Source organism: Saimiri boliviensis, chromosome 8, assembly GCF_048565385.1.
Source record: "Saimiri boliviensis isolate mSaiBol1 chromosome 8, mSaiBol1.pri, whole genome shotgun sequence".
In the NCBI taxonomy this organism is placed as follows: domain Eukaryota; kingdom Metazoa; phylum Chordata; class Mammalia; order Primates; family Cebidae; genus Saimiri; species Saimiri boliviensis.
Genome location: NC_133456.1, coordinates 36,065,032 through 37,103,418, shown reverse-complemented (window position 1 = coordinate 37,103,418; position 1,038,387 = coordinate 36,065,032). Strand labels below are relative to the sequence as shown.

Sequence of the window (1,038,387 nt, the reverse complement as noted above, 5' to 3'; positions counted from 1 at the left end):
AATTACGCAAGTATGTAGCCCAGACCCCTAGGTTATCCACCACCTTTGCACTGATGCCTCACCCTTAGCTCACACTTACGGCAGCTAAGTGTGAGGATAAAAGCTGAGTTTGATTTATGGATACGTAAGATTGGAATGCAGTAGCAAGCTAAAAATAGACTATTGCTATATAACAGGGCTACATCCTCAGGGTGTCCGAGAAAAATAGGGATGAGGGAAATTCTTTCTAATGGATAAAGCATCAGACACTGCCTTTGTCAAGAGAAATACTCTGAGATAAGACTGTGTATCACTTATAGGCAGTAGTGAATGACTTGGACAGTTGACTCTATACAACTTGGAAAATAGAATGTCTTAGCCAGTTGATGCCAGCCAACTCCTATCAGTGCTGGCACAATAGGTGCATTAATGGACCATGGGTAGGGAATGGAGACGCCATCCTTTTTTTTTTAAAGTGGATTTTCACTCTTATTGCCCAAGCTGGTGTGCAGTGGCACCATCTCAGCTCTCTGCAACCCCTGCCTCCCGGGTTCCAGTGATTCTCCTCTCTCAGCCTTCCGAGTAGCTGGGATTACAGGCGCCTACCACCATGCCCTGCTAAGTTTCGTAGTTTTAGTAGAGATGGGGGTTTCACCAGGTTGGCCAGGCTGGTCTCAAACTCCTAACCTCAGGTGATCTGCCCACCTTGGCCTCCCAAAGTGCTGAGATTACAGGTGTAAACCACCATGCCTGGCCTAATTGACTTTCTTAATCAGGAGATGACAGCTCTTCTCTTACATAATGGAGACAGAAAAGAATATTCCCTTGCCTAATTTTGATGGCAAATGGATAAGTACAACAACCATGATTGAGAAACAGTGGTGGTGATGGAAGCTCTTTATGGGCCCAACAACACGGGCTCTCACTTGCTAAGGCTGATCTAATTACTGCCGCTGCTGAAGATCCAGCCTGCCAGCAACAGATACCATCATTGAGTCCCCAATATGGCTCTATCCCTCAAGAAGACCAACCAGCTTCTTAATGGCAAATTTATTACAATGGGTCCTTTCCACCCTGTGATTCCACCCTATAATTTTGATACAAATGGACACTTCCCTTTCCTTTTCATACAACTTCAGCTAGACAGTGCCTATGTAGCATTTGATCCACTGAAACAGGATTCTACCAAACATTGCATCAGACCAAAGTAACTGCTTATGCTAATGGAAGTATGGCTGTGTGGACACGACAATGTGATCCACTGTTCCTATTACACACCACACCTCTTGAAGTTTCCAGCCTAATGGAATGTAGAACAGCTTTTTAAATGCACAACTGAGGCATCAGCTTGGAGATGATACTTTCCAATGATGAGATACCAGCTTTCAGACAACAGTATACATTCTAAATCAATGACCATTGTATGTGCTGACCCAATCAATAGAATACATGGATCTAGAAAATAAGCTTTCTCATGTCTTTTCATATGAAGACACTAACCCTATCATATAAGGGCCCGACTCTTATGATAATCTCATTTAATCTATTTTTTTTTTTTTTTTTTTTTTTTGAGACAGTCTCACTCACTGCAACCTCTGCCTCCTGGGTTCAAGTGATTCTCCTGCCTCAGCCTCCTGAATAACTGGGATTACAGGGCACCTGCCACCATGCCCAGCTAATTTTTGTATTTTTAGTAGAGACGGGGTTTCACCATATTGGCCAGGCTGATCTTGAACTCCTGACCTCATGTTCCACCTGCCTCGGACTCCCGAAATGCTGAGATTACAGGGGTGGACCACCATGCCTGGCGATGATCTCATCTCATTTAATTTTGATTACTTCCTTATAGACCTTAACTCCAAATATAGTCACATTGGGGGTTATGGATTCAACATATGAATTTTGGAAGGCTCTTCTTTCTCCGTGGATTATCTTTTTTGAAAATCAATTGACCATAAATATAAGGATTCGTTTTGGTCTCTCAATTCTGTCCCATTGGTCTGTAGTCTTCTTACTGCAAATACCATACTGTTGATAATTGCAGCTTTATAGTTAGTTTTGAAGGAGTAAACATTCTCCAACTCCTTTCCTAGATTTACCTATTCTAGATATTTTTCTTTTTAAAAAGTGTTTTTGGCTATTCTAGGTCTTTTGTATTTCTATGTAAATTTTACAATCTGCTTGTCAGTTTGTGATTTAAAAAAAAAGGCTGGTGGAATTTTGAGAGGGATTGCGTTGTCTATATATCAATTTGCAGAAAGTTGCCATCCTAACATATTGAGTTTTCAAATCTCAGAACATAGAATGTTAGAGGCCCCTGTTCTTTTTTAATTTTAAATTTCTTTTCATAATTTAAACATTTTTCTATTGAGGTAAAATTCATATAAATAAAATTAACTATTTTAAAGTGAACAATTCAGTGGCATTTATTATGTTCACAGTATCGTACAACAACTACCTCTATCTAATTCCAAAATATTTTCATCACAACAAAAGAAAACTGTGTAGCCATCAGTTACTCCTCTTTCCTTTTTCTCTCATCCTTGGACACTACAAATCTTCTTTTTGTCTCTGTGGATTTACCTGTTACCTCTGAATATTTCATATAAATGAAGTCATGCAATATGTGACCTTTGTGTCTGACCTCTTTCATTAGCACAGTGTTTTCAAGGTTCATTCACATTGTGGCATGTATCAACTTCATTCCTTTTGATGGCTGAGTGATATCCCATTCTATGTATATACCACACTTTATTTATCCATTGATGAATATTTGAGTTATTTCTGTCTTTTGGCTATTGTGAATAGTGCTTCTATGAATATTTGTGTAGAGGTACTCATTCGAATACCTGTTTTAAATTATTTGTGGTATATAACTAGAAGTGGAATTGGTGGGTCATACACTAATGCTATGTTTAACCTTTTAAGGTAAAGGTCCTTGTTCCCATATGTCCTCTAGGGCATAAAAATCCAATGAAGTTCTAAGTTATGGCTTCCATCTCATGCCAGGAGGCAAAGAGCCAAGTGGAGCATCATGGAAAGGATAATTAAATCTTGATCTCCAGGCGAAGGTAGGAATGTACAGTGGGAACATGGAAGAATGCATTTGGTACTTGGATGATTCACCGAGGTGTCTCTTTACAACTCATTGTCTAATTTTGATGGTAAATGGATAAATGCAGCAACCATAGCTTGAGAAAATCACCATGTCTCTCAGAGTCACTCTACCACTGTGATGGCTAATTTAGCTGTCAACTAGAATGAATTCAGGGATACCCAGATGGCTGATGAAGTCTTATTTCTGGTATGTCTGTGAAGGTATTTCTGGAAGAGATTGGCATTTGAATCAGTAGTAAGGAAGATTCCTTTTTACCCAATGTGGGCAGGAACCAGCCAATCAAATGGGATCCAGATAGAACAAAAAGGCAGAAGAAAGGTGAATTTGCCTGCTTTCTTTTCTGGAGCTGGGACACCCGTGTTCTCCTGTCCTTGGACATCCGAACTGCAGGTTCTCTGGCCTTCAAACTACGGGATTCAGCTGTGGTTTCTTAGGTTCTCAGGCCTTGGGCTTTAGGCCCAGAGTTACACCATCAGCTCTCTTGATTCTCAGGCCTTTGAACTTGGACTGAGTGAAGCTACCAGCTTCCCTGCTTTTACAATTCACAGATGGTCTATTGTGGAACTTCTTAGCCTCCGTAATTGTGTGAACCAATTTCCATTATAAATCGCCTCTCATGTATCTATATCTACACGTATCCTATTGGTTCTGTTTCTCTAGAAAACCCTGACTAATACAGCCACCTAGACCAGTAGAGTGCTAGTCAATAGTGAGGAGAATTGGGAATAGATAGTAGAAAACGGTGATGATGAGAATTACATTGGCTCTGAGACCAGCTGCTGTGACAGAGACTACAGTTTGTCCCACTAACCTTCCCCAGGAAGAGATACCAGCTAGATTCCTGATAAAGCTGTTTCTACCATGTATTATTGAAGAAACTAGAGCCCAGTGGCAGAAAGGTAGACTGTAGTGGATGCTGTGATGTGCTACCAAGATCTTACTGAGGAATTTGTTTTGCCAGTTGTTGGAGTGTTGACAGCCAAAGGCTTTCAGTTGAAGAGAGCTTCTTTGGCTAAGCATACCTTCTGCCAGAGGCAGCCCCCATTTAATGACTGTCTGGAGTCATAAACGCCCTGCCCTCTAAAGAGCTCCCTATGGGCTTGTCTGAGTTCTTTTTGTGACTGCATTATAGTACAACTCTTTCTTGTGCTGAAATCTACTTTCTTCACTTTCCTATAGGTGTTGATCCCTAAGGCATACCTCATTAAACTTATCCATTTCTGCATGCAAATCTTCTCAGAGTTTCAATGAGGCCTAAAAAGTCAATGCAATTTGAGTTGGGTCATTAAAAATTGAATACTCTAATCACAAGAAATAATGAGTTCATGGCACTCTGAACTGGTTATACAATATTTAGAGGATTGTGTTCTATTTGGGGTCTAGTATTTTAAGAAAAACTAATAACATGGCTACATCCAAAGGAAAGCAACCAAGATGGTTAGCATAAGAAAATATTACGTGAAGTAGAGATAAAGCAATGGAAGCTTTGGAGAACTGTTTTAATCCCACAGACTTTTCATGGGGAGGAAAGAATAGAGATTTCTGTGCTATAGGAGCGAATAGTAGAAACCAAAAGGTGGATTTTATAAGGCAGCAGATTTTGGCCTAATGAAGAGAGGAATTTTCTAAAGGGTGACCTGTTGTCGACGGCCATACCACCCTAAACCCGTCTGATCTTGTCTGATCTCGGAAGCTAAGCAGGGTCCAGCCTGGTTAGTACTTGGATGGGAGACTGCATGGGAATACAGGGTGCTGCAGGCAAAAAAAAAAAAAAAAAAAAAAAAAAAAAAAAAAAAAAGGATGACCTGTCCTATGTCTTAGGAACAAGTGAGCCAGCTTCTTAGTACAGCTAAATGATCATGGGTCAGAGATGTTCTAGAGAGAATTTCTGAAATTACTAGGGGACCAGGCTCAAGTCTCTTCCAACTCTCAAATCCCATGATTGTAAGTTGTGAAAAATTACAGGCTTCTTGAGAGTCTTTTATATGGATTCTCATGGAATCTGTCCAAGCATAATACAAGACTCAATTCTAACAGTTTTTCTTAAAGAGAAAAAATGCCGCCTATCACCATTATTCTGAACTGGTGCTGCATAAAATAGGGTAAATACATGATATTTCTTTTTAGCTTTCTCCAATGTCAATGAGTTTGCTATTAAATTCCTTTTTTAAGACACAGAGAAGCAACAGGTTGTCTTTGAGCAGCAGGTTTAACTTTTATTAGTAAACATATTTACAGGTTTTTTTTTTTTTAAATTTACAGGTTTTTAGGGCTCAGAAGATAATTCATGTCCTTCTAGAATTATTTTTAGCCTGTCTTATCGTAGCCTTAGAAATCCAGACTTCCGATGTTTACCGATAAGAAAGTTGAGCTTTGGTAAGTTTACAGACTTGACCCAGGCCATCAAAGGAACTACATGCAAGTGCTGGAAGCTGACATCTTGTGTTCTGAATGAAATCGCCTTTGCACATTTCCCCTAGTCATCCAAATTCCAAGTTCTCTTACCTGTCATACCACCCTCACTATATTTTAGGGGTTGAATTGTATCTGCCAAAAAGATTTGCTGAGGTCCTAATACCCAGTCTTTGATCCTGTGCTGAAGTAGGGACTTTGCAGATGTAATCAAATTAAGATAAGGTCATACTGGATTAGGGTAGGCTCTCATGATTAGCCTCCAGATGGTGAGAGAATAAGTGTCTGTTGTTTTTTTTTTGGTTTTTTTTTTTTTTTTTTTTTTTTGGAGATGGAGTTTCACTCTTGTTACCCAGGCTGGAGTGCAATGGCACGCTCTCGGCTCACCGCAACCTCCTCCTCCTGGGTTCAAGCAATTCTCCTGCCTCAGCCTACCGAGTAACTGGGATTACAGGCACGCGCCACCATGCCCAGCTAATTTTTTGTATTTTTAGTAGAGACGGGGTTTCACCATGTTGACCAGGATGGTCTCGATCTCTTGACCTTGTGATCCACCCGCCTCGGCCTCCCAAAGTGCTGGGATTACAGGCTTGAGCCACCGCGCCCGGCCCGTGTCTGTTGTTTTAAGCCACCCAGTTTGTGGCACTTTGATAGGGCAACCCTAAGAAACAAATACACCATATCCAAAGTACTTCTCCTAGGCAGGAAGAAATGGAGTAGGAGGAAGGGGTGTCAGGCTCAGATATCATAAGGGACAAAGACAGAAAGTCTTGAAGAATAGATGTGTTCTGCTCCTCATTTTCTGGCCAGAAGAGGAACAGAGTACCGAAGGTGGCCTTTAGCAAGCATCTGCCCTCATCAGCCAGGGTATTAGAGCATAACATACTTGTGCACTGGACTGTGTAAGCAGAAGGTGCTCTGTTAGGTACTGATCATTTTTCTGAAAATCAGACCAAAAAGTCAGCCAAGTATACTGGGCATGTATAGGGAATAAAAGACAAGAGAAAAATCTGATTTTATGTGAGAGGTTGAAAACACTATGCCAAGTAAATAGGCTCTGGGTGGGCTGTGAACTAGACAGACATGATAGGAATAGCTGCTTAGGGTAAAAATAATAACAAGAGTACCAATGATAATAATAATTTCTTACATTTGTTAGGGCTTTGCAGTTAACAAAACACTTCTGCTATGGTTTGAATGTTTGCATCCCCTCCATAAGTCTCGTTGAAACTTATCTCCAATGCAACAGTATTAAGAGGTGGGACCTTCAGGAAGTAATTAGGCCATGAGGGCTTTGCCTAATGGGATTAGTGTCTTATAAAAGGGCTACAGGGATCTACCTGTGCCTTTCACTCACTGCCCTTTTAGCACATGAGGACACAGTGTTTATCCCCTCAGAAGGATTCAGTAACAAGGTGCCCTCTTAAAAGCAGAGACCAGGCCTTCACCAGACACTGAACCTGCACCCACCTTGATCTTAGATCTCCCAGCCTCCAGAACTGTGAGAAAATAAACGTCCATGATTTATACATTTCCCAGTCTGTAGTATTTTGTTACAGCAGCAGGAATAGACTAAGACAGATTTTAATATGTGATTTTTATCTAATCTTCAAATATTCTAGTAAGGAAGATAGGGCTTTTAGGTCGCCATTTTACTCACGAGGAAACTGAGGCTTATAGAGGTTAAGCCACTTGCCCAAAGTAACTTGTCAGAACCATGCTGGGTTCAGCCCAGCTCCCTCTCTGGGACAGCACATGTATCCTCAGAGGCCTATAGCCGCCACTCCCTCCTCTCAGTGCCCTGTAGGCTATACACAAAGCAGGGAGTCAATGCAGAATAATGGAGATGGGATGATTAATTGAGGTGAGGGTGGGTGTAGCAAGAGGTCCCAGGTCTTGTGCTTGGCATGAACTTTCTGGTTCTGCCTCTGCTAATGTGTGTTACAGAAAGCCAAGCTGACACTGGCATCACCTGCGCTGAGTCTCTGTGTCACGAGGTAGTCATGGAAACTCATTCCCTTCCCAAGCTAATGAGGAGACAATTAGGTAGAAAGGAAGAATTGAGTTAATTGCCTGTCATCCCCTCTCTGCTCTCTGTGTATTGATTCAAATTAAGCTTTTTCAGTTTTCTAGTGTCAGCAGATACCAATGATCAGAGCACAGCCCTGGGAGCCAGGACCTCCAGGAAACAGCCAGTTCTGCATGAATCCCTGGCCTTTCCTGCCTCTTTGTTTAGTTCTGATCCAAGCATTCAGGAAAACAAATCTCTTTGCCTGACCTCCCTTGGCTTCTGACCGGAAGTCTCTGAACTGACTTCATTTTAACCATCTCTGACTCCACATCCATTCAACTAGTCATTCCTCTTCTTTTAGAGAAAAAGGGAGGAATTCAAATTAAATTCTACATTTGTGGAATGTAGCTCAGAGAGAGGTAGTTAAATAAGTGAGTGATGGATGCTTTGTGGTGTGTACTGTCCACATGGAGGGTAGAGGAGGCAAGACCTAAAGGTCATTTGTGAGTAGGGTCCCCACAGGCTCAGCTGGCACTTGAACAGACCTGGAAAAGATCTGCCAAGATCACACCCTTTCCTTTCCTGTCCTTTCCCTAGGGTCTTCTTCTACAGCCAGATGGAATTATTTGAAATTCCTTGCATGGTCCTTGCTTCTACTTATCTTTAGCTCATCAGAGGTCTGCTCTGCCTAGAATGCCTTTCCTACTTTTTTATTATGTCTCAGTTCTGACAATACTTGTCCAAGAAGCATTCTCAAAGCGGAATATGGGACTTCCAAATTCATGAATTTCAAGAATTCATGGGTTTCCAAACACCACGAATTCTCTCTTTTATAGACAACAAGCAGTTCATCACTGTATACCTAGATTCTACTATGGGCTGGAAGCTTCTGGGGGCAGGAATCATGTCTTCCTTTGTTTGAGACAGAGTTTCACTTGTTGCCCAGGCTGGAGTGCAATGTTGTAACCTCGGCTTACTGCAACATCCACCTACTGGGTTCTAGTGATTCTCTTGCTTCATCCTCTGGAGTAGCTGGGATTACAGGCATTTGTAACCATGCCCTGCTAATTTTTGTATTTTTAGTAGAGATGGGGTTTCACCATGTTGGCCAGGCTGGTCTTGAACTCCTGACCTCAGGTGATCTGCCTGCCTCGGCCTCCCAAAGTGCTGGGATTACAGGTGTGAGTCACCATGCCCGGCCAACCATGTCTTCTCTGATGATATTTCCCGGTACTAAGCACAATGGCTGACATGTAGAAGGTGATTAATCAATATTTATCGAATAGGTGATTGATTTAGTAAATCAGTAATGGATAGATTATTAGAGGATTGTGTCCTGGAAGAAGAAAATATTTATGTAAGGTCTAGAGTTGAATGTTGGATTTTCATGCTATCTGCATTTTACCCAAATAGTGTGGGCAACTGTGAGACTTCTTTGGGATCCAGAATAGATCTGCCCCAAGAATTCTGCTCTGCTTCATTCAGGGCAGCCTCTCTCCTGGGACTTTTGGCCATGCTGGCTCTGAAGGTAATGAGCTCTGAGACTAGGTGTGTGGGTTCTTGGTGGGGACTGTAGAGGCGGAGGAGGTAGAATGAGGAGTCTCAGGATAAAGAGGCTGAAGTGCTAGCTTGGGAGATTTGTTTGGGATTCCTGAAGGAAGGTCTTCCTGGATCAGAAGAAAATGCTGGGGAAAATGATGCTGTCTAGAATTAGGGTTAATAGACACTATCTAGAAAAGAGGTGGCTCTCAGTTTAATGGTGGAGGTGACAATATAACTCACTTTGTATCTACATGAAGTTTACAGTTTCTTGGGGCCCTTAGGAGTACAGCAAAATAGAAGTAGTATAGAACTAGGATTCAGCACATTTGAGTGCCAGTCTGTCATTAACCAGCGAGGGGACAACACTTCTGAGCCTCAGTTCCCTTTTCCGTAAATGAAGGACAGGGCAGACCCAAATATGCTCTAAAAACTGTTCCATGATTCTATAAAAACAGATGAGTTTCCTATGCTACCACTTTAGAAACTGAAGTGGCAGGAAAGTAAATTAATGTCTTGGGTTGGGTTCTTAGGAACATTGGGGGTGCAAGTGGATGGGGTAGGATGAGGCTCCCGCAGGGATCTTTGTTCCATATTTTTCTTCCCACCTCTTCCTCCCCTCCCCATTATCTCTCTTGTGGGAGGCAATGTACTGTAGTGGCAAATTGCCTGGACTTGGAAATCAGAGATACATTTTAATCCATGCCCTGCCATTTATTGACTATATGTGACCTGGGGCAAATTTCTTAACCTCCCTCTGCTTCAGTTTCCTCATCTATAAAATGGAGTTTATCTTCTTGAAGACCATGATAAGGGTTGAATACTTGATGTGAAAAAAAGATACAGGAGGTTTATTATTATTCTTCCTCACAAATATGCTAATACTGATGTTGTTCTTTTTTTTTGAGACAGATCTTACTCCGTTGTTCAGGCCAGAGTACAGTTGTGCAATCATGGGTCACGGTAGCCTTGATCTACTAGATTCAAGCCTCCTGCCTCAGCCTTCCAAGTAGCTAGGACCACAGGTGGATGCCACCATGTCCAGCTAATTTTTTTTTTTTTTTGCTAGAGATTGCATCTTGCCATCTCGTCCAGGCTGGTCTCAAACTCCTAGGCTCAAACAATGCTCCTGCCTTGGCCTCCTGAAGTGCTGGGGTTACAGGCATAAACCACTATGCCCAGTCTGTTGTTTATGTTTCTGCCTTTAGGACTCTGGTTTTGACATGGAATTCTATGATATTTTACTCCACCATCTCATCCATTTTCTGTTCATTTAGCATGGAAAAACCTGGAAATCATCTGTTTTTACTTTTGCAGATTTTTATTGTCTCCAGGCTCAGCTCAGCTTGCACCATAAACCTGGATGAACTGGTGGAACAAGATACGAGAATTAATGGGCAGACAGAATTTTCCCACCAAGTTACAATATAAACATTATTATAGGAGTAATAATACATATATTATTATAGAAATTTTTTAAATGGTGGCATGGGCTGGGCACGGTGGCTCAAACCCGTAATCCCAGCACTTTGGGAGGCCAAGACAGGTAGGTCACATGAAGTCAGGAGTTCAAGACCAGCCTGGCCAACATGATGAAACCCTGTCTCCACTAAAAATACAAAAAAAATTAGCTGAGTGTGGTGGTGGGTGCCTGTAATCCCAGCTACTTGGGAGGCTGAGGCAGGAGAATTGCTTGAACCCAGGAGGTGGAGGTTGCAGTGAGCCGAGATTGCGCCATTGCACTCCAGCCTGGGCAGTAAGAGCAAAACTCCGTCTTGGAAAAAAATAAATTGCTGACATTAAAAGCATTTAGGAGTAACAGGTAACCAACTCACGGGGAGTGTATGTATTTCCTTATATATTTAAGGGTAAGAGGAATATAAGTGGGGGAAGGGAGGCCTTGGAATCCTTGGAAAAGTCTTTGTGCACTCTGCACATACTACTTAGTGAGTGTCAGCGTCTGAAAACACAGTCACGCGTTGTTAACTACAGGGATACGTTCTGAGAAATGAATCATTAGGTGATCTCATTGTTGTATAAACATCATAGAATGAACTTACACAAACCTAGATCATATAGCCCAAGTAACTGTGTCACAATTGCCTACTATATTCAGTACAGTTACATGCTGTCTGGGTTTGTAGCCTAGGAGCAATAGACTAGACCACACAGCCTAAGTGCACCTAGGCAATTGCAACACAATGGGAAGTATTTATATAACTTACGTAGAAAAGATAGAGTAAAAATACTATATAAAAGACAAAAAATGGTGCACTTATATAGGGCTCATCAGAAATGGAGCTTGCAGACTGGCAGCTGAGTTGAGCTATAAGACTGGGTGAGTCAGTGGGTGGAGGGGTGCGTGGAGGGGAAGGCCTGGGATATGACTTTATCAACACAGTACTCTCGGGCTACACTAAATTTATTAAAATTTTTTTCTTTCTTCAATGATAAATTAATCGTGGTTTACTTCCCCCTTTTTACCTTATAAACTTAAAAAGTTTTTTTGATGTTTTTGACTCTTTTGTAATAACACTTAGCTTAAAACACAAAACACACTGGATAGCTGGACAAGAATATTTTCTTTCCTTATATACTTACGCTATGTATGTTTTCTATTTTTAAAATTATTTTTGCTTTTCAAACTACTTTGTTAAAAATTAAGACATAAACACACACATTAGCTTAGTCCTAAACAGGGTCAGAATCATCAATGTCCCTGTCTCCCGCCTCCACACCTTGTCCCACTAGGTCTTCAGGGGCAATAACACACAGGGAACTGTCATCTCCTGTAACAGTGCCTTCTTCTGGAATACCTCCTGAAGGACCTGCCTGAGGCTGTTTTATAATTAACTTTTTAAAAATAAGTAGAAGTACACTCTAAAATAATGGTGAAAAGTTTAGTATAGTAAATACATAAACCAGTAACACAGTCATTTATTATTATTAATATTAAGTATTATGTAATGTACACAATTGTATGCTTTTATATGACTGGCAGCATAATTTTGTTTATACCAGCATCACCACAAACATGTAAGTAATGCACTGAGCTATGATGTTGCAACAACTATGACGTTAAGCGATAGGAATTCTTCAGCTCCGTTATTATCTTGTGAGACCACCGTTGTGTATGTGGTCCACTGCTGCCCAAGATGTCATGATGTGGTCCACTATGTGGGGTCCCTGTTAAGGAGAAATGAAGATGCTCTGGGTAGGAAAATTTGGTAGTGATATGAAACACATATCTAAGGAATGTTCTGAACCATGAGGTTCAACAGTGAAACTACAATGGGATGTGTCATTCCGTCTTCAAATAATATCCCCATCTTGAATGGCTCTGGAAATTGAGAGTCTGAGATTGCCTTCAGACAGTAAAGGAATGGAATCAAAATGTCTTCTCAGCTAAAGCTAAAATACAAGGGTAGCAAAGTTTGAAATGAAGTCCCCGTCCCAATGTGGGACAGTGTTTCTCTTGGGGTGAGAAATTCACCTCACTGAATGTAGCCCATCAGATTCTGCAGAGGTAGACGCACTGGCCTTGCCATTCCTATTTCCAGGTACAGTGAAGGAAAGAAATGACCAAGAGGAATGGGCCCGTGAAAGTACAAGGTTAGCCTGACAGTTAATTAGAGGTTTGAAGGAAGACAGACTGGCTGTTCTATGTGGTTTACTGGCTGGTTTCAAGGATCCCTGCAAGTTGAGAATGATGAGATCTGTTCATTTTTCCTTTAGTGTAATGAATCATGCCTTCAACGACAATTTTGTGTGAGCCATGATTTATCAGCTTCTTTCTGAATTATTGCTTATCACTGGGGGCTCCCCAGTCATTTGAAGATTGTCAGAATGAAGTCAGATTTTAGCTGGGGAGGTAAAATGTTCTGTTTTGGAGGACACATTTGGTTATACCTGACAAGCAGGGACATCCTGGTTCCAGGAATCTTCTTCCTACCACAGGCCGGAGGACACTGCACAGTCTTTCTGAGTGGGCCAACAGCCTGGCAGCCAGACATAGGTACAAGGAGTGTTCCCTCCTCTGCTTCCTCAGCAAGACAGGATCTTGAGGAAGGCTTTCCGGAACTCGATATTGAAGGTGGTATAGATCACGGGGTTGAGGGCGCTATTCACATAGCCCAGCCATGTCGTGGCACTGTAAAGCTCTGGGGACACGTGGCATGTCTGGCAGTGGGTATTGAGAATATGGGTCAAAAAGAAGGGCAGCCAGCAGACAATGAAGGCCCCTAAGTTGCCAAAGAAGAGAGAAACTGGGTAAGGGATTTGCTTACGCCTTTTGTTATAACATGAGAACGACTCACAGTTGTCTACTTAATGCCAGCCACTAAGCTGGAAGTTTTACATACACGCTTACTTTTTTTTAATAACAACCTTAGGAAGTAGGTGTGATTAGCCAGACTTTTTTAGGTGAGAAAACTGCATGCTAATGTCTTTGATTCACTTTGGCCTTTGTTACTAAATCAGTTTTCTAGTGTGGTCGCTAGGTAGTTCTTTACTAATCTGTATTTTCTTTTTCAATTCAATTCAGACATTTATTTAATGTCAACCCAAGCAAGACATGATCCTAGGCACTGATAGGGATGAAGACCTTAAAGATGGCACTGACACAGTTCCTGCCACTGAGGAGATTACAGCTAGGAATTCTAGTAAAGTCCCTGATATAGGAGAGAGTTGGGATTGTCAGTGACACTGAGCAGGATGAACTGCTTTCACTAACTCTACAGCATACCTATAATTTATTAATTTTTAATTTCTTTATTTAAATAAAGTTTACGCTGATCATGGTGGCTCATGCCTGTAATTCCAGCACTTTGGGAGGCCAAGGTGGGTGGGTCACCTGAGGTCAGGAGTTCAAGACCAGCCTGACCAATATGGTGAAACCCTGTCTCTACTAAAAAGACAAAAATTAGCTGGGCGTGGTGGTGCATGCCTGTAATCCCAGCTACTTGAGAGGCTGCTAAAGTAAGAGAATTGCTTGAACCTGGGAGGCAGAGGTTGCAGTGAGCTGAGATCATGCCATTGCCCTTCAGCCTGAGTGACAGAATGAGACTCTGTCTCAAAAAATTAATAAATAAACAAAGTTTATATTTTATTACTATAAAAATTAGCCCAGATTCTGGCACGGTGTGGTGGCTCACGCCTATAATGCCAGTGCTTTGGGAGGCTGAGATGGGAGGATTGCTTGATGCCATGAGTTTGAGACCAGCTTGGGCAACATAATGAGACCCTGTCACTACAAAAAACAAATAAAAATTTAAGAATTAGCTGGCCTTGGAGGCACACAGCTATAGTTCTAGCTACTTGGGAGGCTCGGGCAGGAGGATTGCTTGAGCCCAGGAGTTCAAGGCTGTGGTGAGCTATGATTGTGCTACTGCACTTGAGCCTAGGCAATGGAGTCAGACCGCGTCTCAAAACAAAACCAAAACAAAAAAAAAAAAACCCAAAAACCAAACATCTTTGATTGTATGCATTATGGAAAGCTTGGTAAATACAGAGAAGTAGGGAAAAAAAGGAATAAGCACCCACCACTTAAAGCTAATCACTTTTGGTATCTTGGTGATTTCTTTTTAGTCTTTTTTACTTTGTATTTAAAATAATCTAGATTTTATCATACCATATCACAATAGTGCTTTGCATTCCTATCTTTATCATGTAATATTTAAAAATAATTCAGAATTTATTAAATATCTAATATGTACCAGATAGTTTTATTGAATCAATATCTTATTTGTTGTTTGATTTATGTGTTATAGCTCCATATAGTGGACAGCAAAATACAGCTTAGTTAAATGACTTGTTCAGCTTCATAAATTTCAGCCTAGGTCTTTTGAATTTCCACCAGAGTTAGTATTTCTACACAAATACTTTTCAATTATACTGTAAACATTTGATAAATATTACTGTCATTGAATTTCCAATTTCTGTCAAATGTGGCTACCTTAGCACTTTCTGCCAGCTTCACTTAAAACACAACCTAACCCAGCCCAACCCAGTGCAAGTCAACTCAAACTTACCAAGCACAATGGCCACCATCTGGGTTGCCTTCTTCTCCCGAAGTGGCACTCCCCGAGGTTGCAGGGGTCCCAGCTTCAAAGATGTTGACAATCTGCCATTGCTGAGTTTTCGAACCTCTAAGCTGAGCTTGGGCGCTATGGTGGGACTCAGGGAGTTTTGAGTCCTCTCCTCTCTTTTCAACTCTTCTCCTCTTTCTTGGAAGCCTGGTCCACCCAAAGCAGTGTCTTGGCAGATGCTGTAATAGCGCTTCAGCTCCAGATGTGCCCGGTCAGGAGAGAGGGTCTGCAGGTGCGACAAGAGGGGATCCTGACATTTCTGGGAATATTGTTTATCTTCTGAATGTTCCTGAAAGGGCAAGAGAATTCAAAGAAGAGGGGAACATAATTGTGGGAAACCTACTAAGGAAACATCTGAGGGATGGTAGGACCATGGGAAGTTAAGGAAAATAAAATTTGCTTTAGACTTTACAAATAAAAAGCACCCATCATATTATCAGAGTGAACAGGCAACCTACAGAATGGGAGAAAATTTTTGCAATCTATCCATCTGACAAAGGTCTAATATCCAGAATCTACGAGGAACTTAAACAAATTTACAAGGAAAAAAAACAGGCCCATCAAAAAGTAGGTGAAGGATATGAACAGACATTTCTCAAAAGAAGACATTTATGCAGCCAACAAACATATGAAAAAAAGCTCATCATCACTGGTCATTAGAGAAATGCAAATCCAAACCACAATGAGATACCATCTCACACCAGTTAGAATGGCGATCATTAAAAAGTCTGGAAACAACAGACTAGAAACATCCTGCTGGTGAGGATGCCGAAAAATAGGAACGCTTTCACACTATTGGGGGGAGTGTAAATTAGTTCAACCATTGTGGAAGACAGGGTGGTGATTTCTCAAAGATCTAGAACCAGAAGTACCATTTGACCCAGCAATCCCATTACTGGGTATATACCCAGAGAATTAGAAATCATTCTATAAAGATACATGTGCATGTATGTTTATTGCAGCACTATGTACAATAGCAAAGACTTGGAACCAACCCAAATGCCCATCAGTGATAGACTGGATAAAGAAAATGTGGCACATATACACCATGGAATACTATGCAGCCATAAAAGAGAATGAGTTCATGTCCTTTGCAGAGACATGGATGAAGCTGGAAGCCATCATCCTCAGCAAACTAATACAGGACAGAAAACCAAACACCACATGTTCTCACTCATAAGTGGGAGCTGAACAATGAGAACACATGGACACAGGGAGGGGAGCATCACACACTGGTGACTGTCAGGGGGTTGGGGGCAAGGGGAGGGATAGCATTAGGGCAAACACCTAATGCATGTGGGGCTTAAAACCTAGATGATAGGTTGATAGGTTCAGCAAACCACCATGGCACATGTATACCTGTGTAACAAACCTGCACTTTCAGCACATATATCCCAGAACTTAAAGTAAAATAAACAATTAAATAAATAAATCAGGACGCACCACATAGAACATTTGATGATCACAACAACCCTTTGAGCAGGGTAGCATAGAATTGTAGTCTGGCCTTTTTGAGTTAGAATGACCAGGTGATACACAGAAACACATTAAATGACACCACTATGACATGAGCCCCAAAATGTGGAGTGTGGGAAACTCCACAAGACAAATTACTCATTTTTTTCAACAAATAAATTTTAACAACAACATGACAGTACTTACCAGTTGCAAAATATGTGCCTTATTTGAATTTTGATTCAAACAAACCAACTGTAAATAAAATTTACAAGACAATTGGGGAAATCTGAACATCAATTGGATATTTAATGATATTAGAGAAATATTATTAATTTTTTAGCATGATGTGGTATTGTGGTTACAGTTGGTATTCTTTAGAGGATCTTGTAGAAATATTTTGGGTTGAAATAATATGGTGTTTAGGATTTGCCTCATAGCAATCCAGTGGGGATGTGTGAATGTAGGTTGGATTATAGATGAAATAAGATTGGCCACAAGTTGATCACGACTAAGGCTGCCTGATGGCGACTATGGCGGTTGTTATATTTGTCTTTCTGCTTTTTCATTTTTGAAAACTTCCATAATAGAAAGTTAAAAAAAAAAAAAAAAAGAAAACCCAGGATTTTTTCTTCTCAGCTTTCTTACTTAGTAGATGTATCTTTAGGCAAGTTAATTTAGTATCTCTGAGCTTCATTTGTAAAACAGAAAAGAAATAAGGAGAAATGGGTTTGGAATGAGTAGCTTCTGAGAATGGAAAACTGAAATATGTGAATTTTTCTGGTAGGGAGAGGGAGATGTGTGTGTCCCTAACATGAACTTCTTTTCATGTTTGAAGAATCAGACCCTTGTGTCAGCCTTGAACAGGAGGCAAAACTCAACTCCCCAACTCCCATTACTGATGCCATAAAAGCCAGATACTCACTTCACACCTCCATCCCCATGCAGCTAAGAGCTCAGGCACATGCACCAAGCCCAGTCAACTGCAGATTCATACCTGGAACTTGCGAAGCAGGGAGACTTCAGAACTCCATTAGTAGTGGTGATATTCAATGTCCAGTGTCCTAGGTCTTCAGACCAGATTATTTCTTAGGCATGAATAGCATCTTTCTGAAGCTGTTTTTCAGCCTTCTCATTGAGCCTGTGAGCCACCTGACAGCTTTCCAGTAACTTTGTTTTCTACATAAGTTAGTCAGTGTCAGCAGTCAAAACCCCTCACTTTAGTTTTCTTAATTCAAGGAAGCAGTCTTCTAGACACACAGAGGTGGCACATTGTACATACTCAGAATGAATGAATGAATGCAAGGGGTCTTCAGGATGATTTAGTGTTATTTATTTATTTATTTATTTATTTATTTATTTATTATTTTTAGCAGAGATGATGTTTCTCTATGTTGGCTAGACTGGTTTTGAACACCTGGGCTCAAATGATCCTCCTGTCTTGGCCTCCCAAAGGGTTGGGATTACAGGTGTGAGCCACCACACCCAGCCAATTTAGGTTTTTTTTTTTGAAAGAGTCTCACTTGTCACCCAGACTGCAGTGCAGTGGCATGATCTCTGCCCATTGCAATCTCCACCTCCCAGGTTCAGGCAATTTTCCTGCCTCAGCCTCCTGAGTAGCTGGGATTACAGATGCCCACCACCATGTCCAGCTAATTTTTGTATTTTTAGTAGAGATGGGGTTTCACTATTTTGGCCAGGCTGATCTCAAACTCCTGACCTCAAGTGACCTGCCCAGCTCAGCCTCCCATAGTGCTGGGATTACAAGGATGAGCCACCATACTTGGCCTAGGGTTTTTTAAAAAACTGTGCTCCACAGAGGCATTCTTAGGAATTCTGGAATAATACACATTCTTTCTTTAAGATTTTAAATTCATATATAATAATAGTACATATTTATGGGGTAAATGCAATATTTCAATGCATGCACACAACGTGAAATTATCATCAGGCTAGTCATCACTTCAAATAATGATCATTTCTTTGTGTTGGGAACATTTCAAATCTTTTCTTCTAGGCATTCTGAAATACACAATAAACTGCTGTTAAGTATAGTTACCCTACTGTACAATTAGATGCTAGAATTTTTTCCTTGTATATTTGTACCTATGAGTCTACCTCTCTTCCTTGCCCCCTCCCCATCTCCTTCCTAGCCTCTGGTTACCATGAATCTACTCTCTATTTTCACAATACCCACTTTTTAAGCTCCCATATTTGAGTGAGAACATGTGGTATTTGTCTTTCTATGTCTGGCTTATTTCACTTAACATGACTTCAAGTTAAGAGAATATATATTAAAATGTCTTGGCTTTTATTTTGATGGAATTTTCTAATAATTAAAATTAGCATATTTTGTTTTATTTACAACCAAGATTAAATTTATAATTAAACTGGGACCTACTGATCTTCTTAGAGTGACAATATTTGATTGTAATACATTATTTCTAAAACTAGGAGATAGGAAACAAATGATTGGGATTGCCTATGAAATCTCATATTTAGCTAGGTGTAGTGGATGAGATGAGAGGATTGCTTGAGCCCAAGAGTTCAAGGCTACAGTGAGCTGTGATCACACCACTGTACTCCAGCCTGGGGAACAGAGTGAGACTCTGTCTCAAAAAAAATCTCAGATTTGAAAACATTGATCTAGTATACCCTGTTTTCATTGTACAGATACGGAAATTCAGTCCTAGAGGAGAAAAATGATTTTTCCAAGATTATACATTGGTGAGTGTACTTTTCAGCTCTGTCTGCAAACCCTCATCGCTACTTCCATGACTGACATGAGGAAACACTGTACTCCTGTGGGTCTGGCTAGCAGAGCCCTCCACTCCCAGATGGCAGAACAGAATCTAATTCTTCACGCTGCTGGAAATGCCAGTCTCTTGAATCTCTGCTCTCTCTCTTGTGTTCAATATTTTTCCCCCTTTTGACCTTGAAGCCTCCTCAGACCTTGGATCAGCCACAGGGAAGTTTGAACTGCATAGCTATTATCATTTAAAGAACTTATCTCTATTTGCTACAGCAGGCCTGGGTAAAAAGTGGTTAACTATACTAAGATTGAACAAAGCTCAGACCTCTATTATTACAAATTTTTGAAGTTTTATTTCTAATGTGGAATTCATAGAAAGGAATACTGTTCTTATATTTAACGCCTCCAGACTCCATTCTGCACTCTGCTAGCTGGGTGAGGGAGGGCTGGCTTGAACTGGAAAAACGAGGCTCATGGTAACCATGAAATTGTCTTGGTTTTTCCCACATTCAGGGGTAAATGTGGCACTTGAAATTCTCCTTTCTCTGCCTGGTTTTTGCTCTGCCGATGTGTGTTTCCTTGACGTCTGTTTCTGCTAATGCAGGTGGCCTTGGATGGCATTGTGGAAAGTCATTGGCTCCAATCACTAAGGTCAAGCCCAATAGTCATATGCTTTCTGAATATCATCTGATGAATTCTAGTCTGCAGCTTAAATTAGCAGAATTTCAGACCTTATCTTAAAGATAGATGTGTGAGAATCAAGGCAAGATTTCCTTCTGGGGTGAGCGTAGAATCAAGATAAGCCAGTGTTGTGGGAAAAGTTCTTTTATTCTTTTTCTGTGATCAAAGACATGGCCCATTTACCATTTTTCCTGTGGCATCTGATGGAAATCGGGCCCTGACTGAAAACTGCAGAATGGGGTACAGCTGCAGACAAGAAGATTAGGGTGGGTTGAAGGAGGAACAGTCAGTTGTGGGTCAAGCCATGCCATATGTAGCCATGTGACACAATCATATTTGAATGTAATATTTTCATATCCTCAGCCTTGGGTCTTGATCTCCTCTTTCATGAGGATTAATAGTCTTGTTTTACTCGAGCCTTGGGACTTCAGCTTAAGAATCTGACCTTCATTCATACTTTTAACATCATCAAAGACCTTAAGAGGTCATCAAAGATTATCTATGTCATCAGGCAAGGCACGGTGGCTTAAGCCTGTAATCCCAGCAGTTTGAGAGGTTGAGGTGGGCAGATCATTTGAGGCCAGGAGTTATAGACCATCCTAGCCAATGTGTCAAAACCCCACCTCTAATAAAATTTAGCTGGGTATGTTGGTGGACACCTGTACTCCCAGCTACTCAGGAGGCTGAGGCATGACAATCTCTAGAACCCAGGAGGCAGAAGCTGCAGCAAGCTGAGATTGTGCCACTGTACTCCAGTCTGAGTGACAGAGTGAGATTCTGTCTCAAAAAAAAAAAAAAAAAAAAAAAAGAGAAAGATTCTAGGTCATCAAATAGTAACCTAGACACTCAAATTGGATCTGCCTTCAAGATGAAACTCAATCCTTACTCTGTCTATGGAGCCCTTTTCTGAGTGTATTAGTCTGTTTTCATGCTGCTTATAAAAGACATGCCTGAGACTGGGTAATTTATAAAGAAAAAGGGATTTAATGGATTCAGAGTTCCACGTGACTGGGGAGGCCTCACAATCATGGTGGAAGGTGAAAGGCATGTCTTACATGGCAGCAGACAAGAGAAAATTTGTGCAGGGAAACTCTCCCTCATAAAATTATCAGACCTCATGAGACTTATTCATTATCATGAGAACAGCACAGGAAAGACACACTCCCATCATTCAATTACCTCCCACTGGGTCCCTCCCATAACATGTGGGAATTGTGGGAGCTACAATTCAAGATGAGAATTGGGTGGGGACACAGCCAAACTGTATCACTGAGCATATAACCTCCATAGCACTTCATAACCTCCATAGCACTTCGTAACTGAGCGCTTAATTGTCTTCACCTCACATTTGGCAAACATCCCATTCAGCTCTGGGCTGTTCATTAACTTTTAGTGGAGTGGTGCTTTATTTGCTTGTCTAGATTCTAAGCTCCATGAAGGCAGAGGCTGTTTAATGTTAACCACTGTCCCTTCCCTAGTAGATTTCAAGTGATCAGTATATATTCATTCATGCTTCAAGTACATCATGGAAAACTATTATGTGCCAGGCACTAGGGTAAGTGGAATTTAAAACCCTAGCAATTGGAAGATCATTGCAGAGGCAATGACATTTCTTTTCAGAGCATAGAAAGATCCAATAAAATGCTTTATTAGCATCCTATCCCACCAGCTGGTTAGTTCCTTGGCACAGGGGCAGATCCAGTAAGGAAAAAAGGTTTTGATAGGTCCCAGTGATTATTTTTTTTATGTATTTATTTTTTTGAGACGGAGTTTCACTCTTGTTACCGATCTTGGCTCACCGCAACCTCTGCCTCCTGGGTTCAGGCAATTCTCCTGCCTCAGCCTCCTGAGTAGCTGGGATTACAGGCACGCGCTACCATGCCCAGCTAATTTTTTGTATTTTCAGTAGAGACGGGGTTTCACCGTGTTGACCAGGATGGTCTCGATCTCTTGACCTTGTGATCCACCTGCCTTGGCCTCCCAAAGGGCTGGGATTACAGGCGTGAGCCACCGCACCCGGCCCTGGGCCCCAGTGATTCTTGGGATGAGTGGTTTGGACAAAGTCAGTTCTGGGAACCCACCAGTAGTGCAAGGTACCAACTGCTGCACTTAAACTTCAAACCCTGTGGGACATCTGAACTGTTCCCCATTTGGGAAAAATGAAGCACTTTGAAGGGAAGCAGAACAAGCCCAGGAGCTATCCGATCATCTTGCCAGGTAAGGTAGGCTCCAGAGACAACTGTCAGTGTTCTCTCGAGATTGGATTTCCTACCTTCAAAGCACAGCCAGTATTAGCAGATTCCAAAATGGGTGTCAGATTTGTGTCTCTAATGTAGCTAAATGGCAAAATCGCGCACTGCTGGACACAAGGCTGGAAGGTCAGCAGATTGGGTGTTGTCTTCCCTCTACCCCATCCAGGGTGCTTACTTGTTGGGGGAAGCCAGGCCTGACACTGATGCACTGACTGTTCTGTCGAGTGAGGATCCGTTTTCGTCTCCTTTGTTTCAACACCACATAGATTCTGGCATAGACAAGCACAGTCACTCCAAAGGGCAGGTAGAAGGACACCACTGAAGAGTAGATGACAAAATCTGGGTTGGAAATGGAGCAGACAGTGGGGTCACCTGTGGATGAGAAGAGGAAAGACAAAGCAGTTAGCAAGTATCAGAACTCAGAAGGGAGCATAAAACATGGCCCCATGTCATGTGTGGTGCACAGTGGGTGGGGAGGATGCAGTCTCAGACACCTACACTGTCAGGTCCTTGACGGTAGAAGATCTAATTCACCTTTGCGTTTCTCACAGTTTGCTTTAAAAGAAAATATTTTAATAAAGATAGCATGTTGGAATAAAAGTGACTTCTATTATTCCTTAAAAAGCATACATTTTACAGGGCATTTTTTTTTAAGTCCTGGTCTTATTACACCTTAAAAAAATTACAGACCACCCAGGTGTGGTGGCTCACGCCTGTAATCCCAGTACTTTGGGAGGCCAAGGTGCGTGGATCATGAGGTCAGGAGGTCAAGACCATCCTGGCCAACATGTTGAAACCCCGTCTCTATTAAAAATACAAAAATTAGCCGGGCGCGGTGGCTCAAGCCTGTAATTCCAGCACTTTGGGAGGCTGAGGCGGGTGGATCACGAGGTCAAGAGATCGAGACCATCCTGGTCAACATGGTGAAACCCCGTCTCTACTAAAAATACAAAAAAACATTAGCTGGGCATGGTGGCGCGTGCCTGTAATCCCAGCTACTCAGGAGGCTGAGGCAGGAGAATTGCCTGAACCTGGGAGGCGGAGGTTGCGGTGAGCCGAGATCGCGCCATTGCACTCCAGCCTGGGTAACTAGAGCAAAACTCTGTCTCAAAAAAAAAAAAAAAAAAAAAAAAAAAAAAATTAGCCATGCGTGGTGGCACATGCCTGTGGTCCCAGCTACTTGAGAGACTGAGGCAGGAGAATCACTTCAGAAGATAGAGGTTGCAGTGAGCCAAGATCGTGCCACTGGACTCCAGGCTGGGCATCAGAAAGAGACTCGTCTCAAGAAAGAAAGAAGAAAGAAAGAAAGAAGGAAAGGAGAGAGAGAGAGAGAGAGAGAGAGAGAGAGAGAGAGAGAAAGAAAGAAAGAAAAAGAAAATATACCAACAATCATATACCACACACTGGAGGCTGCAATGATGAATGAGACACCATGTCTGCTCTCAAGGGAGCAAACAGTCTAGATAGACAGATGATCCCTTTCATAGGATGTCCTAAGTGTCACACAGATGCATGCAACCTGGGAGGCTGGAGAGAGCATTATAGGGCAACAGGGCAGAGGCTCCCAGAAGGGATACAGCCCCCAGAAAAGGGCCTGCTGGTGTGGAGGCATTTGAGAATTGTTGGAATGCAATCAAAGGAAGAAGCCTTGTTTGCTGAGAATGCCAGTTTTCCAATTCTGAATCTGGAATGGAGGGCAGGTGGTGGCTGAATGTAAGACAGGAATTTGATTTTTCAGGGAATCCCAGCACTGGCCAGAAGCGGGATGGGAAAAAGGCGGGTAATGATATTGTGACATGAAGAATGTGCATTTAGAAGTGCTTAGAATGTGCTTTATGTCCTGAAGTGTTCCTGCCACTTCTCCTTGGGAGGTCCCTGTGGCTTTGCCTAAGCAGATTTTGAGATTCCTCCGAGGCCCAAGATAGGGTCTGAAACTTGCCCCATCTTGAAAAAGAAAAGAAAAGCAAACCAATATCTGCCAGGCAATGAGCCAAGAGTTTTGTACACTTTATCCTACCTAATAATTATGGCAACATTATATGAGGCAGGTGCCATTACCGTCTCTCTTCTCAGATGAGCAGACTAAAGCTCAGAGAGGTTCAGTAAGTAGTCCAAGGCTGCACTTGAAAAATATGTTCCTGCAGCCAGTTTTATCCCCAAGCCAATGTTCTTTCTGTAATTTTAACTTCCCATCCCCCTTTACTATTGTGATGTGGAACATTTGTGCTTCATCCAGCACTGTCAGCAACAACTGTTGGTACACCTGGCCAATCTTCATAAAGCGTTGGGGATTATCCAACCCCAAATCTGGCTTTGGAAGATGAAGCCTCAGGTGTGAGCTGGTGGGGAGAGGGCAGTGGCCATGTAAGCCCGTTATTCTGCTTCTTGGTCTTCTGGGGGAGGTGAAAGGCAGACAGCCCTAAGTGTGAGATTCAGGTCTACTATTTATTAACTGTGTGATCTTGGGAGCTTTTCTTAAATATGTGAAGCCTCAGTTTTCTTACCTGTAAAGAAAAAGGATAGAAGTATTATATAGCAGTTGTGAGAATTAATGAGAATAAATGGTAGCTATTATTAATATTTATTTATGATTACTATTTATTATTTCTCTCCCATGAGCTTTTTGACCTGAAAAGGGAGGGTATCATTTGGAGAGAAACTTACAGGAAACAATATTTGTGAGAGAAGGAAGAGAATAGTAGCTAATAACGAAAATGAAAAAAGTGGTCAGTGATGCATTTTAATGACAACTTTGCCACTAGAATCTTTACAAGCTACTCCTAAATTCTCTAATTCTCTGAAGGGGGGTAAAATTCAGACAAATTTCATGTTGTCTCACTGAAGCCTGTGTCATCATCTCTTAGGAAATGGCTCATAAGGCTTGGCATAGTTCACCAAATTGGCATCTTCTGGTATTCGGGGGTGACGGAGTTGGGGAGAGGGAGGAGTGGCAGAGGGTGGCCTTTCGGAGTCTCTAGGGAGCCATGTTGGCAGTGATCTGCCCCTTCTTTGAAGTCAGTTCTGTTGTCAGCGTCTGACTATGGTTTTAAATCCTGCCCATGATCAGGAGGCATGTCACGTGTGTGAGAAGAGGCCAGAGGGGTGGCACTCCCCATCTTGTTGCCATCCTTGGTGTCCTGGGTATTCCCTGTTGGTCCTTTTACCTAATTTTCTACCTTTTTCTACCCCTCTGGGTTCTGGGAGGCTGACCTCTAAATTTTATATATGAGCTACCTCTTTTAAAAGCGAGGGTCAGAAGGGGGTATGATATGCTTCTCTTTGTGTAAAAATGAATACACATACATGTACATACACATATACGTGTATGACATGTACACTTGTTGCAAACATTATCTTGCAATAATGTTAATGTTTGTTTCTGGGGAGGATGGGAGAATTTAGTAATCTGGGCTAGAAGGGAGACTTACATATAAATATGTATGTATCTCATGATACCTTATGACTGTTTTATGTGCAAGCATTTATTTCTCCATTAAAAATATTGAAAGAGTTGAGAGGGCATATAGCTATTTCAGGGTTCCTAGTCAATGAAGGCTTTCACATATAATCACAGAATCTGCACTGCCATCCCTTCCTTCCGCCCCTAAGTAAACTGCTTCCCTTCCTTAGATCAAGCATTGCAGCCTCTTCCAGAATGTCCCCACCGCAGGCAGAGTGACACTGGAGGTGGGTGGCCAATGAGTGGGGCCTGGCCCAGCCCCCAGCAGGCCTGGCCCTGGGTGTGTGTGTCCTGTTGGTAGGGCAGAGTGATGCACCACACAGCCGCAGTTCTGAAATCTTCTCTGCTGAGTATCAAAGAGGTGAGGAAGACAGTAAGGCCCTCCTCAGAAGCTGGCACTTCCCCATAAGATGAGGTCCCTTGCTTTGATGATTTAACTGCAAGAGTATTGTTTTGTCAGCACAATAGTTATTGAGCAAATGCAAAAATAATAAATGAAAATGAGCAAAATGTAGAAATGAGCATTTTATATAAACACATGCATACTCACTGACCAGAGGATAATGGAGAAGGCCTGTCCCGGGGGAGGGGAAGTTACTGTTCCTCTGAGATTAGAGATGCTTCTCCCGACTAATGTCAACATTTCAGGAAGAAAGGATGATGATGAGGAGTCATCTATTTACTCATTCAACAAACTTTTATGGAGTACCTACTATGTGTAAACACTGTGCTGGGTGAAAAAGATGAAGGCATCTAAGAGGCTTTTGCGGGCTGTCTTGGAAAACTGAGCCCCACAATGATGTGAACAGCTTGGCTCAGAGCAGGTTTACTTGAAAGATTCATGAACTTCAAACTCACTGACAGATTTGACCTCGACTTGATTCCAGAGACATGTGGTGCCAATGAATTTGATTTTAGGATGAGCCTATTATTCCTTTAACTTTGTGCTTCTATTATTCTTTCAACTTTTTGTGCAACCAAGCTCCCCCTCCCCTAACCTAGCTCCAGTGCTCTGAAAACTAGGTGAGATGTTCTATTGATGAAATCAAATAAATAGCCCTCCTCCATTTCCCTCTTTCAAAGGAAAATCAAGCCAGCTGACAGAGTTTTCTTAACTTGAAGTTTCTCCTCCCTTAAAGGTTTCTTGAACCCTTATCACCAGCTTATTCATTCTTTGCTTATTCAATTTAGATTTTTAAAAATAACACAATGGCTTTCTGATTTGGCAGGAATTTAAATACTAATTTTATCTATGCAATGAAAAGATTGGGCTGCTCATTCAGGGATCTTCAGAGTTTCCTTTAGCACCAGCACACCATGCTCTGCATCAGGGTCTGTTGACGATGTGATATTTGCCTAGACTGTTGGGCCTCTGCTGGAAGTTAAGGCAATCCTGGCCAGGAACTCTCTGACCCAAGACCCTGCCTCATATTGACCTTTCATCTGAGACTAGGAGCAACTCCAAGTTGGAGGAGACTGAAGTTCAACTTTTCTGTATCTTACGTTCTCTTAATTCACAATTGCATGTGGCAGCCCATGATATTAAAAGGACAGCTCTGCCAGAAAGTTCTTCTTTTGTGTTGCACTTATTAGTGAAAGTCCAGCTGCTTCCAATATCAGGTGTTATTGGCAGGATCCTACTCTCTCCCCCTTGATTTTCCACAGAAGGATTAGAAAAAATGACAGAGGAGTCCTTTATATTGGGCTTTCAAATGAACTTGGGAACTTCCTTATAGATGAGAGAGTTGCTGCAGGAACCCACATCTATCAAGATAATGAAGCTGTACAGTGAAGGTCAGCTTGAGGCAGAAGAGGACAGCTGGGCTTGAGTTTTGCTTACTAAGTCCCCTAACTGTTCTAGGAAGAGGTGACTGATCTCTAAAACTATCAGTAAAACTCTTCCAGGCCGGGTGCGGTGGCTCAAGCCTGTAATCCCAGCACTTTGGGAGGCCGAGGCACGTGGATCACAAGGTCAAGAGATCGAGACAATCCTGGTCAACATAGTGAAACCCCATCTCTACTAAAAATACAAAAAAATTAGCTGGGCATGGTGGCACGTGCCTGTAATCCCAGCTACTCAGGAGGCTGAGGCAGGAGAATTGCCTGAACCCCGGAGGCGGAGGTTATGGTGAGCTGAGATTGCACCATTGCACTCCAGCCTGGGTAACAAGAGCGAAACTCTGTCTCAAACAAACAAACAAACAAACAAACAAACAAAAAAACTCTTCCAGCTGCAGATGTATAGTTAAATTTTGATGTATAGTTAAACTTTTCCAATAAATAATAACAACTATAGCACCAGCTAATATCTACTGAGATCTCACATTGGAACCTGACACTTTGACATTATATATGAATAATTGGAGGGCTTGCTAGAGTGCTATTAATAAACTTAAAAGTAAAAGAGGGAGAGAGACTGTGAGAGACGAGAGAGAAGTGAAAATGCACATGCTAAGTCACAGGCCTTTTCTGCCTTCTCAATCCTATATTAGAAAATCCTTTTGAAAAAAAATTTTCCTGAATTTTGTTTCTGGAACAATAATGATCTCACTGGTGGCAACAACACTGGAATGAGTTGTTCATCATTCTCTTCACTCTGGATGTCAACATTCACCGAGAACTTGGTCTAACGTCAGATTTTGAGACTGTTTCAACTGTTTCCAGTGTGGTGTGTCTGTGAGAATGAGTAAGAACGCCTCCACCAAGAGTGAGGCAGGGGAACCACAGCCAGCCCAGCAGATGCTGGCGGGGATTTGCTGTTGGCTAGGGGAAAAACAGTGCCTGGTCTAGCAGTGGTGAGTTCACCGCACTAGAAATTCTAAGAATATATTATCACATAGAAACAACCTTACAGAAGGTGAGTTAGCTTTCAGACTAACCTATAAAGCACATTGAGCATCCACCAGAAATGGTATTTTAGTGCCACAGAGTCAGCCTCTGTAGCCGTGTTAAGGGATGTTGCTTTGTGCTGTGCAGTGTGCCCGTGTGCACACGTGTTTGAATGTATAAAGTGTCATTCAGTTAAAATAACAAAGTAATTAATGGTAAACAGTAATGCAAAGATAACAACACCATATTTTGGGAATAGCCTGGGTTAACCAGGCAAATATTTGTTGATAAGTTGAATGGCTACCCTTTACTGTGGCAGAGAGACAAGCTGGCCCTGAGGAGGCAGTAAGTGCTTGGCGTATTTACGTATGTTATCCCCATTTAATCCTCATCTAATTGCAAAAATCTCTGTGAAGAAGGTAGAGTGGAGTTATATGTAGGCTTAGATTCTAAATTCAATAAATAAAGTGAAAATTATATAGACTCCAAATTTGCTTTGAAAATCTGAATCACATATAAAGATATACGTGTTTTATTACAACCCTGAAGAGTAATAAGTTGTATGCTACATATAGTAATATGTCCTATAGTATAGGGTTCCTATGAAATATCGTTTTAGAGATAAAGTTGCTGGGCTTATTTGTAGAGGGTCAAATATAAAAATAAATATTAAAAATGTCTTAACTAAATATGTAGATCGAGTCCACATATTTTAATTTGCTCAAGTATATACTCCACTGTAATTTTATCCCACATTTACCAATGAAGAAACCAAACTCAGAGTAGTCAAGTAACTTGTTTAGGAGAGACAGCTAGTAAACCTGGACTTTGGTTTAGAGTTTGGACTTAGATTTTACTGACTCCAAAGCCTACATCCCTATCTTCCTAAATGTATTTTGACTTCTAAGTCATTGTCCGGCAAATGACACTTGGAAGATTACTTAAAGTTAGGATTTGCCTGTATTTATACATAATATGGTAGACATAATATCTGCATACACACAAGCATGTGGCCATGTGACTAGTACATACATACTAGAAATTCACAAACCTGGAATATAGGTGTTGAATGAAATCAATTCAAATGGACAAAATAAGAAATCCACGGGAACACTAATCAAGCAGTTTTCTCTTAGCACTCAGTGCATATTGTCAATATACATCATGTTACTATGCGTGTTAATATCTTTCATTTGACACATGAAATTACTGAGGCTGAGTGAGTGCAGTGGTTCACACTTGTAATCCAGCACTTTGGGAGACTGAGGCGGGCCGGTCACCTGAGATAAGGAGTTTGAGACCAGCCTGGCCAACGTGATGAAACCCTGTCTCTATCAAAAATACAAAAATTAGTTGGAGGTGGTGGCAGATGCCTATAATCCCAGCTACCAGGGAGGCTGAGGCAGGAGAAGTGCTTGAACCCGGGAGGTGGAGGTTGCAGTGAGCTGAGATCATGCCATTGCACTTCAGTCTGGGCAACAGAACGAGACTCGGTCTCAAAAAAAAGAAAAAAAGAAAAAAAAATGACTGAGGCTAAAAAATGGACATGGTACAAACATAGAAGGCACTGATTCATCTAAGGTATGGTTGTCCTACGCTTAAAATTCTGAGCATTTCAGATATATACATTATTCATCTATTCATCCATCCATCCATCCATCCATCCATCCATCCATCCTGTAGATATACCATGTGCCAACCATCATACCCAGAATTTTTATATTAAAAATAGAAAACATACACTTCAGCAGTTTGCAAATCTATACTGGTTAGTTCTAAAGTATCAGAAATTATTCTTATTGAGTAAAAAGTTAGAAATATATATCCTACTATAAGACTTTTGTAATGTGTTATTTTGCATTATAGGTCTGTTATGAATTGTTATCTTTTCATTAGCAGAACTTGCCTGAATTATTAATATGTGTCTTGGCTTTTTCAACTGGTACATTTCTGCAAATGAATACAATGACATTTTTTTGAAATAAAGATGAGTCAGACTTTTCATTAATTGGGGCAGAACTTTACCCCCTGTGCCAATAATTGATGAGGTTTTGTTTATATTTTATTTATAACCAACAAAGGCCAAAGCTTTGCATTCTCTGGCATTCTTCTTTAATTGCAAAGCATGCTGACCCAGGGTCAGAAATTGCAGGGCTGAGCACAACTCACAGCCAGACATTCAGGTGTGCTGTGAATCGTATGGATGCTAGAAGTGAAGCCATCCTCGTTACCTGTGGTATTGAAGCCAAACAGGAGAGGGCAGGACACAGCAAAGGCCAGTACCCAGACGGCCGTGATCATGAGGGCCACACGCCGACAGGAGCTCTGTCCCGTGCCATGCTGGTAGTGAACAGGCAGGACCACTGCAGTGTACCTGAAAAAGCAAGGCGAGAGGGAATAGGTATGGTGAGATGGAACGGAGTACTTCTCTCTTTTTTTTTTTTTTTGGAGACAGGGTCTCACTCTGTTGCCCAGGCCGAAGTGCAGTTGTGTGCTCACTGTTCACTGCAACTCAACTCCTGGGATCAGAGCCTCCTATCTCAGCTTCCCAAGTATCTAGGATTCTATGCCTGTGCCACCACGCCTGGCTAATTATTTTATTTTATTTTATTTGTAGAGATAGGGTCTTACTTTGTTGCCCAGGCTGGTCTCAAACTCTTGGGCTCAAGCGACTCTCTGGCCTCCGCCTCCCAAAGTGTTGGGATTACAGGCATGAGCCACCAAATCTAGTGAGGGGAACTTTTCAAAAGACCAGATGAAAAAGAAGTTAGTAGAGAAATAATCAGGTTGATACATATGGCATGAGAAATATAATTTAGCTAGAGGAAGAGAGAAAAGCAGAAAGGTTGAGATAATATAAATGAAGAACTTATTGAGGGAGATGAACAGAGAAAGAGAAAAATAAAAAGATTAACACAGCGCCACTGCGTTGCTGGAGAGCTGCTTTCCCGGTTCTGCCTGATCGCCCAGCATAACCAGCCCTACCGTCACACATCCTTCACTTTCAACACTCTGGGTGCTGGTCTGTGAGCCTTCACTGTCTCCCGCAGGTTTTCGGGCAATGATAGAACAGTACCTAAAGAGGATGTTTACCCTCTGCTGTGTCCTAATACAAATTATAACCTTCATGGTGACAGCTCCTTGAAGCAGTAGATGTTTTAAAAATATAAATGAGAAATGTCCAATGGAGGCTTATTTTAAAATCCAATTTTCATTCTTTTTCATGATCAAAGAAAGCCCAGTTCCTTACTATGATTGGAACAACCACTATGGTTGTGGCTTTTTTGGTGACCATTCCTCACATGCATTTCCAGCTGCCTGTAGGACTTAGCTGGACAACAGTCATCTCAAACTCAAGATGTCTAAAACAGATTTCCCCAACTCCCCAAACCTCTTAATCTGATTCCATGTTTTGCCTTTCTTCAAGACATCCAGACCCAATACTCAGTCCTTTTAACTCTCCCTGGATCCTTTCATATAATTTGCTCACTTATTTATTTAACCTTTATTCAATATTTATTGAGTCTCAACTATATGCCAGGCCCAATTCCAGATATTCAGAGGTGTGCAAAAGACACATCGTCCCTGTTCTCTTTGAGCTTAGAGTCGAGTGGAGTGAATGGACAATAAAAAAGGAAACAAATATATTAATATAAAAGGAAGACTATCATGAAAGAAAATAAGCTGGGTGAAGTGATAGAGAACCAGGGAGGAGGTAAAACTAACACAGAATGGGCAGGGAAGTGAGTGGCACGAGAGAGGGCCAGCCACGAGGTCAGACGGGGGAGGAACATTCCAGGTCCTGTAAATTGATCCATTGCATATCTTCCCTATTTATTTATCCACCTATCCCTTTCCTGCTACCTGATTTCTGCTATGGCTACGGTCTCCTCGTTGAGCTCCTGCTGCGAGGTTTCAAAAATAAATTTCATCATGTCTCCTCATCTCCCCAGCTGAAAATGATCTGAGATAGGCAGGACTCTAGAATAGCCCCAAGATTTCTGCCTTGTATAATCCCTTCCGTTGAGTGTAGGCTGAATCTGTGACTATAATGTAACATCACTCCTGTGACTTGATTACGGATCAGTTGTGGCTGAGCTAATCAAAAGGGAGATTATCTTGACCGGGTCTGACCTAATTAGGTGAGGCCTCAAAGGGGACTGAGAAATTATCCTCTTGGCCTTGAAGGAGCAAACTGCCGTGTTTTGGAGAGGGTCATTTTTAAGGAGATGGCAAAAGGCTTACAGGAGCTGAGAATTGCATTGGTTGACAGCCAGCTAGAAAGCAGGGGCCTCAGTCCTGCAACTGCAAGGAACTGAATACTCCTAACAACCTGAATGAGTGTGGAAAAGGATCCCAAGCTCTAGATGAGAACACAACCCAGTCTACACCTTGATTTCAGCCCTTTGAGATCCTGAGAAGAGAACCTACCTACACTGTGCACAGGGTTCTGACCTACAGACTCTGCAAGATAAAAATGGGTACAGTTCAAGCTTCTAAATATGTGATAATGTGTTCCACAGCAATAGAAAATGAATACACTGTTGATGGCTCCTCTTTCACCCATAAACCAAGCTCAGCCTTTTCCAACATGACCTCAACTTATGTTGCCAATCTGACCTCCCACTCATAGCTCCAGCCAAACTGGCCTGGTGATGAGCACTCTTCAATAGTCAGAGACTGGTGTCTTTGTTCAATTAATCGTTCCTTCTCCCTCCCTGGGCAACTCAGTCTTGCCCTCCTTTAATCTCAGGCAAACTCTCTAGCAACCTTCCTAGTCCTTTCCATCATACAGAGACCTCTAACTAACTATGAACTCTTAGCACTTCTATGCAAATCAATTACGGTGTGCCTTCCTGCATGCAGCTGTCTTGCTCCATGATTGAATTTGCCTCATGGCTGGAGAGAGCCCCATATGATTTAAGTTACTTGAGGATCAAATCATCTTACAACCTTGATATTCTTAATAGATCTCTGTACAAAGAAAGTAATAAGGAACTGTTAACTGACTGCCTCATCGGTCATGAAGGCCTTCTTTCCCATAAGAGGGGAAGGCCTCCTTCCCTTCTAATCCTGGCCAGGCTTAGTGATCTAAGGTATATAGCTGGATCTACCTATGGCTCAACATTTTTTGTCTTATCAGTTTCCAGGGAACCTGGAGCCTCCTTAACCTTTGTGTACCTCAAGGTCTGGGATTAAGGAAAGGAAGCACAGATGCTGGGCTAGAGGGCAAGGCTTCCTGATGCTCCTCCTGTGTGTGCCCTGCTCTTTCGGGCCAGCACTCTCTGAATCTGCCTCGTGTGCGTCTTGTTATAGAGTGGTAACATTTGTATTCCCCAAAGAGCAGATGACCGTCAGCTGTGAGTTCTGAGATGACGGTAAACTGTGCAGGACTTGGCCTGGACACCACGATGTACAACAAAGGTGGCTTCTTTCTCAAAAGGGAAAAACTGAATAAGGTCAAATTAAGATCCTGCCACCCACTCCTCAGGAGGCTACAACAACCTAGTTCCCTTCATCTGATGCAAGTCCTTGCTTGAATCCCCTCCTTGGTTGATATAAGAGCAGGTCAAGTAGCAGCTGGTGTTTCTCCAGGCCTCTGACTCTCCTCAGGGCTTTAGACCCTGCTGCGCTTCCAATCCAGTATGTCTACAAGGGCCTCGCTGCCAGTGGTAGCTACGGGAACCTTGGAGGAGGGGTTGAGCCTTGAGTCCTGCTGCTGCCATGACCCAACCGCGAGGAGAAGATATGTGGTAACTCACTTTCTCCAGGCCTGCCACTTGCAGAATGTCCTGTGACGCGAAAGAGACTTACCCTCCTGTGTATTTAGTGGGGTGCTGGTAAATGGCTAACAATAGGCTCCACAGCTTTAAAAAAGCCCTAATTTGTAATATTTGCCAATTTCTGTGGTGTAAATGCTCCCGCCATGGCCTATTTTAAGCGACCACCAAAGCTTTAATAACCGACTCAAAAAGTTTCTAACATTTTGTCAGTCAGCTCTCACTGGCCGTGATAAGCTGGCTTCAGCAGACTACTGAGAGCTGTATACTTTTAAAATATGCTATAATGTTCAGCAACTCCTTGGAGGCTCCATTAATGAAGTGAGTCAGCAAGTGTAGGAAACGCTGGCTCTTCCCATAAAGAAGAAACTCAAGGATGTTAATTATGAACGCAAGGTTCTGCAGCAAATTGTGGCAGAGCCAGGTCTCCCACCTCTGAGGTGTGTTTCTCCTGAGTGCCCTCCTCCCTCTCAAGGGCATCGCCACGTCTCTGAGTTCTTGTGGGGGACAAGGGCTTTCTCAGCGCAGTCAGCATGGCAAGGGTGGTTTGTGCTTGCAAAGCTCTGCGAGGCCCCACAGCTGAGTCTCCTCAATTAGCTCGTTTCTGTTAATTGCCAGGGGGGTCCTGTTAAAATGCAGAATATCAGGCTCAGTTTCTGAAGATTGTGGTTTAGTACTTCTGAAGTAGAACCCAGAAATGTGTATTTTTGTTTCTTCTTTTTAAAAATTATTTAATTTTACTTTTCTATAAGTTATTGGGGTACATACAGGTAGTATTTGGTTACACGAGTAAGTTCTTTATGGTGATTCGTGAGATCCTGGTGCCCCCATCACGGGAGCAGTATACACTGTACCATATTTGCAGTCTTTTATTCCTCGCCCTCCCCGCCCCCCAACTTTTTCCCCCGAGTCCTTAAAGTCCATGGTGTCATTCTTATGCCTTTGCATCCTCATAGCTTAGCTCTCACATATCAGTGAGAAGGGAAATGTGTATTTTTAACAAGCAAGCACACCTTATGATTAGACAGGATTTGAGAAAGTCTGCATTTGGGGAAATTTTGTGACAAAGGTTTTTTGTTCACGTGGATAAGAAGTGAGAGACAAGACTACATTTTAACACTGTTACATTAATTTTTTTTCTTACTCTTTTTTAAACATGATTAAACTGTTAGAATAAATGAGGTCCCCCGCTTTCCTAAGCTGACTGCGACATCGAGGCTGTCCCGGAATTGGCCATCGGAGGGCACTATAATGCAGCAAGAACTCTGCCAGCTCGGCTGGGGTGAGAAGTTCACGGCTCACCTGGGGGCTCTCCAGGCTCTGTGGGGAGGGAAGAGGGAAAGCCCCGCGCCCAGGTTCCTGGGGCCCTGCAGGGACCCTGCATTCCCACCCCAGCCGACCGCTTAACCTCTGATTTCCTCTCGGAGCGATTGCACGTGACCGACCGCGGGCGAGGGCCCCGCCAAAGCACCCGGAGGGCTGGGCTGAGCTTGGCCGTGAGAAAGAGAGAGGCTTGGCCCAGGGCCGCCTCTGAACATCTGGCCGCTGCGCTCACCGCGGTACTCCAGGGCCCGGACCCGCCAGCCTCGCACTGTGCGCGCCGCCCCTGCCGCCCCTGAGCCAGGGCCCCTCCCCTTCTGTCTGAGCTCCCCATTTCTGGTGTGGATGAGTCCGCGGACCCCAGCCCTGGCAGTGTGCGTGGTGGTTAAGTCCGTGGGCTTGAGAAACCGACTGATCAGCTCTGAATCTCTGCTTTGCCACTGAACTGTGTGGCCACTCAATTTTCTCATCTGTACAATGGGGATAATAATTCCTGCCCGAAAAGTCTGTAATGAATATTGAATGTTATTATCTCTGTAGACGTTTGTTTTTAATCACAGTGCCTAGTGATGAATACTAAACTTTCAAAAGCCAGTATTGTTATTGTTGTCATTATTATTGTGCTAGCTCAAGGGATCAGTGATTGTTCATATCAGTGAGTTTATGGTTGTCTTTCCCTTACTCCCGATTATCAGGGAACATTAAATTTGTTTATCCACCAAAAAACTACATAACACTTTCTATGTGACAGGCACTTTTTGAAGTGCTTTACAAATATTATTTCGTTTAATCTTCCTAACAATCCTTTGAGGTATTTGCTATTATCTGCACTAAACGGGTAAGGGAACTGAGGCTCTGAGAGGTTAATTGACTTGCCCAAGGTCACATTGCTATTAAACTGTAGCGCCTGGATTTTTAGCCAGGCATTGTGACTCTATAGCTAGGAGTGCAGGGCCAGACTCACAGCTCACCATCTTTGAGAGAGGCAGTGTGCTGTAGTTGACAGAGGCTGCCTCAGTCCTTACTCTTGCACCAGCTAATTGTGTGATCTTGGCAAACTCACCCACCCATTCTAGTCTCAGCACCTTTATTTATATAGTGAGGATAATACATCTCTTTCTCTCTGGGTTGTCGTGAGGGTTAGCAATAATGAATGAAGAGCTCTTAGTGTCTGGTACATAGTACATGCTAAATAAATGGTAGCTATTTTTACTGTTGTTGCTTCTAGACTCATGTAAGTTAGCATTACACGGAAGATAGCCAGTGCATTGAGGACATAGGAAATGTGTCTCATTTAGTACAAGAAAATTGCATCTCTAGAGATGAGCTGCCAGCGTGGCCAGAAGCCCCTGCCTTGGTGCGCCATCCTCACCTTCACCAATGAAGGTATCACTTATTGTAATAGAGTGCTGGTGAAAAGTCAGGAGATTCCATTTCTAGTCCCACACGTGTGCTAACAGGCTGCAGGACTTCAGGCAAGCGGTTAGCATTTCTCATCAAATGAGATGACCGCGATGCCCCGTCTGGCTTCTGGTTCTTTGAGCGGGATCTATATGGCTTGCCACTTACTGAAGGTCTCAGTACCTCACAGAATTTGATTTCTATCTCAGAGCCCTGTCCCAGGGTGGGAGGTGTGTGTGTGTGTGTGTGTGTGTGTGTGTGTGTGTGTGTGTACTGACAAGTGTTGCTCTTTAGGAAGCTAGCAGTCCAGGAGGAAAGAGGCCAGCCTGGGTGGGAAGGCCTGACTCTAACTCCCCGCCTGGGTTTAATGAGCCCCAGAGTTCTGTGAGGGCTGCTTTTCACCACCTTTTATTTGGTCAGACAGGGGGCTCAATAAATCTTTAGTTCTGTGGACTCCCCTCCTGGAATTGTTGAAGGAGAAAGCTTTTTGCAAATCACTGGAAAGCCTTTTGCAAATATAAAGTGCTTATTTAGATGCAAACTAAAAATCCAAGGTGCCTGTGACTCATCTGGTACCTATTGTGCTCGCTGCAAAGACGCGGAGGCTTGCCTGTGTGATGGGTGCCATTTGAGAGCCACTTAAAGAACTCCCTGGTGAATGAATTTGGCTGCATTATTCCTGGGCTCCTATCGGAGGACTCTAATTCTCACCACTTGGTTGTGTCCTCCTCTTCTGACACATTCTCAGCCCTCTCCCTGAGTTAGTTTGGACCCAGGATGAGATGGGAGGGGGGCTGGCCCCCTGGAGAGGCAGGGAGCTAAAGGAGTGGGGGCTTGTGCTCAGAGGACTTCCCACTCTGCTTTTTAAAAAAGAAAAGGCAGCATTAATCCAAGCATCAGAGCTATGCCTAAGAATCTAATGACAATAGTATTACTTGCTTTCAAAAACCCTTTTATCATTTCCTTTTCTTTCGTATCTCTTTCCACACTGTTATTACAGACCAGGGCTTCATGACCAAAAAATACTGAATCCATTTGGTTAAGTTTGTTAGATGGGTGACTGGCATTGTGTGAAGACCAAAGGTCTGTGTGAATGACTGCATTTTTAATGAATTGACCAGCTATTTGTCATCCCACGAACAGAATTTAATGCTATGTACTGCAAACTGCTGTGAAGAATAATAAATCCAGCTTTTCCAAGGCCTGTTTTCATTTCTAGAATAGAAGGGGGCTCCATTTTGAGTTTTGGTGAGGATTCTTTGGCTCATATAGAAATATGAACCAAGAAGGGAGCTTCCTTTTTGCTTGAGAGCTAAGGTGTGTCTGGTCCCTTCAGGTAGGTAAGTGCTGTATGTTCTCGGAGTTTTCCCATATGGGACAGAAGTCAATTCAAAGTTACTCTTGTTGGTTGCACTTTAAGTGGTAAAAACTAGAAGTGTGTGTTAAGCATGGCTGCTGCCAGCAAAATGGTGCTCTTGTGCAAATTAGAGAAAGGCACCCTCTCCTGGAAGAAGGAGTGATGGCTGAATTTCTTTCCCACACCCTTGCGGAGGGAACAACCTTCACAATCTCATCCACAGCCCCAAGTGCCTGTGAATATGTGTGGGTGAAGTGTATAGGCACATTCTCAAGAGGAAAGAGAGGAGACTCAGGAACTAGGAGTGCTAAGGGGGCTCTCTTTTTACAGTTCTTCTCCCTCCTCACAAAGCAAACTCTCTCCCATTCTCTCACGTCCTTTCCAAAAGTGCCTACTTTATGGTATAAACGTTGGCTACCTTCAAGCAGGGACCACTGAATTCAGCTGGAATACTCTTTGTTCAAAGCTCTGTAATGGGCATAGCAGAGAGGGTCGCAGGTGATCAGGAGCCAGGTCTTATAGAAGGCTTTGGGGTGGTGATGGTGAAGCAAACCAGCTGTAGTCTACTTCTGTAAATAACGTATTCCTGAAAATGTGTACTTAATGTCTAGAAATTACACAAAAAACTTAGCTGTTAGAGCTAAAAATATTGTAAAATCCCCAACTCTTCACTTTTTTTACACGGCTCTATTAAAATATAACTCACATACCACACAATTCATCCATTCAAAGGGTGTAGTTCAATGTTATATCAGTACGTTTACAGAATTATGCAGTTATATTCCTATACTTTGTTGTTGTTGTTGTTGCAGAGATGAGGACTTGCTATGCTGTCCAGGCTGGCCTCAAGTTCCTGACCTCAAGCAATCCTCCCACCTTAGCCTCCCAAGTAACTGGGATTACAGGCACATGCTACTGCACCTGGATCGCCCTATTTTAAGCACACTCTTTAGTGGTATTATTTTCAGCATTGTGGACATGTTCTTTAGTTTTCCTCTCAGTTGGATAGCCAACCAAGTGATATAAATAAAAAAAATCATCCAGTTGGCTGATTGGGTTGCAGGATCACCGAGGAAAGTGTTTTCATATTAATTTTTTTATTATTCTTCAAACTTCCCATTTCAGCACATAAAACAAAGTGCGAGGCTGTTGCTATAGAGGGCACAACACCATTGAGGGGGGCCTGTGCTTGGACCTCTAGAAAAGGCAGGCTGGAGATGCCACAACATAGTGACAGAGAAAGCATAGAAAGCATTATGAGGGTTCAAGGGTGACTGAATCAGACTGTGGGACTGTGAAAGGGCTTTATGGAAAAGAGGACCACTGTGATAGATCTTGGAGAATGAGGATATGGGGTGACCTGGGAAGAGATGAAAAGGGGATTGAGGCTGGGCATGGGGGCTCGCTCCTGTAATCCCAGCAATTTGGGAGGCTGAAGCAGGTAGATTGTTTGAGGCCAGGAGTTTGAGACCAGCCTGGCCAACATGGTGAAAACCCATCTCTACTAAAAATGCAAAAATTAGCCAGACAGGGTGGTGGGCGCGTGTAATTCCAGATACTCAGGAGGCAGAGGATGGAGAATTGCTTGAACCCGGGAGGCAGAGTTTGCAGGGAGCTGAGACTGTACCACTGCACTCCAGACAGAGCCAGATTCTGACTCAAAACAATAACAAAGAAAGAGAGAGAGAGAACTAAAGAAAGAAAGAGAAAGAGAGAGAGAGAGAGAGAGAGAGAGAGAGAGAGAGAGAAAGAGAAAGAAAAAAGAAAGAAAGGAAAAGGAAGAAAGGAAGGAAGGAAAGAAGGAAGGAAGAAAGGATTGCTTGAGGCCATATTGTGGCAAACACTGAATGCCAGGCTGTGGAGGTAATTCTAACTTTCATCCAGTAGGCCAAGGTGACACTGAGGGATTTTAAGTGGGGGAATGGCTATTGGGGCTTTACTTTTGGGGGAACAATTTTGACAGTGATATGAAGGACCAGTTAGAAAGTGCAGCAGAATTTAGGTAACGGGTCATAGGATCTTCAAATAAGTAGAAGGCAGCAAGAAAGACAAGGCAGAGAAAAATCTGGAAAAAAAAAAAAGGCAAAAATAGGGTCTATAAACACCAACCTCTTGAATATGAAAGATTAGGAAGAGAAAGGAGTCAAACAAAACACAAGATTCCAGGAGAAAGATGCTGTCAAGAAGAGATGACCACGTCAAGATGATTTGGTGCTTTAACGGTTTGGTTTTTAACAACTATTTTGGCATAATAGGAACAAGTGGAATATCCAGGCAGTAATGTGATCTGGAACTCGGGGGAGAAGGCATAAATGTAGTTGGAGATTTAGGGAGATTAGCACAAAGCTTAAGATGATTTACTTCAAGTCAAATGGACATGAATTCGAATCCTGACGTGGCCCTGTGCTAGTGGTGTGGCCTTGTCAAATTCCTTAAGTACTCTAAGAAGTTGGAAATGGAAGATAATGACAGTACCTAAGAATTGTGAAAATGAAATGAGTTAATGTGTGTCAAAGCTTAGCCCAATGAGATAAATTCTCAATAAATGGCAGATCTTATTTGGGGTCGCCTGTGGAGCTATGAGGTGGATGGATATTATTGGGGGGGAAGAAGTGGAAGGGGAAGTGGGGGAGAGAGAACTCAGAGGAGGAAAAGGAGGTGGCTCTTGATGGGTGTCAAGGGCCATAGGCTTAAAAGTGACCTTTCCCCAGGGCTCTCAGTGGGGCTGGTGATGTCCTGGGGGAGCCATGGCAAATCTGAGGCTCAGGGAGAGGAAAGGGAAAAGGAGAGGGACAGGGAGAAACAGAGGGACCCAGAGCAAGGGTGGTGAGTCCAGGTGCTCTCAGGGATAGAAAGCGATGTTACTCAGGCAGAGAGAGGAGTGAACATCATAGCAGTTCATCCCAGCAAACAAAGTGTAATTTTAAATAAGATACTGTTCTTCACTTCCTTCTCCAAGCTCTATGAGAGAAACATATGGATCACATCCATGCTTTCTAAAATTGCCTTTCTCCCCCACTTCTCTCCCCTCTTGCCCTCAAAAATTAGCCCTATACCCACCCCCTCACTTTATCCCTTCAACAAAAACAAACAAAACAATAACAGAATTTCCTACGAACCCCAGTCAGCTCACCTTTCCTCCTTCTGCCCCGCTCCTTGCCTTCCTGTTAGAAAGCAATAAAGACCCCAAAGGATGGTGGAAAAGCAGCACCAGAATCCTTTTCAGGGAGCTGGAGGAGAAGAAAGCCTAGCAAAGCTTATAGGGTTATTATTTCCCTCTTGTCGCAGGGGTTTCTTCTCACCTGCAAACCATACTTAAAAGAAAAAGAAAGAAAATGTTCCAGTGTCAAGTTCTACTTGGAGGTTACCCCAGTACCCTCAAATGCAAAACCTGTCTCTCTCCACTTCCCCAGCTTTTGGGCCACCTGGAGGGCGAATTGCAACCCTACCTGTCTATGCTGATGGCGCAGAGGTTCAGGATGCTGGCTGTACACATCATGACATCCAGGGTGACAAAAACATCGCAGCAAATGCGACTGAAATTCCAGACTCCACCTGTCACCTGGGTGTCAGAGACAAGGATGTTAGTTTTTACCCCAGTGAAGGAATAACAACCCAACTGGCCCTATCATCTTTCCTATGCTGCCTAGAGTAGCTGTTGGCGCTCCTGCTCCCTGTGTACCATTGTTCCCACACGGCAGATGGACATCGAGGGAGTGTCAGGCTATCTGAGATTGGTTGCTAAAGAAAGGACAAATTCACAGAATGTTAGAATGTTAATGCTGGAAGTGATCTTCCAAATCAATTAGACTAGAGATTCTCAAAGTGTGGTCCACAGTGGGATATTCATTAAAGATGTAGATTTCTGAATCCTTCTTATTATACCTACTGAGTCAGAATCTTTGACTCTTTGGTCCATAAAATCTTCATTTTTAAATAAACACTCCTATACATACCAAGATTTGAGAATCACTGGTGAAGTTCAAACTCAGGAGGCAAGTAACTCTCCTTGTGGTTAAGTGATGTACTTACTCATAGATGCTTAGCTGGTGGCAAAATAACTTTGGTGACTGCCCGATGCATGCATTGTGCCAAAACTGTATCTCTGAAGCCCTCCACCCAGTAGAGAGTTCATCACTCAAGAAATAAGCTAAGAACACATTTTTCACAAAATGTACCTCCAAAGTAAAAATCTTTCTGGCTTCGGGTTGTAAAGCTTGGAAATGCTCTGAAACACCTATGGGAATCTGTATAAAATAAGTCTGTGCCAATGTGACTGCCTTCAGCACTCTCCCTCCCCACCCACATCCCAGAAACCAAAAGGTGGGGAAGAGGGCTGGATTCTCTCTACTACTTAGAATTCATGAGGATGCTTTTGACTTCATGTATCTATCTGTACCTGTGTTTCAAGTTCCATAACATCCTCTGAGTAATGCTTACAGTCAGGAATTTAGGTAATATCATTTATATTTTAGAATATTTCTACTTATTTTTAAAATTTTACATAGCCTAATTAAGCCAGGAAGTTGTGTCAGGGAGATTGTCACTTTTAAATTGTCCACCAAAGGCCACTCATGGACCGCAAGGCTTTGTGTGGTTACCAGCTTCTTGCCTGTGGGGGCTGCCTTTCTTGGGGAGCATAGTACTCAGAGAGAAACCCGAGCTTTGTGTCTCTGGCTGTAGCTGGGTATTCACAATACCCCTCCTGAACAGGCCCAGTGGCCATTTAAGAGGAAGAAAGAATGAAAAATGGTACAGTAGCTTCTAAAGTAGCTTCTCAACAAGAAAACAGATACTGAACAAATGACTGTGCCTAATGATAGTGCTATCCCTTTGTCTGGAGTTTCTCATCCAAACATTTTCTTATATGATCAAAGCACTTCACTGTTCATTTTATCCCAATAAAGCAAGGTCCTAAAAGATCGTCTGTCCTACCTTGCCAGTAATAACTTCTTCCTCTTGGATTTGTTTCTTTTTTTGCATCTCATTTTATTCCTATGTTTGGTCATCTCCAGACTGTTTTGAGAAACCCTGACCAATGATTTTTTGTTTAAAAGCAACAATGAAAAGTTAAAACTAGTGAAGAATTTGTTCATTTGGTTTTGGATTTACTGTCTGTCTTTTAGTTTGACCAATTGGCTCTGTATAAATGAAAACAATATGAATTTATAGGAATCATGAGAATAAAAAGCTTTTAAAAAATTGAGATGTAAGAATTCTGATCTAAAGAGTCATAATGTCACAATGATTTAGGGGAACCAGGAGAATAAAAGATGGTTTTGTTCATTACATAGGACGGTTGTATACTGTAAAAGCTTCTTGAAGAAGTTGAATTTGTATAATAAATTTTATTTCAACATTATATCTTCTCAGCAGTTAATGTCTTAAATTGGGTAAAGAAACACTTTTTGGCATAATTGTGAGCACATGTTTGTTTATGTGTGTTTTGGGCTAGTGTAGGTGAAAACGGATAGTTAAGACAACAGCAAACTTCAGTGTTTGCTGGATATTCATTCATTTATTCATGCACTTGTAAAGCAAATACCTGTGAAGCTCTTAGTACATGTAGTGCTCGACTTAAGACCACAGTCGGGACTGCGGAACGGTCGTAACACGATTTGGTCATAAGTTGAGTAGGCTATATGTACAGTTGAAATGGTGCACGCGGAGATGGTAGTGCTGCCAGAAACTGGTCCACACTGTCGTACGCCCAGCTGGGCAATGTTTCCGCTGCCAGTCGCGGAGCAGTCGTGGCTAGCGATTGTGGTCGTAAAGTTGAATGGTCGTAAGTTGCATAGGTCGTAAGTCGATCAATACCTGTACTTGGTTTTTAGGAGTGTATGTCATGTGTGTTGAGAGGTTTTACAAAATGTACTATAGGGCCTATCCTTAAAGAATTTACATGATAACTGGAGAAGCAAGACACTCTTCAATAGAATACTAGAGATCATCATGATATCCTAATATTGTTAATAGGAATTAACATTTATTAAGAATTTACTGTACATGTGTTACCAACCCACATGACCCATTCCAGAAATTTCTATAACTTTGAAACTTCAGATTTTGAAAACTGAATTTGTTTTTATTGTATGAGTTCCTAGAGGTTTTTGAAGACAAGTTATACCCTTACTTGGTAGGTGGTAGGAGATGGAGTGACTGTTACTTAACCAACACCAACAGGAGCAGGAAGAGTTACTTGTTCACTGCTGCATCCCCAGCTCCCAGAGCAAGGCCCAAGCATGAAAACATATTCTGAAATAATAAATGGCCTCTGATGTAATCTGTCATAATAAGAGCTAATCTTTATTGAATGCTTACTAAGTTCCTGGTGTTCTGCAAAGCACTTTATATGCATTGCCTCTATTGCCAATTATATCCTCTGACAGAGGATTATCTTTATTGTCAGGGAAGAACCTAAAAGCTTAGAGAGAATAACCACTTTGTCCAAGGTCACAGGGCTAGTACAGGCAGACAGAGCATTGGAATGTAGGTTGTTACACACCCTGCTATAGGGGAGTGTTAGGTGAGGAGGGGTAGTTGTTAGAAAAGAGATGGAAGTGGGTAGATACCAGGGGAAAGGAGAAAACCAGGTGCTCCTCAGGGATTTTTGTGTGACAAACCACATCATCTCCTTTCCAGGGAAAGAGACACTCTCCTGATTGCATCTAGCCCAGGGTTCAAAGAATAGTGCAAGAGACAGTGGCACTTTGGGGCTGGTGAAAGTACACCAGACAGTTTTCTTTAATACCCCTCCTGTTTGGCCACCAAAGGCCAAAACCCTCAAGCTGTTTTCTGGCTTCCAGGCCCCCACTGGCCTCTCATCCCATTCTGGCTATCCTCTTTTTCTGTCTCGTGATTCTGCCACCAAAATTCTCATTCTCTCCTTGATTTCAGCTTAGAGTCAAGAAGAAAACAATCTGATTAGCTGATTAAAATAATTCCCACTGAGGTGCCATCACTTAGCCTTCCCTGGAGCTTACTCATTAAAATGAGTCTCTAATTGGTGAGATTTACGGTGGAATTTTTTTTTTTTCCTATTGGCATCCTCCACATCAAGAAACTAATAGTAAGAGATCAATAAAGCGCATCTAGGTGCCAAGAATATGTTGGTAACTCTCACACATGATCTCATAGCAACCTGAAGAGGCAAGTATGATTTCTAACTTACAGATAGAGAAATGGAAGCCAGGTGCGGTGGCTGACACCTGTAATCCCAGCACTTTAGGAGGCTGAGGTGGGCAGATCACCTGAGGTCGGGAGTTCAAGACCAGCCTGACCAAAATGGAGAAACTCTGTCTCTACTGAAAATACAAAATTAGCTGGGTGTGATGGCGCATGCCTGTAATCCCAGCTACTCTGGAGGCTGAGACAGGAGAATCGCTTGAATCTGGGAGGTGGAGTTTGCGGTGAGCCAAGATCATGCCATTGCACTCCAAACTGGGCAATAAGAGCACAACTCCATCTCAAGAAAAAATTAAATAAATAAAAGAAATGGAGACCTTGAAGGGTTGAGTAATTTGCCTAAGGACCCATAGCTTGTAAAGGGAGCTAGAATTTCGACCTCTTTATATTAACCATTACTCTTCTTGCCTCTCAAAGGTTAGCATCTTGTGCTTCTGAGAAGTGTACAATTTAACTCCGTTCTAATATCATAGGAGGAAGAGTTGGTGTGTGTCCATCCATTACCCATGTAGCCACTGTCTATTGAGTGCCCACGATGTAGCTGATATTTTGCTTGGGCGGGTGTATTGAAACAAACCTATTTTGTTCCCAGGGTCTCAGAATACAATGTGTGCCTATTACCGGCAGTAACGTGTGAATGGGTGTGGGTGAACTGAGGGCCCAGGAGATAGATACTAAGAAAACAGCTGTGAGGTAATGTGATAGGTGCCAAAGGTGAGATAGGTACAAAGTGTTGGGAGCTTATGAAAGGCAGAGTGGTTTTTGAAATTAAAACAGATAAAAGTGAAAAGAGGCCAGGTGTGGTGGTTCACACCTGTAATCCCAGCACTTTGGGAGGCTGAGGTGGGCAGATCACTTGCAGTCAGGGGTTCAAGACCAGCTGGCCAACATGGTGAAACCCCCATCTCTACTAAAAATACAAAAATAAGCTGGATGTGGTGGTGTGCGCCTGTAATCCCACCTACGAGGGAAGCTGAAGCCAGAGAATGGCTTGAACCCGGGAGGCAGAGGTTGCAATGAGACAAGATTGTGCCATTGCACTCCAGACTGGGCAATACAGTGAGACTCAGTCTCAAAAAAAAAAAAAAAAAAAAAAAAAGTGGAAAAAGTCAGTTTGGCTTAAGGCTTTTTAGAGACACCATTCTTTCTCCTGCATTCTAATGAATAACTCACTTCAGAATTATACAGCAGCCAGGTGGTGTTACTCTTACTTGCTAACGAATGTACTAACTCCTTGTGGCGATACAGAAGTTGAGTAAGCAGGAAAGTGTCTTCAGGTACTGAACTTGTCTAACGATTTTCAATAGACACAACCTAGGGCAGCATTCCCCACATTTACTGATTATAAGGCAGCATTTCCCAAATCTCAGGAAGCTCTTGTTAAACAAAATGATTCTTAGGCCTCACTTGGAGTAATAAGTCCCTCAAGTGATTCTTTCTGTGTTGGTTTGGGAAACACTAGTCTGAGGCTTAAGGGGAGCAAAATATGATCCTCACAAATGGTTGTACCTAAAGCAGGGCTCCTTAAGCATTCTTTACCCTGTTGATTTCGTTAGCTTCATGGTCCCTGTCTCAGAAGAATGTGTTTTTTTTTTTTTTTTTTTTTTTTTTTAGATGGAGTTTCGCTCTGTCGCCCGGGCTGGAGTGCAGGGGCATGATCTCCGCTCACTGCAACCTCAACCTCTCGGTTTCAAGTGAATCTCCTGCCTTTTATTTATTTATTTATTAAATATAAATAAATATAAAATAAATATAAAATTTATATATATTTATTAAATATAAATAAATATAAATAAATATTAAATAAATATTAAATATAAATAAATAGCCTCCCAAGCAGCTGGGATTATAGGCACCTGCCACCATGCCTGGCTAAATTTTGTATTTTTAGTAGAGACCGGGTTTCAGCATGTTGGCCAGGATTGTCTTGAACTCCTGACATCAGGTGATCTACCCATTTCAGCCTCCCATAGTGCTGGGATTACAGGCATGAGCCACTGTGCCTGGACAGAAGAATGTTTTTAATGCATTCATAGAGCATATCAATTTTATTGAAATACAGTTATCAAAGTTTAAAGATATATGTGTTTCTTTAGTAATTCATTAACAAGATCTAGTGGCAGGGTCAAAATTCCTATAATTTCAAAGTAATGATAAGTATAAGTGATGTTTCAAGATGTATGCAATAATCATAATGCAGTTTGAAAACATGAATATCATCAGTGTGAAGGAGTGTTAAAAAATTAAACAAAATTTAGGAGGCTGAGGCAGGAGAATTGCTTGTACCCGGGAGATAGAGGTTGCAGTGAGCCGAGATTGCGCCACTGTACTCCAGCCTGGGCGATAGAGTGAGACTCCATCTCAAAAAGAAAAAAAACAAAAGTGAAAAAAATTAAGAAATCTGTGACACTAAACATTGCTTCTGCTGTGGGTTGATACCTAGTTTGTAATTAAAGGAAATTCTAAATTTCATCTCAGGGAAAATAAAGGAGTAGTTTTATTTACATCCAAGTTGATGAAATCCGAAGATTAAGAACCCCTACTCTAAAGGGATGAGTTTTTAGTTGTTTGGAAATAGCCAAGGGGCAAAGATAGAATTACTTCTCTAATTAGCCTCTTCAGTCCATCTTTGTTTGCTACATTCGGAGTATTTTTTGGTGGGAGGGTTGCTGTGGGGCAACATAGGATAATAAGTAAGGATTTTTCACTTCTCGGCATCTTAATTTCCCCATCTGTGAAATGGGCATTTTGTGGCTTAGTGGTTCCCAAATGTCATAGTAGATGACTAGCTGGCTGCACAAGTCACATCAGGTGGGAGTGGGGCCGGTGGCTTATTATAATTACTCTAGACCTCCAGGCTTGCACCAGAAATGCTGGCTTGGTAGACCTGAGGTAGACCCAACAGTTTGTTTATTTGTTTGATTTTTTGAGATGGAGTATTGCTCTGTCGCCCAGGCTGGAGTGTAATTGTTCGATCTCACCTCACTGCAATTTCCACCTCCTGAGTTCAAGTGATTCTTCTGCCTCAGCCTCCCGAGTAGCTGGGATTACAAACAACTACTCCTGGCTAATTTTTTTATTTTTAGTAGAGACAGGGTTTCACCATGTTAGTCAGGCCTGACCTCAGGTGATCTGCCCGCCTTGGCCTTCCAAAGTGCTGGGATTACAGGCACGAGCCACCGTGCCCGGCCCAGTTTGTATTTTTTCGAGATGGAGTTTTGCTCTTGTTGCCCAGGCTGGAGTGCAGTGGCATGATCTTGGCTCACTACAATCTCCGCCTCCCAGTTTCAAGTGATTCTCCTGCCTCAGCCTCCCGAATATCTGGGATTACAGGCATGCACGACCATGCCCGGCTAATTTTGTATTTTTAGTAGAGATGGGGTTTCACCATGTTGGACAGGCTGGTTTCGAACTCCTGACCTCAAGTGACCCACCCGCCTTGGCCTTCCAAAGCGCTGGGATTACAGTCGTGAGCCGCTGCACCCGGCCCAGTTTGTATTGTTAACAAGCAGTCTCTCCTTCCCCAACTGCTGTAAGCTAAGTGTGTCCCCCAAAAGGGGTGTGTTGGAAATTCAATCTCCAATGCAACGGTGTTGGGAGATGGGGCCAAATAAGAAGTGACTAGCCTTGAGGACTCTGCCCTCATGAGTGGATTGATGTTGCTCTTGTGGGAGTGGGCTCCTTTTAAAAGGGCAAGTTTGGTCCCCGTTTGCTTCTCTTCTGTCCTCCCACTTTCCACCATGGGATGGCAGCATGGAGGCCCTTTCCAGATGGAGGCCTCTTGATCTTGGACTTTCAAGCCTCCAGAACTATTCTTTATAAATTACCCAGCCTCATGTATTCTGTCGTAGCTGCACAAAATGGACGAACATTCCCCCTGATGAAAGTTTACTTTAGAGCTGCTGAAAGTAGGTGCATAAGAAGTATGGAGTAGCCCATTTAAAAATGAGACTCCAAGACTCATCCTCAGAGAAATCATGTCATTAGAATATGGCCAGGAATTTCTTGTCGTTGGATCACACTGTGGAAATGATTCTCTAAGCCCTTCCAGCTTTAATATTCTATGAGCTTTTATCAAAATCCAGAGTTTGGTAAAGACATTGTGAGAATATCCTGTTTTTGTTTTCCGGTAGGGAGGTCTTACATTGCTATCATTTGGGGGTTTCTGAGCTGTTGTAAAACTTTCCTTGAAAAAAAGCACTTCTTTATTTTTCAGAATCAATATCATTACAAAACTCAAAGATTCCTCTGTTCCCAAAATATTGCTATTTTTTCCTTTCATCACCATCCAACCTCGATTGCTTTTTCTGTGATGCGTTTCCTTGTCTGAACTCATCCGATTCTATCTTGCTTGACTACCTTTCTTAATCCTCAAGTCTTTTCTCCTGTCTCCAAGTAGCATGGGTTTAGTATTCCAAATGTTCCCCTGGCTGCTTATACTGCCTTTCTCTCCTGATAAAAGTGCTTTAAGCATCACAAAAGGTGCTTCACTTAGTGGAATAAAATGAGATGTTTGTGCTTGGAGAGGAAGCTCCGGAGCGCAGACTGTAAGGCAGGAAATTAAAATCTTGAGAGGAAACCTGAGATAGAACAATTTGGGATGGCACAGAAAAGTTGAGAAAATGCTGCAAATGGAATTAAACAGAAAGCCAAGCCAGCAGCCCTAAGAAATATAGCCTTCTGTGAGGTCACCCACATGATTTTTGTCCTGAACTTCTCTGCTAGGCTTGGGGACAGAAAATACTGAAGCACATCAGTGACTGGTCCCCGTGAGCCCCTTTATATAATGTTCAAGTGAAGGCTCCTCTGTGTCTTAAAGGTGAGAATGATACCAATGAAATCTGACTGTGGCTCACACTTATTCACTATCTTCTTTCATCTTTCCAATAAATAGTACCTGGATTCCACTGGGAATCTATGAGATCCCTGGGCAGTATCCAAGGAAGAAACACATAACCTATGCTAAATCAGTTCTTCCATCTGGAAATCATGTGCCGTAAGTCAGTCCAATCAGAGCATATCTTGATAATTCTACCAGAAATTCTAGGAAAAGGATTTCCTCTCTTGCTGTGAATGGTGTGGTATGGACATGTGAGGCCTATAGCTAAGCCTGTTGCCTGCAGATAAGGCCAACATATGGGAAGCAGAGCTGAGAGAACTGTGGGGAAATGGAGCTGGAGCTCTGATGGAACTGTGCCTGCAGCCCACCCTACCAGAGGACTTTATAAAGTTCCTGGTATGACAGCCAATGCATTCTGGTTTTTTGTTTTGTTTTTAATGTAAGCCAATTGGAATTAAGCTTTTAAAAAAAACTTATAACGAAAAATATCTTAAGTGAGATATTTATTGATCAAAAGTTTTGGTTATCAAAGTACTCTATCAGTCGATGACAGCTGAGCCTAACATCAACTCAACATGAAAAATCTTGTTGTCACCTCCATTTTATTCACTTCAATCCATGTCTTCTGACTCCCAGTTCTGAGTCTTTTTCTCACAGCATGACACTGTGTTGAAATGACATTCATCCCAGTGAATTCCAATAAAGGCAATGTGATACTTTGTTGCCTACCTCAGAGCAATTCCCCACCCCTACATCTTTTATAAATAAAACACACTTTTTTCTTTTTTAGCTTTCCTTTGCAGCTAAAGGTGGCCTCATGACTAAGTTCTGGCCAATTAAGCTAACATGAAATCTCTTAGAAACAAGCTTCAAGCTACTCCAGTGAAAGTGCACGCACTCTCGATCTCTCATTTCCTGCCGTCCCCACCCATCCTATTTTTGAATACTGTCATGATGCTAGAGAGCTATGGGAACATAAAGAACTAGGCTAGCTTGCCAAGAATGGCGAGAGGAAGAATGGAAAAGTCTGGTGTCTGATGAAACCATGGGGCAACTGAACCAACACAATTCTCTTCCTCCAGAATTCTGGTTATGTGAAAAACATTAAATGTAATTAAACCACAACGAATCAAGGTTTCCAGTATTTACAGCCAAAACATTCCTAACTCATAAATACTGGTGTCTGGCAAAATGAGCCAATTTTCCTTTGAAGAAGGTAGATGCGTTCAAATCAAAGCACACGAAACTATGAATTTGGTGAATCTTTTGACTCCCAAAATGGTGTTCTTCTCATGAGTATCTTATCTTCCTGGGGGCCTTCAAGCCTGCAGCAGTCTCTGTGATCAACATTGCACCCTTTTCTTTTCTAATAGGAGCTTTTAGGCTAAGTAATTATTAGAGTAGCTACTCAAACTGCACTATCATTAGGACAAGTTCGTGAGAATAATACTTCGCTGCTTCTTGAGGCACATGGATTTATATATTCATAGCCCATATTTTAAGGGTTCACAGTGCTCTTTTCTTTCATTAAGCTGCCTCATCTGCCTTTAAGGAAAGATAGGAAAACATCTGAGATTAAGAAAAGTATAGATTGATGTAAGATAGAGAGACTTGGTTCTCTGAACTAGGAACTTCTAATATCTTAACTGGTTATCTGTTCATGATGGCTACTTTAAGTGATATCCCATCTTTTACTGAGACAGACCCTTAGCTCACTGCTATGGCAAGTGATGCAGAGATATTCTTCATTGGTCTTAGGGCGTCTTTCTGGTCTTACCAACTTGCTTTAAGGCCCAGTCAGTGCCTTGAATCAAGTTGGTAAGACCAAAAAGAGGCTCTAAGGCCAGTGAGGAGATGTATCTGCTCCCCTAAATCTTCCTTATGTGAATGTAGATTTTAAAAATCATACTCTTATTGCAGCTCAGCCATTTGGTTAAGATCAAATGTCAAAATTATGATCTTGATCACTGAGCACCTACACCAAATAACCTGTTGGACAGAGGGCATCGTATTACGGTTTTTATGGGGAGAAACCAAGAACTCCATCAGGGCTGTTCATGGCAGGAAACCTAAAGGTACTACTGCATTGAGTCCATTAAGGTCTTTGGCAAGATTTCCTGTCATTTTCTGTAGTTTCAGCTGCCCGTCTATGCTCAGCAGTAAAATAGGAACACCACTATATCAGAAGGTATGGCTAGAAGTGGATGCCATGGGTTGGTAGCATGGAAAAGTCTGTCTCCTAAACCAATATATACAGACATTTTCCAGTATGGTCCAACCAGAGTCCTAGAAGTAATCACAAATACATAGCCAATTAATGCCGTGAGTGGCTTTGTTACAGACACCAAAAGCCTGGTTTTATCTTAGAGGGAATAAAAATCTCATTAGAATGACGATCCATTGCCTACATTTCTTTCTGACATTCATCCTTCTGGGTGACTTAAGAATCCTTGGAACATATAGAAATGGACAAAAACATTTTAGGAGAATGGTGACAGTGCTGGGAGTCATTGACCAATTCATATTGGCTTGTTGCACCTAAAGTGCCTCATTCTTGAACAGAAATATCACGTGATTCTAAACTTTTTTCACTCTCATTATTATTGATGTAAAATAACACATAGCTCATCCCCAAAAGTCCTCACCCCAAAATGTGGGACTGTAACAATAGATAGAGAGGCAGATGGTATTAGCAGAAATAGCCTGTATAATGCATACGTTACAGAGAAGATTTATTTCATCATTTAGATATCAAATGTTAAAACATTTAGCATGTGTTGTGTGCCAGGTAGTATGTTTAGGCTACAGTAAACGAAGAACAAAGACCTAGTGTCTGACTTCAAGGTTGACTCAGACTTATTGGGTTGCCAGAAAAATCAAGATAATTATAAGACCCTTCACCCTCCCAACTAGGATTCTCCTAACTGGGAAGAATAAATGCATATTTTTTCCCTCAAGTATTCCCTTAGCCTTTAGATCTATCCAGCCTAGCTGTTTTCCTTCTTTTCCTTTTATTTCTCTATTTTCTTTTTTCTTTATGTCTCCCCCTTGAGATCATAAGTCTAATTTTAGTTCCCAGCCATTCTTTAACATAGGCATTAGCATAGGCAGTCTATATACAAGGTTTTTGCTCTCCCGTGATATGTCACACTTAATTAACTGTCACTTTTACTATCAATATTAACTGAGATATTAATTTGATGAATCTTAATTTCTCTTAATCATAGCATCATTTTTATCCTTCATTGGATACCTCTTTAAAATGACACACAGTGCAGAGGAGAAATATTAATAGTATATGCAGGTTTTTTTTTTTTTTTTTTTTTTTTTTTTTTTTTTTTTCTGAGATGGAGTTTCACTCTTGTTGCCCAGTCTGGAGTGCAATGGTGCAATCTCGGCTCACCTCAACCTCTGCCTCCCGGGTTCAGGCAATTCTCCTGCCTCAGCCTCTTAAGTAGCTGGGATTACAGGCATGCACCACCACACCCAACTAATTTTGTATTTTTAGTAGAGACAGAGTTTCCCCATGTTGGTCAGGCTGGTTTCAAACTTCCAACCTCAGGTGATCCACCCGCCTCGGCCTCCCAAAGTGCTGGGATTACAGGCGTGAGCTACCGTGCCCAGCCTCAGGTTTATTATTTATTTATTTTCATCTCTTAAGTAATTGCATATTTTCCTGGTAAGAATATCTGTTTTTTGAACAGATGTAGTCACCCTGATTTTCTTGTTAGCAAATGGGGGTTTTTCTTGACCACCACCTGACTCTGTTTTGCACTTCCAAATGACAATACTTTTAAATTTAATAAATGTTACTCCCCAAAAGAATTCTCCAGGATCTTGGCACTATCTGTCTGGCAAAGGCTCTGTACTATTAATGGACACATGGAAAACATAAATTTGAAGATTTTGTCTGTTCCTTTGGTAGCAGAGTCTACAGAGAGCTGGTACCCAGGAAGAAAGAGCAAAGAGGGAGGGTAACCGAGCCATCCAAGGAAGTCTGATCTGTTTGCTGGCCATTCTTTCTATCTTTCCCTAGGTTCACTAATTTTTTTTCTATAATTCCTTTTTTCCCCTGGCCTCACATCCCTCCTGCACAACACCCTTATATACATTGAGCACTGGTAAAGATGCCTTCTGGACTGCCTCACCTGGCCCACCATGTCATTGAGATGCATCTGACACAGAGAATAAACTTGAGGCCATATTAGGAAGAGTCCCATCACTTAGATCTAGTCACCTGAACATTGGAGACCCATGAACAGAATCATTCTCAGCTCCCTGGTTCTGATGTGGGTAAGGGACGAGATGGCGGCTGTTTTCCAGAGCTTTGGCTCTCTCATTAAAGGGAGAATGAGAGCTCTCCTTCCTTCCTCAGTTCCTGACTATTCAGGGAATCTTTTGAACCCTGAAGGCTGGGAACTCAGGGAAGACAAATACAAGCACAGTCATAGAGGCAGCATGTGCCAGAAGTCTACTCACCTCCAGGTATACCACCCAGGGCATCACCAAGGTGGCCACCAGCAAGTCTGCCACAGCCAGGCTCACTACTAGGTAGTTGGTGGTAGTCTGCAGGGCCCGCTCCTTCAGCACAGCCGTGCACACCAGGCCATTGCCGAAGACGATGGCCAGGATGAGTGTGCAGTAGGAGAGGGCATAGTAGGCATGTGGGCGAACCTGGCTGGCACCTGTGGAGTTTTCCTCCCCACAGGTGTAGTTCAGGTGGCCACTCAGCTGACTCAGAGGTGCCATAGCCCAGAGGGAGGTGCGTGATGCCAAGGGCCTTCCTGTGAGGAGACAGAAAACAATATTAATAAAATCAGACTCTTTGGGGCTTGGTTGCTTAGTTACATGTTTTGATTTACTGCATTAACAAATATTTATGGAGCATTTTCTACAAGGTAGGGACCGTTGTGAGAGTTGGAGATACAGCAATGAACAAAGCAGATAAAAATTGCTCCCCTTTGAAGCTCCCATTCTGGAGGAGAAGACAGACAATAAACAAGATAAATAAAAGATGTGGTATGTTCAATAATGATATGTATATTGGACACAAATCAGGGAGGTGGGTAAGTAGTGGGTGAAGATTGTGTGTATGTGGGTGAATAAGTCTGAATATAATCAGGAACTCCTCATGGAGAAATCAGCAATTGAGTCAGGACCTGCAGGAGATCAGGAAGCAGACCATGCAGATAGCTGATAAGATAGCAGTACAAGCAGTGAGAACAGCAGGTACCAGCAGGAAGAGCTAGCACATAGAAGGCATAGGAGGGAGGCCAGTGAGGCTGGAGCCAAGTGAGGCAGGAGTAGAATAGTGGAGGTGGCGTGGTAGAGAGGTTGTGCAGTGCCATGGAAAGTACCATGCTTGAACTCTGAATAGGACGGGAAGCTGTTGTAGGATTACAATCCCAGCTCTGATGCTTCCTAACTCTGGGACCTTCTGCTTATTACTTTACCTCTCTGAGCTCCAGATTCTTCCCGTGTAAAATGCGGGAATGATGAAACCCACCTAACTTAGTCCATTTTGGGTAGCTATAACAGAACACCTGAGTCTGGGTAATTTACAAAGGTCAGAAATGTATCCTCTCACAGTTCTGAAGTCTAGAGGAAGACATAAGGCCTGTGACTTACAGTGTAACCCTGAAACCCAAGCAAAAGTGACTCTTGCCCCAGGCTCTGTGCTATAAGGAGCCCACTCTGGTCTTCTGCTATCGTCTGAAGTTTGTGTCTCCCTAAACTCATATGTAGAAATCCTAACTCCGAATATGATGGCATTAGGAGGTGGGGGCCTTTGAGCAGTGATTAGGTTATGAGGACAGAGCCCTCATGAATGGGATGAGTGCTCTTATAAAAGAGACCCAGAGAGCTAGCTAGTCTCTTTCACCAGGCGAGGACATAGAGAAAGACAGCCATCTACGAACCAGAAAGCAGGTCCTCACCAAACACTGAAACTTCTGGTGCCTTGATCTTGGACTTCCCAGACTTCAGAACTGTGAAAAACAAATATCTGTTGTTTATAAGCTACCCAGTTTATGGCATTTTGTGATAGCAGCCCACAAGGACTAAGGCACCCTCTACTGTTATTCCTCTACGCCTCTACAGGATTGATGCTGTAACCTCCCACAGTGCCAAGGAGAAGGTTTGCTAAGTTTATACCCTTGTCTAGACCACACTCAGAATTCTCTGCCAAACTGCTCAGAGCCTGTTTCCAGGGCGTCATGGGCCTCACTCTAAATCTGTCACCCTGAGGGTAGACTATGCCATAAATGTGGAGGGTCCCTGGGGCCAAGTGGGTAGCTTTCAGTTACAGTTCAAACAAATAGATCCTATGTAGCCTGAGGTGTGAAGAGAAGAGGACATGGTCCCTGAAGCAGGTTAGGCGTGAGGGCCCAGCTTCTCCTTCATGGTCACATTTTGTGGAATGCTGAAGGGTCCTGTAATCTTCCATTCAAACCTGGCCTTCCACATTGTTACGAAGTGTATTCATCAAGGTGGGAAGATTAAACATTTCACTCAGTGGCTTGTTGGTTACAACTTTAAAATATTTAAACATGGTACATACGGACCTTTATGGGAACTCTCTCTCCAGGCCCGGGCAGAAGTAGAGGCTGGCTTGGTGGGTAGAATTGGCCCTCAAGCCACGTATCTATAGCTTGATTAGGAGATGGGCCTAATCATGGCTGTCATTTTGTACCTCACTTTGAAATGTTTCAGCCTGAAATGTGAAAGAGTTAAAATGAACAAATGATTGGAAAAGGGTGACCAACTTGGAATGAATTTAGAGAATTGTTTAAAAAAATTGTCCTTTATCTTGGCACACTGTTTGCACTCAATGTATTTTAAAACATAATAATAATTCTTGATAATAATTATAATTTTCTCATTATTCAGAGGAGGGCGGCTGCTACCCTGGAGATAGCAATGCAGCTGCCAAGAGCTTTTGAAAAAATACAATGTTTTCTGATTGTTCAAGGATATTTCCACTTTTAAGGCAGGCTCGGGCCCAAATGTCTTCCCTTTCACAGTTGGGCCACTTTGGAATACAGTGGCCAGAATCCCTCTTTTCTGGGGTCTGAAGCTAATGTCTTAGCTTCACCTTACCTGCCACATAAGAGAGAGGCATAAAACCTTTGAATATTTGTTACCCTTTTGCCGGACTTTTTGCCTACCAAGAGATTTGACAGCTACCTAAAAATAGTATAGCTGAATGCCAGCAGCTAATTATATGAAGGGAAACCCTCAACTCTGAAAATAAATTCTGAGCCTGATGTTGGACTCTCAGTTGCATGGATTTCTGATTTCTAATTTATTTTTTTCCACATCTGATCTTAGAGCCTTTATAACAGCAGGTGGGTTAAACCGTGATTGTCCAGGTAGTTTCGGAAGAGCTGTGGATGTGGGAGATGAAAGCAAAGATGACTGAGATGCTAGATTACTCTCTGCCTCTCAGCTAATTATTTCACCTTTCTCCCTGCTTAGGTTTTTTTTTTTTTTTTTTTTTTTTTTCCCAAACAAGAGTTGCTTATATAACACAGAACTGAGCTGGGCTTTCTTCTTTCTTTTCCCCTCCATTAGATATGCTAACAGATGGGAAACTGGTCTCAGATAAGAAGAAGCAAACAGCCTAGAGAAGTCATTAACTCAGTCACTCTCTAAGTAATTTACAATGATAGGCTGGTTTTCTCATCAGCAAAATGGGGATAATCCTATCAATTCCTTAGGGTTATTATGAAGATCAAATGAAATGATATACATGAAATTTGGCACTACTGACAATTTGGGCTGAAAAATTCTTTGTTGAGTAGGTCGTCCTGTGCATTGTGGGATGTTTAACCGCATCCTGACATCTGTGCACTAGATGCCAGTAGCACACCCCTCCCCACAAATTGAGACAATCAAAAATGCTTCTAGATGTTGCCAAATGTCCCAGGGTGGGGGGTGGGGGGCAAAATTGCTCTCCCCATTGAGAATCATCACTCTAGCATAATGTCTGGCACAGAGCACCAGAAATATCGTCACTTTCATTGTTAAGGGAAAGGTGGGAATAGGTGAAGAGTTAAATAAGCTGTGATTATAGAGTATCTCGTGAACCTGGAAATTATGACATTCATGGTAACCTCAGCAAATGGTGGAGAGGAGGTAAAAGAGTAGAGGAGGCAGACAACTAGAATATTACTCCTTACTTCATTCTTTTAAGATTCATTACATATAACACTACTTACACATTTTAATGAGCTTTTAAATTCCTTACAAAGTATTGATTTATCTTGTTCTTTATAGTGTGTTCTGCCATCTTTCAGAGTGAGTGCATAACCTATTTAAAAAGTCAGAGGAACAGAGAGTGGTCAGGTCCTCATCAGTTATGATTTTGTCCTGCTTTGCTGTTGTTCAGTTTCTCAGTGCTGAATAAGTCTTCTGGAAACATTTGTGGGGTGCCTCCTTAGCACCTCATTAAGACTTACAGAGTTTTAATTATTTGTTCTCTTTCTGTAAGAGAACAAATGAAGATAAAGACAACTACATCTGGGCTACTAGTGTGTGTCAGATACAAGTACTTTATGTGCATTTTAATAGTTATAGGAGCCCTAAAGGTGGATACTGACATATTTCTTTTATGGATTAAAAAAACTGAGACAAAGTGAGACAGAGAGATTCAATTACTTTCTCAAGATTACACCATGTGTCAGGAACTCATCTGAACCAAGCTTTATCTCAGGCATTCTTAAATACCAAACTCACAATTATCTAATGTGTCTATGCTAGGTATGGAAGTTGATGTCAGTTATTCCCAGCTGGACTTAGGGGCTCATTCCTGTAGTCCCAGTACCTTGGGAGGCTGAGGTGGAAGGATCACTTGAGGCCAGGAGTTTGAGACCATCCTGGGCAACATAGTGAAACTCCATCTTTAAAAAAATAAATTAAAAGAAAATAATTTTTCTAATGTATTCCCAGCTACTCGAGAAGCTGAGGCAGGAAGATTGCTTGAGTCCAGGAGTTAGAAGCTGCAGTATAATTGTACTAGCCCAGACTGGGTGACAGCACAAGATCCTGTCTCAAAGTTAAAAAAAAAAACCCACAAAACTTTCATTCCCAAGTTGAGATGGGTTTCACTCAACCAAGAACAAAACACTTAAGTAGCAGGGTTCCATGACCACATCTTCACTCATTTCACAGGTCTTTGGCTATTGCCATCTCTAATCTTTTACTCAGACACCTCCTGACTACCAGTCACCAGAGCTTTTCTGATCTGGGCTATAATTCGGACTTGCTATATTGCCTGATAAAATTAATAATTATAGCTAAAATTTATAAGCATTATCATCAACCCCACAACAGCCTGATGAAGAAGGTATGCACTAAAGTCATACCAATTTTTCTAGAAAAAACAGGTGAGTCACAGAGAGGTTGAGTATCTCGGTGAGGCCACAAACCAGTAAATGATGGAGTTGATTCAACCCAAGCTTTATCTGATTCCAGAGTTCATGTTCTTAACTATGCCACTTTTGGGGTGAGACAGACAAATGTGAAATGGGTACTAATTTTAAAATCTCATTTGTTCAGGGTATCTTATGCATATCACCTGACTCGGTTTGATGAAGTAATGCAGGTGCACACTGCTCATAGAGCCAGTGGGAGTTACATTGTTATTATTATTAGAGATAGTCTTTAGCATTTCTATGCTACTTTCTTCTTGCAAATTGCTGCCTATTTTCCTAGAAAAGATTCACAAATGCATTGCAATACATAGCATGTTTATGTATTTGGGCACATTTACACTGTTGGTAAATGTACAGAGAAAAACTATTGCTGGTTACTTAGGTCCAGTAGCTAAGATAATAGTTTTTCCCCCTCAATAAACCTGTCTAGTGAAGCATAGCCTACTCACTTTCTATCAAAACCTCTAAGGACTGAGCATCCCACCATTCTAATCAGAGATAAAATGGGGAACTCAGGAAATAAATCAATCAATAAGCAAATATTAATTGATGACAAACTTCAATGCATTAGAAATTGAATCTGCTATTGAGTAGAAACTGGTATTTGCTTTAAAGCATATTCCATAATAAACAGCCTTCTGTATGGATGCTTTAATATTGGACACCCATTTGGATACTGTCAGTATTTTCCTTGCTCAATACCCTTGCTCACTGCTAGCCATACATACCCTTGAAAATATTCAACTATAAATAAATAAGTGCCTGAGTAAGAATCTTTCTCACATTGTCTTTACTTCTCTTTGACTATAAGAGATTCCAGTGCCATGTCAAGTAGTGGGTCTTCACTCTCACCTAAGGACAGACATTTTACAGATATTTTAGTATCAGCAAGCAAAGGGCTTCACCTATAAAGTGAAACAGGCATGCACAATGAGTTTAGATTCCAAGTTTCACTTTGCTATTGCTGCATTATTATTCATGCATGCATTTTGATGGTATTCAATTAAACTAAATGTATGAACTGGAACAAACACCTAATTGCAATGACTTCTGTTGCCCCAGTAAGCTACAGCAAGTAATGGAAGTCTCACAATTAAATAACAACAATACCCTAAAAATCATATATCATCATCAAAGGAAACATACACAATCATCATCTCAAGTACTACATATCTCTGCTGGGAATAATTGGATTCTGACTTAGAAACAGCCTGTCTTTAAATAGACCATTGAAAATAGTGCCTCTCCAAACCTTCAGCTCTGAATTGCCAGGGTGCTGAATTGAGGAGTTTAAAATAACAGACCCTTACAATTAAGTAAAATCCTTAAGAGGAATACAATCAACTTCCATACAAATCCTGGAAATAACAGCTTTTTATTTCCCATCTTTTAATTCTTCCTTGATATAGCTTCTAGAGCCCACAAGGATACAATTTTGGGGAATAAAAGAAAAGAAAAAGGAATAGGAAAGATTTCTACTGTCCAACCACTTATAAGAAAAACAAAACCATTTCCCCAAGGCTTTGGTTTTTAAATAAGAGTGGGTATTGAGTTTTAATGCATATTTTTAGAGATCCACAGAACCCCAAGCTGATTAAATAACATTGAGGAAAATACTATGTACTAAATTAGAAACGAAAAGAAAAATACTTACCCTAAAATTTTCTTCTGATCTCCGGAGACCGAGGAGTTTACCAGTTCAGCTCCTGCAGCCATTTACTGACAGCAGGCATACCCAAGCAAAGCAAACTTTGCTTTTCTCAGGACTCAGAAACTATGCAAACGAATAGAAAGAAATCACCCATTTTTGCCTCCAAGGTGAAATTACTTGAGTGCTGCTTTTCCAGCTTTCCTATTAGACCTTAGAGCATGTTTCATAGCTGCTTTCGAATGCATCGATTTTCTGTAGAGGATTTGGGAGGGACCCTAAACTGAGCATTGGTTGGGTCAGCCGTTCAGAGGTTCTGTCCTTGGTGCTGAAAGAGAGATGGAGTAGGCATAAGCAGGATCAGTTTTCTCTCTCGCTCTCCTCTTTTCCTCTTTGTCGCTATCTGCTCTGGTACTGTGCTTTTTAGTACATGTGTATTTTCCCCTCAGTGCTCTTTTTAATATTAGTTTTTCCACTCTTTTTACCTTTATGCTTCAATTTCTCTTGAATAACTCTCACCGTCCTCAGTTTAATTGCCTTTCCAGATTTTGGTGGGTGTAAAGATGAAGAAGGAACAGATCATCAAATTGATACCACAATTGGTTAATGGAAATCAGTACAATTTAAAACACAATTGACAGGATAATTGAATTTGGAGGTGTAAGCCTGTCTGGGAAAAGAAGGTTAAAGGAAACATATTACAAAGGTAGCAAAATTGAGGCATGGCGTATAACTGGTAATAAAGATGAAATAAGCTTAATACTGTAAGACATGTTAAATGTTTACGTAGTAGCACTTCTTGTTTTCAGAGAACTTTACAAATATTTGCCAGTTCATTCTTACTGATTCTCTATGATATATATATATACCGTTTTAAAAATTGATTTAGAACAAGCTAAAGTGAGATGCAACCAAGGGCAGTATCAGTGAAAGTCAGTAGTAGAACATAAACAATCCTAATTTATGGTCACCTGTTCATCTTACATTTTACTGTGAAATCCTAATCATTTCCTGTTCTCTCTCTCTTTCTTTTTTCTCCTTCTTTTAGGCAATGTGGTAATTTTTCCGCTATTTTCTCTGCCAACAGTGGATGTGCTTGGACTGCAGTGCAGTCATGGGGAAGCTATTTCTCATTTGACTGTGATGGAGACCTCTGCTGGCTGAGAAAGAAAGCAGCAGCATCAACAAGTTCTAAATACTGCTATTGATCACAACCATCATTTATTGAGCATATACTTTTAGCCAGTCATTTTAATGCGTTGCCCCTTTTAATCCTTTCAACAACCCTACAAGGTAGGTACTATTTTTACCATCCTTATTTTATGGATAGGAAAATTAAAGCGTAGAGAGGTTAGTGTAATGTCTGAAAGTTGCACAGCTAACAAGTGGCAGACCCAGGATTTGGATCTAAACATCCTAATTCTCTTAAACACTATGGTATAGTCTTCCAAAGGTAGAAAATTTGAACTTCCCAGAAGACTGATAATATGTCAGAGAGAATAATAATTATAATGACAATAATATTAATACATTTGTATATAGTTATATTTAGAAAACATTTAGATGATTTAGAAATCATTTTGTAAATTATGTTCTTATATGCATTTTTTTTTTTTTGAGACGGAGTTTCGCTCTTGTTACCCAGGCTGGAGTGCAATGGCGCAATCTTGGCTCACCTCAACCTCCGCCTCCGGGGCTCAGGCAATTCTTCTGCCTCAGCTTCCTGAGTAGCTGGGATTACAGGCACACGCCACAATGCCCAGCTAATTTTTTGTGTTTTTAGTAGAGATGGGGTTTCACCATGTTGACCAGGATGGTCTCGATCTCTTGACCTCGTGATCCACCCGCCTCAGCCTCCCAAAGTGCTGGGATTACAGGCTTCAGCCACCGCGCCCGGCCCTTATTTGCATCTTACATCAATTTTCATGATGCCTATTTTTACAGAGGCTGTTATGGGATAATTGGTGTCCTTCCAAAATTGATATGTTGAAACCCTATCCTTAAAACATCACTGTATTTGGATGTAAGATCTTTAAAGTATGAGTTAAGTAAAAATGGGGCCTGTAGGGCATGCCCAAATCCAGTATGGCTGGCTTCCTTGTAAGAAAAAGAAGAGACACCAGGAATGTGCACACAGAGGAAGGGACACAGGAAAATGGCATCTGTCTGCAAGCCAAGGAGACAGGTCTTGCAGGAGAAACCAAACCTGCCAACCTGTCGATTTTGGACTTCTACCCTTCAAAACTGTGCAAAAATAAATTTCTCTTGTTTAATCCACCTAGCATGTGGCATTTTGTTATGGTATTCCTAGCAAACTAATACAGAGGCTTAGAGAGATTATATGTCATATCCAAGGTTGCCCATAATTTACTGGGCATAAATGTATTAGTTATATGGCATAAATATATTGAGTATGCCCTGAGACTAGAACTCCTGGGTTGAATGTGAACCCCCAGGCTTTTCTTCCCTCAGAAAAGGGGACCAAAAGAATATGCACTGCTAAAGATTGGCTTGTCTGACATATAAAAGCAGGGATTAATGTCAGGCTGGTGTGGGAGCAGAAGGAAGCAGAGGCCTTCTAAGGAGTTAACCTCATATCGCTCACTTTCAGCAACAAGTTTTTACCTTTCAGTATCCTGTGTTTATTTTCTTTAACACTTGAAGATTTTGTGCCTAATGATTATGCTATCTTGATAATGCATGGATGTAGTAGGAAGAAACCTATTTGTAGACTTTCTGTATTGAGAACACATATCCTATCTTCCCAGGGCAGTTATAAATGCTGGCAAGATACTCCTCAGCATGTTTTTAGTGCCTTTCTTTGGCAAAATTAAAAGGAAGATAAAGATGGATATAGACTCTTACTCTAATTCTATGTAGGAACAAGAGACAGGAAAATGAACTAGCATGCCTAAAATCACACATCTAGGCAGTCGGCTCTGTCCCAACTCAGCTCTCTCTGGTAGACTCCTTGACCCCCATGGTGAATGGGGAAAGATTGGTGTGGAAATAGAAGAGAAGCCAGGTAAATGAGGTGATCCTTTCTCTCTGGACTTCACTATAGGTGAATTAGCAATTGCTTCTTTTATGTGACACTTTCCATTCATACAACACCAAGTAGTTTTATTCTTTTAAGTAAATGGAACCGTTATTCATGACTGGCATTGAGATATGCCTTCTGGGAAGAACTCCAGGATGCCTACAGAACAGATACGCCTGGGTAGAAATCAAGAAAAATGTAGGTCATTTTCTTCGCCTTCCTTCCAGAAACTCCATCTCAATAGCATGGCTGGAACATTCTCATGTACTAGCCAATGGCTGGCCCTTCATCAGGAAAGTCTTTATGTTTTGAACTTGAAGTGGGAAGTTAGAGAAAGAGTGGAGAGATACTGAGCTTCTGATATGTATGGTTACTCAGGGATTTTGTTTAAAAGGAAATTGATGTAAAGTTTGTGGTGGGAATATTCTCTTCTTGTCTTTGAAATGCTGCTCCATGGAATGACCTTGCCTTGAGCACCGACCTTTGAGTACGACATGAGTTTCTCACACCACTTCAAACCCCCACTGAGCTCCCTCTCACCAGAACAGTATGGAGACCAAATGAAGCAGTGTGGGGAGCCAATTTGCAGGACCTGTATGAATAGATGAACATTTGTTTCTATGTCTTATTATAACTCGCATTTCTTACTGTGACCTGGAAGATTTGATTAACATGATGATCTTAAATTGCATGGATACTGATCAGGTCTGAAGATTATCCTCTTAGTATGTTTTTCACTCAAATCAGACCTCAAGTGGTAAAAGTGTAAATGTAATTTGGCAAATGCAGTGAGTGCTCCGGCAGTATGGTTATTTCTTCTCAACCTTAGCCCCCATTCCTCTCCAATGAGATCTGGTAAGATGAGGACCATCTGAGATAGTCTTAGGGTTTACATTTGAATTCATTCTGCTGCTATAATAAATTATTGAAAGAAAAATAGTTCAATTCATTTATTATTGTCTAATACTGAGCATCACTTTCTTTCTTTCTACCAGAGAATGGCAGCAAATAACAGAAGGAGGTTTCTCATTCAATCAGATTTGTACCTAGTCACCCATTATTGGTCGCAGAGTAATTGTAAGGAAAGAAATAAATGATATTTGTTTTTATAGCTGCATCTATCCTTCTTGGTGCTTGAATTTTACCTCCCTTTTCTACTTCCATTTTAACTTTTTAAACTATTTTTCTCCTGTTTTTTCCTACCCTTCATCATTGTCTATTTTTTTAGGGGGGTCTCACTCTTTCACCCACGCTGGAGTATAGTGGTATAATCATGCCTCACTGAAGCCTCGACCTCCTGGGCTCAGGCAATCCTCCCCACCTCAGCCTCATGAGTAGCTGGGACTGTAGACATGTGCTACCACACCTGCCCTTATCTGATCTTTTATTATTCTAACTTTTCCTCAATTTCTTCCATCTCTTCTATATTTCTTTTCTTATTTCCCAAAATACATAACTAGAAATGAGGATCAGTTAGAATTAGAGAATTTTGAATTTTAATTAACTTATCACTTGTTCGAAAAGGACATGGGGTTGGTAGATATGGCAGATTATATTTCCCAAAGATGATGATGCTGATATACCCCATTCCTCATGTTCTTCTAGAATCTCACCATTCCACGCTCAAGAGGTGGAGCCTTTCTTATGTCTCTCTTCTTGAATCTGGTAGGCCTCCATAACTGTGTCTACTAAGAGTGTGGTAGAAGTGATGTTATGTGACTTTTGAGGCCAGCTCATAAAAATGCCATATATTTCCACTTTGTTCTCTTGGGACACTTGCTCTTGGAGTTCAGTCATCATGCTATGAGAAAGCTCAGGCAACCCACAGAGATGCCATGTGGTGAAGAACTGAGATCATTGTCCTGACTAAGCTCACAGCTAAAAGCTAGTATCAACTAGCCAGCCATGAGTGAGTCATTTTGGAAGCAACTCCTCCAGTCCCTTATTGAACCATCTCAGCTGATGCCATGTGGAATAGAGATAAGCTATCTCCGCAAAGCTTTGCTTGAATTTACATTCATGGGCAAAACAAATGTTTGATGTTGTCTTAAGCCAATAATTTTGTTATGTAGCAATAGGTAATAGATAATCTGAGACTTATTTTCTCTAGAACATGGCACATTTAGTGTTCAGAAGGAGCACATCTCAAATCCTATTGAGTCCCATCTCATTCTAGGGAAATCACTATTTAATTATTTGGTGTGTTTGTTTGAAACTAGATGCTATCTATTTCACCTTTGCGAAATTTATAAAACCCTTCTCCTCAAAATATGGGCCAAGGACCAGGACCGGGAGCACGAACTTCACTTTGGAAATTTTTAGAAATGGAGAATCTTGGCCACCACCCTGGACTTACCGAATCCAGGATTTTCATCTTAACAAGGTACACCAATATTTATTAAAGTTGTAGCAACAAATGGTGAGAAGAACAAGACTATAAAACAGATGCATCTCTAAATCTCTAGATGCTGGACAAAGAGTTATTATTTTCCACTTTCTAATTTTTTTCAATTTTTAAATTTTTAAAATCCACGTAACATGAAATCTGTAATCTTACAGATTTTAGGTATACATTTCAGTGGTACTAAATACATTTATGATGTACCATTACCACTGTTCATATTCATGATTCTTCATCTTGTAAAACTAAAATTCTTTACTTATCTAACAATAACTCCTCATTTTCTCCAAACCCTGGCAACCATCATTCTACTGTCTCTTTTTATGATTTTGACAACTCTGAGTACCTCATATAAGTGGAATCCTATTGTGTTTGTCTTTTTCAGACTAGCTTATTTCACTTAGCATAACGTTCTAAAAGTTCATTGACATTGAAGCATATGTCAGAATTTTCTTTTCAAAGCTGAATAATATTCAGTTGTACCACATTTTGCTTATGGATGATGCTTGAATTACTTCCACATTTTAGCTATTGTGCATAACACTGCTATGAACATAGGTGTTCAGATATCTCTTTGAGATCCTGTTTTCAGTTCTTTTGGATATACATCAAGAAATGGAATTGCTGGATCGTATGGTAATTCTATTTCTAATTTTTTGAGGTACTACCACACTGTTTTCCATAGCAGCTGTGTCATCTTACATTCCCATCAATAGTGCATGAGTGTTCCAATTTCTCCACATCCTCACGAGCATTATATCTCCATTATACTTTATTCTTTGATCCACTGTGTTGTTTAATTTCTACAAATTGGTGAATTTTCCAGTTTTACTCTGTTATTGATTTCTAATTTCCTCCCATTGTGATCAAGGAAGACTCTGTACAATATCTGTCTTGTAAAATCTATAGATAAACAATTTGTGACCTAACATATGACCCATCCTGGAAAATGTCCCATGTGCACTTGAAAAAAATATGTATATTATTGTTGTCAGGTAGAGTGTTCTGTATGTGTCTTTTAGGTTGGTTTATTGTGTTGTTTATATCCTCTGTTTTCTTACTTCTTTTCTGCCTGGTGGTTCTACCCATGATTGAAGGTGGGATGTCAAAGTCTCCAACTATTAGTGTAGAATTGTATATTTCTCCAAGATTGGAGAATTGTTTATTTTTCCAGAATTGTATATTTCTCCAGAATTGTATAATTCTATCAGGTTTTGCTTCATATATTTTGATCATATGTTATTAGGCATGCTAATGTTTAAAATTGCTATATTTTCTTGTTGTATTAAATCTTTTATTAAATATAATATCCTTTTTTGTCTCACAATTTTTTTGACTTACATTTATTTTGTCTGATATTTGTCTAGCCATTCTGCTATCTTTTGGCTACAATTTGCATCGAATATCTTTTGCCATCCTTTCACTTTTAACCTACTTGTGTCTTTGTTTTCTTTTTTATTATTTGTTTTGCATATCTTTCAATCTAAAGTTAGTTTTTTGTAGACAGTATATCCAGCAATCATGTGTTTTTTATCGATTCTGCTGATCTCTGTTTTATGATTGGGTAGTTTAATCCATTTACATTTAAAGAAATTACTGATAAAGAAGGACTTTCTTCTGTTGTTTGCTATTTGTTTTCTATATGCCTTGTAGCTTTCGCCCATCTCATTCTGCATGACTGTCTTTTTCGTGTGTGTGTTTAGTTGATGTTTTCTGGTGAAATGTTTAAGCTCCTTTCTTATTTCCTTTCGTGTATATTCCTAAGCTATTTCTTTTTGGCTACCATAGAGATTATACTTAACATCCGAAAGTTTTCTCTTTTTCTTCTTCTTTTTTCCCCCCAAATATGCCCGACATATTGTTTGCAATTAACATCCTAAAGTTAAAATACTCTAATTGGAGTTTATACTAGTCTAACTTCCATAACATATTAAAATCTCTGGTCCTTTACTATTTTTTCTTCACTCTTTTTGGTTGTTTATGTCATAAAATTACACCTTTATATATTGTGTGACCCCAAACATAACTAATAATTATTTTAAATGCATTAGTCTCTTAAATTATATAAAAAACAAAACATGGAGCCACAAACCAAAGTTATGACAATATTACCTTTTAGACTAATGATTTTTATCTTTTAAATGGATTAGTTTCTTAAATTATGTAAATAGCAAAAAGTAGAGTTTCAAACTATTGTAATAATACTACTAGCTTTTATAATGGTCCTTGCATTTATTGAGCTCTTTGTTTCTTCATACAGCTTGAAGTTACTGTCTAATGTCCTTTCATTTTACGTTGTAGGATTTCCTTGAATATTCTTGGAGGGAAGATCTAGTGGTAATGTGGTAATGAGCTCCCTCAGCTTTTGTTTATCTGGCAATGTCTTATGTTTTGTTTTTGTTTTTTGTTTTTGAGGCAAGGTCTCATTCTGTCGTCCAGGCTGGAGTGCAGTGGCACAATCTTGGCTTACTGCCACCTCTGCCTCCCAGGCTTAAGTGATTCTCTGGCTTCAGCTCCCCAAGTAGTTGGGATTACAGTTGCATGCCACCACCCCTGGCTAAGTTTTTGCATTTTGAGTAGAGTCAGGGTTTTGCCATGTTGGCCAGACTGGTCTGGAACTCCTGAATTCAAGTGATCTGCCCACCTTCATCTCCCAAAATGTTGGGATTACAGGTGTTAGCCACTGTACCTGACCTCCTTCACTTTGAAGGACAATTGTACCGATATAAAATTATTGGTTGACAGTTATTTTTTTTCTTTTAGCATTTTGAATACATTGGCCCACTACCTGATGGGCCAAAGTTTCTTATGAGAATTTTGTTAATAATCTTACTGAGGATCCCTTGTATATGATGAATTACTTCTTTCTTACTGCTTTCAAAAATTCTCTCTCTATCCTTATCTTTCAGAAGTTTGATTATAATGTGTCTTGGTGTGGGTTCATCTTGAAGTCCTTTGTGCTTCTTGGATAGTTATATTTAGGTCTTTCATCAGAGTTAGAAACTTTTCAGCCACTTTTCTTCTAATATTCTCCTTCCCCTTTAACTAGTCCTTCTGTTTCTGGTACTGTCACAGTGTGTTAGTTTGTTCACTTGTTGGTGTCTCATATGTCTTTTAGGCTATGTTCACTTTTCTTCAATTATTTTTCTTTTTATTCCTTAGACTGATAATTTTCATTGTCCTGTCTTTAAGTTTACTGATTCGTTCTTGCCTGCTCAAATCTGTCTTTATATCTCTCTAGTGAAGTTTAAAATCTTAGTTTTATACTTTTCAGCTTCAGAATTTCTTTTCAGTTTCTTTTTAGTTTTTCTATCTCTTCATTAATATTTCCATTTTATTTATACGTTGTTTTCTTGATTTTTTCCACATCTTCTTTTAGTTCTTTGAGATTTTAAGTTAGCTGTTTTAAAGTCATTGTCTAGTAGATCTGCCAGTGAGTCTCTTTCAGGAATAGTTTTGGTTGATTGATTTTTAAAAATTTGAATGTGTCATACTTTTTTGTTTCTTCCTGTGCCTTGCAATTTTTTCCTTTTTTTAAAGACAAGGGCTTGCTCTGTCACCCAGGCTAGCATGCAGTGGCATGATCATAGATCACTGTAACCTCAAACTCCTGGGCTCAAACAATAGCTAGGACTACAGGCCTACCATGCCTGAAAAATGTTATTTTATTTATTTATTTATAGAGATGAAGTCTCACAATGTTGCCCAGGCTGGTGTCTTGTAATTTTTTGTTGAAAAGCAGACATTTGAAGTTAATAATTTGGTAACTCAGTAAATCAGGCTCTCCCTCTTCCCCAGGGTTTGTATAATTTTTTTTTTTTTGGTTAGTGTTTTGTTTACTTTTAAAAAACATTATGTGCTGTTTCTGTGTCAAGGATCAGCCTAACATGCAAATTTAAGGGTTTTTTTCTAAACCTGCAACTTTCCCTAGGTATTTGCAGTCACTTTCTAATTTTCCCTGTATATGCAGTTTGTTTTTTAATGTCCTAGTCCTTAATATCTGACTTCCAAAAGGGGGAAATAAAAAAAAATAAAGGTAGATTTTTTAAAAAGGAATTGCCCCTTTAAATTTTCTTTCTTTCTTTCTTTTTCTTTTTCTTTTCTTTTTCTTTTTTTTTTTTGAGACGGAGTTTTGCTCTTGTTACCCAGGCTGGAGTGCAATGGCGCGATCTCGGCTCACCGCAACCTCCGCCTCCTGGGTTCAGGCAATTCTCCTGCCTCAGCCTCCTGAGTAGCTGGGATTAGAGGCACACGCCACCATGCCCAGCTAATTTTTTGTATTTTTAGTAGAGACGGGGTTTCACCATGTTGACCAGGATGGTCTCGATCTCTCGACCTCGTGATCCACCCGCCTCGGCCTCCCAAAGTGCTGGGATTACAGGCTTGAGCCACCGCGCCCGGCCTTTCTTTTCTTTTCTTTTTTTTTTTTGAGACAGAGTTTTGCTTTTGTTGCCCAGTCTGGAGTGTAATGGTGCAATCTCAGCTCATCACAACCTCTGCCTCCTAGGTTCAAGTGATTCTCCTGCCTCAGTCGCCTGAGTAGCTGAGATTACAGGCATGTGCCACCATGCCCTGCTAATTTTGTATTTTTAGTAGAGATAGGGTTTCTCCATGTTGGTCAGTCTGGTCTCGAACTCCCGACCTCAGGTGATTCACCCACCTCGGCCTCCCAAAGTTCTAGTATTATAGGCGTGAGCCACCGTGCCTGCCCTTAAATCTTCCTGAAGTTACTACAACCAGACAGGAAGGGGTTTGTAACAGTGTGGAAGTTGCAACAACCATGGTAGCATGATCCTTTGTCTGCATGCCTGTGATCAGAAGCAGCAATCAATAATCAGATCATAGTTCCCTGCTATTTGGAGGACAAAGTTCTTTTTGCCCACTCTGGCTCCTGCAGGCTGCTCTAAGAATTCAAACACAGCTGTATGCCACATTACTGAGAATAGGGAATGGGTAGTTGCTATTATGCTAAGAGCTGACATGACAAAATAAACTTAATAATTTACCATCCATGCCTTCTCCTGAAAGTTGCACGCTTTCAATAGATTCCAGAGTTCCAAAATAATTACATCAGGCAGATTCTGCCAGTGCAATTGTTGTCCAGGTGGGGAAACAGATCTTGGTGCTTCCTACTCCACCATATTTCTGAAATCCTCCCCTGTTTTCCACTAGCTTTTATTGCTCCCTCTGGAAATCAGAGAGCTGTGTGTATAGAAAATGGAGGATGAGAGACATGTGGGAGTGTTTTTATGATGGAAGCATGAATGTCTGGGAAAGTAAAGATCTAGAGGCTCAAAAGTTACCTGGAGACTCTAGACTGGGTGGGAAACGTTTCAACTGTTTTACCCTAGGCATTTAGGGACACATATCATGGGGAATAAGATGGAGGGGCAGTGGAGGCACTATAACTTTTTCATAGTTGACAACATTCCATCATAGAACAGGCTTTCTTTCCTTCTTCTTCATCTTCTTCTTCTTCTTTTTTTTTTTTTTGCAAATGTATATCATTATTTTTGTCATAAATTCGGGTTTGTGTGTTCACACACTGTGCTCCTCTTGGGTGAGTGCCTTCATAATGATTTGATCTCTGCCCTAAAGCACAAAGGAGCCGATTTATCTTCATATCTTGTTTTCTAAGATGTTCAGCATGTATAAAGTATATCTGCAATCCATTTTCTTTTTCTTTTTCTTTTTTTTTGCGATGGTCTCGCTTTGTCACCCAGGCTGGAGTGCAGTGGCATAATCTCAGCTCACTGCAACCTCTGCCTCCTGGGTTCAAGCAATTCTCCTGCCTCAGCCTCCCAAGTAGCTGGAACTACGGGCACACGCCACCATGTCCAGCTAATTTTTTGTATTTTTAGTAGAGATGGGGTTTCACTGTGTTATCCAGGATAGTCTCGATTTCCTGATCTCATGGTCCATCTGTCTGCCTCGGCCTCCTATGTTGGGATTACAGGCATAAGCCACCGCACCCGGCCTGCAATCCATTTTCTGTAGGTTACATTGTCTAATCCTCTAAAGTTCAATTCTCCACAGCAGACAGGACTTGTAGAACTTTATATGTTAATGACAATATATATAGGTAATCTTGAATTCCATGAAGCTTTTGCTGCTTCCACAGCTCCTTTGCAATCTTGTCATTGATGTTCAGATATCCTACTGCATTGCTGTAATTGAAATATGGTCATTCCTGGAGTAGAGCAAAATGACAGACTATTATTACAAAGTAGTCGGTTTGAAAAAGGACAAATATGAGCATCTAAGAACGGCATTTGGGATCACTAGAACTCTTGGGAGTTCAAAAACTCAGCTTCATTGGAATGGCTTCACTATCTCTGGAAATGCCCATTTTCTCCTTTTTCCTATCTTATTTTCCCTGTGTTTCTCTCAAACGGGCTCCAACTGTTTCTTATGTTTTTAAGATGGTACATGAAAGTGCTGATGTTCCTAAGGTTCTAATCATATTAGGGTACTTAATAGAACCATAGCAAGTAACCCAAGCAAATGGATTGTGCCTCTCATTCATTCTGACCAAACGCATGAAATGAGACATTAGGTAACACTAGATAATTCAACATAATCATGCTCCCTATGTAAAGTAATTACAAATAATATTTATACACATTTTATATTATGGTTATCATCTTTAATAATTAAATTCTCTTTTATTCAGTTGATGTAACATTTTAATCCAGTCTATATAATTTGATTGTTTTACTATTATTAATATCAGTGCAGTAGATCTTTAAAGGGGATATTTATATTAAGCACATGTCAAGAGTAAGGTTATAGCCGACATATTAGGAAAAGCAATGGCAAGTAGCTGAAAGGACATCAGACCTGGAGCTGAAGACTAGTTTTGTCTTAACTCTGCTCTATCCTTGTTTCATATGCTTTGGCTGGTTTATCAATCTTTTGAGCCTCAGTTCCCTTATTTGGAAAAGATGAAGTTGTAATAAATAAATTATACGATCATTTCCAGCTCCAATTGTCCATGGTTTTATGAATTCTAAGATCCTTTGAACAGCTTAAGTATTTGGGCTGCAGACTAGGAAACTGACTTAATAAAGGCATAGAGATAGAAAATTGGTGGCCACATTATGCCTGTAGAAAACTTACGTTTAGCCAGCCCATTTTTATGTAAAGTGAATGCAAATAGTTTTTAGATAGAGCATGCACCATTCAGTTTGGTCACAGTTTTCCCCACTCCCTGTCGTTTGACACCAGGATGCTTCATACCTTTATAATACCTGTCTTGCCCCACAGGGCTTTGAGTTTGCAACCCCTGGAAGAAGGTGACACTGTGGCAATTGAATGACTCCCTCACCTGAACCCCTAAACCTAGCACCTGGGTTTCCATGGAAGTCTTCCTTGAAAGGCAGCCTTATTTGTTCGCAAGATCTAGTGATGGTTTCCATGTTATGCACATAAACACCTTGTCAGGCATCAGAGACAGGTTGGAAAGGATGATTGATGGGAGTGGGCTTGTGAAATCACACCTGCTGTCACAGCAGATGGGGAAAAAAGCCGGAGTAACCTGTGGAATTGCTGATTCTTTTTGAAAATTCGCTCATAAAAACATAATTTTAGCTCTTTTACATACTTTAGATAGAGCCAGTATTACAAACCAAACTCTAGGGGAGCAACTAATATATGAGTTTGCAGGAGTGTAATTTCAATAAAATAGCAAGAAGCCTTTAGCAACCAGGTGAACTGGTATTTGAGCACTGGGGTGGTGAAGCAGCTCTTTCTTTGCCAAGCAAAAATATGTCATTCAAGCTCCAATTGCTGGCTGGCTGCCCACTGGGCCTATAAGCATGTCCTCAGTGAATGTTATCCCAGTCCATGCATAACCATTGCCTTTGGAGCACAGAATGCATCTCAGAGAGGAAAAAGGCGATAAAATAATTTTTTTTTTTTTTACAGAGCAAACCAATAAATGAGTAATGGGAAACATGGGCTTTCCCCAACAAGGAATCCATGAGAACCTGAGGAAGTGCTCTGAGGTGTCTTTTGACTTCGTTCTGTTGTTGTCTCTGCCCTGCACAGCTTAGCAATATTTATACTAATTTTAACTGATATGCATTTAAAAATTTATTCAGCAACTAGTTATTGAGTTTCCACTATGTTCATGGTACTGTTAGTGGGAAGTACAAAGCAATGTGTTTGGGAGGATAGAACATGCACATATGTCTAAGTTAAGAAGCAGGCAAGAGTTTGACTGGACTAGAAGAGAGACCCCAAGGTAGGTCTGATCAAATCCAAATGAATCTCTTGAACAGTCAGGGTTGTGTATGTGGAAAATGAGAAGGCACATCATCTGAGCAGAAAAGGAAGACTCTCCAGAGAAGCTGGGGATTGATTTGGGCCTCACAGTGTATAGGCGCTAGGTTCAAGTTAGGGCATGATAAAGGAGAATAGTTTTACCTACCAGAGTCCAAAGTCTCTGGCAATTCAACGAGTCATTTGCTTATGCATTCTTTTGTTCATTTGTTCAATAAATACTTACTGAGAGTTGATTTTATGACAGGCCTGTTTTGGGCCTAGAGAATACAGTTAATAAACATGACCAATAGATCTCTACTCTGGTACAGGGAGGTGGAGAATAAAACCAAATCAAAAAGGAAGTCTCAGATAATGGTGCACATTATGCAGAGAGGTATAATTGGGTAGCAGTGAGTAGGTGATGATGATAGACTTGGTGCTTTCTTTGCTTCTCTGAAGAGGTCATGGATAAGCTCATATCTGAAAGACAAGGGGCAGCCAACCATGCAAAGGTCAGTGGGAAAAGTATTCCCAGCAGAAGGAACAGCTGGGGCAGAGGACCTGAGATGGGAACACGATTGGCACATTTGAAAAGGCCAGTGTTGCTGGGTGTAGTGGATGACAAGAGAGGTGGAACAAGGTGAAGCTGGGTAGAGAAGATTCCAGATGGTGTAGGAGTTTATATTTTATTCTAAGTGGGATGGAAGCCCTTGTAAGGTTTAAGCAGAGAAATGATGCAAGTTGGCTTCCTGAGTTGCTTATTATAGATAAGGGGTTGGTTTCCTGGGTATGTTGCTGTGGGCTATGGGCCAAAGTCTGTTTTTATATATGGTCTGGCTAGGGTCTGTATAGTCAATTTCTCAATGCCTTAATAATGCTTGTCTGTATTTCTGAAATAGGTCATACATTTTGATACATTTTTTTCTCTATGCTCCTCCAAATCCATGTCTCTTCATCTTCTCATTGTTCTCTGTCGTTTTCTTTGCTTCAACCTCAGTTCCATTGGTGATTACATTTCCCTTCAGTGGCTCATGCATCCCTTAGCTCTCCCAGATGACTATTTTATGACAGATATTCACTGAGCTTCCAAACCTAAAGCTTGAGGTTGACTAATGACATTTTATGTCTACATATTCCAATTGTCAATGGAACAGTCTCCAGGGTTCAAAGTGTGGTTTATCAATTGATGCTGATAAGCAAACTTTGTTACTGGGTCTGAGATAAGGTAGATACAAAAATTGAGAGTATGCATCAGAAACACTGATAGCAATTTGACAAAATACTTTTATTTCTATTGAACTTAATACTTAAATTTTAGGCTTATGCACCCCTTTTATCCCACTTCATCTTCTCTATAGGTGGATTGGAAATTTAGAAAAACAACAAAGAAACTTCTATAACTTATAGTTTGAAAAATACTGTACTAGATTCCTTACAGTTGCCAGCTGTACAACAACTGGAAGGAGATGAGAAATAGAGGCAAGCAAACAGTTAATGCTTATTCATGGGGTCAGAGACAGTGGCTGACCTGACTAAATGAAGGCTGCTCTTACAGTCTGGACAGCTCCCTCTCCCTGCTTCTCAGAGGAGTTCCTGAGTCAACTGGGGCTATACTGGACTCCTATTTCACCCACTCTGCAGACCTAGAGCATCTCTACTGCATATGACCACCTCCTATGGATGGAGGGTGAGGGAGGAAGAGGAGGAGAAAACATACCTTCCTTGCATTCCAACCATATTTTTTTTCTCATCGCTCCTTGGGGTTTTTGTGTGTTTAATAATGGGACTTAGATTCCTTCCTACATTAACAACATAGAGGAATGGAATATTGAATTCCAGAAAAGGAAATATTAAAATAAACATCTTAATTTTCATTTATTAACATTTTTGAGTATGCATGAGCATATACATGTAGTTTGAAAATATGAAACATAGTTTTTTTTTTTTTTTTTTTTTTTTTTTTTTTTTTTTTTTTTGAGACGGAGTTTCGCTCTTGTTACCCAGGCTGGAGTGCAATGGCGCGATCTCGGCTCACCGCAACCTCCGCCTCCTGGGCTCAGGCAATTCTCCTGCCTCAGCCTCCTAAGTAGCTGGGATTACAGGCACACGCCACCATGCCCAGCTAATTTTTTGCACCTTTAGTAGAGACGGGGTTTCACCATGTTGACCAGGATGGTCTCGATCTCTCGACCTCGTGATCCACCCGCCTCGGCCTCCCAAAGTACTGGGATTACAGGCTTGAGCCACCGCGCCCGGCCTGAAACATAGTTTTATTTGGCTTTTTTTGGTGATGTTCATTCACTGAGTAGATATAACTTAGATTTTCTTGTTTCCCTATTCCTTTGTCATTATACATTCTGCACTCTTGGTCAGTTCTAATTTAAAATATTCTATCCTATAAATAAATCTGTCTGATCATGTGTTCTGATTTTTAATTCACAAATTTTGTCAAGGTGTCAGTCGGTTTCCAGCCCTGCTCCCCTCTGGGACTGTGATAGCATACCCTAAATCAGGCGCCCCCAAACTACGGCCCACGGGCCACATGCAGCCCCCTGAGGCCATTTATCTGGCCCCCGCCGCACTTCAGGAAGGGGCACCTCTTTCATTGGTGGTCAGTGAGAGGAGCACAGTATGTGGCGGCCCTCCAACGGTCTGAGGGACAGTGAACTGGCCCCCTATGTAAAAAGTCTGGGGACACCTGCAGCCTAAATGATATCCCCAAATAACACAGCAAATGTGATTTTTGTAGTCCTGTGAGTCAATGTTTTAGATTCAGTTTCCTCATTCTGTTTCCATCCAACTAGTGGTTTTGTCTCGCTGTGTTTCAGAAGGCACACCATAGCAGGACCCTCTGAATCCTGAATCCATTTTTTGTTTGTTTGTTTCTTTTTGTTTTTTTGAGACGGAGTCTCAGTCTGTCACCCAGGTTGGAGTGCAGTGGCATGATCTCCACTCACTGCAACCTCGGCCTCCTAGGTTCAGGTGATCCTCCTGCCTCAGCCCTCCAAGTAGCTGGGATTACAAGCGTGCACCACCATGCCTGGCTAATTTTCAGATTTTTAGTAGAGATGGGGTTTCATCATGTTGGCCAAGCTTGTCTTGAACTCCTGACCTCAAGTAATCCACCCACCTCAGCCTCCCAAAGGCTGGGATTACAAGTGTGAGCCACTGTGGGTGCCCCAAAAATTCTGATTCCATTAAACTTTCTGTTCTCAGCATCTCTAGGTGTGTTGGGCATGCCAACTTTTCTGATCTTACAAAACTGTGGTATATTCTGTCATTAGTTTTTCATGGGATGAACTTGGACTTGATACCTGCCTTTTTCTGTTACTTTGAATGCAAGTATGCTGTCTTGTCTTGCATCCCTTCTTACCGTTGCTTCCTTCCATGGGAAACACTGACATGGTCTTGGGCATCTTGCAAAGATTTTATTTTTATTTTTTGAAACCACTTAAATAAAACAAAGTCTCTTGCTGTCAAGCCATTTGTCACTAACATTCAGAGAAAATTCTGCTTTTCTTAGTCATCAACAGTGAAGGAGAAACTACTTTCTCCAGACTTAGCGAAGCTTGTCTGCTCTCAATTCATAGGAAATTCCCCCAGGCAGGTATTTCCAATCAGTTCTAATCTACTCATCAGTGATTTTCTTTCAAAAGGAACCACTTGAGGCTGAGCCAGAGGCTTGTCAAGTACTTTAGGCCTTGTGGGGAACGGGAAGAGCAGAAAAAAGGTGGATGAAGAGGGAGTCTGTTGAGGAGCCTATTAATCTGCTGCTAAATATCAGTAAAATATTTTCTTGAGATAGAGTATCTGAATTCTAAGGAGGAGAGTGTGATTTCCTGTAAGTTATTTTTGTTTTGCTTTGCCTTATTTTCGACAACTGGGAGATACTTAATCTCCATAAAATTGAGGCTAGGTACATTCAGCCCTAGTCCAGGTAAGGGATGTCTAGGAGACATTGTACTGATTCACTACGCATGTCCAAGGATGACTGACATGCCCTGGCAAAAGTATGAATATAAAAATGAGAAAATGTTAAATGTCTGAAATCACATAGTAAAATGTATACAATTATGAAAATATTTCTATTATTTATAATTTAGCTAAGCAAAGCAACTAAATTTCACAGCACTTTTTTTTTTTTTTTTTTTTTTTTCTGAGATGGAGTTTCGCTCTTGTTACCCAGGCTGGAGTGCAATGGTGCCATCTCGGCTCACCGCAACCTCTGTCTCCTGGGTTCAAGCAAAAAAAAAAAAAAAAAAAAAAAAAAAAAAGGAAAAAAAGCCCAGAAATTATGAAACAATATCATTTATAATGGCATTAAGAATGTGAACTTAGCCGGGCGCGGTGGCTCAAGCCTGTAATCCCAGCACTTTGGGAGGCCGAGGCGGGTGGATCACGAGGTCAAGAGATCAAGACCATCCTGGTCAACACGGTGAAACCCCGTCTCTACTAAAAATACAAAAAATCAGCTGAGCATGGTGGCGCGTGCCTGTAATCCCAGCTACTCAGGAGGCTGAGGCAGGAGAATTGCCTGAACCCAGGAGGCGGAGGTTGCAGTGAGCCGAGATCGCGCCATTGCACTCCAGCCTGGGTAACAAGAGCGAAACTCTGTCTCAAAAAAAAAAAAAAAAAAAAAAAAAAAAAAGTGCTGTGGAATTTAGTTGCTTTGCTTAGCTAAATTATAAATAATAGAAATATTTTCATAATTTTATACATTTTACTATGTGATTTCAGACATTTAGCATTTTCTCATTTTGATATTCACACTTTTGCCAGGGCATGTCAGTCATCCTTGGACATGCATAGTGAATCAGTACAATGTCTCCTAGACATCCCTTACCTGGACTAGGGCTGAATGTACCTAGCCTCAATTTTATGGAGATTATTTTTAAGTATCTCCCAGTTTTGACTGACTTATCCTTTCCCTCATTATGAGAGTTAATAACTATTGGAACTAATCTGTGAATGAGATAAAAAGAAATTCTAGTGTAACAATTGATTAGAAGGCCTAAAAGTAAGCAGTCCAGATTACAACATAAAACAGGAAAAGTCATGAAAAATGTCTTCAAAGAGAAGGCAGATGTATAATGGGTTGTTAAGAACCTGCAAGTACAACGTATACTATTGGTGAGAGGAAGGTGAAAACAGCAACAAAAACAATAACAAGTCTCTATAAAGGAAAAGTATCACCAGCAACAACAGCAAAGAAATGCAAATAGAAACTCAGAGAAAACGGAAAGTCCATGTAAGATACTTACGCTATGAAAACGAAGTAAATTGCATTGCATGATGTGAGCAATTGATGGAAATGAAAAAGCAGTATTTTCTGGAATAATAAAGCAGAATTTCAGATAATTAAGAAAGCTGAAGAGGAGCAACTAATGTTTGGTGTTCATGTTTACTTTCTTTAGGCTTGTCGTAATTACTAAATTTAATCATATTCCTGTGATGTATTTAGTTTTCTCCTTTGAAACTAATTTGTCTTTTTTAACAGGTTATTTTCTCTTTCATAGCAGCTTGTCCCTATTTGTCTCCTCCATGGTTTCAAACTTAGTACTTTTAAAAAATAAAAAACATATTTCTGTTGTTGTTTAGACTTAGTAGTATCTTCAGATGCTTAAAGACAGTTGATGAAGTATTACTTCTTGGAAACATAAACTTATGCCCATTAAGAAGCACATGTTGAAAGACTTTGCACAATCACTTAAACACCTTCATGTTTTTTTTTTTAATCGTTTTTCTTAACTTCAAAGACATATTTTTAGATGAAATAGTTTTCTTTGAATAAATAATTTTCTGAAGTTCAGTGACACCTAAAGTTTCCTTTTAGTTTGTTTTTGCTGTCAGAGTCAAATAAGGTTGTATCTTATAGCTTGATTTAGAAAGAAATAATTATGCCAGGCGCGGTGGCTCACGCCTGTAATCCCAGCACTTTGGGAGGCCGAGGCGGGTGGATCACGAGGTCAAGAGATCGAGACCATCCTGGTCAACATGGTGAAACCCCGTCTCTACTAAAAATACAAAAAATCAGCTGGGCATAGTGGTGCGTGCCTGTAATCCCAGCTACTCAGGAGGCTGAGGCAGGAGAATTGCCTGAACCCAGGAGGCGGAGGTTGCGGTGAGCCGAGATCGCGCCATTGCACTCCAGCCTGGGTAACAAGAGTGAAACTCCGTCTCAAAAAAAAGAAAGAATTATGTATTCACTGTCTCGACATTGGATGAGAAATTAATCACTCATTTATTTCCTTCCTATTTCCTCTCCCAAGTTCTGGATTTCATTAATAAAATCCGAGATTTTATAGACAGATTACTTTTGTTATTACTTTCAGATTATTTATCATCTTTCTGACTAAAGAGTTACCTGTGGCATTACTTTTACTTTAGATGAATAGCAATTATTTTTAATCTTAAGATATTGTAGATAGCACTCCCTGTGAAGCAGACAGTGAAAAGCATCACAGTTCAACTTGTCCCTCCACCCAATCCTGCTTTCCAGGATCCTTATTATTCCTAGGTAAGATTTCTCAGGTTTGTCCTCTTGTGCCATCCCCAGGCCCCCCTGCAAATGTTATTGCCCTTTCTGTTTTCTCTAATTTCAGTGTTTTCAATTTTGTCTTTTAGTTTTTTTGCAGTATTTAATCTGTTGTTATTTGTTTTATGACTGTTTTTAATTATCACAATAATTATTTGCTTCTTTTAATTCTCCCTGAAGTCTTCCCTTCTTTTACATTGATATCTCTGTATTATTCGTTTTAGTTTCAAAGATACAATGTTCTTTCTTGAGAAGTACAAAAGGATCTGGAACATTTCAAAGAGGACCATTTTTTCTCTGTTAGACTGGTCTTTTTTTTTTTTTTTTGATTATTTGTATATTTTTAGAATTACATTTAAGTTGATCAAGTAGTTTTTTAGTTGTATCTCTTCATAATATATTTTCATGGATGCTATAGGGTTTATAATATAAACCTGTAATTTTTCATTGCCTGTTTAGAATTAATATTGTCACATGAAATGTAGAATTCTTTTAACTATGCAGGTTATTTATTCCCTTCTCCTTTAAGTTTTAGTTATTATATGTATTACATCTATGCATTTTATAAACCCTAGAAAAATATTGTTATTATTTTTACTTTAAGCAGTTACATGTAGTCTAAAGAAATTAAGAGGAATAATAGTCCTATATATTTATCAGATATTTGCCATTTCTGATGTGCTTCATTCCTTCCTTAAGATTTTGCTTCACAAATCAACAAGCAAAAAACAATCCCACTGAAAAATGGACAAAGGACATGAACAGATACTTCTTGGAAGAAGATATGCAAGTGGGCAAAAAGCATATTTTAAAATGCTTAGTATCACTAATCATTAGGTAAATACAAATCAAAATCACAGTGAGATACCATCTCATACCAGTCAGAATGGCTATTACTAAAAAGTCAAAAAGTAACAGGTGCTGGAGAGGTTACAGAGAAGAGAAAATGCTTATATACTGCTGGTGGGAATGTAAATTAGTTCAGTCACTATGGAAAGCAGTCTGGAGATTTCTCAAGGAGCTTAAAATAGAACTACCATTTGACCCAGTAATCTTATTACTGGGTATATATTCAAAAGAATATAAATTGCTCTACTGTAAAGACATACGTATGAGTATTTTCATTGTAGCACTATTCACAATAGCAAAAACATGGACTCCGTCTAGACGCCCATTAATTGTGGACTGGATAAAGGAAATGTGCTATGTATACACCATGGAATAATATGCAGCCATAAAAAAGAATGAGATTATGTTCTTTTCAGAAACGTGGATGGAACTGGAAGCCATTGTCCTAAGTAAATTAATGCAGGAACAGTAAACCAAATGCTGCATGTTCTTACTTATAAGTGGTAAATAAACATTGACTACACATGGACACGAAGAAGGAAAAAATAGGACCTACTTAAGGGTGGAGGCTGGGAGGTGGGTGAGGATGAAAAAACTACCTATTGGATATTATGCTGATTACTGAAGTGACAATTATCTGTACATCAAACTCCTGTGATGTATGATTTACCTATATAACATATCTGCACCTGTTCCAACCTAAAATACAAGTTGGAAAAAAAGAAAAAAATGTGTTTCATACGACTAAGAAAAAAAATTTTGGTTTTCTTTTCCTTCAACAGGAAGAACTCCCTTTATACTTTCTTATAGTGCATATCTGCTGGAAATAAATTATTTTAATTTTCTTTCTTTCTTGAAGGATACTTTTGCTGAATATAGAGTCCTGAGTTTATATTTTTTCTTTTGGAACTTTAAAATGATTCTCTCTTCATCTTTGGTATTCAGCAGTTTGACCATGATGCTGCTAGGTATGGCTTTGTTTGTATTTATTCTGCTTATAATTGGATTTCCTAAGGTGGAATCTGTGAATCTATGTTGTTCACCAAAATTGGGAAAATTTTGGCCATTACTTTTTCCAAATTTTAATGCCTCATTTTCATACTTTTCCCTTTAAAGATTTCAACTGCATGTATGTTAGGTCATTTGATATCATCCTACGGGTTTCTGGAAATCTGTTCATTTTTTTCAATTTTTTTCTTATTTTTATTTGTTCAGATTGGAAAATTTCTATTAACCTATCTCAAGTTAAAGAATTGTTTCACTTGTCCCCTCAATTCCATTAAGTCCATGCAGTAAATTTTTTAAATGTTTGCTTTTTTAGTTCTTGAGTTTACATTTGGTTTTTAAAATATTGTTCTTAGTTCTCTGCTGAGATTTCCTATTGTTTCATTCATTGCAATTGTTTTTCTTTACCTCATCAATTATAGTTATAACAGTTGCTAATCCAACACTTAGGTCTTCTTGGGGTTAGCCTCCATTGATTTCTTTTTCTCTTGAGAACAAGTCAACTTTTCTCATTCTTTGTATGTTGAGTAATTTTGCATTTTATTCTGGACATTGTGAATGGTAGGTGTGAATTCTGCTGTATTCTTTCAAAGATTTGTTTCACTGGCATTGTTTTATTAGGCAATTGAACCCTGGTGGCACCCTCACGATGCAACTTTGCTTCTTAGTAGCAACTAAAATCTCAGTTCATTTGTCTTTAGTTGGAATTTGCTCCACAGAGGTATGGTTCAGGAGTCAACCAGAGATTTAGGCAAAATTTATACACAGCATTTAGAGCTTCCCCTTTCTAACTGCTTTTCTGAGATTCATTCCTTAATTTTCAGTGGCTGTGGTTTCCCCAGGACCGTCCTCTTATTCCTCAGACCAGATGGATTATGATTCTCTAGTAGTTTTAGCCGCTTTCAGCAGCTGCTGATTGCAGCTTGCCTTCAGTTGCTGACTGCAGCTTGCTCAATACCATTTGAAAAATGGGAAATTCATCATGGCCCTATTCATTTTTTACAAGTTTTAACACTCTTCCAGAATCTACCTGCTTTTGTTCACTCTCCAGGGCTTTCAGATAGTTTACTTCTTATATTTTGTGCAAAGTTTGTAGCTGTTATCTGTAGGAAAATCAGTCTGGTCGGACCTTGCTTTGGCATGCCAAAATTGGAAGCAAATTTCTTTCTTTTTAATTGCAGAGACTTTATAAAGGTTCAGGAATTTTTCTCTGGTTACTCATCTTTAGGTTGTTAACTTATGCTTGACAATTATTAGCTTATTGTAAAATATGAGTTTGAATCGGTTCTTTAAGAGACTGTGGTTGTCCCTTTCTCAATACTTCAGTCCAAAATGAAGAATTATAAATTGTTAAGTTTAGTTATATTGGAAATCCATGTTACTAGTGTAGAGACGCTGAAGTCTCAAGGGAGTGGAAAGGCAGCTGGAGCCAGGAGAAAACTGTAGAGAATTATGCCTCTGTGCCAAAGTATGTCTCTTCTATATTTGAATTGGGATAACCTTGGCAATGTTTCTGATTTTTGCCTGACAGGGCAACATATACCAGATGTTATATTAGAACCAAGCCTCTTCTATACTCAGCTCAGTGAAGTTACTAGAAATAACTTTCTAATAAAGCTTGTCAACACTAAGTTTGAACTCTCAAAAATAGTGAGTTGCCTTTCACTGGAATCATTCAGGTGGGAGCTTGATGATCATTCCTCCTTCATTATTATTACCTCTATACTTATTAAGAGGGATGGCGGGAGAATATGTCACTCTTTTCTCCTTGGCACTCAATAGCTATAGGTTGCATAAACAAATATTTATCGAATTCATTGCATGAATGAATTAAAAGAAAGTTTTCTCTATGGTATAAGAAGATATACTTTGTATTCTCAGGAGAAGGAATTAAAAAGTTAGGGTAAGTATTGTCAAATGTCTTTAATTCAGAAAATTTTGGTGGGAGGAATAATGGATAGTATATTAGAAGATTTTAAAAGAAAAGCAATAATTTGATTACAATAAGCTGCTATGAAGCAATCAGCACAAGAAACTGGCTACCACAATACCTGTTTTAAAACAATTTCAAAATATTCCTGTAGGAAAAACTTAAACCAAGGTGGAAAGACTCATGGCAGGCCCTCAGAACCTAGGCTAATTCACATGTTCATATTTGTGACTTTCTTTTGCGATTTCTTTATAATCTTAAAGAAAAGGCTACCTGTTGATTTGTCACAAAATTTGAACAGGTGTTCTTTTTACTTCTAGTCTAGCTCTACTAAACTAGCACAAATGGATTGTCCTACACACAACACAGATGAGTCTTATTTCTTGCCCAGGAGTGATAGAACAGTCTCGGTCTTTGTAAGTCTAGTCTTGACTATGCTTCTTTATTTATTCTCAGGAAGCACTGTGCTCTATTTAAAGATATTGACTTTTCAAAACTGTTTATATTATAAGGTGAACTGGACACTAGAATGAACCTGGAAGATTTTAATTGCTCTAGGAATTTCATCCAGTCCTCACAGTGACTTCAATCATGGCAATTATCCAATTCACACCTCCTGACCCTGCCCTCACTTTATCACAGGAATGAAGCAAGACTGTGTAAGTAGGATGACATTCACACAGGAAGCATACATTAAATGTTTGAATAAAGATATGGTAAATGATATATTTTATTTATCAAATACTTGGAAACTAAGGTTAAATAATTCTTCTTTCATTTTAAGTTCCACAGACAGGTATTTATGAGCTTTGATAAGTGATTGATAGTGCTCTAAAATCATATTAGCTGCCATTTATTGCTCACTTTGATATGTACCAGGCCACTTCTAAATCTTTTATATGCATTATTTCATTTATACCTTACAATATCCTATGAGCTAGGCATTGTTATCTTTCTTTTGCAGAGAAGAAATGGACGTATAAAGAGATTAGTTAACAAGCTCATGATCACTCTCTCAGGAAGCCTCAGAGCTGGGATCCAAGCTCCAGGGTACTTGGCTTCAAGGCCAGAGCCGCTAGTGTAGAGTGTCACAGGAAAGTAGCCATTATAGAAGAACAGCTGAGCAATTTTAAAACATTTGGTGAGATCACATCAAATTTTGAGGGGAACTGAGGTGAAAAAGAGATGAACGAAAAAGGCAAAATTTGCTTTTGTGTAAGTTTTATCTGAAACTAGGAGCATGTATTCCCCAAACTATGGTAGGGAATATAGTAATCTCACCCATTTCTTCTCAGATTAGAGCTAGGTGTTTATGGAAAATGTGGTATCCTAGAAATGCCAACCAAGAAAGAAACTATTGGTGGAAGAAAATTTGACCTCCCTCATCCTCTCCACAATATCTTTAGCATCCCATATCTGGCAAGGCCACACAGTCCAAGGCATTTAAACTATTGCCTTCATGGGTTTCTGCTGATGGTATGATTGTTTGTTGAGCACCTGCTATATTCATCATTTTTTAAAATTATAGTAAAACATATATAACTTAAAATTTGCCATTTTCATCATTTTAAAGTGTACATTCAATGATATTAATTACATTCACCATGTTATATAACCATCACAATTTCCAAAATCATTTCACTATCTCAAAGAGAAATTCTCCAATATGCAATAACTCCCCATTATTCCCTTCTCCCAGTCCGTGGTAACCTCTAATATACTTTCAATCTCTGTGAATTGGTCTATTCTAGATATTTCATATGAGTGAAATCATGCAATATTTGTCCTTTTGTGTCTGATTTATTTCACTTAGAGAGAGAAAGAGGGACTGATTCTTTTTTCAGTAACTTACTCTCTAGATAACTCACTCTGCAAAACAGCATTAATTCATTCATAAAGTCCGAGCCCTGGTAACCTAATCATCTCTCTTTTTTTTTCCTTTTATTTTTATTTATTTATTTTTTATTGCATTTTAGGTTCTGGGGTACATGTGATGAACATGCAAGATTGTTGCATAGGTACACACATAGCAGTGTGGTTTGCTGCCTTCCGTCCCCTCACCTGTATCTGTCATTTCTCCCCATGCTATCTCTTCCCACCTCCCCACTCCCACTCCCCTCCCCCATTTCCCCCCAACGGACCCCAGTGTGTAGTGCTCCCCTCCCTGTGTCCATATGTTCTCATTGTTCAACACCCGCCTATGAGTGAGAATATACAGTGTTTGATTTTCTGCTCTTGTGTCAGTTTGCTGAGAATGATGGTTTCCAGGTTCATCCATGTCCCTACAAAGGACGTGAACTCATCGTTTTTGATGGCTGCGTAATATTCCATGGTGTATATGTACCACGTTTTCCCTATCCAGTCTATCATCGTTGGGCATTTGGGTTGGTTCCAGGTCTTTGCTATTGTAAACAGTGCTGCAATGAACATTCGTGTGCACGTGTCCTTGTAGTAGAATGATTTATAATCCTTTGGATATATACCCAGTAGTGGGATTGCTGGGTCAAATGGGATTTCTATTTTCAGGTCCTTGAGGAATCGCCACACTGTCTTCCACAATGGTTGAATTAATTTACATTCCCACCAACAGTGTAAAAGTGTTCCTATTTCTCCACATCCTCTCCAGCATCTGTTGTTTCCCGATTTTTTAATGATCGCCATTCTAACTGGTGTGAGATGGTATCTCAATGTGGTTAACCTAATCATCTCTTAAAGATCCCACCTCTCAACATTGTTGCACTGGAGATTACATTTCTAACACATGAACTTTTGGAAACATATTCAAACCAAAGCATCATCTTTGGCTGTTGTGAATAATGCTGCTATCAACATTGGCTTATAAGTATCTGTTCAAGTCTTTGTTTTCAATTCTTTTTGGTATATACCTAGCAGTACAGTTGCTGGGTCATGTTTTGAGGAATAGCCAAACTGTTTTCCACAGGGCTTATGATTTATATCACCACCAGCAATGCACAAACTTCCATTTTTCCCATATCCTCACAAACATTTGTTTTTCCTTATTGCTTCCTTTTTAAAGCAATAGTCATCCTAATAGTTATGAAGTGGTATCTCTGTGGCTTTGATCTGCATTTCTCTAATGACTAATGATGTTGAGTATCTTTTCATGTGCTTATTGGCCATTTGTGTATCTTCTTCGGAGAAATGCTTATTCAAGTGCTTTGACCGTTTTTTGTTGTTGTTTTTTTTTTTTTTGAGACGGAGTTTCGCTCTTGTTAACCCAGGCTGGAGTGCAATGGCACGATCTCGGCTCACCGCAACCTCCGCCTCCTGGGTTCAGGCAATTCTCCTGCCTCAGCCTCCTGAGTAGCTGGGATTTCAGGCACACGCCACCATGCCCAGCTAATTTTTCGTATTTTTAGTAGAGACGGGGTTTCACCATGTTGACCAGACTGGTCTCGATCTCTTGACCTCGTGATCCACCCGCCTCGGCCTCCCAAAGTGCTGGGATTACAGGCTTGAGCCACCGCGCCTGGCACTTTGACCGTTTTTAAATTGAGTTGTCATTTTTTTTGTTGAGTTGTAAGAGTTATATTTATTATCTTTAATTTTCATCACAACTCTGCAAATTAGGCATTATTAATCTAGCTTCACAGAAGAGAAAATCAAGGCTGAGAGAGGCCGTTGCTTGTTTGAGGTCATACAGTAAGTGGCAGAGCCAGGATTTGAATCCACATGTGACAGGCCATCTCTAAGAGGGCTCCCCATGATTCTCCCCTCCGGATACACATGCTCTCATGTAATCCCCTCCCCTGGGATGTGAGGTCAATGTTAATGACTCATTTCTAATGGATATAATACACCAGAAGAAACGGGATGCCGCTTCTGAGATTAGGCTATGAAAGATTGTGACATCCATCTCGCTTGCTCTTTTTCATTCTCTCACTTGTTTGCTCTGAGGGAAGCTAGTTGTCACATTGTGAGCAACATGATACACAGATCCATGTGGCAGGCAACTGAAGGAGTCCTCTGACCAGCCAACAGCCAGTGAAGAAGTGAGGTGTTCCGTCCAGAAGACTGTGAGGAACTGAATTTTCCAACTATCTGAGGAGCTTAGAAATCAATCGTCCCTTAGTTAAACCCTCACAGGAGACTACAGCTCTGGTCAGCACCTTGATCATAGCCTTGTGAATCACCTTGGGATACAGATATCTGGCTAAGCTGTGCCCAAATTCTTAACCTATAAAAAACATTAATTAAATAATTAATATTTGTTGTTTTAAGCTGCTAAGTTTTGAGGTAATTTGTTATGCAGCAAAACAGACAACTAACACTTCATGTCTACCACTTTTTATGTAAGAACATTAAATTGGTTTAGATGCCAAGCAAAGACATTTTAACAGAAGATAATGGAGTAAGTACTCTTTGTGGGCCTGTTTGGGCACAGCAGTCATGGACCAGCCTAAAGAAGGAATTAAATTGGAGATGGGAACAGTCAGCCTGACTGTGGTTATGAGTAGTTTATTGCAAATATTTTTGGGTACTGAACTTTGGATTGTTCTTGTGTGTCATGGGGTTCAGCCTATATTCTGATTTCCTTTAGGAGCACAGAAGAGCTATTTTGAGATATCCCTACCTCTTCTCTGGCCTCCCCAAGTTCTTCCATTGGGCAGAAGGGTACTAGGGAGAGGAACAAATAGGTTACGACTTCTTCCTTCTTTAGAATTTCCTGGATTAAAATCACAATGTTCCTTTATCAGGCTTTGGTCACTCATTCATACAAGAAAGCCAATCTATCATCATCGACATCAGTAACAAGTATTGATGGTGCATGGTGTTCTGAACCTGTAGTTCTTGAATGGACTACACGCGGTTCCAAGAAGCCTTTGCAATTATAGGCACGATGATGTATGTTTGTGCAAATGTGCATTTTTTCCTGCAGAGAGAGGCTGTAATTTTCATAGACTCTCAAAGGGATATGGAATATAAGACAGTTAAAGACCATTGCTTGGGTTTCTTATTAGCATGCTTACTCCTGGCTATAACTGTAACTTTATTTTGAATCTCAGATCAGGGACAGACCTTTTCTGCTGTCCAGAGTCTCCTGTTGCTGTTCTTCAGATCACCAGACTGAACTCTTTGGATACTGACAACAGCTTAGCTTGGGCCCAGGTAACCAGAGCCTCTTAAGATACTTTGCCTGAGTTGGCCAGGCACACTCCCAGTGGGAGCACTGGTCCATCCAGAACAGCCTAAATCCTATCTGCTGGCCCATTGTGAGGCTCCTCTGTGCTTTCCTTTCTCTATCTCAGGGCAATTTACTCTTACACATACTTGGTAATGCCAAGAAGAGACATTTTGTCAAATGAATCTCTTCTTTAGTGTCAAAATGATCAACAATTAGCATTGATGGTAGATGAACTCTAGTCCAAATTATATTATCTTATCACAGTCTTCTTGAAGCTCTACAGTGTTGAAGAGCTTCTGTCACCCTTGCAAAGAACCCATTTCATTGCTGCTCAGTTTTGTTGGAAATATCTTCCAACAAACCCTAACTTGCTCTGCTTCTTTTTCACATTGGCAGCTGTTCCAATGAATGAAAACAGCTCTCAATTCAAGTTACTTTAAGAGTTGTTTGGCCGGGCATGGTGGCTCACGCCTGTAGTCCCAGCACTTTGGGAGGCTGAGGCAGGCAGATCACCTGAGGTCAGGAGTTTGAGATCAGCCTGGCCAAAATGCTGAAACTCCATCTTTACTAAAAATACAAAAATTAGCTGGGCGTGGTGGCAGATGCCTGTAATCCCAGCTTCTCAGGAGGCTGAGGCATGAGAGTTGCTTGAGCCCAGGAGGCTGAGGTTGCAGTGAGCTAAGATGCCGTCTTTGCACTTCAGCATTGGCGACAAGAGCTAGACTCTGTCTCAGAAAAAAGAAAAGAGTTGTTCATGTCACGTTTTTGAGCCCCCTCATGACACTCAACTTGAGAGCATTTTTGTTTGTCTGCAATAATGGAGAGGGTTTTTCTCCTCCCTCACAAGTTTGGCAGTAGTCACATCCATTAAGTCTACCTCTTCCATCAATTGTACTGTTACCTATAGGTTGGAGGGCTCTAGATGCTGAAGGAGATGTTGCTAATGTAATTCTTACATAGTATGTTTATATATGTGTGTGTATATGTTTTATATGTTATGTTTACACCCACACACCCACACATGTCTTTACCATTCATTGCCTTTACTCTACCATCCTCATCACAGGGATGGTGGTGAGAAGAATAACGAATGTGTATTTTCTAGTCCTGCAGAGCATAATTAATCTGAGAGTATCAGATGGCAATGTCTATGCTTGAAATTGATTGGGGTACCCTTTAACTGATTGACTATGAACTGTTTCCCTTTCAGGCCAATGGAGGTTTAAAATAGACCACATGATTAAAGAAATAAAGAGATATAACATTATTTCACACCTGGGTTCTATGGAGTAAAATTCATACCACTACTTATGATTATTTAATAATATCTTGTTTATGGAGGTTTTCATAGTAGATTTTCCTATTGGAATTTTAACACCACACTGAGGAACTTGTCAATTTCAGGCATGTGTCTAAAGAGTGATGATCTTTTTGAGATGGTGTACAATCTGTATTCCTGCAGCTCTTCCCAGTTTATAAAAACCTTATTTTTTTTTTTTGTTTCCTGCAGTGGTCTTTTAGGGCAGGCAAGGATCACCACCTTCTATTTCACAGATGAAGAAACAGAGCCTCAGAGAGATCAGGGAAGTTTCTGAAAGTCACAGTCTTGGTGGGCCGTGGGCAGGGCTTCAAATGCAGGCATTTGCATTCCAAGTTCTGGGTGTGATCAGCCATGGCACACAGAGCCAGGAATGGAACTTCTGGGCTGCCCCTTTTCACTTGGTACCAGAAGGATAAGTTGGAGGTGAGGAGTGTTAGAATTGCCCCTCTCTTGGCTTTTTGTATGAGAAATAGAATAGCTTTTTTATAATGAAAGTATAATTGACCTACAGTAAAACACACAGACCCTAACTGCACAGGTTGATGCAGACACTCACATCATTCTGGAAACATTTCTATCACTTCATGTCCCTTCTCAATCAACTCCCCCTCCCTCTCTGTTCTGCCAGCAACCTCTGTTCTGATTTCTGTCTCATAGATATAGAGAACTTGTTTAAAAGGGTTCTGTTTCAGTCACCTGTGGGAAGGGCCAAGCAAACAGCAGCGACTTTGTCTTCCCTTTTGGTTGCCATGGTCAAGCTGGAGCCAGTCTACATGTGAGCCAGTTGGATGGGTCTGCCAGCTGTCACTGAACTGAGGCAGAGTCTCTGTGACAACAGTGCCCTTCTGCATTCCAGCAGGTGGTGAGTGACATTTAAGCAGCTTTGAGACCTTGCCTGAGGCTCTTTTCATTTGCACATAGCATACCACTGGAATCAAGTTAATGTTGACACAAAAAAGGCAGCTCCATTTCATTCTACCTCTGTGGAGAGCAGGTATAAGCCCATAAACATCTATTTTGGGGGTTCCCGTCAGGGGAGAGACTCTCCCCTGCACACAGGCCTGGGAAGACCAAGTCATGCTTTACAGCCCATTAGCCAACATTGTCTTCAATAGCAACCACCACTACTCCCTTTTATTAGTAGTTACTTCATGGTAACTCTGTCAAGATGACTTGCATGTGGGGGCCACTGCCCTCTGCAGAAGGAATTAGATTTGGGGAATCGGACTATCAATAGAAAGTGGCTGGGAAAGTGACTGGAGTCAGAGGGGGTTCTAAGAAGAGAGACTTGGCTGCCCCGTACTGTGTGTCATACATCTGAGCCCCATTTCTAGTCAGGAATGTCTTTCATGGGGTGGGGCCACCCAGAGTGGTCCACCCCACTTGTCTCCTCCCCCAGCTGGCATTCTGGGCAATTCCTTGAAAGGACATTCTTTGTTTCTTCTCCCATGGCTTAAGTGAGTATACTTGGTGCTTGGAGCAAGATCCTGCCCATTCCAGGCTGAGATCCCTCTCTGTTAGGAGATGCTGGTTAGGAACAAGTGCCAAGACAGGCTGCCATGGGAAACCATGGCTCAGCCTGAGATGAGCATTCTCAGCAGACTCTTACTTCCATGACAAGCAGCAGTAGTAGGAAGCAATGTTTTTGGACAGCATCCACTGCAGTCTCCTTGGTCTTGTCGGTGGAGTGCAGGGGTGGGGATCAGCTCACCTTCACATTCCTGGCCATGAAGGTGAGAATGGATCCAGGCAATAACATGTTTTCATTTGTGGTTGCTTATCTTTTGTCTCCAAATGGCAAGCTAGAGTGATGTTGGCACCATGTGACAACAGCAGGGAGTCACAGCCTTTTCATAAACACCTGGAGAAATGAAGCATCAGCAGGTACAGATTTCAATGACTCAGGTGGGCCACAGAAATTTCATGATTTTAAAAACGGCTTCCAGAGTCTTCTCCTTGCCAACAGATAGTCAATTTTCCTGGTTGCTTCTCTTTTGCCCCCACCTTATTCAAAACTGCACAAATTCAAATGACCCCACTTCATCTAGATAAAAACATAAAAAGAAAAGACAGTCAATCAAGATTCTGCTTGATTAACATCTTGGGAGAAAGCTAACATGAGTATTCAGGGATGAAAATAAATGGCTCTGAGCCCAGGCTGTGGTTATAAGGTTGACCTTATCACTGCCTAAGTGAGGAAAGCAATGGAGGGAATTAGAGCTCCCATTCCAGGGTGATTACAATTGTACCCTTAACAGGACATGGCAATGTTTTTTGGCATTCGATTAGTTTTGCTATGTGTGCATGCATGTACTCACACACTCACACACGCAGAGCTAGAATTGAAATCATCTCAAGTGAGAATTCTTGTGATGCATTTAAGAGGCCTGCATTTGACAGGTTGCTACCTAGTTATGGACTAAAATCTCACCAGGCACCCCCATAGCTTATCGCCTGTCATTTCAAAACAAAGACATCCTGCTTCCCCTTTCTGTGTCACATCTCATCGACTCATTCTCAGCAGACTCTTACTTTCATTACAAGCTCAGTGCCACCTCCTTGACTTTCATCAGATGAAAACTTGAAAAAAAAAGAGAAAAGAAAAAAAAAGCCATTCCATGTTTTGACTTGGACTCTAGGTGTTGTTTTTCTCTCAGTCCAGCTTGGGAAAAAAAAAAAAAAAAAGCCTACCCCACGAGGGGGCAGGCCTGCTTTCCTGTCTCCTGCCACCACACAGTCTCTGAAGTGTGTGAAGAAGAGAGGAAGAGACAATTAACACTCAGCACCAATCTGCATTTCCTTTTTAGCTGCCATTTACACGCTGCTCAGGTTTTGAAAACCAGCATTTCATGCTACTCCCTAGAGAGCCAGCACCAGCTTCAGCAGGATCCATCTGCACAGCAGTCACATTGCTGAAATCTTCAGCCAACCCAGAATTCATTTATTTATTTTTTGAAAAAAAAAAAAAAAAAAAAAAGCAAAAAACGAGAGAGAGGAAATGAGAGAGTGCGAGTGAGTGAGCAAGCGAGTGGGTGAAAATAATAGATTAGAATCTGGTGATATTTAATGCACACGCTTGACCAGTCCCTGCGCTGGTCCAGGCAGGGGTGAGTCAGTGGAGTTTTTCTTTGATCATCTTCTAGATGAGTGTGAGCAGCGAGCGAATGAGCAAGAGCGTGTGACAACAGAGGATGACAGGCTGTAAGGTTCGAGGCAGGAAGGACACACTCCGTAAGTCTTGCCGCTGCTCATCAGCCCGTGTGTCAGCATGCTCTTGCTGACGGGGAGCAGCGGGCAGAAACGCCATACTGGGAAGTCACTGCTGGTGTGGGACAAGTTTCAAGATGCTTCTGGGGGAGGAAAACGTGTATCATCAACTCCTCAGGTCTGGCCAACTTGCTTTATTTCCTTCAGACCCCAAAGGGTTGAGCATTGAAGCATAATAGCTTCAATAAGCTTTGTTATTGTATCATTATTATTTTTTAAACTGAATTCACCACCACAGGAGGTCAGAGAGTCAATGGTCACAGCTGGCTTTTAAAAAAGGGTTGAGTCGTTTTGTGGTTGATAAAACAGAGACTCAGCCTGAGATGAGGGCAATCAGGTTTCCTGCTTGAAGGATCAGTTGATCACTACAGGGGTCAGAAAGAAGTGTTTTTCTCATGCAAGTTCTGGCAGAATAGTCTAGGTGAATGGAAAAAAAAAAAAAAAGAGTTAGTCTTTTGATTTGTTTGTTTTGTTTTTAAGAGAAAGCAAGGCTAAAAAGCCCACCCTTACTTCAGTAGACCAATGAATGATCTGATTCCATCTGGCTCTGCCTGCTCAGATAGCAGTTGTGATGATAGTGGTGCTGCAGACACGTTCACCAATTATGCAGTGCAAGACTGCACTCTGCATGGGCCCAGATTTACCTGTGGACAAGCATAGGTGTGTCCGATAAGGAAAATACCTTAGGGCAGGAGCAGGAGGTGGAGTGAACACATGGTTGTTAAAATAGAATGTAGTGAGTTAAAGGAAAAAGCCAACAAACCAACACAAGACTGATAAAAACCCTATAGTACCTGTGGATGTAGTTACAAGTCAAGTTAAATCATATCTTCTCAGGATACAGGGGTGTTTTATAGCTCTCAGTAACACAGACATGGGTTTCTCAGCCTAACAGAGGTGGGGCAAGATAGGGTTACAATAACCAGCTTTTGTTTTTTTGGCTCTGCCCTTACTAGGGGAGACTTCCAACCTTACCAATTCTCAAATTGTTCTTGGAGTCCCTGGTGAGAAGGATGCCCCTCTTCCACCATTCTGACTTAATGACGCTGGAGCCAGACTGCATGAGTTCAAATCCCAAACTCATTCATCCACTCAAAATGAAAGGGAGTGTCCACTGTGAACCTGAGATTCTTCTAGATGCTGAGGAAAGAGCCATTCCAAGTTCTCCTATAATTTTGGTCCTAGTGAAGGTGTAGAAATGCAAATAAGGCCGGGCGCGGTGGCTCAAGCCTGTAATCCCAGCACTTTGGGAGGCCGAGGCGGGTGGATCACGAGGTCAAGAGATCGAGACTATCCTGGTCAACAAGGTGAAACCCCGTCTCTACTAAAAATACAAAAAATTAGCTGGGCATGGTGGCACGTGCCTGTAATCCCAGCTACTCAGGAGGCTGAGGCAGGAGAATTGCCTGAGCCCAGGAGGCGGAGGTTGCGGTGAGCCTAGATCGCGCCATTGCACTCCAGCCTGGGTAACAAGAGCGAAACTCCGTCTCAAAAAAAAAAAAAATGCAAATAAATACACAAGTAAATGTATGATGTTCCAGATAGAATATTATAGAGATGCTATGGAGGAAACAAAAGCCTACTTGAGATGTCTTCAAGAGAAGACAAGAAGAATGAGAGAGAAAGGACAACCAGTTTCAGAAGGTTGCTGCAAGGGGGAAAGAAATGGAGTAGTTTGACTTAGAAGTGGAATCCAAGGAAACTTGGTGTTGCTGTTGTTATTTGTGGTTTTGATTGGAGAAATAGCATCACGTTATTCTGATGTTATTTTAATTCGTATTATTAATTATTCTCACATTATTCTAATTCTGATTCAGTAGAGAAGGAAAATAGATGATGCTGAAGCAACGTCCTTGGGTAGCCTGAGGGAGTGGGATCTGGTGTGAAGTGGAGGGAGTGGGATCTGGTGTGAAGTGGAGGGGTTAGCTTTTGGTAGAAAATACACAGTTCATCCAGAGCAGCAGGAGTGAAGGTAAACAGATGGACACAGTGTAGAAAGATAGGTAGATGTGAGGGTAGAAACTTGTGCAGGTTATTTTTCTAATTGCTCCAGTTTTCTCAATGAAGTAGGAAGCAAAGTTATCAGCTGAGAGTGTGCAGGAAAAGAATGTGTTGAAGTTTGAAGAGAGAAAGGAAGACGTGAAATAGTCCTGGAAAAGTGAGTTGACTACAGAAATACAGTAGGCTGCCAGGCTACACTAAGGTCTCACTTGTAGTTTGTGATGATAACTTTAAAGTGAGACCCATCAGCACGGTTGTTTTCTTTGGGCATGTTTGGCTGCTCAGGTACAGGCATGGAGAAGTGGAGAGCTGGCCAAGGGTTTTGTCAACTGAGTATGACAAAGGAAGAGAGGGTTGAGGTAGTTGAAGGTGTGTGCAGTGAGTAACACATCATGGCCCATGCAATCTAAACCAGGTAAGAAGAGAAGTAGGGAATGAAGGGAGTGAAAGACAATAAAAAGGTTCCAGGAACAATGGTTTGTAGGTCTCTGTGTGGTCCAAGAATTTTTGGAGTTGGTAGACTATAGAGAAGGTGAGCTGGTAAGAGAAGGCGGAGGTCCGACAGGGAGATGGCGAAACATGGTGCAGCTGCAGTTGTAGTTGTTGATGATGACGAGGCAGGGGCCTGAACTTGGGATGCTAGCGAAGGCAGGGTAGAACCGAAATCACCGGGGGAGAGGGTTAAGACAGTTGGGGGCCAGCACTCTGGGAGGAGCATCTCCCTGCAGGTCCAGTACATCTCTGGGGCCAGCTTTCTTGTTGATTTTATGTGAGTAATGCCCTGCTGGAGCCCAACTGCATGAAGTCTAGAAGGAAGTTGAAAGCACCAAGAATTACAATATAAGTAGCTTTGGAAGGGGTCCAACCAAACTGACATCTTCAAGCAATGGGTCAGGGGAAAGCGAGGTCAGGAGATGACTGCACTAAGGGCCAAGGGGGACAATGGCTTAGAAGTGATGATGAACAGAAAAGAAGACACTCAACTTACCCCCAACTTAGGGGCTCCAGAGGAATGAAGAGAAGACATCTGAATGGTTGCAGAGACTCCATTTGTTAATTATGTGACTCAGAAAATTATTTAACCTCTCTCTGCCTCAGTTTTCCCAAATGTAAAATGGAGATAATAATTGTACTTCCTTCACAGGGTTGTTCTGAGGATTCAACGTGGCAATATCTGAAATGCACTTATCACAGTACCTGGTGCTGAGTGAGCATGGATAGCTTTTTAATTGAAGCAGTTTTATCAGGTATCTAGGTCACCAGAGCCCCAGCATTTCTGAAGGGACAGAATGAGCTCTTGGTAGGTGCTGAGGAGCTTCTTAAGGAAGGTGAGCACAGATGCTGACTTCGCCATGAGAGGCACAGTTCAGAGAGGAGGGTACAGAAAACAGGCCCACAGCCAAGACAGAACAATTAAATGTGTAGGGAGCTGAGAGGCTTGACAGAAGAAGTGGAAGTAAAACATGTTTCTAATCAGAGTAATGAGGAGGGTTGCCTGGAGGCTCTATTGGTAATTGATGTGCCTCTGACAATAATTAGAAACAATTTCTGGGGACTTACAGGGTGCAGTCACCTAGTGATATTATGTACCACAGAGAGCAGTGTCTGAGGTGAAAATGGCTGTTATTGTTTCCTGAGAACACATTACAAGGGGACTTCATGGTGAATAGATTTTTCAAGATATTTGACATTCACTGACTTTCTATTTAGCTCCTCTTAGTCACAGAGACCATTACTGTAATGACAATACCTGGATTTATCTCTGTTAGTGGCAGAAGACATGTGAAAGATAAATCCTCCCTGTGTGTGCCTCCAAATCAGGAATGTGACAGTGTTACCTTCCCAAGCCTCTTAGATACCCGAGGGATTCTGAGATTGCTGAAGGCCCAGGGCACAGCCTTACCCCAGTCCAAGAGATCCTCAACCACCACTGGACTAGTGCAACTTGTGTTGTCTTTTTCTAATGTGAGCTTTATTTTATGTCGCTTGGGACTAAGTGACATAGCATATATAAAATAGCACAGAGCCTGGCTCATAGTGAGCACTCAGAAATTGTTGACTCATTAATTATTATTGTCTTGGGTTTTTCTGATAAAACCTAGGCGACCTTCCATATTTGGCATACTCCAAGCCCTGGGGATGGCATCAGTGTTGGAGGAGAATCAATGCATTTGGACAATGGTGCTGGTGATCTGTATTCCCCTGAAGAATCCCAAGATTCAGTGGCTTGGGTTTGCAGGGTCCAGCCCTGTAGGGTCTCGTGGGTATTCTTTTGTAGGCAGAGATGATAGATTGTAGAAAAGAAGGAGACAAGGACACAGAGGTAAGAGAAGAATTCATCTGGGCTTGGGGACCACTGCTACCAAAGGGCGGAGTCCAGCAGTGGCCCCGAATGCCTGGACACGCTGATATTTATTGTACACAAGGCAGGGGGGCAGGGTAAGGAGAGTGACTCACCTGATATGATTGGTAGGGGTCAAGCAAATCACATTCTTACAATACAGAGGGCCACGTGGGTACAGTTCAGAGGGTCACATGGGTATAGTACAGGAGGACATGTGGGGACAGTACAGAGGACCCCTCCCTTTCAGGTAGCCACTGCAAGGAGGGGAGGCACATACCTCAGTATTTTTCTATGCACTTATCAGAGATTAAAAGCTTTTAGGATTCCTCTATTCTTACTTCTTACAACTTCTAAGAATTTACAAGGGAACAATCTGAAAATTTTATATGACCTTACCAATAATGCTTCATCTGAGAAATTTGGCTGTGGAATAATATTAAGAATAGCTACAAAGTATTATAAGTCTGTGTGTGTCAGACAGTATATACCAGGTGCTTTCAACCTTCCTGTGAGATCATTTTTCATTATCCCTATTTAATAATTGAGGAAATTAAAGAAGAGGGAGGTCAAATGCCTTGCCTAAGATCACACAACCAACAGGGCTAAGAATCAGGATTTGAACTTCAAACTTTCTGATTCTAAAGCCCCACATGCTCTGCGTTTGGTTATACTGCCCCTCAGTCAGGGGTAATAATTAATGCACAGAGATGCTGGTTCAAGTAAAGGTGTGAAGGGTGGGGCTCCTGGGCTTGTCTGACGACAGTGGGTGAAGGACAAGTGCAGAGTCCTTGAGGAGATGTGTGTTTCGCTAACAGGGCAGAGGGTGCTATCAGGCTAAGGGAGAAATCCTTCTGGGAGGAATGTCAGACGCAGGAGGAAAGTTGAAGACTTTGACCAGGAAGAGTCAAATGGCCTGTTTTGAATCTTAGCTCAATCTGGAAAGTTCTGTTCCTGAAAGAAAGGAGTGATGTTCCCCTCCTCTTTGCTGACTGTGTAACACAGAGCCCTTAGATTTGCAAGTTAGAGAGCGGAGGTGCAGGGACAGGCAAGTGGACAGAAAAATCAGCAGCAAGCATTTCCCTCACGGATTGTACTGGAGGGAGCAGCCGCCTGAGGAGAGTCATTGGTAAGGATTTGGCATTTGAAGTATTTTTGAACAAGAGCAGGTGCTGAGAACGTACATTTTCAAAAAAATAGTAAATAAAATAAAGTCACCTATACAAGAAAGAGACAATATGAACTAATGTGGGCAAGAATGGCACCCATCTGGCACAGAGAAAAAGGATGTCACAGTAGGAGAATTCCAGAAGGCCCATAAGGAGACACATTTTCTTGCCCACAATAAGCAAAAGTGTTTCTCCAGTTTCTCAGTGAGGAAGGGTTCAGAATGTACATGAGAAACCCCTTTTACATCACTGATTCAGTCTTGTGTACAATAATGCTTAAACGATCTGTACTTTTCTCACAATATGGATTCATATTACCAATCTCTCTCTTTTTTTGCCATCACAAATTACTCAGGATTCCCTGGATAACTTGACAATCAGCAAAATGAAAATACACATCTTACCAGTCACTTGTTGGAATGTATCTTAGAGAACTACTAGCCTGGATATACAAAAATATAGGGGCAAATATATTTATTATGGCACTTGCTGAATAAATTATGGTTCAGCAGCAGTGGTTTACTACCAATCATTACACAAGGTTTGAATAGATGTGTTATAGTAAGTAAAAAAAGGAATGTGCAAAAAAATCTTATTGTTCAATGTGTTCAATGTGCAGTCTTATTAAGAAACACATGTATGTGCATATGCCTATATGTAATTGTATAAACGGAGGAAACCAGTCTGAAAGGACAGTGGATACCTTTGAGAGCCAACATCAGAAATAAGAAGATTTTCACTTTCTGATTTATACCGTTTCCAAAAAGATAGAAGTGGTGGGATTGTGGATGATTTTTATTTGTTTATTTTTTGTGCCTTCTTTAGGTTTTCCCAAATTGCCTATAGAGAAGCTGTGTTCTCTAAATGAAGCTTTTTATGATTAAGCTTCGTTTCTGCCTGGGAAGCAGTGCAGTATAGAGGCTAAGCATAGTAGTTGTGAAGTCAGAATACCTGGGTTCACATTTCAGCTCTACAGTTATGCAGTGGATGGTGATTGTGGATAAATGACTTCGCCTCTGTGTGCCATAGTTTCCTCATCTGTAGCATGGAGGTACTAATGCTATGCAGTCTGTGAGACTGTTGGGAGTATTGCGTGAGACCCTTTGTGTAAAAGGTGTGGTCAGGATTTAGAAAGTGTTGGCCATTATTATTGGATGTGGACAGATCAGGCTAAGGGGCACAGGTAGACAGACTACTGATGTGAGCAAAAGGCTATGCTTTCCTTGTCTTCCACTGAGATTGGAGAGAAAGGACCCAACTGGAGGCAGAAACATGCTGATCAAAGAGATTAGAGGTGGGACTTGCTCAGGTTACTTTTCTTCTCTCAATAGAGAGCAGGAGACAGCCACGGGGAGAAGGTCTGGAATGACCTTTTGTTTCAGTTCCTGCCCACCTTTCTTGTGGTCCAGCAACATTTTCCTCTCTTCTGCAAGCCTTCCTCCTGCCCAGAGAATGGAGACTGAATATGTGGGCAGAGAGCCTGTCCTCACCTCTTTCTGCTGAGAGGCAGGGACAAGAGATTTCACTTTTCCTTCCAGGTTTTGAAATCCTCTTGGCAAATCCTGTCCAGACTGGACCTGTCAGTATTTCATCAGCTTTCTCCACTCTGAGGCTTGGACAAATGATTAGATTCCAGGAGCTGGGTTCTGCCCACAGCGGAAATTGGTTTTTCAGAATTTACTGTCTGACTCTAAAGACTCGGTTGCTGAAAATGACTCATGGCTCCATTTGTGATTCCTTTTCAGATAAATCACAGGCCAGACAATCCAGTGTATCTGGAAGCCATAGTGGCTGATTCAGGTTCTCAGCATGTTTAGGCCTCATGACTTGACTGGTTAATGTACCAGAAAAGGCCTGAAGCAGGGTTAAAAAGAGTCACCTGTTGGTCATATGTGGACAACTATACACTGAAAAACAACCAAGCATAGTGGGAGCTCCACGTCTGAAAGCAGCCCTCCTTCATGTTAGCTTAGATGGCAGCTATGCCAGTTTGCTCTTGAGATCAATCACAGCTCTAAGATTTCAGGAGAGGACATACATGCATTGTCACTATCCAAGATGCTTCACTGCATCTTGGTCACATCCAAGATGCTGTGGCCTCAATCATGACAGACAGCTTCACCTCCCACATATTTCTGTTCCCCTCACTTTTGCCCTCTGCTCCCTGCCCCTAAGCTCTCATGGGAGACTTGCTCATATCTGATACCTAAGATACGTTTACCTCTCCAAGCCAGTGCCTGGTCTCCCATGCACAGTGCTTTTATGTTGCTTTTCTGATTGGCTAATTCCAAAACATTCTGCATGACCCAATTCAACTATAATATGCTCTGTAATGTCTTTCTAGAGCCTTCTATGCAGAATTGACTACCTTTACCTTGGTCCCTTCTGACACTTACGCTTATCTCTTTTATTTATTTATACTTATCTCTCTTATTTTCTTTTACCAATTATCTATACTTATTTCTCTTGTTGTGGTTTGTTATATAGGTGACCAGTAGTCCTCAAACTTCACTGGGCTTAAGAATTTAAAAGCAGCAGAATCAATAAGAATCTGTTAAACACCTATGATGTGCAGGCTTAGGATTGGGAACATAGTGGACTGCTATTCCACCTAGGATTGGGAAAATAGTGGACTACTAAATAGACTGGGTCTCAGCATTTTAGGTTTGTGTCTCCTCCCCAAGATGAGACCTCTGATTTGGTAGCTCTGCCATGGAGGCTGGGAATCTTCATGAGTTATAGTAATAACCCTGTGTGATTCCGATCCAGGTGGTTACAGACACATTCTTTGGGTAATGGTGTAGTAGATTCACAGCTTGTATTAATGCAATAAATATCATCTAAAAAATGCTGTGACATAAATTTGAATCCAAGTGATTTGAGCCTAGTGTATGAGAAGCAGTCAGCTAGCTAGAGAGTTCAGCTAATTAATCATCTAGGACCCTCATTTCAAGAATAGTTGTGGCTCTCTATCAATCTTTGAATAAACGGTGTAGTAGTTCCTAAACTAGCATGCGGGGCAACTCAGTGCTACAGAATGTTAACAGGTGAGCCACAGAAAATGTTAAGTAAAGCTAAACACATTTTTTTAATGTAGCATTTTTCGGAGCTTACAATAAGCTAGGCAGATTGTGACTTTCCATGAGGAACTTGTTATAGTCACTTCCTGTTCCGTGAAGTATGTGTAAAACATATAGGTTCTGAACAAAAAGGACTGAGCTCAAAAGCCAACTTTGGTATTTGTTAGCTACCTACTTAGGCCACGATTTTCATTTCTGAGTTTCAGGTTTCTGTTTCTCATTTCTTATTAATTCTGACTCTGTCTAAGTCAAAGGACTGCAGTGAGAATAAGACGACTTAAAAATACGCAAGTGCTGTATAAAATGCAGGGTTCTGAGCAGACATTAGTTTTGCAATACATGGGAAAATGTGGTAGGTGCCATAATTGCAGAATAAAGAAAGTACTACTGGGAAATAGAGGCGGGAGAAATAAATTAATTTCGACTAGGATAATTAATTTATAGCTAGCAGTTGAATGAAATGCCAAAAGCAAACAAACAGACGCAGGTGTTCAGGATTGTTTTTCTGACACCATTTGCTATTCATTTGTGTGTTGCTAACTGTGAGCAGGAACATGAGTGTAACTGGAGATCTGTGAATGTCAGTCTTCAAGAGAAGGAACTGCCAAGGAGGACTTTGATATGGTCAAAGAATTTTATTTTGGATTTCAAATATCTCATTATAATTATACTTTAACATACAATATTGAGATATATTCAATTCTAAGCCCAAGAAAATCATAACATGGGGAAAGAGCTTCATAGAGTTATACAATAACTTTGTAGAATTTTAACAATCCCCAGAGGAAGCATGAGATTATGCCATTTTTTAGTTGAGTTATCAATTCCATCATAGTGTATTTGTTCAAGTGGTAGTCTTTCGGCAGTTCTCTTTCTCTCTGTAGTAGGGTTTTGTTGATTAGATCGAGAAAGTCTCTGGAATTTTGCTAGAAACACCACATTTATGTAATATATTTATGTATTCATTAAAAAAAAATCTAGAACTATTTGTTGAGTACCTACTGCATGCAAAGCATAGTATTAAGCCCTAGGAAGTCAATACTTCATAAAATAGGCCCTGACCTGACCCTTAGGTGGACATAGTCTAGTGGAAGCAAGCACATCATGATAATATAATGTGACAAGCTCTACATTGGAGTGTATACAGAGTACATATAGAGAGCATGTAGAGGGGTAACGATTTACATTTGATGTGATTGGTAAAAGCAGCCTACAACTTTGATTCATAGCCCTAGAAGTAGGGATGAGGAGTTCCTTGGAAGTCCATTTGCTGACTCATGGACAAATAAGAAAAGAAGTGCAAAGCCAGTAAATAAGGAAAGCAAGAGAGACAATTACAGGCAGCACCATAGGGACTGGTTCCTGGGTGAATCGACTCACTCATCCTGGGAATGATCCTTTGGCCTGGTTTCGCTAAAAGCTTGACATCAGTTTGCTGAGTTGTAGTGTCTTAAGGGTGCTGCCCAGGATCTAACGGTCACAGATGAGAAATGACCTGGCCCTGGAACAAGGTCTCCAAGACAACTGAGCAAGTCTATGCCTAGTGTCCCAGAGGCCTGCAGGTCACTCTTTGGGGCTTATACTGGTGGATTCGACTTCATACAACAGAAAACACTCTAGCTAATATAAGCAGAAAAGGATTTATTACCAAACATTAAGGGGCTACAAAACTATTTGAGGGGCTGGAAGAGCTGGCTCTAGGATGGGCATCCAGGAACTCCCAGGTTTCAGAGATATATGGTCTCATCCATAATCAGAGAAGTCATTTCTGCTGAAGGAGGTCACTGACTTAGGAAGCAGAACATGCTACCTCTGCCTCAGTTCATGCCAGATATGGGCTCTGTATCTCCCTTCCTCTTAATTCAGTTTTGAATTCAAGTCTCCTCTGAGCATGTTGGAGAGTCTTTCTGGAATCTTAGCTGCAAGGGAGTCTTGGAAACATAGTTTTGGGTTTCCTGGCCTCTTCAGCACAGGAAAACATGAAAAGGAGGTTATAATACATTTGAAGCAAGTCAATCATAGTATCTGCCACAGGACAAAATCCTTTCTTTATTCTAAGTAGATTTGAAGCCCAAAAACCATACTTAACTGCCACTCCTTTAATTAATATGCTGAGAGGCTTGGGAATGGGATATTTGATCCTGCTGGCCCTGGGGGTTGGTGACTTGGGAGAACTTGAGTACTTCAAAAGTTGTGGGAGCTGGAAGGACAGCCACGGTGTGGATGGTGTGATGGGAAGGGTCAGGCAGAGACTATGAGGAGTGCAGTGGAAGATATGAGAAGAGTAATGGGCATGCAGAGTTCAGACAAGCAGCTAAGTCTCAGTGTCCAGAGAAAGTAATTGATGTTTCAAGAGTAGGAACTCAGGAATGGCCACCTTGTTGTTCCAATTAATTCTGCTAGAAGTCATGATGTTGGCCTGTTGCTGGATTAATCAGGACACATTCACATCACCCACTGTCTTCCTGGCTTCCTGGTCACTTGTTGATTTTGACTGAGACACAGATCACTCTCCATTTGATTACATCACTGAGAAGCTTTCCTTCTGAGTAGGCCTGGCTTTTGTTTTCCCTGACGGGACTGGGTCATGAGACCCACCTGCAGTGGGCCTGTATCCTAAGCCAATCATGGCAGAGGCCAAAAGTGAAAGATTTCCAGCCTCATCATTCAGGAAGATACAATATTAAAACTAGGTGGCCACAGACCTGAGAAGTGGGCCACCACAAATTCATTCCTTTATTCATTCACTTAACCGCATCTACTGAGCCCGTCTCATGCAGCAGGCACACATGTGCTCTGCATAGGTAAGGTCATGGTAAGAAGCTCAGAAGATAGGAAAGACTCCATTAGGTGGAGAAGCGATGCGGAGCTGGGCAGGCAAAGACAACAGGATGTACACAAGCCCTGGGGCTGAAGTAGAAGTAAACCAGAGGCAGAGGCCATGTGACCCGAGGCTTGGGGCAGGGCCCGGACAGGAAAGGCCGTGTTGGCCCTGACTTTCACTTTTCTTCTGAATGCAAAAGAAAGCAATTGAAAAAGGTGTTAAGCAGGAGGATGGACATAATGAGGTCAGTGTTAAAAACTGCTCTGGTGAATTTTAAACCATTCCATGCTTGCCTGCTTTCTTCAAGTATTGATAGGATGGGGTGGCAGGTGGTGGGGGGCAGTGGAGTTGGGTGAAAGTGGGTGCAGGAAGATCAATTAGGAAGCCTTTGCAGTAGTAATGAAAGTAAGAGATGATATTAACTCAGATGGGGTGAGAGTGGTAAAGAAGAGAAAGAGATAGGACTGAGCTATGGAGAGGAGGAAGACAATTGAAGGAAGAAGAGCAGTGCTGTCGTTTTGCTCCAGTTACTTCAAACTCTACTTTCACTTTTAGACTTGGTTTTCTTTTTTCATATTTATCTTTTCAACTTATATCCCAGTATAAGAAAATCAAAAGGAATGAGACTTATATAAGAAAATTCACATCACAATATGAATATACTTACGTATAACCCATGCCAAAGACTTGGAAGTACTATAAAATCTGTATTTTATATAGTGCCATAGTTAAGAGCGTGGATCTTGCAGAGAATCAGCTGTGTGACCTTGGACAAACTATTTCACCTTTCTATGCCACAGATTCACCATCTAGAAAATGGGTATGAAAATAGCGACTACCTTGGGTTTCACTGAGAATGAAGTGAGATAATACATATATAACAGGCATAGAGCCTGGCATAATGAAAATGCTCAATGAATGTTAATTAGTCTTGTTATTCATAGCGTGTAGCTAACCATCCTCTATACAGTTGATTGATGCTCCCGAAGGTCTTCAGAGCCACCAGTGAGCACCGTACAAGCAGTTATAGCATGACAGACTTGTGCACAGATTGCAAGGACCCTGAAAAGATGGTTCTGCATATTGAATTTTATTCTGCCTGTTTTCTCCCAAAGCCAGGTTCTGCCTCTGGGACTATGCAGAACTTATTGGAGAAGTATTGCATGGTGGGGGAGATTGGCAGGTGGGGAGAAGAGGGTTGGAGAGGGGGAAGACTATGAAATGGAACACAGGGTTCCCACTCGCATCAGGTAATTCTGATAGTTTTGTTGTGACTCATTTTGTTGTAGGGCTCTGATTTATTTTCTTACTCCTCATTCATCTGTTGAACATTTAAATGTGCCAAGCACTGTAATAGGTACTGGGAATTCGGCTATGAACAAAGTTCCAGCTTCCGTGGAGTTTAAATTTTGGTGAGGTTATCTGTCTTGCCAGCAAAACTTATTCTCCTAGAGTGCTTAGCTAGTTAAAACTTCTTCCTCCATGGTAGGAAAGAAAGGAACCAACGGGGCATATTGCCTGTTCTAGAGTCAGATTGAAAAGAGAGCCCTACTGTATATGGTTTGGCACTTACTCATTTTGGGGGGAATTTAGTTTGCATTCTATCAGGGAAGGGAATAATAGAGAAGTTATTAACACCAATGAACTTTCCTATTAGTCCTCAAAGTATCCATATGGGTTTACTATCCCAGATGAAGAAACTGAGGCTAAGAGGTTGAATGATTTTCCCAAATAGAGGTGAGATTCAAGATTTAGACTTTACCTCCCATGCTTTATTTCTTTCTTTGTAAATTGGAAGTTATTTGCTCAACTGCAAACAAGTAAATTTAGTGGCATTAGCTCATCTGGCAGTTGGCTTGATGGTGGTGATTAGAATCTCTAGTTAATAGATCCTACAGTGAGTACACGCTCAGAAAGACTGAAGTAGTTCAGTGGTTCCCAAGTGCCAGTTCCTGGACCAATGATCGTCTATGACAAAGTTGTCACCAATCTTAGCAACGCGTGGAATAAAGCAAATTTGAGTTAAGGGCCACTTCTCTTATGTTTTCTCAACATTCCATTATGGAATGATGGTAAAAGTAGGAGGGATTTTTATTTTTTGCTTTTTTTCTTGGTTATTGTTATTTTATGAAATAAAAAGTTGGCAAGCCTGTCAATCTTTTCCTGTTAAAATTTACCATTTGGTTTAATTCAAAAGGCTAGGGAAACTTGATATAGTTAACTAAATGAAAAATAGAAGTTCTGTTTCTGGCAATATGAATACTAGATATTAAAAAAATCCTTCTGGTGCAAAGCACCTAAAAAAGAAAGTAAAGTTGGAAAAAAATTATATATTTTAAAAAATGCATAGTTTTATTGGCAAGAAAGGAAAATTTTTAGAGGCCAAAAATGACAAGAAAGCACAAATACAGAGAAAGCCATATTTGGGAGGGAGGAGACAAATCTTGGGTTCTAAGCAAGGGGGAAATAGGATTAAAGACTCGATGAGAGCTGGCACTCCTAACAGGTGACATCTTCCATGAAAAAAGGAAATAGGAAAAGTGCCACTCAAAAGGAGTCCAGTAAATACAATTCTCTGTATTACCCTTGGGGTGCTGGGAAGGATAAATTTCTCCTGAAAGATTCATAAGAGTGAGTCAGTCTCTTTGGATTTAAGTCTAGAATTTCCATTGCTTATATGAGCTAAGAAATCCTAAGCAGAGAGTTCAAAATATTAGGGGTTACATTGTGCCTCCAGGTGCCGGGTAAGGGCAAACACAAACTCTCCTTGAAGGCATACACCTTGATTCCAAGCCTCAAAAAATTCCTAAGACACAATTTCAGTTAACATTTGCTCAAAAATAAAAATCACAAAATAAAGGAGGAAACAAGTTGTCACAGGAAGAAATCAAAAGAAACATCAAGAATCAGGCCTGTAGAAACTTTAGGCATTAGCAATGTTGAGTCTCAAATATAAAAGAGATATTGATAATATATGAAACTATAAAGCTGATTTTTTAAAGAACCAATTAGAACCTGTAGAAATAAAAAATACAACCACTGGCATTTAAAAATTTCAGTTCCCCAGGTGAAAGGAGAGTTAATGAACTAGAAGGTAGATATGAAGTCATTACTCTAAATGTCTAGAGGAACAAAGAGATTGAAAATATGGGAGGTGAGAGAAAGGGAAGATAAAGTGAAAGAGTGTAATGCACATCTATAGAGAGTAATAATAGAGATAATGAGACAGACTCATATTCAAAGTTATCATGGATGAAAAATTTTCAGAATTGTAGAAATAAATCCTGAGATTCAGAAATCCTTATGAGCACCAATCAGGATAAATTAGAAAATCATACTTAGACACACCATATTGAAATCATAGAATTTGAAAGATAAACAGATTGTAAAAGAAGTTAGAGAAGAGAAAAATTACCTCTAAAGAAATGACAATAAATTGATAGTTTACATCTCAACATCATCAATGAAAACTAAAGGAGAGATATACATCCAAAATCCTTCACTGGAAAATATTTAACAAGCCAAATGTAATAGCTAAAGAGTTACATGCCCCAAATGCCTATGTCTTATTAGCTTTAAGAAAACACCTTTTCACCTGTAACTGGAATGAACTGCCTCATAAACTTGGAATTTATATATGGTCATTTCCCCTATTTTTCCGTTTAATCACATAAGGGCTTCCCTATGCCTCCTTATTCTGAAGCTCAGCATCTTCTTTTGAGAGTTCCCATGTCCCTTAATTGAATTGTCCAAGAACACTGAGCACTAACTCCAAAGCAGGTTGGTCTCCTTCCAATGTGAGACGCAGAGGGAGATGAAATTTGGTCAGTTTACACCACCCAGGGCAGTTACTTTCTCACTACCATTTGTATTGCAGTTGAGTTTTGCCTTGAAAAATTCCATGGATATTTGTTTACTGCAAGGGCACGCTAACAAATCCAGATCATTGCATAATCACAGTGAAACCCCACTGGGGGTCTCTTAAATTATAACTTTCTTGAGTGACAGTTGTGACGCCCAGGAAGCAGTGGTTCACATCAACTACCTCCACTACCCCCAGATGCAGAATTACTGTCCCAGTGTCTTAGGGTGGCCACCTTCTTTCAAAGAGTACAGGCAGATTGTTTCTTTTTTCAAGTTTCCAAGCAAGAATTTATTTCTTTTAAAATCTCTCTCTCCCACCTCTTTTTTTTAAAAGTACCAGGAACAATTTTTTCCTGTTTTTGTTTTTTCAAGTTTCAGCAAATAATGCTCCTCAGCCCAGCCCCAGGAGTCAGGATTGAGGCTGGGTCAGAGTCTGAAATAGGGAATGGGATTGTTGGGAACCACGTGATTGAGTTTGAGGGTTGCCCCTCGCCCTAGATGAAGTAGGTGGGTCAAAGTCTGGCCAGGTGAGAGGAGGCACCCCAGTCCTTGGATCTGACTCTGCCCCCTGGAAACCTTCCTCAGTCATGCCGCAAAGCAAGGAGACACAGGTAGGAGGAGACAGACAACTGGAGTCTGGAGCCCTAGGGGAGGGGTGGTTAACCACATATGTGCACACATGCACACACTCTCTCACACGTACCACACAAAGACACGCTTGTGCACACATGCATATGTGTAACTTGACTTTCAGAGATAGGCCAGAGGGTAAAAGCAGTGAAGGGACTAGGGGAAGGACATAGGAACCTGAGGCTTTGGCTACTGACTCAGTCCCTCTGGAATAACCCCTGGTCTCTTAGCTGAGGGAGAGCAGTTCTCCTTCTGTCCCCTGCATACGCCTCTTCAAGTCCTGAGGTTGGAGCAATATCTGAGAATGGGAAAGGAGGAAGGGTGATGCCAGTGATCAGGTGTGGAAAGTTACAAAGGCAATCCAATTTGAATAAATTATAAATTAAAAATAAATAAAATAAGTGCCCCTTGTTTAGGATAGGGAGGCAACACTGGCATGACTTGCCTGGGAACTTGAGACAACCTCAGGGTGGCTCCGGTTCCTCCCTGCTTCCTAAGCTGGTCTGGGAGACCCAAGGGAGGGGACAGACACATAGCGTACCTGAAGTAGAACAGGGTGTAGTAAGGATCAGGAGCTTTAAACACACAAATAATCAATCTGGGCATGAGCATGGTGAGGGCTTTAACTCAAGCCTGAGGGGACTCTTGCCATCTCTCCACAGATGTTCTCTAAGAGATGGGCAAGATGGCAGGTCATTGGCCCACATTGGTTCAGAGTGCTGGCAATCAGGGCAAAGGCGAATAACATGGATTAGGAGGGGCCTCAGTCACAGCTTGCAGTTGATACGGGAGGCCTGTGTCCAGCTCCAGGCTCTGGTGGGAAAAAAGCAGGCGGAGCTCTCTATTCAGGCTTAAGAGGCCTGAGTGGGAGCTCTGGAACCTCAGGTGCAGAGCTGGCGGTGAATAGCAGAGAATGGCAGAGAAGGCAGTGGGTGGAGTTAGCATTTTCCTCCTTACCCACAGGCACCAAAAAGAGATGATTGCACAGGAAGGGCATGTGGGCAGCAGCTATGCCCAAGAAGTCAAAGATTACCAGCAACATCTTCACTACAATCTGGTTGGGGTTAAATAAAGTCACCTGGATGGTGCCCACTTTGGACACACTGTGACTCTTCCTCCCCAGAGGGTTCAGACCCACAATGCCCAGTGGGGGTGGGGGCATTTTGCTCAGAAACCTCAAAGAAGGTGACAGTGACAGGTAGTGTGACATGCGGGGGGCAGTAAGACCCAGTAGCTTGTCTCTGCTGTGAAGCCCTCAATGTGGTCAGATGGTGCAAAGCATCCTTGCAGCAGCAAATCCTCAAAGTTTCCCAGCAGGGTACAGCTGACAGCAGGGGTAGGAACAGGAGAGGCACTGCAGGGACTCAGCAGGCCTGGCCCCTTCCAGAGGCTTCAAAGTGTGCCCAGCTTTAGGCAACAGGCACCTCTCAGTCTCTGCCCCATGGGAATGCAGTCTGTTGGGTCCAAAACTGGGCTCCTTGGGCCCAGACAGCAGGTGTCTCCAGAGCGTGTGGTTTGGCCATCAGAACAGTTGGTAGCAATAGGGTGGCCCAGGGTTCCCTGGCACCTCCAAAGGGCTGGCTCCTTTTCCTCAGAGCTGACATTTGGGGCTTCTCCAGCAGAAAGGAGCCTTCTCTTGATGGGGCAGGGGCCTGGAGATTCAGGGCTGGGGGTGTGTGCCTGGGACCATGCCCACTGGTAGTGCTTGGGGACTCCCCTAGGCCAGAGGCTCCCCCATTGCCCATCCTAGCCACTGGGCTCTTACTTCTTATTTGTGCAAGACTGTGCAAATCAGTGTCAAGTGTGTGCAGCTGGTCCAGAGGGCTGGCTCTGGGGACTGCCCCAGGGACCTCTGTCACCCTGGATCTGGGAAAACCTGGTCTCTGGGGCACTTCTTGCACTCCAGGGGCCAGGAGGGACTCCAGGCCCTTGGAGTGCAAGAAGAGGTGGCAGTCTTTCAGTTCCACAACAGAGGCCACAATGGGAGAAATGCTGGCTGGCCACACCTAGTCCCAGTCCTTCTGGGCCCACTAGCCTCACAAGAGATGGTTCTTCAGGGGGTAGTCCCTCTCTGGCCCCCAGCCCAGGGCCTCTCTCCAGCTCCTGGGGACCCTCAGTGGGTGGGGCTGGTCGCTTCTGGGCCCTATGAGGCTCAGAGGCACCAGCTAGAGGGGAAAAGATGGATAGTGGTAGACTCTGGGGGATGTCACCACCCCACCTGTGCTGCTGGGCTAGCCCTTGAGCAGGCCACCTCAGAGGGCCCCCTATCTGAATGGAGGCTGTCAAGGGCCAGCCTCTGGCTCGGAGGATGGAGACAGCTCTGTCTGTACATGGCACATGAAGCCCCGCATTGGGTCAGGGGCATGACGCCCACACAGCTTTTATGCTGGGCCTGTGCTGGGGCATCTGGAGACATCTAGATGAAAAGGCCTCAAACCTAGCTGTGCATCCCCTCTTCCCAGCTGATGCCTTGTTCCCCTAGCTTGCAGTCTGATTCATGCCTATTGCAGTGGCAAGGTGACTGCCCGCATTCTGTGCAGCTGCTGGGCTCAGCAGGACCCTGTAGTTCTGTGGGTCCTGTTGCACTTCAGGAGGTGGTAGTAGAGGCAGAGTTTTAAAACCATAGCAAACACCAAAGGTCTTGCATTCATCCCTCCCAGGGCAGTGAAGCCTGCTCAGTCTAGACTTACACGAGAGACTACTCAATGACTCTCAGAGAAAGATCTTCCCAAGGTGACATTTTCTCCTCCTAAGCCAATAAGGTCATCTCACTCACAGTCTACTTCCAGGAAGTAACTCCCAAATGGACAGAATCTACTGATATCACGACATAGCTGCCAACTTCTCTTGCTAAAGAAGAGAATAAGACTCTTGAAATTGCTCCATATGGTGGTGCAACTTTTTTGGGCCAACTACTATGACGGAGAAGTAAGAACAGAGTTTTACCTGTGGGTTAAATATTTTTCTACATGAAAATTGCAGTCCACTCCTTGTTCATTTCTAACAGGGAAAACATTTCTGATGGTATATGATTCCTAAATGAAATGATGCTAACACATGTTCACATATTTTGTGAGGGAGAACACAGCAAATTGTATGATATGATCTGTAGATATCAAATTCCTTTTCTTTACTGGAAAACAGGTCTGACTGACTGGCATGATTATGTTGGGGGAAATGCAGCTATAGTTCTTTTAATTTGGAACATGAACGTGTATCACAAAGCTAACCAGATCACACTCATTCAGCGGCAAACACAAATCAGCTGTGGTTAGCAAATGTGTGTACAAAATACATTGACATCAACATCAATCAGATGATTTCTTGTTATCAAATACAGGGAAATAGAAACCTGATATCTAAAACCTAACTACTTGCAAACGAGCATTTATGTTACCGTCAATTTAAAGGAAATAAATGTTTGCTGAAGAGTAGCCTATGCTGAACTCTCATTTTTACATGTATTAAACTACATATATGTTGGCTCAACATTTTAAAACTATATTGGCTCACGCCTGTAATCCTAGCACTTTGGAAGGCCAAGGAGGGTGGATTGCCTGAGGTCAGTAGTTCAAGACCATCCTGGCCAACATGGTGAAATCTCGTCTGTACTAAAAATACAAAAATTAGCTGGGTATGTGACACGTGCCTGGAATCTCAGCTACCCGGGAGGTGGAGGTTGTAGTGAGCCAAGTTCGTGCCACTGCTCTCCAGCCTGGGTGACAGAGTGAGCCTCTGTCTCAAAAGCAAAAACAAAAACCTATATTATCATTTATTAAATGCAATTAGGTAGCTCTGAATCCTTGGTCCGTTATTTTTTTAAGGCATAATAAGACCAGTACTTTAAAAAAAAAAAAATCCGTAAAATGTATACTTTTTTTTTTTTTTTTTTTTTGAGACAGAGTTTCTCTCTTGTTACCCAGGCTGGAGTGCAGTGACGCGATCTCGGCTCAACGCAACCTCCGCCTCCTGGGTTCAGGCAATTCTCCTGCCTCAGCCTCCTGAGTAGCTGGGATTACAGGCACGTGCCACCATGCCCAGCTAATTTTTTGTATTTTTAGTAGAGACGGGGTTTCACCATGTTGACCGGGATGATCTCGATCTCTTGACCTCATGATCCACCCGCCTCGGCCTCCCAAAGTGCTGGGATTACAGGCTTGAGCCACCGCGCCCAGCCCAAATGTATACTTCTAAAGAAATAACAGCAGTCACTTTTATTCCAACATGCTATCTTTATTAAAATATTTTAAACATTTATTGCAAAAATAATCACTGCTTTTAATTTTTAAAATGCAAACAATACTTAAGTATAAAAGTAAAAACTAAACATTCCATATAACCCTGTTCCATCCTATTTCCTGCAGAAAACCACGATTAACAGTTTTAGGCTTATACTTCTAGATGCAGTTTTATTTCCTGAAAACTTGTCTTTTACTGAATACTGTATCTTAGAGATGTTTTGATATCAGTACATACAGAGATACCTTATTGTTTCACAGTATTTCATAGAACAGATGTACCATAACTTCCTTCCTACTGATAAACATTTAGATTATTCTTAATGTTTCACACATAAAAAAACTTCAGCCATTATTCTTTGCATGCATATCCCTGCATAATATAAGAACATTTCTGAAGATTTCTAGAAATTGAATTAACGTGTCAAAGGATCTACATATTTTATATTCTAATACACTGTGTTCATCAGAACATTTTTTTTCTGAGTTTCTCATTAGATTAGATAAGCTGTGTTTTGTTTTGTTTGTCTTAGCTCTTGTTTAACCTCCAGAAAACTAGTGCCATGCTCTTGGAGAAGCCCCTCTACACAAGGCCAAAGAAGCTGGGAAAGCACAGAGGAAATAATCAAGGCTCACCTGGGAAAGCAACACAGCTTCACCATCATTCTCTTGAGAAAATGAATCAAAACAAGTATATCAAGTGCTGGGTATTCAAAACCACACGAATATATGCATTTTTTTTAATTAAAGCCTTAAGTAGTCTTAAACGATGCAGCAAAATATGTCCATTCACATGTGGATGCTTATCTTCTTAGATATGAAATGATTTTATACGGCAATATTTTTATATTCTAAGTTCTTGCAAGTTTTACATATTCCATTACTTAAGCTTTCATAGTTCTCACAAAGACATTCCTCAGGAGTACAATGTTTTAGAACAGAAAATACATTCAATAAATCTTTACAGAGTCAATCTTGACAGAGGGAGGACAAAGGGTGTAGTCTCCTGTCTACACCTCTGCAGACAGGAGTGAATATATATAAAGGACAAATAACAAGGCAAGACCCTTTTACCTTTCAGTAGTCCACAAAATGAAGACTGAATTCGAATTTTGATAGACGTGGCTTTCAGAGAAGTCTGACAGAAGCCATGCAAGAATTTCTTTTTTTCTCATTTACAGCTCCCTTCTTACTTAAAAAAAAAAAAAAAAAAAAATCCTGAGATGGCTTAGTGATATAAACTATGGAGACAGGTGTGGGTAGTTCTTTTAAGTGCACAATAACCAATAGGTCTCCCTCCTGAAAGAATTCTGAGATGCTGAATAAGATATTCCCTGTGGCCAAAAGATTTTCTTCACTGGTTTTTGTCAAAATGTCTTTTCCCAGTTTAAGTTCTCTGACTTTGACTGATGTGGGCCCACTTGCACAAGGCCTTGGCACATATCTCATAGAGTTTATCTCTGGAATGAATTCTTCAATGCCAAATGAGGATGAGCTGCAGGTCACAGCTTTCCTTCTGTCACTGAATTCAGAGTGCTTCTCGTCGGTGTGGCTCCTTACGTGTCAAAGGAAAAAGGAAAAAACCCACAAAAAGGCATTCCTACATCATTTGCACTCAAAGGTTTTTTCCCTCCAGAGTGGATCTTACTATGTCGGACAAAAGCAGAGTGGTAGCCAAAGGCCTTTCTACATTCAAGGCACTCATAGGGTTTCTCTCCAGTGTGACTCCTCGTCACTGCATAGGGCTTCTCTCCAGTGTGAATCCGGTGGTGGCACAGGAGGTGCGACCTGCTGTTAAAGATCGTCCCACACCCCGTGCACTTATAGGGCTTCTCGCCTGTGTGAATCCTCATGTGTCGAATGAAGTCGGCCCCTTTTCACGAAAGGCTTTTCCACACTCTTGGCATTCATAGGGCTTCACTCCAGTGTCAATCTGCTGACGTCGAACAAGGAGGCTGATCTTGTTAAACACTTTCCCACATTCCTTGCATTTGTAAGTCTTCCCTTCGCCAACCAAAGTGTCTTTACTTGGTCCCCGGGAGTCACATTCATGGAGTCTGTCTCCTGTGGAGACCTGATCCTGTAAAACGCATGAGTGCGGACCGTCCCCTGTCCCCAACCCATTGCCTTTAGGGCTCATCTTTCTCCAGAAGGTCTCCGTGGGGGAGACGGTAACCAGATTCAAGCGCCCTTCCCGCATTTCCATCCACTTTTTTCCTCACTCACCTCAACCTGGAGGAACTTCTGGCTCCCCGAGTTAGACTTTCCAGGAGCAAAGCCTCCCTAGTACAAGGCTGGCTGGCCCTGGCTTTTACTCTGTCACCTGGACCGCTGCTTTGGCAAAGGTCTCTTCCACTCTTTTACCACTGCTTCAGCTGGTAGATCAGCTCTGGTTTGTATGCCTCAGTGAGAGGGGTCTGCGGGTCTCTGGTGTCACCTCCCAGTACAGGGTCTTCTGGGGCTGGTCCAGCGGCTCCCACTTCTTCCAGGTGAAGATCATGGACACGCCCTGCACCACTGCCTCCGATGCCGCTGCAATGGAGCAAGACAAAAGGTCCACGTGGCACCCGCATCCGCATGCGCAGCAGAGTGCTTCTGACTACAGATACCAGAGAGCCGCGTGCAGCCTCCACCAGCTGAACTACAAGTCCCAGAGGCCTCAGTTTCATTTTTTAATTCCTGGGAATTTGACCCTCAATTCATTCTAAATGGAAGTTGATGCCGGTTGTGTCAGGGAGGACCTGCGACCTTGCACACAAACATGCCCATGAGAACATGCATGTAAGGAACTTGTTCATGCAGGGAGTGAAGAGTGTCCTACTTAATTTTACCCGCTGACCCGATGATAAACTGTACCCTGGGGCTGGGCATTAAAGTCAATCCAGTCAAAATACTCAGTGTGGAGAAGACATGGAAATTCAGGATCTCTTTTATATTGGGGATGGTTCTGCAATTAGTAAAATCACTTTGGAAAAGTTTGGTCCTATCTCCTAAAGGTCTTTCCAAAGCAAAGCTTTCCCACATGTACCAGGAAATGTGTTCCAGAATGGTCACATTAGCAAACACCTGGAGAGAGTTCAGGAAAGAGGATGGCTTCTACACAGAATACAACACTGTTCAGCTGCCCAGAACTGCTGCCGTCCAGTACTGTTCCCAGGGGAGCCAGGGAAGCATCATAGTTTATGTTGCAGAATCCTCAAAAATGAAGGGTTCAACCGTACCAGTTCGCTCTGGAGGTGGTGAGGTGTGGAAGCCGTTATATGGGAATTGGTGACAGTGGTTTGAGCTTTAAGCAAGACCCTGATCTACTGCCCTACTCTTCCCAAATGTAACTGGTTATTAAATTGAAGAAAGGATCGCAGAACTAGGGAATGAGAGGCAAATTGGAAGGTTCTGGTGAGTACTGAAGAGGAGAACTGGTAGTCACTGACACATGGACCCCCCACTCCACCCCTAGCAAGCTGTTTGAAATGTTCCTCTCTCAGAATCTAATCAGCTCAAGATGAGAGCCCCAAAGACACCGATTTTCCAATTCTTCCAGTGAGAGGCCCTGGCAGTATGACTTTTCGCAAATACTTAGACTTTGTTTTCTTTTTCTTTCTTCTGTGCTGGCCAGAACCTCTGTCTACTATGTTGAAAAGAAGAGGAACTCTCAAATGCCATTTTCATTTTCCCAATTTAAAAAAAGTCTTCTAATGTTTCGTAACTAAGAATGTGCGTAGTGTGAAATTTTGCTAGTATCACCAGCTTGACTACTTTCATATGATGTAAATATTGAGGTCAGAGAAACAAAAGAGCAGGCAGACATGCTAACTGCAAAATCCAACAGAGTTTTCTCACTCAAAGTATTTGGAACATGTCAGTAAGGTCATAATATACGGCAGAAGCCTCGGCCATGTTGTCCAGACAGCAAGACTCTTCCCACAGATGGGAAGCAGTAGCGGATGGCAATGACTTAGGCAGCTATGCATGAGCTCATTTGAATAGGTTCTGAACTATCTTGCCGGGGACAGTGTCCCCATCAATCTCAGGACACTGCACATTTGACAGTGAAGTTCTGTACAGTAGTGGTTCTCAAAGTGTCATCCCTGGTCTCAGTTGTGTTCATTTTTAAGAGTTAAGGAGCCAGGTGCAGTGGCTCGTGCCTGTAATTCCACTTTCGGAGGCCGAGGAAGGTGGATCACAAGGTCAGGAGTTCGAGACCAGCCTAACCAACATGGTGAAACCCGTCTCTACTAAAAATACAAAAATTAGCTGAGCGTAATGGGGCACACCTGTAATCCCAGCTATTCAGGAGGCTAAGGCATGAGAATTGCTTGAGCCGGGGAGGCAGAGGTTGCAGTGAGCCAAGATGGTGCCACTGTACTTCAGCCTAAGCAACAGAATAAGACTCTGTCTTGGGGAAAAAAAAAAGAGCTAAAGAAAGGCTGGTCACTAAATACATGCAATCTAACCATGATCATGTGGGCAGTTACAAAATTAGTGAGTTTTGTTTATTGGAAATGTTTATTTTTTTCTTTAATGAATTTTTCTGTCAGCACATAGTTTTAATGATATAAAACAGCTCCTAAAATGATAAAAAGTTTCTGTCATTTGAGCTGTCGGTAGCAAAGCTTGTAATGTGAATGTCTCAGCAAAAAGTTGGTACAAATTAGGTCATTTCAATAACAATGCCCAGAGTCTGCTCTCTGGAATTTTTCAGGGGGCTTCTCACAGGGCTCTTATGGATGACTTACCCAATGTGACTATAGACTGTCATCTGCAATTTTTTGTCCTTGGACACACCCCTGGGCCTCCCCTTATCACTATAATCCAAGCATGAACATAAACTCTCTGCTGTTAGACCAAAGTGTGGCTTTAACAAGACTTTTCTTAAGGCTAGGGGGTCACAGAGGGACTTTCACATAAATAATAACAACTGGCATACTAGATAGGACTGTTCTTAGAGTCCTCAGTTCCCAGCGCATTCTCCTGGCCTCCATATGGCTGCCTTCTGCTCAGAACCCATTCTCCCCACCACCATTTTAGGAAGACACCAAGTTTTCTCTACCACTCAGAAACACCTCACACATGCCTCAATTCCATAGTGTCTAGGCCCAAGTCGAAGTCCAGACAGAGGAACTAACCCCAATCCAGACCTATATTCCCCATTTTCTGTTTCCATCTTTTACAGATGCCTAATCAGTGTATTATCTTCTTCCTTTAGTGGAGAATCCACTGCCATTCACACAGTTGTGGCCTTACCCTATGACTCCAATAGTATGTCCCTTTAGAACATAATGTCACCTTTCTACAAGATATACATACTTACTTTTTTGGGTTGAATTGAGCCCCTCAAAAAGATGAAGTCCTAACCTCCATTGCATGAGCTTGTGACCTTATTTGGAAATAGAATCTTTGTGGATGATCAAGTTAAAATGAAGTCATTAGGATAGGCCCAACTAAAATGTCCTTGCCTCTAAAAACACAGATTCTCTTTATTTTATTTTATTGTTTGATACGGAGTCTCACTCTGTTGCCCAAGCTGGAGTGCAGTGGTGTGATCTTGGCTCACTGCAACCTCCATCTCCTAGGTTCAAGTGATTATCCTGTCTCAGCCTCCTGAATAGCTGGGACTACATGTGCACACCACCATGCCCAGCTAATTTCTGTATTTTTAGTAGAGACGGGGTTTCACCATGTTGGTCAGGATGGTATCGAACCACTGACCTCAGGTAATCCACTTGCCTCGGCCTCCCAAAGTGCTGGGATTACAGGCATGAGCCACAGTGCCTAGCTGTGATTCTTTATTTTAGAAATACATTCTCCCTTGTATCTTCCTAGTCCTTTATCTTTTATCTCATGCCATTATTTTTCACTTTCTTCCTGGTGATACAGCTAATTATTTGTGCAGCCTGACTCTCTCATCAAACTATAAGTTCTCAAGAGCAGAATTTCCATTGAATTCATCTTTATATCTCTCAGAGTCAGAAGCACTGTACCTTGCATGTGGCCAATAAGCAAATCCATGTTCTGCCTAATTTGATTCCTTCTATAACCTTCAGGAGAAAGTGTTTTATACCCTTCAACCAAAGAAGAGAAGTGTGGCCAAAGATGAGAATGATCGGTCCACATGGAATTCCTTCACCATTGCTTATTGCTTCAAGCAGTATTAAGCCCAAGAGACAACAACCAAAACACAAAACCAAGCAAAGCTCTTTTATTAATTATCTCTTTGATGAACCAACTCTTTCTTTGTGTGCGACAGTTCTGTTTCTGCCTGGTAAGGGAGCCGTCCACTTCAAATGCAAAGGCAAGTTGTTACTGCAGTCGCAGTTTTAGGACCAGCTTGTCTTCCTTTTCTGCTTGTACCAGATGCCCTAGGGTCCTGGAGCCACTGCAGATAAGCCCAACAGCTGTCTCTTGGATCTCCAGGTGGATTCTGAAGTTCTCTCCCCATGGTGGTTGCTGTGGGGAAATAATCAGTTTCTATTTTACTCAGAAAATGTTCTGTATGACTGGAGGTTTCCCAGGTACTTCTGATCTGTTCCACTTGTCTACTATTTGCTGACAAGTTGCTGACTTTTCAATTATATATGTATATAAACATACATATTCATTAGCATGTTTTCCATTACCAAACTAATAGCAAATCACTCAAATGTTGCTATGAAATGTCACCATCTCATGCTGTAATATTTCACTAAAAAGGTTCAGAAATAGGAAACAGAGAAATATTTATTGTTTCTTGATCTAGAAGGGTTGTAAATTCAAAGCAGTGAAGCTTAGGCTTAAATGGGACTCATTTGTCGAATAACCTTGGGAAAATCACTTCACCATTGAGTTTCTTCACCTGGAAAATGAAGGCTAAGACCGGATTTTCCACATCTAGAAATTTTCTCCTTGCCACATTAAAGGCTTAATAATTTAGGTCTCAATTAGTATGCAGTAAGACTATAGGAGAGAGTCTGTGTAGGTCTAGATAGGATAAATTAATCCCAGGGTACACGAGGAGTAGTAAAGAGAACATGTTGTAAGAAGCAGAATTTGTGAATTCAAAGAACCATTACATTTATGACTTCCATTTGAGATTTAAAGGGCAAATTTCAGATGAACCACCATGTTCCATTTTGATTCAGTATATCTTAGGATTCCCCACATCAAAACTCTTAGGTCCTTTGCTAGAAAGTCACGTTCTGTCTTAACAGTCTTTGATTATCTGGATACGGATGATCATGCTCTCTCTAAGAGCTCATTAACTAACTCCTCTCATTTCTATCCTTCCCAATAAGCCACTTCAGCCATAGAGCAAGGACTAAGATGTGGAAGAAGGAACAATAAACACAGTCCACACGGAAGTAAAAGTAGGGAACCCCAAACCACGCCTTCCCATTCTGGATGTCCTAGCCCTTTCCATAACTTCTCGTTTTCTTATTCAATTAACGTCTCCTCCATGGTGCTGTTCAAAGTGGCCAATTGGAAGATTCTTCTGTTAGTGCCTAGACAGCTGTGGCTGTTACCATTTGAGAACTTAAGCTGTCCTTCTGAAGACTTTTTTGGCCTTTCTTCCACAAGGGACATAAACAGAGCTCATCTCGGGGGGATATCTTAGTATCTTTTGATCTCAGGTAGCGTTAAGATGGATTACTGTGGTGCTATTTTCTGGAATTTGCCTTATATAAGACTGCCTGATTTATCTCAGCTGAGATGGTTTAGATCTGTGTCCCCACTCAAATCTTATGTTCATCTGTAATTCCCAGTGTTGGAGATGGGGTGTGGTAGGAGATGATTGGATCATGGGGGTAGATCCTTCATGAATGGTTTAGCACTACCTTTTTAGTGCTGTTCTCCTGATACAGTTCTCATGAGATCTACTTGTTTAGAAGTGTGTGGTACCTCCCCTCTTGCTCTTTCTTTCCTCTGCTCTGGCCACATGAAAATGTCTCCTCTGGCTCTGTCTTTACACAGGAGTAAAAACTCCCTGATACCTCCTCCAGAAGCAGATGCTGCCAGGCTTCCTGTACCGCCTGTGGAGCTATGACCCAATTTAACCTCTTTTGTTCATGAATTACCCAGTTTCAGGTATTTCTTTACAGCAGCATAAGAATTAACTAATACAGAAGATTAGTATTGAGGAGTGGGGCATTGCTATAAAGATATCTGAAACTGTGGAAGTGACTTTGGAACTGGATAATGGGCAGAGGTTGGAGGAGTGTGGAGGGCCCAGAAGAAGACAGGAAGATGAGAAAAAATTTGGAACCTTCTAGAGACTTGTTAAGTTGTTGTGACCAAAATGCTGATAGTGATATGGACAATGATATCCAGACTGAGAACATTTCAGACAGAAATGAGGAGCTTTTGGGGAACTTGAACAAAGGTCATATTTGTTATGTATTAGCAAAGAACCTGGCAGCATTGTGTTCCTGTTCTAGGGATCTGTGGAACTTTGAACTTGAGAGTGATGATTTAGGGTATTTAGCAGAAGAAATTTCTGTGCAGCAAAGTGTTCAGTAAATAATCTGGCTGCTTCTAACAGCTTAAACTCATATATGTGAGCAAAGAAATTACCTGAAACTGGAACTTATATTTAAAAGGGATGCAGAGTGTAAAAGTTTGGAAAATTTGCAGCCTGGCCATGTGGTACAAAAGAAAAATCCTAATGGCAGAGCTGCCCAAGTCCTCAGGAATGCACCCTTGCATCAGCGTGCCCTGGAAGTGAGACAGTGAGTCAATGGAGATTATATTAGAGCTTTAAGACTTGGTGACTGTCCTGCTGGATTTCAGACTTGCATGGAGCCTATATGCCCTTTCTTTTGACCAATTTCCTCCCTTTTGTAATAAGAGTTCTTACCCAATGCTTGTATCTTGGAATTAACTAACTTCTTTTTGATTTTACAGGTTCATAGGCAGAAGGGACTAGCCTTGTCTCAGATAAGACTTTGGACTTTTGGATTAATGCTGAAATGAGTTAAGACTTTGGGGACTGTTGAGAAGGGAAGATTGTATTTTGCAATGTGAGGACATAAGATTGGGAGGAGCCAGGGGCAGAATGATATGGTTTGGATCTGTGTCCCCACCTGTATCTCATGTTCAATTGTAATCCCCAAGGTTGGAGGAGGGGCTTAGGGGGAGGTGATTGGATCATGGGAGTGGATCCCTCATGAATGGTTTAGCACCATCCCTTTGGTGCTGTTCTCATGATAGAGTTTTCACAAGATCTGGTTGTTTAAAAGTGTGTGGCGCCTCCCCTCTTGCTCTCTCTTTCTCCTGTTCAGGTCACGTGAAGATGCCTGCCCCAGCTTTGCCTTCTGCCATGAGTAAAAGCTCCCTGATACCTCCCCAGAAACAGATGCTGCCATGCTTCCTGTACAGCTTGTGGAAACATGAGCCATTCAAACTTGTATTTACAAATAAGTTACCCATGGCCAGGTTTAGTGACTTACACCTGTAATCTCAGCACTTTGGGAGGCTGAGTTGAATCACTTGAGATCAGGAGTTCAAGACCAGCCTGGCCACCATGGTGAAACCCTGTCTCTACTAAAAATATCAAAAAAAAAAAAAAAATAGCTGGGCATGGTGGTGCATGTTTGTAATCCAGCCATCCCCACCAAGCTGCAGATGTGACTAAAGCCATTTTGGACCCTCCAGACTAGCCCATCTGCCAACTGAGCTGAATGACATCAGTGCATGCCACAAGGAGCAAAAAACTCACTGTTACGGGCCAAACTGTGTCTTCCCAAAATTCACAGGTTGAAATCCTAGTCCCTAGCACCTGAGAATGTGACTATTTGGAGACAGAGCTTTAAAGAGATTTTTAAGGGTAAAATTAGATCATACGGGTAGGCCCAAATCCAATATGACTGGTGTCCTTGTAAGAAGAGGAAGTTAGGACACAGACACACACAGAGGTCATGTGGAAACCCATGGAAAAGTGGCCACCTACAAGCCAAGGAGAGAGGCCTCAGAAGAAATCAACCCTGCCGCCAATTTGGTCTTGGACTTCTGGCCTCCAGAACTTATTTAAAAAGTATTTCTGTTGTTTATGTTACTTTACTTTGTAACCTGTAGTACTCTGTTACACAGACCTAGCAAACTAATACATTCACCCAGCTAAGAACTTGTCGCTCAAAGGAATTCCAAAAAATAATAAAAAATATCATGGTTACTGTTTTAAGTCACTACGTTTTTGGTAGTTTGTTCCACAAGATAGGAATGGGAACAAGTTTGGAATTCTGAAGATTCTCCTGCTCTGTGAATTTCCATCATCTTGTTGGCTTAGAAAGGACTGCAGTGGGCAAACTCAAAGAATTGATACCATTCAACAGAGAAGGTGGGGTGAAAGACTAGAGCCCACACTTAGGGCTTTTGTGGTACTTGAGAACCAGGACTTTTTAAACAGAGGTTTAAAAATATTTTTTCATTAGTTTGAAAAAAACACCAGAAAAAAAACTGCATATGATGAGTTTTATATAGCTATTTTACGGATATGCCAGTTGGTCAAGAGGGGGGATTCCTTGGGAGAGAGAATTGCAGTACCAGATTGCAGGCCGAGAGCCCTGTCTGACCTAGATTCCGATTTTCTAGAAGAGTGATTATAGCTCTGGAGGCAGGGGTTAGGTCTCATGGCTTTCACTAGGAAGCACTTTTCTTAGCCGTGGGGAATATTACATTACGGCTAATTACAGACTGTCTGCTAAGATTTTCTAATTACTTCATTTGCATTAGTCTTGTTTTCCTAAGAAGGCTGTACACTTTCTGGAAGCACCTTGAGGACAGGGAGACACTTCTCTGGGGTTTTTTACTCCAGATAGAGCCCACCTGACACCCTGAAGACCTCAGATAGTAGAGACAGGCAGTAGAACATGAGACACTCAGAACGCAGGTTCTAGAACCAGCCTAAGTGGGTTCAAATCCAAATTTTGCCTCTCACTAGCTCTGTCACCTAGAGCAAGTTGTCTAACCTTTCCAAACCCATTTCCTCATCTGCAAAAGGGGAGTGTTCATAGTATATACTTTACAAAGCAATTGGAACTGGGCCTGGTACCTAGCAATTGCTCAATTCACATTAGTAAGTGGTCATGTTAACTAGTGTTTTTCTACTTTGACTTAGCTCTAAAAATTAGAGAGCTCCTACATACTCACTACTGTCAGGTTTGGGATTTCCATGTCGGGAGGGGGAGAGGTAGGTAGGCAGGCAGATGCTGCTGAAGTTAAAGAGCCTGGGCTTTGGAGGGACCTAAATCCCAGCTCCTGTTTTAATAGGTTGGGTGTATTTGCATTAGCCCTTGCGGCTGACACAGGGCCAGGTGGCGAGTATTTTCAAGGCATTGCTGTCACCACTTCTCTCCCCATCTGTCCCCTCTCTCCCTACAGGTGGACAAATCCCAGGTGAACATCTGGCTCCCATGTTCAACCAGCTGTTCTATTAGACCTGGAGACTCCTGCTGAAGCCAGAGAGACTAAGAATCCACCACCACCTCCATAGCAGGGACTTTGAGAAATTTAAAAAGAAAAAGTTCATTAGAAAATGCTTAAATTAAGGCCTATTTTTCAGTTAATTCCCTTTCTTCTAGGGAACTGATTTTCAGAGAGGGAATTAACTGAAAAATAGGCCTTAATCAAGAAAGTGTGGGCACAAGAATCCAGTGCTGGAACTGGCCTGGCTGGCTTGTGAGAGATGGTCGTGCACATGTCTTCCCAAGTTCAGCAGCATCAGGTTGGCAGCTTGAAAGCAGCCACTAACATTCACTAATGTTTCAAGCTGGGGATTTTTCTCAGTGATTTGGTCGTTAAACATTTACTTGGATGCCTGGTCAGAGGACACCTGTATCTCTTGTGCTGCCTGCATAGTAAGTAGGTATAGAAACTTGTAGTGGAAACATGACCTTGCAATTTCTTTCTTTCTTTCTTTTTTTTTTTTGGAAGACAAAGTTTTGCTCTTGTTGCCCAGGCTGGAGTGCAATGGCATGGTCTCAGCTCACTGCAAACTCTGCCACCTGGGTTCAAGCTATTCTCCTGCCTCAGCCCACTAAGTAGCTGGGATTACAGGCACTGGCTACCACGCCCAGCTAATTTTCGTATTTTTAGTAGAGGAGTTTCACCACATTGGCCAGGCTGGTCTTGAACTCCTGGTGATCCACCTGCCTCAGCCTCCCAAAGTATTGGGATTACAGGCATGAACCACTGTGCCTTGCCTAACCCTGCAATTTCTTGATTCGTCAAAGCTAATGTCCCTGAAGTAATTTGCACAATATGAATCATTTGGATGCATAAAGATGATTCCTCATTTTTTTATTTAACAATTTTTTACCCAATATCTTACTATGTTCTTTGTTTTTGTTTTATAATGTATAAAATATATTATTACAGCCATATACATACATACTTCATATACATATACATATTTGACAAGTCTTTTATTTTTTTACTTCTGAAGCGTGAACTAAAAAGAAAAAAGATAAGGAGATCATTATTTTAGGGTAAAAGGGAAGATAATTAGTTCTAAGAAACTCAAACTGGATGATTCAGGAGGGGTGTGTGTGTGTGTGTGTGTGTGTGAGAGAGAGAGAGAGAGAGAGAGAGAGAGAGAAGGGATGGGCACAAGAAGTGAGAGGTGAAGGTCAAATGTAGAAAAGGTGGTTGCTTTGATATTTTAGGCTGGGATATTTTATTTTATTATTTTTTATGGGAGGGGTATTTTACTTGCTATGCAAGAAGGGAGGTGATCCCTGTTGTGATCAGTGCAGTAGCAGAGGCTGCTTCTTGAAGACCTTGGAAGGCAAATCCTTGCAGATGCCTTTCGGCAACTAACGAATCTCCTGGAGGGCTTGTTAGGATGTTGATCACTGGGTCCCCCTTCACGGAGATTCACATTCAGTAGGTCTGGGATGGGGCCTGAGAATTTGCCCTCCAATTCTTTTTCAGGCTCCATTATAAATTATTATTGTATTAATAAGACTTAATATCACAGCCAATTTGCTATATGTTGCTAACCCTTCATTTTCAGTTTCCGTACTTGTCTTCCTGAAGACTAGTCACAGGCAGCTTGGGCGCTGGCACTAGTCCATGACTCCGCCTGGAGTAGAAATGGTGTAAAGTTCACAGATGACAATGATGTGGTATTCCTTAGATAAGTAATCACTCACTGCTCTGGATGTCTCTATGACTTCTTTTCTATATTGTTTTTTATTTCAAAACGAAACAACATAAAATACCTCCAGATGATAGTAACAGTAGAACTAACAATTTCTCAAGTGATGTGACGCTGCTGATCCCAGCCCATACTTTGAAAACCAGCGATTCAAAGAAAAGTTTAAAGGTAAAAGAGACTTTGCTGATGGTAAGCCTCAAGACTCAGAGGGCGGAATAGAGAGTGTTTGGAGTAGGAGAGAGTCGGGAGTATGAGAAATTGGGTCAGATTTGAGCCATGAAGGAAGAGGGGTCTAGATGTTGAGCATTGACCTTGGAGGCCTGCACGTCTGGTGCTGGTTCACATAAGCAGAAAGGAATAGAGGACACGCTGGGCTTAGCTCTGCAGTTTGTAGTGGTGACGCAGGAGGCGGATTGGGCTGGTAGAAGGGAGTGGGTAATGTCTTAGTAAGAGCCAAACAGAGCCCTGGAGGCCACATCTATATATTTTGACCCCTCTTTCCCCCTTGTAGAATTCTACATGCTCTTAGTTAATTACACCTCACATCATGCCTCACTTTCCTTCCTGAAGAATTTTCTCAGATTTTCTGGAAGGGTGACTTCAATTCTGTAAGGCAAAAGTTCTGTTTTCAGACAGGGTGATTGTGGAGCCAGAACCTGACACTTCCCCTTGCCCTCTAGCTGCCCCATGAGAGTCATGTTCTCCTTAACCACTTTGATAGGAAGATCAGATATTTGTGCTTACTGCTTATCTCTGTCTGACCGAGAGAGCAAGCTACGGACATGAACTTTTTTTGGACTAGGGAAAATCTTACAAATCTTTTACTGAGTTTTATCATGCCTTCCCTTGAGCCAAGACACAGTTTGCATCCATTTTTTTGATAATATGTTTTCAAACACAAAGTCTAGGCATGCCCGAATGTCCCATCATGCTTCTGAGGTGTTGTCTAAGAGCATGCACGTCTGAATATATGGGTTAACACTGCCATCATGACTCTGCACAGGGATTGGCTGCATGCCAATGGTTGTTACTACCTTGACATTTACCTTTATATTACTTAGACACATCTGCTTGTTCTGAGATTAGTCATCCTTGCTTCATCCAGAAAACTACCTCTTTGTTTACCTGATACAAATGACTATCCTATAAATCCACTTTTGCTTGTCTGTACCTGTCATTCACTCTTACAGCTTTCTTTCTATTTTACATTAGTTTTGTTTAAGTATATAACATCTAGCTAGATTGTAAGCTCCATAAGTAAACTTTTTTCTTTATATCAACCATAATGCCTAGCATAGCAGTTTTGCAAAGGAAGTTCTCAGTGTTTGTTGATTGATTGACATGAAGAAATGTGTTAGGGCTGTTAAATTTGTTACGACAGGGAATCAAGCAGACTTAGCTCAGGCTAGTAACTGCCTATCCAGTATAAGGAATTTGGCTAAATATTGAAAACTCCTTTAATTATTATGACTTTTAAAATTAATTATGTATTTCCAACTGTATTTTCCAGTTGTGTGCATAATTATTATTATGCTAAACAGTATTTTTACTTAAATGTTTAGTAGTCACGTAAGGGACTGAAATTAGTAATGTTTTACAGCCAAACCAAATTAGTTTACAATTGTTGTCTTCTCACAACCTTACCATTGGCAATTCCTTTGATGCAATGTGCAGTTTAATTCTAAACACCCTATATCATGTGAGATGCATTAGATGGCAGAGGCCTTGAATTTAACCCTGAAACAGGCAGGAATTTCCTTTCCAGGAGCTCTTCCTCCAGAGCCCTGAGTCCTTACGTTCTATCACCCTGGCTGTGTGTCCCACTTGGAGTTCTTTCACTCTCTTTTCAATTTTTAATTTTTGTGAGTACACAGTGAGTATATATGTTTATGGGATAACATGAGATATTTTGATACAGGCAAATAATGTATAAGAATCACATCAGGGTAAATGAGGTATCCATCACCTCGAGCATCTATCCTTTCTTTGTGTTATATACAATACAATTATTCTCTTTGTTATTTTTAAATGTACAGCAAATTGTTGACTGTAGTCACCCTGTTGTGCTATCAAATATTAGACCTTATTCATTCTACCTAATTATATTTTGTACCCATTAACCATCCCCATTTCGTCTCCTGACCTGCAGCTACCTTTCCCAGCCTCTGGGAACAATCATTCTACTCTCTTTCTTTTTCAAGGCAAAATCCCATTGCCTTGGTCCCTATACTTATTGTGATGGTCCTGGATAAAGGCTGGCTTACCATGCTTTAACAAGGGTAGTTGTCCAATTTTTCTAATTATGCAATAGTTAAATCCCGTCTAGGATAGAGGAGGAGGAGGGAAGCAATGTGAGTAGGAGGGCTGTGAAGAGTGGCCGCAGGAGAGTCTTAAGCAGAGAGGATCAGCTGCCTCTTCCCAAAGACCTTTCTTCTGACTCCGCATTCCAACCTATCCTAGGGGTGTCTGTCCTATTTTCACAGCTGGGAAGAAGAAGGAAATTTCCCATGGTCGGTTGAGCTTCTTGGCAGCTTTAGAGGATGGAGGAGACGGATCCTCAGAGTCACCTCACGGGAGGGAGCTTTGAGAAACACAAGTCAGCGGTCCCATCCCCAGATTCTCCTGACTTGCGTTTGCCAAAAGCCAGGGTCAGCCAAGCCCCGTGGCTCCCAGGCTTGTTAATCAGCCTCAGATCATGGGCAGCCCTTTCACGTGGTGTCTGATTTTCTGAGGCAGCTCTCCGCAAGCGGCTTTGGAACCACGTGGCTCAGAGCGCCCCACTGTGAGGAAGCTTGGCTAAAGCTGCGAGGCAGCTGGGGGTGATGGGACTCAGGGCGGGCTCTTCCTGGTGCCCAGGGCGGCCAGGCCCCCTTGTCTCCCCTGTGTCAGGGGCTCCGGTGCTCGCCCAGCCCTTCTGCTCCTTAAAACTAAGGCAGGAGGCAGGGCCTTCTCGCCCCCCGCCATAATACAACCTGCCACCAGGAGGCGCTGCTTTACAGAACGGGGAGTGGGGAGCTTGGAGGAGAGAGCACGACCCCCTGCTGCTTCAGGATGCTGCCCTTGATTCGAGGCAGAGACAGGGGGCATCAGACAGCTGTGACAGCCGTGGAGATCCCCCACCACCTCGGAGCCAGGGGGAAGACGTTGGAGAAGTGGAAGCCGAAAGACATCGCCGGGAGATGGATCTGTGCTCTGGGAGAACCCTAGGTCGTGTTTCCTGGGTACCAGTCACCGGTCTTGGGGAAGGTACCACCACTCCTGGCCGCGGGCCGCAGGTTTTCCGGACCGTGCCTGCGGCTGGAGGCTGTGGACTCCAGTGCGGCTGGCCTGCGGCTTTCACCGGGCGCAGGGTGGGCTTGGGGATGGCCGAGCTGTGCGCTGACTTGAAGAGGGTTTCACTGTTTAGGCCAGCACTTCTTTTACAGACAAACGTGACGTTCTTTTTCAGCACCTGTACTCACCCAGCTGCGCCAGGGTGAACCAGACGTGTCCAACTCACAGCCCCCAAAGTCAGGGGAGAATAAAACACAGTGGCTGATTTTAGCACTTTTAAAATAGAAATGGGAGTCAACACCTGACGGACCTCACAGATCCTTGCTATGACGCCGGGGGCTGTTGACTGGCCCTAAAAGCTCAGGGTGGCCCAGGACGCTCTCAGAGAGGCCTGCTGGCGGCGCTGGGGGCTGGTGTTGAGTGGGTGGGAACAAACGAGGTTCCCCTTGGAGTCTCTGCAGGAGGCTCTGGAGGGTCTGGGGTAGATTCCCTGGGGAGAGACTTCTGTCATTTGCTTTCCTCCAAGGCAGCCTTAGGGTCTAGCTGGCAAGTGTCCACTTTCCTGCAAAAACATCCTGTCCTCCTGATCTATCAGATAAGGAGGGCAGAAGGAAGAGGTTGGATGGAACCCTGGCCGTGGCGTCTGGAGACTAGGATTTTACTCTTGGCAAAACACGTTATATAAATAAGGATATTGTTCTCCAATTTTCACTTCCTAAATTAATACTGTTATCAAAACTATTATAGATGTATTGAACCCCTGCGATGTTCCAGGCACTGTGTGAGCGCTTTACCAAACACTAGTTCATTAAATCCTCACAACCCTGTGAAAGAGGTACTCTTATTCCTATACACAGATGGGGAAACTGAGGCTTCAGGAGGTTGAGAAAGTTTTCCAAGGTCACCAGACAGGATGACTTTGGACCCAGTCTGTTAATCATCCCCCTCAAGGGCACCATTGATCAAAATGGACTTAACTGTGTTCTTCTTTGGACTGGTTACTTAGCAACAAACAGAAAAATTATTTAACAATTGTTTAAAACCAACTCTAAATTTCTTTGGATTTCTTATTGCATAAGACAGGTCTCATCTCTTTGGCTCCCACCCACTATGGAAACACAGGCAGTGCATTTTTTTATAGCACAAATCCTCATGTCCACCACTTTCTGTGCTCTAGTCTCACCAGCTGCTCTTGGCCCTGCCACTCCTGGCTCCCCCACCTTAGTGAGTTTGGGAAACATCTCCTCAGTTCAACCTCAGCACCTTCCCTTGGACACACGTTTGGTATCATTGCTCCTTCAGCTGTAGGAATTGTAGCTGTTGAAAGGTGGTGGAGGATCTCTTGATGTGAGCCTTGAAGGCCAGGTTGAATTGGGTAGGCAGAGAGAAACTTCTAAGGCATATATTGTCTAAGGGTCTGTAGGTGGGGGATAAGGGGTGCACAAGTCATAGAATTGGGAATAGGCAGAACCCAGGGAGGGGAGAAAGCTGACCTGATATAGAAGACCTTGCAGGGGAGAAGGAGGGCAGGGGCCTGGATGGTGTGAAATGCTAGAGGTGCATGGCTGGAATGGAGGGGACAGGGCACCAAGCTTCAGATGCCTCTGGGTGCAGAAGCAGATTTTCAAGATGTACAACATGAGGCATGCCCCAAGGTAACTTCATTGAGAGCCTGGGAGGCAGGTGAATGTGGATCCTCTACCCCGTCTCCTGACTGAGTTCACCAGGGAACAAGCTTTGTAAACTCTTCGAGGGAAAGGGCAGTTATTATTTACTCTCATATCTTCAGAGCCTGGTGTTGAGGTTGGTGCTTTGTAGGTACTCAGGGACTTTCAAATGAATGAAGGGAGGGAGGGAGGAAAGAAGGATGGGTCCATAGTAGGACCTGTGATGAGCTGGGAACTCCAGGCAAATGTCAACCAATCCCTCTCCTGGGTCACCTGCAGGGGCTTACCCTTCTGTGCATTTCCGACTCTTATGGGGTCGTTGTGCGCAGGAAATCTCCCTCCTCTAACCTCTGATTCTACTGAATCAGAGAAACTAAACCAGAATTCAATGAAGCTTCAGGCCAGATAATACGAAAGAAGTAAGATTCGAGGAGATCTCCTTCAAAGGAAAGATGCTGTGTTTGTCCAATACCTTTGTCCCATCCATGTATCATCCCCCAAGTAAACACTTCTTGTTCACTTGTTCGTTAGATTTTAAGTGCAGTCCCTGGCCTGTAAGTCCCTATAATTTTAAGTTTCTCTTGTCATTGCACATTCCTCAGCAGGAGGATGCCAGGGGAGCCCAGCCAACAGTTCCTCCTCAGTAGCGGGTTCTTCAGAATCTTGGGCACTACACAGATGCCCTTGAGCTCTTTGGCTAAAGGCTGATTTTTAGAAAAGTACATTAAGATAGAACTTAAAAACAACAGCTTGACTAATTACAAGCTGTACCTCTAACCACAATTTTTTGTTTATTTTTAAATGTTTCCTTCATGGCCTTTCTTGTGGCTCACCCTATGCAGTTTGTGTACGTGTTGAGAACTTCATGTGTTTTTAACACGGTTTTTGCCCAGCTTGGTTTTTCCGAGACCCTTGTTTCTCATAGGTTCAGTTTTACTGTCTTATCTGCGGCTGGCTAGTTCCTGTGGCAGAAGAGGCCACATCTGCTTCCTAGGCCCTCTGGGCAGAAGTATGCGGTGGTGTCTCCTCCTGATCTGGGCCCAGGGGCTGAGGCAGGCTCCCCTCACCTCAGGTAAGGCCTGAAACTCAGCAGAGCAGTGCAGAGGGGATACAAGGCTGAGCTTGGTGTGGAGACCAGGGTGCTTATGTAGGGGTGACGCCAAATGCATGCCACAGCAGCTTACGGGAAAGAAATGCAGTTTTTAGAGTCCTGTGAACTCTCACGTAAGAAAGGACAATCTCTGAGAGTGAGATGTGGCTCTGTTTTTGGTGGCAGATGAAGGACTTTGTAGACTCTTGGGGTTGGGGAAGCCTGACTGGCTAGCACGAGAAGGGAGCAGGGGAAGAAGAAGGGCTGGGCAGGAAGCATTGCCAGTTTGCCTTCAGAAGCTCATTCCTGCTCCAGCTTCTTTTCTGTTGCCTTTGAGGAACTTACTAGGAAAACACTGTATGTTCTCTGCGAATTGAAAATGTTTTTCACAGATTCCAGAGATTCTACCAATAGAGAATGATTTTTGGTTAAATTTATTTCTTCTCTATTAAAAATCTGAGTCAACTATTTCTGAGGGAGGGGAACACAAATATTTAAAAACTGTGGTGTCAACTAGTTTTGGTGTTGCTTTCTGAACTGTGTGAGGCTGGAGATGTGCCCAGGGTTGCTAGGGAGAGGTTAAGTGCTAAGAGAGTGGTTATGCCTGGGAGACGCAGGTTTCCTGCTAAGCTTCCTTTGCTATTGGATTTCTTAGCTTTCCTGAAGGTTTTTCCAGGCACCCCAAATGACAATCAACCAAACAGCAAGGTTTTATTTCAAAGAATAATGCATCCAGCACAGGACTAGGCTGCAGAAAGACACATAAAAACAAAACAAAATAAAACAAAAACAGAAGAGGCCGTGTCGGCTGACAAAGGCTTATGTTCTAAGCAGGTAGATTAAATGAGCCTATGAAAATAACAAGCTAGCCATGAAGCTACATGGCAGAATATGCTGAGGGGGCAAGGTGCTAAGTTGTGTAGTCATAAGCCAGGCATTTAGTAAGGTGCTAATTATGCAATGCAGGCAGTGAGCGTGAAGAGGAAAGGGAGATGGAGATGGGCTGGGGTCTTCTAGGAGGCGAGGAGGGAGTGCAGCCTTGACAAGCCTTCCTGTGGGTGGGACGTAAAGAGGGGCAGAGGTAGTCTCTGGAAGCATAGGGCAGTGGGTGGGGAGGAGATGGGCTGGGCTGGGCTGGAGTAGAGAAGTTTGGAGAAGGGCGAGAAGACTGGAAAGAGAACCTGACGGGGACTGGGAGCCTTGAGTAGCAGGCTTGGAGAGGAGCGTCTCTTGAAATGGAAGAAACGGGAAATAATGACAGTCTATATGTGGAGCAACAGGATGGACTGGAGAAACTGTCATTCCAAAACCCAGCTGTGGCCTTGAAGCCCCTTAGAGCTTTTCTAGGAAGGCTGAAGGCCAACTGCTGACCCAGGACTCACATGTGCTTTGTCCTCTGCCCTAGGAATGATGCCAGGCGCCATAGTAACAATGGGGAACATTTCTGCAGAGAAAAGTGGCTCTGTCATTTTACAATGTCACCTCTCTTCCACCACGGCACAAGTGACCCAGGTCAACTGGAAGCAGCAGGACCAGCTTCTAGCCATTCGTGATGCTGACTTGGGGTGGCATGTCTTCCCAGCCTTCAAGGATCGAGTGGCCCCAGGCCCTGGCCTGGGCCTCACCCTCCAGTTGCTGACGACGAACGATACCGGGGAATATTTCTGCATCTATCACACCTACCCTGATGGAACTTACACCGGGAGAATCTTCCTGGAGGTCCGAGAAAGCTCAGGTATTCCTGCTGGAGCAAGTTGGCAGATAATCCTCTCCTTCTAGTGTAGAAAATGCAATCCCGAAACACTGAGCAGCAGGGCTTCTCAATTCAGGATCACATTTGAATCACCTAAAGAGATTTTAAATCATACTGATGCTAAGGCCGTACCCAGACCAGTTCAATCAGAACCCCTAATGGCAGAGCTAAGAAGGGGTATGTTCTAAAAGCATTTCCAGGTAATTCTAATGGGCAGCCAATACTGAGAACCACTGTTCTTACATAGGAAGCACATCTTACCTATGTTTCCTAGGAAGACCAGTTGATGAGGTCATATGCAAAAGTTCCCACTTATTGATTTAGCATCAATAGTGCAAATTAGAATTAACCTCTAAATGTATAAAAATTAGAGCTGGTTAAAAAAAAAGCACAGCCAGTGCTAAGCTTAATTTTCCAATAACTTACATTTGTGTGGTATTTCCAAGTTTCCAAAATGCCTTCATATTCATTATCCACCTGCATACTTAAACCAATTCCCAGAGGATAGAAAAGGATTCTTATCCTATCTGTGAGACAGTATAGCACCATGGATAAAAGCTCAGACTCTGACACCAGACAAGGGTGCAAATCCTGGCTCTGCTGTTGCCCTCAGACAGGATTTCTTAGCTTCTGTGTATCAGTTTTCTCATCTACGAAATGAGGATGAATGTAAGATCTTATATGTTACTAATGTAGGATCGAATTCCCGACTACAGGAAAATGTCCTTGGAACAATACCTGGAACATGGTCAGTGCTATAAGTGTTAACTATTAATATGATTCCCATTTGTTTGATGCAGGCAGAAGCTGGGGCTTGGAGTTGCTCAGAGTGGTAGAGCTGATTTTAACACAGATGTTCTTATTCTACTAAACTGCATCCTCAGAACTCCTATTTACTGCTTATGTTGGAGATTAAGTCATATGATTTGCAAAATATGTGTAAACTGAGAAGATAAAAGGTTACCTTAAAGGTTCCTTTCAAATGTTACTTCTTAGCTGGTTCGCACTCTCTGGGGTTGACTATCCTTTTTGACCCCATGAAATCTGGGTAAATTATGTGCTTTTTTTTCTGAGTTTTCTTGCTGACAAAATGTAGTGAATACTTTCATGAGTGATACAAGTAAGGTCTTACAGCAGTGCTAGACATGAATAAGCTTAACTTAAGAAGGGCCAGTTTTTATGCTACTTATCGGTTTGTGGTTAGAAGAGGCCTGGGACAGTAAGCAGGGCAGGGGGCCTGGATTCCGGCAAAGTAATCAAGTGATGGCCTTGACCATTCTGGGCTCTTTACCCCAGTGTCATATGCCAGAGGACCCATCTCCAGACAGCAGGACCAGGAACAGGGAGGGAGCTCGGGCTGAAGGCCCCTGTGGGGAGGTGGTCCCAGCAACTGAAGACCAGTTGGGAGCTGTGTGGTTGCTAACGTCCCCGCTAGGCCATTCATGGATCGTTGCTCCTTGACATGCACACTCCTCCCCAAGGTCACAGTGGCACGGCTATTCCCCAGCATGAACCTGGGGAAATGAAGGTGCAAATTTCTTCTCTGTGGCTCATGGACCCCTGGGGAGAGAGATCAGAAGAGCTCTATTGGAAACCCCTGTGCAGCCTCCCCACAAAGCCTGTATGTTTCCACCCCTTTGCCATTGCAGACTCCAGGGAACACCATTGGTCCCTTGGCTCTTCCCTCTTGTTTCCCAAGCAGTCGGTTGCTTATGTGGAATGCTGACTCTCCCTAATTACTTGTATTTGCGCCAACCCTGGCTTCTTTTTGAACCTGATCTCAAACCTTAGTCCAAGTCCCTAACCTAATACTATCTGTAATATTTAAGCTTCATAAATTAATAAATAATCTTAATGCTAAAATTGTACTTAACCCCAAAGTTAACCTGGTTAATAGGTAGAAGGTTTACGTAACCCTTTTACAGAGTCTGCCCCTTCTCCACCCTGCACGTAGTGACGTCACGCTTACTCAGGATTGCTTCTGTTTCAAAGATCTTGACATCTTTGTTCTATGACCATAACTGTGAATGGAGACATTGGTGCTTTTATTTCAAACCAAAAATTTTGGACGAAATTGATATTCCTAATATCCCAAATTCCACTCTGGTCCTAATTGTATCTCTAACGTATCCTTGAATCTAATCAAACTCATTATATTCATCTTCCCTAAATCTCAACATGCTTTTAGCCCCAGCTTATCTTCATCTATCCCCAAGGTATAAGAGAATTCAGGCCTAACCCTGGTTCCAATCTGGCTCTGCCCCCAAACTGATCATACATCCTTTTCGGGTTTTATGGATAGCCCTCTGCAGCTCTCCCTGCAGGGTGTCCTCCACTGACCCCTTTGCCTTTCATCTGCCCTCTTTCCTCCGGAACTAACTGTATGGCTGTGCTAACCAGGAGCCATCCTGGTCTGCTGTGACTGAGTCCCTTAAGGCAGGAGGAACATGTTGTGGGGAATTTGAATTCTGCAGGCACCACCCTTGTCTTATTATGGATTGGATTCCTAAGCCACCTGTTAGCAACCCAAACCCTTCGTTAGAGGGACAAGGTGTCAGACTTCTGCTGCCCCCTTTTCCTTTCAAGACTCTCCTGGATACCTGAGTCCTGCCCGAGTTCCTGGGGGAGCCAGGAAACCCACCTACAGCACAGTGTGCATAAGGTGATGGTGTTCTTTTTCTCACACTCTTCCTGGGTCAGATCCTACTCATCTCCTCAAAACTCCCCTCCTGCATCTTCTTTCTTCCACTTACATGTTATTTCTTAATGAAATTCAGTAGTTCATGATTTCACTTATGCCACAAATATTTACTGAGCATTCACTATGTGTCAGATGCTGAGAAAACAGCAAAGGATAAGACTCCAGAGCCTCATACCCTAGAGGGTTTCACAGCCTAGCTGGAAATAAGTGTTACAGGCTTAAGGTAAAAGGTCACATGCTTTTTTCACTTTTGTAATTGAATATTAACTTTATTTTAATTTTGATTTAAATATTTTTGTTGATATGATTTCATATTTGGAATTTAATAAAAGAAAATATTCACTTTCTGAGTTTTTTTCTGGACATTTTGTTTCATTTCATGATTACTGAAAACGATTTTGTCATATAGAGGAAAGGAGTGTTACAACAACCTGCTCTGGTGTCAAATATACAAGGTACACCACTGCTCAAAAGATCATCATTGATTTCACGATGGGCCAGAAGGGTACTCTGCTCAAGTGTTGGGCTTAAAGGCTCCCGTCCTGTGATTACACAAAGGGCCTGGCCAATCCCCACCTCTCTGCCATGAAGCTCAGGCTGCCCTGGGGAAATCAACTTCACTTCCGGTTTCTGCCACTCACCTCTGTTTTGTTCTCCCTTTAGTGGCTGAGCACAGTGCCGGGTTCCAGATTCTATTGTTTGGAGCCACAGCCGCGACGCTGGTGGTCATCTGCACAGCAGGCATCGGGGTGGTCGTGTTGGCTAGAAAGGTAATGGCTCTGGCTGCCCATCTCAGCCACGGGCGCCCCTACCCCTGCCACCCTGGTCCTTTCAGGTTCTCTTTCTGCTCAGCAAGAGACCCAGATGTGATCCTCCCCAGTGCGCTCTGCCTTTTTCTTGGCACTTGTTCTGCCTGTTAGTGCAGTGATTTATGCTCTCCCCTGTTTCTCTCAAAGAGTGGGAGCCCCTGGACAGCTGGACGCGTTTCCTACCCATCTTGCTGTTGTCTGTAACTCCTGGTTTCTGCCTATCCCTTAAGCCACTGCTCTGAGAGTTTAATTTATCTACTATGATTTTGATGCATTGTGGGCATCTGTATCTGCTAGAGCTTTCTGCACATTAGCTCTTTTGATTTTTACAACTTTTTGGTAATGCTAGGCTACTCAGCATGTCTGTAGAATGAGAAATAAACACTCCAAAAATGTAGGGTTAGGCCAGGGGCTGTGGCTCACATCTGTAATTCCATCAATTCGAGAGACTGTGGCAGGTGGACCACTTAAGTCTAGGAGTTCAAGGCTGCAGTGAGCTATGACTGTACTCCAGCCTGGGCAACAGAGCAAGACCCCATCTCCAAAAAAAAAATTGGTGGTAAAATGTGCATTGCAAGAGCAGGAGGTTGTAAATCCTCTGTTACTTTAGCTTAAGAGCTTATATGGCTGAAAGAGTAATGAACGGGGAATTGAAAGATTTAGTTTCTGGTTTTGGCACTGAGTGTATGCTTTTTAGGAAAGTTACTTAATCTTTCAAGGTCTTCATTTCCTTACATATAAAATGGGGATTTGTCTTGGTCTATTTTCTGCTACTGTAACAGAATACAATATATTGGGAAATTTATAAAGAAAAGAAGTTTATTTGGCTCATGGTTCTGGAGGCTGAGAAGTCCAGAGCATGGTGGATTTGGCATGGTTCATCCTGTGGCAGAAGGCATCATGCAATGAGTGAGTGCATGTGAGAGACAGAGAGAGAAATGGGGCCAAACTCATACTTTTAATTAGAAACTTGCTCCCATGATACCTAACCCACTCCTGAGATAATGACGTTAATCCCTTCCTGAGGGCAGATCCCTCATGGTCTAATCACCTCTTAAAAGCATTACCACTTAATGCTATTACAATGGTAATTAAGTTTCCAACACGCGGATTTTTGGGGGACACATTAGAACCATAGCTGTATTATCATTTTGCTTGCTCTATATCATAGAGTTGTGATGAACAAGTGGCATATTTCATGTAAAATCTTTATAGATAATGAATTACATCAGTGAAATTTGTGTATAAATCAGAATTTATATCAGTGAAATCAGCTGCTGGTATTGATCGGGAGGAGTGAAAGAGTTTCGACTCCTAGTTTTGTCTGATCTCTTGGGTCCTTTAAGTCAGCTCAGCCCAGGTCACCTTAATTCAAGTCATAAACATTTTGGGAAACACAAGTTTGTAATTTCTACCTTTATCCTAGACCCTCCTCCCAAGATCCTAACCCACATTCCCTCCAACTCTAATTCCTCTCAATTAACAACTCAATTCTGCAGCCTGGTTGGACTGCAGTTGCTGAGATGTGGCTGGTGCTATTGGGAAAGCCAATAACCTATAATATTTTCATTTAGGTGTTGGCTATCACAGTAGACATAATGGGGAAAGGAACCCTCTAGAGGAAGGCGAGGACCAGAGAAATTATTGAATAGAGGGGAGAGGTGAAGAAGATGAAAATTGATCCCTGAGCTGGGAAGGGAGCTGCTATGATGGTTGGTGAAGAAAATCTCTGCTGTCAGCCGTGTCCTGATGGTCTGGAATAAAAGAATCAAAAGTTCTTTAGAAGAAGCTGAAAAACTTTTCCTGTTAAGGATTCAAAAATAGTTAATTTTCATTCTGGGCACTTGGACTAACTTTGGTCATCTGGAGGGTTGAGAAAGAGAAGAAGGTGAAGAGAGGGAGCCGGTAACTATGAAGTCCTGTTTCTCCCCTTCCCCAGTGTTTGATCCCCACCCTCTCTGCATTTCCACTGCCTCCTGTGTAGCTGGAGTCCTCGCTGCTTCTTTCCTGTACTTGGGCTATAGTTGCCAGTCTTCTCTCTCTCTCTCTCTCTCCTTGCTCAAAACGTTTTATACTTGCATTATTCAGAGTTCCAGCAGAGAACACATATAGTACTCTGAAACTGGGTTGTTTGAAGACAGTTTAATAATAGGATTTCCAAAAGTCTGGTAGGATGTAAGGACACCATAAGGAGGAGTAGCAAGGTATTGTAACCATTCCTAGTTCTTCAAAGGGATGTGGAGGGGATAATTACTGGAGCCTGGAAGGAGAGAGTTATGTGGAGGGGCCTCCTTCAGAAGTGCTGTAGTATTTGCTGGAGGGTTACAACCAGTCCAAGGCCACCCTGCCGAGATAACAAAGGGAACTACATACCCTCATCTCATTCCTCTCTCTATTCCTCTACTGTCATTCTGCATTGGCTGAACTCAAACTTAGGTGGGAAGACAAGGGAACTCATTGATGTAGCACATACAGTACAGTCTTCACAGGGCACAGAATAGGGTGAAGAAGGTTTGTGAGTAGAGCCAAGGGGCAAATGGATGGCATCCATACCAGCAGTGTTCATACTCCAGAAAGCTGGACAGAGGATCTTGATTTTCTATGGGGTTGGCTGGCGTCAGCCTTCTCTCATGTAGTCTTGATCTCTTTTGATGATGTATATAAGCAATACGCTTGTTGGCTGCCCAGCTACATTTCTTCTGGGCACACCATGCTCTATTAACCATTTTGATATCCCCATGGGTCAAGCTTTCTTAGTTCCCATTGCAGTAATTACATCCATTTTGTTTCTTAAGTGCTGCTATCTGTCCTATACTATTTTGAGATCTCCTCATCCTCATTGCTACTAGGGATTCAGTTCTGTACAAGCATCTCCTACTTTAGCCCTAGCTTATTAGAGGAGAAATACCACCAAACTTCTCAATGATGCTGGAGCTCCCCTCACTAGCACATTCCTTTCCAGCTTAGTAAAAGGAACATCCTTTTCCTGCTTCTTTTTTCCCCTCATTCTCTGGATCTTCCCTAGAAAAGCCAACAAAATCAGCTATTGGATTTTTGAAGTTATTCGGTACAGGGATTGGCAAAGTTTCTCTGTAAAGGGACAGATAGTATGTCTTTTGGATTTGTAGATCATATGGTCTCTGTTGTAACAATTTATGTCTGCCATAGTAGTGTGAAGGTGCTGTAGATTATATATAAATGAATGAATATTTGGCTCTGTCCAATAAACCTTTATTTATAAACATTAAAATGTTAATTTCACATAATTTTTATGTGTAATAAATATTACTTTTTCATTCTATAAGCTTTTATTTTTTATTTTTATATATTTTTTTATTTCAATAGTTTTTTGGGGAATGAATAAGGTCTTTAAAGGTGATTTCTAAATTTTGGTGCACCCATCACCCAAACAGTGTACACTGTATCCAATGTGTAGTCCTTTATCCCTCACCCTTCTCCCACTCTTTTCTCTAAGTCCCCAGAGTCCATTGTATCATTCTTATGGCTTTGTATCCTCATAGCTTAGCACCCACTTATGAGTGAGAACTGAGTTACTTCACTTGTAATAGTCGTAATCGTGGTTTCCAATTCCATCCAGGCTGCTGGGAATGCCATTATTTTGTTCCTTTTCATGGCTGAGTAGTATTCCACTACACACACATACACACACACACACACACACACACACACACACATATATGCATATGTATATGTATGTGTGTGTGTGTGTGTGTGTGTGTGTGTGTGTGTGTGTATCAGGTAGAGGGATCTGAGCAGAAACTGTATATTAGTTAGGGGTCTCCAGAAAGACAGAACCCATAGGAGAGATAGATAGATGGATGAATAGATAGATAGACAAGCAGGAATTTATATATATATATATATATAGATATAGATATATATGTATATATCTATTTATAGATATATACACACACATATAGAGGAGAAATACATATATAGGTATTTATATGTAAATATATATATTATATATGTATATATAAATACCTATATATATATATGTTCCACTATATATATATATATATATATAGTCCACTATGTATATATATATTTTTAGTGGAATACATACATATATACATATATATATATGTATATGCAAGTATCGTTTTCGTACAATGACTTCTTTTCCTCTGAGTAGATACCCAGTAGTGCGATTACTGGATCAAATGGTAGTTCTACTTTTAGTTCTTTAAGGAATCTCCACACTGTTTTTCATAGTGGTTGTACTAGTTTACATTTCCACCAGCGGTGTAAAAGAAAGTGTTCCCCTTTTAGCACATCCACGCCAACATCTATGATTTTTTAAATTTTTTTGATTAAGGCCATTCTTGCAAGAAGAGTAAGGTGGTATCACATTATGGTTTTGATTTGCATTTCCCTGATGATTAGTAATGTTGATCTTTTTTTTTTTTAATATATGTTTGTTGGCCATTTGTATATCCTCTTCTGAGAATTGTCTGTTTTTGTCCTTAGCCCACTTTTTGATGGGATCGTTTGTGTTTTTAGACGATTTATTTGAGCTCCTTGTAGATTCTGGATATTAGTCCTTTGTTGGATACATAGTTTGCAAACATTTTCTCCCACTCTATGGATAGTCTGTTTACACTGCTGATTATTATTATTTTTTTTTTGCTGTGCATAAGATACTACTTTTTAAAATTTTTTTTTTAACACTTAAAATATAAAACCCATCTTTAGTTTATGTGCTGTACGAAAACCAGCAATGGGACATATTTGACTCAAGAAACTCAGTTTGTCAATTTCTGATTGAGTAGGTTTATTCTAGCACTCTCGCTTCTCCAAGCATCATAGTTTGCCAAAGCAGTGTTGTCATCTCTATTAACAGCAGTATATCAGAATTGTCTTCTGGGGCCTTTGCGAGGGTGTTAAATCTTATGTGTTCCAATACTGACAGATTATTCCTCATCCAGTCTTATGTTGTAACCCCCACCAGAATTCATCACCTTCAGAATTCATGCCTAGGCATCTTCTCTCAGTTCCTGCCAGTAGATGTTAGCCAGGCCCTTTAGTATATAAGCTTTCTCTTCTCTTAGCAGACCCAGCACTTCCTCCGTTAGAGATTTTACCCTAATTATGGATCTGATGGCCAATAGGGGAGGCAAGGCAGGTCTCAGCAGGGATTCTCTTCCATCAAGGGGAAGTGGGCCACTTCTGCCACTCCAGATGGTATAAGAGAAGCAGGTGGTTCACAGCTCTCAAATGCATCTTTCCAGAGATCCTCGTTCCAAGTTTTCAGAGACTCCTCCTCTACTATCAAGATGCTAACTTTGGCATCTTGAAAATTTACATAGGCTTAGAATCCAGCCTTGTTTAAAGTCTTGTCCCTTTTACAATTAGCTTATATACCTGGTCTTCAGCTGCTGGAGAGATGTGTGTCTCTTAAATGCTGCCAAGGAGGAGCTGTAAGTCTTACACTTTGAGTTGTTGATAGAGCCGAGGCTGTCATTTTCTCTCTTCAGTCCATCGGTACAATTTAGCAAAAGCCACTTTTGAGTCCTAATAGTTACTATTTACTCTATATTATTTACCCAATTCCAGAGTTCTAACAGTTACTATTTACCCTATACATCTCAAATGTTAGAGTCATTGCACCAGCTCATAGTTCTCTTCATCTGTGTCCCATCTCATTTCACCACCAGCCATGGGGTTTGTGTTGCCATCTAGCGAGTTAGTGATTCTGTTCCCCAATCCTGTTCTTACAGGCTGCCTTCTAGGATTCTTCCCAGTAGCAACTGTTTTACATCAGCTCCCGGGAAATAGAGACTGACATGCAAATTCTCGTGAGAGTGACTTATATTGGGACGGCTCTCAGATGAAAGGTAGTGACAGAAGCAGTATTGGGAGGACCAATGGAAGAAAGCTCAGCATGGATGTGGTTTCAGCTGGAGACTTGGCTGAAGCAAGAATTGTACAAAGAGTTGGTTGAACCTTCAGACAGGGAGATAGCCTTTTGGAAATCCACCTAGGTCAGTATCATTTCTGGCTGCTCACCAGGGAACGCCCAAGAGCAATTCTCCAGAGAAGGGGCTGCTATGAGCTCACAACCTATACTCCCAGCATCTGGAAAATGGGAGTGCTGGTCAGGTAGAGGCATCTGAGAAGAAACTGTGTATTAGTTAGGGGTCTCCAGAGACAAAGAATCCATAGGAGAGATAGATAGATGGATGGATAGATAGATAGATAAGTGGGAATTTATTAGGGGAATTGGTTCATGTGACTGTAAAGGCTGAGGAAGGAGTCTCACCCCAGGCTGTTAGCAAGCCGGAGACCTTGGAATGCTGGTAACATGTCGAAGTTCAAGTCCAACAGCCTTGGAACCAGTGAGGCTGTTGGTACAATTCTCAGTCCAAAGCAAAAGGCCTGAAAACTCAGAGTGGGGGGCACTGGCATAAATCCTGGAGTCCCAAAGCCATGGAGCCTGGAGTCCTGACGTCCCAGGACAGGAGGAGAAGAGTGCATCCCAGCTCCAAAGAAAGAAAGACCAATTTTGCATCTCTTCTGTTTTGGGAAAGGCAAGCTCCCAGGTGACTGGATGGTGCCTGGCTACATTTAGGGTGGAGTTTTCCCACTCACTTCACTCAGACTAAAAAGCCAATCTCCTTTGGAGACATCCTCACGGACACACCCAAAATGGCTTTACCAGCTCTCTCAGGTCCCTCAATCCAGTTAAGCTGATACCTAAAATTAGCTATGACAGGTACCAACAGCATTCGCTACAGACCTTGAGAGCATAGAAATGGAAGAAATAATGCATAGATTGCATTATTTAAGAGCATGGTCTTTGGAATTAGACAGTTGTAGGTTTGGTTCCCAGCTCCACCACTTGAGTAGTTATGTCACCTAACTTTGCTGACCTTCAGTCTCCTCTTCTGTAAAATGCTGACTATGATGGCATTACCTTCATAAGGTCATGAGAAAACTTCAGTGAAATAATGAGTCATGTAAGGCACTTAGCATTTTTCCTGGCATGTAAACTGGAAAGGTGAGCGGGACCATCACAAGGGATGTTTTGGGGATCATCACAGTTTCTTGTTGGAAATGTAGTGAAATTATGGATTTTCTTCCTAGAAGAATGTCCCTCTAGGCAACGTTCTCTATGCAATTAACAAATCCCCTGAAATCCATCAGTGCATCTCAGGTTAAGTACCCTCCTATACACAGTGGGAGCCATTGAAGAGTTTTAGGCAGAAGCATGGACTGACCCAACTTTCATTTTTGAAAATCACTCTGCTGGTGACCATGTGGAGTTGGGCTAGAAGTAAGAGAGAATCCAGAGACAGTGAGGATGAAGCCCAGGTGAGAGATAAGACATGGATATAGAGATGGAAAAGACATAGTAGATTTCAGAACCGTCTAGGATTAAAATTGAATGAGGTTTTATAGATAATTTGAGTTGAACATCAGCCTCCAGATTTCTGATCAGCTGGTGCCATAAAACAGGGCATTGAATATAAGGGCAGGTGTGGTTTGTTGGGGAGGGAATGTGATGGTTTCCTTTGAGATAATTTGAGTCTGAGCTTGCTGTGGGTTGTCAGATGATGATGCCCAGTGAACAGGTAGACACCTGGGTCTGCAGCTTAGGGCAGAAGCCTGGGCTAGTTTGGATAGAGATTTGGGCCTCTTCAGAGGACAGATGGTAGTTGTAGATATAAGAAGGTAGATGCTCATGAAGTAACCAGAGAGCATGTTTACTGTGAAAGAAAGCAGAGGGCAGAACCATGGGGAACCCCATTGTTTGGGGAGGTTTTGTGCAAACAGAAAAGGGGCAGGCTTGGCTGAAGATGATGGTGGGGGTTCAAAGGAGGAGAAGAGAATCAGGAGAGAGTGATGCCATAGGAACCAGGGAAAGAGAGCATTTCAGTAAGGAAGAGGCCAACAGAGTCAAGTACAGTAAAGAGTAAAAGAAAATAGAGAATGGAAAACTGCCCCACTAAGCTTAGTGAACAGGAAGTAACAAGGTGTGTGGCACGTGGTGTATATAGCAAGTGTAGTTTCCGTGGAGTGGTTAGAATTGAAATCTAGCTGTATCGCGGTTGAGAAATTAAGGGCGAAGGAATTGGTGTTGGTAAGAACAAGTTTGCCCATCTGTATGTGGGTAAAAAGGAAGAGAGAGATCATGATAACTCTCAATATGTGTCATATTGGGGAGTAACATTTGAATAACATCCCCACATACTCACTTTGTAGTTCGTTTGTTTTTAGAAGAAATCTCTCAGAATCCATTCTGTGGAAAGCGGCCTCCAGAGGAAATCAGCTGGACAGGAGGAACAGAGTCTCAGTGCTCCCTCATCTGCAGGAAGCCGTGTCCAGGCAGAAGCTGCACCTGCTGGGCTCTGCGGAGAACAGGGGGGAGATGGCTGTGCTGAGCTGCATGACTACTTCAATGTCCTAAGTTACAGAAGCCTGGGGAGCTTCTTGACAGAGACTGGTTAGCAACCAGAGGCATCTTCTGGAAGATAAACTTTTATCTTTGCCATTATAGATGCATACATAAGCAGCTGTACTCTCCATCAGTGCTCTCTGTGTGTGTTCAGTTGCATGAATAAATGTCATCTTCTTCTTCATCTTCATTTCCTTGACCTTTTCATTCTATGCCATTCTGCATTATGGCAGGCCTAGGGTGAGTAACTTGGATCTTGATCATAAATGCAAAATTTAAAAATATCTTGACCCTATTTTAAATCTGGCTGTTTGAGCAGGTCCTCATAATGGCACTGGCCAGCATTTTGGGCTACAAGGTTTTGTGGCTGACGACGCGGATGGCATGACTGCAGAGCCATCCTCATCTCATTTTTTCACTGTCATTTTCGGTAACATTTACTCATTCAAAGGCATGTTATTAATAAGGCCTGGTATCAGTCTCTATGGGGAGATTTGAGAGTGACTGAATCTTGGTATATTTGCCCTCAAGAACTTACAGTTAAGTGGGGAGACAACATTGTCCTGAAAAGGTGTTATAGTAAGGAGAGGAGAAGATGTAATGCAGGCCTTCGGGAAGAGATGATAGTTTGGGGTGAGGTAGTTGGCATAGGCTTATCTGTGCTGAAGTGGCCTGGGACCACCAAGGAGATAGTGAGGCTGGTCTGGGAGGAGCAGGAGTTTTATCTAGGGAACTTCGTGAAGCTGAAAATCCCACAAAGAAGTCCCTGGCACCAAGGGAGCCAGCAAACTCCAGATTTTATTCTCTTGGCAAGCATTTCAAGTTCCCTTTTGCTGTGACATACTCGCCCCTTAGACAGCCTGACACACTGCTCTGTAGGCTCTTCCACCCATGTGTGCTGGGGAAGCCCCAGGAAACGCACGTGCCTGCGGAGGGAGCCAAGTCTTAGCATTTGGGCCTTGATCTACCTTTTCTGCATCAATACACTGCTGAGCCTTTCAAAAAAGAACGTTTCCCACTAAAAGGAAAATGCAGATTTTTAAAATAAGGGCTCTTCTTAAGGGAAAAAAGGGGACTGGAGGTAATAGAGGGTTTAAAAAATAAAAACCCTTAAACTAACTTCTTCGAACCCTTTTATTTACTCCCTGACCTTTTTGTGCTGGGGTTGGGGTAACTGACGGCTATTTCTGTTTAACTGCATTCAGGCTGAATCTTAGAAGACTTTTATCCTTCCACTGTCTCTCTCAGAGGAATGAACAGGGAGGCTAGATTTACTGGTGACTGATTTTCTTTCATGGGCCCAGGAACCAAGAGAGAATGTGAAGCAAGGCTGGGTTTTGCCCATGGTTAAAATAAAGAATTGCTTCCTAAGAATAAAGGCCCTGCTTCCTAAGACATAGACTGGGGTTGACAATCGTCTTAGTAACAAGACAATTCAACTCCTATTCTGCCTTGGATTTTTATTTTTATTGTTCTCACCTTTCTACCAAATGGGTTACATAGTTAGGAAGAATGAACTGAAATCTGTCTGGAGCTCCAAGTCTTTTGGAAGAAGGATAGATGCATGTAAAAATGTTGTTGTTTGCTGTGACAGTTTACAGTGTCTTTCTTGCAAAATTAGCACAAATCTGTTGGAAACAGAACACAATTCACAAATTGGAAGTGAACTAAAACGTAATGGTGAAAATGGAGTAGTGTTTTGATTTGGAGGAGATGTATGTTCGGCAGAGGTTGGACTGAGATTTGGGTGTTATTTAACGTAATTATGGTAATTGGGAAACATTTATAAACACCATTGGGATGGTAATAAAATACTAAACGGCCTATACATGTTAGAAATGGGTCAGGTTACTAAAATGGGATTCGCTTTGAAAAAAATTTTAAATAGAATTCACTGAACTAGATTCTTCTCTGAGAACCAGAGAAGACCATCTCCACAGCCAGATTCCTGGAGACATGTGCTGTCCACCACGGAGCCGCTTGCCACATGTGGCCATCAACCAGGTAAGATGGTTGATGAATCAAGATGCGTTGTTATAATTGGCATAAGTGAAAATCACACCAGACTTGGAGATTGAATATGAATAATAAGAATACTACTTCAGTAATTTTGGTATATTGATTGTCAAAAATGATAATATTTTGGCTGTACTAGGAGAAATAAAATATATTAATATTAATTTCACATTTCTTTTTATCATTTTAACATGGCTACTGAAAAGTCTAAAACTGCATATGTGGCTCTCATATTTCTATGGGACTGTGACACTCTAGTAGCTAACCCAAGCCAAGCTGATTGATACCCAGGGAGGGTGTCTATCTGTATCTATTGGTCTCCATTTCTTTTTCTTTCATTCAAAATAGTGTTTGAAGAAGATTTTCCCACTTACGGTGTCTTTTCGGAAATATGTAGGGAAGCACAGAAAAGATTGAGGCAGGGGAACACGCTGTGCTGACAGAAAGCAATGCCAGGCTTTTCTGGGTCCCCTTGTGGATTCCTTAACAGGAGGAGCAAATAGACAAATCTATGAATGAGCATTCAAGGAAGAATACATTACTGATTCCCTGCCCACATTCTGAGCCTGGGCTTACAAGTCCGATATATAATCCCAATAATTATAGTAAACAAATGTGAGAAACTTTGAGGTATGGAACTTTGAGACAGATGTTCTTCATGACTGAACAGGACCTCACTATGCAATTTTATTTCATGCCCTTTCCCTTCGCCCCGTGAGCCCCAGAAATGAAATGGGCTCAGTTGTACACTCAGTGTAACTCATTGTACACTCAGGTTCATTCGGATGCCATCAGTGCTGAGCTGGACAGTCAGAAAGGCTGGGTGTGTTGTCCAGCAATGATAGCATTCTGGCAGGCACACCCCACCCCACAGAGAGGCGGGCAATGGGCAGTGTGGCTGTGGCTGTCAGCTGCGAAGTGTGAGTTTTGTTTAGTCTTTGGACTCTTTCAGGTGCTGCTTCTTGGCTGTAACTGATAGTTTCCCAAACCCATGCCAAGTCACACCTGTCAAGAGGTCCAGGGGAGCTTTTTGTGTGGCAAGAACCTGACATTCTGGAAGTCAGAATGATATACTCAATGCTCGAGGGAATTTATTTGCATAAGTTACTGTAGGACAATGCTTATCCAAGAGAACTTTCTGCAATTATGGAAACGCTCGATGTCTGTCCCATCCAGTATGGTAGCTGCTAGCTGCATGTGGCTGTTGAGCTCTTGAAATTTGGTTAATGTGACAAAGAAACTAAATTTTAAATTTTATTTCATTTTAATTAGGAAATTTAAATGTAAATAGCAACATGTGACTGGTGGCTAGTATATTAGACATCACAATTCTAGTAACTGCCTTGCATATAAACACAGAGAGCTGTGTTCATAGGACACTGATGGCCCTCCAGTTGTTACCCATTTGAAATGGCTACCACCAGGAAGAAACTTGGGGGTTCTCCTCATTTTTCTGTATCCATCCTCCGATCAAGACAAACCATGAGGTCAAAGCAGACCGTATATTTATTTATTTTAGTTTTTTTCCCCCAAAAAGTATCTGAGGTAGCTAAGTGGTCCAGTTCACATAAATAGGGCCAAAAACTGTCAAGAAGTTTGCAACGCATCAGGGTTAGGAAGGAATAGATGTTTATCACAGGACTTACCTTGGACTGTATTCATTCTGACTTCATGTAGGCTGTGAAGAACACCTTCTCTGGGACTAAAACTCGGATGGACTTCACAGATATCAAAAATAAGTAATTATGCAGTGTAGGGGACTGGGAACTGAGAAACTTGCTCCAAGTGCTGAGCTCTGCAATTAGTTTCATGACTTTGGATAAGCCACTTAACCTATCAGAGACTCATAAATATTTCCTCATTTGTAAAATGATAATATTACTATCTTTCTAAGGTTCTTAAGAAGATGAGGGAGGAATGTGGCTGACTGCTTTGTCAGCTGCAAGATGCTGGGTTAATATTATCATTGGGTTCTGCCCCATGAGCATGTTTACCAGATAATGTTTATGATGCCACAGAAGTTTTCACAGAGGCAACGAAACTGGTTGGGAACAACCAAGGTTATCTATCAATGTTCTTAAAAAATGGGATCTAAGGAAAGCCAAGAGTTGCAGATATAACTTTGGGGTCCACAACTTCTCTGTAAGCATTTAAACATTGTGTGTTTTAAATGAAATGATAATTTTTAAAGAAGTCAAATATATCTGGATATCGATAACCTTCTTATAACAGAGTATTGCCATTGGTTTTGGCCTCTATGTTTGTGTTTATAATCAAGTTGATTTAAAGGCACAGAAGCTTAATTTATAAATGATCCATTTACTTCCAGATGGGTGGAGCAGTGGAAAACTTTGCAGTAGTTGAAATAATAGGAAAGTGAAGTGAGAATTATCTTTACTTTGCACATGGTAATGTAGGGATGCTGTATTTAGAAGGATGTGTGCAGTATACTTAACTTTGTAAGCCACGACTTAGATTCAGCAAAACATCACTCTATGCATTCATTGTTAATGTAGACATTATTAATTTTATAATTTTACTTGTATTCAATTTGTAACTTTTAGTTTTATAATTCTACAAGAGGTATAAGCATATTGAGTTCACTTGTTATGTTTAAGAATGTTTATAATAAAGTAATTATGCATATTATTTATTACTAAGCATTACAATAAGAATAATCACAGACTCTCTTCCATTGGGGAGGTCCGTGGAAGTCTTTTTTTTCCTTCATATGGGTGTATAAATTACTCAAGTTTGAGAATGCTGGTATGATATAAATATTATTGGATTTCAGGGAACTTGACCTCAGCCACTGGTTTAAATTGTTTTGTATTGGAAGAACACATTATTTCTGAACCTCTGTTTTTTATAAATTAGTGCACTCACAGCTACATTACAGTGCTCACAGGGTGACTGTGAAGATGGATAAAGTATATTAAGGAGAAACTTTGTAAACTGTGAAGTGCCACATGAGCAGTTTATGTGTCATTTATAATTATTACAGCCTGTATGTGAATTGCACCACAATGTTTTTAACAGGTACAGAAGAAAACTCAAAAGTGTGTAGATGGTGCAAAGAGAGATCCAAGACTCTGGGTGAAGTTGGCTGGCATTGTTAAGATGTTGGTTCACAGAAATCATATAGGGACAAATTATGCATCATGAAAACATTTTCTTTCTCTTTATAATTCTAGGGTATCAATAAGGTTGACTTAGAAGTTCAGCGATTGAGTTGCAAGAAGTAAATATTTAAATTCATAGAGATAATCATGAAATCTCAGGAATTTATTCACATCCTCTCAGTCTAGAGGTCTCTTGATGACTTTTCCCATTCTAAGCTCATGCCTGGACATTTTTATGCTCCTCACACTGGTGGAAATGTCTGTCCACACTCAGCTTCTCCAACTCAAAGCTCTTAGGAGTCCCTGAACTAGACTGCTTATTCTTTGGACCCTTTCTTGACTCACTCTAGCCATTATCAACTTCGTTAGTTTAGAAACTCCCTAGGCATTGAGAGTCTGAATGGTACAATCTAGCTCTTGATTTTACACAAACCCTTTTTATGTCCAGTTTTTAGATTTTAAGCCTTCTCATGGCTGAAATAATTTCCTTTCTTTTATTCACACATTGCACAATACTGACTGAAATACAGAAGACATTGTGAATTTAATTTGTGTTGACTTTACCAAGGACAAGTAAGATATGTTCTCTTCCTCATAATAGCAATTTCTGTAAGAATGACCAGATCAGAGAGCTCTTGTGGGCAGGGTCACATGCAAGCAAAGATCTTTGGACTCAACATGAGTCCTTTATGAGTGTCCGAAGTCATCAAATAGGGGCAGGTTTTGTGCCGTGAACTTTCCTTTTTTTGCATATATAACTAAGAAACCCAAGAGTTTAAAAGGAGACTCAGTGATAGATTCACGGAAAACAGAGATGGATGGACACAATAATAGGTGGGTAAAGTGTCATCAAATGGAATTGATTATTTCCACAATAGGCAGAGAGTGATTAGCATGTGGAAAAGGAAAACACGTGAATCAATCTGTAGAGCAGTAAGTGAGCCTTGCCACTTTTGAGGTTTGAACATGCATAGGATAATACACCAATTTGTTTTATATTTCCTCAAAGTGACTTCAACATCACCAATCCTGTCTGCAGTTTCTACTTCTTGTATTGAGAGAACTAATTTAATCAGAACTTTTCTGGCCTTCCAGGTAGAGTCCTCAGTTTGGATAAATAATCTCAGATTAGACCTAGAATACAATGTGCAAAATAATGTAGAGAACTGCCTAAAACAGAAACTACAGTATAAAGAAGACACAATAGGAAACCAAGAGAAGAGTTTTTTTTTTTTTTTTTTAATTATTCCTTCATATTCAAACTTCACAAACAGTGTGAACTTGTACAATACCTCGGAAAGTGAAACTTACAAAAAAAGTGCTGGTAACATTTAAAAAAAAAAACAACAAAAACCCCAAAAAACAAACATCATTCTTAGCAACATCAATTACTCTTCCACACAAAACAGAAACCTTGTAAAATTTATTTTCGTATTTTTAAGGCGTAATACTTCCGTATAAAGTATATGCAAGAGATAAAACTTCACAGTATTCCAAAATGTCACAATAATAATAATAATATAATAGTATAATGAAGCGCTACAGTTAATTTTTCTTTTTTTGAATGTTTTTTTTCCTGTTTAAATAACAAATACAAGTCACAGGTAAATATACGTGAGAAAAATACGAGGCTAATATTAAATGGCAGGTAAGGATACTGTCACTGTAAGAAAAAACTGGCAGGATGTGTGTATTTAGTCTATATTTTAAAGCACTTGATAGAAAAGGCGTATGCAAGGTTTTTCCATACATTTTTTCTGTTTGTTTGTTTGATAACTGACAACAATTTAAGAGTATAATGAGAAAAAAAAAGGAACAAACTCCCTCTCAAAACGATTGACCTGCTCATCCCAAACCATGTATATATTGATGGATGGATGTGAGTATTTGTGGATAAACGAATTTACACCATGCACAGAGTGATGCAAGCAGTGTTCCATGCCCACCTGCGAAGATTGGAGGGTATAGCACTACAGTCATTCAGCCCAGATTCCTCTTGGGAAATTAATCTTTCAATTTAAAGCTCTCTTTCCTTGCCTCTCCCTCTTTCCAAACTCTTCCTCAATTCCCAGGTCTTTGGTCTGAAAAGACAATCTGGTTAGAAAAGTTGCCCTCCGTTCAAAATTCACTGGGAAATGGAAACTGCATAAACAGTGACACACAGACACTGGAAATACCATTTGAACGAATGAATGGATATGTTTGTGTGTGCGTACGCAGGGGTGTGTGTGTGTGTGTGTGTGTATTTTAGGTCTAAATATACAGTGTATGTGTGTGTGCGTGTGTGTGTGTGTGTGTGTGTATACACAGTAGCAATTGCAAAAAAGGGACCATATTCCTTTCCATATTAAGATACAATGTGATAAGAAACATGTGTGCAGGGAAAAGGGTTTCTTCGAATCTTATCACAACACTGTGGCGGGAAAATCAGGAAATGGATTCACCTTTCAGCAGTCACCACAGTAAACTTCATTGAGAACATACATGCCCAGATAACTGTTCTGTGCACATGTGTACGTTAACAGCTAGCCATTCAGCCAACAGGTAACAGAAAGACAGCAGATAGCAAAACACATCAATAAGGTGCTCAAAGAAAAAAGTGGCACCCACTTCTCAAATGGATGGCCACGTTAAGGTGCTTCAAAAAAGTTTTTTTTTTTTTTTTTTTTTTTTTCAGTTTTTATTTCAAACATTAAGAGAGTACTGATTTTCACATGGTAGTTCTGAGTCAGGCCAAGGGTTTTGAGGTTTCTAACATCTTTCACTGAAAAGGGCTTTCACTGTAGTAGTTTTGTTCAGTTTGTTGTGGGTCATTTGAGTTTAAAAATGTTTTTAACAGTCAAAAACTGAAATCAAATCAACATGACTAAAAGAAAGAACTGATGAAATGGTATAGAACATTACTGCATTCACATCGGATCAAGATGGTTTTGCCCATTTTTCCTCCTTCACTAACTCCGTTCCTTTTTTCCTTGTTACAGTCCATTTCTTATGAACATACAGAAATGACCTAAGTCACTGTAAGTAGCTGTTTTTATTTTTTGTGATCTGTTGCAAGAGTCCAACCTTGTTTCCTCTGCTGCTGTTTGTGTAGCATCTGGTTTTGTAATGAGCATCTGGATTTGTAATGAGCATCTGATTTTGTTATGTGCATGTGGGTACACATGCACATATACACACCTACACATGTATAATATATACACTATATATATGTGGATACATATAGGAAGTGTGTATACATTTATACATAATATAGTGTATATTGTTTCAACTGGAGATAAACTGAACTGGGTTCAGACACTAGCACATGCTTATCTTTCCCCTGCTCCCTCTGTATATTTTAAACAGTCTGGAGCTTTAATTTATTTTTTAAAGTGCATTTTCAATGCAGAAAAACTGTAATTCACTGATTCCTTGGAAAACATTTTTGATGAGAAAAATCTGACAGTTCTCAGCCCCAAGCAAGAGAAACCTGGGTTCGGTCAAGCCGGAGGCTGATGTGGCAGTGCCAGGCTCGTGCCTGAGTGATTACTGGGCATTCTGGACTCTGGGCACCTTAGCAGCAGCAGCAGCACCTTTATGAGAAGGTGGAGATAGAAAAGGAAGAAGGAAGGAAGCTCAGATGAGGAAGAATGAAGTATTGTGTTTGCGTCTCAAAATTGCTAACTTTGACTATAATGGATTTGTGCAGTCCCTGCTTGGCCTTGGCTAAGAGATACCATCTAGTCCCTTCTCCACCAACTGACACCAACCTCCCCACGGCCCCTGCATGCTCAAACATCACCCATATGTCCCCACGCCTAAGGCTGACTTCTGTGTCAGCTTCCTGTGGGTATGTGAGTGCCAGCATCAGGTAGGAATAAGGCACCAGAGAAATCAAAATGTTGCAGAAAGATGCAAACCCCATTTAAAAGAGCCTCTCCCATTGCTCCATTAAAATATTGCATGTGATACCATTCGTTTGTGTGTACCTAAAGTGTGTCAAATACAGTCTCTGAAAGGAACTCGAGGCCCTTCAGCACCAGAGACCTTTAGGAATGCACCTTTTTTCTAAACACACCCACACCCCCCCAACCCCCCATGCCCACCCCACACCACAAGCAAAAGCACCAAATCGGGAGAACAAGGCTGCTTGCCATTGCTCACCTCATTTTTGATAAAAATCAAAGAAGTCTATGAAATAGAATGTTCAGGAAATGCTCTGAAATCAAAAGGATTTAGGCTGTCATGTATCCGGTTACTCAATGCTTTAAGTGTTCGAAGAGTGCCATACAGGGGTTGAAATGTTTGTGTTTAATGTTTAGGGGGAATGTGCTAAACAAAAGTTACTTCTCAAACAATGCCCAAATCTTCCATGAACACATCAACCTCCCCTATCTTTAAAAAAAAATGTAAAAAGGAAGAGGTTAATCTAACTATAAAAGGAAAAGATGAAGGCACGTGATATTATTCGGTCCCACAATCCTTAAGAAAAATGGTATTTTGCAAGTGTGTGTGTGTGTGTGTGTGTGTGTGTGTGTGTGTGTGTGTGTCTGTGTGCTCGCATACATGAAATGGGAGTTCAAGGGGCCATTGGGGCAGTAGTCCAAGGGAAGTGGGAAAAGGTGAAAGAAGGTTTTTAGATAGAAGAAAGGAGAAAGGAAGAAATAGAGGCCTCTCTTCAGCTTTCTGTCATTGACAGTCTCAAGATTCGGCTGCTTTAGAGTCCAGAAAGGAATTTCGTTTGTCTTGGTCTAGTACGTGCCCCAGTTAAATATCTCCAGTTAATCATGTTACAGCTTTTGGTGTTTCCCTTTTCCCTTCCCTCCAGCCAAATGATTTTTTAAAAAATATCACAGTTTTTAGAAATTATTTTTTCAATGTTGAAAAAATATGGAAAAGCTATTGAACAGCCTTAGGGCACTGCCTCTCCATCTTCACAGTGAGCAGATGGATGGATAATCCACAGAGTCAAAGAGGAGGCGGGCAAGATCCCTTGTGCTCAGTGGTCCCTTGCCCCACCTTCCTCAGGGCTGGGGAGGGCCTTCACACCACCCACAGCCGTTTCCCTCCTTTGGGTCCCTGCCTCCCGCTCCCATCCGTGGAATGAGGGCAGCTGAGAAAGGCGGAGCCATGCTAAAGAACGATGATAACAGTAACAGGAGGGTCTCAGAAGCAGAGGGTGAAGGAGACGGGAGGCGCTCTCCTCAGGCAGTGTTAGCAGTGTCTCTCTTGGCAGCCTCATCTCAGAATGGGAAAGTGTGGTTGCCCACTGAGAGGATGAAGTCCCACTCACATTTTACTTCATGAGACCTCAACTCTCAGGCTCACCACCTTTATACTTCTCTTTGCATCAGGTTGGCCCCCAGCCCCTAAGAAGGCAATGATCTGAGACAGAGAGGCAGAGACCGGCTGTGTCATACAAAAAAGGGCTACGCACAGCAGGATTTCAGAAATAAATTTAACTTTGGTTTTCCAACTTTTTCAAACCATAAAAATTAAAGCAGGGCTTCGGTGGCTTCGATAATCTGACGGCTGTTATATTTTTCTCATTTGGCAAGGCTAAGGCGGGGAGTAGGGGGGAAGAGAAAAGGGGTTTCCCATAATTGGTTGAAGACACAGGGTGGTAAAATGCTTCCACACTTAAACTCACAGTCCAGTGTTTTTGACATTTCATAAATAGCTTTTTTCTCTAAAAAAAGAATAAAACAAGAACAATCCCTTTACTTACTCATCTGAAACAAAATAAACAGCAGTGGGTACAAACTTCTTCTTGTAACAATTACAAAAAACAACAATATAATCCCAACTTTTAACACGCATCTTGAATCAGTTATTTTTTTTTTTAAACCTCAAAACTGCAGCATATCCTTAAGGGCAAACTTTTCGATTAGTTTTTTTCTTTTTTTTTTTTTAAATAATGTCTTCACCAAAAAAACAGTCTTGTACCAATAAAATGCATTCAAAAATAGAAAATATTACACAACAAAAATATGTATCCTTCCTTTCCAAAAAAGATTCTTCACAAAAAAATGTAGAAAAAATTCCAACAATTTTTTTTCCTCTCCTAAACATTAACTTTCAGTCTAGGGCACAATTATTTATTGATTTAAATGTCTGTTTTTGCATAAAACATGGAAGATGCAAAACATTTACTGTATTAGGATTGTGAAGTTACATCCACTCCCACCCCTGCTCTAAAACAAAACAAAACCAGAAAAAAAACCCCAGCAAACATTAAACAATGATAGAGCCAGTTGGCTAAGAAAAATATCTTTGTTCTTCCTTTACTGTGCATTTGTCTGGGTTAACGGGCCTGTCTGGTATTGGGGGATGCTGAAGAAAAGAGATCAGATTTTAAGGTTGGATTCAAGAGCTTTTTTAGCATATGCTGATACCAATGAGTCACTGACAGTCCCCAGATTGTATGACTATCCATTGCAAATCCTCAAGAGAAGAGAAATACATGAGGTAGCACATGGGAAGTCAGAGGACTGAAGTGTGTCCATGTGTGTACTGTGCACATACATCTTGACAAACGACTTTCTCAACATATATGTGTATACATATATACACATATGTGTGTATACACATTTTTGTGTGTATACATATATATATGATACACATATATATGTATACACACAAATTTGTTACATACCAAATTTGTTTTTAAATATTTTTTCTCAAAATGGAGCTCAAGCATAGGTTAAAAGGTAATGTGGAAATCCAGTGGTATGAAGAAGGCTGGGGTTATTTCCTCCATACTTTCTTCCACATTTAACTGATCTGGACAATAACTGCAGTAATAACAAGATCTCTGATCTCAGAGGAATGCTCTGTTTTCTCTACCCCCATTGAACTACCAGGTACCTTTTATATTTTCAGCATTGTAGTTTAAACTATGTCTTTTTCTTATTTGATGATATTAATCTTTCATGTGGGATGTAGTTTGTATGTGTATTCAGTACAAATACATTTTTTTCAGAGCTTTTTTTTCCTGTTGTTTATTTGCTGGGTTTTTTTCCTTGTGGTTTTTGCTTTGTTTTGTTTCTGATATTTTAAACAGTGAAATGTGTCCAATTTTATTTCCAGTGCATGAAACAAATTTTAAATTAAAAGAAGAAATAAACGTTTCCCCCCATCTTTCTAAAGGAAATGACTGACAAAAGTACAATATAATAGAATTAGGCATTGCCAAAAATAGCATGATGTGCAACCTCAATTACATTAAAGAAAACAAACAGACAAACAAGAATTAGAGAACATAAGCATGAAGGAGCCAAGATTACATAATCCCAACGATGGTATGATTGGCAAGCACTGGTTAAAAAACAGGTAAGGCTACTCTCAGATTTCTAACTCAACATAGTTAACCACTGCTCTTCTGTCTTTTCCTTCAACTTTTAATCTTTTACTCCCTAGTTCTTTATATCTTTAAAATGAACAAATTTGTTTTTATATTTTTGGTCTACAGTAGAATTACATATTAATAATATAATAAAAAGATATTTCATTAACAGGTTGGTACTGCATCCATGTAGGGACAATAGAAAAAAGTACTCAAATAGACATAGCAAATGGACTCTATTCTTATAAAAATAACCACAAATATAAAGAAATTATAATCAGGGCAACAGATTAAAATGACAAGGGGTGTAGAAAGATATATTTTACATAACATAAACTCCTGTGACAAGCTATGCCCTAGAATTGCAGCCTCCAAACCATTCCCATGATTTCCACCTTTCCATAGCCTCACTTCAAGTTCAAATGGAAATGGAAACAAAATAAAGTGGACAGGTGGCTGAGCCAGCCAAAGCTTCCAAGTTATGTTAGGTGGACAGCAAGACCAGGTGGATAGCATTTGAGAAATTGGCTGGACACAGGGGAGCTGCTAATGGTATTCATTTTTAATTTGGAGGAATTCCCAGTCCACTGATAAAGAGAAAAACCAAGGAACCAAATGACTTTTCTGGTAACATATAATATATGAGATGAAATATAATTCTGTAAGAGAGGACATGGTGGTGAGGCTGGAAAGAAAAGAGAAGAGAAACAGGCAGACTTCGGGCACCATCTCCCTTTATTTCCCACAATACATTAGTTTCCTTCTCTTGTGGAGTATTCTTTAGGATTAGCTAGAGACCCCAATGTCCTCTGAGTAAATATATGTCAGCTCAGCTCCTGCCATGATATCCACGCTTACTGGCCTCCTGGAGGGCTGGGTGGCTCTGGAGGGACCCTCCCCCGCTACCACTGCCCACTGGCCCTTGCCTTCATTAAAGCAGAGATGGTGTGCAAAGTTTCAATGGCAGGGGCTCTTTACATTAACTATCCCTAACCGATGACTAATTCACACAGATGGTTCCATTTGGAAACAAAAAATAAAGAAACAGAACTGGTAAGAGTTGACTGAGCTTGGTAGCCAACAGTGTGAAGTTTTCTTCCACGAAAAAAAGAAATGGTTATCTGTCAGAAAATACTGCTTTTGGTTTCTTTTAACTTTGAGCTGTCCTTGGTTTTTCTCTCAGTCAGTTGCTCCAGTTTAAAGGAGAGTTTAGAATCTAGTGCAAATATCATCAAATCACAGCATTCCAGGAGCAATATCCTGTCCCTTCATCCTAAGTGGATACTATCCCTTCAGACCTCCTCAGAAGACTGGGGGTAATGGTCCAGAAAAGTGTAACTGAATAAATTATTAATCTAGTACTCACTACAACAAGAAAGGCACTATCACAACAGATCAGCCTCCAAGCATTTTCCTTGCCATGGACGTGGGCGTTTCAACCACTCTAGCAATCGCAACAAAATCCAGACTGTGGCTTTTTAATCTTGACTTCATTGGCCAGTTGTCTGACTCTCCCACCAGTCACTGCTGTTGGCTCTGGCCATACAGAACCCTAATCTGCACTGTGTACATGCTGCCCTATGTTTCACCAATGACTCTTGTTTGGTTCTAAATGATTTAGCTCACTCTCTTCCATGGAAGTTTCTTTCTCTCCATCAGTCTCCAGGTCATGACTCTATTAAAGATAATTTACAGTGTCTAGTATTATTATTTTATTTTGTCTATTTTGTAAACCTCTGATCAAATCCAAAGTCATAAAGATAGTTCAGTACCTCCTCTAACGACAAGGTCTCCTGTAAATACCACTGTGAACAGAAGGAAAACCAAAGTGTAATTCCTTGACCACCAAAGCATATCCTTTGAGCCTGTTGTAGTACTTCTGTCTGGGAGAGAGGAGGTTGGGCTCTGAAGATTAAAATCTTTGGTGACAGAACTGGAATGGATATGCAAGTTTCAAGGAAGAAGTGTCCCAAAGCCTCAAGAGAAATATCCAAGACAGTTAATGTGAATATATTTTAAAAGTTGGCTGGATGCAGTGGCTCACGCCTGTAATCCTAGCACTTTGGGAGGCTGAGGCGGGCAGATCACAAGGTCAGGAGTTCAAGAGCAGCCTGGCCAACATGATGAAACCCCATCTCTACTAAAAATACAAAAATTAGCTGGGCACGGTGATGGGCGCCTGTAATCCCAGCTATTCGGGAGGCTGAGGCAGGAGAACTGCTTGAACCAGGACCCAGGAGGTGGAGGTTGCAGTGAACTGAGATTGCACCACTGCACCCTAGACTGGGCTACAGAGCGAGACTCCATGTCAGGGGAAAAAAAAAAGTCAGTCATTTCTTTCTAGAACTTTGGTTTGGTGCAGTCAGTGTCCTCTTAGTGATTATCCAATACATATTTCTAAATACCTGTTAAGAGCTCTGAATTTATTTTCTTATTTAAAACAGAGATAATGCTCTGAGGGCCTAAGGAATTTCTTATGCTAGTTTTGATGGCTCTAAATGAAGTTTTTATAGCTAACAAGGTTGACAATTTTCTGAACAATGTTTAAACTTGGAACAGTAGACTTGGACGGATAGTAAAGAAGAGAGAGAAAGAGACAGGTTACCAATGTTGTTGTAATCTTAGGAAAGAGGCTTCAACTGAGAATTTTCCAAATTGATGCCCCTACAGGTGATAGTGCTCAGAGAAATTTAACATTAGCCATTGATATGGTTCGTGATCATTTCCTACTGTGCCGGAACCTTCAAAACTGTCACTTTGGATTCTGGAAGTGTCCTTCAGCATCTTTACTCTTGTGTTATTATTTCCCATACAATCTATTGCTTATCCTGTGATGCAAGATTCTTTTATTAACAGTTATCAAAGAGCTGTCAAACTCTGATTACTTCTAAGATTAAAAAAGACAATAAAAATACATTTAACAAAGAAAAGTTAGAAAAAAAAAAAACAATTTCAAAACTAAACTTTCAGGCACTATTAAGGTCTTCTTCTAAGTAAGGATAGTCTATGATGGAGCAGCTAGTATGTTCCAATCCATCCTCCAATCCTTCCTCCAATGTCAAAGTTGGCCTAGCTTGTTTCAAAATAAACCTTTCACTTCACTGGTTTTCAGTGTTTATTGCACTGTTCCCTATCTGTCATCTTCAAGGACTCTACCACATGCATGGCCTTCCTCTTTGGTTAGCCTGATCTAGGTTTCATCCAGGGATGGAGAAGCATACTCAGGCCAAAAGGGTAATTCCAATATGGACAAGGCTATGTGTTTTTGAAAGGAGCACACACTACTGCCCTCTGCCACACTAAAATGTGCACCAGCAAGGGGCTTTGTGGTGTAGGCCAAGGCAAAGACTTCTACATCATATTAGTCGGCTTCTTCACTATTAAAACTCTGACTGAGAGCTCAGTTGGAAACAACATTGGGTAAACTTTTTCTTAAATGTTCTTGAATTGCTGTGCTGACTCAGCTTCTTCACAATATGAAAACAGATCCTATCAGCATGGCAGTTCCTAGGCCTGATCAAGAGTTGACAGAGATTCCACAGTCTCACCAACCCTGCTAAGATCAAGCATGATGAAAATAAGTCTGCATTTTAGTAATGCTCCTACTTTCATAATTTGCCTTTTTCTTTCCCATACATAACACACTCTCTCCCAGCACAAGTAAATACATTTCAGTAGTGCAATGCAGTGCAGTCATATTTAGTGCAAAAAAAGCCCTATTATAGACCCAAAACTCAACTCTAAACAGCTCTTAAAAAGGTTACCAGTGCTACAAAAGTGGGAAATTCAGTCTACCTCACACTTCCATGAGTCATCTCTTTTGTTGCTCCTGTTTGTTTCAGCACAAAGTAGAGAAACTAGCATGCACCTATGTATTTTTCTGTAAAACATTAAGTCAATAGGCAGAAAATAAAGGGAAGTAGTCTAGTTAAAATCAAGGGTATTATTTAGAAGAGGAAAACAGCTATTTAATGTAAAGGTCAGTAGTGGTTTTTACTTAATAGTTTTCAACATGTCAGATGGCTCTGATGCTAAGGGGAATGGGTACAAAAAAAGATAAAGCTTTCCTGTTTCTCAAAACACAGTCCTAAATTTAACAGTGCTGGGTTTTTATTTTTGAATAGTGCAATCAGCTATTCCTCAAGGGCTACAGGCAGCAGCCACCTTACATAACATAAACAGGTACACTAGGAGCACTCATTTTTCTACATTGACCACTTTCCCCCCACATCATTAATCTCCTATTCTCTCTCTTTTTTTTTCTGACTACACATAGATACAGATATGCAAACACACACACAGAAATTCTCAAGGCCCCTCTCAGAATGATCAATTGAAAATTGGTACAAATAGCTCAGTGACACACTCACACAGAAGTACAATTATTAAATATAAAAGTGAATTATTACAGCAAAGTTAAGACTCTGTATTGTACCTCTTCTTGTGTTATTCCATAAGAAAAAAAACATTCATAGTAGGATCTCTTAAGGAGCTTACTTCTTTCTTAAGATTAGTCTAGAATTAGTTTGGGATGTGGCAATATTGAGTAATTCTGGAAAAATGATTTGTATTTGATCATCCTCAGGAATCTCTCTTCAGTTTGTCTGGGTCTTCACCCTCCAAAGGTAAGTCTGCTTGTCTGCTCATGCCCACATATGCATGTTGTAAGTCTCAAGAGAACCAAAATATAGTTTAAAATAGATTGTGGGAACAAAGGAATTAAGCATAGTGGGGTCAGCACACTCAAATTACCTTAAAATATCAAGTTACCATAGATTTTCTCTATCATATCAGCTTCTCATCTTTGTTTGCCATGATGAAGATTACTAAGACACACTGCTTTCATCTCCTCTGAAAACCTAATTCTTTCAATAATAGGGCAGGAACAATTTTAATTAGATATATGCAAATTACCCTTAATTTATATCTCAATAGGCTCCTCAGGAAAACTAAGGTTCGAATAAATGGGCCTAAGGAAGAAGTTTAGCAGTTGAAAATACCTTTGAGCATTTTCTCTTGCAAATTTACAGCTGGTTCCAAATTAAAGTTGGTCTCAAGGAAAGCAAGCGCAGAGTAACTAGCCTTTGTTTTCAAAGATCCCCCTAGTTGTGAACATGCATAAAACACTTTGAACTGCAGGAAAATCTTATCTCAAATTTGAACTATCATTTTATTTTCAGTGATCTCTCTGTACGCTCCTCTTGTGCCTGGAGAGCATATTAGGTATAGGAAAAGTCAGGAGTTTCTAAAGTTTCTCTAGATGGGTTTGGCAGCATTAAGAGAAATCTTTAATCACTAAGAATTACAGTTATCTCACTAATTCTTCGAACTGTAATAATCAGAGACAGGTAAGAAGGACAAGGGGTGAGTAGTGCTAACTTTCTCTGGTAACCTTGACAACTGGCTTTCGGAATCCAGAACTGTATCAAATTTGGTCCCATCACATTGTCCTGTTTCCTCTCTTTGCTTTTCCTCTGTTCACTTAATTGAAATTGCAATTCTTTTAAAGACTGAGCCAAGAATATCAATTAAACACAAAAGACGGGTTACAAAAACGTTGTCAGGCTATCTGTTAATTGAGTTGAGTTGAAAACAGTATGCTTTCAAATGAAGTACTACAATTTTCTTTCTTTCTTTTTCTTTTTTTTTTTTTTAAAGTTTTTAATTTGGTTTTTCCCTCCTTTTATGGTGGAGGGGTATAGATGGGTGAAGTACTGGCAATGCAGTGCCCATCTGCCTCTGTTACTGTTGCCTCCAGTGCCTGGGGTCGGGGCAGGTGCAGAGGTATGGAGGGGGGAAGGAGGGAGAAGCAATGGGGAAACAGATGTTTCTCGATTTAAGACTCCATGGACACATATGGTCTTGAAATGGCTAGAAAAGAAACAACTACAAGGATAAAAATCAACAGATCGATTGATTTTGACATTTTAGCAGCACCCTTCCTTTTCTTTCCTGGCTATCTTACAGTAGATATTAATTAGAAATACCCAAAGAGGAATGTAATTAAACTAATTTATTTGCAGCCTTATTCCAAAAAGGATTTGAGGAGGCAATAAGGATTTGTAGTACAAAATGCATGATCTTCATCTGTAATCAATTTCCATTCTTTGGCCCCAGACCTATTAGTTTAGGTAAATAGGGTTTCTTTCTCAAGGAATAGGTTTTTGTTTTAACTATTCTATCCTCAAAGCAAAGAGAGAATTTCTCTGTTAAAAGCTCACGAGTGCTATTTGAAAAGGAAGATAAGATTTTTGTGGAGGAAAAATTCCTTCATAGCAGGATGGAAGGCTTTTCTTTCTAAGAGGGAAAATAACACAGTAAGGGTGAGCAGTTATTTGACTGTCCATAGACAGTATCAAATTAAGAAATAAATATCCTTTACTATCTTGAGAAGAGATAAAGGGAAACAAATAAATCAACAAACAAACCTTACTAAAATACACATTCCTCCAGTTTCAGATTTCTAAAAATTAATAATTATGCTTAAATCAAGGTTTACAGATAGCAAACAACTGTTTGAATGTGTGAAAGTATTATCCCTTTGCTTTACCATGTTTCACTTTCTTTGAAGGAATTGTATCTATGCACACTTGTCCTGAAGTCCAGTGCAGAAAATAAGCTTGTTTGCTACCAGCCTCAATCTCAGAACATTTCCTAAGCTATATTTGTATATTCTAGAGCTACATATCTGTAAAATGTGATGCAGACTTTCTGAAATGCATTGTGTGTGTGTGCTTTGGGAGATGAGGGGAGCGAAGCAAGCTTTTCATGGAGAAAAGAAGAAAAAAAATCTCTTCCTATCCTCACAGATATACTATAGTGTTTCTATTATTTTGATGCATTAATTACTATTAGGGTTATTGGTGCTCCTGACAGGTGTCAGCTTGGAAAGATAGGAGGCTCATAAGCATTAATAAATTCATATCCTGGAGTCTCTAGAATATCAAACTAGATTTAGACATTAATCTGAGACTAACACAGAGGTTGTGGTGAGAAATCCTGGGTCTTGGAGTTGGAATGCTTCTAGAAAGAACAGTGTCAAGAAGGCATCTCAGATTAAGAGGGCCAAATAAGATCTGTCAGAACCAGAGCCTCTCCTCCTCCACATTATACTTTAAATGATAGCATTTCAGGGTTTAAAAGAGCCTTTCTTCATTTGGAAGCCAGTGCCTAAGGAGAGGAATACTTTAGATAAAGAGTACTTTTAGGAAAAAAATACCAGGAGTTAAAATAGACAAAGAAAAAGAAGAAGATAGGATTGATTGAGAGAACATTCCAAGTGAAAATCACAGTTCTACATAACGTAAATCTTGCTTTTAAGAGACGCTGTTTTCCTACTAGACGTATGCCTCATAAAGGCCTTCAAAACTGCTATTTATTTCATTGTTCTCTATGGTGTGAGTTGATGTTATAAAGTTGTTTGATTAAGATAAAAGCTGGGTCAACTCAAATAAAAATACATTTCTGATATTAAAATGTCGATTCTGTCAAAAGGTAAAGCAAGAACTGAAAGCGTACCGCCTATGCACTCAAAACCACATAGTACTCTAAATGTCACAGAACTTGTCTTCATTAAAGCTGAGAGACGATGTGGTATCATGGCAAGAACACTGGACCAGAAGTCAGGAAAGACTGCATTACAAAGTTGTTATGAAGGTGACATTATAAGCATCCTGAAAGAGATATACCCAGAATGGCATCAGTCAGTCTTTTGGGCAATGCTCTGGTGACCAGACAGTTGTAATCCATTGCAGTGAGATCTAGCATGAAAACCAAATTACATGGTGCATATTTAGGTACTGGGAAGTGTACTGCATGGCTCCTTAGTATCCATTTAACCCTGTCATTATTTTATTTAAGCACATATTAAGTTTATGTTTAAGCAACCTCTGGTCGCAAAAACAGACACTTTAGAAACTTTGTGGATCTTCTCATATGTTAGTGAATTACTGCTCAAAGTTCTAAGCCAATCAATGATCACTTATTTTTTCCAAAGAGTAATAAATAAAAAAAATTATTCATAATTTTTCCTACAATGTGTTCAAGTGGAAGTGGCTTTTCTTGTTTGAGAAGAGCTCACTAAGGCTTGAACAGTTATCAAAATTATTTTGAAATGTTACTCTTTTCTGTAGATTCCTATAATCTAAAGTCTGATAAACAAGTAACTTGACTAGTGGAAACAGTCAACTTGAATGATTTCTTTTTTTTCTCCAGCAGAAGTGGTTTACTCATATCAAGATTTTGAACACTGGGGTATTTTAAAAAAACCAGAAAATATTTTTTGTCTCTCATCTTTGGCCAAATGTGAAGGTAAGAGGAATTAATGACCTCAGCTGGTACAGTTGACATTTAAAACTGTGACTCAGGTTCTCCCACTCTCAAAAGAATATTGATAACTTTTGAACTCTGAAGCTAAAATGAAGACATGCTTCACTCTGCCTACGAGTCTCAAGTTTATGAACTCACTCACTTTAGCGTTCTTTCATTAAATAAAGCTTAAAGAAAGACGTTCAGAAAGGGGTTGAGAGAGGAAGAGAAATGAACAGTTAGGGGTCATAATTATTAGAGGTTTGGGGGCAGTGATGAAGATGAATAGGTATTTTGAAGTAGTCTTCAAGAGAAACAAGAAATAAAGGGAAGAGGTTAGAAAAAGGAAAGAGGGAAAGAATGAAGTTGATATAATTTGGATATCATTTGATCCTTAGAGAAGAAACAGCCTCACTTAATGGTCAATTCACAATTATGTTTGTCTAGTAGAAATATATCTGGTGAACACTTTGGAGAACAGATTGGTAATTTTGCCATTACACTAGACATTCACCCTTTCAAAGTAGACTAAGAGTAGGTCATTCCTTAGTGCATACCAAGCTGGGGACTGCAGGGAGCTTGGCTAAGGTGAAAAGGGACTTGCTGGAGAGGCGCAGCAGAATGGGATGGGATCAGAGAATGAGTCTATTAGGAAAGATGAAAGGAAGGAATTCCTCAGTATTCACACTGACAGGCCTTCATATTGGTCCAGTGTGAGAAGGTCTTTTATACTGAGGTTTTAAAAAGCTCTCTTCATTTTGTCCTGAAGGTAGAAGTGAAGAAGGACACTAGTTTCAGGCACCCAGGATGGTGGAAAAGTTTATTCAACTGAGGCTTTCCATGCATTGGGTTGAATAGCCAAGGGAAGCCGAAGACACTCTTTATCTGAAAGTATTTACTGTGTAGGAAGACAGGATGCCTGATTTCTGAAGGTTCCTTGATGGCCTAACTGAAGAAGAAAGGCACCAAATCCTCACTTTAATAGGTAAATGGAGATCCTGAGGGCTGGATACCCAAGAGCCACCATTTTATGGATTCTTCAGACTAAAAAATGTCTCAGATAGATATTTCTGAGTTATATTTCTATTAGCCTCTGTGGATAAAGAGTTCCTCAAACTCTGGTTTTAGTTTGAAAAAGAAAAAAAGAAAAAAAGCTCCCAGGAAATTGAACACTATATTGCCACACTGCCTCCAGGGAAAGATTGAAGACTAGTTAAAATAATTATAAGCATATTGGAAAAAGAAGTAGTGAAGAACCGGAGTTAAGGGGAAAACTAGGCAGTTCACCGTCTTACGCTTTTCAGAAGACTGGCCCTTTTAAATGCAGCCTGTTATCGTTGGTCAGATCATACAGCACTTAAGCAGCCCCTTGGTCATATTTTTCAAAGCAAATATAGACAGTGACAATCATAGATACATTCATATGCACTTCTTTTGTTCTTCAGATATTGAGTGGGTCAGCTAAACAAGATCATTTTGAATATGAACCTCTTTGTATTAGTCACACCAACAAAAAAATTTCAAAAAAAGTTTTCACTTTCCTACATTTGCTAAGTCTGAGCTTTAAAAAATTCTAAAATCCTCTAAAGACAAAACTGAAGCTGATAATATAAAAAGCAAATTAGAGCAGTAATGATTATTATTAAATGCACCAGATTAACTGCAGCAGGTTGGTGATGAGTGATATATGCAAAGACATAATATTTCAATCAACTCATGATCATAGGCAGATTCAAAAGTTAAAATGAACATAATGTGATATATATTTCAATATAAAACTGTTATATATAATGTGTATGTCCTAGGTTTCAGAAATACTGCAATGTAGTGTATTGTACTTAAGTAAGCATACCTAAATAGTAACTCATATTCTGTCACAAAGTCACTAGTACTGTTAATTAAAAGAAAAAAAAACCAAAATGACTATTTTTTTTCCAGTAAAAAGAAATATCTATGGTTACAGTCACAGACTTCTTTTGGATATAGAAAGACAATATACAATTTAAAAAAGTAATAACAACAAAAAAGTTGCAACTGGAAGTAGCCTTACTTAATAGGGGAAGGGGAAAAGTCACCAAAATAGAAGAGGAAGGAAAATATCCTCTGACTTCTGTAAAGCAGAAATAATCTACATGTCATAAAAAATAACAAACCATCTAGTAAAAGAAGGGCACGGGAGTGAGAAAACTGAATCCTGAATTCCAGGCCACCAAGCCTTCAGAGTCCATTCACTCAGTACATTATACTAGAGTGGCATTCTACTTTAATGTTTGAGATGGGCAAGAGCTATCAATTCTTAGAGATTACCAAAAAATATTCCCCCCGCAATATTCTGTTGGTTTGCTAGACATGGTAAACAAGTCACTCCTGGAAAGACTTTGGCAAAGGCCACATTGGTTTCAGGAGACACAGTTTGTGAATTATGATGATATCCTTTGAGTACAAGCAGAATTAGGAAGCTTTAGTTTGGGAATAAAATTTATGTGTGTGTGTGTGCGCGCGCACATGTGTGTGTGCACTGGGTTGCATAGAGGAAAGGAATGAAGGCCTTAGAGCTATGGGATGGCTCAGGCCAAAGTTTGTGTGGGCTTTGCCTGCCTGGCGTTGGTGCCCCCACCTCCAGGAGACCTGGGGAGGTGTCCTGGACTGCTGCTCCCTCTTGTCTGCTCACCAGTCGAAGGCTTCTGTTCTACCTTCTTATGGAGGAAAACAGCCAAAAACAGCCTGTCCCTGTGGGTTTGCTGTGGATTCAACAAGCTGCGTTTGTTTCTCCCAGTTCTGAAATGTTACAAAAAGCAACAGAATGGGCAGGTGACTGTTGCCTGGGAAGGCAGCCATGAGTCTTTAGCACAATGGTGGAAAGAGGCAACTGCATCTATGCACGAGGACCTCTGCCTGTGTGTGCTTCATTTGGGAGGCACACACACTCCCAGATGACAGTAAGTATACACACAAACACACACATGCACAGACATGTCAGGAAGTCCAACAGAACTGCAGAGTTTGTTAAATGCACTCTACTCCACGTAAGCATATTCAAGTTTCTCATGAAAGGGATACATAGAAATTACTGATGGTTGGACTCCTTCAGATTGCCCTAAATTTCTCATCACAGATAGTGATGCACCCAACTAAAGCAACAAAGCAGAAGCAGACATGTGAGATATGTCAGACCTTTGACTCCTAACAAGAAATTCAAAAATCTATCTTGTTGTCACTGGGCAACATGAATGTGGAACAGTTTTGTGCTGAGAGCAGCTCACACTGTGTGTGCACACGTATAAATAACGTACACGCAGTTATAGACATTTTGGACAGCAGCAGTGACATACTGGATGGGTTAGGACTCTTTCATTACTAGAATCTACATATAAATTGCAATGATTTTGCTGGGTTATAACAACTGTTGCAACACTAGTAGAAACAGATGCCCCCAAAGTGGTGGTTGTTTTTTTTCTCTTTCTCTCTCTTGGATGTATCAAAATCTCATTGAGGCATTTTGAACCAAAGAAATCTCTGAATTTGAAAAAGGGTTAGTAGGGACTTTTATACCCTCATTAGGCATTCCACAAGCCTGGACTCTCAAGACTGTGGCTAGATTTTTCTCTGTGGATTATCATCAGTAGATTAGGATCTTTCACTAAAGACTTGAAACTTATGAGTTTGCATTTATACAAAAAAAACACCTGATAAAAGAGATGCTCTCTAAAACTGAGGGTAAAAAAGTTTATAAATATACACTGTATGGGGAAAGAAAGCTTTTTGCTGGGATTGTTCTCCTTGTTAAGAAAACGTTTAAAACTAGTATTCCCAGGCACCTGTGATTACATTTTATAGGATTCTATTTAGTAATATAATGTCTATCTTACATTCAGCCCCAACCTACGTCACTGAAATAGAACAGGAAATAGCAGCCACTATCTGAGAGTACCAGTTATAGACAAGTTTGGTGCATCCCCAAGAAGTTACTATTTCCATAGTCCTCAATCACAAATAGGGCTTACTTTTGTGATAATGTAACTATTAAACAGCAAGAAATGCCTTATCTTCAGAGCCTTCTCATTTCTATATCATTTGTCCTCTTCCCAGGGCTTTGTGATTTAAGGCAATAATGCTATACAGTAAGTAGCCTCTTGTGAAAACACCTTAATTGAGGTCACTTAAAATTAGATTTCAGTCTGAAAGTCTACAGTTTATGGAGCAACAGGTGGGGCCTCAAGAAATCACTGGAATGGCAGGTGTTTTAAGTCAGTGCTGTGGAAAGATAATGTTTCTTGTTTCAACTCAGGCCATTTTTACCCCTCATTCAGTGAGGAGAAAATACAGAGTTCTGAAAAAGAACCCACACTATGCAGCCCTCATTTTCTACCTCTTCACTCTAAAAGGCATGGAAACAAGCCCTACTATTCCATAATCATTCCCAGGGATCTGCCAATGGACACTGCTGACTGCTATACTCAGTGCTGAAGGAGAAAAAAAATTGTCAGAGACTTAGAAGAGTCTTTGAAGTATTTTGGTCAGGCTGATCATCTTGATACTCAGTGCTAGAAATGATGCTTTGGATTAGTAATTTTCACATTCTGAGTTTACAGGAACACTGAGTCACCACAGCCTTTTCTCTTGTAAAGGTTTAAGTGGCATCAGAAATAGCAACTCTCCACAGAAAGCCCTTGGGAATATGAAAATATTCTCTCTCAAGAGCAAGAGCTCTTCTATGCCCCTTTTCTGCCTCTATATGCAGCCTGAGCACCAGGGTAGAGATTGCTTTTGAAAGTTTGCCCTATGTAATCTATTTCCTGGGTACCTAAGAGAACAACCGTTTTCTTCATGAAAACACAAAGAGGGGAAAGATGCTGCTGCTGTTCCAGTGGGAAGTTATGTCTAGCCCCAGAAAGCCTGGTGGCTGGGTCAGCTCAAGTACTCTCTTCATGCACTGCAGGCTCAGGAGGCATTGGGTTGCTTTGCTTTTTCTATGGAATTAGGGAGCCCATTGAAATTCTAGTGCACCCTTCCTTTTGTTTGTCACCAAGTCACATGGTTCTGTCTTCAGTGTCCTATTTTTCTTTCTTTTTTTTTTTTAATTTCTTTTTCTGAGGAAAAAAATTGGCCATTTAAATAAAGTTCTTTTCTAGTGAGTAAAGAGGTTTCTCGGAGCCAGAAATCACTCAAAAGAGAGTCTGTCGACCCTACCCATGGAAAAGCTCAGAGATTTCTTTAACTACTTCTTGCCAAACTTCCTAGTTTTGTGATTGGATGTTTCTTGGTTTAGCATTGTTTGGTGCTGAATACATTTTTGCAATTCTTTTGTTCTCTGCCCTAGAGCTTCCATTACCCTGGACTTCAACTCATTACCAAATTAAAGAATTCTTTTAGAAGATTTCTTTTAAGAGTCAGGTCACAACAGAAAGGGCACCATTCTGTTCTCCTAAATCTCAAGGGCATCTCAGGTTGTTTGCTCTTACGTTGCACCTTCCCTTTGTTACCTTTTGACTCAGCAGCACACTGGCTACAGCAGAGGCAGATCTGATTTGATGATCTGATACCTTTTCTGCAGAATCATATATCTCCTGCTCCCAGCCCCAACTAATCAAATAACATCTTCTAGAACAACAGAGGAAGGCACCAGAATGGGTGTTTATCCTGTGACTCCTAGGCAGATCTACCTTGTGCCCTGTTTTCCCAGGGGTCACAGGTGTTGGGAGCATTATGAAGGAGCTCCAACAAGGAAGCGACATAGCCTTTATTATGCTTTCTCAGGAATTGAATGGGTTTTATCAGGGGCATATCTCATTTTTGACTTCTGTGCTGAGAGAAACCATTGCGTTTGGGCATGGGCAGAGCATAGACTGCTGGTGTGCTTGTGTGAGGGAAGTACACGTAGCTCAAGGCTTTAGGACTGAATGTGAAACAAACATACCTGGAGGAAAACTTTTCTCTTTTCATTATCAGAATTCACAAATTCTTACTGTTCATGGGTTGAAAAAGAGTATTTGGGGATCTTATAGAATATTTTGGTGATACAAAATAAAACTCCTAGGACTTTTAAACAAAGCAAACCCAAGTCTTTCTAAGGCCAAGAGCTACTATGACTTCTAAGATGACTAGGAGCTAGAGTATGAGCAGGAAATTATCCAGCACACTTAATCATGGCACAGATAGATTCAAAGCATTAGGAATCTTGGAAGAGAACAGGCTATAAAACTGTTACTAGGAGCTAAAGTTTACCACTCAGTTAAAATATACAGGAAACCAATTTGATACAGACATTTTCATTTCAGATTTTTTTTTTTTTTTTTTTTTTTTTTGCTTAGCTATTTCTCAGATTTTCCCTATGTGTAGAGTTGTATCAGATCCATGTGTTCCAATTATTTATTTATTTTTTTTAGGATTACATTTCACACATTTGGGGGCCTTTGTTGTACAAATATTGGCATTTAATAAGGAAAAACTGCCCATGATGCTGAGATAATACCAATGTTTTTAATGCTAGAAAATAATATTTTTTTAATAAATTGTATCTAAATATCTTGAGAAAAAAAATTTCTCCTTTGACTTTTTCTCCTTTCCCTTATTTGGCAAATTTCATTTAAAAATTATAAATTGCTAAAAAATGTCCTTTCCAACTAGTTCTTCCTCCTTGTACTCATCCTAAGAAGTCTTAAATCTGGAACATCTGCTTTTATCTTATCTATCTTTTTCCTTGCTACTAAAAAGAAATTTTTTTTAGCACTGATATCATCCTAGCATGAAGATCTAAATGTAAGATGACTGTAGGACTTGAAACAAAAAAAACCCAAAACATCAAAAAGATCCACACTCATTCTCTGATTCTGAAGCAAAATATCTTTCCCTATTTCCAAAGATACTTGTGACTGTTTGATTTGAAAGTGAGAGTTGACAATCTAAAAGCATCTCTATCCTTTTGAAACAAGTCCAGACTGGTTTACTTCCTAAAATGTGGGTCAGTTTGGAAAGTGGCCATTTGACAGGCCAGGAATATGGCAATAAACAACTACCTTTTTGCTCCTCTAGATTAGATCTCCCACTCCAATCTAGCTTCTTCCTCTCTCCACAAAATAATCTGTCAGCTATTTTACAATGTGACGTGTTTGGGAAGGATAAATATACAGTAGGAATATGGCCACTGCTATGCAAACCTGGCTGGTCCATTTTGTCATGGACTACAATGATTATATCACCTTGTTAAGAATTCTTTAGGGATCCTCCTACTCTTTTTTTTTGAGATGCTTCCTTTACAGGGAAAGGATGATAGAATTCTTAGGGTTTCAAGTCGCCTGCAGCTTTTTCTTTATCTTTTGTTCTATCAAAAGAAAAGGTGGATTCTAACCCAATTGCTTAGCCTTTTACATGGCTAATCAGCATTAAGGCAAATGGGTCTCCCTCAGATTTGAGAAACAGATAGCTACATGTGGCCCATAATGGCACCTAAGATCAACTTTTCTGGAGGTATTAATGAAAATTCTTCCTACTTCGCTAAATTTGAACAAAGATACTTTCAAATTCATTACTGTTAAACAGTTAAAAATATTTTAAAGTGGCTTTTGGCCTTCTTTCATTTGTAACATGTATTGAGTGATTTCATGTCATTGTCTTCTAACTTTAAGAGTTTTTTTCTTAAGGTCAATTTCCCCTTTTTATTTTATGGGTGGAATCACTTGTTTTCCAAAATATCAAAACAATTCCATGACATAGTTAATTAACTAAGGCTCCCTCTATTGGTGGTAAGTGGAAATATTAGTCTTACAACAGTTATTTTGAAAAGCTACGTTAGCAATAGAAAAACGAACTTACTTGATTTTGGAAGCTGTTCCTCACTGTTAAAACAGGTCCATTTTGGACACATAGTTCTTGGTAGGATTCCTCTTAGAAATCATGATAGGTTAACTCAATAGTCATTTAACTACCCAAGTTTACATTAAAACTTGTTTCAAAATACCCACTTAATTCAGCACTGTGGGACCAAATCAAACTCACAAACACTTCAGTTACACTAACCTTACTAAGCATCACAACGAACTTATGAAAAAGATCCAAGTTAACCAAATGTCTAAAATATATGAATAAAACCAATTTAGTCATTACAGAGTTGTTTGTGTTGGAAGATTTTCTCTCGTTTGCCGCACAGTTTTTGTAAATAAAATGCTGACAGGAAAATTAGAAGGAAAATTAAATTAAAATGCAATGTAATTTTGAAACTAAAATACTCTCTCCTTTCTTCTTTTTAAAACTGTAGTTTGGTGTTTTGCTTTGTTTAAAGATTTGCTTTCCCCTAAGTGTGTTAAAATATGCCCAGAAATGAAATCACTTTGGGAGCTTTAGCTGGGTTTAAGAATTCCTATATTTGAGCTGGAATCCCTTCAGGACACTGTCTATAATGAAAATATCTCTATTATAACACCTTCATCAGGACCGAGGAGAGAAATCCCAACTAGGGAGAGAGAGTGGCATCTGGTATGATGCAATAGATTGGTGGCCTTTTGAATGGTGGATGTTGGCATCTGGGAATTTTTTGTTAATTTCCCTAAAACCTTTCCAAGAAGCAAGGGTTAATTAGTCATCTAAAGAATGATCATCTTATTTAGCCCTCTTAACCATGGTGGAAACAGTCAGAAGGTGATATTTGAAAGAAAAAAAGTAATTTTGGCATCAATGCATCTTGATCTGTAACAGGCTTCTCATAATGATGCTCTTTTGTAGTTGGGAAGGGTGAGGAGCTATGGCAGAGTTTTGTGAACTCCTCTTCCTGGCTGATCACAAAAGAAAAGACCCCATTTATTAAGACTTCTAGACTACTAGTGTTTCACCAAGAAAAAAAAGTAAAGTCAATAGAAATTCTAGGATTGTAAGATCTCAATGAAATTTTGGAGAAGCAAGCAATCTCTTTCTGAAAGATACAGTCTCTTCCATGAAAAAGAACAGAATTCTAGATGAATCAGTTGAAAAAATTATTCGGTGGGGCAACTTAAGCTTGCTAAAGTCAAAGAACTACATATCAAAATACAAAGCAGCAATTCAAATTACAGCAGGGATGGGCTGGCCACAGAGGCCCTCATCAACCCAGGCAATACTTAAAATAATAAAAATTAAGAAAAATTAAAAAAAATATGAAGAAAATATCCTTCCTCTCTTTCAAATATAACTTTAGTTGCCTTTTATTCTTTCTATCTGGAAGCAGTATCGCTAACCTTAACAGTCTTGACTTACCAAAAAATATATATATGTGTGTGAAATAAAAGAGAAGGAATTGGTGGCAGTGTATGCAAAACCAAAATGAAAAAAAATTACCTTTAACAATTTCACTTTTTTTGTTTTTTTTTTACACAAATACTGTTGTAAATATATTTAAAAAATCAGCATTCTATCTGGTAAACGTCACTTTTGCCCCTCTATAAAATTTTGAATTAAAAAAGCCTCAAGAACTTTTTATTGTTCCCCCCACCCTCCATTTCTCTTTCTTTTTCTCTTCCACAAGAATATATCTTGACACTTTTTTTTTTTTGCAAAGATTGTTGGAAATAATCCTTCTCTTGTACCTAAAAACATAGGTGCAAATTTCTGATATCTTTGTTTTATCTGCATTCCTGCCTTTCATGAAAGTCCCTCTTGATTGTGCTGAGGCTGTGGCTCAGCGAAGACACTGAATAAATACGATAGCCACTGTTGCTTGTTGCTTGTCCAAGTCTTCCTGGCTTCTGCTGCAAGGGGGGATATGGAGAACGTGGGCCAGGGTGTGTGGACCCGGGCAGAATCTGGGGGAGAAGCCTGCCATTCGTCTTTCTTTCCCACACCACCGAACCCACTGCCCTTCCCACCCCCACAGCCCTTTTATGAAATCAGACAACGTGGTAGGCGGAAAACAGCAGGGCCTTTCCTCTGGATTTTCAACCAGAAGTGATATTCCACAGTTTTAACTGGTTACTGTGAAGTCCAAGCGGCCAGAATTGTGAAAATGTCCACTGAAACACTGCAAGCGGTGTACTTAAAGACAGTAGGCCTTTTAGATTTTGTTATATATTTTTTGTAGTGCTCTTCACAAGTGGAATTTTTTTTTTTTTTTTTACTTTTTTTTTTAAAAGATTTTTTTGTAAAGAAGGGTTGTATTTAGAGGCCAGTAGCTAGAGATCCAACCAGTGGACCTCTTGAAGCACTACCAGGCCTTAAGGCCACCATCCGAGGGAGACTGGGAAAACTATTATTCACCCAAGCCTCCAGAAATGTAATGTACCAGCAGGCAAAAAACAGTTCTTCATGTAGTACAAAATGAAACGAAACAAAAACAAAAACAGAAAGTAAAAATGAAACCAAAACATTTCTTAAATTCTAGTGCCATAGCTTTTTTGTTTGTTTTTTTGTTGTTGTTTTGTTTTGTTCATAAGAAAGAGAGAAAGATACTACTTATCCGTCAGACACATGCATCCTCATGTGGTCGTTGAACTGCTCGATTTGGTCAAACTTTGCTGGACAGACGGAGCAGACGTAAGTGGTCCCCTCCGTGCAGGCCACCACACCTGGGGGGCCAGCGCGGGCACCTGGGGGTGTGCCCGCAGGAGGGGTCCCATTGCTGGCACTGTGCAGGGCCACGTGTCGCTCCAGGAGGGTCTTGTGAGAGAACTTCTTTTTGCAGATGTAGCACTCGTAGGACTTCTCTCCCCGGTGGAGGCGCATGTGCACGTTGAGGGAGCTCTTCTGGGTGAAGCGCTTGTTGCAGATACTACACTGGTATGCCCGCACTCCTGTGTGTGTCACCATGTGCTTGATAAGGTAATCCTTTAAGGAGAAGGAGCGCCAACAGATGCTGCATTGGTGGGGCTTCTCACCTGTTGATGTAGGAAGAGACAGCAAGCAGGACAGAGCGAGACATAGCAAGGGACGGAGAATGAAGGACAGGAAACAAGACAACAAAAAAGAAAAACAAAAAAATTAAAAAAATAAAATCTGATCCCTTAATGGATCATCCTTGATTGGAAAAATCCAGGCCCTCCTAGCCTCTCATGTGCAGGGTAATTTTGCTTTATGGTGATGCCAAGACAGTTTTGTTTTCCATTTCCCTATGCCATAAAATGGCTCTCCTGGAAAGCTACCAGATATTCCCCACTAAAAGTCTTCAAAGGTCATTCTGTGGAAAAGGGAGGGCTACTTTTGAAGGGGGTCACTTTCAGTGATCTGATTGGAGGATTTAGTGTTTCCCATTAACATTAGAGAGAAGAAAGATCTTTGGAGACATGGGTGCTCTAGAATTCTTGATAACCAAGAACATTGGTCATACAGCTTGATTCCTTGGGGAAAGTTCCCACTTCTAGTAGTCTGTCTAATAAATACACCTATGTTTTGATGATGAGTTTGGAAAATATTTGCCAACATAGGAATAAGTCATTTTGAAGAGCTATACTTTCAAGTTTGTCTACTTTAGACATAAATCTTCCTAACAGGTAACTTAAGGGTTAATTGCCTGTTCTCTATTGACTGTACTGAGCTGGAGAGTGGCCTCAGCAGGTGTGGAGGCTGAGTAGAGAGTGGGCAACATGATGATATCAGACTCAAATGGTCCTGTTCAAATCTGGGCACCAACACACTACACACCATTCTGACAAATCACCAAATGCCTCTGAGGTATACAGTCTTACTTACCTCACTGTGCTGGTGTTGACATAAAATACATATGAAATCACTTTGCAGACCACCGAGAGCAGTGTGGGAATACATGCATGGTGTTCTTATTACAAGGCTACCTCCCACCCCCATTAAATGCTTCCATATGGTTTTTGAACTCTTGGGTCAGTTTTTAAAATAGTTTTCCTGCCTCCTCCTTTGTTCTCAGCCTGTTGGCAGAAGCCCTTCTTTCTCCTCAGTTTAGTGCTTTGGCTTGGCTTAGAAACCAAATGATCAAGTTTGTTACAAACAGTGAGGTAAGTAACAATACCCAGTCACTGAATGACCACATGAGGTATTCTTAAAGTCCATGGGCCTGTGACATCTCTTTAGATAATTACTTAAAGACTTGCTTTGTTTGTGCTGTTTGTTCTCAGCTCTGCTTCTGGCAGGTGAGATGAACTGCATTAAAGTGTTTGGTCCATTTCTACCATCTTATTCCTGACTGCCCAGTGTAGGCACTTACCTCAGAGAAAAATGTCCTTCTTCTACATACTCTTCCATGACCCAAACTAAAACCCAAAGCCTCTGAAACTCCTTAGGGTAATACTTCAACATCTGAACTATGCATCAGGGTAAGAAATCTTAAAATTTGAGCTAACTTCCATTTAAAATATATGCCTTGACTGTTTTTCCATTTTTCCCATTATCAAATAGAAGAGCTTCGATGTATTATGGTAATAGCAGCAATAAAAACAATCACCATGTATTGAGTGTTTACTACGTGGCAGGTTGGTATTAAGTGCCGTATGCTCATGATCTGTTTTATTAAATTTTCTCTCATCAGGAAGATTCTTTTTTGTTGTGTTTTCAAACATAAATAGATAGGCTTTGAAGCATACTGACCAGACAGTATGATGCATAAAATCACAGGGTTAGAAGAGAAGAATTTTACTTTCAGATTAAAACAGGAAAAGTTAGGGATGCCTCATTGCTAATAATCTCAATTTGCTGAAGACCTCAGTCTATGCATAGTGTTTATATTGGTACTTTTTTTTTTTTTTTTTTTTAAGTAAGAGATTCCCTAAGAGAGACAGTCATGCACGTTTTTAGCTGAAAGATTTCTGTCAGCTGTAAACATGCCTGGAAGTCCGCTGGTCTTTGGTATCCTCATGCTTTCAGAAAATTTATAGAGGCTATGATAGGCTGGCCAATTGTCATTTAAATCGTGTCCGCCTGTCACCTTTTATGGGAAGCGTACCTTCCAGATGGTATTTTGGCTGCTAGGAAGTTGAAACTTCACCTATGTTAAAATGCTCTGCTGTTTGAAACTTTTACCTTCTGTGTGTTCTTCCTTGAGGCAAGGTCACCGATGAAGCCTTTTTATTTTCACACTCTCTTAATCTGTCTATAAATTGATTCTTCACAGTTGTCATGTTTCTCTCCATAGCATATATAGGTATGTTGTTTGTATGCATGTAGTATTGGTTCTACCATTAATTACCCATGTGACCCTGGGCTTTTTAAGTGTTTTCATCTCTCTGGGTTTGTTTCACCTTCCGTATGTGAAGAGTTGAACCAGGCACTTGTCACATGGTCCTTTGCAGATTTAGTGGTCCTCAGACCATGGTGGACCACAACCCCTGAAGACTCTAATCCTGGCTTTGTCAGTGAATGACCTGAAGGCAACCTGCTTAGTCACTGAATGTATTCACAGTCCCACGTTTTAAATAAGACAAAGTATCCTGTTTCCTTCTCTGCCACAGAACAATGGTACGTTACTTAATAAGGAGAAATGTTTGCAAAGCACTTGGGAGCTTCTTAAAGGAAGGTGCTCTCTACAATTATTAAGGTGCTATGATGGTGGAGTATAGGTATTTCAGGAACGGTCTTACTAAATGGGGTATATTTTCAGATTAGTGAGGTGCTCACAACTTTCATTCTGCATGTATAAATTTGAAATACAGTCACCCAGCAGGAATGAATTATTGTGTTTCAATAAAAAATTTTTTCGCACTATTTTCTTGCATAGTACTTACAGCAATCCCAAAATGGTTTTAGACATTATACATAAAATGGATGAGGTCTGTTGATTGTTGCTCTCCAAGTAAAGAAGGGAAAAGTGAAGATAAGTGGTCAGAGATGGCTTTCCAGGTTTAAGCCTATGGTCAGGAAATGGCAAGCCTGATTTGTCAGAAAGGGACAAAGAGTAAAAAGTGGATACTTGAATTATAACATCAAGGGGAAGGTCATATAAATTTCTTCACTTTAAAATGATCCATTTTGGGGCTATATAGATGTAGGAGTCAGATATGAATTCTATTTCCTTGGCTGAGTGGCTTGGGCATGTAATGTAACCTCTATAAGCCTCAGTTTCCTTATCTATAACTTGAGAATAATATAGTAAGTACCTGTCTCATGAAGGTGTTTTCAAAATTGAAGAGATAAAGCATTTAGTACAGAGTATGTGGTCATTTTAAGAAAAATTAAACTGTTCCATTCATCATGAAGGAACCAAGGATAAATGAAATCAACTGCAAAATGATGTGCATGGCATACAGAAGCCAATCCTGAATTAAAAAAAAAATTATTTCAGATAATCAATAAAACCAGTGATTATATTGCAGCTATGTAATTCAGAGTTTAGCGTATAGTCTACTCTCTCAAATATATATGCAAAAGGCAAGAAGTGGTATATGGATAAGATGTCAGCACAGAGCACAGGGAATTTCCTAGGAAAGCAGGCACTGAGCATTAGAGGCACAGAAACCAAACAGCAAGGGAAGAAATTGAGGGGGAGGTGGTGTCCTTTACTGCTTGTCAAGGGTGTTGGGCATGGTAAAAGTATACATTTTTCTCAAATTTTCAATGCCTCCTCATCACCTTCTTCTCATGGACCAGCTCTGACACTTACTCTGCCATGACTGACAAGTGGAAAAAAAAAGAGTAAGATACTGCTTAGGTTAGAAGATGCAAAGGGTTCTGCCGTAAGCTCACAAAGTTCAAGTAAAAGCCATCCTAATGGGTACAGACACCCAATTTTGAATAGCAACCTCTTGCTCTGGGGGCTCAGAAAGAACCCACTTATTCTACTGATTTTTTCCCCATTTTAACCAGGGCTTCTCCTGAGCTGTGAAAAGGACGATGAATGCTGTTATCAGGAGATTTTTCAGAAGCACTGTTGCTACCTGACTCTCCTGTTCTCTCTGCCTCCCCATCATCTGCCCTAGCACAATGCCCTCCTCTTTCGTGAGTATAGTGACAGGTCAAAAAACCGAGGCAGGGTGCTTGATGAGACAGCAGGCAGCAAGGAAGCAGGAGAAAGAGGAGAAGGTGGGTAACGGAAGGTGGCCATGGGTGAGGAGAGCAGAAGGAATACTTGAAAGTGCAGGTCCTCTGAATGGGGAACATTCAGACTTGACCAGAAAATGGGAAAGGTTCAGTATTAACAATGGAAGTCCGCTCAGATGGAATCATATGGAGCTTTTACTGGCTGCAGAGTCTAGTCTCCATCCAGAGAAGTCTGGCTAAAGGGGGGCCCACATGCCTGAGATATCAGTGGTGTGACCGCCTGCCAGCCTTTCTGTTCATTCCCTGGGGATGTGATCATGTTGCCAGCTTGGACTGTGAGGCTAAGAGGGACTCCCTATTGGGAGTATGTTGCATTCACAAAATATCTGTGGCTTCAGTGACAACTAAGATATTTTAGTTTTCAGCAGAACTTTAGAGAGTTCCACCCATGTTACTTGACTTTTCTTACAACTTTGTGACCAGAGTGGATATCAACATCCCCAGAAGATAGTATATCCAATTAGAGAGTTGTACTAACATCTTGAAGGTCACCTAAGAAGTCAGTCACACCTGAGAATACAGTACCAGCCCAACCAGATTATCTTCCTCTCCTGTTAACAATTCCTTATCTGCAAAATGTATAATGCTACACTATAACACATTAATGGCTGTGATAATTTTACAGCATTCATAATTAAGTGTTTTCATATAAATTATGTTATTTAATTCACAGAGCAACCATTTAAAGTAAAAGATCTGAAAAACTGAGGCTTAGGTTGACTATAGAACTTACCCAAAGTCACTCAGTCAGAAAGTGATAATATCAAGGCTTTCTCACTACAAGCCTTATACTTGTTCCTTTACATCCACTGGCTTGATACAATTAGTAGTCCAAGCTCCATATGAGGATTAACACATTATCTTGATATGACTGTTATGGCCCAATCACCAACATTGTTATGCTACCATAGTTACTATGTCTATTTACATTGAAATCATGGCTGAAATAGCTGACCTTCTCAAAGTAATAAGCAAAATTATCATATGTGCAGAGGATACCAATGGGCTAAAAACAGTCACCAATGAATGGGCTGTTGATAATATGATTCAGAAAAGGCCAAAACATTTACCTTTTGTAGGTGAAAAAAAAGTGTGAACACAGATATGTGTACAAAATATTCTCCAGCAAAATAAAAAAAAATTAAAAGTCTTGCTGTGAAAAGAATGTATCTGTGTATAAGTTCCTTGAATTAAATTCTCCTGGAACGCATGTTCACATTTTAAAATTTTCTTTTGTTTATTTTATTTCGATAGGTTTTACAGACCAGGTGGTTATTGGTGAATGTGCACATTCACCAAATGAATGAGCATATAAAGTATAATATACATGTATATATATGTGTATGAAGTGCATGTCTCTGTGTGTGTGTGTGTGTGTGTGTGTGTGTGTGTGTGTTTTTCTGCTCTCACAGGGTTTACATTCTAATGGGAAGGTGTAAAGATAACACATGATAATATTAATAATACGAGTCAGTACTGCTAAGTACCAGAAGGGATACATTTGCCATGTAATTTGGAAGACTCAACTTACTTCTTATGTGTGAGTGGTTAGTTTCTGTGATATAATTCCACTATAAAATCAAGCTTTGATCCATAATTTTGATTCACTTTTCCTATTTTATTTATTTATTTTTTTGAGATGAAGTCTCACTCTGTTGCCCAGGCTGGAGTGCAGTGGTGTGGTCTTGGCTCACTGTAACCTCCGCCTCCCAGGTTTAAGTGATTTTCCTTCCTCAGCCTCCTGAATAGCTGGGATTACAGGTGTCTGCCACCATGCCCAGCTAATTTTTTGTATTTTTAGTAGAGACATGGTTTAGTAGAGACAGACCTTGTTGGCCAGGCTGGTCTCGAACTCCTGAACTCCTGATCTCGTGATCCACCCACCTCAGCCTCCCAAAGCAATGGGATTACAGGCGTGAGCCACCACGCCCAGCCTGATTTACTTTTTCTAAACAGATTCTTTGTGGAATTTTAAAGAATGATGCTATGTAACAAAAGCAATCTGATGCCATTCTTCTAATTACCTAGGTTTAGCCCTCTAAGGGATTGATTCTCAACTTCAGCATGAACCAGGACTTGTTACACAGACTGCTGGGCTCCATCACCTGAGTGACTGACTCAGGACATCTAGGGTAAGGGTTAAAGAGGGGGGAACATAATTTGCATGCTGCTAATGTGGGTATCACACTGCTCCAGGGTTATCTTTGAATTTTCCCTATTGCTTACCTTCCACATCCATGTTGACACCAAGGCTTATCCTTCTTATATTCTCTATCTTTCCCTTTCATTTCAATTCCATTATGTGACTTCTGTTTTTTCTCTTGATGGAAGGGGGCAGACAGGAGGACCGCTTTGTTCCCTGACAGGATGGTTTGTTTTTTTCTTGAATTCTGTTGCTTCCAAACATGCCCTTAATTCTTAGTTTCCTTTATCACAACTTTTATGAAGCTGCATTAAGTGAATGAAAGAAATTCCTAGAGGTAATGAAGTCCTACCGTGGTTTGTTTAGCAGTTGATAAAGAGTATTTAGATGAGGAATTTTATTTTACTCTTATAAAAATTGTTAAGGAATAAAAATATTCTTGTTATGAAGAATATTCAAGAGAAATCCAAGGAGTATAACATAAGTTTCAGCATTTAAATTCCGAAGAGGAAGGACACATATCAAATGTGTATTATTCAAAGACAAGAAATAGAGCAAAGAAACTCAGTGTCTCCTGGGTGGTAGGGGCAAAAAGTAATAATGATAAGGATTTTTTTTTTTTTTTAAGTTAAGTAACACTTTGCCTCTTCTGAAAAGCTCTCACATGCATCATACGTTTAAAACTACTCAAAAGGCAGAAAAAATCATTTCTATTTTAAACTCAAAGAAACTGAGGGTTATGAAATCAATTGGTTTGTTGAAGGACGCGTAGCCCTTTAGAAGAAACAAAACTGGATCCAAATCATCTAATCCCAATACAATAATCTTTCATTTATGCCTCCACTTAAAATTTCTCGGTTATATTCACTATGAAATATGATTTATAATTAAAGCTTCCTTGATTCTTAAAGGTAGAGCCTAGCTCCAAAATCAGTATGACATGCTACGTCTTTGTCTCAAATACTCGTTATTATTATTTTTTGAGACAGAGTCCTGCTGTGTTGCCCGGGCTGGAGTGCATTGGTGTGATCTCCGCTCACTGCAACCTCTGCCTCCTGGGCTCAAGTGATCTTCCCACTTCAGCCTCCCAAGTAGCTGGAACTATAGGCATGCAGCACCATGCCTGGCTAATTTTTATAGTTTTTGTAGAGCTGGGGTCTTGCCAAGTTGTCCAGGCTGCTCTCAAACTCTTGGGCTCAAGTGATCTTCCCACCATTACCTCACAGAGTGCTGGGATTACAGGCGTGAGTCACCATGCCTGGCTTTAAACACTTTTTTTCAATAATGTGAAAGATTAACATAGAGCAGTACAAAATTGTCATTGGACTCTGAATCTTAGAATTGATTCTCTTCAGGTCTTTTTTTTTTTTTTTTAAGAGATGGGTACCCAGGTTGACCTAGAAAATCCTGGGCCCATGAGACCTTCCCACTTCAGTTTCCTGAGTATCTGGGACCATAGTTGTGTACCATTACACACAACTTACCTCTGCAGTTGTTGAAAGCAAGTACCATCTATATTAAACTTTGGAGATACTGAATTGCTAAACCAGTCACTCTGCAGATCTATTGGTTTGCATAGCAGCTGTGATGGAGAAAACCCAAATTTCTTCTTTCTTTTTAACTTTGTCAAGCTATTATTTCTTTTTTGGATTCTTTTGGTTAGAGTATGGGTGGGAACACTGAGTCCAAACCTACTCTTGGAAATATCTCCGTGCTCTCTAGAATCTTTCTATACTAACATTTGGACATTTTGCTCTGAATTTTTATCACTTCACCAGGCTCTTGGAAAGTTGTGAGGCTCCTCTTTTTTTTTTTTAATGTTTTCCCCAGAAATTGAAAAGAACTTTGGAAATACGAGCTACAATGAATTCAGGTCTTGAATTATTTCCACATGTTCCGGCTGTCACGCCTTTTGAAAATCTAGACCAATTGTTCTAAAAGTTTGTTAGGTTAGGGACCCCTTCAGTTAGACAAAAGTCTGGAAAGACAGATAGGATTTCCAAACTGCTACTGCCAAATAATTCTAGAATAAAAGGAAAGAGAATTACTTCTTTTAAATTGGGTGCCTGACTGATATATATACATTATGATTTTCCGATGGGGCTATATTATACACACCATTACAACAACATTCATAATTAACTGAAGACGTTCAGAATTTACCAGAGAACTGAAGTCCACACTTTAACTCAGATTTATAAAATGACTCTACCTATAGCTTTTGCATCTATAATGTCTGAGCGTACAAATCCTTTGCTGGTTTTCTCATGCCCAAATCTAGTTATCTTGGTTAACCAGAGAAGACTTTGGTGAATCCATTGGAGAAATGTATTTATACATCAAGAAGATACTTTTTGGTAGTACACTGAAAATTTTATGTTGCAAATTTAAAGCCTAATTTCACTGTGTGATCTAATAGAATGTGTGAATTTTATATCTGATAGGTCTAGTTGAAGAGATGTACGGAGGGGAGAGTAGGTATGCTTATGGATCCAAGGACAGCAAAGTCAACTTTGGCTAAGGAGACACTTTCACAAATGGTCCTTCCTATATCCCTCCTGAGGATCCTTTTTAATGCCTTATAAATCAGCTATCTGGGGGAGGAAAGGATATACACTATGTGACAGCACTCTACAAATCATAAGTTGCTCAAAATAAACACATTACTGTTTGATTAATTCACCTAATAATGGTGATACCCATACCACATGAAAAATTTCTTGTGACTGACCTCAGGTTATTAGTGCAGTCACATTTATCCCAAATAAACATAGTGATTTACCACTACCCAATTTTCTTCCTAAATTTAGTAGTGAGTCACTTTATTTATTTGGAAGTGTGAATACTGTGATCTTGAAAAACTGATTCTCATAAAAGTACGCACATTAATGTACATAATGTCCTGACTTAAATAAGATCGCAAAGAAGGCAAAGTTTATCTTAAGCAATGTTCCATTTCAGTTGTACAATTCCAAGTTTGATGCCTTGCCTCCATCTCTGTTGTTTTCTTTCCCTTCAGTCCCCAATCTAAACTTTGCTGTTTTATGCCCTGTCTCTTGGATTCCTACTAGCTGATCTGGGAAACAAGGTTGTTTTGACAAACTAATTTGTTTTCACGTATCAGAATTAAAGCATATAACTTTTCCCTGGTAAATTATTCATCATTTAATAGGGGTATTCTGAGGCACAGTGACTCACGCCTATAATCTCAGAACTTTGGGAGGCTGAGGCAGGCAGATGGCTTGAGCTCAGGAGTTTGAGATCAGTGTGGGCGACATGGTGAAACCATATCTCCACAAAAAATAAAAAAATTAAACGGGTGTGGTGGCATGTGCCTGTAGTCCCAGCTACTTGGGAGGCTGAAGTCAGGGGATTGCTTGAGCCGGGGAGGTTGAGGCTGCAGTGAGCCGAGATCATGCCACTGCACTTCAGCCTGGGTGACAAAGTCAGACCTTGTCTCACCAAAAAAAAAAAAAAAAAAAAAGAAAGAAAGAAAAGAAAAAAAGAATTTTAAATATACTGATCATTACTGTTGTAGGTATACTTAGGTCCAAGAGAATCTATGTGAAATCACAGTTGCTTAGGTGGTCACTTATATGGAGGCACATGGATGGAATATCCAATTTTATGGAAACGCTGTATCTCTGTCCCATTATGGAGCTAGGAAAAAGGACTGGCTGAGAGGTCAGGAGATCTTAGCTTGGGAATCACAGATTCCAGGGATGAAACACGATCTTAAACATCTTGTTAACTGAATCCTGTGTACAAAATTCCTAAAAATATCCATCCATTATTTTCTTGAATGCCTCTAATTATAGAAATGCACTCCATTTAAAAGCAGTCTATCTGATATTAGGGCAGGTTCTGATTGTTAACAAGCTTTTTCTTTTATTTAGTGGAAAGTATCTCCTGATAGCATCCAATCATTGGTCTAGTTCTACCTTTTGGAGCTAAACTATACAAACTGAATGTCTACTCCTCTTAACCATCTTAATAATAGCTACCACTTATAGAGCACTTATGTGTGAAGAACTACTCTAAAGACTTCACATCCATTAATTTATTCTCAAGACAACACTACAAGGAAGGTGTATCAATATTATTTTCATTTTATAGACAAGGAAACTGAAGTACAGAAAAGTAATTTTTTCAAGGTGACAAAGTTTAGTAGTGGTTAAGCCTGAATTCAAAGCCAAGCCATCTTGCTCTAGAGCTCAAGCTCTTCCTGACTACAATATGCTGCCTCTGAAACACAAATACTTGAATATGGCTTATATGATGCCTCAAGTCTTCTCTTCAGCAGTCTGGATATCCCTAGGACATCCCTTCTCCATAAAGGGTTTCTGTGACGGTGTCTCTTGGTGGCATGGTGCTTTGTTCTTATGATGGGAGGAACATAGTTGGGGCTTTTAGAAGAGGCTTTGGTGGAGTCTCTTTAAAATCTGAAATGATGACCCCAAACCTTCCCTTCAACCTGCTCTCTTACCTTGCCTTCCCACAGACCCCTCAGCCCCTGCTGCCAGGCTTCCGGGTAGGGCAGCACTCACCTGTGTGTACGAACATGTGCTTGACGTAGTTCTGTTTGGCGGTGAAAGTCTTGTTGCAGAGAGTGCACTCATAAGGCTTTTTTTCGCCTTGCCCACTGGCTGTGCTGTGGCCTGCGGATGAGGCCAGGGGCTGTGGCGCTGGCAGCTGTGCAGTAAAGGTCGACAGGCCGGGCTGGGACACTGTCACAAACTGGGTCTGCTGGCCTGCCAGGGGCTGTGGCAGGCTGAAGAGGAAAGGCTTGGGGCCGCTGCCCGCGGGCTGGGTAGTGAAGAGGGCTGGCAGGTAGGTGTTGCCAGCTGTGCCAATGACCTGTGTGTTGCTGGTCAAGGTCAGAGGCATCCTCAGGTTGCTGGTGAGGGTTTCTGTCTGGCGTAAGTAGAGCTGGGTACTTGGCAATGGCTGTCCGATGGACGTGCTGACCGAAGGCTGTTGCAGGACGCTCTTGTCGGAGCTGTTGCTGACAGTGATAACTGTGCTGTCCATCTCCACTTCATTGCTTCTCTCCGGAGAGGAAGCGCCTGTTTCTAGCTGGTTTGGCTGCGGACCACCTTCGGCAGGGGCTTCTGCAGCCTGCTCGGGTTGGGCGGGTTCAGCTTGGCTGTCCCGCGCCGCCCCAGGCCCAAACTGCTGCTCCACCGAGTCAGGCTCCGTGCCTATGGAGGAGCTGACGCCCGAGTCGAAGCTTTCACCTTTGGGCTCACTCTCGGTACCCTCTGCCTGGTCTGTGTCTTCCGTGCACTCCTCGGATTCGTTGCGCTCCAGGATCTGCACCCTTTGCTGCCCGTAGTAATCGTAGTCGTCCTCCATCTCCTGCTTGATGTGGATGTTGCCCACTAGGGTCTGGATGCGCACAGGCCGGGGCTGCTTGCGGCAGTGCGTGGTCTCGGGGGTGGTGGATAGGTAGCGTTCCATCTGCTGCGAGCGCTCGTGGATGCGTGTGATCCAGCTGGGGTCTTCCATGTGGTGGTCGCGGGGCAGGCCGAGCGCGGTCTCATGGTGGCTGACCACTGCGCCGCTGTAAAAAGAGCGCTCGCCGCTGCCATTCTGCATGGAGCACGCATAGAGTGCCGAGTAGATCCTGTCCACGCTGTGCTGTGGGTGGCTCTGCAGGTAGCCCGATTCCGTGTCGCTGCTCTGGCCAGATGTGCCTGACTCGGGCGTGCCCCGCGGCGTGTCCTGGCCTGAGTCCTGGATTCCCGGGAACACATCGCCCACGTTCTGTGACACGATGCGCGTGCACTCGTCGATGACTGTTTTAATCTGCAGGATGCTGGCGGCGGTGAGGATCTGCAGAGCTTCCGACTGCGAGACCCGTAGCACGCCGCTGTACATGAAGTCAATGAGCTTTTGCACTGACTGCACTGACACCACCGACGGGATCTCGATGTCGCTGTAGCCAAGCAGCAGTTTGTCCTGGAAGAAGGGGCTGCCGGCTGCCAGCACGCAGCGGTGTGCGCGCAGCATGCTCCCGTGGATGCGCACCGTTACGTCACAGAAGTGGCCACGGTTGCGCTGCTCGTTGAGGGTCTCGAGCACGGAATTGCTGAAGTTGTGAAGGTTGATGCTGTGAATGCGCTCGGTCATCCCCTTGCAACTGATGTCACCTGCAGCATGTCAACGCAGACACAAAACAGGGCATGGGTCAGATCTAGTTGGCTGCATTCCTAACACCTAGGTTTCAGGTGAGTAATGGTCATGGCTCCTAGAAGCACCGCCCTTACATAGGCAAGCGGGGAGATGGACAGGCTGCGACATACAAGTAGCAGGTATGATGGCCTAAGGGAATAGGGTCTTGAATTTTGCTCCAATTCCGGTGTTAGTACGGCAGCCATTTTGGGCATCCATATTAATTCCCCAGAGCTGCAGCTGAGGTAGAGTGGCCTAATAACCAGATGGTTTGTTTGCCTGCTATTCCTAAAGCAAAGAACTGAAAGGCAAATGGAAGACTTGTTTTTATGAACACTCTACCTCCACTTTATGTTTATTTATGTATTTATTTACTTTGCCTCCACTTTAGACACGCCTAAGCCTAGGTCCCTTGGGAAAGTTTACATCTCCCCCAACTTATCAAAGCCCCTTATTTTATGTATACACAGTGACCACATTCATAGTCAACAAATAAACCCCCTTCCTATTAAGTTATATGTCATATTATCAAAACCTACAACATGTATGCAAAAATTCTTGGAAAATTCAACCCGGACTAACATGTCTACCAGTCACTACCATGTTTTCCAGATGATTGATAGCTACAGAAAGCAATCTGCTAGCTAAAGGGGCACTCCATGGCTGCTTTCTGTATCTACTCATTCTTCTTGGTCGTCTCTGACAACCTGTTTGAGCACTTTCCAGGGTGGTTGCATGTGATATAGATGGTTTTCTGAATTTTCTGAGGCTTAATGAAGAAGGAATGATAAAAAGGTCAGAGATGGCAGTTCTTACCCAGGAGACTAGAGTACCTTGGTGATCATATCTATTATTCAAATGTGGCACTTTCAAGAGTGAAAGGAGGCATTGTTAATAATTAGGCCAGGATAGCAGGAGTAAACCAGGAATGGGATATACGATCTCCTTGGGTAATAGGGTGCTTTATGTACTTGCTGCAGGGAAGTATTAAACAGCTCCGGGGGGGAAGGCAACAGCTACGTGGAGGCTGCAGATAGCCTGACCCACTGCCACTCCTATACTGCAGGCTGTATGACAAGGGATAATGTTGATAAGATTTGGATTCAGAATGAGAAACAAAACAGGTGGCTACCTTAGGGTTTTATTAGTTTTCTAGCTCACCTCTAGAGAATTCCCCTCCAAATAATGCTTCAGTCAGATTCCCCCTTGCCTTTACAACTGAACAATCAGCTAGGGAAAGTGAAACAAGTGGGCTTTCCAAACCAAATGGCCCAAGCACTGATTGTTGGCCTGTGGCCCCAATCTCTCCGTCTTGTGAGAAGCCACCTGAATGGTAACAGCCTTCAGATGGGAAGAAGGTCTACCTCCTCACACTCTTTCTGCTCTACCTGGGGATAGAAGACTTGTTCAGGAAACTGAATTCAGTGAACTGTTCTACCTTGCTTCACTCAATCACCCTCACATGGTATGAGCTTAACTTAATAAATGTTCAATAATACAATTTGCGCTAATTTGTGTAAGAGCATTCTTTCTTGTTCTGACTCTATCAGGTCTGTTATGTGCCTAAAATATTGTATTAGGGTACAGATTCTATCATTTTAACTTATGTAAGACAAGTTCTCTTTAGCAGATTAAAAAGTTAAGGTGAATCTCCTGTAACTGTGTTAATACAAAGTATGGGCCTAAAGGAAGGCACAAATAACCCAGGAAGGGCTATTCAGGAACTCAGTCAGCAGCAGACCAAATTTCAAGTTCTTGCTGAGTTCACCATACAGACATAACACAATAGCAATCACAAGATAACTTTTTTTAGGGGTTACTGTTCTAACTGCTTTATGTGTATGATTTCATTTAATCTTCACAGCAACCATGATATTATTCCCATTTTACAGGTGAGGAAACTGAGGCCAGAGATAATATCACAGGTACATATTATTCCCATTTTATAGGTGAGGAAACTGAGGCCAGAGAAATTAAGCAACTTGCTCAAGTACACACAGGCAATTGCTGGTAGACTGGCATTTAAACCCAGGCAGTCTGGCTCTAGAGTTCACCCTCTTAACTGCTTCACTGTATTGCATAGTTTGCCCCTGAATGAGGTCAGGCCCTTAAGGATCCACGGATCTGTTTTAAAGCTGTGTGAAAGGCTTTGCCCAGTACTACCTCCAGCTACTTTTATACCTATCCATAACTTAGCATGGTTTTCATGTTTCTAGGCTGTGATACTTCAACATAGCCTCAGTCAGCTAACCTAAATAACTCATTATTATTATTATTATTATTATTATTATTATTATTATTATTATTTTGAGACAGGGTCTCTCTCTGTTGCCAGGCACCAGGCTGGAGTGCACTGGCACAACCTCCACCTCCCAGGTTCAAGCAATTCTCTTGCCTCAGCCTCCTGAGTAGCTGGGACTACAGGCACATGCCACCATGCCCAGCTAATTTTTGTATTTTTTAGTAGAGATGGGATTTCACCATGTTGGCCAAGATGTTCTCAATCTCTTGACCTCATGATCCGCCTGCCTCAGCCTCCCAAAGTGCTGGGATTACAGGTGTGAGCCACCATGCCTGGCCAAGAACTTATATTTTTATACGTCACGATGCAAGAGGTAAAACAACTATTTTGGCACTATAATGTATAATTTTCTATATACAATTTTACTATCACCAAGGTCTCTTTCATATAAGTAAAACAGTAAGTGGTAAAACTGGTTGTGTCTGTGATCACCTCTTTGTAGGATGGATTTATTACATTTTTTTCTACACAACTGAAAACACTCTTTAAACACACATTTGCTCATCGCACTAGTTACAGCAATGACACTAGAGATGTCATATATGATAGAGTTTTCTTTCAGATAATTCTGGGAAATTCTAGCTCTATCACAGTTATCATAATGATTAGTATCCATACAGTGTTTGACAGTGTATACAACTCTTTTACATGTAACATCTCATTTATTCCTTACAACAATCCTGTATGTGTTCCAGACAGGTGTTTTTTTTTTTTTTTTTTTTTTTTACAGAGTCTTGCTCTGTTGCCCAGGCTGGAGTGCAGTGGCACAATCTCAGCTCACTACAACTTCCAACTCCCGAGTTTAAGTGATTCTTGTGCTACAACTTCCAACTCCTGAGTTTAAGCGATTCTTGTGCCTCAGCCTCTTGAGTAGCTGGGATTACAGTTGTGTGCCACCACACCTGGATTATTTTTGTATTTTTAGTAGACGGGGTTGCACCATGTTGGCCAGGTTGGTCTTGAACTTCTGACCTCAAGTGATCTGTCTGACTCGGCCTCCCAAAGTGCCGGGATTACAGGCATGAGCTACCATGCCTAGCCCTTCAGGATAGGTCTTATTATTACTATTTCATATAGAGAAAGTTGAGGCTCTCAAAATATTTAAATGACTTGCCCAAAGTTTTACACAGTAGCACGTGGCAGGATTGGGATTAGAACCTATGCCTCTTGATGCTTTTCCACTGCTTAACAGTGGATCACTGAGGAATGAAGCTTGAAGTGCCCAAAGATCAAGATTTATCTTAATTCTCAGTAGAAAAAAAGAAAGACGCTGAAAGTAATGATGAAGGTTGCTTTAGAGATGAGAAGTGAACATACATAATCACACACACACACACACAAGTTCATGAGAAAAATACAAACTGTTTGACCAGACTGGATTGCAAATTGAGTTCATCTAAACAATCAAGTTATCTACTAAATAGTCTGAGTTAAGACTATTGCGATAATATTGCCACCAACTTCATTAAAAACCACAGAGACAAACTTAAACCTGCACACGTACACAACCTGGCCTGAGATGCCTGATTGAATTTTGTAGACACAATTCTTAAATATCTCCCTGAGTACACTGGCCCCACACTGCAGTGAACAGCCATGAAAAGCTGAATCGTTTTTGCTGATATGAGTACAGATGCAAAGGGGGACCCTGCCTCCCCATTCAAGCACACCTCATTCCTCCAGCACACAATGCTGAGGCAATTCCTTTCCCAGGCTTTCTTTTATTTTTAACACTAATACAGTGGGAAAAAGTTTCTGCCACAGCAAGGCAAAGTCCAGGCTTTTGTGAGCATGTCCTTTTCATCCAATGGGCATTAATGTATAGATTCCAATGGAATAAATCTGAAATACTCTACTGTAGAAGATTTGTCCCCCATTGAAAACAAATCTTGATTAGATGGTTATTCACAGAGTGTATAGGAAGGAATGGTGTGAAAATGCTAACTCTATTCTTTCTTAGATTGGCACTGAATAGGCATTTGGGCTATTCAAAAAAAAAAAAAAAACAACAACAAAAAAAACCCAAACCACAACCCTATCAACTGTACAAAACCGCAAAACTTTACATAGATTATGTGATTATGTGTATTTGGGGATCCTCCCCACCTGAAATAAAAAATGCACAGTGTTATGAACACAGAACTAACGGCAAAATGAGAAAGTGATAAAAATAGTTCTCTGTTTTAAAATAATAACCTACCTCCTTTTCACTAGAGTAAAAATATAGAGTCAGCCTGTGATGGCATTTACTGGAAACATGGAAGGAATTGCAGTAATGAAAGTCATCATGTATTCTAAGTGACTGTTCTGTGAGAGCACAACGCAGACAGGGCTCCAGCAGAGGCGAGTACTGAAGGGAAAATCTGCCTGTGGGGAATTGAGGATAGAGGGCCTGACTCTCTGTTTTGCAGAAACCTTGCTCCTGCCTGTCCCTTAAGCTGCAGGGGTCCAGGGATAGGACTTAGCATGAGAATAAAAAGCTGCCTGCTCACAAGAGAAAATGAGCAAGAAAGGAAACAGCAGGCAATACAATCTCTTTTAATTAGGTGTGAAATCCAGTCCTTTCTCAATCAGGAGAGCAAAAGGATATATAAAATGAGACTAGTGCAAGGGTAAGATGCTATAGAGGGGGATGGGGATTTAAAGTCTCTGGACTTGGAAGGAAACACCAGCTCTCAAATGAAAACCAATATAAATTTCGGTCAAGTCAATACGTCTAAGTCAAGTGGCAGGGCCAGAAAGCCTTTGAGCTTTTAATCTGGGCCACCAGATGAGGTAAGTGGGTCTGCACATGAAACAGGTGCAGCTTGTTAAGTTAGTCACACTAGGGAAGAGCCAGTCATCTCTGCAGAAAGTGGGGGATGTATTTTGGTGACTAAGCCCCCTTATTCTCCAAACCCCCTGCCTGGGGTAAGAACTCAGTTATATCTACTTTACCTACTCATATATGCCAAGGTAGTCCTGCTGAATCCCTGTACTAGAGGAGGTATACTAGTTTCTTGCTCAGAGGTTCCATCCAGAGCAAATGACCGTGCACCACCCTTCTCTCTCTTTCTATCTCACTGGTATTGACACAGTCTTGGAAGGGTGGCTGGGAGCACTGGAGAAACCACACATGCAAGTGGAAGGCAGCAAGCAGACAAGATCTCTTTTTCTCCTACCCTGGCTCCATAGACCTAGCATATCCCAGCTGTTAACTACCTTGGTAGTGAGACTAGGGAAGGTCATCAGCCTATGGGAGAGCTGTACAGTTTTACTTACCGATTCTTGGGTGAAAAGGGGGATGTTTTGGACCATCTCCCAGTGAGGGTTCTCCTCTATCTTCCAGATTGTCTAAGCCCAGTGTGGAGGAACCATCAGGGATCTCAGCACGTTTTTTAGCCATCAGTAACAGAATTCTTCGCATAAAACATAAATCAATTGTTGAAATTTTGCAGAAATTTGACTTTAAACTTGTAGAAATTTGACTTTCAAACATATTTGCAGGAATGCCTAGCTATGAAAGTTGGGGACTACCTGGATGTCCTTTTTTAGTCACTATTTATTATTTTAGCTAGACAAAGATATTAAAAATTACCAACTTATTTACAGTATTTACAACACCATTCTATTTATGATCCCAATACTGTAATTGGGTATGTCTTTAATATTACTTGAATTTTTAGTCATTTATAGAACATTTTTAGAGAATACTTAAAAATATTTAAAGGGCCTTAGTTTTATGTGTGGGTTTTAGGGGGGTACATATAGTTTTCATGAATGGACATGTTTATACTTTTATAGGAATAAGGTCAGTGGCTTTCATTAAAATCTCAAAGAGGTCTGTGTTTTACCCAAATTAAGAGCTGTGGATTGAGATTCAGGCCTCCCTCTTTAAAATACTTGTAGCTACTTTCAATAATCAAAGCTTCTAAATGCATACTTTGTGATTGCATTACTCTCTGATGCATTAGGTCTGTTGAATTGATATTTTCCATTTACTTAAGTTGAACTGATACTATTTTGTATGATAAAGCAAATAATGTTAGCCAAAATGAGAAAAGTTACCTTTCAGAAGAGAGTTTTTAAAAAGGTGTGAAAGGGAAGACAGATAACTACTAATACTAGCAGAAATCTGGATTATGATAGTGTATAGTTTATAACTGTTGAGGCTAACTATTGTTTAGCAAAACTTGTTTTTCGCAAGTAGATTCCTTTTGACAATTAAGACAAATCCATAGAAGAATTAGAAAACAATCTTTAACATTTTTTGACGGTTAAAAATTAGATACAGTGGTATAATTTGAATAAGAAATAAACATTAAATATATACATCTAATCAACCAACAAAATAGAATTTACTTGCAAGATCTATAGTACTTCTAATGGGGAGCCTGCCTTTGTTTTTTCCTCCCTCCCTTTCTTCCTTCTTGCTGTTATGGCACTAAGTTTTACTAAGCTACAAGTATGGGGAACAAGGAGGCAAAATTGTGAACTAGAAAAACATTTGCCCTGTGAGTCTCAGGCCCATCTCCAAATCTTGACTTATCTTCCATACCTGAGTTCTTTTTCCTCTCCTCACTCCACCAAAAAAGTAAGAGCTTTGTACTTTATCTAAGGAGAATAGATTTATATTACTAGTGGGATTTTTGGGTCTAAAGGAGAAAGTAATCCAGAAAAGTCTTCTTACTTGGCTTCAGAGGTCTCACAGTTTCCTTCGGTTAGCCCAGGTCTTTGGCTTGCCTGATTTTATGTTAAGTCTGCTGTTATCTCTAAGAAGGATGTGGACATGCCTGCCAATATTGTAAAATTGTAAATACAGCTGACTTATGAAGTTGGTTTTGGGACCACTTGAATTTTCACCAATTCACTAGCAAAACATTTACTGAGAATACCTCAGTATAAATGGAACCACAAGGACACAAATGATCTGAAATCTAAAACAATGGAAGAAATCCATCCATAAGGATCTTTGATATTTGAAATATGTATTAATCAACTTCTCCCAGACCTCAGTGCTCAGGAACATTTCTAGAGAATACTTAAAAGTATTAAAAGTAAAAGCTGCATTTTGCTTTTCTTTATGGAGCCTGTGAATATCATAACTGATCATGTTTCCCTCTTGGCTCTGTTTACTAGGGAGCTCAGAATAAAAATTTAGGCTCCCTTTTAGCAACTATGTAGGACCTCATGGTATGCTTTTCTATGTAAAATTTTTACCAGCTTCATTATATTATCAATTATTTATTTTACCTCTGATTTCTTTTTTTGTATTATATAGAAATATATTTCCTACATATTTATCAATAATTAAATATTCTTTTAAGCCACCTTAAATCCGTTAGTTATGAGGTGAGGGCATAATCTATCAATCAACAAGTGATTGAGCATCCACTTTATGAAACCAATTCCAACCATAATTTAAAACTTCAGTCTTGAAGTTTTATGAATTTTTCATAGTTTGAGCATCTGATTCCAGTGAGGTAAACTGTTGAAATTTACTTTACAGTATAGTTTGTGAAAATTAAGTTTTACTCTGTGAATAAAGGCATTGGATAGATAATTCCAGACAATATTCTGGAAGACACTTACGCTCTCATTCCAAAGTTGAAATGACGGGGAGAAGATCTGCTGGGACTAAGGAGAAAAGTCAATGAAATCTGAGGTTTATGCCTTTAAATCCTCTTATATTGTAAACCTTTTGAAACACCTTTTAGGAGTTTCATTTTTTCTCTCTCTAAAGTGCTTTCCTTACAAATTTAGCTACTGCCCTATTGTAGCCTTTTCCTTTGTTCACTAAATCTGGGGAACAAAAATACGGAGATGCTACATGCGTGGGTGGGATACAAAAATGAACCAAATCTACTTAAATTCACAAAGTTGTGCTGTTTGAACTCAGCTTTGAAAAGACCTTAAAGAAGGATGTATATATTTATATGTACAGCTAATAAGTTAGGTCTTTTGTTTTGCTTAAAAAGAAATGACAAGTTTAAAAAGTGAGTGTATGAAAATCAGCATATTTTTAATAATCTGTTCTTGTGGTCTCTACATCATCATATATTTATTTTATAGAAAAAAAACCAGTTTTTTTAATTCAGTGAGTTCAAAGATTCAGTATAACTCCCAGGTATGGCATTTCTTTAAAGAATATCATCACTCAGTGATGAATTACAGTTAGGTAAGAAACTAATTTTTTGACTTCAGAAAAACCTTTATCTGGACTTCAATGAGTAATAAAACAGGACTCAATAATGTCATTAAAAAAAGTTTTCTGACAAAAATTATCGTTGAGTTCCTAATTCATAGAACTTCCTTTAGTCCTCTATTGCTGTGTCATTCTGAAACTGCTTTTGAAGCAGGTCTTCAAATTCATGCTCGAATGTTCTCTTTGTTTGGGTCTTACTGAAAAAAAGTTTCTTCCAATGAGACTGCTGTTTTTCAAGGGTATCTTTGGTTGTTGGTCGGATGGGGATGCAAGATTTCTCTAAGGAATTGAGCCATGATAGATCATTTTACTGAGGAGTAAAGACTTTCTATCCCAAAGCAACAGGGAAAAGCCAAGGAAAAAGGTAAATCTGTTTTGCTGGGTGACTGGTTAAAATGGAAGCACTCAGGTGATTTGTATGGGCTAGGTTAAGAGAGTAGCTGAAATTCATCTGTGCACCTAGGGTGATCCATTATAGAACCAGGCACAGGAAATCCTTAAACAAAAGAAGAGGACATAAGTTCCTTTTTAGCTTGTACTAAGGTGAAGAATAAGTAATGTTAGAACTCAAAACCTTGTGAGGCTCTGGTAAATCAGTGAAATAGAAGGCATACTTTGTAATTATTATTATTATTTTTTTATTATACCTTAAGCTCTGGGGTACATGTGCAGGTTTGTTACATAGGTATACATGTACCATGGTGGTTTGCTGCTTTGTAATTACTTTAATCATGAGTAGGCATTTTATCTTTATGATATTATTTATATATTTTTATATAATATTTATTATTTAAATATTATAAAAAAGACATTGAGCTATAGAAGTCTCCTACAGCTACAGCTAACATTCAAATGATCTGTTTTCACTTCACTTATTTGGTTGGATTTCATTTTCTCTAAAATAAAATCTCTGTGCTAATCCAAGAGGTTGGCCATTTTTCTTTCCTGTGCATGTATCACATTCATTTTTACTTTTCTTCTGCTGAATTTTTCTGCAGTTCTGAAGTAATTATGCTTTCTCTTCTCACCAAGTTTTATCATCCTCATGAACCCTACTCAAACTTCCTTCTCTATGAAGCCTTCTGTGATTACTGGAGTTCATCCTGAATTCTCTTTTCTTAGTTTCCACTGGTTGGTGAGGTAATAAACCGAGACATTAATTTCTGGCTTGTGTTCACTGAATTAGAAAACTTTCCTAATGAGAAGGTATCTCCCCCTCCCCCCACCTGTATGAAAGAACCGCCAGGTTTGTGTATGCTTTATAGGCTCCTTTGCCTGAGGGAGTTGTGGTTTCAGAGCCCATTAACCCCTAAAGAAGAAACCATAAAACAAAGGGTTTCCTTTTCCTAATCTCCATTCTCTAAAATGAATTATTAATCTGGGCTCCTTCTGGGGAAAGGAGAGCAAGGTTGATTGATGCTTTGGAGTTAGAGAATGGGATAGTATTACTGGAGAGAAAAACAATCAACTTTCCCTCAAATGGGGAAGGTAGCAAGTTCTCTACTTGCATACAGCTCCAGTTGGGGTAATTGCTTGCCACACTTCTGGAGATTGGACATCAAAAGGCACTGCTTTGAGAGGAACAGTAATCATCTGGGGGCTGGGCCAATGGTCAGCAGCAAAGACCACTATGGAGGGCATCTGTCAACCCAGCTAGTGCAGTAGTGCTGGCAATCACAGAAGGACCAGGCTCAATGGCATCTTTGCAGGGTAGTCAAGCAATGTCAATGATGGAGATCACCATGGACTAAGGACCTAATCCCTCCCTACATTTCATGAGCCTAGTACCAATCTAGGGACGAGAAGGGAGTCCCAAAACTTCACTGTATTTCTTGCAATTTGGTGACAAAGGCCTCAGGTTTAATTTTCCTTAGAAAAATAAGGGGATTTTTTTGTTGAAACCTGAATGTTGAGGAGTGTTCACCTGAACTTCCCCAACATGTACCACGTAAGTTCTTACCAATATGTTACTGTCTCTTTTCTTCCCTTTTTCATTTGTGTCTGTCTTATCTCTCTAAGACTCCAAGCTTCCCACAGGCTAGTATCTTACCTTGTTATAACCATAACTACAGTGACAACTACAAATTTATAACTGGATCCCCAATTCTGCCCAGCATATTTCCTTATAATGTGTAGGTTCTGTGTGAGCACTTGTCTGGTGAGCTCTTCACTGCATTTCACAAACATGTTAAGTGGGAACCTCACACAAATTTACTCTGAGATATGTCTATGTGGTGTGGCCCCGAGAGGGCTTTCCCACCCCTGAAGTTCTGTGTAATGTTCTTCTTGTCCTTTATTTCCCTACCTACCCACAGCTCTATTTTCAATAGAATTTAACTTCCAAGCAATTGTTTTATGTGTTCACTGAGTTGCCCACAAACTCTGGTCTTTCATTTATGATTTCTGACACATGCCATGCTGTCTCTATCTCCCTGATTCCATTTCCCCAGAGAGACAGCTCACTGGGTCCTCCTGTCAACAGATGATTCAGTAGAACCCAAAGCTAAGCCATACTTTGTAAGAAAAAATAAGAAGAGATGACCAATCTATGATGTGATAGAAAAATGATCAGGCCAAACTCCGATCACTTTTGCCCAAGTAGGGAAGCTAACCTGCTTGGTAACACATGTTACAGAAATATCTATCAATCAGCACTGATAATGGGGTGTTAACAGTGGTGTCAAGGATTGTTTAGAATACTTTCTCTTGGTGGCCACTGGGTGTCCTCATTTACAAAGTAAATATGCAATATTTAGTGAAGGTCACCAGAGAGAATTAAAGACGCTAGTTTTCTCTTTGGCCCTTCACATACTGAGTATAAATTTATTGCTGAACTCACAACCAGGTTATATATTAGTACAGTTTAGAAACCTTCAGGTCAAACTGTTAAAGTTTACAACCAAAAGTAACTTATTCAGGGTACAGACATGAATTTAAAAGGCTGTTTCCTCAACAGAGGGGACTGTGATCAGCTATTAGAATGAGCCCTTATTCATTTGAAAATTGGCATGGGATTTTGACTATCTGCCGAGAGAGCCAGCAGAGAGGAGCAGAGAAGGTCTTAATTTATTCTTGAAAGAAAAGAGAACACTAAATATCTCCATGGGATATTTGTTAGATTCTGTTTTTATCTTACCTTTTCTAAAAACTAATTAAAAATAATAATGAGAAAGATAAAATATGTCCTTTGCCTAGGAAAGCTGAAATAATATGAAAAACAGTACAACGAGCTGGGTCAGTATACTGATTATCAATCATTTCCCACCTGAAGACAAAGAATTAAATTATTTCTTTGTGGATCTGTTATCCCACCTGTAAAATGAAGGTGCGTATGCTTCACAGGGTTGTTGTAGTGACAAACAGAATATGGAGGGACATAAGGTTCCTAGGAAGAGAAAGTGTACATGAGATAGATTTAAGGCATTACTAATATTCTAATTGTGGCTGAGTCACAGTTGTGCATGACTCGTTCCTGCAGGAAGACAGGAGTCAAGGCCAGAGCTTACAAAGCCAAAAAATACCTACTGATTTGCTGCTCCCAGGCACTGAGTGTGACACACTGCTCGGCAATCACTTAGTGCTCCCTAAAGTGGTATTTTGCATTTCTAGGATTGTCATTGTCTCTAAATTTATACTTATATACCTCGCTGATGAGGTTCTTCCCTTGCATGGCAAAAAGAATTTCTGTCTTCCTCCAATTCAAGATGCAGGATTACTATTGAATACATAATAGTACATGGCCTGCAAATGTCATACCTAGGGAATTAGCTAATCCTTTCCCAAAGTAAACTTCACTGTCATATTTTTTTTTTCACTAGCATACATCCACAGCTTAATTATTATTCTCTAGTATGTTATTTCAGTACATAAATTATTAACATGATTTTGCATCAAAAACCAACAATTTGACCAGGCCAGTTGCTCACTCCTATAATCCCAGAACTTTGGGAAGCTGAGGTGGGTGGATCACTTGAGGTCAGGAGTTTGAGACCAGTCTAGCCAACATGGTGAAACTCCATCTCTTCTAAAAACACAAAATTAGCTGGGCATGATGGTGCATGCCTGTAATTCCAGCTACTCAGGAGGCTGAGGCAAGAGAATCACTTGAACCCTGGAGACGGACGCTGCAGTGAGCTGAGATCATGCCACTGCACTCTAGCCTAGGCAACAGAGTAAGACTGTCTCAAACAAACAAACAAAAAAACAAACAAACACCCCCAACAATTTATACAAACAATATCAGGGAAGCCAGGAAGCTCTATGAGCTATTTGCTGCCTTATGAGATGTATGAGATGTTCGGTTGTCTTATTGGCGTTGCTTAACAGCCTTTTCTGTTTTTAAAGGAGCACCATGCCTGCCTCTAGTATAGCAATCTGTAACACTTAATAAACAGTTAAATCTACAGCAATACACAACAGCCAGGTCACTTTCACCTTGAGATTACACTAAAGGCTTGCAATGTACTCAGAGTGTATGGAAAAGTGTCTCATTTCTTCTAAAGATCCTTAAATTCCTTGTCTTTATAGTATTACCCAGCTCATTAATTAGTAGATTCATTTTTCAACTACTGTAACCCCAAAGATACATATCTGCAGAGCCCTCCTAATTGTATTTTACCCTTGGCCTTTTCTCCTTTTAGTTTCCTCAGTTTGCACCTGAAATTTTACTTTTAGAACTTCTCCAGGCTCGGTGGCTGAACACCACACAGCACAGTCTTTATCTGATGTGCCGGCGCCTGGTGTGGTCTAAGACACACTGGTGTTTTGTTCTTGAAGTACAGGACTGATGTTCTGAAACCTAGACTCCAACACAAAGGAGATCATTAGCTCATTTTAAGTGTCTCTTTTCTTCCCTTCCAGCCTCCTCCTACCCACCCCAATACTTCCTTAGTCCTAAGCACTGGCAGCAGATGGCAACCATATTCCAAAGCTGAGTATACACAAAATAGTGCCATGGAGAACAGAGTGGCTTCAAAGTTAGCCTTTCTATTCAAGTGGAATGGCGGGGACTTCTGGAGGAGTGAACTCATCTCTCATTCATTTAATCCTCTATTCATTCAGCCAGGAATTTGTTTTCCTACACATCCTTCTACTGTCCAGCCAGTTGAGGGAGGGTGGGCATGAAGCAACTCTCTTGAGGGCCCTTCCAGCAGGAGGGCACTAGGATTTCTATGCCAAGCTCTTGTTTCGCTGGGCTAGTTCTGCCTGCTGCTGATCAAATCATGCCATTCCCATAAGAGGAGCTTGGGAACACAGTGTGTAGGGGGTGAATTTCTCAAGAACTGTCTCCTTGCTAGACTGACAGTCACATGCCGTATTCCCTAGACAAAGACTAGACCCAGGGAAAGGATGAAACAAGGAGGAGGATGTGGGGTTGCAGAAAACTGTGCAGGATGTTACAGCAATGGGAGGTGGGAGTGGGAAAACCTTTTCTTTTTGTTGTTTCAAGGTTTGCTAGAGCTTTCGCCTAATCATCTGTTTAAGCATCTTGAAAATAAGTATCTATTTCCATGCTATCTATCAAAAACAGGCACCAGATTATACTACAAAGTTGACCTGCCATATTGCTATTAGAATTAAAACATGTAGCAGCCTACAATCAAAAGACAGCTTTTCTGTTTCCTCGGCATAAAAAGCAGAGGGTATTTGTGATACACTTTGTTCTGTTTTTGTAGGTCTGCTGAATGAAAAAAAAGAATTGGGTAAAAAATTAGTACCTATATTTTTACAAATGGACTAAATGCTTACAAATGCACTATACCATTACTTTAGCTTCATTCTCCCCACCACGTTCACTTATTCATTCAACAAACATTTGCTGAGCACCTACTCCTAATTTGTATAAGCACGTTGCTGGGTGCTAGGGATTCAGCAGTGGACAAGCTAAACAAGATTCTGCCCTCCTGAATTCTGTCACCTGGCCAAAACAAATATTTAACAAGTACACTGCTAGAATGTTATTTAAGGAAAAGGAATAATTCATCTTACCTAGTATTTCTTCCGAATCTTTCTTAAACATATTTCTTGAAGGTCCAGACTCCTTTGACTAAGAAGTTCTATCTTAAATCTCTCTTTTTTTATTGTTACATTCATTCCTTTCTTGGCTACAATGTTGAGAGTTCAGATTGCAACTGCTATCATTTCTGGGAGGAATAGGGGTGGGAGTGTAACCTTGAGAATCCTTGCTTTTCAAACTACACATATATTTTCTCTGTAAATATTGTACCATCTAATTTGCGTCTTTGGATTTTGTTGATTAGCCATCAACATGTGATTTAAGGAATACTGCATATGTGATGCAGAAATCATGACTCAGTAAGTTATTATTTTAAAGCTCTGTTTTGGGATTTATACAGACTTGTGTACAGTCTAGTTTAGCTTTCTACCTAATCTGCAACTATTACTAGGAGGCTTGCAGATCAAGTTCCATGTCCATGTGTCTCTGGAATTCTACAGTGAGAAGCAAAAGTGCTCAGGAGTTAAAAGCAGCAAACATCTGAAATCATCTTCATGCATTACCAAAAACTGTGAGCACCACGGAACAGGGAGGTACCTTAGGTATAGTCAGCCAGTGACTGTTACTGAATTTTTTAAGATTACACTTTTTCCAACTACTGCAGACGGCTTCAGAATGGAAGAAGGTAAGTAAGCAGGGTGATTACAAGCAATCCTCTTTGGAAGTGAAACTCGTTTACTCTTCAAAGCTTACTTCTATTTTGAATTATTTCAGACAACTCTCAAACCATCAAGCCGACTGATTTTCAAAAAAATAAAAGATGCATTTCTTTACTTGTAAGTATTTCTCTTTGCAAAGGACTCTCTAATATGGTAGATAAAACTTTGCTCATTCTAAGGTTCTGATGATTTGCTCTCTTCAGGTATCCCGGCTGGAAGGTGCTTTGGTGAAAGGGCACCTAAGGTGAAATGGACAGATTGTAGACGGGTGCACTTAGGTGAATGTACAGATCCTACAATGTGTTCTGAGGTAATAGAGCACACATATCCATTCTCTATAATTTGAAAATATCTCTGTTTTTTTAAATTTTTTTTTTTTTGAGACAGGGTCTTAGTCTGTCACCCATGGTAGAACGCAGTGGCATAATGGCTTACTGCAGCCTTGACTTCTGGGCTCAGGTGTTTCTCCCATCTCAACCTCTCAAGTAGCTGGACTACAGGTGCACACTACTATGCCCAACTAATTGTTTTGTAGACATGGGGTTTCACTATGTTGCCTAGGCTGGTCTCTAACTCTTGGGCTCAAGTGATCCATCCACATTGGCCTCCCAAAGTGTTGGGATTACAGGCATGAGCCACTGGGCCCAGCTTGAAAATCTCTTATTCACTAGAATACATTTGAAGACAAGAAGGAACTTAATAGATTAACACTAGAATGTAAGGCTATAATATTAATAATTCTCTAACCCTTCCCTATGTCAAGAAGACAACATTCAGAGAGATTTTTCATCTTCTTTGAGTTCCAATTTCCTTGTCTGTAAAATGGGGTGTTTTGTAAGAATAAGATGATGCATATCAGTCCTCTTTCATTTTTAGAAAACAACAACAACAACAACAACAACAACAACAACAACAACACCACCACCACCACCACAAATGGGAGGATAAAAGAAGGCAAAAAGATAATGGAGAAGCTTCCCAGTCTACTTAGGTTTGAATCCAAGAAGGGACAAGCAGAGGGGCGCTGGCTTTTTCTTGAAGTGAAGGAGGTAACTCTCTGACACACATTCTGCTACAGATCTAGGGCTTTTCAGTCTCATTCTCACGGGGAAAGGACAGTGCACCTATCCTTTCATTCATTGCTTCACTTTTGAATTACCCGTTCATTATTTCTTTTTAAAACATTAAGCTTTAAAAAGTATGTTGTAATAGTTACTTTCCCATTTATCCTATGTTTGTTCCTGAACCCCTCTTTACGGCATTTTTTTTGGTGACATATTTGATTCTGCTTTCTTGTATCATTTTAGTTCATATTAATAATTTTAAAACACTTCAACTGTAGCCGACACACAACTTCATGGAGTGCTGGGTGTTTTTCTGGTGCTGCTTTAAGGGCTTTACATATGGTGTTTCCTTGAATCCTTCTAATAATCCTATGAGACGGACACTATTTTTATTCTCATTATGCGATTATGCACATGAGGAAATGGAAACATAGGGTGGTTAATTAAAAGCACATAAAATGCTGAAGTTCATGTTAATAAGAGCAAATAACTAGACCCTGGGTGTGAAAAAAATATTTTCTGAATATTGGAAAATAAGGCATAGCTCCAATCTTAGTCCATTATCAACATGTTCAAGAAACAGCTTTAGTAGCCTGTTATCATACCTGACCTGCCCTGAGGGCATATTGGAGGGATCCGAGAGAGCGTCAGGAGCCATTTTGCACTGGGATATTCACAGGGACCTCTCCTCCTTGCTTCTTAGTTCACTCTTGGGGGCCAGGTTTGAGGATGCAGATGCTGATTAGGATATGTTCTGGGGAAGTGGTTTTTTCCTTCTTTCAGTTCTCTGACCCCAATACAACAAAATCTTTAAACCGGTGTCCCAGAACAACATGCAGGAAAGAATACAAACCTCTAAGAGAAAGGCCCAGTCATGGTACCAGTGGAGTCCAAAATCTCCAGGACAAGAACCCCTGCTCTGAAGCGGGGCTGGGGTTTGGGCCTATGCTTTGCCTGTATCACTACCCAGTGAAACCAGGCCTGCTTTGCAGTGCCAGTCAGCATGTCAACCCAGAATTACTTAGGCCATTTCAGCAATCCCAGGATCTAGTCACCCATCTGGGACCTTTAGGTCAGAAATAAAATGGAAAGGGCCAGATTTCTGAGGTTTTCTAAAAATTGGAAAAAATCCATTCAGGTCTACATGTAAAGACCTACAGTATTTCCCCGAGAAAATGGTGTGTCTCCTTTCCCCTGGAGTTAACGTCTAAAAGTTTTAGTTCAGAATTTGCATGTGTCTTTTCCATTAGACACAGAGTTATGTTTTGAAGTTCAAACTTATATGCACCTTTCTTTTATTATCTCCTTTACATCTAAATACCTGGTTAAGATATGAGACAGACATAATAAGTGATTACATAGGAAAGAAAGTGATTACAGCAAAAAATTGAATGACAAAGTTAATTCGATTATTGTTTCTTGAAATTCTCTGTGTAATATTCTGCATGCCACATCAAGCTTTCTTAAAAATTCTGTACACTTTGGTTTAATATCTTGGTATGAAACCGGTAACATAACCAAGCTAAAACTAGTGAGGATAAATAAGTAGGAGGAAACTCATTTTTAGAATTAGAGAGGAAAGGAAAACTCCTCAAGGTCAATTTTGACATCAACAATGAATTCATTTGGCCTTGTGAGATTATAAAGACTCATGTTCAAAATTCTTCCACATGGTTGTTTATATAATTGTCAGTAGTGACAAAACAATCTCCTTATTTAGTTTTACAGGTAATTTACTAGTAGAACAAAGTAACATTTGATTCAGTTGGTTCCAGATCACCATCCTAAAGTAGAAGTGTATTAGATACTTTGTGTCCAGGTGGCATTGGCCTTTGGAATGTCTTGGACCATCACAGAAAGCAGCATAGTTTAAGTAAACAAATTGAAAACCCCTGACAAATAACGAATTTGCGGATTCATAACAATGAAGGAGGACTTGAGAACAACACATAGGTGTGTTACTGGTAATTACAGAGCTACCTGAATTGGGCATATCATGAAAGAAGTACACAGAACATGGCTTTTAAAGGATTAGGCCTTAATTGTTATTTTAAAAACAACAATTGTTCTTAAAAATGGTTTTAAAAATTGTTAAGATAATTTAAATGCTCAAAGCGTATGACGTCTATCCTCGACATAGCGTTCAGAGATTACTGAGGGTAAGGAACTGAGTGAATATTTGTGAAGTAATAATTCTTGCAAAACATTATTTCTCATTAGTTAAAAAGAAGAGAAAGCCATTTTGAAAAGAAGTAGAGAAAGAACTAATATAATTTAATTACTGCCTCATTGGGCTTGGGTAGTGCCTTCAAATTCCTTTTACATGTATTTACCACTCCAATTGCCCTGTGAAATGGAAGATCTAGTTCCCTCTCACCTTGCCTATTTAATTGCAGAGTGTCCCTTAACACTGGTTTTTCTCAGTTTATAATGGGCTAGAAACTCTTGTGTCATAAAAATATTCATTACTCCACTTTTAGGTTACCCATTCCTTGTTTCTTTTTAAAACATTAAACTTCTTTAAAAAGTACATTGTAATAGTTGCTTTTCCATTTATCCTATGTTTGCTCCTGAACCCCTCTTTATGGTCTTTTTTGTGACACATCTGATTCTGCTTTCTTGACAGCAACCAGGAGGCTGGCAATCCCAGAACCCAAGGGTATCTTTTCCTAGGTCTCTCCCTTGTTGGAATCTGTGGCACCTGAGACTAACTGCTGACCCTTCCTCTCCCTGATGGTCTCTTCGCACTATCCTGTTTTTGCTCCTCTCTCTTTGACCCCCCTTGTCTTTTCCTCTTTGTATTCATTCTTCATTCTCTTGCTTATCACTCATGTAAATATTTCCCAAGGTTTTGCTTTCCTTTTTTCTCTTAACAAAGACTTCTTTGAAGTTTACTCCCATATTTATGACTTGTAGTGTGGCCTCCTGGCCAAAGTGTTTGCTAGTCCTAATTTCAAGTATTCCTACTGTGCTCCAGGATCCTGTTTGCAACTCAGTGTTAGTTGTCTCCACTGGGAACACGTGCGGTAGCTCATGTGCGGCACTATATAAAATGGAACTCTATTTAATTCCTTTAAATGCCTTTCATCTTTTCTTGATATCTTGAAGTTATCTTTGATAAGTGCCCTTGTTGTACCCTACACTCAGCTCCCAGAGCTGTCTACCCTCATCCTCAAAATCTGTTGCATGCATGCTACCCATCCCTCTTATTACCCATCCCTCTTATTACCAGCCCTCTTCAGGTCACCACTAGTGTAAACTACTGACAGTGCTGTCTGGACCCTCTCCTTCCTCAAGTCACTCCTTCTGACATCCAGGCTGCTAAATTAGATCTTCCCAAAGTCTTGATCATGGCAGGCCCTACTTAATACCCTTCCACAGCTCTGCAACGGAGTGCAAACCCCTCATACCTAATCCTAATGCCTCACTTCCAGTCTTTCAAAAGAGCTCAAATGGAACCATCTCTAATAAACCTAACTATATATTACTGTTAACTGGATTAAAATATACTTTACAAACTTTCCAAATTCTCAGATACTGGTGATGTGAGGACATGTATTGTTTTAAGATTCTTGGTGGTGGAGTCTGTTTTTCTCCACCTTTGTGTCCCCATGGAACTCACTGGAGTGTCAGGCACAAAAGATATATTCTATACACACTTGCTGAGTGAATGAATCAATGCTCTGGTGGGTCTCTGTGTATGGGTACATATCTTTAACCACTCTGCATGAAGTTGTTTGTGAATGTTATCTGATCTTCTCTACCAAACTCTAAGTCTGAGCATAGAGCTTCAGTTTGTAAAACTGCATCCTGCACAATACTTAGCCTGTGGTCTTCCACAATGAAAGCATCTACTATATTGATGGATGAATAGTTCCAACTCCTTTCTGTTCAGAAAACATTAAATTTGCCCAGAAGCAGACTTAGTAACAGGCAGCATAAATGGTGGGAGAAAGGGCAGGGTTTTGTTTCTGACTCTGTCACCCATTATGCTGTGAAACTTTTTTGATGACACTTCCAGTTTTCTCATGTGTACAATAAATGGGTATAGACCAGGTAAACTTTCATCTTGCAGTGCTGATAAAAAGTTAGAATTGGTACACATTCCTCAGAGAGAATAAAGGATTCAGAGGCAGACGAAAAGCAGAAAAGAAAGCATAAAGTGCTCATTCTGCTGATGAAGTAATAAGGTACTTGATTATGGTACCTGGCATAAGGTGACTGGTGGAAAGAACCAACTTGAAATTTCCTTAAAGTAAGAAGTCCTTAAATAATCCTTATGCATGCTCTCAATCAATCCTAAATGATCCAACTCTAAGGGCAGTAGTGCATGTGGCCTCTTTTATTTTAATAAGGATGTGAGAAGTCTTGACAGATATGGAGAAGCACTAATTTTATATAATGAAATTTACCACGACCAGAGGAAGCATACATGAAACCATCACTAGCAGCTGTAGATAAGAATTCAAGATGTATTCCTGCATGTGATGAGATGGCAAGATGAAGACCAGAACCCTGAAAATCAGCAGTGGGTCCTAACAATTGCATATAGACAATCATATCTATGCAATGTTTGGGAGAGCAATATGGCACAGTGTAGTAACTTGGGCCAATGAGCATTGAGACCAGACTTGCCAAGGGACCTGGGAGGATTTCACAAGAAGACAGACGATTAAGAGTCTGGAGGGGCCACAAATCAATGACAAAGTTCTAGCATGACACCTGTAGGTGACTCTGGCTCTAGGAATGAACTTCTCTCAATAACTAGTTATTCTGAGCCAGGTGTGGTGGCTCATGCCTGTAATCCCAGCACTTTGGGAGGTCAAGGCAGGCAGATTGCTTGAACTCAGGATTTGAGACCAGGCAGGCAACGTGACAAAACCTCATCTCTACCAAAACAAAAACAAAAACAAAACAAAACAAAAACTAGCTGGATGTGATGCTCCCAGCTACTCAGGAGGCTGAGGTAGGAGGTTTACTTGAGCCCTGGAGGCAGAGGTAGCAGTGAGCTGAGATTGTACCACTGTACCCCTGCCTGGGCAATAGAGACAGACCCTGTTTAAACAAAAAAGAAAATTTATTTTGAGATTTTCTGATCAAAATCATCACTAGGCCCCTTAGAATACTTTCTTACTTTGACTGGCTTTGTGGATGGAAGGGTGCTTTTGCCTATCAGAAAATAAGTGGGGCCAGGTGCGGTGGCTCATGCCTATAATCCCAGCGCTTAGGGGGCGTGGATTACAAAGGTGGGTGGATTACAAAGTCAGGAGTTTGAGACCAGCCTGGCCAACATGGTGAAACCCTCTCTCTACTAAAAATACAAAAATTAGCTGGGCACAGTGGCATGTGTCTGTAATCCCAGCTACTTGGGAGGCTGAGGCAGGAGATTCACTTGAACCTGGGAAGTGGAGGTTGGAGTGAGCCAAAATCACGCCACTGCACTCCAGCCTGGGTGATAGAGTAAGACTCCGTCTCAAAAAAAAAAAAAAAAAAAAGTTTGTGTCTTGCTTTATTATATATTTGGAAAGCAAATATCTCTAAAATGGACATAGGATTCAGCTCAGCTGAATTATAACAGCAGACAATGTTACTCAAATACAAATTGTCCCATGATTAAAATGAGGCAAAATATAAGAAGGCCTCAGTGTCCTAACTGAACTGTTCCATCTTCTGAAAACTCTGCGCTCTCCTTGAGCCTCTGCAGTTGTGCTTCTTTCTGTTCCTTCTGCCTTCGACTTTACAAATGTCCACTCCTTTATGATCCAGTTTAATGTCATTTTTGGTGTGGAGTTCTTTCCTCTGCAACAGGCTCCTTTCTTGGGAACTCTGTAGCATTTTGTGCATACTGGAACACTTTAATCATGCATTTGTATTTACCCCTTTATGTTCCTAAAGTGTGGGGATGGGATCTTATTCCTCTTTTCATCTCTAATATTAGTTGAGAACTTGGTGCAGAAGGAGGGGTTAGATAACATTGATCAATGACTGAATTAATTGCTAAATGAATGAGTGAATGATTAAGAATGACTACCAGAAATTACTGCATTAAGTGACCAAGGAAGAAACCCAATTAAATTGGTATTATAGGGAAATAGATGTTTTCTAAAAAGAGGGCCAATTTTTAAAAGCAGAGGTAGATTAAGATACAAAATTTCAAGACCTGTGCTTTTTAAAAATAAGCATGTCTCCAAATACATGCAGTGGAAACTCTAAGAAATTAGAGCACATGAAAAAAAAATGAACTGGCTTTCTAATGTGTAAGTGCTGGACTAAGCACTATAATCTCTAAAAAAAGGGCATAAAAGGTAACAAAAAAATTCCAAAGAGATTATATATCAATTAACTAAGAGGTAGAAAGGTGACTTTTTTAAAAAGGGAAATACTATCTTTAATGACATAAAATCCACACTTAACAGATGAGGGACTTACTTGGCTAATGAAATGACAGAAAAACAGTTTAAATGAAAAGATAAATCTGTAAGTCCTTACAGGACATAGAATAAACCAGAATGCAGGATACTCTGGGGGCAACAAGAACACCTGGTCATATCAAAGATACTCTATTATTGCTTAACTGATACGGAATTTATTAGAAAATTAATAACAAGCCATTGGATAGTAACTGTCTGTGGCTGTTATTCCATTCCATTTTGGCTATATTTTCTCTGCAAATTAGTGTGACCCTAAAATGTTTTCAGGATTGTCCAACTTGTCCTAAATTCCATAAATAAACTCTTTCAGAGGATGCTGTTTTTTGCCATGTCTCTATTACGGTTCTTCACAGATGGACCATTTTTGTCCTTCCAAAGTCTAAGAATAACTCTTTCAGTTATCAAGACATACCAAAATCCAGTTCAGCTGCTCCTGTGGGATTCCAGTTAGTTTAGACACATCTGCTGAGATACATGCATTTGAATCCAAATGAAGCTTTTGTTTGATTATACATTTTGAACATTTATGGAGATTTTCTGGGGCCAAAATGTTTTTCATTTTTTGGCACACCAAACAGAGATCTTCAGTTATAAACACTGCCTTCTGAGCACCTCCAACAGAAATCCAATCTTTTCATGTGAACAGGTGCCTCAGGAAGTTTTTGGAAGGTTTTACACTGAATCAGCTTTCTGATTGGAAACTTTCTGAACACGCAGTCAAATTTGCCAAAGAGACCTTCAAACTTGCTTAAGCAGTTTTCACTCATACAGACATACATTCACACATAGAGACAGCCCAAGTAAAAGCAAATCAGAGCCCTCTAAAACTGATGTATCTTTCTTAAAGGTAACATATCATATGCAACCAAATTGAACAGAAAGAAATACACAACAGGAGACAGAACGAACAGATAGCAAGAGGTTCTTCATCGAGCGTGTCTCCCTTAAAGACTTTCCTAGCGTTTAAGCTATACAACCTTTCAGTAAAATTTTTTATCTCATCTGGTTTCAAATATATACTCAAGCATTCACATTTTTAAATATGGCACCATAGAGCATTGCTACTAATTCCTTTCACTCACAAACCCGTTCAGTTATTTTGAAACGCTTCCTTCTCTACCACAAATAGGTAAACCAGAGTTAAATGTAAAGGAAGAAAAAAAATTACTCTTTAAGTCAGGGGTTCTTTAGCAAAACCCTCATCTTACCGATGCCCTACAACTTTTACTTTCCAGTTCGAATACAGCATAAAAAAGTTGTTATAGAGTAAAACAACTTTTAAAGCCTTAAGCCTAAAAGTTTTTAGAGTAAAATCACTCCCTCAGTGGGCATGCCTAGAATTCAAGAGGAAATCTGCTTTCAAGTTGCTCTTATGGCCCCGAACCAGATGCTCTAAGGTGGCCAGAAACCTTTGTCTACACCCACTTAGCAGATTTCTGGCTCATTATCAGGGACTAAAAGGTTTATTTTCAGAAATGAATCATTTCTTTCAAAATATCCCTTACCCTATTTACATGCTTGCATATTCCTTCCATTTTGTTTTCCCCCTACAGCTTTACAAAGGGAATTAATTATCTGGAAGAACAGGAACATACAGTAAGTACATCTGAGTTACAGGATGAGACACAGTATGTCATCTATTAGGCCTGGCTAAGACCAGCAGCTGATGCTAAATGGGAAGGAACATGCACCAAATGTTTTTTAATCACAAAGTTAGTAATTAATTGCTCTTTAAAATACATTTTATGCTTCTTTCTGTCTGTGTACATGAAATGCACATTTATTACATGCCAAAAATTACAACATTATGGTTTAAATGTGACTGGCACGGAAGTCCGGAAATCAGAGTTAATGTTCCCACAGCAACTTTAATTCTGTCCGTGTGCACATGTAGAGCTATAATAGTCTTCCGTTCCAGGATAATACATATAGATGGTTTTGGGAGGGAAGCTAAAGACTCATATCCTCAACTGTAGTTACAGGAAAAAAATCAAAGGATAAAAGCTGTGCTCCTTTCCACATACGTGGATAAAAACAATGTCCCCACGCCCGGTGTTGTGTAATCAGGGAATGAAAGAATCTGCTGTGATGCCAGCACTCAAGGGGACAGTTTCTGTTGCTGTGGGAACCTGAACTTTGCATTTCCTGACTTTGGAGTAATTAAAATGTCAGCCTTAATGTGGCATTAATGGAGTTTGCCATAAAAATCCTCTTTGTTTTGTTCTCTAAAAAATTGCTTAAAAGTTCAAAATGAGCCAAGTGTACTAAAAATTTTAATCACAGGGACTTGGGCGGGTAAAGCAAATGGTTGGGAGGGGGAGGCCAAGGAAGGCGGATGGCAAGAGTTGGAAAAGGGAGAGCCCACCGACCTCTGCGAGTGTCCAGCCCCAGCAGAGTGATGCTACTATAGAGCTAAAGTTAAATCCACCCACATGACAGTTTGGTAATGTGTAAAGGTTCAGTGAAAAATAAATAAAAACTGTTCATGGGTAAGTGCATCTTGGCAAGGACACAAAAAACGAGACAGTCTGATGAGGCCGGTGTAAAACATAGGAAGGTAAGTCACCATGGGTATCAGCTTCCAACAAAAGAAAGACATCAGAATAAGTGGCTCCATATCAGAAGTAGGGAGGACCGCCACAGAGAGGAAAATCACTTCTTTCAATGGGAGCCTTATTTGGGGGATAACAAAGTGGAAGAAATATGCAAGTAAAAGTTCTGGTCACGTCTATCACATGTATATGACTGTGATGTGCTACAGCTTGATAGCTGTCAAGAAAGGTTTTTCATATGGAGAGCTTCATCTGCTTTACTGACTTGGTTTAGTCCTGCTTAAGCATTTAAAGGGAGCACTTGGCTTAGCTCATATTCAGCCTGTTTAGTGGGTAACTTCTCTGTCAAACACCTAGGGTGTTTTTTTACCCTTCAGATTCCATAACTCATCTTAGTGCCTTCCATTATCACCATCTGAATTTGCTTACCATTAGCTTTTAGCAATGGTGAAGAGGTGATAAGCTAGGAGGTAAAGGAGGAATATTGCTAAAAGGAAATTGTGTTAGTAGGCACACTGGAAAGCAACATACATATTAGCAGCAATATTAACCTCATCATCCCACAAAAGAAAGCATATCTCAACTGTATTTCTTCTTGTTTTGAATATTACTGGGATCTTTTGCCAAATTTGAAGAGGCGCGGTAGGTTAAATAGCCAACTGAGAATTTAAGGGGTCAGATTTGTCATCTTTGCTGTAAAACAGCCTGTGTCCTTCATATGCAAAAAAGACTGTGGCTTACCCACCCATGTCAGTTCCTATGCAGAGCTGACTTTTCTTTTGTAAGGATGCTTTATCCATCATGTTTTACAACCCAGTCACCAATATGAGTAGTTGCACATTTTGAAGATGCTTGTTCAGAGCCAGGAATGCCATCTTTGGGCTCAGAAACGCTCTCACAATGAGAGCAAATCCATAAACACCCAAATGAGTTAACCACAAGCAAGTCTTTCATCTACCTGGGTGTCACTTTTCTCAGTTTTCTCATCTGTAAATTGGGAAGGATCGTACTGACAGGAAATGGGCATTAAATCATGACTAAGAATAATTTTGCTAAACACATGACAAATAAAAAGGTGCTATAAAAATTCAGGCACTTGTGAAAGCTTGGAACACCACACACTGGTGGAATGTTTCTGAAGTTAAAGAGACTAACAAGTCAAGGGCACTATTTTTAAATGCCCCAAATCTGTTAGTTCTAAATAGGAACAGAATATTTTACCTTAAAGAAATTAGGCTTTTAAATTAATCTATGGTAAGAATGACATTTGAAAGTTTAAAAAAAAAATCCTCTTGAATGCAAGAAGAGCATCCAAAAATTTTAACAGCTTAAAATAAACCTTTTTCCTGTCTTCTCTCAAGCAATCTCCAAATGGACAGATTTCTGTGAATCTTTCCTAAAAACAATTTTCTTCTAAGTGTAGGCTCAAATCAGGACAAACTACAATCCAAATATATTTGGAGAAAAGTATAATCAATTTAAACAACAGGTTGGAACAGAGAAGACTTACACATCTTAATGGAAAAATCAAAGTGACTTTCTAAACAGCTGGAGATCAGGTTTCCCCTCCTCGTTTTTTCTTCCAACTGAGCTCACATCCACTGGCTTCCTCAGGGCCACCAAGGAGATGTATGGTGACACCATACTCATGCTCTTCCTTAAACGTACTTCATGCCAATGCTTGGACCTGGCCAGAGGATGCTCATGATAAAGCACAATATGAAGCCCAGTGCTTTTTCTATTCAGCAAAACATTTATTTTTGCCATAACAGAAGATTTCTGGGCCAAGGCAATTCTAGGTAATCCACACCCATAAGGTGTGGCACAAAGCCAGGTAATGAAGATTTGCATGTAGAAAATAGCCCTTTCACTACACGAACGGGCTGTTTTCCTGGTGGGAAGGGACAGTGTGCACATGCCTGTGGGCACTGTGCCATGCTACTTTCCAGTTCTGTCTTTACTATTACGCTGGAGGCTGCCAGGCAAGAAGGTCCAAAGATGTGACTATTAGGACAGTCCTCAGGACACAATCCCTGCTCCTGCCCCCTGGTTTCTCTATAGAAGCCGCAACTTTGTTCAAATCTCATGGGCCACAGAGATTTGGCTCACGTTACTTCCCTTTTCATTTTCTAGTGACAGCTAGATGGTCTTAGTCCAACCTTAGGTAGTATAAGCTCTCTTCACCCCAACCCTGCCCCAGGTCATTTCCCTCTATTCAAAGACTATCATGACGAAGCAAGTAGAGAATGGAATCTCCTGGACCGATTTGTCTCTTGCCTTCTTTGCAGAATTTTACATTTGTTCTGTTAGAAAACTAACAATAAAAGATTTAGAATCTTATTTCCTAATTAATCATTTTTGTCTTTGTGGACAGAATTTTCTTTTTCTTTTTTTTTTTTCGAGACAGAGTTTCGCTCGTTACCCAGCCTGGAGTGCAATGGCGCGATCTCGGCTCATCGCGACCTCCGCCTCCTGGGCTCAGGCAATTCTCCTGCCTCAGCCTCCTGAGTAGCTGGGATTACAGGCACGTGCCACCATGCCCAGCTAATTTTTTTGTATTTTTAGTAGAGACGGGGTTTCACCATGTTGACCAGGATGGTCTTGATCTCTTGACCTCGTGATCCACCCGCCTTAGCCTCCCAAAGTGCTGGGATTACAGGCTTGAGCCACCGTGCCCGGCAGAATTTTATTTTTCAAATAAAACTTTGCGGGTCTTATGTTACTCATTTTTTTGAGTTATATATAATAACTCAGTTATTTGCATGTTACCAGACATCGTGTACGGAGATCAGTTCAGAAGAGTTGTTGGGTATCTTAAGACTAAAAGGAATATTCTTTTGGATTCGACTCCAAAGTCATTTCATTCCTTTCCATTGTCAACACACATGTTTCTTTTTCTCTGAAGTATTGGGTTACATTTCAGAAAGAGAAAAAAATCTCCTAAACGTGATTTATCAACTTGCTTAAAATAGAATTAGAAGAAGTGACTCCCAGATTAGTGGGAAGATGGCAAAAATAAACAGCAAAGAAGTGATTTCAATAGCGACGATCGCATTAAGCTGCCCATTTCCAAATTTAGCCCTTAGGCAGTTTTTTTAATTAAAAAATATTTTTAACCTGGATTCTCATTGGCTATGTGAAGTCTGGGTGGCTTCTGAATTCTTGGAAGCCATTCTCTTTTCTTCTGTAAATTTATGCTATCCTTTAACCACTTCAAAATAAATTAAAAACTGGAAAGACAGAAATTCAGCCAAGCTACATGAGACTCCAATAACGAATGCAAATCTGACTTGTGTTATGTAATTTCAAAATGGATGTTTCCTCGTGTCTGACTGGCCTTCTGAGGTCCATGTTTGGCTGTTCAATTTAGTAATTGTGGAAGTGCCGTTATCCAGATCAAGAATAAATAGACATCGGTAACAAAACTTCTTTTTCCGAGTTAACATTAGGAAAAGAACGTGGTTTATGTAATTAATCAGCCTTTTAAGGTCAAATGGCTTGTCACCTGGCTTTTAAATATACTCTAGCTTTTAAAATATATAGATGTTGGCTGAATGAAAATGGTGGCACGTTACTTTTGGCTGCTTTAGAAGACCAAATGCAAACAGCTTGCTCTGAAAGTAAAAAAGCCAGAACCCAGGGGAGAAGCATTATTCCAAGCACTGCGAAGACACCATCACCTTAGTGGTGTACTCACAATCAGATGACCCGGTGTGAGCGTGAGAGTTTGTCAGTGAATGTGTTGAGTGGATGAGGGCTGGGTCTGGAGACAAAACAGCTTCAAAGTTCAGGCAGGGAAGGCCCGGCTTGGCGCTGGATCCACCCGGCTGAGTAATCTCATTCTCCTCAGATGCCTTCTGGTTTTCAGCTGTCTTGGGTTTCTTCCTGAAAATAAACAAAGGGCCCTTTGAAGGAACTGACTGCATATTTGGGAAAAGGCATTTTTAGAATCTGTTAAAGATAACTTGATTTTTTTTTCTGAAGGGGGATGGGAGGGAGTCCAGTATGTCCCTTGTTTTAAAACAAGCTGATTCTTGTTTTTTTTTCCCTCCAGTAATGGCCTAACTGGGAACACATGAAAGCATATGGGCCAAGAAAACAGCACCACATTTGGACTCTGTTGGCTGCATAAAAAGACCCTGTCCCAGAACTTTAGACAGCTTGAGCTACGTATGGCTGACATTATCCAAGAAAGCATCCCTCTTCCCCCCTTAGGAGTTTTAACATGGTCTGGAAAAATACTAGTGGAAGTTTTACCGTTCTAGCATTTGTCAGGAAGCTTAGAGACGGGACTCGTGGAGTAATGGGAGGAGCACTGTACTGGGAGTCAGGAGACTTGAGCTACGGTACTAGCTGTGCCTCTAACTTGCTGTGTGGCCTTGGGCACCTCACTTCACTTCTCTGGGCTTCAGTTTCCTCATCTGTAAAATAAAGGGCTTGGATTAGAAGGCCTTAAAGGTTCCTTCCAACTTTAAATTTCTACTCATGGAATACATTATGGAACATTCAACTTTCTTGCTCTTATTTAGATTTTATTTTAAATCAATAAAATTTCAAATCACAATTTAAATTTGCAGGCAGTACAGATGAGGGAGTAGTGATGGAGGCTTCTGAGAGTAGCAGATGAAAAGTCAAAGAAAAGCTTAGATTCTAGTAGCTAAGGAGGGAAGGTGATATGCAGAGATTTCCCTACTCCAACTCTACTCATCCTACACCTAAGATTTTTGATTTAGTGCATCCTCCTGGAGTTGAGGGTGTGATCGTGATTCTGTGTTTGAGATGTGAGGAAGAGATGGCTGAAGGGAATTAGAAAGTAGTTGTTACTATTGTTATACGAGGTCAGAATAGGAAGTAAAACAGCACAGCTATCAGTCAGCTCAGGTCTCCTCTCCCAAAGATAATGCAACTGATATGAAATTAGCAAACACTTAGCTTATACTACACATACCCTAGACCCCAGTCAAACTGGATTCTTAGTAATAGTTTCTGAACATTTCCCCAGTTCCCTTGGATTTGTGTCTTTTTCTCTCATGATGTGGATAGTGACCAGAAAAAGCATTTCTTTTATTTGTAGAAAACTATGTGTGGTACAGAATTTGTTGTAAGTAGATTTGTTCCATGTTTCCCTTGTTTCTGTGAGCATGGTAATGGACTTGTTATGCAGAATATTTTGTATTTAAATTTGTTGTACTGGGTAGTTAAATCTGCCCTCGCAGAATATGGTGTTATGATTAGTATGCTGTGTTTTCAGTCCAACAGGTTGTGAAATAAAATCTGTTTCTTCAGAGGGCAGGAGGCAGAGATGGCATGGTAAAGATTAGAATAGAGGAGGGTTTCAGACATCTTTTTCAGTATGGAGGAAGGCAATATAAGAGAAGCAACAAATTGTAAGACTTGTCAATTGTTTGTTGAATGGTGATTATGAGAGCAACTCCAAATTTTGAGTGTCTACATAGACCCCCAAGAAGCTGGTATTCTGGTTTTCAGTTTAAAGATGAAGCCAAGATCAAAGTTGCTAAAGCCCAACTCCTTTATTAAAACCAGTGCTTTCTCTAAGGTCATATCTCTCTCACTGTTATCTATCACCAGGTTAGAAAACTCAAGGTCACTATACACCGTCCTCTGCCTTAAAGCCAATTCATCAATAAGTTCTTATAGTTCTGCTTCCTTCGTATTTTTTTTTTTTCACATCTGTGTTTCCATTCCAGTTTCACTGAAATCACCTTACTGCTTTTTATCTAGCTGATTGTTTACTAACTGGCTCTCCATCCTCCTTCACTCCTTGGGTCTGGCTTCTTTGCACTCACTAAATCTAAGATGACTACATTAGCCTGACACTCAAGGTCGCCTCCGTGTCTCCTGTAACTTTTCTCATGTGTCCTATATATTGGCCATACTGAACTCTCAAGTTTCTTGAATAACCCCCTAGAACATCCTGGGAATCCACATTCTTGGCTCTACAGCTTTGCTCAAGTTTTCTCTTGCTTTGAATATCCCGTATTTCATCTCTGCCCTGTTGCAATCATACTTATCCTTCAAACTTATTAAATAGTATCTTCATCTGATAACTGTCTTGATTCCTCTCTACCAGATAGGACTTCACTCCTCACATTGAATTTCTCCCTAGGTCTTTCTCTGAAATGCCTAAGCTCTTTTTTTTCCCTAATCTTATTTCACTCACTAAATTTTATTTCAATAATGGCAGTTTATGTGCCTATCCCTCTTAGGAGACTGTAAGCTCTCTGAAGGTAAGGAAAGGTCTTAATTATTTTTGTATTCCTGTGTTCATCTATTCTTTTTTCTTCCTTCTCTTCTGTCATTCATTCATTTATATATTCATTTTACAAATATTTATGATGTAACCATGATGTGCCAACATGGACTAAAGAATAAAACAGGACTGATTCCTTCCTTCCCAGAGTTTACTGCCTCATCTATACTATTAAGCAGTGTAGCTTAGACAAAGCTGACATTCAATAATTGATTGTGGATGGAATGAAATGAAGCTGACAAAGTGTATTTTAAGAATAGTCATAGTCTGAATCCCAATTAAGTTTCCTACTTTTTATGCAGCAAGGTAGCAAAACTACCTTGACTGGCTGCTTTTGCTTTAACTCTGTGAAGGGGATTTAATAAGAGCAGGACTGTTTTGTTCAGTAAGGCTAGGCTAGCCATCATGATTCATTTAAATATAGGGGCAAAACAGTAATGACATATATCAACTTGCAGAAAAAATGTTTATTTTTGGCATTCACAGGCAGCGCCTAGGATACTTTCAGATGTGTGTTTCAGAAAATTAGGGAAGCTTTCTTTTAAACATAAGGACATAGCCAACAAACCACTAATATTACTCTTTTATTTTTAACACTGCAAAAATTTATATTATTCTTCCTATCAATGCCCTTGTTTCCTTCCCTAGATTTGCTCTTGTTTCCTACCTGGCATCTTGTGCCACACACTCCTGTTGCCTCAGTGATCACTTTGGGAGAATATTCATAGCAGAGAGGCATTGGAGCTACCTCTATAAACAAGAAATGTTAAAAACTCAAACTTTTTGGCTTACCCCTCATTTGTCTCATATCACTTTACTTACTCTTATACCACTGGGCTGTTTCCCAACTGTGCAGATATCAGAGAACTGCTCACCATCCTCAGAAGCAATTTATTTCCTATCTCACCCTCTCTAATAGTTCTTCTGACCCCTTTTTCTGGACTGAGAAGCCCTAAAACGTAGCACCCGTTTATGTCTAGACATGACAGGTGCTGTGAACTGACCCCATTTTTGCAGTTCATAGTTTATTACGGAGGAAAGAATAAACTCTGTCATAATTGATTGAAAATACATTTTGGGGCTGTATAAAAAGAATTATAAACATGGCACATCTGAGGGCAAGTCTTTTCAAGCCTCTGTGGCGATGCACTATTCACTGGAGCCTTTAGAGGGCAGCAGCACACTGGCTGACTCCAGCAGATTTCAGAAAGGCAAACTCCCGACCAGAACCTTCCTCCTGGTCATCATGCCAAAGGTTGATTTGCCAGGCTCTGTCCTCTCAGTCTCTTTCTTTTCAATTCTCTGGTCTCTCAGTCTCTTTCTTTTCAATTCTCATTCTCTCTCTCTCTCTCCCCTCTCTCTCTGTCTGTCTCTCTCTCTCTCCCCCCCGACTTCCTCCTCCTTCCCTCCCCCATTTTCTCTGTTAAAATTATACACTCTGATGAAGTCGCCCCTCAACCGGAAAATGAAAGCTCCAATGAAAAAGTTAGACAAGCCAACAACAACAAAGAAAGAAACCAGGGAAAAGGGGAAAGGGGGCTGGTGAGAGGGAAGAACTTAAGAATAAGAAAAGGGCAGATGTTTCGTAAATATATGCAAAGCAAAACTGGGTGTACCCTGAACACTTCCACAGAGAAACAGACCAATCATTGTGCACTTCCTCCCGCCACACTGGTGGAGCTCTGCATTCAAAAAAGAAAAAAAAGAAAAAAAAAAAAAAAAAAAAAAAAAAGCGTGGCCACAGGCACCCGCCTTTCAACGGCCAGTTCTGACATTCTGACTGAACATCTCCCAGTTGTCCAAGGAGAACAAAAACATTTTCATCTCCTCACTGCAAACATTTCTGTCATGAGAAAAGGCTGCTTCAAGAATTGGGAGGGTGTTCTAAGGAGACTGGCGGCCGAGTTAGCCCAGCAGAGCCGGCCGGTTTTTAACTCTCATTGTGCTGGCTCCGGGAAGAAGTTTTAGGCTGAAACATAGCAGTGAGTAAGGCTGTTGAGGATGTTGGCTCTTTCCTAACTAGACCATATTGTATGTGGAAAGAAATATGCATTAAAACATATTGATGATATGGTAGGTATTAAGCATGTTAAATGCATGGAAATTAACCAGATCGGCGGCATTTGATGTATATATTTCACACTCTTTTGCACATATTGCACACATACAGTGATGGCAATGCTTTCTGCAACATATGGAAAAATAAATATTTTATCTGTGCGAGCTTTTAGCAGTCTCCAGGGTGTTGAGAGGAGAGTGCTCGCTTCTTTCACCCTATCTCAGTTTTCTCTTTTCTCTGGGCTCTCACCCTCTCTTGCAGGTTAACGTGCCTTTTACTTATCAGCTTGGTCTTTCCCTATCTGATAAGTAATGTCTCTATTACTTTTCAGATAGAAAAGAATTAGTTGGAACCCCCTTTTGATAAATAATTACTAAGTCATTGGCTCATGATAATTTAGACCAGTGATGCCTCCCCAAATCTTTCTGGAGTCATAACCATTTCCCTAATCTTTTCTCCAATAACACATACAATAGGCTTAGTATCTGTGCAGAGGAGAAAAGGTAGGTGGTAACAAACCACCCCAACAAGAGTAGCAGAACTGAGCTGCACTACTGTGCCTTAGGTAGATTACGCTGCATCTCTGAGCCTCATTTTCCTCATCTGTAAAATGGGAATAATAATACCTACCACTTAAGAGTTAATGTGAGGAACAAATGAGATTAGCCACGTAAAGTGATTAGCCTTGTGCTGGTACATGGTAAGGGCTCAATAATGGTAGCTCCTCTCATAGGGGTTGTTAGTTCTGTGACTTTCATCAGGTTAGCTTAAGAAGACATATCCTTCATCTCAGGAATCTGTTTAGGTTTCTAGATTTGGGGCAGGGGCAAATGGATTGTTATTGTAGCAAAGGCAGAAACAATGTTAGGACAAGCAATCTCTTCCTCAACACTTGATCTCACTGTAGACTTCCTGACATCTCCTTTCTGCTCATATGTTTGTCACTGCTGTGGCTACACTACACCATGAGCTCCTTGAAGCTGAGGGTTGAGCAGGCTGCATTTGGCCTGTAGTAGCCCATCAAGCCTGAGCACTATGGTCTATTCATTGAGACCAACCTATGGCATTCTGGTTTACTGTGTTTTCTTACAATTTATCATTTCTCTACTTGGTCTGATGTCCTCACGTCAATTTAGGATGTTTTTGTGATTAAACACATTTTATTTTCTCAATCTTATTTTTTTAACCTTGGCAGGGCTGATTTATAATGTTTTTTCAGTAAAATTTCCTCCTAACTGTATCATTCAGGATCCTGGCAAAAATAGGTGGCACATGCAAAGTTTTTAGCTAAAGAGGGTTTAATAAAAACTGTATTTGGAGGTGCAGATGAGGTTAAGGGACCTCAAGGGAGATAGCACCAGATACTAGCAAGAGTGGAGACCGCCAGGTACTAGCAACAGTGGAAAGCTGTAAACCATTTAACTGAAGGGGCAAGTAAAAGGGTGATGATTTCTGAGTCCAGTCAGAATTGGAGTTGGGAAGGAGGGATGGACTAATACAGTCCCTGATCTCTCTCTTCTCCCACTTTCACATCTCCTGCTGATATTTCCTTTTGGCCAAATTCAAAGGGTAGCCCAAGGACAAGAGAGTCTGGGTAATGTAGTCCAGAAAGCCAGCCTTCTCGGTCACATAGCAGGGCAAAGAATGGTTCTGGGGGTTTTTTTTTGGGTTGGAATGGGGTGGGAAGACTAATCAACATATGTGTTCTTTCTCTCTTATATTCTCAATTATAGTTTCTGGAAGGAAGGACAGAGCAAAATAAAACTAGTTCTCTCTTAGTTTCCATAAACCTATTATGTCGAATTGCCATTCATAGAGCAATGTAAGTGAATATAAGTTCAGTTGAGCAGGGATTTTTATTTGTTTTGCTTGCTGCCATGTCCCTAGTTCCTAGAACAGTGTCTGGCACATAGTAAATGCTCAGCAAAATTTAAATGAGAAAGTAAATATACTCAACTCTGCCATGATAGACATTTTATATATATGCCATCTCATTTAATTATCACAACAATCTGGTTAAGTAGGCAGGGTCACTGGGCATGACTGTGCAGGTGGAATGGGGGTGGGTACGTGTTAAAATTTAATATGTGCCTCCCCAACCCACTTCCAAGTCTTGAGACCAGGCCCAGAGTGTTGTCAACCCATCAGAAGAGATACACTTCTGCAAATGGTTCACATTTTAATTTTTATCCTCCTTGTTGATTTTTGCACCTAGCAAGTCTTTGTCAGTTTTATTATTTTTTTTCTTTTATGCTTTAGAAAGCCAAGTTTCTGAATAGCAGAGACTGCAAAGATTATAACCCAATCTGTCCATTCTCTAGGGCCCATGAGAAGTAAAAGCAGGCACTGGCATCCTGCACAGATGGAATACTTCCTATGACAGAAACAGATGCTAACTTGTGGACTTCTCTGTAATTTGTAGGCAACATCAGGTCCTGATTTCTAGGTCTGGATCTGGGTTCTCTGCAGCACAGGAGGTAAGAGTGATAAGGACTCTTTTCTCTCTTAAAGGATATAGAAACTTTGAAACATACCTGCATCATAGTAAGGCTATGTTACTTGTATCACTGTAGTTACTCTGTGATGAAGAAAAACGCAAAAAACTATCCAGATGTGAGAATTTCTAAGGTACTTCTTGCACTAGAACTTACGATGAATGAAGGTATATACAAGTAAGTTCCCTGTGTGGGTGTGGACTGAAGAAACTATTTTTGATCTTCTGTCATGTCTCTAGACCCCAATACCTCAATCATTTTGTACTACAGCACACATTCCCTTCCTGGAAGGGGAGGCCTATCAACTACACATCAGCTAACATCAGTTATGATTCAGTTGACTGAAAGCATTAAAGGTAAAAAAGCAACACAAAATAAAACAAAACTCTGACTTCATCCCTTTGGGTTTGATTTATACCAGAATGTCTAAAGACATAGAAATATGAATGTAAATATCCTACCTGAAGCCTAAGAGGGATGTTAGTTTCCCAGGTTTAGCGTTTCCCAGTAACATAGAAGTCTGTAAAAACACCATCCCATAACCTGCCTCACAACATATAGTAAAACTTATGAATATAGCAACTCGAATGAGTTTTTGTTTTAAAATGTATAATTAAGTTATTTTGCATGAAGAACTTCTAAATAATTCAAATGTCTGGCTTTTCCAGTGGAAAATAGCATATATTCATCTGTTATTTTAGCAATGATTAATGAATACTTGGTAACAATCTTTCATCAGTATTTTTCGTAGGTATCATATCTCCTACCCCAAATTATTTCTGTACCTTTCCTTGCAAGGGCTGAGCTTCTCCTACATAAATGCCTTTCATGGCAGGAACTAAACCAACTACAGACCCATACATTCAGAGAGCAGAGCTGAGCTGGATACAGTGGCTTAGAGATGTGGTAGAAGGAGCCCAGAGCTCCAAGGGGAGGGCGGCAAGGAGACAACAGCATGGGTTGCAGCTCAGACAACAGGTAAATCAAAGCAAGCAAAGCTGGCTCACAGATTTGATCAGGGTGGCATGAAAATGACAAGCTACCGTGAGATTCAACAGAGTGGCAGAGAAGGATGATGAGAAGGAAACAGATCAGGAGGAGCTGCCACCACTGTAGGCAAAGGCACAGATGACCAAGCAGAACAGTACCAGTCCTTGCAAGGTGTGCTCAGATCTAGCTCGGCACAGCCATCTGGCCAGGAGGGAATGCTGCTGCACATTGCGTGCACTGCAGCCGGGAAGTTGAGAACTGCTGTGGGCACCTCAGGACTGAGTGGTTACCCTGATGATCAAGAAATGAAGCCATCTAAAATTTCGCCTGCTCTCATAATTGTGTGTGTGTGTGTGTGTGTGTGTGTGTGTGTGTGTGTTTAATTAAACAAAGTGAACTAAGAAGCATTTTATTGGAGACATAATGTACTCACAGTAGTTTCAGAATAAACGGTGTCACTCTTCAGGTAAATCACTCCAAGGCTTGGGCCTAGTGCAGATGTTCATTGGGGCAGGGAACAGAGAGTGGCTGTATCTAGATCAGACAAAAAAACAAAAATAAGATTGTTACATGAACAGGTGATGGTGATGACAATTATTTATTTTGATCGTAAAGAACTTTGGGACTTGATGAGAGGTTGGTTGGTTGGTTCTACATCTTTGCACCAGAGGATGGCGAGTTAGGGAAGGAGGAATGGAGAGGATTTTGTCCAGGCTCCATTTTCCGTGCTTTCACCTAACTGTGCAGCCTGAGACATCAACAGTACCTTGTCAGTGAGGGTGGAGCTGATTTTCAGGTTCTGACTTAGAAGCTGAGTTGTGGGTGAAAGTGGGGGAAGGAGGTAGAAACAGTGTCCTTTAACCTTGCCACAGTTGATTCTTCTCATAGCCTTTTCTCTTTTTTATCATTTATTATGTTTATTTATTTTTGATTCACACTTTAAAATTGCATATATTTGTAGTATAAAATATGATGTTTTGATACATGTATACACGATGGAATGGCTAAATCAAACTAATTAAAATATGTATTACCTCACATATTAATTATTTTTTCATGGTGAGAGCACTTAAAACCTACAGTTATTTTCAATATACACTACATTCTTATAAACAATAGTCACGAGGATGTACAGTACAACTCTGGAGCTATTCGTCCTGTCTGAGATTTTATGTCCTTTGACTGATGTCTCCCCAGCCTCTGCCAGTCACCGTTCTAATCTTTGCTTCTATAAATTAAGCTTTTTTTGATTCCCTTTATTAGTGATATCATGTGGTATTTGTCTTTCTGTACCTGGCTTTTCTGGAACATAAAAAAAAAAATCATATTTTTTTTCCATATATCACGGATGACCTCTAGATTCATCCATGTTGCTGCAAATGACAAGATTTCCTTCTTTTTAAAGGCTGAATAGTGTTCCATTTTGTACTTTTACCACATTTCTGATATACTTCATTCCACTTCAGCCTCTCTCTCTCTCTCTCTCTCTCTCTCTCTCTCTCTCTCTTGCTTAGTTCTTACCTAGTCTAGTGACACTCATTGATCTGGGCATGTTCTGAGCATTTCCGCTGTCCTTCACTGCAAAGGCTCCATTTTCTCCCATAGCCTCTAACCCTGAGGAGTTCAGCTTGAGGGACTATGGAACTATTACCTGTTCTAGAGCCTCAAACCCAGTGGTCTTTTTCTGGGCCTCACCCCTTTGGCCACATTAGGCTCCAGTGACCATGACCCACTTCATTCCTGAAATCCACCTCACTCTGCACTGGGACACTGAACTACCCTGATTTTTTCCCTACATCTCAGTCTGCTATTCTGCCTTCTTCACTGGCTTATTTTCTTTCTTTTGTTCCCTAAATGTAGACATTCCTCTAGATTCTCTCCTCAGGCTTTGTCTACCCCAGCCCTCCCTGACTTCAACAATCTCTTCTCCATAGAGAGCATTCACATTGCTATCTTTAGTTCTAGCTTTTCTACAGAGCTGCACACCCACATTCTAAATAACAGCTGGTTGTTGGTTCATTCATTCCTTTGTCCATTCATTCAGTATTTATTTAGCATCTACTAGGCACCTGGATGAATAAGACAGGGCCTCTAACTTTGACAAGCTCACATCTCCATCAAATACTACACAGGCTTTTCTAATTCAGAAAGTTTAGAACTGAATTCACTGACATTCCCTTAAAATCTGTTCCTTCTCTAGATGTCCTATTTCCTGCCATTGGTATTCTCTTCATCCAGTTACATGGGCCTACAATTGGGGAGTCATCTTTAATTCTTCTGTTTTTTGCTTCCTATATCCAATTAGTTGCCAAATCCTGTGGTTTTTACTCTGATTGTGATTCCTGAATCAACACTTGTTTTTTACACGAACCTCTATTTCTCCCTTTGCGACCTACTGCGAGGACATCTATGAAAGGCTCTTGACTGGCTTCACTTTTTCTAGTTTTTCTTTACTTCTTGTCCATCCTTCACACAAACATTACATTAATTTTTCTAAAGTGCTCTTCAAAACACATCACTTCTTTGCTTACAGTTCTCCTTGCTTATTGGATTAAATTCAAACTTCTCAGTTTGGTAGTCAAAGCTGCTAAATGTAGCCCAGTCTAGTTTCTCTCTCTTATCTCTACATTCAATTCTACACTCCAGCAAAGTCCTACTCTTTCCCACCATGTTCATGGTATTTCTTCCCTTCTTTCAGTGTCTACATGTAGCTTCTTCAAGGGCCGTCCAAGTGCCACCTCATTTATGCAGCATTTCACAATGAAGAGTGCCCTTCTTAAATACTATGAGCACGTTTTGTACTACTCTCTTTGCATATTCTACCAATTCTAATGGTTCTTTGTGTGATTTGTCTTTCCCCTTCATAAGCTCTTTGAAAGCTGAGACAATTTTTACTCTGAGTACCCTAGAGTGAGTGGGCAATGCTTTCTTGCACTTAAGTTTGCACGAGGCTGATAATATGCTGAACTGAATTTAAAGGGAACAAAGACTCTTGCTAGAGTCATAGAAACTGGGACTAAATTGAAAGGACCTCAAAGCTCATCTACTTCAACCCCTCATTTTTCAGATGAAGAGATTAAGGGAACTGACTTGCTCAAGGTCACATCCTTGTTAGTGGCTGGGCAAGGATAACAGACCTAAAAGGCCACAGACTAATATTTATCAGTGCTTACTTGGCACCAATAGGCCCAACAGATCATCAACAATGACAAGACCAGACAGAGGGGGTTGGGGTGCATAGCCTGCAAAAATATATTGTGTTCCAAAAAATAACCATTTGCTTTATTTATCTGCTTCAACAAACCGAACTAATAAATATCTTTTATAGTTAAATAATGTCTAAAAATGAGGGTGGATTTAAAAAACAAGGAAGTAAACTTTTCTAATGTTACCAGCAGAAATAATTATGACAATACTGTCAACACCACTGGCGAAAAGGTGGGGATGGTTAATGGGCATGAAAAATAGAAAGAATGAATATGACCTACTGTTTGATAGCATAACAGGGTGACTAGAGGAATAATAATCATACATTTAAAAATAACTAAAAGAGGGCAATTGGATTGTTTGTAACACAAAAGATAAATGTTTAAGAGGATAGACACCACATTCTCCATGATGTAATTATTTCACATCGTGTGCCTATATGAAAACATCTCATGTACCCCAGAAATATATACACCTACTATGTATCCACAAAAATTAAAAATAAATAAAATTTTAAAAATACTGCTGGGGTGATAAACTCAGGCTGAAAATAAGAGTAAAGGAATATCTCATGCTTTGGAAAAGCTGTGTGTTCAGTTGGCGTTCTTGGTGAAAACATGCAGTAATTCTATGGTTACATTCATTACTTTATAGGAACAGACTATTGGCAATCTGCTATTATGCCATATTAGTACTTCTTTTTCCACCGAGCTTAGCTCAATACTCATTCTCTAGGTTTGTTTAAATGTTTACTTTTCTTTCCTTATATTACCAATTCACTTGTAGAATGCAAAGACAATTGCCTCTGAGTCTGTTCACATTTTCTTGCCTTGTCCTTCTCTTGTAGTAGAAGAAGCATTAGTTGTTTCTCCTCTTTATCTTTATCCTCAAAAAGAATATTTTTCTCTCACCCAAAGATGAAAAGCCCAACAAAACATGCTGTGGGAATAATAGTGTTTACCTAGGTGAGGAAAACAGACTTATCCAGGGAATCTCAGTAGTTATTACTTGGCCAGAAAAGCTCAGCTCTTAAATGTTAGCTCCAGTACCACAAGACTTCATCTGCATCTCCCAGGTGAGTGCTTGACTCACTGCTACTCACTAGAGGAAAACCTTGGTAGTATTAATCCAACTCCTTTTGGCCAGTTTGGTGGACTCCTTTTGGCTATGCATTGAGACATCCATTAAATAGCATCACCCCAGTAGCCACATAAACAGCAAACTGGGCTCAAGAGCTCTTCACTGTTCTTTCTAACCCATTATAAGGCTCGACCTATCAACACTTCACCAGACAGAACTTCCTTTTCTCCCCCGCTCCCCCTGCTCCCCTCACTGGCAATCACTCATCAATAGTACATTGCAGTGCAAAATTATCTGGCAAACTTACAAATCCTTTGTGTAATTACTTAAATGTACATTTTAAATATATCTAACATTTGATTTAAATTGTGTATTTTATAATTAATACAACCATAATATGTCTGTCCTTTAATTAAACGCTTCTTTCTCAGCCCCACATCCTGCTGCTATAATCCTACTTTCATTTTTTGGCAAATTGTCACCTAGCTCCATCTTGTTTCCCCTTTTGCCTTAGTACACACCTGAGCATCTATTAATCAGAACCACTGCACGGTGCATCATGTTTTATTGCTTAAAGGGTGGTTACACTCTAAAAACGTCTCAATGAGAATGACTTCATGGGGTTTCACATTTATTCTCTTTTAATGACTTTCATATCCAGTGTACTCAGTTTTCAAGTCAAAAGATAATTTTGAGGGGCTGCTGATGCCACAAATTTTCCCTAGAACCTGAAAATCCAGCTGTTTTCTCTGCCTCTTACATCATCACTGTAATAAAGAATCTGCTCTTGGAACCCAGCTGGCAAGTATCTTGATGGTGTCAGAGGCGAACAAACAGTAGGTCACTTCTCTTCCGTTTCATTGTTGACGTTTCTGCAGATCTGTCTTGGATACCCTTAGACAGCAGAGCTGTTATGAAATACACTGCCACATATCACTGTAAGGAACTTTCTGCAGATGTCTACTTTGAGTATGGGCTGTCCCATTCCTAAGAAATCAGGTCAAATCATTCTAAAATTATAGAGGAGGAGTTCATGATTAAAGTTTACAAGAAAGTGAATAGTAATAATAACAGGTAGCATTTATTGGATGTCTAAATTTTGTTAGGGACTGACCAGGCATTTTTATATATGAATATGTTCTCATTTAACCCTCATAGCAATGCCATGCTGTGTATTTTAGTACACCCATTTTACAGATAAGGAAAACTTAGACTTAATGAGCTCATGTCACAGGTCCAATTTTAGAAAGCTACTGGATAGTGAGGCTAGAATCCAAACCCAGATCTCTCTGACTCTAAATCTGTGTTCTTTTCACTATATAACAACTGTTCCAATGCAGCATGGACACTGGACACATTTCTAGTTCCCACTGTAATCACAGCACAAAGAAGATGCTTATTTGCATGATGGTTCAGAGCCGCTGAAAAGATCTGAGAGCACAGACTTCAGGAGAAGGAACCATTTCAGAAACTATTAGTAAGAATAGTCTCTTTCTCCCTCCTTTTTAATTGAAGATGAGAATGTTTTCTATCAGTCTTTTCAAACTCTAATGAACAAACAAATCACCCAGGACTTCTGATTCAGCATGTCTGGGGTGGAGCTTGTGATCCTGCATTTCTGACAAGCTCCCAGGTGATGTCAGTGCTACTGGTCTGGGACCACAGGCCTTATGTCTGACACTCCTTTTCTACTAGCATTGTTTTAGAAGCGACAGTTCAATCCAAATAACTTGGGTAACAGCTCACACAGCCAGCTGACTGGCTTCTGATTCTGGGCCAGTTTGTTAGGTCATCAGGCATTACACAGAATTCAAGGAGTTTTTTAGCATAGAGCACATTGTCGAAAAAAAAAATCGTTTCTAGATCCCCAAGGGTTTTCCCCTCTCTCTGGAAATTCAAAATGATAATGTCTCTAACATGTAAAGTTCCTATATTTTACATTGTTGTTATTTTTAACAATAATTATCTGGTAATAATTCAAATAATACCTTTCCTCTGAGAAATCCAATGAGCTTTACTAACCTTAATTGTCTAACAGCAATTCCCAGATGACGATAAAGCTATCTCAAAGATCATAATAAATTTAAAATTGTTCCACTTCCCTCGTTTCTTTGCCCCAAATGTAGTGGTGAGTTAGTGGGGATGGGTTACTAATTGGCAAAGACCCACTATCATAATTTGAGGCACAGGAAATTTCATAACAAAGGATAAATCTATGAAATAATTAGCCGAGAGGTCATTGTGGGGAATACAACGTTAGAAAAAAGAGGAAGAATTATAAAGTGTAACCTAAGAAAAGGGAAAGTAAAATCAGGACTAATTGATGACCTCAGCGGAGACACTTAACCTCTAAGTGGCTCAGCTTTTCTAACTTTAAGAAGAGGAGGTTGGTTTTATGATTTTTAAGGTTCCTTAAAACCTAACAGTCCCCTGAGAAGAAAGATGTGGGAATTAAGTAGCTCATCAACCTGTTAAACCATTAAACCTACTAAGGAAGTCTATTTGACTTTTAACTTTTTAACTAATCACCTGAAACAAATTCCCAAGTCTATATCACTAATCTCATCTCTCTGGAAACTGGTAAGAAAACCATTTAATGAATAAGACACCAAAGACATCATGGCAAGATAAACTAATCAGGAACCCCATCTTCAGCTTACTGATGCTGTAAGAACTATTTTACTTTTTAGGTTTTAGTTCCTTAGTTAACCACTAGTTAATACCCATGTCCAGAAGAAATACCTCTGATGGCTTGAAGACCCCTGGGATGGCCCTGCCAACACAAGGTGGAATCACAATCCCACTGTTCGTCACATTAAATTGATGTTGATTTTCTCCATAGAGACCTCTTGATTCCTTTGACAGTTCATAAACTCTGTTAATAAAAGTTGCACATCCCATGCCATGAGCCTTAGCATTATCAGATACGGTTGATTCTTGTTTAAAATAAAAGATCTTTTGGATCAGAGTACACATACACACACACACACACACACAATAATGATTTTCTGTTGTTGTTGTTGTTGTTTTTTTTTGACAGAGTTTTGCTCTTGTTGCCCCAGCTAGAGAGTGCAATGGCACCATCTCAGCTCACTGTAACCTCTGCCTCCCAAGTTCGAGTGATTCTCCTGCCTCAGCTTCCCAAGTAGCTGGGATTATAGCCATGCACCACCACACCCAGCTAATTCTGTATTTTTAGTAGAGACAGGGTTTCTCCATGTTTGTCAGGCTGGTCTAGAACTCCCGACCTCAGGTGATCCTCCTGCCTTGGCCTCTCAAAGTGCTGGGATTACAAATGTGAGCCGCTGCGTCCCATTGATTTTTCTGGTTTTAATGAACCTGGCCTGGTGATGGGAACCCCTCTATTATGTCACTGCATACTGGAACCTTCTTTTTTTTTTTTTTTTTTTTTTTTTTGAGACGGAGTTTCACTCTTGTTACCCAGGCTGGAGTGCAATGGCGCGATCTCGGCTCACCGCAACCTCCGCCTCCTGGGTTCAGGCAATTCTCCTGCCTCAGCCTCCTGAGTAGCTGGGATTACAGGCACGCGCCACCACGCCCAGCTAATTTTTTGTATTTTTAGTAGAGACGGGGTTTCACCATGTTGACCAGGATGGTCTCGATCTCTCGACCTCGTGATCCACCCGCCTCAGCCTCCCAAAGTGCTGGGATTACAGGCTTGAGCCACCGCGCCCGGCTTGGAACCTTCTTATGTAGCAAGTCTGCCACAGGTCATATCAATAAAATCCTTTTAAACTCTGTAATGAGAATTCTAACATAGGCATGATTTATGACACATCATTTCATTTGGTATTATCAGAGTTTCCTATACCTTGCCCCTTGCAGTGAGTGTGTTTTCTGGAGTAACCATTATAGTTTGTGGTAAATGGAAAAAAGGTACAGAGAAACATCACAATGCATTACTCCAGATAGCACACTCTGTCACTGTCCCCAAAGTGAACATCATTTCCCTTTTCCTGCTCCCGTCACTTCAATAGTAACTTTGGCTACTATTGACTAAATGCTTACTGTGTGGCGAGCATTGTCTTTTCACAGATAACTTTATTTTTTACAATTATTCATTGAAGTTGGGGATTATATTCCTATTTTATAGACAAGGAAGCTGAAACTGATAGGAAAGATACAGTTATTGGCCAGTGAAGGCAGAGGGTAGCAAAGCAGAGTTAAGGGCCAGATTCTAACCACAGTGCTCTATAGCTTAACCTACACGGAGCTCACAATCACTAAACCACTAATCTGCCTTCATTCCACTGCTCTTCATTTGTGTTCCTCACCATTAGCTTATACTAGATTCTTCTTCATGGCCCTCTCATGCCTTCTTGAATGTTTTGTGAAATTTCTCAAAACCTTCTCCCCTTGATTCCTGTTTTCCCTCCCTATATTGATTAATATTTTAATCCAAAAACCCATTACCACTTCTTTTCAACAGACGTTACTATCCCTTTTCTTAGCTTTTTATACTCCTTCTAAATTATTCTTTTGAGGCCTGACACGTGATGTCAAATGTTCCAGACCCAGCTAGTGAACTCACTTTCCCAGAAGCCCAAGGAACCTACTGTTTTCAGCTCGTTCATTAGTAGGCCCCAGCTGGCCTTACCAGATGTATCTGTCCAGTTTGATCTCACCCCATGATCAACCATTTCAACACTGTCCTCAGTAACCCTGCAGATTTCCTTTCTTCTCTAACTTTCTATGTGCAGGGCCTCCTTTCACATTCATCAACCATGAATCCATATCCCCATTCTCCATTTGCTCTCACTCTTGCAACAAAAGCCTACACATGCATGCCACCAGGATCTATGCTTCTGCCCACTGTTTCCAGGTACAGTCTATGGCAGTTTTTCTCAGTTTGCACTACTTTTATGAAGTCCCATTCTCCATTCTCTTTTTCAGTTGATGAGGCAGCATCCTGCTTTAATAAGAGGATCGACACCATGCAGTGTGGTAAGCTTATTAGCGCTCATCTCCTCTAATATATCTGAATTTTCATTATTTTATTTCCTCAGGATATATCTTTTCCCATGTTCCCTTCGTATCTTGAAGGTTATGCTCTCTACTTCTCCTCTTTATCATTTTCTTTGGTTTCATCAGGGATACTTTCTCTGTAACTGATAGCATATCCATTTCTAATAGTACTAGATTAATCATCACAACATAGTTGTTTTTTTTTTTTTTTGTCCTGCATTCAACTCCTGCCCTTCAAAAATCTTTTCAGATAGTATATCTTAAAGTGTGTTTCAAACTGGAACTTCAAGATGCATCTGAAAAAAAGTTCCTTGGGAAAGTAAGTTTAGGAAACACTACATGCTATATATTCTGTTCTCAAACTCACAATGTACATGAGATATTAAAGGCACTGAAGGCCTAACCTTTGTCCAGGCTCATTGGATTACAGACTCCCCCATCCTCCTTTTAAATGGAATACTTATTAACCTCAGAATATGCTTAGGGAAAAGATGCTTTAAGGGATTTCCCCCGGTTCCAAACTCTTAAGCCTGGGCTCAGAAATTCACTGAATCCCTATCAAATGGTCCTCTCAGATTTCCTTTCCATCGATACTCCACATGGTCTAAACTAGTTAACTTATAGGGTGTCAGAAAGACTAAGCACATTTGTATCTCTGAGCTACTGTATATACCAGTTTGGCTGCTTGGAATATCTTTATCACCTTTTAAAAAATTATGTAGAACTATCTTCTCCTTCAAGGTCTGTATATAAAAATGTATCCTTTATGATTTTTTTTCCTTGTGAAGATTGCCTCAGCCCATAGTGTTTTCTGCCAGTTTTTTAGTACTTCAATAAATGGTTATGGTTTAATGCCTGTTTGCTATATTATTAGTTAGAGTGTAACTCCTCTTGGGCAGGAGGCTTGTTTTATATACTACAGAGACCCCAGCATATAGTGTAGCCTTTTGAGTATAAAAGGATGTTATAACCACGTTACTGGTTAACACAAACAGAAATGGATACCATTAAGGCATGATGGTTTAAAATCCAATTTCTGTAGCTATAGGGATAGTTTGAGATGTTAACAGTGCAGGTGGAATGTTCCATCACAATATTAGGAAGAAATGTCACCCTCCATTACTTCCATTGCCCTGCAAATCATACCATTTGTGTCTAAGAAGCTGGACAAAGGCCAGATATAGAGGAGAAAGCCAGCTCTGTTCTTAGGTGAAAGTAAGCATTTGCATTAGTCAACACCAAATGGGGATGAGGTTAAAATAATCTAGGAACATCAAGTGATCCATGAAAGGAATCACTGGAACATACCAATGATAAAAATTACCATTCATAATCATTAAATCATGGTAACTTGATGGAAAGGAAAAGGCTATTTTCCTACATAAGGAAGTCAGGGTAAGTCTTGTTTGAGGATCCACTGTGTACTATTGTGCCTGGTATACAGAATATGTAGCAACTATTTACAGAATCTGCTACTGCCTTCTAGTCACATTCCAAATTCCATCTCTTTGAATCAGTCTGGAGACACGTTACATTGGTGAATTCAAGGCAGCTTGGCAACGACTGGCACAGCATAAAACCCCAAACAATGAATTCCATCTTTCCCATAAAGCTCTTTTACTGACATAACACACAACAGCACAAAGCAGGTTGTCTCAGGCTATATAATAACTAGATGTTAAGGGGCTCTGAGTTTTTCAGATTAGATGTTAATCTGAAGTTGGGCCTTAGCAAGTTCCCTATTAGTGAATTTTTAGGGGGCCTACGACTAGAAACTTGGTCTCTTGATGTTTAGTCAGGGAGTTTTATTACGTGAGAGAGAAAGTATACGTTTCTTCCTTAAACCTGCAGGAATAAATGACTTCCATGTTTTAGCAGAAGAGAAAATGCATTTTATTACAGTATAATCTGTGGAGTATTTTGCTACCTTCCTGACTATAAAACAGTATACAAACAAAAAATTTAATAAACGCTATTTTATAAATGAGAATGTTTACTTATATTTACCTTAAAATAGGTATAGATTGTATTATGTAACATGAAATAGAGGGATAATGGTAAAATTTCATAAACAGAAAATTCTGTCAGTCTTTAGTTAAAATTCGTAACAATGTATCAGAGTGTTGATTATTAGTAGTCATCAATAATAAGTATTTTTTAAATTGGAATTTTTATTGCAGGAGATTATTAGGTGGGTAACCTAAATGGCCTAGGTGTTTTCCTGTCATGTCAGTACTGAAGAATTGTCTTTCTGGGCAATTTACACATTTCAGAGTGAAAATGAAGGGTGGCCTGCCTATAGGGTGTGTAACAGGCCACTGGGGTAAGACTGCTGTTTTCTGAGAGCTATGGGCAGTTTCTGCAATAAAGTATCTGAGTTTCTTCTTTTCACAGTAAAAATACATAGTTTTATGTTCTGGGTGAAGTCTGAGCTCTCTTGCTGGATTTCACTCTTGGTGGGGACAGGGAAATACTACTGACAGTGCTTCACATCGACTTAGACATGTTAAAGATTATGTGGTACTTTCATGAACACTCTCTAAAAATGAGTTCTCCCTATCATGAATTGCATAGATGAGAAGATTGAGGTGGATGGGGTGAAGAGGAAGAGAAAGAGAAGTTTCAGCTGGCTAGCTAATGAGTAGTAGAACTTAATCTAAAACCAAGGTTTTCAGCAGAAAATGCTTTTTTTCCCCCCAGAAAATGCCATGGTTTCCAACAAGCATTGTAGCAAACGTGGGGCAGAGCACTGATGGAGAATCAGATCAGCCTTGTCTTCCTGGGTCTGGTAGGCACTAGCCATTTGACAATGGTCAAGTTGCTAACTTTTGTGAGTCTTGTTGTTCTCACTTAGAAAGTCATGAGCAAGGAATCAGTGAACAGCATAATAGTTGTAAGCTGTAAAATCTCTTGTGAAATGGTATTGACAATAATGTATGCTTTGCCTATCTTACAAAGTTGTGAGGCTAAAATAAGCTGATCCATGTGGAAGTGCTTTGTATAGTGTGGAGTGTTGAATCAATGTCGTCTGGAAGACTTAGGAAAGGGTCCTGAATGTGTGTGGGAACTGACAGCCAGTCCACTTCCATTCAGGTTTTAGGAGAAACTATAATAAAGCACTGGCAGCAGCTCAAATCCCACTCCATCCTTTCCTCTCCCAGCATGCTGCAGAGTATCACTTGAGGAAAGTTACTTGAGTGGGTGAGCCAAACGCTCAAGTTCCAGCCTTTCTGAGTAGAAACCACAGAGCACTCTGAGCCACAGCACAGGTAAACAATCACTGTTCCTCCAAGTATGTCTGAAACACTGGGGGACCCTAGGGAAAAAGGTCAGATGTCACTGCTCCTGAGGACCTGTTTTCTCCTGTATACAGCTCCAGCCCACATGATTTCACCTGGCAGCCCCAAGAGACAAAAAAGATCCTGAATTAGCAAGAGCCTCCTCTCCTGATAACCTAAGTGCTCTGATTGAAAGGCAGAGGGTATCAGGAGAATGGCTGTACCGAGTCGGCATTGATTTCTCCAGCCTTTGTCTGTGTCTGGTTTCTGTCTCGTTTGGAGGTGGTTACTGTTACTACAAGCAGCATGAATCATGTCTCTGTTAAAAAACAGAGCTTCAATTGTCTTACATAACCCCTGGTAACTGAACGTCTAATAATAGCAAGCCATTTCCAGGTAGGGAATCTGTCTACCTCCCAGACACACACACACACACACACACACACACACACACACACTCACACTCTCTCTCTCTTTCTCTCTCTCTCTCTTTCTCTCTCCTCCCATTCTTCACAGCAGAGTGAGACAGACAGAGAGGAGACAGGGAGAAAGGGGACAGCATAATTGAATTTTTTTGATTTTATAATATAGTGAATAATCATGCATCATGGGATCTGATAACCAATATATTTAACTGAGCTAGTTTAATAAATGGTAGAAAACAATTCTTCTTTAAAGTATTTGAAACTGCAAAGTATTCCAAACTACACCAGATAGACACCTTCTCTAACACTCTTACACTGCATAAAAACCCCAAACGCCCAAAACAGAGTGGGGTGAAAATTTCACTGGATTGTCTGCTAGCTTGGAACCACCAGCTTCAATTTTCAAAGGATTTTTTCCCTCTCTTTTTTGTTTAACCAGAGAGTGATATTCCAAAGGTTCTTGGCTACAATCATTGCATAAAATTCCAGAGAGTGAAAAGCAACTGAAAACACGGCTGCAGTGTTGCACCATGCAGACTGTCTAACGTCAGGCACTGCTGCCCGAGCCACTTTCTTTGACAGAGATGACTTTGCATCTGAGGACTTAAATTTTTTTCCCATGAGTACACTCTCTGGCTTATAGTACATGATGAGGTCTTTTCATACCGGATCCTCACTCAGCTACCTGTTAAGGTGATTACCGAAATAAAAAAATAATAGGAGAGGCTGAAAAATGACTTCTGAAAAAATCACAAAGGTAGGTTTTTCTTTACCAATGTGGTTGAGAAAAACTGTAAACCCTGGATGGTATTTTAAAAGTTTATGGGGAAAAACAATATAAATGTGTAACATATATATGTCCATTTCCTCACTGCTTCACCTTGCCCATCCGAGGAAAAATAACTTAAAGGTTGTATTTTTTGAGTGTGCATTCTCATAGTGAAGTTGCTGTACCTATCACGTAAATTGGACTGGGGAGGGACTTCACAGAAGATTACAGATGGTGATAACATCCTGCCACTTACTTGGTCTAGAACCAGAGAAGAAAAACTTTCTTTTCTGTTTTTTTTTTTTTTTTTTTTTTTTTTTTCCATGAAACAGTGAACTGGTCTAGTTCAAACCAGAGAATGTCTTATGGCACACCCACTTTGAGGACCAGCACATGGCTATTCTACATGCTCTTCAATTGTTTAGGGATATAAAAAGGCGTGATGAGATAGTTACATGTCAAAATGGCTGTGCTTCCTCCAAACAGGATTTTCTTGGCTTATTTGCTTTTGGAGTACTTTCCAAATCCATAAACAAAGGAGTATTGAATTGAAGAAGCAAACAGGAGAAAGAAAAAGACTGAAAAAGAAAAGAGAGAGGAAGAAGAAGGAAAAATACTGATTTCCCATTATTCCTATCTGCAAATCTGGCTGGATTTGATAACAAAACTCCTACTACTGTTCTCTAATGGTCTTTGCTGCATGCCATATGGACATGGCTTCTAAAGGGAATAAATTCTAGGTTTTCCTCACAAATATCCAAACACATAACAGCAGGGATCTTGATGACTAAATCACCCTAACTCACAACAAGGATCACAGAGGTTGTGGGGATCACATGGCTGTTCGGACTAGACGCTCCTGCTTATTTTACATGCTTTGCAAATTACATTGTTCTTAGACTTGGAAACCTGGTGGACTAAATGTTTTAATAAAACAGCCACGAGACAGCACAGTTTTCTTCACAAAGGCTTTTCCTCTTAGCTACTCTGAATATACTGCTCAATGGTTCTGACTTCTGGAAGAGCAGGAGGTTTGCCTCTTCTCTTTGCCTTGAAAACCAGGCTTATTCTATGCATCTGTGAGATGATTATACTTACCTGAAATTTCAGGGTACTATGTCAGACAGTTCCTTCACAGTAGTGTGTCTGGCACCTAAGCAAGGACTTGGTAGGCCAGACACATTTAAAATGTAAAAGTGGATGCTTATGTTATTTTGCATTGTAACAACGAGAGTATTTCTGGATTGTGGCTGAGATGTAGATCATCATAACCATATGTGGCACAACAAACCACACAACATTGCATCATAAGCTTGTAGTTAATATTTTCAAATGATCCAGAGATTCTTTTTCGAAGCAGAGAAATGGTGGATGCTTTTTTTGACTCCTTTAAATAACTACTTATTCGATATCTATTGTCAGTGATGGACTTTTTCTTCAAAAGAAGGGAGCTGGGCTATGCCAGATTCTCACCATGTTTTTCCTCTCCTAACACTGAACAAAATATCACTAAAACACCAAGTACAGCTGTTTTTGAATGTAATAAGCAATCAGTGTGTAGTAATCGGCCATATTGGTAATAGTTGGAAGTGGTGATATGGATGGCAGTGGGAATAGCTGACTTACAAATGCACAGCAATTGAGGAACTTCTCAGGGACTCAGAGCAGGTCAATTAGTAAATCTGCTCTCACCTATGTATATGCTCCAACAAATATGTGAAACGCTAGAAACTTCAAGAGTCTAACACGATCATGCCACATTTATAAGTATTACAGCATTCCTATTATAAAAGGAGGCATACATGTTGATCTAGTGAGATTCTCTATATTTGTACAACACTCAGGATGTGTCAGAGAACACATTTTAATTTTTAGACTCAGTTATAGAATCCGGCTGTTATTATAAAGTAAACTTCACTTCCAAAAAATTGAGAAGCCTGCTGATAATCAAGGTATACAAAGCAGCATTGGTGGGATAAGTCAAAGAATTCTCTAAAATTATTTCTCCAGAAACTGGAGAAATTAAGGACACCTATCTATAATATGTGGTTTCCCAGCCACGTTTGTAATCTGTTGTGTGACCTTGGGCAAGTCATTAAACTCTTCCCAAGTCTCATTTTTCTCATCTATAATGTGGGTATGTTAGATTAGATGGTTTTTAAGTTCTTTCCAGTAATAATATTTGATGATTCTAAAGTAAGAAGATGGCCGGGCGCGGTGGCTCAAGCCTGTAATCCCAGCACTTTGGGAGGCCGAGGTGGGTGGATCACAAGGTCGAGAGATCGAGACCAACCTGGTCAACATGGTGAAACCCCGTCTCTACTAAAAATACAAAAAAAATTAGCTGGGCATGGTGGCGCGTGCCTGTAATCCCAGCTACTCAGGAGGCTGAGGCAGGAGAATTGCCTGAACCCAGGAGGCGAAGGTTGCGGTGAGCCGAGATTGCGCCATTGCACTCCAGCCTGGGTAATGAGAGCGAAACTCCGTCTCAAAAAAAAAAAAAAAAAAAAAAAAAAAACAACAAAAACTAAAGTAAGAAGAGATGACAGAGTAATTCCTCTTTCCTCTTGTTGTGATAAATACTTGCTTTCTTCTGCTCTATGTCTATGTAGTTTGCAGTATTAGATTTCTGGACTCAAGAAGTCAAAGAGTAAATACTGAAGCTATTTTTCCTTGTACACTTGGACAAATCATAGGGGAATAATCCTTCCTTTCTTTGTATATCAATGTCTCTTCTCAAATCAGACTCATGCCTAAGGTAATTACAATCATTCTGGTAATAATAAAGATTTTTCTTCATGCTTCCCACAGGCCCTCACCCATGCTCACGCAAGCTTATGCGATTGGGTTATTTCTATATTTATGTCCTGGCCATTTTTTCTCTTCTAACTTGTTTATGAAGTCCCTGGTAAGCATAAAACTGCAAAAACAAAAACAAACAAATAAAATAAAACAGCTCTGTTTGAATAATTTACTTCAGTTGAAGCTGTATAAGAAAACATCCTAATGCCAAGGGGAAGAAAACAGGTTTTAAAAATACCCTGGTATCTTAGAAAAGACTAAATAAAATGTTGTATCAATGATAGTTTCATATGTTATTGTTTTTCATTTCCAAAGAGAACGCTACATACTGGCTTTATAGTCTGGTGTACAGATGTGGCTATTTTTTCCCCATAGCTCTCAGGTCAGTGCATCCTCAAAGCCAAGAAGGCCCAGAGCCTGCCGAGCTAGCTTTACATAAACAAAGGAGCTACACAGAAAACCCAACACCCGGAGCTTATATCATATCCTGACTAGGCACTCTGGTTACCCATGACTCGCTCTTTTCCATCTGTGCTCTGATTCTTTGCTGGTTTAATTCCCTTCACCTAGAATGCCCTCAGTTTGCCTCCCTTTACTGCTCAGAATTCCCTCTGGACACAACTAGCATCAGCCCCATTTTCAAGAAGCAACTTAGTCCGACCCAACTTAGTTTGACCCAGTGATAATTTTCATGGATAGCAAGTGAAAATTCGTCCTTGTGATAACTGGAGTCACTGAGACCACGTATTTAGGAAGCACTCAGAGAATACCAGAGAAAAGACCATCAAGGGTTGCAGTGTCCTCATAGGAGGAAAAAAGAATTTTAGTTTGAAGAACAAGCCCAATATAGAAGCTACGGCATGTAGGAGAAAAGTTGTAGCCAAGTACAGGAGGAATTGTGTTAAAACAGTCTGACTTTTTTTTTTTTTTTTTTTCAATTAAAAAGAAGAGATCCTCTGTTTCTTAAAAGAAGGCGTTTAGTCATTGAATATAGCAACATACAGTATCACAAAGTTTGACTGCATTAAATATGAAGCTAAAATGTCTAAATTTTAGTAGAGAGTACATGGGGCATAGCAAAATAGGCAAAGACATAGGATGTGTGTACAATCTGAGTTTCACTTCCTCCAAATCTCTCAGATACAGGATCCCTCTCAGTCTCACTGTCCTATCATTGACAGCCTCACAAACTCTGAAAACACCTGGCTGGGTTTAAGGAATAGACCGTGATATATCTTGAGAGTAGAAGATGAAATGAAACTCAGAAATGCTGGATGCTTTTATATATGTATACAATTTTATTTACGTGTATATTTATATATCAATATATACAAACATATATATTTGTATGATGTTTGGCAACCTCACTCATGGTATTCTTGTGAAGTAGGCATGTGGTAAACATAATTAGCCCATTAAACAGATGGTAGGGCTCTGGCATATCTCACCATATTCTAAAATGGTGGAGCTGTAAGCAGGGACTAAAGAGAGTGCAGTTTGATACATGGCTAACTGCAAAGCTCTGTGAATTGCTACTTTCCTAAAGACAATCTGGGTAGGCTGCATTTGGCTGAGAACTGGGGATAGTTTAGGAAGCTTTAAAAATATACAAAGGGACAACTTTTCACATTCATTCAGATATAGTATCTTCATTTTTACTTACTAGAGGCATTTAAAAAAAAACAGCTTTTTATCTTAACTCATCTGTGTTCCAAGCAAACTTCCAAATTGCTGAGCAGATTAAAAAAAAAAAAAAAACTTACATGCCAAGTAGAAACACTGGGTAAACGTTATTTTTTAAAATTGTCTTAACAAAGTGCACTCTTGGAAAGGATAAAGTTGAAAAGACGTTTGGTACTGTAAACATATAGCTGTCATTGTAGCACAGTGACCAAATACACCCAAAAGCACATGTAATAAACTTTTATCGGACTGAATTATATGACTATGGCATTGCCACTCTATAGTACAGCGGGCCTCAGAGATCCTGTCATTAAATATTTGAGCCTATTTCTTTATCATGTGAAATAAGATCTAGCAGAAGCGAAAGAGTTACTAAAATTAAGACTTGAATTTTCAAGTGTATTTGAACTGGCTTTAGGAAGACATGAAACACCAATACATCTGGAGAATAGAACTTGCAATTGACTGTTCTTTACCATCTGGTCTCAAGAACATTTTCTGCTTGGAAGTTGCATAAGCAATGAAAAAACACACAAACAACTTCCTGTACCATGTTTTTGGTCACTCATAATGACGCATTACAAAGTAAACCAGCTAAATATGAGCAACTGTGCCTTACTCCAGATGACAACATACATTATATAATGAAGATCAATGAAAAAGAACATCTTTATTTTAAGAGACCTGGACTTAAAATATTCAAGAATAAACATCCTTCCTTCTAAGGTGTTCATACTGAATAGTTTTGGCTAGACAGGTTTTTAGAGTCACTACTACAAAACGATCCCTACATTTTTTTCAAATTGAAAAAGGATTAAAAAAAAAGCAAGCTATATTAAGAACTAAAATGTTCCATATATTTTTAAATGTTTTTTAATGACATAAACTTGCCTCTTTAAGAATAAAATATATTCTAAACATGTTTTTCATAGAAAACTTTTACATGTCCTTGTTTTCTTAAACACAGTATGTTGATATAGTTTAATTTTTTTTTCCATGATACAGGGTCATCCTTGTGAATATTCATTGTTCCTGTTTTTCAGTAACCTGCTTTTCTTGGGGTGAGAATTGGCCTTGTCCCTTGGCTCAGCCTAACGGCTGCAGACTGAACTACAGCCCACTATCCACTGCCATAGCCGACTAGCGTCATCGTTTCAGTTTTTCAGACCCATCTCCTCTAAATCTTCCATGCCAAATATATTTTCTAATCTGCTTTGGATTGGAAAATCAAATAAATAAGAGCCATAGAGACAATACTGCTTGAACACAGGGTTTGGGGGTTTGGTAGGAGACTTGGGGGAAACTCATTTGGATACTTGAAGGTCTTCATTTACTTCTTTGTTCAGGGTTGTAATTCAGAGATATGAACTACTGGAAATTGGACTTGCAGGTATTATTGCATAACACAGAGTGAGACATTTATGCACTTTTATTGCAAGGGTTCTTATTTTAAATGGGGTTGTCCAGAAATCCCTTCTTGATTACTTTACTTGATAGGTCTCTGGATCCATTATATTTCACTCCCTTGATTTCCTCAGGCAATGTAACTAACGTGATGACAATTGAGAAGTAAAGAAGTAGCACATTTTTAGGATAAGGTGAGAGAGTCTTGGTAACTGACTTCGTCACAGTGATGAAAGCAAAAATATTCAGTCAAGTTAGAAAATTTCCCTGGACTGCTAATGGGAATTCCGGACTGACTAGACACTGGGAAAACATTGAAAACTGTGAAGCTATATCTATTAATTTTCAGTGTTCAGAGAAGTAGCATCTGATCATCTTTTTTTCCTTTCTCCAAAAGGAGAAGTCAGAATAATTCACCATCTGTGACAGGATAGGGATAGTATTAAAAGTTACCTTTTTATTATCTCTGAAAATAGGATTTCTAAGGAAACTAATAATATTAAGACTGTTGGGAGGAAGGTTGGGGGAAATCAAATGTAACCTATATGAGGGGGGAAAACAACTTTAACAACTTTAACATACACACATCTGGTAAGTTACCGACAATTCTTATTTATTTTGAAGTTACTGCTAAAGAAACTCTACTTGTTAAAATTTAGAAATCTCAGTTCAAACTACATAGAAATATTCCATGACCATGTTTTCAGCTAATTCTAGTTGTCTGTCTCCCAGTTTATTTGAACTGATGAAGTTAAAAAAAAATCTTTAGCTTTCTAAAGTTATATTTTTACCTGTGTACTCTATTTGTTAATTTTTGTAACATGCTTATATGATAAAAAATACTATGTCGGTGCCGAGTTTAGTTGTTATGGATTATTTCTGGATACAGAGAGTTTGCAAGAAACTTGAGTTTTACAGCAGCCAAGATTAATGCAGACTAAAGCAGAAGTTCAGGCATAAACTTATCTTCTACCGGTTTCCCACCACTTTGCTATCAGCAGCATCTGAGGACATGGTTAATGAGTTCTGAAAATCATTCACAACATTGCTAATCTTTTAGGAATCTTATAGCCTTGCTGGACCTTTCCACAATCACAAGAGAAAACCTTTGATGAAATTAGAACCAGTCCTCATAACCCCCCTTCCTTTCTTCTAGTGATTCACTTTTTTTTTTTTTTTTTATTGGAACAATCGAAAGACTCAATGTTTTTAAATTCCATAGAAGACTAACGATTGAATAATTTTCTCACATCTCTGTTTGCACTTTCGCAGTCTGGTTGCATTGATTTGTGTCTCACAAGTAGACATTTCCTTTGTTGGTCACAAATCAATGCTATAGAACAAACCTGCCAGCACATTCCACCCCCACTCCCATTTTTTTTTTTTTTTGCAGTTTAAAAACAAAACAATTTATATACTTTTTGTTTTAAAAATTAATCTCATTGGATACTAATACACTAAAAGAAGAAAAAGCCTCAGAGTTAAAAATCCTCAGAGTTAAAAATCCGTGGGAGAAGGCGCTTCTCTCAAGCTGGTCTCTGATTCTTTCACACTGCCAGGAGCAGAGAACTGCCTAGTGGGAGAGCAGCGCTCATCTGCCGTTGGCTCCTGGTATGCTCTGTTAACCCAATTAAGGTCCTCGCCTTCATACATCACAAGGCTGCCCAAAACAACACACTGTGATGTCACAGTCAGATATGATTTCATGGCAGGAAAAAACCGAAAAGGCAGAAAAGGTTGAATGTACTTGGCTTTTACTCAAATCTTCTAAGAGTGTGCAATTTTTTTTTTTTTTTTCCTGAGAGAAAAAGAGCACAAGCTTTCTCACGTGAATGTGAAAACTCAGTTCTGAAGCTACCCTGGTGCTTTTACCCCAAGTGGATAAGCATGAATAAAGAAGCACAAAGAAACACTGTCATCAATCAGAATGCTCTTGCCTACACTTAGCTACAGGTGGAAAGCAAGCAGGCATGATTTGATTTACCTAGATTAAAAGAGCAATTTTCTATCTTCTTTTTTTCCTTTTAAAAATAGCCAATCGATTTTGGCCTAGCTATTGCTGACTGTACCAGGTCCATTTTAATACACCACTGATTAAACGGTATGTTCATGGCTGAAGGCACTACAGCAGGAACAAACAGAAGCAGCTGAAGGAAGGGGGTGGGGGACCAGAGGCGATAGCTCCAAAAAGCACTCCATGAAGGCCATAACTACTTGGCACTTCCCCTGTGGACTGTCGATATAGCACATTTTAGGCTTGAACCAGCTGAAATATAATTCTGGGAGTTTGAAGCCTGGAATTCATTTAGCTTTTTAATTCTGACCTTAAGAATTAAGGAAAAAAAATCAAAGCTACATTTTTTTTTAAGTGAGGGAAATATTGTGCACTAAATTGCAATGACATCTGAAATGAAGATGTGTCTCAGACAGATGCTTCTTATGAAAAACATAAAATTTCATAAGTTATAGAGAGTGATCTATTGAAATTGGATGTAGTTGTTTAGAGACTTGGTTTAGCAAAATTACATGTAAAAGAAAATACAGGACTTTTATGTAGGGTGACTATACATGGGGATGCATCGGGCAGCTCTCAGAAGAGGGAGAATATATCTGCTAGTTCTGGAAGATAACCATCTTGATAATTATGAGAAAGTACAACCTTTATCAAAGTCTGCATGGCAGGAAAAATAAATTAGGGAGGGACTTTCAGAGAGCTCCAGCATCCCACAGATGTTTCCCCTGAGAAAGACAAGGTCCACCTAACAGGTGAGACTTCAGCTGAACAATGATGCCAGGACATGGGAGCTGGGTCTGAGAATCAGTGAACTCCATGTTTAAAAAGTGAACCCACTTTTTTTTTTTTTTTCTGTTTGCTTACTGATTCCTTGTTCCCTTCTCTCCCATTTCCTCTCTCCAATTATCATTTACTTAATTTGAAATCCTGGCCTTAATGGGGACAGAACTGCATCCAGAGGTAGTATTAAGATAAGAAAATTCAGGAAGAAAGATTTAATGAGGGGCTTAGGAGTTTTTGGAGGAGGAATCGGAAATTAGAGAGAAATGAGGGAAAAACTAAGAAATTAAATATCAGCCTCAGCACGGTGACTGTAGAAGAATAGCTTCTGAGAGACACAGATGGTCTGCATTCTCCAGAACAAAAACAAACAGGAAGTAACAGGGCCAGAGCCCCCTCTCTCCTTCATTCCTCTCTCCAGAGCAAATTGGAAAGAAACTAAAATGTGTCCACATCAAAAAGTTTTCCTTAAAACTCTAGCAAGTGACCACAGTGAAAGAACCAAGAGAGCGCTAGTTCCAGCAGGTAAAATGCTGAAAGGACGTCACATTGTTGGGTAAGGGAGCAATCAGGGATTAAATACATACAGTTTGGGGGAAAATCACGCTGTATAGCTAACTAATGATGAAGGGAGCAGACAGGTGGCAGATTTGAGATCTGGAGGAGAAGAAGGGCTCCATTTTGAGCAGGTCGTTTTCTGGAGGAGGGGTGGGGGCTGCTGTGGAAAATGCATACTCCCTGGGTGCAGAGGGAGACAACTGACTTTGTGGAGAAAAGAGAAGAAATAAACTAGGGAGTCATCCGGGGACACATTGAGTTAGTGAGGGTTTTAGTTTGGATGATAACAAGCTCTTATACCATGGCTTTGACTCATAAAAAATGTAGCCAGGATGGATGGCTACTTACAGGGTTAAAAGCAAACTAGCTCTTCTATTCCCAAATCTGAATGTTTAAGTGCTGCTAGAACAGCAAACATGTACATGCAAAACATAAAAAATACACAAAATGGGGGTGCAGAGGAGGTACAGGATGCACCAGTCACCTCCTTCCCCACACCCTTCAATGGCACAGAGCTCTGGCAGGGTCATCACCAGTATAACTGGAGTCTTACAAGCCATCCCACAGAGAGAAATCATCCCAGGTCCCCCGTGGCTCCAGGCAGCCGTGAGGACAGTTTTCATGTTCCAAAACTAATTGGACAGTAAGGAGTGTCTGTAAGAATGAAAGCGGGTGGGAATGGAGGATGGAAATAAAAGGGAAAAAAAGTGTCCTTGTTGAAAGTTTTAAATTACAGGCTCAGTAAAAAACTGGCATTCCACCACATCCGGTCTAGTTACCAAATGGAAAAATAGGGTCATTAACATGTTTATTTGAATTACATTAGTCCTTCTCTTTCATATTTAATTTATTCTGTTAGAAAAAAACACAACGCTCTGCATGCTGGTGAAAGGCAGGGGTGTAATGGATCAGGGAGCTGAAATACAATGATCTTTACCCATTATCTACCCTGCTAAGGCTTTTCAGAACTTACTAGGATCATTCAGGGATTCTTCCCTCAGGAGGGAGGGAAGGGTACAGAAAGATGTAATGTACAGACACTACTGAGCTTGTTAAAATAATATTGAGGCATGTTTGAATTAAGGAGTGTAAGGACAATTTTAATATGGAAAGAAAATTTATAAAAACAAGAAAAGTTTGGGATAAATGACCTCTTCTCAGACTGACAGTCCAGACACAAGGTTGGTGCTAGGCTTACTGAACATAACCCACGATATGGAAGCTGTAGAACATAGTGTTATTAGTATTCGCGGTATTAAAAGACGAAGTCTGCAGGATGATCTCATGAGGCTTGCTGTCATCCACAAGAGGTCAGAGCAACATCAGTACAAATAACTATAATGCACTACATTCAGGGAAAAATGAAAGAAGGTATATTTTTAGGAAGATGTCCAAAATGACCTGGCTATCTTTGTGGTGGTGGTGACATGAAAAGGACGTAGACTTTGTATCACAAGACCAGTCCCTGCTCCACAACTTACTAACACCATTTGCACAAGTAATTCAATCCCTTTTCCTCATCCACAAAATGGGAACATGAACAGTTACCATAGAGATGTGAGGATCAGTTGAGGTGATCTATGAGAAAGTGTTCCATAAAGCGCTGTACAAATGTAAGGCATTTATTTTCTGAAGACAGTGGTGCCAAGTGCGGGCCAAGCAGTGTGCCAAACACCCTCAGAAACAGGACTGGAAGTGAATCCGGGAATGCTCTGACAAAGCTAAAGAGGACAAGGATCTCCCGTCTCAGTGTGACTGGTTGTATCGCTCACTCCTACCTACCTGAAGGGATTTCTCACCGGGATGCTGACCTTGGGTTCACAGACTGCCTCCACAGTGGGTTGCCACCCACTCATAATGAGTCATTTAAAGTTCAAATCTTACTTCATGCTAGCGATGCTAACATAGAAGCAAGCAGTTTTAGGCTTTTTTTGGTCACAGATTTCTGCTGCCATTGTCAAAATAGTAGCCCCAACCTCTGACTGCCACCTAGGGCAGCCAGCCCAACTTAGACTTAGTTCTGGTCACTTTAGTGGAACAAATTGTCTTGGAAAACACTGCCTTGTACTTCTTCTTTAGGATCTCCAAAACGAGCAAAAAAATTCAGTCTCCAGTTTTTCCTTCAGACAGGTTTCTCACTTTGCTACAAACAGAATCACATCTTTTCTGTTATGATTCTTCCTCTTTGGTCCAGTTTGTTGAACATTTTGCCAGCTGTCTCTAACCTGAACTTTGGCTTAAATACAATTGCAGTCACATTAAGATCATTCTGTTTTGAGCCCAGAGCATACTTAGAGTGTAATTTTGACAGAGGGAAGGGAGAGTTAAATTACGTCAGCTCTAGTAAAAGATAATGGCAACCCATGTATGGAACACTTTCTGGATGAAGTACTTCAAAAAATAAATAAATAAAAAGGACAGGAGAAAGTTCAGTATTTTTTTTTGTCATGTAATCCAATTTTAATCACACACAAACACATACATACATAAACATATGTATTTATATCAAGAGAGATGTCTGAAACAAAATACAATAAGAAAGTTCAGTATTAATTAAAATAATCATGATATAAGATGAAGATTTCTATTTATAATGGTAAAATTCAGGCAAGGAGATTGTAAATATCTATAAAGAAACAAAAGGCCTGGGTAAGTGACCATGGATTTCTTTATCAAATTCTAGTATATATGAACTAGAAGCCATCTTATACTTTTCAAAAGAAACAATTTATGACAATGTAAAGAACTACTTTACACAGTAGGCAATAAACTTACAAAATTCATTAACGGTTGATGACATAAATAGTATCATAGAGGTTTAGCTAAATTCATGGATAATAAGTCCGTAGTGGGTTATTCAGAGAAACTAGGCTATCTGGAGGAAAATAACTCTAATTCTTGAAGTTAGCAACAAGGACAATTGTGTCTTATGTAACAGTTTCCTGGCCTTGTGATCAGAAAATGAATGCTGAGCTGAAAGGACCATGAGCCTGAACCAGAAGGACCTTTCTTATAATCATATGCTTGTAAGAAAGTAGGGACTAACTATAGCTCTGATATTAAGCCTGCTGGGGCCAGAAGGTGCACAAATGCTTGAACCCGCTGTCACACATGTCATATCCTAAGTTGTATTATGCCACTCCTTCTCTGCAGCAACTGTTATCATCTCCATGTTACAGATGAGAGAAGCAAGGATCAGAGAAGTTCAGAGAGGAAAAGTAAATTAACACAGGTCACACAGCTGGTAAATGGCAGATCTGGGATTTGAATTTAGGATTATCTGCTTCCCAAGCTTTGCTACCACACTGCTGCTGTTTTCTGCCCAGAAGCCTTATGTATTAACAGCTTAAGATGACCAATTGAACCTGTTAAAGAGATGTGAGGTCTTGCTCTTCATTTCCCTTGATATCTAAACTGTGTGTACTGTAGCTTCTTGCAATCAAACCATGTGCACATCTATGACTTTACATTAAAGATGTCTCCAGCTCTCATTAAGAGGGAACAAAAAAAGCAAACACATCATGAGAAGGTAAAAGGCATATGGCTTTTACATATGCTGCTATGGATTATTTATAGAGTACCTCAGACTACAATGTATATTAACAGAAACTCTTTCTTCTCTATCAACTAATCTATAGACTCATTCTTAGGTTTCCTAATCTAAACTCATGTACTACAATAGAAGTAACAGCTAAGATGTGAATGAATATGATGGACTCCAACAACCTCCTTGTTTTAGTAATTCTAATGTTGAATGGGATATCAAAATGGAAGATGAGAAACATAAAAAATAGCTGAGTTGGGAGAGAAACAAAATGAGGAGAAGAAACATTAGAGAAGAATCCAAAGTTTACTTTCCCAGACTCTGATTTAATCTGCATGAGCTTTGTTTCTTCACATTTTGAAGAAAATTTAAGTTTAGAAAAGGAGATTATGTAATGCAAGAGTGTTGCTAGCCTGAAGGCTGTGATAACATATCTTAGGAGCTCTGTGTCCCTCACAACAAAAGTAACAAAACTTTCAAAATTATTTGTAGCCTTGAAAGATAATACAGAAACCTGTATCTTAATTTCTGTCCTTGTAAAATGGGAAGAGTTATTTTTATATGAAACAATAAATACATAAAATACTATATAGTTTATATAAAATTATATAAAATATATACAAAATATAATTATGAAATGTAAAAAATAGAATATGCTATACAATAGTATAGAAAATATATAAAATACTATATATTTTATATGAAATTATATGTAAAATTATTACATATGTTTACATGTGAATAGGAGTTATTTATGAGTTTTATTAAAAGTTTAGGTAAAAGTAAAGTCATCTATAATCCTTTCTCTGGAGTTCTCTTCCCTTTCCTTTTGTACGTTTTTGCTCCCCTTTCTTTTCTTCCCCCCTGCCCCACCCTGCCCCCTAGGATTTTAGCCACGGATGTAATGGGTTTCTGTAACACTGGCAACTCATAGCTTTCATAAATGTTCCCTTGGCTAGGGACCACCCAAATAGTGACCAAATAGTAACCCTCACTGGCTAATGAAAAATCAGTGTGGTTTGATATCATTAAGACAAGGTCAAAATAATTCTCTAAGCAGAACTGTCACACCAATGTGACAATCTCACTGCAAACAAGGCACAGGGATGTGGCATTCCTGCACCTGGCAAAGCTATGTCATTGTTTAACTAAACTAAAGGAACTATCAGTGCCAAAGAAGAAAGAGAATAAAAGAAAAATGTCAGAAATGACTGCCTAGGTTCAGAGAAAAACTGCTTGATGAAGGGGCTTATAGGGATGGAACACATCTTCGAGTGAAGGCCAGCAGCTTTGAGCTCTAGTTCTGGCTCTTGATACAAATTTAGTATGTTGAGTAGTGCAAAATCACTACAATTTCTAGGCCTAAATGCCTTTGCCTGTAAAGTGAGGGACTCCTTTCAAATCTAAAGTTCTTATTTTGTAAGTCTTGTTTGGCCAGTTTACTCAGTTAGAACACAGATTTAATAGGGTTAACATTATAGATTCAATTCTCATACAAAGCAGATGACCTGCTATAATGCTTTGCACATAGTACTTGCCCAACAAATATTTGTTCAATGACTAAATGTCTTGGAATAGAGTAAAACTCTATTTCATAGTCAAAGATTCTAACTTAGGTTTAAGTGGAGAAGGGCCAAGAGAGAGCACAGGGATTGATACCAATTGTGTTGGTATCAATACAACTGATACACAGGGATAGATACATCTGTATTCCTGGGCGAAATAACTTAAAACATGGGTCTCACTGACATTGAGACAGTGGTATCACTGTGTAGTAGTTGTGCTACAAGAACAATATTACATTTAGACTCCTTGAATCACTTGAGAGTGTTCTTGCCAGTAGCCTCTTCCCAAAGGACATAGCCAATCCTGAGAGAATTCCCTCATTTTAAGATGGCATAATTAGCTCATCAAATCCTCACAACATTCAGTTGGGATATGAAAATTAAAGATATTTTTTCCTCTCCATTTTCACCTGGAAAACCACAAGTCTGCTTCCATTGCAGTCACCCCATCTCCTACAGGGATGGGAAATGACTTAGCCAATATTACAGATTGAATCACTACCTCTTTGTAAATATTATAGTTGGGCATAGAATTTGCCCATGTGTAGGATACCCAGTTACTTATTTATTTATTTGAGACGGAGTCTTGCTCTGTCACCCACATTGGAGTGCAGTGGCGTGATCTCAGCTCACTGCAACCTCCGCCTCCTGACTTCAAGTGATTCTCCTGCCTCTGCCTCCTGGGATTACAGGCGCCCACCACCATGTCTGGCTATGTTTTGTATTTTTAGTAGAGACGGGGTTTTGTCATATTGGTAAGGCTGGTCTTGAACTCCTGACCTCGTGATCTGCCTGTTTCAGCCTCCCAAAGTGCTGAGATTACAGGTGTGAGCCACTGCATCCGGCCTTACCCAGTGATTTAGGTGGCAATCATATGCCAGAATTTTGCTTTAGGTAATGGGAATCATGTCATAGAAGAACATGTAAAAGTATAAATTGAGATACTTAGTAATATCAACCACCTGATCAGTGTAGTCAAACATGATAATTTGAATTCCCTAGCAGTACTTAAAAAAAAAAAAAAAAAACCTGACTACATAGAGGGATTAGAACCTGGAAGATAAAGAATCAAACATTAGAACAAGTAACCTTGGATAATAAATATTCTGACATTTTCAATTTGCTTGCAACAAACAGGGTTTTGTTTTGATTTGGTTTTGACTCCGTGAGTGTATTGTGCCCCCCACCTTCTCCCCTCTCCCCTTCTAGAAGCTGATAGAGTATAGATGTGGACGGTGAAACTCAATCACAGAGCGCTGACAGAGCTTTTCTTAGGGCCTACAGAACAGATCTACCGAGTCTCACATCTCCTGGTCAGCAGTGACAGGTAAATACTAGCTTTATTTTAGTAGCTCAGTTGCAGCTCTATGGGCAGCTGTCCTTACTGCACATAATCAGTCCCTCTTTTCAGGGGGTTATAACTCAACCATCAAAATACCAAAATATGCTCTGGTTAGAAACTTGGTATATAGAGTCCCAAGCCCAGGAATGACTGTGGTTTACTTCCAAATTTAAGAAAATATTGAGTTTTGTAGGTTATTTATTTACTATTTTCAAATATGTTTGAAGAATCTTTCAAACTCCATAGGAAAATGTACTAAAAAGGACACACCATTTTAATACCTTTGGTAATTCATTCCGAATTTCAGCACACCACTGAAAGGACCAAATAGTTGTGGAAAAAGAGTTTGTTTTATTTTCTTACCAAATACAGATGTTTTGACCACTTGGATCCTCATCAGTGTTCAAAATATTAGTGTGTTGTAACATAATAAAATAAAGGCATTAACTTCTTTGTTTTGTCCCTTTCAGTGATGTGCAGAATGGATTAATGAGTTCTTGTTTCTGGCCCTTGTATAACTCAAAAACTCGTTTCAACTTAAATAAATTAAGTAAGTAATTAGTTCATAATATGGCCTAATCACTTCTGGTATTTTGAAACAAACAAAAACACAAAAATGGCTGTTGCACATTTGCTCTTAATTACCTCCACATAAAATACTCGTGTGGACTTTATTACAGGTGACATAAATTTCAAATCTAAGCTTTGTTTGTGATAGAAAGCCTGGGATATGGTATTGTGTAGACTTCCATGAAGATTCTGTAACTCTCCCTACTATTTTCCTCAAGAAAATGAAACCACAATCTACTAAACCACATTCTTGCTCTCTTAATTGGCAAAAGAAAGTACTTTATTTCGAAAACTCTGAAGAATAGGTTACTTCCTACAGAGGCTCAAAGAATGTTAATATAAAAGGCAGTATCATTTCTGGAATTTCTGCAGTGTTCAAATTTGGCTCTTGGATTCTGAACGGTTCTTGTTTGCATACACGTCTATCTGGGAATTGCTCTTAGTGATCGGGACAGCCTTATGGAAATCCTTCCAGATGAATATACTCAATAGAGCAAAAAATCTTGCTCTGTCTTTAATGTAAAGGAAAAAAGGACTTTTAAACAACTGTGTAATTGTGAGTTCTAGCCTTAAAGGAACTTTCTTGGCTTGGATTTCTTCTACCCTCCCCTTCAGATACTTAATAATCAAAGTATATGCCAAGAAACTAATGATGCAAAGCAGAGTATTGCACATGAACTTGGATCGCTTTCCCATGGTGTGTAGTGACCAAGATTGGACCCAAAAAGTCGATGACAGAAAATAGACATGCAACATAATCAAGGTACGGCTGCCTTGGGGAAACTCACAAACCCATTTTCTATCCTTCATAAGTGTGTATAATGATTCTCAGTATAGATTCTGAAACTTGTGGGCTAATCTGACCATCAGCTGTGAAAGGAAGAAGGATCAACTTTGATTAGTAAACTTCCAGGTCATTTGCTTGGCATGAACCCACTGATGTGTCAGCTGCATACCTCACAATTCTTTAGGTGTTATCTGATGTTACCAGGCATTCCTGATACCTTTTTGAATTTCAATACAGAAATCTACATACAACTAAACATATCCCCAAGCTGTGACAGCTTTATGGTTATTACTCATTTTAGAACTGAGACCAACTTTTCTTCTGACATTTGACCTAGGATAGCTTCTCCTTTAGGTTTCTGAGACATGCAAATTTATTCAAATACTGTACTGCAACCCTTGTCAGTTGTGGCCATACATTCACTTAGTGAGATACAATAGGCTCTCAATAAACATTTGCTTTCCAGAATGGAACTAGCCTTATTATAAGGAAAAATGGAATAGATTGCAATAGAGTTCTAAATGAACTAGAAGAAAGACTAATAGATCTTGAGTATATTAAAAAAAAATCAAGCAGTGAGAACAGTTGGGTTTTGATATAGCTTCCCAAGGGAAATAGTAGTTTTGTTACTCAGGGCATTTTAAAGTAGAATAGACAAAACACTAGTGGGGTATGTTGAAATAAAATATGCGTATTCCGTCTGTGAATTAGTGTTTACTTTCAATATAATTATAAGTGAAGCAACACTGTAATGGGAATTTTTCATACACAGGAAAGCTATGGCTACTATGTTTCCACATCGACCATATGTTGCACATATTGGTTGGTGTGGATGTGTATCCCTACTGCCCTCTAGTGGATGAAATGTAAGACCTACCTGATTAACCAGATCTAACAAGCTACTGTGGTTTGGGGGTATATCAATCTTTAATCATTTAGGATAGAAAGAAAATAGCTGTGTTGATGCATTTTCCATCAAATTATAAAATTGAAGGGCATTAAAAACAACAGAATCAAACTCTGTAATTAAGACTGCCATTTAATGTTTGTTCGCACACGGTATTCATTTCTGTGTATCCCTGCCAAAGATCCATTGTGTAATGTTGTCCTCACATGACATTAAAAACACCAGTTCCCTGAAAAATATAAAAAAGAAACTGTGCTGCCTTGAAATACATGGAGTTTACTTTCAGAAACAGAAAACTAATACAGACACAGTGCAATAATTTGGAACACAAATAATGGCTACAAGAAACTTGAAAACCAGGACTGCTCCTTAAATCTGAGCAAGTATATTAGCAGTCTTTGGATTTGCTGGCTAGTAGTCAGCAAAGGGCAAGCAAAATTGGGTTTCAGAACAGGGAAGCTGATCTGAGAAAGGACTGACTAAACACATAGTAATGGGGCAGGAAAATAACTCTAAACACACATTTGGTACTGTGGGTATATATTTAATGCTATCACATTGAGGCTGCTTTTCAAGGGTGGAACCCAGATGCTGTACTCCCATTGAAGAAAGATAAGGACCTGTACATCTTTGGCATTTTGTCATTAAGACACAGGACAAATCTGAGGGCCGTTCTCTTTGTATAATTTTAATTATTTTACAGAATTTAGACTTTAATCACTAAGTTTTAATCTCACACTTAGCATATAAAATAATTCTCCTAAAACACCAAGAGGAAACAATTATACAATCTACATTGCCAAAACAACTGATTCACCAAATAGAGTAAATGAAATCCAAAAGAAGAGAAACATACCGTGTGCATGCTGAATGCACCAGTCCAATGGCCCTTACTATGAATGTGGGAAATAAATTGGATAAATCTTTAAATATCATAAATTGTTAGAAACTGGTGATTTGTGAGTAGATGTACAGTTAAGGGGAGGGGGAACTGGGTGCGAATGGCCCAGATCGTTCTCTTTGAGTTAGTGACAGTTTTTACAGTACAGAATTTGGTTAAAAAAGTATTGGTTTAGTAATCAAAGGTAGGTCCCAATGGACTTCTTGCAAACTTCAAAAAAAAGCAATAGACTTACCTAGATAGAGGTACAAAGCAACATGAAAACTCTCATTACCTGAGTGATCTAGAAGAAAATCTGACTTGGTAAATATCCTGAGAGCATTGTTTTAATCTCAACTAGATTTACTGCATAGCTATTAGCATCTCTATAGATAGATACTGGGAAGCCCAGGAGAGCTGGGGGTAAGCCATATGGGCCACAAGGAGGAAATACAGACAATTTCCTACTTAGCACCACGGACAGAGCTGTCAGCAGAAAGAAACATCCTTGGAGTTATCCTTGGTGTTAAAGAAACACAAAGAAATCAGTGTTGCATTTTAAAGATGCTTCTTATCCCCATTATGATTGGCAGTCTGGGTTGGAATTATGTTCCACTGCTTCCCTGTAGGGCACCCATTGGAGCTGAATGAATAAAAAGGTGTCTTGCTCACCTATGCACATATGGGAAAGAAAGGTTGATACAGGAGAATGATGTCTCCTTGATCTTTGTCTGTAATTTCTTGGGTTTTTGAAAAATCATTGCACTCTGAAGAATACTATCCAGTCTTCCCATGTCAAAACAAGTCCCTAGCATTTCAGCCCTAGGGTCTCTAGGGCACAGGAATTGCTCTGGGGTACAAGTAGGGAAAGAGAATGAGTAAAGACAACTCTAAAAGGAGGTAAAACACCTTCTATTTCATCTCGTGTTATAGAAGATTGCAAATTGGACCCTCTTCTTCCCTCAGTTCTGGCCTTTATGGGGTAATAGTCACTATTAGAGACTATGACTGAATAACAGATTCTGGAAAATTAGAGCCATCTCTCTTGCACTTGAGCAGTGAGTGGGTCTCTTTTTCTGTCCTGCTAAAGCCAGATACAGACAACTGTAGAGAACCAGTTTGAGGAAAGAAAGCACAAATTATTTGGCGTTAAACCATACTATCATTTGCTAAAGACTTGGCGTCAAAGCTTTTCTCATCTGATTGTTAATAAGAATCTTATATTTCTAAAAGAACTTGATTACCAGGGAACTTCTGGGTTTTGGCTTTAATTAATTCTTAGGGTTTTTCCTATCTTTTGTTTCTTAGGCCTTTATGTCCACAAGAGAGTCTAGAGAGTTGAAATTAACTTTTCGCCAGCTCACTACGCATGTTCACCAAATGGTAAAGTTCTCACTTTAAAGCCCAGCAAGACAAGATGAGCTCTGTCTGCCCAGCAGCCTTTCAGAGGCATTAAGGGTAAGAGAGAAGGTAAGTAATTCACTATGCGTCCCCATTTCTATAATGGGGAAGGACGTCTTGATACATTTACAATACTCCTCTGGGGATATTTCATCAGTTATACCTAAACTCTAATGGACAATAATTGATTTGAACTTTCCACTTAGCACAGAGCTGTAAACAACTTCACTGCAGACGGCAGCAATGAGCCGACGTTTTGTAAAGTGGAGAGAGATTCAGAAAACTTTTGTACTGGGTCACACCGTAGCCTAACAGCTTTTGAATCCAGGGAAGAAACAGTTTGTCCTCCTGGTTTTAATAGCTGGGCTAATCGAGTTTCAAGCCTGCAGTAGGTATAGGTTATCATTTGAAGGCATTCCATTTTAACTCCTCACTATTATTAAGGGTTTATAACCTAGCCATAAAAATGTACTCCTGATTTAGACATACATCAGGACACATTCAAAAACATAACTTTCTGAATGTTAATTTCCTGGTGAAGGAAAAAATAAGACATTAAAGTTATTTTAAGACTACAGATTTTTTTTTTAACTCTCTGTGGGTGGTGAGCCTTTCAGGGAAAACATTCTCTCTCCTCCAATGTCCCTCATCTGGTTGACATCACCCCATCTCTCCGTCTCCCTCCACCTCACTTTGTTTCTGGCCGTATCTTAGTGCAGTCTCCCATGGAATGGCCCCAAAGACTAATCTGCTACAAGGCATGAACCAAGCACAAGCATCGCTCTGTTCCATGAGTTTCTTTTGTAGCCTCCCTCCAGCCCTGTTGAACATACAAGTAGATGAAGTTTCGAGGAATTGTTACACTATTTAAATCAGCTCTTCTGTCTAACTCAGGCATGATAGAGGATAACAATGAAGAGAAATGAAAGACCAACTACATTTTACTTAGACCACTACATCGTCTGCTCAGGCTGTGGCTTTCCTATTTTGTTCCTCCTGGAATTCTCACAATGGGATTCAAAGCTCACCTAGAAGCCACTCTTAGAAAACAAAGGACAGAGGCCCCCTTGGAGTTGTTGCTGCCACTTCTCTGGTGTCAAACATCTACAAACCTTGTGGCTGTGAATTTGGACTTTATGAACACACAGCAAGAAAGTATATTTTATGACTATACTGCAACAGGGCATTACTTGCCTTACATGAATTTGACATGGAATATCAATTTTCTCTCAATTCAGCTGATGAGATGGTAAGAACAAAGGCATGCCATTGTCAGAAAACAGATTTACCCTTCACCCCCAATTGTAATTCCCTTTCTAGAGATCTACAGAAAAAATAGGATGCAATCAGATGTTTTTTAAGATGTCCAGATTCTGAAATGCATTAAAATCAAACTGAGGCCAGGCGCAGTGGCTCAAGCCTGTAATCCCAGCACTTTGGGAGGCCAAGGCGGGTGGATCATGAGGTCAAGAGATCGAGACCATCCTGGTGAAACCTCGTCTCTACTAAAAATACAAAAAAAAAAAAAAAAATTAGCTGGGCATGGTTGCGCATGCCTGTAATCCCAGCTGCTCAGGAGGCTGAGGCAGGAGAATTGCCTGAACCCAGGAGGCGGAGGTTGCGGTGAGCCGAGATCGCGCCATTGCACTCCAGCCTGGGTAACAAGAGTGAAACTCCATCGCAAAAAAAAAAAAAAAAAAAAAAAAAAAAAAATCAAACTGAACATAACTTGTTCCACTTGGTCCTGAAAATAACATTCTGTAGCTTCTAGACATCAAACTGCTTTCTGGTTTTGATGTGACCACTGATTATTTAGGTAACACTCAGCAAGGTACCGAATCTTACAGAGCCTCAGTTTTTCCGTTTCTCATTTGAGGAGAATGACACCTGTGCGTTCTTATTTACTGACTGATGAGTTGAATGAAATATCATTAAGCTACTGAAAGAAATAGTGTTATATATATTTTGGATCAGTCACCTTTACCTTTACGGCAGCATGACCAATGATTGGCAAAAGAGTCAAAGTGTACCTTACCCCTCCTGGGTAGAAGGCAACAGGGAAAGGGCATTTTCCATCATTTGGCTGTGAGGGCCTAGCTCTACCCATGTTCTTCTCCAGGCAAGCCCTTTTCTCCCATATTCAGGGGGCAACATTTTAATATTTAGCCTTTAAATTAAATCTGGCATTCTCAAATTTGGTTTAACCAATGTCTAAAATTTCTGAGCTTTCAACTCAGCCACTAAGGATCTCTTTCAGAGTCAAGCTTCCATGGAACACTCTTAAAGCACAAAATTTTGTACAATGGTGTCTCGTGGGCTCAAGTGATTTTCTCACTGATCAACGGTTTAACAATTACTAGTCTTTCAGGTGTTTATACTACAGAACGTCACTCTGGTGTGTCAGGCTCAGCTCTCATAGACTTAACTAAGCATAAAATGTGCTTTACAAATAATGCTTACAAAAGTTAACAAAGAAATGGATGACTTATATTCATCCTGTCTTATGTCAACCTTGGAATCCAAAGTTCCATACTTAATGGAAATGAGAAAAGCTTAGCAAGGGTTTAGAGCAAAGGCCAAAGAACCTTCCTTTCCTTGTTTGCCCAAAATATTAAGAGAGAATTTGATAATGGTTCATCAGTAAGATGATGTGTTAATAAATCTTCCTTATCTGTAACTCAGAATAAATATTTTAAAAGGGGGCTTAAGAAGTATGAGGCATTGAGTTTAGTTATAAAATTCTTACATACTTCAGGACATGTTAAATCCTCACATGAAATACTCTGATGTCCCACTGTAAGTTTTGTGAAATACATTTGATCCCAATTTGTCTGTGACAATTTAGTTAACATGCTACTAGAAGGCAGGACAGGTGAACCAGAAGAGTTCTAGGCTTTGGCTTTTCATAAAAGTTAAAAATAAACTGTAGAGCTTATCTTGAAATAGTCTTTCACAAAAAGTATACGTATGATACAATGACTGAGACATTCAACATGCCAAGTTGACTGCTGTCATAGGGAACCAATCTCATGTGAACAGTTTGATCCCATTATTGATTAGTCTGTATCAATGCTTGGCAGAGGTCAAGGAAGCAAATCTAACACATATAAAATAAATGAGTGATTTCCCTGTTTGCTTTTGAAAATGCCACTTACTGGTTTTTTTTTCTTTACAGTAGTTAGCTGTACACGGTCATATTATAATTGTCATATAACAACCTTAATTCAGGGGCACATCTTTTGAAACAATGTATTATTCAGCAACTTTGGGTAAACATGCAATTTAGGAGTGGAAAAGATGCACGCAGAGACAAGTAATCATATATACAAAGCATAGTGAATTTCTGTGCCATGCACTTCACACCCCAACTCATCTCGCAGGGAAACTAGAGAAGGGGCAGAACCACTTCTATTATGATAATTCACAAAGGGAGGCCATATAGATATGCATGCAAAGTTTCTCCCCACCTCTCCATTTACATGCCAGGATTTCAACTCTGCGACACTGAGTCCCTTCATTTAGCCAATTAGTCCTTCCAGCTTCATGTAATGCACGCCAAAAAGAAGGAGAAATAGAAGTGCTGACGTTCACTGCTTTGAAAGTTGCTATTCTAATGCCAAAGCTGCCTCTTGAGTAATTTCCAGAATGTATTAACATGGGAGCAAAGCGCTATTCCTAAAGACAGGGATCACATTATGCAGGGGAGCCCCGTTCAACATGTCACAACTGCACAGAGCCCCCATTCCCTGAACGATCTTACAGTGTAGTTAGCATGGGCTCAAGTTTATGGTCTTTACTTAGGTCAAATTTAGGAGGTCTTCCTAAAGAAAAGAAGCCAATTAAAAAATATCTAGTAAGCAAGGCATGGCACATCTTCTGGACCATGGCACTGACCAACTCCTTTTACTGTCATTCTGAATAAAGCTGGTCAAGATGCGAAGCAAACCAACCTTTCATTTTAGGACAGAGTGAAGTATTCTTCAGTTTCTGTCTTTTTTTTAATCGATTAAGTCTAAGTATAATTTTAATATTTTAATTTGGCAGACAACCCTAGAATTTTCCCTGCATATTAAGGACCAAGTCGAAAACCATTACATAATTGTGTAGCTGTATATCTGAATGCCCTCTTATGTACGTGATTCTGATATTTAGCAGCCAATAAGCTGTTGCTCTGAAATTCGCAAAACCTTTAATTCTTCAGCTGACCACCCTGTCCACAGCTGAAGCAGTGGCAGAGATTTTAATATCATCTTCTTCCTTACTCTTGGCAACGGAATTACACATGCCAGTTTGTGTCAGCATGGCCCTCTACAAATTTAGCTGTCCTTTGCTTAACTTACAGCATTTGCAAGCCCCCACTGAGGCAGCACAGCAGAGGTGAAGGGGCACTTGAAGTCTTATTTCTTTTACATGTTGGCTCTTCTTCCTTGGACCACATCTGTCTTCTAGATCTCCTTTTCCCAATATACAAAATTTGGATATTGGCTGAGACAATCCTGCAAAGTTCCTTCTAGCCCTTTTTTGTTTTTTGCTTTTTTTACCCTAAAAAGCTCAAAGTGACTTCTTTCTCTGTCTTTGGCTCCGATAATTTATAATCTTGGCTCAGTCTTCTCCTTTTCATTTATTTCCTCAATATTTCCTTTTGTTTTTCCTCAATATGTTGTCCCTCAAAGAATCATCTTAAGGCCATAGTTCCTTCTTCTTATTCTCATGCATCTGAGGGGCTAATGCACTTATTCATCTTTTCTCATAACCTACCTCTTTTAGTTAGGGTTAACTAAGTTAGTTAACTTAGATAACGCTTTTTCTTCAGAATATCTCTAATTAGATGGGTGCTAGCTCCTCAAAATCCATATGATAAAAAGCATTCTCTCTTTCCTTTTAAATAATTTTGCTAAACAAATTCTGTATAACCACAGTTCAACACATCCAATGGCCCAATCTTCTGCTAAACATTCATATTTTAAAATATTGCTTCTCATATAGAGCCACTTATCAAATCTAGAAATTTTCTTATGATGACATTAACTCAAATATATCTTTTTTTTAACTAATATTCTTGGCCAGCTCCTAATCACATTGTACCTAGGATATGAAAACTGCCTCCTCACTCCAAACATATTCTCAGTGGTTTGACTGTCACAGCCCCCTCTTTAGTCCTCCAGTGGATTTCTATCCTACTTCAGATCAGTTGTGTATTCTAGACTCCCAGCACTGAAAGCCTCCTGGAGGTTTGCTTGTCTAACCTGTCAGCGCCTGGGCCACTAAGGCTCACCTTAATCCACAAAGCAAGTCACTTTTGTCTTCTGGTTTCTTTCCACTGAGAATACTCCCTCTCCATCTCTGAACTTTTTCCACATAAGCCTGCATCTATGGAATCATCCCTCATGCACTGAAGAACATCTTTCCTTCATTTAAATGATAACTTAAACCTCACTTATGCCAGAGAGATTTCCAAGATGATTACTAGCCAACTGTTAACCCTCTAAAACAAGGTAAGAACCACTCCGTCCACCTTTCCGCACATTTCAGAAAAAATACTGCATTTTAAATTGTATATTGTAGTTGTTTATAAACTGTTTTAATGGCAGCAAAAATATGGTATTTAATACAGTTTGATTATTTATTGCCTTGCAACTTTTAAGTCTTGATTTCAAATTGGTATGAAAAACAAACACTAAAAAAACTCCTTTTTTGTTACTTTAAGATATATAAAGCCATTTAGGTCTCATGCTTTTTGAGAACTGTCAACTGCTATACACGTGATAGGTATCACTAAACACTTGTTGAATTCGATAGAGGAGGAACCATCTTAAACAGTTTACTCACAGAGGAGGAAGGAATCAGAAGACTATTAACATAAATATTCCACAGCAACATCTGAAAGTAATAAGAAATAATACCAAAATGAGAGTTTCCCAAATTTCTCTCACTCTCCTGATTGTTTAATATTGTATTGATAAAACTGTATTTTTAAAAACAGCTTTGATTTTAGAACACTAAATTTACACACCAAGAATTAGACACTAGCAAAGTCTCACAGTCTGATTTATTTCTCTGTAATATATCTGTCTTGAGAACATCAGCAGGAATACACCAAAGAAATATGTCCCTCACGGGATCAACTATATAAAAAGACAGAACACATCATCAGCACAAAAATCATTATCCATCTAATTTCTCCCATTCTAGATGGCTCCGGTGAGCCCCTCGATCATTGCTGACTAGGGTTAAGATAGAGCTTAATGGATTAATTAAGCCAAAGCGGGACTGCATTGCAGACCGAAGAGGAGAAGGTCCTGACACAGATGAGACAACAACTCTGTTCCTCTTTTATTCAAATGTGCAAGACTTGCCCGCCTCCAAGTGCTACACATTTATACTGTAAATAGTCTCCAAAAATAAGATTTGGTGTCTGCTGTCTGGGTCTTCCCCTCAGCACTCATCCACATCTAATACTTGGGTGTTCATCAAAATTTATTGTGTAAGAAATTAAATGTTAAAACTTTATTTTTCTTCAGGAACGTGCAGAGTAATTGTTACAGAGGTAAAGCAATAGAGGCAGAGCACTGGTTTTGGCAATCAAGGAGCACCAACTAAGGGAGAGGTTGTTGTCTGAATGTCAATGTGACTCTGGGAGAGGGCCAAGGACACAGAATATTCACAGAGAGCCGAAAGGAAGAGGTGCCCACAGCCATAATGTCATGGGGGTGAGGGACGGGCATGCCCAAAGGCAGTTGTCATATGGAAACCCTGAGATTTTTTCATTTAAAGGGGATTTTGAAATTCAAATGTAAAAAGAGAACAAGATAATCCAAAAGGCACAATTTGAGGCCTTTTTCTTCCTGTAAAAAGAAGAGAAAAGGAAAGAGAGAATCCCCTTCCCCCCAACAAAGTACTATACCATACTGGCAGTTTACTCTCACTTTTATGAACCAAATCAACATATTAATGACACAAAAACCACTTTCACAATGGGGACAATCAGACTCTATCAGACACAACATCAAATATGCAGGTATTAAAATAAAAAAATGCAAACTACCAAGAAACACCCCACTCCGGAAATGGTAAGGCTGACGGAAGCAGACTATGTCATTAACATCAAGCACACCAGAAAAGCATCTATGGAGCTAGACTGGGAGGGACAGGCCTCATCTGCACTAAAGAGGAAGTGCCCTGAAGGTGCCCAGAAGTGGGGAACTGAGTCGATTTCAGTCTTTTTTTTTTTGGGCAGGTGGGGGAATGACAGAAACCAGGCAGGCTCCTCTGGAGGTCTGGCTGGCCCTACCATGTAGAGTCCCAGTGTTAAAGTAACAGAAATGAAAAGACACCTATCTCAGTGTTTGCCCTGAAGAGTTTTAAAAGCAAGTACATGTCCCCAGCCCCCTAGCAGAATCACAAATTACTTCTTTTGTGATTCTTGCATTAGGGAAAAAAATCTTGTGCTAAGTTCAAACAATAGAATACCTCTCAAAAAGATATGTGATATCTCACGAGAGAGAAAGAATCGAATTCAGGAGTGGGAAGTGTTTCTTACCTTAGAGATCTTTTAGTCATTTGGTAAATGAGGAAAGTGAGGACTTGCCAATGGCCATAGAGGCTAATTGTGTGGTTGGCAATTCTAGCAGTAATGAATCTACAGATGGATTTTGGGCACTCAAAGATCCAGTGGAATTGGGTCTTTCAAGGCATTTTGTTTAAATAATTATATATCTATGTATAGACACACAAAAAGGATACAGGGAGGGAGACAGAACTATAGATATAGATAAGTATGTATAAAATATATTGCTGGGTAGTAAAAATAGGACCCTGGGCAGTAGCATTTTCACTATCATGGCCAAGAAGCCATTGACTAGATTCGTTTGTTCAGTGAACGAATATTTACTGAACTCTATGTGCAAGTATTATAAAGTAAAAAATGTAACATTAGACATAGTTTGTGCTGTTTCAAAAGAGTTAACAATATAGTTGTTTTACGTCTACAATACAACCTCTTAAATAAGTAGTCAAATTAATTCCCATTGGATTAATACAAATCACAATAATTAATTTTGAATCTTGAGAGAAGGCATAAACCTTGCATTATATTTTAGTTTGACACTGGAAATAATCTGGAACGTTTCTGGTACCCCACATCTAAAGATTGGATTTCAGCTGTCCTGTGCATTTGGATTTTTTTCCCCTTTATAATCTATCCTAAATTCATGTCCTAACACAGTGGCTCAGAAACAGAGCTCTCTAGGCCTTGCTGCTTTCCTTCTGCCCAGTCTCTGAGAGGGTACTGAGGTTGAGGATGGGGATGAAGCCAGGAATAGGCAGAGAACCTTGCTAAGTCATGCTTCTTTCAGATCCAATGCACTTGTAGTTGGCCCCCTGGCCCTCTGTATCCATGGGTTCTATATCCACTAATTGAATATATTTGGGAAAAAAACCCTCCAATAAAAAATAATGACACAACAATGAGAAACAACACAAACAAAAAACAATGCAGTGTAATAGCTATTTACATAGATTTTACATTGCATTAGGTATTATAAGTAACTTAGAGATGATTTAAAGTACATGGAAGGATGAGCATGGGTTATATGCAAATACTATCCCATTTTATATTAGAGACTTGAGCATTTGCTGATTTCGGTATCTGTGGGGTGGGATGGGGCGGAGTGGGATGGGGAATCCTGGAACCAAGCCCCTGCTGATTGGATATCAAGGGATGACTGTACTTAATCTCCAAGTCATTTCACTTACAGTTGTATTTTAGTATATGGCAAAGCACAATGATTTCCTTTGAGATGAACAAAAATTGAGTAGCTAAAACCTAACGAACATAATTAGTTCAAGCAACCTTGTTATGGAGCAAAATCGCTAATAGTAATAGCTTAAGACCAAAGAAGTGATCATATTACCCAAGCATTTCGTAAAAAGAAGAAAGGAGAAAAATAACATGTGAGTGTCTACCACATTTTATCACTATGCTAGTTTCTTTACAGAAATTATCTCATTTAATCCTTATAAACATCCTCCAGAGCAGAGATTATGCTTCCATTTCTTCTGGTAAAGAAACTGAGGCATAGCAAGAGTGTATTTTGACCAGACACACAAAGCTAGAAAGTAATTTATGGCACCCATATTTGAATTCCAGGTCGTCCATCTACAAAGCCTATAAGCCTGCTAAAACAGAAACCCAAAGATGAAACAACAATGAATGCCACTGGCAATCTTTTTAGTGAATATCTACTATATGGTGCTAAGTTATGTGCAGAATCAATTCAAATATAAACACACATTTTCTGCCACCTTGATGTTTAAATATATGAGTATGAGCAAACTAACACTGGATCCACCAAATAGAATATTAATGTAGAAAATTCATATGGATTTCTTAAAAATTTTAGAAGACCATTTACCTGATGTTGCAAAGTTATCACACAATTAATGCTAAAAACATACAAAAATACCCCCTAAACTCTTTCAATGCCAGGAAAACATCATGCACTACAGCCACAAAAACCTGGCCTAATTGCCAGTAGACAGGGTTTTATTTTTAAAAATATTTAAAGGTGAGCACATAGTCTGCTTCATTTTAACTCCAGGGTTGGCATTCTCACTGCCTCTACTTACCTTGTTTTCTGTAAAGTGTGGAAAGGAAAACAAGTGAATTTTTCTTTCATATATGAAGGTCTAGATGTGGGGAAAGCTGTTTAAATGAAAACATGGAGTTTCTCTCCTCGTGGCAAGCTGGAGCATTTGGAGAGTCCCCTCCTCCCTGCGCCCCTTCATCCACACAAACACACACCCTAGTTCACGTTCCTTGACTAGTTTCACAAGGGATAGGAAAAGAAAAGGAAAAACAGAAAAAGCAGGAAGAAGTATAGGAGAAAAAGAAGGAGGAAGGATAGGAAGAGGGTCTAAGGAAGTAGTATAGTTCTCCAGAGTGCTCCAGAAAGTGAAATGATGAAAAGAGTGAGCTTCAAGAGCAAGACACCTCCCAGCTTTCCACGATGGTTCTCTCCATTCGCTCTAGAACTAAAGCCCTCAGTAGGCAGGATGGTGCTAAAAGAAGAAAAACTCTGAATGGGGATCAGAGATGGATACTGTAGCGCTTTCTAGCCCCTTCTACATTACGTATAAAAACAATTATTCAAGAAACAGTGTAATTTTCCAGAGCATTTTCAAATGCAAGAAAAAGGTGCATTCTAAGATTAAATGTACTATGATGGTTAATTATTCATTATGTTAAAGTTATTTATTATTTATAATTATTTTCTATCTACGACATTGTAGTCTTCCACTGACACTTGATAATCAAGAGTTGACAAAATACCATTTGAATTGCTTTGCTAAAGAACAAAAAAGAGGGATTAAGGTAGACAGGAAGTGTCAGCAATAAAAAGGACGCATGACTGGTATCCCAATATTAATGACAAAAATATCTACAGTGAGATCCTAAAGTTCTGGGGATTTGTCTAATTTTTCCACAGTAAGAACCAAGGGTAAAAACAGCATTGATGGCTACTGCAGTTTGGTCTGTTTAACAGGCCAAATGCTGGGATTCCAAAGATTCATGGCTGGGATGCCAAAGATTTGTCCATGTTGGAAATAGCATTCACAGTAGCTTTCCAGTCAAGTGGCACAAAAGAGTGAAAGGGTAGAAAAGAAAACATGAGCACCAAAAATCTCTAGTCATCTTTTACCACCTTGACATGGGTTAGCTGAAGGCCATGGAGAATAACGAATGTGCAGTTGTCTCTTATACAGACGGCAGAGAGAGGAGGGGGAAAACCACACACTTCTATTTTGCTAATGTAAAAGTCCCAGTGGAAACATTAGCACTCAAAGACATTAATGTGGATTTGGGACACTCCCTGAAGGATTTTGATTCCATTAGAAAAAAAAAAAAAAGACGGTGACAGATATAATCCTGCTTTGATATGTTTAATGCCATTTAAAGAGAAACTGTACCCATTTACCTCAGGCCAGGACACTAAGAGTTCAAAAAGTGAAATATCATTTCTCAGTGCAAAGAAAAAGCTTGGAAAATATTATGTGAAAATTAATTTGGCATGCTTCTTTGAAATTTTAGATTTCTGGGATGAGCAAATGGGTACAGTTTTCTTTTAACTGTTTTTGAACACCATGTGTTGAGAAGAAAACAACAGAATGGCAATTGCTCATCCAAAATGCTAACTTGTGGCATGGCACAGTCAAGATGGCCTGCCACAGCCAAAAAGCAGGTGTGTGCTATGCCTCTCACTTCAGTAGCATGCACGCCACATGTCCCTGCATTCGGCAACCTCTTACATTTGCTTTTGGAACCTTTCTGAGGGGGACAGTAAACATGACTCAACAGAATGTCTAGCTGAGGAGGGACTGGCTCTCCGAGTCTGCTGTGAGACAGACTTTGAGGAAGAACCAAAGGAAAACTGGAATAATGCATTTATTTTGGAATTCTTTGCTATCACTTCCTGTGACCTAACACCAAGGTGACTGGTTTCAGATCATTTTGTGTGGATGAAATTTAGCATCTAATCAGGTTGGAGAGTAATGGTGAAGCTTTTGTGTGACTGGAGAGGACGTATTAAATCAGCTACCTCTTTTGGACTGAGGTCACAGTTAATGTAGCTGGTACAGATCACATGAACCTAACCTAACAGCTTAGAGTAATAAACTCCTCACCCCTCAGGTCCGTGGATAAGCTTGAAACAGGGTATACAAAACTATTTGGTGTGCTGGGATGCCAAATCTTCCTCAATCTAACATTATGAATCTGATACTATATTTATCCTAGGAATTAAAATATTTTTACATAGATATAGGTCCTTTTCAACTATATCACAGTCCTATGAGGAAGAGGAGGAGACAGAAAAAAAACTGATTTTCCTTCTGCCCTGTAAGGAGCCTGATAAAGAGACCAAATTAAAAGTCATGACCACTTCTAAGCTCAATTCAGAAACCACTTGGAATGAAATCCCAGGATATCTGTGTTGTAGGAATAGACAAGGTCTGAAGATAAAGAAGTAAATGAGAATCAAAATTACTATTTTAAAAGACAGAAGTGGGACACCGCTACTTTATTCTATACTTTTAATTAATACATCAATAATAATTTATTAAAAACCTACTATGTGCAAATGTCAAGAGTGGGGAAGAATAAAACATATACATAATGTACTGGAAAAAAAAACCTTAAGTTTTTCTGATGTAACTGAGTGATGCTCTGTGCTTCTGGGTAGAAATTTATGAATTCAGAAAAGGTAATTTCTTTCCAAAACCTCACATGCCATTGTTAATTTCACTAATTAAAATCACAACATTTACTACTATATCTTTTATTTCTGATGGTATATTCTAGGTGTTAAGAAGGATATAACTGTAAGTACAGTCTCTATATTTATTAAGCTTACTATGCAGTGGCAGGAAAAGGAGACAAATAAACATGCTCTAGTATAAGACAGTATGTAATCAGTGCCACAGGAGACACAAATAGGTGCTTTAGCAGTTCAGAAGAAGCAAATCCTCCTGGCTATAGAACTATCCCTTTCTAGACATACTACAGTGACTCAATGCACAGAAAACTAAAATGACTCAATGCACAGAGAAAAAGGATCTGTACTAAATTTTAAGTCAACTTACAATCGATGTACATTAGGGGATTGGAGGGTTAGCAAGGAGGGAGGGGAGGGATGTGCACACTGTGTCCACAGCACCTCTCACACTGGGTTGTCTCATAATTAATGTTTACCAAAACATGCATGGATAAAAGTGGAAGTCAACTGAATGATGGACCAGGCCAATGGGTCTGCAGTAGTTTTAGATATTTTAGATGATTATTAACACCTTGTTAGAAGTTGGCACTATAATACATCATTGTCTTCCCATACCAGTGTGAAAAGTTCAGTCTTTTACCCATTCCAGAGTGATGGGAAGTACAATTCAGGGCTCCATCCTCCAAAATGAGGGAAATACTTGGCCCGTGCAAAATGCTCTTGGTATGGATATCAAAATGTCTTTCAAAACAGCAACAAATAAATTTCCTGATAGCCCCTAAGGAGTATGAGTTGGAATCCATGTTCTCTAGATGTGACAGTGGAGTTGGGGAGAGGCAGATATGCTGGGATCCATGTAAGAAGAAAGTTCCCATGGCTGTGGAAAATAGAATTTGAATGTCTCGGCTTCTAGGTCTGGATTCTTCCTACAGAAACATTTTCTTCATTTTGTATTCCTCTTGGACACTCTGGTCCTTTACCTTATGAAAAGTAGCTTTCTGTAGTTGGTGTGTGTGTGTGTGTGTGTGTGTGTGTGTGTGTGTGTGTGTGTGTGTATGTGCCTTTTTAAGAGAGAGGATAGCCTTACTGATGTGCTTTTGTAAGGAATTCAAGGTTGTCTGGATCCTTAAATAATGCAACTGAAAAACTACTGTTTCCTTGATTCAATGGTGCTTACATTTGGGCAATGTTTTCTTTTTCCATCCTCAAATACAGTATTTGAGACAACCTGCTCACAATAAAAAGGTTTTAGAGCATCAAAAGTGTAGGCAAATCAAATCAGAATTAATCTCCGTGAAAATGGAGACTCAGGCACAATGGAAAAAGTTTAGGAAAAAATCCAGGTGGGAGGCAATCCTATAGAAAGGTGTCTGGCATCTCTCCTGATTCAAAGTGAGGTGGAGCAGGACACGTAAGGAAGACAGATGGAGGGTTCTAGCTACTAATATGATCCCTTGTCTCACCACTGCTCATACAACTTGGGGCTGTGTTACTGGGGGCTATTTGATTTATCATGTATCCCATGTGTCCTTTTGGATGTATGATCCGGGAAGAGGCTAATAACGGGAAGTCTAAGCTTAACTGGGACAAAAGGAGGTGGCAAACAACTATTCACTCAAAGAAGACTGACCAGATGAGTCTGTGGAGTATCCAGCAGTGTTTCCTTTCATTATCTTATTAAAAGCTGTGCATTTTATTGGGAAAAAAATTTTTAAGAAAAGCCGTGCACACAATAGCAGCAAAAGGGAAGAAAATAACAATGGTCACTTCTGAACACCTGGTACATGTTTGGCACTATTTTTCTTTATGCGTGAATCTCTTTACGTATATTATGTCATTTGATCTTTATACCAACCATGAATGGTTGATATTTTGCCCGTTTTTTGTATGAGAATGCTAAGATTCAGAGAAGTTAGGTGAATGTCCTCTGGTCACACAGCTAGCAGGGACTAAGCTAGAATTCAAATTGGAGCAGGAGGACACAAAGCCTGTGCTCCTCACCATGCCTTGCCAGGCCAGACTTCATGTGCTTTTCATGGCATGAAATCAGTGTTGGGGGAATTCTGCCCAGCATCTCTGGTTAGCAGAGTGAATTGCTTTTATCATTTGCCAACATGTCACAGAAAAAAACAAAACAACAAAAAAAATTAAAACTCCTGGCTCTAGATTTCCTATCAACCTGAAGTTTGGCTTGGTTACATATTATTTGAATATCTGACAATCTTATAAAAAGTCTAACGAGAATAAAAAAAATTCTTCATTTACGCTAGCTCCTATGTTAGTTAAAAATCTCCTATTCCTACATAACAATGTGCCTGGGGAACTCTCTCGCTGCCAGAAACTCATCTGAAAAGGCTGAAAAGTCAGAATTTGGGGCCTATATACTGATTAATGTTACCAGCTGCGAGTCAGCTTGAACATCAGTAATATGATATTTCCCACTACAATTTGATTTGGTTAAAATGTGTTTGAAGTTTACCCTTTTATTAACTAGAATTACCACCTCCTGTAACTGGAAGGCCTCTGAGAACAGGCTGCTGGTGCAATCCAACTGCCCACCCGCCATCGGTGCATTTCCTGGCAACAAATACTTTTAAATTGATAACTACAGAAATAGGTCAAAATGTCTTTTCAACAGTTGCTAATATTCCTATAATGCTCCATAGCCTCCCTTTGATTCTTGTTCTAATATTTTTTTTTTCTGTGATTGCAGGAGCAACAACTGTTAAAGAGAAACGACCAGAAGAAAGAAAAGCTGGCTGGGGTGCATGGAGGTGCTCTTAGGAGTTCCCCTAACTATCAGACAGAACAGCTAGATCTCCCTAGAGGCCTGAGAGCCCCAGACTCAGCTCTGCTGTTGAGTTTGGTGACCTAGAAGAAAATCTGTGTCCTATCTGAGCCTCAATACTCTAAAAACAGAGGAGACTCAAGATGACTGATTATTCAAATTTGCAAAATATCCACAGTTCATAGGAGGTAGAAGCCCTGACTTACCACAAAACACTTGGGCTTTAAATTTGTTTATAATACTCTTATAATGTTACTTGTTAGGGCCTGGCTATCCAAGATAGAAACTTATTTTCATATATAAAAAAAGTAATATTGTGTCATATTTTCGTAAGAGAGACCATTTGCTATCATACTGGGTTTTATTCACTATGTAAACGTATATTGCCTCCCTCTCTTTCCCCCAGGAAGAAAGTTTGCTTTTCTGAGTTCACATCACACGTGTGACTAAAGATAATGCAAGGACAGGAGTTTTAGGCTGCAGTGAGCCATGGCTGTGGCATTATACTCCAGGCTGGGTGATTGAGTCAGACTCCAACTCTTTAAAAAAAAAAAAAAAAGAAAGAAAGAAAGGGGTGGGTATAGCTACACTGGGAACATGGCTGATTCTGAGCCTGCAAGAAGAAAAGTCCCCTTGTTAAAAAACGTTTCCCATCACTTCTGAGATGCAAACATGCCATAAAGGCGTTAGGCCATTCATGCCTCGATGCTGTAACCACTTCAACTCCAAGAGAGTTATCTCAGTGCAAAGCAGCTTTGAACTGGAGCTGGAGGGAGGGATAGGGATAATTTTGGAAAGGAAAGCTGAAGGAAGGAATCAGATTAACTAACACAAGGACCCTAGGCTCTGCTGGCAAAGGAGAAGATGAAGTGGGTAACAGGGACTGAAAAGAACCAGTCTCTTTGTTTTTGGCCAGGGCCTTGTTTGTAGCTGGTGAACCACTAAAAATAATCCCTGGAGAGATGTCATGGTTTATCAAAAATGCCTTTGGCTCTTCTGTTGCTCCGTGGTTGTGCTGTTGCTCAATAGGAGGTTGTCAAACTACAGCCTACTTGGTTGAGGTGAGGGTAGCTTAATCTCCTATGATTTAAACTCACAAAGACTCTCTCCATCAGATCCCTCCTGCTTTCCTTCCTTTCCTAGAGGAGGGAGAAAAAAATGTGTGAAAGTAAGGGCGAGGAAGAAGGAGGAGGAAGTGATAGAAGAAGCTATCCCTTCCTCAGCCTCCAAGTGAGTTAGGCTTTGTGTTAGGTGAGCATCTCTCTAGATCAGGTGTCCCCAAACTACAGCCCACAGGACGCATGCGGCCCCCTGAGGCCATTTATCCAGCCCCCTGCCACACTTCAGGAAGGGGCACCTCTTTCACTGGTGGTCAGTGAGAGGAGCACAGTATGTGGTGGCCCTCCAACGGTCTGAGGGACAGTGAACTGGCCCCCTGTGTAAAAAGTCTGGGGATGCCTGCTCTAGATCCAACAGTTCTGAAGATACTATTAGTAATAGGAAGTATTTTATAGGCTTGAAGAGGCTAACTAGAGCTCAAGGTGGCCAGTCAGGCTCCTTGTCACATAGCACTCTTTTCTTAGCTCCTACAACATATATATATATATATATATTTATTTATTTTCTTCTCCTTCTCCTTTAACTAATGGGTGCTTGAAAACAGGTTTAGGAGCCAGTCATGTGGAATCTACCTTTCAGGAATGTTGAAGACCCCTTGAGTTATCTATCCAAAGCATAGCTGACTAGGAGTCAGGAGGCCTACATTTTTTGGATTAATGCTTGGTCATAACGAGCTGTCACTGTAGACAGTCGCATCCATCTCTAGGGTCTGTAATTCACACTCATCAATGTGGTGGCAGGTATTAGTGTGTATGTACAAAACTCCGCAAGAATATTCTCCACAGATGCTATACGTACACTGAAGAGAGGAACTGCCTCCTGCTAATGCCAGTTGTGTGTTGAGTAAGAAGAATAAAAGTACTGATGTGAGGTGAATTCAGAGGGGAAGATGAGGGGAAGGCCATAAAAGACAGAGTGAGCAGTGGCATTGGTGGGGGTCTGAGAGACGCAGGGCCAGGGCTGAGAGATGAGCTCGTTTTTAGCATACACAGATGCGTTGGATCACATGATGGTTGGGAGGTACCTAGGCTAAGAAAACCTTAATGTTAGGTGCTCACTTTATAATCTCAATTTAATGACTGAAGCCTATTTTAATGATCCAATAAAGGCGAAAACTTTGATACTCAAAGTTTTGATACAACTATTTGTAGTAATCAAAACAAATGATACAACCACTATGACAGAACTATTTCTCCTAAGTATTCGGTTCTTGCCAAAAAAAAAAATATATATATATGCTTAGCTGAGACAGTTATAGAGTTTCTGATTACAAAACAAGATCACCTTAATCATAATCGTCTCAAGGGGCTTGGAGGAAAGGAGAGGTGAGTTCTTCTGAACCACATCACATTTTGTGGACAGAAATCTTCAAAGAGTTTAATGGAGGAATTAACTTTTGAGGAATTGAAAAAGGGGATCATTTTCAGTACGAGGAGACACGACCAATACCTTCAATTTGGTATGCTAGGGAAAGATAAATTCTAGGCAAGACCAGCTCTGTAACTTGTGGAGCTCACAGCAAAATAAAACAATGTAGGGTTCTTTATTCAAAAATTGTTAAGAATTTCAGGACGGCAACAGTATATTAAGCCAGGCACAGGGCCCGTCCAAACATAGGACCTTGTGCAACTGCACAGATTGGACACCCATGAAGCCGGCCCTAGTTCTAGTTATTGTTTTTAACAAGGTATTCCAGTCCCAGACCTACCAAGACCCAAATGTAAAAGCACATACCATGACTCTCAAAATTCTCAGTTAACCCTGTCTCCCTCTGGTAAGGACACAACTGAATTCTGCAATAAGGATCAGAAAATTCTGGGGTCTGCCAACATATTTGATAGATTGCAACTGCACTGGCTTCTGCGACATTTGTCACAGTCACTAATCCGTGCTTCTGTCACAACCTAAGGATGCCCAGGATATCAATGTCTGGGAATTGAAACATATTTTCTAAAAACACAAATTTATTTAAAAACAACAACCAAACAAGCAGAAGTCACTAAAGAGAAGCGGAGTCCCCTGGATGAAAGTCTGCTCTTAATGTCTTTCTGGCTTTACCTTGAGTAGGTCTTGGGGATATGCACACAGGTTCAGAAGTGCAGGTGAATTACCATAATAACTCTTTTCAGTTTGAGAAAAAAATAGAGGAAACAGGAGAATCTGGTCATAGCCCAGCAGAAACTTACTGATTTCACTTACAGTATGCTTGCTCCCTTTCTTATTATGCTAAGTTGAAGCTATGACTTCACTCCCCATGGAAGCAAAGTTTCTCTTTCCTGGATGCTTGGAATGGGCCTGGGGAAAAGCTATTAGAGGGTAACATTATGTCTTAAAAAATCACATTTATTTATCTTCACCTGCCCTGTTGATGACATTATCATTCCACTGAGGTCTGCATGAAGAAAGGGCTTTAAGGGGCTCAGACCAACATCAAAAGAATAACAGCAGTCCAAAGTGAAATCAATGTGGCCTCTTTTCCAATGATCTTAGGGACTTTAGATACACTTAGCCTACTTCTTGAGGGGACAGACCAGTAGCTTGGGCAAATGCCAAGGATGCTTGTACAGGTTGAAGCTTATTCTTTATATATCTTTGTCTCAATAAAGAAAATATCTAATATAGAGAACCAGTTTACTCCTATAGCCAGAATTATACTTTGACACTAGACCAATTGCTATATTCTTGATTTGGGATTTTTAAAAAGATATCTATTGGCAAAGCTAATCTTTTATTTGGCTTAATACATTTGTACTGCTCTGAATAAGGCCATCAGAGTCCATAAGTAGATGGAAATGTGTTTGAATCTCTATAATCATGCTTGGAATTCAAAAGCCTTCCATTTTAGAGGTGACGTAGGCTCAGTCATCATTTTCAAGTGTTTTAACAAATGGTAATTAGCAAAGAAGGTCTTACTTTTTTTAAAAAAAGTGACTGACCTTCACAACAGATGCACACATAAAACTCTGATTCATTTATTTTAAAATCATTCTCCCCTGCTGTAAATAGATAGCTATAATATATACATTAATATATGTGTGCACAATCAGCCTTAGCAATACTGCTGTGAAGTAGATGAGGATAGATGGTTTTCTATTTATTTGACAAATACGCTATTACACAGATAGGTTAAGCTATTTGTCCTGTAAAGAAGGGTGGAGCCGGGGGAAAAAATCCTGCTACATCTGCTGTTACATTATACCACTTTGGAATTGGGTATCCTTTATTGTTTTTGAGTGCCTTGATCTAAATAATGGGTAATGTAATTTTCCTGAAAAAAAATTCACTATTTCTCTCATTCCCTCTTATTTTCTTCTTCTCTCTGCTTCTCTGAGATTATTATAAACTATTGATAAATGTGGTTGCTCTAAATTTACACTCGTCCTTCATGGGCTTCGATGGGTTTCAGCCTACAGAGAGCAAAGGGGGGAAAGACCCCTCATTTCTGAAAGGCAAAAGGATAGATAATGCTGGGACAGTTTATTTGAATTAACGTCACTATAAAGTTGATAATGGTATGAGTGATGTCTTGGACCCTCCTCTCACAAGAGCTAGTCCAAAGGCTCTGAAGTGATACCACGGGAAGGAAGGGCTTTTTGGGGGACAGAACCTGCTCATTAACAACCTGCTTTTCTTCTTAGATTTCAGACAAAAGCCAGAGCTTTCTGTGCACCTTCCTGTTGAACTGCTTTAAGTTGGAACTATTCTCTACGTTAGAGCTGTCCTCTCTGAGTCCCTGACCTTAGATGGTCTTTCTCTATTTTGGCATATATTTACATATCACTTATGGTGACATGTTTGATAAATAATGGGCCTCACTGTTTTTTGGCCAGAGAAAAACTATTTTGCTATTATTTTAACTCTTTATTATCTCTTTTTTTGATTATTTGTGTGACTAAAAAGATTTGTCCCCTCTCGTCACGCTTTTGGTTACTGTTTCCCAATGTTATCTGGTAAACGCTTAGAAAATACAATTGTATTTAAATAAATTTTAAACAAAACATAATTACGAAGAACCAACAGAGACAGGCATATATTGAATTTTGAAGCTAAATGTAATAAATAGTTCTGAATTTTCTGCCACTCTGGCTCACTTATATCAAAATGTAACATTGCTGACAAACTAGTTATTCATGCTGTCTTTAAAAAATCACAGACAAAATTCTAAGTTTCATTTCTTCTGATAGGAGCTGTAACCCCTGCAGCAAGATAGCACTTGAGTAATGTTTGCTACGTCCACTGGTTTCGGTGATTTCTCCTAAAGGAAACTGCACTATCAAAACCTTCATCGAGGCTGCTTCTGTTTAAGACCCACTGCACTGTGAATGTCCCTGTACCCATCAGAACCTTGGCTGGCTGTCATCCCATCAGGCTCCCCGTCTGCAGGTGCCACTCAGACATGTAAAGCGTGTGTTTGGGGACGATGCGCGGTGGAATGGGAAGGGATACAGAGCTCTGTTGTACCACTACATTTATTGTAAGGAACCAGTTACGCAGCAACTGCTTTGCTCTTTTATATTCTAGGCAACACACTGGTGAATATAACTCATAATGAACATATTCAACATTTTTTCCATCAGTTCAATACATTATTCATAAATATTAGAGACAGAGAGACCTGGTAGATTACTGAGTCCAAACCTCCTTTTTTTAACTCCTTTTCCCCTAACTGTTGATGGTAGCTCAAAAAATCCAAACCAAAACCAAAACAAAAAAGAACACCAACGACAAAACAAAATAAAGCAAACAAACAAATAAAAAAACAAACATACAAGGAAAGCAACAAATTTACAAATTTTATAAGTAAAGTGAAAAGCTCCAAAGCTGTGTTTTGTGGGGGTTGTTGGGGGCAGGATTTACACTGATGGAGCTCGCTGAAGACTAGGAGTATGGATGACTCTTTGCTATGAAGACAGGCCAAGGGAGAGAAATGCCAGTTTCCCTCTTTGAGATAACAATACAAGGTAAAGCCCAAGAGGCAACACCAAGTTCTTAGCCAAGGGTTAACTATCTGTCTCTACAGCCTCTTGTGGCCTCAGGACTCAGGCACTCTTCTCTTCATTTAGAACTTGAGATACTAATGCTAATGATAAAAAGAAAATGTATAAATGAATAGAGAGTGAAAACTACTAGAGAATGCTCCCTGGGATTATCTGTACTATCAAGATAGGAAAACTTTGCAGATGCTACTGTCTCTCTAGAGGAATAAATGCTTGCATTTTAATATTCTCAGCAGCTGGTTCCTGTTGAATGCCATCAGGATGATTCAGCCACCCACCAGGAACACCAGTAACAGCAAGTGCACACACAGAAATCTGCAAAACTTTCTTCTCTTGATGCCAACACCATTACTCTGGCAAAGTCAAAACCTTTATTGAATTACCAGTTCTACTAAATATGACCTTGTTCCCCTCACAAATACCAGCTCATTCTCAAAGAAAGGAAACTTCTGGCTGATTAAAATGCAACATTCCTCCTGACTTGAGCACACCCTGCTGTCAGTCTCTCCTCTGCCATGTTCACGTGATCTACCTCTTTTTCGTTTTCTTGCTATTCACTGAAACCTTGAAGGACTGGCAAGATCCATACACACTCAGAGTCTACTTTGTATGTTGCTCTGCTAAACAGCTAAACTCATACATTTAATGCTATATCTCTACCCTTACATGTTTCAAGTTATTCTATCATTTCCATTTTTAGACGTTTTCTATTTCCACAGAATGTGTTTATATTTCTGGAAAAACAGAAATGTTTAGATGAACTGCACTTACCATTGACCTCATTAATATAGTATTACCATGCCATATTCAAGCTAGATAAAAATGCTGTAATTGCCCCCTTTTCAAATTTAGACCAGATTAGACACTAAAGGGAAGAAAATGCCAAGGATGACAGCTAGCTATCAAAAAGATCTCACTGTCTCATTTTCAGGTCTCCAAAGTAAAATCTAAGGACATTCAACACAGATTCAGGTGCTCTCAACAGCCATGAAAATATATGGCTGAAGAGGGAATCTATAAATGTAATGAATACACAATTGGCTTATAACAGATGCAACCAAAATTAAATTCGATATCTCGACCCGCTCTCCAAAGTGAAAGTTTCTAGTTTAGGCTACAGACAGAGGTATAACAAGCTCATTAATCACATGAACCAGAAATACAAGCTGACACTCCTGGGGATGCTGCAAAGAGCAATCTTAAGCAGTTGGGTGTCTATGGGGAACCTGAAAAATCATGTGGCTCTGACAGTCCACAGCAAGCAACACTGTTGTATTTTACAATGTACATGGGTCAGGGACTGGCCATGACCACCACTATTTCAAACCTCCAGGACAGGATTTAAGGATCTTTTTAGGGAAATAATAGGTCCAATATGGACTTTTATAAAAAGATTCAATATATTTTTATTAGGTTTCTATTATGTAAAAATCATTGTGTTCATTGCATGAGGAGATAATGAATTAGGTCAATCTATGACCTCAAGAAGCATATAAACGGGAAAGAACCAGAGGCAGGGGAATATTAATAAGTAATAGCAGTAACAATAACAACAATGATGAGTGATAACCTTGTGCTAGTCATTGTGTTAAGCACTTCATATACTATATTTCATGGAATTCTTACAATATCTCAGATATCACGTATCTCCTTACAGTTATGGAAAGTGAGACCTAGTAAAATTAGGTACATTGCCCAAAAGTATGTAGACCTGCTCCTTACATTACAAATAAATACATAAATGGCTAACAAATAAAATGGAATATGAAAAGGGTAATTAAAAGATACAAAGTATTGCAGAAATAAAGGAGGCAGAATGTGCTTCTATTTGGGAATACTAGGGGAAAAGGAACATGGATGAGAAAATGTGGTGTATGCTTAGGAAACAAGGATTAGTCTACTTTGTCATGTTCATAAACCTGTTGAATCATCAATGTCCAATTAGAACTCAAATTTTGACGAGACACTAAAATATACCAATCTGTATAGAAAGATTTCTCAGAAGAAATACTTCTTTCCAAAAGATATTCTGACTACAATTTCTCAAAAGTTTTCTTTTCTTCTTATTTATTTTTTGGTGGGGATAGAGGGAGAGAAAAAAGTGAGATACAAGGCTATGGAGGTCTGGGCAGCAATGTTTAACTCCAGAGTCTCTAGGAAGTACATGCATCTGGGTGCATTTTCTTTCACTCCTCAGAATGCCTTATCCTCATCACATATATTTGTCCCTGCCACATCTGAGGTGAGGTTACTGGCATAGAAATAGGAACCCTGAGGGTCTGGTTTCTTTCACTTCTTCAAAGTGGGGTATCATCTACTTTTTATTTTTATATGTTAGTTTTAGTGGTCAGCCTTTTGGCAAAGGAGTAAAGCAAGAAAATGTGAGTTAGAAAACTTGAGTTCTGGTCTCAGTTTTGCCTTGCTAATCTTAATACATTTGATCTCTTCTCTTTGTTTAAGTTTTCTTATTGGGAAAATGAGTAATTTAAGCCTGAATATCATTTCTTAATCTATTGGACACCCCCCTCACCAATTCTTTTGATAAAAATAAAACCTTGTTTTAATGTAGATCCTGCTACTCTTCCATATTTAAAATTCCTGGTTCAGAGAATGCAATATTCAGTACCATTAGTCTGGATAGTTTTATAGAGCTTTATTTTCTCTATTTTGTTAAACTTCTCTTTAAAATTTATTTTCCAAACATAAACCATTGTAATATGTATGTATTTTCAAATTCTACATAGTCCTTGACGAGATATTCCAATATTCCTTTCTGGAGAGTTGGTTAGCCTGTTCACACATATTGAGATATCTAAAACTCCTTCAAGCTCCAAGATACAGTGATTATGATTCTATGATGCTGACATTTGCTTTGTCGACACTTAAAGCAGAGCTTTTCAACTTCAAACAATAGCATAACAAGTTGCCATAACAATTACACTTATATAAATCTTTAAGCAGATGTGCATAACAGCTCTTTACAACTACTATCACACTGGACAACCAAAGCTTATGATGTTATAAAACCCTGCAACAGTAAATCCTACAGTTAATTATATGCTATAGGAAAAAGTACTGTCTATTTTTAGTATTGATTGACTCTTCTTTTCCATATCTGCTAATTTTGTACCCAGCTATAGGCTTTAAATATCTTTTATAACTTTAATCATTAGCCCCCACTCTGTCATGGCTTCTATGTCTCACCCTTCTGACCTTGCCCACTGAGTTCACTCTTACTGATGTAATCAAACATGCTTCATTGTAGTTGCATTTGTCACAGTGCTCATTAGAATTATCATCATTCCTACAGCACCTCAGTTCAATAAAATTGTGTGCCTATGCAATCTGTTGTCATTTTAATTTCTTCAGCTAGAATTAAAAAAATCTAGATGGATAATTTTATTTTATCTGATCAATAAATACATACCTAGTCAAGTGACTCTGAAAAATTGGTAAGAAAATAATTTACTGGAGCAAAATCTTAAGTCTAGAGAGATTTTTGTAAACTTGGACAGCAGCATTTCACTGACTTTGAATCCACAGGTTCAAAATTTATTAGTGTCAAGTTACTCTTTTAAAGCAATCCATTAAAGCAATAAGTATAAAATATGTATAGTTTATATTTATGTGTTGAATTTAATAAATTAGTCAAGAGTCAAGGTATTTTTAAAGCAATATTAAATCTGTTCCACATTGAGCAATTAACTGACTTTCTAACCTAAAATATTCTTTTGCTGTAGTTAAAATATTTTTTCTTTTTAAAATAAGCAGAATACATAAACTGTGAAGTGGCAACATAGTTCACTGTGACTATCTATATATTCCTTAACTTTTGTTCTTGTTATGGTCATGGTAGGTACAAATAAATAAATGTATAATAGTTTAAGTCCAGGAATTTTTCTTTGGCTAAATTCTAAAAACATAGCTTAAATAAAGGGTTGAAAGCTTGGTATCTCATCATTGCTGTTTATATGTTATAAGGCTTACAGTGCCACCTTATAAAAGATATAGTTGTTTATTTTCATGTTCAATAAGTAGTGTAGGGTTTCAGGACTGGGAATGGATTACAGATTGTTCACTCCTGGTTATTTTTGGCTTTAAATATATTGATCATTTTATCATTTTCTTGTTTTAAACTACTTTAAACACAGCACAAATGTTATTTTCATCATGCCAGAAATGGGTTTGGAATTGATTCTGAGTTTCCATCAATTTTACTCTTTGCTCTCTGTGAGAAGTTTTTCACTTGCTTAAATTTGAAAGGATAGTTTTGTTCAAAAGATGTCACAGTACAACATTTAGAGATCCTTAGCTGCCCAGGAAAACTCAGATTTTCTGCTTTACAAAAGAATAAAAATCACTGAATTTATTACCATGGACTTTATTGAAATTAGTGAAGAATATTCACACGAATACAGTTTCACGAACTTCCTCTCTCTCTTTCTTCATGTAAGTGTTTGACAAAAGCATGTATCTTCTGAGAAGCCGGCCTGATTGGTCCAGGTTGGCACTGTTTCAGTGTTTGGCCTACGGCGGCTGCTTAGGAATAATTTCGTCTCATCCTCTCTATTTTCCTGGACTGTATCAAACTCAGACACGTGGTATGCAAAGAAAATCCAAGTCTTTTAAAAACGCTATTTCTTTTGGTACTAAAGCCAAGACCAGTTCTACTTTGGCCAAATGATCTTATCAAGATTTAACAAGAGATATTCAGTAATATCTCCAATCTGTGAGAAGACATTCCACTAAGGAAGATAATTTATTAAATACAATGTATATGTATTTCTCCACTTGGTACCAGGAAGAGACATGATCAAACTTATTCTATTCGTACTGAAAGCAGTGTAACACTGACAAAAATTCTGTGGCAATTATTCATTTCAATTAATTTAAAAAGAAATAAACAAGTATATTTTCCTCCATTAAAATAGATATAAGAAATCTATTTTGAGTTATTGCTGAAAATATTTGGCTTCCACAAAGGCCCCTTAGTAACACACCTACTTTCCCCTACACTGTGCTTTCACAATTCAGAACTTGTAACGTTTTATTCAGGTTCTCTAGGCTAATTAGATGAAACAACTGCATTACAGTATTAAGATTCTTTTGCGGAATCAAATGAAAGGAGATCTGCACAGTTCAGATAGCTTGGAAGATTTGCAATGAATAACGCCAAAATCCTGCATGTGAAATATATTTTTCTACATTTGCAAAACAGCTAATGAATGAGTGTATTCTACAATAACTGCCAGGATTTAACTTCACACTTAAGAATATCAACAAACACGGAAAAAATTAGATAGGTAAACTCCATTTCCCTTCCCACTCCGCCCTAGTGCTCCACTGCACTGTTTTGCATTTCACAACTAATGCTTTTTCGAAAACTGCCAGGAAACCTCTTCTCTGGCTATGCAGGGCTCAATTTTATTTGTGTAGCATGATATACCTTAAAAGAGAGAGCCCCACAAACTAGAGTGGGACATTAATTTAAATACAGACTTAAGGAGAAGAGCTCCATCTACTGAATCAGTTAGATCATAGTGTGTACCCTATAGTTATCCCATTCACTACTTTCAACCACTTAGAGATTGTGGAGAGAACAGAAAAGTTATAGACCTGAGCAACCACAAGAAACAGCTTTGAGCCTAATGCCATTTTTGATATTTCTCAGATACCCTGAGCCCCTTTCCTTTGCCCTTCAAATTTTCAAAGTTTTCCATGTTGCAATAGAAAATAAAAATGGATGCTTTGCTATACGAACCATCTCTTAGAAGTAGAAAGTCATTGATTGTTTAAGGAAATGCCTCAGACAGTTGAAGAGAAAGCTACAGAAAGAAAATCTCTGCCTGGCAGGTTGGGCAGCCTAGGTAAGACGCAAAAAGAAGAGTAGCCTACTTACTCCTCCTGCCTTGCACCATTGCTGGGAAGCCTGCAGCCACCCAGAATCAGCTCTTCTGGCCTCTCCCTTGCTGCACAGTATTGTTGTGGCACTGGGAATTTGCTGTGGCTTCGTAAGATTATGGCAATGTGCTTCAGCAAGCCAAAAAAGTCACAAACAAAATTCAAGAGGAAAAAGAAGTATAAAAACAGCTGATCTTACTGGAGAAGCTCTTGGCATTTTCCTACATATGCCACAATTTTCCTTGGTATTTCCTGATTCTCTGATCAGAAAAATTATCATATCATATTTATTATTGATGTTTTTTTTCAGGGTTGCTGGTGGTGATGGATGGTACAGTGAGGGCAAATGAATGGATCAAGGAGAAGCAAAGTAAAGATTACTTCTACCACTTGTTTGAAAGCTTTCTAAGAGACTGCAGGTTAAAAAGTCTCTTCAGAATACTGAAGACGTACAGATTTCATATGCAGGAAGAGATGGCCATACTCTTTCTAGATTGGGAAAGGAAAAAACTTCTAACACACTAACAGATTTGGAACAAAGCAAATTATCAGAAAAAAACTTAAATGTTCACACAGCTCCATAAAATTCAGCAGTGTATAAGACTTACAAAAATACTTTATAAATTAAGATAAATTATTTGAATATACATAGGTGTTAAGTATATATATATATAGTTGGATGAAAGCAATAGTTAAGTGGATTTTTTATTACAGAAAAATAAAATATAATGAATTAACAAAAGTTTTATAGTACGGCTAATTTTTTCTCTTGAAGGTTACAGTAGAATTAATTTAAGTGTAAAGTGGATTCATGTTTCCCTGTGTGTGTGTGTGTGTGTGTGTGTGTGTATGTGTGTGTGTGTGTGTGTGTGTATACATACCTACACAGGTATTAGGTATTACTGACTGATATTGAAAGGTGATATGTTGCAAACAAATTCAAACTTTGAATTATTTTAAATTGGGTATTTAAAATATCAGCATTAACCCGGCAGATTTCTTTCTTTCTTTTTAACACATTTAATTCTCAGGTTCTGTTTTAAGGCACGAAAAGAAAAACAGATTAGAAAAGCATTGCACATCAATAAGTATTTTGTAAAATAATTCACTTGCATTTATAGAATATTCAGTTCTCAAAAAACGGCTAATTGGATTTTCTTCAAGCCTTTTGAAGACAAGTTCAGTTCTGTGTCAAAGATAACTATGAGAAATTTCACCTCAAAAGGTAATTTGTTTGGATAGTTATAAAGGCCTGAAAACAAGATTATCTCCACCAAAACTATAACAAAACAGCTAATGAGTAAGGATATTCTGGTAAGAATCGATAAGAATTGCAAAGCCTGAGAGGGTCATCGCAGACTTGAGAAAGGTAACCAAGTGAGGAAACATCAAACAGAGTTAATGGGGATAAGCATTCCAAAAAATGGAAAGTGTTAACAATCACTGACAGGAAAAAAAATATTCTTCGATAGCGATGACAACAAAACAAAACAAAACAACTGAAACAACTGGAAATACATATCTCCAGAGGCTAAGCATGACTACTTATTAAGCAAGAGGAGAACCTGCTTCTTTGTCATTCCCTTTGGAAGCCTAGCTTTAAAAAAAAAAAAAAAAAAAAAAAGGTTGCACAAAAGATACATGTGTTCCTTTTCTGGTATTATTGCAGGCCCACCTAGATTTAGCTTTCGATTCCAGATGAGAACAGGCATGTTCAGACTAGCACATCTTTGCTCTGTAAGCACAGAGCTGCTATCATTTCACTGGCAAATTCTCATATCCCCAAATTTACACACAATAGATACCCTTTAAAATCTGCAAATTTTCTATTTCAGTGAAATACCTCATTGAGTTAATTTTTTTTTTCCTTAATTTACTCTGCTACTATTAAGCTGAAAAGTTAAGGCAGGCAACTCCTATAAAAAAGGAAAGTTGAACAGTACTTACCCTAAGTATAATGTGCAAGCCTTAATGGGACAATGTACTTTTGCTCTATGATATTTAGAAAGGTGTCCAGGTCTAAACTCAGCTCTTGCTTTTTTCCCTTCTGGAAAACTGAGTAGACTCACAGAAGGTGCCTCTGCGAAAGATCATACAAATCAACAGCCTTACCTGTGGCCATTCAGAAGACTGCACTTTGGTGTGTGTTTAAAACTATGAATAAAGTCAGATACAGCGCATGCTCAGCAGGCAATTTAAAAATATTTATAACATTGTTGTTTCAAAAACAAATTTCCTCAAACAAAGCAAAACTCACATTTTTTATCCATGCCAAGTTTAACATTCTGAGACAAAGCTGTTTTGGAGTTTTCCGCTGAAGGAAAAAAGGCTTTTAAAATTTTTTGTTGAACGAAAAATAGTTCTCTCTTCCCTTTTGGGTATGCTTAAAGGGGTGGAATAAATTTTTCTCCAAGTTTCAACAAAATTCACCTCTGGCTATGATAAAGCATTACAAATTTAAGGTCTGTAAAAAATAATTTTAGAGAAAGTAACACGAAACTAAAAACTATGGGTTTAAAGAATGTAATGGTCATCTGAACTCTCAAGGCAATCTTGCACGTAACTATACAAAAATATATCCTGATACAAACAGGATATATTATGTATAGATAAGAATAATGTGTATACAACCATATGCATACCTAGAGAAGTTTTATTTTTCTTTTGCTAACTAAAATCAGAACTCTTTAAAAGTGAAAAAGAAATACAACAAAAATTTAGGAGAAAACCAGTAATAATATCAACACAATTCATCTGTTTTTCATAGCAAGCATGGAGAAGAAGGCAATCACATCTTTAAAATTTTGAGATATATAAAATAAAAATTTGATTAAACAAGGTTTTTAAAGTATGGATTGCAATAGAAATGCCTGTTTCATTCCTGGTTGGAAATTTCTTTCTCCTCCTTGAATATCCCTAAGCATTCCATTTACCATCTATCACCAAACCCTGAACAGCTCGCAGATCTCACAGATCTTATTTAAATCTCTTACTTAATTCTTAAGTCTCTGAATGAATTTCAGCTCCTGCTCTACTTTCCAAGGGTGCTCAGCTGGCCTCACAAAAGCTCCACAGACACATCGTTCACTATCTCTGATGCTTTCAAGCTCAACAGAGGGTGCCAAAAAAAAAAAAAAAAAAAAAAAAAAAAAAAAAAAAAAAATTCAACGATTAAAAAAAGTTTATTAAAGTGAAACTAGGAGTGCAAATTTGAAGAAGTTGCTTCTACTTTTATTTCGCTCTGAACTCAGCACAGGTGTTTCCTAACTTATGCTGCTGTGCATGCTGATGAAGGGGAGGGTTAAATTAAGGTGAGGGATTGGGCCAAGGGCAGACCAGCAAGCATTTAGGATCTCCAGCCTCATGTGTTAATGGATGTGTTTAAAAATGGACCCCCCAAAAAACCTAGAATGAGGTTTCTCTTTGGCAAATAATTAAACCAGTATACTGAAATAATTAAAGCTTTGTCTTTAAATAAAGCATCAGATCAACAGAACAAAAACAAAGATAAAAACTGCACACACATATGCATGCGTGCACACACGCTCTGACACACAGAGATACACAAAACTAGTGGGTGAGGGGAGAAGGAAATTAAATAAAAGAAAACAAACAGAGTCCTAACAGGCCATTCTCCGAAAAGGAATCTAAATAAAAAGTCATATGATATCTGATAGTGCAGGACACGTCGCCAAGAACTGGAGCGGATTGCCTACAGGAAGAAAGGGCCAGTGTATTCCAGCTCAAAGAGCTTTTCTTTCCTCCTCCTCTATTTTTTTTTCCCTTTTCTCCTCAACTGTGAATGTGTTACTCTCAGGTCAGATCCACGAAGAATCCCAGAATGACAGCTATCACCTGTCACTGTACTCTTGGCCGCACAACTAGCTGATAGGAGCTGCCTGAGTTGGGATCAAGAAGAGCTAGTGCAGCTTTCAGTAACAGCCTCTTATCCTAGTCCCTCTGCCCCTTTCAAAGACCCCCTTGGCCACATCAAAAACAGACCAAAAAGAAAAAGAAAAAAGAAAAAAAGGAGGGGGACCAAATGAAAAATAAAAAATGCAGGGACAACAGCCCATAGCAACAAAAGAATCCAGGGGGAAGAAATAAAACACAAGCAAAAAGGAAAAAAAACAAAAACCAAACAACTCTTGCCTTCAATATAAAACTTTTTAAAGATCGAGTTTCTCTTATTTCGATGACATTCTTTTTAAAAGTATTTTTCTCCTTAAGCACTATTAAAAGCATTAAAAAATTCTACAAAAATACAGAAAAGTCTGAAAGCAATTCAAGAATTTTCCTAAAGAAAACATGTAACTGTAAGAATTGAGTTACCCTGGAAAATTCTGGATTTGCCAAAAGTTCCCCTAGTTCTAATATCTTTCAGCGAGTTCAAGTGCTAACACTGGCCACCTAGTACTTGTTTTTTCTCTGAGGGTCATTACTGAAGCAACACATACATAGTAAGGTTTCCCGAAAAGACTCGTTATCAAGTTACTTCAAACATAAGGCACTCACACCTCCCAGCCAGGAGGGTTTTTTGGTGAAGCATCACACTCTGCCCTGATACGTATTACACCCTTAAGAAGCAGTTACATAAATGCATTCTATAATTGTGGAAAATGTATATATCTTTATTTTCCCCTACATTTTCCCTCCTCAGGGATATGAATAGGTTTTATTTTCAGTTAATAGAAGAGAAAAAAAGAAAAAGAGTTTCTGATTCTTGAAACAACTGTTGTAGCTGTTTTCCACTTAGCAAAACAGTTATGTGTAGTTTAGGAACTATACATAATATATATTTAAGGATTTTTGTAGAGCTTGAGAATTGCTCCCCTTGTTTAGTTTTGTGTCGATTATGTACCTTAAAAAGATTTCTAAGTGACAATCAACATATAAATGCATTAAGAGGAGAACTTTTAGAAGGAAAACATTATCTTAGGTTTATAATCCCAGGATATTAGCATAAAGATGTAAATGTACGGTATATATAAAAGACAAAATTGTTTACTACATTTTGCACATACAGCTCACATCTGATTTCTTTTTTCTTTTGTTGGAGCATTAATTTGAAAATGATAAGCATTCTGGAATGTTTGCTACAACACAAATTCATGGTAAAAATATACACGCATAGGCAAAAATTTAAATAGAGAACACAAAGCTACGTGGCAATCAGAATCGTTGACAAAATCTCCATCTAGACTATATTTGCTTGAACTAGTGTATCATAGTTGGGGCAAGTAATCTCTCTGGGGGTTCTGTCATTTACATAATTAGAAACAAAAATAAAATACAAATATCTGCTCCCTTACTACCTTTTCTTAATAACTGACAAGTGACACAAGTGGTACCTTTTAAACAGATGGATGCAAAAACTTGTGAGATCGAATGAACTGATGTACCCCACTGGTATTTTGGGAACCCAAATTCCATAATTAACTTTTTACCCAAGTGGCAAAAGTAGATGATCTAGTCACCAAATTGATTATTTGATGGACTTCTGTTCTTTCTTCCACAAGATTTTGGCAACCCAGAAAGGGTAAAGAGATGATAAGAGAAGATGCATCCTGAACAACTTTTATTGTGAGTAGAAAAAAAATAGCATAAAGTGAGCATAAGAACAGTTGGATTTGGAAAGATTAAAAGAGGAGAAAAGAGCAACATATGCAACTTAATTAGTCTTTTTCTTTTTAATTTTTTCATGTACATATATATATATATATAGGGATGATGGGGAGAAAAGATAACTGGATTTCTTTTGAATGTCTTTGTGTCTTTATGGAGTGAATGTTCTGTTCCTGTCTCTTTCTTTTTAGGCAAAAAACTAATAAAAATAGAAAAACATATATCAGACATTAAGCTCACTCCTCCACTCCCCCCCATCCCTTTGTAAAGAACTCTTTGTTCTCTAGTGAAAATGCTGAAAAATCCCCGGGCAGCTACTCCCTGAAACAAGTGCAAAACACTTAGAGGCTTTTGGGCTGGCTAGGAGCCAGAAACCCTCCCGCTGTCTGGTTAGAAGAGGAAAAAAAGAAGAGAGAGGGAGAGGGAGAGAGGGGAAGAGGGATGGAGGGGGCAGAGAGGAAGAGAGAGGAAAAGAGAAGAGAGAGAGAGAGAAAGAGAGAGAGAGAGAGAGAGAGAGAGAGGAGAGAGAGAGGAGAGAAATTGGAGCTTCCTTTAATAGACATAGGAAGCAGCGTTTTTTTCTTTTTCTTTTTTTTTTTTCAAAACTGGCGGTCAAGCGTTAAGTAACTCCCGTCTAAATCCACCTGCTAGAAATGAACTTGGGTAACCCCCCAGGGGTGCACAAAGACAGGGAAGACAGTAACATACTCCATACTCTTTCCCACCCCCCGTTGTACTGCTTCCATTCTTTCTGTTCTCATACACAAATGCCCACAGCTTCTCACGCCGCCCCTCTTACCCCCCAACAACAAACACAGCAAAATACATGCTCCCTCGGTCTCCTAAAAAAAAAAAGGCTTTTCCATCTCGGTTGCGACACAGTGATAAGGGGTAGCGAACATCTCATACCTGGTGTGAATGCTAATCAGTCAGGAGTTCTCCTTTTCCCAAGACAGGGAACTGTTTCCTTCCAAATTTATTAGAACCTCCTCCACTGCCTCTTTGAAAAACCTTCTTTGTCACCCTCTCCCAAGTCCCGATACTTCTTTAAAAAAAAAATGGCTTCGGAGCTCCTTCTATTCTTGATATTGATTCTCTCTCTCTCCCCCCACCCCTCCTCCTCTCTCCTGTCTGTGTCTCTTCTGAGTGGTCTATTGATAAGTCCCTGGAGGCACTGGGTCAGCCTGCCCGTAGGAAACCAGACACAATGCACAAATCTCCGAGTGCCATTCTGCCATCAGCAAGCAGACCACGTTTAGGAGAGAGAGAGAGGGAAAAAAAAAACAGTAGAGCAAGAGACAGAGAGAGAGAGAGAGAGAGAGAGAGAGAGAGAGAGAGAGAGAGACACCAACCGAGGGAGGGAGAGACTGAGAGAGAGGAAGAGAGAGGGGAAAGAGAGAGAGAGAGAGAAGGAGAGAGAGAGAGAGAGAGGGAGAGAGAGGAGAGACAGAGAGAGAGAGAGTGTGTGAGAAAAAGACTGATTGGAACAGGAGGGAGAGAGAGAGAAAAGGAGAGGGAGAGAGAGCGCGAGAGGGAGAGCGGCACTGCCAGTCAGGTTAATCATCCCTACTTTAATTAGCTGTTCGGCTTAGACATAAAACAATTGAATTTGAATGATCTGTCAGCAGGCTCGGCTGAACCAAAGGGGAAAAGCGAATATTACAAAAAGACTGTTGGTGTGTTCTGATAAGCAATACTGCTCGTACTGACAAATCCTCAAAGGGGGAACTATTAAAACTTACAACTGAACAAAAAGTGCAAATACAAATGGCACTAGATAGAGGTCTTTAAAAAATGGAGTTTTCTCCTCTAGTTTTATGAACCATAGATATTTATGTGCAGGTGCCAACATATTAGGGGTTTTCGTGTAATGTGTGAAAGTTTATTAACGATGGTCTAGGAGTGTAGCAGACAGATGCTGCAGAGAACAAGACAGGTACAGTCGGATGCCGAATCTAGATCCTGGAGGGAGATGGATGCTGAAAGAAGAGGCACTGTGGCAAGAGATCAGCATAGACAAAGTCAGTGGGCAGATAGGCAGACAGATTTTAGGCACGGCACGATCTCATCTAAAAAGGCAAAAGTTCTGATGCAATATAAGGTGCAAAACAATCCATCCACCCTTCTCTCCCGGGTGCACTCCAAGGTACAGTTAAAATGGATTAATCTTTGTGACAAACAGAGCTGGCAAGGCAGACTATGGCAGACACTGAAGGCGATTTGCAGACCCAGAGAATACAGAGCTAGAAAAAACCCCAGAGATCAATCTCTTCAACTCCCAATTTAGCAGATGAGGAAACTGAGGCCCAGAGTCGACACTAGAAACCAGGATTCTGGCAGCCCACCAGGCCAGTGCTTTTTCCATCGCACTAGCTAACCTAGAATATTCTTTGAAGATCTGGCCCAACAGGTATGAAAATCACCCTTGCCTCCCACATAAGAAGATTCCTCCACCTATACAGTTAGTGCACAAACCTACACTTTTTCAAAATGTTTAAATAGCCAAATGGAAATATAATTACATATAAAAATATATTTCAATTTTATATATGTGTGTGTGTATGTATATACATGCATATAGAGAGACAGAGAGAGAGAGAGAGAGAGAGAGAGAGAGAGAGAACCATTTTGAATGCTAGGAATAAGGGATTTAAGTCTTTAATACATTCTTGGAGAAAAGCAGAAAAATATAACATTGTAGAGACTTCATCTCAGCAAGATCTAACTTGTGTCACATTTTCAAGCTAATGAAGGCTGGTGGATTGATCTACAAAGACCTCACCCTGAGTTTACAATTTGCTCTATGAACATCATCTGCTATATATCACCATGTGAGAAGATGTGGTTTTTCTCATACACCTCATTTATAAAATATAGGCACATTGTAGGTGAAAGAGATTGAGTGTTTCAGTATGCAATGTAGTTTTAAGGCACTGATAAGATTTTCTACCTGAATGAATAGGCATATGCAACTTTTCCAATATATTTCAATTGAAAATGAGCTACTAAAATAGAAAGGGGGAACTATATTTTCTGTCCACAAATGTGATGGTATCTTTTTAGGGACACTATGATCATATTCAGTTAAGGATTCCCTTTTGACAACGGGTAGCTGAGGGTCTATTTTTTAAATGGTGAGAGGTGCTTATGAAGAGAACAGTGCCATCAGATGTTACCAGAGAGATTAAGTTTCTTGTCCTAAAACAAGAAGCAGAGTGTGTATGAAAGTGAAAACTATCTCTCAGTCATGCTTCAGCAACAACGTTGCTACTTAGGGAGACAGAAGAAAACTGAAAGAAAAGTCAGGCACCTGGGAGCCCACTCAAAGACAAATAATCTGAGAGAAGTCATAGCCAGATTAATTTAGTTTATTTGCACTCCAACCTCTTTAACAATGGCTGCTATGCCATGCCTAAAACATATGATCTACAGTCAATCAATTTGGAAAGGGGGAAGGAATCAGTGATTTTGACAATGGCAGATCCTTTGGCAAGCCCCAAAGTACCTGATAGGCAAGAGCCCAGAAGAAAGCAGTGGAATGCTTAGTAAATGTGTGTTGGTGAACTGAGTAAAAAGAACAAGAGCTTTGGAGCAAACACGTATTTATATATAACGCTGCCAAAGTCACAGCCACTCTGAGAGCCTCAGTTTTCCTTTCTGTAAAAGGTGATGATATTGGTCCCACAGGGTTGTCTTAAGGATGACATGAGCAAACATATATAAAGTACACAGCTAGTCATTACATGATAGTTATTACGGAGGAAGGCATATCTTGAGGGTGTAAACAAAACTGTATATTATGGTTGTGCTGAGTGTGTTATATTCAAAGCATGCAGGTTCAAGACATGAAAACATATAGTAAAGCAAGGATCTAATATACAGACCTCTACTAGATAGGATTGGCAGTAGAGATTATAAAGTTTAGAACTAAATTCCTAAAAATCTAAACTTTAAAGATGTTCGGTCATTTGAGGTTGTATTATTTCTTCTTTCCCAGATTTTACTGTATTTCCTGGCTTTTAATAATAACGATGGCAAACATATCACTGAGTAATTGGTTTGTCGTAAGCACTCTGCTAAGCGCTTTATATTTTAAAATCATACTTCAGCATCACAAGAACCCTATGAATGAGGTACTACAAATACCCTTATTGCATAGAAAAGAAAACTGAGGTATAGAAAGATTATATAACTTGCTCAAGGTCACACACCTAGTAAGTAAGGAGCTGGAAATTAAATCCAGGCAATCTGACTTTAAAGCCTGCATTCTCAGCATTATACTATACTGGCACACAGTAGGTATTCAGTCAATATGAATTGAATTAATGAGCAAATGAAAAAGACACTAGAATTTTTATTTCATTGGAGATAAATAAAAATCTGTGCACAATAACTTGAGAGAATCTTTTTTTTGAATGATAGAATCTGTACTTCTGTAGCTCACTTCAGGTGTAGTCCTTTGTCAGAAACCAGAGTGAGCCATGCCCCTGCACGGTGTTGAAAATGGATGCAGGGAAGATTGCTGACCATGACCATCCAGGGCATTTAAATATCTGACGGCATTTTCAGCACTTTGAGGGTAGTGTTAGCACAAGGGTTATTAATTGGCTTAATTCCAGTTTGGATAATTACATCGTGTCTCTTTAATTTTCCCCCGACTATGCCATTCTTTACTTCCTGTCACAAATGTGCTCTTTAAAAAAGCATATGAACACACATAAACATATAGTTATATTTAAGGTTTGCATAATCATTCAGGTGCTTTTTTGTTCCTAAATGATCAGTGTATAGTAGCCCTGTAATAAATGAATGAGTAAAAGAATTAAAGTCATTGCAAAATAAAGATAACTAGTTGAAGCTTTTTTTTGCAATGAAATAAACAGATTTTTAAACCATTTCCTTGGTGACAGAATTCCAATCACAGTTTTTTTTTTCATGGGCCTATATTTCCAGAGCTGATGACCTGCTCATGATAAGCTGATTTTCTTATACTATATAGTTTCCAGGATTTAAAAAAATACCAACGAAAACTCAGAAATTTTGGAGTAGAAAATGAGACTAAGTCCTGAGTGGTGGAGCCTATACTGAACTTAGGGGTTTTCAATGAATTATTAACCCCATCATTAGCCCTGACTTGTTTGGCAGTTTTTTTTTTGTTTTTTTTGTTTTTTTTTTAGATCTGTAAACAAGTTACTAGAATAATCTTCAAATTATAGAAGAAAAAGACAACAGACCTTAATTTATTAAACTTAGGAAAGTTTGACAGTCATAAATAGATACAACCTCTTCTCCTTTTTCTAAATAATTCTTGGCCTTTGAAATACTGTGTCTACATGATACTAAAGAAACATTCCCAGATGACTATGCTTAAATCATGTGCACAAATAGGTAAATGCACCCATGGTACAGCATATTTTTTTAGGCCTTTTGAGCGCACACCTGTATGAATAGGTCATCAAACATAGGGAGTACAGAAAATAAGAGAGAAAGGGTTAATTTATTTACTATGCATGAGGGTTTCCAGATCTTTGCTTCTTCAGCTTTTAGTTCAAAATTCCATGCATACTCTGCACATAATAATAAATGCCATAATTCAATGTATGTCATAATTAGATTTACTTTCAAGCACCTTTTCTGGTTCAACTCTCAAAGCCTTCCTTCTTATAAACTTTCTCCAAATTATTTTTTGTGGTCCTCTGTATTTCTAAGATGACCCTTGTACTACAGAGAGATTTGTATCAAACTAGTCCATATTTCCTTTTGAGAATCAGTGGTCAAGTTCCATGCTCTTATCTGAGAACAAGCCACATAAATATATAAAACAGCCCTTTCCCATCTTTTTGACCCTTGTAATAATGATAGCAGTCTTTCAGTGACTGTCCTCTGGTTTGTTACTCATTCCTTTAGACTGAGCTCTTCCAGGACAAGGTCTTTCCATTCTACTTGGTATATTTAATGTATTGTCCAGTATCACCCCTGCCATGGTGGTAGATGATATCCCAGAAAAGCTGGAAGCAACAAATTTTAATTCTCTTTGTTCTTCATATGTAAATACAAATTTTTCTCTCTGTGTGCCAAGTTTCCAACATGTAAAAGGGGCATACTTACCCTAAGATTAGTCATTTGATGTTCAAGAAATAATATTTGAGGGTATAGTATTTAAAAATGAGCTAGTGAAAAGCACTTGTTTTGGTTATTTTCATAGTATTGCCACTATTTTTACAGCAAGAAGTACTTGAAAAACATGTTCTAAATTGATAATTTAAGTGAATTTTGAATTCAAAAGAAAAGTGGACAAGATTTATCCTGAATATTAGTGATAGTAAGCGCTTGGTTTTTAAATGCCATTTAGGAACAGCCTGACAGATTTTATAGAAGCAGAAGGTATTTAGGAAATTCTCTGGTTCTCTCAGTTTACAGAGAAGAGCTGAGTGGCAGAGATATTTTATCTGACAAGCTTAAGGTGAAAAAACTTGGTGGAAGCAAACTAGTTCTGGAACCCAGTCTGTCTGTCCCTGGTTCCACACTCTTCTTATTTATACTCTGCAAGATGGCTTTTATACTCTTGACTCCAGATCTCCTCTCTTTTGGATGTATTTTAGTGAAGGAACTCTTAAATTCTGGGGCTGAGAAAGGGGTACAATATTCCTAATGTAGTCTGATAAACACACAACAAAGGAACTATAGTAGGCTGAAAAATGGCCCCCCAAAAGATATGCATATCCTAATCACCAGAACCTTTGAATGTTACCTTACATAGCAAAGAGGTCTTGCAAACATGATTAAATTAAGGCTATTAAAATGAGGAGATTATCCTGGATATTCCAGGTGGACTCTAACTGTAATCACAAAGGTTCTTATAAGAGAGAGGCAGGAGGATCAGAGTTAGTAGCAGGAGATGTGATGACAGAAACAAGAGGTTAGAGTTATTTGAAGAAGGGGTCATGCACCATGGAGTGCAGGGTCCTCTAAAAGGCAGAAAAGGCAAAGAAACGGATTCTCCTTTATAGCCTCTAAAAGGAACCAGCCTACTAACACCTTTACTTTAGTACAGTGAAACTGATCTGAGACTTCTGGTTTCAGAACTGTAAGAGAATACATTTGCATTGTTTTAAACCACCAAGCTTGTGGTAATTTGTTATAACAGCCACAGGAAATTAACACAGGGACCATCAGCTACCTTGATCTGGACATAATCTTTCAACACAGTTGAAATGTTTCTTAGCTCTTTAAAAAATTATTTTAGCAGATGTATTACCTTACTGGTTCAAACTGAGTTTGTGATACAAGAACCCTTACCAGTCTTCAGAAAAATATTGACTAGGATAAGTCAAGGAGGGTCTTTTCCTCCTGACACTAAGAGCTTCCTTCTAAGTTGACATAAAACAATCAATCTAATGATTGCTGGTTAATTGATCAGTTGGCTGCAGATCCATCTAATCACATTTGCCCACGTCCTGTCTTATAGTAACTCTTCACTGGTGATTTGGCAATCGTATCTCCAAGTTAATCTACAACAGAAGTTCTAGTTAGAAGCAAAGAGATGGTTTCAGTGTCCATTTCTTGAGTGCCAGAAGACCTGAACTCATTCAGAAGTGAATGCTCTCTTGCTAGCCCCTCACTCCACATTTTTTCTAAGCTGTCTTAACAGAGGTCAGAAAAAAGAAGCATGTGGCAGCTTATGCAAATTTTTTTTTTTTTTTTTTTGGGGACAGGGTCTTGCTCTGTCACCGGGTCTGGAGTGCAGTGGTATGGTGTGTGTGGTGTTCACAGCTCACTGCAACCTCAATCACCTAGGATCAAGGGATCCCCCTGCCTCAGCATCCCCAATAGCTGGGTGGGACCACAGGTGTGTGCCACCGTGCCAGGCTAATTTAGAAATTTTTGTAGAGATGAGGTTTTGCTGTGTTGCTCAGGCTGGTCTCAAACTCCTGTCCTCAAATGATCTTCCCACCTGGGCCTTCCAAAGTGCTGGAATTACAGGTATGACCCATTGCGCCCAGCCCCTATTCATACTTTATTCGAATGACTCTTTTGCCTTAGTGTGTCATTGCCATTCAGTTACTGCATACATTTTACAGAATAGTGCTCCTAAAGGAGTGGTCCTTGGGCCAGCAGCACCAGCATTGCCTAGAAACTTGTTAGAAATATAACTTCTCGTGTTTTATTCTAGACCTACTGAATCAGATGCTCAGATGTGGATGTCTGAGTGTGTGTATTTTAACAAGCCCTTTAGGTAATTCTAAAGTGTAACCAAGAAAAACTGTCATAGGACAAATCTGTGAGGCTCATCAAGGCTAACGAAAAAACAGGCGGGACTCTGAATGAGATAACCTGCTAATCTAGGTGTCATGGTCGCTCTGTTGTTTGCCAGCTATGTGGCTTTAGATTATGTTCTTAGTCTATTTGTCTCCTCATCTGTAAAATGGAAATAATAATAATAAATAATAATAATAAATTGCTCTATGTGAAAAGTTAATGTGGGACTTAACAAGATCATGTATATGAAAACACTTTACAACCTCAGGGTTATTATTATAGAAGAAACATCAATTTGGATTGCAAGTATCCTGGGACCATATTGTTGGTGATATTGCCTTAATATTTCATATTAACTAGGGCTCCCAGGTAGTAATACAAAAAAAAAGTTCAAGAAGATCCAGATGTCCAAATCAAGCCAAATGATGGCTAGAAGTCTATAGATGTTTAAAAGGTGTGATAATGAATGGAGGATATGCTGGCATTATTAGTCTCCAGAACCAAGTGCTACATTTCTTGATTTGAAAGTCTAACTTTCTATTTATCGGGTAGCCAAATTTACTGACAGTTTTGAACTCTGTATGCCACTGAAAGTCTATGGCTTGTGGGATTCAGAACCGTAATTCTTTATCAATTCCCAGTGATACTCAGTTTTAGTAAATTGGCCCATGATCTATTTCATTTCCAAACCATATTCTCAAATAAGCAAGAAGCTTCAGAGAGCTTGCTCAACAACTGATGATGGCCACATATTTTTTCAATAGAAAAGACATAAATCCTGGTAGGCAGAAAGGACAGTCCTGATCAGGATTGAGATCTTTTTACATGTTCAAGTCCAAACTCTTAGTAGGTTGAAAAGAACTCAGATGCAACCAGATTAGACAAAACTATGATTTTTGTGGCAAATAAGAATTTTATCCAATCTCTGAGTAATGAAAATTTGCAGTATTTCCCAACAGCTCTATATAAGTGGGGGAAAACACCTCATAAAAGACAGCGAACCATCTCCTTTCCTTCTTTTATGAAATCATAGTGATATTTGCCTTTTGGCCTGAGGGCTAGTCTTTCCTCTGAAGACTAATGTCTGCACATAACATTTTGGCAACCCCTCTGTGCCTTGCAGGACAGTTGTGTGGCAAAGATTCCGTTTGGGTGGCTGTTTCCTCTGAGCCAGTCAGACTGGCTCAGAGAAGCATCAAGAGAAGCAGCTGCACCTTTTAAGAGCTCTGTGTCCTTAAGCAAGTCATCCGTCCTTTCAAATTTCATAGACTTTTCATTTGTAAAATATAAATAATATGTGCTTTACCAATCTTACAAATTGTTCTGAAGATCAAAATGGATGATGTATCCAAAATGCTTTGTAAACTAAGAATCTCATTTGGTTGGTGTTATTGATGTTGTTGTTATTTACTCTTTAGCAGGAGAGTAAAGACATATACAGTTATATTGGGTATGGTAGCTTGCATATTTTTAGACATCTAAGTTTTATATGCCTCCAAGATTTTCCCCTGAACTTACATTAATCCCTTTTGTCAGGTTACAACTAAGGTGGTGACTAAGGATGTTAATTCCTTTAAGTCCCTATAGGATCTCTATTTTGATCATGATTAGTTATACATGAAATAGACACTGCTGCAGAATTTACAATGTTTCCATTCTGGTCAATTCAACTTTGAACATATTCCCTAAGTAAGAACAAATTCAGTATTACAAAACTGAAGAAAACACAGCATCCAAAGCTGGTATTGAGGGTGTGAAAATATCTTCAAAGGCTATTTCTTGATTGCTTAATATCAAAAACCTACTGAGAAATGTCCATTAGTTCAACAAGCATTCCTGAAAAATTTGTGGCAAAGCTACTGCACATCAACATTTAAAAGAATAGGAACATATAGTCTACCACAAAACAAAGTGTTTTGCTTGAATTGCCCAAACTTTGTTTAAACAAAATTGAATTTCACCTAAGTCGAATTCAGGTGAAGAGCTCATAATGTATTGTTGTATTTAGATAGTTGCCATAATATGTGGTACTCAGTAAGTCCTCTAAAATGGAAAAGAAATTAACAATGTGGTACAATGTCAATATAAATCATTAATGTAATTGTGCAAAGAATACCTCTGAATATATTGAACTGCTATTTGAATCTTTAATTGTGTATACAATTCCACCTTTTCTGCTGTGCATCCTTAACTAGAATATATGCTCCCTGAGGACAAGTACTGATTTACATGTCTCCAAATTTCTCGCTGCCTTCAGTACGGTGGTTTACAAGTAGTATTTGCTTTCAAACTATCTGCTGTTTAATTAGATTCACTTTTTATTGGCTTTTCTTGGGTGGGTAATTTATGCACATAAAGTGTCCATAGATAAACACATCATTATCGCTGAGGTGAAAGTTGTAATTCATTATTTTTTTAAAAAAATACGTATTGGGCCACTTATTTTTCCTATGTGACACTTAATCTAATTATAGAAGTGAATAGAAAAACATGATTCTCTTTTAAAAGGTGCACTTTATGTGCAACAATTTTAGGAATTCAGCAAATTTGTCAAGTAGAGTCATTCTGCACAATGATAGTGACGGTGAGGCTCTAGGCACTACGGTTTTGACAGAAAATGTTTTAAATTAAAGCAAGCTACCCATAAAATCACATAAACATAAATGTGCACTATCCCACAAACACAATTGCACATCCTTTAACTTAGATTAATGCAAAGAAAAGATACATTCTTTTGTTCTAGTGGAATACAAATGACAAAGACTAATAAATGAATAAATAAAGCTCTAGGTAGCCAAATCAATGTCTGCTCAATTCTGGTCAAGGAGGTGAAGTGAGGTTTCCCTTTGAGTCAGAGAATGTAGTGGATAAAAAGGACGTGAATAGCTGGGGGGATTTCCTGAGGCCATTGCAGACCAGCTCATGCACTGTTAAGAGGCTCATTTTCATGAGACTTTTGGTTGCATTTGTAACACTTGCTCTAGGTCCCCTAGAGCATTAAGTGCCACATCATAGCACTACAATAACAGGACTAAATGCGAGAAAGTACATTACAAGGTTCTTTTTCTTTCAGCTCTAAATATCTAGGAGTTTGTAGATGTTTTCAAGACCATTTTTTTTCTCCTTCATTTTTCCTTTTCCACCAAGCCCCACACACTCCTTTCAAATAGAACTAAGTGGAAAGGACTGTTTTGTTTCTAGGTAAAAACCTAAATTCTTTTACTTAAAAAAAAAGTCCAGTTGTAAAATCTGTAGTATAATTAATTGTTTCCATAGGTAGAATATATTTTATTCTTTATAAAACCTGATCTGACTGGTAAGTTTGTTCTAGATTAAGGATTTAGCTACAGTTTGGTGAGTGTTCTCTATTAGACTTGGTGCATATTAATTGGTACATATTTTAACATTTCACTACTGTATTAAATTATTAATAATTTGAAATCATTAGCTTGTACTGACACCATTTTTCTGAAACAGTACCACCTGTTTCTTCTACATTCGGTCCAGAATAAAAGTCTGAAATCTAATTTGTCAAGAAAACAAATGTATAGTTCAGGAAAAGGATAGGGGACAGGTACGCCTGTAAGCCCAGCACTTTGGGAGGCCAAAGCAGGCAGATCATCTGAAGTCAGGAGTTCGAGACCAGCCTGGCCAACATGGTGAAACCCCGTCTCTACTAAAAATATAAAAGTTAGCCAGGCATGGTGGCGGGCACCTGTAATCCCACCTACTCAGGAAGCTGAGGTAGGAGAATCACTTGAACCCAAGAAATGGAGGTTGCAGTGAGCCAAGATTATATCACTTGAACCCAAGAAATGGAGGTTGCAGTGAGCCAAGATTATACCACTGTACTCCAGTCTGGGTGACAGAGTAAGCTTCTGTCTCAAAAAAAAAAAAAAAAAAAAAATGGCTAGGAATCACCAAAAGAAGGAGGTCCAATGTTAGGATGATTATGCTGATGACAAGCTAATTTAATCTTTAGAACAAATGTAAAAGACAAGTATTCCCTGTGGGAGAGATGAGCTTTACCTCAGGTCTGTGTGACAAAGCCACATCTCTTCTCATACACATCCTCCATCCTCAGTCTTCAGACATTCAAGGTCTCTGACTATCCAGGATTTTCTTCATGACAACAATTAATAAATATATATATTATATATATGTGTGTGTATTATCTTTTAAGCATATATATAAGCACACGCGTGTATACACACACACACACACACACACACACACACACACACACACACACCACTGGACTACCAGAGTCTACAGGCCAGGACTAGATACTTAGATATTTAGGGAAGTGATCCAAATTATCTAGTTGCTTCTATGTAGATTTCATGAAATTGTCCACAGATTTCAAGAATGCAGTGAGGAGAGAAAGAATACACTTAATATATGAGTATATATATACACTATATATATCTCATATATGTATGCCATATGTAAATAATAATCGTCAACCCTCACTAACACTTATAATGTGCCTAATATTATTCTAAGCACTTTGCACCTCCTTAATTTGTTCTCATAACATCTAAGGTGGATATCATTATTATCATCTAGTTTTACAGATGAGACAAGGAAGGCACACAACTAATGAGTGGCGCAGCCGAAATTCCTGTCTGTTATCCTGTCTCTTTCATGGACCTTTTCCTATCTGTTGCCTCCATGAGAACATATTTGACGTTTGGCCTGTTCTTTTTAAGACTTTGCTCCCTCTTAGGAGATAACAAGTGGGTCTTGTCTAGTAGCAGAATTCGTATGTTACCCAGCCAATCGTGTACTTAGCTAGGGAACGAAAGACTCAATTTGTGGAAATTCCTCACATTTGTACAAGAGAAAGTCCCAAAGCAAGATATTATGGCCTGGGAAATGGAAAAAATACTTTGGGCAGGTGAATGTTTTGGGTCTCTCAAATCACAACATATGCATAACCATCAATATATAAATCCAATTTAATTCAATATATATTTAATAAGCACCTGCTGTGAACAAGGAACTCTGCTGGGATCTAAACTCTAGAAAGTAGCTACAAAAAGTAGAAGCAGTAATCCTAGTATTTAGAACATGGGAGAAACATAACTAAAACACAATGCAATTAAGATAATACCATAAAGGGTTGCTAACAAAATTCTGCAGGGTTCAGTGACTTGAGGAATATCATTTGATATTCAGTGTGCACACTGACAAAGTTACCTGAAGTAGGGAGTGTTTCAGATGGACTTTGAAATATGGGAAAAATTCCAGCAATTAGAAATTGAAGAGACAGATTTTTAGCAAAGGAAACAGAATGAATCAAAGTAGGAGACAGGAAAGCACAAAGTGTGTTTGGGGTCAATTTGATTAGCTTCTAGAATACTCTAAGGATAGCAGCAGGAGTTTGAACTGCTGTGGGTGAAACATCCAGGTAGAAATGTCCACTGAACAGCAGGAAACCCACATCAGCAGTACCAGAGTCTACAGGCCAGGACTAGATACTTAGATCTCTAGGGAAGTGATCCAAATATCTAGTTGCAGCTATGTGGATTTCATGAAACTGTCCACAGATTTAAAGAATGCAGTGAAGGGAGAAAGGCAAACTTACATTTTGTAGGCAGATAAAGGGAGGATGGATGAAAGATCATTCAGATGAACAGAAGAACTATAAATACAGATGCTATGGAGCATAAAGGTAAAGAATGCTTCAGATGCTTCAAGAATTAGAGATAGATGGTCAAAACAATCAAATCATAAACAGGATACCTAGCATTGATGTGAGGAAGTGGCATATTTAAGAGCTGGAGTCTTCATCACTGTACTCATCTTTGAAGGGACTACCTCTTGTTCCTTTCTACCGTTTCCCTAAACTCATGCATGCAAACAATCACATAAACAAACATTTTTTCCTAGGAAAAATGGTGGTATTATTAACTCTGAGGCAAACTATATCTAGAAGGTTTTAGAGTAGTTAGTAAGATCCAAAGTTTATGGTTTGATTTTAATTCAAAAGATAGCTGAACTTTTATAAGCAGGTTAATTATTCCTTGCTGGAAATATGAACTTATTTGTATTTTATTCAGGAAGTATTTTTGAGCATTTCCTAACTGCAAGGTGTTGTACTAAATGCTGGGATCAGAAGAATTTCCATAAAAATGCTTAGATCTGCATTCATTCTTTCAAGATAAACATTTTTAATCCTATATGGTATTCTATTTTAAGGATATAGCAGCATAAAATACAATTTAAACAATCACCTATTTTTGGACATTTTGGTTGCATTCTGACTTTTATTCTTTTTAATAATTCTTTGTCTAGTGTCATTTTGCATAATATTTGCAAAGCTATTATTTAATGAAAAGAATTTTTTGTAAACTTTAGCAGGTAATACCATAAGCAAGGAAACTTAATACAACTACCACAAGCAATGGAAGAAAAATGCCTCAAGGAGCCAGGGTGGAAGAACAAATGAGTGAAGTAGGTGTGGTGTAAAATATGGGGTGATAGGGACTTTGTCAAACTGGAGAGCACATGGCTTGTCTGAAGGGAGCAGCTGGTACTCAGTTCCAGATATTGGTGCCCCGTGTGGATGCAGATCTAATGTTGTCAGATCTCCAATTTTTTAAGAGAAGCAAACAAAAACAAAAACAAAAACAAAAAACACCTCTCTCTCTCTCTCTCTCTCTCTCTCTCTATCTATCTATCTATATATGTATACATACTCTCTCTCTCTATACACACACACACACACACACATACACACACACACACACATATATATATATATATACACACACACACATATATATATATATATATATATGTGTGTGTGTGTGTGTATTTGGTGTTAAATCTCTTTATTCTTAAAGGTTGGCTCAAGTTATCTAAACATATTCTATTGGCCAAACATACATTTTAAAAAAACTCTATCTGCTAGCTAGATGCAGTTCACAGTCCACTGATTTTTAACTTTCTAATTAAAGAAAGGACAAGACGGTGTTTGGAAATACATTTCTAGGTAGAGAGTTAAGCAAAGAAAGTTTTACTTCAAGTTTTCCTAGTAACAAGGAATGTGATGTGGAGAAACTGAACCTCAATGTGCAAATCTTGAAAGATGGGTAAATACTGCTTACCACTTAACACCCATGAAGAATTAAATAGAAGAGGCTTCTAAAATGTTTTTAATTTCCCAAAGAAACATGCTTTAATGATATAATACTCTAACCCAGTCCACTGTATGATGATATCTAATGATAATTTCCCTTCATTTCCCATCTGAACAAACATTTCCATTAACATCCACCTGCACTACTTCCTTTCATAAAGAGGAGGTGGTATTTGGCTATGTTCTGGTTCTGATTCATGAGAAATCAGCCCAAGCCCAACATTTCTGTTCTTAACAGATTTTGGTTTTTAAATCTGTGGAACACAATGTTTCCCTGGGCTGAGTTCTAGCATGCCAAGTTTTGGCTGGCCACAGACTTTGACATCTGAGTGAAAAATCTTTCAACAATGGCATTTAAACTGAAGAATCAACAGACCTTTAATTATAACACTGCTTGTAATTCCCTCCCTCTCTTATCATGATGTTCAAATTGCCTCAAATCACTAACTGCATGGACAGCATGTTATTTCATTTGCCATTGGAAATATCATAATTTAAAAACTTGGGGGCTTGAGATTGTGTATTACTTTTTGAAAAATCAGTATTACTTTATTCACCATAAATTAAAGAGGCATATGGAACAAAGGTCAAAATTACTGATTCATTAGAAATAAAAAACAAAAACCACTCACCACACAATTTCTCAACTTATCTAAAATGCTCAAGATTTAGAACTTGGAAATTAAGCATTAAAGATACAGAAATAGGGAGCCTCTTTTTAGTGAGATTTCACTAAATGCCTCTGGTATCTCTCTATGAAATGTTAGGTGATCATTTCTTAATGGCATTTTAAAAATGACACAGTCTCAGATTCCCCTATGTTTACCTTATATGATAATAAAAGACACTTCTATACTGCTAAAGTACACTAGGAATCCTTTGAAAGCTTTTATTTTAGAAACTCATGTTGAAAAAATACTTACTTTTTATTTAACCTGCCTATCTGAATATAGTCATTGAAAAAATTAGGGTTAAAAATGTAAATGTGGAAAATGTTTATTTTCATGTTCTATAGTAGTTAGCCTTTTGTTTGCTTTTAAATATTGATCTTGGTTATATGTGGAAGACAGCCATAATTTCAGCTCATTTTTCATCTTAAAGAGAAACCTGGCTTTCAATTTCCAGGAAATATATTTGTTTAGACCTAACAATATGCCAGACTTGTATATATTATTTCTAATCTTCATAATAAGTCTACAAGTTGGGTATCATTAACCTGTTACTGATAAGGAAACTGAAACTCAAATAAATTTAATAATTTGACCAAGGTGATTTAGTCAGTGTCTTTTTGTCCATGGATTAGTGGTAGAGTTTGCATGCAAACCCAAGTATGACTCCAAAGGTTCTGCTTTCTCCTTTCAGAGAAAAAAAATCTTCCTGAAATACTGACATCTTTTCCTTGTGTAATTGGCCATGCTTTCTTTACACAACTGGTAATCAGAGATATCACATTCTTAATTATCTTTAGTACTATCTTGTGACTCTAAAATTCACCTTTGTCCAGTGTATAGAATTCACATCTTAAGGTTAGGTATAGGAGTTGTAAGTCTCTTATTTCCTGGAGAAGATCTGATTCAAATCTTGTCTTTTATTATCTCCATAAATATACTTGTATTTATAAAATTATGTCCTAAGTCTTTGTTCAGAAAATATATAGTGTCTAACATTATTCTGTGTATAAAATGTTGAAAAGGTCACATCCAGGAAACTAGGATGGTCAGGACCAGCACACAACACTCAAGAAAGGTTCTCCAAGGCAGAATGAAGGGAGAATCCCAATCAAAGTTGTTAAGGGGAGTAAAGATAATAAATAATATTAACAATTAATATAACTAAAAGTAATACTAACTCCATGAATTGAAATCTTAATATTCATCCTATCTATATATCATATTTAATCTTTACAATACTCTCATTTTGCGTATGAGAAAACAAAGGCTTGGAGATAGGGTAAATAACTGGTTCAAGGTCACATGACTAGTGGCATTTTACTCCAGAGCTTATGCTTCTTCTACTTTACTAAACTCCCAGAATATGGGAACAAAATCTAAAGAGGTAAATTCAAAGATCAATATTAAGATTATAAATATAAGATGCAGCCAGGGATCAGGGATTGGAGTGGAAACAGATTAGGAAACAAGGTGGTAGGTACAGCATGGCCGCATGGTTGAAGTCGGCAAATGTCTGATATATAGGGATGTCATGTCACACTGAAAGTGCAGCTGCATCAGGGAGGTAGTGCTGATTGAGAGAGAGAATACATAGAGGGTGACAGATATAGGACTGCTTGGCTGATTTCATGGTTTTCTTTTAAAAATGTAAATAAAACATTGTGTGCTGGACGTCAGAGGGTAAAGGGGGATATAACTGAGGGCTCTACTCAAAAAACATCTCTCTTCACATGTCATTAACTGAAGAGGGGAAAGAAACTCAGTTGTTTAACAAGTTATTTCTTAAAATACATATTTCTCCAAGAGGGTTAAACCTTGTTCACACCTTGGAGTAAATTACTTTAATGAGGTTACCAGATCACCTAACTGAGTGTAATTAAAGTCAAGAAGCTGCAGTTTGAATGGGAAAGGAAACAGGTAACTGTGGAATTGAAGGGTGGGAGAAGTGGGTGATAGTGATACAAACAAGGACAAGGGTTTTCTTAGGGGAATAGGAGGGCACCAAAGAGAATTTTATGAAAAGACAATTCAGGGCTAAATAAATGTAAAGTACTAACAACATCACCATTATCATTAGTTCTACTCTGCACTTATGTCTAGAATTTTGGTAGTAGCCAGTGTGCAATCAAAATCACTACAATTTGTTGCTAATTTCTGATTTACAAGCTGAGCAGAATTCCCTACTTAGAGTAGCTCCTCAAAACATACTTGTTGCGCAAATGGGACATCAATATTTTGCCTGGATGCTGCAAACTTTCAGATTTTCCAAATTCCAACCGATTTTTACAGTCTAGGTTAATCCAGTCTAACCTATCAAGTTCATCTAACTGTGTCCTCCCTGGGAACAAGGAAGAAAGAGAACATAGGAAGTGAATAAAGAGTTGATACCTTAGCTGAGCATGGTGAGAGACCAAGGTGAGTGGATAACCTTAGGTCAGGAGTTTGAGACCAGCCTGACTAACATGGCGAAACTCTGTCTCTACTAAATATAAGAAATTAGCTGGGCATGGTGGCACATGCCTATAATCCCAGCTACTTGGGAAGCTGAGGCAGGGGAATCGCTTGAACCCAGGAGGTAGAGGTTGCAGTGAGCCGAGAGCTGAGATTGCACCACTGTACTCCAGCCTGGGCAACAAGAGCAAAACTTGCTATCTCAAAAAAAAAAAAAAAAAAAGAATTGACAACTCAGTGCTTTCCTGCCCTTCTGTGTGGTCCAATAGAGCATGCTCTTGACCCTAGGGAAGCTTCAGAATGTATGTTCTAGGAAAGCTGAGGCAATGCTGTAATAATGAGAGCTATGTGAAAAGTAAAGTATGAAATGTATGATAGAAACCAAACCAAAGAGTACGGTATGTTAAAGATGAATACATTAAGAAAAGAGCTCACCTGTTCCACTGGAATCTCAACTGGCTCTTTTCTACCGCTCTAAACCTGTGCTGAGTCTGCACAGAGGGACTTCTGAGATGCTTACATATTTAACCTGACAGGTACAATCAAAAACAGCACAAGGACTTGGGTGCTTCAACAAAAACAGCCAGAGCACTGAAATCAATTGCAGAGCACAGGCATACTTCAATTGTGGGTATGCAGACAGTCCCCAGGTATGGCTGGTGAACAGCATGCTTTATGTATGCATATGTCTCAGACTTCCTGGCTTTCTTCCCTTCTATCCTACCCCTTTGGCACCCACTACATGTCTTTTGCATTTTATAAAATCACAGGAGATTTCTAAATTATTGTGTCTTTCAAATACTCTAAAAATATATTGTCCTCCTAATATAAAAAAGAGAGGTGGAGTATTTGGCTGATGAACTGAATTTGACAGTAAGTTTGTATTTTTGATATGTTTCCTCACTTATGAGTGAGTTGTGAAAAATATATATTTTGTCTAAATATTGATTTAGGATAAAGAACTAGAGTGAACCTAAGAGGTTATGTAGCCCAGTGATTTCCAACCCAGGATGTGTCTCAGAATCACATAGGGAGGTTTCAGATTCCTAGCCAGGCACAGTGGAATGTGCCTGTAGTCCCAGGGACTGAGAAGGCTGAGGCAGGAGGATCACTGGACCCAGAGTTTGAGGCTGGCCTGGGGCTATATGACAAGACCCCTGTTCTCTAAAAAAACAAAAAAATAAGTAAAATATACGAATCTCAGATTCCTGAGTCTTGTTTTTCTCCTACCTTCCCCAAGTAATTCTAATTCTATGTCAGTTTTTGAGACCGGGGATCTTGATAAATCTCTTCATCTACTGGATGAGGAATCTGAGACCCAGAGAAGTAAGTGGTACAGTGATTTCTCTAACATTACACAGTGTAGTAGTCAATTTTCACACTGCTGATAAAGACATACCCAAGACTGGGGGGAAAAAATGGGTTACTGGACTCACAGTTTCATGTGGCTGGTGAGGCCTCACAATCCTGGCAGAAGGAAAGGAGGAGCAAGTCACAACTTACATGGTGGCAGGGAAGAGAGAGCTTGTGCAGGGAAACTCCCTTTTTTAAAACCATCCGATCTCTTGACACTATCATGAGAATAGTACAGGAAAACGGGCCCCCATGATTCAGTTACCTCCTACTGGATCCCTCCCACAACATGAAGGAATTGTGGGAGACACAATGCGAGATGAAGTTTGGGTGGGGAAAGCCAAATCATATCACACAGGAATATATTGCAAGTGAAGATAAAGTCTACAGATACTATGAAATTGACCCCATTAGCTATATTCCAAACTAGTTCATTATTTTAGAATCTATTTTGTGTGTTTGTATGCATACAACATGCTTCACATATCTGCACCTCACTTATGTGGCATTGCAAATATGGTTAAAAACAGAAAGTAAAAAATACCTGCAAGCAGCCAAAATTGGTATCAAATAGACCACACATAAATCCTCCAAATCTTTTTAAAAGCCTTTTCTCTTGCTTCTCTATCCGGTGAGGCATCGGTGGCTCAAAATCTTTATCTCCAAGCCTGGCCCTTCTGCTGCACTGCAGTCTCATGTCTCCATGGACCACTCACAAATACCCAGTCGGCACCTTCACTCAGTGTGTTCAAAATTAAATGTGTGCTTTCCGCTCCCAACACTGCTCCCGTTTTGCTGCCCTGTTTCTGTTTATGACTCTACTCAGGTTCAAAAATCATAGAGATGTCTTTGGTGTTCCTCCTTTCCCTTGCTCCCCAAACATAATGGATTAATTCTCCTGCCACATTTCATAAATCAGTTTGCCATCTCTGTGTATCTCCTCTGCCCCTACCCTAGTTAGGGCCTTCATTGCCTTTTACCTGGACTACTGTAACAGTCTCCTATCTGATCTTGTGTCCTCTGGTCTCTCCCCACTTCAATCCATTTTACTCACTGTTGCCAGATTAATCTTCCTGAGGCACAGCTCTGATTATGTTACTCTCCTACTAAAAACTTTCAATAGCTCCCTACTGTCTCCTGAATAAAGTTCACATTCCTTGCCCTAATAATCAAGTCCTTTCACTTTCTGGTCCCAGTATACTTTTACCACTTTATTTCCCACTACTCACCTTCACACATTCCATATTCAAGTTAAATTCAATTACTTCTTTGCAGAATCTTTACCCTTTGGTTCTTCCATGCTTTACTCATGATAGAGTAACGTTCTTTCCTTCCATTTTTGTATGCTCAAATCCTCCTTGGCTTTTTTCTTTCTTTCTTTCTTTCTTTCTTTCTTTTTTTTTTTTGAGACAGAATCTCACTCTGTCTCCAGGTGCCAGGCTGGAGTTCAGTGGCGTGATCTCAGCTCACTGCAACCTCTGCTTCCTGGGTTCAAGCAACTCTCTTGCCTCAGCCTCCCGAGTAGCTGGGACTACAGGAGCACGTCACCATGCCCAGGTAATTTTTTTTGTATTTTTAGTAGAGACGGGGTTTCACCATGTTGGCCAGGATGGTATCAATCTCTTGACCTCGTGATCTGCCTGCCTCGGCCTCCTTCCTCCTTGTTTTTAAAATCCCAAGTCCAGTGTCATCTATTCTGATGAAGCCCTCAGTTAGCCCTCCTCTGAACTTCAAGAATACCTTATCTGTACTACCTTTATAGAACATTTCACTTTTTATTATTAATTCTAGCAAAATAGACATGTCTCAGCTCTGCTGCTAGATTAAAACTTCAAGGGCAAGATACATGTCTTATCTGTGTATCCTCTCCAATGCTGAGTATACAAGTGCATGACTCACAAGATTTGTAAAATGAATGGGTTCATGCATATACTTTATACACAATCAAAACATGTTTTTTTTGTGTGTTTTATTGTCTAAAGAAGATTAGAAATAATGCATCAGAGAAGGAATGATGATCTTAGAGACTTGCACAACACAAAGTAACTTGATAGCTAAAGAAGAAGAAGAAAAACTATGAAAAGAAGACATGAGAACTAAACTTATAGCAGTCAGAGGGTAAAGAAATACAGAAGCAAATAATCTTATAGAATAAGGACCAAATGGTTAATTGAGCAGTTTGGAAACCATAAAATAATATTCAAACATGTAGCATTATTTTATACTTCCACACCCTCATCAATAGAAATATGTTTGAATTGTAGTTGAAGATAACAACCCTGAGTCATTTAGAAAAGTTTGAATTATATATAAATATACATATATTTACCTAATCTCACAAAGCAAGACTCCATCTCTCTCTTTCCCTCTCTATATAAATATATATGTATATATATACATATACACATATAGTTATGTGTATACATATATATATAACACACACACACATAGAGACAGAGATGAATTCTTGCTCTGTGAGGTCAAATAAGCTGTCTTTATTAACGAATAGATTAATGTTTTTCTGAATATTAGGGAAATATTAATTTTTCCCTAATGATACGTTCATGATATACAATTTAGAAACTATAGGAAAGTAATAAATAAAAATCTTAAAAATCCTAGATTTCCATGATTCACAATTTATTATTTAAAAAAAGATGTGAATCATATGTATTACTATATATGTTTCCTTTTAAGTTAATATATCGTATGAATAGTTCATACTATTACAGGTTCTTCATAAACATTTTAATGGTTCAAAAATTCTATCTAATGGATATGCATTCTATACTTAACTAGTACCCTAGAGTTGAACATCTAGCTTATTTCAGTTTTATAATACAAAGATTTACCATGAGTTGATAATTGCTGAAGCAGAGGAACTCATGAGATTTCACTATGATATTCTTCCTACTTTTGTGTATGTTTGAAATATCTAGAACAAAAAGGTAAAACATGCAGATTTATGTCTTAGTTCATTTGTGTTGCTATAATAGAATATTATAGACTGGTTAATTTAAGAAGAAAAAATATTTTTCACAGTTCTGGAGGTTGGGAAGTCTAATATCAAGGTACTGGTACCTGACAAGGGCCTTCTTACTGGATTATTCCATGGCAGAAGGCAGAAGGCAGAAGGCCAGAGAGCACAAGAGCCAGAGAGCGAGAAGGAGCCAAACTCACTTTTAGAACAAGCCTACTCTCATGCTAAGCAATGCACACACTCCTGCAGTGACGACATGAACTCATTCATAAAGGCAGAGCCCTCATGACCTAATCACCTCTTATTAGGCCCCACCTTCCAGCACTGTTGCATCAGAGATTAAGTGTCCAACACATGAACTTAAGAAGACACACTCAAGCCACAGCCATATGATAAGCATCTTGTGTATAATGGTTTTGGTTTACTTGTAATTATGTTCTCAGGTTGCAGTTTAGGGCTAGACTGCCTGGTTCAGAGTCTTACCCCATCATTACCTAGTTATCTAACTGTGGGAAAGCTGCTGATGCTTTCTCAGCTTCGTTTCTCTCATCTGAAAAATGGGTATAATAATGGTAACTTATAAGGGCTGTTCTAAGGATCATAAGGGAAGATGTGTTTCTAATCCCTTCCAGAGTACCTGGGACACTGTTAGTGTCAATAAAGGTCACCTTGAAAAAGCAAAATACTGGTTGCATAATTATGTGTTGTGCTTATAAAGAAACATCACATATAAACTGAAAAACATGACAGAAATAACATGCTTAAGTATACACCATTTCTATCTCTAGGCTAAATACTTACTTCCAAGATAACACCACTGCTAAAATAATTTAGATCCATAATTACCATTATGAAACATTTTCTATATTAAATTAGATAAGACATATCAAACATGTATTGGGCTACATGTTTGATATGTCTTATCTAATTTAATCATCACAAGAGTTTTCTGATTACTCTACAGCTAAAAAAACCCTGATGCTTAAAGGTGAATTCACATATCTCAAAGGACACAGGGTCTGTTTTCGAATGCAGGTCTGAAGCTCTGGAATTCATCTCTAAGCTACTGAAAATGACCTTTGTACCCTGTACTTTTTTTTTTGAGACAGAGTTTTGCTCTTATTACCCAGGCTGAAGTGCAATTGCGCGATCTCGGCTCACCACAACTTCCACATCCCGGATTCAAGCAATTCACCTGCCTCAGCCTCCTGAGTAACTGGGATTACAGGCATGTGCCACCATGCCCAGATAATTTTGTATTTTTAGTAGAGGCTGGGTTTCTCCATGTTGGTTAGGCTGGTTTCAAACTCCTGACCTCAGGTGATCCGCCCACCTTGGCCTCCCAAAGTGCTGGGATTACAGGTATGAGCAACCTCGCCTGTACCCTGCACTCTTTTGCATAGACTTCACTGTTTCTAATCTTTATCCCTCAGAGGCAGATATGAATTTTAGACAAAGTTTTGGTCCAATTTTGGATGTTTAACTGGACCTTTGGCTGAAGTGCATTTTTCCTTCCCATTCACTTTAATCAGTATTATTTATTTGAATAATTTTATTCTACCAAATAATTTTAGAGAATAAAAAAAGTACTCCATAATAAGCTGCCCTGAAGAATCCATATCTCATTCTGGAAAAACTAATAGCTATCCTGGTTTTAAACAATAATTTTCCATTGATTTGATTATCTTATATCGACTGTGAAACAACAATTCATTACTAAACAATTCATTATCAAACAGACAAACACATATTCACATTCAGTAACTTTAAAACAGTTCATATTTACATATATCACTTTATGTAATCTGAAATGTGTATGCATATGTGTATGTGTGAGTAAGACACAGACCCTGGAAGTCTGAATTTGGAAAAATCCCATGAAAGTCTGAAAAAAGGTAGTTTTCTACAAACCTTATGGAAAATTAAGTCACGGAAGGTCACAATTTTAAAAAAGATACCAAATTAATTCTTTTATTCTGAGTTTAGCGAGGCTTCTCCTGTGCAACATACTTTAGACCAAGGCAGTCAAGAAATACTAAAGGGGATGCTGCAATTCCTTTACCTCAGACAGTACATTTATGCATCTGTATTATAAAAAATGTGCCAGCTCTAGCAAGCTCACAGTACTTAGCAAAGTGCTATAGTTACAGCTGGCTCTGTTTACTTTTTTTTCTGGTCTGTTCCTCCATTGGGGGGGCACAGTGGGGTGGTTTTTCAAGATGGGGGAAGAAGGAAGAAGTTTTTGTGAGTTCTATTTTGGATTTTGGTGAATAAGAAAGCAGAGAATTTGCTAGCCTGTTACTCAGTTACACTGAAACATGATGCAAACTGACTCAATTTGGAGCACAGAAGGTGCTGAAAAATTTTTCTAAGGAGGTCTTGAAATATCTAAGTCTGTCTTCAAGGAAGGACTTATATAAAAAAAAATCACCATGTAAATAATAGAAGTATGTTGCTACTTCTCCCAAACATGACCTCTTAAGTCACTACCCACACTAATATACTCTAAAAGTAGCCAGCATGATATTTCAAAAATTACTTTGTGTCTCTTATCCCCAGTAGAGTATTAAAAGGAAGATGCCTGAGTGTGGACACACACGTGGGTCTTCTTTACAAAGTCATTTCTACGTATGTACACTGTTAGGAGTATGGGCTGTAAATGATTGAACAAGCTGTATTTCCATATTTGTATTGTCCAACCTATTTTCTTTTCTCTTATTTTCTTGAATATGCCTGAACATATGTGTTCAGTATAAACGTACAATTGTGTGGACGTGTCTATGTGTGTTTCTAATTCCCATATTATGTTGAAAATGGCTCAGTATTCTAGAAATACAGCCATATAATTTGTTTTGTTCGGAAAAACTGCTCAGCAAATGCATGCAGGTCATAATGGCAGGTAACAGACCATTTATTGAAGTGCTCAAACAAATAGAAAACAAAGTCCCGGACACCATCACAGAGCAGTGCTTCCCTTGTGAGATACTCTCAGCTAAGTAAGAATTGAGTGAGACAATAATAAAACAAATACCCATAGGCTTTTCAAACAGTAACAACCAGCTCAGGGTTAGCAGCATTTCTAGACCTTGATGGTACAATGATGTTCTCAACCTTTGCTTTCAGACACTGGATCACTGCTTAAGTAGCCTTTATCTTTCCCCCCTAATTTTTGTTGAAGATGCCCTTGAAATTAGATTATATTTGTTCTTAACAAAGCATATGTATATTGTGGCATCACTCTTAAAATCAACAATTGGGCTTCGCTTTATGAAGAAAAAAAAAATCCAACAACCTTTCATGCTGAGATTTCTCATGCTAGTTCTCAGCACAGAAGTGGCTTTTTTTTTTTTTTTTTTTTTTTTAAGTTGCATAAAGCCTAGCAAGGTTTAAGTTTTCCCAGCAAGGAGAAAGTGTTTTTCAGCTGTTAAATTTTTCAGATGCTTTTTTTGAATTTGGATACAACTCAAAAACATGTTTGTTTTAAAATGTAAACCTTTTTATGTACAGAGGTTTGCATATAGAGAAATGCTATTACTATGTTTAAAGATACTTGCTTTTGAAATAAGGAGGTCACATGCATTTAAATATAACAAACTGCATGTTGCTTTATGAATGTCCTATTAAGCCCTAATGTAAATATGATGTTATGGAGGACCACTGATGCACATGTTTGCTAACAGGATCACTTATATCACCCTTTGCTCTCACATGGAACTACACCCACTGCTAGTGGATGTAGTTCCATGTGAGAGCAAAGGGTGGTCAGGTTTGAACTGAAGAACATCCGTATAGTCAGCTAACACACTTTTTAAAGACCTTTTACCTCAGTTGCAACACACTTCTTTGTCATAAACCTGCTGGATTCCTCAACTTGTTGGCTGGACCAAAGCTGACACAATATATGATATTTCAAGCACAAAAGTGATGAGGAACATATCAGGATGTCAGCAAAGAGGCAAAGAGGATGTTAAGTCATCAGAAGGCCAGTCATTTTTTTTTTTTTAAACAGTTCATGACTTTACTGTTTTCTGTAATGTAATCAATTTCCATTTTGCAAACAATGGAAAAAATAACAATTAGTTTTATTTTTAAAATTATTAGATCATAATGGGCAAGTCTAGGAATATTGTTTCTAGCATACTGATAGATGAAGTTATTTGTAAATCAATAGTCTTATTTCTGTTTAAAAAAAATAGCAAAATACAGTATTCTGAGGAAAGTCCTGACAGATTGGAGTATTACTGGACAATCTGAAATCTGTTTCATTACAGAAGTTTGGCCAATATAGAGATAATATATTTTAGATGGTATAAGTAGATATATTTTTGTGGACTGCACATTCTGTAAGACTGTTTGAGTGCCTTGAGATCCAAGTCTTTAGCTCAAGACTGAAGTCTAGAAATGGCCCCATCGAATCTACAAAAGTATACATTAAAAAAACCCCTCATTTCCTGTAAGCTGCTGATGCTACTCAACAGAGTTGAAACTCAGGTCACACGCATCCTACCACTCTGGTGCTGCCCCACTTACTAATCCAAACGAGGATAAACCCTGAGAGATTTGTTATGTTTCTACATAAGGAATGTACACGTTTCTCTTGAAAATCAGTGCATTGAGAGGGATGTAGAGAAATAACAGAGGTGAGAATCCCTCCCCTATTTGCTTGCAAAGTCCCTATTCATTCCTCAAGACCCAGATCAAATACCTGACTGTTAGGCCTTCTCTGAGAAACTATTTTTTCAGGCAAGTATTGGAACATCTCTATGTGCATCTCCAGTCCCAATGCATCTTTTTACATGATCTGTTTCCTTTCTGTTTCTTGCTACACTATAGACATCTGTGTTACATGTCCAACCTTCCCTAACATTCAGTGGACTCTTTTAGATGAAGGACTGTATCTCTATGTCCCTAGGCTGAAAGGACAATGGGAAGAGATGGTGTTATTGATGCCCAGAGGCCTGGGTCACCAGGGGAGCTAGAGTCACAGCAGCCTTATTCAGAGGGATTAAATCACAAGGGAAATGTAGCTGGTGATGATGATGATGCAAAGAACAGTGGGGGAAAATTCTGGCTTATCCCTTCTACTGACCCTCTTGTCAATCACAAAAGTCTCACAAGCACCAAATCCAATTTGGAATCTAGGTGACATGTCATAGAGCCACTCTGTTGTAGAGCAAGGGGAGGGTGAAGCTTGGGTCTGAGGGTAAACACATCCATGATGTGGGAGCAGGGAGATGTCTTTGCAGGCGGGTGTCTAGGACTATGGACCTAAGATAACCTCAGAGGGTCACCATGCCCCAGCATGACCCAGAAGGGCCCAGAGCAGGGAAGACATGACAAAGGAGCCTGAAGACTTGAGGAGGTCTTGGAGCTGGGACAAGGAAGACACATCAGGGATCTACATGGACAGGAAACTAAACACCAGAGACAGAGACAACATTGAGAAGACCAGACACCAAAACAAACAAACAAACAAAAAAACAAAACCAAAAAAAAAAAAAAAAAAAAAAAAAAGAAAAAAAAGACCAGACACCATAGTAAGTAGACTATATTTAACTGCTCTCCACCCCCAATTTCACATTGCATTTAGATGACACTCCAAAGAAGGGGAGAGGAGACCACTTAGCAGAATGGTGGCCAAATCTGAGTTACCAGTTAGATAAGGAAAGAAGGCCTGTCATTTTTAATGGGTCTGGTCATTCTTAAATTTTAAGCAAACCATAGAGTTGTTGAATAAGAGAGGATATTATCTTAATCTACACAATTAAAAAAAATTTTTTTGGGTGGGTTTCAAATATTTTTATTCATGACTTACAGTAGAAAGTATACTTTATATTTGATCCAGTAACTGTTTACATACATGCATGGAAGTATGTATGTGTTCCAGAGGTAGAAAGTAACCAATCTGCCCAAATTTTAAAGCTTAAGATTCTTCATAATTCTTCAAGTAGTTTATTGTTTGGAAAATTATAGACCAAGGTCTAGAAATTCAGCAGACCTCTAACCTCTAATCAAGAACTTTTAAAAATTAAGAACAGTAACTGATTTTCTGATTTAGTCCTTACAATTCATTCTTCATCTTCTTCATTCATAATTTATTCATTTGTTCATTCTCCAAAAATTTATTGAGAGCTTACTACATGCCTTATACTACAGACCTGCAGCATATATAGAGGCCCATTACTTCTCAGTTGCTTTAGGATTTATGGCAGTATTAGTCAGATGGTTCTTAAAAAGGAAATGTTTTCAGGGTAAAACAACCTGTTTACAATATTTCCTATCTAGCAGTGAAGACCCTTGACAGTGTCTCTTTTACCTTCTCATTGTGGTTCTAGTTTCATAACATGTCTATTTTTACTTTTCATATTTAACCTTAATTAAACATGCTACTAGTGCAATCAGGAGATTTTAATAAATCAGACTATTTGAAAATAATTTTCCCATAATGATGTCTTCCTCATATCTTTCATGAAACCCAAAAAGAGTACTTATACAATTTTTTTCTTGCTTCAGATATGCAGAAAACTGATCATTATTTATAGTGATTTTGAAAATAAATAAGCTAAAGCATGCAAACTTTTAAGGAGAGTGAGTAAGCAGCACACCATTAACATATGAGACAGTACAGTTGCTCCCCTCTTGGTGAGGACAGTATAGGTACAGCAAGAAGAAGACAGATCATAAGTATTTACTACCAGACCTTCTTTAAGTAAATATATCCTATTCCAGTAGAAAGTATCACATAAGTATATGGCCAGAATCCAATTCAATTATTTACCTGGCTCTACCAGTAACTGGCTAACACTGTAGATCAGAAATTTAGAAAATGCAAAAGACTGAACTATATGTAAGTGACTGAGAACATGAGTCTTTCTCCTCATCATGTAGGACATGGGTCGAGGTCATAGACTTAATGGTAGGAGTTGCTACTTGCGAAGAGTGAAATGCTTTGAAGCTTTTAAGAGAATTTTAAGTTGATTAACTTTTCATTTGGGGAATTATGATGTGGGCATTATTAAAATATCACAATTGGGCATTGTTCTATAAACAGAATTATAGGCCACCTTTTTAAAAAATGCAGGAGTTACTAAGTAGGTCCTTTGAACTTTAGTTTAACTTTAGTTCAAAGGACCTACTTAGTAACTCTTGCAATTTTTATGGGTACAGTTAGTTGTCTGCATAAAGTCATTCCATCTTCCAAAGCTTCTTACTCTCTGCACAAATGACAAATTGGCACATGCACATTGGCACAGGGAAAGAAGTAACTGTTAAGGTCACGTATGTGAGGACATTGCAACCTTTAAGTACTGGAGGCCAAAGGTACCAGAAACATGGGCAGACAGATTAAAATTGTTCCTTCTTATGTTTGTGCATTGTTTCTATATGGAAAATTACATTTTTCTGAGAGTATATGTGTAAATATGCATCTGCTAGTGTTTTGGCAACTCTAAGTTACCTAAATTAGTTTTGATCAACACTGTCGGATTTTTAAACCCACCAACGTAATAAAAGCAAGTTTAAAAAAACACAAACAAACCCTACAGTACATTGTGTGCTCTGCTGTTCCAAGCCTCAGCTTCAAGACAAAAGGAGAGCGAGACTTTGTCATTCGCTAGCTGTTAATAATCAAGAGAAGATCTGCCAGACAAGCTCTTCGAGGGCTCTGTCTGTCTGGACCAGGTATATACTGCAATACACAAAGGGCTTTGCAGGGGGAGAAAAATGAGTGTTCATGGACAATGATGCAGCTTTCTTAATTAAGATTTTCATTACTGATACATACATTAAGTTCCGCAACTGCAAGAGCCAAAGCACTGTCATGTGCAGGTAAATGTCCCTGATTCCATCTTCAGGCAGTAAGGCTAAAACATATTAAATGTGCACCCAGCAAATGTTGTGGGAGCCAGGAGAGCTCCAAAAATGTTTTTGTTGGAATGCAGAGAGGCCCCATTATAGGCAGATTTGTAATGCATCTAATGGGAATAGGAAGGAGAAAAGCTCAGATCAATAGACGTGTGTGTGTGTGTGTGTGTGTGCGCGCGCGTGTGTGTCTGTGCATGCACAAACACACATGGGTACGGTAATGCTTTCAGGTCCTGGACCACAGACAAAGGTAACTGTAGCTAATCTAGGAGTAATCCCTATATAATAATATAATAGCTCAGGCCTTAAAAGGAACTTTGATCTCTTAAATTTGTCAATGCCGATTGTTGAGGCAGGAAATAAAGGACTGATTTGGTAGTTTTTGGAAGACAGTAAGGACTCATGCATACAGTTGACCCTGACTCTGCCCCCCTTGAGTTCATTCAGTTTATTTTCCCTGGATCCACAGGCTGGTCTGAAAGTCAATGTAGTCTGCCAAAGGGGTATACTGTTCCCATGAAATAATTCAACTGTGATATGGAGAAATCTTTTTTTCTTAGACCAACTTATTTTTACAAAAATCATTTTGCTAAGAAATGAGAGAAACTAAACCCCTACACAATCCTAGAAATGGATGACTATCTAGAGTGCATGTTTTTTATTCCATCTTAAGTAAAGCCTAACTCATTTTAGGGTGGCTGGTGTAGTTAAGGTGCACACATCTCTTGGTTGTTGTTCTGGTGCTTTTACTGGCATCCTTTCCTGTTTACAAATCTGCATCTATATGGGGGGTTACCCATAGAGCTGCTGTCTCCTCTCTGAAGAACATCTCCATCTTTTGGTCACTACTTGAGTAGAGATGAGTGATGCTGAACTTAATGAAAGATTATTTTATTACAACAGTCAAAAAATATGCATTAATTTCTTACTAAATGATATGCTCTGAATGTGCCCCACCCCACAATTCATATGCTGAAATTTAATTGCCTATGTGATAGTAATAAGAGGTGGAGTCTTTAGGAGGTGATTAAATCATGAGAGCAGAGCCCTCATGAATGGCTTAGTGCCCTTATATAAAAGGTATGCATAAGTGTCTCCTTTTGAGAAGTGTCTGTTCATATCCTTTGCCCACTTTTTGATGTTTTTCTTCCCCTGTAAATTTATTTAAGTTCTTTGTAGATTCTGGATATTAGCCCTTTGTTAGATGGGTAGACTGCAAAAATTTTCTCCCATTCTGTAGTTTGCCTGTTCACTCTGATGAGAGTTTCTTTTGCTGTGCAGAAGCTCTTCAGTTTAATTAGATCTCATTTGTCTATTTTGGCTTTTGTTGCCATTGCTTTTGGTGTTTTAGCCATGAAGTCTTTGCCCATGCCTATGTCCCGAATGGTATTGCCTAGGTTTTCTAGTAGGGTTTTTATAGTTTTAGATTTTACATTTAAATCTTTAATCCATCTCAAATTAACAGCATGTTCTCACTCATAAGTGGGAGTTGAACAATGAGGACACATGGACACAGGGAGGCGAACATCACACATCAGGGACTGTTGTTGGGTGGGGACTAGGGGAGGGATAGCATATGGAGAAATACCTAATGTAGATGATGGGGTGATGGATGCAGCCAACCACCATGGTACGTGTATACCTATGTAACAAACCTACATGTTCTGAACATGTATCCCAGAACTTAAAGTAAAAAAAAAAGGTGTGAAGGAACTGTCTCTCTCCCTTTTTCTCTTCCACCTTCTGCCATAAGAAGATACAGAAAGAGGTGCCATCTTGGAAGCAGAGAGGCCTTCACTGACAGCAAATTTGCAAGTGCTTCAGTCTTGAATTTCCCAGTCTCCATAACTATGAAAATTAAGTTTCTGTCGTTTTAAAATTACCCAGTCTCAGTCTCAGGTATTTTGTTGTAGCAGCATAAATGAACTAAGACATTAGGTACAAGCATTTATTTGACATTTAAATGTAATCCCTCATTTTCTAAGAAGGAATAAGCCAGAATCCAACATCAAAATGTCTCAAAAGGAATACTTCAAAGTGTTTTAGCTCTAGTTGTTTGTTGATTAAATAGAAAAAAAATCTCCAAATTATGGTGGTCAGTAAGATTGTGTGTGTGTGTGTGTGCATGTGTGTGCATGCGTGTGTGTGTGTGTGTGTGTGTGTGAATTCCTGCACTAAGATTCAGATCTTTGAAACTGTCTTCTGGAATGCTATTCTACATGTCTAAAACTTTTTTTTTCTAAGTGTATCAGAGGTTTGGGATGGAGTAGTAAACACACAGGTTGCTAGGAGGTGGCTTGCCACTGTACCTATTCTAGATGAGTAATGTTAATGACTGGTAGTAACATAATGATGAAGAAACTGGTTCTTTGTAAGTAAATAGATAGTGTACAGACATCCTGTCAAAAGATTTAGTGCATGCTTATTGAGGAAGCTAAAGAGTGTTAGGATTCTTCCTAACCTTTACTGAAAGGTACTGTAAAACTGGTAGAGGACTAGTGAAAACTATTGGTGAAGAACCAATGTAGTGAAGATTATTCAAGCATGGTGGTGATGGAAAAAGTATAGAAAAAAATCCCAGAAAGTTATTTTGATTGAAGGCTTTTCATTAATTTTCTTATGTGTCCTTGAGTAGCTTATAAGTACTAGACTGAAGGCTACTATTAAAAGATTTAGATGTACATCTCACTTAAGTTCTTTCATGAGACATATGGTTCCCTCACTCAAAGTACAGGTTAATTTTAAGTTAGAGGTGAGAATTATTCTCTATGTATCAAAAAGTAGAAATTTATGAGGGATTAAAGGTGGAATCCATTTTAGCCAATCAAAGTGTGAGAGGTAAAGTGACTTGTTTAGATAAATATCTGGAAATGATTCTCTGGAGAAAGGGCAAGGTGGGTATGCCTGATCTATCTTCAATACCCACACATTAGAAGAAAGGAGGAATAATACAGAGACTACAGAAAGAGACTACGTAAAAGAACCCGATCAATGAAAAAAAAAACCTTAATTTTATCATTGCAAAGACTTCTTGTACAACACGCCTCTGCAAGTGTCCTAGTAGAATGGCTCCTTAAACAAGTGGGATGTGTGTGTGTGGAAGATATACACCATATATACATACATATACATATATGATATATATGTACATGTATATATAACATTTTAAATCTCCCCTGAACCCTAGCCTCTGAGTATAAACTATATTACAGAAGCTTGTAGATAATATGTGAAGTTTTCTAGGAGCATCATTAAGAAAGTGAGACATTTGGCACTCTGAGCCCTAGGTACACTGAGTCAGTGACATGGTCTCCAAGGGCACTGCAGGCAGCACTAAGGCCTGGCTCATAATCATATGTGCACACCTCAAGAGGTGTTTTACTGCTCAGGTAGAGAACAAGCCGTTTTCTATGCCTGGTTCCAACCATTCTCCTTAGCTTGCAGTTAGCCTGAAGGGACTTCTTAGACTTTTTAACATGTTTGCTTCTCTTTTGCTTCCTTTCTGGACACTGCCTAAGGATTTAAGACACAAGTGACTTTCATGTCCATGATTTTCTGCCAAAGAGTGGGAAAATGCCCCAGAGCATGTCATCCCTTACCATCTGCAAATGAACTTCTGTGCTCAAGAAATTGCTCCAATTACCACCCAGAACAGCTTTGTACAACTTCTGACCCTTGGGAGGACTCAAGAAACTCACTCCCAGAACCCAGATACTCCCTGTCCCAGAACACAGGGAAGATGTCCTGTCACAGTTTGCACTGCAGAGGCTGAGGGATGTTGTCAGTGTGGCATTTCCAATTCTCTAGCATCTTTCACTTTCCCTGAAGTTGCTGAAAAATATTCCACTTCATTAAGTATGTAGTAATACACATGGGAATCAGAAAGAGGGGAAGAATAGAGGGCGTTGGTGACGTGGCCTCTTAGCACTTTATTTATGAAAACATCCAGAAATCTCTACATCTGGTAGAAGAATAGTGTCAATCCTGCCCTGGAGACATGGATCAGGCAATGTCACGAGTGTGTATTTTTCCCTTCCCAATAATTTACTGATTCTGGAGCCTGATGGCAGAGTGCTGATGATGATAACTTTTGCACTCATGTGAGTGAGCCTGGCCCTTTGAGGATGCCATGCCAAACAAATGTATGTAACCAGGTGAATATTTACTACACCCAGAAATGTCATAGGTCTCTGATGGTGCTTTGCTTCCCATAACACTCCCCTCAAGGGAAGTGAGGGTAGGTGTTGCCATCAGAGCATAAGAAGCAGAGCCTGAGGTGGCCTTGGAGGACTTCAAGGATCACTGCTTTTGTAGTAAAGAATGAGACAAAGCAACCAAACTTGTTAGACTGCTCATTTGCCCTTTCCAATTTTTACTGTGTTATTCATCCTTTCATCATTGATTTATAGCTATTCTTAAAATATTAGGGATATATCACAAATACTTTTCCTAGTTTAAAAAACTATTTTCTACCATAGCAATTATATGTGTGTATAGACACATACACATACATGCACACACATATATGTTTTCAGGCTTTGGTTTCATGAGTGGAAAATGCATCTCACACCTCCAGTATGAAAATATTCATGTATAGAGCAAAAATTACCATTGAAAATTACAGAATTAGTGAGGATGCAGAGAAAAGGGCAGTCTCTTTTTTGGGTGGTGAAGATATTAACTGATACTAGAGGACAGTTTGGTAATATATACATTTTACTTTGGAAGTTCCACTATAATTAATTGGTCCTAAGGAAATAGTCATGTAAGTGTACTTTAAAACATGTGTACACATGTATGTGCATATAGTTATGGTAGCATAGTTTAGTAAGAAGAAAGTTCCAAATTCCCAACTGTCCATCAATAAGTGATTGAGTCAATAAATTATCTATATACTGAAGCACAATGTTGCTGTCAAAAGATAATGTAGATCTATATTTATTAACATGGTAAATGCCTATTACAATGTTAAGTGAAAAGAGTTGAATACAAAACAGCAAGTAACTCGTCCTTTCAGTTTGGAAAGAGACAAAGAGAAAGAAAAAAAGAGAAAGAAAAAGAGACTGATAAACAGGACTGTATGGAAATATAATATTTCCTAAGTTATTAATAATGATTATCTCTGGGCTGTGAGATTTTAAATGAATTTAACCTTACTTTTTATAAATACTATCAATGCAAAAAATTCAAACAAAACTAAATGTATACTCTTTAGAACTGAAAATTAGAACTTTTACTTTTGGGGGAAAAAGAGCTTACCTAAAAGCTGCAATAAATACTTAAAAATTCCAATATGATTTTTTATAGTCATTAGCAATCACTAACTAGCACTATTAACAGGGTGACATCACTGTCTCCCTCAAATTTCCTCCAAGTGTGACAATTTGAGATGCACATCATAGTTCTTCTAAAGAATTTTAAAATATGAAATTTCAAATAGTGAATATAATCCAAATATTTATATCCAGGGCATGGCTAGGTAAATTCTGAGAGGTTTTATGTGAAGGGGTATCATTCAGATGTTATAGTGATATTTATAAAGAGTTTATAATTATACTGGGAAGTTATTATATAATATTGAGTTAAAAATGGGTTACAATTGTATACATGCAATGTATGCTCAGTTATGTTAAAATCTAGAGAAGAGATTAGAAGATGTAAAAAATTGTTAATAAGTTGTTTCTGTGTAGTGGAATTATAGATATTTCCCCTTACCCTATACTTTCTTAATATTTCACAATAAGTGTGAATTATAGAATCATGAAAAAAGTAACTATTTAAAAAATAGCTGTTTTGCTCAACAGCTGCCAAATTTTATCCCAGATGTATCTGCAATTTAGTTTTTAGTCAAATGGCCCTAACATCACTTCCTAAAGGGGATCTCACAGAATGGAGTGTGCCCAAATAAAGATAAGCCATCATGGCCACCACCTCTTTCTAAGATATCATTTTATAATGCTTAAAATAAATCTGAGTAAAGGTTCCTTCTTCTATTGGAAGTTAGGAACTTCCCCTCCTTCAGACCCTCTTCATATCTTCTCTTGCATTGTCAGCACCTAGAATTCACAGTTAATCTCTAGTACCCTGGTACATTTTTAGGTCTGGAAGCTGTTTTTGGAGGCTGATGGTGTAGATCACCATTAGGAATGAAGGAGTATTTATTCATGTTAAATGGGATTTCCCTTGAATAACAAACAAGGATGAGCTGCTACATAAGATCTTCTGTAGTTTATATGCTTTCTTCCCCTTTTATTATTATTTTTTTTGAGACATAGTCTTGCACTGTCTCCCAGGCTGGTGTACAGTGGCATGATCTTGGCTCACTGCAACTTCTGCCTCCTAGGTTCAAGTGATTCTCCTGCCTCAGCCTCCCAAGTAGCTAGGATTACAGGCGACCGGCACCACACCCAGCTAACTTTTTGTATTTTTAGTAGAGACAGGGTTTCATTATGTTGGTCAGGCTGGTCTTGAACTCCTGACTTCGTAATCTGTCCACCTTGGCCTCCCAAAGTGCTGGTATTACAGGCAGGAACTACTGCACCAGACCCACTTTCTTCCCCTTCTTTCCATCCCTCCTTTCTGTCTTCCCTTGTTCCCTCTCTCACCTATCTACACTTCCTGTCTCCCTCCCTCTTAAATAAACAGCTTTTCTGTAGAGTTAGATGTCAGCCCTTAACATTTAGAGACAATTCACACTATACCAATACCACACTTTAAGTAGATGATCTAATTGTTTCTAAATGATCGTATTTTAGCAAAATGATAACGGGTGAAATCAGAGTTGTCTCTCATATATGTGTGATGCATATTAGAGGCTTGGCAATAAGGCAGAGAGTGGATATTTTTTGAGAAAGTAAAAAACAAAACAAAACAAAAAACAAAACACAAAAACAAACTGAGTATTGTGAGGACAGGGCAGAGGAAAAAAAGGCATAAGAAAAAAAAAAAAAGGACAAGCACTAAGAAAAAAAAGGAATGATGTAGGTCTTTTGGTCTTTGCAAAGGTTATTCAATTGCCAGCTCCTGGTGTTTTGGACCAGATGTCAGCCTACAAACCACCCTAGACTGTGAGCTATTTGAAGGCATAGATGGTGTCTTACACAGCTCTGTATTTTCTGTACCAAACACAGTGCCTGATACAACGTACTGAACAGATGCTTGGAGAATTTAACTAACTCCTTTCATTGCCCTTCCTTACTGGCCTCAGCTAGAACCAAAACAAGAAGCTAAACGCCTAATGCCCTTTCACAAATGCTAGGTGAAACTGTATCCTAATTCGAATTCATTTCCTCTGATTTTGCACCTTGGCTCCCAAACTGCTGGAGAAAATCTCATGACAGGGTAGACAGGTATCAACATCAACCCGCCAGGCTCATCTGCACCTTCCTCACTGCCGAGGAGAGTCCTACTGTATTTCTCTGGTCAACTTGCTGTCCCATATGGCTCAACAATGATTTCAAATCTCTACCTTCTTTAAATCTCCTCCCCACTTATTCTTAGCCAGATCTTGCTCCTTAGTGGCCATCATTCGGGAAACCTCTTAACCTTTCAGTACCAAGTCTACACATGGGCTCCTTTCCTTTACTCCTCCTTTCTTACAATAATAGAAGAGGTGTCCCTCCTTCCATCTCTCCTCTTATACTCAGGATTCCATCTCTCTAGCCTTATCAGTCATCTTACACTATTAGTCATCCTATGCTCTTCTTTCTCCTGCACACTGGATCTCTCCTCTCTACCATATTCTTCCAATGAAAATACAAAAATACTAGTGTTTCCATGTTTTTCAAACCTTCTTATGACTTCACTTGCCCCCTCAAGATACTATACTAGCTCATTTTCCTTTCCTCAGCACAACTTCTGAGTTGCCCACATTTGCTATTTCTTCACTTCTCACTCTCACCTCATCCCATTGTAAACAAGTTACTATTTTGACCACTTCAAAAAAACAGCTTTTGTTGAGGTCAACTATAAGCTCAAAATTAATATATGCAATATATATTTGTTAGCCTTTAACTTACTTGATTGCTTAGTAACACTTCACATCACTGACTACTACCTTTGATGCACTCTCTTGGCTTCTGTGCCTATGTTTTCTGATTTTTCTGCCACCTTCTTAGTGGCTCCTTCTGAGGGTGTTTTATGGCCTCATTTTCTTCTACCAGTGGATTAAATAGTAAGAGCTCTTCAAGTCTCAGTTTAGGCCTTCTTCCCAATCTAACCCTGTCCCTAGGCAATGTTATTCATGCCAACAGATTCATTTACCACTATATGTTGATTACCCCAAATTAATATCTCCAGCCTTCATGTTACTTCTGAATTCGTTTTATGTATATAAACACCTGTACAATATGCTATCTATCTATCCAAAGCACCTCACACTCAACATCTCAAAAACAGAGCTTACAAACTTCCCTCCACTCCACCCCTCCTTTGATGTTTCATGTAACTGTGAATGGCATTATCCTCCACATAGTTTGATAAGCCCCAAACCAGGAGTCATTGTTGCCACTTCTCTCCTTTATCTCACATAAGCAACCATGAAAAAGTCCATGAATATTTTACTTCTGAATTATCTCTTAGTTCCATCTGTCTTGCCCTATTTCTACTGTCACTACCCTAGTCTAACTCTCGTGTGGTCTAAAAGCATAGCTCCCTCACTGGTTCCTTCATATCCATTTTTGATTCTTCCAAGTTATTTACGAAAGTTAATCTACCTTGATATATATTTTTAAATTTTTAATTTCAAGATAATTTTAGATCAACATGCAGTTGCAAGAGATAATACAGAGAGATCTGTTATTCTTTTTATCCAGTTTTGTCCAGTGGTAACATCTTATATAACTATAGTATAATATTATAATCAGGAAGTTAACATCAGTGCAATCCATCTACCTTACTCAGGTTTCACCAGTTTTATGTGCACATGAGTATGTGTGTGTATATTTAGTCCTGCGTAATTTTATTCCATGCACACACTCATGAATACTACCACAGTCAAGCTACAGGGAGGTTCCATCACAAAACATCCCCCGCATTACCCTTTTATAGCAACACTCACCTCCATTTCTACCCCAACTTCCTAACTCTGTCAGCCACAAGTATGTTTTCTATCCTTATATATTTTTTCATTTCAACAGTGCTATATAAATAGAATCACAACAGTACATAATCTTGAGATTAGTTTTTTCACTCAGTGTAATACCCTTGTGATTAAAAGTAGTCATTGTGTGTATCAATAATATATTCTGTTTAGTGCTGAGAGGTATTCCATGGTATGGAAAAGTTTGCTTAACCACTGACTCACTCAAGATAATTTTTTTTTTCCCGTTTTGGGCTATTACAAATAAAGCTGCTACGAACATTGATGTAACATAACATACAGGTGTTGTATGGTTATATTTCCACCTTTCTGGGATAAATGCCCCAAAGTTTACCTTTTAAAAACAACATTGATCATGCCATACTCCTTTTTAAGTTTGCTTTTCTACTGTCCTTAGGATAAACATGAAAATCCTTAACATGGCCTACCCAGGACCTGGCATCATCAGGCCCTACGTATCTCTTCAACCTCAACCTGTGCTGCTAGTCACCTCTTTCTCTCTATGCAGCTATCTTCAGGGCCTTCATCCACACTTTTCCCTCTGCCTGGAATCATCTTCCACCATCTATACATTTTGTTTTTAACCTTCAGATGTAATCTCAAATGTCACTTTCAGAGAAGCTTCTCCTGAATTTCCAGACTCAGTTAAATCCTCTTCTTATATTTGCTCTTAGAGTGCATGGTACTTTTATTACGTAGTGGCAAGCACAACTTATAATTACAAGTTATGTTTTCAGACCATTTGCTTAGGATCTGTCTTATGTTCCCCAGATTATAAGCTCCACAAGGAGAGAGACTATGTTGGTATTCCTCACCATTATACCTTCAGCATTTAGTAGACACTCAATTTTGTGTCTAGTAAAATTTGGCTGAGGCTTTTAAGACACAGTCCTGGAGTCAAATTCTCTCTCTACCATTTATTAGGTGTTCGTATAAAATAACTCAAACATGCTAAATCTGTCTTCCGATCTGCATAATTAGGATTATAATAGCATCTACGTCATAGAGTAGTCTGAAGGTTAAATCAGATAGCCATTAAAAGTATTTAGTCCAGTATCTAAAGCAAGGCAAGCACTCAATAGTTACTTCTTATTGTCATTATTAGTTGAACAAGAAACTAGAGTTTGTATTTTTCTTCCTAATTAGGCTTTAATCCATTATCTTTGCTTCTTTTCCCAGGTTCTGATTCTTGTAACTCTGAGACACTGAAAAGGAGCCCTTAGTTTAGATCTTGGATAATCAGTAGGACTCCCAGTTCCCACCCAGGTATATGCCTTCAGACAGATGAGAGCCTTGTTTAGCCTCTTGGCTCTGCTTCCCATTTTCATCCCACTCAGTACTGCCCCTCTTGTTTTCCAGTCTGTGGATGTCAGTGTTGGTAAGCATGCCTCTTCCCTACTCCTAGTTTCCAGATGTTTTCTAAACACTGATTTCCTTTTGCCTCACTACTTATACTTTCCCATGGAGGCAAAGTATCCCATTGGTGGGACAGCCCTTGGTCTATATTTCTCAATTAGGTAGAACTGATCGATCCAAATTTGTAGGCACAGGAGTTTAGCCTCTTTGTCCTTCCTTTTCTACTCACACTGGTGGGAGACAGTGCCCTGGAAAAGCATAGCTCGTGTTGCTCATATGCAGATCTGCATTTTCCTGTGAGAGGGCTTTTGCAAGGTTTGACTGAAGGGAAGAGAGGCAGCAAACCCATTTCCCCTTTACACTAAGCTATGCTCTTCAACCAACCTTTATAAACATTTTGGTTCCCTAGCTATCAGTTCTTTTGTCTTATTTTTCAATAGGTTTAGAATTCGAGTGGGGAAGAGTGATGCTATTTATGGGCCCCCTCAAAGATTCCAACACTTTGGTATATGATTTTGCTTGGAATATGATTCTTTTTCTCTTCATCTTTTTTACATTTTAGCCAGTTTTCAAGACTCAGCTGAATCAATTTTACATGAAACTTTCTAGCCTGCAAGCCTCTCTTTCATGAATGAAACCCTATAGTACTTCCTATACTATATCATTTTACTTTTTTTTGGAATTTAGTCATTTATTATCTTATGTGCATACACAACATTCAACAATATAGCTGCTTTTCCTAACTCAATTTTAAATTCCTTAAGAGCAAGAAAGAGTCATGTATTTATGCTATATTTATGCTTTAACTCTCCAATAAACATGATTCTTTGTACATAGTAAGTGTTTAATAACACCTTACAGGATGAATGTGGGTGAGGGTGGCCTACTGACCAGGCTTTGATTTGAAGGCCCAAGGTAAAATGGAAATGATTCAGTAGCTGGATGGTTCCTGAAGAAGCTGTGCAGTGGTCAAAGAAAGAAAAGGTTACTCTGGGCATGTCGCTGAGGTGTGTATCAGTGCAAGTCTGTGTATACACACATACACACACACAGACACACACACACACACACATTCTCTCTCTCTCTCTCTCTCTCTCATATATATATATGTAAGTAGAGCTTAATTCTGTCTTGTGCTGTGTTTTCACCTTAGTAACATTTTACTTTGTTTCTCTTATTTAAAATACCTGGAATTCACAGTCTAATAAGTAGAAAGGCTAAGAGAAATGCAACCAGAGGGACGTAATATTCCTGGTTAAGGTAGATTGGTGCTCAGAGTGTTTTGATTCTCTGAATGAGTCAAAAGAATGAAAAAACGTAGCCACTCCTATCATTAGGAAAAGAAATGAGGAGGAACAGTCTTGAAAATGGTGTCTGAACAATGAAAGACAGTGAATATTTTAAAGATCACAAAATTTAATTTATTCAACCTAAATGCATAAAAGTACAGGTGGGGACATTATTTATGCAGGTATATGCAAATCACTTTATAAAATAGGCAAAGCCCTTCTGCTTTTTATAAGTTGCCAAGGTGGTTCCTGATATTTTAAAAGCTATCCACCTTTAATGTAATTTCCTAAGAGTTGGAATCCCTCTGTCGAAATCACAGTCATTGTCAGTGCAAGTTATTTTCTTTTCCTATCCTCTGGGACATTTACAAGGATCTTACAACCATCATAAAAAGAGTGGTTTCCACAGAGATGTGACTGGAAAAATCCCTTGGAAATTGCTGAGGAGCAAGTCACAGTGTTCAAAGCAGAGAACATAGGCTTTGAAAACATGAACCCATCTGACCTCTTGAATTTAGTACAGTGAATTCCTGAGCTCTGAAACATGGGGCCCGGCTGTGCATGCCATATTGGTGCTATAAGACTGGCAGTAGGTTGGCTGTGGCATGGTCTATTTCAAACTCCTTCACAGTGCCCAGTGTTGCATGTTCCCAGATGACATTTGGTTGGCAGAAGCTGGGCTTCCAAAGCTGGCAGCCTGGAATGCAGCCCACTGTGTTTTGACAAACACATAATTGACCATCTGATCACCAGCCTACGTTCTGCACTCAGGTCACTGGGGGACCTGGGCTTTCAATAGGTCCCTACTCCTCATCTTGTTCATCTTCCCAAACCTTTCTCCAGAAAGCAATATAGAGAAGACTTAAACACACCCACGCATATCCTCCCATTTGCAAAAGAGAACATAGTACATGAAACATAAGCTGTTGAAAATTTCCTTTAAATTGTCCTGGCAGCCCAAAGTGAACAAGAGAAAAGCACACTTATGGTGAACTCTAATTCAGAGAGAAGGAATGAATACACTGAATTGTTTCAACACCCGGCTGTGCATAAGTTGCAATTCAGTTCAATGGTTTGGAAATTTTGCTTAGAAAAAGGGAGCAATGAGAAAATGATAGGAAATTGGGGCACTGATTGACTTTAGGGGGGCATTATTTTGAAACTGTTTCATTTTCAGGTGAAAGAAGAGAAAAGCAGGACACTGAGAATGTCTTCTGCTTATCTGCCTGCTCCTTCCCCATACTGACTATGGACAGTAGGAGACCCTTGAGCCTGGCAACCAGGGGGCAGTAGCTCAAAGTGAGGTCATATTCAAATTGAGGTCTTTGCTGAAGATCACATAAGGATGCATTTTGGTTTGAAATTTTACTTCACACAATGTATCAGCCTTTCTCCTAGAAGGCAAAGATTATGCAATAGGCCAAGATATGCTAGAATTATGCAAAGATTAATTTCTATTTCAACACTATCAAATAGCCTCTTCCTTCCATTCTATCCCTACTGCACAATTCAGGTCTTTTGCCTTTGACCTGGTCTCCCTATTTTGAGCCAGCCTCTCCACTGTCACCAGAGTGCTCTTTCTAAAACATACATCTTCTTACAATTCTTCAAAGCCTCCTTAGGCCTGCAGGATCAAGTCCAAACTCCTTTGCATGGCATACAAGGCCCTCTGTATGGCAGGCAAGGTCCCTTGCCTGCTTTCCAGTCCAATCTCAACCACCATGTTTCAGTCACACCGAACTATGCACTCCTCTGGATCTCATTGCTACTTAATGCCTCCTGATTTTGTAAATGCTCTTATATTTTTCTCTTGATCATGATCGCCTTTTCTTTCTACTTTCTCATATCTGGTAAACTGCAATTTACTCTTCTGACTTTAAGACCCAGCCTGGGCACCTTTCCACATGCAAGTAGGCACTCCTTCTTTATTCCTCTTACTATGCTGTATATACCTGCATTTCAGTGCCTATCATGTTATAGTCTTTATTCACTCCTTTATGTCCCCTATCAGACTGTGAGATTTCTAACAAAAGAAAGCATTTTCTTATTTATCTTGGAGTCTCCAGAACCAAGCATAGTGACTAGCTTTCCATAAATGTTTGTTGAATGAAAACTAAATAAAGAGCTGTGTATGATAATTAATCAAAATGAAGCCAAGTAGTAGTGTTAGCTTTTATAAGCATAGTAGGAGCCCATTAGCAATCTAATGAAGGCAGAAGATCCCAGCAGTAAGGCACTTTCTGATGGGTATGGCAGGAGCTGGTGACTGGCTGGGGTGACAATAAGAGTGAGGGATGAATTCTGTGATGGAGGAATTTTAACAAAGAATGCCACTAAGGCTGCAAATTAACATCCTTTTCAAGACTTAATATTCAATACTGAAAAATATTGCCCTGAGAATAAATCTGAATCTGAATTGTAGAGAGATCTAACTTATAAGAACCAGGTTTCCCAAATAAGGTAAACCTTATTTGTGCTACCTGCTTTAAGGCAGCATGGTAGGTTATGGAGTGTTCCTCTTTGTTTCTGCTAAACAGTAATGTAATGGAAAATTCTGGGGGGAATATCTGGCAGCTATTCAGTTCCCATTGAAATCCAGGTCAAATGCAGATTGTGACACTGGACTAAATGCACTGCTAAGAAGAGAAGGTCGAACAAGCAGAATTCTGTACCTGTTTAGAGGAGGCCATTGAAGAGGCACTTGGAGTCGAAGCACTGGGGAGATAATGTTCTGATCTGTTCTCAAGGGACATTTCTTTTCCTTTTGCTGGGCCTCTGAGGCACCACCCTGGAGGCATCAACTGTGTCTATGGTGTACTTGAAGACAGTAAGACTGTCATAAGCCTCGTCACCCTGCTGATATGAGGGCAGCTTCAAGATTTGGAACGAGCCAAACAAACATGAAGCCTGGTCCAGGGATGGGACAAGGTCATGGGTATATGAACGAATTATCAGGTCATTATAGGTCATTCCCCCAGCCTTACATGTGGTTTAAAAAATAGGATATCTCTAGAAGCTATGCAACTGATGGTTGATGTAGCATAGAATCAGATTTACATTTTCCTCTGAGCCAGAGACAGCCTTTCAACTACACTTTTTTATCTCCAAAGTCTCCCCCTTAATTCCTAATTGGTGACACAGGTCCCCTGTACTGCTTGTGTCTGAGGTTCGCCCTATGGCGCTGACGTCACAATAGCTGAGCCGTGCGGGCAGGAGTGCACTATGCTGACTCATCCCCGTGATGCGAGGATTAATGCCTTGTCTAACACAGAGCTATTATGTGAACTGTTTTTACACAAAAGAACTGTAACAAAAATGATTTGCCAGTCAGAGGACTAGAAATATGCAGTGCTAGGTAACTGAGGGGAGGGCTGTGCAGATATAAAGCGGTAACCATAAGCATGCATACTGACATCCTCCAAAGCATTAACAGACCCACTCTATCAACACTGAAACAGAGAATAGCAAGACTTGTCAGGGGCAGGTAGGACCCACCCCTGTTGTATAAATGCATTACACACAGCACCAGTCTTTGGGGAGTTTAATCAATCTCCTTTCTCTGTCAAATAAACTGTCACATTACACTTTAGCCTTAGCATCCTTTGGAGGATTCTGCCTCCCTAAATATATTTGCCACTATCTTCTAGGAATATTAGTGGAAGGCACACACAAACAAAATAGCCACGGGAATCTCCATTCTGTGCAAATGATTATAATACAGGAAATATCTTGGAGTGAGGAGTCAGTGAAGCAAGATACAATGTTGTGAATAAGGGACAGTGCTCACCAGAGAGTGAGAAGCAGCCAGAGGATGCCGATAATTATTTATCACATTAGGTGACTATCACTACCTGTAGGATCTCTTCTGTATTGTCTCTTATAAGTGACTTTGATTATTTGGGTTCACTGGCCTAGAATCTCTTTCAAGCAGTTCAAAATAAAATTTATTTAAACCCATTCAGTGCAGCTGGTTTGAACTTTAAATAATTAATGTTCTTTTTTTTTTCATATAAAACCAAGTGGTTTTTTACCCCCCAAATGCCTTTCCACCTTTTCTAAAAAAGAGTAGTACTTTTATAGACCTTCTGGCACACGTGAATCTGGGATTTCTTTTTTTTCCCCTGTAGACTTCATAATTTTGCACAAAAGTTTAGCCTATTTACTTTACAGTCTTGTACTTCTTAGTAAAGGGATATTAGAAATTTTGTCAATAAATGAAAGCTCTGATCTGGAAGTTAAAATTAAAAACTATTGGAGCTAGGGATGGGTACATAACTGAAGAATACATAATTGCCCAATGATTGACAGAGGAGCAAAGGCCCAACTGTTGCTGGTATTTGGCTGAATAATGTAAGCTATACTTTAAAAGAGCAGTGACTTTTGCAAACAGCAGCTGCAGCCAAGTAAAGGGCAGCCTTTACAGAAGTACAGTGTCTGGGCTGCTGGTATTTTCTGTACCCTCATGGATATAGCAACTTAGTATTACCACCAAAAGCACAGACTCCAAATGCAAACGGTACTAATACACACTACAGAAGCATTAGAAACCACAACAAAGTCAACTGGGAAATATGCCAATGAAGATCACAATTTCCTAAATCCAACACTTTTTTTAAAAAAGGTAAAGAAATCACTTTTACTTACGTAAAGCGAAAGGGCAGGTCACAGGCTGATGGTCAAAGAACTGAAAAAGAAAAAATAAGGAATTAAAAACAAACCAAACGATATAGTGGGAAGAAAGAAAGCAAATCTAGGTAAAGATGGGACTGCTTGTTCCTAAAGGAGTCCATTTTGTCACTTCTAGCCTCAAAATAAAGATCTGGCTTCATAAAAACTTTCTAAGGTGTGACTCCCTGCTATGATGACCAACACAGTACTTCCCAGCACAAGGAGTGCAAGACCTTTCTTTGTCAATTTCATTCTGATCTGTATCATAAGGGATTGGGTAGAGTTGTGCTACCATTTAATACAATAGCCACTAGCCACATTTGTCTATTTAAATTTAAATTATTTAACACTTAATAAAAAGGTAAACATTTAGTTCCTCAGCTTGCCAGCTGCATTTCAAGTGTTCAATACCCACATGTGCTGGCGACTGCCTTACTGAATAGCATAGATATAAACTGTTTCTATTATTGTTGAAATTTCCATTGGGCAGCACTGACTAGAATAGGTAAAAGCTTTACTATATAGTACATGACCAATTTTAGCTAATTTTGACAAAGATGAGTCAAACCCTGATAAACTTTGTCTCTTCTAAGGTATATTTAGTATGTTTAATGTTCAGAAGGTCCTCTGAAAAAATTCAATATATTCATGTGTTGCTAAGAACTCAGTTAAGTTAGCCCTGGGTTTGCCTTCTAAAACTGCCTCTGTTTCTTCTCACTAGCCTAGAATGTCCCCTCTATGGTGGAAAATAATATGATGAAGTGATTTCAAACAAAGCTTCTGTCCCACCAAACACATCTCTGATGATGAAAATTTCAAATTTTGGGGGAGTTAACCCTAACAGTTTTCTTGTTCTATGTTTAAATTCTGATATTTCACTCTTTAAATCACAAGCCACACTGGGTGCCATGGCTCATGCCTGTAATCCCAGCACTTAGGGAGGCCGAGGCAGGTGGATCACTTGAGGTCAGGAGTTTGAGACCAGCCTGGCCAACATGGTGAAATCATGTCTCGACTAACACTACAAAAATTAGCTGGGCGTGGTGGTGGGCACCTGTATTCCCCACTACTCAGGAGGCTCAAGTAGGAGAATTCCTTGAACCCAGGAGGCGGAGGTTGCAGTAAGCCCAGATCATGCCACTGCACTCCAGCCTGGGTGATAAAAGCAAGACTGTCTCAAAAAAAAGAAAAAAAAAACACAAGCCAAAAAAACTATTATAGGACTGGTTTGCCCATCATTGTGTGTGTCTGTGTGTGTGTGTGTGTGTGTGTGTGTGTGTGTGTGTCTGTGTGTGTTTATGTGCATGCGTGTGTGTGTGTGTGCGCGCGTGTGTGTGTTTGAGATAGATTCTCCCTCTGTCACCCAGGCTGGAGTTCAGTGGCACAGTCTCGGCTCATTGCAAACTCCACCTCCTGGGTTTAAGTGATTCTCCTGCTTCAGCCTCCCAGGTAGCTGGGACTACGAGTGTGCACCACCATGCACAGCTAATTTTTGTATTTTTAGTAGAAATCGGGTTTTGCCATATTGGCCAGGCTGGTCTCCAACTCCTGAACTCAGGTGATCCGCTCGCCTTGGCCTCTCAACGCCTGTTGGAATTACAGGTGTGAGCCACCATGCCCGGCCCCATCATTGTTCTGATAGCTTCCCTTAGAAGAATGAAACCGAAGTAGTAGGAGATCCTTGAGAAATTATTAAACCAAACAAAGATACAGCAAAAAAAAAAAAGCAGGTCCTCCTACCTCGAGCTCACTAAAACATATCAAGGATTTAATATAGGCTGACTGAATCTTGTGTCTATTTTAATGACTCCACATAAGGCCTCCAGAAATATGCATAACAGACTTTACTAAAGGAGATCAAGTAGAAGGACCTGATTAAGTAACTTTGCACTGAAAAGGCTAAAGCAGAAACCCAGCATTTAAAGACATCTCCCTTCCTGGAAAGTTTCTGGGACAATTGTACTATTGTAGCAATTTCTTCAAAGAAATGATTTCCCTTCATGGTCAAGTGAAACCTCGCTCAAGTACATGCAGGTGAAGGATGGTGACAAGACAAGTTACACTGAAAATCTCCAGCCTGGATCATTATGCATGCTAATATAGAGAGGTTGGAGATCTCCAATGCTTTTCAAATTGTTTCATAAAATTGATGAGTTTAATGAAAATTTTAAGCAAGATAATTAGATTATGTATGATTCATTGAAAGTACATACAAATTTGAAATATATATAAAAAAGACTGACTAGTCTTCAAAGACTTTAAAGCTCTAAGTTTGGCTATATTCCTGTCTTCTCTACAAGCCAGGATATTAGACTATGGCACTGGGGCATGTCTTCTTGCCATTTTCCTCCCTCCCTCTCTCCCATCTTCCTTCCCTCCTTTCCTATCTTCCTTCCTTCCTTCCTTCTTTCCTTCCTTCCTTTCTCTCTCTTTCTCTCTTTCTTTTCTTTCTTTTCCTCTTCATATTTCAAACTTACTGTCTTTCTTAAGCTTTAGGGAGAAGAAGAAAATATTATTCACAATTTTCTATGAAATATGTTCAATGATTATTTTTCTGTTGCATGTCATAAACCCAATAATTCTCAAGAATATTATGCTCTTTTAAAACTATACTTAGCGTTTATGTTCCTATATCTAAGCTCCTTCTTTTCTAAATTTCAAGGAGCATTTATTCATAAAATTAGTCAAAATTAAATTTTCGATGTGATCAAAAGATATCAATATAAATTGTACCCAAATTACTAATATATCCAAGGTCTGCAATGAAAAACTATCTTTTCTGGATGTCAAATGACACACAGGCTGGTTGTCAATGATAAGAATCCAAAATAGAGACAAAAATCACAGGGTGTATATTACAGTCTAAAACAAATTAAAGTCAAGTTAAATGGAAGGTTTTTTTGTATATAATTATTGTACTTATATGTTAATAAAAATGGTATTGATCCCAAACTTAATACTATGGCTAAAAACTTAGTCTCAGAATTCTTGTACAATTCATAATTATTGATAGGCATCACCCCTACTTCTTGATAGAATTATAATCTGCTAAGTAATTCTGAGAATATGTATTAATCTACATAGATTTATATTTGCTCAATTCAAATTATTTCATTGATACATGTTCTTTCCACTTAAATTATCTTCACCTTATATGTCTATAAACTGTTTTTATCTGAAATGCAAAGAATTATCTATAATATTTTCACAGAGGATTATAAACATTTGCATTAAGCACACTTGGTTCAAAGCATAAATATCTAGCAAAGAGTAAAAAACTGTAAAGCCCAAGTAATTCAGGACATTAAACTGTAAAGCCAAGTAAATCATTGTGGAAGGTGGGGGATGAGCAGAGAGAGGGGGATGATGAGTGGTGACTAGTGAAGTTTAATCTTCATTATATAATTTCTGAGTGGAAATTGTTATATAGTGTCAATCTCCAAGGAATAAAAAAAATTAATTCTAACTGTAAAGTCAATTCTAGTGTAGTTTACATTAAGTTATACAGCAGTGATTTCAACATTTTAAAATGACACAGATCCCTATGAGAATCTCTTGCCCCAGAAAACTCCTCAAAAACTCCAAGTTTCAAGGAATTCCTAGACTCCATGAAGGGTATTCATGAATCCCAGGTTAGAATCCAATGGCCTAGGCAGAGAGGGGAGAAAACCCTTTTTCAATCCTCACCTCTAGAAAGTTTTAATAAAACGCTATAAACTAAAGCCAGGAGTAAAGAAAATGTATAATAAAGAGAGTTCTAAGAGGGTAAGGGTGTGTGGTTAGAGCCACACACGCTTCTTTGAAAGCCTGCCAGACTCCTACCTTCCTCGTCCTCTCTAATTTCCTTTTTTAAAAAAGTCTACAAAGCCTTAGCAACAACGGAGCAGAGGAGGAGTGAGAAGACAGATTATAATGATAATAACATTCACTATTTACTGAGTCCATTGGGTACCTTGATAAATAAATGCTTCTCAAATTTGGATATAAGTATACCCAGGAATGTGAGCAGTGTAACAGGAGTAGAAGAAGCCACAAAATAAATAATAAATATAGGGCTCTCTTCCTGGAGAGTCAGTATTTCTTGAGGGAAAGTAATTTAAACTCTTATTTGCACATATATTAATTTATCAAATAACTATTTCTTGGATGTTATAGAAGAAAGAAGACAGATACTGTTCTTGTCCTCATGGAACTTCCAGTTGAGTGAACCAAACGAGAATATATGAGGGGCTGTAGAAAGCAAAATTTGTATATATTTTTTGGGTGAAACCTGAGACTTCCCTGAAAAGTCTTGTTTGTGGCAGACTGCTTCAAGCAATGTCCTGGCAGATGCCCTTAGTATTAGGACACTCACTTTAATTTGAAGATCACCTAAGTGGAAGAGTTTGAGAGGCGTGGTTAACAGTATATCATTTAATCCCCACTACAAGAGAAAACACTGTTACTTCCAATTTACTAGAGGAAAAAAAGGGAAATTTCAGAAATTGGGAAACTTAGCTCAGATCACACAGCCTCTGGCATCTGGATAAGCGTGTACCATTCCAAACTACTAAATTACACTACCTTTAGGTGTTTCTCACTTTATGCTTCCCCTTGAATCTGGGCTCATTCAGGATTACACAGGATAGTTTTAGATTCTCTTTGGAAGGAGACAGGTTTGGCTTGATTTGCATTCTAAATATTCCACAGTGGTAAGGGAAAGCTATTATTATACCCATTTTATGGTGAAGAAGCTGAGCCACTTGCCAGCTGAGGTATCTGGCTGGGTTAAAAACAGAATCTGGGTGGTTAGACTCTCATTCCTCTTGACTAACTTTAAGCCTAGGCAATGTTACTGTCCATGGGCTTTTCTTAATGTGGGATTCACACTGGTTGATAAAGAGAGAGACAAATTCTGCTGAGAGAAAACAGTAATAGTGCAATAAAAAAAGGAAAATAAGTAATCATAATACACAAAAATGGGTTACTTTCAGCATTGTGAATAAAAAGGGAGAGATTATTCATCACAAATGAGTCAGAAAATTAGAATGTGTCACTGCATTGATGACAGAGCTGGGGAATTTGGATGAAGCAAAGTTCAACAGTTATCCGTCTAGCTGAAAAGGGTAAATGGTGTGAAAACAAGACAGAAATGACCTCTTATTTCCAGTCTTAATTAATATTTCCAATTTTTTTCTTTAACTACTTGTCTAAAAGTTAGATGGGTTTATATGTTTGTTTTCTATAGGTAGAGATAATGTTTTAACACCCCTTTAAGGTTCTAGAAGTATTGTGTTAATTAATTCTTATGTGGGAGTCATTTCAAATAGTAGGATGATGATTTTTACCTTATTGATTTTCCTAATACCTTTCTGGTTTCCAGTGTTTTCAAAGGATGAGGCAGTATTAGATTTTTAGATACATATGTCTCTCAAAATTAAGTGCCTGTCAACTGATATTCCATCTTTACTTTGGATACATGATTTCTTTTATCTGACAGATTCAAAAAATTTGTACTAGATTTAATGACACTTCATGCATCCTGAATTTGGGAGTTTTTAATTTTCTATTTTCTGTTTGGTAAAAGGTTTGCAAGATAAAGCCAGATGCAAAGGTATTCATATACGCATACAGAACCTGTGCAATCACTGTCTAGGTACTTTGGGGTTTCCTGCAGGCCAGAGTCTTGATGTATTTTCATTCCTTTTGGTTAGAAAGAAGAAGATTATAAATGCCATAAATGGTCATACATATCTTGGGGTCTGCTTTCTAAAACCATATTATTTTGGATCCATCTCAAGAAGAACAATAATAGAATGATAATGAGGTCTTTTTTTCCCCCTTAAGATGCTATGATAACGATTCTAAAAAATGGTCTAGCTTCAAAAATTTCAATGATGAAATAAGGTCATAATCAATAAAGAGAGAAGATTTTAAAGTTCAGCACTTAGGTCTGGAACTGCTTCTGAGTCTGAGACAATCCCAAGATATAATGTAACACTCCATTGCACCCCATCTGAGTCTCCATGATCCTTCTTGATTCTTACGGGGACAGGGTCTAAGAGACCAGAATGAAATGAAAGCAGTAGTGCCAGGAGGGGTGGCAAGGACTGAATTTGTTTAATACATTTAAGATGGTTTTTCATTGCTGCTAAAATAGATGCAATTCTTTAGCATGATGACATTCAGGAACCCTTTACAATCTGATTCCAAATAACTTTCTCTTCCATGTCTTAAACTCCTGAAACTATAGCTCTATAAATTCCAAATGGATTAATGTACCAGGACCTTTGACCTATAGTAAATTGATCTCCTTTAAGGGATGCTGAAAAGGTCTGGCACTGCTATCATGTGGTCTAATCATTTAGATGTACTTGGACATCATGCTGCTCACAGCCTACCATTAATGCCATTTGGTATAATAATGCTATTCCTATTATAGGGCAAACTCATCCTGGGACTCCTTGGAATATAAACACAGAAGTAACACGTTAGTGGTAAAAAGGCTTTGGAATAATGAGTTCAGCAGGTGGAAGGGAGATGCATCCAGATCAGTGTGAACAGAGGCTGTCTTTATTCAAATGGTTCCTCAATTGGCTAAAAAACAATATAAAGGGAAAAATCATGACACTAAACTTACATCAAAAGATATAAGTTAAGCAGGTACTCCCACCCAATGATTTTCTAGATATGGGACAATATGGGCACAGTCTGTATGTGAAAGACTTGGAAAGAGCTTTTTGTAATTTAGATTGAAAAATGTTACTTTGGTCCTTATCACTACTAACTATTTGCTTAAGATCATCCAAGACCTTTCACAATCTAGCCCTGGCCCACCTCTCTAGTTTTAAGAAAAATTTTCCCACCACTGTTTCTTTATATATGGTGATAGCCTATTTGCTCCTTCCTGAACATGCCTGGGACATCTATATCCCTGAGTCAGCTAACAGTTCACACTTGAATCTCCCAAGCCTAGCATAGTGTGTGAAACACAGCATGACACTCCAATGTTTGTTGAATAAATGCTGGCCATCTATTTTAGGAGACAGAGATGACAGAAGAAAGTTGTTAAATCAGTAAATAAATAGCACCAGAGAGAGGTCAAGGAAAAGTTAATTTTAGTGCATTTTAGGAGTGGGGGCAAGAAGAGCTTTAAGATTAGGAAAACTGATGCTCTTTATTCTTGAGTCTAGTCAATGCTATGAGTCACTTACTTTTTTGGGAACAAGTATAAACCTCAAGGTTAAATGAACACAAATGCCCTGTCCATCAGCATATAATGAAACAGTTGTGGCTATTTCCACATCAGCACAGTGAAATTAAAATATGCAGTGCCTCTCTAAGAGACACCATATATAACAGAACTTTTAAAAATAGTCCCCTTTGCCACTCAGGTATAGAAAGAGCTATAAAAGCGAAAGTAAATATTTTAAAAACTGGGATAATTTAGCTTAGGTAAGAAAGAGCTGAGGTGTGTCTTTATAGTTTTTTACTATAAGAAAAGTTGTTACAAAGAGGATAACGATCAGCATTTTTGTCGTACGACAAAATGACATTAAACCATCCAGTGCAGAATTTAAGACTTAAAGATGAACATCCTAAATATGCAAGTGGTAAATAATCAAATAGATTGCTAAGAGCAGTTCTGAAATTTCTTTCTTCCTGACTCTCTTAAAATAGGAAAAATCTTCATCTATTTTAGATGGAATAAATGCAGCTCTGCCTCCAGTCAGGAGAATGAATTCAATAACTTTTCTCGTCTTGTTTAACTCTGTATGATTCTATAAAATTCTATAAAATGTTAACCCTAAAAATTATAAAGAATCACCATACAGTTGAGAAATACATTCTATAGTTTAAAGAGAAATAAGCAATACAGATAGTAAGTTATTAAATTCAAAATAATAATATATGGTGCTTACATTTTTTATTCAATTTGCCAAGTGCATATAACACAAATAAAATTGGGAAATATGTACTTCAATCTACTAAAGTTTTAACCTAGTGATTTCACAGAGTAAAGGAGTCTAACAATTAATTATTTCATGTCTAAGAAATTTTCTGAATATTTCATAAATGTGATATTCAATATGCATATAAACTCAATTTCCAATTAAAAAGTTTTTTAAAAGTCCAGAAAGTAATATATGAATTCATTATTATTATTATTTCCAGAACTATCTTCAAAAACAACAGGAGAACCAATAAAAAATTACTTTAAATGACCAAAATGTACCCCATATGATTAAGAATGTAAATCTAATAACAGACTCAGAGATAAGGTCTAACAGGGATGGCAAGTTACTGGCTTTTTTTGTCTATTTACCTTGTAGCTTTGGAGCTCAGCAGAAGTGTCCATTACATATACAGCACAGGGTTAGATGAACAGTTCCAATGACCTTGTCTGAACCAAATTCATTTAAAGCAGTTTGCCACATTTCTTAAATAGAAGATGAGTCCATTCTATCTATGGCCCAGATCTGGACTGGATCACTGAACTATTGCCCAACTCTTATAAGCAAAGCACTAACATGTACCAATCAACAGGCAGTCCATTGCAAAGGCATCAGGAAGGTCAAAAATATACACACATAAGAAACTGGCAGTACGTTATAGAAGAAAGCTATCTCTAAAGATGAAGTTTAGCTATTAAAGCCTTTGAGCATTATTCAAACTTTGTTAAGAAGTACAAAAACAAAATATTCATTCCCAGTGTAACTTGTAAAGAAGATACAGCAAAAGAAAGAAAGAAAGAAAGAAAACTGAATTTGAGAGAGAAAGAGAGACACAGAGACAGAGAAATGTAGTTTTACTTTGCAAGCCATTATTTCCATAAGAATATGAATCAAAGAGACAAACTATGCCAATTTCTTCATAGCCGACTTGTTATAGGATATTGTTCGAGTCTTCACTAATGACTTCTTGAGGTTGGTTATTACTGTGATCAGGAGTTGGGAGGATAGAGGTCTAAGACCTTTCAAAAGAAACGTTTTGTTCAGCATCACTACAGAAAATAAAGTCAGCATTAAGTCAACTTTGACAATCTAACTAGGATAATGGTTGGTGCATGTAGCCATTGCTTATGCTGTTTCAAATGATGGGAATGAATAGAACAGCAAAGGTGTCAAGCTAACCAGAAACTTGAATTTCGAAAAGCTGTGGCACAATAAGCTAACATGGGCTGTTAGAATTAACAAAACTTAATCCCTCCTTTCCCCACCTTCTAGTCCTACTTATTTCCACATCCACAGTCTTATCACCAGGAAGTTGAAGAAACAGAAACAAATGTGACTGGAACTGCTTCTTTGGGGATACTCTTAGCTCTCCATCTCCCCAACCACAACTTGCTCTCAGTTTGCTAAAAATATATTCATTTATTTGTTTTAATACTTCTACTTAGGGGAATTTGCATTTTTTAAACTGTTGATACAAGATCCAAATTCCGGTTTTTTTCACAGGTAATAACGAAAGTATTTGGTGTGTGTGTGTGTGTATGTGTTGGCGTTGGTGGTGGTAACAAATTCTGTCTTAGATGCTTCAAGTTTTCCAAGTATACTGCTAAAAGGAGTCATTTGCTTACCCAACTCAGGAAGCCAGCTATGCTCATAGTTTTACTTCAAATAAAGTTATATACCTATAAATGCATACATTATACACACACACACACACACACACATTATTATTCTTCTCAAAAGTCATAAACATTTGGTGACTCTCTGTATACTCTATGAAGTGCTGTTACTACTAAAGTCAGAGTAATGTAGGAAGAAACATAAGAAAACCCAAATGGTTGCAGTGAAATTTTATTAACATATTTGTCAGTGTTTTCCTCACGGATAATTTCCACTGGTTTCTGGCTCCTTGTCAGTGTATGCTCAAGGAGCCTTTCACAATATCTTACTGCCCTAGAAATCCTAGCCTGTGAGATTTCCCCTTGTAAATATCTGAATTCTTATATTCACCTATTAATGATCCAGGAATCGAGGATGTTTTCTATCTGCTCCTTAACCTCCCACTTCAAGGATTAGATTGTAAACAACCTAGTGGGAACCCTTCAGGCCAAACCATGGCTGAACGAATCTCAGCAGGCAGGGAACCTGCAGCAGTCTGCGAAATACCGTGAAACGCGATTATGAAAATATAAAGGATTCACCTATACTTTGGGGAAGAAATTATGTTGTTTCCAAGACGAGACCTCAAAAATAAAGCACACTAAAATAAGCTGAGAAATACGTGATTTTAAAAAGTGTCAGCAGAGGTTAATTTTTAAAAGGACCAGATTTGCCAGGTCTTTCTCAAACCATGGTTTCATTTTCAGTGTATGACAGTGGCCTATAGCAGACACTTCAAGGGAAGTCCATTTGTCTCTGACCAATAAAGCCCAAAGTACTCACTGCATGAAAGGGTTCCTTTCTTGTTTCCAAAGGCAATCAATTTTTGTCCTAAAGTCTGAAGGTTCATGGGCTTTCTTTTAATTTTGTCAGTCTGCACATGCATGGTTCCTCCTGCATGATTTGGTCCTGAGGAAGTGACCCACCCACAACTCCACAGAGCTAATTAACCCCATACTGAGCTTTTTTTTTTTTTTTTTTTTTTTTCTCATTTCACATATCCACTCAATGCTTTAAATGACCCAGAAGCAGCATGATCCTATGATTTTTTTTTTCCCTCTCAGTGAGGAAAGCATGGTGGTGGGAGGAGTAGAGATATATCTGCCCTAATTCAAAACAGCAGTGTGATCCTAAAACATTATCTAATTGTATTTCATCTGAGGGTGCAAAATACTAAAAAAATCCTTGAATGAATCTCTTTCATGTCATTCATTCAACTTCTTGCAGTGTCCATTTGAAATAGCAAATAACGTATAATGAACACTGACGTAGAAAGGTTGATCGATACTCAGAATGTTTAAAAAACATCCCATTTTACAGCGGGTAAAAGACTGAGCGCTCCTTTCCTGTCTCGAACAGCTTCAAGAGAAGGCCCTTTTTTTCCCCATTTCAAGGAACAGACTCATGTTTTTCTAGATTTATTTTTTCCAAAGGTAATGCCTTGAAAACTTTAAGATGATCACTGTTTTCTAACTTTTCAAAAAAGAAAAAAAAAGTGAACATGATGATGGTGGGTGATTTAATGGAATCAGCTTGTCAACATGATGAAACTGAGAAAGATTTTACAGACTCTGTCCACATGCTTAAAAAAAAATTAACCTTTAACATAATGTGTATAGTATAGAGTGTTTTTTGCTATGGCAAAGAAAAGAAATATCATTATTTTATGCAGTAAATGTAAGGCTCTGCTAAGAATCTCATCGGATAAATCATAGAAATACATCCTGGACAGATATATGGAGCCAGACAAGTTCTAGGTCTTGTCAGAAGCTTTCAAAAGACTCACCATATTGTAAATCCGTCATTTCTGTGAATGACATGAAAAATTCTGGCCGGGCGCGACAGCTCATGCCTATAATCCCAGCACTTTGGGAGGCCAAGGCGGGCGGATCATGAGGTCAGGAGATCAAGACCATCCTGATCAACATGGTGAAACCCCGTCTTTACTAAAAATACAAAAATTAGCTGGGCACGGTGGTGCACGCCTGTAGTCCCAGCTACTCGGGAGGCTGAGGCAGAACTGCTTGAACCCAGGAGGCGGAGGTTGCGATGAGCTGAGATTGCACCATTGCACTCCAGCCTGGGTAATAAGAGTGAAACTCTGTCTCAAAAAAAAAAAAAAAAAAAAGAAAGAAAAGAAAAGAAAGAAAGAAAGAAAAATTCTAGGCGATTTCCCTCAGTTCTACCAGTAACATGGCTTCAGAGTTGCAAAGATTTAGACATAAATGGAGAAGAAAATGACTTCTGAATATCCCAACTTAAGCAAACTATGAGACTTCTTTCATTCTCACAAGTAAATGTAGCAAATTGGTTCACCATGGAAGGACTTGGTTAGAGATCATATATGTCTTATGTGAACTTTTAACCTCTCTTTCCTTTGCAAAGTGAACAGTTATGCATACACTACTAAATACACAGGAATTCTGTAATTCTTAGTACAGTGAACAGCTAGTGCAAATGAAACCTATTTACTATTTAAAATTTTTGTTTGAAGTGTCTTAAATCCTACACTCTGAAACTGGAGACCCTGATAGATAAGTTCTATAAGGGTCTTCAGTGTGCTGAAGAACACATTTGCCATCGCTCCCTAAGCTTCTCTTATGTAAGGCTGCTAATTGGGGTAAATTGATGGGTAAAACTGGCTCAATAGGCAAAAAACAAAGGTCCAGTGAAGCACAGTTTATTTTTATTTATACTGGTCAGAAATATCACAGTTAACAAATAGCCTAAATCAGGCTCTTATATTTAGGCCTCCAGCCTTTGGCTGAAAGTGTCTCATCTGGTCATTCTGAAAAAAATAAAAAAAAAAATAAAAAAAAATAAATAAGAAATGGGGTGGTTGTTGTTTTCAAAGACTCTCCTGGCCATTAGACTTTTTCAGGCTCACAGATGTTTGGGATTCTAAAGGCTTTACTATGGTCTGTTAGGCCAATGCAGTATGTCCCTTACTACCTTTCTGACTTCATCTCCCAACATTGTCATGCAATATGGGTCCAACGGACAATAAAATATGCTTACCTATGAGGGTAGACAGAAATAGGAATGTGGATGGAGATTAAAAGGAACTAATTAATAAAAAGTTAGTGTTTTATGACCTTGTTAAATATCAACTCTTTCATGACAGCCTATAATAAAGTTTCTGAACTTACCTTGAGAGTTGGTTAAGATAGAGGAGAATATACAAACTATTTCCCAAATGGAGCCATGTATTCATTAATTAATTCAACAGACAGTTTTTCAAAGCCTATTATTGATTCACTACTTCTGCCCTCAAGGACCTTCCATTCTAATGTATGTTTTGGAGACTTTCTGTCTCTATTATCACTGACAGCTTATTAGCCCACTTTAGACAAGTTATAAATATAACCACCTGCTCATGATGACCCCATTTCTTATTCCTCATTTGTTTTTGTTTTTTGCCCTATAACATCCATTAACCTTTCATGAATGACTTGACCCTTTGTGACCTATATTATCAACTCAGCTAATTTTTACATAGATAAGAAACCCCTTCTCCATTCCCAACTACCTTTTATTTCTCAAACAGCCATGAAAATATAAGTCTGTCCAGAATTATTTAAGTTTTTGAAATGAGTCCTTACAATCTGATCTTAAGCACCATTTTCTCTCTTTCCTTTTTGAATGAGGTAATAAAACCTCAGCCCCTAAGATACATATCTCAAGTTACAGACAAGTTACCTACAAGTCACTGGTCTCCCAGGCTTAGTACTCACTCCTCTCTGGGGTAGAACGACTTCTGCATTGAACAGAGGACTATAATCTTGCTCAAGTAATTTCAATCTCAGAGAGCAGTTAACGAAGTGCATGTTTCTAGTCCCTGTATTCCCTTATAAGGAGGTACATTTTCCATTACATTTTGGTATTTCTGAACCTGGCTACCTTAGGTAAATGTTGGTGGACATGGTATCAGGAACACTAACTCTTTCTTAATTTGTTTTTCCTCCTCATATGCTTTATAAACAAAAACGGGAGAATTTAATGTATGTACAGAGCAGCAAATGTTCTCTTTGTTACTTTTCAGACATTTTTATCTTATATAAACAGTGGTGATGAAATTATAAATACCATTATCCCACCTCTATGTTAATACTCTTATTATCTTGCATCAACAGAAGTGAACAAATACATACATGACATCAATCAATCCCTTTTCTAAAAATGCAGTTTTCATATTTCTAAACAGTGAAGGAAGAATTTAATGAATTCAACATGTTGTTTACCTATTTGTATTTTGAATGTTAATAAAGTAAAATTATTGCTTAAGTTCTTTCACACTTACATCAGCCATTAACACTCTTCATGCTGGCATGGCAATAGGGGGTGTGTAGAACTAATGGCCATGGGTCCAAGTCCCCTGGGTCAGGTGGTTAGGGGCTTGGCAGGCTGGAGAGGATGTTTAGATGCTGGGGCAGGATATGTCAACCTGCTTGGCAGGTAAGAGATATTTGCTGACAGTAAAAGGAATTTTTTTGGTAGAACAAGTTACTAGGAAGAGGTCATTTTGGGGCATTAGGTGAGATAAATATCAAAACCAAACCTAAAAGCAGTCCAAGAGAGCTAGGGTAAAGAAGATCGCTACTTTTTCAATCTCCCTACTGGTTTCACTTATTCCATAGTGTACCTTCTCTTTCCATCTTCTATCACTTCATATTCTTTTCTCCTCCATTCCTTCAGTTTTTTTTTTCCCTCCTACCTCTTTATAACAAAAAGGCATTTAGGAAGAATTTTAGCAGACATAAGACAAAAAAAGGAAAAAAGAAGTTAGAGAAGATATGATAATATGCTGCATAAATATATATGTGTATGTATGTATGTATGTATGTGTCTGTTTGTGTGCATATATAACATATATTTGATTTACCAAGAAGGATAAACTGGGACTTTTGAGATTTAAAAAATTCATGGTCTGTCTGGTCATATTAATCTCCAAAGCAGCTGGTTTTTAGCATTGTTAGAGCTATAATAGAATCAGGAGTAGAAAACAAAAGGAAAAAAAAAAGGAAATTTTACAAAGGATTTATATTTGCAAAGAAAAGAGGACTTATTTAGAGCTGTTTATTGAAATTCCCTCAAAGCTATTTTGTTGAACTTATACATTGACAACATCAAGAGAAGGAGCTTAGGAATTCCCATAGGGTTTAGGAACTGCTAAACCTTGTGTATTATGTTCATCTCAGTCCACTCAAGCAAGTAAAGGATAACTAGAGCATGGTATCTCACAGTGAATAACATGGTTGGTTACTTTGCTAGGATGACATATGAAGACAGGGCCCGTAGAAACAGGGCTTTTCTTATGAATACCAGAGAGGGAAACCCAGGTTCATATAAATGCATAGGGCATGAAGGATTCGTGGTACGGTGTTATCTGCAAAGTACCTAAAAGTGTTTTCTAACCAAGCACTAACTTCTTAGCCTGCTCTTCTTGGGGATTAAAAAAAATCCAATGGCAAGTCATGGGAATACTTTATTTCGTCACTGGGTTGGGAAGGATTGGTGAGACATATGACAATATTCGATGCCTAAAGATAGGAGGAAATGAGGAGAAAGAGAAAACAGAGAGAAGGGGAGTGAGGGCCAAAAGAAGAATGTCATCTCTATAGACTCTCTAACAGAATAAATCAATAATCTCAAGAGAAGTAAAAGAGCATGCCTTGAGGGAAACATCAGTATACTTTTGGAATCCAAGGCAAAAAAAAAAAGAAAAAAAAATTTGCCTCTTGTCAAGTTTATTGCCGTTGCCCCATGGGAGGTTCCTATTTATTCTACTCTTACATGCACAGGTATTTCTTCCACGCTTACGTTCTTTCCCTAAGGATTAGCGTTCTGTGGTAATGGTGGTAATGACAGCTGCCTTAAATTAGTGGCAAGTTAGGAATGAAACACTGACCACCAGGATATGTTCCTGAATCCAGTCTATGCCATCTTATGTGTTCATTCTACTTTCTGAAGTTTCTCTGAGACCTGTGGCAAAAGACTTGTATTGCAGGGGCTGGGCTCTTTACAGGGACACATATGGCTCCAGAAAACAGTATTCTACCTTCTCACCCTGACTTTTTGGTTTTCTTATTTTTACCTCTTTTCTTCCAGACTATTATTTTCCAATTTCTTCTCTACAAGTCTGGATGCCCATGGTTGTTAACTTTACAGATATCCACCAGCTTCATCAATTCCCTGATTCGTAGTTCTCAGCTGTATCTACCTAGATCTGGAGCTCAGATGAACCAAATGTGTATTCTCCTCAGCTTCCAGGCCGCTGAGCCATGCTGGCGAAAAATCACAGAACTGTACAGCTTGATGCTCCTGCAGAATTGTGGTTTCCAGCATAAGTTCAAGTTTCACAATTACTTTGCAATTTTTAAATTTGCTCCTAGTCAGTTTTCTTTTTCACTCCCCAGTTTCATTCATCACTCTATTTAACTGGTTATAACCTATCCCCTACCCTTCACTCTCAGTTATTAACCTTGCCTCCTTTTACATAGAGAAAACAGAGGCCATCAAATGGCACTTCCTATCACTCCACCTCTACCAATAAATCTACCTGTAACATTTCAGAGATCCTTCTGTCTAGCACTGACGACCTCCTTCAGGATCTTATTATATCAGTTAATTTTCCTTTCTTTTGTATTCTCAATTTTCCTACTGCCTGCCAACTTCATTTAGCTATCTTCATTTAAAGTAACAACAATAACAATGATAATCAACTTACAAACAACAAACCATCTTTTGCAGACCTTATCTTTCTCTCTTTTGTGCCACCTTCAAGCTTCCTAAGCTCCCATTTATTCCTCAACCCATTACAATCTGGTTTCTCTAGCTGTTTTTAATTAAACCATTTTTTCTTTTTTGCCAAAGTCACCAAAAACTTCTGAATTGCTAGTCTCCAAAATCCTTTCTTCAACCTCATTGTTTTCTTTCTTTTAAAGATCAAGTTCACTGAGGGATAATTTACATACAATAAAATCCATCCTTGCTATACTAATTTACCATTCAATAAGTTTCGATTTAATTTGTTGGTTCTCTGAGACCTGTAAAATAAAGCCCAAATCCCAAACCCCTTTGCTTTGTATACAATCCCTTTGGCACCTCTCAGCAGTCTTCCCCACATAATCCATTGTCTTGTCACACCACATTACTCAGCATTCAAGAATATATGCCATGTACATTCATGCCTTTTGGACTTTATGTGTCTTCCCTATAAACATATATGTCTTGAGATAACATAGTAAATGCTATTTAATATCACCACATCAATTTCCATACAGAATCATAAGTCTTGATGTTATTTTGAGAAGCTGATGTTTTCAAAATGGAAGTCATCCATCAAAATGTTACTACCAGAAGATCTCTATTATTTTAGTATTATGGGTTGATTATGTTCCCTTAAAATTCGTATGCTGATATTCTGGCCCACGATTCTTTAGAATATGAATAATTTGTGATTAGGGTCACTGAAGATGTGATTAAGATGAGGTCATGCTGTAGAGTAGGCCTGTAATGACAAGTGTACTTATAAAAAGAAGAAACTTAAACACAGACATGCACACAGGGAGAACATCATGTGACAGTGATGGCAGGGACTGGGATGATGCTCCTACAAGCCAAGGAACACCACAGTTTGCCAGGAAACCACCAGAAGCTGGGTAGGACATGGAACAGATTCTCACAGCCTTAGAAGGAGCCAACCCTGCTGATACTTTAATCTTGAACATCTAGCTTCTATAACTGTGACACAAACAATTTTTGTAGTTTAAGCCACTCAGTTTGTGGCAGTTTGTTACAAAGCCCTAGAAAACTAATACATTCAGTAAAGAAAATTCTTCAGTGTATTGGAATCAGTTCTTTCACTTATCAAGTACTTATTGAGTGCCTACTATAGGCTAGGCACTGCTCTAGAGTACTGAATGAATGACTAAGAACTTAATCGTGTTACTGCATTTTTTGTTCAGGAAAAAGGACTCAATATATCAGTAAATATATTAATAGATGAAATGCCTGCCATTTATTTTTTCAGCAAATTTCTGTTGAATATCTACTCTGTGTCAGACATCATTCTAGGCACAGAGGATAACATTATTGGCAGATCAAGTTCTCCACATTATATAGCTTAAATTCCAGTAAAGGAAACATACATTAAACAAGTATTTACTCTGTGCCCCACACTGACAGTCACAGGCATTTATCCTCTAAATTCTTGAACAATGCTTGGAATTAGATAGTGAACATATAACTTCACAGTTTATGAAGTAATGAGCAACTTAGTGAGGTGTCATACTGGAGGCAGGCTAATCCACAGGCAGTGCACAGGCTTAGTGTTTGGGGAAGACACCTCAAAATCTGGGTTTCTCCGTTAGTTTTTCAGTCACTCAACACATATTTCCTAAGCACTTACTGTATACCAGGCCCTATGCTGAAGATAGCAGAACTGTGCACAAAGTCAACGTGGTACTAATCCTCACTGAGCTCACATTCTAAGGGGAAAAATCTGAACAACAAATCTCACAGTCCATTCTTTATCATACATACTCATAGGAACATATAAAGGGTGTTAGGAGATCACCTGGGTTAGAGGACTGGCCCAGGACGGGTTTTCGAGGGGCCTTTCTTGAAGATGTGTTGCCTTGACACTGCTTTAGGGCTGGGGTATGGGTATTTGTTTGAGCAGGGTTACAAAGTTTTATGTTTCTTCTTCCTCATCCCCTTTCAACCATGTACACACATTTCAAATACTTAAAAGCATTCTTCAAATATACTAAGAACACCAAGAACTAAACACAAGAGAAGGACTCTCCAGAGGAAAGGGGCCAAAAATAGAAAAGAAAAAAACCCTAATCTCACCATTTGTTTTGAAAACACCCAAAATGATTAAAACATAGTATAAACTACAACATATGAACTAATCACTTGCCAAGTTTCATTTTTAAATCAAAGCCGTTTTGAGGTTCACAAACTGAAAAAAGAATCTTTAAATGTGAACTTGTGTTTTTCTTTTCTTGGCCCTCAGTTGGCTTGAAGCATTTGCTGTTATGCTGTGTGGAGGGAAGGGGAACCTGCTAGTTAGGAACATGTGGTGTACATCTGCTAGAAGGTAAGCTCCATGAGATCATGACTCTGTTCACAGTGGTATTCCTGATAAATAGAAGAGTGCCTGGAAGATAATAGAGGGTCAATAAATACCTGCTGAATGACCAACTAGTGAATATTCTGGGCCTTTTAAAGGATTCTCTAACTCTGCTTTCTTACCCAAGTGCATCTTGCTTTAGGCTAGTGGTTCTCAACCTGGGGCTACTTTTTGACCCCATGGGGGACATTTGTACTTTTGGTTGTCACAGTTAGAGAAGTTCCTACTGGCATTTAGAGAGTAAGTGCCAGGGATGCTGCTAAACATCTTACAGTGCACAGGACAGCCCTGTTCCACAAAGATGTGTCTGGCCCCAAAGGTTAACAGGCCAAGGTTATAAAACTCCGCTTTATGCCCTTTGTTTGTATTGGTCTGTACCTGGCAGTCTGATCCTCTGCATATTTAGAATGAAGTTCAGTCCTAAAAGAAGTACACCAGAAGAGCCTCATTGCTTCATCCTCATTCCCTTCAAGACCTAATAGAACTGCCCCCACTCTAAGACATGCTCAGACAGAGCCAATTTTGCCCTTTGCCTTCCCTTTGTCTACAATGCAATTGCTAGAGAAATCATCTGGAAACGTCTGTCCCTACAATACAAGTGAATAATTTTTACAGTATATGGGTCATTTCCCTGAGCTTACCTAAGCATATATACTAATTAAGTAAAATTCTCTTGTTTAGTTACGTATCTGCAGTAAAAAAAAAAAAAAAAAAAAAAAAAATCTCCTAAAGTTCAACTAGCTTATCCATGTCTGGTCAGGATCAGTACACAAGTCTAGCTTTATTCATGATAAATCAGATCAACTTCAAGAATTCCATCAAACCCCAATAACATGCTTTTAGAGAGACTGGGCTTATAGCATTTTCTCTGCCACCTTCCTTGCCCTGCACCTTAAAATAGAAGTATCTGATTCCAGTTTCAATGGGGAAACTTCCATGGTGCCAGAGGAGGGCATGCACTGATTTCCCCACTCTGATGGTTGCTCCAGTAATCTTGGTGTTGTGGCATGTGTCCCAGTTACCATAGAGACTGCATACACTAAGAGTGCAGCATTGTGATTGGTGGGAAAGACACATTTTGCAGAAGCTTTTCTGGAGAGATAAAGGTAAGACACAAGAAAGAAAGTGAGACTGCCAATAAAGAGGCAGAGCACAGAGAAGTTCCAAACAACCACACTTTCTAAAAAATTGGGACAACAGAGATTGCAACTACTGCTATAAAACCATCATAAAATCTCTACTCAATGCCGGCCTGTCAGGAAAATTTCAAGTACAGGCGAACAGAACAGACACAAGCTATTCTAAAATAAAAAGGTAAACAGGTAAACCTACTGAGGTATAGGGGTGACCAAAGGAAAATGGTAAGGTAACATTTTTAAATGATTCAATGCTAGAAAACAAAAAATCTCAGAGAACGATAAAATTTAAAGTTACATTTCTGCATGAAGGCTGACTTACAGAGAGGCTGACCTTTAGGGAATTATTTAATTTCTGAGTACCTCTGCTTCCTTCCCTATGAAAAAGCAAAGGAAAAAAAAAGAATAAAGATGGAAATAGAAAGAATAAAGATGACTTCCCTCTCACTGTTTAACAGGAGTCTCTTTTAATGTCTCAATCATTTGACATTATAACAATTGAATATGATGCACCCCTCATAAAAAATCCAACAAGAACACTTAAAGAGAATAGATAAATTAGGGGGACATTATTAACAATGCAAACGGACTCACTGCATAGTTTCTTAGAGTAATGAGTCAACTGACTATGTGATCTCAAGTACATAATTTTGCTCAGCATACAATTTCGAGGTATGTAAAGGGTAAGTCATAAGCATTTTAAAGTAAGGCTGGAGCTAGGATGTGTGTTGGTATGGGGGATGAGTGCGAGTGGATTTAAGTGGAAATCAGTCTAGAAAAATATCACATAAGTGACTGAATCCAGCTTGATATCCAGCTCTGTATCTTATAATGCTTTATTAGACATATTTCAAACTAACATGTCCATTGCCTACTAGACATTCTTATCTCCCTGTTTTAAAAACCTTTCAAACCTATATCATGAGCCATTACTTTTCTCTTGACCTCTAACCCTCTGTATCAAATGAACTACTAGACAATTACAATTAGATATTTCAAAAGCATCCTGAATTCAACATGTCCTGTCCTTCAAACTTTCTCTTCCTCCCATGTTCCCTATGCGAGCAAATATTAATAGTGTTACCATTCACCCATCTGCCCAAGTTCCATACCTAGGAATCATGGCTGCTTTTTATCTCACCCTTCAAATAATCACCAGTGCATATAGATGTGTAATTCTAGTAACAAAAGGAGGCTTTGTTTTGCATAGAAAGCAATATTTACAGTTAATTTGGCTTTGAACTATTAATTTATTAAACTCACAAATTTTAAAAGCCTAGTTTTCTTTATGCTTTTACCTGTTAAAAGCACACATATATTTTTCATTTCTTAATATAGCAATTTTTGCATAAAATTAAAAAAATTATTTTCAGGAAGGGTGAGACTACTAGACAGAAAATTGGGGACCTCAAACTATTTCAACTGTCAGTCAGTCAGAATGTTAAAAGAATGAGAGTTAAGGTCTGATCTGGGAACACCTTCCACATGAGTTTGCCAAGGTCACCAGTAAACACACTGAATATTTTTACAGTCACTCTGACAATGAGAGATTTTAAGTTTATACCCTACAAAGGAAATTTTATAATCCATGTCCTCTATGTTTAAGTTTCATTCTTATCTAACTCTTTTATAATCACTTTCCACTTTATAGCTTGACAAAGGTAGACAGTATTTTGTGTCTCCACTAAACAGATTTCTCGAATCTAGTGCACTTTCACTCCATAATGTTTTTCACATTTCTACCTCTCTCATCCCCACTGCACCACATTAGCTCAGGGCATCATTATCTGTCACTTGTAATATTGCAACAGTACATTGTACTATGTTTTCTGAAGTTTCTGAGTCTTTGCACATGTCACTACCTGTGTCTAGAACACCCATATTCCCTGATAAACATTTACTGAATGAAGAAAACATTAATAAATGCTTTGGATGTTGCTGCTTTGGGTGCTTAACAGAAACAGCGGCCTGTCTAATATTCTGGATAAGGCTGTATAAAGCATTTTTACTTTCAAAATTAATTTTGAGGAATAAGAAAATTTTGCCATGGAGAATCATGGAGCCCATGCCACAGCATTATGTTTTGCATTTAATAAACCACCTCCAAGCCCAGGGAAAGAAGCAGTCATTCTTTCCTTCGTTTCATACAACGAATATTTACTGAACACTCTATATGTGCCAGGTTCTGTACTAGGCACTGAGGATTTTTTAGAGCATAGAACAGACAAAAACCAAACAAAACCAAAAATAATTTTACAATCATGGGGCTTATATTTCACAGCAAGAGGAAATAAATGTGTAAATATAATATACATTGTGTCTAAAGGCAGTTGGTGCTATGAACCAAAAGGGGTGGAGGGTGAAATGTTAAATACAGTGGTTATGAAAGACCTTACTTAGAAGTGAAAATTGAGCAAGGACCTGAAGATGATAAGCAAACAAGCCTTATCTGAGGAAAACATTTAAGGCAGCCAGGACAGCAAGTGCAAAGGTGAAATCATGCATGGTAGGTTTGAGGTTAGGAAGGGGTCAATGAAGGTTGAGGGGAGTGAGCTAGGGTGGAGTGCTAAAGAGGTAATGGGGAAACTTAACATGGAGGGTCTTGTGAACTATTGCAAAAGCTTGTCTTCCTAGTGAGATGTTGAGCCATTAGAGCAGGCGTCCCCAAACTTTTTACACAGGGGGTCAGTTCACTGTCCCTCAGACCATTGGAGGGCCGCCACATACTGTGCTCCTCTCACTGACCACCAATGAAAGAGGTGCCCCTTCCTGAAGTGCGGCAGGGGTGCCGGATAAATGGCCTCAGGGGGCCGCATGCAGCCCGCGGGCCAGGCATAGTTTGGGGACGCCTGCATTAGAGAGTTCTGAGCAGAGTAGTGATGCGGTCTGACTGAAATTACATTACGTATATTACAAAACATCATTCTGGCTATGATTTTGAGAATAGACTGTAAGTGGTAAGGCCAGAGCAGGGAAGACAATTAGGAGGCTATTGCAATAATCTGGGTAAGAACTGATACTTGCTTGGATCAGGGTAGTAGTGGTGATGAGGATGAGAACTGGTAAGATTTTAAATTTATTCTGAAGGTAGAGCTGCAGGATTTGTTCAATGGTTGGGGTTTGTGAGAGAAATAAAGATCTGGGAGATAAATACATTTTTGATTTGAGCAACCCTAAAGGTGGAGTGCTATTTACCAAGATTGGGGAGGCTATATATTTGCTTGGTAAAATAAGGAATTCCATTTCTGCTATGTCAAATTTGAGATGCTCATTAGACAGACAGTGGAGATGTTGAATAGGCAGCAGAATATGTGAGCCTAGAATTCTGGGTAAAAGCCTGGACTTGAAATACAAGCTTGCACCATAAGCTTGGGTGCAAATATTAAGGGAGTGAATGGAAATAAAGAAGAGAAGAGCTTCAAAGATTGAGCTCTAGGGCCCTCTAATGTTTACCTGCTTGGGAAATAAGAACATACTAGCAAAAGAGACTGAGGAGGAGTAGACTGCGAGGTAGGGAAAAATCAGGAGAGTGTGGTGGACTGAATGCCAAGTGGAGAAAGTGTTTTAATGGAGAATGAGGAATGAGCCACGTAAAACGATTCTGAGAGATCGGTAAAGACAAAGACTGCTAATTGGTTAATGGATTTAGCAACGTGGAAGTCGCTGGTGACCTTAGCATCAACAGTTTTACTAGACTGGTAAGTGCAAAAGCTAATTAGAGGGTCACGAGAGAACTAGAGAATAGGATTGGAGACTGTCTACAGTGATTACAGGCATTTCTTGAGAAGTTTTGCTGTAATGGAAATCAAAGGAACAGGACAGGAGCTCCTAGGGAGTATGACTTATAAGGGTATTTTTAGGATGAGAGAAATTACAGTGTGTTTGTATGCTGATAGGAACAATTTTGATAGAAAATTTTGATAAAGCAGAAGAAAGATGTGAGCTTTTACAGGAGCACTGTTTATGCATGTGCAAGAGGAGGCAGATTCTAAGGCACAGTGAGGGATGGGCTGAGCCAAGGGTATACAGAGTTTATCCAAGTTGCAAGAGAGAAGGCAAAATATATGGGTACAGATACAGATGGGAGGGTAGGTGTGCTGGACAGCAAGTATTTGTGAAGTTCTTTTTTGATGGTTTCTGTTTTTTCAGTGAAATAGAAAGAAAGGTTCTAAGTTGAGTGTAAGGATGGGGGAGGAGGTGTTAGAAATTTGAGAGAGGGAAAAATATAACATACTCTTGAACAGTTACGGAAGAGTAAATGACAAGGAAACAATTATATTTGCTGGGCAGCATTAAGGGCCTCCTTGAGTAATCATAAATTTAAATTGAGGATCATACATTTGCTTGTGTGTTTTTCTCCAGCCACATTCAGTTGGCAAGCAGGCATGAAATAGATGGGGAGTTGCATATTATCAGTATAGTTGAGATTTGTCAGGAGAGCACAGTGAAGCCAGAGAAGGTCAACGGTGTTAAAGGTGCATGCAGGGAAATGATTAAAATCACTGTCCATGGAAACTAAGCTATATAATGAAGTGAGCACATGAGAAGCTATGGGTAAAATCAATTGAGTTAGGGATCTTAGCGGGTTTAAGGAATTGTTGTATTAGGGGTTAACAAAGGGATTGAACTACTAAGACATTAGGCTGTGGTTGGAAAATGGGATGCTTGAAATTGAGATTGTGGAAGATTGTAATTGTTAGTAATTAAAAGATCAAAAGTGTAGCCATGGGAATGAGCAGCTATGGCAGAGTGTAGTATCAATCATGAGAATTTCAAGGAATTGAGAGGAGGTATTAGAGGGAGTGTGAATTTACACATTGAATGACCAGTAATTATAATGGCATAGAAAATGGAAAGTGTTACTGAGTCAGTGGCTAACGTCTTCAAGGAATTCGGAGTGGTGACCAGCGGGCTGATAGACAATGCATCAAGCGGGGCTATGGGAACACTGAGCTTTTCTACTCCCTCCTCAGTTTCCTCTCTCTCACTTTCCATCTTTCCAGCTTACATGACTAGCATTACAAACTTAATTTCCTAGATTAGATAGCTACACATCCCCTGTGTCTTCCCTTTCTCTTCTCTATCTCCAAGTCTTAAGAATTTCCAATTTTTATTTGAGATGGAGACTCACTCTGTCACCCAGGCTGGAGTACAGTCATGCCATTACGACTCACTACAACTTCTGCCTCTCGGGCTCAAGTGATTCTCCTGCCTCAGCCTCCTGAGTAGCTGAGATTATAAGCATGTGCCACCACATCCAACTAACTTTTGTATTTTAGTAGAGACGAGGCTTCACTATGTTGGCCAGGCTGGTTTCGAACTCCTGACCTCAAGCAATCTGCCCGCTTCAGCCTCCCAAAGTGCTAGGATTACAGGCATGAGCCACTGTGCCCAGCCTCCAATACTCTCCACTATCCCCATTTCAGGTCATCACTACTCTAGCCTGTCACTCTCTATTTTATTCAGATTAATGTTCTTCATGGCACTAATCACTCTCTGAACTTGTTCACTTATTTGTTTGCTTTTTTTGTTGGAGGTTGTCTATTTTCCCTCATTAAATATAAATTTAATAAGGGGAAAAGTTTTGTCTAATTTGTGCCTAGAACATAATATACCCTCAATAAATACTTTCAGGATGAATTAATAAATACCCCCCATAACATGCTGATGAATCCTTATATTCTCAGGTTCACACAACAGCTTTGCTTTACCATCCTACCAGCTTCTCCCTCCTTTCTTGCTCAAACCATCCATTTCACCCAGCAGTAAAGTGATTTCACTACTCCCCCAAAACACCACACTGATTTCTATCCTGATGATTTCATCATATTTTTCCCTTGTTTATATCTATTCCCCACATACCAATTCTTCAAGGCCAAGCTTAGGTCTTATTTCTCAGAGGATTTTCCATGATTACCATGATGTCTGCTGATTTCTCCCACCTCTAAAATCTTGCTATACATCATAACATCAGCTGTTTTATATTTTCTAATGGATTCATGTGGATTATTCTTACCCATATAGGTTTATTTTTGGCCTGAGGATCCTGACATATCTACAGTATACTTAGGAAAACTAACACAGTGTAGGGCAGACAACAGGTATTAAAAAAAAAAAAAAAATGCTGTGGCCTCCTTGGATAGTTCATTGACTTCCGTCTTCCTTAACAAATATCTCCTACCTTTTATGCTGTTGTTAGCTAAATCTAACTATTCTTCCTGCTCTATTAATATTGTCTTCAAGATTAGAAGCAACCCCTATGTCCACCACACAGAATTCTACACCCTTCTACTGCAATTCCCATAGCTAAATTGTTGTCATTGCCATGATTGTTCCCGGATTCTCTCTGCAATTTTAGTATATTCAAGGCATAGCTGCCAAAATCATCATCCTCCTTGATTGTTTGGATTCTTTATCATTATTATTATTATTTAAATCCCTGCATTTTTTTCCATCAAACTTTAAGTGTTCCTGTGGGATTTATTTTTCCTTGGCCCCATCCTTGGTCAGGTTCTTCTCCACTCTCTTATGTTCAGTCACTTGATTTGCCCTTTGTTTCATTTAAGGGAATCAGCTTTCACACTTTCTTTTAAACTACCTTGTATATTTAGAATGGTTTCTCAAATAATACAAAATTTATAATATTTATGAATAAATGACACAATTCCAAGATATTCTGTCTCTTCTTTCAAATAACATCTGAAGATGCACCTGCATAGTGAGTTCTATATTTAAGATATTGAATAAGTACCATTCACCCATCTGTTTTCATTCTGTCTTGCAATTTTAGGACCTGCTTCAGAGTTGTATTGTAAGGTCTTTTGGACGGGGGACTGTCTGGCATAGTTCACAAACTGGCCTTTGCTCTGTATATTCATGTTCCTTTGACAAATAATAAATAATAATAATAGCCCACTGTGCATTTTTACATTCCACTCATAAATCCCTGGAAAAAGAAAAACTAACAAACAGGGATTACAATAGAAAACACAGAAACAAAACTAACCTCTTACCAGGTTTTGCTACAGTAACATATACTTCCATAGATCTATATTCTAACAAATAATTACCTACTTGAGGCATTTGTAAATTGTTCCTTTGCCAACATTATGTATAATAGCAAATGCCTACGTGGTTTATAGGACAGGGAAAACAACTAGAACATTACAGCTATGTGGGGGATCAGAGCAAAAGCAGCAAAATAAGAGGTTTACTCTGTTGGGTGCACAGTTTGGAAGAATTAGTCTCACAAGTAGAACTACTTGACAGAATATATTCCTGCTCTCCAGCTCCCCCTTCTCCCCCCTCCAGATCTTTTTTCAATAATGGAAGAAGACTTACTTTCTTTTTTCAAATCCAGGTGGGAAGTGTATCATTTTGAGTGAAAAATCTGTTTTTCTTGTGAACATAACAAATGGTCTGATTGAAGCTGCACTATGAAAACGGCAGTGTATCTAACAAGGAGGGTGGGAACTATAGCTTGATGGGTGGAGCACTTCCACATTAAGCTGCAGATGAGCCACATTTAACTTTGAAAAAAAATTTTAAAAAAAGAACATAATGTAACAACTGTCTTGTTACTGCAGTGGCCACTAGATGGCAGGTCCAAAAATCTGACTGGAGCCTCACAGGAGGGTAAATCTTAGGAAGTAGAATGTTCCTGGCACTCAATCCAGCATTGGTTCATTAATAAGCCTCAGTAGTTTGATAAAATATTAGGTGGTAAGACGATATCAATGTTACTTCACAGGGATGAAGGAATCAGGAAGCCCCTTGGTATCTATGTTTGCAGAGTATTATCATCACATACACATCCAGATGCTGCTACATCTTTGAACTTCTGTCCACAAACATTCTCGGAGCTGGTTTTTATATATGTTCAGCTGTCTTTCATTATATAATGGTCTGTGCAATACTGAGTCATAATCTCAGGAGTGTAAAAGGTAGTCATCTAATCTGCCTTCATGGAAACAAATGAAGGACGCTGTCAGGCTGGGGTAAGGGTACATATAGCTGAACTTTATTTAATAACATATGTTTACCAGTAACTGTAACTTAGTGTTAAATTAGTTTTAAATATGAGTATTTCCTTTACTGGAGGCTGACCACATATTCATGGCAATTGTTTTGAAAAAGAGAATGTTGACATATAAAAGACTTTTTAATAGAATAAAATAACTAATGCTTATGATTAAAAATGAAATGAATAAGTTTAGAACAAATTATTTGTTGTACACAGTAGAGTTTTCATTTTCTTTTACTGTGATGGGAGACTTCTAGAAGTGGGTCTTATGAGCCTATAAAGAAGTCATTCTTGGACCAATTATTCTGAAGATAGATTGTGTCTTTCCCTTCATAATTTTTTTTTTTGGTTACTAGATTATCCTGATAAAAGTGATTTAACTACATGGACACTGCGTACTTTTCTTTATCTTTTAATTAAAGAACTGACCTTATGATTTTTAAAAGTAGAGAATTACAAGCGCTGAGATAATTTATCATTCTCACTAAATAAAATGTGTTCCAGAGTCAAATTTATTTTTGTACATAAGCTGTGACATGCATTTGATATACATTTAAGCATCTATGCCAATTAAAATATTATAACAATAAAAGCAACAAAAACTCAATTATAGCCATGCAACTCAGTTATCACTCACCTTTTGTTCCCTTTTTCTTTTAAAGTTTAGATAGAATAATGGTAAACATGTTGATTTCATCTATTCTTGCTCTGTATATTTGGACTGTAAAATTTTTACATGAGACACAGGAAGAAGAGGGCACTGGTCTTCAAGATAATAAACAAAAAAAATTTTTTTTTCTAAATTAGAAATATGGGCTATGTTGGATTGTGATAGAAGATGTTTTAGATCAGTACTGTTTTCCTTTAGTTTGAAGGTAAAATTTAAGATGAGATGATTGAAATAATTTATGATAAAATATTATGGTTATTTCTCCATAGTTAAAGTTTAAAAATGCTGAAACTTATACTTTCCTCATAGAAAGAGCACTGGAATGGGAAGCTGAGAGGTCTGGGTTCTGTTTTGGCTTTGACAGTGACTCACTGTGTGAGATCCAGAGACCACGATCTCCCCAGGCTCTCACTTCCAAAATGAGAGGGTTTTGAGAACAAAGTCTCTCTCTGCTTTAACATTCAATATTTAAGTAAGTAAATTGCAACATATTGCAGATTTTTTTCCCCTCAGAAATAGACTAATTTTCTCAGATGAAAGAATAATATTGTTAAGGAGCTTATGTTGAAAGCTAACATGCCACTATCAATACTGTGGGCTCTACCCATGCAGGTGAAAGCTAGAACTGGTTCTTCCTTCAATCCCCCTTTTCCCTATTCCCTATTCTGCACCAGCTTCCACATACTCCCCCATTGACTGTAAGTCTAAATTCTACCTGAGTGGTCCTCTCTGACCCCTAGGTAGTTACTTGCAAATTATTTAATAACTGTTTTACTTTTCCTCTTGAGCACATAGCTTAACTCCATTACCTGGCCTTTTCTGCAGATAGCTATGGTCCTGTGACCAAATTCTGTTGAATGGGATGTTGGTGGAAGTGACATATGCTGCCCCAGGTCTAGTTAATTAAAAGCTCCTGTGTAATCATTGCTCTCCCTTTGCCAAACTTCTGGCTGGATGTCACACCTACAGCAAACATGGAAGCTGTGTACTGAAGAGCCTCTCTCAACCTGAGTCCCTGACCAGTCTTTACATGAGCAAGAGAGGCACTCATGTTGAAACAATGATATTTGGGAATTTGTATATTATAGAAGCTAATGTTACCTTAACTAAGAACGCTCCTAAACCAGAAATTTGTTCTCCCTCCAATACACTATTTATGTCTCTTTCATCACATTTTCTACCTTTACTAATTTTTTTACTGATATGTAAGATCTTTGAAAATAGTACCTGTGTTTCACTAGTTCCCCACAGTACTCTAGCTAGTTGAATGAATTCAGAATAGAACACAGCTAGTTTGGAATTATAGAAGGTACAGAAGGTAGTAAGAGCAGTTTGATTTTTAAAAATTCTAGCTTTGCATTTTATCCTATAATATTTAGATAGAAGGTAGGGATGATGGATTGGTGTTTTGTTGGTGTGGAACTGTATTGTGACAACCACAGCCTTTTAATATATTTTTTGTACTGCATCCCCAATCAACATTTTTCAAATAAAGTGTAAAGTAAACATGATTATGTGCTGTATAATGACATTTCAGTCAACAATGGATTACATATCTGACTGTGGTCCTATAAGATTATAAGAAAACTGAAAAATTCCTAATGCCTAGTGATATCATAGCCATCATAACATCATTGCACAATTACTTTTTAAAACATAAATTTAGTGTAGCCTAAATGTACAGTGTCTATAAAGTCTACAGTAGCAGATAGTAATGCCCTAGGGGTTAACAGTTACTCATCACTCACTCATTCATTCACTCAGAGCAATTTCAGCTCCACAAGATCCATTCATCATAAGTGCTCTATAAAGGTGTACACTTTTGATCTTTTATGGTGTGTTTGTACTGTGCCTTTTCTATGTTTAGATATGTTTAGATACATGAATACTTGCCACTCTGTTAAAATTGCTTATAATATTCAGCACAGTAACATGCTGTACAGGCCTAAAAGCAAGAGGCTACATTATATAGCCTAGGTGTGTAGTAAGTGATGCCATCTAGGTTTGTGTAAGTACACTGTATTATTCACACAATGATGAAATTGCTTAATGATGCATTTCTCAGAATGTATTCCCTTTGTTGAGCAATGTGTGACTACATTTAGAAAAGTTAAAATAATACTAAAGGGAGGAACAACTGAAGAACTAACTTGAGAAATACAAGAACAAAGTAAGGTTTAAAAAATGCTTTCAGTTACATAGGGTTTCTAACATCATTACCACCTATGAAATTACGGGTATAAACTACTATTTCAAAATGATCACTGCCCTTTTGATACTTTACTGAGTGTCATGGCTGACCTCTTTTGAGCCAACTTTATTGGACATTTTCATTTTTATTTGTAAATTCTCATCACTGCCCCTCCCTGAAATACTTTACCCTTGGTTTCCCATAGAATACTGGCCTAATTTCCCTATTCTCTATGTCTAGTTTTCTCTCCTTTTTTGTTTGACTCCTCTTTCTCATCTATTCGTTAAGTATTAGAATTTCCTAGTGTTCTGCTCTGAGGTTTTTTTTTGCTCATAATTTTTCCTTGAGTCATCTCATCTAATCTTATGACTTCACCTATTACTTCCTCACAAGTAACTCCCGATTCTTGATCTTTAGCCCAGACCTTTCTCTGGAGCATCAAACCTGTATTGCCTGTAGTATCATGGGCATTTTAAGAAAATCTAAATCTTTTGTGCCACCTTAAATTCAAGTCCCAAAGCAAAAGCACTGCTTGCCCTTTCCAGGCAAACCTTCTTTCTCCTGTGTTTCAGCTCTTGGTAGATGACATCAATTCAGAAAGTAAACTCTCCTTTTCTTTCTTCCATGTCCCTTATCCAACTTATCTAATTAAATTCTAAATCCTATAGTGTTTTTATAGTTCATTTGAGATGTTAGCCTAAGTTTGAGGACTAGATAAGTGAAGACAGATTAAAAGTATGACTTCTTTCAACTCAATGTCAGAGAATTACTACTAAGAATTTCTTTACACAAATATATAAAAAAGGCAAGACATACAGCATTTAGAAAAAAGACTTTCATACCCTTCCATCATAGCAGAGTTCCATTATCAGTCTAAAGAGAACCAGGAGAGCTGTTCTGAGAGGAAGGTTTTTCACAATCAGGACTGATTTGAAACAAAATGGAATCGATGGAAAGAAAGATTTTTACAGATGGGGGAGACCAGCTTTTGCAGACCAGCTTATTGCTGGTCCTTTGGTAACCTCTGCAAAAGAAAAGTTTAAAATCTGACCCTGGCTGGCAAGATGGCCAAATAGGAACAGCTCCAGTCTACAGCTCCCAGTGAGATCAACGCAGAAGGTGGGTGATTTCTGCATTTCCAACTGAGGTACCTGGCTCATCTCACTGGGACTCGTTAGACAGTGGGTACAGCCCACAGAAGGCGAGCTGAAGCACAAGGGGTCAGGGAAATCCCTACCCTAGCCAAGGGAAGCCACAGGGAATGTGCCATGAAGAATGATGAATTCTGGCCCAGATTTTATGCTTTTCCCATGGTCTTCACAACCTGCAGACTGAGATTCCCTCAGGTGCATGCACCACCAGGGCCCAGGGTTTCAAGCACAAAAGTGGGGGGCCATTTGGGCAGACACCAAGCTAACTGTAGGAGGTTTTTTTTTAATACTCCAGTGGTGCCTGGAATACCGGCAAGACAGAGCTATTCACTCCCCTGGGAAGGGAGTTGAAGCCAGGGAGCCAAGTGGTCTGGCTCAGCAGATCCCACACCCACGGAGCCCAGTAACCTAAGATCCACTGGTTTGAAATTCTCACTGGCAGCACAGCAGTCTGAAGTCAACCTGGGACCCTTGAGCTTGGTGGAGGGAGGGGCGTCCACCATTACTGAGGCTTGAGTAGGCAGTTTTCCCTTCACAGTGATAAAAAAAAAAGCTGCTGGGAAGTTCAAAATGGGCAGAGTCCGCTGCAGCTCAGCAAAGCCACTATACCCAGACTGTCTCTCTAGATTCCTCCTCTCTGTGCAGGACACCTCTGACAGAAAGGCAGCAGCCCCAGTCAAGGGCTTATAGATAAGACTCCCATCTTCCTGGGACAGAGCAATTGGGAGAAGGAGCAGCCGTAGGTGCAGCTTCAACAGACTTAACCATTCCTGCCTGCCAGTTCTGAAGAGAGTGGCAGATCTCCAGCACAGGTTGAGCTCTGCTAAGGGACAGACTGCCTCCTCAAGTGGTCCCCTGAACCCCATGCCTCCTGACTGGGAGACACTTCCCAGCAGGGATCGACAGACACCTCATCCAGGAGAGCTCTGGCTGGCAGCTGGCAGGTGCCCCTCTGGGATGAAGCTTCCAGAGGAAGGAACAGGCAGCAATCTTTGCTGTTCTGCAGCCTCCACTGGTGATATCCCAGCAAACAGGGTCTGGAGTGGACCTCCAGCAAACTCCAGCCGACCTGCAACAGAGGGGACTGACTGTTAGAAGGAAAACTAACAAACAGAAAGGAATAGCATCAACATCAACAAAAAGGTCATCCACACAGAAACCCCATCTGAAGGTAACCAGCATCAAAGACCAAAGGTAGATGAATCCACAAAGATGAGGAAAAACCAGTGTAAAAAGGCTGAAAATACCAAAAATCAGAACACCTCTTCCCCTAAAAAAATCACAACTCCTTGCCAGCAAGCAAACAAAATTGAATGGAGAATGAGTTTGACAAACTGATGGAAGCAGGCTTCAGAAGGTGGGTAACCACAAACTTCTCTGAGCTAAAGGAGCATGTTCTAATCCAATGCAAGGAAGCTAAGAACCTTTAAAAAAAGGTTAGAGAAATTGCTAACTAGAAAAACAAGTTTTGAGAAGAACATAAATGACCCAAGCTGAAAAACACAGCACAAGAACTTTGTGAAGCATACACAAGTATCAATAGCCAAATTGATCAAGTGGAAGAAAGGATATCAGAGATTGAAGATCAACTCAATGAAATAAGGCATGAAGAAAAGATTAGAGAAAAAAGAATAAAAAGGAACAAACCCTCCAACAAAGATACTCCTCGAGAAGAGCAATCCCAAGACACATAATTGTCAGATTTACCAAGGTTGAAATGAAGGAAAAAATGTTAAGGGCAGCCAGAGAGAAAGGTCAGGTTACCCACAAAGGGAAGCCCATGAGTCTAATAGCAGATCTCTCTGCAGAAACCCTACAAGCCAGAAGAGAGTGGGGGCCAATATTCAATATTCTTAAAGAAAAAAATTATCAACCCAGAATTTCACATCCAGCCAAACTAAGCTTCATGAGTGAAGGAGAAATAGAATCCTTTACAAGCAAATGCTGAGAGATTTTGTCACCACCAGGCCTGCCTTACAAGAGGTGCTGAAGGAAGCACTAAATATGGAAAGGAAAAATCAGTACCAGCCACTGCAAAAACATAACAAGTTGTAAAGACCATCAACACTATGAAGAAACTGAATCAACTAATGGGCAAAATAACCAGCTAGCATCATAATAACAGGATCAAATTCATACATAACAATATCAACCTTACATGTAAATGGGCTAAATGCCCCAATTAAAAGACACATACCAGCAAATAGGATAAAGAGTAAAGACCCATTGGTGTGCAGTATTCAGGAGGCCCATCTCACTTGCAAATACAAACATAGACTCAAAATAAAGGGATGGAGGAGTATTTACCAAGCAAATGGAAAGTAAAAATAAGCAAGGGTTGCAATCCCAGTCTCTAATAAAACAGACTATAAACTAACAAAGATCAAAAGAGACAAAGAAGGGCATTACATAATGGTAAAGGGATCAATGTGACAAGAAGAGCTAACTATTCTAAATATATATGCACCCAATACAGAGCACCTAGATACAAAAAGCAAGTTCTTAGAGACCTACAAAGAGAATTCTACTCCCACACAATAATAGGGGAGATTTTAACATCCCACTGCCAATATTAGACAGATCAACGAGGCAAGATATTAACAAGGATATTCAGGACTTGAACTCAGCTCTGGACCAAGTGGGCCTAATAGACATTTACAAAACTCTCCACCCAAATCAAAAGAATATACTGTTTTCTCAGTATCACACTGCACTTATTCCAAATTGACCACATAATTAAAAGTAAAGAATACTCCTCAGCAAATGCAAAAGAACAGAAATCATAACAAACAGTCTCTCAGACCACAGCACAATCAAATTAGAACTCAGGATTAAAAAAACTTCCTCAAAACCACACAACTACATGGAAACTGAACAATATGCTCCTGAATGACTTGAGTAAATAACGAAATTAAGGCAGAAACAAGTAAGTTCTTTGAAACCAATGAGAACAAAGATACAATGCACCAGAATCTCTGGGACACAGCTAAAGCAGTGTTTAGAGGGAAATTTATAGCACTAAATGCTCACAGGAGAAAGCAAGAAAGATCTAAAATCAACACCCTAACATCACAATTAAAAGAACTAATGAAGCAAGAGCAAACAATTTCAAAACCTAGAAGAAGACAAGAAATAACTAAGGTCAGAGCAGAACTGAAAGAGATAGAGACACAAAAACCCTTAAAAAAATCAGTGAATCCAGGAACCAATTTTTTAAAAAAATATTAACAAAATAGATAGACCACTAGTTAGACTAATAAAGAAGAAAAGAGAGAAGAATCAAATAGACACGATAAAAATGATAAAGGGGATATCACCACTGATCCCACAGAAATGCAAACCACCAGCAGAGAATAATATAAACATCTCTACACAAATAAACTAGAAAATCTAGAAGAACTGGATAAATTCCTGGACACATACACCGTCCTAGGACTAAGCTAGGAACAAGTCTACTCCCTGAATAGACCAATAACAAGTTCTGAAAATGAGACAGTAATTAATAGCCTATGAAACAAACAAACAAAAAAAGCCCAGGACCAGACAGATTGACAGCTGAATTCTACCAGAGATACAAAGAGAAGGTGATATCATTCCTTCTGAAACAATTCCAACAAAAGAAAAAGAGGGACTACACCTTAAATCATTTTATGAATCCAGCATCATTCTGATACCAAAACCTGGCAGAGACACAACAAAAAAAGAGCATTTCAGGCCAATCCCTGATGAACATCAATGTGAAAATCCTCAATAAAATACTGGCAAACCAAATCAAGCAGCACATCAAGAAGCTTATCCATCACAATCAAGTCAGCTTCATCCCTGGGATGCAAGGCTGGTTCAACACATGCAAATCAATAAATGTAATCCTTCTCATAAACAGAATCAATGACAAATCTACAAGATTATCTCAATAGATGCAGAAAAGGCCTTTGATAAAATTTAACACTCCTTCATGCTGAAATCTCTTAATAAAGTAGGTATTGATGAAACATATCTCAAAATAATAAGAGCTATTTATGACAAACCCACAGCCAATATCATACTGAATGGGCAAAAACTGGAAGCATTCCCTTTGAAAACTGGCACAAGACAAGGATGTCCTCTCTCACCAATCCTATTCAACATAGTATTGGAATTTCTGGCCAGGGAAATCAGGCAAGAGAAGGAAATAGAGGGTATTCAAACAGGAAGAGAGGAAGTCAAATTGTCTCTGTTTGCAGATGACATGATTATGTATTTAGAAAACTCCATCATCAAATCCCCAAATCTCCTTCAGCTGATGAGCAACTTCAGCAAAGTCTCAGGATACAATATCAATGTGCAAAAGTTACAAGCATTCCTATTCACCAATAATAGAGAGTCAAATCATGAGTGAACTCTCATTCACAATTGCTACAAAGAGAATAAAATACCTAGAAATACAACTTCAAGGGATGTGAAGGACCTCCTCAAAGAGAACTGCAAACCACTGCTCAAGGAAATAAGAGAGGAAATAAACAAATGGAAATACATTCCACGCTCATGGATAGGAAGAATCAGTATCGTGAAAATGGCCATACTGCCCAAAGCAATTTATAGATTCAATGTTATCCCATCAAGCTGCCATTGACTTTCTTCACAGAATTAGAAAAAACTACTTTAAATTTCATATGGAAACAAAAAAGAGCCCATATAGCCAAGACAATCATAAGTAAAAAGAACAAAGCTGGAGGCATCATGCTTCCTGACTTCAAATTATACTGCAAGGCTACAGTAACCAAAACAGCATGATACTGGTACCAAAACAGACATACAGACCAATGGAACAGAACAGAGTCCTCAGAAATGACACCACACATCTACAACCATCTGATTTTTTACAAACTGGCAAAAACTAGTAATGGGAAAAGAATTTCCTATTTAATAAATGGTATGGGGAAAACTGACTAGCCATATGCAGAAAACTGAAACTGGGCCCCTTCCTTACACCTTATACAAAAATTAACTCAAGATGAATTAAAGACTTAAATATAAGACCTAAAACCATAAAAAACCTAGAAGAACACCCAGGCAATATCATTTAGGACATAGGCATGGGCACAGAATTCATGACTAAAACAAAAAGCAATGGCAACAAAAGCCAAAATTGACCAATGGAATCTAATTAAACTAAAGAGCTTCTGCAAAGCAAAAGAAACCACCATCAGATTGAACAGGCAACCTACAGAATGGGAGAAAATTTTTGCAATCTATACATCTGAGAAAGGGCTAATATCCAGAATCTACAAGGAACTTAAACAAATTTACAGGAAAAAAGAAAACAAATAACCCCATCAAAAAGTGGGTGAAGGCAGTGGATCTCTTGGTAGAAACCCTACAAGCCAGAAGAGAGAGGAGGCCAAGATTCAATATCCTTAAATAAAAGAACTTTAAACCTAGAATTTCCTATCCAGCCAAACTAAGCTTCATAAGTGTAGAAGAAATAAAATCTTTTACGAACAAGCAATTGCTGAGAGATTTTGTCACCACCAGGCCTGCCTTACAAGAGCTCCTGAAAGAAGCACTAAACATAGAAAGGAACAACCAGTACCAGCCACTCCAAAAATGTACCAAATGGTAAAGAGCATCAACACAATGAAGAAACAGTCATTAGAGTGAATCAGTAACCAACAGAATGGGAAAAAATTTTTGCAGTCTACCCATCTGACAGAGGGTTGATATCCAGAATTTACAAAGAACTAAAAGAGATTTACAAGAAAAAAACAAACAAGCCCATTCAAAAGTGGGTGAAGGATATGAACTGACACTTTTCAAATGAAGACATTTATAAGGCCAACAAACATATGAAAAAATGATCATCATCACTGGTCATTAGAGAAATGCAAATCAAAACCACATTGAGTTACCATCTCACGCCAGTTAGAATGGAGATCATTGAAAAAATCTGGAAACAACAGATGCTAGAGAGGATGTGGAGACACAGAGACACTTTTATACTGTTGATGGGAGTGTAAATTGGTTCAACCATTGTGGAAGGCAGTGTGGCCATTCCTTAAGTCACTAGAAACAGAAATTCCAATTGACCCAGCAATCCCATTACTGAGTATATATCCAAAGGATTATAAAACATTCTATTATAAAGACACATGCACATGTATGTTCATAGTGGCATTGTTTACAGTAGCAAAGACCTGGAATTAACCCAAATGCCCATCGATGATAGACTGGACAAGGAGAATGTGGCACATATACACCATGGAATACTATGCAGCCATAAAAAACAAGGAGTTCATATCCTTTGTAGGGACATTGATGATTCTGGAAACCATCATTCTCAACAAACTGACACAAGAACAGAAAATAAAATACTGCATGTTCTCACTCATAGGCGAGTGTTGAACAATGGGAAGACATGGACACAGGGAGGGGAGCATCACACACTGGGGTCTGTAGAGGGGGAACAGGTGAGGGACCTTGAGGGGTAGGGAGGTTGGGGAGGGATAACATGGGGAGAAATGCCAGACACAGGTGATGTGGATGCAGGCAGAAAACCACATTGGCATGTAGGTACCTATGCAACAATCCTACATGTTCTGCTCATGTACCCCAGAATCTAAAGTGCAATAATATATACATATATATAAAAGTAGGTGAAGGATATGAACAGACACTTCTCAAAAGGAGACATTTATGCAGCCAACAAACATTAAAAAAGCTCATCATCACTGGTCATTAGAGAAAAGCAAATGAAAACCACAATGAGATACCATCTCATGCCAGTTAGAATGGCGATCATTAAAAAATCTGGAGAGAACAGATGCTGGAGAGGATGTGGAAAAATAGGAATGCCTTTATACTGTTGTCAGGAGTGTAAATTAGTTCAAACATTGTGGAAAACAGTGTGGCAATTCCTCAAGGATCTAGAACCAGCAATACCATTTGACCCAGCAATCCCATTACTGGGTATATACCTGAAAGATTATAAATCATTCTACTATAAAAACACGTGCATGTATTTTTATTGCAGTACTGTTCACAATAGCAAAGACTTGGAACCAACCCAAATGCCCATCAAGGGTAGACTGGATAAAGAAAATGTGGCACATATACAGCATGGAATACTATCTAGCCATTAAAAAAAAGGATGAGTTCATGTCTTTTGCAGGGACATGGATGAAGCTGGAAACCCTCATTCTCAGTAAACTAACACAAGAACAGAAAACTAAATGCTGCATGTTCTCACTCATAAGTGGGATCTGAACAATGAGAACACATGAACACAGGGAGAAGAACATTACACACTGGGGCCTTTGTGGGCTGGAGGGCTAGGAGAGGGATAGCATTAGGAGAAATATCTAATGTAGATGATGGGTTGATCAGTGCAGCAAACCACCATGGTATGTGTATACCTATTTAACAAACCTGCAAGTTCTGCACATGTATCCCAGAACTTAATGTTTAATTTAAAAAAGAAAATGACCCTAATGTCTAAACCTATAGAAACTCTAGCAAGGCCTGTGGTTTCTATTCATTCCTGGGTATAATTATAAAGGCTCACATTTATTTGAAGTGTTACATTTTTCATTGACATTGAAATGAGATTCCTTCCTTGTCTAATCAATTGCCTTGATTTCTTTGCCCTAAAAATCATTCTTCAGTGTTTTCCACAATTGTTCAACATTAGTAATAACTTCCTATATAGCATCTGTGGTCCTTTTTCTTTCCCCAGTATGATATATTTATCATCTATTACACAGCCCTCCTCTTTTGCTTCCTCCCTTTGCACCACCAGCTCCAACATCTTAAATTTTCATTTGACATACTGCTTACCTAAATTATTTCATGTGTGTTTCCATCCATGGAAATTCATTTTTGTGTGACATAAATCCCTACCCTATTCTATTTCACAGTAATAAAACTTTATACTGAATTGCCAAAGAGATAGGTAACCAACCACGCAGTTTAAATTAAGTGCAAGATACACATGTTTGAATATTCTGCTCTCTGTCTAAGATGTGTAGAGACAGGTCCTGTTTGTGTCTGAGCATTCTGTCATCTTATTCAAACTGTTGGAGTTAAATCACCTAAGAACAGTTTCCTCACTTTGATTCAAAAGTAACTTCTGCTATGCAAAAAAAAAAGCACAGTTATGAAATAATATGTGCATTAAAAAATCTCATAAATAATGATTAGAGTCGCATTCAGTCTGTGAAAGTAGCTCCATGGCTTGAGCACATGCCAATGATATTAGAACTCATCCGGGCTAGGCATTCTCATTGATTGTTGTCCCTCTGTACCTTCAATGGTTTCCAGTTCTTGTCCAAGTTAACCTTTGCTAGTTGTTGTAGCCATGGTAAATATCCTGTTTATTGGATTTTATTAGCATTTTAAATTTTGACATTTGGAAAAGCACAATCCTCCTTCTTTTTCATCCTGTCATTTTTAATGTGTAAGTGTCCAGGCTCCTTCCAATTTTAAGTTTCTCTTTCCTAGCTTAGAAGATTATAATTTTGGAAAGTCACAATTATTCTGCTAGTTGGTAGCCAGAACATATCAATTGCATATAACAAAATTTTAGTCAGATGCGTCATTCATACATTTTAAGCCTCACAGTTTACTTCTTTCATAATTATTTGACATTCTTGGTGAAATGAATTTTGTTCTGAATCACTCATTTTGTTATGTTGATTCTCCACTATTTTTTGTGATGCAATAGTAATAATGTTAGACGTCTGTATAGCAGTGTGAAGTTTTCAAAGTGCTTCCACATATACAGCTTTTATTTGATTCTCAGTATACCTTATGACATAAGCAATGAGGTATTATACCCATTTTATAGATAAAGAAACACAGGAACAGAGCATTACTTTGGATCGCACATGGTAAGCCATGAGGACAGAATGAACTCCTTTACTAGTGTTCTTTCCATTGCATCATATCATTACTAATGTTTACTTCCACCTACATACTTACTGTTTTTCAAATATCCAGCCATCATCCCCTCTCCTGTACCACTCTAATATCAGTCGTGTCATGTTCTGTTTTTATCTCTTTACTAAGGCTATACTCACCCTTCCAGTTCCCCACTACCCTCACTAGACTCTGAGCTGCTCAAGAAAAATGATTCATTCATCTTTGTATCTCTAGCCCAGATGAGTTCTAATATCATTGGCAAGTGAGATCCTACCACGTTTTTGCCAAGTCTCTCTTGTACTATAAATGTTTATCTTCTCTTAGTTGTAAATTGCTTTCAACCCATTTTTTTTAACTTTTATTTTAAGTTCAGGGGTATAAGTGCAGGTTTCTTATACAGGTAAACTTGTGTCATGGGGGTTGTACAGATTAGTTTCTCAATGAAGTACTAAGCTTGGTACCCATTAGTCATTTTTCCTGATTCTCTCCCTCCTCTCATCCTCCACGCTCTGAAAGGCTCCAGTTTATATTGTCCCCCTCTATGTGTCCATGTATTCTCATCACTTAACTCCCACTTATAAGTGAGAACATGCGGTATTTGGTTTTCTGTTCCTGCGTTAATTTGCTAAGGATAATATTACCACTGACCCCACAGAAATACAAACAACTGTCAGAGAATATTATCAACACCTCTGTACACATAAACTAGAAAATCAACCCATAATTTTGGATTATATTATAAATATTAGTATTATCTGAGAGGAAGGAATTACATCCATAAGTAGAATGGTGGAAAAATCAGGAGAGTGAGTGATTTCTTTGAGAGTATCTGGCTTGTTAGTGAAAGAGATATGAAACAAACCCAGGGTTCCTCATACCTAGGCTACATCTGCAACACCAAAGTCCAAAGTACTGGAACCAAACAGACTAGCTCTTGGGGGAGGCTATGTAAGCAGCATGAACACTATTCCCACATCCCCAGTGCAGGCTACAATTGCTTAAAAGAACTGTGGCAAACTGGACATTTTGTTCCATTCTAATTTATCTGTGTTCCTGTAGCCATGTCTCCACTTCGAAACACTAATCACTTCTCTAGGTGAGCTTAAGTACCTAATTATTAAGAGCCCTCCAAATTTCTAGTGTCATCTTCAATATAGTTAGTGCCCTTTCTGTCCCATTTGCCCCCTGTGCTTGGCACTGAATCAGTATAGCAAATATCCCTAATGAAGAATTATGATACAGGGTTAAATTTACAAATTAAGCAATTCCTTTAGTTTTTATGTCAATTCCTTTTATCCTTGTATTCCCCACCCTCCATTTACTTAAAATCCACCCCACTGAGAAGCTAAAAAAAACAATGCTACTATGACAATTCAAAGAGAAATACTGAACCCTAGGACTTTTTTCTGAGATTCTTGTTACCTGTAAACTCTTACATATATGATCAGATTATCTAGGGTTCCAGGAAACAGTATGACCATACATTAGCAGATTTAATATTAATCTCTAGAATCCCAGATTTACTTCTTGTCCAGGTTAAATGCCCTTTTGATTATTTTAGCAAAAAAAAATACAAAAAATTGATTACAACCATTAATGGAGGCTTAAAATATTAACTCCCATAGCTTTAACCTAGTATCTATAATTAAATGCAAAAAATCTAAGTTAATGCAATGTTAAGGTTGGGCTTCTAATTGCACAAAAGTCATGAAATTTAAAATTAAGTTTTCTAGTGCTACTCTCTGTTATTTCCACAACCTTCCTTGAATGGTTTTCTACAATATATGTTTCATTTAAACTTGTGTGTTGCAGAGTTTCCAGGAAAGAACATAAAGGACAATAGATGAGGATTCAACTTGTGGATGCCTAGTTTTACATAACCAATATTACTGGAAAAGTGAAATTCTTTTTTTAAACTACAATGCCCTATTTGAGAGATTACCATATTCCTGTTTATGAATTTGCCCATTTCCTCTATATATTCTTGAATCTTCACTTCTGATTATGCACTAGCCATCCCCTGGAGAAGGAAAGAGCATTTATGTAACAAACAAACAAACCAAACAACCTGTGGACTGTGATAGTACCTACAGACCTTTTCTTCAACAATATGACAAAGCATATTCATGTGGGATTAATGCTGAAAGAGTAACTCAGAATATTTTGGTTTCAGGGTGCATCTGGCAGAACAAGCAAAGGTGAATAGGGACTGGAATCCTATTAAATGCTATTGACTAGCCGAGGTGACTTTCATCAAATTATTAAACCTCTCTGAATCTTATTATCAGAGTAAGAATACCTACTTGTAGGATTATTATAAAGAATAAATGAAGTAATATATGTAACACATGCTTTGAAAAAATCTCTTGGAGTTTATAGTAACAAATCAACTATTACCATTAAAAATGAATAATCATAATTAAATGATCATCTGGTTGTCTATGGGTATTTTGGAAAAATGAAACAATGATAATTTAAAATTCATTTTATTGAAAGATACCCATACTTTTTTTTTTTCACAATAGTTTCCTTAAGTTAGGTATTTGTTTATAGCCTACTATAGAATGCCCAGATACATTTAATACATGATGCACTGAGCTGCATCAGCTAACTCTGAAGGCAGGTGAGTTAAATGAATTCTTGGATATCGGGCTGCCATGCCCAGTATTTTCTTCAAATTTTATGAAACATTTGTGTCTATATAGAAAATGTGCTTAAGAAATTCTAGTCCAACATGCAATTTAGAGAGAAACTTATAAATCATAAATATAAGAGCTTAGAGCTAAAGTGCCACCTCAACCATAACTATAATAAAAACTCCTAAGTGCATTCTGGCAGGAATAAATAAAAAATGGCAAAGCCTGTTGTGGACGGTGCAGAGCCCAGGAAGGTAACCAAGTGAGTAAACAGCTAAGGCAGGATTATCCTCATTTGGGAGGAATCCATTCCAGACAGGAATTAAAGAGGAGGGGCTGGGGAAGGGAGAATGGAGGTTGTGGGGAGAAAGTGTTTTTGCATTTGAAAGCAGCTAACTTACCTTGTGGAATGAAAAGGAAATTTGTTTTTTCCTCTCAACAGTAATCTCATTTGAGGTCTAGCAGGCTGGTACACAAAAGATACATGTGTTCTACCTACTTGGTTTTTCTACTCTGGCAGGGAGTTACACAGGAAGGGCTCAGGTGAATGAGAGCCATTCAGAATAATATAGCCAAATTCCTTTACAAAGGTTTAAATACCTATTCTTTAACAGCTTTCTTCAAAAGACTGATAAGTTACTACACAGTTTCTGGCACATTCACAACCAGAATTTGTTCCTGGGAGTACTATAATACAATGCAACAAATGGGTTTAAAGAAAGCTGGAAAGATCTATACTGAAACTATGAATCACAATTACTGACAAAAAATCTCAGACACATATAATACCCAGAAAAACATCCAGTTGTCCCTTGGTATCCTCATGGGATAGGTTCCAGGGCCCCACTGCAGATCTAAGACTTGCAGATGCTCAAGTTCCTCATATAAAGTGGCACAGTATTTGCAAATAAACTACGCACATCTTCCCCTTATACCTTTCACGATCTTTGGGTTACTTATAATATCTAATACAATAAATGCTATGTAAATAGTTGTTATAGGATATTTTTAATTTGTATATTTTTAGTGTATTGTCATTTTTTATTGTTGGTATTTTCCAAATATTTTTGATATGCGGTTGATTAAATCCACAAATGCAGAATCCACAGATACTAAGGGCTGACTGTATAACCAATAATAGAAATTCTGAGTCCTTTTGTCTCTTCCTATGTTAAATCAATGGTGTAGATGAGATTTCTCTGAACAGAGTGGAGCAGCTGGGCCAATTAGCTGAGCTATGACCTAGAGTTATCAGGACTATATCAAGTGATCCAAGTCTTAGCCCCTGTCTCTGACTTCCTGTGATATGTACCAAGTTGCCTTTCTTCCTGGTACTTCAATTTCTTTTTTTTCTTTCTTTCTTTCTTTCTTTTTTCTTTTTTTTTTTTTTTTGAGTCGGAGTTTTGCTCCTGTTACCCAGGCTGGAGTGCAATGGCGCGATCTCGGCTCACCGCAATCTCTGCCGCCTGGGTTCAGGCAATTCTCCTGCCTTAGCCTCCTGAGTAGCTGGGATTACAGGCACGCACCACCATGCCCAGCTAATTTTTTCGTATTTTTAGTAGAGACGGGGTTTCACCATGTTGACCAGGATGGTCTCGATCTCTTGACCTCGTGATCCACCCGCCTCAGCCTCCCAAAGTGCTGGGATTACAGGCTTGAGCCACCGCACCCAGCCGGTACTTCAATTTCTTAACAACAACTAGTAAATTGACTATAAAACCCTTGGCTAATATAAACTCTATTAGAAAATGGGCTATTTCCAGCATGAGCCAAGGACTCTATCTTTCTATACTCAAAGACTTATATTTCTCAAGTTTCTTAACAACACTGGCATATATTTATTATAATACAGTTTATACTTTTAAAGTCAAGCAAAAAGTTAAGATTTTAATAGTCATAAAAATGAACAATGCATTGGCTATTTTCTGAGCAGTGAAAAAGTTCTCTTTTGTAATAGCTTAACTCAAGAACTTTCAAAGTCTTTTTCTTTAAAGATTTTTTCATGTGAAAATTACCTTTGAGAGTAAGCATGAAAAATCTCAGGAAGTAGGTAAGTATTGTTAATTTAAATGCCTCCCTTTTCACTCCAGGAAACATTATGAAACTAAATGACAAAGTACAGATGATTCATTCCACAACTATTCATTGAGCACCTACTATGTTCCTGGCACTATGGTAGGCAGTGAACAACTCTGCTTTATCAGTGAGAACAACACTGTCATCTCCTGAGACCATTAAGGAAAGACTAGCTGTATGTAGGCTTAATAGATTTGGTCATTAAGATAAGTTAAATATAAAGCAGTGACCATTGAAGTTTAATTATATTAAGGAAATTTTGAAGCAATAGCTTATTTAAATCATTTAAGTATTTGCCTACAAATTTTAACCTTCTTTCTAAAATGCCAAGAATTGCCAACGATGAAATTATGAAAACAAATCAATAAAAAATACAATGATTTGAAGAATGAATATATTTAATATAGAAAGGCACATTACCTAACATCAGTAAAATTAGATGTATCTTAAAAACTAGATTTTCTTTCTTTCTTTTCTCTCCCTCTCTCTCTCGCCTTTCTTTCTGATAGGGTCTCAATGACACCATCTTGGATCACTGCAGCCTCTGCTTCCTTGGCCCAAGTGATCCTCCTGCCTCAGCCTCCCGAATAGCTGCAACTGCAGGCACATGCCACCACTCCTGTCTAATTTATGTATTTTTTTTTGTGGAGATGGGGTTTTGCCACATTGCCCAGGGTGGTCTCAAACTCCTGCCTTGGCCTCCTGAAATGCTGGAACTACAGGTGTGCACCACAACACCCGGCTCAAAAACTGTTTTCAAATGTGTAGGGTATGTGTCAGCTATGTCAAAAATCCTATGAGTCATTCATTCGGTCTGTATTTTCTTAATACCAAAACATGGAAAATAGTATCTCTAGGAACTAATTTTACTCAAACAATAAATCTAGAAGAATTAGTACCTATTTCATGTGGTTATTATGAAAAACTCTGTCAGAAAACTAACATTAAATGGCTCATGAAGTTGACGTATATATTAAAATATAAGAATTCTGCTCACACCCCTTCTTTCTCTCAGGGGGCATTATCCATGAGCATTGTCTCTGTATATGAAGGAGGGAAAGCCTGCTTTGGATATGTATGCTTCCAGGCAGTTTAGGCAAAAAGAAATATGAACTCTCTTATTTCTGGATGCTTCTAACTACCACAGATGAATAATTTATGGAGTTCTGTATATAACTAAAAGAGCTGCTAGTACTTTTAGAGTATTCATTCTTTCTTTATTCCTTCTTCAGAGTGATCTGGAAATTGCCCTTCCCAGGACTTTCTGTCTCTCATATAATCTACCATTTGTATACCACTTTGTAGTTTGCAAAATGCTTTCACATGTACTGTGTCATTTAGTTAAAAGGCAACAGGGTGCCAGGATCAAGAACATTGGCTTTGGTACCAGAGACATCGGTGTTAACCAAAGCTACGTACTAGTGGTACACCATTGTGTGAGCCACTTGATCACTTTAAGGAACAATTTTCTCATTTGTAAATTAGGGATAACAATATCTACCTTGCAATAAGGTAGAGATTAGCAACAGGGCAGTTAAAGTCTTATTAATAATTAGTAATCCATAGTTGGGACACCAAGGGCTTCTCAGTAGTCTGTTTCTCTTCATCAGGCTGGAGAAGCGGGTCTTCACAGTTACTTATGAGTACATATTACAAGCTTCTAGTTAAAGTAATGGCCTCTTCAAAACTTAGATCTGAACCATCTTCATAAAACAGTTCTTTAATTCATGGCCAAAAACAGCCTTTCCATATACTCTCAGAGACAGAGTCCTTCTTCTGGAGCAAGATACAAAGTTTAATTCCAAGTCTTTTTTTAACCCTGAAACTATTTTCCCTGAAGCAATCCATGTGCTACCATCAGATTTTATTAGGTGAGCTAAAATAGAGTCAGAAGGAGATTTCTTTACATAATAGCTGTTCCTACAGAAATTTGAGACAGTGAGTTTAAAAATTCTTTTTAATAAAGAATTTCTGAGATCCAAAAGTATAGGAACAATTTTGATGGTCTCTTCCTTACCGATTCATTGATAAATCTCAAACATTGGACTGGCACAACTAGAGTAAATTGGTATATCTTGCACAGTGGAAAGTAGTGGGTGTAGAATTTTTTGGAGCCAGTCAGTCTCTGGCAGCGGATTGAATCACACTTGTGCTTTGTTGCCCACTTACATCTTCAGAAAGCAGTCTGGGTGGGCATGCTTATCAAATACGCTCACTTAAGGATAAACCCATTTGAATATTATAAAAACATTTGGCAAACATCCTCTGCTGAATGGTGGACCTGGCCCACTGTCTCTGAAAACTATTGCTTGACCAGGAAACATAGGTCTTTTGACTTTCTTTACATGGTAAAACACATCTGAGAACTTCCAGTCAAATACCCAGGAGGAGTCCTGAGTGCTTTACCTGTTCCTCAAGCATTTTCAAGCTCCTGGTCTGGACCAGTGGATTATGGATATGTAGTAAGTCCTTCCTTTTGCGACATAAAACTTTTTTTTTTCTTTTTTAAAAAAATCCAGATGGGAGAATTCAAATGCCTTGTTGATATCTAGTGGTCACCTATGGTATGAAGTCAGCATTTACTGAAGAAGTTGTATGTGGAGAATTCTGTATCATAATTAAGGAGATGCTCTCCATGCCCTGAAGATGTTTATAATTCTTGCTGGGAATGAGGAAAAAACAAAACCTATATAGGTAAAACTCTGCAGCACTTACAGACCAATACAAAAGTGTGTACATACAGTGTACAAAGACTTAAACATACAGGTCTTTAACAAATAGGTTTAAAAAAAAGAATTTGGAAGAAAGTAATGGATATACATTTTCCAAGGTGAGACAGAAGAATACCATACAGTGGAGAAAGCATAAACAAAGGCATGGAAATGGGAACTGGCAAGCCCACCAACTTGGCTAAAGTGGAGAAAGCAGGGCAGTGAAGAGTGGGAAGTAAACTACAGGGGGTTGGGGGTGGTATGAGGAACCAGTTCATAAAGATTATGAATGCTAAGCCAAAGCTCTTGTTCATTCCATTCCAGGGAAACAGAAGTTGATGGGAAACTTGGAAATGGGAAAGAAGAGGAGGCCAAGAAGTATAACAGGTAGTAGAGTGGCTTTTCAGCCAGATGAGGAATTCGGAGTCTAGTCTTCAGGTAGAAAAGAAGCAGTGTAAATCCAAGGCCAAGAAATGAGACATGGAAAATTATGTGTGGAAGCAGTTATCCTAGATGTTTTAAAAGACTGTTTTGTGAAGATAGCCTGAAGGAAGGATGGCCTATCCCAGTGGTTCAGAAAGGAGATAAGGGGCCACTTGGTGCACTGTAAGCTCTTGAAAATAAAGAAAAGAAAGAGGCTGAATGAAAAGACATTATTGGGTGAGAACTGCCAGAGTTTAGTGACTGACTGAATGGTAATGAAGGGCAAAAGAAGAAAAGATTTTAAAATGGTCCTAGTGCTGGGATCTCAGGAAAGGGTCTCATGGACAGCAATTGAAAAAGAAAACTGATGGCTAGAGCAGAAAATGTTCTGGTCAGTGGCAGAGCATCCAAATGATTAGGGGTATATGCGTGTGAGTGCATGTGTGTTACTATAGGCACACAGATTTAGGAGTAATGTCTCCTTTGCCCTAATGTCACGTAAGAGCTTACAATTTTCTTTCAATTAAAATCTTTATTTCAAGTATTTATTAAGTGCCCACTAGGTGTAAAGTTTACGGTAAGACTACATGCAAGGTTTACAATAAGGAAACATAAGTTATATTACTGAACAGAAAGTAGTTTAAACTTTACTGCAACATTATTTAAAGAGTGTACTTTCATTTTTGTATTAATTTTCTATTATTTGTAATTCTTAGGCCACTGACATAACAGTGCCTTCATTAGTGCTAGATATGCCACCTTGACAGAATTTAAAATCAAGCATTTTTTCTTAGTGTACTTGAATATCTTCTTTTTCTTTAATAGTGGCTATGCATTTGGATGAAGCCATTGAATAAGACGGCTTTTGGCTTAAACTTCCACTCAGATCAGTCCTGAGAGCAGGACATGTGGTTTGGTTCTCTGTAAAAGACACATGTGTATGTGCATATTCTCTGCCTCGCTCGGATCAGCCTTATGGCCATGGTATCAGAACTGTAAATAGTTATACCATGGATTCTTTCCTGTTTGTGGGTGAGAGGAGAAAGGAAAACTCACACTTATTTCAACAAAGCACAGTGTAGACATCCAACTGCAGTGGGCTCTGTTCATCCTCAGTTTAGGTATGATGAAACCTGCAGGGAATTGACCTTCAGTACAGACCTTTCACACTGTCTCATTTCTCTCATTTAACTTCTAAGGATCTGAAGAGACCTAAGAGACCAGTTAGTCTCAGAATTAAGTTCATCTACAGGTGCATCAAAAGGATGTCAAGTTTTAAAAACATAACATATTTGTTTTTCTTTTCTTTCTTTCTTTCTTTCTTTTTTTTTTTTTTTTTGTGTGTGTGTGTGAAACAGTTTCACTGTGTCACCCAGGTTCATGCCTCAGCCTCCCAAGTAACTGACTACAGCTGTGCACCACCATGTCCAGCTAATGTTTGTATTTTTAGTAGAGACAGGGCTTTGCCATGTTGGCCAGGCTGGTCTCAAACTCCAGACCTCAAGTGATCCAGCTGCCTCGGCCTCCTAAACTGCTGGGATTACAAGTGTGAGCCTCTATACTTGGTCTATGACTGGACTATTTCTTAAACTTTAATATAAAGCAAAGGTTGCATAGACAATAGATGTAGGCAGCTCATTTCTTAATAATTATTAAGAACTGAAAACTTACATTGAAGAAAACTAGTCATGAATAAGAAAATAACTTCTTCACAGTGGTTAAAGAAAAAAGGCACCAAAAGAAATAAACAAACATATGAAAGCCTCTTAATATACTAAGGTATTATTATATTTACTTCTGACCTTTGGCTACTGAGAAAATATGAAAGATGACAATTCTATAGCTATTCTATACAATGGCAGATGCTCCTCTTATTCCAGAAAAGAAAATCCTTTTATGATATTTCACTACATAGCTAGTCAAAGAGTATTTTATGTGCTCATTTCAGATAGTCTCATTCACTTGTCCTTATAACTTTAAATGAGTTCTTTTCTTAAGCAGGCCACCTTGTGTATTATTTATGATAAAATACTTTCTTTAAGATAGAGTCAGTCTTAATTTTGTAGTATATGACTTAGTAGAGTGGGACAATTACATCTAACACCTCTTCTATCAGCCCTATGTCTCTATGTTCTTTACTCACATATTATCAAAGTAATAGCAAAATCCCGTTAAATGTTCAATGTATATCTTTACTGCTAAGTGTTTTTTCAGCATAGTAATATTACTGGTACCACAGTGACTCCTCATATCTTGAATCTATGCAGTACAATTCATTCTCTACGACAGCATTATTTTCTTTTTGTAAACAGAAATTTGGCTTTAACACAGCAATTTTCACCAAACTACACAAGTGCTAATAATGCCCAATGTAAGACATAAACAGTTTACTACTGTCCTTCTTTGAGCCTTTCTCTTTTTTCGCTTCTCTAATCATCACACTAAGGATATTATTTTCTAGACAGCTATGGACAGAGTTGATTTCACAATTGGTTACAAGTTGATCCTTTTTTTTTTTTTCCTAAAACTCATGCTATTAATAGACTTTTGATGACTCTCAGTTAAGAAGTATACTTCGTACCTGACATTTTTCTTGTCTAAGCAACTGGCCCCAACTCACTCATTTTTAATATTTTGCTTTTCTGTTTACTCAATTTTCCTTCCATAAAATATTTTTTCTACTTCTATAAAACTATAACTTCTTTAATTATTTTTTCCTTCCCTTATCAAATTCCATCTCATTTTTCTTATGTAATTAAAATATTTCCTCAGTACATTTTGGGTAAGTGGCCAGTTGTATTTACATCACTTTTTCCATAGATTGGTTGATGATGTGCTTAGATTATATACGATGATGTGCATAGAGTATGTACACTAGCCAAGCTGATCCACATTCACTGTGGATAGGCTGAAGTCCAAATTGCAAGTTGATCTGTCAACAGCTTTGAGTAAGCCTGACGCCAGACAAAACCTTAATTCTTCAGTGATATTTCTTCTTCCCTTACAGAGGAAGTCTTGAAGATGTAAGTTAGTAAGTGCATTGTTTTAGCTTCCTAAATAATGCTTTTTGAGGGGTTGTTTTAAAGATTCTCATTTATTCTTTACAAAGAAAGTTATAATTTCTCATTTTCTGGTTCCTTTCTTGATCTCTTTATTTTATTTCAGTGTGTGGATTTGCTCTACTTTTAAAAACTCGTAACTTATTAGTTATTTTAAAGATGCCAAGATATAGATTGTTCGTTTGTTTTTTGAGACAGGGTCTCAGTATGTCAACCACACTGGAGTGCAGTGGTGTGATCTCTGCTCACTGCAATCTTAGCCTCCCTGGTTCAAGCAATTCTCATGCCTCAGTCTCCCGAGTAGCTGTGGTTACAGGTATGTGTCACCATGCTCACTTAATTTCTGTATTTTTAGTGGAGATGGGGTTTTGCCATGTTGGCCAGGCTGGTCTCAAACTACTGGCCTCAAGAGATCGGCCTAGCTCAGCCTCCCAAAGTGCTGGAATTATAGGCATGAGCCACCACAACTGGCCAAAATAAAATTTTTTAAAGAGGATACTGAGCATCTGAAACAAGGGAAATTTGTAGACTCACAAGGATTAAAAATTATTTTGATTGTCTTTCTCATTTTGAATATAGTAATACATTTACATATCAGTCTATCATTCTGTAAGTAGTATGGAAAATTCTAGAAAAAAATCCCGTTCACAATAAAAGAGATTCAATTTGTATAATAGTATTTACTGTGTGCGTAATGTGTCCTAAGACACAGTATTAAAGTTCTTTCACTTAAGGAGTTGACACCTAGTGAGGGATTAGACAAATTTATGGACAATTCTGAAAATTAAATAATAAGCTTTATAAAAGAAGTGCACAAAAGTTTGTTGTGGGTGGTATATAGAAGTCAATGACTTTCCTTGCATGGGAGAGGTAAAGAGAAGTAAGCAAGAAGGGCTTCATAATAGTGGAGGCATTTGGGATGAGTCTTTTAGGATTGATAATATTTGACATATGGAAATGAAGACAGAGATATACATAAGCAAAAAAGTGAAGAAAAGAATGATATGTAGGAAGTGGGCTATTCAGGAAAAAATGCTTTTCTTTTGGAAACCATACATAATATTTCAGCTTCTATACTTACAAATTAGTCTAGGCAAGGTTGCCACTTATCATATGATGCTCAATATGAAGTATTTTCCATGCCTATAAGAAACATTACTTTTGAAGTCAGAAGGGATGTGAGTAGATGTGAAATAGTGAGTTAGATGTGTCTCAGTTGTGCTCCAGATATTTTTGTAAACTTCTCAGTATGGTCTTCAAAGAAATGAAGCTCACAGAATTTTTATTAAGAACACTTACATTTCTATAAATAAATGGAAACTCATCTTCAGCTAAAAATATAGTGGTGGCTCACATCTATAATCCCAGCACTCTGGGAAGCCAATGTGGGAGGATCACTTGAGGAGTGTGAGACTAGCCTGGGCAGCGTAGCAAGACTTCTCTACAAAGTATTATTTAAAAAAATTATTTGGGCATGGTTGGTCATGTCTGTAGTCCCAGCTACTCTGTGGGTGAGGTGGGAGGATAATTTAAGCCTAGAGGTGGAGGCTGCAGTGAGCCATGACTATATTACTGCACTCCAGCCTGGGTGATGGAGCAAGACCCTGTCTCTAAAGAAAACAAAACAAATCATGGAAATTCTAGATATCCAGGTATTTATCCAGTATCATATAGCTTGACTGTATTTCCTTATTCTTTATCTCTAGCTGAAGTTCTCTAGTCATGAAGAGAGAAGACATCAAAGATTAGGAAATCTAGCCCCAAAAGATCATGAAATCAAGGACAGTGACACCGTCCTGAGCTTTTTATTTGACTCTTCCTGTTTGTTTGTTTGTTTACTTTCCTTAGTCATTCACTAATCAGTTCTGCTTGAGAACTATTAAAATAATAGAAAAATTACAGAAACTTGGTAAAATATTTCTTTGGCCTATTTCCAAACCAACCAAAATTAATGGGAAATGGTTAAGGTCAAAAAAGCTTTTTCTCTGACATGGATTTCTAAACAATATAATTATGGTTCACTCCATGGTTATGAGCTTTGGGAGCTCCCACAAAAAAGTCTTTGCTACAGATGTGGCCACTGGCTGCTATACCAGGCAATTTGATTCATGTTTGCTGTTGTTAAAAAAATACATAAAACTCTCTTATGTTGGATTAAGAGGCTTTTATGAGGAAGCTAGACACAAAGGCCAGGTCTCTCTCTATTTACTCATTCATGACAAAGGTAGAAGCTTCGAATTTGTGATACATGTGAAGAATGTATCTGTTACTTTGTCTGACATTTTTGCCTTCAGAATTTTCAACCATTTTATTTTATATAAATACACAAAAAATAAGTCCAAACTAAACTAGTGATGCTGGGTCACTCCACGAAGTATCCTCAATATAGCTTAACAAATTTATGCTTTTCTCTCCAAATCCATATTTATTTTCTGAGGCAGTTATGTGAAGTTTTGCCAAGAAAGTAACTGGGAGCAATAACTTTTGTTTAACTGGGCTTTTAGATTTGAGAAGCAATCCAATCCAAGACTTCACAGGAAGACTTTCACAGCAATTGGATACTAGTGACATATAAGGACCTTAAGAACTCCACCATTTTATACTCTTTGTAAATGTATGATGTGGTACCTAAGGTATTAGTCAATACTTCATGAATATAGTAGCTGTGTTTATACCAATTTCTAGCAATGTATATTAAGTAATTTTAAAGGAAAAATATAATAAATAAAAGTATAATTTCACTTCCACTCTCCAAACACTTAGCCTCTTCATACACTCCTTCTCCAAGCATTTCTTTGGTCCTTGGAAAATCAGTGAAAAATCTGAAAAATTGGGGTTTTCTGTTTGGTTATACATACATTTACTACAAGTACACTGGGCTTTCCTTTTCTGATGCTGTAGAGATGAAACGTAGCTTTCCTAACTCTTATTATTAGGCTGGTCCAGTTTATACATTAGTTAAAATGAACATTATAAATTTACAGTATGACTTATCTGGTACATTACTTCTACTGCAGTTTGAAAATGTGCCATTCAGAGCTGAAATGACTCAAACATAATCAGATTTTATTTCTAGAGAAGTAAAGTCTATACTTCTATAATTCTGTGAACTCATCAGCAATTAACTTTGTCCCAGTAGAATTAATATAGTGTTCAAGTTCAAGATTGAGTAGATGAGAAGAAGGAACAATAAAACTCATTCACTCCCATGCTAGGTTCTGCAAAATAGCTTCCTTATTCCCATAATGTGATATTTATCTTCCTTATTCTAGCACATTTAAAGTCAGTTACCCTAAAAATCTCCTACAAAAAGGTTTGCATCTTTTCCCTTAAAAATGTACAGATGAGCTTGTGATAAAGAAATGATGTCTTCTGCCAAATTGTAATATCACGTAGACCAGTTACCAAGCAAAAAATTGAAGAAGCATTCATAACTTCATATACCTATCTATCCTTGTCAGCCTTACATATTCATGGATGGGGTCACAGCTTATCCCTTTATCCTTTTTGGTTAGAAAGCCTTTCCAGATGAGGTCATCATTTTCATTACTTTGTTTCTTCCTCTCTCACTAGAGTGTCTTTCTAAAGGCAACCAAGGACCACTTCAGTGAAATATTGAAGGCAGGGGATGCCTGAAATGATTAAAAGAAACAAAGCTTTCCCATAGCACATGTCCTTTTCTTTGTAAGGAGATGAGGTAATATATAATCTTCCCATGTTACTACCACAAGGGCAATTTGTGGGAGGGAGAGATGGATTTCTGGGAGTGAAATTCAACTGCATAGCAAGGGCTATTTTCAGAAGGGCTCATCTTCAATATCCTCATTTCAGAATTGGTCTCTTTGCTCAGAGCAATACCTTGGGCAACACTGAGAACTCCCATCTCTAAGGTAAGAACAAAAGTTATTTCCTCATTGATGGAATATCTGATGAAGAAAAAGGAAGACAAAATAACAATAAATTATTCTCATAAAAGGTGATGCATATGAATAAATGTCAAATCCTTCTGCTATTTCTCATGTGGCTTGAACACAAGACTTCTATTTGATCTTTGGCTCTGCAGTTCCTACCACTAGATGACCCACATGTGTAATCTGGATAGGCAGCTAGTTTGCTTATATATAAATTAAATAGCCTCAAGTGTCAACAGACCTCTGTATCTTTTTAATATCCCACAAATTGCTTCAAGTAGGAACAGCTACAAAGAACCTTACCATAGGACATGGAATTCACACTTGCCAAAGAAATCACTGCACGTGTAAATTAGAAACTAATTATCACTTCCTCTCTGGATATAGTGGCAGGTTTGCCTCATAGTTTATGTTGAAATATACATTTTTTACGAAATATTTCTCACTGTAGTCAGCATCAATTTAGGAGTATCAAACACTGATTCCCAGTTCTGGCACACCAGAAAACTAGAAGTGCAGACAAAGGGAATTTACAAAGGCCTGGACTTTTCTTATACTTGAAGAAGCTAATTGTATTTGTAAATTTCTGGCTAAAAACCTGACAATTATCAGATCTGCCACTGCAAGGCTATTTCTCAATTTCTTCAGCACATATTTTTCCCTGAAATCTCTCAGAGAAGTAATGGGCTTCCAGAGATGAAAATGAACTTGACAATCACGCTGCAACTCAAACTGATGTTGACTCTTTTCGTCACTTTTTAATTCATTGCAGATGGTGTAAATGGGATGTTTACTGGGTGGCAGGTAATGAGTCTTGGTGTACATAATAGTGATGGACAGAATCTCACACCTGTCGACATCCCAGCATCTCAGCAGCTATATACGGTTATCACCCATTGCTTTGAAGCACATATAATATTGTGACAGGATGCACAATGTTTCTCCCACAGAAACGATGGTTGGTACACCTGAATCTCACTAGTTCACATATCAATTGTCCTGATTCCATCCTCACTGTCCACATGAGTAGACATTCTAAGATGTGATCTAATTGAAAATGTAATCTGTTTAAACATCCAGACACCCCTCTTCTAAGGTACCACCATTTATCACAACTGTCAGTGCTTCTGTGGAAGAGTAATGACCCTCAGGCATGGGATAATGCTCCATAGGGACCTCATGAATGCCACTGCCAAGCACAGAAATTGATCCGTTTTCAGTGGGGCTGGTATGTGCATCATCAAAGACCTGCACTTGCTCGCTAAATTACAAGTGGCTGTTTACCCCTTACACAGTAAAGTCTAGGTTAGGAAGCAACAGAGCCTGCTGACTTTAATTGTTCCAAACATGTGAGTACTAGATTTGGACCCACCATTGAAATAGACTTAAGCAGCTTGAACCTGGAAGTTGGATCAGAGTCATTCAAAAATTCATTGGGAGATAACATAGATATTGTTGCCTTCCCTTCTTTGTTTTCTTTTTTTTTTTAAGATCTTCTCTATCAATGGAAGATATTAACATCCCACGATCCATTATTAGCAATTAAAAACTAAACAGAGTAAGTATGCCAGTGAAAAGTTAACTATTTGCTTCCTTCTTGTAAGCTTCCCTTCATCCAGAAGAAGATCTGGATCTGGATCTGTTCATATATTGTTTCTCAAAGTAGAATAAAAGATGAACAGTTATGCGGTATGAGCTCATGATTTTCAAGTCTCTCCAATGGGTCTACTTCCTCATTGATCATTTCCCGAAAGTCCTCCATACCTTCCCAATCTTATCTACATTTTCTATCAAATTGCCTTAGAAGATGGGATCACTAGCGCTCTACAGACTGTTTACATCTCAGTATATGTCCTATCGCTATGAAAGTTTCATCTAAGACACATCTGTTCCTCAGTGCTTGGACATCCTGAAGATACCCTTCAGGATATAGCATCCATATGAAGTCACAAAATACCAGTTGAGCTTTCTGTGGTAATTGTTTTCCAATCTGTATGAATTGAATGGCTAAATGGCTAAATTTATTTCTTCAACTAAATAAATAAAGAAAATGAAATATTTTACTCAGTGATTCATTCCATATTAAGAAAATACACTAAGTAATGAATGGCCCCTGTGGAATCATTATAGTTACAAGCATCTTTTCTATTTGAGAGTTCTCTGTTCCCCTCACAGTTGAGAGTTATGCCCAACTTAACTATACTTTTGGTATTCCCAATATTCTGATTATTAGTTTCTCCAAAGATGGGACTTAGACACTTTCCTGAGAAGAGACGCTTACAATTAGATGCATCTTAATAATTAATAGAATTAATGAGATAATGAAATTGGAAGATCTCAGTATTCTGCTGGGGATGAAGAAATCTTTTTGAGAATTAGTAATGTTTGGCCGGGCGTGGTGGCTCACAGCTGTAATCCCAGAACTTTGGGAGGCCGAGGCAGGCAGATCACAAGGTCAGGAGTTCGAGACCAGCCTGGCCAACATGGTGAAACCCCGTCTCTACTAAAATACAAAAAATTTGCTGGGTGATGCCTGTAGTCCCAGCTATTCAGGAGGCTGAGGCAGGGGAATCACTTGAACCCGGGAGACGGAGGTTGCAGTGAGCCGAGATCGTACCTGTGCACTCCAGGCTGGTGACAGAGCAAGATTTCATCTCAAAAAAACAAGAGAGAGAATTAGGAATGTTCTAGAAGACAATAAAAATGATCAGACAGTGAACTGAGCAAAATGTCCTTTGATGTAAAGTGTCAGCTAGAAATGTCAATCCAATTCAAGACTGCATACAAAGGGACAGTGTGTCTTTGAGCTGAGAGGTATTAAGTTACCTGATTATCTTCTCTGGAATAATGCATTATGGTTTAGACACTTTTATTACCTGAAAGATGTAGACAAATTAGGGAAGATTAACAACCAGTTTTATTAGGAAGTAGCAGATGAGCTGGTGTGAATGGTACTGGTTGTTAGAAGTTCTGTATTGTCTTCTCAGCTTTGATATGCTCTCATGTGGGAATAGTCATTCTTGAAATTTAGATAGGATAATTTATATTCTTTTCCCCAGAGAAAAGACAGTTTGGGAATGAAAGGGAGGGGAAGTGTTTAAAACAGCATAAGGACCTGGGGTAACAGAAGGGTCAGAAATTCTATTACAGAATTTTTCAACTCTCATTTAAAAAAATACAACCAACAACAACCAGTTAAGCCTTCATTTGAATAAGCTCAGTACATTTAGTATTTGCAGTATGTTTTTCATATATAGTACTTAATTGTTTTTGGTCTACAGAATAAGGCTATTCTATGATACTATATTATTATGTTCATGTTTCCCTGGAAATATAATTCGCAAGGTCACTCTAGGAACTCTGACTATGAAATTCAACATCACTTTAAGTCAGTTATCCTGAACTCTAATGCAGTTTCTTGTCTCTTCATATTTACCCTGGAGCTATAACCTATAGTCTTATAGAAATGCCCTTTTGGAAAAGGCTCCTACTCCTGGCCTTATGAATGACTGTCTAGATATATTTTCATCTATAATTGCATACTACACCAAATTTGCATTATATATAAATGTCACTGAGAAATGATTAACATAATTTTTTGGTTTATTAGTGAAAATAGGTGGTCCATAAGCTAAAATAAATCATTATTTTTATACATGGCATTCCTAGTTGTATTTATTATGATTTATCATTTACTAAAGTATTTCAATTGGTTGACAAGGAATAATAGAACTAACCTTCTTTCAAGCAATATTGGTGACTCACTATAGCCCTAATAAAATAATACATTTCCTCAGACTTAATCTTTTAGTTCTATTGGGAAACACCTATAAACCCAACAGAATTTCTTCCTTTTCTGATATTCATTCAAATTACATTACCTATCCCCACCATTCAGTATGGTAATTTCTGGGAACTACCTTGACGGATGGATAGTGGTAAAGAAGCAGGACATTTAAATCTAATTTAAAGGGACAGAAGAAGATTACAGGTAACCTGTGATCTTAGGCATCTTCCAGGAAACAGAGGATGTGATGAATCTTAGTATAACTGGCCCATAGTCCCAATAATTCCCTTACCTATTGAGATTCCTGGTTGCTAAGGGCTTTATCAGTTACTTCGACAATCCTCCTTCCCTGAAAATAACAGTATATCATTGTGAACAACACTAGACTGTACTCACAATTCCTTTTCCCTTTCTTTTCAGAAAGAACAATTTAGGCCCCTAAATAATCCTATAAATGGCCAAAGACATAGAACACGCTATACCTCATGAACCAGTTTCTGTTCTCTTGGCTGCTCAACAAAAGACATTTCAAATTCCCCATGAGACAATGTATTACACTGCCATGAGATTACTTTCTGTCTTCAGCTTTCGACATTTCTTAAGTATTAATTGGGATTACTTCCTTTTTGCTCCTCTACAACCCATTCTCTACACAGAAACTACAGTGATTTCCTTCAATGCGAGATGAGATTCTACTACATAAATCATCAATGGTTGCTTACTGTAACTAGAATAAAATTCAAACTTCTCACTCTGCAGCCTATGTAGTCTGGTTCCAGATTCCTTCTCTGAACACATCTCCAATATACTTTTCCTCATTCACTGGCCTACCGTAATTCACATGCCTAGCTCACTTGAGCCCCAGGGCCTTTGAAATTGCTATTCCAATTTGCCCGAAATGATTTCCCTTCACATCTTCGTATGTCTGGTTTCTAACATCATTCAGGTCTCAACCAAATGCCATCTCCTTATATGCCGTCTGTATGAGGTTTTACTCTTATTTTCTTCACTTCACTCTTCATTGTATGTTAGCAAGTTTACATATTTATTAACTATCTCCCCTAACTAGAATGTTCCAGGACTTCGTGAGCTCTAATCACTACTATATTTCCAGTATCTGGAATAGTAGGTGCTCAACAAACGCTTGCTGAATGAATAAATAAATTAATGACCAAACAGTAAATAAATAAGTAGTAAACAAGCCATTATCAGTGCTCTTTATTACAGTAGTTATTTAATTGTACCTCAAAATGCTCTAAAAATAAATATGTACTTTCCCTGAATATTAGGATTAAAAGTACTCAGTTTACTAATTAAAAGCCAGGACTTCAATTTACATTAATGACTGGTCCAAGAGCATATGGTAAATACATATTGCACAATTCTAGTCTAAAATCTTGTCAGCCCAATCAGTCCTACAGTGATTTTCTTAGAACACAATTGTGAACTAGGGATAATCTAAGGTCCATCGACAGGCTTGAGGGGGTTTATGAATCCTTTGAAAAGGTATTGCATCCTTAGTTTAATTTCAGGGATGTTATTGTAGCTGTGAAATTAGATAACAACAAGAAAAACTAATTCTTAGGTACCGGAAAGACAACATGAAAAAATATATAATTCTAAATGTAGGTCAAATTTTGTATTTATCAGCACTGACGCAGTGCTGTTGCAGTCTGTTCTTAAATTTGTTTTTCTTTTTTTTAATGAAAAAACAATGAATGCAATAATCTTCTAATACAGTGATTAAGAAACAGTGTATATTTTTCCGCATACTGTCAAAGCAGATTAAAGAGTACATTTTGCCATTGGAAATACTGTATTGCTATAGTAAGTAAGAATAAATTAAGTTTCTAAAGTTTTTCTAGACTAAAGACTTAACAATAAATAAGGTACATTTTTCCTGTAAGGTTTCTCTTGAGCCTGTTACTTTTTAGTAGATGATGATGATGATGATGATGATGATGGCGATGATAGTAACAGCAGCTAACAATGTTGCTTATTATGTACCAGGTCCTGCTCTAAGTGCTTTACATTCATTACTTCACTTAATCCTCCCAGCAACTATGTTCGTGAATTAGGTATTATTATTATCTATTTCTTAGAGATCAGGAAAGTAAGATGATGGTGTTATTTAACTTGGTAATGAGGAGTAAAACCAAGATTTGTATCCCACAAATGATTAAACGATTAAAAAGTTTAAAATATTGCCAAGAACCACCAAAATGTGACACAGAGACATGACGTGAACACACGCTATAAATGGATATGCTGTTGTCCAGGCTTTGTTATTCCATTTATAGAGCTCAGGCAGAGTAGATTTAACATAACTCCTAAGAGCCCTAGGATTTTCTAAATGGTAAGTAGATGTTGGCTTCCAGTTAAAGTTACCATCTGCATCAGCTCCTACCAAGAGAGTCAGCCTATACTTTGATGCTTTGAAACTAGGCATTGACTTTTCCTCAATAGTTATAAAAGCCCTAAATGGCATTTCCTTCCATTGAAGGCTGTTTCATGTACACAGAGAATCTGTTGTTTATGTCAGCCACCCTCATCAATGATCTTAGCTAGATCATCCAGATAACTTGCTTCTCTATCAGCACTTGATACTTCACTTTGCACTTTTATATTATAGAGATGGCTTCTTTCATTAAGCTTCATGAATCAATCTCCAGTGGCTTCAAACTTTTCTTCTGAAGCTTCCTCACCTCTCTCAGCCTTCATAGAACTGAAAAGAGTTAATGTCTTGCTCTGGATTAGGCTTTGTCTTAAGGGAATGTTGTGGCTGGTTTGATCTTTTATCTGCACCACTCAAACTTTCTCCATATCAACAATAAGACTGTTTTGCCTTCTTCTCATTGGTGTTTTCACTAGAGTAGCACTTTCAATTTCCTTCAAGAACATTTTATTTGCATTTACAACTTTATTATTGTTTAGTGCAAGGGGCTTAGGTTTCAGCCTATCTGGGCCCTCCTTACTAAGCTTAATCATTTCTAGCTTTTGATTTAAGGTGAGAGATAATGTGACTCTTCCTTTCACTTGAACACTTACAGGTCATTGTAGAGTTGTTAATTAGCCTTATTTCAATATTGTGTCTCAGGGAACAGGGAGGTCCCAGGAGAGGGAGAGAGATGAGGGAATAGCTAGTTGGTAAGACAGTCAGAACATATAAAACATTTATTGATTAAATTTGTCATAGGGTGTGGTTTGTGGCACCTCAAAACAATGAGAATAGAAACATCAATGATCACTGATCACAGATCACATAAACAAATATAGTAATGATTATAAAGTTTAAAATATTTCCAAGAACCACCAAAATGTGACACAAAGATATGATGTGAACACATGCTGTTGGAAAAATGACTTGCTCAATGCAGAGTTGCCACAAACTTTCAATTCACAAATAATATAAAGTCTGGGAAGTGCAATCAAGTAAAGTGCAATACAAAGAAGTATGCTTCTATATCCTCTTTTCAATACAAAGATGCTAGGTAGCCAATTTCTATCACTGTCTTTATCTACTCGGGTTATGTCACTTTTCCCTACAACTTTCTCATGACTTTTATACTGTTACTTTTTTGAATAGTATGTGAGATACACGAATCCTCAGATCTGCAAAGGCACCTTTGGCCAATGTAATGAGAAGTGCTAGAATTCTGTTCTGGGTTGGTTCTCAGCTAAAGATGCGTGCCTGTTATTCCTAGAGTTAGGAGAAGGAAGTGCAGAAAGCACTTACTGTACTAATAATGGGAATTGAATCCCATTTTTAACTGAACATGATGAAAATATCATTATTAGCCTGAAGTTTGCCTAACTCTAAAATTAATCTTGGGTAAAAATTTTAATCTTAGTTTCAGAATCCTCATGAAATTCTTAGAATGTTTAAATAAGATAACACTGGTTATAATAAACCATATGAAACTGCCATTTCTATAGCTTAAAAATGGTCAATTGTTGCCACAGTCAAGTGGTTAAACCTAAGGTAAGTAGTCAAATGTTAACCACTACTGTTGTTAGAGAAATTATTCTCATTCTACAATTCTTCCTTCCTGAAAACATTTCTAGTTTGGAATGTACTGCTTATAACTAGTGCTGGGGAGATACGGTTGAATTTGTCCATGATTTTCATTTGTATTACATGGACTTTTAAAATTCATATCATACCAGATATATCTCCAAATTATGCCACAAAGAGAGCCTAGAAAATAAACCTTTGAAGATTAAATTTATAAAGGCTTATTATTTTTCCCACACCTGGATGTACTTTTCACTAGATAACTTTTCAATAGAAATCAAATTCATGACGCAGGTTCATAGGGACTGTATTAGTTTCCTGTTGCTACTGTAACAAATTAGCACTAACTTATTACAGGTCTGGAGGTCCAAAGTCCTAAAATCAAGGTATCAACAGAATTGTTTTTTTCTGGACTCTTTAAGAGAAAATCCCTTTGCTTGAGTTTTCCAGTTATTAGAGGTCACCTGTATTCATTGGCTCATGGTCCATTCCTCCCTCTTCAAAACCAGCAATGCAGCACCTTTAAATCTCTCTCTCTGACCTCTCTTCTATCACCACATCTCTTTCTCTGTGATCCTCTTACCTCCCTCTTTCCCTTAAAGGCCCCTTATAATCATATTAGGCCTATCCAGATAATCTGGCATAATCTTCCCATCTCAAAAAATCCTTAATTTAGTCACATCTGTAACGTCTCTTTGCCATCTAAGGCAACATATTCACAGGTTCTGAGGATTAGAATCTGAACATCTTTGGTGGGGTGGGGAGGGGGATATTAATCTGTCTGTCACAGGGACCAAAATATTCTAGGTACCCAAATATCAAATAGCAAGCAAGATGGTATCTTATTTCTTTAAACCTTATACCATCATAAGCTGCATAGACATTTTTACACACACCTTCATAATTTCTGAGGACATTCTGATATACAACTCTCCAGTTTCTCTTTCAGCACAAGTATATGGAAATCATAGTCCTAGCTTCGGTTTGTAGAACCAGATTTTACTCCTTTACCCAGTTTTAGTTAATCCTATTTATATTTAAATTTGTCCTTTTTGACAATTCATTCTGCTATCCTTAGCCAAAGAATTATTAGCACAGTAAATGCTTTCTGCACTTCCTTCCCCTAACTCTAGGAATAATAGGCACACGTGTTTAGCTGAGAACCAACCCAGAACAGAATTCTAGCACTTCTCATTACACCTTTCTTGCACCCTTCCTTCAGGCACTATATTGACATCTCAACAAACAAATAACACCAGCATTGCAGGTGTTAACACCAATGACTATACCATAAGAAACTCCCTTGTGTAGCTCCTTGCATGAATAAACTGAACTCAAATGTCTTCCGTGGCTTACCTAAAATATCTGCTTGCCTGACGTACATCTCCCTTGTCCATCGTTTCCAACGAACACTAGTCCTTAAACATTTAAGCCTCATCAGCACATGCCCATCATAACAGCATAACATCCTTGTCCTGCTGGAAACTATTCAGCATCCAGAGGACCATCTTTATGCTGATAACACTAAAATATAAAATAATGCCAACAGCTGGTGCTACAAATGGCTTTTAAAAACGATGTTCATTCACTAAAATTCCTCTTGCTACTTTTGACATGAAACACGCAGTCTCTAATTATTCTGATCAAGACGGTGAAATACAAAAACAAACTTTAATTGTGTTTAACAGATATTTAATCAGGACTCACTGAACTACAGATTAAAGCTGAAATTCATAAACCATAATTACCCGATTGTCGCAATCTTTTGGTCCACATTCTCCTTCCGTCTGGGCGTCTGGCACCTTGCCCCGAATTTCTTTTACTGTCTTCTCAGCTTCGTTACTGTTCATGTTTTCCAGCAGAGATTTAGCACAGATTACAAAATATCTGTTCTTGGCAACTTTCTTCATTAGCTTTTTTTCTCCCTTGCAAAAAAGTTTATTTTTTTTTCTACCAGAGTAGCTGGAACAGGCATACGTTTAGGGTGCTTTGATGACACAAACCAATTATATAGTTATCAGAAGATAATATGGTAGTGATAACTAAAGTTACTATAGTTATCATGTAGGTATCATGCAATTTCTCTAGTATACCATGTGGTGTGTCCCAGTCACCATGTATTACCTAATGTCACTACTGCATTGTTTCATGGAAAATGCTTATCTCACTTCAACAAAACCTTTTCTGCCACATTTAGAAGGAAAAAAAGTGAAATTCTTAGTTCTCATTTCCAGTACTGCTCATTCCCAGTAAGATGTTGTCATGCAAATTTAAGGGAAACACCTGCCCTCTCCTGAAAATTTGCTTTTACAGGGAGCAAATGGAGCATTCTGTTTCTTTGTCTTTTCTTTTTTATTTTCTGCTTCACTTTACCCAGGTAAGAGAAGTAATTACCAACAATACATACATTTTCTCTTTCTTTTTTTTAAAAAAGAAAACCATTCCCACCCACCCCCCCTCAAGAAACACCCTATTTACTTAGGATTCGTTTAGTCTGGCACTTCCCCCCTATACTCTTTCCTTTCAAATTTCAGTCACTCACATTTGTTTTTCCTAGAATTATGGTGTAAATCATTCTTAACAAGCTAACTTGAAACTTCTCTCACTCAGTAGAAACACAAAATGCCACTGTAATTGAAACACCGAAGCTTGAAACTCTTTCTAACCAGTTCTTTTGGGCCACTCTTCAGAAGGACATGCCGAGTTTCCCTCACAGTGCGGTAACCCCTGTGTCACACAGCTAGGATAACATCACAGACCAAGGCAAGAGGATAAAGAGAAGGCGCTGGTTAAAGAAGAGGTGGGTGGTTCCTTTATTCCCCCCAGTTGGGCAGTCAACCCCATGAAACAAGGACTGCAGTTGCTACTTATTTATCTCAAGTTGATGGCTTGAAGTCTGACCTCGCTAAGACCTTTAGATATGACATACCACCTGAGAGTTCCAGTTTAAAACAGGATGTAGCAGCTTCCTTTGCAGCACAAGTTGAAAGCTATTTCCAATTCTGCTTTTATTAGCCACCTCCCAATCTGAGAGCTGCCCATTCATTGCACACTTAACTCATGTTGGGGTAAAAATCACCTCCAGATTTAGAAGGGCCAGAAAAATTGCTATCCCATCCCAGCACATTGTTCTTCAATCACACGGTTCCTCTAAATACAGTTGACAGCCTTTGAGATGCAAAATGCATCACTTTAATGCAGTAGAGGTCCCCTTCACTGCATTGCCAAATCTATTTAGCAGAATCTTCTTGGAATAATCTGTCCCTAGACCTGAGGATGCACAGTGATTTTAAGCATTTTAAGCTAACGATAATGGTTAGTGCTGAGAACAGATGTACCTGGCTGTGATGTGATCTATTCCAGTAGGCTTTTATGAGCAGTTCATTCCTATTGACTTAGCATTTTATGTCTGTGCTTTTGCCTGGTGTGATGGTTGCATAGGGGTGTCATGTGTGTATTTTCCTGATGTGTGATGGCCACACAGGAGGCTGTGTGTATTTTCTCAGTGCAATGGCCACACAGGGTGTTATGTGTGTGTTTGCCTGGAGTTATAGCTGCACATGTTATTGTGTGACTTTTTTCTCTATTTGATGCTTGCTCGCAGGGTCCTATGTGTATCTTTTTCTGAGTGTGATGGTTGCACTCATTGCTGTGCTAATGATGGGCATTTCTAGCAATTATCTATCTAAAGTCCTCGGGAAAAAACACAGTAAAATCAATAAACAGTGCTAGACAGGCCCTTGTAAATAAGAAATGACACCGTGCATAAATGCCGTTTCCTACTATTGCATGTTAAAATCCAAATTCTGTTACCTTATTGGCACTGGGATAAAATTTCTATGGTCCCTTCATCTCCATATATTGCAATCATTTGGGGGAGTTTGAGATTACTGCTGGTTGGAGGGCTTTTACACATGAATCTATGTAATAATACTTTTTGATACATTGTCCTACACATCACCTTTTATACTGCATTCTGACTTGTCTTGGTATAATAGCTGATATTCTAAAAGTGAATATGCCTTTCATTTATTCCTTCAGTCTCACCAAGCCCTCTCCATATGCCCCCTACATCACACATACAAAACCCTCTCCCTTGCCTCTCTCTCTCTAGTCTCTCTCTATCCCTCCTGTGTTCACCAAATGGAACTGACAAAGGAAACAACCAATGAGGTTAAAGTCTTTTGAAACCCCTGGAATACAGATGAGCTGGGAGGCATCTGGAAACAAAACCAGACACTTGAAATCAAAGAGACAAGTAAATTACTATCCTAATCTAGGAAGAATAACTAAAGGTGTCAGTGGGGTTCCATTGATAGCACTTGGCTCTGGGCCAGAATGCCAAGGGTTCAAACTCCACACCAGCTTTGGGCTCGGGCCCAAGACTTGCTACTGCAGGGTGTAGCAGCATGTGCAGCAGTGTTAAAGGTGTCAGCCTTCTGTAGAGAGGTTAAGTCCAAGTCCTTCTGACTGTTTGTTATTACACCCCAGAGAGGCGCAGAGATAACCCTAGCTTTCTCTTTGCTGCCTTTCTCAATAGAACAGGCTGGGGAGGAACTAGTGCTCAGCAGCAGTACTTGCTAGTATCAGCATTATATAAGTAATTAGTAAAATTCCCGTTTACTGATGAGGCTGCTTGAAGTATGTGCAAGAAAATCCATTGTCCCTCTCCCACCATGAAAAACTGATGTTTGTCCTAAAGATTCTTCCATCGATGCAAAGAGCTAAGTTTGGAAACCTAAAACCATGTGTCTAAAAGAAAGAAAATGTTTTCATTGGAACAGCTTACATGTCTGGTACACTTGCATAAAAACTATTGCATTGCATTTTAGAGCTAAAATTGCTATAAAATGCTTAATACAGTAAGAATAATTAAGAGATTTTGCATGCACAGCTGGTATACAACTAAAGTCTCAGCCACATATTCATTGAAGCATGGGAAAACCATTTATAAAAATCCCTGGTATGCCAGTTTAACTCACCATCAACAGCTATCGACACTTCATTCTTTAAGTGGATAGGGAAGATATTTACCTACCAAATGCTTTATTTCTTGTCTCATGGATTTTATCAATACATGATTCAAGAAATTTGAGTTACTACTTACCAGACAGTAGAAATATAAGCTGTTAACAAGACATGAATGACCTGAATGCAAAGCTTTTCCACTGAGTGAAGAAGTTACAATGATAGTACTAATTAATGAACTAAAAGACCAAATTATTAAATCTACTTGTATCTTCCCCTTTTTATCTCCACTTTTTGTTATTTTTTCACATATTCTTATCTCTCTTCATTTCTCTAAGATTCAAATCCTTGGGTGAGCTTCTGGGTCCTCCGGACTCCCCTGCCACAGCCCGCCTGGCCTTGCCCTCCCCTGGGTAACACCCTGAAGACAGAGCTCTTCCTTCACGGTTTTTCCCAAATTGTAACAGGTCTTTGTTCTCCATTCCTTTTAGTTCCAGCTACCTCACTTGAAAAGAAGCTAATTTGGATGAGTTGTTAATGGTTAATAATAATTTAATACAGTTTATTTCTTGATAAAAACTTTGATTTTAAAAATCAAATGAAGAATCTCTTTACTGTGGTCTTTTAGGTTCTATGAAAATTGCCATAATGGGTGAGTTGATTCTAATCAGAAGCAATGATGGACACTCCATTGCACTTTTTTGAGCATAGGCAAAGGAGCCAGTGGATATATAGGAGCTCTCAGGTGGACAGGAAGTTTGGGGACACAAAGGCAGCATGACACAATACAAAATGAATTGGAACAGATCAGGAAACTCAAGTTTTAGGACCAACTAACTTTGCTACCTAGTGTTTGGCAAGACATTCAGTTTCTTAACTTGAGAAATGAGGCAGGCCCTGTGGGATCAAAAACTCTCCATCATCCTTTCTGGCTCTTACATTCTATGACTCTCTGACTGAAGGCTGAAGGTCAGTCAGCTCTCCTGGATTAGCTACCAGCCCCAGTTAAGAATTAATGGTTCTAAATAAAGATGGCAGTCATTCCACACTGAGCCAATCTAACTAAAGAGGTATTGATGTCCACAGATAAGTTTTACCTGTCTGCCTACAATCTGCATACACTACTTTTGAGTTGGTTCCTTTATGCTATATAGGTATTCCTTAGCATTTTGTTTTCCCTCATTTACTTAATTAAGCAAACATTTAATGAGCACTTTCTGTACATGAAACACAGAATCAATCACTAAGGACAGGATTGAACAGGGCACCATCTCTGTTGCACAGATGATTTTATTATTCTTGTCCATTCTCTCTCTCTCTCCCCACCTTCACTTTTATGCATAAACACATATACTTTTAGAACTATAAAAGTAGTATAGAAAAAATAAGAGAAATTAGACTTATCTGAGTCCAGTCCAAAGGACCGTTTATTTTAAACTAACAAATATGATAATAATTTGTGCTGGCAAAATATATGCATTCAATTATGCACTTTAATAATATAAAGGGTATTTCTCAACATGTATTTTGAGATCAGTAATTTGCAATAATTAATTTACAATTTGGGGGAAAGAAGATTATAAAGGTAAAACATTCCCTTCTGTAGAATCCTGGTAAAGTCCTAGGACATAATCTGTGACTTATGTAAATAGCCTCTGGGAAAGTGAGATCACAGAATATTTTTGTTTAGTTTTTGCTTTTTCTCTAAGGATTTTGGGTTCTTACCCCTCCAAATTTTATTTCCTGATTTAAAAATAATAACTGCCACTTACCAAGTAAATATTAAATGCCAGGCACTTCAAATACATTATTATTTTTATAAATACAATATTAAATACAATATATTAATATATTATATAATATATTACAATATATTATAAATATTAAAGACAATATATTATTAAAGCAACTATGCAATATAGATATTATTACTCTAACAGACATGAAAACTGTGGGTCAGAGAGGTGAAGTAACTTGTCAAAGATAATTCAGACAGTGTACAGAGCTGGAATTTAAACTCAGGTCTGTATTTGTCTATGCAAGATAGCTCCATAACCATTTCACGGTTCTGCTGACTCTAACTTCATTTAAAAAAGGAATAATCTTGCTTGAATGCTTTGCTAGCAAGTAAGGAAAGCACCCGTTATACTCTTTCTTCACATTCATTCATTGCATTATATATAGTACAATGAAAATAGGAGATGGTTAAGATTTTTTCAGTGTAGATCTGGTTGCCTTTTCATATTGATTTAGACTGAGATAAATAATTAAATTTGGGCTCTCAAAGTAAAAGAGTAAGCTATTTGCTATCTGAATAAGTATTTATTAATTAATCAGACACGGATAAGGTGTGTTATTACAACTATATTTGTGAAGTATGATTTATGTTGTTCTGCATATTACTCTGTGCTGTTTTTCATTTTCTTGTACTTTGGACTTTTTGTTTTGTTTTTATGAATTTAGTCACAGTTGGTTGTGTTTTGAACTTTTAAAAAATGTAATACTAAGGAAATTAAAAAAAGAAAGAAAATATTTTCAAAACGATGTCAAAATCAAATCTACCCCTCACTAATTTGATTTGTAGGAAAAGGAGAACAAAGTATTAGAAGCAGAATGCTTTTAAATAATCCTAATTACTTCAATGTGCAAATGCATTGACTAAATCGAAGCATGCATTTAACACTTTGCACTTCAATGTGCTTATTCATCTAACTTCTATAGATAGCAATTGTATAAAAAACAAGAGATATAGCCAGCCGTGCCATAGTTATTGGGGGAAAACTATTGTTCTAAAATTCAAGCTTACCTCTCAAGTCAGCCCATTTTTGGACTAATGCAGATCATTAGGTCAAATAACACAAAATAACATAATTTACTGTAATTACTCAGGTTTCCCCAATTGACTCTGCCTTCCCTGTTCTATTTTTTTGCCTTCAGTGGGGTGGGCTGAGGACGTGGAGGAAGGAAGGCTTCTGTTAGCAAAGCCACAGAGTGAAAGCAGCATAGCTTTTGGTAGTCAAGCCACAGCATCAAGCAGGGTCAATCTTGATGAATGATGCCATAGGGTTAGAGGTGGTTTGTGATCAAGGCTGAGATGGAGTCATGATGCTGGGGTTAGTTGGTGCTTGGTCTAGGACCAGCTGCAAAAGAACCACCTGGTGAGCATGTTAAAAAGACTTATTTCAGGGTCTCACTCCAGAGCAAACCAATTGAATTAGTATCTCTTGAGGGGGAACTCAGATCTCCATTTTAAACAGGTTCCCCAAGTAATTCTTATGCTACTTAAGCCTGAAAGCACTGGCATATGCACTTAAGCTCTATAATTCTATATCCAGCAAGAGCCCTGCTGCTATACCTGTACACTCTGTCCCAGTCTTCAAGATGTATATGCAAGTCCAACTACGTGTTCTAGGAGGCATTAACTCTAATAATAATGGCCAAGGGCTTAGCCAGACATGATGCTATTTGACATGTAGTATCTCATTCAATCCCCACAGCAAAGAATATGCGATAAAGATGATTACTCTTCTTATCTTTCAGATGAGAAAACTCAGATTCAGAGAGACTTAGTAACTTGTTGTGGGTGCCACAATAATAAGTGAGAGAGCTCTTAAAAACTATACTACTGTACTTTAACTCTTAGCCCTGCAGAAAAATATCTTGAAAGATGTTTGCTCCCAAAGGTGTTCCTAATTTGGTGATATCATCATTCTAAAGAAACTTGCCTCATTGCTAGTAAGATAGATTATGTAACAACACATGGGGTGTAAGCGTTTGTATCCAAGGAACTTTTCCTTAGATTATTTCATAGAGATGAAAACTCTCAAAAACTAGGCTGGGAATCCTTCATTATTTCATTCAACAATTATGCACTTTGCCTGAACCTGAGGTATACAAAGATAAACAGAAAACAGTCTGTGCTTTCACTACACTTACAGTTCTGAAAAAGAGATAAGCTTGTGTGCAAATGATTCTGGGTTAACTTAGTCAGTGGAGGCCTGAAGGAGAGAGAGTAGTTTGTTCTCTTGACAGAAGGAAAACAGGGTGAGGTCTGTAAATTTTTAGGTATTCCAGCGCTGTGCCATTGGCCAATGTAAGGAAATTAGATTGTAAAGCAAATTATATTTTTACTTGTTTTGTTACAAAGCGGGCAGACTAAGTTACTTGTATATTTTGAGCCAATAAAACTTTATCTGGTTCATTCTTTCTGGCATCAAACTAGGTTTCTTTTTGGCTAAATTTCTGGGTACAGTGCCAAGTAAGTTGTTATGTTTATTCATTCTTACACAGAGCAGCCGAGATTCTATTCTTGAAATGAGTGCCTAATAAATTTTATCAGTAGTACTTTATTCCACCCAATAAATATGGCTCTTCAGTGACACACTATGTCCTTTATTTTCATTTGTTTCAATTACTCAGAATGCTATTGTTTGATTGGCATATTTTTATGAGAAATTTAGAAATTAAAAACAATTGAAAACAAAGAACAATCTAGATTCTTTTGTGATAAGAGAAGATGATCTCATATACATGTAAATGTGGTTTGAGCATGTTAATGTCAGAAATAACTGAAGAAAATGAGATTCTAAAGAAAGTGAGGGCTGGGCATGGTGGCTCACGCCTGTAATCCCAGCACTTTGGGAGGCTGAGGCAGGTGGATTGCTTGAGGTCAGGAGTTTGAGACCACCCTGGACAACATGGTGAAACCTCATCTCTACTAAAATATAAAAAAGTAGCTGGGCTTGGAGGAGCACACCTGTAGTCCCAGCTACTTGGGAGGCAGAGACACAAGAATTGCTTGAGCCTGGGAGGTATAGGTTACAGTGAGCCAAGATTGCACTCCTGCAATCCAGCCTGGGCTACAGAGTGAGACTCTATCAGAAAAAAAAAAAAAGAGAGAGAGAAGAAAGAAAGAAAGAAAGAAAGAAAGAAAGAGAGAGAAGGAAAAAAAGAAAAGCAAAAAGGAAAAGAAAAGGGGAAAGAGAAGGAAAGAAAGAGAGAGAAAGAAAGAGAAAAGGAAAAGAAAAGAAAAAGGGAGAGAAAGAAAGAGAAAGAAAGAAGAAAGAAAGAAAAATATGCTTCTGGAATGTCAAAGTTCAGGCTGATCACTTACGTCAAAGGTACAAAGATCTAAAATAGAAGAAGAAATTCTCATGTGATTCCGTCTGGGGAAACTGAAAATCGATGTGTCCCATATTTCAGTAACTGAATAAATTGGAATCAGACATGTATTCTTTTCTAAGTTAAATAATTATCAAATTTGAGATTGAGTGTTTAGATTATTTACTGCTTCCTTAAAATTTATTTTTCTAATTATTACAGTATTTTTCAAGAATTAAGAAAGTTCAAGAAAAAGGAAATAGAAGTAATATAACAATGTATTCTCTTACATCATTACCAAATACTTTCACTTTTGTATTTGGGATTGTTTTATTTAGTTATGTTATTTCATAAACTTTTCTAATAAAATATTCTTCAAATATCTTGAAGAACTATCTAATTTGTGTATATAACATGCAGTGATACATATGGATATTCTGTAATTTAATTAATAATTTCTCTAATTTTATAATTTAAGATTGTAAAATCTTCTTCTCTCTTTTATAAATGGCATTGTGATAAACGTCTTTGTACCTAAATCTTTGTCTGAGGTTCTATTTCCTCTAGATAAATGGCTAGAAGTAAAATTAATGTGTCAAATGAGATTTTTTTAAAAAGGTTCTTGATAATATAATGCTATATTACTTTGTAGAATTTTGTGTCAATATATAGATCTCCACTTCGTGGGTGCCTATTTTACTGTACCACTACCAGCATTGATAATTACTACTTTTCATAAATCATGTCTTCGAATCCTAGTGAGTTATATTTTTCCATGTTTATTAGATATTTGTATTTCCTTTCATAACTTTTCTATTTATATTCTTTTTATCCATTCTATTTGACTGAACATATATCTTAGTATCTTCATATCTGTCCCTTCAACTTCGTCTCTGATTGTATCACCATAGTCTGAGCCCTCCTTACCTTGTTCTGAATGATGGCACCATGTCTGCCTGGTCTGCATTCTAGGTTTCTTCCATTCTGATTCATTCCATACACTGATGTCTAACAGTTATTTTGAAAATATGCTTTCAACATGTCAGACCTGATCAAGAACCTATGATAGCTCCTGGTTATTTATCTATCAGTTACATTCAATTACCTTGTTCAGGGGAAAATTCATCCTATTGTTGGATATTCCCTTATGAGTTCTGTTGAATAATTTAGGTTACTGCTATATGGACTCTATATGCACTTATGTTTTCATAAGTGGGTATTTCTGTATAAAGACAGAGCGACACACTCTTGTGTTCTAGAGTACAGAACACAAGAACTGGAAGGGGCTTCACAGTGCATCAAAACCAAGTGTCTACATTTATAAATGAAGGAAGTAGACTACAGAGTTTAACGAATTACTCGTGATCACGGAGTCAATTAAATGACAGAACTAGGACTAGAAACTAAGTTTCGTTATTTGCGTCTAGTGACTTTTAGGTAGAGAACAATAAAAGTCATTTTTACAATTTAAAAAATAGAAACAGCTAGGAAGGCAGCTTAATTTCAATCTGTTGTTATGTATAAAAGATTGTTAAAATCATGCCACATAGAAGGCTTGAGTGTTTTTTTAACAAGAATAATATGTACTTATAAATTGATCAAATGTATTATCAGAATTTCAAAAAAATTTGCACATCAGCAAATGACCTAGTTTATTTATACGTTGCTTTTTTCCTTGCTAATCTATATTGTTTTATTTAATCTGCTTTGCTACAATAAAAGCACATCTTTTTTATCCTGGTGTATTGCACATTTTCACTAAGGTTCTTAATAACATAAATCAAAACTCCAATTTCCTCAGGAAATTAATATAAAAGATTTCTTTTGACTACAGTTAGGGATTTGAAGAACTACCCTTAAAAAATAAAACAATAGGCTGGGCGTGATGGCTCACGCCTGTAATCCCAGCACTTTGGGAGGCCAAGGCAGGTGGATCACCTGAGGTCAGTAGTTTGAGACCAGCCTGACCAACATGGTGAAACCTGTCTTTACTAAAATACAAAATTAAATTAGCTGGGCGTGGTGGTAGGAACCTGTGATCCCAGCTACTTGGGATACTAAGGCAGGAGAATCACTTGAACTAGGAGACGGAGGTTGCAGTGAACCAAGATTGCGCCATTATACTCCAGCACTCCAACCTAGGCAATAGTGCGAGACTGTCTCAAAAAACCAAACCAAAACAAAAAACAACAACAACAAAACCAATAGGAACTACTTCAAAATACCTCTATTTAAATAGTAAACAACATGAACCATTATGGAAGAACGTGGGGTATTAGCCATTTTATGTGATATGATTATTGCTATTTATGTTCAAGAATCCCACTGTATTTGCCAAATGAAAACTTAACATTAGTCACTGGTTTAGAAACAAAAGTTACCAAATATGTTTATTATTTGTGGAAGAGGAGTAGGGCAGAAGAGGTAAACATGGAAACAGCCATGAATGGACCTAACTTGGGGGCTGAGTAACAAAGTATGGGTTTGCCTAACAAAATAATTGACAGAAAAGTATTTATTAAATCATATCATGATTCAACTACTTATAAAATACAAGGTTTAAACAAAATAGTAGTTCATCAGCAGCAACGAGGTCTCAGCTATGTTTTCTTTCTCTGTGTGTGCACATGTGTGTAACCAAACAGGTCCACTATTCACTTAACACTCAATCAATATTTATTAAGCAACTACTTTTTGCTAGAAGCCCTCTAACTATCCAAAAAAGTAACCCAGCTTTCTGTTATTTTCTTGATTACTATACAATTAAAATTAATAATAACTTATACCTGATATAAGGTATTACAACACAAATAAGACTTCTAGTCATAGGAGGAGATAGAGGAAGAAACAGTATCCTAAATTTCTCATTTCATGCAGGGTACTATCTCATTAATGACAATAATTAAAGAAAACAGTCCTGAATGTTTTTCAGAAAAATAACAGTCATCATTACTAAAAGGATAAACTATACTTTAAAACTTCAAACTGCTAGATTGAGAAAAGCTAAAAAATTCATCATTTATCAAAAGAGAGAGACACAGTGAGGGGGAGAGAGTGAGTTTAGACCAAGCAAGCATAACAACATAGAAAATATAAAAAAGATTTCTGAGATAGGACTAGATACATATTTTTTTTTTACAAAAGGAATATTGGTTTAATTTAATTAACATTAAAAATAACTAATATTTTTGCAAGATTAAAAAAAACAGAATTTAACCACAGGATAGCAGTTTAAGGATACTAGTTTTGGTAGCAAAAACAGGATTCAAATGTTATTTCTGCCATTTACTTGTTATAATTTCTTTCCTACTGGTGTATTTATTTAGTCTATTTACCTTAACTTTCTGCCATAAAAAATGGAAATAAGAATAACTGAATGTAGAAAGGATTGAAAAAAACAATATGTGTAATGTTTAGTACCCAGCACAACTAAACATTCAATAACTTTATAACATTGTGTTTCTAAATGATGTATTTATGTACTCACACAAATTTTTAAAAAAAGAAAAAAAAATAGAAAAATGGTGCTGATTGCATTCTCAATGCAGAGTTTCCACAAACCTTCAATTTGTGAAAAAATACCTGTGAAGTGCAATAGAGCAAAGCACAATAAAAATAATATTAAAAAACATAATAAAGAGAGATAAGAATCAAAGGAGCATTGTCCAAGATATATTGTTATTTTAAAAATTCCATAAAATATAAAATGTGGAAATCATGCACAGTCAGACTTAAAAAGAAGATAATCATTTATAGAAAGCTACTAAAAGCAGTACATGGTGCTGAAGCCATAGGCCTATGAAAATCTGGATCTAGAGTCACATAGAGATACTCTAGAGAGTAATGGGGTCAAAAAGGCCCCGTTTGAAATGGTGGACCTGAACCTGTCTTACTACTTTATCAAGAGGCTGCAAAAATTTGGCCAGTTGTTACCTGGGGAAACAGTTTATATTGGGCTGCAGTACCTGAGAGGTGGAAAGATAAGATACAGCATTATGATCAAATATTCATATAAGAATGAAGCTGAAAGGTACCTTTGTGAGATCTGGATTGGGACTAAGAAGATCCAGATAAAGGCAACTGTGAAACCACTAGTTAGGGGCATGTGAACAAAACAAACAAACAAAACAAAATCTGTAAAATAAAATTATAACACATAGCAAGAAACTAAATGCTAAGAAAATCAATCAATAATTGGAATATGCACTCCAGATAAATTTGATTTTATCTGACAATGACCTCAACATGAATATGCTTGATATGCTTAGTGATAAAGTACTCGTACCTAAAAAAGAACAAGAAATGATTAAAGACAGATAGAAATAAAATAAGAATAGGTGAATAAGAGTAAAAATTAATAAGAAATCTTAAAAAATTAAAAATGTTCATTAATATGAAAGTACAATAAATGAAATAAGGCAATTTCAAGGAGAGAATTAAGTGAATTGGAAGGTAATATTAAGGAATTCACTCAGAAAAAAATTGTAGCAAGAAGAATTGAGTTTTTGAAAATAAAATAGCAACTGAGATACAGTAAGCTGATTAGAAAATACCAATATATGTCATATAAGAATTCCAGAAGAAGAAAATGAAGGTAATGACAAAAGAACAGTAAAGAAAAGATAATAGCCAAGAATTTTCCAAAACTGGAGTCCTGAGATTCATAAGTATATGCTGAGTTCATGACTAATAATTTAAAATAAATCCACATCCAGACACATTTCAGAGAAACTACAAGACATTAAGGATATAGAATCATTTTAAAAAGCTACCAGGAGAAAAAACAGATTACCTATAAAGAGATAAAACTAGATTGACAGATTTCTCCTAATTAAGAATAGTTGCCAGAACAATAGTCTAAGATATAATTGAACAATGTTTTTAAAATACTGAGCAAATACACCCAGATAAATTGCTATTTAAGATAAAAGACAAAATAAAGACATATTTAGATAAATAAAAAATGTGTATTACTAAGGGTCCTCACTAAATAATTACTAAAAAATGTAATAAGAAAAGTAAACCCAGAAAGGAAGCCACAGGATCTAACAATAATAGCTGCTATAAGTAATATCTAAAAAATATTAGTAAATATAATTAAGCATTGATCATAGAAAACAGTGATCAGCACTTTTGAATCTGGTTAAAACCTAATAGGTAAAACTAAAACTTCATTAGACAATTATTGTAACAAGATTGCTACTTAACACGTAATAAAACATGCTAAGCTAACCACCTTTTTTAAACTAAGAAGAGGGTCAGAACTACTAAAAGGTCGATTTTATATTTTCGTAGAACAATATATAGTTCAGTATACACAAAAGAATTGTAGGATTAGAAGCAGTGCTAAAGAAACAGATAAGCCACCTACAAATTTCAAGCCAGAAGTAAAATCCATGTACCAGATAAAGTCACAAAATAAAAAATTTTTTCAATTAGAACTGTATAAACACATCATTTTATTTCAATGCATTTAAATTCAGAAATAAATAATAAAAATAGAGCAAATATGTTTACAAAGTAAAAATGTACCCTTCTAAATACCTCAAGGGTTAAAAATAAATCAAAACAGATACTATGAAATATTTAAAATTGAACAAAACTATATATCAAAATATGGTATGTACCTAATGAGAAACCAGGAAAAAAATTTAGAGTCTGAAATTTATTTTTAAGGATAATAAAAATAACTGAAAGTAAAAGAATAAGATTCAATTCTAGAATCTAGAAAAAGAAACATGACATAAAAGTATAAAAATATATAAGGAAGGAAATATGCTAATGCTGATAAAAGCAGAAAGTAATGACTTGGACTACAAATAAATAATAAAGTAGATAAGCAAAATCAAAAGCCAGTTTTTGTAAAAAAGTAAATGAAAGAAAAATATCTAGCATCTAATAAAAGGCAGAAGGGTCAAATAAGTAATATTAGGAATAAGAGGGGAACATAATTAAGGATGAAAAATTAAAAATCATAAGAATATATAAATAACTTTATACAAATAAATTGAAGTATAAAATATCTATCTATCTATCTATCTATCTATCTATCTATCTATATATATATATATTTCCCAAAACTGACTAGAGAAGAAACAGAAATTTCCTCTATGGTTATTGATTTATTCAGATATTCTGATAATCTGCCTATTACTACATACAGACTACTGATGAAACTTACCAAGTTGAGATGCTTTTAGATGCAATTTGAGAAATAGAAAAAAATGAAATGTCATGCAACTTATTTTATGAGGCTAGAACCATTGCAACAGCAAAACTCTACAGTAACACTTAAAAAAATAAAAATTAAAGACTGATTGCCCCATGTAAACATACTACATATCAGTAAATCAAACAACAGTAGATTTAAGAAGTACACTAAGAGCAAGAATCTTTTTTTTTTCCAGGAATATAAGAAATGTTTAATATCAGGAAATGTAATAATATCATATAAAATATTAACATGGTAGTGGAAAATTCTATCTTATTACTGACGCAAAACATACATTAGATAAAATTTAACTAGCATTTGTGTTTAAAAATATTTAGCAAACTATAAATATTTTAGGAATATATTAAGAACTTCTTTAACGCAATAATTTTGGTTTCTCTAAATCCCAGGCAAATGTTGCATTTCTAAGACATTTCCAGTAAAACAAGAAACAGAACATATATTCTTAATATGACTATCCTATTCATTCTATACAGAGGTTTAGTAATGCAACATGACAGGAAAAAACTGAACATTTAAGAATTAGAATTTAAGAACATGCCTGTCATTACTTACTGCTGACATACATGTTGATGTGGAAAACTTAAGAGAATTTACCAGTTTAGTTATTCAAAGTAGTAAGAGAGTTCAGCAAAATTGCTGATATACCAATAATAACCAATAAACAATGAAATGGAAAACAGATATGATTATAATAGTGCAAGAATCTAAGTTATAGGAGAAGAAACTTTACAAAATATGTTCAAGACATTTACGATGGAAATTTTAAAACATTACTAAAGGACATGAAGACAATCACAAATAGAGAGATACAGTATGTCACTGGGCAGCAAGATATAACATTACAAAAATGTCAATTCTCCCCAGATTACTTTCTAATGTTAATGTAATTACAAATCAAGTTCAGCAAGACCTTTGCCAAACTTGACGAACTAGCCCTAAAATTCATATAGAATAGCAGAAGACCAAAGGAGCTAAAAATAATTTTAAAAAGGAATAAGGTAGAGAGACTTACCTTACCAAATAAAAAGAACATTATAAAGCTATGGTAATTAAGGACTGTGGTGTTAGTACAAGGATAGGAAAACAGTCCGCTGGATAAAATAAAGATGATATGAACAGATTTGATATAGGCAAAAGATGGCATTACAAGTTAATCAGTAAAGAATAACTAGTTTTTAAAATAATGCTGGGATAATTGGGTTATCCATATGGAAAAAGAATAAAATAGGGTGCATGTAAGATACTATAACCAAAAATAATTCCAGAAGAATTGAAGATCTAAATGTAAAGGGAAACCTTTAAAACTATTAGAAGAAAATACAGAAAGGCAAATGACCTTGGCATGTGAAAGAATTTCTTAAATGACATAAAAGCACAAATTATAAAGGAAAATATCAATAAACTTAATTGAGTTAATAGTAAAAGCTTTATAAAAACAAATACCACTAAAGTCACAGTTAAAAGGGAAACTACAAATTGGGGGAAAAATCTTTGTAATCTCTATTGTACAAAATATGAAAATCCAGAATATTATAATAGCAGCAACTAATACCAAAAACCAAATCAAGCCAAACAAAACAAAACTCTTCCAAAGCAACAACAGCACAACAAATAATCCAACAGAAAGATGGACAAAAGATACAAATAGGCAACACAGAAGAGAAAATCCCAATGGCTTAAAAAAAATTTAATGAGCTATTTAATTCCCATCAGATTGAGAAAAATTTTAAAAAGTCTGACTGTCACAAATGTTGTGAAGCATGTGGAGAAGCTCTCTCAGATTTCTACTGAGAATATAAATTGGTGCAACCACATTGGAGAGATATTTTACAATACCTAGTAAAGTCCAAAATGCATATTTCTTAAAGTTAAGCAATTCTACTTCTACGTATTATGCCTATAAAAAGGTTAACTGTGGTCTTGTTTGTGATTGGGAAACATTGACAATAATGTCTAACAATGAGAGAATTGATAAATAAATTTTAGTAATACATACAGGAGACCAACAAACATATGAAAAAATGCTCATCATCACTGGTCATCAGAGAAATGCAAATCAAAACCACATTGAGATACCATCTCACACCAGTTAGAATGGCGATCATTAAAAAATCGGGAAACAACAGATGCTGGAGAGGATGTGGAGAAATAGGAACACTTTTACACTGTTGGTGGGAATGTAAATTAATTCAACCATTGTGGAAGACAGTGTGGCGATTCCTCAAGGACCTAAAAATAGAAATCCCATTTGACCCAGCAATCCCATTACTGGGTATATATCCAAAGGATTATAAATCATTCTACTATAAGGACACGTGCACACGAATGTTCATTGCAGCACTGTTTACAATAGCAAAGACCTGGAACCAACCCAAATGCCCAACGATGATAGACTGGATAGGAAAAATGTGGTACATATACACCATGGAATATTATGCAGCCATCAAAAACGATGAGTTCACGTCCTTTGTAGGGACATGGATGAACCTGGAAACCATCATTCTCAGCAAACTGACACAAGAGCAGAAAATCAAACACCGTATATTCTCGCTCATAGGCGGGTGTTGAACAATGAGAACACATGGACACAGGGAGGGGAGCACTACACACTGGGGTCCGTTGGGGGGAAATGGGGGAGGGGCCGGGGGGTGGGGAGGTGGGAAGAGATAGCATGGGGAGAAATGACAGATACAGGTGAGGGGACGGAAGGCAGCAAAGCACACTGCCATGTGTGTACCTATGCAACAATCTTGCATGTTCATCATATGTACCCCAAAACCTAAAATGCAATAAAAAAATACATACAGAAGAATACATTTTATATAAACCGAAATATATGGCTTATGTAAAACTAATTCATGATGACAGAGTTCACATCGGTTTTGCTTGTTTTTTACCCTTTGTTAAAACTGGAAAATATCACCTTCAAAGGGCATACACAAGGGACTCTTCCCAGATATTCTGTATCTTAGGTTGGGTGCTGTCACATGTATAGTCATCAAGGTATACACCTAATTTGCCTAGTTTACTGTATGTAACCTATAATAAATTAATAAAAAATAGGTTCAGAAACAAATGTTCCAAATTATTAAACTTCATTTAACTTGGTTCTAGATTCCTGTATTTCATATTATCCTTAATATGTGTTTAACTTTTTTTTCTTTTTTTTTTGGCGGTGGTGGGGATGGGGGCGCAGAGTTTCACTCTATCTACCAGGCTAGAGTGCAGCCATTTTTTTTTCTTTTTTTGGTGGGGGGACAGAGTTTCACTCTATCCACCAGGCTAGAGTGCACCAGGCTAGAGTGTTGGCCAGTCTGGTCTTGAATTCCTATCTTCAAGTGATCTGCCCACCTTGGCCTCCCAAAGTGCTGGGATTATAGGTGTGAGCCACCATGCCTAGTCTGTGTTTTAAATATTTCACATTAGAAAATGTATAAGACAAACACCATAGTTTTTCCTAATGAAAATTAATTGAGGTAGAAGAAAGCACTAGTGTCATCTTCTCTTCACTATCTCTGATAATAGAGCCCAATATTAATAAGGACTTCACAGCCAAACGTGCCTATGAAGTGATCATTTTGTTGAATCAAAGCAAAAGTTTTCATTCATTTTTTGATTGTACAATCTCAGGCCTCCTTAAATGTGTGAACAGAGGCATATATTGTTGATATAGATGGATGTTGGTAATGCACAAAGATTATCCATTTAGGTTTTTCAGTTGAGGAAGGGGGCATGCATTGCCAAAGAGTTTACTGACATGAATCAACAGAATCAATAGATGATTTGATATCAATACTGCTATTGGCTGGTGGATTTCACCTCTGGTTTCAGAAAAGAAAGAGATGATACCTTTTCAATGCTGCATTTCAAGTCAACCATATGGAAAGCAAGGTTTTATTCCAGTCACTTTTCTTTCTCTCACAATGTGAAGGAAAAGTGCCAGCCACTGCTACTCTCGCCACTAACCATGGTACAGATGTTTGAAAAATGCAAAAGCAGAGAAATGAAACAAAAAGGAAATTCTCAAAAATTGTTTGCATAAATGAAAAATAGAGTATGTATCATAACTGCAAAAAGATAAATGGATTGTTTTCTCCCGTATTAAACAAAAATAAACACAAACATTGATTTTTTGACTTAGTATTTTGTTGAAACCAACAATTACAAGGACCAACTCAAAGATGGTTAAAAGTAGGAATAAAAACCAGATTTCTTTTAATCAAAGATTTTTTTTATCTCCAAGAATGTTAAGAGTATGACCTACTTAAGTGAATACTTATTAAAGAAACAGATTCATTTAAAAACCATGTTTTTAGGTAAATAGGAATGGTGCAAGTGTTTCTTTGAAATCTTACAAAAGATAAAAATTAATTGAACTAAGGTTCCTTACCCTATGCAAATAAGAAACAGCTTAGAAAGAAACGTCTTCGAACTGTTTGAATGTATATTCCTTAGTTGGTGTATCCAATGTGAAGTCTCAGTTACTATAATAGCAAATGTCCGATTAGATTTAAGCACATCAGTGTAAATTGTTAAAATGAGACTGTCTTTGTTTAAAAGAAAGCTTTAAAAAATGTAATGTAAATTCTGAGAGAGTACTGCCTGAAATGAAAGTTTTAGGCCTAGCTCTGCCACGATCCTTCTGTGCATCTTGGTTCATCTGATTAGACATCTTTGGGTCTCAACACTCACATTTCTAAAGTGAGTGTGATATAAAGTCAGCTTGATCGTCAAACTTCTTTCCAACTCCTTTCCAGCTCTAAAATTATATTAATCTAATGAGATTAATTTATCATAAGGTGTTTTTCTTCTTTCCTTTATTAATTTCCTTATAATAAATAGACAAATCATGAAATAAGTAAATAAATAAATATTAAAAACCCATACACACACTGATCAGCTATCCCCCTGATTAGGAAGAAAGATTTTTTTTTGTTTGCCATTATCTATTACCTAATGTTTATTTAAAAAGAGAACTCCCACAAAAAAGCTTTTTATTTTTTTCTAAATCAAAAATAGCATATCATTTATTTGCCATTTAAGTTCTATTAAGAAAGAAAACACAAAATCATTATGGAAATCCTATTAGGAACTTCAGAAAGAAAAAGCCGATGAAATTCCATTTAAAATTCAAATTGTTCATTTATGTATTTTCTTTTGCAGAAACTTTAAGTGCTGCCTCAAACTATCTTCACCTTTTTTTTCCCCCCAGGGATACTATCCTTAACCCTGTTAAAACACAAGGCTCCCTTCTCACACCCTTCCCACCTGTCCTCTGAGGTAGCTGTTCCACAAAGCTAAGGTGTAGATTACAGCAAGAGATATTTGGTATTGGAGCAAAACATTTCACCCTGGAGACAGTACCGTGTTCAATTTGCCAAGTCTAAAAGAAAGTTAAGCCCCATCACCACTTTGGCAAGAAATCTGGTTCTCATGGCTGGACTATGATAATCATTTTTACACAAAACTTTTGAAAATGAGAGTACCTGAGGCACCAGCCAGAAAATAAGTCTGAGAAGGCAAGTTTTTCATGTCAGTATTTAAACCAGACAAAACACTATCAGTGTACCCTTAGCAGACCTGAAGGGTCTAGAAAGAATACAAGGAAGCTAACACCTTGGTGAATAACAGCAGCTCAGTTTTATGAAAAGGCCAAAGTCTTAGGGCAAACTCTCCATTGTTCCAAGTGGTGATAAACCTATGGCACCAACAAAGGCAAAACACTGGTGTGAGGGGTACAACAGTCAAGGCTCCTATTACAGAGTCTGTATGCTAATAAGGTTGGGACCTTTTGGACTACACACTCAAGGAACCCCAAGGGTGGGTCCCTGAGGGGAGGAAGATTCCTCAGACAGAATGACGGGAGGCTGAAGTTACACAGTATAGGAACAGTCCCTGCTGGTGGCTGAGGTTGGAAATGAACTGGTGATATCCTAGAAAGGGCTGCCTACATTTTCTGTGAGGAGGCTAATGGAGATACAGTGCTTTTGAGGAGACAAAAGCATGGGTCTTATTACATTTAGATAACTCCAGCTATTATAGTGATTGCAGAGGAGGTTAAGAGAAGCTACTGATGGCAGGAACTCCAACAGCTGGCAAAAACTATGTGTAGAGCTGGCATATCAAATTTTCATTTAGGTTTCTTAGCTACTATCATTCTATAAAGCATACACAGGCATATGTGCACATGTGTGTGGGGTAGAGAGGATGCAAGAAGAAATCTATTTCTGTGCGGTTCATTTTACCCCTGCAAGAACAATCTTTGAAACAGCCTAATGTATTCACAACATTTATGTTTTACAAGGAATTCCATCCATAACTCTGATGGACCTGCCTGGTATGCCCCCTATATCACTACACCTAAGTCCTAGACAGGTGGTCTTTGTATAGGCCTGGGGCAACCACACTGGTTTCTCCCTACTGCTCTGCTCTATTAGGGTTCTTCTGCATAATAAAATGAAGGTCAAAATGGCAGCCTGCTAAAAGCAGCAGTATTTCAGTTGCAAGAATAACTTGCTTGTCATCAACTTGTTAATGCAATAGTCAAACATTTCTTTGACATGTACAATATCAGCTAACTTCAGCAGATAAAGGGTCTAGAACAGGAAGATGCTGCAGATGCTTTAACTCGGAGGAAGGCTTAGCAGAGCCAAAACGTCAGCAGGGCCTGTTTGTTCCATACTTTCCATCGGGCTCTGTGAAAGAAATGTTAGATTACTGCAATGACAAGTTTGTGACAAGCAAGTCATTTGTGCAACTGGTGCGCTCCTGTTTTTATCTGTTTACCATTCAGACTTGTGAATGTCATTTCAAGCACTTACAGGATTTCTGGCTCCTATTAAGGGGAAATGGTTCCTCCATGTTTAGAGTTTTCTACCTCAAAGAGAATTACTAAGCAATTATTTGTTCCTGTGGTCACAGTGTCACACAAAAGCACTCTTGAGTTGTTTAGTTGGACTCTGAATCATGAAATGAAGTCCTGAAGACTGGATAGCTTGGAGCATCAAAAATTTCCCATCTCATTTATTGGAATGACTACAAAGCAAGCCTGTAAGAGTCAATAAAATTGTGGCCAGCTTGAAATACCTTGTCCTTTTGCTCTGAGATCATATATCAAGGCCATATGCTTCAAGGCACATAAACTCACTTGTAACAAGTAGATCTGAAAATCTAAGGCCTGGCGATGTCACACACTAACATGTGATCTAGCATTTAATTGTTTTGGTGACAAGGACCACTTTAGCTATTGAGAAGAGAATTTAAACTGCCTTCTCTCTATATTTTATGGGTAACTACAGGGTCAATATTAATCCAGATAACATTTTAGCTGTGGTAAAATAGAGTAATATCATAATATCAAATTAATAACTAGGGTCATCCTCACTAGGCTAACTTTTAAATAGTGAATGGAGACCCTGGCAGATCTGAGATCAAGAATTCAAAATCCTCTCATTAGATTCTTCACCTGAAGTTGCTGAGTTTCTCCAAGTCATTTTAACCTCCGGGGAGGAGGGTAAAAAATACATGCTCCTTTTCCATCTGACACAAATGGTCTCAGGGTCAATATTACAAAAGATGAAGAGTGCCTTCAGAACTCAAGAACAAGAATGACATTCTCTAAACATCATTTATTCTTTCTACAATTTTACATTTATGCCCATTGTTGGTACTGAATTTATACATAACTCTAGGTATAACTCTTAAAAAACATAACAGAATGGGGTTTTGAAGCAGACACAGATGTGCACTACCTGGGCAAACAAATCAAAGCTGGAACAGGGAGGAATGTCAAGGACTAGACAAAAGTAATGATATAAAGTGAGCAGAGCTTAGAAAGGGTTACTAGAGAATGTTTACAGAAAGCGGTAATAGTACTCATTGAATAAAAATTTTATTGTGAATGATTCTTTGCCAGACACTATGTGTATTATACAATTTACATGTGTAATTTAATCATTACAACAATTCTATGGCATATGCATGCTCAATATTTTTTCTGATGTGAGAACTAAAATGTAAGGATTTAAGTACTTGACACTATAAATATGTAAGCTGCAGAGATCTGAAACTAGTTTTCCTATATTCCAAAGCCCATATACTCTTAACCACTAAAGAACGAACGTCATTTCCACTGCCTTCAGAAGCCTTTTCTCTCTTGCTTACTAGAAAACATTTCAGTCTATAAATGTAGAAATTCATTAATTTGGTACAAAACGGCCAGTGAGAAGATTCTGGCTCTATCTGCGTTGCCATCCTTGTTAGACCTCTGAGAAAGCTGAGTTTCATTAAGATATCATTTTTTCTCCAGGCCTGACCTATTCCTACTTAAATGCACTAGGGAAGAGGTAAGTGATTGTAACCTAATCACGTATCTCTGTGCTACGAATGGAGGGTGTTTGGCGGCATCTTCTTGTGTCTATGCCAACTCCTTTCTCTCTCTTCATGTGTATAGCCTTTAGTTCATCTTACTCTTTGCTCCCGTATTACTTCCAGGGAGTCTTCGTTTGTCGCTTGTCTGCTATTCGTTTTTAGGTGGGGGAAGGGGAGAACATCTTTCTTACCATGACAAGGATCACTGAAACAGTCTTAACTTGAAACTTTGTACAGAATGTATCCTTTGTTTGGTCTTCTGCTTTGTTTCTCTTTAATGATAGCTTTGCCAGGAGTCCCATTCGTATGTAACTCAGATGTATGCAAATCAAGCTGGTAAGCAAGCATTTGCAGCTACTTAATCTTAAAATGGATATGTGTCCAACCAGTGGAAACATGAGTGAGGAATGTCTCCTGAACGTTATGTGTGGAATGGCTGCTTTCCTTGATGGATGGCAAAGAATAAAGTCAACGAGATCTGCATTATATTCTCTGGTCTCTTTTTAGTATATGTTCAGAGGGGTCACAAGAGTAGTTTTAGCTTACGTAAATTTATTTCTTATACCATTTCCATATTTTTTTTAACTTCTTGGGGTCTCCCAAACACAGAATTCTTAATAGCTACTGAAAAATCCACATGTCTGAAGAATCCTAAGATCCCAGGGCAAGGATATGGTAAAGAACATTAAATAACCCATGGTCTGGGTCTTGATCTAGTGCTCACAGTGATCACTTAGCCTCTGTTGCACACCATCAGGGCACGGACCTCTCCGCTGTGAGCTAGAGAGGTCCAATTTAGGATATTTCTGTCTGTACAAAATGTTCTTCCTTATGTTGACTCTTAATCTGTATTAGTCTGTTCTCACACTGCTATGAAGAAATGCCCAAGACTGGGTAACATATACATCAAAAAGGTTTATAGGACTCATAGTTTCACATGGCTGGGGAAGCCTCAGGAAACTTACAATCATGGTGGAAGGCACTTTTTCACAGGGCAGCAGGAGAGAAAATGAGTTATGAGCAAGGGGAGAAATACCCCTTAAACCATCAGCTCTCATGAGAACTCACTCACTTTCAGGAGAAAAGCATGTGGATAACTGCTTCCATGATTCAATGACCTCCCACCATGTCCCTTCCAAGACCCATGAGGATTATGGGAAGTACAATTCAAGAGGAGATTTGGGTGAGGACACAGCCAAACCATATCATAATGTATCTTTCTAAAATTCCCCCTAGTGCATCTAGTTCTTTCTGACCCTACCCTTCAGTTCAGAGCTTCAGAAAATTATTAGTTTAATGGCTCATTTAATGACAACCCTTGTTTGTATCACATACCAACAACTGGGTTTAGATTGTCCTGCCTCTTCCCTTTCTCCTCACCCAACATAATTTAAATTTCCACTCTACCCCTCTGACAAGCCAGGGAGAAATAAAAGTCAGTCACCTCCGTTTCTCATTTCCATGTGGATGTAGGTAAAACATGTGACAAAGCATTCTTTTTCTTTTTTTCTTGAGACGGAGTTTCGCTCTTATTACCCAGGCTGGAGTGCAATGGCGCGATCTTGGCTCACCGCAACCTCTGCCTCCTGGGCTCAGGCAATTCTCCTGCCTCAGCCTCCTAAGTAGCTGGGATTACAGGCACGCACCACCACACCCAGCTAGTTTTTTGTATTTTTAGTAGAGACAGGGTTTCACCATGTTGACCAGAATGGTCTCGATCTCTTGACCTCGTGATCCACCCGCCTCGGCCTCCCAAAGTGCTGGGATTACAGGCTTGAGCCACCGCGCCAGGCCTGCATTCTTAATAACTTAGATTTTCTGTCCTATTCTGTGGAAAATCTTCCCTGACAATCTCAGGCATCTTTGATTGATATGGCTATTTATAAACTGACCATATAATTCATTGTCCAAACAGGGATATTTTTGAAGGTGAAAGGGCCTTATAATTCATTATACCAAGACTACAGGCTTAAACCGGAACTGTCCCAGGCAAACTTACATAACACCTTGCATATACTTTTACTTCAATACCCATCTTTTTGCATAAAAATTGCTTTCATGTCTATTTTTCCCACCAATTAGTGAGCACTCTCAAGTAACAGAAACATAGTTTTACCTATATAGCCTCAGTTCCTAGAAAAATACTTACAAGTGTAAAGACCTGGGGGTAAATATATACCTATGCATATGCATATTTACATGCATATATGCATGTGTGTGTGTTTGAATTGATGGTGTATTTTTCTGTAATTATATTCTGTGGATCTCTCCCCTTATTTCATAGCAAATACCACCAACACATTTTAACCTCATATTTTTGGAGATGAATCAAAAATATTTCACTTAATACCATAGGAAGGAAATGTTTGAGTATATTGGTAATGGGTTTGGTTTGAATATTGACAGCAACAAACAGAAAGTGAAATGTGATAAATTTTCCACTAAAAGTCACTGCACATTTTTTTAACAAAGCACTGAACAATATGCTCTAATCCCTTTCTTCCTAAGTATTATAAATTTTTTTCAGGCCAGGCATGGTGGCTTATGCCTGTAATCCCAGCATTTTTGGAGGCTGAGGTGGGCGGATCACCTGAGGCCAGGAGTTCAAGACCAAGACCAGCCAACATGGTAAAACCCCGTCTCTACTAAAAATATAAAAATTAGCTGGGCGTGATGGCAGGTGCCTGTAATCCCAGCTACTCAAGAGGCTGAGGCATGTGAATTGCTTGAACCCAGGAGGCAGAGGCTACAGTGAAGCCAAGATCATGCCACTGCACTCCAGCCTGGGTGACAGAGTGCGACTCCATATAAAAAACAAAAAAATTTCAGCAGCTGTGCCCACAATTTCAAGTTTCTAGTAAATCAATTACAGCAAATGATGGTAATTTAGAGTGATCCTTTAATCTCCATTAAAATGTTGGTGGCGTTTCTATTGCCTTCATTCTGGTCAAGCACATTTGGAAGTTCTGGTGACTTTTGGCAGTTTTTTGCTTCCAAATAACAGTGGTTTTAAGGAAAACAAAAGGTAAGGAGAAAGCACCTGGAAAATGTGAACCACTTGGAGAGGTCACTTCTTACTTTCTCGTTGACACATGCAGACCATTCCAGAAGGATGTGAGCCTATCCTGGTTAAAGAGTTTTGTAGAGGATAATCTTACAACTTCCCCTTCAGTGTTTAGCAACTCACTGTTAAGACTCTATCTCATTATCAAACCTAGAGATTTTCTGTTGCAGCATATTTTATCATTATTGGATCTTAGTGAAGAAAAGAGAGAAAGCCTTATTTCCTACTTCTCATTACTTGCTTAACAGCTATTAACTCTCAATCTTAACATTTTTCCAAGATTAAAAAAAAGTCAACGTCTTTAATTTTTCTTTGAGATTTTTTTCCCCAAAATGTTAAATTTAAATTTGTTGAGAGGGGTTTGATAATTCTGTCTCTCTAAGATGTTTGTGTTCAGTTTTATCTGAAATCAGAACAAGCATGATTAAGGATCTAATCTATGCTCATAAGAACTAAGAGAAATATCTATATTCTATTCTGCATTCTTCTTATACATTCCACTATTATAGCTATTTTTAAATCTCAGTTTTAAATTTCACAGTCTTGATTAACTTTCTATGCTCTACTTCTAGATGCTATTTTTCCCACAGAGGTGGTCATTCTTTATTTTCAGTCCATCAATGACATTTACCAAACCACCATTGACAATGAAAAATATAAGACTTATAAGATTCAAAAGAAACAAAGTTACATGTCTATTATTTTAGAATCTTAAATATGTGGAGAAAAGAAGACAATCCCACACAAAAGAAGCAACATGGATAAGCACACTCAGGTGTGTGGTGTTAGCTTAGCAGCTATTAGTACAGGCAAACTAACACAGCTACATGGAATTCTCTATACAAGCAATGAGAAGTAGTGGATGAAATGTCCCTTTTGAGGTTTGCTTTCTCTCCTGAAGAAAACTAACAATAACTTTTATTTAACAACATTTTGTTTATTCCCTGTTTTACTGAGTGTTCATTTTAGTTCTCCCTATGAAGTGGTTATACTTATCTCTCAAATTGTTATTTGGACACTGTACATAAAAGCATTGCACTTTAAAAGCATGCATTCTTTGGTCTCAACATCTAAAATAATGATTTGCAACCATTTAGAAGTTCTGGTATCCTGTTGTTAATGTGATTTTTGCATCACTCTTCCCTGCCTATTCCTTAAAATATAATTTTAAACTAAAATTAATTTTATTTTGAGGTTTTGAAATGCCTCTAACAATAATTTAGAATAAGCCGAATTTGCCAATATTGGAAAACATGTATCTAGTCTAGATTATCAAGCCAGATTTGGACTGGCCTCAATAGCATGCCACTTCCATATTTCTCAATAATGAGTCTCATCCCCTACTAATCATTTCCTGAGAATTGTAAAGTGCTTGGCACAAAAGAAATAGGTAATAACTTTTCTTTTCTTTTCTTTTTTTTTTTTTTTTTTGGTCATTTGAGACAGAATTAATGGCTCTACTAGTTATGTGGAGTTGTACTGTGACACTAGCTTTGCCTTAGTTCAGCAGAACTTTCACTGGGCTAAGAAATAAGACAATATATTATCAAGTCATTGAGTTCTGGTATCATCAAACAATAGGCAAATCATTTTTACTAGGTCTCTCCTAGGATATATTGTTGAATGAAAGTTAGAGTTCCATGTTTATAACTTGCAAGATAGAATCATTAAAAATGGTTGTACTTAGGTGCATTTTCACAAATAATGAGTTTCCTTTTGGCAGAAGAGACAATGAAGGTAAATGTGAAAGTATCATCAACCACAAACTAGTAAGCTGAACTCAAGTATAATAGCAATCTTCCTGGGTGATCAGCCATAGACTAGCACCATTTATCCAAGAGTTTGAATTTCTATACTAACTTATTTTTAAATTTCATTGAATGTAAAAATAACAATGTTTTTAGTAAACAGCTTATCTATTAAGTTTATAGAGAATCTTCCACTAAAGAGATTACTTATTCTATTCTTTAGTCCAATCTTTTCTCTATTTTCATCCAGCATTTTGTTTTTATAAAATTTTATTCTATAAAATTCTATATTTTACATTTTCTACCTGCTTTATCTATTCTTATACATTCACAATCTATTCTACTCCTAGCATATACTTTGAACAGATTCACATATATAAATCAACATTAATTACTTCTGGGCATAAATGGTTGCTGGGTCTATGACTGCAGGTTAAATGGGTAGCTCCCAGGCCACTATGACATAAGCAGAAATTGAAAAGTATATGTTTTACAATTATTGAGGAAAAGAAAATTTTCATTATGGACACATGTATAGCAATGTCAAAGGCTGATTTTTTCCAAAAGGAACAATGGCAATGCTCCCTATCCTGGGATATGTGCATCAAAAATTCAGTATCAACCTTTATAAAAAAGTAGATCTCTTGAAGTATTAAAACGCATTCTTTCGTTAGTGGCAACACCTCTTACTTGGAGTTCTTTTGAGATGAAAGTTGGCAAGTATATTTTTCAGTAAGGCAGGAGTGGGAATCACCATAAATTCATAAACTAAAAATAAGAATGACAATTTATTGGTTTTAAAATAAGCAGAGGGGGAGATTTCTGAATAAAGGTGTCCCTGTGACTAGAAACACAGAACTGGTCATAGATGGTCCATTTACCCCTAGTGTCTTTTGGAGCAAGGGTGTGGGTCTCTGTCGAGTTGTGCCTATCATTAGGCATCACAGCAACATCAACATTGTGATGCCAAATGATAGGCACAATTCAACAGAGACCCACACCCTTATGTTATATTGTATTAAGGCAGACCTTTTAAACAACTCCTTCAAGTGTTCTGTTGACTTCCAGACAGTCAGATAGCTCTTTCTTTTTTAGCAGGAGTAGTCAAGGCTAAATTCAATACATGTGCCTCCCTTGCTGAGGTAGAATCAGGCACATTCCCTCAGCACGTATGTCACATTCCCTCAGCATGTCTGTCCCATTGTTCTCATTTCTCTCACTTCACTCTGTGATCAGTAGTCAAAGTATATTCTAAAGAAGAAAGCTGAAGAAGTTGCTAGGATTTCTAAAGAAGAAGAATCCAAATCTTGCCTACTTTAGGCAAAAAATATTTTAGTATTAATTGAAAAGAGATGGTTACATTGCAACCCATAAATTAAAATATAGTTCCAAAGTGTGTCTATAGTGATCTACAAGCAAACACAATTTCTCATATTCTTAACTATATATTCTGTAGGCTAACTCTATGTTCTCATCTCATTCCTGCTTCTTCCTCTGCTCCAGAAAGGATTAGTGTCTAGCATAAAAAAACAGTATATAATGAAGAACAGATATAATATATACTCATACAATTCTGAATCCACAGCAAAAAGAGGGTAAGGTCTTAGTATAGCAGATGCATCTTACTGACAGTAATAAAGGCATGTTTCTAGGCCATCCATGGAAAATACCAAAAATGTTCTCTATCATATTTTGAGGTGAAGTTTCAATGGTATAAAAATTATAGTTAATGCTGTGTATGTTATGTTTTATTTGCCTTCTTTCTGGGACAATAAAAACAGATCTAACTATAGACAGAGTCAGGAGAGCACGTGTGTTTCTTCATTAGAAGCTATGCATGTTAGTCTAATATATATGGATTAGGAAAAAAATACCAAATTCCTTGATGCATTTATATATATATATCATACTTTCCTTTTTCTTATTCTTTTAGCCTTCATGCTTCTTTCTTCATTTAAAAAACTTTGGGGTCAGCCCTCATATTACCAGATGATTTCTGGTCATTGGATCCCTTGAAAAATTCATTTGTCCTTCCATGCTGCCTAGTTCAGTACAATACTCCAAAGGGAACTTCCTTCTACCAAAAGCCAATGACTGATTGGACTCAAACAATGATAACTTCTATACATATGACATAATATCTGGAGGCCAAATTTATATCTGGTCAAATGCACTGTTAGCCCTTCAAAAGGCTTATAATTATGAGGCAATACTATGTAAATTTCCCTTTCTGATGTGAAACTAAAAGGTCCTATATGTCCCGAGTTTGTCCTGAGTTGTATTAAGACTGCATAAATGCTGTTCATTAGACATTTCTTTTATCAGTCTCTGCAAGTCACCTTGAAATATATGGTATATAGCAGATCCTGAGCACCTACATGAAAAGCAAGTACTCAACTGTTAGAAACCTGAGTTGTAATCAAGATTGAGCTAGATCTGGGTCCATCCAACTTAGGAGTTATTGCTGGTTCAACGAGTCCAAGGAAGAGACCATTTAATAATTCCTCCAAGGAGCATTAAGAGTTCCAGGATATTCCCTTGGGTATCTGGAAACCTGGGTTATTTGAGCTGAGCACCACTGAAAACTGGGCAAAATTCTGCATGCTTATCCTAGGTTGGGCAGATCTGTAAGATAAGACTGGTATTTGGTAAGCACTCATCTTTCCCATTCCTTTCTTTAAAGTTCAGATTCCTGATGTATTCTTGTCATAAGACATGGTCAAGGTTACATATGGGTTAAGAGCTCACAGTAGCTCAGTAACAAAGATGTTGCTATAATACTGGTCTCCCCTGTAGACCTTGAAAGTTCAATATGCTATCATCTAGGGCAGTTCATGGGAAAGTTGACATAATAATGCTTCAATTATTCAATTTATAAATGGGACATTTAACTGATAGAGTAGGGAGGACAACTGAGAAACGTTTGAAAATGTAAATAGTTTTTGTTTCAGAGAATAACCTTATCTCTCAACACAGTAATATTTCTTCTTTATTTAGCCAAATCTCTCTAACCCTAGGCTGACACAGAAGCTATGGAGATTTCAACTAGAATGTCTCAATGGGCTTAAAGCCATATATATATATTTCCATCATAAAACAGTAACAACAATTTTGGCCAAATATCATAACCTAAACAAAAATACAAACGAAACCAACCAAACAAAACTACCTAGAATATAATCTTTAAAAGTACTGTCTATATGCCATTACCATGTATACTATAAAACCCACAAAACTTAGATTGCACAATGATGCCATTTACTTCAATTTTTATAATACTACTTTTTGAAGATTCCTATTTTTGTATGTGAGGGAAAAGATGACATCATATAAATGAGGCAGACAAACAGAAAGGTGCAGAAGGCAAATGCAAGATGCCTATATATTGTTTACCAAGTGTTGCCAGTTGTGAAAGGGTTTGATATGACAATATCCATTCATTCAGAGTCGTTACTGAGACACTAAGAACATCATGGCTGGTAGGATTTGCATTTAAGTGTGGTTATCGAGGCCCCCAAATATTGACAGAGTGCCAGATTCTAAGAAACTATTGATGTACACAGCCAGCCATAGCTCCAGACACCTCTCAGACAGTCTTTAAATGTCACAGATAAATGAATTTTCATGAAACAGAGAGAGAGAAAGGAAGAGCAAGAAGAGAGAAAGAACACAGAATGAGAGGCAGGAAAGGAACAAGAAAGAATAAAATCACTTCCATAACACTGACATGAAAGCATGTGGCATCTCCTATCTGAATCTCAATCATAACTCCATACACAGGCTGTGAGATCAAGCCTTTTGAATGCATTGCATCACCAAAGCACTCAAACACTTTTAATCATTTCATTGCATGGCATTTTAAAAATTAAGGGCGATACATGATACAGAACAGCTTCAACAAACTATTTCTGAGCAAAGTATAGTTCAAATATAAATACTGCCCAACTCAATCTTAAAGCAAATTCAAAATAAAAAAAATATAAAGAGTCACAGAAACAGATAAGCACTGGAGCCACCTAAGCAGTTCTCCATATGCATACAAGGTGAAAAGTCAAGGTATCATGAAATCTATTTTTTGCCAAGACACAAAAGTGTCCTCTGACATTTTCTTCTCCACAGTCCTACTGAAAGTAGTGATACCTAGTGGGTTTATTGCACGATATTAAGGAATGCCTTCTGCCTTCACCTCTTGTTTCCTGCCTTTCCACAGAAAACATCTGCGAGGAAAATAGACAAGTCAGTTACTTGACACATAATTACAAAAGTGAGCCATGGTTATAACTAGAACGACCAAGTATTCCTTAGAAATCATGTGTAACTCAATATATTTTAAATGTAAAGGAAGCTTTTTTACTTTCAAAGTTTTCCATCTGCTGAGGGCACCTTCTCTTGACCTTGATACACTGTGCCATTGAAAGCAGTCACACTTTCAAGGTCTGAATATGGCTTGCTTGTGCATTTACTGTTCTATATTAGAGTTGTACAATTTCCACATTTTACATAAAGCAATCATGCCAAGGCCCACAAACAAAATTCTTCTTCCAATTCAAAAGTACATGGGTAAGTTTTTTGTTTTGGTTTTTAACCTACAGCAACACGGTTTCACAAAGCCCTAGCTGCCTTTTTACTAGCATCACAAAAAGCCTTGGTGTCAGTTATTCTCCTACATCTGGCTCTGTTTTGGATACCTGGGTCATTAGAAGGTATATACTTGGAGAATAAAGTTCCATAGCTCAAATATTCAAAAGAGGTTTTGTTTTTGCCATCAACTTTTCAGTAATTTCTTAGTACTTTTCTTTTTAATGTTAGGAGATAAAATGAAAGGATTTAGATTTCCTGCCATGGGAAAAATAATTATTTTCCCTGTCTTTAAAGGCTTTTATTTTGAAGACAAAATCAGTTTTAACTCAAATGGAAATTGCAGTAAAATCTCAGACACTGTAATCAGTGACTGCATTAAGACTCTCAAGAAGTAAGCCAACTTCCATGTGAGGCCACAATTCAACCAGGATCACAAAGAGACATTATCCACTTTGCCTGTGGCCATTCTGTCATTTTAGACTGTAAAATTTTTATACTGTAAAATTAAGTTCAAAGAAATCTTCTCCAACTTTCACATACATACATGCAAATACAATAATTTTCTCCTGTAAGCACATAATACACAGGAAAGTTTTGGTTTACTTTAGACCAAGGTGTAAAGAACACTTAATAAAGATTATCAAAATCTTCTTCATTATATAAGTAATAGTGTTCACCAAATATTCAGTGATTGTAACACAAACTGTGTTATACACCCTACAGATAATACTGTAAAGTTGCTAAAAAAAGAATAAAGTGGACTTAAATGTGCTATATGACAGGACATGACATTATAAATGCTAAATTCCTCTTGTATAAAGAAAATTAGTATACATATATACACATATTAATTACAGATAGATAGATAGGCACATATCTAAGCATTTTTTCTGGAGTATGTATGTATGATACTTTTGTGTATGTAAGATACTTTTGATGTATTTGGGGAAAATAAGATGGAGAATTTTACCTCTAATTATATATTTTTCTATTCTATTTGAATTCATCAAACAGATGTTTAAAATATAATGCCAATAGGGATATCTGAGTGGCAAGATTATGAGGAATTTTTTTCTTTTCATTTTTCTCTATATTGGAAAATTTAATATATGATATTTCAAAAAGAAAGCATCTCCAAAATAATTATGTAATCGTAATTCATGTTAGTTACAAGAAACTTGAAAACACTGAAAAAGCATGAAGTATAACATAACAGCAAAAAGCCTTGTAATTCTCTGACCCAACAATAACCACTGTCAAATTTTTGCTGGGTTGTGTCCCGTTTTAAAGTTTCTTCTCCTTTGTACATTGTAAGTAAGAAAGAGCCTTACTTACAGAACAAAAGATCCAAAACAACTTTGTGTATCATTTGGTCTGCTATATACCTTCTTAGACACCTTCACCACCACACTGTTTATGGACAGCACCCACCACAGAGGTTTACCTTGACTGTTTTTAGTTGCCAGGACATTTTGTTGAAATAGCATAGGCTGTATGTGACACTCCCTAAATTACACAGGTTCTTTATTCATCTGCTATTGCCCCCTGAAAAACATGATCTCTGTGATATTTCATAACAGTACATGGCATATCATGATGGAAGCCACGAAGCTGAAGGCAGCAGTGGCCTCATGCCCCACAATTATTATGGTATACATACTGAAATAGTTTCTGGAGAACTTAGAAATGCTATTCTCTTCTGAATACACAGGAATGCTTCCCTGTAAGGAGCTCTGTCTTAGAACTTCTTCAAAGGCTAATAAAGTTGAAGAAAAAACAAAGGAAGATGATAAACTTGGTGTGGTATTTTAAGCAATTGACCTGGTAATTATAATACCTTTTAATACTTCCTTTGCTGAGGACCGTTTTCTGAAGAGTATGAACCCTCTCTTTCATGCAAAATACCTTGGTGTTACTGTTCATCTTTTAAGTATCTTATTTACCTTTTGGCAAGTTTAAGAATTTTCCTACATCTGTTGTTGCTGTTATTGAAAAGAAGATAATAATGACAATAATAATTTTTATGGCTAACTCTCATTGGTTGCTTTCTATAGGTTTGGCAGTTTACTTAAATTATTTCCATTTAATTCCAAAAATACCTCTATTATTATTATTGTTGCTGTGATTCCCATTTTATAGATGAGAAAACCCAGGCATAGAAATGTTGAAAAACTTGCCCAATGTCACAAATCTACTAAGAAGTAGATGAAGAAATCTACATCAGGCTCATTCCAAATCTTCTTTAAGATCATTATCTAGATCAGGGTTATATGACTGCACTGAGAGGTCCAAACCATGTCCAGAGATTTCTTATTTTTCTAATACTATGGGGGTTGAAGGGGAGTGGGAGGAGAAAGAGAGAGAGTGAGCCCATAAGATTCCAAATAAAATGTTATAAAATTTCTCTAAGGATCCATTTTCCTCACTTCTAAAATAGACAGCACCCACCACAGAGGTTTACCTTGAGGACCAATTGAGATAATATAAGTGAAAGCACTTAGTACAACTAAAATAAAACATCATTATTGCTCTACAAGTTTCCTTCCTTTGCATAATGGATGTGTTCTGGTTAAGGTGATTATGAAAAGGTATAGGCTAAATTTCTGTTATCAAATCAAAGAGCAATTACATTATAAAATTTCAGAGAAGAATTTCCAACAGATTGAGATGAAGACCTGATGTAAGGCAGAAGGTTCAGGTAGAGGGTGGGTCTATAGAAGCTTTACTAGGAGCAATCTGTGGGTTGGTAACATGTTCTAAATCCTCTTATCTCTCTCTCCTTAGGCTCCTTGGTCCGAAAATTCTTGAGTGTACTACAGCAGTTTCCAGAGATGATTTCTTTCTTTTTCTTTTATCTGGTTACAAAGTCTAATTGAATTTATATGCAATGACAATACTTCACTTGAAAGCCCTATCCCATATATTATAATATATAAGAGTTAGAAATTCCTTTAATGTGAGATTCTCAATCAGGTAAATTCATTGTGCTCTATTTACTCTGGATTTTTGGTTACAGGTTTCAGTCATATTATTAATAATACTTGTATTAACTTCATCATATTCATTACATTGAAAGGCTTCGGAGTTAGAAAACATGTATTCTACTTTCTTGGAAACCCTACACTCACTAGTGAGGCCTATAAATAAAATGAAACTTTAAATAGTACTAACTTCACCTTCAACTCATAACTAAACCTGACTCTGGGCTTAAAGTGCTATTTTCTCCCTTTAGACTCATCAGATATAAGTATATCATGTTACTAACTCAGGCCAAGCTGTATACTTACACAATTCACATCATACTAACAACGTGCAGCATTTGTTGCTTGCCTTTTCTTGAGGTACTGGACTTATTCTTAAATTAATGCCTTAGGTTTTTTTTTTTTCTCTAGGGACATCCTTTTACTTATGGAAAATATTCAGAAAGAATGGAATTAAGAATGGAATTTTAAAAATAAGCCATCTGCTGCACAGACCTCAGGAAAAACACTGATGTTTGAAAATACCAGATTCAACTAATCAGAGGCACAAAAGCCTTATTAAATGTATTAGCTTTCATATCTTTAGAGCTCAGGTAGGAAATAAGATCCAACCTCAGCATGCCAACAGGTATCAAATGAGAGAGGCAAGCACAGCCTACTCCCTTATGATGTAGCTTGAACACATCAGCTTGTAAGTATTCTTCATAAATTCTAAAAGGAGACCTTCTTCCAGATTATCTCACACATGGCAGCAGCCTGGGAAGCTTCAAGACAAAACTCTCAAGTTCTAGAACAATTCAAACAAGATGAATTTATATTATATTTAATATTTTGCTATAAGCAGACTAAAGAATCTACTCAAAACTATCTCTATTTTACTGTTTGCCCATATTCCCATATCTGTTCCTGTTTCTCAGGTTCTATCTTTCTTGAATTTCTAAAGATATGAAATCTAATTTATTCATGTATTCATTATACAATAAATATCAAGTATCTCAGAAAAGGGCAGGTAAATAGATGATAGATGATTAATAGATAGGCTAAATATATAGACAGATAATAGATAAATAGCTAGATAAAACAGAGATGAGTTATGGCCTAAAGAAATGGCTAAAGGAAGGAGATTCCATATTGCAGATGTTTTAAACTGGAATTGAAGGATACTTGGGATTTCACAATATAGAGAGCAATGAGAAATCATTTCAGGCAGAATAAACTGTATGAACAAAAAGGTCATCACACATTGGGAAAAGCAGATCTTTTGGTTTGTGAAAGAGAGTAGTAAAAATAAAACTGGGAAAGTAAATTAGGGTTAGACCACAGAGGAGTTTGAGTGCCAACCAAGGAATATTACTCTGTCAATAATCTAGGTTTGAAGAAAGCACAGTCAATAACTCTCCAGTTTTCATAATTTCAGTAAAGAGTGTTATAATCCACCACAACCTCTGGTCTTTAGGCTCCACAGGCGATATGTTAGATCAGTGGTAGAGTGGTCCTCATATCTAATGAGTGCTACTCCAGCTGAGATTATCATGCTGTATCTATTGAAGTTAATCATCTCATATGATTAGAACAAGAATCTTACTAGCTCCTAATCACACTAGCCTTGGGCCTTCATTCTAGATAACCAGTTCTATAGAGTTACCTAAAGGCTGATACTAGGCTGGCTGAGATGAGAGAGAGGAGTATCCTAAGCACATGTGAGTTGTCTGTAGAAGAGTTTGACATAAGCTGTCATTTATTTTGAATAAAGCCACCATGTTCATAAGTGATTGGTTACTTATATGTGTCTAGTTCAGGTTCTCCCTATGACACAGAAAGTCATTATAGTATACATGGAACTCCAAGATCTTCTCACACATCTTTTAAGGCTCACTCCTAATTGCTTAGGATTCTTCGATTCTAGTCATCACAGACACACCCCTTTCACAGCAACTTCTATTCTGCTCCCCCTTTGTTGTTCTCTATTGCAGTTACTGACTTCTGATATGCTTTGTTTTTATGTATGTATTTATTTACTTTCTGCCTTTTCTCTCCAAATGTTAGCTTTTTGAAAACAAGGATTATTTGAATGTGTCTGTTTTGCTCACTGTTATAACTCCAGCACCTAGAACAGATACCTATTGAAAGACAGCTTTTGTAACAGAAGATGAAATATAGAGGAAAGTAAGCACATATTAGCTGGTATATGGGGAAAAGAGGCTTCTGCATAAAACTCTCTTCAAAAACTCATATACTGTATAATTTGAAAATATCATCAGCTAATTATGTCATGGACCAATTTTCTATACAACTCAAAGCACTTTTAAATTAAAAGTATCTATTTTTGGCTGGGTGCAGTGGCTCACGCTTATAATCCCAGCACTTTGGGAGCTGAGGCGGGCAGATCACCTGAGGTGAGGAGTCTGAGACCAACATGGTGAAGCCCCATCTCTCCTAAAAATACAAAAATTAGCCAGGTGCAGCGGCAGGCGCCTGTAATCCCGGCTACTCAGGAGGCTGAGGCAGGAGAATTGCTTGACCCTGGGATGCAAAGGTGCAAAGGTTGCAGTGAGCCAAGATCGCACCATCACATTCCAGCCTAAGCAAGCAAGACTCTGTCTCAAAAAAAAAAAAAAAAAAAAAAAAGGTATCTATTTTTTCTTCCTGTTACTGAAGCAACAATCTAATTCTCTCCATTCTATACAAATGGAAATCATGGCAGAGAGAGAGATGCTCTAGAGTACAGCAGATGAATTCAGGGCTTCTGACTCCAAGGGCCATCTATAGTCTATGCACTATTTAATGCTAGTTTGTATTTTACTATCAGTGAGATTTAAGTGCTGAATTGAAAAGAGCCCGAGAATTTGTTCCAGTAAGTAATGTTATTAGCTTATGCTCTTTCTGCTAGCAGATGGCCTTCTCACAGAAACAAATAAGCAAATGAACAAAGGGCAACACAGAAAAAAGAAAGGTGAATATCTTAAAGGGGTGAACATGGTTGTTCTTATTTTTAAAATACAGATTGTTCGTTTTCATTGTAATTGTATTGCATCCTACTGGCAGAAAGGGATAAGATTTAATGTACTATGCAAATTATAGTAGGTCCACCACAGCTTATCAAGTTCTGAGAACAGTATGGTTTCTTTTTCCTCAGATCCTGTTTTATCCTTAAAATATCTTCTGGATTAAAATTCTCATTCAATGAAGCATATTTTTCAATATAAAAATGAAATTATGAAAGTACTAAAAGAAAACATTGGTGAATTTCTTTATAATCCTGGCATAAGAAAGGACTTTTTACCTATAACTCATTATCTAGAAGTCATGTAGAAAAAATTAGTAAGTCTGATTACATTTAAATACAAACTTCAGTATGGCCAAAAAAATCCATAAGAAAAGTAACAAAAAAAGTGGGAAAAACTTATGCAGCTCATATAGATAAAAGGATTATCATTTTATTGTATAAATAGCAAGAAATTAATAAGAGAAAGACTAATGACTCAATAGAATGAAAAGGCTAAAGAAATGAACAGACACCTTATAGAAAAATAAATGCTAATGCCACTAAACATATTTTAAAAAGATGGTTGACATCACTTATAATTTAAGAAATGCAAACTAAAACTATACCAAGATACCATCTTTTACCAATAGGATTGGAAAAACTCCAAAAGCTTAACCAAACACTATTTTGTTGAGGCTAGGCTAAAAATGTACTTTTATATATGCTAATGGGGCTGCTACTTGATCCAAACTCTTTCGAGATCAATTTAGCAAATTTTTTAAAAATTCAAGATGCATATAACCCTTCGTTCAATAATTTTATTTCTGATAATTTATCCTGCAGATAAACTTGCACATCCATGAAATGATTTGTATACAAGGTTGTTCACTCTAATATTATTTAAAATGAAAACAATTGTTTATCAATTGGGACTGGTAGAATAAGCCATGATGCATTTACATAAGGGAATACCGCAAAACTATGAAAGAGATTAAGGTAGTTCTCCATGTATCGACAGGAACAGATCTCCAAAAGATACTGGAGAACACAAGATTGAGAACAGCCTATAAAGTGGTTTAACTTTTGTGTAAGGAGGTAGAAGGAGGGAACATATATCTGTTTTTTTGTATAAAAAGACCACTGGAAAGTTACACAAAAAAATTAATGAATACAGGTGGTTGCTAATGGGAATGGAAGGAGAAAAAGGTGGATGGGGAGAAGAAGTGAAGCTGTTTTTATATAGTTTTGATTTTTAAGCCCTGGAAATGTATAGCCTGCCTCTTCAACTGAACAAATACATTTAAAAACTAAATAAAAGATAATCCCATATTAAAGTAAAAATGAAAATGGCATAGCGATGATAAAAAAGGTTCCTGAGATCCATCGACTTCTCCCAACTTTTAGCTACTGGTGCAGCAGTGGTAAATGCGGTAAAACAGCTTGGCAGTTTGGTCCAAATGGTGTCTTTGGAGCATAAAATGATTCAGATTCCTCCCTTTGACTTTGTAGCATTCTTAAGATGTTATTAAACAGTCACTCCTTTCTAAGCTCAATGGAGTTACCAGTAAAAAGCAAAATGACATTACAGTGTTGTAGCTGTGAACTAGTTGGGATGAATCCCCTTTAAAAGCCTAGGGTGATTTCCATGTGCTGAGTGAAGAAGATCTGGATGTTTGCTTGTTGCTATGTAATAAGAAGAAAACACATTTCTTAAGGAATTTTAATATGTGAAATTATTTTTTAAAATAAGTAAAATCTATTCATTAATTATATAATATTTATCAATCTTCTAAAATACTTGGGTGATATATTCAGTATGCATAAAATTCTTTACAGGAGGCAGAATACAGCATTAGGCAGATGATGTATGGTGAGTACTTAGAAGCTCCTAAAGGAGAAGCCTATAAAGACAGTGCATTATAATTAATAATAAATGTAATAGTATAATTTTTTGTAAAATAAGCAACACATTTATTCACTAGACAAAAATTACAACATCAATTCAATAAGCTTCTTTCTCATATTTGTATTGAGAGCACTATCTAGAACAATCTAGAAGCCACAGACAGGAGCAGTGGTGAAAGCTCCTAAATGTAATTTCCCATTTCCTTTGTCCCATGACTTTTTGGTAAAAAGATAATCAGTAAACTACCCATTCTGTGTAAGAATTTCTTCCTCTGGGTTCTGTTATTTATTTAAGGCAGTGATTTTAAAACATGGAGGTAGGTAGGTAGGGAGCATTCATTCGTTCATTCTTTCATTTGTATTAATTAAACTCAATGTATGTTCTGTGTATTTTGCAAGCATTAGAAATGAAGAGACAAAAGACACAGTTTCTGTTCCCAAATATTTTCAGTCTAGTGGGAAGAAAGGAAATACCCAATTAATTATAACACAGGGTGATAACCTGCTGTAATTGAGTTAAGCAAAAATAGCTGTGAGAGAGCAGAGGTGTGGGACACTGACTTTTAATGAGGAGTCTCAATAACAAGTTTTGAGGAATTGGTGCCTTAGCTGAAACTTAAAGGATGGAAGAAGTTAACAAGGCAAATATTTGAAAGGACAGAAAGGGATTCTAGGTATAGGTAACAGGAAAAAAAAAAGTACAAAGCAAGGCAGAGTATATGATCCATTCATGAACTGCAGGAGGTTCCAGACAGGATAGAGTGATGGTTGGGAATGCCAGGAAATGAGTTTTCAGGCTCATCCAGATTGTGATGGAAGCACTACTTCAGATAAGATAGTAAGGGATGGCTGATATCCGAATGAACAGAAAGAGCCAGCCATGTAGATCATGGAGAGAACACCGTTCCCAGCAGAGAACTGCACTTATTGCATATATCTGCCTATTTTAAGGAATGGTTGAAGAGCTAGGGGAACTGATTCCTGGTTGTCAGAGATGAGCAGAACTATTCCAAATACTCTTCCCTTGACAATTATCTAATCTCTTTTGTTGTCTCTGGAAGTATGGTTCTTTCCCATCAACGAATTCATTTAGTCCCTGTAATCAACTCTGATTAGTGTTGTTTAACATCAATCTTTTCTACTTTTTTTCAAAGAAAGATACCAATCAGTTGCTGCACACCCCTGCTTGTTAAAAGCAGCACCTCTCCTGCTGACTTACCGTTCTTTTAATCAAAAGGGCAGGAGGAAGCAGTTGGGATTCACTTTTCCTTTTTTTTTCTTTCAAAGTACACAAATGTCAACTTCCTCAAGGATGTCTGGCATAGCTGAGTTCAGTCATGTAACATACAAAGTTAGCTTGATCAAAAGGTTGCAGGCTGCCCACTGCAAAAATGGAGGAGAAAAGGAAACCATGGGCTTCCCTGAAGTGTGAATGAGTGCATAGGGCACTGTTATATGTGTATTTATACTGAACACATGCTGGGCTGACAAGGGAGATTAGGAATGTAAATCCCCAACACTACATTTCTCTATCTTCACCTTTGAACCTCTGGAGCAGCAGTTTCTCTCCTTCCTATTTCTTCTGTTGTGCCCAGTGAAGTAGTTACCATATAGCTTTACAGCAACTGCAAGCCATGGCTATTTTTTGTACATTTAAAAAAAACCATTTTGCGGCCAGGCACTGTGGCTCACTCTTGTGATCTCAGCATTTTGGGAGGTAGGCAAATCATCTGACGTCAGGAGTTTGAGGCCAGCCTAGCCAACGTGATAAAACCCTGTCTCTACTTAAAAAATACAAAAATTAGCTGGGCGTGGTAGCACATGCCTGTAACCCCAGCTACTCAGGAGGCTGAGGCAGGAGAATAGCTTGGACCCAGGAGGCACAGGTTGCATTAAGCTGAGATCATGCCACTGCACTCCAGTCTGGGTGACACAGTGAGACTCCATCATAAATAAATAAATAAATAAAATTATTTTCACTACTAGTGCCTCAACATTTAGCTGAAGGGCTGAAGGTTATAATTTTTGCCTCTATGAACTTTTAAGTGTTAATAATGAAAACAAGCACAAGAATCTTCATTAGTACTCGTACTTTTTTTTTTTTTTTTTTTTTTTGAGATGGAGTCTCGCTCTTGTCACCCAGGCTGGAGTGCAATGGTGCCATCTTGGCTCACTGCAACCTCTGCCTCCTGGGTTCAAGCGATTCTTCTGCCTCAGCCTCTCAAGTAGCTGGGTTTAGAGGCATGCATCACTACATCCAGCTAATTTTTTGTATTTTTTAGTAGAGATGGGGTTTCACCATGTTGGCCAGGCTGGCCCCAAACTCCTGACCTCAGGTGATCCATCTGCCTTGGCCTCCCAAAGTGCTGGAATTACAGGTGTGAGCCACCGTGCCCGGCTTCATTCCCTTACTTCTAAAATAAATCAGTATGTGTCATGTGACAATCTCACATCTGTCAATACGACAAACCCCTCTAAATAATTCTCCTGGAAGATGCTTCTGGCAACCCAGAACCAGAAAATAATTTTTCCAAAGAGTTGATTATATCTTAGACTAAACTATGATGAAGTTGGTTTAACAAATAGGGAATACTGTGTCTATACTCACGGACATCTAAACCTGAACATACACTCTCATTAAGCACAAAAATCACCATATATGATTACAGTCACCAAACAAGGCTGCAGAATAATTGAACATTTGTAACAATATGCAGCTTGTATAATTACATTTTGTGCAACCTCATAATTGTTTAAAAGTACAACTGAAGTGATAAGAAGGTACATACTAATATAAGGTAACATAGTTCTGTGTTCTAGTCAAAACTAGAATTCAAGATCCAAATTTTAATCTAGGAACTTTTATGTGATGACTATCTACTAGGCAGGATATTGGGAGTAAAAAGCATAGGTAATTGATATATAGAAACAAGGATGCTTTTAAAAAACAAAAACACTGATCTAAAAAAAGACTCTTCTTTATTCTTTTGAAATGGCTCTAAACTCCTGGAAAGAGCATAGGAAGAAATGTATCTATAGGATCACTTTTATATGAGTAAAATAATAAATCATTTCCTCTATTTGCTCTAAGAAATCTTTTAGAACAATATTTCCCAAACTTCCCTAATCACAACAATTGACTAGTTTCTTGTTTCAGATCCAAATGCCAAGGTCCCTTCATGCAAGTTTCTTATTCTTTAGGTTTATGGTAGACTCAGGAATGTGCACATTTCAAGGGTGACCCTGACGATTCTTAGTTCAGGGATGTTTGGGAAATATTGTCCTGGAGAAACCTTTGTACAATAGCTAAAACATTTCTTAATTCCTACTGAATCATCTCATTTTAATATTTCTGTGGTGCATCTTAAGCAGGTGCAGACTCTCATAGTAAATCATAAACTCGTATGTTTCTTTAACATAGCTTAAGATACATTTACTGAGTTTTCAAAATTAGCAAAAAGCCAAATAGGGTTGTTAACTGGCCCATTCCCACAGAAACATCAACCTGTAATTCCCAAATATTAATCCTAATGTGTCAAAAAATAAAAGCATATGTCCAGTTATGTAACAGAGGTTTTTTTTTATTTTTTATTTCATTGTCAATCTGGTTGATCAGATTACTAATTTCTACTCTGATGGAAATGATCTTTAGAAAAATAGGTCTGCCCTGTTTTGCATTACAGAAATATTAGTAATAATGATGATTTAAAAAAGTAAACCAAACATAAATAAACAGGAAAAGAAACCTCCATATTTGAGTCCAGTCTTTGTCCTGCCTAGTGAAACATCTGTCTCATACCTCTTTGACAGGTAGAAATAAGACCTTTCACATCATCTCATCTCTTTGATAAATCAGTCTATTTCCTTACAAATTTGGTCTGCGACAAAACTCTTCTGCTCTTCTACTTACCATTTAGAAAGGCACAGTCAGGAACAACATCTAAGATGAGCTCACTTCTGAGTGTCTTTCAGTTACACTTCTATTAAATGGATACCAAGAAAGGTAACCAAGTAACAAAAATATTCCTGTCACATCTTTTGCAATAGTTCCATAATTTTGAGGAAAACTGAATTCTGAAGAAAAGAATGGTCTGTGCCATCTTACAAGCATGAGACAGAGGAGCAATGACTATAAAGAATATTCGTTAACTGTGGTTATACTGTAGTTACATTACAAATTGCACAACTAATTCCCACTATCAAATTAAACTGGTAAACAGGTCTAGATTAAAAACACAAGTCTACTCTGCTTATTTTGCTCTGTTATACACAAAGTAATCTTAAATTCAGTTTATTATCATTGGTATGGTTTCACTTTGAGGACAAAAAAGTCTTTTTCCTCATAAGGCATATTGCATATTGAGATGATGAAGACCAAAGTCAATGCTGAAGAGAATTGCAGGTATGTAACTGTCGCTAAAATGAGCACTTGGTTTAGTAGACTATTTCCCTTGAAAGCTTGGAGCACAATAATTTTTTCCCACTGGGAGAGAATGTATATCCTGAATGGGGTAGAGACTGAAAGACAGGGAAATACAGCAGGAAATACACCTGATGGCAGAACCCACCAGCACCAGAAAGCATCAGGACAGCATTAAACACAGTGTTTGAAGATAACAGAGATATGGGAACTCTCAAGGAACATGGAAAGATTACAGATGATAAGTGAACATGGTTTTGAGAGTCCATCTCTGCTGGCCACAAGAATATTGGCAGTCAACATTTTCAAGGTCTGTTTAATTATGTCAGTGACCAGAGCTAGCCTCCCAGGTTAAGCAAGAATGAAAACTAACAAGCTGCCCCTAGCTTCCTTCAGGACTTAAATGATAAAGCTATGGCAATCACAGCAGCAGCAGCAGAAGCAGCAACAGCAGCAGCAAGAACATGGTTTTGACCTGCCGTTCTTGCCCATCAAAGAGCTGTGCCCTGTCTGCTCCCACTGACAGGCAGATAAATATGGAGATCTGTCAGCAAGTACATATTTATGTATATCTACAGCTCCCTCATGCAGACTTACAGAGAATGCATAACAGCTTCTAGTGGTATAACAAATGCACCCACTAATGGGGTGAGACCCATTACTCACAAATGGGTGAAAAGAAGCATCAATATGCAGGTCTTAACCCCAGTTTGTGGGCAGAAACCTGTCATTCCATTGCAGGCCGATAGGTCTCCTATTCACACAGTCCTTGTTTAATTTTCCAAACACCCTTTCTCTAAATGGTGCTACTCTGAGCTGTGTAGTGCAGACAGACAGGTTTGACAAGCAGAGCTGTCAATTTCACATTTTTTATCCCAACTGCAGGGCAAAATTAGGCCTTGTATGTATCTAGGATTGACTGGTTGGGACGAGAGGAGAGGTTGGCATTTAGGAGGTATTTTCCACATTAGAAACTCAGAACTCAAGATAGAAAACTCATAAAGGGTTGTCCCTATTCAAAATCCATGAAATCAAGAGAGTCCAAAGATGTGTACTGGTGGTCTACTATGGGACATATACATTTTGCTAAAATGAGAAAATAAAGAGAAAAGTAAGGCTTGGTCCTATCTAGAAGGTGCTCTGAGTAGGTAAGTAGTGAAAGACACTCACTAAAATAACATAATATAAAATCAGTACTTGCCGTAAGAGAGGAACATGGCAATGTGTACACACAACTTTTGGTCAACCAGGAAGTTGAATATATAAGTAATATATTAGCCAAATTGTTATCCTTCAAAAAATGTTGGAATTGTCCAAAGAAAGGTCAACAGAATACATGATAGGTAATGATGGGTGGATTAGGCACACAATGAAAGCAAGTTAACCAGCACTGTTTCTAACAACCAAGTCCCAGAATATCCTTGGGATCTCTGGGACTATCTCAGGCATACAACAGAGCCTGGGATGGTTTTGAAATCTTTGCTAGCATATGCTCTGCCCTGAGGTTTCTTTTTGGTACTGATCTGGTTGAACTGAAGAAAGAAAGGAGAACACATAGAAGAAGAGTTCTCTCTATATTTTCAGGAGTCAGTCCTAACTATACCGGTAGTACAGTTAAGGACCTAGAATGAATGCTCCTCCAGAATCCCCTTCTGCAGATCAACACTCTATGGTGTCTGAGATCTCACAGAGTCTTGCATATCAGGAACTTGTAAGCAGGAATTCAGAAGAATCTGTGTGTCCCTGAGTTTATGTGCAAGCTGGCAAACATCGAGAGTAATTTGTGTTGTTCAGGAACATACTATAACAAAGCTCTCACTGGCTGGAGGCTTCAGTGAGCCTGAGTGCTCACTTCCCAACCATTACTCCATAAGGAGTAATGGACTTTACTAAAATCAAATCAAAAGGCAAAGGAAATCAGGCATTTAAGAGGAGTTTTACAGTTACAATTACCCAATCCTAGGTGGGACAATAATTAGGGTTGGTGGGGAAGAGAGATGTAAAGTGCTGTTAAATATTCTGTTTTTTGAAATGTTCCTTTTTGATTCCCACAGTCATGAGTGTTATTTGTGTCTCGATTGTTCTATACTTAAATTACTGTCATTGCCCCTCAGTTGGCATCTCTGTCTAACCTCAACCATCTATCCTGCACACTATAGCCAGGTTAACTTCTAAAACACTCCTTTTATTATTTTTGCTTGCCTCTGTAGGTGTTTCAGTTATTCAGCAAATCCTTACTGCATTCTAACTGTGTGACAACCATTGTTCTCATAAAAAATAAATCTGGACTCTGCCTGCCTTTTGAAATTCATATCCTAGTCTTCAACAACATGGATCTCATTTCTAATTTCACTACTTCCTGTATACACCTACTTTATTTCCATTGGTTGATATTTTTCTTCATCTTTTGAAATTCACATCCTAGTCTGCAACAACATGGATCTCATTTCTAATTTCACTACTTCCTATATACACCAACTTTATTTCCATTGGTTGATATTTTTCTTCATCCTCTCTACTTCTCTGTTTTCCCATATCATACCATTGGCTGCCATCTTTGCTTCTTTCCAAAAGGTCTTTCATTCCATTATTTTTCAATGTCCAGTTTTTATATCTACAGCTAAAGTTCTCCCTCTGCTATTAATCAAGCCTTCCATACTCCTTTCTAAGCCACCATAATGCAGATACTGTAGTACGCACTGCCTTTTGTTATTGGTCATGTTGGTGCCTAATTGTAGACTGGTAATTTCCAGTTAGTTTTATGATCCTATGACTAGTCTCTGCAATAAGAGTATAAAAGCCTTAAGCTCTCTGTGAGAAGGTATCATGTCTCTGATAGTAACATTATTAACTGTTGTGACAATTGCAAATTAAGTTTAGCATCATATTTGTTTCTAAATTTAAGTTATACCTCCTCTTAAAATATTTTCTCCCTCTCTTCATAAAAAAAGTCCAAAAGAGGATGACAGTAACAGGAACACAATAAATATATATCCACATGTAATGGTCAGTGGTCTTTACCAGCTAAAATAGTGTTGCATTTTGCTGTTAGCTCTTTCTTTTTTACATGATATCCACTACTAGACATACTACTACACTAATGCCAACATTTTCCAGTTAAGATGATATTAATTAAGCTTTGGATGTCGTCAGCACTAGCCTAGGGATAGAGTAGGTATAAGGCCACTAGACCATGTTCAGGATGTCAGATCTCTGATATGTCTCCAGGAGTGAAGATAAGAAGCATAATGAAAAGCAAAACAAATGGTACAACATATAGTATGCCAAATATTTTAATGCTGATTTTTGTAGATAGAACTTGATATCAGCTTTCATTAATTTTTGATATATATGTATTTTCTCAAAATATAATCAATATAGAAAAGGGTATATGAATAATATAATATGAAGATCAGAATCAAGATTAGAGCTGAGGGCATCAGATTAAAATGCAAATGAATAATGAATCACCTGTAAGATTAAAGTTCAAATTCCAAATGAAGCATGGCAAAAGAAACAGTCATTAGAGTGAATTGGCAACCAACAGAATAGGAAAAAATTTTTGCAGTCTACCCAGCTGACAAAGGGCTGATATCCAGAATTTACAAAGAACTAAAAGAGATTTACAAGAAAAACAAACAAACAAACCCATCCAAAAGTAGGAGCAGGATATGAACAGACACTTTACAAAAGAAGACATACATGAGGCCAACAAACACATGAAAAAATGCTCATCATCATTGGTCATTAGAGAAATGCAAATCAAAACTACATTGAGATACCATCTCACGCCAGTTAGAATGGTGATCATTAAAAAATCGGGAGACGCCGGGCGCGGTGGCTCACGCCTGTAATCCCAGCACTTTGGGAGGCCAAGGCGGGTGGATCACGAGGTCAAGAGATCGAGACCATCCTGGTCAACATGGTGAAACCCCGTCTCTACTAAAAATACCAAAAATTAGCTGGGCATGGTGGCGTGTGCCTGTAATCCCAGCTACTCAGGAGGCTGAGGCAGGAGAATTGCCTGAACCCAGGAGGCGGAGGTTGCGGTGAGCCGAGATCGCGCCATTGCGCTCCAGCCTGGGTAACAAGAGCGAAACTCCATCTCAAAAAAAAAAAAAAAAAAAAAAAAAAAATTGGGAGACAACAGATGCTGGAGAGGATGTGGAGAAATAGGAACACTTTTACACTGTTGGCAGGAGTGTAAATTAGTTCAACCACTGTGGAAGACAGTGTGGCAATTCCTCAAGGACCTAGAAATAGAAATTTCAATTGATCCAGAAATCCCATTACTGGGTATATATCCAAAGGATTATAAATCGTTCTACTATAAGGAGACATGCACATGAATGTTCATTGCAGCACTGTTTACAATAGCAAAGACCTGGAACCAACCCAAATGCCCATCAATGATAGACTGGACAAGGAAAATGTGGCACATATACACCATGGAATATTATCCAGCCATCAAAAACAATGAATTCGTGTCCTTTGTAGGGACATGGATGAACCTGGAAACCATCATTCTCAGCAAACTGACACAAGAACAGAAAATCAAACACCGCATATTCTCACTCACAGGCGGGTGTTGAACAGTGAGAACACATGGACATGGGAGGGGAGCACTACACACTGGGGTCTGTTAGGGGGAAATAGGGGAGGGACAGCAGGGGGTGGGGAGTTGGGGAGAGATAGCATGGGGAGAAATGCCAGATACAGGTTAAGGGGAGGAAGGCAGCAAATCATGCTGCCATGTGTGTAGCTATGCAACAATCTTGCATGTTCTTCACATGCACCCCAAAACCTAAAATGCAATAAAAATAAAGGTGACAGAAAGTCACCTAAAAAAAATAAAAAATCCAAACAAATTCCAAATGGAAAGAAAGCATTGGCAAAGGCATAAAAACGTTGTTCTAGGGTAGTGTTCACAGTTCACAGAAGGAAAAGATGAAGCAGACAGGAGGATGGGACTACTGTATGGACTGGGTACTGGTATTGAGGGTTTCGTATTAGGGAAGAAGACAAAAATAATCAAGAGAGTTCAGACTGGAAGACTGGGAATGATAGGTGGGGATAGTGAATACGGTGGCTTAGGGTGTACAATGAGGTCAGCATTTAGCACATCAGGTAGCCAGGACTAGGACCTAATCAAGAAGCTGGAAACGGAGGGAAACTCATTCATTCATTCTCTAACCTTACATTTGTTTATTGAATAATAGTAGTGGACTGATCTATAGACCTAGATCAGTGGACTGATCAACAGACTTGGACCATGCTTATTAATAGAATTTACAGTTTGTAGGGAAAATAGACATGAAAAACTTAAGTAATAAGATAGAGTGCCCAGAGTTCATGAGTAGGTAATAAGAGCCAGGCTCACCAAAGAAGTGATTTTATATCAGCTGCTTGAAACCAGTGGTATAGGTAAACTCAGAACCAAGCTCACTTCATCCAAAGTATGGATTCCTTATATGTTCTCTGATTGGGATAATATTAAGATTAACCTATAGGTAAACCTTACACATCTCAGACAAGCAAGCATTCCTAGGTGGGTGGAGTGTGCTCATGTGTATTTGTGTCTGTGCATGTAGATTTTTTTCCTAACAAGTATTAACCATGATCCTGTAGCATAAGAATAGGTGATAATGAGAAGGATGACAATGGTAATGATGATAAAAGCAATGGTTTATTGAGTGCTTATTATATACCAAGTATTGGTTTAAATATTTTACATTTATTAGATTACTTACTCCCCACAGTAATTTTATAATAAAAATAAATTTATGGTCCTCCTCCTCCTTCTCCTCATCCTTAATTTACAGATCAAGAAACAGGCATGAGAATTAAACAGTTTTTCTAAGGTCATAGTGTTGTAAAATCTACGTAGTTTTCACTCTTAATCACACTGTTCTACTGCCTAAATTCAGGCAAACAATATAAGAGTTGCTCTACCTCATCTCGGAGCTTACTTATGTTTACAGAATATATATTATATAGATTCTTAGAAAGAGAAATGATTTTAAAATATTCTTACCAGAGCCGGACGCAGTGGCTCAAGCTTGTAATCCTAGCACTTTGGGAGGCCGAGGCGGGTGGATCACGAGGTCAAGAGATCGAGACCATCCTGGTCAACCCGTCTCTACTAAAAATACAAAAAATTAGCTGGGCATGGTTGTGCGTGCCTGTAATCCCAGCTACTCAGGAGGCTGAGGCAGGAGAATTGCCTGAACCCAGGAGGCGGAGATTGCGGTGAGCCGAGATCGCGTCATTGCACCCCAGCCTGGGTAACAAGAGCGAAACTCCATCTCGGGGGGAAAAAAAAAAAAAATTCTTACCAGAGTAGTAGCCATTCTCAAAATTATCACAATGGCATATTATATTGTTTAGGCATATTGAGAGTATTGGGGTAACAGATACCAGAGATTTGGCTCTTACAGATTTTAATTTTTAATTGCACTATTTTGCTCAAGCCTGTAATCCCAGCACTTTGGGAGGCTGAGGCGGGTGGATCACGAGGTCGAGAGATCGAGACCATCCTAGTCAACATGGTGAAACCACGTCTCTACTAAAAATACAAAAAACTAGCTGGGCATGGTGGCGCATGCCTGTAACCCCAGCTACTCAGGAGGCTGAGGCAGGAGAATTGCCTGAACCCAGGAGGCGGAGGTTGCGGTGAGCCGAGATCGCGCCATTGCACTCCAGCCTGGGTAACAAGAGCGAAACTCTGTCTCAAAAAAAAAAAAAAAAAAAAAAAAAATTAAATATTGTGATAAAGCACTGGAAGAATGGAGAGGCTAATATGGAAAGTAAAAAGTTTAGTCTCATCCTGGTGAGTGTGGCTCTCTATCTCTTCAAGATTCCTTTCTCAACAGGGTGACATAAGGGTTAATATGATGACTGTAAAATACAGTTACCTTATGAAGAATGAAAATTCCATTATTACTGAGATTTTCTGAACCATGATAATTCTGCTGGGATTTTTTGAACCATAATAATTCTGCTGGGATCTTATACTAAAGCATGTAGACAGATGATTCCCAAGCCCAGAAAAGAGTGACCAAATAAAACATAAGTAGCATAATGACTGAAGAAAGTTAAGATTCTAGTGTCCAGTCTCGGAGTGGCCACTTTTTTTTTTTTTTTGAGATGGAGTCTCACTCTGTTACCCAGCTTGGAGTGCAGTGGTGTGATCTCAGTTCACTGTAACCTCCACCTCCAAGATTCAAACGATTCTCCTGCCTCAGCCTCCCAAGTCTGGGATTACAGGTCTGAGCCACCATGCCCAGCTAATATTTGTATTTTCAGTAGAGACGGGGGTTTCACTATGTTGACCAGGCTGGTCTTGAACTCCTGACCTCAAGTGATCCACCCGCCTTGGCCTCCCAAAGTGCTTGAGATTACAGGTGTGAACCACTGCACCCAGCATATAGTGCCCACTTTTGACAAAGTTGATTACTCATGTGAGAGCATGAACATGAAAATTTCATTACAAAATAAGGGGAAACATACTTAACTTTGAATATTTCCTATTGGTTTCCTGGAGTCGGTTCAAAAGTGTCATTTAATAAATATTATTCGACGATTTTTAAATTTACATACATGTATTTTCCTTAGAGTATAAGCATTCAGTTCCAGTATGATGGTTTCCTATTTTCAGTTTGAGTATATATCAAGATAGAATGTCCTTGTTAGATATCTAGGTAATCGCTTTTATGGGATACTATATAATATCTTACTAAATACCAAGACTACAATACTATTATTTTCACAGCTGAGCCTGGGACAAGGCAAAGAAGATAGAGTTGGGTTAAGGATATACAGGCTGTTAACCCCGTTATACAGGTAAATGTAAAAGTTCCTCCTTTTCTGGCCTCAATATACTGGAAGATCCTGACCTTAAACTGAGTAGAGAATGTCTTAAAGCAGAGAAACAAGAACACCTGTACTCCGAACTTCGTTGGGGAGTTCTGGCCCCTCTTATCATTTGACCATTAATGAACAATATGACTGCTTTTAGCCCTTGAGTCTGTACCAGCTGCAAACGTGACAGATACCTGTCATATTTTAGAACAGCTTATCACCTCAGCTCCTGGAGTGATTGAGTATTTATAGACACAAAGATAGAAACATAAAGTACATATGTATAGGCAGGAGTCCCCTGGAGGTGGCGATTAGGACTAGGCAGTAATTTTAGCTTGAAGTTCCTATGACTTAAATAGCCACTTGAGCTCTGCTCTTGCAGTTACGACGTCAATAGAACCCCTAAATGAAATTATAGCCTTCTGATACGCAGCAGGATATCCTTTCTTTGCCATGCAATGTACACGGCCAGGAGAAATTGCTCTGTATATGGAGTTTCGCTAAAGCAGAATTTATCATAAGGCTGCTCTGCTAAAATATCATTATGCTGTTATTCACTGGATAACACATCTAATGACTCGGGGTGCACTTGATAGCCATGTTTCAGTGAACACAGACGCACGTCCTGATGTGAACTGGGCACTCCAGTGCTTCAATGCACTATTGATTTCAATTCTACCATAATTTACACCTGGCTTGTTTTGCCAATAGCTTGAACCCATGCTAACACTGGAACATACACATATAAACATGAGAAAGATCAGAAATGAGCTGTATAGCAAAAATGCATGCAGCAAACTTGCCAGAATTATGCCTTTATAATCATCTCCCTTGACACTGATTAAATCGTTTACATGACTTTTCCTTGTTATGTTTGGGTATTCCCTCTGTTAACATTATCCTATGGTTGGTGATGACAGTAATAAGAACCTCTTATGTTTGGACAAACTGTGGACACTTCTGCAGCAGCATCTGGATGCCCACCATCTTGGTTCTTCCACTATCTAGCACAATGACTGGCACATAATAGTTGGTCATGATAATCTTCTCTGCAGGCTCCTCTTCCTCTCTCCATTCCAGAAATGCACCATATATCAAGGATCTTCTCTTTCTTGTCATCTTTCAATTATATTTTTCCTGAGAAATGTCCATTCCATAATTTAAACTATTATCATGATTCGGATGATTCAGATGACTGACAAACTCTGACCCTGACTTATCCCCAGCATTCCTGACTAAATCCAACTGCCAGTCTGGATGTTTCCCTAACATCCCCAAATCAAACATATTCAAAAGCAAATCTGTAATCTCCCCCCCATGCTCCAAAATCTGCTCTTCTTCCTCATAGATTTTCTTGCTTAGTTGTTTAAGGGAGAAACCTGGGAGCAATCCAAAATTCCTTCTCTCAATGCCCAACCCAAAGGTTATTAAATTGTGTCAATTTTGCCTATCTCTTGAACATGTCTCCTCCTCTCTGACTATTCCCATAGTTATTGTCCTAGTTCAGGGCTTCATTGTTTCCTGTCTGAACAATTGCAGTTGCCTCCTAACTCATTTTCTTGCCTCTATTCTCCCATTCCTATAATCTATCCTCTACCCTGCTGCCAGGGTGATCTTGTATCACACAATTTCATCATTAACCTTCTCTACTTAAAATCTTTCAATGGCTCCCCAAATGCCTCCAGATGAAGTTAAAACTTCTTTGCATAGTAATCAGGGTCCAACATGATTGTTCCCTGCCTGCATCTATAGCATCGTTTCTCTGTACTCCCCTACTACACATCAGTGATAGTGTTCCCCAGCTCTACCATGCTATTTCTAGTTAACTGCCTTTGCCCCTACTGGCCCTTTTACTGAATGCTCTTCTTTCCTCTGACCATCTAGGAAAATCCTTCTAGTCCCAGCATGGATTTATCAGCTCTTCTGTGAAACTTCCTCTGATCCCCCACTCCAAGATACATTCAGCTGAACACTCACTATTTTGGACCTCCACGGTTCCTTAAACATCTTTCAGTTACGGCACTTAGCATATGGTATTATCCCAACTTTTTTGCTTATCTACCTGTCCTCTAGTGAGCAACTTAAGACCATGTTGTATACATTTTTGTATTGTAAATGACAAAGCCAATGCCTTCATAACAGCTTATTAGGGCCCATGTGATCAGATCCCCTTGCCTCCCTTAATTTATCTCCTACTAGTCTCATGCTTGCCCACTAGGATTCTGCCACAGATTTCCTTGTTATCACTCAAACTTTCCAGATACATTCACGTCCAAGGCTTTTGCACTTTGCAGTTCCACTATTGAAAATGCTTTTGCCTAGATATCCACAAAACTTGCTTCTTCACTTTCACTGAGTTCTTTTCTCAAAGGCTGTCCCCTCAATGAAGACTTCCCTCTCTACTTCTCCACCCTATTTAAAATTGCAAACAGCCCTGACAGACACATGTACACACTCTCCTCTTTAAATTTTCTCCATAGCACTTATAAAATGCCACATATTTTACATATATATGTTTTGTCATCTGTCTCTCCTACCTAGAAAGTAAGTACTAAGAGAACAAAGATTTAAGTGTTTTTTTTTTTTTGTTTTTTTTTTTTTGAGACAGAGTTTCTCTCATTACCCAGGCTGGAGTGCAATGGCGCGATCTCAGCTCACTGCAACCTCTGCTTCCCGGGTTCAAGCAATTCTCCTGCCTCAGCCTCCCGAGTAGCTGGGACTACAGGCGTACGCCACCACACTCAGCTAACTTTTTTGTATTTTTAGTAGAGACGAGGTTTCACCATGTTGACCAGGATGGTCTCGATCTCTTGACCTCGTGATCCACCTGCCTCGGCCTCCCAAAGTGCCGGGATTATAGGCGTGATTTTTTTTTAATCTACTGCAAGTATCCATAGCTCCTGGAATAATGTAGGATATATAATATGAACTCCTGAATAAACATTTATTAATATATGAATCAATCTTTAGCTTCTGGAATAATAACTGACAGAAAGTAGAGATTCAAAATCTTTCTCCCTTTCTTTCTTTCTCTCTCTCTCTCTCTCTCTCCCTCTTTCTTTCCTTCGTTTTCTTCTTTTTTTTTTCCAGTCTTGCTCTGTTGCCCAGGCTACAGTACAATGGTATAATCACACTCAATGTGGGCCTGCCTTCCTTTTTTCCTTCCTTCCTTCTGTCCTTCCTTTCTCTTTTTTTCTTCTCTCTCTCTCTCTCTCTCTCTCTCTCTCTCTCTCTCTCTCTCATTTCTTTCTTTCTTTTCTCTCTCTCTCTCTTTTTTTTTTTCCAGTCTTGCTCTGTTGCCCAGGCTGGAGTACAGTGGTACAATCACAGCACAATGCAAGCTCAAACTCCTGGACTCAAGGGATAAGGGATCCTCCCATCTCAGCCTCTCTGTATCTGGGACTACAGGTATGTGACATCATGCTTGACTACTTTTTAAAAATTTCAATAGAGATGAGATCTTGCTATGTTACCCAGACTGGTTTCAAACTCCTGGGCTCAAGGGATCCTCCCACCTCAGCCTTTCAAAGTGCTGGGACTATAGGTGTGAGTCACTGCATCTGGTCCAAAAATGTTTCTTAAACTTAAAATTAAATGTGTGGATGAATGAATTAATGTTAAATCCATGTTTAATGAATATAATGAAGAAACAGTCTGTGTACTGTAAGTTGAATGGGTTACTATTATCGTCATTAGACAAATGAAATAGATGAGTGCCAGAAAGGTTAGGAGCCAAAATTAAGGCTACTATACGTAGCTTAAACAGGGTTGCTCCTCTTTTTCAATTCACTATTGAAAGGAATAGACAATTCTTTGCACTTTGTTAATGACGTACCTATAACATTTATTATACAAATTTGCCTCCTCTTGACTAGGAATGCAACTAGCAGGAGGTGCAAGGTGCTAACACTTTTTTTATTACAATTTATGTCATTCCATTTTAGGTGTTTTTCATAAAAAAGATCCCCTTTCTTTCATTTTCACAAGTGGATTAGGCACTCATATAATTTTGTCCCTCAGAGTGGTTTGTACATGACTACCCACGAGGACATCATATTACAAATCCTGCCAGAATGAACCGGAAGGTGAGTGCAGCAATCACGGCTTTAAGGATGAACAGGTTGTTTGGTGTCAGGATTGTACTAATGGAGATGTTCTCCATTAATGTTAACTCCCAAAGGAGAACAAATTCAATAACAAAACATTTCAGTTTTTGGCATGTCTATGGAGAGTTAAGTTTCCATTGTTCAAGGGTTAAAATGTGAATCACTTTTCTTTCTGTGGCGGCTTACATCTAGGAATTCAGTTTACTAGAGAGTAAGCAGAGAAAATAAAGAAATGAAAAGGAATATTTTATATACATAAACTCCAGGAAAAAATTGGTTTAGAGGACAGAATTATATACATATGAATCTGAGGAATTGCCAAGTTGATTGATAATTGAAAATGGGTAAGATTGAAGCATGTTTTATTATACATAATATTTTGGGTTTTTAAAATTGTTTATTAGGGTCAGTTTGTAGTATATGCAGTTCGTCTCTGGATTTAGCAAATGGTGCTTTAGAGGCTAGTTTGACTTGATGCCCCTCTCCCCTGAAGAAGGCTTAGTGTGCTGCAGCTTAATGAATGAAACAGCACTAAGTGATTCCACCAATTTCTCTACTCATCAATGAGATACAACTGCACTAGGCTATTTTCAGCTATTATTTACCTCAAACAGGGCATTTAATTAGTGCTTGTTAAGACAGTGCAAATGATTTGACTGCCAGTCTTCTTGCCCCTGCTCTTCGTTGTGCTGTATGTCTGCCCTGCCTCTCTCCTGTCTAGTTCACAGGGCATCCATACCCAGTCTTCATGCCTTTCCATGTCTGACATCAGCCTGATCTCCACAGATGTAGAGTTGGAGGAAGGAAAGAACCACTGGCTAACTGTAAGTAAGTATTGACAAGCTGGAGAAACTGTTGGTTAATACAATGCATTATAGGTATGTCTGGTACTTGCTGATTACATGAGCAGACCAAGCTGAATATCTGGTCACCCTCATAAGTCCAGGAAAATGGATGGAACTATTACAAATTCAGGATCCCATGTTCCATCAGAAATTATCCAAGCATTGTGGGAATTAGAGAAGCAACCTTAGCAAATGGTTGGAAATGCTGTCACATAGTCGGAAGATCTAACATGGGGGTTAGGAAGGCTCAGATATGTAAGACTCTACGTTATGTTCTGGACATGTTTCTTTCTTCCCTTTCTTTCCTCCCTCCCTTCCTCCCTCCCTCCCTCCTTTCTTCCTTCCTTCCTTCCTTGTGGAGTTTCACTCTTGTTGCCCAGGCTGGAGTGCAATGGCATGGTCTCAGTGGCTCACTGCAACCTCCACCTCCCAGGTTCAAGTGATCCTCCTGCTTCAGCCTCCCGAGTAGCTGGGATTACAGGCATGAGCCACCACGTCCGGTTAATTTTGTATTTTTAGTAGAGATGGGGTTTCTCCATGTTGGCCAGGCTGGTCTCGAACTCCTGACCTTAGGTGATCCGCCTGCCTTGGCCTCCCAAAGTGCTGGGATTACAGGCATGAACCAACGTGCCTCACCATTTCTTTCATTATGATAAGCAAGACATATTCACTTTCACTGTCAATGCACTGACATGCAGATATCCATTCATTTATCACATATTCATTGATTCTCCACTCAGAATGAGGCAATTTGACATTGGTTGGGAGAGAAATTAACAAACCTAAAACACAAAACCTGCCTTCTAACCACTAACCACTTGCAGTTTCATACATTAAAAAAAAACCCTCAACTTAAAAACATCTATAAATGCTAAATGAAGATACAGATTAGTAAAATGCTACCAATGTCAGATCACTTTTAATTTGGGCTTTATGGAAAACTTCAGAGAAAAAGTGTGACTTGTCAAGGATATGATTTGGCTGATCTTTAAAAGGTATCGGGAAAATTATAGTTGCTGATGCTAATATGTAAATACAGCATCAAAATATTTAACATACAGTGAAATAGCTGAGAAAATAAACAGGATAATTTGTATATGTACTCATTCTTATAAAATAAAATCAATTCACTAAATATATGCTCAATTTTAAGATATATCAATTTAATTTTCTACTTAATTTTAAACTGCTTTATACATATAGCAATTAATATTTTGAAGTTGTACATAATAGAATTTAGGTTGATAAGCTAACATGTATATTTGATGAAGGGTAATTACCAAACTTATCAGCTAACTAAATCTTTCTTTTTGCAAATACTGTTCATAAATATGTGTAAACTTTCCATGTTGTCAGTGTGATAAAAAGTCAATTACACTTCATTTATTGTCATTATGGTCAAAACATTTGACTGAATTCAAAAGCAAGTAACTTGGCTAGAATTTGGTCATATTCTTAATAGTTGAATATAGATATATGGTTGTGCATATATGTCAGCATTTATAAGCTAGCATACATGTACAATCATATGATACAAGGAATATTTTAAAAACTTTTTGAGTTTTTAAAATATGTGTCTTTGTTGGGGAATCATGTAAATACTAAAAACCATTTCTATATGAATAAGAAAGAACAATTTCTTATCAGGGTAATTTTTCTATTTAGCAATTCCATTTGTATATATTTGTGACTGCCTAATTAAATGAATATAAGATATAGGGAGCACTTACAGCTAAAATGTGCATGCAAGAAAATACACATTTCAGAACATGCATCCTCATTAATTTAATGAAGTTAGAATTTCCAGGTGAGCACTAGGAAACTGAGTTATTGATAATACATTGCGTAGGCTTATAATCAAGGTATTTAAAAAAACAGGTAATACTAATACAGCCATTGAAGCACAAAGAAAACATCATTGTCCTGCCTTTGTATCAGAATTATACTAATCAACTTCTGTCTTCTCGTATATTTCAATTTAGTCACGAAATTCTTCCACGACCAATTGGAACTCCAGATCTTAGCAACTATAAGAAAAATCTCTCTGGCAGATCATATATTTTAAAATGTCATCTCTTGGGAATACTCTTAAATATTTGTTTTTTACCTATTCTCTGCTTAAAGTTGCTTATATAATTTCATATGTGGTCAATAATGATATGTTTTCAAAGTGTTAGAGATCTAGCTTGCCCTCAGTGCAGTTCTAATAGACATCCCTACCAGAGACTATGAGACAGTTTTCCTGGGAGTCTGGGCAGTTTGAATATTAACTGAGGAATGTTAACCTCCTATGTAGGTCTTGGTGGCAATGGCCAAAGAGCTAGTTATATTTTTTATATCATATTGTAAACATTTAACACCATTTCCTTTCAACCTTTTTTCTTAGAAAACAGATAACTAATGGAAATTACCTAAAAATATTATACATATAAATAGTATAGTCCTAACTAACATGAGCTAACTAAAATAGGCAAACTTTGCTATTAATATAACATTAAACTTTTAGCATACTAGACCTAATAAAACTCTGAGACTGTTTCCTATCACAATGATGCTGAGAAATTTCATGTGCCTCACAAGCCGCAGGACTTGTGATAGGAAGCTGACTCTGTCCTGGAGGTCACTGAGAAACCTGAGGCTGTAGCAGGGGTCAGTCACTATAGGAAACTTGGGATATATGAGCATGTATGAGTTCTATGGTTAAGAATCTGAATCACTCAGTTTAGCAAACAAAATTCCAAGGCTGAGTACCAATGTAATATGCTGGATCATTGTACCAGCTTGGACAAGAGTACATGCAACAGGCACATACAATACACATCTGGTTAAATGTAGAATCATCCATTGCTAAAGTATTTTAAACTTCCAGGAGAAATCTACTGGTAATGTGTTAATACCAAGGGCAAGTAAAACAATAAAATAACATCTCTTTCCTAAAATTTAAGAACATCGAGTAAGTGCCCCTTAGGCTGGGTTGTGATTCCTGGAAGTTTCAGCCTACGAGAACCATATTGGGGACATCAAAGACTCCCCCTCTCTCCAAAAAGCAATTCACTTCAGATGCTGCCACACAGTCAAATGCTTTTATGGCCACCATGTTTTTTTGGTTTTTGTTTTTTCCATGCTTTATATTTTAGAACATGCCAGATTCTTGAAATTAGAATGAAGATGAGAAAACACAGTAAGATGGAATACCTCTAGAAAAGAAACTAAGCAAGGACCTGATGGCAAGTGACAAAAATACTTTCTAACAAAAAGTACCCTTTTAGAGAGAATGTGAGTTAAGAAGGACGTGGAAGGCACATTTTGGCTATGAAAGCTGGTACGTGGACTCCTCTGCTAGTCTCACAACAGACAGGATGCAACCACCCCCACTCCATTCCTTCGACAACTTCCCAGAGCACACTCAATCAGAGTTCCTTATATTGAGGACAATACTATATTTGGGTTTAATATTGTAAGGACAGTCATTTAGTTGGCTTATGGCAGAATGATAAATTTCCCGGGAACCAAATAAGGATTCTCGTTGCAGTCTTCTGCTTGATACTATGAATGCAGAGGAATAAAGAAGAGGGTGTGACAAATCATATTTTCCAAAGGTCGGGTGTGGGGAGGTTCCCTAACATTTAAAAGCAACCAGTTCTTTAAAAAGTGATCTTTAGAACAGTATTAGCAAGAATTTTTGCTCTTCATAAACTACAGATATTCTTTCCTGCTTAGCTGGGTATATAAGTACTGTGAGCATAATGTAAATGCTCAGAAGAGAGATGCATGGAAAGCTGGTGGAGTGAAACTCCAGATGAACAATTAATCCCACTTTCACTTCTCCCACCTTCCTCGCTGCCCCCACTCACCTATCTTCCTCCTCCCACAAGGATGTTTGCTAGGCAGGTCAAGGCTGACATCCATCTGTGGCAGCATGAAACTTACGCCTGCAGGCTGCTACTGAGCATAGCCTCAAGGCTCTGCGATTGTCCATAAAGTACTCTCAGTTGTGTCCGCTAAAAATCTTCTTCATTCCATTTGACTGTTTGGTAATATTTCTTTAATTGTATTTTTTTTGTTTGTTTGTTTTAAAAACGCCCTTTATTTCCTGCCTGCCTTAGAGACACCAAGAATAAAATCCTTGACACATCAAATTCTGGAACCTCACCACTCACCAGGACTGTGGTTCCTGATCCAAGGAGTGACGACTGAGAATCAGCACACAGTCTCTTGAGGGTGTCGAGGCCTGGCTGTTAAGCTCCCTGCTCTGATTAGTTTGTCGAGTTCACAGTGTTCCAGAGTGCTGAAGCACAGAAATTAGGGAGGGGAGGTGGAAGGAAAATCACTGGAGCCTCTTACGATCTAACTTCCACTAACTGGGAGGAAATGTCTTATAAATAAACAACAGTAAGAGAAACAAAAAAAAAAAAAAAAAAAAAAAAAAAAAAACCATCCCGTCCTGCCAGAGGAATGTACATTATTGTCTCCCGACGGAAAACTTTACACCACACCAGAATGCAGCCATGTCTCCTGAAACTACCTCCCTCAAAACAGAAAGAAAAAGAGAATCAAAAAGGAAAGGAGAACAGAACAAAACAAAAAAGATTTCATCCCCTTGAATTCTGTTGGGAAGTTCATGTGAGTTCCCAGTAGACAAACTAAACTAAGCAATTTCAACAGTGTCACTGTTCCAGAATTTTGTGCGGAGGCTGCTTATTAGCCAAATTTCATTTCTGCCCAGATCACTGCTGTACCATCCAGACATTTCAGAAGGGAAGTTCAGGGAAGGGGGGAAGGGTACGACTGTGGAGAAGAGGAAGAAGAGAGGACAAAGGAAAGCTCCTGATGAACCAGAATGACCTAGCCACGGCCATGACAGAGCGAGCCCCCACCCACCACCCGACTACTGCTTGTTGAGGACTTGGTGATGCGGTGTGTTTTATCTACTTACTCTTTCTGCTCGGGAGGCCGAGGTTCCTACATTTCCAGCTCATGCTGGACTGTACCGTAAGCAACAAGTGAAATGAGTTCAGTGATCTCATTCTAGTCCTTCGACTCCTGTCCACATCACTAAGCGACTGCACAGCTTGGCACAGGCCAGGATGAGTCAGCAGTCTCTGGTCATGAGAGGCCAGGCCTGGAATAGCAGGGGGGTTTAGGTCAGGAGCAAAATGAGGCAGAAAGGCAGTCTAGATGGCAGGGCTCTGTTCTGCAATACACAGGAATACTGCAGTTCAAAACGAAAGCACCTCATCAGCTCTGGGGTGAAGATTGTAGGATTGTAAAAAAAGAAGCATCAAGAGAAAAAAAAAGCTGCCTACCAAACATATCAAGGACAAAACAGAGTACCACCGTCAGAGAAAGAGGGCACTGGTGAAGTCTTGGAGGATAAAAGATGCTCATTAAGGTTTCTGAAATCTCTTTTCTTCCACATGCTCCCAAACTTGAGTTAAGAAATGGTGGTTTCCTATATACAATCCTAGTATTTTGGTGTTGTTTTCCCAATTCATAAGTAGCAAAACAAATAAAATGCAAAGCACTGCAATTAAATACCAAGAAAAGCCTCATATTCCATAAAATAAGTCTGATATCTAAAAGGTGTACATTTGGGTTAATAGTGTCTGTATATAATGTGTCTGTATATTACAGTGTCTGTATGAAATGGTTAAAGAGGAGTCCTCTTTAAATTGAGCTTTGGTGGGGGTAGAAAAGAGCTTAGAGAAAAGAGAGCTACAGTTAAAGGATAAAACACAGGGGAACTATGATAGTGAGACAATATTTCTACTCAATGGGGCCAGCATAGACCTCCATTAGACCACCATCAAGAAAAGATGCTTCCCACTAACAGGACTTCAAACAATTCTCCCTCTGCGGTAGTATTGTAATACAGCAAAGGGAGATGGAAAATAAAATAATCAGATGGAAAAACAAGGTTCAACATAAAAAATAAATTAGTGATAAGATATTTTATTTCCAAGGAGGTAAACTGTTCTATAAATCAACTGATAAAAAAGTCTTGCTATCTGAGCAGACTTAGAAATCCATGTCTAGAGAAAGATACCAAGTTGGAGACTGATAATTATCAGGAAATGGTAGCAATGGTCATAAAGAAGGAAGAAAGCAATCTCAAGTCACATGATGTAGATCAAAACAGCATGGAAAATAGAAGAAGAGCAACAGATTTGGGGAACATTAGTAAAATATTTCTGTAAAGTCCTTTTAAGAGAAATAATAAGGACTCACCACATATTCCTAATTGTTGTTCCTTAGAGATGCACAGATGTATATGGGTAAGAAAATGTAAAATAAACTTTTGGATTTCATTTCAGAAGGTATTAAATCATCTCAACACATTATTTACTAACTTCAACCTTGGGCAAATGAACTTTCTGGCCTCAGTTTCTCTCTCTTTGAAATGGAACTAATATTGTCATCCTCATGGAATCAATGTTCGTCAACCTTTGTCACAGCAGTACCTGTCATATGGTGAACATTGAATCAATGTTCGTCAACCTTTGTCACAGCAGTACCTGTCATATGGTGAACATTCAATAAATTGCTTATTATTCATATTATTTGGTTATCACATCATATCATCTTGGTAAGTACCCAGTGAAAGAGTCCCCTCCAGTGTTGCTCCACTGGATTGAGTGGAATCAATACGAAGACTCTAGTAAAACCAGTTGAGTAATACTGCTTACGATGCTGCTTTAAAAAGATTATTTCTGTCTGGGCATGTTAAACATTATACTTGAACACACAGGACGTTGAAATCTATTATGTGAAATCCTTGAATTTGGGTATCTATGTTGTCAAAGCAACTTGGAGCCTAACAGTTGTCCAGTAACTAGAGGCCCAAAAAAGAAAAGGAATTTTTAGAAGCTTCTCCAAAAGCAACAGGATAAAAGTGTTATTGGCCTTAACCGCATGATGAGGGCTTTTTACCAAAGGGAAAAACGTAGTCCAGTTGATCATCGCAGCCTAATTGATTAATTGTGGGTCTGACCATCTGGCTGATGAATGCTGACACCCAGCAGTGATTACTGTGTAACACAAATCCGGATGTGCTCTCCCTGATGCCTCCCACAATAATGGCAACTCTGAACTTAAGGTTAGTTTATTCAGGCCTCTTGGCTCAATCTCTTCATGGAATAGTGGTTGTGGCAGGGAATATTTTACTAGACCAGGTCAAACATTATCTTCTCTTATTTCAGTTACCCACTCTTTTCCAATTCTACTCCTACCCACTCCTGAGACTTCTCTTGTATATAATCACTTTTCATGCAAAGCATTCCATCTGTAGTTTTCATCATATTGTCTGATTCTCTCATTTCTGGTTGCTCTGTTCTGAAAAATATTTGACTAAACTAGAAGATCTGTACTGCTACACTGCTATTTCACATGGGATCCTACTGGGACATTTTTATTGTATCTTATGTGCTACTGGTTTACTTCAAATTACTCTGTGCTTCCAAATGAAGAAAATTATTTTACCTAACTCATGAGCCTGATTAAAAGTCCCAAGTTTTCCATGAGGTTAACAGAATATAAGGGTTAACAGAAGATGATTCTTACATCTTAAGCCTACTTCTGACCCTCAGTTAGGAGTATCCCATGAAGAAGATTCCCCTGGAGCATACTTTACTGCTAGAGAGAGAAAGTCAGATCCATGTAAATGACAAGGATCAATAGCAATGCCATCCACAAACCAATCTATACTTGGAGATGATTGGTACACGGAGAAATCGCCAAGCAAATCAAACCTGTACATATAAATATAAACCCTGGGGAATTATAACCAAATGATTTAATTGTATTTTGTGGGAAGGCACAGGGGAGTAACCTGACGAAAAACGTCTTATACAACCTTAACCAACAAGTCACAAAGACAAATCATATGTTTCCTCTTTTCTTTTCCCAGACTGATTTCCATCTCTAAATTCAACTTTTCTTTCACTCCCCACAGATGCTGAATTCTTCCATGTTCCAGGGTGAGTTAGTGTTAATTTTCAGTAGAGGACAGCAATAGCATGCTGAACTGTAGAGTTCCGGGCTGGGAGTTGGGAAATGTTTTTGGCCTGATTGTCCGTAAACAGCTATGTGTCTTGGGCAAGTCAAGTCCCTTAACTCCCCATGTCTCAGTCTCTTCATTGAAAAATGATAGGGTAGGACTGCATAAATCCCATAGTCTCTGCCAACACTAAGATTCTATGGTTCTATAGCTCATTTCCGTTTTTCTCTCCCTTTGGCATCAATTGCTCAACAACTCTGCTTATAGTAATTTCTCTGCTCTCAGTTACTAATGGAAAAATATGTCCTTCGTTTACTACTTGGTATTTTGTATTTGTAATCTCTCTCTTTTTTAATTTGATGCTAGATATTTTGAGTCATAAACACCAACATATTCACATAGATGCTTTAAATTTGAAGGCATTTCATAAAAATAGCTTTCCCATGTAGAATATTTCATGTAGCTGGGCATGAAGGAAGCCAGCCATCCAAAAGTGGGGCAAAGGGGCCAATTCACAAATGAGAGGATGCCTTTCATAATAAGAGTCTCCAGACTCTTCAACTTAGATAAAGCTAAAATGCTACCAACTTCCAACTACTTTTCCAATCAATCCCAGACACCATCACAGACACTTAGGACTACAAATCTGAGGACCAGCACTGGCAGCAAAGCAGTTCTTATTTCACCTCCACCATCCACTGCCAAGTAGGATTTAGGATGGCATAGTAATAAGAGCCAAGAGGACAATCTGTCATTTATTTTCCTCCAAACTTTTTGAAATTTCCCATTTGGGCTCTGTTTCCCAGTTTTAATTTGGTAACTGCCATTTTTCAGCATTTCTTTTAACAGGTTACTAATAATTTCTGATACAGGACCTCATATTTCATTTCGTGCTGCTAGAACTGCTGTTAATATTTCATCTGCCTTCAATTCAGCTATGAATAAAGGCTGCTGGGTTTTGATACGCTGTTAACACTTTGGTTCTGGGTCACCATGTTCATCCTGTTTGTCCACATTTTGTTAAGAAAAAGTAATAGGTTAGCAATCTCAGAAATACCTCAGGGTGTGCTATACATTCTAGGGATACTTCAGAGTTTATTTTTCTGGATCTTTGATGAAAACCAACAAAAGCAAGTATCCTGAGTTTGTTTTCACAAATGACTTGTGATTTGCTTCAGTGTTAGTATTCTGGAAGCAGAGGGCAGTGGTTAAGATACAGGGCTCACAGGCAGATCTAGGTTCAAATTTTGGCTCTTAAATTTATTATATTTATCACTTCAGGCCATTTCTTTAACCCCTTCCCAAGCTTTTCCCATTTGTAAAATAGGAATGATAATAATATCCACTTCTATTAATTAATAGGAGGATTCAATAAATTAATATAAAGTGCTAAGGACTTCTTGAGTTCTCAATAAATGATGGCTGTCATCATCCTAGCATTAATAATCTACAAATTCACATTATAGTATTATTATTTTGCAACATCTTTTCAGGGTCAACAAATTATTTTTTAGTTCAACCTTTTGCTGTTTGCTTTATTATAGCTTACATTTTTAAAGTCTCAGCAAAATCATGTAAAATATTTAAAAATTTGATCTTTAAACTGTATGGACAGTTAGACTAATACATAGCACCATATTATTTTATCAGTTTTCAACCTAGTAGCAAATTCTCAAAACTCTTTGTCCATCTAATAGCCAGCCCTAGATAAGGCACATTGTACCAATACTATTCTGTTCTATAAAAAGATGGCTTACCATATTTACCTTCTCCTACTCCCACAGAATATAGATTATTTTAATATTCTTTAGATATGTGTCAGTCAGGGCCCATTAGGACAGAGAAACCATATAGCAATTTGAATAGAAAAATGTAGTTTAAATTATTAATAATAACAGGGGATTACAGTAATGAGAGTAGCTAGTAGGAAGTAAAGAATACGTTAAAGAATATAAGAATAACATGGGCCAGGCGCAGGAGCTCATGCCTGTAATCCCAGCACTTAGGGAGAGGCCAAGGTGGGTCTTCAGCCTAGGAGCTGAAGACTAGTTTGGACAAAATGGCAAAACACTGTCTCTACAAAATATTAGCCGAGCATGATGGTGTGTGCCTGCAGTCCCAGCTACTTGGGGGGCAGAGGTGAGAAGATTGTTTGATCCCAGCAGGTTAAGGCTGCAGTGAGCTGCATTCCAGCCTGGGTGACAAAGCAAAACCTTGTCTCAAAAAATAAAAAATAATAGAAGAATAACAAATAGAAGAAACAGTCATTACTTGTAGGGCTAAGGTAGCATACACAAGGAAGAGTCTCCTCTATCCCTAGACTGATATGTAGACCTTGTAGGACACAAGACCAAAATCTTCTGGACCCCTGGACCAGGATCCAGACCTTGCTGGATAATGCACAGCCATAACTCACTGAACAGCAGAGAGGTTGCTGGGGAGCGGCATCAGTAGAACCTGCACTCTAGGGTGTCAATGAAAGCTATTTACAGGGAAATATCTCATCTGAAGCACTCTACTATAAATCAGCCAATGTGTGTATATGGATGTGTGTGTACATGTGTATGTTTATGGTGGGTACTAGGGGAAGCTGCTACCTGCCAGGTATTGGAGAAGTTAACTGTGCTTCAGCTGCTGGGTATCAGGCAAGCTGCATTTGCTGCAGAAGCTAGATGATGAAAAAGTTGCTTACATTGTGGAAGCCTGGCTCTAGAGAAACCGTGCATGTTCCAGGAGGCTGCCAAAGTAGTACACGACAACCAGGAAAGAAATTTGTTCTTTCTGCAATATCTCTCTACCTTCTCTACTGACAAAGCACCCTCATACCAGCTAGCAAAGAAAAAATATTTAAGGAAACCAGATACATTTTTGCAGAGCAGGCAAGAACAGTACATTGGAAAGAGGCAATGTAAGGCAATCCATTGGTAACTGGCACAGATATTATTATTTGCTCATACATTTCATGAAATAACTCACATTGCAGATTATAATCCAGTATTTTCAATTTATTGCACTACTGTTAACGTTTACTAATAAACCAACTCTCTGCAAAACAAATACTGTCAGAATTAAGAAAAATAAGAGGCCAGTAAACAAAGCCTATAATAGACTATTTTTAAAAGTTACAGTACTAGTGTATGTACAATAACCTTCTCCCACAAGTGCTACCCATGTGCATTTTAATTACATATTTATAATTTACTTAAGAAAAAAATTACAGAAGTACTAAGCCATTGACCTAAATTTATGCATCAGTGATCTCAGTCCAGAATCTCAACCAAGTGAGTAATCAGTAGAGTCATTACAAACAATGAAAAGCTTTTGAGATAGGTAAAAGTTGCCTCGATTATCATTTTTCCTTTCTCTCTCCTTTTCTTTTTAATTAACTCTAGAACTCATATTTGCTTGTTCTATGACATTTCGGTGGAGGGTGGCTCTTAAATACAGGTTAATCTATTTTTTTTTTTAGATGGAATTTCACTCCTGTTGCCCAGGCTGGAGTGCAATGGCATGATCTCGGCTCACCACAAACTCCGCCTCCTGGGTTCAAGCGATTCTCCTGCCTCAGCCTCTGGATTAGCTGGGATTACAGGCATGTGCCACCACACCCTGCTAATTTTGTATTTTTAGTAGAGATGGTGTTTCTCCATGTTGGTGAGGCTGGTCTTGAACTCCTGACCTCAGGTGATCTGCCTGACTCAGCCTTCCAAAGTGCTGGGATTATAGGCATGAGCCACTGCACTTGGCCTCCTTTTTTTTGAGACACAGTCTCGGCTCTGTTGTCCAGGATGATGGAGTGTGATCTCGGCTCACTGCAGTCTTTGCCTCCTGGGTTCAAGTGATTCTTCTGCTTCAGCCTTCTGAATATATATATGTTTATATACATTCCAGGAAGGCAGAATGCTGCACAGAGAGGCCAAGAAGCATCTGGACAAACAGGCCTTGCTGGGTTTAGACCTTATGCTTTTTGTCCAATCTCATTTCAACACGGTTGCCATGCTTCAGCCACACCTATTCAATGGTGTCTCTGTAAAAGGCCCAGGAGCACAGGCTTTGGGGAGCTTCTGGAGAGCTAAACACATGGAGATCTGTCCATGTGCCAAGAGGGTGGCACACCCCCACTCCATGGGGACAGAAGCTCCTGCCCTTGCCCAGGACCCTTCCAGACCTCGCCCTGTGTGACTCTTCATTTGGCTGTTTATTTATTTGTATCCTTTCTAATAACATTTGTAATAAACTGTTAAACATTAAAAAAACAAACAAAAAAACACAAAAAAAAACAAAACAAAAAACAACTATAGGTGTGTGCCACCACACTGGCTAATTTTTTTAATTTTTCGTAGAGACAGGGTTTCACCATCTTGGTCAGGCTGGTCTTGAACTCCTGACCTTGTAATCCATCCACCTTGGCCTCCCAAAGTGCTGGATTACAGGCATAAGCAACTGTGCCCGGCCAAATATAGGTTAGTCTTTTTAAGAAAAATACATATTTAGAAGTGTTTTCTTATGATTCTTGTCCTATATTGTTCTACCCTTAACATTAAATAGAGAAGCATCAATAAATAACAAATTTGGTAAACTATGATATTGTGATCATTGTTAGAACTAGTTTTACATATAGGGAAAGAGTATATTCCAAAATACCTCCCCTACTATTTCCTAATTCCTTTAAGAAGGGAACAGATTCTTTTGCTCTATAATTAGAGGTAGTGTTTAAAATCACAAACACCTGACATTAGCAAGGGGCATGATTGTGAGAGGCTGAGAGCAGAAAAGCTAATTGGGAGGAGAGTCCTATGGAGAGTAGACTATACTGAGGTCAGGACCACAAAACACCTTTCTCACCATTCATCCATTTCTACCTATGCCTGGCCATCAGCAGTACTACCTATTCTCACTATTATGGAAGGGATCTACTTGTTCCCTCACAGTTGTGTTTTCTGAAAAACAGTGGTATCCAGCAAAGCAAGCCATGTTGGGTTGTCTCACAATCATATTGTAGGCATCCCTGGCAGCTGCAGGTGGTTATCCATATGATTTCCTTTTGTTTCTGCTATGTGTGAGTACTCAGGATAAACTTAATGACCCTATGTTTAGTTCTCTCCTCCAACATACATACACACTCCCCTCTCCCCTGCAATTCCTGAGTTCAAAGAGATGATGACAAAGGAGTGTCGTAAGTCTGTGTGATTTAGGCAGGCAAGTCCATTTTACTTTAGTTTGCCCTTCTGTTCTGCTGGCTTTTCTGCTATGACCCTAGTATACTTACCCTGTCTGCTCTTACTAGCAACATGCCTTTTTAATCAGCCTTCCTGGGGTCTGCATTTGATTACAGCATTTGTGTTCTATTTTGATTCTTTTGTACTGTGCCCTGTGGTGTTAGCTTGAAAGGTGTTATTTATAAAATGAAATTCTATTGTATTGCCACTTGGATTCAAAGAGGGCATATAATATTAATGCAGAATGTATTTAATAATATCTTGAATCTATTAAATCAATTTCTTCATGAGAATACAGAATGGACAGGAGGCACGTGGGCTGATAATCAGGTAATAAGACTTAAGAATCACCTGAACTTTTCCTTCACAGCTTTCCTGAAAGCTGGCATAAGAATCATTCTCTTACTGTCAGGGTTTCCAAGCGGAGGAGACTACCTTTCTTCAGCCAGACTAGTGCAGTGCACACCTGTTTAAACATTCAACTGTGCAGGCCAAACATTTTCCTAGGCTTTCAGATGCAAATTTTTTGACTAAGGAAACTATGAGACCAAACATAAATATGACTTTTTTTTTACTACATAGATTTAGGTTATGAAGGAAATGTAATCACCTATTTCTAAGAATCTACTTTCAAGATTTGTGAAAAGAAGTAAATTTGTTCTCAAACTGACTCTTCTAAAAAGCAGGATAGGAAAATTCTAGTGATACCAATAACCGATGCAAAGTTTACAAGGTGGCATGTTCAGAACGATGTTCTCACCTAGCAAAAGGGCAGGTTTCATTATGGGCTGCTGGGCCTACAGTCAAATGTTTCTAGATTAGATTGATGGAGGAGTCTCCAAGTTTTTTCAGCTTCTAATTTTAATGCAAACTGAAGACTGAAACATTGTACACTGTATTACAACTTGCACAGCACATTTCTTGCTGCATACATTCCATTCTTTCACTACAATTTTCTTCTCCTGTTGATATATCTGAAATCATCAATGGCTATGCTGCTATTTGGATAGGAAACAAGAAAGAACATGGTTTGAAAGATGATTTAGGAATCAGGCTCTGCACAACTTACTAAAAGAAACTAACATACAAAGGAAGCTGGCTGGGCAGTCTTGAAAGGAGACTTCTTAGATTTTTACCTGTTGTCATTCAGTGGCATATTATATATCTCCAGAAAAATCAGGGTCCAGTTTTCTAACCACTAAAAGGGGAATGATGATCCTTTACTACTTGCACTGGGCTACTTTAGGGATGGATAAGAAAATGATTTCAGAATCTTCTAAATGCTTTGCAATGAAGGTGAAATACAAATGCACAATATTCTTAAAATGAGAGTTTAGACTCAATTTTTGTTTCTCCAAATCTAGAGATAAAAAATACTAACAAAGAAATGAATTTCTTCCACTTCAAAAATAAATAATATACCCTTATTTATAAATGACATGTCAAACATAAGGAGCTAGGCCGTGTTGGGGAATACACATCTCAATTTTGAATGCATCAAATTATAAGCTATTTGCATGAAGAAATCACATTCATCTCTGTATCCACCCAGGTTCTACCTCATTGATTTACATTATGTAAGTATTCCATTCATTAACATATGTTGAATTTAAATGAAAAATGAGATTGCACAATTTTAGAGCTGAAATTAACTAGAGACCATGTTACATCCTGTTAATTCATTTTGCAGATGATACAACTGAGGCCAAGATAAGCTAAGTGAGTTATCTAAGTCCAATATTAAAAATATTATAAGTTTTAGAAGAGTTACTTTAAAGATCTTCTACTGAAAATATATCACTGAATTAAAACAAAATAGCTGTTCTTCTGTCAAAATAAGAGCACTTATTCAGCTCAAATAATCTGATGTATCCTAACCTAATCAAGAAAGTTGAAGCCTAAAAATAACAAGTAAATGTAATTAAGTAGCTATAGACCATAGGTATGTTAGAAATGCCGTTACTGAGGGCTGCATATCTTAATACTTTGCCCATCAGTCAGTCTGAATGGCATATTTTTTTCTAAGTAAAATTAATGTCTTAACAAATAATACGGTGAATACCATCAGCAAGATGGCAGAGTGGAAAACTCTATCTCTCATTCTTCCACATAAATACTGATAAAACAATGCTGGAACCAAAATACCTTGAAAATAATTTCAGATTGTAGCTACAAAGTAGAGGCACCCTAGAATATCTCAAACTAAAAGCAGTTGCATCTGCATGGGTAAAAAATGCAATTTCACTTTAGAATGTCATGTCAGTACTTCCCCCAGACTGGCTTAGCTGAACACTGAGAGGACTGCTTCAGTTCATGATTTCTCCTGTGCGGCAAGAAGTGACATTGGAGTGTGCATCTGGCTTCCTGGCCTCTGGCCTCTGGCCTCTCAGAGAACCCTCTGTTGGGTCAGCTCCTATATTATCTCATACTGAGTACTGACACACCTGTAGAACTTTGTTCCCAGGGACAGATAACAAAGAAATGAGGAGGGCAACTCCCTACAGTTGGAGCTGCTTCACAAGATCAGGAATAGGGGCAGAACTAAGTTTTTCTTAGATGAGGGAGGAAACGGAATGAAGGGGGCTTTATTCTCAGCATTTCAGAGTGCCCTCTGTGAAGCTAGTTTCCAATTCACCTTGTACTGAGCCTTGTCCAACCATTAGAACTTGGTTCTGTGGGATAGTTAGTAAAAAATAAAAGGAGCAGGCATTCTTTGCAGCTGGCACTGCTCTGTAACAAGAGAAAAACATAGAACTGAGCCTTTTCCTTAAGAAGGGAAGGAAAGAAGTGTAAAGGGCCTTGCCCCCATCTTAGACTGTGCTTCCCAAAGTGTTTGTATCTATCTTGTCTCATATTAAGCACTATGAACTGGTAAAGGTCTCTACTCATCATAACTAGCCTATAAAGACTGGAAAAGGTAGCTGCTACTTCAAACATACAGATCACAAAATCTATAAGAAACATAAAGAGTCATCTCCATCTTGAAAGACTCTAACCATCCTGAAAGAAACAGAGCTCCTGATTTAACTGACAAAGAATGCAAAATAAATGTCTTAAACAAGCCCAGTGAGTTACAAGAGAACACTGATAAATAGCTAAATAAAATCAGGAAAAAGATACAAGAACAAAACGAGAAGTTAAATAAGAGATAGAGACAATACAGACCCCAATAAAAATACTGAAGCTGAAGAATGCAAAAACTGAACAGAAAGATTCACTAGAGGAGTTCAAAAGCAGAGTGAATGATGCAGAAGAAGGAGTCAGTGAACATAAAGACAGATCATTTGAAATTATGCAGTCAGGAGCACAAAGAAAAAACAGCAAAAATTGAGGAAAGCCTAAGTGACTTAAGGGACTCCAACAAGTAAATCAATAAACACATTTTGGGAGAAGAGAGAGAAAGGGGTAGAAAGTCTATTTAAAGAAATAATGGCAAGGAACTCCCAAATAAGGGGAGAGAAATTAACATCCAGACTCATGAAGTCCAAAGAGCTATACCAAGACCCTTTATAATCCAATTGTCAAAAGTCAAAGACTGAGAATTTTGAAAGCAACAAGAGCAAAGCAACTCATCATATTCAAGGGAGTTCCAGTAAGACTGACAGAAAATTTCTCAGCAGAAACTTCACAGTCAAAGAGAGAGTAAGATGATATATTCAAAGTGCTGAAGATGAAACAACAACAACCTGTCAACCAAGAACACTATATCCAGAAAAGCTATCCTTCAGAAATAAAGAAGAGATGAAGACTTTCCTAGACAAATATGTTGAGGGGCATTCATTATCACTATACTGGCTTTGCATGAAATGCTCTAGAAAGTTCTTAAAGCTGAAACAAAAGAATATTGATTAGCATCATGAAAAGATGAAAGTATAAAACTTGCCAATAGAGTTAAGTATACAGTCAAATGCTAGAGACCACTAATGCTGTAATGATAGTGTGTAAACATTTTCAACTCTGGTACAAACATTAAAAGACAAAACTATAAAAATAATTATAACATGATTTGTTAATGTATACACAGAGTAAAAAGATGTAAACTGTGACATCAGTACATGAAGTGTGTATATGGGAGAAGTAAGAGTAGAAATTTTGTATGTGATCAAATTTAAGTTGCTATCAGCTTAAAATAGATTATAAATTGTTTTATGTAAGTCTCAAAGTAAATACAAGTAAAACACCTATATTAGATATACAAAACATGAAGGAATCAAAGCATGTTGCTACAAAAGATAATCAAATCACAAAAAGATAGCAACAGAAGAACAAATGAACTATACAATAACCAGACAGTAGTTTTAAAATGGCAGTAATAAGTTCTCACTTATTAATAATTAAGTGTAAATGGATTAGCTTCCCCAATCAAAAGAACAAACTGGTTGAATAGATTAAGAAGACTAACCATATGCTGCTGAACAACAACAACAACAACAACAACAACAACAACAACAACAATAACAACAATACACTTTAGCTTTAGGGACAAACAGACTCAAAGTAAAAGGTGAAAAAAATATATTCCAAGCAAATGATAACCCAAAGCTAGTAAGAGTAGCTAATCTTATACAAAATAGACTTTCAGCCAAAAACTGTCACAAGAGACAGAAAAGGTCATTATATAACAATAAAGGGATTAATTCATTAAAAGGATATAAAAATCCTCCTGATTAGAATCCTTTTGATTGTAATCCTCCTGACTGGAATAGAACAGAAACTAAATAAATGTAAACTATTATTGTAAAGTAGAGATCACCAATGAACTACTTTTTATTTTTTCAAAGCTTTCCTATAGATCACAGAGAACTGAACATGAAAAGGTGAGCAACAGACAGCAATAGGCTTGATGTTTTAAATGGCTAGATAGATTGTTAGAGACTATTGTTTGTGCATTTTTTAAAAAAGGTGATTCTAGAAACATAATTGGGGTTTCACAGATCAAATTCAAATTATTAACTTAGTATTTCAATCTCCATTACTTACTCTATCTTGCTTAGGTATCCTAGGTTCCAGTACTTCCCAGCCAGTACTTCTCTCAAAGTAAAAGGTAGGAAAAATATATTCCAAGCAAATGATAACCCAAAGCTAGTAAGAGTGACTATTCTTCTATCATACAAAATAGACTTTCAGCCAAAAACTGTCACAAGAGACAGAGAAGGTCATTATATAATAGTGAAGGACATAATTCATTAAAGGATATAAAAATCCTCCTTATTAGAATCCAGGTATGTTAGTGTTTCCCTTTATTTTGGTATTTCCATGGGAGACCTAATTTTAAATTTTCTGTTCTATCATCTCCATGATTCGTTATGTCTAGATTTATATTATTAATTTACTTACTATGATCCAATAAGCATCTTCTATGTATGAGACAATAGGAATAAAATACAAATAAGACCTATATCCAATCTTCAAAATTAAAGGAATTCACAATGTAGTGGGCACTTACCATACATAACATGTGTTCTTGCTTTTAAGCTCTTATTCTTTCTACAATTTGAGTGTCATATCATTATTTTATTGATTGAATTCCTTTAATCATCCTATAGTCCATCTTATGTTCTGCTTTTTACATAAATTAATTTTTAGTTTTTATAGCCCATACTAATTTTCCTTTTTCCTTCAGTTTCATAGAGGAAGTGGACACTATTCCTTACCCAAATTCCATTCTTTCATTCTTCCTAGCCACAGACCTCTATTCTGTGCAGAGTGGCAATGTGCTCAGTGCTGGATAATGAGTTCTGAAATTTATAAGCCAATTATGACAAGTGTATTTTTTGCTTCCCTAGCAAAGAAGGGTGGCCTAGGGATTCAATTATAGTCAACAAGATCTATGTGGCAATCCACTTGAGAGGAAAGTTTCTGAGAAAGCTTTTTTTTTTTTTTTTTCTGTTACAAAGAGGAAGGTAAAAGGCAATCCTTCTGTTTTCTCCTCTTTCCCTCTTTGGACATAGATACGATGCTTGGAGTTGTGGCAACTATTTTGTGATCATAAAGTGACAAGCATGAAAGAAAGACAAAAATAATCCCAGAGATGTCAGCACAGACTTTATCACATACCAGGAATTCCCTGCCTCTCAACTTCTGGACTTCCTGTTAGGTGAGAAAAATGAATCTCTATTTGTTTAAGCCACACAAGTCAGGATTTGTTACCTGCTATTGAACACATTTCTAACCAAAATAATAATAATAACATTCATAATTTGAATTCACCAAACTATTCTTCCTAACCAGATAACAGACGCTGGTCACATTCCGGGCACTTAATAAACATTCATTTGCTTCACATCTTGATTAAGTATGCTAGACTTTCATATGTAATGAAATTCTCACACAGAAAGAAAGGAGGTAATTTGGATTAGGATCAGAAAAGAGGATTCAATCAGGTTAAAAAAGAAAAATTTGAGTCCATAATAAGAAATTACATGACAATAATTTGTTACAGTTCTAGCTCAATTATTATATACAATAAAACCAAACTTGTAAATATTTTCCAAAATTAGTAGCACATATTTTAAGCAAGAAATAAGACAGCAGAATAAGCCCTAAAGGATGTTTTAAAGAGATGATATAAACAAGTTTCTATTAAATATGAAGACAATGCTATGCAGTTGTATCTCTATTGAAACTAAGTGAGGAACGAGCATTTGTCAAATACCGCCAGCAATAAGACATTTTCTCTGTCCTTTAGGTTGTATGACTGTGATTCACCCAAATGCTACAGGCTTCTTAGCATGATAATTATTTCTAAAATATTTCACCTAAGGCTTGAACCCATGATTTAGGAAACTATTATAGCATTTGCTTTTGGAGAAAAGACTACATAACTTAGGACAGAAGCTATTTTCAAACCTTTCAAATATTACAAGTAAGTAGTGGGGAACTGCTGAGGAGAGAAATTAGTAGCTTTGGGTTGTTTTAGGTTAGTGAACTTAAACACAAGGTGTGATTTAATCAGAAGCCAGAGTAATTATGACAGGAGGTGGGGAAAAAGACTCAGAGCAGCCTGGAGTTAGGGAGGACTTTGGTGGCAGCTTTCAGCTTGAGCTAAAACTGCAGGATTCTGTCAGAGGCTCCACAAACAAAGGGCTGCATTATGTAAGGCATCTTGTATTTCTTTGTGAACTATTCCACAACAAAGTTTCATTAGCTTTTTTTTTTTTTCCTCTCCTAGAGATTTTAGCACTTCCATCCTGCAACTTGTTGCTCAGAAGGGAAACTTGGTACCTTAAATAAAAGTTTAAATCCTAAGCAAACAGATTTTTTTTTTTTCAGAAACAAATAAAATTAATTTGAACTTTATAATAACTGGTAAATTTTTTTAAGTTAGGTGGATGTTAAGTAATCTTACTCTAAGAATTTCCAAATAATTCAGCAATACTTAGCAAAAATTTAGCAATAGTTAGCAATACTAGTTCATCTCTCTCTCCCTCTCTGTCTCTACCATTTTCTGATGATGTTAGTATGTTAACATATGTAACACTTTTGGGTCACCTTTCAATGGAGCATTTTATAGGCAGAATTGGAAGACAGCATGTTACATGGATGGCACATAGCAATATGTTCTCATAATAGTATCTGTTTTCAAAAAAATATTTTTTGGCCCATTATGAAGATTCTAAGATTAATTGCAGTCCCAATACTGCCAAATTTAGCTTTGATACATAAAAATCTGTTTTTTAGTAGTTTAATTCTTTTATCAATTACTGACTTAAGAGACTTTCATTGTATACCATTATATTGGTGAGTTATAAAAATAGTTTAACTGCCAAATGGACTTTCCCATTTAACATTTCAAATGTTGGTTTAATGTTTATCACTAAGACCTCTTTGAAGGTCAGCTAAGGTTTACTGTGGGACATTGCATAGACCACGTCTTTTGGTCCAAGAGACTGGTCTGTGAATAGTCTTAAATTTGCAGGGAAGCTCCCCACTACCAAGCTATCCAAAAACTTTAGGGATGGGGTGGGGGATTGATTCTCAGCAGGTGGCACTCTTCATTCTGATTTGGTCTTGAATGAATGCACCAGCATTCTGCTATCTCTTGGGTAGAATGTGAGACTGTACCATTCAATAATGCTTTTAATGCTTAAGAACCAACTTCAAGGGAACTGTGGCATGAAGGCAAGTGATAGGTAACATACGTGGATTTTCATTCTGCTGGACTTTTTTATCATTCAAAACAGCATCACTCTTAGACTCAGAATTATGGATAACCATGCCTCTCAGTCTACTCAGATAGTTCCAGCTTCAGTTCCAATTGCCCAGGCAGAATTACTAGTGTTCACTTTCACTTTCAAAAGTCTCCTAGTTTGGATGATAAATTATGGGTTTACCCTGCATATAAGCTTACAAAAAGTTATGCATAACACCATTTAAAGTGATAATCATTCTATTTAGGGCAAATTAAAATAGACTCATTGGCCAACTTCTATAAAGAGAAAGAGATAAACTAAAACATTATTACTTTAATCTCAGTGCTTTAATCAGAAAGACTTTGCTATCTAAAATGTTTATTTTAAGATGACAACAGGCCAGGTGCGGTGGCTCACACCTGTAATCCCAGCAATTTGGGAGGCCAAGGAGGGCAGATTACGAGGTCAAGAGATCAAGACTATCCTGGCCAACAAAGTGAAACCCCATCTCTACTAAAAATAAAAAAATTAGCTGGGCATGCTGGTAGGCACCTGTAATCCCAGCTACTTGGGAGGCTGAGGCAGGAGAATCACTTGAACCCAGGAAGTGGAGGTTGCAGTGAGCTGAGATCGCTTCAGTGCACTATAGCCTGAGCAAACAAGACTCCATCTCAAAAAAAAAAAAAAAAAAAAAGAAAGAAAGAAAAAAAGAAAAAAGAAAAAAATGACAACAGAATTTCTATGAATTATTTAGGATTTCTAATTTTAAATCAATTTTTTAGCCTTATCTTATACAAGCAAGGACATATGCCCTTTAAATTTGTGGTCAAGAAAGAAGTACAGTATCGAAATAAAGTTCTTTGAATCTTTGGTTTGAATTCTAATTCTACTATTTACTCAGTGTGCAAATTTAAATAATGTTCTGTGGACATTATTATTATTAACCTTTTCTAAAATGTGTTTAAAAATATTTTAAAAAACAGAAGGGAAAGAACTACAAATGCTGTGAAAAGCTGTAAGTTATTAATAGTTACTATTACTTTTTTAAATAAATAATGATAGCGTTTCCCTTTTCAACTTCTATGACACCTTCACAGACTGTAGAAAAATTTGGCCAAGCATGTGGTAGCAGGAGTCCTTCACTATCATCACCTTTCACAGATCCACAATATTTCTGGGTGACATCTCTGCATGGACATTGGTGGCCTACAAAGACCTAGAGAAGAAAGACTACAGGTCTTGTACACCTAGGCCAGAGTATAAAGGCTCAAATTTAAAGTACAAAATTCTTGTGAACAGTTTTGTTAGTAGTAGCATGGGTTCCTTTGTTTCTTTTTTTTTTTGAGGACAGGGTCCTGCTCTGACACCAGGCTGGAGTGCAATGGCGCCATCTCGCTCACTGCAACCTCCAACTCCCTGGTTCAAGTGATTCTCCTGCCTCGCTTCCCGAGTAGCTGGGATTACAGGCACGTACCACCACGTTCAGCTAATTTTTGTATTTTTAGTAAAGACGGGGTTTCGCCATGTTGGTCAGGCTAGCTGGTCTCGGCCTCCTAAAGTGCTGGGATTATAGGCATGAGCCAGGGTTTCTTAAATAGATAATTTCTCTGTGGAAGAAAGGGGAAACTTGATGGGATAAGTGGCTGGAGTAGAAAGACTACTTTGTAAGACAGAAAGATTTTCTAATTACTAGCTAGATTTTATTTTATTTTTATGTATTTTTACCAACTAAATTTTAAAAAGAGATTTCTAGATCCCTATAGACCTGTTCCCCTTTCTTTTTGTTAACGTTTCCCTATTTCTTCTCTGAAATCTTAATTTGACTAGAAAAACAACAGTGTTTCCTATTTAATTCTCTTAGTTTTCCTGACATCAAAAATATATGGAAGGTGTATTTAGTTTTCCATTTATGTTAATGTAATAAAATAATTTTATTTTTTAAGAAGACTCTCACTGTTTTTTCATTGTTAAAAAGACATTTCTTTAAAACTTTTAAGTAACTACAGGAAATGTTCTCATAAATTATCCCTCCAAATAATTAAGCAGGTAGAAAGGGCTAATCTTGTTATGTATGCCATTTTCGTTTGTTTAAATGATTACTCTAAGAATTAAGGCTGCAGTACCTAGTTTGAGGCCTCAAGATTTTCAGGTATGCACAAGGTTCTATCAACTAATTCTTTCTCTAACTGATGATCCTTTATTTTAAATATATTCTTAATTGCAAAGGTGGTAGGATAAAAAGAGGAGTGGCTGGCAAGAGACTAAAAAGGGGAAAGGATTCCCAACAAGGTGGTACTTAATATCTCAGGGCTGAAAAAGAGCATTAGAAACCTTCTCCAATCTCTTGGAGAAAAAAATACCTTTCACACATTCTGTCTATTAGAACTTCATTTGTGTTTAACAAGCCCCTCTTTTAAAATGCAAATTTGCCTTGTGAACCTGTAAACCTCATTCACACCTTATTGTTAATTACTTTGATGTTCTAGAATATGATCAACACTTAACTGATATTGGCAATCTAGGAATGAACAAATTGCTCAGGGTGAAAAAAGGAAAAGTTTGGTGAAGTGGGGCTGTAGGTGGTAGTGTAAGAATTTCGTTTGTGATAAATAGAGCATACTGATATTCTGAAGTTCTGTCTAGGAGAATGGCAGTAGTTAGGGTGCCATAAAAAGAGTACTTTTCCTGATTGCCAATGTCTAGTTGAAATCAGAAAAAGTCTGAAAGCCTGCAAACCTAAGTTTTAAATATTTATCCATAACAAGCTAATCAAGCTTGCTCTTTTCTGAAACCTTTTAAGTTAATTCCTAATAGTTCTACAACTCAGTAACCTTGGGTTCTAAGACTCATTTGGTTCAATCTCCCAGGTTTAATGCTCAACTGATAAAAGAATCCAAGGAAAAAAGGTGAATACGGCCCAGTCCTTTTTTAGTCTCCCTAGTCATTTATTTCAGAGATGTTGGAATGTAATCCTAGAACATACTGTAAGCAATTTCAGAAGAATACACAGGATACAGTATTTCTGTGTGTCTCAGTCAATGTCACTTGACTGGATATATCAAAAGGTTGCAAATTTGAATTAGACTTCAGTTGACTTAAGCTACACATCTTAGCTAGGCAGAAATTCAAGGAAAAAAAGTATTTTATGGCATCTTGTAACATTATTAATCACCTCCTTTTATATAAAAAAATAAAAATGCTAAACTCTTCACTGTTCAGAAAAGGGGTCATCTTTCCTGCCCAAATGGCTAATTTTAGTTTTTATGAAGTTGGATACATTTGTAAACTATTACATGAAAACATATGGTCGGAACATTCTTACTCCCTCATAAGTGTTCCTTTTTTGAGGCCACAAAATTTTCCTAGTTGCTCCATGTGCTACTTTGTTGTGCTGATGACTTCTTGTTCTAAATAATTGTCTTCCGTTTCCATTGTTAATGAAATGAGTTCTAATAAGGAACAAAGAAATGCTCTGATGAAAATCCCTTTCTTGTAGAATGGACTGGGAACTGATACAGGACACTGGGGAACAGCAAATGCTGTGTTGCACATTCTTCAGTGAAATGATCCCTTTGTAGTTTATTCACCTGAATGCATTTTGGCAAAGAATGAAGCAATAGTGGGAAAAGGATTGTTTGTGTGGCTAATCTTCAGTTACTCAGAAAGTACTAGACATTTTTTCCTTACATAAATCTACACACTTATGTGTCAATCTACATGATTTGATTGGTGAATCACCAATTTAAGGTATCTAACCCATAAGGAAGAGCGAAAAACTTTCCCAGAATTATTGAAATTTCCCCAAACTTCTTCTTGGAGTTTTGGTGTATGACTCTCAGTTGATCTTTGAGTGTAACAGTCAACTATTAAGTTGGCATGACTGAAGTACAGTTTTTTCAAATAGAAGAGTATTTTAGAACAAATGAGAATTCTAACTCTTTAATTTCTAACTTTATATTTTGCCCTCACCTCTCCTTGTGACATTCTACCCTTTTTTCCTACATATTTTTAGCAGCATTCCTTTCAACTGCTCCATGACAGTGACATTCTACTGTTCTGGCACATGATAGGCTCTCTTTAACTATTTTTTGAGTGCACAAATGACCATTTGGACAAATATTATAAGGTGAACAATAAAAATCCTTCAATATGCAAATTAATAAGTCTACATCTTTGGGAAATAACCCATGACAGTAACAAAATTAGTAACAATTCCAAGGATATTTAGGAAGGATGAAGCCTAGAAGATTAATAATGAGAAATTTTAGAATCCTAAAAAAAAAGCTCAATACAATTGACAGCACATGTGGAAATAAGCTAATATATTATTGTACAAAATTAAATGGAAATTAGAAATTAGAATTCTATTGGTATTATTACTTCAAAAGCAGGAAGTTATTTATTTCTGCTCCAACTTTAGAGAGAAAAAATTTGCCAATACCACCAAGAGAAGAAGGAAAGATGTTTGGAATTTAAGAGTTACAGGTTATGTTATGGTTCATTCATATCACTGCCTATCACTGCAGTACATTCATTTTGTGTCTAATTATTGATGTTGCCATGGTTGTCAATAAATGCTCAACATTACTAATCATCAGAGAAATGCAAGTCAAAACCACAATGAGATACCATCTCATACCAGTCAGAACGGCTATTGCTAAAAAGTCAGAAAACAACAGGTGATGGTGAGGTTGTGGAGGAAAGAGAATGCTCATACATTGTTGGTGGGAGTGTAAATTAGTCCTACCTATTAGGTATTATGCTCATTATCATAGTAATTAAGGTGGGATTCCTACACCAAAGGTCACCATCACGCAATATTCCTATGGACTAAATCTGCATATGTACCCTCTATATCTAAAATAAAAGTTGAAATTTTAATAAAGATGGTGCTAATCCCTTATATCACAGAATTAGGCATTTGTGGGTATCAGGATAAAAAATATTTAGGATATAATTTAAATGAGTTAACTAGCACTAGAAATGACAGAATAAACAGCAAACTAATTTAGAAATTAATTTTTTCCCCAATGATAGTGAATAGCCCCTATGAATAATGAATATCCAACAGCATATTGTAACAAATAATATACATTTATTGTTAACATAACATAGTTTATTGCATACACATACTCACTATGAGCTCCACAAGGTTAATTGAACTGAATATTATAAAGTTTAAAGACCTATGAAAATACATTAAGAGCTATCCATATAAAAATAAAATGTTCGTTTTTGTAAGGGCTAATTGTGGGAGACTACATTGGAGAATTAATACAGAAGATCATCTTTTGTTTAAGAGTTAATATATGTTAATGTACATTATACTTATTTACAGAAATTTTATTTACTACCAACTGTTCTCAAACCCATGCCCTAATAATAACATATGTGATTACTTAATATTTACCTCAAACCTTTATGAATACCACCAAAAGCACTACTGACAAATGTAATTAATTATACAGGCAAATGGTGAGGTCTCTCAGCCTCACCTCTCACCTTCTTCCCAATCACTCAAAGACTGACTATATCCATTTGTCTTGTTATCTGGAAATTGGCTTTATTTGTTAATTCCAGAGATGTTTCAACTGTAGCTTCAGTCAGCTGTTTCCTTCTGTCTTTCTGGGTGGCATCAGTTTACAATAGATAGTATTGTTGAGGGTCAAAGTTATTTTATTTTGGGATTATTATTGGATTCTCCCACCCCCAGTCCCCCAGTACCTCAAAGAGGAATGTTGAGTCATTGAGATGTAATGTGACTCCTTAAACTAAGTAGACTTCTAATAAAAGTATATTTTTGTTGTGAAGAAGCCAAATTAATTTTATCAATTAAATGAGAATTTATTTACCATTTGGCTTTACCAGGTATTTCCTTAGACACAACACCTTTCTCAGACTTTACACAATACAAAGAATGCTGTATAAAAACTGCTGTCTATAAAGCAGGAGATATTTATTCTTAGTTTTTGCTGAACAATTATGTAGCTTGGAGAAACAGAGGGAAAAGAAAAACTGATGAAATAGAGTCCTCAACTATGGGATAAAGTCCAAAGCACAGAGAAGATCGAAAAGAATGCAGCAGTTTTGCAGAATTATGATAGGAAGTACTGATTAGGAAGAGTCAGCTTTTCATTCTTTGTCATTGACTGAGGCCCTTTATTAAAAATAGAACCTAAACATTTTAGGAAGAAATTTTTCTAAAATTTCTCAGTTTTTATAAAACCTCTACAGAAAAAAGAAGGATTATGTAAAAAGCAGCTAAATGGGAGAAAAGTAGGGGTCTGCGGGTGAAAAAGGAGTTTACCATTGCAAACCCTGTCCTTGATGCCCTCTCTCAGTAGGACTGGTGGATGGAAGAAGTTTGAAAAATTTTTATGTAGAGATGAAAAAAAGTAAAAGCCCTAGTTTAGAGAGAATTAGAGACACATTTTTCTCCTGTGTAGTAGAGCTCATATTTGGAGAAGGAAGAGACTTCTTTCTTAGGATGAAAACTTCTTCCAAGAAAAAACTGCATTAGGAAAAATGGAGCAGCAATGGGTGAGAGAGACCAGGTTTAAGATTTGTTTTGGAGGTTAAATTTGTTCTGGAAGTTGATAGGATGTGGTGAAAGCAAAATACAATGTAAAATAAGCAAAAAAAAAAAAAAAAAATCTCTTTCTTCCAGCCCATTGTATATTGGAGAGTTAGTTGACTTTTCTACTGTAAATGTAAAGAAAACAAAAGTTTCATTCATCTTCCTGTAATGATGCCAATCTAATTTGCTATTAAATTTCTATTCAAAAGCCCTATTTTGTTTAGTTACAAGGGATTTGATCCCCTTAAACTTTCCCAGGCAGTTTGTATGGAAAGGCAGTTGCTAAGCATATTCTTAAGGGAACTTGCAAAACGTTGGAAGATAAACAACCTCAATACAATATGCAGATTAAGTAGAAGGGATGGTTTAAGAGTTACCTTTCGAAGAAAAAGAAAAGATTCAGAATTCTGGGTTAGAGTTGCTAGTTAATCACTGTTTTGAAGGTACTTCATCAAGGCAATTTTATACTTTCCAAGAAAGTAGAACTTTTACATTGTTCCTCTTGGGAATACAGGTAAAATTATCATGGAGAGGAAACTAAAGAGAAATGTTCACCATTTCCCCCGTATATTCATTCTTCCTTTCTTTTCTCCCACTACCTCTAGAGCTCTTCCTTAAAGATTTAAGTAACTAAAAATAGAAAGCCATGGGTGGCAGTTTGGAGTTCTCAAAAGTCCAAAGTGAGCTTAAGCTTCTGACCAAAACTTCTGGCAATTTCCTTAGGTTGAGTGAAAGAAGCAGTGTGAAAAAGTATGAGTTTAGAGTCAGTCAGCCATCAATTTAAAATCAAACTCCACTATTTATTACTGGTGTGATACTGAATACATAAGCTAATCTCTTTAAATTTCAGTCATTTCTAAAGGTGATGATTATCTATAATCCTGTATTACATATACAATGTAAGTACTCAGTAAATACTCAGTACTTCTCTAGTACCTCTAACTTGGGTTTGGCTAGTAATCATGATAATTATGGGAGAAAAAGAAGATATTTGATCCTGAGGGCATTCAGTCTCTGCAACAATCATTTGATAATTGATCAGATGATACTTTGCTAACATTTCTTTATTTTTTTAATTGATAAAACATTAGGAGAAGAAAAATGATTAATCTCTAACTTTTATCAATCACTGGAAAATAACCAAAAATCAGAACTATAGAAACAAAACTTTTCTACATTATTAAAATTAACCTTTTAGAGATTTTCCACAAGCATATGGTATGTAAATTTTAACTAAATGATTTTACATTAAATGTATTTTGTGCTATGTTTTGACTAGTTGATTTTATTGTAGTATAGAATGTAATATGACATTCCTTCCATTATCCTCTTACTTATCCGTTAATAAAAAATTTACTGAGGAAACAATTATTATAATTAATATTTATTATTTATTACTAGTAGGCATTGTACTAATCACACCATTATTAGTTTAAATATCATTAATAGCTATAAACATGTTATACATAATAATAATAGAAACTATGGAGTGCTTGCTGTGTAATACATTTTGGAAAGCACTTTACATACATTCTTACAGTTAATAATTTCAAAAATGTAATGAGCTAAGTGTCACCAGATAAATGAGAAAACATAATATAGAAAAAATAATAAAGTTTTTCTTTATTAAAGGAAAACTTGCCATATCCATGCAATCTTCCATAGCACTGACAGAGTAGAATGGTGATGTCTTAAATTTACAAAGTGTCATTCATAAGTGTACTGTTAACTACAAATTTGTGCTATCTGCAATAATAATATTATATTATACAAGAAAGAAAGTTACCCCCTAAAAGATGGCATTTGATAAATTGTCCATAAAATTCTAGAAGAATAAAAGTTATAACAGAGGAGTAAAATTTGATCTGAAATACAGAGATAGTTAAGTAAAACAAAGTATGTTAGCCCCAGTGGAATTTGTTTCAATGTATTTCAAGGTTCAAAATATAGTAGAGGAAGATCATTGACATTGTCAGAGGATTATCATTAAATTTCAATCCAAAGGCAACTAACTCAAGCTATGCAGATATAGAAAGTAGTGCTTCCTAGGCAAATATTATTTATTCTAGCTTTATTCTTTTGACTAACCAGCTGACCCAGAAATTAAAATATTTAAAGGCTTAAAAATAATATAATTTTAAGCAGTTGACCTATACATTACTAAATAGAATGATCCTCATTATACTTGAAGTAGCTCATCATTTAAAATTTTAATCTATGCCCATTCATTTTCTTTCTTCCCAAATAATACAATAATTTAATTACTCCAGAGTTTAATTTGGCAGAGGAGCCAAAAAGATAACACTATTCCTTCACTGTTAACTTTAAGGAGAAAAATACACGATAAACTATATAGGAAATCTTATTTTTTGGGTGTCCACCACAACGTTTTCACTAACTCTCTTACTGCCTGAATTCAAAATGTTACCATTTAATCAGATGAGCCTGTATGAAGTTAGAAATATTCAAGTGAAACTCATAAAATAAAGAAGATAGACTAAAAATTCCAGTTCTTGAGAAGCTGATTACACACAAAAGGGCTATTAAAAGTGAAAGGATCAGCAGAAAATCTTCTGGGCTCATTTAATAAAAGAATGTAGAGTTCCAAGGGATTCTTTTCTAAAGAAACCACTAACAATGTTGCAGATCTACAAAACCTAAAAGACTGCATAATGGACTCAAGTCTCTGCTTTGTGACTCATGAGTGTGCTTCATCAGGATATACTTCCTCTTTTAGGGGGTCATACAGGTGAATAAGCTGACAAAATCTTCAGAGAAAGAAATTCCGAATGTGTCATAGGAATAGAATTTATTTGATCTAAGCTTTCTATATATATTAAAAAAACAAATTCTAATCCAAACTTTAATGAATTCAGTACTGTTGTTGGCTTGCCTCTAGAATGTCTCTTTTCACCAACTCACATTACTTTAAATTTATACTAGGTAAATTATATATTTCCCAAGTCTTTCATAAAAGCATAAGCTAAATGAGATAACGTTAAAAGGCTGATTGAAGATTTCCTTTTAAAAGCAGTCATAAGAACAGCAGCAATAATAATATAACAATAGCATACACTATGTTTCGGGCACCATGCTTTGAGTTTATACACACTAAAATTATTGGGGCAGTCACTGCTTTTGAGAAGCTACTCCAGACTAGGAACTACACAAACTCTGCCATACACACACGATAGAAACAATTTTAATTACAAAGACAGCTAGAAAATAAAATGAATAAGAGTATCATGAAACATTTTTTATAAAACTGAACAGATTCTTTCATATTTCTCTGTCTAAATCTCTCCAAATATCCCTATTGCCTGCTTTTTAAAAGAAAAAACACCATAAACATTTTCTAAAAATTATTTGCAAAGAAAACTTTTACTCATTTATATATAAAGCATTCATTCTTAACTTTATAACAGGCACAATATCATCTACTGTTTCTGAAAAATCATTGAAAAGTAGCCATAAAAACTTTAAAAATTGAAAGTAGTCTTTAGAGAGCAAAAGGCCAGGAAGAGTTCTTAGAATATGCACTGGCCTTTACTAACCGTTTTCAATGTCAGATACTTTTGTCTGTCAATGCTTTCTCCTGTTATTTTTCATACCCCTAGATTAAGAAATATTAAAATCTAATTATAAAAAAATATCCTAACAGTTGCCCCTACAAAAGCATATTCCCATGAAGATCAAGAAAACAAAAAACATGACAGAGAGTCAGTATTCTGAAGGCCTTTTAGTGTTCTTCATCTTTTTCCTACTAGTATTATTAGGCCTACTGCCTATTACCAGTATGCTTTTTATGTAGGTCTTGGACATAAATATCAGTTGTTAAGTTGCTATATCCATGGTCATTTAAAATTATTTCAACCATAAATGCTTATAATTTCCTGAATATCCTAAAGCTGTCTAAGTATAAATATTCTCCCATTACATTCCTGTATGCTAATATAATAATCTGGTTGGAGTCAAGTTTCATGAAAATAAGAAAACTGGTACATTATAAACATTTTAAACATTGCAAAATATACATGAAAGCTGTAGGATGTAAAGTGTAGTTGGCCCTTTAGAACTTCTGATGCATCATTTTAAACTATCATTTATCATTTTGATAAAGCTGAGGTCAAGTTTCTAAAAATGCAACTTGTTAAAAGCAGGAATAATGAATGAGAGATGAGTCAGCTCGTTTGATGGGAAGGGTATAAAAATCTTCAAAAGCATACCACATGACTTGGTAAATATTCAGTGTATCAAAATGTAGTTGCCATCTGGCATTGATAGACTGGGCTAGAATACATGTTAAAAAAGAGCAAGGAAGGAAATAACTCAGCCAGGTTAAAGTGCACTTGTCTACATTTCATAATTTAGGTATTAAGTGCCTTAATATTTGCTATGAAAGAAAGGCTGCATTCCAGTCAGACTTGGGCAGTATTTGTTGGGGATAGCTAGAAAGAAATGAAAGAAGACAAAGCCTGATGGCACTTAAGAAAGCTAAAATTAAACAAAAAAAGAGGTTGTTTAGGTAAACAGAATTCTCAGTAATACGGTAATATTGCCAGAACACCAGCATCACCGTTAAATGCAGGGAAGTGGTAAGCTTATATTTAAAAATAAACTGAAATCTTGCTTATTTTCAGCTTTGAATATTTTAATTATTCTTTTCTTTGGCTTTGACAATTTAAAAGTATAGAGAAAACCAGGGAATAAGTAAAACCACTGGTTGGATAGTAAAAGGAAAAAGCAAAAAAGAAAAACGTCCTGACATTCTTTGAATTTTTAAAGCTAGAGTTTGCTATTAACTTTGCAATATGCAGCAAAACAAAAAGTAAATGTGAAGGACTCCTCTTTTCTCCCTCTTGCTCAAGAAATAAAACATATTTAAAAAGTAGTGTCATTCACAAAAGAGAAAACTGAACAGGAGTAGTGAACACTTGCCCTAGGTAGTGACTGTCTACCGCCATATCTGGACTTGTTAATTAGATGTTTCTTTCTTGAACCTTGAACATTCCCTAGATTTCCAAATCCTGATAATTTATGTTCTATAACATCTCTTGGAATCAGAGCAACAGGCAGAAGAGAAAAATTTTAAAACAGCTTTGAAGGTTAATTAGGACAGGGGGACCAGGGCAACCATTAGCAAAATAGATGAAGCTCGTTGGGTGAGAGCTGATTAGGGTCAACACAAAATTTTTAAAAGTTGAGGTATAATTCATGTTCAGCAAAATTCATAGACTTTAAAATGTACACAGGAAGATTTTTAATAACTTTATGCACCTATGTGTATATACTTACTACCATAACAGAGGCACAGAAAGTTCTTTTGTGTCCCATTCTAGTTAATTTCCACCTCCCATAAACAAACAATATTCTGATTTTTATCACCATAGAATAGTTCTGCCTTCACATAAATGAAATAACCTATGTGTACTATTGTGTCCTGGATTCTTTTGCACAACATGTTTCTGGAATTCATCTACATTGTTGTATTATATCTGTTTTGTTTTATTTGCTTATTAGTATTTCATTCTATGAATATACCACAATTTGTGTATCCCTTTCCACATTTGTATGTTTCTAGTTTCAGGCAATTAAAAATGAAGTCACTGTAAACATGCCTGTATACATATTTTTGAGGGCATAATTTTCATTGTTTTTTGGTAAATATCTAGGAATGTAATTATCAAATAATATGGTAGGCATATGCTTAACTTTAGAAGATACTGATCCAGGGTTCCAAAGTAGAACTCTATATTTACAGGAAGTCTTGAATTAGGTGATATGAGTCTTTCAACTTCATTCTTTTCTGAATTTTTAAAAATTTTTAAAATTTTGAGTGTGGACTCACATTCCTTTTCTAAACATATTTCTAAATACTTTATATTTGCTATTATAAATTGATTTTAAAACTTCATTTTCAAGTCATTTGCCTCTACTACATAAAAATGCAATCAATTTTTGTATATTGATCCTGTGACCTTCCTAAATGCACTTGTTAGCTCTATTAGTTGTTTTGTACATCCCTTAAGAGTTTCTAATGTAAACAATCACGGTATTTGTGAATAAACATGATGTTACTTCTTCCTTTCCTATGCTTTTAATTTATTTTCCTCGCCTTATTGCTCTGGCTAGGATCTTTGGAACAATACTGAACAGAAGTAGTAAGAATATATATCTTTGCCTTCTGCTACATCCTAGGAGGAAAGCATTCAGACTTTTATCATTAAGGATAGTATTAATTATAGGTTTTCATAGAGGCCCTTCATCGGATGGAGGAAGTTTCAATCTATTATAATTTTCTGAGAGTTTTCACTATGAAAGCCTGTCAAATTTTTTCAATTGCTTTTTCTGCATCTATTGAGATCATATTTTTCTTCTTTATTCTAGGAATATGATGAATTTACAGTAGTTTGTTTTCAAATGTTAAACTAAACTTGCATTCCTGAGCTAAAACCTACTTGATCATAAGGTATTAAACTTTTTACTTTTTGTTCTTGAACTTTGTTTGCTAATATTTTGTTAAAGATTATTGTACCTAGAACCATTGGGAATATTGGCCTATGCTTTTATTTTCTTGTAATATCTGCCAAGTTTTGCTGTTGGGATTATGCCTGTCTCATAAATCAGGAAGTGCATTTACCTCCTATGTTTTCTGAAAGAGTATGTGTAGGATTAATATTATTTCCTCCTTAAATGTTTTATAGAATTCTCCAGGGAAACTATCTAAATTCGAGGTTATCTTTTTAGGAATGCTTTTGACAACAAATTCAATTTATTTAATCAATAGAGAAATATCTTGATTTTTTGTGTTTACCATGCCAGTTTTGGTATCATGTTTTTAAAATAAATTTGCCTCTTTTATCAAAGTTGATGAAATTATTGACATGAAACTTTCATAATATTCCTTTGCTATCCTTTAATATTATATGTAATGATAAACTCTCATTACTGATATTCATAATTTGTATCATCTTTTTACTTGTTCTTTTCTGTTATAGGTTTATAAATTTTATTAATCTTTTCAAATATTGAAGTTTTGTTTTCATTAATCTTCTTTGTAGTTTGTTTTCATTTCAGTTTTCTGCCTTTGTTATTAATTTTTTTTTTTACTACTTTTGGGTTTATAATGATTATACTTTCCCACTTTATTAAAGTGGAAACCCATGCTATTGATTTTAAACCTTTATTCTTCCTTCTAATTTTTTATTAAAAGCTCAAAATTTCTGCTGAGCCCCTCTTTGGCTCATATCATAAATTTCAATATACTGTATTTTCATTTAATCCGTTTCATAAATTTCAATATAATGAATAACTTAATTTAACTATTTTAAAATTTCAAGATTTTTCAACCATGAGATATTAAGTTTATTGTGCAGTTTCCAAGTGGTCTTTTCTAGATTTTTTTTAAAAAATTTCTAATTAAATTAAATTACTACCAAGAAGCATATTTTGTAGTATCTCACTCTTTTGAAAATGTTTGAAACTCATTTTATGAAACTGATTAGGGTCTACTTTAATAAATAAAGTAGAACATATGTACAGGACACTATTCCCAGCTGGAATATGTGCTTTAAAGCACATAATCTTCAGTTGGGAACAGAACACATTCTCCAAGTGGGAATACTGTTCTGTAAATGCCAAATAGGTAAAGGCAGTTGATCATGTTTTAATTTCTTGTGTATTCTTACTAATTTTCTGTCCATTTGTTCTATCAAGTTCTGGAACAAGGATGTTAAAATCTCCAATTGTTATTGTAGATTTCACTATTTCTCTCTAGCTTTCTGTTAGTTTGTGCCTACATTTTTATGACTTACGTGTTCATGACAATTTCACACATATGATTAGGAAATATCCCTCTTTAATAGTACCTTGGCATGAAGTCTACTCTATGTAATATTAATACAGCCAATCTAGCTTTCTCATGCTTATTGTTTGCATTGTATATATTTTTCTGTCTTTTCACTTTCAAGATATCCATGTTATTATATTTAAAGTGTATTTCTGACAGACAGCATATAGTTGAGTCTTGCCTTTTTATTCACTCTAATACTCTCTGTCTTTTAACTGTAGTATTTAGACCATTTACAGTGAATGGAATTATCGGTACAATTAAGTTTAAGTCTACCATTTATTTGATTATGTGCTTTCTATTTTTTCCTTTGGATTTTTGTTATTGTGGTTGCTGTGCTTTCCTTTCCTTTTTTAATAGGTTAAATTGATCGATCATTCTCCCATTCAAATGCACAACTGGGTTTTTAGCTGTATCTTTTTGTGAGTTTTTTTTGGAAGTTGTTCTAAGGATTATAATATGCCTCTTTAATTACCACTGTTATATAGAGTTAATATTTTACCACTTTATGCAAATGTGAGAATCTTATAAGTACAATTTCATTTACTGCTACCCAGTACTTCGTAGTATTTTTACATATTTATATCTGCAAATACTATAGACTCATGAGAAAATATAATTTATGCATTACTCAGTTTTTCTTTTAAAGAAATTTAAAAAATAAAAGGATATTCTTTTATGTGTAAATACATACTTTAAAATTTTTAGTGAAAATTTTCGGTAGAACCATGTTTCTATCTTGGTTCATCGTGTCATTTCCCTTCACCCTGAAGCACTCACTGCCTTTCACATTTCTTATAGGAGTTCTACTGACAACAGAAAATTCTTTATTTCTTCATTATTGCAAGATCATTTTACTCTATATAGAATTCTGGTTACGCAGTTGTTTTTCTTTTCAATCATTAAGAAATAGCATTACATTTAGTACGAGGAATCAGTTGATATTTAATTGTTCCCCTATAGGTGATCTATTGTTTCTACCCTTGTGGCTGCCTTTGCGATTTTTCTTTGTATCTTTGGTGTGCAGAAGTTTGAATACAGTGCCTGCATGTGATTTTCCTTGCATATTTTTATGTTTTTCTCAGCAAATTCTGGACATTTTCAGTTATGATTTCCTCAAATATCATTTCTGTCCCATTTTCTCATCTGCCACCCACAATCTGCTGTTACGATTCTCCAACAAATCATTTTTTATTTCAGATTCTGTACTTTAACCTTTGGTTCTTTTTAGTAATTTCATTTCTTTTTTTCTTCTTCTGAGACATGCAAAGTATAGTAGACGGGTTGATTCTGTTGTACAGATCATACTGCAAATTTTTGAATCCTTTTTCTCTATGTTCTTTGTATTAATAATTTCTATTGATCTGTACTCAAGTTTACTGACACTTTCTCTGTGATCTACAGTCTGTTGTTAAGCCACTTCAATGATTCTTTAAAACAATTTCAGATATTATACCTTAACTTTTTACTTCTTTTAAATAATTTTCATTTATCTGCTTATTTTCTCATCTATTCCCTCATTATGACTTTTTTTTTTTTTAAGGGACAGGGTCTCGCTTTATTGTCCAGGCTGGAATGCAATGGAGCGATCTCAACTCACTACAACCTCCACCTCCTGGCTTCAAGCGATTCTCATACCTCAGCCTCCCAGGTAGCTGGGATCACAAGCATATGCCACCACACCTGACTAATTTTTGTATTTTTGGTAGAGATGGGGTTTTGCCATGTTGGCCAGGCATGTTTTGAACTCCTGACCTCAAGTGACCTGTCTTCCTTGGCCTCCCAAAGTGCTGGAATTAAAAGCATAAGCTACTGTGCCAGGCCTGAAACTATACACATTTTAAAAATCTTGAATATATTTATAATTTCTGCTTTAAAGTCCTTGTCTAATATATTTATAATTTCTGCTTTATAGTCCTTGTCTATAGCTCCTGAATCATTGAGGGATCTATTTCTATGGACTTTTAAAAAAATTACTTGTCACATTTTTCTGTATTCATCACCAGTAAAATTTTTGAATTATAGTTGAACATTGTTTATAATATGCTGTACAAACTCTGGGTTTGGTTATCTTTCTCTAATGCAATGTAGCTTTATTCTAGGAGTTAATTAAATTACTGGTTGGCCACTTTGATTTGAAGAGGACTGGTTTTATGATTTGATAGAAACTTTCAATGCTTCAGTTTTGTCTCTCTTTCTAGAATTAATTTCTTTGGTTTGGGCCATCATCTATGTTTCTAAGGTTTGATCCTTCTGGGATTCATAAAGCCTGAGACATTAACCAAATCCTTCTAACTAGTTTGAGTAAAACTCAAACTCCTACCTTTGTCTTCCCTTCATCTAACCTATATGTTCAGCTCTTTTAGCTTTCTAGTTGTTCCTTTTCTCCAGGCACTTATCAGGCTTCCACATCCATGTATGGGTTATGTCAACCAAAATGTTAGGATAACTTATATGTAGATTTATGGGAGCCCTCCCTCGATGGCTCCATCCTTTCTAACACTTCCTTCCTCAATTCCAGCCACTCTGCCAATGCCAGCTCCATTCTCTAACATCACAAACCAGTAAGAATTCTAACTTCTCTATACCATACAGACTTGGAAATTCCTTGGAAGCTGTAAGAAATGTGGATTTCACCCAGCACAGTTCACTCCAGATTCCGACTGCTTTTGGTCACTCTCCAGTGCCTTCAAATAATTGTGGGTTTTTTTTTTTTTAAGTTTTTAATTGGAGTTTAGTTTTCTTTTTAATGCTTAACCATGGTTTGGAACTGTTACCTGTGGAAATATTTGTCCTGAACCAGTACAAGTTACTCCTCTATTACCAAAATCAGAACTACCAAAATTGTGGTTTTATGTTAGATAGTACTTAAACTGATATGGAAAACTGCATTAGAATCAAAGTATCTGTCGGGCTTCCTCTCTCAACAGTCTGTATTTTTTAAAGTGAGAAAAGACTATTTTTTAACCTTTAAAAAAATCATTCATTGTGCCTAGGAAAGTGCTATATATTCCACTCACTCACTAAATATGGCCAATGAATATTTCTATAATTAAATTGACCTGAATAATCTATGTGAGTAAAATGAAACAGAGCTATAAATGAAAATTACCTTAAGGAACTTGCTTGGGAGATTAGTGTTATGTGATATTTCTAATTATGACAGAGAAGTTGAACATGTGGTATAGTTGTGTAGGGAAAATGGATAACTTTTATCTTCATCATTTTTTAAGTCTTATTCTAAGATAGGCATTTGCTAAGTAGTTCATATATATAAACTTATACAATTTTCACAACAATTTTTGAAAAATCGATAGTATCATAATTTTATTTTGTAGATCACAAAACTACAAAGTATCCTGGGCCATCAGACTCCAGAGTTAAATTCCAACCATTCCCTTTAACTACCTGCTCAGAATTGAGATCAAACTCATCCACAGCAGTCATCATTGGTTCTAAGAATATACGTCACCTATTAATGTTTTTTTCCATCTTCCATATTAACAACTTGCTTTCTCTGTCATGTAATCTTGCTCTCTGTTATCTCCATGCCTTTCTTGCTCATTTCAAGGAGCAACCATAAAATGGAGAATAGCAATTGAAGCAGTGAATAATAGCCAAGAAGCATCTCTGGAATCAGTGAACCTGAGACAGCCTGTCCACTTCTGTCCATCACTCTTGTCCTTTAGAACTCTGTTTCAAACTCATCTCTTTTAGACATTCATCTCTTCCCATGTTTAATCTGGGACCACCTTCCCTTTCATCTGACCAATTACCCTGGCAAATTAATGTAATAGATGAGTATTAATTATCTGCTTTTATGTCTTAGCAACATTCTAGGTGCTGTGCTAAAAACAAATGAGGGGGAACACAAGGTCTTCTGCATACAAGCACATTACATTTTGGTTAGGGAGATTTTGACCCATCTCACAGTCACAAACTTCATCCAAGTTATTTCATCAACCTCTATGTATGCATAGATTCCAATAACTTGTTTTGCTTTTCTTTCTTCTTTGTAGTAATTTCACACAGACCATTCACTTCCAGAACCTGACTAACTTCCTGTTGGTACCCAATCCGTTAACTCTGGAGGGGTGAATGAAGCCCTGTGGCTCCTGGCAGTGCTCCTGAAGATCAGGTCCCTCTGGTGGAACTCAGTTCTCACTGCCTTATCTAACCTTCCTCACTCAGCTTGTAATCAACTTAACTTTTAAAGTCTTTGTACACATTAGGTAATATTTGTTCTCTGAACTCCCAGGGGGGGCTGTGGTAACTGCCCAACTAGGAAGCCCTACCCTTCATTATTCAGCAACAGCTTGAAGAATATTCTAATTCCAACTTTCCGCCCTCTGACAGACGAGCTGCATCAAAGGCTGTGTTCCCCTGTTTGTTCTCTTCCTGAAGCAGAATCACCATTTCAAACTAAGTAATCTATTAGAAAAGTATGAACTCTGGGTCCAAATTTTTAAAACATGTCTCTTCTGTGAACCACGGCAAATCTAAACTGGATTATGCCTTGTGTTGGAGTCAGAACTCATGTGGTCCCTTGTTCTTTGCCCTCTGGATCCCTGCATGCTGTTCAGGGGAAGTTACTGGCTTTTGAACTGGCAGTTTGAAAATGAAGGCATTTTTCTTTTAGGGAGAATAGTCCTTCAGTGATTTAAACAACGAGCCTTGTGATCAAAATAATTCATAAAGGAGAAGATTTATGAAGTGACTTCACTAGCACACAATGCATTTTAAAAACTTTGTTTTTTAAATAAATCTGTCAGTACACAAGCCAAGAAAACACATCTGAATGCAATATCAGTGGACACACCCTGAATCTCTTCTCCTTTGCTTGTCCAAGGCTGTGGTAGAAAAGGGAAATGATTCTCTTTGTCCTTTCTTATTTAATATTACTATTTAAAAAATTTATTTCTAGTTCCATGAAAAGATTTTATAAAACTGTGCATATTATTGTTTCCTGTAGGAAAACCTGCCTTTAACAAATACATTTTCTAATGACCACTAGTGCTTGTTTAAGAACTAAAAAATAAATAAAGAAGTCCAACTTATAATGAATCCCTCTGGCATTAGGGAGCCTGTTCTAATCTCCCTTTATCAGGTTTGAGTGATAGTTCTGCTCAACGAGTATTGACAGGGCCGTCCTGTTTCTCAGGCTTTCGTTTCCCTCGGTTGGAGAAGGATACAGTGCATTTTCACATTCTCAAAGTCTGCAGTTGTTTTTATATAAGAAGCAATTTGCTTGGGTCACGTCAGGTCGAATGGGATGCCTGCCCAGCTCTTGGTTTTAAAGGAAAAACATACAGAAAGACACAAAAACACAGCAGTTTCCTTCATTAAATTCCACTCTACCTGCCATGGGCTTCTAGCCACAATGGAATTTCCCACCCTGGCCTAGCCTAGCCTAACTTTTATTTTTAGGGATTTTTTTTTTCCCCTTTAAATCTTAGGAGCTTTCAACTTTGAGGTAAGGATTATTAAATGATAGAGTAATTGCCTGGTTAAAAAAGAATCAAACATAAAAAACAAATGCCTAGTGACCTTCCATAATATTGCTGGATAACCACCCCCTGGATAACAGCCTTTCAAAAACTGTTCATAATCAGCACAACAAGACAGGTCATGTAATTCAAAATTAAAACCTGAATCATTTAATGAATAGAGATCAGCATTTTTTTCAATAGTACCCTCTTCTTACCTAATTGCATTGGATGGAGATAATTTTGGAGAAGAAAATGAATAACTGAAAACACAAGGAACTAGATAAATAGATGGGGCGGGAAGCGGGGAGAGAGAGCAAGTGAGAGAGAGAGAAGCTTTTGGACCTTTCTCTCCTAAAAGCCATTTATGCTTTTCCCCATTGCCTAGGGGCAACTGATTTAATCAGGATTGTTCATGTGGATTATCTAAACTATGAAAAGCAACAGGGAGCACTTCCCAAGAAATCCAGACTGGGTCTGCTGCAGAATACTTGGTTTGGGGCCTGGAGCTAAGTAGACTGTTCACATTGTACTCAGGGTCCTAAGAAAAGTGGCTCAGTGTCTCTGTAATTCTTTGTCCTTTTGATCTACCTCAACATTTGGTGTCTCTTGGCATTAGGAAAACTCACGAAAATGACCCTGCCTAGTTAACTGATTCATAGTCTGTGCACACAAAAAAAAGAGTAAGAAAGAAAAAAAGCTTTGGTAATGAGGGAGAAAAACATACCTTCTTGCTGTCTTTGCTGGGCATAAATAAAAATTGAAAGATGTGATTTTTGGGGATGTGAATCCCATTCTCCCCACATTAAGTAATAGCCTTGTCACAGGCAATTCAAGACCTCTATCAACCACCCCTGTTAAACATATCAAGTTGGATTTCTCATTCATTATTTTCAAGCTGGATTTTGCATAATCTTCCTTCCAATGAAGAAGTTTACTTTTCAAACATGTCATTTGCTTTTAGCACTGTTGTTCTCCTTCACCCATTTTGGCTTCTTATCCTCAAATCCCTGATTCCTTATTAAAGTTGATTGTTAATGCAGCCATTCTTTAGCATCACAGCACATTTATAAACCAAAGATTAGTTTACTCTGCCTGGCTTCCAAAATCATTTGCTGCTTGAGACCATTTCATGAGTTTGTCTACTCATGTGAATAAATAAAAACTTGCCTATAATGTAAATTTGAGAAAGGAAAGAACTACTATATAAAACAAATTCTACAGAGGCCAAAATTATTTCCACCAGTTTCATGGATTCAGCTCTTGCATGTGCCATTCTACATTAACTTTATCTTTGATATTAGGATTTTGCTTCTTAAATAGATGCCATTTTCCTCCAGTAAAACCAAGTGGTTTATTCCGACATTTAATAGTAATTTAGTGATTTCAGAGTTCCTTCTAAATCTAAAATAAATGTTCATGAGACTCATGATCTTGTATCTAGACAATTATTCTGAGCTTTTTAGGACTTCCCTGAGGCTACATGTAATCTCTCACAACCCCTTGCAAAACCTGAGATTCTGAACCACTGTCAAGCTTATGACTTCCCTAGTAAGGAGCAAAGCAAAATCATTACTTATGGCAACTACCACACAAACACTGTAGTGAACTGGAGTATAAGAAAACCACTACTATACTTTAGACAGAACATTAGGATTAATGCTGGTAACCAAGGAACTAAGAGCCTATAAATATAACTGGCTCAAGGAGAATGGGATTAAACAATATTGGAGTTTAGAAACAAAAGTAGTACTGTATCAACCTGTCACTATGAAGCCAGTCATTATAATAAAACTAACCAAAGGATGGCATCAGAAAAAAATGGAAGTATTTTTGTGTGCAATTCTTGAAGCACTACTTGAATTTCATCTGTAGGGAACAGGTCTCATACGTGTATTATTCAGCCATCTCCCCAACACACACACACACACACACACACACACACACACACACACACACGCGTACTAGTTTAGGCTTATATCTACTGTGGTAATTTTGCATCTGCAAGCCACTGAGTAGCTGCTTTATATATACAGTGTAGGATGAAAGTGAGAAAACTGGGCTACTCAAGGGTTTTATGAAATATCACAAAGAAAAGAAAACAAAAACAGGCTTAGAGAAAGTTAAAGGTAAATGGGCAGTACTACAAAACAAGTTAGGGTTCCCTGGGAACTGGCAATAGGACTAAACTTGCTTAACATCTGTAAAAATGACTTGCTCAGTCCAGGGTCTTGCATATATATAGCAGAAGCTCAATTAATTTTTGCTCAATGAATAATCTGGAACAAGGAATATAAACTAAATTATCCAAAAATGTTGATGGAATGAAATTTTTCTGAGCAAGGAAAAGGTAAACCAGGCGTCCCCAAACTTTTTACACAGGGGGCCAGTTCACTGTCCCTCAGACTGTTGGAGGGCCGCCACATACTGTGCTCCTCTCACTGACCACCAATGAAAGAGGTGCCCCTTCCTAAAGTACGGCGGGGGGCCGGATAAATGGCCTCAGGGGGCCGCTGTGGCTCGCAGGCCGTAGTTTGGGGATGCCTGAGGTAAACTGATGGAACATAATATTTGTCTAGGTGTACAGAAAGGTTGCAGTGTTAACTATAGACAAACAAAATATTCAAATACAGTCATTTGCCATGTTCATTGTCAACAATGAACCACATATACCATGGTGGTCCCAGAAGATTATAACACTGTATTTTTGCTGTACCTTTTCTATGCCTAGATATGTTTACATATAAAAATACTTACCATCCACTTTGTTACAATTGCCTACAGTATTCAGTACAGTAACATACTGTACTTGTTTATAAGGTTTATAGCCTAGGAGCAATAAATTACACCATGTAGCCTATGTGTTAGTAGGATATATCGTCTAGGTTTGTCTAAGCACACTCTATGCATAATGTTTTCACAATGATGAAATTGCCTAAGGATGCATTTCTCAGATTGTATCACCATTATCAAATGATGCATCACTATATATGAAAGGTTTAGTTGTAAGTCTTACCTAGGAAAGAAACTGGAAAGCCATGGGCTCTTTCAGGCAAAAAGGCCTTCAAAATCTTGGCACTCATTAAGTAAAGTAATGAAAATAAAGTTTATACTTCCCTTGTATCAAACCCTCTGCAGTTATGCAAAACTATCTGTACTTAGAATGCCATGTTCCTATAAAAAAACTCGGGGTATGTTACACAGGACAGTTATTAAAGAATTTAAAGTAGATTAAAATAATCTGCATTAGTAGAGAGCAAATTATTTTGTGATATTATAAATTTCATTGAACCTGAGAAAAATCAAATCAACATGCTTGTTAATAAATATTACTTAAGAGACATCACACTGACATTTCTTAGTGACTGGCTGCTATGGAAGCTTCCTAATAGGTCTAATGTTTCCCACTTTCTGAGTTTATAAGCTAGCAATATTGCAGCTTTGGGTGTTTACCTTTGTTTATTTATTGGACAAAGTTTTATTGAGTGCCTCCTCCAGCTGTGCCAGTCTGATAAGATCAAATGTAATCCTTTAGCTATTGTCACTATCCTAAATGGACCCCATGCTTCCTTTGTCCCTTGCATTCTCTGATTTTCACTGGGGGTTATCTATCATAGCTGTACATCCAAGTCTCTAATACCATCTCCCTTCTCATCCTTTTTTTGTTTGTTTGTTTATTTCCCTTTTCCCTTTGTCTATTTCTCTGTGAGGAGCCAAGAGCCTGTATAGTTATTAGCAGTGGTAGTAGTGCTATCTAGAGTAGAAATCCAACAGCACCAGTGTCACAATATACTTTATACAATCAAGAAATGATTTTAGGCCAGGCAAGGTGGCTCACACCAGTAATCCCAGCACTTTGGGAGGCCGAGGCGGGCAGATCACCTGAGGTGGGAGTTCCAGACCAGCTTGACCAAAAATGGAGAAACCCGGTCTCTACTAAAAACACAAAAAAATTAGCGGGGCATGGTGGCACATGCCTGTAATCCCAGCTACTTGGGAGCCTGAGGTAGGAGAATCACTTGAACCTGGGAGGTAGAGGTTGTGGTAAGCCTAGATCACACCATTGCACTCCAGCCTGAGCAACAAGAGCGAAACTCCGTGTCAAAAAAAAAAAAAAAAAAGAAAGAAAGAAATGATTTTATTTCCTTGCCTCAGTAGAAATTTTACAAGTTAACAGTGGTTTGCCTTAGATAAACCATAATATTTCTATCATATCATGAAAGAATTCTAAAATATCTGTTAGACTTTCTTCTACAAGTTTGCCTATTTCTTCTGAATACAGTTAATTCACCTGGCAACAAAGAAGATTAGGTATTTCTTTTTGTATGCAGACAGAAAGAAGTGTGATCTTTCTTTGCTAATAAAAACTTCTGATAAGTGGTGATAGACTTCAAAACCCCTCTTTTTTTAATTTGGAAATCATGGGTCAGTTATCGGAAACTCCAAATTCAGAATCTATGAACAGTTATCCTGTAGTCTTGTGGTTTTGCACATGCTAGGGATTGGTAAATTACTGAAGACTTCTTAAATAAGAGAGGAAGCATTGTTCTCTTCATTTGCAAATAACCAGAAGGTATGTTAAAAGAGGTTTTAGAGTACCTGGACTATGTAGTAAACTGTTCACTTTCTTTTATAAAACTGTCCATGAGGTACCCTTTAGAGACAGGACAGATACAGAGAACGTGGTGTCTCATTTCTATGGGTAGAAATTCCACAGAACAATGCTTTGCAAAGAATCATACTATCATTACCCTTTCCTGTGAGATGCAAATACTAAAAACAGATATGGGCTGACAAGATTATTTTAAAAACAGAAGGCAATAAAACCTTTGGTGATATTCTAGATTACATATGATATGTGTAAAAGGGTAAAATAAAAAGTTCTCTACTTTTTAAAAGCTGTATCAAACTTTCCTTTCTATACTGAAATTGTGCCCCTTAACCCATTTATACATGAGGTTGTAAGTTTTTTTTAAATTTTTGCAATCAGACCTTGGTGATGACCTTAAGTATCAGGATATAAATAACTCCTGCATGCTTAGGGTTCCAATAATGGAACACTACACATAAATGGAATAAAATGTAAATTGCTAGGTTCATGATAAACAGGGCACAACTGTAAACAAAATAACTTAAAAAAATGAGTCTATATACACAATTTTATTACTTCTAGAAACACAAGTTTCATTAGACTTAAAAATAGTCAATCAGGGGCCGGGTGCGGTGGCTCAAGCCTGTAATCCCAGCACTTTGGGAGGCCAAGGCAGGTGGATCACGAGGTCAAGAGATTGAGACCATCCTGGTCAACATGGTGAAACCCCGCCTCTACTAAACATACAAAAAATTAGCTGGGCATGGTGGCGCATGCCTGTAATCCCAGCTACTCAGGAGGCTGAGGCAGGAGAACTGCCTGAACCCAGGAGGCGGAGGTTGCGGTGAGCCAAGATCATGCCATTGCACTCCAGCCTGGGTAACAAGAGTGAAACTCCGTCCCAAAAAAAAAAAAAAAAAAAAAGTCAATCAATTAAATCAACTTATTTTGATATGAACCGCAATGTGATCTGATTGCAGGCTGCAATGATTAAACACATTTTGAAAGAAATGGGTCCATACTATATTTTCTAAACTGCACACTCTTCTATCCCTCTCATGCTATAGATTTATAGCAGCCTAACCTCCAGCCAACAAGTTAGAAAATTCGGTAAAACATCATTTTGGCTTTATATTTTTAAATTGTGGATAAACAAAAAAATTGACACAAATGATTTAGTGGATATTATCAGGTTATAAGCTAATAAATAAAGACATTTACCTATTATCTGATATTGATGCTTAGAAAATTATAAACATCAAGACACTCTATCAACGACTATACTCCAGATATAGGAATTTTGTAGTGGATATGGTATGAGTGCTAAGAAATGCATACATTTTGAAAAGAAAATAATAAAGTCTGATTTATTTATTATCTAAGTTCTTGTGTTTTCAGGGTAAAAAGTATTAACGAGAGGTAGCATTATCTGATAGTTAATGGAGAGTGGAAATCGTCTGTTACAGGCCCATATGTTCCTGAGCAGAATAATATTATCTCAACCCTCAAATGGAAATGATGATTATAAAATGCTGTGGTACCCTGTCGACATATCTGAGAAATTCCATGAAAATTCTGTTACATATTTTTTAAATTGTGTACTATGATCATAACATAGTTAATTATTAAATATGTAACCCTTTCTTTCAGACTATTATTCTTCTTTAAATATAAAGAGTGTATTATTTTCTTCATTTATTCTTTTGGATAAGTATCCTGTTCATAGATGCTTAAAATCCAGCTTATCAGTTTCCTTTTAAATTCTTGCATATTTTAAAGGACCTTAAAAGATGATGGTGGAGTAGTGCCTGACTTGGAACTTGCTTCTGTCTCTTAGAGACTGTATGACTTTGGGCAAGGTGCTTCTCAGTACCTCAGTTTTATCTTCAGTGAGAACAGCACAATGATAGTATGTAGCTCCTATGGTTACTATGAGGATTAGTGGGTTTCATAGGGTCAATAATAAGTTGCCTTTCTGGGTCTTTGAAGCAGCTGAAATCAGGTTAATTAAATTAAACAGAGCTTTGGTCCCTTTATTTGACAAGTAAGCTCCAATTTTCATTTCCAGTTCTCATCCCCTAAAATCAGTGGAATAAAGCCCTGTTCGTGTAACTGCCATCTTCCTGCCCCAAAGCCAAGATGAATTTACCTGCTGATTTTAATTTTCACTAGGTCTCTCTTTAGCTAGGTGTTACTACGGGTAAAATATCAACAATTAAACTATTTGAGGCAGGTAAATGTTGAAAGGGGAATTTAATTGTTAAGTCAATAGCAGTGTGCCAGCTTAGTTTGCCTTTCAGAAAGATCACCATAGTAATAACGAGCTCAATCAATAAATAAAAAGTATAAAATATACATCTATGCAGAATCTTAGAACCCTTTCTTTAACACGTAAGTCATTAAACAAAGCTCTGAAGCCTGTCTATGTGATTCATCGTTTACACACATCATAGTTCTACGGAAGAAATTCTCAGTTTAGAACTACCAACTTCTTTCAGATGGGATCAGATTATTCTATATTTCATTATAAACAACATCAACAAAAGCAAACAAGTGAAAAACAACAACAAAACTAGTTGTGGTTCACTCCAGTAATGTATACTACCAATTCAGTGGTTCTTAACTGGGCGGCAATTTTGCCATCCCCTTCCCCACCAGGGGAGAACTGGCATTGTCTGGTGACAAATTTTATGATCCCAATTGAGGTGTGATCCAGTGGGTAGAGGTCAGAAATACCACTAAACATCCCACAGTGCACATAATAGCCATCTACCCTTCATCCCAGCAAAGAATTATCTGCTCTAAAGTATCATAGTGCTGCTTTTGAGAAACTCTATTCTAAACTAACATCTGAGAGCCACTGGCCTTAAACCACTGGCCACATTAACACTCAAGACACTCAGCCTATGGGATGGTCTAACAGTTAAAGAAGACATCTTAGAGGAAACTACTTCAAGTATATATAACCTGACAAATCTGGATACAATGATAAGGAAAGAACTGGTAAAACAGGTAGTTGTTTGAAAACTCATTATGCCCATTATTATAACCAATAATTTTAGATTATTGAACCAACCATACTAATATTCCTTTTGAATTCAAGGGGGTTTAAAAATATGAAGTCATGGACTATGGAACATTATCCTGTTATGGAGACATTCTAATGGTTTATAAAAGCAGTGAACATATTAAAAAGAAAAAAAAACTAGCCGAAATGAGTTATTCAAAGTTAAAGTCATTTTTTCCTAGGACTGATTTTTTTTCTGTGCATAGCATTTTCCATATGTATCACAAACATTCATTTGTGCAGAACATAGCACCACACTTCTAATACAACTCGTTTCTGAAGACAAATCAGGCTAAAGCTAAAAGTTTCAAGAGTCATTTTTTAGCATAACATAGCCCTAAGGTAGAGTAAAATTTATTTTCTAAATAAGCCATAATTATTCGGCAAACATTTAACCGAGCACCTCTCTACTGTTAAAGATTGTCAATGATATATGAAAGGAAGAACAAACATACAGGAAGTTTGAAAATCAAGAAAATTTTTCTGAGAAAAATGTGCGAAAATAATTATGAATATGGCTAAAATTCAAATATATGACACTTTATTTATTTAAGGGTTTCCCTGTCAAAGACAACACATATTTTTCTAATGAAAGAGGATGCCTGAAATTGACATTCAAGAGAGCATTTGGATACTCCAATGTGAAGTTGTACAGGTTTACTCATCTCTGAAATTACCCTCTTGCATTTGACTTTTACTTTGGTTAGTGGTAGCAAGCATTAAACTGTATTGAGGGCCTCAGAAAAGTTGGCTTAATTTCTTTACACTCAGAACCCCAAAAAGTTGCTTCCTGAGCTTATAATAGGGAAGCACATCTTACTGAGGAGGAAATAAGAGGTGAATAACTGGCATAGCCACAAAAAGAATGAAAACTCAGTAATTTCTGAGTTGCCCTTCTTTTTCTCCATTTAAATTTCTAGGTTTAGCTTCAAAATACTTGCCTTTTTCTACCCTAAGGGAAGTTCTAGGATCAGAGAGATGGAGATAGAGAGGGTAGAGATAGTTTTAGGTTTTCACAGAAGTTCAATTAAAAACTGGCAAGTACCTCCTACCCACCACCACTAATGTTTATTTATAGAACAAGGTACAGGGACAAGCTTTTAAAAAGGAGAAAAATAAAAGGTAGAAAGCAGCAATGTTCTGGTACTGTAAAATATTTGGGGAAATAAATCTAATTCCTGTTCTCAAAAAGCTTACTATCTTGTTCTAGAGGAAAACATAAACCCTCTTAAAATAATGGAAGAACAATAAGAAACAGTATAATTAAGTGTAAAAATGGGTGGCAGAAGCAAAATGCTGTGGGGCACACAAAGATGTGTCTTACATCTTTCCAACAAAGAGAAAAGAGACAATGGGTCAAATGCAGCCTACTCTAGTCTCCGATATTAGTTTCATTATACAGCTATAATCCCATTACAAAGAACCTGAAGGAACTGTTGACATTTTTTGCTGCCCTGGAGTTTATTGTCTCAAGTATTGCTTGAAATACCAGGCTACATGCAGAGATGTCTGCTCTAATGGTATTTGTTGACCTGCATTATGTTAGGGTTAGCCTGAATAAATGGAGAGGAACACTACATGGAATCAGTTAGTTACATTGTTTCTAAGTAGGTGTGCATTATTTTTACCGTGTTTTATAATTTTTAACCTAAAGACTAGACATTTAAAGTAGGGTATTATCTGTAAATAATCTTCTTGTTATATGAAACAGTAATATTTGTTAAAAGTGCTTTTGTAAAGCCCAAAATGGGGATCTGCAGAGGCAGATTTACTGCATATTTAGTGGAGCTTAAACTTCAGGGATCTTCACTCGCACGGCTGCCCTTCCAAGATCCTGTACTTAACTTTGTAATCATAATTTTGTATTCTTTATCTCCAAGAGGATCCCCCAAATAGTTTAAGCTTCTGGCAAAATCTTGATCTAGCCTAGGTATAAAATAATGAAAGGCTCAAAACTGATAGTCCTAAAAGGCCAATGCTGAGAAAGATATAAAATGTGCTTTTACAAGGATATCAAAGCAATTATAGTTTCCAAATGTATCTCTCTTATTGTTGTTGCTCCCCCTTTCCTGCCAATAAATAAATGCCCTTTGTTTACTTCATTGTTACAAGGTTATTAAACCCTTTTAAATAAGATCTGTCTGTTCAGTAACTGGGAATAACCAGAGTGTTTAAAAAAGATGAAAAATTCAGAGGCAGAAGATAATTTCCAAGAATGAAAAGGCATCTTAGAGAGACTCACAAAATGTTCACTAAAACAGCAGTAATTACTATCCATACCTAAGGAGTACATGCATTTAAGAAAAGGAAGGGCATGGAAAGTCTCTCAATACAATTTACAGTAGTACCTACTGAAAAGTGTGGTGAGTTTACGCAGAGTGTGGGAATTTTTACCACCAGTAACACCACGTGTCTGTTTTTCTGGTTTCTGGAAACCCCAAATAAATCCCACAAGCACCTCTAAACTCCACCATGGAATTCTCACACTTCTGAGTAAGAAGTTCAGAACAGAATAAAAACTTTGGATGCAGAATGTCTGTCTGCAGTTTTTCCTATAATGCCTTGTCCCCGTTTTTGAAGAAAACTGAGTAAAACTTAATTCAAGAAAAAAAATGAATGAAATTACCTCAAATGGAGTATTAAATTGAAAAATAATAGTTAAATTATTCATAACCATTTCCTGTTAAAGTTTTTTTCTCTTTTAGAAATGGAGTAAGAATGCTTCAAATAAAAATATAAAACCCTTCCCATCTCATAAAGGGCCCACTCACATAAACAGGAAGCATATTAAAACAGCTTTTCTTGGTTTCCTGGCAAAATCCAGTTTTTATTTTGGTGGCAGCATCTATTAAGGAGAAGACTCATTTTGTGGGCAGGATGAAAAATTAAACATTGCAAATCCATCAGGTACTTGCTGGATTAGAGTTAGATGACTGACTTTCTGGCTATGGGGAACAAGGTAGCTCTGAAACCAAGGAACAAGCTGCCAAGAATAGTCCAGCCCTGTCCCAAAGATGATGGTCTTCTCCATCCAGACAGCACAAATCAACTTGAGGTTCCAAGAAGGCCAGTAGACGCCAGCCCGCGTTAGTGTAAAGTGTCTCACATGCATATCTAACTGTTCTCTCCTTTCCTTTACATTTAAATCCTGTTGTATTGGCTTCTGTGCTTTCCCTTTCCTGGAAGCACTGTAACATAATTAAAAGAGTATGAGTTTGGGAATTTGAAAACTTGGTTTATAGTCTAGGGTCTGCCAAATACTGTGACATGTTGCCTGCTTGGGTCATCATTTTCTGATATGTAGAATGGGACTAACAATTTTTCCTTAATCAGCTCAAGTTTCACAAAATGTGGGTAAGCATCACCTGGCTTAAAATCAGCCAAGGTAAATATTCAGATTTCAATGGTCCCTTCTTGACTTACTACATTAGAATCTCCATGAACTAGAAAGTCTTGGAATTTGAATTTTAAACTCATTCCCTAGTAATTTTTTTTTTTTTTTTGAGACAGAGTCTTGCTCTGTTGCCCAGGCTGGAGTGCAGTGGCCGATCTCGGCTCACTGCCTTTGCCTCCTGGGTTTAAACAATTCTCTGCCCCTGAGTAGCTGGAATTACAGGTGTGTGCCACCATGCCCGGCTAATTTTTGTATTTTTAGTAGAGTGGGGTTTCATCGTCTTGGCCAGGCTGGTCTTGTACTTCTGACCTCATGATCCACATGCCTCGGCCTCCCAAAGGGCTGGGATTACAGGTGTGAGCCACTGTGCCCAAGCACCCAAGTGATTTCTATACACACAAAAGTTTTAGAACTACATCCCACCTTGTCTTGTGTCAGGATTAAATAAAACCATATAGGGGAAACTTATCTGTAAATTGCATATCAAGACATGCTTAGCTGCTCTCATTAGTGTCATTTTCCAGATAGCTCAAAGCATCAAAGTAAGAATAGAGGGCCATTTTCCCAAGATCTTTCTTCCAGCTTTCCCCTGCCATGCCAACAGCATTCTTCTTTATCTTCAGGTAGGCAGGGTAGGTTCACTGGGGGTTGGGGTAGAGCTCAGCCCTGTGACACAGGCAGTACTTCTGTAGAATTTCATTTATGTGACTGTACCCACCCCACAGGGTGATATGAGGATTAATTCCTATTTGGTAATTTACTGTGTGTAAAATGCCTTGAGCCCCTTGGAGGAAAGTGCTATATAAATGTAAAATAATTATTATAATAATAATAACCCCGACTATTTAACTGTTCAGTGAATTAGCCAGAAGATTTAGGCTGCCAAGGGACAAGGCTGAAGCCATTATAAGTAGAAACACTTTACATCATCATATCTCATAACTGTTATCACAAAAAAGGGAAACAAAGAGTGAAAATTAAGATAAATCCATGTTCTCAACTGATTTAAATGACAGAGGATCACTAGTAATGATTCATGAAAGCCAGGAAATGCAAAAATGACAGCTGCATTGTAATTCTAACTCAGCCACATGTCCTGAGGTTTTATACACTTTGGTCTTTTATTTGTAGGCAAAATATCTCATCAGTGCAACATCTAACATTTAGCATTATGAAGGCATGTGACTACGCTTTTGCTTACTTGAAATATATTTGTAATGTATCCCCTATATGTAGGTAATGCTTTTTCTATCTGAAAAGCATTGATACTATTGTATGAATTTCCAGGTAAATTTTGAATCAGTTATTTACAGTCTCCCACATATGCACCCTAAGAAACACACTCTAAGAAAACAATGGTGTATTTCTAGATCTAAATTCAGGAAACCAAAATGTATAGGAGATACCTTTTCTTTCCAGGAAGAAAATATTTTGGTGCATACACTCACATGAGCTCAACTGTCTTCAGCTCTTACATTATTTGTTTTATTTATTTATTAGATTCATGAAGATTCTTCTATCAAAAGCTCAAGGGGCTGAACCCAGAACTTTCATATATTGAATGTGAATCACTTCTTAAACCACAGAAAGGAAAATAAAGGGCTATAGAAATCTTAATGGGCAAGCTCCAGATGCTCAAAAGCAATTGTTTAGTTACTCTACTTAGTTATGCATCATTCAAAACACATTCTAACAATCGAACAAGAAAGGTTCCTTTGTGAAGAACAGGCTTTGGGGCCTTAGACAAGTTTTAATTCTAGTTGTTTTAGAGCTCATACAAAATAGTTGTGGTGCATATGTAAAGAGGTACTATACTTACATGCAATAAAGTTTGCAGATGAGTATTTTGAAAATCCAAAAAAAGAAAAAAAGAAAAGAAAACAAGGGGAGGAATGAGCATGTGTTACCTTGCTCTATTTTTAATTATTAACTTGTAGCCTCAAAGATTTCCTTTTAGTAAAAACACGTGTAAATTATGGTGAATGAGTACCAGAAAATAAAGGCAGTCAGTATAACTCAAATTATTCTGTAAAATGTGAAATGAAGCTCTAACCTGTCTGTATGGAAGGGTGATGAATAAATGAACGAGTGAAGTAAAAAAATCAAAGATACAGAGTTGTAACCGATTTTCTTAGCATGAAGTAGTAAATACTAATATTAGAAATAGCTTTTTGATTTATATAAAAGTGGCATAGGGTACAAAGTATACAATGCTGAAAAACATTTCAAATGTAGTATTTGTTTAAATATATTCACACATAAACACACACATACACATGCAAGTCAGAAATCTGGGATGTTCTGGTATAGCTTTCTGCTTTCAAAGGGTCTCTGCAAAAAACGGAAGAAAAAGTATCCTATAAACTGCTTTTGCTGAGGTCACCAGTAGAGAGCAAATCTAGGCAAGTGCTGCCCATAATAATCTCTTTCCTTGACAGATATATACACATACACATAATATTTTAAACTTTTAATTTTATTTTCTGTATAGCTAACAGCATAGCCAATGCCCTGATCTTCCAGTCACACTGTAATTTCTTGCCCTTGCATCACAAGCCCAGCTGTACTAATCAAAGTGGAAAAATTGACAGCATTGCCTGAAAGACACAGCTTGGGATAACTGCTCCTTGTAGTTGCCCTGTCAATGAATATTATCATATTTTTCTCATGGATAGGTTACTGTACTTTTTTTGGGGGGGATTTCTACATACTTAGCTACTAAGCACATTACTATTCTGTTTGTCGAATGGACCAAACATGACAGTGTGAGCCGTAGGGTTAGCAGTCCCAACATTCTGTTTTAAAGTTTTTGTGTGCATATATCTTTAAAAATAATATTTCTTTATGTGTCCAGAAGTAAAATGACAATGATATTTTATTTGACATTACTGTTTTCTTAAGGAGGTTAATAAAAATATCAATGGGTGGGCATAAAGAGAAAAAAATCATATGAGACTACCAAACATATTCTGTTACTGAATTTCTTTCACCTAAATATACAATGGAATACTCTGAATTGCGTATTTTCTTTTCCCATTAGACTACAGCAAAGTTCTTGGCCTGAAAGTAGAAAAACTATGCTTTAGTGTTCTAATGATACATACCTTTCACATATTCACTTTGCTTAAAATTCTAAATGCCAACTCAGTAAGAGAGAAATTAATTCAAAGTTTTTTCAGTCACCAATAATAACAATAATATTAATATCAACTAAAATCTATTTAACTCTTAGATGTACTAGTGCCATTGTAATCACATGTGTTAACTCACTAAGTCTTCAAAATGACTCTACCAGCTAATACAGTTATTACTCCAGTTTTATTGGTAAGGAAATAGAGGCACAGAGAGATTAGAAACTTGCCCAAGATCACATAGTCAGTAAGTGGAGGAGTCAGGATTCAAACCTAGGAAGCCAGACTCTGTTACAGGATGAATATTTTGGTTCCTAAAGGCCCCATCTTCCTTACTTCTCCTGATCCTCTTCCCCAACTGATCAGCTTGCAGCATTCATTTTATCTTCTCAATACTTACACATTCATTTGCACACTGTCTGCTTTGAATAACACAGTAGTTAAAAACTCAGGCACTTTTGTCTAATATGAGGGTTTACTGCCACAAATCAGTAGTACTTAACTTTGCTGTGCCTCAGTTTCCTTCTGTATAAAATAGTAATAATAACAGCAATTTCATGTAGTTATTGTGAGGGTTAAATGGGATAATATATGTTAGAGCTCAATGGAAGGTAAATGTTTTATAAACATTAAGTTTGCCATTATTGATTTTTATCTCTTAATAAATATAATCCCTTTTTCCAATTAGATTTTTTTTCAGAAACATTGTGAATATGAATCTTTTTTGTCTTGTCTTTCCAAATGTTCAATATGCTGAACTTTTAGATGTCCTAGGTACCACTGAAATCATGTGTATTAACTTTCATAACAACTCTGTCAGGTAATACTTATATTTATCCATATTATAAAATATATAATGTGCTAATATATAAAATTTAGTGAGAACTTACTACATGCTAGAAATCTAGCCAAGTGCATTACGACATTATCTCATTCTCCCTCTAATCATCTGAACTAGGTGATTTTTATAATCCCAAGTTTTTATACAGGAAGAAACAGAGGCTCACTTAAGTCATCAGCTGGTAAGTCTTCAAATATGTAAATTCTTAACCACAACATCATACTACCTGCTAAAAAATGAATTTAAAGTAGGTCTTTAGTATATATATATTTGGTCTTGATGATGAATCAACTGAATTATTTATTTCTGTTACCAGAAACATTGTACCTACAACAAACTAATGTGGCCTTGACCAGTGGTCCCCAACCCCTGGGCTTCAGGCACTGGTACCTGCTAGGAACTTAGCTGTATAGGAGGAGATGAACAGTGGGCAAGCAAACATGACTGCCAGAGCTCTGCCTCCTATCAGATCAGCAGCAGCATTAGATTCTCATTGGAGCACAAACCCTGTTGTGAACTGTGCAGGCAAGGGATCAAGGCTGTGTGCTCCTTATGAGAAGCTAATGCCTGATGATCTGAGGTAGAACAGTTTCATCTGAAACCATCCCCACACCTCCAGTGCATGGAAACATTGTCTTCCATGAAACCAGTCCCTGGTGCCAAAATGGTTGGGGGCTGCTGGCCCAGACAATATCATTCATTCGGTTAACTATTAAAAAGAGATGACTGTGTGTTGGGCACATGAAAAATACTGGAAAATTGAACATATATATATAGTGTATATATATATAACTATATATATATATACGTATATATGTGTGTATATATATACACATATATACATGTACATATATACGTATATATATATATAACTATATATGTATATATATGTTCAATTTTCCAGTATAACTATATATAGTTATATATATATGTTATAGCTGTCTCATTAAAAGCAGCTAATGATTTAATGTCATTTTCTATCATTTTCTGTTTACTCTTATAAAAAACTTCTTCCTCTCCCCCTTCCTCTCTCTGCCTGCTCTTTCTTGTTCTTTCCTTTAAATCCAAGTTTTGCAATATTAACCTTATACAGATTTTTGCCCATAAGAAGCTTATATGTCAAGGCAAGGAACCATTTTAATTATATTTACTCTTCATTTTGAGAATATTTCTTTTTCATACCTGACAAAGATTTTTGAAATAACTAAAGAAAGGCAAAGCAATCTGATTCTTTAAAAAAAAATCTTTCATGTATAATCTTTTGTCTGTAATATTCTCATAATAGCTTAGAAATTTTAAAAGAAGGTTTAGCTGGTTTTCTTCTTTTCAAATCGGCAAAATTTGATTTTTTCCCCTTCACATTTGGATTGACTTTAAAAATCAACAAACAAGAAAATAAGAACATATTCAGTTTAAAAAATACACTCTCCATTGGTGCCTTGGCATCATCAACCAATATCAGCATCACTCTGAAAACTGTTTCCATTCTTTTTTAAAAGAAGAATTTTAAAATGCACACATAAAATGCACTTATGATCCTGCTGTATTAACGAGAGAGAAAATTTAAGGGCAATGAAGAGCTTTGCTGTAACCAACTCTTCAGCCAACTATAGGATCTTGTTAATATTGCCTTGACCTCTACACTGAAGATATAGGTATCATTTTACCTGTGCTTCTAAACAATATATATTTAAAGATTTGAGGTGAGTAACTTCAAAGTCAGTAGTTTCCAGGTAAACGTTGCAGAATCATTGCATCTTATGTATGACTTTGTCTAAGCTTTTACAAACAAAAAAAGATGGTAGACGCTAAACATATATTATCTCATTTAAATTCTCATTAAAAAACCCTTAGATTGTTAGTATTTATTCATTTTAAATAAAAACGTAACTGAGTGTATAATATATATGTGTGTGTGTGTGTGTGTGTGTGTGTGTGCGTGTGTGTGTGTGTTTGTGTGTGAGATGGAGTCTTACTCCATCACCCAGGCTGGAATGCAGTGGTGCGATCTTGGCTCACTGCAATCTCCGACTCCTGGGTTCAAGTGATTCTTCTGCCTCAGCCTCCCAAGTAGTTGGGACTATAGGCATATGCCACAACACCTGGCTAATTTTTTTTTTTTTTTTTTTTTTTTGAGACGGAGTTTCACTCTTGTTACCCAGGCTGGAGTGCAATGTCATGATCTTGGCTCACCGCAACCTCTGCCTCCTGGGTTCAGGCAATTCTCCTGCCTCAGCCTCCTGAGTAGCTGGGATTACAGGCACGCGCCACCATGCCCAACTAATTTTTTGTATTTTTAGTAGAGACGGGGTTTCACCACGTTGACCAGGATGGTCTCGATCTGTTGACCTCGTGATCCACCCGCCTTGGCCTCCCAAAGTGCTGGGATTACAGGCGTGATCCACCGCGCCCAGCCTAATTTTTGTATTTTTAGTAGAGTCGGGATTTTGCCATGTTGGCCAGGCTGGTCTCAAACTGCTGACCTCAGGTGATCTACCACCTCGGCCTCACAAAGTGTTGGGATTACAGGCATAAGCCACCATGCCGGGCCTGTAAATTTTAACTAAATTCCCAGAGGCAAAATTATTAGAAGGCTGGGAGCCAGGATTAAAAAATGTAAAGTCATTGGCCTTTTCCATTTATTTTATACTTCCTCTTCTTAGAAACCACGTCTATACCAAAGTAGTAAAATCAATGTGGATTTGTATTTTAATAGAAGGGTTTATGGAGTAGTGGGAAACGTAGCAAATAAGAGCTAATTTTTATTGAATACTACTGTTCCTAACATTTTGTACATATCCAATCATTTAATCCTACAACAATCTTTTGGAGGAGAGTACTATTATTATCATTGCCACTTTTTAACAGAGAAACTAAGCCAAAAAGAAGATAAACATTTGAAAAGTCATAAAGCTAGTTAGCAGCTGTGCAGCTAAACTTGACAACCTATATGGCCTGCAGAGTTTAACCATCATGCTATATTGCTTCATTAGGTTGAAAGGTTATTAATGAAATGGCTTAAACCAAATTCTAAGCAAATGGCATGGCACAGAGTAGGCCTTCATTAAATATTAGTCACTTTCTCTTTTTTCTTCAATCTCTAAAATTCTATAATAATAATAATAATAATTACCTTTATTTTCAAAGTATATTCTGCTTTTTAAAGATGTTATGACATTTGATTTAATTTTCACAAAAAAAATAGTGAATGTGGAATAAATCTTCAATACAATGACATTGAAGATTATTTAAAGGCATGGAATGTTACTCACAACACAGATTTAAGAGACAAAGTAGGAATAGTGTTCACAGTGTTTCACTAAACACAAAAAGAGTATATATGCACAGGAGAAAAAGAATGATTAGAAAGGTACATCCTCAAAGTTTGAAAGTAAATTATTTCCATGTGATTGTGGGTGATTTTAATTGTCCTCTTGTAGTTTATGCTACACACAGAATTCTACACTGCCTTTGTGTGCTTTCTACAGTAAGAAAAAATAAAAAAGAGTAATATTCCTATTTTGAGATCATAATACTGAGGGGGGGGGAAATCAGTAGAAATGCGTGCACCCTCAGAGATAGAGCTGGAATATAACCCAAACTCTTTATCTCTAACCTACTGTATTTTATCTGACCCTTATTTTCTATTCAGTGTTTACCATAATTGATGAATTCAAAAGCAATCTACGATAAAAGCCCCTGAGGTGATTAGAGAGACTGTGATTATAAATGTGGTATCAACCATTAACACAGAAAGTCCCTTATACCTCATTAGGCTCCTTAAATTGTTTATTCAAGCCACTTGTTTCTTAGTCCAAACCAACAATATATGTGATAGACTGGATTATTTTCTCTAATTCTTCACTATTAGAACTTCACATGCATGAACTTTACCATATGACTTTAAAGTAACTCTCAGTAGAGTATGTGTTAATGCAGGAGATGGAATATATATCTTGGTCTCTTACTTTGAGCTTGGTTAAGTGACTTGCTTTGACTAATGAAATATTAGTAAACATGAAATGAGCAGGGACTTTAGGTATTTTCTGGGGGGACAAATTCTATAGTTGTCAATAGTTTTTTTCTAGATTAAATGTTTGATAAACTTTTCTAAAAGTAGGATTTCTTTATTTCAGAGAGAAATATAGCTAACATGCACTATCATGTTCTTTTGCACTTACCTGGAGCCAAAGTAAACTACCTGGAAAATTAAGGTACCTTTTCCTGGACTGTTCCTCAGCCTTTAGTTTCTTCAGTCCAGACTGGGACATTTGATTAAAAAGCAGTAGGCTTATGATGTTAAAGTGATCATCTTGGTCACCATACCCCAGAAAAAATCTTTACATATCCATATCTTGGATATTGAGGTACAGAAAGAGTGTTCTGAACTTTCCATTCTATTGTCATTTGTGTTCTGGAGCCTTATTAATCTGTCTCATGAAAGATGGACTCGTCCTCAGTGCTGTATGGATAGAATGGGTCTTACATTTCTGTCTAGGAAACAGGCACCAGCAGGATTTCACTAGATCTTGTTCTAGGCTGCTTCATGCAGCAACAAATATCCCCGCAAAAAGAGTCACTTAAAAGCCTGATGACCTTGATCAGATACTTCAAATGGTCTGCCACCATTCTAACAGGAGGACTCTGAGGTTCTCAACATTTTCCCCCAACCTTGATGTACAAGTGAGATATTTAGATTCTAACACATTCCCATGGGTTTAACAAAGGGTTATTTGCAGTTTTTTGGAGTACGAACTGAAACATCACCTGTTTTCTTCCATGTAATAAAACATATTAGAAAACACAAGTGTAGAAGTGTGACTTTATCATTGGAATAATCTTGTGTTTGTTTTAATTCAATTTTTAAAAGAGTAAACCATAAACCTATACTTCAGGTCAGGAACAGTGGCTTACGCCTGTAATCCTAGCACTTGGGAGGCTGAGGTGGGTGGATCACTTGGGGGTCAGGAGTTCAAGACCAGCCTGGCCAACATGAAGAAACCCCGTCTCTGCTAAAAATATAAAAATTAGGTGGGCATGGTGGCATATGGCTGTAATCCCAGCTACTTAAGAAGCTGAGGCAGGAGAATCCCTTGAACCTTGGAAGCAGAGGTTGCAGTCAGCTGAGATTATGCCACTGTGCTCCAGCCTGGGTGACAGAGTGAGACACAGTCTCAAAAAAAAAATATATATATATATATATATATATGTATATACACACACACACACACACTCACACACTTCAGAAATTTATTAGTAACAAATTTGTTGTAACACATTTCACACTTGATTGATACAAACTAGTATCTCTTATTATTGGCAAAATTTATTGGTATAAACTATGCCTTTATTGATTCATTCGACAAACATTAATTGAGCACCAACTATGTGCCTGAGCAGCACTAGATTCAGAAGGCCACAACTGAATAAAACAATGTCTCTCCCTTCATGTGTTATAATATACTGAGGTGAGCAATTGGGCTTCTATTAGCTTGGGAAATCAGGCTGAGAGTAGGCAATAATTCACAGGGGGCAGTCAACAATAGTGATGAAGTTGCTGCAAATTGATTAATACAGACAAACCAACCTGAGTACCTGGCTCATTTTAGGTTCTCTCCAAAGGCTTGGGTACAGGCAGTAGCTTGGAGGGTAATCTCAGAGGGCAAAATAATAATAAGGATTGGCTAGGATCTCTGAGATTTGTACAAAATGGCTTCAGAGTAGACATCAGAAAGAAACAAAGGCTGGAACATCTCTTTTTCCAGCTCTATTCCTCCTTTGGTTGAGGGTTTCCCCCAGGGCATTAAGTTCCATTCCTCTAATTCTCACTCTCCCAATCCGGTCTAGACTTTTTGAGATCTCCCAACGTAGAAAAAGATTGTGGGGCAGAGGGAAAAGCATACTTGAGGTGGGTGTCTGGGTTAGCAGAGAATGGCTTCAGGTGCAGCTGAAAGGACCATTACAGTATTGCCTGACGTATCTGAGGGACTATGACAGGATTTCGACAGACATATCTGTTATAGGAGCCTGTAAAGACTTGGGGTAGGGGGAAGTGGTGTATAATATACTGTGGAGTCTGATATTGCATGCTTTAAAGGATTGTCTGGGGAAGGTTAGGCTGCATCTTCTTTACTAAATTATATTCCATACAAGGTGTCTCCTCTGACTCCTGTAAGAAGTCAGACTTTGGGATAGTAAATCCTACACTGTACAGCTAAGAAATAGAAAAAAGATGTGTTGTTAATAGGCTTCACCGATTCTCTTGCTATGATGTGAAGATCAGATTTTTAGCAGTGCTTATGAAAACCCTGACGTTCATTCACCTATTATTTTCTTCTAGGAGTCTAATACGTATTCATCTTCCCATATTTCAGGGAATAAATGGTTGAACTACTTTAGGGAGCTTTTCCCAAAATGCTGATGCATTTTTGCAGCATTTTGTTGTAATGGGGCCTATTGAAAATTTTTCTGACATTCTGAATTCATGGCATTAAGACTTCTGTTGTTGTTGTATCTGGTTTGTATTTATTTTTGTTTTTATTAAAATATAGGAGAAATTGGAAAAGGTTAGGAGTTGCACCTAAATGTATGAAGACTGGGGTCTTTGAACATAAATGAGTTAGATACACAGAAAGTTATTAAGACCTTTAAGCATTTGTAAACATTTCATCATTGCTGACAATATTTATCTACTTTAGTTAACCCTGCCTGAGCAGCTTCTGCATTGCTACAAGGATGAAGGGGAGGTTATTTAAAAATTCACAGGGCTGTGAAAGAGTTTTCCAGAGAAAACTGGTTTGGGGACTCAGAGCATAAGGATAAACCATGGATACTTTCATGGTTACAGGAGAGGAGTTAAACCCCTCATTCCTCTACTCTAATGTATAAAGGAAAATATTGTATTCCTAATCCCCACAAATGGGCTGGTGGCAGTGGTAGGTAGGTTATCGTCTCTAATGTGAACACATGTGTCTCCCCTTTGACAATGAATGGGCAAGCCTTTTTTTAAAAGGTCTGAAAAAATAAAGAGCCCTGGGGACCATTTAGGCTCTATCAGTGAATTCTATCCTGAGATACCAAATCCAGTTGCACAGAATCCAAATGTCAATATTTACAAAGCTCTTTGCATCTTATATCCTGCTTCCTTTTTCTTTTATGCTCTTTCTACCCCTTTTCCTTCCTCCCTAGTCCCTTGATCCTCTACATCATTCTGTTTTCCCATTTGATCTCATTTCCTAACAACCCCCGTCCCCATTACTCAGTCCAAAATCTGTTCATCCCGCAGTAGGCTTCAGTGATGGAAAAGAAAGGGCCCCAAACAAAGCCACCATCCAAGACAAGGAGCCCCAAAGGGTGGTGAATTGGTGATTGAGGTAAAGCCTGGGGACTGAGAATGTTCACCGCTCTGGAGGTTCTTAGCCCGAAAAGTGATTAGGCATCAGCAGACTTGATAGCTGTATCAAGCCTCATGATTTCAAAGCTTTCATGAGCTGACAAGGACTTGCTAATTTCAAACTTTCTAACCAATTACAATCACAAAGAACTCAGGACAACAATCAGTGAGCAAAAGAAACTGCTGGAGTGAAGCAGCCCTCCGCAGGTTTCACTCTTGTAGCTCTGCTACGCAATGTGCAGCTGGGACTCTGCTTCAATAAGTAAATAAAAATACATTATAAAATACAAACATACACAATGGATCCCACTTGCTGTCTTGCTCCCCGTAAAGGGGTATGTAGGAACCCTGTCTTGCATTCATTCAGTCTATTAATTTCTGATGGTGTTAATTAAAAACTTTTGATGCTGGTTTGAATGGAAAATACCTCAAACAGTGTTTCCTTTATTGAAACACTAAGTTCCAAGTCTTGGATTATTAGGTTAAGCTCTGTCAGTAGTGAAACCAACATAAATGCTCTTCATACCATATGCTTTGACAAAAGAGAACACTAATAATAATAATAAATAAATGAAAAGGAAGCAGAAAAACTGTTTAGATGGAAAACTCCTTTACTTCACCAACCTTTTTTTTTTAAGAACTAAATTGAAAATCCAGGTCCCTGAATGTAGAACATATAATTAAAAAAAAAAAAATCTTTTTTTCAAATCTTTATAGAACATTCAAATCACCCAATGTTCTAGGACCTGAATTTTTTATATTTTAAGATGAAGAAAGCTGCTTAAAATAAGTGAATCAGCTGCTAAGTGATTTCTCTCTGTCTTTTTCTCTACTCTCTCTTTAAAAAGACTGAAAAAATGCTTAAAATGGTATATGCAATTGATATGTGCAGCTTACGAAGCTTAATATAATTACTGAGGACTCAGACTTTCTATTTAAAAATAAGATAGGGTAGGGTAATAGAAACTCTGAGTGGTGAGTATTCATCCCTTGTGATGGTGAGGTGTGGGAAATATTTCCAAATGTTTAATCCACTGAGCAAGGTAAGGAGTGAGAAGAAGTTATTCACAGAATTTTCTGTCCTTCTGAAAACCCAGGGAAGCCTGGGAAATCCAGAGAGCAACTGAGGAGGATAGTGTGAGAGATGCTGTGTAGGAAACAAGCAGATAAAATATCCATCTCTTCAATCCAATGCTTTTGTGAAGTATTAAGCAAACCACCAAAACATTTTGATTGATTTTTAAGACTCTTCTCCAATTTTACTTTTTAATTATTCTTCCCTTTGTGTATTGGGGCCTGAAGTCTCGGGCACCCATTCTCAGAGGTCCTATAAATGTGTCTCACAGATACCCCTTTCTCTTTTGTTTTCTAATATACCTTTCTCTATCATTTTTCATTTCCAGATCTGTTTATTCACACCGTCTGCAACATCATCTGAATCCCTGAAAGATCACAAGACTTTCTTTATTTCTCCTGAAGGCCTTCATCACTCTTGTTCTTGTTTTGATCTACATCTCTAACAAGAATGAAGATCTCCATAAAGGCTAAGCACTTTGGCAGAGCTTCCTTCCTTTCCTCCCTAACTGCAGGCTGCATTGACCTCACCCTTTTGGATCAGTTTGCAGAATTGGCCTCCAAACTTTATGTGACGTGATAGTGATCCCTCAACAACAACAACAACAACAATAAGAGAAACAGAATAACTTCACGGTAAGGCATGTGCAAAAAACATGCAGAGTAATAGAACTAAAACTCCGTAAGGGAAATGGGCCTGGGTAAACCACAACATGGGTCTATTTGTTCATAAAAATGTATGATTTTCCCCCAGAGTACACTGATAGAGGATATTGCCTACAAAGGACCAGTAAATGTAAATTAACTAACAGATACGTAGCAAATGAATGCATTTAAAGATGATTTCCAGCTGAAATGATTTTTTTTTTCTTGAGACCAAGTTTTTGTTAAACTTAATCCTTACTCTCTTTCCTTTCCAGCAGCAGAAACATCTGGTCGGTTTTAGATTCCCCTTGGATTTCCAACTTCAAAGGGAATTATAAAGAATAACAAATTCATGTACCGGCACTAAAAAAAAATTAGAGCAGCAGGAGAGAATGGTAAAATCGTCCTTATTTGACTGCTAGTGACAGGCGCCACAGGCAGAACTATGAGAAAAGACAAAGGCAAGATCACCAGTTGACAACCGGGTTTCCTGCAAGAGACTGAATCTTTGGCTACATGCAAATATGCACAGGGCCCTTAACAATCCGTAAGGAGATTTCCTTGCTTAAAGGAAAATAAATAAGTAAGTAAATAAAAGGAGTTGGAAGGTAAAAAAAAGTGAGTTCATGTTTACCTGTCACATAGTTTGTTGAAATAATAACAAATAAACAAATACATATTTGTTGAAAGAATGAATGACCTGGAAATCCACTTAGCCCCTTGGGTTTTATTTGGTCTGAAGAAAATTGTGAGAGTTCTGATTCTACAAAGGGCTGGATACATCATCCAAGAAGTAATACAGGATCTTAAGAGTCTGCCAGGCCTGTGAGATCCTCCTAACAGTTTGGATTGCCAAAGGTCTTAAAAGCAGTTTCTGTTCCTTCTTTGCTCTGGATCCTTATTATCAAAAGATATGACCAGAAATCAAGGTCTTCATAGTGGTCGGGTGTGGTGGCTCATTCCTATAATCCCACCACTGTGGGAGCTCAAAGTGGGTGGATTACTTAAGGCCAGGAGTTTGAGACCAGCCTGGGCAACATGGTGAAACCCTGTCTCTACTAAAAATACCAAAATTAGCTGGGCATGGTGGCCCGCATCTGTAATCCCAGCTACTTGGGAGGCTGAGGCATGACAATGACTTGAACCTGGGAGGCAGAAGTTGCAGTGAGCCAAGATTGCACCACTGCAATCTAGCCCAGGTGACAGAGTGAGACTCCATGTCAAAATAACAACAACAAAAACAACAAAAAGGAAAAGGTTCCCAAAGTAGAAGTACAGGATTTGATTAAATGGGTACTCATGGACATAAAGATGGCAAAAATAGACACTGGGAACTACTAAAGAGGTGTGGAAGAGAGGAGGGCAAGGGTTGAAATACTAACTGTTCAGTACATGCTCAGTATTTGGGTGATGGGATCATTCATACCCCAAACCTCAGCATCACACAATATACCTAGGTAAGAAGCCTGCACATGTATCCTCTGAATCTAAAATAAAAGTAAAAAAAAAAAAAAAAGAAAAAAGAAATTTGTAATTGTGTCAAGTTGTGTTTGACATCACTTTATAGAACTGGATTTATTCTTCTTTTATCAATTTCTTAGCAAAACTAAAACACACTTCAAGAGTGCAGGTCTTGATATAATCAGACATGAGAAAATGAGAACAGTTAGAGAAAATACAATTTTGCCATTGTAATTACCTCTTACAAACAGCCTTTCCTCTTTCCTATTTTATGTGCAATGTGTAAAGCAACAACAATAAAAATAAACAAAGGCATGATTAACCAATCAACTTGTTTCTCCAAAGACAGAAATAGTTAAGGGCTAAAGTGCCTTTCAATAATTAATTATAAGAGTCTTTAAACTTAGTATTGAGAGGTTACAGATTTCCATACCACAAATCCATTAGGTTGATTCACAGAGTGGCCATCAAATACCCAGAAAGAAAATTACTTTTGACCAAAATGTATACATCAACAGTATGGTTTGAAATGTTTTCATAGAGGAGGACAGAACATAGAGAACCAGTTCTCTATGGAGCCTAGTGTGGTTTCCCATGCAGCAATCAACATACAATAAGATCATCTACAAAGCGTATTCTTCATATCACAGAATCTAGGTAAAAAGAAAGTATTCTCTGGGTAAGAAGAGAAAAAAATAAAGACTTATCTCTTTAACACTTCCAACATGAAAGGAATGAGCTGACTAACAAATGATTTTCTTGAATATTTTTGTCTTGAGTGGGGTTTTTATCCTTTCCTCACCACCCTAAGTAGAGCAGAATTACCAAAGTTATCTCATGAAGAAATGTCATAAATCCCATCCTATGGCAGTTGTGCATGATCCTGTGTTATGCATCCAATAAAGTTTATTCAGAAAATATGCCAGCTTCATAAACAGAGATCTAATGATCTGAACAAACCACTTATCTTTCTTTTGTGACATCTATTAGTATCATTAGGTCTAAAATAAAAATCTTGTTTGGTGGGGGCATTGCAAAGGATTCCCTGCCTTATGTAAGCACAGTAATCTAACCACAATCCTGAGCTTCACTGGGGGGAAGAAGGTAGAGGGTGTATTGTACTAGTTTATCCTAATAAATGTCTTATAGCTTGAGGATACATGAGGTCACAAATGTAACAACAACTGAACTAGCACCAAGAGCCAAAGAGGCCAAGGATAAGGAAACATGAAGCAAGAGGAAAAGGCATACGTGTACCTACACCACAAAGCAAATGCTATCATTAATAATAATTATTGTTATTACAGCTATTAGAATGATGAGGCATTGATGGTTCACTCGGGTGAAATATGTAATACATAAGCTAGAAAGAACCATGCGTAAACTTATGGGTCTTTTTAAAAGGCAGTTTATATTCTAGGTTTATGTGTTATGAGACATATAATCTGATACCATATGTAGGAACAGGATGCTGAAAGAAGTGAAGAAGACTTGCAGCTTTAAAATAGTAAAATGGCTAGTTCCTACCTGTCTTTTCTTATGACACCTGCCTTAGCCAAGCCATCAGATATATTTCTAACCTTTTCTGATATTTTAATGATGATGATGACAGGCTCAGAGTAAAGGAGAAACAGAAATGATCAGAAGATTCAGAGGAGAAAAAGAAATGGAAAGAAAAAAAGAGTTTGTATTGTTTACACCATCTAATCTGACAAATGTTACAGATGCTCCCTGTTTGCTTGGGATTGTTTATTGCTAACGTTATGATTTTCTCTTTTTTTTTTCATGTGCTTTGCTCTACCAGTTTTGGCTGAAAATATTTTGTATATGTCCATATTGTAAACTCTCATATTTTTCTAGAGATTTAGTGTGGTGGAGAAACTTTTTTTCTTCCCCAACCGTTAGGCACATCAATATTCTAGCTACTCACTTTCGAGGCCAATGGAAAATGTGCTTCTAAGATTAAATAGACCTGAGTAACACATAAATTCAGTTTATATTGATGCAGTATGTTGCATAGTTACATCCTGAATTTCTGATGAGTATAATACACCTGTTGGACAACCCATCACTACTGAATAGTCACTGACCTACAATTCAGAGACAGTGTGACAGCACAAGACTCCAGATACAGGTCCTCTACAGACAACCTGATTTGTACCGAGCATTCCTCATCTGTGCAACTGTGTGTGTAAAGGATCTAGGCTAGCCATAGAAAGCTGGCTCATAGAGGGTTCTCTAAAATATTTTTAGAATAAACTAGACCATTAATACAGGCACAGAGAGCACCTTTGTTACACAACGCATAATTTCTTTCCCCCCAAACATGGTGTTTTTAAAAATATGATTCAGACTTTTATTATATAATTCCCCCTTTTACAGATTTCTAAATGCCTCACATATCCATCACGTTTTTTTTCCATATCTGCCGATAACCTTAATTAAAACTTATAAACTTTTAAAGCCACTGTTACATTTGATTTAAGTTGATTTGCCATATTTATCTGGTATTGGTTGGCTGCAGCCAGACTGGAGTTCTAAGTAATCAGGGGACTATGCTTTCCTTTCACCTCAGGTAAGGAATTGTATTCAACACATGCTTAAACCCGATAATAAGTATAATTAATACTGTATAACTCTGGTATGCAAATTATCATCCTAAATTTGAGTCAAGTAAAAAAAGTACCAAAAGAAAAATAGTTCTCCCAAGAAACCTAGCCAAATCTGTAAAATATTTCTCTAGGCAACCAAATTGCCCTCGGGCTTACAGATGTGTCTAAGAATATTAGAAAACTCACGGGTGAGATTTTACAATAAAGTGCTATGTATTAGAAAATATGATGTCAGGATACTATGAAGAAAAATACTACTATATGCAATAATAAGAACTATTTATCTGACTAGTTTTCAACATTAACATGTAAAAAATATCCTGATGGATCTGAAATAATGATGTACTAAATGCTATAATGTCTGGGGTTAGCTCCAAAATAACATGGCGATATAGTGTGAAAATGACAGGCCATCAGTTAGTCACTGTGCAAGTTGGTGGTGAGCACATGAGAATTCATTAATCTGTCTATATACATGAATTTAAGATTTTTATCATAAAAAATTTAAAAACATATACTGATTTGAACTTTTATTTGTTTATTATTTGTTGAATTTACTGTTTATGCAAGGTATTGTGGAGATATAAAAATAAATAATAATAATAATGCTCTTGTTGGGCATTTAGGTTAAATGAGCTGTTCCTCTTCAGGAATATTATATATTTTAAATGTTTATAAGACCTATGTAATTACATATTTCTTAGGTTAAAGTTTGAAAGCAGGACACAAAATTACATAGAAAGTATGATAACAACATGTTTTAAAAATATATCCTCGGGGAAAATGAGAGTGAGGAAATATATCAAATGGTTATTAATGATTATATTTAAATTATAGAAATAATTACTTTAATTTTTCTTCATTTTACTTTTATGTGCTTTTCTAAATTATTTTTAATGAGCATGTATCATTTTAAAATGAAAATAAATATTTATTCATTAGTGGAAAAGATGTGCTCTCCTTTCCCAAGGAGCTTTTCATTTGCTGAAACAGAGAAACTGCAAACACACAGCATTGACCTGATAGTTTAAATCTTCATACCTAGAAGGGAAATACACCCACAGGAAAAGAAACGTCAATACAGATTTTATCTGATCATAGAAACATAAAGAGTTTTTTCCGTGTTGGATAAAAATAGGGGAGGAACTGGCTTGTTTGCAAGCCAGCAAAAGCGTGAAATTCGGGCCTTTTTGTGATGAGATCATTTTGTGATAAATGTAAAAGGAGTGACAAATTAAAGATACCAAATAAACCCATCCCTTGAGCTCCTGAGGCTTAGACTAATATGAGTTTCTTTTGGGGCAGCATAGCAAGTAAAGCATGGGAGTGGGGAGGGAGGGAGAGCTACAATCATGAAGGGTCCTGGCCTTCACTGGTGGGATGAATATGCTCAGAGAGACAGAGATAGATGTGCAACAGAATCAGAAGCAACAACACAGTGACAACTACGGATTATGCACAATGGATACAGAAAGTCTCTTTATTACCCCAAGAGATTATTTCCCTCATTTTATGCACATGCATATAAAGTGAAATCAAAAGAGTAACTTTTAACAGTTTGGATGAATATGATATTCATGACTAAATAGGCTTAGCTGGAGCCAGGCAGAACACAGTTAGATGCCAGGCAAGTTACCCTTTCCCTCCTCCTCCCTCTCCAGGATATTTGCCAGTGCATTTCAGTGCAGGTCAACCTCTAGAAAACTCAGCTGTTTCAAGCTCTGATTGGATGATGCTTTATCTATACAACCTCAGTCTTGATCTGCACTGTTCTCCCAGTCACTGAAAAATCAAGAACTCTAGAAGGCCACAATATCAATCTTTTTGAAACACTACAAACTTTACAAATTTTCATTAAAAGACATATAGATAAAACTTCAAACCTATGCTTACTTATAGCCCTGGTCTTGGTCCTTTTACTTAACTGGTAAAATAGGATAGCCTTATTCATGTCTCTAAAGGGTATTTTCCTCTTTTGCTTGTTGGTCAGTATAAGAGAAATCATGTCTGATTTTAAGATTGATCCAAATAAAGCAAATGTATTTCAAATGTACAGAATACCATAGAATACTAATGTGTAGTTCAAAGTATCACAAAACATACAATGTTCCACACAAGCATCAGGGCCCAATTTTACCCTATCACCCTTTCTGTTCACTAAGGAGTCTCCTTTGGAAATTTATCTCTCTGGAGAACAAAACAAATCCTTTGACTACTTCCATCTTGTTTAGGAGAGTCATTCTAAAATATTTGTCAAAATCTGTGATAATAGGTTCTGGAGATCGTGTTTCTTATTCTTCTAAATGCTGGCATTTGAAATGAACAAATAGGATATTAAAGATCTATCCTTTACCAATGTCAAAATCTGTTCTGTCAACATTTAGTATTCTTAAAATTTAGACCCAAAGACTCACCACAGCCTTTGGATCTCATTTTATCTGAGGTTCATGAACATATATTTGACTTCTTTGCACCTCAATATTTTGGACTGCCATTTAGAGATAATGTTAGTTACTAACCAGACAGCAATGTCATGAGAAATATCCTGTTAGTAATGATGAAACATTCTGAAATAAAAAAGTATCGGTAAGTGCCAGGTATTTAATAATTGTATGACAACATGGTAATCATAGAAAATAACCCATTTATTCCTCACTTTGGGATACAGACTTAGTGGTAATATATAAAAAGGAAAGGATACTTCCCTTTGGGAATGGAAATAAAATTGTACGTTGAGAATGTAGCTTTCGTAACTGCCTGCATGTTTAATTTTAAGGTCTCTAACCAGTTGCAACCAGTTACAAATGACATGCTGCCCATTTCTGCAATTCACTGTAACTTGTGTTCAGAAAGTTATGTTTTATGGTTAATTATCCATGGTCTGTTTTAACAAGTAAATCAAACCATTGTAAACCACTAGGATTTGCAGCGCCATTTGAACTTTACTGTAATTTTGATCAAACATTTTGTAAATAAAAACAAACTGGGTTCTCCTTGTTTTTAGTTGTTTGTTATAAATATTGTGGCAATGGTGGGAGAATAGCTATGGATTATTTACCCTCGGTTTCATGAGTTGTGAGTTATTGGCCGTATCCTCCTTTATAAGTATAAATAAATGTATAGTATTATATTCCAAGTCCTGTAAGACAAATGGAACGAGTAAATTGAAACCTTTTAGATCCAAAATCTTTTATGCAAAGTCATAGAACAACAAAACAAAACCCAAATTAACATTTAAAAAGCTTCTACTGTGGAGCAACAAAGTCTTTAAATATTATATAATCTGCATTTAAAAATTGCTTGTCTAATGGGCAGCAGTCTACCAATCATTTGACAACCTTTTCAATGCCTTTAATATTTAGAAACTACAGGTGGTTTTCTCAGAGATCACCCTGCATCCCCAATATCACCACCACAATGAAAGTCTTGAAAAGGACCAGCATGATTACTTTAAGCCAAAATTGATTTAGAAAAATCAGGAATTTGCATAGCTAAAAGTAATGAAACACTATATAAAAGAAGAAATCTATAGAATTTTTTATAGTTACTATTCTAGGACCTATATAAACAAAAGAAGTCCGAAAACAATTGTGCGGAGAAAGTGAGAAAAGCCGAAAATCAAAGGACCCTGTGGCAGAGTGCATGAGGAGTATATTCAATAGCTAGAATCATAAGTACCTAACACATTTGCATATGAAACTTAAAGAGGATCACCAAAGTAGCTTGCCAAAAATTATGTTTTTTAAATGAGCCAACAGTCTATGCAGCACTGACCCCTAAAAGGAACCGCTAGGAAGGATGTAAAATTGTCTTCTGAAATTTGCTTCTTTTATAAAGACAGAAAGGATAACAAGAGTTTTCTCATAAAATGAAGTGATCGGTCCACTACTAGAGCCTGAAGAGTTCTATATCAGATCTCCTCTTACCCTTTATTTCTTGCATGGCTTACTACTTACTACTTACCTATAACAGCACTATGAAGAGATGGACATAGCAGGTCCCTTAGCAGCTCACTGAAAACGGGAATTATTTATGACGGTACCACTATGTGCCAGACACAACTGGAGTGATTCTGCTTGAAAAGGTAAGTAACTGACGTTCTTGTTGCCACATTAAAAAAAAAAAAATCTATCCCTACTGCCAACAGCAATAAGAAGAGAAGCTAGGGTGAAAGAGTTGTGACAGACTTATGAAAAATTTGAAACTGTTTAAAATTCTCCCTAGCTTCTTTTCTTGCATGTCCAAGGAACAGAAAGCTTTAGGCCTGCCACCTGTCCTAAGCCTGGATCCCACATTACAAAAATAAAAAATAGAAAGATGAGAAACAGCTAATGTGTTCCCAAGGCCTTGGTTACAACAGAAAATGAGAGCCGAGAAGTCTACATTGGCACACACTGAGCTTTGAAAGGTCAGTCCTGCCCTAGTACAGTTCTGAGAGCATAAAAACCCAACAAGATGAAAATGGAAGCCATTCTGACAACAGAAGGCAGGGGAAAGGTTCAAAGAATTTCCTTTGCTTCTTTTATAATGAGATATTTTCAACTATTTTTGACAACAAATAAAATGCAAATCTCTCACTTTTGTGTTCTAAGTTTTCTTTTAAATCTAGGCAACCCATTTTAAAATCAGGGTACTCAGAATAACTTCTTGTATACAGAACTACACATTACAAAAAGCATAGTGAAGACTGTTAATCATGTTAAAATTATATCATAAACAATGCACTTTACATGGTGCAAATGTTTTATTTATTTATTTATTTTTATTTTTTATTTATTTTTTTTTTTGACAATAAGGCACCTACATGTAAAATTGCATACTGGAATCCAAACTCAACTATAGTACATGTAGAAGAACCCTTAGAAAAATGCATATGGGTTTCTCGGTTAAAGACTAGAATATTCTGACCAATTTTTATTATTTCTCTGCAATAAATTTATCTGAGCTATAGATCCTGTTAAAAGAAAAAAGCTAAATGTGAAATGTATTTATAAAATACTTTAAATATATATACTAGTTTAGTCATTATTCATATTAAGATCACAAAAGATTTCCACAGGTCATCATAAATACAGAGTTGGGATAATACCAATAACCTTGATCATCCAGTTGTTTAAAGAGAGATCCACACATTTGGGCAATGAAACCTATGATTTTTATTTTTGTGCACCAGATTTTTCCATACCCAGGAATTCTAAATTGCAATAGGCAACACATAAGACAATGTTAAACATATTTATAACTTGAGTAAAATCAAATGAGCCAATTTTTTATGGCTTTAATATCCAGAAATAAAGTATGATCTTAAAGAAGAACGCTGATCCTATGGACAAGGAGATCAAGTGCTTCAATAGTTCCTCCTCACACACTAATGATCGCATCCATCCTTTGTCCCACCCACCTCCCACCCTTTCTGGCTGTATTAAGAACAATCAAAACTACCACCACTGATGCTACCCTTCACACACCTGAACTTAATTTATTTCTCAGAGATGCCTAACAGTGCCTGGTACTGTGCAATTACTTTATAACCATTTTATGACCATTTGAGAGGCAAAAACTAAAAAGGAAGAACAAAACAAAACAAAAAATCTCTCCAACCTCCCTTATCAGACAAATTCCTGGTTCCCAGAGGACATCAGTCAGTTGTGATGTGCACCAGATTTTTAACTGACATCAGTCAGTTAAGCGAAACCAAATACTATAATGGAAGAAGGATTGATACATTGCATATACATCTCACTGTGTTCTCACTTAAGCTAGAAAGGGGGTTACTGCAATGAAAGAAATGGGGCAGTGTGGGAACAGGGTGAAGGGCTACAGAGAGAGAGAGCAGGAGAGAGAAGGAAAGAAAGAGGAGACTTACTGTACATTTGAGACATTAAGAAAGGCAGTACAAAGGTGTTCCAGGGAGAAATGTGACAGAAAGTTCTAAATGAGAATTACAGAAACTATTCATTCTTAAATAAAACCGTTTTTTAGATGATGAATTCTATAGAAAGCCTGAATTAACTGTCTCTGTTGTAGCATCTAGATGTTTTCTCTTTCATTAAGACTTTGGGGTTTGAATGTACTTTGTCAAAAAAAAAAAAAAAAAAGCCAACCAAAAAGCATTAGAGCTTTATATAGTTCCCAAAGTAAAAAGCAAGAGAAAGATGGGTTTATATAACTGGCTTTTTTACATAAATATTACATCAGGATACATTTCAAGTGAAAACACACAAACACACACACACCCGTCTTCCTTATACTCTTTCTATTTTAAAATTCATTTCATACTTTAAATGTTGTTGGTTTTTCACAAAATAAGTAAAAATGAAGTCAAAACATCTCAAAATAAGTTACATTACCTGGAAAGTTAACCCAACATATGGGTCACGATGTCTTGTTTAAAGCCATTTAAGGTGCTGACAATTATAGGACATTTTGCTGCAGCCTAGGGCAACTAGAAAGGGCCATGGATGTTAACTAACTCCCTTCTAAACAGTCTGAGAAAAGGAAAAAAAAACTGTAAGTTTCTCCATCTGTTATTTCCTTTTTTTTTCTTTTTGGCTGTGGAAAAGTAAAATTATGCAAGAGCTTTTGAATGTAAAGGCTGTGTGTGCTTTTTCCCTTTTTGTCTCTGTGTACCGGTTAAGTGATGTTGCGTAACTGAGTACAGAGTAGGCGGTTAGCGTTTACTATTGATTTACACTATGCCATCTAATGAATTCAGAACACTAAAAAGAAAGGAGCAGGAGAGGGAGGGAGGAAAAAGAGAAAGGGAGAAATAGGGAGAGAGAAAAAAGGAACGAAGGGGAGGGAGAAAGAGCTTATTCAGAGAAACAGTTCTAATGACTGGAATAGGTTCATTTTTATTTCCTTTAGCTCTGACTTTTGGTTATTGTTCAGCTTTCACAAAAAATGGTCTTGAGCTGGTGACCCCAATATTCTAATCCTATTTCTAATAAGGATTACTGGCAGGTGAATGTCTGAAAGAACTAATGTGTCAAATTACTTCAAAGCAATTTCACTAACTGTCAGACTCCCCCATATGCAGCTATTTATGATTCTCTGTATGTATTTGTGAATCTGTGTTCGTGATCACCATTGCTTTGGTCCTACTGGCTCACCCAGTCAAAAATAACTTTTGAAATACACCACGGCAATATCATCAGGGTGAAGAGAAATGCATTCTATTTTACCCATCTCCTTTAAAAATACATAAAGAACACATTTAGAAATCTTTAAATAGATCACTATTTTACATTGAAAACAGACATACCACAAATTGTTTGGCTGAACAAAACAGCCCAATATAGGATAATAAAAGAGAAACAGGCAAAATGAGGAAGAATGCTAAACTGAGGAACAATATTCAAAAAGAAATTTAAATAATTTCTTATGTCTATGGAGAGCCTTTAACTTTTGTTTGGGTAGATTACAGGCATTCTTGGACTCTCAAGGCTGCTCACTGCTTCCCATGCCATATAACGAATTCTCAAAGCAGGAGCTAGAAAGAAAGGGTGACGTTGTTTCTCCTGTTAGGTACAGGTCCTTCCTGTACCTGAGTGCCCTTCTATGGCTGAGAACAACCACTAAAGTGAGAAAGAGAAGTTCTCTTCATTTAGCTATCATCTCAAGAGCTGGGCAGGGAACTTGTGTTCTCCCGCAACATGTGTTTGCAAATGATGACTGGGAAAAATCATGGAGGTTATCCAAAGGAAAGAACAAGAGTTGGGGTTTCCAGTCATCCAGTTCTTTTCAGCCATCTGAGCTTAGAAAATATTAAGCAGATGCCTACTCTATCCACTTGTCAAAGATGCTTTAATGACCAATGGCAGTATGCTCACAGTTGTATACCTAGCACTTACCATGGTGCTTGGCACATTTCTTTTACTCAGCAAATATTTATTGAAAATGAATTGATTATGGGAGAAATATCTCTGTAGAAAGAGTGCACGAAAAAGGCCTCAGAAAAAATATATTTCAATGTTTTACAAGAAATTTGAGGCTCTATTGCGCTATCATTTATCTGCAGAAAAAATAATACTGTAAAAGAAATATCAGGCCGTTATTTAGGGGTCAGTTGACTTCAGTTCCATTTTATTAGGAAAAAGCTTAACAAAAATTATAATACTGATAACATCAGCAAAGTTTTGTGTTCATTTCCACCAGCCCTTTTGGGCTGTCTTTCATTTCAGTCTTGGGCACAGAAAAGTCCATTTTAATTTCCATGGACACATGCTAAAGAAAAAGTCATGGATATCAAAGTAATTCATCTTTTAAAAAATACTGAGACAAATGTAGCAATTTAGTAATGGAAGACAATATGGCTTTTTGTTGAAGGGCAAGGCAGGTTGAGTTTTGATTAGGTTACACAAATTTAAATTACCAGAAGGACAACCAAGAATGTACTGATTTCCATTTTCTTGGTTAAACAGGAGTTTTCTTTGCTTTCTTTTTTTTTTTTTTCTTAGAAAAAAATTAATTCTGGCTTAGAAAGTCAAAAACGCCACCTTTCAGTTAATTGGAGGATAAGACCTTTAGGGAAAAAATTGCAGCTACAATTTCTCAAAAATTCCAGTGGAAGATTCAACTAAAAGCATGTTCAGCAATAGTAAGTACATTCTTTTTAAAAATAGGGCTGCCATCTTGTTAATTCTGTAGGCCTAAGCATGTAGATCTTAGTCAAAACCTTTAAAAAGTTTTTTTTTCCCCCCTCTAACTTTGGTCATCTATTTAGTGTAATTGAATTCAGCAACTTACTTCAATAAGCATCCTGGCAGTATGTCAACAAAATCGTTCCATGTGCTCTTTCATTTCGTGATTCTTAAAAGTGGATGAGAACTTGCCTGTCCTACTTCATTTTATATATGAAGATTCTTAGGCTCAGAATTAATTTTCTCAAAGGCATATATTTTGAGGCAGAGCTGGGACTAGTATCTAAAGCTCAAAATTCGTTTTTTTCGTAGCACAGACTAAATCAAAGTTGTATAAATTCAATCTTATTTTAAATGCCATAGGGGAAGATTTCAAAGGATTCTTTTATAAGACAAGGAATTCTTACATTATGTAAAATGTTCACCTCAAAGCTATCTTATACTTTTTAAAAAAATCTTAAATGTGAGCCTACTGTTTAAATTGCTGCTTCTCCTTTTCCTTGTCTTAATTTTCGACTCTTTAGAGTCTTTGTCTCCTGTCCTCTCACCTCTACTCTGTGTCTAGTTCACATATGGCCCTTCCTAACTTCATATTCTTCCTTCGCTCTCCCTTTTCTTCTGTTTATCAAACTTTTATTTATTCTTGTTCCTCATAGAAATCATTTCCTTGCTATGTGATATCCTCAGAAATTATAAAGGAAGAAAAAAGTGTAAATTTAGTATTATTACAATAAATAGGCATTTGGTTTATATTTAAAACAAAACTGCAATAAGATTTTGACAAACTTATCTGAATAAACTACAGCTGTAAGCTTCCCTATAGAAAATTACAGCATCTAGACCTCCATATTATCAGTATGAAAACCAGGGCCTTGAATTTCAAAGTATTTTATCAAAGATAGAGAGCAAAGGCTCATGATCTCCAGACCACTCATTTTTCCACTACACTAGGACACCTTTCATTTCCCTTTCTTTCTTTCCATTCTACATTAAAGATATTTGAGACTGTTAATGGCACAGCAGGAGGAGACCCAGAGAAATCTCAGCGGCTTAACATGGTGAAACTCTCTCAATTCCGAAAAAAAAAAAAAAAAGTCAGAAAGACCTGCACACTAAAATTGTAGTTACACAGAAAATGAACTCTGAGGAGGTTAAAAGATTCCTCTGACATGAGAAAGTTAGTCTCTGGATAGCAGGGACGTTGCTGCCAAAATCATTGTAATTAAGATTGGGTCATTGTTTCCATTATAAACCTTATGCTTACAGGGTTTGTAATTCAGCTAAAATTATCAGCTTTAGGCTGAAATGCAGCTCCAAGTATCTTAGAGTGGGAGGTGTTTCTCCCCTCCTATTCCTTAAAAAAGAAAATATATAGCAATTATTTACACTTTCAATGAGAGTTGTACTCTGACCCTTTTCCTAAAAAGAGTAGCTAATCAATGAGCTTAATCTAGAGTGAGCCAAGGTGAGCAACAGCCACTGTGGAATGAAGCACATTAACCTGGCATATGAATGGGCAATAAAAGGATTTCCTATTATTTCATAAAGCTTAATGTACATCACTCCATTCCACTGTATTGATGTGAATAGGATTTCAGCAACGCTTTGTTGAAAAGTGTCCCACTTCTGTTTGCCAACTCATTATTGTAGGAAACACTACAATTAAAATGATAGGAAACAGGAATTTCTGATGGTTTCCTTAGATTTCTTTCCTCATAAGCTCATTCTCAGGGTTGGTATTAGATAATCAATAATTTCTAAAATCTGTTGCTCCTGTTTCTTTAGCATTGTCTACAATATTGAATAGCTACAGTGTAATGTTATGTGCCACCATGGTGTAGAGGGACTGGGGAGGAAATCATAGCTATATATTAAAATTAACAGGCCAGAGGAAAGTGGTATTTATTGAGTACATACTACATGACATATATACCATTAATATTATTTCGTTTAATATAAACCTGCTGTGAAGCAGCATTTGCCCATGTTTTACAGATTAGCAACATAGTTAAAGAGCTGTTAGCTAACCTGCCTAAGGAAACAGAGATAATTTAAAAAATTGTGAAGTAAGGTTTGAATCAAGATCTGTTTGACTCCCCAGCCCATATGCATTGCAATGCACGGCAACACCAGGAACAGAATATGGAACTATCTAACTGAAAAAAAAAATTCTCCATGCCTATGATTAGAGCTACCTCATGCGCCAAATAGGAGGGAGAAAGGGTGAATGACTCCTAAAAAGAGATTCTTGCTTTGCTCTTGGCTCTGATAAACCCCTGTTTATTCAAATGCAAATATACAAATGTATATTTGGAAAATGTTTTGTCTTAGATAAGGAAATGCACAATCTCCTAGAAACCTTTAAATGAGATCAGACTTTTGAATGTTTACAAAAATTCTTTTAAAGATTTATACTAGAAGAAAAATTTAAAGTATAATGCATAAAAAAATCAGATGATTGGCTAGGCAAGATGACTATAATCCCAGCACTTTGGGAAGTTGAGGTGGGTGCAAGGCTTGAGCCCAGGAGTTCGAGACCAGCCTGGGCAACACAGTGGAACCCGATCTGTACAAAACAAGCCAAAAAAAAAAAATTAGTGGAGATGGTAGCACATACCTCCAGTCCCAGCTATTCTGGAGGTTGAGGCTGAGGACTGATTCAGCCCAGGAGACCAAGGCTGCAGTTAGCCATGATTGTGCTACTGCATTCCAGCCTGGGTGACAGAACAAGACCCTGTCTCAAACCTCCTCTCACAAAAAAATCAGACGATTAATACAATATTAACATTTCAATCTGGATGTGTGTGTGTCTATGTGCATATAAACATATAAACACACACACAAATTTTTTTGTTGTTGCCAAAATTTCTGGTAATTATTATAAAGTACTTGACAAAAGCTAAAAAGTAAATATATTACACCAGGAGAAAAGGAAACAAAGAACAAGAAAAGAGGAATATGTGTATATACATACCTCCCTCAGAAGTCGTATCCTAAAATATATTTTTAAAATTATGCTTTAAGTTCTGGGCTATACGTACAGAACGTGTAGGTCTGTTATACAGGTATACATGTGACATGGTGGTTTGCTGCACCCATCAGCCCATCATCTACATTAGGTATTTTTCCTAATGCTATCCCTCACCCCGCCCCCTACCCTCCAACAGGCCCCAGTGTGTGACGTTCTCCTCTCTGTGTCCTTGTGTTCTCACTGTTCAACTCCCACTTATGAGTAAGAGCATACGGTGTTTGGTTTTCTGTTCTTGTGCTAGTTTGCTGAGAATAATGGTTTCCAGCTTCATCCATGTCCCTGCAAAGGACATGAACCCATCCTTTTTCAAGGCTGCATAGTATTCCATGATGTATATGTGCCACATTTTCTATATCCAGTCTATCACTGAATTCCCTAAAACATTTTTTAAGCGAAATGGGACATAGTGCTTTAGTCTAAACCGTGTGTGTGTAGTTATGTGTGTGCATGTATGTGTAAAGATAAAGGAGTTTTGCTATGTTATTTTGGCAAGTGATTATTTTTCTAAAATCTTTGCTGAATCGTTTTATGTAGATATACTATAATGTACTAAAAATAAATACTTGTTCAAGTTAATATTAGAGATCATCAGGTAAGTAACAGAAAATTTTAAAAAAAATCTGTAGTCTGAAATGCTGTAGACTATGCCATTATACATTACATTAAGTATTCTTTATAAATTGAAAAGCATACTCCATTTTATTCACACAATGCAGTTTTTTTGGATGAATCTTACACGTGTGTGTGTGTGTGTGTGTGTGTTAGAGAGAGAAAGAGTATGTGTGTGATCCTCAACACCACTGAGGCGCTCTTTAAAAATATTTTTAAATCATAATTTGGTGAAGATCTTAACAACAAAGTAACTAAAGACAGATTTGAGAGAAGAAGAATGAACAGTTCTTCACGAAGCACCAATTTGATTTCTTAATATTCAACAACTCTTTATTGCTTTGCCCTTCCCTCCTTTTTTCCCTCAAATCTAAACTCTGATTTGGAGTAGAAGTTAGGAGAAACATATTCTCGACCCTTTCTCTCATCCCTGTAAGGAAAAGCAATGGCAGAGAGCAATTGCAACAACTTTGACAGTTTTGTGGTACTGGGAGAAAGCAGGCTTTGTATTTGAACATTTCAAAGAATTTCTTCAAATTTTAGCTTCCTTGAATGTGCCTACAACAAAGCTGAAGAGATAAGCTCTGTTAGGGAAATAGATGAGATTTAGAGAGGGAAAAAGGAGGCACTACTTCTTTTTTTTTCAAATAGAATTCAAACACTTGAGCAAGATATAACTTGCAACATTAAAAAGTAAATTAGCCAGCTAAAAATAACTCACAATACCCCCCTCACTAAAACAAAATAAAATAAAGCAAAAACTCCCAACGAATTATTTTGACTGGTAAAAACAGACAGTGATATGAAAGTAACAGATGGAAGCCCAGTTTTACTCACACAACACACTCAAGACAATTGCAAGCGTCCCCATGACAATAACTTAACAATGGTCACTTTAGCCTGGGCCTTCAAAATATCTCCTTTAGGTGAGTTTCCTTAAAGACTTCAAAGGGGCTTGTAGAAAATAATGTAGAACGAAACCAACTCATCTGTCTATACCTAGAAATAGGTGAGAGTTGCAAATCACAGAGCTGTGGACAAAAGGGATCCAGGTGTTACATTTGCCAAATCTTTTTGTAAGACTGGAATAGATTTTCTTTTCTTATTTATTTTTTGTTGTATGGGAGTATTTTTAGGAAAGGTGACATTTCTATACTTTTAAAAACACAACACTACATATTACCTAAAAACTTTCCTAAATCAAATAATTAACAGTAATAAATCTTTCTGCTAATTTCTCCTCAAAGTTGAAAGAAAGGTTATTTTCTTACCTTACACTTCGCCTTCTGATATGACAGTGTCATTCAGTCAATAATTTCAATGTCAGTTACTGATTTCCAACTCTTTCATTACAAAGACTTCAATAATGAAATGGTGCTGATCTGCTTGCTTTCACTCTATATAACGTCTATATTTATATGCTTATGCTTCTATTTGGATCTATATTTATCTGCTTTATCTGCCTACAGTGCATCTGTTTCTCATACACACAGACATATATTTATATATATACACACATACTGTATATATATAGGTTATATATAAACACACATACCCACACAAATGTATGAATGTATGCTAGTGTGCTTACTTCAACAACCATGCAGGTGCATAAATATTCAGACAAATGACAAATATGTAAAGAACATAAATGCACATGTAAACATAGTTACACAGGGAAAAGAATATCTTAACAACAGCCCTGTTTGCCGTACTTGGCTGTTGGCCTTTGAGACGTACAACACTGTTGAGTGACATGTCATAGACTACTTTGAGAAGGAGAAACATCTTTTGAAGGCAAAACTATATAACTAAATCAAGATAATGCATTCTAACTCACTCATTTTAGTGATGAGGAGTCTGAGATACTAAGGTGAATAGCAAAGATTTTACAGCTTTCTGGAGCCAGAGTTGGAAGTTTTACCCAAGTCTCTGCCTGCTAGACAAATGCTCTTTCTACTACTATAGTAGGGAACTGAAATATGCAAAATTTCCCTCCCCCAGCAAAAAATTACTCCAGTGATAGTGTGATGTGATTTAAGGCCTTAATAACTTTCAGCCCATGAACACTTTATGTCTTTTGCAAACGATTATAGCAAACTGATAAAACTGAATCCGATTGGATATAGGACCACAAGAAGGCAAAGAGAGAATAGCAAAAGGAAGAAAGACCTACACCCACTACTTCTTTTTTCCTTTGGTGCAACACTTCCAAAAGCAAGCACTCATTGAATAAAACAAAGCCAGTATCAAAATTTGGTACTTTTCCCTACTCAAGTGTTAAGGATAAATTCAGAAAAGAAACGAAGTGTACATATGGTAGGCAGTTTTATACAAATCTCTTCAGATAGTAACCAGTTGTGAGCAATCCCAACATACAGGAATTTTACACTTTGGCCAGCTAACACAGAACCCAGCACTGAGAGATGTCATGTGGATCTGTGAAATTCCCTGGGGCATACTGCATCCATAAGCCAAACAACAGAAATTATACTGATCCATACATGCAGCTCTTAATCTGTGACATATTGGTAATTACTCTTCATTTGTGAATTAAATCCTAGTTATAAAAACAAGTTTAAGACATTAGTCACAAATGGCATATTTTACTTAACTCTTTTATAACATCATCTAGCCACGGCCTATAGGAAATGGGAGCTACCATACTCCCATATAGGGCACGATATTATAGGAAGAATATGATGTGGAGAAAGAGAGAGAGACAGACTTGAGTTTGAATCCCATCCAATAAACAATAAAGTTTTAGGCATATCACTTAAATGGTTCTGAAACCTCATTTTCATCACCTGTGGAATAAAGAGTAAAACTACCTATTTTGCAGGAAAATTGTGAGGATTAGAGATATCTCAGCACAAAGTCCCCCTCATAAAAAGGGGCATTAAATATTAATTATTATATGTTTAAGAAGGCTATTTGTATGTGACTTTCTCTTGTATAAATGATACATAAATCTTCTGGGAGTAAGAGAAGATGTGAGGTATTTTTTATGCTGTTTTAATAAAAGACAAACTTTTTGGTGATCACATGTGTCCCATGTAAAAGTAAAAATAAAAGCATATCACAGTATAACAATTCCAGTGGAAGATTTTAAAGCACTTAACAACCCTTGAGTTTTGTGATTGCTGGTACCCTAATTTAACAGTTGGGCAAAATGGGGTTCAGAGATACAGCCTCCAAATCAATAACAATAATAAAGAAATAACCAGAAGGGGTTAGTAGAATTTCTGTCTTTAACATCTGAATCCCACAGTGTCCAGCTAAGGAATAACTGCTGCAAGGTCACAAATACAAAGGGCCATACTTTTCCCAAAGCTCTTTTAGATTATTCAATGAGGCTAAAACATTAGGTAATGCTATGTACATCTGCTGAGATAACATGGGTGACTCGGGGTTAGGTCAGGGTTTCAGGTTAGAGGGGTGGGGTAAAGAGTAGCTTTCAGAACAAATGATGAGGGTAGTTTAATTTAAGCAAAGAACAAGCATACAATATTTTAAATAAGAGGGGAAAAAAGGGGATTCAACTACAGTCAAGAGAAGGTGGGTAGAATACAGACCCCGTGGGGCTCAAATGGGTAACTGTGGCTCAAAGAGGAAACCCACCCACATTCACACACACTGAGAAGCAAACAAAAAGCCCAGGGTGCAGCATAAATCCCGCTATCCCAATAACACACACAGATGTTCCACCATTGTTTTCTTTTATGTACATTTTAATTAAGAGATCAGAATCAAGCATTAAAATGTTATTAAATGGCTTGTTTACATTTTTGCTATATGTCATTTATAATGCATTTTCTAAATGTGTGTATGTCTATTCAGAAGGACTATCTGGAATTTTTATGTCAGTGTTACAATTGTCCCACTAACTCACAACCATTTTTGCTAACCAAATATGTGTCAGAAATCCTTTTCAGTTTAAGCAATGGGACAGGAGCTCTCACTCTAATTCTCTGTCAAGCAATTTACTACCCCCAATCACACCTCCCATCAGCATGACAAACTCTACCACAGTACTTCAAGACAACAGGAAGGGCCGGGTACACTGGCAACCTTTCTGATTTTTCACTAGAGTCCCAATTTCAAATATTCTCCCATTATCTTCACAAGAAAATAGTCTTCATATACATGTCAGACCCTTTCCCTATAGCAGTTTTGAAAATGTCAGGAACTCAAAGCTACCGTATGTAGGACCCTGACCTATGAATGTCCCCTGGAGGGGACACAGTGGAAGAAGTGAGAACTGGAAGATGTTTTTTCTCCCCACAGTCCATTTCCTGTTTCCAGTCTAAAACTTATCCCTATTTGCCTGGGCAGGAATTTGAGTTCTCTATATTATTCTGGAGTTAAAAGAAGTATGTCTTTTCCATCTCTCAGATTCCAGAGATATCAAAATTGATGCACACAATCCACCTGCATGTGTGGATCACAGGGATCCTGTAGTCTGCTTGCACTATATAACTTAAATACTTTTACCACAAGGCATTGTTCTAGAAGCCCACAACTTATATTGTACCTTATAAATTGTGGTACCTGGAATTGTAAAGACTCAGAAAGCAGGAATCATATCTCCTTCATGTTCAGTTCAATGCCTAATGCATTGTGAGTGCTCAATTAGGACAAGTAAGAGAGGTAAGGTTTTTTCTTTCTATTTGTTTGTTATCCAGTATAAGCAGAATGCTTGTTCAGAGTGTGCAAAAGAAAAAAAAAAACACAATCTAATTTCACTGTCAATTTATATTCTGTCAACTGTCTCATTTGCAGCAAAAATGACTACAAAAATGTTTTGGTTACTCTAAGTGTAAACCTAAAGAGTTAAATTAAATCTGCTGCAACTGGTGGACCAGAAAGGGCTCAGAGAAAAGCAATAGCATGGCTTTGAATCAAGTCCCTTTTAGAAGAAAACTTTAAGATGTTACCACAGAAAAAATAAAACTGGCAAAATGCTCTGGAGGGCACCTCAGCAATATACACTAAAAACTTAAAAATACATGAAGACTCTTGACCCAGAAATCTCACCTCTAGGAATGCATCTAAAGGAAATACTCAAAGATCTACACAAAGATTTAGAAGCAAGAATGTTTACCATGGCATTATTTGTAATTGTGAAAGACTAGAAACCTTGTCTGACAATAGAGAGTTGATTAAATAAATGATAGTATATTCTTAGACTTAAATAGTATGCAGTTTAAAAAACCATATTTTAGATACCAGGTAATGACAGCAATAAATGTTTTTGGAATATTGTTAAGTGAAAAGACACATGACCAATAGCATATGTACAGGAAAAATCTATTGTTTAAGTAAGTATTGCTAAGTTAAATATTGTTTTTTTTTTTTTTGAGACGGAGTTTCACTCTTGTTACCCAGGCTGGAGTGCAATGGCGCGATCTCAGCTCACCGCAACCTCCGCCTCCTGGGTTCAGGCAATTCTCCTGCCTCAGCATCCTGAGTAGCTGGGATTACAGGCACACGCCACCATGCCCAGCTAATTTTTTGTATTTTTAGTAGAGACGGGGTTTCACCATGTTGACCAGGATGGTCTCAATCTCTTGACCTCGTGATCCACCCGCCTCGGCCTCCCAAAGTGCTGGGATTACAGGCTTGAGCCACCGCGCCCGGCAATATTGTTATGCTAAATATTGTTTAAGAAGTGGTAGCTGTGTACACATAAGGAAAAAGACCAGAAAACACTAAAAGTGGTTGTTTCTGGGTAGAGAAATAATAAATAATTTTTGTTTATTTGAACTTTTCCATGATAACAGCACATTTATTTTATGGTTAAATATTACTTAAAATATTCATCTATACCAATCTTCCTTCTCTAAAGGACTAAAAGTGATTCTCTGTAGGCATTTTTTTTTTTTTGTCTCTAGAAGTCTTCCTTGTCCTTTTTTTTAAATAGATGTATGTGCTGCATTCTAAAATCTTAAGTATTTGGAACTATGTAGTTATAAAAGATACTCTACCTCAGAAACAAAAAATCTTATTAGTGCTGTGGTTTTAATGTTGGGTTCCTCATCAGGAAAAATATCAATTGTCTGTGAGTTACAAATATGGAATGCTAGGAATTTGAACAGGGCTTCTGTAGCTATTTCTCTTTAAGTCCTATATTTTGCTTTCAACTCACTCTCTATAATATCAATTAGTTATATTATTTAGGGCCCATAGCATGACATTTTTGGTATTTTTGATTTTAACACTCTTTTCTTTATTTCACCAAAACTATATCTACTTAATAACATTATAGAGAAAAAATAAAGCACTTGGAGTCAGTCATTCAAGAAAAATCATCACAGGTCTGGTAATTTAAGGAGAAGCTTAGTTCAATGCAGTCTGTGCTGTGTATGATGAAATAATCATGGTACTTCTCATTCTCACAGTTCTTTGTAAGAGTCACCACCCCTTTCACGGTTCTTACTCATCCCTGTACCCACACTTGACCATAGGTAATTGCGAGAGAGACCATAGAGTAGAAAGAAAATAAAGGAAGCCTTAAAAGGCCATAGTCATTAGTTCTAAGTTATAAAACAGGGAAAGGTTGTTTATTAGTACTCCAGGAAAATTTAGGCAGAGAGGTGGAGAAAATCCGAGCCATGATACTTAATTTACTGGAGCAAAGATCTATGAGCTACTGGTGCAGGGAGAGACTACTAACCTATCAATCCAGTACATACTACTCATATAGAACTATTAAGTCTAGTAAATAACGAGAGCTTTAAGAAGGGGAAATGTTCTGGAACAGGCTCCCTGTGGAAAATACAAGTGCTAGGGCCTTTCCATAACCTATAATCAGGACTTCCAGAAGTAATCCAGGCATCTTTACTTTAAGCTCCAAATGTGATTCTGAAGTACACTAGAGGAGAGAACCAATGGGCTGCTGGGGAAGTTCAAATCCCTAAGCTGTAGCCAACTTTTATAAATTCATCCCTCTTAACTTCACAAACACATACACTCTGTTCATGCTAGACCAGTGTCCTTGTTCTCCAGTCTTGCTCCATCATAAAGAGAAAGCTAGTTTATATCTTTGTACAGTCTCCTTAAGGCTTTGTATCTTGAATGCCCTGACTGCTTCTTACTACCTGTTCAAATCTTCACTAATTCCAACAATGGGTTAGAGTTTTACCTCCATACTAATTCACACTGAGTTTCTCTGCATTAAACTACAGAATCTGTGTCTTCCCCCACTTTTAGTCTTACATCATTATGAAACAATAATTTATGTTTATCTTACATCTCAATATGATCATAAACCATATGTGTCCTTAGAAAGTGTTCATATGGTTTTGTTGGTAGCTCTTTGCAATGTATATCAGGGAATTTCAAAAAATAGCAGGCTGAATTAAGAGCAGCACTTACATGTTCATAAATAAATGGGACATGTATATTTACAAAAAATGGGACATGTATATTTACCTCCAAAAAATTCTCAGAGCTCATTTCTCGTATCTGGTAGGCTTTTGCTCTAGAGAAAATACATATGCAGAAATGAAAACAGCACCTGAATCTCCAGTCCTAATCCTTCCTCTGAACTCCTGTGTCATGAATCCAACTGCCTACATCTCTTTACATGGAAAAGAATTCCAAATTCAACTTGCTCCAATACTAACTCACAATTACCCCAAATCTGCTCATTTCCACATATCCTCTATGGCTCCCATCTCCATGGGATACTGCTATTCATCCAGTGGCTGAGGTGAACCACCTGAAATTCATCACATCTGATGTCTTTCTTTCTCATGTAAAACCATATCGAGACCCTCAGCAACTTTTGTCAGCCCTACCTTCAAGTTATGCAGTCGAACCACTTTTCATCCCCTTCCCACTGCCATTACGCTTTGCATAACTGGAATACTACAATAACTACTACCTGCTCTTCCTATATCACCCTTGACTCTGTTAGATTGTTCTCCACAGTGTAGCCATGGAACTCTTTCAATATATAAATGAGATCATACATGCTTAAAAAAAATCCTCTATAGCTTTCTGTCAGTCTTTACTATGGCCTATGTGAGCTGGTCCCTATTTATCTACATGATCATTCTTAGCTGTCCCTGCTTCAAAGTCTTTACAATATCCATTCCTTTCGCTAAAATGCTCTTCCTGCTGGTCACCACATGATTTGGCTCTTCTCATTATTTAAATCTTTGCTCAAATATCTTCTGTTCAGTGAGACATTTCGTACCTACCCTATTTCAAATAGCACTTTCTAAATTATATAGCCCTATTTTCTACCTCCTTATTAGGCATTATTTTCTTCCTAGATCTGATCAATATTTAAAATGATGATTTTTGTTTACATAATTGCTGGCAGCCTCTCCTTCCACTATAAAATAAGTTTCATAGGAAACTTTAATTTCTCACTATATGCCCAGTAATTAGAACAATGTCCAAAACATTACAGGTGCTTGATAGCTATTAAATGACTGAATGAATAAGTAGACGAATAAAGTGTTCCAGTACTTATAAATCTCATTCCAGTCACATAAACTTTAAATAGAAAATCTTTATTCTGCATGGTGCAGTGGCTTCTCTGGATTGTCCCAGAGGCCTCTATTCTTTCCATTTGACTGCACAGGCCAGTCTGGGAAACCACCTACATGCAACAGCTCACATTTTATAATACAGTTCTTGGGAGGAGTAAAGTCAAATTACATAGTTAACTAAAAATAATATCTCTGAGTTTATAAAGGAGACGTTTTCCCGGCCCAACTGGTCCTGGTAAGTTAGACTGGCATCAAATGCTGACATGGCAATCTTGTGCTTGATGAACTCCCAATCTGGAGAGGAGTGAACTATCTTTTTATGCTATTTATTTTGTGAAAGTTCCAAGTATAGTTCATCTATATATCCACAATGTTAAGAACATTGCTGAGCAGACAGTAGAGCTTCAATGAATGTTTATTAAACAGATGAACAAGCTAATCCATGAAGCAAACAACAACATTCTAAGTGTCATTCTTCTATGTCTAAGCAATGATGACATATGCTATATAAAATCCATTCTTGTACCTTTCCTTCATAGATTGAAAAACTCATTGTGAAGGGCCATGTCTTATCCATCTTGTATCCCAAGTTCTTAGTACAGTTCTGGGTGTAAAAGGAAGAAAAACTCCAAGGCAAAGGATAGAGAAGTTAGAAGTCCTGGCAGCAATCAGTGTCAAAGAATGCCAGTCTGACATAATTATCAGATGTTAGGTGATAACATAGCATACTAACATATGGATTTCTACCCCGTTTCTATGTAAGACTTGAGCTCTAAAATTAGTTCCACAGAGGATCAGGTTTGAAGGTGATTATTTACTATGAGACTGCTACTTTCCAGAGTATACATGATTAAAGTGCTAGAAACTTAATGCATGAAAATCTACACTTCTTTACTCAACCTCTTTTATAGTTATGTAAAATGCTTTAGCAAAGTAATGTTATAAAATAAAGTTCAGTTTGTTCACTAAATGGCCCAATTTGTTCACTAAATAAAAGGATATAGCAGTTTGTTCATGAAATCGAAGGCTTTTCAAATCTAAGAAGCAATAGAAGAGAGGACAAAATATATAATGTAACTATTAAATCAATATGCCTTGCAAGTATCTATCATGGTTATAGTACTAACTGCCTTAGTTTGTTCAAGACTGAGGAGGGATGTGAACTTTTCCGTTGAAACAGAGAAAGCTCCAAGCTAGTCAGGACAAGTTGGTCACCCTAATAATGATATAACCTACTAAGTTAATGATTAGATATTCAGATTTATTTACATGTAGGATCTATAGTTACATATATAATATATCGTGGATAACTAGGCATTACTAGGCTGTAAGAGAATTAAGAATTAATCAATCTGTACTAGTACAACATATAAAGTGCAAGTCCCTTGTTTCATTTTCTCTTCATTTCCCCAGATGTTGGACTTCCTACATATGTTTTTAAATTGTATGCTTATATTGATTTTATTATAGTCAGACATTAATTTGGGGTGTTAAGACAATTTCGTTTTTTTGCAGAAGAAAGGGAAAAGTGAGACGCAGCAATGGAGATGAGTCTCAATTGGCGCACGAGCTCATCTGTTTTTTACAGCCTCAAGTGTCGTAATTCCCCGCAGAATTAAAATTTCCTAACCCAGAAATTAAAATTTTTATAACTGAGAATGCCGGCTTTTTACATATTCCAAAACCGAACACATGAAGATTAAATTACAAAACGGATGCAAAATCTACAAAACTATCCCAGCCCTAATTCTGCCTACATATTTATTATAAGACAAACTGAGACAGTCCCCTGTGGTCTCCTGATGGTCCTGATGGCCCCCTCGAGGCATCATCTGGCTTTAAGAGAGCTCCAAAATAGTAGTTGGTCTCTGGGCACAGAATAGCCATTGCAATCTGGATTGGAGTCTGAAAAATGTTGCATTTTCCAAAGAGATTACAATGCCAGGCTTCAAACATTGAAGGGTAATACCTTTTTTTCTAAGTGTCTCAGGTCAGTCTTAGTAACTAGACCTAATTTTGAGGCTCCATTTCTTTTATGTCTTTTAAATTTAATGATAAAAAAGAAATATCTAAATTTATAATATACATGAAACAGTGAAATTAGGAGAAAAATTCTATTTGATGTGTGTCTAATTTTTTAAGCTCCCATGACTAAAAAGATCAACAGTTACCTACATTTGTAATATTTATGCCTCCCAGACTCAGTGTAATGAGTTTCATCTCTGATCGAATTTTTATAACTGACTTTCATTTACCTGTGAAATAGGTAATAGGAAGCCTTGGTAGGTGCTTTCCCTAAAGAATCAGAGGCAAAAGTTAGCCCTACTGCAAAGAATAGAGAGAAAAAAAAATGCCACTCTAATATGCTACTACTGTATTCCTTTGCTTTTTGCAGGAAAGGACAGCTATCATCCTAGAAAGAAATACTGAAATAAGTGAAGTACAGAAAAGTGATCAATCAAAATCTGAATATCATAGTCTTCAGCTCTCTATTCCATGAAACCATGGCATGTCCTCTTAACTTTGGCCAAGTGCCCAGCTAAGAGAATTCTTCCATGAGATGAACATGTTTCAGAGCAAAACCTTATTCTAACTGATTGTTTTAAAAAGCCCAACTCTACATTCTGTTCAAGGCTTTGGTTATGTAGGTAAGCCAAAACAGAGGAGACATGACTTCCTCCATTAAACTGGCTGAAGCCCAGATTACACTAATTCAGCCTAAACAGAAAACCTCTGCTTTTCAATCCCTTTGTTCTCTTGGATGTCACAGCTTCCTGCTCTATTCGCTTCCTTTTATAGTCTTCTCTCACCAAGCATTTCAGGAAAAAAAAAAAAAAGCTAAATAAAGATCACAGCCTGTTCCATTGTGTCCCCTTCTTCTTCATCATCTTCTTTTCCATTTGTGCAATGTTGTGGCACCTATTAACTACCAATGTTTTCAGAATGACATTATACAAGGTGCAGGCTGTACCACTGTGCCCTAAAAATATCAACAACTGCATTAGTCTCACAATAATTAATGGCAGGCATTATGCAAATGACAACTTTTTCGCTGCAAAATAATGACATTTCTTCATTTTGAGCAGAGTTATGCAAAACAATGAATTTAGGATGATAAATCACACAGGAGAATTAAGAAAGCCATAACGTTCCTGCCCAGGCAGGCAGAAAGATAGACAGACCAACAATTTAGAAGACATTGTTTGTTCACCACTATAAAAAAAATCATAGCCAGTCGGCCATTAATGTGTGTAGGTTTTTTTCCTTCTCCCCTTTAGGCAACAATGCATAAGGGGATGCTAAATTCTAGCAATTGGATCATTACAAGTCACAAGCAAATTTTTCTTTATTAACCTTAATAAGTCATTCACTCAGAGACTATAGTCATCAAGCAAATAAAAAGTATCACATGCCATTCTGCCACACATTAACTAATTCCTTATGCAAACATCACAACATATAGCAATTACTGCCGCTCAAAAAAACAAAGTCATTTTCAATTTATTTTATTGCTTTTATACTTGGCCATTTCCTGTAGCACATTATCGTTTCTTTCCATAACAACCCGAGGTGGAATGAAGAAGAATTTCAGTAGCAATGAGTCCCTTCCTCTAGCCACCTTTGTTATATTCCCCTCCTGGGGCTTTTAAGGAAGGTTAGGGATAAGGTATGTGCGTGCTTCTTCACAGGAAATGTCCATCAAGCTCAGAAATGGCACATTCAGCTCCTATTCCTGCAGCAATGAGAGTATGGGGTAGGCAGAAAGACCCGTCTGTCTCCCACATTTGCTACTATAACACCGTCAGCTTTCCTTGAATCAGTAAAACAGGGTAAAAGTGCAGGTTTACATCTGTCCCTAACAGGTGAACGTTAAAGTCCACATAGGCAATGTTAACCTGAGAGATATAGTAATGGTTAATGAGAATTATGAGGTTTGTTTAGCTTCATTCAGCGCATAACTTGCCCCTTCCAGAATGTTGAAAGAAGAGCAATAATAAATATTGAACACTAACCCCAACATGCACAATATTAAATAAGATCTTTGTGTATGTGTTTTTTAATTCTATAACATCCTTTATCCAAGATTCCCAGGATGTGGAACAAATGCTAAACAAACCTTACACATTGCTAGTAGATTATTTTAGCCCATTTTACAGACTGACAAATAAATTCTGAGGAAGTAGAGGCTTTACATAAAGTTGGACTGGAAGAGGTCAGACTATCTTTTCCTTGTTCTAACCTCTGAGACCTGTGGCCTCTTTCTCATAATCATGAGCACTCTTTGCTGCTGGTAAACAATTATGCTGTAAACAGCCTGTACATGTACCTTTTCACACAATAGGATGATAATCTTCCTCTGTTCTCCTAAATCCACAATCCATTCTCCCCTTTTTAAGGTAGAATATTTCCAAAATACGCAAGGGAAAAGCTCCCTTTTCAGTTTCTCCTCCTGAAGGTAATAACATTTTGCAGTTCTCCTTAAATAAAATCCAGCCCATGCTGGATCAATAAGAATGATGCCCATTTCCCTAATGGCAGCCGATTGCCATTTGCTATTCAAATCAGACTAGATAAATTACAGTACATGCCAGGGAACAGGCCAGTGAATTAAGACAGGCCTCCAGAGGACCAGCGATATTATTAATCTTTTAAGACACTATCATATTTCTTCTTGACAGTGTGCGTAGACTCACAGACACACTGCACCCAGATTGAAATATCAGCTGCTGAAAAAAATCAATAGTGTTAGAAACACAATAATTTTTGGTCTGCAGGGCCTACATTAAGCAACACTTGTACCCCTCCTATGCCGTATCTTCTCCCACTTCCCATTTGCCATATTTGCCTCATACCTTTTTGCTCTTCCCTTTCCATTCTCTGGTTTTAAAAGCTTGTAAGCCAAAAATGACAAGATATTATGAAGAGGTTTCCACTGCTAACACTGGCCATTGTGGTTACAGCGTTGATTTTTCATGAGTTGTTTGAAATGCAATTTTACTAGTCTGGCAAAATGTTTTGGTGTGGGATTGTTTTTTCCTATGAACTTAATATAGACTTCTATCCCTTGTGTACTTGGTTCTGTATTATAAGGAAATGCCAACATTTAGAGGGGTTGGCCATACCTGAAAATTCTGAGGAAAGTGGAATGGACAGAAAAGAAAATAATGGAAACCTGGCCCAGAAATGCAAAAAGTGGGAGGGTATTCACTGAAGACCAAGGAGAATAAACAAAACAAAACAAAAGCCTACAGGGGAGATGTATGTAGAGCAGAACGTGGTAGGAAGAATCATAAAGGAACTTTAGATGTTATCAGTAAATAAGCAAACTGATAGCCACAGAAAGGTTACTTAGGTTCACATTGCCAGTAGCTAGTAGAACTTTAAGTATATCAAGATCTGTTGAATCTGAGCCTGTCCCTTTTACATTTTACCAGATGGATTTTGCCTTTTCCATGTCTCTTTCTACTAAAGATTTGAGTCTGTGCTTCTTGTCCATGTTGCTTTTCCACTGGGGAAGGAGATAAATAAAATGCCAAACAAGAAACAAAAACAAAAACAAACAAAACCTACCATGCATTTATATATTCTTTCAATCCCAAGTCTCTCTCCAGTTCACCCTGAATTTGATACTTCCTTTCATAAAAAAATTTATTAGAAAAATTGTCCATATTAGCTATTACCATATCTTCACATTCTATTCTTTTCTCAATCTATTCCAATCAGGCTTTTATCCGTTCCACTCTACCATGTCTACTGTTGCCAAATGCAATGGTCACATTTTAATTTTCATCTGACTCAACTTCTCAGCAACAATTTAATACAGAAAACCCCTTCTTTTCCTTCTTGAAACTGTGACTATCTTTTGGGATACTCCTCTTTTCAATTTTCCTCCTCTCTTATAGGGTACTTAAGCCTATGTAAGTCTCATCAAATTTGAAATCTGTTACTAGTAATTCATTCCTATTTCTGAACTGGGATAAACATAGTATGTTTGAAAAAACAATGGACTCTCAGAAGGAAATTTTATTCTTAGTTTGGCTTGAAGCTTTTTATTCCACATATCTCATGGCAAATTTATTAACTACTTTTGAAAATTCCTAAGTAATCATTTATCTAAAAATCTGCTAAATAGACAGATTTCCATAGATAGGCAAAAGCAGAGTTTTTTTGCCACTGTGTCAAAACACAGTGATGACAAGGAGTGTTTTCAAAGGCACAGAATTTCAGAAACTTCCATAGTGAACTTGAAACTCACATATATGCAACATCATATAGGTCTACTAGATCCACTGAATCACTCCACCCCGTTTCTTCAAACAGTTGTTCCCTGAGGACTACATGGCAAGTAGTAAATATAAAAGCCATTTCTAAGTGAACTAAAGTAATCTGATTATCTTTTCTGTGCTATGTTGTTCCCCTTACCCACAGCAAACCCCCTCCTTTAGGTAGACAAGATATATTCTAGGTCTACCAGTACTCTGCCTTCTGATGTCAGATGGAGCTAAAGTTCCCTTTCATCTCAATAGAAAAAACAGTGCTTCTTGACTTACAAACATGTGTGGAGGGCAGTATCTGAAAACAGAGACTGCCTTCCTCACACCTGACTCTACAATTCAACCATGCTGTAACACATAAAAAGGTCACTGACACAAGAAAATATCACAAGATATTACAAGGATAATCAAAGCCAAAAAATATCCAAACACACTTTTGGAGAGAATCCCAAGAACTTCTTTTGAATGTGATAATAAAAATAATATGAATCAAGATCATTTTCTTAAGACAAAAAAAAAAAGGACTGTTTCTATCATTTGCATGCCACTTGCCACTTAGGAGTAGACTCTGGTCCCCTTTTCTGCTTAAATTCTTCCACAGAGCCAGCTTCCCCGACTCTTAACCAAGGTTTTACTTTGATCCAGACTATAAGAAATATCCCATTTTAGGTCATGAGAACATAGCAGCAAAATTCCCAGAGTTAATACTTTAATTATATACATATGTATTTATTATTTTGTATGTGTGTGAGCTGTTCCACCAAGTTAAACTTTAACCATATTAACCCAGGAAAAAAAAATTCCTGGCTATCAACTAACAATTTTGTAAACAGTTATCTCACAGGTTAAATATTAACTCAAAAAATTTAACTCAAAACTCCACACAAGCAGAAGGAGCCAAAAGGCCAGGAAGAAGTAAAGATTAGCTGTTTTAGAAGGAACACAGTCAGGAAAGTGATTATTCTGGTGATAGCTGGCTGATGTGCAGGAAGTCCAGGGGGTTGTGCAGGGGGAAAATAGAAGCAAGAAAGGAGCCTCGAAGATGCCTGCTACTTATCATAATATCAAAACATAGAACAATAAGGTGAGACCTCATGGAAAAGAAAAGTCATGGAGGTATGAATCCATTGATAATGGCCATAGGAATTCAGGTGCAATAAAGGTCTGAGTCTCAAGAATATGGACATAGCTAAAAGACCCAATGCAAGGCTGGCTGGAGTGGACTATCTGCCTGCCATTGAACATCACGAGGAACATTCTGGGGCTCCTCTCCCACTAGAAATAATGGGATGAAGGCTAATCTGCCTGTTCTGTTTCTGTTTCCTAACAATAAAACAAAGCTGTAGTGTCTCTGACTAGTACAGCGTTATCAGTGACAGTGATTTCAAGTTCTAAGCCTTTATCTAACTGTCCATCAATTCTCTCTCTGATTAACAGAACCATATCATCACTTAAGAAAAAGTTTGTTCTAGGCAGAAGACCATGTCAGAAAGGCTTTTCTGTACCAGAAATGCTGAACTATAAATAATGTTCTCTGGGTAGGATTTTGACTGAAAAAATGTCAAAAAATCCACATGGCCAGAGAATTTGCACCATCTTGATATCTGAGGTATAGGGTAAAGTTGATTTATTTTAATGCTGCTTTAGGGATGGTTAGAAACTGCTAAGATTCTTCCTTTCAGTATATCAAAGAGCAGATCAGTGCTGCTTGCTGATTTTTAAAGAAGTTATTTTAAAAAATCTTCCCAGTGAGTATCTTTTAAGGAAGACTCCCATTTGCCCTGTAGATCTAAAGAAATAATGAGACCAAATAATGCAAGTTTCTCAAGAGAGGTGTAGGACTGAATGAAAAAAAGCGAATATATAGAAAAGTAAGAGAAATAATTCTCAAGATGGCGCCGAAAGCGAAGAAGGAAGCTCCTGCCCCCTTTAAATCCAAAGCCAAAGCGAAGGCTTTAAAGGTCAAGAAGGCAGTGTTGAAAGGTGTCCACAGCCACAAAAAAAAGAAGATCCGCATATCACACACCTTCCAGTGGCCCAAGACACTGCGACTCCGGAGGCAGCCCAAATATCCTCGGAAGAGCGCCCCCAGGAGAAACAAACTGTACCACTATGCTATCATCAAGTTTCCGCTGACCACTGAGTCTGCCATGAAGAAGATAGAAGACAACAACACACTTGTGTTCATTGTGGATGTTAAAGCCAACAAGCACCAGATCAAACAGGCTGTGAAGAAGCTCTGTGACATTGATGTGGCCAAGGTCAACACCCTGATTCGGCCTGATGGAGAGAAGAAAGCATATGTTCGACTGGCTCCTGATTATGATGCTTTGGATGTTGCCAACAAAATTGGGATCATCTAAACTGAGTCCAGCTGGCTAATTCTAAATATATCTTTTCACCATAAAAAAAGAGAAATAATTCTTACATATATAAAATGTATAATGTATATTATCATGTGTAATATGTATATATTATTTTCATTTAAGAAATATGATACAGCTCATCATATATTACTTTTGATATTTTTCTTTATACATCTAGTACATGAATACATGCTTATTGGAAAAGGACAAGTACAAGTACAAGGTATAGTCTATATTTGAATACATTTAGTTCATATTTAGATACATTTAGTCTATATTATCTAAATATAGACTATACCTTGTACTTGTAAAGCTTTTTGCAGTTTGTATTTTACATAAAACATCTTTTGCTTTCCTGACAACCACAAAAAGTGCAAAGAGTGGGTCCTATGATTTCTGTTCTATTGACATAGAAGTATCACTTTAGTGTTGATGTAACTGGTGCAGAATAAACTTCAACATAGGAAACAGAACCCATTAGCAATCTGGTTATCCATATCAACATCCCAAATCAGATAGCAGCATGAGGACTGTGGAAATGGAAAGGCATTATAAGAGCAATCATTGGAGAGGATTAAGGAGGTAGACATCAAAATAATTCAAAAGGAAGTTTAGAAAAGCAGTAGAAATTAAGGGCAAAATTTGGAGTAACTTTTTGGAAAAAAAAAAAACTGTTTAGAGCAAGGAAAAAAACTCCCAATTCAGGCCATGTATTCATTTGGCAGATACTAATTGTATATCTATGTTTGATTTTCTCTGGTAGACGCTACTGGGCAAATAATGATGTGTATTGAGGCACCGACCTGTGCCTGATGTATTTACTATCTAGTTGTTGTGATAATGCCCAGAAGCAATTACTATGCAAGGAAATTCAGATAGTCAGAATAGGGGTTTAGAGAGAAAATCATCACTTATATGTACACTGACAAAGGAAAGCTTTGGTATGATGAACAAATCTAGTTCGACTTTGAAATACATGTAAGATTTTGGAGGGGATAAGACGATTCAAGTTGTGTCACAGGCATGAGAGAAAGCATGGAAACAGAAAATTGAGATATGTATTTGGGAGCTGCAAATGAACATGTTAGCTGGAATTGTAATAGGAAATAATGCTGGAAAGATGGGTTGAGTGTGGAATGTGAAGGGAATCCTTGAATAATGGGCTGAGTAGTCCACTTTATTCTGTGAACACAGAGGTCTACTAAAGGTTTGTTAAGTAGGACACTGGCATGGTCACAAAGAAATTTTGGTATAAGTAATTGGGAATGGTGGGCTGAAAAGACTGAAAAACGGAGACCATAAAGGTAACGAGAGAAAAAGAGAGGGAGTGACAGCTTGTGAGAGCAAGAGAATGAGTGATCCAGTGCAATAACCCAGGCACTATGTGAAAAACATCTGACTTTGGGAGTGTCAGCAGAAATGTACAGGAAATAACATGTTCTAGAGACATTTTGAAGGAAGAAATAACAATATTTATTAAAGTTCTACTCTGTGCCAGGCACCAAACTATGTGCTTTATGTGGATTAACCCATTAATCTCCGTGCTGACCCTAAGAGGTAAGTAATTTTATTGTTTCCATTTTACAGACAAGGATTAAGCAACTTTTCAAGGTTATGCAGTTAGTAAGTGGTGAATCCTGGATTCAAACCAGGTAATCTGACTTCAGAGCCTGTTCTCCTAACACCTATGCTTAATGTTTTTCTGGTACAAGGGATCTTTTTGGTGGCTTAGACATGACAAGATTTGATATAATTCAATGACTGACTACATAGGAGTAATAAATTCCTGAGATTCTTGAGATTCCCGATTCTGAGATTTTGGGATGATATTATGAATAAAAATAAATAAATAAAAAAGGTATTCTTGACTTCACATTGTACATTTGTTCTTAATGGTTCAGTTGCTTTTTGGACTTTTAAGTATCAATTTACAATAAAAGCCACAAAAGCAACTGAACAACCAAACTTGAAAGCTCTTTGAAAATCATTCTTCTTCTTTCTAGTTCCACTAATGTATACCTGGAGCATAGCACAGTTCTTGGAAAATAGAGGATGCCCAACAATAACATAATGGATGAGTCAACTGGAGGAGTATTAATTGTAAATAAGTGAGAATAAAGGAGTGGAGGGCTGAAGAGTCAAAAGAGTATGACCTAGAGTCAGATGAATACTGGTTCAAATCTGGCTCAGGCCCCTTTCTAACGAAATGACATATGGAAAGTTACTTTAAACATTTTGTGTAATACGGGGTAATCATTCATAGGAAAGGCAGCTACCTTACTGGATTCAGTGCTCCTAAATAAAAGCAATGGGTGTATGCAATCCTACAAAGGAATGCTCCAAAAAGACTGTTACCTCTTACAGAAGAAAATCTGAAACCCGTTTCTCTTCCTTTAACTTACAAAACCATAGGAAGACCTAAGGAAAAAAAATCCGCCAAATAAGTTCTAGTTACAAAAGAAAAATAAATTATTTTGATAGTTTCAACTGAAGAAGAGATTTTAATTGGAGGGAGATATATCAGTTGAATAGTTTAACTTGGACTTGAGAAATCAGTAGCAGCCAGTGGGATACATAAGAAAGAAAAAACCAAGTTTAATTAGCCTTAAGATTTTATATAGCTTGGCTCTTCCCTCCCACACCTTGTCTGATTCCATCGGGTCAGCCTCCTTTTCAATCATACTCTCTTCCATCCTATTCTCAGTTGCTATCATGACAAGCCAATGGCAGAATGACACACAGATGAAAACAAGGTTTGAGTAATTACTGCACTGTGGCTGGTTGTTGTTTGGGCATCATTTTATTTCTTCCAATCAAACAGGTCCTTGGACTTCACAGCGCTGTGTTTCAGATGGGGGTGATGCTGATTATATTATGACATTAGAGCAAAGACAGGCAGATCAGACAAAGTGAATTTCACTCAGTAATTAAACTGCAAGTTTCTTTCGTCTAAAGTCCAGGGCAGAATTAATCGAAAGGTAGCTCTTTATCATTCCGATTAATGCTGGAATTGGAAGAGTGAGCTCTGATTTGATAGTCTGCCCTGAGTGAGGCTGACTGGTGTCCAAATCTCTCTAAATTGCAAAAATAATATCAGATCAAGATACATATGCAAGGTTATACCCTTCTCTTTTAAAAAAAAACTTTTTAAATTAGGAAATTCAAATAGATTCAAATATGCTGCCATTTCTACTATCTTGTTTTCTACTATAAAAATGTCTGTGAAAAAAATCATGTCCTTCCAAACCCCACAGCATTTTACAAATGGTTTTCCATAATTCCACTTAGCACCATGCTTTAATGGCTTCTAATTTTGTCAGTTTTCATTATCTGAAAATGTGACTCAATATGAATATTTGGATGGCCCAACGAACAGCTTTTCAGAGGCTCAAAGGTTCTACTTTTATTTCAAAGGACTAATTGTGGGACTTGTAGAGAGATTTTCCTTCCTTCAATCACTTTTCTAATGCATATAATATTAACAAATTCTTTAACAAGTATGAGTTGGATCACCATTCTCAACCCTGGGTGTCCATAGAGGCACCTGTGAAGCTTTGTAAACAATCAGCCTCCAGCCTCCACTCGAGACCCAATGAATCAGAATCTCTAGGATTTAAACACAAAATTTTATATATTCTTAAACTGCATAAGTGATTTGAGTGTGCAGCTAGAGTTGAGAACCACTGGGTCAGCTACATAGTGTATTAGCTGTATTTGCAAAGTATTTATTAAAACAAGCCATTGTTCACAGAAATGAAGCCTTATATTATTGTGAGAGATCTCTTAATAAAATAATAAAAAGCTTATTCCAGTAGCCTTTGCATAGAAAAATATATACTTGGGTTTCTTAAGAGAAGTGGAAGGAAAGGAAGACTGTAAAAACAGACAGGTAAGTGTTGATGAGCTTTCCGTTGTTCTCTCTGATAACATTGAAGGTGATGGTTTACTGATTGAGCTCATCACATGGTAACACTATAGCTACCAACCATATAATTTAAGATGACGGTTGACTAACATCATAGCATCGCAGAGTTTGGACACAAACTTGAAATTAGCTGTCATCTATTTTAACCCCTTCTCTACTCAGTTGTCTTTTTAGAAAGAGAGGCAGAACTTAGAGGACTTTATTTCAAATTCTTTTTTCAATTCTGTTTCAGAGTTTAAGAATACATATTCTAGAGTCAAACTAAAACTAGTTGGGTGGCCTTAGAAGTAAGTATCTAAGGCTTGGATAATTAATCCAAGCCTTAATTATCCCTTCTTTAAAATGGGGTCCAGAATATGTATCTCAAAGAGCCATTTAGGTTTTATATTAATTTAGATAATTAACTAGACTGCCTGGCACATAAAAGTATCAGAACTCAATAATTTAAGTCTATTGAAGATAAATTCAATAGTCATTTTTAAAGTTGTCACTGAGACTCTATGCTTAAAACTCACAGATCAGTTTTCTGGAGGAGTTGATTTGCCAAAGAAAAGGAGAATGAGTCCAAATAGGGATGGTTTTCAAATTTACTTGAGCCATGAAATAAAATACATTTTATTAAATAAATTTTATAAAATATAATTTTATTTTAATGATCACTTGGAAGCGACCATTAAAAGTGCAAATTGCTGGGCTCCAATCCTAGAAATTCTGATTCAGTTTGTAGGAGGGGACTCCAGGAACCATCCAGGTGATTCTGACTCAGGGTCAAGGGTCTTCACTTTAATAAAGACAGTTACAAAGGAACAGAAACTAGCCAAGCATTTATCCCCCAAATAACTACACAGTGTGGCCTGACATGGAAGAGACTATGCTTTCTATCCCTTAGGTCAGAATTCAGTTAGCTGAATTTAAACCATGCACAAATACAAAATGTTTATAGAGTATGGTTATGAACATGGAGTTTAAAAAAAATCTATTTTTTCTTTAATTGAAGATGCCTTCTCAACAATTATCATTTAGCCACTAATATTATCTTCATTTCTTTTCATCACTACTGGGTACATGTAAATATACAGGCAAGGGTCAGATTTGCTACTGACTCACCCTTCTTCTTCTTACAAGATAACAAACAGGATTTACAAAAATTGGTAAATTCCTCAAATAAACAAAAGCAGCTATTTTCTCCTTTAAATGCTTTGCAGAATATTTTCAAAATGCATTAATCAAGATTGATAATGAAAGTCAATATATAATTGTGAGTCGAATATTTTGAATGCAATTGATTACTAAAATGAATATACTGCACTTACAAATGGAGACTGTTTTGGATCTAAGGAGAAATTTAAACATTTTCATTCTCAGTCAGCAAAATCCCAGAAATGTGTTTAGAGTTTATAATACAATAAGCCAACAAATGTGCATTTACTCTCTATATTCTAAAAGTTACCATGTAAAATATAACAGGAGAATTATGGTCTCTAATTGCAGTTGAACATAAAATAGAGCGGGGACAAAATAAGACATCAACATGAGAAAAGTTGATCAGCATTACAAGATTATACAGCCTAGCGGCCAAGTGTGAGGCTGAAGGAGAATCTTCTTTTTAGTACGTACTGTGTGGGGCAAGATAAGCCACTTAAGATCTGCAAAACTCAGGCACAGTAACGCACTGAGGACATTGTAGTGACCATAGTGGGTACTGAATAAATATAACCTATTATTTATTACAATAGTTGATAGTTTGTTATAGTAACACAAGATATAGCACAGATAAGACTACATAACAGGTAAGACTGGAATGGTACAGGCACTGAGAGTTACAGGAAGCCAATATTGAGAGAATGCTGGCATGACTAGTTAAGGGTTTTGTGAGGAAGAGGTATTTGAATGGACAATGCAGGATAGAGAGGATTTGGCTAGACAGAGGAACAAAGATCATTTTAGACAGGGTAGGGTGTTTTGATATGAATTGCAGGTCAAAGTTAAAAAGTGTTTAAGGACTGTTAAATAAACAGTTTAGGATAAAACGGTAAAGGTAAATTTCAAGTAGAAGAATAGAGGGTTCTGGATTCCAAAAATCCCTTGAGTTTTTGGTAGAATTTTTCATTGTCAAAATATTTTCTCAGTAGAGTTCAACATCTCTTTAGAACAGTGGTTCTCAAATTTTAGTATGCATCAGAATTACCTGAAGGGCTTGTTCAAACACAAATTGCTGTGTTCCACCTCAAAGTTTCTTATTCAGTAGGGTGAAGTGAGGCCTAAAAATGTGCATTTCTAACATATTCCCACGTAATGCTAATGCTTCCAGTCACTTGGAGAACCACTGCTTTAGAAGACAGTGAGACAGTGTTGGATAAAGAGTTTCATGGATAAGAAAGAGTTGGATGATTATTTCCTAAAGTCACCATATAATGGAATAGCCCTCTTTATTTCCTATAAAATTTCATCCTCCCTTTCATACCAATTCATAGAAGAACCTACATGGAGATTATTCAGGGATCAAAATTCTTAGTTGTCCTTCTAATCTCTCTATTGGGTTCAGGTCCTTAACTGTAGGAATGAGGAGACCCATGATCAAAAGGAGCCCGTGGCCATCAGCCTGGAAACTTGAAGACAACTTAATTACTACTAAGGATATTCAAGAATTAAAAATAACAGAGCCAAAAGACTAAAGAAAGAAGGTGGAATTTTTATTCCGAAAAGCCTCTATCAATTTGTGTTGAACATTTTGTACTTAGGCTACACTTAACTGCCTACTCCTTAATCCACAAACTATTACGATCTCAACTTGGTTCACCATTTTTTTTTCTTCAAAAGGCAGTCAGGAGCGAGCAGGGGCAACGAGACCTTTCTGCCTAGGCATGGGCCACGTTTAAGCATCTCCACCTCCTACTTTAAAATCTTTCTCCAAAACAAACTTCCCACTATGTAGTAACTATACTGTCAGAAATATTATAAAAGGCAGAAAGAGGAAATGAAATGCTCTAAGAGACTATTTTCTCATATATAACTTCAAGGGCAGTATCTCATAAGTCAGTACTTTATTTTGATGGCAGACCAAAAAAAAAAAAAAAAATGTTGTGTTTGAAGATTTGTGTAGAAATCTTTGTGAAAAAAGGTCAAAAGTAGATTTAAAATGTTCAAAACTCCAAAAATCTCTCAAGAACAGGAGCTTGTTTATTTCCCAGCAATTCATCTTTCCTTAAATAAGCTATATAATTGTAAAGTATAATTAATAATAATTACGACAATTAGACAACAAATACAACAGAAGTAATGATAGTAAGCACCATGGGCCCAGATCCCCATAGTTACAAAGGATAAAAATTTGTCTCAGCATATTTGAGAACAGAGAGCAGCCCAATAATACAGAAAAAAAAATGGAAAGGAAATAATTTTTCTTGTGCTCCCTGGAAAATACCACAGAAAAATAGACATTAAAATGTAATATCTGTTGTTAAGTACCATCATTATACAGATTAGGTCAGGCAATTTAAATAGACAACAACATGAGGCCTCTAATGTCTGTTAGGAAACAGTTTCAACGTAAATTCCTAGGTGGCCCCAATTCAATTTCTAGTTAAGCATCCCCATCCACTCATAAGAAGGAGAAATGCATTTGTATGGTGTTGTACAGTTTATAAATTATTCTCAAAAACATTTGATTGTCTCAAAAATCCTATGGGGTAGGTAAGTAGAGAAGGTGTTAATAGTATACCCATTAGAAGGTGAAAGACTTAAGGATCAGAGAAAGAAGACATAAATTAATCTTTACAAATATCTACATTGGGTCAAACTGTGCAGATCTGAAAAGAAGCCCAAATATAGTTTTACATAACATGAATATGCTTGGAGAATTTGTTAATTGCCCCAAGTAAAAAAAAAGGAGGAGCTAGAACTTGAATGCAGATAATGCAGCTCAAGATGTCATGCTCTTTCCATCAAACCATAGACTAAATTCTCAGTTGTAAACATCATCCAGTTACAGTAACTGCACCTCTCAAGAGGAGGCTATTCCATTGCCAAAAAATAAAACCACGAATAGTGTTCAGGTTTTTTGGTTTTAGTTAGCCTGAAAACTAAGCACATACTCCTTGAGAAGATGTGCACCTTTTTAATATGACTTAGTCTGTCAAGAGAATAAGGGAAAGGATATGTTATTTCATTCACGTATAGTACTGACTTTTAAAAGTCACGCCATTTCTCTAATGATCACTGATGTTGAGCCTTTTTTCTTATGTTGTTGGCTGCATGTATATCTTCTTTTGAGAAGTGTCTTTTCATGTCCTAGAGGGAGGGCAGTGTGGGGGCAGAGAGCATCAAGAAAAATACATAATGCGCACTGGGCTTAATACCTGAATGATGGTTTTATAGGTGCAGCAAACCACCATGGCACATATTTACCTATGTAACAAACTTGCATATCCTGCACATGTGCCCCAGAACTTAAAATAAAAAAGAAAAATAAAAATAAGTCTCTCCAGCTACCCATGGACACAACAGACAAGACGGTCCCACTTTTCACCAAAATAGACAATGCAGTCCCATTTTTCACTAAAATACTTTTGCAAAAAAGATAAACTAAAAGACTATCCACATCAATGGCTAGATTCTGGCACAGTCTCAGCTTAAACTATTAGTTTCTAAATAAGTGGCAATCCATATTCATACTAAAATAGAAAATAACAGCAAAGGATGTATTAACAAAATACATTTTCCATTAATTGTTCTGAACTAAAAATTCCGAAAGCTATAGATTGAGACTTTGAAACCTCTTGAGCAAATTAACATATCTTATTTTATTTTTATTTTATGCATGCATTTACTTGTGTACTTGATGTTGCTATGTTTTCTTAAATTTGTTTTTTAAGATAATTATATCCTCCGTCTACTTTTATACATATATCTTCTGAGGCATTTAAAGGTTTGGCAAAGCAGTGTCTTCCCACAAGAGACAGAGGTTTCACCTAGAAGCCATCTTGGGAATTTGGGCTGCAGAAGTCAAGAGAAGTCTAGTACATAAGTAAATATTTGTGCACTAATATTAAATTTTTGAATACTAAAGGAAAACACTAATTGAAAGTAGATTGCTTTATATCTTTAAAAACTACCTTGCTATTGAGTATTTTCAGAGAACTGCAGAATTTCAGAGTTGATGCTATATGGAGGATTTTCTTTTCTTTTAATTTTTTTTAGAGACAGGGTCTCACTCTGTCACTCAGGCTGGAGTGAAGTGAGCTATGCACTCATAGCTCATTGCAGCCTGGAACTCCTGGGCTAAAACAATCCTCCCATCTCAGCCTCCTGAGTAGCTGGGATCACAGGTGCACAACACCACACCCAGCTATTTTTTTATTTTTATTTTTATTTTTTTGGTACAGACAGGCTGTTCTCAAACTCCTGTCTTCAAGCAATCCTCTCTTTGGGCCTCCCAAGGTATTGGGATTATAGGTGTCAGCTACTATGTCTGGCCCCAAGGATTTTATTTTTATAATGACAGAATATCAGTGTTAGCAGAGTCCATTAAAATATATATGACAATCATCTGCTTAACCCATTGATGCCGGAGGTTGCAAATTGTTTTTCATAAAAAATCAGACCTTGGCAATGACCTTGAGCAATAGGATATACATAACTCCCACAAGCTTAGCATTCTAATAATGGAACACTAGGCATAAAGAGGTTACGGCTTGAATATCCTGCCAAACATCCCTATAAGGTCATTGTGTAGGCTTAAACACCATGGCCTTGGAGAATTAAAATTTGTGGATATTAGGCAATGTTATGGGCTGATTGTGTCCCCTAAAATACATAAGGTAAAGCTCTAAGCTCCTATGTAACTATATTTGGAGACAGGACCTTTGAAGAAGTTATTAAGGTTTAAAGAGGTCATAAAGTTGGCACTCTAATCCACTAGGACTGGTGTCCTTATTAGGAGAGGAAGATACATTAGAGGTGTTCTTGAACTCACAAAACAAAGACTGTGCAAGGACACAGCAGGCAGAAGGCTATCTGCAACCAATCAGAGAGGCCTCGGGAAAAACCAAACCTGCTGACACCTTAATATTGGGCTCTAGCCTCCAGAGCTGCGAGAAATAAATTTCTGTTTTTCAGACCACCCACCTTGCGGTATTTTTGTTATGGTGGGCCTACAGACTGATACAGGCACCATAATTCTCACAACAACTTGCAAGGTAGGAATTGCTTAAAGCCAATTTATGGGTATAAAAACAGATTATAGAACACTCAAGAAAGGTCCCAAGAGATAAAGATTCAATAAGTGGCATAACTGAGATTTAATCTAAGTCTATCCTCCATATTATTTTTTTACACTCCTATTTTTTACCTTTGAGCACAGAAGGCTGCTAAAATGTTAGTTTTTTATATTGACCTGAATATTCTTGCAGGTTTCATCACTGGCTTATGGTGTAACTTGTTGGAGTAACAGAAAGCAACATAATTTATCTTTTAGATGACTGTCATTCATATACTTGAAGATAGCTATTACATTCCTTCCTCCTGAATTTCCAGGTAATCCCAGTTCCCTTAACCATCGCTCATATTACACGTTTCATTTCCCTAACATTCTGGTCACTTATACCTGAAGATGTTCCTATTTGTTTAAATTTCTTGTACAGGGTTGGTAAATCATATCTCCCCTATGTCATTCATGACTAGTCTTTTTAAAATATAAAGGCAACAATATCTTGTACTTATCCATTTAGAAAATTTCATCGGTTAGATGTAGTCCATAATTCCAGTGTTTCAATGTCTTTGGAACTCAATCACTTTGTTGAACAACTTTTCTATGTATCAATATATTTTTACAATGACTGGAAAGAAAACATATTCATTCCAGTCATTGAAAATGACTTTTTACAATGTCATTTAAAAGTCCGGTCCATGAGTTGAACTCATGTTATCTGCAAATATAATGAATATGTTTTTATTCCAGTCACTGTAAAAAACTTGTGACCAAGATAAGGCTGAAAAGATCCTTGCAATATGCCACAGGAATCCCCTATACTACGATATTGAGCCATATACTGTAGGAATCCCCTATACTATGATATTGAGCCATTTGTTTGTACCTAACAGTGTGGTCAATCAACCAGTTACGGATCTAAGTGTACCCAGACTAATCTATATATTTAACCCAGGAGAGATCCGATCACATCTTGTAGACATCCTTTCACTGAAGCCATTCTAGTGTCTCGCAAGCACCACTTCTTTCAGGGTATCATGATAAATTATTTTGTGCTTTATGGCTTTAATAATCCATTCTAGACTCTTGCTTAGGACGAACTGCAAGTTGTTTCATCCTCATAAACTGCCTTTTAATACTTTCTGAAAATCAAAAAATTTCCAAATCTCTAGTTATCTAACATTTTTCTCTTCTCCTCAAACATGGATGGTAGCAACTGGTGATCTCATTGACAATCCTCTCATGACCATACAGTTCTCTATCCTTATTTTTAGCCTCTTCTCCCTTTCCTTTTTTCTGTTATCTTCCAAGGAAAGAATCACTCATGTGTAATCATGAATGGTATGTTGGTTAGAGATAGACCTGCAAACTGGAACAATTGAGAGGATTTAAACAAGGTGTTGTCCTAGAGTCTCTGACTGTGCTGGCAGAGGAAAATATGCTGTGATTAAGTGAGGATTTGCTCTCATCTCCACACAGGGCTCTGCATGGCTTTTCTATTTCACTTCTGGCAGTACTCCTGGGGAAGGCTACATGCTTGTCCTAGTCACTCTGGATGTCTTCCTTTGCCAAAGATTCAAGACAGCTTTGTATTTTTCAGCTTTTAACTGAGAAAGGTTGTGATACACAATGCCTTTATCTTCCCATGAAGACTTTCTCTGAGGCAAGCACGTAACCACGACCTTTACCTAATCAAGAAAAGTTGTTTGGGCAGTGGGGGATGGGGAGGCAGTTGGACTTTAAATGCACAAATCAGTTCTAATAAAAACACTGAGATTCAGGTGCCTGAGGTTAGAAATACTGGAGGGAATTCAATTACACTAATTAATATTTAAGAAGGGCTAGAGATCACATACTGAATGTGGGAAACTAGGCCAGTCAGACATAAGCATATGGGGAGGGCAAGATCAACAGAAAAAAGTAACAAACAAATCATACATAAATGCTCCAACAGGAATGAAATAGAGAATATAAAATAAATGTTTCAACGAACACTGAAGAGGAGGTAAATGGTGTACCAGACATAAAAGCAAAATGTTCCAACATATACAAGACATTTTATTGGTTTTATGTAAACACATATATTATAAAAATGATTTTTCCAAATAAGTTAGTAGGAAACATTACCCATTTATAAAAACAAGACTTATGGGTTCTATGAATTCGCAGCATACTATAATTGCTCTCATTTTCTCACTGGCCCATCAGGCAGGAGTCTCAGTAAGGCTTGACTTTCATAACAGGTAGTTCTCTAATGCCTAAGCCTACCTGGATACCCAATGCCTGACAGAAGGCTGAAAAGCCGCAGAGTATTCCTGCTTCAACACAAGTTTTTCTAGTTCTGGTTGCTCTAATGTGATTTGGTTGGTGTCACAGCTTATACCATATTCTCTCTTTGATCTCATTTTTCATTTGTGGGCCAGACAGTCCATTCTAAGTTTTGGTTATGCTTTTATAGACTTGAAAGTTTTCTAGAGAAGGCACTAGGGATGCCAAGACTATCTTGCTTCCTTCTGTGCTATAAATGGTTCTTTTGTCTACACTAGCATTTAATTACACTTTTTAACCTCTTTCCTACCTCTATGCCCTCTCTCCTTCCTTCATCTTGGGAACTGCAAAAACTAGAAGCCAAGAGAATTCACTAGGTTGCCTTATAAAAACTGTATATAGGTAGGATAAACATGATATTTTAATATACATTGGATTGCTTTTGCTATCAATAGGATTATGTAGAGTAGAAGTAGAAGCATGGAAGGATAGAAAAAAGGACTGCGACCGAGATTTGGACCCCTCTTTCAAATTTCTAATGTACACATATAGTAACTAGATGGCCTTGGACTGTCTATGCGCAACATGGAATTTTAGGCTCCTGGAGAAAACAAATCCAAACAAAAATAAAAACAAAGTCCTTGTCCTTCAGAACTTTATCTTCAGTAGAATAAATGATTCAAATATACCAAAACCAACAAGATAAGGTATCCCCAAAAAGTTAAATTTTCTTTAAACTAATAGAAGAGCAGAAAAAAAAGAAAATAAAGTTATTTTCTAAAAATTTTTTGAACCAAATTTGTGGTTTTCAAACTATGCTTCATGGTTCCCAGACTTACAAAGAGACAATTACAAAAATATTGTCAAATAGACACAACCTGCAGTATCTATCAAATAGATAAGCTGCAGTAATATATATATATATATATATACACATATATATATATATAAATTTGCAATTGTGATAAAAATGACATGCAAATTTAAATGTATTATATAAATTAAAAAACATTGGAGACTAATGTGTTATTACAAGTTAATTATCTATAATAAGAATAAGCAGTTTTAATGCAGGCCTCCAATTAAGGCCCTCAGATGGGAATACAAGCTGTTAAAAAAAAAAAACAAAACTATTACAGTATGCAAGTATTTATCAGTCTCACGATTTTCTTGATACCATATAGTACAGTACAGAAAGTCTTCACTTAATGCCATCCATAGGTTCTTGGAAATTATGATTTCAAGTGAAACAACATATAATGAAAGCAATTTTACCATAGACTAATTGATAGAAATAAGATGTAATTTTTTATGGCATATTTCTAGTCACAGAAAGATCATCAAGCTTCTAAATAAAAAACAAAACACTTTTGATATCAAACCCTGAAATATATGTAAGCTGTGCATACATTTAAGAAAGAACAATAAAAGCAAGAAATAAATGTGAGCTGTACATATGTGTAAGAAAGATTAGTAAAAGCAAGTAAGATACTTACTTACTTAGTAATTCCAGTTCAAAGTCATGAGTGGTTGAAGCCTATCTCAGCAGCTCAGAGAGTAAGGTGGCAACCAAGCCTAGACAGGATGCCATTCCAGCTTAGGGAGCACTCACACACGGCTACTCTCACTCAGATACACCAATGAACCTAACATGCACACCTTTGGGATGTGGGAGGAAATCCAGTACCCAGAGAAAACTTATGCAGATGTAGTGAGATTATTTAAACTCCACACACACAGTAGCTCACTGAAAATAGTATTTTTTTTCCCCATCAGCATTATGACACTATGTTATTTGAGTTTCTGCTACATTTCACATCCAAAAATACATTGATTTTTGAGCCAATTCAATAATCCAATGCTGAGTTTTTATTCCTTTGTATATTTGCCATTATATTCTCATTGGATGACTTTATAATATTTAATATAATAAATAATCTGAATTTAAAAATGAGTTTATCTCAATAAAATATTATTCATTATTTCATATATTTTATTTCTAATGAGATTTACTTTGATAAGAGGATTCTACTTGTTTAAAAGAAATATGAAAAATTTCTGGAGCAAATAATATGTATGTCTCCTGTAACTCAAGGCAGTGTGAGTCTCATATGGCTCCAGGCTGCTCAGTTTCTGAATTTATCAACTTGCTGGCTTAGACCACTGTATACAGGAGATGTATTGGGCCCAAACTAAATTTTATATACAGGCTACTATTCCTTCAGGCTTAAGAAGAACAGTATTTTTATACTGAGGAATAGCTTATTTATCATGAAATCATCATACATTAAAAGAAGTCATGTTGACTTGAACTTATCCAGTACATGAAATTTATCACCCTCAAAGTTCTAGATTATCAGAATTCAACATATTAGTTTGAAACATAACCAGTGATAACCAAGAAATAAGTCAATGGAAACCTCTTTAATTATCTAAGAAGCTCATCTTGCTTATAATAATTATATAATTTACAGATACATACTCATTTATTTTTTACTCAAAATATATTAAAAGACTTCAGAAGATTTTTTTTCTAATATTAATTAACACTATCTATAGTTAGAAATAGAGTGAGCTGAAAAGGATTTTCAACACTACAGAGAATGAAATTAGCAAACTTGAGGGCTCAAGATCCATTTTCCAAATCCTGAACTACACTCTATGATGGTAACATTTCAAGCATTTATAACACTTAAGCTTAAGTCAAGACTTGATTGAATGAGGCCTTTCAGGATCTTTATATAGAGGTAGTCAAACCAGAATTATTTATTTATTTGTTTATTTTAAAAGGATGTCACTTGAAAGTTATCACAGTATAAAGGTAAAGGATGCACCTAAGTTTCAATTTTGGCTCCACATTGCTGGCTGTGTGACCTTGGGTAATTCAGTTAAACTAAACCTCAGTTTTCACTTCTGTAAAATGAAGGAACTAGTAGAGATTCTAATTGTCATGAATTTATAGCAAGAAATCAATGAATAAATGAAATGATGAATGAATGTACCTTAGAATGTTGCCTGGCATATAAAAAGCTCTCAGTAAATATTAACTGTAATTTAAAAATATCTAAAAGCCATTTGCTTTCTTTTCTTTTTTTTTTTTTAATATGACTTGATTTCATTCCTAATTTACTGGCTATATTTTCTTCCCTTCTGGAATGATATTCTATTGAGGGTTCTTTTTATTTTATTCTAGAATGTTCTCTGAGCAATCTCTTCATTTCTTCCTCATTCATCAGATAGGATTGCAGGCGTTCATTCTGGTAGTTCTGCATTTGGTTTTCTGTCACTGCTTATGCAATTTTCTTGTTCTTATTCGGTGGTTTAAAAACTAAAATTCAAAGAAGGACTAAACATTACGAGAATTTACTGGGACTAACGGTTATCAAAATTGGGCATAAAGGGATGTTATTAAAAATAAATCACACAGAGGGAGAACAGCTGATGACAGCGGCTGTGAAATGGATGTACATGGTGGGAATCAGTGATCCCCAAAGAAACAAGAAAAACACTGGAGGGCCATGAAACTTAGATGATTTACAAAGGGAGCCCAAGCTTCATGAACAGCCTCTGAAGACTACAGAAGCCAGGAAAGTCACTTCCGGTTGAAAATCTGGGTAAGACAGCAATACTGAAAGGAGTTATGTTCCCTGATTAAATGGGAGCTACAGGTAAGAAAAGAATGAGAAATAAAATGAAAATCTTTACCGGGTTTGATTTCTTTATTGTGCAATCTGCACTGAGGGGACACTATCTCTGGGTGTAAGTTTATAAATAAACTTACCAAATGCTTAGTGATTATTGGAATAGTTAGAAGAGAATATATTTTAAGAGCCAAAGTTAGAAATCTATGGACAAGGTGAATTAAAATTAGAACCCATGTTGAGAGATATAGGAACCAGGGAGTCTGTGACATGAAAGTTTGTGTTTTTATTTAAATAGAATTCTGAAGATTAGTTGTTTGAAATATATTTAATGTAGATAACAATTATTTTAAAAATATTTGGTTTACTGTAAAGATGAATGCAGATGTCTAACTTTTAGCTTTTTTCCTAGATATGGACCCGCCTCTCTACTTTCATGAGCATTAAAATTCAGTTAAAAACTAAAAACAAAAACACTGCCAAGGAAATTGAGATGGTAATGTAACATCATGTCTGAGAGAATAAACTATCAAGACAGTATGAACAAAATCAACTGAAATAGTACAAGCACGATTAACACAAGTCAAGGAAGCTTTCTATAGTGTTAAAATGAAAATATGACTTAACAGAACCAAATTGCTATTCATGGGAATAGCAAGTGGAGAATTTTCCCCAGAATCTACATGGATAACTTCTAAGACATTATTCAAAATGTGGGAATTTTTTTCAGAAATTTTCTTTGTTTCCAAATGGAATGCAATACTTTTCATGAAATTAATGAACTTTATCAGAAATAAAACATTTAAATTACCAAAACGCTAGCTTCCTAGGAAAAGAAAAGTCAGTCACAAATGTTGGGCAACTCTGTTTCAGGAAGACACAGGTAGAAATATTTTCATTATAGTCCTGATAATCTTCCCTTCTTGAGGTGAAACCACTACTCTGCTGGAAACCTATATTTAGTTATTTGTAAACTAGTATTAAATGCATATTGTTTCAAATCTCTATGTAGGAAAAATATTCCACATTCATTCCCATTTTAATATAAACTGTATAAACTTCTAAAATCATCATGAAAAGAAAAACATCACCCTTTCTACTAATTAAGTATTCTTGCTTTTTTCTCATAATGGGCATTTGAAAAATAACAATATGCAAGAGTGTGATCTTACAGTGAATATAGCCACTAGGTCAATATGATAATTTAATGTGAGACTTCAAAATTGAGCTTTTCTTTTATGTTACTATTTTATAAATAACTTCTTTATTTGTCATGATTAGAATATCTTTTCATCAAATTTGATATAAATACATTAGATATGATAAACATATTTATGATTTAAAATGACAACAATTGATTTGTACAATAAAGACTGTATCATTGCCCAATTTTTATTTTGATAAAATCTTTTTAAGTGATATCATTTCATGTTAGGCTTTTTGTGCTGCTTAACATTATAATTAATAATTCATATTTTTGTCTTTCTCCTCTCTGACAACTTTTATTTTTAATCGGTGGGCATGTGCCAAATTGGTTTGTTATTTATTTATAATGTAAAATGACAAGGGAATTGAATATGGGAAATAAGATAGATTTTCTTTCTTATGACAAAAATTTCTTAGTAATGGGGATACTTCTTGCTTACCCTTATAGATTCAAGGATTTTAGAGAGGTTAGATCAAATGTCACACTTCTCATATAACAACATGTGGTAAGTGCATTAAATAGACTGTTCATTTTTTAAAAATTCATTTTAGTTTGTGAAGACATCTGGGCACACGAATAAAAAAGAGGACAAAAGAATATCAAAATTTGTAAAAGACTCCCTATTCTGATAAATTTTATAGTGTAAATTAAGTAAAAATTCAGCCCAAACAGATATATTTGTATTATTTCCTAAAAGCTAAAATATGCAAATGTAGTAGGAACAAACAGAACATTTCAAAGATATGGAATTTCCATTGAAAAAAATAAAATGTTCTGTCTGTAGGGCTTTATAGCACATTAAATAGTCTTTTCAGTACTGTGTATAACCAGAAACTATATAAGCTGAATGCTAGAGCATTGACTAGTTATGACAAAAAATTCACAGTTGAATCTGAAGAGCATCAGAGACCCTGGGCTCAGGTGATCCTCCCACCTTGGCCTCCCAAAGTGCTGGGATTACAGGTGTGAGCCATCATGCCCTACCATGGTGCCAACTTACTGAACAGGAAAGAACTAACGCTGAGCAGAGAAAGGGGCATAGCTGGGTGGTTTTAAGAGGTGTTATTATAATGAAGAATCACAGGCTCATCCTAGATTCCATGGTAGTTTACCATGGAATCAGAACCTATAGGGAGATGGCCCTAGAATCTGCATTTTAAGCCAGTTCCTGAGGTGCAATTCAATTTAAGAAATATAGTCTTACCTTTCTATCTCACCAGAGTCAGGCCCTTTCAATCCATCCTTTGTGTCAAACCTTAGATAATTCAAGAGACATAACAAATGTGATCATGTTACATGCTTCCTCACAGATTCCAGTATCTCTCATTTCTTCTATTAGTTTGAACACCATAGTCCGCCATCACTGGGCCCTGCTTAAGGCAGCTCCTTCTCTCTGGCTCTGCCTTTTTGGTCACCTGTGCAAATCTCTGAGGCTGTGACATGGCTTAGTCAGTCTCCAACATTTGGAACAAGAGAACTTTTTCTAACAATTTGGTCCCAATTCCCATTTTAAACCTGAGCATTATGAAGGCTGTATCTGTATATAATATTGACCACTTCAAAACAATTTTATGTATCAATTATTTTGGTTGTTATTAAAATGTAGGGGGTTATGTTGACACTGAGTCAGCTGTTTGAACTGATACACAGTGAAGTTAAATCTGCTAACTAGGGTAAATTCATTCAGTGGTACAGGCTGAACTATAGAGCCTAAGCATTCTGACATTCCACCACTCTGCTTTTCAGCTTGCTCCTTGAGCAAACTTTTCCCTGTCTTTATAAGAATATGCCGATTTTATGGGCTCTGTATCTATGAGATATTTTACCTATGCTTATGTACACATGGTGTTTATCTTTCAAAGCTGGACTATGGAAAAGCCTAATTTTACAAACATGTTAGTAAAAAAGCATGTAATCTGGGGTGATTATATTTAAAATGGCAATGATAATGATGTTAATTCCAGTCCTGTGAGATACTGTTTCTGATCTGGTAAGAGCAGTTATTTTGTTTGTTGGATTGTTTTTAAAAACAACTTAAGGTTTGGTATTAATATAGACAAAAGAAATAAAATATAACTGTTGCCATGTCAAATGTATATAAAAAAGTTGCTAATAGCCATGACTACAATTTTGTCACTGTACTTCACTGTTTAAATATAATAATGGAAAATGGTGTGTCTAGGATTTCATTCATAATAACTGTTATATAATGAAAGACAACAGAAACCATTAGCATAGTTATGATGTTAATGAATGGTAAATTCTCAATAGAGCTCCATCTGACCAGAGTGTTTGAAAACTGTTTCCTGTGGGTAGGAAAAATGCACACAAAAAAATACATGTCTCAAAATGTCCATAATTAAGTTTTTAGGGAAAAATACCAATATATGTTGGTTAAGGATTTTGACTTAAATGGCACTATAGATCTTTCAGAAATTAGAGTTGATTTATATTGCAGTATTTTGGTTCCCAAAGGTTGGACAGTAAGTGGTAGAGGAAAAGTAGAGTAAATGGAAGATATACATGCATGTGTGTGCACATGGGTGACTTGAAGCACCTTGAATTTAATGAACAAAAATGTCATCATTCTGTGTTTATATATTTTTGTGTGAAACAGGTACTCTATCACTGGAGTTTACATGGATTTTATCATGATATCTTTTGAGAATCTCTTTAAACATTAAATGCATTTTTTTCCTAATGAAAACTCCCATAATTCTGCTTTATTAACATCTGAATGCATGTTTCCATTGATTTGTCCAGAAGAAGGAACTGAGTACTGTTTAGAGAGCAATCTTTTTCATAATTGGCAGCAATGTTTCCCTACTATCAGAAAGAAAACTATAGAAATACAAAACTTTAGCTAAACGTGTAGATAAAAATAATATTATAGAATCCAACTGGTATCTTAAAGGTGAGGACAGGCTGAGATGGACTCCTTGGCTTCCTTCTGTCCAAAAATTTACTGTTTCCCTATTTCTTATGGTTACCACCATGGAACATGTTAAAATCTCAGTAGGGACTCTGTTTCAACTTTTCCTGTCAAAACACAGTGAAAAAGCTTAATGGAAAAAAACGTCCTTCCTATCTCCATGCCAGGCACAGTGTAAGATCCACAAACTTAAAAGCCAGGAAAATATTCTTTTATGTGCCCCAAAGCTGGGCAAGTGACCTAGTACTACAAAAATTCTCAAATAGGCATATGACCCGACTAATGTGTGCTGTGAGATGAGTCAAGGAAAATGGAACCATCTGTACTTTTATTGGACAGTCAAATAATTTCTTTCTGTCCACCCAAAAACATAACGTCCACTTTAAAAGAGATACAAGGAGACTTTTAAAAAATCTGATTTTATAATCGGAGATATAAAAAGATATGAAAAGTATAATTTATTAAAAACTGGTGGAGATAAGCAAATGGGCTAATGAAAGCATGATTGCTTTAGAAATTTGTTACCACTCATCGTGTACCAAGGCTTCTTTAAGACATACCGAAGAGGCCAGGCGCAGTGGCTAACACCTATAATCCCAACACTTTGGGAGGCTGAGGTGGGTGGATCAAGAGTTCAGGAGTTCAAGACTAGCCTGGCCAAGATGGTGAAACCCCGTCTCTACTAAAAATACCAAAAAAGTCAGCTGGGCATGGTGGCAGGCACCTGGAATCCCAGCTACTCAGGAGGCTGAGGCAGAGAATTGCTTCGCAGGAGGCGGAGGTTGCAGTAAGCTGAGACGATGCCACTACGCTCCAGCTTGGATGAGAGAGAAAGGCTCCATACAGAAGAAAATCAGGGGAAATGAAGGGATTTAAAAATTGTAATAATCTTCATAAAATAGAGTATGAACAATTTTCCTTTTCTAGGACAAAAGCTACCAACACTTGAACTCTTAGTGTGGGTGATGGCAGAAAAAATGGCAATCAAATAAAGAGGCATGTTAGTTTTTAGACATGTTTACAAAGCTCTGCCTTTCATTTCTTTTCTTTCTTTTTATTATTTTTTTTTGTTTGTTTTTTGAGACCAGTCTTGCTCTGTCACCCAGGCTGGAGTGTTGTGGCATGATCTTGGTTCACTGCAAACTCCACCTCACAGGTTCAAGTGATTCTCCTGTCCCAGCCTCCTGAGTAGCTGGGACTATATGTGTCTGCCACCATGACTGGTTAAATTTTGTATTTTTAGTAGAGATGGGGTTTCACCACATTGGTCAGGCTGGTCTCGAATTCCTGACCTCAGGTGATCCACCCATCTCGGCCTCCCAAAGTGCTGGGATTACAGGCGTGAGCAACTGTGCCTGGCCTGCCTTTTATTTCTTAAACCCTAGGTTAATCACTCATACCTACATTACCCCATATGAGAAGTGGATCTGTGATATGTTTCAAGTTTTTAATCTTGGTGGGAAGGAGGAGGACAGAAAAATATTTGTTGGTAAAATATCATAATAAAGGCTGAGCCTATCAAAGATTGTACTTAACAATAATAAATATGTGTAGGAAGTAAGAAAGGCAAAAATAAAACCAGGTAGGATACTGTGGATATGGTGACAGACAAGTATCTATAAAAAATCCCAAGTTATTTGTCTTCCATTTAATAAATTAAAGTGCCCCCTCCCTTGCTTTACAGATAAGGAAACTGAGGTGCTTTATAATAGCAACAGCAGCTAATGTGAAAAGATCCATACCATAAGCCAGGTACTATGTCAAACATTTAAATGTATTATTTAATTTAATTTTCATAAGTCTCTCACAAGATAAGCTATTATTTTCATTTTACATATGAGAAAACTAAAGCTGACAGAGATTAAATAACTTGTCCATGGTTGCATAGTAACTAAGTGAAAAAGCCAAGATATGAACTCAGATCTGGTTGATTTCAAAACCCAGGCCCTTAAACACTATGCCAGGGGTTTTTAACCCTGATTGCAACTTAGAATCACCTGGCAAGCTTTTAAAAACTACTGATACTCAGACCCTACCCCAGACTAATTAAATCAGAATTTCTTGTACTTGAGCCCTGATGTGGGTGTTTGTTTCAAAGCTTTCCTGGGTGACTGTAACACATATCTTGGGTAAAGAATTGTTTTGTGTCTCCCATGAACTTCATTAGATCTGTGCCAATATATGAGGCAGCACAAAACTCAAGTGTCCTCAGTCTCTCTGCAGTGGTTTTTCCCTTGCCCATCATGTTCACTTTGACATTTTCTTTTATTATGACTATTTGGAGAAGTAATATACATGTGAAAATTTTTTTACAAAGCATTGTCACAGCAGAATATGGTCCTAAGTCCATCAAAGAGAAACCTGTTCATTGTCTATGTACAGGCTCTCATGAATGAATACAAAGAAGACTTACATTTATTACTCTCATCCTCGAAACGGAAGTATAAGGCTGGCCTTAAAAGCTGTTCATACCGAAGCTAATCACTAAAATTTGGAGTGGCTTCCTCCTCTCCTTTCTTAATCCAATAGAGTAGCTACTAGATCTAAGGGGAAAAGATCCAATTACCACTGTCACAATGCTTTTTTACTTAGGATCTCAAGACAACTGACAGTCATCCAAAACATAAAAGTGAAGTGAAAATGTCTCTAGTAGAAGTGAAAAGAAAATGTCTATAGTAGGAAGAAAGTAAAACTTGGAGTCAGAAGGCCAAATTTGTGTCTAATTGTGCCCAAACTTGAGGCCACAAGTCATGGCAGTAGATTGGCAGAGTACAGACACAAATTTACTGCCATGACTTGAGCCGTGATTTCCTTTTCTGTATGTACTTAAGCCATGTCTCCTTTAGGGCAGTGATCCAAAAAGTGTGGTCCCCATCAGCATCACCTGGAAACATATTAGAAATGAAATTATCAGTCCCTACCCTACACTCCAAATCAGAAACTTGGTGAAGGGGCAGTAATCTGTGTCTTAACAAGCATTGCAAATGATTCTGACCACCTCCAGCTGACTCTGATATATCCACTTCCATGAGGTTGTTGTCAGAGAATAAAAGGAGATTGTCCATAAAATTGTTAGTTTTTATTACTGTCTACTTAAATCAGAAATTTCAAATTCTCTCACAGAGATATTTAGAGAAATAATGTTACAGCCTACAATAGTTAGATAATAACCTCATTTCTGAATTTCACTTTGAATGTGTAGACGAGGCACAAGTCAACCAGAGGTTATGCAATTAGCTTGGAGTCAAAGAGAAAGCAAGGAGTAGAGCTGAGTAGGAAACCCCAGTGTGAACTTGATTTTTATTCAATCAAACTGTTAAGGTACCAACCACGCACTTTCATCTATAATCACAATGAACCTTTTAATAAACATGTTTCTATCCTCTTAGCTTAAAAAATATAACAGTAGCTTTCTGGATTTTAAAACAGATTGACTTCTATACCTCTGGGCTAAAGGCAGCTCAAGAGTCAATAAGAATCACAAGCTTTCCAGTGAGAAGAAAGTGCAATTGCCCAGTCCTCTCTATCTATGAAGTGCAGACAGCATTCCTCTTCCTCACCTCACACTTTTGATTATTGCAATGGTGGAAACCATGATAAATAAAATCGCTTATCTAGTGGTTCGGTTTTCATTTACATTACAGACTTCTATAACATTATTTGGATACCATGAAACATAAACCAAATTTTAGGAGATGCTTTAGGGTGTTTTCTCCCCTGCCTTCCTGTCAGAAGCACTCTATCTTTTTACTGTAATTTATCTGATATAACTACCAAGATGCTTGATACTTTTACATGCAAGGTGCTGAAAAACAAAGAGCGATGGAATGGGTTGTTAATGAAATTCTCTGATTGTAAAAAGCACTCTGGAATGATCAGGTGGTAAATAATAATAAGAGGAAATAACATAAAGTGCTTAGGTGCTATGGCAGTAGTCACCATATAAATGCAGAAGAGATCAGACATGAATAGAATTTGCATTTAATGCAGCTGCTGTGTGTGTATATAGAATATACAGTAGCTAATTTTTCAATAATACTGGTAAAATATTGTTCAAAATCTATTTTGTCTTCTCACTTTAAAAGGCATTTATAGAAAAACACCCATCTGTCCTAGTGAAATGGTGAATGTGTGCAAAGAGCCTAGAAAAAGAGTCTCTTTGCATACATGAAAAAAAGAACTCAAAAGGAGATAATGAAGAAGAGACAATAGTAACACTATTAGAACAGCTATGCAGACATGCACAAAGGTGATCTTTGAAAGCCATCAGGTATAAATAACTGTTAATATGTGGCAGAGGAACTACAATGAAGATATGCAGTAATATAACAAAAATACAGAGGTACTTTTTTTTTTGTCTGCTGGACTGTTGTGATAGTGATGGTTGTTTCTGAATGGACAGGGAGAAGAGAGTAGGAAGTATGATTTTGTTGTTTGTTGTTACTGTTGCTGCTTAGTTTAGCTACAACACCATCATCAACTCCATACCAGACCCTTCCAACAGTTCCACAAACAACGCTTACTATGAATTTGCCCTCAATTTTGTTATTATTTTCCCTTAATACTTATTCATAACCCAATGCCTATTCGTTAGATATGCTAAATCCTCGTCCATGGTTACTGTCCTTTGGAAGAGACAGAGAAGATGCTAAGAGGGAGTTTCTCTTACACATAAGGGAAGTGACTGATTAGGAATCTGAGAAAGCAGAGGCCAGGATAAAAAGGCCACTAGTCAATCCACACTGAGCACCGAAGACCGAATCACCCAATGATAACAATTCTTTCCCTTCCTTTGTTCTGTCTCTTAGTCAAATAAAGGATTGTTTATAGAATCTTTTCTGTTCCTGATCTCTAAAAAGCAGGACTGGACTTGCAGATTCGACGATAATTCAGAATATCTCACATTTCCAACTTGAAAGAAGACATAAACTGTTTCAAAGAAACTCAGAGAAAGCAACTGCATACTCACAAAACTTTGACTTATTCCCAGAACAGGTAAATGGAGAGATAACTACCAACATAAGAAAGGGCTAATAATAATAACAATAGTAATAATGATGATATTAATACAATACTTTGGATTCTAGAGAGTGATTAATACCAAAAATTCACCTGTATAAAGGGAGACTCCCGGACAAGGAGGTCATTAAACTATATTTCCATCTTCAGGATTCAGCCAAACTCAGACTCTCCGGAAAGCTGTAAATGCTCTCAGAACAGACTTTAGTAATAAGATTGGAATGAACATTGGGCCTATGGCATGAAAGCATCTCCCTGCCCCTTGTTCTAAAAGTTAACTATTAAACCATGTACGGTTCATCCTGATTTGGTTTACTCAATTCTAGAAACAAGGACGCGCTGATCAAATGCCCTGAGCAATTGAATACCTACTGAAGCCTTTGGAAGACAGTGTTCTTCCCACCATCCCTAACTAAAGGACTTTATTATCAGATTATCAATTCTGTCTTCTCTCTTTACTGGTGAAGAATAGAAAGTATCTCCTTTTGAAGAACAAGTTCTTTCCCTCACTGTTTTCTGATTTGAATATATACTCAACATGCTTAGTGCTTAATCTTTTTTCCCCCATTCCCCTTTTTATACTGTAGTTTATTTTTTAAATTATTTACAGACTCACTTGTCTGGACGCTTAGTTCTAGCAGAATTTGGCTTTTTTTCCCAACACCTTTTAGTGGAATGTGGTACAGGTGCATGGAGAGCGAATTGGTCTTAACAGTGTTTTTAGGTTTCATCTGTGTCAGATAGAGATCTTTTCCCTTTATTGATTTCTTGCATGCACTGTCCACTCTACAGCTTGAAATCTGTTTGAACCATTTTTCGAAACAGTTGTTACAAGCTTCATTTTACTTTCTGTTATAAGGAGGGTTTTGTTTGGGTTGGTTTCATTTTCTTTGTGGCATCATGATAGCAGAGAAATACAGTCAAGAACATAGCTTTCAAATGTGGTATGATTGGGATTATAACCATATTGGAATCTATATTGAAAGTTTATTAGATTGAGCCATGTGCAGCTAAAAAGAAAAACAGGTCAGAAGTCTTCAATATTATTCACAAACATGAACACCATCTCATGCAAATGTTAAAATTCACTACGCAAATGATACCCTACTGTTGAAAAGATATTTTCTCATGTCAACAACTCAGGAAGGAGTGGGGAGGGAATGGGACATATGTATGTAACATTTTTCTCTGTATTTTTGATAATATCTATTTGTGAATATGTTTTACTATCTATGTAATGCTTACATTTGTGAAAACAATATACTTAGGTCAGAAAGTCAATTTTGAATAAACCTGAGAATAGCGAACAATAACTTTTAAAATACTAATCTTTTAGAACTGTTCATTTTCACGTATATTTCCAGGATTCAATATTTTAAAGAAAAGAATAAAAGTTGAAAACCCTTGGGATTAAAAGAAAGGGCAGAAATGGCCAAAGATATTCATATTTTTGGCTAGGTGCAGTGGCTTATGCCTATACTCCCAGCACTTTGAGGCTGATGCGAGTGGATCACATGAGGTGAGGATTTCAAGACCAGCCTGGCCAATATGGTGACTCTACTAAAAAATGCAAAAAATTAGCCAGGCGTGGTTGTGTGTGTCTGTAATCCCAACTACTCGGGAGGCTGAGGCAGGAGAACTGCTTGTACCCAGGATGCAGAGGTTGCAGTGAGTCAAGACTGTGTCACTGCACTTCAGCCTGAGTGACAGAGTGAGAATCCATCTCAGAAAAATAAAGTAAAATAAAATAAGACATTCATATTTTTAAAATACAGCAGTATTCATTTGTTTAAAAAACAGGATTTGAAGCAGAGTTATATAGTGACTTTTGATACATACACAATAAAACTTTCTGAATTTTCAAAAAGTGCGAAAGAACACCTACTCCACTTTCAATTGAAAGTAATTAATAATGAAGACATATCACCACTGGTAACTGTCAGAGTGAGAAAAGGAAATTGAACATTCAGTGTGACCAGAAAAGGGGTGAACATGGGAGGCACTGCCCAGGAAAAGCACTCATGATGAGTAATCCAAAGACCCAGAATCTTAACACAAAATTTTTATAGTTTTCTTTTCAAGGGAATATTTGAAAAAAGATGGTTCTGAGGTTTTTGTTGTAGCTTCTTTTCATTCATTCTTTCTTTTATTTAAGCTAAAATTTCACTCTAAATTACAGGAAATTTTCAGGAGCTCCTTTTAGAGGTTCTGACACAAAGTAAACCTGTTGTGTCAAAGTTACAAACTAAATTAGTCTGCACTAACTCCCAGTCTTTGTTCAAAGCAAAACACTGGAGTTTGGGGTACAGTCTGGAGAACTCCAAGGTCCGACTGCATCAAGGCAAAGAGGAAAGCCAGGGTTGGCCACTCCCCTGGAAAATGAAAATTATTGGTATTACCACTGCTTCACTGTATGTGGCAGCTATTGTTAAATTAGATACCCCTATTCTGATGAAAAAGCAATGTGCTATTTTTGGGGTATACATGTTCCAAGTTGTAAACTGCAAAGTGCTGTATAAAAGTCAAGTAGTGTTAATGCCTCAAAGATAAACATATAGATTGATGATGGATTAATTTAAAATGTTTTAATTGCCCACTTTAATAAAATACTAAATAATTATATTAAAAACAATTCTTCAGAAAACTTGTTGGGAAAAAGGTCTACAGAATATGTTTGCTAAGAATAATTAGATTTTAGTTTTGGAGGAAAATGTAGGACAAGTCACAGGAGGCACCTGATGAGAAGTTGGAGGTGTCTAGTATGTAAGTCACAAATTTTAAGTAGTAGTTTCTTCAAAATTGGCAAAAACATGTCCTCCAAAACCAAAGGGAACATCAAAGGAAGTTGTCTATACTTATATACCTTTTGTTACTGGAGATCTAGTGAATCTATAGCCTTGGATTCATATTTCTATAACATGACAACATAGTAAAATCTCACCATCACTTTGTTTTAAAGAAATTGGCTATGTCCCCAACTGAATTATACTATAAACTTCTTTCCCACTACCAATAATGTAAATATATAACCAGGCACAAGCATGTGGAAATAGAGAAAGGATAAACATTACAGTCTTAGAAACTTGGGTTTGTGTCCCATTTCCACCTTTTATCAGGTCATTTAACCTTTCTAGGTCAAGATTTTCTTGCCTATTAAATGAAGATAATGGTACCTATATCACAAAATTGTTTTAAGTATTAAATGTAAAATGCTTGGCACAGAGAGGTCACTCAATAAATGGCAGCCAAATCACCACATGCAGTTAAACCCAGATAAAATATATTCAGCTAGGACTGTTGCTCCGTGAGTAGGTCTGGTATCCATGCTACAAAATCCATTAAGCCTAAATAATTTGGTCATTTTAGCAATACTCTTTAGAGATGTTTTAATGACATTTCCCAAAGGTCAAGCTAGCTTATGGTTATGTGGAACTGCTGCATTTATAAGAGAGCTTTAGTAGGTTCATAAAATAAGTCTTGCTCCCCAAATCCAGGATCATAAAGACCTTCTATCATAAAGGATAAGAGTGACATTTAAAAAACTAGTTTTTAAAAAACTATGGTAGAAAATAAATGCAGATGATCAGGATGACAGCAAGTTCCCCAAGTCAAAGCAACATGGAGAAGAATAGGCCCTAGCCTGCAGATGACACTTTAAACATTGGGGAGAAATGGAAGAATAAAAAGTAATATTGAGCCTCATCAGACTGCAGGTGAAAAAAGATCAAAACTCTGACTCTAAAGCAAAAGGTAAAGAAATATTTAAAAATGAGTATCTGTAAGAAGAAAATAAGTAAAGCGGAATTCCTGGGAATTGAGAAACACTTAGGAATAAAATGCTTAAGCAGTATGTTCCAAGGTGGGTCTAGATGCAGAAAATACAAATATTTATGGGTTAAATCCAGACTGAGAAAAATATAAAGCCAAATATGGGCAGCTCCGAGGGGGAAAAAATAGGCAGCTTGGTACTCAACTGTCATCACAATTCATTTGTGTTTCACGTCCCACTGTTTGTGACATTAACAGAATTTTGAATTTAGCAATGGACTATTTTTGTATTGTGAATCTCTGAAGCCATTTTCCATATGTAGCTACCACTGCAACTAGCAATAACAGCCTTTTGAGCTTTAAAATGCTTCCAATTAATAAAATTCAAATTACGGGTCACCTAAGAGTTTTCCAAGTTAATTCCCTTTGCCTACCCTTTGAAGTAGAGTGGTATTCCTGCTCTTTATTTGCATTAAGCCCAAAGTATTTGACCATTTCAATAACAAATCCTGAGATAGCTTTTGCTCTTATTGTCATTTTCCAAAGGATTGTTAGTTTTAGACTTTTTAACTGTATTTTCATTTAACTAAAATAACTAAAGCATTTTTTATGAAGGTATTTAAAAAGAACAAATTTACACCAAGTTCCTATTGTGTGTCAAATATTAGCAAAGGAATTTCAAATGTTATTATTTATATATCAATACATATAAATGATATGTATTATATATTAATGAATTTATAGGCGTTATACACATGACTTTTATGTGTTATTATTGCTGTGGTTACTTCTGTTCTTAACAGATATCAAATATCTATTACATCAAATATCTATTATGTTTCAGGAATTGTACCAAAGATTATACATGCTCACCATGTAATGAAGATATTATTGCTTTAGTTTCCATTTGGCGATTTAGTCACAGAAATATCTTGTCCATGAGCATGTAATTTGTGCATTCTCTTAAAATCATTTACACTTGCATTTAACACCTGGACTGACATATGCTTTTTCTTATAAAATATACTTCAATTCAATAAATGTTTTTCAGTCACCTACTATGTGGCACCCATTAGGATAGTTATCTTTTTTGCTATTATGCTAAATCACAGATCCGACAATTAGAATCTCGTTCTTCCTGAAGATACCCTCTTTAGGTAAAATTCTATTTCTAATCATTTTCCATTACTGATTGAATAAAGAAAGGTGGTGCTATCTGGAAAACATTAGAGTGCTGGATTTACAAGTTTCTTTTAATAAAACAAACCAAGTTAATCATAAATTGTTGAAACAAAATACATGACATGAAGGGCATTTAAGGCACATTTAGACATTATTGCTATCTAGAAACAGAAATTTAGTCCACATAATGTCATTTATCTACTGAGCTAAATCATATGTAATTTTCATTTATAAAACCCAGATTCTTAATGTGTGTTGTAAAAATAATATCTCTGACCCACTCTCAGTAAGAAATGTGTTTTCAATTGTTTTGTCAGTAATAATAATGGAGTTATACTGGACAAAACATATTTTCAGCAAGTTTCTCTGGTAATAAAACTAACTGTAATAGTAGTAATAATAATAGTAATCACCAATAAATAATAGATAGCATTTATTGAACTCTACTATGTGCCACGTACTATGAACAGCCCTTTACATGTATTATCTTATTCATTTCTTAAAAGATTACATGAGCTAAGTACCATAAATCCAATTTAACAGAAAAGCACCCTCAGATATAGAAATCCAATATTTTGGTCAAGATGACACAGGTAGAAAATAGGTACAAGTCAAGACTGGAACCCAAGGAATTTGACTCTCGTATCTACTTTAGGCAGGGGCTATAGCAGGTGCTAGGGTTTTTGTCCAAGAGAATACTGCATTTGTATTGTTTTATCTGCATCACTATGGTTGGAGCCCATTTGGTCTGTAAGCCAAATCCGAAGACAGCTGAAATGAGTTAAGTTCTGATTTAGTGCTATTCACACTATCTGCCAATTAAAATGCTCCCTTCTGAGAAGCTGTAGCTAGTTGGCATAACCCTAGGACATAATACATGCTCAAAAAAGTATCTGATGAATGTTAACAATTGTTTCTCTACGTGGTGATTTGAAACCATTTTCTTTAAAAAAATACTTTTTCCTATTGTCTGAAATATTTTCAACATGGGTATATTACTTATGTGATCAGGGGAAATTTAGAACTTGACTTAAACAATGTTTTTGTTTTGTTTTACAATTAGGTTGTTGGTCTCAGTTAAAACATAACTCCCGCTGGGAAGCCTTTCCTGTTGCTCTACTCTCTGACCTTTTGAAGGACAGTACTCCTTACTCTGTCCACCTCAGAACCTTATGAAGGCCATATAAAATTGTTAAATTATCAGTCTTCTTTGCTGTATGTAAAGTTCTTTGAAGATTGACTCCATAACTTATCTACCTTTTAGAGCGCTAAGGATGCTCTACCGTTCAGTTCAATGAAAAAACCCAGAACATACATACACTAGAACAAGCACAAAAGATGAAAAAGAATTATTTTATGGTTGACAATGCACACTCTTGGTATTTGCAGATGACCTGTTTCTCGCCTTGCATTATGTGCAAGTCCCCATGGAAAGAAGTTTCCCACAAGAAGTGTCCTGAATTTCTGGTCTGTTCTCTGGAGGATTTTACAAATGCATCAGGGAGTACACACACACACACATTATGAAATAACATGAAGATAATTAGAAGTCATGGGGAACACAGGAGGCAATATCTCAAAAGTTAAGCATATCATATTTATATTATATAAATTTATATAAAATATATATATTTTGAGACAGAGTTTTGCTTTGTCACCCAGGCTGGAGTACACTGGTGTGATCTCGGCTCACTGCAACCTCTGCCCACTGGGTTCAAGCAATTCTCCTGCTTCAGCCACCCAAGCAGCTGGCATTACAGGCATGTGCTACCACGCCTGATTAATTTTGTATTTTTAGTAGAGAGGGGGTTTCGCCATGTTGGTCAGGCTGGACTCAAACTGCTGACCTCAGGTGATCTGCCTGCCTTGGCCTTCCAAAGTGCAGGGATTACATGCGTGAGCTACCACACCAGGCCAAATTTATATTTTACATTTAGTAATTTTATTCCTTTCCTACTTTACTATGATATAAACTTCATGAAAGTAGAAACTTTATTGACCACAGTATCCCTAGTTCCTAGAAGAAGGCATGACATTACATTCTCAATCAGTATATGTTGAAAAGGAAAAGAAAGGACAAAGATACAGATGTTCCCACCATATTTCTTATATTTTTCTGGAAACAAAGGGGAAAGGTGTTCGCAAAACATTTCCAGGAAAACTTCAATCACCAATGGAACTGAAAGCTCTTATCCTGGTCCTTAGACCACTACCTAAGTAATTCCTTTACGTGCAATCATCCTTTCTAGATTGTTGATATTCAATTACTGGCACTGCTATAACTTGTGGAACAAAGGTTGCCATGTGAGTGCAGCTCAGGCCTCTTCATACTGTGCCTCACCTGCGAAGTGGGGAGGCTGCTGCCATTTAGGCTCCAGCATGGTTTACAGGCCAGCTGGGCCACCAGAAGGGAAGGGGGAAAGAGCCATGCAAGTTCTCAGAATGTCTAGTGCACTCGCTCACACAAAATTCTCTTCTCAGAAAGGATACTGGTAACAAATCATTGATTAATGATGAGAGAAATGGAATCAGGAGGACCCCATGATACTTCCCCCCGCCCCGTCCTAGCTTTGGAAGATGAAGTCTCCCACTGTGGGGAGGAGGGAGACCCTACAGGGTTTTCTTATGTTTTGCAGCTTCCAAATTGTAGTAAGGTCCTATTCTATAAAATTGCTATCAACAACCGTATAATTAGTGATACAATACCATATGGAATCTTGAGTTTTAAAGAGGAGATTATGTGGCAATTCATAGTTATCCTAGTATGGATAAGAAAATATCCTAGTAATAAAATAATTATTCTAGCTACGATTTTTTTTTCAGACAAGAAACTGACTCTTTTTCACCTTTTATCTCTAGTGCCCAGACTCAACATATGATTTAGTATATAGTACTTCTTAATAAATTATAGCTTAAAAGTTAAAGAATATTTTTTAGAATGGTGAGATATGGCTTAAGGGGGTTCAAACAAATTCAGAGTTTTTTCCTAATCTGGATGTTTTTTAAACATCATTTTAGATTTTTAAAACAGTGGTCTTCAAACTGTATTATGCACAACTAATCTGGACATTTTCATAAACTGCAGATCCAGGCTACATTCTCAAAGCTTCTGATTTAGAAATTCTGGAATGGGGTTCAGGAATCTCCATTTTAAAAGGAACTCTAGGTAATCCTGATATAGGTAATCCCTAGCTAATCCTGATACAGTTGGTCCTTGGACTGCTTACTATGGACTAGGCTACAAGGTAATGTAACAATAAATCTATATAGTTCACCTTTTCAATATGAAAAGAAGACTAGCCTATTAAATGTAACAACCATCAAAATAACTTGTGAAAATAATAGGCCATTTGCTAAGACTTCTCAAAATGAACCAAATGAGGACATAAGGGCAAAAAATATTAAATTTCAAGCCAGAAATGACTCTTTAAAACTTCAAAGAGACTGACAATCTGCTTAAATTAAAAGTGGAAGAAGAATGGCAGCAGTACAGCAGTGTTTCATGAACAATTTAGGAAAGCAATGTTGATTCAAGAGGTTGATTTGATAACATTTTTAATGGTTATTATAAAAGTGAATGCCTTCTAAATCTTTGATTTGCTGCTAAAAATATGTATATTTACTTACATAAAATAATTTTTTAAAATTTCCCCTTTAACTCTTTACTTGCCACAAATTTTTGGCTTGCCAACATTACTGCATTAATCATGTCTTTTTTTTTTTTTTTTTTTTTCCCTCTAGAAACAAATGCCCTGGGATTAAAAGGGGATTACTTTGGTCTACTTCCACAACCATGTCCCAGGGAAGGTACTGCTTCTGCTTCTGAACTGACCTTTAGGTGTCTGCAGCCTTAAAATTCTTTATAGTGGGAGTTATAGCATTAACTTTAGCATTAACTTTTCTGAAAACTCAGAGCTCTTTTCAAGAGCCATTTTCAAGAGCTTTGGTGACAAATGATGGAAATTATTTTATTATGCTTATGGATGTTGTAAACTGCGTAACAAGCTTTTCTCTTCACCTTTGCTGAAAGAAAGTTTAAAGGCAAACATATAGCACTATACCAAATATAGTTTGTAAGGTGACATCACTCCTAACTCCATCTTTATATTCATTCCTTTATTGTTTTATTTGTCTTACCTACTTCTAATTCATGTATTTTGCTGCATTCATGTATTTATGTTTATTTTTTTCATCATCAGGCATTTTAATTCCCTTATTGGAACAATTAATAGTAAATAACAGAAATAAACAAAACATGTGTGTATAAGTATTTGATATTTATATCACATATACTCAAAAAATAAAAACTAACCTCCTAAAATAATTGAAATATTTCATATTCTTTAGGATATAGATTCATTTGATAGCTGCACTTCCATTTAGGCAGACATAAAATTAAAATACCACCATGAAAAAAATCCATATGAAATCTGACATAGGTATTTTCAGCCCCAGTTCATTAATTCAGTCTGACTCATGTCTTTAAGTTCTGTTTTAAAATTTTTGTGTTCAATCTTTAGATTAAACACGCAGAAAGTTCAGGCTTAATCAGCTTAATAAAGTGTATATTTCTGAAAACACTTTTCATTTAAACAAATATAAAAGTATACATGATACATATACATATATTTCTTAGAATCTTCAGATATTTCAGTTCTTTGCTTCCATCATTACCTTTTTTAATTTAAATACTTTTCATTAAATAACAAAGAGTGATAAGCCATTTCAACACTGAAAAGTTACATTCAGGCTAAGTTTAGTCTACTTTTTATATTTTCCTCTGAGAACGATCCAGCCAGTCTCAGTCTGATTCTAGTAAAACTCAGGTAATGTAAAAGAACTCTAATTGAGCATTAGACATTTTAACAATGATATTCATATTGATATGTCCTTATACAACCACTGTAGGTAAAATATTACTATGCTTGGGACTTAAATATGATTTTTGTTCTTTCATTAATTTCTGAATATCATATCCTTCCACATACCAAAGAAATACAGTACCACCTGGGAATAGTGCCAATTTGCACTTTAAAAAAATATTTTGTTGTTTTTCCCCCTCAGCATGGGCAACCAATAGCTGATTCATACTTTCATTACATCACAGTTGGATTACAGAAGTGCTCTTTAGTCTGGCCTCCGCATGTCTCTTGCAACTCATTTGTAGACAGTCCAGAAACTAGCAGCTGGACTTCATTTTTGTTCCAGCAGTCACCATTTTATAATGTTTCTCTAAGTCACTGTGAGTTTCACTGATGACAAGTCTAAAACTCCACAAGGTATTCATATATAGTGGGTTAAATCAGAGAAAGGATTACAATTAACTTTCTGTTGGTTCATGTCATTCACCTATACTTTGACATTCACTTCCCATACATCCAAAGGGTGGAATAATACTATTCTCCCATAGAAGACTAACAAAATATACTTAGCAGAAGTAGGTGGTTGTAAAATATTTTTTTAAAAAATCAGAGTGCTGTATTTTTAAAATCTTGCATAGAACTCTGGTTCAATTTTTGAGCCTTTCCAATTTCTCATAATTCTGTGATATTCATAATAAAGCAGGCAGATGGTTAAATCTCTGAACATATGCTTTAAATGCCCCCTTTGCTATTTCTAAATAATGGACCAAATTTTGCCCTCAAATAGTCGCAAGAAACTTTAAGGAGGCTGCCTCTTAAAATGTGAGGACAGAATGTGATACAGTGGGAATTAATCCTTTAAAAAATGTATTTTCTAAACTTTCTTGAGCTCTATTTCCTATACTAAGACAAATTACATTTATTAATAAAATAGGGTATAGTAGGAGAAAAATCCTTACTAGTTCAATATTACACGGTTCAAGGAAAAGATTAGAAGGCAAAATATGTTTTATTTATTTATACTTTAAAATTCTGATTTTCCAAAACATGAGTCATCTGATTTAATTTGTGTGATTACCAGATTTTATATTTTTATTATTATTCCTATTACTAGTATCATGTAGATGTTTTATATTCTGAAAGCATCTTGCAATTATTAATTTAGTCTAAATTATGATTATAACTTTGTTTTAAATCAATGTTTTTCATAGTTATTAAAAGCCAAAAGTACTATTTTGCCAGTAATTTGTTTTCATTTTGAAAACAGTTTGTTGTTGATAAAAGTGCATTTTCCAGGTTTTCAAAGAATATACAATTCATCCTCAGTGGATATAGATATATTTTAGTAATGTTGCTCACATAACCTAGATGTACTTGTAAGAGTATCTCTGTTTCTTAATGTCTATATTTTATACATGGAATTAACCTTCATTTGCACAATTATACTTCTATGTATTTAAATTTAGTTCTGAAAAACTTCTCAAGCAGTCTCTCCTGTCTTAAAATATCCACAAAACTTAGCAGTTTGATTAACATTACAGATAAAAAGACCACACAATCGACAATAAGGACACTTTAGTTATTATAGAAGTCTGAAGTAATGTCCCTTTAGGAATTCTCCATAAAAACTAGCTTGGTCCTAATGAAAACAGTGTTTACTTTTAAAAATAAATGCAATGGTTGTACCCAAATATGTTAAACACTGTATGACGTGTCATAATCAACAATGTTGAAAATAATTAAAGATCTTTAAATCACGTGATAATTTTATACATATATCCACAAATATCCGAAGAAAAATTATAATTATTATTCGGACAAAACAGTAACATATTCTTCTGCTGATAAAGACAAACAACTTTGAGAAAATCCTCTCTCATTCTCAGGTCTCTAACTTTCACAATAAATGCAGCACTGAAACTAAATTCCCAACTCAGAAATAAGCTGATCTCCAATAAACAAGTTGATTTTAAAACCTCACTAGACTAACAGGCTTTTCCCCCTATCTTTCTTTCCCTTGATTTCCCTTGTTCTTTCACTTTCCATGCACACACAATCACACTTACCTGCACAAGTCTGAAACATCAGTCTATTTTTTTTTGAAATGTACTCTGTACCGATGCATTTTTCTGTGTTTCTTTCTAACCCTCGGGAATGTTAAGAATTTAGGAAGAGAGCCACAGCTTAAGAGAGCAATTATTTGCCAGTAAATACTCAATTTGCTTGTCCTGTGATTTTTCTCCTAACTTACATATTCAATAATCCGTCCCCGACTGCGTCACGAGCACAAAAAGTCTTTTCTCCAAAGAACACTTTCGCCAATCAACCTTCAGCCATGCCAGGGCACAGCTCGCCAGGGTGATTTGTTAGCTTTAATTAATAATTCCTCACACTGGCCATTTTCACAAATAATGCAGTGAGGCTGGGACGCTAGATCGCTATGATTCAGGTCGATACAACTACTGTGGAAAGGGGGTGGGGAGGGGTGTGGGGGAATTTACACGCCGTTTATAAACACCTCTAATCATACTCTTTCAGTTTACAATATAGAGGACATCTCAGCTGAATTACCACGTTATGTCCACCAATTTGTATTCAGATGGAAACCATATGTTCCTCTACTTTATCTGCTAGGGTCCCCTCGGTGCCAGCACAGTCATTGGGCAGAAAACATTCACAAAAGAGGTCTCTAGCCTCTGGATTGCAAAAGTTTACTGCAGGGTAAAGTTGAGAAATCAGACATATACTGCACTTTTCAGTGAGCTTGTGTAACAGTCTGGAAACCCAGAAGTATGAGTTATGAGTGTCAGATTTTATCTTATCCTGCTATGTGATACTGGGCATTTCATTTAGCCTTAAAAAAAAATCTCATACCTCATCCTCAAAACAGTTTGCAACAATGACTGACTCGTTCATGCATTCCATGAACATTACTGACTCCCAAATATATGCCACACACTGTATTAAATGCTGAGAAATCTGCTTGGAAGTAAGACTTTCCTATTTAACTAATATAATCCATGGACTTGAACAAAGCCACCAAACAGACAGTGTGAAAATAATAATAAGGATTCCTAACAGTTTCTGTATGTCTCAACCAAATAATCAGTAATTGACAACACACTTTTGCACAGTTCACTGTGCAAAAGTGAAGCCTGGAGAAAAAGAATATAAAGAGATTAAAAAATAATTTTTTCAATGATCAGAAATTTCTCTGGAAGCGACTAGAGCACTAAGAAGTATATTAATACGTTCATAAACAGTTTCTAAAGATTCACAATCACTTTAGGAACATGCAAAGAAAAAAATTGTGCTAATGTACTTAATCTTATATATAAATACATGTCTGTGTGTAAGACTGCAAACTTATTAATTTATTGGATACATATTTATTGAGCATCTACTCTATTCCAGCAACTGAATAATATTGGAAATAAGTAAAGCACAGCCTTGATATTCAAGAAGCTTGCAATTAGTCACTAGACTGTAAAAGAGAAAACACACATCTCAAGTGAAAACTCTAACACGGTTAAAGCAATGACACAAATATACATAAACTTAAGGGACGGGCCTCCTAGAAGTGATGCATCAACTATTTGTAAAGGTTAAATAGAAGTACCAGTGGTAAGAAGAATATTATAGGGAGAGGTAAATCTTTGAACCCTTTCTCAAACTCTTGCTAGCAGCAGAGCACCTTCAAAAAGATTCCTAAACCTTCAAACAGTTCTAGAAAAGATGGGATTTAATACATGACAATTTCAGATAAATTGTTTCAGATGGTAAATATTCCAGGATTTAGAAATAAATTTATTAAGAAAAAAGTGTCCCTCAAAACAATAATGTCTTGATATCATCAAAAAAGTATCCAACATCTCCAGCACTGGCACATAGTAACATATACTGTCTTTCTCACTTTGGGTATTTCAGTTTTCTCAGGCAAATATGAAGCATGTGTGACATACACTGCCTGTGTTTTCTTGCCCATTTATCTTCTTTTACTATGGGCATGCTTGTACTGCTTCTGATTTCATTGTACCATAAGATAAATCATATCTGCATGACTGTTAAAGGAAGAGAAAAATCTATCCATTTGGTGATCCCACATATACCTCCAGTCAGAGAGCACATGCTATATGGGACTAAGGGTGCATATGTTAAATGAGAAAAGAAATGACACTCCTAAACCTTCAAAAAGCTCTTTCATAGCTGGTAAATGCTCCTGAAAATGATACCAAATTCTTGGTTTTATTGAACATTTTGCTTTACATTATATTTAACGGTGTAAGGCAACACCTAGAATACTACATTTACCATAGATCAGTAACATCTAGCCATTTAAATAACTTACATAGTTTATTAACTCATTAAATATGTATGCATTAAGCTTCTGCTATATACCTAGCACTTATCAGTAAATGTTTGATTTTTATTCCCACAATGCTTATATATAAAATAATAGTTAACATTCATCGAGTGTTGACTATATGCTAGGGACTAATCTAAGGACTTTACATATAGTATTTCATTTAATTCTCACAGTAACATTATGAGGTAGGTACTATTACTATCTCCATTTAATAGATTATGAAACTCACAAGTAGAGAAGCTAGATATACACTATGTGAATTCATACACAATTAGACAAGTGTAACTAATGGCCACCAAAAATCAGATTTATTATTTTATAGTTACATAGTCACACATAATGTTTATGTTGTGAAAATTAAAGAAAATGAGGCCGGACACAGTGGCTCATGTCTGTAATCCCAGCACTTTGGTAGGCTGAGGAGGGCAGATCATCTGAGGTCAGGAGTTCCAGACCAGCTTGGCCAACATGGTAAAATCCTGTCTCTACTAAAAATACAAAAATTAGCCAGGTGTGGTGGTGGGTGCCTATAATACCATCTGCTTGGGAGGCTGAGGCAGGAGAATTGCCTGAAGTCTGGAGGCAAAGGTTGCAGTGAGCCAAGACCATGCCACTGCACTCCAGCCTGGCTGACAGAGCTAGACTCCAACTCAAAACGAAACAAAACAAAACAAAAATGGAAAGAAAGAAAATGATATACTTAATGTGCATAGTACAAAATCTAGCCCAGAATAGGTGTGAAATATATGGCATTTGAAGTATTCAGAGTTAAAGATTACCACATACAACTAAGACTTACTGCTTCTGGACCAAATGACCATATATTATTGAAGGCTATCTTAGACAATAAATGTAAATAAATCTTAGCTAAAGCAAATAGACTTGGTACTCTGGTAAGTTTTCCTCTGAAGATGTTAGTAATATAGCTGAACTGGTTGTGTTTAAGAAGACAGAGCTGACAGACAAAATAGAGATAGATGACACAGGAACTTACCAGTTAATAATAGAACAAATTCTTGTTTTTTCAAGTAATTAATATAATATTACATTTTATTTAATGTAGATGAAAAAGCATATTTGGGACTCACTGGGGAAGCCACCACTCAGTATAATCATATGCTCTTATCAGATAACCCCATGCTGCTAACTTTACGGCTAATTGCCAGCATTTTTCCAACTCCAGGTACTCTGATGCCTTCTCCACATTCTTTCTTCTCTTTTGACATTAACTAAGTCCAGCCATCTCTATTTCTTGACCTAAACTATGGAGTAAATATTCATGGGACACAACATTCATTTATAGTGATAAAGATGGTTCTAGATGAAATGGAGGTATTTCTTTATACTGGGGCTATAAGGAGGCTCTTTTCATTTGCTTATGTAAGTAAAGTTTTTCCTTTGGGATAAAGGACTGTCTGGACCCTCTATTATTGGTCTTTATTCTATGGATATTGCATCTGTGTGAGCCATACTAACCTAGTGGCACCTTCAGGGAAGCCAGGGCTTTCTAGAATCTGTTTATTTTTCAATTGAAAATCCTAATTCATAGAAATTGAAAGTATAGAAGATGACTTCCTATACTCTTTCTTCAGGATACCTTAATTACAACTTAGTAAACTTACAACTTAGTAAAATTTTGGCCTGGTTTGGTCCCTCCATCCTTACTAGCTCTCTGAGTCTCTAGCCTTATATATGGAAACCTTGTCTTTTCATTGAAAATGATGACAAACAGAAGTTATCACAGACACATTTCGAAGCAGCTAATTTTCCCAATTAAATTCCACATACATTCCTATTTCTAAACTTACGTATTTTCACATACATACATAAATACCTAACACCTTAAAATGTTTTATCTAGTGATACCTAGATAATGAAGGAATAAAAAGGTGACTTAATCCCAGTTTTTTTAAACAAGAATTTTAGAACTCAAGTATTTAAAACCTGTTAAATGGTGATCAACATAGTGGGCTGTATACTTGGTTGACAGTTAAAAATATAAAATTTACTCAGAGTTCTCTAAGGCATTGCTTTCTCAGTGGAAATCTTCAACCTTCACATTCTCTGAAGGAGAACAATGTTTCTTGTCAGAAAACTAGTCATGGGTAGTCCATATGAAGAAGTCCAAGATTGTATTGTTTCCCTGTGATGTTGCTATGAGATTTGCTACAAGTAATTTAATATCTTTCTATGGCCCGGGTTACTTTTTATCTATGGTATCTCAATGATATTATTAAGATAATGTGGAGCAAGTGTTTTGATCACTGCATAGAATATCTGCTAAAGCCCTAAATCCCCAAATATCAGAATGAAAACTTAAATTGTTAGAATGACACTAACATCTGTACAACCTTAAATAACATATTTAGCAACTCAGTATCTCCACTTTTTCAGCTATAAAATGGGTATAGTCATTTTTACATTTTCCATCAAATAGAGTATTGGAATAAATAGAGATTATTAAAAAATCTGTTGAAACTTTTCGACAAAATGTCATACATGCAGGTGAGGTGATGAATATATTAACTGGCTTGATTAAATATTTGTACAATGCATACACAGATAAAAATATCACATTGTATCCCATAAATATACATAATTATTTTTCAATTAAAAATAAATAAATAATTTAAAATGTAATCCAACCTCTGAAGACGACTTTTAAATATATTAGTGGAATTGATTTTAAAATATCAAAGCCTAAGAAGTAAATGTTTTCAAGTATATTCAGATACTTATGAAAGAAGCCTATTAAAGGACAGGGAGCAGCCTGGCTGCATTTTATGATGAATTCAAGACCCCAGTAATGTGAAAATAGCATCAGAAAAAGTGATTTTTAGCAGACTGTTGAATGACACATAAAATAAAATGTATTCAATAATGAGTCAGCAAAAATGTTACACATGAGCTTTTAGAGCCAGAATTTTTAAAGCAGCTTCTTCATACTTGGTACAGCCGAGTTCCCAAAGTGTCCTCTCACAACCCCCTCCCACCTCTCTTTTCACTTTAAATTTTTTTTGTCCTATACTGCCAGGTTGGAATAATGACAGAAGGGAGGAGTAAAACAAACAGAGATGCTCTCTGTGGCAGAAGCCACTCCAAGCATCAAAGACCCGATTCAACCATGGCTGCCAAAATCAGAACCACAGTGGGTGTTCGTCAGCGTGGTGCCCTGAGAACAGCATGGGCTGCCCTGGGTAGCTTAGCATCTGGGGGTGTAGGTCCCACATCCTGCTTAGAACCACCTGCTAAGAACTGGATGTACACATTACCTTACCCACACACAACATTTGATATCAACTCAATTCTGCTCTCATATTATGTTTATTGAATGATATAAATCTAACAGACACTGCACAAATCATGCAAAAATGTAAGTACTGTCTACTTCAATTTCACATCTTATAGTACCCAAAAGGAAACTCTGATTTTCCTATATTAGTGAGTAAAATCTTGAGCACTTAGTAGACAAGATAACCAATTTCTACTGTTTCTGTGAGATATATTTCTTTAGCTTTCTGTAAGGAAAAAATAATATATTAGTTCCTCAGTATCCTGAATTCTTTTATTCATTTATAGGGTTATCTCAATTTAACATGGTCAAGAACCCAGAAGAGAAAAATTGAACCCACGGGAAATGCAAAGAAATGTCCTAAGGTATATGCTATTGCCCAAATACATCATTACTTATCAGGGAGACTTTAAAAATTATATTTAAATTTAACAATTTATTCATCTACACAGTAACATTAATAATCTGGACCCTCCAGATTATTATTAGCTGGGCATGGTGGCAGGTGCTTGAGGTCCCAGCTATTCAGGAGGCTGAGGCAAGAGAATCTCTTGAACCTGGGAGGTGAAGGTTGCAGTGAGTCAAGATTGTGCCACTGCACTCCAGCCTAGTGACAGAGCAAGACTCTGAAAAGAAAGAAAGAAAAAAAAAAGAAAAAAAGAAAGAAAGAAAGAAAGAAAATGACAACTCGGTCTCAGAATGAAGAGGAGACAGAGGAGGTAAAGGAGAAATAAAGTATCCAAGGCTGAGAATTATGTACAGCTTGCAAACATTTCTATTACTGAGTCCTGCAGAAAGCATTGCGGTAAAGCTCTGCACAAAAAAATATGGTTTATAATTATTATGGGCTTAATTGTGTCCTCCCCAAATCCATATGTTAAGGTTCTAACCCCAAGTATCTCAGAAAGGGACCTTATTTGGAAATAGGGTCCCTAGTTAAGATGAGGTCACACAGGAGTAAGCTGGATTCCCTACTCCAGTATGACTTATGCCTGTAGAGAAAGGGGAAATTTGGATATGGACACACATACACCAGGACAATGCTATATTAAACATGAAGGCAGAAATCAAGGAGATGCATTACAGGTCAAGGAATTCCAAAGATTGCCATAAACTCCAGAAACTTAGCAAGAAGCATGAAACAGATTCCCTCTCACAGACCTCACAAAGAACCAACCCTTCTCATACCTTGTTCTCAGACTTCTCACCTCAAGAACTGTGATCCACTAAATCTTTGTTGTTTAAACCACCCAGTTTGTGGTATGCTGTTATGGCAGCCCTAAGAAACCAATACAATAATGATTATCAGGAAATCATCATGTAATGACTAAATCAAGTTCAGAATATATTGTTTAAGAAGGTTGAAAAATATAAGATTCATTGCAGAAAATGAATCAATATGCTTTTGTAGAAATAAAGCATGCAATGTTTGAGTGGCACAAACATCGAAACTATGATTTCTTTACATGGAACATATGGTTTTCAATTTTTCCTAATCCAATGAGATGTTGCCATCTTTACTAAAAAGACAAACTGATACGTACTCTACAGAACACATCAAAGAAAGAGTCCCAATCCTCCACGAAGCATTTTGACTAAGAAGGAAAAAAAATATGAACTTATTTTTATTTGTTTGTTTAAAATACACAGCCTAATAAGGACGAAACAGTTACAAAGAGAATTTCTTGGTAAAGAACAGGCTGTCTACTTAGAAGAAAATTGTTAATAAATGGGGTTTGAATCTACATCAAAATTAAAAGGCATTCATCCAGGAGAAGTTAAAGAGAATTCTAAGTATTTAGAATGCTGGGGAAACATAAGAGGACTGAACAAAGCAAAAGTAAGAGAAGGTAGGGGCAAAAACAACAGGAGAGGGAATATGAGAAGGCTAGCTGGTATTTAGAGTGATACCAGTCTGAAATGGGTGCAGAGACTGATAAAAAGCCTATAGACATGAAAGAAAGACAAGAAACAGTAGCATTCCCATATTTAAATAAGAAGTTGAAAACATCTAGTGCAAGAATTAAGCTCTAATCTTTAAAACAGGTGCTCTTAATGCTTTTGTGTGAATAAGAGACTGTACTTTGATTTTTCTTTAAAAGGATTCAATAGTGGGATGGAAACTTTTGTGTGTGTATGTGTATAGAAGCTAAGCTGTTATGGGAGGTAGGTCAAGGAAGAAATACTTCATGGAACAGGAAGTTATAGCTTTATACAATGTGTTCCCTGGAGAAGTTAAAAACAAAACAAAACATAGAATAGCTCTATGAAGTTTGTTTGCTGTGTTAAATAGCTTTAAAACTCTACCCCTACTAATTTTTCTGAACACTTTATTTCAGCTAATTATCAGTTTAATCTGGGTAGAGTTAGATCTACTTGACTTTTTGACAGCCAAGTCAATCCAACCAGAAAATTCAAACCCTACAAAAAAACTCTGTTTTGCAACATTTTAAACTGACAACAGAAATCCATGATAACTCAATCGCCTTTTTCTTTTTTTCCAAAATGCATTGTCTCTAAAGAAAATAAACAATGGTACAAAAATACTTGGATGAAATGAAAAAATGAATGAAGAGAGCTATTCCCTCTTTACAGTAATAGGATGTTCTTGTTCAAGATGTTTAAAATGTACCCCAAGTTCTTTTTCAATTCTCCATAGTATGGAGATGACCTTGTCCACGTACCTAAAGTAACTGAATTATATCACTAAATATAAGAATTACAGGTTAATTTTACCTATTTTTCTATGTTAAATAATTCATAAATCAGTCGTTTTATTTTATTAACTGGAAAAATTTTGGATTAGATGATGATACTCAAGTAGGGACCCAAAATGTTAAAAATGAAAATAAGGAATAGGTTTCGCATAGACACTACTTTTGTCCCCACTGATTTCTATGCATTTTCTAATACAGAAACAACTTCTGTAGGGCACTAGTACTTCTGCAGAACACTAATACTTCTGCAAAACAGAGTAGGATATTCTCAAAACTGGGATGGCAATAAAATGAATAAAATCAGCATCAATGGAAAGGGTGATGAGAAGCAGATGAGAAAAGGAGTATGTCACAGCACTAAAATAAATGGGCCCTTAATTAAAAGAACGCTGGCTTAAATTTTATCCTATGAAGAGAAATATTGAAAAGAAAAAGGAAGAAGGAGAAATGAAGGAAGGAAAGATGGAAGGACAGATGAAAGAAGTGAGGGAGAAAGGAAGGAAGGGAGGAAGGAAAGAGAAAGGAGGCAGGTATAAAAGACAAAAAAAAGTAAGTAAAAAAGCAAGAAAGCAGGAAAGGAAAAAGAAAGGAAAAGCCATTATAGAGATATTTTCTCATCCTTTTCCCACTGGTTGGTCCTCTAATCTTCCTTCTCTGCTTCCCACCCCCAACCGAAATGTCTGGGACACAAGTGAGATAGTTGGGAAAAAGGGTAAAAAAGGAACATTTCTTTCTCCAGCTCATGTTGACTTTGGTATCAATATCTCTAACTCAACAGGCCCAAGAGTTTTTAATCTCATGTGCTCCTCTGAGAATAAATGAGAGTTATCAACCTTCTCTCCAAGGGGTGGCGGGAGACAGAAATATAAAGTATTATTTGAATACATTTTAAAAGGGCTTATATAAACTCTGAAATTCATGCCTGTACCACCTAATTATCCATTAGCTTAACATGAAAACTACTGGCTCTAGAATCTGGACCAAACCATAATAAATGGGTGGGGATAGGGATTTCAAGAAATGGAAATGAGATACTAAAGAAATCAACTATAAAAACCAAATGCACAGGACCGGGTACGGTGGCTCAAGCCTGTAATCCCAGCACTTTGGGAGGCCGAGGCGGGTGGATCACGAGGTCGAGAGATCGAGACCATCCTGGTCAACATGGTGAAACCCCGTCTCTACTAAAAATACAAAAAATTAGCTGGGCATGGTGGCGCATGTCTGTAATCCCAGCTACTCAGGAGGCTGAGGCAGGAGAATTGCCTGAACCCAGGAGGCGGAGGTTGCGGTGAGCCGAGATCGTGCCATTGCACTCCAGCCTGGGTAACAAGAGCAAAACTCCGTCTCAAAAAAAAAAAAACCAAAAAACAAAAAACAAAAAAACCCAAACACATTAAAAATAAAAAGGTGTTCCTTCTCTCCAAGGCAACCCTTAAGCTTCTTGCTCTTCATTGCTTCTGGAATTTAGATCAAGAATAATTGTAGCTTGACCAATAACTATTTAATTGATAATAATAGAGAAAATTATACAGCAAGATATACAGTATTACAGCAATTCTTCATGTTTTTAATCATTATTTCCATATTCCTCCCTGTTAACTGTCCTTGATAGTGCACTAATATCTAATACTATCCTGATTTTGAACATTAGCTCTAATACATACAATAACACTGAAACCCAACACTACTTAATATTGTGATTATCAACTTCTCAGACATATAGGAAATTACAAGGAGACGCTGCAACAGACACAACAAAGTAAATAAATCATAATAAACTGATTTCAACATTTCAACTAGACTATATAAATTAGAGAACACAGACCACGCCTTAACTGTAGTAATAGGAATTGTTTATATTTCTTTAAAACATAAAGTTTCACATGGTAATTCATAATCTTCAAATGCCTTAAAGTATATTTAGTTCATCTAATGTGAATACAAACTCTGGAAAGTAAATAGGAGAGATATCATTATCCCTTTTTCATAAGTGAGGAAACAGAGACTACAAATGATTAAATGACATTCTTAATATCACAAATCTAACATGTGGCAGAGCAGAGGCTAGAACTCATAGGTTCTGATACCCAGTAATTTTGCTACTATGCTACACAGTACTCAGAAAGTGATCATGACACATAGCTTGTTTAGGCACCTGTGTTGTCTTATTTTGGAAATGAGGACAGTACCATACACCCTCAAATGAGTTTATACCCATAGCATGTATTCTTTCACAATAAAATTTTATTTTGGCACACAGTAAAACAGAAAGTGTAGTAGCTTTAAAACAGGTGCAGATAGATATATTTGAATGTATACTGCGTATGTTATGGATGCATGTTTGCATGTAGTATGTGTCTACATGTGTGGGGACTAGTGTATGCTTACTCATTTTGTTAGAAAAACAATACTGTTGATTTAAGCCTATGTTTTATTGTTAATCACGCATTTTGTAGCAGCACAAGCTGACAAATCACTTAGAAATCAAAACCACAAAATGCTACATATTATAGCAGCATGATTCACAATTGCAAAATCATGGAACCAACCCAAATGAGTGGATACAGAAACTGTAATATATATATATATATATATATATATATATATATATATATGAATAGATTTATATAAATATATATATATTCCATCATATATATGTCTCCATATCATATATATGATGGAATACTACACAGCCACAAAGAAGAATGAATAGCATTTGCAGTGACCTGGATGAGACTGGAGACTATTATTCTAAGTGAAGTAACTCAGAAATGGAAAACCAAATATCATATGTTCTCACTGATATGTGGGAGCTAAGCTATGAGGATACAAAGGCATAGGAATGATGCAATGGGCCAGGCATGGTGGCTCATTCCTGTAATCCCAGCACTTTGGGAAGACGAGGTGGGTGGATCACTTGAGGTCAGGAGTTTGAGACCGGTCTGGCCAACATGGTAAAACCTTGTCTCTACAAAAATACCAAAATTAGCTGGGCATGGTGGTGTGCACCTATAATACTAGCTGCTCCAGAGGCTGAAGCAGGAGTATCACTTGAACCTGGGAGGTGGAGGCTGCTGTGAGCTGAGATCATGACACTGCACTTCAGCCTGGGCAACAGAGTGAGACTCAACTTCAAAAAATAAAAAACAGACAAACAAAAAGAATGATGCAATGGACTTTGGGGTCTTGGAGGGAAGACTGGGAGTGAGGCAAGGGATGGAAGACTACAAATACGGTGCAGCGTATACTGCTCAGGTAATGGGTACACCAAAATCTCACGAATCACCGCTAAAGAACTTACTCATGTAGATCACCTGAGGTTAGGAGTTGAAGACCAGCCTGGCCAACATGGAAAAACCCCATCTCTACTAAAAATATAAAAAATTAGCCAGGCATCGTGGTGGGTGTCTGTAATCCCACCTACTCAAGATAGTGAAGCAGGAGAATCACTTGAACCCAAGAGGTGATGGTTGCAGTGAGCCGAAATTGTGCCATTGCACTCCAACCTGGGCAAGAAGAGCAAAACTCCATCTCAAAACAACAACAAAAAAATAACTTATTTTTTAACGTAACCAAATACCACCTGTATCCCAATAACTTATAGAAAAGAAAAAGAATCCACTTCATGTAGTAATATATTATAAGCACTTAGTAAATGCCAATTGTTATGTTCTTGCTGGAGCAACTTTTGGTTGTTAAGTGAGTAGAAAAAAGTACCATGGTTTAGAAATTTGTAATCCATTCTTATCTGTATGTTACCTTCATTTTCATAAAAGGCAAGCAGTGAAGTTTATTGTATCATACAGTGATAAATTTTGGAAATTAAGCATAATATTTTAATTATAGCTCAAATATCCCTTATGTGAAATATTTGGGAGCATAAGTATTTAGGAGTTTAAACTTTCTTCAGAGTTTGGAGAATTTGCAATATATATTCCCAGTTGAGTACCCCGAATCCAAGAGTCTGAAATCTAAAATACTCCAATGAACATTTCCTTTCTGCACCATGTTGATGTTCAAAACACTTCAGATTTTGGATTTTTGGATTATAAATGCTCAACCTGTATTTTAAATATGAAAGACATGCACTTGTTAAGGACTTTTGCAGAGATTTTACTTTGCAATTATGAGTCAGCCCATATATGACTTCTGTTATACAATGACATATTTCTCAGAACTCCTCTATTTTTTTTTCATTTCTATTACTTAAATGTTGACTTAACTGAGGAATAGATTTATTTTTTCTTAAAATGCAAATAAATGACAAAAAAACTAAATAAAAAATTAGTTGATTTAAATGCTCAAAAAACCCCCAAATGCTACATGTATAGCATAATAAAACATACTTTGAGAAAAAAATATAAATACACATATATCTGACTTCAACTATTTTTTGTTAGTTGATTTGTGATTACTTAATTAGATTTACTAAATAACTAAAAACTGACTTAAAATTTATAAGTATATATTCAGGTTTCTGTTGTAATTAGAGGAAAAAAAATATTTACAAACTTATTGCCTTTATCTTTCCTGCTTTAACTTAGGAAAGTAATCTTCTTACTGGAAAACTTTAGTTCCTGTTTTTATCTCTGAAATACATAGCCTAATATGAAAATATACAAGATGGCATATTGCTGGGATGAGCTCAATGCTTCCTTAAGAAAATGATATAACAGAAATTATAACCTTGTGGATTTACCTGTACTATATTTCTCTCTTAATGTCTAAAGCAACCCTTCCATCCAAAATACCAGAAACAACCCTGAACAAAATTCCAAAGTGTAGATGAAATTTATCTCCAGTTCCTCTTCCTTATCCCTCTTTGTCCACGTTTCCTTTTAACTTTCGTGGTCCTTCCTTTGACCTTATCATTTATTTATTTCTGGTGTTAGAAAGTATTAGAACTTTTCTCTTCAATTTCAGCTTAAACTGAAGTCCTTATTTAAATTGGATTCCTGCACTTACGTCAGCCCTCCATGTGAATCATCAATCAATATTACTTTGAGTAATCCCCCCTTTTGGAGGCCAAAGCAGGTGGATCACCTGAGGTCAGGAGTTTGTGACCAGCCTGGCCAACATGGTGAAACCTCGTCTCTTTTAAAAATACAAAAAAATTAACCAGGCATGGTGGTGCACACCTGTAGTTCCAGCTACCCGAGAGGCTGAGGCAGGAGATTAACTTGAAGCTGGGAGGTGAAAGTTGCAGTGAGCAGAGATCACATCACTGCACCCCAGCCTGGCAACAGAGTGAGACTCCACCTCAGTAAAATAAAATAAAAAATAAAAAAAGTAATAATCCCATTTCTGATTCTCTTGATTTGGGCTTACACCTTTTCCCAGGTGGGTTCTCTCTCTGTTTTTAGTATGCTTTGTAGTGATTAAAAGGATTAAGATAAACAAAACCACTGCCATAAACCAGAAAACTTCTGGTTTACCTCAGGCCCTAATGGTCAACTTGGTTTTCCCTGGACCCTAGTTATTCTGTTTATCAAACAGAAAATAAATACTCTTTACCAAGTTCCATAAGATACATATTTAAAAATCTAATAACAGTGTTTAGAAGAAAATCTACTAATAGTTTTCGTGAGTATTCATAGTAAATCTTCTACTTCTAGACCAAAAACACTAGAATACTCAGAGTACTCTAGAAATGTGTAATGGAGGTAGGTGATGACTCATTGTTTAAGAATTCATCTGTGGAAGGCACAATAATTGTACCCCAAAATGCCCACTGCCTAAAGCCCCAGAATCTCTGGTACATGGCAAAATGTTATTTTACATGGAAAAGTGACTCTGTAAACATAACGAAGGTTGTTAACACTAAAATAAGGAGAGTATCCTAGATTATCCAAGCTGGCCCAGTCTAGTCACCTTAAAAGCAGACAACTTTTTGGCTGGAACTGAAAAAAAGGTGTGGTAGAAAGGGAAATTTGAAAGATGCCAAGTGTGATAATGATTCAAGGTGCTGTTGCTGGCTCTGAGATATAGGGACATCATACATGCAAGGAGCTAAAGATGGCTCCAAGCTGCTAGCAACAAAATGGAGATCTTAGTTCCGCAACCAAAAGGAACTGAATGAGCATGAAAGTGGATTTTTGTTCAAAGTCTCCCCTTAAGAATCTAGCCGACATCTTGACTATGGCCTTGTAAAAAGCCTATAGCAGAGAAACTGGTAGAGCCAATCTAAACTTCTGATCTGCAAAAATTTGTGTTGTCATAAGCTGCTAACTTTGTGGTTGTTACAGCAGCAATAGAAAATGAATATATTTTCCGACATACCATCCAAGTCCAAAGGTCAATAGACACATTCGTTTAAAATCATAAAGAATTGGGACAGGAACCATTATTATGAAAACAAGAAAGTTCTTAATACTATAAATACATTTTTCCCCGATGTTCCTTCTTTTAGTCATATTCTCAGAGAAAGTGTAATACCAAGGGACTAAATGAAAAAGAACATTGGGAGTGTATGTCTACTTAAGTGAAAATTATTCTTATCAAGGAGCTTCGCAAATGTGCTCTTTCTCACAGACAAGAATACTATACTAATAGTGCAACATTACTCAAACCAACTAAATCCACTCTCTTCAATAGGAAAAATCTGAAAAGACCTTGAAACATTATAAAGTCATGAAAATAATGAACATTTAAGAAACAATGAAAAGAATAGAAAGAAAGTCCAGGCAAATGTATCCAAAATTCACAGATCATATGCCTACTGGGATAACTTTTCCTACTATACAAGTTGTCTCATAATTACACATTTAAAGGAAATTATCTTCAAAAACTATAATTATTTATTTTTATATGTTATCACCAAAGCTAGTTTCAAAAATTTATCTTCTAAAATGAATTTTCTTTCTTATTCATATTTTTTACACAGCTAGCTTCTGGTCTTAACAGAACAAAAGAATATTGGCAGAAAGGCAGTTATTTTCAATGATTTTCGGCATGGAAGGTTTAGAAAACTTAGCCTTTGAAAATTTACTCAAGTTCAGAACCTAACATGTTTTGAGGTATAGCTACCAACAACATGCTGAAAACAAATACATTTGCAATCAACTAGAAATAATTTTCACAGTAAAGGTAAGTTCTCAGCAGGTTCCATATATTCTACTTTATAATTATATCACAGTATGAAATAATAAAAAAATGGAAAAACCAATATAATGATTTAAAATTCTTATAGAAACAGGGTAAATGAAGTTAATTTTATTTTTCTGTTAAGATAGAAAATATACTGAGCTTAAAATCACTAATACCACACTTTGAAGCTTCCTTTTCGTCTTCCATGAAGGCTACACATGGAGGGATAGCTCCAATGACCTGGGTAAGGGCACTGCAGGGTGGAAACAATTACATAAGAAAATGTGCATACCTTCCTTTCCTTTGACTACCACATTCTGCTTCCTAGAGGTCCCTGTAAACTTATTAAAAACTTTGGTCATTTTGTAAGGAGATACCATAATTTCAAGACGCTTTGAGGCTCATGTATAGCAAATTAATCCCCATTTTATGTCTGTCCCCATTTAGTATTTCTGAAGGGGGTGGATAATAAATCCCACCAACTCTCTTTTTTAAGGGCTATTCAGATACTAAATAAACCAGGAACATTAAAAAATACAATCTCACAAAAATCTGCTTTGCTTAACCTTCTCTCCTTCTTTAAAAAATAAGAAAGGCATGATGTTCTTTTTTTTGTTAATTAATTCACTTTAGACAATTCCTTAAATTTTCATTTTAATAAATTTTTGTGTGGGTGCATTAATTACTCTCAAAGATGCTTTACAACTGTTACCTATTAAAAGCCTTTGTTAGTGAATAAAAAAAGAAAAGAAAAGAAAAGAAAAAACTTCCAGCATGCTCCCTCCCTTCTCTATTCTGAGCAGGTCCTTGCTATCAACTGCTGGAGTATGCTTGCTTTGCACCTAGAGCTATAATTATTTTGCTTTAATTTTACAAAACCTTTTGTTCCATTCCCACGAGCCCACCTGATCCTTATATTACACTCGCTCTATTAAAACACTCATGCAGAACAAAGCATGGCTGTACTGATTCATAAGTAACTTTTTTTCCCTCCGTCAAATGCCACTGGCTAGGGTTTGGGACACAGTCCTGGGATTCACCATCCTTTACCAATTTTCATGTGTTAGAGCAAAAAAAAAAAAAAAAGAAAGTTGGGCCAGAATGTTGTATTCTTCCCCAAGATCCTTCCTTTTGCCCACTTGTTTTTTGTGTTTTTAAAAATATTTTATCTTATACTTAACTTTACTCTGGGGCAATATACGTGACAGAATATTGAGGATGGTGGATATATTAAAAGATGTAATCACGTTGAGATTTCTTTTATTCATATGGTTAAAATTTTTAAAAATCACTTCTGTTGCCTTCTTTTTGTTCTTTTTCCTTACTCCACCTCTTTTCCTTGAGATCTTGCAACACATGTGGGCTTTTGGCAGAAAAAAATTTCAGTGACTCATCAAGAGAACTGTTTGTTTGCTCTGAGGAGCACCCTGAGGACCCTCTGGGCTGCACACGGAGCCCTTTGATCCTAGGAAATTTATTTCTTCCAGATGTTTTCCCCACAGCCACCTTTCTGCAATGTCCCTCTTCATTATGTAGTTTAAGAATAAATACTCAAGACCCACTGCTATGGTACCCGGTTTTCCCGAATGGAGTGTGACAGGGAGTTGACATGTGATTGAGTCATTGGGTTCTTCTTGCCTTAGGCACAATGATGGAGGAAAGTTAACACTGAGGAAAGCAGAACTGGGTCTGTTCAAGTAGAGCATCTTTAGGATTAGGATGAAAATTATGTAAAATCTACAAATCTGCAGACCATTGATCAAAGACCCAGTTTTCTCCAACCCTGTGAAGTCCTGACGCCTGGATCTGCCATGTTACTCCTCCAGCTTTTTTTTTTTTTTTTTTTTTTTTTTTTTTTTTTTTTTTTTAACGTAAAGTACAAAATGTGGACAGGAAAGTGAAGCCTTTGGACATCTCTTGTTTGTTCTTGGCCTGGCTGGCAGTGCTAGTGGAAAGGAGAAGGGAGAATAAGGGAGAAATGGAGAGCAGGAACAAAGGTAAAGATGGTATGGTAGGCTGAATAATGGCATCTCAAAATCTGTCCATTTCTAACTCTTAGAGTCTGAATATTAATTTAAATGACAAAAAAGACTTTGCAGATATAAAAAAATTAAGTATTTTGACATATGGAGCTTATCCTGGATTATCTAGATGGACCCTAACTACAATTCTACGTATCCTTGTAAAAGGAAGATTCCACATAGACAGAAGAGGCAAAGTTAATGTGACTACAGAAGCTGAGGTTGTAGCAATGTGGCCACAAGCCAAAAAATGGTGGTGGTCAGCAAAAGCTGGAAAAGGCAAAGAAAAGGATTCTCCCCTAGAGCATCCAGAAGGAATGCAACCCTGCTGACATCTTGTTTTTGGCCCAGTGATAATGATTTTGGACTTTTGGCTTCCAGAACTGTGAGAGAATAGATTTCTGATGTTTTAACACGAGGCTTGTAGTAGTTTGTTACAGCAGCCACAGGAAACTAATACAGATGGTAACTATTTCAAAACTCCATTGTTCAGAGCATTTGTGAAATCACCAGTCTCAGGTTGAAGGCACAGTGGAAAACAGGGTGCCAATCCTTGAAGACAAAATTCTCTCTGGAGATATTTGAATTATTAAGGGCACTTATAATTTATAGAAAGTAGGTAACTAAAATAAACAGGGCAAAGAGAGTGCACAAGGGCATTCAACAGAAGATTAAACAGATTATGAATGTAAATGTTCTAAATTTCTAATGCTGGTTTGCATTTTTATGAAGTAGGACAATATATCATATTTTCCATTTAAATTAATGCTTACATATAATGTATTACCAGCCATTTCTCTCCTAAATCAATTATCAGTATCATTAAACTTTAGTGACATTTGATTTGGCACATATATACTATTTTATAAAAATGAAGTTCCTCTATATTCACTTGAGGTAACTTTCCTTTAGCTATTCAAAGGAACATCTATTTTAAAATCTGTTTAGGTAGCAAAGATAATTTGGTGCCTAAACCCAAGATTACTTAAATAGATATATTAAAACAATAACTTGTCTGGGTGTAGTGTTTCATGCCTGTAATCCCAGCACTTTGGGAGGTGGGCGGATTACTTGAGTTCAGGAGTTCCAGACCAGTCTGGTCAACATGGTGAAACCCCATTTCTATTAAAAATAAAAATAGCTGGGTGTGGTTGCTCATGCCAGTAAACTCAGCTACTCAGGAGGCTGAGGCAGAAGAATCACTTGAACCTGGGAGGTGTAGGTGGCAGTGAGCAGAGAGCGTGCCACTGCACTCCATCCTGGGCAACAAGAGCAAAACTCCGTCTCAAAACAAAACAAATTAAAAAATATATACAAACATAAAACAATAACTTAAATCTGGAAAAGTCCAATAGTAAAATTACTGTGACCAAACAACCCAGTTTATCCCTTTCTCTAGTTCATCATTAATAACACTTGGCACCTGCATTATTGATAAAAAACTAAAAATACACCTGAGCTCCATGATTCTTCTTAGCTATTTGGCTTTTCAACAATCAAACTATTAATCTTCATAATCAACACTAGCAGATGTAGACCACTGACAAAGATGGAGAAATAAAGTTATGGAAAGTTTAAAGAGATTCTAGATCAATCGGCAAATGAGAAGAACTGAGAAAATCAAGTAGAAATGCTGGCTGTATTCTTTAGTACCTTTGAAAAGCTACTAGGGATAGAATCCCTCTTTTGGAGAAAATAGTCCAGTGACAGAACATGTCAAAGATGGTAATAGTCATTTATTTTTTTCTACTTCCATATTAACACAGAGCATTCACTGGCAGTAGGTTTAAATACTGGAAGTACACTCTATTTTTTAATAAAATTAAAAAAAATAACTGATGATTAACACAACTACTGTACCAAAAGAAAGATATCGCAAGGCATTTGAAGTACCAGGAGGCTAAAGAAATTCTAATAGTTATCTCCATACAGCTTCATTTGAAAGAAACATGAAAAATTAGAATCTCAATGTGCTGCCTTTTCAATTTCCTAATACTACTAGGGGGATCCAAGGCAGTTCAAATCTCCAGACTTCAGAGGCCATCGAGTTCCACTATCTGAGGCACTAAGCAATCGATATGAATTCCACCTTCATATTCTCCTTGTCTCCTTAATTTATTTGCTTTAATACTATGTACACATAACTTATCTTTAGAAGAACAGGATGCATATCTTTTCTATTAAAACATCTATGTAGATTTTCATAGTGTCATTTAAGTATAGGTATTCTTTACTTGTTTATGAACCCTTCCAACAACCTAAGAGTCAATTGTTAACATTCATCATGATCTCACCTGTATCTCACCATTTATCACTATCTTACCTATTTCTGAGTTCCTAGAAGGTTGAGAACATGCTTTTCCTGTTACTATCTTCTCTTAGTTCTATCACACCTGGTACGAACTTAAGTAGTAACTAATTGACATAGAACTCACTGAATAGGAGAATGGATGGCCAGGATAAGTGTAGATTAGTTCATTTCAGTTTGTAACCTTTGTGAGAAATTACTGAGTGCTATAGAGATAAAATATAAAATAATTTTTAAAAATCCTAATAATTTTTAAAATACCTTAACTGTTTTAGTCTTTTAGCACAAATTATGATCCTGAATCTGTACTATGCTATAACAAATATAGGAGGATGGATTTAGAATGATAAAGTTTGCTGTGATAGAGAAATGGTTGAGATAAATGGGACTTTAAAATCAAGAGTCAAGGACATTTGGAAAGATATTAGATGTACTTAGGTATCTTACAATTGAATAAGGACCAAAAAAAAAAAAAAAAAAAAAAAAAAAAAACAATAAGGACTTGTCTCTAGTTTCTTAGTCATAATGTTTCTAAGATATAAATTAATCAAAATCCCACATTATCAGTTACTTAATACACATTTTCCAATAAACACCCCTTGATTATACACTTAGGTCTTCAAAGTGGGTAGATTTATACAGTCCCCGCTACACAGGCAAATTACATACACAAAAACTATGAAGTTAATTTTTTTCTTTGAAGTACTTTAGTGAATTTTAAAAAATCTGTAATGAATGAAACCAGACTGTAAATCCTGAATAAAAATGTTCTATATCAATGACTGTCATGTTGTATGTCTTGATTACAGATTACTGTATAATTTTTTTTTCTTAATAAAATGGTATCTCCATCAAACATGTAGATCATGGGGTCTTCCCACAGGGACTTTTATGATCATATAATCCAATCCTTCATTTTACAGGTGAAGACACAATATGTGAGTGTTTTAATTAAGCCTACTTTAAGTTTTTCATTGAGACAAAATTGTTACATGAAGAGAAAAGGAGAAAAGGAAAAGTACAAAGTTGGTGAAGCGGGAGGAAAAACAGAAAAGCTTTTTTTTGGTGCAGAGCACTAAGCAGAGATGCATTCTCTAACAGACATCCATGTCATTGCTGGAGACTAGCTTAAATAGTACGAAGCTGGTAGCATCCATTTTTTAAAGAATCACTCAGATTATAAACATATAAACAATTTAAACAGGTTTACCTCTAGGGAATCTCATGACTTACCATAAATAAACAAACATATTCTGTATTACCAATATGCTAACTGTTCATTCATTTATACTATATATTACCTCTCACTTCCCCAGCATATGCAAGTTGAAGGAAACATAACAACCATTGTTAAACTCTATTTTAAAATAAATATTATTCTATAGAAACAGAAAAAACATAAACATTTTTAAGAGTCATATAAAGACAAATTTTAATTTGAAGACTTGATACTAAGGTATATATATATATATATACATACATATATATATATATATACATATATATATATATACATACATATATATATATATATATATATATATATAATGTACTCACAAAAATAAAAACTAATTTTTGTTTTTTAATGTAGGCTGTGGAATAAGACTCCCTGGGACTGAATCTTGATTTTGTTCCATCCTTGACCTTAGGTAAATTTTTCATCTCTGTGCTTCAGTTTCCTCACCAGTAAAATTAGGATAACAATAGTGACTATTTACAAGAATTGTGAGAATGGAATGCCATAACTTTACATATAAATCTTTTAGACATGGACTGGCACATAGTAATTAATAAATGTTAGCTGTTACTTCTAATATGTACAAGCCTGTTAAACATTTTGCAGGGGAAAGATAAGGTGTTTCTCATTAATGGGACTTGTTAAGGCATTTTGTCTTTCAAATGGCTGCCTAACTTAATTCATGCCAATATTTTATTTCAGTATGATTAACGTAATCATATTAGGAAAAGCTTTAGTTTGGTTTGTTTACATGTGTTTGAGACACGGATTCTCATCCTTTTAAGAGGAATAATCTAAAATGTTACAGCCATTTCTGGCTTAAGATAACTGAGAAGTGACTCTTACAAGATGAAATGGTTTAGCTGTGTCCCCACCCAAATCTCATCTTGAACTGTAGCTCCATAATTCCCACATGTTGTGAGAGGGGCCCCGTGGGAGATAACTGAATCATAGGTTTCCCCCATACTGTTCTCATGGTAGTGAGTAAGTCTCACTAGATCTGATGATTTTTTAAGGGGTTTGCCCTTTTGCTTGGCTCTTTCATTCTCTCTTCCCTGCTGCCATGTAAGATGTGCCTTTCACCTTCTGCCATGATTGGGAGAAGTCCCCAGCCACATGGAACTGTGCTTCCATTAAGCCTCTTTTTCTTTATAAATTACCCAGTATTGCACATGTCTTTATTGTGAGAAAAGACTAATACACTAGGCAAAGGAGAAAGTGGGGGAGCAGAAGAGGCTTGGCAGCATGCATATATCTTCTGATGTGGAGAACATGAAAACACTCACAAAGGAAAATAAAGGTGCTAACTCTTCAGCAAGCAAATGCCCCACCTCCTTGCTCCCACAATATCTTATGCATGTCTCAAAGCATTTAACCTGCTGCTATGTAATCATTTGTTTATATATACATTTTTTTGTTATTATATGAACATCTACTTGAAGACAAAAATTGTCCCACTCACTTTTGCTCAGTAGTTGCTCAGTGGTATATTTATGGAATGAATGACTTAGTTAATTAATAACAACTACTACCATAGGGGAGGCTAATGATTTTAAGTGAGAGCTAAGACTCACAGTTTCTATCCAATGGAGGGGCATGTTGAGGTGGAGGTAACTGGCTATTATTATACTGACAATGGATCTCTGATCTCTGTGCTGGGGATAAATGCTCTAAGAGAGCATAAAATATTTTTGAAGCTTATACATGTATAAATTTTTTTCCCTTAACCATAATAACTTTCTTTTTTAAAAAATGCATGAATAATTGAGTAAGTAAGTGCAATGTTGGGTGCAAATATAGCCTGCCTAATAAATCATGGAAAAAGTCTGAAAATAATTTCAATAAAAAGAGTTCTAGATAATGTGTTGTGGGAGATGAGAGAATAAACAATTAATTATAGATGGTGGAATTAAGGTGATTTTAGTAGAGAAGGTAATGTCTGAGCAGGTTCTTGATGCAAATAATGAATTTAAATCTGTGAAAATAGAGCTTATATTTTTAATGCAGAAATTGGCTGATATGCAGAGGTAAGTGGAAAGTTCTGTGAATAGGTGATATAAACATCAAAGGTAATCCTTTTTCCTAAAATACTTGAAAAGTTGGCTATTAGTTGATGCATATATGCCTGTATGGCAATCGGCCCAATAAAATAATAATGATGTCCTTTAAAAAATTCATTTATTCATGAATATTCATTCATCCATTCACTCTTTCAATATGATGTGATAATTTACTGAATATCAAATTCCGAATTGTTCTGAGTACATTGGACACCACAGTGGTCAAGATAGAATAAAGTCTCTGCACAAGAAGTGGTTCATACAATTAAATTAATAACTATATGTGATAAATACTATGTTAGGTAAAGTACTAGATGTTATGAAATATGTAATTATAAGCAATTTATACTTAAACTCATTACAGAAATATGGCAGAACTATATTTGGATAAATATAAAGTGCTGGTGGTTTTTATTGACCTTGAATTTCTTCTTGTTTACCTACAGAGTAGATTGCCACATCTAGGTCTTACTTATACTGTTTGCTATTCAAAATCTTGCCTCTTGAACTACCTATTTAATTATGGTTGCACGAAGCACAAATCAATTTATTTTCTTAATTTCCTTAAGACTAAACATGGCAGCACTTTTCCTACTCCAGTGTTTCTTTTCCGTTAAGATATATCTTTTATTATAAATGACAGCAAACTCAGGAAGATGATGATGATGTATGAAACAGAAAAAAATATGTTTTCTTTTATGAGATTAGATCTACAGGGCTGAGAAGAGTAAAATTTTGTTTGGACCAGTATATTGAACAAAAACCACAAAGGAATCACAGTGGAAGCAATTATAGGCAATATCAATTCTTAGTATTTTAATGAGGCCAAGTTAAAGTTGGTCTTCTCATTGTGGTTCTTAAATTCAAGGTATAACCTACACCCCATAACAAATTTTTTTCTTTAGAAGTTATCAACCACACAGTGGCTTTTCTTTAGAATCCAAAATTCTAGATTTTTTAAAGCAAAAAATACGCTCTCCTCCTTCATTTTAACTCTTTTGGAGGAATAAGATTTTTTGTTTGTTTGTTTCCATAAAGAATGTGGTTAACTGGAGTCACTACCGGCAAGAGGACTAACAGAGTAAATACTAAATGATCCAATATATACTGTATTTATCTAACTGGATTTCATCTAGCTCAGCATCATGGCTTTGTAGTCTAAGCAGATGAAGAGAAACAATAAACAGGGCAAGTAATGTTTTATGTGAATAACAGAAAAGAGTGAACAGAAATGTAACACTTCACCATTGCACAAAACACAATTAAATATGATTTTTAAAAACCCATCCACTGACCCACTACCCGATCACAAGAGAAATGTAATCAGTTCAAGTAGTCTTAAATATAACGAAAATATCCTCAAGATACACAGCATGAAAGAACAAAGAATTTTTACTGTCATCTGCTGGTTTCAGGAAAGGTATGCTATGTGGCTATCACTTGAGTGCTCTATGTTTAAGTTAATCAATATTATAAATTATGCATGTATTTTAGAAGTTCATAATTTCTATTAACTTTTAAAGCTATTGTAAAGAAGGATGAATAAGCCATACTACAAAAATGAGAATGTGAATAAATGCCAAGTTTTCCTCAACTCACAGATGAGATAACATCACTCCTATTATAAGAAAATGAGATTGGATCAGATGTGAATACTTATCTCTTCTCTTTAGGACAGCCTATGAATTCAGCTCATTGACACTAACTATAACAATAGCTAACAGTTACTGGAGTGCTATGTGCAAAGCACATTGTAATTATTTCACATCTATTATCTCATTTAATGCTCACAACAATACTATATTATAAATAAGGAAACTGTGGTAAAGGGAAGTAATTTACTGTAGATCAACAGGGTAGTAATAGGTGGACATAGGATTCAAACTAGACATACTCCAGAATCCATACAATATTAAAATAGTCTGATCCTAAAAGACAAAAAAGGGATTTAACCCATACCTTGGGAACATCATCTAACTTTTCTGGGCTTTAAATCCTTCAGCTGAAATAAGGATTTGGCCAACCTTTTCCATAAAGGGCAAAATCATAAATATTTTAGGCTTTGTGGGCCAAGAGGCAAAATCAGAGATGTCATGCTATGTAGGCAATTATATAACTGGAGAGAAAACTTGCTGTATCCCAGCCAGTTAGATGAAAAATACATAATACAACAGGAAAGGACAATCTTCAATATATTAAATTACAGTTCTCTTTGTACTTCTAATGTGGAAACATTATATTAAGATTGTGGTAGCTGAAATAAAATTATTTGAGATTAGCACATTAGGTGTTGAATGTTATCAGTGGTTACCTTAGGGAGTGACAGAAGAAGACTTTAGGGATAGAGGGAAGTTTTTTCACTTCTAGTTAAAAACTATTTTTTTTTTTTTTTGAGACGGAGTTTTGCCCTTGTTACCCAGGCTGGAGTGCAATGGCGCGATCTCGGCTCACCGCAACCTCCGCCTCCTGGGCTCAGGCAATTCTCCTGCCTCAGCCTCCTGAGTAGCTGGGATTACAGGCACGTGCCACCATGCCCAGCTAATTTTTTGCACTTTTAGTAGAGACGGGGTTTCACCATGTTGACCAGGATGGTCTCGATCTCTCGACCTCGTGATCCACCCGCCTCGGCCTCCCAAAGTGCTGGGATTACAGGCTTGAGCCACTGTGCCCGGCAAAAACTATTTTTTAAGTGGTAGAACTGATTGTAATTTACTATTATTATATTTTACTTTGTGTTTTGGGGTAGCTTTCAGTATTTTTTCCTGGTTTTATTGAGGTAAAACTGACAAATAAAAATTTTACATATTTGACATGTACAATGTGCTGGTTATCAAATACACATTACTACAGTCAAGATAACATATCCGTCACCTCATATAGTTACCATTGTGTGTGTGTGTGTGTGTGTGTGTGTGTGTGTGTGTGTGTGTTGAGAACACTGAAGATCTTATACTCTGATTAAGTTTAATAAATGCAATTCAGTATTATTAACTATAGTCACTATGCTGTATATTTGATTACCATCACTTACTCATCTTATAACTGAAAGTGTCTACTCCTTGACCAACTTCCCCTGATATCCCTGTCACTAGCTCTTGGCAACCACCATTTTATTCTCTACTTTTTAAAAATCTACTTTTTAAAAAGATTCCACATAAAAGTGAAATCATACAAGAAAGAAATTTTAGAAAAACGAAAAAATTGAATTAACATACGGTCATAGGAAAAAACAGCATTTCCAAGAGGGGTGGGGGAAAATAATATCCGAAATATAATAATAATAGATCTTTTTCCTGTGGAAAATAGTACATAGAAATAGAATGTACTAAAAAGGAGAATAAGAAAAGATTATGGCCCTAGAATCACATTATTTTCTATAACTTGAAGAAAAAAATATGGCTAAAAGAAAAAAATAATATTTCCATTACACAGCTACTATAATGACTAGAGTAAAAAATACTAACAATATCAAGTATTGACAAGGATATGGAGCTACTGAAAATCTTATGCAAAACTGGAAATTATCCAAATGTCTTTCAGTGAATTAATGGTAAATGATCTTCTGTATATTCATACAAAAGAACACTACTTAGCAATAAAAAAGAAAAAAATCATTGAAACATGCAATGATATAAAGGAGTATTTTATTTTATTTTTTTAAAGACATGGTCTCATTCTATTGCCTAGGCTAAAGTACAGTGGCATGATCATGGTTCACTGCAGTCTCAACCTCTGAGGCTGAAGTGATCCTCCTGCCTCAGCCTCCCAAGCAGCTGGAGCCACAGGTGCAAGTCACCATGCCTAGCTAATTCAAAGAATTTTTTTTTAGGGTCTCCCTGTGTTGCCCAGGCTGGCCTTGAATTCCTGGGCTCAAGCAATCCTCCTCCCTTGGCCTCCCAAAGTGCTAGAATTGCAGGCATGAGCTAAGCATACAAAGCAATGAATGAGTGTTAATGCATCATGCTGAGTGAAAGAAGCCAGTCTTAAAAGGTTTTATAGTACATAACTCCATTTATGTGACAACTCTCAGAAAGACAAAACTATGATGATAAAGAGATCTGTGGTTGCCAAGAGTTAGTGGTGGAAGGAGGGATAAAGTAATAGCAGGAAGAAGTTCTTTGAGGTGATGGAACTCTTCCATATTCTGATAGTGGTGGTGGTGCTTGTTACATAAATCTGCTTATGTTACATATATGTGTTAAAATTCATATAACTGTATACCAAGAAATTTACTAACATCAGCCGGGCGCGGTGGCTCAAGCCTGTAATCCCAGCACTTTGGGAGGCCGAGGCGGGTGGATCACGAGGTCGAGAGATCGAGACCATCCTGGTCAACATGGTGAAACCCCGTCTCTACTAAAAATACAAAAAGTTAGCTGGGCATGGTGGTGCGTGCCTGTAATCCCAGCTACTTAGGAGGCTGAGGCAGGAGAATTGCCTGAGCCCAGGAGGCGGAGGTTGCGGTGAGCCGAGATCGTGCCATTGCACTCCAGCCTGGGTAACAAGAGCGAAACTCCGTCTCAAAAAAAAAAAAAAAAAAAAAAAAAAAAAAAAAAAAAAAGAAATTTACTAACATCACTAAAAATGTTCAACATTTTCAGAGGAAAAAAAAGGGAGCAACTGATTACATATTGAATTATAGGAAAATACAGGCTCAAATAAAGCCATGGCTTTTCCTACCAAGAAGATAATTTGGTAAGAGATAACATTGTTGATGAAAAAGAAACCTGCAGTTCTGCCTCTGCAATTAGTTGACCAAAATGAGTATGTCTAACATAGCTACAAATTTAAAAATAATTCTCAGCTTGTTTAAAATACAGTCTCTAATAGTTTATTACAGTCATTACTGCCTGTGAATCAAGGATAATACCAGTATTTGAATTTTGTAAGTATGACAGCAAGGTAAAGACTGTTACTTAAGCTAATAAATTACCATATTTCATAAAACTCTATTGATTCTGTGAACAGACTACATAGTTCTTCTAAACTCTGTAACTGCAATCTATTTTCAAGGATATTTTTAAAGTTTTCAAAGGTAATTTTTATATTGTGATAAAATATATATTAAAAATTTACCAATTTAAAGATTTTTAAGTGTATAGTTCAGTGGCGTTATGTATACTCACAGGGTTATGCATGTATCACAACCATCCTTCTCTAAAACATTTAAACTTTTCCATATTGAAACTCTGCAACCATTAAATAATAATCCCATTTCCCCTCCCTCCTATCTCCTGGTAAACTCTATTCTACTTTCTGTCTCTTGTGATTTGATTATCCTAGGTACTTACTTAGCATAATGTATTAAGGTTTTATCCATGCTGTAGCGTATGCCAGAATTTGATTTCTTTTTAAGGATGAATAATATTCCATGGTATGTATGGATCACATTTTAATCCATTTGTCCACTGGTGGACATTTGAATTGTTTTCACCTTTTGGCTATCAATTGTTTGTTCCTTTTGATGTTGTCAGCCACCAGTTTTTTCCTCACTAGTCAGACTCAAGTCATATTCTGATACCCTTTAGGAAAATAGGACATTTCATTTACAATAGTTAGGTTTAAACGGGCTGTATCAGTTTGCTGTCACACTGCTAATAAAGATGTACTCAAGACTGGGTAATTATTTTAAAAAGAGGTTTAGTGGACTCACAATTCCACATGGCCTTAGCCTTACAATCATGGCAGAAGGTGAAGGAGGAGCAAAGGCATGTCTTACATGGAAGCAGGCAAGAGAGTGTGGATGGGGAGCTACCCTTTATAAAATCATCAGATCTCATGAGACTTATTCCCTATCATGGGAACAGCACAGGAAAAACCCACCCTCATGATTCAACACCTCCCAGTGGGTCCCTCACACAACACATAAAGATTATGGGAGCTGGCCAGGAGCGGTGGCTCAAGCCTGTAATCCCAGCACTTTGGGAGGCTGAGGCGGGTGGATCATGAGGTCAAGAGATTGAGACCATCCTGGTCAACAAAGTGAAACCCCGTCTCTACTAAAAATACAAAAAGTTGGCTGGGTGTGGTGGTGTGTGCCTGTAATCCCAGCTACTCAGGAGGCTGAGACAGGAGAATTGCCTGAACCCAGGAGGCGGAGGTTGCGGTGAGCCGAGATCGTGCAATTGCACTCCAGCCTGGGTAACAAGAGTGAAACTCCGTCTCAAAAAAAAAAAAAAAAAAGATTATAGGAGCTAAAATTCAAGATGAGATTTGGGTAGGGACACAGCCAAACCATATCAGATTACCTTTTATGTTTGGTCACAAGATCTAATTTATTATTTTCATGCATAGGATCTAAAGAGCAATTGTATATTTAACAACTGATGTGTTCAAATTTGGTCACTAGCTTAAAATATGTGTTTTTATGCATGTCATATGCATGTCTGTGTGATGATACATAGAGCTGTATTATGTATAATGTTAAAGGTTTATTGTTGTCGGGTTAGGGAAGTAGTTATTATCCAGAACAATGGTTTTCTAATGTGAAACAGCATGTTAAATTTGATTTCACTGAATTCAAAATTTTAAGATGAAATAGGAGTTGGGTTCCGATAAAAGGTTAGCATACAACTAGACTCCATCTCCTGCCAATCAAAGCAGAACATCTGGGTGAGTCCAATGCATTAATATTTTAAAGAAACTTTATATGTTTTAATATGCAGCTAGGATTAAGAACCTCTGAAATAAAATGATCCTGAGTTGGGGGAGCTAAGACTAAACAACTGAAGGTAATTTTAAAAGGCGGTTAGGGCCTGGAGCATACTGAGATGAAGGGAAGAGAAATTTAGAATTATAAATAGCAAAAGATCCACTCAAGCTAGAAAATATTAAGCATTCTTTTAGAGTTAGGAGTAGAAGAGGCATCAGTTACAAGGATAATTAATATCTAGATTATAAGGGGCTGCTATTATAAAATTTATACTAGAACAAAACCCATGAAAATAGTCTGAGGAAGTCATGAGGTGAGAATAAGATAAACAGGTAAATATTTAAGCAGACTATAGAGTTATGGAAATGTCATCAGGTCTCTTGATTGTGTTTATTTTGTTCCATTTAAACAGTTGTCCTGAGGTTTATAAGTGAAACATGAAGTAATTTATCATCTAAGTTATTTTATATACAAAAGCATGGTGAATACACACACACACACACACACACACACACACACATTTTTGTTAATAAGAACTTGTACCAACTAGAGCTCAGGAAATATTTGTTGATTTAATGAATCAATCTACTTAGAGTATGCATTTTCTTTTGTGCTACAGAAGTTGAGGCAATACAAATGAAACAAAAACTTCTGTGTGCTGATTACTTTTCTCAGTCTGCTTTTTTCTGAAATAAAGAGTTAGTAGTTTTTAAAATAATGTCATTTATTAATTTGCAAACTTCTTTAATAATAGCTGTACACGCCAGGTGCGGTGTCTCATGCCTGTAATCCCAGCACTTTGGGAGGCCAAGAAGGGCGGTTCACAAAGTCAAGAGATGGAGACCATCCTGGCCAACATGATGAAACTGTCTCTACTAAAATACAAAAATTAGCTGGGCGTGGTGGCATATGCCTGTAGTCCCAGGTACTCGGGAGGCAGAGGTTGCAGTGAGTCGAGATTGTGCCACTGAACTCCAGCCTGGTGCCTGGCGCCAGAGCAAGACTCTGTCTCAAAAAAAAAAAAAAAAAAAAAAAAAAAAAAAAAAATGTTCACTGTAACTAGTGAAACAATAAAAACTATTTAAAGAAAAAACTGATAATCTTTCCTGAGTCCTTTTTTGTTTCCAACTCTGTGAAATAACCAATAGGAAGAATACTGTATTAATTTTTTTTCTATAGCTTTCTTCATGTTCATATAAACATACAGAACATATTTACTAATAAATATTCATTACCCTGAAAATTATGGTCATTATTCTAGGTTAACACCTATAGATATAATTCATTATTTTTAAATGGCTGCATTATCTTCACAACATGGATGTATCATCTGTCCATATCATATGATATACATGTAGCCAAATTCATGAAATCAATATACTTTTTTAATAAATTTTACAAAAGTATTACTAAATTTTTACACAGGATGCTCAAAAACACTGAAGACCTATCTGGTACCAGCTTTGGTGACTGAGAAAGAAAATTAGTGAGGTACTCCTAGTATTTTGCCCTCCAGACGGTCACTGACGAACAGGGGAGACATAACAGTGATTTCTTTTTTTTTTAATTTGAGAGAAACTTCTCAGAGACTTTATAGTAACAAATGCTTTTAAAGCAACTATTTAAAAGAAGTTATATATCACTAGTAATTAATTCTTCACTGTTTCCAAAGTATGATTAGTACTTGGTAACAACAGACTTCCCTATATGACAACTCAAAAACAAACCACTAAGAGCTCAGATAAAGGACCTTACTCTTGAGACCTCAAAGTGATTTATATTTCCACTAATACTTCTATTGTAATATATTATATTGGTAAACTAGCCTTATTGAATGGAACTCTAAATATTTAATACTTCATACATATAATTTGACTTCTTTGCATAGTATGTCTTTAAGATGGCAGAAAGTGCCCCCTACAGTTAAGGAAAATGATCTTAAGATAAAACTGACAACACTTGAATCAAATATCCAGCTAACCCCACACTATTTCCTTTCAATTATACTTGCTGCCTCACTAGTGGTAAGTGCAATGATAATGTAGACAGTATTACGTCATCAATTAGAATCTCAGGTAGCTTGATACAATCAGTTCTTATTTAAAAACAAGGGCTTTCCATGCAAACTGTTTTCCCACTTCCTAAAAGTTTTATGACTAAAATGTCACTGACAGGTTTTTTTAGGTGAAATGAGTCTAAGTTAGCTTACTGGGCAGCCAGAGTCTAGGCAGACCTCTCACACTTTCCAGTGCTACAAGAAGATGAGCAGATGCGGGGTTAGATGTGTAACCCATGTTCCTAGCTGTTCCTGCCAACCCTAACTTAGAGAAGAGAACAGGACACTGATGGTAACAACGGCAACAATAACAATCTATCACTTATTGATTCTCTAACAAAGTTTTAAAATATTCAAGTAATATAAGCAAAGACAATTCAATGAAATTGTAGCAAAGGTTAGGAAAATTTTCTATGGTCAAGATAGTATACTTGCAAACAAGTAAAAGACCATGTCAAAAATCTAAATCTCCTAATACCCAGTAACTCTCTTGTCTGAGGCAATTTATTTTCCTACATCTTTGAAGACATTTTATTATAAAAGGTTATAACTGAGAATTCGACAGTAATCAGAAGAGTGATCTTCATTCTGTATTCAGTGTCTCATGACCCCCTGAAAGAATCTCAGCTCAGCATGGCCTCCTACCTTTTCCAGTTGACTCAGAGAATGGTGCTTTCAAACTGCCTTTTGGGATACATGAAGGGGTGCATTTACAGCCAACCTGAAGTGTAACACTCTTTATTGTTTCTGAGAAACATGTGCTAATTCCCTAGAAATTTACTGTTTCAAAGAGTCACAAGCTCCTGATTGCTTCTCATCAGTCTTGAAGAGATTAGATAAGCTTCCTTCCTCTTACAAAAAGCCTTTCTTCATTCAAAATTCCTTTGAGAACAAAACATTGAACCACAATTGGATTTTTAACAAAATATTATAAGATTGTTGAAAACATTTTTTTTTCTCCTGAGGAGACCCAGCAATTCAAAAGATATATTAATGCACATTCTGATTTAGGGCTACTAGCAACATATTGCAAAGAGCAAGGTTGAGCCAAAGAACAAAGTCCCTTCTGCTAAGCAGGAAGGATGTTTTTTAACTGGCTTACTTTAGAAGACTTGAAGACTGCTAAGGGCTTTCACAGATAATCTCAGAAGTCAAAGCTCAAGAAGTAGGGGGAAAAAAGAACTACTGAGAACCCTAACGGTAGTATTGCTTCTAATTACTGTAAAATCGTTATGTATACTGATGCCTCACATCCCATTCCCAGACTCAGATTATTATTTTACAGTGAGATCTGGTTTTAGAACACTTGTTTGAGTGTGTCAGTAATAGAAAATGACCTCTTCAGAAATGGGGGTGTTTACATGCAGTACTCCTAAAATTGGTGCACATGGAAGGTAATTCAGGGTCATGTTTGCAATGGCATCCATCATCAGCAATGTTTCAACCCCTGTCCGTCACTCTATCCTGGTTTTACCAAGACATTCACTTCAATGTAGTCCTCAGTGGTCTTTAGAAAACAGTGCCAGAAATTTATAAGTATGTTGGAATTTCTAAGTTTTATTTTATTTTATTTTATTTTTTTTGAGATAAAGTCTTGCTCTGTCTCCCAGGCTGAAGGGCAATGGCTCGATCTTGGCTCACTGCAACCTCATTCTCCTGAGCTCAAGCGATTTTCCTGCCTCAGCCTCCCCAGTAGTATTTGGGATTACAGGAACCAGCTACCATGCCCAGCTGATTACTTTTTGTATTTTTTAGTACAGATGGGGTTTCACCATGTTGGTCAGGCTGGTGATCCACCCTTCTCAGCCTCCCAAAGTGCTGAGATTCCAGGCCTGAGCCACTGTGTCTGGCCCCAAAGTTTCACATTTTTACAACAGCAGTAAGGCTGGGCACCTTCATAGGCCTTTACCTCTGATCACACTATAAGGTTTTAATTAAGTTAGTCTTAAGAAGGAAAATGTAAACCAAATCCCAATTATTAAACATTGGAATTATTCCTTCTTATTGGTCTAATAATTTTTTATTTCTTATTCATTTTTTGAAGGTTTTTTCAGTATTACTTAGGTTATTGGCAGTATTATATGTATATGATAGGGTGCTGGGAACAGGCACACAGTGAATCAAAATGATGCAGAAATGAAAGTCTAATGCTAAATATTTTACCAATCTTCCCAGTTCCCCATTTTTCAAAGGAGGAAACATATAGAGGACATAATATTTAATTCCAGCCATGATGACATAATTTAATTATAAAGCCAACCTCCCAAAACACTCTGTTTTCGGGAAGCCTATGACGGCAGGTATTACAATTCTGCTTTGCCAGATGAGGTGTGTGAACCATAGAAAATTAACTAGCATCGAAGAGAACAGACTAGGATGTGGTTAGAGTAACATGAAGAACACTTGCGGTCAGATAAATCAGAGTATGAATGCAGGCTCAGGTTTTTTTTCCCCTAAAATGTCTAGAGCTATGTAATCTCACTGAGCCTCAATTTCTGAAACTGTGAACTAAGGATTATGACATCAATCTACAGGCAGTGCTGTGAGAATTAAATGTGAGAGGGCATCTGCTAAATGTAACTATTTTTCTTATCCTCCTAAAGTTTTTTGGTCTTTTAGACATTTGGGCTAATAGAGAACTAATGACTTCTGTGACCACACAAGCTCAGGCAGTAACAAAATGCAACAGACTTAAAAACACCAAGCAGGAGACAGCAGAGTTTGAATCAGTTAGGTCTGATAGTAATACAAACCTCACTTACTGGCTTTGCAATTTTAGATGCTACTTAATCTTTCTGGGGCTCAGTTTTTTCGTTATAAAATAGAAATGATTCCTACTTTGCTGGGTGGTTGCTGAGTGTGGTACAAGGATTACAGACAACTCTAAAAAAAGTATCTGGTATATAAAGTAAATGGATTGTAATGTATATTGTTCAGATTTTTTATTAATTAAGGTTTGTGCATAGACTCATCTCCTGCAATTAATATTTCTTTTTCTACCCAAGACGTTGAAAGGGTTATGATAGGGGCTTTGATCACATATTAGCTGGTTTGGCTGTGGTAATTTGGCTCCTGAGCATTGGGATTACAGTACCAGCCCTGCAATTAACTATTTAACCATGACTTGGATAGGAATTCTAGGCCTGAATTTTGTTTGTCTCTAAAAATGAAGAGGTTAGAATACATAATTCCTAAGGTTCCCTGTCACTATAATATTTTTTGGTTCCAGTGTCTTTTCACTGAGCTATAGCAGATAAATCCTCATATCTTTAGAGCTTAAGCTACTTCTCTATGGTTTAATTTCCACATTCCCTCTACTGTATTTCTTCTTTAATTGCAAAAGGGGATAATTTCTGTCACTTTGCAAACAAATCAATATTTCTATTCTGGCTTAGTGGCATACCAGGTTATTAATGCATCATACTTTAAAAAAGCCTGGATTCAATCCAGAATTCCAGTAATGTTGTAGGTAGTAATAATGAGAATAATGATGATTTATTTTCTATGCCTCCAGGTCCCTGGTCACTGCACATGATAAAATACACCAAAATTAGAAATGAGATTAAGGTTTAACAGATAAAAAATACATTCTGGGAACAAAACACATTTATGGTGTGCACCTCTACATTATACAACAGGCACTTAAAAAATAAACAAAAATAAGAAATCCATTAACCAACAGAATTTTAATAATTATTAACTAGAAAGAAAAAAAATTAACCTTATCTTAGAAGGCTGTCAGAGATCTTCTCTGTTTGTGAAAGCAATAAATACATTTTGAAATATAAGACCTCAATTTCAGAAGTCCAAGCTCTTCTCAAACTCAGAGGTAAATCTTCAGGAAAGATTTAAAATAAATGTATGGATGTTATTAGCATGTGTATATTACCTACCTTTGAATTAATTTTGGTCTTGTCTTATTCTTTCAATTGGTATCAATTGGTATTTTTGTGTGTATCTACTATGTGCTTTCCCACTGCATCGAGCATAAAATTCAAATTCCTCAGTCTGGCATTTCACTGACCACATCTCCAGCTATTCACCTGCTTTGCTCTGGCTACTCTGAAGTTCTTTTAGTTCTTTGAATACAGAAAGTCTGTATTCAAAGCTTTGCATTTGAATACAGGAGTTTGTATATGCAGTTTCTATCTGGAGCTTTCTTCCCTCTCATACTCCCTTCCCTACCCCAAATTCTTCAAATGGCTGATATATTTTCTGTCCTTCAATGCTCAATTCAAAGAACACTCTCTGAGAATTCTGTCCTCAACACCCAATGGACAGTATAATAGATTTCCCCTACTGAACATTGTCTTGCATACATAACACTTTACATGGACCCACAGTTTGTACTGTTGCAATTATGTTTGTATTTATTTCATGTCTAATTTCCTTAGGACACTATAAATCTCTCCTTAGATGAAGGTCTAAGGGATCATTTCCATATCCTAGTATTAAGCATAATTGAAAAATGAATCAATGATTCTATTGTGGTAGATTCAGTGAGGCTAAGAAATGTTAATTAAATATGGACGATTTCCTTAAAATTTTATTTTCTAGGAAGGGAATAAGGCATGCACATAAAGTGTTACAAAATATAGGAAGTAATTCATGTCTCAATAAAAGTGTAGATGAGTACTGTATTAGTTTCTTAGAGCTGCTGTGACAAGTTACCAGACACTTGTTGGCTTATAAATAATACCCTAACTTTTTACTATCTCACAGTTTTGGAGGCTGCACAAGTCCAAAATCAAGTTGTCAGCAGGGCCACTACAGGTGCTAGGTGAATTTGGTAGCTAGGGGAGAGTGGATTGTTTCTGGCCAAGTCAAGGAAAGAAGGATTCATGAATTTAATAGCATTAGAAGTGAACTTGGTAGGATGGGTTGGATTTGCATATGAAAAATTGAATGACGGACATTCTAGATGCTGGAACAATATGAATAAATTGAGTGAGGGAAGTTGGCCTGAGTGTATAGTACATACAACTAGGTAGGTGACAATTAACTGAGAAATGGGATTAGAGTTAGATTTTAGGATGTCATGAATATTGATTAGGGATTGTTGTACATACAATTATTTAAAGTTTTGTCTGAACAAAGGCAACATAATCGTAGCGCTCCTGTTTCAGGAAAGTTAATGGGGCAGCAGTGTTTAGGATAAGCTGATCTCCCTGCTCCACCTCTTCCAGTTGGGAGATTTTTGCAAACAAGAGAAGACAAAATCCTGACTAAAACAGAGTTATCAAAGAAAGAGAATAAGTAAGACTTCCACTTACTGGACATCTAGGAGGAAGAGGAGGAAAGAATATATATTTTGAATAAAGATGTTCTAGAGAATAGGAGTTAGAAAAACTAGCATAGTCGAAAGGAGGACAATTTTTAAGTAGAAGAATACATTTAGTTTTAAGATATTGACTCAGAGAAACTAGTGTGATTTCTAGTTGAACATTTAAATAAGGATGTTGGAAATACAGGACTAAAGCTTTGAAGACATATCAGGACTGGAGATATAAATTTCTAAATTATCTATAGTGAAATAATCGAAGTCACGTAACTCTGAGAAGCTCTGTCAAATCATGAGAAGAGTATGAATGTGGAGTATGACGGATGTGTTCATATCCTGTATCTACTATACCTTTTGTGTGACCTGCAACAAATTGCTTAACTCCATTATTTTCCCATATATAAGGAGGAAAATAATATTATCCCTTAATTAGGATTACATGAGTTAAATACTTAAAAGCTCATATTTAAGCTGCTTTTATATTTTGGGGCATAATTCTCCATAAGAAATACATTTATTTTGCCATCTAGTATCTTAAAAATATGTGATGTGCTTTAAAAAATATTTATTTTTGGCCAGGTGTGGTGGCTCATTCCTGTAATCCCAGCACTTTGAGAGGCCGATGTGGGCAGATCACGAGGTCAGAGGATTGGTACCATCTTGACTAACACAGTGAAACTCTGTTTCTACTAAAAATACAAAAAATTAGCCAGGTGTGTTGGCAGTCACCTGTAATCCCAGCTATTCGGGAGGCTGAGGCAGGAGAATAGCTTGAATCCAGGAGGTGGAGGTTGCAGTGAGGCAAGATCATGCCACTGCACTCCAGCCTGGTGACAGAGGGAGACTCCGTCTCAAAAATAAAAAATAAAAATAAATAAATGTGTGTGTGTGTGTGTGTGTGTGTGTGTGTGTGTGTGTGTGTATTTATTTATTTTCCTTTGATTTTAGTACATGTGATCTTTTAAACTTTCATGACCTACTAAAGGGTTGCAAGCCACACTTCGGAAAACTGTTCCTCCCATACATTATGGTTTTCATCCAATTCCTCCTCTAGTCACTGGCCTCAACAAGCATTTTTTTTTTTTTTTTTTTTTTTTTTTTTTGAGCTAGAGTCTTTCTCTGTTGCCAGGTTGGAGTGCAGTGGGGCGATCTTGGCTGACTGCAACCTCTGTCTCCTGGGTTCAAGGGATTCTTGTGCCGCAGCCTCCTGAGTAGCTGGGACTACAGGAACGTGCCACCATGCCCCGCTAATTTTTGTATTTTTAGTAGAGACAGGGTTTCACCATAATGGCCATAATGGTCTCGATTTCTTGACCTCATGTTTCACTTGCCTTGACCTCCCAAAGTGTTGGGATTACAGGTGTGAGCCACCGTGCCCAGCCCCCAACAAGTATTCTATATTGAAATCACATAACTACTATTCAATGTTCTCTTGACTTTCATTTATTACTCTCTCTTCATAGGCTTCTTGCTAGTATCACATTATGCCTTTATGGCCCAGAAAAAAGGATAACCATTTGCTTCCTCTGCTATACCATATAACATTTTGTGTATAAGAAAGATGTGTTTTTCCCAGATAATGTATGAATTCCTTAATAACAGAAAATAGGTGTTATTTATCAGTACATCTTGGTAAAATGTTTTGTTAATAGGAGGCAAGGGATATTAATTCATTATTATAAGAAAAAAAGGAGAAGAGGTTTGAAGAGAGAACTTTGTTGAACATTCACATCTAGGACCCTGCTGTGGTATCCCCATGTCTTGATTCCCCCTTTTTCTCTATATGTCAAAGCTTCCATGGAATTTTAAAGGGCAGAACATTGTCTCTCTGTCTTTGAGGGAAAAAGACTTAGGCCACTAACTTTTAGTACATGGAGGAGAGAAGGAAGGCCTGGATGGGTTAAAATAAAGGAAGAAACTAGAAAGTGTCCAGAATTTAGCTTTGGGTAAAATAATAGAAAAGTTCTTACTGTAGCCTCTTTGAATTGGTAAATGACAGAATCCAATGAAAGCAATGTGAAACAAATGACCAGAGCAAGCACTGTAATTCATTTTAAAATATTAAAGCTTATTTCCTTTTTTTCAGACACTGGAAAACTTTTCTCTGTTGGAATGACCCCTGGCAACAGTGACATTCTGACACCATGCATGGTGTACTCTCTTGGGAATTTTGAATTCCATGTCACAATGGCTCTGTTCAGATTACTGGTTTCATCATGCCTGTAAGCCCAATTAATTACTGAAGTTTCTAATGTTCTTATGTCCGCTCTGTAAATCATCATAAAGAATATTAAGCCAACCAAAGAAATTTGCCACTATAGGACTTGTTGCCCAACCAAAGGCATGATATCAGGAAAAATAGTAATTAAAAAAAACCCTCTTTTGATAACAACCAATGTCTTCAGGATACTCTTTTATACATGAATTTTAGATTCTGATAAAGGGGATTACAGTTCAACAAGTCTCAAAAAATGAACCCAAGGCAATTTGCTCCTTAGGAAACACTGCTTAGACTCTGACTGCAGAGGAAATGTTGAAGCTTCAGACTGTAAATTCAGACTGAAATTCACATCGACTATCACATCTCTAGGTCTCTAAACATGATCCATGATGGTGGTCAGTAGGTTTGTGTAACCTATGTGCCCCACCCTGTGCCTCAATTTACTTATTTCAAAATGGAGCGATTAGACTGTTTCTTATATCCTTTCCCACTATAATGTTTGGTGATGCTCTGCCCTTATATTCCTTTCACCTAATCTTTTTAATCTTAAAAAATATAAAATGTTTTTATAAAATTCTTTGATGTTCTTAAATGTTATTCAACATAACAGTACAATGCACTAAGCCTAAATTTCATCATTTTAATATTGCCTCAGAGGCCAAGTTTTATGAGAGCCTTAATTTGCATCACCAGAAGCTCATTTAATAAAAATGAAAGAATCCCTTTTGTAAATAAATTTTAAAAACTGATGGTGGGGAAGAGAGACAGAGAACTGTATGCAAAAAAAAAACCAAAACAAACAAAAACCCAGAAAACAGAACTTAGAAGGTGTCAAATGGTTCTGAGTTCTAAAGAATACTGTGGTTACATTATTATTATACATAATACTGTGATTGAAAAGCTGGTGCTAGCTTTTTATGCTCTAAAAGTACATTCTGCTAATGGTTCCTTACCAAATCCCTGGACTCTTGACCTAATACTTATTATACCACTGTCCTTTTCCCCTGAAACAAAATCTATCAGTAAGACAAATGGAGGTATCAGAGCATCACCTACGCTGGAATCAGGCATATTTACCTATGAAGTCAACTCTAGTGTGTGGGATATAAAATACACAACTTAAATGGAGAACTACTGAAGACCATTTCATAGGTGAAAAAGATGTGGTATGAATCTGAAATTCTCACTTAGGTTGGGAAAAAGAAGTGCAAAGTCAATGAGGTAAAGGGCTGGGAGTTGGATTTCTGGTATGATATGATAAGCAGAAAAGTTATTTTTGGCAAATTCCTTTATCACTTCTTCCTGACTGTAAAAAACCATATTCAACCCTTGTTTATAATAAATATTCTCTGACAGAATGAACCCTGGATTTCTGACTTTTAAAACATTTTTAAATTAAAGTAATAACGGCTGTTTTATGATTACCTTGTGCCAAGGGCTAGGAATTGCAAAAATGAGTAAGAAAGAGCCCCTGCTTTTAGAGACTTTACTGTCTGTGGTTTTGAACTGTTGTTGTTATGACAATAGTTAACAATAACTGTCATTTATTCACTCATAGCAGCCAAGTACCGTGGTCAGTGGGCAACATACACAAACTGCCAAAGTCCCCTTCATCTCACCAGATGCAATGACAGTGCTCTGTCCATGAATCACCTCTCAACAAAAATGAGCTTAGCAGGAATTCAGACCATAGGCAGAGACATATAAGCAACTCCAGAACTGCCTACTGTCAACACACAAGAACTACAGTCAATAAAGAGTTCAGTGAACTAGAGTGAAAAATGAGAGCAATTGTCTGAATCACCTTTAGTGTACTCTGTTGGGGGCTGTGACACTCTAAAAACCACGGTGCAGTAGACTCCACATCTGGCATTCCAACAACGGAAGGTTAAGTGTTTTAAGACTCCTTAGCGAAAGAACTTGCAATACATTAAACTGTAAAACTGAGGAAGACATCATAAGCTTCTGGATTTTATTACCAAAATGTACATTTTGATCTAAAATTAAAAATAAAAACAGATTGACTTTCCTTGTAGTATTTCACAACCTTTGAGCGCAGCATTAAAAATGCTTTTCTTTTTTTCTTCACCAACTATAAGCTTCTGTTTTCTTACCCTGAGCGTCTGAATCTTTTATATGCTTGGGTTCTATTCACTGCCTGTTATTCAGACGTTGAAATCCCAAATGTTAATTGTTCTTCCAAGTACATTGACAAAACAGCAGCTAAATAAGGGTAGACCAGACTGTGGTAGACTCTGACATGCATTTATGGAACAATGGGGCTCTGAGAGACAGCCTTGTAGCTCACGGGAAGACATAAGATGTGCTATTTTGACTGCTTCGTAGCAGAATGGGGAACACACGCACACAAGGGAATTATGCATTTTACTTAGTTTTGCCCAAAGTCCTCAAGGCAACAGAATCTTGTGATGTCATCATGAACTTTCTTTTTCTCCATTTCCATTGACACAAAGGCTAAAAATTTCTAATGACATCACAAAGGGGAAAATGAAATCTACTTTGATTCCATAGAAATCTTTTACCTTCAGTGAGACTGGTAAAAAAAAAAAAAAATGCAAGAATCTTTCCAGACAGGGTGTATGTCACTGTGCTCATGCACAGTGGGTGACACCCTCCCTAATGAAATTCAAACCAGCCAAAAGAAAGGATTCACAATTTAGGTTGGATAAAAAAGACATACTGAATATTGAGACCAACAACTTTTTTTTTTTTAAAGAAGAAAATCATTTAAACATATATTTCTTCAGGGACATTCAAATTTTTACTCATGTCTGGTTACTATGTTACCAATGATTTTGTTCTTTTTTGGGTTGGTCACAGAAACACAGAAGAAGGTACAGGAAGCTTTGACTTACAGGAATACAGTGCAGCTCAATCTTTTGTTTTTAAGGTGCAGTGATTTCAGTCTCTAAATGTAACTTCAGGCAGTCTGAAAAGAAACAGGTTAAAATCTCTTTCAGTTATAATTGGTATTTCAGATTTAATTAAAAATTAAACTTTCATAATGTTTCACCATCCAAAGCAATGCATTATCAGCCAAGCGTGGCTTTTCTTTTTCTTTTTTTTTTTTTTCCTTAACAGAAAAAAAAAAAAAAAACCCTCTTCCCAGAGTAGTTTTTTAATGAAAAGAAAAGGATCTAAAGAGGAGAAAAAAAGCAATTCTGAAAAACAAAATATGCCTCCATGTTAAGGACTTCATAATGATATGAATACAGATAAAATTCAGAAACTCAATGTTTCTGAATTTTAGCTATAATCTAATTTTTAAAAATAAATTCATAAACTATTTCACAGCCTAAAGATTACAGAAAATATAAGTTCAGAGAATAAAAAAGAAAATCTATGGATCTGGATACACATATTAAAGGGAAATTATAACTTCAAATAGAATTGTAAAAAATGCTAGATCTGCTATTTTTCAGTAACTGAATTGCTGGTGAGATAGATGGTGAAGCAGGGCTAAATGAATATATTTAACAACACAAAATGGCCATTGAAATGTACTGTATTATGGGTTTAGCGTGCCCCATTTCACATCATATTGTACATCTTGTCACATGCAGGCCAGGCACTGCTGTTTGAAGCAGCACAGGAAGACCAAGAGGGTCTGAACCAGACTCCCTGTTTTAAATAACTGTAACCACATTGTTTATTTTTTAAATATATACTTTTAATTCTAAATTAAGTAAGAGTCCAGGCATTAAGATCTCCAAATATATCATAAATATTGGGCTTAAAATATTATACTATTTTTTCAATCATTTCTTTCTTCAAACACCATATATAAAGAGAATAGTATTTTAAATTAAAAAGACATACACTAGAATTAAATCATCCTTACTTTTAGCTTTCAAAAACTGATACAATGGGATTTAGAAAAATTTGGTTTTTAAATATAAAATGAGGTAACATAATTAGCTTTCTTTCATTTTACAGCATGGCAGAATACTTTCTACATATTTGTAACACTAAATGTTGTATGTTTATGTCCAATTTCACATTAGTGCAAGGTAATATTTTAATATTTCCCCATATAAGAGCATAATCACAAATCACCCCTGAAATTGTACTATTATTAGAAAGCATATGTAAGTCTTATTTGTGATTCCTGTTTTCCTTTTCTCTTGAACTGTATAGAGGAATATTTTGGGTAATATGTCTATTTGATGTACATAGATTTTAAATGTAAACATGCTCAGGTTCACACTAAATTCACTCATGAATGAGATTAGATTAAAAAAAAAAAAAAATCACTGACATTGACTAACTAACCTTTTCCCCTCCTCTCACATGCCTGAATTAGGCTAAAAATGAACCAGCGTAAAGGCAAAAATTATGCAGGCGTCACCAGGGACAACTGAATGAGAGGAGGGGAGTGCACCTACTTCCTTATAAGGCAGCAAAACATTCATAAAAGAAACTGACAAAAATAACTTGTGCTCAGAAATTATATGACATATAACATAAATATATTGAGTAACAATAATCTCTGAAAAATGATTCAGAAATGTAAAAACTGCCCACTTCTAGATAAATCTGAATTACCAACTGACATTGTTGTACTCACCAACAAAATATGGTTAGTGAAATGAATTCATTCTCTAGTTTAGACATGAAAAGGTGATAGAAACTAGGCTGAATACTTACATATAAACTATTTAACTAACAACTACTAGTAGTTTAATTCAATCAGTCAGGTTTCCTTTTCCTCAATTAGCCAGATGTTGAATGAACTATCAGCTCAAAATAATTAAATTAATTATATGAATAGATGGTTAGTGGACAAATTTTCATTTCCCCTCTCCCCCATGCCATTTCTCCTTCTCCTCTTTGATCTTTTTCTTCTATTTCTGCCTGTTTCTTCTCCACTTTCACTTTCTTTCTTATTCATTTTTCCTTCTTTTTTTTCTCTTGGTGAGGGTAATGAAGCTCAAAAATAACATCTTGTATCCTGTTGAGGGAAACTTGATCACAACTATCCTTCCAGATGACAAACTCATTCATAAATGTCTGTTTCCCAATCCAAAGAAAACACAGCAATTGAAAAAATAGAGACTCAACATCACTTACCACTACCAACACCACCTCTTTCAATTCCCATGCTGTATTCATCACGAGAACTGAAATTTATTTACATTATGCCTAACCTCAACTAGGACCACAAATAAGACTAATAACAGGACCATTTTGTGGCACGCAGGCAAACGGCTGGGCAAAACAGATGGATCTTACTTTGCGCCAGGACTCAAAAAATATAGTCGCCAACTCACTGTTGGCGACTACATATCTTGGCCCGAAGATGGACCTGGAAGTGGGACCAGTTGTCTTTGATATGAATAGTGCTCCTCTTCTTATCTCCTCATGAACAAATCAGTAACTCTGTCACTATTTAGTGTTGTTATCAGGCAGAAATTGCTTAAAAGACTGGTCATCAAGGAAGTGAAATATTCTCAGGGATGTCAGGTGAGATGAAGGAACAGAAAGTCAGGACAAATACCTTATTTTTGGTACTTTTGTCTGTTTTCAACTTTGTTTTGTTTTGTTTCAATTCAATTTCACTACTGTATACTGAACCCACCTTTAAAATAGATTTACAAAGTATATGTCGTCAATAAGAAAAACTTGCTTCTGGCATTTCAGGTTCCAAAATCTGTTAAAATTTTCAGTCACATGGATCAATCTGTCATTATTAAAATTGACAACCAGTGTCAGACTTCTTTAACCAGAACAAAACTATGTAAGGCTTTACAGATTACAATCAACATCCAAGGATGTACTAAGAAACAACTCAGTAATCAATGTAAATTACAAAATCTGGAAGAATGCTTCTCTGGCAGAGACCGTTTAGCAAAAGAGTTGTACATTCTGCACTCCTTAAAGATTCTGAATGGCTTTTCAGAGAAGTAGCAAATGCATTATATTACAGTAACCTATCCTGTAAGTCACAAGGCCATAAACAAAGCCTCTAGTCAATTAAAAAAAAAAAAAAAAACAACAACAAAAAACAAACAAACAAAAAAAACGAAGAGTGGTGAGAACTATAGATCTTACCATTGACTACAAAGGGCTGCTTCTGACCACATTCTACATTTTAAAATCTGCACACAGAGGAGTTTTGATATCACCAGGTCACAGAACTTCAAGGAAAGAACAACAAAGCATTCCAGCTTAGGAAGTCTATGTTAATTCAGGCACTTCTCTTATTGCTGTTTCAACTATTCAGTACTGATTATATCTTGCTCAGATTGCTTTTGAGAGTTCACTCATGTCTCTGTGATTTATTTATTCAGACATTGTACAGATTTGATTTTTAAGAGACAGGCTTGTTTATGGTCAGCATAGAAGGCTAATTATACTTTAATTTTTTATTTTAGATTTTTTTTCTTTTCACTATTTAAAAACTTTTTATTATAAAAAATTTCAAATATATGCAAGAGTACAGAACAAAGCAAAATGAACTCTCTTGTATCTATCACCCATAGTCAATTTTTTTTCCAATTATATTCTCACCTACTTTTTCTCCCACCAGACCATCTGAAAGACAATCCCAGATATATTATTATGTTGTGCATGAATACTCTACTATGTGTTTCTGAAAGATGACAATAATAACTAATATCATTCCACATCAAAAATAATAGTAATTCTTCAATGTCATTAAATATCCTGTCCATGTTAAATGATTGACTTTTAAATGGTGTTTTCTTTTTACAGCTGGTTAGTTTGAATCAGGATCTAAATAAGATCTGCACATCATAGTTGAGTAATAATTATCCTTTAATGTATACATTCTCCATTTCCTTTTTAAAATTTTAACTTTGTATTTTGGACCAATTTTAGAATTATGGAAAAGTTGTCATGATAGAACAGAGAGTCCCCATATTTCCTTCACTAGCCTCTCCTAATGTTAATATCTTACATAACCATGGTAAATTTGTCAAAACTAAAAAATTAACATTGATACAATACTATTAAACTACAGACTTTATTCAGACATCATCAATTTTTCCATTAATATCTTTTTTTCTGTTCCAAAAATCCAATCCAAGATACCATACTGCATTTTATTTAGCATTATTCATAATAGTAAAAAATCGAAAACAATTCAGATGTCCATCTGTGTGTGGTGGGGGAGGAGTATGTATATCACTTAGAATTTTCTACATACAGGATTAATATTGTTGGCAAATAAATTATTTTGTTTTTTACTTTCCAATCTGTATGCCATTGATTGTTTCTTTCTGGTGTGTCTACCCTTTTCTTTCCCTTCTTCCTTTTTTTTTTTTTCACCTTTTCTCTAATTTGTTTCTCTCTTTCTTGTATTTATCATTCTGGATTGAATCTTCAATACAATGTTGAAGAGAAGACATAAGAACTGACACCTTGACTCTTTTCCAATCCTAGGATTATATCAGTCAGGTTTTCATCATCATATACATTAGTTATAAGCTCTTCATAGATGTCCTTTGTCAGGTTATGCAAATTCCCTTTTATTCCTTTTGTTGAAAGTTATATTACAAATGGATATTGAATTTTCTCAAAGGTTTCTGTACTTCTATTGAGATGGTCATGTGTTTTTTTCTTTTATTCTATTAATATGGTATATTGCACTAATTATTGGATGTTAAGTGAAATTTGCATTCCTACGATAAATCCTCTTTGGTCAGACTGTATAATGCTTTTCTACTTTGCCACACTTGGTTTGTGAATATTTTGTTGAGATTTGGTATCTATATTAATGAGGGAATCTGGTCTGCAGTTTGTTTTTCATTGTGATGTCTTTGTCTGGCTTTGCTCTCAGTGTGATACTGTACTTGTAGAAATAATTGAAAAGTGACTTTTCTTGCTCGATTTCTAGAAAAATTTGTGAAAGGTTGTTATTATTTATTCATTAAATATTGGATAGTATTTTTCAGTGGAGCCATCTACACCTAGGATTTTCTCCTAACTATAAATTGTATAAATTGTATCTCTTTACTATTATGAGTCTGTTCATATTTTCTGTTTCCTCATGAGTCAGTTTTGGTAATTTGTGGATTTTTAAGATAGCCCATTATGTCTAGTTGCCTAACAGCTAACACTTGTCTAGTTGCTAACAATTGTCTAATTTGTCAAGCAATGACAATTGAGGCCAACCAATGATCAGTCACAGGTTGTACTTCTAACTGTCAAGGAATGAAACAAATAATATAACCTCATAATCATTCTCATTTCTATGGGATGGGTAGTGATACTTTCTCATTCCTGATTTTGGTAATCTGTTACCTTCTCTCCTTTTTCCTTGATAAGCTAGGAAAAACTAAATTTTGGTTGATCTTTTAAAAAAACTAAGTTTTGGTTTCATTAATTTTTTTATTATTTTCATTGTCTATTTCATTGATTTCTATACTTATCTTTATTATTTCCTTCCTTCTGTTTAAATTGAATTTAGTTTTATGTTTATATTATGTCTATACTTACCAACACAATGACATGATGAGGTCTTTTTGTTTAGGTGAATTTAGTTACTTTTTTTGTCATTTCATTTCCACTTAAAGGATTTCCTTCAGTATTTCTTGTAAGGCAGATCTACTAGCAGTGAATTGTCTCAGTCTTTGTTTATTTGGGACATATTTATTTTATATTCATTTTGTAGAAAAATTAAGTGTAAAATTCTTAAATGACATTTTCCCTTCTTTTTTCCTTCAGCACACTGAATACATTATCCCTCTGCCTTCTGGCTTTGATTCTAATGAGAAGTAAGCTGTTGATTATAGAGTTGTTTTCCTGTATCTAATAGTCTTTTTTTCCTTGTTACTGTTAAAATTTTCTCTTTTTCTTTTCCTTTCAAAAGTCTGACTATAATGTATCTGTGTACAGATACTTCTTGTGTTTATCCTACGTGGAGTTTTTGAGCTTCCCAAATGTGTAGATTAATCACATTTGGGAAGTTTTTGGCTATTATTTCTTCAAATATTTCTTAGCCCTTTCTTTTTTTCTTCTTCTCTACCATATGATAGTATGCTTGATGGTGTCTCACAGGACTCTGAAGCTCTGTTAATTTTTTCATTTTTTTCTCTTCAAATCAGACTATTTCTATTAATTGATACTCACGCTCACAGTTTCTTTATTCTGCTATCTCAAATATTCTGTTGCGACTCTCTTGAAAACTTTTTATTTCTGTTATAGTATTTTTTACCTCCAGAATTTTTGTTTCTTTTAAAATAACATTTATCTTTATATTGATACTCTCTATTTAAAGACTAATTATTGTAATACTTTATTTAACATGATTTCCTATTATTTGAACATATTTATAACAGTGCTTTCAACTCTTTGCTAAGTTTAACATCTGCTATCTCCACTTAAAGCCAGGTATAATTTTTTTTCCTACAGTTTAACTGCTTTTTAAATTGTGTATGAGTCATACTCCTGTTTATTACATGTCTCATTTTTTTTCTTATACATTGACATTTTATATGGTATATTACAGCAACTCTGACTTCCGATTTTTCCCTGTTGAGGGTTGTTTCTGTTATTGCTGTGTTTGTTTGTTTAGGACTTAACATAACTCTGTGTACTCTCTCTTCCTCATGTGGTGCCACTGCTTATATTTCTATTCAGCTTGTATAATTTCCATTTTCACTTTTAAGCTAGGACTTTCCCCTGCATTAACACAGGTTAGTGGTCAGCCAATGTTTAGTCACAGGTTGTATACTTAAACACCTAGGGCCACTATGCTAACACCTCTAGTTGATATATACGTGGGGCGGGGGGGCTTGAAGAACGCACTCAAAGTTCAGGCAGTTTACAATTTTTTTTTTTTAATTTTTACTTTCCATTTGTTCTCCTGTATCTTCTCTCTGTGTACCCAAGGCCTCAGGTTCAGCTAAGGATAAGCAAACCTTTTGGTCCTTCTCTGGTCTTCCCCAGAGTATGTTTGCAGCCTTTCAGACCACTAGGGATATGTGATAGCTTACCAAGGTTCACTATGACAGTCTTCTTTTTCAATTCTCACTGCGAAATTTCTGGCCAATCTGCCAGTCCTTCTCTACTCTGAATTGTAACTTCAGGCTAGATATGATGTTTATTCACCCTGCTTGTTTGCTACTGAGATTGTCACTGTTTTGACCACAGCTACGGGCATGGAGTTTTTCTATATTCTGCTCCATCAAATTATCAAATCACCCCTTTTCAGCAGTGAAGTTGTGGGTTTCTATGACTTGTCCTGCCCTGGCAGAACTATTGATCCAATGGGGCTGTGGAGAGGGGCAATGGGAAGAAGCAGTCCTGGCTAAAACACTGTGGGCTCCTAAATGTTCTAGTTTTCCCAACATAATTTTTAATTTGGCCCCTTTCACTCCCAAAAGTATCCAGCTTCTGTAATATAATTTATGACCTTTTTCTCCATAGTTTGCATAAACAACTTATGCCATTAAGTCGTTGCCTAATTATTTTCGTAGTAATGCAGGAATCAGGGGATTAGTTGCAAGTGTGCATGCATGTGGGGTGGTGAAAGTAGGGGGAGTATAATGCCAATGAATGAACATTTTCATAATGGTTACATGTGTATAGAAAATCTTCAACTGCCCCTCCTACTATATCTCTAGAAACTTTAACAATTTGGGGGGATTAAGAATTTCTAGGGAAGTATGAGATATAAAAATAAGGTTACCAAAATTCTCCCATTGGAGATAGTTTTGCCTCACTTTGTAGAGTGTGGAGAAACCACTCATTGAGAAGGACTAGAATTACTTTGGTTAATAATGAATTGCTAAGAACTTTAAAGCTGGAATGAGTTGGAATAAACCTATTCCAAGCAATGGTAAAGAATGTGTCATTTAGACTTAATCATACACAAAATAATAGCTCAGAGATCTAAGTAGGTACAGGTTAGTATTTGCCAGCTTATTTTCTCACAGATTCCTGTGCTCACTCAGGTTATACCTCCTTAAGAACATACAAAGGGAATAAGCTGCTTTTGGAACTCAAATAATTTGGAAATCAGAAAGTTCCCATATAGATGCAGAGAATAATATTTACTATAGAAATATTTTTTCCTCTACATGTTGATCCACAATAACGTTCCCTTGAGAATAGACTCTATAGAGCATTTAAATTATGAACAGGTTTATGAAATAACTCCTATCACATGAAAAGAAATAAACATATAATATCTGCTTTTAGGAATTACCTAAACTTATATTTTTCTTCAGAGACTGAAATAGATGAAAAAATCAGCAAATTTTGTTTAGGAGAAACTGAGAATGTAGAAAGCATTAACTGTGAATATCTTACTGATATTTTTGGATTAACATAATACTTAACTTTCACAAAATGTTGAAGAAATAAAAGTATTCACCAAGCTGCATTTCATTAAAATGCCATAACCTTTCATCTAGGAACCTGTAATAGTAAAGATTACTGTTTCTGTTTGGAAAACAAGGAATCTAATCCATGAAACAAAACCCTGAAACCTCACATACATTGCTTAAAGATGTAAGTCCGATGATGGAGTATGTTATGAAACTCCATCACCCTATTGTATAAGGTTAACAATAAGGCAATATCCAGTCTACAATGAAAAAGAAACTTAAATCCTCGAATGCCTATTTTGTATATATTAGAGTGGATTCAAAATAAACATTTAAATAGATTTTTGTTCATATGGAATGATATTTTTCCAGCCAATCTCTCAAGCAGTTGTTTTTATTAGGTTTTGCAATTTCTGTAAAAGGATATCAACCCTATCCCAACTTGATTACTATTTCTGCTATTAATTAACAAAAAAATAGGCTGTGCATGATGGCTTAAGTCTGTAATTCTAGCATTTTGGGAGGCTGAAGTGGGCAGATCACTTGAGTCCAGGAGTTTGAGACCAGCATGGACAACACAGCAAAATTCCGCCTCTACAAAAAAATGCAAAAATTAGCTGGGTGTGGTGGCACATACCTATAGTCCTAGCTACTTGGGAGGCTGTGGCAGGAAGATTGCTTTAGCCTGGGAGGTGGAGGTGACATTAAGATGGGATGGCACCACTGCACTCCAGCCTGGGTGACAGAGTGAAACTCCATCTTAAATAATAATAATAATAATAATAATAATAATAATAATAATAAATAGTTATATTTCAAGTACTTTCTAGTAATATAATCTAGGTAATGTAGAATTCACTGACATTCAATGACAGTGTATCAAAGACATCATTAGAGAAATTATATATATGGAAAACTTCCTGAAAAATGTGCTGTCCTTCCATTTTGAGTTTGGCACCTAGATATATTCTAAAATCCAGTTTTGAATTATATAAGACTAAAATGTTGTCTATTTGGTCCAAATCTTTTAGGAATGGGAATACTAAAGTTTACGGTAATGAGATGTTGTCAGTCTACACTGAGGACTATAAAGAAGCATTTCTATAAATATCCATTTTTGCTAATGAAAGTAAATATTAATATTGATATTTGTTATAATACAGTGACCCATTTACATACTGAAGAACATCCTACAAAGATTTTTTTTTCATAGTATCAGCATTGTATCTCTTCAAAATATATAATCAGAGCCCAATCTGTAAATGTACATAATATTCTTTATAGGATGCTTTTTAAACATAAGTCAAATTCTTGCCTCCTTCTCATGTTTTACCATTGTTTACTAATTTTATTTTTTATTTACTTCATTTATATTATATATTTCATTTACTTTCATTTATATTTATATAAATATATTTATATATAAGTATATATAAATTTTTGGAGGCTGAGGTGGGCAAATGACTTGATTCCAGGAGTTCAAGACATCTATACACACACACACACACACACACACACACATATATATATATATATATATATACTTATAAATACATTTATATTGTATTTGTATGTATCATTTAAGCTATCTTAATTTCTTTTCATAACAAGGAGATATCTGTTTCTACTGTATATTTGTCTATCTACCTCTCCATATAACAATTCATCTAAATTTACTATATGATACCCCAACATTTCAGATGCAATTTTAAAATATCAACCTTAGTTCTATAAACTCATCTATGTTTTGGTAGTGACTTTGATGAATTAGCTATTCAAATCAGAATCACTTCAAATTTTCCTTAAATCTTTCTGAGGCAGAGTAAGAGATTTGTATCATCAGAGCTCAATATTAATTTAAAGCTTAGCTAAGCACCTCTTTGCTAAGTCACCTGAAAATGATTCTTGCCTTTCTGTGCAAGGATAAAATAATTTGGAACCTATGGAACAACACCAGCCATTTTCAAATAATTAATAAGGCATATAACATAGAGCAGACACAACTAATTAGATAGTTTGTACCCTCCCCAGGGTACCTAGCCATGCTCCCTAGCCCAAGCAGCATCTGCTAGACCAAAAGGTTTCTTTCAATAATTTGCAAAAAGGTGTCCGAATAGGCAGCTTTTTTTTCTAATTTGTACTAAACCTCTATATAAGATAAGAGAGACCCTCTATAACATGTTTCTATAGTACTTCTAACAGAATATAATTAATTGTATTAATATGAGATGGCTCTTCAGCTGTTACATGTAACATAAATATTCAGGTAACCTTGCAGTAATGACTAACCTCATGAGCTTGGGTCACCATAACTTGCATTAAAGAATGCTTTAAAAATAGAATGTTAAAAAGTTCTGAGACAATGTATTATTTGTACAATAAAATTATTTTCCTTTAAATTTAGCTTCTGGCTCCCATTCCTTCAGGCAGATTTTATATATTACTAGTTAAGTCTTAATGAATTATCTACAGGTAGGCTATGCATTAAACATTTTTAAATTAACTTTTCCTGACTACGACATTAGCACATGCCCACTGCAAAAACAAAACAAAACAGAACAATGAAAATACATAACGTATAAGAAAAAAGTTACAAGCATCAATAGTCTGATGACACAGAGACAACAAACCACTACTGGACCTTCATGATTTCATTCCAGTGTGACACATTTAAATCCCAATTTGGCTTATCCATTTTCCCCTGCACACAATGAGTAGCCTCCTATTACCACTACTTGGTATTGTGCTTAAGCAACTGAAATACTTCAAATATTTCTGTAGTAATTATTCTCTATAAAATGAATTTAGTAACTGATCAAGTACTATTATATTTAATAGGCTTGCTATTGAACATTATCCATGATACTTATTATTCATTGTTATTGCTTATTATTTCATGAATATGGTTTTATTGAACCATGTCTTATGGAGATTTTATACACAGAAACACAACACACACACACACACAACCTGCTACTACATAAGTATTAAACCATTTCTCTGAAATAATATGGATGTTAGAAGTAGCTTCTAGGGAAACAAAATAAAATGGTAAATTTGATGTTAAAAATTCAAAAATATAATTATCAAGGCCAAATCCATATTATTTTAGATAACGCTCATTTCTTTATTTTTATTTTTACTATCTTTGCTACAACACTACAATAGTAATATGGAGAACTGAGAGTCAGCTACGTCTGTAAAGGTAAAATGCCATAAAAACCCCAATGCATCTCTCTCAAGAGTCTAATCTTACTCTATCTGAGAAGCTATCCTCTCTCTGTGAACTCTGTCATGTAGAATTACATCATCTCCCATGGCTCAGATTATCTCCAATTTATAAAATGCTTTAACAAAAACTGTTATGAAGTGGGCTCTGTTATTTATTCATATAACTTCCTCTTCACTTTGGTTAATACGGAAATACACAATACATCAATATGTGTTTCATAAAGTCAGTTGTTTCAATATAGTAACAAGCTGGGCAAATAGAGGAAGTGTGCTGGGTGTAATTTATTTACATTTTAATAAGACCTCAAATAAATGATACCACACAGGAAGCTCAGAGTGAGGTTAAGGAGAAATGGTGGCTAAAAAAATACCTTGAAGTTTGGAAGCTGTAAGTATTATTTAATCAATAGTATTACTTTTGAATTAAGACAATAACTGTTCCACAGACAGGTATTGTGGTCTGTAACAAACACTATTCAATGTCGACATTAATAATTTAGGGGAGATACAAATTTTCAAAATTTGATAATTTCTTAAGACTAAACCTTAGAATATATGCTAAAGTTTAAAATGAATGGGCCTATGAAATAAAAGTTTCATCAAAGTCCAAACTATGGAAGTTTTCTTCCTTCATGTACCAAAGCTTACCGCTGAAATCCCAATTTAATAGACATGATAGCTTCCTTGTTCACATTTGGGTTTCCCCGACTTTGCATGTTAATTCTTTGTGAATAGTTCTAAAAATCAAGACAAGTAATTTAATGAAATAGGAGACTCATAAAGCAATGATTTTCAATCTACAATTACAGTAGCCTGCACTATTCCTATTTCCAAACTCTGAGCAGGGTCAACTTTGTTGAGACAAATTATCACTGGTAATATCTTACAGATTAATGTACATGACATTTGCCTATCCAGTGTAGTTCCCAAGACAATACAAGAAAATCTTGCAAAAGCAAATATATTATTTAATCTGCAAATGAAGAAACAATTGTAAAAGGACAATAATGACAGGAAAAGCATTAAGAGGCCAGGGTCACGTAAATATACAAAAGGCATCTTGTAAGAACTGATACGTTTGCTACAAGAACAAGAATATGGGCTGGGCACAGTGGCTCACACCTGGAGTCCCAGCACTTTGGGAGACTCAGGGGGGTGGATCGTGAGGTCAGGAGATCGAGGCCATTCTGGCCGACAGGTGAAACCCTGTATCTACTAAAAATACAAAAAATAGCTAGGCCTGGTGACGCACACCTGTAAGCCCAGCTACTTAGGAGGCTAAGGCAGGAGAATTGCTTGAACTCAGGAGGCAGAAGTTGCAGTGAGCTGAGATCAGGCCACTGCACTTCAGCCTGGCGACAGAGGGAGACTCTGTCTCTAAACAAACAAACAAAACAATATGACTTTGTGTGTGTGCGTGTATAAATCTCTCTCTATATATGTCTATATCAAATAAATTTATATGTAATCTCTGTATAAATATCTCTCTATAAAATATCTCTATATTAATATATACAGAGGCATACATATATGGCTTTATAAAAATAAATATTTTATTAAGAGTTTTACAGTTTTCCTTATTTGTATCTATCTGTGAACTAGAAAGTAAGATCCTTGAAAGTATAACTTATGTTTTTCTGCGTTGTAATTCATAATATCTAGCCTGATACTGAGCAAAAAATTGGTTCTCTATAAACATGTTTGTGTAAAATATAAAAAATGTAATTTCATTCATGCATGGTATATAAAAGAACAAAATTTAAAAATTCCCCAAAATAAGACAAATGATATTACTACATGGGGAAAGCAAGTTAGATTATGCTACACTATAATGAGTCAATAAAATTAAAACCAAAAAATTAATACCAAAAAACCCTTAAATTGAAAATAAATCTATGTAAATACATGCTAAAATCCTAGATGATTCAGACTCCCAGAGAAATGAAACACCAATGACAGCATCATGAAAATGAGTTGCCCCAATATCACATATCATTTCGATCACACTGTACAAGAAGTAGTAAGGTGTGATTAGAAATTCCAATTTCCTAATCATACAGAATATAAATAATCTATATTATAGAAGTCTATGAATTTCCTGAAGCATTATCAAGCTTTATAAATGTTTTTGATTAGAATCTGAACATAATGATGTTTCAATATAAACACTCATAATTTCAATTGTGAATCACCATTTTACATTTAAACAATTTTTAAAATTCACACTGTGACATGGTATACCATTAGGTTATAGAAAGCTCTCAAAGTTTTCTTAATAAGATCATAAAGTTTTTTCTAATAAAGCAAGAGCAATTTGATAGCAGGGAATCAATTCTGCTAAGTCCTTGGCTGAACTGTCACAGTTGAAATTATCCTATAATGTTTTAAAGGGAAAGGGCTAGATGCATCTTAATCCCAATGCCAAGTGAACAATTTCTGGCATATAGTAAGTGCTGATTAAATGTATGATGAATTAATTTGAGTTCAAAAATACATCTCAAGAAAAGTCTATGTCTATGAGTTAGAATTGGACAATATTTACTAGAAAAAATGAATACTAAATGTCAACACCCATTCCTAATAATCAAAAAAGGATCCAGAAAATAGCATTTTAATCTACTTTACCAATTTATCAAGTAATATCTGTCTTAAACCAATAATTAATATCTGCCTTAAAAAGAACTAGAGATAATACCACATAATAAAGAACAAGAAATATGCCCTCTATCACAATGATTACTTAACTGTTTTGGAAATGATAGTCAATGAAATAGAATATTAAAGATAAATAAGAAGGAAAACAGTCATCATTGTTAGGAGATAATTTAATGACTCGAAACCCCAAAAGAATTTATGGGAAATTATTAAAATTATAAAGAGAGGTGAATAAAATAGCTAGATAATAAATACAGTTAGTCTCCAACTTCTGGTGGTTCAACTTAGAATTTTCCAACTTTACAATAGGTTTATCTACTTACTTATCAGTAAGTTAAGGATCACATGGATTATAAATAGGAGCTGGATTTTCTGCAAAAAAATTAGAAATGACATATAGGCAACTAAGGAAGCTAACAAGAACACAGCATACCTTTACCTAAATATACTAAAGAATTTGGGAACCTACATGAATAAAAAGACACTATTTATGTATGAAAACATACTATGCTTCTGAATGAGAAGACTGAATACTGTAAATATACTAATACCAATTTATAGATCTAATGCAATTCCAATAAATATTCCAATGAAACATTTTTATAAACTCAACAAACTAAACAAATCCTGACTAATAAGTAGGTGACAAAAGCCAAAGCATTTTTTAAAAAAAGAAAGATAAGGAAGGACTTGACCTAAAAGATACACAAACTTATTTTGAATCTCTAATGAAAGCAATATGGACCCAGCAAAAGAACTGAAAAAACAGATGTCCAGAAATAGATACTAATGTTGATAAAAATTCGTAGGTAACCAATATTAAAATCAGTGGGGAAATGGTTCTGGAACAATTGATTAACCGTTAAGAACAAAAGTAATATGTTTACATCATAACATGCTAAAATAAATTCTGGAAGAAACAGAGAATTAAAAATATAAAATAGAAAATGATCATACTAGAAAAAAATTGTGAATGTTTTTTCAACTTAAAGCCATTTAAAAAAGAAGATAAAAGTAATGAACACAATCACAGAGAAAAAAAAATACATGAAATTGATCATACAAATATTTAACATTTTCTCACATAAAGTCTTACAAATTAGTAAAATGATGTGAATAAAGGCCATGAGCAAACAATTTATAAAACGAAGAAAATAATGACAAATAAACATGTAAAATACATTCTAGTTCCTTATTAATCAAATCAATACAAATTAAAACAATGTAAACCAGTTATTTTGCCTGAAATTTGTCATATATTTATAAAATGATACTTTTCAAAACAGTTAAGAATGTAGTTAGAAAAGGACTTTTACATACAAGTAGAGAAGAATTCTCAAAGGAACCTTGAGAAGTTTACATCCTCCAGCCCAGAAATCAACCTTCTAAAGATGTATACTAAAAACACAATCTAAGATGCAGATAACAATTTATATATATAAATCATCTTCAGAGTAGGAGAAATAATGGTGGAAAATGACCTCAATGTCAAATATGAAGGAGCTAATTAAAATTTTTTGGTACATATATAAGACATAACATTACACAGCTATTGAAAATGAGTATATTATGACTCAGAACTAATAAAATTAATGCTAAGTGAAGAGATCACTATATAGACTATATAATCCAAAAATGTTATTTAGAAGTATATAAACAAACACATACATATAAACATCTGTATATTTTAGAAATGCCCATACACTTGGAAGGAGGCAGAGCCAACACTTAGAATTGTTTAACTGTGATTGGTAGTGTCAAGTGATTTAAATTTATTCACTATATATGTTTTCTATTTTGATACCTCCCTTCAATAAATATACATTACCTTTTAATCTTGAAAAAAAAGTTATTTTAAGCCTAAAGTGAACTTAAATGAGTTAGAAATTCACTTCAGGGAAAAAAATCAGATATGGATAAAAATCACCTTTCCTATACATGTGAAGTTACTGTCCTCTTTAATCTGTGAATCTCCATACTTTCTTGTATAAAGAACATCTATTGAGATATTGAGATACTTACTTGATTTTTTTTTTAATTCTGAAGGATACAATAATTTTCCTGAATTAAAACCCAAAGAAAATAAAGTCACTCATAAGTACCATATTTGACTATAGTGTTCACCCAATCCTCTGATGGTCTTTCCCCTTGTTAACTTATTGATAAAATTTACCTACATTGCTAATGTTAATAATTGTTTTGGTACCAATTTCAGGAACATTCAACCTAAGAATGTTACTTGGCCCATTTAGACAATATCAAGGAAGATACCCCCAAGTAACCGTAACCAGCATAGTGAACAGTGCATTTGTTTTTTTCACATTTCTTTTGCCTGGAATACCAACTATGCTTAGTATTTTGCGAATAACAATGGATGAAACTTGGATTTTCAACACTGCTTAAAAAATAGCTGCCAAAGTCAAGACATGCAATAACCTTCTAAGTAAGTTTGCTGGCTCCATATTGTGTTTGAAGGCACACCCCCTCCAAACGTCTGCACTCACCATCTGCTATTCAACCGCAGAATAAAGCACTGAAGTCTGGTGTTGTTTGGCATGGGCAAAGACAGCCAATGTCCAACTCCATTCAGACATGTGCACCATATCAGGAACCTTATGACACAGTCCTCAACATCCATGCAGCACTTTCAAGCCCTGCTGCACATCAATCAAGTATGTATGACAGTCAAGCTGATAGATAAAATCTAAGCCAACTCTAAATACCTGCTGTGCATGGATCTCTGTAGTTTGCCTGCAGCTCACCTTCTATTAAGATGATAGCTTTGGCCTAGTCTTCCATGCCAAAATAAGTGCATGGAGTCACTCTGGCAAGAAGAAGGGTCTATATCAATGTCAACAAACAAGTTCCTTGCGCCCGACCCTACCATCTGTCCTCCTGCTTCCCACCTACCATACTTTATGTGGACCTTGATGAATGAGATTCTAATAGTCCAAGATTTTAGTTCAGCCAGCCTTTGCAGATGGGGTCAACATGACTGCCCTCTGGCCAAATATGCAGGGAGACATAGCTGATGGGTTACCTGGAAAGTGCCTTTTTGCAAATTTAATGTCAGAAACAAAGCAAATGAAGGCATTCCTACAGGTTTTGAGTTTGAGGTTTATGGAAAAAAAGTGATGCATTCAATGCTTAAAGTGAAGATAATGTTTCTTTTAAATTATTTGAAAATCTTATAATGTTAAAGTATTGATAAATTCCATTTCAATACTATGGGTAAGGGAAATAAAATGAATGAATAAAAATAAAACTGGGGCTATTCTAATGTATTTACAAAGTAGGTTTGAGAGAAAGACTTGAAAAAAATCTCAGAAATATGTAGAAATAAGACTTGATAGTGTAACATTAATATAGAAGCAGATCATTTCATTCTGCATTAGATGTAACAATATTAGAGCATATTGCACATGCTAAATGAAGAATAATAGCATTCATAGCTATTCTACAGAAGTTGTATGGCACTTGCAGATTTCTAGCAGAGCAGTAAAATTTAACATAATCTTAAGTATGAGATATAATTTCTAGAGAAATCAAATTGTTTTGCCTTAAAAAAGATATTACAGGAAATACGATAAATCGTTATTATCATAAAAGTAGTAAATACAATTATTTTGTTTTTCTGAACATGTTGACAAACCATTTCATTTAGGTCATGAAAAAAAATCTTAAGACTGAGCCTGATGGCATATGAAACAAACAGAAATTTCAGGAAATGCCGATAGTTCCAATACAACTCAATTTAATGTGATGATACAATGATAAGACGTTATTTTTCCTTCAAGGAAAGCTAAAGGCATCTCTAGAATGGTCTCTGGACACATCAAAAATAAAACAAACGAAAACAAAACAAATATTCCACCAAAGAAATAACATCATCTGAAACTCTAGACAATTTAAGTAATAATAATAAGGTGAATCTTCATCAAATGAGAAAATGAATGTGAAAATATGTTATATACTATAAAGCACCATACACAGAATTATTCAGGGCATCTATTACAGTACTTTGTATATAGTGAAAACATTTACTAAATGTTTGTAGAACTGACTAGCATTTAATTGAAAAGAGAAGTATAACGAGACCTCTATGAGTCAGATCCTTTTAATACCATGGGAAAAAGTTTCAGTCAAATTATATGACTAGGTACATCTGTTGTCTTTGATGTTATGAATCAAGATGAGATCCTATTACATCAAAAGAAAAATATTGTTGAATTTCTCTTTGGAGAAATCACAGTAAATTGAAAAGCATGATTATTTTAAATTCTAAGTATCTCTAAATTTTATAGCATTCTTTGGTCAACTAAGATAATGCCATAGAAATCCTACACAGAACTTGAACTTACAATGTCCTGGCCTAATCATCTGGCTAATCTCTTTGAATTTTTCTGAAATATGCTCGCATCCCATTTTCTATGGGAATTCTCCCACTGATTAACACAGAGAATGAGAATTTGGCCTGTGCTCTATAGGCACCATTGAAATGTGGCCACCTGAGGCATGTAGGGAGGGCATCCAGCTGGCATACCACATGTTGCCCTGGAGTAGTGTACAATGAGAGGGATATTTTGGCTAAGAATACCTGGACAATCTCTATAAAGGTCCTGATTATGAAAAGGACTTCAGTATTATCATTGTCTCATGAGCATAATATGGGCCAGGGAAACTTCTGTTTCTAAGTTCATATATTTTCCAAAGAAAGAACTTACAAGAATATAAGAAAAAAAAAATCAAAGAACTCAATGAAAGAGAAACACTGGGCCATTGATACTAGACTTTAAGTACTATCCATATCACTGGAAGAAACTTTTTTTTGGGAGTTCCATGCATTTTAAAATTTATGCTAAAGTGCACTACGGACTTGACCACAAAATAAAACATAATGAAATCTGTAAAATAAGGATGCAAAAACATAGTGTGAAAATTTATGTCTGTAGTGCAGTTGTTGTACTATATATTGTAAAAATCAATTAAGTTCACATACTACTCACTTAAAAAATATCTGCTAATTTTATTTTTATTTTATGCAACTTGTGAGAAAGAAAATCCATGCATTTGAACTGTAGTGCCAATAAAACAATTTTGTCAATTTTGAGTCTATTTTTTTCAAAACACCATACGTGATTAAAACACATAATGCACTAGTATTTTTGCCAAATTTTGTTTTTAAACCAAAGCTGTTTTTGAATTACATAAGCACAAAATCAGAATTTCAAAACCAACAAACACATTTAGGGGTGAATTTTAAAATAAGCCCACTTGATTCATTGTTAGACAAACTTTGAGTGCCAGGGACATTTTTGTGAAATTCTACTGGGGTAAATAGGGTAGCTAGGAAATGCTCCTCAAAGTGAAAAATAAGTATATGCATTATTTTCAATAAGTTTTGTTTAGCATTTTCACCTTTATAGTAAGAGGTTCTGGTGATATTTCAATACAATATGAGTATAAATCTTAAGGATTTATGATGTCACGAAATGCTAAGAAACAATTACAGCTGGGTTTTACATTTGTGTTTATATGTTATTTTGCATATAGATTCCCAAAACCAATGAAGAAAACTTTGATATGAAAAATATCCTGAAACTAAAAGACATCTTCTATCAATATAACCAGTTGATAGTATTTCTAAGACAGAGTTTGACAGTAACAGTAAGTGAAACAAACAAACATAATGCTTTAAATATGCCACTTCAGCCACTCCAGCTGTCATTCCACAGGACTTTTTTTTATATCATTAATTCAATGCCACACAAATAGGAATTCAGTCTTTTCAATAAATTTTGGTGACAACTTGTCTGCACAAAGGAAACTAATATATACGTAGAAACTTTTAATTTGTCATCATGTACGTTTATTTGAATTTGCTTAAATAATGTAATTGTGGGCCTAACTTATACCTTTTTTCCTAAAAGCTCAAACAAATCACAATGATCACAGTATCTTTAAGACTAATGAGCCCCAATTTACACTAGATAATAGAAGCTCAGAGAGCTAAAGAGTACTGGCAAAATAATATACTGCAAGAACAGCAATATACTAAGTATACTCACTTGAAATCCTAATAAAACCACAAAAGCTACCACTTTATATTTTTCATTAGCTTCTATTTTTACTTAATTCAAACTATTTTACAGAAAAGTTTTCTTTTGAGCTTTATTGCTAGTAACAGAATAACCTTTATTAACTGAATTAATTTTTGAAATTTGTGATCAACAAGATTTGACTTATGTCATGTGTTTTCTTTAGGAGTTTGGGTACTTCACAGATCTTAATACCCTGATGAAAACTTAAGTCCTAAAAGGCCAGGAAATACTGAGATTCAAGTTGGCTCCTCTACCATCTTTATTGACAGAAATCCAGAGTGCCAAAAGTCAGCGCTGCTGGTTGCTGATCATCATATCTAAATATTGATTCTTTTAAAACTTGTATTTTGAGACTCGCTTGATTTCAGAATTACAGGTGGAAAGTCACTGCTCTTTGATACAAACTGCATGCAATAAAGAAGGAGGCAGTCCTACACAATAAATATGTAAGGAATGGTTTTCCACCTCTGCATGCTGCAGAAAATCCCACTGAGTTAAGTAGGGTTCTACCAAGGCCACTTAAACATATTAGCCTATTATGCTCCACATTTCTTTATTGTTCTCAAAAAGCTAATGAAATGTTCCAGTGTAATATTTATGCTGGAGTTCTTTTAAAGGTATTTTAGAAGTGATGTTTCTCTCATAACTCCAGAAGGGGGTTCCACTTCCTAAAAACATTTAGTAGGCTATGGGGAGACCATGCAGCCTCTTTACTCAGACTGTTTAGACTCATAGCTGGAGAAGAAAATCCTTAAGATAAGCACTTAAGAGTTTCAGTGTGAGCTTTAGCATCACTGCAAAGCAACAGAAATTAAAAGGCTGACAGGCATACATGGTATACTGTACTACTGAATAGATAGGTTTAAAATACTGTGTATTGTCTGTTCATAGATAACATTGATTTACATTGGTAAATCTATTGGTTCAGAGTATCAGTGCAATATTAAGCAATCAATTGTTTCTCCAGAGTCAATTATTTTTAGAAAAGTAAGGAAATGTGATCTAATCACTGAAAGTCAATATGTAGAATTAAACTTGATGAGTTTTCTTCCTTGCAGGGGTCTTAATTTTTTCATCTGTAAGATAAATGAATTAGACTTGTCAATATCTATGATCACTTGTAGCATTAATGTTTTCTGGTTTTAAGATTCTAAATATCAACACCATATATTGAGGAACAGCAAAGTAGCAAAAGAACTGGGAATAAAACTATCACTGAATTATTAATTTTCCTACAAAATCAAAATTATGTAATTGTGCCTTTAGTTGCCATACAACCACCTCACCTTCTGAATATCAGCAATAATATGAATGAAGGAAAGGTTGTATGCTAAGGTCATAGGTGGTATGGTTGAGATTAAAGCCAAGACTGAGAATATAGTAATGAATTGAAAAATGAAAGAATCATACACTTCTGACTTAATGTGCAATATACCTTCCCAAATTCTCATTTCTATAGACTCATTCTCAATTGAAAACAACAACTTGAAGATCTTAGAGGGTTTTTTCCCCCAATAAATCAGGCTGTAATCTACCCCAAAAGTTCAATAGACTTCATACCTCAGATCCCTACTGGATAATCTCCAAAATGTCTTGTTCTTTTTCAAATTAGACATCAGCATTCAGTATAACACTTAATGAATGGCAACAATGTTCCATATGCTTTATTAGCATTCCTTCACCTAATCCTTCCATGAACGCTAGGAAGTAGGTACTATTAAAAAAATAGAAACAATTTTGAAGTAGAGAATCTACTTCAAATCTACAGTAATTCTAGAATATCAATCTGACATATGGAGCCCTCCACTTTTTTTCAGTGTGAAAAGTGAACACTCTGTGGCCCAGTGTTTAAGAATTAATGTTTTGTTTATATCAAAGCATTATGTTTTTGCTTCATCTTAATAGTAATCACAAGAGTAACTTATTTTTCCATTCATGAAAGCAGAGATAGAAAAAAGATGACCTTGAAAGTTACACACTTCCTTTTCCTGTAAGTATGAAGACATGTCTATAAATTATTAGAACCATAAAAAACAAAAGCTAATAATATGAAACCATATGGAAAACTCTTTAATAAGCAGGTTCTTACAGGATGTTGAATAAGATATCTATGTTGTAGCCCTCATGCTGCATTTGTGTCATATTGAGTAAGCTACTTACATTTAGATACATCATGATTTTTTCCCACTAAAGTAGGAGGATTTAGCTCTCTAAATTCCTTACCAACATATAATTTTAGAGCAAACTATCTATAAAGTCAATTAAAAATTTGCCTTACTTCATTGATTATGTAACAGTTGCTGATCAAAGTGAATAGTATTATACTCACAGCTTTAACTCATTACAGCTAAGATCAGGCTTGCTTTGTAAACATCTCTCTAAAAACTCAGAAGTTCATAAATACTAGGGCTTCTTTATTCCTCCTATATTTTTTTGACCGATACTTAAAATCTCACCTGCTACCCTTGATCTTGAATGTTGCAAGTATTAATACAGTGTACTTAAGCCAAGAGTCAGAGGTATGAGAAAGGTAGAGGCAGGGACAAAGGTACTACACTTCAGCTACACACTTGTAATGCTTTCCATTAGTTCTTTAGTTACATTAGTTCCAGAAACTATTTTAACATATGACAATAGTAGAGGTCCTGAGTGGTAGGCTGACACTGCAAGCAAAAACAAAAATCATGAGAACAATGAAATAGTAGGTCTTAGCCTTTAAGCATATCTACTGGTAGTAATACTTGACAAGCATCCCACCTTCTTTGTTATCTGGAAATGATTTAATGATAAAGCCAGATACTAGAAATGTAACCGCTATCTTTTGGGAGATCAAAGGTCATGTGAGGGGGAGAACTAAGGTCAAGAGCAAGCCCCTTAAGCCTACTCCAAAAATTTCACTAGAGGGTGCTCTTGGGCTTTTATGACTTCTCAATTCTTCAATAAGAAAACCAAGTATTGCTTAGATAATATATTCTGCCTAGCATAACTTGGATTCCATCATGGATCCCATATCCAATATTTCAATACAGAGTTAAAGATATCTCAAACAGCCCCCGGGCCTGGTTTTTTATTTTCCTATTTAATTTCCTTGTTTCTACTGACAGTACACTTGTGAGTTTCACAAATTTAAGACACCTAAGAGATCTTAAGAGGTCTCCAAAAATCTCCATTCTAATAAACAATCACAGAAACTTCCTAATACATCAAATTAAGATTAAATGGGGATTGATAAGGCTATTTTTGCAAATATATATTTTGCAGACATATTTTAATCTTATGATAGGTTCATAATTTATATATCTATTGGAAGAATTTTTATTATTCCATAAGATCTGTAGAGAAAGTCTGATTGTCAAATAGAATGAATTTTTAAAAATTATTTATATATGTATTATTCACATGTCTCATGACATCAACTATTGAGCACTGAATGAGTACTTAATAAATATTTCTTGACCCTTTGTTGCACATACATATTTTTATATCATGTTCCAGCAGGACGACATGAAATTAAATTTTAATCTCTATGCCATATGTTTGAAATTTTTTCTATAAATGTAGTTTCACCGGAATTCACATTTAATGACTTATTCTGTTTATTTCTAATGATAGCTGCTTTTAATATATTTACCATTTTTGCTACATTTTTAAGAGAAAATGAAATATGGAAATTGTTTTGTTATGTGACTATCTTTTTAATGTTTCTATTTGTTTATTAGAGGAGGATTAAGAAGTTTTTTTGTTTCTACATTAAAATATTGGCAGTGGCATATATCGACGCACAGTAATTTTTTCCTTGAGAATTGCAGGCCGGGCGTAGTGGCTCACACCTGTAATTCCAGCACTTTGGGAGGCTGAGGAGAGGTGGATCACAAGTTCAGGAGTTCAAGACCAGCCTGACGAAAACGGTGAAACCCTGTCTCTAGTAAAAATATAAAAATTAGCTGGGCGTGGTGGTACATGCCCATTATCCAGCTACTCAGGAGGCTAACGCAGGAGAATTGCTTGAACTTGGAAGGCAGAGGTTGCAGTGAGCTCAGATCGTTCCACTGCACTCCAGCCTGGTGGACAGAGTGAGATTCCATCTCAAAAAAAAAAAAAAAATTTTGCAATGAGTGACTAAGTAATATTCTTCTTTACTTTCAGGAGGTAAAGAATTATGGCTACTAGTCATTATGCATGGTGATGTCCTTATCACACATACTTGAAAACTCAATAGCTTTAGCACCTTCAGGGTTGACAGTAAAATTCTGAGGTTGACTATGGAATGCTGTCTTTTTGTGCATTTCCAATTTGCCTAAACTTACAGTTTCCTTATTCCTTAATTGAATTAAGTTTGTTTCTCTTGAAAACCAGCTTGAGACTTTTGACAAATAAGAAATTTGGGGTCTAGATAGTAACCCTTTATAATACATGAATCTGCATAAAGATGTGTTTTAAATCCACATTTGATAAAAAGATAAGCATGGTCACTCATGAATTCTAGCTCCTTTCAACGTCCTGCAATGGATTGCAACCAGTGTGAAAAGTTGGGGATATTTACAGTGGTCTCAGAGCTCTTATAAAGCAGTTACCTGAGTTCTTACACTACATGGTGCTTCTCAAAAAGGACTCCTTAAGTATCCCATCTGATGCATGTTACTTCCCAACGCAACTTGGGAAGGACAGAGTCACTAGCATATATTCAAACTGTATTTCATCCAAGTGGGTTTTCAATAAACTTAAATCACTCTATGAAGAATTGGCAAAATTCCCATGGACACTGTGAAAATAAAGGGAATCGATAAAGAGATACAATTATTTTAGTCTCAGATTTAATTAATTTGTGGGAGAGGTCATTTTCTCTCAAATATATTCAAGTTTCTTCAAACACAGGTCAATGTTTGCCAGCTGATAGGAAAAGAAAACATTTAGTCTGAGTTTCCCATGTTTGTATTAATCTCTACATCATAGCTAAAAAAAATATTTTGTAAATCTTCACATAGGTAAAAGAGAATTCAAGCTGATGCAGAGTAACAAGTATTATCAATAGAAAACCTCTTAAGTATTCTTTCTACTGTTTCTTGTTCTAATTTTTCTATTGGAGAGAATGAAACAAAATAATTTCATACCTGGTTTTATGAATTAACTCACTAAAGATTCCAGGTAGAAGTTACACAGAAGATGCAAGCATAACTTGATTATTTTATAATTAGAACACTAAGACAAAGAAAGAATAAAAATGGCATCCCATCCCATGCCATGTAGTTAGTTTATGTATAGCAGGTCTTACTCAGAGTCCCTAGTTCCTAACCTAGTGTTCTTTCTTCTACACAAGTTTCCAGTGCTATTTGGTTTTTCGTGAAGGAACTGTGTATCATGTCACAATTTCATGTTGATTTTCCTTGAAATTTCAGAGAAAAAGAAAGCAGTATAAGAAAAGTTACTCTTCATTGTCTAACTTTTCAAGTTAGGCAACATTCTTATGTGCAATGATCCTCAATATAGTCTAGATCAACTGATCTATATGAGTTTTCACACTCATTAAAATGTACGCATCACAAAGTACAATTAATGACTTCAGGGACCTTGTATGTTTTATCACTTACCTAGCCTATGCCTTACTGAATCCAAGACGTATCCTGTATTTCTCTGAAAGTAAGCCCAGCATGAAAATACTGAAATAAGAGTGCAGGTGTACTCTTTGCTTTAAGAAGACACAATAAGCCAAATTGTGAACTTACCAAACAGAGAAATTAGGGGGCAATTATTCACATTCTAAAAGCATCACCACAGGATGCTTTAAAATCATAAGCTGCTCTATTGCATCTTAAATAAGTTGATTTACAAAGCTTCCTTTACAAGTGCTTTTCACCATCCAGAGTTCATGGTTCCTTATCCAAAGGCAATGACAGAATTGTGAGCATAAAGTCCTATTACCTTCTAAGCCAAGCTTCCTTGCCCATATAAGAGAATAATTAGCACTATACTTTGTTTTTGAAAAATTAATGAGTCTCTCACTCCTGAAAAATTGAATATACACTGAGCATTTACTATGTACCTGGTACAGTGGGCATTTTAGATAATGATTTCATTTACTCTTCCTCACCACAACTCTAGGAGATTAGTATAATTATCCCAATCACGGATGAGGAAACTGGAACTCAGAGAAGTTAGAGTTAAGTAACTTGACTAAATTCTTTTTTTTTTTTTTTAGACAAAGTCTCACTCCATCACCAGGCGCTAGGCTGGAGTGCAGTGGTACAACCTCAGCTCACTGCAGCCTCTTGGGTTCAAGCAATTCTCCTGCCTCAGCCTCCTTAGTAGCTGGGGCAACAGGCGTGCGCCACCATGCCCAGCTAATTTTTGTATTTTTAGTAGAGATGGGGTTTCACCATGTTGGCCAGGATGGTCTCAATCTCTTGACTTTGTGATCCGCCTGCCTCGGCCTCCCAAAGTGTTGGGATTACAGGCATGAGCCACCGCACCCAGCCAACTTGACTAAATTCTTGCAGTAAATAAGTGATTGTGCCAGGATCCAAGGCCAGATCTGTCTGGAGCTCTTGCCCTTACATATTTTACAATATAGTTTCAGGGGAAATTTAATGACGTCCCTTACCTCTGACCTAACTGAGCATAATTGTGCTCCAAATGTACTATTCCAGTGCAGCAATCCAGTCTATAGCAATAGGGACCAGTAACACAGCTTGAATACAAAAAGATAGGGGGCTGACTAACAAGGTTGCCTATTCTGGTTACTGCATTGCCATATTAAGCCTGGATTTATCTCCTGTAATTCCTACCCATTGGACCTAATTTTGCTCTCCAGTCATAGAAAACAATTAAAATCCCATTTCCCCAAACCTATCATATGTCTCTCATGATTTCTTTTTTTTAATCTCTAGTGTCTCCAACCTTTTTGAAATATAATGGGTTTGTCTGCCATTTACATATTATTATTATTATTATTATTATTTTGAGACAGAGTCTCACTATGTCACCAGACGCCAGGCTGGAGTGCAGTGGCGTGACCTTGGTTCACTGCAACCTTCGCCTCCTGGGTTCAAGCAATTCTCCTGCCTCAGCCACCTGAGTAGCTGGGACTACAGGCATGCACTACCACGCCCAGCTAATTTTTTTGTATTTTTAGTAGAGATGGGGTTTCACCATATTGGCCAGGATGGTCTCGATCTTTTGACTTCGTGATCCGCCTGCCTCGACCTCCCAAAGTGCTGGGATTACAGGCGTGAGCCACTGCACCCGGCCTATTTACGTATCTTTTATTCTTTCTTGAAAATGGTTTTTCTGGGACACAGAGAACTTATGCGTGCTATTTTTAAGCATTTATCCAACTAAAAATGACTGGAAAAATAACACACCATAGTGGATAAGGGCACACTCTCAGAAACCCAGACTGCCTGGGTTCAAATCCAGGCTTTACCAATTAATGGCTTGATTTCCTTGGTGAATATATTTAAGGTCTCTGTGTTTCAGTTTCCTCATTCAACTCTGAAATGAGGACAACAGTAACTAGTTAATGTGGCTCTTATAAAGGTTTTAAAAAGGGGCAATATTAAGCAAAAGGCAATACAAGGAAAACTACTCTTCAGTATCTATTCGCGTTAGGCAACATTCCTATAGCAATATACATGTAGTTCTCACAGCCTGCTAGGCAGCAATTAGGGTACTGCCTAAGCTGCAAGTACTATATAAATGTTTGTCATTATTATTGATGGTATAGGAATGAATGAACACCTAACTGCCTTGAAAAAAAATATGACCTATATCATTGTATGAGATTGATTTTATTATCCAGATATAAAGAAGTCAAGCTCAACTAGAAAAGGCACTTGACTGGAGACCAGAGATGTGCTTCTAGTCCCAACTCCTTCAAACACTCCAAATGAAAGATCTTGGGCTTTATCTACCTCATCTTTTAAACAGAGGAATGGGACTATACTTTCACCTCTATAATAATATATTTTTATTCTAGGATTCTAGGATCCTATTCCACCTGGACCCTGCTTAAATGTTGTTACTCATTATGTTTGAAAACTACCATCAACATGCTAATATTTTATCTGCATGCTTATATCTGTTCATATTTCATCCAGCTTATCTGCATTGTTTTCATGAAAAAGAATGTCTATAGGCAGGTCTGAACAAAAAAAAAAAGCTGTCATGATAGCACAGAGAGGAATTTAATGTCACTTTGGAGAAGATAACCTAAAGTCCTACTCTGCCAAGTCAGTAGAATCCTGTCCTCTGTCTGCCACACCTGGACAAGTCCATGCTATCTTGCTGAATTTCAACGTGGCCCTTTGTATAAACTCAAATTCGGGTTTGGATGGAATGCCAGGTTGATAACAACAGCAATTTTTTTCAACAAAAGTGCAGGTTGGACTACCTTTTACCTACCAAAATCACCTCATTCTTTGATATATATAACATTCAGCTAATTTTATTATGGCTTAGTATACTAGTACTCCTCATATACTTTATTGACCATCTCTAGATCTAGTGAAGTCATGATGACTGGTAACAATATCAAGGCATTTGTCTTCAAAGAATGTGGCAATCCATCCAGCAAAGTAAATTTCACAAGAGAACAAAGGGACAGCCACCCCAATTTCACTAATGACAAAAACTTTGACATTTTGTAACTAAGTACAATGCATTACTCTATAAATAAAAATAATGTCCTTGTATATCTAAAAGCTATGAAACATTATCTTTTCTATTTTTAAAATTCTCTCAGCTCAAAGTCAATATGTAAGTTTAATTTTTTTAATTGCATGAAAATCTATGATGTTTTAGATCTTAGATATTAAATTTGTGAATCAAACGAACCTGGCTTCTCCCAATTAGAAGTGAGCATTCCTAGTACATAAAAAAGGATGAATATTTTAGGCCAATATTTTGTGTTTGATGATTGACTTACAGAATCAATCTAAGTAGGTGTAAAGGTGACTAGACTTATTTTGGAACCTGTACAATTTCATAACAGTAACATGATCTTTAAATAATTCTGTTTAAATAATGTTTAAGTCTAATTCTATCTGTTAGCCCTTGCATTATAAAGAAGCTTCATGCTGAAGTAAAGCTAAGATTTCCATAAAAAGAATAAGAGCTTTATATTCTAGAAAGTAGAAATCCTAGAAAAATCAAAGAAATTAAAATATTGGAAGTTTTTTTATTCATTTCTTCTATTTTCAATAGGATTCTAAAATAACTTATCTCTTCTATGCATAAGAAAATAGACTGGTTCACATATATTGATTTATTGAAAAGTTATTACGACACAACACAGGTTGCCTGATACTAACATTGCTACACCAGCTTTGTTTTGGTAAATGTTTGCATTATAACTCTGGTTGTGTTACAGCAAAACACTCAGAAGAAAGAGAGTCACTTTTACACATATTACATGGCATAAGTACAGTCATCCCTTGAAATGCAGTAATACAAGTATAATACTTTAAATGCTTTAAAATACAAATGCCTTTGAAGAACGTAATTTATATACTATTTATTAATAGGATTAAATCAACAATTTTTATGGCTCTCTAAGCTTACCCCAGGAACTTTTCCATTAATTATTTCACTAATTAACAAGAGAATCTTTTTTCTTTTTTTTTTCTTTTTTCTTTTTTTTTTAAAGATAAGGTTTCACTCTATCACCTAGGCTGGAGTGCAATGGTGTGATCTTGGCACACTGCAGTCTCTACCTACTGGACTCAAATAATCCTCCTGCCCCAGCCTCCTTAGCAGCTGGGAACACAGTTGCGTACAACTAACTATACCTGGCTAATTTTATTTTTTGAGATATGCGGTTTCACTATGTTGCCCAGACTGGTCTTAAACTTCTGGGCTCAAGCAATCCTCCCTCCTCAGCCTCCCAAGTACTGTAATTACAGGTGTGAGCCACAGCACCTAGCAAAGAATCTTATAGATAGGTATTATTAACACCATTTTGCAAAATTTTAAAAATAAGGCACAGAAAGGTTAAAATAAGTTGTACAAGTTCAACAAGTAGTAAGTGAAATGTAGCCAGACTTTGAACTTAGACATCCTGTTTCAGAATCTCAAAGCTCTTTCTATTTTTCCCAAAGAAATCTCACTAACTAACGTACATATTAGATTGCACTGACATAGTAAGGAGAAAGAAAACCCATTTTCTGTGTATATGCTATTGCCCTAGAAAATACAAATAGCTACTGAAAAGACCAGTGCTATCAAACAGTTTGGTAATACCTACTAAACATTTTAAATCTCTGCTATACTGTATTAATTATATCTTGAAAAGTTAAAGAATAATAGAGCCTAACTTAGGTTCTTCTAAATTTGTAATGCTTCAAAATCTAAAATGAATTTCTAATTCATGACTTATAACTGCTCTGGTAGGAAACATATGACAATACCAGCGACAAGCCTTTTCAACAGTGCCTATGACGTCATGGATATACAAATCTGCCCCATTTTACAGTACACATAAAAGACCGGAATTCAGCTGTTATCAGACAATAATAAACTTCTTCTGGTGAGTCAGTCTCTTAGTCTTAGATTTACATTCCCACTGTCAGCAAAAAATTTTTAAGTTAAACATTTTTGAAAAGTAAAAATTCAATAAATAGCATTTATATTATCAACAGAATGTGTTTTCATTTCTTTGGTGCTAAAATATTTGATTTTACACTGTTCTTTTTTTCTCTTTTCCATCCATCTCTTAGCTCCTTTGCTCCAATCCCTGCCTCTTCCCACCTGTACTCTTCCCTGAAGCCTAAGGGAAAAGGGCTGCAAACCCTCTGGATGCTTGGACCCTCAGGCTCCTGAGATTAAACCCAGACCCACCCGTGGCAGGAGTCCCATTCTTTGTCTGAAGCAAGTGTCTGATTGAGTTAGATATGGAGTTGTTATCACAATGAAAAGAATGCCCGGATTTTTTTATTTTTGGTATTAAAAATAGGTTATATTTGTATTACAATGTCTATCTAATAAAGTCTCCCAAAGAAAATAGTTTCATTTTATTTTCACCTGATTTTCTCATTCCATTCTTAAAGGCATAGCGAAAGGAAAATTGGTGTGGTCACTCCAAAATATTCTTTTCCACTTCTAATCTAGGTCTGGTTTGGACAAAGCTAAGCAATAATTTCTACTTTGTATTTAAGGAAACCAGTTACTGTTTACCTACAGATATTCTTTATACTAATAGGGGGTCTTTGAAGTGATGCCTAAAGCTTGCCACTTCATCGGTATTATGTTGTAGGTTTCAGATGGGCTTTTGTAAAGTCAATTTTCTCCCAGTATCATTTTATCCCCACAGAGAGTACGCAGATAGGAGAGTTCTTTTTCCCTCAAAATAAGGCTTATAGCATTGACCAGGGCATTTAAATGTATCTTTACAATTCTCAACTTGGTCTCCCAGGAAGAGCTTTTATAGATTTGGACTTTTTTTTTGTCATAAAGTATTCTATTTATTTCCCAGCAGCTGGTGTCAAAAAAGTTGTTGTGTTTTTTTAATATTCCTTTTAAATAAATAAAATCTGTTTTCATATTGTGTAAAATTAGTTTTGCCTGCTGTGAGTTTGTGGCATTATGAAGTGATCACTTCTTCCCATGAATTATTTAAAGTGAGGATATCAAAATCTGATGGAACAATAAAATGAACTATAGAATACAATTTAACTTTATAATATGCCAGTTCATACTAGTATCTCATAATGCACAGTAGTTACAATACATTGGTTCAGAATTAGCAGATCGATTTTAGCAGAATCATGCATATTTGGTAGTCCATAGATACCTAAAGACCTTTTTGCTAATTCCTCATGCCAGGCACTGATGTTTGACTAGCCTAGATTATACATATATTTTTTCTTTTTTAAAATCTTTAAGACATTGAGCTTGACAGCTTTCACCCTTTCATTACAAAACAATATTGGTATTAATAGCATTTCCTCTGGAGTTCTCTGATAACTTTGTCTTATGAAACAAATGCACCAATATAACCACAATTATTCTTCCTACTTATTCTCACTACAGAGTTTCTAGAAGAAGGGAAACAATGATCCGCTAAAATAACCCATGGCACTAATAGAACTTATACAAAACTGCTAAAACTTAAATTTTAAGGTGAGTGAGGAGGCATAAGGGAAATGAATGAGCTACTAATGAATAGGGAAAGGCATGATTAGAAGCGATAACAAAGTCTGAATCAAGGAAAGACCAAAGGTTATCTTGTATTTGATATCTGTGTTTTAATAAATTATAAGCAAAATACTACACTGATTTTTTCCTCAGTGGATTTTCTAGCATTCTATAAGAGAGAGTATGTCTGATTAACTTGCTATATTGAAAAGTGGGAGTCAGTGTATATTACTTACAAATTCTCAAATAGTCTCTGAAAAAATTCCACCACAAAGATTTAAAAAATGGAAGTCCAAGGAAACAAGATCTTATGAGATGTTGAAAATGGTTTTCCAAAGCAAGAACTGGCTTAAAACATGGCATAGCAATTGATGAATACTTTTCTCGTTAGTTCTAATACCCTAAAACAACTTATTCTGGATTCCGTATTATCCATGTTGCCACTTCCTCTTCCAACCTAATTGTACTTCTCTCATCTCAGTGAAAGGTGCCACCATCTACCCAACCAGTTGATCAAGCCAAACATCAGCAACTCTTTTTGCCTCACCAACTACATCTAATCCATCAATAAGCCCCATTAACCCACACACAAAAGTACCTTTGAAACCCAACCATTCCTCACTATCTCTGCTATCATCAACAAAAATCACAATTCTCTCTTATCTGGTCTCCTAATTGATTTATCTGCTTCCAATGTTGCACCATATAATCCACTACCTAAACAGAAGCTAGAATTTTTGAAATGCAGGACAGATGATATCATTCCTTGGCTAAAATTCTACAAGGTATATATAGTGCAATAATAATGAAATTAAAATTCAAAACTATGACCAATAAGTCTCTCCATTATCTGTTCATGACTAACTTTCTGTTATCATCTTCTAACATTTTTCTTTTGTTCCCTGTGCTTCTTTGCCTATTCTGTCTCTCAAACAAACCAACCTCATTCCTATTAGCCCTAGTCTAGCTGTCCAGACTGTTGCCTCTGCCCAGACTGTTCTGTTCCTACATCTCCGCGTAGCTGATTTCTTCACTTGTAGCTCAAATATTATCTCTACTGAAAGGTGTTCCCTTGTGTGGTCAAAATAGCCAAAGCATCCCCAATTCATTCTACCCTGCTTTACTTTCCTCTTAGAACTAATTACTAGTATCTTTCTTATTTATATCCTGTATGTGAGTAAGTATGCACATGTAGGTGTGTGTCCATAATCTCTATTACAGTATAAATTCCATGAGGGTGTGGTTCTTGGATGTGTTAGTTATCTATTACAGCATAACAATTTACCCCCAAACTGAGTAACTTAAAAAACCAGACACCATTCCATAGTTTCTGTGGATCAGGAATCTGGGCTCACTATAGGTAAGTGCCACTGGGTCAAAGTTTCTCATGAGGTTGTGATCAAACTGTCAGATAGAGCTGTGGTTTCATCTGAACTCTGGCTTGAAGAAGAGGAGACTTGCCATGTGTGGACCTCCACAGGGATACTTCATGGCTTGGCCCTTGCCTTTTCTCAGGGAGAACAATTTAGGAGAGAGTGATAGAGAGACTCAAGAGAAAAACTACAAGCTTTTAAAAAACTTAATCTTGGAAGTGACATCCTGTCACTCTTGTACTTTATTAGAAATGAGTTACTAAGTCTAGCCAATACTAAAGGAAAGGAAATTATACAAGGAGGTGAAAATAGAGGATGTGGAGATCACCTGAGGCCATCTTAGAAGCTGCCTTCACAATTGCTTACCAGTACATTCTCAGTGTTCAGAATAATTTCTGCCTTTCAGTAAACAAAATAATTTAAAAAATGACTCTGTCATGAATTAGTTCTGTTTGACATTTTGCCAATGATCAAGAAAAAGTACTGAATAAAATCTCACTCAAGTAGTGACATTCAAACCAAAAGAGATGACCCCAGTAAGACGGTTTCATTAGGTTGTATAAGAAGAAAGTAGCAGTACAGCCTTGGTTTCTTCATCTGTAAAATATAGACAGTAGTTGTACCACACTGTCGGAGACCTAATGAGGTACCTCATGTAAATGTTTAGTATAGGGCCTCACAAATCAAAGGCAATAGATAGATATTGGCTATTATTTATTCCTAATAAAGTACAAATGCAAGGGAAGCATTTTTGGGGAAAACAGCACAAATCACATTTTTTCAATGATGGTATTTGATATACCAGATATAACTCAAAAAAGAATTTGTGAGTCACTTTCAGTTGTTTCCTAATGATATTAGCTTAAATATGAACCTGTAACCAAAAAAAAAAAACTAATAAAATTTTGGAACTCATCAAGTGTACTGCTAGAAAGGTTTCCTTATATATAAGTGTACAGGCTAGAAAGGTTTTCTTACACTTATGTAAAGTTTTGACATCTTCTAATGGACATAATGATGCATTTGCAATCTCCACAATCATGAAGACCTAAATGGAGAGAGATGTGTAGAGCACTGGAATTAGAAGATCCACAGTGTGACTAGGGGTGAAAGTTTCCGAAAAGTTAAAAGATGACAGGGCATTGAACCCTGATCTAATATGTTATAGGGTTATGAAATTTGGGCAGAGGGCAATCACAGAATTATTTATGAAATCTTAGAATAGTGGCCAAACTTCATATTCAGAAAAGTACAAATAGGGTTAGATAATAAAGCACGATTCCATATATATATTTAAAACCTGCCTTGAAAGTTAGCAAAAATTAAGTAAGAAGTTGGAGAAATTCATAGAAGATATACCAAAATAGACTGAGTGGATATATGGACTGGAGGTTGCCATCAGAGAGGCGAACAAGGATGTCTTTAAACTTATTTACTGATGTTTCCATTTACGACCAAATGGAGCAGATGCATTTCAGATTTAAAGAAGCCACTCCAGATGCATGAACAGTACCCCCATAAGATGTTATTATCCCTGTTCTAGTAATGACAGTGTCACTCACTGTTTTACTGATAGCCCTAATGGACAATCAGCATGAACCAGACATTTTCATCTCTCTATATACATTAGCAAAACTTTGACTATTCAATCGTTCAAAGACAGGCTGGGCTCAGTGGCTCATACGTGTAATCCCTGAACTTTGGGAAGCCAAAGTGGGCAGATTGTTTGAGCTCAAGAGTTCAAGACTAGCTTGGACAATGTGCCAAAACCCCATTTTGACAACAAAATACAAAAATTTGCTTGGTGAGCTGGTGTGCACCTGCGGTCCTAGCTACTTGGGAGGCTGAAGTGAGAGGATCACTAGAACGCAGGAGGTCAAGTCTGCAGTGAGCCGAGATCACACAAGTGTACTCCAGACTGCAGCCTGTGTGACAGAGCGAGACCGAGACAGACAGAGGGAGAAATTCTATGAATTTCTCCAACTGCTTACTTAATTTTTGCTACCTTTCAAGGCAGGAAAGAAAAGAAAAGAAAAGAAGGAAAGAAGAAGGAAGGGAGGGAGGGAGAAAGAAAGAGAGAAAAAGAAAGAAAAGAGAGAGAGGGAGGGAGGGAGAAAAAAGAAAGAAAGATAAAGAAAGAAAGAAAGAAAGAAAGGGAGGGAGGGAGGGAGGGAAAGAAAAAGAAAGAGAGAAAGAGAAGGAGGGAGGGAGAGAGGAAAGAAAGAAAGATAAAGAAAAAGAAAGAAAGGAAGGGAGGGAGGGAAAGAAAGGAAGAAAGAAAGAAAGAAAGAGAAAGAAAGAACAAATGAAATAAAAGAATCTCAGATATATCTAAAATAGAAGAATCTCTTATAAAAATTTCTGCGATATCCAGTGTAACGGATCTAATGGTGACCTTCCAAAAGAAACACCCACATTCCAACCCCTGAAACCTGAGAATGTGATCTTATTTGGAAAAAGGATCTGGGCGGATTTAAGGAGGTGAATAGGATTTCTAGATGAGGTAATCCTGAAATACCCAGGTAATCCGTAAATCCAATAACATTTTCTTATAAGAGACAGAAGAGGAGAAGACAGAAAGACAGGGCAGATGACCATGAAAAGACAGAGACACAAACTGAAGTTACATAGCCACAAGCAAAGGAACCTCTGGAGCTACCAGAACCTGGAAAAGCAAGGAATGATTCTCCCTTACTTAGAGTCTTCTGGGAAAGTGTAGCCCTGAGAACACCTTGATTTCAGACTTCTGGCTTCCAATTCTGGGAAAGAATAAATTTATGTTCTTTTAGGCCATCAAGTTTGTGCTAATTTCCAATGGCAATCCTAGTAAATTAATATACCCAGAACAAGGAATTATCTTTTCCAGAGAGGTAATGCAATGTAGTAAAAAGAATATTTTGAGTGAGATAGATTTATACTTAGACCTGGGGTTTCTTTCTCTATACTAGTTATGTGTCTTTGAACAAGTAACTTTATATCTCTATCTTCAGGTTCCTCATTAGTAAAATGATGGTAAGTCTCCCTTGTAGGGTCCCTGTGTGATATGGCTATATGTAAAGTTCATTGCTTACTGTAGGCATTCCACTGCTGTTATTCTGCTCAATATTCAGTACTCAATTAACCTGTTAATGATAGATTCAAACATGTGCAACATGTCTACAGACGTTAAAAACTATTGTTTTCCTTGAAAATCAACATACATTTTAGCAAGGTATTAATTAGGGCACATGGGATTGATTAATGTGGACACTAGTTGTGCAATACTAATGTTTTAAGAAACCTTTATTACAACCTGACTATTCATGTCATTTTAAATAACTCTCCTGGTTGTCAGTGGAACCATATTCAGTCTGTTCTTTTACTGCCTCATCCTTAATATCCTCCATAGTTTCTTATACAGAAACAATGGAAAAGCCAGAGTATTAGCAGAAAATGTTTGCATCTAGCTTGGGCTTAAGACAGATATAGAGTCAAAACTGTGGTCACAGAATTCTCCTAAATGTTAGTCTCAGAAAATTGACAACAGCATAATTACTTCTAGGACAAAGTAGTCAAATTCATTCACACCATTGATACCTTCCTATCCCTGATATTAAAGCAGACAAAAAAGTAATTCTATCAATAATTTTATAGATGAATAATATAGGAATCATTTGGTTCAGGTATTTCTTATTCTGGAATAACGCAATACAAATTGAGACTCTAGTGAGAGCTATTCAAAATACACAAACAAAAGTGAAATCAATTTTCAAGAATTGATCTTTCTTACTTTTCTAGGGACAAATTGAAACTGTTATAAAAAAATTCTAAAAAAATATGTAATAAATTAGCTATACTATCATGTGTAGCTATTGTAATTTATTTTTTATTCATTCACTCAACAAGCATTTATTAATTGCCTAGTTAATGTCAGGCGTTGTATTAGGCACTAGAGATACAGCCTTGAATAAGACATACTACTCCCTACCTTAAAGATGATTTAGGCCAAACAATGAATGATAATAAAGTGCACATTACATGAATGTAATCTAAGGCAATTATAATTAGGGAATCAGGGAAGGCATTCTACAGAAAGTAAGCTTTAAATTCAGACTTGCTAAATTGGTTTTATTTCAGTGGAGGTGAGCAGATAGGGGAAGAAAGGCGTAATGAAGGGTATTCAAAACAAAGAGAAGAACATATGCAAAGACTAGAAATAAGAGTGAGTGTGGTGCACTGAAGGCATGAAAACAAGTTTAATATGATTGGAACACAGAGTGCAAGGTGAAAAGGGGCATGCATCGGTTTAGAAAATCACACAGGAGCCAGGTTGTAAGATTAGTGTTAAGGAAGTCGGAATACTATTGCAATAATTAAGGTGAGATAAGATGGTACCTTGGATGAGGGTAGTAGTTCTGATATGAAGAAGACTGAACAGATTAAGGTCATTCTTAGGAGGAAGATCAAAAGTACCAGGTGATTGACTGCATGTGGAATAGTAGAGGATGTGGAAAAGGTAATGTCAGGTTTCTAATGTGGGCAATTAAGTAGCAATACTGGAGGTGAGAGCATGTTTGGGGCAAAGAGTTGAGTTTAGAACATGTTGAGTTTGAGATGTCATCCAAGAAAAGAGGTGTAGAAAGCAGTGCTCAAAGAGAAGCCTGAGCTGGAGAAAGATGTGGTGGTCATTCAGATAAAGATTCTAATGAAATCTATGGGAGAAAATGAGATTGTCTGGGAAGACTGTCCAAAATGAGGAGAGAGCCTAAGAGAGAGTTCAGAGAACATCAACTTTAGTATTACAAAGATTAAGTAAGATTAGCAAAGCTGCCTCTAATGAGACTTTATACAACCCCCTTCATAATGAATTTTTACTTTCTACAGCAATTCAGAACTCACACTTCTCTCTTTTGACTCAAACAAAATTATAAGATAAGCAGGGTGGGCAATAGAACTTCTTACAGATAAAAATAATCTAGGTTTCAAGAGTTTAGGCTTGAGGTCATGGATCTCTTTATTTCCAGATTAGTTTTCTTACCATATCATTACTCTACTCCCAGGGATTAGCTCCTTATAGCTTCTTCTTTGTTGTTAACCTGGGCTGTGGCCTAGGTGTCCTTTTAAAGGGGTGAAGCTTTTTTGCACTGTATTGTATTAAAAATTTCTCCATCTGGAACTGATGAAAGGACAGAAGGGCTAATCTGAAGCAAAACTCCAGAGTGGCAGAACTGTTTTTTAGAGCTTCCCACCTCCTTCATCTCTACCTTCCCCCTTCTTTAAAAACTTTATTCATTCACTCAACAATTAGTTATTAAGATAATTTGTGAATATGGAAATTAATAAGCCATACCCAATCCCTACCGTCACGGAGCTCACACAATAGTAGAATGGCAGACATAACAACTAACACACTAAAAGTTAAGAAAGAGAGGAGTGTGGAACCAGAGGAGCACACCAAGGGCATACCTAGCCTACACTGAAGAGGTTAAGGAGCACTTCTTGTAATAACAATATTTCAACTAAGATCTAAAAAATGGTTGAAGGTGACTGTCTTGGCCACTATTGCAAGGAGAAAAACGGATTCAACCAATGAATTTAGAAAACTTTAATAGAAACATAGGTTAGTGAGCCATCCTTTAGTATTTTTCAAAAAAGAAATACCAGAATTTGCAACACTTGATCCAAAAAGAATGAATCTCCTCAAATTGTGGAATTCCTCCATTAGTACTGATATGGTTTGGCTGTGTCCCCAACCATACCTTACCTTTAATTGTAATACCAGGGTAGAATTGTAAACCCCTAGTACAAGGTGATTGGATTGAGGGGGACGATTTACCCCATGCTGTTCTGGTGATAGTGAGTTAGTTCTCACAAGATCTGACGGTTTAAAAGTGTTTGGCAGTCTCTTCCTTCTCTCTTTCTCTCTCTCTGTCTCTGTCTCTGTCTCTGTCTCTGTCTCTCTCTCTCTCTCTCTCTCTCTCTCTCTCTTCTCTCTCTCTCTCCTCTCTTTCTCCTTTCTCTTTCTTCTCTCTCTCTCTCTCTCTCTCTCTCTCTCTCTCCTGCCACAATGTAAGATGTGTCTTGCTTCCCTTTTTGCTATGATTATGTTTCCTGAGGCCCCCCCGGAACTGTGAGTCAATTAAGCCTCTTTTCTTTATAAATTGCCCAGTCTCAATAGCTCTTTATAGCACTGTGAAAACGGACTAATACAAGCACTATCCAAGGATAACAGAGAACATTACTCTCACATATCTCAACTCATACCATGTAGGCAGGCACTTAATCTACCTCCTCGTGAGTCCAGATTTGAAGGCAAGGAAAGAACTCTAAGTATCTTGTCTTATTTATCCTTTAGGACTCTAAGTTATATTATCTCCATTATGCAGTAGAGAAAAAATCATCTGAAATAATTATGCAAATCTGCCCAAGATTTCAAGCCACTAAATGGGGAGCTAGGTCTTCCTTCTGGTCAATTGGCTCCAAAGCATCTATTTGTTCTACCTTGAAATATATATATATATATATATATATATATATATATATATATATATATATTTGTAGAGATGGTGTCTCACTATGTTGCCCAGGTTGGCCTTGAACTCCTGGCCCCAAGCGGTCCTCCCACCTCAGCCTCCTAAAGCACTGGGATTACAGGCATAAGTCCCCATGGCCAGCCAAGCATATGTTTTTATAAAGAGTTGTGCACAGATGCTCATAGATACATTATTTGTATTGCTGCAAATTATAAACAATCTAAATGCCCATCCTGAAGTGAATGGATAAAGAAATTATAGTATACATATACAGTGGAATCTACACAGCAATAAAAAGGTTGAATTATTGATACATGCTACAACATAAATGGATCTCAAAATTAATATACTGAGTGAAAGGACAAAACTAGTGCATAAAATTCTATTTTTATAATAGAATTCTAATTTTTATAAAATTCTAGGAAATGTAAGCTACTGCGTAGTGACAGAAAACAGACCTATGGTTGCATAAGAAAACTACTGGAGTAAATATATATATATAAGCTGGGGGTGGTGGTGCATACCTATAGTCTCAGCTACTGGGAAGGCTGAGGCAGGAGGATCACTTGAGCCCAGGAGTTTGAGGTTACAGTGAGCTATGATCATGCCACTGCACTCCAGGTGAGTTGACAGAGTGAGTCCCTATCTCAAAGAAAGAAAAAAAAAAGAGTTACTTTATCTTGTGTGAAGATGTAGGCATAAAATGGCTGGACAATATGGTAAATATATGTTTAACTTTTTAAAAACTGTCAGACTGTCTCCAAAGCCTGTACCATTTTACTTTACTGCCAGCAACTTACGAGGGTTCCAGTTTCTTCATATACTCAAAAATCTTGCTATGTTCAGTCTTTTAAATGTCAGTCATTCTAAAGGATGTGTAATAGTGTCTCATGGGTTTAATTTGCATTCTCCTAATGACTATTGATATTGAGCATCATTTCCTGTGCTCATATACCACCTTTTTCTTTTTTTGAGGTGAAGTGCCTGATCAAATCTTTTGCTCATTTAAATAGTATGTTGTATATTATTGAGTTTTCAAAGTTCTTTATATTTTCTGGATATAAGTTTTTTATCAGACATATTCTTTGAAAATATTTTCTTACAGTCTGTGGCTTATCTTTTCATTTGCTTAATAATGTTTTCAAAGAGAAGAAGTTTTTAATTTTGATAAAATCTAATTTATCAACTTATTCTTTTATCTGTCATTCACAACTGAATTGTGCACTGATCATCTCCTAACATACTAAATGATTTACTTATCTTTTCACTGATAGATCCCAAGTGGCCAGTATAGTACTGAATACACAGTAGGTATCAATAAACATCTGATGGATAAATAAAATTTCAAGTAGTGAAAGGAAAGTTATAGAAACTTAGTTCATTGGCAGCATAGAAAATAAAATAGCCTCAAATGTAAAGCCATATTCAGTTTTTTTGTTATCTGACCTAGTATGAAGTTTGATCCATAAAAGGACCCAAATTTATTAAATCTTGTTAAATAACCTGATGCTCTCGAGAGAGAGAGACAATTCTTTCTTCCCCAAAATAGAAATGTGAAATTCCATAGAACTTAAATATAAAGCAATTAATTCCCTACCCACCTCTGTCCCTCACCTCACCCCGGACTCAAGTGCTATATGAATGCCTGTAAATAAATCAAGGCTGCTAAATTCTCAAAAGTTCTAATTGTGCCAATTATAAATAGGCCTCAGGATGAATTTCAACTAGCAGTGTCCCCAAAACCATTATCTGCAACTATAATCCATTATCTTTCTTTCATAATTAATTTTTCTAATAAGTCAGTCCTATTTGTTTTATTTAAGTGATATTCCAGTAATCCCATTTTCCCAACAACCAATGCCAACTGTAACTATATACATATTTCCATTAAATACAACAAATACATTCTTATATTATGCAAAACACTAAATTGGGCAGTGAAAGTTTTTTCTCATAAGTAATAAGGTAATGTGCTACATTGGTCCTCAATTGCACTTGTCTTAACCAAGTGAATTAAGAGTCCAGTGGAAATTTATAATCACTTTGAAGACTTCCAGGTATGTGGGTGCTTAAACAGGTACTCAAAAGATGCTGCTTATTTTCATAGATTTTAACATCTAAATAAGTGGGAACAATGGCAATTACCAGAGATAAAAATAGGTGGATAGATAAACACACATGAGACATGTATGTTAGAGACGTATCTATTATAGAGTATAATAGGGTTGTATACACATCTACATATACCTGTGTACTCTCTCTCTTTCTCCCTCTCTCTCTCTCTCTCTTTCTCTCTCTCTTTCTGTATGTGTGTGTGTGTGAAATCAAAATGCAATTTACTGGAACACGGAAGACCTAGTGGTCAAGCAGCTGAGAGAATTCACCACACTGATGAGCTTTCTTTCTCAGAGAGCTAGCTCCTCAGGCCCTCACTCAAAGTCTTTTTATTCTTTTTAGATACAATTCTAATGACTTGGATATCTACTTTTCCATCCACAACAGACTAAATGCTGAAAACTCGAGAGCATAGGTGAGCTTGTGGTTGAGGCTAGCTGCAAGCAGCCTGACTTAGGGAGAAATAAGAGCTCTCCTAGAGCCAAGCTGGGGACTGTCCTGGTGGGGACACTGAGACACACTGGTTAGGAGGAGGTCTAGTACAAATAGACAAAATTGCTTGGATGAAGGGAAATCAATCTGGGCCTAGTTCTTTTTTTTTTTTTTTTTCTGTTTTTAAACTTTTATTTTAGTTTCAGGGCTACATGTGCAGATTTCACATATATATATATATGGTGTGTGTTATGGGGATGCACAGATTATTTTATCACCCAGGTACTAAGCATAGCACTCAATAGGTAGTTTCTCAATTCTCACCCTCCTCCCACTCTGCACCCTCAAGTAGTCCCCAGTCTATTGTTTCTTTCTTTCTGTCCTTGTGTACTCAATGTTTAGCTCCCACTTAAAAGTGAGAACATGTGGTATCTGGTTTTCTGTTCCCTGGGCCTAGTTCTTTTGGATGAAACCTTTGAGAACTCAAGATAAGGTGATATGGATCCAACAGGAAACTAGTAGAGAAAACAAATTCATTATTTTGCTAGACGATGCTAATTGCTTTTTAAATAATTGTTTCTCTATGAATTTTACTACCAGGCTTTTCTCAGCTATTCTGTATGAATTCAATACTGCCTGGATTTTTAAAACCACTTCTGACACTATAAACCAGACAAATCTTTCTAAAGAAATAAGAAGAAGATGGGGCCTTGCATTTCTCATAAAAGGAAAATGACTCCACCGTCAGTGTATTCATTACACACTGTTGAGGCATGAATTCAGGGAAAATTAGACTGAATATGAGATTACCATCCTAACTTTCTGAAACACTCCCAGCGCTGTCACCAGAGTTTTTAATTCAAATATTTACTCTTGATCTAAAAATATCTTAGTCCAAGAAACTGAATGATTACTCCACAGTTAAAGTATATTTAGTGATCTGAGAAAGAAGAAGTTTCTTTTTACTCAAGCAAATGGTTTTAGTACCCCCACCAATTAGTAGCTTCTTCATATGGGAGCCATGATTATAAAGGAATGGGACTAATTTTTTAAACAAATCTATAGGCTTCTAACAATGGCTATTTTTCACAATGGTCACCTTGGAAGAAAGTTACTCCAGGCATACTGTCATTACTTGAGAGTTGGGATCTTTCCTTTAGAATTGGATCATGAGGAAAAAACCACTTTGTGCTTCATAGTTACCCTCTCTTAACACCACATATCCCTGATTACCAACTTTGAATATGCCTCATTTACACTGATCAACCAAAAGCCTCCCTCCTGGAGATTGGTATCATGGCCTATTTATCCTGGGCTTTGCTGGGAGGGTGGGGGATGAAGAGGGTTTGTAGGAATTAAGAGAGTCTATTTTTAACGATTGCATCTGTGAAACATATGAAATTCCTTTGGCAAAAATGCAGTATAAAACTAAGATTATCAAGGTCTTTTTGTGGGACCAGTGAAATGGAGAAAAAATTCTCCATGACAAAATAGAGGCCTTTTAGGAATCCTTTTTTCTTCTGAGGTTGGCATGTGTGTGTTTCTGGCTTGGCTCTCACCTGATCTGCTCTTTCAGAATCTACGGTAGTCATTTGGTACCTGGAATCCAGGAAAATTCCAACCTCACCCCAGCACTTGTGCAATAACACAGTAAGGCACATCGAGTCAAATTTAAGCACCTAGTCCAGTGTTCTTTGCACCCTGTGGGCCTTCAGTAAGTACTTGTTGATTGACTGAATATGTGACTCACTATTGATGTGAATTAACTATATACATATTGCATTAAAATAAAACAATCAACCAAAATACTTTCCAGCTTTCCGAAAGTAATGCATCCAATTGACAGAATCATTCTTATCCTCCCTAATCCCCACTTCCTCCAAACCAATTCAAAGGAAAACAGAGAATATAAAGAAGCAAAAATGAACACAAGAAAAACAATTAGCTGATGCACTCTGCAAAGCCTGTAATATTATCTAGAATGACAGCATAGCCATTGTTCGTGCTGCCAGAGCCCTGCATGTTTGCTAGCTCACCCAAGGTCCTGGGAGAATAATAAACTAAGCAGATTAGATGTAGACCGATGCCTCCACGCCACCACCAACTCACACAACACACACACTGTTCTGAGTGTCTGAACACATGCAGGCAGGTAAACCCAGAAAATGGGCACTCCATGTTGGCAGGAGGGGAAGAGGCTGCCAACAAACAGGGCCTGTTTATTATTTAACAGTTGGTACTGCTAGAGGCCTGGCACTGCTATAGAGCACTCTCTGTTTCAGTGCAAGTCAGCCTGATTATGAGAGCGTGTGAGCCAAATCGTGTTTACCATAGTCTGTGAGAACCTCTGTGCCCCCAACAGACATGGAAATTCTTACAATAGCTCTCGTCCAAACAGAGAAAAATCACTCCTGAGGTGGAGGTAAAAGGCCCCACATGCTTAAATTTTGTCTGATGGCCTGGCTCAGTGTTTCTACGTGTACTTGCTTTTTTCCTGCTCAAGACAAGTCATTCCTCTCTAATGATACAGTTTCTAATCCTCTGCCTTTGGTTACTTTACTTTGGGACCTAAATCAACCAAATAATATGTCAATCACCCATCTCCTGATATTGCTTATGCTGTCCTGCACACTTTGGCTTTTCAGCAAAAGAATCTGCTGCCCAGGGCGGCTACCTCCTGCTTCTCCTTCGCCAGGGCTGCCTCTGCAGTAAGTCTCTTCTCTGCCAATGTGGGCCACAGGTGGATGCCTTCCTACAAATCCAATCAGCAGGATAATGTGCTACTATCACAAGAGTGGACCTTAATGACAAAGAGCCCTGCTTAGATGGTCACCCCATTAACTTTGATTTGATTATTCTGCCCTAGCAGAACACTTGGCTTCACAACCACAGATGGCAACAGCCCAACATAAAACCTGTAGAGAAAGTAGTCATGTTGGGTTCATACATTTTCAAAATATTAAATTTCATGTAAAAATATAAACATGACAAGTATTGAGAGAGTCCCTGGTTCCCTAGGAAAGCTCTGTTCTCTCTCTCTCTATTTTTTTTTTTTTAAATAAACCAAGGTCGAGCACATAAGACATAAGACAATTGTGCTAACTAGGCAACAGTGATAATCTAATCATTTCTTTTGAAATTCAACATAAATCAACATTTCTTTTAAGTGTAAAAACCTGGCTTTTATCTTCCATATACAACCAAGGCAATTTTTTATACTTTATGTGACTCTATTCTATACAACTGTTTATACATTCAGGATAAAATTTGGTTCTGTATAAGTTAGTTCAGTATTTTGAAATATAATTGTACATTGGATACACTTCCTCTGTGACCATGAGTAAATCATCAGAATGCTTTCTACCAATGAGGGTAGAGGCATAGCAAACTATAAGTCTTATCTGAAACTATATGCAGTGATTGTTTTGTGTTTTTTTCTAATTGACAGTTGATATTTGTATGCTAAATTCTCAAAATACTATTTGTTTTTAATTAAGTCCTCAAATTTGCTGCACAAGGAAAATGATACATGCTTTGTATTGTTAAGTAAATACATAATTTTATACTTTCCATGCTACTGTGGTTTTCAAAGAAAGTAGTTGTCCCTAGATCACAGATTATATACACATACATAACAAAAAAACTTCACAAAAACAAGAAAAACATGAAAAAATAATTGCCTAGCTAGGATCAAGTTAACCCATAGTTTAATTTAATCATCTCCTCTACTAAGGATCTGATAAGAGATACTTAAGAAACAGCCCCAAATTAAGGCAGTAGAATCAGGAAATCCTTTTTTTTGGAGGAGGAGGGGATGGAGTCTTGCTCTGCTGCCCAGGCTGGAGTGCAGTGGTGTGATCTGGGCTCACCGCAACCTCCACCTCCAGGATTCAAGCTATTCTCCTGCCTCAGCCTCCCAAGTACCTGGGACTGCAGGTGCCTGTCACCACGCTTGGCTAATTTTTGTATTTTTAGTAGAGACAAGGTTTCACCATGTTGGCCAGGTTGGTTTCAAACTCCTGACCTCAGGTGATCTGCCTGCCTCAGCCTCCCAAAGTGCTGGGATTACAGGTGTGAGCCACTGTGACTGGCCAAAATCAGGATATCTTTCCCAAAACATCCTCCGTATAGCAACACTCATAACTAATACTTTATGGCAGAATAATAAACCTGATCATAGGTTCACATGGAAAAAGTTGGTATTTCAGCCATGACCAAAATATAAACAGGATTCTTCATGGTGAATAGATAAAAGATAGATAGTGTGTTTATCTCTGTGCTGAGATACTTCATCATAAGTGGTAGGAAAGACAGTAGTAGCTCACATTCATTAAGAGGTATGCTGCAAGAATGTAACATGCATACACCCAGTTAATCTTCATAACAACCTTTATTTTTTGGTGACTACTATTTACAGTGATTACTATTATTTTCTCTACTTAACAGATAAGGAAACCGAAGCATAGAGTGGTTAAGTAACTCGTCTAAGGTCCTGCATTGTGTAAATAAAGGGTATACAATTTGAACTAAGGTGATCTGGTTCCAGAGTCTAAGTGTAATCACTGTGTTCTGCTTCTCATAATAATGATCATTGTTTCTAAGGCTTGTGTTCAATTTAAAACTGTATATTCCCTGAGGCTGTAGAATGTTAGAGCTGAAGTAATTTAAAATGATCTAAAGCATGGCCTAAAGCTCCAGGTGGGGAGAGGAAGTTTGGGAAAACTGCGTAGCCTCGAAATTTTGTGGATAGGCACTTTTCTGGGAAAAGAATATGAACCACTTATGTAGTCTAAATGTCTCAGTTGAGAGACCGAAAATAAATAAAAAATAAAGCCACAGAGAAATGGGCATAAATGCTTCATATTTTCATGAGCAACATTAAGAAGAACCAAACCCAGAAACCAGGGCTCTTTTCATTATCCTGTCTACCCAATCTCTCTTAGGTGGCTCCCTTAAAGGTAGAAGAAATCTGTGTGAGAGATGCTAAGTCTAACTGTACCTCTACTTGGCTCCACAGAACTCAATAAAGCAAATCAAGGAGACGAGATGTTTAGTGTGGTGTCTTCTCCACTATTCAATGCTAATGGAAAAAATTGAGAACACATTTAAGAGGTAAGAAATAAAATTGTCTCTTTACAAAATTGACTGATTTATTCATTTAGCAAATACACACACCAGTACACACATACACAATTTATTTTAGTGGTATCCCAGAAACTTTCTAAATTTCTTTTTTATTTCTCTTGAGTCTTTTCATGCAATTTATATTTACCTAAAATTTATCCCTTATGTTCAAATTTTTCCCTTATATATATAAAGTATTCATTATGATCATTTTAATTTCCTCCATTTCTCTGGTTATTTCCCCATTGTATTTCTAAATTTGTGCATTTGTGGGATTTCTCATTTAGTAATTAAATCATGTGATATTGGTTTTGTTTATTGTTCTGTTATTGTTCTCTTTGAAAAAAACCAACTCTTTGATTTGATTTATTAGTGTGTCTCTTTCTTATTTTTAAATTCCTTAACTTCTGACTTTATTTTTTTTTTAATCATTTCCCTCTTTCTACTTTGTAGGTTTTTTTGTTGTTGATTTAGCCAGCTTCATGAGATGAATGGTAATAGGTTTATAATTATTTTCTTTTCTGTAATAATCATGTTTAAAGATATGGATATTCCTCTGAACACTGCTTTATCTATATCTATACATACTTATTTTCTGTAAATTCTGTAATGCCTCTTAAGCTAAAAATTAATTTTAAAAAGCTGTTGGTCTTTTTTCTTATCAATTTGCATGAGTTCTTATTTTTTTGGAGATAATGTTTTTGTCTGAGATATGAGTTGCCAATCAAAATTATAACTTCTTCATATCATGTTAGAAACTTTTCAAATTTTTTATTTGCTTGATTTTTCTTATTCACAACTCTGGTAATATCATTAGAAGTTCTTCTCTTTCCTCTCCCAGCTTTTTGCTTCCTACAGGGCTTTTGGTCCTATTATAGTTTTATTTTCTTCTTTCATCTCCTTCTTGTTCTCTCACAGACAATCTTATTTCTCCTTATTTGTCTTATCACTTCTTTGACCTTGTATATCTAGTTTTTGATCTTTATTTTATTTTATTTTAGAGACAGAGTCTTGCTCTGTCACCCAAGCTGGAGGGCAGTGGCATGATCTCGGCTCACTGCAACCTAAACATCCCAGGTTCAAGAGATTCTCATGCCTCAGCCTCTTGAGTGGCTGGAATTACAGGTGTCCGCCACCATGCTCGACTAATTTTTGGATTTTTAGTAGAGCCGGGGTTCCACCATGTTGGCCAGGGTGGTCTGGAACTCCTGACCTCAGGTTATCCACCTGCCTCAGCCTCCCAAACTGCCAGGATTACAGGCGTGAGCCACTGTGCCTGGCCTTGACCTTTTATTTTAAAGAGGTCAGAATTTTTTCTATTTATTTGCTAGTATGGAAGTCAGATATTATTTTCTTGTATAATTCTTCTTCTGGTAGACATTTTGATCTGGTTTCTTTGTGTTACTTTTGTTTTTGTTTAAAGCTATTAGCTTTGCTTAGCTGATAGCTAAGTATGGGTCCAATGCAGGTTTCTTTCTGATTATATTTCCTTTTTCAATGAGTTAATCCTAACATCTATTTGCTGCAGGAAAAAGGCTGGCATAGTAAACTGAAGACTTCAGAAAGTTTCATTTTGGTGCCAAATTTGCTGTTATGTTTTACCTTTCTCACCAACTATGCTGTACACATTGCTCAAGAGATACGGCTCTGCTCAATGTTCTCAGTGTCCTGTCTTCCCCATTTAGCTGAGTGGAAGTTGTAAAGAGCTTGCACAAAATCCTGCCTCTTATACATTTTCCAGGTTATGATCTAATGTTTCTTTATTTCTCCTCTCCTAAAGGTGATCAACGGTGGCAAAAGCTGGTGTGGTTTATCATCTCCACCTTGCCACCTATGCGTCCTGGTTTTGGTACATGTGGCAGCCTGGTGTCATTCTTCATTCACACCACCTCCTCTGTTGTAGAATTAGCCCCAGCAACCCTTCTGCAGACCACCTATAGCCTCGCACTTGCCTGCTGCATATAAGTAACTGGAGCCTGTGTCTTTCAGGGTCATTCCATCAACTTTTGGGTGTACTCTCTCCTGCCTATATTTAAAATACTCTCCACATTGTCCCTGCTCTAAATTTCATAATATTCCATTGTTTGTGATCTGAAATTGTACATGCCTTCTATAAGAAAAGGCTTTTTATATGTGTCTCATTTTTTGTTTGATTGTTTGTTGCACAGGAACATATGGGACAGTATTACATTTACTTTTTAATCTATGGCCTCCTAATTGGCAAAAACAAAACTTCACTTATTAACTTCTGTCTAATCCTTCTCTCAATCAAGTGCTTGCCCACCCTTGTCCTTAAACCAGGACTAATCCCTTGTAAGGTGTCCTATTGTAAGGTGTCCATTACAGCATTCACATTCATTGACCATTTATATTTCCCCTCATAATCATATTTGCATTTAAATAGGAGATTTGAAAAATCTAAACTAAACCTTAGACTTCCAGATGAAGTTATAAATTAAAACTGATTATGGAATGACAAATAACATGGTATATGTGGAAAAGAAGTTAGAGGACCACAATTAGTATCTGTAAAATGACTTCATGTGAATGAGTAATAAAGTTATGTTTGAGTTGCTTTAATCTTTAAAATTAGCTACTGCAATGCCTCATTGTTTTCTATCATAGAAGAGTGATAGGAAAATGAGGCGTTTGTCACAAGTAAACTTTCTAGTTACCTGTTTAAGCAGTTTTCTTTTAAGCTTTAAGGTGAAAATCTTTACACTGAGTTCTTATTTTCTGAAACGAAGTCACTTGACGTAGTGAAAATGTACTAGAGCGAGTAGTTCTGAATTCTTAAGCTCTTTCTGTTACTTATTATTTTTAATAAAGTTTCGGCCCATCATTTAGTCCACCCAAGCCTCAGTTCTCCCATCTGTAAAAATAAGAATGACAATACTTCCTTTCTTACAATGTAAGTTTTCTTTGAGTGAAAAATGACATAATACATGTCAAAATATTTTGTGTACTAACAACTAGAAAATGATAAGATCTTTAATAATAAAAGGTAATCCCAATAAAATAAGGTATTACACAACTATCAAAGATAATAGAGGCTCACAGGGCAGTTATGCAAATACTTTCATGAATCTTGTGTGTTTTTTTCTAGTTGTTTAGCCAAGGTCCTGACTTCTATTTCAGTTCTCATTGCCATCAGTGAGTCTGCTGCTAGAAAAAACACTTTCTGTCTTCCTGCCTCCTCTTCTCCAGTACATTTGTATAGTTTTTGTTTTTGTTTCTTTGGTGTGTTTTCTGTGGCTTTAAATCTGCTGCAAAAGATTACATAGAGTAATGAAAAGAGAAAGCAGCTTTGGAGTCAGACGGACCTGGTTTGAATCCTGACTCTGTCTTTGTGCTCATCATTTAACATCCCTGAGTCTGTTTTCTTATCCATAAAATGAATTTAATCACTGATACCCTGCAGGACTATCTAATATGTGAAGTTCTTGGATTTCATCAAATCTCATTTGCCTTCTTAAAACTATATTTTGCTTATTTCAATGTTTTTAATTGAAGTTTTACAGCATCTGACAATGGATATATTGTTGCACTGTGATCAATAATTATTTTATTCAATGAATCATTTCACTTTTTTTCTATGTCACCATAGAATTCAGTTTTCTGGCCGGGTGGGGTGGCTTACACCTGTAATCCCAGCACTTTGGGAGGCTGAGGTGGGTGGATCACTTGAGGTCAGGGGTTCGAGAGCTGTCTGGCCAACATGATGAAACCCCATCTCTACTAAAAGTACAAAAAAATTAGCTGGGTGTGGTGGCAAATGCCTATAGTCCCAGCTACTCAGTCCCAGCTACTGAGGCAGGAGAATCACTTGAACCTAGAAGGCAGAGGCTGCAGTGAGTTGAGATTGTGCCTCTGCACTCCAGCTTGGGCAACAGAGCGAGACTCCGTCTTCACATTAAAAAAAAAAATCCAGTTTTCCTTAAAATCAACTTTTTGTTTATTTCCTTGGATGGAGGTCTTCAAACTACTAGTAGAGATTGATCTTGCTATTTCTATTGTCAGGAAGGGAAAACAAAGGGAAAGATGAAAACTTGTTGGATTAACTCCCATGTCACCAGGAAAAACAGGATTAGCACTCAGTCTCTTATTCTGTGATCTGCTGATAACCTGTTGAGCTAGCATTATCCTAGCATCAAAGGGGGAAACATCTATTCATTTCTAATTATTTTTTTAAAAAAACGGTATTATAGAGATTGTTCTCTTTATGTTCAAAATAAATAAAACATCCAAGTGATTCCTGGGACTTGGGAGAAAGGGGAAGGTAAACCAAAGGCTGTGGCCAGAGGGCAAGAAGGAGGTAAAGGAGATAAAATTTGTGGCAGGTGAATCCTAATCCATCATAACATGACAGAAGTATTTAAAAAGGAAAACTACTCTCTCTGCTCATCTGAGGCTTCCTCCAGAACCCTGTAGGAAAGGAAGATATACTGCTGAGTCTTCATTTGGGGAGCAGCAGGAGAAGGCAGTGCCTCCTTAGCCAAATGAACCCTTCCTGACAGCTGTGGGGATACGTGTTTGTGCCACCAAGCCCCTTAGAAAATTATTCCTAAAATGACTAATGTTTAATCAGTCAAAACAACAACAACAACAACAGAAAAAAAAAAAAAAACAGCTTCAAAGAGAAAGCTATGTGGAGCAACTAAATAACCCAATCTTAACGTGACCTTCCTAGCATTATTTTAGGGACGCAATAGGGTATAGAGAGTGAAAAAGACCCTGAGATGGGATTTACAAGTCTTAATTTTAGTTTCAGCAGTTTCACTATCTAGCTGTGTGGTATTAGACAAGTGGCTTAACCTCTCTGGACCTCTCTGATCCTTCATATTTAAAATGAGGGGGTTGATTACCAAGTGATGTCTAAGAGCCCTTCTAGAGATAAAAATTCCCCAATCTATGATAATAATAATTAACATTTGATGGTCCTTTACCACCTACAAATGATTTCCACATACATTATCTAATTTGATATTCATGCCAGTTCTGAGGTAGTATTACTATGATTATGCCCATTTTTAGAAGAGAGATTCAGAAACCACAAAATGGCAGAGTTGGCAATGAACAGATGTTCCCAAGAGGCAAATACCCCTTCAGTAAAAGAAGCAGCTGATGCTAACAAGGATAAGTAAGAGCAGACAATTCAGCCTGTGAGCTCTTGTTTAGGGGTACAACAGAATTTCTGAAAGCTTCATTGGGGTAATGATAATCCACCATGTGGAATGTTATCTGATGATGTATTTATCAAAAAAAACTAATAAAAAGAAAATTAAAAAAAGATACAATAATTGTTACTGCACTACACTCTAATGAATTATTGTGTTCAAGGTTCCTACAAAAAAAAGTAATATTATACTCGGCTTATGTTTTAATTGATTTATTAATATTTTATCACAGGAATGTAATTTAAGCTCCTCATGATTTAGATCTCATAAACCTTTAGCATTTTGCAAATTCAAATTCCAATTTAAAGCCAGGGCGAGCAATTAACTTTTCTATCATCTTGTCAGGGGAGAAGGTTCGTGTTTAATTTGAGACAAAGTGACAGAAATATATATACACTGTATGTATTACTCCAATTTAATTTATGAGTCAGCACCATCCACCTTCAAAATGTAGATTTAATAGAAGAGGAGGAAGAAAAGGCTGTGCTGTCATGATAGGGCTGTAATATCTGCCCTGAATTTCTTACATATTAAAAAAAAAAAGTCACTGGTTTGTTGAGATACCAAGCTAGATTGATTGCAGGCCTATTTCCAGTTCTTTTGTTTCAAATTCCACTTACTAATTCTTTTCTCATACAGCACATAATCTCATGGATATCACAGGGAGCTCCTACCCCTGCTTCTACCTCTACTCCTACCCCATTCTCCATTGCCATGCATAGCTGCTTCTATGAGCTTATCCCAAATCTTGACAAGTGAGATATACTATGGTAAATATTGCTTTGAGGTCATGTCTTCATCATCTTTCTCACCTTTCCAAAGACATCTTCTAAGTGTTCTCTACCTAAAACAAACAAACATTAAAACTTCTCACAATTTTATATTTTAATGTTCAGGGTATATCTGGCAAGGGAAAACACTGGCACTTTCCAGTGATCCTTTACAAAACATTTAAGGACAGGATGTTAATAAATAAGCTAAAACCACAGAAGGTAGTCAGGTGAACTGTAGGGAAGTACTTCCCCCCTTGGTGGTTATTAAGCACAGGAACAGGGCTGCGGAGAGAGGTTGAGGTATTCTTACTAGCTCTGTTATCCTATAATTCACCAAAGGCACAATGCTCTATGCTGATGAGATGAGTTACATGACATCTCCTCCCTGGTTCAATCAAAGGAAAGCAATTTACATCTCAAACCAGTTCTCTCATCAGTGGGACATAAAAACTGCAGAACAGAGACGCAGCAAATGTGCTTATTTATACAGCCTCAACTCAGTTGCCACTGTTCTTTATTATTTTCCTTCTCTCCCACCTCCCCTGTATGGTGGCCATTTTGAATAGGATGCTTTAAATTCTAAAGTGAGAAAAAAACAGAACTAAGAACAATTGAGGAACAAAATTAACTAAAGGCATCTTGTGCTTCTGACAATCAGTGTCCCTTGTGGTGCTAGGCCAATCCCTTTGTTCCATTTCAAAATAAAATTGAATTCCCCTCGCGGGCCACAGGAAAAGAATTAGACGATTAATGGAAAATTCTGGAAGCGTCATAAATGTTTATTCATTTTTCAGGCATACAGTGCTGTGCTACATAAGTGAATACAGTACATTCGTCAATGAAAAGCTATGTTGAATTATGTGAGGTCTTCATTCATAAAACAAGCTTATTTTTACTAACAGTCTCTATTAATCTCAGCTTAATTATATTAGGCATTTTGCACTTGCATACAAAAGCGAAAATGGCCAAAACTGCATTGACTGCACCTGCTTAAAAGCAGTCATATCCCTAAAAACCATTGCAGGGAACAAGCTCCCACAGACATGGCTTTTAGGCAGAATATGGGATTATGGCAGAGGGGTTTAAATACAGGAGGTAAAAATGGTAATCATATTCATCAACTACACAAAGAAGTAAAAACAAGAAGCTCTAGATAATTCTTTTTAGTGGACTCACTAAAATAACAATAACAGCTTGATGAAGAGAACATGATTGTCGAAAGCTTGTCCATTTTACATTTTCTCTTTACATAGTGCAATGAAAAGGAAGCACCTGCAGTTTCTAGTTGTATGTGTTCGTGTGTGTGTGTGTGTGTGTGCGTGTGTGTGTGTGTGTGTTTGTATGATGTTGAAAGAAATCGTGGACATCACATTTACTTTAGGAGCTACTAGTCTAATCTTAAGTTCACATTCCCTATCATAAAGTTGTATTTGAGCCCTCTAGGAACACCCATGCAGTGCAGAAACATTCTTCACCTAAAAAGGGCAATCCTTGCTTCACACCCTTTTCCTTCATTCACACACATCAGCATCTTATCACTTTGGACATTAAAGTAAAACAGACTTCTTTGTCATGAATATTTTTAGATAATATACACCAAAATATCATGTATTTTCCATTATTTATTAGAATCTACTTTACTGATATACACTAGCCCACTATAACATCACTGTAGTGATGTCTTACTACTTACCTAAAAAAATTACTATTAACTACATATCGCAGGTATTTGAAGTACGTAAGAAAACCATAAACTGAATTGTATTGGAGGGCTGGTATGATCTCACATGAAGTTTGAGATATCATTTTTAAAAACAGAAATTGCATTTAGTTAATGCATCTTACACTAAATCAGTCAATTTTCAAGGTTGTATAATGAGAAAAAAATATTTTTTTAAAAACGATAACTGAAAAATTTCATAGGAGCATTTCACATGACAAGAGAATTCTTCCTCTCTCCCCTCTGCTGCCTGCCTGTCTTCCTTCTTTCCTTTTCTTCCCTCCTATCTTCCTTCCTCCCCTCCCTCTCTCCCTCCCTCCCTCCCTTTCTTTCTTCCTTCCTTTTTTCCTCTCTCTCTTCATCTTCTTTCCTTCCTTCCTTTAATTTTGTGAAAGAGGTTATAAACTTTGGGTAAGAAAATAGTATTTTTGTTTCATAATTCACATGCTTTAACTATTCATCATACTGCTTTAGGGGAAAATTTGGATGACTTCTTATGGCATAATTTTTCTTAGCGTCTATAGATATCTTTCAGGGCTCTAGCTATTTCCAAACATTCTTATAACAGCCTCCAATACTCCACACTGCAATATACAACATGCCCTAAGCAAACGTTGTCTTTTATAAAAGACTGCAATAGCTAGTGAAGAAATACTTTTTCAATTACTTTTATAAAGGCACAGAGCAAATGACAGTACAGTATGTGCATAAATAAAGCAAAGGTTCAAACTTCACTTTTACAACTACAATGTCACTAATAGACATCATCCTCTCCCTGCTGTTCTGCATATCTAGATTCAAATCTGAGGCTTAAACATTGTTTTAATGGCAAAACAAAATAAAGGGCTAACCTAATCTTTCAGGTTCCAAAAAAGGTACTGGAGAGTAATTCTGTTTATATAGGTGTTTGTCACGATGGACATTCAATATATAAACTTCTAAAATTGGGACCTGAATATGTGTTTTATAAAATGATTTGCTATAGGTCTTCATGGGGAAGACAACAATCCCTAGTATATCAAACACTGTGGTTTATTTTTTTAAATCCTCATAAATATCTTCAAGAATGGTTACTATAATGTAAGAAGTGTCAGCATTATCAGAACAATCAGAGATTTCCATAGGCAGGATAACATCAGAAATTACATTATTAGAACAGATAGCCCTCATACTCAATGCATCTGACAAGGTCATTTAAACCAAAGGGTAGGAGATGCTATAGGATGATTATGAGAGCAGTTGCTTTCTAAGTGGTAAAAAGGTAAAAATAAAGCACCTGCAGTGCTGTTCTTTCACTTTACTTCCTGCCCTCACAGTCATCCTGGAGATCTTACTGGTGTGCTTTAACTGTCTTGTGGCATTCTCTTTCAAAAGCATCTTCAGGGACTAAACTTCAGGTTTTCTCAGATAGACATAGTGCTGTGCCACTTGACTGAAGGCGTTTACTCCTTGCATGGTTTCACTAAAATCAAGAGCATGATAAAAACATCTTAAGATCTGAAACTGGAAATCACCTCATAAGCATGTCTTCCAGCCATACAGGTTATATAAAGCAAGTATGCGTAGATTGAATGGAACCCTCTCTATCTGGTTCTTCAGTATTTTAAAGACTTTCAAGGCTCATTAAGTACTTATTTGCTGGAACACACCAAGCTAAGTCCCTCCTCAGGACCTTAAGACCTTTTGTTGCCCATGACTGGAATGCTCTTTCTTCAGGGTTTAGCATGCTTCTCTCTTTATTCTGCTTTCTCCTCAAATGTCACCTCTTCGGAGACTTACACTGACCATTACATTTGAAATAGCTTGTCAACTTTGCCCATCTCATTTTATTTTTTTCGTATTTATTTTCCTGAAATTATGTATTGCTTATTATCTGTCTCCCCTAATAAAATATAACTTCTTTTGTCAGGCACAGTGGCTCACGTCTATAATCCTAGCACTGTGGGAGGCTAAGGTGGGTGGACTGCCTGAGCTCAGGAGTTCAAGACAAGCCTGGGCAATGTGGTAAAATCCCGTCTCTAATAAAATACAAAAAATTAGCCAGGTGTGACAGTGTGTGCTTGTAATCCCCACTACTCAGAAGGCTGAGACAAAGAGAATCGCTTGAACACGGGAGGCAGAGGTTGTAGTGAGGTGAGATCATGCCATTGGACTCCAGCCTGGGTGACAGAATGAGACTCAGTGTATATATATATATATATATATATATATATATACATATATATATATATATATATATATATAACTTCTTCGAACCAAATACTCTTATTCCTTAGTTTATCGCTAGTGTCCAGTACTATGTCTAATATATAGTAGTGGTCACTACATATCTGTCAAATAAATAAAACTTAAGTTTAATTTGCTCTTCTTTAAATTGTACAGTTTAAGCCTCACTTTATTTTCTGCTGATAAGAGAAGGTGTCACCTACAATGACCCTTCACACCCTAGACAATTAATGAATTCTACATGGAAAAAGAACTATTCCAGGAAGAATGTGTTAAGAACTAGTTTGAAATCACAACCTATTGCTATAGGGCATTTATTACCCACCATTTAGCTAGATTGCTGAATAGATGGAGTTAATCAAAATGCTAATGAGACACAAAAACACACAAACACACACTCACACCAAAAAACAAACCCTCACCACTCCAAAGCTCTCCTTACTCTTGTAATTGGAGTGCACTGCTACTTTGCTCCAAGCCAAAGAACAGATAAGAAAGAGAAGCAAAAATCAGAAGAACTTTGGAAGCCATTTCACTGGAGCTGCCACCTGTCACTTACGTAAGAAGCGATCATCCATCTGTCCAAACTGCTGAATCATAGGTCTTAAATACTATTTACTTTCCCCAAAATAGTGAATCCCTTGCAATTTTATATCACATAATAATAAAAGGGTGTGATATTTATTTGTTTTTCCTTTAGATACACATAGAACATTTTATTTGATGTAGCATACAACTTTAAAATTATAAACACCAATTCACTGTTTTCAGTAGAAAACAGTGTCTATCATCATAATTTTAGTAGCAATAATAGTTCTGTACATTTATTTTAGTAATTTCAACCTCTGATTTCCAAGCACTGTGCAAACATTAATTTACTAAGTTCTGCAGTGTTCTCTTTGTGAATTAGAATATTATCATATCTTCATTATTTTTAGGAGAGCATCACATGGCTATGACTTGCCAAGACCACATGGCAAATAATTTTTTTTAAGTGGGAAGATGTCTCTGTTTTGCAAGTGGATGCCTAGGGAAGATTAATAAAATAGGATAAGGACATATCTAAAATGGCATCTTTTTTTTTTTTTTAAACCTAGTGCTTCATTCAAATTTTGTTTTGGGACGTAAAGTAAGCTGATAGCTCAGTTCAAAACTCTGAACAAACATCCCTGAAAATAGTAGAGTTATTCTTTAAAAATAGTAGTTATCAATTATTGAATTTGCATTCTGGGCCAGGCACAGTTCTAGGAGATCTAGTTCTAGGAGGTAAAGTGTACAAGTCCATGTGAGCAAGGATTTTTGTGCCTTGTTCACTACCGTATGACCTGTGCTGAGAACATACCTGGACTGTAGTGTGGGTTGAGTTGGCATTTGTTACAATAAATGTATGAATAAGAGAAGCTCACTTTGTCCCAGAAAACTAAACTGTCTGAATTTTGAAACACAACCTGTTTGTAAGTTGGGGACATCATATTAAACATTTCATTTTGACAGCAGAGGAGAAAAGATTTTATTTGACCAAATGCATGACTAAATCAAGGATAATAATGATCCTCTTTACAATAAAGTTCATTTATTCAATAATAATTTATCGAATGCATACTATGTGCCAGGTATTGGAAGCGGTCCTAGGAATGAAGACAAGGTCCTTGTTTCAGAACTTAAATTATTTATGGGTGTAAGAGGAAAATATCTTCATATACAATGGAATTATGAGGCAAAATTTTTCCATAAACCAGTGACTTCTGTTTGTTTTTACCATGTCATCCTCCTAATTTACTAAGGTTTCAACTACTCAGCTTTCTTCTAAATAGGAGGAAACTACAGCAAAAAGTAAGTGTACTGATTAACTAAAACATACATCCCACAAAGTGGAGAGGATATTTAAAAATCACTTACAGAATATGACCAATATCTAAGAATTAATTTAGGTCAAATGATTAGTTCTGAAAGGTCTGAGTTATCTATATTGAATATTCATATTGCCAATTCTTAACTTCTTCTATACAAACACAATCTGAAGCTTCATCTGGGCTGTTTCAAATTGCCACCTAGTTACAACTCTTAATGGATAAGTTCAAGATTAATGCCACTGCAATAAAATAGAAATAAAGAAGTGCACAAAGTATTGGAAGATAAATAATCTCGAGATTAATAAACTATTTGGTAAGAGTTTGCAACTCTATTCACATATGGGCTAATTAGAACTCATCGCTTCCAGAGCTAATGACCTCATTTGAGGTTACCCTGTGGGACTAAAACCTGGGCTACCCGTGTCTACTAAACAAATTCTGTCAAAACATAACTTACCAAAGTATAGCTTGTTGAGGAGTATACATATCTTAATTTATTTTACTCTGATAATCTGCCTGAGGTGTTCTGTTACTTGAAGACAATATTACTTCTTTGGCTTTATTTGCAGGACACAAAATGCAGCTTTTAGAAGTATTTCTGCTTGTAAATGAAATTCTTCAGATATAGTATATAAATTTCACCTATAAGAAAACCAAAGAGGCCAAGGGACCTAAAATTTGGTGTTTAATTGCTATCAGCAATTAAACATTGCTAGAAGCCCACTTACATTTTCTTCTTTCTCTAAAAATGATGCTGAAACTTATATTTCAGCTGAGAGTTCAATAATGCTGAGAAAACATCCTAAATACATCCTAGCAAAGGAAGAAAAAAAACCCATGATATTGATGTATTTGCTTTTCTAGTATATTGAAATCAAGAACTAGATACAGGTGACAGATCTGCTTCCACCTGCTGGCTCAGTGAATTTGTAAAACTGAAATCTGTTATCTAAAAAATCACTAGTACATTCAGAATTACTTAGCATTCCTTTTCTGTTTGCACATGTTCATGACAATAATAAACAGCTTCGGGCATTCCACTACCAATCTTCATGTATATATGTCTATTGACATTGTCTCCATCAAATTCAATCCAATAAAATTAAATGGAGTTAAATGAAACAGTCTGCTTGAACCTCAGTATCTCTCATTTCTTACTGTATTGTGCCTCTTATCATTTCTTATTTATTTAGCCAAGATTAAAAAAAAGATTTTCAGACTCAATTATATTTTCCCTGCTGGTCTCCTATTTCTTAAGTATTTTTCCCTTTTTATTTTCATAGAATTACTTTTTTTTTTTTTGGCAATTGACATGAACAACGTTTTTCAAAGGAAAAAAGTACTTAAAGTAGCTACTATCCAATAGCAAAGAAGGCATTTCTATCTATGTTTACCATAAAAATTTTCATTTAATTCCAACATTTTCATATAATACTATCTACAAATACTGCCTGCTTTGAGAAGACTCCAAATTGTAGGAGGTAGATGGGCTATAGGTAATGCATGGAGGAAGTTGGTAAAGAAGACAGATTTCTAAGTATGACTTCAGGAGTTAAGTTTCAAAAGAAATTGAGAAGTATACAAAAGTGTTAAGACTGATACATACGCAACTGGCTTACAACTTCTCCAACCACTTTGAGGCAAGAGGGTAACTCTAACTTTGGCCCCTTCATTGCCATACGTCTTCAATCAGCATACAGATTTTGTTTCTCCTTTAAGGCTACCCTAGATATTAATTTTAACCTCATATAAAATTTTTGGATAGAACAGTAATATATACATTATTATATTCTCTGGAGTTTTCTTCCCATAAGCAACAGCCAGATGACAACCAACTTCTCATTAATCTCTCAAAAAAAAAAAAATCAGAAAGTTTCTTATGTCCTTCATACAGGATTGCCATCTATTATAAATAGTGCTGAAAGAGCCCACACAGCAAACTGAAGCATGTGGCATTTAATCCAACACACAGAAGGATCAAGAATTGAGTCAACACTTGTAGGGCTTCTACCCCTCAACTATGTATTTCCATGGTACCCATTTCCATGGTTTTTAGACTTTTAAACAAATACGTTTGTCTAAAAACAAATACATATGTAGAAAACAGTTCTCCAGGGCTCCTGTCTTTTCAGCTGTTTTTGGTTGACAGATGCGAACTCACATATAGTATTCTGAAATTCTGAGTCTTGTCTTAAGTACTAGAGAAAGAAATATTTGGTTCTAGGTGGCAGATCTTAATTATATCACTTTGTTTAAACGGGCAAGACACAGTCACAAAAAGAGGCCTTACGGTTTTCACCTTATAATGGATTCCTTCTTGGCTTCCTTCCACCTCCTAGCCATTGATTTGAACTTCATTTTGAAGACCCATACAATTATTCTTAATGAAAACTATCATTTTCATTCTCCCTCTCAAAGTTTCTGAAGAAATTTGTTGCAAAGCCATGCTATCCATAACATTACGAATATGTTAGCATATTTTTAGTACTTCACTAGACTTCATAAATCTTACCCATATCAGTAACAAACAGCATAATTTGAAGGAAAATAAAGAAATCCTGTGTTTTAAATTTTATAATGTAAAATTCAAGGATAAAGGTAGTATCCCTAGAAATGATTTAATTCTATGTGACTCTAGGAAAAATACGATTTCATTTCTGTTTTGGAGATGAAGAAACTAAAGTACAGAGAAGTTAACTAACTTGCCTTAAGCCTTCTGGTAAATGAGATAGCCAAGATTTGAATTCATGGAGTCCAACACCAGAGGCTTCACCATTATATTATTCTACTTCTGTGCTGAGATTAATAGAGAAGAATTAAATGCATAATTTTGGAGGTAAACAGTATAAGTTCAAATCCCAATTTCACCACTTACTAGCTACGTGACCCTGGGCAAAGATCTTAACCACTACGAAACTTTATTTCCTCATGTATTTAAATAATAGCTATCCTTCACTGAGTACCAAGATATGTTCCAGTTATGGATGTGAATTGTTTTACATGCATTATTTCATTTAATTATCATAATAACTCAACAAAGTATGTAGTGTCATCATCTCATATGTAGAGATGAGGAAGCTAAAGTAACTTGCATATTGTTATACAGTAAGGGGTGAAGACAGCAATTGGCTCTCTGGGGCCTCTAGCTTGCTGACTATAGATCTTGGGACTTGTGAGCCTCCACAGTCACATGAGTCAAATCCTTATAAAAACATCTCTTCTATACAGGTATATATTTTATTGGTTCTGTTTCTCTGGAAACAGTACATACTTTCTGACACCCAGAAATAGTTACTAAATTAGTAACCAGTTACTAACAGTTAAATAGTTAACTATGTACTGTTTTCAGAGAAACAGAACCAATAAAATGTATACCTGCATAGAAGGAAATTAGCTTCTTAAACTGTTTTCCCAAGAAAAGTCAAGAAAAAAGGAATTATAGGATGAAAAATCCTCCTTCCTCAAGAGCAAAGATAGGTCCAGATGAGGGGGATAATGTTCTGTGTGCACTGGGCTTTTAAGAGAGGATGAGGGGTAGAGGCAAATTTCAAAACACAATCTGCAGCTAGGTCAGATGATTGGCTTGTTTATGTGAAATAAGAGATGGTAGGAAAACCACGTTGATCCAGATATCAAGAAGAAAAGCCACTTTCATCTTTCACTAGCTTAACCTGGAAGGGAGTCTTGGTTCTTTACCATGATGCTGACTAGAAATATAGATGGGATCTTTCCCTTAGAAAGGTAATAGGTTACAGGGAAAGTGAAGGAATTTATAGAAAAGGTCACATTTGTTTAATACCTTACTGTGTACTACTTCAACCAATCCAACTCTATCACCCACTTAGAGTGCAGTGGCACAATCTCATCTCATTGCAACCTCCATCTCCCAGGTTCAAGAGATTCTCATGCCTCAGCCTCCCGAGTAGCCAGGGTTACAGACGCACGCCACCATAGTCAGCTAACTTTGTATTTTTAGTAGAGATGGCGTCTCATCATGCTATCCAGCCTAGTCTCAAACTCCTGGCCTCAAATGATCCACTCTCCTCGGCCTCCCAAAGTCCTGGGATACAGGTGTGAGCCATTGCACCTGGCCCCAGTCCAATTCTTACATATATGCTTTGTTTTCAGCTATAACCATAGGAAAATAAAAAGACTTCTCTATGGAACAGGTTAGGTCCCTGAAGTTTTCAGGTCTAAATATGCTAGAGATGGCAAATTAAAGTTTTCTAATATATGTGAGTTACATTAAAATCCTTAAAATACTCACTCAATTACCCCAGCTCATCACCTATTAGACACCCTCTCTGTCAAATCTCTTCTGAATAACTTCAGTTAGGTTTGGGGCCAGGATCATGACTACAAGTAGTCTGTACAGGAAGAAAATAAGTGAGCTTTACTCTGGATCTCAGGGAACATGTGTTTCTCCCATCATCTAAGCTAAAAAACAAGGAAGCTGCAACAGCTGGGACAAGAAGGAAAAGCCAATTTGATTTTTAAAGAAAACAGAAAATAAAAGCAATTTGTCCAATTCCAATGTGTGGTATCTATGCTTAGTTTTTCTCAAGGAAAAGTGCTTATCATTGCCAAAATCCCCAAAGTAACCACAGCTGACACATTTCTAAGCATCAGAGCACTTGGCAACTGACAGTAAGACCTGCTCCTTCCCCAAGCAGATGAAAAACCAGGAACTCCCCCAAACAAAACCAACAGCTTTTCTGTACTCTCAGTTTGCCTTCATGTCTTTTGAGCACAGGACAATATATTATCCCAGGCATCCCCAAACTTTTTACACAGGGGGCCAGTTCACTGTCCCTCAGACCGTTGGAGGGTCGCCACATACTGTGCTCCTCTCACTGACCACCAATGAAAGAGGTGTGGCAGGGGGCCGGATAAATGGCCTCAGGGGGCCGCATGCAGCCCGCGGGCTGTAGTTTGGGGACACCTGTATTATCCTGTGTAATTGGAGGTTCATATAGCACACCGATTTTACCCAAAGCATCAAAACTAATACAGCTAATTTATATGTTCTTCTAGTTACATTTACTATAGAACTTACCTTCACTACCTACCCAAATGTCTACTGTGGATGTATACATATGATTGCACAAATGTCTAAGGAGTACTGTCAATAAACAGAAATATAAGTTTGCTAAAAATGCTTAAATATACAAAGAAATGCAAATATAAGCCCTCTACCATACACAGGATCTTTGTTTATACCAGTTGCACATGATCAATGGAAGTAGATATTCAAAACACTTTTTAATAAACAAATTGTCACCTTTCATTAGCTTGTATCAATAGAATCCTTCAAAGTGTTTTTTTGTTCATAATAAAATGTGTAAGGGTTGGTTGATCATTTTTTAACCTTATCAGGGCAACTCAATAAAACAATACTGTGCAGGTAGAAGAGGGAAGTGGGGAAAGGAGAGAAGCTGCAAATAACCGATTTAATTACCCTAACAGTTATTTTTTTTTTTAACGCAGGAAAAAGTTCCATATGATAAGAATGTTTTGATCAAATATCTTTGCTCTATAAAGGCCTTATGAATCTTCCTTCAGTGAGAAGCTAGGCTGCTTCTGAGGAGCTACTGGCACCTCCTCATTTTTTCTAGAGGTATCCATGTTCTAAAAATCTCAGATGATCTCAAACCACCTAGGAGGTGTTACTGAAGCTATGTCAATGTCAAAAGAGATAGATTTACATTTCCCCAATTTCTGCATTTGTGATGTGGCATAAATTCATGATTAAAAAAAAAGTGATCCTTAAAACTCCTTAAGAAGGTAGCTCAAAATATTGCTTTAAGTCTACTCAACCCAAACCAAGTTCTGCTAATGTATACCCTTAAGATTTGTGGTAGTTTTTCATTCCCAATACTAAAATAGTCCTTTATTAATTCTTCTTTGCATCATAATTTTCCTTGACCACTAAATCAAGTCCACATTTGTTGCTTCTGTGTTTTTCATATCATGGAAGAATCTGGAGCAGTGGTACATTTTGCTATTCAGAGATATTTTATTGATTTGAAATGTTTGATTACTAAGGGGCTTAATCTATTTATACTAGATTAAGTACTCCCAAATGCCATAAGAAAAAAATTCATCGGACTTAAAGTGTTTCCTCTTAAGTGGAAGAAGAAAGCCAAATTTCAAAGCTTACCATGTTAATAACAAATGCTTCCTTTAATATTTTCACCAAAAAAAAGCCTATTTCCTGATCTAAGTTCTGTGCAAGTCTTTCTCAGAATAAACTATATGTGTGAAATCCCATCAGTGTTATCACCAATATTTATTCCTGATGGCCACAGCTTTCTAATCTTTGCATAGCTGTATGCTTAATGTTACATAACCCACTTGGAATTCTTACAAACAAATAGTATAAATGTAAGTTTATGAAGTTTGCATTCCTTTTTTAATGCCAAAAATAAAAACAAAGGAAAATTTCTAAAATGGACATGTGATAATACATAAAATCTATTGGATAAAAAATGTGTAATTGCTGTCAAGAAATCTTCACACAGTCTTTGAAATCTCAGCTGTAGGGTGGCACCAAGTTCCCACACATCAATTAAAGTGTGTACATATATGTCATTGGTGGTAGCTCAATCTTACAGAGAATAATTTCATGATGCCAAAGCTACCCTACATGAACTTTAATTCCTGAATATCAATGTTGGCTAATAGTGTTTTACTGGATATTGTCTTACTTGCTAACATTTCTTATGGGGATCTTGATTAATTGGCTACCTAATACCCGAAGATTATTCCAGAAAATAATAATGCCTGAAAAGCAGAGGTCTTTTCTCTCACCTAAGCACAAATTTGTCATAGTTAATAAAAGTTGCTTTGTTCATCTGACCCCTAACAAGTAAACAAACACACATGAATTAAGATCATTATGTAGGTGAAATGCCCAAGAAATTAGGGCCATCTTGAGAGGACTGTCGTCTCCTCCACTCTGGTATTTTTATGGGGTTAAACTTAACACCAAGAACTGGTGATTAATGGAGCATTAATCATAGACGTCTATTGACTATAAAGAACTGAACATTCTGAGCCTTGCTTCATCATTGTGTTATAATGGTGATGGTGGTGGGAATGGGGGAACAAAGTCACGGCACAGGTCATCCCGAGTTTTAATCCAAAGAAATAGTAGCCAAGCAGAAACAGACAGACACACACATGCGCGCATGTGCACACACACACACACACAAACACACACAGATACATACACACACCCCAATATATATAAAAAATTCAAATATTCATTCAGCTTCTCAAGAAAATACCAAGAAGAGTAAGAGAGAAAATCTCTTTTCTTCATCTTGGCCACTTTAAATATTCTCCACACGGACAGCTACTGTGTATCAAAAATCTCTCTCTATCCTTACTTTTACCTCTAAGTCTTCTCTCTATACCATCTACCCCTTATGGGTACTTTTCTTTCCTCCCTCCTCATTTTTCCTTCTATTGCTAGCCCCTTTCTTTTACCCAAGTAAAATTTTAACACTTTTGAGCCCCCCTCCCCTATGATCACTTTTCCAGTTCTATTTTTTTATTCCTCTGATTCTACACTACCCAAGTTTTGACAGTTAGCTGGCATGAAGAGAGTTCTTAGAAGAAATGGAAGAGAATGAGAAGAAGAATTATATTCTGTGATAAAAGAAAGGAGAAGGCTATGATTATTGTCATGAAATTAATTTTGTCCCAACCACATACATGTATATGTCAAAGCTTTGGAAACCACTGGCCAGTACCCTCTTATTATCTTCCCTGCCCCATCTACCCTTTCATTTCATTTTTTCATTAGTTACAAATCATAGGAGTTAACTTCCAACATACAGTGTCGACAAATCAGGGAAATCTATGGTCTCTTTAGGTCCAGGGATTAATGTTCCTCTTCAAGTGCAGAACTCAGTTAAATTCATCTTTCAGGATCTCTGCCTCCTTAGATAGTTTAAGCTATAACTTTACTTTTACTTTTAGAGATCCTTTTTGCCTTTTTCTGGTCAGAACAATATTGTTCTTTTATGTCATCCTTTTCATCTTCCCAAATACCCTCCCACCAGCTTAGGCTAAACATGATACTGGTATAAAATTTATCTTTCTTCTTAAAAAACACCAAATATTCTTAACCTCTGGTATCTAAAGCATCCGAAATAGGTGCTTTCTTTAATAATAATCAGTAAAAATGACTTAAACTCATGTAGGTTGAAAGGAGATCACAGTGAGTAACCTTAAACGATATGTGGTTTAGGAAGATGAAGTTAACAATTTAAGGTCACAAATCAAGTGTGGGACAGAGTTGCAACCCAGATACAGACTTTTTTTTCTGACATGATCTCTCATTGTCTTTTTCTTGTATTCACTGGTTGCTAAATCTTACTATTTCTTCTTCATAAAAAAGCTAACAGTCATATTATTGCAACACCATACTCTACACCACAACTACTTATACTTATTTTGGAAAGCTAGGATTATTCATATAAGATTAAATAACACATAGGCCCTTCATAATATGCTTCTAATCTTCCCTTCTTGTCTTCCTTTCTGTCTCATGGTCCCATTTCCTCCCAACTTTTTGTACGCATGAGTCTTTTTCATGATCTTTCTGCCTAGAGTTTACTTTCTTTCCCTGTCAGGAAAAATAAATTAAGTACCCTTTTTAAATAAACAAACACAAATATTATTTGCTCCATAAAGCCTTCCCAATATCTGTTCCATGAGGCTCTCCCAACTTCTCCACTTTCCTACTAATAGATCATATATTCCGTTGCTTTAAAATTCCTCTAAGAAATCATATATCCTACTGCTTTTAAATTCTTTCTCCTTGCTAGGTTGTGAGTTTCTTATTGGCAGAATCCATGCTAGATACTGGAAACACAAGGATTAAAACCACAACCCTTGTACTCAAGAGGTTTCCTGTAAACTAGTAAGTTAAAAATATAAACAACTATGGTACAGGTCTGACAGAGAAAACATATTTCTATTTAATTGACTTGACTTATAGTTGCACACATTTTGTGTTGTTGTAACCAAGATTATGTTACATATGATGAAAAATTTTAAGTAACCAAAAGTTGTCTCAGGATGAGTAGGGACGTGGTAAAAGTATATATGAAAGAGAACGGGAAGAAATAAAACTGTAAAGACATAATGGGAGAGAAAATACTGAGTTAACTTAAATATTGACTTAATGCAGAAAGAAGACATTTGGGGAAAGGAAATTGAATTAGCTCGAGATATTTTTGGTAACAACAGCCATGAAGGCTACAGTTGCCAGAAATTAAAAAAGGACTGACTATGGAGTATTTAGTAAATACTCATACCAACTGTTTGAAGTAGGGACTAAGAGGAAACAGAGGATCAAAGTGGTTATGAATTGCTCAGCTAGTAACTACCAGTGCCAAAATTCAAACTGTGGAGTATTTAAAAGTCCACCCTTTCTACATTCAGTATTGGCCTAAATCCAAGGAGGCAGTGTCCACAGAATTAGCTAGAAATCACTTATTTTCTAAAAGATCAAAGTCCAAAAGAACTCTCTATGATTCTAAGGCTATTCACGTGGTAATAATGTATATATATATACTTTTTTTTTGCGTGATTCCATTTATATGAACTGTCTGGAACAGGGGAAACCTATTTCAGACAACAGAGGTAGAAAGTCGATTAGCAGTTGCCTCGGGAGGAGGAACAGGGGAGGGAAATGACTGCTTCATTGGGTGAGGAGAGAATGTTCTGGAACATGAGAGAGCTGGTCCCTACGCAACATTCTGAATGCACTAAGTGCTGCTGATCGTTCACTTTAAAGTAATTGACTTTTAGGTTATGTGAATTTTGCCTTAATTAAAAAACCCAAACTCTCAAAGTGCTCCCACCAGCTCCACCCCAAGCAGACGGCGCTGGACCACGCTGAACCTTCCAGCTTCTCCCTGCCCCCTCCGCATCCCCGTCCTGGACTCTCTTTTGCCTTTAATCTGCTCTGCCCAGAAACTGCCTGTGTCCATCCCACCTGGCCGACTTCTCTCAGTACTGCCTTGGCGAAACATCCTAAAAGCAAGTTACATCAGAGAAAAGCGCATTTCATCTCATAGCACATACACAGGCCCATTTAGGAAGCCTCGTGTTAATGAAGGGAAACCCATGCTCCATGCCGTCTGCAGCGATAATGGGGGTCAGGCCAGGCAGTTCCCAATCTCGTGTGTGTTTAGGGCTCAGGAAAGTGAAGGTGAAGCGGGAGAAGGTGCCGGGGCAGCTCCGCACTCCAGACTTCACTTCCGGTCCCGCTCCTGGGCCGCCACGAAGTTCAGCAAGTCAATGGCGGTGACCACCCCGAACACCATCTGCCGAAGACTGGACTTCTCGGGGCTGTGGTACTGGATCTGCTCATGCACCACCAGGGCGAAGTGGTCCGTCTCCAGGATGTGTGCGAGTCTGCCCAGCGTGTCCGTCAGGTGGATCTGCTTGAACTGCTTGTAGATGACTTTGCCAACTTGGTCTGATGGCTGCACCTTCCCAGCAAGCAGGGACGACAGCATGTTCCCCAGCGTCACCATTCCCAGGATCACCCCTGCCTTGTCCACCACGGGCGCCTGGTCGAAGCCCTTCTCCCAGATCTGGGAGCACTCTATGATGGCCTTACCCTGGTGGATGGCTGATGGGGAGGTACAAAAAGGGCTAGGGGGAAGGGGGACCAGTTTGAAGAGGGTGGTTCACGTGAAAGATGCCAATGGCAACAGCTTTGCCACTCGACTTTCCAATATTTTTGTTATTGGCAAGGGCAACAAACCATGGATTTCTCTTCCCCGAGGAAAGGGTATCCTCCTCACCATTGCTGAAGAGAGAGACATTAAATTTCATATAAATTTCATTTATAGTCTAATCAACTAATAGACTTTAGGACCGTGAATATGAACGAGATGAACGTGCCTTGGAAACCATCTAGTCCTGCGTCTTATTTTGTGACTAATTGAAGATACTGAGGCCCGGCAGTTGAATAATACAGATTACTAAAAGAAGTTCTGAGAAGAAATGAAATACAAAAGCTTGGTTTCTAAGGCTGAGTATCATGAGAAACTATCATGTCATCCTGTGTGGGTGATGCCAGGTATCTCGTCTCTTTTTCAGTCAATCATAGCTCCAGTATCCAGGGGAGTTTATGGTACTACAACTAGCACATAGTGAACACTTAAAAAAAATCAGGTGCTCAAATAACACGGTTTAGTGAAGAAATTAACGGATTCATATATGGGAAAGTGTGTGAAGTGGGTGCAAGCATGTAATTAAATAGAAAACTGGTCATATTTAATTAGATGTTACTAACTTTATTTCTATTTGCCATTTGGATCACATGACTTTCTCCTTTCAACATCCCAGTGACATTATAAATGTTTTATGTAGCAAGGTCTTTGGCTTAAAATGCCTTCACCAGAAATTAAGAGTTTAGTATAGCATCAATGAATAGAATTTACAAAGTACGCTTTGGGTAAAATCAGTAAGGACAAATTAAAATTTATTGAGAAATCAGTTCTGAAAATAAAGGATAGTATGAATATTTCATCCTTATCTTAGTTTTTGGGGGGTGGGGAACAAGAAGCAATATTTCATTTCTAAAGCCATGTTCCCACGAAGCTGAGCAGAAGGACTGCTTATAACAGAATTTTCCAGCCAAATCCCCAAAGGGCCCCCAACAGGCTTTCTCAATTTGTAGGCGCTGTCCTCTAACAATCTATTTCTTTCCAGATTCTCCTTGGAAACCAAAGATCTATGTCATTCTCTTCAAATTTTAAAATGAAATTGGTCCTAGTAAAGAAATAATGAAAACTGAAAGCCTGTCTTTATCCAAGAACCAACACTTCTGGAGAAATAACTTATGAATGCACCCTATTCTGGAGATACCATCAATGACTTTGCCTTTGTAGCACTCTTACCATTATTTCCAGGTATAAGATCACTTCATGCATTTGTGTAGATGAGCTATGCTTAGACATAGGCTTAAAAAGAAAAGGTAAATAAATACTCTGTCAGGTTATCTAGGGGGAAGCAGACCCTCCCTTTCATAAATAAGGTATACATTTGCTTAAATTCCAGAGTAAAGGAAAAGTCTAATGGACCGAAAACATTTTTTTAAAAAAATGAATATTCACTAAGTAATAGTGAAATACTTTCTGCTCTCTGAATACATTCAAACAAGTAGGTATCACAGAATTTCACTGACAGCTTATCAAACCACAGAATAGAACAGGAGGACAGAATACAAAGGGCATTCTTAAGGGAGCACCACTGTCACTGTTCTATAAAAACATATGAACATATTGCTATAAACTCATCTTCACAGGAAGTCACCCAGCTTAATAAGCATAGACCTGCAAGTTAATATTAAAATTCACTTTGATTTCAGCAGCAGCAAAGCTGATCCAACTAGGAGCTATTACATAAAATCCTTATTGTCATATTCCTCATCACCACTCTCAATAGAGACCACTGCCAACACCTAGAAACCAGCCCTCAGTTCACCTCAGGAAACAGGCACACAGACGGCTGTCCCAATAACAATGCAGCAGTGCGATGGCCCTGTTTATTTTATAAGAATGGCACTCCCTTAATTTTTCAGTTCTCTTTATTGATGTCCTTTTTCATGTATAGGTCTATTAGATTCTACTTCCTTTACTGTCCTCCCAGGAATTGGTGCTTGCCAACTACAATAAGTTGTTTTGACAACTTGTCTAGCTATACAATACTCTGTTTCTTTCCCTCTGCAGTCTTTTTGGCTTCAAATGAGTGCCTTCAAAATATATCAGAGACTATCCAACCAAACTATGCAACAGGGGGGAAGAGCTTCCTATGTGTAAGCAATGTCCTGTCCAAATTACAATCTTTCATGTGCTCATAGTCCTCTTTCTTTTCCTATTTATTTTTATGGATAAATCCCCCTTGCTATCTTGTCTACTCCTATCTTAATAAGGAATGACTGCCGTGACTACCCCCATCTAGCTATGCCATTCACCGCCAGCACCTCTGCTCTCCTCGTGTGCTTCAAGAAGAACTGATTAGCACTTTGCATAATTAACCTGATTAGCACTGTGCATAATCAAACTGATTAGCACTTTGCATAATTAAAAAGAAATAATAATAATAACAATAATAAGCACCAAGTAATATCAAAAGCTGTTAGTCCCACCGCCCTTTGGTTACCTCTAAGATTAGTTCAGTGCAGCATATTTTGCACCTTCACATTGAAATCTTTTCTTTAACTCAGAAGTCAAGAAAATAAATTAAAATGCTTGCAATCCACAGACTCATTATGGTTTTCATATCCATACCAGTTACCAAAATAACCAGTGTCTTTCCCATATACATCTCCCTCAGTTTGGTCTTATATATTTTACCCATGTTAAAATGGAGAAAATGGAGATATAAAACCAAATCAATTAAAAATATTTAGAAGAAAATTAGAAACCAAGATATATGCTGCTTCTATAACTGTATAACTCTCCCATGTGTTGCTTCTGGGTTACAGTGAGGCACATGGAAAGAACTGGACAACCTATCAGGAAAACCTGGCTATGACATTTACTGGTTATGTGATTTAACTTTTTAGAACCTCAGTTCCTTCATGTGCAAAATGAAAATAACACTACAGGTTCTGCTACCTCAATAGTTGTAATTAAAATAATGTAGGAAGGTGATTTGCAAACTATAAGACACTTTACATACATGAGATATTCCATTCTAAGTCCCTAAATCTCCTATCCCCCAAATTTTATTTCACACCATGGACGGTAGTATACATTATGAATAATAAACTTTAGGCTTGATGCAGTGGCTCACACCTATAATCCCAGCACTTTGGGAGGCCAAGGCAGAAAGATCACTTGAGTCCAGGAGTTCAAGACCAGTCTGTGCAACATAGCAAGATCCCCATCTCTACAAAAAATTTTTAAAAATTAGCAGAGTATGGTGGCATGCACCTGTTGTTTGATTTTTTTATTTTTATTTTTATTCCATAGGTTATTGTGGAACAGATGGTGTTTAGTTACATGAGTAAGTTCTTTAGTGGTAATTTGTGAGAGAGATTATGGTGCACCCATCACCTGAACAGTATACACCACACATAATTTGTAGTCTTTTATCCCTCACACCCTTTCCCTCTGAGTACCCAGAGTCCATTGTGTCATTCTTACGCCTTTAGATCCTCATACTCAGTGGGCTGAGGCAGAAGGATCCTTGAGCCCAAAAATTCAAGGTTGCAGTAAGCTAAGAAGGTGCCACCACACTCCTATCTGGGCAACAGAGCAAGATCCCATCTCTAAAAAAAAAATAAGATAAAATAAAAATTTATATTTATAATGCGTTAAAATTAAAAAGTTATAAAGTCCTGTTGCATGTTTTACCTTATTTCCTATTCAGAGTTGAATGTGAATAAAATTTTGACTTGGACTTAAAACTGGACTCTAGTAATTATTGTTTCCATCACAGCTCTCATTTGTGTTTCTGCAGAGGTTAAAATCCAGCTGTTGCTGGAAATTCACAAGAGACTAGAAGAAAATCTAGTACATTACTATTAATTTGGGACTACAACACGGAGAATTCTGCAGCTTTGCTTTTCTCTACCCCACCACAGCCAACCATCTGTTCCTTACCAACTTTGAGGCTTAGTTCAGTTCCACTTTCCTCCTAGAAATCATCCATGATACCCATAAGCTCTCATGCTTCCATAATATTTTGTTAGCTCTATTTTGTACAGTGTACTATATATTAAATATGTGTATATCTATCTGATACCTTTAGTAGATTAGCAACTCCTAAAGAGAAACTATGCTGCCTATTCATCTTTGCCTTACAGTTGACTTAAGGAAACTGGATGGTACAATTTTTTTTTCACTAGTCATTTACTGTATAATTGGTAAATGCAAGCCTGCATTGTGGTAAACACTGAATACGGCATTGATAAAGTTTCAAAGGAACTGTTGGTTCCTCTCAAGCAGCTTATAGTCGAGGTCTCTTTTAAGAAGCTCGTATTAGAGGGTGGAGTGGAGTAATGTGGAAAGGAAACCTGAAAATAGCCAAGATGACCGATTGCAAGATACACACCATGGAGCCACTAAGCCTCTATCCACCTATGGGAAAGGAACCCAAATAAGCAGTCAGTGTTCTTAGGCAAAGCATTCATTTTACTATTCATTTAATTCAAGAAGGAAAATGCTGTTGTGGAGATTATTCAAGTCCAAATGTTCCTGGTGAAGGTGCTTCCAGTAATTCTGGGAAAGAAGCCAATCCCCTAGTTTTATATGTAAATATTTTTAAAACACACACATGTATATAAGCACAAAGGAAAGGTCAGGAAGACGTAATTCTTTAATAATTTTTTCTATAACTGTCCACAGAAGTTTGGGCTTTTTTGTAGCCTTACATTTTCTTTTACATAATACACCTGCTTTTTTTTCTAAACTAAATATTTCTTCCATCTAATGACTCTCTTTATTAGACAGCATCTAATTTGCATACATTTACATACAATTTAACTGCTAGCTTGTGAGAACAAAGAAATGGCTCTGTATTGTACTGAAGGACAATACTCAGTAAAGAAAGGTATAAAAACCAACTGGCTTGGTGACTGTGTAAGCTCTTTGTTTCAGATATACCAGGCTCCCTCTCTCTCTCTTAACATACCACTTAAAAGGGGCAAAAATTATTTCATCAAACAACGAAAAAGAGAAACAGCCCTACTTTGTTTAACTGTCCATTTCCTCTCCAGCTTGGTTACTACAATTCAGGAGTCCAAGTTCCCTGCATCTACTACAATTTCCTCTATTAATATTTGATAGATTTAATCACCGTATTTTTGTTTCGTGTCTCATTCCTAAAACAACCTGGGATTCCACTGTGATAAAGCTCTGTTCTGATGCTGATTTGTGCTGCCATCGGCCTTGTTCCCAAGCAGATAGGGTAGAATATGGCATCATGCTCTCCAGTGAACAATGCATATACTTACCCTTAACAGGTTAATAGATTTTACTGAGACTTTGGGTCTTTATCATATGAACTAGCTCTTCAAAAAGAAATGGTTTTCAGCATCTACTGGGGAGATGATGGAAAAGAACACTTGAATATAGGGAGGAAATATATGGTAAAAGAGATGTTAGGGGTACTTGAGTCAAATGTTTCTCCACTCAGCAATGCTATCCCTTTGTAAGTCTCCAAACCTGCATGACTCTTGGAGAATTAAAAAAAAAAAAAAGAACTGAAAACCAGGGACCCTTGATTCTCCTTTGAAAGTAAATTCACAAACTCTGTGACACAGGGTGAGTCACTATGACTCCTCTCTCTGTAGCTCTCATCCTTGACAAATGGAAAAGGAGATTATGGAAAGCAATCTTGAAAAGTTTGTTTAGTGTTTTGTAAATATTAACTATTGAAAATACAAGAAATAACTAATAAAGCTGCGGTCACAACCAACTGAAAACAAACACTAGGGGATTCAAGTTTCTGAAATGCCATGTCTGAAATATCACACAAAAAGAAATTACGTTATATAAAAATGCTTCAAAATTATAACAAGCTATACAAATGTAAAGCAAGACATAAGGGCAAACTGAATATTATAAAGCCAAGTACCAATTGGCATCAAAGGCTTGATGGAATTATCATCCATATCTGGGTGCTGCAAGTGGTCATGGGAGATGCATTTCCTTGAACACATAAATGATTAATTTGACCTATTCTGCATCTAATAATACATGTTTATAATTTTAGTGACCCAAAGAAGTGTGAGCTTGTCAGTGATAAGTGAAGAAATTCTACCACTCTGTGGGGCTGCAGAATGCCCACATAATTTGGAACCTTTAGCAGCCAAACAGATTGCATAATCTCAACTAGCGATCTTGAAGCATGTCTGATTTTCCACCTGGTGAGAAGAAGCCTGAGTTATCGGGACTGTATGAGTGCTGGAGTGCTGGCATAGACCAACTCTGCCAACTTCTTAACCCATAAACAATTATGAATAACGATCAAAACAGCACGTAAAAGAAATAATTAAAAGCTGCACTTTAAAAAAAACCCTCAGTAGTGACTAAAATCTAGTCACTAGAATGAGTAGTCAGGAAGTTGTTGATCCTCTGAAAACCACGGCTTAGTTCTAAAAACAGCCTTAAATTGCAGAGAACCTGACCCTGACCTTCAAATCCCTTGCTCCATGAGGAAATGAGACTACTGCCTCACGAGTGCTGTAGTGTCTGTTCTTTCCGAGATTGTCAGTAAGTTTACAATACAATTCCTGTTTCTAAAGCTCATTAGATCTCTCTTGTTTATACAGATTTGAGGCAGTACTTGTTTTCATGTGATAGAATGAATTATCTGTTGGTACGCAACATCAGACCTATTTTCTACACTCTAACATATTAAATTCTGCCTTGTTTGTTTCTAAAGCACCTCTTAATACCAACTCAGCCAACATCACCTGCGCTGGAGGTGGTTAAGATCCACCTCCCCAATGCATGTTACCACAGTGACAAAGTAGTGACCTAATTTACACACACCTGCTGGGCTAATTGGGCCAAAATGAAAGATGATATATATGCTCAAAATCCAAAACTGATTTTTTCCCTCAAAATTAAATATTTGATTTTTTTTAAAATTAGCAGTTTCTAAAGCTAAGTAACATACTCCAGGTGTGCATTTGCCAATTAATGTACCCTGAATGTTTCATGACACTTGAGGAGTGAAATATATTGAGTGATGAATACACATCTTTTATGTATTTTCTGTGTGCAATGATTAGTATGAGTAGTGGACTCAATCACTGAATAAATGGGGTATGCTTGAAGGGTCAGGCCACTGCCTTAAAGCAAACAGGGACATCTCAACTGTGCCAAGTTAGCACACAGAGTCTCCAAGGCCTTTGAAAATACAAGTTTGCTCTGGAGAAAGCTGTTCTCCATAGCCTGAGGCAGCCTGCAACATCTTTTATACAAAAACATCACTTACCTCTGCTTGACCTCTTCCTACCTTTTTGTATCCATTCTATCCAGACCACTGAGAGCTTTTCTTTGAGCCACATTAAGTTTTATGCTAAGAACTGATGAGGATATGAATCAAGAGACACTTTCAGAGACTGCTAGGACAGACACAGCAATGTGTAAATGGTATAGCTAAATGCATCGAAACCCCTAAAATACATATACCTTTCACCTATTTATTATACTTAAGGATTTACCTGATGACATAATCAAGATGTTTCTAAAAAATACTGTCACAATAATATCCATTGTAATTTATTTTTACTAAAGAAAAATCGGAAGCAACTAATAGGTCCAAGAATAAGAGATTGGCTAGGTAAATTATAACACATCGATTGTATGGAATACTATATAATCAATTAAAAAATCATCACAAAAAATATTGAAAGAAACAAATACTCATAATATATTGCTAGCTGAAAAATCAGAATCATAACCATGCATAATACTATGTTGCTGCATGCACAGATATATATACACATCAAAATATTAATAACTTTTTCTCTAAGTGGTAATAGTAATATCAATGGTGGTTTTCTTGCCTTCTTTCTGTCTTTTTGTGTTTTCCAAATAGTTTTACACTGATATATATTACTTTTAGAAGGAAAATATAAATATTATATTAAAAATAAAATGAAGGATGGGAAAAAATTTAAATGACATTTCCTAATCCCTCCCTCCTACTTAGATTTCACATTTCACCTATACTTACTTCTCTCCTTGTCAATTGGAGATATAAATATAATAGATGTTAAACTGGACAATGTTCTTTTATTGCTGAATATTCAACTTTTCTAACTGAATGGATCTTTCACTTCTTTATAAACCTTTCAAAGATGTCAGTCAGCAGTCTCTAATCTGCTTTTTATGCTTACAAAAACCATGTAAAATAATTGCCTTTTAATAACAATGACTACTGGAAGTGAACTTTTCAAGGTACAAATAAATCTATTTATCACCAAGCTATTGTGTCCTGCTTAAATTACAACTTTCACAATCTGATTTCATTTGTACAGATATAGGGTCTTACTGATAAGTAAATAAGTGTTTTTTGTCAGGTAAGTAATATTAATATTACCATATGAAGTGAATTTGCTGTTGAAAGTATCTCACTAGGAGTTTGATTTATTCTATGATGTTTTCAATGATTTAATCATTGCTTAAATTATCAAAATATAATTATATATTTTTGATAAACAAGATGTTTTTCTTGGGATTTTCCTATGTCGCCAAGAATAGAAATCAAGGATTGATGAGTAATAAAAAACATCAATTTATCGTGATGATCTCTGCCTTCTTAAAAAGTTCACAAAGTTTCAGAAAAATATAAAATTCATGAGTCTTCAAATAATTAAAAATTGCTTCTTTTATTTCACGTGATAACGTTAAACTTTATTTTCATTGTCAAAAATAAGTGTTAATAATTATTTTATGATATACAACATGCAAAAATAAACTTTGGTTAAACATGTGAATATTAAGAGACTAAATCATAAACATGCTAGAAGAAAATCTGAGTAATTTTTTTGGTAAGTATTTCTCTAAGCCATAAAGAAAATGACTGAAAAATGAAACTACATAAAACAATGTTCCACATATACAAAACTCAAAAAGCAAATTAAAAACCAAGAAATATGTTTAACACACAGTACAGAAAATTTACTTTTCATAACAGATAAAGAGGCTATACAAACCAATAAAATATTTTTAAAACACAGTCGAAAATATAAAAAAGTATTTAACAGCCAATTCCCAAAAAGTTAAAAAAAATAAATAGCCAGTGAAATTGTAATATGTCATTTAATCTAATTCATAAGTAAAGACATGTAAATAAAAACCATGATGAAATATCATTTTTACTTTTCTGATTAGGAAAAATTTGCTAAAACCCAGTACTAATGAGGCTGTGTGAAAGCAGGATTCTCATATAATGTTGTTACATGTGTGTGTCAGAAAAATGTTTTGAAGGCAAATTTTTAATACCTATCAAAATTTTAATTATATAAACATATCTAGGAAAGTATACTATGTGTATATTAAAATAAAAACAAGGATATATTTAGAAAGCGGTTTTTGTAATATTTTTAAACAGCAAAGAAACTGTAAATAACCAAATTTCCATAAATAGGCATTGGTTAAATACATTTTGTTACATCCATAAAATGGGAATATTAAGTAGCTGTTTAAGAAGAGGAAAAGATAAAGTACAATATGCCATAGTATAAACACTGTAAAATCTCTAGAATATATAAAATAAGCTATGGTATTAAGAAAAAATACAAATGTATTTGAACAGTATGATTCCCTTTCTGTTTTTAAATTAAAGGTATGCAAATACATTTCTCCACATAAATACAGTTGAAACTTTTTATCTTTTATATCCCTGTGTACCCTTCAAACTTCGTGTGTGTGTGTGTGTGTGTGTGTGTGTGTGTGTGTGTGTGTGTGGTTTTTTTGTTGTTGTAGCCTTTTGGTTTTTTTTAGACAGAGTTTTGTTCTTCTTGCCTCAGGCTGGAGTGCAATGGTACAACATTTTTTTAAAACCCTGTAAGTACATTTTAAAAATACAAATAGCAAAAAAATTGTTCAGTGTAATGGTAAATGCTGAAAGGTACATACATGGAAGTAAAGAGTGCTCCACTGTTAAATTTCTCTTTCTAGACTTGTATGATCCCACAGTAAATCATTCAACTTCATTGGGTTTCCATTTCCTCATTTGTAAAATAATAACTAAATTAGCTCAAATAATAACCTGTAAGTTACCTTATAGTTCTAACAGTACATACTTTCGTGTGTTAATAATCTAATACATAATGGTGGAAAAATATGTTTGAGGCTTAAAGATCAATTTTGAACACCTATGCCTACTACAATAAACAAATCTCTACTTGGTATTTTGTATGTAGACTGTAGCCATGTCTTTATAACAAAAGCAAACAATATATATGCTGAAAATTTTGGCTCACTGAATAAACTAAATATCACCTTAAAGACTATCCCCACACACAAGTATCTCTGGGTCTCAGCAGTTTAGTTCTGCCATGCGTTGATGCAATATTGTCAAACAAGACTAATCAGAAATGTATTACTTATATACTTCACTGCTAACTTACAGCCACAGCCACCAAGCTTATTTGTTGAATCTACTCTTGATAATATGCTCTCATATATAGAAAATGATGTCAAAACTTCAAAAATCATTTAGAATTCATGTATATACTGCCACAAGCACTCTTAAAATGTTTTGGATATTCGATAACCTGATAGTGCATGCTCACAAGTTAAAATAGTAACATCTATCTTGTTTTTAATTTGTAGTACTTGAGGCTTCATGATAATGGTCTTCTTCCATTGTGGCTTAATATTCCTATCATTTGGATATATATTTTTCAAGCAAAAATTTCTCAATCATTATTCAGATGACAAATTATAAGGTCTTATCAGTTAGATACAGCAAAGGGTGCACTGTGGAATTTGTGAGAAAGCACGTAATCCATTTCTCCATTTCTGGGTTCCATTGTGATAAGGACAGAATCATGGGAATTTCTTTGGTAAGATTCAAGAATATAACTGATAAGAATGGTGTGTTCTTAATCACACACTGTAGTTTAGTTTGTAAATTAGGGCATGGGTAAAACCTAATAAAAAGTATATTGATAGATTTTTAGTATTTCTAGTGAAGAAAAATTAGACTCTCACATCTAAAAACCTAACAATTTCTAAAACTGTTATCTGACTGTTTTTCAAATGTTCAGAGTAGATGGCCTACTTCCTTGTGCATTTTTTTTTACATAGTATCAGCCTCGGTCATGGTAATACTATTATCTGGTATAACACCAAGCAATCGGAAAACAATGTGGTGAATGGACAGTTGATTAGACACATTAAACTCAGGAAAATTCAATTAAAGATCATTTCAATGATTTACTACCATACATCTTTGCTCAGCTATGAATAAATAATTTTGAATGAAATTTTTGGTGAAATTTCTGTTTCAAGGTGAAAGTAGAAATGAGAAAAATAGACTTCCTTGGCTCACTTCAAATGGAGAGATAACTATATATTCCTAAAAAGTTCTATGTTAAATGTTGGGCTCCTATGAGACTAATAAAAAAAAATCAGTTTAATCCTTCATTTTCATTTTCAGTCTTAATATACAGAGAAGGAGAAAAAGGGTTGATACTACTACTTGAAGAAGTGATATAACAAAGGGAGAAATGATGGCTCAAAAGTCCCTGTAGCTCCTCTAACAAACCATGATACCAGAGCAGACAATGAAATTGCTAGGGAGACTAAGAATAGCAATAAATCCAATCCCTCCCTTTGTGGCCAAACTTACTTTTGCTTTCAGAAATGACAAAATTTTAGGAGATATGGTTAAAAATTTACAGGATATGGCAAAGTTTAAGGAGATATGGTTAAGCATTTTTAATCCATTCTCAAATGCTTAATATGGCTATATTTAGCACCAGGATAAAGGGGAGGATCAACTGGTTGCCCCTGAAGAAGCAGACCTCCCAAATGTACATTGTTAATAGTTAACAGAACATGCCTCCCTTTTCACAGCTACTCTAATACACACATACACACACACACATATACCTTGGATGCACAATCGTGCGCAACCTGTAATGATTTAGAGATTGCATGTCTTGTACACGAGATCTTCCCTTGACTGGCTCCTTCACATTATTCAAACTTTATTTCCTCAGAAAGTCCACCTACACTCTGCCCCTGGATTACCAGCCATTCCAGCCATTCTTTATCCCAATTTTTGTTGTAGTTATACTTCACAAATAACACTTACCACTTCCTGAATGTATCTTATTTATGCATTTGTTAATTTGTTTAGTCAGTCTCTCTCGCTCTCTCGCTCTCTCTCTCTCTCTCTCTCTCTCTCTCTCTTTCTCTCTTCTTGTTCAGAGCTCTGTCTCTAGTGCCTGGGATCAAGTGAATTGTGATTGTTTCCTCATAATAGAAGAGTAGAAGAGTAATCCACAGCAGAAAGAAATCTGCTTTCTAACAAAATAATGGTTTCTCCTCTTTGTTTTTGTTTTTTGTTTTTTTCCAGCAACAGATACAAGACAAACTAAAATAGGTTAATTCAAATAATGCGTTTTGGGTGCAAATCCCAGTTTGATATTATCAAAAGAATATTTTCACGTTTAACTATATTACCATTTCAGAGATTATTTAATTTTCATTTTCATTTTTGTTTCATTCTTTCTTTTCTGGCAGGGAAACCTAAGCTTATTTGTAAAACCTTTCTGTCATACAACAGTACAATTATATTTTATCCAGAACAGAAGTGCAGCAAAAGAGCTGAAAGTAAAGGAAATGTTCAGTAAATGAGACCTATAATACTGGTTCTGACTAATTCATATAATCACTCTATTAATTATCTATGTTTAAAATTCAAATTGTTTCTCTTATTGAGCATTCTTAAAGAAAACATACTAGTAATATTCCACAACCGTGAAGTACAGAGGGTCAACAAATGCTTCCAATTATATCCCAATTCTTTCAGGAATGGTATACTTTACCTTCTGCTCCCTCTACCCACTCACCCAAACAGTACTCTCTTCCTTACTTAAGAGGAGAGAAACGCAAATATTTCCTGCAGTTTGAAAATCAACTTTGGAGAAGTAGAAAAACAGGTGTTTGAGTTGGGCAGAGCTGGGGTTAGTACTGTCTCAGCCATTTACTGGCTATTTAAACTTACAAATTAACCTATGAGTTTTGGTCTTTTAATCTAGACCTAGATATTCATGATTCCAGTGTTCATTTAATGGATGTGTATTTGTATGTGTGGCCATATCTATAATTCTCTATTAAGACCTGGCCCATGCTAAGTATAGAAATTATATATTTTACCTTGTGGTCTCAACATGCTATCATCTGGCACAATACTTTTGTCCATCTAAGACACTAAATTTTAATTGTATACTTGGCTTCTCGTATCTGGAGATCATTATGAAAAACATTTTCTGCAACTCACGATTTATTTAGGTCACAAGTAAAGTTATGTGAAAGTACCATGCACTATGAAAGTATATTTGGCATCTCAACACACATGGATTCATGGAAAAGATGGATGATACCAATGTCAGTTTTTAGTTCTGCAGGCCATTGGCAGAGTTAGTAACTACTGGTTACCTATTCTATGCCTCAACTTTGTAATCTATAATGAGAAATGTCAGTAGTTTAAAAAATGACAGAAAATGATTCATAATTCCATTAAAGTCATAAAAAATATTAAGGTGCTAAGCCAACAAGTATTCTAAAAACAGAGAATAGAATAAACTTTGTCAATTACTGAGGGAAAATATAATTAACATGTTAGCATATGTCTTAGTCTGCTTTCTGTCACTTATAACAGAATACTTGAAACTCAGCAATTTATAAGAAGTGAAATTTATTTCTTATAGTTCTGGAGGCTGAGAAGTCCAAGGTTGAGGGGGCAAAACTGGTGAAAGCCTTCTTGCTGTGACAACTCTCTAGAGAGTTCTGAGGCAACGTAGGACATCTCATGGCAAGGGGGCTTATTGTGCTAACACAGGTATCTCTTCATCCTCTTAGAAAGCTACCAGTACCACTTCCATGATAACCATTAATTCATTAATCCAAGAAAAGACTCATCCATTCATGGGCCCACATGACCTACCTCTTAAAGGCCCCAGCTCTTAATACTGCCACATTGGGGCTTAACTTTCAACATGAGTTTTGGAGGGGACAAATATTAAAACCATAGCAGTGTGTAAATAAGCCTTCCAAAGATATTTATACAGAAGAATAAAATTACTCCCTACAGTAGGTTGAATGTTGACTAGCATCCCCCAAATTTCATGTTCACCTGGAACCTCAGAATGTGGCATTACTGGGAGATAAGGTCCTTGCAGATGCAACTAATTTAAGAATCATGAGATAAAATCATCCCTGATTTAAAGTGGGCACTAAATCCAATAACTGATATGCTTATAATAGCAGGAGAGAACACAGAGAGACACATACAGAGGGGGAGGTCCTGTAGAGATGAAGACAGAGTTTGAAGTGATAGTGCCAAAGGCCAAAGAATACCTGGGACCCTCAGAAGCTGGAAGAGGCAGTGAAAGATTTTCACTGTGAGCCTTCAGAGGGAATGTGGCCCTGCTGTGTTTTGATTCTGACTTCTAACCTCCAAAACTGTGAGAGAATAAATTTCTGTTGTTTTAAAGTCACCCAGTTTATTTAAATTTACTACAGCAGCCGTAGGTAAGTAGTACACTATCCCTGTACTCTCTAGGACTAGAACAGAGGAAGAGGTATAGCAGTTTTATAAGTGTAAATAGTGACCTGAAAGCCCTCAATTGATAGGAGCACATAAGGACAAAGAAAGATCAATAAGAAAACTTAGATGATTTCTGGTAGGAGTAAGTCAACCTCAAACGAACTGTACTGCCCTCTATTTGGAGTTGTTCCCTCTTAAATCCAATGCAGATGCACTCCAAAAGTGATACAACATCTTCTAATCCAATCCTTTCAAGCAAGCCAGAAACTCTTCTTAAAGTGGAATTGATTCTTTAAAAATGAAAATAAAAATTAATAGGCTGGGTGCAGTGGCTCATGCTTTTGAGAGGCTGAGGTAGGAGGACTGCTGGAGCCCAGGAGTTTGTGACCAGCATGGACAACATAGTGAAACACCCATTTCTACAAAAAAAATTTTGAAAATCTGCTGAGCACACCTGTAGTCCCAGCTACTGGCAAGGCTGAGATGGGAGGATTGCTTGAACCTGGGAGGCTGAGACTGCAGTGAGCCATGATCATGCTACTGCACTCCAGCTTGGGTGACAAAGCAAGGCTTTATATTTTTAGAAATCCAAGTGGTGTACTGATGTAAATAATTAATATTTTACAATGATATCTGATCAATAGTAAAAGCATGCTGGAAATTACTTAATTGCACATAAATCAGTTCTCAAAAAAATTATGTTTCTGAAGAACTTGATTCAGATAGTAAATATTACCTATTTTTCATCAATAAAAATTTAAATATAATATCAGTAACAAATTTACAGGGAGGAAAATCAATTTCCTTTTGGCCTACAGTATATACTATCATTATCCTTGGCAAAGACCCTAATAAGTATACAGAACATGGTTTGAGGCGTCAGACCAGCATGATTAAAGATTATGTTTGAATTGTCTCCTAATATATAAAATTAACCATTTCTTAAGTAATACTAAACTCAGCTATTCTATTTGCTATGCAAATTTACGTCATTTTAAAAGCAACCTTTTAGTTCATTTTTCAGTATGCCTATTAATTATCTGTGCACATTGTTACGTAGTTACACTTAAATCTTAAATTTCAGATAGTCCCACCTTATTTAACTTTTTATTTTTAAAAAGTCATAACCTGAGGTATAATCTTCTTTTGATATGCTTAACAAAAAATAAGAATGAAAAATACTGTAAAAAGTCTAAGTACTATTTAAAAATATATTTTAAAATAGTTTAAGAAATACATTTTGAAAATATATTTCACACAAATACGAATGTGTGAAATATCTATTCACACATTTTTACCCTAAATGTACAGGAACCCTTTCATTTGGAAAAATAGAAATTGTATTCATAATTTCCCTTGAAGACTCTAAAAACTGTAAGAATGATACATGCAGATATTAAGTATTAGACATTACATATTTAAAGCAGCAAAGAATGAAAACATCAACTTCTTAGGCGACTGCAATATCAAATTATTTTCTTTTGTTTTTTTTTTAACTTAAGAGGTGTGTATTAAGTATGATTAGCAATTAATTAGTCACCTAATATTCTAAAGGTAGAAACAAAAGGTTCTTACAACTCAGAGATGAATCTATTTATATTTGACTTTTTTTTCCTAAGACACTGATCTCCTAACACTTCCTAAGTTCAGTAAGATGTGAATATAGATAATTAGGCTATTCCTATATAATCAGGTAGAAAGTAAATACATTTGTGCTAGTAGCTATAATAATTTGTATATAAGTGAATGAGTGAATAAAAAATAAATCATAAAAAGTCACTGCTTGGGATGGGTATAAAACATTTACTTTTAATATATAAATTAGTAATATTAAGCAGATATATTACAAATGACAGAATTGCTATTGAGGTGCAAATAACTCAGCAGTAAATATTAGCCATGACTAGGTTATAGGGTACTTCTGAAATTCTTGCTTCCTTTTAGGTTAGCATAATGCTCTACTCAAGGTGTAGAGTAAATCTGCAATAGCTACAGCAAATAATAAGCAGTAGAAAAAAAGTTCTATACAGAAGACCATATTTTATTACATGGTTTCAGAATAGCATTATGATTATGATGACTAATGAGAAGAGGAAGAAGAAGAGATGTTTTTAATTTTAAAGTGCTTTGGTATGTTCTCATGTCTAATTTACAGATGAGGAAACTGAGCCTAAAAGCACAAGAACAGCTACCTATATCTCATAGCCAATAAGTGATAACAGAGAAGCTGAAATCCCTTTCTTCTATTTCTAAATCCTGTACTCTTTATACTCTATTACATTGTTTCTTTATTCCCTCAAACCAGAGATATGTATTAACAGTAAAATTCTTAAAAACTACAGTTAAAATAGAAATTCCTCCAAGCCAGTGTAGAAAGTGCCACAGTATTTATAAAAATAAAAATCAGCTTTTTAAAAATTATTCTTATATAAATTTAAAGAAGAAAGTCTTCTTTGAACTCCCCTATATTCCTTATACAAAATCTTGGCAGTGATAATCTGCTTCTAAAACTGTGAAGTAAATTGTGTATATGAATTAAAATAATAAGAACCTACAGAAATATATGGGAGATCTAATTCAGATAGGCGGAGTCAGTGATGGTCTGAGTAGCTATTTTATAATAAACAATATTATTACACTTCAGAGAGTTTACCGTCTAGCAGAAGAGAAAAACATTAAACTAATAATCACATAACCACTTATTTATTTACACCTGAGATCTATTCATTATCTTTGACTATGCCATATAATTCCAATCTTAACTCATTTGTACACACTACTTAGCTTGGCAATGCTTGATGTTCTCCTTTCTATTTCCTTAAGTCCTATGTTTCATGATTTTTTCAAGGCCAGCTCAAGTTCAGCCTCTTCCCAGCAGTTCACAGAAATCTCAGCCTCCACTAAATACCTTTAGCACTTAATGACTTTTTTTCAGCTATGGCAAATGGGTTTCCTATTACATGAAATTTCCATCAGTTGGTAATGGTTGTCTAAAGTATTGTCTTCAGAGGGATTCTGAGGTCAAGTTTTGGTGTATCGATAGAGACAGCCATAATGGATTAGCATTGTCTCACAGACAGCGCAAGGGAAAGGGGGTATGTTCAATTTAGAACATTGACTTCACAACTAGACTGCCTAACTGTAAAAAAAAATAATGTTTGTAGCATTCATTTTATACCAAATCCAGGTCTAGAGCATGCAATTTGACACTGAGAGTGCCTTATTTTATTTTTTAAAAACCTGTATCATTTCTCAAGTATCTTGCAGATTCTTGCAGTCAGGACCATAGATACTTCACTATGCTCATAGCATGTATTCATGCCTTGCAACATAGTCATCTGCTGATGACAGTGAATTACCATTTTAGAATTCATGCTTATGACTATTATTTATGAACTCCATTTATGTCATAGCTCCTCTCAAAATATTATCAATATTAAACCCTTAGAGAAACTTTGTAACATAAGCTATAAAATGCAAGTAAATATGTAATCTTTATCATGACCAGATTCAAATTAAACATTAGGATATTGATGACACTTAAGGATTAAATATATGCCTGCCAAATAATAAAATGAAACAAAGAGAAGATAAACAACTTGTTTATTTTCTTGGCTGCAGTGCAGTGCTGCAATCTCACTGCAACCTCTACCTCCTGGGTTCAGGTGATTCTCCTGCCTTAGCCTCCCGAGCAGCTGGCATTACAGGTGCCTGCCACCACACCCAGCTAATTTTTTGTATTTTTAGGAGAGATGGGGTTTCACTATGTTGGCCAGAGGCCGGTCTCTAACTCTTGATCTTGTGATCTGCCTTCCTGGGCCTCCCAAAGTGCTCAGATTACAGGCGTGAGCCACCGCGCCCAGCCTAAACAACTATTTTTTAAATGAGGTTAAACATTTTTTAAAAATCCGGCCAGGCGCAGTGGCTAACGCCTGTAATCCTAGCCCTTTGGGAGGCTGAGGTGGGCAGATTGCTTGAGCTCATGGTGAAACCCCGACTCTACTAACATACAAAAAATTAGCCGGGCATGCATGTAATCCCAGCTACTCAGAAGGCTGAGGCAGGAGAATCGCTTGAACCCAGGAGGTGGAGGTTGCAGTGAGCCGAGATCACACCATTGCACTCTAGTCTGGGCAATAGAGCAAAATTCTGTCTCAAAACAACAACAACAACAATGACAGAAACAAACAAACAAACAAACAAAACAAAAAATTAGCCAGGCGTGGCAGCACGCGCTTGTAGTCCCAGCTACTTGGGAGGCTGAGGTGGAATAGCTTGAACCCAGGAGTGGGGGGAGATTGCAGTAAGCCAAGATCATGCCACTGCACTCCCGGTTGGGTGACAGAGAGAGACTCCGTCTCAAAAAAAAAAAAAAAAAAAAATCAAAACCTGTGTATTTCAAAATGTATTTTACATACTTACTATGTCCTAAAATTTTTATCTCTTTTTAGTATACTTCATGTTCCTGCACATAGAAAGTGCTGAAGAAATCCAAGGTGATTAGTTTAGACCTTACATTAGAGAGAAAGCTCTGCTTTACATTCCCCCTTGCTAAGGAAGTATATTCATCATATTCCATAACAGCTCACAGTTTGTTATACATTAACTGCTCATTCTCTGTGCCAATAAGACTGTGCTGGAACAGCAAATGAATTTCGTGCGTTCATTTAAATGATTCTGCAAGCCACAGGCTACCCAGTTGTCTAATGATAAGAGAGCCCCAAAGCCACCTGATCACCATTATACTCCCTTATTTTTTTGGATTCACATGGTCAGTACTGTCAGGATCTGAATACGGAGAAGAATGAGAAGTAAAAGTATACCTCAAACCTAATCATGAAAAGGGATTTTATTAATTTCGGCACCAGTGATGATGTGGCTAGGTTGGAAGGGGAATGGGATATAAGATCTGGAGTGCTTTATCTGCTCCAAGACCAATGCTGGTTTTGGCACTTCTCTCACTCTAGTGAGTTGCAAAAAAACAAGCAGGTGCTAGCAATCTGAGAGACCACATGCCAGCTACAGCTGCTTCAAACTGATTCAATTACATCTGCCTGAATAGTCCCAGGACATTAAACTAGTTGAAGAGATCCATAGGTTGCAAGGAGACTTTGTCTATCCTGATGTACAATTGTCTCTGAGAAAATGGTCTGCAAATTTCCAAGTTGTGATATAAAGTGATCATGCCATCACCAGGCATTAAGAGAAAAGATGGGGGAATGTGATGTTTTATTCACTTTAAAATTAAAAATTGGTTGTAGAAAGCACAAATGGCCCCTTTGAATTTAAATCTGAAAGTCACTGAGGCCTTATGGATACCTTGAAACAGCCCAATTTTGTGAGAACATTTCCTAAATCATTGGGTACAACACATTTACAGAACATGCTCTTGGGATCCGGACTTCGCTCCAAACCTTGTTTGTACAAAAAAGGGCCAAGCAGCTGGGAAATTCTGGAGTGGAGTGTGTCCTCATTAGTTCCCATCTGCCACCAGAACTCAGCTCATGGCAAGTTTGGCTAAGTCCTGGTGTACTCAGGTCCAAATGTGGGTCAGTTTTAATTACACTATACAGAATTCAGTGTGCAGTTTTAAAATCCTTATTATACAGCACAGAGGAATGGGCAGCTCTCCAGCTAATCAATTTTTTAAAAGTACATATATAAAAATTTTAAACCAGGCTAGACAGACAGTGGGTGGAAAAAAAAATCTTAAAATGAGTACAAGGGTTACTTAAGAGAATTATTAGTGAAATTGGGTCATGAACAAGTTCTTTAAAACTTAAAAGTGAGAAACAAACTGTTCTCATTGGTAAGACTGAAAACTTATATAAGGTATGCAGTGTGCCTTGCTCTTTTTGTAAATAACAATAAGCCAGTGGCCAAGGTATAGTACACACCTATAAGAGCACTGGCTTTCATGTACGCAGAAATATTCCCTATTTTGTCACTCTTCATTCCAGCCCCTTTCAGTGTTTTTTACTTATAGCAAGGATTGAATAAAAGAAAAAAAAATCACAAGCTACCTGGTAAATAGTGAAAAAACAAAGATGAGGTAGGGGAGGGAGTGAGAGAAAAGGAGAAAAGAAAGCACATGTGCTGAGTAACAGACTCTGGGCATGACTTCTCTCTCAGTGCCATCCACAAAAATGGGGGCCAGAATCAACCAATGCATGTTCGAATTCCAGCCTGACCAAAAGCTTTATCAGGTTCAGGAGTGCTAAACACTAAGACTTCAAAGACAACTGTAAGTAAAAAACTCAGGAATAAAGAGATAGACAGTCAGTGATTAGGCATTTATGCACCATTTTTGAGAGCCAAAATGTCCCTTGGCACAAGTCCTAATGACAACAACAAAAAACACAAAAACCTTAAATGTTCAAAGTGTCTTTGGGCTTTTGACTGGGTTGTTATCAGGTTTATTTATTTAAAAAGCAGCATGAGATGCTAGGTTCAAATAACCAGCATTGAATATTTACAAGCTATAAGACTTCGGACAAATTGCTTATCCTCTCTGACATTTTGTTTTCTCACCTGTATAATGGGGAAATAACATCTTCCTCATAGGGCTGTTGCAAGGATCCTAAAATACATATTTATACACATGCATATATTGGATATGTATGTATCAAATACATATATATGTGTGTACGTGTACACACACACACACCATCTGGAATGTGAAAGCTACTCAATAAATGTTAACTATTATTAACCCAATTATTATGAACTAAGTTTTGCTCTCCTCTTCCCACCCACAAAAAAATCACGTGTTGGAGTTCTAACCCCTAGTACTTCCAAATGAGATCTTACTTGGACATAAGGTCTCTAAAGAGGTAACTGAGAGTTAAAGTCATTAGGGTAGGGCTGAATTCAATATGACTGATGTCCTTATACAAGGAGAGAAACCTGGACACAGAGACAGATACTTATAGAGGGAAGACAATGTGGAAAGACATAGGAAGAGGATGGCTATCTATATGTCAAGAAGAAAGACTGGAACAGATCCTTCCCTCATAGCCCTTGGAAGAACCAACCTGGCTAATAAACCTGATTTCAGACATCTGAACTGTGAGAAAACAAATTTCTGTTTAAGCCACCAGGTTTGTGGTTCTTTGTAATATGCCCAACTAAATGAAAATTCAATTAATCATCAATATTTACCTTGATTCATCATGGTCAGAACTACACATCTGGTGTTAGGCAGGTCAACTATATTACCTCTGTTGAGTACTAATAAATTCTATATATTATCTAGAGCTTTTCCTTTATTTTAAAAGAATCCTTTTCTGATTGCTGTTCAGGAGGGATACTGCTGCAATATAAACAGTCTGGCGGAGGAAAATGGTTTACTATAATTAAGATCATCTAGCTTTTATTAAAGATAATTAAGGGAAAATCATACATATAAATTCACAAATCCACTTTTCTACTATTGAATTTTCATAGAAGGAAATCAGAAAATCTTACCACACTAATTTCCTTCTCAAGAAAAAATAAGACCTTACACAGCCGTATATGCACTGACAACTCTGCTCAGTAAACCTGAGGCTGCTTAGATTGCCAACAGGACCACTTTTAGGTCACTTTGATGCATGTGAAAGTAACTCGTCAAGCATGGGTTCTTCATTGTTTGCAAGAGACTGCTTTTAAGGGTATCTGACTTTCAGAACAGGGATGAGAGTTGTCTGGGTTGTGTCAACAAGCTTTCTATTGCAAGACACACTCCCATAATCAACAGACACTGAAGTGAACGTGAGCAACCCCATCTTAAGTTTTTCTTTATACAGCCCTAGCCTTCTGTAGAAATGTAGCATGCATAATTAGAAATTACAAGTCTAACCATGCTGAACTGAGATACTTAACAGATATCACCAGAGCTATAACTTGAACAAAGTTAACTTTCTTAATGTATGTGTCCCACATTTCCTTCAAATTCCTATTATAGTCTTTATAACAATTTTTATATTTTGACAAGAGGAGAGAGGAAAAAATAATACACAGAGAATACTATGTAATAATACATAGGTGGTAGCGGTGCACAAAATACTTTGTATACCTAATTTACCTTTATCCACATATCCACCATTAAAAAGGAAGGTGTTGTTACCACCATATTATATGTAGGAAAGCTTGAGGCTTAGTAAGCTCAGCCAACCTTGATGAGGTCGCACAGCTACTGAATAATAGAGCTAGACTTTTGGTAAAGGTCAGCTGTAGGGAATACAAAGTTCTTAAATTCAAGTTGAAGCATGAGATTTACAATCCAGATATCCTAAGTGCACCACTGGGTTCCAAGGTGCTGATTTATTTAAGGTATTCACAGGCTTGTTGAAAGCATTTGAACTCACATTACCAGCACATGTATTCTTGCTAAACCTAACTCAACTTATTCTCCTTATGAAGAAACCAGTGCTATTCACAAGCACAACCTAGATGGCTGTATTCAATTTAAATGAAATTAATCTTATTTATTATAAGAACACATAAAAATGGAATTACCATGCAATCATGCAATCTAGCAATTCCATTTCTGTGTATATACTCAAAAAAATTGAAAGCAGGTTGTCAAAGAGATAGTTATACACCTATAATCATAGCAGAATTATTAATTATGATTAAAACATGGGAGCAACCCAAAGTGTCCACTGGTGAATGAATGCATAGGCAAAATGTGGTATATACATGCAATTAATTATTATTCGGCCTTAATAAAGAAAGAAATCCTGACATGTACTACCACATGGATGAAGGCTGAGGACATTACAGTAAGTGAAATAAGCCAAACATGAGAAGACAAATACTATATGAATCCACTTACACGACTACTTAAGCAGTCAAAATGATAGAGACAGAAACTAGAATGGTGGTTGCCAGGGGCTGGGAGTGGGAGTGCAGAGGGAAATGGGAAGTTATATTTTAATGGGTATAGTGTCTTGGTTTTACAATATGAAACTGTTATATAGAGATGGATTGTGGTGATGGCTGTGCAAGCATTATAAATGTATTTAATACCATTGAACTGTATACCAAAAAATAAGATAGTAAACTTCATGTTATGTGCATTTTTCCACAATACAAAAGTTGGGGAAAAATAATAAAAATATCACATGAAGATCAGTACACTGTTTCATGATTTTTATAATATCTTCTAAGGGCAAGGAAGTAGAGATAACTTTGTATAGAACCTTTGAGTACAATCTATGTGACAATGCCCAAACCAGGCCCTGCTCCCAGACAATTAGATGCTCTTTTTTCTTTTTTCTTTTCTTTTTTTTTTTTGAGACGGAGTTTCGCTCTTGTTACCCAGGCTGGAGTGCAATGGTGCGATCTCGGCTCACCGCAACCTCCGCCTCCTGGGCTCAGGCAATTCTCCTGCCTCAGCCTCCTAAGTAGCTGGGATTACAGGCATGCGCCACCACGCCCAGCTAGTTTTTTGTATTTTTAGTAGAGACGGGGTTTCACCATGTTGACCAGGATGGTCTCGATCTCTCGACCTCGTGATCCACCCGCCTCGGCCTCCCAAAGTGCTGGGATTACAGGCTTGAGCCACCGCGCCCGGCTTTAGATGCTCTTTTTTCAGAGTCTAAATTGCAGTAGTGGTAATGGTGGTGGTAATGGTAGTGATAGAAATGACAGTAGTATAGCTAAGATTTCTTCAGTACTTGATATGCGCCAACCATAGGACTAAGAATCTTTTATGTAGTGTGGTATCTAACTCTCAGACAACAGATACTATTATTTTCCTAATTTTACAAATGAGGAAAAAGGGAACAGAAAGATTAGATAACTTGACTGAGACCATACTAATAATAAGCGGTGAAGTCAAAAAGAACTCTATTGATATGTCTTTGTCTCTCACTAGTCTGTATGCTCTCGAGGACAAAGATTTTGTTGTATTCATCTAGCCTAGCATTATATCTAGCAAACAGCAGACATCCATTCATCATGCAGAATAAAAAGAACTGAGGAAGGGAGAGGAAAAGAAGGTGGAAAAAAAGAAATTATATCTAGACATGCTATGTTCTCAATAAATGTGGGTTTTCTTTCTTTATTTCTTTAACTCTGAAATCACAGGGAAACCTGCAATAATTCTCAGGAATCCTAGAGCATAGGGATTTCTCCCTCTTTGACATTCTAGAGTATTCCTGACACAGGACCCTCCAAAAGCTGCTAATATCTGTCTAGTTTAATGATTAATATTCTAGCAAATATATATTCTTGGCTCATTTCTTAATTTCTAATATTGACACTCACAGAGAAAGAGTTTTTAATCTACCACATTAAGGTTCACTGGAGAAAACTGATGTCCTTGATATTGGCTTCTTGCCCACTGGTATGAACTGAGGTAAAAGAAAAACTATCCCCAGAGGAAAGGTAGTTCCAAGCCTAAAAGTGCCACATACATCATAAACCAGTGGTACTAAAATTGAAAACCCTAAACAAAAGGTTTTAATGCAATAGATACTGGCTTATTATGTAAACTGTGCCAACCTTATATGATAGGCTTATGCCACACAAAATGGAACATTAGAATGGTCTATGTAAAGCAGGTCTTAACTGCTCTATTTTGACTCTACCCTTGCTTGGTTTTATCTCTATTTATAGTTAAAATTTAGTGAGTCATAGAGACCATAATTATAAATATGTATACAGTAAACACAGGATCCATTACTTTTGCTTAGCAAAATAATTGCAGATTTTTAATATTCTGATCTTACCTGACCCAAAGGAATTAAACACTCATTTTGGGTTTTTTTTTGTTTTGTTTTGTTTTAGTGAGATAGAGATAGGGAGGGAGAGAGAGAGAGAGCACAAGCCAGTGCTCAGGAAAGACGAGACAATAACCATATAACATAGAAGATTTGTCTATTTATATGCTGCAAAGTATTTCCAAGGTGACAAGTAACTTAGCCATTAATGCCTCAGCCTTATGAGTATAATGAGAATAATATAAAGACTTCTTGTAGTAAGTAAAAATTAGTTTAAAGCATATTGCACATAGTGTTACTTCAATTATTCATTAAAAGAGTCAAAGACGATCAATTTTATCCATTAATTTCTCATTTTAAGGACAGAATTTATCAGTATACTCATCTCTATCTAACTTGCAGTATGAGAACTAAAGTAAGTCCATCAAGACTCATCCAAAATGTATAACAAGTAATAAGATTTTAGGACACAATTCCTCTATTTCTAATACAGCTCCAGAAATGTTTAATTCATAAATGCATTCATTCAACATTTATTGACCAACTACATGTATAAGGCATTGTATAAGGGGCTGTGGCAACCCTCTACTTACCTTTGTATTGCATTTCCTACTTCCAAAGAGGTTAGTTAAATTCATACCAAAGTGATTTGTTAAAAAAAAAAAAATTCCAAATGGGTCAATAAAAGGAAAAGATACACTAACTTTAAGACTTCAGATTTAAGTTACTAAATGCTGATGGAAACTCCTCAGCATTTAAAAGAATACATTAAGAAGAATAATGCAGGTCATCTGAATGTTTTCAATATTAGAAATCTGAGCCTACTGAATAAATTAATTAAATATCTTTCGTATAGAGTTGTGGCTTTTTTATTGCATTTATAGAACTTTACCTATTAGCAAAACAAACAATCTATAATAACTTTTCTATATTAAAAATAGATATGTCAGAAAACATAAAGCCATAACTAAAAGATATGTAATATAATTACCAGTAACACTTATGAAAAGATACCCAAGCATCTAGCATTTGTTAAATTAAAGAATAATATTCCACAAAATTTACATCTGGATTTTAGGCCCTCTTCTAGGATTACTATTTAATCTTAACTTTTTTTCTTTCTTACTTCTAACCCAACTGCAACAGAAACACATGCACAAATTAAGAAATTATCTTATAATATACCCTTAAATTTTCTGAATATGCCCCATGTGTCCACTAATAGCCAAATGCTTTCAAATCTGTTCAGCTAAATGGATCAATAACTATATCCAGCCTCACATAGTGGGGCTGCCAACATGATGAAATTGAGCCAAACACAAAATGGTTCTACCAGGACAAAAATTATTATCAACCCAGTTATCTGAAGAGATCTACTTTCCCAGGTATTGTTTTGAGAAGTTGGCAAACACATTATCTAGGGCAGTGAACAGCTACTAAAAAAAAAAAGTCTGAGTCACAAAACAGAGGATTTGAAGAAAATATTTAGAAGCTAAAACCAGTGAGTTTTAGAATAAATCAATGTAACAGTTCAAGGTCTACATCAAGTAAGAATCTCTCAGGGTCAGAGTACACAAAATACGTAAGAGCACAAGCACACTGCTAACAAGCTTCTCTGTGCTCTCACTCATATGACACAGCTGCAAGCAACAATTGAGCAGGTGCAACCAAGCTTTTGAGAATTCCTGCCTGTTGCCCAGGAACCACAACACCGCATGGTTGAGATTTTAAACAGGTGCAAACATTTTTTTTCCCATTCGTCTAGTGTTTAAGACAGTGCAGCAGACAGTACATCTGCAACCACTCCATACCTAAAGCAACCATCACAGAAAATAAACTCAAAAACAGCAAAAAAAAGTTTAAATAAAATAATAATGGCAAAAATGTGGTTTTGCAATGGTGTGACTCACCATTCACTTCAATAGTACAACTGCATAAAATACTCTATAATCTCTTCACCAGATGAATGCTTTGAAATTAAAATTATTCTGCCTCATCAAATCTCAGAAATGTTTACTTGATTCTTGCAATAGAATAAAATAAAATGTATGTATAAAATGTACTGTCCTTTGAGGCTGAAGCTGGCAATATCTGTAAGTAATCAAGAATTAACATTTTTACATTACAAAAACAATCTTAACATAAAAATATTGTAACTTGTTAGTTAATATATAGATTTACATAGTTATAGGTAATTCATATACATACCTGTGCAGCTATGGGGCACAAACTTTCAATTTATCAGGTATTCTGAAATGTAAAACAAATATAAGTAAAAATTAATTTACTAAGTTGGAACCAGTATTTATGTTGCAACAATTCCTGCAGAGAATTAGGAAAAGTTTCAGTGCATAAAGAGGTGAATTTTTTTTATCAATATTTTCCCCATAGGATATTTCATATATCTGAATACACACACACACACACACACACACAAACGAGTCCCTTAGTAATATATCATAAGTACCAGCAAGGGACTCTGACTCACCATGGCCTCTGAAACGCAAATGCTTTCAGTAGAGGATGAGGCAAACACTTTAAAATGATTTTTTTTCTTGGTATTCTTCCAAGACTATTGCCTTCCTAATACAAATATGACTGCTGCTCTCTAAAATGAAACTACTCCGATTCATCTGCACTCAGTTTGGATAGAACGCTGATGAGGAATAAAGGTGCTTTTGTAGAGCAGTTTGCAAAAAAATGCATGAATAAATAAAAGTAAACTTTGAATGTTCATTAACTTTAAGTTACAACAGCAAATAGAAATAAAATTGATTGCTACAAGAAGGAATCAGATATAATGAAAAATGACTCAACCCAACACACTTTGTCAAAACTGCCAGTGAAGTATTGATACAGAAGACTATGTAAGTCCACATTAAACAAAAGTAGCAGTTTACAATTAGACCTGAAAAACATTTGGATTTAGGTGGAAACTGTATTGCAACATGCAGCCTCCGAACTGCTGGTATCCTTAAAAATATTTCATAATTCTAGCCAGGCACAGTGGCTTATGCCTATAATCCCAGCACCTTGGGAGGCTGATGTGGGCAGATCAGATCCTGAGGTCAAGAGTTCAAGACTAGCATGGCCAACATGGTGAAACACTGTATCTACTAAAAATACAAAAATTAGCAGAGCGTGGTGGCATGTGCCTGTAATTCCAGCTAATTAGGAGGCTGAGGCAGGAGAATCACTTGAACCTGAGAGGCAGAGGTTGCAGTGAGCCAAGATTGCACCACTGCACTCCAGCCTGGGCAACAAGAGCAAGACTCAATCTAAAATAAATAAATGAATGAATGAATGAATGAATGAATGAATAAATAAATAAATCATAATTATTTTTGAAAGCAAACTGATGTGTTTAATTGATATAGTTCTTCTGAGCACAGCTGATGACAGCAACATATTATAGTTAGTAAGTCTACTTTATAACACTTGCTTAAAAGCATGTAGTGGTAATAATTTTGATGATGGCTCAATAAAATAGCATCCTCATGCTTCTGACGGGATTGTGGATTAAAAAATGGTTTCTGGAAACCTATTGAGTACTATGTACAAGAATGTTCAACATTTTTACTCAGTAATTTTAGTCCCAGGAATATAACATAATGGAAAACCAACAGAAATTTACATAAAAAAGAAAATTTTATGGTAGTAAAAAACTATAAGCAACCTAAATATCTAATAAAGATGGTAAAAACTATAAGCAACTTAAATATCTAATAGAAAAATAATTAAATAAAGCATAGCACATCCATATAAAGAAATATTTGGCAAAATTTAACAAGGTACCTTAAAAGAATATTTTAAATTTTATGGAAAAATGCACATTTACAGTATTATGACGCTATAACATTATCTAAACATATAGGGCACCAATTACATGGACAGTATGAGATTACATGAATAAGAAAAAAACAAAGAAGAAAACAAAGCATTAAGAGTGATTATATCTGGAAAATAAGATTGTGGATGATTTTAATTTTTCTTTTTACTTTCATAGTAGTTAATTCTCTATAATAAGCATTACTTTTTTAATAGGAAAAAATAATAGTAGGCAGGTTAGGGGTAAAAGGAAAAAGTTATAAAATGCTATATGGAATTCATAAATGTAATCTTCCTAAGAGAAATACATCAATTCAGTCACACATTAAACCCACTAACTGTACCTACAATGAGAAACTCACCCTCACTACTTCCTCAAAGGGGCATAGCCAGGGTCTCTTTTATCCCACTGCTTTGGAATCTACACAAGTAATTCAATAATACACTTTTAATCATCTTAGTAAAACTTCTTTACTTATTATGCAGAGTGAAATGATGGCAAGAAAAATTTAGGACTGCACATCTCTTCAACCTAGTACAGCCTAACTTACCCACTAATTCAATAGCATTCAATGAGCATCTACTACCTGCACGGTGCTGTGTTGGGCATTGCAATGTGCTAAAAGATAAATTAGGAGGCACCTTACCCTCACTGAGCTAACAATTTAAAAGACTAAAAAATGTTTAGACACAGCTCACATAAAGATGTTAATACAATACAGTTCAAGGCATTTGTGACAGATTTGGCACACTTTAAAGCAAGAAAACATGCACTGGCTTATTACTTTATATTTCTGAGCAAACACTTCAATTTGGATAACAATAAAAAGTCACATGTATTACTGTCACCTATAAAATGCAATAGCAAATTAAGTGTTTACGTTTTTTCCTTATGTGATCTACTGTTTGCTAATGGACAGTTACTAATAGGAGATTAAGTATAAAGGAACAGTGATCCAATCTAGAATGCAGATGTGTAAGATTGTCTCAGTTTATCTGAGGTCACATAAAACACATGCACAATTATTAACAGGCTGCAGTTATTTATTGGAAACCAAAGTAAATAAGTTAGTTACTGGTTAATCCTGTTAAAAGACACTGTTATGACAGCACCACCAGGGAAAGAAAAGAAGATAGAGTGAACCACTTTTGTTATGCAGATAAAATAATTCAGTGTAGAGATTCTCTCAAAAGCAGTCCAGTTTCCTGGTGGCCTGTAAACATAATCAGTGTTGCCCTTCTGAGGCCAGTACTGCAGGATGATTCCCATGCTGAAGTTAATAGGGTCAGCCTGTGTGAAGTGGTGACAAGCACTAAGAGAAGCTAAGAAACTATTTGTGTGATCAATGATCCAGAGACTGGGGCTTAGAGTTTTGGGAAGCAGCAGAGTTATGAGGTAGGGTGGTAGTTAAGCACTTAGCTTTTGCCATCAGACAAATCTGGACCAACTTCCAGCTTCCCCTCTTTAGTTTTGTGATCCTAAGCAATTTAAATTTTCTGTCTGTAAAATGGTGATCATGTTACTCACCCTATAAGGTTGTCTATGCAGATTATATGTTATAGCTATATAAGGGAACTAGCGCAGTGCCAGCCATGAAGTAAGCATTTGATAAAAGGGAACTGTTAGTACTATCATAGTTGTATTAAAAGGAGATCATGTATGTCCCTTTAAGCTAAGAGACTAAGCTAGGCAGGGAGCAAGGAGATAAAGAAGGCTTGTTCAAGACATCACCCTATAGTCCAGCAGCTCATCCAAAAGCCAGTCATGTGCTTGGTGTTCAAAGAACATTTCTGAATCAGGAAACACTGCAACAGTAGTAATAGCCACAGTAACATTTCTAACCAGCACTTTTAAGGTCCATTCCTAGTACTGACAAGGAAGGCAGTAAAGTCTAAATAATGTGTGCAGCAATACTGCCAAACTTCACTGGGTGAAAAATGAAGGATCATTTTCCACATTTAACTGAAACAATAAGGAAAAGGAAAATAAGGACAAAATGCATATAATTACTCAACTGGAATTGGACCAAGGTGCTGTGTGATGTTCTTAGCAATCACATGTGGGCACTTATCACCTTTTTACATATTCTAAGGAGATCCTGCTGATGACCAGAGCCTTATATATGAGGTTTGCAACTCTAAGTAAACAAATGTTGCAATCAGTTTTTTTCTTATGGCTGGGAAGACAGAAATGGATGCATATTGATGTTGTTCTAGTCCCCATTTGTGTTTTGATTTAAAGGATGGCACAGATCCTGAGTTGTTAAGTGGTGTGTCTTCAGATTCGTACACGGATCATGTAACTGCTAGAGTTGTTTCGGTCACATGGGATGAAGTTACTATTAGCACCACTCCAGATGCAGATACACTACAGAGTGTTTGAGTTTTTTTTTTTTTTAAGCTCTTTTACTCCTAGGTTGGCACAGCTATGTTCTTCAGTGGGATAGGTTCTATTTTACAGAATACAGAAATGGTTTATCAGTAGTTGGGTCTGGCAAGAGATGTCCCTTATACCATTAATAAATCTACTTGCTAATTCACTTACATACTAAAAAGGGTCTCACCGGGGTCTGTGGGTACAGTGGCTTCATAAAAGAGCTCTAAGCATCCATAGGAATATCTTACATGCTTTACATTTTAAATTTGGTATTTTGAGAGAAGACTATGTGATCCAAAATAATTTTATTGTATTTAATATGTATTTGGTCCTTTTGGACCCACTACAGAGCTGAATGTTATATCATTATTATACGGTTATTATAAAATGTACACTTTACTCATCAATAAAGCCAATTTTGCTTTAAAAATTGAGGTGTCTGGCTTCTGTGGTTTCTCTGAAAAGAAAGTCCTATGAATAGTAGAAAGAACTATACATTTAAATGTAGACTTGAAAAACTTACGCTTATTTCTGTAAATTACTGAGCTAGGTTTGCCCCTTTATGTTTGAAAAGGTATCTGCCTATCAGAAAGAGAAGTATGACAAGCACAGTTATCTGTTTATCAACCCTGTGAACTAGAAACAGAAAAAGGGCAATAAGGAAGGAAAAGGAAATCATATGATAAACACTGTTAACCCAAGGGCACACTTGGTCTGTCTAGACCTTAGGTCAGATTAGCTGTGATAAAGCTACAAAATGCATAAAAACCAAACCTTATTTTAAAATATTGCCAAATTTGAATTTTCTAGTATTAATATCTACCACTTAAAAGGAGACAATATCAAATTTCATGTATAAACATGATGAATTTGAACTCTCAAGTAGAATCCTGATCTACAATACATTGTTAATAATTCTAATTGTCCTATAATTCACACTTCACAGTGTATTATAGAGAAAATAGTTGTTGTGTTTTTATTACTCTACTTAAACTTAACTTTTTATATAAAAGTTTAAGAGCAAATGAAGAAAATATATTTTAAAAACCTAAAATTTAGAAAATATTAAAAATTATATTTTCAAAATATTCTAAATTTGTAGTTATGGCTATTGAAATGAATGATTTACTCTCAGGAAATGTGAAAATTTTACTGGCCAGCTTGTATACATCCCTGGGGTCTTAGTTTAGATATTATATCCTCCAGAATCTGATGTCCTGTGTCTAATCTTGTCATAATAATTATTTTATTGCTCTGTAATTGTTTTTTACATAAGACTGTAAACCTGGGGACAAGCATTTGTTTCTTATTTACCATTAAACTATTACTGTAGTTTTTACTTAGCACAGTACATATATGTGGTAGGTATGCTTTAAATTTTGGATAAAGAAATGTTGCATGAATTGTGTTAGCAAGTATTCCTGATGATTAATAAAATTCATACTGCATTAAAAAATTAAGGAATCTCACATGTATCCCAAAACCTAAAATGCAATAAAATAAAATTAAGGAATCACATTCTAAACAAGTTATTTATAATCTTTAAGGGACTAATCTTCCAATCTATTTTCTTGTACTTTTTCCACCTATTTTTCCCCTTAATCAGTACAAACTTAAATTATGAGAATCTGAGTCTCAAATATTAACACCAGATTACAAAGCCTGGTTAGTTTGGTCCCACAATGGGCAAGAGTGAGTCATCCAAATCTCACCTGTTAACAGATACTCATGTGAGAAGCTGTTACACAGAGTTCACTGAAAGGGTTCTGCAGTTACTAACCAATTATGTAGTTCTTATACTTTCTCTAAAAAAATCTCCTCTGACTATAGTTCCTGAGACAGATACCTCCACTACTTTATTCTTTTGTGGCATATATGACAGTTTAAATTACTGGGTGTGATTTTTGGCTTATATGTTTATTATCTCTTTCTTTCCCACTAGATTGTATATTTCATAGAGGCCACACTACTTTGTTCACTACTCTATACCCAGGGTCTAGATTAGTGCCTGACACACAGTCAACACTCAATATGTATTTGTGAGATGTGTAAGACAAATATGAGTTCAAAAATATGAGCAGCAAATTTAGAGCAGCAGCTTTCAATCAAAAGAAACTATAAAAGTAGGCAGCTAACAGCTACCTCTACAAGGTGTTTTCATTTCAACTCTGTGGAAGCCTTGATAATGTAGAAAATCTTTTATTGTAAATTCTATTTAATCAAAGGTAAATGAGAAAAACTTCAAAAGCAATTCTAGGTAGGATGAAGGCATAATATCTAGAAAAAGCAATGGAACCACAATACCACTAACCACTTTCGATTAGAAGTTTTGAGTTTGAATTAAAGCTTACTAGGTATGTGTCCTAGGTAAAATTTTTATATTATATAAAATTTTATGTTTTTATGATGACTTAATGAGATTATATGTATATAAGTAGCTATTAGCATTGTTTATGGCATTTAGGAGAAGGGGCTTACTATCAATTGGTCCTTTACCTTGGCCAGCCAGTGTCTGCACCAACAATAAGGTATAACTTCACCAAATAACCAGGATAAAACATTTTAGGTAGGGAAACACAGAGGAAATAGGGCTCAAATGCAGAAAAAAGTAAGTAGATGCTGGGATAATAAGTAAAAAACGTGTAAGACAGAGTAGCAAGAATTTCACAGCAGTTAGAAATGGAAAAAAATTTCAACATGATACAAAAACTGCAATGAAATCTATTAGCATTTCCCTTAGGTGACGTAGTCTTCCCCTCATATAAGTAAAATAATTGCTACTATTATAGTTGGAGAAAAATCAACTGAAATGTACATTAAACACATATTAGAGATTTAACATTCTTCACATCATTTCACATGCTGAAAACTCAACTTTGTAAATATAGCCATGAACTTTATTATTTACTGTAATAAAGTAACTGCATATCCTTTCCTATGTACTACCTGCAGAAGTACAAAAGGCAAATGCGTTCTTGCTCTTTAGGTACAATTACAAGGCAGCAGAATGTAGAGTTAGGCCAATTCTTTGCATTTTGTGCTCATCAGACAGTGGCTACCAACCCTGAAAGAAAAACCTGGTACCAAAAATACTTCATCGGAAATTCTATTTTCATACTTAGTTGCTTTCAGTATTCTTACTAATTTGGTCAAACTTATGTCAGCTCCCTCAATAAAACTGCTTTCTGTCTAAATCATTATCTTTTCTGTGTATGTGTATGTGTATTACCTGGTCAATATTCAGATAGAACAAGGGAATAGGAAGTCTGAGATGCACTGCATATCAAAAGTAATCACCCCTTCCCCATACTTCTCAGGGAATATCTATCTGGTACCAATAAGATCATCAAGAGTTCATTTGAATGCATAGCATTTGTCAATCACAGTGATAAACTGTGATTTTAATAGCCTATGTTCCTTACAGGACCATTGTTTTCATGAGAGCTAGAATCTGGTTCACTTTTCTTTCTTTTGTATCATCACCACCTAGTTCAGGACAAGGCACACAATATACAACTATTGGATATTTCATTCATTTATTCTAAAATGTTTATTGAGTAGTTACTATGTGACAGATATCGTTCCAAGTGGTAGAGATTTAGGAGTGAACAAAATAGATGGGAATTTCTGATCTCATGGAGATTATAATATTTCTTGTGGATGCCTGATAATAAACATATAGAATGACAGACAATGATCTGTGCTAAGGTATTAAAATAAAGCAGGGAAAGGGGAAAGTAATGATGGGATTGGGAGTTTTAGATAGGGGGACCAGCGAAGAAATTATGGAAAGATTACATTCAAGTAAAGACCCAAAAGAAATGAAGCAGGGAGTTAGCCAGAAATGCCTTGGAGAAAAGCATTCAAGTCAAAGGAATAGGAAAGAGTTTCCTTTAAAACACCAGGCTATATTCACATAGAAATATTTCTATTAAAATATAAAGGTATAGGAAATACATTCAAGCCAAAGAAAGAGGAAAGAGTTTCCTTTACAGTGTCAGGCTATATTCACACAGAAATGTTTCTATTATATAAAGGTCCTATAGAAACATATCTGTATGAATATGTAAACATTACATACATAAAAGTTGTAAAATGTTTTATAAGAAATAAATTTAGAAATCAAGAAGATAGATCCAGAGTATTTGGCATTACTGTGATTCTGCCACAACCCCCCAGGAGAATTTTCCAACTCAGTAATAACCTGAGAAATTTGAGGGCACAAAGAAAGTTTGCAATAACTGCAATCACTGAGAATGGCAACCTACTAATATATTTGGAATGCCTAGAAGAAACAAATCCACTTTAGCAGGACATCTTCAACAACTCAGATCATGTGGGAGTCTCACAGAAAAAGCAAACACCAATGAAAAAGAGCTCATATATCAAAAATATCAAACCCAAGGAATGGTTCATCCATAAATGAGCCAGCATATGAAAAAGTTTAAATGACATATAAGCATTAAGTTCAAAATAGGGCACAGTCTTAGGGAACTAATCTAAAGGCCAAAAAAAGAAAAAAAAAAAAAAAAGAAAAAGAAAGAAACTATGAAAAAGGCAGATTTGATAAAAACATAAAGAGATTTACAGAAATCAAATTGTCATTAAAATTAGTATCTGAGCCGGGCGCGGTGGCTCAAGCCTGTAATCCCAGCACTTTGGGAGGCCGAGGCGGGTGGATCACGAGGTCGAAAGATCGAGACCATCCTGGTCAACATGGTGAAACCCCGTCTCTACTAAAAATACAAAAAACTAGCTGGGCGTGGTGGTGCATGCCTGTAATCCCAGCTACTTAGGAGGCTGAGGCAGGAGAATTGCCTGAGCCCAGGAGGCGGAGGTTGCGGTGAGCCGAGAATGCGCCATTGCACTCCAGCCTGGGTAACAAGAGCGAAACTCCGTCTCAAAAAAAAAAAAAAAAAAAAAAATTAGTATCTGAAGTGAGAATGCATTCCATAAAATGGAGCTAAAGGATGTAATACGGAACTGAAAGATAATTCTAAGGAATTTACTCATCATAAAAACAGAGATAGAAAATCTTTTTTAAAATATTAGGAGGTGTAAAGGACAAAGTAAAAAAAAACTCTATCACATATCTAATGAATATTTGAGAATGAACAGATAAAGACAAAAAGGAAATATCTGAAATGATGATCAACAAAATAGATAAATCTTTAGCTAGATTAACAACAACAGAAAAGAGAGAATGACTCAAATTTAAAATTCTGTAATGGAAAAAGGACACATTTAAATGATAGGATAAAAACACAGAATTATAAAAAGACTACATTGAACAATATATTCTGACAGACTGGATAACTTAGTAAGAAATAAGTTCCTAGAAACACACAAGATCCAAGGACTGCATCTTAAAAAATAAGATACTGAACAGACCAATAGCAAGTAAGAAGATTGAATCAGTAATAAAAAAAAAAAAAGTGCTCCCATAAAAGAAAATCCCAGGACTAGATGTCTTTTATTTTTTGAGACTAAGTCTTGCTCTGTCACCCAGGCTGGAGTACAATGGTGTAATCCTGGCTCACTGCAGCCTCCATGTCCTGAGTTTCAGGTGATTCTCCTTCCTCAGCCTCCCAAGTAGCTGCGATTACAGGCACCTACCACCACACCTGGCTAGTTTCTGTATTTTTAGTAGCAACGAGGTTTCATCATGTTGGCCAGGCTGGTCTCGACCTCCTGACCTCAACTGATCTGCCTGCCTTGTCCTCCCAAATTGCTGAGATTACAGGTGTGAGTCACAGTACCTGGCAATAGGACTAAATGTCTTGATTGGTGGATTACATCAAGCATTTAAAGAATTAATAGATGTTTACAAGAATGACACACTTCCTAACTCATTTCAAGGCCAGCATTGCCCTCATATTAAAGCTAGATAAGAGTGCTATAAGAAAAGAAAATTACAGAGCAATATCTCAGATGACTATAGATAGAAAAATCTTCAACAAAACACCACTAAACCAAATTCAACAGCATATTAAAAGTATCATACACCATGACCAGGTGGGATTTATCCCTGGAATGCAAGGATGATTCAACACACACAAATCAATAAATGTGATACATCACATTAACAAAATGAAGGATAAAAATCATATGACGATCATCTCAATAGTGCAGGAAAAGCGCTTCACAAAAATCATTTCTTGATAAAAACTCTCCACAAATTTGGTACAGAAGGAACGTACCTCAACATAGTAAAGATGATATATGACAATCCCATAGATAACATCATACTTAGTGGTGAAAAGCTGTAAGTATTTTATAAGATTGGGAATGAAACAAGCACACTCACTCTCACTATTTCTATTAAACATAGGACTGGAATTCCTAGTCAGAGCAATTAGGCAATAAAAATATTGGAAAGGATGAAGTTAAATTGTCTCTCTCTGTTGGTAGATGACATAATCTTGTATGTAGAAAAACCCTGAAGACTTCAGGAAAAACAATAACAACAACAACAACAAAACTTATATATGAACCCAATAGTTTCAGGATACAAAGTCACATACAAAAATCAGTTGCAGTTCCATATATTAACAAAAAACTTTCTGAAGAAGAAATGAAGAAAACGACCCACCTTAGTCTGTGGGCATTGCTATAAAAGAATGCCTAAGGTTGGGTAATTTATAAAAAGAAAAGGTCTATGTGGCTCATGGCTTTTCCAGCTGTACAAGAAGCATAGCACCAGCACCTGCTCTTGGTGAGAGCTCAGGCTGCTTCCACTCATGGCAGAAGGCAAAGTGAAGCTAGTGTGTGGAGATTTCAAGGCAAGAGAAAAAGAAGAGGGAGCTGACAAGCTCTTTTTAACAATCAGCTCTCATAGGAACCAACAGAGCAAGAAATCACTCAATACCTCAAGGAGGAAACCAAACCACTTATCAGGAATCTACCCCCATGATCCAAATACCTCCCATTAGGCCTGACCTCTAACATTGGCATCAAATTTCAAAATAAGGTTTGTGTGGACAGATATCCAAATTATAAAACGATTCCACTTAAAATAGTATTGAATAGAATAAAATACTAAGAAACAAATTTAAGTAAGGTTGATGAAGGATTCATACATGAAAACTCTAAGACACTGATTAAAAAAACTGAAGACAAAAACAAGTGTAAAAATATTGCAAGTTTATGAATTGGAAGAACTGCTATTTTTTAAATGCCCATAAATGCCTTAAAGCATTTTCAGATTCAATCCAATCTCTATCAATATTACAATGATTTTTTTTTTACAGAAATAGACAAAACAATCCTGAAATTTGTTTGGAACCACAAAAGATCACAGACAGTTATAGCAATCTTGAAAAGGAACAAAGCTGGGGGCATCACACTCTGTGATTTCAATTTGTCTTATGAAGCTACAATAATCAAAATTTTATGGTACAGTACTGGCATAAAAACAGACACTTAGGTCAATATAATAGAAATTGAGAGCCCAGAAATAAATGCATACATCTATGGTTAACTAATCTTTGGCAAGGGCACCAAATATACACAATAAGGAAAGGAAATTCTCTTCAGTAAGTGGTTTTGAAAAACTGTATACTCAAATATGAAAGAATAAAACTGGATCCTTGTCTTGCACTAGACACAAAAATTAATTCAAAATGAATTAAAGATTTAAATGTAAGATCCAAAAGCATAAGAAAAAGCTCCTTTACATTAGTCTTGGCAAAAGGTTTTTGGATATGACATGAAAAGCACAGGTAACAAAAGCAAAAATAAAAAAAGTAGAACTACAACAAACTAAAAACCTTTTGCACAGCAAAGGTAACAAAAAAATGAAAAGGCAACCGACTGAGTGGGTGAAAATATTTGCAAACTATATATATCTGATGAAGGATTGATATTCAAAATGTATGTGGAACTCACACAACTCAATGGCAAAAAATAATAACAATAACTCAATTTAAAAATGGGAAAAAGGCTTGGACATTTTTTTTCTAAGAAGGCATACAAATAGGCAAGAAGTATATATAAAAAAAGTGCTCAACATCAATAATCATCAGGGAAATGCACATCAAAACTACAGTGAGACATTACCTCATGCCTGTCAGAAGGGCTATTTTCAAAATGACAAGAGATAAGTGTTTGCTAGAATGTGGAGAAAAGAGAACACTTGTCCACTGTAGGTGGAAATGTAAATTGGCATAGACATTTTGGAAAATAGTATGGAGTTTCCCCCAAAAATCAAAATAGAATAATCCTATGATTCAGCAAGTCCACTTCTGGGTTTATATACAAAGGAAATGAAATCAGTATCTTTAAGAGGTATCTATACCCTTATGCTTATTGCAGCATTATTTATGATATGCCAGAAATGAAAACTACCTAAGTGTCCATCAATGGATAAATCAGATAAATGAATAAAGAAAATGTGATACATATACACAATGAAATATTATTCCACCATAAAATATAATTAAACCTGTCATTTTCAACAACATGGATGAAACTGGAAGACATTATACGAAATAAAATAAGCAAGATATAGAAAGACAAATAATCTGTGAGCTCACTTATATGAAATCATATAAGAAGATCAACCTCATTGCAACAGAAAGAGTGATGATTGCCAGGGGATGGTGGTAGGGAAAATGTGAAGATATTGATTAAAGAGTACAAACTTTCAGTTATCAGTTGAACAAGTTCCAGGGATCTAATGTACAGTATGGGTGGTGAAGAATGTGTGAATTAACCTGATTGTGATAATTACTGAGAAATGTATGCATAAAGCAATCACAAGGCATACTATATATAATCTTTGTAAATTAAATATTTTTAAATATAAAATAAATAAAATTTTACTTCTGGTTTCTCAGATTCTGCTTATTTTTTATTCACTCTTTTTTCTCACTCCTTCTTAGATTAGATAATTTCTATTGATCTAGCTTTAAGTTCAATCCCTCCTCCATTATACTGTTAATCCTACTAAGTTATTTTTTAATTAATATAATACAAAATTCTGTTTTAAAATTCCCATTTGGTTCTTCTTCTTCTTCTTCTTTTTTTTTTTTGGGAGATGGAGGCTTGCTCTGTTTCCAGGCTGGAGTGCAGTGGCATGATCTCAGCTCACTGCAACCTCCACCTTGTGGGTTCAAATGATTCTCCTGCCTTAGCCTCCCAAGTAGATAGGACTACAGGCACATGCCACCACACTCAACCAATTTTTGTACTTTTAGTAGAGACAGGTTCTACCATGTTGGCCAGGAATCTCGATCTCTCAACCTTGTGATTCGCCAGCCTCAGCCTCCCAAAGTGCTGGGATTATAGGTGTGAGCCACCATGTCTGGCCCATTTGATTCTTTTAATAACGTACTTTTCTGCTGAGATTTCCTTTATTTTTGTTCATTTCAACCATATTCCCTTTCATCTCTTTAAGCATAGTTTTAATACCTGCTTTAATTTTCTTGCCTAGTAATTCAAACATGCGGGTGATTTTAAGATTGTCATCTGTTGATTTTCTTTATCCTTAAGAAAAGTTAACATTTTTTTGGGTTGAAGTAATTATGGATTTTAACTTAGACATTGTCAATGTTAATTGTGGATACTCCTGATTGTGTTACATTGAACCAAAGAGCACTAATATCTTTGTTTTTGTAGGACATTAATTTGGTTAATCTATGTTGAAAAATTTGTGCTTTTGGATCTCAGTTTGGATTGATTTCAGTCTACCCTGTGCATGTGCAGTTCAGGGGTCAAATAATTAGGCAGAATTTATACATACAATTTCCCATCTCTCTATCTTTACTTTCCTGTTTTCCTACATTCTCTGACATCCCTGCTCCTTCCCAGAGTTCCTACAGCCTACAGAGAAAGCAATAGGCTTTCTCTTGGAGTTTAATTGTCCCATGCTGCCACTACAACTGCAGATGCCCTCAGAAAAAGCCACAGAAATATGAAACTCACTTCACCTCATGACATTTGCTTAATACAAAGTTTGAACCTCCTCTAATATTTCCCTTGTCTTATTCATTCTCCAAAACCTTTACATAGTTGTATTGTGTTTGTTATGCTTTGCTTTTATTTTTTGTCTTTGTCCAGGTTATCGCTACTTATTTGCAGGCAGGCTGTTTGACTGGAAGTTTATTCTCCACACAAGAAGGAAAATTCTTGTATCATTATTAATCTTGAGAGCAGAAGGTTACAGAGAAACAGAAAACAAAAGGTTCTAAAAAAGTACCAAGAGATACAAATAAAAATTAAATTTAAAAACTAGAAACATGTCCCCTGCTTCTGGGAGAGAGGGCTGAACAAGGGCAGATGAAGAGGAAATAAAGCGGGTAATAAGTACATTTACAAAAATATGTGCCATCAAATAGGTAAGAATGTAAGTAAATTTATGTATAATGAATTCTCAAAAGTTTTGGAAGTAGAAAAAATGTCAGTTACTAGTTTAGTCACTAGTTCATGTTGTCTAACAATCAAAGTTTTGGAAGTAGAAAAAATGTTAGTCACTAGTTAGTCACTAGTTTATGTTGTCCAACAATCTGTCACCGGGCTTTGTCACCCAGGCTGGAGAGCAGTGACATGAGCATAGCTCACTGCAATTTTAAACACTAGCCTCCTGAGTAGCTGGGACTACAAGCATATACCACCAAACCTGGCTAATTTTCTATTTTATTTTTTGTATACACAGGATCTCATAATGTTGCCCAGGCTGGTCTTGAACTCTTTGAAGCTCAATCAATCCTCCCTGCTTGGCCTCCCAAAGTGCTGAGATGATAGTGTGAAAAGAAAATAAATATTGGGGCCCCAAAATCACTAAGCTAAAGGGAAAAGTCAGGCTGGGAACCTGCCGTCCATTCTATTCAAAGTAATCCCTCTGCTCACTAAAATAAATGCGTATCTGATTGCCTCCTTTGGCAAGGCTAATCAGAAACTCAAGAATGCAACCATTTGTCTCTAATCTACCTATGGCCTGGAAGCCCCCTCTCACTTCCAGTTGTCCCATTTTTGCTTTGAGCTGTCCTGACTTTACGAACCGAACCAATGTTCATCTTATATATGATGACTGATGTCTCATGTCTCCCTAAAATGCATAAAATCAAGCTATGCTCTGAACATCTTGGGCACATGTTATCAGGACCTCCTGAGACTGTGCCACCAGCATATGTTCTTAACATTGACAAAATAAACCTCCTAAATTGACTGAGACCTGTCTTGGATTTTTCAGTTTCACCACAGGCGTGAGCCACCTGGTCTCAAAGGCTTCAAAACCAACACTTCTAATCCGATCCCAGAACCAAAGAAGGGAAAAAAAAAAAAAGAATTTATGTCCACAGTTATTTCAAGACTTACACAAATGTACACCACATCTCAAAGACTGAATTCTCTCAAGAACTGGCAATAATTCAGTTTCCAATCAAATTATATTTTCTAAATTAAAAATAAGCACACACCAAATGTAAAATTAAAAAAAAACACTGAAGCTAAAGCACATTCACTCCTTTATAGATGAAAATGGAGTATATACATCTATTTTATAAATGCATTTTCAGACTTGATACATTATAGGACATGGAAACCTCAAACAGCAAGTAAAAAATCTTATTTAAAACTCAGTAAGAATATAATCTCTGCAAGAAATCTATCATTTTAAATAATTTCATTAAACTGTTTTCTCCTTTGGTATACTCCTGGATAAAACGCTATTAGGTTGTAGTGAAAAACAGCCTCAATTAACTATCAAAAAGTATAGTTCCACCATTAAGCAATTATGAGACTTTAGACAAGTCCCTTCATCTATCTAGGCTTCAGCTTACTCGTGTGAAATGTAAGGCTACAACAGATGATTTCTGCTTCCCAGGTGTAAAATTCTGTAACTACAGAATCTTATTTCTAGGCTCTTCAATGATTGAAGGACTCTTGTATAATTTCTAAAAAACAAATTTGGCAAATTCCTCAGATCTCAGGCCCAGAGAAAAGATTTCAGGAGAGATATATTATGCCTTTCACACGAGTGCAAAAAAATTAAAAATGTAGACTCCTACACACAATCTCAAGCAAATCAACTGACATCTGATTTTGTCATACCTACATAGATAAGAAGCTTATTTACATCTGTACTTCAGGTGAGTGAGATAATTTTATGAATAGTATGTTAAAAATAATTTCAAATTTGAAGATTAAGCATTGAGAAATGTGCTGTAAATTTCAAGAAAAAGATGCTGCAATATTGCTTAGAATTCTGGGAATATTCTATCTGCCTTCTTATAAAAACTTCTGCTTAGAAACAAAGAAACAGACAAAAACCAGGATAAACAATACAATGCTTTTTCCAACTTCCTGGAATTACATTCACTCAGGTAAACATTTATTAAGCACCTAGTTGGTACAAGGTGTACTGTCCATTGTGAGACACATACATATAGAAAATAATTTTGTATCTGCCTTTAGTGAGTCAGTAATATGCTAGAATAAATACATACTAAAAGGCATGTATCCATAAATAATATAATGCATTGGAGTAAGAGGTAAGTACTATGATGGGGGACACGTTCTGTGCCTCAGGCTTTGCTCCCTGCAATAGGCTAAGCTATTTTGAATCACACTGTAGGAGGTGGCCAACCACACAGCATGCAGTGCATCAGTGCTATCCAGGAAAGAAAAGACTACTGCATGGTTAAGAGAGCCTGAAAAAACAGAGGCAGAGAGGTGGACCTAGAAAACTAGCAGTCAGTTGAAGTTCAGTATGTGTCTACCTGGAAAATAGGGCCCAACTTCTGGGCAGAAGGCCAGGACCCAAAGGTGATTCTGTGCAACTGGGGGAGGTGAGAAAGCAGAGGAAGAAAGTGAATATTCTGTTATGGGAAGAAGGATATTCCAAGATGACAACACACCAAAAGCATAATCATAGATGAAGGAATTCTGAATTTCTTCTAGTTTCCCATCTCATGATCATGTCAACATAAAAGAAAATTACCATAAAATGTAATAATTTCTACCGGTCTACAGATTCTGGCAGGCTAAATTAAACCTGAAGATAAGGACAAAATTACATTCTAGTTTCTACTTACAATTTTTATGACAATAAAGAATTACTTACATACATAGCTCATATGTGCAAACTGAGTTGCAACCTTTCTAAATCATTTCATTTGAATGTGAAATGTTTGGAATTGGGTATCACTGGTCTTCATTTTGTTTTGAAAAGGCAGTATGAATGAATTAATCTACAATTACGCTAATAACAAGAATAAGAATTTTAACTCCTTCCTTTGAAATGAAAAGACACATCCTTTAGCCAGGAGCTTCCAAGTTTAATTTACAATTCACAAAAATCTGCAAACATAAATTATATAGTAGAAGTTTCTCTTATTCTTACTTGAATATAACTCTAATCATTTGAATATCGGTTTTAACAAAATGAATAAGAGTATAACAGAGTTCAGATGAAGCTCATTTCTTGCCAAAATCCGTATGAATGCCAAATACCTTCCAAGCACAAAGAAACCCTGGCCTCCATTTAACAAACAAACAAACAAACAAACAAACAAAACACTCCATTTCCTAAGACTGGGCAATCACTACTAAGTGACTACTAAGTACTGACTAAGAACTAAGGGAAATGGAGTGAACTCTAGGCCACCAGGGCACTGTACACTGACAAACACGTGCTGTGCTTCTTCTTAAACAAGCTACAACAGCAGAAAGACAAGGCATCTTATATCTTGTTTATAAATCTTACTTTATAAAGGAGAAAATAAAATGGAAGAAAGGGAAATAATGCTCTGTTATATCCTATTTTGTGCTAGGCACTTAGACAGTGTTTTATCATTTAATTAAAATTTGAGTTCAGCTGGTAGCAGGAGCGGAGAGCAGACCCTAGAGAGCCTTGAGCAGCCCTACTACCATCCCCGGCCTAGTTACCATCACCCCAGAAAGAGCCACAGCCCTGCGCCCACCAGGTCACCATGACAGCAACCACAATCCTGAGCAAAGACGCCAAGGCCGCCAACTGCATCTCATGATTGTGTCAATACAAAAGGAAATTACCATAAAATGTAATAATTTCTACCAGTCTACAGATTCGGGTAGGCTAAATTATAACTGAAGATAAGGACAACATTACAGTGTCGCAGCGGTGGCAAGGGTGATCTCACAGGCGGTGCTTGCTGGTGGGGATAAGATCGTTGCAAGGAAGATTTTGGGAACAGTAAAACGGTACAATCTAAGAAATAAATACAGTTTCATCTATGGGAATGGCACCAAGGAAGACACATTTGTACACCACAATTCCATACAGAAGAATAACCCCAGGAAGTACCTTCACAGTGTAGGACACAGAGAGACTGCAGAGTTTAATGATGTTGCAGCAGAAAAGGGTGAGAAGACAGCAAATGTTACAGGCCCCTGTGGAGTCCAGTACAAGGCAGAAAATATGCAGCAGACCATAACCATCATAGACACTGTCCATGTGGTCTTCATGCAATTACCAGCAGAATTACCAGAATTATGAGAGTGGAGAAAAGAATGAGGGATGGGAGTGTGCTTTCTTAGGCTAGGCCCAATGATGCCAGCCCTGCTGCAGGCAAACGTTCTCGCCTTACTATAGGCAGAGACCCTACAGAAGTCGACCACCATATTCCAACCCTCCATTGTAGGGAACAGTGACGGAGGGTGCTAACAACCGGGGTTCAGGAGCACAGGGTAGACCAGTGAGGCAGGATATATATATTGTTTATGGACCAGGATTCCTCAGGGAATCTCCTCGTCAAAGCCAGCCTAGAGAGGACGGCAGTGAAGGGGGTCAAGAAAATCAAGATGAGAACCAATATCAGAAGCAACTTCAACACTGATGCTGCTAAAACCCCAGTTATCTATGTAGATGCCCAGAAAACCCTAAACAGCAAAGAGACAAAAACCGCCAGTCCATCAGCCAAGAATTCAGCACCCAAGGCAGAAGGTTGGGTAAATGCCAGTTTACCATCTCCACCATCATCCAGTTTAGTCATCCAACAAGAAGAAAAGAATATTAAATTACAGCAATAAGAAATGCAGGAAAGATTGGGGCTGAAGACCTTGCGTTTTGCCCATTGACCAGATAATCAGAACTATCTGCATTATATATGAAGCATGGGGTTTTTAAATATTTTTACCTAAAGACATGTCTTTTGGTAATAACAAAGTTTTGTATTGTTGTTTAGTTTGTTTTTTCTCAACATGCCTTTTAAAAGACTTTAAATTGGTTCACATGTTCTCAAGTTGAGATTTTTAAGCATTTCATTTTTAATTTGTAATAAAAGTTTACAATTTGATTTTTTCAAAAACATAAACCAACTGCAAGCATCCATTAATAAAAGTTCTTAATAATTAAAATTCTTTTTAAAATTAAATCAAATGGGGTGTTAACACCATATAATACCAAAAAAAAAAAAGAGAGAGAGAGAGAGAGATGTTCAAAATGCTTTTGTGATGCTACATCCAGTTACCTAACTGGTAGCACAACTTGAACCCAATCTCACTCTGAAGCTTTTCTTTTTTCCCATACATCTTATTATTATTATTTATTTTTTGAGTTGGAGTCTCACTCACGTTGCACAGGTTGGAGTGTAGTGGCGCAATTTCAGCGCACTGCAACCTCCATCTCCCAGGTTCAAGTGATTCTCCTTCCTCAGCTTCTCGAGTAGCTGGGATTACAAGTGTGTGCCACCATGCCCTAGGGCTAGTTTTTGTATTTTTAGAAGAGATGGGGTTTCTCCATGATGGCCAGGCTGGTCTCAAACTCCTGACCTCAGATGATCCACCAGCCTCAGCCTCCCAAAGTGCTAGGAATTCAGGCGTGAGGCACCACGCCATGCCTCACGCTTCAACATCTTATTTTTGTTGAAGTTCTAGATTTTAAAAGTATAATTTCCTTAGGAATAAAGCTCTGGTAGGAAGGAAATTCTCCTGAAGCTGTTTCTGGGCCACTTCACTCTGCCCAGGCCTTTGCACTGATTGTCTTAATGGCCACCTGCTCTCCAGATCTAGGGTTATGGATCACCTGTAACCTACAACAAGCTGAGGAGTGTTTGCCTAATATCCAATCCACATAATTTATTTAAAAAATGGTGAGCCTCACTAAGGTGATAGCAGCAGCCCATCCACAGGGTGATCAACAAACTCTTGTCTTTGATCCATGGTTTCTGCTCCTTGGAGTCTCCCAAGGTACATTCTGCAACTGCTGGACCTAGAATCATAGTCTCCTTTCCTTCCAGCCTTCTCATCCTGCCAAACATACCATATCTAATTATTTGACATCATAGATATGATCAATCCTTAGGCCTCTCTAGGCTTTTGCTCTTACAACTCCTTTTATAATGTCTTTGTCACCCAGCACAGAGCTCATACATAAGCCGTCACTCTATTCTCTTAGAAAAACTTTCTGTTCATTTCTTGGTTTTCCTGTCTCACTTACCAAGCTCTCATGGTACAGATCCTAAGATAAGAATTTTAGTACAAATAATTTATTTGGGAAATAACCCCATGAAACACTGGTAAGGGAGAAAGAATAAAAGGTAGGAAAGGAAAATAAGATAGAATGTCTGCAAAGATAACCATCAATCGTTCCTCAAAGCCTTGTTCTGGCAGGGTGCTCTTCCCATCAAGAGGGAGAGTTTGTTTCCCTCACTCTTGAATCTGCACTGACCTTGCTCCTTTTTTTGATCAATAGATTGCAGCAGAAGCGACACTACACTAGTTCTAAGCCACGGCTATGAGAGTTCTGACAGCCTCTTCTTTTGCCTTCCTTGGATGCAGATACCATGTAAAGCAGCTCAGGCTAGATTAGTGAATGATGAGAATCAATGGGGAGAGAGAGGCCCAGACAGATCCCAGCCATTCTACACTTTGAACTGAGGTTCAAAACCCATAAGTAAAGCCATCACAGTCATTCCTGAATCAAACAACCTTCCAGTCAAGTGAAACTACATGAGTGACCCAAGCTATTACTAATATAAGCCCAGGTGCACCACAGATTAGTAAAAAATTACAAATCTTTGTTATTTTAAGCCCCTCTGTTTGGGGTAGTTTGTTACATAGCCATAAATGAAACAGGGACAAAGTCAAAAAATGGTTCAACTACAAAGCAAGTTACTGTTATGGGAAATGAGTTTAGTCCTACTGGGATACTCTGGAAAACAGTATAGAACATACCTCACAGTTACCTCATGTGAGGGGTAAGGATGCTAGTGTAATCCACTAACTTTTTAATAGTTATTTGCTTAAGCCTTCATCTAGTGACAGTAACTATTTGGTACTTCCAGCCTGCTCAACACTGTGAGCCAAACCTGCTCAGCAGCCACACACAGAAAACACCTTCAGGCAGACAGTCACAGTATCAGCAATAAGCACTATTCTGTGACAAGACGTGGTGGAAAGAAATAGAAAGAGCATCAACATAGGTGAAAAACCAGGCCTAGGGCACTCCAGCTCTCTGCTTTCTCCACTCCTAAACTGCAGCAGCTAAAGTGGGTTACACAGGCTCCCAGATTATAACCACTACACATCTATAGCTTCCAAACTTAGCTGGGCCCCAAATATTGCTTAATAATACTTCCCAGTTTCCCTAATCATCTGTTTAGTATATTTTACATCTATTTCAAACTTTCCCGCTTTTATTAAATATTCTATTCCACCTACCCCTTCCCCTTCAGTATCAGCAAAGCAATCTTCTCTCTATCCCAATGAGAAGATAAAAGTCATCAGATCAATTTTTGCTACCTCACTTACACTGCATCCATAACCATCCCTCCTTCCTTCCCTACCAATATCACAGGAAAGGGTCAAGATAAATACAGCATTAATCCAGCACCTCTCCATCTCTGGAACACCCCACCTTACAATACAAGAACCTCTTATATATTTGCCTTTTTCTGTCTCTCTTATGTCCCTAATGCATGCATTTCATCAAATTATTGATCTGTTGAAACCCTACATCTATGGGTCTTTGTACCAAGCACTGTTCCTATTGCCTGAAAAAATCAATTTTGGTCATGATAACTTCTAAACCCTACTACACAGTCCTAGAATTTATTCTTAATAGACCATACTGTCTGCAAAAGACTTTGAAACAAAGAATATACTTTTCCTCCTCCCTACCATGTTCTTGGCAACTGGGAAATGTGGGACATTTTAAATCCTTAAGATAAAATTAATCACACTGTTTTAGAATAACTAAAATCTTGTCAGAGTAATCCCACCTTCTCCATTCCCGATCATATTACCTTTAGGAAGAAGAGACGCACTTGAGGAAGCTCTTAAAGGCTGGTCTTCAGGGAAATATAGACATTGAAATTCTACTCCAATTATTTTTCATTTCCTGCCACCTTGAATCCAGAATATATGTTACATTGTGAAGTGTTTGTATTCTTGACTCAAAACATCCTTCCGATTAAGAGTTTCTCTTTTAAAAAACTTTAGGTTTAAACAAAAATGCAGAAAAGAAGGGTGAATAAGATTAGCAAATCATCTGAAAATAATTGCATTTTGTAAACTTTGGTAAAATGTATAAAGAAGCATGTTTTTCCATGTCTGCTTTCTCGGCCTGTGGATATCCAGGACATAATTCAGTTTGCCATCCCCTGTTCCCAGATCAGCTCAGTCTTTGTTCAGCTCCATCTTCAATCTGGCATATAATTACTTCTTCAGCTCCTGTGCTATTTGGTTTTAAGCACCTCTTACCCCCAAAGCCTCATGGCTCTACGGGCTTGTTGAATTTAAACAAGCACATTTAAATCTTTGTCTTTAAATGAGTAAAATAAAAGTCTTAACACCTAACACAGAGTACTCTTCTGTCCACCTACACTCTAAATGTGCATGTTATAATTGTCTACCAGATCATAATGAGCATCTATCCATCCTCAAAATCAGAGAAAGGAGGGCTCATTCTAGAGGTAAATTTACAATAAATGGTTTTATTCTTGATTAGCTATGTGTGTTTGGGGACACAAAGATTGGCACGTGCATAATTTTCTACCTGATAGGAATGAGATGATCAGGGACACCTTGGAAATAAAGGTAGAAAAACGATAGTTGAGGAAAAACAAAAGAAGAAACAGGATTGTTAAAAGAAATTAATAAATACAACTTAAGAAATTTTAAGCTTTACCGCTCATCTGAAAAACACTGTAAACTCATACACACTCACACTGATGCATGTACACATGCACACGCACAGATGCATATGCAATATAATTACAGAAATGTTAAAACTATCTGCCTTTCCTGAAAGACAGAAGCAGTGGATTCTACTACTGCTCCTGGCAAATCGTAAATACTGTCTATGGTTTTAGTTCAGCCTAAGTAAATGAGCAATCATTATATTTCTTCCACATACATAATTTACTCCAAATACTGGTAGATAAGTATTGAATGAGACCCTCATTCAAATACACTGTCAAAATGCCACAAAAAGAAGTATTATAACTATTAATTATAAGTAAAGTTTCCTAGTGAATGAATTAGTAAAATGAATAAATTTTAATAGATATAAATGGAAAACAAAGCATGTGCAATCTCACTAGTGATGAAGGTAATAGTAATTTTAAAAGTGAGATATTAGTCTTTCACCTATCAAATCAGTTAAAGTCAATAAAAGAAAAACCTCATGTTGGAAGAGGCAATGCAGTGGGAGTGTACATTAGTACCATTAAGCACCATGTATCAAGGTCCTCAATCATGATTATGTTCTGTGCCAGCTTAGGTCCTCTTGTGCCAAGGTGAATTGGGTATGTAAGATAGTTATTTGACATGATAAAGGAGAAGAAGTGTAGGAAAGGGGAACACTCAGACTATGAGGCAATTCTGACATCTCTGAAAGGAGAAAGGCAAGGAAACATTTGGTAGGAAGAGATTTGCATAAAGAAAAGTCTTGAGAAAGTCTCAGCCAGGGTTGGTTCCAAGTCTTTGCTATTGTGAATAGTGCTATAATAAACATGCATGTGTCTTTATAGTAGAATGATTTATAATTATTTGGGTATATACCCATTAATGGGATTGCTGGGTCCAATGGTATTTCTGGTTCTAGATCCTTGAGAAATGGTCACATTGTCTTCCACAATGGTTGAACTAATTCACACTCCCACCAACAGTGTAAAAGCATTCCTATTTCTCCACATCTTCTCCAGCATCTGTTGTTTGCTGACTTTTTAATGACAGCCATTCTAAATGGCATGAGATGGTATCTCATTGTGGTTTTGATTTGCATTTTTCTAATAACCAGTGATAATGAGATTTTTCTCATACATTTGTTGGCTTCATAAATGTCTTTTTTTTTTTGAGAGTCCTTTGCCTAATTTTTGATGGGGTTGTTTTTTTCTTGTAAATTTAAGTTCCTTATAGATTCTGGATATCAGGCCTTTGTCAGATGAATAGATTGCAGAAACTTTCTCCCATTCTGTAGGTTGCCTGTTCACTCTGATGATAGTTTCTTTTTCTGTGCAGAAACTCTTTAGTTTGATTAGATCTCATTTGCCAATTTTGGCTTTTGTTGCCATTGCTTTTTGTATTTTAGTCATGAAGTATTTGCCCATGCCTACGTCCTGAATGGTACTGCCTAGGTTTTCTTCTAGGGTTTTTATTGTTTTAGGTTTTATGTTTAAGTCTTTAATGCCCATCAGTAATATACTGGATAAAGAAAAGATGGCACGTATACACCATGGAATACTATACAGCCATAAAAAAGGATAAGTCCATGTCCTTTGCAGAGATAAAAGGATAAGTCCATGTCCTTTCCAGAAGCTGGAAACCATCATTCTCAGAAAACTAACACAGAACAGAAAACCAAACACTGCATGTTCTCACAAGAATACATAGACACAGAGAGGGGAACATCACACAATGGGGCCTGTTGAGTGGTGGGGGGATAGGGGAGGGATAACATTAGGAGAAATATCTACTGTAGATGATGGGTGGATGGGTGCAGCAAACCACCAAGGCGCATGTATATTTATATAACAAACCTGCACATTCTGCACATGTATTCCAAAACTTAAAGTATAATAAATATTTTGGGGAAAAAAAAGTTGCATCTGTACTAAACATGTACAGAATTTTTTTCTTCTCATTATTCACTATAATAATTAAATCCACAAATATTAGTAAGCAAAGTTAATGTAACTAGACAAAACGCTGCATTGAAATATAATGTCAGACTTCGAATTAAAAATCACCATTAATAATATGCTATTTGCAGGATACATACCTGAAATTAAGTATACAGAAAATGTGAACGGAAAAGTACTAAAAAAACTTACCAAACACCAACCAAAAGAAAGCTAATATCACCATACATTACAATACCAGTCTAAGTCAAATGAAAAAAAAATAGTACAAGAAGAGCATTAAATAATAATACTAGTTAATCTACTAGGAAGATATCACAGTTCCAAATTTGTACAAACCAATAACATAAGCTTAAAATATAAAAACTTACTAAACTAAAAGGAGAAATAAATACACAATCATTTTAGAAAATTTTTACATATTTCTCTCAGTAAATGATAAAACTTGGTTAAAAATTGGTAGAAAAATAAAAGTTTTGAACACCAAGATTTAACAAATTTGAACTAATTTATATGTATGGAATCCTGCACTCAACAATTACAAAATACACCTTATTTGCAGGTGCACATAGAACATGTACCAAAAGTATCCTAAACTCAGTCATATAGCAGGCCTTGATAAATTTCAAAGTATTTAAATCATATAAAATATCTTCTCTGACCATAACTGTATTAAGTTTAAAATTGATAACAAATGGCCATTATAAAATATATCAAATATTTTCAAATAAAGCAACAGATAAACTTGGTAAAAGTAAAAAATTGGTGTCTTTTTTTTTTTTTAAGAAAGACAAATATAAGTAGTAGTCCTCTAGGAACAAATTTTAAAAATGGAAAACGGTTAACAAACTTAACAGGAATGAAAAAATGGAGCATTCTTCCAGATGCTGTAGACACAGTACAAAGAGAATAAGATCTGGTGAACAAGTTTACATCAATAAACTTGAAAAATTTTATGAAACGTATAAATCCCTTGAAAAACACATATTACCAAAATGGACACAACAAGAAATGGAAATACTTCATAGTGCTACATCTTTTAAAAGACATGAATACTTAATTTGGAAAAATTTTCTAGACACTGGTCTAGAGAAAGAATTCATTAATAAGACCCCACAAGCACAAGAAGCAACAAAAACAAAAACAGACGAATGGTACTTTTTATATAAAGCTTCTTCCAAGCAACAGAAATAATCAAGAGTAAACAGACGACCTGCAGAATGGGAGAAAATACGTACAAACTATCAGACAGATGACTAATACCTAGAACTTACAAAGGACTCAAAAAACTCAACAACAACAACAAAACAAATAATCCCATCAAAGAAGTGGGCAAAAGACATGAATAGACATTTTTCAAAAGAAGACAAACAAACGACCAAAAAACATACAAAAAATGCTCAACCTCAATCAAAGAAATGGAAACTAAAATCATGATGAGATATTACCTTACACTAGTCAGAACAGCTATTACTTCAAAAGAGCAAAAATAGTAGATCTTGGCAAGGACCTGGAGAAAAGAAAATGCTTATACATTGCTAGTTGGAATGTGAATTAGTAAAATTGCTATGGGAGACAATATGGAGAGTTCTTAAATAACCAAAAATAGAACTACTATTTAATCCAGCAATTCCACCATTGGGTATCTACCCCCCAAAATTAATTATTATACCAAAAAGATACCTATACTCATATATTTATCACAGCTCTAGTCACAATAGCAAAGATATGGAATCAACTTAAATGTCCATCAATGGATAATTGGATTAAAAATGTGAAACATATATGCAACAGAATTCTATCCAGCCAAAAAAAAAGAACGTAATCACATCTTTTGCAGCAACAAGAATGAATGAGGAGGCCATTACTGTAAGGGAAACAAGTCAGAAATAGACAGACAAATGTCCTATGTTCTCATTTATAAATGGGATCCCTAATCTGTACGCATTGGCACAGAGGGTGAAACGATAAACAATGGAGACTGGGAAGGGTGCAGAGGAAGGGGGTGGATATGATAAATTATTTAATGGGTACTATGTGTGTTATTCAGGTTATGAATAGACTGAAAGCTCTGAATTCAACACTATGCAATATATCTATGTAACAAAATTTAAATTGTACACCATAATTTAACACAAACAAAAGACGTCTTCCACAAAAAACTTCTGGCTCAAATAGTTTCATAGGTAAATTCTTTCAAAAATTTAAAGAAAAAAATCAGCAGCAATCACATACAACTCTTCCAAGGATAGAAATAGAGGGAATACTTCCCACTCATTTGATGAGAATAATATAACTATGCAACCAAAACCTGACAAGAACATTAAGATAAGGGAAAATTACAGGCTAATCTCTCTTTTGAATGCAAACAGAAATATCTTTTTTTAAATTTAATTTTTTAATTGCATTTTAGGTTTTGGGGTACATGTGAAGAACATGCAAGATTGTTGCATAGGTACACACATGGCACTGTGATTTGCTACCTTCTTCCCCATCACCTATATCTGGCATTTCTCCCCATGTTATCTCTCCCCAACTCCCCACCGCACACTGTCCATCCCCTTTTTCCCCCTGACAGACACCAGTGTTTGATGCTCCTCTCCCTGTGTCCATGTGTTCTCATTGTTCAACCCCCGCCTATGAGTGAGAACATGCGGTGTTTGATTTTCTGTTCTTGTGTCAGTTTGCTGAGAATGATGGTTTCCAGTTTCATCCATGTCCCTACAAAGGACATGAACTCATTGTTTTTGATGGCTGCATAATATTCCATGGTGTATATGTGCCACATTTTCCCTGTCCAGTAAAATATATTAACAAACTCAATCCAATTCTCTCTGTGTGTGTGTTTGTGTGTGTGCATGTGTACGTATGTGTGTTTGTGTCTCACAGATAGATAGACCTATAGACATGAATTGTTTTCTTACATAGCAACAATAGACATTTAGAAAATGAAACTTAAAATGAGACCAATTACAAGAGCATTGAAAAAACCTAATTCTAGAAATGAATCTAAAGTATGCAAGTCCTCTCTGCAGAAAACTATAAAACATTACTGAAGAAATTAAAGAAGAATAAAATAAGAGAATTATAATGCATTTATAGATCGGATATCAGTATTCTCAAACTACCATCTCAATCAAAATCCCAGCAAATTACATTTTGTAGAGATTAACAAGCAGATTCTAATTTTTTATAGAAATAAAAGAAACAAGACTCAAAGAATCTAAAAGATGAGCATAGCTAAAAGATTTATACTACCAGATATTAAGACTTCTTCTAAATGTTCACTATTTAATCATGCATCATTGATGCAAGAATAAATAGATTCATGAAATAAAAAGTCCAGAAATATACCCATGAATATGTAGGCAGCACATTTATAATAAAGTTATTGCTGAAGTACTTAGGGAAAGCACAACCTTTTCAACAAATGGCACTTGATCAATTTTTAAAAAAGAAAAAATAAATCCTGTCCATCCTTGCCCTCATTTCATACCGAACAAACAAAAAAAGAATTTCAGGTAAAATGTAGACCTAAATTTTAATGACAAATAAAGCTTCTAGAAGATAACAAAGGAAAATGTCTTCAAGATCTTGAAGTAGGCAAAAGCTTTTCCATTTTTTTGTTTTGCTTTTAAACAGGATATAAAATACTAACTATAAAAAAGAAATTGATCATTGACGTTCATTAAAATGAAAAACTTTTGTTATCAAAAGGCAATTATAAGGCCAGGGGTGGTGGCTTGTGCCTGTAATCTCAGCACTTTGGGAGGCCAAGGTGGGTGGGTCACTGGAGGTCAGGCGCTCAAGATCAGCCTGACTAACATAGTGAAACCCTGTCTCTAATAAATACAAAAATTAGGTGGGCATGGTGGCGTGCACTTGTAATCCCAGCTACTCAGGAAGCTGAGGAGGGAGAATTGCTTGAACCCAGGAGGCAAAGGTTTCAGTAAGCTCTTGCCACTGCACTCCAGCCTGGGCGACAGAGTAAGACCGCCTCAAAAAAGAAAAAAGGGCAATTATAAGAGAGTAACAGATAAGCCTCAGAATAAAAGTAGATATCTGTAATAAGTATATCTGACAAAGAAATATAAATATCACAATATAAAATGAAATCCCAATAACTTAATAATAAAAATAGTAACAAACCCAAATGGAAAATGGGTAATATTGTTCAATATGTGTATCACCAAAGAGAATACCCAATGGAAAATAAACATATGAAAAGATGTTTAATTTTACTAACCATTAGAGAAATGCAAACCAAAGCCATCATGGACTACCATGTCACACATGCCAGAAAAGCTAAAATGAAAAAAGACATATAATACAGTGTTTTCTATTATTAGAACAACTGGACCTCTCATACAGTAGTCCCCCTTTATCCATGGGGAATACACTCCAAGTCCTTTAGTGGTTGCCTGAAACTGCAAATAGTACCCAACCTTACATATACTGTTTTTTATCCTATATATAAATACCTATATTAAATTTTAATGTATAAATAAGGAACAGTACGAGATTTATAACATCACATCACTAATCATAAAATAGAACAATTAATAGCACTATACTAGTTATATGAATGTGGTCTCCCTCCTTCCTCTTCTCTCTCTTTCTTTCCCTTTCAAAATATCTTCTTGTACTGAAGGGTGAGCCCTCCTTATGATAATGTGAGATGATAAAATTTGGGCTGCAGTTGACTATGGGTAACTGAAACTGTGGAAACTGAAATCAGGAATCAAGTAGGGGACACTGCTGTACTGCTACTGATAATGTAATCTAGTATAGTAACATTGAAAATTATTTGGCACTATCTACTAAAGCTGAACATAAGCATACCAGCAATATTATTCCTCAGTATATATCCAATAAGAATGCTTAAATATGTACGACAAGACATGTAGTAGAATATGCATGTGGCCACCACAATTCATAGCGGCTTCAAGCTGGAAACAAGCCAAATGTCTATCTCTAGTAGAAGAGCTGAAAATAATAAAATTGTGATATACTGATACATGGAAATATTTTAAAGAAATAGTTTTAAAATCTGCAAGCACGTGTAAGTGCAACATAAGTGAATCTCAGAAACATAATGTGAACACAAGAAGCCACATACAGAAGAATATATATTCGCATCATTCGATTTCTATATTTTTCAAAAATAAACTAGTATTAGAAGTCATGATAGTGGTTATCCCCAAGAAGTAGAGACTGGAAAGATGGATAAAGGGATCTTTGTGGTCTGGTAATTTTTTTTATTGGTCTGGATGCCTCTTACATGAATATGTTCACTTTGTGAAAATTCACTTATCTATATTTTTATGATTTCTGAATTTTTAACTATGGTTTCCTGTACTGAAATATTTCATTTAAAAATTATCTTAAAAAACAGTTGTGGCTGTAAGAATTTCCATTGCTTTTATTTTTTTCTCTGTTACCCTGCTACTTAGCCTTATATACGTGCATTGTCATAGAAATGTGCACGTGACGTAAATAAAGCCTCAGCTTGCTGGCTGTAGGACATAAAGGGGAGCTCCAAGAAAACTAAAAAATACTAGTGAGAGCACAGAGGAAAAAGGGGTTCCAGAAAGTGACCTCACAGAGTTATAAAATTCTGTTCACATCTTTAGCTGTACATGCATGGATCTGATTTTAACCAGCATATGAATAAAATTGAGAATGAAATTAACAGATAGACCAAGGACTACATCCAAGATTGTTCACTGGTATACACACAGGACAGACCTGAACAGCAGTGTAAACAAAACTGACATTGAAACCACACAGAAGGAATCTTGTATCTTACAACCTGATCCTAACTAGATCAATTGCCTGTTAAAACAAAAAATATCAACATTTTCCATAGAATTTAAATAAGACTCAGAATTTCATAACATGATATTAAGAATGCCTAAGAAATAATCCAAAATCACCAGGTATATGAAGAACTAGGAACATGTCAACTCACATGAGAAAACATAATCAATGGACAGAAAACCAAAATGGTATAGATTTTTGAATTGTTTGACAAAAACTTTAAGATAACTATTACAAAAATGCTGAAACATGCACTGAGAAACAGGCTTAAAATTGAAAAATAAAATTAAAAAAACAAAAAAAATCACCTGATAGTCTCCAATAAAATAATAGAGAAAACCGTCTATAAACTTTAAGATAGATCAACTGAAATTATCTAATGTGAGTAACAAAGAAAAAATAATGTGGCTCAGAAACACGTAGGACAATAACAAGAGGTCTAGCATTCATATCATGATATTAACAGAAGCAGAGAAGAAAGAGTATGCTATGTGTTGAACACCCCCTCCAAACCTCATGTTGATATTTAATTGTCATTGTAACAGTATTGAGTGGCAGGACCTTTAAGAGGTGAGTAAGACAAACTAATGCCATTATTGTGGGAGTGGACTGGTTATCATAGGAGTGAATTGTTGATAAAAGGAATGTTTGCCCAATTTCCTTTCTGTCATGTGCCTTCTTGCCATATGATGCCTTCCATCATGAGATGACCTTTGTCAGACGCTAGTGTCGTGCTCTTAGACTTCTCAGCTTCCAGAACTGTGAGCCAAATAAATATGTCTGTTCTTCAGTAATTACACAATCTGTGGTATTCTTTTATAGCAGCAGGAAATGGACTAAGATTATAATTCTGAAAAGGTATTTGACAAAATAATGGCTAGAAAATTCTCAAATTCTGTGAAATACATAAACTCATGAGTCAAGAAGTACAGGAAACCCCAAACAGAATACAAACAAAAACAATCAATCTCTGTATACATTAAAATGGAACTGCTGGAAATTGAAGACAGGGAAAACTACCTTGAAAGCATCCAGAGAAAGAGAAACACGATTCAAATGACTGTGGAATTCTCATCAGAAATCATGAAAACCTGAAGGAAATGACACTCCTTTTCTAAAGCACTGAAGGAGGACAAAAAATTCTATATCCTATATAAAAGAGACCTGCTTTAAAATGTTTGCTAAAGGAAGCTCTCCAGACAGAATTCAAATGATGCAACATTGCCATGGATATAAACACTGAACATTAGAAATGAAGGAAGAGGAAAAAAAGTGATAAACCTATGAGTAAATGTAAGAAATGATTATTCTCTTGGGTTTTTAAAAACATATTTGACAATTTAATGCAAAAGTACAACATTATCTGATGGGGCTTCCAATGTATGTAAATATAACATATGACACAACAGCAATGCAAAACTAGGAGAGTAAAAGGACTGATACGGTGGTGAGATTTCTACATTCAATTTAAAACTATAAAATATTGATTCTAAGAAGACTATAAAAAGTTATATATGTCTATTGAATAACTTTAGAACAGTCCCTAAAAACAACTATACAAAGAAATATTGTTAGAAGCACAATATATAAATTGGAATTGAATGCTAAAAAATGTTCAAATAACCCAAAACAAAACAGAAAGTAAAAAATAGAAAACAGAAGAAACAAACAGAAAGAAACACACAAAATGAAAGACACTAATTCAAATGTAACAACAATTACATTAAATGTCAATGGTCTAAACACACCAGTTAAAGAGGGAGATGATTGAAATGGATTTTTTGAAATGACCCAATTATACACTGTTTACAAAAAACTTACTTCAAATAAAATGAAAAAGGTAGGTTTGAAGAAAAGGATATGTGCTTCAAACTCCAATTATAATAAAGCTAGAATGGCTATATTAATATTGGACAAAGTAGATCTCAAAGTGAAGAAAACTACCAGTGATAATGAGGAACATCGTATAATGTTAAATGGTTAATTATCTAGTAATATATAGTAATTCTAAATCTGTATGCCCCAACAACAGAGCTTCAAAACAAATGAAGACATTAAAAACTGACAGAACTGAAAGGTGATGGAAAAACCTAAAATTACATTTGGAGGTATCAACACTCTTTTCTCAGTAATAGACTAGTAATTAGAACACAGAACTGAAAAAATTACCTTTGTGAGAAAGAACACATGACTATTCAAAAACTTTACAGCATTTAAGAGATGATATTCCTTACCAAATTTTTAGGTCAACATGAGTATGTTTTTTTGATATAGCCAAGTACAATTTTGGTAAGAGTAATGGTTAGTTCCCTAGAGATAAGACTTATCAGTAGAAGCAGAAAGCTGAGAATGGGGTAGGTCAAAGCTGTGTAAGATGTAAATTTAAAATAAAGTTTTACAGAAATGAAGTTCTGCTAACCTCACTGTGAAAGTGCAAATAGTTTTCATACTTTTATGAAACAGGCTTACTACTTTTTTTAAACATTTGTGTAATCCAAATAGTTTTGACTTCAACTAAACTGAATATTTGCTTTAAATATTTGTTTTATTGACCTCATTTATCAATTCTTTAGAATCTTATATAAAAGGTAGGTGGTTTTTGCTTAGAAAAAAAAATTAAAAATCAGAAAATGGCCATTTTAATGATGTGAAATGATTTCATAAACAGATAACCAACATTTTCTTGTAAAATCAGTAAGATAAGTATGTTTTTACTACATATTAATCCTTAAAAGAAATCATTCTGAAATAAGTTTAATGTTTCCTTCTTGTTTCTATTTTAACTACATGCTCACACATACACACTCTTACAGATTGCAGTATATGCTAAATAGGAAGTAAACATGGCACTGTGGTATGAAATAATAAGAAAGTCCTACCATAGACAGCATTATCTGAGAAAGTGTTTTTGACTTTAAGAAGGATTCATCTAAGCCAAGTGAGTTTAAGTGCCAGTGCCAGTGCCAACACGATTCAATGAGAACACTGAGAATAAGTGAAAGGTGAATTGTCGTTGGTCTCTTCCAAGCTAAGATAAGGCTTGGGGCACCTAAAGTGCACTCAACAGCAAATACTGTTAGAGGCCACTCATCATCCAAGGGAAGTATCAGAGGAACATAAAACTTCATTGAGTTCTGGCTAGAACAACATCTTATGAGGCTAGGTAGATTCCATGTTTCCCTGGCTAATACCAAGGAACAAAGGTAAATAAAGGTGTCTTCACTTGCAGCTTCTGTTGCTGCGGACAAAGCTCATCTACCCACAGAGCGGTGAATAGAACTCTAAAGGAAACTTCTTGTCTGCCAAGTAGAAGTCTGAAGTTCTGTGTCATCCCATGCAACTCTCCCACAAAGAGAAGGTGAATCCTGAGGTGAAGGGTACTACTGCTACTATGGTTATCTGAAAGTTGAAGATCAAGCTTTGAGCCCTTCACCAACTCAGGGTAAACCAGCACAATTAGCTCTCTTATGACTATGAAAAAGAATTCTGATTAACTCCAGCTCTGTAGACTTTTAGACAAGTTCCTATATTACAGTAGACAGACACAGGATAGCTGCATCTTCTGCTGTATACCTGGGCACTCAAGCATTAAGTGGTTGAGGATCAATATAAACAAAATACAGCTGCCTGAGTTCTGTTCACAGAGCACATATAAAATCGTCTTTCTTTTTCTCTCCACATTGTTTTGCATTATTCCTAACCCCTAGATTGAATTCACTTGCTAGTTGCACTATTGTGCAAGTCTTCTGATCTTGCTTTACTAACTTAATGACAACTACTCTCTAAAGACCAGCAAAAATTAAAACACACTGTTTCTTTTCACACTGCCCAACTCAAGTGGGCCAAGTTCTCATCATGTTAGCTCTTGCACTCAACCTTGAAATCATCCATAGAAATGTCTTCCAGTCAAGATATTTCTCACTGTAAGGGAAAGTTACGGCACTGGTAAGTCACCATCTTCAAATAGAAATGATAGCTCCAAAGAGGAAAAGGAAAAACAACTGTCACTCCATTGCCTCTCTGACTTTGGCTTTCTAGGAAATCAGTTCTTCTGGGTAGAGTTAAACAAACAACAAAATGGAGGTGGGGGTGTATTTTATTTTGTTTTGTTTGTAAAGAAATGCCTATTTCACAGATAGAATAATGCAAGTGGAAAATAATCAGGCGAGGGTTTTAGTGAAAATGGGCAAGGAAAAGGAAAAGGAAAATTTTGTAACCTACTAGGTCTACCAATTGATTAAATATAAAGATTGGTGTCAAATAGTGTTGGCTTTAATTAATAGATAGATCTGAAACACCGCTATATAATGCTAAAGATTTAGTACTAAATGTGTTCTACTACTGAAAATAAGACCAAGGTCTCTTAACAACAAGATAAACTATGGTATACTGACAAAAGTATGCAAAAAATGACAATCAAGCTCAGCTTATAGCAGCAGGAGCTGAATGCAATCTTGTTCTCCCAAAATAAGTTTCCAATGCACTACACAGGTTATTTTGCAATTGTCACTGGGACCATTTTTTTTTTTTTAAGGATCCCCAGATGCAGTCTCCCAAATCATTTTATTTGCAAAATCAGTAACAGAAAGAATTTAAATTTTTTTCTTTTTTCTTTTTTCTTTTTTTTTTTTTTTTTTTTTTGAGACGGAGTTTCATTCTTTTTGCCCAGGCCGGAGTGCAATGGCACAATCTCAGCTCAACACAGCCTCCACCTCCTGGGTTCAACTGATTCTCCTGCCTCAGCCTCCTGAATAGCTGGGATTACAGGCATGCACCACCCTGCCTGGCTAATTTTGTATTTTTAGTAGAGATGCGGTTTTTCCATGTTGCTCAGGCTGGTCTCAAACTCCCGATGTCAGGTAATCCACCCACCTTGGCCTCCCAAAGTGCTGGGATTACAGGCGTGATCAGTGCACCTGGCCTTAAATTCTTACCTAGAATTTTTGTACTAAACCCCTTCATATGGCACAAGGTCCTTCATAATCCAGCTGCAACTACATGGAGAGCCACACTCCTTGGCACAAGCAGGATCCCTGGCACATGGTGCTCCTTGAGATCCCCAAGCCTGCCCCGTCCTGCCCTCCTGACTCTCTGCACATGTACTTCCTCCTATCTACAGAACTCCATCTTTTCCTCCTCTGCCCTCCTAGTCCCAGTTCAAATGCTGCCCTCCTCTCTGAAATGCCCCTACCACCCTCAACTCCCTTGGGCTGAATCCTTCCTTCTCTAACCTGCATTCTCAACACAAATACTGAGGACCTGCACCACATGCTCAGCTCGGGCTGAGAGCAGTTGCCTGTTATGTATCTACCTGTGCAAATCAACTCAGCTCTTGAAGAACACAGACTACTTTTTGTTTGTTTTCAGGTGCATTGCCCAGGCTGGACTCGAACTCCTGGGTTCAAGTGATCCTGCGGCTTCAGCCTCCTGAATTGCTGGGACAGCAGATGTGCGCCATTGCACTGGGCTCCCTCAATTCTCATTCACCTATTTTTTTTTTTTTTTTTGAAGGAGGAGGTGAAGGAGGAGAAGGGGAAGAGGAAAAGGAGGGAGAGGGAAATAAATTATGTGGTCGGCAAAGCCTAAAATACTTATTTGCTGTCTGGCTCTTTGCAAATAAAAACAAACAGCAACAACAAAAACAAAAACTTGTTGAGCCTTTCCTCCCCCACCATGCTGGAGTAACTGCAGAGAAAAAAAATTTCCTTTTGATCTTCACAGCTATCTGGAAGGGGTGGGGGAAGATTTGCTTTTTTTTTTTTTAAAGAAAGAAAAAAAGAAAGAAAGAAAAGTAAAAAAAGAAAAAAAAAGAATGAAGGAGAGGAAGAAAGAGGAAGAGGAAGAGGGAGAGAGAATGGAAGTGTTGCTTTATTGCCCAGGCTAGAACTGCAATTTGCAATTGTCACTGGGACAATTGCAAAATACACAACAAAATCAGGGGACAGTGTTAAGCCCTGGCCTTTTCAGTCAGCGGACAAATACTCAAGACAATAACCCATAAACAAGGAAGATGACAGCAAAAAATCCCCCACATTCAGTTCACCCCTTTGTGACTAAACCCTGTTCTGAAGATCTTCTGATGACTCAGATTTTAAGACAGCAAAGTAGACATCCTGGAAATTAGCCAATAAGAATCTTCAACCAGGAAGACATACTAAAATCACTAAGGAAGCTTTTATCAAAGTAACCTTTCCCTCCCTCAGGTGAGAACCATAGATTAAATTTAATTTGTTTAATCACTTCAGTTTGAATTAGGTGGATGATCTGAAGAAAATTAAGGTATAATGGCAGGCTTGCCATCAATAAGTGTGCTTTTACAAACATTCTGACAAGCTATATCTGGAAATATCCTGAGGATCCAAGAACCTTGTTAACTTTATACAACTATGGTACATTGGCACTATACCAAAACATGCAGGCTACTTGACTCTGCATTTTCCTCAATCAACAACATGCAAGGGAGAGGCCCAATATATCAAATCACCATCCCACACCACAGCTTAGGGATGACTCACTTTAACAGGAAGAGCAGAGTGTTTCACTCTCAGTGAATCCTGTTCATTTTGACATAACACCACATGGTTCCTAATATGTAACACAGAGGCAGCTTTGAGCCTTTCCATCCAAATTCTGTGAGTGAGCCGGGCTAGAGTTTTCTGTTTCACTTCCCTCACTATCATGGCAACAGAGGGCAAAGGTGGCAGTCAGGGTTTATGCCTGGACTACTGGCATGCAGGTCCACACCTCTTACAAAACTATAGTTACATATGAAAATTTTGGGCTCTGCTTAAGTTATAAGGAAACTAAATCCTACTTGAAAGCAACGCTTCAGTTATTTTCTCCTTTATCCTATTTTCATCAGAAAATTTAAAGCGCTCTAAACAGTGTTTCTCAAACTATAGGTCATACTGTCAAGTGCTCTTGAAATTAAGAAACTGGGTTGCAGACTTTAAAGAAAAGTTAGAATAAGATAAAATAGGATAAGATAGGATAGGATGAGATGGGATGAGTTACTAGAGGATAGAATGGAAAATACAACTCATGGGAAGGATAAATATTGTCTTATGAAATTTTGTTTTAATTGTATATGACTGCATGTAGACTGACTCATGATTTAAATGCATTTATCTCTGTGGATTATTAGGAAAATGTTTGAAAACCACTGCCATAAAGGACATCTATCTAATTGCCCTGATAGCATTTCTTTACAAAAATACTATTGGCTTTGCTACTGGGCAAATCTCTTTTCTAAATAATCAGCTATTAATGGCAGGATTTAATGTCATCTTTTACCCCTATCCACTGAATTCCAGTAGTGCTTCCTTTTCATGGTGACAACCATACATTTTAAATGCTACCTAGGAGGAGTTATCACCATCTATAGATAAACTGAATCTGTAGACAAAAGGTTGCCAGCTCAACTCATATCTGATGAGAAGCAGTGTTTCCAAGTATCCTTTTGTATCTAGAGTTTGTCCTCCAAGATGAATGGAGGTCAGCTTTGATAGCTCTTATCTGGTATGTGTACACTGTTCCAGCTACTTATTCTGCAAATTAAGTCTTCCTTTCCTAGCATTCATCAATCTAATACTGAACTCATTAGCAAAATGAAATGAAAAGAAAACAACATACATTGCTATTAATGGAATTCCATGCATGTCACTCCCCACACATTGTACTAAAAATGAACTCATCTCTATTTGAGTGTCTCTACACAAATATCTGTGTTTATTAATACATAGCATTTCAGGAGTGAGATCTTCCTTAAAGCTGTAAAGCCACATGCTTTTCAGGGAAAAACTTCAGGAATTTCACCATCAATTTATGTTGATTATTTACTCTTTGGTGGATCAGCTATTCTCCAGACAAAATCCAATAAGGAGAAATCATGATTTCTGTCTAAAATTTTTATTTTGTAATATTTTTTCTTGCTTCCTGTACCTTACTTTGTGTGAAAGTAATAAACAGTTCATAATGCTTCATCTACTAGCCTCATCCATAGAATCTAGGAACAGTTCAACATATAAAATTTTTTTTAACAAAGCCAAAAATCATCTGGTGACTTCCTACTAGAGCACTTGCACTGGAATGGGTGAGTTTTACTTATTCAGAGAAGAATACATTCTTTATCTTACGGATTTAAAAAATTTAGTTATCTTTCCCTAGTTTAAAATAATAGGCATTTTGGGCTGGGCACAGTGGCTCATGCCTGTAATCCCAGCATTTTTAGGAGGTCAAGGCGGGCAGATCATTTGAGGTCAGGAGTTCAAGACCAGCCTGGCCAACATGGTGAAACCCTATCTCTACTAAAAATACAACAAAAGTATTATCCAGAGGTGGCGGCACATGCCTGTAATCCTAGCTACTCAGGAGACTGAGGCAGGAGAGTCACTTGATCATTTGAACCTGGGAGGTGGAGGTTGCCATGAGCCAAGATCATATCACTGCACTCCAACCTGGGCAACAGGGTGAGACTCCATCTCAAAAAAAGAGTAACAATAGGCATTTTTAAGACATCAGGAGAAATAGGTAGAATTTACAAATTACTCAGAAGTGATAAAATTGTACTTAGACTTTTCACAGATAAATTTTCCTATTCCTGGACATCTTGGGACCAAACTATGCATAACCAAATTTTAAGGTGACCAAAATTAAAATTCATAAATACTCTGAGTGTCTCATCTACTTTCCTTCCAGAAACCTGAGAAAAACTGAACTGATTTCTCACTTCCTTAAATGAGCATTAGTGACAATTAGAGACGGATAAGCTAATCTTAAAAGAGTGTTTTTAAGACAGAATATCACACAGGTTGTTTAAGGGTTATCTTCAAACATTTTCCTGAATAAAATGTTAATAAACAAAAAAAAATGTACATAAGTGAAAAGAATCAGAATGGAGAATATCCTCCATTACTTTTAAATGACAAAACGAACAAACGAGTGAAAATTCTATTTTTGAAATGAAAGATCGCTCAAATGAGAAAAGGCAGATCACACAGTGGAATGTCTAAGGGGAAATCCAGGTAGATTGCACACTGTAGTATTCAGTTAAAAGTTATCCCAAGAAAGAAACAAAAGACATTAGATATTCAGGAAGCTAAGTAAGTAAATAAATAAATAAGAAAAATGATGACAAATTTGCAAGGGACACCAACACCAAATGCAGTTTTTGTTTTTGTTTGTATGCCACAGAGAATCAGTCAGCTAGTCACAAGTAAGGAAATTCAAATGGTAGTTTTTCTAAGTTAAAAACAGAAAACATATATCACACACGCACACTTGGAAAACATCAAGGAGATTCTCATGCCTCAAATCTATTTTGAGGCATACAAATTTAGAGAGTCTAGATTTAAAATAATGGCAAATACAAAAATCTTTCTTAATTAAAAAGCTAGCTACAGATAAATCACTAGCATCAAATAGGTACCGACCAAAAGTAAAACTGTGCTCAGAATAACTAACCTGTTCTTAAAATGGCCATTTTCACAAAGTATGAAATACTGGCAATGTGGCCAAATTCCCTAAAAAGGAGTTTAGAAGCAGCCTTTGTAACCAAAGGCAAACAGTGGGAATATGTATAAAACAGGAAGATCCACAAAAAGTTTTTGCCCACTTGGTGAATTGAGCCTCTCACATCTAGGCTTCTTATGGCATTAAATAAGCATCTGTAAATGCAGTTACTAGAATATATAATCTATTCAGATTTTCAAAAAGGCTTTTGAGAAAGTTTCACAGCAAAAACTGTGCAAATAAATTTTGGGTAAACATGGAATTATAAATACATATTTTCATAAGGACAAAACTATGTTAGATATAGGAAGAAAATGTGAAGTGGAAATGATGAGTAAATGTTTTTATAAGTTTTGACTATGGAATTCAAAGTATCAACCTCACATATTTTAGATTTTCCTATCCTTTTCAAATAGTAAAATATCAAACCACAGCATCATGAAATCCTAAAAAGCTGGGATGACTCCCTGTGTACTACAGATTAAGAAACTGAGACACAGAGGATTAATTATTGCCCAAGGTTAAGGCATAAAAATATCAGGAAGATTTTATAACATTTACAAATTTGAACAAAAAGAGCCACATGAGCTCCCCTATCAGGATGTGTTCGGTATTATATTTGACAAGTGATAAAGAATACAAATCTGTTCACGCAAATATGGCGTTGAAAACATGGTCCCTAAACAAAAACCTTAAAACAATTATAATACATTCCCTGAAAACATCTCAATGTGTTCTGGTTATAAAGATATTAAAAATGCTGGACATCATCAGAAGTGCTTTGGATCCAGTCTCAGGGAGCTCCAAAATTTAACAGCTGTATATCAGGGAAAAAAAAAAATGCTTGCAAAGGACATAGAGAGGAGATGACAAGGAGCAAGGAGCACAGGAAGAAAATCAGGAAAGCATGACACCATGAAAATAAGGGGAAAAAAACATTGCAATAAGGAGGAGTGGTCAGCAATGTCAAATGCTCAATGAGAGCTAATTTGGAGGTTTCTGTAGCAGACAAGGTGAATTGCAGAGTGGATTGGTGAAGCAACAAAAATGGAGGGTGGAAACATTTCTTTGAAGAAGCATGAGTGCTCTTCTGCAGGTAAAAAAATATATATATACACGATAATTGGTCAATATCTAAAAGTGTGAGCCCAGTGGTTTTAAGAGGATATTCCCTAGATGCCTTTCTTACATCTTACACAAAAATTAACTCAAGATGGATTAAAGACTTAAACATAAGACCTAAAACAATAAAAACCCTAGAAGAAAACCTAGACAATACCATTTAGGACATAGGCATGGGCAAAGACTTCATGACTAAAACACCAAAAGCACTGGCAACAAAAGCCAAAATTGACAAATGGGATCTAACCAAACTAAAGAGCTTCTGCACAGCAAAATAAACTATCATTGGAGTGAATAGGGAACCTACACAATGAAAGAAAATTTTTGCAATCTATCCATCTGGCAAAGAGCTAAAATCCAGAATCTACAAAGAACTTAAACAAATTTACAAGAAAAAAAATCAACCCCATCAAAAAGTGGGCAAAGGATATAAACAGACACTTCTCAAAAGAAGACATTTATGCAGCCAACAAACATATGAAAAAAAGCTTATCATCACTGGTCATTAGAGAAATGCAAATCAAAACCTCAATGAGACACCATCTCACACCAGTTACAATGGTGATCATTAAAAAGTCAGGAAACAACAGATGCTGGAGAGGATGTGGAAAATAGGAATGCTTTTACACTGTTGGTGGGAGTGTAAATTAGTTCAACCACTGTAGAAGACAGTGTGGCTATTCCTCAAGGATCCAGAACCAGAAATACCATTTGACCCAGCAATCCCATTACTGGGTATATAGCCAAAGAATTATAAATCATTTTATAAATCAATTATAAAAATGGTATTTCTGGTTCTGGATCCCTGATCTCTATAGCCAAAGAACTGGCTACATACCAGAAATACCATTTGACCATAGAACCAGAAATACCATTTGACCCAGCAATCCTATTACTGGGTATATAGCCAAAGAATTATAAATCATTCTATTATAAAAACACATGCACACATATGTTTACTGCAGCACTGTTCACAATAGCAAAGACTTGGAACCAACCCAATCACCCATCAATGACAGACTGGATAAAGACAACGTGGCACACATATACCATGGAATACTATGCATCCATAAAAAAGGATGAGTTTATGTCCTTTGCAGTGACATGGATGAAGCTAGAAACCATCATTCTTAGCAAACTAGCACAAAGAACAGAAAACCAAACACCACATGTTCTCACTCATAAGTGGGAGTCAAACAATGAGAACAGGTGACACAGGGAGGGGAACATTACACACCAGGGCCTGTTGGGGGGTGGAGGGCTAGGGGAGGGATTGCATTAGGAGAAATACCTAATGTAGATAATGGGTTGAAGGGTGCAGCAGAGCACCAAGGCACGTCTACATCTGTGTAACAAACCTATACATTCTGCACATGTATCCCAAAACCAAAGTATAATAATAATTAAAAAAAAGGAGATTTGGTATTACCCAGAATTATACTTATTTCACCGTAATTCCTGGTCGAATATGTCATAAGCCTGGGAAAAGGATCTCAAAAGAACTTAGAACTATCCTCCTTTAGTACAAAAAATAAAAGGCATCTGGTTTGCAGTAGGGTTGTAGACCTTCCAAGACTTCTGCATTTTGGTTTAATCAGAGATTTTCCGAAGTCTAAAAATAATTATTCATCTTTGAAAAAATAAGGGTACCATACAGCTAGCTAGCTCTGTGATCCAAGGGAAAAACAATTATCTTAAAAGATATCTTATGAGGTCATTGTTTCACATGATAAAACATGAACATTAGAAGGACAAGTCTAGGTTAGAAGTCTCAGATCACTTTAATTGTTCTAATTGATGAATCCTCCTCAAGGAAAAAAGTGGGCTCCATTTCTGTTTTTAAAAATCCAGAGTATCTGTAATAGCGCAACTAATGACAACCTTCCCGCTGTTCTTGCTTAAGAGGAAACCCTATAATAAGAGCTTCCCAAAATGTCAAATAATACTTGTCTCATAACAGGGCTTCTTTGTTCATTCACCATGTCTCTTTTGATATGCACAGATAATAAAAGTTCATGTAAAACTAAAGGTAATATAGAGCAGAAGCCAACACTAATTCTGTATAAATATGTCTGATTAACAAGAATGCCATTGTTATGGTTATTTCATAATGTCACGATTGTTACAAGAACAGAGGATAGAAGTACTCTTACTCTTACTGTTTTCGTTCATCCTCTGTCATCCAACCAGTTTGCAAATTTCTGTTCAATGGGAAAAATGAAGGACAGATTTTTGTCCATTAATTACTTCTGTTGCATAAGTTAATCTCATAAATTGTGAAATGAGTATTAAATTCAGGGGAAAAAATTAGGGTTTTTATTTTAAAATTGAACTCCACATCCACTAAAAAAAATGAATACACGCTCCAGGCTTATTTTCTAAGCTCTTTCTTCCACATGCACTACTGCTATATTCCTCTGATGCTCAAGAGCACATGAAAAATAAAATTTAGCATGATTGCACTAAATATAATACACTATGTAAGAGCCTAGTATAATATACCTAAACTGTAGTTTAATACAACAGCCATACACAAGATTGTATATGGGATTTGGTTACACAAATTAAAATTCCACGCTGGTGAAGTAATAAGAAACCCCATCCAGACGTGAGTATCTGGTCCCTTATTGGAAAGGAAATAGAAAATAAGTAATAAGACAACAGCCTATACTCACTGCAGACAGACAGCCTGATATATTTTGAAGACAAGTCTAAAGCCAGTAGATAAGTTTGTATTGTCATTGTTTTGCTTTTCTCTTTAAATTCTTATCTCCTAGATCCTGGCATTCCCCCTTGGGGCAGCAGTATAATATAAAAGCTTAACAGTCGATCTTAAATTTAGCTGACATGTTTATAACCTTCAAAACATACTTTTTAGATTGCACCCAAGAAGGAGATTATTAAATAGTAGCAGGAGACCAGTGTGGACCATTTTGACTGAACAAAAAACAGCACTGTGCCTTCTTGTTGACAAACCAAACAACATTTATATAGTTATTATAATTGATTTCATAAATAAGAGGATATTAATGACTGAGAAAAAAAGGGAAAAATTCTATTTCTCCCAAGTCCCTTCATCCACTCTCAAACTCCATATTAGTTTAAGAAAGTGAAAGAAGCTATGCATGAAAAAGAGTGTGCTCAGCTGAGCTGGAGTCTCTTGTGAAACAGGTTCTGTCAGTCAGAAGGCAAGGGTACATTTCTGTAATTATTTAAGCCTATTTTTTGTAGTAATTAGCTAGAGCTCCATTTTGCTGGAGCTGGCATCACTCACAGCTCACTTTTTTTTTTAATTTAGACTTTTCGTTCCTTTTTATAAAATAAATTTACATATTTTCAGTCTCTCAATCCCTCCTATGTTTTATTTATGAATGTAGCCCTTCTTGATGGTAACTCTAATGTGAAAGAGGTAGTAATTAATGTCCCAATCTGCTAGGTTAATCCCTTTCCACACTCTCTACAGAGAAGTTTAAGGTAAGTAACAGTTTACAGTCAATATTAGGTTTAATTATGCTTAATGAGAGTTAGTGTCTCTGTTTACTAACTGCATTTAGGTATGTGGCTCCTAGATGAATTTTCCCTTGGCCTCATTCTGATTTGCTAATAGTGCCACTGTGTACTGTATATTCAGTGCTTAAATCTATAAAGCTGCTTCTGTAGAACAAAGTAAGTAAGGCACCTGTTTCAGTTGAAACATTATTAAACAAATGAGTGCAGTTTTACCACAACCATATCTTTCTTTGGGAAGGGTGCTATTATTTTATGCTTTCCAAACAGATCCATGTAAAAGGCTAATTGCTGCCTAAATTCAAGATCCTGGGTTAAGTCTATACATATTAAAAAATGTTTCAAACTAAGTACAAAAATCAATGGTGAGTATTTTTAAACTATGGAGTATTAAACACTTCTAAGACTTTCTGTATTAATCTTTCAATGTTTCCATTCCAAGAACTATAATGGAAAACTACTTTAGCTAGTAGTTTTTTTGTCTTGGAAACATCTTTTGTCTTAAAATTATATTTAACTTTGTTGCTGTGTATAAGACAAAACTTTTGTTTCCTTATTGAAACTATTAAAAAAAGCACCAAAACAAATACCCTGGTGTCAAGGAAATCAGACAGTAAGCCAAGGGAAATTTAGTAAACATATTTTTAAAGAACCCCTTTTTGCTATATTTTTGTTATGGATAAATTCTGTATACAACTGACAATGTCATTTCTCTAAATTCATTCATAGGCTAATCAATTTAATAAACATTTATTGAGTACATACTTTGAGCTAAGCACAAAAATGAACATGACATACTCCCTTCTCTCAGTAATCTTACCATCTAGAAAGGAGCGAGGCATAAGTTAAAAACTTAGTAGGCTGGGTGCAGTGGCTTACACCTGTAATCTCAGTGCTTTGGGAGGCCAAAGTGGGTGGATCACCTGAGGTCAGTAGTTCAAGACAAGCCTGGCCAATATGGTGAAACCCTATCTCTACTATAAATACAAAAATCAGCCAGGTGTGGTGGTGCATGCCTGTAATCCCAGCTACTAGGGTACCTGAGGCCTGAGAATTGCTTGAACCCAGGAGGCAAAAGTTGCAGTGAGCTGAGACTGAGCCACTGTACTAGTCTGGGTAACAGAGTGAGATTCTATCTCAAAAAACAAACAAAACCCCAAAACACTATGCTACAATACGGTAAATCATACTCATGTATTAAGGAGACACAGAAAAGATCAGCTGATCTGTAGAGGATTCTGCTGGTGAAATAGCAGTTATTTCTGGGTCATGTGAAGACCATAGTAGGTTAAGTGAACAGTAAGAGCAAAGACAGAAAGCATGGCAGCCACAGTGTATTTAAAAGAGAGCAAACAGTGAAGTGTGTGTGGAAAGAACTATGTGCCCGGGTGGAGGAGGTGAGAGGTGATGGAAAGAAAGGTGAGAGTTTGGAAGTTAGGGGCTCAAAAAGAGGACTGAGACCAAATTAAGAATCTTCAATGTCATCTTGTGTGTGTGTGTGTGTGTGTGTGTGTGTGTGTGTTTTAGGTAATATGAAGGATAGAAAAAGGTAAAGATATAGTACTACCAAACAAGAATAAGGTCTGAATAAATTCCTTTAAATTAAACTGAATTCTTCTAAGCCTACTGATCTCTGAAACCATTTTCAAATTTCAAACCTCCCATAATGTAATTTAGAAACCCTTGCATTTAGATCAAAGAATTAGTTTGTGCCATGGGGAAAAAAATTCCTAAAATGTGTCTATCTGAAAGATTGGATGATAACATATTAATGGAAGCTAGTAGAAAGAGAAGCTGTTAGGTTCATACCCCAGGGAATCCTGAGAAATCTGCAAATAATTAAATGTACTTGGTGAAATAAAAATCTGCTTACAATTAATTTCAGAAATATTCTGACCTTTGAAAATTCTCCCTTAGTTAATATATCATGATTGTTTTTGTTTTTTAAATTTTAATTGGCCACTAAAAGTTGTATATATTTATAATACACAACATGCTGTTTTAACATACGCATTACTCCACATATTTTTGAGAAGACTTAAGATCTATTCTCATAGCAATTTTTCAGTATAGAATATATTTTTATTTACTCTAGTCACCATGATGTACAACATATCTCTTCAACTTATACCTCCTGTCTAAGTGAAATTTTGTACCCCTTGACCAGCAGCTCCAGTCTCCCAACCCAGCCTCTGGTAACCACCATTCCATTCTCCGTATCTATGAGCTTGACGTTTTTAGATTCCTCATGTAAGTGAGATCATGCAGCATTTGTCTTTCTGTACCTGGCTTATTTCACTTAATGTCCTCCATGTCTATCCATGTTGTCAAAATGACAGCATTTTTTTCTTTTTTAAAGCTGACTTATATTTCTTCATGTTTATATATATTATTATCCATTCCCCTATTGATGGACACATGATAATACCCATTCTAACAGGTGTGAGGTCATATTCACTGTGGTTTTAATTTGCATTTCTCTGATGTTTAGTGATGTTGAGCATTTCTTTACATCCCATTGACCATTTATATGTCTTCTTTTGAGATACATCTATTTAGGTCCTTTGCCTATTTTTCAATTGGGTTGTTTTCTTACTATTGAGTTGTTTGAGTTCCTTATTTTTTTTAGATATTAACCCTCTTATCAGATGTACATTTTGAAAACATATTCTTCTATACCTTAGGTTGTGTCCTTATTCTGTTAATTGTTTGCTTTTACTTTTGCTTTTAGAAAAATTAAAAAAAGAGGCAAATATTTCCTTAAAATCCATAAACCAATGAGTTTTAAAAGAAAAGAAAGCCATCCAAACTACATAATCAGAAAAAGACTTTCTACAGATTAGATCCTGTTTTTGTAGTATTTTAGAATGTCTAACAAATGGACTATGATATTTGCCTCTTTTTGGAACATCAGTTCCTTCTTTGTAACAGTACATGAATTTCCTTTTAAGGAATAATCTCTTTCCCTTCCAGTGTAGTATTGGTGAGACAGTAACTCCAGATTCAAAGATAAACATGGGGAAATTAGGTAGATAAAAATAGTGAACATACAAAAAAATAAAGAAGCACATGAGGTGAACAAAGAAAAATGTAGCAAATGTATCAGAAAGATGAAAATTGTTTAAAATAAATGCTTTAATATTTTCTAAAAATGGCAAACATTTCTCTAATTTAAATAATCATCAGTTATTTAACACTTTCTATGTGCTAGGCATTGAATGCATCAATTTATTAATAATATCTCCATTCCTAATTATAACCCCAATAGATAGATGTTATTTTTTCCACATTCTTTTATTGGTGGGTAGACTTAAACCCAGAGAACTAAAGTAACTTGCTCCAACTTACAGTAAATAGTTCAGCCAAGACTGAATCTCAAATCCAATGGAAAACAAAATGATACTTCCAGTACAGGAAGTATAAAACATAGAGATTAAATAAACAAAAAGTTCAATATTCCTATCAATAAGGAACTCCAAAATTACATTAGTCTTTAAAACATAAATAACTTGACACTCTAGAGTTAAGTAAGGTAGTAACATAATTCTGAAATTAACATGAAAATATTTACATAAAGTTCAATTTAAAAAAAATCTTTAAAAAGTACACTCATACTGGGAAAATATTTTTCATGGGAAACACTTTGGGATGATACTATCTTTTCCTCAAGAGTTCTTTGCTTTCAGTGCTGTCGCCTAAATTAACTTCATGTTATGAAACACATCACGCTAGTTTTAGCCTAGAGAATAATTTGAACAAAACCAAGTTAACCATTTATAAAATACAAAGAGGTAGTTGTATACGTTTAAGATAATTATTCAGATGTTTTTAACTATTCATTGCTCTATAGTATTTTAGGTTTAATTTTGTGAATTTAGCAACAAAGAACACAGTTTAGCACAAAATGAGAAAACCTGTTCAGAAGTAAAGAAATCATCTAAACATTAATAGATTTTTACTATATAGCAGCAGAAAATGATATACTTTGTGTTATTTTCAGCTATATAAATATCTTATTTTTGTCCAATAAAAAAACACACTAAATTCTTTCATTTCAAATACTGATGGTATCAGCAAAGTATTCACACATCTGGATATCTTTCTGTGTTTACCTAAACTGACCTTTCTGGTATGTACTTTCTATTGCAGTACCTTCAGTGTAGATTTGCAAAAACTGCTTGAACAGTTTACATTCTCCCACACCATGCTACTTCAAATGGTCTTCAAGACATTTAAATTACTATCAGACACTGGGCATGTGTAGGCACATACTTTTGCATTCCTGCTCGAGGGAAAAACAAAGGAAAAAGCCTAGATTCAAATGGTAATAAAGTCTCTTTTACTCCAATAAATACATTTAAAGTAATCTTGGCTGGGGCAGGTGGCTCACACCTGCAATCCCAGCACTTTGGAAGACCAAGGTGGTTGATCACCTGAGGTCAGGTGTTTGAGATCAGTCTGGCCAACAAGGTGAAACCCTGTCTCTACTAAAAATACAAAAATTAGCTGGGCATGGTGGTTTGAACCTGTATCCTGGTACTCGGGAGGCTGAGGCATGAGAATTGCTTGAATCCGGGAGCCAGAGGTTGCAGTGAGTCAATATGACTTCATTGCACTCAAGCCTGGGCGACTGAATGATGCTCCGTCTCAAAAAAAAAAAGATGCCGATCTCATCCTGATGCCAGAGTTGTATAAAATAATTAGGATCTTAGTGTAAACTCACAAGACATTATATAAAAATCTTTATATGTATTTATAACAATGTACTATGCATAAACATATTTGAATATAGCATGTACAAGCATGTGATCTATCTAGTATACTTGAATGTATATATTATATATAGATACATATGCATTTACATTTCTACATTTATTCCAAAAAGTTAGAGAGAAAATACTTAAACTGTTTTCAAAATACAAATTGTAAATGAAATAAAATGTTCTTTAAAAACTGTAATTAATGGCTGTTATGTCAAACTGTGAACCAAAAGGTCAAACCTTATAATTTACAGTTTGAGAGGTCATAGCTCAAAGTATAACTTAAAAAAAAACTGATTATTTGTGAGTAATTTGTCAAATCCATCTAATATACACTGAATGCACATAAAATATTTTTGAGAGTAAAAAGAATGTATGTCTAAGAGGACAGCTGATGGAGGAAATGGCCTTTTACTCAACAAGGCTGAAGTCCAGCATAAATGACTCGGAATGCCTTTGAATGAGCATGCAGGCTGGAAGGCCAAACAGTACATGCATCCAAAAGGGAGCAAAATGAACAATCAGATCACAAGACAAAAGTACTCCACACATATGTCCAATGAGAAAAAAAAAACACACACACACATTTCAATCACCTCCTCTTTCTTCATCATTACTATACCACAATTCATGAATGAACTCTGGGCTATTAATAAATAATCATCAAAAGAAATGATTTTTGTAATTTAAAAAAATACTGGAAATTTCTATAATATTTCAATCTGAGATTTTCAAATGTCTATGGAGATCTTCTATAACATATAAAGTCAGCCAGGTTTACAAAACTGTTTACTTTATGACTCATCTTGGATGCAAATATTACCACACCTAGCTTCATCCTGAAGCCACCTGCCCCTTAAAACATACTCTGAAACAGTCTGGCCTCTCCACAATTTTTAATCTACAAGTAATATACTAGTAAGAAGGCAGGTCATTGAAGGCAATTTTTCTCCACTGTAGACTCAATTCCCTAACCCAAGCTAGAATTGAGAACATTAGCAAAATAAGTCATTTATTTATACCTCTGTCTCTAATATTTATGTATTTATTGTATCTCCCTATTAGACTATAAGCTCCACAAGAATAAAAACTAAGTCTCTTTTGTTCAACAGTTTTATATAACATCTACAAAGTTTCTAGCACAGAGCTGACATTCCATAAATATTTGCTGGAAAATGCAAAGAAGAAATTGACAGAAGAAAGGAAGGATGCCTGAAATTAGCTAATCTACTCTAGTATTATTTGTGCAATTGTGGAGAGAAAAATCCTTAAAATTGTACACTGTATTGAATCAATTTACCTATCCAACAATTCACCGGTACATTAATCCTTGAAACCAAAAATACTTAAAATGGCTTCCAAAAGTACACAGTTACATAGTTAAATAAATTAAAATAGATGAAAAATGAAAAGTATACAAAGTATAGTGGGGAACAGGATATTTCTCTATGTATACAAGTAAAGACAGTTAAATCACAAGAATGAGAAATAATTTGCTTTTTAATTTCTTTAACCTTTTTATAACTAGTATTATAACAGTGTTATAAACACTAAAAAATATTTACTATTTCCTTGTCTAGCCATTACTATGGCAAATACTATACAACCAGGTACCTTATATCATGAGCCAGGCAATCTATTGGATGAGACAAATGTTAAGTTCTAAGAAAGGATAATATGTATGCTATAACAGTAACACTATAGATTTTTGTAGGAGAGAAAAGTAGGATTCTCTGAACCAGCAAAAAAGCTTACATGGTAACTGCTTTACTATGATCCCACTAATTTATGTACCAAGAGATTTTTCTGATACATTCTTGATACATAGGGAAATATATGCTCTCAAATGTTACCAGTACAAATGAAACCTGCACATGTAATCACAATATGATAAGAAAACACATTTGAAAATAATTCTCGTTCTTATAAATGAAAGCTTAACTGTGACTTCATTCAGCCTGGTTAGTGTTTCTGTCATTCCTTTGGGCCAGCCCACACATACTGGGCTCTTGATAGGTCCTAGGCTCGACCATCTGGCCCTTTGTGTACTTAATTCTTTTTTAATACTAACAAGTATATTAGTAACACTTCCTTGATCACTGGTAAATATGCAGCCACCACACAACTAAGATTTTCCCTAATTCTGAAATTCACTAATTAGTTATGAGTACAGGTTATATTACAAAGGTATGTTGAGTGGTACTACAATGAGTAATCTAATTCCCAAAAAGAAGTGTGTTAATTTACTTCCCACTTCATTACAGGAATAAAAAAACATCTTATCATCACTAAAGAGTACAAAAAGAGACCTGAATATTTTGGGGAATGGTAGGAAAAAGCATGAATGCCACATTTAGGCAAGAAACACAAATCACCTATATATCTTGGACAATATTCGTGCTTTCTCTTAATATCTTTTGATTGTTTTATTTATTCATGTGCTTCATGAGCACATTTTATTCAATTAATAAACAGGTTTCTAAGGAAGGCAAACAAGGTAAATGATTCCTGTTTTCAAAAACTGATCATTCTACTGGTACTTAAGTTATGCATTAGTCAACTCTGGAAGCTGCATTAATCTTTGCAAGTCAATAAGGTCTCAATCATTTAATTAAAAGATCAAAATAAAATACAGGCTTAAAAGAGATAATGCAATTTCCAAAGGTGCTACCAAGTCCTTTAGAGAGAAGACATGGTCCAATTTTGAGTATCAAAACTGGGAATTTATGTATTTTTAAGCCTATCGTAAAACATAAAACATATTTACTTTTCTCTTTTGTTGGATGAAAGATAATCTAATGCTGTTTATTTTTTTAGAAGATTCAGATAATTCAAAGAGTAGCAGCTGATTGTTATGTGTGTTAATTCAAGCATTCAGTTTAAATAATCGTAACTTAACTCCATAAAACTAAAGACTCTGTGTAAAGGTTGGGTCAGTCGTCCTCATTTCTAGAATCAAACAATGTAAGACTAGACAAAAAATTCCTATAGATTTTCTGGGGTTCCAGTCTGTCTTCTTTGTTCAAAGATATGTTAGGGAAATTATGACATTTTCTTATAGTACTTACCCCAAATAACAAAATCTCAACTAAAAACATATAAAAGTGGGGATTGTGAAATAGGTGTTAATAATTCCTTAATTAGATTTTGTAACTAATGAAAAACTAATAGTTCATATGCAGAAGTAAACTAATGAAAAGATGAAAAGAATAAACAAGGGGGAAAAGGCACATTTTAAAATATGTAATTCAGAAACTGTCAAAAAGTGGGACATTTCTTATTTAACTGGTGTATGAGAAGAATGCATGCTTTTACATGCACACAAATGCAGGTACAAAAAGGTAAAAGGAGCTCAGTGTTACAATGGAACTTAAACTCCTCTGGGCAGTGATCAGCTAAGATGGAACAAAGACAGTTACAATGCAATGATTAACTAGAGGACAAAGCTATTATTCATGGCAGGTATGTAAGCAATTGGGGCAGCTACGTTGGTGGCCTCTCCTCATCAGGCAGCTTTGCCAGTACAGACTGGATGCCTAAAACCAGGGAAGACAAAAATAATAAAACCTAGAGCCAGCTAAGTAAGAGAAGATTCAATGTATTCCATCTCCAAATTTAAACATTACTAGAAATCTACACTGAAGAATCTCTTCCTTTGGGATTGGCATACATTGTGTTTATAGACTGTTGGCCAACACTTACCTCTATTTCTTTTACTATGCAGAGCAATATGCCCAAAATACCTACTGAGAAATTCTCATTATGTAACAGAAAAGGGAGATTCTCGCACTAGCTGGCAAAAATTTTTGTTCATAGGTATGACCACCATGTCATTACATTGAACAGATGGTCAAAGTGAGTCCATTTCACTGACAGTATATCATGTGGGTCTTTTTATTCTGAACCATCAAACAAAACAAACACAGAAGAGGTCATTATGCCTTTCCTCATTTGGTTGGCGGCTTTATCTGTGAAATAAGAAAATAAAAAGCTAACATGGATTACAATCTTGCATGTACTATTGGTACCTGCATAGTACCATTTCTGCATAAGATTTAATCAAATATTTTATTCATATTCAGAAATCCTAATATTTGTGAAGATGGAAAAACACATGGGATATTTTTTAACTTTGAACTTCATGATCACCAGTAAAAGGAGAAAAATAATCATATTTCATATTATTCGTTTTTTGAGCTAGCCAAAAAACTAATAGTATACAAGAAAAATGCAAGTTACTACTCTTTATTTGTCTTCAGGTCTTTTAATAAAATCTCAGGAAAAAAACTACTTGAAAAAAAAACAAATCATCATGTTAAAATCTATCCCTCTTTGAAACGCTATGTTCTGTCTCTCTCTCTCAGATAATTTTAAATATAAAAGCTCAAATGTTCATAACCAAATAAATTGTCTAGCAGATATCCAATCACCAAACATTAATTTTACACCATGAGATTTCCTTAATCTCTCTTTCTTTCTCTCTCTCTCTCTCTCTCTCTCTCTCTCACACACACACACACACACACACACACACACACACATTCACACAAGTTACTAGCTTGATTCCTACTATGGTAACTTAATCTCTGTAGCCACTCCAAAATATACTTTACCTTGATTTTGTGAATAAAAATCAATAATCTTATGGGGCAAGGCAGAGATAAAAATTCTAACTATAATAGCTAATAATAAAAATAACAGCAGAAAATTACTGAAAATTATATTGCTAAAATGTATCTTTACATGTGGCTGTGAAAACTTAGGTGCCAAGAGAATTCGAGTTAACTACCTTCAGAAAGAGCTAATGAAATATGAGGTTTAAGAGTACATATTTAGTACTTCTGTACCTTAAAATATTGCCAAGTATTAATTTTTCATCAAGTTGTCATTTTCTCTGACATTTGGTTTTATTAATCAAGGCATTTATGATTAATTTGTAGAAAATATCGTAATTAAGCCAAATAAAATAAAATCCTTAAAAGGTTAAAATTAGAAAGCAGGTGAATTAGAACTTTGACATTACCCTGTTGACATACAGGAACTTTTTGGAAGTATGGGACTCAAGTTTTTTCAGTGAGTTGGTGCCTTGATCTTGGGCCTGGCTGTTTTTTAAAAAAAATGTTATAGAGATTTGATTTAAAGCTCTCTGACAGTTTTGACATTCAGGTGAAAGTACTGCTGCTGCATTTGGAACAATTTGCATATCCCACTGCTAAACGGAATGTTTGAGGTGTGCACTGGTGTAAAGAAATTAAAAACAAGCTATCACACATGCTTAAGTGTATGTATTCACAAAACTGATGGTCGGATCCCAACACCCCATCCCCCTCCAATGTATCTGTGATTTACTCTTCTATAATAAATTACCCTACCATGTTAGTCTCGCTGGAAAATCTAACCATGCATGTAAGAAGCAAAGTAATTACAGCACCCTCTTGTCTAAGAAACCTCCTTCAATCCCTATGAGCTCTTTATACACAATGCAGCCACACGAGTCTATTGTAAACTTCTTGCCTGAAATTCTGAACTTCTGACTATCAGTAGCCACTAACTCTCATCTGAGCAGTTTCATTGTCCTCAACAAATACAATTTTATTTCTTATAGTTAGTTGTAAAGCTCTTCCTCAGGAGAAATTGGTACTGATATTTTGGCTTTAAGCCAATATGTCTATTTAAGAAAAGAACACAGTTTAAAATCATGAGTCCCAAATCAATAAAAAAGGGGGGCACAAAGGGACATAACATGTAATCAAATAGAAGGAAGAGTTATAGCAACATTTAATTAGGTTGAAATATTCAGAAAGAATGTAAATTTTCTATATTTTCTAACTTATAATTTCAGATTATTTTTAGGTATACATAGAAAAATGTATTAAATGTGTTGAAGGACAATGAAAAAAAAAAAAAAAACAGAGGTAGTAAATCCAAGACCTAAATGTCATAAGACAATTCAAGAAGATAAAGCCCATTCAAGAAAATATCATCGGACATTACCTTCAGCCTTAAGAGTCTCAAAGGGCAATTCTTAACACTTCCTTTTATTTGTCTGTAAGAAAAGGAATACTTAAAATTAGAAATCTGCCAAAAAATTTGCATTTCTATAATATCTTTATGACTCAGGTAGCTGTTTGCATATGCCAACTAATATCTATGGTTTTAAAAATAAAACTAAAAGCTACCACATTCATATGTGGACAAGCACTTAGAAAAATGTGGCCCAAATATACAATCTAAACCACTCCATATACATTTTTGAGGAGGGATAGCATGGTATTTGCTATAGTATCATAAGAAGTTGTCCTAACACATAAGGATATTTGCATTTTTATTTTCATATTGTCTTTCAAGAAAAGCAAATCTCAAATTGCTTTTAACCTATTTACTTGTTTATTCTTATTTAACAGAGACTTGCAAAGATCTATGATATATAATGTACTGGTCCTCACTGGTGAGTTTAAAAGTATAGAAAGATAAAACACAAGCCCTATTCTCAAAATTGTAGGTAAGGTTAGAGATATTTACATAAACACAGATAACCCAAAGAAAATGGGTGGAAAGAAATAAAAATGCAAAGGGTAACATGTTCAGTACAGCTTAGTACCTAAGGCACTGACATTAAAACATGGCTTAACATTTCCCATCTTAGCAGAAAGGCTAATAGTAGTGTCCCCCCCATATTCAAATGCAAGGATGCCTAACAAATGGATGAGTTGCTTTTAAATTTCTTTTCATCCAAATGCATTTGATAGTATAGAATTGAAGCTGGACTGGGAACAAGGAGGATGTAGAGGTTTCTTTAAAGCCAATTTGGTGACTTTGACTACAGAAAGATTGAACTAAAAACGACTCTCCTATTAAAAATTGAATTTGATGTTGTGTGTCATTAGAAAATGATCTCTCTAAATTTGCAATGAAATCTCAATGATGACCTAGATGTCATATTTACTAATAATCTCCACAGACATTTTAGCCATTCAAAGTCTCAAAAGCAGTTTTAATAATGAAAAATGCAATACACAAACATATGCTGATTCTATAATCTAGTATATCTACAGTAAAATGTCCATTAAAATTTTAAAAACCTGAGGATTTTAATTGACTGTATCATTAATACGTATGCACAATACTTTTGCAAACAACAAATCACACCAGTAAACCAAAACAAACCCAAGATTTGGCTGCACTAATAGACAAATACGGTCCAGAAAAGGAATCTGACAGTCCTGTTATATTTGGGGTACATGAGCAATATTACAGTTTCTCTGCAACTGCAAACTAGGAGAGGTGCTAAAAGTTAGTAACTGCTAGGAGGAGTGAGACCAGAACAATTGATGATGAAGAGATAGGATGATTAGGAACAAAAAACAAAAAATGTTCCGATCATCGAGATAATGTGAAGGACACCTGTGAGAAAATTAACTTGGCCATTACATGAAATATTATAAAAGTTATTTTTATTAATTTATTATCTGTCTCTTCCTCTAGAATGGAAGTAACATAAGGGAAGGCACTTTGTCTTTTTCACCGTAAACCCATTTTCTTGAATAGTGCCTACCATGTACTAGGATATCAATGAATATTTACTCAGTGAATGAATGAACAGCCTAACCAATAAAATAGGCGGTAAGTCTGTGTCTATTTACAGATGAGAAATTTAGGCTTAAAGAAATTACATCACATATACCAAATTAAACTGTAATTCTGTAACTATAAACTCCTACAATGCACTGTTTACTCTTCCATTCGATATTCATTCTAGCAACAGGAGAAACAGGCAATAAGCAAATAAATTGTCAGACTTATAATGTCATATAATTAGTACTATGAAGTTAGATAAAACAAGATAATGGCACTGAGAGTTACATGGCCTGATATTTTAGATAGATTTGGCCAGGGAAGCTTCTCAAATGAGATAATATTAATAAGAAATCCGAATCAAGTAAAGAAGACAATCAAAAAAATATCTGAAGAACCATCTGAACTGTTTTAGAATCAAATAATACATATTTCCTTGCCTGGTATAATGGTCAGCACATACCAAACAGTGCATTCAATATAATTTATTTTATTATATCACTAGTACTTTTATAAATTGTGAATTTCCCACTAGATTATTTTGTCAAAGCTATTGTTATTTTCCTTAAAGTTCCTTAAATAGTGCCTAGCAAGATCACAATAAGCATTTAGAGAACAAAAATAGAAAACCACAATTTTCAATTCATTAATTAAAAAATAAACAGACTATATTAATATTAAAAAGTCACCATCTTTCATATGCCTGAGTCAATCTAACTCTGTTAAATCAAATTTCACATAATAATTCATTTTTCCTAAATTTAAATAAAAGGGAAAAACATATAAAATGGCTAGGGCCAAGATTTCACAGATAACAAAAGAATAAGAAAGAATCAGAAGAAAATTAAGTTATTAACATGAGGCCACTCTCTTTACCATTTACATGCTGTCTGATTCCATCAGATTAACACATTTTTCCAGTGCAGGGACATTGCTACACAGATATCTGACTCATTTGTGTATTCCTAATGCAAGCACAAGGCTTGTTATATAGCAAACATTCAAAAAACCTTTGTCATACTGAAAGGAACTAAAATGACTTTTAACAGTTTTGATGCTTTAAAGCTAGCTTAAAACATAACAACAAACCAGGGGATTAACAAACTTAAAAAACAAATTTAAACAGAGAAAACATCAAGCATTAGGTTTGAGTTCTGTAGCAACGGAGTGGAGAACAAGGTAGGTTCTTTCCAAAGAGTGAAATATAAGTGACAGTGTGATATTGGCATTGGAAGAGACAGATCAGTAGAAGAGGACGGGGGACTCCAATATGGGGTAAATATTACAAGTAGCATTTCCATGAACAATGTTATGATAGCTGACTGATTACATATGGAAAAATAAATTCTGTTCTCTATCTTATCAGCACTAAAATATAAATCAGGTCACTATAACTCAATATAATATATAAAACAGTCAAGGACCTCTAAAAAAATACATCATGTATAATTTTCTGAACTCCAATGTGAGAAGAACTTTTTAAGTACATATACAGTGGTATGTAATATAAGCATAAAGATTTATGATTTTTACTACTTAAAATTAAAAATTTTAGCCTGGGAACATAGTTTTTCCACAAAAACCACCAAAAGTAGTTGGGCATGGTGGTGCACACCTGTAGTGCCAGCTACTCGGGAGGTTAAGGTGAGAGAATCACCTGAGTCTGGAGATGTGAAGGGTACAGTTGGCCATAATCCTGCCACTGTAGTCCAGTTTGGGCAAAAGAACAAGACCCAGTCACGAAAAAAAAAATATGTATAAGACATCTTTAACAAAATTCCAAATTAAGATGCCATCAACAAATAAATATTTTTAAAGCGTATACTGTTCACTGGGTTAAGAGTCTTTTTTTTTTTTTTTTTTTTTTTTTCTGAGACAGAGTCTCCTACTGTCACTGAGGCTGGAGTGCAGTGGCGTAATCTCGGCTCAGCAACCTCCTCTTCCTGGTTTCAAGCAATTCCCTGCCTCAGCCTACCAAGTAGTTGTGATTACAGGTGCCTGCCACCATGCCTAGCTAATTTTTGCATTTTTATTATAGACGGGGTTTGAGCATCTTGGCCAGGCTGGTCTTGAATTTCTGACCTCATGATTCACCCACCTCACCCTCTGAAAGTGCTGGGATTACACGCATGAGCCACCACACCTGGCCAAGAGTCTTTATAAATAAATAAACATATTATTCTACTTTTTAAAATGAGCAAAATACATGAATAGGCAATTCACAGTAGATTTTTGAGTTTTCTCTTAAAATATGGAATGCATTTATAAATATATTTTAACAGTTATAAAATATATTTAAACTATATATTAAATGGTAATACTTATTACTCTTAATTAATACCATTAATTATAAATAATACTTATAAGTAATAAGCTGAAATAAGAAGCTAAAATACCAATGAAATAATATGAGGCTGGCATGGTGGCTCACACCTATAATCCCAGTACTTCGGGAGGTCGAGGCAGGAACATGACAAGGTCAAGAGATTGAGACCAATCTCCAAAATACTAAAATCCTGTCTCTACTAAAAACACAAAAATCATCTGGACATGGTGGTGTGAGCCTGTAGTCACAGCTACTTGGGAGGCTGAGGCAGGAGAATCTCTTTTTTTTTTTTTTTTTTTTGAGACAGAGTTTCGCTCTTGTTACCCAGGCTGGAGTGCAATGGCGTGATCTCGGCTCACTGCAACCTCCGCCTCCTGGGCTCAGGCAATTCTCCTGTCTCAGCCTCCTGCGTAGCTGGGATTACAGGCATGTACCACCATGCCCAGATAATTTTTTGTATTTTTAGTAGAGGCGGGGTTTCACCATGTTGACCAGGATGGTCTCGATCTCTTGACCTCGTGATCCACCCGCCTCAGTCTCCCAAAGTGCTGGGATTACAGGCTTGAGCCACCGCGCCCGGCAGGAGAATCTCTTGAACCTGGAAGGCAGAGTTTGAAGTGAGCCAAGATGGCGCCACTGCACTTGAGGCTGGTGAAAGAGTGAGACTCTGTTTAAAAAATAAAAATAAAAATAACATTAACCTGCAATAGCAATGAAAAAAATGCGAATTAAAAACCAAAATATTCCAGAATAGTGAATTGGTTAGATAAATTATATGTGATAGGATATTAAGTGTTCATTAAACATGACAAGTGAAAATTTACAATACATCATTAAGCTTAGACAACAGATTATACAAAATATACATTCTTCTCAGCACCACATCACAATTATTCTAAAATTGGCTACATAATTGGAAGTAAAACACTCCTCAGCAAATGCAACAGTATGGAATTCATAACAAACAGTCTCCCAGACCACAGTGTAATCAAATTGGAATTCAGGATTTAAAAACTCCCTCAAAACCACACAACTACATGGAAACTGAATAACCAGCTTCTGAGTGACTACTGGGTAAATAACAAAATTAAGAAAGAAAGAAATATACTTTTTGAAACCAATGAGAACAAAGACACAACATACCAGAATCTCTGGGACACGTGTGTAGAGGGAAATTTATAGCACTAAATGCCCATAAGAGAAAGCAGGAAAGATCTAAAATCAACACTCTAACATCATAATTAAAAGAACTATAGAAGCAAGAGCAAATTCAAAAGCTAGCAGAAGATAAGAAATAACTAAGATCAGAGCAGAACTGAAGGAGACAGACACAGAAAACCCTTCAAAAAAATCAATGAATCTAGGAGCTGGTATTTTGAAAAAATTAACAAAATAGATAGACTTGCTATCTATCTAAAGAAGAAAAGAGAGAAGAATCAAATAAACACAATAAAAAATGATCAAGGGGATATCAACACTGGTCCCACAGAAATGCAAACAACCATCAGAGAATTCTGTAACATCTCTATGCAAATAAACTAGAAAATCTAGAAGAAATTGATAAATTCCTGAACACATACAACCCAAGGCTGAACAAGGAAGAAGTCAAATCCCTAAACAGACCAATAACGGTTCTGAAATTGTGGCAGCAATTAACAGCCTACCAACCAAAAAAAGTCCAGGACCAGAAAGATTCACAGCTGAATTCTACCAGAGGTACAAAGATGAGCTGGTACCATTCCTTCTGAAACTATTTCAAACAACAGAAAAAGAGAGAATCCTCCCTGAGTCATTTTATGAGGCCAGCATCATCCTGATACCAAAACCTGGCAGAGACACAACAAAAAAAGAAAATTTCAGCCAATATCCCTCATGAATATCAATGCAAAAATCCTCACTACAGTACTGGCAAACTGAATCCAGCAGTACATCAAAAAGCTTATCCACCACGATCAAGTGAGCTTCATCTCTGGGATGCAAGGCTGGTTCAATACATGCAAATCAATAAACATAATCCATCACATAAACAGAACCAATGACAAACACCACGTGATTATCTCAATAGATGCAGAAAAGGTCTTTGCCAAAATTCAACAGCCCTTCATGCTAAAGCACTCAAAAAACAAGGTATTGGTGGAACATATCTCAAAATAAGAACTATTTACAACAAACCCACAGCCAATATCACACTGAATGGACAAAAACTGAAAACACTCCCATTGAAAACCAACAAAGACAAGGATTCCCTCTCTCCTATTCAGCACAGTATTGGAAGTTCTGGCCAGGGCAATCAGGCAAGAGAAAGAAATAAAGGATATTCTATTAGGAAAAGAGGAAGTCAAATTCTCTCTATTTGCAGATGACATGATTGTATATTTAGAAAACCCCATCGTCTCAGCCCAAAAACTCTTTAAGCTGAAAAGTAACTGCAGCAAAGTCTCAGGATACAAAATCAATGAGCAAAAATCTAAGTATTCCTATATACCAATAAAAGACAGACAGCCAAATCACTAGGGAACTCCCATTCACAATTGCTACAGAAGGAATTAAATGACTAGGAATACAACTTACAAGGGATGTGAAGGACCTCTTCAAGGAAAACTACAAATCACTGCTCAATGAAGTAAGAGAGGACACAAACACATGGAAAAACATTCCACGTTCATGGTTAGGAAGAATCAATATTGTGAAAATGGCTGTGCTGCCCAAAGTAATCTATAGATTCAATACTATCCCCATCAAGCTACCACTGACTTTCTTCACAGAATTAGAAAAAACTACTTTAAACTTCATATGAAATCAAAAATGAGCCCACATAGCCAAGACAATCCTAAGTAAAAATAACAAAATATACTACAAAATATATTACAAGGCTGCAGTAGCAAAAACAGCATGGTACTGGTACCAAAACAGATATAGATCAATGGAACAGAACAGAGGCCTCAGAAATAACACCACACACCTACAACCATCCAATCTTTGACAAACCTAACAAAAACAAGCAATGGGGAAATGATTCCCTATTCAATAAATGGTACTGGGAAAACTGGCTAGCCATATGCAGAAAGCTGAAACTGAATCTCTTCCTTACACCTTATAGAAAAATTAAATAAAGATGGATTAAAGATTTAAACATAAGACGTAAAACCATAAAAACCCTAGAAGAAAAATGAAATAAAATAAAATACAGGAAAAAAAAAAAACCTAGAAGAAAACCTAGGCAATACCATTCAGGACATAGGCATGGGCAAAGACTGCCTGACTAAAACACCAAAAGCATTGGCAACAAAAGCCAAAACTGACAAATGGGACGTAATTAAACAAAAGAGCTTCTGCACAGCAAAAGAAACTATCATCAGAGTGAACAGGCATGAGAGAAAATTCTTGCAACTATCCATCTGACAAAGAGCTAATGTCCAGAATCTACAAAGAACTGAAATAAATTTATAAGAAAAAAATAACCTCATCAAAAAGTGGGTGAAGGATATGAACAAACACTTCTCAAAAGAGGACATTTATGCATCCAATGAATATATGAAAAAAAGCTCATCACCACTGGTCATTAGAGAAATGCAAATCAAAACCACATTGAGTTACCATCTCATGCCAGTTAGAATGGTGATCATTAAAAAGTCAGAAAACAACAGACGCTAGAGCAAATGTGGAGAAATAGAACACTTTTATACTGTTGGTGGGAGTGTAAATTAGCTCAGCCATTGTGGTAGACAGTGTGGCTATTCCTCAAGGATCTAGAACCAGAAGTACCATTTGACCCAACTATCCCATTACTCGGCATATACCTGAAAGATTATATATCATTCTACTACAAAGACACATATACATGTATGTTTACTGTGGCACTGTTCAGAATAACAAAGACTTAGAACCAACCCAAATGCCTATCAATAATAGACTAGATAAAGAAAATGTGGCACAAATATACTGTGGAATACTATGCAGCCACATAAAAGGATGAGTTCATGTCCTTTGCAGGGCCATGGATGAAGCTGGAAACCATCATTCTCAGAAAACACACACAAGAACAGAAAACTAATCACTGCATGTTTTCACTCATAAGTGGGCACTGAACAATGAGAACACACGACACAAGGAGGGGAACATCACACACCAGGGCCTGTCGGGGGGTGAGGGCTAAGGGATAGCATTAGGAGAAATACCTAACATAGATGATGGCTGATGGGTGCAGCAAACCACCGTGGCACATGTATATGTAACTAACAAACCTTCACATTCTGCATATGTACTCCAGAACTTAAAGTATAATAATAATAAACTAACTACTTTTTTCTTTACTTGTCTGTTTAAAAGTAACCCAAGCCCTTGCTTTTACTATGTGAAGCTTCACTCTGTTTATTTCCCAACAGCAGAATGCCTTAAATAAATTCTTAAAAACCAACACACCAACAAATAAATAAATTAAAACTCAATGACTATAAAAAGTACACAATCTAACCTGCTTAATTATTAACAGGTAAACAGAATGCACTTCTGAATTATTTACTTAATCCCCTTAAACTAAAAACTTTAAAGTTTTTGGGCCTGAAATGAATTATTATTTCTAAGGATCCATAAAACAATCATTTAAAAATCTTCTATTAAGCCATTTTAATAAAAAGCAATTTAAAAATACCAAAGTAAATGTGAACTTAAACATTAAGTGCATAAAACAGAAGACTTTTTAAAAAAATTTCACAGGTCAGTAAAATTATTTTTCTTCCAACTTTCCCTAGTCTTCTGTCAGATATTTTAGTCCACTATGAACAGAAATATTCAGTACTAAATTATGTTAGATTGATAAGATAATGGTTTTGAAGTAAGCATTTACAGAATACTCATATTCCTGAGCATACCATAAGAAATGTACCATTATGAAACTATAAAAAATAGTAATAATTTTGAAACTTCAAGGAAAAAAGAAATAATGAATAAATTAAAAATCAACATTTTCTCCAGATGAGACTGGACTATTTTCAACTCAGCTAATGCAGTGAAGAATGACTGCAGCTTGATGCAAGTAACCATTGATTACCTGAATGCTACTTAGTTAAATGTTCTGGTTAGCTAAGGTTTCACCAGGAGGAAAGGTGTTTTTGTTTTTAGATCTTTTTAACTAAAAATGCAAGATGTTCTAGTAGATTTCTCTGCCTTAGTTAATAGGAAATTATAAATTTATCTTTCATTTAAAATGAAAAATTTATGTTGCCTTCAAGGATTACTCTTAATCTTTTGGGAAGTCAGAAAGGCCTCTGGGAAGATGATAAAAAAACAAGGATATTTTTCTCTAGAAAAGTTCACATGTTCACAAAATTCTGTATAAAATTTCCAGGAATTCAGGGACCCCCAGCCACACACACACACACACACACACACACACACACACACACACACACACACACAAAACTCTTGCCTTCTAATTTTACAGAATTCTAAATACCTGGACATAGGAGGTTGCATCCATACAGGGACCCCCAGGAGAAAAGGAGAATGTTTGAAGTTTCTTCTGAAGACATGCCTAATAATAAGCTGTTTTGTTATGATTTGTATCCTTCTTCTGAAAGGTGTGTGTAATAATAATTCTGGTTAATTTAGTCTTGGTTACAGGTTAAATATGTTTCCTTTAAGGACAATTGCATTACAAGATATTTGAGCTTTGAAACAAAATAGTGTCACTTTAAAATCATTCCACATTTAGAAGAGACAACAATTTTCTTCTTATATTTTTGTAACTCTCAGAGGAAGAAGCATTGAAGAGAAAGCTGTTTAATTTTCACCTTTACTTCTGAAGATTAACAGATAGCAAACACATGAGCAGACCCCATATTCAGGTTCTGTTCAAAGCACTTTTATTTGTATTTACTTATTTAAACCTCACAAAAACTCTAGGAGGTAGGTAATATCATTATCCCCACTTTACTGATGTGTAAACTAAGGCACAGAGAGATTAAGGAATTTGCCAAAGGACACCCCTTTACTTACTGGCAGACCCAGCATTTATCCCCCACCCCCATCAATATGGCTGCAGAGTTCACATTCCTACAGACCATGTTCCATTTCCATCTTCAGTCTTTCATGAGTTGATATTTTTTTGTGTATGATAATATATTTAACACAAGTCTACCTCTTCACTACCATGCTCGTAACTTTCATACTGGTTTTCCCAGAAAAAAAATCATCTGGTGAATTGTTCATAAGATGCTGATAAAACTGGCCTTACCTTTGTGCAGTTTATGGTTATATACCATAGTAAATTTCCCAGAGTCAATGCCCAAAATTGAAAAATAAGGTATCACCAACTCAGTAAATATGGAACTGTATAATAAACCTGACCTCTCTTTTCCTTTCTGGAAATAGTTTTCATGGGATAAATAGGAGAATAATTATATATTCCGAAGGCCAATCAAGACAACAGTATAAATGGTCAATATTATCAAAATAACTTCTTAAAAGTAGGATTGTCTGCTATTCCCAATTCGCTTGATGAGAGGTATATCAGATGATACAACTTTTGCTTTCTAGTAATAAATCATTTCTATGAAATAACATGTCAAAGTAAAATGCATACTTAGTGAGGGCCAGCAAGTGGCTAAAACTACAGTATGAATATTTACTTGAAATATCCTTTTGACAAATTGGTACCAAAGACAGCAACCAATTTGTAATGCAGGGTTTGCTTTTAATGTACCAATCTTAATACATTTAGTAGTTTCATGAAGAGCAAAGGATAATAAAAAAGAATAAATAAAATAAATAAATCCCATCTTTATGGTTTGTGCAGAACTGATTTTAGTTATAAATTCATTCCATTTAATTTTTATTGAGTTACTCTCTGAAAATGGGTGCAAATAGGTAGGTACCAGTGAGACACAAGTAAGTATAAAAGGGCAAAATAAAGCAGAGTGTTCAAAGTCCTAAAATATGGTTAAAGATCAGATATACAGAAAAAAAGGTACAACACAAGGCAAATGGAAATACAGATACAAAACATAAGGAAGAAGCTTAGTAATTAAGGCAGGTTTTTTTTTGTTTGTTTTTTGCTTATGTATTAGACCTATAGAATTTTATGGGAAAATTCATTTCAATGCAGCCAAGCTAGGCTGGGAATGAGAACTTGGTTAATATAAAAGTATGCCTGGAATAAAATATCATTCTTTGCTCTCTCTATCATCCCATACACCATAAAAAAATTTTGGAAATCATCTAGTCATTTCCTATAATAATTCCTAATCACTTACAGTATCAAGTCCTATATGCTTGGTTTTCAAAATCGTTCATAATCTGGTTCTATTGTATATCCTCACTTCTAAATAATGCAGAAATTGTTCTGCCTCACCCAATGAGACAGGATTTTAAACAAATATACATCATTTCAGCAAACAATCATTGGGCCTACAATACGTCCTTCAAGATTTCTTTTCCATAAAGTTCAGCATGAGGTACTCTTGTCTACTCTGCCCATTTCTGTTGAATTCAAAGTGTACCCAAACTTATTTTAACTCAAGAAATGCCAGTTAGAGAAATTAAATTATGACATATAATTGCACCGAGAAACCAGATTTAGAACCTGAGCAGCATTGATTCCCAGGACCATTCTTGTCTCTATATTTCATGGTCAAAGATCAACATTGAAAATGCTGATGAAAACTAATAGTAAAACTTGCAAGTCTGTACCCAAGCGAAGCACCTACTCAGTACCTGATACAAGCAAATAGAAAAAGGAAAGAGGTTTGTATATCATTTTTGGCTTCAGACTGATATGAAAGGCTTCATCCTTTCAATTAAGGCATAGACTTTTGCCTATCTGACATATAAAATAGATTAGCAGCTATGGACTAGGAATTTTTATATTTAAGCCAAAATACAGGCAACGGAGTTTAAATTTTAAGTAATTTGTTAAATTAACTGAGTTTTCAATTATATGTTTTAAATGCTTAGGCATTTTCATGTTTTGTTATAGACCTCTTGGTATTTTCTAGTTTCAAAAACATATCTCTGCATATTTTCAGGTTTTCCACAACTGCTTCAATAGCCATTATAATAATGCTTTTTAAAATGAAACTATTTCCTTTGCTAAATCATTTCCCAGTTGACTTTCTTATCCAAAGCCAGTTGTGCTCTCTGAATTTACTTTTTTCTTTCTTTTACCAAAAGGTGTATTGATGTGGTATATACTCCTTCCATTTCCTGGTTTAATTTGAACATGCCATCTTCCCACATCATAATCCAGTCCATCTACCAACAACCTATTTTTCTTCTGTAAGGCTGGCATTGATGATGGAGATCATGGGTTTAGGATGTCTCTTTTCAGTTATTGAACTTGGCCTATTCCCAGTACTAATCTTTCCCTTGTTTAAAGTCAATTACTTTTTTAAAAAAAATCTATGTCCTTTTCTCAAGCCCTCCCTCCAACAACAGCTTTCTTTAAATGTCCCTGCTCAGTCACCATTTTCTGTGAACAAGTTTCTGCACCATCAGGATGCACAGCTACTACCCAGACTCATGTAGTGACATTCAAAATAAGCTTCTCCTTGGTCTTAGAGCCAAATAACCAAGTACTAATTCCCAATTTCTCCCAAATTTTTGCTATTCCAATGTATTTTCTCTTTTCTAATTCCTGTCAAGACACCTAAAAATGGCCTCCTCTTTCATTGAACAACAGTTGATTCAGATACAATCAATTCAATCCTCTCATTTTAGATCAGAAACATACATTTATGTTTAGAAAATACTAATCAATTGAGTATCTAAGAAGACAAACAAGGGGCTAATTTTATGTCCTGTTCCCAAGAGCACTCTCACACAGACACAAAAACAAACAGACTCACACATCTCTACACACAAACTGTTTTACTAAAATCCAGCCACACTGACCTTGTTACTTGTTTGGGGCTTTTGAACTTGCTCTTCTACAAGGCTATTCTCACAAATCATTTCACGATGGCCTCCCCTTCTCATCATTCAGTCTTCAACTCAATGGCACCTCATTACTCTTTATCCCACTATCCATCCTATCTGACCCAAGTCATTTTTGATCCCACTACCCATATTTCTTTTCTTCACAGGTTATCACTATCTGCAAGTATTTTGTTTATTTATAAACTGATTTGTTGTCGATTTTACTACATTAGTGATGCTATCTGTCTTATTCTCTGCCAAATCACTTGCCCCTAGGTGTCATGCCTGGCACATAGTAAACACTGATATAGCTAAATAATGAATAAATGAATTTACAAAAATCATTAGGAACTTAATATTCTAGTCATAAATATTTTTCAAGTGCTTTCAATGTGTAAGGTAATTTTTTCTTCAGTTGAATCCTAGGCTGAGAAATCTTCTTTTCCTCAACATTAATGGGGCACAGTAAGTCCATATGGGAGATGGGTTCAAGATCAATTCCATGACACTTACTTTGAAAAGTTGTAAACAAAATATACTGCTACTGCATTAGACCTAAAATATCTTAATACATAAGACTAACAACATTGTTCTTCTCAGCCATTGTTTCCTTCATACTTCCCCATTAAACTTTTGATACGTCATATGTCCTTTTATGATGTCAAGGACAATTAAATGGAACTGAATGAAAACAGTTACAATGACACATACCCAATTTTGGACGTTTACTGACAAAATCGATGGGTCAGTCTCAACAAAACATGGGAAGATTCAGGAGAAGACCAAACCCTGAATCTGGACATGTTCACTCCATCCCACATTCATGCAATGTACAAATATTCTGACTATACCTAGACTTGACAATGATTCTAATGCCTGTACAGGTGAAAACATTCATTCATTTAAACCAGGACCTTTATCTATAAAGGGGCAAATAATAAATATTTTAGGCTTTGCCGGTCACATAGTTTCTGTCTCAACTACTCAACTCTGCCACTATAGTCTGAAAGTAGACACAGACAATAAACATATAAACAAATGAGCATGGCTATACTCCAATAAAACTTTGTTTACCGAAGAAAGTGGGATGCATTTGGCGACCCTGACCTAAACTATCAGTGAAGACTTCAAAATTTATATATGGGGAGACTTAGCAAGAAAATTTGATCAGGAAAGGTGTTAGGAGGACTTGTATTAGAATCTGCTTTTCTGTGATACACATTTTGCTTTTATATGAAATATATGTGTATGGGGGTTTGGAGAAGATTATGTAAAACCTGAACCCCTCAGGTCACTCTTGTCATTGGCACCTAATTCTGCAATCCATTTGAGGGTGCTCTTGGCATTACATTTTGGCCTTATGTAGATTCATCAGCTTTCTCTGCACATGTTAGCCATCAGATTTTTTATATCATAATTTTACAATTATTTTTGAAAACCTACAACAAACACTTGGTTGAAGTTCAAAAACTACATTCCCTTTATCCATACTAATTCTGCAATTCTATTTTAAACATTATTAGTGTTGTCAGGCATGACAACACTAATATTTGTTTTTAATAAATTCATCTTTTCAATTGTTCATGATCCCTTTGTCTTCAAGATGTTTACTGATTTCCCTTACAGTGTTTTATGAGAATGTTGTCAGAAACCCTGTAAGGCCATTTCACATTACATTTACATTACATCTATTATAACAATTCTTTCTCCCTCAAAATGTTTTTAGGTCTTAGAAATTTCCCAGTTGGGGCCGGGCGCGGTGGCTCAAGCCTGTAATCCCAGCACTTTGGGAGGCCGAGGCGGGTGGATCACGAGGTCAAGAGATCAAGACCATCCTGGTCAACATGGTGAAACCCCGTCTCTACTAAAAATACAAAAAAAAAAAAAAATTAGCTGGGCATGGTGGTACGTGCCTGTAATCCCAGCTACTCAGGAGGCTGAGGCAGGAGAATTGCCTGAACCTAGGAGGCGGAGGTTGCGGTGAGCCGAGATCACGCCATTGCACTCCAGCCTGGGTAACAAGAGCGAAACTCCGTCTCAAAAAAAAAAAAAAAAAGAAATTTCCCAGTTGGAATATACCATTATCCAAAGTATAATAAATACACCTTTACCTGTTTCTGATTGATAGGTTGATAGCTATTTTCAAAAGGTATTTTAAATGCATTATGTTTTTCAAAATTGTATTTTAACACCAAAACAGCTACACAATTAAACTAAAATTTAGCAAATATTCTAAATGATAATACATTGACTCACACTGTCACAAGATAATTACATATTAATTAGTAACATTATCACTTTCTACTCTCCATCTTACAGTTTCTGTAAAAAACTCTGCTGCCAATCAGCTCTCATTAAGATATCAGCCCTTCTAATCATAATAACCAATGAATTGTACTCTATGCTTCTGACACCCAATTCTGTTTCATCTACTCTGGCTACATAAATCTCTAAAATCTATATTGTCAAAATATTTTTGTAGCTTCAACTAGGGTTTGACAAAAATGCTAAAACTATAAAATCTAAATGCAAAGTTTACCATCAAATTACATCAGCATGTCATACAACCATGATTTTTAAAATAAAATGAGAATATACATAAAGTAAGATTTTTGATAACTGGATAAAGTCTACTTCAGTTTTGATTCAGTATTCAATAAATAAAACCACTTGAGAATCCTAGTAAAAGTAAACCTTGAGATGGCTGAAATATCCATTTTAAATAATGGGAACTTTTAGGTAATTGTCTGTATAAAACAAGAATCACGCTTTTTGAGGTCATAAAATTCTTGACCTTCCCAAGTACAATGATTTCAGGAAGCTTACTACTAACTTACACAATAGGGGTAAGACTGTTGAATCTATCTGAAAAATAACATTTTCAAAAGCTTCACAAAGTAACTGATTCATTAAAGAAATAATTGGAAAGATTCTTTCGCTTTCCTGATACGAAACAGAAATCACAAAACACTGTAATATTTTCAACAGAGGTAAGGTGCTCACATTTCACTTGTGAGATTTCAATAGCTTTATTACTTATGCTCTTGCTATGTGTTCAGCATGCTGAAGAAAAGCACTTCCAAAATAATATAGGTTTGCTAATCCTTGGTTCCTGATAATATCACATGACAGAATAGGAGCTTTCAAACACAGTCAAGCTGACAGTCACTTGCTCTGTCCTCAGAGGGACCAATTTTTCCCTGTAGACATGAGTACAGCAAAAATAATAAAATGCCAAAAGTTGAGTGTAAGTGCAAACCCCTCAACATCACTCAGGTATCAGGAAAAAGTACCAGTTTAGCTACATGTAAAAGAAGTCAGGTACAACACATTGAAGAGGAGGGAAGATTGGAATTGACATAATTTATCTGGCTCTGCTAGTTCATCTGCATCACTGAAAAGAATTAAACCAACCTTGCCAAAGATAAGTCTTGTCTAGGTATAAGCTGTTTTATCAATGCCATCTCACCTACTCCCCATCTTCTTCTTATCTCTCTTTCTCCCTAAACTATCTTCTTTTTTTTAATAGTCTCTCTCTCCACCTAAACTTTTCAAGTTCTCTCACTTTCTGTCTTTTTTACTCCCTCCACTAGACACACACACACACACACACACACTCTCTCTCTCACACACACAAATACTCACTGCATGATGCTAACTGCTAACTTAAAGGAGATTCAATATTACCAATCACATATGATTATTGACATGACAGTACAGAAGTAAATATGTCAGCTACTGAAACAGTAGAGCAACATGATCTAAGTCAAGTGCTAAATACATTAATCATCTACATACCATGCACTTCTATAGAAAAATTATTAGGCTATAAGCAATTGTGAAGATTAGCATGAATACCCTAAAAAACCTATTAAAAGTCAAGACTGGCTGATTTAGCTGACATAGTTGTATCTCTCTTTCTTTTCATATATAGAAATATTCAATATAATTTTGCTAATTAGGAAGTGAACCGAGTTAGAATGAAAATTAAGGAAATCTCATGGTGTCAGACAAAAATAACTCAAAGGTAGAGCAGAAAGTGGGGCTGAACTCTTGGTGGCCCCCTAGAGCACCGTAGCCACATATATCCAGATATTTGTCCACAGTGTGGGGAAACAGACAAAGCCTGAAGCCAATGAGAAGGGTGGAACAAAAACTGAGACACATGCTTATTAATGGATGTCTCTGCCAGCATCTGTAAGATTTAGATGAGAAAAGTCTATAGACTAGCCTGGAGACATAGTAATAAAGCTAGAAGTCTTCTTAGGGTTCTCTGGGGGAAAAAAAGACACATGGAAAATGAAATCCAGATCCGTGCCATGGGTACCTTAGGCATCAGCATTTGTGCTATTTGGGACAGAAAACTCAAAGTCAAAAATTAACACAAAACCAATTAGGTTTTCGGTAGACCTGTACAGGCACAGATCTTGGGTCACAGAATAGAAGGAAATACTAAATTACTTTGGAAGGACCCACAGAACTCACAGAGAAAACAATCTTCTTCAACTGAGAATGAGCTAACCATAGGATCAAAAACTGATACTCTTTTGTTCATTAATTCAACATCTATCTATTGAATGCTATTTTAGACAGATGTTACTTTACTCCCTGAAGATACCTTAGTGAAAAAAACATAGTTTCTGTTATCAGCAAGTTTATATCCTCATGAGGAAGACAATGAATATAGAAATATAAAATATAATGTTCAACACTAATAAATGCCACAAAAAAGTAGTACACAAGAAAATAGATAAAAGAGATGAAGAAACAGATTTGTAGAGAAAATATTTATAGAAAGACTCTCTAAGAAGGTGATATTAGAGTAGAACTCTGAACAAAGTAAAGGAGTGAGTTATGAGGCAGAAGATACATCAACACAAAAGAATGAAATTAGTAAAGATGTGGAAGATTTAAACTACATCATTTCAAACTAACTGGTATGTAAAAACTTCCCCCCACAAAGATTGTACATTCTTTTCAACTAATGTGTAATATTTATAAAATTCAGCCATTATTGATCTAAAAAGAGGTGTTAACAAATACCAAAGAATTGGTATTAGAAAATAAGATATCTGACCACAATGAAATAAGAAATTAAGACAAAAAAGATAGATTTAAAAGCCTTACATATTTAGAAACTAAAAAAGAGCCCACATTTATAAATATTCCATGAGTCAAAGAAGAAATCATAATTGAAATATTAATTATTTAAAATGAACACAATAAAGGCACTACATATAAAAACCTGTGGGATGCAGCTAAAGTGGTTCTTAGTGGAAAATTTATGGCTTTAAATGCATATATTAGATTTTTTAAATATGTAAAATTAATTAGTTCAGGATGTAACTTAGCAAGTTAAAAAATAATAGCAGAATAAATCCATGTGAAAGAGAAGGAAAGAAACATTAGAACAAAAATTAATGACATGAAACAAATGTATAATAGAGAGAATCAGCAAAACCAAAATTTGTTTTTTAAGAATAAGTGTAATATATTAGGCTAAACCATACTATTTTTTCAGTTTTCAAGCCATAGAAAAACTTATGCTGATAAAAAAAATTAATCATTAAATATTTAAGAAATAATATAGAGGCATTAAATAGAAACTTTAGGAATGAAGAAAATGTATCTTAAAATATACAGGAAAGATTTAAAATAGCATAGGAAATATACTAAACAACTAAATGACAATCAATTTACATGCCCAAATGAAACAGTTTTTAGAAAAGTGTAAGTTAAGAAAACTATATAATTAGGAATAGAAAATCTGAATAAATTTATGATCAATAATTAAAAGAAAAAATAATCTCCTTACAAATTACATCTTACATAGTTTAACAGTTGAATCTTGCCTAGCCTTTAAGGAATGAATAATCTCGGCTTTAAATAAACTATTACAGAAAGAAAAGTAAATATCCAAACTTCATTGTCTTCTTACTTTTTTTGCAGAGCACTTAGTGTCTTAGTAATATTTTCACAAAAAACTTAGTTTAAAAATATGTAACAGATTCATTAATTTAGTAGTTAGTTCTAAACAACTCAATAAATATTTTTGTCCCAGCAATATAGCCATATAGAAATAATAAACGTAAACTTTTAAAAATTATTTTTACTTCATTCTCATATAGGCATCTTTAAGTTTATTATTACTGGGATGTGTGTGCCTCTCGGGTACTGTGCAATTTTTCAAAACTTGAAATCTGATTGGACATTGCCACACTTATTTCCTGTTCTATATTGATTTTCATGCAGTGCCTGCTTTCTATGACAGCAACCACCAAAAACCAAGCTTCACAAAGACATGCCACTATCAGGATGAATGTACTGAAATTCCATGCTGAAACTGAACACTTCAAGCTAGTGTCTGACCTGGTGTCTGACAGGTGTTGAATATTGCTATATTTCTCTTGAAAATATTAAATATCTCATGGGTCACCTGTAAGTTTACTGTGGCCCTACAAGAGTGCCTTGGAACATAGATTGGAAACCATGGCATTATGGTGAGAAATGATTTATGTAAATTTTTAAGTACACGAAACTGCACCAAATGTTCATAAATAAGTGTGTGTGCATGTGCATGCATGAAATAAAATGAAAATGTAAAAATAGTAAAAATATGAACAGAAAGCATATGCATTAACTTCAGAAGAGCAGTTACCTATGGGGATAAAAGGTAGAATTGTAAACAGAAGAGGACTTTGACTATTTCTGCAATGATTAATTTCTGTAAAAACAAAATTCATGCAAATATGGCAAATGCTAATTTTTAAATTATCGGTGATGGGTATTTGGTATTTATTACATTAATTTTGTGTCTTATTATATTTTTGAAATAGTTCATAAAAGAAAATAAGAAATGACGAGCATTGAGAGTTTTCAAAAGGTTTATATGAGCTGCTACTTTAAGCATGCCATTCTCAATCCCAGGACATCTGGTTACTGTTAGACCTGCTTTTCTAGTTTCCATTTAGAATCATTAAACTATCCATTGGGATAAATCTTAACATTTAAAGAAGAAAAAATCATGTAAAGACCTCTATTTCCTAAGCTTCAACCTAAATCACAAATGCTGCTTTTATTTAGTAACTTTGAAAACCTCTCAACAGAAATCACATATAAGTGCCTTCTATGCACTTCTTCAAAATATACTTATTTTCTCATTTCAGTTATTGAAAATAATACCAAAGTATAATAGAACACAGCATGTATTCATTTAGGACCACAAATCTCTAGGTCCATTGCAAGAAGTATATTATTCCCAAACTTAGTATTCATCTATTTTGCAGGATACTAACCAAGTCAAAAATGAAACTATAGTGAATTAACTAATGATTATGCCAGATGTACCTTAAGTTTGTGTTAGTCATGTATCCCAGTTCCTCCTGTCCATCTCCCCTTTACCTTTTCCCAACTCCAACTTTTTAAAATAAAATTTATATTATTCATTAGAAGCAGAAAACTATAGCTGTTGTAGAAGTGTTGCAAATGTCAACAAATGTCAGAATTCCATGTATCAATCAAGGATCAAAGAAGTTCCATGATAACAACAACAGCTACAACAATAAATTAAAGAAGATAGCAATTATCCCACCTCACTCTGAACTGACCAGATCATAGCTTGTGTCTTACTCTAGATTCCCCATATTTATGAGGACACTTTTTTACCAAAAAGCCTAAAGAAAGAAACATGTAGGATGTGAGAAATCTTAAATAGTAGGGGCAGTTGAGGCAACTAGAGGGGATTAACCTGGAAAACAGAAGACAGAAAGAGAAATCTCTAGTATCACCATGTTTTTGGTAGAGTATTATGTAGAGAAATGATCAGGTAGTTACAAATTACTACAAGACATGGCATTGGTCACATTGGGTCTCCTCATACTGGAGCACCAATTGTGGCATTGATCACATCGGGGTCACCACCTCAGACACTGATCACCACCTGTGGTGGGCTGTCCTGAAAACTTTGACTCCACAATGGATGAATAAAATACACTCACACACCAAAGTACAGTGACTGAGTGGACTAGCTGCTCTCAGAAGGCAATTGCAGCTACCTGGCCCCCACTAGCTGTTTCTCCTCACATTTATTCAGTATAGATTTAATAACTGAGGCTCTAAGTCAACATGCTTGTGGACAATTAACATCATTACAAGAGTGGTTTTAAGAATGATAAAAGGTTTTGGTTCCAGGCCCCAGAACAAAAACCATTAATGGGTAATCCCCTTTCCACCTCCCCGAGAGGACATTCGGCACAAAGTTTACATGAGTAAACAAGTAGAGTAGAGACAAAGGAAAATGTGGGATAAACAAACAACTGGGGAAGCTTCTATTATCCCTAATCTTCCCCCTATGACCTAATGTTTTAAGATAACAACTGGCTGCCTTTAGCCTGTCCCAGTAAAACCTTCGGCTTTCCAAAAGGTTAATCTTACAACATTCCCTAACATTTTCCTTAATATTTTGGCAACCACCTGAGTGAATGCCAACGGGAAGACAAGAGCCTGGATCTCCTGGAATGACTGCTAGATCCACAGTGTAGAATCTTTGGAGTGATTAAAACGTTTTGGAATTGGATAGTGGTTATGTTTACAATCCTGTAAATATGCTAAACTTTATTCTTGAAATGGGTGAAATTTTATGGTATGTGTAAAACAATTTTTAAAATGTCCATTAGATTCAGTAACATGAAGAGTATAATCCAAATAATACATGAAAAGTCAAAAGGCAAATAATAAAAACAATGGTTTCTCAGTTAATTAGGTAATTGTTCAAGGTAGATGAAATGTTAAGAAAGTGTTTTTTTTTTCTTTTCTATTTTTTTAAAAATAGTGAAGGGCTTGAATAAGATTGAATGTTGGTAACAAGGAGTTTACAAAAAGACAAAGTATGAAGATATAAAAAAGATAAAATTAATCAATAGTGAAATTTCTAAAAAAGTAGTATAAGTGTTCAGAACATTGGTAAATAGATTAGTCCTTTTAAGTGGTAGGTTAATTTCTTTTTACAAAACTTCATGAGAAGAGGATGCCACTAGTTAGTCCTACCCAGTTGACCGAGGATATTTATACATGTTAAGCATGTATTTAGCTGAAGGTGTCTACTTTTTTGTTGTTGTTGTTGACTAGATGATAATGTAGTCTGCTGGGTAGAAAAAGGAGCAAAGGTAGATAGGGTAAGTAATTTGTTCAACATTTGCCAGCTAGAAACTGATAGATTTTGTTTTTAAAAATCATTTATTTTTTAGTATATGTTTAAGGTCTTCAACATGTTTTGATATAAATAGTGAAATGATTACTATAGTTAAGCAAATTAACATCTTTTTATTTTGAATTGGTTATATACACATGAAGTTGCAAATTAGTATAGATAGGTCAAATGTACCCATTACCCAGCTTCCCACATTGGTACCATCTTACGTAACTATGTACATTATGAAAACGAGTAAGTTGACCTAGCACAATAAAAGAAACAACAAATTTTATTTGGATTACATCAGTTTTTGCATGCACTCCTTTTTTTGTATATTTCTGTATCACATACATTCATATAACCACCAACAAAATCAAGATATAGAACTGTATATATAGAGGTTTCAGAAGGTTGGGCATATAAAGAGGTCACAAGATAAAGGACTTCTGACCTCTTTATATGCCCAACCTTCTGAAACCTCTGAAAATAACCAGACTTAATCATAAGTGTAATCGGAAAGTACTGAAGAGTATTAAATGATAAAGTCACATGGCCAGACTGTTTTATGTTTCCCTTTATTTCAAGTAGAAACAGGGGTGCATAACTGAAGAAGGAAGAGGCATTAGAATATTACTTCAATAATTAAGGTAAAGCACAATGATGCAGAATACAATAGTGACTTCTAGATATGGAGAAGAGTAGATGTTTTCAAAGATGTAGATTCAAAGGAATCTGGTAGCTGACTGAATGCGATAGTGAGGAAGGGATCAAGTTGAGTTTATCTGACTTGGGTATCTGAGTGGGTTGTGATATCACTCACAGAGATGTGAAACATGAGGGAAGTGGTTTGGATGTGCTAAATTTATTTCTTTTTATGCTAAGTTATTTATGGGTTATTCAACTGAAGATGTCTAGAAGGTAATTTGATATTGGAATCCAAGGTTCAGGAAGAGGATCTTGTTTGAGATAAAGATGTGGCTGTTATCAATCCACATAAAGTAACTGAAGCTATAAAAATGGGTAAGATCAATCAGGAGAATACGGTATCATAGAAGTCAAGAGAAGAAAATAAGGAAATGAAAGGAAAGGAAAGAAAATAAAAGAAAAGGGAAAATGAAAGGGACATAAAAGAGGGGGGAAGAAACAAAGAGATGGAGGAAGGTGGAGGGAGGGAGGAAAGAATGGAAGGACAGAAGATGGAAGAAAGGAAGGAAGGAACTTGCAGAAATTGAGGGCAAATGTAAATACTTCAAATGTCATGTAATCACTACATATAATTTGTGCTATATAACTTACTGAAAAATTATCAGCTCTTCTTTCTTTAAATCTATAGTGTGTTTTAACAGCCTTACTATTTTTCCCTCAAAAAAAAAATTTATTCTTAGAAGGAATTTCCCCAAATATTTATATTCATTCCCAATATTTTTTCTAAAATGAAACATCTCTACTTTCTTGGCCCAAGAACTGTGGAAACTAGCTTGAAAACAGTGCTATATATTTTTTATATCAGAAAAAATATAGTTGAATGAAGCGTTCTCTTTCCCATAGAGAAAAAAGCGTTCCAAGCTACCTTTAAGTTTCCTTTATTCTACCACTTCTCCAAGCATTTCAGCTATCACTGTTTTTTAACTGCCTCCATAATATACAATATGCAGCCAAATATTTGGAGATATTTTGGTCAAAAGATATGTTAAAAACAACGATAAAAATAATAAAACAATTCTCAATGATAACTGAAGCTACTGCATAATTTAAATAAAATGGAAAAAGCCAGCATCAACGTTGAATTCATTGGCCTTTGTTAATTTATGTTGCAATCTTGTATTTGTTTAAGGCATAACTCTGGATTCATTTAATGACCTAGACTATTTTGTGTTGGACTTTCATTAAAAAAAAAAAAGCAAAATAAAATGCCATCTCATAGAGTGCTATTATTCATATAAGACCCATCTGACAATACCAACTAATATATTTAACTTTGAAGATACAGTTGCCAAATAGTTGTGCTAAAGTGCTTATAAAAGGCAAATTCTTCTGGTTTTTCTTCTAAGGCCCATTATATATCTGACAATTTTAGGATAATAGATCTGAATGTCGATGATTTTAAATGTTGATTACAGCACATTATTTAATATTGTAAATATTAACTAATTCATTTTTAATTTTTTTGTAAATTAGCAGACTATTTCTTTTATAAAATTAAATATTTTCTATTCTTCCACCCCACCCCCAGAAGTCGTAAAACATAAACTTTAAGGAGAATATTACAATTTTAAAATAAAGAATTTAAAGTAAAATTTTTCTGTTAGTTTTTCCAGTAATATTTTGAATTCAGTTCACCGTAACTTATCAATATCCTTTCAAGTTTCCCAAACCCTAGAAACACTTAACAGATTTTTCTCTCCATAGATGGGCTATATTCAAAACAAACATTGGCCTATTAGGACCTCTCAGTATCAATGTTGTGGACAAGACCAAAGAGAACTTAACACTTGTAAAACAACTACTTTAACTTACGTATGACTCAAAATCATTTAACTCAGTGTAACTCAGTGTCATGCTGCCAAAAGGAATTTACCAGATTCCAAATGTTACATCCTTGGATAAATTGTTCTCTGAAAAACCTCTCTCGATAGATAGATAGATAGATAGATAGATAGATAGATAGATAGATAGATAGACAGATAGATAGATAGACGGATGGATGGATGGATAGATAGATAGTGTGCGCATGTGTGTGTGTGTGTGTGTGTGCGCGTGTGTGCGTGGTTTTTCTTTCTTTTTTTTTGAGACTGAGTCTTGCTCTGTTGCTGGGCTGGAGTGCAGTGGCGTGATCTTGGCTTCCTGCAACCTGTACCTCCCAGGTTCAAGCAATTCTCCTGCCTCAGCCTCCCAAGCAGCTGGGACTATAGTCATGTTCCAACACACCCAGCTAATTTTGGTCCTTTTAGTAGAGATGGGTTTCACCATGTTGGCTAGGATGGTGTCTATCTCTTGACCTCATGATCCACCCTTCTTGGCCTCCCAAAGTGCTGAAATTACAGGCATGAGTCACAGCACCTGGCCCTCATTATATATTTTTAAAGAAAAATACGATCCCCACTACTAGGTCAGCAGAGAATTCTGAGAATATATAACAAGTCCTATGACTTCAGTCCCGAAAGTTCTGGTACAGAAAAACACTATCATCTTGTTGCAATAACAGAATGCCATCAATACTAGCAGGGACATACTTATGTCTACATTTAGATGAACTAGCAAAATCTTTCATCTGATACGCATTAAATTCTTGATCATTACTAGGACAAAATTATATCTAAAGTGGCAGATTCTAAACCTGATGAATTTCCCACAAATCAAAAAAACAAATTTCTCATAAATTGAAAAAAGGAATTAACTCTGTACTACTGCAAAACTAATCCTCAACTTTCCAAGTCACCTGCCTTGAAAACATGCACATTTTGTTCCCAAAACAGTACAGAAAGTTATCTATAAAATCAGCACTGCTATGATTTAAAATGACCAAAAAGATGCCTTGCCTATAATCTCTGTATATGCAAGACTGAATATTACAATATATGGAAGTATTATGTAACCTAGCGTCTTTGCCTTTAAAACATTTTTTTTTTTTTTCTGAGAGGATAGCTATTTGGGGACTTAGGCAGCAAGACTGGACAACTCTTAGAAACTAGTTTTTCTTCAGTATAACACACACTAGGGTTTCTGCTTCTTTTCTTTGTTCAATTTTATACATGTACAAATGAAAGACAAAAAAAACAAGTGGGTCTTTCATTTTTCCACAGTTCCCTTTCTTGGGTGCCATTCCTCTCATTGTTCACAGGTGAATATTCAGTGTATTCTTCTCACACAGAACATTCGGCCAGTTTTTCTTTTGCTCTATTTTAAAGGGCATGATATTTCTTTAACTGAGGAAGACATATTTATAATATACTTTTGGATTAAGATTTTTATTACAAATCATTTCATAGATGTTTTCTCTAACTATTTGGCTATAATTAGTCAGATTTATCTGTATTCATTTCAAGGATCTCTATGGTACTGAAATTTGTTTGAAGAATTTTAAGAATGTTCATTTATATACAGTTCATGCAACTTATTTACTTATCCCCCTTCTACATGTCAGCTATTTCTTTCCAAATGTTAAACAGAGTTGCTAAAACTTGTGTGTGTATGAGTCTGTGTATGTGTGTGTGTGTGCCTGTTTATGAAGAGAGGCAGAGACAGAGGGAAAGTGGGTAGTCATTGTACTCAAGCCAACAACCCCATTTCAAAGGAGAGGCATTTTATCCTGACAACTTGTTTGCAATTCTCCACTTTTAAATTAATACACTTAGAAAAGGTTTAATAGAATATGGCTGAACCTAATTTGAATAAAAATTTCCACCTCTTGATTTTTAGTTGTAATTAATTGGTCATTGTGTTTATCTGTATTTGTATTTGTCGTATCTATATTTGTATTAATTTATATAAATTTATCTGTATAAATTTTTCATAACTCCAAATATATCATGAAAACGTTTAAATGTTTCCCTTTATCTAGGAAATTGTATAGACGTTTGAAAAACCAAATAGTTCATATCTGATTAGATGGTTAGTTGCTATTACTATTTTGAACTTGGAATGGACATTAAATTAGGTATTTGTAAAAAACAGATTTACTGCCGCCTACTTTATGTCAGGTATTCATGTCTTGTCTCACATCGTGTTCTGAACATCTCTTTGCATTACTATAATTAACCCCAGTTTACAGAATAAAAAATTAAGAACCAGAGAGAGAGAGTAGGTAACAACCAAGGTGATTCAGGATTTAATTGACAAATCTATCAACTTTTTTCTATCTCCACTGCTGCCTTCTTAGTTAAGGTCACTGTGATTTCCATGCTGGACCACTGGGCTGCTGCATTAGCCTTCTAACTGGATTCCTCTCTAACTGCCTTGGTAATTCCAATCCATTCTGCACCAGAAGCAGGTTTACTAATGAATTGTGTCAAAGCTCCATGGCTTCCCATTTCATTTAGGGGAAAATTCTATGAGATCTTTCTCTCCATTTCTCTTTAACTTCATTTCAATCTACTCTCTTTTTAGGTCACAGCATTTACCCACATTGTCCTTTTTGTTCCTAGACATGATTCTTTTTGTTCCTTAAGCTGATAAGCAACTTCAGCAAAGCCTCAGGATACAAAATGAACGTGGAAAAATCACAAGCATTCCTATACACCAATAACAGACAAACAGAAAGCCAAATCATGAGTGAATTTCCATTCACAATTGCTACAAAGAGAATTAAATAACTAGGAATACAACTTAAAAGGGATGTGAAGGACCTCTTCAAGGAGAATTACAAACCACTGCTCAAGGAAGTAAGAGAGGACACAAACAAATGGAAAAACATTCCATGCTCATGGATAGAAAGAATCAATATCATGAAAATGATCATACTTCCCAAAGTAATGTATAGATTCAGTGCTATCCCCATCAAGCTGCCATTGACTTTCTTTTCAGAATTGGGGGGAAAAAACACACCTTAAATTTCATGTGGAACCATAAAAGATCCTGCATAGTCGTCAAGAGGATTCCAGAGTAAAAAAGACGCCCCCCTCCCCCCAAAAAAAATCAAAGCTGGAAGCATCATGCTACCCAACTGCAAACTATACTACAAGAATACAGTAGCCAAAACAGCATGGTACTGGTACCAAAACTGATTTATATAGACTAATGGAACAGAACAGAGGCCTCCGAAATAATGCCATACACCTACGATCATCCGATCTTTGACAAACCTGACAAAAACAAGCAATGGGAAAGGATTCCCTATTCAATAAATGGTGTTTGGAAAACTGGCTAGCCATATGCAGAAAGTTGAAACTAGATCACTTCCTTACACTTTATACAAAAATTAGCTCAAAATAGATTAAATATTAAAAAGTAAGGCCTAAAACCATAAAAACCCTAGAAGAAAACCTAGGCAATACCATTCAGGACATAGGCATGGGCAAAGACTTCATGACTAAAACACCAAAAGCACTGGCAACAAAAGCCAAAGCTGACAAATGAGATCTAAGTAAACTAAAGAGTTTCTGCACAGTAAAAGTAACCATCATCAGAGTGAATCCTGTCATTTGAACAACATGGATAAACTGGCGGTTATTAGGTTCAGGGAAATAATCTAGGCATAGAAAGACAAACTTCACATGTTTGAACTTATTTGTGGGAGCTAAAAATTAAAATAATTGAACCATAAAGATAAAGAGTAGAGTGCCGGGCGCGGTGGCTCAAGCCTGTAATCCCAGCACTTTGGGAGGCCGAGGCGGGTGGATCACGAGGTCGAGAGATCGAGACCATCCTGGTCAACATGGTGAAACCCCGTCTCTACTAAAAATACAAAAAATTAGCTGGGCATGGTGGCACGTGCCTGTAATCCCAGCTACTCAGGAGGCTGAGGCAGGAGAATTGCCTGAACCCAGGAGGCGGAGGTTGCGGTGAGCCGAGATTGCGCCATTGCACTCCAGCCTGGGTAACAAGAGCGAAACTCCGTCTCAAAAAAAAAAAAAAAGATAAAGAGTAGAAGGATGGTTACCAGAGGCTGGGAAAGATAGTTGTTTGGGGTAGGAGGAGAAGTGGGGAAGGTTAATGGGTTAAAAAAACATAGTTAGAAAGACTGAATATTACCTAGTATTTGCAAGCACAATGGAATGGCTATAGTCAAAAACAATTTAATTGCACTTTGAAAAAAACTAAAAGAGTACAATTGGATTGTCTGTAATGCAAAGGATAAATGCTTGAGGTGGTGGGTACTCCATTTACTTTTATGTGACTATTACTCATTGCATGCCTCTATCAAAATATCTCATGTACCCCGTAAATATATATACCTAAGTACCCATAAAAATTTAAAAAATAAATATTGTTTATTGAATTTTTTCTGTGAATTATGTGATCTTCTAGGCTCTTAGTCTGCTAGGAGATGTAGCGATGAACCAAAAAGTGCTCTTATGTATTTTAGGGTATACTAGTTAATATAGAAGTGTTGCTCTAAATTTCAAGGTGTCTGTTTATCAAAGCATCTATGATTCTTAATGTCTTTTTTGTTTCTTTATTGTTCGTTTTTCATTTGAGTACCTTTCTCATTAAAACACTGGCTTAAGCAACATGTCAAGGAATATGGTAAGACAATATAAAAGAAAACAAAAAAGCTCTTCATTGGATTGCCTCACCCATAAAGATAAAGTTGCTGTTACATTAGAAAAGGCTAAGAAAGCTATTTTGTTGAAAACCTTATTGGCTGTTTTAATGACATCACATTTGTAATTCTGTTATGAGGTAATAAATCATGGATGGAGTGAGAAGTTTAGCGATAGTTACGATGGCTTTATCTGCTGTGTGATGGGTCTCAGATACCCTATATGCTATGCATGTAGAATTCATTGCTTATTATTTTAATGTAAGTTTGATTGGAATGTGACTAAATACATAATAGTTATATAAAAAACATAAAACAGGATATTCTAGATCTGCTAATTAACATGAGCAGTAAGATATAAAATAAGATACATTTTGTGCACAAATAAAGACATATTTTTTCATTATTATAAGATAGGTAAATAAAGTTATTTTGGACTGATAAATATTTTTTTCAACCTTTTTTAAGTTACAGGGTCCATGTGCAGGATGTGCAGGTTTGTTACATGGGTAAATGTGTGCAATCATGGTTTGCTGCACAGATCAACCTATCACCAAGGTATTAATCAGCATCCATTAACTGTTTGTCCTGATGCTCTCACTTCCCCCAACCCAAATTCCTGAAAGGCCCCAGTATATGTTGTCCCCCACAATGTGTCCATGTGTTCTCATCAATTAGTTCCCACTTATAAGTGAGAATATGTGGTATTTGGTTCTCGATTCCTCTATTAGTTTGCTTAGGATAATGGTTTCTGGCTCCACCCATGTCCCTGAAAACAACATGATCTCCTTCCTTTTTATGGCTGCATAGTATTCCATTATGTATATTTACCATATTTTCTTTATCTAATTTATCACTGATGGGCATTTGGGTTGATTTCCTTTCTCTGCTATTGTGAATACTGCTGCAATGGACATACATGTGCATGTACCTTTCTAATAAAATGATTTATATTCCTTTGGGTATATACCCAGTAATGGGATTGCTGGGTCAAATGTTATTTCTGCCTGTAGATCTCTGCAGAATCACCACACTGTCTTCCACAATCATTGAACCAATTTACACTCCCACCATCCGTGTAAAAGCATTCCTTTTTCTCTGCGACCTTGCCAACATCTGTTATTTCTGGACTGTTTAGTAATTGCCTTTCTGACTGGCATGAGATGGTATCTCATTGTGGTTCTGATTTGCATTTCTCTAATTATCAGTGATGTTGAACTTTTTTTCATGTTTGTTGGCTACATAAATGCCTTCCTTTGAGACGTGTCTGTTCATGTCCTTTGCCCACTTTTTAATGGGGTTGTTTGGTTTTTCTGGTAAATTTGTTTAAATTCCTTGTAGACTCTGGATATTAGATCTTTGTCAGAAGAGTCCATTGCAAAAATTTTCTCTCATTCTGTAGGTTGTTTGTTCAGTATGATAATAGTTTCTTTTGCTGAGCAGAAGCTCTTCAGTTTAATCAAATCCCATTTGTCATTTTGCTTCTGTTGCAATTGCTTTTAGTGTTTTTGTCATGAAATCTTTCCCCATGCCTATGTCCTTACTTGTATTGCCTAGATTTTCTTCTAGGGTTTTTACAGTTTGGGGTTTTACATTTAAATCCTTATCCATCTTGGGTTAATTTTTGTATAATGTGTAAAGAAGGGGTTCAGTTTCAATTTCCTGCATATGGCTAGCAAGTTCTCCCAGTACCATTTATTAGAGGGAATTCTTTCCCCATGGCTTTTTTTTTTTTTTTTTTTTTTTGGTCAGGTTTGTAGATCAGATGGTTGTAGGCATGTGATCTCATTTCTGAATTCTCTTTTCTGTTCTATTGATCTCTGTGTCTGTTTTGTATCAGTACCATGCTGTTTGGGTTACTGTAGTCTTGTAATGTAGTTTCAAGTCCAGTAGTATGATGCCTGCAGCTTTGTTCTTCTTGCTTAGGATTGTCTTGGCTATTTGGACTCTTGTATGGTTCCATATGAATTTTAAAATTCAACATCCCTTCATGTCAAAAACTATCAACAGGTATTGAAGGAACATTCCTCAAATAGTAAGAGCCATATATGACAAACCCACAGCCATTATCATATGGAATGGACAAAAGCTGGAAGCATTCCCCTTTAAACTGGCACAGGACAAGGATGCCCTCTCACCACTCCTATTCAACATAGTATTGTAAGTTTTGGCCTGGGAAATAAAGCAAGAGAAAGAAATAACTGTATTCAAATAGGGAGAGAGGAAGTCAAATTATCTTTGTTTCCACGTAACAAGATCCTATGTCTAGAAAAGCCCATCATCTCAGCCCAAAAGCTTCTAAAGCTGATAAGCAACATTGGCAGTCTCTGGATACAAAATCGATGTGCAAAAGTTGCTGGCATTCCCATACACCAACAACAGGCAAGCATAGAGTCATATCATGAATGAATTCCCATTCACAATTGCTACAAAAAAAATAAGATACCTAGGAATATAGCTAACAAGTGAAGTGAAGGATCTTTTCAAGGAGAACTACAAACCACTCCTCATGGAAACTAGAAAGGACACAAACAAATGGAGAAACATTCCATGCTCATGGATAGAAAGAATCAATATCATGAAAATGACCATAGTGCCCAAAGTTATTTGTACATTCAATGTTATTCCCATTAAACTACCATCAGTAAATCTTTTTAAGAAGAATTTATAATATAAATTAATATTTTAAAGATTGCAATTTTCATTGAGATAGGTCAAGAAAAAAATGCTGTCACAGAGATAAGTTAATTGAAATACCTTTTGAGAAATTATGCTATCATTAATACTTTCTCAAAATTTCTTTATATTAAGGATTTAAAACGTTTAATTATGTACAATTGCATTTGTATCAACACTAATTTATAATTTCTTTATCAAATATGTGTTGAGTAAATGCTGTGTTTCAGACATGGTGCTGCAATTGGAGATACAATGGTAATGAAGGATGGCTCATGGATCTTATAGTCTAATTGAGGTAGAAATATAAACACACATATACAATACATATGCACATACTAAATAATCACAAAAATATACGAATATTTACTTTCAGATACTGTTACTAAATTGTGGTTAGTTCCGTGCTGGCAAGAAATACCCACTGAAATATAAATTTCAATGACTTCTTCCAAATTTAATCCTGTTTATGCCTAAGGATTTTTGTTGCTTTTTATCTCTTAAAGTTTCAGTCACACATTGAATCACTACTGATTTGTACACATGAAGTTATCAGAACTTCTAATTTTGTACAAAGTTTATATGTGCTAATATTTTCCATTAGCAAAGAAGACTGAAAGATTCTTCGGTTGCCAGGAATTTATGCCACCAAGGAAAAACAGTGATTAGTGTGTTTAAAGAGTTAGATCATTGGGTTAATCATGTTCTGCTATGCTATCCTTTAAATTAAAAAAAAAAAATTCAGTTAGAAAAATTTTTAGCAAGATAAAATTAATCATAGAATATAAAGGAAAGTAATTTCAGCAGGATTATTTATTCTCCCAATCAAAGTTGAAAAAACAAGCTAAAAAAGGTGTATATGTGACATCTACTTAATTTTTTAAATATGATTCTTTCCATCTTTTGTTCTTTGATCTCCACATGAGCAGAGACACAAAGTGGCAATGGGGCCAAGGGTGCTAGATGTCTTGGCATTCATTAACTATGGCAATTAGCACCATTTATATTGACATGTTTCCAAGATGAAAGTATGAATTGGGCTAGACAAACAAAAAATGATGATCGCATGTGTGAAAGTGGAACATTTACCAACAAGAAAGAAAGAAGCAGAGCTCACCTTAACAGACTTGGAATATTTGAAAAACTGATTATATAATAAGATTGTTTCAACATAACTATAATTCCTTGAAGAGTTATTAATGCTTTGGTAGCACTAAAGTAAAATGAAAAGACACCAGGGCAGTCTGCTTTAATAGCTTGCTGGCTTGAACCCTAATACATAATGTTCTTGTAATAGTTTATGGGTGACTGCAATAAATTGGTAGTAAATGTTTTCCATTTTCTGGCTCTTCATATCAGATTGCTCTTAGAGAACATTTTGTTCTGAGAATATTATGAAGACAGTTGATCTAGTTTAGAAGTTGCTTGACAATTTTAATGCAGTGTTAACTTTTCTCCTCTCCAGATTGTGTGATTTTTTGTCCTTCATAGCTGACATCAAATTATAGTTTGAAATTCAGCAATTTGTTCAGTTATACTTTACCTACACTAAATATTTTGTAAGTGCCGCCACAAGAAAAGAAAAATCTATTTTTCCCCAATGTTTTTGTTATTCATACAGCAATTTAAATCTGCCTTTCATCTCTACAGAGGAAAAACATTAGAATGATTAACTCTGAACCTAAATATTTTGTTGACAAATCATTTATGATAATATTCATGGGATGTTTTTGAGGTAAAAAGAAAATTACATCAAATGAATTATACCTTGGTGAAATCATGGTATTTTAAACAAAATGAGATTTATAATTTAGTGAACAAAATTACGTAATATGGGCTCCCCAAGGAATTTAGTGCATGTCCTATGTTTTAGTGCTTCAAATAGCAAATATTATGTATATATAATAAAAAAGGAAGTTGCAGACTTCATGCATACTGAAATGGTCTCAATGTTAACATTAGACTCATGAGAAATTAGAGGATATCTGGGTACTTTATTAATTCTTTTAGTCTTCGCTGTACCTAGGAGCATTTGTTTCACATAAAAGTTATATTACAACTTTAATGGACTAAGGATGGAAGGAGAATTTGAAAGAATGTGAAAGAAAGTGTGGATATATACTAAATGCAGGTGGAAGATGTCTGAGGAACATTCGTGATAATAAAGTGCAGTCTCTTCCTAAGGTACAGACATCCAACACCAAAATAAGAGTCTATGTGGTTATATAAAACTGCAAAGACGATCTTGGTTGGACAGAAAACACTGAAGAGGTAGTAAAAGGAAAGACTGAGCAAACTAGGGGGAAAAATGCAAAGAAGAGTTAGTACTAATTAGAGAAGAAATAAAATGCTTCCACAAAAATAGGAACAAAAATTCAGGAGATCAATGCAGAACGGTCCAGCTAACAGAAAAAGATTTTGGAACTGTGTGTGCAAGAAGCAGTCAGCATGACTGGAAATGAAGTATTTACTCCTTCCTCTAAGAGTGGAAGGACAAGACAATCCTGGGCAGCACAACTCTGCATAGGATTAGTTGCACTTCCTCAAAAGTATTTTCAAGAAAAAAGCTGAAACCCAAATGTCTTGAGCCACCAGAATTACCCAGGCTCTTATGTAATACAGGCTTTAGTGTTTTACTGCTTATTCAAAAAAGACAAATTATATTTAATATCGATATATGTGTGAGCATGGTTAAGCTACACCTATAAATTACCAAAAATAATACCAATAGCAGCCAACCAACAGTCAGTTTAGCCTCAGTATTTTCACAACAGTTCAAAATGTTTTGTTAAATCCCATCAAAGTAGCTTCAGTGACAAAGGTTTCAGATCTCTGCAAATGATAATTAATTCAGAGGCATATAATGGGTAACACTAGAGTCAGGTCTAGACAGGTTTAGATAAATTAATGACCCAGCTAGTTATGGCAGCTTCAGTTTTTACTTTGAGTAAAAGAATCTTAAAAGCAGTTCAAGGAGGAAACATTTTCTTTCTTTTCCTTTTTAAAACATTTAATTGTCTTTTTTGAGGATGATAAAAGATAAAATCTAGAGACTTTATTGTACTGTACTCATTATATTCTCTCCCCTGCCTCATATGTAAATCTAGTTTGCTTCTTCATGTTTATTCATCTCTACTTTAAATAAACATATTGTACATATACTCTCTCTATACACTCATACATATAATACTTATTCTCTTCCATTTATGCTTACATTGTAAGTCTTTTAAACATTTATTGAAATATTTTTGTTGGACTGACTTTACATTGAATAGCTTTATTTTAAAAGAAAAACTTTTCTTCTATTAAAGGGAACTTTCTTTTAATACCAGTATGAGGCAGAACATTATTGCTATGGTATAATTTTATAAGATCAAATGTCCTATTGGTTAGATCTGTTAGTTAATTTCAATTTTTACAGGCTGTAGATGGAGTAAAAGGCAGGATGAAGCCATGGACTATAGCTTTTTGATCCTTTAGTTACTTCTTTCATTTTTACTTTACATTAATGAACAAGTTTCATCTTGTCTAAATTTAGGTACCTTTCGTTATATTTTTGGAATGCCATTTTTAATTTAGAGTGTTTTCTAAGTAAAAGTCTTAATTGTACTTTTCACAGATAATAGCTTGCATGAAAACAAAGAACTTTAGGTTTGAATTTTGGATTTAGTCATCTTCATTTTTCACTGAAATCAGGCCTAAACATATGAAGTTTAGCAGCAAAAACAAAAGCAAGTTTACTTTCTGAAAATGCATTGTCTTTCTATAACAAGCTTACTGTAAAGATGGGGGTGGTATGTATATTTCCATAAATACATATATATATATATATATATATATATATATATATATATATGGCATCTGTATACACATATACACACAGAGTTAAGAATGTTTGTAAAAATACACTACACATATGCAACATTAGAAATATTGTTAAATATTTATGTGTAATGAAGCTGTTCTTTTCAATGATGTCCTACATTGTAAAAGTTGTATTTAAAAATTTTTATATAATGAATGCAAACTTGAGTCACTGTTCAAAGATGACTCTTTTCTCAAATGAACATATTTGCATGTGTTATGCTATATAAACTGAGTTCTGTAAAAAGGATCCTTTTTCTTCTGCTACCAAGGAATTCTACTTTTACAATTCAAACAGTCTCTCTTCTACACTCAAAATAAGTCATCATTACTTAAAATATGTGTAGTCTAACAATGGAAATGTTTGTATATTTATCAAGCTAAATATTATGTTAAAATATTTTATACATTTCAACTGAGAAGGCTCTTCTTAGTTAAAAAAAAAAAAAAAAAAACTTGAATGGAGACATTTTTTAAGTGGCTAGACTTCCAGGTAGGATAAATATTTAATTTACCCTGTAGCATAATAGTGTTAGGAAACACTGCATTTTGAAAAATTATTTTGAATAATAGCAAAATTTAGGCCTTTAAGACACTTTATTGAAAATTTTGAAGAAAAAGTTAAGAGACATTTGTTCAAAAGATTTGAATCTAATTAACATAATAGTTAAGACCATCTCCATTTTTAAAGCCCTAAGTTTTGAAAACTTAGGATTTGTAAAAACAGATAAATTAAGGAATTATGGTTTACCACATGGAAAAAGTATCATTTATAAAAATAGTTTAAAAATAAAATTTCTTTATAAAGTTTACACTTATTTAATATATATAAAAAGACTCAACCTGATATTCCTTTTTTCTTTTTTTTTTTTTTTTTTTGTGAGACGGAGTCTTACTCTGTTGCCAGGCTGGAGTGCAGTGGTGTGATCTTGGCTTACTGCAATCTCCTCCTCCCAGGTTCAAGCAATTCCTCTGTCTCAGCCTCCTGAGTAGCTTGGACTACAGGTGCCAACCACCACATCTGGCTAATTTTTTGTATTTTAGTAGAGATGTGATTTCAGCAGACTCAACTTGATATTCTAAAACATATTTTTAAACAAATGGAACCGTCTATTATATAATGAAACTTTATGCAGCCAAAATGAGTATCATTTTTTGCAAAGTAGTTGCCTTGGCAGATATTTTCTTTATTTAAACAGTACAGCTATTGCTTTAAACATCACCCTGTGTATCAACAATGTTGACCTTCAGCACCAACAACATATCCTTTTGAATATTTTCATTGACAACTGCTCTTTAATTTTCTTTGCTTTTTAGAAATAGTCCAGAGTAATTTAGAGCCATTTTTACTCAATAGAGCCACATTTATTACCATAGCAAAACCTGTATGGTATAGATACAGAAATTCCTTATCTTCATTTCCTCACCTCCAACTCTACAATCTACAATTTGTTGTCCTTTTCCTCCTCTACTCCATTCACATGAATTTTTCTAAGGCTGAGAATATCTGTTTTCAGTCATCAAGATGGGCAATCATTCAAAATATATTATGGAAATGATAAAGTCATTTATCTTGGGTGTTTTTGTGCAGTTTCTAAAGGCAGTTTCAAAAGACATAAATAACTTATAATTCTTTGACAGTGGTAGAATCACTGGAATAAAGATACTAACTTCAGAATGACAAAGCATATTTGGATTTTTAGCTTTTGGATATCTGATCTATATTTTCCATTTAGCATTTATTGAATACTTAAATTACACAAAACTCTGTGAGATACTGAGGCAAAATATGAAGATGAAGAAACAATGATACCAGCCCTGGCTAATGAACAAAATAGCGAGGGAAGGAGATAATTACTCTACTGTGAGATGGAAATGAGTGTTCTCTTGGAGTTAGAAAGCGCTACATAAATACAGGAGAGGGAAGGATTCATTTTAACTGGAGCATGACAGTTAAATTGTGCCTAGAAGGATAGAGATTGAAACCTTAAGAGGTAGAAATGGAAGAAGAACTAGGAGGAGGAAGTAAGTTGTTCAATGTAGGATAGGGTTTCTCTTTAAAAAAAAAAAATGGACAGTTTACTTTCTATTCATAGCTTACACAGTAAAACTGTGCTTGTTTCAACTTTCTCAGCACTACAGGATATGCCCAGATTCAATTCTGCTGAATACCATAAACTCTCTCTTTTGTTTGTTTTTAGCTCCATCTTTCTATACCTGTGCCCCATGTGTTCTTTCTCAGCCGTCTGTGTCTTTCTTAGTTCTGCATCACCTTCTTTACTTCTACATCTGTATCTCACCTTTTGCTATCTCTGCTATCCCCTCTCATAGCCATCTTTCCATCTTGATTGTCTGTCATAGAAACTGAAAGATACTGTACTTCTCTTAGACAAATCCAAAAATGAGTAAATTCTTACACTATGTAGTTTTGAAAAACTCCTTACTCTTTGTGCTTTTCTTTCCTTTTTTAAATTGTTCTTTCCTCTCACTTAATTTCTTTGTAATATGTCCAAATTTTATATTCTCTCTCCCCTACTTTTCTCCCTTTTCTTTCTCTCCTTTTTGATTCTTATATTACACTACTGGTGTACTCAGAGGGAAAAAATGATGCTAAAATAAGGAAAATGTACTTTACAATCACAATATTATTAACCAGTACTTCCAAGTATAACCAGTTCAATTTTAAAAGTTCAACTAGGATTTTAATGATTCCAATTTATATCTCTTTTTCTGAGTCAAATATTAAATTACTAGTGCGTCAAAATTAAATGTATTTTACTGTATAATATTTAAAACTGCTCATTTATATTTGATACCTATATCTTATTTCATAACTATTTTACATAGTCTATAGCATATGGAAAGTTTTGTAGGTTATCTCTTCTTGCAAGACTAAATGAGAGGGCTACTGTTGGCAGAAAGCAACGCTGGTCAAGGCAAAAACAAACAAACAAACAAAAACTGATAGTGTTTTCTTTAGACCCTCCCTTTTTCTTCCTTGTAATAACCCTGAACTCCTAGATTCAATTTTTTCCTTTATTTATCTAATAAATATTTACTGAATCCTAACTATTTTCCAGGAACTATGGTAAATGCTATTGATAGAGATGAATTAGGCCTTCTTTGACATGGAAGATCTTATAACCTAGATGGAGAGGGAGAAACATAACTGCCATATAAATTGATAAGGCCCATAATGGGACTAAGAACAGGCTGCTATCCTCTTTATCCAGCTAGTATTGAGGGAACTCTACTTTATTCCTTGGATTTTCCCCATATTTGCATCCTACCTTTTTAGCCTCCTCATTAAAACTTGCCTGCTATTGAATCCCATTTTCCCTTAAGGCACCCCTTTGGATAGGTGCTTCTGGAAAACCACCTCACAAATTAAGTCACACTGGATATTAAGAGTAAAGCATACACCTCACATCCCTCAAACAAGTAACTCCATTTGGAAAGAACTGCTTGCTAGTGATGAGAATTTCAAGAACTGTAGAGTAAGTCATTAGAAAAGTAAGACCATCCTCATACACGTCAAACACAACAGAGAGGGGTTAACTATACCGCATAAAACTCCCTTTAGATGCCTTAACACTGTTATTTAAACAACATAGCATGCTACATACTTATTCACTAAGAAGATACAATTGAAGTTAATTACTGTTAGTAGCAGTTACTGCTAGTAACTACTGTTATTAAAATAGAAATTATATATCGATTTAAAATTATAAATGTTTGCCTTATTCTTTTTTTTACCTTTTAAGTTCAGGGATACAAGTACAGGTTTGTTACATAGGTAAATGTGTGTTATGTGGATTTGTTGTACAGATTATGTCATTGATCAGGTATTAAGCCAAATATCCATTAGTTATTTTTCCTGATCGTCTCCCTCCTCCCACCTTCCATCCTCTGATGGGCCCCAATGTGTGTTGTTCCCCTCCATGTGTCCATGTGTTCTCACCATTTAGCTCCCACTTATAAGTGAGAACATGTGGTATTTGTTTTTTTGTTCCTCTGTTAGTTTGCCAAGGATAATGGCTTAGAGCCCTATCCACCCATGTCCCTGAAAAGGATATGATCACATTCTTTTCATAGCTGCATAGTATTCCATGGTGTATATGTACCACATTTTCTTTAACCAGTCTATCACTGATGAACATTTAGGTTGATTCCATGTCTTTGCTATTGTGAATAGTGCTGCAATGAACATATACATGCATGTGTCTTTATAATAGAATGATTTATATTCCTTTGGGTATATTCTTTGATATTATTATGAAGATTCACTTCAGACACATGAAACAGCAAGGATGGTTTTCTAGTAGGAAAAGGATGATTCCCACAATAAAAGTAATAAAACATGATAATTTACATATATCAAGAAAAAATGATTCATGGGATCACAAAATAAAAATGATACAAATTGAGAAAAGTCTTATTTAATATAATGTCTTTAGAAAAAAGTTAGTATTTGTGGGCCTGGGAATCCTCCCCTGTAAAATGAAGGATTTAAATAAGAATAAACTCCACTTTCTTGCTTCCAGGCTTAATACATATGTGACTCATTTACATAAATATTTCTCAGTTTTCCTATTACATGAAATTTTAGTTGCTATATCACAATTATACAACCTGCATAAATAAAAGGAGTTTCTCTTGTATTTCTAAATATACTAAAATACTAAATATATAAAAAATACTAAATATACTAAAATATAGTACTAAAATAATGCCTAACACAAAGTAACTGCCTTAACATAATTTAGCTGGTTGATTGGATGGATCAAAGATTGGATGAACAGGAAAACACACTGATGCCAATGTGAAGTCAGGTATATGTCTACATATCTAAAAACATTAATGTGAAACACTGAAGACCCAAGAATTAGTATTTTTACAGGTTTATAAATAACCAATGCTCAATTTTGGGGTCAAAACAAGAAATGGAGACTATTGAAGCAAGTTAGATAAGGTCTGTTTTGACTAGGATTATTTCTGGCAATTTCCCCTCATCTACTTTCTGCAAATTCATGCATGTTCACTGTACTGTCCTTACTGACAATCTGTACCAAATTACTCCTGGCAGTTAGAAATCATTTCATCTACAACATATAAATACCTCATTTCCTTCAACTGTACAAATGCAGGACCCCATCTCACAAAGGTTTTCTAGAATTTAATTGTTCTTCACCTAACATCTTTAAAATTCAAGTTATTGGTCTATAAAACAATAAGACCTATCTTATAGAGTTACTATGATAATCAGAGGAACTCAATGCATGTCACAGTTTCCCTTATCTACCGACCCACTATCATTAGCCTTCTACTTGAGACTAACCCCTTTACCTAAGTACTAGATTTTGTAATCTCTTAAGGTCTCTGGGACTTTTTCATATCAATTATCATTTTTCTCTCATTGCCTTCAATGTCTTCTCTGCTGGCTCTTTATTTGTCAAAACATGTAAATCACTTGTATTCTAATATCACCTTGACTCTGTGACTCTTTTTACCAACAACTCTCCCTCCTTTCTTCACCTGTGTATAATGATTAAATAAACAAAAAACAATTCAAAGTAATTTTATATGAAAAGTATTGCTGGAGGAAAACAGAATAAAAAGCAACAGTAACAATATATAAAAAATCACCTATTGTCAACCACAGGCATTTCTTCCCAGGTGTAATATAGTTACGTGCAATAAACTCATCATTAAAAGTTTTGAATCTCAGTATTTTTGCTTAATATTACATTTCACATAACATTATCTTTTCTATGAAAAAATATTAAAGTAGTATTTTAATGACTGCATGATATCCTATCATAAGAATGAAATATAATTCATTTATTTTCCTAGATTTCTACATTTAGACATTTAGGTATTTGTCAAAAACTTTTGCTACTATAATTGGTTCTGATATACATGCTTGCAGATAAATCTTTGCATATCTATCTGAATATTTCTACAAAATAATCTCCAAGATTGGAAATTATTGATTAAAGTAAAATAAACAATGTGAATAGCTTTTATTTTTCTGACACAAGCTTAAAGTCTTTATTCTTTTGTTAAGGGAAATTTGTCCATTTAAATTTATACTAAAAATACTGTGTTATTGACAAGGCAAGTAAAGAAGAGAAATCCATGCTACTGAATCAGGTACTTACATGGATATTTTGTCTCTTTCTATTCAACACATTTTCCTTTGGCAACCTCTTTTCATGAGCTTATCAACTACCAATATATTAATGGCTTTTAAATTTCTCTTCAGGTTTGAATTCTCCCTTGAGCTTGAAACTCACATGTCCAAAGCCTTCTTGACTATATCCTATAGTGTGTCATGCATTCCTATGCATTAATAAAAGTATTCTTACTTCACAATATATTCTGTAAATAATTACCCAATTTTGTTAATCAAGTAATATGAAAGACAACGCATACATACACAAAATAAAGAATAAGAAATGTACTACAAATATTCAGAAAGCATTAAAATATGTCAAAATATTATTACAGATATATACTAATAAAACTGAAAATCTCAATGAAAGGCATAACCTTCTAAGAAAATAGAAATTTTCAAAATTGACTCTATAAATGGAAAAGTTTAACAGACCAATAAATTTAAAAATTAATTACAGAAAGTTTCCAGAAACAGGTGGTTCAAAGGTAAATTCTATTTAATTTCCTTTTTCAAAAATTGATATATAAAATTCTATATATTTTCCATGTATAACATGATGTTTTAAAGTATATATACCTTATAGAACAACTAAATTTAGCTAATTAATATATATATTACCTCATATAGTTATCCTTTTGAGTACACATCCACTCATCATTTTTCAAGAATACACATATTATTAACTATAGTCATCATGTTGTACAGTAGATCTCTTAAACTTATTCCATCTATCTAATTGAAATGTGATACTATTTGACCAATATCTCCTTAAATGCCAGTTTTAATAGAAAATTGAATTTCATTAAGTTTTCAGGGATCAAAATAAACCCATAGCATAGTAACAAAAATAAAGTATTTCCAAATTCATTTTCTGAGGCTACCAAAGCCTAAAAATGTGACTTCACAGTACAGCAAAGGAGGCTGCTGAGCACTGTTATTTGATTCCACTGAATTAGGATTGGATGAAAGTGTAAAACATCAGATTTTTAGAACTTAATATAAAAAAACTCTAAAATACCTCCTTAACATTTTCATATTGATTAGATATTAAAATGGTAATATCTTGGCTACTTTTTTAAAAATAAAATACATTATTAAAAATATCTTCACCTGTTCTTCTTTTTACTTTTTAAAAAGGTAGTCACAAGAAAATTGTAAATTGCATATGTGGCTAACATTGTATTCCTATTAGACAGTATTAATATAGCTCATTTTGCTTATAAGGATACAAAACTTCTCAGCAATATATTAAAAATAATTTGTAATGATCGAGTAACTTTGAAATCATTTTCCATTAGAATATCTATTAATATATGTATGATAAATCTATATAATACAAGTATGATAAAAATAATTTTGATAGTGCTGAAAATGCATGTAATAAAAATCAATCACAATTCTTAATTTTAAAACTCTTAATAAACTATGACTAAACTCTTTCAATATAATGAAGAGTATCTACCTATAATATGGTTGACACTATACCTAATGGTGAAACGTTAGTGGTATTCTCACTGAAGCCAAGAGAAAAACAAACTTTTGCTAGTGCTTATTATTATAATTTGGAAGCTCCAGCAATACCATATAACAAAAAACATGAACTATAAATATGAGAAAGAAGTAGAATAAAAAATTAAGTAAGCTGCTTGTTTACACACACATATAGACTCACACATCAAGACTGTTTCTACTATACAAAAAACAGCCATTTAAAAATACAATAGAAAGTACAGTCTATTATTACCAATGATAAAAAATAAAAACTACATAGAAACTAACATTACAAGAAAAAAGTTGGACTTATATGGAAAAAAAAATTTTTCTAAGTAATGTTAAAAATATCTTGAATATATTAAGGCATCTTCCAGATGAGACACTTCCCCGTGTCCATCATCCCCAAAACAGTTCACAAATTTAATGCAACCACTCTCAGAAGTCCAACAAAATTGAAGGTTGTGGGGGCAGTGGTAGAAAAACCTTGATAGAATAATTCTAAAGTTCTTATAAAAAATTGGTTAAAAATAGCCATTAACCTCTTAAAGTGAAAAATACTAAAAAGAAACTTTCATTAGCAGGTTTAAACTGTATATAAAAGCCACAATAAATAGCATAGACCTAGTAAACCATATAGAAACTGATAGAACTAAAGAGAAAAAATAGCCTGGAAATCAAATAGAAAGGCAAGAAATAAGCCCATTTGTAAATTAAGTATTTAGCATATGATAAATAATGCATTTTAAATCGGTGGGAAAAACATAGATTTTTTTCAATTGATGGTGCTGAGACAACTGGTTAAATATTTAGAACAGAGTAAATTTAGAGCCTATCTCACACTGTATATCAAAATAAAATTCCAGATGGTTTGTAGAGTTATATGTAAACAATAAAACAATAAAAGAACTAGAAACAAATATAGAAGAATTTTTAATCTTATCTTGGGTTGGAGAAGGTCTTCCTAAGCCTAAAAGCAAAGGCAGAAGCCATAAAAAACATAATATGTTTTTTTAAAAATAGAATATTGGAACACATAAAATGAAAGGTCTGTATAGCAAAAACAAATGAAACTAAAAGGCAAACAATAAATTTAGAAAAAAACTATTTGCAGTATATGACAGAGTATCATATTGCAACTGAAAACAATGTCCTATGAAAAATAATAAAGGACCTGGGAAAAACAACCAGCATATAATGTTAAATGGAGAAAGTGTTATAAAACAGTATGTACATTATAATAGAAACTTTGTTAAAGTAAACTTACATTTGGGTACAATGGCTTCCCACATATGCCATGTTTATAATTTTGATGCTTTTATACATGTAGTCCTTTGACTGAAGAGATCCTCCTTCCCTCCCTGTCTATCCATCTCTTATTCATCTTTCAAAGATCATTTCCAACATCCCTTTAGATGACCTCCCTTTAGACCCATAGTACATTGTTGCACACCATCAAGTTAATGCTAAATTATCTGTTTACATGCCTATGATTACTCCACCCCTATGATTACAGTTCCTCAAAAGAAAAGGTAATATTTTACTTCTTTCTGCATGCTCAGTTCCTAATAACATATCAGTCAATTGGTAAACATTCAAAAATATTAGTTTGAATTATTGCTGAAATCTCTTCTAAATAATATTATTTCAAGATGAAGCTAATGTCAATAGGGAGACAACATAAGAACCATCAAACTATATAAGAAGTCTGAAAGGAAAAAAAAGACATAACTTAATGAGAGTTCATTCTATCTTCCTTTCCAAGTTATATCAAAAGCTTCCTTCAGGGTACATAATGAGTCACTCTAGAGTATTCTAGATATATATTGCTCTTTCAAAAATCTAAAGACGTACTATATACTAACTGTGTCCCAAAATGTATCATTTAAAGTTTATTGTTTTTAAATTATTTCTCATTTATGAGTCTTTTCTCTCATTAGATGTTGATCTCTGTCATGTTAAGAGGTCATGCCTTGTCTAGGCAGATATCCTACAAAGTGTTTGGCTAAGTACCCTAATGCTTTAATAAAAATTCAATATGCACAAATTTTCTATACAGCTTTAAGTAACTTTCTGTTTTTATTTACATATATCCCTTCATAATTCTCTAAGAAAATCAGGAACTACTCCAATTTCCCCATTGCCCATCATCATTCAGAATGATAGAGATGTATAAATTATTAAGAAAATATTTGCATTTGCTGAATAAATCTGATATTATCTAATCAAACAGCTTCAGCTGTGCTTCTCCTAGCTGTGCTAATCCACACAGCTTTCCCAGTTTTCATGAATTAGTGGAGGTAATGTTAAACCACTTTTCTACTAAGAGTACACAAACATATGTTAGTGAGCTCATCCCTCTAACAAAAGAAATAATAATTTCATTAATCATTATTCAATAGTACATCTTCTTTAACTGAATCACAAGAGGAGGAACTTATGATGCTGCTTATTAGTCAAAATATTTTCTACATATAGCTTAGTATATACAACGTGCCAAAATACAGAATTCTATTTACTGCTAATGTCAATTTACCACCACATTCCTTGATATAATTCAAAGTTTTCCAAGGAGCTATTTGACCTCCTATATTCTGAAAATAAAATCCTGAGATTTAAATTATTTAATGCCAAAAAGGAAAGTCATCTTTTTCTCCTTCTTATGTCTTTGTTTCACAAAACTATTATCAGACAGTACATGCAAACAACTAAAAACAAAAAATTATATGGTGTAGTTAATTGAAAAAGTGCTTTTGCTACACACAGAAATTGACACTAAGTGCTGTATTAGAAGGAAATCAGTGATTTTCAATTGACATTGCACAGGAAATAGTTTAGTGTCAATTGATATTAAATGGGTAAAATTGTACTGAATTAGTACAAAATGATTTGGTGGAAAAAATGTGCTTCCATTAGGTGACTTGATATTAAGTGGGCCCAAATGTAATAAGTTTTAGAGGTCACTAGTCAACAAAAATTGGGGCATGCTATCCAACCCTGAGTACAACAGACTGCTTGCTCTTAATACCCTTATCAAAAGATAAGTTAGTGTCATATTATGATGACAAAAATGTCTTTCTTTGGGCTTTCAAGGGAAGTGGGAAAATTCAAATTGTTTAAATGAGCTAAATTAACCCGTAGTAAGAACCATGACTTCTTAGGTTTATCTGGTAGTCCTAATCCTTTAAAAATATATTTTTTCTAGAATTTTTGGCATGAAACGAAAGGCAATATAACAGCATGTATTTTATGTAATATGGTCCAGATTGAGCTTTTTATATAAAATAGCTATGACAGTAAGTACACAATAAATTATACTGTATTAGGGAGCGATATGATTATACATAATAAAGTAACCACTTTACTGATCTTTTAAGAAACCTATGTTTTTAAACCTGAGTAAGGAGGAAGAGAAGTGTGTGGCTGCAGGAGATACGGGGAAGGAGAAGAGGCAGGAAAAGTTACATTACACAGTAACTACAAGGCAAGCAAAGTGCATTAACTATTATAGATATTTTCTGGGAACAGAAATGGGGATTTGTGAGGTACAGAAAACTGTAAAACTCATTTGTTACTTAGTAATACGAGAAACAATAACAATAAAACAGAGGTATTGGGAACACTCTGCACAACAACAACAGAATACACTATCTTCTCAAGTGTACATAAGCCAGTTACCAGTGTTCAGGATAGACCACATGTTAGGTTACAAATTAAATCTCCATAGATTTAAATAGACAAATATCGCACAAAGTGTCCTTTCTGACCACAAAGGATAAAGTTAGAAATCAGTAGCAAAAAGAAAACAGTTATGCAACATACTCTTAAACAATCAAAGGATCAAAAAAGAAATCACAAGAGAAATTAGAAAACACCTAGAGATGAATGAAAAAGTGTTATCCCACATCAAAGCTTATGAAACACAGCAAAAGGAGTGCTAAGGGAAATGTTTATAATTATAAATGCTTACATTAAAAAACAAAAAAGATCTCAAATCAGCAACCTAACTTTACAACCTAAGGAACTACAAGACAAACAAACTAAACCCACAGCTAGAAGAAGGAAATAAATAATACATTTTAGAGCAGATAAATAAAATATAGAATAGAAACTTAAGATAAAACCAATAAAACCAAAAGTTGGTTCTTCAAAAATATTAACAAGATCGACAAACCTTTGGAGATATATATATATATATATATATATATATATATATATATATATATTATATATAAAGAAAAAAGAGAACACTCAAATTACAAAAATCGGAAATGAGAAACACTATTACTAATCTACAGAAATAAAAATGATTATAAGAGAGTAGTATGAGTAACTTCTAGGTCAACAAATTGGATTACCTAGTCAAAATGGAGAAATTCCTAGAAAAACAAAATCTACCATAATGAAACTACAAAGAAGCAGAAAATATATAAAACATTTCTGAAAGAAACTAAAGAAGCCATAAATGGAAAGAATTATGTTCATGAACTGGAAACCTTAACATTGTCGAGATGTCAATTCTGTCCAAAGTAAGATATAATATATTCCCTATAAAAATCCCAATAATGTTTTTGCAGAAACAGAAAAACTCATCCCAAAACTCACATGAAATATCAGAGGACCCCAAACACCCAAAACAAAACTAAAAATGATTAACAAAGCCAGAGGACCCAAACTTCCTGATTTCAAAACTTACTACAAAGCTACAGTAATCAAAACAGCATGGTATTGGAGTAAAAACAAAGAAATAAAATAGAGTCCAGAAATAAATTCTCACCCATGTAGTTAAATGACTCTTGAAAATGGTACTAAAGTTATTCAATGGAGAATAGACAGTCTTTTCAATAAATAGTGATTGGGCAAGGTGGGTATCCACATGCAAAAGAATAAACTTCAATCCTTACCTGACACCGTATATAAGATTAATTCAAAATGGATTCACATAATCTAAATATAAGCTTTAAATATAAGTTCTAAAACTATAAATCTCTTGGAAGAAAACATGAGTGAGGCAAAAGCTTCATGGTATTGGATTTGGCAATTTTGGATTTGGTAAAATTTGGTTTTTACCATTTTGTCACAGGCAATGACAACAAAGAAGACAAAATAGGTTTCATAAAAATTTAAAATTAAATGTGCATCAAAAGTCACCATCAACAGAGTAAAAAGCAAACCACTGAATGAGGGAACATATTTGCAAGTCTTATACTGGATAAGGGGTTAATATTCAAAATATACAAAGAACCCCTAAAAACACAATAACAACAACAGCAATAACAAAATAACCTGATTCAAAGCTGCAAAGAACTTGAATAGATATATCTCAAAGAAATATATACAAATGGCTAAGCAAGCACATGAAAAGAGGTTTGACATGACTAATCATTTGGGAAATGCAAATCAAAGCTACAGTGAAATGGAATCTCACACCAATTAGAATTGCTAATATAAAAAAAACACAAAAAAAACACAAAACAAGTTTTAATGAAGATGTGGAGAAGTTAGAACCATTTTATACCTTTGATAAAAATGTGAAAAACAGCATGATAGTTTCTCAAAATGTTAAAAATAGAACTACCATATGACAGAGCAATTCTATCATCGGGTATATATTCAAAAGAGTTGACAACAGCATCTTGAAGAGATATTTGTGCACCTATGGTCATAGCAGCCATATTCACAACACCCATATTCACAATTACTAAAATGTAGAAGCAATCTAAGCGTCTGTTAGATGGATAAATGAATACATAAATTATGATATATATACACAATGGAATATTATTCAGTGTTAAAAAGTAAGAAAATTGTGACATATGCTATAATATGAGTGAATTTTTAGGACACCATACTAAATGAAATAAAGCCAAACACAAAAAGACAAATACTGTATGATCCAATTTATATGAGGTACTTAGGGAAATTGAAATCATAGATACAGACTGTACAATGGTGGTTACCAGGTTGATGGTGGGGAGGAGAAAATTAGGAGTTATTCTTTAACGGATACAGGCTTTAACTTTGCAAGATGAAAATAATTCTGGAGATGGTGGTAATGGTTTCACAATAATAAGAATGTACTTAATGCCACCAAACTGTACAGTTAAAACTGAATAAGGTGGTGAATTTTATGTTATGTGTATTTTACTACAATAAAAAAAGTTGAAAAAAAATGGGAGAAAAGCTTTGTGACTTTTTATGTGACTTGTCCCCCCCACCCCCAATCAAAAACATGTAAGGAACTCTTCCTGGTAATCACTGGGCTTGAAGAGATAGCATTAACTTTTTTTTTTTTTTTTTTTCTTCTAATTTGGCCCTGAGACTGAGAAAAAGAAATATCTGCAGGAACTCTAACACATACAGAACTTATGATGAATGTTCACAAAGTAAACCAAGAACATTCCCCCTAGCATTAGCAGAAAGCATTCTAAAATAAAATTCAGTGTCATCACAAAGGAAGCTTACAATGCAACTGGAGTTACATTCAGGACAGTGTTTAAGGTACAGGAGAATGATTTGCTGATTCAAATGAATGACAGAGAAATATCATTATATAATAATATATTTATGATAATTACTATTATATTTATTGAGCTTTTCCTAACAATGAGGATAACCTTCAGCATTTTCATTAAATATAATCATTTTGCTTAACCCTGATAAAGTCCACTGATTTCAGAAACAAAGATTGTGAGATTACAAAAACTGACCAAACTAATAAGCACAGTAAAGTGTTAAATCCACATCAATTTAATCTAAGTAAAGGAATTATTATTATTATTATTATTATTATTATTATTATTATTTTGTGAGACAGTCTCACTCTGTCACACAAGCTGGAGTGCAGTGGTGCAATCTCGACTCACTGCAACCTCCATCTCCCAGGTACAAGTGATTCTCCTGCCTCAGCCTCCTGAGCAACTGGGATTACAGGCATGTGCCACCATGTCCAACTAGTTTTTTTGTATTTTTAGTAGAGGCTGGGTTTCACTGCATTGGCCAGGCTAGTCTTGAACTCCTGACCTCAAATGACCCACCAGCCTCAGTCTCCCAAAGTAGTGGGATTACAGGCATAAGCTACCATGTAATCCCACCCAAAGTAAAGGATTTTTTATCCACCCAAAGTAAAGGATTTTTTAACTAGATAATTTGGACATTCTAATTTTCTAACTAGATAATTTGGATTTTTTATCCACCCAAAGTAAAGGATTTTTTAACTAGATAATTTGGACTTTCAAAACTGGGACATAGTTGGTAATTTAGAATAAAAATCCTCTTGCAAGAATATCTGAAGCTAAAACGTTCAAAAGTACAACTGGAGCTGTAAACAAGTTAGTAGTCTATAAATAGAAGTATAAATACATTGAAGGAATTAATCTGGTGGGAGGAATGTGGTTTAAGCAGTAGTTAATAGGTGAAGATGAGCACAAAAATCACAAAACATAATTGTACCTTATGTTGCTATTCCTTTAAATTTTGTCTGAAGTATTATTTTTTAATAAATAGATATGCTAGAAAACATTTATTCCTTGTGGTTTTAGTACAGATAATTAAATTTCAATTTCCAAATACCACAAATGAAGTCTAAAACATCATGAAAAAATTAATTCCATTATCCTTACAATAGAAAACTTAGCTATTCAAACAATGAAGTTTCACCAGGTGATGCCACCTCCTACATTGTCACACATTACAAAATTATAGTCACAAGTATTTAAAGAAATAACAGTTTTTCCATATCAAACTTCCAATCTCAAGCCTGTTCATGATAAATGTTATAGGGTCAAAGACCTTCAGGGAAAATCTATGCTAGCTCTAAGGTGGGTTAACCAGCACACACTAGTTAATCCAAAATGCATTTGTTATGAACAAGGCAAGTGCTACACACCCTTCATTTTAAAGATACTCACAAACCCAATTAACAATTTTCAATAAGAAAGCCTGTCCCTTTGTATATATAATAACATCATAGAACATTATATGAGCAAAACCAAAACAAGATGAAAACTGACTTGGCTATACAGGGTTTACGATCTAACTGGAAAGAATAAAAATCACAAATAAATAGATGTAAATACAACCAGTACATTGATAAACATACCTCATACACTTATGCAGTAAATTACTAAATACTCAAAAAATAACCAATGAAAATAACATATAATATTTGTTAAATGGATTAAACTCAACCCAGTGAAGTGTCCTGAATATATTTTTCCTTGAATTTTTATTATAAAACCAAAGCTACATTTTCTCTAAATGAGTTTGTCCCTAAATATAAACAGTGCATCCAGCATTACAGAAATCATCAATTTTTAAAAATCTGTTTTTGGTAAACTATTAACATTATTATTATATTCAAAGGAAATACTAAAATTATTAAAACTTTAATGATATAATTCTAAATGCTATACTATTATCAACATTTGCTTAACACATCTGCATTATGAAAGTCGTAATGTCTAAAGATTTAACATTTTAAAATAATATTTTCACCATCTTTTAGCCATTGTATTATTTCTCAGTTATGCAATTTTTTACCCTTTTATTATTATTTTTTGCACTCGCTACCTTTACTGGAGATCATTGTCTTCTCTGACATCATAACTAGATAATATCTCAATGACCTGTTACTTTATCCTTGGATAAGAAGAGATAGCATCTCCAGTAAGGTCAAATACGAGTCAACCATGTGATACGGGCACTGAAAAAAATCCAATTAAATCTTAAACTGACCTGGCAGAATAACAGTATCCAGAATGAGGGAGATGATATTCCCACTGTCATCAGCAATAGTCAGATGTCATGATCAATACTGTGATACAGATGACTCAGAAGCATAATAATATTCTAAGAAGGAATCATCACATACTTGGAATGGCAGAAAGAATCAAGGGTATTACATGTTGAGTATGTGATTAAGAAAACAAGCAGGATATAAAACGTTTCAAATGTTTGAAAACTTCAAATGAAATTATTCTGTTATGGTCCCAAGGGATATACTATTAATACAATAATGGGTTGAGATTACTAGATATAGGTTTCAACTCAAAGTAAATAAAAATCTCTTAACATCAGAATTGCTCACAGATGATGCGTTGCTTGAAATATTAGAGACTGGAGGTGTTTATGCAAAAAATGACAAGTTGGCCCAGATTACCTTTAAAAGCAATTTTACAATATGGCTCTATAATTATTATCAAAGCTCAGAATTAAAATATTTAATAAGGCTGAGTGGATATTTTTTGATGTGGCATGGAATCTGCAGTTATCAACCTACAATTGTCTGATTTTTATTAGCAAAGTATTAAAAAGTTGTTCATTTTCCCAATTTATGAGGTAGTTTATGCACTAGATATTGCTTTTCAAAAGTTATTTTTTGAATAGTTGGTAACCAAAGGTTGGGGCTTGGGAGGTGGGGAGAATAGGGACATATAAGTCAAAGGGTACAAAATTTCAGTTAGACAAGAAATACAAATTATTGCAATCTATTTTACAGCATGATAACATATAGTTAGTAATAAATAATGCACTACACACCTAAAAATTGCTGAGAGTAGATTTTAAATGTTATCGCCCCCCACACACAAATGATAAGTATATGAGATGATAGATATGTTAATTAGCTTGATTTATTATTTCACAATGGGTATACATATGTTAAAACATTACTTTGCTCACCATAAATATATACAATTTCATTTGTCAATTAAAACAATAATAAAGTTATATATATAATTTTTTATTTCAAGTGGTACAAGCTTTATAAAATGCTGAATCGCTCACTGACTGAGGGAATCACTGTCATTCATTCAACAAACGTTTACTCAGAGCCTGGTATGTGTCAAAGACTGCAAAGTGGCATACAAAAAGAGAGAGTAAGACAAAGCCTATGTTTATAATATGTTAGGGTGAGCAGACACCCAAAAATAATCATTTTCAAAGTTTAAGATCATATTCTAGAAGACTGTGCTCTGGTAGCACACTGGAATGGCATTTAACTTTCCCAGGAGAATCAAGGAAGACTTCCCTGAGGAGGTGATATTTGAGCTGGGCTTTAAAAGATTAACAGGATTTCATTAGACAGTAAGAGAACAGAATGGTATTTCAGGCAGAAGAAGCATTATGTACTCACAGACATGGAATTACATGGTGTGGTTACTGAAGAAGGCAAAAAGTTCAGTAAAGTTGAAATGTGAGGTATAAAGTATGGAAAAAGTGAAAATAAGACTGACAAAGTAGATCATGACTAAATATTTAGGGTCAATATATGCCATGGTAAAGTGTTTGCGTTTAACCTTAGGCAAAAAGAGATATTTTCAAGTAGAAAAGTGACATAGTCAGATTTGCATTTTGGACAATGTATGTGCATCATGTGTGAAAAACTCATTTCTATAAATAGTATTTTTTGCCTTAAAATGTTTCAAGGAGGGTGGAGTCCTGAAGTTACTGGCACCATAAGAGAAAATTAATGGGCACTAGATGGCGGCATAGAGTGCCCAATTCTTTATGATATCAGTTACTATTTCTGAGTCTGTACTATTGACTTAAATTATTCCTTTATTCAAAAATCCCATTAAATGAATATGCACTATTTAGACTGACTGGCATGAAGTAATACACTACTGCAAGAGGAACATGCATTTTTCAAAAGAGGTAAAACCCATGTTGTTGCATGATGGGGAAAAGGCAGTTGAGAATTATAAAACTATTTGGATAAACTTAAAAGTACAACCTTGAGTTCAGTGGAATCCTAAATTTCTCTTGCAGAAGATGCCTTGTTTTTAAATAATAATAATACATATATGTGTAAAACATACAAAATTCATAAAGTCATTTATATTCATCATCTGTCCTCTTCAATTACCACCGTTACCATATGGACAAACATCACAATTCACATTTCACAATGAATGAAACTGAGGCTCATGTAAATTATTTTCCCAGTTAATATGATACAGTTAATAAGTAATAGTACTGTGGGAAGTAGAAAAGTTCCTTTTTAAAGTTTTCTTTCTTGTTAAAGAAGGAATCATAAGTGTGCTAATAACTCTTTCTTAAGCCCTAACCTATGTAGCTGTTAGACATGCCATGCTCACGGGAGTATAGCATCTTCTATCTTTGTACTTTAACCAAGATATCTGTGCTGGACGTGCTCACAGGCATGTCCCAGAGCTCCATTGCTTTTACCCGTTTAGAAAAGCTTTAAGTTGTTAGCCAATCGGGTTTTAGTTTAGATTGTGAGATCTGGCTCAGTTGATCAGACACAGCAGTAAGGACGACCCCAAGGGCGTAAAGGATAAATTTGTGTGTTTTCCTTTGTTCATTGTACTCTCATGACACGATGGCTAGCGAGAGTACCCTTCCTACAGTTCAGGAAGTAAAAACTGAGTTACTGAAAGATCCTTCATCTCAGTGCTATTTTTATTTTGTGGCATCCAGCATCTATTTCAATCAGTGCCAAAACCAAAACTCTAGTTTTTGGATTACAAATCCAGTCTTTGGTTTACTTTGTCATGTTTCACAACTAAAAAACAATTGAGAAGTAGGGCAAGATTAATATAAGAAAATGATAGAAACAAATCATTCTAATGCCATTCTGTGATAAACGGAGAGGAAGAGAATGTAAATACTATAAATTAGATTGTATAGTCATTAAGCCCATGGTTTTTGACAATTATTTTGGAAGAATTTACAGGTCAAAGAAAATGATGACTAACATTTAGTTACACCAAGGAATTTACATTGGAGAAGCACTATATATTTTCACTGTTTGAGTTGAAACATGTTAAGATGATTAACAAGAAACACAAAAATAGTTTGTAACTTATGATGTAAAGATTCCAAATAACTACAAATTCCTTCGGGGGAAGCCAGCTCTGTTTGCCCCATGTCATCATGTCTTTAAAATTAGACAAAAAAGTTTGAATATTCAACAGTAGACCTGTTTATTTAGTAGTGTGGAAGGTCACCCTCTGTCTATTTCCTGAGGGAAAGTGGCTATAATGAGCCTGCGTGAATTATAAGAATAGGTTTTCTGTTTTTAAAGAGTTTATTCTAATAGGAGGTAACTTATTTCTGCCTTTCTCTCTTGCCACTCCATCCCCAGCTAAGAATCAAATCCCTTATGAACTGCTGTCTTTTTTATTTTGTTTATACTCTCCACCAAGACAGACTAAACCAGACTGAAACCATACCATTATACCATTACGAAACAAGAAAAAAGGCAAAAGTCACATGCAGAGCAATACAGGAATTTGAGATGTACAGGAGAACTGAAAAAAGAGGAGCTGATAGAAGCATTCTCTTTCTAAGCTCAATTTAGTGTTCCAACTACTTAAAACCCTATCACAATATACTCTATGCTATCAGTGAAGAAAAATGCCAATTTTAAAACATTATATTCACTTTTTTGTAAAAGGTAAAACATGTTAAGGTCCATATGTAAAATCTTTCCTACAGATAAGGTCATCTGCAAATTAGTACTGAAGTCTGCTCAAATGTAAGGGAAACTTCCATCTAGGTTTTGAAAAAGAATAGAGTTCATTTTAAAACATCTTTATTTATTTGTCCAACAATGAGTTTAGAAACAAAGTATCCTGTATATTTTCCAGAGTTAAAAAAAGAAGTATTTTTATTGAGTACACTCCAAAACAATTAAATAGTCTCTTACCCCACCCTTTTCCCCAACTGAATGGTTTTTGTTTGACCTTGAGTTACCCACTTACTGGTTTACAAACTGGTCAAATTCAGTATATATATCCACACTTGTACAAAATGGATTTCAGGTTTCCCTTTTGGGATTAAAAACTAATATTTTATTTTACAATGAAAGCTAATTTGTTAGGTAAGATCCAATTAAACCAAGAAACAGAAATCTAAACTTGCTTCTTTCAAATTTGAAAATTGTCCATGAGATCTTCACCAATAAGCTACATTTTTTCCCAAGCTTTATGATGACACTCCGTTTTTTGAAAACAAATACCAAAGTATGCAAAGAAGAAAGGGGACTAATATCTTTGATCATAAGTGTTGCAATCCTAAATTAACTCTAAGATTTTGGGCCTTACAAATACAAAGGGAGAAAATAATTAACTGAAGATGTCATTAGTAAAAATTTTCATTAATTTCTATCTCTATAATTTCTGACCTTTCCAGTTTTTAGTTTCATCTTTCTAGAAATGCATGTCCTTTTCCTGGCCTTAGCTCTGGAAACATTGCTTCCACCCATAAAATGTCATGCTGACAATGTTTTAAATATTGAATTACAAATTTTCTATATCACAATGAATGAGCCCATTTCCTGTTTTGACTCTTTTCATAATTTGTTTAAAAGTAGTTGAAGGCCAGGCATGGTGGCTCACACCTATAATCCTAGCACTTTGGGACACCAAGGTGGGTGGATCACTTGAGGTCATGAATTTGAAACCAGCCTAGCCAACATAATGAAACCCCATTTCTACTAAAAATTAAAGAAAAAAACAGCCGGGTTGGTGGCTGGCCCCTGTAATCCCAGCTACTTGGGGGGCTGAGGCAAGAGAATTGCTCAAACCCCGGAGGGGGAGGTTGCAGTGAGCAGAGATTGTGCCACTGCATTCCAGCCTGGGCGACAGAGCAAGACTCTGGTCTCAAAAGAAATAAAATAAAATAAATAAAAGTAGTTGAAACCAGAAAAGAAGACAGCCTCTAACATATAGGAGTAGAATTTTGAGATACAAAGTTTTACTCCACATTTTCTTTGTCACCATATTCCCCCACTATTACTTGCATTCATAAGCCCTTCTTTTCATAATTTATTGTCTATTATGGTTTTAATATGTGTCCCCTCCAAATTCATGTTGAAATGTGGTCTCAAGTGTTGGAGGTGAAGCCTGGTGGGAGGTGTGTGGATCATGGTGATAGATACCTCATGAATGGCTTGGCACCGTCTCCTTGGTAATAAGTGAGCTCTCACTCTGAGTTCACATGAGATCTGGTTGTTTAAATGCATGTGGCACCTCCTCACCTCCTTGCTCCTGCTTTGCCATGTGAAGCATCTGCTCCTCTTTGTTTTCTGCCATGACTATAAGGTTCCTGAGGCCTTCCCAGAAACCAAGCAGATGCCAGAGCCATGCTTCCTGTAAAACCTGCAGAACCATAAGCCAACTAAACCTCTTTTCTTTATAAATTAACCTGTTTAAGGTATTTCTTTATAGCCACGAAATGATCTAACAAACTCTCCAAGAAGTTTCAAATCACTTAAGACTAAATGTTGGTATTCTTACTGCAAGCCAACCAGCATATCTTCTTTTATTCTGCAGTGAGAAAAAAAAACTAAATATATACAGCTGATTTTGATTTACAGATACATTCATTCATTTCATTTACAGGTATCAGGGATACTTTTTTCCAAGCTTCAGAACTCCAATGAGAAGTCAAAGTCTAATGTGGCTCAGTCTTATTACCTGGCTAATTTGAATGGCAAAATAAGTGACAGTAAAAAAATAAAAGACAACTAAACCAGATGATGTTGGTTTGTAAACTTTAATGACTGCTTATTAAAACTTTGAAAAAATGAAATTAATTACTATCTATATTAGTGATTTCAAATGGCAGCTACTATAAGAATTGCTTGGGAACCTTTTGAAACTACCAATGCCAGAGCTACACCAATTAAATCATAATTGGCAGTGCCAAGTTTAAAACATATCTGACATAGCATTTTGTTAAGACTATTTAACAAAGTTATCAAGAACACAAGTGACTTTCAAACTGACTTTCATTTTACTGATCCCCAAAATGGGCAGAATAACTACATTATGTGGATATTGTGAGAATTAAATGAAATAATGTTTATGAAGAATCCAAAACAATGACTGACTCACAGTATGCACTCATTTGTAGGTGGTGTTGCTGTTAGAGCTCCTGCTGCTATAGGTGTTACAGAAAGAAAATGGTATGCCTATGAATAAGGAAAAAGAAGAACACTCTCTAAATATCAGTCTCAGCCAGCAATGTGCTATACCCATGAGACATAGGAAATACAGCAGCAAATCATACTTAGGATTCCTCTGATAGATGTTAAACTTAATGAAGTATCTTCATGCCATACACAGGACCACAAAAGCCTCTGTGGGATGCAACATACAACTTCTATAAAAACTTGGGAATCCCATTCATTAAGTTAGTTATATTGAATATTCTTACTCAATTTCTCTGTATCTAATGCCAGTAAACTACAAAATATGTAGTATATGCTCCTATTTATATCTTCATATAAACATAAATACACACACACACACATATATATATATATATATATATATATATATATATGAAACATTTAAAAACAGAGGTGATTTGTCTATATAATTTTCCTGTAGTGGCTGAATTTCCTACAATAAGCATACATCATTTTTGTGAGTAAAATGATATAGCCGATTTCATTTCAATTAAACAAATAAAAAGTTATATATGTATTTAAAAACACACAAAAAATACACTTTTCTACAATGAATTTGTTAGAAGTTTGTTTACTGGCATTGTTATTGTGTGCAGTGACCTTAAGTTTTCTTAAAGAAAAAAAAAAGTTGCAAACAACTAAAATGTAATCAATCCAGTCAAATTCATGGTGTTATAAAATTCTTCAGAACAGCACTAACAGGTAAGAGTTTTATGATAGGAAAGGAAAAACCAAACCTCTCATCCAGAGAGGAGCAACCCCCTTGTAGAAAATATTTTCAGAACAGATTATTGCATTCTACTACTTCCATAATCTTTCCCTAAATTCTAACTCTGATTCTAATCTTTTTCTCTATGTCCTTTTTCTCTTCATATTTTAAGATTCTAAGATTGTTCTCAAACTGCTGGCGTCTGCTAGATCACTTGATGAGGATTCAACAAGCATGTGGACCACCAGTTTTAGTTGGAAGAATGCCGTTGTTTATAATCTTTCATCAAGGTATCTCTATCTGGTTCAATGATAAATTGTGTGAGCCATAGATCAGGTAAAATTATTATCCAGAAAAAAGTTTTTAAAACGTCTTCATTTTTACTAAATCAGAAGATCATGACATACTTCGAGGTCACTGGGATTAATACTGTATAGGAGGTGGCTCTAACAGATAATTCTAGATAATTTGCAATAAACATTGACCCAGAGGTTATGGAAAGGTTTCTCAATGAAGACTACCTTAAATATGTAACAGATGCTAAGTCAAAAACTGTATTACTCTCAAACCTTAAAAGTTGAAGGTTTTAACTTGGAAGATTGAGAAAAATGGATTCTTAATCCATCTTTTCACAGCATTCGATTCTATAAAGTTGTTAGAAGAAAAAGTATTTCTTCATGTTTTGCACTGGGAAATTATTTTTAAACGGGCTTAATAATGTGTCAACAATTTCTTCCTCCCAAAATGAGTAAACACATCAAATGTTAGGTAAGAGTCAAGTTCTCAGAGATCACTGAGCCATATGTACCAGAATTTATATTCTAAAGAAATTCTACTATCATGTCCTCAACTAAAAATTTTTTTTATCTTAAATTAATAGGTCAAGGCTGCTTAAGAATTGATATGAAAGACTTAATAAGACTATTTGAAATCATATGAGTAGTTTTTATAGGATTTATAAATATTATCAATAAATGTTTTTTCATTTTTTTCATTCACACTTGCAAATGTAGGTTATAAAATAACTTTTTACAAAATAACAGACATTTCCATTCATGTAACAAACCTCCCTCCCCTTGCTATGGGCAAGTCTGGTTCTCCATACTGCCACAATGATACATTTTCAGTCAACATCACAGCTCAGGAAATAATTATTAAAAACAAACAAACACAAATATCTATTAGAGAGTATGGGTTTTTAAGTGATAAAAAAAACAAAAGTCATCAAGCATTTCTTCACATATTCTCAGAAATGCCAAGAGCTGATTTAGACCTTCTAACTTAAAATTTAATTATCTGCTACCACATACATTAGATGTATCTGTTTCTCCACAATACAGTAATATGTTGATATAATGCAAAATCGAACAATGTGGTATGATAAAGGAATTTTATCAATACTTTCTTCTGCTTTCTCTCTGAACATATTTGTCATCATCTTTGAGGCTGATTTACAGTTTCGAAGCAATCCTGTGTATTACTTGTAACAGCTTTGGCCGTATGAGGAGCGCAGTTCTGAATGAAGTCTTTGTAGTTTTGATCTTTTCACCTTTAGTAATAAAAGTCATCTATTTTGTAGCAGAAAACATTAAAAATGGCAAAAACAAAAAGCTTCAATAGCTTCCTTTGATTATTTGACAAAGTTTGAGAAAAAATAACACACTTGGAACCAGAGGAAGCAGGAAGAAAAAAGACTGCTGGTATTTGTCACTGGGTTTTCTATTTGTACTTTTTAAGCTGCTTGTATGAAATCCTCACACCTGGATGTTCACTTTTCCTCCCACTTATCAAGTGTACATTTTTTTCTTGCTCCAGAACACTATTCACTATTTATACTTATAATAATTATTGTAAATTATTGATAGAATTTTCATTTTTTAATATTTTAATGAATCTACTTTACTGATAAATTTTTGTGAATTGGAAATGTAACAGAAAAGTAACAATGAGTAATGGAAAATTTAATAAACGTAAACAATCTGTAAGTTATGTAGAACATATTATCCCAGACATACTATATACTATATCCTGTTAAGTGACTGTTGGTTGAGATAAACACAAGCAAATGCGTTTCAGGATCTAATTGGTGGTGAATGGCTTTCACTATAGTAAAGATAACTTTATGTATAATGAAATTGAGTGTTTACAAGACTTGCATTCTACACAATAACCCAGAATAGTGACATTCCTCAGTCCCACAGATGGTATATTCATGATTTCGTAATAAACAAAAATAATAATTATTAAGAGCTAATAAAATTTTCTAAATTAAATCCCAATTCTTTTCTTACTTGGAGCACATCTTCACATACATACAAATCTACCATTTCTATCTCAATTCAGTTATCTTTTATTCCTGAATTCGTTTGACTGAGATAGAAAAGTTCCCACACAAGCCTGTGCAACAACTCATTTTCAGACTATCTGAAGGCCTGCCTATTTAATGTGGTTTAAATCTTATGTCAAAGTCAGGGTGTTGGATTTATATGATTTGTACTGATAAATCATAATGATAATCATAATAATATCCCAACAGAAATGTCTGTCACTTCAGGTAAGATAAATAATCTTGACTAAATTAAAACAAATGTTGAGGTGATTATTACTATGTACATTTCAAAGCAACCATAAGCTTCACAAAATGAATCAAATTCACAATCGCTACTCTCACAAAGTTTATGTATTAAGGACTATTGTGAAAGGTCATCCATTAGTCTTTTCTCACACCAATAGGAAGTGAAACCAACAATTTGCCCTTTGTTTATAAAGATGTGACTATTTTTAAATTGTTATTTACATTTAAATTGAGCATTTATTTAGCACTTGTCTTAAAACAGTAATTTTTGGATGATATATAAAAGAATATTTGTTAAAAACTTCTATCTAAAAAAGAATTTACAGCAATCCATGGAGGTATTAGCTTACTTCTACAACCTCACCTTTCACAGGTACACACACCTGAACCTGCAAATTTACTCCATTCATACTGAACTATGTGAACTACATGCAAACCCATGAACCTGTCACATACACTTTTTTAATGCTAAGCTTTTGAATAAGCTGTTTGTCTTCCTATAATACCCTTAATACCTGTAACTCTGGCTAATTCCTACTCACCTTTTCATTGCTCTCTTAGCCATCATGTCCCGTAGGAAGCCTTCTCTGACTTGGGTTAAGTGGCCCTTCTTATGACTCTATACCTCTCTGGTATATATAGAGATGGATTATTACTCAACAGCAATTATTATAGGATATTAAAAATGTCCAATGGCCTGCTGTCTCTCCCACTATGCCATACATTCTTGAAGAAAAACAGTATTTGGTGGTTACTTTTGTATTTCTAGCATCTACAAAAATAACAAATATTGACTAAATATATATAATATATTTCAGAAAACAAGTTGGGTATTCCTTATTCTTATAAGGATAAGGATAATTCCTTATCTAATATTTCTGATTTTTTCAGATTTTAGAGTATTTGCATACACATAATGAAATATTCTTATAATAGAACCCAAGTCTAAACACAAAATTTATGTTTCACATATTCCTTATATATGTAGCCTGAAGGTACTTTTATACAATATTTTAAAAATAATTTTGTGCACCTCTCAAGTGAAGTTAGGTGTGAAATTTTCCACTTCTGGTGTCATGCCAGTGCTCAAAACCTTTTGGACTTTGGAGTATTTTATTTCAGATTTTCAGATTAGGAGGGATGCTCAACTTGTATAAAGCAAACTGTTTACTCATATTATGTGCCAAACTTCCAATTATTTTTTTTTATAAACAACAAAGTAATATTTAGGAAAAATGTATTAGCAAGAAATGACCTCAATCTGTATTGGTTTGTCATGGCTTTAGAGTTCAATCTGCTGGAAGAGTTAAAAATAGAGACAAAATAAAATGTAATACAAGTTTAGATTTTATTCCTAGAATTTGTTTTTCATAATTGCAAGTATTAGATGCCAATTTAAATATGCCTTTCAAACATCATATAAAACAACCAAAAGATTATATAGTGACATAGTAGAGATCATAAATATATGCTTAAGAAACAAATGTTGATAAAAGTTCCCCTGGTGTTATGGAAATGGTATTTGTATCTTCTGATTAAATTTTAAGTGACAGTATCAAAGATGAATTTTAAAATGTTATAACTAAAATAACTTAGGTAAAACCAAAAATGATGTGGTTGAGAAAACGTTGAAAAGGTACTAATGTTATAAATGTATGTGAAGAATATGAATAAAACTTTCATAAAGTTAGGATTGAAACTTAATATTAGTAAGTTAAAATATTTTATATGACTTAAGTTATAATGATGCATATGTTATGAAATTATAAGCAAATATTGTCTCTCATATCTAAAGCTCCCTTCAAAAGGGTGTTTTACAATAAAATATGAAATATGAACTGACTTAGAGTTAACTTATTTGGGGGCATGTATGAAATCTGATATATAAATAATTAATTAAAGTGAATGAATTAAGCTCTCTTCATCTTCTCTTAGAAATTAAAACTAGAATTATATTATCAAACACTTATGTTTGTTATGTAAAAACATATATTTTACAAATTATACTTTAAGAATATTTGCATTCCTATGATTGGTCCCCTGAATCTCACAATGAATTCTTAAATTTTATTTCACTTTGTATAATCCCTACAATAAATATTCAATCACATACCATCACATGCATATAGGCTAATTGGCATGAAAACTTAGGGAACTTTTCACCAAAATTTTTATGTGTAGATGATAATTCTGATTAAAGGCTATGATCAGTATGTCCACTGATATGGACATATGATTAAAATATCAATGTGTAGTTTTCCCTACAGAAAAGGGTAACAATTAAAAGACAGTAATCGAGGCAGGCAGATCATCTGAGGTTGGGAGTTCGAGACCAGCCTGACCAACATGGAGAAACCTCATCTCTACTAAAAATACAAAAATTAGCTGGGAGTGGTGGTGCGTGCCTGTAATCTCAACTACTCAGGAGGCTGAGGCAAGAGAATTGCTTGAACCAGGAGGTGGAGGTTGCAGTGAGCCAAGATGGCACTTTCGCACTCCAGCCTGGGCAACAAGAGAGAAACTCTGTCTCAAACAAAAAAAAAGGAAGAGTAATAAGTTGAAAGCTACTCTACAACTCTATTAGAACAACAGAAAACCAAAAGTCAATCCAAAAATCATAGGAAGACAAAATTACAAAATATTATTTTTAAAATAATAACCTATAATATTTTAGCACAATCTTCAATTTCAGGTATAAATTTCAATTCCAATACTCAGAAATTCCAAAATGCTGTTATTTAAATTATTAATGATTGAATTAAAATTTTATAATACTAAAACGTAAAGCTTAGGGTATCTTGGCTAACTTTTTTGCTAGGTACATTCATTCAGTAATTCATTCACATATTTACATAATCAAATACATAATCAAATAAATAACTATTAAGGTCCTACTATGTTTTGGATATTGTATAGTTCCTATGATGACAATGAGAAGAAAAAAAAGACACAATTCTGTTGTCCTATAACTAATACCTTGTGGGAACCAGACATTAATCAATAATCATAAAATTATTATATAACCATGAATAGATTTTGGAGAGAAAAATGAAATTCCATGATAGCATTTGAGGAAAACACAATTTGGCATGCTTTAGAAGATTTCACTGAGAAAGTGATGTTTAAGCTGAGATATGATAGATGGGTAGGAGTTTAGAGAAAACTTAGAATCATGGCAGAAGTTGAAGAGTAAGCAAGTCTATCTTACCATGGAGGAGCAGGAGACAGAAAGCACGGAGGAAAGTATACACACTTTTAACCAACTAGATCTCGGTGAGAACACACTACCATGAGAATAGCAAGGGGGAAATTTGCACCTATGATCCGATCATCCCCCACCACGTTCCTCTTCCAACATTGGGGATTACAATACAACATGAGATTTGGGTGGACACAGAGCCAAACCATTTCAGTGAAATCTTAATTGATGAGGCTTTAGCCACAATTTAATGATGTATAAACTCTTTTTTTTTTTGAGATGGAGTTTCGCTCTTGTTACCCAGGCTGGAGTGCAATGGCGCGATCTCGGCTCACCGCAACCTCCGCCTCCTGGGTTCAAGCAATTCTCCTGCCTCAGCCTCCTGAGTAGCTGGGATTACAGGCAAGATCCACCATGCCCAGCTACTTTTTTGTGTTTTTAGTAGAGACGGGGTTTCACCATGTTGACCAGGATGGTCTTGATCTCTCGACCTCGTGATCCGCCCTCCTCGGCCTCCCAAAGTGCTGGGATTACAGGCTTGAGCCACCGCGCCCGGCCCTGATTATAAACTTTCTAAAGATAAAAGTGCCTAGGATGGGCATGGTGGCTCATGCCTGCAATCCCAGCACTTTGTGAGGTCAAGGCGAGCAGATCACCTGAAGTCAGGAGTTCAAGACCAGAGATCAGCCTGGTCAACACGGTGAAATACCGTCTCTACTAAAAATACAAAAATTAGCTGGGTGTGGTGGCACACTCCTGTAATCCCAACTACTCGGGAGACTGAGGCAGAAGAATCACAGTGAGCCAAAATTGGGCTGTTGCACTGCAGCCTGGGTGACAGAGTGAGTCTCCTCAAAAAAAAAAAAAAAAAAGAAAAAAAGAAAAAAAAAGAGAAAAAGCCTAGATCACAGTACTATCTTCTATACTAAATAAATATGGCATCAAAGAGATGAGATTATAATTATATTGTACTAATAAATGGAAATTCATCATCTTTCCTCCTGCAAAGTTTAACTAAAAGACAAATATCTTGTTCAGGAAGAAGCTTGTCAAGTTTCATTCCTATCACTGATTATCCTACACACACACACACACACACACACAAAGTGAGCTAATTTAAGAAATCATAAATTTAAATTACTGTGAGTTTTATTGTAATATTTGAGGTACATCTAATTTTCACTATAAATTATAAATGCCATTACAGGAAACATAGAAAATGCAAAAAGCTAGAAATTTCAGAAGATAAAATTATTCACAACACTGCAAAATGAGCACTGTAAACATTCTGATGTTTGAATTGTTTTTGTTATTAATAATTTTCAATCTTTAACTGAATTTTAATTAATTTCAAAAAATCTTTATAGCTAATCAATTTCTCTGGTTACTCAGTTTTTTGTACTGTTTAGAAAAACCTACAGTAAAGGCTCATCTGAGTGCTGACATCTCTGTCCATAATTCTCTCTGCTGTTAGTTAGCAATTTTAGCTCCCCTTTCAAGAATAGTAATTCACCCTGCACTAAATATTGTTAATACAAATAAAGAAGTACAAAACAAAGCCTATGTTGTTCTCCTGTGAAATCCAAACAAGAGAAATACTACTGTAAAACACTGGATCTATCCCTTTAAAAGATATAACACATCGGAGACTATACCTCTTCTCTCTATAAATCCAACAGAGCTTTTCTTTTCTTTCATCGTTGGAACTGTTTCTTGTTTGTTTGTTTTGCTTTGTTTTGTTTTTATTTCAGTTCAAAACCATATAAAATATTGAATTGGTTTTATGTCAAAGCTATATATATTTTTAGTGTCATCAAATACTTGAATCGTTCAGAATGGCAAGACGTCCACATCCTGAGAAACAAACAGGGATGGAAGTAAACAGCCAGTCATAACTCCAATCTTACTCAGAGTGGTGAGTTCACTAATCAGGAAGAGCTTATTTAAGTGAAACGGTGAAAGAACTTGCTCAATAATTGATATATATTTCTTTTTCAAATGAATGCATATGGTTAAATCTGTATAAATTAAATATGTATATATTAACTTACATTTATTGATGAGATTCTACTGTATTTCATCCTTTCATTATAATACGTATCCATTCTATAATTTAAGAATTTCCATACTGAAAGCTGCAAATAATTTTTTCTCTCTGCTTAAGTTATCTGAATGCCCCATAAACCATCAATTATACTTAAATTCTGAATGAAACATCTAAGACATGTAATATTCTAAAATCCAGAAAAACAGAGGAAAAAAGATTGAAAATAACAAAATGCATTGGTACAAACGTATTGGTTGCAAAGTTTTTATTTGGTTTAGTTTGTGATTGGTTTTTCACTATATTGCAAAACACTCTTTTTCCCATAAACTTCTAATGATTATAATTTCAATTAAATTGGGTTTTCATGTTAAATTGTTTAAATTAGTTATTTACTCTGTAGGCATAATCATAGCCCATTGTCTCCCATTAGTCAATATCTGCTTTGTAAAATTAAAGATTCAGAATTTTAACATGTGAGGCATTGAAATATACAATGCTTTTCACATGCTCAAGACAGAAAGCCTATGACTCAACTCAAGAAGAAACAAACTATAGAGAAATAGCTGTGAAAAAAAATTTATTATTATAAAAATATCAAATGATCTGTTTATTATAGGGGGGAATAAAAGGTAACATGTCAACTTTCAAAATAGTTATCCAGTTTATTCTTTAAATCTTCTTCATTTAAGCTCAACAATTTGAATCATAGCATGTTTGTGAGATTCTCAACCAACGTCTTAATATTAAAAATGAAGAACTTAGGTTTAGATAGACTGTATGAATTATCTCCCACTTTTGCACTTATTAGCTGCATTGGAACCCAAACTCAGATCTCTTCCTAGTCAAGTATTTCATTAGAACATTACAGCATACTGTATTTTGAGTCTCTCTAGGCTAAGTCTACATAGTCCAAGTGAAAATTATTAATGTATAATGTATTATTTGCCAAGCAGAAGTAATGTATAAAGTTACCCATTATCATGCAAGCAACAATTACTTAGATAATATAAATTTTCAATTGATTTGACACTCTGATTTTTATAAAACATAAAACAAATAAAAAACTAGGAATGGCTCTCAGGTTGGCTCATAGAGGGATTATGAATATCCTATTCATAAATAATATCCTATTAATACCTATTCACAAAAGTAACACAATAATTTTGATTTTTCTTAGCTCTTTATACTTTTCACATTTAATATGTTACTCTTACAATGATAGAGGCATCAGGAAAATGCAGAAATTAATTATTAGAAGTATAAGGTTTTGCCTCAGTTCACCTGCTAATTCATGTAGAAGGTCTTCAACCTCAGGTCTGAGTTCTTACAGAAATCAGAACTTTTATAGGAGTCCATGATTTCCTGACAACAGACAAACATTCCCAGGGTTCCTTGAGACAAAGCCATGTACACAATGCAGGTCCTAGTTTGTTGGACTTCTTTCTCTTATCACTAATATATATATATATATATATATATATATATATATATATATATATGGACACAGAGCAATTTTAAGCTACAAACTTTTGCACCCCCAACTTACAAACTTTTGCTCCCTCCTTGCAACCCCTTTCTCTCTTTCTCTGTTTCTCTCCCTCTCCCTCTCTCTCACTGATCACTAGCTTTGGGAGAAGCCAGCTGTCATGTCAGTATACTCAAGCAACCCTAGAGAGAGGATTTTGTGGTCAGAAATTGAGACTTCCTGTAAGAACCATAGGATTAAGCCATTTTGGAAACAGATTCTCTAGTCTTTAGATGACCACTGACCTGGCCAGTATCTTCCCTGCAACCTATAAGAGGTTCTGAGCTAGAAGCACCCCGTAGAGTAGCTCCCAAATTCCTGACCCACAAAAATAGTGAGATAAATGTTTGTTGTTTTAAGCTAAGTCTGTGGTAATTTGTTATATGACAATAGATAGCAAACACCCACTATCGCAAATCAGGGTTAGCTACTGAATCTGTTTCTTCAATGTTACAATATGATAATAGAGATACTAATATCTAACATAGTGCATTGTTGTAAAAATAAAGAACATAAAAAAACGCAGTCCCTAGAAGACAGTAAAAGCTAAATTAATGTCATTTTTTTCTATTAATATTATAACTTTACCATTATCAATCGCAGAAGTTTATCATGATTCATAATCTTTTGCTAGTTCATGTTTACTTCAAATAAGCAACTGAAATTCACACATTAAAATAAATACAGACAATTTAAATTAATTAAAGAATATGATAAAATTATTATTAGAAAACATTAAGAATATTTTTATAGTTTTTAGGTAGAAAAATGTTCCTTAGCAAATTCCAAGGTAAAGAAACCCTAAAAAAACTGAGAGATATGACTACTTAAAATTTGAAAACATCTTTAGAGAAAATGATTCCATATAAGTCAAATGCCAAAAGGATGAAAATACTTTATATATGTCAAAAAGTTCGTATCTTATAGTTTTACAAAATAATGAGAGAGATATATAAGCATGTATGGGAGTCTGTAAAGCAATTTTTACAGTAAAATAAAAAAAACATGCAAGTAAGTGAATAGAAATTTCACAGAAGTTCAAATGACTAGTAAACATATAAAGAGATGCTCAAAAAACAAAGGAAATATAAAATTAAAAGATCATGGGTATCGCTTTTGAACCTTAGCTTAAACTGAAAATGTTTAGTATCAGTGAGACTGTAGAGAAACTAATATAACCCTGTGAGAGGTAAAGAATTTCTGAAGAGTTCTCTGGTAATATGTATCATAATCTTATATGTGCTCCCCCATACCTCTGCAACCTGGCAATGATTTTATTCTATAGAAATAGTCATACAAGTCACTCATGATTTGCAAAAAGTCATGGACACTGATACATATAAACACTTTACAAATATCTCTCATATTTTTGTGGTTAAAAAAGTTAGCTTACAGAATAATATGTATTATATATTGCCATTTTTGTGTTTTAAAAAGTGTCTTCTCTTCAAAAATTATTTTTAAAATACAGAACTACACTAATGGTTGCCTGGGGGTATGTGGATAGTTTCAAGAGGATCTTCTGTTCAGAAAATAATAAATCATAAAGCCACCTAGTTCTTTAATAGCCAAATCTTACCATATTAATTTTATGATATATCATTTATGTCAGTGGTTATCCATATTTCATTATAGAGTGTTTGGGCTTAATATGAGAAAATAAAGAGCAAAAAAGTAGAATAAGAAATAATTTATTCTCTTTTACTTAACCAGAAAATTTGGACTGAGATGTAGCTACATAACAATAACAAGTTAGTGTCTAATGAGAGCCTCAAGGAGTTGGAGTCATTCTGTCGTAGCATACTTTGAGCTTATCTACTCCAGAATATAGGTACTTGTATAAATTCCCTGTTTATAATAAAAATAATCTGCATACTCTAATTACTTAAATATAATTTTCAAACTTATTATAGTATAAAAAAAGTTAACACCGTCTCATCATCCTTCTGTCTTCTCCAACACCTCTGGTGGATGAGCTTCTATTGCAACTGTTATTGCAATTATTGACTGCAATTTTTGTCATTGCATTTATTAATATGAGTAAGTTTAAATCCATTAACTTCCTATTTCTTTTAGGTCTCATGTGTTTTTTTTTCTCTTTTTCTGCCTCCTTTTGAATTAGTTGAGTAATCAATGTTCTATTTTATCTCCATTTTGGCCTTATTAGTTATATATCTTTATTTTGTAGTAATTATTATAGGGTTTTCAATATGTAACATTAACTTATCAAGGCTACCGTGAAATAATATACCACTTCATATATAATAACAGACCATTTCAACAATGCGTTTCAATTTCCCAGCTCCAATTATTTATGTAATTTATGTCAAACATCTTACTACTATATAACATACAATGTATTTTTTTTGTTTTTTTTGCTGCAAAGAGTTGATTATCTTTTAAATAATTTTTTTAAATTGTTTTATATTTACTTATATATTTACCATTTCTGGTATTCTTCTTTACTTTTTGTTATTATAAATTTCCATCTCATTTGGAATCATTTTCCTTCTTCCTGAAGAACCTCCATTAACACATCTTGCAGTCCATGTCTGTGGGTGATAATTTCTCTTTCAAATTTTATGTCTCAAAAAGTCTTTATTTTATAGAATTATTGGTTGACTCTCTTTTTCTTTCAGCATTTTAAAGATGTCTGTATTAGTCCGTTCTCACGCTGCTAATAAAGACATACCCAAGATTGGGTAATTTAAAAAGGAGAGAAGTTTAATTGACTCACAGTTCAGCACAGCTGGGGTAGCCTCAGGAAACTCATAATCATGACAGAAGAGGAGGCAAACACATCCTTTACTTGGCAGCAGCAAGAAATGCTGAGCAAAAGAGGGAAAAGCCCCTTATAAAACCATCAGATCTTGTGAGAATTCACTCATTATCATGAGAACAGCATGAAGGTAACCACTCCTATGATTAAATCACCTCCCACTGGGTCCTTCCCACCACATGGAGATATGGAAACTACAATTCATGATGAGATTTGGGTGGGGACACAGCCAAAACCATATCAATGTAATTCTAAGTCTTCTAGTATACATTGTTTCTGACAAGAAGTCTTTGATATTTGTGTCTTCCTACTATATATAATGCCTCCACTTCCTTTCTCTTTTTGAGATTTTTCTGTTATCAATTGTTTTCAACAATTTCAGTATCATGTGTCTTGATGTCATTTCCTTCATTTCTCTCCTCTTATAGTTGAAATCTCTAGATCTTTGTAAATATAGTTTTAGTCAAATTTGAAATATTTTCAGCGGCCGGTCATGGTGGGTCATGCCTATAAGCCCAGCACTTTCAGAGGCTGAGGTGGACAGATGGCTTAAGGTCAGGAATTCCAGACCAGTGTGGCCAACATGGCAAACCCCATCTCTACTAAAAATACAAAAATTAGCTGAACGTGGTGGGGGCAGCCTGTAGTCCCAGCTACTCAGGAGGTTGTGGCAGGAGAATCTCTCAAACCCAGGAGGCAGAGGCTATAGTGAGCCAAGATTGCACCACTACACTCCATCCTGGGCAACAGAGTAAGACTCCATCTCTCTCTCTCTCTCTCTCTCGCTCTCTCTCCATATGTATATATATTTATATTTATATTTATTTATAAACATAATTATATATAAATATATATTATATATTTATATATTCATATATTTTATGTAATTATATGTATAATATATATATTATATAATTTATATATATTATATAATTTATATATAAACATATATAAATATACATATATTACATATAATTTTATATATATATATATATATATATATATATATATATATTTATATCCTTTTAGCCTTTAATTGTCCAAGTAATTTTTCTGCTTTCCTTCCCCACCTCCTTTTTGGGACTAACATACATGTTAAACTGCTTCATAGTGTCCCATAAATCTCTGAGGTTCTATTTGTGTGTCTGTTTCCACCTTTTTTCTCAGATTGAGTATGCTTCAGATTGGATAATTTCTATTGCTATGTCTTCATATTCACTAATCCTTTTTCTGTAGTATCTAATTTCCTGTTATACCAATGTAGTAATTTTTTTCATTTCAAATATATTTTCCATCCCAAAAAGTTCTATTTTGCTCCCTTTTATGTCACTCATTTCTCTCATCATAGTCAAGTTTTCCTTTAAATCCTTGATCATATTTATAATAGCTGTTACAAAATATTTTTCTTCTAATTCCATCATTTCTGACATTTCTGAATCTTTCTTCATGGGTAATTTTTGCCCTGGTTACATGTCACATTTTCCAGCTTTAATTTTAGTTTGATGTTATTCATCATAAACTTTTTGTTGTTGAGTGCTAAATTTTGTTCAATTCCCCTAAAAAGTATCAGACATTTTTCTGGCAGGCTGGTTAATAGTTTGCAGATCGATTTGGTTCTTTTGAGTCTTATCCTTAAGCTCTATAAGGGCAGGCTTGTTAGGCCCTACTGAAAAGGTGTTATCCTTTTTGGGGTCTCATTTCCCTGGCTATTAACATGGTCTCTCCACTTTGGTTGAAAAAAACTCAAACACTTCCAACCCTCAAAAGCTCTGGGAGTGCTTCACCTTTCAGCTCTCTGGTTGTTCTTTGCCAGCCTTCTAGAGGTTTACCCAAAGTATGCACAGTTTAATATTCAGTATTCAATAGGCTCAAGGCAATCCCTTTACAGATTTCTGAAGCTCCTTGTCTGCATATCTCCTTTCCTCCAGTATTCTACCTGCAAATCCCTCTGCCTCATCTCCCTGAATTTGAATTTCTATCTCCTAATCTCTGTGTGATCACTGTGCTCTGTTTAGGTTTCCCTTTTGTACATTATGACAGGAAAGTATATCCAAGCATAACATTTTTTTTCTATGCAACAGAAGAAGATATTACTTTAAATGTATACTTCTCTCTATTAGGTCATATAAATTTCAGGGTTTATTTTCAAGAACCATGTCTTTTATGTGGTATCTGGTTATGTTGTTAATATTTTGGAATAAAACACAGGAATTATATTCAGTGTTTCATCTTTGAATAATCTGAAAATTGTATATTAATTCCTTCTCACCCAACCACTGATATATAAAATACTACTGAAAATAACAAGATCAAACAAGGTCACTTACCATCCTCCTTTAGCCGTACCTATATTCAAGCCGTGCTGAACTGTGTATCGCTACTAAAACAACCTCCTTTAACACCCATTTTCTTGATTCTATTTTTAAGAGAATGAGATATAGGGCAAACTGTCTAAGTTCAAATCCTGACCCAATTAGTTTATAAAGCAAGTTATTCTTAAAGCATCTGTGACTTTATATTATGTCCATGTATAAATAATAATATAGAATCTATCTCTAAAGGATTGTTATGAAGAATAAAAGAAACAATATACAGTCAATGTGAGGTAATGTTATCACTTGCAAACCTTTTCCCTATTTCTTTATATGCAAACCCTATCCATAATTCAATTTCAGTTAAAATCAGGAAGGCTTTCCCCGTGATCCATGCCAGAAGATGCTTTCTTAAGATACTCATCACAGGGCATTTATGTGATTTATATTTTTTCTTTTCAGTTTCTATACTAAGCAATTAAGTTCTTGAAAGGAGCTTCCATGTTTTACTCTCTTTTTTCAAAAAGATAACTCACAGTGGATAGTAAATTGCTTTGTATTTAGTAGGCTACTCACAAATATTTGCCTCAGAAAACAAAATTAAACATGACTACATGGTGAGGTTTTTCAAATAACCTATGAATCTTCTTGAATCTACTGCCATAATTTTGTCAAATCCCTGTTTACACCCATATACGTATGTTTGCAAAATTTTCTAGGTGAATAACTTAGTTAACTTTATCAAAAAAGGAGAAATGAGATTAGTATCACATGACTTGCTCTTGGCAAAATAATGATGTAGCTCTTAGTAAACACCTTAGTTTCTACAGGCTCACAAATAATCTATTCAGTATTTCAGAATTTTGCAGGAGATAAAGTTAACTCTGTAGATTAGATAATTCAACTTTATCTTTAACATTTTATATATTTGCTTATATCCATTATTTTATATCTTCCAATTCTCCAAATGTCATCATTTCTGGAAGTTATGATGATCAATGGAAAAAGTACAGAATTTGGAGCAAAGTCTTTAGGTCTGGATTCCAATTGCTCTGATGGACAGCAGTGTGGCTTGAAAAAAATATATTTACTTTCAGTTAACACATCTATAAATGAAGATAATAACCTTTTCTTGGAGTATATTGATTAGTAAATGGGAATAAATGAAAAAGTATGACCCACTGCCTACTGCTTAAAATTTTTTAGTTGCTTCCTTTAGGTTTCCTCACCTGTAAAATGCAGTCATCCCTGTTTACTTTTCAGGATTGCCATAAGGATTCAGTGAATATATGCCTTGTGATGCTTCAAAAAACACAAATTATATAAATAAGCAGGTTTTAAAAAAAAATTATGGCATTATCATTCTTGAATAAAAGTTATCAAACTTTGATTTTAAATTTGCCAAAATAGTCTCCTATTAACCAATTTATTGATTCCATTCATTTCTTCTAATTTGAAGATGATTCTTGGTGGCAAAGAAAAATATAGGCAAAATATGAGTTCATCATCTCTGCCTTCTCTGTACTATCTCTGAACATTATGTCATATTCTGTGAAGTAATGGCTCTATCTATTCAGTATCAGTTGACTTTTCAAATCTCTTCTAAAAGTTTATGATTCTAAAATAGTAAATTAGAGTGTTCTTGTAAACACACAAAAGAAAGCAAATAAAAAAATCAGAACAGATTTTCACAAACAGCTAAAACTGTTTAGTACAGGTATCCTTAAAAACAATAAAATATTATGAACAGTAAAAGTTAATTATTTATTTTATGATGGAAATATTTCAGTGTGATTATATCTCAGTATATCTTGAATTTTTTTTTCTGCAGGCTACAAGCATTGGTCCTTTTTACCAACTACTACAAATTATGCACCCTAAACATTATGCACCCTATGCTATAAAATGACAGCATAAAAATATATTCAATCTACATTAATTGAACATGAAGTACATTCTGATACTCAGCTTAGACTAACCATAGTACAGAATTTGTCATTAAATGTTCAGTTCACACACATACACTCAAAACTGATCCAGCAACTCCTATTATGCCAGTTACCAGCATTGCCAGCCCCTTTGCCCTTCACTGCCTGGAGAACGTCCATCAGAAACAGGGAAGCAGAGCAAACTGCCACAATGCACCATTGATGTTTGAGCAAGGCTGCCTAGGCAGCTGCAACAACAGGGCAACTCTTCAAAGTGTCGGCATTGAAACTTACAATTCCCCCTCCTATACACTATCAATGAAAACCTTTATAAGCTACAATTACAAAATAAATCTTTGAGACAAATCATGTTCTTTCTACGGTTCTTCTCTCCTCCTTCTCCTCTCAATACCAAATGTCCTTGGTTAAAAGAAAAATTCAAGGAGAAATTTCCCCCCTTTCTATCTTGGTCTCTGCATCTGTCTCTCTTATGTTCTAAAAATTCTCTCAAGGAGGTTTAAGGATGTCTGCTAAACACGTTTGTTTACAAGACAACTTCTGGGTTTTTTTGTTTGTTTGTTGTTGGGTTTTTATTGTTGGAATGTTTTTATTTTAAAAATTCAAAAGGCACTTGATATTTTGAGCACACTCATACTAGATTTTTGGCAAAGCATGTTTTTGATTATTAAAAGACAATCTAAATTCTGAAATGCATGCACCAAATCACATAACCTCCATATTTTTGTAAACCACAACAAAAGTGCCACATATTAGCTACAGATGAATCGCTAATGAGTTAGCAAACAGTTAAAAACATTCCGTGAGAATAGATGCACTAGCCATTAAAAGCTTTTGAGAGAAAAATATATTAAGTATTTAAAAACTACTCAATGAAGATAAGCTATTCTTTGTTTAGTAAAACAACTATGTTTAATTTGTCTTATGATAATATCTACCAAACCAAATGAAAGTTTATCTGTCTTCTTCTATTTCTCCTTAGCCATCAATAATTAATGCCTTTTAAAATTTTGTAACATATATTTAAGGTCTCAGAATTGCAGCAACAACTTTTAGATAATTCATCATTGTTTTTTTACCATTCAAACAGCATCTGAAAACCCCTTCAAATACAATGTCAAGATACAAATCTGATTACTGCAGATAACGAAAATGCATACACTTCATCACAAGTTATTCTACTACCTGAAAAATCAAAGTCCAAAATACTTGATATGTTAGTTCAGGCTGCAATAATAATAAATTACCATACACTGGGTTAAACAACAGAATTTAACAATAAAAATATACTTCTCACAGTTCTGAAGGCTGAGAAGGCTGAGAATAGAATGCCAGCATGACCAGGTTCTCATGAATGCCCTTGTCCTGGTTTGTGTATAGTACACTAGTTTTCTTATTGTGTCCTCACATGATGGAGAGCCAAGAGACAGAGTAGAAGCAAGCTTCTATAAGGGCAGTATTCCGGTCTTGAGGGCACTACTTCATGGCCTAATTACTTCCCAAAGGCCCCATGTACAAATGCCATCACATTCAAGATTAGGTTTTCAATTATCTAAATTTTCAGGTGACACAAATATTCAGCTCACAGCATTTAGATTTCTAGTCTGTTAGAATTTTAGTTATAATTTCTTATTATTGTCAAAGCAACAAGTGCACATATTTATATGTGTATATATATACAGTTTACCAGTTAAATAGTACCACAAAGTTTACATAAAATACAGCATCCTGTATCCAAAACTTCGACCCTCTGCCAAAACTCATTCTAGTGCTTGCCTCATTTCTAAATAATACGCTTATATTGTTATTTTCATTTGTAAATTTTAGATGTAATATATTAATTTCCTATCATGGAAGAAGTTCCTTGATACTACCTCATTTCCCTTTCTTCCATCCTTCCAGCATTCAGTGAAGTAGTATTTTTGAATACATTTGGTACCTTGAGTAGAAACAATATTTCCTTCCTATAGTTAATATGGTCACTTTGCCCCCCACCCGCATTCTCAAGGTGTACAACAGAATTATAAAACCTCTCTAAATACAATACTTCACACTCTTAAAATGAAGAATCCTATTTTAATTCTTTCCCCTGAAGACATCCCTTTCTGGAGTTCTCCATCTTGTAGCTCAAGTAAAGACTGCTTATGTTTAAGATCAATGCACAGCAGTTATCCAGGAACTTTCCATCACCTTTCTCATCTCATTTTCATCACTTGTTTCCTAAACCCTCTATCTTGGTCTTTTCTCCTCAGTTTTTCCTCATTTAGATGTAGCATATCCTTAAAACAATTCCTGAGAAAGCAAGTGTGAGAGGTACATTTGGAAAACCATGTGTCTAAAAATAAAAATGTTGTTTCTACCTTAAACCTAATTGGTAGTTTGACTGGGTATAGAATTTGAAGTTAAAAGTAATTTTCTCTCATTCTTTTTTCTTTTCTGAGACAGTTTTCGCTCTGTTTCCCAGGGTGGAGTGCAATGGCAAAATCTCAGCTCACTGCAACCTCCGCCTCCCAGGATGAAGTCAGTCTCCTGCCTCAGCTTCCCAAGTAGCTAGGATTACAAGCACGAGCCATCATGCTTGGCCTTCTCTCTGAATTTTAAAGCCACATCCTCTAGCTTTGAATGTTGTCATTAAGAAATCAGATACTATTGTGGTTCTTGACCCAATTGTATGGGATCCATATTTTCTTTCTGGAACTTTCTATAATCATTTATTTATTGCTGCTATTCTTAAATGTTACAATTATATATCTTGGTGTGGATTTGCTTTCACAGTTTCTGTGGGCACCCAGAAGACCCTTCCAAACTGGAACCTCCTGTCCTTGAGAGCTGAAAAATTTTACTATATACTTTTATAACACTTTCTTCCCTATCATTTTCTTTGCTCTCCCCTGTCTTCTGAACTTCCCATTAATCAGATTTTTAACTTGTTGGATCATTTGTCTGATTTTATATTTTCTCTCCTATTTTCCATCTATTTGACTTTTTTACTCTATTTTCAGGAAAATTTCAATCATATAAAAGCTATTATTTCAGCTATTATAAGAGTGCTTATTCTCTCATTATTTCTTCTTTTTATATACTCTTGTCATGTTTCATAGAAGCAGTATCTTCTGCTGTCTCTCTGAGTATATTAATTATACTTTATTTTTACTTCAGCTATTGTTTTCCACAGGACAGACTGCCTCTAATTCTTGAACAGGATCTGGAGCATGAACTGTCTTGTTTCTCACACAACACTCTCCAGTCATATATATTCAGCGTTTCCAGTTCTGCTAATTCTTCTTTACACCTCCCAAAAGATGGATGTCTTTAATATGTTGCTTCCTCTTCCTTATGCCTGTGGATTTACAAATTTTTGGTCTTTCACTCAAATTTTCAGTCCCTTATTAGGAAGGAACAAGGAAAAACGTGTTCAATCTCCAAGTTTAACTGGAAGTGTGTTGTTACATTTCCCAAAAATGTTAATCATAGCTATAATCACGCTATTCACAGGGTCATAAAATCACAGGGCTCTTACTATAAAAAGTTATCAGAGATCATCTTATTCAACCCTCTTATTTTAGAAGTAAGAAAATGGAAACCCAAAGAGGTTAAGTAGTTCATGCAAGATTGTTTAAATAGCAATCCATACATTCGGTATTTGACTTGCTTTCATTACCATAGTGCCTCTTCACATAGATACCCCCTTAAAAGAGTGACTAACCAAAGACTCCCAGACACATCCTAAGGTTAACACGTTTGAATAAGTCAGTCTAGCTATTGGATATGAAATGGAGGAAAGCTGTCATTAAAGAAAATCTAGGAAACAATGACTCCAAGAATAAATATTTGACTCTGGACATCTTATTTTCTACTAGCAGAAATTCCTAATCAATATTTTCCCATGAAACTCACTCACCTTATTCAGCTTCAGCATGCCACACTTATCCTAACTTTTACTATTTCAGGTCACAGAATCACATCATGTTTTCTCAAAGCAAGGTAAATCTGTGTTTGAAATTCAAATAAATCTTTTATATCTTTCCTAAGTTTCTACCCTCACTTCCTCCTTGACCTCTGACTGGCCACCAACTTCCTACTCCTAAAATAATCCTTTTTTTACTGCAAATGACACCATCCAGGTACTCAAGAAAAATATCTTGAGAGTCATCCTAAATTTCTCCTTTTCTTAACAACACCCAACTTCCACCCCTCCACTGAGACATCTTATCAATTCTACTTCCTAACAATCTCTTGAATCCATTCCTTTTATGTTCCTCATAGCTTCACAGTCACTGTTTCAGTTCATGCCCTCACCTCTCACTATACTTTACCCTGTTTTCCATGAATTGTCTTCTAATAGTCTCACAGACTCTGGTCTCCTTTCTTTACACCCCTTCTTCCACACTCAATTGCTGAAGAGCTTTTTCTCAATAGAACTAAGAAGTCATTCCCTCACTTAAAACCCTTTAGAGGATCCCACCTCATTTCTAGCCTCTTAGTATGGCATACATAAGGCACTTCATGACAGGCACCTGTTTATCCCTCCATCTTCATCTCCTGTGGCTCATCACCTTGTGTGTTCTGAACCTAGAAATTAGATAATCAAAAGTCTCTTCTTGAGTTTCTATTCACATTGGATTTTCAACACCAAATGCCAACTGTTCCTTCCTCTGTCTTCTCCCAAATAAAAACATCCAACACGGTGGCTCAAGCCTGTAATCCCAGCACTTTGGGAGGCCGAGGCGGGTGGATCACGAGGTCGAGAGATCGAGACCATCTTGGTCAACATAGTGAAACCTCGTCTCTACTAAAAATACAAAAAACTAGCTGGGCGTGGTGGCGCGTGCCTGTAATCCCAGCTACTCAGGAGGCTGAGACAGGAGAATTGCCTGAACCCAGGAGGCGGAGGTTGCGGTGAGCCGAGATCGCGCCATTGCACTCCAGCCTGGGTAACGAGAGCGAAACTCCGTCTCAAAAAAAAAAAAAAAGAAAAAAAAAAACATCCAACAAAAGAGAGTGAAAAGATTAAAAACCAGTTAAAATCACATAAAATTACTAAAGTGCTTTTACCATATTTTTATATTTATATTTATAATATTTTATATTTATCTTTTAGGAATTATAATCTGTTTAAATATACTGGTATTACATTAAATTCAGCATAAGGAACACTGAAGATGTAAATTAAATATGAGACCATAACAATAATAGACTTTTATGATATGAAATAATTAAGGAATTAACACATTATTATACAGTAGTAAGAACCAAATCTAAGAATGTAGCATACCCTACTACTAGACTACACACTAAGTAGACAGGGCTGTGTCTAAATCATCTTTATGTTCCCTACTATGCCAAATACTATCCCCAACACAGTAGGTGCACAGTGAATTAGTAAATGATTAAATAAAATTATAAAAAATATCACATCCACAAACCAAGGAAGCAATTATTTGTCTACTACCTGATAAGACCAATAATTCAATTATATTTATTATAGTTGATCAATTTAGTCAAATGTCATGAGTACCTATTTAAAAATGTATATATGTATATATGTTTTTTCAGCAGATCTTTATATGGAACATCAATCTAATCTTTAGTAGGAAATATGTTAAATCATTCAACAAATAACACAGTGAAAATTTTCAATGTAACAGAAAGACATAATGCTATCTGAAAAATGAGTAAAAAAGATGATTTTATGGTTAGTGTATCTTCAGATTGTCTTCCATAGCACATCCCTCTGATACAGATAAATAAAACTTTCTTACCTAGAACTCTGATCAAGTTTCTGCCTTTTATACCACTATAATGATATTCAAACTGCCTCCTAAGTAAAATAGAACAGAAACATTGTACATGCACATGTACTTGAATTGTGTACTTCTTCTACCACATCAACTTCATTTTCCACGATATGCTTGCCATTATTATGCACTACAGCTAACTTGCTTGCCTGATGCAATTTTATTGTTGCAGCAAAGCACTGGTGGTGGTGGATTAATCCATCACCTCAAGTTTAGCAATACAACCTGGGCCAGTTAGAGATATGCATTAATCCACAACTTAAAATGTAAAATATCAAGGGGTTGGGCCAATTCAGGAATAGGAGTTAAGAACAGAGTACTTCAAACATATCCAAACTGAAACTGGTTCTTTTCTCTGCCTAGAAAGGTATTTAACAATGGGTTCTGAATATCATGCTGACTGACAGGTATGTCATACAAAGAAGGAAACACTCTCAAATCTTACCTCCTTAAAAATATCAGGTTTAGCAAAAGAGTATGATGTATAGATCCCTACTGGATAGAAGTGTGAATATCCAACCCATTATATAAATAGTATGTATTGTATAGTACATAAAGGCTGTGATTTTATGGGATGCTACCTATTTTTTATGTTTTACTGTTGTGTTCATGTAAAGTAATTGTATGGGAATGGTGTATCTAAAGAAACAAAATGGGTGAAATTTAAATCAACAAACTAAGGAATAAACAGTACAGGTTAAAAAGAAGGATACATGTTAACAAAATAATGACACACTGCAGAATAAAGAAAAAAATATGAAGAAGATACATCTGAGAGCAAAAGGCTGAGGACAGTTCAGATTGGTAAACTATGTAATGACTGAAACAAAAGCATAAGAAAGAGCAGAGAAGAAATGTGAATAATATTCACAGATAGTAATGAACTGAGGAAATTCCAATGCCATGATAAGTCATGATACAGAACAATGGTATTTCTTTTATCCGATAGCTTAACAACAGGTAAAGCTACACTATAGTCTGAAGAACAAACAGACCTAAATTCCATTATAGGCCTGGAAAGTGACCAATAGTGAGACTTACAATATTTAAGAAAGCAAATGGGCACTTAACTTTAGATTATACCGTTTAATTTTTTTTTCAACTTTGGAAAATGTTTCAAACTCCACTTTGCCACCTACTTGCTTTATTTTTTAAAATTAGAGAAATATCCTGTAAATCACTGTAGATAGCATTGCGTTGCTTGTTTGGAAAAAAAAAAAAGGTTGATAGTGCATTCATTCTTATGCCACCAGCACTGAATCAACCATTATAACATTCAAACCAAAAAGGATACTATCAGCAGTATTGATGCTATCTCCTACTCTGAAGCTTGAGTCTCTTTTCTATGAAGAGTACATTCTTAGGGAATAAATCAGGATATGAAATTACACAAAATTGTGTGTGCAAGCATTCAGAAAGAAAGCAGGTAAAAGCTAATTCTCCTCCAAAAAAGGCAGTTGCTAAATGTGGATTCATTAATGAAAACATAACGTAGCAGTCAGCAGAAGCATTTAGGAATGGAAGGCATACAGTACAATGCCAAGCATTAGAATCAGTGTTCTACTACCATACAACTATTCTACTTTAACTGACAATCTTTTTTGTCAAGACTTTTGTTTCTTTTTGTTTTGTTTCCTCTCTGTTTTCAATTGGGAGAGAACTGTGTGAAGCTGATTGCTCATTTAAATCAGAAACACATTGGCTAGATCTAGGTTCAGTATGGGCGGGTACTGTTTAAGCATTCCACACACCTTCACCAATATGCCACAAACTCTCCATATCCCAGGCTTACTGACAGGATTCAGCTGAGACTATACATAGCACTTATACTTGTGTCACACATATGATCTCAGGTCTCAGCATGTACTGACATAGGTAGTTACAGTCAAACTTACTCTTCTCATAAATCCTGAAAAAGAAATGGTAGGGTGGAGGCAGAAAATGTATAGAATTTCCCTGCTTACCTAAACAGAACTCGTATGCATTGCTGCTAAAATATTCTAATAGCTAGTAGCAAAGATCCATGATATTATATTTGTAATATAAGTAAACATAAGCCATACAACAGACAATCTCAATTTGTCATTGATAATGATGATGTCTAACTTGTTTTAGCATGTTACTTGTGCCAGGCATTGTTCTAGGTATTATACATCTCATTTAATCCTCATACACACACACACAAAAATTCCTGTTAGGTAAATTTATTTTCATCTTCATTTTACACAAAATGACACTGAGATACAGAAAGAAACTGGTTAAATTGATTTTAACATATTTAGCTTATTTAAAGTTAAAACATGAAATTACTTGGGTTGGCTTTAATGCCCATCAGTGATAGACTGGATCAAGAAAATGTGGCACATATACACCATGGAATGCTACACAGCCATAAAAAAGGATGGTTCATATTCTTTGCAGGGATATGGATGAAGCTGAAACCATCATTCTCAGCAAACTGACACAAGAAAAGAGAACAAAATACCTCACTCATAAGTGGGTGTTGAACAATAAGAACATATGGGCACAGGGAGGAGAACATAACACACCCACCGAGGCCTGCTGGTGGGGTGGGGACCTAGGGAAGGGATAGCAGGGGGTGGGGGAATCGGAGAGGGATAACATTAGGAGAAATACCTAATGTAGATGATGGGGGGATGGATGCAACAAACCACCATGGTATGTGTATACCTATGTAACAATCCTGCATGATCTGCACATGTACCCCAGAACTTAAAGTATAATAATAATTTTAAAAACGATGAAATTATTTACCAACCTTCAACCTTATGATGTAAGACCAATGGCTGTTACTGACTCTTGATCTGCTACGTAAAGTTTCATGTTGTTCTTCTTGCTTAAATGACACCATAATGTATCACCTATGACTTCACGTTTGGGTTTATTTAAATTTAGTGACAGCTTAAAGGTACTTGGAAAACAAACTGATTGAGGGATCCTTCCAGGCTTTTTACATTCTTTCACCCCCAACTAAGGCAATCTTTCACAGTTGTGTAGCCCACACCTATTTACACTGCAATTTGTCTTAGCAATTCACCTTTAGAAAGTCTTTCCAAGGCACTCACTTAAATCTTATATATCAACAACTCTTTATATTTTGGAACTCATATTTCATCAGTTTGCATAATTAAATTATAATTGTACATTTAATTGGCATAAACAAATGAAAACAAATACAAATGACTCTAGATAAGCATAGCAGCAGGTAAACAGATAAACAAAAACAAACCATTTTTTCAGAGTATTCTGTTGGCCAGAAGCAGGAATAACCTAAGAGAGCGTCTACTGTGTATCTATCATTTCCTAATCGTAAAGAATACCATTAAATAGGTATACTAGCTTTCTGGAAGAATGGATTTATGATGAAGAAATACAAATAAATTTGGCAGAGAGGTTCACAACGCTACCAAAATTCTACACTAGAAAAGTAATACATTCCTTCTTAACTTTTTTTAATTAGAAATTATAGGAGACTTCTTCACTAACAAAAACTAAGAGAATAAAATTTCACCCCAAACTCAATTCAGCATAAGAAGACTCCTACCCGAAGCATAACTATATACACTCATATACCAAAAAAATTAATTAATAAAGAAACTAAGGTTTCAAGAAAGAAACTCCCTTACTAGAGAAAACCATCACCTCTTGGTGGGGAAAACTCTGAATTTAAGCTCAGGTTCAGGAAGTTACTACTTACTTGATGGGGTAAATCACTTCACCTCTCTGAGCTATAGTATCCTTTTCTGAAAAAAAAAAGAGAGATAATAATAACGGTTCTCTCCTCACAAAACTATAGTCAGAAATATATAAAATAAATATATAAAATAAAATACAGAAAAACACTCTGCAAACTATCAATCTTACACATGTAAATTGTTATTACTGGAAATCCTAGTTTATATTTTGGACACAGAATTTCAGAGTCAAGGGAGGTCATTTCACAAATGACAAGGCTGTGATTCAGAAGCCTAAATTACTTTCCTACTTATAGTGGCATGGATAGCAGAGTAGATATAGAGAATTCTTGATTAACCAGGGAAAGAATATCATAGGCATGGGTATGAGATCAAATGGAGATTTAAGGAAGCTAAAGGGCCCAGAATGAACTAATGCTGTAATGTAGACTGAGCAGAGATAAAATTCCAGATGCCAAGGAGTGTTGTACAGTAAGTCCTAGCATGACTTTGCTGAGGATAGTAGGGAAGAAATAGAAAGATTAGCTAAAAAACATTTCAACTACACCAAATTAGTATTCCATCCTCCACAGTAAAATTTTGATGCCTTTACAACCTAAACAAAGTAGGGAATTTAAGATAATTCCTGTGTTTATGTTGTTTCTTTCCACTGGTCAGAATAATTAACCATAGGTTAGGAAGTTAAGAAAACAATAGGATAGACGTCAGTGAAGTTCAAGTGCTTTAATTGGATTCCTTTGGGGACAGTTTGTTTCCCTTTTTCTCTGGCCATTAATCCAGCAGAGGAAAGTGATCTAACACAGCACTATGACATGAAGGGACGGACCCTGAGAGCCTGTCTCTCTATGATGACTGTTCTTGTGCATCCAGGCCGCCTATTGAAACTAACAATGCCCGCTGCTGCTGCCGAAGGGGATCATCCAAACTCTGAAAATGAAACACATCACACAAAGGGATGAAAGAATTCTTATTCCACAGGGTTTAGCTTGCAGCTGGTCATGCACGCCAGAGGGATGTGCCATGAGGATGACAAAGAAGCTTCCAAAGAGAATGGAAGGGGCAGCCAGCCGGACATTTTGAAATACTCAGAAAACTATTCTTTTGAAACTAAGGCAATAAACTAGACTTCTTTATAGCAGAACTTGAGAAAGTCAGGGTTTCTTTTTTTTTTTTTTTATCTCTGCAATTCATCCACGTTAAAACATTCTTGTGATTAAAAGAAACTTGAATGATTTCTAATTGGCTATACATTTTTGAGGGTTTCCCATTTATAATAAGAGATCATATTATATAATTGTTTATTTTTTCCTCTGGTTTGGAGCTCAATATCACTCCAGAGTTTAAAACTGTATGCAGGAATAAGTGTTGGGCTTTTCTGTAATTGATGTAGACACAACGAACAATAAATATGTTTGTTATACAAAGTAGCATGCTGGTTAAGATCACAGACTTTGAGGTCTCAATGATGAAACTGATGGGACACTCACTGCATGGCATCAGGTCTCATGGGCTCTAAGGATCTCGAATAGCTGTGTCAAGTAACAGTTTGCCCACAGGAGGTGCTCCAAATAGAATCAAGAGTAATAAGAACCTGCCCTACAGCTGCCATTGCTCCTTGCCTCTCAGTTGGTCACGGCAAGGCATAATCTAGCTCTTAAGCTACCTTGGATATCCGTGTCTAAAGAGTGTCAAAGGCAGCACCTAAAATTTTGAAAGACAATGTTGCACTGGGGCATTGGCCTTCTCTCATTAAAGTTCACTCATTCCTAGCAGTCTAAAAAGAACACTGGCTCTGCCTCCCTGGCCATTCCCCACTACTTTTCCAAAAAGCTCACTTTCTTTTGTTTACAGGGTAAATGTGAGAGGCTCCTTTCATTGCCCTTAATGCTATACACAATAGACTTAGTAATCATTTCTACCAATTATAACACTGACTCAGATGAACTCTGCATAACTGGATGTGTGATTTTGCGGAAGTTATTTAACCTCCTTTAGCCTTAGATTCCTCATTGGTCAAATGAAAATAGCATCTGTCTTATGAGATTGTTGTAAAGAACAGTAAGATAATATATACCTCACAGTTTAGTTATGAGCACAAAGGGTGACTAAATAAATATCAGTCATTGTCTGTGCCATTTTCTATAACAAGAGTAACAAATAGTTCATGTAAGAAACTGAAATGAGAATTGGAACACAGTATCAAAAATATTTGCTGTTATTGTTCAAACACTGTGCCATTTATTTCAGGTTAGATCACAGTTTAAGAAAAGCATTGCTTCTTCAAAAGATTATGTGAAAATAACTCACTGGGAGAAATATTTATTTTCCATATATTCAACTTGTTAGTTCTAATTAATCTCCCTCAAGCCACTATAAACAAGTTCTTGTTACAAATATTTTAACTTTTCAAATGGATACTATTATACTATATTTTATAAATATATGTTTGGCATTGGAGGGTTTCCATGATTTTTCTGATATTTCTTATTATTCACTCCTACCATCTCTTCCACTTACTCAGAAGCTCTTCCAACCTCTCTCAGAAAGAGAAAATAATTTGAATGGAAACTGATACTATAAAAGCAACATTAAAATATATTTGAGAAAAAAATGACTCTTACTCTAAGTCATGCTGCAGGTGCTGTACCATTCAATGGCACAAAATTAACTTTAAGCCTTAAGTCCATTACTAATAAATTCTAAAGACTACAAAAAACACAGGGAAAGAAAAATATGTATATCTATAAACAAACAGATTACAATGAGGAAAAATTACATATAAAGAGATATTTATCATATAATTAAAAGTAACCATATACAAAAAATTTAACTCATAATAAACTTTTCCCTAAGAATTATAAAATATTTTAAATTCAAACTTAATTCTAGCAAATAAACTAAGAATTTACATAAATTCCTACCATTAATTACTTCTTTACATTATGAAACTCTGCTTCCAAAGTTTTATGCTAAAATCTTTCATTCAAGTTGAAAAGAAGATTTTTTAAAAAACCCTACTATTTCATTCTAAAAAAACTGGCCCATAATTAGTGAAAATGTTAGTCATTTTTCTCATCTTTCCTCTTAGCAATGCCTGTCCAATCAATGACTAGATCCTGTCAATTCTTTATTTTTACCATTATAGCCTAGAATCTTAAATAATCTAATTATTTTCAACCTTTTAACTCTTTCATCCATATTTATGCTTCAAGAATAACCTTCTATTAAAAAGAAAGGCTCAAGAAATTTCCCTTACCTCCTCAAAACCATAAATTATTTACAGAATAAAATGTATCTCTGGCATACCATTCGGTTTTTCACAGTGTGACACAGAACTACAATTCAGTTATTAAATAAATTTAAAAGATATTCACTAACTGCCTGATAGGTTCCAGAGTACAAACTTGATAATGGGTTGGTAGTAGTGACAAAGATGAGCTCCACAATCCCTGTTCTCAAAGAAGCCAGTTTAGTAGGGAAGCAAATAAGTAAAGTAAAATTTGTAATGCCATTTGGTGAGTACAAAAAAGGTAACTAACTACACTGTGCTATTAGAATTAGATGTTAAGTCCCAAGTCATTGAGGAGAAAAGTAAAACAGAAATATGTTGGTTTTCTGCTTCTGAAAATGATGAACAGAATCAGCATTTACCTCCTGCCTTAAACAACTAAAAAACCAGACAAAATATATAAAATATTGACTTATAGACATTGCACAACAGGCACAGCACAGCAATCGCTGAGCAAATGAAATTAACGAGCTTATTCCCACTATTGCTGCAGCATACTACCTTGAGAGAGTTACCAGATCACGACTCAAGGAGGGAGAATCCTAACAGAGCCTGGTTTATCTAAAGCCATACTACTAGCGAGGAGTGGAGCTGGGCCTCAGATAGGAATCTTTCTGATGGCAAAATCCCCAGAAGTTTTAATTTTTACTCACCTCTACCTTTTTATTTTTTCTTTTGCACTACATAAATAATACTTCAAAATTTAAACATTAATTCAGTGAATTTCCCCAGATCCCAACTGTCCCCAGTCACAGTAACAATATTACCATCCTCTACATATTGTATCACTTTGTGTTTACTGTTACATAATACTAACTTTCCTACTATATTTAATAATAATTTTAATGTTATCTAACATTTATGGAAGCCTTACAACATTCTTTCACGTAGGTAAGAACACTTAAAATGAGATCTAACCTCTTAGCAAATTTTAAGTGTACAATATTTTTAAGTGTGTAGTATTGCTGACTACAGGTACAATGCTGTCCAGCAGATCTCTAGAACTTACTCATCTTGCTTAACTGAAACTTTACGTCCATTAATTAGTAACTTCCCATTTCCCCCTCCCTTCAGCCCTTGGCAAACACCATCATTCTATTCCTTGATATTATGAATTTAATTATTTTAGATACTTCATATAAGTAAAATCATATAGCATCTGTCTGTGACTGGCTCATTTCAATTAACATAGTGTCCTCAGTTTGAGCCATGTTGTCCCATTATAGTATTTCTTCATTTTTAAGACTGAATAATATTCCATTGTGTGCATATACTATTTTTCTTATCCATTCATCTGTAGAAGGACATTTAGCTTGTTTCTACATCTTGGTCATTGTTAATGGTGCTGCAATGAACATGACAGTGCTAATCTCTTTGAGATCCTGATTTCAATTCCTTTGGATAAACAACAAAGTAAGACTAGAAGGAAAGTACATAAACATAATAAGGGCACATATGAAAAGCCTTCATATCAATTTTCAATGGTAAAAAATGGAAAGCTATTCCTCTAAGATCAGTGACACAGCAAGGATGTTCACTCTTGCTACTTCTGTTCTACATAGAACTAGAAGTCTTACCCAGGGCAATCAGGCAAGAAAAAAGAAAAAGACACCCAAATTGTAAAGACAAAAGTAAAATTGTTCAAATATTAAACTTACTTATTAAAAAAGTAAAATTCTCTGAATACTACCCCTCCCCCAAATTCATATATTGAAACTTAATTGCAATTGATAGTATTAAGAAATGGAGCTTTTAGGAGGTGATTAAATCACAAAGGTAGAGTCTATGATTTTATATCTAGGAAACCCTAAAGACCCCATCAAAAAGCTATTAGAACTAATAAATGAATTCAGTAGAGTTGCAGGATACAAAATCAACATTCAGAATCAGCTGCATTTCTATATATTAACAATGATCCATATTTAAAAAAATAGAAAAACAATCCCATCGAAAACAGTACAAAGAAGAATAAAATACTTAGTAAGACAATTAAGGATATTAAAGATTATATACTGAAAACTACAAAACATTGACAAAAGAAATTAAAGATGGAAGATACCTTGTGTTCATGCATTGGAAGATTTTAGTATTGCTTCAATGGCCATACTCAAAGTGATCTATAGAATCAATTCTACATTTCTGTGATTCACATGGAACCACAAATACCAAGAATAGCCAAATCGATCTTGGGAAAGAAAAACAAAGATGGAGGCATCACATTTTATTCCTTTGAAATATATTACAAAACAAAAATAATCAAAACAATATGGTGCTGGCATAAAGATAGACATATAGACCAATGGAACAAAATATAGAGCCAAGAAATAAATCTACACATAAATGGTCAACTAGTTTTTGACAAGGGTTCCAAGAATACACAATTGGAAAAGGAGGTCCCGTCAACAAATGGTGCTGGGAAAGACAAATACTTATATGCCAAATAATAAAATTGGACATTTATCTTACAACATACACAAAAATAAACTCAAAATCAATTAAAGATCGAGGCTGAGAATCACTTGAACCTGGGAGACAGAGGTTGCAGTGAGCTGAGATCGCATCACTGCACTCTAGCCTGAGTGACAGAGCAAAACTTTGTCTCAAAAAAAAAAAAAAAAAATATATATATATATATATATATATATATATATATATCGATTAAAGACTTCAATGTAAGACCTGAAACTCTAAAACCTGTAGAATAAAACATATAGGAAAAGCTTCATAACATTCATCATAGTAATGATTTCACAGTTGTAACACCAAAAGTGCAGGCAACAAAAATAAAAATAAACAGGTAAGGCTATACATCAAACTAAAACCATTTGCACAGCAAACAACAGAGTGAAAAGGCAACCTATGGAATAGGATAAAATATCTGCAAACCATATATCTCAGCGGTTTCCAGCCTTTTTGGCACCAGGAACTGGTTTTGTGAAAGACTATTTTTCCAAGAACAGGGGAATGGTTTAGGGATGAAACTGATCCTCAAGCATTAGTTAGATCCTCATAAGAAGTGCACAGTTTAGATCCCTTGCATGCACAGTTCACAATAAGGTTCACACTCCCATGGAAATCTAATTCTTCTGCTGATCTGGCAGGATACAGAGCTCAGGAGGTAATGCTCACTGGCTGGACACTCAGCTCCTGTTGGGCAGTCTGGTTTCTAACAGGCGAATGACCATTATTGGTCTGCAGCCCGGGGGTAGGGGGTTGGGAATCCCTGATATATCTGATAAGGGTTACTATCCAAAATATATAAAGAACTCCTATAATTTAAGAGCAAAAAGCAAAGAAACTAATAACCCAACTTTTAATAATGGGCTAAGGAATTTGCTAAGGTCTAAATATTACCCCTCCCCCAAATTCATATTTTGAAACTTAATTGCAATGTGATAGTATTAAGAAGTAGAGCTTTAGGATGTGATTAAATTATGAAGGCAGATCACTCATGAATGGAACTAGTAATCTTAAAAAGAGATGATGAGCTGTTTGCTCTTCCACAATGTGTGCGCTCAGAAGGCATCATCTATGAAGAATAGGCCGTCATCCATATATAGAAACTGCCAGTGCCTTGACCTTGGACTTTTCAGCCTCCAGAATTATAAGGAATAAATTTCTGTTGTTCATAAATTACCCAGTATTTTCTTAGAGGAGCTCAGATAAGAGAGACTTGAATAAAGATTTCTTTAAAGTAGACATACAAATGGCCAAGAGATATATTTAAAAATATTTAACATCTCTTATCATCATCAGAGTAATTCTAATTACAATCACAATGAGGCATTACCTCACACTGTCAGGACAGTTATTAATAAAACAAAAGACAAGTGTTGGTGAGGATGCAGAGAAATTTGAACCCTTGTACACTGTTGGTAGAAATGCAAAATGGTAAAGCCACTATTGAAGACAGTTTGAGTTTCCTCAAAAAATTAAAAATAGAAGTGTTACACAATTCAGCATTTTCTCTTTTAGGTATTTATCAAAAAGAATTAAAATTAGTATCTTGAAAAGAGCATACTATGGTATTTCTCTAAATGCTGCATATGTATCAAATCATTTAATCCTCAAGACAAGCCTATATAATAGATACTATTTTTAGCCTCAATTTGTAGATAAGGAACCTGAAACACAGACAGGCTAAATAACTTGCCTAAAATGAAATAACTAGTGAGTTTCAGAGCAGGAATTCAGAACATAAAATCCAGCTCCAAAGTCCATGCATATAAGCTCATTGCTTTCCTATCTGAATCATCTAATAGACTTCTTAAATATAGAGGCAATTCATATAACTACAATCTTGTTATTTGTATATCGCACACTATCTAGAACAATGGGTTATTACTAAGAGATATTCTATGTTGTTTCTGATATGAAAGAATGAATAAAAGAGCAATATAAAGGTATGGAGGAATAATCAAACTGAGTGCTAAGCCAGAACTCTGGTAAACCCTAAACTATATATAAAATGGGCCTAAAATTATTTATGACAAATTATTCTTCATTCTCACAACTCCTCAGAAATTTTATCCATAAGTAACTGAAGTTTTCATACATTTCACTGATAAGATCTTCACTCTTAGCTAATTTCAATATTGGAGAATTATAGACGATTATTATATATTTATTTTAATGACCGTTAGGGCACATATTTTACATATTTTAGTCTAAGTATAAAACAACATTAAGAATATATTTGTGTGTTTAAGAATATATGTATGTGTGTGTCTCTGTGTGTGTATATATATGTATATACATGGAGAGTGAGAGAGAGTGAGAGAGAGAGAGAGAAAGAGAGAGAGAGAGAGAATATGGTGGTTTCCGGGAGTTGGCAATGAAGAAACCAGCAATGGCAGGCGTCCTCAAACTTTTTACACAGGGGGCCAGTTCACTGTCCCTCAGACCACTGGAGAGCCGCCACATACTGTGCTCCTCTCACTGACCACCAATGAAAGAGGTGCCCCTTCCTGAAGTGTGGCGGGGGGGCGGATAAATGGCCTCAGGGGGCCGCATGCGGCCCGCAGGGCCGTAGTTTGGGGACGCCTGAGCAATGGTATAACAAAAGAGTAGGAATAAAAACAACTAACATTTTCTCAAACACCTCTCCAGAGTTAATGAGTATTACATGTAATAATCATAATTAAGACAGAAGTAATGGAAATACGTGCAAATAGCTACAAAATACCATAATCTCATGATTAATCTTCAGTCCTTTGAGTCTTTTTTTTTTTTTTTTTTTTTTTAGAAGATGTCTCCCTGTGTCACCTAGGCTGGAGCACAGTGGAGCAACCTCAGTTCACTGAAACCTCTGCCTCCTGGGTTCAAGCGATTCTCCTGCCTCAGCCTCCCGAGTAGCTGGGATTGCAGGCACCCACCACCATATCCAGCTAATTTTTGTGTTTTTAGTAGAGATGGGGTTTCACCATTTTGGCCAGTCCAGGCTGGTCTCAAACTCCTGACCTCAAGTGATCCACGGCTCCTCAGCCTCCCAAAGTGCTGGGATTACAGGTGTGAGCCACTGTGCTCTTCCCTTAGAGACAAATCACAAATGTTTATCATGAACTTTAAGTTTTGTTCATTAATTTAATTCACTCTATTCTTCATAAAACTCTGATATGCTAAACTTTCAATAATTCAATCACATATTATCCATACTTTAAAAATAATTTCTCAAGGGACATATCTAATTTACATTACATTACATTATTAATGGATACTAGTCATAGAGTGCCCACTATGTGTTGGAGAAAATACTAGGTGTTTACTATATTATCTTATTTACCCTCCATCATTCTAGTTTCGATTTCTTATCTGCATTTTACAGATGAGGAAAATAGCTTAGAGTTATGAACTGAATGTTTGTGCCCAAATTTATACGTTGAAACCACACCCCTATATAATGCTACTAGCAGATGGGGCTTCTGAGAGGTAACTAGGATTAGATAAAGTCATGAGGGTAAAACCCTCATGAATGGGATTCGTGCTCTTGTAAAAGAGATCCCTGAGAGCTAGCTTGCTGTCTTTCTACCAGAAACACAATGAAGAGTTAGCAGTCTGCAGCCCAGAAGAGGGTCTTCACCAGAACCCAACCACGCTGGCACTCTGATCTTGGACTTCCAGTCACCAGAACCGTGAGGTTATAGCAGCCCAAAGTGACTAAGACACTCAGAATAAGCTGTCCATGGTCTTACAAAGATCAAACATTGTACTAGAACAGGAACTCAAATCTACCTTGGGCTACCACAGACAATAAGAAAATTCTGCACAGTAGGAGACTGTAAAGTTAACATACAAAAATCAACAGCCTTCCTATACAGAAACAAAAGCCAGTTAGAAAACATAAAAAAAGACCCTGTTTAGTATAGGAAGTATATAAGAAAGAGAGTAAATAAATAAGTGACTATCATACCAAATGGTAGGCTTAATAATAAATTTTTAAACCTAAAGCCAAAAGGAAAATTATAGAACATTTTAGCAAGACATAACAGTTATTGAGCAAATAAAAATAAAAAACAGATTCTTGGATAAGAAGATTCACCCTCATAAGAACATTAATTGTTGTGATGTTCATTCAAAAATTCCTTACAATTTCAATAAAAATACCATCAGGGTTTTAATTTCTCCTCAAGTTCTGCTAGTTGATTATAAAGTTCACTTAGAATAAAAAGGAAGCAAGAAAAGCCAGAAAACACTGAAAAAGAGTAATGGTAGGAGTAGGGAGGGAAGCTAACATTTTAGATATAAAAACACATTATAAAGCTTCTATAATTAAAATAATGTGATAATGTCACATGCATAGTCAGGTCAATAGCACAGAATAGAAAAGTATAAAAATACATCTGATTGTATAGAAAAACTGTAGGATACCATGTAAGTACTAGAAGAAACACTGATGAATTCTGTTACAAACCGAAATTGGGAAAATTGTTTCTAATTATGCTTCGATGTGGTAATATGCAAGAAAGTCAACTAAACAACGACATATTAAAGGCATATACCTCTTTTTATCAAGTAATCATCATTCTCTGAAGTCTATATAAAGCAATAGCTAAAACACCCCTGGAATCATAAATCTCAAAATTGTGGAGTAGAACCAACTGTAACATTTCCTCTTTCTTCATCATCATTTTTAAACCCCAGCAGAAAGACCACAGTAATATAAACAAAACCCAGAAGAGTCTAAAAGACACATCTGTAGGGTTTGGTTGGACATAAATGACACTCTTCTATATCCAATTCATATCTAAGACTTTTCCTTGCATTTCAGTATGATGATGCTTACTTTTTAACAGGGAATACAATCCTTGAATATCTCAATCTACCATTTATATTAAAAAATGCATAAGTAATTTCTATGTGCTAGAGGGCAAGGGCTCTTAATAGATATTTAGATTTATCCTATAATTAAAAATAATAATAATGCAAATATATGCCAAATCTCTAACAATATTTTCAGAAAATTTGTTGTAGAGAAGGACCCCTGGTGTCCAGCTGGATTTAAGCCAGTCTATAATATAGCTTTGCCTTCCAGTCTATTATGAGACAGATCTTTACTTACCTTGAAATGTTTGACTTCACCAGAAAATATAGCAAGTTTCTAAAATTTGTAAAGATTATATTTAGGGATAACAATATTGGCAATGCTACATTATTTCCAAATAAACATTTTGAGAAGGATGATATAGATTCTTTAACTGAATACACCATCACTGACTGGCAGAAATGTATCTCAGACACAATAGTTACAGTGTCTGACTGGTGTCTCTAGAACATATAGATAGCATCTACATTTATAAAAATAAGTACTATATTCACAAGTGGCTTCTGGAAAAGCTTCTTTTAAAAAACAACATTAAAATGGCACATTGGCAAAAGACATCACAGCCTTGCTGTATACTAACATTGCCTTGCAAATGAAAACCTGCACTATTCCTTATGATCAGGGTTTCACCCATTTATTTGGTTAATCATTCAAATGGCTAAACAGACCTCTAATTTGAAAATAAAAACCAATTGATGCAATCACAAACAAGTTTTAAAATTGCAGTTTATAAAAATTGAAATCTTGTTCTAAGCCAAAACACACACACAGTTACCTTTTCCTAATCAGAGCATTCATTTCTCCTCATTATGATCTCACAAGCACATTAAAATCTTATTAACATTAATTACTTCTGAGCGCCTATGTATAAGCAGTGACAGTAGTGAGTGTGCGTGTGTCTGGATCATATCTACATTTATATACCTTGCTGCACTTTGCTTATAAAACATGTGAAAATATTTCTGCTAACACCAATTAGCTAATTTCACACACACACACAGATAGTAAACTGCTGTCTCACCGCACAGCCTATCAGAAACCAGTAAACATATGGACAAACGGACGGGAAAGAAAGCAGAAACACCTCTTGAATGTGAAAACTAAATTGTCTTATACTTGAGCCTGAACTGTTAAGGAGAAAACAAGTTAGGAAAGCAAAATAACAAAACATGCAAAATAATTTAAAATGATAAAACCAAGCATTCTATTTTCTACACAGATGGGTTCAGTGATAAAATGATAGAGACAAAGGAAAACTGGCAAGCAAAAAGCAGCTAACACAGGGGAAATATACAGAATTGAAAATGTCCTTCCTAATATGTATGTACATGCACACACGTGTCCAAACATACACTTTTCTGCTCCTTTTAAATATACTCATAGTATAATTTAAATAAAAACACTATAAACTTTGACCATAGGGTAATAGCACACTACATTTCAAAATCAAACAGGTCTATCCTCGCAAGCAAATAAATATTCCTGCTCAAACTAAATACTTTCTGTATTCTACTTACACTAAGAACAACATACACAGGAGCCATTAACACCTACAACGGAAACTCATTGTAAATGCAAAAACCTAGGCATTTATAGCCACACATATAGTTCTTATCTCTTTGCTTCACAGTCTTATTTTCTCAGCATCCAACTGTTTTATCATTCACACATATACTCCACCATTTGTGTCCTTCATTAGGAATATTATTAAAGAATAACTATTGATCATCACATCCACATTTTCTTTTTCAATATATGTGCCTATCTTCTCCTCACAGCCTAGAGTTTGGAAATCCAAAGTCCTATTAGATCCCATTATCTCTATATCCACATATTCTATCCTGAGTCTTTCTGCCATCTTTAATTTCTTTGTTGCCATCAAACTTTATTGTCTCACAAAGAAAACGCTTCAAAATTCCTTATGGAAAACATCAAGCATCAGCCAAAAAATAATCTGTATTCCATAATAAAATTTTCAGTGAGGAAAACACTTAACCTCATCGGACTACAACACCTATGTTTTTAAACAAAGGAGAGTAATAAAACTTAAACATAAGAGTATTATGCTTGATTACATTATTTTAGAACATTTGGCTATGAATGAAATATAGAAAGAATACAACATATTCAACCAGCCAGCACAATTAATGTTCAAGTTGATTTAAGCAGTGAAGCTATAATTAGAGCTCATGCTATAATTCCAACTTTCTACCTATTGTCTAGCAAGCTCACTGGCCAATAGCCTAAGGGTCAATGACCCATAGGAATATAGGTATGCTTCACAGAGATGGGCTAGCTACATGACAAAATTCTAAGCGCTCTCTCTGCAGAGTAGGATATAAATTGGAGAAGAAATGGTAGCGGGCAGAAAGAGGGTTTCTAAACTTTAATGAAATAGTGCTAAAATAGGTGACATTGGTATTAATATAAAGTTTAAATGATAAACGAGAATATACTGTATTTTGTTTTAATTCAGTATTATTCAACATGCTCATAACTGAACAAAGTTTTAGTGGATATCCTCTGTGAAACCTAAAACTTGCTAATATAAGCACTATTAGGTAATAAAGTGGTAAAAGTTTTTTTAATAAACTGAAGAATAGTAAAATAATGCTACATGCAATAAAATGGTATTTTAAAATGAGCAAGAGTTATTTCAAGTAATTTCCAGTTTACCATAACAATTTAAAAACTAAAATCATCATCCTTATGATGTTTACATAGACTTTGCATGGTCAACAATCACAGTACTATTTACTATTTGTAAATATTCTGAATTAAGCAGGCATACCATACTGCATGAAGAGTGCCCTTAAAAAAAAAAAAGCCTAGGGAACTAAGAAAATAAAAATTGGAAAACCTAATAGAATTAGTGGTGGCCTGTCATAACACAATAGCATTCTATACTTAAAAAAATACATTGATTTTTAATTAGTAAAATCTGAAATATTTGTTTATAGGCCATTTATAGACCACTAAACAAAATTTGGTAACCAAAAATTAGAGCATTAACAATTGCCAAACGTAGGTCTAACAGGTTTTTTTAAATATCAAAATAAACAGATCAGTGAAAAAATATGAAATTTGTTTTTTAAAAGATCACTTTATATTAACATTTTCAAGAACACACTGCATTAAGATAGATCCCTAATGATCAGAAAATTATGGAAAATGAGGAGTGACTAAAGTAATAATCGAGTAAATACAAAAAGTATCATCATGTTAATCAGTTAGCTATGCTGCAGACAGCATCCCAACAATCCACAGACATTTGACCAAGATATAACTAGCAAAAAGTGCACAAATAAGTTGAGACTTAGAACCCACACTCTCTTTCATAAATGCACCATTACAAACTGCAAAGATTAGGTGGCCAAATTTCAACATCACTGATTCACTAGGCATTTAAACCAGATCTAAGAATCATGGTCTTTATTTTCCAGTAAAAGCTAATAAACTGAGACTTACTTAACTCTTTACTGTTTTTTTTGTTTTGTTTTGTTTTGTTTTTTAAGCTTCTCAAGGAATACTGAAATTGAAGACTACATGTGAAAACAACAGTTCGTCATTTTCAAAAAAGATATTCATACAAATTGCCCTCCAATCGGTGAAATCTGAGATGTCTAAGGAGTCTTCATTGTGAAAGCCTTACAAATATATCCAAAGATGTTGAATCCCATATGGCTCTGATAAATGAAACCCGTTATTGTGAATTTCAAGCTCTTCTTTAAATCAAAACACTATTGGGTGAATTTGGTGCTCATGAAATAAAGCACTAATTGCGTGGCCTAACAACACTGAATCCTCTGCCTAGCAGACATTTTAAGTTGTGCCAAATTGGTTTTGGGATGTGAACAAATATCCTGGAGCCAGACTCTCTCACATGCACACACTACTCCCTGGAAGTAAGTTGGACACTCTTGGAAACCATTAACTCTTTCAGGCCACCAGGGAACCTAACTCTCACTAAAAGGCCTTTTTTAAGGTAAACACAAGTCATTTCATCTGAAGTTAAACCTAAGTAAGAGATAAAAGAGCAAAAACTAATTTGTGGCTAAATATTAAAATGTCCATAGACATGAAATAGTCCCTATAACCCCAATGGATGCTTTTTCAAATGTAACCAGAACATCTTATCTGGGCATAATTTCCAAGACATTAAGAAGATTTGTGTGCATTCAGGAAAAGAAATTCATTTTAAGCTTAATATGCCACATTTGCCTTAAGCCAAGTGATAAGAAACTTTTGTTTCTTTGGTAATCACTCTCAGCTTATTATATGAGAAAATTTCTTTTGAGTTTTTGTTTCACCACATAAAATATGATTTCCACACTAGAAATTTTTTTACAGTCTTTTTGTTCTGGGTCAGAAAAAGGCCTACAAACATGAAGCCGAGAATTTAAATGGCAATTAATCTAATCTAATCCCATCTCCCTCATACTTAAATTTAGGAGTTCATAAAAACAATTTTTAAAAGCACCTAAATATAAGAAAAATTTACAAAAATGGACTTTGCACTTTTTTTATTTTAATTTCTTCAGCAGTAATTTAGAAATAAGTTGTTTACTTTGGTAGGGCATTTTAATTAAGCATTTTATTTGCAGTATAATGAAAGCATAGCATTTCTTTCCCCTTATATCTCACTGATAAAAATCCTGGATTATATTTGTTCCCAGGATTATCTAAACTAACTACAATTTTACACTTTTAGGTCACAGTCATTTTGTTGCTGTCATTCATCTTTCATCTTAAAGGCTTATGAAGATAAAGTAAAAACTGCTTTTTTGGAGGTGGGAAATAGCTAAATGCTTATGAAAGTGGTACTTCTCAGTTGTTTCTAGTTTAAGACTTCTATATTTCTTAGAGAACCATATTTATTTTGTGCCAACTGGTGTGAATTGAAGAGTATTACTAGAAACCTATGTTCCATCTCCAACAAAGCTTTATATTCTAACAATTAGCCTGTATTTCCTGCTGCTATTGACTCTTAATAATATATATTTTTTTAAAAAAACAGCCAAACAGCCTTGTCAGCCAATGCTAAAATGAAAGTGGCTGCTATTTGCAAGTAGACAGGACAGAGTAAATCAAATGTGCGTAGCTGCTTCTGGCTTCTATTGGTTCAAACTACAATTCTTAGAATGGAATACAGGCTATGGGTGTGTCAATATGAAGGATATCTACCTGATTTTCATTGGAGTTTCAGATCTCTGAATAATTCACATACTTCCAAATCAAAATTTGGAGGACCTGATAGTCCATTGGTCTGTGCGTGTACTATGTCTGATGTGATGGCATCACTTCTAAGTTCTGTTGCACATTCAGTTAGTTAGCTGCTGGTAACCAAGTAAAATTCACATTCTAGTAGAACTTGTTTGATATCTAGAATCTTACTAAGCACACTAAGGGGTAAATGGTAATACTCAACAGATACCACATTAAAAAGTTTTCAGTAATTTTTAAGTCAAATATTTATCATATTAGTGAGAAGTTGTTCCAATACATACTCACAACTTAGGGTGATACTAGGGCCAAATAGCAACTCTCCCTCATTTCAGCACAGAGGCTATCTGGGGCAGTTATAAACTTTATTGAAGTCCAAAATTCTGATTCATATTTCTACCATGGTCCTCCTTTCCAGCCTAAATCCATCTAATGATATCAATTTAGGAGAAAAAGACATTGAAATTTAGCTTATGTTCATTTCAAATATCTCAGATAAACTGTAATTAGGAGGTAAACATAAAGATAGCCTATTTTTTAACAGGTGTCCATCACACTTTTCATGTTTAGCATTCTGCCATGAGCTCAGAACTATTTATTCAATAACATTTCTTTTTTCCAGTTCTATGTTCATTACTGACATGATCCAAAAGTCTTACCATGACAAAAGCCAAAGGCTTAACATGACGGACACTGTCCTTATAGCTCAACTAATTCTAAATGGTTTTGACAATCTATATATATTTAAGAACTAGCCTTTACACCTGAGATTATCAGCAGAATAATTTTTTAGATGTTAAAAGGCAGTAGCCAAAGAAGAGGAGAAAAAAAAAAAAAGCTAAGTAGGGATATTAGAGGAGCATCTTTATCAACAAAGGAACTGGATTGTCCAATTTCCTCACTGGAAAAATGAATAACCTAGTTCCCAGTACCAAACCCAGCACTGAAAACTGCTGTGTAACTGCAGGCAAGTTATTTAACGTCAACTGGCTTCTACTTTTAATCTGTGATGCAAGGGTAATACAGTTCCAGGTACCAATTGCTTCCTGTATCCCTATATTGGCTAGGATCTTATAAAAATTATTTCCTGGCCAAAACCTCACCCACATGCCATCAATTATTTTCCCTCCTTTTTCCTGTCTCCTTTGCCTCTGCAGGGAAATAAAATTAGCAGTCAAAGTTAAAAATGCCCAGTGGGCAAGACAGACTTTGGTTTAAGGAAAGGGATGGAGTAAGTTGTGTTAAAGTGTTTATTTGGCCCCAAAAGGTTCATTGTTGGGATACTACCTCCCACAAGTAGCTCCACTGGAATTTTTCTCAGGAAAATGGAGAACTGTTTTAAGATAGACACACAGCCATTAAGCTGGTCTCAAATAAAAATAAATTTAGGATATTCAAAAAACATGCTACAGGATTTTCCCTGTGGAGCCTAAATAAATAACTGACCAAATTTTCCAATTCATACTCTGCTGTTAAATGGGACTTTCTGCAAAATCATGGTTTAATTTCTACATCTGAAAAAGGAGTATAGGTAACGTTCTTTACTTTGGGTTTTTATTCTCTCTTCTCTGATAGTATTCTAAAAGAATGCCATTTGAGAAAAGACCACTTGTAGAGAAGCAAATTGAAATACAACTCCAAATTTCCAATAAACTTGAAAGTCTGTTGAAGACAAGACTACATCCCTGGTTAGTGATTTTGTGGGTCTTTCTAAAAGAAAGTACCTTTTGATACATAGATAGGTGTTAAGAATATCCCAAAAGTGTGTATGTATATAAATTTATAAAATCATAATTATTTTCACACCTAAAGGATATATTTCAGAGCCCTTACAGCATTTTATTGCATATTAATAATTTACCTATTATTAAATGTATAAAAATATATAAGTATTACGTTTTTAGCCAGTCATATGGAAAAAGTGAGACACTGTAAAAGTTTGTATACTATATTGTATACATTTGCTGTCACTTTATACTATGAGGCATTGTTTTTTCAGACAAAAACATTAGAAATACTCAGGAATCTGTTTTTAGATTTTATGAAGCACTGAGGCATTAATGCTGTTAACACTTTCATTGGATTTTAAATGCAAGCCAATTGTTTTAAGACCAGTAACAATGGCTATGCCATGAAATTGCTGTGTTTCACAGTGTGCCGTAATAGGTAAAATTGGAATTTTCCTTCAAATAATCTGTCCCATCCAAGAATTTTAACTCTCAGATAAAAATATAAACAAAATATTTTTCACTTCAACTTATTTTCCTAGAGGATTATGCATTATTAATCCCAAACTTTAAAAGATTTAAGAAATTATTGGACTGGTTAAGAGAGGCAAAACGTTTTGCTCCCTACAAAGGAAACAAACTTAAATCCCACAAAGTTTAATTAGTATTTAGTGGTTCAACAAATGGAGAACAGCCTGATTCTGAAGAGCAACTGCAAAGCAGAGTCAGAAATTGTATATACTACTAGTTAACTTTGTCGTGAAAATTAGAGTGAACCAGAGTTCAATCCCAGTTCTGCCACTTACTAGATCTGCAATCCTGGGCAAACCACTTAACCATTCTAAATATTTCTTTCCTTATCTTTAAACAGAGTTAAGAAATACTTCATAGCAAAGGCATAGCGGTTAAAAGAGATCCCATAGGCAAAGTTCTTTAACAATTCATTAATTATGATTATCACTACACTTTAGACCCCTTCGGACCACTGAGAAGACTTGAATTCTAGATCCAGCTAAAAATCATTCTTTTAATAGAAAATTTTTTTTCAAAATTCAATTTACATGGTCTAAGCAACAATTATAAAAGCATGTCAGAGGCTAAGATGGTACCCTAAGTTAGACATTATCATTTAACACAATGAGAACCTGGTAAAAATTTACTGAATGAGAAAAAAATATAATAGTATGTAATAGAAAGAACAGAGACTAAATCTTGGCTTTGACTCTTAGCAGCTGCGTGAATTTGGCAATTTTTTCTGTAAGCTTCAGTTCTTTCATCTGAAACATAGGCAGAAAACCAATGTATGTAACAAAGTTGTTGTATGCAAAGATTAAATTAAACACCTTGTGTGAAACGTGCTTAGTAATATCTTGTTTCCTTAATTTTGGCATTACAGGACAAGAGTTGTAATTGGTTTCCAAGCCTAAGCTTTTCTTACGTAGCAGTATCAACTCTGGCCTCCTACAAAAAGTAAGATTATGTTTAGTTAAGAAATAATGTGAGAGATGAGGATAAATTCAGGTGTGACAGTAAACACGTTTTAACAATATACCCTAGAAACAAAAGCAATGATTCTCAAACCTTGCAATATTATTAGGATCTTTGGGGGTAGCTTTTGCAAAATATGGTTGCCAAATACCAGTCTAGACACTCCAACTTTAGATATGTGGGAGTGAACCTAGGAACTTGTGTATTATAAAGGCCCTTGGGTGATTATGACATATAATAATCAACTAAAGTCAAATTTTCAAAAGTATGTGGGCCAGCTACAACTCAGGATGCCTGAGTTCCATTCCATACCCATTAATAATGGAGCTCAGAAAATTGAATTTTGACCAGGATCTGAAGAATGTCTTATGTAAACTAAAGTTTGAGAACCACTGGACTAGACTATGATAAGATAATATTGAAAAGGAATATTTTCATATTTGGTTATTTAAACATTTTGCCCTCTGTTTTAAAATAAACATTACTGTCAAAAATTATGGGTGATGGGTAAAAATTTTATCTAAAGAAAATATTAGTTTTAGAGTTTATTATTACAGGTTTCAAAATCAAAACAGGAAATAGAGATAACATTTTGAGTCACCTCAAGAGGATCTACCAACACAGCAAAGTATTTCACCTAAGAAATGTCATGGGTTTCAGTGTTTCTTAAATTTGTGTGTTTTGTTTTGACTTAGTTTTTATTACCCATTCCTTCTTTAATTAGAGCAGTAATGACAATAAATAATATTGTATACTGCTTTACTACTTATAAAGAAATTTCATATGTATTAACTTAATCCTTACAATAACCTTGTGAGGTATATAGGAAGGGTAACATATATTATCACATTTCTCCCAACAAGAAAACTCTTAAAAAGTTTATGCAACTTGCCCAGTCATAAAAGTTTGCTGATGTTTATAGTGATATGTGGACTGAAACCTCTAGATGTAAATTTCACGTGAGATTGTGTGAAATTTAAAACTTAGGATTCATTTTTAAGTGTTGTGAATCAAAATCAAAATAGCCTGAGAGTCTCTAAACTGCAAGTAGGCCACAGTCCTCTACCAGCTGTGGGTTTATCTTACTATATAAGTTTATTATACTTTATTTATTATATGGTTAAAGAATAGAAGGAGAGTGGAGCTCAATTAACCAAAAACAAATGAACAAAAAAGCAAAAAACAAATAAAAAATTGGAATACTCATCCATTAGAATACTATTTACCGTGCCTATGTGCAATTCAATCCCCTATAAGCCCTTTGCCTCAGTGTTCTCTTCTAAAACATGAAATAACAAATAGGACTTTCAAAGGCTAGCAATTTAATTTTCAGCTATGATGGTACTTTAAAAAGTGAAACTAAATATACATCTAGAATAATTCTAACATTTGACCATCCCTACAAAAATCCTGTCAAATCAACTAGTCCAGTCCACTCATTTTACACATAGGAAGCAGACCTAAAAAACTTAATTATGTTACCCCAAATAATAGCAAATTTGTTGTAAAGCTGGAATTAAAAATTATCTTAACACCAAAGTCAGTTACAATACACACTTGTGAACAGGGAATGTCTTGTTTTCAAAATCAAAAAGAGAAAATGGTCATTTTTACTAAGAAAGGAAGAAGGTAATTTATAAAGGGATGTTTAGGCAGGATGTGGTATCAGAAGGTGTTTTTCCAAAGTAAAAATGCTCCAAACTTATTTTAAACACAGAAATGTGTGTGTATTTTATATATATATATAAAACATATATACATATATATATATATAAAACAAATGAGAATACTATAAACCAGCTAGACATAATCATTTGTTTAGACCTCAAATATTTGCATAGCTCTGTGCTGAATGCCAATAGAAAGTTCTGGAGTATGAATAAGACAGATGCTATCCTCGAGAAGCTCAAGGTTTAGTTGGAAGATGTGTCTACAAACAATGGCAATGGCAATACAATGTGAAAAGTGATATTGCCAAGATATGCATATAAAAGCTGCTGTGGGAATGTGAAAGTAGGAGCACCTCAATGTCTGAAATGATTGAGCTTAGATGAGTATCTCTGACAATCCCTGTCTTCTCCATTTCCAGTTCTTAATTAAATACATCCCTGTTTATGCCAACAATTGTTAAAGAATTTTTGATATACTCTGGTAGGAGAAAAGTAGTAAAGTGCACACATCCTAACGTTTCCTTGGATATTAAGAATTTTCAAAGACGAAAACATATTATAGAATTTTGGTACAGCTACTATGAAATCAGAGCCTGAAACAACTTGCCAAATTTTTGCAAATGTCCTGTCCTTTTTTTTTTTTTTTTTTTTTTTTTTTCACTGACTCATGCATCAGTTACTTGCACAGCAATAGGGACACAAGGTGGCACTGTCGTGCTGACATTCATTTCAGGGCCCTTTCTAAATGGACAAATTTGAAAGAGGCAAAAAAGACCCTATTGCGACAACTAACACCAGAGTTGTAATACTGGCCTTCTTCTGGGTCTACCAACATTAACACTGGCCTAAACAGGAGTATTTTGCACTTCATGAATATCACATCATGCCTATATAGAAATAGGACATACTCTCTGATGACTTCTAGAAAATGTCATGTGTGTATTCACAGAAATGTCCAAAGGCATAGAGTGCAGCTTTGCCATTAGGAAGTCAGGAGTGAAGCCTTGCTACTGGCAAGGCAGTGGACACGGATCGCCTCTCCATCTAGTGGCCAATGGAGAGGAGTGGAGCCATAGTAACCAGGTTGCGCTTCGTTCCAATAAAAACAGTCTTTTTTACCAAATCACCCATAGGCAATTAAGTCAGTTTGTCTGACAAACAACAATTTTTGGTTTATGGCATTCATTCAATCATTAAACAGACTCAATAACATATTATGACATCTATTAAAGTTAAGAAAAGTCATCACAAAATTAAAGTGCCTGTGCTCTGTCAAGCCACATAAATGTCCTTTATTCTTCCCTTATTACCAACCCTAACTTTTCTCAATTTATTTGTGACTTACAGGTAGAAAATACAAGCAAGATTATCTATATACGTAGCTACTTGAAATCACACAGTATTTTAGATGAAATAATATTTCAAAAAGCTTTTTCCCTTATTTTACAGGAAGGAAACTGAGAGATCATGATTTACTTATTCAAAGTCATAAAGTCAGAACAAAAAACCAGACCTCCAGATTTAACCAATTTAAATCCATTTTGGCATTGATTAATACCTCCTGATTCCCCAGAAAATGTTTTTTTTGTACCACAACATAAAGTTTCTTTCAACATACCAGGAAAATAGTTTCTTAAAATGTTTTTTATTCATATATTTTTAGGCTAAGGTGATATGAGTGAAACTATTGTATATAGGCCTAGCACATCTTCATATCCATAGGTATATTTTGAATGTGTTATAAGAACACAATTATTTTTATATTTAACAATTACACATTCAACATTTAGAAAGCAAAAAAGCAAGTGAGGTAGGGAATAGTTGGAATGTGTTGGTCAAAATTACTAAACAAAAATGGTTTCAGAAAGCCATTATGTGAAACAAATCCTGAATCCATTCAGACTTCTAGAAGAGTTGTTTTCCGTTTTGTTTCATATAAATTATTTGACTATATTTTGTTTTTTAAGAGGAAACACACACATTTATTCAGCTAATCACTTCATCTATTTTAATTCAGCACATGATGCTGTCTGGGGGCATATTTTGGGAATGCTTTGCTGGTAAAGCTTCTTATCAAAACAAATGAAATCTGTCCACCAACTATAAAAATCTGCTCACAACTCCAGACTCAAGAATTAAAGGCCAAAGGTATGAGGAAAACCTGGCAGTGGATGTTCTAGAAAGGTGAGATGTTTTGACTTTCTTCTATGATCTTCTTTGGTGGTACTACTGGAATCTGTCTTGGGGTGCAAAGGGAATTTAAATAGATCTGCTTTAGACAGATGCAAAAACTAATGCTGTACAGAGAATGCAAATGCCTTTTAATGGGAGTTAGCGAAAATGTCTTTTTATTTCATTATACTTCTAAATTTAGAAGCTTCAAAAGCATGAACCTCTCAGGTACTCTCAGCTTTACCCCTGTACCCTCAGCATTATCCCTTTATATTATCTCAATTTATCTCTACTTGTTTCTTAATCATCTCTAGTTGTCTCCCTTCTAGAAATGAGGTGACAGGGTGAAGATCATTGTTGATTTGGAGAACTAGAGAAAGTAAAGACTACGATAAAAAGTAAGTTCTTTTTGCCTTACCTAAACCTAAGGTAATAAGTGCAAATCACCAAGAAGATGGAGAAATTAGCAAATATGTTCAGAACCAGAGTATATGTATTGGGCCAAGAACAATTTTAATGTGTATTAAAGAAGAAAATAAAACAAAAAATGTATAAAGTCATCCTTACAACCTATGTGCCTAGTGACTATTTAAATAATAAATGAGATGAACAGTTTCTCACTGTTAAAATGTCTTGGTGCCTAAATGTATTTTTGTTTATTTAAAATGACATAGTTTTCACATATACATGTACATCAACCAGAAAAATTATATAGCCTGGAACATTTCTAGTTTTCTGCAAGTAATAGCTTTTTTTTTTTTTTTAAACTAAGTTTTAAGTCGCTGCCTGAACAAACTGACATTTATTTTCTCTCAATTACATTCCATTTACAGGAAAGAAGCTTATACTATAAAAAAATTTGCAACAATAAATCATACTTTAATTACAACAGTAATTCACAGAAAATTTTTGAAAAGAAATGTAAAAATGACAAATATCTAAGCTAATTCAGTAAAAAACAAAAATGTAAAGACTTCTAAAATTAGAGAAAATTAAAATTTTAAAAATTTTAAATGTTTGATTTTAAAAGGATTAAATTAAGAATTTTCCCAATAACAAAATAGTACTACCATATATAAGATTCATAATTACTTCCATTTCTACATTTTTAGTTTCAATCAATTGGGCATCTTTTTGATATCCCAAAACCTCAAACTCATACCATAATTTTATATTTAGTGAATGTAAATCTTTACATTAGTAATGTAATATGAAAACTTTCAAATATATTGACCTTTTAAATGCATAATATGAACATTAAATTCATCATATCTCAAAATACAGAAGTATTCAGTACCAAAATTACTTCCAATATCAAGAAGATAAACATATTTTGCCATAATTACACATATTCTATCAGAATTTCAAAGGTAAGACTGAATGTTAAGAATTAATAATAAAAAAAATGTTCTTCTTTCATCTGGGAACTAGATAGATCAACGAACTTACAGTCCTTGTTCCTTGTCTCGGTATTCTCACTTGAAAGTCAGTAGCCAGCTATCCCCAAGTTAAGACAATTACAAAGGTTGCACTGGTTAACTGAACTACAAAACACGAGGGCTGGAGTTTCATTTGAGTTTCAAAAGATTCCAGAAAGGCAAGCTCCATGTCCTCAAGCTGATTACTTTCAAATGAACTATAGAATTACTAAAAAGCTTGATCTTGGAGTATAAGAGAGGTTATGAAGCCAAAGTCAAGCATAATTTTTCCACAGTTTAGTACAGAAATAGAATGTCACTTATTCATTATTACAATTGAACAGCTAGAATGGCAAAAAAAAAAAAAAAAAACCTTTTTCTTACAAGCCCTTTAATGCTGTTTCTAAAACCGGCTGTAGTGGTTACTACATCCATGATAGTAATCATAAATAGCATATTTCCTCCCACAGCCTCAACAGCTTGCCTCTGCTGAATTAGAACTAAGGAACTCAAGGATATTTTGATATATTAAACATAATTATCATCAATATTATTTGATGATTAATATATAATATCTATGTAACAGGAAAACATATAAATTCAGGCATTCTCTGGAATATCTAGGATATGTATATTGCCTTCAGGCTTTTGTTAAGAATAAAATTGATCTTGCTAGTTTATTTGACATTGGCTATAGTTCCTGGGGATTATGAAAAATATCAGAATTTGTTTAAGAAATGGAACTAAATGAAATGAGTTTTTCAAAAAAATTACAAGTTTCAAGTTTTGTAAAATACCTAGGCACCTATACATGACTTGAAAGCTTGGAATAAAGTATCAAATGGTAAATGCTGACTGTATTAGCATTGCAAATAATCCATGGTAATTGTATAAAATAACCAAAATGGCTTACACAGAATGAAAAAAATTATTTTAAAGGTTTTGTTTCTAATTTAATAACTCTGGCAGGTACACACTAGTCTGATTGCTAGTGTTTATTGTCGTTGATGGAGGGTAAACTGTTCTTACATAAGTAATAGCTGATTTCTATAATGTGCCTGTAATAGTTACACAGCCATGCAAATGAAAATACTTAAGAGTTTCTTTTTAGTGCTTTGTGACTTCTCATGGTAACTTAGATCCTCACTGGTTAAGAAAGTGACAGATGAGGATACTATTTTACTTATGTTGTCCAGTAAAACATGTTTTCCACCAAACATGTAGTCTGTTAAAATATGTTTATAAAGTGACCTCCAAGATAAGCCAGGTTTAATGTCTGTTTTCAACATTTAGACTTCAGAGGCCACCCTTGAGGCTGAAGAACCCTGGAGCTAGCAGCACTGAAAGAATATCAACCCTAGTTATTCTTTTGCCAGAAAAGATCACTAGTTCGCAGTATTAGCCAGGTGCTGCTGCTTCAACATACCTTGCCAGATCTTGTGATAACACGTTTGCTCAGGGCCTGAATTTGGCTTCCTATGAGGCGGCATGACCAGCCACTACTGAGAGTTGGGCAAGTCCATGAACACATCCACTGATAATTTCTATATTTATAGAAAGCCAGAACATGTGTAGATAATCACACAATTAGATATTTATGTAGTGCCAGATTTTATGAATACGAGAATTTGTTAATTAGCACAAGGACTAATCATTAAAATTCAAAAATAGATAAATAAACAGGAATGCCATTTATTTGTTAATATTTCATGGGGAAAGTATGCAGCTGCTATCCTTTTGATGAATATAGGCTTCTGGAGATAAAAATGTGCAGAATAAAAAAGTATCTGCAATTTTTGAAACCCTAATGAGTAAAATCCAATAAATCACTATATACTCTTTATATTAAAAATAATCACGGTGATTCTCCTCTTAAGTTAAAAAAAAAAAAGAAAGAAAAAGTTCAAACTGGCATATGCTTAGCATTTGAATTATATGGTCTGGCATTCCATTTTTTTTAATCCACTGTTTGGTTCTTTTCAAAGAGCCAAAGCTGATTTTCATCAGATAGGAGTTAAAAAGCACACACACGTCACTCTACCAAATTGTTTTAGCTACAGGCCATGGCAAAGCATGAAATAACTTCTTTAGAGCACTTCCTCATGTGGGTGTGTTAGATAACTGTCTGCTCCAACATTAAAATGAAACACACTGTGACCTGATCAAGACTGGGGATCTAAACAGGCAGATATCATATGATGATAGGAAAAGATGCCTATAACCAATTAGGCTGATTAATGAATTTTTCTGGCACTCTATACCCTCCTGTGATGCAAGCTTTTCAGCTTTCCAAATCCCTATACAGCAGACTACAGTGGTTTTAAGTTTATTTACGCACATTTGACAATGTCCTGCTGTATTTAGATTGTGACAGTACCACACAGAAAAGGCCAAGATTATTTTTCATACTAAAAATATTTTAGATCTACTGAAGGTTAAGAATTACAATGCAAAAGAAAACGTATGCACATTCTAAAAATTAAACCAAACATAAAAATGACTAAAATTCTTACTTGCTTTTGTTCTTGCTAGAGGGTTAAGGGAAATTCTCATTTTCTCTTGAAAGTCTCTCCATGTTTTGTTTGCTTGTGGTTAACATAAACATATATAACATGAAATTTTAAAAAAATATTGTATCTGCAAAGAAGCTGTGATTTCTTTATCCATACATATATGGCTGTGTGCATAAATGCACATGTATGCAGATATCACCATGTATATATGTATACAAAAAAAAAGGAGAATGATTGACCAAGACATAGATGAAAGATTTCTATGGATAAAAGAGTAGAATTTTAGATAGTCCTCACAATGCTAACATAGAAAATGACAGGTGCATAAGACATGCACACTTTTGACGTACAGTATTAGTTTTGAAACACATTTTTGGGTCAGAGTCTGAACTGGCATAAACTATATATAAAATTGTATTCGAAAAACAAAATTATCATGTACTATATTAACATAAAAGACTCTCCTAAAGTTCCCCTTAGACCTTAGGGAAAAAAAATCTCTGATGGGACCTGATTGGGTATACTTAGTATTTATACTACTCTTGGTCAAAGCCAGCCTATCCAGTTTAAAAAAACAGTTCAGGCAAGATAAGCAAATTGAAAGTCTCAGAATAAATTTGTTAAAAGAAGAGGTAAAAAAGACTTTTAGCAGCAAAAGTTCATCACCTTCCAGAAATAATGGATTTTTAATAAACATTTTACTAGGTTTCAACCTTGAGAATGTGTTTGGGAATCTGCTCTAGTGTCCCAGGTGGGTTAAGAATATTGCTTTATGGACTTCTTTGTGTTGTCAGAGAGGCCTAATGGAATTAAGGGGGAAAAAGTCTGCCACTTCTATTAAATAAATAATTTATTACAAAAAGATGATTGTTATTATCAAAGATCTCTACAGATCAGCATCCATTTTCTAACATTGCTGTGTATATGCCGAAACATTTGCGTGTCTATGTGACTTAAATTTTATCAGATGAATAGCAGTTTTACTTTGACGAATCTAAAATAAAATTCCATTAAGAAGTCAATTTCAAATGGAGCTTATTAAAATAATCCTTTCAATTTTGAAGAACACTGTTCTGGGAAAACTCTTCAATAATGTCTTCTAGTTTGAAATGTAACTTTTCCCAGTATACAAAATAAGAAAAGAAATAAAGGAAAAGAAAGCACCACAAAACTGTATTTGAAATAAAAAATATATTATTTATACTCCCCAAAATGTTAAATGAATACTTACAGTTGTTGTGCAAGATGGCCTGATACACTTCATAGCTTCCACTTTGTAAAAAGATGGCCAGCCCCTCACTCCACCCTCCCCAAGCATAAATAAACAGTAACATACTAAAAGGAAACTGTCCTAGGATAAAAACTGCTTGTTAAGAAAGTTCGAATTCTTACTAACCAAAGTGGTATTCCTATAAATGTAAAAGCCCATCTGCAAAATAAAAGTTAGAAAACAGAATACCTTATTTGTTTCTAAATACATCTCCCAGATGCAGTGTTTCTATGTGTGTGATGACAAAAATAATTACTCGATTCTTACCCACCCTCAGGAACTGCCCCTCACCTTATGTCCAATGACATTAAATAAACATGCTGGCAAAAAGTATTCAACCTGCTTCAAGGATTTAAACTGTAAATATGGACTTTAAACTTCAACATAAAACAAAGAACAAGAGTCTCACTTTAGTAATACCCACACTGCCACTGCAGCTAAAACTCATTGGCAAATAACTAACAAAACCCAGTTAGCAATAAATAAGGACAACATGATATATAGACAGACAGATGGAACTGCATAAACAGACAAGAAAAGCAAAGAGACAAACATACAGAAGGGTCTGTTTTAAAAGACTGAAAGATTCTGATTTATTTGGTACTTTAGTGAGAAAAATAGATTTGTTTGTAATTATTTTTAAAGTAACAAAACTGGATCACAAGGGCATACCCCTAAGTAAGTATGAAGAAAATTAGTAAAGGGGAGGCCTCTTACAGATGTTCTAAATTTTAAGCTAATACTAGCTCTGTCAAACTTAAATCTGGAAATTAAAATTCAAGGAAGAAAGAATAAAGGCATTGGGGGCTACAGGAGATGACAGAGGGGGAATTGAGGAAACAGGAATTTTTTTTAAGAAAGTTGTCTGCCCTACCTTCTTCCCCAGCGCTGAGTTTCTCTTCTTATAATCGGTGTCTCCCTGGAAGTACAGTGTGAGTGGTAATGACTGCCTGCCTCCCTAATGAGTCCATTTTCCTGCTCTTGATGTTGTGTATATACACACACTGCAACCTACCTTACAAACCACAGAGACGGGAAGAGAGAGAGAGAGCAAGAGAGAGGAGGGAGGAGGGAATAGAAGGAGAGAGAGACAGAGACAGAGCAAGCGAGTAAGAGAGAGAGAGAAGAGGGGAGAGAGAGAGAGAAAGAAAAACAGAAAGAAACAGAGAGAAAGGCACAGACAAAGCCCTCCTACCAGACAGCAGACAGCCCTCCTTCCCCTATCCAGCAAAAAGCAACTCGTCTAATGCAGCAACAGGTTCAGTACTGCCAGACTTACAGAGTGAAAAAGGTATATTCTCTCTATCATTATTGCTTGGAAATAAACAGTTTAAGAGGAGCTGGCTCCACCTTCTTTATTTATGCTCCATTATGAAGAATGTATTGTTTCAGTTCTGGCAGTACATGTAATTATCATAAATACATTTTTTGCATATAAGCAAGAAAGTGAAATGCATAGCTTATTTGTGCAATCTTTTAAATGTATTTTTTAATATGTGAAGAATGTCAACAAATCTGCTCTGACAAAAGCCTAGTAATGATTTTAAAGTCAGAGCAGTCTTAAAGGAGGCTCTGTAAGAAACAGACTCCATACAATAGGAAAACTGATCTCAGACAAAACTGGTAACTGCAAAGAAAAAATCATTGCTCAGTTAATAAATCAAGACCACATACAAAATTGCAGAGCTACAAAATTACAGACCAAAACAGAATTAAGCTTAATTAAGTACCTAATAGGCTAGGACCCTAGAAGAAGGAAGATTGGCTTCTCATTTGAAGCATCTAGCTGTACAAACATCACAATGCAACGTACTCTGTGTGAACAGGTGCAACGCGTATAGTACATAGTGGTACAATGACAGAAATAAATCCCATAAGAAGCTGCCATCACAATCAGGACAAGATTTCATAGAATATGGGTCTGAAACTACAGCAGTTAACCTTAATCTTTTATTAGGAGGGAAAAATAAAAATAATCAATGCTTCTAAATAAACCTGCCTTAAAAGAGAAAAAAAAAAAAAACAGTTTTTCTTTGTCTGATACTTCTAAACAGATTTTATCTAAATTCCAGTTCCAAAATTACACTGTTATTATATTCCTTACCCCATCATATGTTTCCCACTCACTTTCCAGTGCCCTTTCTCCTGTAAGTGATATATTTGCAGGTATAGAATTACAAACATCAGAAAACAGAACTAGTTTTAAGCCACTCTCCTTCTCCTCTAATTTTTAAAAACTAGACTCTGCTTGATGAGTCATATCTCCTTAAATCATTATGTCCATCTAGACACCCACTTTGCTTAATATATTTCCATACAGTTTGGCTATGTGTCATTTAGATGGGACTTAAGAACATCATAATAGAGGTAAAAATTTCTAAAGAATATTTATACACAAATATAGATATAAATATTTACACACAAAGAATATTTACACACAAATAAAAAATATAAGCACATATGACTTATTCAAACCCTGCATTTAGGCAACAATGACCCTAAGTATATTAATTGTAAAAATCATTCTTTTTATGTGGTTTTGTGTATTAATGTGCTTCAAAAATTAGAATATGTCTCTCTGCATGAACAAAACTACCTTGCTAAAAAAGCCTAAATTCTTTTGTTTTAAAAAAATCAGTTTTCAATTAAAAACTAAATAACTCAATATATAACTTATAGATTAACTATATCTTTACCTTATTCACAGATATCTTTAAAAATGTCAAATAACTTTCGGGTCATGTTTAGAATACAGATCAATATTGCTTTAGGTATTTTCAAGGTAGATAACCTACAGCATAGATACTAGAATGCAATATCTAGCTATACATTACACAAACTGTCTTGGGAAAATTCTAGCAAGAAACCAAGAGTCCAGACCACTCTAGTCTCATTGTAACCCACCAATTTAACCTCTCTAGTGCTGCAATAGTATTTCACCTTTCCAGGGTGGATGATTAAGAGGAGACAGACACACACTAAAAATGATGTAACAATCCCCTACTTCAGGTCACTCGTCTGTAAAGAAACTTTTCCAAAATACATTTAGTGTGCCCAAGGTACCAGCCTGCATCTCCTCCTCACTGTTTGGCCTGGCAACTCTGCTTTTCTATTACTGCCTTATTGTTTCTCTGAAGCTTTATTAAAACGTATTGCTGGGTGGGGTGGCTCAAGCCTGTAACCCCAGCACTTTGGGAGGCCAAGGAGCGTGGATCATGAGGTCAACAGATTGAGACCATCCTGGTCAACAAGGTGAAACCCCGTCTCTACTAAAAATACAAAAATTAGCTGGGCATGGTGGTGCATGCCTGTAATCCCAGCTACTCAGGAGGCTGAGGTAGGAGAATTGCCTGAACCCAGGAGGTGGAGGTTGCGGTGAGCTGAGATCGCACCATTGCACACCAGCCTGGGTAACGAGAGTGAAACTCCGTCCCCCACCCCCACCCCCCAAAAAAAGTATTAAGAAAAATATAAATTAAAAAACACATAAACCTCACAGTTTGACAGACAAATTTGAATTAGATATTTTTATTTTCTGAATTTTTAAAATAAGATTCTAGATATTTTATTTTGTTTCATTTTGTTTTAATTCAAGGAGAAGACAGTATTTGGGTTCTACCAGCAGGAATCAAAAGGAATATAAAGGACCATGAAGGCTCTTTTTAAAAAAACATCCTGAGAGCTAAATTTAAGAGAAGAACAAAGCTTTCGGCTTTGTGGAAAATAAGGCCACGCGTGGTGGCTCATGCCTATAATCCCAGCACTTTAGGAGGCTGAGGAAGTTGGATCCCCTGAGGTCAGGAGTTCAAGACCAACCTGGCCAACATGTTGAAATCCCATCTGTACTAAAAATACAAAAATTAGCCAGGCATGGTGGTGTGTGCTGGTAGTCCCAGCTACTCAGGAGGTTGAGGCAGGAGAATCACTTGAACCCAAGAGGTCGAGGCTGTAGCAAACCAAGCTTGTGCCACTGCACTCCAGCCTGGGTGATATAAGAAGACACCATCTCAAAAAAAAAAAAAAAAGAAAAAAAGAAAAATGTACGAGATCTCAAAACTTTTCCCATATCTGTACATTTTACTAGATTCAAAACACAGTAAGTGGCACACTGTTAGTACTTATTGGAATTCAAGATATACTTCCTCTAGCTGGGACTAGAGACAACAAGGACTGAAGAAATTATTGTAATTGACTATCATAGTATGGAAGTTATAAAGTTATTAAATTGTTTCATGTGTTGATACGTCATGGGGCAATTTGGTCCTGTAAAAAGATCCTAAGTGGAAGTTAAAAACTGATTGTGTCACACGTAAATCTATAGATTCAATTCAGTCCCAAATAAAATCCTAGAAAGTTATTTTGCATATATGAACTAACTGATTCTAAAATTTATATGGAAAGGCAAAAGACTCAAAGTAACCAACGTATTCTTGAAAGAGAAGAACAAAGTTGGACAACTGAAACAACCAGACTTCAGGACTTACTATAAAGCTACAGTAATCAAGACTGCATGATATTGGCAAAAGAACAGACACAGCAGATCAATGAAACAGAATAGACAACCCAGAAGAAGGCCCACGTATGTACAGTCAACTGATCTTTGACTTAAAAGGAAAAGCAATACAATGGAGCACAGACGGCCTTTCCAACAAATGGCGATGGAACGACTGGATATCTACATGCAAAAAAATAAATCTAGACACAGTCTTTATAGTATTCACAAAAATTAACTCAAAATGGATGGATCATAGACCTAAATGTAAAATGCAAAACTCTAAAACTCCTAAATAGGAAAAAATCTGGATAACTCTGGGTTTCACAATGACTATTTTAAATATAACACCAAAGACACGATCTGTGAAAGAAAGAATTGATAAGCCAGATTTCATTAAAATTAAAATTTCTATTCTGCAAAAGACACTGTAAGATAATGAAAAGATAATCCACAGATTGAAAGAAAATATTTATAAAATACGTATCTCCCATCCAAGTACTAACACGGTCTGACCCTGCCTAGCTTCTGAGATCAGACAAGATGGGGTGCATTCAGGGTGGTACGATATGTATCTCATAAAGGATTGTTATCTAAAACATGAATTCTTAAAATTCAACAATAAGAAAACATTATAACCTGATTTAAAAATGGGCCAAAGACTTTAAGTCACCTCATCAAAGAAGATATACAGATGGCAAGTAAGTATATGAAGGAGGCCCCATATTATATGTCATCGGGGAAATGCACATTAAGAACAACAATGACATACCACTACATATGTAATCGAATGACAAAAACCCAGAACACTGACAACACCAAATGATGATGAGCATGTGGAGTAACAGGAACTCTCATTCCTTGTGGGTAGGAATGAAAAATGGTGCAGGCACTTTGGAACACAGTTTGGCAGTTTCTTACAAAACTAAACACATATACGATCCAGTAATTGCACTGGTTGTTATCTATGCAAAGGAACTGAAAACTTATGCTCACGTGAAAACCTACATACAGGCGTTTATAGTAACTTTATTCATGATTGCCAGTACTTGGAAGAAATTAATATGCCCATTAGTAGGTGAATGGATAAACTATGGTACATCCAGGCAGTGAAATATTATTCAATGCTACAAAGAAATGAGATATCAAGTCATGAAAAAACATGCAGGAAACTGAAATGCATATTACTAAGTGAAAGAAGCCAATCTGAAAAGATGGCCTTCTAAACACTGTATGTAGCTATACACACTGTATGATTCCAACTATTTGACATTCTGAAAAAGCAAAGCCATGAAAACAGCAAAAAGTCACTGGCTGCAAGGGGTTAGGATGGAGAGAGGAATGAACAGGAAGTACACAGGATTTTCAAGGCAGTAAAACTACTTTGTATAATACAATAATGCTAAATACACATCATTATACATTTGTTCAAACCCACAGAAGGCACAATACCAAGAGTGAACCTCAGTGTAAACTATGGTGCTGGAGTAATAGTACATCAAAGTTGGCTTATCATATGCAACAGATACACAACTCTGGTAGGGGATACTGATGATAGGGGAGTCTCTGCATATGTGAAGGCAAGGGGTATATGAGATATCTCTGTACCTCCCCATCAGTTTTACTACGAAACTAAAATTACTCTAAAAAAGTCTATTAAACAATAAATTAAAAGAAAATTGGTTCTGTCCCAGCATTGCCACAAATAGCTAGCATACCCTGGGCAAGTCACACAACCATCTTGAGCTTCAGTTTCTGCCTATTCTAAAAATAATAAATGTAAAAGGAAGGAATCGAACAGGGTATCATAATTATTATCATAGCCAATGCTTAAGTGTTTCCTATGTGCCAGGAACTGTTCTAAGTACTTTTTATTTCCTAACTCTTTAAAGTATAATAATTACCCAATGATGTAGAAATTATTTTGAGTCTCACTTTCAAGATGAAGAAACAGAGAAATTAACTGACTTGCCTAAGATCACATAGCATAATAATAATAACAGGAGGAGGAGATCCAAGATGGCCTAATAGGAACAGCTCTGGAGTGCAGTTCCCAGTGAGAACACAGAGGGCAAGTGATAACCGCATTTCCAAACGAGCTTTTACTGCCCACAGACCAGGAGATTCCCGGGCTGAAAAGCCCACAAGTTTCCACCACAGCTGTTTCAGCCAGGCTGTGGGTCTCTACACAAAAACTCACACAAATCTGGGTGACAGTTTCAACTGGCACCTAGAATGCCTGGGATACAGAGTCACTCTTTCAACTGAAAAAAAGGGGGCTGAAACAGGGAGCCAGATGATCTGGCTCAGTGGGTCCCACCCCCAACAAAGACCAGCAATCTATGGTCTGGATTGAGTTTTGCAGCAAGTGCAGCTGGACCTGGGACAGTCCAGCAGAGTGGGGGAAAGGGCGTCAGCCATTACCGAGGCAGTCCACCACTACTGAGTCTGTTCACCATTACCAAGGCAGTCCACCATTACTGAGGCAGACAACCGTAACTGAGGCAGTTCTAAATGTACATCTGTAAACAAAACCACAAGGAAGTTCACACAGCAGCTGGGCAGAGCCCATAGCAGCTCAGCAATGCCTCTGCTGGCAGACTGTGACTAGACTACCTCCTTGCTGGGCAGGGCATCTCTTAAAAAAAAGGCAGCAGCACATCAAGAACTTATAAATAAAGCCCCACCTTCCCAGGACAGAGCACCGGGGAAAAAAGGCGGTTATGAGTTCCACTGCAGCAGATTTAAACATACCTGCCCAGCAGCTCTAAATGGAACAATGGAATTCCCAGCTCAGCACTTGAGCTCCTATAAGAGACAGACTGTTTCCTCAAGCAGCTTCCCAAAGCCTCATAAAGGAGGAGCTCAGCTGACATCTGGTGGCTACCCTTCTGGGACAAACGGTACCAGAAGTGTAGCCAACAGATGTGGGTACTCTGGGACACCTCATAAAGGAAATCTCAGGCTGACATCTGGTGGGTACCCTTCTGGGATGAAGATAACAGATGAAGAAACCAGCAGCATTCCCTTACTGTTCTGCAGCTGCTGCAGGTAATCCCCAGTCAATCTCCAGCAGTCCTATAGCAGAGGGGCCTGACAGTTAGAAGGAAAACTAAAAAAACAGAAAGAAATAACTTCAACATCAACAAAAAGGGCATCCGCTCAGAAACCCCATGTGAAAGTCACCAACTACAAAGACCACAGGTAGATAAATCCACAAAGATGGGAAGAAACTGGCACAAAAAAGGAGGAAAACAACCAAAACCAGAATGCCTCTCCTCCTCCAAGGGATCACAACTCCTCACCAGCAAGGGAATGAAGCTGGATGGAGAATGAGTCTGATGAAATGACAGAAACAGGCTTCAGAAGATGCTAAAAGAAACTTCTCTGAGCTAAAAGAACATGTTTTAACCAATGCAAAGAAACTAAGAACCTTGAAAAAAGGTTAGATGAAATGCTAACAAGAATAAACAGCTTAGAGAAGAATATAAATGACTTAATGGAGCTGAAAAACACAACACGAGAACTTTGCAAGGCATACACAAGTTTCAATACCCGAATCAACCAAGCAGAAGAAAGGATATCAGAGATTAAAGATCAACTCAATGAAATAAGATGAGAAGGCAAGATTAGAGAAAAAAGAGTGAAAAGAAATGAACAAAGCCTCAAAGAAATACGGGATTATGTGAAAAGACCTAATCTACATTTGATAGCTGTACCTGAATGTGACGAAGAGAATGAATACAAGCTGGAAAACACTCTTCAGGATATTATATGGGAGAACTTCCCCAACCTAGCAAGGCAGGCCAACATTCAAGTCCAGGAAATACAGAGAACACTGCAAAGATATTCCTCAAGAACAGCAACACCAAGGCACATAATCCTCAGATTCACCAGGGTTGAAATGAAGAAAAAAATGCTAAGTGCAGCCAGAGAGAAAGGTCGGGTTACCCACAAAGGGAAGTCCATCAGACTCACAGTGGATCTCTCAGCAGAAACCCTATAAGCCAGAAGAGAGTGGGGGCCAATATTCAACATCCTTAAAGAAACGAACTTTCAACTTAGAATTTCATATCCAGCCAAACTTAACTCCATAAGTGAAGGAGAAATAAAATCCTTTACAAACAAGCAATTTGCTCAAAGATTTGTCACTGCCAGGCCTGCCTTACGAGAGTTCCTGAAAGAAGCACTAAACATAGAGAGGAACGAGTACCAGCCACTTCAAAAATGCACCAAATGGTGAAGAGCATCAACACAATGAAGAAACTGTGTCAATTAACAATCAAAACAACCAGCTAGCATCAAAATGGCAAGATCAAATTCACACATAACAATATTAACCTTAAATGTAAATGGGCTAAATGACCCAATCAAAAAACAAGACTGGGAAATTGGATAAAAAGTCAAAACCCATCAGTGTGCTGTATTCAGGAAACCCATCTCATGTGCAAGATAACACATAGACTGAAAATAAAGGGATGGTGAAAGATTTACCAAGCAAAGAGCAGAAAAAAGCAGGAGCTGTAATCCTAGTCTCTGATAAAATAGACTTTAAACCAACAAGATCAAAAGAGACAAAGAAGGGCATTACATAATGGTAAAAGGATCAATGCAACAAGAAAAGCTAACTATCCTTACTATATACAAACCCAATATATGAGTGCCCAGATACATAAAGCAAATTCTTAACGACCTACAAAGAGACTTAGACTCCCACACAATAATAGTGGGAGACTAACACTCCACTGTCAGTATTAGATAGATCAATGAGACAGAAAATTAATAAGGCTATTCAGGACTTGAACTCAGATCTGGACCAAGCACACCTAATAGACATCTACAGAACTCTCCACCCCAAATCCACAGAATATACATTCTTCTCAGCACCACATCATACCTACTCTAAAACTGACCACATAATTGGAAGTAAATCACTCCTCAGAAAATGCAAAAGAACGGAAATCATAACAAACAGCCTCTCAGTCCACAGTTCAATCAAATTAGAACTCAGGATTAAGAAACTAACTCAGAACCACACAATGTCATAGAAATTGAACAACTGGCTCTTGAATGTTGACTGGATAAACAATGAAATGAAGGCAGAAATAAAGATGTTCTTCAAAACCAACGAGAACGAATATACAACATACTAGAATCTCTGGGACACAATTAAAGCAGTTTCTAGAGAGAAATTTATAGCAATAAATGCCCATATGAGAAGCAAGGAAAGATCTAAAATCAAAACCATATCATCAAAACTGAAAGAGCTAGAGGAGCAAGATTAAAAAAACTCAAAAGCTAGGAGAAGACAAGAAATAACTAAGATCAGAGCAGAACTGAAGGAGACAGAGACACACACACACAAAAAAAAACCCTTAAAAAAATCAGTTAATCTTGGAGCTGGTTTTTTGAAAAGATCAACAAAATAGACAGACCACTAGCCGCATTAATAAAAAGGAAAAGAGGGAAGAATCAAATAGATGCAATAAAAAACAATAAAGGGGATATCACCATCGATTCCACAGAAACATAAACTACTATCAGAGATTAGTATAAACAACTTTATGCACATAAACCAGTAAAACTGGAAGAAATGCATAAATTCCTGGATACTTGAACCCTCCCAAGCTTAAACCCAGAAGAAGTCAAAACCTGAATAGACCAATAATAAGGGCTGAAGTTGAGGCAGCAATTAATAGCCTACTAACCAAAAAAAGCCCAGGTCCAGATGGGTTTACAGCTGATTTCTACCAGATGTACAGAGGAGCTGGTACCACTCCTTTTGAAACTATTCCAAGGAATACAAAAATAGGGAATCTTTCCCAAATCATTTTATGAGACCAACATCATCCTGATACCAAAACCTGGCAGAGACTCAACAACAAAAAAAGAAAACTTCAGGCCAATACCCATGATGAACATAGATGCAAAGATCTTCAATAAAATACTGGCAAACCTATTGCGACAGCACATCAAAAAGCTTATCCATCACAATCAAGTAGGCTTCATTCCGGGATGCAAGGCTGGTTCAACATACACAAGTCTATAAATGGAATCCACCATATAAACACGACCAAAGACATAAACCACATGATTATCTCAATTGATGCAGAAAAGGCCTTCAACAAAGTTCAACAGCACTTTATGCTAAAAACTCTCAATAAACTATGTATTGGTGGAACGTATCTCAAAATAATAAAAGCTATTTACGACAGATCCACCAATATCATACTGAATGGGCAAAAACTGGAAGCATTCCCTTTGAAATCTGGCACTAGACAAAGATGCACTGTCTCACCACTCCTATTTAATATAGCATTGGAAGTTCTAGCCAGAGCAATCAGGTAAGAAAAAGAAATAAAGGGTATTCAATTATGAAAGGAGGAAGTCAAATTGTCTCTATTTGCAGACAATATGACTGTATATTTAGAAGACCCAATCGACTGAGCCTAAAATCTCCTTAAGCTGATAAGCAACTGCAGCAAAGTCTCAGGATACAAAAATCAATATGCAGAAATCACAAGCATTCCTCTACACCAATAACAGACTAAAAGAGAGCCAAACCAAGAGCAAACTCCCATTCACAATTGCTACAAAGAGAATAAAATACTTAGGAATACAACTAACAAAGGATGTAAAGGACATCTTCAAGGAGAACTAAGAACCACTGCTCGAGAAAATAAGAGAGGACACAAACAGATGGAAAAACATTCCATACTCATGGTTACAAAGAATCAGTATCATGAAAATGGCCATACTTCCCAAAGTAATTTATAGATTCAACACTATTCCCATCAAGCTACCTATGGTCCTCTCCACAGAACTGGAAAAAAAAAATGCCTTAAACTTCATATGGAACCAAAAGAGAGCCCAATAGCCAACAGAATTCTAAGAAAAAAGAACAAAGCTGGAGGCATCACGCTACCTGACTTCAAACTATACTACAAGGCTACAGTAATCAGAACAGCATGGTACTGGTACCAAAACAGAGACATAGACCAATGGAACAGAATAGAGGCCTCAGAGGCAATACCACATGTATACAACCATCTGATCTTTGGAAAACCTGACAAAAACAAGCAATGGGGAAAGGATTTCCTGTTTAATAAATGGTGTTTGGATAACTGGCTAGCCATGTGCAGAAAACAGAAACTGGACCCCTTCCTGACACCTTACACTGAAATTAACTCCAGATGGATTAAAGACTTAAACATAACACCTAACACCATAAAAACCCTTGAAGAAAACCTAGGCAAAATCATTTAGGACATAGGCATAGGCAAGGACTCCATCACTAAATCACCAAAAGCATTGGCAACAAAAGCCAAAATAGGCAAATGGGATCTAATTAATCTCCGGAACTTCTGCACAGCAAAAGAAACAATCGTTAGAGTGAACCAGCAACCAACAGAAAGGGAAAAAAATTTTGCAATCTACCCATCTGATAAGGAGCTAACATCTAGAATTTATTAAGAACTAAAACAGATTTACAAGAAAAAAAAAACCCATTCAAAAGTGGGCGAAGGACATGAACAGACACTTTTCAAAAGAAGACATGTATGAGGCCATAAACATATGAAAAAATGCTCATCATCACTGGTCATTAGAGAAATGCAAATCAAAACCACATTGAGATACCATCTCACACCAGTTAGAATGGCAATCATTAAAAAGTCTGGAGACAACAGATGCTGGAGAGGATGTGGAGAAATAGGGACACTTTTACACTGTTGGTGGGAGTGCAAATTTGTTCAACCATTGTGGAAGACAGTGTGGCGATTCCTCAAGAACCTAGAAATAGAAATTCCATTTCACCCAGCAATCCCTTTACTGGGTATATATCCAAAGGACTATAAATCAATCTATTATAAGGACACATGCACATGAATGTTCACTGCAGCACTGTTTACAATAGCAAAGACCTGGAGCCAACCCAAATGCCCATCGATGATAGACTGGACAAAGAGAATGTGGCACATATATACCATGGAATACTATGTAGCCATAAAAAACAATGAGTTTGTATACTTCGTAGGGACATGGATCAATCTGGAAACCATCATTCTCAGCAAACTGACACAAGAACGTAAAATCAAACACTGCATGTTCTCACTCATAGATGGGTGCTGAATAATGAGAACAGATGGACACAGGGAAGGGAGAATCACACACTGAGGACTATTAGTGGGGACTAGGGGAGGGAAGCAGGGGGTAGGGAGTTTGGGGAGCAATAACATGGGGAGAAATGCCAGATATAGGTGAGGGGGGGATGGAGACAGCAAACCACCTTGCCATGTATGTACCTATGCAACAATCCTGCATGATCTGCACATGTACGCTAGAAATTAAAGTACAATAAAATATATATATATAAAATAATAATAACAAGATTTGAAACCAGACTGTCTAGCTTTGAGATTATGTGCTTAATCATTATATCATACTGTTTTATCCAATACCTAAAGATAGTTAAAGCCCCATCCAACCATGCAATTCTGTGGTTGTGAGTCAAATCCAATGGGTCCTGATTATTTCTTAACCTATCTTGCTTACTAACACAAAATAGTGAAAATTTGTTGTTCAACACCCACAGCTCTCAATAGATTTGGTTTAATGGTACAGCAACTCCATCTAAAATACACACTTTATCATGCATTCTTAAAGGCTGCATAGTTCAAGATTCAAATATCTAATAGTAATGCAAATAATTGTTTAAAGAACCAATTAATAAACACAATAAGACAATTCCTATTTTCTATTGCCTGAGAAACGAATGAAAAAAGCAAGAATTCAATTATAAAGGATTTCTTTTTGTTGTTATGTTGTTGTTGTTGTTGTTGTTGTTGTTGTTGTTGTTGTTGAGACGGAGTCTCCCTCTATTGCCCAGGCTGAAGTGCAGTGGTGTGATCTCAGCTCACTGCAACCTTCACCTCCCAATTTTAAGTGATTCTCTTGTCTCAGCCTCCTGAGTAGCTGGGATTACAGGTGAGTGCCATCACAGTCAGCTCATTCTTGTATTTTTAGTAGAGAGAGCGTTTCACCATGTTGGCCAGGCTGGTCTCAAATTCCTGATCTCATGACCCATCTGCCTCGGCCTCCCCAAATACTGGAATTACATGCATGAGCCACCACATCTGGCCAAGAAAAGTCTGGGATTAGTGGGTCAAAAGGAGTAAGCGCTACATTAAGTAAAGGACTTTGCCACTGAGGACACCACCATAAAGTTAATTCTGCGTGGCCTAGTTAGACAATAATTCTTAACCTTGGTCATCTGTTTTACAATTGTATCTCATCAGGCTAAAGGAAAACTAAAAGAGACTGTAGGTAAATCAGTTTACCAATAGTAGGCCAGAAGGACCATCCTTAAATGGGAAGAAATTCATATGTAAATAAAATTCCAATCAATAAATGCAACTTAAAGTATTACATGTAAACTATGTCACTAGGAGTACATTTATTATGACCAGAGGATTTTATATGCCTCCCTTCCCCACTAGATTAAGAGACTCCCTCCCTACCAGTGCCATCTTCTTCCCCTCTGTCCTCTAGAACAGAGGCTTTATTTATTAAGCTTCTGTTAATAAATGGCCCGTGGGCCACATGCAGCCCCCTGAGGCCATTTATCCGGCCCCCTGCCACACTTCAGGAAGGGCATCTCTTTCATTGGTGGTCAGTGAGAGGAGCACAGTATGTGGCAGCCCCCCAATGGTCTCAGGGACAGTGATCTGCTCCCTGTGTAAAAAGTTTGGGGATGCCTGGTCTAGCATGTGGCAGCACACCTGTAATAGAGTTGAAACTCAAAAAAGTTTTCTTGAATGAATGAATGACAAAACAAAGCAACATTATACAGGGTTTATAAACCTTGGTTAATTTAATACGTTAAATTTGAGATATAAAGATGATACAAACAACAGGTAAATAACATTTCCAAAAAATATATTAAGTCACATATTAAACACATCCTTATCTTAAGATCTTATGACAAACAAAAATAGTTAAAAAGAAAAAGTAATCTTCAACTTTGCTGTACGTTAGAAAGAATTTCATAATTAAAAGTTGGATAAGGCTGGATGCGGTGGCTCATGCCTGTAATCTCAGCACTTTGAGAGGCCAAGGTACAAGGGTCACTTGAGTATAGGAGTTTGAGACCAGCCTGGGCAATATACTGAGACCGCATCTCTATAAAAAATCAGCCCTGTGTGGTGGTATGCACCTGTAGTCCTAGCTACTTGGGAAGATGAGGCAAGAGGATTGCTAGCACACAGGAGGTCAAGGCTGCAGTGATCTATGGTTGCACCATTGCACTCCAATGGGTGACAGAGTGAGACTGTGTCAAATAAATAACAAGTTTGATAAAAAAAGGTATTTACATCTCAGTCAGAACGGAAATCATTAAAAAATCAAGAAACAGTAAATGCTGGCGAGTCTGTGGAGAAATAGGCACACTTTTACACTGTTGGTGAGAATGTAAATTAGTTCAACCATTGTGGAAGACAGTGTGGTGATTCCTCAAGGATATGGCACCAGAAATGCCATCTGACCACACAATTCCATTACTGGATATATACTCAAAGAAATATAAATCATTTTATTCTAAAGATACATGCACACGTATGTTATTACAGCACTATTTACAATAGCAAAGACATGGAACCAACCCAAATGCCCATCAATGATAGACTGAATAAAGAAAATGTTGTACATATACACCATGGAATACTATCCATCCATAAAAAGAAGTGAAATCATGTTCTTTGAAGGGATGTGGATGAAGCTGGAAGATATCATCCTCAGCAAACTAACACAGGAATACAAAATCAAACACTACATGTTCTCACTCATAAGTGGAAGTTGAACAATGAGAACACATGGACACAGGGAGGGGAACAACACACACTAGGGCTGTCAGAGGCTGGGTGGCTTGGGGAGGGAGAGCATCAGGACAGACAGCTAATGCATGTGGGGCTTAAAACCTAGATGACTGGTTGATAGATGCAGCAAATCATGATGGTACACATATACCTATGTAACAAACCTAGACATTCTGTGCATGTATTCCAGAACTTAAAATATATATATATATATGTACATATATATGTATATACATACGTATATACGTATATATATACATACGTATATACGTATATATGTGTGTGTGTGTGTGTGTATATATATATATATATATATATATATATATATATATTTTCCCATTCAACTAGCAGAATTTCAGTAAACATCATTTCTGAGAAGAAAATTCAGCTTGCCTTCACATGTCATTTATCTATTATTTCTTTCACATCTACAGTATAAGTGTTCAAGTAAAAGCCTGAAGTTGGCTTTAGATTACTTCATAGGAATGGAATTGTCTTCTTTGAGGAAAACATACTGATAAGCTGTTGGGGTCAGAGAGTGAGGTATGAATGATACTTGTGGGGTTAAACTGTGCTACACAAAAAATGAGTAACAATTTGAAGGTAGGGCAGTACAGAGATAAGAGGGAGGAGAAAGAGAAGTGAGTAGTGGGAATTTCCCAATGTAAACGTGGCCAGATTTCTTTTAAGCTATGCCTAACAATAAATTCTCCGAAGTTTATGTTTTGTGATGCAAATAATCTCCTTCTCTCCAAACTTTCAGGAAAGGATAATATATATTCTATAGTCTTATATAGTAGTAGAATGAAGAATCAAAGAATGAAAAAGATGAAGTTATTGCTCACATTCACCTATATACTGTAGCCTGTATAATCATGGCAGTTTCCTAATAAGAGAGAAAATATTTCCAGAGTTCCTTGGAGTGACTGGTGGCCGAGTGAACAGTGGCCAGTGAATAGTAAATAGCAAAGAGTAGAAAATCAAAAGTATCTTTAAATGACTCAGACATGGATATTATTCATTCATCCTTTATTTTTCACAATTATGAAGGAGAAATATGACCATGGGGAAAAGTGGCATGGAGTTTAATATCTAAATAAGATTATTATGCTATTATAGCTGTTGTTACTATTCCTATAAGCTGTTCTTAAATGATAAGATTATCTTTAGAAATTTTGAAGAAGGGGGTAATTTTGTGACACAATAAATGCTAAATCAATGGATTAAAAAACATAAAAATGTTGCTTGTAGTATCTCCCTGGCTCCAGAACAATGTATTAGACGCATATACCACATGAACTCTTCCGGCTCCCTGCTCAATCCTCTCTACTAAACAATCTACAACAATACCAGCAACTATCATCAAAGTTTCCATATCTATATAATTTACTTATATGAACAGTTTATATTCAATACAAAAGGAAAGAGAAACTAAGAGTGTATTCTATAGGAAAAATAAAAGTCACATAGAATACATAAAAGATACAACTTAACTGCCATAGATGTTTGTCAAGCAGGTTGGTGAGATCCTAACTGTTTTGCCTAGTGAGTCTATACTCAAAAACTTGACAGTCTTCACATCTTTCCAATATACAAAAATTGCTACTATTAATAAGAATGTTTTCTTTATATTTCTTTCTATTTTCAATTTTTCTTTTTTTTTTTTTTTTTTTTTTTGAGACGGAGTCTCTCTGTCATGCAGTCTGGATTGCAGTGGCGTGATCTCGGCTCACTGCAACCTCAGACTCCCAGGCTCCAGCGATTCTCCTGCCTCAGCCTTCTGAGCAGCTGAGACTACAGGCTCATGCCATCACGCCCAGCTAATTTTTGTATTTTTAGTAGAGAAGGGGTTTCACCATATTGGCCAGGACGGTCTGATCCCCTGACCTCATGATCCACCTGCCTCAGCCTCCCAAAGTGCTGGGATTACAGGCTTAAGCCATCACACCCAGCCAAGAATACTTTCTTAAAATAAAAGTTATCTCTACTACATGTGTCAGAAATTCAGCGCAACATACACTTTCTAATTTAATCCCCCCAATAGCATTATAAGAAATCTCATTTTGAGATTATACATAAACAAAAAGAGGTCCAAAGGCACATACCTAATAAGTAGTAAAGGTTGGACCTAACATCTATCCAAATGGAATGTATAAGGAATAGAAGAAAGGGCTTTATAAAATTACTCCAAAAATTATCTAGAATAATGGTGATACTAGGCATACACACACACACACACACACACAAGAGACTAAGGGGAACAGATTTGAAAGGATATATGTTCCCTAGATAATTTCAAAGCTTAAATTTTACATTTGTTGAGGAAAAGTATATTAAGTATCTCAAAACAAAATTTAGAAAAAGAATAATGGAAAAGACTAGTATATTAAAAAATAACTTTCAAAAGCAATGAAAGAAACATACCATGAACCAGTTTGATTAAAGAGTTGTAAACATTAGGCTGGGCATGGTGGCTCATGCCTGTAATCCTAGCACTTTGGGAGGCTGAGGAGGGCAGATCACCTGAGGTCAGAAGTTTTAGACCAGCCTGGCCAACATGGCGAAACCCAATCTCTACTAAAAATGAAAAACAATTAGCGTGCATGGTGGTGCATGCCTGTAGTCTCAGGTACTCAGGAGGCTGAGGCAAAAGAATTGCTTGAATCTGGGAGGCAGAGGTTGTAGTGAGCCAAGATTGAGCCACTCCATTCCAGGCTGGGGGACAGAATGGTACTCCGATTCAAAATAAATAAATAAATAAAAGTTGGAAACAATAACAATCTGTACAGCAATTTTGAAGCCAGTTATTAATAACAGAGTCAGTGTGATGGCATCCTGCTAAGTCCTGTGAGGCAACAGACCATAAGCATGATTCAAAATGGTAGAAATGATATCTTTTAAGAAAAATCACTTAACCCCAATAAGCTGTAGGCTTATAGCCATAACTTTTTAAAAATCATATGTTCATATCAAAAGTTTTTATAACATAATTTACATAAAACCTCTATCTTCTTCATTTCTATCAATAAATACAAAAAATACTTTACGGTATACACATTCAAAATGTATGTCAGATATTTTTTGTAGGATTCTTACAAAATGAAAATTTAAAAGAATTACATTAAATTTTATTTTTCACTTACATCAGGTATTTCAAAATTATAATTTACTTAATTTTGACTAGTTTATCAGTTTATATGTCAATGAAGAGAATTGTATATAAAACAAATCTGGCCAGGTGTGGTGGCTCACACTTGTAATCCCAGCACTTTGGGAGGCCAAGGCAGGTGGATCACTTGAGGTGAAGAGTTTGAGACCAGCCTGGCCAACATGGTGAAACCCCATCTCTACTAAAAATACAAAAATTAGCCAGGCAGGCATGGTGGCACGCACCTGTAATCCCACCTACCCAGAAGGCTGAGGCAGGAGAATCATGTGAACCTGGGAGGCAGAGGTTGCAGTGAGACAAGCTTGCGCCACTATATTCCAGCCTGGGCCACAGAATGAGACTCCATTAAAATTAAATTAAATTAAATTTAAAATAAATAAAACACATCTTCCTTCATGTTAAATATCTACACAACTGAATGGACTGAATTTACTTATGACTAAATACGATGTACTACTCTATTTTAAACTGATGACACTTTACCACTGAAAATGTAATAACTGGATCTTCCACAACACAAATAATACTCCCAACATCATTTAAACCTATGTGAAACATGAACATAAACAGTATCTCACCAGTTGAGAAAACAGTTTTATTAGTAATCAATAAAAACACTGCCTATAATGAAATCTGTATTTAGGAGCTATGGAAGAGATAAATCATTACAGATTTTAATAATTAAATGGTCTGGGACTCCAATACATACCTCTTATGATGTTTTATCTGAAGGTCAAAAATGGAAGCAAACTGCAAACCAGTGTAAGCTAACAGCTTTATAAAATTCATGTAACTTTTGCCTAAAGTAATTACAATTCTCTACCTAATATTTTTCACCAATAAATATACTTAGTTCAATATCCACTCAGTAATTAACTTACACTTTAGCAGTTTAATCGGATGTTGAAAAATATGTTTACAATAAAACGATATTACAGAATATTTGATAACATAAATCATTAGATAATTAAATTCTGAAATTTTCCAGGTACTACATTTTTATTTTATGATTACTATTATTCTAAGTTGCCTAAATAAGTGTATAGAAATAAATAATAAATTAGAGAAGTTTTAGGTAATGGTGACAGTCAAAATATTTACAGCTCAGCTGGGTACAGTGGCTCACGCCTGCAATCCCAGCACTTTGGAAGGCGGAGGTGGAGGTGGGCAGATCAAGAGGTCAAGAGATCGAGACCATCCTTGCCAACATGGTGAAACCCCGTCTCTACTAAAAATACAAAAATTAGCTGGGCATGGTGGTATGTTCCTGTAATCCCAGCTACACGGGAGGCTGAGGCAGGAGAATCACTTGAACTTGGGAAACAGAAGTTGCAGTGAGCCAGGATCGTGCCACTGCATTCCAGCCAGGCAACAGAGGCAGACTCCATCTCAAAAAAAAATAATAAATAAAATAAAATAAAATGTAGTTCATAAGGCATGGGCACAGAAGAAATGTTACCATGACTCATGCTGGCTGTCAATAAAGTTTGTATTCCCTGAATATCAACCCTAGCTTTAGGTAACAAATCAAAATCCATCCCTTAAAACAAATGAAGAAAATTGAATATGCAGTTCTACTACTGAGTAAGGGCTACTCTCAAGAAAGTGATTCTCCACTTATTAAAAACTATACCAGCCATCAGTTAAAATATTTAAAACTCTATACAGATCACTGTCTGTTAGTTCTCAACTCCATTTCTATCTAAAATTTTAGATTCTTACTGAAATGTTAAGGTTCTTCCATATTTGGGTGTGTAATTTCTATTTCATCCTTTGTGCTTAGATTTACCTTTTATTTTTTAATTTACATAGTATTTATACATATTTATGGGGTATATGTGATATTTTGTTACATGCATAAAATGTGTAATGACAAAGTCAGGGTATTTAGGTTATCCATCACCTCGAGTATTTATAATTTCTATGTGTTTTTTAGTAGTCTTTTCTAGCTATTTTGCAATATAGAGTATTCTTATTAACTATAGTCATCCTACTCTGCTACTGAACATTAGGACTTCTTTTATCTAACCGAATGTTTATACCCATTAACCAACCTCTCTTCATCCTCTCCCAACTCACTTGCCCTCCCAGCCTTCTGCCTCCGTGAGACCAAACATTTTAGCTCCAACATATGAGTGAGAACATAAGATATTTGTATTTCTGTGCTTGGCTTATTTCACTTAACATAATTACCTCCAGTTCCATTCACGTTGCTGCAAATGACATTTTCTTCTGTCTTATGGCCAAATAGTATTCCATAGTGAGTATATATGCCACATTTTCTTTATCCATTCATCCACTGATGGACACTTAGGTTGAATTCCATATCTTCACTACTATGAATAGCACTGCAGTAAACATAGAAGTGCACGTGTTCCTTTGATATACTTATTTCTTTTTGAGGGGGATAAATACTCAACAGAGAGATTGTAGGATGATCTGTTTTTCATTTTTTGAGAAATATCCATACTGTTTTTCATAGTGGCTGTACTAACATACATTCCCATCAACAATGTATGAGTTCCCTTTTCTCTACATCTTTGCCAGCATCTGCTATTTTCTGTCTTTTTAATAATGGCCACTCTGCCTAGGGTAAGATGTTATCTCATTGTGGGTTTTGATTCGCATTTCCCTGATGATTAGTGATGTTTAGCATTTTTTCCCTATACGTATTTGGCCATTTGTATGTCTTCTTTTGAGAATATCTGTTCATGTCCTTTATCCACTTTTAAACACAATTGTTTTTACTGTTGAGTTGTTTGAGTTCCTTATATATTCTAGGTCTAGGTATTAGTACCTTTTGCAAATACTTTCTGCTACATTGAAAAGGTTTAATAATAATAATAATAAAAACACAATGACGTCCTACAGCAGTTATGTGTCTTTTGACTTCAATTTATTCACTAAAATAGTCTACATATAAATGATGGGTGAATTCCCCTTCCAGGAACTCTTCTATGGCGGAAGTTAAAAACTACAATTCTCAGACTGCTTTGCCAGAATATGAAGCATTGGTATAAGATCCAAGGCAAAGACAGACTTCTTTCCACCTCCTGCTTTTGACACTGACAATCTCAGCAGTGGTGCTCCAATGGGCTCTGCAGCACAGAACTCTTGTGATTTGGCCTCTGGACTGCTGATTTCAAGTGTGGAACAACAGCAGCCACCCCAAGTGACTGGAAGCTCCAGCAGCTGTGACACACATCCCAGAATTCGGGAAACTACAGATTATCCTGGATCCTTGAAGTGTCCGTAGGAGTGTGGTCACCTGGCTTCCTACAACGCAGTGATATTGGTGATTCCAACAGCCACAGCAAAATATGGAAGCAGCAGCAGCATAATACTTATAAGCTCTGGATAACAAAATTTTCCCTTGCTTTCTGCAGAAATTCATTACTAAATAATATTGCCACCTTCTTTTTGCTCCACCAGACTTTCTAACACTTTTGTAATCAATTCCCTGGACCAAAGTTCCTCTGTCCTGAGTCATTTCTGTTTGTCTGGGCATTGATTGACACAAGCCTATACTCCAATATATGAATAATTATTTGTAATATACATACATTACTACAATGCATACATTACAGAACATGCAGCATGAGACATTTTTAAGGATTGAGGTAAACAAGGAGTAAACATTCTAAATTTGGAGCTCTTACTGAAGAGCAAACTGCTTTTGATGCTCTAACTGAAAAACATTAAAACAAAAATTTGAGTAAATGTGTGTCATTCTCTATGTATTGGCTTGGTTTTGCACTCTGTAAAACAGTCATCTGAAAATGTTGTACTGTGTTCAGGTTACTTAGATATAATGTTTGTCATGGGTGCGGAGTAGGGGTGGAGGTAAGTTGAAGGAGAAAGCCTCACAAAATACTAAATCTAAATGGAAGAAGAACATCAATGGCTGGGTTTACTACATCATAATACTCAATTTTCAATATTAACTGCCAATTATGTAAAATACTTTGTTGAAATTGAGCTAGTAAATTTCCATCTTCACAGATATAAGTCATTCCTATAAAGAGGTGTAGCATTTTATTTTTAACAAAATAATTTTAAAATCATTTTAAAGATTGCATTTGAATGATCTTAAAGAAAGTTATAAAATTATGTTGCAAGTTTAAAAAATATGCCAATACATTTTTGTAAAGTTTTTAATGTATACAGAAACTAGTTTAACAATTACATTGGTTTTGCCAACAAAATCACATTGCAATGAAAAGAATTACAAACATTCATTCTGAAATGTTTTCTCCATAACCATAGGTCATTCAAAAAGCAGTTACCCTCTCACTCATTATTGGTACTACTACTTTAAAAAGACAGATCGAATATGTTATTTTTCAAAAATATATGTTAGAGAGCATAGTATTGACAGTCATCTGTCATCACAGAAATGGTGAGCAAAATTAGAAGCCATGTCATTCTGTAAAAGAAAACTGCATAACTGCCATAAATTTCTTATTACTTCTCAATACTCTATCTCTGGATAACCAGTGAACCTCAAGTGGTGCAAATGATACTCATGGCCCATTCTCCACCTTATTATGAAGTATCATAAAGATTCCACTAAAATTTTAAGATTCTTTCACATTTGGCAACATATTTTTGACATTTTAAAGTTTTAACTTAAAACACGAAAACAAATGATGTCCTACAGCACTTGTGTATACTTTTGACTTCAATTTATTTGCTAAAATACCTTGTCTATAAATGAGTGAATGAATTTCATGTTTAGACGTAGTTTTGTAACCTGACCCGGCAAGCTTTTTTCTATTCCATTCAAACCAACTGTTCTAATATTCTAAACTACGTAACTTTAGATAACATAGACGTTAGAGAACATACAGTTTTACTAGGAGAGTATTTTGCTGTTTAGCAGCAATCTTCTCCACTGATTCTCTTAGTTATTTGTAACAACACAGTTCTTCGAATTATTTCAATTAAGCCTAGCAAATATCATTGGATAAAATCTTAGAAATATTGGTACTTTCATTTAATTATATAGTAAACATTCCACACTGCATAATTTGTTCAAATACTTGTTTTTGCAAATCTTCAGCAATGTTCTCTATATATATTATAGCAATATCTGCTGACAAATGTGATGTTTTTTGTTGCCTATTATTTTTCATAATTTCAGCCACCATTGTTCTTAAGGAAGAACAGTGTTTCCAATGGTAAATAAGTTTGTATTTTAATAATTTTAAATCCCCGAAGTCTTCTAATTATTAATGATTTTGTTAAGTCTATACAGAGTGCCATGTGACATTAAACACTGCTTGATTCATGATCTAGATAGTTAGATTTTAATGCCTTATCAATGAAATGGTCTTCTGCCATTGCACGCCATACACTAAGAGAGACTTTTTTTTTTCAATGACTGAATATAAATCCCCATTTCAAACAGACTTCTTGATTATTATTTTTGGTTTATCAATTTTCAAATATTACTAAATCATCATTGTTCTTACTTTATAATGTAGTTTACAAAATGTCCATGTTCTAGGGATGTTCTTGTTCAAATGGGCTTGAGTTATTAGTATTATACTTGCTATGCTTTTTTTCAGGCAGTTGTCTGTTTTCTAAGAGTTAGTTTAGTTTAACTAATCTGTCACTAATCTGTGACTCCTCATAACAAGACACAGATAAAATTTAGTAACTCCAACTCTTAAACAAACTCCACTCTCTCCCATCAGGATGCTCTGTTGAAGTTGCAATGCATGCAAATAATGCTCTGATATCGCCCAGTTCTATCGGGGCATATTAATTATAGTAATTTTAACTTCTTTGATTTTTCAAATAAAAAAGCACAAATAACAATTTTGATTTCTTCTCAAACCCTAATGCATCATCTTGCATATTTCTTGGAATGCATGGACTATTTTTGAGGCCACTATTCTACAGTATGGGTTTTGGACTCAGATTTGAAAAATATTTTTTGCTATGTACACTTAAGCAGGTTACTTATCCATGAGTCTCATATAGCTCAGCTATAAAATGAGAATAGCTATATCACAGAACTGTTTGATGATTACATGAGATAATAAGGTATAACATTTATTGTGAACATACAAAATGCAAGGCTCTAGTCACAGCACATGAAATTTATTAATTTTTGAGTACGGTGTCTACACACAATGAGAATTTGATAAATATTACTTTTCTTCCCCAGGAAAGAGAGAGAGAGAGAGAGAGAGAGAGAGAGAGAGAGAGAGAGAGAGAGAGAGAAAGAGTGAGAGAAAGAGAGAGCAAGAGATTAACTGTGCAAAATAAGCAATATTTATTAGGGTAAATAAAGTTGTTTGTTTATATGCCTATCTCTTCCACAAAACCTCAGGCTCCTAGTCATGCTGTAGTCATGCATGTATCTTAATAGAATGCAAGTACAAAGCTTTGAATATGTTAAGGTGTTCAACAGTTAAATAAATGTTGTTAAGTGAATATACATAGGGTGACACCATAGCTTGCTGCTTATTAACTGTAAAAAATTACAGTAAATCCAGCATTGACGGGATGTTTAATTAACTTCACAAACATTGCAAAACATGCTATTGTTTTTATCAAATTCTATCATATCACTACAGAAAGGGTAACACTCTCCAGAGATTTTCAAAATACAAAACTATGATTATTTGTATGAACAGATGGGACATAAGGTATGGATAATCCAAAAATAATTTGTTTTGATTTTGAAATGTGTTTTCATATTCATATTTAAGCATTGGCATACCTACTATTCTATAAGAATAAATGTACTTTGAACAACAAAACTAGAGTATGAAAAGCTGAGTTAAAAAAAAATTGACCACAAATTCGTTTCTCTTATCTTTTTGCTTAACATCTCTGTGTAACCTATACCACTTTGATTACTCCAACTACCTAGAACTCACCTTTTCCCAGACCTTATCAGATTATCTAAATGTTGGTTTTCACAGGGATATTTTCTGTACAAAGTAGGGAATTCTCATCAATAAATTTGAAATCAAGGTTGCCTAGGTATTATTAAAAAGTCAATAGAAATATATTATAAAATATGTAATCTGCTTCACTACAATTAGGAATTTTTATTTTTAATAAATTATTTTATTTCTTTGTGTATTACCAACCATTAATGTCCTCCACAACTATTTTTTTTTTCAGATAAGACACTGGAGGTAGAGAAAAACTAGCTTGTGATATACAGTATTTAGTTATGTAATCCATCTGATATCTCACAAGTTTTCTTGTCAAATTCATAGTGCTCTTAGTTTTTTAAAAGATAAATAAATTATTGTGAAATGTTTAAATAAAGTAATGGAGGAATAATAAATGCAAGGCATCATTGTTCATGGGCCATATACTATATCTCTAGGTGTATGGGAAGCAGAGTGCTTTGGTAGAAAGAACATGGGCTTTAAAGTCAAAGTCTGGATTTTAAAGAAGCTTCCACATTCACTACTTGTGACCTTAAACAAGTTACCATTTTTCCAGAATTTCAGTTTCCTCATTAGCAAAGAGAAGGCAAAAGTATTAAATGAGAGCATGCATAAAGTTTTTAACCCTTAGCCCATATTTGTTACATAATAATACAATTTCTACTACAAAGAGAAGGCAAAAGTATTAAATGAGAGAATGCATAAAGTTTTTAACCCTTAGCCCCTATTTGTTACATAATAATACAATTTCTACCTTTCTTCCCAAACCAGAAATTCTCAAATTTTATTGTATCATAGATGTCTTCTTTTTTTTTTTTTTTTTGAGACTCATTCTCACTCTTGTCCACTAGGCTGGAGTTCAGTCGTGTGATCTCGGATCACTGCAACCTCTGCCTCCCAGGTTCAAGTGACCCTCCTGCCTCAGCCTCCCAAATAGCTGGGATTACAGGTGCCTGTCACCATGCCCGGCTAATTTTTGTATTTTTAGAAGGGATGGGGTTTCACCATGTTGGCCAGGATGGGTCTCGAACTGCTGACCTCAGGTGATCTGCCCACCTTGGCTTTCCAAAGTGCTGGGATTATAGGCATGAGCCACCATGCTTGGCCTGTAGATCTCTTTTCTTATTTTTATTTTTTAGAGATGGAATCTCACTCTATTGCCCAGGCTTGAGTGTAGTTGTATGATAATAACTTGCTGCAGACTCAAACTCCTGTGCTCAAGTGATCCTCCTACCTCAGCCTCTGCAGAGTAGCTGGGACTACAGGTTTGTGCTACTGTGCCTGGCTTGTATTCTAGATCTCTTCTAACTACTAATGATTCACAGCAATAATTGATACTTCTCCATCACATAACAGTTATAAAATTTCTTCACATAAACTGTTGAATGAAATCCTCACTGTAACACTGTAAAGTAATCAGACTTTAACCTAGGTCATCCAGTGTACTCAACATTCCATCAAGCCGGCTCCCCTCTTTAAAAAAAAAAGTCATCACCGGAACTAAGTTTTATAGTAAGAAAACAATATCCAATGATAATAAATATTATTAAACTATTTGGCTAGGTCCAAATAAGAACATATTCACATTAATATCACTAGTGGCTCTAGGACCTAAAACTTTACTTGGTACAAATATTTTGTAACACTTTCCTACAAAATAGCTTATAAAACAGATTTTAAAAATATGCTCAAATGAAAACTTGTAATAGCTATTATGATTGAAGGGCAATGACCTTCAACATTTACTATATTTTCTAATCTTCAGTAATACATTAAATTTCCTCATTATAATTCACTCCTTTGAAAACGATATTGAAAAAATAGATAATATCTAACATATCGAGTGGTCCATTAAAACAAGATCCCTACTTAATCTAACCAACTCTGTGAGAATAGTTCGTTAATTATTTAGATTATCCTAGTGGCCACCTCTCAATACCACACTTTAAAAATCACTTCTTTAAGCCCTTACCTTCTCTTGAATCTGTTTCTTACTAATTAGAAGAAAACAGAGCATAAAAGTTAAAGGTATGTGCGTTCTGGATTCAGATTGCTGAAGTTCAAATTTTGGTTTACTATTTCAGATGAATTTCTTAACATTATTAACCCTTTGTACTCATCATTAAAATGAGGGAAGTAAAAGGACCTATATTACGAGTTTTGTGATGATTAAATAAGAAAATTCGAGTATTGGTAATAAAAGTTGCTAACATTTATCAGGCATTTCACCATATTCAGACACTGTGCAAAGTATTTACATATATTATCTCATTTAATATTCACAAAACCCTATATTACATGTTCTAGATGATAAATGTGAGATCCAAGGTGCCACAACTCATACACCAGAACTATGATTTAAATCCAGCACACGAATTCTATAGTACAAACCCTTAGATGCTAGGAGAATGGGAAGCTTAATGTCTGACACATAGAAAGCATTCAATAAAATTTAGCTTGTGTGTATTTCTGTTTTATCTAAATGCCAATTTATTTAAATGTTCTAAATTGAATAAAGTAGTTCTCAAATATTCAATTTCATGATTCCTTGCTTTTACCCCACCGAACACCATTGTTCTAAAACAGAGAGAGAGAGAGAGAAAGAAAGTGCACAAGCAAGAGTGTAACACTGTGAATTACTTATGTAACACTTTAATAAAATTAATAGGTGGAGAAAACTTTAATGCATACTACTATATGAAAGAAGCCAATCTAAAATGCCACATACTGTATGATTACAACTATAGGATATTCTAGAAAAGGCAATACTTTGGAGACAGTTTAAAAAAAAAATCAGTGGTTGACAGGGGCTCAAGGAGAGAGGTGAAGGACAGATCATTTTTAGGGCAGAGAAATTACTCTGTATGATTCTTGTAATGGTGGGTACATATCATTATGCATTTATTCAAACCCATAAAATATATAACACCAAATGTGAATCGTAACATAAACATGTGACAACAATGTATCAACGTAGTTCATCAATCATAACAAATGTACCACTATGCTGGAAAATGTTAATAATGGTGGAGGCTACATATGTGGGGGTAAGAGGTATTTAGAAAATCTCTGTATTTTATGTTCAAATTTTCTGTGAACCTACAATCCCTCTAAAAAATCAAGCCTATTAAAAAATTTATTATGTAGTAGATCTTGTATAAAGTTTCAACAAATATCAAAGAATTAACATCATACTAACTCTAAGCACAAGCAAGTTAAAAATCAAGAGAAAAAAAAAATTTCAGTCAACAGGAGTTATTTTGGAAATGCAAACACAAAGTAAAAACTTGAGGGGGATGAAACCATCATGATGAATGTAAGCCAGACAGGGGGAAATTACAGAACGTCAATTTGCCTTAATCTAGGAAAGACACATTTCTAAAAATGATACCAAATGGTTACAAATTACTAAATGATAAATTGAAGAGAATTTCAGATTATAAGGTTTTAAGAAGTGAAATAATTGTCTCAAGGTGAAATAGTTCATGGGAAAGCTGGGACTAGAAACTCACAACTCTCAATCCAGTGCTCTTTCCACTATAACAGATTGACATCATAGAACATGTTTGACTCAAGGCAGTAAATTAAGTACACTGAAGAAAAAGATAAGGAAAAAGTGACAAAATATAAAGTCTTTGATTCAGACGCAAGTATTACAGCTGGTACGACAGAAAATAGCCACAATTTCAAAATGACTTCAGGAAAGAAAGAAAGAGATAGGATTTGAAAGGGAATTAAATTTAAAGAATCAATGGAAAGTGATGACAGACTTCCTTATTTGGTACTTTCAGGCCTGAGCTTTTGCCATTAAGGTAATAATCCAAAGTGCTTTAATGCCTGGACTGACCACACTAAATAACATAAAATTATAACCTTTTGAGCTGGGTCAGTTTTATAAACTGTGCCTATAATTTCCTGAATTCAAATCTGATTATAAATGTGCGATAAATTTATCTGTTCATTAGGCTAATTTATTTTCTGGGTGCATTTAAAATCTTTTTTTATTGTGGAAACTTCCAAACATACAAAAAGAATACATAAAAATGAATTATTGGCCGGGCATGGTGCTTAACTCCTGTAATTCCACCACTTTGGGAGGCCGAGGCGGGCGGATCATGAGGTCAGGAGATCGAGACCATCTTGACCAACATGGTGAAACCCTATATCTATTAAAAATACAAAAAAAATTATCTGGGTGTGGTGGCACACGCCTGTAGTCCCAGCTACTTGGGAGGCTGAGGCAGGATAATTGCTTGAATCCAGAAGGTGGAGATTGCAGTGAGCCAAGATCACACCACTGCACTATAGCCGGGCAGCAGTGAGAGACTCTGTCTCAAAAAATAAATAAATAAATAATTCTCTTGTACCCATCATTCAATTTCAGTAACTCACATTTTGCCTTTCCTGTGTTACCTATTGCCACTATATACTTTTTTTTTCTGAAGTAGCTGAACTGATTTAAGATGAAGAAGAAAACTAAAGAATGAAAGAAATATTATCAATCTGTTATTCATTGAGGCTTGAGCCAGAAAGATTCCAGATTATGAGGCAAAATGAAAAAAGAAACAAGGAGTCAAGAATAATGAAGTTAAAGTCTATTAGTAAGATGGTCTAGATGCATTACTTGAAAATAAATGGAACCACTGTCTATGGGGGAGGAGATTTTAACAAATATTTTCCAGTAATTTAAGTCTGACACAGAGAAGAATGGCAGACAATGTTGTAAAGCTCTATTGATACTACAGTTTCTAGAGATGGGTTATCTTCAAGGAACATAATGATTAATCACACCATGTTCAAATTCCTATAATCACTAACTTACCATATTCCAATAAGCACCTATAGAGAGAAAAGTTTGTGCTATTTATAAAATTTCAACATAACCAAGTCTCAGTTTGTTCTTAAAGCTCATTAAACTATTTGAAGGGAAAATGTTATAGAAAAAGAAGTTTCTCTGGGATGGAATGAAAATAGGTGCCCACAAAAATATTAACAGATAATGGCAAAGTGCTAATGTTTAATGAGAGTCCTAATATTTCTCCTCTTTGCTAACCAAGTATCTTAGGGGAATATAAATTTGAGAGAGCAGAAGAATCTTTACTGACCTAGAGTGGATGCCATATAGGGAAATGTATCATAGCATGGCATGCAGAACTAGCCTGTAACAGACCATTTGGAAAAAGGAGAAATAATTAGACTTTATGAAAAGTCATACCTGTTTTTCACAGTGATTGGAGTTTCCAGGTAATTTACTGAGTTCTGAGCTTTGGATTAATGTGTGTTTGCTTCAAGAATGGACATTTTATTCTCAAAATAAACTTCAAATTGGAAGTGTATTCTCAAAGTTCATTTTTATTTCCCATGAAGTCTGTTTTTATGCACTTGAGAAAGATCTCCCCATTTTTTAATTTGGAAATTTTTAATTAGAATATAAAGTGACTTTGGTCAAGTTCAGTGCTCTTTTTAAAGTAATATTAATAAAATTGCATCTTTCTGGACTTCAAAGGATTCTTCTGAGCATTTAGAATAATACTTCAGTTTCCAGACTAAACACAGAAGCCAGAGATTATGAGAAGCAGGCAATGCAGCAAACACAAGCATTATCACAACTATCTTGATGGAAAAGAAAATGTGAATAATGTCATGCTGAATCATCAATTTCTATCATGAAACAAAAGGCAAAACTTGGCAAGTAAAGATGAAAGATGAATTTCTAATGGAGAAGAGAGTTAAAATGGAAATAACTAGTGAGGCCCAATTGAGGTTTTAAAGCATGAATCCAAATATCAAGATTTTTTTTTTTCGTATTTGGTTCCTCTGTAAAGACTTTTGATTGCAAGACCAATGAACAGGGACTAATCCTCTTCTCTATCTTTCTTAGCAAATTGTAAGCATATAGCTGTCTCTTGCTTCCCATTCTCCCTTAAATGCAAAAAATGTTCCTCAATCAAAAATATTACTTCCTACAATTCATATAAATCAAGTCAAATTATATCTCCAGACAATCCTATTATCTCTGAGGAGATCCTTGCTTCTCCATGGATTTGAATTCAGTCAAAATATGTCACAGTTCCTCAGTGTCTTTATTTGTCCTGCTTCTCCATAAAGTCTAAACTCCTGCCTTTTCAATTAACATCTGTCTATGAAGACTTTCTACATATTAATCCTATTCTTCATCTTTCTGACCATACATTCCTAAAATGGCTATACATTCTGATTAACACATTCCTATGCATTACAGATTACCCATTTTAAGTACCTCAGTGTTCACTGATCTTCATCCCCTGCTGACAATCACCTTTCCACAAGCCTATATTCACATAGCTAGATCATTTGTCAACTACTGCTCACTCTTCCAAGTTCTGCCTTGTCTACAGACTAATTTTAAGGGTCAAATACCCATTATTAAAGCAAACATATATTAATCAAAAGGTCAGAACCCAGATAATTACCTGGAAACTCCAATCACTGAAAAACATGCATGATTTTTCATAAAGGTCTAATTATTGCTCCTTTTTCTAAATGATCTGTTATAGGCTAGTTCTGCATGCTACACTATGATATGCTTCCTTCTATGGCATCCACTCCAGGTCAGTAAAGATTCTTCCACTTTCTCAAATTTGTATTCCCCTAAGATATTTGGTCAGCAAAGAGGAGAAATATTATGACTATCATTAAACATTAGCACTTTGCCATTATCTGTTAATATTTTTGTGGGCAATGAGTAATTTATCTTTAGATTTATATAAAGCTGCTAAAAAGTAGTATAAGTGAATAGTATATGTTTTATATTTTTTTAAATTAAGAAATTATGATATCAACTTAGAGACTTAAATACACTGAACTTGCAGTAGTATTCCAATTAAATTAGTTTGAATATTTTAAGATTGGCATTACATTTTTTTGTTTTTTTTTATTTTATCCCATAGGTTGACATCATCGACAAACATATTTTCATTTCATCCCAAAGAAACTTCTTTCTCTATAACATTTTCCTTTCAAATAGTTTAACAATTAGTATCTAGAACAGCACATTAACAGGTGAACATGTTCCAATGTATGAAATATTACTAAAAGAATTATTTACTTAATCTGATCATATAATTTATTTTAAGAATCAAAATAGAGGCGGGGCGCGGTGGCTCAAGCCTGTAATCCCAGCACTTTGGGAGGCCGAGGCGGGTGGATCACGAGGTCAAGAGATCGAGACCATCCTGGTCAACATGGTGAAACCCCGTCTCTACTAAAAATACAAAAAATTAGCTGGGCATGTTGGTGCATGCCTGTAATCCCAGCTATTCAGGAGGCTGAGGCAGGAGAATTGCCTGAACCCTGGAGGTGGAGGTTGCGGTGAGCCGAGATCGTGCCATTGCACTCCAGCCTGGGTAACAAGAGCGAAACTCCGTCTCAAAAAAAAAAAAAAAAAAAAAAAAAAAGAAAACAAAAGAAGTAAACATTCTAGAAACACAAAAGAATTAAGAATGGAGGCAGATTCAATTGTCAAAAAGTGTTTCTTTACTAGAAACACTAAGTAGAATGCTTGTCAATTCTCTGACAAATATACCACTATTTAAGCTCTGGACACCTGAGAAGAGAAAAAGGCAAATAACTGAAGGAAGTTCCTCCAGCCAAAGTTAAATATGACCTAAAACCTGACATAGTTCACATATACAATCAACTCACTACTCAAAACCGGTAAACACACATCCAATCCATCATTTCCAAGGCACTCGTACATATTTCTCAAAGGTTATGTACTTTATATTCTTTATTCCAAGAGTGGTTTTGATGCTAATGTTTGACTTCTTTCTCCTGAATAAAAACACTTGGCACTAGGACAGGACTGAGGAAAGGCTGGGGTTTCTAAACTATCATAAAGTTAGTTCTGTTTAAGGATAACTTAGTAAAGATTTTACAAGGCAGCATTCCTTAGCACTACTAGGAAAAACCCTCTACAGCCCCTTAGCACTACCAGGAAAAACCCTCTAAAGCCCACATAAACAAGTAACCAATCCACCTAACCAATCTAGGTCGTTTCCTTATGAATAAAATAAGGATAATAACTACCTCATGGAGCTGAAAGGAACAAATGAGTTAAAATATGTTAAGCACTTAAATGTTGTCTGGCATTTAGCAATATTAAAAAGCTAAAAATGGTATTAATAATGCCTGAATGGATGTTATTGCATTGAGTAATTTATCTTTAGATTTATATAAAGCTGCTAAAAAGTAGTATAAGTGAATAGTATATGGTTTATATTTTTTTAAATTAAGAAATTATGATATCAACTTAGAGACTTAAATATACTGAACTTGCAGTAGTATTCCAATTAAATTAGTTTGAATATTTTAAGATTGGCATTACATTTTTTTGTTGTTTTTTTTTATTTTATCCCATAGGTTGACATCATCGACAAATGTAAGCCAAACAAAGCAATTAATCTAAGAAATGCTTTAAATAAACAGAAATATATTTTTAAAATCTATATGCATTGATAAATAGGTTGTATACATAAAAAACGAAGCATGTACTTTCTAAATTAAAATTTTGCTGGGGGAGGGGTGACTGACCTTTAAGAAAAGATAAAACTCAAGAAATAAATTGTAGGAGACTTGCCCAACCACATATAAGGACTTACTGTAAAGCTCTACTAATTAATAAAATGTGTTACTGGTATAGAGATAGTCCAATCAACCAAGAGACAAAAAAGAGAGCCTATAAAGAGGCCCTTGAGCCGGGCACGGTGGCTCAAGCCTGTAATCCCAGCACTTTGGGAGGCTGAGGCGGGTGGATCACGAGGTCGAGAGATCGAGACCATCCTGGTCAACATGGTGAAACCCCATCTCTACTAAAAATACAAACTAGCTGGGCGTGGTGGTGCGTGCCTGTAATCCCAGCTACTCAGGAGGCTGAGGCAGGAGAATTGCCTGAGCCCAGGAGGCGGAGGTTGCGATGAGCCGAGATCGCGCCATTGCACTCCAGCCTGGGTAACAAGAGCGAAACTCCGTCTCAAAAAAAAAAAAAAAAAAAGAGGCCCTTGAATATACAGACCTTTCCTAGGCAAGAGCTGGCATGGCAAATCACTAAGGAAACACAAGAGCATACAGTAAACATAACTGGAAAATCATGTTTCTCTTTAGAAAATAATTTAAACTTTTATCTCTAAATGACGTATAAAAGTCAGCTCCAGTGAATGATTTAAGAAAATTAAAAAGCATGAACTATAAAAGAAAATCTGTATTAGCACTTAAAAATTAAGATTTTTATGTTTATTAGACTTCCCTAAAGATGACAAAATAATCTGCACAACAAATCCCTGTGAAACAAGTTTACCTATAAAAAAATTGCACATGTTCCCCTGAACTTAAAATAAAAGTTTTAAGAAAAAGAAAATGTGATACACAGGCAAGGAATAGTGGCTCATGCCTCTAATCCCAACACTTTGACAGGCCAAGGCAGAAGGATCTCTTGAGGCCAAGAGTCTGAGACAAGCCTGGGCAGTACAGTAAGACCTCACCTCTCCAAAAATAAAAACTAAAAAAAATTAACTGAGCATGGTGGCATGCGCCTGTAGTCCCAGCTACTCAGGAGGTTGAGACAGGAGAATCCTCTGAGCCCAGGAGGTCGAGGCTGCAGTGAACCAAGATTGTGTCATGGTACTATAACGTGGGCAACAGAGAAAGGCCCTGCCTTAAATTAGAAAAAAAAAAAAAAAAAGAAAGAAAGAAAATGTGATATACATATATAACAGAATACTATTCTGCCTTAAAAAGAAGAAAATTCTGTCATGTGATATCAATGAACTTAAAAGACATTATAACAAGTGAAATAGTCCAGGCACAGAAAAACAAATACAGTATGTTCGCACTCAGGTGGGAACTAAAACAATGAAACTCACAGAAGCAGAGAGAATGTTGACTACCAGGAGATGGTAGGTGGAAAGATGGGAGAAATGTTGGTTTAGGGATATAAAATTTCAGTTATACAAAATGAATAAATAAGTTCAAGAGATGTATTATACAATATGGTGACTACAGTTAATAACAACGTATTGCTTGCTTGAAAATTGCTAAGAGAACAGATTTTAAGTGTTTTCACCACAAAAAAGTAGGTAAGGTAACGTATGTTGATTAACTTGATTTAGCCACTTCATAATGTATATGTATTCTAAAATAATGTACAACATTAATGTATATAATTTTTGCAAATTAAAAATAAGTTAAATTTTTACATGTAGAAAATAAAAGCTATCATTTAAAAAATAATAATACATACATACACAAAAAAAGAATGCCCCCTAAAAAGTGAAAAGACAAGCTAAAAGTGAAAAAAGATAGAATTAGTATCTAGAATATAAAGAACTCTGGCAAGCAATAGAAAAAGCAGCATACAAATTTTTAAAAAGAAGAAAAATGGTTTAAGAACCACCATTTCACAGAAGAAAAAAACAAATATACATGTTCACAGTCTTGTTTCTTAAGAAACATGAAAGTTCACATCAAGACTATTATATTTTTTATGTAATCAGATGGCAAAAATTAAGAAGTCTGACAATAACATATGTTCAAGAGAATACGGATCAATGAGAATATTTTATACAATGCTGGTGGGAGTGTAAATGGCTAGTATCACTTTAGAAAAACAATTTGACAATCTCCTGCAAAGCAGACCATTGACACACCTTAAGACAGCAATTTCAATCTTAGTATACATTCAAAAGGATGTCTTCCTAATGTCACCAACAAACACGTGCAAGAATGTTTGTTCTAGCACCATTCACAGCCACAATAAAAGGAAAACAACTCAAATATCCATTAGTAGGAGAAAGGATAAATTATACTGTGGTATAGTCACAAATATTATATAGAAGTGAAAAGGAACTCTGTAAATTACAATTACACACAACATGGGTGAATCTTAATAATTTAATGTTAAAAGGAAAAAAAGCATATTCCAAAAGACACATACAGCAGGCTATTAATGTGTTATTGAGTTACAGCTAGAGAGTTAATAATTGGCATTATGATTTGTGACATCTACAGGGATAATATTTAAAGTAGTTTATAAGTAGTAAAGTTATATACATTATTTATGAAAAAACAATGGAATAATAAACACAAATTTTAGAATAGTGGTTACCTCTGGTTGAGGGAATATAGGTCTGAGAAGGAAATGTGAGTTTTGATGTTCTATTAGTTTGGTTAGGTCTTGGACTCAGGTATTTCTTTTGATTTAAAATAATGAATGAATGAATGTAAGAAAGAATTCATAAAAAAACTGGATATTAACTATGTTATGATTAATCAATTCTGTGTGCTTAAAGTCCAATTTTTTAAAATGACAAATGATTTAGTAGTACTTCTCATACTTTCGGTACATATGAATGACTTGGAGTCTTGTTAAAATGAATATGATTCTTTAGGTTTGAATTGGAGTTTGAGATTTTGCATTTTAAGCTTCTAGGTGGTATGAATGCTGCTGGTCCAAAAGAATCTATATTATCTATCTAGTCATTTCTAAATATGAGGTGCTGGCAAATCTCAGAAGTTTGATTGAGACTATTAAAGGCAACGAAAAACATCAAGACTTGTTGATGCAGAAGTTTAAATTTTATTCAGTCAACTTAAATATTACTCTTTAACAAAAAAGGAACAGGCCAGGTTTGGTAGCTCACATTCATAATCCCAGCACTTTGGGAGGCTGAGGCAGGCAGATCACTTGAGGTCAGAGGTTGAGAACCGCCTCGCCAACATGACGAAATCCTGTCTCTACTAAAAATACAAAAATTAGCCAAGAATGATGGCACACACCTGTAATCCCAGCTACTGGGGAGGCTGAGGCACAAGAATCACTTGAACCTGGGAGGCGGAGATTGTAGTAAACTGAGATCATGCCACTGCACTCCAGGCTGGGCAACAAAGCAAGACTCTGTCTCAAAAAATAATAAAATAAAAATAAATAAATGTTTAAAAGGAACAGAAAAAGCAAAAACACCTCCATTGTTTTAAGATTGAGCATCAGTGATTCAAGACATTCAGAGACTTGAAGGAGAAATGAAATAAACTGAACTGACCACTGAATAAGATAATAGGTGCTATATTTTGGAATGTTTATTACAATGCTAAGAAATAATTATTTGATTTCTGTCTATTCCAAAGAGAAGCAGGTCTTGATAAAAGACACTAGAATTCAGAGTTTATTTTGAAATGAAAGACACTTCTTTCCTAAATAATAAAAAACTGAAATAAGAAGAATTAAGGGAAAATCATTGTAGCTTATTGAGGATTAAAATAAACAGATCACTTTAATCTCCCATTTCCTTGGCCTCTACAAAACTTCAGCTAGCAATTGGGATAGTCGTCATTGGTGGTTAAAAATTTTCTTTAACAGAGAAAGAAAAAACACAATTAAGAGATGACTGGCAATGACATACACATCTACAGCATATACTAATAGGTCCTACTACTCTAGTAACATTGCTATTATTAAGAAATAGTGAAGGAATATATTAAAAATATATCTGCCTCAATTGCTATTAATTTCACATTTAATAAAGACACCTTCACAAGTAGAAGGTGAAAATGGGTTCTATTTATTACAATGGTTTCATTATGTGAAGCATATAATATCAAAGAAAATCAATTCAGGTAGTTGTTTCTACTAGCCTTGCCTCAAGCCTGTTTAAAAAAATGAAAAGCAAAGATTGCTGGGCATAGTGGCTCACGCCTGTAATCCCAGCACTTTTGGAGGCTGAAGCAGGTGGATCATCTGAGGTCAGGAGTTCGAGATCAGCCTGGCCAACATGGTAAAACCTTGTCTTTACCAAAAACACAAAAATTAGCTGGGCATGGTGACACATGCCTGTAATCCAAGCTACTTGAGAGGCTGAGGCATGAGAATCGCTTGAACCTAGGAGGTGGACACTGCAGTGAACCAAGATCACGCCACTGCACTCCAGCTTGGGCAATAGAAAAAGGCTTTGTCAAAGAAAAAAAAAAGAAAGAAAGAAAAAGAAAGAAAGAAAGAAAAGAAAAGAAAGAAAGAAAGTGCAAAAATTGTTGTCCCTTTTAACATCTATCTTTTCAGCTTTCTTATGACATTGTGTCCATTACTAGAATACTAGAGAAACTGAAGAAGATTAAACTAGTTAAACATATTTTAAAGAATATTTATGAAAGAAGTAAAAGTGAAATGTTTAGGGTATGAAAATTTTAAAATGAAGACATTCTTTGGAAAAGGAGTCAGGTATAATATATTTAGATTTAGACACATTCATCCATTCAATTTTCTCCAAACCAGAATTGAGGTATCTTTAATAGTACAGTACAGACTCTACTGTACTAAGATGATACTTTTTTGTTAGCAAAGAATGTCTAAGTTTTTAGCCTTTTGTAGTGATTTTATTAACCAACTAACGTAGCTATTTCCTAATACTCTCACAACCAAAAAATTGGCCAATGGCAAATTAGGTGCCTGGTCACTGAAAGATTATAAAGATTGTACTATTTCAAAGTATTTATGCTACAGTCACTATTAACTACAACTATAAATTAGGAGGAGATAATTTCCAATGAAATATAACAACAGATTACAAAGCTGTATTTAGCTGTCTGTGGCCATGTAACAAGTCAAAACGTAATGCAACATTATCATTATGTCCAGATGTGACAAAGGCACAGACTTCCCACAAAATATTCCTATCTCTATACTAGAGTAAGACACCATCAAGAGATGTACCTGAATAAAAGTCTCCCAACAATGACCAGAAAAATAAATGAAGAAACTTTAGAGACCTGTTTTAGACTTTAAGCAATTAAATGAATTCACACCTTCCAGGTATTTCACTCTTTATCTGTCCGAGGTTTATGTAGCTTCATCAGTAATACAGTCTATTACTGATATGTCAAAACGCTTAATATCACATATGCAGCTTCAAATATATATAAAAGTCCACCAAGTGTAAAAATACCTTCATATTTTCATTATCATCATTCTATGCACAACACATTATGTTTTTTAAAGCACTTCAGCATGTATTATTTTACTCAACCTCACAAATATTGTGTAACTGAGGAAAATATCTCTATTTTAAAGTCAAAGACCCTGAGATACAAAAGTCAAGTGATTTGTCTATAATCATATTCTATGCTGATGTCTAGTTTTTTCGTTTAATATTTTTAAATGCTTTCATTTATGCATTCTGCTACTTTGTTGAAATCATTATTGTACCTGTAATCTATTAGGTCAAATCAGTAAATATTATCAATCAACTTCTATATGCAAAGATTCAATTCATGGATAATTGGCATTATTAACTTATTTGTGATATCCATAGGGGTAATATTAAAATTATGTAACAACTAACAAGAAAGGCACCAACTAAAGAAAATGAACACTGAACAAATTGAAACATACTCCCTAAGTTTTACCAAGGGAGATCAACTGCATGTCAGATCTGATGTGGGCATGACCAATAGAGTCTGATTTAATCACAAACCATAAATCACTTGTAGATGTTTATATGGCCTGAAATGTTAGAAGAACATCTAAAGATTTAAGAGAACATGTAGAAAATTCTGATGTCATGTGATACCAAATTAACTTAAAGAAAATGCAAATATAAAGGAAAAAAATTCTCCTTGGGTCCCAACATTCAGAAATATGAACAATTACTACCAAAGGTAGCCATAATATTTTACATTATTTTAATTTCTTTATGCATATATATTCAAATATACTTAATTTTATTAAAATACATAAAGGGAATTTTGAATATGTTTTTAGCACAATTTTTCCTTTCCTTTATTTCTTGGCTATCTGCTCCTCTTCTTTCATATCCATTTTAATAACTTAATATGCATCCTGTAGTGTTATTCTTCCTTTAAAAACAGCCCTACTATAAGGCAGATATACACATATGCAGATATTACCTATAAATATACATATTCAGGTATTTTTATCATTATTTTAAAAAGGCTGAATATTACACACACTTTTCATGCCTTGCTCTTCTCACTCATAAGGAACTCCTGAGATAGCTTTAATTCACATCTTTTAATGACTGCATAATATTCCATGGTTGAGTTTCCATTATTTACTAGCATTACCTTGTTAATAGAATTACTGTTTTCTGCAGTTATGCCACTACAATAAAGTTACAACAATCTAGAAACCAAAAAATACACGTTCTTAAATATAGCTACTTATATTTCCATGGAATATATTCCCAAAAAGGAGACTGCCAGGTTAAAGTATATTGCAAATTGTAATTTTAATAGGTTTTTGTTAGTTTTATGAGACTGCATTTTGTAATAGGTAGACTAAATCACATTCGACCAGCAACAAATGAGTTGTTTTTCCCCTTATTATGACTAGCAATAAATGTTAAACCCGTAAGACTAATATAACTTTTAAATGCTAAGAGGCAAAACCTCATTCTTAAGGTGCAAAATGGGAATATACTTTCATTTTTTTCCGCAGACATCATCAATTATTTTAAAACAATTTTAAAAATCCATCATTTTCCAACTAAGTTGTCATCTTTTTCAGTAGTTGCCAATCATTTCCACTGATCTATTATTTCTGCCTAGGCTATCACCATGTTGTTTTAATTAGGTGACTTTGTAATATGTTCTAGTATGTGTAATGCAAGTCACTCCTCATTGCTTTTTCATATTGACCTGTCTTTTGTTAGCATTTAATCTTTCAGAGTAGTTTTAAAATAACATTGTCAACTTCATAAAGGAAAAAAAAAAATCCCCAGAGATTCTAATTGGAATTGTATTATATAAATTTATTAACTTTGAAAGAATATTTTTGTTACTGTTTTCCCATCCTAAACCACAGTTTGTCCTTCTCTTAATCAAATCCTGTTTCATACATTCTATTATCTTTGTTTTCATAGAGTTCCTGTACCCCTCTTGAAAACCTTATAAATAGACATTTTGTAATGTGTGTTTCTATGGAAAATAGAGTAATATTTTACCAATGGGAAAAAAGTCATGTAGATGCCCAAATTCCTCCAGAGAAGATTTGTTTTCATCTTATCTTTTATCCAACTACCTTATCAATTTTTCTTACTCATTTTTCTAGATTTTAAAATTAGTTTCTAGAATTTTTAGATCGTATATCATCAGCAAGAGACACTTTCCATCTCTACCAATGTTAGTTATATCATTTACCTACTGTATATGATAAAGCCTCTAAATTAATGTTAAATAATTGTGATAGATGGTTCCTTGCCTAGTTTCCATTGTTAATTAAAATGTTTTCAGGATTTAACAATTTAGGCCGTGTTCAGTGGCTCATTACTGTAATCCCAAAACTTGGGATGAGACTGAGGTGGAAGAATCACTTGAATCCAGGAGATCAAGGCTGTAGTGATCCCTGATCACGCCACTGCACTCCAGCCTAGGTGACAAAGTGAGATCGTGTCTCAAAATAAAAAACAAAAAACTCCAACAATTTAGAATTATATCTTCTGTTGACTGTGAATAAAAATATTTTATAATATTTAGCAATTCTCATTTATTCTTATTTTGATTGATTTTTAAATAAATTATATTGGTATATTTCCTATTATTAAAGCATGCTTATATTCCCACTTAAAAATACATTTAAAAATAGCCCCTAGTTATTATTTTGATTTGCTGTTGATATTATTTGCTAATATTTTCCTTAGAATTTTTGAATTTATTTCATAGGTGAAATTATACTATATTTTTTACTATATAATCTTTAACAGAATTAGATATTAAATGAAATTATGGAATATTTTGATATTTTTTCCATGGCCTAGAATGATTTAAATTACATCAAAATTATGTATTTTTGACGTAATGTTTAAGTGACATTTGGCCAAATTTCCAGTCTTTTCTATGGTAAATAGTATCTGCTTTCTACTTCTTCTGAGGTCAATTTTTATAATTTGTATTTGACTAAAAGACCTTTTATTCTCATCGGTTTTAAATTTGTCAGATAGCTACATTATTTTTAACATTCTTTCCATCTTCCAGTTTTTCTGTCTTTTTATTTCTAATTGTCTACTTTTTGGCTCATTCTTTTTCCTAAAGCTTTATTACAGAGTTAAAAATCATATAACATACACTCACCATTTAACTGTATTAAAGTATATAATTCAGTGACATCCATAAGGTTGTATAAATATCACCAACTATCTCAAGAACATTCTCAGCACTCCAAAAGGAAACCCTATACCTGTTAAGCAGCCATTTGCCATTTTTCCTTCTCCCAACCCCTGGCAACCACTAATCACCTTTCTGGCTCCACCTATTTGCCTACTCTGGACACTTCATATAAATGAAATCACACAATATGTAGCCTTTTGATTCTGGCCTCTTTCACTTAGCATAATGTTTTCAAGGTTCATCCATGTTACAGTATGTATCAGTACTTCATTCTTTTTATGGCTGAGTAATATTATATTGTGTAGATTCATTCATTCAGCAGTTTGATAGATATGAGTTGCTTCTGCTCTGCTCTTTGGCCACTATTAATAATGCTGCCGTGAATATTTGAGTACCAGTTTTATGTGAACATACACTATCAGTTCTCTTGAGTATATACCTCAGAGTGGAACTGATAGCCTCATTTTCTTTTTTGCTTTATCAACTTCACAAGGAGTTTATGTATCAAATTGATCTTTCCAAAGAATCAGTTTTTAGATTTATTTTGAGTTTTACTATATGCTTTTCTATTTTGTTACTTTCATCTTTGTAACAATCCCTTCTTCTTCTATCTTGTATTATTCTTTATACTAACTTCTTAACATTAGGTTATCCTTTATTTTCCATCTTCCTTAATAACAAAGGTCTTTATGGCTAACAGTTTTCCTCTGACAACTGTATTAGCTAGTTTTCATTGGCTTTTACATAAAATATTTTCCTGTTCATTGCTTTCTATGTGATTTCCTCTTTATCCAAAAGTTATCTAGGAATGTTTTCATAGATTTTCTTTAACCTTGCAGAAAAACTTTTAAAATTTTATATATGTTAGCTTATAGTCAGAGAAAGTGCCTGCAAAATCTCTGCTCTCTAAAGCTGAGTCTTCTTAAAAACCCAGTGCAGAGACATTCAAAAACATTTAAAGAATGTCAGATCCTACATGTATATCAAGTTTATGAATTACTCCATTTATCTTAGTCATTGTTTGTATGTGTTTAACAGAACCATCTAGACTTTTCCAGTAATTTGTACTCTATGTAATTATCTACTATAAATAAACCTGCCATAGACAGATTTTATGCAGCTGTTTTCTTCATAAACTGTGCCTTTTATTATAGCACCCCTTCTTTCTTTTAATACTTTTAACCTTAAATTCTATCTTACTTAACATCAATGTTGTCATTCATATTTTGCTATTTTCCTTTTGTTTGCATTTGCCTGATATAATTATGTCCCTCATTTTACAAATAACTCTTCTTCAAACTTGATCTTATTTTTCATGTAATATAATTCAGCTGGCTTATTTTGTGTGTGTGTGTTTTGCTGGCTTATATTTTTAGGGCAGTCTGATGTTAACTGTCTTTTAATGGAAGAATTTAGTCCATCTACACTAAATGTAGTAATTGATGTGCTTAATGATATATTTTTCAATTATTTTATATTTCTTATTTTATATTATTGTTTCCTCATTCTCTTCTCTCTTTTGTTTCATCAAGTGGCTATGCATTGTATGGTCTCCTTATTAGTAAGTAGGTTCTAAGTGCTATTTCATTGAATTAAAGATTTTCTTCCCATTCTATACTCTATAAACAGATTAATATATGTAAAATACACTTCCCCTGTACCACCAAGAGATTCTATTCCCCCTTTCCCCTTTTCCTAAATAAATGAGATCTTTAGAATATATGCACTTCCCTCCCTATTCTCTTCCTCCTTTCCTTTCATCTCCCAGCCTCCATCTTCCTCCTTTTTTAATTTCCAGCTGCTCACTTTCTCTATCTCCCATGTTCTGAAGAGACAGTTTAGGACATTTTAAAATTTCCTAAAGAAATATCCTTTTATTTCAAGAGCCTCAAATTACCTATTGTATTTCATATAGCTAGCCACTTATCTTTATCTGTTAGATAAAATTATGCACACATGCACACACATAATTATATATGCTCATTATTCCCACCATTTTATTTACTCTTCATCTTCCTCATCTTAAAGTCTTTGCTCTAGTTCATTTGTTATTTGCTTATAATCTACTTACTCTCTGGCATCTTCTCAGATTTGATATAATCACTACATACAATGAATTCTTGTATATTCTTAAATGTATTTCTTTCTTACCTTGGCTTATAAATAACTTTCTGGACATGGAGATTCTTGAATTATAGTCATTTTCTTTCTGCAGTCTGCAAATATCATTCCACTATCTTGTAACTTCCAATGTTACAGATATGCAAATATGAAGTCCTATGATACTTTCCTCTTTACAAGAATTTGTTTTTTCTACTTGAGAGTTTATGTCTCAATTATTTTTTAGAATTCAGAATGTTTATTAGGATATACTTAAATGTGTCTTTTCTTTCAGTCAAGACAATAAATCAGTAAACCCTTTCAATCCACAGACTCCAATCTTTCTTAAGCTTGGATAAATTTTGCTAGTTTTAAAAAAGTTTTACCTCTTCATTATGTATTCTAAATTTTCCTCACTGTAATTCCTATTATTCACATTTTGATGTCTGGATCTATCCTCCAAATCTCATCTTTTTTACTCAATATTTCATCATGGGTTTTTTTATGTGCTTGGATACATTACCTGCCTTTGATCTTTTCAGTCACTAACTCATGTTTCAACAGTGACTATGTTCTTCCTCAAATCCTAAGTTGTTCAAATGAGATCTATTTAATATCTGAAACTATTTTTTTGTTCTTTGAATTTCCTTAAGTGCTCCCAATTTTTGTTTTCAAATTCAGTTTTCATTTTTTGCCAATAGTACTAGTTACCTGGAGTGTGTATTCTGATTTTCTTCTCTCACTTGCTATGGGTCTCCTGAAAGAGACTGCTCTTTTTCGTTAACTCGCTGGTACTCCGGTCTGGTTGCCAGATAATCCTAAACGACAGAAATATCACAAGTGGTAAAAAAGCAAAGGTAAACAGCCTGTCAGTTCCCTGCAAAGGCACATGGAGAAAGATCTCTGTTGTCCTATCACTATTTCTTTTTAGCCTCAAGAGACAGAGAGGACTCCATCAGGACTCCTCTACTGAATCCACCAGGACTCAGCTACTTTAGCTTTTTAGTTAGCTGGAGACACTTTGGTATTTTAAATGGGTAAATATTGATGTTCTCCTATAAGAGTTCACAAAACCTGTAAATACTGATCTTCTCCTATAAGAATTCATAAAAGCCCAAGCCCTTCCTCCCAATGTTTGCTGCTTTCTCATCTTTACCCAAGGACTCCAGCACTGCTCTCTAGTTGCTTGCCCAACTGAAGGCAGAAAAGTTTCAAATTAGTGTTTCTCTGCCCAAGGTGTCATGACAGTTGCTCATAGGTCACAGCAGCCATTTGCTTCAGAAAGGCAGACAGCTTGGAATTGGAAGTGAAGAAGATAATCATATATAACTACTTTGTTTTCAAAGTCTTTACTTTTCACAAAAGCCTTGGGTGGAGTGGGGTATGTGGGTGTGAGTTATGTCTGGACTTCATTATACTTACTCCTAAGAACCAATAGTTTCCTCAGAAAGCTTATTTCTGAATATATAAAACGACAATATGTTCTCTGCATGGTCTCAGATACAGATCCTGAAATATACTCCAGCTATTAATCACTTTAAGCTTTAATGCAATCCCAGTTTTAATTATTCCAGGACTTAACTATCTTTTATTTTGAAAACAACTTCAAATCAGTTTGCTGTAGTTTGAGTTAGAAACACAAATTATGACTTTAGCCAATCAAGTAAGTTTCCCAATATCTAAAAATTTTATAAATATGAAAAAGTAATGTCGACTATTTATACAGGAATTACATGTGTTCCACATGTGGTTTACATGATGTTACCCTCTATACTGTTCACAAACCATTACCTATTTTGCTTTTTAGAAGAGCTAAGTAATTATATTATATTATCACTAATATTAAAGTGTTTAACTGGATGAGACTTTTAAATAACTCAGATAATCAGGTAAAATAAGTTAAACCTATTTTTAATTGTGTGAAATTTTATGAACTTTCCATAAGAATTAGAAGCTCATATAAAAACTTCAAAATCTCAATTGCAATCTATGTAGTACAAAGCATACTATGGTTTGTTTGTTCCACTATCCAGATAGGAATCATATAGGATATGAAATTTGGGCTTCATCCTTAAATCAGCAGATAATATAATTCTGTGTATTCTATTCAACACAATATCCTGAATTGATTGTTTGCTTTACCACTGATGGGAGATACCCAACATACTTCTTTCTGAATCACGGTAAATGTAATTTTACTGGAACTTCTACCATGATAGAATTTCATTAAGTACCTAGAAGGATAGAAAACTGTGAGCATGTACAAACATGTTGGTTCTTAGAAAAGTACAGGGAAAAGTCTATAATAGGTAATAACAATTTTAACAATGCTAAATGTAAACTCAAATAAGTAAATGGATAGCCTGGTAAGGAAAAATAATTTTCCTAAGTACAAAAAAGCCTAATCAACAAACATACATTGAATCCCTCCTCTGTGCCTGATATTAGGCTAAGCACTAAGGCTATAAAGATGAATAAAGCATGGTACCTATCATTAAGGAACTGCAGTTAAGTGTTGTATAATTCTAAATGTTACCATTTCTAAGTGATGAATGTCAAAGAATTTAAGTTATAAGTTAAACTGCATATAAAACATCACACTGAATCAAATTCACTTTATACCAGATGCACCCCTTTTTGCATAATAAGACTCATCATTACACATATAAGACAGAAACAGAGTTATGCATACCCTAAAGGACAAAACCCACCATTTATTTTTGGCTCTTACACACTTTGGTAGTTCACTTAACAACAAATGTTGAGACCATAATGTAGAATATGTAAATCAGAAGGACCTAGGATTTTGTTCATTTTTCCCATACTGCTTTTCAGCTCAAATTGCCCCTTCAATATAGTATTGCCTTGTTCTCTACCTCTCTCTAAAACAAGAAAGAGTATTAAAAGCATGAGTGTTCAAAGGTATTTCTCTGAGGGTCAGATGTATAAAGAACAGTGAGATACAAACAACACAGCTGTTAAGAACACTAGGTACCACAGGCTATCAAAATAACAAGAACAATAGAGTACCACTGACAATGAACTTGAGGAGAAAGGTGCCATGCACAAGCTGAATGTTGATAATTTTTCTAACATTTTTCAGTGATGTATTTATTTGAATCATATAAAATGATTATTGTACTATACTTCTTAATGCACTAAAAATAAGAGAATGAAGAAAATGTAAGAAATACTCTCATAAGGAACAGTAAAGACACATAATGGATGATAGAGCAATTTCATTATTCTTTGACTGCATTCAGATGATACAGCTCATATATGTAATACAGTCCAAAAATGAACATTATCTTTTGAAAACTTTTTAAGTTTTTAGTACCTTGTAGACAAAGGGTATATGAGTAAATATGCATACATGACACACATATCCATTCATACTTGGTTTGAAGTCATTTAAATTATTTGAAATAAAAATTCACTTTAAAGGTTACTAAAATTCCTTTTAATTCATGCATGCTGACTATACTAAATATAATCCAAAGTCACGTACACTGACTTTACCTGAACTGATCTGAGACTACTACTCTGACAGAAATGCATTTATACTATCAAATAAATTGAACCTTACTTTCTGTACACTGACAAATCAAAGAGAAGTTAGAGTTATATAATAAAAGTCTAGACTGTATTCCACTAAAAGCATAGTAAAGGCTATTTTAAAACTCTATAAATCTGGGAAGGAGGCGACAGCAGCTAAATTCCATAATAAATTAAATTAAATTAAGGGGCTGGGCGTGGTGGATTACACCTGTAATCCAAGCACTTTGGAGGCCAAGGCGGGCGGATCACCTGAGGTCGGGAGTTCAAGACCAGCCTGACCAACATGGTGAAACCCCGCCTTAAAACAAACAAACAAACAAACAAACAAAAACAACAACCAAAAAAACAAATTAAATTAAGGTATGTAGTATTTTACCCCTCATATCCAACAAATCTTCAAGAAAGTTAACAGATGTTTTCTTGTTTTTGAAAACTGGACAGCAAACAACAATGTAGGTTATAAATGCTCCTACCACAGTGATTTCTTAATTGGGTGGCACACAGTAGGCACTCAATAAATGGCCTACCACATAGGTTGTTCTAAATTGCATCTTTGTCATGCACTTAAACTTATGGCTTAATTCTAGGTTAGGACTGATGATCATGTTTTTGTGCCAAAAGCAAAGCAGTCTTTGTATTCCAAACTCTGGGTGACCCATATTTAAGCCAGCTATGGGTTTCTGAAACAAATGTTAAGGGCACAAAGAACAAACAAACACAAAAGTCTTCCAAAGTCACAGGAACTGCTACCCTTTGAATATATTGTTTCTGGTCTCCCTCAACCGTATTTCTGTATGATACCTGGTTCTTGGTTATTTAGTCAGGTTTGATTTAGTTTTCCTTTTTACTTGTACCTTCCCAAAATTCCCAGTGATGGTTCCTTTGTCTTGCTCCTACCTATGATTTCCAAGGCCTGCTTTAACATGGTACCCAGCTTCACTGTTGTCAATAAAACTAAATCAGGCAGCAGTTAAGAGTACATTAATTGTAAAACCTTTAGACAAATTCTCTATCATTATTTTTAATTCTAGACTTGAGTTATATTTTTAAAAGACTCTACCATATCAACCATTCTTTCTGCTTACAACTCTTTCACCTTGTACCCTGCTATAGAACCTTCTCCAAATCGACAATGCCTTTCTGAATTAAAATTGCCAGTATTAATCTGGGCAAGCACTGAGTTAAAATCGTTTCAGAATAGAGGTCTGATGGAGTGGTGATTAAGAGCTTAGGTTCTCCAGAGCTGTACCTGAGTTTAATTTCCCATATGTTTTACACATAGCTGTGTGACTTTAACAAGATACTTATCCTTTTTGAGCCTTCACATATCTTTAAAATTAGGATTATAAAGATATAAGATTGTGTCTGATAAGATTGTGGAACTAACTGAAAAAAATGCAGATATAACCAATGCCTGCAACAAAGTAAGACCTCAGTAAATGCTGGCTACTATTGGTGGTGGTGGTGTGATTAATATTATTATTTAATACAAGGATAGAATGCATTTATTTTACATTGTGCTTCCCACTAATAATTATGCTGGTCTTTTTGGTACTGATAGCTTTAGAAGAATTACAATGATCCTATACCGGGTTTCAGTTAACACTAAAACCAGCTTCCCTTAAGCACATTTAGTATCTTTTCCATTGTTTGCATGCAATGTAGCATTCATACCACCTTTTGTGTCCAACAATTGATCTAAAATTATTCTTACAATTTCTCCGGATTAGCTAGATATTAGGTAAGCTAAAATAGCTTAGCATTATCTAACATATTAGAGAGCATATTTTGGCTATGAGGTGATTTATAAAATGTTATATGATCAGTACTAGGAACATCTGGAGCTGTGGGTGAGTGTGAGGAAATGAGAGGATTTAGGACAGTATAGCTTCCTGCAGATCGCTGTTTCCATCTGTGAATAGGTAGTGTTAGATAGCTTTAAGCATCTCACTACCATTCACACAAGCAAAAAGAATGAGTCAATTAAACAGAAACTGAGAGTGAAGTTTTAAACGAGAACTTTGAGGTTATCATTAAAGCTCTATCAAGCAGGTACATACAAATTGTATACAGCTGTTTCTTTCAATATATAAAAGGACAGTATTTGCAAAGTCTAACAGATTCTTTCCTCTGTCCAACATCAAAATAGTGAAATTTCTTTGCCTATCTTATCTTCCTTCCTATGTAAATCTATCTGTGCATGGATATAACATAGGATCAAAAACTAAATGCAGTAGTTAAAAATTACCAATTTTATAGGATCTGCATGGAGGTGGTTCCTGGTTACTCAATGCATATCTATTTTTTGCTTAAAGGAAAGAAGCACAAAAACCAAGTTTTTATCTTTGAATAAATGTATCTATTTATCTATATATAGATTTTATAGAATTAGAAAATGTGAGTTGATTCATTCTGTTGTTACCTGCATCCCCAATTTAACAACTTTATGCTGCATGAAATGCAGAGTCAAGTTTGCAAATTCTATTACCAATATACCTTCCTAAGTTGGCAAAGCATTTATGTAAACTAATAGATTTATTAAACTTACCCAATATGAAAAATTTAAGTACTTAATATCATATATCTATACCTTACTAGTGTGCTATGTTAGAAAGTAAGTATCATTAAAATTATACTTTTATGAAAGGCTAAAAGTGGAAAGCAAAGTCAAATATTTTACATATACTCTTTCTATGGGTCCTAGGCATCAGTTCCATAACACTACCGGAAGCTAAAATAACAATTCAATTGTAAAAGGAAACAAACTCAGATGATCAAAACTGAAAATGACCCTAAAAATGAAAAAGGTAAGGTGCTAAGATGGAGATTCACACAGATTATGCAACATGCCATAGATCATACAACAGTTAGTGGCAGCATTAGACCTACAACAACTTCTTATAACTCTACATCTGAGATTTTTGACAATGAACAATAAAGTAAGAATTACATTTAATAAATGAGATATTGAAAAGGCAGATATTGCTCCAAGTTAAAAATCTTTGGTTGCAATTACTTCTACTTAATTTTATATGCCTAAGAAAATACATTTAAAATATCACAAAGTTGTAAAAACAAGAAGTAATAAAAACTACAAACAAAATTTGTGCTTTATCTTAAAACCATGGAAAAGGCCACTTTCTTACGTCTAAAGGAAGGCAGAGATTTATTGAAAGTGTGTGTGAGTGAGAGAGAGAGTGTGTGTGTGTATGTGTGTGGTGGTAGTAGGGGGTCATTGTTTTGTTTTGTAAATTCTTAAAGATTGTTCTATTAATGATTTCCTTCTGCAATGATAATCTATGCTCCAAAATTAGGGCACACTAAAATGAATTTCTGATAATTTATAAAGCAGTGAAATACAAATAAATTTCTAGAAACTTACTGACAGTAAGAAAATGGGTACCAAGAGATTCAAAACTAAAAATCAAAATCTTTGTAATATTACGTTGAATTAGAACATCTTTTAAAGAGGCAAAAGTAATTGAAAAGAGATTAAATTGGTAAATTCAACTCTCTAAACTGTGTGTATAGTTTTTTTTAAAGTGCATATCCATGAGCTGACAGTAAAAGACAGGCTGGCTGCTTTGACTATAGTTCTGTTTACCTCATATTGTCAAGAATGGATTCTGACACAGTATTAATATTGCTATTTTTATTGATATAACACTGCTATAAATAATTTCTTGGGCTGCCATATGTAAGTATATCATTACAATCAGCAGTATTTAGTGCTTCTTTTTCTTATATGACACATTGGAAAGAGACTGTTGGCCCAAAAAAACAAACTGACCTCATGATATGGGAATAACTGAAAAAAACATTGCCCTGTCAGTAGAGACTACTGTTTTGTGTATGACTTTACTAAACAAACCAGTTTATATTTGTTTGAAACTAAAGTTTCTCACCAATCTGCTGTTTCAATTTCACATCACACCATATTGTACCTAAAACAGGCAATCTGGATTCCTGTTGCTACTTTTTCTTCCCCCAAACAGCTCAGGAATGGGTTTCAAATACAAGGCTTGAATATACAAAGCAAAAGAATTAAGACACCCAAAATTCAGAATGAGTTGGTGAAATCAAGTACACTTGAAATCATTTGTATAACTACTAATGGGTGGCACAGTGTGAGTTTTTGAATATTATATGAAAGCAAAATCAAAACATATTTTATCTTGCCTCTAGATCACATCAGCTGTGACAATAACCTTATCTAGACCTTGAATAGTTTGTTCATAAAATAAAGTGGGGTGACTGACCCAGTGTATATTCAACACAGAGTATGAAGGCCAAAAGAAAATGACAATACAATTCAAAACAAGTTTGTGGAAATGTTATAGAAGTATATTAAAACCTTTCTTTGTCTTTATCACTTGACAGATGGTTAGACTTCACACAGCCTAGTATCTCTGGCAAAGAAATGATAGTGTCTAGCCAATAACACCCCAAATTTTGACTTAAAATGCACTGTACACATGCTTAGACTTACCTTACAAATATGAATATTAATAAACTTAGTCATGCTTACTTTATTACTATAAAAATTTGATAAATGTCAAGATTTCATCTTCTGCTGTTGTGAATACCTTCTTGAAACTCAACTATCTTATGTGAATGTAAGGTTCTATGAACTCTGTGCTTCAGATTTCATTCATTTTACAGGTTGGCTGGTTGCTTAAAAAAAATTTCAAAAATAACATTTCATCTCCAAAATATAACATACATAGAATTTTAATTAGCCTGTGTTTCTATGCTACCCTCACTAGGAAAGTTTTAGTAACAAAGTGGCTTAAACAAAATCACCAGGGAACCATGAATACACTCCACGTCAAAGATCACAGGGCAGGACTGGAATTATTTATCCAGTATTGATATGTCTTTATTCAAAAACTGCTTGTTTATAAATATATACTCACACACACGCAAACACACATTCATCAATCATCCTTACCAGAAAGCAGGAAAAGTTCTTAGTTTTTAACTTTCAACTGGCCCCTCTTCCATTTTGCTCTTTAAAAAAAGTTCAACTAAAATAATATATTAGTTATAAAGTCTGTTTCCTCCTAAATCTTCCTATTTATAAGCTTTCAAATGCTAGCAAGTCAGTATACAAATAGCCAGAGGCAATTATAAACTGCTCTAAAGTGCACTAATATATACCCTTTCTGGAAGAGGCTGATTATGCTCCAAATTAGCATAAACAGAGATCTGCTATAGAGATCTAATGTAGGTTAGAGCAACAAACCCTCCACAACACAGGACTGAGGGAGGGAGGATTGTGTATTAAACAAAGTTATTACACTTAAGGACTAAACTTGTATTTGCCTAACAAAGTAAGACTCACCATGACAGAGGGGGAAAAAAAAAGAACTGTTATTTGTGAACTATGAACTAGGTTTTGGAAAGGTGAGACAGCCACTACTTGAAGTCACAAATTCAGCATTAAATCATATACTCATTTAACCAGGCATCAACTTTCCTTCTGTTAGAAACCCAGGGTTTTTACATCTACAGACTAAAGGATTAAAGTATTGCTAAAATCTTCTGTAATGTTCCTCTTGCATTACAAATAAGTCTATTAAGGCAGAAAAGTGCCAATCAAATGCTTTTGAAAAAATGGTTTAAATAACAAAGCATTTTTGCAGGTCTCTTCTTCTCTTTAATGTCACCTATAAACTAATTACAACAAATTCTTACCTTCTCTTGATAAAAATCACAACTGAAACTAGGCGTGGTGGCATCCACCTATAGTCCCAGCTACTGGGAGGCTGAGGCAGGAGGGAGAATCACTTGAGCCCAGGAGTTCAAGTATAGCCTAGGCAATAAAAGGAGATCTCATCTCAAAAAACAAAAAGGAAACCCAGAACTGAAAATGATTTAGTTACTACATTTTTCAGCTATCTTCCTAAAAACAAATCCTAACCAAAAATTAACAGATATTCTAGCTTTTGTTTTACTACACTTTGCTAACAAGATAATACTACGTAGAAAATTTACAGTAAATTTCAAGACACACCTTTTTAAATATAAAGCAACATTTTATTTATTTCAAAGACATCAATAAAATTATGAAAAAAATAAAATCCTTCTCTGTTAAAATTACCTACCAAAATATATGGATAAAGTTTCAAGACAATAATAAAAGGTACAAATAAGAAATAAACTAAGATCTTCCTTTCCTATCACTGCCAACCGGTAAACACCTTCCTCCTCCTCAAACTTCTATAAGCTCTTTCAAATTGCAGTTCCCAAAACAAGAAAGCAGCTAAATTTTAAAGTTTCATTCAAAAATCTACTCTCCTAACAATCTAAAATGCAAAAAGTGTGTGTGACATTAGAATGTAAGCTCCACAAGGGTAATTTTCTTTCTTGTTCATTATTATATTCCCGGTGTCTAGAACAATTTGATAAATTTAACCATCCCTTTCAGAAAAATATGATTATTTCCGAGACTAATGCAAAGCCCATCAAGCTCTACTTCCATATTCCAAATGTTTTAAAGACGTCTCTGTTAGCCACTAACTCTCTGAAGGTATTCAGAATAACCGGTAATTATTTTATAAATGATAGATCCTTTACATTAACTTAGGTGTAGCTTTTATTGCTCTTCTAAGATGACGTAATTATTCAGACTAGCCTTTTTTCTAGAGAGTTCAATTTGCCTAAAAAGTCTTCTGAAGGGGGCCGGGCACGGTGGCTCAAGCCTGTAATCCCAGCACTTTGGGAGGTAAAGGTGGGTGGATCACGAGGTCAAGAGATCGAGACCATCCTGGTCAACAAGGTGAAACCCCGTCTCTACTAAAAATACAAAAAATTAGCTGGGCATGGTGGTGCGTGCCTGTAATCCTAGCTACTCAGGAGGCTAAGACACGAGAATTGCCTGAACCCAGGAGGCGGAGGTTGCGGTGAGCCGAGATCGCACCATTGCACTCCAGCCTGGGTAACAAGAGCCAAACTCCGTCTTAAAAAAAAAAAAAAAAAAAAAAAAAAAAAAGGCTTCTGAAGGCTTTCAACTATGAAACAAAAATAATTCACTTAAAATATTTTTTCCCTTAGATTTTCTTCCGATATCAAGTAGTCAAATTCTTAATAGGACAACAAGAGGAGTTAGATATTTGCAGGTCTCAAAAATTTTCTGACCCCACTATATAGGAAACTGGCATCACATCAGCTGGTAGTTCTAAACATCCACTTCCCCAATTACAGCCCTCACATGAAAGTTTCTCTTTCCTCTAGTATTCCACTTAATTTCATGTTTTCTTTTAGTAGTTAATCAATGTTAATTCTAATGTCACGTATGACCTATATGTGTATTTTCTTGGTATGGAAATAATCTTAAAACATGGGCCTAGATGGGTAAGAATAAAGACTTCTTCCTGGAAATAGATAAAATCTGACAATTGTTAATCTGACACTTTCTTTAGCTTGTTAAAATTAGAACCTCACCATGAAAGGGCACATTGCTGTGGAGGCTGGTAGCCAGCAATCTTGTCACCTGATCTTCACAGGCACAAGGCCTGTATTCTACTGATCTATAAGATCTGAAACCATAAAACTAAAAATATCCAATTGCCCAACTCACTGAGCAGCTAATATAGTTCTAGAAATCTCACTTTTCTTCTTCTCACCTGTTTACTTCAACACCATGTGTTCTCAAACCTAATGCCCTCCAAAATTGAGCTCCATAAAAATCACAATCTTAATGTTGAAAATTAACCCTTGAGCACTGAACACTTACATCAGCAATTTCTCAAAGGCAATTCCAAAAGCTTTCCAGGCATACTATTAGAAAGATGGCACAGGGACATCACCATGCACTATGTGTGCAACAACTTTGATATATTCTAAGAATCACAAAGAACAAACGCATGAAAATCAATGTCAATTCTTTTTCCTTCACTAGAAAAATAGAGATTCTTTGTTTTAAAAGCAAAAAAGCAGAAAGTAACCACATCTTGACTGGGCAAACTTACAGCTGACCCTTAGTAACCTTGGAAGATTAGTTGTAGAACCTCCCTAGGAAACCAAAATCCAGATGCTCAAGTCCCTTACATAAAATAGTGTAGTATTTGCATATAAACTAAACACATCCTCCCATATACTTTAAATCATCTCTAGGTTACTTACAATACCTAATACAAGTAAATGCTATGTATTAATAAATCGTTGTTATACTGTATCGTTTAGGGAATTGTGGCAAGAAAAAGGTCTATATATATATATATATATATATATATATATATATATTCTATTCCATCTATTCCCCTCCCACACACACACACCCAAAATATTTTTGATCTGCAGTTGGTTAAATCCACAGATGCAGAACCCAGGGACAGGAAGGCCTGACTGTATGTGACTGGGCTGCAAGGGATCTATATAAATATTCCCACAAGACAGCAAAAGGTACTTGAGATTAGGAGCAGGAACAGAAATGAAAAACCATTACAAATTTAAGTATGACTGGTTATCACCTAAATTTCGTGTCTTCAGCTACATAATTTATAAAATGGTGTGTTTCAAAACTTTCAATGGCAACAAGTTACAACAGTAACTTCAGAATAGCGTTCACTTGAAAACACTGGGCGAAATGGCCTCTATAATTTTGTTTAGCTGAAATTTATACATGGTTGTGCGGTGAGAAAACGTGACTTTAGTAACATTTTGGTATTTTTAATAGAAAAAAATAGTGGAGAAGATTTTCACATGTCTAGAAAGGTAACATGTTCAATTTAACTTGGGCCAATGCTGATTCTGAGGACAGAACTACACCCGCAAGCTTCTAAACTACTTCCTAATTCATTCTGATCTTTATTGGAGAGCTGTCATCCTGCTGCTGACCTCATTCAACCCGGTTTGGAGTGAAAGATCAGCGGATTACTGCTCTAGGTAGCGTAGCTGTACGCCATATTGTGCCTTTCGCTAATGTTTATAGTTTGTGTGTGTGCCTGGCATATGTTTGTGCAAGTGTGTTTATCAACAGAACTTTTAGAAAATCCCTGCCTCCTGCCTCTTCAGCATCCTTAAAAAGGATAACAGCTGGGGGCGGGGGGCGTGGGAACAACCCGAAAGCCCCACAGGAATGCATTGAACCACGTAAGAGAGACGGCATGTGTTTCAAACTTTCAAGAGCCTTTCAACCATTTTTATCTCAGGTATCAAAAAGAGTTAACAGGCTTTATGTTTCCAAAGTGACCCAAAGGAGAAGAAAAAGAAGGAAAGGTGTGTTTTTCCTTTCCAAGCCCCCTCCTCTCTAGTCGTAGAAGCGAAGCCGGCGGGGGCCGGGAGCTCCAGCGTCTGGAGAGGCGTCCAGCGGCTGCGGGGCCGGGACACCTCCTGCCCCCCAGTTCTCTGAAGACGCTCCAGAGACCGCGAAAGCCACGGCAAGCGGGGGAGGGCGAGAAGGGAGGGGGCAGAAGACAAGCGGGCGCCTCTAGCAGATTCTGAGCCCCGACTAGTCCCCCTCAGCTCCTCTTCTTGGAAGCAGCGGCTCCAGGCGCAGGGAGTAGAGAGAAGGCAGAAGACACGTTTCCAGCTGCGGGACGTCCGGCCCGCCCCGATATCCGCCGACCCTCTCGCGCCTCCCTCTAGCCTCCCCGCCGGGTCTGGCGAGGCCGCCGCCGGGTACGAGGAGGGGCGCCGAGTGAGGGGGCGCGGGCGGGGCGGGGCGCAGGGCGCGCGCGCTCGCCCGGCTCAGGGCCCGCTGGCTCGCCGCTCTGTAACTCGCTCCCTCAACCCCACCCGGCGCCCCTCCTTCCCAGTCCCGCCGCCCCCAACTCCAGGCGCCTCGGAGACGCCTCATCCCGCTCGCACGCACACACTCCTCCCTCCTCCCGCCCGCCCCACAACAAATTAGAGTTTTTGGCGTTACCTCCTCGCGCTCTTTAATCTTCTTTCCTCAACTCCTAAACTTCCCCCCGCCCCTACTTCTTCGGCAGAAGGCACACATTGGGCGCCTCACTCCGCGAACCCTCTACCTCTCCCCGCTATAGGATTGCTCTCACGTCACTCTTGGCTTCAGCGAGCCAATGAGAATGGGACGCCCCTCATGAGGTTGCCGCCCATAAACAAAATGCACTCTTCCTTCTCCTCTCCGCCCCCCGTCCCCGCCCCCTTCTTCCTCTTCCCTCATCTTTGCCACCTTCGATTGGGCTAAAAGAGGCCCAATCCGCTATCTCAAACATCCATTGGGGCGCGGAAGCTTCGCTCAGAGCAGTATTAACAGGCGATTGGTCGACGGTCCTTCCACTTCGCCCTCCTCCCACCCACCGCCCCTCGCCACACCTTCACCACTGAAGAGGTCAATCGTATCTCGTTGTTCAGTGATCCGAGAGGTGGGAAGCTATTGGTTCAGAGAGCCTGTCAGACCGGACTGGAGTGAGCTGTGATTGGTCGACACAGACGCAATCAAGTTAGGTTGCTTACTCTTCCGCTCCTCCCTCCGTTTCCTCCACGCCTCCGTCCCGCCCTCCTACTGCTTTTACTTTCTACGCATTTCTATTTCCTCTTTTATTTATTTATTTGTGATAAACTTAAATGACCCGGCGATGGAGGCGGTACTCTAGGAGAAGGCTGAGGATGACGAAGCGGCGGCCTGGGGCCAATTGTCGAGAGGCCTGCGGGGTGAGGAGCAGCGGCGGTGGCCAGTGAGAGGCAGGTGTCTGGAGCGCGCCGGGCCTATGGAGCTGGGATGCCCCAGCGGAGGTGGCGGTTACTGGTTGTCTGACGCGGCGAGACTCGCGGTGGGGAGTCGCGGGAGCGGAGAGGGGGTGTCGCTGTCGTGGACGGCTGAGGCAGCGGGATGGAGGCTGGTTCCCGGGCGGTGGGTGGGAAAGCCGGAGGGAGTATCTGGTTGGCGGCGGCGCGCAAGGCCGCACCGCGTCACGGTAGATTCTCGCGGAATGGGGCGCAGGTTGCCAGACCGGGTCCCCTGGGGCCGCCTGAGCAGTGCTAAGGCTCAAGGAAGAATTTGTTGATGCAGAAGATTTAGAAAAATGCTATGTAGGCGGGGCGCGGTGGCTCATGCCTGTAATCCCAGCACTTTGGGAGGCCAAGGCGGGCGGATCACGAGGTCAGGAGTTCAAGACCAGACTGGCCAACATGGTGAAACCGGGTCTCTACTAAAAAACACAAAAATTAGCTCGGCATGGTGGATCGTGCCTGTAAGCCTAGCTACTTGGGAGGCTGAGGTAGGAGAATTGCTTTAACTGGGACCCGGGAGGCGGAGGTTGAAGCGAGCAGAGATCCTGCCACTGCACTCCATCCTGGGCTACGGAGGAGACTCCATATCAAAAAAAAAAAAAAGAAAAAAAAAGAAAAAGAAAAATATTATGTAAAACAGGTTGGAGTAGGCCGCCCTTAATATAAATGAGGTTTATTATCCTACCGGAAAAAGCAGATTATGCTTCTTATGTTACTGAACGCCCGAAGTACCAGCGACCCAACCGGAGCCCGCAGAGTTCAATATTCTGGGTGGTAGAAGTAACAAATAAAGCAACACGAAAAATTAAGTGTGGTTCAAATGCTTCAATAAAACCTTGGTCCTCAACCGTTTGTCACTCAACGTAGCACTCCCCAGAGCCAAATTCTTACAAAATATTGGTCCGGTAGTCAGGCATTGGGAGAAAAATGAGGCTGAAGTCCAGCAGGAAGCCCAGGATAGATTCCTAAAAAGGATTCCTTACAGTGACCAAAATGGGAGGGTGGGGAATTCGCCTTCAGTATAAAAGAAAAATAATTAGTGCCAAACTAAGTTGCACATTTTTAGGGAGCTGATATAGCAATAGTTTGTCACAAAATAAGGGGCTTTATCAAAAATACCGTGCATACAAAAGAATATACTTGAGATTTGAAAATGATGTTTTTTCTAGGACATGGATTTGATGTATAGTTTCCAATAGACTTAAGTCCTCTAGATTTTAACTCAGGCTTCGTTGGAAGACAGAGCATGCTTTCACATTAAGATGCCTGGTTAGAGGTTTTTTATTGAACCTAAGCAAAATAAATTGGACGTGGTGAAAAAAAAAAAAAAGTAAGGACCTTGACCTCATTAAAACCATTAAAACTGTCTTGTGAGGATTATATGTACGAGGCTCTGAGAATCCAGAAAATTATTGTATGGGCATCAAATTTGAAATCTGGGAACTGCTAGTGAGTTTGGAAGCCAAAACACTTTTAAATATACACAAATCTTAGCTAAAAAAGTTGTATTCGCCAGGTGTGGTGGCTCACATCTGTTATCCCAATACTTTAGGAGGCCGAGACAGGCGAATCGCTTGTGGTCAGGAGTTTTAGACTAGCTTGGTCAACGTGGTGAAACCCTTTCTGTATTAAAAAATTCAAAAATTAGCCGGATGTGGTGGCGTACACCTGAAATCCTATCCGCTAGGGAGACTGAGGCATGAAAAATCACTTGAACCTGAGAGGCAGAGGTTGCAGTGAGCAGAGATCCAGCCACTGCACTCTGGCTTGGAGACAGAGCGAGACCTTGTCTCAAAAAAAAAAAGTGTTTTAGTAACTAATAATTATTCCATATAGAACAATCAGCAGCACATGAGAAAAATCAGTAAAATTTAATGTTGGTGTTCAAATAGTTGATCCTATAATTTCTCGAAAGAGTAATGACCACTTTTTCCAAGTCATTCTTAAAACTCATTGTTTTCAACAAATTTTAAAAAATATTATTCCATATATTGGCATGAGAGTTAAAATTATGATAGGGCATACTAGAAAGTGCAAAATATGTTAATTCAAATCATAATGATAAGATGAAGCCTTAGGTATTACTGCCGCTATTTAAGATGGTGGTTATTTCCTGTTCTTCTGATATTAGAAACCAGAATTAGAATCTTTTTTCTCTAAGAAATCCCTCAATTTTCATATTTACATTACACATCTACAATACCTTGACCACACCCACAGATAAAAACACTCCAAAAGAGGTACCAAGAATTCCATTCTTATGTCAAGGGGCAAGAGAGATGTTTTCTTGTTTGGCAATTAGCAGAATTGAGAAAACAAAATAAGCAAGTTGAAGTAAGAAAGGAAGGGAAGGGAGGCCGAGGCAGGTGAATCACAAGGTCAAGAGATCGAGACCATCCTGGTCAACATGGTGAAACCCCGTCTCTACCAAAAATACAAAAAATTAGCTGGGTATGGTGGCCCGTGCCTGTAATCCCAGCTACTTGGGAGGCTGAGGCAGGAGAATTGCCTGAAGGAGGCGGAGGTTGCGGTGAGCCGGGATCGGGCCATTGCACTCCAGCCTGGGTAACAGGAGCGAAACTCCGTCTCAAAAAAAAAAAAAAAAGAAAGAAAGAAAAATAAAGGAAGGGAAGATGAAGAAAGCAAGATTTATAGAAACTGAAAATAAAAGTGACTGCTTAGAGAAGAATTTTACCAGACTTTTATACTTTAGTCCCTTTGTGTGTTGCTTTCACAGATTCTAAATAGTTAACAGTTCCCAAGACTATAAAAGAGGCCAAACTAGTAGCAAATATGATCTACATATGTTACTAATGAGGACACAGACTTCAAATACTTTATCCGGTGTCACAACTAGCAGAACTTGTTTTCAAACTCGTCTGTCTGCCTATTTCTACTATACTATTTACTCATTCAACAAGTACTAAGGTTGTATCTTCGTACTAACTATAATTATTGGACATTTAAGATTGCCAGGAACTTAGAAACTAAGCATAAACAAGAATTGGCATTTTTCTCCAAAGAGTTGACTGTGTCTTGGAAGAGAGGAATAAAGGAATAAATTATGCTGTGTACACATATGGCATATACGACACGGGAATACAAAGCAAAGAGTGCCTAACTCCTAAGAAGTTGAAAATACTGAACACTGAACTTATCACTAGACTAAATTCAAAACTTATTCAAATCAGATCTTCCTCCCCAGGAGCTTAGATTTTAATAAGGGCACTAATTAGACATGTATATATACATGTACACACTAGCCAAATGGAAAAACTAATAGAATAAATAGTACACCTTAAGGAGTAGAAGTACAAAATCAGGGAAGCAGTAACTTCTGAAATAGTTTCTGGAGTATTTGTTAGAGAATTTACCATCCATACACACACAAAACCACAAATGAAATACATGTCACTTCATATTTTTATGAAATTAAGCTATTTGCCTTAAGATAGGTATTACTTTTCCATACATGAGCTCATTAATAACCTGAGCAGATAACAGCCAATAAAATTAAAGGAAAAAGTTTTCATAATGAAATAAAATTCAAGTAGACATCAAAATTTGTTAGAAAAATGAGCAAAAAATTAAGATTAGACATTTACATTCAAGGCAACTTAAAGATTTCTATAAACCCTTTTGTAATACAGTTGTGAGACAAGTTATTCTGCACCTGAAACTTAACATAAAATTTGCCTTTAACCTCCAAATCCGCAAAATGGTAGAAATCTTAGGCCCTTACTTCACTGCATATGCAGGGGCTTATGTCTTCTTGGTCTTCTATATACCCACATTCTCATTTCCCTTCAGTTTTTTCTTCTATACCAAGCCATGGATTTACATGGGAAATTCACATCAGAACCATAATCAGTTTCAAACAAACCCTCACATAATGAGACTATAATGGAATGGACTGAAGAATTGGATGTTATAGAAAGGAGAATATGAGAAAAGGTAAATAAAAGATGAAATTTATTAATAATATGGTGTACTGATTAGATGAAGTGAACATGGAAACAGAACAGAACCCAGAAATCGGTTCATGCATAAATGTCAATTTGATTATGTTACAGATTGGCAACAGATTACTGGGAGGAAAGAAACTATTCAATACATGGTATTGGGGAAATAATGGAACAAAAACTTGGATCTTTGGTTTATACAGTACACACAAATCAATTTTAGGTACTTTAGGAACTAGATTTTGTGTTCAATCTGTAAACAGAAGGGGAGAACTGTAATTGATAATTCTATTGATAATTGATAATTACATAAGTAGATTTGGGGAGGAGCAGTCCCTGAAAGGAGCACAGGATAAATAAAAGAAGTGTCCAGCATAACAAAGGCCCAGGGACTTTCTTCAGTCCCTAGACCCAGTTGTGCCTAAAACCAGCTGTAACCCCTGTCATTCCTAGTACCACAAGCCAATGACCTTTCTTTCAATTGGTTAAGATTGTTTGAATTGGGTTTGTATCACTTGGAATTTGACATTTGTAAGTCTTAGTTGATGTCCATAAATAATTTTACCATTTTATTTACTTAGATTCACAGTGTTTCAAAATCATGTTTTTAAGTTTTTTTACGCAATTGTAAAAAGGAAAATTTTTATTACATTTTCTCTTATTGTTCCTGTATAAGAAAACTACTTTTTTTTACAGAATAACTTTATATGCAGACATCTCCATGAACTTTTATTACTTATCATTTATTAGTTGATTCTCTTGGTTTTGTTGTGTTGACATCCATATCGCCTCCTACTAGTGATAATTTTTTTCTCTCTTTTCAGTATGTATCTATTGTTTCGTTTTCTTATTTTGTTGGTGATATGGTTTGGCTCTCTGTCATCACTCAAATCTCTTCTGGTAGCTCCTTTAATTCCCATGTGTTAGGAAAGGGACCCGGTGGGAGATGACTGAATCATTGAGGTGGGTCTTTCCCATTCTCTTCTCATTAGTATAGTGAATGTGTCTGATGAGATCTGATGGTTTTTAAAACTGGAATTTCTCTGCACAAGCTCTCTCTTTGCCTGCTGCCATCCTTGTAAGATGTGACTTACCCCTCCTTGCCTTCCACCATGATTGTGAGGCCTCCCAGTCATGTGGAACTTTAAGTCTCATTAAATCTTTGTCTTTTGTAAATTGCACAGTCTTGGGTACCTCTTTATCAGCAGTATGGAAACAGATTAATACACTTAGCTAGAACTGCCAGCAAAATATTGACTAGTATTTATGGGAGTATGCATCTTTGTCTTATTTCTGAATTTTTGATATCACATCTTTAAGTAGTTTTTTTGCGAAAATTTCATTGAGAGTTTCTATATGTTCACAGCTTGTAAAGCATTGTATTTTAAAAATTGCCAATAAACATTAAATTTTATCAAATACTCTTTCTAAATATATAAAATAAACAATTATTATTTATTCTGTTAATAAATTGAATTATAATGATTTACTGATGAACCATCCTTTCAGTTCCTAGATAAAATACTTTAGTTTTATCACTATTTTAATCAGTATGTGTTTAATTTACTATTATTTTTATTTTGGAATTTACTGACTTTATAAGTGAGATTGGTATTCCTAAGTAGAATGGACTTGTGCAATCCTCATCCAGTTTTGGGATTTTTATTAGGCTAGCTTCATAGAATTAGTCAGAAAAATCTTCTCTTGTACAGTGCTCTCCAGAGCATTGTATAAAGCGTATCTGTAAAACTACCTTTTTTTTTTTTTTTTGAGACGGAGTTTCGCTCTTGTTGCCCAGGCTGGAGTGCAATGGCGCGATCTCGGCTCACCGCAACCTCCGCCTCCTGGGTTCAGGCAATTCTCCTGCCTCAGCCTCCTGAGTAGCTGGGATTACAGGCACACGCCACCATGCCCAGCTAATTTTTAGTATTTTTAGTAGAGACGGGGTTTCACCATGTTGACCAGGATGGTCTCGATCTCTTGACCTCGTGATCCACCCGCCTCGGCCTCCCAAATTGTTTTCGGCCGGGCGCGGTGGCTCAAGCCTGTAATCCCAGCACTTTGGGAGGCCAAGGCGGGTGGATCACGAGGTCAAGAGATCGAGACCATCCTGGTCAACATGGTGAAACCCCGTCTCTACTAAAAATACAAAAATTAGCTGGGCATGGTGGCACGTGTCTGTAGTCCCAGCTACTAGGGAGGCTGAGGCAGGAGAATTACTTGAACCCAGGAGGCGGAGGTTGCGGTGAGCCGAGATCGCGCCATTGCACTCTAGCCTGGGTAACAAGAGCGAAACCCCGTCTCAAAAAAAAAAAAAAAAAAAAAGATCTTTGTTTTCTCAATTACATAGTTTTTGGTCACTGTACTTTTCAATCTCTTTCTGAGTCCTTAATCATTTAACTTTTCTTAGAAAAGTATTCATCTTTTTTCTAGATTGTCAAATTTATTTTTATAAAATTACATAGTGTTATTTTATTTTTAAATCACTTTTTTAAAAAGTGACCATAATTAGTGTCTTATCACAGAACTATATTTCCTTGTGAGCTGATTATTTTATTTTTGTGTTTGTTTATATAATTGTATTTGCAATGATTTTATGTTGTTTGGTTTTTAATTTTTTAGCTCTATGCATCTGAATCCTCTTCCTACATTTGAGGAATTTTCAAATTTTATACCTTATCTATTGCCGCACTCTAAACCACTCCAAAACAAAACTCATTTTATATGTTCCTGATTACCTAAGTTAGTAGTTTGGGCTAGGTCCAGCTGATTGGTCCTTCTAGTCTTTCCACTTATATATTTGAGGCTTTGCTCCAGATAACAGAAGCATCAAACGTTTCACTTCTTCCTGTTTATGCTGTTAGAGTCCCTCTATTTATGGCAAGTCTTACCCTCAGTCAATGCACAGACTCAACAGATACTCACCCAGGAAAAAAAGTAGTTGAAAAGTTCAGCTTACCAAGGAAAAGTTCTTCTTTGACTGGTATGTTAGTTCATCAGTTTCTTTGACTTTGACCCTCCTCCTTCCCTGTTATGAAGATCCTTATGATTACATTAGGCCCACCTGGATAATCTAGGATATTTTCCCTATTTCAAGATCCTTAACTTAGTCACATCTGCACAGTCCCTTTTACTATGTAATACAATCACAGGTTCCAGGGATTCAACTGTTGACATCTTTTGAGGGAGAGGGCAATTATTCAGCCTACCACAGAAGGCCTCTTACCATTATTATTGTTATTATTACACTCTCAAAATCCCAAGGAATACAGGGCCATCATTTTTGAAATTGGACTTAATTTTCTAGACACAAGACCCTAGCTCTTAACAATTCTTGGGTGTATTTTTCTTATATTGCAATTCTATAACCCAAAAACTGAACCACTGAATTTCTGTAACTGAAGGATTTCTGTACTGTTTCTTAATGTGTAGATCTTTGAAGGTTGGTGTGGATAAAGCAGGGATGGCAAATAGTATTTGTACATTACAATATGTTTTTAAGAGAACAGGCCACAGTTTTTCAAAGTCATGCAACAAGTTGCAGTGTGGGAAGAGCTCAATTTTTCAAAGTTTTATTACATATTTCTTGCACATGAATGGCAAATACAATAGCATCTGATCAAAAATTTCATCCAGGAAGCTAGGGTTAGAGGAAAAGCAATGAACTCCACCAAGGTCCTTCTTTGTCTCCCTGTAAGCCCTTTCTCTAACAAAGAGCTACTTTAATTAATTAATTAATTAATTAATTAATTTTGTCTGTTGGGAATTGGCAGAAAGGAGCAAGAAGACCTTTGCTAACTTGTTTTGTATTAAAGAATGTGGATTTACGTTATGACAGAGTGCACTAACTTTGCAAGCCATGTCAAAAGCAGATCATGCCTCTAGGTAAAAAAAAATAACTAAACATTATCACCTAGTAGGGGAAAGCATAAAGGAAATTTGAGAGACTAGTTCCTTTTTGCAAATTGTGTACCCAAGATGATTTGTGCAGAAGATTAATCTGCTTTGTATTAAATCTCCAGAGAAGATTTGTTTAAAATCTCTTTTAGTGAATCCAGTGTTTTTTCAACATTTTAGAATTTTAGTGTTTTCAGGTCTGTGACGTGCACCTGAGCGAATGATATTCTGATTGCCAAGGACACTGAAAGTTTCAAAAAGAGGATTCCTTCCTGAGATTCAAATTTAAATAACTATCCTCATAAAAATCTTTGGAAAATACTGAAGCTACAAGGGAAAATGATAATAAACCTTTAAGTTTGAGAATTGGACATTTTGAGAAAATATATATGATGCCTATTTATAACACCTTTTGCAGGTGTACAGTAAATTTGTTGGTTTATGAATACACAAGTGTATTATGTTTAACTTCGTTTTATTGGCATATTTAGAGAGATCATAAACCCTCCAAAAATGAAAAACTATCTTCCTCCAGTTTTTAAACAAGGTCACCATAAAAAATGTTTTCCTTGCCTTCTAATTTTACTATTTCCTCCAAGCCTTCATAGGTTATACACTTTGCAAATAATATTCAAAATTTTGAGGCTGCAGCACTCTCATTTTGTATGAAAAATATTCATTCGATCCAAACACATTCATTATTATGGCCAATACTGATAAAATTATAAGGCAGAAGACGGATTTTGGAGCCTAGAGCTTTAAAAATGTCCAAGGATTTTATTGAAAAACTAATATTGCTCAAAGATGTAAGAAATAAGCACTTGCAATGGGTGGTTTGTTACCAGAAAGGAGTCCTGATCCAGACCCAAGAGAGGGCTATTGGATTTTATGCAAAAAAGAATTCAGGTGAGTTCACAGAATACAGTCAAAGCAAGTTTATTAAGAAAATAAAGGAATAAAAGAAGGACTGCTTCATAGAGCATTCCCAGGGGCTACTGGTGGCTATTTTTAGGTTATTTCTTTATTATATGCTGAAAAGGGGTGGATTATTAATGGTTTCTCAGGAACTGTAACTGAGGGTTATACCATATAGGATAACTTTCAGATATTACCATGACATTTGTAAAGTGTCATAGTTCTGGTGAGAGTGTCTTTTAACATGCTAATACATTATAATTAACATAATGAGCAGTGGGATGACTGGTGGTTACTTTCATTATTATCTAGGATTTGGCGGGTTTTGGCTGGCTTCTTTACTGCATCCTGTTTTATCAATATGGTCTTTGTGACCTGTATCATGTACTTGCCTCGTAACTCATCCTGTGACTAAGAATGCCTAACCTGCTGGGAATGTAGCCCAGCAGGTCTCAGCCTCATTTTACCCAGCTGCTATTCAAGATGAAGCTGCTTTGGTTGAAAAGCTTCTGACAGTTATATTCTAAGGAAATTGGGATGATTTTGATCTGGGGGACAAGCAAAGGAGTAGTTCCTTACAAAAAACAGATTCAGAAATACATATATATAATCAGAGCCTTTCCTATCTCTTCTACTTCTTCTCAGTTCTCAGACATTTTAGTGTCCCCCCATCAGTAGCATAAGACAGGTGATAGGGTTTGGCTGTGTCCCCTTCCAAATCTCATCTTAAATTTTAGTTCCTATAAATCCCACATGCCATGGGGAAGACCCAGTGGGAGGTAACTGAATCACTGGGCCTGTTACTCCCATGCTGTTCTCGTGATAGTGAGTTCTCACGAGATCTATTGGTTTTATAAGGGACTCTTCTGCCTTTGCTTGGCACTTCACTCTCCTGCTCCTCTTGAAGAGGTGTCTTCTGCCATTATTCTCAGTTTTCCTCAGGCCTCCCCAGCCATGCGAAACTGTGTGTCAACCTCTTTCCTTTATAAATTACTCAGTCTCAGGTATGTCTTTATTTGCAGCATGAGAATAAATTAGTACAGTAAATTTGTACCAAGGTAATGGGGCATTGCTATAAAGATACCTGAAAATGTGGAAGCAACTTTGGAACTGGGTAACAGGCAGAGGTTGGAATAGTTTGGAGGCCTCGAAGGAAGACAAGAAAATGTGGGAAAATTTTGAACTTCCTAGAGACTTAAAGGGTTTAGAAAACTGGAAGATGTGGGAAAGTTAGGAATTTCCTAGAGATTCGTTAAATGGCTTTGACCAAAATGCTGATAGTGATATAAACAATGAAGTCCAGGCTGAGGTGGTCTCAGATGGAGATGAGGAATGTGTTGGGCACTGGAATAAGGTGACTCTTGCTATGCTTTAGCAAAGACACTGGTGGCATTTTGCCTCTGCCCTGGATATCTGTGAAACTTGGAACTTGAGAGAGATGATTTAGGGTATCTGACAGAAGAAATTTCTAAGTGGCAAAGCATTCAAGAGGAAGCAGACCACAAAACTTTGGAAAATTTGCAGCTTGATGATGTGATAGAAAAGAAAAACTCATTTTCTGGTGAGAATTCAAGCTGGCTGCCTAAATTTATGTAAATAACAAGGATCCAAATGTTAATTACCAAGATGACAGGGAAAATAATGTCCAGGGCAAGTCAGATACCTTCACAGCAGTTTCTCTCATGACAGGCCTGGAAGCCTAGGAGAGAAATATGGTTTCCCGAGCCAGGCCATAGTTCCCCTGCTCTGTGCAGCCTCCAGACATGGTGCCTTGCATCCCAGCTGCTTCAGCTCCATCCTTAGCTATAAGGGGACAAGGTACACCTCAGGTCATTGCTTCAGGGGGTGCAAGCCCCAGGACTTGGCAGCTCACAGATGGTGTTAGGCCTGCACAGAAGTCATGAGTTGAGGTTGGGGAACCTCCACCAAGATTTCAGTATGGAAACACCTGGATGTCCAGGCAGAGGTGTGCTGCAGGGGGTGAGGCCTTCATGGAGAACCTCTGCTATGGCAGTGGAGAAGGGAAATGTAGGGTGGGAACTACCACACAGAGTTCCCACTGGGGGACTGCCTATTGGAACTGTGAGAAGAGGGCCACCATCCTCCAGACCCCAGAATGGTAGATCCACCGACAGATTGTACCATGTGCCTGAAAAAGCCACAGACGCTCATTGCCAGCCTATAAAAGCAGCCAGGAAAGGGGCTGTAAAGCCATGGGGCAGAGCTGGCCAAGGCCATGGAGCCCACCTCTTGAATCAGCATGATCTGGAAGTGAGATATGGTGTCAAAGGAGATTATTTTAAAACTTTAAGGTTTAATGACTGTTCTATTGGATTTTGGACTTTGGAGTTGCATAGGGCCTGTAGCCCCTTTGTTTTGACCAATTTCTCCCATTTGCAACAGATGTATTTACTCAATGCCTGTACCCTCATTTTATATAGGAAGTAACTAACTTGCTTTCAACTTCCCAGTCTTATAGGCAGAAGGGACTTACCTTGTCTCAGTTGAGACTTTAGACTTCAACTTTTGGGTTAATACTAGACTAAGCTAAGACTTTGGGCAGATTATTGAAAAGGCACAATTATATTTTGAAATGTGAGGACCATGATATTTGGGAGGGGCCAGCGTGGAATGATATGATTTGGCTGTGTCCCTACCCAAATCTCATCTAGAATTGTAGTTGCTGTAATCCCTATGTGTGATGGGAGGGATTCAGTGGGACATAATTGAATCATGGAGAGAAGAGGTTACCCCATGCTGTTCTCATGATAGTGAATGAGTTTTCACAAGATCTGATCATTTTATAATGGACTCTTCCCCCTTCACTTGGCACTTCTCTCTCCTGCCACCCTGTAAAAAGGTGCCTCTTCTGTGATAATTCTATTATAGTCTAATAAGTGCCCTGATGGAGTTATGTTTTAATACCTAACATATATTGAATGCTTACTCAGTGCCTAGGCTCTATATATACAATTAATTCTTACAATTCGTTTATGAGTTAGATACAATTATTATCTTCATTAATGCAAATGAGAAACTGAGGCTTAGAGAGATTAAATGCATAGAGAATTTGGGTGATGTCAATTTACTGTAACTGATATTTAGATTATGGTAGAGGTATCCTTTATTGTGGAATGGAATTGACTCATGAGATTAGTTTTCATAGGCTGGTTGAAATATCTAATACAGCTATTCTCTGTTTCAGTTTCAGTTTTAACCATCACACTGTGGTCTGCTTGTCTGACTCCCTTGATACAATGTGCTGTCCATTTTTCGGGGCCCGAGAGTGGCAGCAGCAGAGGCCAAGGAAGGTATGGCAAGGGTAAGAAAAACTTTATGAAAAAAGGAGCTAAAGTTCCTGTAACAATAATAGATGCATGGAAAAAAAGAAAAGCCTAAGGTAGGATCCTCCCATAAAGAAAGGATCCAAAGAGATTTCTTGAAACAATAACTTCAAGGAAAAAAATGAAGCCACAGGGTTGCCAAACCCCTTTGCCATATTGGAGGTTTTAGCCTTTAATAATGGAACCCAGCAATGCTCTTGACCTTATCTACGTAATTTTTTTTCATTTCATGGTTTTGTTGAAATAAGAAGCCTCAAGCTCCCTTTGAAGCCTGCAATGTAGTACAAATAATAATCATCCTATAGGAACATATAGAATAGGCATTAACCAGATATTAAGGGTAACAGAATTTATTTAAACCATTTTCAAACCTTCTCTGTATTTTTTAGCCAATACTATCATTTAAAATAGTGAATTGGTGATTTGGACTGAATAATAAATTTAGTTTTTCTGATCAGTGACTATATTATACTCAATTTAGCTCTGAAAGACTGGATTTTATTTTCAAATTTAGTTCTTGTGGTGATCCCCTTTCACTGAAAAAAAAATCAGATAATCATCTCAGAGCCACTAAATTGTACAAACCAGAAACACTACTGAATTACTCAGGACTTCACATTTGCGAGTAGTGAAACCCAACTCAGATTAATTTAAATAAAAAAGGATACTGCATTAATTTACAATGAAGAAGCGACCTCAGGTGATGTCACCAGCAATCAGTCTATCCTGCCTTCTTTCCCAGTGCTGCTTTTCTTCACTTCGCCTTTATTCTCAGGTGAGCTTTCGCCATGTAATGGCAAAGATGTTAATGAAAACTTTAGGCATACATTACATGATCTTCAGCACAAACTGCCTTAAATAATAAATGTATTGGCTCACATAACAGCAGAAAATCCAGATGTAGTGAAGCTTCGGATGTGGTTTGATCAACTCTCTGGGATTCTCTTAGCTCTTCTTTATGTGTTACCTGTAGCTGTAATGGTTCTAGTCCTCACAGATGCACATCACATCAGTCAGAGCAAGAGAATAAATCTTTCCCCTCAGTTATTGACAGAAGTTCTGTATTCCATTCTGTGAGGACCAGTTTAGGTCATTGCCCATCCTGGACTCAATATCTAGGGAAAGCAGGAAAAGAGCGCTCTTGATTGATTGGCTTCTACTAAACAGGATGAGCCACCTCTGAACTTGGGGGTTGTGTCAGTTCTACTAAAGCCAAATGGCTGCTATATAATGAATCACAAGTGAGATGGATACTGGAAAATGTGATACTCATGATCCCAGAAAGATAGAATGCGTATTTCTCTATTGTTCCAGCAACATTCTGGAAATGTTTCCCATTGGGGAAGTTCCCACTGGTTGATTCAAGCTCAAGCTCATCTAGGTCCAATTGAACTCAAAGTAGAGTGAGTCTCCATAGGCGGAGAGTAGTTTTGGGAGCAAGCCAGACAATATTTGTGTGTCATGATATGGTTTTAGACCACATCTCCACTTGCCCTATTTTATATCCTTGATGAAAATTACTCTTGTCTACTGCCATGGACACAGAGACTAGAAAATACATTTCAGAATTCTTGAACAGTAACAGCTGAATTTTTATTTAGAATTTGAAATGGTTAGATGATATTTTCTAATGGAAGAGACAATTGGAGATTTCTAGAAATAGCATTTCTTACAGAAAATGAAACAATATCTGTTTTTCTGGCAATGAAAGATACAGGAGAATAAATCATGTTTTGAAGGAAATTGGTAGAAAAAGTTTCAATTGTTTCATAAGATGTAAGATTAAGCATGGCTTTCAAAGGACAGAAATGCAGGGGTGACTAATGTATGGACTTCAGTCTAATAAGAAAGGACGTGCAGGAGAGTCTCTGACATTAGGAAGAATAATTAGGCAAAATTTTTAATGAGAAAAAAATAGCAAGTATTTTGATCCTGATACATTTTAAAAACATATTGTTGCCTTTCTTGTTTTTGTATTGAATATTTTTAAAGTTAAAGTTGAATTTTTAAAAGTTTGTACAAGTTTCAGATTCAAGTATAGACTTCCAGAGAAGGATCAAAGTTGTAAGATGTAATTTAAGAATATTGTTAAATAAAATACTTCCAAGGTAACCTGCCTTTGATTTATCTTTTCTATTAAAGATTAATAGTTTGAAATGTCAAAATAGCACAGAGCTTTGTAGAGTTACTCTGTATACTTACCTATAGCGAACCTCTAGCATGCTGGCAGAATGTGGTGTGCAGATGCAGGTTCAGAGATAATATCCCCGACTTCTTCAGCTTCAGCTTCCCAGAGTGGGTGTGGCTAGTGGAGAGGAGTTCATACATCTTCTGACAATATGCTTGCCCAGTATTTTCTGACTCACCCTTATTTCTCACAGTGACTCTGTAGGGTTTTGTTGTTGTTTGTTTCACCTCCAGGTATGATTTTTATTTTTGCAAAGAACTGAGGGATGAAAAGTTTTCCCAGCAGTCATTTGATGTGAACACATAGTAGTGATCTAAAGAAGTTACTGGCCTAGTCTCTGTCTCTAGTGGAGGTAAGCCAAATGCTGGAGAAAATAATAAATTAAATAAACTATTATGTTCTTTCTGCTGTCCAGGAAGCCATCTTGTAGGATATCACACACCTGAAAGAAAGCATTCAGCTGTAATTTTTGAAAATAGCACATAACAAATACATTTTGGTATAATTTTAAAATTAATTTTAGAGAGAATATTGGGACTGCTGTCAATCTAATTTATGTTCTTTCTGAGACCCTTAATGCATTAGAAGTCTGGGTTACCTTCCTGGAGAAGTTACATAGTATCTCTGCCATTAAAGAGCTAATAGTCTCACTAAATAGGAAGACAGGCATACAACAAAAGACACAATAGATTATGTAATAAATGGCTGTTTTTTTAGTTATTTTAATTTCCAGTTATGGACTTACTGGGGGTTTTTATTAGAATTCACTTAATGATACAAGAGATGGGGTATCATGGAGCTCCAGGGTAAAGGTTCATGCCACACATGAATAGGAAGATAGGAGCTGGAGGCTTGTTCTGGATTTAAGGGAGCTGGAAAGATCCCTGCACCAGTGGTCTACCACTGACATACTGAGACTACTCTCTGGGGTTATTTTTCTCTCTGTCTTCCTCTCTATCCCCTACCCCCGTTCTAGATTTCAATTCAAATTTCTGAGACTAAATCTGTTTGACATAGCTAATTATTCAAACCTCATTTAGTCTGATATTTCTCACCTAGCCATTGGCTAATGAGTGGATTAACTGGTATTGTGTCAGTTGCCTATTCCTGACTTATTTATCTGTGTGCAGGGGGTTTCTCAGAGTTGGGTTTGGGGTAGTGTGATCTCTGATGAAGGACACAACTCCCTTGGGATGCCCCTTCCACAGTATTGTGTTAGTGTGTGTGGCAGGGGCATCATAACAAAAACACAAATTTCAGTAAGCATATATATAGTAAATTCCTGAATGATCAACAATAATTGAGTTTAAAGAGTAGGGAGGAGAAAATCTAATATAAAAGTATTGGCCTGGATAATAACTATAAGCAGCGCTTTCTTATCTTTACCCATTTTTTAATGTATCTTTTAAAAATTTGAATGGGAGCCCAAAAACACTCACAGTATTTAATGAGTCTGATTAGGACTAATTTTCTGGTTCTGGAAGTGAGGCCAGGAGCAGTTTTTTCTCACCACTGAGTGAGTCTTTACACAAAGATGTATCTCAGAGTAGAGATTGATGTAAGCTGACTTTTGGCCGCTTCCTGCCTCACAGAAATTAGACAGGAAGATCCCTAGCAAAGAGACAGAGTTAGAAAGTATAGTTTCTTACCACTCCAGGAAAGGTACATATCAATTTGCTTTGCTTTTCCATCTACTGATAGAAACCATATTCTCTAGCAGCTTTGCACTTGCATAGTATGGTTATTCTAAGAACCTAGGTGGAACCCAAGTTCTCTTATTGAACAGAACTCTTGTGTTGGGCTATCTCATAAGTTGATAACCACAGTAGATGTTTGCTCTTGGATCAGATGAAGGGAGTGTGATCCTGTGGTTCACAGGAAGGAAAAGCTGTGGCAGTGTGGTAATTTGCACTAATGCCCTCAGTTCTTTATTTATTCTGTATCTGTGCCATTTGCCATGGGACTTTGTATTCCTCCTGCTGAAGAGGCAGAATATATTTTCTTATTATTTGATTACATTCTGTGCTTGGTCATGTAACTTACTTTGGCCAAAAGAATGATACGAAGTGGCAACATGCCAGTATAGAGTCTCAGTGAAAAGAACTTGTATGTTTCTTCTTACCTTTGTGCATTTCTGCCATTGCCAAGGGAAAAACAAACCTGTACAAGCTTTTTAAACCCAGGAAAAGAATGAGAGACATGGAGGGTATACATAAGTGTTTCAGCTGGATCACCCCTAGATCAGCTAACCTCTAGTGAACCAACTGATGTATGACCTCGATAAGTAACACTGAGATTTGGGGGTTCTTTGTCACAAACAAGAGTTAACTGACATAGGCAGATTTCCTCAAAATGAGTCGGTAGATTTGTTAGCTTTAACTAGAATGGGGATGTGGCCATAACAAGCACTCAAACTGCCACAGAATCACTCCAGCAAAGAGGTGTTTCCTTTAAAGCCCAAGGCAAACTGTAAACAACCCACAAGACTCATCAAACCAAAACCTCTAATGAAGAAGATGGTATCTTCTTATGTAAGTACATATACAAAAATTTCAGTCCCTATTGCTCTAGGCTCTGAATATAGCTATTAAATTCAGTGAAATAGAAAACCAGGAGTTAAAACCACAAGGAAAGGAGCCCAGGCATCTATTAGAAGGGCAAGTCTATTTGTTGGCAGCTGAGACCTTCTAATGTGTTTCCATAATGCCAGGCAGCACTCATGGAAAGCTCTGGAAAATGTAGGGCAGCATATCTATTTGACAGAATCAGGAAATACACACAGAGTATAAGGTGTGGCCTAGGTCAAAACCCAGAATCCAGGATTAGGACTCCTTTTGGGGAAGAATCTTGGCCATATGAGTTTGGTTGGAAATGTTAGTGTAGCTGTTACAGTTTCCTGAAGTACATTTAAACTACGCAGAGACTTTCATTCTTTCACAGGAGATGAATGGCCACCATGAATATGCATAGGGCATTTGTAAGGATGATAGCCATTTTTGTGATTTGCTTATCACAAGCTGTTCAATAATTTTGGCTTAATTTTACATAAATAGCACTTTCTTTTGGCACTCTATGGGTCACATGTTTGCAAGGAAAAGGGGAGTACACATAAAACTTTTTGAGATATAGAATGAGATTTTCCCAGGCACAAAGTATAGCTCAAACCTATAAAAGTGTATGATACCTAGAGGTGTAAACACTGTACAACATTTTTTCTCTGTCTTCTATGTGTTTACCCTGTGGTTGAAGAGACAAATATTATATAAAAACAATTATATAAGTATGGGAAAATATAAGCTGACTGAGGAACTTTACAGCAAATTCTTATTCTATTAAGAATTTTAATACAGTATTTAGCATAATGTAAATAAGGTTCTTACAAACAGAGCTAATTTTTTTCCTTATATTGGTAAATAAATATATCAGGCAGAGTAAGCAATGTTATAGTCCAGGACAAACTATACTATTAATTCTTTAAAAAAACTTTTACTTTATGAGAAGGTTATGGCAATTTTATCAAATAAATGGAGATTCATGTAGGTATGACTCAAATAACCAAACGTAATTATTCTTAAGCTACTATACTTTATTACCATAAATGTAATTTTATTTCAAAATATTAAACTTGTGATAGTACAGGAAGGACTTCATCCTTAAGATGTTGGAGCTAAAAATTTTATGCCTTAAGGGCTAATCCAGATATTTATGAAATGGATAGATTTTCTTGGTTTTTATGCTGATAATATATGTGGTATAATATACTACTTCAGAAGTGCCTCTACTTTAGACATATAAATAACAACAAATACTACTATAATAACCACCTTGAAATGCGTTTTTAATTGCTTTGATGACTATAGTAGCAATTCCCAAAATATGCTAGCTCTGTTTACTTTCAATTTTATTCAGCATATGGGCGTAGGAAAGCATTAGCATTTTCCAATTCCAAGGATGAATGTGTTTAATGTTAAAATAACTCAGAACAGTTTTATGTTTTTCATCATGAAGTTCAAGTAAGAAATATAAATACAGAAACTTGAGTCTGCTTCTATTCTGCCTATAAATTTGGTCAGTCTGGTGAGGATGTGACCATAGAGAGCTTATGGATCAACTATTTTGGCTTCCTTTTACTACCAACTCAAACACGTGATGCAAGATTATTTCCATCAATAGGACAACTATTTGAAAACATTCATACTGTGTAAACATGTTTTTACCTCAAATTTATCCATCAATTCTGAATATGTTTTTCATGGGGGCTGGAGGTTGTAGTGATTGGTGTCATAACTAATAGTGGGGTCTCAGAAAGTGACAGGAATTAGGGCTTGAGTCTCAGTCCATACAGTCAGCTTTCAAGAAATAAAACTATTATCACATTTCTTAACCTAATTTTGATTATGAGAGCCATTATACTGACTGGTAGAAACTCAGTCATTTTGGAGTTACAGTTGTGTTCTCCCAGTACAGGTCCAGTGACCCTAAGACTTGTAAAATGCCAAGATACGGGGTGGAGGAAGAAGAGTTTGGCATAGGTTGTCATGGATCAGCTCTGCCATCTTCAGAGACAGTTTTTGTCTCATCTGATCTTTAGTTGTCTATCAGCACAAAACACTTCTGAATTTCTGACAATTAGATTCTTTCATGTTTTCTCCATAAACTTATTCCAGTGCCCGTCTCAGGTATTGGTTTTATTTCTGTTATTCTTGCATCAGGCACTTTCAGGAAACTTGCCAACTTTAGTTGAACTCTTCATTTTCTTGCTTTGCTTAGGCTTGTGTTAGTTCATTTTCACAATGCTGTAAAGATACTATCCAAGACTGGGTAATTTAAAAAGAAAAGAGGTTTAATTGACTCACAATGCCACATGGCTGGGGAGGCCTCAGGAAACTTACAATTATGGTAGAAGGTTAAGGGGAAGCAGACTTTCTTCATATGGCTGCAAGAAAGAGAGAGCCAACAAGAGCAGGGAAAACTGCTTTATGAAACCAGCAGATCTCATGAGAACTCACCCACTATCACTAGAACAGCATGGAGGAAACCGTTCTATGATCCCATCACCTCCCACCTGATTCCTCCTCCAACACATGGGGATTATGAAGATTACAATTCAAAATGAGATTTGTGTGGGAACCCAAAGCCTAACTATAGCAGGCATCTTAGAATTAACCTACTGCTCCTATACAATGCTGTAAGACTTAAGGGATAATTCTGAAAAAGCCTCAGGCCAATCTCTCTCTTGAAAATTCTAACCCCAGGTTTCATTTGCATCCCCATCCTCATCCAGTCTAAGCAAGTCTCTTCAACAAACATTGGCAAATACCTGATAGTATGGAATTACACTTCAGTGTCTGATATGAGCCCTAAGAACCCTGAGAAACAGCACCTTTTAGCATTTAAAGCTTGGACTAAGTCTTAAGGGAGGAGATTTCCTAAGTGAAAGTAACTGTATCAGTAGGGATAACAGGGACAAAGGAATGGAGGCCGAAACAATGAGACATGGACATGGCAGTTGGTTTAAAAACAATGAGAACACTGATTTGATTACAAAGTTTGGTTCATGTTAGGAAATAGTGGAAAGTCAGATATGAGCCACTTTACAGTGAGTTTCTAGAGCCAGAGCTGTGTTTCTTTTATAATAATGAGTTTTTTTCTCCTACTTTTGATTAAACAATTTCAAGGAGGTGGAGAACAGAGGTCAATCCTAAAATAAATGATTATGGATAGAAATTTTGATTTTAGTATACTCAATATTGCTACTTTTCCACCTTTTCTTCATAATACATTTTATTGAAGATGGTTGGTTTTCAGCTCTCTGTTGAACTTGTGGTTCTTGTGAGATAACCTTGCGTGGGTCTGTGGAATAAAAGTCTGTAAGGAGAATACCACAGCCATCTCATCAATAATCTCCAGCCTGAATCATCCAGACCAGGTGTTGAAGAACCAGTTGTTGTAAACTGTTTTCAAAGCAAAGCAGAATAGACACTTATAAAGCTTCTCTCTTCTCTCCTCAGTCTTCAGGAAATTTCCTGGAGCAAAGTCTGCTGTAGCAATGGAAGCATATCTGTGGCTTCTTTTTTTTTTTTTTTTTTTTTTTTGGTTTATGTTTTTTGAGGCGGAGTCTTGGTCTGTCGCCCAGGCTGGAGTGCAGTGGCACAATCTTGGTTCACTGCAACCTCCATCTCCCAGGTTCAAGTTATTCTCCTGCCTCAGCCTCCCTAGTAGCTGCGACTACAGGCATGCACCACCATGCCCTGCAAAAAAAAATTTTTTTTTTGTATTTTTAGTAGAGATGGGGTTTCTCCATGTTGGCCAGGCTGGTCTCAAACTCCTGATCTCAAGTGATCTGCCCACCTCAGCCTCCCAAAGTATTAGTATTACAGACATGAGCCACTGTGTCTGGCCTGTGGCTTCTAATAGAAGTTAAGTCATCTTTTTTCCTGTGCTATTTTGCCTCAACACAACAACCATGGTTTAACTCAAGTGGTGCTGTGTGCAGAGAGAGAAGCTACCACAAAGCTGGAAAGCTGCTTCTTGACCATCCTTTGGAGTGCCACAGTCTAGTGCAGTTTTACTCCTAGAAAAGGGCTTTTACCCTACATTTTTACAGAGATGCAAACAAATGTTTCTGCAAAGTACCGTAACACCCTAGAGAATACAGCATTTAGCCCTGAGGCCATTTGCCTTGCAACTTTATTTGTGTATGTGTGACTATAGGGATTGAGGGTAATGAGATAGGGTAAATAGGTGAATATTTAATTGAATATTCTTTAATTGAATATGCTGATATGAATTTTATTAATGTGAAGGGTTTTTTTTTAGAATGTAGAATGACTATCTTTGCCTATTATCATCAACTTATGTTCTAGAAATAAATATTAAATCAAAGAAAAAGATTTCTTAAAAATTGGAAGAAATCACAAAGGTTTATATAGTGCTGTTTGAGACAAAGTAAATCTAAAGGGTTCCATCTGCTGGTAGAAATAAAAAATGAATACAAATTAAAATATGAATTGTAAAAATTATCTGGTAAATGAGAAGTGATAGTCACAGAAGTTTAAACTGAAAGATCATCTACTTCCTTTAATTTAAAAACTATCATGGGATGTGAAAATAAATATATAGTTGTTTTAAAATAGATTATAGAAAGCAAACAGATAGTAAACATTTTTTTTTTTAACTATAAGCTTTCTGAAGTTAGGGGCCATGTCTATCTTGTTCATTAATATATTCTCAACTCTAGGCAAAGTGCTATGAAAATATATGTAAATAATCTTGTCATATGATTTAGAGTCACATGAAACCTAAAAAGATATAACAGAAAGTTCATATTTTTAACTCAAGGAACCATAAAGTTATGTTATGAAATTATAGAAAATGCACTTATAATAATAATTTTACTTCTTAAATGAAAGTTCTTCATTAACATCCATATGTATTGATACATTTTATTTCTCAGGAAGATAAGTCTATCAGTCAGCATAGACTATATTATACTGGAGTAAGAAATAATTCTCAAATCTCAATCTCAGTGACTTAAAGCAACAAAGGTTATTTTCTTGTTCACATCCATCGTGAGTTACCTGCACTCTGGTTCTTATGTTCTTCGTTCTGGCACCCAGGCTGTTGAAACAGCTTCTATCTGGAACATAAGTGATTGTCCTGACACAGAGAAGAGAGGTGTGGCAAACCATGCATAGGTGTTTTCCTTTTTAAAAATTGTTTTATTGAAGTATAATTTCCATACATTGTCATTCTTAGTGTATAATTCAATGTTTGTTAGTAAATTTACAGAATTGTGCAGCTGACCACCACAGTCACTTTTAGAACATGTCCATTGCCCCCAAAACATCTCCTCTTGCAGTGAATCTTCATTGCTACACTCAGCCCTAGACAAGAAGTCATCTTCTTTTTGTCTAAAAATATGCCTTTTATAGATATTCCATATGAATGAAAACATATAATATGTAATCTTTTATGTCTGACTTATTTCACTTAGCATGTTTTTGAGGTTCATCTGTGCTGTAGCATGTCAGTAGTTTTTATGACTTTTAAAGAAACTGTTAAACATTTGCAAAGTGACAAATCATTTTATATTCCTACTAGCAGCATATGTGGGTTACAGTTTCTCCATATCTTCACCAACACTTACTTTTGTTTGTCTTTTTTATTATAGCCATTTTAGTATGTGTGAAGTGGTTTCTCATTACAGTTTTAATATGCATTTTCTAATTCAAATAACTTAATGTGATTGAGCCTCTTTTCATGTACTTATGAACCACGTATTTGGTGAAATGTCTATTCACATTCTTCGCCTCTTTTGTATGTTATATTCTCCCTGAATTAAAAGAGTTCATATATTCTGGATTACATTTTTATCAAGTGTATGATTGGCAGATATTTTCTCCCAGTCTGTGGCTTGTCTTTTCATTTTTCTTAAGTGTCTTTTGAGGCACAGAATTTTTAAAATTTTTATGAAATCCAGTTTATCTTTCTTTTATGGATGATGCCTTTGATGTTATATCTAACAACTCTGCCTAATCCAAGAAATTACAGGGCCATGAAGATTTTCTGTAATGTGCTTCTCTAGAAGTTTTATAGGTTTCATTTTTACATTTGAATTTATGATCCATTTTTTGTTAATTTTTGTGTTGAATATAAGGAAAGCTGTCACGTTCTTCATTTTTTCCCATTAAATGTATGACTAGTCTGCTAATCTGTTGCTTGCTCTAAGCTTAATTACAGCCTAAGGCTAGCTATGATGTCATCCCTCCCCAATTATTTGTCACCAAGATCACTGTTGTTTTTGACAATGCCCTGGTCATGTGGACTTCTGACTCTACTCCAAATCAAGCCAGTCCATTTTGGCAGTAAAGATGATGGTTTTCCTGGTCCATCCTGTCTTAAGGGTAGTGTGGGCTAAAATGCCATTAAATAATACTATTCTTACCCAAGGTTCAGTACTTTTCTTAAATATAAGTTTTTAAGTTATTTGTATGCCTCTGGTTGATTTTGACATTTGGGAGGTTTGTTTGTTTGTTTGTTTATTTCAAGTGCATTATTTTATTTTTGCTTTTTGGGGAGAAGATTTGCCAATCTCTTCACCATTCTAGAAGTCTCAACCTTTCTGAGGTAATTTTTATAATATAAGCTTTTGAATACCTTAAAACATTATAAAATGTGTTATTTTTGTCCAGAGTTCATGAGCTTAAAGCAAGTCACATAGTCATTCTTTTGTTCAATAGATAGAAATATAGAATCCTCCCATAGGAAGGAACATCACAGGAATAATGTGGTAGGCAGTTTATGACATAGCTTCCAATGTCATACCTCTGTGTCATCCTTTTAGCTTGAGTTGGTGTGGACTTAATCACCCTCTTCCAGAATAGATAGAATTCAGTAAAAGTGATGGGCTGTCAATTTTGTAATTAGGAAAGACTATTACTTGAGTCTTAGTAGCTTTTTCTTTCTCTTGGGTACTCTCTCATTGTATCTTGACGTTTTGGGTTGCTCACATCGATGAAGCAAGCTACTGTTTTGAAGAAACTTATATGGCTAGGAACTGAAGGTGAACCCCAGCCGATTCCCAGCAAGGAACTGAGGTTCTCCTATTGAGTTCAATAGCCCACGAGGAACCGAAGCCTGCAAACAACCAGAGTGAGCTTGGAAGCAGATTCTTCCTCATTGATGCGTGAAATGACGATAACTCTGGTTGACACCATGATTGTGGCCTTGTGAGAGATCCTGAAGCTGAGGACCCACTTAAGCCATGTCCACATTCCTGACCCATGGAAACTGTGAAATAATTAATGCTTAATGCTTTAACCGATAAATTGTGGGGGTGAATTCTTATGCAGCAATATTTAACAAATACAGAGAATAACTAAAATATTTAGTGAAAAGTGAAATAATCCACCAAAATAGGTAGAGTTGGATAGGATATTTCTTTTTTTTTTTTTTTTTTTTTTTTGTATTTTTAGTAGCGACGGGGTTTCACCATGTTGACCAGGATGGTCTCGATGTCTTGACCTCGTGATCCACCCGCCTCGGCCTCCCAAAGTGCTGGGATTACAGGCTTGATCCACCACGCCTGGCCGGACAGGATATTTCTTAACATACATCAACACTTCTATAACATACATCAACACTTCTAAAGGAATCATATTTTAATCAGGGTGGCTTTCTGTAATCATAACCTGGCATTTGCTCTGAATGTCTATTATTATTTTATGAATTTTAAAAATATTAGGGCCACAAATTTATTATTTCTACAAATTAATTATAGTAATACTGCTAAGCCACAGCAAAGCAAGTATTTTTTTTTAAACTAGATTGAAAAAAGATATTTTCTTGTGCATTACTAATGATAGTACTCTAATTTTTCATTGATATTTTGTAATTGGCAACTGTTTGACTATCTACTCTTTATAATTTAGTGTTACTTTAAATAATATGTAAATACTAAACTCAATAAGCTTCACTTACATAGAAAATATTCAGTTAAAAATGTAAGAGAAAACTCTTCCAAAAGCTAGAGTGTTAGAAAAAGAGACCAAAAAATGTAACTTGACAGTGGAGAAACCTGACAGATACCACCTTAAGCCAGGTGATTGATGTTAACATCAATAGTGATGAACCACATTTGATAGTATGTAGCCTTGATGTAATGTGATAATACCATATTTCTTCTGTGGTCTTCCTTCCAAAAAATATTAGCCCCGTCTAATTGTTAAAAAAAGGAAAGAAAAGAAAAATATCAGTCAAGAAAAATTGTGCAAAATACCTGATGAGTAAGTAATCTTCAAAACTGCCAAGGTCATCAAAACCAAGGACAGTTTGAGAAATCATCACAACCAAGAGAAGCCTAAGGAGACATGGCTACTGAATATAATGTGGTATCCTGGATGTGATCTTGGGACAGAAAAAAAGATATTAGGTAGAAACTAAGGAAATCTGAATAAAGTATTGACTTCAGTCAATTATAATATATTAGTATTGCTTCATTAATTGTGACAAATGTACCATAATTTTTTTTGTTGTTTGTTTTCTGTTTTTGATACAGGGTCTTGCTCTGTCTTCTAGGCTGGAGTGCAATGGTGCAATCTCAGTTAACCGCAACCTCCGTCTTTTGGGTTCAAGCTATTCTCCTGCCTCAGCCTCCCAAGTAGCTGGGATTAGAAGCATGCACCACCATGCCCAGCTATTTTTTTTTTAATTTTTTGGTAGAAGTGAGGTTTCACTATGTTGACCAGTCTGGTCTCACTCTCCTGACCTCAGGTGATCTGCCCACCTCTGCCTCCCAAAGAGCTGGGATTACAGGTGTGAGCCACCGCACCTGGCCCACTTTTCTTTATTATTAATATCTTAACATCATTATGGTACATTTAGTCAGGTGTGGTGACTCACGCCTGTAATCTCAGCACTTTGGGAGGCTAAGGTGGGTGGATTGTTTGAGTCCAGGAGTTTAAGACCCTCCATGGGCAACATGGGGAAACCCCATCTCTACTAAAAATATCAAAAATTTGCCCATCATGGCAGTGCACTCTTGTAGTCCCAGTTACTTAGGAGGCTAGACAGAATTGCTTGAACCCCAGGAGGTAACGGTGGAGGCTACAGTGAGCCAATGTTGTGTCACTGAATTCCAACCTAGGTGACAGATCAAGACTTCCTGGTGCCTTTGTTTATACCAAAAGGAGAAAAACCGCCTTCTCCTGATCCCACTAACAGGCCATAGTGGGTTGAGAGGAAAAGCCACATAAAGAAATGTATGAATAAATAAGCTTTTATATTTTCCTACAATTCCTAATTTTTTCCTTTGTCATACAAGTTATTTTCTTAATACTTGTCAGTATTGTATACCATAAAGGTTTTTCTCTAAAAATAACAAAAACAGTGTTTTAAAAGTATATTTTATAATGCTGAGAGGCAAATGTGATGTAAAAGAGTAAGAACAGACTTATCCAGCAAATATAATTTCATCTGTAAAATGGGGATAATAATATTTCTTATCAGCTTGTCTCAGAGAAGTGTTAAGTGAGTTAATTGAAGGAATTATGCAGCATCTTGTGAATGTATAATCTATAGTAATGTATAATATAATTGATATTTTAAAACTTTGTGCTTCTGGTCTTATGCTGGTAAAATTGTTATTACCTTAAATAGACAACAAAAATCTAAATTTTGCTCTATGTTCAGGAAGCAAATTTTCTCATCTTTAAAACTTACAAATTTACTATAATTTTTCTTTCTGTGAGACGTTTGCATTTATCTTGTTTTGATCAATTCCTGCTCTGGCAACTACATGCAAAATAAAATGTTAGGATCAACAAATAAACATTTCTGTTGAATGTATCCTCACTGTCTAAATATGTTTTATTTTTTATTTTTTAGCCAGGACTATATGTTTCAAAAACTTTCATGAAACATGCATTTATTTCTGGACCATCTTAATAGCTCACATATTCCTATCTACATTTCCTTAGATCACCTTCTATTCAGTACTTCTTTCTTAAGAGTTCTTCTGTTGGCCAGAGTTTTTTCTGAGGTTTCAGTAGTTGCCTGGTAGGAATGCTTGTGAAAACATTTGTGGATAGCCCAAACATTTTTTTAATAACATTTGCTTGGAAAAATTTTACTGGCAGTCAGGACACATTATTTAAACATATTTCAAAATATTTATGCATCTTTGCAATACTTTGGCAGTGTCTGGTACGGTAAGGCTGAATCAATTATTTTTCTAGTTACCTCTTTTTGTTTGTTTTTAGCCATTCGTAATAGTTGATTGATGAGTGTTTGATAGAATTTCCACAATGTTGATAAACTCAATAGTAAGGTGGCTATAGCAACCAGAGGTTTTTGAACTTTCTTCCTTCTCAGAGACTTGAACTGAAACAAAGTAGATTAACTTTACTGTAATCTTGTCAGATGCTTGATTTTCAGTTGCTATTTTGCTTCTTTTTTTTAGTATTCACTTTTTCAAAAATCTTTGAACTTTTATCTTAGATGCAGGGATATATGTGCAGATTCATTATATGGTAATATTGTGTGATGCTGTGGTTTGGATTACAGATCCTGTCACCCTGGTAGTGAGCACAGTACCTGATAGGTAGTTTTTTAACCTCCCTGCCCACTCTCTAGTAGCACACAGTATCTCTTGTTCCCATATTGTGTCCCATTTATAAGTGAGAACATGTGGTATTTGGTTTTTTCTTCCTGCATTTATTTGCTTAGAATGGTGGCCTCCAGCCCTATCCATGTTGCTACAGAAGACATAATTTTATTATTTTTTATGACTGCATGGTATTTTATGGCATATATGCACCATGTTTTCTTTATCCAATCTATCATTGATGGGCACCTGGGTTGATTCCAGGTTTTTGCTATCGTGAATAGCACAGCAATGAACAGATGAATGCTTGTGTCTTTTTGGTACTTACTTTTGTGTGTATACCCACTAATAGGTCTATGATAGCTCTGAAAAATCTACAGACTGCTTTCCAGTCATCTCATACCCGTTAAAATGGCTATTGCTGAAAAGTCAAAAAACAACACATGCTGATGAAACTGAAGAGAAAATGAAACACTTATACACTGTTGGTGGGAATGTAAGTTAAATTAGCTGCTGTCTCAGTTTTTCTCTTCTTTCCTTCCCAGTGGCAATTCAGAAATGAATAGATTTGTTAGCATCAATTTGGCATTAGTATTTAGTGATAGATACTGATTTAGTGAGACCTGTGGTTCTCTATATAGGGCTTACACCTTTTTTAAAGTTATTTTTCATATTCCATGACTATGTCTAAATAAAAAAGAAATAGATAAAATATTAGTGCATGTATGTTGACTAGTCAAATCAAACTTTGTGAGTTTTCTTGGGGGGGGGGGGAGTGAGTAATTTATTAGTAGGGCTCCTTTTTTTTTAGTATTTTTTCCAGAATAAAGAGGGAAATTTAGGTCTGTGATTATACTTCAGTCTTGATTTTGGTTTATCTAATCTGCAGACGAAGAGCAAGAAATATTACCTTAACTTTCACTTCTAGGGGTGATAGCGCCACATAACTAAAAATCCTTAGTACATATATCTTTAAAAACCGTATTTTAAGGATCTTAATTTATAAAAGGTGTCTTCTCTTGAGTTCTTTATCCCCAAGTTGCTAAGTCTTTCTGCACATCTTTTCTTGCATCTCTCTTTGGTGTTTTTTCTTTATGTATTTGTGCTGTATTTTTAAAATGTGACTTTCTCACTCTATAAAACTGGGTATACACATCTGACTATGTGTCATTTCCTGTGTGCTTGTATGTGTGCTTTTTCATCTGTGCTCAGTCTATTTTTATTTTGGTATATCTGTTTATTTTGATCTCTGTGCCTTTATCAATGAATATTTCTCTGTGTCTTTATGTCTGCTTCTCTCTCTTCCTGTGTAGATGTGCATATGTTTTGTGTTTTTGATTTCTATGTCCATTTTGACGTATCCCTCTGCTTATGTGACTTTTTTCTTCCCTCTCTCACTGTCTTTCACTATCTGTTGCATTATATATGTCTTTTTCAATTTTCTTTTATTTCAGTTATCTATCTATGTCTTCCTTACTTTGTGTTTATAACATTGAAGTTTTGCTGTAGTGTTATATTTACTAATTAAAATTTAAAGTTTCCTGTTTTATATATCAAAACATTATGTTGTACATCATAAATATATACAATTTCTACTTGTCAATTAAAAAATAAATAATAAGTGAGCTCTGAAAAAAATGTTAAAGTAGTTTCCAGTTTTATTTCATTAGAAAGAGTTAAAGATCATAAAAGGAAATTCATTAAAAAATTACAAGTGGGATAATAAATATTAAAAAAAAGACATGTTACTAGAAATTAAACACATGTGAGTAAAATAATGAAGTTACATTTATTGGCTATTAGACTGATAAAAATGCATATTGTGGGAAAATAGTGAGTTATACATTTTAATGGCATTGAACAACATTTCAAGAGGACAACATGAATCAAAATTTTAAATATATATTAGCTTTGACTCAGCAATTCTTCTTTAGGAGTTTTTCCCCAAAATAACCAGATAATTGTACGACTGTTTATTTTAGAATTGCCTTAGTAATATAAAATGAAAAGTAAATGTTTACCAGCAGAGGATTGGTTAAGTGAATTATGGTACATCCATATAATAGAATATTACAATCTATTGTTATGGAAAAATTATATAGTCTATTGATAAAGGAAATAAATCAGATTACAAAAAACTATACAATGCACATATTGTATATGCCATTTATTCATTCAAATGATATGTATTTTCTACATGTACTATGTGGTAAGAACTCGAGAGCCACTATAGAGATATCCATATTGTTTGATATGGGGATAATGAAAGAACTTCCATTTTCTATTACAGAGTTAATAAGCAAGTATTATGAAAAAATATAGTTGCATCAGTTTTTGAAAGTTTTCTGTTCTTAACTTTTAAAGGAGATGTATTTTCCATTTTGAAATATTATATTAAATTGAACACTTTTCATAGTTTTTCTTTACCCTCCCCCATCCCCACGTGTGAGGGATCTTCGATGCTCTATAAAAATTGATTCCCCATCCTGACTAAGGCAATTTTCTTAGGTGTTCTGGAAATGTTATGCCTTGGTACATATTGTCTTAATGAGTTGCCAAGAAACAATATTTGTTTAAAGCCTTTGGAAAAGTAGAAAAAAATTAAGCCATGTACTTGTCAAAATGTCATTCCCACGTGAAGCTCAGAGAGTCTGAGCAAATACAACGTGAAACAATAAAGGTGAACGCTTTGCTCAGTCGTTGGAAATTGACGCTATTGTCTGTGGAAAACAAAACTTGAAATGTAATGTTTAATACAGTGATTCTATAAATTTAGTGTGCATAAGGAACTGTTTTTAAATAAGCATTCTTGGACCTCGCCCCCTGAGGGTGAATTTGGTAGGTCTGGAATGGGCATAGAATCTATATGTTAATAAGCTTCTAAGGTGGTTCTAATATAAGGAGTTTAAGGGCCACTTTCAAGAAATGATGTAATGGGTGATTATAATAGCTAGTCTATTTGACAGATTTCCCTTAAAGTATATCTACTAGACATATTTCTAGGAGGATTCTTTAGACAAACTTATTTAAGTAGTCATGGAAGTTATGTAGGGTTACTATGAGTTCATAGGCAGGTCTGCATTCCGTTTCAAGACCTGTTGGTTTTCTGGACCACAGTTCTGAGCCAAAATTTTAATGAGCTGCCAAGTTTACTTCCATCAAATAAAAATTGGCACTCCTTTTCCTCAAACAATGACATTAATATTTATAGATTTTTTTCTCATTCTTAACTATTTTATAATAATGGGTAGATAGTGTGAATTCCCAAGAACCTGGTCATAAAAGTGAGGAAGAGAAAATGAAAAAGAGAGTGCTGCAAATGTAGAATTCTGATCAGTGAAAGCAGCTGTGTAGTACAAATAAAAGACGACTTTAGAGCAATTTGACATAATCAGACTACCAAAAATATGAATCTTAAATGACTAAATGAATTACAGTAAATCTGTCAGTCACCAGAGTAGGTTTCCCTCAAAAGCAACTCTGAAATTCCTTGAAAGAAAGGTCATCAGATGTGCAAGAAGTCTATATGTTGCTATAATTTATTATTATAACCAAGGTATACACTAAGTAAACAATTTAACACTTTGTGATCATTTGATACAAAACTGCTTATAATTCTGATTTAAATAAACTTTATGGGAAGAATCCAAACAGGCTTCTGTAATGTAGCTGATTAACTGAGGCATGAAAATATCTCCCCAATTCAGACAGAGTGTTTTATGGCTGGAAAACCATTTAGTTATGAATTTCTCAAGCTTTGTTTTTAAATTTATTTATTTTTTGAGACAGGTCTTACTCTTTCTGTAACTCAGGCTGGAGTGCAGTGACACAATCTTATCTCATTGCAACCTCCATCTCCTGGGCCTAAGCAATCCTCCTGCCTCAGTCTCCTGAGTAGGTGGGACCAAAGGTATGAACCATTATGCCTGGCTAATATTTTAATTCTTTCGCAGAGACTGGGTCTTGCCATGTGGCCCAGGCTGGTTTTGAACTCCAGGGCTCAATTGAGCCTCCTGCCTCAGTTTGCCAAAGTGCTGGGATTACAGGTGTGATCCACTGCACCTGGCCATGTTTCTCAAACTTTAATGTGCATGTAAATCACTTAGGGATCTTGTTAAAATGAAAATTCTGATTGATGGTCCAGAGTGTACAATCTGAGATTCTGCATTCCAAACAAGCTTGATCTACCGAAGGACCACATGTTGAGTAGCAAGGATTCATTTCTACTCCTTTGCTTAATAGATGAAGGACAGACAGTGCTTCACCTGGTTTTTTAGGGCATCACCATGACTTGGGCAGACTTGAAGTCTTTGGAGCTGAATAGATTATATTACCCTTATTTTTCTTATGGATATGTATTACTTAGTTCTTGCTTTTTGTCTTGTCCAAACACCAGAACCAACAACCTTTCTCTTATAAGTTAAATTTTGCAACTCCCTGAACCAGGAGAAACCAAATTTGTCAGTACTTTACCTGTTCAAATGTATAAGTGAATAGTCTGGAAATGGTCTGTGGCTTCAAGTTTTAGTGTTCAGGGCTTCTGCAGTGAGGGTCAATCTTCCCCGTAATGTTCAACATATGTAACTAGTCCATGTGCATGGTTTCTGCTTCCTGTCTGGTGTGCAGTCTAGCTTCTTGCTGGGACTGTTTTCTTGGTTTAACCTCCTCATCATTGACCTAGTAGTCTAATCCTCTTTCCGTTTTTTCTGTAAATCTGCTTTTCCTGGGGACTGAACTTTATTTTAGGCCATTTTCAAACTGGACTAACCTAATTACAGACGAAATTATGCCCAAGAACAAGTATAGCTACTATCTAGAGACTCTTCCTATAGTGCTCTGTCTTCTTAGGTAGAATCCTCTGAATATCAGTATAAGTCAGAACTAGGTTCAGATTTATACTTCTCCTTGAAGACCAGCCCTACTGCCAAGTTAATTCCCTTAGCCCCAGTTTTGCTGGTTCTGGCTAACTCTTCCATTCCTTTTTTCTAGTGTTGACAGTGTACATATATGAGTACAGAGTCCACATGTGTTGGGACACGTTCCTGGAGGTCTGAGAGCAGAAAATAATGAGGATAATTGTGAATGCCTCTCTGTCATAGGGTTCAACTTGTGACACAATTCCGTGTCCTAGGAAGAAGGTAGAACATGGCTCTGCTGAGGACTCATGAGTCCAAGATATTAGCTGTTGGTTTACTACAACTAGGACAGCCACAATAGAGTTGGATCTCCATTCTTAAATGTGCAGAATAGTAATGCTGATTTATGGAAAGACTACAAATTCTGTAGTTGAAATAAAACAATTTTTTTTGGAGTTAAAAACTGCTTTTCATAGAAGGAAGATTACTATTAATATCCAGTTTAGGATTAATAAAAACTTTGAATCTAGTAAATTCTCTATGTCCTCTACTTAAGGCTTTTCTCACTTGGAGATGATAGGAGTGGAATTCTGTTCTAGTGAATCCAGCCTGACTAATTTACTGCCAACAGTAGCAAATATGAAATGATAAAGAGAAAGGGCAAGGATAAAGGATAAGGCTAGGCCTTTTTTTTTTTTTTTTTTTTTTTAAGAAACAGCCAGTTGAATTCCTACATAGACAATTCCAAGATGCTTATGAGACATGAATTAGGACATCAACAACAGGTAAGTTTAATAACACAAATGAAAATAATTGGCTGATAAGACACTACAGTATTCCTCAGGGGAGTTACTTAGTAAAACGGAATGAGTTTTTCTGATTTTGATTGAACAATGACAATGTTTTACATAGACGAAAATGATCTTTTAATACTGGATTTCAAGAAATTACTGTCATCAGGAAGTATCTATCACTGCTCATGAAAGAAGAGCAGTTTTGAAGGTTATGTGTACTCTTTGGAGTAAAAACAAGTGGGAGATGAGGAAAAGGAATCATATATTAGTGTATGATAATTTTTTTCTCCACAGTAGTTCTCACAAATCTGATCAGGTGACTATGACCAACACTTTATTACAAAATAGAAAAGATGGAAATATATAATCTGGTTACTGACCAGAAGAGTCAATATCCCTTGAATATTATATTTATATAGACTGGATACATTTTATGGGATTTAGGTCAAAAGGTACACTGTACTATGACTAAGATTTTCTCCCTCCATTATCAGAAAGTAGATACAAGAACAAAAAGAATAATATTCTATCAAGCTACATGACCTTTGATGGTCAAAAATGTTCTTCCATTCATGTATTTATTCATTCAATAAGTAGAGTACCTAATACTAGAAATTGAGTAAGGCCCTGTATACAGAGGAAAACAAAATAACCATGGTTCCTGACAGTTTACTGATTATAATATAGTGGTGCATTTAACACACAATAAAAGATTAATAATTATACTAAAACTGTAAATAGTGCTATAAGGGTCAAGACAATAGAGTCTATTTGAAAAGCAATGTGATGCTCTTGATTTTACGGGTGGAGGGAGCCAATGAAAACCTCTTTGAAGAAAAGATAGGTATTTAAGCTAAAACTGAGGGATACAGATGTTAACAGGACAAAGAGAAGGCAGCATAAGAAATTCAGGCAGAAATATCAGCATAGATGAAAGCTCTGAGGTGGAGAGAGCAGTTAGGGTGTTTGGGGAACAGAAGGTTCATATAGTTAGGACAGAGAGCTAGAGTGATAATGGCTCTAAACACACTTGCAGAGGTAGGCAGGAACCCTATCCTTGCAGAGCCTTAAGCATAACTGAAAGCTAAAAAAAAGGAAGTCTGATATGTGGATGGGATGAGTAATCATACAGAAATTATCTTTCTACCACAGTTGGTACCAAAAATAAAAAGCAGATTAATTTAAAATGGGATGAATTTACTAAACTGTAGACTAAAGAACTACATAGACCAGTGCTCTGTATTGTATCCTGCCTTTTCTTGGCCTTTTCTTGGCGTCTTTCTAGGAGACTTATTATAGTATTTTCCAAATACACATGTTTGTAATTCATATATATATATATATATATATATAGACACACACACATCAAATATGTGTTACACACACACACACACACACACACCCACTCTCTCTCTCTGTCTCTCTCTCTCTGTCTCTCTCTCTCTCTCTCTGTCCCCCTTTCCCCAATTAACATTTGGCTCAGCTGAGAGCTCTGTGAAAGTTTACACTGGTGAAAACCTTTAGTCGGTAAGGCCGGATTGACAATTGAGCAATCCATCATTAGTTAGTGAATTTGTTTCAGATATGTCAAATTTGAAGCCATTACAGAACAACTATATTGAATTGTTCTAGGTTGTTGTGGATAAAACACATGTTCAGGATTTAAATGAAACTGTTGTTCATAAGGCTGTCATTGTAGCAAGTAAGGAATGGGGTATTCACAGCCTAACCTAGGGACTATCATATCCTGGTATCTTAGAACATCACACTTGCATTTTGTTTTTTTTTTTTTTAATATACAAAAGTGTATGTTAAAACTTCTCTGAGCAGTGCTTTGTGGCCAGAGGCAGGAAAGGCCTTGTGACCCATATTTAGGTGGGAAATAGGAAAACAAGTGACAACTCAACAGGGAAGGGGAAAAAGACTTTGTTACGAGTGAGCAAAGTTCAAAAGCCTTTTCGAAAAGGCTTTTAGCAAACATTCAGAAGTGGTCACATATAAATAATAAGTATTTTGTTTATAAAATAGGTTGCAATAGTTTCCTAGGAGAGTAAAATATTAAAGATATTTTTTAGCTGTGATTTAAATATTTAGAACATGTGACACAAAGATCTGACCATAGAAGGAGTGATTTCCTCATCAGTAGCCATTTTGGAAATTAGAGTCTGGAATGAAGCAAGAAAGATTAGAGATAAAGATGCAGACTGAAGAACTATTTTTACAAAGATGATGATTAAATGCTTGTATATCAGTTGATAAATTGATTCAGGCAAAGAATAATGATCAGTGGTTCTGTTTAGGCTGCCATTAGGATCACCTGGAAAGTTTTTGAAACCCACTGAGGCAGCCCCACCTAAAAGATTCTACTTTAGTTGATCTTGAGTTACTGGGCATCTATTTTTTAAATTGCTCTCCAGATAATCATAATATGCAGTCAAGGTTGAAAACCTTAGTACAGATAGAGATGGGCTAACAGTAGAGTCCAAGGAAGAGTTGCAGTGATACAGAATGTTAGGCAAAATGTTGGCCTCATGGTCTTCACCTCCTGGGGTTACTCCTATGAATATGTTATGTTACATGGCAAAAAGGTCTTTGAAGATGTATTTTAAGTTGCTAATCGGTTGATTCTAAAACAGGGAGCTTCTCGTATTTTCTAGGTGGACCTAATCTACTCATATAAGCCCTGGAAAGCAGAGCTCATTTTCTGCCTGATAGTAAAAGAGGAGTCAGATATCTGAAGCCTAAGGATTAGAAATGTCCTCTTTGACACAGAGATTAAGGGAATCATGTGTCAAAGAAACAGGAAAACGAGTTCCTGCAGTCACAAGGAACTGAATTCTATCAACACTGTAACAGGTTTGGAAGTGGAAACTTCCCCTGAGCCTCAGCCTGATTCCTGCCTTGTGAGGTCCTTAGCAGAGAATCCAGCTGAGCCATTCTGTTACCAGACTTCTGACCCACTCACTGTGAGATACTAAATGGGTGTTTAACCTGCTAAATTTGTGATCGTTTGTTATGGCAGCAATAGAAAACTAACACACAAAAATAAAACTGAAAGAGTCTAATATCACAAAAGCCAAAGCAGAAAGAAAAGATGTACTTTGTACTTTTTATATAAGAAGTCATTGACTTTTTTTTTTTTTTTTTTTTTTTTTTAATGAGACAGGGACTCATTCTGTCACCCAGACTGTAGAGCAGTGGTATGATCATGCCTCACTGCTGCCTCCACCTCCTGGTGGCTCAGCTTGCATTTGAAGTACAATACTCAGCAAACTTAGCCTGACATTGCTCATTTCTTACATATAGCATTTATCTTTTCCAATACATTTAAGTAATTTCAGTTGAGTACCGAGTCCTTTCTCAATCAAAACTAGCACTATCATTTCCAATAAGAGGAGTTTTAGATGGGATTTTGCTATGTAGGTAAGGTCCAAAGGTAGGAGTAGGAACTGAATCTGGTAATAGAGGGCAGGAACACATAGATAAGAGTAGAGGCAAATCTTCTGTGGGAGTCAGGATGGGAAGCAAATGAAGACTATGCCAGTGGGAGCAAAGCCTTATGGCAGAAAGGAGTATGCAAAGGCCTGCATGTGCTAGAAGGCAGGGAATCCACCGACCTTTTATCCAGTTGAGTCTAGTAGGTGTGTTCTGGGGTCTCAAAGGAATGGTAGGGAGAACAGCAATATCTAAAAGCGATTAGAAATGTTGACTTCTGAGAGAGTAGCTGGGATGCCAGTGGAGGGATGAACATAGCCGCAAGCTAATACTGAGGAAGATAAGTATTAACAGAGAGGTAAGAAGCCAGTAACATGAGGGGCCAGGACTTTAAACTGCATGGCCTGTATCCACAATGGTAAATTTAATTATGTTAGTTGTTCAGAAGCTACTTTTGAGCCCCTCTCAGGGAGAATTGAAAAAAACCTCTTCCATGGGATGATATTAATAAAGGCCTGATACAGAAAACAGTTTTTGGTTGCTGCCATGACCTTAAGTTTTTAAAAAATCTTTTCAGATCAATGGAGCCTGGGGCAGCAACTGTTATGTAGTAGTACTTTTTTTCTAAATCCATCTCCACATTGTTCATTGTTTGATGGTTAATTCAAGTACCATAGTTAGTGCTTAAGTAAGCTTTCACCTTCTTTGTATATTTAGGACAAATCTTTTCTTGGTTCAGACTGCAGAAAAAAAAATGGCAGCTTCTTTCCATCCCTCCATTTAGGATGCCAAGATAGCATGTGATATTTCTAGCTCTTTTATGTTAAAATTCTAGTTTATTTTATGTATTTTTCTGCCATTATCACCCTCTTGCTCAAAACAGATTATTATATTATAGACATAAGTTAAAATATATGAACCATTGTTAATTTGGTTTCTGTAGAATAAGCATGGGAACAATCTTCTTTCTTTATTTGAAGGTTTCTTTGTGGAGTACTTCATTTGGAATATAGGTTGGTACTCTGGCAGCTTGCTTAAATACATATTCCTTAGTCTCACCTCCTCTTTATTCTGATGGCCACTGATTTACTTCAGGTCTTCATTATTTTTTGATGGGACTAGTAAAGTACTTTACCCATCTCTGGGCCCAACCACACTCCATAACTCATACCCTACACCAGGCGTCCCCAAACTACGGCCCGCGGACCGCATGCAGCCCCCTGAGGCCATTTATCCTACCCCTCGCCGCACTTCAGGAAGGGGCACCTCTTTCATTGGTGGTCAGTGAGAGGAGCACAGTATGTGGCGGCCCTCCAACCGTCTGAGGGACAGTGAACTGGCCCCTGTGTAAAAAGTTTGGGGACGCCTGCCCTACACCGTAGGTAAGAATGGCTGTTTATACACAGAAATCCAATTATGTCATCTTTGTTCACTTCAATGGCCTAACATTACTTACAAGATAATGTTCAAATGCCTCTAGGATAGAGAAACAGGCCTTTAGTGAACTCTATCTATCTGTCCATCCTCATCTTCTTGCCTTGTCTAAATAAATTCTGCACTTAAGCAATACTAAACTGCTTATCTGGCCTCTATGCTGTTTCTTTTTTCTTTTCCCCCATTTCTGGCTCACCCTGGCTCTGTGCTCCAAAGCACCATAATCATACTTCTACTGTAGTGCTTAGTCATGTGGACAGCTACAATGTAATGTGTCTTCAAGTAGATGGTGACCTTCTGCAGGTCTGGAATTGTATTTAGTTATCTTTTTTTAATTAAATGAACAATTCAATCTCTAAAATTAATGATGATTTTATATATGTCTCATGCTATTCATGTTTCTTTTCCCTTTTACAATGTGCATGTTTACCGTGGTACAAAAAGTATGTCATCATCCAGATATGGGCATTACCTGGGTATGGGTAGCACCTAACAGCTTCTTACAAATGCTGAATTCTCAGGCTTTTAGACCTAGTAAATGAGAATCTGCATTTAAAAAAATCCCAAGGTGATTCATATTTATAATACAGTTGGAGAACCATGGGTCTAGGAACTATTTCATCTAATAGTTCTAGTTGCATTCAGGATATTCAGAAACCCCTTACCGGTGTCTCACATGTGTACTTTGGTGGAGTATACAGCTTTAGGAGTTCATAAGCTTTTCCTAGCAGCCAAAAAATTTTTGCTTTACATGACAAAGTTAATTTCTCTGAAAACAATCTTTATTATTCGTTAAAGCAACTTCTACACCTGAATTAGATAGTATTCATATGCTGGATTATCCAAAGTAAGCTTAAAACAAGCACTCTCAGACTGTGAATTAGGCCAGCTCATCCCACCCTTGATTTTTCCTGTGGACAGTTCTAACATTTGCACTGGCCTTTCAACCTTTCCCAGATGAAGATAACTGTGTTTTTGTTACCTATTCTTCTCTACAAGGATACTTATCTTGAGCTGCTTCTCTTTGTTACTTTCATTGTCTTTGAAAGCTAACTCTAATTTCCCATTTTCTTCTGTCTCATATTTCTTCTTTGCAATTATATTCATCCATCACTCTGTCTTTAACATAGTCTAATCTTAGTTCTACTCAGCTCTTGTCTCAATATTAATGAGATAAGTAAGAAAGGCTGCATATCAACAGTTTTATAGTCTTTTGTTTCTTTAGTTCTAATCATCCCAGAGTCTTGAAAAGTGCATAGAATCCCTATATATCTTCCAGCACCTTTTATGTATGGCTTTTCATATATGCATTATTACTAAATATTTAAGTATAGGCATCAATATATTTTCTGGAGCTGTGCCCATCTGTCTCTAACAGTGTTCCTCCTTGCTTTGAAGTCTTAATTATTCTCTAAAGGGAGATTTATGCTTAAAGTCTAATCTGTTGTTCTGACTAGCCTTTTTCTGCTTAAGCTATTCCTGGTTTTTCTTAAATAGCATCATCTCCAGTTCCTTTTTTAATAGCAATTGCTTTCTATTGTTCTACTCTGCTTCTGCAAATGTAATAGCTGACATCCTTCCTTCTAAAATATCCTCTCCATGCTGCACCTTTCAACATAGGCCAACCCATTTTTGTTTGCTTTTACTCCCTTAATTTTCATTCAGTGTGTCTGAGGATGTGTCTTGTTAGCAGAGCTAACAGGTCACAAAGGACTTAGGATCTCCTTAGAGTCATTTTTTAAAAAAAAAAAACTTCATGGTCCCACAACACAATGTGGTAAAGCAAGGTAAAAGGCAGGCAAGGAACAAAACAGGAAATTATACTGTTACAGGAAATTGTTGTAATAAAGTGAAAAGCCAAGGAAGCAAGTGTCCAGCAAGTCATAAAATTCTAATGATGCAGCAGGGATAAACTGAACCTTTACTCACCAGCTGGCAGAGTTTTGTATTGTTCTTTTCATCTTTGTTTACATCTAAGTGCATACCTTTGTGACTTGAAGGCCACCTGGTCATTTTACAGTTGCGGTAATGAAGACGCAAAGTGATTTAGTGATGTTCTTGAGTTTTCACCATAGTGATTGGCTGAATCAGACCTAAAATGTGGAACTTCTGACTCTGAGAGCAGGACATTTTCTCTAAGAATTCAAATTTCTTAAAGATCAGCAGTGACTAGGCCCCGTCTTCGTCAAATTTTAATGTGGTAAATCTTCACAAGACCTTACAAGGCCATTTTACAGATAAGGAATCTGAGGCTGAGAGAGGCAGAGATAAAGTTCATCATTGTGAAAGTGCTCTCTTTTATCCACGAAGTTAGGTTCACATGCATGAAATCACTTTCCCAAGTGAGCATTAATGTATTAGGGACCCGAAAGGGGCAGAAAGAGGAACAGACTTCTTTTCAAGGAGAATAGGTGCCCTGTAGTTGCTATAGCAACTGGGAACTGATGTAAGGCATTCCTGATAGAGAATTTTCACATATTGAAGATGTCTTCCTGGCTGACCAGAAGCTGAAAGAGTTTGGTTAGCTTCACTAATTAAAGCAGAGGTATCTAAAACGGGAAGCATGCACCCCGGGAAATATGCAGTTCAGTTTTCTAGATTGCCTGTTCTTTGTCCCCTATACTGAAAGAAATATTGTGTAATTTTTTTTTTTTTTTTTTTTTTTTTTTTTTTTAAACAAAGCCTTGCTCTGTCACACAGGCTGGAATGCAGTGGCATGAACTCGGCTCACTGCAATCAGTGCCTCCTGGATTCAAGTGATTCTTGTGCCTCAGCCTCTCAAGTAAGTGGGACTACAGGACATGCCACAATGTCTGGCTGATTTTTCTCTCTTTAGTAGAGGCGAGGTTTCACCATGTTGGCCAGATTGGTCTCAGACTGGTCTTGGACTCTTGACCTCAGGTGATCTGCCCACCTTGTCCTCCCAAGGTGCTAGGATTACAGGTGTGAGGCACCATGTCTGGCCCACATTTTCAAATTAAGTACAATATATACAGACAAGTGCACATAAGTGTATAGCTTAATAAGTTTTCACAAACTGTACATGCCTGTGCAGTCAACATCAAGATCAAGAAATAAAACTTGAGTAGCATTATAGAAGTCATGCTGTTCTTCCTTCTAATCAGTATTCCCAATCATTATAGAAGTCATGCTGTTCTTCCTTCTAATCAGTATGTCCTGACTCCTAACTCTACACAGGCATAACTTGTTTTATCACACTTCACTTTATCACACATCATAGATAATGTGTTCTTTACAAATTGAAGGTTTGTGTCAACCCTACGTATAGCAAGTCTATTGGCACCACTTTTTTCTAACAACATGTGTTCACTTTGTGTCTCTATGTGACACTTTGGTAATTCTGGCAATATTTTAAACTTTTCCATTATTATATCTTTTATGGTGATCTGTGATCAGTGATCTTTGATATTATTAGTTTGGAGCAGAAGTAATTGTGGTTTCATCATAACTTTTAATGGCAAAGACCGCAATTACTTTTGCACCAAGATAATACTATGGTAATTATTTTGAGACACCACAGATCATGCCCATATCAGATGTCAAGCTTAACAAATAAATGTTGTGCGTGTTCTGACTGCTCCACCAACAGGTCATTCCTGTTTCTATCCCTCTCTTCAAGCCTTCCTATTTCCTGACACACAACAATGTTGAAATTAGATCAGTAATAACCCTACAATGTCTATAATGGCCTCTAAGTGTCCAACCAAAAAAAAAAAAATAGAAAATTGTTTGAAGGAATTAAAAGTGCTACCCCAGTGAACACACAAATGATTTAAAAAAAAAAAAAGAAGAAGGGAAAGAGCCTGGCTTCAAAGCTTCAAAGAACAGGCTGACTCCTTGGTTAGAGTCTAATGCAACTGATGACTTTAAGTTGAAGCCAGTTCATTTATTGTTCTGAAAATCCTAAGACCCTTAATAATTATATCAAATCTACTCTGTGCCCTGCAAATGGAACAACAAAGCCTGAATGACAACACATCTGTTTATCACATGGTTTATTGAGTATTTTAAATATACAATTGAAACCTACTGCTCAGGAAAAAAAAATTATTTTAAAATATTACTGCTTACTGACAGTGCAACGAACTCAGACCCAAGAACCCTGATGGAGATGTACAAAAAGGTAAATGTTCTTTTAATGCTGGCTAAAGCAGCATGCTTTCTGCAACCCATGGATAAAGTAGTAATTTTGACTTTCAAGTCTTATTATCTAAGAAATGCAGTTTTAAAGATGTCACTACCACAGACAGTGAATCTATTGATGGATCTGGGCGAACTACATTAAAAACCTTCTGGAAAGGAGTTACCATTCTAGATGTCATTGAGAACATTCATGATTCATGGGAAGAGGTCAAAATACCAACATTAACAAGAGTTTGGAAGAAGTTGATTCCTGTCCTCATAGATGAGTTGGAGGAGTTCAAGACTTCAGTGAAGGAAGTAGCTGCAGATGTGGCAGAAATAGCAAGAGAAATAGAATTTAAAGTAGAACCTGAAGATATTGCAGCCGGATTTGCTGCAATCTTGTGCTCAAACTTGAATGTATAAGCAGTTGATTCTTATGAATGAGCAAGAAAGTGATTTCTTGAGATAAAATCTCCTCCTGGTGATGATGCCATGAACATTAGTGAAATGACAGCAGAAGACAGAATATTACATCAACTTAGTTAATCAAGAAGTGGTAGGGCTTGAAAGAATTCACTCCAATTTTCAAAGAAGTTCTACTCTGGGTAAAATGCTATCAAACATTATCTCATGCTGCAGAGAAATCTTTTGTGAAAAGAAGAGTTAATAAATGTGGCAAATGTCACTGTTGTCTTACTTTAAGAAATCACCACAGCCACCCTAACCCTCAGCAACCACCACCCTGATCAGTCAGTAGCCATTAGCATCAGGACAAGACCCCACACCAGCAAAATGATTACAACTCAGATGACACTAGCATTTTTTAGTTACAGTATGAAGATTGTTTTTTAGATGTAATTCCATTAAAAACTTAATAGTCTGTGGCATAGTGTCAACTAAACTTTTTTGTAGTGGGGGTGGATGGAGTCTCATTCTGTTACCCAGGCTGGAGTGTGGTGGCGTGATCTTGGCTTACTGCAACCTCTGCCTTCTAGGCTCATGCCATCCTCCCACCTCAGCCTCCTGAGTATTCGGGACTACATGCACACGCCACCATGCCTAACTAATTTTTGTATTTTTTGTAGAGATGGGGTTTTGTTATGTTGCTCAGGCTGGTCTTGATCTCCTGGGCTCAAGCAGTCCGCTCACCCTGGCCTCCCAAAGTGCTGGGAATACAGGTGTGAGCCACTGTGCCTGGCAGTGTAAACATAACTTTTATATGTACTGAGAAACAAAAAAATTAATGTGACTGCTTTATTGTGAAATTCATCTTATTGCAATATTTTGTTTATTATGGTGGTCTGGAATTGAACCCACAGTATTTCTGAGATATGCCTATACATTAGTTTTGCCTGTTTTTGAGTTTTATATTAATGGAATCATACAATATGCTCTCTTTTGTGCCTGGTTTCTTTCACTTAATGTTATGTCTTTACATAGTGTGACTAAGTTTTTCTCCTGTTGTTTAATTTTATGTTTTAACTTATAAAACAGTTCAGTAATAGATGCATATATTTGTAAATAAGCCGGATATGTGTGCATAGAAGTTTGTACTTCCTGAGCTAAAGTATGGCACCATTTGTGTGAATGTCAACTTTAAACCCAGATGAACTCATTAGCTTTATAAAGAGTGAACTATTCACAACTACAAACTATGATGGCCTCATCTAGATATTTGTATTTAATATACATTTATTTATGAGAACTCACTATTCACAAGTCTTTGTATGTACTGTGGCAGTTACACAGGCAAAATAAAAAAATGTAGTTCAGTCTTTCAGGAAGTCTGTCACTAGTGGGAGAAACAGTGCAGTAAACTCAAATGATCATTCCAGACAACTGAGAATCTACAAAAGAGGCACAACTAAAACAGTATAGAAGCCTGGATGAAGGATGACCAGTCTTCCAAGAAGCTAGAAAAGCCCCCTTGAGATAAACTTTAAGCCCTTTTATACCTTCCAGTTTCCAATATTTAATCAGATTTCTCATTACAGAAATAGGATCTTTATTCTCACTGTGCATTGCATTATGTTTCAGGTTTATGAATACACGGTATATATTGCGCTCAGTCAAAAGGGGGCAGCATTCACCCTTTTTCTGAAAATCAGAGACCACTTTGGCCACATCTCTTTCTTTCTAGGAAAAGAATACTTTTATCAGATAGCATTTTAGAACATAGATATACATTTTAAGCCCCCTGTTTTAGTTGTTTGTTTATAGAGATAGTAGCTGATTTGCACCTTCATGTCACTGAGACCAACATATTACAAAGGTATAAATGAAGTCAGGCTGTCTCTCTTCCCAGAGTTCCCCTTATTTCTGCCTTTGTCCCTTGATTAGGCGTGGCAGTCTTGCTCAGACTCAGATTGCTAAAGGGCGGTGGCTGAAATGAACAAAAGGAATCAGACCTTTACTCTTAGCCTGAGAAAAAGATTGCCAGGGGAAGCTTAGGGAAAAAGCGTAATGCTGGGTGCTTGTATCATTGTTTTGATTACCTAATGCTTTTCCTCTCTTCTAATTTTTTACCCTTTTTAAACTTCTGTTATAATCATAACAATTATAATGAAAGGTAAATAAGTTACATGCAGTACGGGGATGTATGACTATGCCCTATCTTGGGGGCATTCATCTCTTTATTAGCCAACTAACCTTTACAGTTTAAGTACTACACAGTTGCTGCAGTTCTTTTCTTGCTGACGCAGTAGATGAGGGAGTGGTGGTGAAAACTGAGAAAGGTTTAATGCTGAAGGTCTCAGGCTGTGTATTTCTATATCTATGACCTCTACCCACCAAACCAGTAGACAACTGATTTCATTTTGTTAGTGAAACACTGATTTTTTTTTTTTTATTTTGTTTATTTTTTTATTTTTTTATTTTGAGACGGAGTTTCGCTTGTTACCCAGGCTGGAGTGCAATGGCGCGATCTCGGCTCACTGCAACCTCCGCCTCCTGGGTTCAGGCAACTCTCCTGCCTCAGCCTCCTGAGTAGCTGGGATTACAGGCATGCGCCACCATGCCCAGCTAATTTTTTGTATTTTTAGTAGAGATGGGGTTTCACCATGTTGATCGAGATGGTCTCGATCTCTTGACCTCGTGATCCACCCGCCTCAGCCTCCCAAAGTGCTGGGATTACAGGCTTGAGCCACCGCGCCCGGCTGAAACACTGATTTTAATTACTGACTTATACAGCCTCCATGTTATACTTGATTGATTTTGAGAAAATCAGTGTTGATGGCCAAAATTCCAAATTAACTATTTCTTTCTAGATGTAATCATACTGTACACAGCCCTAAATTGTCCTCTAAGCCACTTAAAAAAATTAAATAGTAGAGCTTTACCAAATGTCTCTGAATGATAAAGGGAAGTTGGCCCACTCTATAAATTGCTTTTGTAAATATCAAGTCATAGGTCAGAGCAAAGGTCACCTGATTTCTTTCTTTTGTGATGAGAACAAGGGGTTTTAGTCACTATGACTGATTTCAGAATAGTAGCTAAAGATGTAGTCATTGCTTTCTTTCTAAGCAGAAAGTGTAAAATGAAATAATTTGGAATAATCACAAAAATGACATTAATATGAGTATCAAATAACAAGTGATAATTTATGTAGCATTACAGATACTGCAACCCTTGGTTTTAGACCATGTACATTGTTTCGCTCTGTCAGGTACATGATGCTGAGAGAGCAGCTCTCAAGAAGACTTCTGATGACATCATGTCATTGTCCTCTGAGGCCCATCACAGCTCCCATGCCACACACTGGGTTCCAAACATGCAGTGGGGCATAGCCAAAAAGTTCACAAAGAAAAGAAACGTCGGTTGGGTGCAGTGGCTCACTCCTGTAATCCCAGCACTTTGGGAGGTGGAGGTGGATGGATCATGAGGTCAAGAGATTGAGACCATCCTGGTCAACCTGTCTCTACTAAAAAATACAAAAATTAGCTGAGTGTGGTGATGCACACAGGTAGTCCCAGCTACTTGGGAGGCTGAGGCAGGAGAATCGCTTAAACCCAGAAGGCAGAGGTTGCAGTGAGCTGAGATCACCCCACTGTACTTCAGCTTGGCGACGGAGTCAGACTCAGTCAGAAAGAAAGAAAAGAAAGAGAGAAAAGAAATGAAATGTCAGCTTTCTACCCTTTTAGCATTTATTTGCCTGAATTAACCCACATTGCACAATATATATAAAGTCTAAAGCTCATGTGAAAAATGAGACAGAATTATTTGCATTTTTGCTGAACTTAAGCATGATGAAGTTGAAACTTAGTACTTTTAAAACCAAATAAATGAATCTAAATTTGTGTGTATCAATCAAATGATGAGTGAGGACTTCCTCATGATCTGGAGAAAAAAACTGGATGACCAACTATCATGGGTTGCAAGGAAATGAGAGGGTCTCCAGGGTGTGACACTTTTAGTTTTAAAATCAGCTATCTTAGGCAAACTGGAACAAGTTGGCCGCCCTAGCTGGAAGAGATCTTTTTTGGCTGGGTTATCCAATAATCTTATTTTGCAGCTGAGGAAAATAAATATTATGGAAATTGTAAGATCCCAGTAAGATTGTTTTTCTCCCTAATTCTTGTCAATGTATTAAACTTTTCTTAGTTTCTCAGGTCATATCTTAAACTTTAGAGCACAGGATCATGCAATAGAGACAAATGGCCTTTATTAAGTGGGCCCAGGGGATAAGCATGGGTTGAGTGGCTCTCCTTCTTAGATATGAAGGTCACTTGGCTGACTGTGAGAATGCCTGGCTACTTTTCCAGGAGAGCAGAGAATGTCCCATCAATAGTTTGAACACTGTTCTGCAACTTTCTGAGTGACACTGCGAAGTACTGTACCAAAGATAGAGAAAAAAGGCACTGAAAGGGAATATGGGTGTCTCAGTCTGCACTGGCAGCTATAACAAAATACCATATATTGGGTGGCTTATAAATAACAGAAATTTATTCCTCACAGTTCTGAGGCTGAGAAGTTCAGATCAAGGCATCTGTTGACTCAGTTGAGGATCCCCATGCTGTTTCATGGATGGTACCTTCTATATGTCTCGAATGGCAGAAGAAACTTGCTAGCTCTCTGGGACCTCTTTTATAAGGGCACTAATCCTATTCACTGAAGGTTCTGCCCTCATGTCCTAATCACCTCTCAACAGCCCTACCTCCTCGTATCATCACCTTAGGAGTTAGGTTTTAACTTATGAATTTTGGAGAACACAAATGTGCAGATCATAGCAACTGGGTTCTAAGACTTGAGCAATGTCAGGGATTCACAGTGTTTCAAATGTTTGGGCAGGTTGCTGACACCTGTTCTTCTGGGTTATAAGGAGAACAGAAATGTGATTAAATAATTCAGCCTGATTTAGGGGCTTTATTTATAATGACTCCTAGAAGGATTTGCCTTTCCAAATAAGGACCATGGAAAGTAATAAGTACTTAAGTGAATGAAGAGGCTGAGTGAGAGGTATGTTATAGCTGTGTGTGTTGGGTTGGGGAGGCAGTGAAGGGAGAGTTAGATGGTGAAGTACTACATAGACTGCTTTCAGTGTTTTCCTCAAATTATTCCACAGAGATGGCTGCTTATACCAAAAAGAAAATGAGAACTACTACTAATATTTAATTTTCATTCATCAAAAAGAGTAATTACAGAACTGAAGAAGAGAGAGCAAACATGGTAAAAACATAGTGTAAACGAGATAAAACATGCTCAAAATAGAACACATGGAGGCAGGGGTAATCAGAACTACTAAGAACCTAGGTATATGGTTGTTCGTCACTAAAAAAATAGACCCATCTCTTTTATTCTTATTTTGTGTACCGAATATGTCTCAATCCACTGGATTCTCCTGCACTCATGTTTAATTCTTAGCCTGAGTGCTGCTCCCTCAAGAAAGTCTTTTCTAACCTCCTGACTCTATTTTAGGTACCCCTATTAAATATCTTTAAAACACTGTATACTTTATCATAATTTGATAGAAAAATGAAGCTTGGCATTAATTAAACTAAATTAAACTTATAATAATTTAATGTCTATATCCCTGCTAGTCTATAAATTTCCTATAGTCAGAGACCATGCATTTTTTGGTTATTGTTGAAGCTCTTGGCGTGTAGTAAGCACTTGATAAGTGTTGTTTGCTGAGCTAATGAACCAACCATTTGAAATGAGTTCAAGTTTTCAGATTTTGTACAAGATTCCTGTTGTATAGCTCTATAATATATGAAAAAAAATCAATAAAATGTATTATACCCAAAAACATTTCCAATGTGTGTGTACAGTATTGCTGTTAGGAGAACCAGTTCAATAAAAAGACTACTGAATCATGGCTCTTCTACTACCTCTGAAAAGTTACCTGTAAGCCTCAGTTTTGCCATTTGCAAAATGGTAATATCTTGTCAGCTTCAAAAGTTTCCTCTGAAATTCGATGAAATAGTATAGGGTAGACATTAAGCATGATATCTGGAACATGATATATTTTCCACAATTATTAGGTGATTTGAATAATTAAAAATTTAGAAATAGTTAAATGCCCCAAACTTCTCAAGATGGTGAAAAATGTATGTGACTACAGAATAGGATATAGTCTTAGTTGTTCTATTGAGTCATTATATGACGTTAGGCAAATTACAAGTACTTCTGAGAATAACTTCTTTATTTACAAAATAAAAGACTTTCTTCCTCTTACCATCCAACATGAGAAGAACGGTGTTGTGGATGCCCCAAATTTATATAAAATTAAATGTTTATGTGATAATTTTTTTCTAGCTGTATCTTCTATTAGGTTCTTAAAAGGGATTAAGTTGCAAGTTAGGTTACTAGGAAGCAGACTCTGAGATGGAAATTAATGTGTAGGAAGTATACACTAGACAGAATAAAACTCTGAGGATTAACATCTATTGGAAAAGGAAAAGAAACAGGATTGGGCAAAGAGAGAAGTTGACTGTAAGCAATCAGCCAACCTTTCTATGTTGAATATTTTGCTAGATTGTTTTTAGGATAAACATGACTAGCACGACAGCTGTAATGATTTCAACATGTTTGTAATTTAAAAGAGAGTATGGTGGAAAACTATGGTACTGTCTTCCCAGTATCCCTCCCCTGTGAACTGCTCCTTCCTTCTTTCTGATGGTACGATTTATGGAGTAGATACTGTTCTTACAGACTTTGCTATTGGCAAAAACTGCAATTATGTTGCACCAGCCTAATACCTTGTCACAGTATTGCTCCAGGGTTGAGTAAAAACATAAATGGTTAGTTTGAATTTGTTTTTCAGTTTCTCTGGGAAAGACAGTCAATCTGGTGATAGAAGCCAAAATGTGAACGTCAGGATTTGGCATTGCTCATAATCTCTGTAAGTGAGGATGTCTTGATGGAACTCAGAACCTACCCATGCACATTACAGACTGAAAAAAGAATTTAATGACTAAGAAGTCATAACAATTCCAAATATATATATGCCTAAAAACAGGATTTCAAATTACATGAAGCAAAATTGATAGAACTAGAAGCAGAAATATATAAATCCACAATTGTAGCCAGAGAACTCAATACTCTCTCAGTAATTGAGAGAACAAAGAGATATACAATTAGTAAAGATATAGAAGACGTGAACAACACTATCAACCACCTTAAATGAATTGACATTTATAGAACATTCCACTCAACAACAGAAGAATATTTATATACTGTTTAAATACACATGGGACATTCATAAAAGTATACCATATTCTTGGCTATACAAAATTTAAAGATATTTAAAAGATTTGAAATCATACAGAGTATATTCTCTGACCATAATGGAATTAAGCAGAAAAAGAAAATCTATAACAGAAAGTTATGTAGAAAATAAATACGTATTTTGGAAGGTAAACAGCACACATCTAAATAATGCACAGGTTAAAGAGGAAGTCACAAAGGCAATTAGAAAAATATGTATGTACGTAGATATCCTTTTTTTAAAAAAAGAAATAGTATCTCCCCAGGTTGCCCAGGCTGCTCTTGAACTCCTAGGCTCAAGTGAGCCTCCTACCTCAGCCTACTGAGTAGCTGGGACTACAGGCATGTGACACTGTGCTCAGCTTAAGAAATACTTTAAGGTGAGTGAAAACAGGAACCCAACATACCAAACATGTGGGATGCATCTAAAGAAGTACTATATGTTCAATTTATAGAATTAAACACTTAAATTAGGTAAGAAGAAAGACTTGAAATCCATAATCTAGATATTAAGAATCTAGTAAAAGAGAATTAAATTAACTCCAAAAGCAAAGAAAAAAAAATAAAGATAAAAGTGGAAATTGAAGAAATTCAAAAACCAGAGAAAAATAGATAATGTCAATGAAACCCAAAATAAGTTTCTTTCTAAAGATCAGTAAAATTGATAAACCTGTTCCTAGACTAAGCAAGGGGCAAAAAAAAAAAAAAAAAAAAAAAAAAAAAGAAAAAAAAAAGAAAACACAAAATTATGAATATCAGAAATGAAAGCAGGAGGAACATCACTATTAATTCTATAGATAATAAAAGGATAAGGGATTGTTACAAACAACTCTATATATGCCCACATATTCAATAATTTAGATGATAGGGGTAAGCCTCTTAAACGACAAAAACTACTGAAGTTGAAGTTAACACGAAAATAGACAGCCTTAATCGTCCTGTGCCTGTTAGAGAAACATAATTTATAGTTAAAAACCTTTCTATGAAGCATTTAGGGAAGAAATAGCAAGTCTACACAAACTCTTTCAGAAAATAGAGAACATTTAACTCGTTTTACCTTGGTAGCAACACCAGGCAGACATATGACAGATAAAGAAAATGCAAAGTCAGTATCAATCATTAGCAGATACTCAAATCATCAAGGAAATAATAGAAAATAGAATCCAACAATATGTAAAAAGGATAATATGTTATGACCAAGTGGGGTTTATCCTGGAGATACAAAACTTTTTCAACATTGAAAAATCAATCAATACAATTCATTGAATCAGCAGACTCATGGAGAAAAGTCATATAATTTTCACAGTGGATTTTTAAAAAACATTTTACAAAATTCAATTTTCATTCATGGTTTAAAACAACAGCAATGTTACCAAAAATTCTCAGTGAATTATGAATATGAGACTTTATCAATGTGATAAAGGTCATTTATGAAAAACATAACAGCTAATATATTTAATGATGAATAACGAATATCTTCTCCTGGGATTGGGACAAAAGCAACGATGTTCACTCACATCACTCACATTCAGCATAATACAAGAGATCCTGATTAGAGGAGTAAGGCAAGAACAACGAATTCTGGATGCATAGAATAAAGTGAATAAATCTCAAATGTATTATGCTCAGTGACAGAAGTCAGACTCAATCGGACACATTTTGTATGACTGCATATGACATTCTGAAAATGATAAAACTAAGGGGACAGAAAGCAGATTAATGGTTGCCGGGACGTGGAGCTGCAGGTAGAGTTTTGGTATAAAGGGGCATAGGAGAGTTTTGAAGGGTGATAGAATTATTTTCTTTCTTGTTTATGATGGTTGTTACATGACTGTATGTGTTTGCCATAACTAATAGATTGGTACATGAGGAAGGATGTATTTTCCTATATGTAAATTACACCTTGATATGCCTCAGAAAGAAAAGGAAATCCCACTCAAGGAGAGAAACCAATGTGTGTTTGTTTGTCTTTGAAATAAAATTCTGGTGGTGGTTTTGCCTGTGGTTGTGATTTTTTTCCCCCAGAAATCTGGGTTTCTTTCTGTTCTCTTGTAGTTTAGTTATTTTAAAGATGATTGATTTTATCTGCTTTTGATAAACCATGGAAGGGGGACTACCTGGATATATGCTATCAATTACCTGAGTGATTCAGGATCTTTTAAATTTAATCTGTGTATTTTTTCCCATGCAAGTTCAAATAATGTTTCTATCCCCTGTGACAGGCAGTCCTAAGTAATGCATGGAAATAGACACTTGCACAAGTAACCATGTATACAAGGATGTGTGAGAAGTGCTGTAAGAGCAGCAAAAATGGTGCAGAAGCAGACAGGCAAATGTGATTAAGTCTGACTGGTATCTAGGTAGTAAGTGAGTTGGCCTCAAAGACTTTCTGCACTTAGAGTCTGGGGAAGCATATTCCAGTTTGAGAAAGCAATAGGAGTACATGCAGAGGACAGGAATTAATGGATGCATGGATGACAGTATGTGATGTCTTCAGGGATAACAGGTGCAGTGGACCTAAAGTGTAGAGACCGTCAAATAAGGGAAATGGTGGAAGATGAGCTTAGAAAGATAGACTTTTATCAGACAGCAGAGAGACCTTTCTGTGCTCAAGGTTTGAACTTTATTTTATAGAGAATTTTATAAATAGTAGAGAAGTGACATACTCAGATAAGAATTTCTGCAAGATAATTTCAATGTAATCTGAGGAATTATCAGAGAGGCTTCTTGAAATAGATCAGTTGGGAATCTGTTGCTCTAGATTAAAAGGCCTACAGAAGACTATGCCCTACATAGATAGAAAAGGTGTAATGATACATTGATGTTGTTATGATTATAGCAGTTACCACTTTCCCTACTCCCTGTGAACCAGGCATTGTACTAAAGTACTTCAAATACATTATCTTATTTAATCCTGAAAATTATATAAGTAGGTATTATGTCAGTGTAGTAGCCAATGATGTTCCACTTACTCCATGTGGAGGGACCGATTCTATTATCTTTCCCACCCTACAGAGGTGGTGATATTAGGGATAAGCGTGTGTTCTGGGCCATCTAGCATGCATAATATTTTTTTCCCTTGGCTAGCAAATGGTGAGGAACAGGTATATAGCTCATTGTATACATTTGGATTTAGTCCCATGTCTTTGGTGGGAATTATCAGTAAGAAAAGATCAGTTGTATCTGCTTTTGACAAGAGATGCAAGAGAGCTGACTGGAATAATTTGTTAATTGATATTAATTCTACAGCCTTGAATTTTCCAATGACTTTTCCTTGAATATTCATCCTGATAAATACTCTGTGAAAAACTATTCTGTTTTAAACATTAACTGGGGAAACATTGTATACTGTATTACTCTCAGAACTTAGTAAAGGGTCTAGAAATCCTTCAGTCAAGAAATCTATTTAAGTTTGTTTAATCCAGCTTTCTCAAATGTATGTAAAGAAGTTACCCTTTTTACACATGTATTGACTAGTATCCACCACATTTTGGGAAATACAGTTGTAGGCCTTTACCTGCCTAACTATAGTTAAATCTTTCAAGATTTTAATAGCAGGATAAAAGGCACTGTTCACCTTATGTCTCATATCTCTTGCAGTTGCATTTCTTAGCAACTTTTCTCTGGAACACTTAAAAAGATGCAGATCATGATGTGAAAACAGAAGAAAATGTTAAGAGCCAGGGGCATGTTTTGGTCAATTTGGATTCACATGTTTTCATATAACACTATTCTTCTGCCTTCCAGAGACACTAGAATCCATCACCTGACAGCTGTGGAGAGTATAGTTTGTCATTTGGTTTACCACTGTGCTTGAAACTCCCCCCAAAAGAGACCCAAACAGATTACCTAAGGAAATGAGGGGCCACTGAGTGATAATGTGAAGTAGAAACATTCACATTCTCATCTGCACAGTCACCCAGAGGTCTCGTTTTTGAATCTGGAATGTGAAACAGGCTTTGGAAATAATTGAAAAAATGCCCAGCATGCCTGGTACAATGCTGGGTGTGGTAAATAGCAGTCAAAAGTCTGACCACTGTTGTGTTATCGCTGTTTTCATAGAGCTTTCTTATTGTAGCTTCAAGTAATGTCTCTAAGACACCTATTTTTAAAGTTATAATTTACCTCAAATTTCTTTCCTTATAGTATTTAGTCAAATGACACATAAAATACAAGGAAAGTGACTAAAAGAAGAGCAACAAGATTTCTAAAAGAGAAAAGTATTTTATGAGACATAAAAGCAGATGCGTAGGGAAGCTTATCAATGGTGGCACTGGTGACTAACATAGATGAAATAATACCAGTGATAATTAAAAACCTTTCTTTCTGAGACTTTCCAAGCGCTGAGGAACTCTTCTCTCCTTAGGAAACTTAACAGTGTTTTTTTGATGACAAACTGGTAAATAAAAAAAGACACATTGAAATGGAATTTTTACAACTGTGATTTTCAAACACTTAATATTGTGGAAAAAGTACAGTACATGTTTACATACCCAAGCTACATTATCTTAGCACCGTTTTGCAAACCATTGAAAAGGCTTAACAATCAATCCATGTTAAAATTAGCTCAAAACATACATGCTCAGAATGAATTACATTGAAAATACTTTGGAACTCTAAAATGATTTGTTTTCTTAATTTTTCATTTAGAAAAACCCACAACTGGTATTCCTCATTACCTGGTTTAGCAGCTTTTTACCTATAGAAGGGTTGAAAATTATAACAGAGACTTATAGAATATATATATCTTAGAGATGATGGTGACTTTGAAGCTAAAACAATGCATGGGACAGAAAAGACAACAAGCAATATATCAGGAGCAGATATAAGCTCTGCTCTGAAAGAGTTTACTCATTATTGGGGAAGGTGAAGGGTGAAGAGGATAGATTTGTATATAACTGAATACAATCAAGGACATTGTAGAAGGAGAATGAAAACAATCTACATGGCTTATGCCTATTTTACTACTGATATGGTTTGATTCTGTGTCCCCACCCAAATTCCATCTCGAATTGAATTGCAATACCCACAGGTCAGAGGAGGGGGAGGAAATGGAATGATGGGGGTGGATTTTCCTCTTGCTGTTATCATGATAGTAAGTGAGTTCTCCCAAGATCTGGTGGTTTTAAAGTGTGGCACTTCCTTCCCTCGTTCTCTCTTTCGTTCTCATACTCCACCATAGTAAGATGTGCTTGTTAACTCTTCACCTTCTGTCATGAGATTATAAGTTTCCCGAGACCTCCAGGCCATGCTTCCTGTTAAGCCTGTGGAACTGTGAGTTGATTAAACCTCTTTTCTTCTAAATTACCCAGTCTCAGGTAGTTCTTTATAGCAGCGTGAAAATGAACTAATACAACTATTCACTGCTGACATCAATATAACATTACCATTCCAGGATGCTCTTGCCTTAGAAGATAAAAGTTACAAATAACTTTATTGTTCATATTTGAAACTTTCTGGAATACTCACTGTATTAGGTTGTTTTTGCGTTGCTATAAAGAAATACTTGAGGCTGGGTAATTTACAAAGAAAATAATTGGCTCACGGTTCTGCAGTCTGTACAAGCATGGCTGCACAAGCATCTGCTTCCAGGGAGTGCCTCAGGAAGCTTACAATTATAGCAGAAGGTGAAGGGGGGAGCAGGTGTCACTGGCGAATGAAAGGAAGAAGAGAAAATGCCACACTTCTTTAAACAACTAGATCTTGCAAAAACTTACTATCATGAGGACCACACCAAGCCATTCCTGTGGGATCTGACCCTATGACACAAACAGTCCCCACCAGGCCCCATCTCCAATATTGGGGATTAATTTCAATGTGAGATTTGGAGGGGGCAAGCATCCAAATTATATCATGTGTCAAGTCTATAATGGAAAGTGTTAAAGACAGTTTGTACCCCAAGACCCTCAGAACTACTCACTTCAAAATACCTGTTTTGCTGAGGTTACCAATCCTAAGTGATCATATGAGGCCTCTCTCTCAATTCTAACCAAGTCCTCTAATTGAAAGATCCATTTTAAACCAGACTTTAAAATTTCAATAGATATCCCAACTTTTTCCTTTACCTTCTGAGATGCTACTAAGCCTGTCAAGAGACAGTGTCCTCCCTTATCACAGTGAGTTTTCTTATCAACAGATTGTTTTGGTAGTATTTTGTATATTTTTTAGAGCCAGCATTCAACAGTCTTGGACCCCAATGAGATCCAATCAAAATGGGGACCCTTAATACTAAGCTTTGACTTGAACACAGTCATTCTCTTGTGGCCCTTAAAGCCTCCCTCTGAGTGCTCTATGACTGAATTCTAGGCCAACTCATGTATTAGGTTGAACTTTGGGTTTCTTTTCATTGTGCTCTCCTAATGCTGAGTTTATTTTTCTTTTTCCTTCTAGGAGTAAGAAGCCCTTTTTAGGATTATCTGATCATATTTGAAAAAACTGATATCCTTGGTGGAAATTTGTCTTAATATGAACAATACTAGTATATGTCTATGTCTTTGATTCAAGTTTTGTTCTTTCCTCTTTCTTAAGGTATTTAGAAATAATTATTACCAACCTCTTTACCGCATAGGCTCAGACTGCTAGTGTTAGTGTCTGCAGAGAAAATGGCACAGAGCAAAAGACTGCTGGCACAAGGAGTTGATGAAAATAAAATAAATAGGGAATGACCAGCTTCATCATTCATTCATCTGTCCTTCTCCCTCCCAGGGGAGATGGTTTCCTTCTCATGCTCTCCTAAAGGTAGAAAGGTAAAAACTTGAAACTCTTTCCTAAGGGAATGATAGCAAATGAGGAACAGTAGTTGCTGGGGGTGGTACTGGGGAATGTCTGTGTCTTAGTCTACTCAGGCTTCCATAACAGAATGTTATACTGGGTGGTTTAAACAACAGTACCTTATTTCACATGGCTCTGGAAGCAAGCTTAGAAGTCCAAGATCAGATTGTCAGCATTGTTGGGTTCCGGTGAGGGTTCTTTTCATGGCTTGCAGATGACAACCATCTTGCTAGATTCTCAGATGGTGGGCTGGGAGAGGGAAGGAAGATCTCTGGTCTCTTATTACAGGGCAGTAATCTAATCGTGCAGACCCCACCCTCATGGCTTTATATAAGTGGAGAAAGGGAGATTGAAGAATAAGATGTAGAACTTGTATAAGTTTCAGTGATTCAGAACTAAAAGAAGTGATTTTAGATAACAAATGGTTTGCTTAAAATTTATTTAAGATTTTAGGCACTTAGAAATAAGGAAGTACTTCTAAAATTGATTGCACACTTTGCTGCCTTCATAATTAGAGACAGCCAAACATTATCTAACCTTTTTTTGATGATTCAAGGTCATCATTATGCACATTATGATTATTCTATAAAGCAATGATGCACTCAAGAGTCATCAGGGCATACAAGGCTGCTTGCTTCTACATAATTCTTCCTGTACTGCTATGATTCTTGTCTTTGTATTCACTCTTAATTGCCTTTCATATTGCAGGCATTCCATACATAACTTTTTTCACTTTTATACTATCAATGTACAGTACATTAATTTAAGGAGGTCTTCTCCTTAATAAAATTGTGTGGCCTATAGTCTGCTGTGGTCTTGGAAATCATAAAGACAAGCTGTTGGAAGTGTACATAAAGTGAGAGTGATTAAGTTCTGATTTGGTAATGTATTGGTCAGGGTTCCCTAGAGGGACAGAACTAATAGGATATATATAGGGAGATATAGATATAGATCTATCTATATAGATAGATATAGGACATATATATCTCCCCTGGGAGAACTAATAAGATATATGCATATATATCCTGTTATATATATAAAGAGGAGTTTATATATGTATATAATAGTATATATATGGAGAGAGAAGAGTTTATATATATATAAAGTAGGATATATAGAGAGAGGGGAGTTTATATATATATATATATGTATATAAAGGGGAGTTTATATATACATATATGTATATAAAGGGAAGTTAAAGTATTAACTTACATGATCATCAAGTCACATAATAGGTTGTCTGCAAGCTTGAGAAGCAAAGAAAGTCAATCCAGGTCTCAAAACTGAAGTTAGAGTCCAACATTCCAGGGCAGGAAGCATCCAGCATGGGAGAAAGATGCAGGCTGGGAGGCTAGGCCAGTCTCACCTTTTCATATTTTTCTGTCTGCTTTATATTCACTGGCAGCTGATTAGATGGTACCCATCCAGTTAAGGGTGGGTCTGCCTTTCCCAGTCCACTGATTCAAATGTTAATCTCCTTTGGCAACACCCTCACAGACACACCCAAGATCAATACTTTGTGTTTTTCAATACAATCAATTTGACACTTAGTATTAACCATCTACAAGTAGGTAGATAAATGAGTGCCTTAGCTCACAGGATTTAGTGACTTTGGACTTTGGCTACTCTTCTTATCCCTGTGCATACCAACATTGTTTTAGTAGGTGAAAATTAGGTGATATTATGCGCCTGGTAAGTGAGGTATTATTGAAACAGGAAGAAACAAATTGCACTGTGATTATCAGTTTGTTAGTAACATCATAGCCATCCTGTAAAGGTAAACACCTGCCTGCTGCTCTGTGCAGAGTTTCATGTACCAACTTGGAGATGAGCCTAGTATCCCTTTCCTTGGACCATTTGTCCAAGATTTCATTTTAGTCTGTGATTATTTTTTCTTATTTTAAAGATAAAAATGATGATAGGAAATGCATTAATTTGACACCATTATCAACAACTACCTCAATAACAGTTTCTCCCTTTTTGAGTCATTTCATAGTCTCCAGATTATTTTCCTAGGTATGTTTTTCTTGATTCACATCACCACCTTCTGTGGTAGAATTGCCCACAACCCACAACCTGGCATTCACTCTGGGTCATTTATTTTCCTAGAGGCTGTACAGGTTCTCTCTTAAGCACAGTGTCTCTGAGATCTTTCATGTCAATGAAGCAGCCATAACAAACAGCTGTTGCAATTGTCCTACTCAAATGTAACAGATATGCTAATTAAAAAACTGCTGAGGAAAAGGCACACATTTTGAAAACCTCCATCAAAAATAGTGAAAAAAATAAAACGTGCTGCACATGCTTGTTTAGAAGCCTCTGGGGAATTCTCAATAAATGAATGTCTATCTCATAGAAGCCTAGTTACATTCTTCAGTAATATTTTAAAGAGGCTCAGCCTAAGTGTCCTCTCACAAAGTAAACAATTGTAAGAAGGAAAGTCATTTTTACTTTGGTGTGTTTTTCAGTTAGAACTCTGAGCCTTCACTTCTGTAATGCAGTGCATCTGTTTAGTGTTATGTCCGCTCTCTCTTTTGTGAAGGACTGTTTCTTTTTCTCTTTTTAAAATCAGTACAAGGGGGAACAAAAGAGGAGTTGTGGATCTTGCACTGTGTTTTCATACTGTTGGTAAAGACATACCCAAGACTGGGCAATTTACAAAACGAAGAGGTTTAATGGACTTACAGTTCCATGTGGCTGGGGAGGCTTCACAATCATGGAAAAAAGTGAAAGGCACATCTCACATGGTAGCAGACAAGAGAAGATAGCTTGTGCAAGGAAACTCCTGTTTATAAAACCATTAGCTCTTATGAGACTTATTCATGGTCACAAGAACAGCATGGAAAAGACTTGCTCTGATGATTCAATTACCTTCCACCAGGTTCCTCCCACAACATGTGGGAATTCAAGTTAAGATTTGGATGGGGATACAGCCAAACTATATCATTGTGGCCTGGCCCCTCCCAAATCTCATGTCCTCATGTTTCAAAACAAATCTTGCCTTCCTGATAGTCTCCTAAAGTCTTAACTCATTTCAGCATTAACTCACAAGTCCATAGTCCAAAGTCTCATCTGAGACAAAGCAAGTTCCTTCTGCCTATGAGTCTGTAAAATCAAAAGAAAGTTAGTTACTTCCTGGATACAATAGGGGTACAGGTGTTAGGTAAATACAGCCATTCTAAGTGGGAGAAATTGGCCAAAATAAAGAGTCTACAGGCTGCATGCAAGTTCAGAATGCAATGGGGCAGTCAAATCTTAAGTTCCAAAATGATCTTTGACTCCATGTCTCACATCCAGGTCATGCTGACGCAGGAGGTAGGTTCTCATTGTCTTGGGTAGCTCTGCCCCTATGGCTTTGCAAGGTAAAGCTCCCCTCCTGGCTACCTTCATGGGCTGGCATTGAATGTCTGTGGCTTTTTTAGGTGCATGGTTCAAGCAGTCAGTAGATCTACCATTCTGAGGTCTGGAGGATGGTGCCCCTCTTCTCACAGCTCCACTAGGTGGTGCTCCAGTAGGGACTCTGGTGGGGACTCCGACCCCACATTTTCCTTCTACACTGCCCTAGCAGAGGTTCTCCATAAGGGCCCCACCCCTGCAACAAACTTTTGCTTGGGGATCCCGGTGTCTCTATACATCCTCTGAAATCTTGGCGGAGGTTCCTAAACCTCAGTTCATGACTTCTGTGCATCCACAGGCTCAACACCATGTGGTAGCTGCCACGGCTTGTGGCTTCCACCCTCTAAAACAACAGCCCAAGCTGTACCTTGGCCTCTTTTGGAAGTGGCTGGGACACAGGGCGCTAAGTCCCTAGACTGCACACAGCAGTGGGATCCTGGACCCGACCCACGAAACCATTTTTTTCTCCTCTATCTTTAGAGGAGATGTGATGGGAGGGACTGCCACAAAGGTCTCTGACATGCCTGGAGACATTATTCCCATTGTGTTGGTGATTAATATTTGGCTCCTCATTACTTATGCAAATTTCTGCAGCTGGCTTGAATTTCTCCTCAGAAAAATGGGATTTTCCTTTCTATTGCATTGTCAAGCTGCAAATTGTCCAAACTTTTATACTGTTTCCCTTTTAAAACTGAATGCCTTTAACAGCATTCAAGTCACTTCTTGAATGCTTTGCTTAGAAATTTCTTCTGCCAGATGCCCTAAATCATGACTCTCAAGTTCAAAGTTCTACAAATCTCCAGGGCAGAGGCAAAATGCCACCAGCCTTTTTGCTAAAATTTAGCAAGAGTCACCTTTGCTCCAGTTCCCAATAAGTTCCTCGTCTCCATCTAAGACCACCTCAGCCTGGATTTCGTTGTCCATATCATTATCAGCATTTTGGTCAAAGCCATTAAACAAGTCTCCAGGGAGTTCCTAATTTCCCCACATTTTCCTGTCTTTTTCTGAGCCCTCAAACTGGTTCAGCCTCTGTTACCCAGTTCCAAAGTCGCTTCCCCATTATTGGGTGTCTTTTCAGCCATGCCCCACTCTACTGATACCTATTTAGTGTATTAGTATGCTTTCACACTGCTGAAAAAGACATACCAGAGAGTAGGCAATTTACAAAAGAAAGAAGTTTAATTGCCTTACAGTTCCCTGTGGCTGGGCGGCCTCACAAAGGTGAAAGGTATATCTCACATGGAGGCAGACAAAAAAAGAGAGGTTGTACAAGGAAACTTCTCTTTCTAAAACCATCAAATCTTGTGAGACTTATTCACTATCATGAGAATAGCACAGAAAGACTTGCCCTTAGGATTGAATTACCTCCCACAGAGTCCCGCCCACAAGACGTGGGAATTCAAGATGAGATTTGGGTGGGGACACAGACAAATCATATCAGATGGCTTGCTCTGTTTAAAATCCCACTCACCTGAAGTAGTTCTGCAGTCAACATATTTCTTGAGCTCCTACTATAGTCCAGACACTGTTATAGGTGCTGGATCTTCAGCAGCAAAGCAGAGAGATAAAGCATGGTGGCTGGAAAGGCTAACAGATTATGCTGACCTGTGATAGTCAGGATACGCTACTCTAAAATATGGTACTTCCACAGTTGAGATAGCAGTAGAAGCAGGAAAGTCACTCTGGCCTTCCTTTCTGTCCTCCTTTGAAGCAGGTTATGAAACATAGGAGGCATTTTCTGACTTCAGCCTGAAGCAAAACAAAAATCTTCAAGTAAACAGTTCCCTCCCTATACTTGGTGGAAAGGAACTGGAGACACAGGAAATAATCTGAACAAATAGGCCATGTTAAGTTTCTCCCAGTTTATCACCATTAGATTGATTATACTCCCTTTGTCCAATAATATTTCTCCCCAATTGTCTATTCTTCATCAAACCTAGCACAAAAAACACATAGGTTTACTCATTTCTTTGTGTCTTTATTTCCTTACACAGGTTCCCATGTCATGTAAGACTTAAATTAAATAAATTTGTGTGCTTTTATTTTTCTTTTTTTGAGATAGACTCTCACTTTGTTGCCCAGGCTGAAGTTCAGTGGTGTGATCTTGGCTCACTGCAACCTCCGCCTCCCGGCTTCAGGCAATTCTGCTGCCTCAGCCACCCAACTAGCTAGGATTACAAGTGTGAGACACCACCGCCAGATAATATTTTGTATTTTTAGTAGAGACGGGGTTTTGCCATGTTGGCCAGGCTGTTCTCAAACTCCCAACCTCAGGTGATCCACCTTCCTCAGCCTCCTAAAGTGCTGAGATTACAGGCGTGAGCTACTGTTCCTGACCCGTGTGCTTATATTAATCTGTCTTTTGCTAATGTCTTTTGTTATAGAAGCCTCAGCCATGAACATAGGATAGATGAGGAAAAGATATTTCTCCTCCCCTACCCCTATATTGCATAAATAATTGTAAATATACCTTTAGTCATGTGATAGTAGTTACAGGCAAGACACCCTAGAATCAAAATAGCTCATTGCTTTTTTTGTCTCCAATATCACATTGGTATATGAGAGAGAGCCTAGGAGACAGAAAAGAATGAGATTTTACTGGTATCATATTTTTATAGGCATCAGGGTTTATTTCTTTCTCCTTGTGGATTTGCACTAATGCATTTTAAAATGCAGTTTATGGACTTTGAGATGGGACTGGGTTGCTATGAAAAGATGATTAGGGTCAGTGGAGAAGGGTAGAGTCCCAGATTTGGAGGAGTATGGGATTTTGGCTAGAGACCACAGGCTTTGGGATCAGACAGACTCTATTTGTATCCAGGATTTCTGACTTCCTAGGTGGATGGCCATATTTCTTTTCTTTTCTTTTTTTTTTTTTTTGAGACAGAGTTTTGCTCTTGTTACCCAGGCTGGAGTGCAATGGTGCGATATCGGCTCACCACAACCTCTGCCTCCTGGGTTCAGGCCATTCTCCTGCCTCAGCCTCCTGAGTAGCTGGGATTACAGGTGTGCACCACCATGCCCAGCTAAATTTTGTATTTTTAGTAGAGACGGGGTTTCACCATGTTGACCAGGATGGTCTCGATCTCTTGACCTCGTGATCCACCCGTCTCGGCCTCCCAAAGTGCTGGGATTACAGGCGTGAGCCACCGCACCTGGCCTCTACATTTCTTAAACATACTGAATCTTGGTTTCCTCATCTGCGAAACAGGTATTGTAATACTTAATACAATTTTAAATATCAAATGAGATTTATACAAATAGGTCTAGTGCTTAAGTGCTCAATAAATATTATATATTTTTTGAGATGGAGTCTTTCTTTATCACCCAGACTGGAGTGCAGTGGCATGATCTTGACTCACTGCAACCTCTGCCTCCTGAATTCAAGTGATTTTCGAGGCTCAGCCTCCCAAGTAGCTGGGATTACAGGCATGCGGGACCATGCCCAGCTAATTTTTGTATTTTTAGTAGAGAAAAGGTTTCACCATGCTGATCAAGCTGGTCTCAAACTTCTCACCTCATGTAATCTGCCACCTCAACCTCTCAAAGTGCTGGGCTTATAGGCATAAACCATTTTGCCAAGCCTAGTTATTTTTTTGGTTATTAACTAGCTGGGTGATTGTGTGTGCGTGTGTGTATGTGTGTGCACATGCACACGTGTCAACTTTCAAATTCTCTGGGCATGAAGAGGTAGGCTAGATAATATACTGTCTAATTTCCTTCCAGCATTATTATTCTGTGACTATGGCAGTATAGCCTATTATTTACAGAAAGGAGTCATCTGTTACATAAACCAAGTGGCTTAGGGGTGCAGTCTCATAATTGATTTGTAGCTTGAAAATCCATGTAAATTTGTGCGTTTAGGTTGAGTAAAAATTACAGGAAGTACAGTATATACTGTTAAGCAATATTTTTTGTTTTGGTTATGATAAAATTATGTGCTAGAATTACTCTGCTGTGATTGTTCCTTCTATCTAAAATGTATGTAAACTGGACAAAATTTAGTCTTCTCAATTGGGATATGAAAACACATGACTGTGTTTCTCATTGTTAAACTGAAGCCACATGATTTAGAATACAGAAAAGGTAAGTGTAAGTAACACCATGGATTGGACTACTTAAAACATTTTAAGTGGTTATAAATAATGGATGGATATATTGTAGTTAAGCTTAAGCCAAGAAGGTGCTCACTCATTAGTTTAAGGCATCAGTACTCTAACAATATTTATGGAATAAAAAAGTTCCTCTCACCCTCTGGCTTTACAGTATAATCCATGGAAAATCAAGTGATTCTTTTAAGAGAGATGGAAGCACTTATTAAATACTGTAGAGTTATGTGCATAACTATTTTGAAGCAAACATGGGGTTTAAAATGATAGGAAATACATGGATGTGTCATTCCAGGGGCAGTCCTGAAGCAAGGATTCAGAGAAGCATGAGTGGAAGCAAGGATTCAGAGAAGCATGAGTGGAGAGTGGTAGAAGGAAAGAGGGTAATTTTTTCTTCTCCTTTTTCCTGGCCGGTTATGCCTGATTAAGAGGAGTGGGATATGCTCACAGTAATGAGTAAGAAGGAGGATGTGACAATTCACATTAGAGTAATGGTCCTCAACTTTTGCTGCATTCAGCGATTGAGAGAGGAAAGGATGTTCTGATTTGGCTTGTACCAGTTCCTGAGAGCATATTGTTAAATTTTCAGGAATCTTGTGAGTCAGTTTTTAAACAGCCATTATTAAAAAACAGGATGGGTACAGCAGTTCATGCCTATAATCCCAGCACTTTGAGAGCCTGAGGCAGGAGTTTTGCTTTGATAACAGGAGTTTGAGACCAGCCCGGGCAACATAATGAGACCCTGTCTCTACAAAAATAAAAATAAAATAAATTATATTCATATACATCAATATAAATAATATTAAAGGCAATACATACTCAAAGGTTATCACTTCTTAATTTTTTCTGCATTTTACTTTGTGCGGTTATTTACATCTGCTGTAAGTTGTAGAAATACTGCAAAGTAGTGGTTATTGCTCATCTCCTTCATTCAGTGACATTAAATTGGCAGCTTGAAATTGGCCATGGTAGTATTAAAGCCATAAAAATTGGCAAATGCTACAAATTAGGACTTTCTTTTTCTTTTTTTCTGTAGAGCTAGTTGTTAAACATTTAACAGCATACCACTGAATATGAATGAGAGTGGAGTTTTTAATTTGACTGAACTGAGTTTAGAAGAAAATTCTTATTAGAAATTTAAATATACACAAAATAGAAATAATTTTATTAAGAACACCCATGTATTCTTTCCTCAACTTCAATAATCATTAATGTTTTGTCAGTCTTGCTTAATCTGTTGCTCCCACTGTTTTTCTGATGTATTATAAACTGAACTTCAAATATTTTGCAGTTTTTATGTGAAAATCAGCACATATTTCTAATGCTTCAGCATGTAAAAAAGATATAACAACAATTTCATTAATATACCAAATAATATCAACATTACTTTCATGAAATTCTTTCATACTAGTCCATATTCAAATGCCCTGATTGTTTCAAAGTGTCTTCTTAGAGTTGATTTGTTCGAATCAGGAGCCAAACATGTGAACTGGTCTTTTTAATAACTGAAGGAGGCTAGAAAGTTATAAGATCTGTCTGTGATGTCATTAAAGAGCAGGAAAGGCATATTCGACAGAATCTAGTTCAAAGTAAGGATTAGAGAAAAATAAAACTGTTTCATGTATATGGCCTACTGAGATCAGACTCTTCAATAAGCTGGCTATACAAAGAAGAGCACAGTATGTTCGGTGTCTTAAAAATGTTCACAGTCTAGGGCAGAAGGGGCACTTAACTTTTTGGGGTTCATTGACCCCGCTAAGTGCTGATGAAAACTGCCTGCATATGCACACCCACACTTGCCCATAGAATTTTGCATGCAATTTGTGTTTTGAAACCCATACAGCTCACCCTAAAGCCAATGCAACCAGTTAAGACTGGGGATTTAGAGGAAAGCAAGTTGTGTAAATCAGTAATTACCATCCAAAGCAATATTTTTAGAGCCAAACATACACCAAGTGCTATTGGAACACAGAGCAAGACAGCGGATAATTTTGCCCAGTAACAGGAAAAATGACATTGAAAATGGTGTTTGCATTTTGCTTAAGAGATTGTCAGTCAGCAGCGGTGACTAGGGCTGGCATGCCAAAGTTGGGTGTGAGAAGAGATGGTGGTAGGAAGTCAAGAGCCACACAGAGCCACATGAAGAAATTTGATTTTAATTTGTTCCAATTTTTGCAGGGCTTTCAACTGGGGAATAACATGAGCAGATTTTCATATGAGAAAGTTCAGTGGAGCAACAGTAAACAGCAGGGAATTTTAGGTAGAGAGACTGGACAGAATGAAGCCTGGCAACAGTTATTATAATAGTCAAAGTGAAGGATGGTGGGGCCTGGACTATGGCATAATCAATGAGGTCAGAGAAGAGGTAAGGATTTTAGGAGGTAAAATGGTATGGTGCATTCATGCAGATAGTAAAGAAAAAGGGAAATCGATGAGAGTAAAATTTCCTATCTTTTAAGGCCTGGTAGAGAAGCAATGCCATTTACTAAAAATAAAGAATACAGGACACATAGCAGTGGCCAAGGAGGGAAGGGGGACAGACAAAGGCTTTGGGTTTGGGTTCTGTTGAGTTTGAGGCATCTGTGGAACATACAGGAAAGAATTCCCAGAAGGAGCTAGAAAGCAGAGTCCCTCTAGGAATTGATTCAATACTTTAGATGCAGGCCAAGTCTAGTTTGGTGTCATTTGGGGTTTAAAGTCCTTTATGGTCAGAGATAGATCACAATTAAATTCAGAACACAGTGAACTTTTAGGAATTCTCCATAGGCAAAATTTTATCCTCCAAAACTTTACTCAAAAAACACCTAGATTCAAAAATTTCTCTCTCCCTTTCTCTCCCTGGTCTGATCTCTTATCTGATCTGCAGATCTTTCCAAATACAAATCTGATCACAGCTCTCTCCTGCTTAAAAACTTGTAATAGCTTCTCATTGCCCCAGGACAAAGCTCAAACTTTCTTTACCCTCTTCCACTTATCATTACTATTGTTTTCCAGTGTGGATGTTAATTCTTCCTAGGACTGTTCCAAACCCCTCAGGGCTAGGTCTCAGTGAAGTAGAAAGTATTGTAATCAACTTCTTGCTTATTTACATTTCTTTCTACTAAGCACCTTATTTCTAGGTGCTAAACACCTCGTCATTTACTGATTTAGAAGATGGTGCTGTGGAGTGGAATTGAAGGCCTACTGTGTGCCAGGCAGTTTGACGGGTTGAAGCTACAATGGTGAGAGATTGAAGTATAGATAAGCTCCAAATTACCTTGCTACAATTATATATGTTGTCTTCTAAAGATTACATTGCTAAACAGTTTTTAGGCCTATGAAACTCATGCTCCTGACAATTTCTCTTGGGCTGACTGTACCACTCTTTGTGACTAAAATTGCCTCTGTTCACTCCCAACAAGACTACATTTTAATTTGTCAGCAATATGATTTTATCAGAGAATGAGAAATGGGGCTCTAAATCAAGCATCTAAGATGAAAGTGAGAAAGAAAACATAGAAACTGGGTGAGGAGAAAAAAACAATACATAATTTTTATATTGGAAAGGCTGGGCATGAAATGAGCAAAAGAACAGGCCAATCAGTGAAATTCTGCGCTGTGCTATGTAAACACATCATGAGAAAAGTGCTAATCTAATGCTAGGCATACTATGAAAATCTATAATTCCAAAACTGTGCTCCATCTTCAAGAGACTAGAGGTTTGCATTTCTTGGAAGCATTGATCAGTGTAAGTGCAAGTCGATCAAGGCTTTTGCATTTGTATTTAAATGTTAATCAATCACAATTTATTAAAAATTTAAGGCAAGAGTGAGAATGAAAAAAGGGTGTGAGTCTGTGCTTATGACAAAGAAGTCAAGTTGAGATCCATTCTGAAATGACTTGAGAATTGCATAATGTGTGAAATGTCAGAGAGCCATCTGGACAACAGACACTGGTGGTGGCACTGATGAGCTGGGTTTGGGGGTGCAACTAATGAACATTTGTTGACAAATCTCTGCTTTTCAAGATAAGAAAAAAAGTGTCTTTACATGATGTCTGGCCATATAACAGTGCATCCAAACATTCTATTAATCATTCCACAGATAGATACAGTAATAATTATTATCATTTTCTATGTTTTAATAATGCCATTTAAAAAGATATACTTATTTCATTGTGGTAACAAATATATAAGATAAAATTTATCATTTTTAACCATTTTTATGTGTGCAGATGTGACATTAAGTACATTTACATTGTTCTGCTACCATCACCACTATCCCTCTTCAGAATTCTTATATCTTTCTGAACTGAAACTTCTCATACCACTACCCAGTGACTTCCTCATTGCCCCCTCCCTCAAGCCCCTGGAAAACCACCATTTAACTAGACATCTCATGTAAACAGAATAATACAAAATTTGTCCTTTGGTGAGTGGCTTATTTCATTTAGCATAATTTCTTCAGGTTTTATTCATATTGTCGCATGTATCAAAACTTCCTTTCTTCTTAAGGCTGAATACTGTTCCACTGTATGTATTTGCTACATTTTATTTATCTATTTATTCATCAATAGACATTTGAGTTGCTTCTACCTTTTTGGCTCTTGTGAATAATACTGCTAAGAACATGGTATACAAATATTTGCTCAAGTCTCTACGCTC

General features: G+C 36.8%; 4 protein-coding genes and 2 pseudogenes across 32 annotated transcripts; 2 read left to right on the top strand and 4 right to left on the bottom strand.

Annotated features, from left to right (window-relative positions):
- Window positions 1–13,103: 13,103 nt before the first annotated feature.
- On the bottom strand, window positions 13,104–61,864 carry DRD3 (dopamine receptor D3). The gene is made up of 8 exons (XM_074403502.1): window positions 61,546–61,864; window positions 57,021–57,169; window positions 54,937–55,241; window positions 41,882–41,994; window positions 30,806–30,948; window positions 22,461–22,657; window positions 15,089–15,371; window positions 13,104–13,300 (listed from the first exon to the last, which is right to left on the bottom strand). The coding sequence occupies exons 3-8, from the start codon at window positions 55,204–55,206 to the stop codon at window positions 13,104–13,106; spliced, it is 1,203 nt and encodes a 400-aa protein (XP_074259603.1). The 5' UTR covers window positions 55,207–55,241; window positions 57,021–57,169; window positions 61,546–61,864.
- Window positions 61,865–111,814: 49,950 nt separating this feature from the next.
- LOC101037517 (atos homolog protein B pseudogene) lies at window positions 111,815–113,546 on the bottom strand (annotated as a pseudogene).
- Window positions 113,547–117,001: 3,455 nt separating this feature from the next.
- ZNF80 (zinc finger protein 80) lies at window positions 117,002–117,645 on the bottom strand. The gene is given in 2 exon segments (XM_039477624.2): window positions 117,002–117,316; window positions 117,319–117,645. Coding segments are annotated over 2 exon segments (642 nt in total).
- A 10,887-nt stretch (window positions 117,646–128,532) lies between these two features.
- On the top strand, window positions 128,533–160,659 carry TIGIT (T cell immunoreceptor with Ig and ITIM domains). 3 transcript variants are annotated; one of them, XM_010345965.3, is made up of 5 exons: window positions 128,533–128,742; window positions 134,440–134,586; window positions 136,010–136,339; window positions 139,722–139,828; window positions 148,112–160,659. In XM_010345965.3, exons 2-5 carry the CDS (start codon window positions 134,526–134,528, stop codon window positions 148,337–148,339), a joined length of 726 nt encoding a protein of 241 aa, XP_010344267.1. In that variant the 5' UTR covers window positions 128,533–128,742; window positions 134,440–134,525; the 3' UTR covers window positions 148,340–160,659. The 3 variants fall into 3 exon arrangements, with proteins under 3 accessions (XP_010344267.1, XP_074261459.1, XP_003935486.1); XM_003935437.4 differs by having other exon boundaries at window positions 128,534–128,742; window positions 148,109–160,659; XM_074405358.1 differs by lacking the exon at window positions 134,440–134,586 and having other exon boundaries at window positions 148,109–160,659.
- A 17,769-nt stretch (window positions 160,660–178,428) lies between these two features.
- ZBTB20 (zinc finger and BTB domain containing 20) lies at window positions 178,429–968,960 on the bottom strand. Of its 27 annotated transcripts, XM_074405344.1 has the most exons (14): window positions 968,860–968,960; window positions 956,142–956,248; window positions 797,676–797,727; window positions 741,904–741,945; window positions 643,846–643,919; window positions 601,921–608,606; window positions 343,157–343,196; window positions 292,366–292,498; window positions 269,171–269,221; window positions 229,793–229,893; window positions 221,802–221,965; window positions 221,242–221,429; window positions 190,710–192,314; window positions 178,429–179,896 (listed from the first exon to the last, which is right to left on the bottom strand). In XM_074405344.1, the coding sequence occupies exons 11-14, from the start codon at window positions 221,810–221,812 to the stop codon at window positions 179,475–179,477; spliced, it is 2,226 nt and encodes a 741-aa protein (XP_074261445.1). In that variant the 5' UTR covers window positions 221,813–221,965; window positions 229,793–229,893; window positions 269,171–269,221; window positions 292,366–292,498; window positions 343,157–343,196; window positions 601,921–608,606; window positions 643,846–643,919; window positions 741,904–741,945; window positions 797,676–797,727; window positions 956,142–956,248; window positions 968,860–968,960; the 3' UTR covers window positions 178,429–179,474. The 27 variants fall into 27 exon arrangements, with proteins under 27 accessions (XP_074261445.1, XP_074261438.1, XP_074261444.1 ...); XM_074405337.1 differs by lacking the exons at window positions 269,171–269,221; window positions 292,366–292,498; window positions 601,921–608,606 and adding exons at window positions 658,494–658,542; window positions 684,807–684,924; XM_074405343.1 differs by lacking the exon at window positions 601,921–608,606.
- Window positions 564,184–564,667, top strand: LOC120367152 (large ribosomal subunit protein uL23 pseudogene; annotated as a pseudogene).
- Window positions 968,961–1,038,387: the final 69,427 nt, after the last annotated feature.

Coding starts and splice junctions, on each gene's coding strand:
- ZBTB20 (XM_074405337.1), bottom strand. Junction 192,315..221,241: donor TCACACCGGGTCATCTGATT/GTGAGTACACCA, acceptor GACATGCTGCAG/GTGACATCAGTTGCAAGGGG. Junction 179,897..190,709: donor GCACATGTTCGTACACACAG/GTGAGTGCTGCC, acceptor CTACATCAACAG/GTGAGAAGCCCCACCAATGC.
- DRD3 (XM_074403502.1), bottom strand. CDS start 55,206: ATGGCACCTCTGAGTCAGCTGAGTGGCCACCTGAACTACACCTGTGGG. Junction 41,995..54,936: donor CCTGGGTGGTATACCTGGAG/GTGAGTAGACTT, acceptor TCTGACACCCAG/GTGACAGGTGGAGTCTGGAA. Junction 15,372..22,460: donor GGCCTGGCTTCCCCCAACAA/GTAAGCACCCTG, acceptor TCGCACCTGCAG/ACCCTCTCTCCTGACCGGGC.
- TIGIT (XM_003935437.4), top strand. CDS start 134,526: ATGCGGTGGTGTCTCCTCCTGATCTGGGCCCAGGGGCTGAGGCAGGCT. Junction 134,587..136,009: donor GCAGGCTCCCCTCACCTCAG/GTAAGGCCTGAA, acceptor CCTCTGCCCTAG/GAATGATGCCAGGCGCCATA. Junction 136,340..139,721: donor GGAGGTCCGAGAAAGCTCAG/GTATTCCTGCTG, acceptor TTCTCCCTTTAG/TGGCTGAGCACAGTGCCGGG.